We start from the raw sequence: 1,054,787 nt of genomic DNA on the forward strand, positions 1-1,054,787 counted from the left end.
ATCCGCATCGCGATGATAGGTGAACGCCGGGGAATCATCGTGGGGTCCTTCACGTTAACCGAGTTAGTTACAAGAAACCCTGCAATTAGGGATTGTTAACTGGATAAAACCTTACGCGTGCTGCGCGAGCGAGGGGACAAGGGAAAAAAAGGGGGGCCCCTCTTCGTTCAAAGATGAGCTGCTGCTCCCAGCGCCCCCCTCGGAGAACCCTCCGTCGCCTGAAAATTTTTAGCACAATATTCGCGCGATCGTTTGTTCGGTACACCTTGCTTCGTGCTGCACCGCCGTTTTCAACTTGTAGACAGATCAGAAGAATTTAGGAATTCGTACGTACACTTACCGAAATTATAAATTTGAGCGTCCAGCAACAACGATCGACGATCGCGATCGTTTGGACGTACCTTTTCGGTTTGGACGTTCCCCGGTATCGGTACCAGGGCAGACAGAGCACCACGAAACGAACGATGGGGAGGATAGAGGGGAAAAGGACGCGAAGCAAGAGGCAGAAGAAGAAGAAGAAGAGTACGACGACGAGGACGACGACGAAATCGACGCCGAGTGAAGAGAAGGGAGGAGCGGCGAGACTTCGAGATGAGGGATGTACGGCGTGACGGTCTAATTGAGGCCTTCTTGATTGCATTTACACCGCTGCACGGCCTCCTGTATCCCAGGTATACAAGTATCAGCTTTCTGCGGCCGATCCGCGCGTCGTATTTGGCCGTGGCTGCTATTACTTCCACTTCTTTCCTCTTCCTTCGCGCGATCCTCTTCTTCCTCTTGTTCTCTCGCTTGTCGTTGGTCCCATTGATCGACACTTTAACCCCCTTTGACCAGCACTTATCTTTCTGTTCAATTTTTTCGACTCGTAACCCCAGTTTGTTTCACTCCTAGTTCTTTTAGGACTCGTTCGATCGAAGAAGCAAATACGCGACAGCTGGCACATTCGTGGAAAATTACCGAACAAACGAACGAAAGGGAGAAGATTGGAGTTTCGGAAGTTTACAGGCAACCCCCCTCGACACGACATAAAACGCGCAAACGCCGCCATTAGTTACAGGGACCGGCGCGGAATGCTATCCAACCGGAGCCTCGTTAAGCCCGTTACGTCTTAATTTATTTTCATATTTGAAAAACAGAAAAAAAGGAGACACGCCATACCAACCGGAGCCAAAACACGACTAATGATACAATTCCGAGGGCGAGACCGTTCCGCGGGCATATTTGCATGGAATCGAGTTCTGGCGAGACGCGTGTGCACATTCTGCTGAATTACGAACGCCCACGCGTTCACCCCCAGCGACCTTTTTTCTTTCGAAAGAGGTGCCAATTTTACCCTGGAAACACGTTGCGTGCAATGTTAGGCTCGTTTCTTTCTGTCGAGCCTGCAACAGGCAACTGAATCTTGCACGGAATCGGCCACCATTTTGCCTCAAGATCGACGTCCTACGAAACTGCTGAAAGACGGAAGATCTGCGCCAAGGCCTCCACGATGTCGACAAAGCAAAAACGGACCGATTTTTGCCGATTTATAAACGGCAAGCCGAGTCGGTAACGTTCAAGATGAATAAATATTCTTCGGGCAAGAAGACAGTATTGCGGTTTACGCCCTCGGTGGGAAAGATTGCGCGTCCCATTCCGTAGACCGTCGTCCTTGTTTGCGATTCGCCGCGTGGTGTTGCCGTTATTAGCGTAAAGGCCCGAGTTAGCCGCAATCGCGATGGTAATTTGCGCGTTTGCCCGTCAGTGCCGCCGAGTGGAATTGCGGTGTCGCGTTACCTTACGTGATAATGCGACGCACCATAAATCCTGACCACCACGGACCGTAGAGTCCTGCTGCACCTGCGCGCACACGTATAGACGCGCGTTCTCACCGGGTACAGGCATAATAACGTGAGAGAGAGAGAGAGAGAGAGAGAGAGAGAGAGAGAGAGAAGAAGGAGAAGGAGAAGGAGAAGGAGAAGGAAAAGGAGAAGAAGAAGAAGAAGAAGAAGAAGAAGAGGACCCCGAGGAAGAAGTAAAGTGTATAGAACCACAGACCAGGTATAGAAGCAGACCGATCACCCAATGTAAAATCAAGCGAAAGAATGTTGTGTACTTTTAATTGTTGCTGCGTGCAATTGTTGACGACAATTACTGGACGGTACCATGCGAGATTACACGATTACCGACCAGCAAACCACTTTACTCGCAAACATTTCTATTGTATTGTAACACAATCATTTTATGTAAAAATCGACAACGAATAAATAAAGCACAATGTAATGAAAAGACGTTTCTGCGTATTTAATTGTTGAACCCTCAATTTTTCCCAAACTTCCTACTTTTCATTGACTTGCACTACCGAAATTCGTGTCACCTCCTTCGAAATCATGTTCTCCTAATAGAAAATTCGATTTTTCGGGAAATTTCGAAACAATTCGGAAAATTTCGACCGTCTGGCTTGTCGTTGACTCTTACTACTGAATTTTTCGTGCCACCTCCTTCGCTATCATGTTCTCCTAATACAAAATTCGATTTTCTGAAAATTTCGGAAAATTTGACCGTCTGACTTGTCGTTGGCTTTTACTACTGAATTTTCGTGCCACCTCTTTCGCTATCATGTTCTCCTAATACAAAATTCGATTTTCTGAAAATTTCGGAAAATTTGACCGTCTGACTTGTCGTTGGCTTTTACTACTGAATTTTCGTGCCACCTCTTTCGCTATCATGTTCTCCTAATACAAAATTCGATTTTCTGAAAATTTCGAAAAATTTCGGAAAATTTGACCGTCTGACTTGTCCTTGACTCGCGCTACTGAATTTTCGTGCCACCTCTTTCGTTATCATGTTCTCCTAATACAGAAATCGATTTTCCGAAAATTTTCGGAAAATTTGACCGTCTGACTTGTCGTTGACTTGCACTACTACGAATTTTCGTGCCACCTCTTTCGCTATCATGTTCTCCTAATACAAAAATCGATTTTTCGAAAAAATTTCGGAAAATTTGACCGTCTGACTTGTCGTTGACTCGCGCTACTGAATTTTCGTGCCACCTCCTTCGCTATCATGTTCTCCTAATACAAAAATCGATTTTTCGAAAATTTTCGGAAAATTTGACCGTCTGACTTGTCGTTGACTCGCACCGCTGAATTTTCGTGCCACCTCCTTCGCTATCATGTTCTCCTAATACAAAAATCGATTTTTCGGAATTTTCGAAGACTTCCGAAATTGTTCGGAATTTTCGGGTTTCTACTAGGAGAACATGATAGCAAAAGAGGTGGCACAAAATTTCGAATATTCGTGTGCAGGGTGGAGAAAGAAGAACACATTGACTGTTGTGTAACCAATATTCTTTATTTTTCACCAAATAAATAACAATATTAAACGTGCACATAGAAAATAGAAGAAAAATACCACTAATACCGTGTGAAGTATCGACTACTGGGCAGTCTTCTTCGCTGGGCTGAGAGCTCCATTGCGATGCCACATTGTTACCTCGTCTGCGATAGAACTGGACGCGGTTCCCGCGGGAAAGAGGATCACGATCTCGCGCGTCCACGACCGTGGCGAAGAGATCGACGCGTCGAACGGGGCCCGGGAATTCGGTCGATTGTTCGTCGGTGGCTTCTTGAAATTAAGCGTCATTGTTTAAGAGTGAATTCATCTTGATTGTCGATGACTAATGTCCCGGCGCGGCGGCAGCCGAGCGCCACGAGGATGGATCACGGGCTCTGTACAGGAGTCGGCCGTTCCGAGTCCCTTGGAATGACCACGGACCAGAGAAAAAGAGAGTGGGAGAATGAGAGAGAATGAGAGAGGAAAGGTATCGGGACGAAGAAGAACTGCCCAACCGGCACGTGAGAGCTCTTTAACGAGCATCATCAATAACGCGTACCGACGTTGAGGAGGAAACAAAAAGGAGCTTAGAGAGCCATGCACGCCGGACACCGCGACTCGCCCGCTATAGATCCTGGTAAATGGTGTTAATTAGTAAATTTGATTTAAGCCCAAACGAAGCGACCGAATAGGCGGACAACCGTTCCCCCGGGAATGATGTACGACCTCCGCGAATTACCCGTCGACTCGCCTCCGAGGAATCTCGCCCCCGTTGTACCACCGACGGCCCCCGTCATCGACAACGACCCTCCTTCTTCTGCCCTTCGATCGACCCTTCGGACTCGCACAATGTGCTTGTCGGACAGCTGGCATTGCACAGTGATCCTACGTGCTGCGCTTTGTACCGAAAACTGTAAATTTTAATTTACGCACACACCGGATATTGATTATCTCGCAGCATGCTTCTTTCTGCCTTGTCGTTCTGCCTTTCTTCGATTACAGAGTATAACAATTCTATACAAATGACTTTATTATGGAAATATACCTTTAAGGCTCGGACACGATACGGCACGCGAATTCACGCGCTACCACGTTGCATACAGAGGAAATATTAATACATACTACGGGAACGGTCCGAGGTTAGCACAGCCTAGTACCGGAGAATTTCGATGCCCGAATATCTCGAGGATCGTCGATTCTGGAAGGCGCATGGTCCCGCGTTTAGGGTTGAACAGGGGCGGGACAATACTTGTCCGGCGGCCGGTAGGTTGAGCAGGGCGTTACCCGACATTCCTTGGTAAATTAACTTAGCGGGCGGCGGCGGTGGCGGCGGTGGCGGCGGCTGCAGCGCGATGCGGCTCTCGAGACTGCAACGCGGAACAACGCGGAGATGCGAGCCGAGCGGTGTGGAGCGGTGCGGCGCGGTGCGGAGAGGCGCGGAGCAACGCCGCGTCTCCCGCCAAATATTCATTTAAAAAGGTAAATGCAATTTTGCCGTTTTACGTGATTGAGATAATGCCCCCCGATTAACGGGCCCGGGCCCCTGGGCCGGCGCGGCGTTCTTCCACTACGTTCCCGACAGACTCTCTCGATCTCGCCTCTTTTCCTTCCCTCAGCCCCTCGGCTCGTCCCAAGGCATACCCCTACGGTAGCAAACGCGTCATTACCGAAATTCAAGCCGGCCGTCCCACGAACATCATCGTCGAATCAAAGTAGCGGTTCAATTACCTGCAGGTGTACCACTATAGCTGCTCGGATTCAACGATTCGCGATCGCCGCTCCGCGCCGCGTCGGCCCGCTTCCACGGGAATCGGACCCCATCGTACGCTGTCAGCCTCGACACGGTACGATGTCCCCTGTGAAACTGTCGAGGATGCTCCTATTTATGCTCGCGTCTGGCTGTTGCGGTCGTCCACCGACTAAGGGACGTGTTTCTACAAAGCAAAAACTTTATCCGTAATACAGACTGTGGATGTTTATGCCAAACAAGTATTGTCTGTGTCTGTGTCTGGTGCAAGAAGTAGGAGCCACTCAGGACTTGCTTTTTTTCTCTGTCAGTTTCGATCGCGCATTTTTGTCTCGCGCGTCCGATTAATTCCGTACTTGATACGACCGACCGTAATTGACATTTTTCTCGCGGGGCTCGGCTCAAGGAGCTCGAGAATCTCTCGACCGTGATCGAGAACGCAGCTCGTTCGGAATGACGAGCAGCTCCTCGAACGTAAACCAGATCTCTACGAGCAAGCAGCGCGGCTCAACTAACAGATTCTTTGGATCCCGCGTGATCCGCCGGGTCCCCGTATCTCAGCATCTGATAATTGGAGCGGTAATTACGCGATGATTAACAGAGATGGCTCCCGCGCATCATACCTCCTACGGACCCGTTCCCCTTTCTCTCTCTCTTCCTTCCGTGCACGTTCCACCTACGGTCTCCTCCCTCTCGAACCTACCTTCGATCCGGCTGGTTACCGAGATCAAAGATCGGAGATAGCCTCGTGCGCGAGCAAGCTTTCTCCTTCATTCTTTCTTTCGCCTCCTCTTCCTCTTCCTCTTCCTCATCCTCTTCCTCTTCTCTTTGCTACTCTGTGCTCCGATCTTATTCCCCCCTTTGCAACTTATGCCTCTCCCCCTGTCCTCGAGTTCTCATCGTACGCGATACGTTGAATGGCGGTGATCCATATCGATCGCGCTGTAATGGGGGGAGGGATGCTCTACCGATATGCCCGCTTAGGCGATCTTCATCCTGTGCGACTTGTCGAGGGACAACGAGATACCGTGTTTCTAAGAATAAGAAGCGACTCGAAAACTTTAACCAGGTGGAATAGAGAAATTGGCAAAAAGTGGAAAAGATTCGCAAGAGAAATCGTGAAAATCGAAACAAAGGATAATTCCACCGACGAAGCACGTTCCGAGAATCGATACCAAGCGAGATATCGTACGTCGGTGTCCGTGAGCAAGGCACGTAAACACCGCGTGGTAAACGAGAATTAACACAAAGTATCCGAAAGGTGCACAAAGCAGGTAAGAATGGAATTGGTTAACCGATCGGGCGTGGTTGCTAGTCGACCGGTCGAGCAACCCCTAAACGCTCGGTTAATTAGAGCTCTCCCTTCTCTCCCCTCGCCTCCTCCTGCTCGCCCGTGCTTCTCCTTTTTGGCCCGGTGCACCCTCTCGCTCCCTCCCGCGGGAACCCGTGGCCCGTCCTAATAACGCGGGCCAGCTGTAATGAGGAGTAAACTAATTATTGGATGCTAGTTGGGCAAGACGATATTTCACGTTCTCGCTGACAGCCAGCCGGCCAGGAGCAACAAGGATCGGTGGGGCTCCGTCCCGCTCGGGAACCAACGATCTCGAAGAACCGTGCCAGCCACACACCGATCGTAAACAGCTCGAAACCGCGTTGGAACGCTCGGAAATCCTCTCGGGAATCAATTCGTTCGCGCCGTGACGTTTACTTGGACCCCCGAGACCATTCCTGCGATCGTCGGAAACCACGTTCCTCGAACACATATTTCCCTTGTTAGCCGTAGATTCGACTCGGAGACCCGGCGGATCGTTGAACCTCGCGTCGACTTTGATCGTGTCGGGAGAATCGAACGTCTCTTTTAGATGTCGTCTCGAAAACTAATCCTTGACGCGTTCACTGCCTGCCGAGCAATCGCCCAGAACAATTCTAACAATAACAGTCTGCAAATAACCTCATTAGAGTTTACCTCTATTTTCTCCAAGCCTCGTTACAACCGTTTCCTCAGTTTTCGTAACCCAACGAGCATCGATAAAGAAACTTGCTTGGAAAGCAGATCGTTTTCAATCGTTTACTTACACAGAAATGCTACGAGTAGAAATGCAATTAGCGCATTTCTTGTTGCGGAACGTTCATGTATCGTGGTTTCGTGCAGGTGAGAAGCGCGCACCGCGTGGAACGTTTGGATCGTCGTGGTTGTAGCCGCGGAATGAAATATCGCGCGGAACGGGCCCAATAGGTCGGTCTAATAGGAATAAACAATGTTATGAATTTAAACAGCTCAGCTTGGCGCCACCATAACCCTATATTATCAAATTACGGGGGCTTGTATAGGGCCCCGCGAGGTGCGCGCCGCCTCGTGCGACCAGGATGCGTCGTAAAGTCGGATCTTAACGGTAGGAACCCACGTTCCACTCCTCTCGTCCTTTAAGATCCCATTCGCGATGCGCCGCGGGGGGCAAGCTCCTCGTTCCCAACAGCCCAGCCCTCGATCACAATAAACAATTACGGGACGACGAGGATTTTCGAAAATCCTCAGACGCGTTCCACGGCTCCGAAAACTAGTTCCGAAGAGAGAGGGAGAGTGAGAGAGAGAGAGAGAGAGAGAGAGAGAGAGAGAGAGAGAGAGAGAGAGAGAGAGTCATGGCACCAAAAACAATTTAAAACCGCGGGGCACTGATTTCGCGATCGAAACGAGCCAGAGCATGATGAATGGCCAATCTATAGCGCATCAGAAAAGTATTTGCACGTCCCGGTTTGCGAAGATGAGTTACTACCGTGAAGAAGCTGCGCGTTAACACCTTCAGATTCGAGCACTTTTTATCCATGTTCTCGTTGAGGTCTCGTGATTTGAATTGCTGCGTCAAACCTCGGTCGTTTTCATTAGATTCTCTATCGCAAAGCTACACGGATGATTCGACTCGTAACTCTCGCGATTTCCCCCTTCTGTTGCGTCCGAATGCTTTTAATCGCGGTGCTTGGCTCTCGAGAGCATTAATCGACGTCCGAATTATTATCTCACGCGCGAATCCATAACCCGGCGACGGTATAAAATTCTTATTAGACGGGTTATTAGGGTAAAGTGAATTATATTGGCCGATTTACGACGCGGCGCGGCGGCTTATCCGAATTTCTCGATCAGTCGTATTTCACGGTAATTAACCGAACGAGGAGGATTCCTCGCAGGGTCGGGACTCTCGGAGGGCCCCCTCGTATTCCTCGAATATTAAGAGACCCCGTCGGAACGACCCGCCACTTTATGAATACGAAATGAGGGCACGTATTCGACCAAGATCCTCCACCTCTCGAGACGAGACGACGATGATCCGCTGTCTCCGGAAAACCGCTCGGTTTTCGAATAAATTGCACGGGAATCGTAAATAAAGGCTAAGAGTGGAGCAGAGGGGGCCGGCAAGGGGGTTGCAGAAGACGAAACAGTCGGACGTTGAAGACACGGCTCTCGCTCTGCCGATCGTTAAAGAATAAAGAATGATAATATTATGCCTCGCGGATACTCCGCCGCGCCGTCGAGAAAGATAGAGAAAAAGACGAAAAGAGACGGACGAGGGGGGTCACGAGGAAGAAGAGAGTTACGTCGAGGGGGCCTCGGACGCAGCCACGTCGGAAAGTACACGGGGTTGATTCATCGATCAACCGCACGGTCGGATAGATTCGTTCGAGATCTGTGAGAAAGTTTCGAACGATTTTTTTCGACAACTGTTTCTCGTTTGCATCGGCCGAGGATGGGCTCCGGGAAGGCCCGTAGGTACCGCTAACTCACCGGACGGGGCCCGAACTGCGCCACGGACACGCCCCAGAAACGGACCGCGCCGGGCCCCGATGAGAATTTTAATTTAATTAAGATAGATTCGTCATTAAGGCCCACGTCCACGGCCCGGAGATTAGAATTCCTCGACGATTAGAGCTGGCTGTAAGTCATCCCGTGGATTGGAAGGAGCCTCGGACCAGCAGACTCGTAAACGTACCAAAATGTCCCAACGATTTCCATATCTCGTGTTCTTCGTTCGCAATTAATACGCCAATTTGTGGACGATGCTTTAACATTGCACCGTAAGAATCGTCGATACAACCCTTTGCCCGACAATCTTCCCACACCTCGATAATCGCGCTACTTTCGTCGTTAATTTTCTACAAGAAAATACACGATTCCGTTGCAATACGGCAAGTGGTTAACCAAAGACTCGGGACGTCGGGACACACTCGCGAACAGAATTAGACAAGGTCCGTTTAGGGACGATGCGAAAATATTGGACATTTACTGGCAGTATAACCAAACTGGATTATCTTCCCTACACAATATCCGAAAGTAAAATACGGCGAACGTTTTCTGCGAAAAGAGGGTTCGATGTGAAAAAATGATACCGTGTTCGTTCGTCGAGTCAAAGGCACGACGACGTCGGCGTTCACGACAGCGACAACATTGTGCCCGTTGTATACGATCGTGACCCAGGTTCCCGACAATCGGAACGCGCGCGATTAATTTAATGCCCCCAGACATTCTGAACCTGCGTGTGCGTACCAGTCGCAAAGTATCTCCTACGTTGTTCCTCCGTGACTTCGATATTTGCGAAACTCCGGATCTTGCCTAATCGTCCTGCAGACCACGGTAGAGTCGATCTTTGCGCGGTCGAGACGCTTCCCGGATGTAAGCGATCGTGTCTCGACCGTGTGTCGACCGACACCACGAAAACGATGTAAATATTATTGGTTTATATTATTTTTCCGTGCAATCAAGCGCGAAAGTCTAAATATCTCGAATAAATCAAGGCGTGACCTCCACTTTCGCAATCACCGGCACGATTAAAAACGGCCCGTCGAACTTTCGATAGCCCGACAGCGGTCTCGAAGCCCTCGGCGCGGCGATGCGTTCCGACGTATGCACCCGGTGCAGCGTATGCGGGGCTGATAAATTGAGAAATTTGTCGGGTAACAGGTGGCGAACGAGTGGAGGAGGCAGTCGCGTTAAAATAATTTCGGTTGCTCGCCCTCTTGTTCGGCATGGCTGTCGGCGAGCCAGCGGTTAACTCTCGACTACCCGTTTCCCTTGACTTTACGATCTCTAATTTGCTGTCTACCTTCGAAAGTTTCACCCCATTTCCGACCGGGAAAGCCGAAGTAAGCCGAGCAATCGAACGGCGAACAATGGCTAACCGATACGAGAGAAGCGAAGGGGATGATTGGGCTCGAAACGATGGCAAACGATTGCCTCAACCACCCTCGACGACCGTGTCGTAATTACGAGATCCAACGTTCTCTTTAAAAGTTCGTTAACGTTTCACGAGTGTGTACTCTACGGTGGAATTAACCTGGTAGCATTTTTCTTTTTCTTTTAACCTATTGTGGTACGAGAATGAATAAAACGAGAAGAACGAACGGAAGGAGAAGAGGATAGCCTGAAATTCCAATGTTTCGGATCGATCGGATGCTGCGACGGATCGATAACGAGCAATAGGATGGGCGATGCTGTTGGTTCGAGGGCCCGTTCGAGAAACTTGCGTGAAAAATTCCAGGAATCGAGGAACGGGACGGTTCGAACGGCGCATAGTTGGCACACAGCGGATGGTGACGCGAGGTCCCCGAAACTCTTTTTATTTATGCGTTTGGTGAGGCGACACGGCGTGTGGGTGTCGAAGCCCGGTGAGCGCCACAGGAGCTCGTGGGCAACGCGCCGCGTGTCCGTGCACGAGCATCTTCACCCCCGGGATCTCCGCTCCACCGGATCGGCCTCGACAACTTTTTCCGCGATCCAGCAACGCGCGCGTGTCGCAATCTCACGCGACCAAACTCGTCCGTTGTCTCTAGACCTCAGAAAATGCAGGAAAGTATGAGAAATTCGAGGCAATCGATAAAGCACCACGACCCCGCGGATCCGCAACGTGTTTGCACCGTTGTTTCGCACTGTTCCGAGTCCTATTGGACACGGAACGATAGCCGGTACACAGAGTATAGAAACGTAGACGGATCGCGACGTTCCAGCAGGATCAAGGCATCGATCGAATAACTCGGATCCGCGTCCGATTACGCGTCGCCTCGGAAACGACCGTCGACGCGGCGATTTTATTCGAGGGGTTCTTTATCGATACGCGCGTGTCCACTCGTATAACAACGTACCCCTTATTCCGCGGGGTATATAACGTTATTAGTTATGTTTATTCGTTGTTCGTTATCGAAATAAAATTGCGCCGAACGCTGCCGGTGAGCCGTGAATCACTTGGTAAACTCGCGCGAGCCATCGCGTCTGGTTTGCAGGGGCGTGCATTTGAATAAGAACGACTGTCGTGCATCAGAAAAACCGTCGGCATAGGACTGTGGGGCCCTTGGCCAACCGGGGAAACGGGGGGGAATAATAGGAGGGGTAGCCAGTAGGATGCTCGAGTGACGTCGTACCGCAAACTACCACTGTCCCCTTTATATTCAGGAACATAAGCTCGCAAAGTTATTGGCCCATTCGGACCTCCTGCCTCCACGACGCGCCGTGCCGTTTCTCATTCGCGTGTCCGATGGCGTTACTTTGCGCCCTCAAATTCCACCCTTGATGTGCCAACAAAAGAAAAAATAATTATACACGTAGAATGAAAATATTCTAGATCGGAAGAAATGTTTTGTTTTCGAGTTAGCGTAGCTCCGAGTGCAAACGGTTAATTCGGCCTTCGCCTCTCTCTCTCTCTCTCTCTCTCTCTCTCTCTCTCTCTCTCTCTCACACACACACACACACGCACACACACACTCTCTCTCTCTCTCTCTCTCTCTCGCAGAAGCGCTCCTCGAGTCCGATGATAGTGAAATAGAGATCTGGACCGTACGATTTCGGCCAGGTAGTTTCACCGGGGTTAATCGAGGAGCCAAACAGCGATTCGGAAATGAAATTCCGTGAAGGGCAGACGAAGCGTCGCGTCCACGAAACGTTGATTTAAATTCAACCTCGGGCGGAGAAGAAGGATCCTCGGGGCGTGGGGTATCCATCGGACTCCTAGATTCCCGGCTAAAGGCCAAAGGAAGGTCCCTCTCGGTCGGCTACCGGAATAGCGTGGAATATACTAAAAGGCAGGACGGCGAGAGAGGAAGAGTTCCAGGGGAGTAAATGACAGGCCCCGCTGGCCGCCCCGGGCCCCACGGATGATTATTTTGATTAATTTCTCCCGTCATTCGGTAGCCGATCGTGCCGCTATCCCTGAAATACGATTCCGCTTCTAATCCCGACGTAATCGAAATCTGCACCGAGAAACACGCAACGATCCTACAAAATTTCACCTAAATCGGTAAAGACGTACCGAAAGACGTACCTGTACCGAAACGCTGCTCGAAAAACAATTTCACGAAAGCAGCGTGAACGTGGCAGTTAGGCGAGCGAGATAGAAAAGTCTCGAAGCAACCTGTCCCTGGGCAATATATCCCGACTTTCGAAGCACTTTGCTTTCGCCTTTCGCTTTTTTTTTTTCTTTCTCGTTTCGGCATTGCTGGAGGATGAATCGGTTAGGTCACCGGGACAACAGGAGCAGGCGATAAAGCCGTCGAGGGACAAGTGTTCGGTGCATTTTCGGCGATAAGCCTAATTCCCATACCTGCTCGCATACCTCCAGAGCTCCTCTTCTCTCTTTTAGTCCGATCGCTCGCTTGTTCGGCTTTGAAAGCTTTCGAAGAGGACTTCCGGCAATTTCCTCGTAGCGCAGAGATCGATGCTCGGCCATTAGGCGAGTGTCCATTTGTCTCTGGCTCCGTTGCAATCTAAATTAACCGTTGCCGAGTTTACCGTGCACGGATAGATTACGAGATAACGGTGCACCGGTGATCGAGAACATCGATCGAGGAATAAAGAGACCGAAGAACGAGTGACGTGAAAATTCGTTGCTGTCGACGCTTGTCGGGTGAGTCCGAACCGAGAGGAATTAATAGATCAGCGAAGGGCCACGTCTCCTCTTAATTGTATCCCATCACGGGCCTGGGGTTCTCTCCGGGCCCTGGGACCCGAGACCCGTCGATTATCGTCGATAGCCGAAATCGGTCCTGATCGCGGAATTAGATCGAATTAACCGGGGACGATGCTTGCGCGCGCAATTTCTCGCGGACGATCGACCGCTATAATCTCTTAGCAAGCAACAAACACCTTACCGACCACGAAGAGCCCGCCCGTTACCAAGGAACGGTGCACTACCGTTGACTCGATTGTATACGATTCCCGTGTGATCTCGGAGGCAATTATCGAGCAAGGGTAGATGATCGGTTCTTAGGAACTCGTTCGATAGCGTCGATCGGTTAACGGTAGCTAACGCGATCGTTGCAGTAGAACGATTAATGGAGCCGAATGGAAACAATTAGGACGAGAATAGGTTCGGGACGCAAGGATGAGCGATGTCGATCAAGTTCTCGAAAGGATGGTCGGCGCTCAGAAAATTGCTCACAATTTCTTAGGATAAGGTTGCAGGGAGCAACACGAATATTTCGTTTTTCAAAAGCCGAGCCGAGCGAAGTTGAAGCGAGTCGAAGCGAGTCGAAGCGAGCCGAAGCATCAAGAGTCCCGAGGCCTCGAGCAGATCAACAACGAAGCCCAACGGACAGCGGATCCAGCGCTGACGCTCATTACGATGATTGGCAGATTCAATTAACGAGCAGCCGGGCTCCAGCGCGGCGGGGTCGGCCCGGCTTAACCCCGGCTAAATATTATTAATAATAATCAGCTCATTACCGGCTCCATTAATTATCCGGCTGTATATACGAAGTTATACCGGGCCCCAGGAGCGCACCAGATTCCGCTAAACGCATATATCGACCTTTTCGCGTAGAATCCCGTTCCCTGATAACCGGTCGTTACGATCGCGCACGCCGAACGGACGAAAGTCCGACAGAGAGAATCTCGAATCGATGCAACCCATGGATAACCGTTTCCCTGGCTCGACACGATTTTTCTATTGCGCACCGATTGCTAAATTACACGGCGCTCGAACGTAGCTTTGCTTCCCGATCGCGAACACCCGATTCGCCTGACCCCGAAGAAAGCGCGCGTTTCGCGTTTACGCATTACCTGCTCGATTAATAGGTTTCTGGGATCTGTGATTGGCAACTAGAGATTGCCCGATGAATTGGTCGACAGCAACGGCAAGTTCGACCAGGGAATCGTCCGCGAACAACGTGATCCCTAAAGGAGGGAGTAGCCTAAGCTAAGAGAAACAATGCCACACGGGTCGTCGAGCCGGAGAGTTAAACGGCGGAACGGGGTAAAAGAGAAAGTGGAATATTAATCCATTTAACAAACTCATTATCGATGAGATATATCGAACGTTTACCGTGCGCGTCGGCGCGGCGGCGCGAACGTGCTCCTCCTATCCCGGGGGAACCCCGGTAATATTAGCGGGTTGGCACCCCTGCGGCTTGATTTACGGCCTAGCACTAACGAGCCTCGGACTGCATCGGTCGCGGAGAGGTGGTGCGCATCGGTGCAACAGCTCTCGATCGTCCGTGAGCGTTGCACCGCACCGATGCGCCTCGATCACCGACGCGACGCGGCTCGGCTCGGCTCGGCTCGGCTCGGCGCGCCTAGAATCTCCAATTTCGAATTTCGAATTTCGAATTTCGAAGTTTCAAAGTGGACGCAAGGTGGTGGTGGATTTATTTATTCGTCTTCTATCGGTGTCATCTGGACTGCCCCGGCGGGCAAACGACGCGAAACAAGGCAGTCGAGCAAAAGACCTTGTCGAGAGACTTGGACGGAGACAATGCTACCGTGGAATTCGTTCGGTTTATGTGAATCGAGTTGGGTGGAACTTGTGGAAGTGGGCGTGGCCTCTTTGCTCTCGACTCGGCCAAAACAGTACCGTGTTCGCGTTTCAAAGCCTATCCACGCTCTTCGGAAAATTGCTCGCAAACGAGGAATCTGGTTGTCCGTTTAACTTGAAAAATCGAATGGTCGAGTCGCGTGGCCCCTCGTGCCGCCGCCAATGGCCAAGAGGCAACACGATGGATGCACCGTGGAAGCAAAGAAGGGCAGTCTCGAATCGGCCCGGACCCGACAATATGCCGAACGGAGCGAAAGCTCGAAGCGGGCCGACAACGCCGGCCCCCGAGGGCTGATTGGACCGTATTTGGTTGTAATTAAGGCACCGGCGGCGGCCATTAGCGACCGCGAAAACGAACAACATTGTTCCGCGGGCGAAAGGCGAGCCGCGCCACGCCGCGCCACGCCGAGCCGCGCCGGGCCGGGCCACGACGTTCCACGCGTATATCAAATTGCGCAAAGATCCTGTCTTACCCTTTTCCGAGCGGTTCGTAATTTCGTTTGCCTTGCCGATCGGCCGTGCCCGCCTTTTTGCTCCCGTTCCTGCGGAGCCATTGGCGCACCGGAACCAGAAACATTCGAACCACAAGCATTTTCTTGCGAACTGGACAAAGCAAGAAATCCTCGAAAACGATAATGAAGCTACTTTCAGTTTTTTTTTTGTTTTTTTTCTTTGTTTTTTAATTGTACAGCCGAACGATTAACAGTCTCTCGTTTAATCGGTAAGTTCTGCCTGTTTTCTTGTACGAATTATTTTGATAAAATAAACTTGCCTGATTACCCGGTAGATCGTTATCCAACCTTCGAACTGGCACACGCGTGACAGTAGGCGTGGCAGCTAGACTCTGACCAGTGGTGGAGGTTGCTGTAGCATCAATCAGTCGTGCGACCTCTTTCCTAGACAACTTGTCACCTCCTCACAGTGTGACAGAAGCTAGGCCAATTAGCCGGAGCCACGGTAGGAGCTACCAATCGAATTCCCACTGGCCAGTCTGTGCAACTTGTTATCCCGGTGCACGACGACAATGCTGCACACGACTGTCGTAATTGGCAGGCATCCTCCGGGGGAGGGGGTGGCCGCCGATACAGGATGAAGAGATTTACAATGTTCCAGGTCGTAAAATAATCAATAAAATCTGCGCAATGTAAAGAAACGGACGTGCGGCGGTGATTTAGTATGCGGAGCGGTCCGGCTCCGCTATTCCCTCCTCTTGCCCCGACAGTCCTCTCCTCGGCTATCCTTAAGGCTCGACCACGGCACGGGGGCCTTGCTGGTCCAGTTCGCGGGATCGTTGATCCGGTTCGAACCCGACAACGAAACGGCGAACAACGAAACAACGAATCCGCTCTCGGAATCTACCTGCGCAATTTCTAGCAGCCTTTTCGAACGTCGCCTCGACCCCATTGTCTATCCCATCGCGGCCCCCAACAGGATTTAACCGAAACCCGGAAATTCCGAAAATTATGAAACTATGTATGCGCTACGCGTGGAAGCAAAGGTTCGAACGAACGGTTTCGGTCCGCGTGCCTCGGATATCGGAACCGCGATTGCGACGCTGGAACGCGAGGCGTGGCTGTTAGGCGTCTTGGGCCTCTTAGGCGTCTTGTTTCGAGGTTTACGAGGCGCTAAGCAGCCCGTGATCGATGACGGGGGCAACCGACGAGGTTACGTCAGCGAAACGATCGAAAAACGCGAAAAAATCGTCTCTCCGCGGACCTGCCCGTTTCGAAACCGACGGTAGACTGTAGACGACCGTTTGCGAGAAACGGGAATGCTCGTTGGGTAATCGATGGTTCACACCTTGAACACCGAAATTAATTTTTCTGTCGACAGATTCGGTCTCTACCAATTTCTATTTCGTTGAACGACTTACCGATGATTACCGTTCGTCGTCCAGTTGTCAACGTTGTCCAGCGATCGAGAGGATGTCAGCGATGGATCGAGTCGAAGAAATTTCGAGTCAGGGGCACCGACACAGGGTAATCGAGTCGTATGGGCGGACCGATCGTCGATGTGGGTAGAGCTTTAGGTTTCTGGTGGGAAATATAGCGAATCGCCGCAGGGTCTTGCAGCAGGAGCCGACTATGGTGACGAATTTACGAGCTCCTTACGAGGCTGCCTTCCTCGAGCGTGGCGAGCAATAAAGTACGGGGCCAGAGGATATTCGAAACAATCGGCCCGAGAGGGCAGGACCTATCTCCGCGCGAAATCCCCGGATCAAATTTAAAATTGATTTATGGCTGATCGCGAGCCGACCTTCGGCTTCTCCTCGCCCTCCTTCTCCGCCCCCTCTCTTCTTCGTTCCTCGTACTTCCTGTTATCGAAACTTTAAAAATCTCGTGATCCGTCGACGCGTTAACTACCAACTTGGTAGGAGCCTCGACAATCCCATCGATCCTTCGATCCATCGAATACCGCTAAAAATAAATATAATCTCTTCTATTTTAATCGATAAATATTTTTATATTCTCGAGTTATCGCGCGTGCTAAAAATGATCTCCCATGGATGAATCTTCGAGCTTTCGAACGCATATTGTTTCTTTGTCAAGAATTTCGTTAGGGTGTCGTTGACAATTTCGAACTGTAACAGAAAACTCCAGTTTCGGAGAGGAAGCTTGCGAAAGAATGGAAGATAACGTTCAGGGAATTAGCGGAAAGATTGTGGAAACGTAATTCCTGTCGGCTGGACTTCCCACCGACAGCAATTAAGTAACATGGCGTCTCGGATGGTTCGTTTCGCGCACCTTCCGCGGCGCTACCTGCCGCGTTGCATTCCCCTTCGAACGCAACGAGACCGTTCCACCGAGAAAATGCATCGAGATCGAAATTCTCTTCCGGAGAACTAACTCCATTCCCACCTTAATTTAATCCTTGGTACTTTCGTGAAACGTGGGGTTCACGAAGGTTGACGTGGCTTGCTTGTACAGCGGGTTATCCCCCTAGAATCATTGCATGCATTAAGACAACTCGATGAATTCATTAGGTTCAAGTATGCAGAACGAAAAATTCGAGATATTCTTACCCGGTTCCACTTAGCTAGAGCTCTCTCGCGCTCGAACTTTGCGAATTCTCGTTTGTCGTACACCATCGTTGATATTTTCCAGATTAGAAGCACCAGGAACCCGAGGAACACCGTGCTGGCTACCAATCCGACTGCAACGCCTGCAAAACAGATGAATGTTGGAGCTACTCCAATTCGTACAAAATAATCTTTGACGACAGTCATTGCTAGACTGCGGATCTTTCCGTCGAGTAATTACGATGCTGTGATTCCCTCACCGAGAACGTTGATTGGCTTGGGACACGTCCTTTCCTTCTGCGCCAGGATATTGAATATCTTAATGTCTCCTCCGGTGCCATCTCTGTGCTGATGATACTTGAAAGTAAAAGTGCAACCCGCGTCACCTGGAGTCCGACAAACCCTGGCCGCGGTATCCTGATCCTGAACAGAGTCCTCTTCGACAACGTCCACCTGTGCGTCGTTTGAAACATGAATACGCTCGCAGCAACGGAAAAATGGTGCTCCATAAATTATTTAAATCTCTCACGATGTCAATTTGGTGGGGACAGGTGTCACATTTTCCATTCTCGGCGTAAGGACCACTGTTGTAAGCTGCGCATTCCACGCAGTCCTTCAGCTCGTCGCACCACTGTCCCGGGCATGTCTGACAACAGAAACAGAAAAACAAAAAAAGCGAACCTAGAGGAACACGTTTTCGCTATCGAATAAGTTTTACCGCCAGGGTCGGAAGCAAATCATTTTTGTACATATGTATACTAACCGGACACTCCTCGCAGTACTGTCCCGAGTACCGGATATTGTCCTTTTCGTGGCAGTGGCAGTTACCGCAGACGCACTCGCCCCGTCCGCTGCAAATCTCCGCGATCTCGGCGTAGGGGGGCATGCATGTGCTGTTCGTCTGTTTGCATTCGCAGGTTTCGCCGCCCCATCCACCCAGGCAATTGCAGGTACCGCATTCGCACTTGCCCCGGCCGCCGCAAACCTTAAACGCAAACGCGACGACAGATGGAATAATAGAATCCACACGGCGAACGCGTGTAATTTATCCGCCGTGGAGCGCGGCGCGCAAGTTTCCTTAAACGGCAGAATTATTCAACCGGCGCGGCGGATAAACGACTACGCAAAGACACACGGGCTTTTCTTTAACCCTGCCCGATAGCCAGCAACAATCTTTGTTCGGTTTGCTCGTTAGCTGACATTCCTGTCGCTACTTCTGTCTGTCGAGACGACATCAGACTCTATCAGCTTTTCTGCGTTGATCAAGGTACGATCCTACCGTGTTCTTCGAGGGTGTAAATAATTTATACACTTTTTCAATAAAAGAAAAAAAGGTTGAATTTGTTTAGGAAATGTACGCACCAGTCCTCCGCTGCGTTTGCAGGAGAAATTATCGCACTCGCAATGCTTCCCGTAGAAAATCTCCTGCGGGTTCGGTCGTTTGGCGCAATCGCACACACCGCATTTGCAAACTCCACGGCCGCTACAGATCTCGGTGGTTTCGTTGTTAGGCTTGCACTCGATCATGGCTGCTTCGCTATCCGTGCCGACGTCGTTTCCCTCGCATTCGCAATGTTTCCCGTAAAAACCTTGGTCGCAGGCGCAAACACCGCAAGCCAGGGTACCGTTTCCTTTGCAATTCGCCGAGCCCGTCTTGTACCCCTGGCGTTTTCATCGAATAATAATATAATTTTCAGAATTTTGATCAACCCCGTTCGAGACTGCAAAGTATTTTACTCTCGGCTCAGGCAGAGAGTACAGTGGAAACGAAGAAGAAAACGTTTCTGGAATGTTTACATGTTTACTTGTACAATCTTGAAAGGGTTGATGAGAGTTAACGGAGGGTTATTCTCACAGGATGTCCTGGTCCCTCGCAAGGACAGTCGCACACGATGTTCAAGTCGATTGTCAGGCTCTCGTTCAGGCCTCTAGGCTTTATCCTGATTGTCCGTTGCCATTCGCTGACATCCGCTGGACACTCGACCGCCTACAACAAAATATATTTTCTCGAACCCCCTCCGTCTCAGTGGAAACGTTACCGATCAATATTTTCTTTTGTTTCGGTGAAACTGTTCGAGAACATAATCACATTTTCATCGATGTACCTTCAAAGCTACTTCGAACCGAACAACGTTTCCCACTCGCAAACCTCCGCATTCCCGTCGTTCCTTCAGTTCTCCATTGGCCTCCAAGCATCGAGAGAAATATTTCACGTCGATCGTCTTCGGTGCGTCATCCGTTAACGCCACGGACTGCACTAATTTCTAAAACAGAACAAAAATCATCGAGCGTTAGGGCATTTCTGGAAACCTAGGCGTGTACGCTGGATACAGTCTACGATAAAAATCTGAATGAAATACGATCTCGTCTGTTTCATCGATATAAAATAAATTTATTGCATCGCGATTATAACGTTAACGATCTCTTTCACCTCGTATTCGCTCCTAATAAGGGCCACCACGTTGCTGGAGTCCTTGTCAATGGTTCCAGTCGACGAACCACTGATGCTCTGGCTGAGAAGCTTGTAGCTCTCGCTCTGGGAGCTGGGGATCGCGAAGATGATGTTGATATTGTGCTCGCGTGCCATCTTGTTGATCTGTTTGCAATCGTAAGGTCTTGTAATAAGGAAAATTAAAGTTAACCGTCTGCGATTCGTTCAGGGATTCGATCTATATACTTGAGATATCGAAGGGTAATCTTGCAGGAGCGAGTACGCGTAGAATCCTTTCTCGTCCAGGTGGCAGAGGCAGTCGTTCGGCTCGACGATCCCAGCGAGCTGGAAACAAACGTAGGAAAATTACGTGTATCCCGTGAAACGGATCGGCTTGACTGTTTCGAGCAAAATAGTTTGTGGAGACGTACTCTACCGTCTCCAGCGATATGGGACGGTGCATCTGTCGAGAAAACGATCAGATGTCGAGCGTTCTGCCGCCATCCGATCTCGTCGGTGCAGACCATAGCCTGCATCATGGCGTCCAAACCACCCTCCGGTGTGTCCAGATTACCGGACAACGGAGCTTCTTGCACACGGGACTGCAAATTATTAATCACTGTGAAAATATTCTAATCGTCTGGCCAGCCAGTAACTCGAAAAATTCTATGAAATCGAACTAGTCACTTTGAAAGAGTGTATGTCGTTGGTCAGCGGCATCTGATTCTTGTAACCATAAGGAGACGCGCATCTCGCTTCTTTTCCATCTTTGATCGTATTGCATGGCCAGTTCAACCTGTGAAAATTAAACATTAATCGATAGATGTGCTTCTTAACACCAGAATCGCGTAGCATTGAAACTGAAAAATGATAACGCTGCCAGCGATTCCAATGTTAAAACCGCAGTGGCTGAAATATAGAGCGTACTTTTCCGGTCGGGTGTCGGTCATGGGCAGTACCACTTTATCAACGAAACTGCCGAATCCCAGACGAAAATTAGAAGTGAGCTGCCTCATAGCGTCCGCAATCTGCAGTCCAGTTTCCGATAATCGATCCCTGTAGCTCTGCATGGATCGCGACAGATCCATGAGATAGTACAAATCGACTGGATAATCCTCCGCTTGACTGTAACTCAAAGTTATTCGATGTTCCTCGCCTGTAAGAAACATAATGATATGTAACCGGAGTTATTTTAGAAGAGAGGCGATTTTCTAATGATGCAAAAGCGATACGTTCCTCGTCGGAGTCGCAGACCAATTCTCTGCGGTCTGATCTGGACGGGGACGGTCCCTTTGGTCGAAGATAGTGGACGATCTTCGACCATGGTTAACGAGTTCGCGTTATCGATCACGTCCGAACGTGGACACCAAAGATCGCGATCCTTCTGATACTTTTCTCTGGTGATGCAGCGCACCAAAACGCTGCTCGACGTTTCCGTCGACTCCTGGAATTGAATCCTTTAGCTTAGCAATCTCGACAATCCCATAAAATCAGGTTACAGGGTGATTTAGTGGAGGAAACGCATTGAACGATTCCCACGAAATCCCATAAAATTCACATAAAAGCAAAGTAATCGATTTAGCGGAGGAAAAATTGAACAGTGGAAAGGTACTAAATATTTGTTCACCCTTTTTCTATCTTGCAAGATAATTATTCTATCCCCATCTTTCGAAGATATGGCACGCGAACTGTTAACGCTGGGACTAGGTAAAAACGCTAAGTGAATAATTTCCTTTGCCCCAAGAAAATTGACTGAATAATTTCACGCGAAATCGTCTTCGTAGTAGGCATTTGTGGTATAAAATGTCTGAAACCAGACAGCTTGACTCGTCTGGTAAATCTAATGTTAATGTCAGTTCTCGCTCGCTGAACCTCGCCTGTGCACGCGACATTATCTTCGGTGTTCCATCTACCTCGTTAATTTACTAATTAATTTACGTCCTTTTACCACCGCTTTCTGCGCCCATCAAAATAATTCCCCGAGCTTGTCGCTTTTTAAACGTAACAATTTCTATGAATCGCATGAACATTCGTGCTATTAATTGAAGAAGAATGAACGTTTAATCTTCGAATAATTTTTCCAAGAACCTCGTGTGTTGTAAAGTGAATAATAAATGCAATGATCACCGTAGAGGAGCACCAAACGCATCGTGGTGTTTGCAGACAACTGGAGCAGGTCTGTTGAGACGCGCAGAGGCTCTCCGAGTCCTTGTACTGGGCGGAGATCAATGGGAAAAGATGAATCCCAAGGGTCAGAAGGATCTTCCAAGAAGTCATTGTTCTTCGTCTACCGTAACACTAATTTACTTTTGGTCAAGCGAGGTGCGGCAAACTGAGGCCTCGAAAGGATATTGTAGCATCGTGCGGAAACGTGACCGAGATAAAAAGACACGTCATTAAGGAACGATTTCTTCCGTTCGAAATGATCCACCGAACACTGGTGAAATCACTCGGGAAATATCTCTGTCCAACAGCAATGACGCTTCGGCGTTCGTCATGTATGTTTTAACCGTTGTGATCCATCGTTTGGTTCAATCCGACTTGGAAATGAAACTTTCATTTTAATTGTTACACGTCGAATTACCGATCAAGCTTTCTATTACTTGGATGTCGGATTAAAATTAATTTAAAACTTTCAGCAAATAACAATTCGGAGCGCATCGAATCTCGTACGTCCTCGGGAAGAAAAGCGACGAATAAGGACAGTGCCGCGTGTACGAATACTGAGAGATTTCACGGAAACGACTGGATGATAAAGTACTGGATACGTCATTAGCTCGTTCACCGCGAAGTCTGAATACTGTTTGGTAACATGATAATTACAATTCCTAATTATCCTTTTTCTTCCTCTTCTGCACCCTGTTCTCGCCCCTTGAGTACCTACCTGAAAAAAGCTAAATAACTCGGAAACCAGTGCATCGAAATTCATGTTAATCATCTCAAAATGATCGCAATGATACAGCCCATTGACACCATATCAAAAATTGCCATCATTATGACTAATTATGGTTTTGAAAAATAGCCCGCAAACGGACATAGAAACGCTATAGCCACCTAGCGATAAGCGCGCGAACTAAACCACTTTGCCAAGAAGAATATACGTAGAGAATACAGAGAGGAAATGAGAGTGCTCACGCTCGGGGTTTTAGTGTCACCACTTTTCTGCATTATCTTTTTAACCTGACACTAAAATACCGGGCGTGAGCACCCTTATTCCCTCTCTATCCAACCCCTAAAGAACAGAAAAAATGATTCTTGCCGATATTCCCATAAGGGGTAGTGCAACAAGCGGCAGGAATCATCTGCTCCTGAAAATCTGAAAATAGCGCCACTAGACCGTAGCGGCAAAACGCTCAAACTGTTAGCCAAACGTTACCGACCGAGTGCCGACATGGGTGCCGTCAGCGCCACCTAGCGGTCGAAATCCGAAACTAATTGGCTACAAGCTTGGGCGTTTCGCCACTACGAGTTAATGGCGCTGTTTGCACATTTTGCCGGAAGTTGTACGTGGCGCCACCCAGCGGAGAAAACCTGAACACTAATTGGCTACAAGCTTGGGCGTTTCGCCACTACGAGGTAATGGCGCTGTTTGCAGATTTTGCCGGAAGTTGTACGTGGCGCCACCCAGCGGAGAAAACCTGAACACTAATTGGCTACAAGCTTGGGCGTTTCGCCACTACGAGGTAATGGCGCTGTTTGCAGATTTTGCCGGAAGTTGTACGTGGCGCCACCGAGCGGAGAAATCCTGAACACTAATCGGCTACAAGCTTGGGCGTTTCGCATTCAGTCGTTCGAAGATGGCGCTGTGGCATAATCGTGAAAGCAACCAAAATCGAAGGATAGAACAGTGGTAAAGAAACAACGAGGAACGAAGGAACGCGCGGCTTCGGTGATTGTCTTTCATCGGCAAGTTTCGCACAAGACGGTACGGTACGTTCGTAGCTCCAATCCCCATTTTTCACTAAATTAACTATAACCATTCTATTTTCCTTCTCTTAAATGCAACTACAGCAGTTTTATTATGTAACTGGCCACCCTGAACACCAGCACAATATCTGTTTGTACATTTAGTTTCTGTAAACCAGACAAGCAAAGAGGGATCCTTTAATTTTTCGCATTGACTGAACACTGTTACTAACATTATTCGAAGTACTCTCGACAAGGACATCCTCCCTGCTTTCATTCCTTCTCGCTAAAATCAAGATTCTAGAAACGTCGCAAGTTACGCGGCTTTTAGGTTACCTTAACCACGCATTCTCTTACCGGATAACAGGAAGTCACATATATTATCGTTTGATTGTATCGAATTTCTATAATATTGTAATAGTCGAATGGTGGCGACAATGGTAGTGACATTGTTAAATACGTTTTGCTATTTTTACGTGTTTGACGCGCGACGCGGCGTGTTCGCTCCGATAAAGGCACGTATTTACGCAGTCAGTCGCTGTTATGCTCTACTATCCGATAACACTTCTATCATTCTTTCCAAAGAGATGTCCGCTTCCTTTCTTTAATTGTTTAACCGGGACTGTCGTAGGTTTTGCGTCTTTTGCACCCCGCGGCAGGGCCACATCACGATGCTCCTAGGCCCTGCATATATTTGTCTGTTGCCCCAGCATTCTTTATTAGACGTTGTTTACCATTCACTAATTTTAAGACGTATTAACGTTCTGCAACCGTAAACGAATGTGTGATGGGATAATTCGGTTCTAGTATTATATCTTCTCGATTTTAATAGAAGACCGTGGCTGAACTGAACTGTAACATAATCCGTTTATCGTATTTAGGGAACGATAATGCTAGCAATCGATCGTTTTGATCGTGATAAACCTAAGTCTATATGCACAGAAACGTGAGGCCCTTTAGGTTCGTGTGCTTTCCATACGTTGACCCCTCCCCCACAAAGCAGTAAATTTGAAAATTGACGAGCAGGCCTGTAATCCAAAACGAAGCCTTTTCCCGAGTTTTCCACCCGCCCGATATATCACTCTCGAGGTTACATAAGGTATAAAGGATATTGGATCCTTTAAAATGTAGAATGCAGTCACAAACTTTAGAAGAATTCCGGCGCGATGAAAATTAACAATTTGTTAAGATTTGTTTGCGCTTGTTATACTGCTTGCTCCGTAACGTCGATTTACAATGAGCGTCAAAGATCGCGAGAGGAATGAAAAATCGATTCATGACTATAAACAAATTTAATTCTTGAATGAACTCGAGCGATACGGGTCACGCAGTTGCCGATTATTTACAGTGTGCATTAGCGAATGCATTGTAATCATACTGACTACACTAAACCTGTGAAGTGGAGGGGGCGTGTTAAGTCGTCGGTTGCACTCAACTGCATCCTGTGATAATTTACTGAATGTCTTCTTACGATTCTTCATCGTTCTTATATTGAATTGTACAGTGAAATCTAGACTAATTCAACATAACAATAATTCATCTTTGATTAATTCCATATAAATGCTCATAATGAACAATTGTAGAGGTAACGAACGAAGGACTTACTATACCATTCCCCACCATCCCTAAAAACGCGTAACCCTAAAATTAATCGAGAAACGATTATTTAATTAATTTTTCAGGCTGGATGCCTTCCAATGTTAGCTGTCCTTCGCTTTTAAATTCGAAACCCGACCTTTATGTAACAAATACATAATCATTGGTCTTTTCGTTTTCAGAGTACTGAGCCAAAGCCGTGTTGTAGAGATGTATGTGACTCCTGCCACCCTCTACGCTCTCAGATTATCGTTTCATCAGGTACAACAATCTTGTTCTGCAACAATCTCACAATGCTGTATCTGTAGCTGAGACACCCGCGGTGGCGCCAGTTGGGAAGGGCTCAAAATTTCTTATAAAATTAGAGCACACCCTGACGAAAAAATAGAATTTTTCACGAAGCACAACATAGAGGGCATTCTGCAGCGTGGCACCACAATTGTCACGGCCCTGACTAGCGTGTTGCGTAACGTTCTGTGTATACGTTACCAAGTGGCGCCTCTAATGTTTCAACGCACTGCTGTTACAATTTCTGGAATTCTATGTGCGATCGCTGTACAGATGTTGCGTCGCAGATCGCAATCGCTAGAGTCTGCTATTTGAAATGCCAATTAACTTGAACACGTATTAATTACGGAGAATATAGCCGCACGGGGCGGTAAAAAATTGCCTCTGTGCAGATACTGAAATGCATGTTCAAGAATTTTTTCTAATTCGATTGTTTATAATTTTTCAGGGAGCGGTACACAGTGCGCTTCGTAGAAACGCAGCGGAACGCAACGTGACCAAATCGGCATTCGTGCTCGCCACGGTGGGCCTGTCCATGAGCATGTTCTCCGTGAAGAAGATGCTTGCCTCGAAGCCTCGTGGCCGCCTGTAACTGTTTTGTTCGACTCGACAGCAACAATTCCACACAGGAAGAAGAGAAGAAGAACGCAACTAAACATGGTTCACAGGCTTCGAATATCGCACGCGACACACACACACAAAGAACGGAAGCCCGTCGTCACATAGAGAAACGTCCTCGCCCACCGCTGTATTCGTTTGCAATCTTGTCATCTCAAAATCATTGTTTATTCGTTCACTCGATACCGTACTAGTTGTAGTCGATGTTAGTCGAAAACCGAGACTGAGATTCACAAAACCGAGAATGTCGACGAGTCCGGCACAACGGTGCACATGAGAAGAAAGGATCGTCATCGGTATGCCGAAGAGATTAGGATAGTCAAGACTGGCGACTCGAGATGTGATTACGAAGCTCCCATCGAACGACGCGAGTCGTCGATCGTCTCGCATTGTTTGAGAAGAATTCTTGCCTGAAATTCTGCTCAAAGAGTGGAAACGATCGACGAAATATTTGTCTGCGCATTTGTGGAGAGGATGGATGCGATTCGGGGACTCGCCGATGGTTGGTGACTTGTACACATTCGTTTTAAGAATAATGCTACAATCGTCGGGGTCCTACTGATTGTTGCTGCGAGACTGTGCCACAGGATATGGTCGCGCGACGCTGTATCCTACCATGGATTGTAATCGTGTTTGTCGTAGTCAATCATACAATCTTTTACCACACCAAACCAACACGATCTTTTCAGTTCTTTTATTTTCGTCCTGATCCCTCGTTCCCCACTCTAGTCACGGCAGTGTCCTTTTAGCTTATTATCGGGGGAAATTTAGAAATGCTCATTTCTCCAACGCGTTCAGCTGTGAACAAGTTGTGGAAGATAAAATTAAGTAAAACTTAATTACTTATTATCACCGCACTGCGAATATTTATGCAAACTACGACATTTAATGATAGGTTTAGCAAAGGTTGAATTCGGTAGAACCATTCAGGGTGTTCTATGTAAAATGTTCCAAGATATTTTGCAAGACGATCAGAGGGACTAACATCTGAAAATGTAAGACATTAAGGACTGGAGATGGTGCAATCCCCAATCTTTTTTAATACAATGGTACATTAATTTCACTATCGTTAAACTCAACTGCTTTTATTTGAAAGTGTGGGTTGCATCTTTTGCAGCCCTAGGAAATCACCCTCGCAACTTATACTCTAAAATGATATCCTCTTTGATCGTGATCTCACAGACTATCTTACAACATTTCGCGTGGAACACTATGGTAACTAGAACATTTTCAAACGTAAGGAAATTCGCAATTCGATTGAAGATCCTGGTGCAAAAGCCTGAAACAATGATTTAATTCGAAAAATCAGCAATAATGTAAAACTTCGACAAGCACAGTTTCGTTTAAAAATGTACTTGCCCGGTTGTTGCACCAAGACCTTAATCTTTCTTGCACAAAATACTTACGACGCGTATTAGAATGCGAGTTAGAAGCACGTTCGTTATAGTTACTCACGGTCGATCGACGAAGAGCGGTAGAATCAATTTTTATTGGACTTAATGTGTACATTTATTTATAATTATTATACAGTCTCACACTCGATATCTCTTGTCGTAACGTCTCGTCTATTTTCTCCCGCACACGTTCCCTTTCAAGCTCTCGATTTCGTCTCGTATTCTCAGAAGAGGTCTCTCGCCCACGCCAGGAAAACGTCGACACGAGATCGACGAACCTTCGTCGAGCGCGTGCCGTCGCGCGATATCAATTTTCACGTTTCGTTTCGCCTTGTAAAAAAATATCGGAGTTTCTGAAGCTGGTTCGTCCGTCTCCGGTCGACGTTACTCTGACGTGCACGCGGCTAATTCGCACACAAGGTATAGATATATGCGGTACGTATACGTATGAGTAGCTATAGAGAATGAAAGAATTGATAATCGTCGGACCGCTCGATTCGACAGACATTCGGCTGTTAAAACAATGTATCTAAAAAATAAAAAAGAAAAGAAAGGAGAAGAGGGAAAACGTAACGACAGTATCAATGAACAGACGACAGAGTCAACAGAAAAAAAAGAAGAGAGGAAAGAAAAAGAAGAAATAATAAAACGGTAACGGATACCCAAAAAAAAAAGAAAAAATAAGAAAAATAGAAGCAACACCACCGAGAATTTTCCACGAATGCGACGTCCGTTTCGGATTGCCTACCCGCAGCTAATCGATACTCTTGTACTTAAAAGAAACTTTGGCAAATGCTACACTTAAACAATACTTTTGGCGAACGGAACGCATTCTCCCAGATAGAGGACCGTTCTTCGTTCTTTCGCCGACGCGGATGGAGAGAATCTGTGTTTAATATTATTATGGTAACGTGGGACGAGCAAGCACGCGGCAGCTAAAACACACTGAAAACCAGTGTTTTCTTCGGTCCCCTCCGTTGCTCGCGTCTTGCTTAATTAGTTTCTTAATTAGTGGCAGTCTGGCAAGGAGGCAAGTGGTTGTGATAGATCGTTCGACAAGCGGACAGCACGTTTCCGCGCGAGTATCTCGAGAACCGCCGCGTCTAGCAGCGTTGCCGAAAAAAAAAAAGAAAAAACAGTGGCTTCTGTCGATTATGGCAGAGAGGACTTTCCTCTCCGATTATGCTACTGCAAGGGTTGCTCGAGCCGCCCGACGATATGGCGCTCGTTCTCCGTTTTTATTCTGGCGAGTGAAACACCGGAAACGCGCCCCTATGCTACACGGTTATGCTATCAAGACGACAATAGAATACATCGTTCCTCCTCGAGTCTCGTGCTCTCTCTCTCTCTCTCTCTCTCTCTCTCTATCTGGCATATACATCCCTCGCCACTGCCCGAGCTTGTCCTCTCTTCAACGTCCTTTCAATTAATACCGCTCCCAACTCCTCGAATAAATGCATCTTACAGATTTTTATCAACTGAAAACATTTTTCAGAATTTACTGATTCGTATCCAGTGCATACAAATCTGTGAGACAAGCTTATTAAGGAGTTGGAAGATCGTATGTCTGGTGTGTAATAGGTAACAACGTGACGTGTAGACAGCGGTACTGAGAGGTAGCCACCCTGTAAGCAACATTAGGGGTGGAATTACGGGAACACTGGGTTTACAGGACGTGTTCAAATATTTTTGATTTTTAATTTGGAAAAACAGCTCTCAATCATCCCACGGCAATGTAATTTTTAACAGTTTTCATCGGAGCAAGATTTTTAAGGTTCTTATTGATAACACAGTCATTGTAAGTCTTATTAATAGCATTTTGGTGGATGAGAATGTTAGGATGCAATTCTTGGACCTCTTTTACGAGCTCAATCGGTTTGCTACCTCGCCATACCGTCGCCTGCAATTATACAATTGAATGTTTCACAGCCTGTTTTCAAGAAGAAAAGACTCGAGACACATCAAAAGTCAGAATTGCTTTCCACCCCACTTCGAGTACCCAAATAGCATCAGTCTGAAATGATTATAGGGGATGGCTATTAGATCGCAGATTTCCAACTTAAACGGACGAAAGTAAACCACTATAAATTTTTTATTTTGCTGAAATCGTAAGGATGGTTCTTTAAGAAATTGTTAAACGATTCTGTTAGTTGCGAGCACGTTAAAAATTCTAATGTATTTTCACATTTCTTAGTAGAGATTAAAAACTTTCGCTCAGGGTTTAACAGTTTAACCATTTCCATTTTGACCCAGTGTTACATTTCATCTGAACCCTACTTTTCTAATAGCCAGTTGAAATAATTTATTCGATAAGACGTCTAGTAGAGAAGATCAACGTGGATCTTTGGAAGAAATAGGTTCAAAAATATGTGAAACAAAAGTGACACATAACAACTTGAACAACTCTGACCGTGGCTCCCACGAAATTGTCAAAAGCGCCCGGCTTTTCTGATAAAATCATTAACAAAGAACCTAAGTTTCTGCAATTAATGAAATCTACAAATCGGCGATCTATAACGGTGTATGTCGAATCGCTTCTTCAAGAATAACAGACCAGCGATATAACGTCGATTCAGCGAAAATCGGTCGGCTGGCAAGTTCACGAATCGTCGTCGTCGTCGTCGTCGTCGTCACTGTGTGCACGCGACACCGATTTTTCCACGTGCCCTACGGTATAAAAGAAGGTATGTACGTTCTTAAATATCAAAGGAAAAAAAAACCGAATATAAAACGAACATACGATCGGATGCGTCGCAAACGTAAAAACGCGTCGATAGATGTCCAACGAATCGTCGGATTAGTTGATCCTTCGGTCTCGATCGCACGAGACGCGCCGTTAGAAAAATAGATCTCGTATCCGCGGCAACTAATCGCGACCCGTTTTCGCCTTTTAAATTCGATCGCGTTTCGTTCGTCGAATTTGCCTTTGCTTTTTCTTTTCGGTGCGATTCGCACGGATCCGTCAACGTTGCGAAATTGAATTAGCTCGCAGCCGGCCGGCGCGGTTACTGTGTTTTGTTCACTGCTTTCAAGTCTTTAATATTTAAAAACGAATTCATTACAAACAGCGTAAAAATGAAACGTTACAAACGATATTGACAAAAAATATATAATATATATCTTTCGGTATACACGTGTACATACATATTTTCTTTTTCGTTCATACATACGTGTATACACGTGTATATTTTGTGTATATAAAGAGGAACCGGTTCTCTGAAACGTTTGACGTTTTCTCGTCGAGATCGAATCTCGCAATCTGTGCGTGCGATTGGCCCCCGTATCGTACACGTAAAGACTCCATAGAAGTCGTATCAATGTTATCTTTAAAATTTTATTCGTTACAAAATGAAAAAGAAAAAAGATAACTGAATCGATGCACTTGGTGCAAAGACTGTCCCGTACGTTCGGTACTAATATATATCTCATAATATAATAAAAACGCGTTAAAACTCGAACCCCCTCAATCGTTCATTTAGTACGTTCTACGTGAAAGACGTCCCACCCCTTCCCCACCCCCGTTTAACTCTTCTTCTTTTTCGGTTCGTCTCGAATACGAAATAGGCTTTTATAAAATCTGCGCTAAAAATACAAAAACCGTTTGAACTACACGATTCTCAAACAATTTGTAAGTGAAATCCAATGCGTTACAGAATCAATCGATTACACTCGACTCGTGCGAAAGCATATTCTCATATTGAAAAAGGCCAGACCATTGCTTTTCCTCGTTTTGCTACCCGTAATTTTCTCCAAGCTTCGCATTCTGTCGCGTTTCTCCTCATTCTACGAACAATCTCCTCGAAAATCTCGCGAGACGATTCGTTCGCGCATCGAATCGACCGTCCCTGCGCGCCAGGCAATGGCCATTTGCCCTTGGGAACAGCCTGGATTGCCCCCCGGGGCAATTTCCGAGCGAACGACGTCACGCAGGAAGAAAACTTCCGAGTTTAACCTGGAAGGCAATCCGTGGCCCCGAGGCTGCTGTACACCGAGCCAAACACTTGTACAACGATTCTCGACTAACGAATGGCTCGCTATGTTAACATCAACACGAAAATGTGCATCGTAACGTTTACCATGCGCTGCATGAATCTCTAGACACGCGAAAGGTATACGTATATAGTTTTTCCGCGTTCACGTCGGCTTACGTCGCATGGTGTGTCGTGTAAATATTACTGTCTACCACAGATTTCGAGCGCTCGGTACTTCTACCAATGTCAAGAGATACAACCGCTTACGCTTAATAAGAATATCAGTTACTCCTGATAAGACACCTTAGTACGTAGCTATTTTTCTTTCCTCTTTTAAATCATTGATCCTCGATCCGAAGAACTGCACGAGAACCAATTTGAACTTTGAACTGCACCAAATATATTTAAATGAAATATTTCTATAAAAATATCTGCGTTGATATTCACAATTTTCAATGAACGCATCGAAAAGATGTTCGAAAAAGTTCTGCAGTGACAGATGATCCGTGTAGAGAGGATGCATAAAAATATGTGAAAGGATATCCAGGTGAAAATCACTGGTACAATTCGAAGCTCGAACAGCTCCAGAGTTCAAACTGTTTGCATCTCATGTTTCGCCTGTTCTGACCCTTCAAGACGTGACCATTTAACGAAACGAGCGCGTCGAACAGTTACACACGTATTGAACACTGCATTATCCACTCTTATTGTTACCGTATGAGAGAAATGGATTCCGCGGTTGGTTTATTCGTAGGAAAAACATTGACGAAAACTCCGAACGGACCGGTGTATCGGTTGGAGGCTGTGCAATGGGAGGACACGTTTGTCCGCTTCGCGGAGAATGTTCTGTGATTAGCGGATCGTAGACACGAGTAACGCGCAGTACTATGTATTTACCTTGTAAGAGTTCACGTATACTGTAAGACCGGAGTGCGTTGGCTTAACAAGCGATAAAAATATGCGAAGGCTGAGCTCTCTCTCTCTCTCTCTCTCTCTCTCTCTCTCTCTCTCTCTCTCTTTCTGTTTAACTGTGTCATTTCCGCGCGTACGCGCGCGCATAAATTCTGTTTAAAGTACAAATACTTTGTAGTCCGTCCCCTTTTGTTCGTCGAAAATCGGATTCGTGACCGTGAATCGTTAAAACGGCAGCCACGTTGGTGTACTACGAGCGAGACGCTGTCGGTTTCGTGGGTGAACGCGTTCTTCGTGTTCCTCTAAACGCGTGACTCGTTATTTACATACCATTCTTTCCCGTAATGGCGGAACCGTTTAGAAACCATTCAGTTCTTTATTCCCGTCGCGTCCTCTTTTCGTTCTTTGAGGTGCCACCGTGGCTCTAACACGATCGCGGCTGAATTCGAATGGGAAGCGTCTAATTCGCGGTGGAGAGGAAACCAATCAACGATGACGATGGCGTTGGCCGTCGAGAGGGTGGCACGCGAATCGTCTCTTTGCTGTCTCGTGTCCAGGAAGGAGGGAAATGTACAATCTTATGACATCGAGGAACAGGGCAGGCGCGGCGAGCCCATCTGCGTCAGCACCCTGTCCAACCATTGCAACGGGCCGTTTAAATGCAACTCGATCCAACAGGGCGTGGATGTGACGGTTTGCCGTCGGTACGCCGCCCCCCAACCCTTCACGAAGCTCATCCTGATCGTACACATCCGAGTCAGCTGGTACACCGCCTCGAACCCCTGGGACACCGACTGCGACAGCAGCGCGGCGAACTCCTGATTGTTGAAGATCTTCAAGTTACAGCCTACCGCAGAAAAGAGAAAAAGCAGACGTTTCAATCTTTCACAGATCCATGATAGAGGGTACGTAGCCAGATAAGGCTTGTGTTACGTTTCAATATAAAATCAGAAATTTTTTAAAAATCGATTTGGGCCCTCGAAGCACGTCGGAGTACCCACCGGGTGGTATTTTGCAAACGGTAGCTGGATGCCATCCGTAACGTTGATTACAGTTAGGACTCTGTACGAATATGCTCGAATCGGACAGACACTCCGCGAACACCTCGCCACCGATGTAGTAGAGCCTGGCCCCTTTGCCGATATGTCGTCTGGTCTGCTCGACTACCGTGTTGCGATTTACGTTCGACAACAGGCCCAAACAGAAACGTTCCGAGTTACTGGGATCTGTGAACCCGTCGACCGTGATGCTCGGTTGCGACGCGTGGAAGGTCTCGCCCACTCTTGTGTTTAGCTCGTAGTAGCTTATCGAACACCTAGAACCCGACAAAGTGAACAATCTATCATAAACGAAGGAAGGGGAATCAGTGGAAGAAGGGGTATCAACGGTCATCCGATGAAGCCCCGGACTCACCAGAAGGCAGGCTCGCAGTACATGACAGGCTGCGCATCGACGGGGCTAGGAGACAAGCGCGACAAAGACATGTTGTCGTTGTGATCCATATTGTCGCCATCCTCGCTTATGTATCCTGGTGGCGGTGTGTCCGCGGGAGGGTCCATAGATCCTGGCGCCGGATGTGGTGAACCTTGCACGCTTCCTAGGCTCCCCACGCTCGCCGGACTCGTCGCTTGCATACTCTAAAAAGAAAACCGAATGAGTCTCTGAAACTGAGCTTTTAAACAAGACTAGAAAAGAGTTAGTCGAGTCCGAGTCCGTGTCCTTGTCTAACCTGCATTCCTTGATAAGGGTTGTTCGCCTGCTGCTGTTGTTGTTGTTGTTGTTGCTGCTGCTGAGGGGACTGCGGTATACCTTGCTGATTGTGATGCTGATGGTTCAGCGTCGCGTGGAAGCTCGTGTTCTCCGGCACGCTGACGCTCAGCTCCTCCAGGGAGGTATTGTAGAGGACGGACTCGTCCCCGGCGAGGTTGTGCCGCGGCACGAGAATGGCTGGCAAAACTGATACGTTTCGTGCGTTATTAGCCGCTCAATTATTCGATTGGTTAACCACCAAAGAGAGAAATAAATTTCTATTCGGTTTCTACGCCTTGCAATTAATGCAAACTATTTTAATTTTCAATTCCTGACGATTAAATCGAATCGAATCGCTAGCTGTTCTATCAACTTTGGCGTGGTTAATTAATTGACCGATTTAGGTGGTGTTATTTAAAGCATCTGACCCCCATTTTAAAGCACCCTCTTAAATAAAATGACCGGAAGGAGCCCGTCAGGGTGGTCTGCTCACCTGGCGTCTGTATTCGTTGATAGTGATACGGGTTCACGCAGACCTCGTCTCGTTTCTGTGTGAACGCGTACTCGCAGTGCTCGATCGCTCTCAGCTCTTGATGCGACTGGAGGTCCGGCCAGCGCCAAAGGCGGCAGTAGATCACGTGCGGCAGACCCTTGCCGCGCGCTCCTTGGACACCGTTGTCACCGACTCCGCCTGGGCTAGGCCTTTAACAGAAAGAAGATTCCAATTAACACCTTGGAATCCTTCAGAACCAACAATTCGCAGGGATAGCGAAAAAGATTCGACTATAACTGAAAAACCCGGGGAATAGAGAATTATTTCTTATTTCCTGCAGTCGATGAGGAAAATGTTTATTTTGCATAAATGTCACACGCGACACCTTGGTCCGATTATAGTGCGGTTTGATTGACCTGATCAACCCCCGATGGTAGTTTGCGACCTTTTACTCTTAAAGGGAAGGTACAGAACGTATCTTAAGATGGTCCAGACGATGCTGTGCTACAAACATCCTTATAGTAATCAATACAGTCAAGATTCTGTCCTTTCTTAAATCCCACTGCGTTCCTACGGCTCCGGATCATAGATTTTCTTTCCAATCACATTTCTATTGCTTTGCTGTTTTTAGAACTGTTGAACTAATTGCATTTTACGTTTTGAGACAAGTCTCGATATGACTTACAACCACCGTTTTACAACGCTACTTCCGAAGTTCCTTTTACCTCTCGTTCGCTTCGACTTCTGTCTGCCGCGCCGGAAACGGTGGCGCCTAACCGCGAAAAGAAGTCAACCGACGTGGGCACGCGCGTTTATTTCCCCGTTCTTCAAAGGGAAATAGCGGGCGATGTTGACCCATGGAATGGGTCCATCGAAAAAGAGTCTTTTTGCCAACGAATAATTCAGCAAACACGACAACTTAGACATGTACTCGGGAATAGCATCAAAGATGCTGCATCTTCGCGTAGCATCAAAGATATTCCGAGATTCCATCGTTTTTTTCTGGTAAATTGTATGAATACTTTATAAAGGAGGTATGACTTCTCAGAAGAGGGTGTTCGCAGTGAACAGATCAGGGTTAGACAGCGGTTCTTCGAACACACGTATCGTGATGGAATAATGCCGAAGACGACGAATAGCCAGACCTCGCGTTACACATTCGCAAATAATAAGCGGCGAACAGACGTTCGTTTGCCTTGCGAGCGTCGTCGTCAACGGACTTATATAACTGTCACAGATACGAGAGCACGGTCTCCCATGGAAAATCGCAGAGTCACACACGTGCGAGTGGCGAGGAACGCGTCGACCTCGTGCAGTAGTATCTTCGGCCTCGGCGAATCGACATTCCCGTCGTTCTGCCCGGGAAACGAAGCCGCAGAAACGGATGCAAGGCAGCGATCTTGTCAGGGAGCCGTGTGCAACCGCGATCTCGATCGAGTTGCAACGCAAGATTCAACCGGACCCAAAAACCTTACCGATCTGACCGTCGAAGACGTTCGAACGAGCACCGATCCACGTATTTCCTGCGATCTCGTGACTCAATTCGTCTCCGATCTTCGTCAGCGTTAAACGACAGACTCACGGTCATCTAAACGACGCGTTTTCGTACTACGATCCCGCTTAGAATCTTTTTTTCCCGTCGTTCTACTTCTGCGAATCTACAGCGTCCTTCTACTCGCTTTCTCTCTCTCTCTCTCTCTCTCTCTCTCTCTCTCTCCCCCCCCCCCCTCTCTCTCTCTCTCCACCTGCCTGGCTCTTCGACGCGAATGCATATGTTTGCTGCGCGAGCTCTCCCTCCCCCCTAGTCTCTCCCCCCTCCAGAAAAATCGCAGAACGCTTGCAATTGCATAACAATTCGAAAACATACTTCGGTTTTCTTCCACGGATCGACTTGAAACGGTTTCGATGCAGTACTGCTGCTCGTTTCTCGGCGAGACGTCTCTCGCCTCTCAACAGGTGTTCGTCCCGAGCACCGAACTTTACCTTTCGTTTCGAGACGACGACGGAGCTCCGTCGTTGTCGCAAACGATTTCGACATTCGATGCACTGCGGTCATCGCGTTGCAGGCCAGGTGAAACGGCAAAGCTGCATCGATGATGCACGGGCGGTCTCGTTTCTTCTGAATCAGCGCACGCTTGCACGAGGACAGAGTCGCGTTAACCGTGAAATGAAATTCTTTCCGCGTGTGCGACGAACGAGGGCCGGGGATTGAACGAATTGAATTGATTGCACAAGGTACGGTGTTGCATTACGTTTCCTTCCGTTGAAACAAGGAGAACGAGGAGAACGAAAGAAAACAACGCGCGACGAGATATCTGCACGCGCTGCAAACCTACTGGGTCGTTCTCCGCTAAACACGGGTAGCCGCGCTGTGCACGATGCACACGTGCGCGAATACCGACGATCGCAGGTAAGCTGCAGGATCGAGCGTTGTCGATTATGTTTTCTAGGTTGCTCGTTGTCCTCAAAAGATGAGATCACCGGCACCGAGATGACGACTCCTCTGACATCGTTCCAGCAAGGACTAATTGCCCTAGTAAGCTTTCGATGACGATCTAACGAGAACCGATACTTCTAGTGAACTTTCAGCAACAACTAGTTTTGTCTCGACACCCTACCACCAAATTTCTAGCAAAACTAATGCCAAATAACATACGCGTATCTAATTTTAGAGTACAGAGCATAAACTCTCGTTTTCATCGATGTCGGTAAGATCAGTCCCAAAGTAGAATTCGTTCCACATGTTCACGCAAACGCTTATTTCCATCTATCGATTTTGTTACGTGAACGTCAATTAGCTGGCGTTACTCAAGAATAACTTGCCGTTGAATAATGGGAGGCTTTATTTCGTCAAGGCGATTTCGTCAAAGAAAAAAAGAAGAAGAAAACGAAACTTACGGTAGAACAGCGAACGCCTCCTGAAAATTTTGTCCCCGAAAAGTTGGACGTCAGTTCTATGTCGTCGTCGTCGTCGTCGTCGTCGTCGTCGGTCATCTATCTTATCGGCGCGGCGTTCCGCGAATGCAACTCGACGACGAACGAGTTCTCAGAAAAACGGAGCGTCGCGATCGACGACCTCGACGAAAATGAAAATTTCGCGGTTTTAACAAAACAAAAAAAAAAATTAGATCCAAGAACTGTCCGATTTGGGATTTACGATATCCGCCAAAATGGTCGACGTTAGGGACAAAAACAGTTCGAGAAAAAAGGATGCAAATATTCGAAATGAAAAAGGTTTCGCGATTTCGCTTGCTCGGAGTGGAGTCGAGAAACGCAAAAACTGTTTGCGTTTCTATAGAAAGATCTACCTTTCTCGATAACGAATTGTTTCTCCCTTTCTCCTACGAGAATCCTTGGACGCCGCGCGACGACGTTGCCCACGACTGTTATTGATAAAATGGCTACGAGGTGCGTATCGTGCCGCAATCAATCCCATTAATAATAATACGTCCTCGTTACACCGACGGCACGCCGACAACAAATAGGAAAGGTGTAAGCTACAAGGAAAATAGCGAAATATATACAATTAGAAAAAAATAGTGTCCTCTGTACAGCGAGATAGAGATAGATAGAGAGAGAGGGAGAAGGAGAGGGAGAGGGAGAGGGAGAGGGAGAGGGAGAGGGAGAGGGAGAGAGAGAGAGAGAGAGAGAGAGAGAGAGAGAGAGAGAGAGAGAGAGAGAGAGAGACAGAGACAGAGAGACAGAGACAGAGACAGAGAGACAGAGACAGAGACAGAGAGACAGAGAGACAGAGACAGAGAGACAGAGACAGAGACAGAGACAGAGACAGAGACAGAGACAGAGACAGAGACAGAGACAGAGACAGAGACAGAGTATTCTATACGAGTTTCTAATTTCTACTGTATTTGTAAAGGAAAAAAAAACGCTATCTTCGTCAAGATGCAACAATCTTAGTCGCAATCCGTGATGCATCGCGATTGCAGTCAAACATTCTTTTCTTCCGCGCGACGTGCGAAATTTACAGTCTACAATCTCGCAGATAAGATAGACGAGTCTAAATTTAACCGAACAAAAAGCAGATGAATTCATCCGAAATCCTGCGGCGCCGGTTGAATTAATCCTTTAAAAATTATATACGTTCAGCTACATATGCGACCACGGTGAAAAGAATGTTTAAAATTAAATGTCCTTTCGCGCGTGTGTGTTAATTAGTTTGTATTAAAAGCACAAATATTTGATCGATACTACCGCGAATTTATTTATTGATCAAACAAACGCAGAGGAGAGAGATGTGTTTGAGTAGGGATGTATTCGGACGATAATGTGACATTGGAAATGAATAAATGTACTGGAATTATCGTTAACGTAACCACGTTAGTGATACGCGCATCCAGCATGTGGAAAGTTTCATATTTACTTCGAGTATATAAAAATAGAGTGCATAGCTCATCGCTATTGCGAGTGTTCATAGCGTTCTTGTTGTACTTTATGTAATTTAAGTCAAGTTAGGATCAAATAAATCGTACGCGAATAGTTGCTTATTTAACTGCGTGAGAATAATAGCAAGAAGGCATGGATATTATTTGAGTGAAATATTTTTAAAAATTAAGAAAAATTCAAAAGAAAAACATGGTGGAAGGAATACATTATCAGGCAAGGACGGTGTTAGAATAAAATTTGTGGGAAAATTATCGTTCGCGGCCTCTGGTTCTTTGCTTATTTATTCCGAATGTAAAAATGACGGTAACGAACGTCCTTGATCCAGTTCCGCGGGTTCCAAACGCTCTCGATAAAAGAGCGTTAAGAAATCCGTCAGTGCTATCGAAAGTTTTAACGGGCGAGATAAAAAAGAAAGAGGGGCCGATAATAGTAAGTCGGGAAAGCCCTTTTTCATGTGTTTTGAATTATACATCGCGAAGGGCTAATAACAATCTGAATGGAAGAAAAAAAGACAGAGCGACGCGACGCGCGTGCGAACGTGCAACGTGACGCGCACGTGTTTCGCGTTTCATTCGCGCCGTGTTTCGAAACCGGAACGGACAGCGATCGCCGTAATTGTTATTTATTCCGATTCGAAACGCTACTAAGAACTATCAAAGAACCGTTTACACGGTCCTTCGTTTTAACGGTCTCACGCATCGGCAACGACAGTTCCCGCCATTCCATTCGTTCCTTTGTACCCGATAGTTTTTCCGCTGAAATTGTTATGTAATTACCGACGTTAATAATCTGAGATCGTAACGCGTAACACCCGTTGTCATTTGTAACTTCACGAAAAACCAACCTTCTGCAATTAATAAATAAGGTCAGCGCAAAAGTTCGTCCTCGATTCCTTTTGGTATTTTAACACGAAATAATAAAAATTAATAAACGAAAGCTGACCTAATAGAGTAAAGGACCCTACAGGTAGGTATCGATGTATCGATTGCTTCGATCGGTACAACAGGTTTTGAAGCGATTGTTTAAATGCTCACGTGTTTCTTTACTCGTTTGAATATAGATTAGTCGGTTAAAAAGAAAACGTATAATTGTAGTCGTATCAATGAAATGAAATAGCAGACAGATTTGACCTTGATCCAAGTCTGTGACCGAGTCTGTGCCACTTACTGCTTTTCCTAACCTACAACACCCGGGAAAGTATAGATCGACATCTGTCTGTACGAATTAATATAAACATCGACAGTCTATCAATAGCTACATCGCAAAAACAGTATTATTTTTAACCTGATTGGAGGAAAACAGGTTGATGACAGCGGTCACGAAATATAAAAGAATAGATGATCCTAAAAACATGTTCGAGGCTAACAAGGAAACCTCCAAGACCTCCTCAGGGGTTCGGGAAATTCTAAAAAAAAAAAAAACGGGCCTTCAAGCGGCATTCGAATTAATCTGTTCACGCTTGGTAATCCGTCTCGATGACACTATCGTTTAATCTTTTTATGGCTTGACAACTCTCTCCAACTTTTTCTGTCATACCAATAGAAATACTATACTGCGAGTTGCGAACCATAACGGAGGTTATTAGTAAATAACATTGGCGTTACTAAATAAACACACTGTGCTCCGAAGTACGTTGCGATACGTTTTGCTATCGTGCGAAAGCACACATAGCACCGAATGGCAAATCTTGTCGGCGATGATGGTTCTAAACAGCGAATTCATGTCCGCGACTTCGAGCGATCCTGTTTTCTTAAACGATTCGATCGCGTTAGAATATGACGAGCGTGATGGACTGTCAGGCGTTTATAAGGAAGCATACATACGAAAATAGAAATCATCGGTATACCGGATCCTGTTAATAGGAACGGAAAGCCATCTCGTCTATGTTCGAATGCCGTGAAAGAGAAACGTCATATGGATAGACGTCGTGACATTATGCGTACGAATATATGTGGACTGGTAAATAAGAACGAGGAACAAAACACTCACACAGGCGCGCGCGCGCGGCGCACACTATCTATTTGATGGAGTTTCGTCGTCGGGGACGGACAACACACAGAGATAAACGCAGAGAACGCGAAATCTCGTCGCGAACCCGTTACGTTACGTCACAGTGGTGGGTACAAAAACAGATTGGCAAAAAGAGAAAAGAACCGAGAGTCACAGAGAGATCGTAATATCTATGCACGGGGCGAGAGTAAGCGGGATCGAGAGCGTACCTTGGTATAGTGATGCACTTGGTGTTGCAACTCTGCGTGGTGATCGCTTTCTCGAGCTCCTCGAGGCCAGTCGACTTCTTTAACTTTTTCACCAGGCTTTTCACAGCTTTTTCACTCCATTTATCCTCGCCCTCGGACTTCTTCCAACCCAGCAATCGTTTAACGATAGGCGGGTTAAAGCTGGACAGCATCGAAGTCATGATTTGCGTTACGAGAGCTGCACGCGACCCGCATCGGGCTGTCGAAACTTGCCACCACACTGACGAATTTCCACTCGCGAATTGTTGCAAAGCGACCCTGCCAGGGTCACTGGACGATCCGTCTGCACCGTCAACCGCTCGATCACGGACAACGCGAATCCCTCATACGGGCGGCGAAAACTTTGCCACGGCCGCCATGTTGTTCGTTAAGCAGGCTCGGTGAGATTCGGCTACCCTCGGTCGTCTTCGAGTCCACGGATCATTCTTATCGTGGAGAGTCGTGAACACAGCGGCGAATCCATCGCGCATGCGTACACAAGTTTATGCGCCATTTCACTAGTTCGCCCGCAGATACCAAGCGCGCTTGTTTCAAATCACTTTATCCAGAGCTGCTTTTACTAATTATTGATTATATTATTTATTGAATAAACATTCACTCGAATGTGAAACTTCGCTAATCATATTTTAAGTAGCTTGAATTTATCGAGTTCACAAACTCATGTACATCGTTCTTTATCATATTACGTTTCAAATATTGGCGCGCTTTCCAATATTTTCAGTTTTTAGCATGCGGTCTCCCAACGTTGTCTGCATGTGGTACTTCAAGGTCAACGAATTTAAAGACAGAAATATTCAAGACTGTACCATAAGTTTCGTTTCTATAAGAATATTCTTCATCGAATCGATCATAGAACAATACTAAATAGAAAGTGAAGCCGACGTCCGTTCTCCAAATTTCGTACAAGTTTTATCAGTTTCTCTTCGTATAAGAGCAACGTGCGTCCCTCTGTTATTCAAATATTTTACAGGACGGTGTTTATTGTTATCATTCGACCTTTTAACGTTACAAGAATAATCGCATCGCGTAGTTTGTGGAAGAGAGTTTACCGGCTACGCGTTTACAATCGTAAATACCGTGTAGTACAAGTTTCATTCAATTAATAAACACACCGATTGGTTGATTCTAAACGTCTAACCTGACAAAACTGTGGGCCAAAAGCGAAATGGCCAATCAGGCGTGCTCCTTGTGAATTTTTCCACAACTTCTTGTGTTTTTTTAACGTAAATACATTTCCTCGAGCATGTTCGTCGAGCCCAAGCTGTCATTAAAAATAAGGTGTTATTTAAAAATTTAGCGGGCCTTCCCGAGAGAGTCTTTATCTTCGATAATTTAGGAAAAAAAATAATTGATAATACGTAGTGACAAGGTGTATATTTGTATATAAATACAATGGATCGTGAAGGTAAATCATACTCCTTTCAAGATACACAATAAAAATTATTAGCATTGGTCTGATAATAATACATACATATATTGAAATATCTATTTATATATGCACATAAATTATTAAATTCTTGGTATTAATTTTGACATTTATGTATACACGTGCAAAAATATTGCAAAACTCTTGCATAATTCTAAGACAGTATTACTTCATTTTCAGAAGATAGAAGCGAATCGGAGGAGGAGCACGAAAAGTCTAGAAGTCGCTCCGTAGACTCTCGACGGTCCAGCAGAAGTAGATCAAAGTCAAATTCCACCAACCGCTCTCCTAGGTTATTTAAATAACATAGTAGAACCTTGGTAACTGGAATCTGAATGGAAGAGCCGAAATCTGCAAGCTATAGAAATTTTATCTTATCAAATTCTCAAGTAAAAAAGATTCAAGTTACTAAGGTTTAGTTAGGCTATACCTAACATAATCTTAATTCCTTTCCTGCTTCAGATCCAATCAGTCGTCACCTGCACAGCCACGGTCACCAGCATCGGTGCATTCGAATGCCAATTCAAGAAAATCATATTCCAGATCACCTTCGCGATCGCCTTCTCAGAATCGATCAGCTTCGCCGGGATCCCCTAAGAACCAGAGATCTTCCAGATCCAGTTCAAAATCTGCTGGTAGAAGGAGCACCTCAAAATCTCCCTCTAAGTCGCCTTCTCCGGAGCAGGATGGAAAGATTGTGCATAGCGGATCGCAATCGCCACGTTCCGCTAAATCTCGATCAAGGTCGAGATCGAGGTCAAGGTCAAAGTCGAGGTCAAAATCAAGGTCGAAATCGAGGTCGAAGTCAAGATCGAGATCGAGGAGTTCGTCGGTGGCGGAATCTAGGAAAAGTTCTAACGCAGCGTCCCGGCAAAATTCGCTATCTAGATCCAGGTCCAGGTCCAGATCCAGATCGAAATCCAAATCCAAATCCAGATCCAGGTCTAGATCAAGATCCACATCAGTGAAACATAGTAATCCACCGTCTAGATCTCCTTCTCGTTCTGTACGCTCTAAATCGCGTTCTCGCTCAGGTTCTGGTTCACCGAAGCAGACTGCTAGATCTCGATCTCCATCTGAATCGCGAGCATCTTCTGCAGCTAGATCACGCTCCCGTTCGGAGAGTCCTCACCGAAAATCGCACAGCAGATCGCGATCGGCCTCTGTCGATAAGAAAGGCTCGCGATCTCCATCACGGTCCCCGTCTCCGTCTCCTTCACGCGCTAAAGCTTCTCGATCCCGTTCACGATCACCATCTCCATCGGTGGACAATTCGGGAAAAGGACCAAGTTCCCCTAAAAGCACGCATTCGAAATCTCCCGGCTCCATAGATGAAAACCGTAAATCCAGATCCAGATCCAGATCCAGATCCGGCTCCAGCCCCAGGAAACCGGCCGCAGCCTCTCGATCAGGATCCCTGTCCAGATCGCCTTCGCCGAAAGTTCAGTCGAAGTCGAGGACACCGTCAGGATCAAGGCAGGGATCGAGATCACGGTCTAGATCCGGCTCGAAGAAGTCAGTGTCAAGATCCAAGTCGCGATCAAGATCCAAGTCCAGATCACGATCCAAGTCGAGGTCGGTGTCAGGATCGCGCAAAGGATCACAGTCTCCGGTTTCGAGAAAGAGTTCCCATTCGCGATCAAGATCCAGCTCGAGATCGTCGAAGTCTAGATCTAGATCTCGTTCCAGTTCGAAGGCGTCTCGGTCCAGATCGCGTTCAGGATCGCGATCGAAGTCGAGATCAAGATCAAAATCGAAATCGAGATCACGTTCGAAGTCGAGATCACGTTCGAAATCGAAGTCCCGTTCAAGGTCGCGTTCTGGCTCACGATCGAGATCAAGATCAAGATCCAGGTCACGATCGCGATCGAGATCACGTTCGAGATCGAAGTCGGGATCGGCAGCTGGGTCTAGACACTCGTCTCGCTCAAGATCAAGATCAAGATCTCGTTCGGCATCGAAGTCCAGGAGATCGAGAAGTCGCAGCGAGGACTCGGAGAGTGCTGTTAAAAAGAGGAACAGAGTTCTTTCTGACTCTGAGGAAGAGGATGACGGGGTTAAGGCGACCAAAAAGTCGAAACACGGCTTGTCAGACTCGGAGAATGAAGGCAATGATGAGGGAGCAGAGAAAAAGAAGGACGACGATGAACAAGGAGAGGAAGGAGAGGAAGCAGAGGCCAAACAGCTTGATGAGAGTGCAGCTATTGGACAGCAAGAAAATGAGGATTCGGACGATGGTGTCATCGCAGATGGAGGAATGTAAGTTGTTGAAATACTTTGGAAGATTTATGTTTAAAATCTGTGTTGTAATCTATATCGTTGTCTTTGATGTACGCTTATCAGGAGTAGCAGATATATGTAAGTAATAGTTCAAAGGCAATTGGAGTAACAATAATCGATTGCAAGCGAGGTCTACGTAATGTGAAAGATTCATGAGAATTAATAATACATGATTTACATTCCAGGGATGACGCTTTGTCCGATTTCGATCGCATGCTGGCTCGTAAAAAAGAAGAACAATCACGCAGACGTAAGAGGAAAGACATTGACATAATTAATGACAACGACGATATTATAGCGCAGTTGTTGTCCGACATGAGGATCGCATCAGAAGAGGATAGGAAATTGAATCAACAAAATAAACCCGCCACGAATAAAATAGCGATGTTACCGAAAGTATTATCGCAACTTAAAAAACACGACCTACAGCTAGCGTTTTTAGAGCATAATGTATTAACAGTGCTGACTGATTGGTTAGCACCGATGCCTGACCGATCTTTGCCTTCGCTAAAGATTCGAGACAGTCTTTTAAAACTTTTGTGGGAAGTAAGTTTATAAGCTTTTAGCTTGAATAATGTAAAATTATGTTCGCGTGCGTCTACATTAATGAACGTTTCAGTTCCCACGAATAGATCAGTCTTCCTTGAAACAGTCTGGTATCGGAAAAGCTGTGATGTATCTTTATAAGCATCCGAAAGAAACCAAAGAAAACAAGGAACGTGCCGGTAAATTGATTAACGAATGGGCACGCCCTATATTTAATCTGTCGGCTGACTTCAAAGCGTTATCGAAAGAAGAAAGAATGCAAAGGGATTTGGAACAAACGCCACAGAAACGAAGGAAGACAGAAGACGGTGGTACTTCGCAAAAATCACAAGATATAAATAAAGCACTGAAAGGAGACGCTAAGTATGGATCGAATAGGCTGTTATAGAATTAGATCAAATGAGATTATTCGACTGTTAATGAATTTTGTTGTACCTAGACCTTTGAGACCCGGTGATCCTGGCTGGGTTGGAAGAGCCAGAGTTCCTAGACCATCAAATAAAGATTACGTTGTAAGGCCTGATTGGAAATCTGACATCGATATTAGCAGGGTAGGTATACTTATTTAACCCACCGTTGATTAACATTTCATAATCTAACTTATAATCCCTGTTATAACGTTTTAATAGAGTTCCAAGAAACAGATGAACCGATTCGAGAGACATATGAAAAATTATATAGATAATAAAAGGATGAAAGGATCAAGAAGAGCTGTTGATATTTCCATCGAAGGACGCAAAATGTCCTTATAATAGACCACATTTCGATTTATATATGACGAATATTATGTACAATTTACAAGAACTGTATATTCGTATACAAAAACGTACATTTGTCTGATCATCACAAGTTATAAAAATTAATACAATTGTAGCTATGATTATATGCTCAATAAAAGTTGAACGACAATTCTAGCCAATGCTTCGTATGCATATGATTACATTAAAACCTTTTTTCATTTTTAAAGTATATTGAATTTAACATTCTATTTTCGTAGTATGCGCGACCTGCACAGTATCGTATCTATGTCCTACCGGTCCTACGTTTGTAGAGAAAGTAGTGGGGTACTATTACTGGCAATTACTGGCGGGAAAATACCGGAAGAGCCCATATATATTTACACACATGCACATTTTGAAAAATGAATCTATAACATGTGTATGTCAAACAAATATTCATAATAACTTACCAAAAATTCGTTGCACGCTCGTCCCGTGACAGACTGTCCAATAGGATTCTTTCGTGTACCATCGATTCGGTTATTGTCGAGAATCGATTCTTTGCGAAACAATCGATCATCCTTATACAGGTCGATTCTTTTCTGATCGATTCATCGGTAAAGAGTCGATTCTCCCAAAAGATCGAGGTCTGCAGAATCGATTCAAAAGATCGATCTTTTCCTCTAAAGAATAAAATCGGAATCGAACATCCCTACATCACTGACGCACGAATGGAGTGACCCCTTTTTCCGGTTTATCGTGATACTGTACGCACGGCAAAATGAAAGCCAAAGGAGAAGTAAGTAAATATTGTAAATTCTATTGAAAAAACCATAAATATATCCTGTCAAAAAATGATTTACGATATTGCAATCTTATGTGTTATAAAAGTTCAACAAGAACGGCTAAAACGAGGTTGTATTGCGTTTTAATATTCGCCTAACCTACAACTCTATGATCGCCGACACATGTTCGGATTGTATATAGAAGTATCAGTACGTTTTGTATCTCGTTATATTTAGAACGAATTAAATTACTGTTTTATTCTATAGAGAGAAGTAATATATGTTTTTATGATGAAGATTACTATTTTGTGTACGTCAAAATTAGTTGCTTGCAAACACACGTGATTACAAACCGAAATTTGGTTACATCGAATAATAATTGTTTTCTTTTTATAGTTGAAGGAGTTCGAGGTAATCGGTCGCAAATTGCCGACCGAGAAGGAGAAAACCACACCTCTGTATAAAATGAGAATATTTGCACCTGACGCTATTGTTGCGAAATCCAGATTTTGGTATTTCCTGCGTCAGTTGAAAAAATTCAAGAAATCTACTGGAGAGATTGTATCTCTTAAACAGGTAAATAAAGAATCTAACTACCATGAACTACAATTACTTATTGATCATAAGATAAATCGTTTTCATGTTTTAATGGTCAGATTTCAGAAAAAACACCTGTCAAAATTAAGAATTTTGGAATTTGGTTGAGATATGACTCAAGATCCGGAACTCACAATATGTATAGAGAATACAGAGATCTGTCTGTGAGCGGTGCTGTAACCCAATGTTACAGAGACATGGGCGCCCGTCATCGTGCTCGTGCACACTCTATCCAAATTATCAAGGTAGAAGTGGTAAAGGCTGCCAATTGCAGAAGACCACAAGTGAAACAATTCCACGATTCCAAGATCAAATTCCCATTACCGAAACGTATTCAGCACAGGAATCGTATGCCACTATTCAGCGTTAGGAAACCACGTACCTACTTCCTGTAAATATTTTCAACCGAGTGTTTTACACACACACACACACCAACATAATATATATTGTTCTAAAGAAAATAAAAGGCCCTCTGATTGTAATATGTTACCTTTATTATTTATCCAATACCTGAACGGCAGCAGTGGCGCCATCATCGACGATATTCATTTGTTGATAACGTTTGTCACAGTCTGCTGTAATTAGGTACGCTGTGCGTTTGTCTACCAGTTTGGAGGTTATACCACTACGAGGAATGGCGGTAAATTCAAATTTTCGTCTATATTTATATAATATTTTAGAAGTAAGGCAAAAATGTGTCGTGCAATTCTCCAATTCAAAAGATTACAAAGAATCTTGAATCCTTTTCGACGATTTTTAGTTTATTTCGTTGGTGTAACATAAAATCCTATTGCATGGGATTTCTGTATAGATCTTAGCCTATGGCTCTGAGGTCAGCACAAACGCTATAAAGTTCGCATGACGCATGACATCACACTTCTCTATAAATCTTACATCTATGATGATACAATGCGTAGTTGACGTATTTGCTAACAAACGTCGGGTGACGTTTGAAATAATGTAGCCAAGTGTAGCTCGCAGTTAACATTCTTGAAAAATAAAACAATATTTTAATATTCGAAACTGTGAAGAGAAGACCAATACATATTTCTACGCACAACAATATTCATTTTCCGCTGACTGTGAATTGCGTGAACATTAATTAATGGGGCAATTTCATAACAGCAGCATGAACATTCGTGAAGAATTCGACGAAGAAAGTGAAAACGGATTAATCCTCGCTGACAGGTATATTCCTGGCGAATTGTTAACACAGATCTTCACCTATGTCGATTATAAATCTCTGTTGAGTTGTCAGTTGGTTTGCAAACGATGGGAAATGTTAATAAAAAGTTATGTTTGGCGCAAAGTGGCCGAATTAGCGTCTGGTGGTCAGTCGCTTTTACTAAAGAAGGACATACCTTGGTACGTGTATTATTTTATATGTAAGAAGAAACCTTTTGGAAGAAACTTGATCAAAAATCATTCCGGAGAAGAAGGACTACAGAAGCATTGGAAGATCACGTTAGAGGGTGGCAATAACTGGGCTGTGGAAAATCCTCCAGTAGGTGTTCCACCCTTACCCAGCGATGATCCCATTTTGGAGGGTAAACAGCACTGTTTCACTACATCCTACCACCTCTGTGTAAAAAGACAAACAATCGACTTAGAAAAGGAAGGTCTGATACCATATGTTATGGACACCTTAAGGCCTCCGATAGAGGTACCTTGAAACTGGATTTATTCTATAATATAAAATGCTTCATAACATTTGCCTTCTAAAATCGGATATTTCGTATGCAACAACCTAATCATTTTTATATAAGAAATATTCTTCTGATGGCTTAATTCTTCTTTCTATAGATCAGCGAACATTATAGCTGCAGATGGGACTGTCCAGCTGCTTTTGAGCTTAAAGTGTATTTAATCAATGAGAAGGATCAAATCATGTATACCTTTGATTTTGATGATACGATAACTGGAGAAACTCAAAATCAATGGCATCGTGTACGTATTACCGTGTCCTTTCCCAGTTCATTGTGACGCCAATGAACACCAATTTTCAATTCTTCATCCTGCTGAAGGGCTCATTTTTATGGGAAAAGTTCAAGGAGTCTGAAATTGATTTGTAATTGAAATCGTAATTTTTTTGTTTTTCACTTTCGTCTTATATAGCCATGGAGAACCATCCCTCAAATTTTCTCCCATCTGTAGTCGAACACCCTGATTATAAATAGAATAATTATGCTCAGAGAAGTTTTTCTATGCAATAATAAGTGTTCTCTTTTAAATAGGTAACGCACACATTTGAGAATTATAAACCGGGACTCCGAAAAATTATATATTCTCATGGAGGCGTAGATAAATCATATTGGAGTGGTCATTATGGTAGTAAAATGGCTGGCGCGTGTGTACGCGTACATTTTCCAGTTGCACAACACTCCGACGATGAGGAAGAGAATGTGTTGTAATGTATATAAAACAAATTAGAATTTTCTCAAAATTTATTAACATAAAAAAATGAATACTATTTTTGTACATTATAAAAAGATTTGTAGTTGTTCAAAGATTGTTACTATATTAATGTTCCACCAGAGCACAAATACGTAAATATTCTTACCTCATTGAAAACGAAATGAACATTTGGACGTTTGAGTTGTGATGGAACATGGTGTTTAAAAGTTTTAATATATTGTATATTATAAGCGTTAATAAGGTACTGTAAAGTAAAAAGGCCATTTTATGTAAATTCTGTATAAAAAATATAAATAAATTACCAAATGTGATAGTTGAATATGAAGTTATATGACAATACAGTTGAACAAAATAAAGCTATGTTTAAAAAAATGTGGATTAAGTATAGATATATGATAAATGAGATTTATCAGTTATTTGGTGAAGAAGATGAACAATTTAACTTAGTGTATGTAACGAATGTAATTTGAATGCTATTTCGATTAAATTTTGTGGTGCAGAATCTTGATAGCACACATACAATTCCTTCGGATGAGGAGTCGTATATAATCGCCCGACAACCCAATAAGTAATATTGTCACATTCAAATAATACTCCATGCTCTTTAACGGCGATTAAACTCTTATTAATTACACTTTTGTCCATATCCGAATTCAACATTTTCTTAAATCTCACTGTGTTATGCAAAAGTCTGTGTATGACGTGAACACATTTATTAAAATTAACTATAATCTTATGATCTTTCTCTGAACTTTCTAATAATTTTGATGATAATAGGATACCTTCGGCCATATCTAAATGCACGTAGTGATAAAGATAATTCTTATCACCTGTCGTCAATATTTTTGGTGACAAGTACTCGGCTTGATTTAATAGGTTCTCCCGTATATTTGATATGTCCATATTCAACATCCGACAGTCGTTCTGCAACAACGTATTTTATACAAGGCATTATTTCCGTGAAATAGGCGTCACATAAAATAATTGATTTGTTATTTACTTTGTACATATCGATGTCGGAATCGCTGTCATCAGAATATTTCGATCCGCTTGACATTTTTTCTCTTGTCGCCCGTCTTCCTAATATAGGCATGGCTTCATCACTAATTTCGCTGACTCCACCTGTCCCTTGACTCAGCGAATCTTCCGATGTGTGCAAAGAATACACTATAAAGAATTTTAGAACTATATTATTATTGGTGAAGAAGTACAAGGTGTAAGAACAGCAATGGTCATCCGTTCTAGGCGTGAATCTATACCTTTCGATCGGTGGATATTTGTAAGAGAAACATGTCGCAAACAAACAGTTATCGAGCTATAAGCTTATAAAGTTTTTGCAGAATTTTACTGTATGGTGTTACACGTGTAAATAAAAGCCTACTACTACATTCTAACTGACCGTGTCGATCTTCTAATTAACGATTCTATTTACCAGATCCTAACACCATTGGACTTTCTTCCGTGCTGCGTTTTTTCAAAATGGATGGTATCTCTTGAGCCTTTTTATTAGTAGCTAAAGCGAGAGATGATCTCGCGGGCGAATTTTGTACATCGGTCGATTTGATAAGACCTAAAAAGTTTTCTGTGATGCTCGATGATGGTTTCGTAGACACATGATCCTCGTTAGGTATTACTTCTGGTCTCGTATTAGACGCAATCCATTTAGCCGCCAATGTTGTCACTCCTATCTTTTGTATATGCTTTAAAGTTTCTTGAGCTTCTTCTACATAAAATACATCGGGGCCAATGGTTTCGCTGCATCTAGATTTATAGAACTAGAAATAATTTAATAAAATCGAAATAACGAATTACAATTAAGTAATAGCATTATTACTTTGCTGTACAGCCACCAGATTCCAGAAGTACTGCTAATAAGTCGTATCCATATCCAACAACAAGTAAAAACCATTTTCCATTAGGAACCAGTGGTTGGATGCTTTTAGTGTTATCCAAATTTCCACGATTACATGATGAGGGATAAACTTTTTTCCAAATAACAAGATTGTTTACAGGCTCGCTCATCACTAAGTTCAGGAGACAATTGTGTCGAAGATAAGAGTTGACTTCGATCAAATCACTGTGCATTAAATGGGAACCGAGAAGGTATTCTTTGTGATACACACAGCTACCTAAAATCGTGTATAGTCTTTGGCAGTCCATGGGATCTTCGTTCTACGAAAAGAAAAATCACGTTAGTTGTTTGCTTTCTCTCTTCTTTTGCGCGTACGTACCCAATCCCTATAATCCATAGCTTCCATTTCACTTAAGGCAGCATCAATCTGAATCTGTGCATCTCTTGATAACTCTATAGAATTTGCTACTGAGAAAGTGCTCCTAAATTTATAACTTTCCATGCTCTCGATATCATTATTAATTTTCATAGTACAGTCTGGTAATCCTACGTTGTTTGCAAAATCCTTTAGATCGAGTAATTGTTCGAAGAACAAAATAAAAAAGTGATCTAAAGAAGAATGGTTTCCAATGGGCGTAAAACAATTTGTTAGCGACTGATGTACGAATTCTAAGGTTCTGACTAAATCGAGCGATAAATTTACAGCTTCCTCGAGATTGCAACTGAAAACATTAACAGTCAATAAATAGTTTATTACTACTTAATAAATAATAAATAGTACATAATAAATAATAAGTATTGTTCACCATTTTTTTGGTAACGCTATTAAAAGTAATTCTTCGTTTCTCGGCACGTATACAACGTGAACTTCTTCGTTTGCTACCTGTACAGTAGTACTATAAAAGTTACATTATAAAAGGCGATTTATCCGTATTGTGAAAAATTTCGTCAACTATTTATAAGGTTAATAATTAATACCTAGTAGGCTGTGATCCCGTTATTCCTGGTAACAAGTGATTAAGAGTTATAAAAGCTCCTCTCGTCGTGCATAAAATAGATTGAGTATTTTTATTCTCCGACCGGGGAAACGTATAAAGAACACCCTGCAATTCTGGTCCCATTTCCGAAATTTCCGTGGTTCTCAGATACAGAACGCCAAGTGGGTAATTTATAAGAGATTGCATCAGGTCTTTGCTTTCCTCCTTGTTCATTAGTCTTTGTACCAATATGGATTGCTAATAACGAAAAATATTAAAAACAATATCGTACACACATTAAATAAAATTATACCTTAGGACTGCTCAATCCAGGCAATTTTTCTGTTACATCAATCCCTGCAACCCTTTGCAGCTCTAATGTTACCTAAATAACAAACAAAAATTATAGTACACATATCTATATTTTTTACTGTTGTTATAATCAGCATTCTTACATTTGTTGCAACAGTTACTTCAGACAATATATGATCTAAATTTTGATATGTGATGTTAGTCGAGTTCACACTTCTTAACCAGTCACCAATTTTAATATTCTTATTTTTCATTGCCTCCCCATCCGGTATAAATCCAGCTACCATAACTCTTGTTTTATCTGAGAATACACCCGGAGTGATTCCGAAGTAAGCTTCGCATAATGTAGCTCGTCTCCCTAATTTATGTCTTCTATCTGGATCAACCCATAGTGTGACTTCTCGAATTTCTCCAGCCTAAAATATTTACGTAACACATATACTGTTTCCAAAAGTACTTACACAACAATAAAAGCATATTCACTTGAAAATCCCTGAATGTAACTTCCTTAGTCGTGCTTCCTTCTTTCCCAGGATTCAATATATTGTTGGACGTAGTACTAGAATAATTTTTCTTATTTCTTGTACTCCATCTCTTGCTTTCTTTGCGCCTTATAAGTCTCATAAGTTTTCCAGCTCTTGTGCTACGGCGTCGTGTCAGCTCTGGTTGAGAATCATGTTCTGATTCATTGTACAAAGACTGACCATCAACTATACTTTCTGCAGCAGATTCTATGTAAAATAATTCTCCAGTAGGGCTGATTTCTGATTCCCATTCTGCAGCAGAACTGTATCCAAAAACATATTACGATCTTATCACAAAAATATATTTCATCAGAGACTGATACAATATTTTTAAACAATTTTCTGTACCTGTCTGTGTCTGAATAATATGATCCAGTACAGGAACCGCTATCGCTTGCCCACCAATCATGCTCATTATCATCTGGTGTACCTTCTGCAGCACAAACTTGTTCACTATATTTAGACTTTGTGGGTATGTTTTTAGAGTTTGTGTCGTCCATACTGTGTACAATGTAATTTTTAATATTCTATAAAAAAATACACTTATAAAAGTATGTATATGCCTAAATGTTTTTGAAATTGTTATGTTGTTATGTTCGTTGTGTACCAGACATTTATTTCGTTTTATGCTTCTAAGGACAGGTTGGGTCAAAGAATTCTTACCTGAAGACTTGAATGCTTGAGTAGGAAGGGTGGGGGTTGAAATTACCTTTCACCTTGATACATATCGTTCAGCTATAAATCAAGATACAAGACTTCAAACGCGGGTAACTTAAATTAATTACGAATACCATCTAATTCCAATAAAAATGCATACTTTTATAAGACACTTTTATTCAAATACAATAAAAAAAAATAGTTTCTACTTAAGAATCTCTTAGGTCGTTATATTTCGAGTTACAATCATTCTCAGTCACTTATCCGAGTTCTAGAATTGTATAAAACAAAACTCGGAATTTTAGGTACCAGGTGTCTCAATTTATTCCAAGTATGTTTGTTAACAATCGAATAAAAGGGAATCCCGCCGCGAACCCTTGTTGTTGAAATGTAGGTGATCGACTACGTTTCAACGCGTTTAAAACATAAATACAAAAGTATATTTCTTCTATGAGCATAAAATTCTTATCGGATGGATTGCTTAAGTCTGGAAGGAACCGATTTCATTTCGCTGGGCTCCTTCTTCTTGTGCGGATCCGGTTGGAAGCATTTCCACAGTCTCAATGTTTCATCAGCACCTGCGCTGAGTATCGTCGTGCCATCGGGAGACATAGCCAAATGTAACACACGACTAGTGTGACCTGTAAGCTCTGCGACCTTTGTCATACCTGGGTACTTCCATATAATCAATTGATTCTGTGCGTATCCGTGGCCGGACACAATTTCTTTGTACGTCGTCGACCAAAGCAGAGAACACACTTGCGATTTAGTGTCAATCGTATTCAAGCATGCACCTGTTATTAAAAAAGATACGTGTAATCCGAGTTGCTCTTGTTAATAAAAGTTTATTCGGGATCGGGCGGATTCTTAAATATATAAGGATTCTCGAATATGCTCGAGAATCCCGAAAATGATCAGGAGTCCCAATATATGTGAGCATCCTAAAAGTTTTGAGAACCTGTCTCGATCCCGAATACAATTCTGAAACCGCCGACCCGAGATTTCCGGGTTCTCGCACAACTCTGGTAATTAGTGCTTTGTTGCAATTACCCGTATTACAATTCCAGAACCGAATTGTTCTATCAGCAGTACCACCGCCACTCGCAAGAATATTATTTTGCCATGGGCACCATGCCAGTGCTTTGACGGCTGCTTGATGTTGATTCAACGAATAAAGCGGTTGCGTGTGAGTATGATGTTGTCCGGAAATCGATGGCCAAATTTGTAGCATATTATCGTTCCCGCCGCTTGCTAAATATTTTCCATCGGGTGACCATTTCAAACCGCATACTTCCTGAGCATGAGCGTTTATAGTCGATATTAAATGATCCCTTTGTCTGACATCGTGGTGCACGATTTGTCCTGCTCTAGAAATCGAAATATAAGCAACCATGATTAATAAATCATTTTATTACTATTAATATAACTTAACTGTGCTATAAGATGACCATTACCTGCATCCACTTGTCAAAATATGTGAGTTCCAAGAAAGAGAACCTACTCTAGCTGCATGACCATTCATTACACGTACTCTCTTTTGTTGGCTGCAGTCCCACAATTCTGTATTTCCTACTGTTGTACCTACAGCTAAATAAGGGCCTTCTTGAATCCACGCAACGGAACAAATATAATCGTTGCCCTCTAATTCAAACAACTGTTCTATGGTTCCTGTTACAGCGTTCCATAAATATACATTAGCACCTAATGCTACAGCTAAGATATTACTTTCTGACCAATCAATCAGGTTCAGATCTGAAAGACATATCAAATGTTACTGTTGAAAATTAATTCTAAGAAATTAGCAGGAGAGAAATGTATAGAAGCACGTACAATAGTCATCAACAATTTCTGGAGCATCTAAGATTCTATCAGGAGTCTGTGGAATATATCTAGTAGATGCTTTAACACTAGCCGGTGTCTTACTCTGACTATACACAACCCGTAATGGATTCTGATATCCTTCTGGAGGAGCAGGGGCTTTGTTTTGGTAAGATAAAACTCTCATATTGTTAATATCACCGCCATGTAAATTCTCACTCATAAGACGCTGCATTTCTCTCTTGGAAGGACTTATGTTGTCCTGTTTCTCCTCATCTCTCTCTGCGTTTGCATGCTGTTGAAACTATAATGTACATTTTTTTGAATTTAGTGTTTGCATACAAGTTCATAGAATTATTGAAATAAATTGTACATTAAGGGATACAAACTTTGTAATGTCCCAGATCAAAATTGGTAGTTGCTCTTGAAGGAATGAATCTATCACCACCACTGGGTGTTTTAGCAGGTGTAGATCGACCTGATAAAATATTTTTGAGTTTATTTTACCTAGAAATGGCTATTTATAGTTGTAAAGATGATATCATACTTGGTGATTTCTTCGAACCTTTGGAAGGAGTTTTCTTAGCTCGATTTTCGTTCTTTTTCGTTGGCGTTTTTCCCGTAGTGCTATTCATAAATGATCCGTTCGTAAGTTTCCGGGAGGCATTGATACTGAGATTGACACTGTACGAATAAGTAAATAATGAAACATGTATCATAATTCTGAATAAAATAGAAACAGTTGAATGATTCATTAATACCTTGAATTTGATGTTTCTAAACATTTCTTCTGCCAGCGAGGAAGTGGTCCTTTAATATTCTCGTCCATTCTAGTTAAACTGTTCATTTCTTTCATGTACTTTAAGTGCGACATGCTCGAATCTTACGATATGTAAAAGCTAGACTAAATAACGTTTTGTACCGAAATACGAGCTCAAAGATGAAACGAAAATCTTTCACTCAACGGTTCATTTAATAATATTCTAATTTGCTTAAAAACTATATTAACGTTCAAAAATCAAGACTTATTGTTCACGTATAGTATACTTCAAAGATATTATTCTTCTTCACTCAAAATAACAAAATTCTTTGTCGAAACACTGTTTGAACAGACCTAAGACACGGCATTTAAAAAGTTCCGTTAAAATTCAAAGGTTTTCGTTAGCTAACATTCCGCCAGAGGTCGTTGTACAAATAAAGGCGCATTCTCAAACTTGCGGTAAAATTTAGGTGAATTTCAAACGAATTAAAATTTTTTTTAAATATCTCCTAAGTTCTTATTTTTCTATAATATCTTCTCCTAAAATCTTATCTATTATTTACAATTAAATTGAATTATAAGGAACAAATAAAATAAAATAATAGAGGAATTTAACGTGTTTCGTATGTGTGTGTATTTAAACAGTGACTTTTAGAAATGAAAATTTTATATATAAAATACTATGATAATCGCACGTCTTATTTTGTACATAAATTCATCATTTTTATAATAAATATTGTATACGAAATCTTTTTTGTACATATTAGTTAGTAAAGTCTTGCAACTCAAATTTCTTTCACTATAAATTTATGCGAATCTATTACTTACATTATAAACCTTACTATACATATGAGGAATACCGTAGAATACAGTCGTCGTCCCACTAAAACTAATTTGAGAATAAAAAATAACAATATATTTACATGTTGTTAAGTAAATTTAGTTTAGCTGCACAATGCATTTCTCAACTTTTCTTCAAATAAATTATTTTGTTCTTGATGAACCTTTAAACGATCCTCCACCTTTTTCGAAATGCAATGCACCTCCATTACTTGGTTCCGACTGTACTCGCAGAATTCAGCTAATGGATCGATTTCAGAATCTTTCTTTCCATTCCTAAATACTCTTCGTCTTTTCGTGATTGGTTCGCTCATGTTACTCTTCATTTCATCCACCATTCCATGTTTTTCTATATTTAAATCTTGCATCGTAACTTTATATTCATTGAATACATTCGATTTAAACCACCACGGTAACGCTCGAAAGTGCTTTATGTGATTCTTATTATAAACCACTTTCAAATCTTTATCGATAAAATTCACCTTACTCTTAACGATATGTAATAGAACATCGATAAAGTTCGTCACGGTTAGCATACCAGATGTAAAGAATAAACTGTTGAATAAGCTGCACGATACTTCGTCGCTATCAACATTGCATAATGCTTCTTTAAAGTAATTTGTTACATTCTGATGAAACGTGTTGTCATTATCCAATGGCCAGCCGTACCTGTAATACACAAATCAATTTTATAATATTCGTTTAATAAAATATACAGTGCAACTCACCTCCACTGTGGCAATTTAAAAGAATCCAACACATCTTCTATTCTTGCTTTACAGTCCTCCTTTTTCCAAGCGTCGTCGAAATATTCGTAGCCACATGGCATCATATACTCGTTTTTAACGAATTTCTTAAATTCTGGAGCAAATTTTGTATACATAAATGATTCTGGATCCAGTAGTATATTCATTAGATGAGTGATTGCTTCGTTATGTAGATCTATGATGAATTTCGGCTCCCTCAGCGCGTAAAATAATTTGTCATTGAAGAAGGAGTCATCTTGTAGCCTGTAAAGAAGCAATATTAGATATGATGATAAAGTTTAGCAAACGAAAGAACATTTTGCTGATTACCTTAGCCAGAGTTCGTCTGTTAAACAAATATCACAAATATTTTCCAAATAGTCCATTTTTAATGGATTTTTAGGTGACTTATTTACAGACAACCAGAATATGGCAGTTTGCGTCATATTCAAGATTGTTTCCTCATTTAAATCGTTCTCGTTCATGATAGTATAAACTGATAAGTATCCAGCGTCTAATAGTTTTTCTAATGTAGAAACTACTTCTGTGTCTCGCGTATTAAAATTTTCGTCACCCAAAATGAGGAATACTAGAGGAATGGGCATTAGTCTATCTCTAGATAATATAGTTTTCATTAAACGTTTTATAACGATGTTTGTATTCTCGGTAGCGCTTGCTATAAAAAGGAGAGCATCCGAACCCACTAAATTATGATCGCTGATCAAACCCTCGAAATTCCGAATACAAATATGCAAAGTTTCCAGTGGACTTGCTCGATGCGTTTTTATTATTGGATTCACAGTATAGTCTTCGGGACAGAGATACTGATTCATTATTTTTTTATGATGCCATAGAACAGGTTTGTTGAACAAGTCTGGCCAGGAAATGACTAACTTCCAATAATAGTTCGAAAGCATGCTCATCTCTGGAGATCTCAAGTTTTCCTTAATGCCCATAAAAATGACAAGTTCGGCTTTGTACAAAGAATCAATGTATGATTTCGATTCTTTGTGCTCGTCTCTTCTTCTACACATGTTTTCAATAACTAAATCCTGGTTTTTCGAATATAATAATTTAGCGCATTCATCGCTGGAATACTTTTGCAACCATACTGGAGTATTATCCAGTGATTTCCGTTGTTGTTTCCTTTTCGTAGCATTAAACTTCCATATATTGAAATATTTGATGACTGTTCGTTTTTTCATTTTCTTCGACAATGCATGTAATTTTCTCGAACTAATAATTTCTTCTCGTAGAATGCTGTCGCATATCTCCCGAGTAATTTCAGACAAAATTTCATTTTTGACGTTCTCGCTTAATTTATCGCGGGTACTCATTTTATCCATTTCTTCATCGACAAGTCTAGAACAAGAATTTTCAACAATTTCCGTCTCGACATCGCTCAAAATTTGCTCTGCTAGTTCATCAATTTGTTGCATCCTCTTTGCAGAAATTTTCTCCTCTGCTTTTGCATTCTCATCTTTTGCTTTCTCTTCTAACGGATTCGGACGAGCGAAGATGTTTGGAGCATCTCTTAATCTATTATTACTATCAGTTACCGCTGGGATGCTTGCTTTCAATTTTGGAGCAGTTTGCACATTCGAGAACGTATTCGAGAATATCGAGGAAGACGTTACATTTTCCATGAATACATTTCCCTGTGTGGCTCCTGAAAATATACTTTTGTTTGCAGCTGCTGTAAATGGTGAACCGCTACTGCTATATGGTGGTGGTGGCTCCAATGATTTTGAGAATACAGTAGACGATTTTGCAATCGTCGATGTAGCATTATATGCGTTACCAAAAATAGATGATTCATTAGTTCTACTTGCTTCCGATACAGCATTTTCCTGTTTCGGTGGAAAACCAAATATGTTTGTACCTTTCTGTTTCTCTTGAAACTCTGTGATTGGCACTTGAGACTTGGAGACTGAAAATATGTTTGTACTAGTCGTCTGAGGTGTAATGATGTTTGTATTAAAATTACTGCTCGCACTGGTCGTAGTGAATATATTTCTATACTCAGTACTGTAGCCAGTACTCTCATGTTTATTTTGATTTTTCTCAGGGACTAAGTCAGACTCCTTGCTTTCCGCTATGTCTTCATCAACGTATTCATATGGATCGTTTGGAGTACAAACATCGCTCTTATTTTGGTCCTCTGCATTGACAGAGTCCGATAATAAATATCCTTGCTCATCAAAACTGTTGTGTGGAATGTGATACTTGTAATTCCTCTCTGGCATTTTTTCTCCTGCTATACATTCTCCAACAGACAATTGTTTCATTATCCTCTTAGACTCTATCACATTGCAGGCTCTGTTTTGCTTCATGTTTATTACAGACATAGAGAAATTCTGTCTGTTTAGTAGTACATGCAGTTCGTCCCTCGCGACATTTAATCCCACTTGTTCGCAGAAGTGAATAGCCTCATGTTCATTCTCGAAGCCCAAAATGTCTATTAATTCGTACAACGGATATGCCGTTGCTGCAGTTCTGCAATAAGCCTTTACGATTATCGATAATGCCCTTAACCTTACTTGGTTGAAGTACCTAAGCAAGATACAAGCATTCAAATACGTTGTTTTACAAACAAGTTTGAAGAATTTATAATAATTATTCGACTCCAAAGCAGAGTATACATTCTGTGCAAATTGAACTTCTGGAGATCTTTGCACGCTCTTTGGGAGCCTTTGCAAGTCCCACATGAAGTTGCTGTTGTTCAAATTCAATAGAATGATGTATGCCCGAAATTCTGGTTCATTCTTGCAATTTATCCCTTTCACTCTTAGATCGTGATACATGTACTTCAATGTTTGCAAACATTTCGTCAGATTATCCGAGTTGATCTTTTTGTCAAAAACAGACGGTTTTTCGGCGCAGAGCCTTTCAGAACAGACTATGTGAAACCTAGCGCATTGTTCGACCAGTTCAACGCTATCTGTGCAGCATAATTCTTGTTGCGTTATATCTTTCCGAATTCCCCTCGTTCTGTCCCACAGGAAATGATACCAGTCTCCCAAATTCGTACCTTCTTCGTCACAAAGATTCGCTATTTCGTGAAGCAAGTAGCTCATGGTCATTTTCAAGGATTTTACAGGTCTTAGATCATGCGCCATCGGTTCCTCTTGATCTGCTGAAGACCTGGAATACTGTTTCACGGCGGTCGCATGATTTATTTTATACTCGTTGCTTTCAAGTTGTTCGTACAACGCGAGTTGTCTTTTCGACTCGCGCATTAGACGTTCTTTTTCAGGACACATATCAGGGCATATCCCAACCATTGCTTTAGCAGCAGCCAGTGTATGGGATTTAGTTTGTTTTGTACGCATGAGTCGATCTCTGGCTTCTAATACCTTGTACTTGTCTTCTGAGTTATAGGCTGGTTGACGAATTATTTTTTGCATTTCTTCAATGCTAGCATTGGGTAACAGATCTGATATTTGACTATCTATTTTATGCTTCTCTGATTTAGCAGCTGCTTTCTCAGTCCTTGATGCTGCCTTAGATGCACCCTTGACCTTCTGTGTTTCCTTCTTTTTACTCACTGAAGAATAATTAAAATAATCAGAGTTATCTCTATCATGTACATTGTACGCTAGATTCTTCATAGCATCTAATTCCATTTGGAACTCGTCGTCATTCATAAAATTTGTTACCACATTCTTCTGTGATTCTTTCCGTTTGGTTGGAGACTTTGGTAATGCGGTTAGTTTGGTCCATTCTACATTAAATTTCTCCCCATAGTACTCGCCGCTTTGATCGTAAGCTACAATCGCCTCGTCTTTGGTGGCATAGGTAACTGTGATTATTTGCTTCTTGGGACGAATAGTGATCCTTAAAAGATTTCCAAACATCATAAAGTATTCTTTTGCTGTTACCTTTGTGAGCAAAGACTGAGGTACATTGGTGCAGGTTATTGAATTTTCTGGATTAATTTTAGCAGCTTGCGATCGAGAATTTTTCTTTAACTGCTCGTACATTGTAGTATCCTTAAGAGCTTGGGCGAAAACGTTAACAGCAGGTTTGTAAGTGTGCCTTGATATTTTAGGTTTGTATTGTTTCTCGGACGATCTCGACTGATGCTTAGGCTCGCCTAAAAGATTCGGCTCCGACACTGACGTCGGTGTAGCAAAAGTAAAAACATCTTTCTTAGTAACCGATGTATCGAACGTTTCTGTATTAACCTCGGAATTTATACCGCTAGGAGGACTAAGTACATTTGGTGCGGAGAATACAAACGCTTTCGAAGATGCACCTTCTGTTGACATAATATTATCTTCCGTGCTTTCTCCACGCTCCATTTTTGTCACTTTTTTTACAACTTTTCTTAAGCATTAGCTAAAGCGTCATTTAGTTACATAGATGACACCTACTTTTACCTCATAGCTGTTTCCCGCATGAGGATGGTTAGGTTCGTTCTCTGATTTTACAGTATATAGATAGCGTTCGTCAGCGTAGAGGGCGTCAGCGTGACAAACGCGAGTACAGAGCCATCTTCTGTATTGATAATGAATGAAAAAAGGAAGAATTTGCTTAGAATTTATTATTGAATATTTTCTCCAGTCTTGATAGAGTCTGTAGAATTTTATATTGATGAACTTTCTTTGCGATATTCATTTAAAAAATCTTCGACAGATAAGATTGTGTTATTTCAAGTCGCCCGCCATAATATAAAATTGCCACCTAGTGGTAAATGAGTTAAACGCAACAATTATTTTCGAACACATTTGAAATGTACGGCGCCATTTAAATTTCAAATTCAAATCACATTCTATGACGATTCGAATATTTTATATACCTTAGCCGGTGAAAGAATAATGTGTAATTAAATTCATTACCGCGCCAATGGCAAGTATTCGGAAATGATCTGAAAATATAAAACAATTTCAACGGAAATTTATAAAAATGGTTTAATGAGAATAAATATGGATAGCATACATGAGTTCTATAATTTTGCGTGATAAGGTTTTGGATGAGATTTTTGAGTTTCGATAATATACAAAATAAGTTCGCGAAAATAGAAAATGATACAAATAGCAAGAAAGATTTTGTTTTGTGCATGTGTCACTTATTAGATGCTTATAGTTCACACATGACAATTTCATCGAGGATACGTAGCATTATTATAGTGGCATTTTTTATTTTATTAGTAAGTATTATTAAACTCTTTACATATTTTTGTCGTTATAATGAATAACTGGTAGAACTTTTTAACTTACACATCCACTCATTCAAACATGCGTGACAGACCATTCCGTAACTATGTACTCAGTACTCACAACTATGTCACATGATCCCCGACAACTTATAAGATTAATGCCATCACTTAGCAGCTTACAAAATCTATTTCTTAACACTTCTCCGAGTTAAATAAAATCCTAGGGAGAGCAAGAGACCGTTATTTCGTTAAATCCCGATTGAATGAAACTATATTTATGTATTGCAACCATAAACATAGACGTTAAAATATCTCTATTACCGTGCATTAATCAGTAAGCAAATCGCGGTGTTCACATATTTTATTTTGCAGAATTTAGAACTCAATCAGATGTCGTCTATTCGTATTGATATCAATGTCTCGTATGTAAATTGTTTTTTCTCCTAAGAACAATACAGTACACAATATTATTCACAATTCGTACAAGTGTACTTTTGGTTTCGTATGTCGTTTTCCAATTGTTTCTCTTAACACGATACACTAATTTCGACAAGAAATTCACTTCCTCCGTTTGCTTCTTTCAGAAAATACAGTCTGTCAGTAAGTGTTCGGATATAAAACTAAAAAAGAAAAAAAAAGAAAGAGAGAGAGAGAGAAGAAAACACGTATCGTATTTGTTTTTTTTCGGGGACCATAACTGTTACAACCAAAACGAAAAAAAACAATTATTTTTTTAATTAAAATTTTTTTCTTATAAAAAATAATTGTAAACAACAGAAAAAATTTGTTCATTGCCGGTAGTCATCGATGAGGGAAATTTATTTCGGTTAGTCACAATAATCATCAGTGAGGGAAATTTATATATACTTCGGTCATACATAATTATTTTAGTTGGATTCTATCAATTAAATTTTCGGTTTTATAATTCACTTTTTATGTACAATTTTTGGTTTGAATAACTAATAATCACTATTGCAAGCAACCAAAATAAATTCCTCTAATCAGTAGTAGCTGTCGCCAACGATGAAACATTTGAAAATAGACATTTTTTATCCTGATCTTAAACGAAAAAACAATTTCTGTTGTGAATTTTTTTTTTAATAAAAATTTTGGACATAACGGTTACTTTTGGTCCCCGTTTTTTCTGTGTCTTAGCTGTACTTATTTACGTCCAAAATTACTTATACCGTAAAAACCTCTTGCTAAATTTAGGACTCTCTTATAACAAACGAACAGCTTATAAAAACATTTAGTGGCAGATTTATTTTAGATACGATTATTACTTCGATATCTTACGACTCTTTAAGCACTTTCCTCATTACATGTAGTCTTATCACATACAACTATGTATGACTAAATACATTTTGTAACTTATTACATCTATCCATACAAATAATATTTTTTCCTCTTTCTCTTGTTTTACGACAAAAGTTTTACAAAGTGTGTAATGTCTGTCTGTCTGTTGTCTGTCCCTGTGTGTGTATGTATGTAGTACGAATCTTGTGAAAAAAATTACTGTCAAATTTATCCTCCCTTTTTTTGCCAAAGCGGTTGCAAATAAATACAGCCTACCGATGTGGAGAACAAAATAAAAAATGGCATTGATTCTTTTTCCTTCATTATGCTATTTTTCTTCTGTCTTGCAGTCATAGCGGCCTAGCTTGAGACCCGAGTCGCATAGTATCAAATGTAATGGCTTCAAGGTTCCAAGCAAAGCTACACACTCATTGATTCATTTCTTTCATCTTTTTTTGTTCTTGTATGATACAAATCGTTGATGTTCTCATAAAAATGCAATAACGGTACGCACATCTGTTTCGTTCCTGTGGCGGCATTGATTTTTATTCTCACTTTTCGTAATCCCGAGAAAAAAAAACAGTGCGACACAAGCGGTAAGTATTTTTTTTCCTTTTATCTTTCGCGGCTAATAATCGCCTTCCCACGAGCAATGAATTCGGTTGCACGATAGAAGCAATTTTCAATGTTCGTGAACGATGGGAAACAATTCTTTTAATTCGCGCCAAGCGTTTTACTTCTTCTTCTGCATTCTTGTAACACGTCACGTTCTCAAAAGGAGTTTCTCAGTTTCCATCTGTTTTTTTTTATAAAATTTATTTAGTCATTACTACCTTCACAGTTTTTTTTCTCTGTAGACCATGTACCAATGATAAACACGTATTAAGTCAAGATTATTTGTGATTTGTAAGTCGAAGCACCTGTAGCGTTTACGTTGACGGAGGCAAGCTCGAACGATCAGAGAAAATCTGCCTTTCTTTGTTGTTTGGGTTCCAAAGAGTACTTAAGAAATTTCAGAACTGTTGTTAGAAGAAATTATTACAACTAAAGAAAGATCTAAAGAAATATCTACAAAAAGAAACGGTTAACAGAAAATCGCATTTGAAAACAATTTGGAAGTGTTCAAACCTCGAACATCGTTGAACCTCGTCTAATATAATACTATACTGCACATTGTAGAAAGGATACAACACTTATGGAAAATATTTTTTTTTTACTATTTCATTTTATCTATATTCAGTCAAATGCTTCACAATTGCATTTAGAAAACTGGTAGCAAATACACATCTATTCTTCAGAGAAGCTGGTTCGCATACTAAAAGAAACTAAATAAAAGAACATTTTACGAAGAAAAGAAACCAAAATTTTTTGTCAGCTAAGAGATATAGTAATGGCTATTTCCCCCATAAAGCAAAATGTGTAAAATATACGTATTTATATATATATATATGTGAATGATTTGAATTGCAAGAATACTTCGAGAAGAAAATACACTGATACATTAAAACGATCCAGACTTTTCAGAATTCTTGTTTTTCTTTTTGAAATAAATTGTATTTGTTAAATATAACAAAAATATATACTATTTTACCCTGAATATATTTTATAATAAATCTACGAGTACATAGGAATTATTAGAAAAAGTGAAGCCTAAACAAATGCGATGTGTGAAGTTTCGTTTAATTTACAAAAATCCTCCATGTGACTTGCAATGTATCATATATATCTATATTTCTATATATCTATATATAGTAATAATAATAGCATTACCATACAACTTTATGCAGATAAAAACTCACATATACGTGTAACATCCTCTAAATTTGTTGAAACAATACTATTTTATGCATACATATATAATATGTTCAAGATATCCCAATTTAAATTTAATGTATCTTAGAAAGCTGCATCCCCTACGTACTATCAAATTGAATTCTGTTGCAGTACGATTATCGATTAATAATTACAACTGAACGAGATTTATAATATAATACATGTAACTGTTTTCAAACAATCGTGAATCACATAGGCATAACTTATGTATAAAAATATGCAACAGAATTTTTCTTTCTACGAACAACAAATATAGCTACCACGTGTAGTTATTGTTCCATCGTTATCAAACGCTTTCAGTGCGCATCCATTCGTACACCATCTCGAATTCGTAGTAAATTTTTTCTTAAATACCGGTATTTAAAAATTGTTTTTTTTTCTTTCTTTCGTTATTTTTTCCCTTTTTTTTTTTAAATTACATTAAATAGTATTGTTCAGCACACACTCACTTGTTACCCACAACAGAAGTTTTAATTCTATTAAAATCGCATAACAGACAAACAATTACCACGTTTCGGGCTTACCTCCTTAACAAGAATGTTATATTGTAATCTTGGCTTTAAAAAGTATATAATGACGTATATCCATTTTGATGGTAGTTGTGGTACATGTGGGGGAAATTGCAGATCAAAAGATACGATAGTCTCTGTAACAGAATGTTTCTCATTGAGATGTGCAGGAAAGAAGTAACGAAGACGACTGGCAATTCAGTCCTGCATTTCTTCTGGTATGTCGTGAGGATTAAGTAGTCCCGGAACGGCCATTTGTTGTCGTCTTTTCTCTTCCTGAGCCAATCGCAACGCATTTTCCCGCTCTTCCAAGTAGAGATCAGAGTCATCTTCACCGGTGTACTCCTGCGAGAATAAACGTGAACATATGTATTCTCATCGATATGACCGTGACAAAAAATCATAAAAAGACCTACTCTCATTTTTTCACTTACTCTAATTTGAACAAGGAAATCTCTAAGATGTTCCTTGAATGCTGGGATATTTTGGTTAAGATTAAATAAACCTTGTACAGTGATTTTAATCTGATTATCAGTCAAGTGTGGAAATGCTGCTTTAAGCAATCTTGCAACGAATTCTTGAACGTATAATACATTGTCTGGTATAGGTCCCAATGGCACCTGAATTCGTCCGAGTTCAACCAATGAGAACATGTACGCCAGGATAGTGGCATGCATAGTAAGGCCTAGACATTCGTACCAATAGATTAATCACACGAAAACAATATTAAATTAACACTAAGTTTACGGGGCGTGTTCTAATATGTTCGATATACGATTATTGAATTATTCAACAAATTTCGAATGATGTTCATACAACTATACCTGCTATATGAGATGAGTCTGTAACTACGCTAAATATGTGTTGAAGAATATCTGTGAAATATGTTCGATAGAAGTTCTGAGCTGCCGGCTCGCTTTCAACGTTTTGTAAAAGTTGATGAAGTATTTGCAACCCTGTATCTGCGACGTTTCTCATCGTGTGTTTGAAAGCCCAGATGATCGAGTCGAGAACAAGTTTGAATTGTGCTGGTCGAATTACAAGAAATGCAGGGAAACAGTACATATTTACAGCCTAAAACGAAAAAGAATTAAATACTATACATAACAATAAAGAAGGATATAGGCGACGTCTTATCTTCTGGTACTGATACCTGTAGAAGTAAAAAGAAATTCGTTCTGTGCTCAGGGAATTCCTCAAAATCTTTGTTAATCATTTCTAGAGTACACTCAAACACAGCATCAAATATTTTCGGTATTTCACAGGTAATGTAATCCTCTAATTTATTTACGATAATGGCCATAGCACTTAACACCTCCGGTTCTCGAGCACAATGAACATTCGTCTTTTGATAATCCAACAACACAGCGTCTAATAACGGTGGTATAAAGTTTTCTGAAACCTGTAATCGTGGACATATAATATAACTGTACTTCGATCGCAACCACTGTCTGTAACGAATAAAGAAACAAAGCTTGCCATTTGGTCATCGTTCGTTCTGCTGATCCAATCTGAGATCAATTTTAATGTCTCCTTTTTCACTACTCTCATACTCTTAATTAAAGATTGTTCCATTACTACTTCACCGTTCAAAGCTATTGCAGCACTTATATTTTCACTCATAACCTGGAAAAAAGCAACGTAAATATTCATCCTTTTACAAAAAAATTTCGTATACAATTAACACATTATCTGTCGGCCATTATTTTATAATTTTTGGAAGTTCATTGTTATCGACTAGTCGTACCCAGTAATGGAATCTAATAATTTCGTTTCGTATTATTATTATGTGAAAGGAGATTTTTATCCTTCCTTTCTGTAGAACACAATTATTGAAAATCCTATTAATAGGCTTCCGGTAGATAACGTGTTAAGACTCCATAGTTGGAAATTCACCTTATAAACGTTCAACATATCTAAATATATTCTTCCTAATTGTATCACGTACGGATGCCCGAGAGCTTTGCAAGCCCTAACATTTGTTTTTAAAATGCTACCAAGTTGTTTTACAGCTTCTTGGTCTTTTAACACATCTACATTCTGAAAAACAAAATGTTTTTAATGAACGAACAACATACGATTCGTTACACAATAAACTTTGATCTCGTTTCGCTTACTTTAGATGCTTGACTTATGATATCATCCCAAACTTGATTTGGTAGAAGCATATACTTTTCTATCAGTTGTTCTTGAACTACTGTATCCGTCTGTGCACTTATCATATAACCAACTGCTTCGTAGAAGGTATGTACCTAATCGAGCAGAGATTTAGTGTAAGAAGCATTTTTAAACGATTTAACCCTCGCACGATTTTTCTATAGATATTAGTATAGAAATGTCTGGGTCTAGAAAGACCCACTGATGACCATGCGAGTAATTTAACATTAACGTTGTCTTCTTGTCAATTCTGTTCGTCTTACCTGTTGTGTTTGAAGGTCACAGATGATACTACTGACTGTAGAAAGAATTTCTTCGATAAATGGTACTGATTCTCCTAATTGTACTGTCACGAAATGTCGCCTGCACTTCAGTGCTATTTTTATAAACGTGTCACAGGCCATATCTTGCACACCATCATGTGTTTCTACAAGCAATGTTCATTAGTAACGCGAACCGGACACGTGTAAAAGCAATGCCATTACAATGCCATTGTTTTCGGTAACTGCATACTAATAATAAAATGTTTTTACCATGCATAAATTCAAATAGTTTATTTACAACAGTCTTTAAAAACTTCCAATGTGCTCTGAGAAATCTTGGATATTGCCCAACTACATACATAATATTGCTAGCGATGATAGCTTTATTATCTTTGCCTTTTTTCTGTTCACAAAGACCAAGAAGGTCCTTGATCACAGTTACTAAAAAGCGTTTCTCATCTTCTTCGTGCATAGCACCCGAAATACTACCTATTGCCCAACATAACTAACAAAAGAATCACAGAAATTGTTAGTTGAATCGAATTCTTTGACAAAAAGAACGTATTACACGATACTGTGAAAGATTACTCACTGCATTGAGATTCTTCCAGGACCATTCCGTGCCGTTTACTTGATTCTGTAACTTCTCTGTCATTATTCTGTCGGTGTCCAGATGATCAAGATGGGTAAGATACACGAGAGTCTCTCTCATATTTTTATATAAACTAATAGAGTCGGTATCCTTCATAAACTCTCTGACGACTTCTCCGTTTTCGTTCTCTACAACAAGAACTTCTTCCGGTTTAGCCATTCTGCTGATCATAATGTATCGTACCTTCGTCAAAACTGGACAATAGAATAGTCTTCTAGACGGGATTGTTATCGATTTAGCGACAAATACTGGTGACGGTGCCACGAATCTATATAAATCGATCGCTAATGAACTCCAATATTCCAAACAGATTTTAAATATTTCAACCTCCTCGACTTCGGAAATCAACAAGAGATAATGCAATGCCTTGAGCAGCATTTCGTTTAGCTGTTTTTTCTCTATAAACGGGCCATGTTCCTTCAAACATGTACATAAAAATATCGCTAAGTTTTGAATAAAATTCTGTTCTTGATCTTGACCAGCTGCGTATGCCTCGCGTATGTTAGTATCGAGCGGTAGTAATTGCTCCAACTGTCTCATCACGTTAACAAATAACATTACAAACACATCGTCGTATGTTGTCGCTGTGAGAGCAGCAATTTCGGTCAAGCATTTCAACGTGACGTTTCTGAATATGGGTACGTTCAAGAACTACAATAGAAGATAAAAACGATGATTGTACCGGATGTTATTCGAGCACGGACATTAACATAATAGACGATTTAAATTACCTTGAATACTAAAGTGTTTATCAATTTCGTTTCAAAAATATATCCAAGGGGGATCCAATTTAAAAATTTTAAGAGAGTTTCTAACGTGACCAATACCAGAGGAATATTTTGCGAGTTATCCAAAACATATTGACAAAGTTGAAAAATTTGTGAGAATTCACTACACATCGTGTCCTTTAAGTGTTTCGCTTTTGTTTGTGTCATTTGTCCACTAGAAAAGTCAAACACTTCTTCTGATAGCAATTTCAAAATTGTCATATTGTTTTGACAAAGGCTTTCGTTTGTTTTGCTTGCTCCAACAATATCACCGATAAAGGATTCCCAATTTTTTGGCCATTCTCGTTTTAAAACCTACAAGCAAGGACAAAGACAATACGCTTCGTTAGTATCAGAAAGTTAATACTTGCTTCCATTTCGTAAAGAGAAATTAGTTCTCACTTACCTGAACTAAAATCATATTGAGTTTATTGAGGTAAACTTTTTGTGCTTCCATTGTTTCTGGATCACTGCTTGTTTTTATAATAAGCCCTACAATATACTTTTTTATACCCTCACACTGATTTCGTGGTAATACTTTCCATCGTGTCTTTATTACTTGTTCCAATATTTGTAAAGCATAATACTTTGTTTGTTGGTTCTATATAGAAAGATTTGTGTCTATCAGTATGGAAGTTTACTCGTGTTTCGTCGACAAACAATGAATGAGAATATGCTAGATTACCTGTGAATATTCTAGAATAGTATCTACACGTGTCCATGCATTTGGATGTTCCTTAAGTGTGGTTAATACTTCCTGTGCAAGCTTTTGTTGCTCGCCTATTCCATTATACATACAACCTACTACATTATCGAGAAGCGTTATGTCAAGCTTCTGATTAAAATCTAAAAGCTTGGATGCTTGTTCTGCCAAAGTTGTCATTGTTTATTGTAAATCTTTCAATTCTCATACACTCTATCTGAAAACAATTAACATCCATGTAATCGATTGGGATCAATTCGACTAAAGTACATAACGCGTGGAAAGCTATAATCAGACGTAAACATTAGAAAGTACCATATTTACAATGGTAGTAATCGAAAATAGAAACAAACCGAAAAGACTGGAATTGTATAAAAATTCGGTAAAGCGAATGTTCTCATTGTTAAATTGAACAAGACAGTCAACAGCATAGAAGCGAGCTGTGAACACTGATCTGTTGGAAAATGCTTCGTTAGGATTAAGAAACATTTGTTTCGAAACAGCACGATTTTACAGAGAAACAGGACACACAATAAGAACTCGGAGGAAAAGGCAAGAGCATCGACTAATTGTTTTGCTTCCGTAGAAGAACGGTCCCGCGTCCCGGTTCGGGACGGGTTACGTAGACACCGGTGAAAAAACTCGAGCACGGTGTAAAGAACGAGACCGAGCCGAAGCAATAATAACCGAGGAAATCGCAGTTAACGTGTACGCGAGGGAGGTCACCGCACTGCGACCGTTCGACCTAACCTACATTTGACAATTGCAAACAAGGTTATGTAGAGATTTATCATGTACGACGTTAGTAAATTCAGTGCGGAAAAGTGTTTCACGTGGTACGTTCGATCGCGTGGAAAGGAAGAACAGCGGCCGCGTAAAAATATCGTTAAACGGATCATCGGGATTCGTTGGTTTTTGTTGTCCGGGTGCACTTTACTCATTGCGTCGTTATCGGATGCAGAAAAGTGTCGCGAACGACGTTTCAACGTACCGCATCGACTCCCGCACGTGGATTCTCAATTCTCAAGTAAAAAAAACACACGTCTCGCACCAGCAATCACAATCTCTCGCAATAAATCACAAGCAGAAAAAGGCCAAACACACAACAACCGCTGATTCCCGCGCGCGACCAATTTCGTTCCTCGTTTCACACACTCTCTCGCTGTTCCTCACCGTCTCATTCTCTCTCTCTCTCTCTCTCTCTCTCTCTCTCTACCTCTCTCTCTTTCTTTCTCTCGATACTCTATCTATCTCTCGCACGTTCTCTCGCTCCCGTACTCTCCTGTGTCTGGTTCGTTTCTCCCGACGATCGTCAGCGAGTGCTTCTCGTACGCGTAAATGTACGATACCCACCGAGGCCGTTGTTCGTTGTAACCCTCTTTTTTAAATCTCATGCGTCGTTTCGTGTCGTTTTGGCCGCGGCTATCAATGAGAAACGTGAAAACTTGATCACGTTACGCGCTCCTCAAACCCAACCTAAAGATTTTCGAAAATAATAACAAAATGGCTGAACACGTTACGCGGACCATTGCGGAGAAACGGCACGTCCCATTGGTCCTAACGATCTGTCTCCGCCAATCAGAAAAATTCTAGCGGCTGTTTCTGAAACGTCGCGAATTACGTCACGTGATGTCATGCAACACGTGTTCTCCATTTTGACTCGAAACTTTGCTTGAAAACGTTTCGCATGGAAGGAACGTTTTCCATCAGCGTCAACGAATCATAACGCGACGTTGTCTATTAATATAATCGTTCGTTTTGTTCTTGCCTTCTCATTTTTCGATCGGGTATTATCGATACGCCGGAAACTCTGATAATACACACATATTCGCCGACGTATATTTCTTCGCGATTAGTCAATTCTGAGACGAAGAATCTCTGCAATACATATACATACTATCCCGTGCGCAAACATACGACATTGACGAACGTATTAGCTGTCCGTCGAACATGCGTATCAGCTTTGTCAACGTCTTGTTTTCAGCCTGACCGCTCTCGACCGTATACTATTTACAACCTCGGACAGATAAAACATCGAAAGAGCTGTTTGCAGAATCATTATTATTTATGTAATCGATCAGACATGTCCTGTCAGATCAAGGGGATAGCGAACCTGATTAATACGAGTAACATAAAGGAAGTACTTTTTGGAGAATCTTCCAGGAGATGTAAGTTTTCAGATTTTTCGTTCTGTCATCTACTGGAAATGTCAAACGTCGATATTACGTTTTTCCAGTTGACATTCCGCAAAATGAGTTGCCACTGCAAGATTGTTTTATATCGCTGTCGTCGACGGGAGATGTCCTCGCCATGGCATATAATACAAAGATGATCATATTAATTTGTACGTATTATTTCACCTATTTATACATATAATCCTTATATAATCATATTTTCATTATTTTTATTATTTCCTGTAACATAAAGCATAAGATTCGTAATTCAATGTACATTTTCATTCTGTATCAGCAAGATGGGATTCTTTAGAGCCCAATGAGACAAAGAACAAATTCCATATGATATGGTACGGGGAAATAGCAAGAGAGCCAAAGTAAGTCTTCGTTATGCTACCTACCAAGTTTGCTGTCTTGTTAACTTTACGAATTCGTTTGAAAATATGTCCATATATTGAAAGTGTTTTTTAGCGAATGGGTAACATCCGTGATCTGTTTACCTCTACTCTCTTTGGGTAAAGCCAGTGGTGGCAGTAATCCAGATTGGACATGCATTATTGTTGGTTTCAACACTGGTTTTATTAGGTTTTACACCGAAGTAAGTGGTGTTTACCCTGTAAGGTGTGAATACGCTAGCTAACTTAAATTTATTTTGCTATTATCAAAATGTCTGTACTTCATTCAGACAGGTGCATTACTATTAGGAGAGCAACTTCATAATGAACCAGTCATAGGATTAAAATGCCAGTCTTTCCGTTCGCCAAAACATGCAGGCGATACCGGTTTAGCTGAAGAAGTACATGTAATTTACAACAGTGTTTTGTGCCTGTTACAAGGTTTTCCTTTGTTTTCAACGCTACGGGCCTGCAGAAATCATTTGGCTAGAGGTACATGACAAAATAAATCGAAATTACATTTATCTTGTATCTACATCAATGTTTTATTATTATAGTGAAAGCAAATTGCGATGACCTACCACCAATCACAAACTTATCTTACAAGAAGTGGGGCTACAGAAATCAGGATATTGTAAATGACTCTGAAGTAATTGGCACTACGTCTGTAAATAGTTTTGACCATTTAATGACTGCTTCGCTATGCGGCGGATATAATGCGTCTTACAGATCAAGTGCACCTCAACACAATCTGGTTCTTGCAACTGGCAAAAGACCGTTTGTTGGTTTTCATTATGCATTGGAAGGTGGTACGGCTCCGGTGTTATCCGATGTAGCATTAGCAATGGCCAGCAAATTAGCGAATGCTATTGGAACTGCTGTTCCGTGAGTGTTGCATAATGTATTAATGTTATGCATTTAGTGTCAGGAGATATATATCACCCGTAAGAGTGCTGCTAAGTTCCTCATATAATTCATAACAGGCTTGGGCACATTTTATTTGCAATGAAATAACAAATGATATCATTTGATAGCTAAATAAAAGACAATCTAGAAAAAAGTTATTTTCATGTGTAAAATAATATTCAGCCATATAAGATGATATCCAACACTTTTCAATATTTTTCATATGTACTATTCGAAGAATGCCCAAGTCTGATTGATAGTGTACTAGTGACATTTGTAGAGTTTTATTTGCTAGCGTCTTTGCTTTCTAATTGCTACAAAATATGTCTGACATGTTTTCTCTTTTAGTTGGCTTCCACTTAGTTGGGGAAACTCGAAAAATCATGTTTCCCCCGAGGCTCCCAAAACTAGCACACATGAACCAGTCGAGCCAATGACTTGTAGATTTGGTCTGAGCGATATTACACGCGAAGGCTATTCGGTGGTGTCCAGTCCAAATAAGATGTTGTCAGTAGTATCAGATGCAATGGGTAGAGTATTATTGATAGACAATAGACGCGGTGTAGCGGTAAGAATGTGGAAGGGATATCGTGACGCACAATGCGGATGGATCGAAGTGGAAGAGGAGAAACATTCTGACGTGAATAAGGCATTTACTAAATTTAAACAAACGTCACATTTGCGTACCGCGTTGTTTCTAGTTATTTATGCTCCTAAAAAGGGAGTTATAGATATATGGAGTACTCAACAAGGTCCTAAGATCACGACGTTCACTGCTAGCAAGCATGGACGGTGGGTGGCGTAATTACATTAAATAACATTTTTTTTCGTTACTACCTATGTCGAAAAAAAAAATTCTCGTATCTTTCTACAGATTACTCTATATCAATTACGGACTTCTCGGTACAAACGATAACGCACATTTGCCGAAGAACAAGCCTCAATATTCGTGTGTTTTCATGGATCCGCTGGGAGGTTTAAAGGAAATCACTGTCCCATTCCATTTCTCTCTTACGAGCAAAAATGGAAAGAGAGCGCGCGATATTCATCTATTGAGAAAATTAAAGACGTTCTTGCGCGAAGAAGAGTTCGACAATGAGAAACTAGTCTCCGAAATTACTAGTATATGTACAGACTTGAAGACTAACGAAATGAAAGTACAAACGATAGAAATGTTGATGATAAATAAACACATTATACCTGATGCTTTGCTCGCGGCCACGAACTGCTTTACTAAGAAACCTGATGAACATGGTACAATTATTTATAGATACTATATTTTTGTAGAAATTTAGGACAGTGCATAGCTTGCTTGTTTCAGACAAAGAAGAGATGGAACCCACAGAGAAAACATTGGAAATTCTAACAACGCAGTTGCAACAAGTGATTAAATTTTATAAACATGTTCAATCGCAATTCGATAGTCTTGGAGATCATAATTTCACTAGCGACGAGGATCTTAGCAGTACAGAACTAGCGTCAATTTTATTAACTTCCGAAATGGAAGTGCATAGGATTTATAAGTTATTTGATACGATAAATAATTTTAAATGCTCAAGCCCCAGAGGGGAAACCAAAGTAAAGTTCAAAGAAAATGGAAGAATTTTCTTGAACTTCTTATCGTGCTTTGAGTTCGGGGTTCCAGGTTTGGTGAATGCTAAGAAGAACATAAAGTCGGAGAAGAAATTTCAAGTTTGTAAGCAATGCAACTTGTCATGTGAAGTATATGTGTTACATTCGCCGTTGTCACAATTAATGTTTTTTCTTTTTCAATGTGATTTTTAGCGCAATTAATGTATGAAGGATGTATATACTCGAATGATAGAATTGAAGCTTGGAGAGAAACTGCTCTGAACAGTAAAATTCAGCCTTTTGTCTTGATGGAGTTTGCTTTAATCTACTGGTTGAATAGGAAAAAGAAGATGTGTCTAGGACTAGAATTAAAACAACTAGTGGTGCTTTTAAACGCCATTTGTTCGATGAACAGTAAGATCTAAAAGGCTATTATTAACTACCTCTTGCACTGTATGATTTATTTCATGAAATTTCTTCCGATTTAGCACTAAACCTACCGAGCCTTAAAAGTAATCGGTGTCTTTTATAAAAAGACCAGTGGTGGTAAATTTAGTGTTAAAGGTAATTTAAGTCTGATATTGCTACTGTAATTGGACTTTTGTGTCTGCAGACGTTGAAGAAATGTGCAGCGAAAAGAATGAGGTATCTTTATGGTGGAAAAATGTTCGGACCATTCTCTCGGAATCCACGAACCCATTCAATGCCCTCACCGCTGCATTGGCATGTAGAGCAGTTGCTACGTTTTTGGAGAAACACAGAGAGAAGGGTGCTAGTAAAACTGAAGACAATAGCTGTAACGAAACAGATGCTAATCAAAATAGAAACGATTCAAAAGATGTAGAGGAAGTAAAGGAGCCTGCATCCGGCACAAAATCGAGTGACGATGCGTACAACTTGACAAGCGAATGGGAGAATCTTAGTAAAGATAATTGTCAATTTACATTGTATATTGGAAACCTCGAGGACATTACAATTTTAGACGCGATTGTGAGGTGAGCAATATAACCGTATATTCCGGATGAAGACAACTGCAAATTGCAATGTGCATGTACTGTGTTTCAGTCAGATGCAACCTTCGGACGAGACAACGCAATTTTTCGCTCTACCGTTCATCAAAGTCGATATTTCTTTAGGATCGGTTCTGTCGAAAGGAAAAGGTACGTACTGTCTCTGCCCCATATATTTCTGAAACATTTCTGTCATTGTTCAAGAATTTTTCTACGTCAATAAATTACCATTATTTTTCCAGGCTTCGTGTCCGAGATAGTCGCAAAATGGATCGTTTCAACGGGTATAGATCCAGCTCAACTATCAGATATCGAATCCGATGAACCACAGTTAGACGAATCACCCCCATTGCCATGTATTGAAACCGACACTAAAGTAAAAGACGATCAAACTGCCACTACAAGTATTTTAGGTGATATACTCCACTGTACTTTGATTTCCCTTAACGTACAGATCTGCAAGAATTCTTTTCAAAACCGTGTGAAATTTTCAGAACGTATCGCGTTGTTAAAGCGTCATTTTCCATATAGTTTGACGAGCAGCGTTTTATTAGCCAACGTGTGCTGGGAGTTCGCCATGTCGTGGAATAAGGATATTTCTCAAATGAAGTCCCTTGAAAGCGCATTAATTGTTTTACAGCAGATACCGATGAAACAGATGAGGCATGGTAAGTTATTTCATAGTTATATATGTCATGCGTAGACTGCGGATCTTCAGTGTTTTTTTACAATTAAATGGATTTTTTGATAAGGTGTTTGCTGTCTGTTATGGTCCGTTCACATAAAGAAGAGAATGGAGTCTGTCACAAAATTAATTAATAAGCTTGGCAAGCTACCGAAAGAGAGGCTATGTGTTCAGGAAGTAGGCTTGACCGATTCACAGACGGTTGTATTTTTAGAGAACTGTGTGGCGTTCTTGGAAATATTCATCGATGTAAGTTTGTGGTTAACACAACTGATAACATAACCGATAAATAGTTAATAAATGGTTAATGCGTTAACTAACTAATTGCTTTAGGCGGAGGTGTTGGAGGCAGGAGATACCGGTGCGGTGAAGTCGGAGGAATTATGGGACGGTTGTACTTCCGGTCCACAGCCGTTTGCCGCGTTAGCGATTTCCCAAGCACCGGCTTGGTACGACCTGCTAATTTTACATATACAATTAGCCAATGTCTTGTACATGATGGCACATTTTAGTCTCAAAGTAGTCAAACCGCTGAACAATTTGTTCGAATCTGTGGTGAGTAAAACGTCGCTACATCTTAAAGTATAACAAACTAGTTCGCATTTAATTTCGAGTTAATCGGCACAGGTGCAACTGCATTTCTTCCAAGCTATAACGGATAAAGTGATGCTCACGTGGTACAGGGACGACAAACGGGACAGTTTGAGGACAGAATTTTTATGTCGTGTAATAACCGCATCGATGGATTATATTCATCAAGAAACCGCCGATAGCAAGGCGTCGAGCTCGATGCAAGCTATCCAGTGGATGAGCAGATGCCAAACCCTAGCTTCCATGTGGAAAATTAATAACGATGATTTGAGGATACACCAAGTCTGTCAATTATATATCAATGGATTTGATCAGCTCGCGGAGGATGTAGGTTTTTAAGCTTGTTGTTAAAATATTATCTACCGGTGATTATTTCATAATTTTTGAAAGTCTGTCCATGGCTAAAGTTTAATAGATCATTCGACGGCAATAGTAATTTCTTTTGGTACAGCATAATTATTAAAAATCCTATTAACACTAGGTTTATGTAAAGTAATGTAAAATAGTCACTTTTAGTCCTCTGTATATCTGGTGTTAATAGGAACAATATGAGATTAAAAGGTGTTTACATTGTTCTGGGAAAGGTTGTAGAAGCAGTGAACGATATAGAAAAATTAGCAGTCAATCTCCTACCGATCGCTGGCAGAAGAATGATGGCGTACCTTTCGAAAACGCCTGATCTTCGGGAGGAAGTTGCCAGTTTGAGTCCCGCGTTCACCTTATATCTACAGAGTGTGGTACATATTGTCTGATAGAAAATTTATTTTAAGCCTTTCACAAACGTACAACCGCAAACACGATTAGTAATTGGTAGAATCGTACATTCGATCAACTCGTTTCAGGACATACCGGAAGTGATTTGTACAAACTGTTCGAACGACGAGACCGTCGAGCTGATTCGACGAGTTTCGAGGTGCTTGCCTGAAACGCATCCCGATTATCATCTCGTGCAACAGATGTTAGATGCGACGTTCATCTACGAGGGCGCATCATGATGTACGACATTACTAAAAAACAACTTAACTAAAGTTAGCCTGTAGCAAAGAGTCTGTTCAATAAATTTGTTTTTGCTTTGAACACATATTTAATGAACTATACATTATCAATATTTGTTCACGCGACGGACCCTGTCGTCTTACTTTGGCTTTAGCGAGATTAATTAATAAAATTGTAATGTTATTGTTAATCTTCCTAAAATCAAAGTAGGACAGTTGAGGTCCTTTGCTTGTCAGACTCGTTGTACAGAACCAACAGAAATATTTATTTTACACTGTCGAGAGAGTGTTACGCAATTCATCCATCTATTATGAGAATTAATTTGCTCCTTAAAACCAACATGTTCTATGTACATTAATATTAACGTAGCTTTACCGTATATACACGTTTTAATCCTCCGAGGACGATTATGGCCGATTCCTAAATTTCCACAGAAACAATTTAATTATTTAAGTAACGGTCGGTCGATATTTTTCTCTAGTTTTTCCAAGGGAGATGTTTTTGATAACTTGAAAAATTCTCGTCCAGAAAGGGTCAATATTAATTGTCCTCTATGTTTATATGTAACTCGAGATACGCTACCAAGAACTTCGATTTCATATAAAGTATTATTTACACTGTCACAAAAAATGTAATATTAAATTCGACGCGAAAAGAGCTTCGCTATCTTATATTGGAAAGATGGATTCTTTCCAGAATTTCGCGAAGCGTTTCGGGTTCCAATATGCTTCGGGTAACAGATTATCGTAATTTAATTCCCTGTTAAAAACGTATGGCGAATCCTTTGTACTGTAGCCTGCTGACAGCTTCGAGGTTTGAGAACTCACAGTGATCGATCTTGCTATCAGGACTTCCCACGTTTGTCAGCCATTGTGTCCTGGAATAGAGAATTACAATATTTAGTGGAATAGTTCACGATTCGAAAAATCACTTTAAATCAATAGTTTTCAAACTTTTTTACGGTGCGACCCACTTTTGGGCGAGAATTTTGTTTTCAACCCCTGCTACCGTATTGAACCCATAAGTCAAAAGCTAATTAGAGCTACATTAAAAGTTGACCTTTATTTTTTTACTTTATAACGTTTCTACACATAAAATACTATGTTTTAATGAGGAGTTTTCTGTTTTATTTTAGATATCCATTTTGGTAACCACTGCAATGTTCTTTTTCTTTCAAGAAAAGGTCCGAAAAGGTCTTCCTCAGCAAGATTATCCTACTCTTTCCAAAAGCTGTCCAGATCGTGTTCAGGTATTTACAGACAAACCCATAATATTTTCATTTCTCTTACAAATTTAAAAATCAAAGTACTGTCAATTTTATGAATCGTCTTAACTCTCCTTACACTTTCATGTCCTAGAATGTTGAATAAAAAAGTATTCTTTAATATTTCAAAAGCCTTTCCTCTGTTAATCAATTAACGAGGACAGTAGCCACTGCTCTAAAAAATCGTGAAAAATGCCGCTCGTTCCGATCGGATCGTGTCGGGACAATCCTCTAACGCGGAACCCTGAATCTACGCGAAGCGAGGTCAGCGAGATGATTATTTGGGTCACTTTGTTCGAGCGTTGTTTCTCCGCCAATCGACAGTCATGTAAAAGTCATCCACTCGCCAAATAACAATCGTCTGAGCGTGTGAGTTGCACGAGCGCCTATCCGCGACAGGCGATAGGCCCGCGGTTGCGGTGTCTCACATGCACCGCAATTATAATTAGCGGCTAATCAGACCGAGTTCAGATATTTTAAGCGGCTCTATCGAAGTAGGATCTTCAAAGTCGATCAGCTGTCCCGTGACAACAATACCACGAACGGTGCTTGTTCGTAATCGGTTTTTATCGGCGATTACCTGGACCCTCCTCGAAGCCGTTCGTCGATGATTAGCAGACTGCTGATCGTTAAATGAAATTAACATTCTCTGAGTCCATGTTGTCAATTTTATGAGTCGCACGGGATTAATTGGTAGTTCTACGACGAGAAAGCTGCGCAAATAAATGAAGAAACACGGTTTGTTCGATTTCCTTTTTGGGGGGAAGCCAGAAACCGATGTTTCGTCCTCGACCGAGCTATTTTCTTTAACTTCAGGTTCACGAACGGCGCAAATCCGACCGCGAAACCGACCTCGTGGGATGTCGTTCCCTAATTTATCATTCACAAGTCCGCGCACGCGTTTCTACACTGCCAGAAACACTGTTTACGACTGTCTCCTCTCATTTCCGGTGTAATAGGTACTATGTATAGTACCGGTGTATAGGATGGGCTTTACACATGGGTTTGGCGATGGGCAAACACTTTCGAACACACTCGCTCACTCTACTTTAACACCCCGACTATCGAACCAGCCGATTCAATGAGTAGACTGCGGATTTTATGCATTTACGACGAAAATGAGTAAGCGCAATTGAGCGCAGTGCACAGATTAGAAGTTTGAGCTGACTCAAATCATTAAAGATCGAGTATTAGGTTTCGTAGTCGTCAGCGACGAGTTCATGCGATTCACCGGCAACCTGCGAAGGAAAGAGACAACGCGGCCCGCGCCATTATTTCATTAGAATCATTATTAAAGTCAGGCCCAACTAGCTAATGGCCGTTACTCGGCAATTTGCGGCTAAGGTCACGCGATTTTTAAGGGAGAGCCGAGAATCCGTGGGCTTGAGCGAACGGTGGCACGCGCGTGTCACGGATTCACGGGATCGAGGAAGACGATCGAGCGAATAAGAATGATCCACCGTGTTCTGCGAGCGTGATTCACTCTCTGGAAATCCTCCCACAGAACTGTTCCGAACTAGTCATCCATTTCTATCTGCTTGAACTCGTGCAACCAGAATCTAGATAGAACTTTGAAAACTACCCTCTTTCGATTCTTCAACGGATAATGCCTTCCACTTTTTAGAAATTTTGCTGGTAGTTTTGCTTCTGTATTCTTAGATAAAGTAGATAGAACTTGAAAAGCTAGGGTATTTGCAAATTTCTGTCTTCTTGTCGTCAGTAAAAAAATTAATATTATAATCATCCCAGCGTTGCTGAAAAGTATTACTGTGCGATTCTAGCAGAATCAGGAAATCTGAAAGGGTCACCGAGGCTTGAACTCTCTCGGATGCGGCGACAGACAAGTTTGCCTTTATTGTTATCTCTTTCCCTCGGCAATCAGAAGCAGATAAAATTTCAATAAAAACGAACTTTCATTCTGTTTGCGGTTCGGCGCCTGGCAGCTCGCGAACGATCTCGTGACGATGGATCACAACTCACATTTGATCGACGTACGCCCGTGGACCTTGCATTTTTCCTAGAATCGTGCCGGTCTTGCTGTTCTTCACCCAGCCACAGATTCCCAGCTGCAGGCAAATGTCCCTCACATACTTTGGAAAGTAGACACCTGGAAGTCGTTCGTTTGGATCGTTAACTATCGTGCGGCGACGGGGAATAAAGAAAGGATCGCTTCGTTTCCTTCTTCTAGAAGGAATAATTATCATGATATCATGCTCTAAAATCAGTGCGATCTTCTCGATCGTCCGAAGAGCGGATCAAAGCGAATGCATCGACAACCCCACGTGGGTATCGCTGTCAACGTTTGTTGCTTCTTGTCGATCGAGCCAGGAGCTCGTTGTTTTGCAAATAATCTCGAGAAAACGTGCGCGACGCGATTACGCTGTTGCGAAGATACTTGGATGTAAAATGGAAAATCACTTCTTGTACGAGCCGTAAGACGATTTTCTGCGCGTCCAAGAAACGTTTCGAACTCAGTTGACGGAACGGTCGTCCGTGAATCACGCGCTGACGATTCTCGACGAACGATTTCTTAAGAACAGCGATCTCCGAATAACCAACTAAATTACCCCGTCTTCGTTCTCAATCTTAATCCGCCACGGACATAACTGGATTCGGCCGGAAACGTGACAGTCGCCGCTGTTTCCTTGATTTCGTTTCCTTGAACGCGCAACGAGATCGTTCTCTTCGAAGAAAGCCACCGAAAAATGGTGAAAATTTGAAAATAATCGTCAGAGTCGGCACGGCGTGCCGATGTCGTCCAGGAGGAGGGTTAAAGGGAAATTCTAAGGGAAGTAAATTTTTCCGAAACGCCAGGTGACCAACGAAAGTATTCACCCTTACCCTGCACCTTGCCAAAGACCTCGAATTCAACGGAAATTAACGGCTCGTTCCGGAGGGGGTCGTCCGCTGCCATTTTCTCTCTGAATGGGGGTGCGTTTGTCACCTGAGGAACTCGGACTCGTGAACTCGTGCAAGTTCGAAACGCCACGGGAACGCGATCAGCATACAGTCTCTTGGCTGCGATTACTGGTTCTTCTGGTACTCTCGGACGACACTTCACCTTTCCCCGTGATTAGACCCGCCGCGACGACTGGTCCTCAGCATTGCACCACGGCGTCGCGACGACGCCTCAAATAGACGCCCCACTACCCGCACGAAAATCCAATTGCGATCGATCGAGAATCGATCAGGGCTATCCGACCCCCTTCGTCCCCCCAGCTACAAGATTCCGACCCTTTCCAAGTATTTTTAATTCGCCCTTCGGGTTCGAACGCTCGAAAAAAACTGGCCGGTCGAAAGCCGTTTTCATTGAACTTACCTCAGGTAAGAATTCATTCTTCAAAAGGTGAATGGGATTATGGGGGAAGGTTGAATGGAACAATCGAATGGTGGGGAACTATCGTTGATTTTCGTTTTCGTTTTCTCGTCATTCGTTGTGTGTAGTGCATGCGCGTCGTTAGTCAAGCTCGGAGTGAGAATATTCTTTCGCCGTAAAGTGTTTGAAGAAAATAGTGTGTGTGTGTGTGTTTTCCCGGTGAGTCCTGATTATTTTCTCTGTACTTAATATAGCGTAAAGTTTCCATTTCGATATAAAATTAAAAATGGCTGCGGAATCGCGTCGGTTCGCATGTTTCAATGAATAAATGAGTACTCATGATATAAATGATTAAGCAGGGGATGAAAGGGGAGTGGAGGTGGAGGTGGAGGTTCGTATAAAACTCGCTTGCGATACGGTGGTGTCCTCGGTTTTGTTCGCTTTGTTTGTTTATTCGAATCAATAATTCGTGTTAAAAGTCGCATACACGAGCCTATAAATATACATGTCATCGTTCCTCTCGGCTGAAACACCCTGTACTCGTTTGATCACGCGTCTTTCGCTGCGGTTCGATCGGACAGCATGCACGAAACGGCCACGAATTAGGCATCTGTGTACCCAACGTGTTCGAGCGACAGTTTTGACTAGGTTCTCGATCACTGTACGGCTCGGTGGATCGTGGATCGTTGGCGATTCCGTTTTTCTGGGGACGACGGTGCTGGTGCGGTGCTTCCGGCCCCGTCTGGCTCGCGCCATTGTCCATTGTGAAAATATTAAATGTAGGCCAGGAGGGCAGGTCGCTTATCGTCGAACTAACCACTTCCCATCGATGCGCCCAGCCGCCCATTGTCCCGTCATTATTCCAGTTAATTAATTATTAGTACGCCATGACGTCGTAATTGATGCACAAGAGCAAAATCCGCGGGGTGTACAGGATGCGGGGGAGAAGGTTATAACCCATTTATAATGATCGCGTCCAGTCTATTACCATTGTCATCATCAAGGTCTCATCCAGCGCTAGGATCGCGGCCGCACGATCTGTTGGATCGAACGGATCGTCGAACACCAAGAAAAACCGATGACTAGAAATCTTGCGAAATCGACGCTGACCAACGCGTTCGCTCAAAACTGACAATCGTGTACAGAATCTTGGCACGTTTACAGTCCTGTACAGGGTTGGTCAAAGTATAGTAATAGAAACGGTGCTTGTAGATCGTGTAGCGTTCATTTTGAGATTGATAGTAGTTGGTTCGTCGAGTTTCATTCACATTTTTGTTTGTTCGATACTGTCAGGTGTAGAAACGAGTTCTTGTCGATTTTGCGAAAAGCGAACTCGAAAATCTCCGTTCGAAATAACAATTCTACAAGAAAAGATTAAGTTACGTAGTCTGGGGTGATTTGTTAGCTCACGATTAAAATTAATATTGCTGTTAAAAGATGGACGTCCTTAGCTCTGAATCGTATACAGTCACGAAACATAACGATGTTTGCGTTCTTCGTCGTTCAAGCTCACGAGGTCAGGAGACTTCCATGTTGGGCAGTGTTTCTTATAAATTGCTATGATGCTACGAAATCGCTAAAGACCTAGGGAGAGCATTTTCACACGAATACACGTCCTGATTCTGCCAAGTTTATTGGTAATAACTCGTTCCTGCACCCAATACATCGTTTACAACATCGAGTTTTCATTTCGTCAAGGATGGTTCTCGATTTTGGAAAAATCTAAGAAATTGCCGATGTACCTGTTCCCATTCTCTCAGCGGAAACGAACACACAGCAGACTTAAATACTGTTTGGGAGTCGAATGATTCTCGTGCTGATTCTTCTCCGTAGTGCAACACGCTTGTCCTTGAGGACGATGCACGTTGGATGCGCGCCACTTGCACCCTCGAACACACGTGCATCGTATTCCACAGCGTTTCTCGACGAACGCGCACGATCGTCCCCTGCACTCGTTCACAATCGTTCACTGAATCCGCACTTCGATCGTTCGTCGATCCTCGGTCCAGATACGATCAGTCGTCGTCTCGATCTTCCTCGATCCCTAACTTAATCGGTTTCCTAGTAGTCTATTTCTGATCGTCCATCTACATCTATCTGTCGATCTACGCACCTATCTCGCTACTCGAGATCGCCTAATCGTCCTATGGGGCACGGCGGTAGCCACTAGGCCAGGCCCAGTCTTTTTCTCGCGATTTCTGCCGATTTCAACCACCCGAAGAGTTGTTTCACTGCAACAAGCTGCTCTCCCGGGGCAAACGATACTCGCGACCCATGACTGGCCGGGCTATCTGCTTACTTTATTCACTGCTTTCACCGATCACTTGTTAGACACAAAACTTCTTGGAATGTCTCTTGGAATGTCTCGTCTCGCCTCGCCTCGGAATGTTTCGGTTTCGTTTTTCTCGTTTTGTTCGTTCGATCGTTTCGGAATGGATCGGCGGATACGGGTCCTGCGTATCGATGCGATGGTTACACCAGAGATTCAGGATTCGCCGGCAAAATGGTCGTGGGCGCGCTGTTCGGCAACAGTGCTCCGTTTTCTGTGTCCTTCGCGTTCCCATCGGGACGGGGCCGGAAGTCCTTCGAAGCCACCAGCAGGTTCCGTCGACGGGCCTCCTTCTTTTCGCGTTCGACCTGCCGTTGAACGATTTCTTAATTAACGACAAGAATTTTTATTCTCTGACGAGAATCGCGAGTGTTTCTCGTACGAAAATCTAGTTTCTCGCCGACCGATGATCATCACCGCAGACCCTGTAGCACCTACCTTAAAGAACAATCGAAGATAATGACAAGGGAACGCGACGCATTTCCCATCTTCCCCTTCGGCGTCGATGTAGACGCCCCGGACGAGTATCGAGTTGCTGCAATTAAGCAGTACGAGGAAAACGAAGCATCCGACGTGCGTGATCCAGCAGGACAGCTCCAAATTGTTCGGGACCAACCACAAGTCCAGCAGGTTCCATATGCCACGCCAAACGTTCACCGTGCCCAGGAAGCTGAGCAGAAGGAAACCGTCGGCGACGATCAATCGCGCGAGACCTTGAAGACGTGCGCACACGTATCTCATCAGCGGCTGCAGACAGAACGTCACCGTCACGATCACGTACCCGATGGCCTGCAATCCAACATGCCAATCGTTAGGACGCGTTCGCAGAATCCGATTTATATCGACCGCAGCCAGTGAGCAATGCCGTGAGAATAACGATGATCGTCTAAGTGCAGCGTCCCGATTCGGGGACCGATTTAGTGGACTGCCATTCACTTAGATTATACAATTGTTGCCTGCCATTCCGCCTGTTGGGCCAATCTTCAATTTTCGAAGATCGATGGCGGAGCACGATTTCGCATACGGTTTTTGTGCCGAGGCTAAGCGATTCATTAAAGCGTTTCAAATCATGATCTAATTGGCGAAGCTGTTTTTCCAGCATCGATTTCCAACCCGGGAAGATAGAAAACGATCTCTTCGCGTTCTTAACGATAAGAGAAGTTTGACCGGACACGTTCGCACGACGGTCGCGAGAACGTAAATTCTCAAGAGGGTCGATGATTGCGCGAGGGTCATCCAATTCACGCATTTACTCGGTTGCAATGCCACTTCGAAACCGTGAAACCGCGGCCCGCGCGATTTGTCGGCTGAACTGATTCGCTGAAAGCCCCGGCTAGAACGCGAACGTAATCCCGGACCGTTTTTCTCATTCGTGTCAACTGAATCGAATGGGAGACGAGATCGTTCCTATTCGTCCTGCCGCGTTGGATCCGTCGACCCGTCAAACGATCGCGAATCAGAACGAAGACGCGACCAAACGGATAAACGTCCTGTTAGAGATTGCGAAACGTTCTGTGTAGCTTGCGAAATTCTATCGAAAACATTTACAAGAAGACGAATCCACTGGCAACGGATCTAGAGACTAATAAGTCTGAGAAGCTCGAAAATAGCATTAACACAGCTCGCGAGGGAGTTTGGGGTAGACGTCGTCGGAGTTCGATGATCAGAAATGTTTCAATAAATCAATCTACCGTGAAGACAGTGGGCAAAAACATTTTCTAGTCGATCGTCGGTGACGAGATAAACAGCCAACGAAAGCTGAATAAATCTAAAACAGTCGAAAATAAAATTAACATAGCAAAAGGCGAAGCTCTTTTTTTACTTTGCTTATCGGCTTTGCTTAATGCAGCACCGCAGAAATTGTTTAAAGTTGGCAGCGCTGAACGAAATCAGCCCTTTAAATTCATCATTTTTCAGAGTTTCGCCCGAAAGTTTGCTCGCGTAAAGCGTTCCGTCGTTGGTTGCAGCGTTTAGGGTAGACTGTGGCGCCTGTTTCGCGTCGATCGCGATAATCCGTGCAAACTGATAATTGCGAACGAGTTTCCGTCTGGCCGCGAAAGCAGGCTGGCGCCGCGAAATTTTGTTTACGGGTTTCCCGGCGTGTTTGATCGAAATCGGACAGTTAGGATCGCTGCCTCGCCTCGCCGCGTCGCGTCGCGTCGCGCCGCTCCGGGGGAGGTGGTTGATCCGGACCTCTGAAACGCGTCTTCGACGATAACAGGGATTTCACGTGGCCGACGACGATCGTTCGCGCCCGGCTCCTAGATCCTTATCGATTGATCCGCGTCGGCGAGACGCTGATCGCGGCAAATTTCGATCGGTCGTCGATCATCGATCGCGAGACGCGGCGCCGGTTACCAGGACATTGTTTGTTATTATCTGTGCCGGCTACCTGGCGCCGACACGTTGCCATTTTCCAGTGTCCAAACCGACGACACAAATCGTCGAAGCTAGACTTTCCGTAAATAAAATGTATTGCCCCGAATCAGATGCATTTTGGATCTGCATTTCGGGTGATGCGAACGAGCTTTGGCTGTGAGACGATCCACCGTGATTTCGACGGTGTAATTTCGAATAAAACACGCCTTGGCGATGTTAATGGCGGCGAACTGGCCGGGTTTGTGGACCAACGATCGTCATTATTGAAAAATTAAACAAATCCTCTCGTTGACCGCGTTCTCCGCACCGCATTCAGACAAGTAAACGCGGCCTGCAATAACGATCTCTTACACACACAGAGAGAGATCAACAGTTTTGTCATGTGCCCTCGCAATCATACAATTGGCGAATATTCAATTATATAATCGGACCAACAGCGTGCCGCTCGCGTACAGTGCGTAGGTGGCACGTTTCAAAATGTCGTTCAACACGTGATTGCTAATGACACCCGACGACACGCGTTCATCGATTCCGCTTCGAACTTTTCGCGCCTTTTAATTGCGTCGACAATGATCACGCGTGTCGACAAAATCGGTGCAATCGTCTAATAAAACTGTACGGGTTGTCATCTCGTGCTTCTTAGTAGCTCTATGTAAATTGAGCTAAGATAATTTAATGATAGGCACGTGGAAGGGATCTTTTTCTTGCAAAGTGACATTGAGAAATTGGCGAATCTGAAACTTACAAGTGATCCGATCGCGGAGTACTCTCGATCATCCGGGAAGAGAAAGAGATCCACGAGTATCCAAACACCCCTCCACACGAACACGACCAGGGTACCAACGACACCAACGCTGAACGCGCAATCCAATAAGTACAACGACCAGTCTCTCGTGTTCTGTAATCAAACAACATAAACAATAGATAAGCAGTGAGGTGTATGTAAGAACTCGGGAAATATTTGAGGAGATTCGAGAACTATGATAAGCCGTATTCTGCGATCGATGATCGGGCATAGTCGAAGATTATTTACTAGACTGTCGCGGTAAAATGCTCTGTCCAGTTTTCAAAATTCGCTCGAGTCTAGAAGAGTTACAAGAACAATCACTGTAACAGTTGCGAGTTTTCGGTTCCATTGGCAAGGTAGTTACGATTTTACGGAATTTTTTGGGTCGGTCGAGAGGCAGTCATCGCGTAAATGGTGTCACCGCGTCATTGGCTGCGTCAGTGTATTCAGTTTTCGCGCGGATCGCCCAAGTCACGCTTCCCTAAATCCACTGATTCATTGAACAGTAAATTGCTGGCGCGTCGAAGGGGATATATTACAGCGATGTCACACTGTCGCTGGAAGTGAAAATTGTGGAAGAAAACAGCTCGCAAAACGTTCCGTCTACTAGCAAAAACAAAATTGACGAAATATTTGGTCGTTCGGCAAGCTTGCTGCGCGAAGATCATCGAATCCGTTATCAACAAAAATATTTATCATCGAGATTTTTGTCTTGTTCGGTCGACGATTTAATGGACGCAGGATTTTAATGTGAAATCGATCCTCGAAGGATCTTCCGGTTGACGCACCGGCGCGCGCGAGGTAAACCACGCGTCTGTGTGCACCGCCCGATTACTTTGCACCCTTCTGTCCTCGATTTTTAACTGACATAGAGGACTCAACTGACGATAATTAAGTCAAGATTCGTTCCACTGTCTCCGTTAATTTCACAGCGAATTCCGTACACCGTTTTCCAACGAACGAAACGAGCCACGGAGAGAATCACCGATCGATTCAAAATCAAAATCAAATTAAATCAGTCTTCGACTTCGAACAACGAGATTAGTCGCAAATAACATTCGCATGGTCGATCGCGGCCGAATAAAAGCGATAGCGATTGAACGGAAGGAACGCCTGGTTTTGCACGAAAGCTAGATCAAAGTTGAATTAATCAATGGCGTGTATTATCAATGTCAAGAGAGGCAAACGCGGACAATTCATCGTGAAAGGAACTCGGTTCGAAGATCGAGCGAGGAAACGCGCGCCGTTGGACTTCAAGGTGAGATGATTATGAAAGGGAATTGAAGTTGAAAGAGAGTCAATTAGGTGTATAAGCTTTTAAGGTCAAGATGCGTAATATCAAAAGTTCAATGTCAAAGGAGTTTTGCTCCGGTAAAGACGATTCGCGACGATCCGCGAGCCGGAAACGGTCGAGAGCTTGCGAGATTACGTGGAAAAGACGTGGCTGTCGTTGTTGTTGTAGCGAGGAAAATACCGGTCGAGAGAAAGCGTGCGTGGCAACGAGCCGCACAGAAAATTGGTGCAGCTGGAAGCTGCGCTCGTGCGTGCGTGTGCAAACTGCACGGACGCAATGCTGTTCGACTGTCGGGAGAGACAGCCGGAAACTGCGCTTATACCTTACACATCGATGCCTGTGCAACGCACGGGCTCCAGCGACGCGTCAAAATGTACCGTCTAAGCTCTTACGTTACCTACTTAACATTTTTTACCCTTCTTCCTATCGTCGACGGAACGAGCAATTTGTTTCTTCGGCCGATTTTTACCCAGAAAACGCGTTCAAAGTATTGCCGATTTCTGTGTTGTGGACAAGAATTAAATTGGCAGAGAGAATTCTAAGCTATTCTCTCTTAATTCTCTTGTATCTTTTGTTCGTTTAGCTGCGGTTCTTTAAGGCAGGTAAACAATTCTATTTGACTTTGAGGGAATCGTAGATGATCATAGCGTTTGTTGATATACAATAAGCAAAACGGAATTGCAGAAGATCGTAGGAGTATAATCGAAGATAAAGGGTGTACACGGTGTTATCGTGCAGGGGCAGAAAATTTTCCGCAATCTCGTTCAGGTACAAAGACATCATCATTTCCGAACGACCGATATCGGCAACGTCAACATTGCAATTCGTCAAAGACACTGTCAACTTCTGTTGGTACACATGTGTTTTCTGCTCGACAAATTCACACAAAAAACGATTACCGATCGGCAAGCCAGCCACAATTATATAAAAACCAACCACGATTAATCTCTACAAAAGTCCTTACCTCCTACCTACTACCCTACAAAAAATGTGTGCTTTTTCAAAATATTCACACGAATGCATGCTGTTCGAAGAAGAACCTCTGCAACTTCCTCGTAGGGGGTCCAAGAGTCATCGGACCCCCAATCGTGTTGCGTCTCTAGGTCAATTCTTCCGTGACCTTCATTTTCCACGCAGATGCGATGCGTAGGCTGCGGATCTTTATGCAAAATAAAAATTGTCCAAGTCAATTGTAAAAGACTGAAGTTACATAAAAATACATTTTTTTTCTCAGTCATCTTTGAAAATATTTCTCCTAAATACATAAAATCCGCAGTCTAGTGATATCTAGTATCTATCTCTTTGCAATCCTTTAGACATTGTTTCGTAATCTATCCCAAAACATATCGGAACAACTTTACAACACCGTAGTCGCATCTTAACCATCCGTTTGCAACTTTTATCGATACCGTCTGCTCGCGATCAACCAAACGTACTAACAACCCGCAAATCCACGTGTTCTCGAGAAGAACCTCTACAAGAACGTCTTCGTATGTTCTTCAACGTGATTCGAAGGTGTCGAAGAGCGATCGGACACCCACGTTATCTCTAGATCGAGGGATTCTCGTGCAGCCGAAGATCTCGTGGATCAATCTACTTACATTCACGCGGAACATGGTCTGCACTTCGAAGTATCCCGGACAGGAGTCCAAGCAAAGCGAGAACGGCGGTGCGGAGATGTTCCTAACGGCTCTCATGATCGCAAGGGCGAGCAGACTAACAGCAGTGGTGGCGAAGACGGTGCTCGGGGTGAGTTCCGTGTACAAATCGAGTGCCTGCCATGCGCCACGCCACGCGTTCACGCAGCAGAACCCGAAGACAGCTGTGTACAGTCTGGACCCGACATAGTACGACAATCTATGCTTGTCCGGGTGTAAAAATCCATTGAGGAAGTTCTGGGTTACATTGAACGCGAACAGGCCGACGAATCCGATCAGGATCGAGGTCAGACTGCTGAGGACAGGGTCCTCGGGGTAGACGTAGACGTTGCTCAGGCCCCATGTGCCTCTCCAGTAGCCGACCACTGCTGGCGCTGCCACGGCGGCCGAGAACACCGTGTCCAAAATCGTCAGTATCGTGTAATGCAGCCGACTCGATGATCGACCACCGAGCCCGCTCGTCATCCCGGTGCCGCCGCGTAACTCGACCATTCTCATCCAATCCTGATCGAGCCTAGACGCATCGCTCATCGTGCATGACTCGGGGCGAAGGCGGCGCGCTCGCTCTGATGCCCTGCGGCCCTCTCAGGACACCGACAGTTAGACATTCTTCGGTTAAAGCAACTTCCGATGTCCCCTTCTTCTTCGGGTTCGACAGAATTTACAGCGCGGTTCTAGAGTCGCTCGAGGTACTCAAATTCGAAAGAGGACCCTGCTCTGCTGGCTTTCTGTCGGTGGCAGCAGTCTTCTCGGAGAAAGAGAGCTTGGGGGACGCTCTAACGGTCCCAGAAGACGATTCCAGGCCTCGGAACCACTTGGAGAATCTCAGCCATCGCTCGTAGCAGAGAACTATACTTCTCTGGGCTTTGACTCTTGCGCTCTCTTTAGAGGATCTCTTTGGAGTCGACTCTGATCTTGATTCTTACGATCTCCTTGGAGGATCTCTTTAGGGTCGATCTTTTTCGGTAGATCGAGTCAACGTTTACAGCGAATCTTCTTGAAGTAGTATTGTCGCTGGACCGCTATGGTCATCCTACCCTCGGGACCGTCTTCACCGAGTGTTCCTTGCCCGTAGAGGATCCTCGACGTCTAGGGAAGGAGTCCTTCCTAGTGGACCGATTCTAGACATCCTCGGCATCGGTCTCGAATGCCACAGTCGCTTCGATCTCGAAGCTCTGCTGCTTCCAGTTGCAGTCGATGGTCGTTTCTCGGATAATCCTAGACGGTTTCGCCGCTAGCGAACGGTATATCCTAGTCACTGAACGGTAACGGCAGTCGGGGCGAGGATGGTGCACCGATGCACACGGGGCGAGTACGCGGTCTGTCAGCCGACAGGTCGGGCTGCGGGTGAGTACTGGCATCTGTTCAGTCACCGCTATCTTTTATCAAGTGCTAAGCACGGACCAACACTATCGCATTATCATGAACGGCTTCGTCACACGGGACGGGCCATGGCATAGAGAATAGTACGGTGCTCTCTGCACTCTTCTCTTCTCTTCCCTTCCTTCCGCGATCTCGCCGACAGAACCCCCACCCACACACGTGGCTGCAACCAGCAGCAGCAGCAGCAGCAGCAACGGCAGCAACGGCAGCGACAGCGACAGCGACAGCGGCAGTAGCCTAGCCGTAAGCGTGTAAAGCTATGTGCACACGCTTGATTAACGAGCGCGGGGACGGGCTTTCGACAGCCACCAACCCACGACAGGCTCCGAGAAAGCGGCCGCGCGGCCGGGGGCAGACCTCGCGTTTCTCGACGGTGTTCGACGAACGAGCTTTTTCTGCTCGCTTTCGGCATACACGCTGCTTCTTACAGGGTCGGACAGTTTTTGCAGATTTCTTCTTTTCACCCCCGGACATCTGACGCTTGACCGCAATCATAAAATTGGGCAAAATCAACGATTTCGACGCGTTAAGTCGTGAGTCGCATACCGTTTAATTAGACATTTTGGTTTTCGCGAGCTATGGTCCTGCCGCCGAGAAAACGTGATCCTATCCGCTTTCAATGGCATGCTAATCAAGTCCGAGGATACTTGAATCTGTCTAGTGCCCCTGGCGAACGGAACAGATGCGGAAAAGCGTGAACACGATCGGAACACCGTAGTCACCGGAGAGGCCGTAGGGTAGGTGTTCGTTTTCGCGGGCGACAAAGCACGCGTCGCGAAAAACAATTGACGGGTCAAGGTGAGAGAGGATCGTCGTAATCCGAGCTTGATTGGCGCACAAAAAGATGCCGATTAGCGACGAGTTCGGCAGGACAAAAGCTCGATGAAACGGCCGGACAGGAAACGCCACTCAGAAAAATGAGGCTTCAAGGTGGCTCGACACGCGGACAACCGTCTCTTCTCTCGGCCTCTTCTACCATTATCTTGTTTCTTATCGATCCTGTATACCGGTTCCGGAATAGAGTTAATCGACGGCATTAGCGTCGCGCACACGTCGATCACGATCCACGCGGCTGCCATTTTGGTGGCCGTCACCTCTCGACGCCCGCCATTCAAACCGGCCACCACCGACCGCAAATTGATTCTGATGAAGGCTCGAGATTGAATTTAGGGGTTTTCTTCTGTTATATTGTGTCGCACAATGGCAGAAACAGTTCCTGAGAATCAGATTCAATGAACACGATTCAACCGGATCGTACGCCTCAGCCCGAGAAGCTATTACACTCGGTTAGGGTAAAGAGATAAGATTGTTACGGAGGCCCGGCTTCGTTGATTATCGAACACGATAGACGAAATTATCGATTAGCTTGCGATGCAAATCTGGACGTAAACATTCGCTCCGATCGCAGAGAACAATTCGACAGGTTTTCGCGTTTGGTATGGTAGCGGTATTGCTACTTGGGTTGAGCCCGTGTGAGCCCGTTAAATAAATAAAAGCACGCGACACTCGCGTCTCGGAATACGCACACAGCTTTCATGATTCACGGAGCTTCAATGAACCGCGTGCACGATAACAGGCTCGTTAAGACAAAGCGATAAGTGTAATTCTGAGTAGAAAGCTGCCTCTTAGCATATCCGATAGATTACGCTGCATTATTCACTATATAATCAGTTGCAACGCATCGGCGAAGCGAATAATAGTTTCGTGAGAATGGTAATTTGCGATTGATCGTCAGATACATCAATCACCTCTGTTATTCGTCGCTAGGCTGCGGATTCTTGTGCAGAATACAAATTTCCTCCATCGGTCGTAAAATACGGGATGTACGTGAAAATTAATTTCTAATTAAGTTTTTTTTTTATGAATCGTTTAAAAGAATTTAGGTGCGATATACTATCACAGTAACGGTTGTAATGAAACTCATTTTTCGAGGATAATTGCTTTGAACGATACTACGGAATCGGAGTGCACTGATAGGCGATTATCGTTTTCGTCCAGCGATCCCGCTAATTGATAAAATCTGTCGCAGGGAGTGTATACATATATATATATATATATATATATGAATAGAACGCTGCGCGATAATAAATATTTACCTGCGGCGATCATACTGGCAACTTTATTTGCAAAGCGAGGAATTGTTTCGCAAAGATCCAGAGGAAACACGCGCGATTTCAAATCGTTGCGAGAAACACAGGGATTTTACCCTTTCTGCACTGTTCTTTGAACTCGACTGATAACTTACACTTCTTGCAGCGCTCATTAGGCGTGTCGGAGATTGCGCTTAATCGGAAAGCTATCAATCAAGTTCGTTTTCAACTATAATGTTACGTTAAACATATTACAATTTTCAACTTCGATTTACCCCGGAGTCAACGAAGGTTTCTAAAGGACTTTTTAAAAATTAGATCTGTAAAAATCGCGATTATAATGTCCAACCAGTAATACTTACGGATTCGTATCTTGTTGGAAAACGGAAGACGAAACCAAATTTGTCAATGAGCACGATTGTGGGCGCTGCCATAACGTTTCGAACGGAACGCAGTATCGCTAAGCTGGTCACCAATATTACCAACACGCCGGTAATAGCCCTGAAAGAATCAGCTAGTAAAAAACGTTGACAACACGACTATTATAGAATTCCTACGTTAATTCCCATACGTTATTTACAACTGAGAATCAAAAAATAATCCGCAACACTCTCGTCAATTTTAATCCTCGACGATTCTGTTCATGCTTACATTACTATCAAAGCTACATCTGCACGAAACACAAGATTAACATAAAGGAGATGAACAATCTATTTTCGTCGCATGCTAAACAGTGTGCTCACCAGCAATACGTTAGCAACACGATCCATAATATTCTGGCCTCTAGAACGAGAATAAATAACTATTTCTTTTAAGAAGTGACAATTTCCGTCGTGCTATTAATTATCAGCTAGTTTAAAGCGTTCTGTTTGCAAGTATGCTCATGAAATTACAGTATTTTCGCTCGAACAGCGTTAATCGACTCACCAAACATGACTGCCGAGGTAGTAGTCGAAGATGAACCATCCGCCGCGCCATTGCGCGTTGCAGGCGACCCCGAAAATGTATGTGTACAAAATTTGCAGGCTTTTGAAAAATGTTTTGTTTATGCAGTTCTTCTTTCTTGATGGACGGTTGACGCGGGCGTGCATGCAGTTCCTGAAGATCGCGAAGATCATGTGTATCAGGATGCCTAAGATGAATGTGAGCACATGAGGGAACCTTGATAAAAATAAATACCACAAGTTACATGCCGTGATGCTTGGCTCCTGTTCCTCCCACTGAATGCACAAAAACTGCACAACTTAATTAGCCTAACTTACCACTGGACATGCAAGTCCATCAAGTTCCAAATACCCCTCCAGAAGCCGACAATCATCGGTGTAATAAAGGACAGTGCAAAAAGCGCATCAATCCACGACAAAAGCCTCTTGTTATTCTTAAACTTCTGCTCCCAGTCGTTTTCATCCTCCCGATGATCATCCTCGTACTTTCCCTCGAGCAACGGGTCCACAAAATTAGGTGTGTCCACAGGATTGATCTAGTCACAGCCATTGTTAATACGATAAAACAACCCACAGAATTGTAAATTTTTACTACCGTCAAATTCTTCTCTGTGACACGATCGATCTCCAACTTTGGTATGTCCGATATTTTCAAGAAATCCTCAGCTCCATCATCGTCGTTTCCAACGGATTTCGATGGCTCGATGTTCTTCTCGTTCAGGATAAATTCACAGGGTAGATACCCTAAGGAGGCTTTCGATAAATTCGGTTTTGCGTCATGTTGTCTGCGAACAGGCTTCTTGAACACTCGAGGAATATCGTCCAAGCTCCTGACCCTCCTTCCGTTCAGATTCGACATGTTATCGGAAGCTGTCGATCGTCCGGAGGATCGAGGAGCTAGTGACCGTGGACTGGCACTGCGGACAGCCTGTCATTACTGACAAAATCCTCTTACGCCAGCCCGCGCTCCTTGTACGCTATTTGTTATCATTCGACATGGTGTGAATGAGACGCTTGCGCAAAAACCTGTTCCAACCACTGCATACTGAGACTTGAATAGACCTCATCCCGATGCACACGTGCACGAGTTGTTTACAATTAAAATTAGATGTATTATAGTTGATTTGATTACGGTTTCCGATTTTTTCCGGTCGCAGACGCGAAAAGACATCTTCTTTGGCTGCAACGATCCTTGCGGATCTACGATTAATCCTACTTGGAGAGGTCGTCGATCTTGTTTGCGCCATCTCTCTGTGTTGCCTGTCTAATTACTAATTGTCTGGTTAGTTAAGTTCTATTGCACTTGGTCCTGATGTACCTATGAGAGATCGCATTATTCCACAAATTTATGTCTAAGCTGAAATTTTCCGGAGTTTGTCTTCGCTGGCCTGATTCCGTTATGTTGCTTTTCGAACGAACGGTTTTGTAAGAGCCGCGCGGTGCATCGTAGCGGCGTCGTAACGCGATAATTTACTATCGCGACGGTGACGTTATTGTTGCACCATTAAACATTTTATCGGAAGTAATACCAGCGGCACGGGAACGCGACGGGATCCTTGCAAACAATTCATGCCAGTCTGCAATCCAACAATAAATATAAAAAGTCTTTTCTGCAGACAAGACAAGACAAGCCAAGACAAGACAAGACAAGACAAGACAAGAATGAATGGTTGATCATGAAATCGGACCAGTTAACTATTATATTCCGACATTAAACAGTTAACTGGTGCGATAATTACCTGTGCATATACAAAACTCTAATCGAATATCTACAAAGTGTTCTTGATGGCTGTGCTAAATCGCCGTGAATTGAATAGAAAACCGAAATTCGACAAATTGAATTAACGCTGAGATATTTTGGACCGTTGATAATCCGCAAATCAAATTCGCTAAAAATTTTTAAAATCAATTGTCCCCAAGGAGGAACGTAGGATCAGCGTCGTCAGATTAAGGACTTGTAATTCCCCCATTTCCGGCTGCGGCCACCTGAGCAAATGCAGTGCTGGCTTCACCAATAATCAAAGTAACCGCGTGCTTGGTGCATCACAGAAATTTTCTGAATTTTACATATTAGTAATATTTCTCTTTATGCGCATGTGCGAGTGAGTGGAAAGCTGTGAAAATCGGTAGCGAGCGAGCAAAACTCTTGTAAAAATCATTTTTTAGTCACATTATCGAAAATTCCTGCAGGTCCACATTGCGTCGATGAAGTGATCCTTTATAAGGAGCCATACAAATCTTTTAAGTGCTTAGGGCCTTTGAAGGTCTCAATCCGGCACTGGGCAAACGATAGCATTCTCTTGTTGTTTAATTACCGTTCAGGCAGAGGTGCTCGAAGGTCCTGTTACCTGTCTGTTCCCGACCGGACGACAGTTCGAGGTTAAGGAGCTGAGGGTGGCAGGACATTCGGTTCGATTGCTGTTGGTCAACAGGGATGAAAATTACCGCGGTCGCGGGACGACCTCTGATTGGAAGGGGAGGGCAATGTCGCGACGGTGTGTTCAATATTAAGTCGTCGTAATGCAAAACTGCTCTGCGATGAACAACCCTTAAAGAAATAGTGGAAAGGGTTGTCAAGATCCTGTTGTACCAACTAACAGTTGAGGAGTCGATCTCAGGGTATAATGAACTTCTGTTGAAATTCTGTTCTGATGAAATCTGTTTCTTTTGGAGTTAGTCGAAAGCTTTTCGTGGGCGGTTCTTCTCAGGCGCCACTGATAAACGTTGATTGCGGCGCCTGAGCTCAACTGCGTCCATCAGATCGTCTGAAGTTTGTGCATTGTAGGGTGAAATAATTAGGCAGTATTATCTTGTATACGTTTCAATTTATTGTAATGTTACATTACATTGACAGATGTACACCGCCCTCCGTAAGCTCTGTCCTTATAAAAATACGTAACAAAGCTCGATCGCGCAGCAAGCAAAATGACCGATAAATTAGAAAGCGAAACTAGCGGGGCCGTTAAATACAGTCGTTTATTTTGTACCTCGAATGAATGAGTGACTACGGTCGTGATCCTCGTTCTGTTTTGTGCGTGTGTCCGGTGTCGTTTCTTGCCCGGTGAAAGAAATCCACGTCCGTTAATCAGTGTAATCGTTAATCAGTATATATCGTTAATCGGTTTCGTTCGTTTGAATCATTTCGCACGTGTCTTTTCCTCCGTTTAAGTATCCGATATCCGAAATCAAAAAGAAAGTAGAACAGATTCGATACACCCTCGTCGACATAACATACCTCTATATATATATATATATATATGTATATATATATATCATATAATATAATATAATTTATTAATTATTATTTACTTCTATCGTTCGAACTAGCACCAATGACTATTCGCGTGGCGATTGCGCTAAAGTACCGATCAATGGACGTTTTTCGTTTCTCGACTTATACATCGAACTTCTCTCTCTCTTTCTCTTCCATTCTCTCATACTCTCACACACATTCTCTATCGTTTATATACATATATAAACGCAAGGTATAAAAAATAAAGTCGGAGAAGATATCATTTCTTTCATTTACGTTACTAGCAAAAATACGAAACCCGCGGAAAGGTTGCAGACATTTCGCACGGTACGTGCGTGCACACAAGCGATTCGTTTCCTCGTAATAATATAATCGTTAATAATTAATCGTCAACGTTTCTCGTGCATTCCATGTGACATTAACATTGCCTTCGCGCGCGCGCGCTCTTTTTTCGTCGTCAGTTTGTTCCATAAATTTCCCCCTTCCCTATCTGGAAACATAGAACAAAACCAAAAAAAAAAAAAAATGAAACCATTTGAAACTCAAAGGATACGTATCGATGCAACGATAAATCGCGTGTAATGTTACATGGAGTGTCGGCCAAATAGAATCCGGAACCGGAAACCCGTCGAGTTACGAGAGGTCGTCTCGTCGTGGACCTTCTGCGCGGTGGAAGCGGTCACGACCTCGCGGAACAGGGAATATTGCACGGAGATCACGAATTATACAGAAGTGTAGTGGATGCTGCACGATGTCCTCATCGTGCCATCGGCGATCCTTTTGGTCCGTATAACGTGCTTATTTATAAATTACAAACGTTCCTATCACACGTGTAAAAATCGTTTTAATAGCGTCGACCGTTGCGGAGAGAGTCCCCGGCTTTGTTCTCCGTTTTGAACGTCAGCGATCACTATAGTCTCCCGAGGACTGCTGCGCGGCGGTCGAGGCGACAAAGTGGTGTCGATGGCGACTCGATGGCTTCCCATTAGGATCTTTACGAATTGATTCGATCTTTAGGTAATTGTCCAGGAAGAGAAACATCCTGAAAGGACCTCCGTTGTCCTGTATAATCTTTAATGAAAGTTTACATCGGATAGTAGTCCGGGAATAATTACAGAGCAGGAATATCCTGAGAGGATGTTCGTATTCCAGGACGGTCGGAAAGGATTCGAGATCTTTTCATGGGTTCCTCGGCGCATGATTGCGGTCGCCATGCGACAGACTAGTTAAGTATGCACGCGGATCGCTCGCGGTCTCGCGTTTTCGTTTCGCGCGATTTTTAGGAGCTCGATTCGACGATTTCCGAGGACTCGCGAGGTCGGTGCGTCTACCGAGACGTTTTATCGTTAGATCGGTGGTGGCCCGTTCGGGTAAACGAGCCTTGGCGTGAAACTTCTCGCTAGATTGTTCGACAGCATGCAGCTGTAGTCTTCTTCGGCGGATGGGACCAGAGAGGCGATGCCGAGGACCACCAACATCAGAGCTTGAATCGGTAGCGAGATGCGCAGCACTCGGCCCAGGAAACGGTATCCCCGAGACAATACCGTGAGATGGCCATCGTCACCACTGAAACAGGTCGCCGGTTAAATATCGAGGATTTTTTCAAATCGAAAATTTAGAGCCCAAATATCTTTCCGAGCCACTGTATCTCTTTCGAATTCAAATGAACTTTAAAATGGTGTTTCGTCGGTTTTGTAGGACGAATCTTCTATATCATAGTTTTTTATCCCTCCAGTGATAAGAATCCGAAGAAAATTGTTATTCGTTTTGACCCTTTCACTGTCACAAAATTCCTGAATGGTCAAGAGAAATCTTTGTTGCAATTGCACTTCTTTAGATTCTTTACGATATTCATGCGAGAAAGCATAGTTTTAGCGACCTTAATATAAGCAAAAGGAACTATCTTCTCCCGTGCACTGGAGGGTTCAACACTAGATTTACGGAACTACATCGATTCGAGAATGTTGGCCGAATTATTAACATTGTTGTATTGCTATTAATTTTAATCCATTCGAATAAATCTAGGTATACGGTCCGTGAATCTGGTGTTAATCGAAGAATACTTTGAAGAGCCAAAGTGTTCCAACGTTCTCGTTTTAGTCTCATTCCAGTTCTTTTATCGCCGATAAAAGTACGATTCCGTCGGAACACTTTGTTCCGAAAAAACTAAGAACAGAAAATGTTACAACATACTCTGTGCCAGGTGCGTCGCGGGGCTGTACGGTCCCAGAGGCAGCTTCGTCGAGCAGCTACAATAAGTAAAAGAGAAAACACAAACAATAAGGTACTGTGCGTGTGAATGCTACTGTAGCTGGCCACGGAACAATTAAAAATCTGAAACAAGCAATTTCCCAGACCGAATAATTTCGTCCCAGAATCCGTCAGTTTCCGTGACCAGCGTTCAGATAATCGTTTAACGTGATCCTACGACGTGGTGCATACGTCTACACCGAGGACTAACATGTAAGAAGCGAGAACCAGTTTCGGCTGTCGTTCCCTGGAAAACGAACTTCGAAAGCTCCTGCGATTTCAGATACCTCGCTATACGTATACCGAATCGTACACTATTTCAAGTTTCCGTTCGAAATACGAGAAAAAGGGAAAATCTCGGGACTTACGTCTTGCGAGAGGGAAGCGAGGGACGAGGTCGTGTTCACGGCGTCTCTAGGGTCCATTCCAAGAACCACGCCCAATTTCAGGGTGTAAATCCCTGTGAGACGACGTAGGGACTGCAACCTGAGTCGCAGCTCCTGCAAGCACGCTCTGGTTTCGCCTTTCTCGTCCAGCAACTGGTTGGCCATCTTCTGCAGCGAGAGAACTCGCGGCTCGCAGCGCTCCAGATTGTTCCTCAGCTCTCTGAAACAAAAAATATTACCGTAAATTTCTACATGATTCCTTGAATCGACCATTCCTTTGATCCAAGCCAGCTTACCTGAACTTATTGTACTTGGCAGTAATAATGTCCATAGATTCGGTCAAGTCAACGGGCTCGCTGGCTCTGATACTGATTTCCGTCTTTTCCAGCCAGGCGAGCAGCTCCTCGATGATCCGGTGGAACTGATGATTCGACATCAAGGTGGTCTGCAACTGATCCTGCCAGCGCGCGGCCAGCGCGCACACCTTGTCCCACCTTTCGTTCGCGATGGTCAATCTTTCTCGGAGCTGCGTGGCTCTTCTGATGTCCTCCGTGTGATCAGCCAGGTGAGCACCTACAGTATTTAAGCTAGCCAGGATGCTCTTGTGACTGTCCAAGTCCAAGAGAAAGGCTCGATGATCTTGTATCACGTCCTCGAGCTGGTCTATGTCGTTTGGTGGTGAGTGTTGCTCGCTTTGTGTACCTTCTGCGAACTCCAGCCATATTTCCAGTCGCCACAGATCGTTTTCTAGCTGGGCCCAGTTGCGACGGGAGCACAGTGGACAGGTTAACCTGCCGTTATCACTGGAAAGATACGAGTTTATTTGGCTTGTTAGTTTGAACTCTGCGTTTTGAGGCTTTCGTTGAATTATTTACTAGCAACTTGAACGTATTTCAACGTATGTTTAAAAAGAATTGTTATATCGCGAACGAGGTCTGTCTTTTGAGGATCGAATACGAACACAACGTGGTTGCAAAATATGTGTAGGTTCGACGCGAGAAAAACCGGGTCTAAAACGAATGGAGAACGTTAACGATCGTTAACGAGAAACTGTTAGCGCGAAAGGGGGAACGCTCGGCAGCCCTTAGGGGGAGGTGTACACAGTACACGTCGGTGTTAGGCGACCTGTGTGCGAAAAACGTTTCGTTTAATATTAGCTCAATGGTCTTAATCGGGGAAGCCCCGCTGATTAGTCGCAATTAAACAGTTAGGGTAATTATCTGGTACAAGGTTTCCACCTGAGCTCACGGATCTGTTGTTCCCGGGTCCTTGCTAGTTGCAAAAGAGTCTCGTATCTCTCCGTCAACGCCTCCACCTCGTCGCCTTTGGCAGCTTGCGGTGTCAGTTTGCCGTCCACTATCAACAGTCCATGAAGATGTCGAACCAGCTCGATCGAGGACTGACAGGTTCCTATTAATTTACTCTGCAACGAAATTTACGGAATATACACATACAAATTTGATTTTAGTCTTGTGGGGTTAGGCAAACGTGTGATCGAACGCGATTTAAAAAGATAATCATGTCATTGATAAGTTCAGTTTATCAGCTTCGGTCACCCACTCGTTACATTCCAGACAGATCGCCTTATTACATCGCTGTTCCTGCATCTTTTATTTTACCATAAACTCCTCCACAAACTCCATAAAATCCCCTATTGAAAAACTCACGACGTTCTTCGCAGCCGCGTTGAGTCCAGGTCCAGCGACAGGATCAGGCGTGACAGCCACCTCGAAGGTGTCCAAAGCCTCGGCGCACTCGACAAGAGCAGCCTCCAGCTCCATCAAGTACGCGTCACTGGAAGTCATCCTCAGCAATCTGGGTAACGTATCCACCTGAACAGAACTATCCTGCTCGAACTTCAGGGTCTCCACCTGCACAGCCTCGTCGACTTCCCTCTCCTGCTTGACTTCCGTCCACAACGACGCCACGCGGTTGTTGATATCTTTCCACAGCAACTGATACTCATCCACGAGTTCCTGTATCGCAGCGACCTCGTCCGGATGGCACTTCTTCATCACCTTGAGCGCCAGTTCATCGGCTTCTTGAAGCGTGATGTTCTGCTTCCTGAGCTCCTCTTCGATCTCGTTCAGTTGATGCAGTCTGTTCTGCACCAGATCCGGGGTAGCCAAATGCTGAATCCTCGTCAAAAGTGCGTTCACGTGGGTCAGGCCGAAGATTGCCACGCCATGCGTCACTATGAACCTACGATAGTTCGCGGTATCTCGCTCGAGCGCCAATAGCACGGTATTGATCCTCGGCTTGAACGTCTGCCATTTGTCGATAAGCCGCCTGGCGTCGCTGATAAGCGATTTCAGGTTATCTGGTTCGAGCCCGGTTCTCGACAGTCGTCCGAAATTCTGCTCGACCTGCTTCGCTATCGTTTCCCTCAGCTCCAAATCGTCGGCTATCACCTTGGCCCTCCGAATGGCATCGGCAGATTCTTCCTGCGAGATCTCTTCTAAATTACCTTCCAATTCTGCAATCGACTTATCGGTCCTGCCAACCCAGTCCTCGTTCTCCTCTATGAACTTCTTCAGCTCCTGCAGCAAGTTCCAAGCCAGGAGGATGTTCTTGTTCCTCTCGGCGGACTTGGTACAAGCAGTCGTCCATCTTCGTTCAAGACCCTCGATCCCCGTTCGAATGGCGTCCGTGTTAAACGTCTCGTGCCACGCGTCACAGTCTGTTAACAGAGTTCCGCAGAGCGTTAGCACCTCGCTGATGTTCGCCTGCTCCATCACGATGCTGTTCTGCAGATGCTTGTGGTCCTCCAGCTTTCTGTCGATGCAGCTCTGCGTCACCGTCTCGATCACGAACGTCTCCGACAGCTGAGACTCGACGCCGGCCAGCCAGCTCTTCACCTCGTTGATTCTCTTCTCCAACGAGCCGATCCTCCTCATCAGATCGGCTAGTTTGGTGGCTCGGGCCTTCCCAGCGGCTAGGAGACTGTCCCACCTCTCGTTCACCTCGTCCAGCGAATTCTGCAGCCTCTCTCTTTCATCCCCTTCGGCTACTTCGATCAGCTCTTGGCCTGTTTTCTGGAGCCACGTTAGCTCCCGTTGCTTCAGCGCGATCTCTGCCTGCAGCTCGCACTCCAGCCTCTTCAGCACCTCTTCTGGCTCGTTCGGCGTGATCGAGTCACAATCCTGGATCTGCATGTCCGTTTCCCTGGTCCAGGCCAGCAACCTCGTGGATCTATCCTTCCATCGATCGTGGAGACCGCAGCGTTCGTCCAACCTGTACAGCAACACCGCAGCTTGATGTTCCAGGTCTCCGTGTTGTTGACACAATAAAGATCGCTGTTGGTTCAACGTCTTCATGTCCGACGGGCTCAGACACATCCTCAACTGTTCCGTGATGACTCCTAAAGCATCCAAATCAGGAATCATGCTGGTCAATCGAGCCTGCAACTGTTGGACAGACTCCAGTTGTTCTTTCGTCCTCGACAAGCTAACAGACTTCGCGTGGAACGCGGTACTCAGAGCCTGACCGATCTCGTCGAACACACCAGCGATCCTCTTCGTCTCCTCTTCGTACTCTACGTGGAGCTTCTGGATCCTCTGGATGAAGTCCCTCCAGGTTTCGAGACCCGCGCTCAGATTGGCGATCCTCTGACCGTCAGCCGCGTGCTCCATCCGAATGGAGACAGCCAAGGCTTCGTCGCAGTTGACCAGAAGAGAGTCCTGCTGCTCCTGGAGCGACTCCAGCTGCGCCTCGCCCCGAGGAACCTTGTCCAACAACGTCTGTATCCTCTGCAGAATCTTGTCCAGTCTTCTCAGATGAATGAACCTGAGTTGCAGCTGACTTCGCTCTCTCTCTACCTCCTTCAGCCAGGATAACAGCTTGCTCTGGTCCTGTTTGTACCTGTCCCAAGCTGCTAACCTGTCCCGAACCGCGGAATGCCTCTCCATGATCTTCGCCAATGTCTCGTTGTGCAGGTTCGTTAGGATGTTGAACTGTTCCGTTGTCGAGAGATTGCTGCCCTCCTCGGTCCTAACCGTTAGGATGAGATTCTGCTGGTCGGTTAAAAGGTTCCTGTGCACCTCGCAGAGGTTCCTGTGCTCCGATAGCCCGTTGTAGTCACCAGGAAGGTTGTTCGACAAGAAGTCCTGCACGTGCGACAAGTACTCTTGCCATAGTTTCATCGCTGTCGCTCCATCGTGGGTTTTGACTAGACGAGCCGAGAGACGGTGGTATTGCTGGAAGGTTTCTCTGAAGACTTTCTGCCACAACTGCAGCACTTCAACCACCGACGGCTCCTGCGTGGTTACTTCCAGGCTGCGTTCCTTGATCGACTGCAGCTGCGGCTCTGTGCAGGTCAGTGCTAGGAGGTGGTTGCGCAGCACGTTCAGCTGCTCCTTCGAGTCCCCTTGGTTTACCGCCGTCAGGCTCTGAAATAGAAAACAGAAGAGTTGGGAAGACCGTCTATTTTTGGAAGTGGTATTTTTTTTTAATTGTCTTTTAGGCACGGAAGAACTAATTGATCAACTCGTCGTTCGCAAAGGGTTGAACAAAAGTATTCCAACACGAAGCGAAGAAACTGTCAATTCGATCGAATATACAACAACAATCGTCAACCATTATCTGGAGCGCGTTGAATAGCCTCGAGAGATCGTCCCGCGAGTGCCTAGAATTTCTTTCGACTTTCGGTTGCGGTATCGAATGAACGAGCGAGCAAAACCGAGCCAGCTGATAACGCGGAGAAGTTCAGCCATTATTAATTGAATCTCGGCTCCCTATATCAGCCGTGCTCCACTTGGTCGTGTTACTTTTTCCCCTATCGACGTTCCAGCGGAGTCTCCGGCCTATTCTATTCGCGGTTTCGCTCGTCCTTGGCTATCTCTGTCGACAACGTTGCTCGAATCATCGTGGCGATACGTAAATCCATCCAAAACAGCCGTCTACAAATCCGAACGCTATCGCAAACCGCAAAGAAACATATACCAGCCAAACCAATTCGGTTCGTTCGACCATATCACGATAAAAATGAAAGTTGGTCAGAAATGAATGTCGTCTGTGACGAACGCGGCGCTTAACGTGTTAAATAGCGTACAAGTAGAATTTGAATGCACGCGAATCGGGGATGTCTGATGTAAGCAGCTTCGTTCGGAAAACAATGGAATGGGTTTGCAGGATTGGCTCTCGTCGGATCGTTTATCGCTCGAACAGAAACGTACCCTTAGACGTATTCGAAAGTTTCGGCAAGAGTGTGAGCCCGGCCCGAGGGGGTGCACGGCCGGGATTGTTCAGCTGTTGCGGATTTCGTGACTGATGTAATTGCCACCCCGATTGTAAGCCCTTCGACGGCCTTGACACAACAAATTGTTTCGGAACTACCGCGATTAAAATATAAACGCGCGTGCGGAGCTAATGATCGCGGGCTTGTGCCAAGCACCAATGGCACGCCGGAAACCGATGGACGCGTACCCGAAACGATAGATACACCTGCACTCGTCCGCACGGGGAACAGGGGGTTGAAGAAATCACCTTGACGAATACCCCGGAGGGAATTCCCGAACAGTCCAAGAACCACGAGAGACGCGAAACAGAATCGGCCAAGGTCCTCTGTCTCTCAGGCGCCTACAATTCCAGCCTTGCACACGATAATAAAAATACACCGAGTAACACGCTCTCCTCAACTTCCTTCCGCACCACGGTCGTAAAAGATCGAGTGGAAAGCGATCCGCGGCCTGAAATTGCTAGAAACACGGTTCGCTTCTTATTCTTCTTCTACTTGTTCTCCAGCAAATTGCTCGAAGAAGTATCCTGAAGTAACTGCGCGGTGGCAGCTATCAGCGAAATGTAATTTTTAGGCAATAAGCGTTGTTCAGGGTAAGTTCGTGATTGTACAATTTCCGATCCGAAATTGAAAAGCGAAAAGTATAATGTGAACGTTCAGAATTGAATTTTAAAGTAGATTTATAGTAGAAAAGTTGTCGAATTATTGCAGAACGGTTTTGAGAATTTTGCGGAGAGTATTGTGTGGTGCCGGTGGATTTTTGAGGATACGCAGGTCTATTCTCGGGTGCAGTATAGGAGGTTGCAGGTGTCGGGCGCTATGCAGTCTGCGAAGAAGGCGAGACGACAGCCGCGAACGATCGGGAGGCATTTCGTGCGTCCGGGCGAATATCCGCGAAGGCCAGAACAAGAATAAGAGAAGAAAAACGGTAAGAGAGGCGCGTATGTCGTTCCTCGGCGTATGAAACTCAACGTTGCTTTAGAACAGCCCTCGTTTCTCAGAAATGCTCCCCGAGGAATTCGGACGTCGCGCCATCATCGCGGCGATCCATGCTTTACGGCGATTCATTCGTGTCGAATTATGGCTTCCGTTCCGGCCCTTTTACTCCCTTTCCCTGCACCGATTTAATAGCCTGTGTCGATCCTTGAACTTTGATCACTGGTCCCGCCGTAAATCAGAAAGCAACGTCATCCGAAATGGCTAGAACGTCAGCCAGAATTCAGAATTCAGAATTTTTCAAACTAAGTCTACGCACCGTCGTAAGATTTTCCTACAAATTCAAGCACTCCCGAGCCGGTGCCCTTAGTCAGGAAGGAGAAGAGCTATGTTCCCCGTAGCGTCTGCGACTAATTCAAATAAACAGGGGTCTGCCTGTCTAACCGCGTGCCTCGTATCAACACGTTTTCCCTCGATAGCCGCATACACAGTCAAAACATTGACGAATCCAGGCCCCCCGTTTACGAATTTCCCCGGAAACGTGAACGGGACCTCGTCGTCCTGAACACGGAGCACGATTTACGATGTTTGTATATTTGTCTGACCATTTTACTCGGGATGACGTCTCTCCCACAAATAATCTACCTAGCTTTCTGTTTTCACAAATCTACAAGAAAAATTTCGTTGCAGAGACAGAAATAGTTCTAGCTGCTTCTTCCAAGTTCGTCGACGGAATAGATTAATATAAGTTGCTCATCAACATTGAAAGGCTCTACTGTTTACCAACGGATGACCGCTTTCGTCGGATTATTTAAAAGTCATATGGCTGCAACGGCGATCTTGGGGGGATAATTCTCCACGGCCCACCCCGGTATGCATAATTAACTATCCAATCGAACTCTTGCAACACGCTGTTGCCTGTTATTCTAATTATTGGGGCGTGCGAGACGATGATTCGATGTTGAACGGTTTCATTTACCAACTAAAAAACGAGCCTCGTTACTTCGATAACATTTCCATCGTGAAAAATTCATTTCGCTCGTTCCAGAATAGCGGAATTAGCTGGCTCGGTTAAAATATGTTTCGCTATCCATAGATCATCCGGTACGAGGAGGCGAGGGCATAGTTGATGGCACGTGGCGTGTGAAAGAGCAAATCTCGGCGTCGATCGCGCGTGTTTCTCGCAGACGCTAGACCGTCCCGAAAAGCCGACGGCCCGTGAAAAGATTATATAATTACTTGCCTGTTGGACCGAGTCCAGGAAATTTTTCGTCTGACATAAATCGCCACGGGCGAGCTCCTGGTTAAGAGCGCGGGCGTCCGCCGCGTCCGCGAGACAGGACAAGGTCTCGCGGATGTCTTCGAGACGTTGTCCGAGGGCCTCCACCTCGCAGTGCAACGGTGCACTTGCGTCCAGACCGACGTCAGATGCAATCTGCGCCACCAGCCCTCGGAGCTCCGCCAGCCTCTCCTTGTGCTCCGCCATCGTTTCCTCGCAAATCTGCAAAAATATTCACACAACCCTGTAGACAAAAACATCTTCAAGTCATTCTCAAGTTCTTAAACGAGATCGGATTTGGCAATGAAATGCGTCGTGTTCTAATCAGAAGTACATCCTCCTTTCAATTCCAAGGGATCCTAAGCGGACCACGGGGCACTCCAGATCCCAGAGTACCATTAGATCATCATCCGAATAGCCCACTAAATTAAATTATACTCGTCATTAGCTTCGAGAACCCTCCAGTCGAACACAGCATAGTTGTCAGGGCAAACTCAGAGGCTTCTCAGAAGATTTTCGTGTTCCTTCGAAAAGGGGGGAACTCGCAGCTGGTGCAGAAGACGTGCATACAGAGGAACCTTGCATCGGGTGCAACACACTGGATGTATTCGTCATCTATGACACGGGAACCGACGTACACAAACGTACGCGATAGTACGTGAATGGGTGACGCGCGCGCAGAAATGAATGGTTACGAATGAATGAAGGAGAGAGAGAGAGAGAGAGAGAGAGAGAGAGAGAGAGAGAGAGAGAGAGAGAGAGGGAGAGAGAAAGAGAGAGCAGGGACAAGCGTGTAGAAAAACGCATGACTAGTACAAATGACAGATGCGTGCGCCAGATGCATTTCGATGCTGTTCGAGTATTGCACCCACTATTTCTTATCGAGACGCTTGCTAACCAGTTATCTTTTTCATCGCAGAGTCATGGGATCGTGGAAACTGCAGTGGAAGTCGCTTATCAAGCGTTTCTCTCTTATCTGCGCCCGTTCAACGCCTCGAGATAGGGAAATTCGTCATCTTGATAAGGAGCTTTGAATCGAGAACAGAAGAGGAGCGACTGTTTCACGAATATTTGTATTTCAATTCTCGGAGGATGAAAATATGCTCTTTTTAGAGGTCCATGGGAATTTTAAATTTAAAAGTAAAACAAAATTAAAATTTCAAAAGACATGAACCGAGGTTTCTAGTCATTTTAGATTCACTTGGATTCATTGAAATTTATTGTTGTTTATTTATGCTCGGTAAATGCAAGAATTTCAATTTCCGCGTGAAAGTAACAGTACATTGTCTCCCCGAAGGCAATCTTGTATCTAAATATGATCTCCCGAGCGAGTCCTTCGATACACCTACTGTTCGAAGTAAATATAAACTAGGATTTAGCTAGAATTCTCTGTGCACAAGGGTTTCACAGAAATTCTATTCCAGGTCGTTGCGTCACTCCCGATTGGAGCTCAGAATCCCGCCACGGTTCTGATTAGATATTGGAGAAACGAGTCTCTTTGTGGAGAAAGAGAAAGTAATCGGTAAGAAACCATGTGTTTCTCGGAAATCTTCTGTTGTAGGAATTAACAAAAGAGAACAAAAGAAGCAAGTTTGTATAGTACACAAACTCTTCGGCATTCTCAATCTGACAATGAGATGCTCCAAACGAGGTATCCCTGTATTCTACACTTTTCACACACCACATATCCTAATTCCCAAATGTAAACATAATCCTGTTTCACAGAGAAAGCGGATCCATTACATTCATTAGAAAATACAGCAGAAACGGTTCTCGTCTCCAAAGGGTTAAGGACGCAAATTCCCCCCCCCCCCAAAAAAAAAAAAAATTCATCAGAATCCAAAGAAAAACCGCAGACGAGGATAACGCCCCCGAGGGAGAAGAATAGGGGTTGCAGCCCTCGATCGTTCTCGGGGCGTATCGAATAGAAAGCGAGAGCGAGATAGAAACACGCCGAGAGGGACGAGAAAAAAAAAGCAAGAAGAGTAGAGGCGATCGATACCACCGGTGGGATCTCTGGATCGTACCTTTATCTCCTCGGGCGTGCACATGACTCTCAATTTAGGTCACCGTTCATCGTTCCTATTTTTCACAGCGGTTCCGCGAGGCGGTTTCGTAGCGGACACGTGTCGGCCCGAAGACGCGCAGCACATGCTTCGAATTCTCGATCGACCGGAAACCACGGGGACTCGTGGCGGCACCCGGCGACACGAACGGCCGCATAATCACGGTTAGGCTGTTGCTAAATCGGTCTCGTTCGCGGATCAAAGGTCTCTCCCGAGCATGATAACGCGCGTTCCGTGGACGACGGGAGAAGATGCGGAGAGTATAACCGGGGGAAGTTCGACGCGACGGATAGAAACAAGCGTCCCGACGCTCTGGACCAGACTGGCGTCCTCCGGGGATCGATGCGCAGACGACCTGAAAGTGGGGAGCAACTCTCATGTCCCATATCCCAACGACCTACCCTCGCAGAGTCACGTTTCGGCGCACTTGCGTAGGGTGAATCGCCCAGTCGACGTCCTGCTGCGCTGCAGACAGGGTGGGGACAATGACACCAACCACCCGGCAAAACCTTCATTCAAGGGATCAACCGGCCACGCAAGGGTCTCGCCAAATATACTGTTGCCGTTTTTCGGAGTGGCTGCGAGCCAGAGATAGCCGGACCCCTTTTTATGGCTTTTTGTGCGGGGAAAGTGAGTCAAAGGGGTGTGGCGTGGGTGCTGCTGTAATCCTGTTGTTTCGTAGGCTTCGTGTTTTACAGTGGATTGCTGCGAGATTTGTTCAACGATAGTTTTTTAGAGGTGTGATGGAGATGTTGCCGTTCTTTTTATACTTTTCGGATAGGAATAGCGGTCTGAAGATATCGAGGAAGGGGCCAGGGTGTGGTGGGTGTGGCTATCATGTTCTTTAGTCAACATCCTTTGAAGATAACTTTTAGTCTTGCGGAAGGCGTGGAACGAGAAGCATCATCCCTCTTCATTTATTGGGAGCCATAGTAGGTGGTCTTTGACGAATAGTTTCGAGGAGCACATTTTTCATGAAAAATAATTAGTTCACCGTTAGGTTAACAGCCCCCGATTCACTCCGCAATGCAGTCATTTAATAATTACCATGCCGTAAACGGGGGTAGTAGAACGAATGTCTTCGAGTTTCTTCGAGCCTAATGAGGGTTGTTCGAGTTTGATGTTTGTAGTTTGAAGTTCGAATGAAGATCGATAGTACATGGAGGCCGATTATGTAAGACAATTAGCTAATTCCAGTTTAAGAAAAGGATTGAAATAGCTGAGTGCAGCCTCTCTCTTGAAATTCGAGTGTCAATTGGCACTTTCGAAAGGCTTTTTTCGGCTGATAAATCTCAGGTGCCAGATGCACCGCTTGTCTAATCGTGGCAGAGAGTTTGTTCGGTAATATGTACAAGCATTACCACATTCTGATAATGAAGATTATGTCATCGATGCTTAACCGACGATAAGAACTGCGGTCAACATTTTCTTAATTTAGGGTTTCGAAAATTGTACGAGCATAGAAAGTAGACAATTAGAAACCTTAAACAACTTTAAAGTGCTTAAAGCTGGCGATGTTTAAGTGGAAAACACTTAAGCGAGTTTGCCGAAAGAACGTTTATTCAGGGGCCAAAATTCATTCGTTTACTCGGACATTACAAAACACTCGGTTGATTCACTATGTTAGCTTAACACATTTGTTTCCTACATTAGGCATAATTCAATGACCGACGCGCGCCGATGAGTCACGTCTGCAGGGACAATTAACCGCTCAGACACAATAGAACTTTAGGGCTCGCGATACGAGATAATCCCTTACTCGTGTAAACCCGTAAAACCAGAAAATCGAACGATTGTAATCGCAAGAAATAACAGAAGCAACGAACCAAGTGAATGTTAAAAAATAATCAGAGAGTTTCTTTGGTAGAAAATCGCAAAAATAAATTCCTAGAGGTGCACATTGCTTGGCAAAGGATCGATGGTTAAGTCAGGTGTGCGTATTGAAAAGAAGAGGTGGTTGGCCGTACCTTGATGTGTTTGACGGCCTCTTCGGGTGGCAGGTTGGCGACGCTGTCCATCTGCGTGTCCACCCAGGCCTTCACCGCAGCGCTCGAGTCTTTGTACTGTTGCCACAATCTGCAGGCGTGCTGGTACTTGGTGCAAAGGGCATCTAATTCGGCCCTGGTGTCCTCCCAGGCCTGTACGGCCTCATTTACCGCCGCCTCGACCTTCTCGCGGACCTCTGCAGCGCAACCCTCCCGCAGAGGTTCGGCAGCCTCTCGCAATTCGCCAATGAGAACTTCTCGCGCTCCCAAATCACCGCTGAGGCCCTGAAACCAAGATAAAAACACGTGTTTTCGTGTAAACTTCTGCAAACGCACTCTCGCACACTAATCTGCCACTATCTCGGCCGTTTCCGTTCCGAGGTTCTAGCTCGACACGCTGCGTTCTTCGTCATGCGAAGATCAACGTTTCTCTTTCGGGAGAAAATGATATTGGGTCAGTGAAAAATGTCGTCACTCCATTAAATTACTTCTGTGGATAGATTGATGCTTGAAGGAGAGAAATTTGGTCTCCCAAATTGGGAACACATTTCTTCGTCTCATCGACTCAATTAAGTGGATTCGATCAAGTTCACTCGATCGGTCTATCTACCCGCGTGCAGATCAAAGAAGAGCTTCGCGTGCGCATCTTCCATCGAGCTCTGCAGTTCAATGGAACATTAATTGATTTAGTCGACGGTTAATTATTTACTCGTCGTTTTCTTTTAAGCCCGACGTTCTCCTGTCCCGATAGGCGATCCGCCTGTTGCGTGTATTGTATGCATAATGCTGTTTGAAATTCGCTGATTTGCGATTCGAGGTCATGATTTCATCGCGTTCAACGCAGAACAAACATTCTACCGAGGGAAACTGCAGCCTGCCCGCGTTTCACGGTTATTGCTAACGATTAAAATTATCTGTGACGCATCGTCCATGATATTTCGCGTCGATACACGACGTTTTGCCGGTTCTTTCGCGATCGTCTGGCATCGAGACCGTTGCGTAATTGAAATCGAAGAAATTGTGAACGGGCAGAGAGGTCTGTTTCTTTTGTTGTGCTATTAGAGATGCGGCAATGGTATCGTCGTTGTATTCACTCGATAGCATCCAAGATAATTAAGATCGTCCCAGCCATTAACCCGACGGACCTACGGGGAACGATTCTTGAGCAAAAATGTTAGCGTTGACGTGTTCCGTTATCGAACCGATGTTTGCATGGCAAACAGATGGAAATCAGGCTCTAACGACATTTGGGAAGCTTTGTAAAAGGATCGAATAGTTTCTCCGATAAAAATTCTTGCGAAAATTTGTGCGAAAATAGACTCGAAGGATTTTTGAGACGAGCCTGACTCTTCGGTTAGTTCGAGTCGCCGATCGCGCGTGTTCGAGCGGAATTTTCACCTGTTACGAAATTCCGGAAGAGCCGACTCGCGTTCCAGAAACGTTGGCGAAAAATAGTCGGGCACGCCATCGTCCGAAGAATGCGAGATGCCGGGCCGATATTCGCACGATCGTCCGATATCTGTGCGAATCGGATTCCGTCTCTATGCGGCGAGCGTCGGCCGGTCACGTTGCCCAAAGAATGCACACGCCGGTTTTCCTTAAATACGAACTATAAATAATTTTGAGTCACGAGACCAGCACGTTTCGAGGCTCTCGCGGCCGCCTCGAATTCGGTCAGAGCACGGTTGTTGGACTAATTCTGTGCCTTCGTGTACTCGAGTTCGTTCACCTGGCCGAGAGGAGAATTTTCCACCGAAACCGTAAGCGGAAATCGAATCCTGAACACACGGTTCTAGCCAGCCACCGAATTCCCGCGCGCGCTCAGACCTACGCAAACTTTGAAAACGCGTTCCCTGTGTTCCGACGATTCTCACACCGTTCCCGTTGAATATTCAATCCGCTCACGGAAGTTGCCAGTTCAAACTGTTAGCCAACTGTTTCTCCTCGGAACGCTCCATATACATTTTCATGCTAATTCTCTGTCTTGACTTCAGCTTGCCTCGATTCGCTTAAATTTCGCGATCCAAGAAATCCAATGCGATCGCAAGATTATGAAAACTCCGATTTTTATTCACTTTCTGGTCGACGCTCGGTACATTAATTTTCACTTGATCACCGCTAATTAGCTAGATGGACAACGGATAAGAGGAACGATATTGATATTTATTAAATCCAGATTGAAATTGTGTTCGCTGGCTTGTGAACAACGAACAGAGAATTCGCAAGATTCAGGAAGCGAGCTCCCGTTATTCATTCGGATAACAGAGGTCTAACTGTGTCTATCTCAAGGCGAGGCTGACGCAGCGTTCTTCGGTTCGATCGGAGGCGATCGTTCGATTTTTGCAGACCGGAAGTCGCCGAATGCACCGGGCCTTGGGACACGGTGATCGCGGAATTGCGATAAGCAACGGGACAGGAAGTTGCGGCTGGTCGGAAGCTTCCGCTCTGGTCGTGTGGTGACCCGCAAATAAATTGTTATCACTGTCGGAAAAATTCAACTGGTAACTAAACTACGCGTCTGCAGTAATTGCACGACGCGGTAGCTGCGTAGACATTTATTTCTTTTTAATTGCCGTAGACTAATTAAGTCCCCCGATCGTCTAAGCAGTGTTCTCTGCGATTCTCACTGGAAGTCTCCGCGAAAATCGAAACTCGCGTGACCAATCCCGCCACGGCGATAAGTAAAAGCGTTCTCGTAACTCAATTTCAGTCTCCACGCAATTCAATGGAAAGATTAGAGCGTAACAGTCGGACGAGACTAATTTTTGCAAAAATAGCTTGCGATACGAACGCGGTTTTGTTTTCTTTCTTTTTTTACGAGCGCATCGAGCGTGAATCGGATCGACGTTAACTGCTCGAAGGCCCGTAAAGACGACCATAAAAATGGGCAGTTAGGCGAGTCATCGACGCGTCTAAATCCGCGACTGGAAATTTCGGCGGACGGAACGTAATCGGAAACGAACTCGCTATGAAAGGACATCGTAAACATTTCTGCGTCCGGAATAGGTAAGCCAGTGGTTTTCCACGTGGCATAGTTTACATACCGTATTACTGCGTCATAGTAGCAGACAGTTCGGTCGTTTGTGTCATCCGCGTAATTATATCAAAGAGGATTAGCCGAGTGACGCTCGTCCGGCGTTTTTCCGTTTCGATGCAAATATGCGATTGAAATTTCAGTCTCGCGGGAATGTAACTGTTTGTACGTTTGCATAATACACCTTCTATCTATAACCGAATTTAAACAATACATCTGCTGTTGTTTCTTCTGCAATTTCTAGCGTGGAGGTACACTAACGGACGCTTCGTTAGATCTTTGACACGTCCGCAGACGGTGACGTAATATTACGTCTAATAAGCCGGTGCAACGACCCGCATACCTTGCAATTTATTCGGTATCTAAAACGTGACGTGCAAACGTATTACCTTTTTTTAGCTAAGTTCACAGAAAAAGTATTGAAACTCTTGTGGGAAATGATTGTGTCATTTCATTTATTCGCGAGTTGAATTTCAGTCGCAGTTTGCAAAGATGAGGTCACTTGGCTACGGCTAGAATTAAGATAACATTTTACGGAACAAGTATCGTCTATGACCGAGCTAATTAGAAACGATCAAGTCGATTGCCATCATCTGCTGGTTGGATACGCCAATTTCTTACGGCAATCGGGATTTCAAGGTTTCCACGGTTCTTCTACCGGATCATCGCGTGAAATCGAGGAATTTTACGAAACCGGGGAGCCTTCGTTCTTGCGAAATGCGAATGACGAATTATTACGGGCGAAGCCTGCGTATCTGTCGTTGTTCAAGGTCGATTTATTCCGACCAACCTGTTGCCGATTACTATAATTACTGCGGCTTGTGGTTTCGCTCTTCTAGTAATCGTCGAGTATAGGAAACTTGTTTTTAAGCAATCTAATTCTGGATCAAAGTGTCTATTATTTTTTTTTTGCAATGATTAACCTAACTATCCTTAACGAAAAAGATTGCCGAAAGAGCTATTTTTTCGCAGTTCCACTGATATTAAAGTATAAGCAGACACAGACTATCGATAATCGTTCAATATTTACAGAAACGAGTCATCGAAACTGCTCCAGGCGTCTGCAGAAACAGCTGTATCTAATGGTCATATCAAAACAGCTGTTTTTCAGTGTTTTGTGTACACGTATTCTTTGTTTGATTTCTGTATACAACACGCTATGACCTATGAGACACGATTGTCAGGAGAAAATTTTTCTATTTTTACCGCAGAAAGAAGAAACAAGAATCGTTCGACTGCATTGTCAGGCAAACTCTGATTCTATCTACGTTCTACCTTTCAATAATTCACCAGCTAATCGTTTCAAGGGAAACCGAGCGTTCGATCCGATACCACTTCGTGTGATACATTTTCACAGGCGTCTCATTCTAAAAAGAAAGCATCCTCAAACTTACAAACTGATCAAGGAAGAGAAGGTGTTACGCATTCTAGCGTAACATCCAACCATTCCCGGACCCTAATCGCGACCTAGAGTATAAAATTGACAGTCTCGCTGCCAAAATAGTCAGCTTACTTCCGGACAGGCGATCCGGTGTGCCGAGCGCAAACGTGCTCGACTCTCCGCGAACTGGCGTAGATCGCTTGTCCGCAGTTCCTCATTCTTCATATCATGATCCCTCTCGATCGTCCATTGATTCTCTCGCCTTCGATCACTTGTCAATAAACACCGTCACCGCGAATCGGATCAAAGACAGACAGACAGAGAGAGAGAGAGAGAGAGAGTGAGAGAGAGAGAGAGAGAGGGGGAGAGAGAAGAAAAGAAAAAAGGGGAAAATAAGAAAACGATGGAATACGAGTTCGCACACGCGCGTTTATTCGATTTTCCGCGTTTGAACGCGCGCGCGCGCGGCTGATGTTAACGCGACGACGGGACTCGTGCCACTGATAGCCGAGTTACGATAACACCATTTCGAAAGCAGAAACGCGCACGCGTCGCATAGTCGCGCTCCTCTCGCACGTGGCGAAGGTTACCGCGTTGGGAAGTGCGTCTTCCGGTCCCCTTGCGATCGATCCATCGATCCCCCGGTGCATTTCTGGCCCGAAATCCTCCGCTCCCCGAATCGTCAACCGTTTTCCCCCGATCTCGACAAATTTTGCAATTTTTCCGTCCATTTTCCTGGTTGTTTCACTTCATTTTTTAGACATTAAAATCTGAGCGAGTCTCTATAAAAAATTAGTGACTGTACAAAAACCGAGAATCATCAGAATTGTAGGAATGACCAGTGTGTATTTCTCGTTCGAATTCACCGTTTCTTTCGCTGCGTTCGGATAGAAAAAGGTTCTCGGGAACGATTGAAAAGCGTGGCTCTGCAGGAATGCAGGTCGCTCGATACCCCCGAGCTCTAGTTATTCGAACTTCTAAAAGTTTTAACGCATTCCGGGCTCTGTCAACGGCTCGAGGAATGCTCGATGGAAGTGGTTCGTGCCGCAGATCTCGGGAATTTCGAATCATTTTGTCGCGTTGCCGGGTCGATTCCCCTTTTCACGAACTTTGCATTACGAGATAATTAGCCGTCCACGTCGAGCTGTACTTGCAGTGGAATTCGCGTTTGTTTCGGCATCGTGCGGTCGGGTTCTTTCTAACCCGATAAGCTCGGAGAATGACAGACAATACCCAAGTCCATTTTTCTAGACGGAATTTTCAATCAAACAGCCAATTAACTTGAATTGACGGAAGACCTCCTACAGACCTTAATCAAGCAACAAAATTGAGCCTGAAGAAGGAATTTCTATACCGATAACTACACTTTTCTCAACTTCTCTCGAATACAGAGCCAATTCTAAGAACACGAGGGCACAAAGGGGTTCCCACCAAGGTGACAGAGACCTTGAGATCACACCAAGGTCTAAGCGGTACTTTCTCAAAAAACGAAACAATAAATAAAGCCCAATCCTCTCCTCAAGCATCATCAAACTACACCTAGTTACAATAAATCCTTGAAACTTACCTCGAGACGTTCGGTAGCCTTGAGCAGCCTGTCATAGTCGACGGACCCCTGCACAGAGAGGAGCTCCATCATATAGTCAGCTTCCTGAACACTCTGCTGGACCATTTCCAACTGCCTTTCGAATCTCCTCCACAAAACAAGCCTGTTCTTCAGCAACGTAAGCAATCGAGAGCACCTCGACTCCAAATTAGTATGAGCATCCTGTAGGTTGGAGATGTCTCGTTCCACGCTAACAGGGGACACTGAGACTCTCATAACTGTTGGCAGAGTGTGCAGCATCTGTCTGAGACCCATGATGTCCTGCCACAAGATGCTTAATTCGTCCGCGACCGATTGACAGCGATCGACTGCCGCCGCGACCACGTCGCTGCCTTGTCTCTCGCTGCCTTCGCACTGGTCTAGTATAGTTGAGTGCCGTTGATGGGCTTTCCTGACCCGGCTGAAGCCTCTCTGGATCGCCTGAAGCCTTTCCCGGAGCAATTGTGCGGCATCTAATTCCTCGCTGATCTGCGACTCGATCTGCCGAGCAGACGGCAACAGAAGACTCACCTTCTCGCTCTCGGCGATCGTCAATAGACCCAGGCGACCCAGTTCGTCCTGGATCAACGAGATCCTATTGAACAGAACTGTCAGACGCTCTATGTACAGGTCCAGTTCTTCCTCCGTCTTCAGGACCCCGTGGAAACCGTCGATTGTTAGTCGAAGCTCGTGCAACTCTCGCTCGAGCAGCTTCAACTTGTCGGCTGATGAGATCTCTTCCGACGAGAGGTCTCTTGTCACTTCCTCTTGGATCTGCCGGATCTGATGAGATACGTCGTTCCAGCGATCCTGGATCTCGCCGTGGAACTGTCTCTGGAGCATCTCGTCCGACAGGGGGATGATCCTGAGGGCTTGTTCGAAGCTGGTGTTTGCCTCCTCCCGAATGTTGTTGTGCACTTCGTACTGTGCTTTCAACTCCTGAGATCGGAAAAGAGTACAATGTAAATGAGAGTATTGCGTTAAATGTTCTGCCAAGAGAATATGGAAAAATATTTTAGTCGTGTGAATTTTTTAAATTGTGCTCTTTGAATGATATTCTCACCCAGAATTGGCGAATATGGCCACCGGAAGGATCGCGAATAGTCTCCAATTCCCTCTCGACCGTGGTCATCCAGGTCTCCACACGGTTCATCAACGCCTCCTGATTGTACCAACTCTCTCTGAATGCTAACAATCTTCTCAAAGAGGACTCCACGTTGTCTTGCAGCTTAACGATCACTTCCAAAGCTTCACCGTAACGATCCTCGGGATCCTCGATGTTGATTAGCTCCTGTAGACTGCGAGCAACGTTCAGCAGTCGAATAATTCTTGCATGATGCGTTGCTACGTCTGTCACCAGGGACTGAAAAAAGTGTTGGTATTACGTCTCTACTATTAATGGTATACGACATCCGCTAAACTGACACTTGATCCTGATACGTAAGCGTGCATATCTGTACTTTTCTAAAAATATGCAGACAGCGTTGCATTTTCATACTATCAATATCAAAATGAGAGAAACATGCATTTTATCGAAATAGAAACATTAACAGTATTCGTGTTACGATAGCACAAATATTTGCTATCCAGTGTGAACAGAAAGAGCGCAAAGATCTAATCGAACGCTCACTTGATAAAGGGAGATGTACTGATCGTAATCGGTCGATGTCACCGTCTGCAGGTCAGGGACTCTCTGATGAGCCACTTGCAACCATCCTCGTTCCTCTTTAACACCCTGTTCAAGCAATATCCATCTAGAAGCAGCCAAAGCCATCTGCTGCGCTCTGGACGCTGCCTGGTCCAACAAGGCCGTAGCTCTTCCATGCAGTTCTTCGTGAAGATCCGAGAACTTGGTTCTAGTTTCGGGATCCAGGTTGCCCTCCAGTGACTCTAGGATCGCTCGACAGTGATTCAAATTGACGAAGAACTTCCTGTGCTTCTGCATCTCCTCTTGAAGGTGTTCCAGACTCATCACCGAGATGGGACTCTCTAATAAATCCTCTGCGATCTCGGTAATCTGAGCGAACTCTCTGAGAGTCTGCTCGTATTCTTCGGCAAGGGCCAGTAGTTGAAGAAGACGTTCTCGTTCGATGGCTATACCATGCTCGATCACCTTGGTCAGCTCGTGAGCTGCGTAGGTTTCTTCAGGGATGTGTTTGCCAGGATAATTTCGTAGTAGATCGTGAGAGGCTGTTAGGAGGTCCGCTGTCTTCCACATGTGGCAACGGTTCATGTTCTCCAATTTTTCTAGCTCCTGCAGTTTCCACATTGTGGACGCCTCGAACTCGATTAGTTGGTTCAGCTGGGCACGTTGCTCTTCCACTAATCTGTGGAGTTAATTCAATTTCAACTTACTTAGTTTCTATAATTACTGGAGGGTACTAAGAGCTACTATCGATTATGAAATTCTCACCTGTACATGTTGCTTACTCCTCTTACGAACTCGTCCCACCTGGCCAGCTCCCCGGTAAGGAACTTCTCCCCATCGTTGGTCGCATCCTCGATCATCCTCACCTGGTGCATCAGCGCATCGAGACAGTCCTGCAAGTTAGCACGATCTTCTCCAGGATAATTGGTCTCCACCTGTTTCCACACATGGTTCAACTCCTGAATATTCTCCTCCACGTTCTCTACTTCATCTTTCAACTCCACGTAAGTCTTATCATCGCGAGAGGGTCCGCTGGGACACTCCTTACTCAGGAAGACCCTATACTCGATCGTCTCCAGCCAGGTAGAAATCGTTTCAACGATGACCACCAGGGTTTCCTCGACGGCCATGGAGTCCTTCTCCTGAGCAGCGTCTCTGAGATGAGACAGTTCCTTTCTGATGTCAGCGGCACGTTCCTCGGCTAGTTTTTCATTAGCTACCTTATCCAGATGAGCAATGTGCAAGATGTTTCCTAAATGACTCGGTTGTTTAGCATTTTTCAGACTTTGCACCCTGTCAGAGATCGCTTTGGTGGTCTGACTGCTCGGAGTGAGTTGATGCGGAGGCTCGTAGGATGCCTCTAGAGTCTCGTGTAGGAGGAACGCCTTGGAACTGGCTCCCTTTTGAGTCACAGAAGGCCGAGGCCCCTCCCAGGTGGCCTGTTCTACTGGTTTCTTCAAGGATTCGCTGATGATGTCCGCGTAGGTCTTGATCTTGGGTCGCGCTTCCTCCTTGAGAACGGTCTCCACAGGTGAGAAAGGCTCGTCGGTAGTGTCCATTGGCTCGGGTGACATGCCAACGACTAACACCTCGTCCGTCTTCATTGGCGGTTCTGTCGTAGCGCTCAGAGTTTCTTGAGTCCTCTGAACTGCCACCGGTTCTGCTGTAATAGCACTGAAACCACTCTGTGCTTCCTCTTCTGGTTTCTCTGACATCTCTTTAGGGCTCCACTTCGTCTCTCTGACATCAGGCTGCTCGGACAGTTTCTCCAAGCGACTGTCTCCCACAGGAGACCTCTCCTTAGCGTTCTTCTTAGCAACATCAGAGTAGGACAGCTTCAAAGAGACATCAGGAGACTCCGTTGGCTGTCCGAAGATGGAGCCAAGGTCTTTGTCAACCGTCGACGAGACCTCGATCGTCTTGTGCCTTCTCTTCCTCTTCTGCCTCTTCGCAGCATTGCTGTCGTCTTTAGCCGTGCCAACAGGATCCTCCGTGATGGTAGTGTCCAGCGAAGTGTCCGTCAGCTTGCTAGTGCTATCAGTGGTGTCTGACAGTTCTATGGTTGCCTGCAGACGTATCTCGAACGACTCGGGTGCCTGTTTCTCCACTTTCTCAACAACTTCGACAAATCCGGGCGTCAAAGTTTCCTCGACATCATCTTTAATTTCTTGTACTTGTACATCAGGTGCTACTGGAATTTCAGTATACTTTGCAGGCGTGATCTGAACTGACGCGTCAACCACGTCCGTCGATGCAGCCACTTTCTCTCCCATCTCAGCGACAGACTGAGTCTGCTGAGAGACCGAGACCAGCTCCTTCCTCTCGTCAGGAGTCTGCACAACGCCCTCGCAAGTCTGAGGAACGATCTGCACGCTCTCTTCGACTCGAGGCACCAACTCCTCGCTCTTGATCTGCACTGAGCTGTCTATAGTCTCTACCCGACCGGGCGAGCTGGTCTGAGACTGCTCCTCGATCGTCTGTTTAGCCTCCTCTAGACTGGTCTGCGCTGAGAGCTCGCAGACGTCGATTTCAATGGGTGAAGTGCTCACCGGACTGGTCTGCATCGTCGTTTCCTCGGTAGGTTTGCGTGGGGCCGTCTGAGACTCAGTTTCCTGGGTCTCAAGCCGTCTGGGACTCTCTTCGGGGGTAGTCTGAGTTTGGATAACGTCCACCGATGGTGCCAAATCCGCTTGAATATTGAAATCCAGCGTGGTTTTCTCTGGACTGGCAGGCTTGATGGTCTGGGACTCCGTTTCCTGGGTCTCAGCCCGTCTGGGACTCTCCTCAGGAGTTGTCTGAGTTTGCATAACATCTACCGGTGGTACCATATCCGCTTGAACGTTGAAATCCAGCGTTGTTTTCTCCGGACTCGCAGTTTCGACGGTCTGAGACTTCGTTTCCTGGGTCTCAGCCTGCCTGGGACTCTCCTCAGGGGCCGTTCGAGTCTCCATCATCTCGACCGATGGTTGTTCTATCAAATCTGCTTGAATGGTAAAGTCCAATGTTGTTTTTTCTGGACTTGCAGGCTTGCTTGTCTGAGATTCAGTCTCGATGGTCTCTTCAGCTGCGACAGTCTGAACAGCGACGCCAGTTAGGCTCTTTTCCTCGATTGGCGGTGGTGTCGTCTGCTGTCCAGTTGTTGTTAGAGCCTTCTCGATGGTCTGAGTCTCTATTTCAGCTGGCTGAGACGTGGGCGATGTCTGCGCCTCGATCGAAACCATTTCTGTCTGCATAGTCTGAACCTGGGTTTCCTCAGTTTCAGCAGGTGGCTCCTCCACGGGACTGGTCTGCACAGCGTACTCCACAACCTGCGTCCGAGACGTCTGAGTACTCGTCTCTTCAATTTTCGGGGTCTCAGCTTGGACCGCAAAGTCCGACGCAGGAAGCGGCGAAGTCTGCATCTCAGTATGCTGAAAACTTCTTTCAGGGCTCAGAGTCTGAGTGCTGAAGTCCATCGCAGGCAACGGCGACGTCTGGATCTCGATATTGACTTCCTCCTTTCTCGGCACTTGCGTTTCCTTCGACTCCTCAGGGCCTGTGGGAGAAGTCTGCACTTCTTCGTGAACCTCCTTCACTTTCATAGGAGACGTCTGCATCTCTGCGTGAATTTCTTCTACTTTCGGCACCTGCGTCTCCTTCGAATCAGCAACCGGAGGAGACGTTTGAACTTGCTCGTGAACCTCCTCTATCTTCGGCACCTGCGTTCCCTTCGAGTCCTCGGGGACTCTAGCAGTTTGGACCTCCTCGTCGACGTCTTCTATCTTGGGCACCGTCGGAGGAGAGGTCTGCACCTCTTCGTGGGTTTCCTCGATTCTCGGCACCTGTGTTTCCTTGGATTCTTCAGGAATTTTGGAAGTCTGCACTTCCTGATCAACGTCCTCCGCTTTGAGTATCGGGGGTTCGGGGGATGTCTGCACTTCTTGGATCTTGGATGCTGCAGCCTCTACTAGAGAAGTTTGCATCTCTTCGTCAACGTTTTCAATTTCAGGTGTGGTAGGCTTGGGTGAAGTTTGCACCTCTTGGATTTTCGATTCTGGAATTTCTTCCATGAGCCGAGGAGAAGTTTGCATCCCTTCGTCAACGTGTCTCACTTCAGGTGTCGCAGGTTCAGGAGAGGTTTGCACTTCTTGGATTTTGGATTCGGTAATCTCTGCCATTAGCTCAGGAGAAGTTTGCATCTCTCCGTCAACGTTTGTAACTTTAGGTATTATAGGTTCGGGGGAGGTTTGCACCTCTTGGATTTCAGACTCTGCAATTTCTTCCGTGGGCTGAGGAGAAGTTTGCATCTCTCCATCAATGTTCCTCGCTTCGGGTGTAGTTTGTTCAGGCGAAATTTGCACTTGTTCGCGAACTTCCTCAACGCTAGGAGCATGCTCCACAGGCTGAGGAGAGGTCTGCACATGAACCTCGGCAACCTGTTCCTGCTTCGGTGACGTAGCAGTCGAGACAAACTCTCTGACAGCTGTCTGAGTGTCTGCCTCGTTCGACCGAACCCGAGGAACCTCCACGGATGAGCCTCTCTTCTTTTTCTTCTTTTTCTTCTTCGTCGCCTTGGCGTCCTCAGACTCCGCCGGAGCTGCGTCGTCGCTATAATCAGAGTCCTCGGCAGTACTCCTCGGGAACTCCGAGTGCTCTTCATCTTTGGTTCCCCTGATTCGATCTTTCCTCTTCTTCATTTTCTTCTTCTTTGCCATGCCCTCCTTTTCAGGCGTGGTCGTCGACATCAGCGTCCTATCGTCAGCCTGGTACCCATCCTCACCCTTCGACGTCTCATCCTTCAAAGTCGAAGACAGATCCTCCTCGATCATCTCTCCTACATCCGGTTGTGGTGTCTCGGTGCTTTGCTTCGACGAGTCCGACAGTGGCACATGAATTTCCACTGACTCGGCGATGTTAGAAATCATTGAACTCGACTTCGTGTCTTCTTCTTCGTGATCCACTTCTGAAGTTCCAGGCTGGACATCCTTCTCACACGTGACGATAGACTTATCCGAAGATGCAACTTCCGGTTCCGAAGTGACGATTGCTTTGTCGACGGTGTCGATTGCTTTGTCGACGGTGTCGATTTGCTGGAACCAGATTGGCGACGTTTGAACGATCTTGTCGTGGATGACCATGACGTCTTTGTCAGCCGGTAGACGGATGTCAACGTCCTCTTTCACCATGCGGAAAGGAGGACCGGTCGGCTCGGCCTGGCTCTTCACGGACACCGTAGGCTGAACTTCTTCGCCCTCCTTCTTCACTGCCAAAGAGATCTCGACCTTGTGGAAGATCGGCTTGTACTCCGGCTTCAGGGCTTCGTCGACGCAAGCGTACTCGAATTCAGGGTCGAACGAGGCCTTGACCAGCTGCTGTTTGTCGGTAGGCAACGCGACCATCTTCTTTTCCTCGACGAACGCTTCTTCAGCGTGTTCTTCACGGGCAACTCGCTTCTCTTCGGCTTTCCCTCCTGAAATTTGAACGGTCTGTACGGTCTCTCCCCTCGAGGGCTGTCCTCCGACCGGTGGCTTATCTACGGCGCCAGTATCTACGGTGCCAGGGGTGTCATGGTGCTTTTCTACATCTACCGTGTGACCATCTACCTCGATACCACGCGTTTCGCTGCGTACAGGTGCATCGACAGACTTACAAGTCGCCTTCGTGACGGTCGGCGTGTCCGAGACGACGGAATCGATTGGTGTGACGACCGATTCCTCCAGCGTCTCGCGCACTTTCACCTCTAGCACCGGGCTCTGGAAAGCGGACACTTCAGCATCGATGAACGCCCGACTGTCAGCCAGTCGTCGTCTCTTATCCTTTACCTCGGTTGTGAACTGCTCGTGCTCGTACTTGTCCACTATCTTCGGCAATTTCGTTCCTCCGTCCTCCTCCTCCTCCTTCATCGACGTCTCCCGAGGACTCGACGCTTGTCCTATCGAATCATCGTCTACAGGCTCTGGACTTGCATCCTCCTTGGGTACCTCGACATCGGAGACAACCTCTTCGATGATCACACCTCCCTTCGTAACGTCCAACAAGCTCTCCTTCCTAGGTGCCATGTAGTCCGTAGGTGGTATGTCTTTAGCAAATGCTCCGAAGAACGGTCCCTGCAGTACATCGTCCTCTTTGCTCTTCGCGTCTTCACCGAAAAGCTTCTCTTCCACCGGTTGTCCATCAGAGTCTAACTTTCTATGCTCCTCCTGCTTCACCACGTTGATGCTGATGTGAGGAATACTCTTCTCGTCGATCTCCACTTCCTCCGGTTCTTCTATCACCTCCTCGGTGGCTGTCTCCTTCCCATCGATGATCGTTACTTTACGGATGATCCTTCTAGTCTTCCTGACAACTCTCCTAGTCACCTGCTGCACCACTGCGTGCACGCTGGACGTCGTTGCCTGTAGTTCTCCACCTTGCAGCACGATCCCCTCTTCCAGAGGCTGAGGGGCGACGTCCTTGATGCTACCTTGAGTGACCATGTGCGTGTACCTCGGCGCTGACTCGTACTCTTCAACGTTGACGTTTTCGAAAGGTGTTCCTGTAGCGACTCTGCCTCCGTAGATCTGTCTCGTGGTCGTTTCTACGGTGCCGTCGGGTTTGGTCGTTGTCACTGTCACCTGTTGATCCCTCAGGGTAGCGTCTGAGAACGCTTGAACAACAGAAGGTGCGTCTCCGATCGCTGTAGACGTTGAGGACAGATGTTGTTGAGTGGTTTGTCTACTGGTCACCGTCGTCTTCCTCAGTTTCCTCACGATAATCCTCTTGGAGCCATCTTCGTCGACTACTACCTCCGTTGTCACATCGTCAGGCTCTACTAAAACCGTTTCGAAAGACTGAGGAGCTGCGTGGACGATGTTCAACTCGCTGGTTGTGGTCTCAGTGTTTTTAGGGTCCTGGTATTTCATGTCCACCACGATGTCCTCTGGCAAAGCGGCAGCTGATCCTTCCTGGACAACTTCTTGGGCAGAGGGTAAATTCTTTGTTGCTATTTCGATCACTTCATGGTCACCGTCAGTTTTCTTCAGGATCTTTATCGTTTCTTGAGTTTGAGGGTTTTCGGTGTCCATTGTTTGCGTTGTCAACGAGTGACACACGGCTTCCTGGTTTGTGGAGGTCTGTTTGGTCAATTGCTGAGGCTTCTCCACGATGTCGTTGGCCAACAGGCTCTGGCCTGTTTGCAGGGAGACGTCCGCGAGCGATGGCATGCTCGTCTCCAGGGATGAGTGCAGAGAGGGCGCCTGGTCGAGGGTGGCGTCATCTTTCTCGGATGTCTCGTCCGCCTGCGCCTCCTCGTCGCAGAGCTCCTGGAAAATGGGAATGCAACTGTTTCTGATCCTGCCTGTTACGCGGCTCAAGCGATTCTTCAAGTTCTCGCGGGCTTGGGGGGGGGGGGGGTCCTTATCGTTTGATTGTCGCGTGACTGGGTGCATCGGAATTGATTCAGGGGATGCTCATTTTTGTTGTTACGTTTGACTAAGTGCTACGTACCTTCTTCAGGAAATATTGAAACAATTTAGCTACGAATTTTAGCTACGTGCGTTTTACACAATTTCTCTAATTCTTTCTGTGTTTTATCATCTTCCAAAAATATACTCGCAGAATTTTAAACATCCTGTACATACTCGCACCTTGCGCATCATTCTCGATTGCCTCACACGTGAATGGAAGTTATTCCTGTCCTTCGTTTTCATTAAGAGAGCTTCGATAGCACAGCGAAGGCTACGTTCACCGAGTGAACAGTCTAAAATTACCATCAATAAACAACTTTTCTGAACTTTCTAAGTAAACAAAATTTTACCTCAGTCGTAGCTCCTACCGGTAACAATAGGTAATTACAGAACATTAACGAAAGAGACAAGCATTTTTAAACTACAGTACACAATATACAGTAACATCTACGGTACGCAATATTTTATTTCCGTGAGACGCCATGAAGGTACATGAAAATGAATGATAGCATGCATCTTAAAAAAGCAAACCCTTTTGATGATTACAATCACCGTCCTCGGCACCGTTTATTTACCATTTACTGTAAGTTTCGTTTTATTCACTCTGTTAACACAGGGCCGTCTTCCACGTGAATGACGTACAGGGCCGTGTTAATGATGATACGAGAAAAAGCAATGGCGTGGTAGGCGACGTATGAGCGCCCTCGGGCAGCAAACCCTAGACCAGGTTAATAGTCCTCTGTTGTTAATGATGCGGCTAGTAACGTTAATCACTGGTTTTTGTCACGTCGTGGCCGACCGTTACGTGAGCCGAAAATATCCGAGCGAATATTGGCGACGGTGCTGCATGGTGGCCATGGGGAAACGGAGACGAGAGAGAGAATGTCATTTCGACGAGCATGATCGCGGGCTAGGGTAGCAGAACACCGAGAATATCCGCGGGCAAGAGCACTCCGCGCAACACTGTCGTATTTTTAGCGTTAAATGAATGCCGACGCTCGACTTTACATTAATACGTCTATTTCCGACACGGTTGTGTTTCGCCTAATCACGTGGGTCGTATACGTACTCGAAAAGAAATGTTCTGGCTACCCACGGAAGCCTATGGACTCGAGTATTTTTTTCACGGTATAATAAATTTCAGAACTTCATACGTTTCTAATTTATTATGTGCGAAATCGTCGACCTTGTTACATCATTGGATTCAATCACGTGCACTTTTGTAATCGATTGCGTAATTTCAATCGCGAGCGTCGATTGGCAAAAGGGCAAGAAAATTGTTCAGTCGACTGCAAAAAAGGTAAAATATTTAATAAAATTCTGAACCGGGGGGGATAAGAAAATTGAACGTGTCGTCGATACGAGGGTCACAGTGTTATCGATCACGTCTTTTTCCTCATATAGAAAACTGACCTCGGCTCCGTTACTATACACGTATATACACACACGTGCGCGGATGTACACACGGATACACGGACGTATTAATGTTCGTTACCATAGTACTCGCACGTAACGGTGATACTGAGGGGATAAATAAAGGGTGGTAAGGTGGGGATTAATGAGAATACTTTAATTGCATGAAAAAAAGTACAGTAACAATGTATTAACATTCCTTAGACAAAATGCCGTGGCCCATATTTATATATTACATCCATTACCTTAAGCTAGAGGAACATAAAGTGTGTTATAAATAATACAAGGTGTGACCCGATGCGAAAGAAAAAAAATATAAGAAAAAGAACTGCGACGATGAAGAGTGAACATGGCGATGGGTGCGCGGACTGCGGAGGACATTCGGCTTCATTAAATTTTAATCGAGTAAAGCTTAATGAACCTTCCCCGCTTCCTCGACTCGAACTTAATAAGCTGACTGCTGGACCTTTTCCGGTGTTAAACATTAATTATTCCTGTAGCCTCTTGGCACTCAGCCTGATTAATGATCAAATTAATATATTTAATTGATCGAAGTTTGTGGTAGGTCGCAGCAGTCGGGAAGCATGTTTTGCTCGAATCTCAAAGCGTTTGTGTAACACCAAAAATGTATAGAACTGACATAAGTATTTTTTTTTGTGTTGTGGAACCGAGGCTCAAATAGTGCAATTTATTTAGAATCTGTGCGATTTTAACTGTAATACTACTTATATTGAAGTACGATCGATTCCCAATTTTGGTGAATTGTCACAAATGATTTGGATCAAGCATCCGCAGTCCGATGATAATAATAATAATGCTGCGTGGTGAGAAGCCTCTTAACGCGATGACTACGTGCGAATGAATGGCGGTGAACACGTTCCTGAACCATCTATATTACCCATAACATAATCGTGCAAAATGAAAGATAGTGACGAACATAAATTACTACGTCTAAGCAGCGAAACAAAAAAATATTACATGCTTCTAACGATCGCCCTGCTCCCTTTTATTGTACAGTGCAGTATATATAGATCATCCATTCGTATACATACTGAGCAACGTTCGTCGTTCTTCGAACAATTATGTCTTTTTCACCTCGAAATGACTAGATAGACTAGACACGACTGACGAATGACTAGAAGCGACTAGATTCCTGGTGCTGGCCAAAGAAGGCTCAACTAATTGTGATACTATAATTACTATAGAGATTTGTACAAACCAGCTTTTGTTGAATCTACAATCTGGACAGACTATTCTGCCTACAAAATTATGCTTACTTCTACCGAGCTAGCTGTACTGTAAATTCTTCCTTTTCTTCTGCATGGACAAACAAAAGCAAACATTTACACTAATAATTTCGAATCGTTTCGAGCCGGTCATATTTTAAACTTTGAATTCAAAACGAAATAAAGTACTTAAATGAAACATTAAATAAAATAGAAATTAAACATTTGAAATTGACGAATGAAATCGTTTTGTGCCGGTCACATTTCAAACATCGACTATCCGAAATGAATAAATAAAAAATAATTCTTGTCGAGCCAGTCGTCTTTAAAAGTTGTCTTTGGTCGTCGCAGCAAGCTGAACGAACGTCCCTGTTCGCACGGCTCGCGATCTTTGGAAAAAATACTTTGACGGTCTGTGTGTCGGTTTGTTCGTTCCTAATGTTTCGTGTATTACTATCCCTCTACCAGTCGCAATACTTCACGAGATTGTTGCGCGAACACCAGCGAAGTTTGCGAAAGCCCCCGAGCATTGGAAAACGTTGTTGGGTACCTGCTGCCGTTGCTGCAGACGCGACATCACCTCCAACAGCGCATTCTTCAGGACCTTTGCCAGCGTGCTGATTTCTGGCAGTGTTTCAAGCTCCGACACACGCGCAGCGTGACTGCTTAGCTCGTCCTGCAAAGCCTGTCCACACAGACATCTACAATGTCTCTCTCTCTCTCTCTCTCTCTCTCTCTCTCTCTCTCTCTCTCTCTCTCTCTCTCGCCCCCCTCTCTCTCTCTTTCTTGTCCGTGATCGCTGATTAAAAATAAATCGCGAAGCCGGTATTCTAAAACCGAGGATTACGGTGACATCGCGCCGGCGCCGGGATAAACTATGCGACCCCGAGGCTAATCGATCTTGAAAGACGACCGTTGATACAGTTTGCGACAGGGAATTGGCTCGGGACACCGAAAACTGGCCTGTCCTTCCATTGTTTTCGACATTGGAACCGTTTTCAGGAAATGGAAATGAAAATACCCCGGAAACTTGGACCTGATTCTAGTTACATCATGTGGTAGCAATACGAAGCTGCCGTTCCGTTAATTTTGATAAGCTAGACTCGCTTTTTTTAGTAAAAGAGGAATGAGAAGAATTCAAGAAATCGTGTTAAAACAGTGATAGCCAGAATCAGTCTATTAATACTCTCGAGTGCACCGGAAAGTTGAACGATCAAGGTCGAGTTGATAAAATCGATAGGGAAAGCTATAAATATGTGATATAGCGACTGGGGGTGAAAGCAACCCTCTTGTTGCGAGATCCCAGTCCGTGTCGCATACTATACCTTCTCTAACTGTTACTATGCCTTGTGTACTGTCATGTATCTCTTTTAATCTTTACATTTATTAATTATGCGTTTAGTTGGAGCTCCGAACGAGAGTCTTTCTCCAAGAACTTGTACCGAATTGTACACGTACTGAATTTTGCTTGTACTTTAAACAACAACGCACCTTGTTCGTGGCAATCGGCGGCTGTTCCCTCATGCCAGCGACAATATCCTTCAACCAAGCGTCAGTCTCGTCCAAGAATTGTTTATAAGCATGAATATCATGACCGCGTTGTTCGTGATGGCCGCGCGAAGCCTCGAGGGTAGCTCGTCCCTCTTCCGTCTGTGACAGGAGGGTGGCGATACGCTTCTGAACTTCCGCTAGATTAGCTAACAGCCTCTGGGACTCGTTGTCCGCTGGAATTTCGTGTACCAGTTCCTCCAGGTGATTCGCTTCCTTCTCGTAGGATCGCAGCTCCGTCGACAGTGCCTGTAATTGACATTTCATTCTTCTACTTGGACGAAGGACTGTGTGAAATGGGACAGCGAGGAAATCAAAGTTCCTACAACTTTGGAAGCAACCATTGAATCTAAAGTTTAGTTTAAACGCTAGATTAACAACGTTCTGCTGAGAACTGAATGATAATTTTACCGTGAGCGCAGACAGCATGGAGTCGATGCTATCTCGTGGCAAGTAGGTTCCCTTCAAGTTCGACAGACTCAGCTGTAAAACCATCAGGCGCTCCTGTATGATGTCCTGCAACACAGCCATGATTTAACAGACCCGCCATATCAAATTCCGCGAAGAAAACGCGGAAAATATTCAGCGTGCACACGAGCTTCAACCGAATTAGTTAACAAATTAGATTAGCTCTTTAGGGGGGGACTCACGAGACGTCTAGCAAATCCTTCACACAAAATTACAATACACAAAAGGAAACGTCTTAACGGAAATCTGCATTGTTGAACAATTACCATGCAGGTGTGTTGTCAAAGGGCTCAAAATAATAACGATTAATTCACCGTCAGAAAAATCGTGTGAAAGCTACAGGGCGTTCCAAAATTCGTGTGATCTCGAATTGATTCTATCGTCTATTCCAAGGGATCGAACACTATAGGGGGAGACAAGACACTCGCAGGGGACGATGGAGGAATACGTAACGATGGTCGAATGGTTCAACGAATGTCTCAAGATGTCTGAAAAAAATCTTCGACACCAAAAACATGACTCAGATGTGTAATAAAGTTCGAATGGTTCCGAATCGCAACGCAAGCCGAAAATCAAGTAACGTTCAAGCGTTTCTAGTCTACTGTCATGCAGAATTGGCAAATACTAACTTGGGAAGCTCCTGGGACCGGTAATTGATTCTAAGAAAATGATAGTTGGAAGTTATTGTGCTTTTCTGGTAAACGAAACAAGCAGCTTCATAAAATACGTTCCAACGACCGTAAAATCCATTGTAGTAATAACTAAATGTTCCAACCATTCTTTTTCTAGAACCAATCACCGATCTGCAAAATCTTTTATAAGTAGAGCATCGCAGAACTATTAAAAAGCGGGTAGCATTAATACAGCACAGGCGATTAAGATAAATAGTCGGTGAAGGCGGTGAGATCTAGCATCATAGAAAAAGAGATACTGCTGAAGTATAGAGGTCCAAAGAATAGTGACACGATCAGAGCAACACGCACGCACACGCACACGGAAAACCTTAAGAGAGTGGCTTGAGAAAACGGAAAGAAACAACGAAAAATCCAAGAAAAAATCGACGGCACGTGGTACACGCGCACACACTCGAACATTATACACCACATACACGCAACTCCGCAGAAAAATCGAGCTCGATCGAGCGCCGGTTGTGACGTGGTCGCACCTTGATCCCTCGTATCCTCTTTTCAGCCTCATCATCCTCAGCTATCGGGGCTGTGGGAGTCGTCCGCAGCATCGCGGCCCTCTCTCTACCTAAATTGGGACAGGGTCTGGGACTGGGGATCGAGGATTGATCGACTGGATCGGAAATAACGGACCCGCTACGATCTAACCTTTCGGCTTCAACACCAGAAGAATCCTGATCGATTGAACATAACACCGATTCGCTCACACCGAACCCTTCCTGCGTCTCCTGGTCTAAAGAACGCGATTTATCTTCTGGATCGCGGGATTTCCAGGTGGGATCGCTACTTGGAACCTCGACCGAGATCTCAGCATCGATCTCACTGTGATCGAGCTCTGGAAGTTCGCCTGGCGTCTCGCTTTCGCTCAGGTAAGTGCTATAGTCGCTCCAGCTAGCTATGCCTCCGGGAAGATCGGCGATTAGGCGCTCCGTTTGCGGCCCTCCCATGAAATACTGGTTCATGGGGCCCCCACTACCCCCCCGATCGTTCATACCCCCGTCGCGATCGTCGTCGAAGTCGTCCGGATCGTGGAAATCGCGATTCACGCCGTCCGCGGAGTTTCTAACGTTATAGTTCGCGAGGTTCTCGAATAGATAGCGTTCGGCTTCGTGGTAGGGGTGCTTGTCCGGCCAGAAGCCGCTGTCCTGAGACAGGAACTCCGATTTGTCAAGCTCTGGGAATGTTTTCAAGATCAATGGTGGCTGAGGTTTCTTCTTCTCGGGGCTTAGCACCAAGATCTCGTCAGCTATGTAGAACTGCACCTTCGGCTTCGCCGGCTCGATCACGATATCCACCGTGTCGATCTCTGGCTCTGCCGATATGCACTTCTCGAACTCTTCTTCAGTTTCTAGCTGAGATTCTATCGAGTCTATCATGATTGCCGACGTTTCAATATCGTCTGTTAAGAGGTCTATCGGTTTTGAGATTTCGATTGTGTCTTTGACTTTGCTTTGTTCTTCTAGTTTCGGAGTTTCGATAGTTTCTTCTTTCTTTTTGGTCGATCGATTTTCTGCAATCTTATCCGAGGATTTTTTTGCTTCTTCTGCGATCGAGAGTTTCTCTTGAGGTTTTTCTGATTTCTTTTCTTCAGGCTTGTTGGCTTCAGCCTTCTCTTCAATCTTTTTCGAGTCGTCTTCTTCTACAGGTTTTTGTATCGTATCTTCTGTCTGAGGAGTCTCTTCGCTTTTCTGTACTGGAATATTTGCGATTCTTGTTGACTTCTTCAGCACTTTTTCTGCCTTTACTTCAGTTGCAACTGTGCCTTCAAATTCAGCAGGTTTGTTGCTTACGTCTGTAGTAATATCTTTGACTACAGTGTCGTCTTTCTTCTCTTCTTTCGTGGTCATCGGTACCTGCTTCTCTTCAATTCTTGATTGTTCGGGTTGTTTGCCTCCTCCTGTCTTTGTCTCAGGTGCTACAACTTCAGTTTTTGCTTCATCACACTTTTGTTTTGGAGTATCTTCAAGTGTGACTGGGGCAGTGACTGTCGTCGAAAACTTACTAGATTCTTCGCTTTTCGATGCAGTTACTTCTTCAGGTTTGGGCGATTCTACAGGTGTAGGCACTTGTTCTTGCTTTGTTTTCTTCGTCTGCTTAGTCTTACGTTTCGATTTCTCTTTCGAGGCAGCTGTGGATTCTTCTTGTAGCGGTTCGGATTTTTCTTCAGCCGTCTTTGGTACTTCTGCTTTTTCTTCAGTTACTTTCGGTACGTCTGCCTTTTCTTCAGCTGCTTTCGGTGGTTCTGGCTTTTCTTTACTTGCTTTCGATACTTCTAACTTTTCTTCAGCTTCTTTCGGCAGTTCTATCTTTTCTTCACTTGTCTTTGATACTTTAAATTTTCCTTCAGTTGTTTTTGGTGTCTCTAATTTTGCTTCAGCTACTTTCGGTGCTTCCAACTTTTCTTCAGTTGCTTTTGATACCTCCAACTTTTCTTCAGTAACCTTTAGCTCCTCCATTTTTTCCTTTGATACATCTTTGATTGTTTTCGATGTTTCTTTCTTCTCTTCTTTCACTTCTGGCAGCTCAGTTTTCTTCTCAGTCATCTTTTTCTTGTCTTTCGTAGCAGCGCTGAGCACAGTCTCAGGCGCGAGCTTCATTTCTTTACTGTTATCAGGAGTATCAACATCAACTTTCTCAACTTTATCAGGAACAATATCCCCTGGAGTATCAACTGCTTTTTCCTCCACCTCGGAAGACTTCTTATTCAACTCTTCACTTTTAGCCACCGTTGTTTTATCGACTGAAATGTCTTCCTGAGCATCTGTCGCCGACTTTTCTTTCTCTTCACTGACTCCCCTGGAAGCAGACTTCTCTTTCTTCTTCTGCTTCTTCTTCTCTCGCTTAGACAACTTCCCTTTTCCTTCCATGTGAGGTTCTTCTTCTTTTGAATTAGCCTTATCATTGACGATCTTCTGTTCCACAGGTGTTTGCGGAAGTACAGGTATTTCTTCAGCAGACTTCACCTTTGCATCTTCTTCTATGGACTTCAATCCGACCGACAGTGTCTCCTGTTTCTCCTCTGTCACGTTTGTTTTCGAGTCTTCTTTGTCTTTGCGTTCTTCGTCCTTTTTATCTACTTTCTCCTGCTTCATCTCTTCTTTGCCTTTAGGTTCCGGTTCTTTTTTGGTTACAGACTCGTTCGTTCGTTCTGGCATTTTCTCTGTATGTTTGTTTTTTGATTTTCCTTTACGCCTTTCAGGAACTTTCGGCCTCTCTGATGGCATCTCTGAGCCAGCTTCAAGTTTGTCTTCGTCTACGGGCTTGCTAACTTCTTTGACCTCTTGTTTCGTTTCTTCCTTCGTTTCCTTAATCTTAATCTCCTTCACATCCGCTGGAACAACCTCTTCTTTCGTCTCTACTTTCTTTCCTTCCTCTGGAGAAGCCTGATTCTCCTTCTTCTTCATTTCACCTTCCTCTTTCTGTTGCTCCTTGTCAGGCTTTCCTTTCTTCGATTTCTTATTCTTCTTCGAACTCGCAGGCTGTTCCTTTGCCTCCTGCTTCACCTGTTCTACAACCTTATTTTTATTCGTTTCCTCCGCCTTATCTTTCTCAGCGGACTCACCTTTTACAGGTTCTTCAACCATCTCTTTCTCCTGCTGTATCTTTTCCTCTTCAACCGTAGCCTCTTTCTTAACTTCTACTTCGCTGTCCTTCGGACTTGATTTACCTTTAGTTTTTGCATCCTTTTTCTCCACCTGCTTCTGCACTTTCTGTTCATTAACTTGTTCTCCTTTATCTTCCTCTATTTTCGTCACATCTTCAGCATCTTTTCCCTTACTCTTTTCTTTCTGAGACTTCCCCTTACCCTTTCCTTGATCATCCTTCACCTGACCAGCCTCGCCATCACCTTTTCCCTTCTTCCTTGGCTTCTCCTTCTTCACTGCTTCATCCCCCTTCAACGATCCATCTCTCTTCTGCTCTGAGCCTTCGGAGCCAACAGATTTATCAGCCCCCTGCTTCTCATCGCGTCTAGCGCTTCGAGATCGCGATCTAGATCGCCTAGATCTCAGTTCCCTTCTGTTTACGAATTCCATGAACCCTTGTTCATCAACCTGAACCACTTCCTCTATAGGAAGAGGTTCTGGTGCCTCCTCAACAAAGATTTGCACCGCAGGAGGTGCTCGATCGGTAGATTGTTCCTTCTTAACTTGCTGAATTACAGGTGCAACAACTGGCATAGTCGGTTCAGTGTGTTTGCCAACTATGGCAGCCCACGAACCCTTCTTCTGCGCAGCTTCAGCTTCTTCTAGAATCAAACTCGCAGCTCTCATCTCTTCTTCAGCTTCTTTCTCAATCTCTTCGACCCAAGACCACGTTTCTTCCTTCAAGGGTTCCTTGTCGACAATTTCTACGTTCTTCGACAACACATCCTCTTCAGGTTTGTCTTCTTTTATCTCTTTTACACTTAGGTTAACCTCTTCTGATACTACTTCTTCGATTTCAGTGCACTTCTTCGGGTCCTGATCAGATTTTAACGGAATTGGTTTCAAAACTATGATGTCTTCTTGTGCACCCTGGGGAGGAGTTCTGCGACTAGTAGCTGTGACCTGAGCGTAAGATTTATTCCACTCTTTGGAAATCGCATCATCCATCATTGATTCTTCAACAACTGCTCTCTCCTTCTCAGTTATTGTCACTGGAGACGACACTTTCATTTCTGTGCTCCTCTCCCGCCTAGCGTCTTTCTTCTTCTGGTGCTTCGATGGTTTCTGCTGAGCTGGCGGACTTTGAATCTCTTCAGGTACTGTTTCCACCGGTTGGTCCAACTTCTCGACCTTCAATGCTTCGATTAATGGCTCTTGGAAAGCACCAGTAATTTGCGAGATTTCTGAAGAAATAGTCGCTGCTTCTGTTGTCCCCTTCATGCTCACAATGGAGGCCCAGGATTTCGATGGTGGCTGCTGAAGAGTGTCAATTACTTGTGATTCCTCTTGCACAGAAGACTCAATTGGAGTTTCCGGCTTGGAATCTTGATCGCTCGGTCTACCAGGCTGGAGATTCTCTTTCTTCGATTTTCCATCTCGTTTCTTCTTTGTATCTGGAGAACCGACTTCAGGTTTTTCTTGTTTCTTCGTCTCCTTTTCTACTGGAACAAGTTTCACTTTGGTATCGGGTTTCTCTTTTGTTCCCTGCTTCTGTTTCCCAGATTTTTGAGTTTTCGCCTCTTCCTTGAACTTAGGTTTAGCCTTGTCTTCTTCGGAAGATTCAGGTTTGCTTTTTTCAGGTTTAGGTGCTTCTTGATCCAATGTTTTACCGTTTGTTAGCTTGTCGGTTGCTTGTGTTTCAGTAATATTTTGCGATGATAGTCCTTTAGACTCTTCTGATTTTTCTTCTTTCGGTGATTCGCTTAGTTTTGGTTCTTCAACTATTCGTTTCGAGTCTGCAGCGACTTCAGTCGTTAATGCAATTATTTTTGCGTCTTCTTTGACTTCTGTTTTAATTGTAATTTCTTCCATTTTCGGAGATTCAGACGGTTTCTCCTTGTCGAATTTGGTTTTCAATTTTTCTTCTTGTTTCTCTTTCGCTGCAGCCTTTTTCTTCTCCTTGTTACTCTTTGCCTTTTCTTCCAGTACTTTCTCCTGCTTTTGTGGAACTGCAAGTTGTTCCTCCAATTCTAATTCAACGTCTGGTTTAGTGTCAACCTTCTCTTGGGAATCGGGTTGTTTCTTCTCTTGAGAATCAGATTGTTTCTTCTCTTGGGAATCAGATTGTTTCTTCTCTTGGGAATCAGATTGTTTCCCCTTCTTTTTCTTTGATAATTCAGGCTGCTTTTGTTCTGGTTTCTTTTCAGTTTCTGACTGCTTCTTTTCTTGTTGCTCCTCGGGCTCAGGTTGCTTCTTTTCTGGTTTCCCCTCAGGCTTAGGTTGCTCCTTTTCTGGTTTCTCCTCAGGCTTAGGTTGCTCCTTTTCATGTTTTTCCTCAGGCTGAGATTGCTTCTTTTCTGGTTTCTCCTCAGGCTCAGGTTGTTTCTTTTCTTGTTTCTCCTCAGGCTTAGGTTGCTTCTTTTCTTGTTTCTCTCCAGATTCAGGTAGCTCCTCCTCCTTTTTATCCTGTCCTTTAGGTTGCTTCTTATTTTGTTCACGCTGTGCTTCAGGTTGCTTCTTCTCCTGTTTATCCTGTGTCTTAGGCTGTTTTCCCTTCTTTTTCTTTTCAACTTCAGGTTGTTTCTGTTCTTGTTTCACTTCAGTTTCAGGTTCTTTCTGTTTTTGTTTCTCTTTTTCCTCGGGTTGTTTCGGTTCTTCTTTTTCCTTAGTGTCCGGTTGTTTCTGTTCTTGTTTCTCCTCTTTTTTCTTTATAATGTCAGGTTGCTTCTGTTCTGGTTTCTCCTCTTTTTTCTTTTTAATGTCAGGTTGTTTCTTTTCCTGTTTCTTTTCAGTTTCAGGCTGTTTCTCCTCCTGTTGCTTTTCAGTTTCAGGCTGCTTCTTCTTTTGTTTCTCCTGCTTCTTCTTCATAATTTCAGGTTGTTTCTTTTCTTCCTGCTTCGTCGAAGCTTCAGGTTGCTTTTCAGATTCAGGCTGCTTCACTTCTGGTTGTTCCTCTTCTTGTTTCTTTTCAGTTTCAGGCTGTTTCACTTCTGGTTTCTTTTCAGTTTCAGGCTGCTTCACATCTGGTTGCTTCTCTTCGTGTTTTTCTGGAACATCAGCTTGTTTTTCCTCCTTCTTGTCTTTAACATCAGATTGTTTCTCCTCCTTCTTGTCTGTAACATCAGATGGTTTCTCTTCCTTCTTCTCTTTAACATCAGGTTCTTTCTCACCCTTCTTCTCTTTAACAACAGGTTCTTTCTCGCTCTTCTTCTTTCCAGCCTCAGCTTGTTTCTTCTTCTGTTTCTCCTGAATTTCGGGTTGTTTCTTCTCCTTTTTCTTTTCAGATTCTAGTGGTTTCTTATCTTGTTTTTCCTCTGGTGTTTTCAGACTTGCCAATTGCAGCTTCTCTTCCATCTTCTCAACCTCAACCTCCTTCTTACCTATTTCTATTGGAGAATCTGGTTTCTTGTCTTCTGTCTTCATATCAGGTTGTGTCTTCTGAACCAAAGTTTCATCTTTTTGCTCCTTCTGAAGTTCAGGTTGCCTTTCTTCTAATTTCTTTTCAACTTCAGGTTGTTTCTCCTCTAGCTTCTTCTGAACCTCAGGTTGCTTCTCTTCTAATTTCTTCTGAACTTCAACTTGTTTCTTCTCTACCTTTTTCTGATCTTTCTCAGGTTGCTTCTTCTCCTCTTTCTCTGTCTCTGTCGTTGATACTGCGGGAGCAATTGCCTCTTGCTTCTCTTGCGCAGCAGGTTGTTTCTTCTTATCTTTCTTTCCTTTCGATTTTTCAGAAACTTTCTCTTGCTTCTGTTCTACTACTTTCTCTTTTTCCTCAGAAACTTTACTCAGATCACTCTCCAGAGGTTTCACCGGCAGACCAACAGTCTCTGATGACTGGATGTTCTCAGTCTTTTTGTCCTCTATTACATCCTTCTGTTTTTCCACTTCGATCTTTTCCGATGCTTGTGCCAAAACTTTTTCTCCCAGTTTCTCTGCATCAGATTTTCTAGCACCATCTTCAACATCCGAAGGTTTTTTAACATCCTCAGTTATCTCAACTATACTGATACTTTCAATTTTGTCTTCTGCCTTCGCAGATTGTTCTTCGTCTTCTTGTAACTTTTTACTTTCAGTCACTTCGACGCTTGCTAACGTACTCTCTTCTAAAGCATCATCTGTGAACCTACCTTGAGATATTGTAGACTTCACCCATTCGGATTCCAATTGAGAGTACATAGTCAGAGGATAGTTACGAGACTCTTTGACAAGCGCCATTTTTCTGAGTTCTGCTTCAGATGGTGCGGCTTCTTCTGGTGGTCCTGATTCTTCTCTGGTTTCGTCAGGCTTTCTCATGACTGATTCCTGGACGATTCTCTCGATACTCTCCGATTTTTCCACTGCAGGACTAGGTGTATTTTCTTGCAACACCTCCACTACTTTAAATCGTTTATGGAAATCGATTTCTGCCTCGGCGTAGGAGTGATAGTTGCACCAATACGGTTTAATCATGTCGTCGACATAATACTGAGCCATTGTATGTTCATCTTCGGCCTCGGGACTATGGCTTTCAACTATGGTTACCTTCTTCTCGACTTTAGTTTCCTGTTTCTTTTCTTTCTTAGTTGATTGTTCGACAGCAGGTGGCTTATTAATTTCTTCCACTTTTATTGTTTCAGATTCCTCGGCTTTCCAAGAAGTCTTCGATTGCTTTTCAACATCGTGGCTCTTCTCCTCAACTGAAGACACTTTCTCGTCTGCTTTAACTTCTTCCTTCTTCTCCTCTTTACCTAATTTCTTGCTAGCAGGTGGTTCAGCAATTATTTTTTCCATTTTGATAATTTCTGACTCAGGTTTCTTAGATTCCTCAGCATCCTTTACTTTCGTCTCTTCTCGCGCCAATTTCTCAGCAATTATACTCTTCCCAACACCATCTCCTACTTCAGTTATCCCAGCCTCCCCAACACCCAAACTAACTTTCTCTTTCTTACCATCGGAAGTCTTCGCTTCAACCACAGTCACCCTCTTCTCTTTAACCAACTCCTCCTTCTCAACAACACAAACCTCATCGACAACCTTCTCCAATTTCTTACCTTTAACCTGTTCGACATCCTCGGACCTAACTTCCTTTACCTCAACTTTGTCACCCTGTTTGACGTCGGAACCCTTACCCGGTTCTTCAGCAACCAGCTGACCTACCATCGCCACGCTCTCATTCAAACCTTGCAGAGTCATCGGACCCTTCGTGTCTTTGATCAAACAAACCCCCTCGTCCTTCTCTAACAGTTTAGGGGACGAGGGTGTCCCGGATCGACCCCTCCTCCTATCCTGAACGCTACCAAACAGAACCTGCTGACCGTTCTCGTTCAGACTGTCAATGTAGACCGCGTAATCCGAGCCCGGCCTCTCGTCTAACGGTGTTCGCGCGGCGACAGCGACGGCTGAATCATCCGATACCCTAGCATATCTGGTGGTTAGGCTCGCCTCGACTGTCTCGGGACGCAGGGTGATTAGTTCGGTGGGTTTGGAGCCTACGATCTTGGGTAGGGGGATGCTCTCTAAGATCTCTACGGATTTCACGGATTTCACGTTGGGCGGTTTCACTTCGACCGATCCGGGCAGGTTGGTGGTCGTGGTCACCGTGGTCACCATCTTCTCGATGATCAACGCTTTGCCGGCCGCCGATGACTCCTCGGACTGCGAATCGGAGTCGGAAACCGTCGGCTGACCTGTTTCCTTCTTCTTGTCGTCTTTGGGACCCTTGGCGGCGACCTCTTTCGCCTTTTTCTTGGACTCTGGAGCTTTGACTACCTTCTCTTTGTCTTTGTCCGATGCCTTGGACTCTGGAGGTTTGTCTGTGTCCGCTACCTTGGAGTCTGGAATTTTGTCTGTCTCGTCTTTATCTTTTTCCGGTACCTTGGACTCTGGAGCTTCGTCTTTCTTTTCTGTAGATTTATCTGATGACAAATCTTTGGCTGGTTTCTTCGGAGTTGTCAAGGATTCCTTATCAAAAGGCTTTTCCTCCTTTTTCTTTGATTCCGAGCTTGGGACTCTGGGTTGATCAGACTTTGCAGCTTTAGATTTCTTCTTTGCAGAGTCCTTTTTAAACTCTACAGCTTTGTCTGCAGTCTCTGATCTTTGCTTCTCCGTCTCTTCAACAGGAGATTTCTCTTCTTTTTTAGATCCAGCTGCTGTTTCTTGTACAATTTCTGCTTTAGGAAATGTCTGTGCTTTCTGTGGTTCAGTTGGTTTTTCTTGTACAATTTCTGCTTTGGGAGCTTGAGTTGTCTGTGCTTTCGGTGATTCGGATGGTGTCTGTTGTCGTTTAGCTTCTACTACGGTACTGTCAGTCTTGTTACTGTCTTGAGTGGACGTCTCATTTGATTTTTCACTAACTCCAATATCTTTCGATTGTTTTTCAGTGGGAGACACAGGTGTGCCCGGTTGACTCGTTTTAGGCTCTTCTTTGGACGCGACGGTAGAACTAGGCTCGATCTTCTCAGTTAACATTTTCTCCTTCGATTTATTTGCCTTTTTCGATTTGGTTCCAGAAGCCTTCTGTTTTTGAAGGTTCTCAGACTTCTCTGCTTCTACAGGCTTCTGAGAGGTGCCAGAAAGAACATGCGCTTTTTCTTTAGCGACTTTCTCGTCAACCTTGTCTTCTACCTTTACTACTGCTTCTAAACTAGGCAAACTAGCTTCCTCAATTTTGCTTTCAACAGGCACAGTAGCTGTTTCTACAGGCTTATCTTCAGAAATAGACTGTTGAGACGTTATCTCTGTTTCAAGTTGCAAGTCAGGTTTGCTTGTTGCTTCGCTAGCAATTTGTTTGGGTGTTTCTTCAATTTTAACTGATGTCACTTCATTTTTATCTGCAGAAACAGCTGTCTGTTCTTTTGGTTTCTCAGAGATAATGTTAGAAGGAGCAGGCTTCTCTTCTGAAACGATTTCACTCGTTTCTAATTTCATAGGAACTTTACTTTCATCGACAGTGTCACGTTTCTCTTCCATTTTTGTACTCAATGTCTGTACTTCTACCTTTTCAGTCTCTTTCTTATGTTCTACTACTGTCTGAACTATTTCCTTCTGTTTCTCCTTTTCTACCGTATCTATAGTAGCTTTGTTGTCTTTCTTCTCTTGAACTTGTGGTTTAGGTTCCGAACTTTCAGTCTTTTCTTCCTTAGCAGGTTTCTCATCAGGTTTTTCTATCTTTTCGACCTCTTTCTTAGGGATCTGTTTTGTTTCCGCCTGTTCCTTCTTAGACTTCTTTCCTTTGCCTTTACCTTGCTTCTCTGGTTCAACTTTCTTTCTCTCCTGGGGACAGTCTTTCTTCAAGTCCGTTTTCACTTCTTTTTTATCGCTCAATTTCTTTTCCGAAGCTTCCTCTTTCTTTACACCTTCTGTATCCAAAGTACTCGATCCTGAAACTCTCAGAGATTCTCTCGATAAAGTTTCAGACATCGTTGACTCGATCACTCGATCCAACTCGCTGATCACAGCGTCTTGCTCCTTCTCCATATCCGTTCTCGACTCTTCTTCCACTTTTACTTCTTCTTTCTCCTTTCTCAAATCTTTCTCTGCTATTGTTTCTTTCACAGGTTTCTTGTTTTTCACAGCTTGTGGCTTTACCTCCTTCTTCTCAGGCTTATTGTCTTTCTGTTTTAATTTCTCTTCAACTTTCACAGCTTCTGTCGCCACTTCTCCCTTTGCAGACTGATCTCTCTGCTTTCCTTCAACCTCCTTTGACTGAGTCGATTTTTTGGGTGTCTGATCCATCCATTTCTCTTGTTCACTCGCTTGCTTCAACTTCTTGTCCTTTCTCTTAGCATTTTCCTTCGTCTTCGATTTATCTTGCTCCTTAGGCATCGTCGAGCCAGTCTTACCATCGTCTTTATCTTTACTTTCAGTTTCAGCTTTGTCGTTCCCTTCGACCGAATCCTTACCCACTTTATCCTTCGCTTCAACTTCCACTGCTCCCTTAACCTCAACAGTCTCTACAATCTTCAACTCTTCCACTTTCCCACTCTCCTCTTTCTTCGCTTCTTCTTTCACTGCATCATCGACGTCAGTCAATTTCTTCGTTTCTTCTTTATCACCCTCGAGCCTCTCCTGTTTCACGCTCTCCACAGGTTTATCTTTCGCCGAAGCAGCCTCCTTCTTTTTCTTCTGCTTCTTCTTCGACCCAGATTCCTTCCTCTCTTCTTTCATCTCCACCTTGGTCGCACTCGAGTCTATTTTCGCCTCAGATTTCTTCAACTCGATTTCTTTCGACCTCTCATCCGTTTCTTCGACAACTTTAGACTTCTCCTTTTCTTCTTTCTTTGTCTTCGGATTGTCCGGCATCTTAACCTCCTCTTTTTCCTTCTGAGTCACCGCAGGCTCCAACGATTCCTTCGGCTTCGGTTCTACCTTCGATTTACCCTGTTTCTTCTTTTCTCCAGCCTTTGTGTTTTTCTTTTCACCTTCCTCCTTCAGTTTCTCCGCTGGCACAGAGTCTTTAGGCCTAGCCTGGTCCTTGGATTTGTCCCTCTGTCCTCGCTTCTGCTTGCCTTGCATGTCTTCGATCTCCCTCAGAGCCTTCTCGATCTCATCGTCCACCTTCTCCGGCTTTTTCTTCTTCGCCCTTCGCTTCTTCTCCAGCTGAGCCTCGCTCTTCTGCTGATCCTCATTCTTCTCCACCTGCTCCACCCGCTTCTCCTTCTGAACGTCCTCATCCTTCTTATCCGTTGCGTCTTTGCTCCTCGCAGGACTCTCCATCTTCTCTTCAACCTCTCTAGGAACCCACTTCCTCTTCTCACCCATCTTCTGACTACTCTTCTCCTTCTGACTCTTCTCCTTCTGATCCTTCTCCTTCTCGCTCTTCCGACCCTTCTTCTCAACAGACGGGGTCTCCTGCCTCTTCTTCGCCTCCTGCTGGTTCCTCCTTGGCTCTCTCTTCCTGGTCGTGTCCCAGGCATTCTCCTCCTTCTTCTCCTTCGCCAACGAGGACTCTCTCGCTTGTCTAGCCTCTCTAGGCGGCGTGGTCTCATGAATCGACGAAGCTGTCGAGTTCACCGGCGACCTTGACCTCTCCTTCTGCTGTCTAACCACGAAACTAGTCATGGCAGGAGCTGGCGCAGCTACCGGTACCTTAGGACTGAGTCCTTGAGAAAGGATCTGAGCGTAGGAGAATGCCTTGCTTTCAGTCTGCGCTTTCTTCGCCTCCGAAACTTGAGCCACTTGGGACTGTTGCACCTCGACTTCCATCTGTTTCACAGGCTCCATGGGTTTCACAGGATCCACGGGTTTTACTGGTTCCACGGGTTTCACAGGCTCCACAGGTTTCACTGGCTCCACGGGTTTCACTGGCTCCACGGGTTTCACAGGCTCCGAAGGTCTCCCAATCTCTACCTGCTCTACACTCTGAACCTGCGAAGGAAGCTGAGGAGGCCCCTGAACAACCCGAGGAGCATCCACGGTGGGCACTTGACTAGGAACGCACTTCTCTTCAGGATTCTGAACGGTGATCGGAGCGGTTCTCGTGGGATTCTTGAATCTAGGCTGTTTATGATGCTTCTGCAGTTGACTAGGCTGATAGATCTCAGTCTCGGGCAGGTAGCTAGGCTGAGCGACGTACTGTTCAGCCGGGAACGGCATCGGACTATCGTAATGAGGTAGAGCCACCTGCGGGGGCGGTGCTGTGGGCATGTACACGTAGGAACTAACTGGATAGGCGATCTGCGAGCCGATGAAGCCCACCAGCTCGGGCATAGGCGGATGAACATAATTGTACACCTCAGGAACTCGTGCTGTGTCGTCGTAACTCTTCTCCAACAGAATATACTCGTCCAGAGGCTCGTCTGCCCAACTAAGTTGACTCTCGGGCATCTCTTCCGGTTGTTTCATCGGAGCAGCAACCTCTTGTTGCTCGTGATAGGTCTCCAGGTGACCGTGCTCCTCAGGAGCCTGCTCCTGCTCTTCGATCCTGGAGATATTGATCTCTTCCACCTGTGGTTCCTCCTCGACATCCTTAGCAGTCGAGTACACAGGCTTCCTAGTCTCCACCGAAGGACTCCTCGAAGCGCTGGCCCTTCCTCTTAGGATATCAGCGTAAGTGGTGGACCCAGGTGCCCAAATAGGGCTAGCAGACCTTCCTCGCCTCTCCTCCTTCGGGGCCAAGGTGTTCTTCAAGGCTAGAGGCTCTCTTCTACTCTCCCGAACAATTTCTTTCTCCAAGGGTACTTGCTTGACTGGTTCAACGTGTTCTTTTCTCATCGTTGGTCTTCTTGTTGGAGGCTTCGGTCTGGCTTCCGCGGTGTCCATCTTGGACACGTGCTGGCGAGCTGGTCTAGCCTCCAGGTCCTTTTGTTCCGGTTGCACTTTTGTCTCGTCCAAGGTCTCCGAGTCGGATTTTCTTGGGGGAGAGTCGTTGTGGAATCTCTCCGCGATCGGTTTATGGATGGTGGGCCTTAGCAGTTGGATCGCCAACGGCGAGGATGACTGACCCTCCTCCCGAGGGTTTCTGAAGGGACTCGAGCCCCTCGAGTTGGGACTCGTTCGGCCAGCTGCGATGTCCGCGTAGGACACCTGGCCGATCGGCCGGGTCTCAGCGGAGTTTTGGACATAGTACGGGTCCACGGTGTAAATCTGATCCGTGAGTGTCTTCGCGCGCTGCCTCCATTCGTCCATCCTTTGCTGCAGGCTCTGCGTTATCCGCCACGGAGGAACGGCCAAGGCACAACAATGGAATACACATATGTACGTCAATTTTCTGGGAGTCTCGTTTAGCTTTAATTGTTTGGTTTTTTGGTTTTGGTTGACTGATTGAATATTGGTTTCTTTCAAAGGGGGTCAAGGGAATAGTGCGCGCTGGATGTTTTCGGTCGATATGTGAATAATTTGTTAGAGGATCGCTATTTTTTTTAAAAAAAAGGGGGGTTGTTAGGGGTTCTCGGTGGTACAGGGGGGGGGGCAAGTGAATTAATCTCGAAGAGTTTTAGTATGCGTGTATGCTAGATTAACGTTATGATCAGCGGTGGCTGGTGAAGAACAAAGAAACTGAACACCGTTCCCATTGTTTCTATTTCTTTCGTTTTTTTCTTGCGTTTTCCTTTCTTTTTTTTTTGGTTTGTTATCTCTTTCGTGGTACGCAAGAGTTTTTATTGCTCTCTTTGAAACGCTTAGACAATAGAGTTACACGAGATTTTTGATTCGCTCTCTATATTCCTTGATATAGAACATACTTAGAACAATTTGCTCGATATAGTATATCATGTATAGTATATGTATAAAGTTCGCTAGAAAAGATCCTGAGGTAAAAACTGTTTCCATCTGGGAGCGGGGATGATCTCGCGCTTCAAGTTCTCGAGTCCTCGAGATCTAAATCTTTAAGTTCTTCAATTTAGGATCCCATTTTTGGGATCTAGGTTACTGGGTCTCCAAACTTCTGGGTCACTCTACGTTCTTTAATTTTTAAGTTTACTGTTTTTTAAGTTTAAGTCTCTAAATCCCTAGATAGCCAGGCGTTAAAGTACTTGGGTTTCTTGATTTTCAAATTCTTTCTTTTTTAGGTCCCGAGATCCCAGAATTGGCAACTTCTCGAGCCTCCAGAAGTCACCAGCGTTCGTAACCCTGAAGTTTGAGGTCCCAAGAGTCCCACCGACAGTTTCAAAAGCGCTTTTATCCTCGTCCCGGATGGAATTACGCTGGAGAACGAATAAACGCGAGGATCGGACGACACTAGCTGTCAGAACGGAGTCGTTTCTCGAAGGTTCCATAGCCATAATTCCGGGCGGTCTCTACTGTCATGGATCCAACGGTTCTGGGTCGGGCGTGCCGCGTTGCGCGAGGATCTTCGACCTTTCTGTACGCGCCTGAATTTTGCTCTGCAACGACTTGATTTTCTCCCGGCAGAACTGATAGTCCCAAGTAAACAAGACACGCCGAACGAGCGAGCGAACGATCGATCGATCAATCGAGAGACAGAGATTGGACGTCGCAATAGATCCCGAGGATCGAACCAGAGAGAGAGAGAGAGAGAGAGAGAGAGAGAGAGAGAGAGAGAGAGAGAGAGAGAGAGAGAGAGAGAGAGAGAGAAAGGGAGAGAGAGACAGAGATCCAAGAAACCAAGCGTGGAAACGAGAGAAAAATTAGAGCCAACGAGTAAGAAAACCAACGATGGACACCAGAATTCGGACGACGAGACGACAAAACGATCGGGATCGATGATCCATAGACAGAAACAGAAAGAAAGTGAACGAAAGACGGAGTGACGGAGCGGGTTGTGTAAAAGGGAGAATGGCGGATGAAGGGGTGCAGCAAACAAAATTTCTTAAAATCATATTATAGCCGACGGCGATGGGTTGACGAGCACACGATAAGTGATTGTCAAAGAAAGAAAACACAAACAACAAACCAAAGAATAGACAGAAGAGAAGTGAGAAATGATAGAGAAGGAGGATTAAAGATAGATCTATTATGTATGTATATGAGAATTCTCGAGCGGCGTTCCTCGACTTGTGCCCGCTGCGTTCCTTCACAAGTCTCGACGCCGCTTGTCTGTGGAGGTCACTTGATTTTCTTGCGTATCTTCCGTTTCCGCCGTCCGCGAAATTTTTCGCGGTTTTCCGACCCGCGATCGACTTTTCTCTCCGGTTTATCGGACGGACTTTTATTTTTCTTTACTTGTACTCTTTTTATTTTATGCGTGAGCTACTCGTGACGATCAGAACTCAACAAAGAAGCCTACGGTGATATACAGTATCTGGTGTTAACGTGACAGAGACTCGAACTGTGTTGGTGGACGAGACAGTTTTGCAAGACAGTGCCGCTACTGACATTTTCGCGCCGGTGTGACATCGACTTCCGGTGTGCGACGGTGCCGCGGAAACGCGGTCATCGATCGCAACCTCGATCGCGATCGCGACCGTGCCCCGCGTGATACACAATTAGACAGTGAGAACGGCGAGATAGTAGAAACAGAACACGTGAATTACACAAGATAAAGAAAATGAAAACAAGCAAAATCAAGTAATCCCCTCACGGTACAACAACACATAAAATATTATGGTTGGCTCGCAGAATCGGTCCAAAAATGTACACGCATCTTGCTCATCCTCGATACTCGAAACAATTTCTTTATGGTCTTCAGTACAAGAAGGGTTTTCAGTTCAATTTTAGTTCCTTGTTTCGAATATTGATGCTCGATGCACGTAGATTTTCGATGATCGATTCTGCGCAATGGTTAAAGTTCGAACAGAGAACAGAGAAAAGTGAAAAAAAAAGAAAATATTAAAAGAAAAACTAAAATCTAAGAAAACGACAAGGACACGTGCGTGAGAGTGTGACACTGTCGAGATCTCGTTCTCGTACGTTTTCGAGTAACAGAACAGAGTGAGAAAACTTTAGTTAGGGCGTGATACCAACCAGTACCCCGTAAGAAATGTACCACCATGACGATAGCGCGGGTACCGAGCGATTTAATGGAAGAAAACAAAGGCGAGAGAATGAGTGTGGCAGACAGAAGAAGGCTGAGTAGAGGACAGAAGAAGGCTAAGTGGTTAGAGATTGTTAATGAGCTCTAATTGTCGCGAGTGGGATTAATCACCGATGGAAAATTAAAATGGCTGAAAAGCTTGCTAGTTTGGGAGCCTCTCTAGGAAGGGCTGCAGGATTAGTATTATTAATTCAACCCTTCTGTGAGCAATATTGACATTTTCTATATTTTTTGTAAACAAAATTTCAAAGTAAACATATTAGAGAGCGTATCATTATATTTATTTACATTATTGTTGCTCGCGAGAGGGTTGATGGGTCAGTTTGGAGAGAACTGAATATGGAAACACCTTGACCGTGACTGAAAAGAGCTTTTGTTTTTCGACCTCTGTCTCCCCTTTAATGACGCTTCCAAGGTCATCAAAATGTTTCCAGAGACAGGGCGATACTGTTGTTAGCACGTTACATTTGCCTATTGGCTGCTACGTGTTCCATTTCAGAAGCAGCCAAAGATCGGATGATTAATTCGCCCCGTCTCGGTTAGTAATTAATGGTGGCTCGGTCGACGGTTAATAGTAAACTGTTAGTCACGATTCTCTAGTTGTAGGCAGGCAGAAAGAAATTCGCGCGTGTAGAAGGAGAATAAGACCGGCGGCGAGCGCGGACGTACGCCCCTCGGAGAACCGGCAGAAGTGATCATTTATTTACATAGAACGCGGTTAATTCAAAGACGAATAATATATGTATCCTGGTGGTGGTCTTCAGTTGGTATCGAGCAAATGCAAAAAATCAACTTGCTGCTTTTAGCGCAATTGTGCAGGTGATGAAAAGGTGGGACCAAGGCGAACCTACCTGTTGCTCCTGCAGCGCCTTCTCCTTGTCGGTGGACAGGTACGTCGGGCTCAGCACCGTCCTCAGCTGCTGCTCCACCTGCATGATCTGCTGTCTCAGCTGCTGTATCTCCTGCAATTAGACACGTTGTCTCAGATCCGCATCCCTTCCACTGCCGGGACGATCGCCGATCCTCTTCCGAAATCAATCATGCTTAATGTCTATTAAATCTAGAAAATTCCTGCTAACAGTGTATAACAACATTGTCTGCTACCAAGTAGCATCGAACAGTCTATTTCGCTCTCGAAGAGTTCTAACTTAGCAACAAACATCATTTTGACTGTTAAGAATGGTTTTCGAGGTTCAGAAGGATCGGCAATCGGCCCCGAAGGAATACAGTCCTCGGACCAGGACGACTGAACATCCCTAGCTCTGTGACCGGTCTAAGAATCCCCTAACCTGTTGATACTGATCGATCTGAGTCAAGCAAGCCTCCAAAGACGCGGCCTGTTCCTTGACGGTGCCGTGAAGGCTGTCCAACTCGGTCAGTAGTTCATCAACGGTCTCGCTGATACGACTGTCTCCACCGATTCCGGACCGGAAGTGGACCTGCAGCTTCTCCATCGATATACTGATTTTCGTTTTCTGTATCGCGATGTCGCTGAGCATTTTCTCGCGTACGCTGTGCTGATCCCTCAACGGTTTCTTTTTGCTCTGCGGCGATTCTAAACTCTGTCTGGCCTTCTCGATCCACGATTTCACCTCCTTCATCTTTCGCTCGCATTGCTCCCATTCCTCGCTGGCCTCTTGCAGCAGAGCGTTCTAAAAACGGTACAAGATTCTCTATCTATCCGCGTCTGTGCGTGGTTGCGACCTAGCACGAAAAAATTAACACGAACCCTTTCTAACAGCTGACCCTCCACGTGCACCTTAGCTTCCTCAGCTTCCAACAGCTTCTCGGGCAAGTCGCCCACGCTGCAAACCTGACCGATACTCTCGAGCTCTTTACCCATCTCGCTCAGGTTCCTGTTTATCTGCTTGCAGCTCTTCACGGCTGTCTGCAACCCACCCCCACCGGAAAACATTTCTAACATTAGGACAGCTCTTTCGAATTAGTTCGACTAGCTTTGGCCATCCCTTTGAAAGGTGCATAGCCTAGGGACTGAACTAACTAGCTTCTAACTTAGCTTCGATTTAGCCAAGTATTCTGTTATTCCCGTGTATCAACACTTAAGTGTCTTTAAATACCTAAGAAAAATTCCATCATCTATCCAACCATGCCCTCCCCCATCAATGTCAGCCCCGCAAACCCATCAATCCCAATGCTATCCTCATCAAAGGATCTCCAAAGTGTCGATTCCATCCCCCTAACTCCTCGACGTACCGAGTACTCGTGCAGCCTCTGCCTGGCCTGCACCAGTGTGCTGAGCTTGAGTGGCTCAACTAGGAACTGTTTCTTCTCCTCGGTCCAAGCCTTGACAGCTTCGTAGAGCGTCAAGAACCTCTGCCAGGCGTCGATGGTGTCCGCGACGACTTGCTTCCTCTCGTCCAGCCAGTTTCTGACCTGGTTCAGCTGCTCGGTGACATTGTGGACGGTGCTGTCGATCAGCTGTTTCTCGGTGTCGTCCCTCGTGTTCTCAGCAATAGTGCGTCCGTTTCTCGTTAATCGTTCGAGCTTGTCGGCGATCGTGCCCAGCTCGTCCTGGACCTGTTTCAGCTGCTCCTTCAGCGGTCCAGGCTCGATCGATCGGTCCTGAACCTTGAGTTCAGCCTGTCGTATCCAGGCCTGAACCTCGTCCAGGTCGGTCAGGTAATCCGACCTGACGGTTCGGGCCCGTTTCTGTTCCCTCTGCTTCTCCTCCATCACCTGGGCAGTCGCCTCAGCGCAGAGTTCTAGCCCAGTCAGGTGTTGGGCAAGGTCGCTCGGCACGAGCTGCTGGCTAGCTTGGTACCGCGCCTTAGTGCTCCCCGAGAATTTCTTCGCGGTGTCGAGCAGATCTTCCACGACGGATCGGATCTCCTCCAAAGAGGATTCAGCCGCGTCCTGGTCCGGGCCGAACACGTGCAGCCCTGAGGCGCGATCGCGCGCCTCGTTCAGACGCTTCCTCAGCTGTTCGATCTCACGCTCGGTGTCCTCGAACGACTCCAAGTCCTCGTCCGCCTTCCGGGATCGCTTCTGCAGGGAGTCGACGAGCCTGCAAGGACCGGAGTTCTCATTCGCGAAACCTTTCCCAGCTGGTGTCTCTTACTTCAAAGTAGTCAAATTAAACTAACATAACGTAAAATCAAATGGTATCGAGTGAAACGAACAATGAGTTAAAGGACTAGAACCATCCCTTCGATTCCGAAAAATCTCCGCGTTTCCACGAGCCGTCGATCAGGTCGTTCGGTGTCACGCGAGTTCCGTCGAAACGACGACACAACCAGGAAACGACGCACGCGTCGTCGACTTACGTGTCCTGCTCGCGTTCACGTGCGCCACTCTTTCTGAATTAGGCGTATTCCTGTGACTCGTGTTTACGGAATACCAACGTAGCCGTCAGCAAATCCGGTCACTACCTTACTAACGGGAAACGATTTGCCCCTTAGGCAGCATACTTGTGCACGTCGGCGAACGCGTAAAAATAGATTTCAGCATATTTCCTGTTCGAGTCTCGGGGTCTCTGCGATAACGCGTGCCAGCTCGCGATCATCGCTGCCTAACCGAGCTTAGGGCAAAGGTTCCTCTCGGAGGACGAGGGAAAGAGAGATAGAAGGAGAGAGAGAGAGAGAAAGACAGTGCGCGCGCGCAAAGTGAAAGAAGAAAGAGAGAGAGAGAGAGAGAGAGAGAGAGAGAGAGAGAGAGAGAGAGAGAGAACACCGTCTCGGAATTGATCGGGCCTTAAGGAATTGTCCGAGGCGGAGACACGACGGATTTAGAATCGGAAATGCGTGTCGCTGGTTCGGCTCCGAAGCTGGCTTTCCTGGCTTTGCTCCAGCCAGAACGGAGGACGCCTCGGCTAAAAGTAGACGGCGTGTGTGTGCGAGAGAGAGAGAGAGAGAGAGAGAGAGAGAGAGAAAGAGAGAGAGAGAGAGAGAGAGAGAGAGAGAGAGAGAGAGAGAGAGAGAGAGAGCGTGTTCCTTTAACCGTGCGCGAATGTTTCGAGAAGAACTTGTTCGAATCGAAATTACTTCTTTTGCCACGGTCCCGGTGCTATTTCGAGACGACCGCTTTCTCGGTTTTCGGGCCAGTGGAGACCCGCCGAGAGTGCAATTAACTGATGGACTCGAATGGTCGCCCATGCCCGTCGACGAGGACATCGAAATCGAAATGTCAACTTTCTCGGAAATGGGCAAGCTTCGATTGTTCCGAGTTTCATCCCCTTCTTTAACCCTTAGAGGGCCGGCATTTACTTTTTATTTTCTAAATAATTGTTTCCCTGTTCCTGCCTACCGAGACTGTCTAGAATGAAATTATCCTAATTTTAGAAAAATTAGTTTCTGCAAAGGAACTGTGCAAATGATTGGATCGCCCGGTTTGTTGTCGAGACTTCGCGCACGTTGGCCTTCCGCGCGAATCCGCAACAATGTCGCCAACAAGATTGTGGAATGTTTCGCCGGAATGTACTGCCAAGTGCAATCATAAGGATGACAACATCGATGATGCATCGAGCCACGAACAGTGTTGCAATATACGCGTTTTTTCGTCTGTCGTCGTGATACACGTCGGTGCACTGTGTTTTCGCAGAGTTTCTGGCTGGATGACGATTACGTCAGAGTTAAACACGCGTGAACGATTAGTCACATCGAGTGTGAATCGTGTCTGCATCCGATATAGCAAGACGAACATTTTGACACAACGGCGACACGACTTTAAAACGCAGTTTCGTTACAATTCCAACGTCTAGTGAATGAAACACTTCCGTTTTATTCCCTCAGAGATAAGTAACAGAGATGATTAATTCAAAAAATCCTCTGAACAATTGGAACTTTGAAGGGAAAGTGTCGAAAAATTTGGATCACAGGAACAGTGAAAATGATAACTGGATGACGTTCTAACAGAGATAGTATCTGGTGTCGAACTGTGCCGGAAGCAGCGCGTTTCCAATGACTGGGGAAGCAACACGGTGTCAATGTCAAGTTTCGAACGCTCCACTAGTTTCTTTTCGCGCGATGACATCATCGTTGCTAATAATGAACGGTGTTCAACGGTAGTGCAATCGCCAGACCGGTGCATTAAATTCAAGACACGGCCGAGGTTTATGATACACATGATTCCACAGTGGGTCGTTTTGCGAGCTGATACGAATTAGGGGAAAGATTCAACAATGCGTGCGATGCTAGGCATTTTTATTACGCGAGCTCCGGACGCGATGGTTTTTGAGGTCGTCGGGAAGAATATCTCACGGAAATATTTCATCTATATTTGCTCTAAAACGTTTCTACATTCTCGTCAGAAATTGAAAATTTTCTCAGTCCTAGTCGAGAGAGGCAGAAATATGTATACATTTTTTACGTCGAGGATCGTCTACAGTTCCTTTTTCTAATAATGTAAAAATTTTGTTCGCAGATGTTCGGGTTGTTTTCCTCGGAGTTGGACAGTTTCGCAACATTTCGCAACGTTGGACAACCCTGCCAAAAGAATACATCTCCAAACACTGCATAAACTTGTTTTTCCAACAGCTGTAAAAATAGCCGAGAACCTGCAACAACTAACTACCAGACGACTAACCTTCTCTATACAATAACTATATTCCTCTATCGAAACGGCTAAAATCTGACCAAAAAGATGAAAAATTCTACAGACGCTGTTTATTGAAAAACAATCCGAAAAGGAGAATGCTAAGCCGGCATCGTGAACAGGAAATACCGGGTCCACGTGACGCAACCTTATGCGGGCATGTGACTCGAGCCAATGTTCTCCGGCACATCATCGCGGCAAGATCACTATGATATTTTTGTAGCACCGAGCGAACCACTGTTTCCCTCTCCGAACCACCGAAGACCACGAGAGAGGATCGTCGTCTCGAAGAAACCAACGAAAAAATTCGGGGAAAAATCACTTGAAACCACTACGAACACGCGAGGGCGGATACCCTAAAGAGGACGCTGTTGAAACGAGAGGATCAAGTTTCCAGGAACGATTTCGACTGGAACGATTGTTCCCGACACTGTGAAATCGACGATGATCGACGGAGGATGCACGCGACACACTTAATCGTACCTATTCTATGAGGATCGTCGCGATTACCGATCGATCTAACGATTCCCTGGTGTTTGCTTGTTTCGCGAAGGTTCCTGGTGGCGCGGGTTCTCGTTCTATCGGTTGGGGAATCGATTTGATCGCGAGATATCGGGGCAGATTCCAGCTGGTGGAAATCGGATAACAGTATGGCGCGGCACGGTCAAGCTAAACAGCAGCGTTCGCGGTTCGAAACGTTATTAGAAGGGGCGTAATAGCGTTAGCTTTGAATTTTCGTCTTGGCGAGGCGCCGCGACGCATGCGGTTTAGAGGCCCCCGGAGCCGGCCAGGAACGAAAATCGACGACAGTGTCGAAAAGAGGCGCACGCCGCTCCTAAGAATAATACACCATCTTCTTCGCGGGAACGCGAGAACCGCAGACCAAGGTTCATTGGCTCCGAGAGACTCTCTCCGAGACGACCAGCCGATTTTTCCACCCTTACCCGTGCCCCTTGGCACAACGCACGATATCATTACTATGCGGATCGAACCGTTGCGCTCTGTGTCGCAACTGCTCGCAGTTTCTCGACCTTTCCTTACTTCGCCGCGAGATTTTCTGGATTTTCGCCTTACTTGGTTCGCGGATGAGGCACTCTACAAATTTTTGGGACTATTGTGTTTCTTCGGAATGCAATTTCTGTGCAGCTAGATTCAGCGCCACGAATTTATATTGCAAATATTATATGTATACTTTTATCGATCCACAGTTGGTCTACGAATATGCAACCGGATTCGTGACTTTCATAATTTCTGGCACGATGAAATCTTCACCGTTTGTAATTGAAAATCGATCGATTCAAGTTTGACCCTGCACAGCATGGGAACCTAACTTTAGACACCGCGGCTTTAGAAACTTCGGTGCTTTCTGCTTCTACTACAAGGAACTTCGCCTACCGAGGTACGATGAAATAACGTATTGACTTTGTATTTAGCGCTGCATAGGTATCCAATGCTACACTAGACTTTCAACTAACCGTTGCAACTGTATACTGTTCGTAAAAGCAAGAAATTGTGAAACAAATTCTAGACAAGTCATTTTAATTTTAATTTAATTTTAATTCCTTCGCCATAATCGTTCCGCGAACAGCCGATCCTCGGCAGATCCACGCGGAACCACGATCGCTATACGCGAGACAGCTCGCGCGATTCCTCTCCGCGGCGCGTCACAATCGGAACACGCTGCGCAGCCAGAGCCACGTGCACCGAAACACGTTTCGGTATCGATTGGTGATAGAGCCCAGCTCGGCCCTGCTACGGTCACAATATTTAAGCCAATAGAACCGGCCACAATCCTCGGCTAACACGATCAACACGAGCGAAAACACCGGCGAACAATATATTATAAAACCGGACAATTTCTCACGTACTATCAATCTACGTGACGCGCGGAGGATGTCAACAATTGCCCGACGTTTCTAATTTTTCTAAACCTTTTCCAGCAGGCTTTCCGAGCGTGAATCCTTCTCAACACCACCAGCGATCACCGTGAACGATGATAAAAAATTAAACCGATCTCCCGAACACGACACATCATACATACTGGCAATCGACATGCCGCGGGATGGATCTCCACGCTTCTCCGACGTTTCCTTTCGTATCGCTGCTTTTCCAACACCTTTCCGAAGCGTAGATCCTTTCGAACAGCAGCAGCGATCACCAGAAATAATAACAAAAACGAAAAGAATCACTGAAGGTTTCCAAGAAAGAGTTGAAAAGATCGTTTCGCGGAGAGAATCAGTGTGATTTCGGTGTGGGTCTCGACAGACGGCACTGCGCGCGAGCCGTTATCACGACCTGACTGGCGATATGTTAACCAACGGACCGCTTAAAGGCCGTTCCACGGATTATTCTCGTGATAATGTGACGTCGTCGTCGGATCGTCGTCATACTTTATTTCCAGGCATCCCCGCGGCGAGCCGCGCCGCGTGCGAATCGTGACTGAGAGTCCGCGAGCCGGCTAGATATTACGCCATGAAATTCAGAAGCGGGCCAACAACGTGCCGCCTCGAACGACCACCAACCCCCCTGCCCTGCGCGCCGCTCTTCTCTCACTTTTCTTCGGCAAATCTATATTTAGTGGCGAATTCGATCGACAACCCGCGGAACCCCTGATTCGCGACTGCCCGCCGACGAACAACCCCGCGGGAATCGCACCCCGAATCGCCGAGGGGATGGTTTCCGTGGATTTACCACCCTCTACAGTCCTCGGTCTCTCGGTGGTAATTGATTATTTTATTAGTTCGATTTCTGCGTGACGGTAATTGCTGCGTGTTAACGGGGCTCGACGATGGGTCTACGTAGCTAAAAGCACTAAACGCGTTTCCTATCGTTTCGCGAAAACGAGAATGCAATTTTGATCCGATTCCGTGATGAAGCTAACGATCAATCGTTAATCGAATCACGTCCTTGGCAGGTCTTCCGGGAAATTAGCGTGCGGTTATTGAATCGATGGAAATACGGAGAATCCAGGATTATCTAACGTCGCTCGATTAATGACCCGCGCGGATTATAAATAATTCGAGGTACACCCGTATTGTGCAATGTCCCGCGCTTGTTTACAAACAGCTCGTGGAAACGTGAACTACACATAAATCACGAGATTCGGATAATTAAAGGTTGACTCATTGCTGCTGCAGTCATCTGCTTTTACATGTCGCGGAATTCATTAATATTTCTTTCGTGGTAAAGATGTACAGTGAATATATGCTTGAACAAAATTCTGCAGGAAATTCTGGTCAGCTCGCGATTACAGAGTCCTTGAGATGCATCGTTTATGCACTTTATTTTCGTACCGTCCGTGTACTTGGATTCAATCTAATTTCGTTGTTTCTGTAGTTGCTTCGGAGCGCAACAAGGCCATTGTTATTATTATTATTATTATTAATCATTCCACAGCCACGTATGCCAAATACTTTGTTTTCGAATCACCCTGGAAACGTGTTGCACAGTTTCGATAGATCGTGATCGAGCGTTTGCGAGCAGATCGTTCAAATTACCCAGGCGATTATTAATTTTCTGACGTGGAACGATGGTAACGCACCGTGTACAACTATATGCAAGGCGTAATAATTACGTCATGGGACTAATTTGGCTATGATGGAGCGTAATGCGCCACGTAACGCATGCTAAATCGATACGTGTCGTAACCCATAAGGAATCTACTCCTGCCGTGAAACTTCGCGCTCGTCCTTTCCCTCCCCGGATCCTTCACTCTTGTTTTTCCTTCTCTGTTTTGCAACAACCTAAACGAATTTCAAAGAACCTCTGACATTTCGAGCATCCTCGCTGAAACCACGCGCGCACTGACGATTGTGTCTCGAAAGAGGAGAAACAGCGAGCCTAAGATGACCGAACTTCTGTGACGGTACTTTTAAGTAGCGAGTCGTGGATCTTTATGCAAATCATCATTTTCATTTATGGAACAAAAGAATTGCCTCTTTCGTTCCCTAAAATATTCTTGATGGTGGAAATGATATATGACAGTCGTTTCTTTGCTGTACGAAAGCATAAGAGTAAAAGTGGCAAAGTAGTTGTATACAATAAATAAATCAGTATAATGTAGATAGTGGCATACAAGTGCAATAAAATGCAGTGGAATGCGGTAGACTAGGAACATTCAATTCTAACTAGATGATTTGCAGAAATATTCGCGGTCTAACAGAGACTTGTCCTGAAAATAAAGGTCACGTAATATGTCCTGAAAAGAACGGTCAAATAAATGAAATTATAATCATATATAATTAATTAACGTCGATGCGATGATCACCTGAAACAGACTGATAGGGTGTTGGGAGAAGCGGAGAATCACCTTCCCTTTCAGAAGGTAATATGCAAAAGCGGGGCACACACATGCACATGCGTGGAAATTGCACACGGAGCCACCGCATTGTTCGACGCTCTTTCACGAGGTATAATTTAGAATGCTGCATACTCTTCGCGAAACAATATAATTAAATTACGGTCGTAATTGAACTATAAATCGAATCAATCAACACTGTGACAGTCCTGAAATCTGCAATTTAAGAAAAATAAAATTTCTCAATTTTCCAGAATTAATCTGCTAATTAAATGAAGCTGTGATAAATACTATGCTTGAAATACTACGTGATTGTTTGCTAAAAAGAAAAAAGAAACTGGCGGTGAAAGATAAGATTACTAATTTTAAGTAATACGTAGCTGGCTGTATGTAAGACTGTTTCGAAACTGAAAGAAATTTCTTGATGACGAAAGCAATGTTTTAAGGAAACTGTGACGCGCGTGTCGGCGTCGTCGGTGTCGTTGGCGGTGCGCTCGCAACATCAATAAAAATCAGAAAAATGTGTTTTCACTCACGCTTCGACGGAACCCTGCAATTTGTCGAGTTTCTTCTCCAGAACGTGTGCTGGAGCTTCGGTGAAAGCTGCGAGGTAAGCGAGGACAGGTCCTGCGAGAGCTCTTACGTCCTCTGCCATTGGTTTCAGCTTCTCCGCTTCGGCCACTAATTCCTGTATCGAGAAAATACAACAAAACCTGTAATCATTTTTATTCTCGTGCGCAGCTTCGTTAATTCAATTGCACTGCACCTTCTCTGACGTAACTATGTACATTTAAATATTTGTTAAAGTCGTCTGAATTTTAAGGAATTAGACAGGATACTCACACGATGAGTTTTGATGGTATCCAGCAGGTGATTCTTCGAGCGTACCACCGAGTCTACAAGCTTGGATTTTTCTTCGGTGGCGTTCACACGGCTTTCGATCAGTGACCACTGAGCTTCGAGTTCTTCCCAGTGTTTGGCCAGTGCTTCCAGAGCATCTCTGCGACCCTCTAAACCGGAAACTAGCTCTTTCCATTCGGCCCCGATCTCCGAGAGTTGAGACTCTATCGTTTTCTTGTTGTGCGGATCCGCCAGTCCGAGGACCTCTTTGCCGCGTTCATTGAGGAGGTCCAGTTCAAATTGTTGATTCTAAACGAAACATACATAGAGCAGTCATTTTACACGGGCTCCTGAATATTCAGTTATTTCGCGTTTGCTATGATCATAGATGCTTACCTGTATATCATTTAGAGCGTGCGTGATCTTCTGAATGTTGAATTGTAAGCCAGCCAGAGTCGTGACAGGTTCATCGGTGAACCTGGTTCTCGAGATGACAGCCCGCACCCGTTCCAAGGTTTGCGTGTAGTCCCGCCATGTTTCAGCGCCTTGTTCCAGTCTAGCACGTTGCGATTTCGCTGTGTTGAGAGTGTTCTTCAGCAATTGAGTGTGTTGTTGTTGCTCTGCGCTCAGTTCCTCTTGCTCGGAGTTGGTCAGCGACGGCCAGATCTTGTCGGCCGCCTGTTGAATCTGTTGGGAGACTAGCTCGCGCATGGAGGGCTCGCTGCTGAAGTAAATCTGGAAGCAGAAACAAAAATATTTACGTCAGTGTCTTCTCAATTATTCTGAAGTGTTCAGACTCGGGAAAGCTCAAGTAAGTCGAAATACCTTATGCTCTTCCAAATCACTGAGAATATTCTCGAAGTCGAGCCCATCCTTGTCGCTCTCCAGTCTAATCTCCGCCTCGCGTACCCAACTCTGCAACTTATCAGTGAGCGCAGCATACTCCTGCCTCATCTTCATATTGCTCTCCAAGTAATTCCCGCGTTCCTCCATCTCTCTAGGCAAGGATGTCAGCATGGACACAGCCTCGCTTAACATCTCCTTCAACGACCCAGGCATTCCTTCTTCGTAGGGTATGGAGTTCTTCAGGTTCCTGATTCTATCCAGATACTCGTTCACAGCTTCACAGAGCTCGTTGTGGTTCTTCAGCTCGTCTTCCACGCTGCTTGGATCCCTTTCTAGAAGAGGCCTCGATTTTATCTCCTTCTCTTTGTCTTCTAACCAGTCGAGGATCTCTGCTAGTTCGTTTGCCAATCTCTTGTGCTCAGCGGCAGCTAGCTCGTGTTGCTCTCTCTGAGTCTCTACAGCTCTTCTGAGACCTTGAAGTTGTTGCTTCAAGGATTGTAGTTGCTCTGTGATGTTGTTCCTGTCGACTGATGATCCTTCTGCTGCTATCTGTTGCCCTTTGTCGGTGGCGCTGGCCAGAAGAGCTTCGCATTCTTGGATCTTCAGGATTGCGTCGTCGTACCTATTAAACAGACAATTTTATTACGTCAAAATAGTATGCAAAATAAAATAAAAGTATTCTATATGGAGTAATTAGCTACCTTTTGATCTTCTCTTCCGTGGTCTGACCAGAGTTCTCAATGTCCCTAACAATCTCAGTATACTTCGCAATAAATGTAGTGATCTCGGTCATCAGAGCAATGAACTGTTGTCTCAGAAGCAACAACTGCCTAAGCTTCGCTATCTGCGCCTCAATAGCCTTTATCAAATCATCCTGCTGGGTCATAACACCATGAAGATCTGCTACATTCACCGATCCCAAGTCAGACAGCTTCGCCTTGTTCGCTGTTAAATCGTTCAAGATTCTTTCGTAAGCGTCCAACATGGCTTCCACGTCTTCTACCCTAGAACCAATCGGCTTGTTCAACTCGTGGAGTTCTTTCTGGACGTCTGTCATGTATTGCACAGCTTCTGCGACACGAGCTAATGATTCTTCAGCTTCGTTGATATTCTTTTGGAGAGCCTGGGCTCGCTCGTTTATGATTCCAGCCACTCGGCCGTGAGCCTCCTTCATGTTCTGCAGTTGCTCGTTCAGTTCTAGCTTGTCCGCGTCGCTGACCGTTGGCAGGATCGATTTACCTTGCTGGAGGATCTTCTCGATGTCGTCTGCGTAGTCCTTTGCCTCCTTCTTCAGGCGATCGTACTGAAAATGAAAGCGAAAATTGAAGGTTCTTGATCGTTTGTAGGTAAATATTGAAGAGGCTGCTGGAGAAGAAGCAATATCAAAAGTACCCCAAACCCATCATTCACCCCATACCTTAGCAAGCTGCTCCCTGAGGATATCAATGCTGGAGGTTCTCAGGTCCGAAGAGGTAGCAACTTCAGCCTCGTTGATCCACCTCTGGCACTTATCGATCTCACTTTCAAATGCTTTACGACCCTGAAGAAGATCCGCAAGAGCCGCCTGTTTCTCTTTTGCTTCGTTCTTCAACTCGTCATAGTCCTTGCTCAATTCCTCCAAGATAGCTTCCAATTTGGCGCGATCCTCATCGCTACACTCCTTCAGCAAATTATTCCCCTGCTTCAACATATCATTGAGATCCTTTTCACTGAAGGAATCGATGTCAGCTTCAAGTTCTCCGTGCTGAACAATATCCTGTTCGACTTTCGCAGCTTTCAGAGGCAAATATCCACTCAGCTTCTTCAGGTTGTTGCTCTTGGACTTGATCCATGCTCTCGCTCGTTGTAGATCAGCCTCGAACTTGCGGCGAGCGTCTGCTGCTGCGGTTGCACTGGAAATTCCTTCTGTTAGGATGTTGCAGAGCTCTGCTTGCTCGCCTCGAAGAGCTTTCGTCTCGTTTTCGAGTTGTTGTTGTTCGTTGGTCTCCAATTCGTTTTGCATGTTACCGACGCGTTTCTCGAGGGTGTCGATCACCAGTTGCTTGCCCTCCGCTTCCTTCAATAGAGCCTGGAACATTACAATTAATTAGTAGACAGCGAAACATTATGTAAAATACAGGAGCGATTTAGGAATATAAATGTTAGAGTACCTTCAAGGCGAGCAGCTTCTCCTCAGCAAGCTTGCTGTCGTATCCCACAGGATCAGCCAACTGCGCCTGCTGTTTCTTCTGCTGAATCCAATCCCTGTTCTCTTCAATCTCCTGCCTGGTAGCTTCAATACCTTGAGCTGTCATGTCCAAAACCTGCGCCTTCCTCTGCAGCTTCTTCGCGATATCAGCATACCTTCTCTCCACGCTCTTAATCTGTTCCTCAATCTGCTGAGAGTCCAAATTGCTCACAGAGTCCATCACCTGATCACTGAGTCCCTTCACCTCTCCGAGTTTCCCAGGTCCTTGAGACTCAAACTCAGCAGTGATCTCTTTAACATTCGATATCTTCTGAGCGATCGTCTGCCCGTTGCCCTTCTCAATCACGTCAACTTTCTTTGACAGAGCGTCCAACCATGATTGAATGTTCTGCACCTGAGATCTATACTTCTGGATCAGCTCTTGGGCAGCTTGTTTCCCAGCGATGGCGTCTGTTAGTTCAGCTTCTAGCTTGTCTAGACCCTCTTCGATGTCTTGATCGTCTTCGTGGAGGGACAGTTCGGTCATCGCGTGAGTTCTTCTTTCTCCTACGTTGGTTAGGAGATCGTTCATTGCTTGGAGCTCTGCTTGAGCTGCCTCGGAGCGCAATTTTGCTGGACGAGACTTCCATTCGGCGCAGAGGGCTCTTTGCTGATTGATCCAGGCTCGGAGAGCGTTCTTCTGTCGGGTTTGCTCTTCTAGTTCGTTTAGGGCTTTTGTCACGGTCATTAGGTGACCCTGGGCCTGGAAAAATTGAGAATCATGGGTTAAATGGTGATTTCAGACAATTGTAACAAGATATTGCACTGATATATTACACTCTCGTACCTGATCGATGAGTTCCTCCAACTTGGTTCTAACCTCGACTTCTCTAGCCGGAATCTGAACAGGTGGAGCATCTAAGGGACTACCAGGCCTGGACACACAGGCCACAGCAGCTTCGCAAGCTTCAACAGCCAGAGACAGCCTGGTCTTCTCTCCTTGCAGCTTATTATGCAACGCGCGTGCGTTGTCGAACCTCTCCTTAGCTTGTTCCAGAGTATCAGTAGGAGCTTCCATCTCCCGAGCAATCTCCGGCTCATAGTTATCCAGATTCTTCATAATACTCTCAAGAGTGTTCTCATACTCCTGGAACTTGACTAGAGACTCAGCCAATCGCTTTTTGATCTGCAAAGCAGTGTTCATCAGAGAATTATAGCTCTCCTGCACGTTTTGCAGTTGTGTCTCGATGACGTTCTTGATGTCCGGGTTCACTGCTACGTAGCGACCGATTTGTCCCTTGCCTTTGATCTTTAGATCGTCTAGAACGCTCGTATAGTTCTCGATCTCTCGAAGCAGAGTCTCGTGTTGTTTGATCTGTGTGACTGTTTGCTCCTTGTTGGTGATGTAGAGGGAATTGTGGGCCATCAGCTGGAAGGAGATCTGCAGCAGCCATTTCTCAGTCTCTTGAAGAGCTGCGTGATAGGCATTATACTCCTGCATTTCATTTTCAATCATCTTCTTACGTTCGTCCACTTTATCACTCAAGCTCTGCCACATCTTCAGCAACGCTTTCATTTGATTTAGTGGTTTATTCTTCTTAGCCAGCTTCGATAGTTCGCTGGCTTCGTCCATCAGATGATCCAGCTCTGTTTTCTTGTTCTGAACTTCCTCCTGGATGTGCTTGTATCTCTCCAACATGGTCTTCATGTCGCCAAACTCTCCTTTCGTGTCTGGTGTGTCTTGGATACTCTTCTGGGTTTCTTCTAGCCAGATCTTTAGCTTCTCGCGAGCCTCTGCGTGGTCGTCCCAGCGAGTTAGCAGGGATTTTAATTGAGCTTGCACTGTGTTCAGGTCTATGCTCAGTTGTTCCCAGCTGGAACGTAATCCGGCCATATCTGATCTCAGTTGATCCTGTTGTTCGGGAACTGCTGTATCTATTGCCTTCGTGAAGGCTGTCTGCAGGGTTGAAAGCAGGTGCTGACCCTCGGTGATCCTGGTTGCGACGATCTACAGGAAGAGAAAGAGAGAAGTTGTTACATTTTTTACATTACGTTCTTTCATAGTTTTTTCTCTGACCTAACTACATCTATACTTTTGTGATAAGTGAAAGCGCACTTCCGATCAAATTACCTTAATGGTCTCAAGCTTGTCCTTGGCCCACTCAGCATCCCCAACGCCCATGCAATCCTGCACAGATCCCTTAGCAATTTTCAACCAATCCTCCATCTCCTTCTTGGCCTTGAGGAACTCGGTATGATCGGACAAATTTTTCTCCACCCTCGACACCAACCCTTGCATGTCAGTCAACAAAGAAGTATAAGCTGACTGCAACTGTACAGTCTTATCCCTAGCCCAGCTGCAGGCACTCATCTCCAACAGAGCCTCGCATTTATCATTCAGATCCTCCAGGACTGGTTTCTGTTGCACAGCCTCTTCCACAAGACTCTTGCAACGAACTAAATCCTCTGGAGTCTTGTTCTCCTTCGACTGTTCATCGTTCACCTTCTTCTGGAAATGATCTATCCACCTCTTCATGCCGTCCAAGGCTGCTGTGAACTGAGACCAGCTGGAGATGCAGTTGGACAAGGTCTTCTGGGAATCGTGGCATTTTGCTTGTAATGACTTCCAGTTGGCTTGCAACTGTTTCACGTCTTGCTTGATGGTTTCTTGGCCTTCTGGACCTGTGCTGGCGATGACTCCGTCACTGAGCTGAATTACTTTGGAGATTAGAGTCTCTCCTCTAGGCAGCGAAGCGATGATCTGGTTGACCTTGCTCTCCCTTTCGATGATTCGATCTTTTTCGCCGTGGGTGTCGCAGTGCTGTTGTAATTCTAGCTTGGTGTGACGGACCCAGTCTAAGGCCTCGTTCAAGGCTTGCTGGAACTTTTCGTGGTCGTTCACCTGCTCATCTAGGTTCTGAAAATTCAACATTTATGTTATAAATGCCTAAGATCTATAGCCTAACTTTTTAATTATTACACAAATCCTCAAAAGACACTTGCCTTTATTTTCTCAGCGATCAGTTTGTTCAGCTCGTTGTACTTCGCGATAGTACTCTGATAAGGACCAACGGGGATGCTGGAGTCCTCAGCCAACCGAGCCTTCAACCTATCCACAGTCTCGCCGTGACCTTGAATATCTCTTTGCACAGTTTTATACTTCTCCAAAACTGCCCTCTTCTCACTGAGATCATTCTTATACATCTCTCCAGGCTGGATTTTTCCTTCGATCTCTTCGATCCAATCAGTGGTGAGTCTGTGGATCTTGTTCAGCTCTTCAAGGGCGCTGGCTCTAGCAGACAGCTTCTGTCGGATGTCCTCCACGTTCACCAACAGTCTCTCGAACTCTGTCTTCAAATTCTCGGTGTCTTCTTGGATCTTTGCTGCTCCGTTTTGTTCCGTGTTCATGATCACCTTTTCTTTTAGCTCCAGCGCGTATCTCAGCTTGTTCTGACCTTGTTCTAGGGTTTGTCTGATTGCTTTGCAGGTGTGCAGCTTGTTGTTCACCTCGGCTAGAGTGCTGGGGATTTCTTTGCACTCGCCCAGCTTGTCTCGAGTCCTTTCGATCCAGTCTTGGCACTCTTGATAGAGCGTGTTGTGCTGTTGATGTTCCTGAAGATTATGTTAAATTTTGATATTAGTACTAGTACTACGTCACATCAAGACTAGCAACACGTATGACTGGATCCTTTACCTGATAGTGCAGCTCAAGTCGTCGCATGATCTCCTTGGCCAGAGACAGCAGCGCGTTATACTTCGTCGTGAGCTGCGTGATGGCATTAGAGATCCTAGTATCAGCGCAAGTCTCCAGCAGCATTTGAGCCTTCATGTTAAGCCGATCCAGCTCCTTCTGCCAGTCGAACAGCGTCTGCAAGTGAATTTGGAACTGCTCCAGGACGTTCTTCTTCTCTTCCAGGCTATCCTGAAGCTTGTTAAACGATTGGACCAGTTGTTCTGTCTCCGTGAGCCACTCCGTAGCCTCGGAGAATTGATCTTCGTACTCCGTCCATTTCACTATTCCTATCTCTAGCAGGCTCTTCGTGTTATTCAGCGAATCCCTGATCAAGAAGACAACGAAACCAACGATTTAACTAGGGGATAATACAGTATTTAATTTTCTGGAGCAAAAAAACTACACTCATCAAACCTCTACCTTTAAAAGAAACAATCGCTAATCATACTCACACATAGCTATCATACTCCTCCTGAAGCAATGCCACTTCCTCCTCAATGATCTCCTTATCTTCTTCATTAGCAATCTGGCAGGCAGCATTGCCCTGTTCCAAAGCATGCTCCAGCTTCTTCTGGCCTTCAGGTAACTCACTCTGCAGGACCTTCAGTTGGGTAATCTTATTAGCCAAGGACTCCTTATCCCCAGTTGGTTCTGAACACTTTCCCAGCCTCTCTTTAGCAGCTCTGATCCACTGGATAAACTCATTACCACTATCGATGAACGCCTGATGCAGCTCAACAGTCTCTTTCTGCTTAGCATACAACTCCTGCGCCTGTTTGCTGAGAGTTTCATACTTAATAGAAATCTCTGTAGCTGGAGTAGCTTGTCTAAGATCCTCTGCCTTAGTAGTAACCGACTGAATCATCGGTTCGAAAGCCACAATGTCCTGAACGATGCTGTTAGTCTGTCTCAAATTAGCCTTTCTCTCACCAATAGCTAAAGAGCTCAAACCAGCTAGGCCTTTTCTGGCTTTGGACACCTTCTGCTCGCAGACTTGTTGCAGTTTGGCTTCTCTATCGTTGATCCATTGTTGCAGCTGCAAGTAAGATGAACTATAGTCTGCCCATTGGAGGAGGCTCGTCTCCAGATGCACTTTAGTGGTCGAGATCTTCTTGACCAGCCTCTCCCAGTCGTTCTGGATCTCTTTGAGCTGCGCGTTGATCTCTTCACGTCCATCAGACCTTGTATTCCTCATCACCTTCTCACCACAGTTAACAGTCAGGTGCACCAGATTCTGACCCTCTTCTCGTTTCCTCAGCAATTCCTGGATGTTATCCAATCTGTTCTGCAGCTCCTCTCTGCTGCTGGTAGAAGCAGCCTCAGTTCCTTTACGAATGATCTGTTTAGCGTTCTCAATCCAAGCGTGAGTCTTCGCCAGGTTAGCCTCGTACTCCTTATGCTGCGCAAGGTTTGTTTCTACTTTGTTCAACACGTCCTTCGCCAGGTTCACCTGCACCTGGTAGCGCGAATTAAGGTGACGCAGCTGATTGTTGACGTAAGTGTCTAAGTGAGAGGATAATAGTCCTGAGGCTGTCTTGTTGAACCTGTCGATCTGTTCCTGACCCTTCAACAGGTTCTCCAGGATCTCCTTGACTTCCAGCACCTGCTTCTCTTTTTCGGCAACGTTGGGCAGTAGAGAGTTCTTCTGGGCTTTGATCAGGATGTCGAACTGCTGAAGCCAGTCGCTCAGACGTTCGTACTCGTCCTTGTAGTCGCGCCATTGGCTCACTGTTTTCTCCAGTTGGTCCTTCTGCTGCTTGATCTCTGAAATTTGGAAAATGGAAAATGGAAAATTCTGAAGTGAAATTAAGTGCTACTTTTATGAAGAAATTACAACAGATTAAACAATGTTCAGTTACTCTGCACTTCAACCAAAATTCCTACTCACCTCTGAACAGTTCCTCGAAGCTCTGCGTCAGAGCCTTCACCTCATTCTTGATGACCTCCTGTCCCTGAGGACTGGTACTGGCACAGACAACCTTGCCAGTATGCTGAAGATGTTCCACAAGCAGCTCACCCTGGGCTTTCTTATTCAGCAAGCTCTCCAATGGCGCCACAGCATTCTCAATCGCCAGCTTGTCACTGAGAGGTCTCTGTTTCATCGATGGAATCTTCTCACGTGCTCTGCTCAACCAATTGATGATATCATCATGAGCTTCCTTATAATTCCTGTGGTCCTTATACTGCTCCTCTCTTTCAGCCAACAAGGATTTGATCTTCTCAAATAGGGTATCGAATCTATTCAAAATACTCTGGGCCTGTGAGGCAGCTAGACCTTGAGGTCCACTGGCGATCATCTCAGCTACCTTGATCTTCAGACCATCCACCTCGATGTTCTCACAACGTACCTTCTCTTCCAGAGCCTTTATACGCTCCAGCTGACATCTTTTCTCGGACATAGTTGCCTGGAAGGGCAAGAAATCATTCAAAGCAGACTGCATATAGTCCACAGTCTTATTCATCGACTGGATCTGTTCTAAAAGCCCAGCCCACTTGTTGATGGAGTCATCAAGGTTCGTCTTGGCCTCTAGCATCTTCGAAGCCAGTGCACTCCACTGTTCCTGCAATTTTCCAACTGCATCGTTGATAGCTCTGTGCCCAGTGGGTGCAGTGTTAGCGAGAACAGCCTGAGCTAACTCCACGATCCCCTGAACCTTAGCAAAGCCATCCTCCTTGTACAACAACAGATCCTGCACGATCTCCATCTTGTTTTCCAAATCCTTCTGAGATGACGCTCCGAGGTCAGAGCAGTAAGCCAGCTTCTTACTAATATCATCCAACCACCTGGTACACTCGGCAACTTGATTATCAAACTCCTGATGACTGGTGACATACTGATGCCATCTACTGTTAAGATCCTTCACCTTGTTCGAGATCTGCAGGTACTTGATACTCAACTCTGACATCTGAGTCGTCCTAGACGTCAGATTCTTGTGCAACTGTTGAGCCTTTTCTGTTACAGCGTCGATCTCCAATTCCTTCGCACGAACCTGACCCTGAAGAGTCCTCAGCAGCTCCAGTTGATCCTTCTTTTCCTGAAGGGTAGGTTTCAGATCCACGGCATGGAGTTTGGTGTCTGTCTCCCTCATCCAAGCAAGACACCTTTCCCTGGAGGTTTCGAACTCGTTCCACTGCTGCAGCTTGTTCTCCAGAGTCTCTATCGTCGAAGTGACAGCAGTAACTAGACTCTCCCATTCCTGTTGAGAAGAATCTATCTGCGAGCGGATGTTTATCTGCCCCGACTCCAACGTCCCTGGTATCACTTTCTCACCGAGAGCTCTAATTTGCTGAACTCTGGGCTTGTCTTCCGGCAAACTTTGCAGAAGGTTCTTCAGACGATCTAGGTTCGAATGAAGAGAAACTCTCTCGAGCTCAGTGTCGCCCCACAAAATGACAGCGTTGTGAGTGGCATCCAGCCACTCGTGGGTGTCCAACACCGCCTTGCTGTACTGCTGATGGTCGCTAACTATGCCTTCATACCTTTCAACGTACGCTGCAGCTCGCTTCAGCACTGCTGAATGTCTTTCATTTAACTTCCTCAGGATTTGTCGCACTTTCTCTGCAGAGTCTGGAAGATTTTCAGCTTTATCTCTGAGATCTAATAGATCCTGTTGATGAGACTGAACATCGTGTAAGAAGGTGCGATAGATTTGTAATTGAGCTCTCTTTTCGTCCAATGTTGTTTTTAGTTCGATCTCAGGCTTTAGTTGAGTCTCTATAGTGTTCAGCCAGTTTTCGAAGGCTTCGTTCGACTCATCGAAACCTGACCATCGAGAAATCTTTGATTGCAGCTCGCGTTCTGTCGAGGAGATGCTGTCGTATAGTTCTTCGAAGGCCTGTTGTAGGTCCAGGAGCTGTTGGCGAACAATTTCTCTACCCTCCATGCCAGTTGTTGGGTATAATCGTTCTCCTGCTTCCACGGTGTTGTTGATTAGGAGTGTAGCTGCTGATTGGCGGGAGAGCAGATCCTTCAGGGTGGAGACGTTGGAAGTGAGTTCTTGACGAGTGCTGCTGAAGTCGTTCTTGATGGATTGGTAGGATGTTCGGGCGTTAGCTAACCATTCTGAGCACTGCTTGTAGCGTTCTAGGTAGGCTGCGTGGTCTGCTACCGCTTGCTCGCATTTTTTTACCAGCTCCTGTAAGATTTAACAATTTGTAATGGTAGTCCTAGATTCTGCTGGAGTCCTGTCAAAAATCCTCTAATTTCTATGAAATGGTAGTTCACCTTGGCTGTAGCTTGTATAGACTGGAACCGGGAAGTAATTTGCTGGACACTGGCAGAGAACCTGGTCTCTCCGCTTATCTGCATCAGTTCCGATGACTCGTCGCTCATCTTGTCGAACTCTGCTTCATTCTGTCTCAAATTCACGATCAACATCTGGAGAAGATAATTAATCTTGAGTTCTAATGATTCTTAATACCATTGTTGTAATAGTTCTTGTCTGACCATGACTCGAGTGGAGCAAAATGGTATGCAAATGATGCGGAGCACAAGGATGATGCTTCATCGTAACGGGATCTCAGAAACACAGTTCTTTGATCAAACGTGCTCAAAAGTGACCGCATGCATCGAGGCAACAATGATCGAATCGTTTCCACAAAACAGAAAGTGTCAACTTTCCAAAATTTGTCTTGATCGTTTGAAATTGTCATTAACGTGTTCTCACAGGCTCTTTTTGTGGAGTGTAGGTGATCGTAGCGAGTGTAGTACTCAAAAAACGTAAACACAAAAATCATTGTCGAGCAAAAACGTGAAATAACCATCCCATTCGTTAATGCAAACTTCCTTCCACATTTTTGGAAGATGAACTACAGAAACATAATCACAATCGTTAATCTTCTATTTTAAAAGAGCAATTGCGTTTTTGTATTTCATCTTAGAAAAATATAGAAGACAATTAGCGTTGTTTGGGGGATGATCTGACAGCTATGGAAAAGTAGAGAAATAGAAGAAAGATAGAATACAGGAGCTTGTACAGAGAAACAGAGGAAGAAGAAGAAGAACAAGAAGAAGAAGAAGAGAAGAAAGGGGACAGTAACGAGAGAGAACTGTAGAAAAGCGTTCACACGCCTCGCCGGAAGAGTCTTCACTGACTCTTCAAGGTTTCTTACTTGGTCGAGGTGGTCTCCGAGGGCCACCAGTTCCGTCACTTCCGTGTCCCACGACAGGGCGGTTTTTTGTAGTGCCTAAGGAAGTTTGCGAAATACAGTGTCCCATTTTATTCACACTTTCTCTGTCTCGTATCTTTTCCTCTTCTCATCAAATCAAAATGATCAAAATTCAAAAATAGTACCTCGACAAAATCGTTTGTAAAAATTGTGTATGCAGTGTAGTGTAAGTTATTAAAAATAATTAAATCCGAAAATAACTTGTACTGCAAGTGTGTGAACATGTGCCTTCGTTCAGACTAAAATTAATCTAATGAACTGAATTGAAATTCGATTTTTCTTTGAAGGTGTACCTGGTATTTTTCGAGCTGTTCTTGCTTCTCGTCTAGGCTGTTCTTCAAGGAATAATTCTTCAGGGAGGATTCTGCGTCAGCTAGCCAGGCTAGCAATCTCTCCAACGAATTTTCATATTCGCTCCATTGTTGGATCCTTTCTTCAATGCAGCGGATTATGTCCGTCACTGCTGTGGCGAACTTCTTGTGCTCGAATCTGTAACGCAAATATATGTAATATAAAATTATTGTAATAATGACCTAATACGTGTAATATTAGATCAGTGCACTGACCGAATATACATTTATTATACCTTAAGGTGGCCAGGTCCCTCTCCATGGACTCCAGAGACCTCGGCGTCAGATTATGAGCGCTCTGAGCAACATGCTCGCTCAATATATTCAACTTCAGCTCTCCCTCTCTTTGACCATCTTGTAGCTCCATGATTTTCGTCAACTGAGCTTGAAGTGCAGCTTTATTACCAGTATAGTCACTGTAATTAGCCAGCTGTTCCCATTGCTGTTTCTGGTAGTCTTGATAAGACTTCTGCAGGTCGTAGAATTGTTGGAAAGTATCCAGCAGGGTCTCCAGGTTCGTTATATTCTTCTGAGACATGTCGACCAAGTCCTCGTACCTTCCTGAGACCGAGGCAGCCTTTTGCTTAGCGTCCGATGGAGCTTGCACTGTGTACGTCAATGCATTTGCTTTCTCTGAGACTCCCTCGATTATGCGTTTGTAGGCCAGGATCTCTTGATGCATCGCCTGGAAAAATCGTGGAACATTTTGGTTTACATTTTAATGACTAATGACAGTACCATCGACGTATAAAAATCTTGAATTACCTTGCTTTTCAGCAGCTTCGATTTTATTTCCTGAAGAGACGACCAAATAACTGAAGAATCCTGTTTGACGGACCTCTCCATAGCATCCAGCCACGCCAGGATCTGTTGCAGAGTCTCCTGATAATTAGACCACTGCAAGGATTGAGCATCCTGTCTCTTCTGCTGCTCAGCTATTCCCTCAACAAGCTTGTCCCAACGTTCCCTGGCTTGTCTCAGCTCGTGACGAATGAGTTCTCTACCTTGAGCAGACGTATCTGCTAGGATCCTCTCTCCGAAGGATGTCAAGCTTCCCAGACGATGCTCGCCTTGTTCTTTCTCGGTTAGAAGGATCTGCAATCTTGAGACCTTCTCTTCAAGGTTACCACCTGCTTCGTCCTTCTTTAGACTCGATAGACTTTGTTCCAATTGGCTGAGCCAGGAGTCGACAGACTTCAGCTTCTCTTCGTAGGCTCGATGGTCGTCTACGATGCTCTGGCAGCGTGTCACTACCTCTTTGCTTAGCACGTGCAGCAGTTGGTACCTGGAAGACAAAGTTAGTTGTCTTGTCAATCTCTTGCAATTCAGCTAAAGCGTTCAGAAAATTCTGACATAAGAATTTGAATTGTGTACCTGTTGCTGATCTGCGAGATCAGAGGCTTGATGCGCTCCACGCCGCTAGCATGCTGCAGACTATGCGACTTGTCGACGAATTCGTCGATCTTGGACTCTTCTTTCAGTATGGCGTCGCGTTTCTCTCTCAAAGCTCGCAGGCGAGCCTCCTTGTCCTTCAAGGTAGGTTGCAGCTGTTGGTCCCTGAAGGCAGCCTCCATTGCGCAGAACCATTTCGTGTGTGCTTCAAGTTTGTCCTCGAAGTCCTGCCACTTCTGCAACGCTGCCTTCTGCTTGTCCTCCACGGATTCTGGAAAATTCGAAAATTGTAAATTGTAATGAAAAAAGTTCCCAATTCTCGCAAAGATAATTCTAGCTACCTATTTCGTTCAAGTACTGCCGCAGATTGCTCTCCAGCACCGAGATCTCCTTATTGATAGCGTCCCAGCCTTTCGGAGCGGTCCTCTTGATCACCGCATCGCTAAGCTCTTTCAGCTTGCCTAGATGCTCAGCTCCGTGCATCTGATCGTCCCTCAACGAGGCCAGGGTGGCCAACCTTCTCGATATATCAACGCGTTCTCCAGTTAGATCGTTGCACTCTGCGAGCTTGTCTCTCTCATTGTTCAACCAATCAGAGAAGCTCTTCACCTGCAGATTGAACCTGTTGTGCTTCTCAACACAGTCAGCCAGGTTCTCCAACAAGTCCTTCGACTTTGCCACAATATTGTGGAACAGTTGCTTGATGGACGGCAGGAAGACGTTCAACGAGGTGTCCTTCGTCTGATCGACCAGCTGTTGTGCCTTATCGCAAACAGACTCTACCAGCGACTGATGAGACATGATCTCCTGGTGCATGATCTTGTGGTTCTGCAGCTGAGCCCTCTTTTCCTCTAAAGTACACTTTAATTCGGTATGCTGATGCATCGCTCGTTCCACATCCCTGAGCCAGGCAGTGAGCTGTTCATGGGACAGTGAGAACTCCGCGAATTGCATGAGACACTGATCCAACTTCTGCATGGTGTTCTGCAGGTCCTCGGAGAACCCGTCCCAGAGCGTCCTCAAGTTCCTCAACTGCTGTCTAATGAGCTCCCTGCCCTCTGGGGATGTATGAATGTAGAGCTTCTCTCCCAAATCGATCACTGATTCGAAACGAGCATTCTCCTTGGTTCTGGTGTCTCCCAAGTCGCGAATCAGCTTCTGCCTGCTCTGCAAGACGGACAAATCGCCAACAACTTCGCTGTGCTTCTTCAGCTCCGCTTGGATGTCCTGGAACCACTGCAGCAGCTGGTTGTACTTCACGTTGAACGCGTTGTGCTCCTTCACGAACTGCTCGTACCGCATCACGGCCTCCTTGATCTGGTTCTTGATGGCCTGATACTTGGTCGTCAGCCTAGACACCCGGGTAGCTAAATCTGCTTCTGCTTCAATACTCTGGCTCCTCTCTATAGCAGCGTTGAACTCGCTTCCCTTCGCTATGATACTCTCTTCGAGGCTCTTTAGCTTCTGCAGATGCGCCCTCTTGGCATCCTCGGTGCTCTTCAGGCTCTGGTCCTTCAGCTGCGTCTCCGTCTGCTTGATCCAGACCTCCAGGCCCTCTACAATCTTCTCGAACTCTGACCACTGATCGAAGAGCTGCTTCAACTTGTCCCTAGCAGCAGCACACTTCTTCAAGAAATCGTCCCAGATCTTCCTCTGCTGTTCGAAGTTCGTCAACAAGGCCGGGTGTCCTGGCATAGAGGTCTGTTCTAAGACAATATTCAATTGTTGATTGCAATCGAACAAAATCCTCTCGCCCTCAGCCTTGTGCTGCAGCAGATTCTCTATCGACGCGATCTTGTTCTGCGCCGTGTCCCTCTCCACAGAGAAGTCTTCGACAATCGGTGCCCCTTCGTTGATCACCGTGCTGATCCAGTCCCGAGTCTTCTCGAAGGTCTGAAGGTAAGCCTCGTGATTGGAGACGTGCTTCTCGGCGATGTTGATCCTCCCTTCTACCTCATTGGACAGCTTCTCGTAGGCCTCGATCACGTTGCCCAGCATGTCGCTGGCGTCGTCATCCGGAGCAGTTCTCAACCTGTCCTGCAACTGCTGTAAGATGTTCTTATGAACGCTGACGTCTTGTGCAACAGCTTTATACAGATGCAGAGCCAGTTTCTTCTCTTGAAGCGTCGGGAGGAGTTCTTGCTTCTCTCCCAACTTGTTCTGAGCATCGATCAGCCACTGCTTCACCTGCGAGAACTTGTCTTCGAAGGAGGACCTGTGCATCATATCGCTCTCGATCTTCTTGTAAATCACGTTTGCGCGGTCTGCCATCGCGTCCACACGGTTCCTGAAGTTCCTCAACTCTGCCCTGATCATCTCCCTTTGATCAGGAGTGATTCTGGCGAACAATGCTTCTCCAGCCTCCGCGGTTCTGTTGAGGATAGCCTGGCCAACTTCTCTTTCCTCAGCGAAGGCCTTCAGCTCCTTCAGCCTAGACTGGTAGAAGGTGATTGGTTTAGGGCCAGTGATTTCATCGAACACTCTCAGAGTCTGCTCAGCCTTCTCAATCCACTTCTCCAACTTCTTTTTGTTCGCACTGTACTGGTCCCTGTTCTCCTTCAGCTCCCTCAGCCTGTTCAAGTGCTGGGCCAGGAACTTCAGAACATACTCGTAGCGGGTATTCAAGTGGCCTATGTACTGGTTCACTCGGGACTCCGAGCTGACCTTGGTGATGTCTTCTGCTAGAGCTGTCAGCTCCTTCAGTTCTCCCTCGTACTCTGCCACGGTCTTCTGCACTTGGCTCATTTCAGCGATCTTCTGCTCGATGTCCTCTAAGTTCAACAGCGCTGAAGCCTCCGCCCTGATCCTGTTCTCGTTCTCTTTCAACCAGGTTAACACGTTCTCCGATGTTAACTCGTAACGCTGCCATAGAGCTATATTCCTCTCCAAGTCGGCCTTGATTTTCCCGTAACTGGATTTCAAGGATTCAAGGTCGGTGCTGACCCTGTCTCGATCAGCTTTTAACGATGCCATTGTTTCAGCGCTCTCCACCGAACCTAACAGTTTCAGGGAATTGTCAGTGTCCTCTTTTCTGGCGATGCAGTCGGCGATTCCAGCTTCAACGTCCATCAACGACGCCATCTTCACTTCAAGGTTGTATCGATCACTGCTCTGCTCAGGCTCGCACCAAGCGACCTTCTCCTTCAAGGTCGCTACCATGCGCTGAAGAGCGCCGAACTTCTCGTGGTAGAGCTTCGTCAAGAATGCTACCAAGGTGGCGATTACTTTGTTGGCGTGGCTGGCGACGCCGTCTCTGCGAAGCTGAAGAGCCTGCAACTCTTTCGGTAAAGTCGACCTGGAGATACTGGGATACTCTGTGGACATCTTCGTCAAGGTCTCCTCAACTTTAGACAGAGCATAGTCGCACTGTTCGAGCTCAGTCTTGAGCTCCTGGCATTTGTTAATTCTTCCAAGGATCTTCGTGTTCTCACCAGTCAGATCATCGCATTTGATGATGTCCTCTCGGATCTTGGATATCTGGTCGCCGCACCTCTTCATCTCCTGTCTGATGGTCCTCTCCCTTTCGTTCATGGTCGATGTTAATGACTCCAATTTATCAGCAGAGCTCTTCACAACCTGGAACTGATCGTCAAGCAACTTGCGCAATGAATTCAGGGTCGGAATATCCGCGTCGTTGTTCAGCTTGGTCAGCTGATGGATCTTGGCGACGATGTTCTGATAAAGTTGCTGATAGCCTGGAAGTTCCTCTCGGTACCTGAGCAATCTAGCTTGACAATTCTCGGCGTCGAGTTGACGGTCGCTAGCGCTGGTCAAAGCATCGTTGGTGTTGGTCAGCCACTTGGTCAGCTCCGTCTTCGACTCCTCGATTTGCTTCCAGATGATCACCTGAGTCTCATGCGTCTGCAGTTTCTCGCTGATGTTATTATACGTCTCCTGATAACGCTGTCTGACCTCATTCAAGTCGGACTCTATCAGTTCCGAGTTGAATCTAGGCATCAGAGAAGCCTCCTTCGTCAGCTGCTGAGTCTTGGCGTCCATCTTATCCAAAAACTGTTTTCCCTTCTTCAACACCTCCAGCGCCTTCTTATGTTTATCCAAAGTGATGTTCGCTTGGGTGACATCATAAGCGGTTCCCTTGACAGACTGACACAAATTGATAGCCTCTTCGACAGACTTCTTCACCTTCTGCCTAGCATCTTCGTATACCTTCCAGTCCGTGTTCATGTCCGCATACTTTTTCCTCTGTTCACGGAGAAGTTCATTAACCTTCTCCCAATTGGCATCGACAGACGAAAGGACAACCTGGATGTTGGTTGTAGATCTTTGGTCCTCCTTCATTAAGGTGCTGCCTTCGAAATGGAGGATCTCTTTCTCTTGTTCCCTCTTCTGGTGCTCCTCGATCAGCTGATCGATCTTGTCCACCGCTGGCGCCAGCTGTTTGCAAGAGTCCACGTTGTAGACCGTCTCTTGAAGAGCTGTTTGGGTCTTCAGTATCTTCTCCGTGATGCTCTGCTGCAGAGTTCTGAAGTTGTTCCACCTGGCGCCTAGATTCTCGAGTCTGTCGCGCTTAGCGGATATCTCGTTCTTCAGGGCCATAGCTTTGTTCTCCAAATCGATCAGCAAACCCGAAGCTGACAGGGGTTTGCCTTGTTTGTCCCTGATCTCAATTCCCATGGCACTGTCAGGCAACGGGTGTTGCTTCCAGCCCTCTATCTTGTCGTTGATCGTCTGCAGCTCTGAAGAGAACCGATCTAAATCAACGATAGTCGGCTTCCTGGCTTCAGCTTCGTACTTGCAGTGACTCAGCTGAGCATTGGCATCGTTCAACCAACTTAGCAACTCGATCCACTTCTCTAGGCCCTTCTTCTTCTGCCTCAGATCATCCTCTAACGCTTTATACTTCTTCGCTAAGTTAGTATAGGTCTCATCGAGGGCTGCTGCCTCCATGACAGAGCCTTTCGAAGACAATTGTTTGACTTCATCGTAAATCGCAGCGAAACTAGGCTGTTTCTCAGAGTGTTCCTGAATGTATGCGTGCACTGCCTGAAGATTGGTGTCAACGCTGTCGACAGTAGCCTCGCTGATCTCTGCGATGTTCGATCGCAATCGAGACATCCAGTTCTCGAAGTCTGCTATCTTCATCTGGAACTCTTGACGAGCCAGCAGGGAGTCGGACACCTTGTTAATCTGCAGTCTAACTGTGTCCGCAAGTTTGCTGACTCTAGATTTGATGTCTGACACTCGGGCTTTCAAGTTGGTGGCTCCCTCCAAGGACAAGCCGTGGCTGATGTGGTCAGACACTTGTGTCAGCGATATTAGCTGAGCCTGGTGATCAGAGATGGTCTTGTTGAAGTCCTTCAACCTTGCCAACTCCTTCTCCAGCACTGACACTTCCGGTGTCTGAGTGTTAGGCTCCACTAGCACTGTTTTCTCCGATCTTTCCAACCATTCATTAAACTCTTTGATCTCCGACTCGAAACTGTTCCAAGAGGTTACCAGCTTGTCCAGTTTGGTAGTTGTTTGGACTGCTATGTCGTGGACAGCGTTCCATCGAGTGTGCACAGCGTCGACTTCATCGGAAGCTGAAGTCTTTCCTGAAATTCGCTGACTGACCAGAGACAGGTCCTGGATCTGGGGGAAGTGCTGCTGACATCTGACTTCAAACGCTCTTGCGGTCTCTAACATCTGGGCTGCCTGAGGCAGAGTCGTTGGCTTACTGCCGATCGTGGCAGCCTTCGATTCGGCTTCCTCTATCCAGGGTTTCAGCGCTTGAATACCCTTTTCGTACTCCTTCCAGGTATCCAGGTTCTGCATGGCAGTCTGCTTTTGAAGTACGATGCTCTTCTTCAGGGTCTCAAGGGTCTTTTCCAGGTTTAGGATATCGCTGCGGAGCTGCTTGCCTGGGACCGTCTCGCTGTCGCCTGGAAAGAGAGGAATAATTAAAATCTCCATTTGTTTCATTCACCTTCCTATATCTTTTGTCTTGAATCTACCAACTTACCTCTCACCAGCTTCTGGGACTCCTCCTCGAGGAACTTCAGGGTCCTGCTTTTCTCCTGGACCTCCTTCTGGATCCTCTCAGTCCTATATACCACCTCTTCAGGGGTGGTGGACAAGTTCTCAGCATCGGCAATCGACTGGGGACTCTGCTGTGTCCACATCTGCAGCTCGTTCAGCTTCGCTTGGAACTTGTTCCACCTGGTGCTGTGCTCCTGCAGATACACCACCTTCTCCTGAACAGTCTTCAGAGTCGTCTCGATCTTCTTCTCTGTCTGTGTGATCTCTTTCCTGAGAATCTCTTTCTTCTCGGTAGGAGCAACGTCCGTTAAGTTAGCATAAGTCTCGCGGAGCTTCTTCAGCAACTCCTCCGCTGACTTTCTCCAGCTGGAGCTGAAGTCCTGTTTGTTCTGAAGATCAGAGGACACTTGAGAGGCGTCATAGTAACTGGCAGAATCGATTTTTCTTAGCTCTTCTTCGGCCTGCTCGATCAACTTCAAGATTTCGTCCTTCTGGTCCAGATAGGTGTTCCACAATTTCTGGGAGCTCTTCAGGGACTTCAAGCTCTCCACGCTCTGTCCGTAAGTGTCGTTCCAGCTGGACTCGAGCTGTTGAACTTCCATGGACACGAATTGAGGAGCATGCTGGTCTTTGAGCAGATCTTTGCCTCGTTGCAGCATGCTGACTATGTTCGATCTCTGCTGCTCCAGCTGACTCAGCCTGGTTTCCTGATGGCTGACCGCGCTCTGCAAAGTCTCTGGACTCTCCAAGACCACGTCCACCTTTGACTGCTCGCGCACCTTGCGCAGCAGAGTGCACACCTCGCGGACCTCCTTCCTATAGGTGTAGCTCTTCGAGTAGATGTCCGTCTTTGTCATAGTGATCTCGATCGTCGGTATCAGATTCTTGTAACGTGTTATCAGCTGTTCCAACCGGTTTTGCTCGGAGAGAGCCTCGTGGTCCGATCGATTCGAAGTCAAACTGTCCAGGGTCTGCACCAGCCACTTCATCTCCTCGCGCTTGCTGTCCGCTTCCCGACAGATTTTCTGAGAAATGAAGGTAAGCATCGTTTAATCAGATATCAGCGATCGTCCAAGGACTAATGGCAGCGTTAGTTCATCGCATATTTGAAGCTCATGGAGTACTGTTATAGTTACCGTTACTAGGTGAATCTATCCGTCACGAGGAAAGCAGACAATTTACAATGATTCATGTTAAACAAAACGATATTTTCTAGCTTGAAGAAGTTGTCAGTATTTGTGGGGATGGATCCTCACCTGGAATATCGTTTTCTCCGTCTCGAACTCCTCCAAGGTGTTCACCTCGTGCAAGATGGTCCTCAGGTTGCTGTCCACGTGATCCATCCATCTCACCATCTCATCGAACCTGAAGAAGTCGCGAAAGAGAAAGGAAAAATTAGCAAAATAGACTTTGAAGAGAACAGAATGTGATGTAAAGTGTTCAACCCAGAAAACAACGTACTTCTTCTTGTAGGCAGCCCACTGTTGAGGCACCTGCTTCAGCTGTTCCCTCAGGCTTTCCACCCTCTGAGCAGAGTCCTCCCAGAGTCTCTCAGCGTTCTGGGCAGCCTCGGCAAGACTATTATCATCGGGTTTCAGTTGACTGTAGGCCTTGCTGATCTTCTTCAGGGTCTCCAGACATTTCTCGATCTCGAGTATGGTGCCTCGTTTCACGAAGAACTCCTTGTTCCTTTGTAGGATGCTCTCAATATTGTCGTTCTTCGTCAAAGCCTGCTGTTCGGCATTCAGTTCCACTTCGAGGTCTTTTAGATAATGCAGGAAGGTAATCTCGTCTAAACGAAACTCGAGTCTCATCAGATGAAGAGGCGCGAAGGTCAGCACCTCCTTCCAGCGTTTCTGAAGAGCCTCCACAGCCTCGACAATCGGAGCTTGTTGTTCAACCGGCAAGATGTTCTTCAGATCTTGACCAGCATTCACGAAGTTCTGGATCCATTTCTCGTTGACATGACTGAAGAAGTCTCTATGATACTCAACAGACTGTCTGTTATCCGTATGTTTGTCGTTCATCATGGTCTCGGCTACGTTTAGCCACTCGGAGACCTGTCTCTCGCACTCTTTGAACCTGGTCCAGCACCTGACGGCTTCCTGAAGACGTTGCTCCCAGACCTGAGCGGCCTGAGATACTCTGTTGAACCTATCGTTCAGTTCCCTCAAGGTTTTACCGCCTTCGGCTGAGGCTACATCAGCGTGGCTGTCCACGGATTTCACCATGCTGGTGAACACCTTGTTCTTGGACTCCAACATCGATCTATAGTAAAGAGTCCTAGAGAAGAAGGCCTTGTGGCGATCCAACTGAGCCAGGATGTGCTCCCTGCCTCCTGAAAGGTCTATGCTAGTCAGCATCCTCTCTGCCTCGTCCAACCAGGTAGCTATCTCCTTCTGCCCAGCTTCCAGAGACTCTTGTTGCACCAACAGCTGATGGTACAGGTGCAGCTGCATAGGGATCAAGGCTCGAACCTTGACCAAAGCCTCTTTCTCCTTCTTCAGAGTGTTCATCATCCGGTCCACTTCGTCTCGAGATAGATCCTGAATCAGAGTTTGGAACTTCTTGCTGATGCTCTTGAAGAGATCCTCGACCCCTTCGACCTCGTTTTGGAAGACCTGCAGCTTCTCACCATAGGCTTTAATCTTCTCGGTAGTTGTCAAATCAGTGGCTGCTAGGGCAGTTTCGACATTCCTCAACCAGCTCTGCAAGGTCTCCATCCCGGCTCTGTAGTCTTTTCTGTTTCTGATCAAATCGCCAGCGTGCATGTACTGTTTGGCCTCTTGGAACAGAGACTCCCATCGTGATGTAAGGTTCATGTAACGTTGCTTTAGCTGAAGAGCTACTGGCTCGTCTGAGGTTGCTATCAAGAAAGTCACTGTGTCAGAGAGTTGCTGGTGTTTGTCCTTCCAGACACTGATGTCCTGGAAGAACTCCATCTTCTCTTCTTCGGGCAAGCTCAGGGCAGGTTCGGCGCGGATCAACCATGTTTCAAATTCGTCTGAGATTATGTTCCATCTGCGCCAGTAGGCTACCACCTCTTCTAGCATGCTTTGGACGCAGCGCAGGTCCATCGAGACGCTCTTCCACTTGTCGCTCGTCTCCTTCATGAAACGATCGATGCTCAGGCTTTCCTCTCGATCTGAAAGTGGGTAGTTAGGTTTTGGGTAAGTTTCAGACAGGACTGAGTTAGGTGCAGAAGATAAGAGACAACCTTCGCACTTACCAACATCGCCCTCCCGTTTATAGTCTTCGACGACCTGTTGCATATCTAGATAGGCCTTCTGGAACTCCTGGAAGATCCTATTCCGGGACACGAAGTTCCTATACTGTTCTAGCATCAGATGCACCTTCTCCTCGGTGCCATACTTCACGCTCCAACTCTTGAGCTTGGTTTCAACTAGGAATAAGAAAGCTACAAGGCAGCACTTGTGCTCCAGGAACTTTAATCGAATCCTCCTCTTAGCAGCACGGTCTGGTAGGCTATCAAACCGAGTTGCCATATTGGTCAATTGCTGAGACGGTACGTGCAACGATAGCTGAGAATTGCTGGCTGCATGGAACTTCTCCGTCATCGTCGGTAGGTCTAGGAAGAACTTCTTGTGGTCCTCTAGTTTGTTCGAGATTATGTTCGCTGTTTCCTCGGTCATCACTTCGGGGATGTCGTTGTCGGAGATGAGGAGGGCTTCGGCGCGAGCTAGCCACCTGCCGGCTTCGCCTAATTCGCCTGGAAGAGCTGAGTCTAGGCTCCAGAGCCAATGTAACATCTGGGAACAGTGAAAGAAGGATTTCAGAATTGGCAGACCACTTTTAGAATGAAGAGACGTAAGTTCGGGTTGATAGATTTTCCTTTAGAAGTGGCTTACAAGAATTTCGAAGGTGTTCCATAGGTTTTGTACGCGTCTCCACGAGTCTCTGGTAATACTAATCATACTAGGCGTTTCTACAAGACGCTGAAGCTTATTATACACCACCAGATGCTTGTCAGCTTCTGTCTTCAAGGCAAGATAGTCCTGTAAACAGACATTACTCGTCACAATCCTAAATTACCTCTAACACCACCTCAAAATATCCATAATTCGGCTATTTAACAGTGAATAACAATCTAACAAAACGGACTTGATACTCAATATCATACCGAGTCCTTCATGCTTACCCCATAGCTTAATGGGAAAGAGTTAGTCCTGTCCATCTGCTCCAGGTTCCTAATTTTATCGCTGAGCCAATTAAACAATGCATCGTACTCGTGCTGCACAGCTGCGAAGCAATCCGCAGCCGTGGATCCAGGTTCTGGATACTTGTGTAAAAATTGCGCGACGTATGTCATGATTGATTTCTCGTCAGGTTGGGGAACGTCTACATCTTCGGGGTCGAGGAGTCTGGCGATGCCTAGCTCCACTTCGGCCACCTGGAACGCTGTTTCCAGGCGAGCTCGGTTCGACGCCTCTCTCATGGCTGCTATGTTCACTAGGTTTTGTTTGATCGCGTCGATGATGGCCAGGAACGCGTTGCCATCTCGCCAGCTCTCGCCGAAGTCGCGCACCTGGATGCCCACATCCCTGAAAGTTCAAAATTAAGGTCAAATTAGAGCCATTAAATCGCTCCGATCGGTAGAATAATTTTTCTGGACTGTTTAGGGTATACTGACTTGGGCAAAGCGTTGGTGACCCATTGCAGCAGTGTCTTCCTCGCACCCTGCTTCCATTTTTCGCTGCTGATGCGTTTCCTCTCGCTGGCAGCCGATCCCTGAGTGCTGAGACTTTCCAAGCTGCTCTGGCTGCCCCACGTGTGACCGAGATACTCTAAAGCTCTGGTGTTCTCCTCGATCTAGAAACACAGGCGATCAATGGTCCACGAACATAGGAAACAATTAACTAGAGAGAGATAGAGAGAAAGAAAGAGAGAGAAAGAGAGGGAGAGAGAGAGAGAGAGAGAGAGAGAGAAAGTGAGAGAGAAAATCCAGGGGGAAAAAGGGACTAGCGTGCAGTCTATAGTGACGCGTAAAGTAATCATGCAGGGTGTGTATCATCGTTCCTCTCTACAAAGAGAGATAGAGGGAGAGAGAGAGGGAGAGATTCTAGAGATCTTTTATGTCCGATTAAGGGCACAGCAATCCGTTTTTCGTTTCTCTGGTTCGGTTTGATAGCTACTCACCTTCTTTCGATCCGTCGATCGTAGCTTGTTTATGTAGAATAAACACGGTTAGCAGAATGCAAAGTGATTTAGATTGATCCTAACGAGGTCTAAGTTCTCTTTGACAATTGAAATGAAATCACCTTTCCTTCTTTTTTTTTTTTTTTTTGAAGGAACATTTTACGCTAAATGGTCTACAATCTCCGTGTCTTTTCTTCTGTTTTTAAATGTGTATTGCGCAGATTTCTTCGAAATTTATATAACGAGGATTATAAATCGGTTTCGAGAGACGCGCCGAGGATTCGACATCGAAGGATATCGATTCGATCGACCGTCGTCAATGCCCAATTAATCTCCGCTGTCGCAGCGGCGTAGATCGCCACACGCGCGTTTATGTAATTGTTAGACGCGGCACGGGCGTTAGATTTAAGCAACTACCGCATACTATTCGCAAGAGTGCTTCTTGTAATCAGTTCGAACAGAAGACTGTCTACCTGGAAGTACAAGATGATCGTCCATATCAGGCCCAGTACCACGGGAGGTCGTCCGTCGACCAGGTCCGATGAGTTTATGTTCACTAGTTTAATCTGCGAACAAATCAGTGGGTCGTCAATATTTTGGGGAAACGACGTCAGAGAATTTGAAGAAGAAGTGGGACATTTTCCAAATGCAGGAAGCATTAGGAGATTGAGGCTGATAGGAACAGAATGACTTTGAAATTTGCGTTCGTCCGATCAAAGTCTATAAGGATCGATTGGCTATCGAAACGTAAAATTGGTTTCGGCCAGCGTAATTATTCGTTGCCCCGGAATCTGGTGATTGAAACTTGCAATTTCTTTTCCGCGAAACTGTGCTGGACGTAATTGACAATCGTCATGGACCGTGTGGTGCTCACCTTCTTGCTCTGCAGGAACTGCAGCGCGGTGTTGGCGTTGCTGAGAAAGTGCGGTCTCTTCAAATTACGGCCCCGCTCGACCGGCTGCGAACAGAAAACGCATTTCACCGGTGTGTGTGTGTGTGTGTGTGTGTGTGAGAGAGAGGATTCTATCGATCAGAGAGTTATACGACTCGCAGCTGCTGCACACACGGACTCACCAGCTTCTCGCCGGATAGCACCTCGAGCAACGCGAGTAGGCGTGTGCCATCTTTAAGATCCTCGATCAAGTCCTCCACGCGGAACGGCGGCATTCGCTGAAAATAAATGTTATGGACACACTGGTTATTCAAGAACGAGATCCTTAGAAACGATTCCAGGAACAGAGGTATTCGTACGTTCACAGGCTGATTTGACTTGCTAAAATGATTAAAACAAGAAGTTTTCATTTAACTTTTGTTGGTTGAAAACAATTAAAAGAGCGTTTGTAAAACGGAGCTACGAAAGTAGGGTGTTGCATAAATATTTGCAACGATTGCGCAGCGAGATTGATTTTTCCGTTTCTTCTGCAGCGGACAGATCGAGATCTATTTTTGACCGAGCTGTGCAAGATGAAGTCATCGCGACAGGTTAGCATCGGGTTACACACACCGGTAGATCGTCGGGGAAGTTTACTCCGATGCAATTTTTAAAATCGCGTCGATCCGCGATCCACCGAATCCGAGAAGGCTCGCACGCGGCTTAAAGTAAGCAACCCGGAGGATCGTTTATAAAGAGATTCTCCGGGTGAGTAAACGTCGTTTCTGATGAGACAGTGCCGTGGAATATATTTTTTGAAAGTCGATTCGTGCTTCGATATACTCGTTTAATAATAGACTTCGCGCGTCGAACAGCGAAGTTTCGGCCAAGAAGAGTTCGAGATCCGAATTTCCGGGTGCCGCCTGGGCCCTAGAAAATTTTCTGTCGACGGGACAGGGTAGAACGCAATGTCGTGCCGGTTCTGGGGCATGCATGTCGCAAGGAAGTGGAGAGGGATTTCTAATTCAAGTTTCGAAGTATCCGGAAGTGCGGAAGTAGGGGAGCAGTATCGAGACCCGCGAGCCAGGCACGAGTTATCCCAACGAACTTCTGATATTCGTGATGAGAAGTAATTTCGCCGATCCCTTATTACGTAGCAGTCGCCGTGGAAAAAACGACCACGATGTTTCGTAGACGGGAAAATATTTGTTGACGTACCATCGGCGACCCGTTCCCTAACGAACGACGAGAACAGCCACGAGGCGCACCGTTTCTTCATCTTTCCGATCGATCCTGGGTTGCCGACCTCGCGAATAAAGATTTGCTTACCGAAATTTATGATGTCACTCACCTTCGAGAGATACGAGTTGATCCAGTTAACGAAAGTCTTCTTCTGGACTCGTTCTTGTTCATCTGGAATGAGAAAAAAGCAATTTATTTAAGAGAGTTCTTGAGGGAAGAATTTTTATACATAAATAGGGCGATTCTGCGTGGAACAGTTTTTGAAATGACTATAACGGACTCCAGAGGGGAGTCGTCTTCAAGATTCCAGAAAGAGGAACGGCAACGCCCGGCTTCGGCCTATTTCCTCCATTTCAAGGACACGAAATCCAGCATACGGCCGCCGCCATTAATCTTGAGAACGTGCCGAACCCCAAGGCTACCTTGTCGAATAGTATCCACGAAGTTTGTGTCTTTACGTAACCAAATTATGTCTCCGTTGCAAAATTGTAAAAAATCTTTTGCGCACGAGACACGCATTTATTGCTCGTCTCCGCGAATATCGTTAACGTATTCCTCCGTAGGCGGCTGGATTTGCAAATAATTCCTCCGGCTATTTTCGAGAAGAAGCGAATTTGCAAAGCAGTTATACAAGTTGTGAATCGATTCACTGAATTATTACGGAAATATTGTAATTCGATGGAATCAAAAACCACGAAATTTGTCAGAGACCGTCTAACAGAAGAATGATTTAAATCTGTAAAGGAAGGATGAATGCCTAGACGAAATCGCCCAGAATAATTTTGAATGAATCCGTCAGGCCAAGAATAATTCTGACACGGTTCCCAGCTCGGTTGATAGCGAAACAAAAAAAAAAAAAGAACGGTGCACGATAATACGTGTAGCGGCCGGAGTAAACGATTCAGTCTTGACTTACATTACGTCACCGTCAATTGCGTAGTGCTGCGATCGTTACATTGTGCGGTCTCGAGTCGCTCGTGTCGGAAGCGCCAGGCCTTCGAATTTGCAAACTGTCCGGCGAAAGTATGAATTCAGACGCGTCGAAAGCGTCGACCCATGAAAAATTCATCCGCCGCTGGCCAGAGGTATTAATACATCAACGACCAGCGGCTGGAAACCTGTTTCTCGCATTGCAAATTTCGCAAAACCGTTTTCATCGCCGGACGACGCCGATACTAAACGCGGACCTTTAACATATTCACTGGACAACGGGACCCGAGCATTTTATTCCTAGTTTCCGGGAAAAACTACTTTCTGTCCTCCTCCATCGGTGCACGAAAGTGCATAAACGTCCACGGTCTACTTTAAGAGAATTAATCGCTTCCAGCACTCACTCTTTTCGACCGAAGTAGAATAGGACCATCGAAGTCAGACAGAGCGAGACTGAGCTCAAAGAAAAAGGAAGAATTTCTTTCGATAAAGAACTCCTCACTTTTTAGCCGAAGTAGAATAGAACCGTGGAGGTCAGACAAAAATAAGTTTTACGTCAAAGGGAAAATTCATAGATTTATCGGCCGGTGTCTTTTAAGGCTCGAAAACAGGGGGCCAAACAATCAGCATAAATTTCTGACTATTGTGTTCGAGGAGACATCCTGCAGCTTCGGTTTCCCCATAGCGTCGACGAAAATGGAGACTGCAGCCGAAGGTGTCGCGCGTCTAACACCATCCGCGACAATGCGCCGTGCATTTAAATAACGCGCGCGAGTAGAATATTCCTGCGCGTTTCATATGCTGTCGGGCGCGCCGCTTTTAAATGACGCCACGGACTCGTAATTTTTTCCTTTCGCTTTTATCTTGGCCGGCCCATCGCGATCGTTACCAACATCTCATAAAATTTATCGTTATCTTTCTTCCTCTTTCTCCTCTCTCTCTCGCGAGCGATAAAAACCGTAATTTATAATCCACTTTGCGGAGGAGATCGAGACGATACACTTTGCAAACCGTGGTGCCTTTTCGTTGGGAGGCGATGTAATTGCTGGTGGAAATGCGCTCTCTCTTTTCGGGCTGGCTAGGGTGCATAAATTAGGAGCCGCGGGTAGACGAGTGCCTCCTTTTTTGGCTGGAAGTTAGGCGAATAGGCAGCGAAAAAACTTTGCCAGATAGCCACCATCTTCCAATTTTTATAACAAACAATTTATGAAACGCCGACTAAACGACGTGCTGTTCGAACCGTCGAAACTTTTACGATCCCATAAAATATCTCTCCTCTGTTTATAATATATTAAAAATGATAACGATCCTCCTCGCATGCATCGGCATTCTCGATTACACTCACCGAGCAATTTAAATCGCATTACCAGCGAAAACCCATAAATCTGCCATGGTGGTTGCTCGCCACCATATCCAGTTTAAATGTTCCATGGATGCAGAGTGGTGTGTTCGAACGGGAGAGTCAAACACGGTACCGTTTATTAATTCACGGTGCATTTAGGACTGCAAGATTGATGCGGGGGCCCCGAAGAGAACACGCGCGTAATGCGCCGTGAAATTGCACGGTCCCCGGTGAAGTGTATAATTCATTCGCGAATTGTCGCTAGACGAACGACACGTGAACTTTGCAAAAACTCGTCGACGGGTAAACGAGCCGTTGCCAATCCGCGAGACAGAAAGAGCCACGGGGATTCAAGGTGTGAACGAGATACGGTGCGCAAGTACCGTTTAATGACTAATAAACTTTGTATTTGAACGATTTAATGGCGGTGGTAAGGCTAGGATGGGAATGCAGAGTGCAAAAATCTGTTTGCGTGCGACTGTGGAATGTTGCAACGATCGTGGAAAAATTCTGTGGAGAAAAGAAAAAGTGAGAGAAGATGCAATCCGAAGAAACAATTGACGCAACTTCGAGCAGTGACTCCGACACACGTGGATCCCCGCGTAACAATTCGTAGGCTGTCTTCTTCCGAGTGATATCTCTTCCCTTTACCCGGTTCTTTTTTTCCCCCAGCGATCGCCACTGACATTTAAAATTATCCCGGCTTTCACCCCCCTCCATGGACGTTTTCCTTCAGAAAAGAGGTACACGCATAAGGCGGACGGTTGTATAAATTCGTATTTTTAGCGCTTTCGTCTGCGATGTCGAAAGCCCAACCCGCGAAAAGGAAGGGGCGGTCGTCGAAGTGGGACAAGTTCTCGTGGATGAGCTCACTATACTCGACGCACGTTCTATCTACCGAAGAAAAATCAATTCTTCCCGTTCATTTTCCTAATTTTTCTGCCAACTGCACAGTCTATAATAAGAAGTGATTCCGAGTATATGGTTGCCGGATCCTAAGGCGAGACAATCGCGGAAATGGTAATTGCAAGCCAACAGGAACGAGTTCGATACACGCCAGGAAAGAAACAGTAGCCGCCACCGTTTGTCAAGGATATCGAATCTCGCAGGAAAGCGATACCCGCGACGAATCTACGATTTCCTTTGGTTCATCAACCGTGTATTTCTGCTGGGGTTTTTTTTATCGGGCCGCGGTACACTATATTTACGGGTCGGTGTGTGTTTTTAGCATGATCACAGGCGGGAGACGCGAGCGAGCGAAGATCAAGAGAATCGGGACCCTCGTCCTGGCCACGAAAGCTTTACGAGCGTAATTTTAACCCGTTTGTCGCGAATTTCGTGGAAATCTCCCAATTATCCTCGTTTCGTTCCGAAGAAAAACTTACGAGCGAAACGCACGGTAAAAATGTTGCTGCGAAGTGAAAATGATTTTTCAGAAAATAAAGATTCTTTGACTCGAGCCTATCTTTCACGCTTCAAGGTGTAACCCCTAAATCGAAGGTTAGTGGATTCGTATTTTGATCTGATTTCGCGAGAGAGAGGTATGGATAGGCATTCAACGAAACGAGCGGGGAGTGTTCGATGATAAGGGAACGCAACCTTGACATTTGTCGCGCGATAAGAGAATTGATTTATTGAACGAACGAGAGAAACAACTTGGCGACGCATACAGCATTAGCATAACTCCACGTTTTAATGATCTGCGGGCTGGGAGATGTCGTTCTGTAACTTTTCTGCACTTGGAGGATCGGTGCATTTAATATTCGACGACGAACGCGATTCAGTATACTCGTAAAAAACAGCTAACTGCAAAAATATCTATCATAATGTTAGAAGTACGAAAGAGTACCAAAGGTTGACATGACGAAATGGAAAGCCGAAGAATATGATGCGCGGTTTATTTAAGTATCGCAGTTGATTAATCGTGGATGCGTCCAGGTTGAAATCGTCGAGTGAGATCACTTGCTGATTAGGAGGGCCTGCGTCAAGGTGAAGTGCACATTTAGCAATTCCTGACCTCCGTTTTTAGCGATGATTGTGGTTCGAAATAGACGTCCGTCGCAGCAACAAGTCCACGCGACGCGATAATAATGTTCCCTGCAACGACTTTCCTAAAAGGGCTCCGCGCGTTTGCAAGAACGTAAAGCCGGGCTCCAATTATCGAATGCAACTGCACGCCATTTACCATGCATGCGGCTCCATTACCCGAACGATCGGTCGAGGGGCCAAGTTTTAAGGGTTGAAAACAGGAATTCCGACCGAGTTGCTGTTCATTGACGGGTTCAAATCATTCGTGTCTTGTAAAGTTGTTCTTGCAACGGCACACCCACTGGGCAAGAAGACAGTGCAATCGTTTCGCAAGCCGTTTTTCTCTGAACGAATCGAAGAGCTGCGTGCAGGGACAGAGTGAATACTGATGTCGAAAATTGTTCACTTCTTCCTGCAAATAATCAGCAAAACGTGGATCTGGTACGTGGTTTTCGCACCAAGGGATTTAGTTGGAATTTTGCAATGGAAAAAATGCATTTACATGCCTGCTGAACACCTTATTTTCAATTCTTGTTGAGAAAAATTCTCGCAGTTACCTTCGTTTCGAGGAAAATTGCTACTGAACACAGCGGCGCCATATTGAGTAGGGCTTGGCTGCCGTGTCTGATCACTATGCGCCGATTCTACTTACTGCGCGTGCACCGTATTTGCAAACGGATACGTATCTTTATTCTGTTTTCTCAAAAAGGAGTCGTGTCCATTAGATCGGCGCACAAATAAATGCCTTTAATATTTATTAACTATTTGGCCAACTATATGAGTACGTTCTTCAATGCTGAATTCGAAGGGAAGAGAAACCGTCGATGATCAGAATCGTCCGGGCGGTCGTCACGATCACTCTCCATTAAAAACGAGCGTGTGTTTGCCCGCGCGATTGTTTGTTAATTGCTTCCTAATGAGCGTTCGGAGAGGGATGAGGTAAGATCGCATGCCGAAAGCGCAGCTTGTCAAGCAAATTGGAGAAATCGTGGCGTGCGAGCCAGATATCCTCGATCGTCGGTCACGACGCTTTCCGTGATTACGCCCCCGGCGGAATGATCGTTTGTTTGTCCTCGGATCGGCCATAAATTCGCCGGCACACGTGAGCCGATCGGGGTCAAAGCGACGCATTAAATCGGCGATTTTTCTTCTATTCGTCGTCGCAAGGCTGAAAAGAACCTCGAGGCGAGCGGATCGAGGGAATCGTTGCAACCTTTCGCGAGGATTCTCGGAACGAGCAATGATATCGCGACTATAAATAGCGTCTATGGGCCATGCTAATTATAACGCGGTCCGTGTTTATTGTACTGGCAATTGACGGTTGGCGAAAATAGCGGCCCGTAAATCCGAGAGTGAAGTCACCTGTTCGGCAGGGTGACTTCCGGTGTTTCGAAACGCCATTTCCCCGGCCGCAATTGGCACAAGTTGCCGACTGGAACCGCATACTACCTGTCCAATTTGCTAAACAGTCGCTGCGCGTCTTCGGAAATTCACAGAAGAAGCCGGCAAGCCGAGAGTTATGGTCGCCAGAAGAAATTTGGGGACTCGTTCGCGTTCAAACTAAACGACTGCTGAAACGTTCAATACCAGCCTTGTGCTCGTTTCGAGAAAAGTTACACTCTCGGACTCGTCTGACACTGACACTTTCCGTAAACGATGCTGCTCGTTTTATTTTTACTTTCGGACGTTGCATTTCGTTTCTGTCGAGTAGACCGCGGATTTTATACGTTCTAGACAAAAACGAGTATGTGGAACATCGAACAATAGAAACAGCTAGTATTATTAAATAAATTGTTCTGATTTTCTGTGACTTTTACGAGCATTGGCGTGACACTCGACATGTAAAACACGCCAAGAGCATGATTTACATTTCCTCGTCCAAGGTAGGACGTAGTTTCCCTGTTATCGTGAGTTAACACGGTTGTATCACATGGTCGGGGAATACACAATCGCTTAATGCAAAGTACTCGGTCTACGTCTGGTTTGGTAACCGGTACTCCATTCAATTTCCAAGACGTCGTCGGTCGACCATAATTGCGGGGCGTTTCTCGAACGAGAACGCACCTGCACGCAATGTGCGCTCAAAAATGATGCAGCGCGTGCGCGATTCGTGTTCATCACCGACGTCGAAAAGTCGCGTACAGAGCGAACGTGTCGCGAGTACAGTTATTAAACACCTGCGCGGCCTTCGCCGGGAAAAACGAAATCCGATTACCCGGAAGCGAAGCCTGAGTCGATGCGGATACAGATACAGGGCGCGTATCTGGAGGCCGCCGGATCAAATTCGTCTTTCGTTCGCGCATTAAAGCTGCGTAATACGCCAACCTGTTTCTAGAGTATCGACCGATCCAATTGGATTGCACCGATTACTAAACCGAAAAATAATACTGTACCAATTCCTTTCTTATCTAAATCGAATTTCACACATGTATGGTAGACACTATCTTCGCAATACGTGTTAATAAAATAATATATATTCGGTCTGGTGATAGTGGCTAAGAAAACGGTACGAATATACATACGCTAACGACGCAAATGGGTTAATCGCGTGATTCAAGGAATTTTCTCGTTTGGCCGGTTTCCGGGATCAACAAGCAAGAAAAAGCAGAGAGACGTCTTTAGGGTGACTCGAGAGAAAGAGGGAGGGGGAAGATAGAGGATCGGTGTCAAGGAAAGGACGACAGGATCGTGTTATTAATTACGATGGCAGGGTGCTGATAATACCCGAATGGACGCATTCAGGTACCAGCTTACGATCCTTGACACTTGAAACCTACGCCGGAGGAGCAAATGAATTGGCCAACCTTGACTGAGCTGGCGATGTCGTTGACTTCTTGCAAAATGCACGTTCTGTTGTTGGGTGCGCAAGTTGGTGGCGCCTTGCAATATCCTCTTTACGACTTTATGAATTTGCATAAACATTTTCAGTCTAGTACAGTCTACCACAAAAATTTTTCTTCTGTGTGCGCGCGAATAAATTTAACGCGAAAAATAGTTTAATCACATTGTTATATTTTTAACGACTATGAAATCAAAAATCTGATTCGCAGACCATATGTTTTCCCTCCACACTTTTCGCCAACCGCAGCTCGTCTTTAACCATTATCGATTTCTGACCTAACAAAACCGACATGTTAGATATTTTTAATCGCCGTCTCGATGAAAATAGACATGTGGGTCAACGGTATCGAGACCGACCTTCAGATAGCAACGTCCCGCATCCATCAAGGTGGCGGAGACTATGAAAGGCGACTGTTTGTTTAGAATCTTGACCTTTACACGACTTTCGAATGTAAATTCGTGCGGCTCTCATTTGCACGGTGAATTTTATGGTAATGAAACGTGACTCTGGCTGAGAGTCGCCGAGAAAAGTGGGAGTGCGGCAAGTGGTCCGGAAGAAGACGGAGAGCATATAGAAGAGGCTTCATGAAGTGGAATGATCGTCGACTAACACAGAAAGGAGATACATAAAGAATACTGTGTGTAGAATAGAAGGCGGAGAAACAAGGAAAGGCAAAAAGGTTCCAGAGAAGGCGAGCATGTTTGTGGCGCAGCCTTGAACTGACGCCCAATAACGTCATCGTTTACTATTAGTACGAGTTACCACATTACACTTTATACGCGATTGTGTCCGACCGTGTAACGTTTCGCTCGACGCGAGCAACAAAGCGTCGTTCAATCCTCTTCCCAGGTAGTAAACCATTTATTTCGTTAGCCATAGCGACCTTGACGTGGCCATTTTAGATCTGCCTGCCCTTTTTAACGACCAATTATTCCCTGTCACAATAATGGAATAATCAAATTCTAAGCAACAACGCATCCATCGCAAGAAAATTCGCAATCACGTTCGCAAACCGTTGCTAACCGGTTAATCGGTAATCGCGTTTGATCTCGGTTCCATCGAGCAGCGGAACAACACGTGAATTAATTCGCGTCGCGTTCACGGAGATGGTTTATCGACGCTGGTCGAGATTAAGGCTGATGTAATGCTCTTTTTTTAAAACTGCAAATACATGGAACGTGCCGCTGTGTAATTTTTCGGTGGCAGCGTGATCGTGAGAGATCGGCGAAATCCGACTCGTCGATCCACATGATGGCCACCGGTGACGTAACGCTTTAGTAGCTGCGAATCACCGATGACCTTAACCTCACTCTCGCTTCCAGTCCTTCTTAACGCTGCCGTTGTTTCTCCTATCTGTCTCGAGATTTCGTTCTACGGCTCTAATTAATCCGAAAATAACAGCGCTTCATTATATTCCCATTCCGGGCACTTGGGCGCGGTTCGCAGAGAAAGAATCAATTTTAAAATCTGGGTCTTCTATGTTTCTCGAAAAACCTCGAACCGACAAGACGGCACCGAATGTCAAGTGTCTGATCGTTCTGAGGTTTTCAGTTACGGCTCCCACATTTTCCAGCCGGTTAATTATCAACACGTGAGATCATAGAATGTGAGAAACACCGAGCCTCGAGGCCTGACATTAAGAATCGAAAGACGCTTTTGCGGTCGCGCGTATCGACTATCCATTGACGTCGGGCGCGAACGTAATGCTTGCACGTCGCTGCTCGTTATCTAGAGCCAACAGAGTTCATTTTATTTATTCACGGGGAACAGACGAACGTTCGTTGCCCCGGTTCGTTGTCATTGAGCGATCATTTGCGTTAGAGCGCGCTCTACTCGGGGCAGGCGTGCCAAAACTCTGGTTCGCGAAATTACTACAGATCATCCCACGAATCATCTCTTTTTATTACTATTTCCCAACGACTGCAGCTCGTCGCTACCTATTTGGCATAGAAAGCTCACGACGAATTGCACTCGACGTTTCCATCGTGGGAACGAATGGTTAAGCAACGTTTAGAACGTTTTCGAGACGCCCTGTACTAAAAGTTTTAATTCCCGGAGAATGCTCAACTTTTATGAGGAAATTCTGAAGCTTTCATTAGACTACGATCCCTGTCCGTCACTTCCGTCGACCGGTATACAAATTTTAAACCGTGTTACGCTCACTTTTTCTGCAGCGAAGCGTTCGTACCGTTGCATGACGGATTCACAACCTCGTTTGACATTCTTCGCCAACTTTTTCTGTAACCTCGTGAGAAAAAATCGTACAATAGCGTACCCGAGCTAGTTTTAAAAAGGAACTTTCCCTCTATAAAGACATTATAAAAACCATGACGAAAAAAATTTTTGCTCGAAGCTGCGTGCGATTACAAGAGGAGCATCATCTCGCGACAGATTGAAAATAACCGGGTCGTTAAAATAAAATATTTGCGCGCCTCGAATTTCCGCCCGGCGTTGACAAGCCGAAACGCGAAAATTTGAAGCTTTAATGTCAGGTTTAATGGAATTTTAATGGAACGTTTTGCGGCGGGTTGCCGGGCGATGAAAAATTTCGTTTTCACCGGACAGTCGCGCGAGGCAGTCTCGTTACAAGCCCGCTGTAAACCATTCGACACAGTTTTATAGCTCCGTTACACTGCAGAGGATAAAGTTCTTTGACGGCAGCGACAGATGTAAGCAGTCAAATAAAGAAACTGACACGAATTTAGACGACGAGCTATTAAAACGACAAATGCTCGACCACGGCGCAGCCATAACACATGGAAACTTCAGTGTAACACATAGACACCGTTCTTCTTGACGTTACGTCCATATTTAATTGAACTCTTTGTACAAGGTGTATGAAAAGTAATGGTCATTCGTTCCAGGGGAAAGAAAATCTTTCAAAGGTGTAGATTCACCACTAGGACAAGATGACCATTACTTTCTATACACCGTGTACATTCAGCGAGCCCATCAGCCTCGGTATTGAAGTCATTCATCTAAATTGTCCAGAAACCCGATCTTGCAATTACGTAGAATAACTTCGGCCTCGGTTCGTCCGAAGTAGCTACTCAATTTCGACAAAATAATGATTAAAATTCATAAGGGATGTTAAAGGAAGTTCTGGTTTTATGGTGAAAATGTTTGTAATGTTGACCGTGGCAATGCAGGCCTTCTCGCGCATTCACGAGCAATCTTTCCGGTTTGTCCCACGTGAAACACGGCCGAGCGTGGGCAAACGTGATTATCGAACGCGAACCGCAAATTAACGTAATCAATCAAAGCGAAAGACAGTCCACGTGGCCCCGAGTTACTCAGAACCCCTGGAACATCGATACGGCTATGTGGTAATACTTGGCACCATTCGCAGAACTATTTCGCAATTTTCTTCAGAAACAATTCTGAAGATACTTCTTTCAGTAACCAATAGCCTCTTTGTTGTTCTTAATATAATTAAAGCTATTCGTTTAATTTAATCGATGGACACTTAGTACTTGTTCGCCCGGCGGTAAATTAGTAACAATAAAGCACGGTATACACAGTCGATAAAACGCTGATAAAAGGGTCACGCAACGATTCAGCCGACCCTGAAAAGTGTCCTTCTTTAATCATTTTTTTGCGTTTCTGCCGACGGAATCAACGAAGAAACGTGTCGCTCCTCGCTTATCTAATCCCGATGGAGATTATCGTTGATCTCGACGCGTAAACACGAAACCGGGAAAAGTAGAAAAATAAGGTTCGTTATTTCTCAGCAAAGCGACAGCCGCCGCCGGCCAAGAAAAAGTTGCACGCGTGAATTGCTAATACGGTGCTTAACGGAGGAGAATAACTATTGATCGCGAAAAAGCCGGGTTCTATGGCCGCTGTATACTTCGTCCGGCTATGTAGGAAAAAAAAAGAAAGGAAAGAAACGGGCAGACGCGGTTCGAAATTATGCGAAACAAAGTGGGGCCATTTAACCGAATTAAACGCATTGCGACGTCACCGGGCGAATTGTTCTTTTAATATTTCAGCTTTCGGCATTAGCCGTAGCATTTTCGTACGTCGAACAGCTAAAAAGAATCATGGAAAAGTCGGATCGAGAATGGAAATGGGGACTATTGTTGTTCGCGATCGATGATGCGAACACTCGTTCACGGTCACCGTGTGAAAAGTGCAACAGCGATGCATCTGATTCGTCCTTTCAGACGGATGAGTAATGAATTGCGTCCGTGTGTCGCGACGCGAATGTGGGTCATCCTGTAAATTTATTTTAATTTCCACCGGTGAACGATCGATGATCGTTGCTTGAGCGTTTTGTGCCACGGGGGACAAACAAGACTAGATTAGTTAAAAATGATCAAAAACGGAGAACAAAAAGCATAGAACGAAATTTAATTAAACAGCGAATTTAAGCGATTATCGCTTGAAATATGTCACGATTGGACTGTTAATATTGAATTCGTATCATAATTCGTTCGTAAAATCGAAAGGGCCTTGAAAAGCGAATACGCAGCGGCGTTTTTACATAACGAACGGTGATTGTGGCAACAATGCGCAATTTCCGGCAACGCCAATCCAGAAGAAAGCTATTCTCTTCCTGCGAAGGCGGCAGATATAGTCATTCCGGCCAGCTTCATCCCAGAAACTTCTGGAGCTGCACAAATGCGAATCAATATGGTGCTTCTATCTCGATTGTCCTGATTTCTTCGAGAAGTTACAAGCATCGAAATGTTTTCCGAATATCTTGGAAAACCCGAGAACAATTTTACACGAGACCCATTACCGAACAATTCGATTAATTGTAGCAGCAAACAACGATGAGTATCCGTATCTGGCGAAACAAAGAAAATCACAGTTACGTAAAGATAACAGCCACCGTGTCTACGTTTAATCGGTATGAATCAACCACGATGACGTTAATAAACCTTTCATTGACCCCACCGTAACCTGTCATCGTGCTATTAGTAACTCCTCCATCAGGAAAATTGAGAATTTTTTGTACGTCCAATTGCTTTTGCGAATACGTATTTGCATTAAGATTCACCATCTAATCGTTCCCTGACCACGACGAACATCCAAGTTCAAGTACATTCTCGCGCATACTCCGAGCTGTCATTTTCCATCTCCCTTTCCAGCCAACGCTAACAAGATCGAACGTTAACGCTGCAACTATGAAGCACTGAAACTCTACTACCGTGCCCTGTCTTGGAGCGATTTCAAGACTTCGTTTAACGATAGAGACAGCTTCGTAGTCGCTACATCCGTGCAGACACCACCCTCTATGGTTCATCGGTTCATCAATGGGGGTTCAACGACTCCAAAAATTGCGAAACAAATGATCCAAGGGGATTAACGTTCAAATCCTATTGTTAATGACAAAATAATCTCTATCCGCGCGCTCTCTCGATCCAAACCTGTCCCTAAGTCCGAAAAATGCAGACCCTACAGGGCCGACACCTGGAATCTTGCAAAATTCAGCATAAAGCCGGCAAGTACCTTTAATGGCAGCGATGTGTGCATCGTACTCGCTCTTGCTGCGCACGTACTCGATCCTCGAAGCATTCTGGAACCCATGAGTGCGGTACTCGGCACGCCACTCTGGCTGGATTCGATCGTCGTGTCCGAGATGCTGGTGAGGGCTGCTGCTGCCCCTCCTCTGCGACAGACTCTCCTCGGACGGGAACCTGGTAAACGAGGTGACCGAGCTCGATTTGCTCCCATAGCTGGCGACACCATGGCTATGGCTCTGATAAGCAGAATCCTCGAGCGTATGTTCGTCGCTAGGAGTCCTGCTAGCCTCGGTCAACACCCTGTGCTGAGACACGTTCGCAACTTCCCTGACACTCTTTCGAACGGTGACCTTCTCAAACTTGACCACTTTGGCTCCGTTTAAATCTCCTTCCTCCACCAATCTCTCGAAACTCTCCTCGAAGGAGGAATCGCCGCCTCGGGCGAGTGGTTTAGGCGTGTTAGGGGATCGAAATTGGCCATGTCTTCTTCCGTCTACTTCGGGGTATAGTTCTTCGGAGCTGGTGGTCCTGCCACCGGTCCAAACCTGCTCGAAGAAGCTGATCCTGTCTTGGAAGCTGCCGCCACGTGGTGTCCTCGGGCTGCCGGGGCTGGCCCGGCTGCCGGCTGGGCTTCCGGTTCTCGGCGGCGTCGACATAACTACCCTCTTCTCTCTCTCTCTCTCTCTCTCTCTCTCTATCTTCTCACCTGTTTGCGAAAGCCGTTAGGCTCGTCTCCTGACACCTTGCGCCGAAAAATGATCAAACTCATGCCGTGCCCATTCGCTTCCGGCCTGTGCTCGTTTCACGGCCGAGCTCCTGTGGACACCTGTTCTCTGCACACCACACCCTTCGAGGTTCACGAAGGTACACACCACCGCCACAAAACATCGGCGGCGAGAGCTGCGCGCGTTCGCTCGGCCGCCGACACTATTTGAAACGTGCTGTACAAAAAATGGGGATCACACCGGTGTACGGGTAGAACTGTCTAGGTAGATAGTACCGGAGATATAGAAAAGAATACTGTATATGATCGCGCCTCTGTGTGTCTAGCGCGAGTTTCGACTTCCACGAGAGTTGTTCAATCTTTGTTCTGTACGAGCAACGACGACGATCGACGTCGTCGGGACGTGCGGGTAACGTGCGGGTACACGTCGACTCGCTCACGGAATGCACTCTGGCCGCGCACCACGGCCGCCGGTTCGATATTGGTGCCTCTCTGCCCGACCTCTCGCCGGGTCCCCACCTCGTTCCGCCATGCGGTACCCTCCCGGACCCCCCTGTACCCCCGATCCTAGAACCGTTCTCCTTATCCGCCGTCCGCATTGCCACGATGACGGGGACAACCGCGGCCAGGATCATCGGGCAAGATCAGCGAACGTTTCACGAATCGGACCCGTCCCGCGCCCGTACACGCTCTTCCGCCTATCGTTTTCTTATTCTTCGTCTCGTTGCTACAGCTAATTCTACTTCTTTCGGTTCGTCTACCGGCTTCGTTTTCATCGGACAGACCATGCGCTGCACGAGACACCTCCTACTCCTTCTTCTTCCTCTATTACTCCTACTACTGCGTACTACTACTTCTAGAGTTCTAGTACGCCGTCGTCGTCGACGTTAGTTCGGTTAGCTGCCGGCTTCGTACAAAGAACTTGTCCTCCTCTTTTCCGATTATTCGTATTACCTCTGGTTCTACTTCTTCTAGTATGTCGATGTCCGTGTCGATGCCGGTTCTTTTAGTTACCGGCCTCGTTCCGATTGTAGATCAGTAGGATCGGTTCTCTGAACTCTTCGACTTGCTGCTACTTCTACCAACTCTTCTTCTCTGTCGACGTTTACGCCAACGTAGTCCGTTCAGCTACCGGCTTCCTATCCATCGGACAAGTTCAGTAGGATAGGTTTCTAGAATCGATTCTAGAAGATGCGCCGCACGAGACACGTCGTATTCTTCTTCTCCCGTTTTCTCGTTCGTCTTGCTGCATCCGCATCTCCTAATTTGCAACCTAGTCGATGTCGGCACGTCGATGCGGTTCGTTTAGCTAGAGGCGTCATTTTCATCGGACAGACCATGCGCCACACGAGACACGTCATACTCCTACTCTCTTCTTCTCCCTCTTCTTCTTCGTCTTACTACCGCTTCTATTTCTCTTAGTATGTCTAGTCGTTGTCGCCGACGTAGTCCGTGTAGATACCGGCTGCGTTCTGTCCGTCTCGTTCTAGTGGATGCCGGGTCGGCGCGATCCAACCTTCCTGATGGGAACACGTCGGGCCCGATCGATGCCTTTATCCTGCGTCCTTCTCCGACAAGCCGGCTCGAAATGTCACTGCGCCCGCGAAACGTTTGAAACGCATCGAACGTGGACGCCGGCATTATTGTTTCGCTGGAGGGTGTGGTGGGTTGTTCCGGGGAGTTTTCAGGCGGTTCGAGTTGTCGTAGGGTCTTTGAAAGTGCCGTCTACTCGATTGTCTGACTACCAGTCACATTCTACTTGCTCCATCTCTTAGGAATTTTCCAAAGATTGCTCCGACTCGTCGAGCTAATTCTCGAATTCCAATTACATCGAATTGTCTGACAATTACAGGTGATAGCACAATAGAATTAACGTAGCCAGAGATAATTCATTGTCACTGTGTTGGATAAGGTTGATTGTTGTCAATAAAGACTCCGGGGGAAGGGAGAAGTTATCTAAAGAAGAATCGAAGGAGACTCCCACGCGGGACTTAATTGTCTCAAGGATTTTATTAGCGTGCAGATAAAATCCTAAAGAGAGAGAGAGAGAGAGAGAGAGAGAGAGAGAGAGAGAGAGAGAGAGAGAGAGAGAAAGAGGGGGGAAGAGAATCATGGCTGCGCAAATATTTGGAGATACGTGAGCAAAACTAGACTGCGGATCTTTGCGCATAGTAACCAACAGAAACTTGAAGATCTACACTTCTGTCATAATCTGGTGCAACGAGCTCATAGATCGACGAAAGAACGTTTTAAAAATGTACGCGGCACGATTCAAAGACACAATGTAAAGACAGGTGTTTACAAAATAAAAATAGTTGCGATAACGTTTGTGGAACGGTGTGCAGAATTAGTTCGTACATTATCAGCAACACCATTCCGCGAAACGTTAACGCGCGGTATCGATATGTCATCGTTGCGTAATGCAAATTCAGTGTGATAATAGTAAGTAGTAAATAAAACAGTGGAATCGTTGGGCCGAAAGTATGTACCAATAGTTACGGAATTATGTTACCGAACGTGGCCATACTTGAGCGATCCTGTTTAAATTTCAAGCTGATGTCACGTTCTTTTGTTTTTCGAACAATTAAAGACAGAGCATGTACCAACATGAATTCCTGTTCGAATATCTCTATCCTGAGAGTAACAGTGCACGTTTCAGCTATTCCAAATATTTCGCTTATCCGCATAAATATTGTTACATAATTTCGAACCTCTGTCATTTATTGAGGATGTAGAAGATTACTTTATTTTATGCTTTAATCTCTTTATGCGATGCGTATCGGAATCGGATCGCATTATCGGCAAAAAAACAAGCGCACGTTCGATAGAAATTGAGGAAGTATCAGCGTCCCGCGATAATCAACTTTCTCCGATCTACAGGGCGACTCAAAAGAAAATGCATCCAACGATTTACAATACATTCCAGAAATTTTCAGGGACGATCATCGCCGATCTACAGGTCGTCTCAAATGCAACGTCCTCTTATCCAATTCACGAACCTAAACAACACCGTCCACCATCATTGTGTCATCTCATCATGCCCGCCAAACAACGAGGTCAGTAAACAATAACAAATTTCGCAACATCAGCTGTCGCACTCCCAATCTATCTTCGCACCGAAAACAGACTTCATTCATGAAACGGTGTCAGAACTGTTTCACGTTAAAGTTTCCGTTTTCGAGGTTGACTATGCAAATGTCCAACATCTTTATGTATGAACCTCGAAACCGGTACGCATCTTTCTTAATTTTTGCCGATGTCTGCAAACTTTCGCTTGTCCAAGGAGAGAAAAAGTCAATGGCGGCAATTGCGAACGAGCAGCGGCAGGTGCTCGTCACATCTATTTATAAATGGGCGAGCGGCTGTCTTCTATTTCTCTTGCACGGTTCAGCAGATAAGTATGCGAGTCAGACGGCCGTGCACGCTATCGATAACCATTGATCGGCGATCGACGCACGCGGAATTTCGCGAATCGGGTTCGGCCAATTTGCATGGGAATCGTTTGTCGGATGACGATTGCGGTAGGTCAGTCACTGCGTCTGACGCATAAGCGCGATCACGTCATCGGCCTGCGAACGTTGGAAAATTCATGCTTTCTGCAAAACACGTTGCATAGAATTCATATTCCTACATACAGGGTACATTTTCGATACATTTTACGCGCAAAGAAATAATTTCCAACGACTTCATCAAAAGCACTCTATACACACAAGGTTCGAATAAATCTACTGGCGAGTTGACGAACGGGTAAATTAATTGACAATTATCTAAACGTTCGAACATTCTGGCACAATCATTCTCGAGATCGTTGGCAGAATATCTGCGGTTACTTTGTCGTGGGTCGTCCGGCGACGAAGAAATTTCGCGTGGTCGAACATTCAGGAATTTCTAAAGCGAATTTGATGGTCACTTCGACGAGGCATCTTCGCATAAATTTTTTGCGAAGATGCTCTAGGCGAACGTCGGTTGTGCAACAAAAGTTTCCGTCCCTGGACGATCCAGTAGATGGAATAATAAACGAGTCGCTCGAATGAATTAGCAGTTTGCCGCGAATTATCGCGTTTGATCGTGGACGACTCGCATCGTTCCACCAACGGCTGTTTAATGTTAGTGTATAAACATATACATATGCAACTGGATCTCGCGTGCGAAGTCAATTTAAATTACCAGCCGGTTCTTCCACTCGAGACTCGCGGAAAATGGAATTTCGAATGTAACAGCAACGTCCGTACCCGGTGTAATATCCTAATTGGCTGGCTGAGCCTCGTTGACATCGTCGTTGCCAGAATTATCGTGTAACCGCAACGGTTTTTCGCGAGTTTAATGAGTATCGTTGTCAATGACTGTCTCCGAGCACAGAAATAACACGCGTTCGGTGCCAGTAAAAATCAATTTGCGAAAACGAAATTTGCAAGGTACTCACTTTGAAGTTGTTGTATCGTGGCCTGGTACTCGGCGAGCTTCTCGTCCACGTAATCCTGGCTCTGGTTGGCTATTATTTCCGCGGTGCTTGGTCCGCTGGATTCCTCTTCTGTTTGCGAGTGTTCCAAAGGTACGCCGACGTATTCGTAATCGCCTGGTCTGTATGCGCCGATCATGTATTCCGGTGGTCCGGCGACTAATGGCGACGATGCGCCACTTTCCGCTGAGCTCTGTCAAGATTCGAACAGAAACATTAACTATTGCAACCCGTGGGAAAGAAGAGCAATGAGATTGGCGAAATTTCCCCACAAGATGCGTTCCACAATTTAATTCTATTCTACCGAGCTCTGTACCGATATCTACTCTATCCCATATAAGATGGTGGCTTGAACTCTGCTCTACTTCACGCGCTATTCAAATTGACTATTTCTAAACGATCCAGTTAGAGCGCGATCCATCATTCGGGACGGAGGATCGCGCCAACAGGGAATCGTCGTGTTCGCTTGCGTTTTATCGCCGCGGACGAATAATCGCAGTGCATTCACACCTGGCGTGCATCGCAGAAAACCGGTCGCCGAGCCTCGGACGCGGCCTACATTTTATTTAGCCGGCGTAATTTCGAACATCATTTCGTCGGAACGCGTGGGCCGAGACGCGTAGCCGCGAATCTCTCTCTTCGTCCACGTGGCGGTATCCGTCGAAGTTCATGCGAACACCGGGATTAACTTTCGGATGACTCGACGGAACAATAGAGGCCGACCATTTTCTCCGCGAGTTTCGTGACGCGAAAGAATTTCGACCGGCGCGACGAGTGCGAGCACTCGAAACGTCAGCACTCTTCTCGCCGTTGCTGTTGCCTGAATTGACACGTGTTCCGCATGCAATCCTCGGCCGGTTTTCTAAAATCATTTCGAACCGCAGGTGAACAACGAGTTGCGTGCACGACGCCGATGCTTATTGATCGATTCCGTCTGGTTTAATGGCTAACAGGTCGGAGGATGAGTTGAGTCGAGCTGTTCGGAGGAATTTAATGAGAGTTCCTCGCCCCAATACTACGGATTAATTGGCAGAATAAAAATTTGAAAAATCACAGAACGTAAATTAATTAAAGGTGACTTACCTGTGCCGGTATGTAAGGTCTGGGTGTGTGGCTGGTGACAGGAAGAGGCGACGGCCACCTAGGTCTTGGACACTGTATGTAACCAGTCGGTGATCCGAAAACTGGCGACATCCCGGGCGAGATCGGCATACCGATCGGCACCGGGCTCATCGGGTGCATCATTCCGGAGTACGTCAAGGGCGACGTAGGATGAGCATGATGAACGGGTGTGGGCGGTCCTCGAGGACGTTGCGGATGCGGCGAACTCGAGGGTGTGTATGGTGACGGGGGTCTGAAGTGGCCGGGCACGTTCGGTCTTGAAGACCAACCGCCCCCTGGCCCTGGTTTCCCATGGGGTTTCGATGGTGGCTGCGACATCTTTGGCTATTTTGAAGCTTCCCGCGCCCTTCGGTCACCTAGCATCGCTGCAACACAAGCAGCCTAATTCTTCATCGATTCGATGAATTTTCCATGCATTTTCAAACACAACTTTTCATTCGACAGCACTGTTTCGATATTTAGAATAAGGTGGTCACGAGTTACTATAAATCTAGCTGAGTGTATGTACAGCCTAAAGAATTGTGCCAATGTTAACTGGTTCGAGCGATTAAGAAATAGTTTAGTGTCGTCGCGTCCCAAGGAACTGGGGCAGTAGCAACAATTTTCTCGGCCTTTTCGATGCGCGAAGGTACTCGAACAAAGTAGAACGCGATTCTAGCATTTTCCAGATTCTAAGCAAGGGTTGATAGTAAATCGATTCGAACGTGGAGAATAGCGAGTAATTTTTGGCACGCAGTTCGCTAAGAATGGGAGTGGTTTTTACGAGAGAAAATGTTGTACTATCAAGCTGTGGTACGTGGTTTCGGTAGGAAATTCGATGGCAGCGTCTTCGAGGCTTAACGAGCTCTGGGTCGCGCGGTGGCAGTGAGTAGGCAGATTAGGATGGGCAATCATCCAAAAATCTCTCGAAATAGGCGCTTAGATTGTCTGGCTTTCCGCTAACTTGCGCACGTTACCGTGTGAAAAATGCGTAGTGGACGAATCGAGGCGCCGCGCCGCTGACTCGTGGAAATACGAAACAGCTCGAACGAAAGGACCTCGCCATACTTTCGCTGCATCGAGGAATCTGTCAAGTTGCTTCGACTGAAAACGGAGAAGCGACAATCTTTCAACACTTGAAAGCCAGCTAACATCCCAACCATGATGAACATTGAAACAGCAACTTGCTACCGAGAGATCTTTATGTACCCTCTCGTAGGAGAGAGTTCGACGAACCTAACCGAAAAACGTTACAGACTTATGAAATATTAGTGTTGACGATGTACGAAAGAGAATTGAATGGACGGTTACCTTCAGAGTGAAGTCTTTCCATGGGTAATGCGTTTCCTTTGGAATAATTCCAAATTATAAGGAAGTTAGGGCGATATGGTTACACGGGTCGAAGGTCTAAAGGTTTTTGGCTGGATATCGAGTGTAGGCCGACTAAATATAGCGACAATTCTATTTTAAAAGGACGAGAGCAGTGCTCACAGACGTGTCCGACACGGCAGGTATATTTGCAACGACTGCGTCAGATATTTCAGAAAGTGACGCGAATATTAACACCTACAATTAGCCTTGCAGTCACACGCGTGCTGCCAATCGCTCGGCGATCCTGCGCGGGTGCATGGCGCCATTGTTGATCGGCGCACACCCACGCGTGTCGCTTTCATTCAAGCACAAGAGCTCAATTTCATTCAAAGACAACGAGAATCTTCCAAATTTCCATGAAAACTTCGAACTCAAATGCAATTACGAGAAAAACGGAGTGGACGAAATTTAAAACAAAGTCCTTTACGACAAAGGAGCACAGCTACCGGCAGTGCTAATATTTTCTTTGCCGCCTGGAATTCGATTCTTTTCCCCATCGCAGTGGAACCGTACCCGTTTTTCGGACAGCGAAAGCAAACAACCTGGGGGCTCGGTGCATCCGTTCCGGAAAAAAACTCGTTCGAAATTCATCCGACAGCTCGCCCCCTCAAAACCAACAAACACGTTCGCCCGAAGGCACGCGTCCATTTTCTTGTTAAAGTTCACGAACGCGGTGCGTGTGGGGGTGGGGCTGGCGAGAGAGCTACGGCTCTCTGGTTCGGGGTCGTTCCACCGATTTCGATAAAGCATCGAGAAGAATCGAGTGGCCGCTGGTCTATAAATACCGGCGAAACCACTCGAGAACGGATTCGAACTCGAATTCCAGGTGGCAGGGTTCCTCTCGAGCGCTATAAAACAAAAAGTTGAAAGCGTTCTTCTCGCTCCGAGCCTCTCTGGCTTTAGAACGGGAGGAATGGAAGATATTTTCTAGGGCCCCCCCGAAGAGGTTCAGAAAAGAAGGAGGAATCGGTCGCACAGTTCAGGATCGCTTTTACGTACGTAGAATGCAATCAACTTGGTGAAAAACGAACGATCCGAATGAAATCCCGAGTACCGAGACGGCGCGACGTTGAAATTCTATCGCGACCACCGTTATCTTTGCGTTAGCTGGATCCTGGACCTCGGATGCTGTGGCCAGAAATAAGATTACTGTCGAATAAACGAACAGAAATAGGCGTCGTTCTGAACGGATGCTCCTGACACAGGTTGAGCGTGCCGGTTAACCTCGATCGCCGGTTATTGTCGAAGCCCTGGGATCGAGCCCGACTGCGGTTAATATTAAGCGGGGAAAAGCTGCACCTTTAATTAGTTCTGCGATCGCCGCGGGACGCGGAAACCAGTCCTTTAATTAGTCCGATGGAATTTCCTCCGATAAAGTTCACGATGTTGGGGATATTCGGAAACTTTCGCGAGCCCTGGGACCAAGGAGAAGTTGGAACTAAATTTACCATTAATCAAAGACCACTGGACTTCCATAGGAAATAGTCTTTTCCATAAGGGACAAGCGAATACATTTCTATAGGTTAGTGTTGATAGGATCTTGGGATTCCCAGTTGGGGTGCATGAGCGCAGAGCCACGCCTATGAAATCCAATTGCATAATTTCGAGGAGCACCTTGATAGTGGATGTACACAATATGTACACAAAGAGTTTAGAAATTCCACTCGTTTCCACGTACTATTGTAGGTAAGAAAGAACTTTTGAATTCTAGAATCTATATAGCGAAGCTTGTATGAGATCCCTACGGCTCACGGAGTACAATCTAACCCACTAAAAATATATAAAAAAAAATAATCACACAAACCACCTCTACAACTCGTAGAGTACATACAAGTACACTAAAAATCGAAGAAAAATTGGTAAAAACGATACCGGTGAAGCGTCGAATAGTTGATCGAAGAAATCGCTGGCACAGTAATAATCCAAAGCACTGGTCGCAGTCGTTTCCGGTAAGAATATAGAGAAAGACAGAGAAAATAGAGAAAAGTGAGAGAGATAGAGAAAGGAAAAAAAAGAGAGAGAGAGCGGTTTCGATCGGTTTCGTTCAAGGTACGATCCCCTGAACTTTCATCGGTTCTCGCGTGTACACTCGGGATGCGGGCCCCGATGATCGAAGGGGTGATCGATCGTGGCGTTAAAAATCGTGCGAGTCGCGCGCAACGACTTTGTGTTCGTAGTCGGTTATTCGTAGTCGGTCCACGACGAAGACCACGAAGAGACTGGTCTTCGGATACGCTAGTTCATCGGTCCAGGACTTCGCCGCTTGCCGCGACATTTATATTTAACTTTGGCGTCGCTCGACTTTTCGGCTTCGGCTTCGGTACAACACGCGATTCCGCCTTGCGTTCCCGTTCCACATTTCCTCGTCCCTGTGCCGCGCTTTCGCCCCCGATCTTAGAAGATCTTTTCCCAACCCCGCGTCCCCCGTACGATCCTCCTTCGACGCGTTTCCGTTTATTATCGGCGGTGAACTAAGATCGGGAGCCATTCGTTTCCCTTCGAACGAGCAGCTCGCCTTTCGAGCAAGAGGGTGCGAGAAACAGGGAGCTGAACCAGTGGAAAATTCTCTGATGCTGTAGATGCACGCTAAAACCCGGTCGAAAAATTCTTTGAAAAGACTGTGCAACGTTCTTTTTTTACTTAACCCCTCAGCTATGACACGACTGACCGCATAGAAGTATCTCCAATTACATGAACAATTTTTATACATTGCTGAAAAATGTAATCTTTAAAATATAATGAAAATATAATGGAAAGTTGTAATTTTCTTACACTCAGAGTCGCACTGAACAATCCAGGTTCCATTTCTGATGATATTCTCATAGAAGCTGTGTTCTACACAGTAAATCTATTGGAATTTTGCTCGAGGATGACTATTAGGTTTGATAGAGTGACTACAGCTTCCGATAGAATAGAGTTCGGAAAGAGAGGTGTGTGGAGTGCCACCGGAAGTTGACAGCCAGCCCGTGAGGTTGATGAGCGCCTTGACCCCGTTGCGTTTACCAGGGGACCTATTTTCATTCATTCCTAGAGAACGGTAATATTTATGACTTTATTTTGATACAGCGAGATTGGTGTCTAAAAATATGACGTCCTTTCCCGAGAATCTGTGAAACTGATTGAGCACAAATACTACTCCCAGTAAGTTTTTTTTGTATATTCCATTCCATTTACTTAGATGTCAGCCATTTTCCTAGCAGCCTACAACTCACAACATCAAACGAAAAAACAGCCATTCTAATATTTAATATTTTTAAAAATTGACTACAGTTAATTCTTGTAAATTTTTGAATTCAGAAAGTTAGCACGAACCTTGACGCATCTCCACATAAATTTTCGAAGTAGAATTTGTAGATTTTCGAAAATTAACATCGGCGGTAGACATAGCTGTTATACGCACTCCAGAAAATCACTAATAACGCAGTTAGTAGGACATTAAGAAACACGTTAGACAACTTGGACTACTGCAGATTGAACTTCGCCGAGTCCACACAATGTAAAAAGTATACAAATTATTAAGGAAATAAAAAATATTGATTATTCTTTGTACCTCGAATAACTTGTGCGGAGTTTTTCGTAGGACGTGTACAAACCGGTACGAAACACCTGCGTTTGAAAATTTGGAAATATCGCCATTAGACGTAGCGGCAAAACGCTCAAACTAGTAGCCAAGTTTACCGACAGCAGCATTTTCTTCGAAATATGAGAGCGTCATCCGTGGCGAAACGGGTGAACTATTAACCCAATTGATACCACCACCGACGAGTATATCCTAGAGGGCGTTTGAAAACAGCGACATGTTTGGTAAGTCACGACACAGACGAGGTGTAGGAGTAGACCGGTTATCATATGGGGTTTCTTATTTCACACGAAAACAACTCACACGCAAAATATGTAGAAAACACGCGCAAAACACGTGAAAAAAACCCACACAAAACAGTCGGCAACAGTTCCGCAATATTAGTTCAAGCCGGTATGGTAGGAAGTGACACGGAATGGTAAGGAGGCTCTCTAGATCCCCCGCGAACGTGAGACAGAAAAATCCATTGGGTAATTGGTCTACTCCTATGTCTCGTCTGTGGTACGATAGTGGATGTACATCTTTGAATAATGATGCGCTTAAGTTCTAACGTAATTAGTAATCAAACTTGGAAAGCTGTGACACAAAGGCTAGTGTGTAGGGTCAATAGTACAAGTAAGTCATCAAATAACTTTGATCCGTTCAACTTAACCGACAATGATTTCCTTGACAATGTTTGCATCGACACTACTTCACCGCTATATGCTTTCACCGACATTCTGTTTTCATTGCATTCCGATGTCGTCAACATTAATTTTTATGGGCGTTTGTTATTACTAATATTCTGATTTCAGCGACATTAGTCGTCAAAAAATCATTTTTCTGCTGGTAACATTTGCCTACAAGTTTGGCCGTTTTGCCGCTACGTGTACTGGCGCTATTTTGAGATTTTACCGAACAGATGATTCTTGCCGCTTGTTGCACGATTCCTTATGACGAAACCGGTAAGAATCAACCGTTACGGGAACAAACATTTAATTGCCAATTATTTTTCAATACAAATTTAGACTATTGTACATAAAAAATACTGAGAATTGAACAGATTTGCAGGTTTTGGAATAAAACAGTAAAACACCTTATTGTACCTACGAAGTACTTTACACTTCATTAATCAAAGTCTCCAGAACGTTCTAACAAGATGACATGGTCAAATCCATACGTTACCTGTATGACAAGACAGAGCGGATTGAAAAACGTCTTAATTCGATTAGGCCGCAGAAAATCGAACGATCATCGTCCCCGTCGATCAAAGAAGAAATCATCCTCCACTGTGAGGCTCATAATACAGGCATCAACCGCAAAGACCGCTCGTTAGAATCGCGTCTCGGTTGCAGGTTTCGTTTATTGGCATTCGGTCCGTCATTGTGTCCACGGAATGATCCGATCGGGATTATCAGCGTGGACAAAATGTTTCTAATAACCCTTCAAGCATCGGCTATCGAGAACCGATTCATCTCAATCACGTCACGGCAGTCGTATCTGATTCACGCCGGCAAGGTCCAGCAGAAAATCGCTCCCTTCTTTTCATCGTGTCACCCTCGTCTCTTTCCACATCTTCTTCTTCTTCCTCTTCTCGGTTCGGCGATCCTCGTGACCTACCTTACGCTCCGATCGAATCTCTAGGATTAGGGACTCTAAGTCGCGTTGAGAAAGTCAGGGAAGCATCGTGGTTTTCATGGTTGCAGCGTCGTTTCACAGGGTAGGACACGAAAGAGGCGATTAGGGAAGCTTTTATTAAAAATCCGTGTAATTCGTACACACGTTGAGGGCAGTTAGTCCAAGTCCTAAAAGCGGAGGGTCACGTCTACCAAAAATCCAGTCTACCGATGAAGTATTGTGAATGAATGGTGCGACTTCTCCGAAAAACGAAGTTCGCTCTCGATTAACAAAAGATCGAGCCACTTCGAAACGGCGGTATCTCATTCGGGAATTCGGTTCACGAATCGAGAACCTCGTGGAGCACTCCGGCATGGCAATTCGGTGCGCAACAAGGCTGAAACGCGATCGGCGGATCATCGAGATTCGAGAACAAGCGGACAAGTGGAGAGCCGCTCGTTGCCGATGGTTGGCAGCCGGCGGGCAATTTGCCGTCGTGAAAAAGTGTCTGTAATAGGTTATAGGTGGAAACGCTCGAGGCGAATCGGGGCCTACCCCGTAGGTGGATCGGTCTGCGATTCGTGTTGCTTCTAATTGAACCGATGCGACCCCGTTCGCACGTCATGTGGAACGCGCAGCACACGGCGCGGCGTTGTACAAAATATCCGATGCGAGGCGGTTCCCGCGGCGGTTTTTTCGCGACGATTATACGAAATCGACGAGCAATTCTTCCACAAGGCTCTTACACCTCGAAAACAATACATTCGTCGCTTAAATGATCATGGAACAACTATGCATTTCGCAACTCGTGCATTTTTTGGATCACTTGGACTCGAATGCACCGTATCTCAAGAGGGTTAATTGCAATAATTCTTGCACAAACATATAAAATAACCAATGTCTTGTGCAAGAACTATTGGACAACGGTCAAGCGATTTTGTCATCTCGAAAGATGACGCGACTGGCCGATTTTTCGTCGCGGAAAGATCGATAAGCATGGCGACGATACGCTCGCGTTCAATCGATGGACGATTGAACGCAATTCTATGGGATGGGAGTGGCGCAGCGAAGCTCTTGCCGAACGGAAAAGGTGCATCCTGTGCCCTGTCAACTGACAGAGTTGACAATGTACCGGGTCCACGATCGGCTATGAGGACGGCCACCCGCACCCACGCATTTTTTGGCGGTCACGTGGCCTTACTCGCGATCTTCTTCTGTTGCTTAATTGAAAAATTAGACTACTTTGCTAGTTGCAAGTTACTAGATCCATCCTGTAGAAAAATCGTTCGTGAACGAGTGCGGGCGACAAACGCAAGGCAGAATACGTTGCGGGCGTGCCCTGTCCAACCGTAGGGCACCGTCGAGACAATTTCTGTAACGTGATTTTAGCAGGGGGGCTCAGATTTCCGTCGGAGGCGTCCCCTCGCCACTGCACACGTCTCCCGAGGGTTCTCCTCTACGGCGACAAAGAGGACGCGGCCCGAAAAACGCCGGATAAACTCGGCGTTCCTTAAACCTTTCAGAAAAGGTGCCAGGGATACCTGAAGAGTTTCCCCGGGGTCGAGTCGATGCGCCACGACGACGAGCTGCACAAAAGGGCCGTGCACCGCGCGGACAATGGGTGCACCGCGGCTCACAATGCACGTCGCCCGGAAAACGAGCGCGTATTAAAAAGCCCCGCGACTCGAAGTTTGCTACAAATACGGGCCGGAGAGCCCATTGAAACGCGGCCGCGACCGGGAATTCACGAAATATTTGCGCTCCGCCACGTGAATTCCCCCTTTTCTCTCGTTTTTTATTCTTTCCATCCCTGTCTTCATGGTTCCCGGTTCGATGTTGGGGGAAAAAGCCCGATAGACACAATGCTCGGATTTTCCTTGGCGCGTGAAACGACGTCGCAGACACAATAAAGACGACGCGTGTGTCTGCGAGAAGAATCGGCCGGATGTTACGTCACGGACGCATTAGAATCTTTTTAGGCCGCTGACGAGATCGAATCGGTTCGGTGAATGGACCGGAATCGGTTCTCGGATCCTCGCGAGTCCTGTGGATCGAGGACGAATCGAGGCGGGACACACCGGTGTAAATAATTGCGACGATTAAGTAGTTATCCGGAGGCGTTTGAATAGAGACAGCTAGCAAGATGGTGTCCATTGCGAACCGACGTCTGCGATCTTAGCTCAATACTCGGTAGTATTCTATTTCTAATAGATTTCTGCTGAGCAGTCCCAAAAAGGTTTAAAAAGCGTCGCTTTATGGATTTTCGCAACGTAAATTTTGAACCGCTCTGTAGACGTTCGTTTTTCCCCATGGATAACGAAACCATGAGCAAACGCGGTTGGGCAGCCGAGCTGTAGCGATCGACCGGTGGAAATTACGGGATCTCCCTGACGGAGAGACAGGCCGAGAGGAGGTTTTCGAGTTATTCAACGGTTGTCAGCGGCGAAAATAGCGGATCGATTCGCCAACGCTGAAAAGTTTCCCGAGGACCCGGGGAGAGAGAGGGAGAGAGCGGGAGAGAGACCGATGCGCCGCAATTCTCCGCGTGCCCGTCTACTCCGACGATCGATCAAGCAGTCCGGGTGCCTGCAATTAGTCGGCGGGGCTAATTAATTTACGACTCGATCGCGATTTACATAATTAGACGCGCCGAGTGGGATCCTTGGGCCGGGTGCACTTTTTGAGAGGCTCATAATTACTCGCGTCAATTGTATCGCTTGCGCTCTCTCCATCTTTCTCTCTCCCTCCCCCTTTCTCGGAGGGATTCCTTGTCCCTATCCAGACGCTATCATTGCGCAAATAATCCCGCATCCGGAAATTTTCCGCAGCTACTGATCCCGGATGAAGTGAAACAACGTATCCTTTATCTGCGTAAAATAAATCTTGTAGCGCGATAGTCTGATTCAAGCGATCGCGTAACAATAATCGCGTGCTAACTATGTGTATTTCCATGCAGATCTACACCCTCCTGGTTTTGCCGGTGTTTGGAGTGGTCAGCTTCAGCGCTTCAAACTAAATTCTATCAATGCTTGGATTCTACCGCAAGTTGAAATGAGTTTCCGACGTTGACATGGTAGATCGGGAAGCCCTGCCCGTGAAGTTTCGATGTTCAGTCTAACAACAAGTAAATTTCAGTAAGTTGACGTTGTATCATCAATTCTGATTTGCAACTCCCGTACGTAACCACAATAATTCAACCGAATTTTTCACGTACATTTATCGAGACGTTATCGTACCTCCCACGTTTTGTCAGCTCGTTTATGATCGTCCAGAACTAGGAAGCAATGCCATAGGAAGAGGAGCAGTGGAGGACGAAGGGGTGCAGGGGTGGAAGCGACGATCGGGGGGCCCAGTGTCCTTTATCTTCTCGCTATTGGAACGTGATAGGCGTCGCGAGTATATACCGCGGGCACCGTAATCACTGTTATTTCATCGTGAACGGTAATGCTCCGGCTTAAAGCCGACCTACTTATACGCATTATCCGGGCAAAAGGCAACGCGCGTCCCCGGGGCAATCATCGTTCTCCGGCGTCATTACGAAATTACCCCGGCAAATGAAATGCGCGTTTATGCGCGCGCATAAACGGCCTCCTTAAATTGAGATTTATTGGAAAATCGAGAATACGGTTTCCGGTCTGTCTGTGAACAGGCCTGGTCGAGCCCACGATAATCCTGGACAGACGAGACATCAAAGTTCCAAGTTAACGATTTAACTGTGTTGGATGTCAGCTACTTGTAATCATTCTCATTGTTAGTCCTTTTTAGATATTCCTGGTTCTCCTCAAAACCCGTTTGCATTAATCGCTCTGGTCGAAACAGCGCCAGCTAGTCTTTTCAACGTGTTGTAAAATTGTCTTAGACAACTACACAATACTGCTTGTGGTTCTTGAAGTATCGTTGTGGCGCTCCCTGCGTCGACGCATGTGGACCCCGTCGCGCGGTCGCAAGACGCGATTATCCGATTACGTTGGTCCCGAACGAGACCAGGAAGGACCAGAGGTCCACGTCCTCCGAAAATTGCTTCCACATCTCCGCGCCACTTCCTACTATTTGCCCCCTCCTCGTTAACCGCCTCGTCGACGTCGATTCGCTCAGATGAATCGACTCGGCCGACCAATTTCGCTCGATAATTTATGAGATACATAGGTACGTCGATCGCTGGCGGAATTCTGACCGTCCATTTGTTCCAAGACGGTGATTCTTGCACCGTCCGATTACGAGGTTCGAACTCTCGATGCTAAATCTTGCGGGATTTTCGAACCGGTAGCTCCTCGTGCCGGTCGACCGCGAAATTCTAAATTTGTAGGCATTGGTGAAGTATTTATCGGTAGACTGTGGATCTATCTGGGAATTTTCCAAAGAGTTCAAGAAATTTTTCGACGAAATCGAAAGAGTATCCGGTCAGGAGGGAATATTGATTGAACGATGGGGCCATCGAGGCTCCGGTAAACTCGAGGATGTAAAAAACGACAGAAGGTTGGTGTTTACGTGTGCCACGCGTTTATCAAGCCGGCTTAGGTCCTCCTAGGGAAACCCGGCTCAACAAATAGCCCTCGCCATTATCCTCTCGAGCTGCGTACACGTTGTTGAACGTCCCGGCATCGACGCGAATCAATATTCCCTGCTCGGCCAGCTACCGCCTGCATCCACTACGAATGCAACCAAGATTCCGCTATGTAACCAGATATCGGAGCCGTCCGGGAAACCGCAATAGTACGTTATCGACGAGACCGAGGCTATGGCCACGAAAGAGACACTTATGAAAGAAAGCGGTATGGATTACGAGGCTCGCGGAGGCGCGAAACCGAAACTGCGATCCGAAACGCTTTCGTGCCTCATCCTCTCCATTATTCTCCTGAAGCAACCAACACATTTCGATTCAAAGGAAAGAATAGTATCATTGAAATTATTCGGGAAAAGGAGAATTTATGAAAATTCACGGTCTAGTGGCGAGTATCATTTCACATAGTGCAAGGGGTTAGGGGTCAACAGAGGTGGTGTCCATCCGCCTCTAGCGAAAATTTTCGGGGGCTATCGTGCACGATTTTCGGCAGTAGCGAAGCGCAGATAAGGCGGCCGTAACGTCACGTTATCTAAATAGCGTGTCGTGCTAATTCGTTAATGGGACATCCTGGCTGACACGCATTTTAATCAGTTTTCAGCTTGGCCGATAACGGGGCTATTATTAAGTGGCCTTCGGGAGAATGGTCACCGTGTGCTTGCACGGTCGCACGAGTTTCTTTCGGACTGAAAAATGCTGGCTCTCGGCTGTTTCGAACCGTGTTACATACAACGCACACGCACGCTGCTCGGCTCCTCCGACCGCGCCTCGTAACGCCTCCAGAACCTGAAACAGACTAACGATAATTAGCAATTACAACTCAAGGTAACATAAAGATAGTAGTACCTGCATCGATGTTCCGACGCGTCGCTGTTTCGATCATTGAAATCGCTATTTTTGACGATATTAAATCAGTCTAGAGATCGATTAACACTTGCGATTTTATTACCGAATCGATGCAAACTTTAATCATCTCTCCTATCACGTGAACGCACTTTTATGTCAAGCAAAATAATTTTTCCATTCTATTGTTCACACTGAAACTGCTCTGCAAGAGCCTTGAAAGTAAAGTATGTATCTTGAAGGAGAAATGACGGCATGGTTGCAATTGTCAGCTGTAATGCATGCAATTTTGAACTTAGACGACTGAATTTTTTACGAGAGATGGTTAACAGTTCGCAGATGGGCGCTGTAAAATTGCAGCCGGATCGATCGATCGGTTTCTTTCATCCAGCGTGAAGGAAAAGTCATTGCATTCGAGAAAATGTTTCAACGAAAAGAAAAACGTATTTTTGAAGTTGAATTAGTAGGACGGTCTCTTAATTATGGCTGGGCAGCGGCGCAGAGAAGATGGTATCGCTCGCGGTGTTCGTTCAACTTGCTCTGAAAATGAATTTACGAGGCCATAATCACCAATTGAGATGAGTACTCGCCGCGTGGAATCGGCCCGGCTGAGACCTTGTGCCGAAGCGTTGCACTCTCCTCGCGTTAGGAGCCGCGTTTTGCACACTGACGCGCCTCTCCTCTCCTCTCCTCCCTCTCCTCGCCGATCTGTGTACCGCTCGCTGCAAAATTACGTGAAAATTAGCCGGGGCTCGATCGATTCCATCCGGACGTCCGAGCTTACGCGATAAAGAGGTAATGGATCATGTTTCCCGGCTTGTACCCGCGAATATCGATCGAGACTTGCGAGGAACATCGCTCCGAACATCGATCGCGTCGATCACTATACTTTAACCGAAAATATTTGACACGTGTTTATATTTATATTTTATGCTATGCAGGTTCTGTGCTAGGTGGTTAATAATTGAGCGTGTTCGCAGATTTGCATACGCGAGACGTTCTCAAAGTTGCGACGTCCTGTACCCGAGCCGAAATTCAACGGCGATGACGCAGAGACGATCAAGTCCTGCTCGTTGGCAGTGTCAAGATTAGCAGCGGATTTTAATTCGAGTCTTAGAAGAGAAAGTTTCGGTGTCTGTTTCATGTAAACTGCCGATGGAATCTTACGCATCTGCGGATTATCATTCGTCTGCTCTTCTCCGCTTTATTATTTCGATTTATTAAATCGTCGGTTTGTATTTTTTCTTTTCAATACAACGAACCACTCTTCTAACTTGGCAATAAATATGTTAAAGCGTCTCGGCAGCGATTGGCGTTCCCCTCTTCGCGAAACAGATCTTTTCAAGCTTTCCGTTTGGTTTCTGAGGAAACCAAGCTGGTCCAAAGACATCAATAGAGGACGGGAAAAGGGGGACAGGATCGGGAAAATCGGGGAAGCATCGGGTTCGAGCAGTCTTTGTTCAAGATGTATCCGGTCAGCCGCTTCCTTCGAAAGCTTCGAATATTCTATCCGACTTTTTCGCCTGTCTGGCGTATGGCTCAATAAAAACATCTGGTTTCACGACGTTCGCCGATGCGATACGGTGATTCCTTTCCGTTCTCCGTTTACTATGGGAGGAAGAGGTCGACGTCATGTCGGATGCACAGGCCACGTCCCGGAAAGAACGGCAATAACGCAGACAGGGCTCGATATCCTCGAGAGCTGTATCGAGCGCGACCACCAAACAAAAGTGTCCGCTTAAGTGCAGACTCGAGCAACTTGTCCAAACAATCAATTTTATACTGCATAAATCAATGCGATTTGTGCTAGGATATTCTGTAATAGATCTCCAACAGATTTCAATTTCTTTATCCCCAAGGAATAATTTAAATTTACAAGAGAAAGACTGAGAATGCACACGCGTCAATGCCCCCGAAGAGTTTGGGATGGTTTAATAGTTAATGGTTTGATAGCTTCAAGATTGACGACATTCGCCATTGACACATTGCTTGAGTTCTCAATGGAGACCGTTGATATTGCACTACAAGAGATTTTCAACGCCGTTATTCGACGCGATGCATCTGTTGCACTGGATACCAGGAATCGCAATAAAGATAACGGTTCTATGAATATTGTAGATTGCACTTTAATGTATCGAAGTTACTGAATAGGGTACTTTGATACGCATTACCGTTCGAAAGTGTTTAATCATTGAAGTTAACAAGCGATCCTAAAATAAGACCGAGGTACAACAGACTTGAAAAAAAATCCCGGACTTGGAGAAATCGTAAAACAATCTAGCAGATGTCCTAACCTTCGGGAAATCGAAAAACCTGGACACTCGAACCGTGGAACCAACGACGTCGAGAACACGTGGAAAAATAGATCTGGAACGGACAATTCCAGCGATCTATGGGCGTTTGAGTCCGTGGCAGCGAGCAGTGAAACCCGAAGAAAAACAGACTGGTTGCGACTCCCATTAACCTCATTGAGAGAAACCTATGATCGGCGAGCGTGCTCGTGCCGCGGCCGTCCACCGGCAGAGTTATTATCATTTTCAGCGATTGGCCACGTAACCGAGAGGCATTCGACTTCTCCAGTATGTGCCTGATGGATTCTCAACTGGACTATAGCGCCGTTAATCGATCGAGGCTGTCTCGATAGGAGAAGCTTTCGCCGGATCGTGGAACGCGGCCGTCTTTAATTGTCGATCGATTAAGGCAATCTTTATCGTCGACGGGCGAGATCATCGCCGACGAACAAGATCGTCGTTCCTCGGTAGAAAAAAAGGCGTGTATTTCCTACGTTGTCTTTTTTTCAACCAACGAGATCATCGTCCCTGCTAGAAATAAAGGAAACAAGATCCTAGTATTTCCTGGATGAAGATGAGCAACGAAGCCGACCACGCGCGTTGTCCTCCTCCTTTTTTTCACGCGCCGAAACGTCTCGTTCGTCTCGAGCCGCTCTTTTTGGCGACCCCTGAACGCCTCCGTCGAATTATATCCGCGCGAGCTATAATTTGGACACTATTTCGCCATGCCGTAAGCATGCAATCACGAAAAGGTGTTCCCTTTTGTAAGTGGTTCCACCTAGATGAAGAATTTATCGGCTAACAGCCCTTACGAGATTATAATACACGGCGCGCACATGTGATCCGATCGGATCGATGCGCGCTCGACGATCTTGGGCGTCATAATGCACCGTGGCGAACTTTCTTCCTTCGCTCTCGCACACTTCCCCTCCGCACCCTCTGTTCCCTCTAACCTGTCCCCCTTTTTTCCTGCAACGTAGCCTTCGCTTTTATCTTCTTTTCCCGCCGCGTTGACCTACGCGTAAAATTTCCATGATTTCACGTAACGCCGCGGCGAGCAAACACTTTGTTATTCAAATATGCCCACACGGAGAGCACCTCCTGTCGAATTTGATCCACCTGCCGGCCCATTCTCTCGGTCGTATCGACGGATAATGGAGGACACCGGAGACAAACGGGATAATTGTGTCGAACGGGACAGAGAAAGTGGAGTGAAAACTTTCGTCTCTCGATTTACGAATTGTCTGAACACGCTGCTCTTTGTTTGCGCGTTTCCACTGTGGGACACCTGATCATGCTAGGGAATCTGTATTGTGGGATGTGACAAATCAGAAGGCGACGTGGTTAGTGCCCTTGGTGACCAAGGGAATTCAACTAAATTAGATACAAATCGCAATTTTTCTCCGCTACATAGGAGGGTTTTAGCATTTTCTAGATGAAGTGACCCAGAGCGAAGAGCTTTCGCGGCCGTGAAATTCGCGCAGATCCGAAAAGCCGGCTTAGTAATTTGCAGAACAGCCGATGCGTCGGGAACTAGATAATTAGGGTCTCGCGTAACCTGATTACCAGAATCGTCTTAATACACTTGTGAGAGACCGTGCGCGGTTTAGGAGCGATTGTGCATTTCCCGGCGTGATTATAGCGATCGGCAGAGAGCTAATGGATCGTTCCCTACGTTTCCTTTTCCCCCTCTCTATCTCTGTTTCAGGGATCTCTCTCTTGCTGCTTTACTATGGCTTCAAGTATCGAGAAACAATGCTGAAATCTTTGTGAACAGCTAATTCCTCGATTTGGACCACAGTGCGTCGCGTCGGCGACCACCGGCGCACGTTTGCGGATGTCAACGCGTACGTCCGACTCGCTGCCAGGTAATCAGCGTGACCGGTTGCCGTACGGTAGCCTCCAGTCATTCTATTACCCGTCGAGATTCATTCTCGCTGTCGTGACGCCGGCTGCATGGCGGGGAACGAACGACACGCGAATGATCGCCGATGTCAGTGACTCGAGGGGCCCCGGCAATTCCCGCCCGTTCGCATTTTATCAGGGCCCCGCGACGACGTTCCGTGCCGCGAATGCGACCGATACGACGTCGCCGAGACTGGTGATTTAGGTGTCTTAATAAATTGGAAAGCCGGCGCGCAATTTCTAAGCAACTATGTTCACAATTGGCTCTACCGAGGGTCTACGCCGGAGACAAATTGATGCTGCTACTTGATGCGGCTCGAACCGTCGTCCACCGAGATGTTTTGCATTGTTTGTGCGGCTTCGCAGTGTCTTGGAGCAAATTTCGAGTAATTTGATTGATCCTGAATCAGGCAGCAGGAGTTTTCCTAACAGGGCCACTAAACCACGCCCACTTAGCTGGAACTCCATTCAGAGAGCACGGTGGGCGGAGCCACGGAGCTCCCGTTCCTCTTGCTTGATGCAAAGAAACAGTTTTTCCATATAATCGATGGTGAATTAGAAATAAACAACTAACGAAGAAGAACCCTTTGCGTTGAGAGGCTCCCGCAGTTCGCGGAACGCATAGAACAACAGATTCCCGAAAGTATGAAAACAACCGTGATACGAGGAATAAAAAGGGTGGTTGGAAAGTTTTAGTTTGGGGTGAGGTCTAGCGATAAAATGAAGACGAGACGAGACGAGACGAGACGCGGCGTACAAGAGACAATTATGGGCTCGTATAGCGGGCATTGTGGCCTGAATGTTAGCCCGATCGGCCCTTAACGTGGTTATATCATAGTCTTTCGGGCTGTTTCTCTTCCCGCTCCAGCCTCTGTCAACATTTACATACACGGAGCGAGCGTTTCGAACGATAAGTCACGGTGCTCGGCGGCGCAACCATAGAACTGGGAAAAGGCGACCGAAACCCATGACTGCATAACCTCTGAGAATCTATGGGACACTCCGTGGCATCGCTCCCTGCCATTAGAACAAAATTAAAGCGCGTACATTGCAACATTGCACGATTTTTTTTTATCGTTGCAACTCGAACGACTGCGCGACTCACTTCAGTCACGATCGAGCAATTCCTCTGCTTTCTCGATCATTGATACACACTTTCGCAGCGATCTAATGCCAGCCGGAGGAAAGGGAAAGGTGGAGACAGTCGTTCAACAATCCTACATTGCGAAACGACATCGTGCAAATTTATTAATCTGATTTTACCGTGATCGCGAGGCGAGCGCGACCATAAAGCTGGACGACCGGCGATGTTTGACTCAAAAAACGAATCGATACCTCCATTGTACCAGCTATGTTTGCGCAGCCATCGAACACGTTGGTCACGCTCCTAACTGTCGTCCTCTAATCGCTTTACTCGGGAACACAGTGAACAACATTAGCTTGTTATCAACAAGACCAGCTGTGCTCATCGATAAAAACGAAAGGAACGAATTATTCCTTGTTGAGAGTACTCGACAAGGGGTCACACCTCGCCGATCTCACCTGTCCCCGCGTCTTCTGGTCGAATCGTCTCGATTTCTGGACTGGCATCGCGGAAGGCGTCGCGATCGAGAACTGTTATCTCCGTACGTGCTCAAAACTGCAATTTTATCGGTACACAGAGTGCGCTCGGCATACTAAGCGGGCCAGCAGCCGATGGAAAAATAAATAAGCACGCCGAGCGTTCCTTGAATCGCCGTCGAACGTTCATTTCTATTTACTTTTGCAACGCGCCGGGTTCGCGTGGCTTCGAACATCGAGTCCGCTACAACGAGCACTGTTTAAAGCGGTGGCCGAAATTAATGAATTATACGCCGGTCGAACAAACGCTGGTCGTTTCATTTCAAATCGGACCGAGGCGTTCGGGAAGTTAATTAACCCGATATTTGCTGGGTTTACGATATTCGTAACTTTTTCTCGTATCTACGTGTACTTACCCGTTGGACATCTTTTAAATTTTTGGATAAAAATTGAGGCAGTAGGAATTGTTTTGAATTATAGTCTAGCAACGATTAGTGGTGCCTCAGAGGGGACAGCCGAGTGCAAAGCGTTATTTACCAGCTTCCCGCGATTGATTATGAAGGCGACAGCGCGAGGAAGGGGAGGTTTTTGCCGGTTTCGTCGTTTCATCGATCCGCAACAGCAGAATCGATGCTAAAATCGCGTTCTTGTTGTCCGGCGAGCGTCGGTCCGGAGAAACACCGTGGAAAAACTCGTTTAACCGGTAGATGAAATCGCGAAGCTCCTGCTAAATTACCGAGCGCAATTCTCCGTGGCAACTAAGCGCCGGGAATCAACTAGATCCCGGTTAAAAGTCCCTCGATTCTCGACGCAGCGCGGCTCGGCGTCTCGGGGAGCTTGCATAACCGGCGAATAAAGGCGAAAGGAACGACGGTCGCGAGTTTCCTTTTTCCTGGCGACGATAGACCGTGGAATTGTCGCGTCAAGGTATGCAGAAAAGCGTTTCCGGCGCATCCGATGGAGTCGTTCGCTTCCGCGATCGCCCAGCGCCAGACATTACGCTGGCGCCAGCGAGTCCGGACGAGAGAGGGACCTTGTTGCAAGCTGAAACCGTGTGGGATCTATGATCGACTCCGTGGAACCGACGGGAGAGGATGATCGAGAGAGAGAGGATCAACTCGCGAAAAATGGAAAGCGGAAACGGGAGTGCGTCGAATCGTTGGCTCCGGGGCGTCACGGTTTTCGACGGTGCAGTGTCCGGTTGCAGCACTTGCAGCCACGGCCGCTGCACCGTTGCGCCTATGCCGATAACAGAGGACAGGCAAGCGTAATCTTGCGCATGGTGTCTTTACGAGCGGTCGTACCACCGTTTCGGTCCGTTGAACCGGGCAACAAAACGGTAATCGGACGAGTGAAACTACAATAAAGAAAAAAGAGAAGTAGGAGAACCGTCGATTACTTTGTTGCAATTACACCGATAGCACCGTTGTAAACCGTTCGTTTATCTTCGTGGGCGCGCGCACGCTTCATCTATCTTCTTGTTCTGTACATACATAATTCGCAGTATCATTCGACTGTGACTTGACGATCGCCGTCCTGCGCTCGTCAATCTTTCGGCCGGTTATGGCTGAAAGGTCGTTACCAGACCGTAGATATTGAATTGGAGATATGTACATAGTCTTCTGCCAATAACGGAAATTCGGAGTGTATTCCCAGAGACAAGTTGCTTGTTTTCTGAAAATAGCTGTGTTGGACTTTTTTCGGCATTACTCGTTAAAGCATACAATAATCTAAAATATTTCGAAAACAGCACAAAGAAGAAGAGCACCGGAACGCGCATCAGAGGTATCCCGAAAACTGGGCTAGTTCGTTATCTTTTTTGTTTTTCTTTTGGAATCGATCGACAGGGATGCAGCCGGTGCATCTGCATGTCGTGACGGCCGGTGCGTGGCTCGTTGTTGAAACACGTGCGTGGAGAGGTCGCGTGTGCGTCGGGCAGAGGAGCGCAGCGCAGCGTTGGTGCAGCAGCAGCAGCGGGCCCGATGCAACGCGCGAGTGCACTCGCATAAGCGAGCGCACGCGGAGGGATGCGTCGTCGTCTGTCTCGCCTCCGCCTCCTTCCTCCTCGCAACAACCACCACCACCCTGCGGACCTATATATTTCCCGGAGGGTCTCCCACTTTCGCCACTATCATTCCTGTCGCGGCTGCGCCAGCCCGTGACCGCGCAAACGTGAGTCCGCTCTTCTCCTCTTCGGCTTTCCTCTTCGAGTTTCCGAAGCGCCGGCAAGATCACGCGCACACAGGCCCCGCGCGCACACGTACACCTGCGACGTCTCCTTCTTCCGCCTCCTCTGCGGCCAGAGCTTCGGTTTTCCCGCCGGATTTTTCCAATCGACGATCGTCGCCGTTCGCCGCAACAGTGCACAGGAGAGACCACCAGTCGTGGATCTGCTTCGTGATCGGAAACTTCATACGAGTGGACGCGTGAGTCAAGATCGAGCACGGACCGGGTTTCTTGTTAGAATTTTCGTTGGGACGTTCTGCCAGTTGTCCGGTTTCGGTTTTGACGAACGAACAGGTGAATCGTACCGGTTCGCGGGACGTTTTCCGAAAGGCGTGTGTACTCGGGAAATGTGTGCCACGTGCGGAGACCCTGCCGGTCCACCTGCTGCGTCCACCGAATGGGATTAGATGAGGCTCGACGGTGAGTTATAGTGTTTTACTGTTTTACGTTTGGTTTGCTTGCGAACAGACCTGTTTCACGATTTGTCAGTTGAGGCGTGCGCGTGCGGGAAATTTGTCATGTTTGTCAGTATTGTAAGAACAGTTGTTTCTGTACCAAGAAAATTGGTACCTAGCTGTGACCATTTGCGGTTCTTTTATTTTTGTGAATGTGATCGAATTTTCATTCAATTTGTCAGTTGCATTCTTGTCTTAGAACTTTTAGCACTTTGACTGTCAATCACTTATGAGTCGACTGCGGAGCTTTATACATCTTGTTGAGGAACTCTTGTTAAACTCTTTTACAGCTATATTTTTCATTTGTATCCTTCAATACGGTCTCGCTGAATGTCGATGCACTTTGCGCGGTGATGCTCCAACGCATTATACTCCATTCAGGAAATCCGTTTTCCGAAGTCACGCGAGGAAATCATATACTGCAGTTGTTCATTCATTTTTTCAATTGAAATCACCGTTCATCAGCAAACTCTTTCAATCTTTTTTCGCTAGAAATAAAAGCTGACGAGATGAAACTGTCTTTTGATGTTGTGTAGTACAAAAAAAAAAAATGGTTCTATCGCCGTACTGATTCTATCGTTGCATAAAACAAGTGTCGCTATTTCGCTAAAAACAGACAGATATATTTTTTTCAATAACTCCACAACAATTTCAGCGCTCCCACAGTTAATTTCGCTCTTTCGTTCGCGAAGCTGTTGCCATCGTGCAAATTTGCGTAGATTTTTCATTAAAAGATTGGCAAACAGAAAATAAGAAAACGGGAGCAGCGGAGCATCGGGTAATTAATTGCAGGGGGAATTTCCAACTGATTTTCCTGCAGTTTGTCACGGGAGGAGCGTGTTTCTGTGCCGCGAGAGAAGAGAAAGAGAGAACAAGAGGACGAGAAAGAGACCCGCGACTTATTCTTCACAGCTGTTCATACAACGAAACGCGCGCGCCGGGACGAGAGAACCCGTGAATATAGATGCCTCTTTATGCGAACGTTCGCCAAGTAGCGACCCGATACATCGACTCGTAAATTACCTTTTTACGGCTTTTATCTCGGAGCTCACGTCGCTCTGGATTTCATTTTGCGGGCTCGCGGCACTCGTGGGACCCTTGGACCTTCGCCGAGGTGAGCGGCGATCGCAGATAACCCGACCCCCTTCCCGAAATCGCAGAAAACGTCCTCAAAAAATCTACTCGAGAATCACTGTCCCCCAAAAAACCCTTTCACCAGAGTCGACGTAGCAACAGAGCTTGTAGAGAGTAGAAACGTAGTACGCTGTTTTCTCTCCATAACGTCGCATTACCTAGAAAAAATCAATAGCAAAGAAAAACAATTAAAAGCATACAGAGATGCCACAAGACTATAAACACTCAAAATAATAGCTCTCGGAGTTTCCCACAGCCCGGAACACGTTAGCGTCGCGTTTCTGTCCCCTCCACCGCGCGGCCCAGCCAATACCGAGCAAGCATCGAGTCTCCGGCCAACGGGAGAGCGGTGGAAACAGCTTCCACTGCTCCCGAAGGTCTCGCCGCGTCTCCGGAGCGGCTTTAAATACGGTGCAGCGGTTTGTCCGTTAAAGAATGGTATTATTGCGACTGCGGGACTGGTTTTAACGAGAGGCAGTCACGCCAAAGTAACCGTGGAGCAGAATTATTGAACACCGTGTCTCCCTCTCTCCCTCTGTCTCTTTCTCTCTTTCTCTCTTTCTCTCGCGCGGGGTAAGGGTTTATTACACAATGAGAGAAGGTAAAACTGAGCAGCCCGGTTGACTTAAGGCGATCAACCTTAACCGGTCGAATGGCGTCCCGCTAGTAGGAGTTTCCCTCCCCGGGAACTCCGTTGATTTGTTGCGCCTTTGGTGTGCGCGTTTGTCCCCCAACCGTTTCTTACGCTCTATATCATTCAGCCCGGTAATGAGCCGTTCGCCGGTCTAACGTATCGCGACGTTTTCTTGATGCTGCAGGATGGCCTGAGCCTCGGAGCAAATCTTCTTCATGGATCGTTCACGAAAATCGTGGAACGGCCGGCGGTCCCGGAGCAGCGAGTATGTGCGGCGCCGAACCACCGCGCCGCGACGACCCGGCATCGCCCTGAAGAACCTCGGGTGAGTGTGTGTTGATATTGGAAATTTATGTGCCGAATCGCTCTCTCTCTCTCTCTCTCTCTCTCTCTCTCTCTCTCTCTCTCTCTCTTTCTCTCGTAACTTCCGGTGACCTCAGACCGGCGACAGAGCCGGACGACCAGAGTCCCACCGGGAGCGCTATTAAAAATACGCCGAGACACGGCGCCCGTTCACGAGCCTTTTTTTCTGCTGACCGAAAACGATCCGGCGCCCCCGCTAAGGCATCTACAGGATCGTTTTTTTAGTGGACATTCGGCACAGACGGATTTGTTTCGTCTTCAGAAATCTAGTTCACGGAAGAACCTCGGGAACGTACCTCGCAAACGTACCCCCATAGATGTTCAGAGACGTACATAATAGATTAATAGATAGAATAATATAATAGATAGATGGTGGAGAATAAGACGAACAAATGCTCGAGCATAAAAGTGAGCATAAAAGTGAAATATTCCACTCGGGTTGAATATTTTCGAGGAACGGTTTCTCAGCCGGGGCTCGGAGTGAAGGCGACCACGTAGATCGCGATCGAAGGCGCATAGCTTTGTTTAAAAATTTCACGGTCCGCTATCGCGGCGGAAACGTGAGACTGTGAGAGGAGGTAGACGATCGGTGGGCAGAGAAACGGCCGATCTTTACGCTTATCGAAAACGAAACGCACGAGGGCTTTGGACGCGTAACGCCATTGTGCGGCGTATAAGGCGATGAAACGCGTAATCGTTAAGCCGCACGATGTCGATGATTAGAAGTTTTTAACGGCGGCTAACGACTCCTCGGGGTTCAGCTGGGTCGGCCGCTCGAGATCGAGATCGCGTTCTACCGCCGATTTCGCGAGCCTTCGCTACTAGCCTTGGTCTTGAATAATTATACTTTTATGCTGGATTGATCGTAAATATCTCCGTTCGACGGATACGGACAATCAAGTCGGTAGTCGAGGAGCCGCTCGGGACGATAATAAAATGAAAACCGGCAAAGAGAATGGAGAAAATTGCGCAGAGTTAACTGTGCGGTTGCCGTTTGCCTCGCTGCAGATGCAAGCATTTCGTACCTGCGCCTTGCGACCGGTTGATTAGGCTACCGACTCTGATTGCGAGCAGGAGTTTTGAAAAGTTCTATTATTGTATCGCGATAGAAAGCCTGATTAAAAGGTTCAATGAAACTTCAACGATCCCCTAATTTACAAGTGCAACAGAATCCACATAAATCGAAAGAATTGAAACGTATTTAGCTTTAACAACTCTCTGGATAGTCCATTCTCGTCCACTCACAACAACCTCACGACTTGGCCAGTGTTTTACTCGCGCCTCAAAGGCAGCGAGTCAGTTTTAGACACTTTACTGCGCATTTACCAGACTTAAGCTGCACTATGGCAGTTTTATGTAACCCCTTAGCATAAAACACGCTGCCCGGGACGTCGAAGGAATACAATACCCTTTGCCTCTCAAGCCACCGATGCGATTCTCTCAGAAAATACCGGAACAACGTTCGATATCTCCTCTACCAGCAAAATATTGCGAAAAATTCACCGAACTAGAACCGCCGTCAAACTAAATGTTCGTTGTTTCTCGCGGCTCGAATTGTAAAATAAAACGCGGTTTCCGGTTAAAACGTTTAGCAACACGACACTCGAAAGTGCAATCCGAAATTTGTTCGCGATTTGTATCGGTAACCGCCAGTCTGTGGTTCGAAAAAAAAAACCAGAGAGAGAGGAGAACAAGGGAGAGAGAAAAAAATCGAGAGGGAGAGAGGATAGAAGAAAAATCGAGACGCGAACGGCCGAAACACGATCCCGCTCGATAACTCGTCATTTTAACGAGGATATCTCTCTTTCTCCCGTGCGATACCCGCGAAGTACACGCCCGGGCAGTTTATTTTAATACGGACACCTCGTAATAATTCTCGATGTACATCGTACCGAATGAACGGACATCAATCCTTGCCCTCGTTACTTTCGATGCTCCGGGCAGAGGGTCCCTTGTTATCCAGCGCGTTCCTCTTTCCACCGCGTGCATGCCAATGCACCGCGCATAATTACCGGTTTCGATTACCGGATCGGCCGAACAAGTGCGCCGGATTTTCCGTCAGGTACCGGGAAACGTTTACACAAACCCCACCCCGACGCCCATACAACGTTTCTTTCTTTATTTATCGACGATCTTGCAGCCCATTGTGGCTCCGAACCGCGGAACGTTGCACAAAATGCATATTTAATTATCAGCAGATTCAGGATCTTTTGACTCTCGTGTATACGTTACACCGGCTTGTAACGATTGTATTCATTTTCTTATTGTGTCGACGTTTTGCATATTCAAACAGCATCGAGTGCACAATATTCGCAGTCTAGTTAAGCGCCTCGACTTTTCCGAGCCGAAACACAAAATATTGTTTCGCGATACTCAACCTTCGCGCTAATAAATGTGCATTCATAATGAACAGGAAATTCCTGTTTTTTGTGGTGGTTTCTTGGAAATTGGATAATGAAGGTATCTCTTGGGCACTGGTATTTTTGCTTCTATTTTCAGCTTGTTGAACAAGAAGAGCTTCTCGTAATTGCTTCTCAACTTCTGCGTTTATTTTGTATTACCAAAGTACGTGTAAGCGCTTCGTTCTCATTTTTCATTTACGCTTCTTCTTCTTCGGAAACCAGAATACCCCCTCAATGGTAAATCTGCGTATCACACGTCTTGAAGCTACATCCCCAAGAACGTTTCGGCAACCATCACCGGAATCATTTACGCGGTTCAACCGCGCAAAAATTCGCACTGACCCCGAGAGACCTTAAGTGACACTCGCACTCCGAGAAGACAGTGCGCATTAATTCCGGTCTCGCGAAAGCGCATTAAATAACGCGATTGCAGGCGGCAGCCGGGGGAATGAGATTGCGAAAGAGATCGGTGACATCCGTGGATGTTCAAAGCACCGACACGGGCCACCGATGATAACCGTGAAAGTAACCCGTGCGGCACGCCTCGCGACATTAATCCCCCGCGGTGGGGGCGGAAAAAGTATAAAGAATGAACGTGAAAAGAGAAGAGAAAGAAATAAAGAAAAATAAGAAGAGTGAAAGAAGAAGAAGGAGGAGGAGGAGGAGGAAGAAGAAGAAGAGGAAGCCACGCGCAACAATAAGCAATCTGTAGCAGACATGTAGAGTAATTATGTTGAGTCTAGACGCGCGCGCGTACGATCATATGTACATCCCTTCCGCGGATCGCATGCGGTATACATTACGTACGGTATGTGGTCGAGTTTGCCGAGGCTCGCGTGTGTACACGTTCGTCGGTGTTCGAGATAATACAGGGTGTCGAGGAAACAACCAACTTTTGCTTAACCGAGGGCGAAAGTTTTTCGCCATCAGCCACGCCTATCGTCTGACATCGAACTTCCACGCTTTTCGACCACCATTTCGATCTCGAAAATTAATGGGGCATGATGGGGGGGCTGAGAAGTTTTAGTTAGCGATCGTTCGAGCACACAACCCTCGAATTTTGATGGGAATAATGGCCACTTTGATGCCTGTCGACGTTCATTTTCTTTCGCAACTTGGAAATGAAGTTCGTATGGAAAATAAAAATGATTTGTATCGGTAACAGTGAACCAGAGCCAATCAGAAATTTCTTTCGTCCTTTAATCATTTTGATAAACCGATACATCGAAGCTCTCGAGTTCTTTTAATCCATCTCCTGCTTAACTGGTTATCAATTTTTCGACAGTCAATCCCGATTGATCGGAGATCAGGATGGTTTATTAGGGAGCACCCTCTATATCGGCAGAGTCGCGCAACACTCGCGATCGTTCTCGCGCACGTTCCTCACGCTCGCTCGTCCCTGTACGTATCCTTTCGATGTACCTGCGCCCGATGTTTGTGTATCAAGTGCAGGACAGGAGTGGAAGCGAGCCGGGAGGAGCGATAACCTGAAACGAGCCGGAAAGACTATCGACGAGTCTCGGATCTCCGAGGTGCGAACCGCGAGGCCGCCTTGAATATCGATCATTTGGTCTCGCGGGGTGCAACCGCGGCTCGGAAAAGCGCGAGAAGGAAAACGGAGAAAAAGAGCAGGATCGAGAGAGAGAGAGAGAGAGAGAGAGAGAGAGAGAGAGAGAGAGAGAGAGAAGGAGAGGAAGAAGAGGATAGCTAAGGGGTGACGAAGGGCAAACAAATAAAGATGCATTAGCCTGCTCGGCTCGAAGCGAACGTGTCGGAAATATGAGAGAGCAGTTGGCGTGCGGCTCGATGCATACCTCCCACTTTGATCTTCACCGACCTAACGCGAAACGCTTACGTAGGCCTGCCAACCAGCAAAAAAATGCATTTCTACGCGTTTGCCAACCTCGCCCTCTTCCTTCCTTTCGGCCTCCCTTTGTCCCTTGGTCCCCATTCGAACGATCGCACCACCTTTTCTAACTCGTCTTCGTTGCTTCGTTCCACATTCCACATTCCACGTTACTCCATAAAAATAACAAGAATGTATCCACCCTTTCCAACCATTCTTCTTACAATATATACCAAGGATATTGGTAACGGAGATTGCAATTGGGATCGGGATCTTTGCGATGAAAAAGGTGGCGAGGGTATCTTGTTTTGCGGCGTCGGTCGCGTCCGATGCAAACTGAAAGCTGTTCACGTGACGCTCGCGAATCGGCGGAAACACGGGGAACATGTGCGCGCATAATGGCCCTAATTGTGAGCCTCCGTGAAAAAGAAAAGCCTTCGGAACGGGAATTACGAGGTGGTCGAGGGGCCACCGTAGTCTCGGACGCGACTCGGCCTCGCTTCGCCTCGACTTATGAATAGTATTCGTTGTACTTCGTGTGAGTGGACCGCGTTTTATTGCTGGCGTTCACGGCAATTCTATCTTCGGTTTCCGCGATGGGATCTCTTGCTCTCCGACAGTGAACCAGAGAGAAAGAGGACGAGGAGAGAGAGAGAGAGAGAGTCTCTCGATACATCCACGAAACGAATCGATCGGTACGCATGCACGGACTCGAGCGCGCGAGAACGCCGTCACGCTCGAACCGAAACAGCTGATCCGTAATTAAACGATCACCCCGACCTCTGAAAGGTGCGTTTCATCGCACCCGAATCGGCCGGAGAGATTCCTCCGTTGCTCTCTTCGGAATCTTCCGAGTCCCTGTCGAGTCTGATTCGACACAGGACCACAAAGTACATTTGCAACCGAACGAATTTGTTACCGTATTCAAGTGGGTCCCAGCAATGGTCATCGTGAATGGTGCGAATCGTCTGATGTGTTTAAGGGTTAATTGATGGTGTGAGATATCGGTGTCGGTGCACGGAACGATACCATGCTTTCGAAAGTGGTGGTCGAGCAGCGACGCGTGTCGCCACGAATTTCGAACGGAAACGGATCGACTGGCCGCATGATCGATCGCACCACGTCATCGGACGACGATTAACTGTACTCGGGGACAGAGTAAGAGGCGAAGATATGGGCAGGGTTACTAAAGTTGACCTCGCTGTTCTTCATCATGTTAGACATCGTCATCATTCTGCGGTGCTGTACAGTTGTTCAGAGAAATGATTCTTTTTCCTTTGGTTTTCCAACCTCGATTTTGAATCGATTTGTAGGACGTTTCCTTGTCTAAAAATGACCATCACACTAAAAAGATACGTCCTTAATGAATAGGGGATATAAGGTAAAAGCATCGTGGTCAGCAAAGCAACGAGGGTCAGAGATTAATTATCGGGACGATGCCCCCTACGAATTAGTTATCGAGTTTTCGTAAGTCAATTTCCATGTCGTTATCCGAAGCTATTAGGAGCGGTCGCTATCGACGGTGGTCCCCGTTCGACCCTCGAAGAAGCTGGGCTAATTGAGGGTCTACTCTAATTGTAACTTTCTTTCCGATAAGAGCACGCTCTCCGAGTTTCGGTATCTCGAGAAAAACCATGTTGGAGAGCGCATCGATGTGTCATCGCGGTCCGCCCCTAAACGCCGTACGAAATCATCGTGTCTCGTTGTCTTGGTGGATAGGGAACCGTTGCAGGACACGTGCGTGCCTGTGCCAGAAGTTTACACTCTGCTCCCGGAAGCGATAACAATAATGACGGTTCTGTCATCGACGGGAATGTTTCGCGACTCGGTTAACACGGCTCGTAAAAGAGTATCCGGTCGCTTTTATGCATGGCGAGTATGCCATCGAACAGGTTGTCGCCTCGCGGGAAATTTCGAATTGGGTCCTGGATGCTTCCGGAACGCCGACGAATCGCAGTTTCAGGTTTTAGAATCGTTAAATCGACCGGTGTCGGGACTTGTGGATTTTAACAGCTTCGATAAATGGTGCAACGAGTTAGTTTCAATTTTATTTTATTAACGTGTCGGGAACTCGCATGATTTTATTCGCGAGGAAAGCGCAGCTTGTTAACACACCTAGATCGATTTCAGTATGTTCTTAGGTAAATCCAGGATTCGCCCTGCATAAAAATGACGCGATCGGTTTCGTTCGGTTTTCAAGCATCGGCAACCGCATTACGCACGACCGCGGCAGCGGCGAGCGCGAGAGTCATTGACTCTCATTTACATTGATTCCTTCCGACGATAGGTCTCGACTGGTACGCCAGCAATATCGTCGTTTTGAGTGGCCGAAATATTTTTAAACCTTCCCTCTTATGGGCCAGAAGAATTCTTTTTCTCTGGCTATTCTCCGAATACAAGGTCCGCATGCTTGTCGTCTGCGATTCTATTCTTAAGCAACGGAATGGCGACCTTGTTCCTAAAGAGGTCTCCTTTTACAGTTCAAAATAACGCTGTTTGGCAGTCCGACTCTTTTCTTTGTACGGAAACCGCTATCAAGATTCCATTTCAAAGGAATGGGATCGTTCGACGTATGCGAGTTGTAGATTTGGACGAGTGACAGCAATCGGAAGGCGGATTTTGAAGCGTTGGAAGCGCTAAATGACTCATCAAGGTTCGCCCGGTAGTCGGGCCAGCGTGTAACAGCATCGTATCGACAACGACGTCGAAGTGGCTCTAATACGCGAGTGTCTAATAGGAAACAGTGATCCGTAACCATAGCATTCAAGGTGGGGCAGCCCGACCAGAAGTCTATCATCGTCACCGCAACGAATCATCCAATCATCGCGATCTGAAGACTGTATCAGACGTCTTCGAAAAAGGACAGAGTAGCAACGATAGCGTTGCAAATCGGCTGAGGGAAGTTCTGGGACCGATGACCCAGGGTTCCCTGGCTCTTGAACGGAATCCATCGATAGTGCCTCGGGTGACAGACATTGGTTCTACGATATTCAAGGTGGAATAGCCTGGCCGGTAGCTTGTTATCATCGCCAGAACGACTCGTCCGATCGCAGTGATTTAAAGACTATGAAGGGTCTTTGGAAAAGGACGGGGTAATAGGTCCTTGGGTGGTGAAGCCTCGAACCTATCTCGACTAATTTATCCAAAACGTTTCTGCTGCGACGAGATGGGGGCTGGTTGACGAGGGTATCGCGAGGCAGGCATTTCCGTCAGCAATTTACCGGTCTCGGCGACTGCTCAGAAGCGGGAAAACTCGAGGAGAGAGATAGACAGAGGGAGATAGGGGGGAACGGAGGAAGATAGAAGGATAGAGAAGGTATCGGTGAAACAGGAGACGGAGGGTGGCAAAGCGGGGGCGGACTGACGTTGATTCGCATCGGGTCCCGCTGCGGGGACCTTGACAGTTTCGAGACGCGGTGACAGCCTCGGACGCCTGGCACCGCAACCCCGGCGACGATGCGTATTCTATCAACGTCCGTGGAGCGCGATAACCTCGGCAACTGCATGCCGAATGAGCCGTGCATCGTTGCATCGTCGTTGGTCCCCGGCGCAGGGCCAGGCCCGCTTCGCCGGATCGTCCTCCCTTTTCTGCAACAATGGCCTTTATGCGCGCGCCAAGCGGACCCAAGCGGCACGAAACCAGAAAGGAAGAGGACGGCTGATCCACGTCGGCAACGGACAAAGCCTGTCCCCGCCATATAGGAACCCCAGCGGACGGTCAAGATTTAAATTGATTCCGAGATAAGTGCGTGGAATTAAAGATGCATTCGGACGATCATCCGCGCGAGCAACTCCCTTCCTTCCTCCGGTCCAGCTTTCGTATTCCGATCCTTTCGTTTTCCGACTCCTCGCCGAGTAGCTAGCCGAGTCATAGCAATTAGACCGCCTTGTCTCTCTCGACAATCGGGGAGGTTGGCAAGAGTCTCTGTGTTTGAGAAAGCTGTTGCGAGAGGGAAGAGAACGAAGAGATGATCCTCCGATCATCCGTTTCCAGCCGTTGTATAAACAAGTTAGTCTATCTCGAACGCAACGAAAACTACAAGCAAGCAATTCATTTTCTTGATCTTTTCGAGTCTCCGCAAACGCTCGTACAAGCATCCTGCTGATTTTTCGATCTCGATCGTCCTTATCGATCCCAGACAGGCTCGGACATCCGTACCAGCCAATCCCGGGGCTCCAGCTAACAGTCTCTCAGCAGAGATCTAATCTCCAGGAAGAAGAGCTCGCGTCTGTTGCATATTTGAAACGAATCCATATCTCGGCGTAAACTCTCGAGCCGAACAAATGGATTCGACGTTTCCTGGTTCGACGTCGGGGAACAGGGGTGATTAAGGACTGCGTTGTGGCAGCAGCAGCATCAGGATCGGCGCACGAATCGCTCGTATAAATAACGAAGCGAGGAAAGGGGAATGGCTCGCGGCCGTTCCCATCGACGACTGCTTTGCTTGATGGAGCGGCTGTCGTCGATCCCGGGCCCGAGGAGAGAAGCACGAGCGTCCCCCGTAAGCGCGTTCCAAGCCGGCTCGAAAGTGAAACGAAGTGGTTTCCCGTACCGCGCCGCGCCGCGTCGGAGTGATTCCTCGCGCGAGTAAACCCGTTAACGCCTGCACGGTGGCCCGACACGGCCCGAAACCGCCGCGCGCCGGGCGTGAACGCGTGTCCGCCGGTGCGGCGGTAAACCGATGCTCTTCCGCTCTTGACCCGCTCCTGTTCGCTCTTCGGGGATCCTTGCTCTTCGGCTCCGCTTCGGAAGCTTTTAACTTTCCCGAAATAGCAAGCACAGAAATTGGGAAAGTTCGATAAATGTACCGTACAAGTGTTCGCTACTTCTAGAATTAGAAATGTAAAAGAATATTTCCGTTTAAACAGGTACAATGCTCCCGCGCGAAGCGAATGAGAAGGAACTCATTTCTATGGGTGATACTTCGTCGGGGTAACGATCGATTGTATACTTCCGCGTTAATGAATGGCCTAGGCCGATAAGGCGTGGCAGGGTGGTCCCGCGGGGCACGACCAATGTAAATCTCGTCTAACTCGACTAACTAAACTTCCTCGCGACGTCGCCGTCGGACTAGAACAACGTTCTCTATTGTACGGACTGTGTATCTCGGTCTCTCGCCGCGTCGCGGCAAGATAATCCCCGAAGAAATAGGTTACACGGCTTTTATCAGTCTCTCCTACAGTCTCTGTGACGTCTCCGGACTCTCATGACGCCTGTCGAGAAGACACGGATAACACCACCGATCGCGACGGGTTCGTTCTCGCTCGACGCGACACGCTTTCATTGACGAGCCCGAGAAACCGTCGATACGTATAGCTGGTTCGACCTCCGTATTGTATCCGGAAATTGGAACGCTTTAGAATGGATCGCGAGGCGCGACGCGTTCTTTCGTCTTTCAGCCGCGACTTTCTCCTACATCCGGAGTAAAACGCTTATGCGCTTCCGAGTCTCGTCGACCGTACTCCTTCGGACGGCAAGCCCTACGGAGTTGACACGTTCGCTGCCATCGTCAGAGACGTGCGACGTTCGCAATCTCACAGCGCGCTTAAAGATTAAGAAATTAATTTTATACGCTTCGTTATTTAACTCTAGATTTACGGGAAAAGAAGGTGCGTTGCATTTCACAGATTCCCACGCGATTCCCGATTTCATCTTGCACGGGTGAATGAAAATGGAAAAGTAGCTCGTCGCTCGACGCGTTAAACAGTGGGCCAGTTCGGTCTTATAAATCCGTCAGCGACGACAATCAGCGGTGTTCCACATAACCGCGTTGAACTCGTGTAAACATGGCCGGCAGTCATCAGCCGTGCGCCCAGGCATTGTATACAGACGGTGCAAGCTCCGGACGCATACCGGATGCATCAGATAAGAGGCGCTCATGAGGTCTCGTAACTCGTAACTGGTCGTGAAGAGGCGCGGGGGAGGAGTAAGAGCGACGCAAGCGAGGCACACGGTTCGAAAGCGGCATTAAACGGTGCCTTCCTCGTTTATTTTTCAGTGAGCAAAGAGATAGCGTGGCCTGACGTGAACCACCGCTACCGCCAGCGGTGCCATCTCATATCCAGAGCCTGTACGAGAAACCTATAATTATTCTTTCGAACGAGATCGTGGGCGAGCCGAGTCGGATCCGCCGCCGCGTGCACGCTCGCGGATGCAATTTTGATTCCGCGTTTTCGACGTTTCTCTCCCGCGCGCGCACGCCCTCCTACCGACGATTTTAACGAGCGCCGAGCGGAATTGATCGCTACGCGCTCCTTTCTTTATCGCCTGGTCACCGTTTCGTATTTTACACCGGTGGCCTCCGCGCGATTCCGCTCGGGCTCGCTTTGTGCCCCGAACGATATCCCGTGGACCTTCGATTTTCTCCAGCTGAATTATTTACGATTTTTCTCGTGGAAAAATTGAATTTCTCAAGACCTCTTCCCTTCGCGACGAGCTCTTAAAATTTGCTGTACGATTTTTCCATTGCCATTTTAGTCAGGGTTAAGCGAGAAATGTTTATCCCGCTTTCGTCTCTCGCCAGCGGAAGATCATCGAAGAGATTTCGTGAAAATCGTCCGAGCCGGAGCGTTGTTTGCTTGAAATGTCGTTAACCCTTCGTCACCGTAACGCATTCGCCCCATAAAGCACGGTGTTTGCTCTTTCTGCGAGGACTTGAAACCGGCGCAAACAGCGATAAACTACGAGTGACGCGGGGTGCTTTCAAGTGTAGCACTACCTTTATTAGCCTGTGTTTACGTTCGTTTTGTCCCACGTTTTTCTGCTGGTTACGTGAAAAATTACACGATCCGAGCAGAACAGACAGTTTAAACATTGAAAGTATAAATTTCCTGACCAAAGCACAGGAACTCTGATTATTCCGGATGGAAACGTTAGTTAAAATTGCGAGCGGATCGGAAATGTCCTATTTAAGAATTCTCCTCAGGTGTTGCTGCTCCTGATCAGTTTGTTGCGGAATTCTTGGAAGCGGAATGGGTTTGCACGCGCGACTCAACATCGCACAAACGACGGAGTTGTGCGGCTTAATCGACGCAGAAACGGCTCGCCGCCATTACGTTGCGGCTGTCGGTTTTCCGAATGAGCGAAACATTTTGGATCCCGCGATTTCACCCCGTTCCTCCGACACACGCATGGTATCGACAAGATATCAGAAACCGTTTTCCCACGAGCGACGTCGCTCGGAGCGCGACAGATTATCGAGATACGTTTATACGTCCGCGGCGAGCTGCGCTCCGAGCCGAGTTGCTATTATACGGAACCCGGCAACACAGAACCCGCTAATTAGACACTGTACGCTCGACTGTCGCGTTCCAACGAGATCTGTATTCGACCGATTAATTGGAATCGGCTGGTTGCAGCGCCGCCGCTGAAAAGAATCGCGACAAGACCACGGAATACGACTCCGGCTGACAGCGGCAGAGTGTTTTTCTAATTAGTCGGCGAGATAAGCCCGCGAGTAAGATTGATTTATTGCTGCGGGAGCGTCTAGCTTTGCATAGCAAACCGCTTATGCCCTGATTCCTGATTTTTTTCTCGAGGGAGTACAGTCCGACGCGTAATTAAACTTGTGTTTTCCCCCTTTCCTCATATTTCTGTTAGGCTCGTGATATTTAATGGTTGCTCTAGGTATAAACAGTGGGAGCAGGTTTGCACCTTCGGGCCAATGGCCTGGCTTTGGAAGCTGCGAAGCCACGCCCCTGTAGAATATACTAGAGTGTATACTAGAATGTCGGAGTCAAGAGCCACGAGGCCACGCCCACTCGGGGCATTTCGCACGCCGCGAGCAAGACGAATCTTCTATTATTAAGTTCATAAGATCAAGAGTCACTCTCTTAGACATCTTTTGCTTCGAATGGTTGCTCTTGCGCAATCGAAAGCACTGTAAGGGCAAAGAGCACTTGTTGCACAACCTAGGCTCATTGGTAGCCATTTGATAAATCCTCGTTCGAGAGTAGAACACGATTATCTCTGTCTTGGAAAGCGTAATCTTACAATTAGGGTGTCCAACTTTGGAAGTCTTTCAGAGCTGGAACCAAGAGCTGTCAACTAATACAGGAAAGTATACTGAATTGTTTAACGACGAGAACGAACGATCGGGTTGACGAGGTCGTGGTTCCAGTTCCCGGAAGACCGCGAATAAAGGAATCGCTCGAGCAGCGATTTCCAGAAATGCGCTCGGGGAATGCATCGTTGAAGCGTCATCGATGGCTTGTTATTGCGGGCGTCTCGAAATAGACGCGACGGATTCAGCATTTTGCCGGAAATTACCGTTCACCGACCGCCTCGCTGCTTGTCACGAGCCTATACCGTAGAAGCATGACTGCGGAAAACTCACGCCTCCTGTCGACACGTAGCGACGCTGTTTTTCCATGAGGAAGATCGACTTCCGGCGCGCCGGATCAACCGCGTACACGAATAGAAAGTTCTTTCTTGATTTGATCGTTTTCATAGATTGGCAATAATGCGTTGGCATTGTTCAATATTTTCCCACCGCTTGAAACTCTGCTCAGTTTTGTCGTGAATGCGTGAAATCCGTTAAAGGAAAGAAAACGGGCTGCGAAATGGGACCGACGATTCTCCAGAAGGTCCCCAGGCGCGTTTCTCGTTCCAGCACGGAGTCGACGATCAATCCTGACATCACGCGTTAAAAATCGCGTGGCGCCAGCCTGGCCACCGACCGTTTCGTCTTCATGGGAGCGTCTACCCGCTCGAGCGTGCTCCGCTCGTTTGCAAGACGCGCCGCGCCGGTTCCCTCGAGCCCAAGTGACTTTTCCCGCGGCGAGACGTTTGCGCTCGCAAACAGTTTGCTCGCGGCCCAAGAACCATGTTCACCGGGCAGCTCGCGGAAACGCATAAGCGAGCGCGCGCGCTCGAAGCGCAAATATGTGAGGAGCGTGTGCACATACGAGCGCGCGCGCGCGCGAGCGTACTCGCCACGTGAAAACTGTGTCGCGAGAGAGGGGAGAAAGGGGCGGGCCGTGTAAACAGCCTAACAGTGTCGCATTAACAGATGTTTGCCCGTTAATCCCCGAAAACTTGCCCGTCGACGGTCACCTTCCAGGTTGGGCGTGAAATTAGGACACTCCTCTATACTTCCCACCCGCTACATCATGCAATAACATCTTCAAAGAAAACAGACCATCGCTTGCGAAAGTAGAGGCTTCAAAACGAGTCCGCGTTTATTGTTGTACGATTTTTATTTACCAATTTAGAGCAGGTTGAACACCTCCTGGGGCCACTGTACTTTAGAAATTCTGAGCGATTAGATAAGATCATATCGATTAACAGATTAGGATATTTGCAACGATTCTACAGGAGCTTCGAGATTTCATTTCTTCGAGGTAAGATTCCTATTGTTTGACAGATTGTTAGTCCACGTCCCAACCCCTTTTATATTATCCAAGCGAAGACAACTTCGACAAAATGAATTATCTTCTGGTGCTGTTGGCAACGACAATCTATCTCCGGTGGTTCGTCAAACACGAGGATCGAATCTCCGTTTGCACAGCCAGCATCCATCCTATTATTAGTCGAAGTTTCTCAGTGGAAACCGTGTCTGCAAAGACATTGTTTTCGTGTCTCGCCGGCGTCTGTGGATTCATCGGGATATTGGATGACAGACCACGGTAAACATTTGACGCTTCGGGTTCCAGTGGTCCAAATAGCAGTTGGCCAGCCAAATTTCGGACAACCTTGGCACGGAAAACCACATCGCTGCCTCGCACCCGATTCACGGTGAATCCGTCTTTCAATCATTCGCGCCTCGTCGTTTCAATTCGAAACGATCAAATCCCACATAAATATATGTAACATCTAGAACGAAGCAGTTTCAAACAAAGTCCCCGAACTCCATTTAACACTGTTTGCCGCTTGATGGAGCATTTTACTGGTTCCCGCAAGCAGACAATGAGACTCGCGATCGAGACCGTGCATAATCGCTGGCATATTTACGAGCCTGTTCTCGAAAGTGCGTCAAGGCCGCAGGGATCCGATCGAGGTCCACACCTTGTCGATTTCTCGATTCGCAACTGTGCGTCCCATTAGGTCAGCCATTCTCGCAGCGTCTCCGAAAACGAGCGTGATTAATAACCGCGGGGCCGGCGAAGCCGTGCTCCCCGGACAATACGGTCTCGCTGACAAATGCCCGGTTGTCTAATTATTCGAACGGCAGCCTCGGAGTCCTAGAGACTCTCTCAGCATTCGCTCTGTCCCGGCGGCTTAGATTTACGACGGTCACGGTCCACTCGGTAGTTTAATAAAACCGTAGATGACCACGGAATGCGCCACGCTCGTCGAAAGAACCGCGTCGAGCGAAATTTTCGAGCGGTGAATTCATTTCAATTACGAATCCCGTGGATGGACAAGCGCACAGCTTATTTAACTCTGCATATCGTACCGTACCGTGGAATTCCAGTTATTTCTGCGAGCACGCCGAGGAGCTCGGCGAGAAAATTCAAATGACGCGGGACAGTCGAAAGCGCTCGCTGATTTCATAGTCGGGAGCTCGGCGAATTAATGTTAAAAATCGTGGTTGATCGCATTTTACTCTGCGATTTTTCGAGAGCTCCCAGTATTCTGGTGTACTTTGTCGATTTGCTGTTTTTATATTTATGCCCCAGAGATTCATTCGTTGATTCATTCTACTGCGGACTCGTCGATTACGTTACGACGTTTTGCAGTTCGATATTCAGGTCCGACAGGATAGCGAGAGAGAGGGTTAGGCGTTAGCATTCTAGCGTCTTCGATTCCAAGAGACCCCGGGGTCTCGAATAAATCCCGTCGAGGGTGTTTCCTACGACCCGCCTCCCTCGAATTCGTTACTGTCTCCGTTGGGTTAGCCGCGAGCCTTCACGCCCACGCTGGCCGCGACAACGATCGTAAAGTATCAAGTAGAAAATCCGCGAAAACGAACGGCCAACCCTCGCGAACCCGGCATTCCGAGGTCGACACTTCGGCCGGCCGATGCTTCTTCGAGTTGTCCCTGGGACTCGAACGGTCTAACAAGGCGAGCGTCTCGAAAGCCATTTTCGAGAAGCGAACGCTCCTTTTACAGGCACTAGAAAGACAGGGTTGCCACAACCCTCGTCGATATTCCTTGGAATATCTCCTGACTTTTAAAAAATTTTATTTCTCAATTGTAAGCAATTCTAACGTCGAAAATGGAGGTCCTCTGTAGAGTGTCCCCTTGATTTTTATTCCTATAATTAACCATGTCCGTTCGAGATGCCTGCATTTCGGTTCTCCGTGCAACGCGAGCTCGCGAATCAATTTTATTAAATTTTAAATCAATTTAATCTCCTCCATACGCGCCAGTGAATTGACGAATTAATCAAACTTCCAATTTATTTCTCTGTCCTCGAGCGTCGGCTGCGCTCGGCATCGCAAGGAGCGCGACGGTAGGATTAAAAAGTTGTTAAAACAATAACTAACAATCAGGGAATATTCCGAGAGAGTCATACCTGCAGTGCAGGTGTTCATAACGAGAATATAAATACTTACCGGAGGTGGAATTGAGAAACAATCTCTGTAATGTTTCGTCCGAAGGGAATAAAAATCGTATTTTTATGTATACTTTTCTGCGTCGAGTTCCCGAGGATCAATAATTCTGCACTGGTGGGCTCGCAACATTTTGATCGTTCCCATAAAGACGTAGCTTCCACCGTCCCGTCGGTACTATGATATCGACTATTTGCGGAGGCTACGCTGCCGGATATTTGATTCCGCGAAATAACGACTGGAAATTGGACGAATTCCCTATTTGTTTGAGCGAGCCCGTGTACACGGGCCGCGTCGGGATATATAATAGTAGAGAGCCGACGGATATAAAAGAAGAAATATTAGGTTCCATCTCCGGCGGGTACGTAAATCCAGTTAAATAAACAATAATGGCACCGTGGGAGCGGGAAACGCTCGTACTGGCGCCGTACGATGCGCCGGAATCGTAAAAACCTGGACGAAACACGTGTCTCTGTCAATCATTAATTACTGGACTACATTCGAGAAAATGGATTGGCGCAATTTAAAGCACGAGGAAGATTAGAATAGTTCACCAGTTGCGTTCAGCGTTCGGTGCATCTAGCATTAGACGACTTTTTCGATCGTCATCCGCGATGCAACTACGATGCACGCTCGCATGCGAGCCTGATTTTATTTGAAAGCGGGGCGAACAAAGACTCTGAGCACGATCGATATACGATAAAGCTTTGAGCAACCGGTAATCGCATCCGTAATTCTACATCACTTCTATATCCCATATTCCACGGTCGGAGTATTGTATTCGTAAGTCTCTTTTGTATTCGGCGAAATTTTTCTGCGCGACGGACCTCGGCCACCCTTGTCCACGGAACGCGAAGAAGGGGATAGGCAGAAAACGAAACAGAGAGAGAGAGGGGGGGGGGGAGAGAAGGGATGAAAATCAACAAGAAACGAGAGATAACGTCGCTTCCGCCGTTCCGAGCCAGAAACAAACGGTATACGTGAGCTTTCCGACATACGTGCTCGCCGTTCGTTAAACGAGCGAAACGCGCTTGTTCGACCAAAACAATGCCTTGTACGCCGGCTACGTGTATTGTGTTCGAGCGAACACCGAAGGGCCACGCCAGGCATAGCAAAAAGTTTCGATCATCGTGGCAAACGCGATTGGGAGTCACTACGGAGTTTCCTCCATCGACGACACCGCCTACCAAGAATGATATCCGGTCGCGGCTAATTATTTCCTGCTGCCGCGAGAATCGAACCCTATCGACGCCTCGTGGCTCTCTTCCACTTCTCACACTCTCTCTCTTTCCGCGATCCAATCGCTTTCATAGCTCGGGCGATCCACGATCTAACATTCAAACAAATAAGAAAAAATTTCGTTCGCGACAACAGGATACGTGCTGAAGATTCTCCGAAAATCGGTCAACCAGAGCTTGCGATATCGTTCCGAAAAAAATGATCGAGGTTCTTCTCCAGTTGTAGCAGCGTCCAACGCTGAAGTAGCTCCGTTTTCTGCTAGTGTTTCGCCCCCCTCCCCCCTGTCGAGCAACAGGTTAACAGGTTACTCACGGCCGGGCATCAGGCAGCTTTCACACCTCTCGGCGTCGCGTCGCGCGTCGGTACGAGTCGCGTCGCGACGGCGTATCCTGGCTGCCCTTTCCGGCACACATTATCTTGCATCGGCGCCTTTGTGGGTACGTGACACTTTCTCTCTCTCTCTCTCTCTCTCTGAAGAGAAAGAGAGAGAGAAAGACTCCGGCAGAGGCACATCGACAACAACCTCTGTGAGAAACACAGATTCCCGAGCAGTGGGGTCCGAAAGGTGGAAAGGTGGAAAGGTTTACGGTCGTTAAACGGCGTTTCGAGGCCTCGACGTAGCTCTCGACGGCTACCACGTTGCTTTTGCTCGCCACGTCCATCTTCCACGGATCAAGCGCACGCGTAATTGCTGTTAAAGCGTTCATTCGCATTACGGGTTCCATTCGATGCATCCACGGACGCAGTCACGCCGGATTTCGGGGTCAAACGATCCTTCCACGTGGGAATCTCGTCTTCCCTTGCGCTTGCGCTCCTTCGACGCGTAGAATCATTCGAACTTGGAAAATTCGACTTTGTGAGAAATATGTTGGTCGCCTTTTTGTTTAGTTACGACCATGTCTCGAGGTTTCCGTGGAGTCTCGTGGACCTGGAGATCCTTCCCCGCAGATTTCTACAAGCTAGACACGAAGTTTAGCGTTCGCCGGAACAATAGTCTGTCGATAAATCGGCACGGCCCACACGAATCGATTTCGCCGGGACAATTACTAGGAGATCCATCTGCCGGTGGCCAGGATCGAATTTATGCTCGGGGTCCTTCACGGGGCCTGTCCAGGGACTAGATAACGGGGCCACCGAGGCGCCCGACTTCCTTATCGCGTTATTTACGGCACTCCCAGCTCGATGAAACGGAAAAAGGGAGCCCGTCGGCGGCGTGGTGCAACGTGGTTCAACGTTAGCGCAACACACAGTGCAGCGTGGTGCACGTTGCAACGAAACCACGGCCCCCGGAGAGCCTCCTCGATTTAATCGATTTAATGACCGATGACAAGGGGCCACGGACGAACGGACGGTGTATATACATACGTATATGCGACTACGTACCGTATATCTGTATACTCTCGCGCGGCGCTAACGAGTAATTAGCTTAGGCGGCCCGATAACGATAGTAACAGCGCGCCGCTCCCTGGCGCAGATAAAATTAGAGCGCGAGCAAACCGGCGCGGCGGGAAATTCTATTTATCGATTACGCGGAACCGCCCCGGGTGAAAGTGATTATTGCACGGCTCGGTTCCGTGTAAAGGCTACTATTCGGTTACCGGACGTGAATTAGCCACGGTGTTCTGCAGTCGTTTTAATTATATCCGGGCAAATAGGCTCTCTCGCCCCCGCCGTGTACGCTGCTCGTTAACGACGGCGACCGTGTCTGGGCCTGTTTGCACGGAATTCTCGGCGTTCGTCGGGGTGCTCGCCCTTCGACAGCTGAACTCGCAACCCTTCACGGTTATCGTTTCCGGGAATCTAGATTTCACTGGAAATCGGGAGTGGAAAGTCGGAGTTTCCTTCTGAAATATGTATTTTGTAGTTAGTAGGAAAGATTTTTGTTTTATCACAGATAGATATTCCGGACTAGAAAATCGTGTTTTTCGGAAAAGAAAGGGACCCTTTCTTTCTCAAGTGCCGCAGCTCCGACAAATATTGACTAGCCGCGTCCAACAAAGAAAAAAGCTGTGGGAAAGCGTAGAAAACCGAACTTTGTCGTAGCGTTTGTCGCGTCGAGGGTGCAACGTCGGCATACAGCTGTTCCCAAGCAAATAACGTCTAGGGAAAAAGAGGTGCGGGTTCGTCGTACGAGCGTTTCCCTTCGTTTAACGCGCGATTTTTCGTGTCTGAACCGGAAAGATCGGGAACAAAGGGTTTTAGCACCGGGAAATCGGCTGCGTTCCAAACGCGTTTTAACGGCCACTTAGCTTCGCGGCTGGAAAAGACGGCCAGGTAATCGGTTTCGAGGCGGGTAGAAGCCTCGGGAACACCGCAGACGCATTTACCTGTCGATTATTTTCGCGCGAACGCCGCGCGAATTGGCGAACGAGCTGCGCGCTCGGCGCGCGGAACACGCTGCGAAATGGTACTTTTGAAGGCTCGACAAAAATAGACCATCGAGGGAAGTGGAATTCGATGTTCGATAGCACGTCCGTGCTCGTACGGCTGGCGGCTAGACTCTCTGGGAATTCGGCTTTATCGCGATTCGATGTTTACCGGATTGTTAACGCCCCTTTAAAGTCCTGAGGAGCCTGGAAATGAACCTTTTCCGGTCGGATGTTCCTTCGAAGAACGTCGTAAACCTAGGCAGAAACTTGAAACTTCCCTCTAAGAGGACACGTCGAGATTGCTGGTAATTACACGCTACCTCATAAATTAAGGCAACACTTGCGTGAAAGCAACTATTGATTTTCGAACAGCTGCAGCTTCGTGCGCGAAAAGCTATTCTGTGATAATTTTACAGGGTTCACACCCCTGATTAGACATTTTTCGAAGCTTCTTTTTCGTTATAAAATACCTGATAAGAAATAGTTGAAATGAAGTTGCAGTCGTGAGGGCCATAGATTAATTCGTATACCGCAGATGTTACCTCAGTTTCGAGCGATTTCGGTTATATAGACGTAAACCTGTTAACGTAATTTCTTCATTGGCCGTGCACGCAACCGATCATCCTCCTGGTGGGGTCTCGGAGGACGTACCTTGCAATTTGTGGCCCGACCCCGATTCTCTCGAATTATAATCCTCCGAACGTCTTCATCTCCATGCACGATCTAATTCTTCGGTTGCCATAAGCTCGATAGCGCCTCGCCACCGAACCGCTACTTTCAGCTGCAAATTACAGCGGCTGCGAAGACTTTTTGACTAATTGATTGCGTCGCTGAAGCGAGCATATACACGAATGGAACATTGTTTAACGTTGGAACGTTGCGCTACAAGCACAGCTGAATACTAGTTCAAAAGTTGCCGACATTTGATCTACTGCAAATCCACGAGACATCGGGCAATTAATAAAACAACTAAATGGCAAACCGCACGCCCCGGAGAGACCATTTAGCGATTGGTTTTCGGGCCGGGCCTTTGCCGGCGACATTTCACTGACCTATGGAACCATTCCCATATTAGTCTCCGCCGACAAAGGCACCCTAATCGTAAGACTGTGGAAGGGACCGAAATGCTACGCGTCGAAAGTTCAGTTTGACGTCGAAGGGAATACGCTAACCTTCTGTCTGCAGAATAATAGCTATAGAAACTGCACCAGTTAAAAAATCTAAATATCTCTTTCGCTCGAGTCAATTGCCACATCAGCTCTTTACGAGTCCTTCTGAACAATTAAATATTCTTCAAATAACATTTCGAAAAACAAAATTGTGAGACAATTTTGGATCAATGTAACGACGCACGATGACTATGAAAATTACGCTGGAAGCAGATAAGAGCCGTCGATAGCGATCTTCTAAACAGAATGCAAAAGCCGCGACCTTAACGCGTCGAACCCGAAGGTGGCCTTAAAGGCAAGCGTGTTTCAGAGCGAGCGTTGCCATAACTCGTGCGGTCTCTCTTCCACGCGTGCAAGCCAGCATCCTGGGTCTGTGATGGAGGATCTCGAGGAGGGCCGCGAGCCCCGGACCGGTTCTTAATAATTAACATATGCAACGTTAATTTTACGGAATTATAATTTCACGTCACTCGGCGGCGGTGGTGGCGGCGGGAGAGCCGACGGGCGAAACGTGCGCGCAGAACGAGGGCGAAGAAGAAAGGAGAAGAGAAAGGACGAGAATGGAAGAGGAGAAAGAAGGACAGCAAGCCAGGATGCATGCCACGTCCTGCTGTCTTTCAGCTACTGGCGTCTTCTCTCAGCCTTAGGGACGGGGAGAGGCTGCGGCCTTTTTGCCGTTTCGGAACAGGGTGAATTAAAGGCGCCGGTAGATAGGCTCGTTAGAATTTTTCCGAGACAAGATTGAGATAATTTCCCGCCGCTCGCTTTATTACGAACTGCGTACGATTCTAATTGCCGACCATTAACCACTTAATAACCGGTAAGCAAGCGCCGTGCGACCAGGGAGGCTCCGTGTTCTCAATACATTTCAGAATATCTTTTCCGTCCGAACAAAACGAACAGCGCCACCAGATTTTTCATATCAGATTCCTTAACGCTTCGTCTCATAAATAAAACAATTTTTTCAAGCACTCTCTTCCGTCCTTGCGCACTTCGGGTTTTTGTTTCCCCCGCAGTCGGAAGAAAAAGTGAAACGTCGTTCGGAGATGACGAGGACGTTTCCCGGCGTGGCGATAGCCTCGGCAAAGTGGAACGATGTCAGTGAAAAAGCGGCGCGTTGAATGACGGTCCGCAGAACGAAACGATGCATCGGTAACTCGGAAATGTGTCACCGAACCTGTCCTTTGAAGCCACCACCAAATTACACGACGAAAGACCCGACGCTTTTTTTCACTGCAGTTCCTCGTCTTCTTTGAATCCCTCGTCCCGCAGTCACGATAAGAGTGCTCTCCGGCTCTCTTTGAGAAATCTCTGACGAGAGCAACTCGGCTCCTCGGCCGAACTGTGCTCGTTCGTCCAACGAAACGCTGTCAACGAGCGGCATTGACTCTCCTCGATCTGGTTTCCGAAACAGAAACGAGAGATTTTTACCGGAAAGGCTGATATTGTTGGTAGAACGCCCCGAATGGGCGTGGCTTGGTTGCTCTCGCTCTCTACGAACCGCAGCAATGCCCGAAAGGGCAACCAGTGCTCGCGGTAATATTCTACCGGTACATGTAGCACGGTAACAAAATTGTAGTGGCAACGATCGCGTTCCGAAGTTCGATTAGCCACAGTTCTTGTCGAAATTGAAAAGATCGACGGAGCACTTTGAGAGATTCCCTTTGAACCGCGGGTGCAAGGGGTCGCAAACGGCCGAGGAAGTCCCGTCAAAGGGAAAAATGTCCGCGGAAGCTGGCGAAAGATGGTATGAGGTCTCGTCCGGCCTGCGGGCGGTATACCTACGCGAAGATGGCTCGACCACGTTGAACGTGTCTTGTTAACCGCACGCACGAATGGGCATACGTGGCTCTCGCGTCCACGTGAAACCTAATACACCGAAAACGAGTGGAGAACCCGGTGGGGAGTGAAACGCGAACGCGAATACGAGGCGGGGGCCAGAGTCCGGAAACCGAGAAGGCAGGAAGAAACCCCGAAAACGGAGGAACGCACGAAAGCCAACGTGAACGGCCATCCACGCGCGACCACACGTGCTCTGGATTAGGCCCGTCTCTGAAATCCTCTTTCTCCACCCTCCCTCCAGAGCCTGAACCTTCCCGAACGCGTTCCCACATTCCTTCGAATATTTACGAAAGCACAAATCAAGTATGAAAAATACCGAGTTACTACGCGAAAGAAATTCACCGATCATAAAACGAGACAGATTTTTCGAGAGCAAACGGTGGAACGACCCGACGAATGCGGAACCGGAGTTAGGTCGATGGCTATCGATTTATGCCATTTCCTCTTTGCTCGAGCGAGGGAGAAAGAGAGAGAGAGAGGGAGCCTCGCGAAGATGCGACGCGACGGATTCGTGTCACGTTTCTCGTATCATTGGACTTAATTGCACGTGAAAAGGAAGGGACAAACGTAATTATCGCGAGTATTTAATTATGAGGTCGTTTGCCGAGCGTTCCATCGCTGTGTCGTTAACATTTTCGATCCGGAGGACTGATCCAGCCGATCTCTGACCCTCCTCGTCGATCTCCGAGCGTTCAGCGATAGATTATTCACGGGTTGGAGCGCATCGGGAACGGCGCGGCACGGCGGTGCAATGAACGAATTTATCCAATCAGTCTTGTCGTTTCCCGTTGCACTTAGTATAGGGATTGTAGGATGTACAACTCCAAAATCAAGGCATTTTATCCAGCCGGTGCCTTTGGTCACGTAGAATTTGATTGAATTCCATAATAGTACGTTCGAGTGCATCGTTGATTCGATAACGTGATACCGTTATTCGACGAATGCAGTCTCTTTCAAAGCAACAGAACAGATATCGAAAAGCACCGGTATTTCGCCCGGCATTTGCGATACCGATTCGATCTGCGCGTCCCGGTGCCACCGGCCGCGAATAATAAACGTAACAGGACGCGGTGGATCGCGAGTCGTGAACTTTCGCGTTCCATCGATCCGCTATCGATCCGTTCGCCGATTTTTTGCCCGCGCTAATCAGCCACGAGCTGGATGTCCGCAGGGAATGAAATATAAGAGCGCTCCCTTTCCTCCTCGGCTCCGACCCTTTGCCAATGCTCGTCGCATTGTCGAGTCTAATCGGATGATCTATGCATGACTGCCCCCGTCGCGGCGGAATCTTAATTCGATAGCTCGCAATATTAATAAATCGATTCACGGTAGTACGTCTCCGATTCCCATTCCTCCCGAGAGACGTCTCAAACTTTTATTATTTCGGATTATTTCCGCCAATTAACTCCCTGCACCATTTCGGCCGAAGGATCTCTCAATTATACAAACATTTCTTCCACCGAGATCTCTGTCTTGCGTTCTCTGTGTGTCTCATATTCTCTCCATATTTATCTTCACAATTTTTTTCCACCGTTGAAATACGAATCATGTTCGTTCACTGGACTGGGCAGCCTAATATGTAATAGAAAGAACAGTTACCAGGTCGACCTGGATGCTTCAAATCGATTCTCACAGTGGTTCACCTACAGATCCGTCCGAACAGTGAACAAGCCAGGTGGGCGTGAGTACAAGCTGTTGCGACAGATCTGTAAAATCGTTGGCGCCTGTTCCGAGGTGCGACAGCGAGCGACGAATGTTGCCAGAAGGAATCTCGCGAGGAACGTACGTATGTACATTGACGAAATTTTAATTGCCCAACTGCGAGAAGAAGAAGAAGAAGAAGAAGAAGAAGAAGAAGGGACTATCTCGCCTTTTTCAGCCGGAGCGATGTGACATGCCTATAAATACACCGGGCGTTTCTCGGGGTATTATTAATAGAAGCGTGGGAGGATGCGAGAGTGGTACGTGCGACGAATGAACGAAAGAACTACCCGGCGACTGGTTTTCTCACCTGGGTAGAGAGCGAGCGAGAGAGTGAGAGAGATCGGGCCGCGAATGGTCCAGGTGTGCAATCACGTGTCCACTTGACCGGGGGCCCCGCGATCCTCCTCGGCTCGAGATTATGTCCTCCGCTTCGTTAACCCAGATTCCTGCTCATCCTTCGGGGCCGCGCACCTATCGGCACCGGCGTCGATCGAACATTGACGTCCGCGCTCCAATTCATTAGCGATGGAAAATCCACGAGGAGCCGTCGATAACCCCGCGCCGCTCTAATCATCCTCTCGAGGCGGCCGCGATTCCGAGTTCCGTCGAATTAAACCGGCGAGGGCCGTTAATTAATCCCGAAGACAAGCCGAAAGGATCGACAACAACACTTGGGCCAGAGACCGACCGAACTCGTTCTCAAGTGTTCCTTTCGGAAAAAAGCTGATACATCTTGACAAAGAGGCGTCTAATCCTCGGACGACGAGGCTCTATTTTCGACACGGAGCTCGAAACTTGCCATTCGAATTTTTGTGGTAACCAACAGGGGGAAATTTTGGAACGCAACAGGGAAGCGGAATGCGTTCACCGGGATTTTTGATCGTCGGAAAACGGGATCGCGGGTCGCGTGTCGAAACAAGCGCAACGAGTTATCGATCGGACGCGGCGGTTTTTTGCCCCCGAACAATTAAACGAGCCCGAAATTTACGATGCCGGTGTTGCGCATCCGTTCCAAATTTAATTACCTCCGCCCGGCAGGCAAAGGCAGGCAGGCAGGCACGCGAGCGAGCGAGCATATTCTCGCGAGATGAGAAGGAACGCTCTCCCGCGTCGAATTCCGATCGGTCATTATTTTTTACGCGATCGGCCGCGATTCCGTACAGCTGCGCATACGAACAGGGCTCTACTCGCGGAATTGCCGCTCTCGTCATCGAGCCAAGTCGAGGATAATTAACCGGAGCAATTTGGGAACGTTGCCCTTTCATTTAACCGTGGAGCTGTCGGTTCGCCAGGGTCGTCGATCAAGACCTTGAAACCGCTTACACCGTAGTCATTGCGATCTCTGTTTCGACGTGTTCACAGGCATCTACGTTTGAATATGACGGAACAACGATGGCTCCGGACGCGACAATAGACGCGTCTTCTTCTCAGCTACGGTGTAAATTCCTCCGAGACACGTTCTCCAAAGAAAAAGAGCGGCAGAGCGTAGTTCCCAAGCGCTTCGCCAACAGCCAAGGTGAAACATCTATAACGAATGGTCACGTGACGTTCGTAAGAGTGTTTCGTAGTCCAATTCCACGGCAATCGTCGCTGTCGCAAGACGAACCGAGTGTTTCTTCGACTTCGAAACTCCGTACAGAAACGTTTCCTCTGCCAGTTTCTGTCGAGACGGTCTCGGATTCAGAACTCTCGACCTTCCTTTCCAGTCAGACGTCTTTAGATTATACAGAGGGGAATGCGATCGATTAATTTCGATAATGGAGTCGATAGAAAGCTAGTTGTACAGCTGGGAGACGGGACGCGACTGGAATTCGGGAAGTTCCTTCTTGCTTCGAGGCAGCGATTCCCCCTCTGTGATGGCAAAGTTGAAGAAGAGCTGCTGGCGCAGGGTCTCTGATAGCTCCCCTAGCTGTGCCAACTGTTGCCGAAGTTGGCGGTGGTAGTATACCTCGAATCATTAATAATTATTGTATTCAAGATTCAAAGTGCAATGATCTTGAATCCGGTATATTGATATTTTACATACACTCGATAAAATTGTCGTTCGCTCGACCACCGTGCGCCGCAGACCGCCGCGATTTCTCGCTATCCTAACCGTCCCATAGTAATTTTCCTGAAAGCACCGAAGCACCGACAGCTCGGGCAGGCTCCCTCCCGCGTGTATCAGCACGCGGAAGGCGCCTGGAACGTTGTTCCGGAGCGTGTAACGAGCCGCGGATGAAAGACGGACGAGCATAGAGCGAGGCGATGCGGAGGATGCTGCGCGTAGAATGACGGGGAGGCGATACCCCGTGGAAAGAAGACGAGGAAGAAGGAGAACAGGAAGAGAGGGCACCGTATGGAAGGTTAAAAGCGAGGCCAACTGGGACCCGGGTGGAAAGAGGAACGGTTCGAGCTGGACGACGGAGTTTATGGCGACAACAACAGCAACCGCAGCGCGACAGCGAGTCCGTTGTCGGAAAGCCACGGTGACGGCTTTCTGCGATGGAAACAGCCCTGGAAACCATGCCAGTTAGCTCGCAGCTACTCTCGGACGTCAGTTTCCCATCGCGTGCTACCCGGATACCTTTTTAGCGGGACCTTCCACGCGAAACTTCTAACGATTCGTGACAGAGAGATCGCTATCGACTGGAATCGGTGGTTGGAGAAGTTTGCTACATTTTCTGCGAGCTCTCGTGACCTGGCTGGCTGTGATCAGTGAACCAGATGACCCGTACCTTGCCCTGGATCGGTGGCAATATCCTCGATTTTTGATCCGACTTCTCCCCTGAAAATTCCGCAAAATTAGATTACTATTTTCAACCTGGTAACACGTTGAGAAGGAAAGGAAATTCTCCGGCAACCGGACAAGCCACGTTGTTGCAGGGACGTGCCAATCCCTCGAAACGAAACAACATTCTGAACACCCGGAAGCTTCAAGCGAGCCGATAGCAGCCGCGAACATCGTTTCCTCGTGCCCCCGGCTTATGGTTCTCGAACGGATTCCTGGGGAACCCTTGCGTCCGACGGAGATAACACGGAAAAAGGAGGAGCAAGGAAACGGGGGGCGAGAGGGAAGAGCAAGTACGCGCGTAATGCACGCATAAGCAGGAATGTTTCGCAGCTTTTAACACGCCTCGCTCGCGTTTATGCGCTCTCGGATCGGAGCCGTTCCGGAATCATTAGAGCAGCCATACGAGACTCACGCCCCCATTGTCCGAGGGCAACTTTCAGCCTCCCATTCCTCCCTCCCTCCCCCATCTCGGTTAACGCGGCGGGACAATGCCGTATACGTGTATCGTGCATCATATTTCACGGTGATTCCTTTTTGTGTCCGGCGCGTACGTATCGGGACCCCCTTAACCCCCCACCCCCCCTTCTTTAGCTGCCGACGAAAATCCCCGTGCTGGACCACCGTGGTTAAAATGATTTCACAGGCCTCCCGCGACGCGGCCAGCTTTGCTCTTATCCGATTTTGCCAACGGATTCCCCGGCGGATTGGAAAGTCGCCAGATTTAATTGTTATCGCGGCTGACCGCTTTCTTCCTCGGCCCTCCCGGCGGCGATTTCATCTTCCGGCTCTTCTCTTTCTTCTTTTTCTTGGTAAACGGGTTTTGGGTTAGTAAAGAAAGAAATTTCTTCAATTGTTGTAGACCATTTTTATTTTCCTTACAAATTCGCTAATTATAATGGCAGAATGAGTCGATTCTGAAGGTACATATCGAACGAATCGCCTCTGGAATCATCGGGAAAGCGTACGTTCAAATATTATCGTTTCGGGATTGGAAGATTCTCTGGCCGGATTTGCCGATAGTATCTGCGGGGACGCGTATTATCGTTCCTCGTGGGATTTCCATGTAGCCGGGGTCCGGGGAGGCTGGTGTTTGTGCAACTGCTACTGGCGTCCGTGTTCAGTGACCCTAACTCGTCGAGATGAATTATCTGTCGGAGGAGCCGAGCGAGAGAGCGCTAATCGTGCGCCATCGCGGTCTCCGGGGTATCATTATCGGATCGTTGCACCGACACGAATTAATATTGCCCGACGAGCCGTGAGGATCCGCGAAATCCCGGCGAAACATCCGACCAGCGATTGTCTCGTTCCGGTGGGACCTGGAACAAAAGCGTGTCCGACGATTTAGTACCCAAAATACCGATCGACGTGTCTCGATTTCATTTTCAAAGATTAGATCGTGGCAAGAGTTCTCCGTGCAATCCGCGCGCTTAACGTTATTAGTATCTTGCAATTTAAACGCACAATTTCTAATTCGCATAAAGAAAATCCATTTTGATCGCGATATATCAACACTGGATCTACGGGGAGCACTAAAACTGGTCGTTTCCAGCGTTTCGCACGCTCGCGTGCAGACACAGAGCGCTTTTTGCGCGCTCGTAGACCTTCCAGCAAATGATCTGCGCAGTTTTGCTGGTATTCTCGAGCGACCACGGCTTCGATATCGCGGGCGGTCGGTGCCGAGTCACATGTTGACGCGAGACAATGTCGGTCTTGTGCCGAATGCCGGTGGAACGCTAAAAACCAATCAATAAGAAGCGTACGCGTGTCTCGGCTCGCTACTCATCGTCGCACAGGGGAGATTGCTGTGCCCTGACGCCGGCAAAAAAAAAGACAGCTTCGCACAGTTAGGATACTTGCGGCGCAGATAATCTGCTCCCAAAACTTTCGAATCGAAAATTAACTTTTGTATCGCTAGATTGAGTGTGCAAACAGGACTCCCGAAGCCCGTAAAATGAAGACTCGGATTCGTAGATACATTGAACTTGATCCCATGGCTAGTCGAGGGCGCGTGGGACAGGCGATAGTTGCCACGGAGTCAAAGAGCTTCAACGACTTCCAGGAACGAGGCCGCAGATATAACCGGAAGTTTTTGCCCGGCTGGAAGAATGAAAATTGCCCTCGTCGTTCGTTTTGAGTAATTGTGGCGCTGGACCGTTGCCGGTGGCTGTCTCTTTGGACAGGACACTTTGCTGGATTCTCGAATCTGTAAGAGAACGCAATAGTTTATCCCTTAGTCTGGCGAGAGATCAAGAAAGAAAAAGTGAAACAGACTCCCGAGGATGCGATGAACCAACAACTGTATCGCATCGGAAGCAAATGGCGTTCGTCGTTATTGAGGAATCGAGAGCATGGAGTATCGGGGCGAGCTTTAAAATATTCGAGGGAGATAGCGTGCGCGCCATTTAACAAGCGGCATCGATAAGATCGTTCTCGGAATGAAGAGAAGATCGTTATAGGTTACACGAGCCGCGAAAACGAGAAGCGAGAAAGGGTTTAAACTGGAATCGGAACACGCTCGAGCGATTTTACGCCGATCCTCGGTTGAATCTGTTCTGTTCCCGGTCTCCGCGGGTCTTTCTAGCAAACGCCGCAAAAGAATGGCGAGGGAACACGTGTTTGCCCGTTGCGGGCTGGACACACGATTGCCCTCGAAGCCGGCTGCGCAGTTGCAGCAAGTGCAATGCTTCATCGCGCCACGGCTTGCGTGCAGTGCGTGTGCATCCAGAGAGAGAGAGAGAGAGAGAGAGAGAGAGAGAGAGAGAGCGAGAGACAGAGAGAAAGAGAGAGGGAGAAGACGATGCAACGAGCAACGCGTTGCTCCTTTCTTCTTCTTCTTCTTCTTCTTAGACGATGCTGAGAGGGTATCGATGCATACCCAGGCACGCAGTCTAGCAGTCTTGTCCGCCGCCCGATAAATAACAAACTATCCCGCTGTAATTCACAATAATCGCGTCTAATGGACTGAGATACGCCTGTTTATTTCTGATATTATTGATCGCCGCGTACGGCCGGACAATGACGGTCCCGCTCGTAATCGCACCAGATAAATTATTTATGAATGCACCGGCGACACGTTCCTCGAGGTTCCAAGCTTTTTCTCCGGAAATGTTCGCGATGCTCGATTTTTAATTCGTGCCGTCGATCAATTGCAGCTTGAACTCCTGCTTTTACCACCCCTAACGTACTGCATGCCTCATTATTTTACGTGTTCAAGGAAAATACTTATGTTTCAGCTAATGTGTCCGTGGGACGATATTAGCACGCCGATGGGCAATATTTGCTATTAACGTTAACACGTCGCAGTGTTTACTTCAGTGACACTCTTCTACATGATCAGTAACATTTTACTAAATGCAACGCATCTTCCCATGAATTACGAACACAAATATTTTCACAGACCAGTGAGAAACTCTCGGAGCAAAGTCCTATGCGTTACAATTTTAAGTAACGTCATACGCAAGATCAATTTGATCTTCTTTGCTGAAAGACGCACCAAATCGTGATCAAGTGACGTATCGGAGAACATCTTTGTACGTCAAAGGATCGAGCGATTCCGTACAATGTTTAATCTGCAGTAATGGTACATATTCAATCAGAGCACGCAGCGAGGAACAAGTTATCTCCTCTCTCTCTCTCAGCTTTGCTCCCTCGGGAGCCTCGCGTGGAAAGCGAAAGACGCGGGTTTTTCTGATTCGACACGAACGTGTGTTTACACGCGTCCGTTGTATGGGTTTGCGACTACTTGAGCGGCAACGGGCGGTCCGTTTCCCTTGTCCCCACTTTTCATTCTCCCTTCCGTCTCTGCCTTTCTCTCTGATTCTCTCCTCCCCGTGGTCCGTCGAGCCGAGGCGTAATGATTAATTAAGCTTTCCGAGAAAACACAACAAGTGATACGTTATTAGTGTTTAGTGGCACAGTTTACTCGAGCCAACGTCACGGCCTCCTCTCCAACTTTTCTCTTTCTCCTTCTACCGATCTTCTTCCATTCCCTTATCTGCTCGTTCCCCGTCGTAAACGCATCCTCGGGTGCAGTTTTAATAATTGCGGCGGCGAAACGGACTGGCGCCTGCACCTAGCGATCGGCGCACAAGATTCTTGGGAAAATCGAGAATCCGCGAGATACATGGCGGCGATTACGCGATTATCCGGGGACAGGTTGATCGAGAACACATGCCACACCGTCGATGCACCGTCGGTCCCCTCGATAGATGCGCCGAACGATGCAATTTTCAACGAGTCGCCGGCCCTCGATCCCGTTCCCGGGAATATTCCAAACCGGAGATTCTAATATCGATAAAAGTCGATGATATCTGAATGTCAGTGATAATTGGATCGTTCGATTATATCGCTGTCGATCAGTACGAGATGGTTCATTCTTCGTTTACAGGCGACGCGAAATATGCACGTTCCACGCACTCATTATTAGACGGATTTTATGCATTTATACAGCAGACACCATCTCGTGTAACGTGCTCGAACAACAGTTTAAAACGACCGTATATTAGGTGGCAGTAAATGTACAATAAAACAGGGAGTTGTTTAAGGAAACTGTACACCTGCTGCCATAAAAGATATGCACGTGCAATCGTTGTAAACAATTTTCCGAAGCTTATAGACGCGTCTCTGAACGATTAATCGGCTCCGATCGGTCGGATTCGCGAAATCCGCGAATTCCCGAGCGGAATTATCCGTTCGCCGTCCCGTTAGTCATCCGCGGAAGATTATCACATTCTTGAAACGTCTAAGACCAGCTGAGAGATAGATGTTTCGCGCGATAGCGGGATAATTGGCTCGGTTCAACGGTCGTCGGACGTCGCTCGTGAAAACCGCCCCGGCAGATTGACAACGACGATAATAAATTGCATTCCATTACGTCGGATTAATTAAGGCGTCTCTCTGCAATCTCTGTTTCAGATCGATCCTCGCTTTGACAATGCTCACCGCGGCCACCGTCTCCGGGGCCCACGTGCCCGACAAGTATCCCATTGAGGTGAGTTTCCGCCATGGTTAACCAAGATACCATCGGTCACACGATCTTTTCAACATCGTTCTGTGCCTTGCCGAAAGAGCATTAGTTCTCCGGTACATCGATACAAATCCTATCCTGTGCTCCATCTTTATCCCTCGATCTTCTATTCTACCTTCCATCTTGCTAGTCGAGATCTAGTTTGGATGATTTTATTCCGTCGATGCCGAAGAAGTTACTTAAAGTATTATATACTTTTAGCTATGTACTTTGTCATTGAATTTTTTAGGATTTCTTGGCGACTGTGGTTGAACACAAAAAAGTAATTTATGTTATTTCCGTTGGTTGGCTCGTAAAGAAAATTCGGCTGACAGTCGGCAAAGGTGTCTGTGCGACTCGGAGGTCCCGACATCGATACATTCGCGAAAAGTATCGGCTTTCCGGGACGGGATATGTTCATTAAGCCTGGTAGCTCGTCGGATTTTCAGAGTAATCTGATACATAACTCCTCGCCGGTTAACTTACGGCCGTAATAACGTTATCGTGGCTATCGCGTCCATTAAGATATTTTACCTCGAACGCACGGCCTCGTCCGGCGCATATTAATTTAATCCACTTACAGGAATTAATAAGCAATTACGTGGACGTTATTCTTGGGTGGCACGCGGTGCGCAATTAATTGACACTGGAGGAGCTTCCTAAATTACAGCCGAGGATGCGGCGCGCAGGCAAGGCCGAGCCGATCAACGCGGTATGCAAACATTACGCGCGTTTGCCCGGGCAAACTGCGCGTTTCTAGCGCGGTTAAATGGATCGTTTGTTTTGCAAAATATTGCGATATCGTCGGTTGACCTCGGACGAGAGCCGTTGCCGCTCGTGAAAACGCTTGTTCCACCGCTCTTATGGCCGGCCATAACGCGTCTCCTAGCGCGCCTAATCGCGCACGAAGGATCTCTCAATCTCGGTGACGCGATACTCGATGCAGTTTCGCTCGGGATTTTTCATTTTACCAGATGCAATTTAAAAGACCGGTTTCCTTCGACTGCACCCGCTCCGAACGGCGCTGCAACCTGTTGATCTCGGGATAAAGTCGAGTCGAAATTAATCCGGACTTAATCGGCGTGATTTACTCGGCTTGTTAGCTCGCTCTCTTTTCTTTCAAAAATTATTAACACGCTCGCTACCGTTTGTTTCATTGTTTCTTTTGTAACTCTCTCTATTTCTTTGCACAGGCGAAGTTTAAACATGCAATTTTGCCTTCCGTGTTGTAACAGGAGGTTTAAATTTTTTTGGTCGTGTAGTGTAGACCAAAAGCTAAGGATGTTGCGAAGGAAAGGGAAATTTCGAACCGCGTTACCATAATCCAGCCGGTTGCGCCAGTCTGACTATCGGCGGTCCTTATCCCCTTCGCAAAGTGTTTTCGCGTTTCGTTCTGTGCAAACTCGCGCCGGGAAGTCGATGCTCGGCGCGATTAACGTGCCGGAGGTAATGTCTGTCATTATGGAAGCATTATACTCTGTTTCTGCGAGTTAACGACTCTCCGAGGGCCGCTCGAATTTCGAATTCAACGTAGCCGGCGCTTGAAACCGATAGCCACTGTAACTCTGGAAGCTGGAACGCACTTATTAGAGGTGCGAGTCGTTAATCAAACTTCTTCCTTGTCCCACTGCCATTATCTTCGGACCGTCAGCCTTGTATTCTCCAAGATTAACGCTCGAGAAGCTTAAACTGACGGAGGATTTCAATTTTCGCGGAGTTCCAATCAGAAAACCGGCCTTCCGTGATTTTTTCCTGGTTAAGAGATTTTAAACATGTTAAATGTCACGTAAGTGTTATTCATTTCGTAGACGCGCAACAAACACAAATTTTCTTTTGGTCAATTAACGTCCCAATCGCTATAGGCGTGAGAATAATCACACAGGAACGGGTTAATCAATCGTGATCAATGAAAACGATTCGCGGCCGTCGACAGACGGTGTGACACTCTGTCCGCGGATCGGGATCATCTTTCAATTAATTATGAAACCGATTGACACGCCGCAATATCGAGAGTGATCTAATTATTGGCTCCGATCGCCGGTAGTACCCGATATTAATTATGCGACAAACAGTTTCCATCCACCGATATATCTCGCCGGATAGTGTACCTTCGAACCCACTATCCCTCCTCTCCCTTTCCTCTTCTGTAATTAACGCGACCGGATTACCGGTGCGAGGACCGGCCATTTGATTATCGTCAGCCGGCGCAATTTCCTTCACCGCCTCCTGATTGATTAATCCGACGAGCCAAAGGAGGCTCCTAATGAAATTAATTACGGGGCCTAGAGGCGTGCGTGATTACGTAATGTCTCGAATTCCAGCGTGCTCGAGACTGTAAATAACGGTCTCGATGCGTAATGAACGTTTGCGTCAAAGCCGTCAACGCAGTAATACGAAACCACCGACGCGAATCGCTCGGCTTTCAGCGGTCTTGCTCCATGGAGGACGGGATTCTAGTGTCCACGGGGGTAGATATAGGTTCCCATCGATCACCGATGGCCGATGCGTCGCTATTCAGTTGTGCAGCATCCTCGGTATCATCGAAACTGACTCTGTAATCAGAGAGGAATAGAATGACTAAATTATTTTTGTCAGTCGACGTGTTACAAACAAGAGTCCTCCTTCGATTCTCCTACTTCTTCCAATTTTCCTAATTTTCCTAGTTTTTTAACGGACTGGAGGGGACGCTGACCGAACATTTTCGTGTTCCAGGTGTATCACATGCTGCGGGAGAAGACCCAGTTCGGTCTAGGCCGGGATAATCGCGTCAGGGGCAACTGGGGACCCTGGAGTCCCTGGAGCGAGTGTTCGAGGACCTGTGGCACCGGTATCCAATCGCAGTCACGCGAATGTGTGCCCTATCAGTGAGTCGAAACAAAAAATCCTGTTGTTAGCAGACTTAATTCAATTAAAGAGATTTATCATAGCAAGCCCGAGTAGAATAAACAGATTCCGAGACCGAGTCTGCTCAGTCCCGACCGTCTAAGTACCAAGCAAAGCGTAATGGCCCTAAATCGTAGCCGGCTGACGAAAACCGCGTAATTTGCCATCGATTCCGCCAATAATCACACGTTGCGGGTACCGTTAGCGTTTCAGCCGATCAAAGGCCACCAGCAATCGTTCTCCGATCGGGGGATCCAATCGAACCGGTACCGGGAACCCTAAGCAGCGTGACTTCTCGCTCGGAAATTTCGTAGACAAACTGACGGTTGCCATTTGCCTGTCGATCGGCAACGATCGGCAAATCGGTCCTTCGGTTGTCTCCCGATGTGTTCTCGGACCCGTTCGCGCCACCTGCTACCTCGCGCAAAGGATCGAGAGAGGGGGGAAAGGAGAGGAGAGCAAATTGCGGATCGGTAGCAGCAGAAGATTACACGCTGCCGTGCCGACGACTCGCGCGAACGCTTCCTCACGGGACCCGAAACGTGTTATCGTCGCTGACATTTACACCTTTGTAACGCTACCTGCGCGCGGCTACGGTGGCGTACGATTTATCGACGGTGGCCCCGCTCGACGATAAAATGCATCGACAGTGTACCGTTACCCTCCATTTTTCTTCCGAGCAGATAATAAACGATCGTCCCTTTCACTTTGCCTCGGTGCACGGTAGTGCAGTTTTATGCAATCGGTGTAATACGGAAATTAGCGATCATTCCAGTGGGTCATTTTCCGTGTCCGATAGAAATGTTGTCCAGGTTTTTACGATTCTGACTTACTGCGGGAATAGTTCGTTTGATAGGACGACTCTAAATCGTCTCAGGAATAGGCGAATTCTCGCGTCAGTGGTGGCCGTCGCCTATACCTCGAACGGTCTGATCAATTCCGGAACGAACTACTGCACGCGGAGCTTAGACAAGCTGTTAGACGACAAGCGTGTCAGCGTCAACGTGTTCCTGGGGGTTGAAGACGGATGGCGGGGCTGTCCTGCTTTCGTAGGATTTATGACAGGGACCTATGGTCGCCCAGGATCGTCGGCCGGTGATTGGTCACCGCTTTGGTCGTACAACTATCCACCAACACGCAATCAGGTGTTTCACCGCATAGCCTAGAATGTTCGGACAGCCTCTAGCGAGCAAATGATTCGATCGATTCATTTTTGTCGTAAATGCATGAAATCGTGTGCCCACCGCCATATATGACATGGCAGACTCCGAGTGTTCTTAGTCACCTGATAGATTCTCCGAGCCAAAGGCGAGGTTCGGTAAGGAAACTATGGCGGGCCGAGGTTGCTAGGTTGCGAGACCGAATCACAGAACGATAAAGGAGCACTAGTGTCATTTGTTTCTCGCGTCTAACAAGCGGCAGAACGACTGATGATCGAGTGGACAGGTGATCAAGGGACTATCGAGCGATGGGCGGCGCTAATGCAAGCGATTTGTTCCAGGAGGCCTCTGAGGAAGAGGAGCATCATCTCGGGGAACGGGACGAGCAACTCGCGGCCCATCTGCATCGGCACATACAAGCGATACCACACGTGCAACACGCAGGTAAATCAACGGCGACATGCGCCGCCGCGGCTTGATGTGTTTACGCGTTCGTACCCCTGTCCGTGTGTGATAGATTAACGTTTGTACTTCGTTAGCGACCGGCACCGGACTTTGTTCGAATCGTCGCCGAGCATAATTAGCGGGGACGCGTTCGCGAAACGCATCTGTCGCTTGAATATTCAACAGACGACGATACCGTCCTCGACAAACAGGTGAATCGCGAACCTAAATACATAACCACTTGCCAATTGCTCGGTGGAGTCGTTGAATTTAAGGTGCAAGGTTAGATATCCAAAATCTCTAATTGAGATTTTCTTGGATAGCAGCAAATTCAAATTTAATCAGTGATTTTACCAGAACGATGATTGCTCCGGTAGAAGCCGAGCAAGAATCCAGTGTTCTCGACCACAAATTCTGCGGAGAAACACAGTGGTTCGCGAGCGCATCTCATTTCTACTGGTCCGTGACTAATCCCCGACCCGGAAATTACTAGGCTAACGATTCGCCTAGCACACCTTGATATCTCCTACAGCGTCCCATTCGCAACTATGCCAGAATCGCCGAGGAGAATGAGTATCGTTGGCTCTCCTCGGCACACGAAATTCCACTCGGATCCACCGCGAAAAATGCATCGCGATCGAGAACCGAGTAAACGTGTCCGACATCGGCTAAAGTTACGGGGGCGTAACAGCTTTCCCGGTCCGATCCACCCTAATTACCAGGAGTTTAATTAAGCCGTTACTTGCGACAGAAATGCCCGAACTTCCCGGAGGATTTGCGGGCCGAACAATGTGCCAAGTACAACGGAAGAAACTACAAGGGCGAGAGCTACGATTGGGTTCCGTTCCTGGACGGTGAGTTAAAGCCACTCGAGTTCCCTGAGTTCGCAGTTTCGTCGACAGTCTGACGTTTAAGCGTGACGTTGTAATTACCAACGGCGCGCCTCGGAAACGCTTCGCTACCGAGGTTCCTTGCAATTATGCCGGCCGAGTTCGTTCTCCGCGAAGTGACCGAGCGTCTTCAAGGTTCACGATGCGAATCAGGCGATACTCTAGTGCATGGCTTCTTCCCATGATCGCGAAAGCTCTGTTTGGCTGAAGATTCACTGCTGTATCACAGTGGAAATAGATTTTCCAGCAATCAACCCCCAACCTGTGATCTCGAATCTACCTTTCTTACCCGTACCCGTTTCCCAGGTGGCTCTCGCGTGTTCTCTTAACCGTAATTACTGTTGTCCAGCACCGAACTCCTGCGCGCTGAATTGCCGTGCGGTTGGCGAGCGTTTTTACGCAACGCTCGAGCCGTCGGTAATGGACGGCACACCCTGCGACGCTCCGAATCTTCGTGGACATAATACGGGAATTTCTATGGAGCGGACAGACCGATGGCTCTGTGTCGCCGGACAATGCAAGGTACGATCAACAGAAACACAAAGTCTCGCCGGAAATTGATCCCGATTCATCCCCGATACGATCGAACAAATCGACTCTCGCGCCCCGGCTCTTTCGCGTTATTCTTTCTCTGTATTTTTGCTTTTAATTAAACCTCTCGCCCGCGCGCACCGACAATTCCCTTTTGTCTGCTGGATCGCTTTTTGTTTTCCCACCGACCCGCGTTGCTCGACACCGTTCATTCATTTCTTTTGTTTGCCGAGCACGCTGCTGAGCCCGCTTAGCTGACTTTTGCACCGCGTTCGCTTCGAAACCGTTTGCACGACGTGTTCGTGAAAGATAATAGCGAACGATAAGCCCCCGGAAACGCGACGCGCAAGTGTTCGGGCTAATGCATTCGCGGTAGTTTCGCGGTTTAGCAAGTTCTTTCAGCGAATAGCAAATTGTCAACTGTAACATAGGGTTTCAAACGCGGTTTCCACGGAAGATCCGTAATGGCGATCGATTAGCAAACTTCTATTTCCGCGAAGCAAGAGAAACGACCAGCTGCGAAAATCCCGATCGAGCGAGCACGAAAGTTGAAACCGGACAGAGCGTGCGTCATTTCGAAATGGTTTTTTTCTCTGTTCAGCCCGTAGGCTGCGACGGCGTGGTAGGTTCCGGCGTAACGATGGACGCTTGTGGCGTCTGCGGTGGTCAGGGCAAAGGTTGTCGGCTCTACGAGGGTATTTTTATGGAGCCAATCCTGCCGAGAGGTCATGAACCCGTGACCACTATACCGAAGGGAGCCATGTCTCTCAACATCTCCGAACTTCGGTTCAGTAGCAATTTCTTAGGTAGGCGATCCGAACAACAACGGACAACTTTAACTCTTTGACTGCAGGGATACCCTGAGCTGTTGCCGAGGAATACTTTTTCGCGTAGCATTCGCTGGACGCGCATATGCGTTCGTAGCCGTCAAAGGGTTAAAGAAAGAGAGATAGGAGAGGACACAACCGCATGGTGACGAGCTTCTTCTAACGATCGATCCGATCTGTTTAGCGTTGAGAGACAGCAACGGTAGTTACATCCTGAATGGGCCGTTGGCATACAGTCCGAGCGGCACTTATAAAGCGGCTGGCACGACATTAACATACCAGAGGGGTGACAAAAGCCGCGTCGAGTGCATCTTGGCGACCGGGCCGCTCAACGATTCCTTGCATTTAGAGGTACGAGCTCATAAACTTGCCTCTGCGACCCTAATCGAGACCTTCTGTGCGTCCGAATGCCTCCCGGATTCGCTCCAAATTGAATAGACTCTTGCATACGTTTCCAGCCTGTGTAACTCTGGGTTAAAATGGCCCCAAGTCTTGCCATTGAAGAATTAATGAAATTAAATACAGTAGTGTAAGATAAGAAGTTGACGATTGTATAACAGAAAAGTTGGAAAAGTTGGCAACTTTAGTCTGAGAACGGTCCAAGAGTATTTCGAGCGCACGAAATGTCCCCAAAAAATGATTACACCTCCTTGATTCTTTAATTTCTTTCTCCTCAACGCGAAGAGTCGTGATATCTCGCAATTCTGGACGTCCATTGTCTATATCGTATCACGGCAGACGCCGCCGCGGTGGATTGTATTTTTGGAATCGTTCTCCGCAGATCCTGGCGCAGGAAATGAACCCCGGAGTGCTATACAAGTACATGTTGCCGTTAAAGGAGACGCCGAACAGGAGGCAGATGATTGCGCCGCCCCTCGTCGCGACAGGTAACCATAATCGCGGCGATTTCGCCGGTTAATCGAATGCATTTTTCATCGTCGATTGTCTTCGGTATTATGCGTACGTTATGTTATGCGTATACGTTGTACGTGTGCGAGACCACGAGGGGCCTTACGCAACGCGTTTCACTGTCGAGAGCCCATGACTCAGAAATGTAAATGGGTAATCGCGCGAAACACCGTCCAGTGATTTGTTGGTTTCTCCATCTTTGTTGCAGGATCGATCGATCGTGGCAACGAAATACCTGATTCGGATGCTCGCGTCGCTTCAACGATACCCGCGACCAGAATGTAAATATACACGAGCGCCGTGCGGCTTGTCTACCCGCGGAGATTGATACTGTCAAGCCGGGACTCGCCTGACTGCGCGCAGAAAACGATCAAGAAAAACCTGATACCACCCCCCGGCTCCGAGTCGGATTCGATCGATCCCCCCCGGACGAGCACGTCGATTATTCACGCGAAAAACAGACGCGAACGATAAGCGTTCTTCTTCGAGCACTCGGTGACTCGAATCTTGGACGGTTTCGATCGAATACCTTGTCGCCAGGGGGTTGTCGCAGGGGTGGGCAAGGTTCGTTACCGGTGCAGTGATACCTCGATTTTCCAGATTCGATCAGAGAGTCGATTTATCAGCGACGAATCACGAGCAGCGACGACCGCGGCCGCGCGACAGACCGCGGAAGGAAGAGATGAAGCGTCAGCCGACCACCGCGATGGCCGGCGATCAACCAAAGTCGAAACCCAAAAAGAAGAGGCGGTTGAAGTTCGCCTGGAAGGTGGCTGGACTGACCCCTTGCTCCAAGGAATGCGGCAGAGGTACGGGACACGCCTATTTCAAAAAATGAAGTTGCACTTCAGCTCCTGTCACCTGAAAAAATAGTCGAATCGACTCGAAGAAAGTTTCAACGAATCTTTTTGATGGTTCGTTCTGGTCTCGCGCCTCCAGAAACAGTGGAATGACGAAAGACGGAGGGAGTGTCACTGTCGTGGAAGGAAACGAAGGTGACAGAGTGACAGGCGGGAGGACGTTATCTCGACTGGCCCGTATGAGCTGTCGGTCTAAATGAAATCTCGGCGGTCCTGGTTGTACAGGGTCGCGCGTAACATTCGGTCGATGGAAAATAATAATAGTAACGTGGGACGAGCGCTTCCTGTCGGGCTTCCTGCTAATAAATTTGGTGAATTGGTCGGAACTTCCGTGATGGCGACCAGCGAATCGAGCCTTGTAATCTCTCACGGTCCTACGAACCCGGCGATAATACCGAAACGAACGATTCTCGGCTTCCCACGCGCGATACTCCATTACCAGATCCATCGAAGGACGAGCTTGTCGATAGTGTGCGCGCTCTTTTCCCTAATCGGTCGTTTAACGCACCGATGAACGCTTTCGACCATAATTTCCGTCGTTCCCTCACGGAAATTAACATAAATTCACTGTGGCTATTTTATGGAAAGCACCTGTCTTCGAGACAACAGTCCGTTCCTAGAATTATTATTAACGTACCTCGGTACATAATTCTTTTTGCCAAATTAAAGTGCATTCACCATCTAAAATCTGTCCAGGGGTCCAAATGGCATTGTTCAAATGCGTCCGCGAGTCGAACCAGCAGGTGGTGAACGATCACCGGTGCCGAAACGTGGGAAAGCCTCTGCCACCGCCCGCCTACTGTAACGACCACCCCTGCCGAGCCAGGTAATATATGCAATTCCCAAATTCGCAAAGGCTGATCGTCAAACTAGCCAACCTGGTTCCAGGTGGAGGCCGGAACCGTGGAGCGAGTGTTCGGTCAGCTGCGGGTCCGGCACCAGGATACGCAAATTGGAGTGCGTGCAGGAACTGAACGCGAACCTGACGATGCGAGTGGCCTCGGGTGCGTGCCAACAGCCGCCGGACCTGATCACCGTGGAGACCTGCGTGAAACCTGCGTGCCCGGTTGGCCCGGAATTGAGGCACATGCACTCGGACGCGCCCAGATGGGACGTAGGCCCATGGGGGGCGGTAAGTGGGCCCTTTTTTCTGCGGCACTGATAATCCTAGAGTGCACTCGACGCCCTCGTTCTCGCGTGTGAACGTCCTCGAACGTCTCTCGACGAGGACACGTTGCTTCTGCCTTATAATTTATTCGATTTCACAAAAAGTGTGCGAATCGAAGCAAAAATTAGAACAGAGAATAGAAGAAATCGTTTTACTTTTGCGATTCCAGTGCTCGGCGACCTGCGGCACCGGCACAAGGAACCGAACAGTGACGTGCATCACGTCGGGCAAGGCCTGCTCGCAATTCAGCAAGCCCGAGTCCGAGAAAATATGCGAATCGGCCCCCTGCGTGCGAAACGGCGCCGAGCAACGGGCGCCATGGTTGCACTCCGATTGGTCGTCCAAGGTGAATCGAAATGACGGTCTCCAAAGCGAGGAATAGTACGCGGTTGAATGTGTCTCTCGATACTATACAAACCTTTGGTCGATGTTCCAGTGCTCCGCGGAGTGTGGCATCGGGATGGAGACGAGGCAAGTGGCCTGCGCCGATGGCAGCGAGCTGTTTTGCAATCCCAAAGAGAGACCGGAAACCGAGAGACAGTGCTTCGGCAGAGGGACCAGCTGCGATAGCGCCAAGTGGTTCACTGGCCCGTGGACATTCGTTAGTAGCCGACAACTAGAATAGATTCTCACGCTTGAACGATCCCATTGATCCCGTATCGGACACTGTGAAATGGGCAGGTTTCGTTGGCGAAAATAGGGTGACCTGGAAATTAACACGATTCGTGTTAAACGAATTCGAATAGGAAATTAATTAATTTGAATTACTTGCGGCCACGGAAAACCTGCTTCCCAGATCAGCGTATCCCATTACGGGACGCTGTTGCGGGGTCTGTAAGGCGACAGCGAGCTACAAGAATATCGTTTCAGTGTTCGGTGTCCTGCGGAGTGGGTGTCCAGTCTCGGGACGTCCTTTGCGTGGCGAGGACGAGCAACGAATTCGTCGTATTGCCAGCGAGCAACTGCAGCGACTCGAGGCCGGCGAACGAGCAAGTCTGCAGAACATCGACCGCCTGTCCACCGGAATGGTTCACCTCGGACTGGTCGAAGGTAAATCTCGCCTGGAAAATTTACGATCGCGCCGGGTTCGGTCCAGCGCGGATTTTTCCCGACGGTGGTGTAAATACTGGAACCGCTTTCAGTGTTCGGTGACTTGCGGGACTGGCGTGCAAACCAGACTGGTTCGCTGCATCCTCGAGGGTGTCGCCGACAACAACTGCGTGGAAGCTGGTAGACCGGTCGACAGACAACAGTGCAGCTTGGATCCTTGCAAGAAGGACCCCCCTGCCAGCAAACCGCCGAAAAGTGAGTCGAGTAGCTTTCCTCTCGTTTCGCTAGCGTTTAGTAACAGGCTCGGATTAACATTTTCAGGGCCATTTTCAGCATTTGTGGAATCACGATGTTAACGAATGCTAAACGGTTTCAGAAGCCTACGAGACGTCCCAGTGCGTCGACAAGTACCCGAGCTGCAGCCTGGTAGTGAAGAACCGTCTGTGCCGGATCAAGTACTACAAGGATTCTTGTTGCCGTTGCCGCGATTAATCCCGGAATCGCGAGAAACGTTTCAAGCTGAATCCCTCCACGGTTTTCCGAGCCGTTTCTTCGTGGTTCGACTAACCTCGTAGCGCACTCCCTTAGTAAATGTAACGCGACCGTCGACTGGAACGGAGGATGCCGAACGCCAACACTGCTGCCAAGCGATACGACTTGTATCATATTATTTTTCATCGACACAGGCCCCGTCTGCTGTACAGAGATCAGAAAATGGCTGCTCGAACCAAAGGCAAAGAGGACTATGCCATTATCCTCATCCAATTATGCCCATCCGATCCGATGTTTACCTGGCCATCAACTTGTCTCTGTGCAGAGCCTAATCCCGCGTAGATCGATTAGCATCGATAGTTTCTTTGCTCCCGATCGCTCCGAGTGATTGTTTCTTTAATAGGACACAGCAGCGAGTCGTCCGAAATCTCCGTTCAGGTTGGAGAGGGAAGCGAATTTAGGTTCGAGCGATTTACACGGGAGCATGCATACGCCCGCCCGATTTTTCACGGACAAAGAATCCGTGCGAATGTAGTCCGCAGGGGCGTAATTTTGCCGATGGATCGACGCTCGATCGCTCGACCTTGCTCCCTCGGTTGCGATTCCAGGGCGAACGATGGTCGACCTCGCGACTTAGGGTCGTGCTCGGACGGCTCCCCTCGTTCTGATGGCCAATAAAGATATCGGAAGTAGAAAGTTCCTGTCCAGTTTTTTCCAAAATCCTGCGACAGCCTGGAATCCAGCGGTTTATCTTGGCCGCGCGATAAACCTGTCCAGGCCGCCGGCTGAGAAGCCGGGGGATTATCATTGTTACGCACCTGGATAAGTTGCGATCCATTTGCATGCACGTTCCACGAGAAAACCTGTACTCCCGTGTACCTACATACATACGTAAAGACGCGCGTGAGCGAGCCGGTGACGGGACAGCGTGCGTCGGCCAGCGATGGGTTCGATCCGATCGTTCATCCCGTTTCAACAAAAATTTTTATGCCGATTGAAAGCTGTCTTTTAACTTCTTTAAAATGTAATTCCACAAAAACTGAGGGTGATGCGGCGATCCGAGTAAAGAGTACCTACAAGCCAAAGAAGATTGAGAAAATCTATGCGTTATGAAATGATCTGAACAGCTGCTTGAGTCTGGACCGGACCAGAAACCGCGTAAACCCATCGCTGGTTCGGGCTCGCGAAACGGAACGAGCGAGCACGCAGTCTGGAGTCGCGGCGCGGCGCGGCGCGGCGGAAAAGGAAAAGGAAAAGCAAAATCGCACGTCGATCGATACGGCTGCGTGTGCTCTCGGTGTACACTCGATAGGTAGAGGCCGTATTAGTTGCAAAAGGTTATTTATCGTGCGTGCCGCCGATACCGGGGGAACGGACGATGGATGCGAGCCACGGGCAATTTCCGTTATCGAGCATTTAATTAACATATCGAGTCGAACGGATCCCGGCGATTTTGATTTACGAGGCTCTGCTTATTAACGATTTCATCCGCGTCGCGCTCGATTCTCGCGAGAATCGAGCCAGAACAAAAAGCTGAGCGACGAAACATTGTAGACGAGAACACGAGAGACAAAAGAGTTATCCGTCGGTTTCCATGTGGCCGACGTCGGCCGATCTATCGATCCGCTAGCGAGTAGCGATTTACGATAATTATAGCAATGGTGTCGAATCAAATATACGCTTGTCTGTGTAGAAACTGTAATAGAATCACTGGTAAACCGTGCCGTATGCGTAGAAACGAACCTGCATCGTCCTGCGAAAATCGCGGCGAGCTCCTCGAGGTTCGTCGATCGTTCGATCGCTCGATCCTTCGATCCTACGACACTGAATCTATCGAGCAATAAGCGACTGACTGTAGCGATGGAGTCTTCAATTTTCTCGAAAATTGGAAGAAAATTGTATTAGAGATTTTCTCCTTTTTGCAACTTTACGACCATATCGGCAACAGCCTCTGTAAAACAGCTTGCGCATGTCATTTGGCCGGTGGGTTCAGTGTCAACACGGTCGCCGATTAACGTTAAGCAGCCTACGTCCCGACGGTTGACGGTAACCTCGTCAAAATTGCGCGGGCAATCAATCCTCAGTGTCAATTAAAATCGCATTCCGGTTTGCCTTCCCGATCGCCAAGGAGGCTCGCCGTATTCCGCGAGAAGCCACACGATTTCTGTTTCACGGTTACCGGTCGCTTCGCAATAAACTTTCCGTTTCTCCTTCTTCTATCGTTTGCTTTACTTTATTACACGGAACCGCGTTTTTCATTCAGGTAAGTGTCGATTTTTGAATTATTTTAGTGGATGCTACGTTTCCTTTTACTTTGCCCGTAGCGTTTGCGTTATCTTTTATCTCGACTGTTTATTTTGCGATTGTCTAATAGTGTTGGATTAGTTGACTAGAATTTGCTCTTGTTCGGAGAACGTAGCTCGTGGTTCTCTCGAGTTTGTTCAGGTTCTAGCAAACTCTGTACTTCGATCCCGTCGTGTCCCTTCGATTTTGACAAGCCCATTCGTTCGCAAGCAATTGAATAAAATCCGATGCAAATTGATCGAAACTTTTTACTCGTGCTACAAGTTCCGCAATCCGTTGCCGACAAATCGAGGGAGAGGGTTGTTCAACCCGAAGGTTCACCGGTGAACGCGCATAACCAGATCCTACAAGTGTATTAAGTGTCGGCAATTATTCGAGTATTCATATTTATGGCTGTGACGTATACCACGAATCGTAAATGTGTCTATGTGTCTCTCCCTCTTTCCTCCCCGTATATGTTATTTAAATGACCAACGAGTGCTGGCCCGTGTCCCAGGGATAAGAAAGTGGCCGGCCTGAAAAAGGGCTGGAACCGCTTCACGGCCAGGGAAGGGAAGGGAAGGGCCTTTCGAAGGGAGACACGAGCAATATCCGCGTGTTTCACCATGTACATATTTACACGGACACCCTTTACTGCTCCTACATCTATCCGCTCGAAGCCAGTTTCACTTCCGGTATCGGAGCCCGTAGACAAGTAGCATACTCTCTTCGGGGCACTGTGTTTCCGCCGAGTCTTCGAAAGTTACTGGCTCGATATTCGAATTGTTTCGCACCTGCAACACCTGAATCCTTGCTCCCACGCTTCCTCCTGACCGACATTCGGACACGATATATTTTTTTACACGAGTCGATCGAAGTCACAAGCACAATTCAGAAAGTATCGAATCCCCGTACCGCCAACTCGAACACTCTCGCGCCCTATCTGTCGCCTTTATGTGAATAAAAAGTCTGTCTATTGTATTGTCATGTTCGCCCGAGTTTTGCGCTACCATGCTCGTCGGTGAACGTGACCTCGTCAAAGACTGTGATACAATCGTAGTCTCTTGCAGGAGTGAAGTACAACGAACAGTATAATTAACGATAGAATCTCGACGCGAGGTCCGTTGCACACGGTTCTTGCTCGCAGATCTGTAATTTAGGATAATTAAAGAGAATGAAATGAAAAGAGATGCGTGGAACGAGATCGAGAAAGAGTGTGCCGTACGTTTGTTCTTGCAGCTGTTTATTGTACGATTGTTCCACTGTTTCGTGACGATACACGCTCGTTCCAATACGCGTCCGTAGATATAGCAATCTGTTAAGTAATATTGGAGAGCACAGACTGAAACGGATTGGACTCAATGTTGTACACCGTGAATCGATGTTACGTGTTTTAGGGTGTATGTAACGCGGACGTGATACCGTAATGATCGAAAGCGATTAGGCACCTGACTTGCTCAAACAGAGATCTCAAACACTGACTGGGCACCATTGTCGAGCTTATTTACTTCGCCGAGGATATCGATCAGCAGTTGCTCGTATCGCATCGTCCCCCAAAGAACGCGAATATTCTTTTGCAATTTCGATAAGGTAAAAGACAAAAGTAATTCATCTTCCAAAAATAGAAAATTCGCATTCACTTATGGGACGAATACGAGCGAGCAATGATGTACTTGCTCAATGTGAACGTATATAGATTACGCGACCGAGAGCACGATGAAAACTAGCACAAAACGATTCCTCGTGCAAAATCAAACAAAAACTGCAGAATCAAATTCTCTCGATCCAGGCTGTTTTCGAGAAAATCGAATTTGATGGCGCATCATACACTGCATCCACGAGAAGTAGATACGGTGAATCATGCGCAGACACGTCAGCTGATTTCCATTCAATGCCACTCGAGCTCCGTGAATTTTCAAACTCGATTTTCCCTAAAACTACCTCGAATGAAAAACTTGTATCGCCTACTGTATACCCATTTTTGCTCGAGCAATCGTTTCATACTAGTTAGAGGCATACTCGCGGCTGCGTGTTGTACAAACGTGAAGACTCAAGTGGAATTACTAGGGTAACAATTAGACTGCGGATTTTTATGCAAAATAAAAATTGTCACAGTCCCAATTCGTTTATGTCGTAAGCGCATAAAATCTGCAGTCTAGCAATGATGTATGTTTCATGTCGTCGTGGAAGTTCGCCATGGTCGTATTAAAGATAAAAGTTTATTATAAATCTATTGCAATATACAACATATAAATATGTGAATGTATATGTATATAAAAAGAACCGGGCGAGTTAAAAAAACCGTATATATGTATCGTACATACATGACTATCAGTGTGCGTCGTGCTACAAGAAATACTAACGTTAGTCATTATTTTTCGGACATTTATTCGTCGTTTGTATGTGAAGCACATAAAGAGATGTCTGGGACATTCAGCCTGTTGCTGTTCCGATTAATTGTTGTCCAAGGACACGCCTTTCCCGGTCCACCTCTCCTTCAGCTCCACCTTCAGTCCCAGGTCCCTCAAGGCCATTTTCACGTCGCTCTCGATCTTGGCACCGTGCTGCTTCAGGGCCGTTGTCAGGACGTCTTCTACACCGTAGGCAATGAACTCTTGACACTCGTTCTTGTTGCGCACGGACATGTTCCGGATCGCCCAAGCGGCTTGCTTCAGGATCGCCACGCTCTTCGAGTAAGCTTTCATCGAGTCGATGATTACAAGCGGCGCGCCGCAATCGTAAAACACACCGGCGTTTAGGGGACATCTCAGCGTTAATGCGGAAATGCATGCAAGGCCTGCTTGGACCACACACTCAGAGCCCTGTGTCACAATCAACGCTTAGAACGTTAGCTAGAGAAGCCTAAGCGACTAGGTCTAAAGCAGGGTTGCAAAAACAAATGTTCAAAACTGTTACGCAAAGGTCTGGATTGAAACCGTTATCAATAGACAGCAGATTTTAGAATAGCGAAAAGACCCTTTTCCCAGATCAATGAAATGGAGACTAACAGTTTCAAGAACCAGATAACAGTTTTCAAGACTCAAAAGTCTCTCGCCCGAAGCAGTCATCACCATCGACTTACTTTCATTCTGCTGACGGCAGAGACTATCAGAGGCCCACAGCCCGAACTGATAATGTGAAACTTCACTTCGTCGTTACCAGCCAAAGCCTTCAACAGCTTCAAGGCTTGCCAGTTCAGCTTCTCCGAGTCTGGATAGTCGATCATCACGTCTATCACAAACTTGAGCCCTCCTGCGTCCTCTACCTCCTGACAGAACTCGTTCCTCACGATTAGGGCTGCTAGAGTTATCATCACGTCTCCTACTACCTCTCTATCCTTTCTATATTCTATGTGAAACGTGCTTGTTACCTTACATATTTGTGTTTATATTTACATGTACAGGGTGTTTCATTTGACGTTCATTGTGAGCTCAATCAGAACTATATATTCGTTATGCAAACTAATATTTTAAGTAGAATTTAGTAGAATGTAAATGAATCTTCTGATCCGTTAAAAAAATGAAGAAATTACCCTACAAGGGTTTTTTTGAGTAACGAATAACCAAATGAGGCACCCGGTATAAGGTCTACGTACTCGACATCAGCCCAGTCAAAATGTTCAAGGCCCCCCTTGCAATCACAGTTGCATGTTCATGTGCCTTTCCAAATTCATGCCTTATATCGTCGTCCAATACCAAGGACCTGACCACGGCACAGGCGTCTCTTAGTTCAGATCCGCTGGCATCCTCTCTCATCAGTATCTTTTTGAGCTTAGTGAAGATATCGGCATTAAATATATTTTGTCTATTAAATTCGTGCTTTATGCAACACTCTCTTATCCAGCGTAAAAGACATTGTAGCGTTGGAATGTCTGTATTTCTATCTAAAATTCTGATAGACAATGCCATGCGTTAGAGGAGCTATTGCTTGCTTTAGTCATAATATTATCTAGTCATAATTATTAATAGTTCCTTACTGTATTTGCAGAGCTATTCCTTCATCGTTCAACAGGTCTGGATTACCAGTCATTAATGAGGTAATTGTTTTCAATGCAGACCTCATAATTGTATTGTTATGGTGGCAACATTTCATCAGCTTTATTAGAGTATTATATCCGCCTTTTTTGCCGGCATACACTCTGCGAGCAATGTCTTTGTCTAATTCTTTTCTTAATTTCTCTAAGGTTTGAGGAACATTTTCGTATCTCTTATCACTTATGGCAATGTTTAGTTGGGTCAAGTAGCCTGCTATCAATTCAGTATCGTTGTTGAGAATTAAATCTTTAATGATGTTGCTCAAGTCTACACCCTACAAAAATAGAGCTGATAAAAACAACCATGGCACAGAGGATCCTTACATAATGTGCTCTAGATTATTTAGCTTCTGACATTCCAACTGCAACTCCAAATGTATAATTATCATGCGATGACACCATTTCTTCTAAACTCTATATTATTATTATCACAAAAATAAAATTATTAGCTTGTGGAGAATGTAAAGTAACTATTAATTTCGTGTTAGAAAATTGAATGTTATCTTGAAAATATGCGCGAAGTGTTGCGATCAGTGAGAATGCATGCGGTTTGACAGATGATTCATAACTTGTCAAAATGAAATTTGAAAAATGTCAGTATAGCACATAAAGTGTAAAATATTAATAATGTTTTAACTAAATGAACTGCGTGGTTTCACGTGTTAATGATGAGGCGTAGAGTATTAATTTTCATTGATGTTTCATGAAAGGAACGAAGGTAAACAAATTGGAGTACCTGGGCTTCGAATTGTTTTACAGCGTCTTCGACAGCTTCTTTAGGAGTCATGGCAAACTGCTCTATATTCTCCTTAACAACTTCATCGTAGGTCTCCTGGCTGATTACGCGCACCATGATAACGTTGTTTCTTTGTTCACCGTGTCCTGAATCGCTATATTAGGAAATGAATGCCGTCCCGCGAGATCACGATACGCCTGGTCCACGTGAGAACAAAAAGACAAATGTCAACCCGACCACGTTCTCCTAGAACCTGCATCATCCGCTGGGTGGCGCCACACATAAAGTCCGGCAAAATCTGCAAAAAGCGCCATTCTTCGTAGTGGCGAAACGCCCAAGCTTGTAGCCGATTAGTGTTCAGGATACCTCCGCTGGGTGGCGCCACGTACATCTTCCGACAAAATCTGCAAACAGCGCCATTACCTCGTAGTAGCAAAACGCCCAAGCTTGTAGCCGATTAGTGTTCAGGATTCCTCCGCTGGGTGGCGCCACGTACATCTTCCGGCAAAATCTGCAAACAGCGCCATTACCTCGTAGTGGCAAAACGCCCAAGCTTGTAGCCGATTAGTGTTCAGGATTCCTCCGCTGGGTGGCGCCACGTACATCTTCCGGCAAAATCTGCAAACAGCGCTATTACCTCGTAGTGGCAAAACGCCCAAGCTTGTAGCCGATTAGTGTTCAGGATTCCTTCGCTGGGTGGCGCCACGTACATCTGATTCAGGCTAAATTTAGATGGTAAGAAGATCGGAAACGTGTTCGAGCAAGCAAGTTTCCGACGAGTAAGATGAAGCATAAACGATGGCGGATCGCAGCGCCCTCAGCTGCTTGGCCTGGCCTAACCGTGTTTGCTCGTACTTCGATCAAAAGAAACAATTCTTTGTCATTAATACTTTGATCTTTCTAAGTTTTTTGCCGATCCACGGGATCCCGAACCAGGAAAGCTCGATGACCCGATGTGCCGAACCGCGAAGGTAGTGTTCTCCACTTTAAATCGGCTTCATGAAACGTGTATTGTCAGGTCTGGTTCCTCGTATCCCCACTGATATCGCTTCCCCACTGATATATTCCATTCTTACGGAAAAGAACCGAATTACTCTCGGTTGTCCTCGGGTTTTGTGCCATCCGTCACTCTTCTAGCTCGGAGAGCCACGTTTGCCGGGAAAGTAGAATTGTATAGTGGGCCCGTATTATTTACATCCTCGTGTAAAGTTCTCTTCGCTGTTCGTCGTCGAAGGCGTGCGCTCCACTATTTTGTGTGTAAATATACAGCCGCCATGTGATCGACAGGAACTGTCGCGATCCTCGTAAGTGTGCATTTCGTCGGGATAAAGGTTTTTTTTTAAATCGCGCCACAATGGCGATAGAAATTTGCCGACAAACGAATACGTGAGTCCGTCCGCGTCACTGGCTTCGGTGTGTGGACCATGCCTCTCTTCGTGTGTGTTTCTCTTTATCAGTGTTATCATAAAACGACGTACTGTGAACCTCTGTTTTCTAATTGTACACTACACCTTGTACAACGCACGATTTCACGTACTCGTTCTGCGTTCTCGGACGGTGGTATTTCGCGAATGAGGTTCCGAACAGTTTGTGCGGTTTATGGGGTTAGGATATACCACAGAGCCAAGCTAGTGAGCTCTTTTTTAATTCTGATAATTAGAAATAAAATGATCACGCATTCCGTGCATAGCCAGTAAAAACGCTCACTACTTTTCCCGTTTAAAATTTCAAATGGTTTTTGTGTTACAGGAATTAGACTAACCTTCAGAAGGTGATAGTGGATATGAGACGTTATGAAATAAATATCAGATCGAGGGAAGTGGTACACGTGAATGGGTCTACAAGGAAGAAATACAAAAGAGAATGATAAAGATATAGCACATTGCATTGTCATGCATGACTAATTATCATTGTGTTCATATCAAGTTACTTTGAATGATTTTACATGCTCGGAGGAGCTGATACCTGAGAGATCATCATAAATCATCATTGCGTATATCGCTTTACATACATATATATGTACATATAAATATATACATATAAATATATATATATATATATATATATATATATATATATGTATGTATATATATATATAAAAATACAAATATATATATATATATATATTTACTGAGCAAGATATTTAAGTATAGTTCTATGTATACAAGTGAATAGCCTTAAAGAAAAAGTTACTGTAAGTTTTTGATAATTGCGGTGTCCTTTGATAAATTAGAGAGGAGAAATCAAACTTGTTCTGACTGAGGAAATAGTAACTACAGAGTTTTCTCTATATTTGGTAAAGCTCGGCTTTTATAAACGATGCTCGAACAGTTGCAAGAACTTCTGAGCACTGTACACAATCAGTATCAGAGTATCTGATTACAATCTGATCTAAGACGATCGGCGGTACTGCTGAAGCAAAGAAGAAAAATGCTTTGAGCCCTCAAAGATAATGCGCAACAGTCAGGAGAGATTATGTTCTGTGACCTCAGAGTTGTGCAAAGCCGTTGGTGTTTGTGTACTATGTACGACTGACAAATGAGTTAGCAGTAATATATTTTTTCATGGAGAGACTAACGTGTTAATGTAATTATTTCTTCGACAACTTTGGATATCAGTCCAGTTTGGAGAGAACAGATACATTGGTGCTCATAGTCGCGTGAACCGCAGTAGAACTGAAAGGAACACTTTGTACCGGTGAGTAGTTGCTCGATCAATTAGAATTTACAATCAATAAAGCGCAAGTTATAGAATGATTGGTTTTTTTTTACAGATACTAAAGGTACATTAGAGGAAGTCCTAATGCTGAAAGGAAACTTATCATCGTACTTAGACCCTCATAATGAAGAAGAGTCGTCTTATGTAACCCTCAGCAATGGACCATACGGTATTTAACAGTCATTGATCGCTAGACTGCAGGTTTTTATGCGAAATACAAATATTCTAGAAATTTCATTCAGCTCATGTAATCTTTCTACTGTCTCAAGTTGCAGCTACTGATTTTTGTCGTAAACGCATAAAATCTGCAGTCGATTAATTACAGCGTAACTACAGTATATAACTGATTTATTGATGTAGATAACTTATTTTCCAGTGTATGTAACTGATTCAGCCAACGCGGAACCCAAGAGTGATCATGACCTTGTAGATGTATATTTTTTAATCCCTATTCTTTGTAAACACTGTAAGTATCTCATTTCAATGTTAAGTATTATCTTTTTACTGTACTGTGCGAAGTTCACGAACGTTCATAGCATTCGTTTTTTCTCGCGTCTTGTTTCAGGCGAAGACTATGTTTGGGGCACTGGGAAAGTGGGGGTCAAATGCAAAGGTGAGTTTTTCTTTCAATCATTACCGATATTGGAATATTTTGAGCGAGCTTGTACGATGATCGTTCGTGTCGCATGTAGATCCATGGCGCCTTGTATAATTCAATTTACGGGATTCTAGTGTGAATCAGCGATATTTTGTCATAGAATTAGGGCTTTAACGATTGTACTCTCGCGTGATCTCATTATGCAATCCACTGTGCGCTCAGTGGATCGTATTAATTTGTTACGTAAATATTGAATGCAAAAACCTACTTAACCGCTGGAAAGCGGTTGTAGATGGACTAAGTCCATTCATATCTTACGACTTTTCTGGACGCAGTTCTTCGAGACGCATCTCTTCGTTAGTTACTAGAATGCGGATCATTTATGCAGAATGAACATTTGCTTCAGCAGTTGCAAAATGTGGTGGTTACATTAAAATTTATCTTGCCCCTTTATTATGAATAAAAGGCTAAAAATTTGGATAGATACATACTCATTATTTTTATAAAGTAATGAAAACCGTTTACCGACGGAGTAGAAGAGTAATCGCGACATCTCTGTGCAGAAATCGCAACTTCTGATAGCAGGGTTCATCGCGGTTCGTTGAATCATCATCGAGGGCGACACCGTAGCATAGTAACACATGCAGTCGCGGTGATTTCAAGTGGCGTACAATCGTGTCCCCCTTCACCTTACCTCGCGTTCGTTTCCAGCTCAGCCGACAGTTTCTTTTCTGAAACTTCACAACCCTCTCCTGTCCCTCTTGCTCCCCACCATCGAGCCACATCATCGTACGATCCAGGAACGTGCATAGTCGCCACGAACCCGCGGTAATTTTTATTCAATTTCTATCCGAGCGTTCGTCCAGGCCTGATCGATGAGTTTCCGCTCGGCTCAATCGATTCTCTTTCCAACCCCTGCGACTCGAATCGCATCGTCTCTGTCGCTCTTGTCTCGAAAATAGATGTTTTACGAAGTTGTTAATTTGCTCATAAACATTTTTAACAATTATTTTCTTCAGTCAGCTTGCGTTTCATTTGGAGCCAGCGTTTTTCAACCCCAATTATGCTCCCGGTATATAGACAAGAAAAGTTTTCCCCAGCTGAAAATTCTGATTTCAATGAAGCCGTGGGATTGTGGAACACGTTCGAGGAATGTTTTTCCAGCGGAAATATATTCCGAGGGGTTCAAGTCAATTGTTAAAGTTGACAGGGCATTTCGCGCGTTTGTCGCGCCACCGGATTAGCTATTGAGAAAGAAACAATTCTTGCGTGGATACAGTTCCTGTAATTAACACTGCATATTGAAAAAGTAGGAAGACTATTCAATCTGCAAACTCCATTCGCACGTGTGCCGACAATAATGTCACGCTTCGAGTGCACTTTAGGAGCCTCAGAAATTGTCTGAAAAAGAATCCCCAAAAAATTATACAATATTATAAAATCTAAATCGAACACTCGATGTCTGAAGGATGAGTTAACGCTATACGAATTTCTAATCCTATCTGAACGTTCCAGACTGTCTGTCCCTTCATTAAGGGTCCAATTTATTTTGTAATTTGCTTGGTCCAAGTTCAAAGGAAATAGGGTGGCAAAGCGAATACAAGGGACAGTCCGTTCGTTTGTCTCGTTGGTCGGTGGGAATATGCACCTGACGGGATACGACGCGAGGCACGTCTCCACGATCGAACGTGTTCCATGATAATTTGTGGACGTTCGGTGAGTGTGTACGGTCGGATATAGACACAGAGCTCCTCTAAATACGTGGAAGATACAGAATTAGCGAGCGGAGAGGTAGGAACCGTTCTCTTCGGACCGAGCAATGTATCCGCGTGTGACACGGGCCAGATATCGCGCCCCCGGCAACTCTGCAAACAGAATTACTCACGTTTCATTGGACAACGCACCGGGGAAAAGAGGAGACTGTAATTCGAAGCTCGGCTGTTGGCACTCGGATCCTGGCAAAAATATAGGAAAGATCCATTTTTATGGCACAAATTGTCCCTGAAATCCTGCTATTTATTGTCTTTGTCTCTGCGGCTCTGGTGCCTTCGACGCTAGAACCACCAACACTGGTTAATAATTATTTAGTCGTAATTATGACGGTAAAATTCTCTTTTCCATTGGATTACATATGAAATTAAGCGCTCGGAACGGTAACAGGGTTGTCCGGAACAAACTCGGAGAAAAATCCAGCGTGCAGGGGTTGATATTTGGACGCAATCATTGTGCCAACACTCGAATGGGCAACCCATAGCTGGGGGTGACACGTGTCCGGCGATTCAGGTTTGGGTTTTCACAACCCTCGTAGAATCGTTTAAAGGGGTGGGGCCCGTGGATACGGCTGATGTAACCCCGTTCGCGCGAGTCGTAACGCGCGTTTACACGGCCGTTGTAAATGGGGGGGCTCCCCGGTCGCTAAATTCTTGAGAATTGGCGCATTCGATTACGCGGAAATCGCCTAACGACGCCGTCAAACTGGACACGGCTACGTGACCGTGCTCGCGTCGCCGTTGCCGCCGCCGCGGAATCGATGATTTTCTACTGTCGTCAATGAACCGTAGAGGAAAATAAGAGGAAAAAGTTCCGCCTCGCGGCACCGTGTAAAACGAGCCCTCCTTTGTTCCTTCGAGCCCTTTTCCTCTCTTGGACCCGCACCCTTCCGTGACCGACCGGTAAGACCCGACATATCCTTGCGATTCGACCTCGCCGATTCTTGATTTTTTAATTTTTCGACCATTCAAGTTCGCTGGGATGTTCCCTTTTATTTTTCTGGGGTCGCAGCCGCTTTTACAACGATAATTGACCTCCTTTTTAGCGCGTTCTACCCTGTTTCACCTTTTTTCGGTTTTTTATTCCCGAAGATTGCAACTTTTCGCACTTCGACGAAAATTTAGGACGAACCACGTTTTTGTTGTTTATTTCGCAGCATCGTATCGTTCCTCGCTTCGACGATCAACCCGAAAGGATTCAACTAATGCTACCTTCTAACATTTTTCCTCCATGTTGCTTTGTTTGCAAGAGTCGGGGCTGCAAGATTTAACCGCCACAATGATCAACCCTTTTCTCCGTATATTTCCTAGAACCGTACCTTTTCTCACTTGGATGATCAACGGATCTACGGATTCAACTCTAGAGTTCCGTTACAATATTTTTGGGCATTGGCACCGTTGCAGATTATTCGCTTCCATCGCAAGTAGAATTATGCGTCTATGATCAGCCAGCATATTTAGGTGAAATGTAGTGTTGCGTAAGCGGGACACAGCGATGATTCCACGTGTAACGGAGACAGGCTAGTTCCAACTGAAATCTAGCCAAAGAGTCGGGGGGAGGGGAGGGGGGGGGGGGTGCAATGATTTAATAAGAATCATCGACGCAAACTATCAACTCAAACTATACAAGTAGAGAAAGAGCTGAACAATGTCGAAACTACAGTCGAGACATCTGCTCCTCGTCGAGCTCACCCTCAGGCAGTAAACAATTAACGTGTAATATTCTATTCGATGGGGATGTCAGTGAAGATAATTATTTACCCGTAATTGGTCGAGATTTAATTAACGCTGCAAGAACGCGACCCTTCTGTAGAGTATTTTGCAGGCTCTGTTATTACATCGGTTCGTTGTCCGTTACCCGGGTGCCCGGCAATCAATATTATTGGAATTTTTCTCATTGTTACCGCGGATTTTATGCGTTTATGAGAGAAATTTTTAGCTGCCTCCAAACCGCACAACGCTCAACTCATACAATACAAGTAGAAAAAGTCGAAATTAAAGTCGAAACATTGGATCCCCGTCGAGCTCACCCTCGTCGAGTAACCAATTAACATTTAATATTTCACTCGATGCGAATGTCAGTGAAGATAACTTATTTACCCGTAATTGGTCGAGATTTAATTAGCCCTGCGAGAACGCGACCCCTCTGTAGAGTATTTTGCAGGCTCTGTTATTACATCGGTTCGTTGTCCGTTACCCGGGTGCCCGGGAATCAATATTATTGGAATTTTTCTCATTGTTACCGCGGATTTTATGCGTTTATGGGAGGAATTTTTAGCTGCATTCAAACCGCACAACGCTCAACTCAAACAATACAGGTAGACAAATCGAAATTTAATGGTTTTGGGAAGCAAGGTATTTATTTAGAAAGAATAAAACACAGATATGATTTTGTACGATATTTGATCGATGTTTCCACTACTAAGGCTAGGCTTGGACTGACTGACTTCGACAGCTCGTCGATACGTTTTGAGAACGATAAACATCTGAATGGGACACGTCGGCGGACCAAAAGAAGCGCGGCTCTGTCTTTGATTCGATACCTAAAGATACCGCGAGATACATATACAACAGTTCCTGGAACCGTATTATATATAATTTCTGTACATATATCTATAAAATTACAGTCGAAACATTGGCTCCTCGTCGAGCTCACCCTCGCGCAGTAACCAATTAACATTTAATACTTTATTCGATGGGAATGTCGGTGAAGGTAATTATTTACCCGTAATTGGTCATCATTTAATTAGCGCTGCGAGAACGCGACCCTTCTGTGGAGTGTTTCGCTGGCTGTGTTATTACATCGGTGCATTGTCTGTTACCCGGGTGACCGGGAATCCATATGATTTTAATTTTTTTCATTGTCACCGCGCATTTTATGCGTTTATGGAAGCAATTTTTAGCTGCATTCAAACAGCAGAACGGTCAACTCAAACAATACATGTAGAAAAAGTCGAAATTACAGTCGAAACATTGGCTCCTCGTCGAGCTCACCCTCGTGCAGGAAACAATTAAAAAGTAATATTGTATTTGATAGGATTATCAGTGAAGATAATTATTCACCTGTAATTAATCGAGATTTAATTTGCGCTGCGAGAACGCGGCCCTTCTGTGGAGGGTTTCGCAGACTCCGTTATTACACGGTTCATTGTCCGTTACTCGGGTGACCGGGAATCAATATCATCTTGATTTTTCTCATTGTTACCGCGAATTTTATGCGTTTATGGGAGAAATGTCTAGCTGCAATTTCGAACAGCACAGAGATCAACTCAAACAATACAAGTAGAGAAAGAGCTGAATAAAGTCGAAACTAAATTCGAGATATTTACTCCTCGTCGAGCTCACTCTCGTGCAGTAAACGTTTGACATTTGATCCATAGGATTGTCGGTGAAGAGGATTGTTTACACGAAATTCATCGACTTTTATTTTGCGTTACGAGTGCGCGACCCTTCTGTGAAGTGTTTTGCCGGCTCTGTTATTACATCGGTGTACCGTCCGTTACCCGGGTGACCGGGAATCAATATCATTTTTATTTTTCTCATTGTTACCGCGGATTTTATGCGTTTATGGGAGAAATGTCTAGCTGCAATTTCGAACAGCACAGAGATCAACTCAAACAATACAAGATTCGATAAGAATCTTCGACGGCCGATTGAAAAAGGAGAGGAGGCAGGAGAGTGAAAGTCCCCATAGTCCGGTCGGTAGTATTTGCGGCAGTGGTCGTCGTCGTCCGGAGAAAAACGTGTACTCCCGACAAAGCTGGAAAGAGAGTCCACGGTGAAGGGCGTTCTCGCGAAATCGGAAAAAGACCGTATTCAGTCCGCCGGGGTAATCTCTTCCGCGTCTACTTTTTCGTCCTCGGTACTCAAAAGGAACGGTGTCCGGCTCGCTGCACCAGGACCATGGCTCAAAATACTTCGGGAAGCCCTCGTGTCAAGCCTGAGGCTCGCTTCCTGCGCGAATAAACGTGACCCCCGTCGACGTCGCGGGATATCTCTCCGGGGTGTTTGGCTCGAAAACCTGGCCAACACTGTTTCAGCATTATTTCGAGGTTTAAGGCGGTAGTGTAGTCGCCTGATAACAGTTCTCTGGACGTCGGCTACGGTATACTGTCCACTCGAAAGTGTATGCCATTACAGGACGTCAATAATCTAAATAAATTGAATCTTTTGATAAGGGCATAAGGTTCACCGTACACATATTCGGAGGACATATTATTCATTTTTTACGGTATTGATATTTCGAGTTCCGACCAGGTTTTCAAGGCAAATAACCGAGTACGCGCCGGCTGCGATTGATGTAGAAACAGCTGATCGCAATTTGGCAGAGATTCCGGACGGCTCGCGCGAGCACCATCTCCGAGAAATTTCTCCGCAAATTAGCCACGGAACGGAAAATATTGGCCGATCCGACTAAATTCACCCGGAAATCGATACTGCCTGGCATCCACAGGAGCAATGGGCTCTCCTTTCCCCATTAACGTCGGTACTTGGGCTGGTTTCAACCACCTGGATCAAATCTGATCCAATTAGCCGAAAGCTTCGATCGATGTCATGATTTTTCATCCTCGGTTACAACTTGGTTCTCGATTCTTTCTCCGAGAAATAGATTTTGAAATATTTGTTGCAGAAACGTATAGGACGCCCCAACAATGCCCGCCGCGCTTAATTGTTCGAGGAGGCATTAAGATCATTTGTTTGCGCGTCAGCCGCGATTCGCGCTGCACGGTTCGGCGTCGGTATCATGACTTTGTTTGCCCATCGATCGGCTGTAAAATTAACCTCGTGCGTCACTCGTAATCGTCGCTTTCGAAATTCATCGCCGTTAGGACCGTTGCCGGCGGGCTCGGGTGTGCACGGTCTACCTGTCCGTGCTCGACATTGAATTTATAATTTTTCCTTGGCGTTCCCTCCCGGCCGTGTCACCTTTAAAAGGCAGAAAATTACGCTAATTTCACCGGGGAGTTTAACCGGGTCCGAGGACGGGGGACCTGTCGGCGGGTGTCCCGTCAGACCACTTTGACTTTAAAACCTTTTCTACATCGACGTATATTAAGTTCCCTAACAATAAACCTCGTTACATTTAATAGACTTACGCTTAAACGTACGCGAGTTCGTGTAAAAGAAATTGCAACGGCGAACAGAGACTGTTGCTAATTAGACTGTCTGTCTGATAATGTTTTTCTTGGAGCTTAAGGGATAAATATGGACAAATAATTCCATCAGCCATATAACAGTGCCACGCCAGTCTACCTTTAAAATGAAAATCATAATAGGATTACAGTAAGCGTCTCTGTGCTATTGTGAATCGTCTGTATCACCTAACAGCATCTACCGTTCAATTTCCCGTCGTCACGGCCCTTTTCCCTTTGATCGTGCGAAAGCTCCTCCCTTCCCTAATAAAGCGCACCTAAAGGGAGGGTGCGTTTCACCTGAGCCGCGCCGACGTATAGAAAACGATGAGGTACCGAGTTGTTTCGAAGGACAATCGAACGAAGTCAAATGTCCTCCTGTTGCTACGTGAAACGAACGAATCCATGGAAACGAGCCCTTCGCGCAAACGCCCCGCCCTTCCGTTGCTTTCCCTTCTTTTTTCCTCGGTTTCCAGTTTCCCCGCCGTCAATCGTTTCTCTATCTCTCTTTCTCTATTGTCGCGGTAGATACACCCGGGGATTTCGTTTTTTTTTTTTTAATTTTTTCGCCCGGGTCAACACACCGGTGATCCTGCCGAAAATCCTCGACCGGTGATCCTGTCAAAAAACCCTTGACCGGTGATCCTGCCGCCAATCCTCGACCGGTGATCCCTCCAAAAATCCTCGACCGGTGGAGGAGGGCAAACACTCCTATCCGGGCCCTTTGTTGTTTCCGGAAAGCCTCGATCGCGCGGATTTACCACTCAACGTTTTATGGCTCGTTATCCCCGAAGGTGTTTCGACCTTCCCTCCTTCTCCAAACTGATTTGTATTCGATTCGTCTCCGGAGAACGGCCTGCACATTCTTATCAACCGGTTAACTTCCGTAATCCTCGCGAGGCGTAATCTCGTGAGCGTCATCGTGCCTGCCGTCGATCCTAGATCCCTCGGAACGACCAGATCTGGACAAAGGATCTTGTGAGTCTCGGTTCGCTCAATTTTTCGTGTCTATAGAAAGTCTGAGCTCTAGAATTATTAATATAGATAGGAAGAAATTGCCGAGTGGCTCCTTTTCCACTTTGGAATCATAATGGACGAAGGATCGATGAATTATGTTGGGGTAGAAAGTTTCGCTGGTTCGGAGAACGTTTTTCTTGGAGTGCGAGGCAAGTCGCCGGGTCCGACGGTGTTGATCCGCTTCCTCTGACCTTAATTGAATGATTTCGATCCGAACGACCTCGACACCCCCCTCGCCCGTCCCAATTTACACGGCTCATCCGTATGCACTTTGACCATCAAACGGAAGCCTCTCGCTGTCGCTCAAGTCACGATCGGGCGCATCGTCGAGATCACCCTCGTGCAGTAAACAATTAACATTTAATCTGTTAATCGATAGTATTATCAGTATAGAGAATTGTTTACTCGAGATTTATCAAGTTTTAATTAGCGCGGCGGGAACGCGGTGCTTCCGTGGAGTGTTTTGATGGCTCTGTTATTACATCGTTGCATTGTCCGTTATTCGGGTGATCGTGTATCTTCTATTTTTGCAATCAATTCTAATTAGACCGCGGATTTCATGCGTTTATGGGAGAAATTCTGACAGAGAGCTGAACAAAGTCGAAACGTTTGCTCCTTGTCGAACTCACCCTCGTGCAGTAAACAATTAACATTTAATCTGTTAATCGACAGGACAGTCAGTAAACAGGATTGCTTATTCGAGATTTGTCGAGTTTCAATTTGCGCGGCGGGAACGCGGTCCTTCTGTGGAGTGTTTTGCTGGCTCTGCTATTACATCGGTGCATTATCCGTTACCCGGGTGCCCGGGAATCAATATCATTTTGATTTTTCTCATTGTTACCGCGGATTTTATGCGTTTATGGGAGAAATTTCTAGCTGCAATTTCGAACGGCACAAAGATCAACTCAAACAATACAAGTAGACAAAGAGCTGAAAAAAAAAAACGAAACTAAAGTCGAGACATTTGCTCCTCGTCGAGTTCACCCTCGTGCAGTTAACATTTAATATTTGACATTTCAATCCATAGGATTGTCAGTGAAGAGGGTTGTTTACTCGAAATTCGTCGACTTTTATTTTGCGCTGCGAGAACGCGGTCCTTCTGTGGAGTGTTTTGCTGTCTCTGTTATTACATCGGTGCATCGTCCGTTACCCGGGTGACCGGGAATCAATATCATCTTGATTTGTCTCATTGAAGAAATTTTTAGCTCCATTCAAACAGCACAACGATCAACTCAAACAATACAAGTAGACATAGTCGAAATTAAGGGGGCCGGCAGGTATTTGGCCTTGACTGTCACGCTATGTTACGCTGTGCCTTTTTTTCTAGACATTTTACGTCTTAAATAAGTAAGTAATCAATTAAAAATGCATACCACCGTGTTTGTACATGTCTTTGCTACGTCTGTATAGAGCCTTTTTCCGATACGAACACTAAATCTCTCGAAATTAAGAGAATCTCTTAGCGGCAGCCATCTTGTGACGTCATACTTGCTTCAGAATTCGAATTTTCTGCCGAATATTACAAATTACTCCAGGATGAGGTAGAAATTCGCAATTTGGGCTCTATACAGACGTAGATTGGACTTTTAGGAAACACAATTGACCACTTCTAAACTGCTCATTGCAATATTGAAGCGGTAGTTTGAAAAGGTTTTGACCCTTGCATATGTATATGGATTTCAAACCATGCCGGCCCCCTTAAAGTCGAGACATTGGCTCCTCGTCGAGCTCACCCTCCTGCAGTAAATAATTAAAACTGTAATATTGTATTCGATAGGATTATCAGTGAAGATAATTATTCACCCGGAATTAATCGAGATTTAATTTGCGCTGCGGGCACGCGGCCCTTCTGTGGAGGGTTTCGCAGACTCCGTTATTACACGGTTTATTGTCCGTTACCCGGGTGGCCGGGAATCAATATTATTTTAATTTTTCTCATTGTTACCGCGAATTTTATGCGTTTATGGCAGAAATTTTTAGCTGTATTCAAACAGCATAACGGTCAACGCAAACAATACAAGTAAGGTGGAGTGGGGTAAAACCGACTCAGAAATTGTAAAGTTTACTTTAAACTGATGTATTTTCTATCTATTCCACTAAAACCTAATAATCTTAGTCTTTTTATTTTGCGCACGGTTCATTCTTTAAGTTGCATTAATTTGGATTAAAAGTATCTTCTGAAACTTATGATTTTCTTAATAAATTTGTCAAGTTATTTTCTTTGACAAACCGTGCAACAAGCAACAACATTTCCTTCCTTGACAATCCAAATCCATATTTTTCCAAGGTTAACATAGTGCGGTGTTGTTTTCTTTACATAATTTCGGACCATCGTGAGGTTGCAAAAGTATTATCAGTCTAAAAAATTCCAAATTAAATGCCTACCAAGAAGGGAATTTAATGAAACAGTTGAGTAAGTAAGAATTAAAATGTAACATTGGGTAAATTCGTACTATAGTACGGTTTTGCACCAATGGATAGTCCGAATTTGTCCCGTGCTCAAATATTTCCTGAGCGAGGTTACACTATTACTTTATTAAAAAATATAAAAGGACTGATATATTTTATTACTATAAAGGAAACTTACCTTACTATACGTTGTGCCTATCGAAGATAAACACATAGATTTGTAAACTATTGCTTAAATTATCGTTTTATAATGCTTAACTCAATCTTTGCTCTGCACCTGGAAACACCATGCACTTTGTCGAACGAGTTAAACGCGGGAATCGCAGAATACACGGCAGCTATCTATGTTGATCATTGAATACTAACCAAAGGAAGATTTCTACCTTACAGATGGTACAATGCAACGTATATTCGAATAAATAAGGGCTTAGTGCGGATTATTTGCCTCGTGTACGGATTTACCCCACTGCACCTTAAACAAAGTCGAAATTAAAGTCGAGGCATTTGCTCCTCGTCGAGCTCACCCTCGTGCAGTAAATAATTAAAATGTAATATTGTACTTGATAGGATTATCAGTGAAGATAATTATTCACCCGGAATTAATCGAGATTTAATTTGCGCTGCGGGCACGTGGCCCTTCTGTGAATGGTTTCGCAGACTCCGTTATTACACGGTCCATTGTCTGTCATCCGGGTGACCGGGAATCAATATCATCTTGATTTTTCTCATTGTTACCGCGGATTTTATGCGTTTATGGAAGAAATTTGTAGCTGCATTCAAACAGCACAACGGTCAACTGAAACCATACAAGTAGACAAAATCGAAATTAAAGTCGAAACATTGGCTCCTCGTCGAGCTCACCCTCGTGCAGTAAACAATTAGCATGTAATATTTTATTCGATAGGATGGTCAGTGAAGATAATTATTCACACGTAATTGATCGAGATTTAATTTGCGCTGCGGGAACGCGGCCCTTCTGTAGAATATTTTGCAGCCTCCGTTATTACACTGGTTCATTGTCCGTTACCCGGGTGACCGGGAATCAATATTATTTTAATTTTTATCATTGTTACCGCGGATTTTATGCGTTTGTGGGCGAAATTTCTAGCTGCAATTTCGAACAGCACACAGATCAACTCAAAGAAGCCAAGTAGACAAACAGCTGAAGGCGAACATGATACTCGCCTAAAGTTGAAACATTTGCTCCTCGCCGAGCACACATCCCGTCCATCCTAAAAGTTTACCTTCTCCCAAAACCCGTCCTTTCATCTCACCGAAGTGTACTTACATGGTCGCCGCCGCATAATGGGCAATTTGGACGAAATCGGATTCAAAGTCAAAGAACTTTCGATAGAAATGAGGTAGAGCGATGAAATTTTTTTTAAATTAAAGCTGAAACTTTGTAGAATATGGGAAAAATAGGGAGATTATTACCATCCAATCATTTCAACGAAAACATGACTTCATTAGTTTTTGTCACAAAAATCTATTTTTTGCAAAATCCCGAGGTCGTAGACAAATTTTGAGACCAGATTTGAAATCAGCGTGAAAAAATCTATGGGAAATGATGTATAGCGTGTTAAAAAAAAAATTTTTCCGCGCGTGGTATTGGAAAAACTATAATTTTCTTGAATTTGTGCGCGTTTAACGAATTTTCTCGAGGTTAAAAAATGTTCGTACCACAATCTCTCTATTTTTCCTATATTCTACAAAGTTGCAGCTTTCATTTAAAAAAGATTTCATCGCTCTACCTCATTCCTGTCGAAAGTTCCTTGATTTTGAATCCGATTTTGTCCAAATTGCCCACTGTGCGCCGTATCTCGATCCTCCTTTCGGCACATTCTTTTCGCGGAAGTGTCCGGCACGCGGAACACCAACAGTAGGACGATCCCTAGCTATTATTCCGGGTGCACGGTACGCTGAGATCTTTGCCAGTGGTCGTCCAAGGGTCGTGAAACTCGGAACTGAATATTTCTGGGCGGGGGTGAAAGGCAAGCAAAGGCGGTCGGTTCGAGTATAACGCATAACAAGTCCTTCCGTGTGTATAGTGGCGTGCTTCGACTCGTTTCGAGAGAGATAGATAGATAGATAGAGAGAGAGAGAGAGAGAGAGAGAGAGAGAGAGAGAGCTCGCGCGCGAGCGCCTACGTATGCCTACTTTTGTATGCGAGCTCTTCATATCAGGTCGGTCGATTAAACTAAAATTAACCCGTCCACCTCGAGCAGGCGAGCAAGCGAGCAGGTATGTAAGCGAGTATGCGAGCGAGAACGCGTTCCCTCTTTCGGATCAGCAACACGCTTTACTCGCGTCAAAGTTTCAGTTCCGTCCCGTCGCGGAGACACCTTTTCTCTCTCGACCCTCCCTGCCATGGATACCTTCGCATTTTCTTAATGCATTGCTCATCTTCCACCCCCGTTTCGAGCATCCCTTTTGTTCCGACAGACAAGGATTCCCAGCGGAACGGCGCCTACATTATTATTTACGCGCATCTTCTCAACCGACGCGTTACTCCTTCCCTCAATTCCTCGGATTTTCGTTTGCCAACATCCTAGTCGTAATAGAAATATCTTAACAATCAGTTACGCGAACCTTTTTACCTCGAAAATCCAAGACATTCCTTTCGATCCTGGAATTCTTCCATTGTCTTTCATTCACCCCGTGGTCTTCGGCGATCATACGCGTCGGCTTCGGCCGCGTTTAGGTATTCGCGTTATGTTATGCTTATCGTGCGAGAAAGTCCGGCGATCGTGCGTGAATTCGAATCGATGACAGAGAAACACCTCGCCTCGTTGCTTTTAATAAACCAGACTCCCGGCCAGCGCATAAGTTTCGATTAAGTCGCCCGAATACGCACACGTACTTCCTCCAGAGTTTCTTCTTCCTCATCTTCTTCTTCTTCTTCGTTTCCCTTCGACCCTTCCGCTCGCTCCTATCTCGTTTATCATCCCTTTTGTTCTTATTTCTGATACATTGCCAGCGATCCTGGCGCATAACCGATTTATAATGCATACATATTTGTGAAGGGAATATTTGTGTAGTCGGGAACCGGCGGGAGTTATCCAGACAGTGTTCCTGTCACTCACGGAAGTCTGCCGGATAAAACTAGAATCTCTATCTCGCGTTTCGCATCTTTTTTGTTTGCTGGTCTGGCGAATTTCCGCGCCCGGGGAAATCCACTGCCAACAACAAACAACTCGCAAAATTAATCCATTTAAATTGACCCGGGGCGTTTTTCCAGATCAACAACTCGAACATCAAGGTGTTCGTAATCCCGGGATAACAGGGCTGGTGCTCGCTCCCCTCGTGCTCCGCTGCTTACGAAATAATCTCGAAGCCAGGACAGAGTCTGCACAATTATCCTCACAATTAATTGATTCTGTGCGAGCGGAGTCGTCTAAGATCTTCGCTGGCAATAAGCTCGTCTCCGCTCGAACGAATGGGCGCATTATCCTACTGAGAGATAATGTCGGCTTTCAGTTTCGCAAGTTTCCTAATTACTCTGTCTCTGTGCGCGTCACATCAGAAAGCCAGAGTCGACAGGAATTATTCCTTTGAACAAATATGGCTCTGTAGTTGGTAAAAGAAGATCGTGGACCGCCGCGCAGGGTGTAGAATCGCAAACCGCCCTAGGGGCACACCTGGCCATGGCAGAAAAAGGAGGGAATCGACCGGCGAGTCGGTGTTTTTCTCGGTAGGAATCGCGTGTTTCGATTAAGCTGGGTGGTTGCATTTCAGGTAATGTTACACACAGCCGGGATGCACGCAATGGAGCTGCATTGATTCGTAGATATAGGGGGCCGCCAGGCACAGGGCGGAGGTCATGGGTAATGGAGTGTACCGTCACGTTGCTATGGGAAGTTCTGGATTCCCGGGGTAAAGGATTAAGCCAATGCGAGGAAAATAGGTACAGCACCGGTGTAGTCGATCGAGGGTTCCGATGATGTCGGTACTCGATTTCATTCAATTAAAACACGTGCGCAGGAAAAAGGAACAAAGGGACAGCTTACGCTGTCTGCCTGCCTGCCTGCCTGTCTGCCTGCCTGGCCGATAATCGCCTCGAGGAACCAAGCTGGGGTTCGATGGAGGATGAGATACGAGCGTTCTATATAGTACTGCATAATTAACGCGTAATCGCATCTTTTTTTTTTTCGATCGAGTGACGCACGTTCTATCAGTCGTTATGCATAAAACCCGCCTGTATCATCTGATTATATATAATTCAATTAAACGCACCGTTGCAGAACAATGCTTGGACGTCGATTGCGAATAATTAACGTGCACCAGTTAACTACCTTGCCACTTTAGGATTTAATATTCTGTTTTCGTTGGAAATAGCCGATGTTAATGGCTGCGGACTCGATAACAACGTTGATTTCGGCATTTTCGGGACAATCGCGGTTTCGGCCCGGTGCATAACGATCGCCTATCGAATGTCTGCTCGCTTATCTTATCAAGCGACGTTCCAAAAGGACGTTGTCTCGCATGCATCATGTAAATCGTAACACTCGGAGCGTTCGTGACGGATTCTCGGTTCGAAGATATGTATCGGGTCATTCCGTAAGTCGTTTTCTTCCTTTGTTCTCACTGGAGGAATATGCGTACGTTCGTTCGGAATCATCAATGTTTGACCACCGTTTTCTATGACCTGTCTCCACATCACATTTATTCCGATTTGATGAAGATCCCTTCGGAAGTTCTGATACCAAGAAATAAATTGAGAGAAATTCCTATAATATTTAGGACGCCCAAGTTCGGTTAAAATAAAACTATAGACGACATTGATTACGAGATGCCCTACCAAATAGAATGAAAATTCTCGGTTGTGAATGCACGCATCGCATCGACCGCAGAAGTGCATCGAGCGAAGGACGCTCGGCGTGTCTTACCTCGGTCTCTCGGCTCGCCAATTACGCTGCCTCGCTAATTATTATCGGCGAGACACCCGCAATTTCGTCGATTACGTAACTCGTCTCATTACCGTTTATCTGCGCCCACGTTTCCTATGTTCCTATGCGACATTGTTCCGCGGCTCCGAGGCTCGCGACGCTCGCGACGCTCGCGACACGAAAGCAATCATAATTTCCCCGAATCGAATCGCAGAAAGCGGCGACGCCTTCTCGCGAAGCACGATTCGCAATTCGATTCGAGGAATAAAACGGAAAAAAAGGAACACACACACCTGACCGCCCCACGAATCTTTCGCGAATCCATTTTCATCGTTACGTAAGCGGCCTGTGCGCATCGATGGAGTCGACGTCGATCGGCTCCGCGAGCCGTGCTCGTTCCTACGAGCAACGCCGACTACCAGCTCGAATGAGTTCGCGCCTCAGTACTTTTGATACGCGATTATGGTCGTGCGAGAGACGCGCGAAACCGTCCGCCGTGAAAAAACGAGCCGGTTCGGATTATGCGGGCGCGGCCGACGTTACCGTTGTCGTTTAAACGTTGACGGATGATGCGGATCGTGATGCGATTACCGTTAGAAGCTTGGCAATTAGCGGGGAAGCTGTACAAAAATTGTGGAAGGTCGTCCTAGAATGTCTTAAACTATTCCTTTTTAAAATCTCAAACTGTAGCAATTAGTTTTGATTTAGTCGGAAAATCATCTTGGGTGCCATCAATCACGGCCCTGTCTGCTTAATTATTACAAAGTCATCTCAATTACCTTCTCTTCTAAAGCAGTTACTCAATAAGTACGCGAGGGTGGGCTCTCTGCGCTCTGTGGGCGGGCCTTCTCAGGGACTATCCCGTTATCGCGCGATCTCTTACGTGCCCGCTTCCCTCGCCTCTCCGTTTATTTCCTCACCGTAGTTGCTCCTTAGAAAGTGGGTTGTACTATGAGACGGAGTGGGGTACAGTGATGTTCCGTTTAAGAGGTGGGCTTGTCTATTGCAAACTTCACCTTAAAAAGACTACGGGGTGGGGCTCCCTTAGTCCATCATTTCGGAAACCTGAAGAAGTAATTTTTCTTAGCATCGCTATCACGACCGTCCATTTAAATGCCGCGGCGGCTAATCGTACGCCCGTCGACAACGTGCAAAAATACACGCCACCGCGCGAACGCCGTTCCGCAAGATAAGATTTGTATGCGAAAAATGAAAGACGACGATAAGTTTCTCTTTGGCAGTCGCGTCTCGATCGAGGGCGTGCACGCGCTAACGCGTGACCCCGCGCGCGCGTGACCGCCACGATTCATCGATCGAATCCGAGATCTGTTTGGACGCGTGCAGCGTTCACATCGACAAATATCGGCGTTATCGCCTTTGGTTGTTGAACTTTCGAGTCACGATCTGATTGGGCGAGGGCGAGTCGTTTCGGCAGTTTTTAGACCACCAGGAAAACTTTTCTTTCGATGCCAGAAACTAAGACGTCGAATCTTTGTCTGGGCGGAGCCTGTTCGGTGGGTGTGGCCTCACTGCTCTCGATTTTGGCGAAATTTAGATTCTGGATTGCTCTTAGAGCCAGTGCTTCTCGAAAGTAATGACGAAGACATAGATAAAAATCGAAATGTCTAGATTTTTGGTAGAGGATGGGATCCTCTAGCAAAGTGTGCGTGGTTTCGTCGCCCCCAATTTTTCCAGAGAATTTTTCTTGTACCGAGATCTGTTCCGGTATGTAACGCAGGCATCGCCGGGAAAATATTCAGAGCTAGGCGCGCAGTTGAAATTTATCGATCGACGTTCAGCTCGGCTCGGAGATATTTAATAACGCGCGTGAAAAGCGCGCCGCGCCTCCGTCGACCTGATCGCAACATACCGCGATCCCAGCTACGAAAGAAACGCGTTTCTCGCCGCGTGATCGTATCGTCGAATATCGAGGAATGCGGCGATTACCTCGATCGCCCTTATGATGTATAAGTTTGAACGCCAGGAATCAGGAATGCTCGTAAAACCCGTCGGTTTTTTCCCGTTCCCGTTCCGATCGTTTCGAACGTGCCAAGGAAATCCATTACACAGAGAGGCTGGCACAAGCGAAACGACCGTCTGGTTTCACTGTGCGCCCGGCACCGTGGACTTCCCGTTTCGGCCATCTACTGCCGTTTTCTTCTACTTACAAGGGGAAAAGGACACAGATCGTCAGGCTTCCTCTATCCCTTCGCGCTACAGCCCGGCGGCAACCTTCTTCAGCGAATGATCAAAATCTATTCGCAAATCAACCTGCTGATTAATAAATCTGCAACGCGGTGAACCTTCTCTTGGGAATCGGTTCTGTATACTGATATTCTCAGTTTGTCTAGTGGCTGTCGAAGTACAATTGCTGTTGTCCTGCGCTCCTCCCAAAAAAATCGACCTGCCCGGGGGCTCGATAGACATCGATCTGGGGTGTTTGTCACGGGGTAACAGAACAACAGCTAGCCCCGGGGATTCTGACAAAATAACCATCGGCTACAATTTGATCCGAGGTCCGTCGAAACTTTGAAAGGGTCTGTCAATTGGCGTTTAAACGGGAAATCGAGCGGTCCTGGCTCTGCTTGTGCAGAATGAAGGGCTAGGCATAGTTGTCACCGGTGACCTTGAACAGGACACTGTAGGGTGGTGCGTCTGCGCGGCCGGATTCGATCATTCTACGTCCGGGGATCCTTGTATCGCCTGCCTTTACCCTGCGCCACCCTCGTTCGAACCCTTGCTCGTCAACCCTCTAGGTCTTCCCCTCCCCTGTCCCTCGCCTCTTTTAAATTGGAAAGTCGCTTTTCACTTTCACGTCCCTTTTTTCCCTTCCGAGTACACCACACGAGGCCCTTTCATGTGGTTTGAGTGCCGGAGGCCCTTGGTGCGCGCGAGAGCACGTGCGTACGCACTTGAACGTATCCCACGCAATGATAAGAACGTTAGATGGAGAGAGAGAGAGAGAGAGAGAGAGAGAGAGAGAGAGAGAGAGAGAGAGAGAGAGAGAGAGAGAGAGAGAGAGAGAGAGAGAGAGAGAGAGAGAGAGAGAGAGAGAGAGAGAGAGAGAGAGAGAGAGAGAGAGAGAGAGAGAGAGAGACGGAGAGGGAGAGAGAGAAAAGGGGTGGACAGGAGAGAGAGAGGGGTTCGTGAAGAATGAAATCTGATTCCAGCCCTGTCGGTATTGACATTTACGACACGCGTGAAGGGAACACAGGGTGTTTGATTTCTTTTTTCACCGGGGTTGGGGCGGGGGGTGTTTCTTCCAATTTCTTCCATTGAATTGTTCGAGGGTTTCCGAGAGGCGGTTCACGCGCGCCCGTACGCCGCAATTCGCTTTATCGTCGCGGGTTTATTTTTACGCCTCCGTGCCCGCTGGAATTTCTATCTGTTTCGGATCTCTGAATCACCGGCGCACAAGGATCTACGCTTGACACGAACGATCATCGTTTCGAAAAGGTGGGGGAACAGTCTTTTGTTCATCGACGGACGCCGCGCGGATATCACCCACGCACGCGGGTGTCGGGGTGTCCGTCTTTCGATTTAGTCAGGAACCGTCGTCTACGGGCTTGTCGGGGGAGGGGCCGGTGTGTGTGTGTTTTCTCGTTTAGCGACACTGTTTTTGTTTTTCCGTGTGTCTATCGATTGAACCGATCTTTCTCGGCAGATGCGTCCGGCGTTCGGCGACTTTATCGCCGCCGTCGCTGCCGGGCCGTAAGATAAGACTAAGACCGAGCCCGAGCCCGAGCCCGAGAAACAGAGACCGATCTCGCGCGAATCGACTCGACGGTGTAATTCGTAATTAATCGCCTCTGGGAGTATAGTCCGTTGTACGGCGAACGAACATGGTCGATAGCTCCGTTGAATTTCGAAGTGGTCAGCCTCGAAACGATCACACGATAGTCGTCGTCGTGGTCGCGCACCGGGTTTTACCTACCGATCGGTAAATCGCCGGTTGTTGGACGGTCTGGGAAGTCGGCAGACGGGATTCGAAGCGTGAAACAGCACGGCGAATAGAGCGAACAAGTTTGTCCGGGAAGCTTCTGGTCGGCTTCGATCGGGCTGCCACGGGAGCCCGGGGCCCGGGTCGACTCGGCACGCCGGTGGCGCCGTAAAGGCCACGGAAACAGCCGAAGACGGCGGAACCGGCCGAGTAGGAACGCCGACGGTCGAGCACGAGCTACCCTTCTCGATAGGCTACGCGACTGCTATGGCTATTGACCGAACTTGGCAGACCGGCCGGTCAGCTGTGCGCCGAGCCGCCGGAAAAGAGGATATTCTCTCTGGCAGGGGATCGTGGTGAATCGTGCGGCGGATGGCAACCGGTCATCGGTTGCGGGAAATCGACGCGTGTGGTGTCCTCCGTGTAAAACAAAACCAGTGAGGAAGAACGAACGGCGCCCAGTCTCTCTCGCTAATCTATCCGCACGACACGAACAGATCGGCGGCCGGGACAGAGCGAAAGACAGACAGAGAGACAGAGAGACAGAGAGAGAGAGAGAGAGAGAAGGTGGGAAAAAGTCGTGTCGTATAAAAGAGTTCGGCGTCGATCTATGGACAGCAGGCCTGCCAGTTCCTGCGGGACGATATTCGAAGACGCTGCGCGTCTAGCTTCGACGAGTGAAAGCCGAAATCTTCGGACCGTTCTCTGGTGCACGTTTAGCCAGAGATAAAAGTCGAGATAGGAGAACGGTGCGAGCGAGGCGGAGGTGGCAACCAAGTGAAAAGGGAAGAAACGGGGTAGAGTGGGAGACGGTGCTGTGTGCGTGTATACGCGAGTGTGTACGCGAGAGAGAGGGAAAGAGAGACAGATAGAGAGAAAAAAGGGGAAAAGAATTTCGAGATTTGGCCCACGGTGGCCAATCGGCGTGTGGACCGGCTGTGTGCCCGCCAGCGAAAGAGAGGAAAGAATAGAGGACAGCGGATTCGTGTGTTGGACTAGGAAGGGGTGACTGGAGAGGGGAGAGAGAGAGAGAGAGAAAGAGAGAGACGGACAGACGGATAGGTGTCGTGCACATATGTGCGCGGTGTGACGTGCGTGCAGGTGTGCGCGTGGTGCAGGACGCCGGCGCAAAAGGTACAGTGGACTTTTCCATCCCGTGGTGCGCGCGCTGCCTCGGCGAGGAGGTAACGTCTACGTCGACGATCCGGTCAGGATTCATTTCGTTTCTGCCCGTGGTCCGGGTCGGACCTACCTCTCTAGCGGCTGGGAGAGGTTGAAGATTGTCGCTGGTTGGCCGGGTGAAACCGGAAGACACAAATACTTATCGACGGGGCTAAGGCAACTGATAGCCGGTTCAGAGAGTAGCCGACATTGGTACGAAAGGTACAGAACAGAAAGAATAGAAAGAACATAGAGAACAGAAAGAAACGAGGAGTGTACACGTGTTGAGAGACACGGGACGCGACTGCGAGAAACCGTAATCCGGTCTCGCGCTGTATTACCAACCGAGCAGAGAAGCGAACTCGCTGTGACTCGCTGCCGGTAAAGCAAGCCTCCGACGCATGATCTGGCGAGAAAGAGAATCGCTCGCGGACTGAGGAGACGCGTCAGTCGCGAACTTGCCGTGCTCGAGATAAGGGCGAGTCACGTTTTTTAGAAAGAGCATTCCGCTGCGTCGCGTGTCGACAACACGGTAACACGAGACCGTTTCTTGATCGTATACACGCGTAAGTTAACGACCACGATTACCAACAGGACTGATCTGCGAGAGTCGGGTCAACTCTCGGCCGGAATCGAGACGAATCGAGGCGAGCGCTCGAGCCCGCTTATCCCTCGATCCGGGAGCCGATCGCACGATCGCTGGCCCGCGCTACCACCGAAGGCGTTTTTGGTAAAATCATTGAATCGAATCGTTATCGGAGGGAACCGCTTCGGAACGAGCTCGCCGCGAGCCACGAGGGTCACTCGAGGGTTTACACGCTTGCGCGGGAGTACGTTGAAAATCGTTCGGTGTCGTTGCCTAACGAAACCGGTTTCGTTTGGCTCGGCGAATCTCGGCGTTTATACAAAGGTCGTGTGGAGAACGCGAGAGGCACAGGTAAACAGAGAGAAAGAAAGAGCGAAAGAGAGGGTCACGGCGGGAGGGAAGGAGAAAAGCGTGCGGTAGGAGAGCGAGATTTATGGAAAACGAATTTACACGAGGTCACACCCACGGGATCGACTCTTTCTCTCCGTTCGTCTCTCTTTTTTTCTCTCTCTGCTTCGCCATTTTATTTTTCTCTTCTTCATCTGTTCCGCGGAGCAGCGCGTTTATCCGTCGTCTATTTCCACTTCGACCGAGTTAGCGCTGGATCGCCGCGGTCGTTTTTCTCTGTTGCCCCGTATCAACGACGGCTCGCGTTTTCGTTTCCTCCGTGTTGGGTTATCCTCGAATGGAATCTTTTCATCAGAGAGATATGAACGTCCGAGCTAGCTGTCCGATAAGTTAATCGTCGAACGAAGCGTTTCCCTTCCGTTTTCAGATCGGCGATCGACGATCCCCCGATTAATGGAGCCAATTTCTAAAGATTAGATCCAGAGCGTTGTTGCGTCGATGCCGCACCGGACACCTTGGGGGCATCGGCAGCCTTAGGACCAAAGGGGACACCCGAAATCGGGTCAAACTTGCACGAGCCTTCGGCGGAGGAGGAGGAAGAAGAAGAAGAGGACAGCCTATCGGGAAGAACCAGCGCGTGTGGGTCCCTCGATGTCGGCGAGATGCGAGTGACCTTGGACTGCTCGAGAATCGGCGGCTTCGAGATCTGGTCGCACGAGGAGAGTCAACCGGTCGGTAGAACCGTGATGGTGTGATCGACCGAGATCCATACTTTCGTGGTCGATCCGGGACGATGACGGACGACCCGTGCGGTACCATCGAGGCTGAGGACTCGCCGGAAATCAGGATGCTTTGGAACTCGAACGGGAACGCCGGCTTCTATGGAAGCCGGTCGCAATAAAACCTAATCGTATCTGGGAAAGAAAGGATGGGACAGAGATAGCGAGAGGTAAAAGAAGGATAGAAAGAGAGGAGGGAGACAAAGAGAGATAATGCGTGTATGAGCGAGAGAAAGGTCTTGATGATCACGAGCATCGGGCCGAGCGATGAAGCGGGCGACGAACGCATCCGCCGCAGCTGCGACCGCCGTATCGCAGGTGCAGCAGCCTGCGGTCAGCTTGCAAGGTAGGATTAATCCGATAACGGCGGCGGGTGGCAGCGCGGAGAGGCAGGAATACGAGAAGACCGTCGAGACGAGATCCAGGACGTACAAGAGCAAAAGTCTATCGTCGCCGAAGGGGAGACGAAAGGCCATGTCAACGGCCATGTCGAGGCTGTTAACCGTCGACGCGGACAACTATATGGTCCGGATAGGCGCCGAGGCGACGACCACAACCGCCTCGTCCTCCTCGAACACCATGGCGACCGTGGCGTCCACGATACCCACGATGATCGCGTCCTCGATGACGACGTCCGAGACTGCCGGCGGCGCGGCAATCACCTCGGCCTCGTCGCATCTGCCTCTGCCTTTGCCTTTACGATCGAGCCGTGAACCTAGGCCGCCGTCGTTGCAGCCGCAGACACGGACCTACCTGGCGAACTTTGTCACCAGCAACGTCGCATACAATGATTTGCAAAAGACCCCGTCGACGAATCTCGCGACCGAGTCGACTCAGGACTCGGCCAGGTCCAGGAGCAATCCATCTTTGCCCACGATCAGACGCAACACCCCGGTCAACCAGCCGACCCACCCTCTAGGAAACGTTTCCGCCATCGCCACTTATTCCTCTTCGTCTCCCTCCACCTTGAGCTTGAACTTTTCCATGAACGGCAACACGAGACACAGATCGAATAACAGGCAACTGCACGCGCTGCGACAGAGCCTTAAAAAGGGCCTGCTCGAGCGGGATAAAGCGCGATCAAGCGATGAGACGATGGAAATACCCGACGAGCAGAAGCTCGACAAGAACGTTGACGAGCCGATCAGGGATCGAATCGTCTGCGCCAAGCTCGTGTCCTTCCACCGGTACATGTGCTTCTGCAAGGACACCGCGCTGCTGCAATTGCAGCGCGACACACAGAACCTTCATTCGGCGAACGACGATACCGTGTCGTCGTCCTCCACCTCCTCTTTGTACGAGCGTAGTCGCGATAGAGTACCGGAGGCCACCGTCGATTCACTCTCTATCGGTCAGGAGGGCTCGGGCTGCGGTCATCGCGGCCTTCTCAAGGCCGTTGAATCACCCCCGCGAGATAGGATCTACGCGGAATCCGCGCCCGTCGATTCGGGATGTTGCTGTACGTGCGGTTCTCTATGTTCCACAGAGTGCCATGCCTGCTTCCACGTGGTTTGCTCGGAGTACAGCGGGCAACACCTCTGCCAATGGTCTAGCAAGGGTCACGCACTACCGGGCCAGGTTCTCGACAAGGACAAGGTCAGTATTTTTGATATTTGTATTGTTTATATTGTTGTTAACATGTATATATATTTAAACGTCGGTATCCGGCGTCGAGCACCTCCCATCAAAGTTGAAAACAAGCGCAGAACGAAATTACTGCCTGCTCCGGAACTGTAGAAAAACCGTGTTCAAATATTTTCGACGCGTTTTCTGCCGCGATCGCAAACATCGGCTCGCGTTCCCGTTGAACAATGATTAGATTCGTATTGGTCGGATATTCTGGTCTGTAAGATTCGCTGGCGTCCGGAACGATTCGCGTAAAAATAGTCGGCCGAGTGAGGTCGCTAGAGATCCGCGACGGCAATTAATCATTCGTTATCAAACGATCCGCGTCGAGCGCGCGGGACCACGGATGCGTGAAGATAAAACTTCGTTCTGGTCGAAACTATGTTCCGAAGACTGTGTAGGTCGATCGCGCGACGATCGTGCGCCACCATAGTTCGCGACACACGCCGGGCAAGGTCACAACCGGATGACTTAATCGTTTCAGATTCCTCTTCTCGAGCCCGGGATCGAAACATCGTAAATCGATTACGACCAAGGCGAAATTCATTCCTGTTAAAAGCACGTTTCTGCTTACCTTCCGCGAGAGAGAACCTGGCGCGGCGCCTCGTTCTTTCGAGATTGATAAAAAGTAGAAGAAGAAAAAAAAAGTCAGCAACAAAAGTCAAAGTTCGCCGACAATGGGGGGACACGGAGAAACACGCCGCGCGCGACTAACTGTTTACAAGGAAAATCGTTCGTCCCTGTTACTCGACAGAGCCGAAGAGCTGAACCGACTGGTTCGACGACAGAACTTATCACCGTCAAGGGTCATTTGCATAAATCGCGGACACCACGCTCTCCCTTATAATCCTGCTCGGTGGAAGTACCACTGCGTTCTTCGACGTCCCTTTACCGGACCGTGTCTATCCGGTGCACCGCTTTACAATAAAACACCGGTTATCGGACAAACCTGAATACCGATCCAGTGGCGTAGCGATCGGAATCGGGTTGCGGTTCTGCGAAAATCCCGTGGAAATTTCGAGCAAAGTCAATGTAGCTCTTTTCACTCTCCGATCGCACCTATTAGCGGGTCCAACTCGTTTATTTATTTGCCATTCACGGAAGCAATTGCTTTCCGTCGCTTTGTTATCTTCGCAAGGGAAATTCGACGTTAGGAAACTTATCTTGCCGATTTGCACGCGAACTCCTCGACAGGTTGGATTACAGGCGATCCAATCTCCTGTTAATTGTGCAGTAACAAATGCTTTCCGGTCGTTTCTATTAGCGATTCTAATGATCGCGAATCACTCCTCTTCTTGCTATGCCTTCCATTGGTCGTTTACCAGTGATTTATGGTACCGTCGATCGTTTCGTAAACCGTTTCACGAACAGAGCTTGTTTCTTTTTCGAAAGAAGAGGCCTCGTAATTCGTCTCGTTACGTTCAATCGGTTTGGCGTTTCGCGGAGCACATGCGAATATTCGCGGGAGATCTCGCCTCGAGTTTCTCGCGACGATCGCCACCAGGCCAGGCGAAGCCAGCTCTCGGCCTTATCTCGGCTCTCGTGTCGTCACGTTCGTAGACTTAAGGTTACGAGAGAAGGTTACGGTTTCTTTTTCCCCCCGGTTGGTTTTTACCCTTTCGCTTTATCGTCGCGATATACTCGCTCGCTCTCGGAGTCGCTCGTTCTCTTTTCACGGTGCCAGTGCTATCTAATCGGAGCCTCTGGTCGCGTGGTGGACGACGTTAGGCTCGCGTTTCCACCGACGCGCTCTGACAACCTCTGTCCTCCGATTTTGGGAACAGGTTCGATTTAATGGCGGTCACTGCTTAAGGTACGCCTTTCGTTAGCATGCCCTCCAACGACAAATTCGCAGCGGGCTGAAAACCCGTTTCTTCGCGACGGAAATTCAATTTTTCGAGTTTCACACATTTCTACGCATCGATCGATAAACCCCCAAAGCTTCAGATTCCAAAATATTAGCCATCCTAGACGATTTTGGAGTAATTAAACTTATGGAACATCTCTGGGTTGCGAATCTTCGACGTCTGATCAACAATGTCCGAATCTACTTACCCGAACTTTCCTCAGAATACGAGGCAACTCTGCATAGAACATTGGCGACATAATATCTCGCATATTACTGAGAACACTGTTTAATATACAGGGCGTGACAGAAAGCTGTAACCGAACACGATATTATTGAGAAAACAAACAAAAATGTAGGACGAAATTACAAAGTTCAATTTTCAGCATGGTTCGATGTATTGACGTCTGTGCATGACTTATCGGTTCTCCTTGGAATAGTACGCGTGTCTGACGAATTTTCCAACTCGATTCGTCTTCGGTGGCACTTTGTGCTAAATAATCAATTTTATTTCCAATGGGTGATTAAATTGTTGAAGTTGTAATACGAAAAATACTATCCACGTGTCAAATAGTCTACAGTATCGCTGAATGTATGTATATCTGAAAATTGTCAACATCAATTCCACATATAACTAATAAGAATTCATAATAATTAGACTTCCTTTCAAGGAGACACGCTTAGTCAGCTATTTGTAGACGCGTGGTGTTTAGGAATATTTCTGAAGAAAATAGTGGCAAATTTACGATAAACTTCAAAACAGCCTATAGTTTTGATTAAAGCGTTCAAAAAGTATCACCAAATTTTTTCAGAAAAAAAAGCGTCCTAAAGCCACGTTTTTCGAGTTTAGTAGAGATCCGTAAAAAAATGCTTGCTTCGATGCGAATTCGTGCATATATGCAAGCGATTTTTGTAATCCGATCGTCGAGTGTGTATGTGTAGCTAAGCAGTATAAATCGCACCGATCTCTAATTGCAACATTGTGAGCCGCTACACGTGCGATGATCGGTAGCTCGTTAAATATACAGCGCGTTCCAAGGAGTCCGCATATCAGCCGAGGGAAGTGCACCAAATTATTCGCGCACGTGCGAGCGTTTTAAACGGCGAGCGCGTCATCGCGATTTATCGGCGAGGAATTCGCGGCGTCCGATTGCCGGATCATTACGTAATTCCGTTCAGAGCGCGAAGAAAAAGAGAAAAAGAAAAAGCAGCCGATTAATCATGTCCGCGAGCACTCTCGCGATGGATCCCGCTTCGGCAACGGAGTACAGCTTCGCGAAGTGCAATTTGATCGGGCGACCGTCCGCGCGCGCGACCGTGTTTTCGTTTCGCCTCGCACCTGAACTTGACCGGAAAATGCGCAGCTTCCGACTCTGCTTCATCTCGGTCTGTTTTCTCTGTCGACAGCCCGTGAGCGAGTGGACGTCGCAGAACGTCGTCGAATGGATGGCTGCCCTGAATCTGTACCGCTATGCGGACGTTTTCAAGTCGAAGGACATCAAGGGCAGCGATCTGCCGCACCTCGACCGGGAGAAGCTCTTGGTAAGTTCACTACGATCTATACATCCCACATACACGCAGCTTCGGTTCTCTAAAATTTTGATCATTACTGCTTGAAGAACTCGGTGCAAGAACCGCATATATCTGGATAGCGAAAATTGTTCAATGTTGCATCATATAATCAGCAAGTAGAGTTTCCCTATAACTTGTCTGGTCTCTGCACCAAGGTCTTTACTGTGTACCATATTTTTGGCTAAAAGAGGCGATCAAAAATCATTTCTGCCGGCTTGAAATGCTTTTCTGGCGAGTGTAGGCCCACTTAAAATTCCGGTTCTTATCATTCGCATCGTTCTAAACATTAGGGGCTATTAAACGTAGATAAAGTTGGCCCGGGACGGAGGCGAAAGCGAAAGGACTAGTCGGCCGCGAAATTTTGTCTCGTTTTTCTCGTGCCATCCTGCAGATACCGAGTTGGTAGTCGTGAATCGTGAATGCAGCGGGGGCGGGAGGGATCGAAAATTCTTTGGCTAGTACTCAAAGGCGATGACCTCGACTCAAGAGTATCTGGACGACGTTTTCCTTGGCCCGTTGACCCTGTAATTGCCCCGTACCGCTTCTACGTCTGCCTTGTACGCTACAGTCGGCCTCTTTACCTCCCCTCTCTGCCACGACCACCACTCGTTTTCCTTTTTTTTTCTCTCTCCCCGTAATGAAATTTTTCATCGCTTATCGTGAATACTCGTACTTTCGGCCGTATCTCCGCGAAAGGATTTTCTCCTCTATCCGTCGCTTCCACTTCGGATTCTTCTCGTAGAGGTACGACCGTGGTCTGGGTTAGGTTCTGGTCCGTGGATCTCGTCTTTGACTGGTAATCCCCGGTACCCGCAGGCTTCTCCTGTAAATGGATCAAAGGAGCCGTTTTATTCGAACCTCAAAGCGATCGCTCGCTACCGGATAGGATTAAATAAGAAAGGATATTTTTCCGGTTCGGAACGCTGCTGTCCACGACGCACAATTTCTCGAAAAGATAACACAAAAATAAAATGTATAACTTATGTAATTTTTGGTTATTCTAAAGCCCGAAACAATAAGAAATCAGGCCCCGATATGAAAGACCCTAGAATAAAAGAATACGCAGACTGCGTTCGCGAGAAACTATTATTGCCAGCGAAAGTTTAAAAATAGGAGAACTAGTTGTATAACAACCAACTACAACACGCAGAAAGCAGGCTTTATCTCTTGTATCCTCTCTCACACATGTATATACATCCTCTTTCACATTGAACCACGACAGTCCGCATTATTAACAGTGGAACAGTAGAAATATTTCTTTCACAATTCGTGAAATTATAGAAATATTTTCTTGAGAAATTTTTTTAGTAACTCTTTTGGCCCAGAGTATCAAAATGGTCGCATAATTACTCAGTTTCATTCGTACCAACCTGAACCGCCAAATCCTGAGACCATTGTGCGTTATCTTCGCGACAGGATCGGGATTTTGGTCAAGAGAACTGTCGGAAGATGCGAGGATCCTCGCAGGACCAATCCTGCGATCCTCGGCAAATTTAGCGGACCCGCTAGGCCGAGAAGAATAAAAATATCCGGCCCGGGCCGAGCGTCGTCCGAGCGTAAATCGCGTATTACCATGCTAATAGACTCGTAAATCGTGAGGAAGCGTCCTTTCGGCGCGAGAAATCTTCCGATTCCCGTTCGCCTCGTCCTTCGCGCGGATTCCCGAGCCGGACAACGAATGGGACCCTCCGACAGCCGATCCTTGGCCGTCTTAGGGCAATTTAAAATCGATTCGCGCTCGCTATCGAGCCTGCTCGTCCCGTCGATCCTCTTCTCTTTTCTCCTTTTCGCTAGAGGGGACCGTGAATGATGCGAGTGAATTTGTATAACGACGTAGATTCTGGAACCACGGCGTAGTTTCTTTCGATGAAAAAGCGAGGATCGAGGATCGAGATTCGGTCGATCGGTGGGTTTCGGACACTTTCCATACTATGGAACCAAGGGAAATTTAGTGCTGCTGTTGACCGTCTCGGGTCGGAATATTTTATTTGCCATATTCACAAATATATAGCGACCCCCATTAACGGAACACTCTTGAAAAGACCATACCTTATTCAATATTGCACCATACGATTTCAATTTTTTCGAGTAGGTAGAACGATTAGTTTGAAACCGATTGAACGGTTATACACAGTACGGTGTACGTGACACCAATCGATTCCCTGCATAAAAATGAACGAAAATCGAAGAACATTGTTTCCTCATTCAAAGCTCAATTTCCGGGAAATTCGCGTTTGAAAATTCATTAGACGCGCGTGGCATCAAGTAGGTGTCGTCTGATTGTCTGTGCATGACTCACCTTTCCCCTTCTCCCAGATCTACTGCGCGCCGATGTTTGAAACTCGATTTTCTCGAATCGTGCACCTCGGACAGAAAAATCGCATTTTACGCGTATCGCTCATTTGATTACAGGGAATTGGCTCATTTCGTTTTATACCGCACTTCCTGTCTCAAATTATGGTGGGGTCGAATGTGCTCGAAAGTGTCGCTTATTATATACTGGTTGCAGTTTATATAAACTAATAGAGTGTATACCTAAATTGTTAGTTTCCTTTTTTCGCTGGCAGACACTGCTATGTTTGGTTGAGCTGTGTCACATTAAATTTATCAATTCAAAATGGACTTTTTGCGCCGTCGCTGGCGGTAGAAGGTCTTTGATATCCCAAAACCGGTTTTTCGTGTAATGCAAAACTAGAGAAGCAAAGAACTACTTTCAAATTATCAAATATTTACTATACTAATTCTTTTTGGTACACAATGTTGCAAGAAAACGCCACGACACTCAGAGAATTCGGAACTAAATATTGCACTATGATCTCGGCTCGTTTAACCAAAAATTGAGATACAAGCCAGAGAATTTATTATTGACAAATGATGCTTATAATCGATAAAAGTCAGCTGAAAGAAGGAACAACATACTTTTTCGTTTGAGAACCCTTTTCCAGATAATCGAGTTTGAGAATACATCGAACACGAATTATATTGAATAGGAATCAGTTGATTGGTCTGATCATGACTCGCCGCTTCTACTTCTCGTCATTACTAATGCATGCGTATCTGCCGAATGTTCGCCCTCCACTTCCTCGGGAGCCTACATCCAGATTGTTTGAAAAATTCGTGCGTGCAACGCTTTCGTTTACGAGCAACAATATTCCTAGAGATTTCGACGTTCGTGGATACTTACTTTGTTTACTCGAATTAAAAACTCGCAGAGCTCCTCGGACCCCGTGGTTGGAGCTACGAAGTACACGATCGAGCGTCGTAGAAACGTTTGGATGTTGACACGAAGGTTAAGGCGAATCGAGCGGCGCGAGAGGGGATGGGGTAGGGCGGTGGGGGGAGGGTCGTCCTTAATTTTATGACGTCGCTCGATAACTCCTAATTACCGAGATCGTTGTCGGCCGATAATTTTCTCGGCGGCCGTCGCGCGAGACACGCCTCCGGTTATTGAAAATAAATTAAGGGCGTGTACTATCTTTATCGGCGTGGCACGGACACGAAGACGAGAGCACGACAACTGGGCGACGTGTTCCTTTCCAGACGACGGAGCGTAACAATTTAACGATCGGCGGCCGCGCATCTTTCATGCTGAGGGGCTCCCGAAAAAACTTTGAGTGGCCGCGTGTAATTAACACTTGATACGAGGTGGCCGAAAGAGAGAGAGAGAGGGAGAGGAGCACAACGGAGGGGGTGTCAGCTTGATAAATCGCGCGTATCGCTCGTTATCTCGGTCGCTGATTCCGGCAAAAATTCCCGAGACCACGGTGTCTTCTTCTTCCCCTTTCGGCGGGTAGGGGCGACGAGAGGAGAGGAGGGGAGGGGAAGGTTGCCGAAAATTTATTTCTCGTCCCGCTTCCAAACGACGCGGAACCGAGCACGCTTCTTTGGCACCGGTCGCAACAAGCGACGAAACAATGATGCAAGTCCGCGCCTTTATCGTCGCGCAGATTCGCATTCCCGCGATAACACTAACGAGATGCACCCCGAGTGTCCCAGTTATGTTATTTTCTGTCGTTGGAATCTGACGAAATTTTCTACTACGACTGCCATAGCCAATTTAAAATTCCGGTATACATAATTTTTCTGGGGGATAAAACAGTTTCTCATTGCGGAATGTATATTGGTGGTGTAATATGCATGGGGTCTCGGCACCAGCCTCGAGTTTCCCCGGGGATTTAAGTTTGTCGGATTCCCCAGCAACGTTTCTCCGAAATGCTCTTCAGAAGTTCGTTAATTAATCCTGGCTGTCTCGTCATCTACGAGAGGGCGGGATTTAATTAGGGAATCTGTTTTACGGCGACGTCCGTGGTGCCATGTGCGCCGTGACACTTTCTTTCGTTTCCTTTCCGACGATGCAGCTTCCACGCGCGCGCGCGCACATGCCTGCGAACGTCGACACGTATACCAGCCGATTCTTCGCACTTTTGCCGCGCGTAATTCTAATAATAGTGATTGGCCCAGTGGCGCGACGTGGCGCCGGAACACGGTGGTCGCCGCATTTTAAAATAGTCTTCGCGACCGTCAACCCGATTACCATAATTCGGAAAATGTGGGCGTCAGTGAAGCGTTCTGCCGGAAGCGCCAGATGCCCCGACGCAGCCTCGTTTGTCTCCGAAAAAGACATAATTCTATAATATTACGGAACGTAATTCACAGGCAAATCTGATTTTGCATAAAAATCATGTTCGTAAGACAGTCGCCGACGGTGCGAGTTGACTAACGAGGGTGCGACGGCGAAAGTTCTCGCAATCAAAGTCGAAGGATGAACGGAATGGCGAAAGTTGGTGAGAAAATAGTCTGGGCGCCTTATAATTCACCTTGCAAACTCGACCGCATAAACGAAGGCGATCCAAGGCGGTTTCCAGAGAACCGTCCCCGGCGTTCCATCGATCTTCACCCTCTTTAGATCGTTGGCGCGTCTTCGGCCACCGGTCGTCGATTAATCAATCGGCCCTTTTACCCTCGATTAGTTCCGGTTCTAGTATTTTCCTCGAAAATAAGCCCCGGATCGGACGTGGATTAAAAACGTCGGGACTGTCCGCAGATAGAGATGCGCTCGCCACCCCTCGCGGCTATCATTCTCTCCGGGCTTGTGCGCACAGGTGTTTAGCCGGCGCGAGCCACATGTATGTGACACCTGTTGACTCCGGAACGAAACGCGCCGGAAAAACAAGATGTCAGTCACGGACGTAATGGCACGTACGAATTACGATCGCCTCGTCGCTCGCTCGCTCTTTTACGATCCCCTCGGGGCACGCACCTTTCATGCATGCGTCGCTCGACGACATCGTTCCGTATTGCAATTTTTTCAAAAATTGTGCAAACAACGTTGGTAGAACCTATCGATTTTTTCTGATTTGCAGAATATGGGAATCAAGGATGAATTTCATCAGAGGAACATTTTGGCCTGCATCGAGGAACTTCTTCAGCCAGTGCCGTCTTTACCGGAGGGAGCGAGTACGACAGTTATGCCAACCACGAGTATCGTGTCCACAACCAGCGACTCTATGGGTGGCGAGTCCATGACCACGGGCAACCCCCACCCGCACACCCTCATGCCACAAAGCTTCAGCGTGTTAGAAAAATGTGATAAGTGCCATAAATATCTCAGAGGACTGCTGCATCAAGGTTTCCTTTGTCTAGGTACGTACCGCCCTGATTATTCCTTGATCAAACCAGACTGCGAATCTTTATCCAAAATAAATGTTTTCTGCGTGAAAAACATGACTGGTACAAGCACGAAACGCAAAGCTTTCTGTCGACGCAGATAACATCGTTGCTTGTATTTATTCGGATCAGGAAAACTCGTTTGACTAAAGATTAATTCTGACTATACAGACAAGCGTATTGAACAATATTCAGACTTCGAGGATAAAATTCGCGTCACGGATTCCGCAAATCTTGTTCTTTGAGAATGTGCGAAAGAAAGAAATGTTCAATAGGTCTGACCTGACATTCGCAGACAGCGTAGGCGGTGCGATAGACTGAGACCTGGATTGATCGAATCGATAAATAATATTGTATCACGTGTGCACCAACTTGACAGGCTCGTTCTGGATTCATACTAATCGTTACTAATTTTCTCCATGAGATTGCGGACTGGTGGCGCACAGGACGTGCTCAGCGACGGGATTGCCGGCGAACTGCGTGCCAGTCGACGCGGAAAATCCAATCAATAGATTTACTCCAGGTAAGTCTCGTTACGCTGTTTATGGTCCCCTGGACCCTCTCGCGAGCGGCACGCACGCGCGTGTACAGTTTCATAATGATGACATTGATACGTGGCCACAAACACACGCCCATCCACTTCCTCGGGCCGCGTTAATGGACGGAACACGGAAACAGTTTAAAAATTCAAACGTCTTTTAACCGCGGCCGTCCCCGCATTGCATCAGAAACGTGTTCGCTGACGCCGGAGAACCGTTTTGCAATCGTAGACACGCTTATGAAGTCTCCGGCAAGGCCACATAAGCGCACGGCCTGTCGCGTTCACGTTGCTGCTGCTCGCTCCGATATCTGAATAATTAAATATTCATGCGCGAATTTCCATTACCGCGTTCAATCGCTGCAGAGAGATGATCGAACCCCTCAACAATGAAAACAGCACGAAAAATACTCCGGTAGTACAGCCTTTTCAGCTTTCCTCCTTAACGTCTTCTTCGACGGTCCGCCTTTACCCCCACCATTCCCTCTCTGCGGCCAGTGGCGCTGCCCTTTGACTCCTCCCACCAGACAAGTCAGCTAGTCCACGGCCAATAGGAAACAGGCTCCGTTACTCTCTAACGTCGCGTTTTAGTGTTAGATCTAACAGAATTTTTCTCCCTTCCACCGTAATCTTTTAACAAAGTTTCTTCTTTAATTTTTCTGACATTGATTAGGATACTAATCTGTTACATTCTGCACAGAAGATATCACATCTGTCACAAAGCAAAGAAAAGCAAACGAAGCTTGTTTTTCTTCGCTGTTAGGCAACCGCTTCGAGTGGGGACCGCGTACACGTGCGGCGACCGGGTATAGTTAGACGCGTCGAAGAAAAATGAAGAACCGAAGACGTGTCAGTTTATGATAATAATGCCGATCGTCGTTCCCCGCTGACCGCGATTACCCTATTCCGTCCTGATACCATGGTTTTTCGTAGCGGATCGGTTTTCGGGCGCACGCTATCCGCCCACGCGGCTCTTGCTCGATTAGGCAGAGCGGCGCTCGGTGCGGCGTGCTCGGTTGTCCGTGAAGGTAGACAGTTTTCCGAGAAATTACGCGGCTAGTCTCGGAACAGTGGCTCGTCGGGGCAGACGACTATAATCGATAAAGCCGACTCAGCTCCCGCCTTCGCCTCTCCGCTCCTATCCGCTCGTCGCCGCTCCTGTCCACTCGTTCGCTCGGGGATCTCGCTCGCGCTTCGATGAGCTACATTAGCTCGGTGAACGCCGCGTCGGTGACGGAGGATGCGCGACCACATCAAATTTTCGAAAAAGTGCGACAGAAAAATCAGCGTGACTCGAGAAAATTTCGAATAGAATGTTTCATTTATTTCTTATGACTTCTAAAATAGTTTTCTGTTTTATCTTCGTCCCATTTTTCATATTTATCGACTCGCTGTTGCGGCGTCACGTGCGCGCAGAATCGCGGACGCTCGCAGCGTCAATGGTCAGGGCCGATTCGCGTGCACACGCACGCGTCTCATTTGCAAAATTCCCCGACAGACGACCGGTAACTAGAACACCACGTTTTTCCGGGGTCTCAGACTACCGCCGTGCTGTTCGGAGAAATAGATTCATCGGTCGTGACTTGGAACTTCATTGGTAGACAGCGGATGTGCGAAAATAACGTTTTACGCATTAATTGTGGGAAATCGCGGTCTGACCAGACACATTTCTTTTACTTTCTTTTCTTGTCTGCAGTTAGCTGCGGGTATTGCGTTGATATTGTTCGAGTTTTCTTTCTGTCTTGCTGCTCTTGCTTGAACAGGTACGAAATAATGGATTTGCTTGGTGTTGGCATCAGAGTCTACGATCGCGGTCCATTCATCTTTGTCATAAATGCATAAAATTTGCAGTCTATTTGTCGGGGACACTGTGGAGTAAGCTTAAGGCAATACGTACTCTGAATGCTCGGTAGGTTTAGCATTGAAAAAGAACGAGGCTCTCGCGATCCGTACGGGATATGGGACAGTATCCAGACATCGGATCGTCCTTTTACACGTTATTTCGTTTGGTGGTCAGCAGGACGAGTGTGACAAATATCAAGTTTCCGTAGCGTGACCTCCATCGAGGCGCCGTCGCCGTTAAATTCATATATGTGTACGGTATCGCTTTTGATTCGGGCCTTTTTGTCCCGTGGCTCCGGCGTCGCCTCGAGCTAGCCGAAGACACGGTCACGAAGAAACAAGACGTTGCTGTCACGGCCGTAAAAATAAATTTCTTTCTCCTTTCCCCGTCGCGTGTCCCCCACACGATTCTACGCCTCCTTCTCTCCTTTTCTCCGTTTGGCCGCGCCGTGGTTTCTCCCTCTTTCGTTTTCCTCCTCCTCTCCTCGGTCTGCTTTTTTATGATGCATGCGTACACGCCTTTGATTGTACAAGTGGCGTGTACGCGGCACACTCGCGACCAGTCGGCTCAAGTCGCGAAATTATCTTCGCGATGTTCGCACTGTTTCGCGACGGGACAAAGCCTCCTACCGCTCTGGACCAACGCTAATTTTCAACGGGCGTCTGCGGCACTAGTGATGTTCGTTCGCGACGTTGTTGTCAACTTTCGACCTGGAGACTTGTTTTGCGCGAAGCGGCTTTCAATTTGTGCGAAAGGAACACGTGGCGAATCTATCGGGAATACCGAAGAGGTTAAATTTTCTTCTTTATTTTTGGTCTGCTTTTCTCATGCGGGGAACACAGAAAATTTCTGAAACATAAAAGGTTAAACTGTGTCGACGCGCGAGGGCCAAATTAAAGTTTCGAGAGAAACCGTGACGGGAGAGAACTCTCGCCGGAAGTGGTAACGGTCGTCTTGGAGGAGAATATTGACCCGGTTCGTCCTTTCCCGGTCTCGAAGGGGTCATCAATTCACCCTCGAGAACTTCCCGGAATGTCCTGTCGCGTTGCGTAATTGCAGAAAATGTAACGTTCTGGCTCGCGCCTCTCCTTATTTTCATCCCGGCCGAGAGGAGAAAGAGGAATCCTCTCTCTCTGTCACGGTAGAGCATGGTTACTCTCCCAGCGAGAAAGAGGAGAGGAGAGGAAAGACGGTCACTCACGATTTTACGTCTCCGAGCGCCTGGAATGTGTCTGCGAGATGTCAGATATTTTTTCTTTTCGGCATGTCCATAAAAACCGACGAATCTCTTGCAGATGCCCTCTCGTTCTCTCTCGACTTCGATTTTCTACTGCTCGACGTTGAGAGAGAGAGAGAGAGAGAGAGAGAGAGAGATTCTTTGTCGAACGTGTTTACACGTTCGATTAATTTCGTCGCGCTATTATTTTCCTCGGCGGGGTCGATGACACCCACGCACACCTGTTCGCACACGTGATTTTCCTCTATCTCCCGTGTGTCTTCTCCAACATTATCGCCGGTATCTACCGCGACTGTTCCCGCTCGATTTTATATTTTTTCTCGCAAGAGCTTTTGTCACGTTGCCTGGCTTTCGTAGCTTGGAAACGTTGCAGCTTGCCCCGTGAAAGCGGACATCGCGGGAAACGTTCTAATTCGCTCGTATGTAAACCGATCGGGGATCGCGCATAGTCATCGGCGGAACAAATGAAAGTTTTCATCACCGGTCGTCGGGAAATTCTCACGCGACGTCTGCGCAAAAAGTCGCGCCGGCGGATTCCTCGGCCTCAGAGGTCGTGGCGATAAATAAAACAGCGAAAGGTAGAGCCGAACTCGGCTCTTGTTTTTGTTTTCTGTTTTCTTTCGCCACCTTGTTTCGCGAATCCATCGGGTCGGGTCGGTCCGGACACGATCGTCAACAGCGCTTCAACTCTCGTCCATCTCTCTCGCGGCGATTTAACATGATTTCTCGAGATTAACTTCTTGGCGAACGAATTTTTCAAACGGAAAAAAAGAATGATTTAAATCATTGTTCGCTTGATTTGGTTTCGAAAGGAGCAAAAGTACACAGCCGTCTGCTGCTTGACTTTAATTGCTTCATCAACCGCAAGTCTCGACGATAAAGAATGTCTCGAAGCACGTAAGTCATTTCCAGAGAAAAATGGCATACACTGATTGGCCGCTGAGCCATTCGCACATGTGTCAGCGTCCCTGAAGAGGTTAAGCTATAAAATAAGGAACGGCTGGGGGTTAAATGCCCGACATACACCGACGTTCCTGACGAACAACTTCGAACGCATAAAAGTAAACCGCCTTCCCCTTCTTTCATTGATCCCTCTCTCTCTCTCTCTCCCTCTCTCTCTCTCTCTCTCTCTCTCTCTTGCTTTCTTGTATTCTCTATTCCGTTCGGTTTTATTCAGCCGTTGCCGTGATACTCTCGCGTTCACGCTCGAGGCCAGTGACGATCATTTGATTGCCGTTTGCAGTATTCGGGCTCGGGCTCTGCGCGCAGTTCGACATCGCTGCACGTGCTGCACCGGTCCTGGTCGAACGATGCACCCGCGCCATCGAGGAGAAGGCGTTCGCTGATAGCAGCCTGGATCTGTACAAAGTTTACCACAGCAGTCCTCCTAACGAACAAACGCTGGAGCTGCGACAGAAATTGAACGAGGGTGAGTCGAAATCGGATTCTTAACCCGTTTACACGAGACAGAGACAGCCCCTTTAATTTATCGAGGTGCAGATCTTAGACTCGAGTAGCCTGGCAGCTGGAATTGGAGCAGACTGTTCGGGATCTTTAAATGAGGCCACGATTTCGTTGGGGGACTCGGGAAATGCCCTGAATCTTTAGTTGCCGAGACTGTTCGGAAAGATTAGATTACCGATTTATTCATATTTGGGGATTCAATTCTCTACGAGTGTGAAACGGGTGGAGTTGCTCGAAGCAGTCTTACAATCTTTAAACGATTCTCATTGCGTTTCAGATGTGTGCAACACCGATTTGAATTCCTACACACCCCAGTGCATCGCAAGCGTCCTCAAGAAGTTTTTACGCGAGTTGCCGGATCCTGTGATTCCGGTAATGTTCTACGACAGATTTATCGAAGCATCGAGTAAGTATCTGAAACAAGTTTCAACGTCCAGTGATACCTAGTTCACGTTGTATACCATCTGTGAGGGATTAGATATAACAAATTTGTAGAAGGTTTGGGATCATAGTATAGCGTAAACATTCGTAATACTGAGTTCAAATTGCATACCATCTGCGATGGATTAAATGTATTAAATTATAGAAGCTAGTAAATTGTACCAAAATTTGGAACCCGTCATTTGGAAGGTTCCTGCAGCTCGACTATTAATATCCGTCGGTGAAATTCTTTAACATAGAAATGCAAAAGAACTACGGTCGAGCGCAGGGGTCGCAAGTGACCCGGAACCGTCGGCACGAGGGTCGGTAGCCTAAATTGGCCCTGTATGTTTCAGATATAAGGAACGACGAGCAATCTGCGTCGACTTTGATGCAGCTCGTCGACGAGCTACCCAAACAGCACCGTAGCACCCTGTGCCACCTCATGGCACATTTTTGCCGAATTTGTCAAATCCAACACTCGAGAGGATATACGGAACCACCCACAATCCTCACGCAAGTCTTGTGCCATATTTTGTTGAGACCGCCTTGGGAAAGGATCGTGTAAGTCTCGGTTGAAACTCGCCTCAGAATAATCTAGACTCCAAACTTTTTTTTTCTATTTTCTTCTTTTTTTTTTGCAGTCAGATAGTGCACAACATAGAAGTGCACATACGAATAATGGAAATACTCTTACTACACGGAAATTGGAATGAGAAATTGCCACAATTCGCCAGCCCGCCGCAACTACCACCTCGCAAAGTCTCCAGGCCGCAGTTTGCGGTCCTGGATCCGTTCTCCATGCTCGAAGAGGACAGCTCCATGTCCGGTTTAGAGAACAAGGAACAACAGCAACAACACAGGTGGATTTCCTATTTTTATACTGATTTGAGCTATTGGGAGCTGAGAATACAGCAGGCTTCTATGACTCGATTTGCTTCGTTAGAACCTATTGTGTAGAATTTACAGTGTAGATCATTCGTAAAGACATAGGGCTTAATTCTTTACACTCTGCGGCTTCAGATCAACCGTGTCAGTATCTCGAAGATATTTCTTTATTTATTTATTACTTATCCGTTGAACCTTGTAAGTTCATATCTGCCAGTATCCTAGTTGACGATTAGATTTGAAATGCTCCTCAAGAAAGAGAAAGAGAAAGAGCAATTTAATTTTAATGTAGTCTTCTGTTGTCGGCCATCTTTTCGGCACCTAACAGTATTTGATGTTTCCCTCGACAGGCCTCGAACTCTTCAGGAGGCAGAATGGTACTGGGGAGATATCACGAGGGACGAGGTGAACGAGAAGATGATCGACTCACCTGATGGCACCTTCTTGGTGCGTGAGGCATCTTCGAAGGGCGGCGAATACACCTTGACATTGCGTAAAGGTGGAACAAATAAACTGATTAAGATATGCCAACGCAATGGCAAGTTCGGCTTCTCGGAGCCTTTTAATTTCCATTCCGTGATCGAGCTGGTGGAGCACTACCGAAACTGCTCCCTATCGCAGTATAATTCCACCCTGGACATTAAACTGCTCCACCCAATTTCCCGGTTTCAACAGGTAATTCTTTCCTTCCATTCGATTATCATTACCAGGATGGAGTTTGTTTCTCGATGCTGAATCGACTGTTTTTGTGCATGACGATCCAGGATGACGAGATCGCAAGCACCACGGACATCACCAACGTCGTCCAGAAGTTCATCGAACTGGACAAAGACGTGTCCCGTGCGTTATCCGAATATAGAGAGTACTCCGAGCAGTACAATAGGACCTCGTACGAGGTACAATTAAAGCGGCAAGCTTTGGAAGCTTTCACGGAGGCCATCAAAATGTTTGAGGATCAGATGAAGCTCCAGGAGAAGTTCCAGAAGGAAGCTCAGCCGCACGAAATATCAATGTGAGTGGCTGCTTCGAATAATCAACCTCTTGCAATTAATTAAACGTGTTGTCACGATTGCCATTTTGCTTACAGGTTAACGGGTAACGCAGAATTGTTAAAACAACGACAGAAATGTTTCGAAGATAGCAAGGAAGAGTTGGATCGTAGTTTAAAGGAGCAAATCGCATTCAACAGAACCTTGGAAAGAGAAATGCAAAAGTTGAAACCGGAAATCCTCCAGCTCGTGCGACAAAGAGAGAAACACCATATGTATGTATATCTCGATACATCGTCGTTTCTCCGTAAACCGAGAAACCGAGAGAAAGAAAGAAAAAGAAATGATTATTTACCGAAGCTACGGTATTTTACGAGCGTTCTATTTTCGTCTTACAGATGGCTGAAGAAGAACGGCATGAACCAAAACAAGATCAACCAGCTCGTGTCGCACCATTCGGTCTCGGATTCGGTATTAGGCGATGCTGCCTACGGGGATCTTCAAGAAGTCGACCTTGACGTTCATTCCGATGAGAAAACGTGGCTTTCTCTCGAATGTTCCCGTTCAGATGCCGACCGTACACTCGCCGACCGACCGGATGGCACCTTCCTCGTCCGAACATCAAGGACGGGACAATACGCATTATCCATCATGTATGTACTTACACGTTTCTTCGCAATTTCTACTTCGGTTGATTCATCGATAAGCCGAACCAACTATACCGAGTAATTCTGAAATTCTTCCATGCGCCCTTCAAACAATCGGAACGCTACCTTGTGTCCCTACGCTGAGCCAATATGTTTTTCCGTTTCAGGTGCAATGGTACCGTGAACCATTGCATAATCTACGGCACGGAGCGCGGGTTTGGGTTCGCGGAGCCGTACAACATCCACAAGAGCCTGAAACACCTGGTGCTGCACTATGCTCAGAACTCTCTCGAAGAACACAACGAGAGTCTGACGACAACGCTTGCGTACCCGGCGTTCGCCACGTCAACGGCTCTGGCGCAGTTGCAGATGCAGCTCCAGATGAACATCCACGAACAGAACCAGCCGCAGTTCTCACATTCTGTTGAGAACCAACACTACAACATGCCGCACACGTAAGGCCGCGTCTCGTTTCTCGGCCACACCGTGGTCATTCTCTGAGCGCGTGCCGTGTGCGTGCCGATATCCGCGCGCCACACCTTCGAAGAGTCGATGTTCCCGACCATGTCACGGATTCCCCAAAGTTTCCTACGACACGCAATCGCATAATATTCGCGGAAGGTCGACGATTGATCGTTCCGCGTTTCTAATTACTTGATAGGTATATCAGTTATTTCGTTAGTGTTTATGTCTGTGCTGCATACTTCGGAAACGGCGTCGCGGACCAAGCAAACCGGCCGAATAGAAGAGATCCTCGGAAATTGTGCATAGTGATAAAAGGTGTGTCGTATGTGAGGAGACGCGAATTCCGGTCGCCGGGACCCACGGCAAGTCGCGATTACGGTATTCGCTTAGTCTCTCAAGGTGTGCAGGCCTTCTGGGTGGCTCCCGCCGACTCGGAACTCGGCTGTTACTCGTGCACGTACGCGATGATACGGAAGAATGTGTGAGACTAATCACGGGAAACCGAGGTTTTTATTCAGTTTGGAGAATCGTCAATCTCCGGGCGCGGTTCTAAACGTTCAGAATAGCAGAGGCATGTATCTAGTCCTACAGACAGAGTTTAACGAATGGTGACTTTTAGGGGAGGGGGAAAGGGAACGAATCAGAAGTCTGAATCCGCTCAAAAGCTACCTCGAGACTGGCGATCAGGGTGTGGTTTCAACGTCCATGGAATCTTCGAGGAACTTTATCGAACAGGACGAGCCGGCGAACGAATTAGCCGTGCTCTTCGCGATTTTCTACGTTCACCGGCGCATTTTGTACGCGCACGCGGTCCCGTCGTTCGCGTTGCGATCGCGGTCGGCGAGACAAGATCTTCAAACAGTGATATTAGAGTATAATTAGCAACGTCGCGAGGCGCGTTAGCCGCACGGATGCGCGCGAAACGTTTTTTCTAGCGGTTTACAATGATTCTCGTAGCGTAAAGCCGTCGATCCACTGGTTGCGACGAGACAAGCAAAGGCCGGTTGTCCTTTTCTCTTTTGTTTCTCTGACCCCACCGGTCTCGAGGTTCCTCTTTTCTCTCGATGGGAACATCAACTATAGCGAACGTCGCAATGGGTGCGCGTGGTGGGCGATTTTTTATACATTAGATTTCAAAGTGCTGTGCCAGAGGGCTGTACGCGTGTCGCAAGTGGAGTTCGGCACGCGGAGAGATTAATTCTCAAGAAGCAAATGTATTTGTCTGTGATTTCGGATTGCCTACGAGGAGAATGATATCGTGTCTATTGTTTTCCAATCGCTTTTTTAAATGATATTCGCGCTTTTGTAGGGAGAAGTTGAGGAATGAAAGGTAGATTGACAAAGTGAGAGGTAGAAGAGATGGGAGTTGCAGTTTCGTTGGCGTTCACGACGCGAGCGCGCCACAATCGTTCGTAATTTTATTCGTGTATTTCGTACGTTCGAATCGATCGGTAGTTCTCTTTTATGTATCAGAATCTTGGTTGCGCGTTACGGCCCCGCCTCCATAAGGGTGCGTTTCTGTTACGGCTGTTGCAAACAATCGGAGCAACGATATTAAGCCTGGGTGCACCTCCTATTGTTTTATAATGGAAGTGTCCACGCTCGAAGCAATCAGCAGAGCAGCGCTTGATGACCAACTTTTATCGTTGCTCGGCTGCAACATAAACCCACCCTTCGATAGATTCTTTATCGATTTTGGCTACCGGATGCGCCGAATTGTCTCGCTGGCGAGAGTCCGGGTCCTGAAGATGTTAATCAAAGCTTGAGCCTGCTCGCAGATGCGAGTCGACATACCGCCAATTCTGACTTCGTGTGCAATTCAGAGTGGACGTTGAACGAACGTCCTGTATTTATTATTCTTCGTCGCCTCTGTGAGACAGTTCGGCCCGTCCTGTACATCCTCGGACATCGAGTATCCGTCGAAGACGGGATCTTCGTCGCTTGGAAGATCGGAGCCCACGCTGCCGTCGAATGATCTCAAAGGCGATCTGTGGTCACGATCACGGTCGAGACAACTTCTTCGCGGGATTTCGAGTATTTTCAACGGTAAAGAAAGCAATATCGTGGATCGTGGGCGATGGGATGGTCGGGAAATTTTGCGTATTACATAGCGGTCGTAATCGCAAAATTACGCCGAGCACGAGTCGCTCGCGATCGAGAGCGTCGATGGGTTCGCAGATCAAACACGAAGTTGTTTCGACAGTGGTCGTGACTCGCGATTTCCGCTGCCGTAGTCAGGAAAAGAAACGGATGCAAGTCGATCGGACGAGTGTGGGGAGAAAAATCTCGAGTTGTCGGAGGAGTCGGGCGTCGCGCGTTCTCTTTATTACGATTAATTATTTTCTCTACGATTAAAATTTACGTACTAGATGCATAGGGTGAGATAGAAACGACGAGAATTGACGCGCGCGTTACGGGGGGCGGGGGAGAGGAGATTTCGTATCGGAAAGAAAAGGCTCGTTGCTCATCCTAAAGGCTTCGAATTACCGTAGGTTTAGGTAGCTTAGGTTTTTTTTATACGAAAGAGATATTAAGTGCCCTGGCGCCGATAGGCTTTCTAGATTCCGTGTTTGCCTAATCGCGTGCCGGTGCAGTATTCGATCGTTCTTTTTTCTTCAGAATGCCGTCGGATGGCACGTTTCCGCGACATCTGCGCAATATTTTTTATCCGAATAGTGGATTCCACTATTACACAGTTGGCTCCGCTTGGTCGCGCGGGGCCAACACGCTCTCGAGGAACGAAAAAGAGGCGGAGCCACGTTCGAATGGCACGTCAGAATTATTTAAATTGTAAGGCGACCGTGGCGCAAAGCGCTCATTGCGGAGAGTGCTCTCTGGGAGTGTTGTTTCATTGGAGACGAACGTCGTCGAAGAAGGGGACTCTCGATTTTGAAAAAGAAAACTGTATATCGCGCCCTTACTGTGGGCGTGACTTCGTTGCGCTAGACTCCAGCGGAGCCCCACGGGACAATCTTGATAAATGCTTGGTCTAGATTTTACATCGAAATTGTAGCTGTAAAACAATTTTTTACTCTTAATTTTCTTCTCTCATAAGAATCTGCTGAATCTAGGCCAGGCATGTGTGAACGTGTGCTCTTTACCCTGGGAGCGCACTGAATTGCCCCATGGGACACCGTTTAATTTCATATTATACAGAATATTACTTCGAAATTGAGAGTCTTCTGCTTCATTTGTCATCGAGTGACCAGAAAGGGCGTCGCTTGATGGCCCCCGATTGCCGCAAAGCCCCAGCAGTTCCCCCATGGGAAGCTGGAAACGGGCGATCCGACGCCGCAACCGCGATTTTCGCGCGTTACCAAGTTCCAGCGAATTATAGGGGTCTGCGCGGAAACCCCGTTTCGCGAATCCCGCGAGCAACACGCAAGAGACGAGTCGAGTGTCCAACCCTCGACGAGCTGGGCGACATTTTTTCTGATTGAAATAAAGACAATGTACAGACACGAACACACTTTGTGAACTCTGGCGTGTTTCTTCGGCCGATTTTCGCACGAGTCTTAACTTTTTCCATTCTTCCACGGGCGGCCATCTTTCTTCGTCGTTGCCATCGAGCCTCGACGTTCGCCCTTGTCGTTGCAACGACGCGCGACCAACACCGCGCAAACACACGTACGCATATATACACATATATATATATATATATATACGATTCGTATGAATCGTATGAACACAGACGAGTCAAAGACACTTATCGTTAGGTAACGATACAGGAGGCATGTTGATCACATGAAATAATATTTCATATTCTTTACTAACTTTTCAACCATTTACTTCCAAAGATTAGTCCATAAGACATTGGTTAAAATCACATTCGAAGTCAACTAGCAAAGTTTCAATGTATTAGATTTGAAACAACCCCTGTGAGGGTAATTTTAAAAGACAACTTCTCATTTCAGAAAATAGTATCAGAAGATTAGATTCCACGATTCCAACAAACCCTGGAACCGTCCTGTTTGCAATTAAGACTGTATTCTTCACAGAGATATGAATTTTTCCGAGCTTTATGCAATTCAATCAAACGCATTACATAAATATGAAATTGACTGCTTCCTGTATAACCAAGGATGGAGGAATTATGTTCCCTACGTTTCGCCAGCATTCTACGATCACGAACTGTAGGAAAAGTTAAAAAGAACTCCTAGGTGTGACGTATCGGATGGAGTGGTCTGACACCGATTTCGCTAAAGTCCTTTAATCTTCCTCTTAATAACTCATAAGTCATAATACTTAACGCATTCGCTCGCGACTCTCATTCTACTAACTCTCTCTCTCTCTACCGACTGACACACATCTCTCGCATTCGTCCCTTTTTATATAAGGCACTCTTTCATTCTTCCTCTCTCGCGCACTCTCATTCTCTCTCTATCAGTTTCGCATCCATTCGGAAAACTCGATCGACGTGTTATCTTATGATGTGATAAGACGTGGTTTTACTGTTCTTTTTGTCTAGTCGAGTCCCTTATCTTCTTCTAATATTTGCTGTACACGTCGTACAGTTACTGGCAACTCCAAAACTTTTGTTACTTGATTAGCACTTTTCTTTTCAGTCTTAATTTCTCTAAAAATACTTGAACGATCACGCCTCGTGAGTTTATTATTCCCACCTTCGTGGTTTTTACCATAATCTTTGCCTAATCATAGTCATGTGTATCAATCACATTCGCTGATCTATTGATTTTATTCGCGATTTGTCGGAGAGATAGCCCTTTTCCGTAAATCCCGCTCTCCTTCCCTCCCATCGTGACCCTCTCTTTCGCTCTCTTTACCTGTGCCTCTCGCGTTCTCCACACGACCTTTGTATAAACGCAGAGATTCGCCGAGCTAAACGAAACCGGTTTCGTTAGGCAACGACACCGAACGATTTTCAACGTACTCCCGCGCGAGCGTGTACACCCTCGAGTGACGCTCGCGGCGAGCTTGTCCCGAAGCGGTTCCCTGCGATAACGATTCGATCCAATGATTTTACCAAAAACGCCTTCTGTGGTAGCGCGGGCCAGCGATCGTGCGATCGGCTCCCGGATCGAGGGATATGCGTGCTCGAACGCTCGCCTCCATTCGTTTCGATTCCGGCCGAGTTGACCCGACTCTCGCAGATCGGTCCTCTTCGTAATCGTGGTCGTCAACTTCCACGTGTTTGGTTCCGGCTGCGAACAACCCGACCTTCCTGTCGACCGGTCGCGTTCCCCGCTGCTCGTGACTTCTCGTTCATTCGAAACGAGTTTTGGTGTAATCGTGAAACGGTCTCGTGTTACCGTGTTGTCGACACGCGACGCAGCGGAATGCTCTTTCTAAAAAACGTGACTCACCCTTATCTCGAGCACGGCAAGTTCGCGACTGACGCATCTCCTCTGTCCGCGAGCGATTCTCTTTCTCGCCAGATCATTCGTCGGAGGCTTGCTTTACCGGCAGCAAGTCACAGCGAGTTCGCTCCTCTGCTTGGTTGGTAATACAGCACGAGACCGGATTACGGTTTCTCGCAGTCACGTTCCGTGTCTCTCAACACGTGTACACTCCTCGTTTCTTTCTGTTCTCCGTGTACCCTTCGTACCAATGTCGGCTACTCTCTCAACCGGCTATCAGTTGCCTTAGCCCCGTCGATAAGTATTTGTGTGTATGTTTTCACCCGGCCAACCAGCGACAATCTTCGCCAAATATCGTCCCGCAGGAATTGGTAGACCTGCTGTGTATATAGATCGACGCCGAACCCTTTTATCCGGACACGACTTTTTGCCACCTTCTTTCCGGAGAGATAGCCCTGAATCACGATGTGCTTGTATTTTTATTTTTTCTTCTGTGGTTAGAATTTTTCCACGTGTCATTCTAATATGAGATAAATTGTATCGAATTATTTGTAAAATGGGAATTATATTTTCTTAATACCTACTTTCTTTTAACTACACACGCTCTTTACACCCTGAACGATTAAGATGGTCAAAACTGACCTTAGAGGTTTTTCAATGATTAACGAACCATTCGAAAGCTGACCAAGAAAAACCCCTCTGTGCAAAATTTCAACCCCCTATCTTGCCCGTGAGGGTAGTTACAGGGTAAATTAGATTTCGCGCTTTTCCGCGCATTTTCCGCACTCCGATGCTTCCTAAAATTATGAAAAAAATGTTGCATATTTTGGATCCCAAGACAGATTTTTGAGAATTTTTTCAGACTTTCTTGTTGCAAACTGTGTTCGTAAAAAATGAAGAACCCCCAAAAAATCGGAAAAATTGAATTTCTCAAAAATATGGAATCATGCTATTCTACTGTTCAGTTCCCTGATAAAGTACCATAACAGGCAGTGTTTTCAATTTTTTTAGATTTTTTGTTGTGGGTTATCAATTACCCTTTTTAAGCATTTGTCCTGCTCTTCCAGGGTTGTGCCTGCAATTAGAATATCGTCAAAGTATATTACAGTACCAGGAATGTGACCGAACATCTCTTCGTTTTTCCTTTGAAAGAGTTCTGGTACGCAATTTAATCCAAGTGGAAGTCTTTTGAATCTGTAGCATCCCATTGGTGTTGAGAATGCACATAGTTTGTTACTTTTCTCTGTTAACTTTATTTGCCAAAATCCATCTTTTCGATCAAGTATTGTAAAATAATTTTTATCGCTACTTGTAGCGACTACGTCTTACCCTCTGAACATATCTGCCACAATTTCTCCCTTAGCGGTTAGTGCTTTCAGTGCTGAAAGTTCAGGTCAGCTAAACATGCGAGAAAGTTCAGGTTTGAGTCAAAAGATAGACTTTGTTTGTGATCGTGAAAAGTAGAAAGCGAACGACAGATTTTTTGTTTACCTCGCACTAGGTACAGCAGCTTTATCTTGTTGGAAGATGACGTTTTCATTATAGTTTTCGTCAACAAAGAGTATTAAGTTGTCCTCAATAGATCTATGTATTTATCTGTATCCAATCTTGTTCAAACTTTCTTGGCGATTTCTGCTGTTAAACAGAAATCTTTCGTATGTTTCATTTCTTTGAGGCTCAACGTATTTCTGGAAAGCTGTGATGATTTTATCAGGGTCTTCTTTGTCTTCCTCTGGTATGTCGAGGGTTTCAAAAACTGCCAAGCAATCATAAACAGGTCGAAATCTCGTTTAAATCTCCTCCAGTTCTCAAATTTTCTTCTAGCCGGAGTGGCTCGGGCTTGTTGATTCCATCCATGGCGTTTTCTGTTGTGTTTTCACCCGTTTCTTTCGTGACGGTCTCCACGTATTCTTCGCTTTCACTTTTGAGGTTACATACAGTTGCCGTCACCAGAGTCCGAACCCTAGTAATTGACAGAATTAATCCTAATTTAACCCTAAAAGTAATTGACGGAATTCCCACCCCCTTCCCACTATACAGCAGGTCCCGCGAGTTTTGCCACTGATTTCATACTCACTTTTTCTGCCTATTAATCCGTATTCGTTTTACCGAGTATATTGATCATGGTAGTAGAGTTTGAGGAGCTCGCATTGCTACCAACGTTTTCCGGGCTAAGCGAAACGGGTTTAGACTTTGGTGACGGCAGGTGTAAATCTTCTGGAGGCGAGTGATTTTCCTCGATTTTCATAGCAATATTTCTCATTAACTGTGTCTTCTCTCTCGTGGTTATTTATTCTTTTCCGGTCTTTTCTTACGTACTTTTCGTTTTTCTGTAGCACATGGGCTGACTTCATAACCTGATGTGCCTTTTCTTCTTTAGGTTTTCTTGTGCACTTCTTATTTATTTTAATATATTTTTCTTCACACACTACCGACTGCGGCATATGTTATATGCATAGGATTGATTAGATAACGAATAATTATCACCCCTTTATTAGCACCGCGTATTCGTGATCGTAGAAGGCCTATTGACTGTGTTCATACGATTGTCGGCCCTCTGGCGCCTACTACTATGACTTATACTAACACGATTTACGTATTGAAAATTGGCGACGACTAGAAATTTCTGGGGTGGCAGTTTGTTGTTTTGAGCTGCGTTTAGACATTCTGGAAAGACACCATTATACAAAATTACTACTAGATTGGATACTCATATCACTTTCGAGGTTACATACAATTGCCGTCACCAAAGTCTAAACCCGTTTCGCTCAGCCCGGAAAACGTTGGTAGCAATGCGAGCTCCTCAACCTCCTCAAACTCTACTACCATGATCAATATACGCGGTAATACGAATACGGATTAATAGGCAGAAAAAGTGAGTATGAAATCAGTGGCAAAACTCGCGGGACCTGCTGTACAGTGGGAAGGGGGTGGGAATTCCGTCAATTACTTTTAGGGTTAAATTAGGATTAATTCTGTCAATTACTAGGGTTCGGACTCTGGTGACGGCAACTGTATGTAACCTCAAAAGTGAAAGCGAAGAATACGTGGAGACCGTCACGAAAGAAACTGGTGAAAACACAATAGAAAACGCCATGGATGGAATCAATAAGCCCGAGCCACTCCGGCTAGAAGAAAATTTGAGAACTGGAGGAGATTTAAACGAGATTTCGACCTGTTTATGATTGCTTGGCAGTTTTTGAAACCCTCGACATACCAGAGGAAGACAAAGAAGAACTCGCGAGCGAATGCGTTAAGTATTATGACTTATGAGTTATTAAGAGGAAGATTAAAGGACTTTAGCGAAATCGGTGACAGACCACTCCACCCGATACGTCACACCTAGGAGTTCTTTCAAACTATTCCTACAGTTTGTGATCGTAGAATGCTGGCGAAACGTAGGGAACATAATTCCTCCATTCTTGGTTATACAGGAAGCAGTCAATTTCATATTTATGTAATGCGTTTGATTGAATTGCATAAAGCTCGGAAAAATTCATATCTCTGTGAAGAATACAGTCTTAATTGCAAACAGGACGGTTTCAGGGTTTGTTGGAATCGTGGAATCTTAATCTTCTGATACTATTTTCTGGAATGAGAAGTTGTCTTTTCAAATTACCCTCACAGGGGTTGTTTCAAATCTAATACGTTGAAACTTTGCTAGTTGACTTCGAATGTGATTTTAACCAATGTCTTATGGACTAATCTTTGGAAGTAAATAGTTGCAAAGTTAGTAAAGAATATGGAATATTATTTCATGTGATCAACATGCCTCCTTTATCGTTACCTAACGATAAGTGTCTTTGACTCGTCTCTTGCGTGTTGCGCGCGGAATTCGCGAAACGGGGTTTCCGCGCAAACCCCGAAAATTCGCTGGAACTTGGTAACGCACGAAAATTGTGGTGTCGTCGTCGGATCGTCCGTTTCTACGACCACTGTCGAAACAACTTCCTGTTTGATCAGCGAACCCATCGACGCTCTCGATCGCGAGCGACTCGTGCTCGGCGTAATTTTGCGATTACGACCGCTATGTAATACGCAAAATTTCCCGACCATCCCATCGCCCACGATCACTATTGCTTTCTTTACCGTTGAAAATACTTGAAATCCCGCCTCAACGCGCAACCAAGATTCTGAAATATAAAAGAGAACTACCGATCGATTCGAAATTGCGCCTTCCATCTCTTCTACCTCTCTCTTTGTCAATCTACCTTTCACTTTAAAGAAGCGATTGGAAAACAATAGACAGGATATCATCCTCCTCGTAGGCAATCCGAAATCACAGACAAATACATTTGCTTCTCGAGAATTAATCTCCCCGCGTGCCGAACTCCACATGCGACTCGCGTACACCCCTCTGTCACAGCGCTTTGAAATCTAACATATAAAAAATCGCCCACCGCGCGCACCCATTGCGACGTTCGCTATAGTCGATGTTCCCATCGAGAGGAAAGAGTAATCTCGAGACCGGTGGGGTCAGAGAAACAGAAGAGAAAAGGCCAACCGGCCTTTGCTGGTATCGTCGCAACCGGCGCACAGTGGTCCAGAAGCCCGGTTTTTGTGTCCAAAATTCAAAATGTTGTCATAATTTTTCTGAAAGTTGGTAATTAGGAGTTTTTGGAGTCGCTGATAACGAATCTGACATTAAAAATTAAAAATTTTTTACGGCAGGGTTATTGTGGCGATCTAGAGGGCAGTATTTCGTTACCCGATTAAAAAATTTTGTAAATCGATGTTTTTCATCATTTTCATAGAACAATATCATTGAGATACTTAATGCCATGTTTTAAATTAGTATAACCTATAGAAAAAAAGAAATAACAATAGTAATAGAATTTTTTATGATTTAAAAAAGACTGTAATAATCACCTATATTTCTTCCATATCTAAGTCAAAGTTATTCAGATGTCTAAATATAGGTAATGCGTCATCGGTATCCTCATTATCGTCTTTATCGTCAGATAAACCGGGTTCAGGTCCTGAACGCAACGTCAAAATACCTCGGACGCCTTTATTAAAATTAATACATAGTTAAAAGTAGCAAGAGGTAGCAGCTAAACTTTGCATATTCTTTTTAACAAATGTTTAAACTTTCGTATAAACTAAGTCCAAAGTTTAACACTTTTAAACATTTTTTTAAAACCCTTTGTAAAGCTTAAATTGTTATAACTTTGGAATATTTGTTTATGGATTAAAAAATGTTTATGATGGCATTTAGAACTTAAAGTACATCTACTAACATATAAAAAATCATAATTATAACTTGTTTTCTGATATCCTATAAGTGGTTTTTAAAAAGTTTAATAGAATGTTCAATTTTATGATTTTGTGTTTAGAACGCCGTATCTGATTATACAATTACCTAAATTCAATAATATTTTGGATTTAGGAGCTTTGAAGAGTTATCAGTTTGTAGCAAACAAAATTTTTTTAATCTATCAACCTTGAAAAATTGAATTTTGGCCACAAAAACCGGGCTTCTGGACCACTGTGCGGCGGATAGCCGGCTTTACGCTACGAGAAACATTGTAAACCGCCAGAAAAAACGTTTCGCGCGCATCCGTGCGGCTAGCGCGCCTCGCGAAGTTGCTAATTGTACTCTAATATCACTGTTTGAAGATCTTGTCTCGCAGACCGCGATCGTAACGCGAACGACGGGACTGCCTGCGCGTACAAAATGCTCCGGTGAATGTAGAAAATCGTGAAAAGTACGGCTCGCTCTTTCGACGGCTCGTCCTTTTCGATGCAGTTCCTCGAAGATTTCATCGACGTTGGAACCACCCTGATCACCAGTCTCGAGTTAGCTTTTGAGCGGATTCGGACTTATGATTCGTTTCCATCCCCACTCCCCCCAAACGTCTCCATCCGTTAAACTCTGTCTGTAGGTCTAGATACATGCCTCTGCTATTCTGAACGTTGAGAACCGCGCCCGGAAATGGACGATTTTCCAAACTGGATAAAAACCACGTTTTTCCGAGATTCGTCTCACACATTCTTCCGTATCATCGCGGTAGATAAAGATCTGGAAGCCTATTAATCGGCTTTTCAATAATTGTGCTATACAATACTTTTATACAATAATTCCAAACGAAATTATTATATGTTAACATTAGCATTTCTGCTCTCTTTCTGGCTTTCGTTTTCTCCGTATCTCTCTTTATATCTCTTCTATTCGGCCGGTTTGCTCGGTTCGCGACGCCATTTCCGAAGTATCTTGCTTCGGTAAAGAATCATTACTTTTTCTTTCTTTCTCTTTCGTCGGAACGAACATCAAGGTCAACGTGTAAGTACATACATGATGGATAATGCGTATTGTCCCGTCCTTGATGTTCGGACGAGGAAGGTGCCATCCGGTCGGTCGGCGAGTGTACGGTCGGCATCTGAACGGGAACATTCGAGAGAAAGCCACGTTTTCTCATCGGAATGAACGTCAAGGTCGACTTCTTGAAGATCCCCGTAGGCAGCATCGCCTAATACCGAATCCGAGACCGAATGGTGCGACACGAGCTGGTTGATCTTGTTTTGGTTCATGCCGTTCTTCTTCAGCCATCCGTAAGACGAAAATAGAACGCTCGTAAAACACCGTAGCTTCGGTAAATAATCATTTCTTTTTCTTTCTTTCTCTTTCTTTCTCTTTCTCTTTTTCTCGGCTTTCTTCTCGGTTTTATATGGTGTTTCTCTCTTTGTCGCACGAGCTGGAGGATTTCCGGTTTCAACTTTTGCATCTCTCTTTCCAAGGTTCTGTTGTACGCGATTTGCTCCTTTCAACTACCATACAACTGTACCTTGCTATCTTCGAAGCATTTCAGTTTTTGTTTCGTTATCGGCTTTCTTCTGGAACTTCTCCTGAAGCTTCATCTGATCCTCGAACACCTTGATGGCCTTCGTAGAAGCTTCCAGAGCCTGCCGCGTCAATTGTACCTCGTACGAGGTACTATTGTACTGTTCGGAGTACTTTCTATATTCGCATAACGCACGTGAAACGTCTTTGTCCAGTTCGATGAACTTCTGGACGACGTTGGTCATGTCCGTGGTGCTCGCGTTCTTGTGATCTGTTGAAACCGGGAAATTGGGTGGAGCAGTTTAATGTCCAAGGTGGAATTATACTGCGATAAGGAGCAGTTTCGGTAGTGCTCCACCAGCTCGATCACGGAGTGGAAATTGAAAGGCTCCGAGAAGCCGAACTTGCCATTGCGTAGGCATATCTTAATCAGTTTGTTTGTTCCACCTCTACGCAATGTCAAGGTGTATTCCTCCGCCCTTCGAAGATGCCTCACGCACCAAGAAGGTGCCATCAGGTGAGTCGGTCATCTTCTCGTTCACCTCGTTCCTCATGATATCTCACCATTATCATCCTGCGTCTTGGTGCGTTCGTGGTCTCTCGAGGGAAACGCCAAGTACTGTTAGATGCCGAAAAGATAGCCGACAACATAAAACTATATTAAAATTAAATTGCTCTCTCGACCTCCCATGATTGAAGTGTGGTTCGGGAACATCGTCTTCATCGTCACCATCGTCTCGTGGTGCGCGCGTAATTCGAAGGACAAGTTACTCGAGAAGTTAGAAGAGTAACTTTTTGCCCACAACATCTACCGACCGATAACCTAGTAGTTTTCTAGCGTTTATACACCTTCAGTATAACACTTAATCTGACACTTAATCGGTTGGCACGACAACCGAAACAGACCCGGTGTCAGTGAATTGTTTACGGCCGAATAATCGGAACGTCTGTAGGATGTTCAACCGCTACCGCTACTTGTCGACAAAGCGTCAAGTTTCCAAGGTTCGCGTCGAACCTCCAGGTTTCGACACGTGCGATTATGGCAAAACTGAGTGACTCGCGGATGCAACACTAAAAAGAATTCACAGCAAAATGTTACAGCTTAAAATTATGAAGAATGGAAATTAACTTCTGTTCAGATTGGCAAAGATTTTGGAAAATTTCGTAGTCTAAATTTGTGCGCATAATCGCCCGCGAGCGTGTCAAGAACTGGAGTGACCGAATCGTGTACGAGACCGATTGTCATCGCGAAAAGTAGAAAGACGTCTTCCTACTTTTCTTAACGGTCTCGTGGGTCTCGCCGCGTGTTGATTAATGTGCAGAACTTCAAATAAATCTAATTGTACACAGCCCTATGTAAAACCATTTGTATTTGTATATAATTAATGTATTTTACTTACAACACTCTGTCGTCTCTGGTTTCTATTTCAGCCTGTCCAAATGTCCCTCCCTTGAACCGATTTAGACGATCCATCCAACCGGAAACGGGATCCAGCATCCATTGGACTCATTCTCCGTAAAATACGAAAATTAAACATCTTACCTTTTCCTTTCATTCGTCACAATTTACTCCATGCTCTCCTTATTTTCTGTTGCAGCTAAAAAAATGTATGGATGCTTTAGATTTTTGGAAGGGACCGAACGTGGACCGCAAATTCGAGGTAAAAACACGCGAAAAAGTTTCTTTTTACGTTTGGAATATTTGTCTTCGTTCAAATTTGATCATTCAAATATTTATTTCCACAGAAATCATGTTTCTGACGTTTTTTGCGTTACGTTTCCTTTACTATTCGATTAGAACGGTAATTTTGCGATGAATCCGGCGTTTAAATTCGGCGCATCTAGACTTAATGATTCCATGAATCAGTGTAGCCGGGCTGACACTTGGGGGTGCATTAGAAATCAAGTTTAAACGAGATGTAATATATTCAGCGGTCTACCGCCGGGTATCGGGCGACGAAACCGTCGAGAGCCGGATGCATAGGGAACTCGACGATAGTCGACGTCGGTCTGCGGTTACCGCGAGTGACAGGCAGTACCTGCATAATGGCTCGACTGCAGCCGTGCAATGCGGCGCGCGAGCTCGCAATGCGATGCACACTGCCAATCGGGACGTTGTTTCCACACGTAGGCACACACGATACCTTCGGAGCGATTTCCAACCCCCTCTCCTTGCAACAATGCTGCCTCGAGGAACGGTAGACGTGTACACTGCTGCTCAAAAGTATCCGTATACTCTATACTAAAGTATACACTAAAAGTATCTGTATTATTTTTAAGTTATCGAAGTCGTTAGAGAAGGAAGAAAATTTTTACACGGTTCATATTTCGTACAATCGATCAAGCACCCTTTAACAGGGAACAGCTTTTTCTGGATGTGTAAGGATGACGAAGATGTTGGAATACGATTTCATAAATACGTTTATTTCACACAGAAAGAAGACAGGGACTAGAGGTTACCCTCGTGCGCGTTACGACAACCTTGATTCCTTCTCCGCTCTACACTTTTAAAGGTTTTTGCAGTTTAGGCGATTACATTCCGAAAACCAATCACGGGTGTCTTAATACTAATGTATGCCCTCCAGGAGGCGACAGGGTGAGGGAAACCAACCAGTTTATTAGAGTATATACCCTCGCCCCGAATCCTCGTCGCCTACCTAGGGCCCTTAATGGTACGCATTTGGTCCGCAGATGTCTTACGGTACGTCAACGGCTATTGAGACCTTTAGCTAAAATATGAAGTCTCTAATAAATCATCATAAAACATAAAGTTCCGCTAAATCTCAAAAATAGCCTGAAGTCACGTCCGCACCGTAATCATAAACTGCGCCCTTGGCCGGTCTATGGTTGTGGCCCGCATGGGCCGCGGTCGCTCGAATTCCTTACAGATGGACCAAGATAAACTCTAGATCGATTACTTTAATCGGAGACAAGTAAAAAAAAATTGGAGAAAATCGCAATTGGTCAGGATCGCAAAGAAGATAGTAAAAACCGCTTTGCGCATGTTTTCTGAACGAATCTGTGATGATTCTTGACATACTGCCAATTTATGGAATAAATTCCAAAGTTACAACTGTCCACATACTTTTGAGCGGCAGTGTAGAATGCAACGCGACGGCGGCACGCGATTCTCACGGTTTTCTTTTCCCGATCCGCAATTCTGAGACCGATAACTCCGCAATTTCGACCGGCTTTGCAACCCTGCTCGAGCTGCTCCGTGCTGCTCGCGTGCGTTCGATCTGCACCTCGTTGCAATTTCGTGTCTGGAACAGTCGATTTACCTGCGTGACTCTGCATTAATTACGCCACCCCTTCATGTATGCATTCGGACCCTTATGATTTCCCGAAAAAACACGGAACTGACAATCGTTTTAACGTTTCCGGACGAAATTACGGTTGGGAACGTGGCAACTTCACTACTGTGTTCCTCGCGATGAAGCAGTTCTGCCGATTTCAGGATCTATCGCTCGCTTTGCTGATGTAAAAGTTGTTTTGTTTCGTTTTGTCTCATTGTAAGTGGTCGACAGAGTCTGTTGCTCATTGTTAGATAATCTTTCTTATGTTTCAGAGGTTCGTTGAAACAGTAGAGTCTTCAGTCAGGCTCGAAAAGTTAGGTAAACAAACCGAGGGATAGGCTATGAACGACTGATTCGGTTTGTTTCAAAAATTTTCTAATAACCAGCACTAACTCTGGCCACTTGAGTCGCGTACAGGCGTCAAGAGATAGGGCACTCAATAGCCGTGCGCGCTAAGCGTCACGGCTAGGTTTAGACTATCCTGGGTTCGAGTCCCGGATACCCTTCCCGAGATTTTTCTCGGCTTTTCCAACGGATAAAATTCCGTGGAACTCTTGATGCACTTCTGTGTTCATTAAACAGTCAGGCGGAAAGTTTTACGGCTTTCTGTCGTACAATTCCCCAGTACTGGTACAATTATGTTTACTTGAGCTTCTGCACCTATTAATTAAGATTCATATCCGAAAACTCTGCACCTTTATATAGATATATAATATATATAGGTGCATACCCATGGATGGTTCTAAGACCGCGAGATGCCTCTTTTTGTTTCTTTTTCTCGTCATTTTATCTCGTACTTATGATATGATTAATAGTATATTTTACATGCAAAAACAAAAGTTTTTTGTCACAGTGAGACATCCTACATTCATTTAATGACGTAAATATTATGTGTTATCGACATCCTTCCGGTTTAATCCCCCGGGTAATATGCGGTCAAATTCCCGCTGCCGTTCTGCGATAATAACTCATTTTAGTAATCTGACGGCCACCGTCTTTGAGAACATCCTTGCGGTTGTTTCGCCTCTCGCAACGTTTTCCGCCCTACCCACCCCGTCTCCTCCCGGCCCCCATGAGAACACGTTCGATCGAACATGAATTGATGATCCGTGATTATCATCGCCTTGCAGCGCAAACCGTACGCCGCTTAAAAAATTGTTGTTTTGTATCATTGTAAGTCGTCGATAGAGTCTGTTGCTTAGATAATCTTTCTTATGTTTCAGAGGTTCGTTGAAACAGTAGAGCCTTCAGTCGGGCTCGAAAAGTTAGGTAAACAAACCGAGGGATAGGATATGAACGACTGATTCGGTGTCTTTCATTCGGGCAGTTAGTAGCTGTGCGCGCTAAGTGTTACGATTACTATTGGGATTGTCCCGGGTTCGATTCCCGACGACACCCCATCCGAGATTTTCCCACGGATGAAATTCCGGGGCACTGTGTTTTCTACGGACGATCGGTCCGATACACGGCTGTGTAAAATTAGATTTATTTGAAGATTCTGCACACAAGCATAGCGCATACTGCCTTTTTTTCTTTCTTTTTCTCATCATTTTGTCTCGTACATATGACATTAATAGTATATTTTACATACAATAACAAAAGTTTTTTACCACAGTGAGACATCATACATTCATTTATTGACGTAAATATTATGTGTTATCGTCATCCTTCTGGTTTAATCCTCTGGTTAAAGTGCGGTCAAATTCCCGCAGCTGTTCTGCGATAATAACTCATTTTAGTAATCTGGCGGCCACCGTCTTTGAGAACATCCTTGCGATTGTTTCGCCTCTCGCAACGTTTTCCGCCCCACCCACCCCGTCTCTTCCCGGCCCCCATGAAAACACGTTCGATCGAACATGAATTGATGATCCGTGATTATCATCGCCTTGCAGCGCAAACCGTACGCCGCTTAAAAAATTGTTGTTTTGTATCATTGTAAGTCGTCGATAGAGTCTGTTGCTTAGATAATCTTTCTTATGTTTCAGAGGTTCGTTGAAACAGTAGAGCCTTCAGTCGGGCTCGAAAAGTTAGGTAAACAAACCGAGGGATAGGATATGAACGACTGATTCGGTGTGTTTCATTCGGGCAGTCAGTAGCCGTGCGCGCTAAGCGTTATGATTACCATTGGGATTGTCCCGGGTTCGATTCCCGAAGAGAGACACCCCCACCCCACCCGAGATATTTCTCGGTTCATTTCCCACCGATGAAATGCTGGGGCACTGTTGATGCACTTCTGTGCCCTTCTGTGCACTTCTATAATTTCTATGGACGATCGGGTCCGATACACGGCTGTGTACAATTAGATATATTTCAGCTTCTGTACAGAGAACCCATATTGTGCATTTCCGAAAAACAGCTACATACTGCCTTTTTTTTCTTTCCTTTTCTCATCATTTTGTCTCGTACATATGACATTAATAGTATATTTTACATGCAAAAACAAAAGTTTTTTTATCACAGTGAGACGTCAGACATTCATTTAATGACGTAAATATTATGTGTTATCGTCATCCTTTTGGTTTAATCCTCCGGGTAAAGTGCGGTCAAATTCCCGCAGCCGTTTTGCGATACTAACTCATTCTAATAATCTGGTGGCGTGGTTGCACCGTCTTTGAGAACATCCTTGCGGTTGTTTCGCCTCTCGCAACGTTTTCCGCCCCACCCGCCCCGTCCCCATGAAAACACGTTGGGTCGAACATGAATTGATGATCCGTTGAATTTTGTTTCGTTTTGTATCATTGTAAGTCGTCGACAGAGTCTGTTGCTTAGATAATCTTTCGTTCAGAATGAAATTTCCGTTTGTTACAAGTTTTTCGAAAGAAGGCCGTCGGAGAGAATTGTGTAGGCAAGCGAGAAAGAAAGGTTCTCGCGATAGAGACCCGATTGTTTGTGTAGACTCGATCCGTTCTCTCCGGATCCTAATTAGCGCCGGTAGTTTGAGGATCTCGCTTGTATATCCTGGAGAATGGGGCGTGCAGAAACTTCCTCGGTTGATTGTTCGCGTAAGTGCTGACTGGTGGTGCTCCTCGACAACCGACGTAGCCCGTTTGAACGTCGTACAACTTCCACCAGCGCGATGGCGGCGGCGAATGTACACCCGGCCCGTCTGACCAGCGGAGGGTTTGTTTTACCGACTCCCGGCGCGCCGGTTATGTCGGACCAGCAATTTTGCTTTACTACTCGAACCGACCGACTCGTTAGCATTCTAGTAATTGTTTGCTGAAGCGTGCAGCCTCCTTTCATCGCCTTGCCTCTTTCTATCGTCCTTTTATATCGCACGTACACGAACGTCGAAAGGAACCAGTTCGTTTAAGGCTTCCGCCTCTTGCGTCCGAACGATTATGTTTGCTGTTTGCATCCACGTATGCGACGCGACTCGTCGCTTTGTTCGCCCTTCTTATTGCTAGCACGTCCCTCTTTCTTTTCGTCTATTCAGGAAATGTTCGAATTTTAACAGATGAAAGATATCAATTGATTGCTTCAACTATGCAGTTTTGTTATAAGTGCGTAAGACTGCCGCGAGGTGTCCGGAAAGACCGCAAAATTACTTTCGCCAAGGTAACGCTCGATAACGTCGGTTCAGCAGCAAAAATGTAATTGTTAGATGGTATGCAGTTAACGGTTTCGACCCCGCGAGTATTATCCATCGGGTAGCGCGTTTTTCGCCGGCGTCGGATCGGAATAATGAATTTTCGGTAATGCTCGGACGGAAATTAATAATAGTGTTTGCCTTGGCGTTACGCGGCGCGTCTCGATCGTTCGTCGCCCGTGAATTCAGGTAATCACTCTTCCTAATTGATAATGTTTGATTACACGGTCGATAACAGGGCAGGCAACGCCATCGTCCGGAGCGTTCTTGCAACGCGATGCACACCGGGGCGCATCGAAAGTTGCGTCGTCCTGCTCGCGGATGCAACTTCGTCCCCTAATTATTTATTCAGGCTAGTCCACGGGGGTTCTTACAGGACCGTAAGTCCGAGCACCTAAACGCGCTCGTGTTTGTTAAAATTGCAGCCGGCCGGAGTGACGATGATGGATTAATGAAATATTGATGCACGGTCTCTCGGAGCAGCGAAACGGCGAACCATGCACAACACGGGCTTTCATTGATTTTTAGTCAAGATTGCTCGCCGAGGAAAAACCGAAGCCCAACCAACCGTTTCGTTTTGTTCTGTTAACCGGTTCGCCTCTGCTCTCTTTATTTTTAGCCGTGGGAATATTTCGAGGACAGGTGAATGTTGTTCGGTGGATCAGGGGTCGTTTCAACTGGAATCTCAGACGACCGTGTATTTTAACGTGTACGACGCTCGCCGAGCTCCATCGAGTCTAAATCATCATTTATCTTTAACAAAAGAGTGGGTCACTCTGCTCGCCTTTATTCTTCGACGCGGACGGGAAGCGCAAGAGGTGGGAATTCGCGGGAGAGAAACATGACACCCGGCGATTACGTTTGACAGCAGACACTTCTCGTATCAGTGGGGTCAAAAAGACCGGCAGAAGGAAATTGCATTCTTTGTAACAGCGAGCGGCCGATCTAGATTCGGAATACAAATTTTCGGTGCTGGATCGTCGGTGTTGCGGGAAAAAATTATACGTTGCTTAGCGCAGAAGCATCCCCTCGAAGAAAAGCAACTCGGGCGAGAGCAGAAGATTGACCCTTCGAAATGAGCCCCGATAGATTGTCGTAAGATTCTTTTTCACAAAGTTGTAATAGATTGAATTTCCAGAAACACATGATCGAAACTTTCGGCACCGTTCCACCAGAGTCTGCAGCGGAGATTTCAAATCGATATAACTTTGTCGATTTTCGAAACTCGAAAACGCCGTTTATGGGATATGTTCTCGAAACCCTATTCCTTAGGAAGAATCGCTTTTTGCAAACTTCGGGACCGGAATATGGTTTTAGAAGCTTGTTTTTCCGTTGATCGCAGCACGAACAATATTCAATCAGATACAATCGTCAGTTTTTGAAATTTGGTGGTACAGTTTCGGGGGATAAGAACCCTTATTCTTTCAAGTTCGTGCCCCAGAACGCTTGAAGAACACCACGCCACGATCGCTCGGCAATCCCGATAATCGATCGCGTCCCATCACCGGTCATTCGAGTTCAATTATTTCAACATAGTTCCGTCGACCCGAATTTCCGCGGCGGCATCACGGAATCCGTCGTTAGAGAGGTCTCGGGGTTCACGCGCGCGCTCCGCGAATCCCATCGCGGTGAAATCTCCGGAGCGGTTTGCGAAGCTCGCCACTCAAGATCGAAACCGAGACAGAAACGAGAGAAACGGAAACAGAAGGCGGAGGACAAGATATCTCTCTCTCTCTCTCTCTCTTCCCTGTCTTTGTCTTTGTCTCCGGTTTCGCGAACCGGTTCGACTGTCTGCCCGCGTTCCTCCGGAGAGTGTTCGAGGGATCAAGGGGATCGCTCGCGAGCCGTAACGCGACAAAACGGTTAAGGGTTAAGACAGTTGCGCCGGGTTGTGTCGTGTCGGCCGGTGTACCCGTCGGACGGGGCCCGGCGGGTATTTCCGCGTAACCGACCTCGACAAACCGAGCGAAACGAGGTCAGGAACGGCGCGCGTACGAGGAACAAGGGTCGTTGGTGGGCTGCCCGCTCGGTCAACCCCCTTTTCCTCACGGGGGCCGAGGGGGTGGTTGTCTGGGGGCTGGCGGGGTAGGGTGGCTGCTCGGAATCCGTCGGATACGATCGTGCCTACTCGGTTCCACGAACCCGTGCGACGCGACGCGACGCCGAGCGTCGTGTTACACCGACGACTTGTAATACACACACACACACAGATGCACCGAGGAACGTCGCCACGCGCGCACGCACGCACGGCCAAATACGTGCCCGACCGGAAGACACGTACACAGCCAGCCCGCAATAACTACGGACACCAATATTGGCCCGAGCCGAACTTACGGATAAGATGCACGCAATGCATACGAGCGCAATTGTAACCACGAGCGCGCCTAGGCTACACCGTCCGTGAGAGTATCGGACGCATTAATGCCGATCCAGATATCGCAAAAATGGATTATTGAGCCTGGGAACGGGTTTCATGGGAAATTTCAGGTGGACCATTCGGTTGGAGCGTGGTTTTCGAATTTCTGGCGGATTTGGTGAAAGAGTTTCGGGCAAGTTTGAGAAGACGAGTAGCGTGTCCAGTTTGTTGCTCGATGCTTTGTACGAATACGTTATTGATGAGAAGAGATTTCGAGTCGGTCAGAGTAGACGGTTCAACATCTGAAACAAACCCAGACAGAGATTATTGTAAAATATTTTTTCCCAAACTTTTGAGTTTGTAATCATTTCTATCCAACACCGACATTCTTACGAAACGCATGCAAAGCACGTAGAACTCGTTGAAACACGGTATCAGTGTCCGAAAGTTACTACAACTGGTCGATGTATTTCGAAAAACCGCGCGGCCCCGACTAATGCAGAAAATTCGCGGAAAATGTAGCGGTTTCCCGGGTGTAAAACTGGTGGCCGGCGCGGCGGTATCCGACAAGCTCGGTCGGTGTTCGTGTGCACGCCGATCGGTGTCATGAATATGAATATTCTTTCGCGGAAGGGGCCAATAAAATCGAACCTCGTCGCCCGGCGGGTCACGCGTCCGGCCTGTCGTTCCCAGGTTGTAAAACGCGATCGCGGATCGTCGGAACGATCGCTTTCCCAGAAAGCTTATCTTCTAATGAGCCGTCTTAGCTTGGATGCTTGGTCGCAGCCTGGCACGGGGAGACCGTGTAACATCCTGCGTTACGTTGCATTAGGCAAATCAGGGACACCGGGGGGAACACCGTGAACGAGCGAAGACACGAACGCCAGCTGGTCGGCCAGCGTAACACGAGGAAACCGACAGTTAGGCGCGATCCTCGGCTACCTTCTCCGTTCCCACGATACCGACGTTCTTATAATCGTTGTTGTTATGTTAATATCGTTGTTGGGATTATTCGCGAATTCTTAAGCTCTATTCAACGGATATAATACGGCTCCGATGAGACGAGGGTCACAGCCTCGTATGATCTAAATAGGCGGTCTCTATCGACGTAACCTTTTTGCCGCCATCGAGTCGACCCCAGTCGGCCCTCGGATGTTATGCGAAAACTGCCTAAGGTCGATTCGATTCCTTTGTGAGAACGTAAACATTGAATCGGCTCTGGCAGTTTTTGTATATTTCACGTATTAATTACTGGCAGCAGGAAGGTTAACGTGAACACCCGACGTACCCCTTCCCCCCGCGAATAATCCCACCAAAAGAAACTGACCCAAACAAACTCGAAATCTCATGCTCACGTTATAAATAGGATCGAGTAAAATAAACAAACCTGGTACGTAGAAAGAAGCACGTGTTCACTGGATATCGTAGATCGACTGGAAGATCTAGCGGCGGTGCTGCACGTCGAAACACAGAGATCCGATGAGGTTCGCCCTGATGCCGGCCCTCGACGAGGAGAATGGTCGTTGCAGGTGTACGTTTCCCTGCGAGCAGTTGCACCTGAACTCGGAGTTAGTCTACGAGGCCAGCAGGCGTGGTAGTGGGAGGCAGGGTTGAGAGGGTGGTGGTTGCGCACACGGTTGAAGCGTCGCGTGCAAGGACACGAAGCAGGTACAGTTCCGCGGGCGCACAGGTACAGAGAGCGGTACAGGTGCAGGCGCAGGAACACACAAACCTATATATGCTTCGTCCCTCCCACCCTTTTCACCCTCTATCCAACCCTCTCTGTCTCTCTCACTCGTTCGAGGCTTCGGAACGCGGGGAACGCGCACACTTTCGCGCAGAAACTATCGTGTGTAAGTTGACGGGGGTAGGGGGTCGCTCGCAGGTAGAAAACGGGGGTTGTTCGTGGAGGTGGCGTGGGGGGGTGTTGGAGCGCGCGGCCGTCGTTCTAACGCGGTGTGGCGTAGTCGTCATTGGGCGTCGGGACACCGTGGGCGACGCGGTCTCGGCCCGACAGTACGCTCCCAAGGTGAGCACGCGCGCGTCCAGTGTGTTTTCGGCCCGTGTTTCGCAACGTCGCGACGCCGCACCACGCGAGTATCCGCGACTCGCTCTTGCCGCATCGTTTCACCGAACAAACAAACAAACACACGACAACTGAATTCATTCACCGTTACACACTCTGTTACACGCTGTTACACTGACGCAACGATGACGGCTCTCGGACCGCGGGAATTGTAACAAAAGTGCCGGGCCGCGACGCGACGCGACGCGACGCGACGCGAAATCGCACCGTCAACCAATCTGTGCGCGCCGCGAGTGTTCCGATCCGAGGTATACAAAAAGAGAGGAGGTTCGTCAGCTTCGACCGAGTTTGTTGGAAGGTTCGCCTCGACTGAATTGGTCCTGGTTCAGTTTCGTTTTTATACTGGGGAGAAGAGCAGCTGTGTGACCCGGCGGTCGGGTCCCGGTCGGACCCGAAGTGGTGCGTCCGGTTTCGGCAGATTCTAATCGGTGGTGAGAACCGCCACGAGTGTGCATCGGGTTCGTCGGTTAGGAGCGAAGGTGGAGGAGGCATCTTACGATGAGACGGACGACGAGAGGATGCCGCGCGGGTTCGTCCTGCGGATTCGTCGTCGCCGTCGCCGTCGTCCGGCACCACCGGAGTCCTGGATCGACGGGGCCCGTGGTCTGAAGAACAACGGGCCGCCGCCGCCTTCTTCGGTGTGTCATGATCTGATGGGACGAGTCATGTCACGTGTCGTCGGGACGCTGATAGCGCGGTCCGCGCTGCTAACCAGCGTCGCCGCGGCGATCGTCGTGCTATCCTGCTGCTCCAGGTACACGAGAGCCAGCGAGTTCCCCGAGAGAGAGTGCTGCGACCTGGTTTTCCCCATACAGGAGCCTGCCGGGAGGTCCACGTCCGCACCAACACCAACCGGCAGAAGCGGTGAGTCCGTCTATGGTGTTAGTTTTAACCGGTATCGATGCGGTGTTTAGGTCTGGGCTGGTTTAACCCTTTCCTTTCCGGCCCTATGTCGCGCCAGAATCGATATTGCACCAATTCATTTCACTGATTTCTCAGCTGTTTTCGCGCATTGAACAGGATTCTCCAAATTCTGGAATAAAAGAGGAAAGATTTTTGGTTTTGGGAGAAAGTTTGCGAAGAGCTGTGAAATTCTGATAAATTATCACCGATAATGTTGCGGTGTTTTGAGGATGAGGATTATTACATTATTACGGTTCATTATCGTAGTACCTTGGTGGGGAATTTGTAGGTGAAGGAGGTTAATTAACGGTATTAATAGTTAATGGAAGTTGTCGATCATTGAACTTGTCGGTGAAGGAGGTTGGTTAACTATATTAGCGTTGCCTAGACCAACTCTTGCAACCATTTTCGTAGCATGTATATTGTTCGTTAGAATTTTTATATTCTTGGCAAAGGTGTGTTATTTTAGTCTCGATAAAGAGAAGGGAGCTTGCGTTATTTATTCATACCTCCCTTCACCTCGTTTTAAAGGTCGTGTACCGGGGTATCGCGTATTCTGGATACGTTTCTGGTAGCGTTCAACTTTCGTATGAATAGACGGTAAATACCTCAGTATGTAGAATCTGAAATTAAAGACACTCTTTAGTAGAATACATAAAGACTCGAAATGACTAGGTGTTTGTGGCAACGCTGAATAAATAGCCCAGAAATTAGTGTTGTACCTAGTTATATTTCTTGTCGATGTTAATCTTAAGCTGTCAAGGTTGACTTTATCGTCCGACAATCTTCTCTTTTACAGTGTAAAGCTTGCACTATGTCAAACTGCCGGATGTTCTTCGCAATCGTGCTTTTAAGCCTCGAAATTTGTTTTCCAATTAATCTAGTTAAAGTCGCGTTCACTGAAATTTTATTAGCGTTACTAACAGATACTAATTACACCCGTGACAATAAACGTACAGTCGGTCCGAGTGTTTGTAGGATTTGCGCAAATTCTTGGGCGATCACTCGGTACGAGAGAAAAATCAATTTCCAAGGAAATTCATTCTACGAAAAATGACGTTGCAATGCTGTGATTTTATTCGTTCTGTTTGTCGAGTTTGCGAACGCCGCTGCACAGGAATAATATAAAACGCGCAGTCAGAAGAAAGAGAGTTCAACTGCGGAGTATAGACGAAGCGGTATCGCAGCGAACTGTTCGTCGCAGGGTATTCGCACGGTGCGTGGGATCCTTAAAAAGCTCTTTGAAAAGCGTTTCTTCTTCGAGGAGCACATTCACTGTTTCTCTTTCACCGGCGGCCCTGGCCAGGCAAACGGGTCACCTCTATAGAACGACATTTTTGTTGACGTTCCCTCGGAAGGCTCAGCCGATTCGTAAACATGGCTGTCGCGTGCATCGACGAGGGTGAAAGTTTTATTGAGCTTTCAGTAAAAAAGAGCGCACTGCTGCTCACAATTCACAACATTATAAAATACATACCGTACGGTACGGACTTCGCATCAGAATTTAGTCTTCGTTTTTATTCCGGTACACAGCTACAAAAACTTTTCTCCGTGACCCGACTTATCATAAATTCGAAAGCTTCCTTTTATTCAAAATTCAACAAAAACTGTCACCGCCAAGGAGAAGCTTCAATCTTCGAATCTATAGGGAATTCTATCTCTAGAAAAATTCTTCGACGTTTCTAAAGACTTTAATAAAGTCAAGACAGGAAATAAATAGAAACAGCTGTGTTCGGAGTATATAAAATTATAGCAATTAAGAGAACAAAGTACTTTTTGAAGTCGGTATACGGGAAAGAAAGTTAATACCTAAAGAATCGAACGAGTCCAGCCGCACAACGTCGGCATTGAAATCCCATGATCTCCAGCGGACCGCGTTTATGTCGGTGGCCGGTGGTAATTGATCGAATCGGTTTAAAAACCGGGAACGAGGATTGTTTTCGCGGCTCGATCGGAACCGAACGGTCTCGAGTTTCTCGCATAGTCCGCGGGGCGAGAGACCGTGTCTTTGATCGAAAAAAAAGAGGCTGGTTCCGTCGGGGACGGGTATTTGTGATCGAACGGTTCCGAAGAGGAAGCCAATAATTGAACAGGAACCAATAACTGGACGCGTATATATGTAGAGAGAGAGAGAGAAAGACCGAAAGAGAGGGAATGTGCACTCGGCGAGCGTATTTTGCTAGCCGCGAGCCACCGAGCAACTATTACTAATTTCCGTGGAGGGACGGGCAGGATTATTAATTCAATTAGGATCAGTTATTAATTCAACAACGACGGTTTATCGACGCGGGGCTTATCGACGCGACGCGCCCCGCTAATTCGACCGGCGATACGACGCTCGTAATCGAGTTCGGAAAACCGGCATTCTTTCCTGTAACAGGTTTAAAAACTCGGATAATTCGAATACGAGTTTATCGATCAATTTTTAATATAGACTGTTCGATTCGTTAGAAAGTATTCTGTTCTTCCTGTTTGAAACTCCACCTAACCGTTTCTGTTAGAAACGGCATCAAATCGGCAATCTCGTCGAGAGTTTTCCCGCAGCTTCTAGAAAGTATTTGTTAACCGTTGATGAACAGTTGACAATCCGAAATTTTCCCAGGTGCTTTGTAAAAATCGAGTTCTCGTTTCCGTCGCGTCGAACCGGTTCGAGGAACACGTAGCAACACTCGAAGATAAATTGTGATTGAAACTTGTAGAAGATAAGGGATCGAGTGGCAGAGTAGTGAGCGCGCGCGCTATGCTATAGAGGCAGCAGCAGCACGTTTAGGTTACACCCTCGTGGATCGGGTAAACGATCAGCTTTTGGGAACCGTAGGGACGTAACATCGATTCGGGTCTCGACCCGACCCGCGAACGAAAACCAGACGTTCGACTGTGTTTTACGGATTCATGGACCACCTTCCACGGAATTGAACGCGTCTGCAGAATTTACAACCGGACCTTGCTTGAACCCGCTGCGCGATCCACGAATACGCGCGCGCGCGAGCAGGTGAAACCCGGTGTTATAAACAGCGCCGCCGGCTCAACAGATCGCAAGCTCTCACGTAAATAGTATCCTCCGATGTATTCAATCTTCCAGCCGCGATTAATTAATCAACCCAGGCCCATAAATATTCATCGAGGTCAGTGGCTGACGGCTCGATGGGGAGGGGAGGAGCTCGCGCGATTTTCACGCGTGGAACTCGCCTCGGAACCCGGAAAGTCGTCCCGGGAATCGGTTAGAAGTTTTGCGAGGTTTTGTTCATGATGAAAAATAAAAGTTCGTTTGTCCAAGGAGAATAATTTTCCTAGTTGATATTTTAAATTTCACCGGAGTGGTGTTACAACCCCTTGAAGAGACGGAGTGGTTGGCGCGCGAAACCTCGCAGAACTCGAAGGCGTCAGCGCGTCTAGAAATCGCGGGACCCTCTTTCTTCGAGACGAAAAAATAAACGGGGCGAAGATTCCAGAGTGGTTCACGGTTCCGGCTTAAATGTCGCGGCTCTCGTTCGTGAAAAAAAAAGGAAGAAGACACGGGAGGGGTCGGGAGGGAAGATCGCGCAGGCACCGTTGAGAAAAAGTAGGCGAAACCCCAGGTGGAAAGGGGCCACGGGGAACGAGAAGTGGCTCATTGACGTTAAATCGTACGGTGAGACGGTTCTAAACGTTCTCGCTGTTTTCGTGCGACCTACTTCGCGATCCGCGCCCCTAACGAGGTTGCTTTCGAATAAATTCGAAGTGCCTTCGAGCAGCCGTTCTTCCCGCTCGTTGCGTCCGCGGATCCTCCATTTTTTGGCACCGAACGACCACGGTTTTGCGTTGCAGCGACGCCCCGCGTCGACGTAATGTTACGTGCACTTACTGCGCATAGTTAGAGAGTTGTAGCGAACAATTGAAATGGACAAAGGCATTAATACAGAGTGGAAAAGAGGATGACCTCGACCTTCGCTGGGTTGATATCGGAATGCCCGAAGATAATCGACCAACTTTATTAACCCCTTCGGAACGTCGACGTATGGACGGCTTCGAGAATTATACATCTAATTCTCGAAGTTGCTAACAATTGTACGCGTAACGCAAGCTTAATGCATACTGTTCGTTTTTGCCTCGGTGTATAAGTATATCAAACTGGACGAGGTTCGACCTCGATCGGAGTTCATCCCGAAGGTAGAAGCGTAGTTTCAGGCGAGAATGTGGAGCGCGAGCCCTTTGCGCGCACCTAACCGACCGCTGTTGCCTCCATTAAGCGCCGGAACAATGGTGATCTCGTATGGCCGCGACATTTAAAAGAACGGGGGACCGCGTTGGATACCGGGGCGGAAGGAATTCATTCGACTCGGACAATTAACCCCCAAAGAACGAGCAATTAGTGTGTCGCTCTTCGTTCCTGGCCCTTTCTACCCTCGGCCGCGAGAGGAACGTTCTCTCCTTCTTTCCTGCTCTCGCGAGTTAATGGGAAAATAAGGCTCTTTGACACAGAAAGAGAGCGAGCGCGCGCGCGCGAGAGAGAGAGAGAGAGAGAGAGAGAGCGGGGATTACGGAGAAAGAATATAGATCGAAACGATCCACGGACGATCGCGAACAAAAGCCCCAAACAACGAGATTGATGGCCTTTGAACTTCTAAATCGCCTCTAGCATACAATCTTTGGTCTCTCCCGAGCAAATGCTCGCCGCTATTCTTGCGTCTCCTCTCTGCCGAGTCGAATCGATCTCGAGGAATCTGATGTCGGTCGCCTGGTAAACCAGAGGATCCGTGAAACTGATAGATCCGTTACATACCCCTTTTTCTGTTCATTGTTCTCGGAGATTAGGGGACGAGATGCCTGCGCGACGTGGCATCGCAGTCTCGTCGGGTTAAGACTTGTCTCCCACGCTTCCGTCACTGCAGGGTCACGTGACTAATTAGGTACTGGAAGAGAGAGGGTTACCAAACGGTAACCCTCGGTTAGAGTCGATTCACCTAATATGGCGATTCTGGACACAGTAAAGCTCGTTTCCGCATTATTTTAGAGAAGATTTTCCGATCGTAGATCGCCTCGCGCCGTTCGATAACGATTGGTTTTCAGTTTGCTCGGAATTACCCGAGGGTGTAAATTTCGAGGGGAATCGTCGTTAATTCGTAAGCGGTCATAATTTCGCGATAACGCGTCGAACCGACGACAGTCTCTCCCTCGTTAACGATAATCTCGTTCCCCGGTTTGGGTATGCGCATACGCAACCGGTCGCGCAGCATTTTACACGCGATCCGAATAATCCTGCGTTCCTTTTTCTCTCGACGAGGAACGGGGAACGGGGAACGGGGAACGCAAGCGCGCGACGGACGTAACTCGGAAACGTATGCGCATATTTTCCCGCGGCAATGCCATTAGTCAAACGATACACCGTTTTAGAAGAACAGACTGCGCGACGCCGAATACTATACCGTGTTACACCGAGAGAGCCTCGACACACAGAGCTGTCGCGTCCCGTTCAATTATATTACGGGAACAGTTTAATTTACCGAGCTGGTCGCCGTAATTAATTATTCGTCGAGATTTCATTACCGAAAATAAATTCCGATATCGTGTGTTTGCTTTTGATGCTCGTTTCGTAGTAAACGCCCGGTGGCTGATCGTTGCCGAACGCGAGCGATCAGCGTGCTATTTTCGTTAACAATGGAGCTGCCGAACCGACGCGAGCAGCCTCGCTTCTGTAGTTTTAATCCGCGATCCGAAGTCATGGTTGCTGCTGAGAAAAATGAGTGTTCTCGTTTCCTCAGTGATCAAAGCATCGCGCAACTTTTGACTACGCGCATCTTACCTCTTGCAACAGCTGTGTAAAATTTAAATTTTGCACAAATATCCGCGGTCCGCTTACAAGTTTCCGGCACTCGTAAATCGAATATTGAAAAGCGCATATATCGACAGACATTAATGTCATATCGGCTGAAGGACTCTCTGCGAATATCGTGCACCGGTCATTGTAAAACGGTTCGCGAATTTGTTTATTCCGGAATATTCGCTGATAATTCGCGGCGCATGTCGACTCGCGAGCAAAACTGCGCTAACAGCGTTAACAGGAAATTCGCCGAGCGAAACGAGATCGCGGAAAGTAGCCGGGGGGAATGTCGAGGGGGTGGAGTAATATCTACATGCCACCCCCGCCGTTGGGGGTGGCTCCGATTTTAACCGTTCCCTCGTCGATGGTTTCCAATTTCGCGAGAGCGGAAGGTCAAACCTGGCGTCCTTCACCTTTTATTTCATTTGTCGGCGACCTCGTTTTTACGTTTCCGCCCTGGTTGGGGGGTGGGGGGTCTCCGTGATTCCTCGGGAAACCGTTATTACTACTTGTATCGCGGCAAAGGGAACACCTCGAATTACGCCCGTGGATCCTCGTCAAAGAAATGACTAATTAATTGGCCGGCGAACCTCGGCAACCTTCTTGACCCGATACGTGACTCCCTTTGAACTCGACCTACCGCCGCGACCCGAATCCGAGGAACGCTTTCATCCCACGTTTTCGAATTACTCGATCTTCGAATCGTCTTCTCTGATATAGCAGATTTTCCGCCCCAGGAACATTTCTTAGATCTTATTTATTTATTACAAAGGGGATCATCCTCGCGAAACAGTCTTCTCGACGGCGCTTCGTCATTAATAATTTTCCGGAGAATACTTTTAATATCATCTCCGAATTTCTTTTATACCGTGACGGTCTCGGAAATCGGGGCAATTATTGATCTGCTCGAAGAGAGAGAGAGAGAGAGAGAGAGAGAGAGAGAGAGAGAGAGAGAGAGAGAGAGAGAGAGAGAGAGAGAGAAAGAGCTGAATCAGAACCGAAATTTTCGCTGAACACGTTAAACGGCGGCAACGCGCCGACGCACAAAGAACAATACTTTGAAAAGCGGTGCGTTACAAAGCGTGAACAGGTCCAAAGGACGGGCGCAACAGCCCTATAGAGGGAAACAAAATTATGTAGGACAGAAGCAGCGCTGGTTTTCTCGGACGTTGCGGAGTCTCGAGTGGCTGGCCATAGCCGTGCTATTCCACTGGCCGCGGAACACATCCGACAACGGTCAGGCGCAATCCGACTAATTTCCATCTCTGTTAATCACGCACGGACGTAACGCGAATTTCGTTAAAAAATTACCTTTAGCCGAGGCCGGTGGAAAACTAAAAATCTGTCTAATTAAACGAGAGTGGGTTTCACTGGTTGTGTTAACACGCGTCTCGAGAGCCGTGTATCCCGGCATTCTGTTATGCCACCGAGACTTCCGATGAAGGAACGAAACAGAAATCGGTCACTAGATATCCTACATTATTTTCTACACGGAAACCGATCTCGACGATCGTCTGTCCTATTAAATTACGAAGGCTCCTGAAAAGAGAAAACTTCTTCGTTGACAGTTTTCCAGGATCGATAGTTTTATTACGATATTTCCTAGAATTTCTCCTGCCGGCTTTACGACGTACTAAAATTCTTTACGGGGAAAATTAATACGTAATCGATGTCCATCGCGGAATATTTTTATTTCGATGTTACATTGCGTTACTGGCAATTTTGGGGAGCATTTTCCACTCTTCCCTCGCGCATCCTGAAAACGAAGGGCGAAAGAACGGTACTGAAATTCCCGTTCGATGAGGATCAATAAGGATCAACGAAGATCCGCGACAATCTGCGAGACTGTCTGCGGATAATTGGAATTTCATTGGCTCGTTACTCGTCTCGGGGAGTCGAATCGCAGGAATCCGAAGGACGCGTCGAGGCAAAAGGATACGTGTCCTCCGTCGATCCGGTCCAAAGAGGAAAGGGCTGCGAAAAGGGCTTCGTAGAGGAACGAAGGTGCCAGAGAGTATCAGCCAGGAAACTCCCGAAAGGAATTCCTGGCGTCGCGTCGTCGTAAGGTCGCCGGAAGTCAATTCCTAGGTGGCACACGGCAGACGTCATCCCGCGTGATTAACGATCGTGGAATTAATTTCGAGCCGCCGTCGTGCGACAGTAAATAGTTCGGGGATTAAGCGGAGCCGCTACTCCTCTTAACAGAAACCGCGCCTTTGTTTTTCCGTTCTGGACCGTATGAAATATGTATAAAGGTTGCGGCCGGGTTCTCGAGTCTTTCAGCCGACGCTCGAAATTAATCAAATTGTCGTCGTTTAATCAAATCGAGTCGCGTTCCCGATTCCTCTTGTCAACGAGCGAGCTCTTGCTCATCGATCCTCTGTGCGCAACCTGCCTCGGAAAAAAAAGAGATTTCGTTCAGTAACCTGAGAAACACGTATTCGCGGGCTTTGTGGATCTACGAGCTTTTTCAGATTGATTCGGAAGGACACTGTGAAAAGAATTTGTTCAGGTAGAATTACTTGTTTGGTCCAACCTGAAGAAAGTTATCGTCTGTTGAAAATATTCACAGATAACATCCTGAAAAGTTTGAATGAAAAGTGAAGGACCGCGTTCCAGGTATTTCCAATCGACAGTGCAAACGTTTAGGAGTGTACTGTGGCGCAGAACGAGTGTTTCACGGAACAAGTTTTCCGTGTTATTGGTGTGAACGGTGCTTCTTTCGTCGGTGAACAGAGGCACTCGACAAATCCTCGGTCTCCCCTGGTCCCCGGAAGTCCATTTGCCGAGGCATCGAGTTCTCGTAATAAAGCAACCGAGGCGTGAGAGAGAGAGAGAGAGAGAGAGAGAGGGGGGGTTGCAGGGGCATGCAACAACGGGGTTGAGAGAGAGGGTGCAGGACGGCGCGAGGGCGCGAAGGAAAGGGTAAATAACGTTCCAAGGAAACCAATATCGGGGTGAGCGCCGTAGAGACAAAAGTTTTCTGCTCGAGCCGGTCCGCAAGCCAGCCATTCCCGGCTGCCCTCACTCTCTCTCCATCCCTGTGTACTACAAGGGGAGAAAGAGGGTAGGGAAGAAAACGGCGGCCGAATGAGCTGCAGTTCCTATAACTGCCATCGATCATCCGGGAAATATTATGTTCATAAAATTTCACCCTCCGGGCGCTAAGAACGGTATTTATCTCTCGAAATCTGACGACGTAACGCGCGGCCCGTAACCGGAAACGGATGTTTATCCCGGGATATCAAATGTTAATCATCTCCACGGGACGATTCTCTCCGTAGATTAAATCTCCGGTGCCAGGACTGACAAAATGGTGCTGTAACATTTTTTTTTCTTTTATTGCATCTACCGTTTCGGGGAAACGTCAGCCGAGATCGCGTTCCGGCGAATAAGTTAAATTTTGAAAAATGTCACCGGGCTATATCGGAACACTTATAATTGGCTGCGGGGGTGGACGAAAGAGCTGGTGGGCGTCCCTTTGCGTTGGGTAATCCAGTGTCGCGGACGATAATCCTTTGATCGGCGAGGAGATACGGGCTATCGGGTTTCTGGGTTAGCAGAGATTGATGGAAGCGAAATAATGAAACCGTGACATTGGAAGGGCCAGGTCCGGGGATCGGATCAAACTCTGTGCGGCACGGATTATATCGCGTTCGGCTATCTCTTTTCGTTCCATCTTGAGCGTTGTCTCTCTTGCTCCCGGCTACCGGCGATTTTTAAATAAATCCGGGGCAAATAGGGCATGAACATCGACGGCGGCGGCCTTTGACGCGATTTATCGAGCACGCACGCTCCGCTCGAGGCTCGTTGGCCTCGGCTCTGCTCTGCTCTGCTCCGCTCCGCTCCGTTCGGCTCGACTCTAGCCCCTGTACGTGTGCCTTCTGTGAAATGCAATTACCGTTGCAATTATCGAGACGAGTAACGCCCAAGTCAACACACGCACGGGAATATTTAATTAGCCGTTTGTTGGTCTCCGGGTATCGCTGAAATACTGCCAACTGTCGCGTGCTGTGTGCGGAAACGGTGTTACCAAATGGAGCATGGCCGCGGCGCGCGGCAAGCCTTCTCGTATAATGATCGTCTTGTTTACCGTTCCCGGCCTAGTTCGCTCTATTTCTTTTCCTACGATTTCGGAGCGGCGCAAAACGAAACACTCTCGCAATTACCCGCCCGTGGTGACCCGTTCGTTCATTTTTCTTCGGAAGCACACGATAATTCACGGCGGGACCGAGCATCGAGCACGATACATGCTCGTGATTAATGATAAAATTGGGTTCGTTCAGACTTGGTGCCATTTTCGTGGCAGTACTCGATGCTGGGTTGTTGTCGAAGAGATGGAACGAAGTCGAAGTATAGTTGAAGATCGACGCACTTCTCGGTTAGGTTGGGCGAATCTCGACGCGCGAAAAGTGGCGACGGAATCTGCTCGCGATCGCGAATCTCGCGCTCGAGGGTCCCCACTCGAGATTCAATGATTCCTCGTTCGGTGTTTCGCTGCTCGTAAACCAACCGGAAATAAGGCGGAGAAAATTGGGGGAGGGGCTGTGTGTGGGGTCGTCGTCTATGGGGTAAGAAGCGCGCGCGAGAGGGATGTACAACGTGTGTTCGGTACCGGGAAGTCGACTTCGCGCGACAAACATAAACGCCAGAGACCCCGGACCGGAGGTTTTACGGGCGCGTTGCTCGTCAAACTCGCGCGAGAAACGATCTTTATACGGCCCAGCGATTCTCGCCGCGACAAACGATCCTGCAAATCATCCGGCAAACCTCTGGATCGTGTTCGACGGCCGACCGTAATTAGACTGCATTAGACGCGCGCTAACAGCAAGTATCAATATTTTCCTTCTGACTCTTGCAGTAATCGTTCGGGCAATTATTCAAATTATGCCTGGTACGCGTTCATTAAGGCTTCGATGGAGAGTTGCTCGTGCTCGGACCCCAATGCAGCCTCTAATGAGTTAAATAAAATTTTGTCCGACTTTCGTTTCTGTTAATTGGTCAATGGGAACTCTGTGTTCGCTCGGATGTCCACGGTTTTATCTATTATAATATGATTTAAAAACGAATACCGAACGAGGAAGGCTAAAAAGTCTCGTTTAACTTTTAATTAATTATGTGAATTACGCGGGGAGAGGGGCCAGTAATCCTTTCATGAAACGACGGGGTTAGTCGTTCCGGTGGGCTCGGCGCATTTCAGAGCGGAATTTATTTCTGCGGAGATGTAATGGAACTCGCGGATTCTGCGTTATTCGCGAACTTTCGTCGGGATAATACGCTGTACTCCGATCGCTGATTCTTTTTCTATCGGTTCGGTGGTTTTCTCTTGTGATTGCAAATTATTGCAGACGATGCTGCAGACAATAGTCCGGCAATCATTTCGGTTTCCCCAAATTCTCGCAGTCAACGCACCATCGGTCAGTCGATGGTGTCATTGCGAACCACTTCCAAGGTGTTTCTCCTCCGGTTTCTCCGTTGCGCAAGCAATCGGTTCGCACCGGTTCAGTATTGTTCACGTCGCGGGATAAAGACTATTCTCCAGAGATCGTGGACAAGACGCGGGCACTGAAAACCCGGTGACCGCGTTGAACAACGTGGAAGCAATCAATGGGGATCAGAAACTATCCAGCTAGCGGGCAAAGCGAGCAAAGCGAGTAAAGCGAGTAAAGCGAGTAAAGCGAGTAAAGCGAGGCGGAGTTGTCAGGGCGGGCCACTTGGCTCGTTACTAGCCGGGCGAGTTTGCTATTAAAACCGTTCTCGGCGGGATATTATGAAGCGAGAGACCGAACGGCGTTAGGCGAACTTCGAAAACATGCGAGATCGAACAAAACACCGACGAAACGACGGCGATCCCGACTAAAGACGAAATTTCCCAAATGCGTTCGTACTTGTAGAATTACCCACGATTCGCATGCTTTTGCAATCAGAGCTTCTCTAATTTTGTATTCAGATCGATGACGCCGAACGCAGCCTTGATGCAAATGCTCTGTTCTTTCAATTCTGATAATGGTATATGAATGTTGGGTTGTCCCTCCCGCTCTCGGAGAATGCAAGCATGGTTTGTTTGTGGGAGGAATTGGAGAAAATCGCTCGTTCCACTCGAATTTTTCGCGGTGTTGGTCGTCGCAGCGTGTCAAGTGGCGAGAACGTCTGCGACCCGGGTTGACCCTTCAGCGGGTTGAAAGCCCGCGACACAACCCAACCGTCCCGGTTTGTATTTAAAGACCGCGGGGGTGGGATTTGGGGTGGGAAAAGTCGATTTCCACGGTGAACAGCGAATCGCGAGCTGCACTCGAGGGTTTCCCGGCAATCCGGCAAATAAGCTGCAAATATTTCGCGGCTCAATTTATCGAACGAAGTCGCTGCGCCGCGCCGCGCCGAGCGACCTCAAAGCTGCGATTATGACCGGTGCGTTCTCTAACAGTCAAAGGTAATAATAACAGAGGAGTAACTAACAGCAACATTTTTCTGCTGTAGAAAAATATTTCTGCCGAAAAGGGTTAGCAGCGAGGGACGCGAATTAGTTTGCGCATGTAATAATTCGATATACCATGTAAAAATCGCACGGGTGCGATAAATTTAACAAAGAGCTCTCGAAAGCCGGTCGATAATAACGGGTCCGATCGATCGCGCGGCGCGCGTATCGCGGCCGGATTTTAATATTCGATGATCGACGCGCACAGGGGCGTGACCGCGCGTCGACTGAATATTTTAACGCACGATCCGGTCGCTTTTCGAAAATCCTCGTGAGAGCAAGTTACACCGTTTGTTTACAAGCGTGTCAGTCGGAAGGATTTCTGGAAATTGGATCGCCGCGGTCCATGAGAGCGCTCGACCGAATCGGCTCCGTTATCGAAATTCCGTTGTTTATATTGCTCGGTTTTCGATGGACGCGCGCGCGGGCTCTCTCTCCCCCCCCCCCCGAAAAACTGGATCCCACCGCGGATGAGTGATTGAATTCTCGCTGTTGCGCCGGTATTTTCGTGCCGGGACGCTCGATTTTGTTGTTGCGGACCTTATAAAACCGCACCGACCGGTTCTCGAACCTAAGAGCATCGATTTTGCGATTGGGTTTGCTCGAGACGCCAGAGAGACGTGGTCAAAGAGGTCGAAAAGTGGTGGTACAAAGGGTCCATTTTGTTCTGGGTCTGATGGAAGACTCGGTATCGAAGTCTACCTGGACGATGCGTCGCTTGGACGCTCGGAGACTTCGATATATCATTCTTTGCTTCATTTATTTGGAGATGGAATGGGCATGGGTGCATTGTGCTCTGTGTCTGTTAGCAGCTGTTCAAGCTGTCTGTGAATTAATAAGAATAATTATTGAATTGCTCGGCGGCGCAGTGACGGGCACAGAGAATCCGCAGCTCTATTAGAGTCGTTGGCGAGTTATCGGTGAGCCAGCTAACCGTGTTAGGCCCCGAGACAAAGGCCCCTCTCGTCGAACAGCGGGGTAGGAAATGAGCACTTAAAAAAAAGCAACTCGAGAATATTCCCGGTCGACACGTCAGCCAGGAAGCCGTCGGTTGGGGGTGGCCACGTTCCTGCGCCGATGTTCGACACGAAAGGTTCGCGAACGAGCGCGTTCGCAGGCCTTATCGCGGCGAAGGGCTGCCCTAACTCCGAGCCCTTCGGCCCGAAGAGATCTAATCGCGGGCTGGTTTCCTTCGCTCGGCAGCCGGCTGCTCGTTCTCGTGCCGCTCGCTCTTATATTCTTGGAACTCGAGACTGCACACCGTAGCACCCTGCAAACCCCACTATTCTCTCTCTCTCTCTCTCTCTCTCTCTCTCTCTCTCTCTCTCTCCTCTTTCACGTCGAAGCTCCGTCAACGACCGAGACCGACGGCGAATTCGCAGACGTCGATCCGACTCCCACTCGATCCGCTTTCTTGATCGCTCTAGCTCGAAAGTGAATTGCACCTGCAATTACGGTAACGATACGTACAACTTCTATTTCGAGAGTTTGTTGAACACAGCTATAGGCTGTTGTCGGTCTCATTGACGTTTTCCGCGACCCGCCAGTTCACAGGCTGGGAACGATAGCGACAATAAGCGCAACCGCATCAGGATAGATAGACGCGGAAAAATTCCGTCGGCAAGTTCCAGAAAGGCGTGCTCGAATCGAAAACTCGCTCGGAACAGTTCCTTTAGTTCGTCGTGGAGTATTTAGGGGGTGTTTTCGGCGTTGGCGGTTTCCAGGGGTGGTTTTACAGCCGGGGAGTTTTTTTTCGACGAGTCCTGGCAACCGCGAGGGGGTCATGGTTGACCGTTTACAGTCGACAGTGGAGCCGGTCTCCTCGGTCACGCCAGGAGCTCTGCTTGCACGCGATTCGCTTAAAATCCACTTCCTCGTGGAGGATCCGAGTATAAGTCCTTGAATCGAGAAACATCTTCGAATTTTCACCTGTGTAGCAAATTCGTAGACGCAACCGGAAGACGTTCTTTCGACGTCGCATGAACTGCAAGTCGTAGAAACGCGTAACGTGGACGCGTTTGAAGTCGGCGATCGATTCGCCAGCGGTTTCTGCGACGTCGTGACCAGCCGATCGCGGACACCCGCCGATTATCCATCCCTCCGCGAGCCATTTACATTTTTAACGGCCCTGCGGCCGACCGCTGCACGCGATATTCTTCGAACCCCACCCCCGCGCAGCCTCACGCGAGCCCGGCCAACGCTGCCAGGCGAAACGAAAGTGAAAACTTTTGTCTTTCGTTTGATCCACCCGTACGAACCTCCGCCGGGTGCGCACGCCTTTCAACCCTCCGAGCTCTGCCCGAGCTTGTCGCTGGCGAATTAAACCGGAATGCTGGCCGGATTTAACCACGCTCGTTTCCCTGTCTGAGCTTCCGCGAACCTACGGTTACGCCCGTTTGCGCCAGATCTGTTGCCGATTGTTACCAACAACGAAAAGAATTGTTGGGAACGCGAGAAAGAAATGCGAAATCGTCAGTCGATTTTAAAGGGACTCTTCGAATTTTACATCTCTCGAGGGCTTGAATTGAAGGCAGAAGATGCCACTTTCTGATAGGTGCTTGCAGGTTCAAAAGAAAATGCGGTGGCATGCTGAAAAATTGATGAAACCCGACAGGTCAGCTCGGACAAAAATCGATACACATTAAAGAACATCGTTTTCGAATTTTACGTTGACTCGAACCACTCGCTGCCGCGTATATAGGAGAGTAGAAACGGCCAATGGAAAGTCGAAAGGAAGGAACATCGTGACATCCTGAAGCAGAAAGTGTTTTCGGTAGATCGGGCAAGATAAGTTGAAGTTACACACGCGGGTCGTTCTACTTCGGTGTCTGACCTGCACGTGGCTAAATCTACTGTGACCTAAACCACACAGCACAAGCAGAGTGTACACGTCTCTCTCTCTGCACAGACACCAGCCCGTAAATACTCCTTTCTTTGTTTAACAGCAAATTTTCAGTTACTACCGCCCCTACCGAATTACATGAGAAAATTAAAAAGGCACTTTTTTAGTTGAGCTTGTAAAGAAAAGTTAAATCCTGCTTGTGCTTTAAGAATTTAGATCAGCGACTGTCATTCTTTGAGTTACGAGCCGAAATGTGTCGCGATGCAACAACCGTGGCGTTAAACGCCCCGAAAAGAGTCTACTTTAACCGCGTTTTCGTTATCCCATTAAAAAAAAAATGGCTTTCTCATGCAAATGCGCCGGAATGTCGCAGGTTACCCGGCTATTATAAAAGTGGGTCGTGGGACACTGACGCGGATATTTTCGGAGGATACTGCGGAGATTCTAACGTCTGCGAGTGACGATAGGGGTTGGGGAGGGGGTCGAATTTTGGCGAAATCGCGATTCGACGCGGCTAACTCTCTCTCTCTCTCTTGTATCCTCCGTTATTAGCGGGGCATTTTTTCGGCATTCGCCGGGAAATTTACAGCGGGGCCGTTATTAATATTCCCGCGCGCGCGGAGCTCCGCGATTTTCCGAGCGTCGGGGAAAAACAATTCCACGCAAATTTACGCATTTATTTTATATTTCTTTTTCGGTATTTTTTTCCCGGCCGGCCGAACCGGTCGGGAATTTCGCGTTAACTATAGAACGGACGATCCGCGCGGCGGGCGCGCCGCTAAAAAAAGGGAAAAAACCGCAAACAAAAAACAAACCGCCAGGGGAACGGGTCACAATTATTCGCCGGTTTCTGGCTTTTAGTTATTCCGGTTTCATTAATTCCTGTTAGCGTGCCCGGAAGCATCGGCGCCTGGTTCCCGATACTAACTATCTTTCTATATACATATGTATATACATATATATATATATATATAGAGAGAGAGAGAGAGAGAAAAAAAAAAACGCGCGCGGAATGACCAATAATTATTTTATCCCGGCCGTTTGACGCCGCTCATCAACTCCCCGCTTCCTTCGTCAAGCAGACGCGAGCAAATATATGTATATATCGGTTATGCGACGATTAAATATTTTCTTTCGATTAATACCGCCCCGCCGCGCCGTTGGAAAATTAGATCAACGGGGAGATCGATTCGTATTTGCCGCCGGCGGAAAGACACTGCGGCGCTCCGGTTTGTTTATCATGCATTGTAACGGCGAGCGTTAACGGTTTACTATGTCATAATACGGCGGACCGTTCCTCGCGGAACGCTCTAAACGCTTTACGGGCTCGCCGTCCCACCGTAATGGCGCGATAAATCCGCGAGTTCGAACAACGGGAAGTCTCAGGTGCGCCGTGGAATTGTAAATAATCGCCGATCGGATTAACGTATTCCCAAAATACTTTGCGGCGCCGTTGGCCGCGGCTCGCCTCCTCGAATCACGCCTCACCGCCAGGTTTTATGCCGCTCGTTGCGGAAAACTCGAATTGACTAACCGACGAAATCGTTATTCTCGCTCGTCGTGACGAACAAGTAGCGTAAACCCATATTAGTCGGACGCCGGCGCGGAGTTTCTTCTTACTGAAACTTTAATGACACGAACTCGACGATTATGCTGGTCCCGCGTTACGGATCTCGCTGACAATTCGACGCGGCGTAGCTTCCGCCAAATTAGGGGCAGTTTAAGTCGTCATTTTGCAGGTTTCGTATTTGTTGTTCAACTGTAATCAATTTTGTCTCACTTTTATACGGACAGGACGAGAATTTTTATCTCGGAGACCGTTCGTTCGATCGACTTGATTCTTTTTCCATCGTGATTCTAAAGCTTTCCTGTATCTCAAGAATTATTTTCAACCTCACCATTAATTTTGCAGGTTATTTCAAACATGGACAAAGTCGAAAGTCTTCTGGCAAACATCGTTCGGCGGGTTTCGAGACTTTCCCGGGAGCCGCAAACCGCTGGATAAGTTAGAAAATGGAGGAACACGTTGCAGCCGGATAAAACTCGGCGGTTTGCTAGAAAATACGACGGTTCCAGGACGGATTTAGGTGTTACACGCGTCGGAGTAGCGGTCGCAGCGGAGCTCTCTCTCTCTCTCTTTCGAGAGCGTTCTTCTTCGGTTAATTCGACGCCGTTGCGGCCGAGCTCTTTAATGGCGGCTTGTCGACGGATTACCAGGGACGAGGGAATGGAATGCGAATAAAATTAAGCTCTCGTGTCCCCGTTTCCAGCTGCGGGAATCACCGTGGTGGCACCGGTTCTCCCCGGGACGAATCGGCCCTTCGCGTTTCGTTTCGAATCTGTGTCACGGGCATGGCGCGGCGCCAGCCGTTCTCAGACCGTTGCAATTAGCCGTAGCTTCGTTTCGACGAGATTAGGCTGGTTGCTGGCTAGCTGGCCGGAGTTAATTTCATGCTTAACGGCGACACTTTTGGCGCCGCTTTCTCGGCGGCTGCTCCGGTGCGGATCGCCGCGCCGTATCGTCCTCGGGTCATCGGGACACCGAAAAACGGGGAATTCGAACTTTTCGTGCCCGCCGTCCAAGGATGTTTACGCGAAACAATGGGAGTAATTGGGTCGCGGATGGACCGCGACAATGGATCTCTATTTATCCGACTCGCTGCCGAGAGATGGCTCGGATAACTGGGACGTTCTGATAAGCTTCTTTGATGTCCGCGATCCAGGATCGGATGTTTCGTTTAATTGCTCGTTCGCTGATTTTTCTGGAAAGTGGAACATGGCCACAGTCGTCGATCCTGTTATCAGACTGTCTTCTATTTCGTAGTTGGACATTTCTAATAATTGTACTGATGAATTCGTGGGGTTTCTGGCTGTAATTGCCATAATTATCAACAGCTTGTCAAGCTCACATTCGCAGAGCCGTCCTCTGTTCCCAGCACACAAACCTAGTGAACTTCGAAAACACGTCGAGCTTCCGAGAAAGCAGGAGAGGCCGAAAAATCTCTTGCAAGAGGGAAGGAAGAAAAATCGAGCATGTTCATTTGACGGAAACAACGCTGGAAGCGATCGGCTCGGATCGAGGGGCATTGTTGCGACGGGATAATACGTCAGCCATCGACGGGCCCGCGGAAAATTCGCAAACGTCGTTAGAAACGCGATCGTCGGCCGGAGATCAAAGAACGTGTCGGTTCACGGAAGACGCTCATCCGTCAACGGTCGACCGCGAATCGAAACCACCCCCTGGCAGGCTCCCGCATCCCTTCCGCGTCCTCTCAACCCTCTGTTTCGACGGTTTATCGATTTCCATCGGTAGTTTTTCCTTCTGCGCGGCCGGTGTTCCGCGCGATTTGTTTCCCCGGGCCGGGCCGGATCGGGTCGGGTCGGGCCGGGCGGCGAAATTATAAACGAAACGACGGAATCTCGTGACCTCAGTTTCGTGCAGCGCATCGATCGAGTGGTGCCGACCCCTTCGACGGCGTGCCATTGCCTCTCCGCCTCCGCTTCTGCCTCCGAGTTTGCCTCCGAGTCTGCCGTCGCCGCTTTCCGTGAATTTCTATTTACCCTGGTATTCCGTGGGCGGTCCCCGCTTCGGAAAGTCGGCCCCGCTTCCCTCGGACAGGATATCCGGATATTATCGGCGTTCTTCGTAATTCCACGATCGAACGGACATCGACTGACCGCTGCTACTCCTGCGCGAAACCGCCCGCTAAATGCGAGCATCGAGCTCTCGGAACGGTCCGAGGACCATAACTTATCCGGCGGAGATGTCTCTCCTGTAGAGAAAACTCTCTCGGTACCCTGTTCTTGGCCCGGAGTTGATTCTCGAGCGGACTGGAGATTGAAATGATTTTTTTCTTCTTTGGTCCGATGGGATAAGTAGATTCTCGAGATGGAACCGAGAATTGGAAGACGGTGGTGGTGGGAATCAATTTATCGCGGGGAGAGTGGGGTCGATTAACAGGGTTGTTCTTTAATGATTCGAAGATTCTTTTAGAGCGCGTATGTTTCCCGGTGCGCAGAGAAATCTAGGAAAACTTTCCAATCGTTTATCGTGTCGTAAAAGGGACGATACGGCTCGAGGCTCCGTTTTCAGCCCGGATTTTGGTTAGCTCTCCGCGAGCTAGAAATTGGAAAAGTCGAAGCGAGTCGGAGCGAGCAGGGGAAAAATCGTTCCATCGAATTTCCACCGGTTCTCCGGAAGTTCCCCGGAAGTGTTTGGCTCCGAAGGGAACGCCGCCGGTCTTCCTCTGGAAGCTCGGCGTCGCGAGTTGCGAGGACGCGTTAAATAAGCGCGCGCGTTGGCCGCGTTTCTCGAGCGCATTTCCCGGGAACACGCGAAACGGAGCTTATCCGTGGAAATCCTGTTTTCTCAGTCCTAACCTCGCGTCAAGGCTGTCCCTAGGAAACCGGACTTGAGTTGAAATTTTCGCGGGACCGTGTTTTCCTTGCGGCGGGAGCTCCGCTCGCATTAGACACACGCCGATTCGTGCGCCGACTATTCGCTTCGCAGCCGGTGCGCGGCGGTTCTCTCTGTGTTTGCTGCTCCGGAGACATGCTCACCGCCTTATCATCGATTTCCCTGTGAAATCATGCTCTTTTGATCTCGCATAGCCGGCGGAACTTGTTCAAATAGCGATCTGTTTGCCGAGGAACGGCGTCAAACAGCGTTTGCCTTAGGAATCATCGAAAAGTGCAGATACAAGGCAAAGAGATATTTTTAATTCGCAAGTCTCGAGATTGTTGAATCGCTAAATTTACAAGATACAATTATGCAGCGTTGCATAAACGCGTTCTCAAAACATCCGCTGCTCGGCTATTTCCACGGCTAAATTAACCCGGTAACTTACAGTGGCGGGATTTGATTTCCATCGACTTTCAATCCAACTTTGACCGCGCCGTGTTGTTAACCATTTCGCCGAGCGCGGTTCGAAAGTTTGCCGGCGAGAGCACAAGCCAGGCTAAATAAATAAATAAATAACGTCGTAGCTGGTTTGCGAGTTCGACGGAGGAGAGAGTCTAGCGACGGGAGAAGACGCGTCCGAGAAGGCTGTTTTCTTTGGCAGTAGAGTTTAATGCATCAGAATCGCGCGGTGGCATAATGGCGTTGTGCATCGGCTCGCATTAAGGTTGCATCCTTGCGCGCTAATCCGACTGTTATTCCCCGGGACTTTAGACAAGGGACAGGCCTCGAACACCGACCTAACCTTACCCAAGCAAAACCCGACTTGCCCCTTTTCGAGACGGACGGACGGAGAAAGGGAGAGAAATGGAGGGGGACGAGCTTTCTCTTCGGGGCTCGATTGAACAAGTCGCCGCGTCGGTGTGGTCCGATGAAATATGCATCGCGGTTCCGAAGCGCTCGCTCGCTCGCCCTCCCAGCTGCTAATTAGCGGGAAAAACACTCGACAGGAAAGTCTGTTTGTCCGGCGTGCTTGCTTCCCCTTTCTCCACCCTTCGTTCCCCTCTCGCGCGCCCTTTTCGAAGCCCTTCGAGCGTGGCCGGAAGCGAAGGGCTGCTTTAATTCGGTTACCTTTGCTCCCTGTCCTCCGCGATCAGCGTTTCAAACTTGTCCACTGCTCGAGACGCTTCGAATTTCTCCGGCGCCCTTCTCTTCTTATTACTTGGCCATCGCTGGGGTGGTCCAACGGAATTTTCTGGGTGTGCACAGTGTGGTTGAATCGAATCCGCACGATTCCGTATTATCGGAAAATCCGCTTGCAATGTTTAGAACAGCAAGAAACGTTCAATTCGAACTTTACAGAGTCGAGAGCCCTTTCGGCCCGACCGTAGCCCAGTAAATCGTCCCTGTAACCATAATAATTCTTGAAACCGGATGGGTCGAAGCACCTCGTCGATCTGTTTGTGCGGGTTCTTCGTGGCACAGGGATTGAACCTCGTTTGAAAGGGACACTCGAGCGAGTTCATTTATGTGGTGACTAAGCGGATCGGAGGGGGCCGGGCAGATGCGTGCACGCGAATTATATATCGGCGGCGGTGCCGCGACGACGACAACTTCCGGCTGCTAATTAGCAACCGAAGACAATGCCGGAAGGAACGGCCAGGCCGAACCCTCTTTGTTTCCATTGTCCCTTCCCCGTGTATTATTCGGCCGTCATAATTGTAAGCGTGATTGTAATCGAAGGGCGTGACGCCGACCCCTCAGGAAAACTTCTTCGAGGCTTGTAATTTGCGTCGTGGTCCGAAGACAACGCGTCGCGACGACGACGACACCGACGACGACGTTTTCGCGACAAATTTCGACTCGAGGAACGCCGAGCTAATTAAACCCGACCGTAGCAGAACTTTTACGTTCCTCGCTCCCCGCGTGCAAGTTTTGCAAGTTGCTTAATATAATCCCGAAGCACAAATCGTTCTGACGCGACGGAGAAGTCAAAGGCGACAGCCGACGGCGAAAGAAATCGCGGAGCTCCTCCGGTCAAAGTGAAATGAACAGAATAATCGAGTGACAGAGTTGCACCCCAGCGTAGATATCTCTTTTCGTTCACTGACGTTTCACTGATCCCGGGGATCGAATTTGGGGACCTGCGGGATTTCCTTGGAGAGTACGCCGGGAAGTTTCCCCCGGCGAAGAAGAAACTGGAGCCGCGAAAACGAGAACAAGACTGCCGGATTTAATGGAACCCGGTGTAAAAATAACAAACGGGCGCGCAACCCTTCGCGCGAATCGCCGGTCTGCATGCAGTCTGGACCCCGGAGAGAGAAAGCTCTCTCGGAGCTCGCGGCGACTTCTAACCAACTTCCACGGAATAAATTAAAAAGTCGTGGACCCCTTCGCCGCGCGAAGGCCGGCTTTTCTTCGAGTATACTAATTTCTGACCGACCCGACTGCCGTTGAAATACGTGCGCGGCCTTCCGATCGCGAAAATTCTGAGCTGACTCGGTCCTGGAACCTTCTCCGGACCTCTAGAAACGTTTTCCGAGATGTTCCTTCTGTTTGGGAGGCGTTGTTTAATTGTCCGAGCGTGTTTCAACGTGTTCGAGGTACAGATACGGTGGACAAGTTCGGGGATCCGTGATTAATTGATGTCGGAACTGAAAACATTGACGGCGATTCGGCAAGCACGATCCAGCGAGTAGAAAAGTAGTAGTACTTTGTGATCGGACCGGTAGAATACAGACGACTTATGATTATACAAGTAGATTGGGGACCTGGTCTAGCCGAATGGAATAATGATGGTCTTATTGCGACAGAAATGGAATAGAGATGATTTATGAATAGACAAAGAGGATAATGGTAGAAGTTTACGACGGAGGAAGTAGAATAGGGACGAGCTCTGTCCGGGCAAGTAAAACGAGGGTAGTTTAAAGTCAGACGAGTGAGGTAGGCACGATCTATAGCCGGACAAAGGAGCTAGTAATAGATTATGATCAGACAAGTACAATAGGGACAGCCTGTGATTATCCGAGTAGAGAAAGAGTAGTGGTACATGATCGGACGAGTACAATTTAAACAACCTACGACTATACAAGTAGTTTTACAAACAAATTGAATTATCTGAAGAATATTCCGAATATGGGTATAGCAATTTTTAGTGGCGTCTCGGAGACGATATTCGAGGGCTAAGGGTTAATTCGCAGCCAGACAAGGGACAACCAAGTCACTTGCACTTTATTGCAAGCAAGTACTGTACATTATTGTAAGGGAAATTATCAGTTTTCATTGTCAAGATGAAATATCATCCGTCGGACTTATCACATTGACATTTATTCGCTCCCCGGCGCAACGTGACTCTCCGGCGACAAAATAATTCCGCGCGAACAGAGAGCAACTCGAAGGATCATGCACATTTACCATGAGAATGGTGGTTTTTACTTGGCGATGAAAAAGTTTCGAGCGCGGCTCGAACGACCATATTCATTTACCGGTGAGAATGGAGATTACATCGATGCGAAAGGTGCAACGGACAGCGGAATAATGCCGGAATGAAGTGTCTCGCGCAAAGGACTCCCTCGGTTAGCTACCCCCCGTTGGTTGGAGAGCGAGGAAAGAACGCGAGAAATTTAGAGCAAGGACGAGTCGCGGCATAACGTTCTCGCAATAAAGGTCGGACAACGGGGCTAGAGAAAAGAAAAAAAGAAAAGAACGGAGGAATTTCATTGTTATCAAAGGCGGGTTTCGTGAATCAAGTGGAGGAGAACAAGGTCCCAAAGCAGCTGGTTGTCGCAGTGCCGTGGCGCAAGTCGAGCCGCGCTATGCGGCATAATAATTATCGTCCTTCGTTCGTGGCTAACTTTACGAAGTGGAAGTTCGCGCGGGTAACCCAATTGCGAGAGAACGGCGAAGCTTGGCAGAGGGAGAGAAAGAAGGAGAGAGTGAGAGAGAGAGAGAGAGAGAGAGAAAGAGGGGAAAAAAATGAAACTTAATGGCTCGCCCCAAGAGGCCAGCGCAGCCCTCGTAACAATTTCCTGATTTCCTGCCACGCCGGTGCGGAAAATTTCGTCGCGTTTCCTCCAAATCGGATTCGCTGGAGCGCAGAATGATCAAGCGCGGTGTGACACTCGTTTCTTCTTCGTCTTCTTGTTTCGGCAAAAGATCGAATGTCCCCCCCCCCCCCCCGCCCTACAGGAAATCCATTTCGTGGCCGCGAATCCTCCCGCAAAAATCGAATCGGAACGCTTTCTCGCCACGGAACTTTTACCGGCGCTCGATCAATTGTGGCTGACCTGCTACGGATGAAACTACTGCACGGAAACCGCCGGACAAATTTATTTTCGCCTCGGAAGTGCAGTTGTCGAGGTCCCCGCTGCTCAAGCGATTTAATAGCCTCGCGGGTAGGTAATTCGTAATAAATTCTCTGTTGCGCGATCAGCGGTCAAAAGTGCTATAATAGAACCATTGCGTTTGCGTTTGGGAACGTACTTTCATTACCGAAACTGGAAGATTAAGGTGGCACAATTTCTAAGTACGAGCTGTAACCGCGAAGTAAGTATGTAGACCAGTAGAATAGGTACAACGTGTGGTCAGACACGGAGAACAGGGGCAACCTGTGGTCAAACAATTAAACCAGGAGCACGTTGCGCTGCAACAAATAAATTTTCGCTGACAAAATTTAAGAAAACTATTAAACTAGTGATCGATAAAGAATCTGATAATAGAAAAATAATTTCCCTGCCCACACACATTGGAAGGGAGTAAAGGGAGATCAGACGTGAATAGACGATTTTGAATGGCTTTGTCGAACGGAAAGCGAATGCACGCAGAATTCCACGGCGAAGATATCGATCGTCGAAGGAATTCCGCGTGCACAGGTCGACGTGGAACCGGTTCTAATGAAAAAGGGCTGGAACTTTTCCCGTTTGGAGGTCGGAGGTTCGTCTCGCTCCGAAATATCCTTTATCGCTGGCTGGATCTCTTTCCGGGGGAAATCCATTTCAGCATTTCACTGCGCAGATATATTTAATTATCTCTGGTGGACGGAAGGTGGCGGAGATAATTCCGGAAACGGCGAGCAGGGGTGGGGTGGGGTGGGTGCAGCGAAACTTTTGCACTCGAACTGCGTCGCGACTCCCGGCAGAAAGTATAACTCTTCTGTCTTATTAAATATAGATCTAGCTGGCAATTGGAACTTCCGCCCGAGCAGTTACTTCCGCCGCCTCTTAGCCGGCCGACCCCTTTCTCATATTCCTGTTTCGCCCCTCTGCCTCTTGGGGGGAGCGCTTTTCATCCCCTCACGGCCGGCCGCGCTTAGGCGAGTCGATATTACACGCTCCCTGTGTTATCCTTCCGTCACCGGAAACGACAGAGAGCTCAGCTTTCTTCGCACGGAAACTGACCGTGTCGTCCTGTCGCCGAATCCTGTTCTACTGACCGAGTCCTGTCGCATTGCTACGGAGAAAGATCCAACAGAAGGTCCGTCAAAATGTTGAGAAATTATTTTCAACAGAATTTCGTAAAATGGAATATTGCTTCGTTTTCAATTTAAAAAGATTAGGGGCTAGAACGACGGTTAAGCATCAGGTTTTCCGAACGTATCTCGAAAACCATAAATCTGCATGAAGACCGGGCCGGCTAACGAGCACGAGAAGGAAGGGAAGAGTCGCGTCGTTATTGATTTTTCTAGCCGGTCGATTTAATTAAATTAAAACGGCGTTCGAGCGGGGAATTTTCCCGCGTTTCTCTCTCACCCTTTAATCACATTTTTCCCTGGATCGATCGATAAATAACGATAGCACGAAATTTGCTTTTCCGCGCGCGGCCGGGCACAATGAAACAATTATGACTCGATTGAGAACTGGCCGGGTTAAATTATGCATGAACGGTTTGTAAAAGCGCGGAGAAGCACGGGGACACGGTGTGTAACAACGAAGCGGTGCAACTCGATAAGGGAGTACAGTGCATCGTGGAACGAGGCGAACCGTTTCGCAAACAGCAAAAACAATGATTTCGTCTGCCTACGATAAAATCACCGATGCGAAGATTCTCTACAGCAAACTGAAAGGAAATTTCCTAGAAAAAAAGTACTAAATATATGTATATTGTTCATGGTAAAATGATATAAAATTCTCGCGAAAACACGGGAAACAAGCAAATTCTTCTGTTCCCCCTAAGAAATTGGAAACGACAAAGAAGTTCCAGATGCAAGGAACATCGTAATGCAATCATAATGCTAAGCTTAAATTTACATCTTTTCGCTTTGAATTGGAAATAATCGTGAATGATGCATCGAGGAAACATTGCCTTCGTTCGTTTTGAACGTTGCATTCCCTGCGAATGAATTGCTTCGACCCTTTGCGAATTTTTGCAACGCTAATATTTTCCCACCGAGAACTAGATTTTGCGTAAAGCTGTTAAACAACGCAAAAAAAAAAACATCTGCTGATCTTTTCTAATGTACATGCTTAAGTTACATGTCTGCAATCTCGGGAATTCCAACGCTGAAGTCGTCAAAATGTCGACATTCGTTCTGAAAGGAGCAAAGAGGGAGGAGTTTCAGTAAATCTCCATGAAACCCCAAAGGATCGAGTCACGGCCATGGAAAATGCTTACTCCAAGGAAGGGTTGAAGGTCTGTCAATTTTCGGTGGATGGTGCAGCCCGGTCCCGCCACGGCGGCGCGGTTTATTTATAAACGAGCAGCGACGCGACAAAATAATAGACGTCATTTAATAAACCGTGGCCCGTTGATAATTTACGATCCATAAATTACAAATTATTATTCGACCGCGTGTCCGCGGGGCGTGCAACAATGCCGGGCACACCGCGGGCTCATTAGTCCCGAGCGCGAATTTCGCGGCTCCGACGAAAAACGGAATTTTATATTAATCGGCCGGGGTGGCCGCGGCCATATTCAATATGTATCGGCGTGCGGCCCGCTCGAATAAATATCTGAAATACCGTTGGTAATTAAAACCGTATTCGAGCCGGGCCGCGGGGCCGCAAACCAGCTCTCACAGTTCGATTAATTCCCTGGGAATCGAATTACTGGGTCAATTTGCGCTACGGGACCGATCCGCTCGATGCCTGCTTCTTTTCCTGACCAGCCGGCTTTTTTTTTTCATTCCCCTCCGCCGAATTAATCGATAAATATTCCCGACCACAAAGATCAATGGTCATTGCCGACGTTACTGTAAACTGCGCAGCCCCCTCCAGGATGCTAGTTAGTTGATCGATGATCGCGATCTTTGGTTAGAACGGGGAATTAAGGTCGATCTATGGGCAGATAAGTAGAATACATAAGATAAGTGATATAGGGATGGTATGTGGTCAGACCAGAATAAACAAGGCTTACAATTAGAAATATCTAGTAATGAGGTTCATAACCTGTGATTTCGCGAGTGGAAATAGGAACAATGTATAATCGGACCAGTCGAGCGGAAACAGTTCGTGGGCAGATAAGTAGAATAGGAATGATTTATAGCCAGGCAAAAGAGGTAGTACTGTGAATTATCATCAGCAAAGTACAATAGGGGCGACCTATGATTAGAAAAATCGAAAAATGGTGGTAATTTATAGTTAGACAAGTCGGAATACACGTGATGTATGGTTGGACGAGTAGATTAGGGACAGCTTGTGATCAGCCAAGTAAAGTAATGACGGTCTGTTATTAATCGGAGCGACTAGTGCCAGTTTTGCGAATACACAAACAGGATAATATTTGAAGTTTACAACAAGGTGAGTGGAATAGGGATGACCTTTGTACTTAGACACAGTTAATAAGGATTATTTGAAGTCAGGCGAGTGGAATAGAGACGATGAACCATGCAGGATAATGGTAGACGTGTACTATAAAGGAAGTAGTATAGCACGACCTTTAGTCAGACCAATGAAGTAATTATTTAATCGATAAATATTCGCGCTCACCCCGATCAATTGTTATTGTTGACGTTACCGTTCACCGCAGAGCCCCTTCCAGGATGCTCGAGGAACTCTCGAGGTTGTAATCCGATTTGAAAAGTTGCCACCACCTACGCAAACATCGCGGGAGACGCAGGGAACCGTGTTTGAACTGTACGCGATATCAATTGTTTCCGGATAGCTTCACCGAGATCAATGTTGTCTCCGATCTTCGTAAGTTCTACCCTGTTTTTCGTTGTTTATTCTTCTTGTTTCTGGTTTTCCCGGAACAAAGCTGCGACGATGCAACGGTAAACTATATGCTGAGCTACATTATACTGTGCTGTGTTTACATATATCTGCCGTAGAATTTGAACAGTTTTCGCCGGAAGATAAATATTTGTGTAAATTTAGCTAGCGCGGCGTAACGCGGCTTTGCCTGTGCATCTGCATCCCCTTAATTCTCTGAAAATCTGCTGCGTTATTAGCTCTAGTATTTTTACTGTGATCTAGTGTGCAACGCGCTTTCGACACGGCTGGTTTAGTCGGTGAAATTATGATCGATGACTGATCGCAAGTTCTGTGGATCGTTCATTGTGACAGGTGTGTTGTAATAACACTGCTAAAATTTAAAAAAAATTGAAACACTGGTTTTACAATACTGTCGAATTTTTCTGGTGAATGTCGAACGTTCCGGCAGAAAATGGGAGAGGCCACGAACGAATGTGATTATCGATGCAGAACGATTCACTGAAACAAAAGGTTCTACGCGCGTTGCGTCAATTTTTTGGTTGTGCTCGTAGACCACCGATCCGCGGAGGCTGGTTAACGATCTAATAAAACCGTTCACCGTCGTTCGCATGAAAACGTTCGATCGGTACCGCGATTAACGCACCGCGGCCGATCGTTTCTGCTCCTTTTTCGAGCGTACGGGCACCGTCGTGTCGGGCATCGAGGATTCGCAGAAATTCCCCGTTAAAACTTGGAATTTCGAGTGGTTCGAGGTCCCTCCGAACACCGGGGAAATATCGGAGCACATCGGTGACCGGCGCGAGCTCTATAAAAATTTATTTTTCCCCGCGACAGGAAGCGCGAGTGCGTCCGACTTCCTACAGTTTCCGAGGCCCTTTCCCCAACTGTGCGGAATCAAACACAAAACGAAAAAAGAACGGCGAAGAGGGCGAAACAACCGTCCGAAGTGATTCTCCCTCTCTCTCTCTTTCTCTCTCTCTTTCTCTCCCCCGCTTTTCCTCTCGCCGCGTTCATAAACGTCCGATTAATCAGAAAGAAATATGGCGCGGGGCTGCTGGAACAAACGAAGAAAATCGACGGTAATTTAAGGGGGAAGGGGGAACGTCTGTACACTTGGAATTCATAATTTACGGTTTTCGTTGCGCGGGAAACCGTGCGATTTTTATTGAATATTTTTCTTCCCTTTTTTAGCTTTCCTCCTTCGGTTCGTGGCCCGAGGATTTCGAGATTTCGTCCCTCGTAACATCACTTTTATTTTTTTAGGGTTTTTAGTGACTTCAGTTTGGTTTGTGGATCGAATTAAGAATACCTAATCGAGAGTGAATGTGCTGTTTCTATTGTACACTTTTTTTTTTAAAATCACTCGTTTCTAATGAAAGGATGCTTCTTCTTGCAATGAATGTGCACATTTACACTCGGTATGGACATAATGGTTCGTTGGTTGCATTGTAGACAGATTTTGCTTCGGCGGAACGATAATATTGATTCGAGCCGATATTAAAACAAATGTCAATGCAAATCCACGTCTGTGTTACCAGCAAACATATTGTTGTTATTTTAACGTGGTATTTACACAAGAATCATGACGATCTTGTGCAAATATTGAGCACCAGTCACTGACTTCTACGAGATAAAAAATGTTATGAGTAAATAAACCTCGCAGACACAAAATCGGAGCTTTCATTCATAATTTTTTGTTGTTGGCATATATACATCGTACGCGAGATAAGAATTCGATTTTATTCTACAAATAGAAACGTCCCAATTTCGTAAACAATGTAAAAGGATGAATGAATTGGACATTCGGAATGTTCGAATAGTAGAATAGATTGCCCTATAGTAGCGTGGAAGTAGGTCAAATATTCTGTTTGCTTTTAATTGTTATCTTCACAGTAAATACATGTTACGTTCGACGTGGACGTAATAATAGATCGTTTACAATGTTCAAAGGTTTCGTTTCGACAAAATGATAACGCTGTTGCAATTCAATATTAAAACAAATGTAAATTCGTGTCTACGTTATTGGCGAACATACTGCTACTACCATACCGTAATATTTCTACAAAATGCATGGCGATCTTGTCAGAATTTCGAGCACTGAATTCTTCAAGATCAAAAATCTCATCTGGACACCCGGTGTCTTAACAATTTCGACATTTTTCCTCAAAGGCTTGATGCAAATGATGAATTCTCGAAACTGTGCGGGATTTCCAGATTTTTGAAAATTTTCGCCAGGTTCCCAGGGATGTTTCGTATATGATTCGAGAGGAAAAGTATCGCTATTCTTCCCAGGTATAAATCGTGGCTCGCGCCGATTCCTGACGAGTGCCGCGCCCGAGCACGCGCCGAAAACGATAACATCTCATGATCTGCTGGTCAGCTACGGATGAACAGCATCGGCGCACGAATTTCCTGCCGAGCCGATAATTGAAAATCACTGTCCCATATATCGATTCGCTGGATTGTCCATTGTACAACCGGTTCCTTCCTCTACGCCCCCGCGCGTCCCCGATCCTCCTCCTCTTTGACGAGTGACCTGCACAATATAGTACACAGCCGGCACAAAATGGGGAACGGTCACGAATTTTCCCTCGAATTTTTCGTTTCCACTCGTTTCTGTCTGTTTGGTCTGTTTCGGCGCGTAAGGTCCGATGATTTTTCTCCTTTCGCAGTGACCTCGGACTTTCAGTACTGCAACACCATGAAAGTGGCGTGACAGGACACTTCGTGACAATTTTTCATAATAATCTACCGTGAATAAAAATTGCGATAGTGCTTTCTCTCGCGCGAAAAATAAAATGATGGAATAAAACAGCGTGAGAGTTTTCCTGTCAAAGAAAATCCCGGTCCCCTGGACACGGACCCCCGACAAGGAGCAGCTGGATCAGCTCGGAAAAAATTGTTTTCCCCATGTGAGACTCGCGGCTCGGGGATCTGGGATGGGATTTTCGTCGGTACTCGACGCGATCCGCGATTAAAATGTTGCCGGGATCGCGCGATAGACAGAAACGTTGCGCGTCGCGTCGTGTTCGGTCGCGACACGCACCCGTCGCCCGTACCCGCACCTACCGGACGAACACGGCCGGAAAGAGGGTCAACGGGTACGCGAAATCCTCGTTTAATTTCGATAGAAGGTCGTGTAAGCCCCGCTGTCTCGCCGGTATAAATCCAGATCCAGTTGCGAAGTATGATCGGCCGGCGCGTTGATGATGTTATCGTGCTCTCGGCTAATCATCCGGCATAATCGCATTTCGCGGAACAACCCGGGCTCTCCGGCGCGGAAAACAAAATTGAAAAATCATTGCCCCCCTGTCCATCTCCACCGTCGCGATCCTTCGAAAGAACTTCCATACTCGTGTGGAGATTATAGTCGAAATTCTAATCGTTTCTCGACGAAGAAAATATTGATTCGCGGGGTCCAGTGGTTCTAAAGCGTTCGTGCGATACTTAGAAGCCTGCATCCGATTTAAGAGGCGCGCGCGAACGCTTTCACAGAATGATTTAGCCGATCGATACGCGCTTTCACGGCGCGGAAAGATTCGATTCCGTCGATTCGACTTAACGCGATTCACAGATCCGACTGAAACGCGTTTCTATGCGATTTTACCCGGTTGTTGTTCCCCGAACAGTAGACGCGTTGAATGAGTCAAAGAATGGGACTCTGTCGCGAATGAAGCGTCGTTAATGCGCCGAGCGTCGAGCCAACGACTCGATACAATGGCCTTGTTTCCCATTGACTGTGCATACAGAGGCAGGCTGCGCAGGCTAACGGGCACAGATGGTGCGGTGCGGCGAAGATTCACTTTGCAACCGTGCGTCTGTTTGCCGGAGTCGAATGGGAATTGCTCCGATCGCGAAATAAAGTACAATAGATAAAGCGTGCCCGGAAATAACGTCGTCGAAACCTCGCGCGATCTATAATACACGACGGAGAAACGCAGATGCTCGGAATAATTCGAAGATTTGTGCGCGGGGGCGTCATTGTTCCGCGACGAAACGATTTTTATGGATCGCGTGACCGTAAAGGCGAGCTTACAACCGAGAACCAGCTATACCCGTGGTTTACAGCTCGACAGTTAACAAAAGCGGACGCCCCCGTGTCGAAGATACTACCAAACCTCCTTTCATTCCTGCGAGCTTAGACTGAAAAATTAGATCATCGAGCGAGCTCCAAGCGTCCCTGGCGATCGATGGGAAAACGCGCGTAAACTCGAACACGGTTGCCGATTTCTCAAAATCCGCTTCGCATAAAGCCCGGATTACTGGATGAAAGGACGCGGACACGCATTGACGACGATCTATCGGCTCGATTTCATTCAATCGAGATCGAGCCGGTGATTCGATACCGCTTAACACGTTCTCGAACACCGTCGCATACGCGCGACAACTGTAACTCGATGTCCCCGTGTAAAGAAAATGAAATCACTCGTCAAATAACGCATATCGCTCTGAACACTTAACCGAGGCTATCAATTAGAACGATCTCATTCCCGAAAAAAGCAGTGTAATTAAATAGTAGCATATAGAATAGTACATTTCTGCAGCTGATAGTTTTTGGGGCAAAATAAAAATGTTAAAGAGTCGAATCCCGTCAGAAACGGAGCGGATCGAAAAGCGACGTAATTTCTTTGGATCGGGCAGGGGAAAAAATTGTTCGATTATTTTGGAGAATCGACGTCGGCTCGGTCGATCGGTGCTCGTCGACGACAGCGAGGTGAAAGACCTAGGCTCTCTCCCGGCTAACGAAGGCACGTGCAAGTCTCCGCTTGAAAGGCAGCGAGCCGTTCAACCGAGCGGGTAGTAGAGCGGGTAGTAGAGCGGGTACCGCAGCTCGCGGGATCGGGTCGGCTCGGGTTATTATTCCGACGATATAATCGACCAGAACTCGGCAGCTATTTGTCGATAACGAGAGGAGGAGCGAGAGAGAGAGAGAGAGAGAGGGAGAGAGAGACGCGATGAACCCGAGGGAAGCTTCGCGCTATATCCGGCGTGTCGCGACCCCTCGATCCCGTTAATTGGGCTTGATAATCCGGCCCGGTGCTTTTTTTTCGACCGCCGAAAGAAACATCCGCGAGAACCCCCCGGTCCCCGTTAATTGGATTCGAGAAAATTTTCGGTGCTTCGCCCTCCCACTCTCCCTCCGCGCTACGCCCCTGGACAACGAACCCGCCTTTCACCCCGAATCGTTGACTTACTTTTACCTCCAGTGGTTCGCGAACCGTCCAGCCGTCTGTTCTAATTACTATTTATAAAACGTACGACCGTCAAGCTGGAAGGGCACGTAATTAATTCGCCATTGTATTATCGAACACCCCCGGCTACATCGGCGATGCACCAGCGCTCTGGACCGATAATGGCTAACCTTTCTTTGCGGTGTCGAGTTCGGAGTGCCGATATAATCCGCGAGGGTAATTCCGGTGTTAATAAATGCAATTTGTTCGGTTCCCCTTCTGATTTTTTAGGCACCAATTTGTGTTGGTGTTTGCAGGCGAGTTGGGATTAAGAGGATCGAGGAATATTGCACAATAGAAAAGACTGAAGCTTTTTGTGTTGACTATAATATATTGGAAATGTGCAGTTCGTCTGGACTGTTTTTAGAAGATTGCACATCGTCGTTCCCATTAAGCCATCAGATTCTTTAATAAAATATCGTCGAGTGGTGAAAGCAAATACTGGTGGTGTTTCTTGCGCATAATCTTCGACTAATGCGGGGTAGTAAAATTCAGTAAACGCTGTTTCTAATAAATACTTGATCCTTGTTTATGCACACGGGACCGAGTATTTATTTGAAAAACCAACTGGTAAAAGCTTTTACTTGTATTTATGTATACGGGCCATTATCGCATCAGTAAGTAGCAGTGGACTGCAGATTTACATGCGAACGTAAACTTCCACGCAAGAATTGAGGCGTAATAAAGAAACTAGCCAGAGAAATAAAATGTTTCACTCTGTGGAAAGATTATAACACAGTCTAAACAAAATGGTTCGTTAAAATTAATTACTAGACTTCTGAAGAAACTCACCTCGGAAATAAAATATAGTACATTCTCTTAAAGATCGCGATGCAATCTAAACTCATCTGGGAAATAAAATTTTCCATTCTCGTAAAGATTACAACACCCTCTAACTTGGTCTGAGAAATAAAAAGTTTTCCTTTCTCTTAAAGATTAAAATGCCTAAACCCAGCAGCGTAATTACAAAAGGTATTGGACGCGAAGGATCGCGAAAATATCTTTTCGGCATAAGCACGTATCTCATAATAATAAGAGCGGAGGTCAACACGATTCCGCAGGGAAAAGCAAATGAAAAATGCAGAGTACAATCTTCTCGCGTGCTTCCTGCCATATTGTCGAACGCTATCGTTTCGAATCGCCGTCGAACGGTGACTGAAAAAATTGAAAAAACACAGGAACTAGAGAGAGAGAGAGAGAGAGAGAGAGAGAGAAAGGTAAAAAAAACTGTAATTTCTGTTCTCGGTGGGAAGATCGCGGACGTTGAAGAGCGACAACGAATAGCCGCGTTCCCGTGGCCCGAAAAACCGACGGGTAGAAAAGGCAGAGAGGGTAAAAATAGGGTGGAAAAGTTGTTCGTGCACACGATAGGCTCTCCCCTGTGGCACGGCGGCGTCGGCGGCGTCGGCGGCGACAAATCGATTCGTGCCTGGCAATTAAAGTCTTCCACGTTGGCGTGTGCCTCGATGCGATCATTATCTGCGTCGTGATTGGCCTCGCTGCCGGCAAAGAACCCGGAGCACACGATGACTTTCGTTCGAAACTGTTCCGTGGACGTCTGGCTGATTCAATAATGGCAATAATGGCGGGTTCGCGAACGACGACCCCTCTCCTGTTCGCTCGCGAAAGATTGCTTCTTTCTACAGGCTGTTTCCGAAATCGTGGTACGAGCGAATACAACTGTTCTAGATTGATACGAATCATTTGATTTCGACGCGAATTCGACAGAGACGCGTAGGATGATACGGTGGCGAAACAGGGCAAACAGCAAGATGGCGGCTAGCGAAATCAGGTTCGGCATGGTGGACGACGCGCATCAGTAGTCGGACGGAATCGTCGGGACGCCGGATAAACAAGAAATGGGGCATAAAGGAACGAAATGTTCGGCTGGTACGTGGCCGAACGATGGAATCGGGCTGAAGGTTTTGGGGGCCATTGGCTGGCGCGGGAGGCGCGGTGCATTCGAGTGACATCGTATTACGCTAAATCCATCGTAAGTAGCTGGCTCCGAGATGAAACCGGAGAGATCCGGCGAGCGGGCACAACCTAGACGAAACTCCGCCGCCTGGCTTTAGGATTTTCTCGTTTAATTTAACTGGATCTTAACCAGCGGACGATCTCTCCCCGTTGCGCAACGAACGCGTAGGCTCTCGCCGCACGAAATCGCGATCGCGTTCGCGTTCGCCCCTCCCCAGAAATCTGTTTAAAGTTATAGACAAATTTACCTGCAAAGAATGTCCGCAGCGATAAAAATTGAAAGAGACGTTCTTTTCGCAGAAAAGGAGAAGAAATGCACATTCCGCAGGACGATCGAAGGGATGCACCGCGAGCACGGCCCATTGGCTAATGCGTTCGACGTGCAAATGGCGGCCGATCGAGGGAGAAAAGGGAAAGCGGAAGGCGAGCGTGTCGGCATCGAGAAGCCGGGGAAAGAAAGGGAGAGAGAAGGAAAAAAGAGGAAGCATCCCCCTCCCCTCTCCACCTCTCGACAAGTTAGTTTCGGTCTGCGGAGACGTTGCTAAAAGTTCGGCAGGTTTCCCGGGGAACTCTCTCCGGTTCCCCGGGCCGAGCATTTTTCTCTGCGCACTTTGTCTCCTTAACGGCTTTTATCTCGCGACGATTTCGCGCGCACGACCGTGTCTCCCCCATTATCGATTTCATTTCATTTCACGGCCGGCGTGTAGTAACTGCCACGGGGGAAACACACGGGACAGAGGCATTCCACCCTGGAAAGAATCGGCCGACGTTGCCGGACGATGGATGGTTATTCGAGTCTCCTCGGCGAGAGCCAATCTCCGAGGGCAATGACGAGAACCGATCGCGATCGCAAATTGCAAATTGCAAACAACCTTCCCCCCGCCGTATATTGCTCCGGTCTGTGCGCGTCTTGCCGCGTGCTGATTTTATCGCGTCGCGAATTAACTGAGAAATCCCGCGGATCTTTAGGCAACATAAAAATTGTTTTCCCAAACGCGTAAAATCCCACTCCGATATTTCGCGGACATATCGAAATAAACCGGGGATGCGTTCGTCTTTATTTACCCCGGGATATACGTGTTCTCGCTAGGTTTTCGACGTCCGCTAATTGACAAACAGGTTTTCGGATAAAAGCGTGTACACGCGCGCGCGCGCGCGGTCTCTCGCGAATTTTTGCGAGAGTGAATCGGAGCGTCGCCGGATTAGGAAAAACGAGGAAAATTCGCCGGGACGGCGAAACATAGACGCATCTGCCGGTAGGTGCATCTTCCCGATAGATACGCCGCCGGACGTCATGTATTATGGAGTCGCATAACGTAGGCCGGCGCGCACCACCACCGTCGAAATTCCAATTATTCATGCCGATAAATTATTATAACGATGTGCCGCGCGCGCGCGCAGGCGCGCAGGCGCATTCTGCCCTTTTCCATATTCCCCGGACCCGACGTGCCCGGTATCGCGCGTGGATTATTTCCAAATCTGGGTGAGCCCTGCATTATTCAACGCGTCGATCCTCCAACTGACGCAAACTCGTTTAAAAAAGTACCGTTCCTCCTCCCCTCCCCTCCACCTTCCTTCTCGCCAGGTCGATCCTTGCCATGACGATCGGCGAAGACGTTTCCTTCGTTCGACAGGTGTCATGAAAATTTAGATCGCATCCGCGCGTTACTCCCGACGAAGAACACGGATCTTTTATGAAGCCGGAGACCGGACTTCGATATCCTGTTAAACCGACCGTCTGCATTTCTGGCGCGGCAATTAACTATTTTCACTGCGAAATCAAATATTTCTTCGGAAATAGAATATTTCCATTTCGTACGATTTTCACGGTTTTACGGACGTAATACCTCATACAATATTTATACGTTTAGTGGCGCCTCGGAGTCGTCGAGTGCTAGGGGTTAACGTTTTCGGAATTGTGGAATTGATGATGGGGTGACTAATTTGTGGGTTTGTTTAGCAATTTTTTAAATATACGGCAAAGGCGCGATTCAGACGTCGAACAATGGTACGCGTGCGTCATGCGATAATCTTTCTCGCGGATTCTGCATCGCGGAGTTTCGAAAAGCTATTTACCGCAGGGGCCAACTCTATTTAGCGCAGCGTCCGGCCCTCCATTAATTCTCGGTACAAAGCGGTTGAATAATTCAATAATTGGTTTCGATTTCGCGCAGATCTCGTGATCCCGATTGGCGACTGGAGGGGCGGAGGGCGGGGAGGGGAGGGGGAGCAGAAAGCTGATCAATGAGGGGTGCTTGATAATTCATGGATCGATTGCCGAGTAATTACCGTCGGCGATCTATTCGGCCACGAGATACTCTCGGTGCCGTGCCCTCCGCCCACGCACCACCCCCGAAAATCCTGGCAACCTCTCCTCTCCTCCTCCCCCTCGCCTCCGTTTCTGCACCCCCCGCGGGTTTCGACGATCATCGCGTGTCGGATACGTGAAATTTTGAAACGTCCTTCGAAATTCGAGCGACGCGCACACGCTGGGCCGGCCGGGTCGATCGCGATGGCGGCCACTTACACGATCGGAATACAGACAAGCCGTATAATATAAAATTAATATGTACGAGGCCGTTGCGCGATGCATTCGCCTAGCGCGCGCCCGCGAAATCATTAATTACAATCATTAATCTGCGCCCATATGGAGATCCGCGGAGGCCACCGCTGATTTATGACCCCAATTATGTGGATTTCGAAAATCGAGCGACGCCGCGAAGAATCACTGATTATGCCGCGGCCGATTGTCCTAGGCGAAATTTCAACGACGGACATGTCCAGTTATTAATAATTAGAGGCGTTACAGCGGTTCGCGGGAAATCCTCCCGCCTGAAAAATCGCTGGAAAATCGGCGGTGAAAACGACAAAAGCAACCTGCAATCACTTTAAACCAACCACCGGTAATTCGGTGGCTAAAGTGCTAAATTTCCATGCCGAATAAACAATTGGAATTTTCGTAATTCCGGTTTGCCACGCTGGCGGAACATAATGCAGTGTTAATATGCGGGACAAGCGATAAAAGTTGGACATTTCGGGGTCGGGCTCGCGATTCCTGGGAGACGCTAAATCACCGTATCCGATGTGGAGCGGTCGGTCCTCGGAAACCCGTGTGTTTCCTCTGGCAGCGAAAGTTCCATTGGCTCCCGGGGCGCGAGAGATAAAAACGAATCGTCACGGAAGAGGGTCATGGAGATAGTTGGCGGTGGAGAGGGGTTAGGAGGGAAAGGGTGGGATCGGCGAGGGAGAAACGAAGAGGAACGCAAAAGGAGGAGAGAGCAATTTAATTATAGGACGACAAAGGGTGGAAGCGTGCTCCAGTTTCGATACGTGTTTGCGGTGTTCGCGAGATTTAATATCGCGCGATGTATCGCGGCCTCCGTGTGTTTGCTTTGATCGGGCAGAATACACCGGAAATGTACCGTCGATCTCGCAGCTTCCGGGATATTTATCGGGGCGGGGGCGCTCGGTTTCTCCGGGTTTTTTCCCGCGGCTCTTTTCGTCGAACGATCTCTGTTTAGGCCCGGGAACTCAGAAACGAGCATATCCGCCGGTTGAGTTTCTTCCTTTGATCGAGCGGCAGCAATCTGTGCTCGAGCAGAGTCGCAAGAAGGAACGGTTGAATTCATATCGGCGTCCGAGAGGGTGGTGTAATTCGTAGGACGCCGAGTGGAACGAACAATTTGCGCTTCTTGCCCGTTTAAACGGCTCTCTTAACCCTTCGAAAGCACTCGTCGCCGAGCGTGGAACAGGGATCGATCTATCTCTCGGCGAGGTTCAGCCTCCGGGAAGATAAGGCCTCGGGGCCGGAGAGCTTTCGAGGATCCCCGGGACTTTCGAGCGAGCCCGCGACGGAGGGAGCTTAAACGAATTTGAATGACGACCGAGACAATTCGATCCTCCAGGATAATGCGTCCTTCGCTTCTTGCTCTTTGACGAGCCCGAGCCATCTCTCTGGCTTCGAACTCGAGTCGTCGACGACGATCCAGTTTTACACGAATCTGTTGTCGTGTTTATTCTTTCGCGGAAGATTCCTCCGGTAAATTGATATTGTTTCCCAGTTGGGGCAACGGTTTCCCGGGGAATTGGGAGTGTTTCTTGGGAGAAAATTGTTCTGGGTACATTGAAAGTTAGCTTAGGATGGGTGCAAGCAGTCTGTGGGGAGTTTGCAGTGTGGTTGACCATTCGGTATTCCGGGTTAAGCGTGTACGGTCGCGGTACCGACCAGGATATGGGGGTTGCCGCTCTTGAAGTGGGTTTTTGTCGTTCATTAAGCCTCCGTGGATCGTTGGGCTTCTCTATGTGGGTTCAGTTGTCAAGGTTATTTTGAAGTACTAAGAAGGGTTACTAAATAAGTTACCCCATGCCTACAAATTCTCACCAATTTCCCAGAGTATCAGCCGCGCCATTACACTTGTCAGCTGCTCGGAAAATAGCCTCTATCCGAAAAAGCGTCGACCGTCAAAAGTGACACGATCTCCGAACGAATTTTTCCTGGGTAGAAGACAGAGCCCCTTTGGCCCGCAGATAACAATCCCAATCGTGTTCCCGATACAGTGTCCCGAGAACGGTTTCAGGGTTTTTGCTCGACCGGCTTCTCTCACGGTCGGACCTTTGCGGGGATAACCGTTCCCGGGGACGTGTCGCTCTTTTTGTCAGGGGAGGATTTCGCGGTGACTGAAGAGGGCCCGAGGAAAACCGCGCGCGAAGAGGGTGGAAGAGAGGAAGGGATGAAAGATGCCCGACGCGGGGGAAACGGATGAACGGACGTCAGGAAACTCGGTTGTTCCCGTGGCCGAACGGCCTGCTGGGAGAGCTTGATATGCCGCAAGATTGATTGGACGGGGGTTACTTTCGCACTTGTCTTACTCGCGTCGATCGACGTTTCGCTTAGGCGTCTATCCACCAGCGAAACGACGTGACCGGTCGCGGGAACGCCGGGAAATTTTGCGAGAAATTACACGCGTCGATCTCTGCTGGCCTTTGCTCCCGTGAACCCTCGGCGTGCTCGGGAAATTTCACCGTTTTCTAAATATATACACGTTGCTTGTCCGTCAGTAGGAACACAGCTCAACGGACAGTGTCGAGCACAGGAATTAAAACGGTGATCTAAGCGCCTTCGAGCAATATACTTTTTTCAAGAATATATCCGCATTATTACCAACTTATTAAAATTATAATAAAAAGGGACGCGTGTCTGTGTAGCTCCTGCTTCCTGCAATTAATACAGGAAATTTCTACTCTGCATAAAATACTTTGCATAAATTCACTCTTGTCGTTATTATAGAGGAATATATGCATAAGTTGCGTTTCGGGCACGGTCTAGTGTTAAGAACGTTTGAAAAAATCGCTGGTGCGTTCCGAAGGGAGACTAATTTAGCCAAGCGTCGGTGAGCACGTCTCGCGAATGTTTTTCTCTTCTATAAATAATCTGCCGTCACCGGAAACGCAGCTGCCTCCGAAATCATCTCCCCCCGGATCGATTTCCGTCCGGGTGTTGCGATTTCGCGTGCTCGCCGTAGTCAGATCGGGTTTTTCCGTGGCGACACGCGGGTGGGAGCTGAATTAATCTGGGGGTGGGGGGCCAGGTGAACACGCTCGGCGAAAATCAACGGATTCCGATAAGACGTGGCGTTGATGGCAGCGCGAATCGGGTCGCGAGATCGTTGCAAAGTGTTCACGCGAAGGGAAGAACGGGGAGGTGGGGAACGATGTCGATCATTTTCTTACGAGCTTAGCAACAGCCTCGGCAATATTCTCGTCAGGAGTTTACGTCGGGACGTAATCGACGCTCGTCTAAAAAATTTACGAGCCACACCGTTCCGACGAAACAACGTCTCGTCGACTCGGCCAACCTGCAGAACCTGCTTTTTGCGCGATCTCGATCGCACCTGATCTGCAGACAGACGCAGAGGTCGATTTAATCGGCATCGTTGATAAAGCTTTCATTTTTCTCTGCTTAGTATTTATGTCAGCTGTCCGGGCAGCACGTTCAAGCCATTTCATTCAATACATTAATTTAGGAGCGACGGGAAGGAAATGTTTCTGAAAATATCCACCGTGTGATGAAACAATGTTTATCGCGTGATATAATGCTTCGGGGAAAAGTTATGTAGATAAATTGTATATGGGTCGATTCCTCGTGAAAAACTGCATCGAAAATTTAGAACAACAATTTTTCATCCGATGTGTCGTTCTCGAGAAAATTAAGGTCAAAGAAATCAGTAGAAACGGTCAGCCATGGTCAGACACGCTGACCCACTGAACGGGCGCGGGCGCGCGCAGTGAACTCCCAACCTCAATTTTCTCTGAAACGAAGCTTTAAACAAAAAATCGTTATTCTACATTTTTCAAGCAGTTTTCCACGGAGAATCCACTCACAGCACTTGCGTTTAATTACCATCATCGAGTCGCTTGCAATCGCCGTTTGAAAAGCTTGACGACGCGTTCAAGCACAACAAAGCGATTCGAGTCTCGTGTCGGCGGAAAGTAATAATAAAATCCAGTCGATAGAGCAACAATTCTGTGAAGAGAGGTACGTAGATGTCGTCGGTGCCTCTCGGAGCTTAAGAGGAATTTTTCCCACTGTCACCGCTCGCCACGAAAGCTGGCAGATCTCCACCGAAAGCGTTTCTTCTCGCGAGAGGCAATCGGATGTCCGAGTTTTCCCCTTAGCCGCCGGAGAGGATATAGTCATCGTCTTCGTTTTTTGCCCCGTCGCGTCGTTGGCCTAACTTCCACGGCTTAACGACACGCGTCCCGGTTAATCTGAGACTTTTCCCGCGGGCACATGCCTACACGGACGTTAGCCCGGGTTAATTCTATGTATCCAAGCGACGCGAACCACACTTATTCGAACGAATACCAGCCCGCATACTAACGAGGCGACGACGCGTCCAGCCGTCCCCGGGAACCTGGTTACACTGTGTACTCTTTGAGCTCGTGCATTCACTCCACTAATTTTCAAGACCCGGTTCGACGCAGCAGCCGCCTCCGCCGCCGCGCCGCTCGGCCTCGCTTTGACGCGCTTTCGCCTAATTTCTTCGTTTCGATGAAAACATTCCGAATCGCTGCACGCTGATGCCTCGCGAAACTCCCAAGCAGTTCCCGATGATAAGACGTTACACGTTTATCGGTTACAGCGAAAGAATAAACAATCTGTGCGCTGTGTGTGAAAAGATAAATATTTGGTGTAGCCTGGGTTTTATTCAATAGGGATTGCGTTTAACGTAAACATATTGATTTGTGCGAGTGGTCGAAGGTAATCGGCTCCCTGTGAAAACTTGGATTATTCGTTTACAGTCCAGTAGACGATTATCGTGTTTGTTAAGTTGCACGTTAAACGTATTAACTTCCAGAGGAAGTGAATAAAGGGGGAATGTAATAACGTCCGGAGAAAATGAATAATTTAATTCGTTCCGGGGCGTTAAGGGTGCTTTACAGGGCCGTTATCGTTCCGATCGGTGCATCTTCTTAATTACAGCGGCCGCAGATCTAGCGGCGAGTTACGCGCGACACAAACGGGCTTGCATTTCCGGATCTCGTGCACTCGGCAAAAAACCGACCGACCTCCCAATCCTCTAAAACCTGACCTGCGAATCCATATGGTCGTTCTGCGCAGTGCTGCGTACTGTTTGCATAACATTTCGTTTGACGAAGAACCACGAACAAATAATTGCATCATTATTCCGGTTATTTATTGTTCGAATTTCATTCTAATTCTGGTAATTTTTCTGTACGAGGCTTATCAGGCACGAGAGGATATTAAAAAATGAATGGTTCAAATTTAAAGCGTCATGGAAAATCATACTCTCGTTTAAAAATGTTAAACATCGATCAATTGGCTACGCTATGTAAAATCATACTTTCGCTGAAGAATGTTAAACATCGAATAATTTCAATTTGAAGCGTGATATGAAATCATACTTTCATTTAAAATGTTCTACATCGAACAATTTCGATTTGATACGTCGCGTAAAATCATTCGTTTAAAAATATGAAACATTTCAAGTTGATACGTCATGTAGAATCGTGCTTTCGTTAATGAAATTTCGATGTTGATATATGTATGTAGGTGAATTGGTGTCACTTACGATTTATAAATAAATTGAGTTTGTTTTCTACCTTTTTTCCCGTCATTTCGAATGACTATTGGCCGGCACAGGGTCCGTGGCATATTGCCATAAATGCCGGAAGGTGCTCGACCCCGGCGAGTCTCTGGCCAGCGAGATTCGAGCGGGTGGAGGAGGTGCATCCTCCCGTGCATCCTCCGGTGCATCCTCCCGTGCGCTTTGAATCGCGCCGGGGCCAAAGAAAAAGGAAAGGAGGGACCCGGAGAAAATATTGCCGCTTCGGTGTGTCCGTGCTGGTACTGGCTGGACCGGAAAACCTACGATCCTGGAACATCCTTTATGTCGATCCTTGCGCGTATATCTCGGGAAATTCCAAGCCTCGCTGCGAGCTGGGTGACGGATCTTTTTCCCCGGGAAAAGTCACGATATTATCCTCATTGTCTGATTAGTGGACAAATTTTTCCATTTTTTAATACTTCTAACGTCTTCAGAGAAAATCACAAATTTTTCCGTATCGTGGGCAAGCTTGTTGAGCATCCTATAAATAATTAAAAGATAGAGCGCCTCCGTCGCATCCATAATCATTAAAACTGCGGAAGAAAAATATTGAAATGCGTCTTCGTTATTCTACCTGTCGCGCGGACTGTAGGTCTTTAAAACTTTCTTGCTGTAATTTACAAAGATTGCAGTTGAACAAGAGTTTATGACCTCCGACAATGATTGTAAAATATTAACACTGCAGTACAAACATCGCGAAGATTTCATTGCACTTTAAAGTCGACCGTGTTTCTTGCATTTTTACGGTCTTACGTTTCGTCTCGAATCGTTAACGTTGCAAACACTTGTTAGCGTGGAAGGAATAGACTGAAGTATTAACGAAAATTGAGGGTTCAAATCGAGGGTCGGGGATCACGTCTAAATCAACCGATTGCGAATCCAAATTTCATCTAAATTGTTTCCTGAGTGTGTCTCGCGAATGCATGGGAAAGGGTTCAAAGGTCCGGGGCGAATCGAAGAGAGGAACGCGCGGAGGTCCCTGGGTTTTCAGGATGAACCGAAATCTAGGGGAAAATTTTATCGTATATTCAAGACGTGTTTCGACTTACAAATGCGCGGCGGACCGGCCCCCGACTAGCATAAGGACGAAACGGTTGAATGTAAGGACGTGGAACGAACCCAACAAGGGACCGTCGGTGGATGCGGGGGCGGAGCGAAGGGAGGAACGGGGGTGGAGAAGCAGCCAGGAAAAAGGATGCCGCCGCGGCGGATGCACACGACGAAAATCGTTGGATTTTATTGCCGGCTTAAAGGGTTTGCAGTCGAACGCACAACGTGACTGGATATTACGCAGCTCACGTGCCCCCCACCCCCACCCCCCGGCCGACGTCGTGCCATTCGGCATTTTCTGCTCCCCCGCTTCTGTTCCACCTTGATTTCCATATTTCAGGCTCCAGACTCCCGTGAAAACCCCGTGGATTGGTCACCCGTGACCCGGGGATTTCTTTCAGCGACTTCCCCTTGAACCTTGCTATCCTTAACCCCTAATTGATACAGTAAAAAACAATTTGCCCACAATCTCGCGAATGTTTTCCAGAAGAAACCAAGTATCTCCGTTTCAGCACACGGAAGAGCATACTCTCGGCTAAACATCGCCGTCAGCGTGAAACATCTAAGAATCCCTCGGTTCGCCCTCGAAATAAATCATGATCACGATCGTGTCGGTGGATAAGAGAGGCGGGAGAAAGGGAGAGAGAGAGAGAGAGAGAGAGGGAGGGAGGGAGATAGATAGGGGGAAAGAGAAGTCCCGGAAATATGTCGAGAAGTTTAAGGAGACTGATCCCGGCTGGAAAGGGCGGAAGAGTTGACGTGAGAAGGAACGATGATATCGCGTGGGTGGGGTAGGAGGGGGTCGGGGGTGGACGAGCAACGATCGAACAACGACGCTCTGAGAAATTTCAGTTTTATGGCCGGCTGAAAAATCGACGCTCGCGTTCCGCTGGCGTGAAAAATTACCGAGGAGTCCGCGGGATTCGGCACTGATCGTCCTTTCCAGACCTTCGATCACGATCCCCCATCGTTCGCCACCGAGCCCCATAGAATATTCGTGGGACCGTGGAAAGTGGGGCGTCGATCGCTCGTGATCGCCCGGAACAGTGCAATATTTATCTATACCAGAGAAAATTCCCCGTTCCCCGTTCCAGGGACACAAGGAACCAAATCTGCGACCTGTTCTCCATTACCATCGGCAATTAGCATCGGAGGATACGAATAAAAATGTAGATGAATAATTTATTTAGAGATATTCGAACCGCTTTTTGAGGTGCCAGCCACGGGAACTGTAAGAAATTTGGGGCCGAGAAGCGGGGACACTAACAGGCTTCACCTAACTCGGTTCCGGGGGCGATCACGCCAGTTTTCTCGGTTATTATAGGTGTGCTCCGTGATCAGCGATAAATAGACTTATCGGGGAATCGCTTACGGGAGCAGCATCGGCGTCGGCGTCGGCGTAGGCGTCGGTAGTTCTCGCAAAAGTGTAGTAACACGTAAAACTAGCTCGCGGAGCGCCGCGAGCTCGTGCTTACAGAGTTGTCGGCGGGATCAAACACTGTTTGTAAACAGTTAAGTGGAACTAGAGGCGCCGCTACCCGACGCATCAAATTGCTGCAACGCAATTGGCTGCAACTTTGGAACAACGGATAACTCCCTAGCATCCGCACACGCATACACATACACACGGGATCGCGATCAAGCTTTCGGCGCAAAAATCGAATTCTGCAGTCCTCGGAACTTGAAATAATCCCGTTTGCTGCGGTGAGTTGCAACATGGTATTCGAATGTTGCTCTTTTAGATAAGTGGTTGTTCCTCGTTCCTCCTTGTTTTTAAGTTTCTGTCAGACGAGCAGCACAGCGTACAGCATAATCGTGTGCGGCCGATCGTCTTACAATATGGCAGAGTGGTGAACCGGAAGCGGGGCCCCCATCGTCGCCGTCGCGCGATGGATAAACTTTTGAATAATTATCGGCGGCGAACGATGATATATCGGGGACAAGCGGATTATATATAGGTTTGGCCAGGCAGCCAGAAAATTGGAATCGGTTCGATCGGCGACCATCGGTGCCAATAATTCGCTTCGTTAGCCAGCCGAGGGCCCTCGAGGACGTTCCCCGATACGTGTTCCAAGAGGAAGGTGACGACGGCTCTCGAGCATCGCCCGGAAAACGAGCCCGACGAAATCACACGCCGGGCTGGACACGGACGTTTTGGAAATTAGGAAAGTTAGATGACCCTGCCCGCCCGCGCCGCCAACAAAAATTCGACCGATCGGAAAAAGTTACCGCGTCCTTTGCATTCCTTTTTCCCCCGAAACTGCGGCCCGCTCCCGGAACTTTCATCGTTCGCTAATTTTCTTGGCAATCCTCTCGACAATACTGTTAACTTCTTACTTGATGTTGACAAAATAGTTCATCGACTTTCCCTTGATTGTAGACATGCGCTACGAAATCTTTTGCGGGTTCGAGGGTCAACGTTTGAAGACATCCGTGATCCAAAAATACTTATCGATCTGGTTCGCAGACGGCGGGGCGGTCTTGAAAAAGCTGGCCAGCCGGCAATCTAGCGTCCACCTGTTCAATGAAACAGTCGATACGCGAAATCCCGGTATGTGGAAAGCCGCGTGGCCCCTTCGTCGATCATCTCGTGCCGGTAATTAGCGGCGCCGCGCGGTTTTAATTGCGTAACGCGACACACGTTCGCGGAACGTCGCGAAACGTCGCGAGACGTCTTCTTGCACGGCCATTGGGATCATGCACGGTGACGGCTGCGAGCGTCCGCGCAATTAGAATATCACGCACGCCCGCCGCGCTACACTAATTATGTTTAATTAATCTAATTGCCCACCCCCGAGCGAGCATTTGCATACGCGCGACGCTCGTGCCGCGCGTACTGCATGCGATATCGGCCAAGGAGCGATCGAACTTCGATACCCAGGCTTTCCATGTTGCATGGTCACCGTGGACGTTGTTGTTGGCCCATGGCCCCCATGGTCACGAGAAACCTTAGCACTATCGTCTCCGCGTTCGGTCGCTATTAATTCGGTCGCGTGATTTTCACCGAAGTAATCAACCTGCGGCAATTTTTTCCCCTTGGAGTGAACGAGATTGAGGGTGGTTTTTGATTCAATTTCGTGGCCGATCGACGTAGGCGGAATTTTATTATATAAAATAATAGTGTCTTTTGTTTTACGAGCGACCGCGTAAAGCGTAATTTTTCATCCGAGAACATGAAAGTTAAATTTTTCACAGATTTTGTCGGGGAGATTGTTCTATTGCGAACGAGATTATGGTCGTTCCGAATCAATTTGGTGCCAATCGATGCGAACAGTGTTGTTGTGTTTTATCATGAATAATAGCTTGCTTTTATTTTTAACCGTGTGAGCAAATTCGGCAATATATTTTTCAATTTCGGATTATACCAGCACATTTTTTCCGGAGCGTTCGACCGTTTCATTTGTTGCGCAACGAATTTTTTGCATTTCTTGTATTTCGTTCGGTTGGCTTGTTTTCCTGTTGGAAGATCTCGCGAACTACATTCTCGGTACAATAAAAGCTTTTCGAACAACGTAAATCGTGGCTAATGAAACAGAGAGAGTGTACAACCTTAAAAATTGGGCAGTTTTTGGGAACGTCGAAAATTGTCGGATATTATTGAGAATTTGTTTCCTGGTAACTCGATATCGGGGTCGCGGTGCACAAAAAGCTATCGACAAAAACAACGGATATATGGGCAGGCATAGAGATTTATCAAAACTCTGTTTCCACGTTGGTTAGAGTATTATTTAGTTGCAGTAAAACGTTCGAGTGTTACAATTTATGGAGAACTGCAGTTTCACCGAGGTAAATCGTTCAAGATTTGAATGGTTGCATCGACGACGGAGGTTGTTAAGACGACACGGTAGGATTGAAATTGCCCAGTGACTTCGATGAACGAAATACGTGTCGAATAAACAGAAAATAAACGGAGATACTTTATGGGGCGAATAGCGAAGCAGAAACTGGAACAAATATTCAAGCGTCCCTGCAGTTCCAAGATATTCGAGGCATTCGGGTGCTAGACTCTCAAGGGTCCTGGGAATGCACAGAATTTTCGGTGACAAAAGATTTTCGAGCGATCGCGAAATGCTTTCGTGCCTGCGGCTCGGAGATTAGACGTATCCTAATGAATAACTGTTTGTCGAAAAAGTGTACCCCGCTCTGCTAGCTAGTCTCGTTAATTTAGGCTCGCTTTTAATACATTTCTACCACTTACGTAATCCTTTTATTCTTACATCTTTCTCTATTGTAATTATCTTTCTCTACTCCCTGAAAGAAAAACCGTTCTCGCTAACTTTTCAGTCCCTTTTTCAAACTCCTCTTCATTAATCTCACTAAAACGATTCAAAGCGAATTAATGCGCAATCAATGCAATTATAATTTAATTATTACAACTAGAAATCAAACCGAACGTAAAGGCCACCTCTGCATCGGTAATTATTAAGCCGACGACAAAGGCGATTTATTGGACTACAAATGCAATTATAATTTCACTATTACAGCTACAAATCACAGTACAGATAACGGAGTCCATTTATATGTATATTCACAGGCTTCGGAAAATGTTTGAACACTATATTTCTGATTTCGGAAAAATTCTCTCATCCTTATACAGTATCATAAAGCTGGTGGTACACCTTTCGTTCGAAGTGCGATAAAACCACTATCAAAAATCGTATGACAATTTTTAAGGCGTGGTTGTAAAGGGGAAGGTTGGATATTCAATTCCATGGCAGATTCGGCCAGAGAAAAAATTTTCCGACGTCGCTAGAGACCTTTCAGTTTCCTACCCCCAAAAATCCTGCATCTATAAATAGCCCGCAAGCTTCCAAGCTAGCTCGCATATTTCACGGCAATCGATCAGAAACTGCAGCAGACCGTCCACTTCACAACACATCGGGAACAATAGCCCGGGGCAATCATTGAAGACGTTAGCACGAAGATCCAATCAGTCGCATAACGACGGCGTTCGAGCATCGATTAAACGAGGCGTCGCGTCCGATTCGCAATAATTGCAGCGGCCTCTTAAAAAGAGAAAACGCCGAGAGAAAATGATTGAATCAATTTTTGCCCGGGGTCCGTAGGAACTCTGTCCAGGTTGCGTCCAGGTCTCGTTCTTCCTTTCTGGTCGAGCGATTGCCGATTAACTGGCAGCCAGAGCCATCAGCCGGAGCAGTCTTCCGCTGGTAGGAAACAGAAACGTTAGGGGAATTCTACGTGGCGTGGCGGCGGCGGTGGAGTCTTTGATACCGGGTATTTCGAACCCATCTCGCCCGTTAATATTTCGATTCTCCTCGGAGACGCGTGTTCCGGTTTCCCAAGCGGGAAGAGAGAGAGAGAGAGTCAGATTCGACGAAACAAAGAAGGAGAACGAAACGAACCGAGAGGAAAACGAGTGGAAGAAGGAGACGAAGAACAAGTTCTCCGAGAAAGGGGAAGAGAGCGAGCAAAGAGGGGCCGGTCTGGTTTTCCGGCCTCTTGCCGAGAGATCTCTTGTTCTCGAACGTTGTTTTCCTCGAATGGCACACGTCGTGCAGGAAATTGCTACCCCGCCAACCCCTGTTTTCCAGTGACGTAATCCTCTGTATCCTTCGTGAGCAGATTTCGCGATGCCGGGGATATTAAACGCTCCGGATACGCAATAAAGTATCGAAACTCGCGTGAATGCTTCCGGAAGCTTCCGGCAAGAGAAGCTTTACCCCACGTAATTGCTTGTACATTTTATCATCCCCGTCTTTCCGTTCGATGATCCTGATGGACGTACTGACGCGACAATATCCGGGATCTCCGTGGTTCGCCGCGTCGAATCTATTTTGACGAGTATATATATAGGGTGCCTCCGACGTTTCGCGGATTTTCGAGGGAGTCTGCCGACTAGTCTCTCATTCACTGCTGTCGCACTTTTGCAGCTTAAACCTATCAGCATCTGTCGAACATCTCGATTTTTATATTGCAATTTGCAGGATTTGACTGGCACACTGAACACGACGAGTCGGTAAGTGGCCAGTCAATGTTTTCGGAGAAAAAGGAGCAGCGATTTTCCGTCGATGACGCGTTTTCCCCGCGGGCCTCGTGCGACGACAGGCAAAAACAGTGTCGCTTCTTGTGCTCGCCCCGCAGTTCTTGTCAGCTTGTATACGGTTATGCGCGGTACCGTTTCCGGCAAATTGTCGACGCGAGAGAAATTCCACGGAAAAATTTTCGCGGCTGCAGAGAACCTCCTCGCTCTCCCTCTCTCTCTCTCTCTCTTTGTCTCTCCCTTTGCCACCCTGTTTCCAGGCTTAGGCAGCCGAGCCAGCCTCGAACGCCGCCGGATAAAAGATTTTTCCACGGGACAAAAGGAAGCCAAGTTCCACCGACGCTTTCGCTCCTTTTTCCCCGAGATTAACGCTTTAATGACCGAGACCGCGAGTCGTCGGAACTTTCACTGGGACAGAAGTAACCGGTTTGCAAAAGTTGCGTCGCCGAGACCGCCGCCATGCCCGCCCGCAAATAAAAGACTCCGACGAACCGTTTACCGAAGCCCTTCTCTCGAAATTGAAGCCAGACCTTTGCTTCGTGTGACCCACTGTGTGTTACCCGCTATATTTACTTACTTTCTCGTTAAGTATCAAATTTTTATTCTTACATTTTTGCGTCTTTACACATTTATTCACTTTATATATTAATTGGCCAAATATCCTCGTTTGGGAATGACGGCGTTCGGAATGTATTTAAGTCGTTTCAGTGGAATTCTTGTGATCCTAAATGGGGGATCATGGTACGTAGTGGGTTAATGCACGGTTTTTCTGGGAGAAACCAAATGTCTAATTTCGTTATTAATGTATTGAGTGCTGTTTCGAATCTTTGCCCAGAATAAATCATTTCGATTTTGCTCGGAATTGCGAAGCTGCCGGATGGCCTCTTAAACTGTCAAACAAGAAGAGAATCGTGTAAAATGTTTTCCCTTTTGAGTCGTTTCGTGTTGTATATTCGTCTCTCAGATTCAGAGCGAACAGATTTAGAAAACCGGGTTCCCAGACGTATTTAACTATTCCCGGAATAAATACTGCATTAAATTCAAGCTGTAGCAGCCGCATTGACGTTCGTTTCTTTTCCCAGTGGTCGTAACAAGCTGGAAATAATACTATTTCTCTGGCAGACAGTTTCAATATTTGACAGAGGTGCGTGTGTTTAATAAATTAACGAGGACAAGCAGCGAGACCGACGAAATCCGAACAAAATCGGCCGATTCGTTAAGAGTCGTTTGTTTTCGGGGTTCATTTGTCTTCGACGATTCGGAGTATCACAATGGAGGGTCGGGGATCGATCGGGTACATATATAATCGAATAGGCAACGCGTCTGCAGCGTTTGCGGATTATTTAAGCCGCGAGCGAGCATAAAGTCAGCGGTCGCCGAGCCTCCACCCCCCCATATGCATAATGCTCTCTATTAGAGAGAGCCGGGGCTCTCCTCGTGTTTGCCTTGGCACAAAGTACCGGTGCGGTCCGCCAACGTAATCGAGCATGCGAAAGTACCCGGGTCCCCGTAAACAGCGGCTCGCGATCGGCGAAAGCCGGGGGAGAATCGCTAACGAACGGACGCGTCTCCGCAGCGGAGCGTGCCCGCCCGAAACTCGTAGTTTCGCGGAGAGATCCGCGTCGCGTGCGAAAGTTAATTGAAAATATACCCGGGGAAATTTCATCCCCGACGGATGAATCTAGTTTCGAAACTTTGTCCGCTCGCGCTCGCGGAACGCTTAAATCCGGGAGAAACGGCGGGCGGCTGCCACTGCACCGACGGGAATCAAATCTTTTGCAATGCCATTTCATGTGAACGCAAGATTTTAGCTTCCGACGATTCGCCCGAGACTCTACGTGAAGTGGAGCGTGTACGTGTGTGTGCTCGCCCGTACCTGTGTGTGCTCGAGGAGGGGAATTCTCGATGCGAATCAGGTTTCTGGATCGAAATGATTCATTTTTAGCGGGTCTAAAATGATTTGGCGGGAACTCCCGAGAACAAACGGCACGAGCCACTTGTATTCGGTATTCATGGATGCAAGAAAATTCACTTGGCTGGTAGAAAACTGGTTTTAGCCCGTACTTCATAACCATAAGTGGCATTAGCCGGATGTAGAAGACGCGTGGAGCGTTTCGGATTAATTCAATTTATAGTTTCCTGTGTGGTTTTTGTGCTAAGCCGTTCCGTTTTCGGGGTTTCAACGGGATCACTTATTCAGAACTAATTAGGCAATATTTTAGGGAAGGGAAAATTGCAAAAATTGCGATTTCTTAACAAATACCGCGATCTCGTTTCCATGCTGCTCGTTCCACTCGGCAGTGTCGGCCCGCTTCCCTGCAACTATCGCGATTTAAAAGTAGCGCTGCCGATCGAATGGAGCGAAAAAATAACTGCGGCCACGTGCGAATGTATGTCGCGCGATTGTCTGTGCAAGCTCGTAAAAATCTACCGGAATGGCCTCGTAAAGGGAAGCTTTGCACACGTTCCCGTTGCACGGTGGTCTCGATCGAAGAATTTAGTGACGTTTTGTCAGAAGGTAACCGTCTCGAATCGATACCTAATTTTACCCCAACTGGTTCCTAAGGGCGCAAAAAAAAAAAAAATTAAAAAGTTATTGAAATCCAATACAATTTTAGCGACTAGGATTTTTAACGTAACAACTTCATGTGAAATTATACCTTTTATTTCGTTATTTCTCATTTCCCGTCGCTCAATTTTTCGATCCAAACCTGGTCAACCGGGATCAAGACCTCGCTACATTTGTTCCGGTTTCTTGGACCTTCGATCCCGTGACTCGGTTCGCAAAGGATCAAGCTTTCGACGAGATTAAAGACGACCGCGTAATCTATATCATCCTCTATCTTCTTCCTGGGCCAAAGAAACACAGGAAGCAAGGATCAACCGCTTGCGGTATCAACGTCGACGACCCTAAATACTTAGTAATTATAAAAGCCATTAAGCAAAATACTTGATCTGGAGCCGAGGCAGTGAATCGTCTCGAAGTGAATCCGGTTTGGAAGTTCCTCGATGCGCGTTCTACTCTGAGAGCCTGCGTCTGATCATTCCTCGACTATTCTACTTGGAGACGTTCGGGGAGACTGGATCATGCTCGACGTAAGAGATCCTTTAATTTCTACTGGAAAACGATGTTTAGGGTAGTGAATATTAACGTGTGAAGTGGTGGATGTCGATGGAAATATCAATGCACTTTTATTGTCAATCAAATTGCAAATCAAACGAGCGGAGTCTGCATTATCGTTAGAGTTTATTCTCTTCTGAAACAATTTATAGGAATTGAAGAATTCTTTTCTTGAAAGATCGCGTAAAAATCGTCAGAAAATTGGACGGTGCTTTAACAATAAAAAGCTCTCGACGATCTTCCGAACAGTTCGCTCTGAAATTTTCACGCGTACGCCCGACTCCGCGATGATTTATACCCCGACCGCGAAACTTTTCGCATAAATTCATCGGTGATTCCGGTGTCGCCGACTGCGACGTCGTCGATGGAGCATGCTCGCCTTTTCGAACGAAATCTCGACAAAAAGCTTCTCGTCCTAACAGGCGGAGATTAAATTTCCCCTTCCGACCTTGGAGTCGATTGGGGAAAATCGCTCGTTTCTCGCATTATCTGTCACGGCGTTGAACGGGGCGATTCACGAGGCGTTCAACATGAGCCCTCAACGTTGCAACGGGGAACGAACGGTTCGAAACATTGTTGCGGGTAACTAGCCACGATAACGGGCTCGTTAATCAAGCCGCAGTTTACAGGAAACAGTTGGTTCGAGTGCAAATGTTTTTCGAATTCTTTCCCTTCTGAGCAGCCTTTTTCTGTTTAGTCCAGCGTCTGTCGGAAAATGTAGCACGCCCATGAATTTGTTGGTGTTATAATACATGATGTTTCAAGCACATACTGCGATAAAAACTCTAAAGAAATTGAATCTTTTCGCTCGTAAAAGGCAGCACAAGGTCCAGTGTTTAAAAGCGTCCCGCAATTTGATTAGAAATATTCTGCCCGTCCATGCGAACCCGCCATAATCCAAAGAACCAACCGATTGCAAGCGATTTTTCAGTTTCGCTTCGGGCTCTGTAAGTTCCGCGAGCGTTTTCGGGGGCTTTTTCGGTGCGCGAGGCGACGCGTGAATTTTACTCGCCCGCAGCCCACATGCCCACCCCTCGGCACGCTATTTCCCAGCTTTTCGCGGAAGATCCGATAACGCGATACAATTCTCTTGTGTGACGAGAAATTGTATCGACAATATTGCCGGTTGGGAGGGGAGGGAGCTTTCGTTCGAGCCTCCGCCCCTGCCGTCGGGAAAATACTCGAAAACGCGTTTCTTTCGATAACGCTTCGCGGAAAATCCGACGATCCATGACGTTCGATCACGCGCGTTCACCGGTACACGGAATTCTCTCGTGAAATCGCTGGCCCGGCAAATCCTTTTTCGAAAACTGCCGAGAACGGTACGCGAATGGTTTCGCGAGTGATACAGTTTTTGAAACAGACGTGTCTCAGCCCGTCGTGCTAGTTGATAACTTCTCAAAAGGGGGAAAATAAAGGGAAACCGATAATCCGCTCGATGGAGACGAGAATAGTTGTATATAAATCCCGGAACTCCTTCGTTCCGTTAGGGAGAGGATCCGGGAGAAAAAAAGAAGGTGAAAAGCATCGCGATAAAGGATTGTTTATGGGTCACGTTGGGCCGCATCGACGGACGGAAGATTACGATTGGGAAAAAGATTACAATCAACGTCCTAAGAAGCGCCGAGAGATCGTTATTTATCGACTCCGGTCGGTATATAATCGATCCCTTCCTTCTCCCCGCGGACTCTCTCGCGTTTCCGCTCGCTTCTGGCCTCTTCATCATACTTTTACGAGAGAGAGGCGAGGATCTTCCTCTATTTTCCGGGACGGGGAGGTTTGTTACCAGTTACCCGTCCGAGACAAACGATCGAAGGAATTCCGTTTAATTGCTCGACTCGCAGCTCCCGGAGACCGGCGGAAACCCTTCCGATCCTTTTCATTCCGCCCCCTCGACGGCGAAGTAACTGCCAAACAACCTCTTATTTGTTCCCGTCGTTCCGAAGACAAAGAGAGAGAGAGTGCAGAGTCTCTCTTTCCCCCCGTTGGGTCGCGTTTAGGCTACGTCCGGGGGCGGAGCTTAATCAACAGGCGATCGACGTTTCCTTATTAACCCGTCAAACGAGCGCGACTCATCCTTTCTTGTCTATCCACGGGATTCAGCATTATCGCGAATAGACATCGTTCTACGTTGCCTATTGTCGAGAGTTTCATTATTCCCTTGAATCCATTTTGTACGAATTTTGATACCGATACCTTCTTCGTAATTGTCGTCGTTAGACGGGACGGAATAAAACCTTTCCCAGTCAATTGCGGGGAACAGAAATTATAATCCGAATAAATTCTCAGCGAGTATTCCAATTTTCGCGACCATTGCGGAACAGTTAAAATACACCTGTCGGAAGGTGAAACGGAGATGTAAGTATTTCTTGAGATTCAAGTGCAATACTTCGGGCTAGGTGTCGTCCAATATTTCAGAACATTCTTCCGAGCGAGAGGTCCCGGGGAAGAGGGGTGGCCGAGTAATAAAAATTCACTCTTAATTTATCGTCACACGTCGAAAGTCGTCGGGCTGAATATTTTATGCCTGGTCTGGCAGACACTTTTATTTAGGATGGAGAGAGGGAGACATAGAGAGAGAGAGAGAGAGAGAGAGAGAGAGAGAGAGAGAGAGAGAGAGAGAGAGAGAGAGAGAGAGAGAGAGAGCGTATATTTCTCTTGAACAGGCTCGGCAGATCCGTTCTCCAGCCGGATTGTCTTGCCTCTTTCGGTTGAAAGCCGTCCTGCTCGGCTTTCACATAAATTTCGAGGGTGTACAAGTGACGTCGGGCTATTGTCCCGACGAATTAACCGCGGGTTCGATCTCATCGAACAGCGCGCACCGCCGTTGTTATCAAATTACTCGGCTCTCTAGAACGATTTTCTGTTAATTAAGGCACTCGGGTCAACAAACAGAAATTCCGGTATTGAAACAATCGGGTGGAACCAGCCTGTATCCGAAAATTTGGCACTGCCACTCGTTTGCACACCATTGTCGCGTCTGCCCGCTGAAAATAAACTGCGTTCGATCTCGACAAAGAAATTCTTTCAATTTTCTAAAGGAGGCTTGCATTTTTTAAAAAATAAAAATACCTGATTTATTAAAATTTTTATCGAAAACACAGATATACATTTTTCCGAGGAAATCGTGAAGGGTGGGGTACAACAAGGGTTGATCGATCGATATTCTATGGAATTAGGGGAAGGTTCGAGGACACGAGCCCCGATGTTCCGGAAGACGACGAACCGATCGACTCCCGACGAGTAGCGCCCGGCTAATTTTCTAATTTCCAGCTCTTGCGTTCCAATTCGTCGGCTAATATCCCATTAAGCTCCGCCGCAGTCCCTCTCTCCCCACCCTTCTCACAAATTAATGTCTAATCAGCCATCGGGCTTAGACGATCCACCGCCTACAGTCTCGCGACAATCTCCACATATCCGACTGCTCTCTCCGATCTCGTTAATCCGTAACTTTTGCGAGGCTTCCAACTCGGAGCATGATTCCGCCGCCGATAATTGTTTCCATCCAGTCCAGTCCCGAGATGAAGCCAATAATCTCAATCCATATTCTCCGGTGATTTATCTCCGCTCGAACCCCTCCCCCCGTCCCCAAAAACGTAACCGCAATAGCTGCCGGGAGGACTCCCGAGGCCGTTTCAAAGATTCGTGGGTTGTCGAATCATTAGGGTCGCCTAAATTCGCCGGGTAGTTTCCGTCGCGTGAACCGCGCGTTGTGTAAGTCGGCGCGAACCTAATCGAAGGATTACAGATCCTTATCGTCGGGATTAAAGCCGCGCGCAGTAACCGGGCCGGTTCGGGCCGGGCAGGTTCGACGAACACAGCGCAGACGGCAATCGATCCCGCGGTCGGGCGAAAAACTGCACGCAAAAAGCCTGGAAAGGTGTCGCGTGGAGAGAGAAAGCTTGGCCTTTTTCTGATTACACGGTGCAAATCGCTCCGCTGGATCGCAAAAGGTGAGAGCGCGCGGGGGTGTGAAGGGGTGGTCGCAGGTTTCAGCAACGGCGCGTACGTACGAGCAAGTTTGATTACTTTTCTGCCGAAGGAAATGCGACCGTTGCCGGGACTAATTACGAAAATTGCCGGATTGTTTCGCACCGCGTCGAGAGCCGTGTGATTTATTCGGCCCGGTCTAACAGGGCCGTTGAAGGGTTCCACGTGGAATTGTCGGGGCCTTGAAAAACCGTGAGCGAAGGTGAAGGATCGATCGCGTTTAATATTTCACACCGCCACCGCGGCAAACCTGTGTGTGTGCAAGCGATTTCGTTCGATTTTCCTCTCCGGCGCGGCACCGGCTCACGATATAATTATCGTGAAATACGATTGGCGCTACTGCACGTCCATTAAAGTGTCTAGCAACCGGCTCGACCCGAAAACACTGTTCCCGAAGAACCTGTCGTGCTCGTAATGCCCGGGGAACCAACCCCCGGTACCGGGGTTCGTTCGACCGGTTTCTTCGGGCCGAGTAAATGTATTCATATTCGTCGAAACCGCGATTATCGCGGCGCACAGCTACCTTTGATTGATATTTCGTTCGCGTGATCAACGGTGGAAGGGTGCACCGCGCGGGGACGACGACGACAACGACGCCGAGAACCGAGGAGGAAAAACGTCGTTTCGACGGCTAGCGTTCTCTCCGTCGACGCCAAACTTCTTGAAATTCTCGGCTGAACGCTTTTCGAAATGATCCACTTGTTCCGTGGCCTGGATAGATTAAACCGTGACCCTCGAGCTTCGATTTCAGCCCTGGAACATTAAAAAATCGTTAGAGAAACGCATTAAGACATTATCCTTCAGGAAACGTTCGGCGAAAGCAACCCTCCGACTCTCTCGAGATGATCGATCGGCATTTTGAGAGTGCGACCCGTAATTCCTTTTAATCTGCGGTCTGCCTATCTCGAAGTGCATTCTTCAAGCTTTAATTCGACCCCTAGAAGATTAAACAATCTCCACGGCAAGGCATTCAAAAAATCATTCTTCTCTAGACCGTTCGATGCGAGCCACCCTCCGACTTCCCTAGATGATCGATCGCGATTTTGAGTGCGCGAACGTAATTCTTTTTAATCTGCAGCGTACTTATCTCGAAGTGCATTCTTCAAGCTTTAGATCGAGCCCTAGAAGATTAAAAAATCTCTACGGTGAGGGGTTTAATAAATTATTCTTTTAGGGACTGTTCCATACAAGCAGTCCTTTGGTTTTGTAGATTGCGGTTTCGAGTACGCCAACAAATTTCCACCAGAAGGTGTCAAAGAAATTAGCACGTATCGAACAATTTTGATTGGAACGTCAGAGATTAGAATAAATAGAAAATGTCGGCGGCGTCCCCGTCGATGGACGATTATAAATCGTCGAGATGCTGAAACAGACAACCGGTCCTGTTAATTAGAAAGCGTGTACGGTGTTTATCGTTGGCACAGTAGTCCATCTTCCTGGTTGATACGCGAGAATTAATGCACGACGGAACGGCGTGGCTGCAGGCTCGAAAACATTTGCGAGCACGCCTTAAATTCTTATCTACGATCGACTGTCCATAATGGTGATATTATCCACGGGAAGGGGACACGCCACGGGGTCGTGAGAGTCAAGTGTATAATGTGGGTAGCGTTGATAAACGACTGGCCCGTAATGGTCCCCCTCCTCCGTGCCCCTCCCTATTCTCACCGTCCGCCCACGGCCTCGTTAAGATTCGAAATTTGTATAATCGAACAACGTGTTTGCCCAGGCGTGGAGGGGGAGAGAAAAAAGTCTGCACCCTCGGCGACGACCGTCATTTCCTCGTCAGCCGTGTGTGTGTGTGCGAGTAGTGAGAGAGAGAGAGAGAGAGAGAGAGAGAGAGAGAGAGAGAGAGAGAGAGAGAGAGAGATTCCGGTCGCGTCGTGTTGTTTATTCCAACGGCGTGCGACTTCGCGGAGACCTTCTCTCGAGTGCGCAAAAACGAGAGACTGCGGGACCTTTCCCTTCACCCTTTCCCAGTTGAAATACAATTCGCGGATCTAAATATTTCATTCCACGAGGACACGCGCTCCCGGCGATGTTTCTTTTTCGACATCGAGCTCTGGGATTATCTCTCGCCGCTTAGAAATTGCGTCAAGGAAGACTGCGAGAAGGTACGTTGGAATTTCTGTTCAATTTCTTAGCTACTTGTTTTTAGCCCATCTAGACGAACGAACAGGAAACGAATAGGGGATCTAGGAACTAGGGAAGGGAAGGTCGATTCCGACTATCAATTCTACCGTCTTGTCGACACAGCATTGTTTGAGGATAGAACTCCATAGGTCCGGTGTGTGTCCACCGGGCGAAGGATCGTCACAAGGGCCGTGGCAGTTGGAATTTCAGCCGGAAACGGATCACGTGGAAGGGCGCATCGAACCGGTGAGTGTATCAGAGCCAATCGTGGCCTGGGACTCGACTTTCGGCCGAGTAAATAGCGCTTACGCGTCTAATAGGAGGTCACGCCTCGGCTTAGGGTAACGAGCCGGTTAGGGGTAGGGGGGTGCACGTTCGTGTAGCGCGAGCAACCCTCTCTTCGTCTGCGTACACAGAGGCATTCCAGGGGGAGGGGGACGCTGCTCTCGGAATTTCCAGCGAGGCAACGCCGAGGCACGACGCTCTATCGTCCCCAATATCCTCCTGCGGGATTTGCCGAGGAGAACGCATCGTGGCCCACGAACTCGACGACGACTCCAGCACGAAACGAGTTTCACTGAATTCGAAGCGAAATAATACCGCCAAGGTCTCGTCGTTTCGACGAGCAATTCCGTCTAAGACCGAGGCTCCGTCTTCCGACTTCCTGCTCCTCCCCCCACCCCTACCGAAGAAACTTTAAGGTCGTTCCGATTCGATTCCCGTATACCGTGTCTTAGAGCGGCTGATCCCCGCTGTTCCATGAGCCGCCTCTGCCGCCTCATGCCCGATGCAAATTATTATAACGAGCCTGTTTCGAACAGACGTTCGCTTGAAGATTTGACTTCCGATTCGATCGGGTTGTTGCATTCAGTTTTTTGGTCGTTCATCATTTGTAAGACTGTCGTCTCCATTTTTGAATTCCTCTTGGCATCGACGAATTTTTCTGTTTATGATTATTAGGAATCGTGAGTAATTTGTAGAACTTTCTCAATCGAATCGCGATTAATTACGTAACTCCAGTAAGATCCAATTGTAATTTCTTCTCCGTCGAAGCAAATACTGATTTCTTAAATTTAGAGTCGTGTAATTCGAGACACGGTTCTGCAGAGGAGACGACGCAGTCTCGCGTCTTCCAGAGATCTTCGGACCGGTTTCTCCGAGACGCAGTTCCGGATAAACAATTAAGGTCGAGTAAGTTCGTGATTTCGCTATAGTTTCGCAGGTAGTTAGCAGGCCTCGGTACATGGCATGGGAACCACCCCCGCGGGGGCCGTAGATGACCAACAGTTTAACCAGAAATCCGATCAGTTTGTCGACGTAGTTTAAGCACTCGCGGCCCGTGTCCTCGGCAAATATTAGATTGCAGTTCCGGGCGCGGGCTTAAGACAGCTTCCGGTTCATCTGAGCAACACTCGATTGTTAACCCCCCCCCCCCCATTTATTTTTCGCACCTGCTGTAGGCGCACTGGGTCGTTCGTGTCGAGGACTATTCTTTTCACCGTTCCTCAAAAAATCTGCAAAATTTCCAGGACAGTTATTCGACTGCTATCGATAAAAAATACAAAATTCTCCGAATTAAATCTAAAAGACCCAGTTAAGAGTCGGTGTGTTTAGAAATGATAGATATCAAAACAGGAAGACATCGTCGCGAACTTGAAGCGAATATTTCAGCGTCCACAGGACAGAAAAGTCCGCGTGCACAAAACCGAGAGCTAATTGAAATTTAATAAACATTCCGTTCCACGTTTCGAGTCCATCACCGAGGAAAACGAAATTCTACCGCAATTTTCTAGAATTTCCACGAAGTTCCGCAGTCTATTAATTACCACTTCCATTTCGCTTCTGAAATCTAAAGCGGAGGATCTACGTGGGAATTTTTCGAGTGTCGCCAAATTGAAGACAATTACTTTTTCATTGTCCTTCGGAGAAGAACTTCGGAGCGTTTCTCGTCCACTTCACGGCGTGTTTCAACGTCTCCCGAGTTCGTCGATTGTTCCTCGGTGAAATGAATTATGTATGAAAAAAGCGAAGCTAGGTTAAAGCGCGACAATTGTGCACAGAAGTTATCCAGCTTACAAATCGTTTGCGGTATTAATATTAACCCCTCGTGGGCAATCTGGGTCGTTTATATCGGGAAGGAAATTTCACTCTTGACGTTTCGTTCGCAACGTTTGACTGTTCCAACGGATTACATATTAAAATCGGGACCTCAAAAATTGTTTAGCAAACTAGAACAGTAGTAAAGGAAGCGTTGATAAAAATAAGGTTTCAGACGAGGTGAATTACTTTTTCGTCGCGGAGGAAAACTGCGAAAGACAAACACACACACGGTGGTCTCTCATTTTCGTGGTAAATCAATTCGGAGCGATGTCCATCGAGCGGCATCGGGGTTGTTAAGGGTTAAGGAGGGCGCAGGACGCTTTTGCAGGCTTCGAGTAAGTAAATAAGTGGGTAACCAACGTGCCTGTCGCGGGAGGTCGCACTCTGACTGGAGGTTAACGAGGTTCGGTCTGCTTCTGGTCGGGCCGCTAATGCGCCGGTCTAGCCCTGAGAGTTGGTAATTGCGTTTATCGACGCGTTGACGGCTCGATCGTGTCCCTTGGACCCTGTCGGACACCGTGGGAGAGACCGCGAGAAAAACCTAATTTCGCACGTGTCACCCTTTGAGGCGGAGTTTCGTGGGGCGCGTTCGCTTGTCAGAGGTCGACAACCGCTTCACGGGCTAGATCCTCAAAGAACAGAGATCGATATTCCGGTGCCACGAAAGACGCTCGGAGAGCTCGATTCCTCCCTAGCCCCGAAGAGACCACCAACCTCCCCGTTCCGATCGATTTCGTGAAACTCTCACGGAAACGTTTGCGACCTCGTGGGCGCCGCGATTTAAAGCGGCGAAAGTTCCTTCCCCCGGAACACAAGAACCTCCGGGAGAGAGCAGGAGAAGGTTCTCCGGTTTAAATCAGATCGAAATACCTCGAGTCTCGAGAGTTAACGAGATTTCGGTCTGGTCTCGGTTACAGTTAGGGTGTCGCGGTTTCCCGGCTACGAAGACTCGCCGGCTTTAACTGAGCGTGCCACCCTCGGCGACGACGTTTTAACTAGAAAGACCATTTGAACATTCATGAACCGGTCCCATTGAGCTGTGCGAGGTCGGCCCAGTCGCGCCCGGAGTTTCGCCTAAACTTCTGTCTTATCGCGCCCCGAGACAATTATACCGTTACCCTGCGCGCGGGGCTCGAGAGTCAATCAGTTTTCGCGGTAGATTGCACAGATTTTCGACGAAATTGAGACGCTTGCGATGTAAAGCGGGTCGATCTAGGGGGGGTTTATTTCATCGCTTCGACGGCTTCGAATTTGTTTATGAAATACAGGCTGCTCAAGGGAATTTTTATCCTGGAACCCACTCGTTCGATCGAGATCATTCTTTTCTTGTTAGAATCGGCAAGGTCTGGTGTACCGTAGGAATTTTTGTCCATGGAGAAAATAAATTTTGCGATACCCGAAAATTCGAACAAATTCGTCTATAAATCTCGCCGAGCTCCTCAAGCTTCAGTTCGAAGCGTTGTTGTCAGAAAATGTATCGCAGAATATTCCAGATTCTTTCAATATTCCCCGCTCCATCGCACAAAGACGGCAAAATTATTACTGCCGGGAAATTCGGAAAGTTTTCAATATACAACGGGGGCGGAGTTGGCTCGTTATTCTTGAGCGAGGCAAGATTATGGGACGCGATGTAAAATCTGGCCGCGGAGGGCTTGCGGAAAACTAACGAGGCCACGGTGCTAATCTCCCCCTTTATTAATCCCCGGATAGATCAAAGGGGGTTTGGACGGTGCGCGCCGGAGCCGGCGAAAAGTCGGGATTTTTCAACGTCGTCGGCCGAGGAATATCGAGTCGAGCCTCCATCCGTTGCCCGACCCCCCAATCCACCCCTGCTTTCTCTGGCAACCCCCTCTCTCTCCCCTCCCCATCCAGAGCCTTCCTTTTGAATAGCCGATTAGCCTGGCTCAATTAAATCACCGTAAACGGATTCAATGTCTCGAACAAAAGAGCCGAGAGATGCTTCGTCCGATCAAGCGTGCACCCCTGACGGAGTCTTTGTGGATAGACCGTGCCTCCCTTTGCCCCTCCCTTCGCCCGCCACCCCAACAGCCCCGTCGGAAAATACTTCTTGTACTCCTTTATACTCTTTATCCCCTTTCCCGGAAAAGTTTTCCACGAGAACCTTCCGTCCACTGCTGCACGGAGTCGAATCTTCCGGGCAGTAACGTTTAATCCGTGTCTCTGAACCGGACGGAACGGGGCCACCGATAGTGCATTGTCGTTTCTGGCAGAATGCGCCCCGGGACTCGTTGAATTTATTTTTAATCGACGGTAATCGGACCCGGTCCTGATAAGGCGCAATTAACCCCCGTGACGAGCGTCGCAAACGACCTTGTTGATCCACCCGCTCGCATCCCGAGGAGGAACGACAGGCACGGTGGCTTCTCAAATTATTAGGGCAATCGAAAAGAACGATTTCACGCTGAATCGATTCTTAATTCGAAACCTGGTCGCTCTAGATTATTGTTACCATTTTATGTAGAAGCGGAGACACTTTAACGTCCTAATTTAGAGCGAATTCCGGTGTCAAGAAGCTGCGTACAGCGGTAGAGAACGAAAAACAATACCCCGCGGCGGAAGATTGAAATAGCGAGGAACCGTGTACGGAGAATGAAAGCGCGGAGTTTAAAGGAGTGAAAAATAGAAACGGCTGGAATAAATTCAGCTCGCGTGTCGTATTGGCGTGAAATTTCAGATTGAAGTGCTGTGTGTATCCCGTGGAACGGTATCCGGAGGATTTTCGCTAAACGTGAAAAGAGACAGGTCAAAATTGGAGTTCCGGAAGACGGTTTGAATCCACAACGTCGAGAGTTTAACAGGTAATTCCTGCGAGAATAATACAACCGTGCTTTCGGCGAACCTGATTCGTCCGTTAAAAGATGACTGACATACAATATATGTCGCGATAGACTTTACGGGATTCTAAATTGTTTAATTCACTGTTATCGAGGGTGTAGAGCGAACAAACAGTTGCACAGAAAGACGGCAGATTCTAATCATGATTTGGCAATCGCTGTCCAACAGCGAACAGAGACGTGCTCGACGGAAGTGAAATACGAGCAGCTGCGAAAGGCTTTATCGACAGAACATCTAGTCTGGCGTGTAGCGATCATTTTCTGGTCTGAGCAGTAAATCATCGAGATTGTCGAGGCGACGGATGACCTTAATTAGCCTCGCGGCGAAGAACCGAGTAGGAACTACGCGCCGCGGGCCACTGTGGAAACGGAAGCAGAAGGTGGTCACGGGTAATGCCGGGCCATTATTACCGGGCCGCCGCGCCGCGCCGCGCGATTATTAAACACGTAAACGAGAAGTAATTCGGGGTCTCCGTGCATCGGGGACCTTGGAAAAACCACTGACCTTCGCGTGCAATTACGAATCGCCGAAGATCTATGATCTCGTACCTCGTATCGTCCGATCTCGGCCGACTTCGAGGTCCCCCTAATCTCTCCCCGCTGGTTTAAAAATTATTAATAACTGCTTTTCTCTGCGGCATGAAATGCGCATACACTGGGTCACTTCGGTTCAACTGCTTTAAATTCTTCTTCGCTTGAAAAATATTAGCGAGGAGTCGAGTTCATCTGGGTAAAAATATGAATTAATCGTTAACTTGACTTCTCAGTCAAGAATGATCCGTCGCTCGTACAGTGTTAGAATGTTCAGTCACTGTTCATCCGAGTTTACAATACCTCGTTATATCAAGTTGGTACGCTAGTAAGATGTTTCTAGTTCAAACACATTTTCCGGAAGATTCGTTACCAATTCATTACCGTCGTTAGCGTATATTTGGGGGTACAAGGAGCTAGATAGCTTGGTAGATCGATGGACGGGAACGCGGAGAGTTGTTGAGAAGAGTAGAACTTCCGGAAGTGTTCAGATTACGGACCTAACCTGGGAAACGTAGACGCCTATCCCGACTTTCGAAACTTTCGACTTCGGTAGAAAGGCTTGGCCGATCTACCCGCGGACGTTTTATTCGAGGTATTAACGCGAGTGGATTAGCTGAGAGTTTCGAATTGGCACTGACACAATGCTATTTAGAATCAGGGCAAGAATTGTCGATCCCGAGAAAAATTGCTACTAAATCATTGGACGCGATAATTTTTCATGATCTGCCCCGTACGTAACCGAGTTCGTTCGAAATCCACGCGATCAGCCACAGGAAATGATGTATAACATTTCATAGAGTATTAGTTTATCGTCGCGCCACTAAATCCTTAATCGAGCGAACTTAATACCATTTTGTTTTCACTCTGGTTTCGTTTAATTTTCTCGAAACGCGACCATAAAATAGCGAGTTTTCATAAACGTCCGCCGTTCGGTAACAGTATCAAGGAAATAGACAATAAGTAGACGATTAAAACTATACGTCCGGTTGTATTAAATCCTGTACGTTTATGTCCCGTTCTATTTTTCGTTTATTATTCTCGTCATATGCGGACCGGCTCAGATAAACTGTAATATTGTTCTCATCACCGGATCCTTTACCGATGTGTACAATATCATTGCACAGAAATTAATAACTCTTGATTCAAGCGTAGAAGTTGAAAATTTAAATTCTACGTAATACTGAATTAATGAAGTGCAAAGTTGAAGACGTTAGAGGAACTGTAGAACATGAGCAAACTATTTTCGACTGGCTGGAATTTTTAAAAAGGGAAATTCATTTCTACGTCATTCCTTCGCTAAGAATCGATTTCGAATATTTTTATTTTCCAACAAGTTCTCAATTTGGTCACCGTGCCAAATCAATTGAAGCGTTCGCGAAATTAGAAATGTCCGCCGGAAAAAACAATTAAATTTTGCAGAATTATACCTCGGTATTTTTATTTTTCTGACTAATTGCAAGGTTCCTGAGTGCAATGAGATTGGAAACGGCTGGCTCCCGATCGAAAATCGCGGAAAATTTCGCGGCGAAGACAAAAGCATCCGGCGACAGGTGCGGCGCGTGGTCCGCGAATTCCTCGCGGCCGGGATCCCGCGTTTTCGCGCGCGAATCGCCATTAACAAGCGTCGGCTCGCATAATAAGGCACGCGAGCTATGCGAGAATTGCGGGTCCACGTTCCGGGTACGTACGCACGACGATTAGGCGCGGCGGCTTCCTCTAATTAAAATCGCATCAGGGGGGTACTGTTGCGCGAAACCGAGTCGTTCCCTTTTCTTTTCGTTTTTTCGTTTTCTCATACTTCTCTCTCCGTGTCTCTCTTCATTTCTTTTTTTCCTTTCACCCCCCACCACTCGAGCGCGGTTGAACGATTGCTTAATGAGACATTAATAGCGGCAGCGGGTTGCGATTAGCTATGGTGAACCGTGCACACTCGCCTCGTACGGAATAATATATAAATAATGAGAAGAGTTTAACACGTGATTGATCGTCATTGGCGCCCGGTTTCCACGCTGCGAAATGCGTTTGCGGTCGCGAATACTAGCGAGACAGAGTGAAAGAGAGAATTTCGATTGTTGACTGCGACGCGATAATACGTTTCAATTTTGTTTGAAAAAGATTTTTCAGCGGATCGGGAGGGTCTGTTGCGAAATTAATAACGGTGGGAATGTTTGGCGAACGTGAAAGGAATTTTTGTTGAAACCGTTTGAGGAAAGAAAGTATTATTACATCGACGGATACTTTCCGAGATGAATCACTCTCCGACTCGATAATAATGACCATTCGCGGAGGCAGTCGATTAATACCGAAAAGCGATCGTCTCAGAAACGGGCTGTAGTCATTGAGCAAAGAACGCGCGGAGTGTATTGACTGTGTAGAGAGAAGAGAGAGAAAGAGAGAGAGAGAGAGGGAACCGTTTCTTCCCGTGCTTCTTCGGCCGTCCGGTTCGGTGATTACGCGCTTAATGGAAAATTAATACGGAGCCGCGATTCTCCGGAAACTCGGCCGAGCACTTTTGCAAAACGGTGCTTGGAAATAACGATTACCGGATTTCCCACTTTTTCACCATCGGGCCGAATGCCGATCTCCCTTAATTGCATATCGACGTTTCCTCGTCGCATTCTGCCGCGGCATTAATTAAACATCTCCCGATTCTATTTATTCCAAGATCCCGAAATTGACACAAAAATTAAGAAAGCTCGAGCTACCGTTTGCTCGCAATCTCCTGAGTTTGCATAATCGCATCTCGTTTCCATGATCGATCAACGAATCCGAGATCAAACGAAATGAATCTGATAAATAGACTGCGCATTTTATGCATTTGATCGTGCGCGTTTCTGAACGGTCACGTCGGGAAAAGGTGAAACAGTGATCAAGAGAAAAAAAATCATCGGCGCAACCGGTGTAACCTCGGCGCGCGCCGTCTGAATCCGCTAATCGACGAGCGCAATTAACGCGTCCCGTTTATCTCGGCCCGCGACAAAATCACCGTGGAGAATAATTAAAATTTCGGGTCGCCAGCGTGAAAATGGGCCGCGCGGCGAGGATAAATCGTCGGGACGCGTTACAACTTTTCCGTGGACGAGGAATTCCCGGAAAAATATTTGCCGATATACACCTGTCTGTTGCGCCTGTGATCGTGTTCCCCCATTTTGCGAGGTCGTTTCGGGAAATGACAAGCTTAAAAGACATTCCGAAGCTCACGCTGTGCCCGCGCCCCCGCGTGCGATCGCAATATTTGCGCTGCGGAAACGATTCTTTATAAAAAAATTAGTCGACAGAATTCGCTCGCGTGCGATTGTGTTTTCGGGATCGTGGGTTTTATTTATATTTTTGTTCCCCCATTTTTTTTTTTTGGAAAATCCATAAAAATTCGATCATGGACAGCTGTCGCTTTTATTTGCCCGCATTGTGTACCGAATGGCGGATTTTATATTTAGATTAAGACATGTGTTGGAGATGAATGGTGAAAAGTGATGAAAAAATTGTTTTTCCATTTGTTCGATATGCCTGTGTATCGCAAACGTTTATACAGAGGCGTACTCAGTAAATGTAGAAACTGTACGTTTTGTAACAAATTTTCCGAGAATTTTAGTTCGCTCAATAACAGGCGACGACAAGGAGAAAAATATTGTAAGTAATGTAACCTAGCATTAGTCGGACAACGAGCGTCGCAGATATTGTATAAGAATTTATAAATCAGATTTAATTGCTACCTGGAAAGTTTGTGTACGAATTTGTGAAGTCGGTATCGGCGACTTCGTTAAGTGGAATAAGCGAGCACTAGTCGGACACAAGGGCAGGAACGCTCTAATTGAACTCTCTCGTCGCGTTTAATAGGTAGCTCACCGGTTTCTGAACGAAATGATTCGAATGGTCATTTCTGCCGGACATTACATCAGTCAATAATTTTCTCCGTTCATTTAGCGACCAGTCGGGGTTCGCGTCGCGTTGCCAGACGGCCGGGGCGAGGTTTTCAAAGGCGTCGATCGAGCGTGATCGAAAGACAATGGGTTCCGTTGCCGGCCGAGGTTTCAATGAAGCGATTTCACAGTGGAAATATTACCATTCTCAGTTCATTGGTTCTCTCTGCCGGCAGTCGGTCGGAATCGCGGTTTAACGCGGTCGGCCCGTATAAAAACCGCGAACGGTGGTCGCCGGCGTGGAAAAAAAACCTGTATACGTGTATGGTATGTCGTTCGCGCGGGCAACGCGCGACAGCTTGTTTCCGCTCGAGTATAGTACACACGGTAGAGGGGTGGCCGCCTTGACTCCATTGTACGGTGTTTTACAACGGGTCAGTCGGTGGCGTAACGACTTCCGCGAACTTCCTCCGAACTGCGCCGACATAAAGCTCCGCGACGCCGCCCTTCGGGACCCTCGAACGAGATATTATCCTCCCCCGTGGAACGTTACTCGATAGAACTGTATCGGCTTAACACCGCTCGCATAAACCGCGCCTCATTCCGCGAGCATCTCGACACACTCGCTATACCTCGATCTACGCGTAAAATATCCAACGCGAATATCTGAATCGAACCGCTCCAATAAGGTAATAACCGCTTTACGTCTGCTCTGTTCCGCCATCAAAATTGTAATCGCACGGTGCATCGCCACGAGAGCTGAATAATTCGAGGTGAAAAAGTGAAATGACAGGTAACAATTACTCCGTACGTTAACGATTACAACAGGTGTTTGAATAGAGAAATTCGGCGAAAGTGCCTTTATAATTTCAGTGACAGTAGAATAAGGATGCCTGTAACCCGGCATTTTTGCGAGCGCGACACCAGCCGGGAGTTAATATCGCAACAACGGCCATTACACAGCGGAATCGCATTCTTCGCGGGGCAAAGTGGTGATTTACCTTATAATTAGTCGAGCGAGGTTTCGCGAAAGCCATTCGAGGTGGCGGGGCGACAAGCTCTCTCGCGGAGTTTGTTTCCGGCCGTGGAGTTGTTCGACGAGTCTCGTTCCGGGAGTGCCGTGCCCGTAGCAGTTGTCGCTTTGTTTAAACAGCGTCAGGCACGAATTAATCGAAACGGTTGATTAATTGGAAAAGTTGCATTGCGACCGGGAATATTTTCCAATCGAATGCGCGACAATAAAAACGATTCCGCGGGCGATATTTCATTGGCAATTTAGGCGTCGCGCTTTCGATTCTCCTCTTTCTCCTCATTCTCATTCTCTCTCTCCTCTCTCTCTCTCTCTCTCTCTCTCTCTCTCTCTCTCTCTCTCTCTCTCTGTCTTTCTCTTCCATAGCGTGCTCTCTCGTCTGTCGTGCTCGACGACGTTTATTCGATTCCCCCTTATCTCGCCGGAGGTCGATTCGACGCGGGCCCGCGACAAATTGCGTCTCGGTTTCGATTAAACTTCCAACTTCGGCGATCGGTTAATTCGCGGCACGCGTAAAAACCCGGTTTACCCGACCGGCGGCCGTAACGAACCGTAACTTCCCGTCTCGTGGATTTCAACCCCCTACCCTTCATTCCCCCGCCCCTACGGACTCTTCCGTTCAATTATGCGAATCGGGAAACCGTTTCTAACCCCGGCGCGCGCCTGCACGGTGTCACTCATTTCTGACTCCCGCGCAACTTTGTCCATCAACGAAATTGAATCCGAGGCGGATTCTTCCGCGACCGTTCCGCGTCGAACCGCCGGCGCCGACTTGCTGCACGCAGCTTCCGCGAGGAGGCTCGATTAACGAAATTAAAATCATCTTCCGCGCTGCTCCCTCCTTCGGGAGGATTAGTCCTTCGGCTCGATTCCGCGACGAACGACACAGAAGGAATTGCGGGCCCCCGGGACGACGCGACGTTTAGCCCCGGGAAGCCGAGCGAAAACTTGCCGAAGTATTCGAACGAAATTTCGGGTGGCTTGCGGAAGAGACGGGGTGGTTAGGTGGTTCGCTGACTGGAAGACTGCGACGATTCTCCTCGGAGGTGAGTGGTTCGAAAGTTGAGTGAACTTGCTGTGGGATTTGTCTTTTGTATTGCTGTATTAGGAGGTTTATTGTTGGAGGAGTTTTATTTACTCTTTGATTTATGTTGAGATTACTTTTGGTACAGTACAATTATTAAAAAGTCAACTAACACCGGTAGATGACGTACTAAATTAAGCGTTGAATTACAGGATCTTCTGCAAGACATTCAGGACTTCTGTAGGACTTCAAGGCGCGCCAGAAGATCTCGGAAACATCACAGATGTCCTTTGAGAGTCATCAAGGATTTTCTACGTTCAACGAAAGCTGCTGAAACTGCCCTAAGACCTACAGGATTTTCTGGACGACCTCGGGATCTTCTGAAAAATTTTATTGTACTAACTAAGACATTAATAGTATAATTTTGGCGGTGTAAAAAAACCTTGCGAGGATCCCAAGTTCTCTGTAGAGAATGTTGTGTACTTCTGTAAAGTCCTCAAGAACCTTGTGAGCGTCCTTGAGAACATGTGACACATTTGGAAGATCCTCTAGGGATCTCATAAACTCCCGAGATTCCTCGCAAGTCCTCCAAGGGTCCTTATGATCATATGGAATGTCTTCAGCATCTCCTACAAAATCTTATGGACTATTAGGAAATCTAAGAATCTGCTAAGGGTCCTTAAGAACATGTGACGAATTTTGACGATTCCTGGAGGATCCTGTAAACTCCCAGAACCATTCAATTGTCCTTGCGAACGTGTAGTAAATCTTGAGGATCCTCTGAGGTCTTCTGAATCTCGAGAATATCTACTTGAAAGACTACAAACGGCTCTGAGAATCTTTAAAATTATCTATCAAACCTTAGGGATCCCCTGGCAGATGCTCTGGACTCCGGAAGGACCTCAAGGGTCTCCGAGAGTCCTTGCGAACGTGTAGCAAATCTTACGGATCCTTAGAAACATCCGACAGACCTCAAGTTCCGTCTAGAAACTTTCTGGAAACCTTCTAAGGACCCTGTATCCCCTTGGAGCACATTGAACAGCTCCGTAGGGCTCGAAGGGCGCCCGAGGGACGCGCCGAAATAAATTCCGGGTTATTTTAAAATTTGTCCGCGTGCGCGGTCGGAATATAATTTATCGTCCGATAAATTCTGCGCGGGGCCGTAACATGTTGTGCACACCGCCGGTGTTCGCAGAGGTATTATTTTTACGCCGTCGCTGCTTATCATCTCGCATGCGTACTCGCCGGCTGAATAATAAAAACTGACACCGTTGCGGTTCGATCGACGGGTCGATGGTTGATGGTTTCGCGAGCTCGGAAACGGCACCCGCGTCGCGTGTCCCGCCTCTGTCCGAAATAAAAAATCATTCGTTGACACTTGGAATACACGGCCGACACGAAATTCCCAACTTTCGCCGATCCCGCTTCGTTTTCCCCCGTGTTCGCTCTCTGACGGCTCCGTTGCGATCCACTTATCAACCATCGGTGCGCATTAAACTGACACGAGAACTCGCTACTATAAATCTGTTTCTGCGTTCAACCGTTTATCGACAAAAGTGTAACCGTATAATCTAGAACGTTCGCCGTCCGATGCGTAATTCAGGTTCACTGGAATTTTCACAGAATCGAAGAACTGTGGCTCGTTTCGCGATATTAGGTAAATCGGTCTCCTAATCGGCGTGGACGATTAATTTCTATGAATTTTGCAACGTTCACGGCGCGTACGAATGTCTAAGAGCTAGTACAGTCTCCTCTAATGATCCAGTAAAATTTTTAAGCAGAATGTTACCCGGAGATCCTTCTCGAGCATAAATCTGCCTAAAGTTTCCGGACGCCGATCGACAGTCTGTAGATCTGTGGAGCAGTAAAGTTGGACGTTTTCATGGGAAATCGATTTTACGGAGGACGGTTCTCGGCTGCAGGGGTAGAAGGGGGTTGCTCAAGGGTGGAGGAAGGTGTTACGAGGGTGCGTGGACAGTTCTAATTTTTCTGGAGCCCATTCGGTGCGAAGTTCGGTCGTTAAGTCACCCATAAAGCTTCGGCCGGAGTTTTTTTCCGGCCTCTCGGATAGACGACGGTTCTGCTCCAGCGGGAAGATGTTAGATAGAGATAGAGAGATGAGTCCTCTCGTCTCTCTTTCCCCCTCTCTGAGAGGACTAACCGGTGGGAAGGAGATAAAGGGTGCAGGGGTCTCGACCGGCCGGAGTTTTCTTCAGACTTAAGCACTAAGCTGACTTTAAAGTTTCTGTTGTGTCAAGAAGTTCCGGGCGAGCACTCTCCGGGCCGAAAGCTCGCGGGTGAATTCGGGCCGTAACAACACTCCTGAATTCGCGAGCAACCTTAATTGCACCAGGCATTATGAATTAATTCGTGCTTGCCTGGCTGCAGAATGTTGCGTCACTCTGATCCGGGGACGTCTTAACGATTTCCATCGGGGCGCCGCACTTCGGACACCCGTTTACGCGACAACTCGCTCGAACAACTCGCTCGGGAACCGTGGAAACTCGCGATCCGACGCTCCGAATGTTCCTGCGCTCTCGTACTTTTATGGGCCGAGTGCTCTGCAGTTCGCGGACTCCTGTTTACGCCGTCCAAAAATTAGTAGAGCCGCGAAAGTTCTAAACAGGTAAAACCTGTCAAAATTAATTTTTGTCAAACCAATTCGTGGTGGTTTACAGATGAATTGGAACGATTAAAAGATACGTGATTATTCAGTACAAGAAGCGTTCACGATGAATTCATTTCGAGAGAACGGTTATGGCAGGGGAAAGAGACTGCGAGGGCGGAATTGGACGGTAACTCGAAAATAGGATAGCAGCAGGCTTGTACATCTCGGCGAGAGGAAGCCGAAGGAAATCGCGAGATTCCAGGGACGATTCGTAACCGGAGCGTTTCCGGCAAGTAGTCCCATTAATCATCATTTGTCGAAGCGAGCACGCTGCGCCCCGGAGATCGAATCGTACTCTCGATTAATCACGATATCACCGAGCCGGGGAAAGATAAAGGCAGCAGTTTACGGGACTCCGGAGCGAAGAAAAGACCTTTCTCGTCGCCATTTGTCCGCCGATAGCGCGGCGAAATTTATTCGCAGACTCCCGTTCCTCTTTCACGGGATCCTTCGATCTTTCGTCACTGCGATCCTCACGAATCCGTAGCTCACAAACGTGGTCCTCAAAATTAGAAAATAATTGCGATATTCCTGGAGAGACCAATAAAATTTAATTACATTGACCGTGAACCCTATAAGTGGTACCCCGACAGGCAACGCGCAGTCGCAACTATCAATTTTTATTTGCTCGAATTCCCAGCTGTATTTCACGGCAGTTCCATCGGCGAGAGTCACCGTTTAGAAAGCCAGCCGACTCCGGCGCAATCATCTGATCCAAAAGTAACAGTAAAATGAAGGCCGTGCCGCGATTCTGCACGGTTCCGTCAACGAGGAGTAAAAAAGGACATAGAAGGGGGAAGACACATTCGTGCACCGGGCGTCTGAAAGGTTTCCATAGTGCCGGTCGGTAATGCTTCAGCGGAGAGCAGAAGCAGGAAGAAGGAGCTCCGGCTCTGCTGGTCCCTGATCTAATGGGATGAACTTTTCACCGGCGAGATAAATTGTACCATCGAAGCAACGGCAGCGTCGGGGCCCTTCAACTGCGAATTCGTCTGAAAAGAGCGAACCCCGGCGACCGCGGCAACTCAGATTTTCGTTGGTTTTTTCGTTAAATGTCGAGTCCGCTTTTCAGTGTTTCCCCTAGGCTAGGTCGTCGCCCTTCGACGCCAGAGAATTTCATCCGGGCCTTCCCTTTGATTCCCCGCGCAGTTAGGGCAGCGGCCAACTCTGCGCATCGAGTCCCGTTTGTTAGCATTCTGCTGAGAAACCACAATTGCGGCTAAATAAAGCGTTAGTTAGACAGACAGCCTCTGTTTTAGGTGATATGGTTGGTCGAGAGCAACTACGCGTTTTTCTCGACTCGTCGATTCGGGGTTTTCGGGGTGCCTATCACCGGGACCTGGATGTCCGGCGTATAAACAGGTCGATGCGGGTTCCGGGAGGATAACCACAGAAATAATTATCTCTAATGGAACGTCACTTCCGAGCACTAATCAACATTAGTCGGCCGGTCAAACGATCGCGGACGGTATCTTCGAATTGGAGCACTCCGGTAAATACCGGTGGGATCGATGAAACGTTCCCCGGATCTGTCTTGTAACCACACATTTCGACTGTCAGGTTATGGGCCATTCAGTCCCGGTGCCATTCAATCGCGACCGCTATTTTGCTCCGGTGGAATCGTGGGCCGCGTATTCACCGATCGGAGGAGCCTCCTGCAAAAGAGACAAAAGGAGAAAGACTTCGTGACGCGATAAAATGATCGAAAAAGACTCGGAGAATGCAGCCGAAAAATGATCTCAGACCGAGAAGGTAAGAACAACGACGAACACCGCTTCAATATCTCATATTGGGGATAGTATAAAGAATTATTGCTATGCGCAATTGTCGACGACAATTACTACACTTCACTTCAAGTGACAATCCACTTTACATGTAAACCACTTATATTGTAATTTAACACAATCATTTCATGTAACAATCGACAATGAATAAATAAAGGCAATGCAATGAAAAGACGTATGTGCGTATTTAATTCTTAAGCCCTCAATTTTTCCCGAACTTCCTTCTTGTCATTGACTTGTACTACTGAATTTCGTGCCACCTCCTTCGATATCATGTTCTCCTAATACAAAATCTCAATTTTCGGAAAAATTTAGAAAATTTACGGAAATTTCGACCGTCTGACTTGTCGTTGAATTGTACTATTGAATTTCGGAAAATTTCCAAAAATTTCGGCCGTCTGACTTGACGTTGACTTGTACTACTGAAAATAGTGCCACCTCCTTTAATATCATGTTCTCCTAATACAAAAGTTGAAATTTTCGAAAATTTTCGAAATTTTCCCGAATTTCGGCCGTCTGATTTGTCGTTGACTTGTACTACTTAATTTCCGAGAATTTTCGAGCGTCTGACTTGACGTTGACTTGTACTACTGAAAATAGTGCCACCTCCTTTAATATCATGTTCTCCTAATACAAAAGTTGAAATTTTCGAAATTTCCCCGAATTTCGGCCGTCTGACTTGTCGTTGACTTGTACCACTTAATTTCCGAGAATTTTCGAGCGTCTGACTTGACGTTGACTTGTACTACTGAAATTCGGATACCTCCTTCCACATCATGTTCTCCTAATACAAAAGTTCAAATTTTCGAAAATTTTCGAAATTTTTCCCATTTTCGACCGTCTGCCTTGTCGTTGACTTATACTACTGAATTTTCGTGCCACCTCCTCGGCTATTATGTACTCCTAATACAAGGTTCGATTTTCGAAAATTTTCGAAATTATCGCCATTTCTGCCGTCTACCTTATCGTTGACTTATACTACTGAATTTTCGTGCCACCTCCTTTGATATTATGTTCTCCTAATACAAAGTTCAATTTTCGGAATTTTCTCAGAATTCCGAAATTTTTCGCAATTTTCGGATTTCTACTAGGAGAACATGATAGCAGAAGAGGTGGCACAAAATTTCGAATGTTCGTGTGCAGGGTAGAGAAAGAAGAACACATTTTTGACACTGTTGTAACTAATATTCTTTATTTCTGACCAAATAAATTACAATATTAAACGTGTACATACAAAATAGAGATATTCTGTGCGCAGAAAATGCAACGTAGAGTTAAATAGAGCTTGAATTGTTGTTCCAATACTAATTCTCCGGGCTGTACAACTCGTGAAATACGACACTAAAACAGTGATTATTAGTATTAACAAGAAGTGAATAGTTCCACTTAGATTCTACTACAGTTGTTTTATGTGATGATACACGGAAACCCTATATGGTGATTGGCTTGCTATTTACCTCGTCTTTGTGCCTCATTACTCCGTACAGTGGGCGTTTAGGTGTATCATCCGACGGCGTCTGAGAAGGCTCGCGCGATTCATCTCGGCGTACTCGCAGCCATCGGCTCCCACGAGATCATGGTTTCGAGGAAGAGGAGAAAAGAGCGTTAACCCCGCGAGCAATTTTTCTCTTGGGCCCGTTTTCCGTTCAGCGAACAGCAAAGCGATATTCTCACCGACGCCGGAGACGACGACGGGGGGAACGATCCTAGCGCCTAACGGAACACTTCTAACACACGTAATTTCGCGGTTCTGCTCGATCTCAAGGAGAAACTTCGTGAGTACACAGGGTGAGGCACCTGTCTTGATCGTCTCGAATAACTTCTAAATTACGCGTTGCACAAAACATTATTTCTGTAGATGTTCCTCGGTGTCAAAGTCTTAAACTACTTACAAAGAAGTCGGGCATACCACAAGTTGTACCCCTTGATACCGTGTAACATCTGTGGAAATGATTTTCTTGTGAATCGCATAATTCAGAAGTTATTCGAGGCGATCGAGTTAGGCGTCTCAGAAACATCTGTTTCTCGCCTTGAGCACTGAAAAATTACGATACAACGCGGTCGAACGGCAGTTCTCACATAGTATTCCCCGACGGTAACCGACCCCGCTCTCTGTCTATGAATTTTGGATGCTGGCGAGAAACGGCGGGAGTGCGTCGTGCGAGTCAGTTCGCAAGGCTGAATTATGAATTTCGAAGAAAGTAAGACGAACGAACGCTGGGCCCGCGTTCCAGGAGAGTTCGACAGACTCCTGGACGACGGCTTGAGGGTTGCCCTGGGGGTGGGACGACGGGGGAACACGGTGAAAGAGGATGCGGTGCCGGTAAGCCGGTCGATCGGGTTCATAAATATCGATGGAAGTCCCGGGGATATTCCTCGAGGATTTGCAATCTCTCGTCTAGCGAATGCCCGGTCACCTTTTGCAATATAAACGGTCCGCGGCAGCCAGCTAGGCCGACTGACAATGAGAAGCGCGCAGGTAACGGGCCCTTGGATCGATTCAAGAAATCCTGCGACACCTGTCCGGATAATGTTTCAAGAATTTTAGGTATTAATCTCCGTGGTTTGCAAGAAATATTTAGAGAACGTACAATTTTCTGCAGGAATCATTTCCGAGGGACACGCGATCGTTAACATCGCCTTCGACATGTCTATTCCGACTTTGCGCGAAAGTTCTTAACATTAACTTGGTAGTTAGCTTTCACCTTATCATTTGCACCGTCTCTCGGCTCGCATCGACTTTCATTCGATCCGGTGCTTCAACGGTTGAGTTCCCTTAAACGGGGACAAGAGTGCAACCCAGTTGCCTAAAAAGAGACTCGACTGTCTGGGGAACGCAGCGACTTCGAGAAAGTCAATTTAAGTTGCACGTATCATTTATCTGTAGAAGTACAACCGAGTAGAAGAGTCTCTCTCGTCAGAGAGAGAGAGAGAGAGAGAGGGAGTCAGCTTAAGACTTGGAAAAGCTTTCAAACGTGTAACCCGGTTAGGTCTCTTCGCCCTTATCAACGATGCTGATCCTTGGGGAGCTAATTTTACGAGACAGATCTCCCCGCTCCCTCACCCATGCCGCGCTCGTGCGTCTTGTCCGCTAGGGCGGGCTGCTGCAGGTCTTATGAATAGAAGCATGGCCTTTGACGACGTGCTGCGCCGTTTTTGCTAGATTCGTAAGCTCCTGATCTTTCTTGTACGGTGAACGGGACATCGACGATGCTTAGAGTACCGGCTAAGCCGATGCTTCGGGCTCGGAGATTATCTCCGGGCAAAAACTAGCGAGTACATGTCACGAGGGAGCGAGATGACTTGTACCCGATCATTCCCAAAGTCGAATAAAAATCAAAGACAACATTACCGCAGAGAAACACTCGATTTCAATAAAATCACACGTTGCCATAGCAGCACCTCTCATCGAGCATGGAATTTTTCCGTGGAGTACCGCGATATGGACACGAGGACGAAGATCCTCGCTTCCAGAGGGCCCGGGGATGGCTGTGTAGGGTGTCAGAGATTGGTTCGCGTCGGTTCGTGGCTCAGCGACGAGACACCGGTCGCATCTGTCTTCTCTCATCCCTATCATGGGGCGCGCGACGTCCCGGGGACGTCCGGGGTGGCGTTCGAAGCGGCGTGATGGATACGCGGGCTCCGGGTGCAGGCACCCTTTCGCATATCAACTACACCGAGGCAGTCCTTCTCCCAGCCATCCTTCCACACGTTCCTCTACTTGCGGTTCTCGCCCGTCTCGAGACACCTAGAGGAAGAGGATCCTTCCTCTCTCTCTCTCTCTCTCTCTCTCTCTCTCTCTCTCTCTCTCTCTCTCTCTCTTTTTCCTCTCCCCCGCCGAGCATTCCCCGGAGACCCGGACCACCCTCCCCTCCTTATTTCATCTTCATTTCGTAGCTTTTTTATTCGCCTCCGCTCCGCCATTATTCTTCCTTCGGTTTGCATCCCCCTCGGCTTCCTTATTCTTTCCTCGCTCGCCTCCGGTTCTTATCAACCAGTTCCACCCGACGCCGCCACTGGATTCCGACGCTCCCAGCATGCCTTTCTTCGCTCCTTCTAGATGCGCTCTACCTTCTGCCAGCGAGTTTTTGTTCGCCCCGGTTCTTGCTGGACCCGCGAGTTCCTCTTTGTGCCGGTGAGCTCTTTGCGAAGCTTGTTGACTCGGGCTACGGGGAAATTACTTTGAGGTATTAACACTTTCGCTGGTCGCGCGACGCGTGCATCCAGGCTCTTATGTTTCGGAGACTGTGACGACGGCAGGAAGGAGGAGGTATGGCGTTTCGTCTGTCGGAGACGTTGGAGGAGGATTCGTCTGTGAGCCACCTCGTGGAAAGGTGTCGACGGTGTTTTTGATGTCGAAGCGTGCTGTCTGAAGAATATTAAATTAATTTGGGCCACGTTAACCCTCCGCCCTTGTGAGATCTGCCTGCCCTTTTTCACGGCTATTAAAACTTCGTCGACGCTCGTAACCGCTTAGCGAAACATAGGAGATTCGTCCCCGGTCTGATAGTGACATTTTTTTCCACGAAGCTCGAACACGAAATTGAACCGCAAAAACGATTTCAATTCTACCGGAAAATCTATTCTACTTCGACCATTTTTATCCCGCTAAGAAGTAAATCCTTCGATGCGTTTCCCTTTGCCGACATTCGGATATAAAACGCTGCGAAAGCGTAAAGTTTGCAATGCAAGGGAGGACTCTATTTTCCGGACGTTCTTCGGGGTAGCGGCGGGTTTTAATAAATCCGACGGAGTAGAACCGGTAATCGAACGGAATCCAAATGTTTCTTCGCTAGGGATGAATTTGTTGGCGGCCGATAAACCTTTAAATCGGATCGAGGAACGAGCCGACGCCGCACCGGATGGGAAAATCCAATGGCCCGAACAAACAAATCCCCGTTCGGTCTGGAATCGTTCGGATCCTTGTTTCACCGGGCATAGTCTCCCAAGAGAGAGACAGAGACAGAGAGAGAAAGAGAGGAGAGGATCGCCCCGGCAGACATTAAACAGATTCTCGAAGGTCAATATAAGTAAGGTAACTGGAAGAGGAATCCCACCCCTTCTCTCCGGTCGAAACCCTCTTATCACCGATTTACCCGAAAATTAGAAGAGAAGAATCTTCCATCTGCTAGCATTCCAATAATAAATAATCCAAACATGTACTATATAATACGCCCTGGCTAGTGCAACACAGAAGCTGAAACTGCCATACGAACATGAGTGCAACAACGGCGACAGGCGGTAAAAGGCAGCGTCGAGCCCTCTGCTCGTTTTCAGCCGTGTCCTGTCGGCGCGAGAGGGGATTTTTCAAAGTCGACGCATCCCTCGGCCGGTGGGTGGCGTGTCTCGATTGTATACGGAAAGGAGAAAAGAGTATAGGGAAGCTGGGGAACTGGAAAGGGTCGTGCGACGGGGTTGAAAATCACTTGGCGGACGGTCGAGAGAGCGGCGCGGAACAGCCCTCTCGATGACGATGAATCAAAGCAGCGCTCGCGGACAATAGCCTGGGCGGAGAGGAAGAGGAAGAGGAAGAAGAGAGCGAGCAAGGGGGCAGACGTCGACGCCGGCCAAGGATGCCGAGGGGAAAGGGTAAAGGGCGAAGGGTAAGGTGTGTTGGGCTCGTCGAGGGCTCGCGGAATGTCGAGACACAGGGTCGAAGGCACGGAGGAACGAGAGAGGAGATCTTCCTCCTGGAAGAATCGAGACTCGAGTGTCATACATCGCGCACGCATTGTTCGACGCAGCGTCGAACGGTTTTCTATGGGCAGAGGTCTCACCCCGGACTCTCGGAGCACCCTCGAAACCCGGACACAGACGCGGACAGACAATGGGGATTATGACTAGTCGTGCCAGCGATTTCCAGCTTTTCCAGTTCGCTCCACAACCTCCACACCCCACCTATACCCGATGGTTCTGGCTTTGGCTCGCGCTACCATTTCAACCTGGCCTCTCACCAGGCGTATCGCGATTAGGGCACACTCGAAAAATGCTCGATGACACTCCGGGAAATAATTCTTGGCGAGTGGGGTGCGCGCTAGGCCAGTTGAACTTTTGTCAGAGGGTGGAAGGATGATTCCTTTGCTCGGCCGGTTCGTTGGTATTAATTAATTTTTTCTAAGCAGCGGAGAAGGCGGCTCGCCCGTAAACGCGTCGCATTAATTACACGGCGTTCGCGCGTCGCGGTAACTAATTAAACGGGCGTTCTTGTTTACAGCCGGGGCGCTTGGCTCACGGACTTGCGGAATCGATCCATCGCGGCGGTACATCGCCGGAGCAGCATCCGCGCGGCCTTCCGCTTCGCACTCGGAACCGTAACGAGAACGTGACCGGATAATAAGGGCGAAGTACCTGGCTGCCGCGTTTAATCCTGTCGGCCCTGTCAGGGAAATCGATCGAATCGTGTCGAGCATGAAATGACACTGCGCGGCGCTTCTCTCTCTTCCTCTCTCTCCCATCCGATCTCCATGCGCCCTGAAACGGATTAAACGATCGCAATATGCAAAGTGGGCTATCTAAACGCGGCCGAATCCGTCCGGTCCGAAATCTATTCATCGATTGCGAACACTCTTTTCATATCCCTCCGTCGATCACAACAATTCCGCGAGGAAAACTCGAGAACGTCCAGGGAACAATAGCGAAATAGAAGAAAAGGTAAAGTTGTGTTTACAGAAGTTGTGTCCGCTTTTGATTGCTCGAACCTCGTGTACTGAAATTAAAGAAATGGAAAACATTGAGGTTTCACTCTCGTCCTCGTTTGGAGAGCCCAACGACGCAAAGGTTCGAGAAGAAAAAAATAGTTTAGTAAACGAAAGATACCTGTTTACTTCGACGGCTGAAACAGCTGCGACGAGGTCGACGTTTTAAAGCGTCCAGCGAGCTCGCGCGGCGGGGAGGAGCGGGGGTAATAAGAGGACACAATTCTCCGGGGTTTTTCCGAAATTTGTCTAACGAGCGCCGGGGAAATGGCGTACCGAATGGCGCGTGAACGTGAAATCGGCAGGTTCGGCTCGCTGAGAGAGAGAGAGAAAGAGAGAGAGAGAGAGAGAGAGAGAGAGAGAGAGAGAGAGAGAGAGAGAGAGAGAGAGAGAGAGAGAGAGAGAGAGGAAGAGAGCATCTCGGAGGCGTGAGCTTTCAGCCCTGTCGGCTAATTTTCCAGTCAGTGCCCCGATTACGTTAACCCGCAGCGACGTAACACGCAAACCCGGATTTACGTAGCGGCCGGGCCCAGGAAGCTGGAATCGAATTCGAATCACTGTTCCATCCAGAAAGGAAGATTGTAACGGGCCGGCTGGCTCCGGTGGGGTGCTCTTGCCGCATCGTGTCGAGTTAAATCATCCTGGAACAGCCCCGTTTCCCGGCATTAATTCCGCGGCGGGGCTGAAAACGCCGTTCCGCGTGTCTCGCATGGCGACGGAAACATACCGCTGAAGGGCCCAACAACGTCTACACGGACAGAGTGATCCGTTTAACGAGGATCTCCGCTACGGGAAATTCATTTTGTTGGGATACCGGCTCCGCGACGATCTTTGTCCTTTTACCAGATCCCCGTCCCTCCCGCCGCGGATTTGTTAAACAGAAAATGCTAACGACGCCTACGCTTCGCTGGGAGACTCTCTATCGTTCGCTGTTGGAGAGTTTCAGCCAATGAAAGTAATTATCGTATTGTTCTCGTTTCAATGGTTACCGAAATAGTAGCTCTGATCTCGTTCAAAATCCCGATTGCAGTGTACGGGAGTCAAAGTTTCCCGGAATCCGGTCCGTCAGACCTCGATCGAAGAATCGTAAAGAGCGGGCCGGCAAAGGCGGCCGGGCGAGTTTGAGAGCCCGCAAAATTAATTACCGGTACTAATTAACGTGTTCTGCCGTTACAAAGTGTAGCCCGGTCGCGCTCTGTGCCTTTGTTGTTCGCCGATCGTTTTCGCGCTTTTTCGCGTTCTCCTAAGACGCTTTTTCACGGAACGCGGCTGTAATTGCCGGGCTTGTCAAACTTGTCGGCCGTCACGAAATTGACGGCTAAACGGTTCACGCTTTTGACATGGGAAATCGCGAAACTACCGGTTCGGCGCGCGAAATTCGTGAGTTACGAGCGGAGGGTCTCTCTCTCTCTCTCTCTCTCTGGTTGGCCTCGTGATCGGTTTTCCATGATTTTTTAATCGACCACGCCGGACCGACGAGCGGAAACGATGGATTCCGGTACACAGAGAGCTGGCGGAACGATCCTTTTCGACGTTTTGTCGTCACCGCAAGGAGCTTAACCAGCGGGATTAAAGGATGAACGACCGGTCGTTGCGCCAGGATCAAACGTTTTCCTGGATAAGCCGGTCTCAACCTCGCAGTTGAAACTTTGCGTTGAGAAATGTCAGATCTTACGAGCGGATAACGTGCCCTGCCCTTGTGTCGGTCTTCGACGGCAAGCCAACTGCTCAACCGACGCGAACTATAATGGTAATAACAGCAGTCAGGCTTATTTCGGGGACGGGCGATTGGTGGAACCTCGGGAGATAATTTTTTGGAGGTATTTTTCTGCTCTGAACGAGGAAATCCTTCGTTAAATTTGAGAAAATTAACGGGATAAGTAGTAGCAGTGATAGCTGTGTAACGAAGCCACTCGTATCGAAAAGGGCCACGAGATGCCACTGTATCGAATTCGTGTGATCGCGGCGTCCGTCCGGGTAGTTCGATTATAATCGCTCGTTTCGCGATGATTGACTGGCCGTCAAGCGATCACCGTAAAATAACGAGCGATATTCCGCGATTCCCATCTGTTTGTCTCGCTGATCCTGTTTCGCGAGCGAGACGAGTTAACAATCGCGTGAAACGTTTTCAGACCCGGTGTTACACACCGTTTATAACGCTATTTCCACCGTGTGTCTTTCAAAAATTTTCTAATACAATTCCCGTGGGAGAAAAACAGGACCCGGGTCCGACAATTTCTAATCGCGGAATAATTCTTCGAGAGAAATCATATCGGAGGGCGGTCCGGAGCGGATTCGATTCCCAGAATCCGGAAGAACGATCGCAGGGTGCCGCCCATCCGTTTCGTGTTCGAATTACTTCCCCGTCTACCGTACAATGGCGAGGAATTCGTTTTCCGTCGGTTCCCTTCCCTGCGTGCCGTATACTTGCCACAATAGGGAACAATGGCAAAGGGTTGCGCCCCGGCCACGGACGAGATAGATACGCCCGCATAGAAGGAAAAAGGGAGCGGAAGAATTGCGGGAAGACGCAATAACTGGCAAATCTCGGTTTGAGAGAGCAACGCGGCAAATCGGATAGAACCCGACGGCTGTGAAACGCGAGGGCGAATTAGAGTCGATCGCGTTAAGGGCTGCTCGCTCGGGGCTATTGGTAATAACCACGCTTTCACCATTTTTTCGCGGCGAACTCCGGATACCTATGCTTGCGGGACCTTTGTGGAGTATTTCGTATATAATTCAGCCGTGTTCACGAATTTTTGCAATGTTGAAAAACCAAAATTGAGCTGGATACCCCTTTTCAAAACTGACATCCATTTTTCTATAAGTGGCAGGACCGCAGGCGAGAATAGAATTGTTATAATGATTGCATTCGAGATAGCTAGCACAGCAGAACGAATCGAACCGCATCGGAGCAACTGGTTTGCCGCCTGTTTCCGAGCGTGCATCGGAATTGCATACGTTCGGGGGACCTGTCGGGGACGCGTCGGAACTTGCTGCGAGCGGATCCGGACACCGTGAGGATCTGGGGAAGTTCCTGGCTATCATGAATTCCAATCCCGAAGTTTTCCGGGAACGGAACTTGTTCCCCTGCAGACGACGACGACGACGACGACGACGACGACGACGACGACTACGTCGACGTCGGCAACGGCCTTCTCGGACGATCCCCGGGTAGAGAAGAAGCTCGTCGTCGGTCGCTGTTCGAAGCAATTTCGCTCGGGTTGACTCGTGTCTCTTATCGGCGGCGGATCCCTTCCTCGAGACAGGAAAAACTTCTCGCGATAAACAATTTCGTTCACCGTCGTCGACACGTCTAACCTACTCCCCTCCACCCGTCGTCTAACGTAATTTCTACCCGCGGAGAAATGTTTCCCGGGGCCGGTTAATTACTTTATCGCGCCGCTTCGCCGCTCGACGAACGCTAATCTCTGATAAACTGCGCGCGCGCGCGACGAGACATAGTGCGGGGCCTCGGGAAAAAGTTCCGACGCGGAACTGCTGTTCCTTAATTACGCGACTTAAACGAGTTTCGCGACAGCTCTTGCGCCCCACCTTCTTCCCGCTTCCATTCTTCCTCTCGCTGTCTTCCTCTCGACCCGTTCCCGAGAATTATTTTTATAGTATGGAAATTGATAATAAGACGCTTCCTTCTACGAGACGCCGCGCCGGCTGCTCGAGAGAGCTCGCGCGGCGCCCATCGATCTACTCGAGAACATAACTCCCGACAACTGCGATAACGAGATGGAAATGCCGAACTTTCCGATTCGCGATCGTTTCTCGCTTCTGATCATCCACCGTGGACGAAAAGCGACGCTGAAGCACTCGGAGAAGTAGCAGTTAGGGCGACACGAAGGGTTGGCGATGGTGTCGCAGCGCGGACGTGACGATTCGGAAACGAGCCGAGAAAATTCGCATGGTTCGGGTCGCGCCGGCGGCGATGACCTTTCGACGCGATACCGCAACGACGGAAAGCGGAAAACGGAAACGCGGACACGAGCAATAACGCGCGGGTCGGGGGTGGTTTCGGTAGGGCGTTTGGCAGATCGCCGGCCGCTGATAAAATAATCGCTTAGCGAGCGGAGCACGACGGGACCAACCGAGTCTGCGGATCCTGCCGAGGATGCTGCGGGCAGATCGTCGCGGATACACCGGCTGGCTCTCCTCCTCGAGATTAGACCGCGGTCCTCGTTTTTCAACCGATCCCCTTCCTTCCGCCCTTCTGTGGGGTCAGCTCGATCCACTCTCGAGCACCCCTAACCCCCTTAGAATCTCGGCATGAAGGATTGATAAAGTCGACGAGCCTCGGGGGCTCTGCGTCCAAACTCCTCGATCCTCTCGAAAAACTAAGGGGAAAAACAGCAACAATCGATTGTTGCAAAATGATGCTATCGTATACCCAGTTCGGGAATCGTTTGTATTTCGAGAATCAAATTGGAGCGCTGTTGTTACTCGCTGCTGGATAAATATAATTCTTCGCTCCGCGAGAATGTACATGAACACTGTCGATGTTAAATTAATTTAAGTATCTCGGCAAGACAAATTACGACTGAAAGCAAAGCTTTGTTTTCGGGACGAATAGAACAACAGAATTCAATAACGGCCTAATGGATTCGGGCATTGCTAGAATGCGGATTTCGTGCTTTTACGACGAGCTTTAGCAGAATTCAAGAATATTTCTACATCGTTAGCAACCCATTAAAATTATAAATAAGGGAAACACATTCTCATCTAGCACATCTCTTTCCTACGACTATGCTAAATACAATCACGCAACCATACCCCGCCGTAATGTCACAATCGCGTCATGATTCGAATCAATCCGAACCCGTCGAGCACGCGTCAGAAAGCTCTGAATAGGCGGTCACCGTTAGCGAGATTATCAGCAAAAAGTGGCCGATAGTAATCGCGAAGCACACAACGGCGGGGAAACTAATCGTCCGTCCCGATTCTCAGCTATCTCCGACGCGTATCGTCACGCGACTCTGTTCGAACGAGTGTCCTCTCGAAAGAAAACGTTGGATCATTTATCCGTCGATCTCCGATCAATTTCGATAGCCCAGAAGCTGCCGCAATGACGATTTCGATTCGCGAAACGATTCCGGTGACCCTGAATACAAGCTTTAAGAGACGATGCGAGCTTTGAACGATCACAAAATAGGAGAAATTCGACAATTTTTTCGCTTGTTCGTTTTCGCTTCGGCGAGTCCTGGAAAAATTAGCCGGGGCGATTCTCGCTCGAACGAAAAAGAGAAGAATAATCGCGGCCGGTTAGGGGGTTGATATTTCTTTCCGGCAGGACAGGGGGAATAAATGAAATCGGTGGAAGGTAACCGTTCGAACCAGGACAGCGGAAGAAGTAGCTTCCGACCGGCTAGATTCCTCCGTCTTCGTTCCCGCATGGGTTCTAAATCCCGAGGAGAGAGAGAGAGAGAGAGTCGAGCGTGGAGGAGCAAAGGGCAAGAGAGATAGGAGGGGTAGAGAGGAGGGGACAAGTGCCCTTTATCAAGCAGGTCTCCGCGGAGATCTCCTCGGCGATCCCCGCTGCAAATGAGTGGAAGCGAAAAACGAGGCGACCTTTTGATCAACTTCGTGATCCAATCTCTCGGCAAAGAGCCGTTCGATGTAAGCCGATGGAAGCGGGTCGCCTGACGGGTCGCGAGACCGTACAACCACGGGCCCCGTCCCCGTGTCTCTCTCACCTTTGGCGGCGTGTAACTATAAAACACAGTCCTCCGAGTATCAACCGAGTATCCGCCCCTCCGATAATAATTCCCTTTGATACCGCGAGCTCGTGGGTTCACAGCAAAGGGAACACGGCGGGGATCATTATTCCCGAAGGCGAGACAGATCGGGTACACAGAACCCAGGTTTCGGGAAAGAGTGTCTCTGTGTTGGATCGAGTGGTTCTGGTCCCTTCGGCATTTATACCGTTTTCGTTTTTGAAAATGTGGCTGGAGGTTCTCACCTCTTTTACGACGAATTAACATATACGAAAATAAAACACAAACTGCTTCGAGGAGCGTTGTCCTGGCTCCCTGATTCTCGAGAGCCACTAAACCACGCCCACTCGCATCGGCCCGCCCACAGTGTCCACTCCAGCGTCCACCTGCAATATTTTTAGTAGTCTAACCCAATCTTTTCGAGTCGAATCGAAACCTATACACAACGGAGCACTGTCCCAGCGCTCTCATCCTCAAGAGCCACGAAGCCACGCCCACTCGCATCGCTCCACCACCAGCCTACAACCATACCACTCATAAACAATCACTATCCCAGCACTCTATACCGGTTCCATCGCAACAAATACCATAGCATTATCCCATAGTTCGCTCGACTGCGTCCAATCCATCGAATCCATCGAAATCCGTGCCGCCCCGGACGCAACGTGAAAGAAGACGCTTCAAGAGCACTCGAGCGCGTGTCCCCGCGCTCCGCGTCTCAAGGCTGCACGGTCCGTGTACACGCTATCGATTTTCTTGTCCCCTTGGCTTTCCCCGTTCTTTATTTCGGCTCTCGTACCCGGCCCTCGTTCTTCTCTTCCACCGTTTCTCTTTTTTCTTCCATCCCCCGGCCCTTTTATTCAATTTTCTTCGCGCCTCTGCTCGCCCGCTCGCTCCTTTCCGGTCCGCACCGCTCCGTTCCGCCTCGCTCTGCTCCAGTCTGCTCGGCTTCGACACAATTTCGCTCGCCACCATCGACTCCGGCCGTTCATTCCCGCGCAATCTCACCCCTTGCCCCGGCGCGCCCCTAACGGGGGTAATCAGTGCCAATAAAGCAAACGGGAGACGGAAACGGAAAAAATGAAACACGACCGCGCGCCCGCTTCACTTTCGGTTTCCCCTTCAATTATATCCGCCGCGAAAACGGCGAGCGACGTCCGGCGTCGGAATTTATGGACGCTACTCTCCCTCCGGCTGCTGCTCGAACGAGAATCGACGGATTAATGGGCCACTCTCGACGGATAAACACGCGCGAATTTTCGCGAGACACGCTCCCGCGGAAGTGAAGTGTTGCTCCGGGAGCAACATTGTTCGAAATTTCAATGAGAAACAATCGCGTCTTTATCATCAATGAACGTTTCTACAGTGAATCGCGTGAAGCCGGGTTTCGGCAAAAATTTGTTGTCGAAAATGTTTACCGAAAAGATGGCAGGACGGAAACGCATAATCGGACAGGTTAAGCTGCGTCGATTGAAAGCGGTCTCGCTGCGACTCGCTCGAGTTCCGACCGATCCGAGGAGAGCCGATTCAATTGGAAACCGCTCGATTAGAAAGGTTTATCGGAGCTTCCTGGAGGACGCGTTGATCCCTCGATCGTTCCCGCGATTACACAACCGCGTCGTTACCTTTCTTACAGGCGCCCTCCCGCGAGGATCCACCCGCTTTTATCGTTAACGAGATCCAATTAAGAGGAACGAGCAGAGAACACGCCGGCTGAAGCGAGGACGAAGCTTGCTTACGATCCTCGCGATCTCGAAATCGGGAATACACCTCCTTGAACCTACCGAGGGAACCCGTGTACCCGCCGTACTGCGATTATGGCATACAGTGACTCCGAGAGAGTACTATTCCTGTCGACGCCGCGTTTATCTCCTCGCGATACCTCCTTTTGTTCCTCCAAATTTTTGTGAATCAGTCACCAGGAGCTCAGTGAATATTTATAATTTATTAATAATTTTGATATATTGACACTGTTGCTTTCATGCTTTTTATAGACCTGCATAAATTTTTTTCTGAGCGATACTTATCGTAACGTAAATTGGTACGTGTCATGGAGATTCGAACAAGAGAAACAGAGAGAGAGAGAGGGGGAGAGAGAGAGCGTCGATCATATTAATCGCAGTAACAGTTGCGTAGCTCGGGCCCCGGCCAGAAATACGCCCCAATAATTTCGCGCTTTAATCACGGCCGTGTTTGTAACGCGTCGAACGCGGCCGCTTCCTCCCGCGTAATTACACGTGGCCCGTTTAATTAAATCAACGGGCGCCGGGAGTCACCGATTGTCGGCCACCGCGCGTCGGCCTCGATCTAATGCCTCGGATCAATTAGGTATAATATGCACCGGTCGAAGTCATACCCGGCCGCAGCGTCGCGTCGTTCAGAAATTACCGTGACAGTACAATTGCCGGGGTCTTGCTTGTTCGCGTAATTTCCACCGGTCGGAATATTTCATGTCTGTGCGGGGGAATTACAGGTGTAATAACGCGTGCAACCAGCCAACCCCCAGCTATAGTTTCGATGCGTTATTTGTAGCACGCGCGTGGTCTTCTTCGAATTCTGCAAGTAGTTTCGAACGAGATGAATAGAGGACCGGGCTCGTTCTGTCTCTTCAATCGGATTTCCCAGCCTCGATTTCTTCTCGATAGCTAGCTCTGCACGCTGAATGCACTTTGCGATCAGCTGTGCAATCTTCTTCTTATTACACTCTCGCAAAGGATTCAGAGGTTTTTCTCTTCGAACAAATAGAACGCTGTTTTACTTCGTTCTTTGATTATCGGCGAGATTAATAATGTATTTCTTTGTTTTATTCGGAGTTGCCTGGTTGCAATTTTATACATCCACGAAAATATTAATCAGATTAAATTCCAGAGATTGAACCAATTTTAACCGTACCGAAAAATCTCGAATCTAATTCGCAGTAGTGTAGCGTACCATAAGGCAGCCAGAACGGAGAAACACGGATCGCCGGATCAGCGTGGTCCCGTTCTACTTATAGAAATGATCGCGACCCAATTGAGAAGGAATATCGATTGTCTTTCCGTTTAATTCGACGGGGAATATGGGTCAGGGCGTTTTTCTCCGTAACCCAGGCTCTCTCCGTCTCTTTGATCCTCCGCGACCGACCAATTATCGATTTCTACTACTCGCGAGACGAGATATTCGAGAGAGGCGGTGAGAGGGGAAAGGGGGACACACTGGGCTGAACGACAGCCAGAAACGAGGAAACATTCGGAAAGATGTTTCGGTGGGGCATAGCGCGAGCGCACGCATCCCATCGCAAGATTGAATTCGACGAGCTTAACGAGAACCATGCCAGCGAGTGGCTGGCCCTACGTGGCCCGAATACCGAGGCTGCTCGTGATTTCCCGTGCCAGTCTACCGGAATAACTTCATTGCGACTCTCCGACGGATTTCTTCTCTGCCGAAAGGAACGCGAGTGCTCACGTGAACCCGTATCCGACCTGCTCCTCCTGTCCGTCATCCCTTGTCGGCCATTATTACGGCTGGGGCCTGCAAACGTCCGAAAGAATATCAAACCAGATCGTGTACACGCTATCTTATTAAGAAGAAAAATACTTACACTGTTGCTAGCGGTACGAATAGAGTTGAAGATAATTTTCTCACGTGTTAGGAAAATCTAACAAAAATTCCCGCCACGGAGGATGATTCCCCGTCTGGAAAGAAGGTATTCGCATGATCAGGAGGGGGTGCAAGATCCTAAGGTGGCAAGAACGGGTTAGCACGGCGGGACGCGTGCATTGCGTATTCGGCATTCCGTCTGGCAGCTAATTAACGCCGGTTGCAGGCATCCGCGTGGACAGTCGCCGCTGCCGAGATATCGGAATGCAATATTCATAGCTCATGCGGGCCAACACATTGACGGGATGCGCGAGACAGATAACTTGGCCCCGGTGTCGAAGCTGCCAGCTGCGCGAGAATCGATCTCTCGAGCCATCGACAATTTCGAGCCGGGAGAGCGTCGACGACGTCTCTGCTCGCACAGAGATCCTACTCGATCCTACTCGATCCTACTCGCCGGTCTGTTTCCTCGATTTGCATGCACAACCTTCTCGTCGTCGATCCTAACCCTCGAAAATTCCAGCAGAGCGTTGTTTACGCGAAAATTCGATCGTTATCTCGGAATTTCGGCGGTCCAATTTGTCGCGATGGACTGTTGCTGATCCGCGTGCCTTGCATACCTGAGCGAACTTCCTGCAAGATCATGATTCATCGCCTTTACTTTTTTTTCTCCGTCTCGGTTAAACAGGTCTGTCACCGTTCGCCGAGTCGATCTTTCTCGCGGTTTGTCGGTCGCGTTTCGAGGGCGCGAGACTGCGTCAAACAGCGTCTTTATCGTTAGGCGAATGGTCGTTTGCCCCTGCGGGAGGTTAACACGAGGGAACGTCGCTAAAGAAGTCCGTCGGAAAGCCGTAAACTGCAGGCGGTTACGCTCTCTTTCTCTCTGTACCGTGCACTATATACACGCGCACACGTACAGTACACTTCGCGACTCCATTTGCATTTCCGTGCCGCGCGATTATAGATGCATAGAACCCGTCTATAATTTCACGACAACGGACCACCCGAGCAATTTCGCGCCGCGATTTTTCATCCAAGTGGACGTGTTTTTCTTCCCCCACGGTGTTTTACACCCCCGACTGAGACACGTCCTCGCAGATGCAGTTCGGTACCGACTCTACCGGAGCACCGCTTGCTGAGAAATTGCTCTAGACATTACGATCTAATCGGGCGACGAGTTGTGCACGACACGCCACTTCTACCGCCATTTTTCCCTGTACAAACAACCGGGACAATCTGCCGGTTCGAATTAATACCGAGCTACCCAGTTCGAACGATTTCAGGCTCTGCAGTCCCGTGTCGGTGGAAATGCAGAGGCGTGTCCGTGGGAAATGGTTTAATGAAAATACCTCACACACAACTGAACCACGCGTGGCAAAACTAGAGCTGCACTGTTTTTCTTTTTTAACGGAATTATTAGAGCTCAAGTGTCGGCAGTTTCTCGAGAAATTTGATGTCAAACTATTCCGAAATCACAACTAAACGGGCGACGTCTGAAGGAACACTTGAAACAGAGGCAAGCACAAAAATCTGTCTGCTTGCAACGACTCGCGCACCACCGACGCAAACGCACACACAATTCAAAAATCACTATTATCGATACACTGTTCCTCGCGTATCCAAGTAACTCGAGAATAAATATCGCACATTCGATCACGCACTTTGATTCCTTTCGTCCTCGGAAGGGCGCGTCCAGGGAACTGATAAGTGTGGGAAATCTCGGGGCACGGGTAGGGTGGGAGACAACGGCCGATCCAAAGGGAGAGGGATTGGAATGCGGTAGGGTCGTAGCGCGAATTCGCCATAATAATTATCGTGGGGGGCTTTCTTCGTGGCGCGCGGGGAGACAGAGAGGGAGAGAAAGAGAGAGGGAGAGGCGTTGAGCGCAACAGGTGTCCGTGAGCGGAACAAATCGTTCAGGATAACGACGAATCCGAATCGAAGTCCGGTGATTACCGTCCTCCCAATGGAAATTCGATTTTCGGGTGACCGTCGAACGGCCAAAAGGCAGGGGCTCCCCCAGCAGCGTGTCCGTCTGATCGACCCGCATATCGGGCTCCCGGAGAGCCGATGAAAAAGGAGGAAACCCCGGTTGTTGTCGAACGGTAGAGATGGTAGTGGTGCGCACCCCCGCCCCGAACCTCCCGGAGGAAACTGGGTCATGGATATGCCCGATGCTTCCCTTGTCCGGGGCCACATATTTTCCTTTCTGCGGGACCGGCGGAGTGATGCTAACGGCGTCCGGTTCGCATATCAAGTAAATACGGATCGATCGAACCGGACCGGACCGGACCGGACAGAAAGTCCCGGTGAATGGAAATTGAACACCGCGGCGGAAACCGATGCGACCGGAGGGAATCTTGCGCCCGGAATAATGCCGATGAAGATATAATACTTCTCGACGTTTCCCGATACCTGCCGGATCAACCCTCGTCGCGCACACACCGTTGCGCAATTTATAAATTCCGTATTTCTTGCGACACGCCGGTAAACGATCAGCCACGAAATTACTGTGTGTCCCATTTTAGCCGACAATGGGGCTACGGAATCGATACATAATTATATCGCGGAGAAAAGACACGATAGGTGACGCGCGGGGGTCGAAGGAGAGCAAAGGTGGCCGGCGGCGGCTGCGAGTGACGTCTATTATCGATTTTCCTCGAGCCCATTCAGAGTAGCCGCGGCCTAATCGATACGCACGCGGCCTGTCCCCTCCGGCTGATCGACGCGCGGCCGTCTTCCCAGATTACGATGCTCGATCCTGCGAGATTATCGGCCGGGGACATTGTAAATTGGTCCTCGCCCTTGGATACGCAACCCAATTAATGGCCGACTGTTACGCGCCGCGCGCAACCTGCTCCTTATCGACCATCCGCGCGCAATTAATCGATTCGACGATTCCAATTCACAAACAAAAGCTTTTCGACCAATGAGATCAATGCTACACTGTGAAGAAGTGATTACTAAAACAAGAAATACACTTTAATTTGACCTCTGATTCTTAAAATCAGTAATCGTTGATAGAACGATATGTACGATTGCAAATATCACAAAACTAGGGAGGGTTTCCGAAAGTAGAAGCTTCAGACTTCGGAATGAGCCCGGGTTCATGATCACACGACTTCGTTTCGTGGATATTCAATATTTTTCGAGGGATCGGTTGAACGAGGAGCTGTCATCCGCAATTAAGCCGTCACGGTTCGTCGAAGTACCGAGCGGCAACATCAGAGGCTCGAGTTTTAACCGAATCTCGTTGCCGAGATGGCTGGGAATCAGCCCGTCGCGTCGTTTCGTTTGTTCTGCGGCAAGCGTTTACTTTCTATTTGCTCGGATCGGTGTATCAAAGCGGCCCGAGCCTCGGTTGTTTTCACAGCCCTCGAATTCGAGTTCGGATGGACGCGATAATGCCAACTGGTCGCAGATAAGCGACTCTGGAAGCTCATAAAATTCACACACTATCCGTTACTCGCTAGGCCTTGCGAGTGACAAGGGGACGCAAAGACATTTCCACGGTCCTTTGGGCGGAACAAAGGGAAAGAGAGAGTGAGAAGGGAAGGGGAGGGAGAAAGGGGTGAAAATCGGTCGTAGAAATCCGTGAGAAGAAGCGTGGCCGAGTAATCCTAAACCGGAAGCGCGGCCGGTTCCCGTGCGAAAATTCGCGCGGACGTCGAACAGATGCCTCTTTTCTCGCAGCGGTGGGGTTCTTACCGTTCCGTGTAGATTTGTGGAAGAAGGGTGGAGGGACACGGTCTCGCCGGCCGAGCGGAAACGCTTCTTCCTTCGGGCTGACACGACGGGAAACTTACTCGCCTGCTCGCCGGATGTTTACTCGCCGCGAGGGTAAACTGGACGTAAAAGCGACAACGGGCCGGCCGCACGTCCAGACGAAATCGGATACGTTTTTCGGGTTTCCGTCTAAAAGCTCGATGGTTTCCCTCCATTTGCCGCGCTTCCCCCGCCCTCCCCTACGCCCTCCTCGGTTTATTCGACCGACCGGGGAAAGGATAGAGTGGCTGGACGACGGATTCCCTTGTTCTTTTACCTAACGCTGCTCCACGAAATTCTAGACAACTCTTTACCCTCGAAAAATTGGAAATCGATCCTCGTTTTTAAGAAAAATACGAACTTCTGCGATTACTTGATTGTGCACCCAATTCCTCGATTTCTGCACTTGAATTTGTTCCTCGGGTGTTGCTAATAAAGAGAACACAGTCGATGCAAACGCGAAACACTGTGCCGCACACCGGTGCAACAGCCAGCTCAATTCCGCGTCCAATAACATAAACATTTTCGCCGACGCAGAGCTAGTACTAAGGAAATCTTATGAATTCAAGGTTATGGATACTAAAGGGGGAACGTGGGTATTGGATGCACCCGCTTCTCGATACCGGAGACATAATGCAGAGATCAAAACTTTTCAATCCGGCCTTGCATTATTAAACTCATAAAACGTACGAATTATTCGCTCGAGATCGTAAATGTCTGCATTCCATAAACAATCTCGAAACTAGAAAAATGATGACTTCCGCTAATATCCTGTGGACTGCATCGTACTCAATTTTGAACAGGATCCAAGGAGTACGTATTACAGAAAGTAAAGGATTTGTCGAAGGTCTCAAAGGGTTTGTGCTCGCAGTCGGAGCACGTGGGTTTCTCTTTTTCTCGGACCCTATATTGCGCGGAGACGTCGAACCCTTCGGACGGGAAGGCTCGCAAGTCCTAATAGGAGCCGGAAGTGGCTGTAGGAGCGAGGGACAGCGTATCTTAAATTTCCTTTTAAAAGTTCGGAAAACTCGGTTAGCGCGGCTGCTCCGTGTACCCCGAAAACGGGCGCGGGGTCGCGGGGTCGCGGGTCCGGGGGGCGTGTAACGGAGTATCGATTCGCATCGGAGCCCCCCGTAAAAATCGTTACGGGCGTCGGTCCCTTCGCCGCAAATGAGAAAATAATCTCGTTGCGAGGTTCGACAGAGTTATCCCGGGCCTGGGTTTCAACTTCGTCGATCTTTTAGTGATATCGATTCGCCCGCAAAACACACGCCGATCTAGTATCCTTTTACCCCCTTTCCTTCACCCTCTCCCTCTCTCTCTCACTCTCTTGCTTCGTCTCCCTCGGTTCTGTCCTTTTCTCCTCGATTTCTGCAAGACTGCGCGCGGGCGGTCGAATTTCGTGAAACATAACGCCGATTCGAGTGGATCACGCCGCACCCCGCATTTTTATGAGCCGATTCGCCGGTGGCGCATACCGATTCGCGTTTTACTTCACGAACGACTCGCGGCGGACTCCGCCGAGCAATTGGTCGGCGGGACGAGTCCTAGTTCTCTTGATCCTCCTGGGGCTGTGAACAGCCTCCGGAACGACGTGAATCAAGAGCATGAAGCGTTATAAAGCTTTCTGTACACGTACGGAGGAATATGTATCACTTTAATGACCTAGAATAAATTTCGACGGGAGACCGTTCTCGGTACGCGTGCTGATTGGCCTTCCGTTCGGTGCTGCTATCGCAAGGCTGGTTTTCAACTTGTTCCGAAAAATTCCGAAACTCGGCAAATATTGCAATTTTATACTTCCCACAATTTCCGATAAACAACAGCACGTTTAATTTACCAGAAGCCCAATTCCACCGTAAGTGGATAGCACGTTACGTTGCATTCCGAATTTCTTAGTCTTGAATTCAATACCGTTCTCCGCGGTCCGCGTATTTCCTATACTAACAGCGATTACGTTGCGCAACGGCATCCCGCAGAGATCGGAAACGAAGGCAGCATCTGCCGGTTACGTTCCCCCCGCGATTATGCTATTGTCACTGATCACGGGACGCGTGTATTGCAAGCTCGCGGCTCCGTTTACTTAACCTGGAGTGGGCTGCGCGCAGCGACGTGTAAACGATTATGGTGGCGTGACGGTATCGTAAACGGCGTCGCCGCTAATAGCCGCAATGGGTTTCAGCAATGGCCCGGGCACGATAACGGCTCTACAATGTTCCTTCGCGGCGCAGTCGTCAAAAACGTGGTCGTTTAACGAGACAAGTCACCTTATTGGCACTCTGTGATAACCGGTTAACCACCCCGCCGCCACTGTTCGTAGACACTGATTTTTTAATTGCCTCGCTATAAAAGAGAAAGACCAGAAGACAGAGAAAATAATGGATAGACCCGTAGGAGGGAGGGGAGAGGGGAACAGGAGGAAAGAAAATTGCGTTTCCCGAGTATCGGATTATCAGAAAACGCTTTCAGTTGGAAGACGAGAAAAGTTTCGCCGGGAGCAACAAATGCGCGCCCCTCGGAAAGGAATCCCTACCGCAAACGACACTCACCGGCTGAACCATAAAAGGATGGAGAGAGAGCTGATGCCGGCAGCGACGACACCGAACGTGCCCTAGCCGCTGATGTCAGAGCCTTTCTTTGTTAGGCGAATCCGCGATTCGAGTTACATATGCGGAACATTCGATCGGATACTCTCGCCACTGTTCAAAGCTGGAATCCTCGGTGGAGAGGGCTTGAAACTCAGGACCCAGATCACTGGTTTCGGCGGTCTTCGATATTGTTTGCTCGCACCACTGAAACGCTTGGACGACGACCCGGTAGCGAGGAGAGCACCCTCGGAATGCTGCACTGTTTGTAATTGTTGGCTCAACTTCGAACGCTCGAATAGCGAGGTGTTGGAATTGAAAAATGATGTTTGCCTGAGATATTATTTGCTTGTACCACTGAGGGAATGTTTGTCGACTATTAGGATGGGGAATTGTCTTAAAGTGTGGCTTTGTTTGGAATTGTTCGACGGGTTCTGCAAGTACAAACACCGGAATGCTGTTCTTAAAATGCATCGTTCATTGGACCGGTTGTTGTCTTCGATATTATTTGTTTGTACTACTGGAGAAGAAAGTAAAATATTAATCTCGAAGAATAAAGTTTCTTGGGCAAGAAGTCTGAGATATTATTTGCTTGTTCCACTGTGGGAATACTTGATGGCAAGCAGGATGGAGAATTGTTTTAAAATGTAGCTTTGCTAGCAATAATTCAAACGTTTGTATACATACAGACACCAGAAATGGTGTCCATATAGAAATTACGGTCGTCTCAGATATTACTTGGTTGTACTACTGTGTTCTAGCGTCAATTCCAGCGAAGATTGAATACAATTTTCGAGCGACAAACTTAAATAAATCTAGAAAATAGCTATCCAGCAAAATAAATTACACTGTGTACAGTTGAAGAGCAGCCATTTTTCAAATATTTTCGCTTCTACCTTGTCCATGAAGAGTCACGAAATTCTTCGATGCGGACAACCGTGCGCCGTCTGGCGTCGCGTTGAAAATTCTGTGCAACGCTACGGGTAAACGGACCAGGAAAACGAAGCACCCGACGATCGGATAAAAGTTTCAGCGGTACTCGGCACGGCGCGGTGGCGGGTCGCCTGGCTAGGATCATAATTTTTTACGACGACGGATGGTATCGCGAAACTCGGACGCCGCTGGCCAGCCACCCTTCCGAAACGAGATTACGCGCGGAAATAATTCGGGGCAAATGAAGCGATCCGTAGTCGCCGCCTCGGTTCGACCGGGAATGAAAAGCGCGTCATTTAGCCTATTGTAAAACACTCTGAGTTTGTTAGCGGCCGCCGCGGACGATGACGAATAACTCGCGTAAATCAATGTAATTCACCGGGAATAATAATCCCGTGCACGCCGGGATCCTTGCGTGCTGATTTCGATGTTGCCGAGACCGGCTGCCTTAATCCTTCTCTGCTTCCGGTCGCGATACATATGCATTTTCTGGAGATCGAGGCGTTGTTTGCGTTACTTCAACCCCTTGTTAACAATTGATACAACGACGAGTCGAACAAAATTCGAATAAAGTGTTTCCCACTTGAGAAACTTTCCTCGGCAATAGTACGAAATGCAAAATAACGAGACGGTAATAAATTATACTGCACGATAAGGACGATTGACGATGCTTGTTCAGAATTTATGTAAAAGTTTGAAATATTATTTGCTTGCACTACTGTGAGAATGTTTGATGGCCAACAGGACTGACGAATAGTCGTAAAGTATCGCACAACTTTCATTGTTCACACGGTAAAATATAAATCTTGAACAGTAAACTTATCGGACCGGAGGTCTGAGATATTACTTGCTTGTACTACTGTAGAACTTCATAAATTCGATCACCCGAAGTAAAAATAGTGCAGTACAACTTAAATATTTTTCTGGCAGTCTATATGGAATCTTTTTGGGTGGAATTTCCAAGAGAAAATTTGACGGGAACGGTCCGCGTGTTTCAGCCGTTCTTATTAATCGAAATGACGTTTTCAGTGGGCGAATAATCGGGCTTAAACGCGGACAACCAATCCGCCGGCGTTCGAATTAATTCCTACCGGGGGTGGGCAGCGAGGGTGGCATACAGAGCCCGCCCACGCAGCGATACGCTTTTATTTCCCGGCGGTGAATAAAATAATATTTTGACGGGCGGCCGCCGCCTGTACGCCGGAATAATTAGATCTACCGGCCAGGCCAGAAATCGCGTCTGCGACTGAAATTAATTTCAACGGGGGCGAGCCCTTTCCCTCCCACCCGCCCATTTACAGCCATGACGGACGAACAACACCCTCGGATTTGTGTACGAATAATGCCATATTAATGCTCACCTGCTCTCGCCTGATCTTGAGAAAGTAGAATTCAGTATTTCTGAAAGATTTCTAATCGAGCGGCAAGTTGATTTATCCTCGAGGTCCAACGTTCCCTCAATTCGTGCCATTCGAGAACTAGATGCCCGACTCTAAAGATAAGCGGCGGTATTCATTGTTAGGTTGTACATTACAAGTTTCACAATCAGTAGTCGAGTGAGTTGCGAGTTGAAATTTCTGCGAATACATGAGGGAATTTCGGTGAGTGACGGTACATGCGGTGATTATGTAACGCTCGTGTGTGTTCAGCCAACTCCCCAACTACCAAAGGCACACACTTGTTTCATTAAATTACAACAAATTACAAGTGAAAATTCCTCGCAGGTATTAAGATAATTTTGGCCAGCTGTAAATTCACATTTAACTCTACAGAGAGATTTTTCTCTTTGCACCCGCTCCGAAGGGTGAACACAAGTGTTCGTTCTTTAAATCGATTCAACATGGCAATGGACGCACTTTAACAGCATAATATACTCGTCAAAAAGCAACTTCAATCGAGAACGTCCGAATCCACGACCACGTTAATCGGAAGCAGCAGAGAAGAGAAGGTGATACTAAGCGAGGATGAGAGGCTGCGATCCAGATCCTGCGAGGCTAAAATCCTCGAAGGCGCAGGGTATCGAAATCCTTGATTCCCGTTGATTTTCTATTCAAGAAGTCAGTGGGAGAGAGAAAGGGGGAGTAGTCGGTTCTTATCCGATCCACTTCGGGAGTGCCATTAAGGAAGTGCTCACGGTTCATTAATCACCGTTCGACGGACACTCGCAGCGCCTCCATAATGCACGGAATATCCATTCCACGGTCTGTCTCCTCTCTCGCACTTTTGTCCGAGACCGGGCTCGGGAAACACTTTCAGAAAACCGGCTTGGAGGATTCCTCCCTCTTGCGTTTCGATTGAAAGGAGCCGACACGCTTTCCTTCTGAATGCGAGCCATGCAAAACACGTCGACGGGGATTCCTGTTGATGACTGGCACAACCTCTCTCCACCTTCTGCTTTTCCTTTACAACCGTTCCTCCCCTGCCGCCATCTTTCTTTCTCCCTCTCCGTCCTCGTCAAGCTTCTTCGCTTGATCGCGCAGCTCGACGACGACGCTCCGGGGAATAAAATGACTCCGAGCTGGCGACAGGGGGGCGGGGGGCGGGGAGTTGAATTTTGAAACTGCATCGCCAGTCGACTCGAATTTGTAACTGTTCGCTTCGAGGACGCCATGCTATTCCCGGAATAGACGGCTCGTAACGTTGTCGCTGGTCCAGGGATCCAGACGGATTCAGACATGCTGAATATTTACCGGATTCCTGGTGCGAAGAGCAACGCGATAAGTGTCTAAGGATGCTGGAAATGGATCCCTCCTGTGAAGGACGTGGAGATGTATTTTCGTGCGGTAATTTTACCTCGATGTTCTCGCAATGACGTTTTGAGTTTTCGATGGCACGTTAGGTCTAAAGCCGCCTCGGAAGAACGGCAAATAAACAATGAAGACATCTTTCCAGCTCAACAGGTCGACAAAAAAAAATAAAAGCATCGCCCTAACGCTTTGGCCCTAACAGAGAATTGCACGGCTTCGCCGGCTTAAGTATTCCTCGCGAGCGTCCGACCTTCAACGATTGGATAATCCTCGCCGAAGACGCGCTTAAGGGGGTTTCCGCAATTTATGCCGCGCGCGGGGAGACAGAACTCGAAACAGCTGCAGCCGTGTGCTCCCGTTCAGTTGCGCCTTAAATAATTCAGGTAGAAATGACCGTGGCATCAAGGATAACGCGCGAACGTCTGCCCGTCGCGTCGAACCGAGTCGCCCAATAAAAAGCCCCGCTCGGTTCACACTTCTCTGGCCCGGAAGGGGAGAAAACGTTACACGGTTCGTGCAATAACCGGCAAAACAGCTTGTGTCTGCATTATGCACTCGAGCCGTGACATATACGTCGAAACGTAAACCGTCGGAAAAGAGGGAGAGAAAGGGTCCATTGCCAGGGAAAGCGATAAAAGTCTCGCAGCCCGCGAAATATCCGCCTAATTGTGCTCGCGCGGCGAATAGAATTTTCGAAATCTCTCACGGAGTTTATCTTCGCCCCTTGAACAACAAGCTTCGTACAACGCCGCCCGGACGCATAAAAAGCATTATTCTTAACTGCTCGGTTAAAAAGGAGGATGTTTGCCAGCCTCTCCGTAAAATTTCACGATCCCCGGAATTTCCTCGTTTCGCCGACGGAGAAGTGTCTCGCGAGGGTTGTTGTTTTTCGACCGTTGTTTCCCCCGACGGTGCAGGTCTCCATCGAGGTTTATTCAATTGGGGGAAAGAGTCGGTGGTTTTGTAGACGGTTAATTTTGCTGTTTTTCCTGAAACAACCGGGGAAGCATAAGGCGACACAAAAAAAAACATTGAAAACTCTATGAATCCAACACTTCCGACACTGGTCAGCATATAAACAACCTGTTCAGGAGAAACAAAAGCATTCTCGTTGCCTCCGGTGGAGGGTCCCCTCTGTCTCCTCTTTGCGAATTCTTGTTCGCGATCGTCGAGTCCCAGCAATCCTCGCAACCAGCTCGGCGCGCCGCTCTGCGACAAAGGGGTTGGGAAATTCGATTTGATCCACAAAGTTCCCGGACGTCGTAGTTTAAAATTTCATCCCGGGACCAGGGGGGCGGGGCTTCTCGGAGCCCCGGGGCCGTTCCACGATTTTCCTCGTTGCGGGCCGACTGCGAGCCGCGGATCGAGACAGAGATCGAGACAGCCCGGAGAATGGTAATAAATTTTTGACCGACTTTTATTGCTCCGGTGTTCCACGACTCGCCTCGCCTCGCCTCGGCGTGCCTTAACGTCCCGGTTTCGGAGACGCTTTATCGGCAGTCGGCGAAGTTTCACGGACACCAGCCATTACATCGTCGCGCAATAAAGGACACTCTCGCCTGCACAGATAACAAGGAACGGCGCAAACCGACCGCAAAATTGTCCTGGTAGGCTGGGAGAACTTTTCCTGGCGATGCCTGGGTCCGCTCGGACCCATGGCTTGGTTCTTTTCACAAATATCACCGCTATTAACAATATGCAGTTGGATATGCGTATTACTGTATGAGAAATACCTACATGAAACAGTGTACATCGGTCAATTTTGATCGGCAATCAAATTAACTTTTTCATTAAATTAACACGAATTAGTTTAGTCGGGATTTTCAAGCGACTATCCCGTGGCAAAACTATCCCGGCTTCGAGCCAGAGAGCGGCGCAGTCGGAAGGTTAATTCTGAACGCCTCGGAGACGATTATGCAATGGTAATTGGCCGACAACTAAATAAATGAAAACGGAATTGAAGGAAGCAGCGTCGAAAGAGATTGAAAGTCGTCGGGGCTGCGCAGCGCATGAATATGTGTCTTATGCAAAACCATAGTATCTCGTGTGTCTTTGATCTAAAATTCGTAGCCCGGTTCCGTCTGCGACCAGCTGACGCGTCTAGGAACGAATGAACCTTGGAAATTGTATGGTTTATTAACCCTAACCAACCGTGCACCGCTCTAAAGAAAGGTGTGGTAAGGTGGTTTCAAAAATCTAACCCATAGGTGAAATTAGTATTACGTTACTCGCGCTTATTTGCTGTGATATTTGAATGGTTGAAAATTCGAGCGAACGGATTCTCATTGCCGCTTTAAAGCAATGCGAAACAGTCGGGTGTCGGTGCCCGGTAGATCCGTCGTTAATCCCGAGGGAATTGAAAGGGTAGGGAAGGGTAGTTTCCCTCGTCAGGATTACAAGCGTCGCCGTGAAACGAAGGATCGTGGATATCGAGCGTCCAAGAGTAATCGGCGTGGTCCTATCGAGAGGGATGCTCGTTTCCAGGCACGTTTTGGCAATAGCCGGAACAGGGCTGGTCGAAACAGAGAAAGGAGGTGGGCCTTGGCAGAGAGCGAGGGACGAGGGACGAGGGATCGGAGGGACATATCTTTTATCTGGCCGCGAGTTACGACCGGTTGTTTGGCAGAGGCCATTGTACCAACTTCTACGGTCAAGGCACGTAAAGGTTTCCGCGGCGAAACCAGACTTCCTCCGTCCAACCTCTGCCTTCCCGCCTTCTCTGCCTAACCGTGATCTCTTCCGGGTAGACGAACGAGAGCCCGTCGTCCGAGTAAATAAGATTTCGTGTCGTTCGCCTCCACTTTCGTCCCGCCCCTCTCGATCGGCAACCAACAACTTTCCGAGATCGTAACTTTCCTGTTTCCCCGCTCGGAGAATACGATCGGTCAACACTATCCGTACCGACGGATTATGTCCCGGATTCTGTCCACCTATCCCCTCCCCTTTTAAATACGACGAAACCCGGTGGTCGTGAAAAATCGGTGCTGGAAGTACCGATTGCAGAAAGCCGATTTCACCGCGTCGCGGAAAAATAGAGCAACGTCCGCAATAGTTAAATTACCAGCGACGTTGAAGTGTGACGCACGCTTTCGGGGGGGCCCGCGCGACCAAATGAATCGCGCTCGCCAAAGTATCAACTTCGCAATAGTCGCCGGGTAATGCACCGCGAATCGTTATCGTAACGAGCATATTTGTATCGGAAACGGAATTTCTTATTCCCCGGAGGGTATCGTTGGTTTATAGTCCCGCGATAAAGCATCGGAGGGAGACAAAGAGATCGAGAGAGAGAGAGAGAGAGAGAGAGAGAGAAAGAGAGACAGAACGGTCAGCGTACGAGCGCGTTCCACATTTAACCAGTCCGACAACGGTAACAGGCGTAGATACGCGGCACGTTGCACGTAATCGCGAGTTACGCCGTTACATTAATTTCGCGACTTACTCGGCCGTCCATGAAATTGCGATTAATTATGATTCAGCCGCGTCGATGCCGCTCGCGGTAATGCGAGACTGAACCCACCGGTTTCGACAAAAAGACAATCTACGACAAGACTGTTCCGCGGAATCGATCCGCAACGCATATTCGCAGACAAGTATCGACGCCAGATTTAATTCGCATATTATGGAAAGTCTTTTTAAATTTTAAGTAAAATTGTTGAGCGGCGAAGGCGAGTTCGAATGACAGTTTTGCATTGTTGGGGAAAGTGATGAGCGCGCAAATCCGCGAACGTGGCACTCGCGTCTATCGGCCGAGGGTTTAAAGAAGCCCCGGATCGTTCGGAATCAAGGAGAACGAGTGTAACGAGGCAGCGATCACGGGGATCTGCGGTGGAACGAGTCGAGCACGGGAAACAAAGCGACGGGGAATAACTCGGTTCCCGTGCAAACACCCTCGGAGTCGATGTGGGACCGTTGTGCGCGTCGCGAGACCTTCTCGTGGCCGGGTCGAGGGTTTTATTTCCACGAGCGGTGTCGAGAGCTTCGAACACACAACGAGAAAGCCAGAGGAAAAACTAGAGAGAGAGAGAGAGAGAAAGCTAAAGAGAGAGAATCAGGGGACACACGCGATAAAGCGCCGCCACGGATACAGGCATAATCCAGTTCGCCGGCATATTGACGAACCCACTCGGACAGTAATGCGTTACGAGTGTGGTAATGCCAGATAGGCCGGCGCGTAATGTGTAATCGCGGGACGCATTATGATTCACGATCGCACGCGACCACGATAAAGTCCAGCTGCGCTGTATACATGGTTGTTCGTGTACCGAGCGCGGAAACACGCTGGAAAATCACCGCGGCCCGTCCGACTCTAATCGTGACCGATTGCGAGAAGATTCGCAACACTGAACGACACATTAACGAGCCTATCGAGCTCGGTTGTGGTCGCCGATACTTCGTTCCGATGGACCTGGATCGTTTCGATCACGAGAGACCTCTTTCGAGAGCAATTTTCGGAAAATTCTATGTAGCTTTTGTACTATTAATTCGGCTCGAATTCCAAATCGAATTTTCTTCGCGGAAGGAACCGCAAGGTATCCGGTGAAATTGCAGAGATCTATCTCTGGGGATGTGGGTCACGAGGGAACGCAACTGCATCGAGTTACAAGGGCCTTGCAACAGCTAGTCAAGCGGCCATTCACGCTTCGGTCGGCGTTTATTTTCCTTGCGTTTTCGTCAGGCGTGAACCGGTCGCGTTGGAACCGGTTCCGGACCGTCCACTTAAAACAACGTCCGATTATAAACCAACGCGGGGTTAAAACGCGCGGGAAACGTCCCGCGCACAAAAGGGCGACGGCCGCGAAGAATAATTATCTCGGCGAAGGGAACGAGAGACGGCGGGGGAGGACCGCTCCTCGCAACGGGGTTCGGGAGTAATAAAGCGAAATGGAAATATTATTCCGCGCTCACAACATGCCCCTTTTCCACGTCCCTCTTTCCCCTCCATCTCCCAGGCTCCCTTTAAACACGATGTTTTTTCTTCATATTCCGAGCGGAGTCTTTGATCCACGGAATCTCTAATTTTTCGTAATTCCGCTTCGGTGCGAGACGACTCCGACGAGAAAGGGATTGCAGGTTCTATGGGAATAATGGAGGGAACTCCGAGAACCTCGAGATAAGGTCTTTACGCGCTGTAGAGAACACAATGCAACGGGGCGAGCGATTCTGTAAAATTTGAGATCTGCGGAGGACGCGATAGAAATTAGCGGATTATTGTTTCGGACGTTGAACCGACGTTCAGAATTTAGTTTGCTTGATGAGGCGAATTGTGGAACGCAAGTTGAAAGCGGGCTTTTGCATTTTGTTGCTGCGATGCCGGAACGTGCTCGAGAAAGACGTCGTATTTATAGTGATAATACAGTTCTGGCAAAAATTCTTCTGAAACCGTGTGCTACCAATTAAAATCGTCGAAAAATCGAGTTCGTCCGACGTGGACGAAGAAGAGAGAGTTCGCCAAACGGAGATTGGAAGCTGAAATTGTGGAACTACGCGTTCGACTAATAAGATTTTCCCGTGTTACTTCTCCACATTGTTTTAATGGAAAGGAACACAGCGGACAGTTTTCAAGACCGACTTTCTCCCGAGAACGGACAGCGACTTTTCCTTCGGAAAACAATCGTCGAGTAATTGCTCGGCCACAATTCGACAGAATGGTCTCGTTAAGAGGGGACCGGGTTGGAACGCAAATTCAATCTGCGAAAAAAAAAGAAAGCTGTGCTCGCGGTCGGCGTAATATAACAGTGAGAAAGTACTTCGGCACTCGAAACCCTACGGAACAGAACTGTTGTACGATGAACTACTGCTCCCCCGGGACACCTTCTCCCCGAACGGAATTAACACCTGGTTCTTTTAATTTTCGCTTTTAATTCACTGGCTTCTCGGGACGCCGCGCAAGAAAACAAGATATAATACTTTTCCGCAAGACAATACCTGTCTCCTTTCTGCGGCTGCCTTAACGAACTTCTCAAGAATCGTATTTCTTGCGCACAACAGGTCAATCTACTTTACAATGTTCGAACATTGCCCCGAAGATTAAACAATTTTTCGTTCCGCGGAGTTCTCGGAAGGAGCTCGGCCGCGAAAGTATTGCGACGAAAGGAGTGGGAGAATCGAGACGCTATCGAGTCCAGAACAATTTTTAAACCATCATGGTTAATCTATTATTCAGTCGGCATCGCAAGTACTTTAGGCAACGTAATTATCACTACATCCACGACAATGTTGAGGCTGTCATCTAATTTGAGAACTGTGGTGTATCCATGGATTTGCATGACCCAGATAGTTAAATAACTTTTCGAACGTCTCGCTATTTATTCTCTGTTAAAACCACGCGAATTTAAAATTGATTTAGGTGTGAATTACCAGTCCGCAAATATCCGTACAAAGTTACATTATTAAGGGCGAAATACAGATAATTGGGTTTTCATGTCGTTAACTATATTTAACGTTAAAGCGAACGAAAATCTGAACTCTATTAAAACACGTTTCGCGAGCCCGTTTCTGACGTCCGGTGATTTGTCGATAGTAAAGCATGCGAATCGAGGCAGAGAAAATTTAAATGCTGCAGCTTGAATTATACTAAGGACGACATTTTTTCCCAGAGAAGTGCAGTCGCAGCCGGGCTCGCGTAAGCAACGGGAAACAAGTTCGTGTTCCGCGGGGCAGATCGTTGCGAAGTTTCCAGCTGGCACGCGCTGTTAAACATTTATGTTTTCCCGCACGCATGAAAAATATTTCTCGGCCCGGGGAAGTTTCCTTCGGTGTCCCGTGGTCGGCCCGTTACTCTTCGTTCCGCGACCCTGAACAATAGAAAGAACGGAATCGTCGTGTACCGAGTTTGTCCTCGTTCCACGCGTCGGGTACACACTCCTCGTTCACTTGGAAACGGAATAAGAAACGGCTGACAAACAGCCCCACCTTCGCCGGCCATCTTGCGTCTCGAGCGACGCGACGCGACGCCATGACGGATCGTCTGAGACCCAGAGACCGAACATATTCATTCATTATTGGACAGCGAGAGACTCTGTTAATTAATTCAGATGCTGGGAATTTAAGGTGAGATTCATCTTTCTAAATAAAAATCAAATTGGAGGAATATCGCCCGAATACTAAATTTGATAAAAATAGGACGATCAATTCAACTTGTCGCAGCATGAGTTCTCGCTCGAGAATAATTAACTGGCCGACCATCCAGTGCCACTTACGTTCGATTTAATAAATGGCCGCCCTCGACACGATCCAGGGCGCTTAATCGCGGACAGTTCGAAGCAAGCCAGCCATCTTCCAATGAAAAATGTGATCCCGGAGTCGTAGAAGCGATCGGAAGTGGCGAGGCTTCTCGAAAGGACGTCGGCCCGGGGGCGGGGAGAGGTTAAAAGGCTCGAATTCGATTTACGAGTCGAAAAATCCGTCCATCTTTCGGGGATGGCAGGGTAGAGTGCAACTGGAGAACTGTCACGAGCCCGATCCCACCGACAACGCGATTGGCCGGGGTCGCTTTTTCTTTTTTTTTTTCTCTGTCTCTCTCTCTCTCTCTCTCTGTTCTTCTTCTTTTTACGGGCGTGTGTTTCCAGCGGGTAGCGAACGCCCCGTAATTAATTACAGGCGTAGGTGCCGTTCTTTTATCGACTTCCGTTTCGCGAGTGGCTCGTAAAAATCCATGAGGGTCCGTGCGGTCTTCCCCGGACTCTCTCCCCGCGTTCGCCATCTTCTCTTTTTTCTCTCTTTTCCTTTCGTTCTTTCCACTACCCCCAATCCCCCCCCCCCCGCGCTCTTTTGTCCCGAGCACTGCGTCATCCGCGGTCGCCGCTTTCAAATTCCTCCGCGAACTTTTTACCAACTCGCCATGCACGTAAGAGGCAAATGAATAATTTCGAACGGCGACCGTGCGGTGGTCGTAAAGAAAAAATTCGCGGGTGAATTACGACCGTCTCTGCCCGACAGTTTCGGAGAGATGCGCGCGCGCGCGCACACTGGCGCAAAAACGCGACGAAAATCGACGACGATGGTTAATTCAGTGATATCGAATCCGCCACGCCGAGCTACAGACTGCTTCACATAACTCGAACACCTTTTCAGTGAGAAATTGAAAATTTTCCAGTCGGTTGGAACACTCTGTACATTACCTTGTTGCAGCCTCGTTTTAAGAAGTGTAGAAGTGCATTAAGGGAGTTAATGCAGTTTCCCTGTACTTCATGCATTCCGTCGGTTTATGCGCACCTTTTAAGCCGCGATTAATGTATCCACTATTTTGGTTTTCCTTCGTCCATCTTCTTTGCACTCCTGTGTCAATTCTAACACTGTCTCACATTTTCGGTAGGAAAAACACACGGAAACACAATCGTTGTCCACCACGATTCCAACAGATTCTGGAAAACGAAGAGAACTATACTTGACCGAACCGGAAGCGTACGTTTCCAACGTTTCAATGGCGCCGGTGTTTCGCGACGCGTCCGCTTGTATCGTCGCGTTTTATTAACCGGGCGATAATGGAAATGGGCTGGCCGTGTCGCGTGTCGTTGCCTAGAACGGGACCTGATTGCACAGCAATCTTCGATTAATTTCGACCGAGCCAATTAGACAGCGTCCGAGGGTGGGGAGAGCGTAATTTCGGGTGATTCGTCTCTCCGAGCTTTCTGCTTTTCCCCAACAATGGGAAATCGAGGGGAAAAGGGTGGGACGGAGGGATAGATAAAGAGAGAGAGAGAGAGAGAGAGAGAGAGAAAAATACGATCCACCGGTATACCTGGGTTTTCGCGATCCATGCCGTGCTCGCATCAATTGCTCGTTCTTGCCCCCGGAGTCGAATGGAACGCGAGTTCTCGTGACTGGAGCAACCCTGCCGGCGTTATTGCCGTTTATAAATAATAGAAAACGCTTTGTCGAGGGGATGCTAAATTGCGAAACGCTTGTCTTCCCTCTCTTTCTCTTATCCCGCCCCGTTTCCTTTCCATTTTATCCCGCTCTTTTTCCGGCGACCGTTCCTCCCCGATACTTCCTCTTCCTCTTTCCCTCGTCAGAGCAACTTTCCTACTGAAATTATCGTTGCTGCGCGATTCCGAACTATTAATGACCTCTGCCCCCACTCCTCCACACCATTATTGCTACTCCCGGGAAGTTCGCGAGAGTTTTGCACTTTTACGGAGTTGTTGAAAAAGAGAGCGGTATCAAATATAAACTGTAGGTCAGTTCGCATAGGCAGTGTATTTTTTTTTAGTGATCCCCCTCTCTTGCGATTCTTAACTAATTGATTTCAGTTAATCTCTACACGTAGGAAAATACTCGCGCCGAAATCGGTAATCAATGATGAAGCGAAAGAGTGTACAGGTTTAAACGCATTGCGTGAAGCTCACTTGTTGCACTCGGATTTGCATTTTCAGTGATTGAAAATAAATTATTCCCACGTTCGTCTGTGAAATTGTCTTAAATAAACTTTCCGCGATTCGCAATGTGCGAGGCCAAGCGACTCGCAAGTTGAGATTTATCATAGCGAACACGTTTTTGCAATCTTCTCACCGTAAATAAATTTGCCCGCTGGTACAAAGTTAAAAATTAAGAGAGAGTATTAAAATTGATTTAAATGCATCGCAAGTGCATAAAGCTCTGCCAGCTACTTGTTGCACTGTGGTTTGCATTTTCAGGGACTGTTACCTACCACATACATGAATTATTGTTATTCGTCTCTCGTATCGTCTTGCGTAAAATTGCCGCGCTCATGTTTTACGCAGACGTCTCTGCGAAATAAAGATCTACAAGCTCATTTTCGAATACTAAGCAAATTTGCTGCCGGCACAAAGTTAATCTTTACGCGGAGACAAATATTGGCGTGAAATTAGTAAATTAAGGGTGGAACAAAAATCTCAGTGTTCGTGCGCGCAGTCTCTGTTTCCAATAAAACTGTTGCGCGCTCGTGTTTTACGTCTAACGTTCGATGTGTCTGGTTTCAGGATCCGACATCAAAGAGCCGGCCTCCATACTGAACTGCCTTTATGCTCGCCAATTGTGCTTCGAGGATACATCCTGCAGCGCCATTCTAGAAGTTATACCGATGGTCTGCGGTCCGGAAATAGGTGAGCAATGAAATCTCCCGATATTCAATCCTTTTTATCGAAACCAATTGGGGTGCCAGAGAAAACATGATCGCCTCAGGGTCTCTCCGACGTCGTTCTAAAACACACGATCAAAAATCGTCAAACACGATTAGCGATAACGTGTCGCCGTTTTATGAGAATATTTAAATCGAATTCATTCGGATCGTTGTTGTATAGTACCAGCTAAAGTGCATTTAAAATCGCGAGGATCGTAGGGTATGTCAATGCGGCTGGCGAGCATGCTAACGATAAAATCGTCGATTCGCATCGCGAAACCGATCCCCGGCACTCTAAAATCGCGCTCGGAATTCCACACGGTCGGTTCGAGTGCAGTTCGAACCGGGGCTCGGTTTCAGCGAAAAAATTCGCCCGACGCGACGGTCGGTCCACTCTCCCCCGTTCTTGTTTTAAATAATTGCTCTCGAGGGCGCGATTGGTTCGGGGCAATGGCTCCCGGAGCCGAAGAGCGTCCGCGTTTTCCTTACCCTAGACGTAACTAGAAGCGGAGAAACGGGGCCGACCAGAGACACGGTCGACGACCTCGTTCTTTTCGCACTTCTTCCCTCCCCTCTTTCTCGGCCAGACACGTTTCTCGCCCCCTCTTTTTCTCCACTTTTTACACTTTTTTCGCTCCCTCTCTCTCTGTCCCCCGTTTTCTCAACTCGTGCCGATGGAAATCGCGTTATACACCGTGGCGCGCAGATTGTGAATAATTCGGTGTCTCGTCGACGATAAACCTGTCACTCTGTCCGACTTGTCTCCCGTTTCACTACTTCTTCGCACTGATTTTCTCTCTTTCTCGCTGTTCCCCGTTGCCACCCTTTCCGAATATTGGGCGTAGAAGTAAATTGTTTGACATTATCGTCTCGGAGTTTTATTCTCCCAGGAGGGAATAAAGAATCCCACGGAACTACCGAAAATTCTCGTGCACCGTGCGTCGCGTAGCGTCGTTTCTTTTCCGCTCGGATTTCGGGTTCCTCGAGGCCGAGACCACCGAAAAATTCGCGGTCTCGGGTTCCCGTTCTTTTGTGTTTAGTTTAATTGGTCGGGTCTCCGTTTACGGGCCGAGGACTCTCATTCGATCTAATTGGAGCTTAATTTCTCTCGAGCGCGGCGAGAGCCCGCGAAACACCGTCCAAACACGATTATTCAAGTTATAACGCGAGCGGTCCGCGAGACCACCGCGAAAAAAACCACCGGCGGATAAAGCAGCACTTGATTGGGGGGCGGATATAAAATTCAGAAAGTTTCAAATTCAATCGTGTCGCCGGGACCTCGATCTAATTACATCTCGACGGCGATACTCGCTCCGCGCTCGAGAAAGAGAGAGAGAGAGAGAGAATCTGTGCAATTTTGCCCGGCGGTAGCGAATCCGGAATATTCGCAGAATATTAGTATCGGATTACTTAAAACTCGCCAGGAGATCGCCTATGGATCACATCGATCCTCGATACCGTATCGGTATCGGGAACCGATCCGCAACGTCAAGAAACATCGTTGCAGCCGATAACAATAACCTGCCGTCCGAAAGAATTAGCTTGGCGAATCTGTTTGCTCGCGGACTGATTAGGTTATCTAAAAAGCGTGAAAAAATTCAGACCTCTCCGTCAAAAATCGTGTCAATCTGTGGGAGCACTTTTCTCCAAGGACAGCCCTTGTTTAAAGAAGCACAGCTCGTACAATTTTCAATATTTTGGCTCGAAAAAAATATGTTAGACAGCTCGGATGATACCAAAATATCTCCCGAAAAAATCAATCCGAGACGATCTTTCGACATTTGTGAAAAAATATCCGAAACAAGGCCGAAACGGAAAAGCTATCTCTGGATCAGGATATCGCTTTAAGTTCGGCTGTTCCGTGGAATCGTCGAATCGTCGGGTCGCACGGTTCACCGGCATTTCCATGGAGGTTTCCGAGGCGTTTAGCTAATTTTTCCGCGCCCCGAAATCCCCGGTAATTATTGTAAATTGCGCCGAAATTACAACCTCCCCGGTCAGAATATTGCAACGTTTACATTAGCCGGGCGCGTTGCCCGTTCACTCGTTCGCCAGCAGTTGGCCCCCGTTCGTTCGTTCGTTCGTTCGTTCGTTCATTCGTTCGACGGATTCGCCGATGGACATTCAACGAGCTCATAATCATCCGTCCATAAACAGTCCGCCTGCCGGAACACGAATCGAGATATCGATCCGAGCGAGAGGCATCCGGCTCACGAGAGAAATTTCGGCTGTTTCGAGAGCACCGGGCGCAGCTCGGCCGGAAATTGCCGATACACTCTACGGGCTTCCGGCCGTGCCCCGAGAAACTTTGACCCTCTAAAACTACACCCCTAAAAAAAACCCGGCATTTTTAACCCTCTAATGCGCCTCCATCCATTGGCAATTTTTACTCGCAATAAAACACCAAAGCAATCTTCTTCGCTGTCAGAAAAATTACCTTCTACAAGATTTTTATGGTCTTCAATTGATAATGGACAAAGCAACGTAAAACAGCGAATCCACCAGCGTGGCAGAGAGCGTTCTAAAAATTTCGAGTTTCTCGCGTGGCGGGAAACACGGGAAGGTCGACGCGTCTCAGGTAAATGGGATTAATTCGTATTTAATTTACCGAGCAAACGAAGCCGGGCGCAGGAGGTTTGATACCGGGAGGCGTGCGAGAGGGAACATGTGTCGACGCGACGACTGAATTATCGCGGGCAACCTCGTTCCGTTGATAACGCTGCTAATAAAAAAATAGTGCGCTCTTCCCACGCGGTCTCACGGCCCGTCGCGCAATCTGCTCGCGCGATTCTCATAACGAAACGCAATCGTGCCCGCGCAAGTACGTACGTGTACGTGCTCTCGTGTCTCCCTCTCTGTGCACGTGTTTCCACGTCTGTGTGCGTGGGGTTTTTTTCGCAAAAATTGATATACAGCTTCGAGGAAAAAATTGAACGATTCCCGGTGACCGAAACGCTGCCGTTTTTTTCCCATCCGGATTTATTACCCGCCGATGACCCTGTGCTGCGAACGAGTGGAATAGATGGAAAAATAGCCAGACAGAGAGAGGAGAGGAGAGACGGCTCTGTCTGCCATTTCCCGGTAATCCGCGCCTGTTAGAGACGCGGTTGATATTGTAAATAAAACATCAGGAGAACGGCATACATAATATGCCGGGAGAAATGACGCGCCAGCCGAACGGTTTATTTTTCGGACCGCTGCGCTGCTTCGCTGCGTATTAATTACCGCGATTTCTCGCCGTTCGCTCGCGCTCCAAGCGAATGGAAGGGGACCAGTTGCCCGGAAACGCTTCGCCGACGAATTAACAATTCGCCGTTCAGCTGACGCACTCGGAAAAGTGTCGAAAACCCTGCGAGAGCCAGTTGGATTCTTCTTCCTTCCCCCGTTCCTCGTTTCCCGCGATCATATTTTCCATTCAAATCAGCCGACTACCTTTTTCGCGCCGGCTTCTGGTTCCGGTTTTCACCTTTTTTCCCGGGTAACCTTTCGACGGATCCCAGCGAGTGTCTCGCAGTTTGGAAAACGATTTGCGAGCTCTCTGAACAAAGTAAAAATTGTTTGCCTCGACTACGACGAACAGCGGTCGAATAGAAATTGCATTGTTTCATTGCATTCTTTTGATCCGTCTCCTGCTTTCAATTAAATTTTTCATCCTACTCATTTCTACCATAAAATCCGCACTCTATGTATGCATACTTTTATCCGAAAACTTCCTACTTCTTAATTTTCGTATAATTTCGCACTGTACGGCAACGGTTTTCAATTTTAATTCCCGGCGAACTGCAATAATTTCCCAGGTGGTAATTACCGGATACCCGCCGCGTAATAAAGCGGGAATTAAGTGTTGAACACATCGCGGACGATTCGATCGTACCCGGAGGATCGTTGGCCGATTATAAATTTAGTATTGACCGGCGCCGGTGTAATAGGTCACACTTTTGCTATCGGACGATCGCGTTACAGCTCGCGGCGATAGCAACCGCGCGTTTACAGGGAGAGAGAAAGAGAGCGGGTTAATAACAGGGTTTCCCAGAGAAATATCCCGATCCGGTTACGGATCGTAGATCGGGCGAATCGGGCCGCGCGTGATTCCAGGGATTTAGAGGCGGTAAGGATCGATCGGGTAATAGTGTTGCGGGGGCGCAGGAGAAAGCGGTATCGAAGTACCTGGGACCGTATCGACATGGTCGCGTAAATTCTTCAACCAGGTGGATTCTGGGGGTCTGATAATTTCCTGAATACTCGTGGGAAATTCCTGTGAAAGGAATCTTGCGCTGACTTCCTGTTTTATGCAACCTACGCCGCTGCACGCGTCACCCTCACCGACGGTTTCGGTGCTTTGACCCTCGTCGTACGGTCCTGGGTCTGTTCTGATCCGTAGACGGTGCTTCGTCGTATTAACGCGTTCGTTAAGGAGTCCACAATCATGCTAGATCGCTAGATCGTGCGAGAAAAATTCCGGGGATTTTTGAGGGTGTTTCGAGGGTTGCATCGACTCCGACACCGGAGAAAATTGAATCGACCGATTCCCGTATCGGGTCAACGGATAAAGGAGACGACACCGGAAGCGACCGATACGACCGGTTTTGCAGATCGTTAGCGTCCCGCAGCATCCCCCGCCGGTGTCTGCGTAATCTTATCCGCGATCCTTATTTCGCGCTCTAGTACCCCATACGATGAATATTGTCGGCCATAGCGGACCTCCATTTCGTCTGAGCGTCTTATCGATGGGAACGACCCACGGCGGAAAATCTCGCGAGATACCGCCTTGTTATTCCGTAAACTGCTCTCCGTTGTTTATCTTACACTTAACGCTAATCCGGGGCCGATAATCTCCGGCCGTCGATCGGGCGTTCGCACGCTATCGCTCCTCGCATGATTGTCACGTAACGATCGCTTAACCGCCAGCGCTCCTTCGTTGTTCCGACGGACTGTTCGACGCCTTCGAGAAACCATTTTACAAATTGTTTCAATATTTCCGAAGACAAAGCATTTGTTTTTACAAGATGAACCGGGAATTTACCGATGCGGAGATTGTAGATCACCACTAAATAAATAATTTGGAAAGTCAGAATTCGCTGGACGGTAATGACTCGACGCCGATCAATGTCACGCGATAATTCCCGCGCGCAACGGAACGCTCAAACTCGAATTTCTGTTTACGCGACAATTTAGACAGAATTGTCTTGTCAATATTGTGACGCTCCATTTCGGTCCCGCTAATACACGCTTGACACGACAGATGGTCTTGTCCAGCCCGGTCGGCTCTTTCTCTTCTCGCGTCAACGAAACAGAGTGACCCAATTGTTTCGTCGCAGGCTTCCGAAACCGATATGTAATTGACGAACGAGTCCGTTCCGGCGTCGATAGTCGAGAAAAACTTCAACTCGCCGCTGCGTGTCGGATTTCGAGGCACGATCAGAGCAACGACCGTTTAAATTTGTTTCGAGCCGGCTCGTAAAAATAAGAAGCAGGTAGAGTGTTGTCTGGAAGGTCCCAGCGAGGTATTCAGGCGGGCTCGACGCCGTCCATGCTCGGGGATGGTCGTTATTTATGGGCATAAGTAGTGCCCCGACCCCAAAGTGCCACCGAAGCCTTTTAATAAGGGAGTCTTCCCGTGGCATATCCTCCGGCCGACACGTTATTACTTCGGATACCTGCATACTTGGAGCGCCATAGTCCTCCCCCACACCCTTTTCTAACCCCGTTCAGCGAGCGCAACCCTCTTCCCGCGACGATCGGAGCCACGGGAAACAGCGCGCGGTTCGAGAGACTCGCGGACCAGTTCGGAAAGAGTACGAAAGTGCACGAGGGTGTCCGTGCACACGGACCAAAGCGGCGACCCGTCCGAAGGCACGAACTTCCGAAACCCACTTGCAACTGCATCCGCAGTGCATCCTCTTTCCGCGAGCCGACCCGCTGCGCCGAGCCCGCGGCTGTCAAGCGCACAACCAACGCGAAACTTCGAGAAGGCACGCTCGCACGAAATTTCACTTCCCAAAGTCGAATGGAACACCCCGAAACACATCCACGCATCTGGCCACCGATTTTTCGCAAGATTTTTCCAACTGGACGACGCGATAATTATTATCGTGGTGCTCTAATTAATTTGAAATTGGTTGCTTAAAATGTAGACAGTTTTACGCTAAAACTGCTAAGCAGCGTGACCTAGATGCGGTACCTTATCGGGAACGAGCCGGCTACGTCAAACGTTTCCATTTTCGGCTACGGCTACGGCGACCGAGCGTTTTTGGACCGAGTAAACCAGAAATTACCTGTCGGCCGCGCGATAATGGAAGGGAAGACTCGATTTACTTTAAAATTCAAATGTCAAGTCGACCTTAAAGGACCCTTGTCCCGCGCAGCCGCTGAATCATACGTCGGAACAATGAATAACGCGAAAGGGAATATTAACCGGAGAAGGGTGGAAGTATTCGAATTCGCTTTGGAAACCCGCGATCGTTCGAAATCTGCAAGGCAGAAGAGGCTCCAAACGTTTATTTGGATTTATGAATCTCCTTCTCTCCCTCTCTTTCTCCCTTTCTCTCCCTCTCTCTATCCCCTTCCTTTCTTCCGCCAACCCCCTCCTCCCTCATCATCGTCCCCCGCAATCCCCTAACCGTTCTCCCGTTCTCTTTTTCGATTCTACGGTTCGGCGAGCAAGTAAAACTCACCCGTTAAAAGGGATAGCGCGGCGACGTTCAAATTAATTCTGATTTATCGCTGTATACTAATCCCGACGCTTCGCCGGGCTTATCTGTAGCGGCGCGAAAGGTACACACGCCCCGGCCATTACGATCGATTCTAGGGAATTTAGTGGCCGCGACTTACCTAGATTCCGAGCCACTGGTTCCTTTATTTCTTGAGCACCGTGCTCGAGCGATTTGTCTCTTGCTCGACTTGCTTTTTCTTTCCGGCGAGCAACTTTTGTTTCTACAATCCGGACGGTTTAAAAAGTTTCAACGTTGACGGATCGAGGTTTCTTTCCAGCGATAACGTTCAATTGTACGTTGCGATTTTGAACACCGAGCTGTACGAATAAAAGACCGACAAAAATTCGGACTCCTCCGTACAGCATCGATATTATTGTTCCCGATTATTTCCGTCACAATATTATGACTGTTACTGCGATACAGAGCAAAACATTGGTGGCTTGTTCTCCCAAATGTTTTCCTAATTCGGTATCAGTCGGCAAAACAATAAACACGTACGCTACGGGATGTATCGGTTTTCGGAAACTGGGTTTAGAAACCAGTTCGCTATATGTTATCGAAGAGTAATATTGTCGAATGAAATCCCTATATTTTCGAAACAGATTGCGAACTATAACAGAAATTAAGCGAAATTCCTTCCTTTCAATACCTTTAAGAACCTTCCGAGGTGTTCGCAACTTGATTTAACGAAATGAACAATTTCTTGAAAAATATACTTTATAACCAGCCGAATCGTATGTTTTTTATCTATTACGAGCTGTAACGTTCGTCGAGCTCGTTGTAGGTCAACGGCGCCGGCAAATAATATCCACTGCTCTCCATCCCGAACAAAAAGAAAGCGACGCAGTTTCAATTTTCGCGATCCACATGCAGCCGGCAGCGCTATGTTTTCCGTGCGACAGTCGTCACGGAACCAGCTGTGATTTTTGTGCGCGGGCCGGGCACGTTGGTGTGTTTAAATTTTGCACGCGTCGCGATTCTTATCGACCGGGCTCCGGGATCCGAATCGTGACACGGAATATTCGGTTCGCAACAATTTTATACACGGTATCGGAGCTGCGCGGAGAAAGGCTCGCGGAATGGTGTTTTCGATGGAGAAATTGAAAATAAAAAGAGAGCCCGGGTCGGGTCGCGTTGGGACGGGCCGAAAACCGTGGGGCGAGCTTTCAAAGGATCACCAGGATTATTTTGTTCCTGATGGATGAATTTCGCTCGCAGTCGCCGGCCAAGTAAATTCGTTTATACCCCCGGCCGGGGGTGTAATCGATGATTCCGGTCGGAGCTCAAACGATCAATCATCCGCTCGGCCAACTGTTGACCAAATGAAAGCGTTATTTCGAATGACACGGGGGAGAGTCCCGTGGTGCGGGCTCTCTCTCCCTCTCTCTCTCCCTCTCTCTCTCTCTCTCTCTCTCTAGGTTTAACCTTTAAACCGTCGACTGTCGAATATGGGACAGGAAACATAAACCTCGGCCCGCGCGGCGCTCGGCGCGTGTCTCCGATTTGCGCCGCGGTATTTACTCGAAACATAAATAACCCCGCCGATTCGGCGTCCCGTTAATTATGACAATCATTCGGACCCGGTGATTTGCACCGAGGCAATCGGCACATGCCGAGCCCGAGCCGACCCGCGCCGATCCCGACAAATTCGCCAAGCAGGATACAACGTTGACGACACTTTGACGGCACGTCAAAGACACTCTTTTCGTGTGACAGGACTTGGTCGGCGAGGCAAATACCAGTGCTTTCGGGAAACGCGTAGCTGGTTCATGGACCAGGGAATGTTACATAGTAACGGCTCTGAATCAGCGCAGGGACATTACTATGCCAGGTTTTATTCGCGACAACTCTAACATAGCTTAAAGCCTTCAACATAAAAATTTGAAGCTCCGTCTAACAAGAAACGATACGCCGATCCAAGAAACGCTTTCGTTCACCGGTTTGTGACCGAAGCGAAAAAGTAGGGGAAGTAGGGAGGGGTGGGGGCGACCGAGTTTCTTTTCGAAAGAATTTCTTTGATTACCAGACCGGGCCCCGTTACACACGTACCCGGCGTGCCTGGTTACTTTCGGTCTCGCGTTTCGCAACCAGAGCTTACGGTGTAATTTCCTCGAGGGCGCGACAGGGGGGAACGGCAATTGATAGCGGAAGAATTCCACGCGAATTTTCAATTTAGACAAGCCCGAGTTTTTTGCGCGGATTCCGTTTACTTCTCGCCCGGCGAGACGCGCCGACAAAGCTCCGAGGAACCGAGTGTCTTCGAATAGTTTGCCTCGAACTATCGCGGTAATCGACTGCCTCCATTCTTTGTTTGTCCCTCGTGTGCGAAATGTACATCTTCGATACAAAAATTGAAAAAAATTATTAAATAGAATATTACCATAGTCGCAGACGTCTCCTGTCTTTAATTCTGGATGACTAGCCTTTCCTCTCCAACTAGACAGTTCCCTCGAAAATGGTTTCCGAGTGCGGTTAGGTTCGCCGAGCGGTTGATATTCGCGGAGTTCGGAAGACGGAAAAACTGCAACACAGTGGGAAAGGGTTCGCCACTTAGGTGAGTTTCATGCTTTTCATTCGAGAAAGAGGTTACCGAGGGGGGAAAATGTTTGCGCCGCGGCTCCATTCACCGTTAAGTTGCTTCGAGAGAGGAGCAAACGGAGAGAGGAAGAGAGAGAGAGAGAGAGAGAGAGAGAGAGAGAGAGAGAGAGAAGAGAAAGTTGGAAAAAGTATTTGATAGCAGTTAGAGGATTGCGTGGGCGGATGAGAGAGGGTTGGGCGGTCGTTGTTCGATTCGCGCGGCGACGCCGTAGAAATTTACGCGTTCGATTACGCGCGCGATCGCACACGATTCCGCCGCGATATAATCGGTGAGCACGATTACATTTATTGGGTTTAGCGTGAGCCGTAGGGGCAATCAATTTGCTGCTTAAACGTTTATACGGTAAAATGATCCGGAATATACGAGCAACCGAGAGAGACCGGCCCTTCGTCCCTTGTTATGGCAACCGGCAGACAAACCACCCTTCCGTTAAACCCTCCGATCGCCATCATACCATCTCTCTCTCTCTCTCTCTCTCTCTCTCTCTCTCTCTCTCTCTCTCTTGATCGCTCTTTCTCTCTGTACAGGCCGTTCGTTCCGCCAGGGATATTCCGCCTCCGACGTCGGTTATTATGCGCACGAACGAAAATCACTTTGCCAACGAATGCCGTCGACGACGTCGTCGCGACGGTCGTCGCGTACGACGCTTGACGAAACTTGCCGCGCACGCGACCACGTGGAAATCGCATCTGCATCCCTTTTCGCGATTCAATTCGCCGAATCTGATACTGTTAGTGTCGTAGCTATTATTGCCGGCGCGTCTTTATTGCGCTCGGAACGCATCGGGACGCTGCAGATGCGCTATACGCTATTCCACGCGTGCGCTAGTACAGGTTTCATTTTTCTGTAAAATTTAACACGCTCGTGACCGGCATTCCATTCGGTTCCAGTGTTCGATTAAACGCAATGTACTCTCTTGTAAAACGTGAAAACAGTTATACCGTCACGAGAAAAGTACTCTCTCGTTCCTACTACTCTTTCATATATAACATAACCGAAAGGCAGCCGCTAAACAAGCCACTATATCGTGGACGCAGCGGCCGCAAGCACCCGAGCAACTACGCTCGGAGGAAACTCGTGAAGCGTTGAAAGGCCGCCGGACATTTTGCCTGTAGAACGGCGGTGCCCATTGATCGGCGAATTTATTATTTAGTTGATCGTAGCCAGAAGAAACGTTTATTTCGGCCCGAGCATTATACTCCGACGGAGTCGCGCGATTCGAGCCGCTCGCTGGTCCGGTTTCCGAGCGGAACGATTAAAAAGTTAGCCGAGCGCGAAAATATAAAAGCGACCTCGCCGCCAACGGAGGGGCGAGAGGGGGCTGAGAAAGCGGAGCGAGAGAAATGTTCGTAATGCTTCACGCCGATGAAACTTCGAAAGTTCGTTCTTTCTTCTGGATTTCATCTGGATCGGGTATCGCGAATCCCCCCGCTTAAAAGTAATGCCTCCCGTTCCAACCCCCGGAGAAATAATTAACCGTTTCATTTCGCGGAAGCTCCGGGGGGGGGGGGGATAGGCAGCATATTCTCTCTGCCCCTTCAAGATAAGCCCGAAAAGTTTCCCCTTAAAACGCGTTTCTTAATTACACCGTTCCCGATCGCTCTCGGACTCGAAGATTTTCTGCGAATCCGTTTATCGTCTTGCTTAACCCTTAACGGGGGAGAAATGCGACACTTAAATGGACAATACAGTGGCTTCCGAACTCCTCCGAGGGCAATCTCGAGAGCCGAGTTTCTTCTGTACCCGCGCTCGGAAATCCCCGGAATTCGAAAGAACGCGTCGCATTATCGAAACGGCACCCCCAAAGATGAATGTGGTGCGCTTAGAACGGCCACCGGGTGACAAATGCGCCGCACGGCAGCCGGTTTTTCTGAAATATAGTTTCTTCATAGATTGCGGTGGCTTTTCTGATTTATGTCAGCCCGGTTTTTACAAAAGCCGTAGGCCGGGCACAGATCCGAGTTCTTCGTCTTGAATTTTCTCGTCGATTGCAAAATAATGAATAAATTCGACCCGTCGAGAAGCGCGATAAGAAGCTGAAAATAATTCCCGCTCGGCGACGGGTTAATTAGAGGCAACGCGACATCGCGGGGGAGGAACCCGGAGTTTATAAACGATCCGGGGAAACAAACGGCGCGACGGAAAAAATGGGGGCGGAGGGTGGTAATAATTCGCGCGGGGTGGAAATTGCGTGGAGTAACGCGATCGCGAATCGAATCGAATCCGTTCGCCGCCATTAATAAGCGCGGAAAGTGCGGTCTCGCCGTTGGGAAAAAAGGACCGATAAGGTGGCGAAGAGGGCGCTCCCGGGATGGGGGAAGGGGGGTTAGCGCGGGGGTGAACAGGGGGTGGCAGAAGGATCCTATTGTTCGGAAATACAATGTACGTTGTTACGGCAAAGCGCCGCGCACAGTTCTCGAGCACAATGGCCCGGGAGGGAGGCAGATAGCCGTCGCGGAAGGGTGGTATCGCGAGAGAACGGGGTGAACGTGTGTCGGGGGTGAAACGGATAGGGAAAAAAGACAGCCCCCCAAGGGAGGGAAAGAAACCGAGAGGAAATATGCACGCTAGCGTCCCTCGGATTCGCCTAGGCCCCACCGGTCTACACATTTTTCCGCTTTCCTATCGTTTTTCGGCCTGTTCCTTTTTCTGCGTCGATGAATTATAACGACGCCGGATGCTGTCGCGATCGGCGCCCCACGGACCCACCGGTTCCTTCGGGAACAGCCTTCTCTCGATCCTGGATCGTTGACCTGGAAAAATCATTTTTAAGAAATTTGTATGTGAGAAAGCAACAAATTTTTTTTACGATTTTCAGAAATATTTTAACGGACGACAGTTACGAGAGCAATTCCTTGTGTCGGAGCTATATTATAAATATATTTTTAATTACCGCCGATGCTAACGTTTTCTTCGTTACAAATACGTAACGAACGTACATTTTTCTAGACAAATTCGGTACTGAAATAAAATTTCATTCCCTCTGGTAAGGAATTTCACGAAAGAACAACAAAATGGAATTCCGTTAAATTTTAACTAACTCTCTCTGTGTTATGCGGAGTCATATCGCGCGATATTCATTTCGTGAACATCCGAAAGTTCTACACGTCATAAATCCATAAATATCTGCAGCCCGGCAAAAGTCCGTGTTTTTGTAGAAATTTGAAGTACCGAAGATTGGAGGAAAATTTTATTTCCTCTTCTAATGGATGCGAATGGAAAATAAAATGAATTGGCTTGTTCGATTAACCGTGTGTTCAGTGGATCTGTATTTTGCAGAAATTCGAAGAGTCAAGGATTCGAGGGAAAAATTGTATTTTATTTAGCGATGGATTTTCCGAATGAAACAAAGTGAAATTGCGTTAAATTCTGACGACGTGGTTGCACGTATGACATCGAACAACCATTCTATCTGTTATAATTCCAACTAGCAGATATGCGCAACGCTAATTGCATTTTCTTTACGCGAAATGCTAAGTTTTGATCGTGTTGCGACCTTTCAGGAACCGTTTCCGTTCCGCAGACAACGTCCCGATTCTAATTTACGTCTTGTTTAGAGAAACACAACGGCGGCATTGTTCGTTCCCTCAATTTAATTCGTCGACATTATCGATCCTGCCGGGGACATATTTGTCAACCAGAGAATAAATACATCGCATAAATGTCTGAGCACGTTGCTTGCATATATTTCGGCGGGCAAACGTTATTTTCTGTCATCAAGTTGGCGGAAAATTAGCGGATTATTCTAGTATACTTGAGCTTTCTATTTTTACGTGTTCTAAGTTGATAAATTTGTAAAGTAAGTCCAAACACCTTAGTATCCTTACTGTATTTTCTTTTCAAGATTTTGTTTCGCCGACTTTTTGGACACAACGTAATCGAAAACCCGGTTTTTGCGCGCACCCCCGATACAATTGGATCGTTATCCCGGACAAAAACCGAGTCGTTTCCGGGCGAATCGAGGTTGTTAGTTGCGAAATAATGCGGCTGTCCTAATGAAACCTCCGCGGTGGATTCCTTGAAGCAGGATTCACCGGGGCGCTTATAAAAATTGTACAAAACGGCCCCGGGCTCTTGCAACAGCATCGTTCTTCACCGGACGAAAGAACATTCATTTAGCGAGACTAATGACGCACCGGTGGCCTGGAAGAAAACGTTTGATTGAATGATGAGACCGGAGAACCGGGACAGAGGGCAATTCGCTGCGGGAGGAATCCACCAATCGCCGTACACCACTGTCCCGGGGCTTTTCTCGAGCTTGACGATTGATAAATCGAGAAATTTTAAGACCTCGATTACGCGATCTTCGCTTTCAAGGGATTCCCCACTGAAAGGGATCCGTTAAAATTGGCAGGATAATTGTTGAATTTTTTAACTTTGTTATGGGAGGGTAGATCGTAGCAGGTAACATTTTTGAAACGGTTTTACCTGGAACACCGATCAACCCCTTTCGGAAGGGGCGCGCACGACGACTAGACCGCAATAGAAATTTGCCGGTGGGTGGCGGGCGCCGGTGGTCGGAAACTTTTATTCATCGGATCGGTGAAAGGGGTGAAATGGGTGCGCAACCGGGGGGTGGGGTGAGCTGTGAATACGGAGCGAGGCATCACTTGCGCGCTCCATGGAAACACGGCCGCGTGTTTCGGACAGTGGTCGCCGCGGCGGTCCGGCTCGCAGAATGCAGATGGCCACCGCACGATTGTACGGAACGTGTGTAGCACGTATCATCCCCCTGAATCCCCTCTCGCTCCACTCTCATCCCCTTTGCCAGGAGGTTTCTCCAGAGGTGGTCTCGCAGTCGTTCTCCCAAGTCGCTATCTACGGTTGGCCATGCGCACCCCATAGGCGCGGCCGGCAAACCGTTAAAACCGGTGTGTGTATGTGTGTGTGCAGTGTGCAACGGAGACGGACAGATATCGCACGGTATCAGCAGAGCTCCAGCTGCAACTGCAGCCTGCAGATCCTCGGTCTCGCGCAACACTGTGCATTGTGACGGAACGCCGAGTAAAGGACTACCCCCCCCCCTCCACCCCCACACCCTCCTCCAACGGCCGCCGATCGATTTAATCCGGCGAAATAACACGTCGCGTGTTTTACATCGCTCTTTCCCGATGTTTTTACTGACCCATTTACGCGGACCGGATCGCCGGTTAATCCGTTAATTACGTTGCTTTTATGAACGACGCGTCGCGCCGCCGCTGCGCCCGTAGAGGTCGGAATTAATATCCGGAAATTTGAGCTGCAGTCCGAAAGACTCGAGAGTCTTGAATCAGAAAAGTTTCCGAATACCGTCTACAGAATTATTACTCGGAAAAGCAAAACGCGGCTTGAACCACGAGAGAATAATCGAAAATTGGGAGAGAGCATTAATTAGGATCTTTACCGACGCAGACCTCGATCCAGGAAGGATCCAGAGGCGAAAACTTGGCTCGTCATTTTTCGATCCGACATTCGACGGCGACGACGACATCTGGATTCATTACTTATACGCCGCCGCAGCGGCACCCGGTTATTACGAAACTTACGGTGTCTTGGAATAGTAATTAAGCCGGCCTCTCCGTCCCATTCTTTCGCCGAACGACGTTGTACTAATTAATCTGCGTGCGGGGCACGGGAGAGGAGAGGAGAGGAGAGGCTAGCGAAAGGAAAGCGAAAAAGAGGAAAGTTGAAACCGTTTTAACGAGGAAATATTTTAACCCGCGAGGGGGGTGGCCGGAAGGGAGGATGGTCGCGCGCTGGCAATATCCGGGGGACCGGGTCGATTCTCGCTCCAAGGCTCGCGAGATCTTCTCATGCAAAAATCACAACTCCGGTCTTAATTGAAATGAATAAATTTCGTAACGCAAGATTATTACGGAGCAGCCCGAGAGCTTGCTTGCGCGCGCACCACGAGCCACGGAGAACGTCTTGTTGATCTTCGCGGAGAGAGAGAGATCCGTCAGGGAAATTAGCGGAATTAAGAGCGAGCGACGAGCTTAAAAGATTTCCCCGGCTAACTCGATATTTTCGTCGACGCTTTGACATTCAAGCCCGACAATTTACCGCCACTTTCGGCGGAATTGTGTCGGCTTGCAATCAACGCCGAGATGAACGTCGATAACGAGACGCAAGAATAACTCGGAGACGAGCCGCGATGAAAAGAAAACCGATTTGAGAAAAACGATCATTCCGGGTTAAGAAAAATTGAGCACATGCTCCGAGCATGACTTGACAGACGTGTCAACTTTCGCAGCGAAACGCTCGACCCGTTTCCTTAAAAAAAAAAAGAAGATTCCGGGAGATCGTCTCGGAATCAGAGCGTCAAACCGGGCGGGACTCCTTAAAGTATATATCGGTCCGTTTCGGTTTCCGGTGGATTTTCGGAAAAACCACTCGCGAGCCAATGGGAACCGTGTTAAGCGTCGCGGGTCTCGACGCGACCTAATTTCCAACGAGGCTCCCTCGACGAGGAAATAAGAGCGCCGGCACCGGCACCGGCACCGGGTCGAGAGAGGAACGAGCGAAAAAAGAAAACGATCGTACGAACGAGTTCGGGCTACAAAGCGAAAAGTAAAACATTCTCTGGCAGGCAGAAGTTAATGTTTAATTTAAGATAGAGCACCGACTCTTCGTTTGCCGTCCTTCTCGGCCGCCTCCCCGGGCAAGTTATACCCGCGGCTCTGCCTTTCTCGGATCGATTGGATTCTCGACCGGCTAACGTCCAACGAGTTTCGGGAGCCGTTCGGGCGAAATTAATTTTTTCTGCTCGAGGAGATCCTCCGAATCGACTCAGCCAACAATACCCCCGGCTCTGCCATTCTATATTTGCTTTGTTACCGTTGTTATTGGATGCCAGAAATCGATTCTCGGGACTGCTTATCGAATCTATCGCGAAATCGGTTCGAATTCACCCCCGTTTTCGGATCTCGATCGACCGACTTGACAAATTCCACCGTGATTCGTTCATAGAGTCGATTTGACACACTTTTCACTCGGTTCCGAGCAATTAGTATCGCTTGCAGATTGATTTATTATTTGCGAACGATGCTAATCTTATCCTCGAACCCGTACCTTGCCACGGTACTTCATTTCGGAAGCTTACGAATATTAATTGTTTTTCTCGTGGACATTTCTCTTGAAAGAAACGGTACCATTTGGCAATTAATTCGAGTGCCCCGTTAAGTTTTTCAAAGCGTAGAGCAAAGAGGACGAAGTTGAGGGGAAGAAAAATGATTAATAAATTCGCATCGACTGGCAAACGCAAACTGAACCTCGATACAACAAATTAAAAACGTATCGATCATTCACGGTCAGCCTGTAACAGGATCGGACGCACTGTGATGTAATTATACGGCAAGAGCGACGATTAAAATGTAACTGATCATTCAATCGCAAACTGCACGTGATAATTAGTTCGGTTACAATTGCGGGTCAGCACGGTTGCGGTCGACGATCGCAGAAATGGTCTCCTAATAGAGTTTACTCAAAACTGAGACAGGAAACAAAAAATAATCAGACCGCACCGATTCTCGGCGCAGCAACAATTCCACGTTTGCGTTAACATTCTGCGTTCTCCGCGAAAATGCTCGCGGTTGAAGGAACCACGGTCGTTGTCGCAGCAACAATTCCAGCTGGTCCAAGCGTTATCGTCGGTTTGCCAACCATAAGACTTGCCATTGCTCCCTGCGGTGTAAGGCGAGAGAGCTTTCCATTCTTGCGCGATAATCTCGTTGTCAGGCCTTCCGGCTCCCGTTGCGCCGAATTTCGCGATGGGATTTTGCGGTCTTCACAGGTAGGCATTACCCGACACCGCCCACTCGCCCCTCCCGGCAATTATTATACGCGTGGAATATAATCCTTTCGGGAGCCTGCCACCAGAAACAACTCGCACAAGTTCCACCGGGCGGATTAACTCCTCGACGAAAATTGAACCGCGGGAAAATCAAACTTTTACTTCGATTCCAATGTCGTTGATTTCTTTGAATTTTTGCGTGCAATAAGCGAAGAGTTTTAATTGTCCCGCGGCGAGGCGACGTCGGAGAGCGTGTTAGGCGGGTTTAACTCGCGAAATTCGTAGCCGGGAGTCCCGACAAGAAAGCCTATTTGTCATCGGCAACGGCCGACCCCGGTTAATAATAATTATTTCGCTGTTCCAGTGGCTTGTTCAACGGTGACAGTGACAAAGTGTCAGGCGGCCGTGCACAGTCTGCAGGCTTTCCCTTACTTCCGACCCACGTGCCTCTGCAAGGAGCCCCACGTAGATCCAGATTGCAACAGCTTCCGGGAATTCCTGTTCGACCATCCCTGCATCTACGTCTTGAAGAAGTGTAAGTTTCCCCGAACCAAGAAAATTCTTTTTACCCGTTCCTCGAGCAGTTTCGCCAAGCGGTTGCAACTTTCCACCGACTTTACGACGGGGCCCCTTCAACTTATCCGTCCTATACCACTCTCTCTCGGTACATCAAATTAGAATTTCCGTTCGCTTCTTTAAACAATATTCTACCCACGGAACCATCCGGGAAACGTTTACAAATAATGTTCAAAGTATATGCTGCCGCCGACTTGAATTTTCCTGATGTCACCCAGGGGCGGTGGCTCTCGAAAACTAGTCTTGAAGAATGATTTTTTTCCATGCTTAATGAGCGACCGAAAATTTTGAAAAAATATATGATTCGACGATGGAGTGTACACGTCAGATGCTTTTTGATTCGTTCCGTTATCTCGTGCGGTTCTCGAGAGACACGTTTATGAAGTCACGGGTGTCCACCACCGATATTTCACGTTCCGCAATTAGTCATGTTAGGCGATCGGTCGTCGGAAATTAGAGATTACAAATACCGTGGAGACTGGATCCGAGGAAAAACTGTGCCGGGCTGAATCTGGACGACAAGGGAAATCAATTAAGATCAATCCGGCAGGGGAAAAAGAGCGGGGCGAGGGATGGAAGGGAGATCGATCAGAACCACGCGTTAATCCTCTAACAGGCGTTTAATCGTCACGAGGGATTCCGTTCGGAACTTCTCTCGACGCTCTTTCGATCCGGGCCAGAAACGATCCTCGGGAACTTTTAACGAGTCGCGAACACGCGTTCCGCTCGCGACGTTTCCAATAATCCCGTCGTCGCCGGCGCTCGTCTCGTCTCGTCTCGTCTAGCAGCGTCGCGACGCTCGTTTCTTGTTTAACCTGAAGTTCCGCGCCGGCATTACACGAGAACCAGAAAAGCGGGCCTGAGGAGAAGCTTTCGCATCCGAAAGAGAACGACGAGCTTGCACACGCTTCTCGAGGATCCTCGAGAGCACAGCTCGATCCGGCTCGAGCTTTCACCGCGAAAATCGCGGAAATCGCTCGCGATATTTGCTCCCGGCATTCTTCGCGACTTCCACTCGCTCCAGACGAGAAGATTATCGTAATGCCTCTCGACCGTCATCGAACCGCCGCACACCGATAGTCTTTGTTACGCTCGAAATCGCGTTTCTCGGTTCCAGATCCACGCGATCCTCGTCCCATATTCGCCGCAGGAATTTTCACCATCGACGAGCAGATGTTCGCGATTTTTATTCCCCATTTTCGCTCGAGGGGCCTGTCCCTGTGGAAACGCTGGAAAATTGATCGATTTTCATCAATTTTTTTTCAAAGCGACGACAGCTTTTACGTTATCATTTAACGATATCAGTACAACGTATGAGTTTCATATTCCACCGCAAAAAAATTTTTAACAACCCCCGCCATAAACGTGTTAAAGATGCGAAAACCGCGCGGAAAAGTATCGAACAGCCCCGGAGAAGCCACGCAGCAGTTTTCCGCATTTCCCGGAGGCTTCCAATGAAAGGGGATGGTTTTTCATCAGATTTACCGCGCGCGTTCTCGAGAATAAGGCAGCGTTTAAATGATCGCGCAACAAATCGCACTCGCGAGCGGCGTGCGAAATACCGATTTGCCCGTCCTCGCGATCTTTTTCTGTCTGGTGCATCGCGTCGGGGCGCATCAAAGCGGTTCGCATAAGCTCCGAGAGGTTGCTTTCATCGGACCCTGGCCCTGACTGCGGGGGTGGCTATCTTTGCGCCTCTTTTCCACGGGGGCGAGGGTGGCTCGTGCCTTTGCCAGGCCTCCTTTCTTCCTTTTCTTCCCCTCTGCCCCACCGGTCCCCTTGGTTTTCCCTTTCCTTCGTTTCTTTCCACCATATTTTTTCTCTCTCTGTCTCTCTCTCTTTCTTTGTTCCTCCACAAGCCTTCTCTCCTCCCTCCCAGAAGCACGAGAGCGAATTTAATCTCATTAAGTGCCGAAGCTTCCCGGTTTTCGAAACGGGCGTGGCGGTGAGGTTTCATTATCCGCCGGTTTCCCCACCGTATGACCGGCTTTCAGCTTATACAGCCGGGATAAATGTAATTAAGCTTCTGGCCAAACTCTTCTAATTGCTCGACTCGTTACACCCAAATTATTAGACGCTGCATCGCCGCGCCGCGACCTCGGACCGGCTTCTCCCGCGAGATCTCTCTCGAGAGATCTCTCGCCAATTTAGGTGAGAAATTTTTTTATCTTCCCGCTCCACGGATGGAAACTTCTCTTTTTGATTAATTAACCCCGCGGTCCGGAATGCCGAGTCCCGGGGAAGACGAACGAGGCCTGTAATACTTAATGTGTACCTCGTTCGTTTCTTTCAGTCGTACGTTTGTCGTTCCACTTGACCCTTTGTGGACGAAATTTTTCTTCGCGGATGTCGTTTCGTCTTCGACCAAGACAAACAAATAATATAAAATTGTCCCCGGTGAAAATCACAAAACCAATCAAGCAAATGATCGAAAAAGAAAAATTAATTCGATAAAATTGCCACGGTAGAAATGACGGGACAGGTCCAAGGTCTCGCCACCCCAGCTTTCTCTATCCGTGACGTATCACCCTAATCGTCTCGGGGTTGGGTTTATCGGAGGGGGCAACGACCGTGGACGCAACAGAGGAAAATTTGATCGAGGTGCCACTCAGCCGGGCATTTCCTCTCGATGAAAAGACAAGGAAAAAAGAGTTGTGAGAGAGAGAGAGAGAGAGAGAGAGAGAGAGAGAGAGGGGAGGGGAAGGGGTTGGAGTCGCGGCCCTCGTCGAAGAAACAAAGGGATCGCGATATCTTTGACTGCGGCCCCTTATATAACCTCCGCGCCATTGCGGCTTCGCCTGCGATCCCCATTGTTCATTTTCCCGAGGGCTCGCTCGTCCGGGCCGTCGGGTCTTTTGAGCATTTCCGAACGATTCACGGATAATTCCCAATGCGCTTCTTTTCACCCACGTCCGCTGTTCCAGCCGTGATCCTTTTTTCCGGCTGCTCTCCCGCTCCCCTCTCTCCCTCTCCCCTCTCTCCCGGTTTCTTCGTCTCCGATGCTAAAAGAATGGCTTTCCTCTTGCCTGTCGATTCCGCGGGAGAAACTTCTTTTTTCCCCTTTATGCCGGCCCGTCCTCCTTTCCACCCCATTATCCTTACCTCATCGACGCTTTTGTTTATACATTTCCCGCCAACGATCCGCCCCCGATATCCCCCCCCCCCCCGCGGCTTTATTTACCAAAATAAACGGGCGACCTTTAATATTGTATAACTCGATTATCCCCGCCACGATCCATCCCCTCGATTAGTCAACGAATTAGACCGCCCCCGCTTAATTGTCCGATCGCTTTTTATCATCGGCGACCCCCGGATCCCTTTCAAATTATTCACATAATTCCTCGAGCCTAAAAATAAAATGCTCCGCGCCTTCGCGCACCACGCCTCTCTTTCGTTTTCATTGTCTCTTTGATAAGAGAACGCCATTATTATTTTCGCGGGGTTCGTTTTGCGGCGCCGGTGTCCTCTTATTGTTTTATCTCATTGGCTACCCTCTCGCGGACCCTGTCTCTTCTCAGGTGCGTTACTTTTTTTCCCCCGGGTTCTTTGCCTTTATGGCCGAACGGACCCAACAATTATTTCCGGCGAGACCAGCCGCCCCTCTCACGCGTTAATAATCAACGAATACTTTTTCCTCGAGACGGTCTATTGTCTCTCGTCGCGCGGAGAAAACCGCCGAGGAATGCTTATTGTCCACGGGAGATCCTATCCCCCCGGCCGCGAAAATTCTGCTGGATTTGAATGATAAGAGTCCTGAGCCCTTGCCAAGAGATCCTGGCTCGCGATCCTTGAGAACCGTCCGATTGCGAAAACCCTGGCGTGTTATCGTTTCCAATTTGAATATTGCTTGGTGGGCGAGAGCTTTTTTCGGATGCATCGATGCGCTTGTTGCCGGATCCGTGGAACGCGAGACAATTCTCGCGAGAGAATGTTTCCGGTACAGAGAGAAATTTTCGGTGCGAACAAACGTAAAACTGGAGTAAAAATCTCACTAACAAATTTCGTTGCAGATAAGGACCCGTACCCGACCGACAAGCTGCTCAGCTGCAGCCACGCGGTGACCGAGTGCCAGAAGGAAAACAAGTGCATCGACATATACGAGGACTTCAAGAACAACTGCAAAGTGCGGGAGGGCCAGTGCCGGATGGAGAGCCAGTGAGTGGAAACGTTCGCCCTACGATTAGCATACTTTATTCTAGACTTTGGCGATCGGCCGGGGTGTGCCCGTGATTTTCCTCAAAGGGACGAAGAAGACTCGGCGACGGATTCGCGAGTCAATATTTACGTGCCGCCCATTCTCGCAGAAAAATGTTTCCCCGGGGCTGCACTACCCGGGAAATTCACCGCGACGCGACGCGACGCGACGAGCCTATCCTCCGGTATCCTTTCATAATTCAGGTTAAAGGAAGCGCGGAGTGCTCCTTTTGAATGTCAATCAAAGAAGTAAATTTCTTTGCAGCGCGTTGAATCTCGTTCTTACGCTCGCGCACGGCCCCTCTGCCATTCAATGCTCCGCTTAAAAGAGAGCGAGCGAGCGAGAGAGAGAGAGAGAGAGAGAGAGAGAGAGAGAGAGAGGGAGTGAAAGAGAGTGACGACTTCTTCCTTTTTCACCCTTCTTTTTCAATGTCACTCGGGATACGCGAGCTCTTTCGTCGAGTTAATGCTGCCGCGCGCTGACGTTCCGTTTCTTTGTTCGGGAATCCGAATCGAGATGCTGCCCTCTCCACCATCACACGCCAATCGGATGCGAACGCGCGTTAGTGATTTATATTCTCGGTGTGCTAATTACGCAGAATCACTTCTATGGAAAAGCGCGACGAAATCGAACATCGCGCGTTCCTATCCCTGCAGACAGTTCGATGGGAGAGGAAGTTCCAGGATCGGCTGTCGGGACCGTCTGACGTAATTATAAAGTTGCCGGCGGTCCGACAGCGGTCGCGGCCTCGCGTTATCCTGATCGCGCAGGATTCTATATCCTATCCGCCGTATTGCTCGGGATCCCATTAAACCGAGATACAAGCCTGATATCGTAACTCCTCCGCGAGTTCGCGCCGAGGCGGGAGAAAAGTTTTTTAAGGCCTGACGGAAGTGCGTCACGTAATTCCAAAATCAATTTCGAAACTGTCCGCTCAGGCCCGATAAACAACGCGGCGCGGGAAAAATTGGATCATTCGAGCCACCCGTGTTGGCGCTCCGATTGATTAAACAAATTTATAAAAGCTTCGTTTCATTTCACCGAGAAAAGAAGAGTCGTACGGTTTCTGGAATTTTATTGTCCATTTATGAATGATCTGTGGGCATTTGTACATCTGCTCGAATCCTGAGCTGTTCCGTACCTGTTACCGGTCGGAATTGTGCCAATGTATTAATATTCCTCGAGTGAAAAGAATCACAATAAACGAAGCGACGTCGGCAAGCCCGAAAAGGCGCGGGGTAGTCACGTCCGGATCATAAAGCCAGCCCTTAACGCCGTTTTTCAAAGTGAACGTTATCCGTTTTAAGTTCGCCCGAGATAAAAGGAAATCTTTGCGTTAACAAAGCTGCCGAAGCTTTACGCTCCCCCGGGAATACTTTTATCTTTTCGCGCGCGTTTCCTCAAGATTTAGCACGCGCGCGGTTAAAGGTATTTCCGGTTGCTGCTTTTTTTTATCATACCTCTCACCCCCTCTCTCTCGCTCTCTAACCCGGTCGTAGCCGAAACCATTAACCGTGGAGCACGCGTCCCACGCACTTTTAATTACCGAAGCTTTCCTCGCGTGTCAAAAGTTTACGAGCCACGGTGGCCGCCATCTTCGCCCTCCGGAGTAATTGCCTCGTATTTTTCTCGTCATTTTTCGTCCCTTAACGTACGACCCGGCCCAGGTCGGCAACGCGCGATCATTGTCGTTTTCCCGCGACCGCCGAGAGTCGCCTAACCACCCCGTTGGACTCGGCCGAGATCCTGACCAAGACCCTAACCCTAACCCTAAAACGGGTTCGCGGAGAGAAAGTTAGTTAGGCTCGCCGAGTCTGCCTAATCCAGTTAACAACGGTACAATACGTAACTGTATTACGCGGAACGCCGTGCATTTCATAAATACCGCTCGTAATACAGGCATTAAGGGGATCCCGCGTTAATTAAAATCGTTTCTTGATTGCACGAAACTTACGGCAGCAACCCGTCTCTGTTCTCGCAATTATCTGCGGAAATCGACACGGGCACGTCGACTCTCAATATTTGTCGATTTTAATGAATACGGGGGGGATCCGCAATAAATGTATTCCGTCCATTCTACATTGTTTGTTGTTTCTTTGTTAATTACGCTCCGGGGAATGTGATTTTTCTGTTCGGTAATTAATGAAATGCGATTCCGTCCTGTTGATTGGCAGTATTCGCGAATAACATTGGCAGCGAATTTTGTAATAAGGTATACAATGTGTGGAATGATTCTTTTTTTTTATAAATACAAAAATAAATAATCTAAAAATAATATATATACATCTGGAGAAGTCTGTTTCATAATGAATCGGTGAAAGGCAAGCTTATTGATTTTCAATATTTGTGACTAATAATAATACCGACTGAATGCCTCGTGTCGAAGGTATTGAGTGAGTTCTACAGTGTTTGCAATTGTTTCTCTGTTAAGTAAGCTTTGGAGAGCGTGTTTTCACTCTTGCTAATTAATGGAAAGCGATACAAGCCCGTCGACGTCCATAATTTGCAAACAATACCGAAAGCGATTGTTTCAATAATATATGCGGGATCGTTCTGTTCTGACAGGTTTCTGAAATTTCGGATTCCCACCAAACAAGTTACACTTAACATTTGCGGCAGTTACAGGAGAATTAAATTACATAAAAAAAAATCCAGTCCGCCGATCAGTGAAACGACAACTCCGCCATACTTCTCGAAACAGTCCTAATCACTGTGATCCGAAGACTAGCATTTCGCAAGCGAATGAAGCTATCAAGCCGAAACGAGGCGCGGAAAGAAAATGGCGCGGCGCAGCCTCGGTAAAAAAAGTAACAGCCTCGTGTCCCGGGTAATTATCGACTCGACCCCGTATTTCTAAAACGGTCCCGGCGTAAATCATGATCGGCAATTAGCGTCCCGTTTCATTTATCGTGCCGCGGCGCCCGCGACGTTAATGTAATATTTAGCCGGGTTAACGCGGGCGATAGCTTGCGCCATAATAGGATGGTAAAACACGCGTGGGATCGGGAACAACGACAGGAAATATAATACGTACGTAGACGACGTGTACGTAGATTCCAGGAACCCGTGTCTGATCCGCGACTACGATGATTGCCGCATGCGACGGGCAAAGTAATTTCTTCGTGGAAAAGCGTTGCGCCAACCATCAGCTCTCCGAGCCCTCGTAACCTCGCTGTTTTCTCGCGAAAGAGTACGCGTGAACTCGTTCCGCCGTGCTCCAACCATTTCCGGCAAAGAAACGCTAACCAGCCATGGTAAAAATGCTTAACGACAAGCCTCACGGAACATCCACGGTGGCCTGGATCCCCAACAATCTCGAGCACTTTTGTCGAAAAGTTGCCTGTTTGTCAAGGAAAAATTTCTGTGTCTTAATCACTGTGTCTATAACGCGTAACGAAACAAATCAAAGAGGAACACTGTGACTTACCGATTTCGTTGATCGGCAGAATCTCCACAGGCGACGTTTCCTTTAGGCGGCACACACTGTCACTTGTTCTCGCACTTGCAACTCACGGATATAAACAGTAAACTCGTCTACGCGATACGAGAGATTCCACGACAATGACCCTCGCACTTTCTCAGTAACGCGACGCGTGGATCCTTCTTTCCCCCACCCTACGCCTTACCTGCGACTCGCCTAATGGGGCGCCCTTGGCCCCCGGACCGTACCGCGAAATACCATAACTGCCTCGCGACCGGGCGAGGTTCGGAGCCTCCCCAGGGTACGACATAAATAATATCGATCGATCAACAAATTGTTAAAGCAAGGTTACAACTGAGACAATAAAAACCTTTCTCAAAAGAATCCTGCAGCCTCGTGGTTTTAATGGCTATGGTTGAATGGTTCTGCAATAAACGATCCTCGGACAATAAATCCGACCCCAGCAAGATCGAGGAAATATTACAATGGTGGGGGAGCGTGTAGCCTCCGATTGAATTTCATTTGAATTGAACTTATTTTTAATTACCCACGGTGCGTAGCAACGTTCCAGGAAAAGAAAGAGAGGGAGAGAGAGAGAGAGAGGGGGAGAGGGTTGGTCTGTTTTTCCCGCGTTTGTTCCGACCAAGTCGAGCCTCGGAAATGGTATCAAGCTTTTTCTCGGAGTTGCTTGCAGGATGTGCTACGGGTAACATGTTTGCTTCGTACTCGAGCTGTCGCGGATTCCTTTCGTTGCTGGTTCTATCAAAGGAACTGGCTGTTCTTGCGCGAGGACGAGCAAGCAAGCTGTCTTTTCCGGCATTTTTCTGAAGACGGAGTGAGTGCGGTAATGCGATAGCCGAGTGTCGGGAGCCTAAGCTCGAGGTGTCGGCGACAGAGATTTCCGAAAATTCTGGAAAAGTCCTGCAAAACTACGTAACAAGAGAAGGATCGACTTTATCGGACAGTGTAAAAAGAGAAGAGGTGAGAGAGAATTTTAAATTATCCGTAAATTGTTTGTCGCATCAGAAAACGTTTCAGACGATAATTGTAACGAACGGTGTTTATTCTCCAGTAATTAATTTCTTGCTACTCTGTTTCTCCATCGGGATTGAAACGAGCCACTCTATATAACAAATACTTCCGCAGTTTTCGTGCGACAGAATAAACGCGATACGCCATAAACTCGCGCACTTCGGAAAAACGTGGACAGATGTGTTTTCGATAACTGATCTGTTCGGTACTGGTCCGAATCGGCTGCACTCGATCCGTTTAAACGGAGAGAGAGAAAGAGAGAGAGAGAGAGAGAGGGAGAGAGAGGGAGAGAGAGAGAGAGAGAGAGATCAGGGTTTCGGTATCGCTGGGATCGAGCAACTACGGCCCGTATTATTGCGAAAGATTCGGGACAGGATCCAGCCGGCGTTATCTGGTCCGCGGCGGCAGTTTCTCGCTCGGATCTAGAATCGCAGATTAAGAGAAAATTGGAACAAGACTGAAGTACGATGATCGAGCCACCCCGGGAGAGCCCCGGTTAGGTTTACTTTTATCAAGCGGAACGTCGGATTGAATTTCAATGTTATTACGAATCGGAAAGCAGCCGATGTCGATACGGTCTCGAGAGAGGAGAGGGAGAGAGGGAGAGAGGGAGAGAGAAAACGTTCGGTAAACTTCACGGATTTCTTCTGAATTTAAAAACACGCGCGTGACGGGACTCCGTGAAATCCTGTTATTGTTTCATGGTGTCGCCGGACAGCCAAGCTACCCAGGAATAATATACGACGACGGACCATTTGACTGTGAAATGGATGGAATTCCATCTACTTACCGAACCGAGCATCCAACGGGGGTAAAATAGTTTTCCCACCGCTCTCGCCCTCGGGATGAATTCCTCTGAAATCCAACAGTATCTAACTATCTTCTGAAAAGCTCGTTTAGAAACGGGAAAAGAAAAGATAACCCCCACCCCCGACTCTCGAGGTTTCATTACCGAGCTTATCCTTTCTTCCGAGGCCGGTGTACACTGTTCCCGCAGTACTCGAAAATATTTCATTACTTACTGCGATGCGATCTCGCGGCAACGAAATAAAACACTGCGCCAGGACTCTATTGTCTTACCATTTTCGCCTTGCTATTTTCAATCAGCTCCGGACGATAACCTTCCGTTGAACTCGAGCTATTGTTCGCGTTTCGATAGCAATTTATTCAAGAAAAACCAACTCGAGGTTCTTGTCGCTTCTTATATTTTCTCAACAATCATTTGCAACGAAGGAGAGGTACTTACGTCTCCCGTTATAATTCATACGAAAGGTCAAGATCTTATAAAAGTCGGACAAACATGTCCTCTTATTAGAAACCGTGAAACGAAAGAAAAAATCGTTCCACCTCGAGCAGGCAGTACATGCTTTCCGCAGGACCGTCGATAATTTACAAAGAGACGAGACACACATTATTATTATAAATCGTACAGAAAAAGAGCGAGGAACACAAAGGAAAAATACATTGTTCCTCTGGCTGGAAGCTGCAGGAGGCAAAGGTCGTTGCTCGTGGCGTCTCAGAAATAAGCACAGTTTCGCAGAAAGCGCTTCGAGATCCGATAAGAGAAAAATTTCCTCTTTTCCGGTGAGAAAAAAAAACAGAAGCGCTAGAGAGATAGAGAGGAGACAGGAGGAAGCAGAGAGAAAAAAGAGAGGCATGTTCACTTGACGTCCCGTAACGATCCCAAAGCTTTGAGCAGCGGTGTATGCGAACCCCTTTCTCCGCGAGTGCATAAATTCCAAGAGTTCACAATAGCCGCGCGCGTGTCCCTTTATTTTGCCGCGGCTTGTCTTCGCGCCGTTTCACAAATAAACCCTCGAACACGCCCGATGCGACACAATGCCCCGGCTTTTCACCGGTTCTTTCTTAGCCTGACTCGTAAAAGCGGCGAAGTCCTGTACCCCCGCCGCCGCCTCGCCGCCACCCCCAACCCTCGTTCGTCGTTTCAAGCTGCACCCCCACCCCCTCCGTTTTAACCTAGGATTTGCCGGGGATACGCGAGCGCGTACGGCAGAAGAAGACCGCCAGGCCACAATTAATGATCCCGTTAATTTAATTAATGCGTGCCATAAAGGCGAGCGACTCGTTACCCCGCCGAGCGGAAAGTAGATTTTCACCGTTCGCGCGAGGAAAGCGGAGAAAAATCGTGGCGGAGCGCGACGCCGGATTAAAAAGCTCGCATCCCGAGAATTAAATCGAATCTTACCGTGCTCGGGCCTCGGTGTAATCACTGTGTCTTCGACGCAGCCCCTGCTCCTCGGCTACTGAGTCGTGTTTAAGGGTTGAAACTACCCTTGGAATATCGACGCTCTCCGGTCGATGTTCTTCGAGTTGTTTGGAAACAGTTGTGACGAAATTCTGCGGATTATTCGTCCGAAGAACGTACGAGGCCAACCCCTGCGAAAGTGTAATTGCATTTTAACATCGCAGAAAGAAAGGAAGAATTTTTTACGCGGCGTTTCTGTTCCACAAATTGTATAAAACGCAACAAAAATGAATCACGATACGTTTGCGCCCCAAAAAGGTTGGAACCGCGGAAATTTTTACACGGTGTTTGTTGAAACATTAGCGCAGCGGTTTCTGAAACCACGCGGCTGTAATTACAGAATAAACATTGACTCAGCTTTATGCTCCTCACAGGCCACTGATACGTTTATTGCACGTTTAATAAATAAACGCGAAAATTTGTTTCTCGCTCACAAAATTGTAGAATTCTAGTTCCGATTGTTAAAGGAGCGAAGGGAAACCGCACGGAACAATTCGAAGAAATTCGAAGAAGTTTCCGTAGGTATATCCGCGGTGGTTGCGATCGTTTATTTCCAGAGAGCGGTTTCCCGGAGCTCCGGAAGCTTATTTTTCAGGAGCGGGAGCCCGGAAGAGCGCGCGGATTACCGAAATTGATATTAATTAGCGCGATGAGTTGCGTCGAGGTTTCGAGGCGGGCTGATCTGCCGGCTTAACTACCCATTTTCGTGTTACCCGAAACTTCGGAGATCCCGCGGGCGTAGACAGAGTCTGGTTTTAACCCTTCGTCCGCCATCCGCCCCGGCAACTTCCGTACAAGTATCGTTAAAGAGTACACGCGAGAGAAAAACTATCTTTAAAGGCGCGGGGAGCCGGCGAAACTTTCTTTTCCGGTTTTCGGAACGGTCTCGTGGTTTCCTCTCGAACCTGCGAACGCTTAACTGCTCGGGGTCCGGGCACTCGCAAATTAATTAAACCCGCAAACACGCCGAGCAACTCGATCGTCCAATTAGCCGCGTTACAATCGCTACGTAATCATTTCAAAGGCATTCTCTATAAGATTTGAAAAAAGAGTTGGACACGCAGGTTCCCGAAGGACTAACATAATCTCCTAGTGTTCCCGAAACCGGGTCACGAGAATATTGCCCGCATCCGTCAAGTGAAATGTGTTTTGGTCTGAAAGCGAAACGGGGAGCGTTGACAGTGGAACGAATAAAGGCTAGACGAGTCCTCTGGACAGGGGGGTAAATAAATTCTCGTATGACGTTTCATTAGAAGCGGTGGAAAGGAAGGAAGGAAGGAAAGGCTGTGCAGTTCTGTATCTTTTTTCTGTTTCTCTCCGACGCGGCGCGGCCGAAGATATTCATTTTTCAAACGGCGCTGCACCATCTTTTCTCGCGGCGCGGAGTGGATCGTTTCCGCGCGAGGACGGACAGGAGAATGCGCCTCCTAAAAAGCTACCACTTTCCGCTCCTTTCGACCGGCTTGACGAAGACAAAACGGCTTCCATGTCGGCGCGATCCGGCCGCGAGACTCCGCCAGGAATACCTCGATGGCCGCCCCGAAAGAAAAGAAACGAAGAAAGAACGGAGGAACTGGAGAGAGGGGAAAGACAAACGAAAGATAACCACTTATCTTCGGCTCGCCTCGGGCGATACCGCCGCTCCGGCTCGCGCTAATGAAAACGCTGTTGAGAGAGTCGCTGTTAGCGAAACCGTTTCCACCGGGTCGGAATTGCGGCGCTCGCGGTCTCTTTATAACCGGGCACCATAACTAGACCGCGGATTTTTATGCTAAATAAAACGGCTTCTAAGTCGATTCCGCGGAACGGAAATGAAATCGGAACGGAATTTCGCATTCGGGAATTTCAGTCTCTCGGAAGTGCCTACGATTGCTCTTGCGTTTTCATTGTTTCGTCATCGGGGAACTACCAAAACCGAGAAAGTGAGAATCTTAAAATATTGTTTCACTTTTTATCTGTTAAACATATTGAAGAAACAAATTTGTTGCGCTCTGCACTTTGAGCAGCTTTGAAGAGCAATCGTTGGTCCCACCCCGGCGTGAATAACATTGCAAATATAAACATTAGATTCAATTGGCCAACTGTTCGCCGTAACGAATGACAAGGCCGTTAAAAGAAAGTAATTTAGCACGTCCAGGGACGCGGCCCGGTCGGCGTGAACCCGGAGCTTGATTATTCATCGCGTACACAAACTATTGAATATTGCATGACCGTCTGGCCATTGCCGGGTGTTTCCACTGGTAACCTCATTATACAATTCCTCGGTAGGACGTCGAGGCGGGCGATACAAGAAATTTCTCGCGGAAGTTCGCGGAAAAAATTTTTTCTCCCCGTCGAGTGGCCAGCGGCGAAGAAGTAGCGACGCCAGGTCGGACACATTTCCGTGCTTGTCGCTGGGAAAAATAGACCGAGGAAAGTTAGGAGTCAGTCTCGCTGAACAGCGTGTTGACATTTAATTTGAATCATTGCGGCAGGGCAAACTTCCGTGCCATCGATCCGCGGGGACTGTTGCGAGCACGAACGAGGATGCTGTTTCGTTCGAGAATTCGCGATCACTATCGTCGCCGAAAACTGGATTCTTGACAATGCAGAACTTTCTGGAAAATAAAGCTTTTCGAATTAATGATCGATGAATCGTCGCGACGTATGAGTCGCGGCGTATGGGTGTTTAAATGATACTCGCATGAGAACGGGGGGACCGGAGAGATCGAAATAAAACAGTAAAGAAAAAAAGAACAAAATAGGAAGGGGGTCCTCTCGGAGTCGCGTTGATGGGGCGAAAAATACCATTAGCAAACAGAAACAGAAACAACGTCGGGGATACGTCGCATCGAAAATATTCGCGCGGCGAAATGGCCGAGCTGTGTAGTACGTTAATTAGCACTGCCACGAACCTCCCAAGGGACAGGAAAGCGAAGATAATTACGGACGTGTCGACGATACTGTCGGTCCCTGACGAAGGAGTTGACGTTTGGAAACGAATGGATTGCATCGACCGACGGCCCGTTCTCCTCCCTCTCTCTCTCTCTCTCTCTCTCTTGCCTCGATATATATCGAGTTATCCTCGGGTACGCGGATACGATTGGCCCGTGACAAATGTCGCCCGGCAATTTCGACACTTCGCCCGGACGAGTAGAATGGAAAATAAACAGTGACCGGGTTCGGTAAACTTCGCTTAATAAACCTTCGCGTATCATACGCTCCCGGAGTTTTGCGCCCGAGGGACCGGGACCCGACATTCACCTAAATTCCTTATTCCCCGATCCATTTCGTTGTTTGATCTGTGCGATCTCTCGATATCTCGATATTCCGCCCCGCGGTTTCCTTATGCGCCTGAAAATTTCCTACTCGTGGACCCTAACTCGTTAATTCGATCGAATAATTCTACCTGGCTGACTACAAACCGTCCTTGTTCTACTTGTATAAATTATTCCTACTCATTCAGTTATTGGGCACTCGACTTTGATGATAATAAATAGTCTCCGTTCCTATTGTCCTCCGTGCCCATTCTGCCTTGACCGACAGCTTCATTTTCTTATTCTACCCGCCTGGCCGCGCGCCAGCTGCGTTTTACGCGTCAGACCGCGATAACACCACACACCTGACAATAGGTCGTCTCTATTCTACTCGTCCGACTTCGAACCATCTCTATTCTACTTGCCCGTGCTTATTCTACTAGCCCGGTTATGCGTGTTCCCAACTTTACTCGTTAGACCATAGTTATCCCATTCGGATGACAATAGGCTGTCTCGCTTCTACTTGCCTGACCATACATCATATCTGTTTCACTTCCCCGGCCACAGGTAGTACCGATTCTACTTGGCCAGCAAGCACGAGCACAATTCCTGTTTTACTCGTATAATTACTGGACATTCCCATTTTCCTAATAATAAATCCTCTCTATTTCATTTGTATCGCCGCAAACCATTAACTATTCAACGTGTCTGACCACAAGCCATCAGTATTCCACTTGCACGACCACAAACCATGTTCTACTTATTTAGTCATGAGCAATTTCTATTTTACTCTTGTTCATGGAGCACAGTCCATTCGTACAACAATAAATCGTCTCGGTTTCGTTCGTCCGATTGCACACGGTCCTGTTCCACTTGTCCGATCACAGATGTTCCCGTTCCACTTGCGCGTTTTACAAAAATTGCGCAGTTTCGTTTCAAAATCAAAGTTCATCCGAGGAAGAAGACATCGCAGTGGCCTTGCAATTCGAGAGCTTCATTTCGCACGGAGTCCCGAGAAAGTTTCGAACGGGGGGATAAATTTTCATAACGAGACGACGGAGGGGTCGGGCCCGCAGAATCCTGTATCGGTAATAGGTCGGCGGCGATACCGGCCGGAATTATATACAAGCGTAACGAGGGACGAATTCCAACTATTTCCATATCTCCATTACCTCGTCACGCTATCGCCTGGCTGCGAATTGTTCCCGCTATTATCCGCCCACTTATCTGCTCGACGTCCTTCCGGTCGCAAGGCGTAGCAGGCCAGTCGTACTCGGGAACCGCGATCTCCATAAAAGTTCTTGCTCTCGCCGTCGAGACAATTATTTTTCCACCCTAGGTTCCACCCAACAAGGTTCAAACCTAACCCTTCTTTCGGCCCCCCGAACAATTTCCAACTCAAACGCGAAGTTAAGGCCACGGAACAGCAATTGATCCAGACCGATTTCATTTCTGCGATCGCGAATACCTTTTATCCCGGGCTTGTTCGAGCCCTTTGCTCCCGCGCCTATTCCGATACACATTTGCATTCCCAGGGCGTCAAAGGTTTTCGACCATGGAGAAGATCCTCGCCGAAAATGTAACCGCGTATAGGCGCACGCAACGACGCTGTGATCCTCCGTAGAAATGACTTTGATCCTGTAGGGGAAGGGGAATTCTTTTGCTGGGGTGGAAGAGGAATCCCTCGGTTATCGAGCCGAACGAGAGGGAGGAATTCACCGGCAATTTCACGCCGGTTCAACTGCCGGAACGAAAGAGAGACGGTTGGATACCGAAGTCACCGGGTCCCGGGTCTCGGGTCTCGGGTCTCGGGCTCGAAGCGGCCCGGTACATCGTCATTTCCGGCGAAGTTGGACCTCGTTAGCCGTTCATCGAGCACTTCGATTTCAACCCCCTTAACCTCCCCCTCGCGCACCCCTCCTTCTCGTTCTTTCCTCCTCTATTTTTTCGCGTTCCCCTCCTCCGAGAAATGAGCTTCATCCGTTTCTACTCGAGGGGAAGGTTAAAGGGCCTCGGAGAGATCGAGAAGCACCCCTCCGGTCTTTATTGTTATTGGCGCCGGTAATGAGCCTCGTTGCGTACCAAATAACTAATTCCCGGGGAGAGAGCTAAATGGACTGATACAGCGGGAAAAATTGTGGCCTCCGCGTTTGCTAATTTATGCTGATTCGGGGAGCGTTCCGTTAATTGGCCGCTGCTCGAAAATGGAACGTTCTTTGGAAGAAATAATTGAACGTGGTATTAATACCTGTTTCTAGCGGAGCAGATCGTGTAGGAAGTGCAGGGTTTAATTAACCAATTATTCGTAAAATTATGAAAATTTTTCTATGGTGGACAGATCCCCATAAGTCTCACTTCAGTTGCTAAACCATAGACAGGTCCCAGGCGCCGGCAGAAATTCCGCAATCGATATCGGCTTGGGTGTTCCCGAGGGACGAGGGGGTGGGCAGATTTCAATAAATACTCGAGACACCGGGATACTTACGGCAAGTTCCTGCTGTGTATGGAAATCTCGACCCAGGGCTTTTCTCGCGCGTTCCTCGGGTCCATGAGAGAACAAGAGAAAGAGAGAGAGAGGGAGAGGGAGAGAGAGAGAGAGAGAGAGAGAGAGAGAAATCGAAAGAGAGAGAGAGAGGGACGAAGAAAGCTCAGTATCTACGTCGGACAGAAGTCGGGACCGGATTGTATCGAGTTCGTAGAGGGTTGGGGATAAGAATGGAGGAAGAGGGCAGGCAGGAAGCGCCGGTGGCTAAAGCCGATTGAAACAATCGGCGATCAGTGTTCGGTGATCCCACTCGGAAATGGCGGGGGCCCCTGGAAACGAAATCGTCTTGACATCGGACCTCACCCCAGACATTCGAACAGTCCTCGAGGTTAACATTTCCTGTAGGAACTCCTGTTTTATGGGAATTTTCATTTTACTTTATAATCGGCTCTCCGGCATTTTAATACTTTTTTCCATCCGAGGATTTGTCAAACGACGGGACGTTGAACAAATTTTTTCTCCAACTAAAATTCCCACAGATCTGGAGACTCCTTTTTACAACGATCTTTCACTGTTCTACACGACGTGAACGCCTCTTCGGAAAAATTAATTAAGGGCACCGAGAAGTCGACCAACATTTCCCCGCGATTGCTATCTCGGGTCACGTTCCGTGTGCACATGCACACGGCGATAGCGAACGAACTATGGGGGATAGTTTTGTTGTGCAGTTGTTTGTCGACGCGTCGCGCGGCCATTTTTTATCTAGTCGCGCGACGGGACGCTCTTCACCGATTCGATGGAGTCGACAAGATCGATGGACGACATGTTTATCGCTCGAAGATCTCGCAGATAGGATTCGAGCCCGGGATGCAACGGCAAGCGGATTATAGACGGTTATAAATATCGGAGAACGGCCTGTCGATATTTCAGCGGAACTCGGAACGCCGATTTCCGTCGCGGACGTATTAATAAGCGAAATAACGTCGAGGAAAGTAATAATTCTTGTTTGCGTCGGTGGCGTTTCGAGAGGGTGATGTTTGTGATCAGGGATGGAGTTGTTGCTGAAGAATTTATTCTGTGGAGACTGCGAGAAGACCGATATTGATTCAGGAAGCAATAGTTGCTCTTTGTTTCATGCTCGTTGGTACGACAGACAGTTACAAGACTAAAGTCACATTGGTGAAAGATGAAACTGAAATATAAAGGCAAGATGCTTTTAATTACAAGCTGATGAAGTCTTGGGAATTACTTGGAAAAAAGTAATACGTAATTCCTCTTCGCTTTACTACGGTTCGAAAAGCAGAATATTGATAAAAATAACAGGCTGATTATGAACGGAGGCAATCCTTTGTAATTCACATTGTAAGAGGAATAATAACACGGGAAAAATAATTTCTGAAAATAAAAATACTGCGGTTTATTATTATGGACCGGTAATAATTAACTCGTATGGGAGATTTTCGATGCTGTAAAGCACAACAATTGATTTCCATCTTTCAATTCGGTGACATTACATATTTGCACGTATTAACTGAGTTGTTGCACGCTCGAAGTCCGTTTTGGAAGCTCACCCATGGGTGAATAATATTTATCTGGCCGTTTTATGCGTGCACATTAACCTTCTCGCTGCAACCAATCGATTAGCCATTATTGATAAAATCTGTGTCAAACTTCGACGATAAAAATGAATATGCGCACGGTAGCCTAACAATCAAATACCAAACGTTCGAATAAGAATAAAGCATGCAGAAGCCTGCACAAAGAGGCAGTCAATTTTACAACATTTTTGCATCGGGGATCGGAAGGACCAGAATGCGTTTATCGGGATTGATAAAGCGAGTTCGCCGAACCGTCGGCGAAAGGTAAAGATATTTCGAATGAAATTCGCGCGATTAGCCGCGATCTTGCTCGCGGCTGTGTTACCGGAGCATATGCATTCGCAAAGAGGGAGAGAGAGAGAGAAAGAGAGAGAGAGAAAGAGAGAGGGAGTAGTTGGGAATATTCGCTGACCGGTGCGGCGAATCGTTTCGATCGAAGGAAGAAAGCGGATATCCCGTTGAATAATATGGAATCGGTGAAACGTTACGCCGGGATGCGCGGCGTGCACTTGAAAACTGATACGTTTGATAACCCACAGAGGGTGCATCCGAGTGTATAAATGCGTTATTGGAAACCAATCGGTAGGATAACGTAATTGCCGAAGTGTGCGCGTGATACACGGCCAGTTGTCATAACAGGCGGGGCCCTTTTGTCGGCCGAGTGCTAGAAACACCGGAGAAAATTATAATGAATCCGAACGGGAGCGAGAACGCGGATGCACACGTGTACGTGTGTTTGTATTGTACGGTTGCAATGTAGGGTAGTAGCCACGGCGGATAATTTAAATCGTTCCTGGATGACTGGCCGGATAGGTTACAATACAGTGGAAATGGAGTTTTCGTTGCCAGCCAGCCGAAAGAAACAATCTATCGTTTGAACCGAAGGAAATCCAGAACGGTATATCGGGTACCGACGATTAACAATTGTAACCGTGCATGTATCTTTTTGCCTGCAGAGAGCTATCGATACCGGGAAAACGAATAACAGCCGTGCAACGGGACGCGACATTTAATTAGCTCGAGACAAACGCGCGGAATATACTACCGGAAAATAAAGCCAGTCCGACAGGCTTCTGCAAACGGAGCCACCCTCTGTCAACAACTTATTCGCCAGCCTTCGTTACGCTTGTTCGTCGCTCTTTAACATTTGCGACGTTCCACAGGCTTCGTTAACAGTTTCATCGATGATTTTCTAGATTTTCATATTTTTAAACCAGTCAATTTCAAATCAAGTTGGACTGGTCGGAGAATTAGAAGAATCCCAAAGCATTTTTTGAAAAATGTTCTTCCGGAGTTAAAATCAAGTTCCAAAGCGAAAATTGTTGGAATTGGCACGAGGTCGGGCTAACATAGTGCTCGGGGTGGAAGAGTGGAATGGCAAGTGGCAGGGTAAAAAGCCATCCGGTCGGAGACCGAGCTAGGATAAATATTAACTCTTTTATAAATATGAAACGCTGCGGGGCAGTTGGTGCTGTTACGCCGAGCGTTACGTCGAATGACGGACCGGACGGCGTCGGCGTCGGCGTCGGCGTCGACGTCGACGTCGACGTCGGTGACGGTGGCGTTGGTCAGCGAATGGGAAAGAGGAACGGCACTCTGGAGATGGGCTGCGGAGATGGGCCCGCGGGACCGTGGTACGAGCAACCAGAAACGGCCGGATAACTCGAGGACACAAGGCGGAAAAGATGGGTGGACGCCGCGAGAGAGAATTATGGTCGGCGCGCATGGACGCGAACGCGAACACGAACACGGGAAAAGGAACGAGATAAATTCCCGCGGATTGCGCGGAATCGCCCGGCACCCGGTGTTTATTTTACGGCTCGGCAGAATATTCCTGTCCTCTCTGTAATTGTAATGACAATTTATCGTCGTCTCGCGACAGCTGAAACGGAGACGACAGCCAAGACGATTGTAAAATTTGATGGTGGAACCGCTAACGCCATTATCCTTGCTGTTTGCTTGTTTAAACGGGAGCTTCGATCGTAACTCCCCGGCGTCGAAAATGATTGAAGAGCGATACTATCATCTTCGACGTATTAAAATTGCTAAGGGATGATCGAAACTTCCGTAATAAGATCCGTCGCCTAGCGAAATTATTAAAGAAAGAAAGTTCTAAGTGTCTCTCGAGGATCTCCTTGCGGCAGATGCGGCAAATTTTTATTCTGCATAAAAATTCGCAGTTTAATTAAGAGTTAATTTATGGAGAATGAAAACGCGAAGGAATCTCTTTGCCCAGTCTTATCCCAAAGAAGACCAAAATCTTAATAAAGCTGTTGAAATCCTGTAACCAGCTCTAAAAAGATATACACGCGTAACGTCTCATTTACGTTTGAAAGGACTAGGATATCATGCGTAAATATTTTCCGTCGATCATTTTCTCCCAACATTCTATTTTCGTTAACAGACGTTTGTCCGTCTGTAAACAATTTTCGTTACAGTAAAACAGTAACAGTTTTACACAGTGGAACGGTGAAGGGTGGATTCACCGTTAGAACTTCAGTAACTACAATTTAAAAAATACGTATCTGATATTTTTTGGCTATTGCCCGAACCTTCGAACCGAAATAAAATCACTGCGTGGATTGTAGCTACAAACCAATTTTTGCAGATACCGGAATGCCTGCCAAAAACTGGCAAAAATTGAACGGGATAAACGAATTTAACCCTCTTGACTATTTCGTGGCAAGTAGTTCCTGCAAACCCTTACGTATTATTGAACCTACTTCATTGATATCGATAGTAATCGTTCTATTAGATGCAATATAAATTTCTCTGAAAAATTAGCCGAAAACAGACATGGTCGTCACGCTTCGAGGGTCTCGAAAGAGGGAAACTGTGGGGTCGGAGGTGGCCTCGCGGGTCATTAATGTTTAGCCGGGCTAACGAAGTTGAGTAACCCGCGAGGTCGCAGGGCTTTCGAGGGTCGCGGGACAACGGACCAGAGAACGAGCTGAAAGGGTCCACGAAAGTAGGAATTGTTCGCGAACTTCGACCCTCGCACAAAGCGAAATAAATGGGGACGATTCTCCGATCGCGTCTGATTTTTTACGGGTAAAGGGGGAGAGGGACGCGTGCAGTTTTCCGGCATCGACTCCGGGCTTGTTGAAGACCGTGGACGTAAATCCGCGTCGCTATGGGCTTCCCACGTAAAAAGAACACCGGTTCTGAGTGCTCCGAGTGATATTCCCGCGGATGGATCGATGGCCGGCAATTTCGCGGTATGCAAAGTTGCGTCGAGAGAGTTTCGTCGAGTTTTCCTCAAGTTTCGCTGACGGGTTGCACAAAAGGACCGGTGGAAGTTCGCGGATGATAAAAATAGGGATGGATGGCGGTCTCCTAATGCAAGATCCGGCTCGTCTTTTTCGGGCTTTTTCGAAAATCGGAAATAAATGATGTCGCCTCAGAAACTCGGCTCCGTATCGACGTCGGACCCCGCTGACAAATGAACTTCCACCGTCTCTCTCGCAAACGAGCGGCGCAAAAAGCGAGCGCGCGCACGCAGATCGTCGCGACGCGCGCTGCGTCGAAAAGCCCGTTTCCCCTGGGAAGAGACAATGAAATGTTCTGACTTTTCGAAAACGAACCGGCACAGTTGGTTAATCAATTTTAATAGAAACCTTTGGCTTCCTAATAGATATCTAGGAACGCATCCACGAACGTTTAAAACACCAAGATGGAAAATTGATTTTCGTCCATTGTACACAGCTGGAATTTTTCCCTCTCTGTCTCGTCTTCCTTTTTACCTATGCTAGGAACAATCTACGGTCGCTAATTTCTCCGGTGAATTCGGCTTAAATGCGAGGCCCCGGAAAACTCACCGGAGCCAAAACAATCGGGCGGACGCGTAAAACTGCGAGCGACGCGGAATTCCCCCTAATTGTCCGTCGCCGTTCTCTTTTGCGGTCCTGTTCTCGGGAACGCTAAAACTGTTCGCGTCTAGTCGGACGCGAACGTCGGTCTCGCCCACAATACGTCGATCATCACCGAAACTGTTCCGAACCTCTCGCCCGTGGCTCGGTTCCGTCGTGTTTAATTGTTCGGGGATAATTGCGGCTCTTTCTTCGTCTCTTCTTCTCCTCTTCTTGATCGTCCTCGTTTAAACGATCCTCCCATTCTTCGGTCCTTCGCTCTTACCCCCTGGCGCTGTGACACGACTCGGACACTCGCGACGAAGATTCTGAACAGAGTCGAATAATTATGTATCTTCCTAACACTGGGTTTCTGGAATCACATCTGTCGCATTTTTCCGCGTACAAATAAAGTGTTTAATAAATTATTTTAGACAACCTTTCGCATGATTGAAATATGTCCCCAACGACGCAGAATTTAGTTCCGGAGGAATGTGATACCCCGTGACAGTGACGCTCTGCCAGAAATAGTTGCACTCTGGGTTTCACATCGTTTGCGAAGAGAGAGAGAGAGACAGAGAGCTACCAAATGAATTGGTAATTAATTCGCTCGGTATATCGGCGAGTAATTCGTATCTGGCCGAAAGGGAGGTACAAGTACTTCTATTTTAGTCAATTAACGCCGGATTTGGAGGAGCTGGGGCGCGTTAGGACGTTGCACAGATGCCCGCGAAACGGGGTCGGTCGAGTTACTGCGACTGTATTCGTTAATTAAGATTACGATCACAACGGGGCTGAACGTCTGACCTGGTTCCTCCGGCGTTCATCAGTTTTGCACGGACATGGCGACACGATGAGCCCGAACAGTCGCACGGTATAGTTTTTCATTTCGTTCAATAAATTTCGTCGATTTCAAGAAATTTCTGAGGTCGCCGGTTTGGCAAAGTGTTAATATTTAAATCTTCGTTTCATTGCCGAAATAGCTTTGTTATTACCGAATTTGTGAAGTTGCTGGATTGATTAAAAGCTCAACCCAATAATAAGTACATTTCCTTCCCGATCGACGAAGTATGTGAAGCAAATATCGATTTTAGCCTGCCTGAACGAGCAATCCCGAAATCATAAAAATCGTGTGTCCAAACGACCGAATTTCTTTTCGTACGAAATGGATCGTCATTGCCTGGAGATTAGGGGGTGTCCAATAATCTTAATTGCTGTCCCATTGTTGGTCCAGGATTTAAAATTTGACGAGAGACCCGCGCCGAGCCGAGCCGAGCCGAGCCGAGCCTCGACGTTTCCCTGTTTGTTTGAACATGAAATCGAATCAGCGAGGCACAAACTGGATACGATGAAATTGTATTACAAACTGACGGAAATGTGGGTTAGCTTCATGCTCCGACAATCACAATTCGCCGGGCCTTTGATACGAATTTTTCGACGGGTGAGCCTGCCACTGGTGTACATTAAACGTCATTTCGACGCTTCTGCGAAACGTTCTCTGGCAGTCAACGCACAGCCCGACACCCGACGAGAATGAAATTAAAACAAAAAAAGTCAGAGAGAGAGAGAGAGAGAGACGCGTTTTCGAAGCGGATACTGCGTTCATTTGTTCCTCGGTTCGTCGATGGACCGCGGATGCCAGAGACTTTCTCCCTTCTCTTTCTCTCTTTCTTCTTTTAACTGTTTTCCGCTTTTCAAATCCGCGCTGCGCAATAAATATTCCTGTCGGAAAATTGTTTTCCGGCGCGTGATGAGAGCGGCGATTATTTTTAATTGTACGATTTTGTCTGATCCGGAGAGACATTTTGGAGAGAAAATTTGCGAACGTCATCGATTTAATTTTTCAGTCAGTGAAGTTCGCTGGGTGAAAGATTAACGATTCAATTGCCATATCTTAGAAAGAATCGTGATCCGTAGCGATTATATTTCTTATTTAAATTACCGTTGAAGTTGAAATTGATTTCCCACGAAGTTTCAACGTGAAAGGAAAGTTCGCATCCCGGCTAGATTAAATAGATAAATCCTTAACACCTCTTACTCGAAACAGCGATTGCATCGATCTGAAAAATTAATTTCTGCGATCCTGTGTTAACCGTTCGCTGTAGGCTTTAGGGAGGAGTTTGCAGAATCGTTCTGCATAAAAATCATTCGTCTATCTTTTACACTTGACAAATTCTCAAAGTTGTCATATTCGGCGTCTGGAAACGCGAAACTGCAGATTTTCATGAAAATAAAAGTTTGATGGATATCTGGCCTCGCCGATCCAATAAAACGTAATAGACAATGTTGACGAAAGACTGGGTCACTCGTCACCGATCCCGCTAACTTTTACAGCGTCGATCTGAGAGATACCGATGCGTCCGGTGTAACTCGGATTCCGCGAGCTTCCGCGACCGATTCGAGCGCTGTAAAATCCTGTTATTACCGGGTATAAAGCCCGACGAGAGCTGGCGAGCCATCCGGTCCCGGGACAGATTGCCACGGATTATAAGTTCGACGCAACGCGGGTTCGATTTGCGAGCGGCGCGCACCGACAAGGAAAACGTCGATGGGGCCGTTTGATTTATCCCCGACGATTTGCCCCCTGTATCGGCGCGGCGTATCGCGGAAGCTTCGCCGGGAATAGAAATATCGCCGCGGACGATCGCGCCGCGTTTTCAATGCCGCCGTGGCGAGCATCGGTGCGGTTATCCTCGCCGCGGACTGCAAATAAGACGAGACCTCTAGGAAAACGCGCGCGGAAACGATCCGCGCGGCCGAATCTTGTTTACTGTTCCACAGTTCACGGAAACCCCGTAGCAACTTCTGAAACAATTTTCGTGACCGATTTTCGTGTGACCCAAGTGACGATCTTTTTGAAATACTTTATTTTTCATTTTTAGAGTCTACGTTTTGATAACCGTTTGGATTGTGAAACATACCCTGCAGTTTGAGCGAGAGATTTGGGCGGGGACCGATCATTTGCATTTGAACCGTGGGAAATTACACTTTTACGTCCGCAGAGATAGTCGTCTGTTTCGAACCGCAGGAATCTGGGTTGCTCGTTTGTGGCGATTGATTAATATTAAAATTGATCTATCAGAGGGGAAATTTCGCCGTGAAACGGGGCAGCGGGCAGCGGGCAGCGGGCAGCGGGTTGCTGCACAACCGCGGCCATGCCATGTCCCGCGTCATATAAAACTCCGAGCAGTAAAAAGAATTATTATTATGGCGCAGTAAAAAAGCAGGCCGAGCACAGTGAAATACTAGCAAGGACGACTATCAGTCGTCAACAAACGCGCTGTACACCAGTACACCCGGTGCTCCATACCATTCCCTTACTCGTGAATAGTATCAAGTTGAACATAATCCTTCGCTGGAATGTCGGACGCATACGTTACTCGCGTAAACGTTCACCGGAGTCTGTGACAAATTTAATATTTCTGACGGTTATGTCGATTCCCCTTGAAATCGTTGGAAAATAATTTAGTGGAACAGCAACAACCGAGCAGTCAAGATTTCATTTATCTGTTTATGATCGTTATTATTCCGTTTGTGGGATCATTCGTTGCGTATTCTATTTGTTTGATTATAAACCGATTCCGTTTCGCTCGTCCGACTATAGGCGAACCCTATTTCACTCGCGTAATTATGAATTGACCCTGTTCTACTTGTTTGAGCTTAGGTCTACCTGCAGATCTTATTCTACTCGTCTAAGTGTAGAGTATACCTATTCCAATCGTCCGGTTACATTGTCCGTATTATGCTTGTGGGATACTAAATTTCTCGTGATATGTAATTCATTTGTCTGACCATACAAATTGTTGTTCTACTCGTCTGAGCATAGATGTACTTATTATTCTACTTATGCGATCCCAAATTCCCTTGGTTCCACTGGTCTGACCATATCGTCCTCGTTCCACTTGTATGGCACCGAAGACGAAACTAGTTGAATGAAAATTCATTGAAAAATAAACAGTGCTCTGGTATTCGTACTTGGAATTGGAAATGTAGAACTTTAACAGTTCGGATACACCGGAAACGGATTGCCACCGTCAAGCTTAGACCGGAAACAAATCGGCGAGAGATTTGCGGCCGGAATTGCCGTAATCTCTTCGAAACAATTATCAATTTAACCCCACCGAAACCAAGCGCTTCACCGCGATGGATCGTAACGCAACGACAGTGATAAGACGCGCTCCGCCCGCGATGTTATTTTGTTGCAAACTCATCAACATTTACGAGCCGCGGGCTTCCACTTGCCTTTTGCTCGCTAACCGGCGGCGTTCCATTTCATACAATTTGCCCGAATCGTTTGCAAACGCGAGCCTTAGCCGGGCACGCTCGGCCAGCATTTTTTATTTTCACTTTGAATCGTTAAATTCGCGCCGCGTTTCATTTCGCCCGGGACCGTTTTTAAATATTTTTTTTCCCCCAGCAGAACGCTGTCGTAATTATTCGACGCACTCTGCTTTGAACAGGCACGCGCACAAGTGCCTCGTGTTATTGCCGGCGCAAACGGCCTGTCATTAGAATAATTAACCCTGTTTTCACCCCTATGTTGCTGCGGGCGCACGCACCCCGGTCTCGATCCTCTGGAAACTTTATATCGAAGCTCGATCTTTCACTCTGATTCGGGAAAATTGCGGGAAATTCTGCCAATTAAAAATTTACGAGCCACACGAGCTAGCAACAAAATTGACAGGGTGTCTCATCTTTAACAGACGCTCTGCAAACAGTGTACTTTTGCGATTCAGCTGAACGTAGTCGGCAGAAACAATAAGAAATTAGACACCAGACCGGAGGAAAATGGCCTGACCGGAAATGCCAGTGGAAGAACGGCGCCAAAGGCGAAAGTTTCCACGGATTCCGCGCGAGGCGACGCTCAAACTTCCCACCGTGGAAATTATTGAAAAGGGTTCGGTCATAGTTTTCGAGTGGTCGGTGGGAGGCGAAATTGCCGAGCGATCGCGAGCTTTTCAAGGAAATTAAGAAAATCGTCGGACACTGATACCCACGCTCGTAATTTCCGGCGCGTTCCCGACGTCGCCCGTCGGCTTCGAACCAACTTTCCACGACTTTTCCAATAACGAGGAATCGCCCGTTGAGGAGACATCGAACGTTTCATCGCGAAATTATAGTAGACCAAGGAACTTTCCTCCAACTTTTAATGTTTACCGTTTTCGCTAGCGTCGCTGATGCTCAAGACACGCCTTCCCTCCGCGATTTAATCGTTTACGGGCCGTTAGGTGCCGCTTATGGTTGTCAAGGGCGTTTAAGGTCATACCGTTCTCTTTTCTAAAAATGCTTCCATCGCTTGTTGTTCCTTAAGGGGAGATCCTCGTGCGACTACACATTCTCGTGTGCTGCACAAGTAGGTGACATTTATGAATTTTTTTTTAGAAGAATATTGAAAATATGGGAGCAAACTTTCCTGGGACGCGTAGGTACGTCCTTAACCTACAAGAAAAGATTTTTTTGTCTCGTTTTTTTGTCTCGTTTTTTGTCGTGAATTTATTTATTTATTGGACAGCAGTAGAATCTCGTCGACCTGTTCGGCGAGCAAGCCCTTATTCGCTTGACGCATAGTTGCTGCGGTTGCTGCTGTGTTAGTATCTGTCATAGTCATGCGAACGTAGAAAATGAATAATCGTCTTGAAGCTAGATGGCTCGTGGTGGTGTTGTAACAATTTGGAAAAAAAAGAAATGAAAAATTGAACCAGTTCCAACGGATGCAACATGACCCCGTTTTCGTCGGAAAAATTGACTTTACATCGTTCAGGAGACATTACGAATAGAAAATAATATTGTTGTTGTTGTTGATGTAGTAGCGGGAAAAGATTTACAACGAATCGAACGAGCTTTGTTTGAGATGGATCGATCATTCAGTTCTTTAGTTATTAATTAGTGTTTCGAACTGTGCCGCGTCGCACTAACTGGACTGTAACTTCGTTATTTTGGCGAATTCGGTCGCAAAATCCTGACAGCACATTTCTGAAATAGTGCACCTCCGATTTGTGTAAAAAACGAGATCGATATTTTGTGCTTGTTATACGAAAACAATTTTTTCTGTAATCATTTGATTAAACAAGTATAAAATAAAATTCACCACAGAACAGGATCGTATCGAGGCAAAGTCGTTTTCGATATTTTTCCTGTCAAACGTGAGCAACTAGGTAAACAACGGCCCCATCCTCTTAGGAAAGTTCCCGTTGCTCATTGGTCCATCAAAGACGTGACTTCCGTTCTGTGTAGAGGATCGTCGAGGACGTTTAGGGTTGCTCGAAGTTGTTTATGGTCACATTATTTATGAAATGTCAACGCCGGAACGGTCTCCGTGCGTCCACGGGATCGATGCGATGGTCGATCGAGTTAATTATTCGCGGTACCTGTTACCGGGACGGGGAACAGACTTATTTCCAACGGGAACAGAGTAAGACGAGGAGAACAGGTGCGCGATAAATCAGCCCAGTGATTTGTAGGCGGACTGCGATTCTGGCTCGTTAAAATTCCGCGGACGCGGTGCAACTTCCGAGGAGGATCCCGGGAAGTGTTCGCCACGCGTCTCTCAATTATCGTTTCCGGGTCTACTGGACGGTGACCGTCTTCGCAAAAATACACATAATTCGGTTGGCCAGTTAATCTCTTCTATTACAATTTCTATAGCGTTAAACTCTACTTGAGGAAACCAGAAATTTTCAACTTTTTCTCCTGTAATCCTGCAGATTTCGCCGAGAAAATGCCGAAGATCCAAGCGTAAAAGTAAGGGAACTGTTTTAGTTCATTCTCAACGAGCAAGTTTATCCCGCATTCGCGGAAATCCCTCGCGGAAAAGGTAATCGCAAAGTGCGCGGCCGATTCGCCCCCGGTCCGAAATGGGTGAATCGGGCGAACATAATTGCGTCGTTTCGCGGGTGCAGCCGGGTACGCTGCGCCGGATCGTTTCGATTCGGGTGCAGTGAATGAAATGAAATTTACGCGCGGACCCCGGGGCGGTCCGCGTGATTTTCCCGCCGCGCCGCGCCGCGCAGTGCGAGAGACGCGACCAGTTGAATCGCGATCGTGATAAACAACGTCGCGCGTCGGCCGGTTTACACATTGCCGGGGTAGCCGGGTCCTCATTGTGGCGGGCCGGTAATGGCTCGTAATCGAGGCCGGGGCCAATTATACGGGGCGTAATCAAAACGCGGCATCGAGGAGGAAGCTAATCACGCGGTAATAAGCCAAGTGTCACGGCCACGTGCCGTTAACGAGATGAAACGTGCCGTGGCCCGCGCGAAGTAGAACGTATTGTCTCGGACGCCGTTAAATCCGAGGCCGAATATCGGTCGTTTCGCGTTCATTAATGCCTTTCCAGAGCGAAGCAGAGCCGAGCCGAGCGGAATGGAGCAAAGCAGAGCCGCGAATGCAGGCGGCGTCGGCGCTGGCGACTGCATATTTCATTTAGCGGCTTCGAATGAAACATTCGACGTACTGGGTATTTAATGACTGCGTTTCGTTGGATAACAAGGGACGGATACTGTTCGATCCACGCTCCGCCGTACGCCACGTTGAATTTTTCATCCCGGCCCGTGAAAAGATTGATTCGCCGCAGACCTGTCCGCTCCGAAAACGCCAACGACAACGCGCCCCGGATATCGATCCTCCGCCGCCAGATCGATCCTCCTCATCAACCGTTGAACCACCGGCTAATCTCCCCGGCAATTTTCACCGAATTTCTGTCCCGGATTTTTCCCCCAACCGCCCGCGGTTTGTAAGTGTTTGCATTGTGCACGCTGCCGCATCGTGTTGCAAACGTGAGATCTTTCGTGCGGGATAGTTTTTATCGGGATCGATATTGGTTTATTAAAGAATTTCGGGGGTACGCACTTTTTAGTACGTTTCGCAAATGTTTGATTGATGTGAGTTTCCACGGTCATTTAACAAAAAGCTCGCGAGCAGGTGAAACGCAGCGTTCCGAGGGAATGTTGCATCGCGGAGTTTCGTCGGTTAATGCCTTTCTAATGTGTAAAACATAACGCTTTACTCGGCCCGCGTCTATTTGCTGCCTGGATGGACGATCCACCCCCTAAACTCGGGGATCTGATGCACACGACCGATACGGTCGCCCCTCCCGCCGCCATTAAGGCGTAATTGAGAATCGATACTCGATCATCCGGCGGCCCGATATCGACTCTCTCTCTCTTTCCCCCTCCTATTCTCTCTCTCTCTCTCTCTCTCGCTCTCTCTCTCTCTCTTCGTCCTGATTTTAATAAGGTGACGCCATGACGGCCCCTCTTCCTCATTTATATACGCCAGCACGCTCGCGTGCTTCTCACACGGCGTGTTATTTTAAGCGAACCTTGTTTCACTGAAATTTCCCGGCGACACGCGTCCCCCCCGAACCGAAGAACCTCGCAAATTGAAAAATCAACGATACAACGACGGTTCGACGGGTTACGACGCTCCGCCGAGCGGAATTTCGCATGCTGCAGCAAACTTCGATCTCTAATTTTTATTCTGGCCCTCTCGATTTTATCACTGTTTCCCGCTTCGGGACGAAATTGCAGAACTTTCGATGGAATCGAGCTGGAGCGATGAAACTCTGCTCGAATTAAAGCTGAAACGCCGAGGAGTAAGGGAAAAATAAGGGGGACCTGTGAAGGATACCTTGTGACTTTGGAAATATTTGTGACCTTTCCGATAAAGGTTCAATTCGGCCATTGCAAATTTGCGTTTGCATTTTTATTTTCTGAAAGATTCCGATGCAATGGTTATTAAAATATCACGCAGGCTCTTGATCAAGAAATACTTTTATAGCCTGCACGTTTATTGTGTACTATTTTAAGGTACGAAGCTGATCTTCAAGGTCGTGTCTTCAGTTTTTATTTAGACATCCATGTTCACTTTTAGATGAAGTTTATTTCAATGTCAATCGATGCGATTATCATGTAGGCTTCTTCTACTGGAAAAATAAACGTAACCTCTCGTTCTGGCATGAAGATTTCCTTGTTGCGGAAAGAAGACATCGTCGCCTTGTTTAAAACTGTGACTTATTGATTAGAATCTCACAGGAATCGCACAGTTCCGTATTTGGCCAGTTCGCAGAGTTATTACCGTCGGCGGGAAGGATGCGCAATCCCGATGCACCGATGCATAATGGATCGCGGTGGAAAAAGGACGCGATTAAGATCGGGCGAAAATACACAGCGAGTTTTCCAATTACCGTATTGTAATGAAACGCACGGAGTCGATGAATAAGTAATGACGTAATCCTAGTTGCATAAAACGGAACGGAATGTTTTATGAATTCATTAATGCGCGATGCGAAGTAAAAAGCGAGGAGGAACCGCGCGGCCCGGGGTAAGAATGAAGCGGTCGGACAATGTGCGGCGCGATGCGATGGATATAAACAGCCGGATTAACAACGGGAATTAATTATTACGCGAACCAGGCTAATGAAAGACTCCGCGGAAATCGTGCTGCTGCTGCTGCCGCAGCCGCCGCTGGGAAACGGTACCGGTTCAGCGAATTTTATTAACCTATTTTCTGGTCGGTTTGGCGCTGGCATTAACTGTTAACGCCGGCCAAACTGAACGAAAGTGGCGGGGCCGTGGAATTTGCAAAATGTCTGATCTACCGTGCTCGAAACAATGCAGGTATTCAGGATTATTCAAGAAAGCGAAAGTCTTTTATTCTACTTGTTTACGAACTATCTTCCTCCGTTTCTCAGCTGTTTCGCTTCAACAATTTCTATTTTCAAGGACGAAATAAAATTCTACTCTTTTCTGAATTAACTCGGGACTAAAAGAATCCTTCGGATCGAGCATCGACAAGGGATTTGTGGTTGGTGTAAGCGGAGCAGTCGGTGCATTCGTACAAACGCATTGCCGGTGATCCATTGAATGCCAGCATGTTTCTGAACGGACGTCCGTTGCAAACTGGGCCTAAGAGAGCCGAAAGCCCCTCGTCCACCGGGTGCAACAGTCTCAGAGACGTCAAGAACATTGCAGAGCGAAAGACCAGCCAGCGAGAGACCATGGGAGAGAGAGGGGGCAAAGAGAGAGAGAGAGAGAGAGAGAGAGAGAGAGAGAGAGAGAGAGAAAGAAAGACCGAGAGAGAAGCCAGAGAAGAGAGAAGGGCCTTTACAGACACGAAACTCGAGTAACACGAGCAAAGTTGCGAACGCGCCGGTTCTCTGTCGGGTCAGTGTATACAACATCGACGAGTTTCTCGTGTGAGGATCATGAACCAACTCCGGGCAGGTTCATTAAGCGAGATAAGACCGGCCGAGGGTGAAGCGGAACGGATCTCTTTCGCCTCTGCCATTCTCTCAGCCCCCGAAACTATCTTTCTTCTGCAGATAACCGCGCGTTTTGACCCCGCGATTCGTCACAGGACCGTGCGCCACCATTCGCGATAAACATTCCACCGAAAACATCCCGTATCCCGCAAAATTAATATTTTCTAAAGCATATTTTTAAAGTTCTCTTAAAATTGTTCTCAATCGAGAACAAATCGAGAAATGGCCTCAAATTCTCCCGATATAAATATCAAAGAAATACTATTCCAACAATATGATAGAGCGAGGATAGCGTGCTCACAATTCGCAAGTAACATTCGGCGGTAGACTCGGAGAAAATAAAAATGTCCGCGAAGCGTCGTGGACAAATGTCTGGAGGGCGTAAAACCGACGGGGCTGAAATTATGGCAGTCAGAAGTTCCATCGAGCCATTGTGGATCGAAGTGGCAAGGGCGGAACAGTCTCCTCGAGAACGGCTTAAGCCGTGCTTCACGACGATTCGTTGATTTTCTTCGGGAACGCAATTACGACGGATTCTGATCCCCGACGAGTGTCGTCGTCGTCGTCGTTTCGAAAACGGAGCAATCTCCTCCGTTGCTTACAGACACGCCTTAATGGAGCACCGTGGAAATACTGATACCCGATGGCCTCGTCCTCCCGACCGTTAAAACGATATTGTTGCCCTCCGACGTTGCTCCGGGACCTTATAAGACCCATATAAACCCGCATATAATTAAAATAAACAATACATAAGCGCACGGTAGCGACAAGACCTCTCGCGTGAACGCCCTGTTGGTCTTCACTGGTATACTGATAGCGGTATACTGATTTGGATGTGTTGTCCGAGCTGCACCGCTACTCGGTAAACGAAAATTACCCGGCTGTCTCCGGAACTTGGTCACTCATTATTAAAACCTATCGTCCCTACTATGCTCTGTCGCTTTCAACGTTACGCTTTCTTCTCAATTTTCATTTCGTCAATTTTACCCGAAAGGAAGGATATAAATCGACATCTACTACAATTTGCAACAAAACCGTAAACATGAATTTCTAAACTAAAATAACACCCACCTTAAAAATGTCCCAAAACACCGCAAAGACGTTCCCGAAGCGTTCGAGGAACGCTCATGAGGAAAATTCGTCTGCTCCGCGGAAAACGCAGCATCCCGTGCCCCGGAAATGCAAGATGGCCGCGTGAAAAGGAAATCCTCGACATCCTGGGATACGGAACGTCCAACCGAGTCGATACATCCGCCTCTCACCCCCAGGGTTTGCCGGAATATCCCCTGAAATCGACTCGGTTCTCCAGTATAAACAATTCCTCTGACCGATTGCGTTCCAGTCGGTTTCTTCCTCGAGGGAGGAACGAGGACTATAGCGATTGATATTTGTCCCGTCGACGACATCCTCTCGAAGCGTCTGGGCGGCTTAAAAAGTTCCCCGGTTGTTGGGTATCATTGGTTGCAAACATTGTTACCGAGAGCGGCGGCGAGGACGTTGCTGATACAAAACGCCGGATTATATCGCGAGCGCCGCACTTAAAAGTTCCGCAGCTTTTCCGCCATCGCGATGAATCTTTAACGCTCCGAGATACTTAACCGCGTCCAATATTTACCGTTCCATTAAGAAGCACGATCCACCCGGCCCTGGATACTTCCGAACAAATTAAATCACTGGACTTTTTCACTCGGTCTCGTACGCTGATCGTTGGATCCAGGCTTTTGCATCGAAGAAAATTTTGAATTGTGAATCTATGAAAAATAGGAATGCGTCCGTTGAAAAATTTAAAGAAGTGCTTGTTCTATGTATTTTAACGTTTAAAGCAAAAGCGGTTTCGCTTAAGAATAAAAAATTGTATGAATTTCTGTCTAGGGAAGACGGTCTTGGCAAGACGAATTGTTCATTTTTCCCTTTCTCGGAGGGCCGAAGTGTCCAAATATTTATGGACAGTGGCGCGCCGCCCTTCAGACAAGGGAGGCCGCCCTTCTTCGCCGATGGGGCGCAGTTATCGCGACGCATCGTTCGAGTTTGTGATTTTAATAAACGTAGAACGGGCCGCGTGGGTCGTGGGACGAGAATTTCTCATTAATTCTCCCTTCGTCTCCGGCAGGCGGAAAAACTCGCAGAAATATCAACGATGCGGACTTCTAAAAAGAAAGGAAAAAAAGAGAGAGAGAATAGGAAAAAAAGAGGAAAATAAAAAGAGAGAGAGAGAGAAAGAGAGGAAAAGTACTCGCAGCTTTCGTAATTAATTATATTTCCGCCTTCTGTCGGAGAGGCGGAGGCTCGTCCTCTTTCCTCGATTGTGCTAGCGCGCGCGCGCGCGCGCGTTCGTCTTGTTGATCTTCCGCGACGACGCGTCCTCCCCCGCTTTTATAATAAATTAATAAGGCTCCGTTCGAGCGGGAGCGCGAGCAATTTCCTTTCTCCGGAGAATCGAAGAATCCCCGGCAACTCTTTCGAAGAGGGGAAAGAAACGGGGTGAAGAAAGACGCGAGAAGGAAAGAGAGAAAAGTAAGGACAAGGGGCTTTGTGCCCTCCGCGAGGTTTTATCCCGCGTGCAAATTCGCACATTGTTGCTTCTATTCGCGAGTTCCGGCGACGAGGCCAGAACGGATTGTCACCTGCTAACGCCAGCTTCCAGCGTGGTTTCTTTTCAACCGCGATTCTTTTTATTTCCTCCCACACCACCGGCTTTGTACAGCCGTTTCTGTGTGTGTGTGTGTGAGTGTGTGTATACGTGGTTTCGCGTACGTGGAACGCGACGTTAGAGGGACACGCGGAGAAAGAGAGAGCGACGTTGCGGAGGGGTAAGAAGAAGAAGAAGAAGAAGAGGAGAAGAAAAAAAGGGAGAAAAAATAAAGCGGGTCGGGGCCGCTTTCATTGCGGTCCCCCCATTCACCGGGAAATTAGGGCAAGCGCTTTAAAGTTCATTGAAAAACTTGCGCCGCGCGGATCCGGCCTGAAAAGAAAAAGTTCTTGCGCGAGCGAATTTCGAGAGTTCCTTATTTCGTCCCTGAAAGAGCGCGAAAGTAGCTGTTTCAACGGTCGCATCCGGTATTTGTTATCGCCCCTTTATCTCAATTATTCTGCCTCGAAAATGTTTCCAACTCGCCGGATGCTCGCGACGTACCCGATATCCACTGAATGTTCAACCTCCTATTACTTCTGTAACTCCGTGTCTGCCTCGCATTGTCCGACGATCCTCCTCCGCCTCTTCTTCTTCTTCGTTCTCCTTCTTCTCTTCTCCTATCGACCTCCCTTATTCTTAATTAATGAAGACACCCCCACTACCGCCACGCCACCGGTTGGAACTCGACGGATAGCTTTGTCCTCGCGACGAGTCAATTTAATCGACGTCCAATTAAAACGACGCTCGACTCGATGCTCGTCCGAGATCTTCTAGTACGTGTATCGACACGTGTCCTCCCGCGCAGAAACATTCCACCGAATCAGATTTGCTATTCTTGGGGGTTGCTGGCTGTTCAGACTGGGAGCTTCTTTTATTCATTTTTCTGTTTTGTAAAAATCCGCAGAAAAATCCGCTGTTTGAGGTTCCCTTTGTCCGGTAACATTCTCGAGCGTGGTGGAACAAGGTGGAGGGGGGATTAAAAATCCTGATTGGTGGAATTGCGGAATGGGAATCGGGGGATACAGGTTGGAGGCAGGAACGAGCTGTTTTTCTTTGCGGCGTCCGCGTTAACCGGGCGGCAGCGCAATTCCGAGCAAGTTCGACCGCCCGCGTGGAGTCCTCGTTCTCGTCGTCGCCGAGGTAATTGCGTGTTTATCTGCTCGGCTTAATTACGTGTCCGCTTGTCCAGCTGCAGGTGGTAAATTTTGTCCTCCCCCTTTACTACGCCCCGTGCCCGTGTCCGCGGTGAACGTCGGATGTCCGCCATTTTGCGCCGTTACGGACCCTCCCGTGTGTCGGCCATACTTTTCCGACAACGACAGCTTTCCACCGTATTCTAATATCGCGTCGTTAATCCTGCCTCTCTCGGAAACAGACCGCTACGCCAACCGAAAACCTTCACTCGTTTATCGTCCTTTCAATCTCTGATTCAAAAACAAAAAAAAAAAAGAAAGAAAACACCAGCCGCAAAGCCGACGAAAAAGTATCTGACAGCCGGGCGAAAGCGGATTTGCGGCCACCATTCCTCACGCTAACATTCGGACCGTTATACATGCACTAGACTGCGGCGTAATGAGATCAAAAAATTGTTTTAAACGGCATTACTAGAACAATTGTTCCGGTAATCGATGTTCTAAAAAAATGGAATCCTATTGTAACCTATTTTTTATCTGATTCCTTTGCTTCAGACCGGTCACATTTAGCGGCGCAAAGCAGAATTCAACGGGACAAAGCGAACTTTGTCGATCGAGCGATTAGACGCGTCCCCTTATTTTCCGTTTTCGGAGTCTGAGGGGAGTTGCGGGCGGCAGCGAGCGTGGTAAAATGGCGGCGATATTCGCGATTAAACTGCATTACACGCGGCTCGGTTCCCTTACGAGGTTGTAACGCCGCGGAACAGTCGTTTTATCCGGTGCAAGCGAAGCTGTTTCGGCCGGGTTCGCCGACTTTTCGTTGAAAAAGTCTGCGGGGCGGCCACCCCCGCAGCACCAGCCCCAACAGGGCCGGGGGCCAGAGATATCGTTATTTCAGCGGGTTATCTCCGGTATAATATTGAGTGGGGAAAATAAAAATTCGCTCTCGCACGGCCCCGGAACGATCTTCACGAGCTGGCTGCTGCGAGCGCAGAAAGGGAGCCGCGCACACGGTTTCATCGGTGTGCGCCTTTTCCTTTTTCCCTTCTTTATTTTCAGTTTTCCTTTTCCTTTCTTCTCTCTCTCTCTCTTTCACCCACCCCTTCCGTTCATTCACCCATACGCCGCCAAACTCCGCGGACGTTTTCGTAACCTACGCGGTTTAAACATCCGAAGCACCCACCGTGTCACTTCGCTAACGACCGACCGTAATCTTTTTACGGCGATTTCGACAACAAAGGCAGACGTTTCTGAAGGTTTTTTTAAAATTCATAAAAAGGAAAACCACCGCCGCGATAAGTGACGAATCGCGGTCCTAGGTCGTAAAGTGACCGGGGGTTATGTTCTCGAAGAACTTGGTCCACAGCATCGCGAGGCAAGTAAAAACGGAAGTTTTTACACGGAGATGCAACAAAATTAAGCGTCGTGAATTCTTGACGAAATCGGCGCAATTTTTTGTAAACGTAAAATATTTAATCGAATGCATTGACGAAGAATCGAACATCGTGCAGTAAATATGTAACGTAAAAGGCATAAGCTTTATGGGTTCCCGTGGTGCCTAATTGGACAGTCGGCTGAATCAACCGGTAATAGAAATATTGATTCACATCCGATCGTCAAGATAACGAGGCCGGTTGTTAGCGAGTCGCAAACCGCTACCTAAACCGGTCAGCGAACGGTTCCTCGCTGCGAGCCCTCGAGCCTCGACTGACTATTATCACGGACGAAATTATTATTCCGGGTGTCGAGCACGTGACGGGTACGGTCCGACTTCCGTCGTTTGCGGAACGTCCGCCATCGCGATGCCAGTTACTTGGGACCCTGGATCCTCGTACGTAGATGACAGTGTCAATGGGACGGCTGACGGGCCGACCTAACGCCCGAGGAATTACCGAGGATCGATGTCTTCGAGATCGGAGAATTGCTTGTCACGGGTCGCGAACGATGAGATTCGATGGCGGGCTCAATAATTTATGAGACCTGCCAGCCCAACGTTAATATTACAACCTGGCAGCTTTATTCTAAAGAGGATTAACAAAGCGATATACTTTTTAGATGGAGTCCATAAGAAATTGTTGAAAATGGTCCACTGGAAATAGAATTCTCTCTCAGGTTTTTCAGCCTGTATTCATGATGAAATACGTGAATAATTTAAATCCGTTAAAACTGGTCCACTAGGAACAGACTAAATAAAGACGATCTTCCGAGATATTTAACATTTCATAATTGCTTAAATAAATCCATGCGCAGGAAAAGTGGTCCACTAAAAACAGTCCAATACCGATAATTAAATTTGAAACAAGAACAAAATACAGTAGTAGAGGTCCACCGAGATCAGACTGATCCAAGACATCTGATCCCACGGAGGACCTGAAACGAGTCAACAACCAAACACAAAGTGCTCGTCCACAAAAGAAAACTCGTTTTCTCAGCTACAATCAGAATATCCGTGGATCGAAGCGTGCCAAGATAAATTTGCCAGCTCGAGGGCAATAAATACAGGGGAAAATTCATTTCGCGCCGAAGAATGGCAGCCGATGCAACCGGCCCCGAAAGTCGTCGGGCGTCTCGTGTCGTGGTTGCGTTCCCTGAGCGAAATTTACCAGGGCGACGGCCGCGATGAGACACCATAAATTTACACGTTCTATTTTTAATATCCTCCGACCTGTTCGAGCACAAGGGGAGCAGAGCGGAGAGCGGATTCAGCGGGAAAGAACGCTCGCCGGAGGAATTTTCGCAGATTCCGAAAAGGCCAGACAGTTATCGGATGATAACTTTCTGCCGGCTTTGCCGGGGAGAGGAGAGAGAGAGAGAGAGAGCGGGAGAGAAAGAGAGAGAGAAGGTAGAGTGGCAGGGAGGAGATACGGGGGGAGGACGATAATAACCGTAGGAAGCAAGAGACGTCGTTAAACGGTGGCACGGGCAAACATAAATCTTGGGAAAAACACGCGTGGCAAAATTGCCACGGGCCAACGTTGCTCCTGGAAAATATGTATCACCTTCCAGCGCGCCCGCCCCCGCGTTCGACCATCATCTCCAGCCTCCTCGCATACTCTTTTCCTCCAACCTTATCCCTACGTTTCTACTGGGTGTTTCCTTCGTCTCGGAAAATCGAAATACCAGGGTATTTCATCAAATTTGGGAGAAACCGACTCTACATCCCTCGACTACGGTGTTCAATTAAGTCAACATGTGATAGACATTTTAATAACATTTTGAGAACATTAATCGAACATCCTTCGTTTGCAATATTGAATTAAATCGACGGCAAGCTGGTTCTGTTGAAAAAAGTATTTAGACAGAAGTTGTGTCGGGAATCAGGTTATTGGCGATAAAACGAAGGAGGTTATGTCTGGCGGAATCTTTTCACCCCGTATATCCGCGAGTTTTCCGAAATCGTATAGAATCCACGGGCCGTTATCCCCGGGAAACCGACGAAACTCGTCCAGGCCATCGAATTTCTAAAGCGGCGCACGGAATCACGCGATTCCTTTTCAAATTGCCTACTCGAGGCAACGTTATTCCCGTTATTTGTCTGCTCTTACGATACCGAAGAGGCTCCCGTGGATTCCGATGCGGCATGCGGCCGCGGCATTGCCAACGGAGCCTGCGACAGGGCTATAGTATACCTTGGCAGCCTTAGCTATCGCCTAGGAAACAGGATTCATAAGATACTTTACGGTTCTCGAGGCAAAGAAAGTTTTTACGTCGGGATATTTAGGATTTCCGGTCCCTGGACACTTTTATTCGATATTCGCACGGGGTCAACGTTGATTTTTTAAATCTTTTCATTCTCTACAAAAAACGTAATAATTTAAGTATAACTGTACAACTGATTCCGATTCTTTTATATCAGCTTCGATTACAATTTCAGTCGAGGTTTAGTAAAGTCACGTTACAGGTGAATCTAAAACGTAGACAGGGATCAGAATGATCTACTAAACTGAAGTTCCAAACTTGACTTCGATTCGCGAGCACACGTCGACTTTGATCCCCATGAAATGTGTATGTATACACACGTACGTATTTCGTTCTCTCGCGTGTGTCCATCAGCATATGGAACCGTGTGCACACACGACTGAATTTCACCCGGAACTGGGAATTTATTGTTTCATCAAACTGATGTACATGGCCAGTTGAAAGTTTCGAATCGCTCGGCGAGTTGATGCTGGCGGAGATATGCCCGTTAAGTAAACAGAAGGTTGAGTAACTGGAAACGATTCTGCTTCATTTCGAAAAGCCGAGAGCTTCACACTTTCCGCACTTCTTAGGAAAATACGCTCGCTTTGCACGTCCACGCAATGCAGTGCACAGGATGCAACATGCAATTCAGACAGGTTTTGCAAAAATGTGCCGGCTGCGAACAGTCAATTATTGCTTCCCAGATTTACGCACGCAGCACGTACATCATTGATAAGGTCTCATAGAGAAATGTTTCATCGGAATTTGCGAAGCGCAAACAGTCAACTACCGTTCTGCAAAGTTGGGCACACAAAACGCAGCTCGATGAGTTGTAGTTTCTTTATGTAAATGCGCTGAGTAATTGCCGAGTTGTATGCTGTACACCTAAATTCGCAAAGGGGTGGTGGCTCAGCGTTCGTGCTTTCGAAATTTCCGGGAAGTAGTTATTGTTAGATATTGAATCAAGAACGTCGAACCACGTCTACGCAAAACTTCAATTTAAGGGATGCTCTGGAAGCAAATTCAACGTGAGATCAGTTCGCTGGAATTCTCGAATCACGAACACTCGCCAATTACCTGGCAGAACATATTTATGGAAACTACAATCCCTAAATTACTGGATCAAGACCATCGAACTACCTCTTTGCGGAAATTACAATTTTAGGTGGAAAATAACTTGAAGCAAATTTACCCGATGAAACTGCGACTCGTAAATCACCGGATCAAGACCAATTAGCTCTGCGGAAAAATGCAATTGCGGGGGGGAGTGGTGGGGCAAACGAGGACAACGGTTGACGAGAATTTTGTGTAGCGATAATTAGGAATTAGGGTATCGAATAGCAGCTCGATCCTCGGCAGGAGATTCGGCTCGGCTCGATAAATCGCGGTGCGACTTGCTCCGTCTCTTTCGGCCGATGCAGGCTCCTTCTCGGAGCGCACGCTGCCTGGCATATGGAGGAGGTACTGCAATGCAGTTGCCCGCCGCTGAGCCTGCCGGGTATTCAGGCATAGCCAGGCACGAGAGTCAGCCACGAGTCGGCCGCGCAGGGAACGAGCCTCGTTCCTATACAGGGTGTTCGAATACGTGTGTCAAATATCTTAAAGAACCATTTCCCAGCCTACCACGAAAATTAAGAACAATTTTCCCTTATACCTTTAAATAAATGTCGCGAAATATTTCGTTGAGTCCACAAAATCACTCTTTTTATTTCGCATAAAAATCTGGTAATGACATTTATAAAATATACAGTCCGCTGGAAAGCACAATTGTACAAAATTGCAGAGCTGTACGAACAGCGTGGATTATTCAAATTTTTAATATGTTATTTAAACGAATGGCCTTTCCCGTTTCCCCGTGCCACTAAATTCCCTGAAAATGTACAATTTAAAAATGGTTTCATTGCCCTGCATTCCCTAATTGTCGAGGTATCTCAGTAACTTTCAACCCCTAGTTTTAGGGACTGTTTTCAGTGCTTCGTTGTGACCGATAGGAAAAGATGTGTGTTGAATGTTAATCGGAAATCTTGTTAGACTGGTTTTGTTGTAGCATCCCTTAAAATATTTCACATTCTCGGGCGAACACCCTGTACATAAGGCAGCCAAGCAGAACAGGAAGTCCAGTCAATAGCGTAGACGTCCATTGAATTTCGATTCTTGTTCGCGCGACTTTCCTCGATCGTTCGACGGCAACGTGGCGCAACTCGTTACACCCCCACCCTCGATAAAATCGAGCGAATAAAGAAAGGGGAAGCCCCTGTTTGCAGACAAATTAGTTTCCTCTGACTACACGCTTGCGTTCGATTCGATTCTGTTTTAATTGAGAAGAGGTCACGTAATCGGCACATTCGGTCAATTCACCGTTAAAATTGCATAACTTTTGACACAATCGAGATGGAACAATGAATCTTTCTTGAAATTGAAGCTGAAACATTGTAGAATAAGAGAAAATTTTTTAGAAATAATTGCAAATGAGTTTTGACCTTGAAAATATTTATTGAAGGTGACCTTCGATACGTTGACAAAGGCGAACTTCAATAAATATTTTCAAAATCATCAAAAACCTATCATCATGTCTTCTTATTTTTTGCTTGTCCTGCAACGTGTTAGCTTTAATTTAAAAAATGTTTCGTTGCTCCAACTTCGTTCTGTCAGAAGTTACAGAATTTTGTCTCAAGCGTGATCAGGTGTTTCCACCGTTCGCCGCATTCCGAGCCCCCGAAGGCTACGCCACTGAGTTTGACCTGGCGTGTCGTAGCGTCGGTCGTTTTTAAAGTGGCCACTCCACGACATCGCGACCACTTAAGTTCTGCTAACACCCATACCGGCGAACTTTCGGCTTCTTTTAATAAAAAAATCCGAATCTGGATAGATTACGAGACCCTCGACTTTGATCAATCCGGTTCACGCTAATACAATTGATTTTCTGATTACAAATTTCATTTTATCAGATGGTAATCGAGACGATTGGCCAATACTTCCTGACAGTTGAGCTGCAGGGATTCTCGATTAATTAGCAGACCGAACATCTCCATACACTTATGAGTTTTCGAAACTACAGAAAACGTGGTAACAAAATCCCTCATAATTTGATACGCTCTCTCTCGAAACCAACTCTACGGTTCAATTTAATTTTAGACAAAAGAAATATCCTCACAATATCGAGATTCTATATCCTCCTCTGTGCTACTATCATTCATTTCTCTGTATCCTCTCTCGGAGTAAATTTATCTTTCAACGAACGGGATCTTCTAACGAGCTCTAATGAGCGCACGGCGGAAAGAGTCGTAAAAGAACGAAGTCATCGTTATCTAATTCACTGCTACTTAAACGAAGTCAATTAAACGCTACATTCTCGTTAAACGACGCGAAGGCGTTTCTTCTCTGGATGTTCATCGATGATCGACGACTCTAGCCTGAACCCACAGCGGATTTCGGAAGGGTGGAATTGATTTGCGAAAAGGCGAGCAGTCTACCTGTGACTCCGGGTCGAAATGGACCCGACTCCCTCCGACCAAGAGATAAATATTTCCGATGTGACATTGTAGGCCGATCTCGCGGCGCACAGATTCCCGGGACAGACAGATTTATTCTCGCAAGCCGTTCGGGGCGAGGGGTGAAAGCGTTCCGGCTCGTGTTTGCCGGAAGATTATACGGGCGAGGGGGCCTCGGTGCGGGTGGGTCCGGCCGTGTGTGTCGCCAGGGGCTCGTAAGGAGGCCGGCTCGAAGAATTGTAGATTTAAGTCGTGTCTTATCGCGGGGGAGTCGTAGCCCGCGGCTCGCCGTTCAACCTCGTCACGACCCGTTTCGGAGTCGAGGCTTCGAGGCTCCGTTTCGAGCGTTCTGCCGCGTGTGCAATATTAAACGCCGTCTTAAAAACGGCCGACGCACCACCAGACACTGGCGTAGCCACTCTATCCGCCCCTGCCGTCTCACACCCTCGGCTGCCAAAAATTCAATTACTTCACTCGTGTCGAAAACGAATCTCCAAACATACCCGGTTCAAATATTTCTAATTTACGATTATTTAATAAAAGTTGAAATAGACACATTCTTGTCAGTTTCATAAAATAGTGTAGAATGATTGATTAAAAAATCCCTAGCCACGGATCGTACACTATCCGAAATTATGGCATAATCACCGTGAAAGGCGTCGAAACGCTGTTTCCTTGACGCTATTTTAAATCGCCTATTCTCGTCGCGAAGTGTAGTACCGCTTGCCTTCCGAAGTCGACTTAATGATTTAATTAGTTCCAAACACGTGCTCCAGCTCGCAACCCAGGGAACAGGGGTTGGCATTAGGTCCTAAGCGCTGATTGGTGCGCCTCTGGCACCCAGAAATAATATGTAAGACGATCGACAAATTCAGAGCGCCAGTTGGTGATAGTACTACCACGAGATTGACGCTGACGGTCGAAATTGGTACGCTATTATCACATTATATCAAAAATGGAATGGATCATAGAATATAATTAGGGTGGAATGCGACCGCGAATGCTATCCTGTCAAATCTGTCGGGTTGCAGAAAAGAGGGTCACTGTATTCGGTGGCTACGTCACCTGGCTCTCTCAGGTGTTCGTCTTTAATGTCCGGAGGACGAGGCGCATTGCATCAAACTTACATCGAGGTGACATACAGGGTGTGTCGGAAATTCTGACGCAGCTGCGGATGATCTTCCCCGTGGAAACGGGTCGAAAACTTGGTGTACATGTCCTGAGGAGATCGTTTAGAACGGTGTACCCTCCGTGTCTGACCATTGATGGACCAATTCCACTTGTGCCACTACTTGTCGATTTTTACCGATACAAACTTTTAGAAAAAGAGGTTCAATTTCAGGTGTACAATGTAAAAAAGATTACTTGATTTTTGAGAGCCCAGCCGGCTCTCCGCAGAGTGGATAAACCGGCTCGCAGTAGAAACAGCGAGCAAAGCACAGACGCATTACCGAATCCGTGGCGAACAGCAGTTTTCCGGTGGATGTAACGTCACGCGGGGACACTTTATTCCACGTTATCCTTTTACCCGGGGGACACGTGATTCCTCAGTGTATAACAAGATAATTCCGCCGATGAGTACACGGCTCGAGCGACGTAGAATTCTGATGAACCCGCCTCGAGGATCGAGAGCGGACCGTGCGATAGCCCGAATAGATTCGCGATTCGGTCGATCGTCGGGTCGTATCATCGGATCCTCGGGTGTCGTTTCGGACGGGATTTCACGGCGAAGAGGAGCCGGATTTTCCTTCGAGATCCACCAGCTGTCGTCCTTGTCTCAATCCACGTCGGATTCGCGAGCGGAATCGTTCTCCGCGAAGGGGCTGCCTGCCCTTGCGAAACAACGCGTCGCGCGCAATCGCGGACACTGCGACACTGAAATTCCATCGTTCGGTCCGTGCGGACTACTCGTTGATCTGTGTCACTGGAAACCTTCTTTACGGTTCTTCCGAACAACGAATAGGAGACCGAAATGCGTAAGTAAATGCAGACCCGCAAAGAGAAGATCCACCGATATGATAAAAATTGTTCAACCAACCGAACGAGCTCGCGGAGTCAGAAAATACGTTTCAACAAATCCAAATAGTTTGACTAAACAGAGCCGGTGAAGAACCTCTAAAATACAGCGCACAGATAGATTTCCGCACGAGAGAAATGGTTAAACAAAAAAAAAAAAAAGGAAAAATACATTTTAACCGATTCAAACAATTTTACCAAACACAAGCGAAAAAGTGTATAAAAAGTGAAAGAATAGAAATCGCAGTCGTAGAAACGAACTGTTCGAATAAAACGATTTTACCAAACACAGCAGGACAAAATTGAGAAACGCAAAGAAGAAGAACGTTCGAGTATCGGATCCCGGGATAAAATATCGCGGTATCGCGCACACGGGAAAGATGAAAAAGACATTTACTCGGCTGCTAATAATTTCCGGGCAGCTTCGTATAATCAGTTTCGAGTTTTCCCGTGGAAATTGTAGTCACGTCGCTTCTTGTGCCGGTACGCCTGGCGAAATGAACGTGTCGGGCGACGCGGCGCATTGAAAACGGGGCTAAAAAGAATCGCGGAGGGCGAGGGGAGCGAAATAACGCCGAGCAACGCGCGGCGGTGTGTCGACGGTGTCGTCGACACATCAGAGCGTTCTTTATTAAAAATATTGCTCCGGCAATCGCGTTACACACTCCTGCCCCGCCGGTACCCGTCGCATCGTAAACATTGCGGTCGGTGCAAACAGGTGGCCCAATATCGGCCGTGTTTGCAGCCGGATTAGCGATTCTGTTGGATACTTTATTCCTCGGGACACCTCTCCGCTCGCCGTCCGTGATCCGCCCCGCGGAAAATTGAGAACGGAACAGAGAACCGAGAGATTTATTTTCCCCCGTAAACAGGAAACTTCTCGCGTTTCCCGGCGACCGGGGACCGTTCAGAAGATACCCGCTCGGTTCCGATTAGCGGAAACATTGTCTCGTTCGTTCCACGATCCGTAAGATCTATTTTAGTCTATAAATATTGGGGCCCGCTAATTTTCGAAACGTATTTGTGCTTTGAATCGGGGGTGCATCGGTTATGAAGAAATGGCGGACGATCAGAAGAGCCCCGCGGATTGTTCCGAGCCGGCGCAATGTTTTTCAGTTCATCGAGGTCGACAATGCGACGGGATTCCCTTTGTCGGCAGCGTGAACGTCCGCGCAAACTAGAATGGAACGACTCGTCGGCTCGGGTTTAGCTGGGGAGCAATTCGATCACTCGTTAATATCGAAATAGTCGGTGCAGCTGCAGGTGCAGGTGCAGCGAGCTTGCACAGAGAACGCCGCGTGCCAGTGACACGGAACTTCCCTCCGATAGACGTGCATGCACAGGTGGACTGGCGCGCACACGCACGCACACGCATCCGGGCTTGTACACGCGTGCTTAGATCAATCCTCGAAACACAGGCGTAACGAGAGAACTCCGAGGGACCGGGTTCGGCGACACGGTGCGTTCGACAGTCGATCTTTTGATCGATCTTCCGTGGAAACGCGCCCGCTTAATCGGAGATCGCCGGGACCGGATCGAACCGTGTCGAACCGAGCCGCCCTTCCTGCTCGGAGGGATCACGAACTGCGAAGCCGAGGGCTTAATTAAAAATTGCTCGGATCCCTTCGAGACCTGGCGAAAATACCTGGTGAAATTCTGATGAGAAACGTTTATACCGTTTCCAGTAGGCTGCAAATCTTCATGCAGTTACGTGCAGTTATTAGTTTCGAAAAATCATTTTTCGACCGAAAACTTGAAATCCGGCAGATCCACTCGAACGGCAAACAACGGAAAAGGAGTAGGTTCGCGGTGGCTTCGTTACAAGGTGTATCGCAGCGAGTAACAGCAGCGTCGGCGATTGCATAGCTGCAGCGTTGCACCAGCTCGGCGCGGCGCGGCGGCTCGCGTGTACACGATGGAAATTGCATTGTGCAATATTGAGAGTAGGAGCCGCAGCTATTTCTGGCGTGGAAACGGGACTCGGCCGGTTGTCCCATCCACTTTAAACAGTTATACTTTATAGCGATTCGGCGGCGGGGAGCCGCAGTTTTTCATCGAAAAACTCGGGAGGCCGCAACCGGCCGAAAAACCGAGCGTGGAAATTTCAGTGGCGATTCTTTATTTCGCGGACCCCTTTCCCCGCACGCTCCCTCGTTCCCCGCGCATCCCTCTGTCCCCCTGGACATCCCCTTGTTCCCCTGCGTCCCGTTATTTCCGGTCAGGCTCCCTCGCCGGGGCCGTTAACTTTTCACCGCGTTTCGCGCGTTCGGGTTAACCGCACTCGAGCATGTTAAATCAGCTCCGGGCCCGTTAAATCTGCGCCTCGATCGTGTCACACCATACCCCCTCGTTCCCCTAAATTCGCGCCGCCGGCTTGCGGTCGCCGGAAAGACCGGAAATTCGCGTAACTTTTAATTACGAGCGTCCACGCTCCCGTGCGATTCGTCCAGCGGAAACGTTTCACGCCGCGAAAATGCGGGGGCGGGCTTCTTTTCGAATCCACCTGCCCGCCGGGAAATCCACTCGGCCCGCCAAAGGACCACCGGTTCGTTTTCTCGCGAATTTCCCGTCCAAGAGATGCAAGTTTCAACGAGAGCGAATTTTGTTTCGCGCTACCAGTCCGATGAATAATACACGCCGCGTCTCTACCCGTGTTGCTCGCAACACGGAAACCTAGAGGGGCCGATTCTACGGGGAAAAAATGAGCAAAATGTGTGGGGAGAAGTTTTCTCGTTTGCCTGTTCGTTTTTGAGAAAATCGAGTTTGAATTTGAACTGCCGGCGCGCACGGTGGGACCAGGGGATAAGGTCGGTCGTGGCCAGACAAGCTTCGGCATCGTTTTACTCGGTTATGGTGATTGATACGGGGAAAGGTTGTTCTACGTTTTTGATACAGTTCTTCGCGTAGAATCGTCCTATAGTCATAATCTCTATGCGGTACTCGGTAGAACACCTGTGAGGTTGACTGGACACCACTTGGGAATAACGATTGCCGTTTTTCTCCTAAACGAAGACTTATATTCAAAAAATTATAATCTTTTGACTCGTCGTTCCACGTATGTAGATGCAGCCTGAATCCACGGAGCGTACCTCGAACCGAGGAATACAGCTCGGCCGCAAATGATGCACCTTTCAGAAGACGAACTCTTTGCGGAAGTCGTTCCGGGGTATAATGATCGTATTTTTAGCGGAGCGTTTTGCCCGGACGGGAAAGTTTGATTCGAAAAATCCGCTCGTCTCTCAGCCGGGTGGTAATTTATTCCGGTAACTTTTGATTCGCGACTTCTCCCGCGCACATATTGCGTTTCCCGCATCCGCGGGAACCGCTGTTCGACGAATTTAAATTCCATCCGCTTTTATGGGTTAAAACTCTATTTTGTATTCGCGCCTCTCCCCTACTACTCGACGAGTTTATCCAACGAATTTCGCTTAAGCGACGCTGAAAGCGTTCCGTCATCCCCGCGAATTAAATCCAGGACGAAAATTTCTTATTTCGGAACTGGACCGTTCGCTCCGAAACTTCCGAGACGTCGTTGCGATTATTATTCTTCATTTCCGAACCGAATTTCCCTCGCTGCCTTAAATTCGATAGTGTTAATAGACACTATTATAGGCGTTTGTTCAACACTGATTCAGCACGGCACCCGTCCAAGGTCATTCGGCCGCTGGATTATACGGTGCATACGGAGACACGCGTGACGGTACTCGCGAGCGTAGATCGATCGGCTGCATTTACTCGCGTCGTCTTGTCCATTAGGATGATGTAACCGCGCGTCGGTATACTGCCGAGTAGGAATACGAAACGAAGATCAGTCGGCCGGCTGAAATATTTAGCAGGAGTCGGGCGACGATACATCGATCGACCGGAGGGAGGGACACCGGTTGAAAGTATTGGGAACGAGGCCGCCGCGGGAAAATCGATGCTCGTTCATTGCCACGCCGCTGCTTTTTCCTCCACCCTCCGATAGATAGAGATCTGCCACTTGTCGCGGATCGTGACAGTTAATGACGACACGAGCGTGTTCGCGCTGTCGAACGACACGACAAAATTATTCCTACGGATTTTCCAGCCCGGCTCGAATTTTCCTCGGTTTTCGAGGAAAACAGTAAAATTCCGGTTCATAGCGAACAGTAGCAATGAAAGAGCGAGGAGCTTCTCTCCCTCTCGGTGATTAATAAAGCAGTTCAGAATACGAAACAGTCTTTTCTTTATCGGAATACGGGAAGTTAAAATTACGAGGCTCCGAGATAGCGGGCGATGAACATTTCATTACTCCATTGAGGAGGTCGAACGGATGGAATTTCCAGACGAATTTCCGAAGCTTGAAAATTTTATAATCGCGAACAGAGCTTCTCTCGCTCTTTGCTCGGCTTTCTTGGCGTCCACGGAAAGGATTTACCTGCGGCGAACGGGAGTAGGAAAAATCCGCGAACAGTCGAATCCTCCGGCAAGCGGAGGGAGAGAGAAAAACCGGTGGCCTGGAAAGTGGATACGGGGTTCGAGCGAGGTATGAAAAGAGAGTATGCCACAATATTTCGAGCATTGCTCGCGGGATCGCGCATCGAACCGGCGATGCTTTTCCTTCCAGCATTGTCTTTCTCTCGAAATCAAAGATGAAAAGGACACCGCGCGCGCGATACACACGCTCTCTCCTCGCTATCCATCGGCGGCGGTGGCTGCAATCCATTTCGTGGAACGCGGACCAGAACTATGCATCCCTATAGTAATCCATATACTGCGGACTGTTTGCGCATTCGACAGACCCCCCTCTCCCCCCACCCCTGGGTGTCGTTCGCGATGCTATAAATGCGTTTATGAGCAGATAAGGAGACTGTTCGACAGCCATCATCGGCTGTTCCGATGAAATTTTATGGGGGTGCTTGTTTTATGGTACCGACTAGACTGGATTTTTATTCAATGTTCAATCTTCTCGGTTTGTTTATGGTGAATGAAACGGATGACATTTTCACTGCTCAATTTTATTTGTAATTCTGTGACCAAAGTCTCGTGCAAGTATCGAAAATTGCGAGCGCGACTGAACACCGATCATACGGTAAATAAATAAACGACGAGCCAACTGTTCGGCACACCGCCTCGAATTACATCGTCTCGTTTGTTCTAATGACTGGGAAGTCGCGCGCATTCGCGATACAAGCTGCATCGACTTTCCCCCTATGGGAACTGGCGATGCACACACGATTGCACTTAGCTCGGAATGCGATGCAGCGGAGAAGGACGACGGCGAATATCGTCGGCGAACTCGCTCGACTGGAAAGTGAATTGTCGAATAGTCTGGGATGGAAAGTTGGGACTGTCGGCTGCGCGAAAACATTCGCCGCGACACCCACGGATCCGAGAAGTTGCTGGGATTCTCAGTCTCAGGGCTACTTCTCTTCTCGGCACTTCCAGTTAGCATGGACGAGTTCCTGCCAGTCGAAATTCAACGAAAAAATAAAAGAATGAAGAACCCCGCCGGGAAGATGCACGACAGATTCATTTTTACACCGAATTGACAGGAAGGATAAAAATCATTTGTAACAGTATTAGGGTGCTTCGATATAAATACAAGTAGGCAAAAGCAAACTGTGTTCCCTCATTTTATATCTGGACCGTGGGTTTTATGCATATTTTCAATGCACAAGAAAAAGATGAAATACAGAACGGCGAGGACATCAAAAGAGTAAATACTGCCGCGCTACTATCGACTCGTCAGAATTCATGAAAGGGGAGACAGCGTCGCGGAGGAGAAAAAACATTTTTATTCGGCATTAGCATTTAGACGTGCCCGACTTCTCTTAGACTTTCAGAAAAGTAACTTACGTCGATTCGGAACGGCTAAATCCTGATTCGGGCGCGGTGCACACGCCGTCTCTGGCGAAAAGGGGAACGTAAAATATTTTGCTTGCGCCGGCGGGGAGCAACGTGTTTCTCTTTCGCTGGGATTGTCGTGCGTCAATCACCGGCAAACAAACGCTGCTCTCGCCGTGTACGTCGCTCCGGTCCCTTTGATTCCCCGGTCCCTTGAACAACGGGCAAAGTGAATTTCGGCAGAGCCGTGTCGTAACGGAAAGAAACATCGTATGCAGTCACCGTCACGCAGCGTACCCGGTTATCGGAACGAGATTACTCGGAATACGTTCCGCTGGGCTACAGGCTGCTCCATAACGAGCCTCACGACTTTTGTTCTCTCCGCAAAAGACGAAACATCCTAACAAAATAATTACCATCGACGGACCGATTAAATCGCTGAGATATGCACAAGTTTTGAAAATGTTTTTCGTCGCTTGTAGTTTGGATAGCTGCGATTAGAATTCAGCCCGGGGCTAAAGCATTATATAGAGCGGAGGCCTACACGTTGGCTCGCTGATTAGCGTCGATTTATTATCACCGCCAATATTATCAGACGTACACAGGACTCTGTGTGCCAGTCGGCCGTAGAGCGAACAAATATTCGAGGATTTCCGGGGCGGTGGTTCCGGAAGGCAGACCGACGGAAGTGATTCGGACGTAACCTCTCATCAGGGTCCTTTGATTTCTCGGTTCCACGGACCGCCGTCAGGTACGCGTACCCGCCGTCTGGCTGTTCGATTTATTTTCGTTTGAGCTCGCTGAAAGAAACCGGTAAATCTTGTCGCTTTTCGTGTCGCGTGAGCTAGCAAACTGCACCGGAGAAGAAGTCGGGGTCTAGAAAAATAAGAGAAGCTTCTGGGAGAGTGACAGAGAGCGAGAGAGAGAGAGAGAGAGAGAGAGAGAGAAGATGGCAAGGTTGTTCCGGGTTCGCTTAAAGCGTACGAGAGAGAAAGAGAGACAGAGAGAACAGAGAAGACGGAAGAAATCGTTGAGCCAGCTCCGAGAAAAGTTGGCCATTTTACATTTGCACGAGCATTTGCTCCGTCTGCTTTGTGCCGACGGTTATGTTTACTGTTCGCGGAGCGTGCGCGTGCATACACTTGCACAAACATGCACTGTGCAAACACGGGGGCAAGCAATGGCGTAGGCCAGGCCGGGGACGCTCTATTCCGCGGAAAAATCGCGACTGCCGCCTCAAACCGGGGAATCGAAGAGCTTGCAAAAGATTCGCACAGTAACCGTGTTTAAAATCAACTCTTGAAATACTGGCGTGCCAAGAATGTTCGAAGATACATTTTTATTGAATTCCTGTTTCTGATAAACGACCGAGGAATCTTCTGTTTCGCGTAAAGATCCGCATTTGCAACATTCCCGACGGTCCCGGACGATTGTGTTCGAGTTATTGGTAAACGCGATCGCTCCCGATGACACGATATCGTCTCGGAACGTGGAAACCCGTGGGAAAAGGCGGGCCAGAGTCCCAGACCGGGAGACGATCCCGCCAGAGCTCGTTGTTGTCGTCGAGGACGAGACGACAGGGCAATCGCCTAATCGAGATACCGCTCCTTCTTTTCCAGCTCGATCCACCGAGCCCTCTCACGGCTCTACGAGTTATTTCGAGGGTTTTCCGGCACGGCTGCCAGCGTAATATATAGCCGCTGCCGGAAACGGATCTCTTCTGCTGGTCCCCATCCGCAAATCGGGTTAAGGCTCGCAGCTTTCGCGGCGATCCACTTCGATTTCCGCGGGGAACGCGCGATCAATTCTCTTTTTCTGATGGCGGGACGATCGCGGCGCGGTTGTGTCGTAGGAAACGTTGATTTCGACTACTTGGGAAACTTGTGGGAGTCGCTTCCTAGGCGACAATTGGGACCTGAACGACTGTTTGATATAGTAATCGAATTAGTAAATATTTCTGCTGTTTTAAGAAACGAATCGGCTTAGAGGGCGCAGTGCTTGACTTGAACTACTTAAATCACTGGAATCTGTACGAGGCGCCGTTCGAACTGCAACGATTCGACCAAAAGGGTTCTTTGAATTTCTGAAAGAACACGTTCAACGGTACTGGCTCGATAATGCGCAGCATACACGATCGAAACAATCAATTACGTCCGAACGTTTCACTTTCAAAATCGCAGGGAAATCGCAAAGTAGTACGCAGGATCGATTCCATCCGGAAAAAGGTTACGTCTGGCAGTGTTTCGTTCCTGCGAAGATTGCCAATCGTTTCGCAGGCACGTCGAAGCGCAGAACGAGGAATCCTTTGATCCTTTGCCGGCGAAAATCCATGCGTCTTTCTGGACGCGAGTTTCTTCCGGCTATAGCCCGCCGGGAATCCCGTCGCCCTTTATCCCGTGCCCTCTCTTAAATGCAAATGGAGAACTTTTAACGAAAAGCTTTCCGTGTCCTTCATTCGATAAAAAAAACCTGTCGTTACTATAACTCTCGGGGCGCGAGAATAATAAGAAGGCATTTGCATCGTGGAGCGCGCTTAACGATTACTTACTCTTGCTCTCCGTTCCGCTCTCCTTCTCCTCTCTCTCTTTCTTTTTCTCTCTCTGTCTATATCTCCGGAAACAGTGTACCGGTGGTTATCGGGACAAGTGGCGCCTCGATAAAAACGACTCGTCGCATTTTAATTGTCGGCCGGCGCATCCGGGAACCGGTTCAAGTCCGGGGACAGCAATTAAACGATGCAACGTCGGTTCACGGAATCTCGATACGTCTTCACGGTTCGTTTGAACCGTAGACTACGGGGCACTCGACGGCTCCACACGGCGTAGGCTCGTTTCCGTTCCGCAATTTGCGAAAACTCGGTTCTACCCCGAACACTGTCGATTCTCGACGATATGCAAACGAGGCGATTAAAAAATTGAATTAACCCCTACACTTTCCGAAGACGATCCTAAAGGTCGCACCAACCCTGAACCAATATGGAAAAGGACACGTCGAACAGTACAAAGGGTTGTTAAGAGTTAAATCGATTAACGCGCCCTATCCCTCGCTTGTTTACTAGGTCCCACTTTTCTATTTTCGATCGTCGCTTTAAAACCGACTCGGACAACCCTCCTGGTTAATCGAGAGAGAGAGAGAGAGAGATGGAGAGAGAGAGAGAATGCTCTCGCACACGCCTGGAAATTCACTCTCGACTGGCCGTGTACCGATTCCCAGGGAATTGGCCCGAATGTTGTTGCAAATAGTCCGGTCAGTTAACGAGTCTTCGCATTATTGCGATGAACTATGCCTGATCAACGGACCGGTCCGGCCAATATTGGCCCCACTCCACTCACAAAGGGCTAATCAGAGCTGACCCGAACGTGCTACGCATTGCGCGCATGTGACAATTCTATGCCCTGCACACCGATGCAAATGCACCGTGCATCGTTCTTCCCCGGATCGTGCCTATCTTAAATATTTCGAGGATGTAATCTCACAAAAATGTTGATCCACATATCAATTAATTTCTTACGTTTCTTTTCAATGTCCCGTACAGAGAACATCGAGAGCTTCCACTCGCGTCGAGCACAATCGGAAAAGTCTCGATTCTTCGGAGGAAACGCGGTTCGTCCAAAGCCGAGAAACGTGCCGGAAGTTATGTTAACGCTGTGTTCGGCGTTCCGTTGTTTGTCAAACCACGCGGCCATTCATCGCGCCGGGTATCCGGTAGTTTCGCGGACAGGATAAAGGAGCGTTCCGAGTCGTGCGTCGAGTTTTCTCGGTCGGATGATAAAGAACGATCGAAAAGACGCGGCAGGAATGCACTCTCTCAAAGTAGCTCCGCCGACGCGCATTATGCATCGTGATAGACTTTGTGCGCCCCTGTATTCGCGGCGGAAATAGAGGGGCGAGCTGGGAAACGGCTAGGAGAGGCAATCGTGCGGCCTCGGGAGGAAGGAGTCGAGAGGAGAGGAGAGAAAGAGAGAGAGAGAGGGAGAGAGAGAGAGAGAGAGAGAGAGAGAGAGACAGACAGAGGAATGAAAAAGGTCCAAGGAAGAGAGTTACCCCATCTCGACAAATTGAGTTTCCTCGCAGTGGTCTCTCGGCCTGGGCTCTCTCCTTCTTTCTTCGAGCGGGGGAAAAAGAGGCGAGCACGAACGACCGTGAAAACGGAAACGAGATTTCGGGACGGTACTCTCTGGACGTTTCGATTTTACCCGCGATCCGATTCGCAGATAGACTCGAGTCACGACCGGCCGCGACCCGCACCCGACCCGTTATCCTGCTGATCGCATTAATACGTCCGATGTCGAGTCGATATTCCGAAAACTACCGCGGAATCAACGTGATTTGGATGCTCGGGTGGGGAAGATAACGGCACTGTAGAGCTCGGTTAAATTAGAAATGTTTAACTCTTCGTCGAACTAAGCAAAAAGGGCTAATCCACCAAGATTCCTATTAAACAATTTCTCCCGAGACTTCATCCGCCAGGCGGATGAATACACTTTCGTTTCGCAACCCTTGGCTCGGATAAAGTTGAAAATCTCCGCGGCTCGACTGACAATAAGCGGTGCACAATAAAAAAAAAAATCGTTTGTCCGTCGGCGAGGAGTTGTTCCCGGGAACGTTTCCATAATGGCTGCCGTCGCGTCGAAAGCCGTGCGCGTTACAAACGAGAAAAATGAGGAGGGGTTGCTCGAGAGCGATATTCCGTCAGAATAGTTGTCTTCCGAGGGAAACGGAGAGGCAGTGGGAGAGAGAAAGAGAGAGAGGGGGAGAGAGGGCACGTACAACATTTAAGTGGGTTAAATATTTATCAACGAACGACGGAAAGTTTCGCTACGCGTTCCAGGGGCCGCAGAGATGCTTGCAATTTGCGCTCGGCTCGGTCCCGATGCAGCTCGAAAACCGCCCCCGGGCCGTACACTTAATTATTTAAAACTGCACCCTTATCGGGCTGCATCAGCGGATAACGAATGCTATAAACTTGCAAAACACCGCGGTATAAATTCACCGGGTAAAATAGAAAGTAAATACCGCCCGTTAACTTGTTACCGCGATCCCCTTTCTGTCCTTCTCTCTATCTCTCTCTATCTCTCTCTCTCTCTCTCTCCAGCCACTGTGTACAACCCTTAACCCTCTTTTCTCTCCCTCGCGGTAACTTATCGTCGCAGATACGCCGAGTTACCTCTACCGACTAGCCTGCAAACTCACCGCGGCGTTAATTCCGCCTGAAAGTAGCCGGAGGCTGTGGCGCTTACTTTATACCAGGTATCATCCTGTCGTGACTTTGCACCTGGCGATACTCGCGAGCACACCAATACCAACGAAACGTGTCCCGTTTCATTTCCAGTGCACCCGTCGCCTCGCAGTTCCTGAAGCTCTCCTTGGAAATTTCCATGGTTGTCCATGGACTCTTCCTCGCGTTGGAAAATGAAACTCTGCGATTAGGACAAAACAAGAAAATAAATCCTGCAGAAATCGAACGAAAATTATTGTAGAGAACCGATAATCAGTATTAACTGCAACACAAGCTTCATTCAGCTTTCCCGGCTCATCGATTCTACTACCGAATGAATCTCGTAGCCGGCAGGAGGAGCGAATCCTCGCGAAAGATTGCTTGAATCTTTAACGCGCTCAGATTCATCCGAACCCGCGTGTTTCCCTAACAAATTTCCCGGCGTTGATTCGAAAAATGAGAAACACCACGGGGGAATATGCTAGATATCTCTAGATCCCGGTTATCGCGTCGTATCCGGCGTTTCTCGAAAAATTGCGCGACCAGCTATCGCGTATTTCCCGTTGGAAAAAAATTAATTTATATCCCCGGACGGATCTGCGCGGCCGCTTACCGATTCCAGGATCGCGCGACGAGAGACGCCTTTGCACGCGAGAATCGTGAAAAATTGCGATGTGAGCGCGGCGTTGCCCGCGGAACGAGTGGCCCTTGCAATTTAGTTTGCATTATGGCGAGCATCAATCGTGGCCCGCCTTCAACGGAGATGAATGTTTAGCGCCGCGTGGGGCACTTTCCTCTTCGAGGTTAACCTCGAACGACCTCTCTCTCTCTCTCTCTCTCTCTCTCTCTCTCTCTCTCCCTCTCTCCCTCTCGCTCTTGCTCTCTTCGCGCGGCAGCTCGATTCCCTGGGAATACGCGAGCGAGCGAGCTGTCTCGCAGAAACTCGGAGAAACTATCAACGATCGACTTTGACAAGTTCGAGGACGCGCGGGAACACTTTTCCAAACTTTCGTTCGGGAATTTCGAGACCCGCGTCTTCCGATTTTTACTTTGCCATCGGCGGACGAAGTTTCGGCGGAATTAACGAGCTTGTAACTTTTACGCGCGTTTATCGGGCAATTTATTATTTCGTTGATCTTGTTATTGGTCATTGAAAAGCAAATTATTCAATTTTCCAGAGGAACATGAATATGGATCTGTATTTTGATCATCGTACACAGCGTGAAACGTTGTGCGACGCTACAAGAGATGAACGAAAGAGGGGTGGTAAGGACGATTAGGGGTGGCGTTCGGTCTAGTCTCAGGCGGCAGGTAGACTCGCTCCGCGGTGCAATTACGCTCGGCGTCATCGTATCCTCTTGCACACGGTCAGCCAGTCACGGTGCCGTGCAATTATCAACGATCCGACCTTGACATTCGACCGTGCTTTGCCCCCTTTAGGTCGCCGCTTAGGGCAAAGGTCGAAAATAGAAAAGCGGCCGCAGGATGCACGCGACTACTTGCGACATAAATAGACGCTTAAGGAAGCCGGTGTGGCTCGCATCGCCGTTCGTAACTGGTATTGGTGCACACGGTATGTGTACGTGTCCCCTTATCGATTTGTTCGCCGGTAACACGTGTAACACGGCCGACATGGTTCCTCCCTCTCCTTCGCCCCCCCCTCTCTCAATTTCTCTCTCTCTCTCTCTCTCTCTCTCTCTCACACTCTCTATATCCAGCTCGCACAAGTAGACACCACTCGGGAGAGGAGGCTTGTCTTCGTCGAAGAGATTTACGCGTCCTTGAGAACCACCAACGCCATTCGACGTCGAAGGGTCCTTACGTAACTGGCTCCGAAATGCCGACCTGCTCCACTTTTCGCCCCAGCACAGTTTGCTTTTAATTATACCGGTAAGCCCGATAAAATTAGGCGTCGCCTCCGCCAGGTCCCCTCGACGGGCCCACGGTAAATATCGTTAGTCGCGCGGTTTACACGCGCAACTTCCTCCTCTATCGAGCATCTTCCCTCTTCATCTTCCTCCTCTTCTTTTCCGTCGTCTTCTTCTGCTCCTACTTATGGCAATCTTCGATTGAAGCGTTACGTGCCACGCCAATGGCGCGCAGGATCTCCTGCGATTCGCGTGGATTAGAGCCTCGGTTATCTGCAAACAACGGTTTCCGCTGCTGGTACCTCCTCGCCCTGGTGCTTATGGCAGCTAGGATACTGTGTTTCGATCGACGTTGTCACTAGCATTTCGAAAATATTGTTAAATACGTATCTGGGTACAGGGTGTTTGAATTTTCTTGCTTCTCTCTCCTCTCTCTAAAGAGATTTTAATCGAACCCATTACTACCAAGCAATGGCGTAGGATCGAGATGAGTGAACCGATGGAGAAAACTATTTCCCAGTCTCCTCTCGAAACAGGTCTCGCAGGAAGGGTCCCTAAATTTCTAAGTAGAAGGAAGCAATCCCATTTTTCCGGGAGTCTCGCGTCGCGGCCAAGTTTTAATTTCCTGTCAGCGGGAAAGAATGGCCGAACCGGAAGTTCGCGAAGTTGCCAAACTTGCCGGGCAAAGTTTCAAGTCGAAACTTCCGGTGCTTCCGACGCGCCGATGATTTCACGACGCAACGGGCAACGTGTCGTTTAATCATTCGGCGTATGTACAAGACAACGGATCGGCGCGGTGAAATATACACGCGGCACGATCCCGAAGGGACGCGTGAATTCTCCTCGACTCGGCGCGGCGTGACGCAATTTTTCCACCGTTTCTTCCGAACGAAACTGTTTGTTCGACTGCTTAATTCGCGAGTGTCTTTCTAATTAAATCTCCGACTGCCTAGTCCAGCCTCGAGATTATTTTTCTTCGCTCGAATCAAAGAAGATTTTCCACGAGAAACAAATCGTTCCTCGATGGAAGAATTGAATGCGCGCAACAATTTTCTGCGTAATTGCTGTAATTGCTTTTACTTTGCTGAACTTCTTTGGGGATTTTTTTTTTTATTGAAACAAATGAGTTTACTTCCCTGGTTTTCTGCGGGAGCTGTTTTAATTCTCCTTTGAAGTTGTTGAAACAAAGCTTCCACCGGGAAACACTTTCAAGAAATATATTTTAGCGCTTTATCGCTCGGAAATTTTTCAATTCAGTTATTTTAAAGTAAGTAGTTGGAGCCCAAATAAATGTTGGCTAGTCTGGAAAAATCGGGATTATTTATTCGCACACCCGTAAATAGGCCAGTTTGGCAGCGGTATCGGTTCGAGCACGAAACGAACGAGGTATCTTAGAAAACACGAGGCATTTCGGCGGAATCGATAACAATGAAGCACTGCGGAGGGTACGTAGAGGACTCGGAGGATTATTTCGAGCCACGAATAGTTCCGAAGAAAGCCTTGCCCCGCGTTGAATGACGGTCGTTTATCGATCGGGACCGATTCCTCGAAATGTCAACCGTGTTCTTCCGAGTCGAACGAAAGCCCGTCGATGCGGTTGCACGGCGTGGTGCAGCGCGCGGTGTTCTCTATCGGTGCATGCATTGGATACTTCGGCCCGGGTCCGGTTAGGCGATAGCTTTGTTCATCGGGTTTGCGTGTTCGAAACTTGGCCCGGGCTTTGAAGTCTGTCTGTTCATCGTGCGAGCGGATAGCCTATTTCCGTTCCGAAGTTCGCTGCAGCACTGTTCTTACCTTTGATATAGCCGAGCGGCCCGAGCGTCTTTGCACTGGTTGTTGTTGCCGACGACCTTGTAACGATTTTGTTGAATGACGTATATCCAGGCCTATGCGCTTCCTTTCATCTCGGTCTACTATAACCGACTTCCCTCAATTTTTAACCGTTACCTGTGCCTCCAGGCAATTTCTGCCAATTTTCCTATAAAACACGATGGTATTCTGATATTGATACTTCGCGGAGTTCTAGACCTCACTTGTACCTCGAAAAATGCAATTATTTAATGAAAATGTATTTAATATTGCTAGGAATATCAGTAGTGAGCTATACACTTTTCAAAATTACAAGTTGGAAATAGTCGTTCGCAACGAAGAAAAGTTTTCCCCGGTCCGAACGTATCCCAAAAAGCATCGGGGAAAAGTTGCTGACACCTAATTCGACGGGTATCATGATTCATCCGGTATAGTTTCGACGCAGCATTGTTTCCTTATTCTTTTTTCGTTTGGCGAAAAATTCCGCAACAGAGGCCCGGACCGGGCGGCCGACACAAGTTTCGAATTTAAAAACAACGAGACGACATTACGCCGGCCAAAAATGACGGGGATGATTGATCGATCGATTAATCGATCATTCGATTAGCGCGGCGGGCCCGGACAGGCCATCCCCGGCCCGACAACAATGCAGTTTACTCAGTCAGCGATATCGGCGCCAATATACCATTCTTAACAGAACCGGACAGCCGATGACGTGGTAAAAAGTGATTGAAAGCTCGCGTGATATACTGCCCCGTGTCCCGAGAGTTTTGCGATAATGTGTCCCCGCAAGGACGACTGCTCCCTCGGGGACGCAATCACTATGATCCCGGGCCGCCACTGCGAACGTTGACCGTCATCGATGCCCCGGCAACACGGCAGCCCGGCAGCCCGGAAGTCATTGATTACTGGATTTTGCTGAAACTCTCAGGTTGTAATATCTAAACGAATATTTCTCTTTCGCACGATCGCTTCGACGAGGAGCCGAAGCAGCGGAAGACGTTCAACCGAAGAGAAGCGCGAACATAGTCATCTCCCGCGGTTCATAAACTGCTCGTCCACGGACATAAAACGTTCGGAACGACTTGGTGGTACGCGAAACGCGACTCGTTCCATCCGTCGAAGAACGTCGCTCGAACTGTCCAGTAAATTCTCCGCGAATCCTCGCCGAAGCCTCCCGCAGCCGTGTATTCGCGAATCGTAACGGACGGCAACGACGACGAATGGCCGCGAAGAGTTTACATTTCCCACGGACGCATATACTCGTCCCGGGGAGATCCGTTGATCTATCGCAGAGCCCGGGCTCTCTCGGCCAATTTCGAAACGGGAACTTTGCAATCTGCCGTGCACGCGGCCCGCTGTCCGGCGCATTTGCAATTCGATTTATTCTTCATCCGTCGATACAGGGCTCGCGACAGAAACTCTCCCGCAGGCTCTCCGCGATCCTATCAATCGCCGGCCACGATCAGACAACGACCCCATAACCGTAAATTACGGCCGGCCCGCGTTTATGGCGTGCGTCGTCGATCCCGGATATCGATGTCCCTCGCGACGGCCGGTTACGTTTGTTAACGGTAAAACAAGCGTTCCAAGTGTCTGGCAAATGTTGCCCCGCGAAAATCGGGACACTTATCGAGATTGCTCGTAATTCCATTGTTTTTCCATTGTAGAATATGAAACTAATGTAGGTTTAGTGACAGTCCTCTGTATTCTTGGAAAGGTGAGAAGAATGGAAGCTTATTCAAGGTACTCGGCATCAATTAATGATGTGACCAGTTCCGTCGATAAATTAGGGCACACCGCGATAGTCTCACGTGTGCTCGACGGACGTCGTATGTGTATGTCGGCGTCGCAGATTTCCCATTGATTGATCGAGCATAGCCTTAATTCGATCAGCGTAATGCACTTTCGATAGGTTCAATCTTGAGACTCCATTAAAGAACGATGGTGCTCGATAGCAATCTCTCTCCGTTTCTCTCGAGGGCATTACGGGACACACTCTGGAAATTAGACAGCCTCGATAGCCGGCGAATTCGCGCAGCGAAAAAATGAATGCGCAGGCAATCTGGGTCGGGACGTGAAATTCCTCGTGGCGGGCGTGTGTCTCTCGGATCCGCGATAAAAATACTCGGGGATTTAAGCGAGTCTGCCCCGGCCACATATTTTATTCCCGGCTCTCTTTCTCTCCCATTCTCTGGCCGGGTCCCGTCCGAACCGAAGATCGCGAATCTCTGACAGTCTCGTGACCCCACGGGAAAACCGCACCGTGCTCTATCCGAGGCGAGAATTAAGGAGGAAACCGTGCGGGACCCGACCGGGTTCCTGAATCCGGTCACGGTACAAATTAATTTTACCGCTGAACGATCCGGGTCACCTGAGCGAAACAAACGCTTCCACCGATATCTCCTTTTCGTACCCTGCTATTTATTACAATTTCCACCAGCCGGAATTCATATTCGGACGCTCGTTACGATAGAACAGCTTTTATACCACTTTATCCTTCGAAATCCTGCTCTCAGGATTTACAGCAATTATACTGTGCCAAGAGGTGGCTCAAAAACCTTTCACGGTATAATTCCAAGTGAAATTTTTAGTGTGCGACTTCTTCTCTTCAACTATTATTATTTCTCTACTGATATTATCATAATAAAATTGTTTCGATGAAGAATGTGATTTGATGGTTGGATGCTTTGCCTGACGTTTAAAGATTGGCAGAGGAAGGGTCAGGAGCCAAAGGCGGCAGCCTGCGGAAAAAAGGGCTGCGAGGCTTTCGGATGCGAGGCACGCGTGATCGCGAAACAAATGGCGGCGAGGTGGCCGGGAATGATCGTTTTTCTTCGCGATCTTTCTTCTGTCGCATAATTGGCAGTTACGATTCATCTTTCCGTAGGCCGTGCTGCCGCGACGGTGACGCGCAGACACGTAGCAAACATGACAAATGAACGCGGGGCCGGCCCGGATGGCGCGATAGATGAAGATTAATGCTCTAATAAGGTTCCAGGTCGTTTGATCGTTGGCTGGTTTGCTCGATCCTCGAATAATTGCCCACTTCGACGAGCTCGGCACGTAGACGAGTCTATTGTTCTCTTTCGACGGTTGTTCGAGGCGCCGATGTTAATTGGGAAACAAGTTTAAACGAGATCGAATTAACCCTGGGATCGCGTTTATGTGCTCTGGCCTTCGCTGATTCTACTCTTCGTTCTCCGCTTTTATATTTACTTCTTCAATTAATAAAACATTTGGAATCGGGTTGATCCTCCGTCTTCCGCAAGTCCGCGCCGGAGGGCATTGTTTTTTTATTGAAGAACCGGCTGGAAGACACATCCGGAGCGATCCGCGTGTCCCGCGGTGTCATTAAATTGGCGACGAGAGACCGAGCTCGTTGCAAAGGCGCTTCAGCAAACAGATTATGATCACGGTGCGCGCGGCTCGCCGGGAAAGTGGAACGAGAGCAGAGCTGGTACGGCTGGTGTTGCTGTTGCTGTTGCCGTATCTGCTGGCCGGGGTGGTGTTGCTGCGTTTCGTCCGGTGCCCGTGTCCCGGTTCCGTTTAATAACTCCCGCGTCCGCTCGAATTCAGCTGGCCGGCGGCCATGTGCACGCGGCGGAAACGCGTAATCGCGATACGCGTATCGGCGCGTCCTCTAATTCGCAGCTGGCTCCGCTCGTAATCGCGCGAGCGCGGTACCCGCACCGGGTCCGCTTTACCCGCGCCGAGGAAAATCGCCGAGGAAAATCCGCCGTACCTTGGTAATCCTACTACAGCTGGTTTCGGATGTGGACCGGCGATGATACCGCGCGGAATCGTCGGATTCACGCGTCGCTGGACACTTTCGGGCAACTTAAGAGGGTTTCCTGCGCTTCAACACCGAAAACGTTGAGAGCTATTTAGGCGACCGCTTCATTGTCAGCCTTGCGGAAGTTGGTCTAGTAGGTTTCTTGAAAAGAGACATTTTCGAGAGCTTCGGCGGATTTGCCCGGAGATTATGCGTTTCGGTTTAGCGCAAAATTGATGGGAATAAAGTGCACCGTAGTGTAGAGAGAATTAGGGGGCCTCCAATTTCAAGAAAGCAACCGTTGGCCCAATCAAGTTGATCCTTTTTCCGTCTCAATCACGAAAGTTCCAGCGATGGGGACAATACTTTTTGTAAAATAGTTTACCATGGACAGAATACGGGAACCGAGTCGGAGGACCTCGAACGTCATAACGCGACCTCGCGGGGCGGTCGACGTGTACAAAAACACGTGTCCTTCGTTAGGGGAGTCCGCTGGTGGTCGCAGTTCGTTTCTAGTCGAGCTCATACGTGAGTCGAATCGCTCCCCCGGTCTAATTACTCGAGCCTCGGTCGAAAAACCCGTTAATTCGCTGGACGATCAGTTTTCAAAACGCGGCTTCGATCCTCTGCCGAGCTGTGCCACCCTTGTTGCGATAGGGTGTACGGGGTGCGTTCACGCACGTGTGCACGGTCCCGTAAAAAATTGCGGGTATGTCCGCTGCATCGGAATCGCGTTCCCTCCTTATTCTAATCTTTTATCGTCGGCACGGACGCGGAATCGGGAATCGCCTCCGTGTCGTTTTCCCATTCGAGGGCACTGCATACGGGAAAAGGTTGACACCCTCGGCTACCAATCGTCTTTCTTAAATTTAGAAAAATTTCAAAGAATGTCTGCCGAATCCTCCAATTCGTTTCCTCCGATGGCACCTGAAATAAGCTTTTTTCAAAAGCTCGGAATTTTGGTTTTGCGGTCGGGGACTCGTGGTAGCATTCGTTAACGTTCGATCGAGACAGCCGGCGATAGTAACGCCTCGTTCCCCTCGCGTTCCGCCGAGCGGGTAAACATTTGCCGAATGCGGGGTGGTAATTTGGTCGACACAGGCGCCGAGCCAAGTATTCGAGAGGCGTGTTCCTCGAATGATCCTCTTTTTCTCCGGCCAATCGGGGATGAGTCAAAGGTGACGAGAAGCTAACCCTTTAGGAGAAGAGCGATCGATCCGCTCGCTGCCTCGAGATTCGTCGGACAAGTTTTCACCGAATCCAAGGGAGTCGGTGCTCGAGAGAAATTTTTTCCTGGTCTAAAGTTATTTACACTTTGACACGAAATTAAAATTAAAATGAAAATTTTGACGCGTCTTTGTCGGATAGAAAGCGCGGGGTGTGAACGTCCTAAGGGCCCGGTGCTCGTGGTGCACGAGCACGAGAGCGCAAACAGCCGGCGAATCGATAAAAAGGATTAAAAGTGGAGTCAATAAAGCGCAAGCCAGCCGGCCGATCCCGCGGCACAGCCATAAACTAAAGTCTCCGGAAGTGGTGGTAGTTATCGCTCACGGGGACGCTTGTCGCGACGCAGGAGTCGCGTGACTTTATTCGAGAAACGACATTGCTCCGCTATTGTGCGCAGCTATTTCTGGGGGCAGCAGCGTTCACCAGCTACCAGCCGCAGTGTAAAGACATCCACCCCTTCCCCCTCCTCGCCCGCCGATCGACGTAATGTCGTCGAGCTGTGTTCCTCAATTAATGCGAATCAGATGACGAAGGATACCCTCGACGCTCGGTTGATCGCTTTAATTATTTACAACGACGGCACCGCTCGTAAACCATGATTTCCACGGACGTTGCGTCAAGGCTACGGGGTCGATCACCTGCCCACAAGCTCACATAGTCGGTCCTATTAAACTGTCCTTAATGTCCTCACGCTTTTCCAAAAAATTTCACGAACCTACCACCAGAAATACATGGAACAAAAATTCATTCTGCCCGCAAGGATCGTCCAACGAGCGACTCTCATCTCGTTCCCATGATGCTCGAACAATTAAGAGCAGGAAAAACAACACGCGTAGAAAGGTGAAGGAACTCATTACCATAATTAGCCGGCTTAAACGGCGGTATCGAACGGTGGGATCGCGAGGACGAGAGAAGAACGAGGGAACAGGGGTTATTCTGGGAGTCAAGGCCACGTCTGAAGGCGGAATTAGAGGAAGACGCGACCGAACGAAATTGGCTGGCAAGGTACCACGACGGCGCCCTATAGATTCGCCAGGGGGTTGGTCGCCGCGAGGGGGTGGATTGCTCGGCGTCGTTAAGACACAATAAAATTGCACGGCGTAAAAAAAGGCCGCGAGCCAGAGATTGCCTCCGGCAATCCTTTTAATCAACCTCCGTCTTCCCCTCCACGAGCTTTTGTCTTCCTGCTCGCCGGAGAACTCGTTCGATTTCGATCGGGACGCTGCGGTCCCAAATCAGGGACTTCAAAATCAATATAAGCAGCCAACAATTAACAATTAACAATTTCGATTGTTTGTTAAACCCTCCATCTGCAATATATTTTTACGAAACATGTACGTAAACGATTGTCTATTTAACGATTGTTAAGGGCGGTTTCCCCCCGAATTAATTCCGTTCAATTCGTCCCCCGGTACAAAGAACGTTCAATTAAACCCTCGAGCTCGTAGAACGCGACGTTGTAGACTGTGCTCGGCGATAACGAGCGTAAATTTCGTTGCGGCGTGACTTTGTTCTGCTTGGCACTAAAACCGGCCCCGAACCGTGCCAAATTTTGCCGGAAATTTACGCGCGGTAGTTTTTTCCTCATTTATTTCCCTGATAGAGAGACCGGTCGCGAGAGTCGATCCGCACCGATCGTTCGATTTACGTTAGCCTCAAGGTGAGCCGGTCTATAGTACAGCCGTCGCTGACAGTAGAAATCTGCCTTAACCTTCGCTGATTTCCCGGCAGACCCGGGCGCCAGGGATTTCCATTCCGATCGAGTTACCCGCACGCTGCTGCAAGTAATCCTGATCGCTCCTGTCGAGCGAGAATCTTTCCTAAGATTCGAGTCCCATTTTTTCGCCGCTGCACCGTGATTTTTAGCGCCGGCGATTCTACTATGTGGAAATTTTATCTTTCCAATTTCTCTATTATTTAACTTTTTGTGGGCGTTCCAAGTGGACCTTCCTCGCTGAGAGCAGGTTTGTCAAATCTCTGCGAATCGTTACACCGCACGATAAATAAGACACTTTTCTTTGCAGGTCGAAAATCTCCTATAGTCTAGACCTTGACAGAAATAGCAGATCGACGTCACAAGAGCAAGTTCTGAAATTGTCGAGCAACTATGTACATAGTATTCTATCAAATATTCACTATGCTAAGATGGAGTATAGACAGTTCCATGTACAGCACCCGAAACATTGCAGTTTTTAACGCAAGGCTAGCATGTTCTCGCCGGTACAAGCAGCGTTGTCATAATCAGATCGATTCGCGCGGCGGGGCAACAAACCACTTAGCCGAAATACAACGGCGAATAATCATTTCGGAAAATTGGCTTGCAAGTTCGCAACTCGGGCGGGAGTATCGGGCATCCCCGCAACAAGGCAGCGGAGTTTTCGATACAATTACATTTTCCGAGCAACTGGGTTGCTTTCCTCTTGCGAATTCGCCGCAACAGAGGTCTCGATCCCTTCCGATGCGTTCTGATGTTTCATAAACTAGTCAATCTTCTGGTTAAATGTAAAGCAAAAATCCGACAAAAATAGCAAGAAATTTTTGGCGAGCCGCGAACGCGAATACGCACATAATCGCGTTGCGGATCAAGCGGTATGCAGTCAGAATGAGCCGGGCAGGTGGCGCGTAATTATTCGACGGCCAGGTAATGCAACGACGCGTCCAGGAATCCTGCGAGGATCCTCTCCGCGCTCCACGTGGCCATTCGGCCTCGTCACTTCCGGTTGGACGGCTCGCCGGGATTTCCGCGGGCACACAGGGGAGGAGAGGGGGGGGGATGGGCACCAATAAATGGCAAGGGGGTATGCGAAGGGCTGCGAGAGGGTTAGGGGGTTTGCGGAGGTGTCCGTAAAATCCAGGAGTTGCGGCCGGAGTTGGAACGGTTTCCGGATTCCTGAGTATAATCAGCCGCGGTGCGGCGTAATCAGTGTTTACCGAGTAATTATCGTGCAACGCGGCTATGGAGCGTGACTCACCGAGCAATTAAGACAACGAACAACCCTCCTGCCCCCCCCTATCTGCTCCCCCAGTCTGACGAGCTCTTTCTTTCTCCTCCGAAAATTCGCCTTTATCAGTTTCGGAACTGGAACGCTGCTCGAAGTTTCTCGTCTGCGTTCGAGAGTTAGGCGACTTCGTGACGCGATCATAATCGCGCTCACTCTCGAGACGTTCGTCCGCCGAAATTTTGTCCGCGTGTTTTTCGTTAATAACCAACATTTTACCATTTCGAACGACCTCGGGAATCACCCGTTTCAAGAACGTACAACGTTTTTCGGGACACCCTGTATTCGTGGAACGTTGTTCGTCTAATTCGGCCGGCACTGTACAAATGAAATTGCGCGCGGTAAACTTTCCAAAGAGAATCTAGCCGAGCCCTTGCCCATATCTCTTGGGCCTGTCAGACATAAAGCTGCCAGGCAAGAAGAGTCAAGGTCCTGGAACGATGGCAGCGGTCGACTGTCATTCAATTAGTCCCCACGGGTAGATCGATAACGCGGGAACGGAAATTGTTGCTCGCGACCACACGGAAGACAGAGCTAGACGAGAGAGAGAGAGGAGAGAGAGATAGAGGTACAGTGAGAGAAACGGGGCGAGAGGGTGGCCGAAATGCGGCGCACGAGAAAGCGCATAAGCGGCGGGGTTCGACGTGCATATACGTGCACTATCGGGATTCTGCAGTGCAGGTGCCGGGGAAATGTGGGCCACGGCGTGCGACGTTGCGCGGCCGGGTTAACGTTGGCGAGCGCAGATAACTCGAAGCGACTGGTAATGCGAGGCTCATGCCTGTATGGTTATGGCCGAAGGTGACCCAATAGCAACTGATGGCCTTTACCGGCAATGGCAATCGACCCCTTCCCGAAACCATGGCCCGGCCCGACCCGGCCCGACCCGGCCCGGCCCGGTCCGCCTAGCCCTGCCAGATACCGTCCGCAAGACCAATACCATTACGCTGTCAGAATCGGAAAGGAACAGCCGTTCGATCACGTTACCTAGATTTCGGAGATTGAATTCGAGCCCTCTCGCTTTCCTGCGACCTCTCCTCCCTTTCCCTCCCATCGAAATTGCTATGAATTCCTGAATGCAAAGGCCTGGCCGAATCCTTTCGGCGGAAGGAACAGCACAGTTCCCGAACTAATGGCAAGGAGCCTCCTCACCGTCAGCGATGCATCTGTCTGGCGCACGCGACCGCCATCGGACGGTCTTATTAAATTATTGTTATCACGTGGCTGCACAACAAACAGAAACAGGCCAAGTGGCTCTAACCCCCGGTCCGATTCAATCAACGTCATCGAAGTCGAAAACAAACTTTGCCGAAACAGTGGTGCTCTCTCTCTCTCTTACACATTCTCTCTCTCTCTCTCTCTCTCTCTCTCTCTATGTATACGAACGTTTGGCCAGGCGTGCGACCTCCCCGTTCCAGAACGGTTCTAACCACCGCTAACTACTTGACATCGATCAACCTTAATTAAAGTCGGCACATTCGCTCAAGTTTTAGCTCGGTGCCCCTCCTCTCCCGTTCCGAACGAAGGCGACGACGGCGAGAGCCTGTGTTTATCGGGCAGCGTCTTGTAATTTTTGAATCGGAACTCGCTGTTGGCCAGCTGCCTTCGAAAAAGCGTGGCGGGGGAGGAAGATTGATTATACCGTTTCAAGGGAAATCGATGACGATTACCGTCGGAGCTTAACCTTCGATTTCGGCGAATTGGTAGTCTGGCCATGCCGGGGGAAGTTGCGGCGAAGAAAATAGACGTTTGGCAGGAAAACTTCTTCCGGGGAATTGTTTTCTTCTGTTGGTACCTCTCTGTATTTTGCCGGTCATTTGTGGTTCCGCTCACTCTTCGGTTCTTCTGCTTTTCTATGTGGCTATTCTAAAAGTCCTTCCCGCGCGACGTTAACCAGGGAACAAAGGATTGATCCACGAGGTACACGTGCGTTCTGTGCATGATAAAAATCCTCTTTTCAGGAAGTTGACGGAGGGATTGATCCAGAAGACGACCGGCGCAGTTCGATTCCGAACTCCTCCCAGTCGAAAGCCGTGGGACGAAAGTTCACCGTTCGAAAACAGTTGTTTCGCTATTGATTCGATCCAAGTCCATCGACCTCGGGCCGTCGCGCGACAGTTCCTAGTTCGGCCAAACACGAAAATAGATATCCACGGTAGAATCGGTCGGCGGTTTCTCTCTCGCATGGTCACGTCTCAGTTAGCCACGAGCAGAGCCACTCACGGACAAGGAATTGTCCCCGACCGAAACTTTGGTCTTTAACGACCGAGTCGGTACGCGATTCGACTCTGGCTCTGATGGCCTGCCGCGAGCAACCCTCGGATTGCTCTCCTTATTTCACCGACAACCCCCATTGTAAACAGGCTCCCCACCACGTTGATCGAATCCCCTTCGCTTCCACGATTTGCATAACTTGATCGCTGATTCCGCACGAGTCTGCGATTAAAAACAATTTCTTTGAATATATTGGCTACAGAAAAATTTATACCTCGACAGAGCATTATACCGGAGCATAATTCTACGACATAGTTGAACGATTGCGAGGCGAATTAGATTTCGGAACGGGCAGATTAATTCTCGAATTTCCGATCGGACGTTTCCAGGCTAATCTAGGCTAATTAGGCTAATCAAACTGCTCCTCTCGCGACGCTTCTATTCAAATTTTATAGGCTGCCGATTTTGCGATTTTTATCCTTCTCGTTTCGGCTTGATCGCCTCGAATTTCGCTCGACGGTCGTCAATTTTTAATACTCCGTCGATTTGTCAAATTTTCGCCCCAGTTTCCATTCCCATTCCTTTCGGCTGGGATCGATGTCGTTTCGAAGTCGGAGTCGCGATCACGTTCCTGCCAGTTTCACTCGGTTTGCATCCCCCGGAGAGCGAACGTCCACCCCCTACGGTTCCTATCGTTGCTCGCGAAATTTTCTTGCCTGCCACGTGCGAAAACTGCGGGAGCCAGTTGGCCCTCGAAATGTTACGAGCCTGTTTATACCTTTGACAACAATTTCTGGAGAATATATCCAGAAATAATTATCATTTGAGAGTAGACAAACTCCGAGGCGAACGTGACCACGTAAATGTGTGAATTCTACTAAACAATTACGGCAATGCAGGCAATCAAAAAGAGAATTTCGCTGAGCTGTTGCACGGGGACAACTTTTTAGCCGAACGTGGAGACGCGTCTTCCAATTACACGTTATTGGCTGAAGCTGTAGTAGTTGAAGCGTAACGCGCAATAAAATTCCCCGCAAACGTAGAATCCAGAGCAGTAGCGTCGAAGTACTTGCGCGTGCCCGACGAAATTACACCGGCATGAACAATTCAGAGCTAGTGCCGCGGCAGTGAACTTGTAAATGCGGTAATTAATATACATAGCCGTATCACCGTGGGCCACCGGCACGAAATTCTGGCAAATTGCACCGCAGCCCGCGGCGCCCGTGATCCTGATTTTCGAGATTTTCTAAACGGCAGGATTACACGAGCCGCTATGATGTTCCGGGCCGCTTGTAAACGCCGCGAGATCCGTGTAAGCGCGGTTTCCTTAAGCTTCCGCGAATTCTGGCGCAGAAGGCTCGGTAACCTGTGTTCCGAACCGTGTTGCCCCCGCAGATTTGAATATCTGCTTGCTAACTTGATTTCCATTTCGAACGGACCGGCATTCAAATCCCGACGACGAGTTTTAACCGAATCTAATCACTCGGTCTTCAAAATTCAACCTTCGGCTTTCGTGCGGTACCTTTCCGCCCAAAAATTCGTTATTCTCGTCGTAGAACGTGCCGGGGTTAAACTTTACCTCGGGAAACCAGCAATTTTTAACCTTTTTTTTTTTTAGGTAATCCTGTAGATTTCATCGAGAAAATTCTGAAAATCCGAATTTCAATTCTAGGTGATAACTAGCTCGAAAATGATGCATGGGTAAAGATGACTCTTTAAATTAGACCACAGACCGAATTAGTACGTTGATTGGGTGATAAAATGCGTTTACAACCGGTCGACATTAAACAGCGGCCGCGCAGCTTTGCGTTCTCGCACAAGGCGTCAATCTGTCGAGCGGTGTGTGCTCGTGATTTTAATAAAACGGGTTTCTGAATCTAGTAAAAGTTTTAATAAAAGGGGATACAATCACGTCTAAACCGTATTTTTTCGAATTAGCCTATAAAACCGAGCAGCGGTCAACGACACGCCAGGGTCCCGGGATTCCTGGTTAACGAAAGGAGACGGTACCACTTTATAACGGCGCGATAAAACTCCCGGAGACAGTGGTCGTATGAATTATTTATGCTCCATTTCGGTATACGAGTTTCATTATAACTCGGCGAATAATTTCCGTGGCGGTTGGGAATGAGACTGGCCGAGGACGCGTCGCTGAAAGTGGTCCAAAGTCGTCGGCCGGAGTCGATAATCGATTTGTTCTAGGAAACGAAAGTTCCAGTTTCCCTGATTCAGAACTTCAACTGTGAGCATCGAAGACCCTTCTCTTCGGTGTCGCGTTGATTCGCCGCCGTCGATATTCGAAAATTGGCCGTCGCTGCGGCGGTGGGTTTCTATTTCGGTGTACAGGCGCGTCATAAATTCGCCGTCGGCCAGCAGCCGGGCTTGTTTTATGCTCTCTGGCCAGGAACCTGGCCGGGTAATTCTGCAATGCGGTCGACGATGCCTATATCCTCCGACTTTCTCTCTTTTCACCGTTTCCAAGCCTGTCGCCCTCTTTCCCTCTCGTTTCACCATTTCCCGCGCCATCTTCTTCGCCTCCTCTCTCTCTCTCTCTCTCTATTTCTCTCTGCCACCCTTCCCGTGCCCGTCCCCCGTGGCAACTATCTTCCAGCGATCGTCCGTGGAATTGCAAACTAGCTATCAGAACCGCGAAGTTTCGCGGGCAAAAATTTATGATCCGCGCGTTAAGAGGCGTTGAACGCCCAGCTGCTTCTCGAATGACGGGGCTTTCGCATCGATTCCCTGGCTCCGGCGACCGAAGAATATACGACGGCCGAGCGACGGTGTCGATTCGAGTTCGTCGGAGTTTGTTCTTCGCGGTCGATAGGGTTGCCACCAGGCTTTTCCTGATTTCCTTGGGGAGGGGGCCGGGCGAAGGGATTACCGAAGGATCCATGGAAAGTACTAGGAAAGATCGAGAAAAGAGTCTAGGAAGGGAAGGGCCCGAGGAGAAGGGAGCGCGAAACTAGGGAGAAAATTTAAGATGTAGATCCTTTGGCGAGGGGAGGTCCTAGGATTTGAGGGGAGTCCTGAGAAGAGTGGGGAGCCGGGCGAAGGGATCACCGAAGGATCTATGGAAAGTACTAGGAAAAGAGTCTAGAGAAGGGAAGGGCCCGAGGAAAAGGGAGAAAATTAAGGGATATAGATCCCGAGAAATTACGGGGAGGGGAGGTCCAAGGATTAGAGGGGAGTCCTGAGAAGAGTGGGGCTTACGATATGATGATTATACGATGATTGATCAACTCGTATACCTCTGTCGTAGTGGAATTCAACTTGCCCGACCACTTGCCTATTCCACTTGACCCTAAGTGCAGAAATTCTACGCTCTCCGCTCGAAAGCTTACAGGAACGACTTGAAACTTTGAACTTCCGTCAACGCGGAAGCTTAATAAAGAAGGTTAGCTTTCTTTACTTGTGTTATTCCATCCAACATCATTCCGCGGTTGCACGGCCCGACCGGCCGGAAAATGCAATGAAAGCAGCCCCGAGACAGGTAGACGTTCGCGGCGATTCAACCGGTTAAAATTGCAACTGCGAGACGCACTAAGATGAATCCCCCGGGCCGGTCTCTCTCTCTCTCTTTCTGAAAAGTGACTCGTTAAAATCGTAAATACACCGTGAACGGGTCTAGTTACGCGGCCACGCTAAATTATATAAATTTCTGCCATCTTTTCAACCGTCTCGGACCTTTCAGAACCTTCCGGAGCGGGGATGAAAACCTTCTAAGACGGAACCGTGTTCTATGCATTTTCAAGAGTGTGTAATTCATGAAACGCGTGTCTATTCAATAGTTTCGGTATGGTTACGATAAAGGAGCGTGGCGGTTTAGGGTCGGAGACGGTGTATAGAGTTTCGATGTCGCTGTAGGAGCCGGATCACGCGAAAATATCAGCAACACAGTCTAATTTATAGAAGAGCCGGCCGTCTTGTACGACCGCAGCGAGGATTACAGGGTGGACGGGTCGAAGAGCGCGCGCGCGCGGATGCGGAGCGCATTCATCCGGGTGATAAGTTATTTATATTGGGACTCCTATTGTGGCTATTTTGCAGAAATTGTGTTACGGGCGACCCGCGCCCTGCCCGTTAATTTACGAGCGAGCCTGTAGTTCCTTGCATGCTCGAGTTTCCGGATTACCGGGATACGAGACGCCCGGCTGCTGCACCACGAATTGCAGCCGATCCACGTTCGTTCGAATAAGCCGGGGCGTCGATGATCCCACGACCAGCTCGCCAACTTCTATTTCCACGAAGTTATGAGATTTTTGATAGCCAAGGAGAACCGTCGGCGCAGTTTGAATACCGTTTAGAACCTCGTAACGCCGTCAACAGGGCGAAAACAATGTCTGAACGATTACCGGTCTCGTAGTTCTTCCGATTCCGTGCATCGAGACACGAGGGATCCTTCTTCCTGGAGAAATGTGGGTTTTTAAGGATTTTTCATCAATTTTATTGCTCTACATTTTTTGACAAAGACGTGCTCCGATTTTGTCGAGGACGGGTTTACGATTGAGAAGAATGCAGTATTTTTCTAGCGGAAGGAAATTCAGGAATCGAGGAACACTATTCCTGTGAAAATTTCACTGGATAGAATGATCGTGTCCCAGGAAAAATACAACTGTCACGGAGAGACAAGCTAAAAGACAACAAGCTAAAAATCGACAATGTTGAAAATGCCCGGGGCTGCAGAACTTCGGAGTGGACGTATTGTTCGTCGCATGCTAATAGACGACTGTCTCGAGTGTCGAAGATCCAGACGCGGAAACTGGCTGCTGTGTTGCAACATCGCGAGTCTGAACTTCAAAAACACACCGATCTCTTTTTCACAAACAGAATCGTAGAAAAACAGACGAATGAAAATGTACCTCTTCCTTTAACAAATTCACTGTCGTGTCGAAAGAATTACTCACTTGCAGATATGAAAATGAATTTTTACCTTAATCTATTAATTTTACAAGTTTCGCGAGGATGTGGAAAATGCAACGGGGTTGAAGGAATACTCGATATCATACATTTTAACTTTTCGAATTGTATTGCGTCGAATGAATTACTCTGATTTTGCGGGATTTCCGAGGCTGTTGGTTTCGCAGTCGAAGCTTCGCGAAGTCCATTAAAAGTTTTACGTCTGTGTTTTAAGTCGAACATAATGCGACCGTATTTTCTTTAAATTACCGTGATACCTTCGCAATTTTATCTAAAACGTTCGACAACACAGTGATGCTGTACACGATTAACGAAGCTGCGGGTTCTGGTTAATTTTACTCGCGGACAAGGTTGCCATACCGAAGGCTAAATTATTTATTAGCCCAACGTAATGGACATTTAATTTCTTTCGACAGCCAACCGTACAGGAATATTTATAGAATTCAATTTCCCGGTAGACAAAGCGCGTCGCTAACGATACGAACTCGAGGATCACCGTGCGTCGGCTAATTAAACGGCGGATTCACTGGCCCGATTATGCTCGCGCGGCAGCGTCAAGAATACCAAAGTAATTTCTCGCGGTCGCCTTAATTGGCCGCGTTCGGATTGCATACGGAATCGCGAGCGGCTTCTCTCGCGGAATGGAACGCGCGTGGCCGATTCTAATTTATTTACGCTCGCGCGTAAAAATTGTCTGCTCGCGGAACGAAGCGCTGATTCGCGTGTTAGCCGAGAGAGGAGGGGCGGAGGGAGAGAGAGAGAGAGAGAGAGAGAAGAAGAGAAAAGGGCGAGAGAGAAGGGGAGAGACGGGTTGCTCGCAAGCAACGAAACGGTAATTTAGCGTGGCGAGGCGAGCGACAGACGGCATGCAAAATGCAACCTTGCATCCAGCTGCCGCCAGCTTTCGGCTGCTTCCTCATCCTAGTCGCGACATAATTTATTCCGATACGCCGGACCCGGAGGATCGCTCTGAAAGCTTCCTATTACCCGGCTTTCCCGAGAATTTTCTTTAAAACCGTGCCTCGATGATTCCTATGATATCCACGCTGCGCACGCGTTGAAATCAGCTTGTGATTGGCGAACAATGACTCGGAATTTTCTTTTCTCGGCCTTAAAAGCATCGATCTCTCAGCATTTAATAATAAAAAAAAAAACACAGCCAATCTAGAAGTGCGATGCTGTCTTCGTTACGCTTTTGACGTGTTACTCTATTCTCGTCGGCCCGAGTTAGTTAAAAACACAGATTGTTTCGACGTTCGAACGCCTCGCGAAATTACTTCATTGACACTCGATACGACACCTGTCGCCCGCTTGATCATCTACCCGCCCCGCTATCGTTCGCGATTAAATAACCAGACAGGTGAAATCAGTGTCCAGTATTCGCGAATCGGTGCGCAAAGTTCCTCGACCCTCGTGTAACTTTCGACAGCCGAGTGATCTCGATTGGAGACGATTAAACTTCGATCGTTGTTCGTCCGAGTTCCCGGTAAGTGTCACCGGTGCTCGTTAATTACAGTCCATCCGGAGCGATCGCGGTGATTTTGACGACCGGTTTGTCACGTCATTAATTGGAGTTTGATCGTGGTCGCGGTCGAGTCCTCTTCCACCCGGTTCGTCGTTAACTGCTCCTTATACACTGTCTTTTACTTTCCAACAATTTCGCCACGGCTGTTTCACATTAATTAGAAAGACATCGATGTTCGACAAATCACACTAGAAGAACTACTCCCTTCAGCCTCGTTTACTCTTCTTTTCCTCGATCAATAAAATCCTCGGAGAAATATCTTTCTCTTGCTCGCATATTAATAATTCCGTTCCAATCTTTTCCTGCCTGATTCGGTCTCGATTCGGAGGTCCTTTCTGCGATATATTTCAAGCAGACATTAAATTTTTCATTCGTTCCTTCCCCACGTTTTCGAAGTCCACTCTCTGTGTGTACCACCAGTTCGTGAACGTCCACAAAATTAGATGAAATCAAATTATCCAAACGCGTCTAATTCTGTCTGAAACCATCAGACGCCAAATGAACGTCTTCCAACGTAAAAATCAATTTTCTGAACTTGTTACACATGTTCTATCAGTTCTACCTCGAATTATACTCGAACACGTCGGACGCTGCGACCAAACGCAGTCTGCGCGGAGCAAAACGGCAAAAGTTACACGGACCGAAAAGGGTTGACTCGTTCGGTCGTCTTGGAACGATGTTCGCGAGTGCTATGTCGCCAACGGAACAGGATTAGGTCGCGTAGACAAACTAGCCAACGGAGACCGGGCAGCGTATCGATGCCCGCGAAGGAAATCGTTGATAGCGAAGTTGGACACCGCATCGAAAATTGACGATACTTTAATAAAAGTTGCCGGGGCGAGAGCTGCCGTATCCTGCGCATAAAGGGAATGAACAAGTTTCTCGCAGAGAGAGAGAGAGAAAGACTCGGTCCCCGAGCAGAGAGTATCCGCGCGCGTTCCCGTCGAAAGTTCCCTCGTAGCGGCATCTGTTCGCCGGATCCCTGGCGCTACTTTGTCGACATTCGGCTTTTTAGCATCCGCGAGAAGGGCATCTTTCCGCCCCGTTCTGCTCCCCAGAACCCAATCAAACCCGGCCACCGAGACGCGACAAAAGAAACTTGCGAGAAAGTCGTAGACCTAGGAACGACGGCCCCTAAAGGTCGTTCGAAAGATTTTCCGCGCGTTTGCTGGAAATTGAAGTTCCATTGTTGGATAATTTGTGCGGGACGTCCTCATACCGGCGAACGGCGTGGCAAGTTCCAAATTATAATTTTTAGACGACGGTCCACAGTGTAAAGATTGCGTCCAGTTACAGTACACGTAGGTAAATTACGAAATGTTCCATTGGGAAAGTACCGGGAAGCTCGAAGGATTCGTGATTTCGGGGGCTGCCGTATCTGAGAGGACTTTCGCAAACTGACAGAGCAAACCATAAGCGGCGGCATCAGACTCGCTCGGCAATCGTCGAACATCGCGGAGAGGGCTGCCGTTGTCTCCGCGATAAGCATCGTTCTCCTTCGCCGGGACGGAATTCGCGCGACAACCACCGAAAATCCTATTATGGAGTCAGACCGTAATTACGAGGCGGGGGCGTCGCGTACGTGCTCCCACGCGCCTCGCATCCCGAACCGTTCAAGTGTCGTCGTGCACGCGTGCATACACCGCCGGTGTAATTAACCCCCCTAAAAAGACGAGGCTCGCTTCTATCTTTCCGACAACATCAAGAGTCACCGGGAACTCTTGCCCGGAATTTGATACAATTTGTATAATTCCCTACGATTTCAGGAATCATACACACAAGCTAAAAGGTATCGCTGAACGTCACGCGGAAGAGGAATTATTAATTGGTAAATAGTGTTCGTTTTAGAAGGTTCCCGAAGCGGATAAGGATCGGCGGTAAATAAGCTAATTGAGCCGTGCCGGTAAAATCCGTGGGAGAAGAAAGCTCTCTTCCCCGGGCAATTAAAATAGCGTTACGTGTGAAAAGTTTCATGGCTTGTTAAACAGAAGCCATGAAAAGGCGGGCGGACGCGTACGAGAAGTCGTTCGTTGGGGAGCGGCGTGTTCAGGAATTCGCGGAGGCATTTAATAACCCGCGGGGGCCGGCCGCCTCCATCTTGATGGAAGCATTGGAAAGTACATGTCCGCGGGCCTAATAATTCGCGCGGCGCGGTGATTTAAGGGGCTGATTATTGCCCGGCCGCGAAAAGAACCCCGTAAATTACGTCTCGCGTGCGCTTATTGCAACCTCCGCACCGCCCCGGAATTTCCAGCTGAATTTAAGAGCACGTCATCGACGCTAAACTGCGACGAACGGCCCTCGCCGCGTTTACCCTAAACCTTCATCGGAACCGATCGGAGTTCCTCCATCGGGAAACGGGAATTTTCGTCAGGCCTCCTGGACGATAATTGACGTTCGTAATTCGCCTCTTATCGATACGCCGATTTTACCACGTGAAATTCGCAGCCGACGCACGTGCGGACCCGTTCTGCATGATCGTATTACTCTAATGAGAATGACGGGTGAAAATATTCTCGCCGGTACTGCGAAATGTTCAAGATTTTCGAACAATTTTATTTGGACACTTTGTTTATGATTATATGTAAAATTGACGAACACCGTTAATCGAGTGAACGATGAAAGAATTGAGAAGCGAATGGAAAGAAAGCGCTCGATTTTGGTCGAACGCGTTCATTAGCGAGTCGGACGAAAATTAACGTTCATAATTCGTCTTTATCGATACGCAGCTTTCGCGCGTCTCGATTCGGAGTCGACGCACGTACGAGCCTGTGCTACGTGATCGCATTACACTAATGAGAACCACGGACGAAAATATTTTCGACGGTGTCCGGCGAAATATTGAAAATTTGCTTTGTATTTAAACGACGCCGGTTTACGTACCCGGACCCGCTACAATTTCATCTTGTTTTAATTCGCCGCCGCAGCGTGCGCACAGTTTTTACAGCGTTCATTCCGCGACCCCCGCGGTCAAAGTAATTGAGCTTTACAGCGGCCGCAGCCAGGTCCCCATGAATTATGGAATTATTCGAGCCTGGACCGACGCTCGAAGCATCATCGCCTCGAACGGGAAACCGTAAGCGAAGAAACGCCGTGCTCGCTATACAATTAAAGACGAAGCGAATCGGTGAAACGCTGATTAACAGAATTTTCTACGAGAAGAATCGAATGGAATTGGTCTGTATCGAACGATCCAATCGGCTGGTATATTTTACTTCGTTATAACAATTTATCAACACGTTTGCCAGCAAGCGTCACACACGCGGGATTGAATTAATTGTATTCATGATGCTATCTAAAATTACAGCGCACGCGTTACGACATTATGATAATTTATAAGAGAATATGTTCAATAGAATTAGCATTAGCATTCATGGTATAACCGCGAAGATTGTTCCGAAAATAAACGTTCGCTGCGAACGTGTTTAATATATTCAATAACACACACAAAAGGTAATTGTGTTTAGTTATTGTGCTCGGTGCTAAAACTAATGTATTACTGCGCGTGTCACACGTTTATGGGGAAAATTAGTGGAATATATAAAATAATTTAAACAATTTTGAAAAAACCTATAGGGTTATTTTGAGCACGCTAGAATTACTGGTAGGAAATTTTTATGCTGTTTGGTGCGATCGACGAAGATCGGCCTAGGGGTGCATCGACAAGAGAAAAGTGCAAGTTCGCCGAAAGTTCCGCAGTCGAATAATAATAACGGCTGATGCGAGCGCTAACGAACGTGGTCCGTGGGGCCGGTTCTTAACAAGTATCCGTCCGCCTTTCGTCGTATCGATTCGCCGTAATTAACGTTAATAGGAAACTCGAGCGTTCGACGGTTGCTCGCGCGGACAAACCGTTCGCTCCGCAGTTGCGATCGCGCAGGGGTTCGGGGGTTCGGGGGGAGGGAGGGGCGAAACTTCGGCTTCCGGTTCCGTTCCTCGACCCCCGAATCCCGTCCCCCGGACCGGCGAAACGGAAGAAAACGAACGAGAAGAAAAATGTCGCCATCTGGCGCCGATGAGAACGGCCAGGAAAATAACGAACGAGGCCGGACAGAGAGACAAATATATTTTTCTTTGACGCGACCTCCCGCAATTATTCAGCGAGCGATCTGTTTTTTGCTCGTCGCGCCGGCGTCGTTATTGCGAACCTTCAAGAAAACGAAACAATCGAACTGTGCAATTTATACACGCTTCTTTCTAGATTCTTTGCATTCTCGAGGAAATTCGTGTGCTGCAATTTTAAGTAATATCAGGATCGTTCTACGCGCAGTCGGATTATTTAATTAGTTGCCGAAGAATTGTTTAAGGGATAAAATTCGCCAGGAAAAGTGATCTCGATGGAATTTCGCCAGCGGATAGTTCCGACTACCATAGTTCTGTAACAGGTTCGATAAGTTTCCATTGATTGCTAGGCAACCGAGTTACAAGTAGACCGCGGATGTTTAAGCAATTACGGGAAACCCGATTATGTAAACTTACGTGTAGCGAAATGTTTAATGAAGCTTGATGGAGTCTACGTTTATTCGGAATATGATAATACAGGTTGCGAGGCAGAGCATGTATGTGTATGCACGTATGTAAACGGTAGTAACGGTGAAATACAGGCACGTATAGTGTACGGTGTTGGTAGACGCGCGAAGAAGCTGTAGAAAATTAAACAATTCGAAGGGGGCGTGCGAAATAGTTGGTTAGAGTGCTCTCTAATCCGCTTCGGTGGAAGAATGATCTGTTATCGTTCAACTTTAATGGCTTTCAACTTTTCAAACGGCGGGTGGAATTTCAGAGTTCCCGGTATTAGCTGGAAGCCTGTTATTACGTTGCAATTGTTCGAAAGAGGATACCGTAACTAACACCGCCGTTCACGAAGTATAATAATTTCCAAACAATTCCTAGACGCGGCAAGATATTCAAAAAGTCGGCCACTGTATACCCACAAAAGTCAACGTAACTTTTCACAGGTGAAAATATTGCATCAGGAAAATTAGGCAACTTATAAATTTAGGTTTCAAAATTATTTACGCTCCAATCAAGGGGCGCTTTCAGCCCCTAAAATCTTACTACGCTGAGACAAAGAAAATAGGTGTAGGGTTGCTCTTTTTATAGTGAAAATTCCATAACGTTCCCAGTGTTGAAATCGTTTCAATTTTCCCAGTGAGGGGTTCAGCGGAAAGCCTCGCGTCTCCTCGGGTTTCAATTTGAATGAGCCGCCATAAAGCCATGGGGGTTGTGCGTAATTGATCCCGCGGATAAGTGCACGCCGAAAATCGAGCGTGAGCCGGTGCAAGATGCATGTGTGCATCCGAGGGCGCTCATAAATATATGATGCGCGGGCTCGTTCAGGCCGCGGGGCGCTAAAGTGGGAATACGCGGCTCGCCTTATGAATTTTAATGATACGTATCGTCACGTGACAGGTAGAAGGGTTGCTTCGTGCCCGGCAGCCAAGCGGGAACTTACTCGCAGACGTTGTCGAATGGTCCTCCAGCAATTTTATCCGTTTCCACGTCACAATTATCGTTTAACACCGTTCTCGCTCCTCCCTTATCGCTCGAATTAAACCGCCTGGGAATGGTGAAACCACTCGCGTCCCAAGATATTCCGCCTCGATTCTCGGAATAATATTTTAGGCGCATTTCTTTCGATCTGAAGCGACCAAATGTCCAAGCGGTGGCTGAATTGTGAATTTTAGAAATTTTTGTACAAGCAAATTGTTTCCTGAAAGCTATGCAACTTGTAAGATAATTTTAAATACGCGAAGTTAGGGTTTCTACGTACCCAAAAAATGCCCACACCTTTTGATCAATGGCGATGGCAGCGTTCTACCAGTCGACTGTCACTGACACCGCCACCGCCTCGGCAGTCCATCGTTTCGTTAGTTATTTATCGCCGGTCCCCCCGACGACGTCGTGTTTGCGCAGATTACGGAGGTTGTCGCGCTTTTCCCTCTCCCAGGGCAGTCTCGCGGATGACACGAGTGCACTCTATGCAAGCGTATGAATCTTGCATGGGCCGCACGCGTGCACGCGTGTGCGGAACCCTTCGGCCCGGTGACAAATTGCGGCTGGTTACGGGGCTGATACCGCGAGCCCCGATCGAATAAAAATAAATCAAAGAACGGAAATTTACATCGGGCCCAGCGAAAAATATCGCCCCTCGAACAGTATCGAGTCGACAAACCCACGCGATCTGCGGAATCGCACGGTACGCGAATCGATGATTGAAACGACCTAATAATTTCTCAGTTCAAATTCCAATTGCACGTGTCGAAGAATCGGGGAAATATTCTTCGGGAAATGTTTCTGACCCAATTTCGGCCGCAACGGCCGTAAATTGGGTATTGTGCGGCACTCGGCAAAATTTAATGCGATATTTATTGCGCACGGAGGTTGATGGGACGTTTAACGAGGCGAACTAACCGCTGTTTCATCCCAGTTTATCTCAATTAGGTCACAGAAATTAATGTTTGAATAAACACCCGTCGTACAGAGTCATCCTCGTCCTTATCCCGTCGCGTCGCTTTTATTTCCGCGATTCTTCGCTGCCTCGAGTTTTTGTAGTTTGACGAGAATCCCGCAGGATCGCGACTAGTTTTGTGTACATGACAGCCACACCGTCCACTCGTCGCTATTTTATGTACATAGATATATATATACACCGGACTTGCATTGTAAATATTTGCAAAACCCTCGCCGAAAAGGGCGAAATTTTACGTCCGCTTCTGTCGCCGGTTGGGTGCCCCGTTGTAAACATACCTCGAAGGTAAACGCCATTTTATATCTACTCCTCGAGCTCCTCGTTTTTTCGAGAAATAATCCTTGCGCGTTTCACGCAACGAATATGACAAAATATTATTATTCTACTTGAAACGACCTGGGAAATTCAAATGCGGAGGCCGCTGCGAATCGCAATTAATCATATTAACACCGACGAAATCAACGTCGAAAGCAAGGAGGAACATTTTCAGGAGGAAAAATCGGCGAGGCCGTGCCGCGAATATTTTCGTCATCAATGTGTGGACCCGTGCTCCAATCAAACTAGCATTTTTCTAATTGTTTCTATTACGAGTTTGCGTCTCAATCGTCTCTATCAGTTATCGAACGTTTTTACTGTCGGTTCGTCAGCCCCATTCTCTTGCAAATCTTTTCCGTTCTCAATTTATTTTTATTTCATTATTCCTCTTCACCACCGACAAACTTATCAACAAGTCTCCAACTAAGTACCATATACTTGTATAAACTATGAAACAATCACCGGCAAGCAGTATATCAGCCACCCAGGCCGATTAGATTGCAAGTATCTGAACACTTAGCGTCCGCGTGACCAAGTTTCCCTATCAATAACTCTAAGCGGGGCGAGATAATGGGGGAGAAAACGAGACGCAAAAATAAAGAAATATATACAAGGTGTTCCATTTGAAATTAACCAGAGAATTACCCGCACCTAAATCATTTCTCAAGATGCGCTATAGTTTAAGAAACAATGGCGTGCAGAACTAGAATCGGCACACCCTGTACGGGTGAGTTAGCGTTAATAAATCCTGCAGAATTGCCGGACACGTTCTCGAGAAATGGATGTGGAGGAGAGCTGGTTTGAAGAATCGTGGAAGAAATCTCGCAGTAACGGATTCGCGCTTTGGAAAAGTGGAACGGGGTTCGGGAGAAGCGGCGTAATTTATAATGGGTCCGCGAGGCTGATAAATAAAGCCCCGGGACCAGTTGGAAAGAGGGAGAGGGACGAGACAGGACCGGTTTGAACTTCGAAAAACGAGGCGTTCGAATAACGGGGCCAAAAAAGCCCGGCGGCGGAAACTTTTCGGGAAGTTACAAGCGGGTCAGCGTCGTTAATCATTCCCCGGCCGTTGCTATAGTTCGCATACATTATTCAGGAGCGTCCCCGGCGACGTCTATGCATAACTTTTGCCGATGTTCACGCGGCCGTTTCTTCCGGGAAAAAGGGGTAAGAGACAGAGGGAGAGAGAGAGGGGCTATCGAGCGGTGAACCTGAAAAGAAAACCGTTCGATAATCCTTTTATGGGGGGCCCGACTCGCGGCCCGGGTTCTTTAACTTACACGGGATCTCCGTCGGGGCCAATTAAAATGCAAATCCCGGCGAATGTAAACGAAACAGCCTTGATAATGTAAGCGGATATTGTTCACGGTCGCGTGGAGCAACCCTTAACCCTTAACCCCCTTAACTCTTTTTCCGCGAACTACGCCTACGGAGACCGCGGGTCGCGTGTTAATGTCTCTTAATTAAATATTCGGCGATATCGGCTGCGTTGATGGCTCCTGCGAAACTGCCCCTGTGATTAATGGACTGCGATTCTTTGCGCGGATTTTCCAGCTGGAGAGTTTGCAGCTTTGACGCTCGAAATCTGCCTCCAACGGGATAAAATATTCTGCGAACCTTTGTAAATATTTTACGCTCCGGTAAACTCCCGAGGAAGATAACAGTTTCGGTAGATTTTTCCAAATATTTTGCGCAACACTCGGAATTATTAATACACCGCATGTACATTTCAATGGGATGTTATATATGTCTTTGGAACATTCTCTGATTTTTGATTTCAATTTGTTACTACTTGCTTCAATTTGTTGTTTCATTCACAGCATTCCCGTCGTTCTACACTCTTTCAGAGACCCAGCAAATTTATTCGAACGTTCCAATTGGATGTCAAATGTACAATTTTTTTCACTGTTTTCCTCTGACATTTAATTTCTAGTATCAGCTTTTTTCTGTTTTATTGTGCAAGTTTGCAGGGAAAACATTTTCTGTTGCGTAAATGAACGGCGGCGGTGGTTCTGGCAATATGTATTATTATACGAAGTACGAAGGAAGCAGTAGAATAATATAACACATACAGATACATGACAGTAATAACAATTCTTCACTCATGCAGACTGAACATGTAACAAACTAACTAAACAGGGGATGTAATTATATTTATAAACCAGTGCAGAAGATAACGAGGATCCTACTAATGAAATGATAATTCGTCTGTAACGCGGGCCCATTAAAACAGCGAAAATAACAGTATTAAATTAAAGGATTGCTACTGTATGGTTTTGTAGAAACGTTGCCGAAGAGTTGAATTACAAGCTTCAACAAAAGTTGACTTCCATCATCGAACAAAAATAAATCCCGTACATTTATCTCCTCGAATCAAAATTCCGCGATTTCTCGGCGCCGTCCGCCGAAATTAAAGAACGTCACCGGGATGAGAAGACTGATACAGGATTCCCGAGACGCTCTTTCGTCTGGTACGCCTATTTACATGATTTTCCCAGGAGTCTCTCGTCTTCCCGACCGCCTTATCGAACGTCAGAGGACGCTGAAAAGCTCCGCAGGAGTAAAACAGCGGGGAGACGCGCGTCGAAGTGCATCGGGCGGGTGCATTAGCCTATAAACAGATTTGATGGATCACCGAGCGGCTTCTTCGTCGTCTCCTTGCGAACGCGGAAGCACCCTCTAACGAGAATGTTTCCCGGCATGCCCTGGTTACACTCGTTTTCGCCGGAGAAACGGAAAGATCGTACAGCGGTCGCCTAACCAGCAAATTACGGACCATCCAAAAATAAAATTTCAAGTAGAACAATTCAGCAAGAACATTCTTCTGAAAGAACTCGTAGAGAAGACAGAGGAGGTTTCGAAACAAACGAATAACGCCACAAAATTGACCGGAAGAGCGAGTGGTTAAACCTCGCTAATGAATGGCGGCGGGCGATGGTGGGGTGGTTAGGCGAATAGGAAATTCATCTGGTAACGGGTCGGGGCACGGAATAATCCGTAAATCTAATTTTTATCGCGCGGGTCAGGAGCTCGGCCGTGCAAAGCGCGAAAGAACAAAGAGAAAAGCGCGGCCGAGCTTTGTCGCGAGTCCGACCGGTGGCGGAGAGCCTCCCCTACAGAGAGGGACAGAGACCGTGAAAGGGGTGTGTGTGCGAGAGTGAGAGAGAGAGGGGTTGAGGGAGGGTGGGAACGGTAGGAAAGAGAGAGTGTAAAACAACGAGAGCACCGCACTTCCCTGTACGTACGGCAGGGCGATAATTTACTGGCGTGTAGGTACGTCTGAAGGATCCGGTACGTGCCGGTCGAGTGTTCTTGCACAGCCGGGGGTGCTAAGTACGCCTACGTGTGCGCTGCCGCACCCTCGCGCACCCCTAGCACGTGCCCGCCCCTGTCGGATATACGAGTCGATATTTTCCGAATCGATTTTTTCCTGCTTGCCACTGTCTCGAGATCCGTTTCTTGATTTTCCGTATTTGTTCATTTATTTCTACCGTCTTACACGAAGAAATAAAGGAGAAATCGGTTAAGTTTAAATCGAGCGAGCAGTAGGATCCACAGGCCTAGAATCCACAGGACGAAATTCTGTAAAATTTGATCAATGCAATTATATTAGTTTTAACGTTAATTCTGTGTTGTAACGCACGAAATCCTCCGTCCAACAATTTCCCCGGAGGCTGCGTTCGTTCTTACAGCGTTTGAGCAGCGAATAAATGCGTGTTCCTTATCGGAGCCGCGGGATTTATTGCGTCGGGTCGCGTTTGTCGCACGGGGACCCGGAATTTTATGCGAGAGCTCGAACCTTTTTGGGAGCGTTCCCGGCCGCGTTACAAAGGGCCAGGTTGCCCGACGGTATTCGAGGGACACACAGGAAAAGCGCATTCGAACACAACTGCACCGACGGTCGCTGGGAAAGGTTATGGCGGACCTGCGGACGGACGTTCGCGGAGATTGAAAATCGCACGACGCCGATGAAATATGCGCTCTCCGTTCGGGTGACCCTCGTTTCCGATGTTAGATTCCTCCTCCGTGTGCTCGCTGATTCCCGTCATAAGGTTTTTACACTTGGCCTGAAAGGCAGCATGATCGCGGGGGAGGATTCGTCGGACGAATTTAGAGCGCCGCGACAGAAGGAAGTGGACGATTCTGGGTCGTCTCGTTTCGCTGATAATCAGCGAGAAATTCTGACCTGTGTTTTCCAACTTTTCTGTTTTCGTGCCTTTCGTTATTCCATTTAATTCCCAAGTTATGCGTCTGGCGACTCTGCGAGAAGAACATTGATCGTTCCAGGAGATTCGGATTTTTCCGGGATTGAAAGGAGGAAATTCACCGCGCCTGCGCGGTCGAAAGAAAAAGCCAGCCGTAAACCGGCGCGTCTCGCGACACGTCGCGGATTATACTGGCAAATTGGCAAAGGACGCGCCGCGCTCCCGAAACTTCGTTTCCTTTCGCGAGCTCGCGCGAATGCGATTTGAATTGCGACAGTCGCTGGAAGCTCGTCTTCGCCCGGCTGCGCTATTAGATTCCGCGTATCAAGAATAACTTTCGCTAACGTTGATCAGCATACGCGGCAAGGAACCCGTCACTTTCTCCGCGGCTCCTTTGACTTTGCTAATCACGTCTGCGACGGAAACACTCCGGCGAAAACCGTTCCCTTCCTTTCGAATTATGCGCCCGGGCCTCTGTCGACTTGCCTCGCAAATAATGCGTGCTTACTGTCGTCATTTCGGAGACTGAGAACTACTGCTATTAGTATTCCAATTCTGTAGAGGATATAAAAATGCGGCGGGGGAAAAGTGAGAATACAAAGTTGTGGGGAACGTTTTGTAATGTTTAAGTTAATAAAGAGTTGCTCGTGGGACGGTCTGATGCTTCGCGGGGAAGATGGCCGCGACCGTTCCGCTTTAATGTATTTATTTCTTAAAACCGAGGCTCGACCCGGGGCCGCGTCACAAACCGGCGAACAATTAGAGAAATTAATTACGAACTTCCGCGGGCCGGCTCGGGGAACGGAATTACGACTGAAGCGGAAACTCGGGACGTTATAAAATAATAGAATCCGCGGAGAAATAAAGTAAACTCCACGGAGAAGGAGGAATCTTACCGGAATCGAATAATCTGTACGCGGCGTTCATTGCGGAAGTATGTAAACCTAGGAATGTACCGTTTTTCTATGTAATCTAGAGAATTCCATGAGTCGTGTGGTTCGTTATTGCACTTTATAAATTTCTCTGTACATTGGATGACTTAATGTGATCGACTCTAACGACTTTTGAACGCGGATAACTCGTCGACATCCTGCGCACGACGATCCGAAAGCCTAGCTACAGGTGCTACGGATGTACCCATGCGACCGGCTATGTTCTTTTCCATTATTCAGACCGGACAATTGACACCTGTCACGTTTCCCTTTTCGATCGATGCTGGGAACCGAAGAAAAAGTTGGGCGGGACAACGCGACGGCTCCGAGCGCACCCTTTCGTCAAAACACGCGATAATGTCCGTCTCTCGGACATTTATTACGGGACAATTGGATGACGCAGAAATATGAAACTTTATGCATTCTATTCGGGCATGAATCGGTGTTATCGAGAAATTTTCGCCGTCTGTCCTGCCCGTCAATAATTACTATAAACAGGGTTGATTGAATTACCAATAATACAGTGAAACAGTTTCCAAGGCAAGAGCGAGAGTTGAAACTTTAATTCCGGCAATTGTAGGGAATCAGGAACCCATCGGCACGAAGCCGCGCGTTACGCCATTATCATAATACTTTTTCCAATACACCGTCGGACAGCGCCGCGATGAAAATAGATCTGAAAAATCCCGGGATTGAAATATTTCGGAAGCAGCTGCGGTCGAGGGGAAAATGATTTCGAGCTTCTCGAAATTGGAAAGGGAGGGTCGGAGTTTGTTGGCAACGAGCGGAAGACCGACGGTCACACGATATATTCACCGTAATGGCGGATTAAAGCTGGAGAGACGGCGTCGTTGTTGCTGCGTCCGATCTGCGGCCAGACCGCACGACGCTTGTTCCTTGAACAGGTTGCACAGTCCGGGGATGTCTGTCAGCGGCATACCGACGAGGAAAATCGTTCTCGAACGACCAGACCGTAATTTCGTTGGACAGAGAATGCAAAGACGCGTCGATCAACCCCTGAAACTCCCTCGAATTCGATGACGTTTCGTTCAAGTGTCATTTTTTAACAAAACAGTGTCTCTCTCGCGAAGAAAATGGTTCCACCGGTTCGAAAGAGAGCCAGGGCAATTGATTAGCACGTCCGTGAAACGATACTTGTTACCGTAAGCGGATTAACACGACCGTGAAGCGTTTCCAAAGAAAAATCTTGTGCGAAACGGCTAGAAGCAGAACGAAACGTTGTCGAAGCGTTGGGCCGAGTGAAAATCGCTCTAATTCGCGCGAATCCTGTTTATTCACAGGCATATGAATTAATACGTGTGTAATCATTTACAAATGGAATCACAGCTGATCGATTGGTAATAGAATTCTCGCATGGCTGCTAACCGTGACAACAATACGAGTCATTAAGAGGCGTCGATGGATAGAACCGTGTCGCTCGGATGAATTCGATCAAAGCGTTTCACTGTTTCCAAGTGGAACGAACTGAAATTCTGCGCATGCTATCCTTTGTACACATCGTAATCTTGTTCGCGCGTTGGAAATACTCTCTTAACTCGATAACCGTTTACTTCGTCCGCCTTTCTGGATACCTGTCGACTTTCTAACAACGGATAGAACCAGAACAAAAATAGTCGTAGAATTGAGAAAAATTTTCTCTAGAAGGTTACGGAATAATTGTTGGTTTTGGTCCGTGATTTCACGGACAATCTTCCGGCGAGAGGGTCCGCTCGCTGTCTTCGATTTTCGGAGGCCACCGTCCATCCCAAGGAACTTGCAATCCTCGCCACGTTTACTTCACCTTTGCTACCCTGTTTCGTTTCCGCCAGTTCGACCCCTAATTCGTCGAGGGCGAGAGCCATTCGGGGCTGTTTGTGCCATTAACCCAAATAATTCCGAGCCGTGGCCTCACCCTCCACCGATTCCCACCCTTCTCCGGAATCCTCGTAGCTTTTTCTCCTCCCTTGGTCGACGATCTTCCCTTTGGAATACAAGACGCTTCCGGAAATCGCGGAAAACAGCCGAGGAACGAGCCTGTCTGTTGTTTTCCCGAAGCTCGCGAAAATTGCGAATTTTTATGCGTAGACAGATTTTGATGGATCATTTCACTGGAATTCAGGTCGAAGGAAAATTCCTTTGCACTCGAAGCGATACGGAGATCTCGTTACATCTTTTCAAACGCTTCACCGGAGATAATTGCAGTTTCCAATCTGCGCCACTTCACATTGAAATGAATCCTATATTCAGAATACTCTTGGAACGAATTCTGCTTGACTCGAGCGACGTTTCAAGGGAAAATCCTCGACTAAATGTGTCACGGTCGAGCTGTCCGCATTAATTGATCGTTCCAGATCTTTGAGTTTTTTTTTTTAAATTTTTTCCGAGTTACACTCGCCCGGCGCGTCTCGTTGCAAATTAATCGTGAATTAATTACCAGCACGCACGCGCGCTCCCGGCCGATCCAGTTTCGCAATCATCGAAATGGCCGATGATTTTCAGGGAAATTACGGAGAGTTTCCGTGCCGATCAGTTCATGCTCGCTTTGTCCGTACGGTTTAATCGCGGGATAATTTCCCTTCGGCATTAACACAACACCGGCCCGTCATTTAGCGCATTGTTTACCGATGAAATATCCAAATGATTGATTCGGCATGATATTCCTACCGAGAATGTTTTCCTATTTTCCTCCGGCACCGTTCCATTCTTTTTGTTCTCTCCCCGGAATTTTTCCATCGATTACACGCGACGAAACGGTAGCCGGAAAAATCGTTCGCATGGAGCACGTAGAGAGAGAGAGAGAGAGAGAGAGAGAGAGAGAGAGAGAGAGAGAGAGATGGGGAGAGAGGGTAGAGCGTACAAGGGATGTGATCATGTCGGAGAAACTAATTACGCGAGGATCGCTCGAAAATTACCGTTGACGGTCTAACGTTGCCCGGGATGAAGGAAACGTTAAATATCCGGTGTAATGAGGCTCTTAATCAACGCTGGGTAACCGATAGCACCGGAAAGAACAAGATCGACGAGCCGGGCGAAACCGAGAGCTTTAATAAAGCGGAATCGCGAAGATTATGCGCGAGTAGAGTGTGTCTTGCAGCTGATAGGATTAAAACGACGGCGAATCTGCCCCGGGAAAGATGAACGAAAAATAGGGGCCAGTGGAATAATTCACTGCGACACCGCCCTTCTAACAGAATTAGAACTGGAATCGCGTCGAGGATACTTTTAACGCTTTCCGCTCGAAGCTGCTTCAACTCCGGATACTGAATTTCTCTCGCAGAATAATTCCGTCCTACATGACCTTTTCATTTCGTGCATTTCATTTCCTAGTTGAACCAATACCAATATATCCTGAAGATTTATTAATTCACGATTCTTCAATTCTCCGAACAAATGGGAGGAACTGAATGCGTTGAGAGAACCTAATTCAATTCGAAAGTAGTGTTCTCAATGTTGCTGGCGTCCAGCGTTGAAAAATCGAGAAATTGAAAACGATTTCATTGCACGAATGAGAAACGGAGAAATGGAAGGAATTGAAGGAGAATTTGTTTGTTTGTTCTTGCAGGAGCGCCTGCCACGATTCGTGGACGCAATTGCGGCTGTCGATGATGTTCGGCTGCATCTGTCCGATAAATCAGGCGAAGAGACGTTGCGACAAGATCTTCTCGATGGTGAACCGCAATCCGTGCGTTGGTGAGTATCACCGATCCCGGCCGATTTCAGGATCGTATTGAACGTTGTTTTCGCCTTCTCTCTTTTCTCTATGTATACGTTTCTCTACACACGCGATACAACTGTGTGTATATATATATATATATATATATATAAATATGTCTCTCTCTCTCTCTCTCTATATATATATATATATATATATATATATATATATATATATATATATATATATATACATATACAGGCATCCGTATTAACAGCGCCGTTACACACGAGACTGTTTTACGCTTACGACTTTGTTTTCGTTCCTGTTTTACTTTTTTTCGTTCTGAATTGCCCTCAAGCGCCAGAGACACACTTTGCGATCTTGAATGGGAACGAGTATATATATATACATTATATACATCGTAACGTTGGTTAACCGTATTTTACATAGCGCACCTTGTGGAAGAGGATTTGTTGGTGTTGTGTCAAGTGAATCGTCTGTACTTTTGATCCTTTTTCGTTCGATTCTTCTTTTCTTTTGTTTTTAATTTCCCCGTTTCCGTATGATTTCGTCAGAACGATTTACCGCCGTTCTGCATTTAGCTGATCGTTCCTTCGATCGATGTGTGCGTCCCGAGGAAGGGAAATCCTCTTGGTTCTGGACCTGACGAGTTCTTAATTACTTCGATATGGCTAACAATTCGATAGGTGATAAACTGATTCGAGCGTGGATCTAAATGAGTCTTCACAGCATCTACGAATGTGCAGACGCAGTAAATTCTGTGGATCCTTCGGCTACTGTAATCTACTTTTTTTTACATCTCGTAATTCGATTAAATATCCCCCGAATTTTCGAGGAAATTCGTTTCCGCCCGTAAATCGCAAAGTTTTCCGAACTAAAGTAATCGCCATCGCGGAGAAACGCGTCGTAAAGATTAGAGCAGGCTCTTTCTGTAAATGATGAACGCGTGCGTAGTATACTTCCGCTTATTCGCTTCCGGTTCCTCCGCTCAGCCCGTCGAAGTCGAAGGAACGGGACGAGCCGACTCGACGGAGCAATTACTTATGGCGATACCACGGTGTTTAGGGCCTGTGGTACGACGTTATGGCGGCCTCCTTCGGATAAGCTCCTTTCTCCTTAATTAACCAAAAGCCACCGGTATCGAGATTTCGATAAGGATTTTATCGCGCGCCAGGCTCGACCTTAATTTCACTCTAATCCCGTCCCCCCTTAGAGCAACATCTTCCTGTTCGACGTCATCGGACCGGATATTTTTGGAGATTCATGCGATCGAGATCTATCGCGGCATCGATCGTGATTAACGCTTTGACTGCCGCGTTGGTCGTGTATGTCTTCTACAGAAATGGCACAGAAATAAATGAAAGACACCTAATCCTTGCAGAACGCGTCCACAAAGATCACTATACGTAACAGAGAATGAAACAGAGACAAAAGACAGCGAGTTTGCCCGAGATGGAAGAGGAAAAACGATTCCGGACGTGTTCGCGCGAAAAGCTCGCGAGTCTGCGAGCCAACGGATCGGGCAGGGTCGTCTGAGACCCGGCCGCGGGATCCTAGGACCTCGAGGAACGTCTGCACGAGCGCACCAGCACCACCTAAGTACGCATCCCGCTCGAAAAATTCGCGTTCGGAGACGAATCCGCGTGCACAATTTTCTCTACAAATTTACAACCCTTCGCGCACCCCCCGATTGATCTGGGGCGAAGGATTTTTCTGGAATCGCGAGAATAAAGGAACACGCGAGCCTCTGAAACTCGCCCATAAAAATTAGCATACTTTTTTCCTTTCGCCTTTCCGGCTGCTTATTAGTTTTATTGTCGCGCCGTTTCCATGCAACGTATCGCTGACACGAATCTATCGTCGGCTGGAATTATGTTAATGGATCCGTGGTCGAGGCTAATGCTCGGATCGACGGGAATCGTTCTAATTGGACCGCGCGGATTTTTTGCGAGAACCAAGTACTTTATCTAGCGACAAATGCTATTGTATTAATTTTAATTAGAGATCGAACATTTTCAGAAGAATCGAAATTGTATCGAATCCGTTTTAATCCTTCGTTTAATGATTTCAAGCAGTTGTTTTCGGAACGATTTCGTGCCCTGGATGCACGCGGATGTCAGTTCGAAAGCGTTCGAGCGGGAACGCGAGCAGATTATGCACCGCATGTCTTTTTTGCATGAAAGAGAGCGAGAGAGCGAGAGAATGATAGAGAGGGATGGTTTCTCTCGGTTTCTTTTAGTAGGCCGAGTGGGTCAAGCACGTTTTCTCAGCCTGCATGCGGTTTTCTGTCTTTCTATCTGGGTAATGCGCATGCCTCGTTTATTAACAACCCACTACGACTGTCTACTCTATGCTACTCGATCGTTACTCACTATACTCTATCCTTGGTACCGATCGTTTTCTTGCTGGATCGCGTTGGGATCGATCCCCGATCGATTGCACTTTGTTCTGAATTGTGTCACATCGATTGACCCAATAAAACCCTCTGCAATTGCATTTTCCGAATTTACGAGGGAATTACAGGATTCCGGAAAAGTTGGAAAAGCGTAGAATCTCTTGACACAGCGTTTGAACTGGAATTCGAAAAAATGTAAAATTGCCCTTCGCGAATATCGAGAAAAAGCAGAAATAAACTAAAAAGCAATTAGTACAACGCAAAGCTCGCTAGATGCCACGTAATTCTCGTTTAAAAATTGACCTCATAAAACAAACATTTCGCCAGCAATTCCCACCGACAGCCACAACGCGAACTCCAAAAAAGAAATTTCATCGATGACACGAGATACCGCATAGAGTAAAAAATGTATAGAATTTCATTAAAACAAAAAGTACAATTACATGTTGCAATCACGCCAATGTAACTTCCATGCAATAAACGAACTGTTCAACAATAGAGCTTCACACAAAAAAAAGAAATGAAACAAAATCTACATCAACGCGATCTCTTCCTTTGCGCACTCCATTTTCACCCTGTACATCAATATCGAACAAAATACTGCTCAACTATCCGAAAAAACAGTGAACATCATAATTTCGCAAATATGTCGATCACGTCTCGAGACGTTACTGCATTCGCAGATTCGAAACGCGACTTCGCACAGGCTAATTGCTCGTGCAAACGTCTGGCGAATGCGAAAGTGGCGGCAATCAGCACAACCTAGGGTCGTCCGGTGTCGCGGGCTGTTTTCCTTTCGGGGGTGAGAGGGGGTGGTCTAAGGACGAGAACGTGGCGAAACACGATGTGCAAAAAGATCGCGTGGAAGAAGAAGCGGGGGCGTCGGGGGGTTAAACGAACCAAGTCGTAATCGGAATTGACGTTCGACCCCGGCAACACGGGACTTCCTTTTGCGCGCTGGCAGCTCCTTGGAAACTCCGTGCCGGAGCACGCCTAAGCAAACGCTATACACGCCCCCCTTGGCGCCCTGGCTTCGAAGCCGCTTCAAAGACGAGGAGGAATGATCCTCGAGCGGAACACGCCCGAGATCCGCTCGTCTTTTTGCCAGCCCCGTGAGTTTGATTGGCTCCTCCGGGGACGCTAATGGCCCGCGATACCAGACCTTGTTGCTCGAGTAATTTGCGGAATAATTTCGCTAATGCGCCACTTTCGCGAGCCCCGTCCTACGGAGAACGATACTCCCTTCTTTCGTGTGGAGCGTAACGCTGTTACCGGGCTCGTGATGATTTTTTTTAAATTTTGTAGAATTTTCTAAATTGTGGATTTTTATGAAAAAATTGTAATCCCCCCTAGGCAGCATTTTACTATCGCCATGCATCACTGTACATAAGCCAACCAGCAAGAAGGAGGAAACGAGGAACGATCCTATCCAGCAACCGTATCACCCCACCCTAAGCTACCCTTACATCCCACACAACTATTACCACCACCAGCATATCACCACCACCACCACCACCACCACCCGTTTACAAGCCAAAAACCACAAAGCCAAAAAAGAAAGTAAAAAAAAGAGAAAAGTAAACAAGCACGAACCACGTTGAACCCGTGCACGTCTACCGATGCGATCACGCACCCCACTCACCCCGTTCTCGTCCGCGTCTTTGCTTCTCTGTTGCAGAGCTCCTGCCCTCCTCGACCTCCGTAGACCTGTCGGGCACGGACTCGGCCCTGTATCCGTTCGACCCGCAGCAGGAGAGCTACCAAAGGATCTGGTTACCGGCGACCAGTATGTACCCCTATTTTCTGTTCCCCGGGGCCGCGCGAACCTCGTACTACGACCACGAGAGCACGTACGACGTCCAGGATCCCGGGCAGAGACCTCACCACGGGCATCGTCATCATCACGGCAGTCATCAGGAAGCACCGGAGCTGCCTGGCAGGCCCGGTGTCCTCGTGGTCGACGCGTACGATCCTCGTGCCGATTACGAGAACCGGCACGAGGGACGTCCCGGTTACGACAAGAACGAGCACCGGTCACCAGGGTTCCGGGAGAAAGATACGGATGATCGGTCGATGGAGGGACCTGGCAGCTTCTATGATCGCGGCTCATCTTCTTCTTCCTCTTTCTCTTCTTCTTCTTCTTCTTCTTCTTCTTCTTCTTCCTCTTCATCTTCTTCTTCTTCCACGTTGTCCAAGCATGATCGTGCCTCCAGCACAGTGCACCTGCAGCCAAGGCACTCCCAAAGCGAGCATGACCATCACCAGCACCACCCTGCACCACCCGCACCACCGTCCGTTGCAACGTCGTCTTCTTCTTCGTCGTCGTCCTCGTCGTCGTCTTCGTCCTCGTCCTCGTCGTCGTCGTCGTTGTCATCGTTGTCGTCGTCGTCGCCCCCGAGTTATCTACCGGCTCGTCCAACGCCTACCGTGGACGAGACGAAACGAATCGAGAGACCGGACCTGGTGCACCGGAAGAAATTCGCACCAAGGCCCACCTACGAGCACCGGGCGATCTTCGATCGCGCCGACGACGACCTCGATGACCGTGAATTCAAGATCGGCGCGCTGCCAGTCGACCGGCTCTTCGATCTCCGAGAGGCCTTCGAAGGGTTCGTCGACCAAGGTTCGTACACCGGTGTCAAGGTGCGCCAGACACCATCGATCGTCGCACACGCAGACCGACGGATCACGAAACACCAGGTCGTCATCGTCATAGAATAAAGAACCACTAAATTGCTAAAGAAAAACACACACACTGCAATCTTCGTGCAGTTATCTGTATTATTATTTCAATTATTGTACGATCCCAGCAGCTTTCTGATCTCATCTCAAAGTTCAAAGGATAGTGAATCTTTCTAAATCATTCTCGTTACAAAGTTCTTATAGAGAATTTGAAAGCAAGACCGGCAGAATCGATATAAGATACACTCGAGCAATTATGCTGGTTCCGACATCGACGGCCTGCTGTTTCGGAAGCTGCGCACGCCAGGAGGCGCAGCAAGTTGCCCCTAAAACAAAGTTCCCGCCACTCGATACTTTCGAGGAACTTTTTTATCGGCGACTTGCTGGTACGTCCGCCGGTTTCGGGGGAACCGATTAGCGGCGCTCAACTGTTGATCAACGGGAAACTCGGGCCAGCGAATCACACCCCCGCCCCGCCCCCGGCCGGAGAAGCAGGAGGAGGAGGGAAAATCGGGGGGGTTGTTCGTCGGTAATTCGACGGATACAGTTAGGCGATTCCCAACTGTTTCGGTTATTTCGCGGTGACGTGTGAAACATCGGGCCGCGTCGCGATCTCGCGAGCTCGTGCAAATAGATCTTAATGTTTCAGGCGATCTTCCATTGTTCCGTCTTCGGGCGACTTTGACCATCTCGGGGACAAGTTCGAACTTTCCTCCTGAAGTCAGAATTTTCATGTCGTCGACAGTCATTGTAACCGAGCAAAATTAAATTCGAAGTCAGCGTTAAATAAAACTAAAAGCGAAGTTGCTACGGCCACGGTCAACGTAACACTGTGATTCGCTTCGCTCCGACGGACGTGTGAAGCGTACCAAGGGCCAGTTTAATTGTTTCCGAGATGACGGCCAATTTCGCTCGGAGATTCATAGCGATTTCAACAATTCTTGCCCCCGCTTGTCCGATTGAGACGCGGGTGTCGTTTCCCTCCATGCTCCGTTACGCTTGCTCGTTTACAGTGAAGGTCATCTCGCATCCGGACAACTCCACCAGTCTCGAGATGATCGAGTCACAGCTGGAGAACCCCCTGATCGACATCAACCACAAGGATCTACTAGAGATGAAGCAGCTCCCCGTCCCTGGCGGCCATCGCCACAAAACGCACCGTAAGACGGACGATCATGATCGTGAGTACCTGTGATCGATCCCGCTTTATCTTAAAATCGTTTCAAAATTGATCGATCGACTACCCCCACCAGATAATCATTGAAGAAATTATAAAATAGCCTATAGAATTAATTGCTCCATCAATCATCCTATAGAATCGGCCCTCTAGATTCTTATTGGAGAAATTATAACGAAATATAGAGTTAATTGATACATCCATCAAATTATAGAATATGATTTGCTAAATGGAAAATAGAATGTTATTTGTCGGGCAAAAACCTAAAAGTTTAATTGGCCGATCGATCAAATCGTGGAACATAATTTGTCGAATGATACATCGAATGTATTGTACGAAAGTTGAACGCGAAAGTACAATGACTATGAAACTATAGCGTTCGGAGGGCTTCGACGATGTTTCCCAGCTCCGTGGAGGATCTCGGCGAGTGTCTCATGCATTAATTCATATTTTCGCGGGTCAAAGTAGCTTCTAATTAGATTACGGCACGGGAAAGACCGGCGTGTCAGGATTTCCGTCGTGTTATCAACGATTTATTCCGATGGAGAGAACGAGTATCGAAATCCGGAGGAAAAGTTGCCGCCGCGCGATTAAACTTCGCGGATACGCCGCCCGGGAGAAATAATACGCGCAGATACGAGCAGGAACAGGAAATTAGGGTACTCGGGGCCGAAATTAAATTAAACTTTCGTCGCGATAAGTCGCGGACCTCGCGCGAGAGACGCGATACCGAGCGCCGGGACCGCGATCGATTTACCCGCGAAACTTCTCGCGGACCGGAACGAGAAAAATTTACGAGCTGCAACGACTCCTGCCCCGGCAAGAGTAATTTAAATGGAGCCACCAATTCGCTGGATAAGATTAGGCTGTGTCACGGTCCTCGCATTGGCTCTTGAATTTTCCACTGAAACAGGTCCCACAATTTTACTTTGGGTCCCAGAATTTTTGTAGAGGTTCCATAACTTTTCTGTCAATCACGCAATTGCTGCAGAGGCTCCACAATTTTTCGATGGTTCTGTTGCGTCGCGCATGCGGTGTGCATCAAGATAAGGCAATTCCATGAAAGGTTTACGGTGTTATTGTTGACCGCGGAGGGGATAATAAGTTAGAGCGAAACGAATACATATTTTCCCGCGGCTCCCTGTAACTCATGCAGCTTGATGGATGCGCGCGAGCTTTTCTACGCGTTAACAGGAACGGAACCGTGGTCAGCATAATTCTAGCCGGGCCGGTAAACATGCGCTACTTTAGCGGTTGTAAATTCCTGCCGGACAGCGCGTTCAGCTGGTCGCCATCGCGGAAAATACGTGCGCGCCAGTTTTCCGTCGTGTTCGACGATTAAAACTGTCTGCTCGACTATTTCGAACCCTTCAGGACCGAGTTGATTTAGCAGTTTTTACCCGGAACGATGATTGTTCCGTGTTAAAAAAATTTGTCGATAATTATCTACCTAGCTCGGCAAAGACACTGAAGTCGTTTGCTACATTTGTAAAAGAGTCACTGCGATTTAATGTGCATATTGTTTTCGGAATCGTTTCGAGCCCCGCTCCTAACGTGCTCGTCCAGTTGAGCGACAATAATTCCCGCTCGATTTCACCCGTGGAATTTCGCGCAGAGGCTGGTGGCAGAGGGTTCCCAGTCACGAAGCAAATTACACGGATTCCGGAGCTCCGGCGATGTTTAATCGTCTCGAAACGAGAGCATACGTGCCGCAGGATATCGACGGCGCGGCGTCGGGCCGATCCCGGAAAGATGAGCGAGAAAAATCGTCCTGCGGAAAGACGGATGTGGGATCCGTGGTACAGGAAGGCGTAGACCCATCGGCGCAGCACCGCGAACTATAACGCATCGAGAATTGATTGCGTCCGGATCGGGCGGCGAGTAATTATCCTTGGTTATCCTTTAATCCGGCGATTACCCGCGTATCGATGTTCCGTCCGGTGATTGATTCGAGCGAAACGGATTCGCACGGTTCGCCGGGCATCGTCGGCCGATCGTGTTCGGCGATCCATCGGACCGTTCGGAAGAAAGCCGGATGACTGATTTTTCTGATCGATGGCAACACCGTTCGCTATCCATTACGTCAGCTAGTTTATAATTCTTGCCGGCCGCCCGCTGAGAATCTTCGTCTCGCGACGTTATGAAACTTGTGTTAAGCTGTTACGACAGCGGACAATCTCGCCCCGTTATTTATCTTGCGATTTCATCGGGAAAGATCGATTTCTATATTCGTGAAACGAGTTTGGACGCTTTCTTGTACGCTTAACAGAAGCATCCTCGAAGACGTCTTGATGCGTGTTACAAGAATACCGTGTCGGGCGTTAATAGGTGCCAAGGAGACGCGAAGCTTGCGAGTTTAGGATAATTCCGGGTGTGTTTTTCGGTGTATCCGAACGGGAAGCAGTTTCGCCCGGGGAAAAAAGGAACCCGTTGGAACGCGGAGATGCGTTCTTGGCTCGAGATCCTCGCAGCGTGCGAGGGCGAAACGAGCTTCCGGTCCCGGCAGTCCGCTCCGGCGAAATTGAATATATGAATGGGAAATTCCAGCTTGTCCGGGGCCCGTCGAGAGTTCGACTCTCGAACCCGTAGAAAATAGCGACTCGTTAGGTTGCCGGGGACCGGTCCGCCGTCGAAACGGGCGACTAAGCGGCCGAACGGATTTTAATTAGAGACACGACAAGTGGAGGGAAATGCGCGCTCGTTCCGCGATGATGAAAGACGGCTTGATTACACCTAAGCGCCCCCGGAAATCACCGGATCGACGAAAGCGAAGAACGAGCAAGACGAAATCCCGACAGCGCGATCGTTCCCGTTGTTAACTATTATTTCGGGCCTGCGCGTGCCAAGCTAGGAACGAAAGGGAAATAATTCCTCTTAGGCAACCTATTAATCATTTTATTTTGAAAGTTTTGTTAACATTGCTCGTGAGCGTTTCGCACGGTCGACGTTTTAATGGATCCACTTATTCTAATAAATAAGCTAAACTGGTGCAGTCTGCTCGAAAGAAAGTGCGAAAGTTCCACTGTGTAAAGAACGAAAATTGGGATTCGTCGGAGTTTGCTTTAGCTGTTAATAGTTAAATATAGAAACCGGGCATCCCACATTTAACAACTTTATCTCGGTTATTTCGCACCTTATTAATGTCTCGCTCACCCCCGTTTAATTAGCACAGTTTTCGTTTGTCCCCTTTTATCTCGAGACCACGTACCTATCGGTTGAAAATTTTTTCTGCAACTCCATCCTTTTATGTCCGTAAAATGTCTTTACCGCGATTTATTTATATTTGTTATAGAGGTTTTTGATACGAAATTCTTTCAATGGAGAACCGTATAAAAATGAACAGGCGTGAAAACATACATTATTCATCGGTAGACTGTGGATCTTTATGCAAAATAAAATATTTCTGCTTGAAAATGAAGTCTTTATGCAGCAATTGCAGCACACTGCAGCCAAGCATAAAATTCTTTCTTTCTTTAACCATTTTAATAAGTCGACAACAATGTGTCAGCATTTTTAAATACTTATTACGTTAACGTTCGTCACGCGTGAAATCCGCAGTCTATCGATCAACAAATCGAACGAATGGAATGTATTTCCATGTAAATAGGTCTTAATCGAACAGATCTATCAATTTTCCATTTAATTTTCCCCATCGTGTACCGTTTCACGGAAACACTATAACCGCAGCAATTAATTCGTCTCAATGAAAGAGTAAACAGCAACAAAAGAAAATAACAGATCTAATTCTATTTTCCATATAAAATGCAAGTTTTCGTTCCAATCTTTGTAAATCGTCTCTTGACGACTCGAATCGTTAATTCCAGCGTCGCCATTATTCTAATCGTTCAATTTGTATTCTAATAACCCCGAGGCCGCACTAATTACTCAGGCTCAGCGACAAGCGGATTTAACAATTTCCCCGCTTGATGAATGAACGGGGTAAAAACGGTTCCGCGCGGATATTTTTTCACGCGGTTTACCCTCTCGACGCGGCGACACACGGTGATTTAACTCGCGATTCTAGCTGGCAAAATTATTTTTACTTCGAATGTTTGTTGTCGCGATTTATTTGCTCTCTTGTGTAAATATTCGAAAAGAATCGGAAGCCAATCGGTATTCTGTGATCCAATTTTTCGGAAATTGCCCCTTCGAACACTTTCACCATATTTTTCAACAGTTTTCCTCTATCTTTGGAATAATCGCAATTATTAAATTTATATACTTCCCCGTTGGCCATTGGCCCCAGAGCGGGGCCATCGGGGGCCAAGGAACAACGGAGACGGACTCGACGTAGGCGCAAAATCGTTGCTCGTTATCGGCGGTGTTAAACAAACGGGTCACCATAATTATAACTCACACCGGCACGCGCATCTAGGTCTGGGCATGCGCCCACCTGTCCTCGCACCTGCGAGAACCACGTTCGGGGGTTTGCCTCGTCAAAAGTGCGCCCCTATCGATTTCGGATATATAGCGAGCGAGTCTCCTACAGTGACGACTTGAAATTTTATCCGGTCAATAATTTACGAGTAATTTCGTCCGAAACAAGAATTGTATCGTTGTTGAAGGAGCCACGTGACGGAGTAATTCATTTTTTACTGGGTCATTTTTATCGAGCGTATGAAAGTCCGCTTCGGTTCGTCAAATGTTTGTACGGTCAAATAATTTACGAGCAGCTTCAAAAATTGCAACGATGTCGCAGGAGAGGGGGTACGTGATAGAGTATTTCGTTTTGCGGCAAATACGAATGCCACGCCTGTCTTTCTCGACGAAACAGAATATTTTAATGAAAATGCAGCCGTACCAGAAATATAAATTTTCTTTTCTCTTCTGTGTACATTTTCGAGGATAAAGACGCCACTGGCAGCCGCGAGAAAAATGGTACGGCACGAGGTTAATGGGAATATTTTCCAAACTAAAAACATGTGCACTAGAATTTTTTGCATTTCTGGCAAACACGAGTAGATCTAATGCAAAACAGTAAAGGCATGAATTTAAAAAGACTGTTGTGTCATTCCCAACTCTTTCGAATTATTAAGAACCGGACGTCCAACTTCTGTATTTTGCAATAAATCTGTTCCGATTCGCTCGATCGGATAACTGTTGCCAGAGAGCAGTGCACGGAGATTCTTAGTCTAGTGATGATAATAGGCAGCTAGTTGGTAATTGCCGCGTGTCGACCGGAAGTACGCGCTAGTACGTTGGCCGTTCAAAAACAGCGTCACCGGAAAAGCTGAAAACTGTTCCCGCAGTTATCCGGGGCTTGCCTTTTTGAAATTGTTTCGTCGTTAACGAAGCCGGGTTTAATTACGAGCCGGGGGGATTATTCTTTCGCGGCGGTAACGGCGCGGCGATTGCGGCCGCAGCTTATGCGCCGACACGTTCCGCGCTCCTTACCGTCCCACCGGCGAAGACCCTGCCACCCCCGATAGGTCACGGCTACCAGATAAACCGTCTGCACCCGGGGACGAGCCGCGTTCTCCGGTAATCCTCGGGTATCTTATATTCCTACGGCGCGGCGCGTTCTTGTCCGCGAGGACGCGGTTCGATTAACCGCGGATAAATTCTCCTTTGTAGTCTTTTAATTAAAAACGGCCGCGGGAAATTGTTTCGCCGGTAAATTGATCGTTATTGCGGCGAAAGATGACCTGGAACCGGCGGAATTGTGATCGATTCGCTCCGACGACCCTATTTATAACGTTTCTGGAGCACTGTGTGTATGCCGGTAAATGACAGCGAAATGGCATGATCAGCAGACAGCGCTGAAAACTGACGAGATTTTAGATTATTTTCAACTTTCGTTCGAACCCCATAGCAGCCCAGAAATCTGCCGAGGATCGAGGATCCGTGATTTCGAAGTTTCTCACGTGTCCTCGGGTGCGATCTCGTTCGCCCGAACGTAGACGCGTGTCCGCGGGGTTCGCGTTTCGTTTAATTAACGCGAAAGTGGGTTGAGAGCGTGATTCCGTGCGCACGTTAAAAATAATAATCCGAGCCTCTCTCCCTTTAATCACGGAACCGCCGCCGCCTGAATCCTTCGCGCCTCCATTGCCCGGAAAACGGAAGTAATTGGGCCACCGGATGAAAGCTGGGCAAATTCTTCTACCCATTGACTGTGCGTTAATTATCGCCGGTTTCGTGCAAATTCGCCGTGTAATTATTATTTCGATAGATTTCGACACGCTCGAGATGTGTACCCGAGGAGGGTGGTCTCCTTGGAATAGTAGTATCGACCCTTCGCTGGTCCGGCGTGTCTAAATTTGACACTAAATTTGAGATTTTTTAGAATTGGCCGACGTTTTAACGCCAGCAGGGTATTCAGTATTTATACCACACTTCATTCATATTTACAATGCCTATAAAGTCACGTTTCATTCCATCTATATTTTATGCACGACAGACTAAAATACGTTTGCACCAAACAGAGGGATAAATCTATTCAGAGTGTTTAGCAGTAATCGAAGCGATTACTTAAAAATCTTTCTATTGAAATCGCCAGGAATGTTTTAATCGGGGATCTAACTGGGATACCAACCAATGTTAATTGTTCGAATATAAATGGACCCGGTCGCGTTGAAAGGCAAAGGTCTCCTCGCAGGATTCGAATCGATCCTTGCGCGCCGGCTATGTAATTCTATATCCTGCGGTCCGCGCGAGCATGTATTTGCATTCGCGAGATTGTAATGGATATTCCGCGTTGCCCGGCCAATTACCGCGGCTGCTAATAAACCGGGAAAATAACGGGGAAAAACGGCCGGAAAACCGCCGCTCTGTGTACGCGACTCCACCGATTTCGCGTGCTCCAAGCTAATTGGATAATCAAGCGATCGGCCGTTAATTACCGGTCGACGAGTCCTTTAGAGGGGCGAGGACAGGCGAAACAAACGGCCAAAGGAAACAGTTCGGTCAGTTTTTCTTACACGAGCTTCGAAAATACCATTGAAGGCGTCTCAACAATTTCAATAATTGTCGAATAGGAGACCGGTCGCTCAGTTAAATATCCCGAGAGTGTCTAAGCGAATAAAAGTGTTGACAGCAAGTTCCGTGGAGTAGTTAGGCGAGCTCTGGTGGATAGGACGAGGAGCAGAGCCTGGTCGTCGTCGGCGCAACAAAGGATCGTCGGATAGGATCCTCGAAGGTAGGAATATCAATTGTTGGAGCGGGTGGTACGCGGGTAGGGCGGTTCCTTGACTCGATCGCAGACAGATTCCTCGAGTTGGCCGGAGAAACACGGCCAATTCGAACCCGCCGGTAATTGGAACCGGTGTCCGTCTCTCTGGCTCCTCTCGAGATCGATGCTGCTCTTCCCTCTCCCCCTTCTCTCTCTCTCTCTCTCTCTCTCTCTCTCTCTCTCTCTCTCTCTCTCCCGTCTGGATATATCTGCAGGCGGCTGGCTAGGAGAGCTAGGCTCTCCGATCCTTTCCGGGGTGACGCAGGTGCACGGACGTAGAAACTCGACGTGGATCGTTAGACTCGCGAATGAGGGAAATCGTTCCCTATCACGGATAAAAACGAGCGTGCCCTTCCGGGAATCTTTCGTCATCGATTCACCGCCGAGTAAAATATTAGGGGCGCCGGTGTGTTCGTCTGGAACCGCCCCGCGCTTCTTCTTCTTCTTTGTTCACCGCTTTCTTACTTCATAGACAATTGAATACGAACCGCGCGCTGGTTTTCCGTGACGTTCCTGACAATATTCCCTCTGTCACTCCGATCAATTGTAATTCTCCTTTTCTTCGTCATCGTCCACCTCCTCTCGGACAAATATTTCCCATTTTGTCGACTAGTATGGAAGTTTTCCTCCGGGGGTAAAGGCCGCGTATAAATTCATTCGAGGCGTCTCTCGACGTAGCGCGACGCTTCCTTTCTCGAGAGGTGAATCGGCTCTATTGATATTCCAGGAGTTTAAGGGTGGCACTCCGGCTGCGAGGGTGGTAGAACCGGTGGCCTTGAATCGATCACCGCCGATCCACCCTAAATAAAGTCGCCTTCTGTAGGTCGTCGAAAGTTATGGCGCCTTCGTGGCCGCGCCGATCGACCAACGGGGATGTTTTTGATGGCTAAGGAGGCATAAGGAACACCCTCCGTGCCCTGAAACTTTTTATTCGCTCTCCTTATTGCGGTTCTTAAACATTAGGAAACTTTACAGGGTGTGCAGATTCTTCCAGAAATGATATCATAGATCAAATCTTGACTGAGATTTCCGTGAACTCTGTCGAAATTAATTCGAATTCGAATCGTGTCTCAAAGTATTTGACGAAGTTGACTGCTGTATCGTTGAATCAGCTCGACAGACTTTAAACCTGGAGTCGAAGGTGTACCGCTTTCTCAAGTCTCTGCGAGACGAATCGTGTTTAATGCAACGACGCGATTTTATTTGCATTGTTCCACGTTCGGAGGGCTGACTGGAAGTATCGATAGCGAGAGTGAAAAGTGTTTCACGCGTTTAACGTTCTCCGGAAACTCGAGCGACCGCTTTCCCCGCGAAGCTGTTCGACTCCATAATTGATTCCCCCCCTCGTTTTTTATTGACATCAAGCAGTATTTACACAGCGCGCGATCGAGAACTTCGGATCCGAGGGAAGCCTGTCACAATTTAACTCTCTTCGCTCGAGTTACCGAACAAAGTTACGGGAGAGAAGCCTCAGAGATGTCTATTAAATGCTGTATCAGGCTCGCCGGAACGAGGATAGAACTGACGAAGAGGTTTCACGTGCCCTATAAATCCGTTAGTAGAATTTGTTTGGCAGAGAGTTTATCGGCTAATAACATAAAACGATCCCCGTCCGTGACGGGGGCCACAGTCGCGATAAATAATTCTTTCGAAGTGTTCCGGATCGGCGGGGCAAGTCTTCCGAAGTTTATTTTAATCCTCGGATCTTTCCGGGATAAAACAATCGATTGCACAACCACCAGGATTTCGAAGTTCTGGCAGGAAACGTTAAAATCAATTTATGTCTTTCTTTTATTGAAAAGTGGAAACTACTGTACGAAGAATCATTTCGATACTGAAATGAACGTTCCTCCGAGCGAATACGGATTCGCCGGAGAGCGGCGCAAGGTCAAAGACAAAGCCTCCCACCCCGGGAAGATTCGGTGCGCGGTAATTAGACGATAGCAGGGGGTGTCGGACGGTCGTTTGTCTTAATAAAGTGCGTCGAAGGCACGCTCCTCGGGGCCGCTGACTTATGGCTAGTCATTCGACCGCCTCAGCCACCCCACCGTGACTGTCCCGAACAGTTTTTCTTGGCTAGTGGCAGCGATGATGGTTCCCACCGATATTCAGAAGGGTTCCCGGAGTCCCGAGGCCGTTAACCCCGGCCATCGAGTTCATCAATTGAGGGAGGGTAGCTGGTTAACGATGCCGAACATTCGTCATCGACGGGATCCTTCCAGACCCCGGGTCCTTCTCGTTTCATCCCCTTTTAACTTCGACCGTCCGCCCCTGAATGGAGCTCCTCGTGGCCGGATCATGGTTCCCCCCCGAATCCTTATTGTCAATTATAGAGATATCGAGCATCGGTCTCCGGGAAATTTTGAAGCGGCTTTTTCCCGTCGCTCCCCATTCAGATCCGCCGGGGAATCCGATGTGGCCGTGTAATACGCATTTATTTGTCGGTGATGAACGAGTTTCCGACGTTTTTAGCGATCGAAAGACGAGCTTACATTGGCATTTTTATGCTAATTGGTCCTCTTCGGCTTATTTTATCTTGATATCTTGTTTTTAGTTCGTTTCGTGTGCACATACAATCCTTTGGAATCTGCGATCTTTGCGACCGCATTTCCAATTTCGCTAAACCAGGTCACCCTTACAGCTACGAATTTTTATCTCGAAAACCAATTACCCGATTCAATACTTTTTATTTTATTCCAGTCAGAAAGGTTCCATCTACCGGAACAAAATTTTCCATTAAAAAATCAATCTTTTAAAATACTTTATACTTAATTTCATGAAATAGCTACATTAAAATTCAAAATTCCCTCCGGTTCTAAAACTCTTCAAATATTAGAAACAAATTCCTAATCAACAATTTGATGACATAAACCCCCCCCCCCTTGATTACCCTTTCGAAGCACCATACGCAATTCCATTTTTAACAAAATTCACGAGATCAGGGGGGAAAGTGATAAACTCCCCACTCACTGTCGGAACACGATATAAAATCGCGTTCGAACGGTTCGAGGGAATTCGGAGCTGACAGGTTTAGCGTCTGGTAGCGGTAAAGTCTGAGTGATTAGCGGTAAAGCTTGCCTGTGCCGGGATGAATAAAAACAAACAGGTCCCCGAGAAAGTTCGTCGTTCCCCGTCGATTTGCATCGGCCGTCGAGGGGCGCGATTCGTCGCGACAATTAATACGGAACCGGCGAGGATTCCGGCGAGGTCCCCGCTGCATAATTCTTGCATTAACCTTATACATTTATTCCGGCCCCTTAATGCGGAAGTTTATTTCAAGTTGCCCGCGAAGTTTGTTTAAAACGCCGGCCGCCCCGTCGTCGCGCTTATGGAAATACCGCGATTTCTTTCGGAACGGGATAAACCGCGGTTGAATATTCAGTATCGAGCCTTTGCGCGTGCGTCCGGGACCCGTCTTTTCCTCACCGAGGTTCAAAATAACCCTTCCGAGACGATTCCGAGCGATATCGCTGACCCAACGATCGCAAACGATCGCAACGTATTCGATTTCTTGGCGATTTCTCTCGCAGTTTCCTCTGACGGCGCTCGAAGCAGCTCGAACGGCCGACCCGGCCCCGCGGAACCAGGGCTCCGGTCGATTTGCATAAATAAACAATTATTCTCAGCCATTGTTTTCAAGTGGCGGCCGCAGCGTGGATAAATATCGGCCGATAAATATTCAAGATTCCCGAACGAGACCCCCTTTTCGCCTCCCTTTCGCTCGCGGCGCACCCTCGGCCAGGCCAGTCGGTGACCAAATGATTTATCATTTGTACCGTGGGTCTACAGCTTGATCCTGATTAGGTGTACACTCCTGGGCCACTCACGCTGCCGGGGAAAATTGCTACATTGATTTAAGCCGGTCGTGTTTGCGTTGAACCTCGAGTGTCCGAGACTAGGTAACGTTCGAGAATTTTTCCACAGGTAATTGCTAGGAGAACAATTCCAAAATTTATCGAGGATATAAACGCATCCTTGAGCTCGGTACAGCAATTTTTAAAAGGCAAAAATGTTGCAAAATGGCGGAGTTATTTCCTATTATCGAAAGCTCCTGTGTCAGAAACGTCAGCGTATGATTCCGCGACGTGAATCGACCTTAAGACTGCATTTCGCGGGAACTTGTGTCGACACTGGCTCGATAGCGATCTTCCGGCGGGCTTGGAGGCAAGAATGCGGCAGCACGCTCCCGCGTTCGAACGGAGGAACAAGAATTACGCGCTTAGATCCCGTGTCGACGGAAATCCACGCGATTATCCGGCTACGTCGCGCCACGGCCCGCGGAAAATTTGTTGCCCGCCTCGGAATGCGGTTTCGCTCGATTTCTCCGCTTGTTACGTCGCCGTTCCGTTGAGCAACTTACTGTTTACCCGATGGATCTCAGCCTGCGGTTCCCCGATCTCCCAACAGAATTGCTCGCTGATAGGACGCCGCGACTTCCAGCGCAAACAAAACCGAGCAATAACCGAACCTCCGATCCGCTTCAATTTTCCATCGCCGCGGAAACAGTTCAGAAATCAGAGAAGTCTGTTTAAAGCCTTCTGAAACTATTCAATTACAACTTGTAAAACATTTTTGTTGCGTTTCTGTGCAGTGACGTCTGCGGTATTGCCATCTGCCTCGTCCGATCTGGATAAAATCCAGCAGCCAGTGAAAATCATCCTCTCCAGCACGTGTCATCACGCCTATACCGCTTGCAAGTGAGTCGAAATCCTGTACACGGTCTGCACAGTCCGCAGAATTACCTGTAATCAACTCGAAATTAACGAGAACGTCTCAGAACATTTACTATGATTTGCACGGCACGCGGGACGCTGGATTTTCTATGCAATTTCTTGCATTATTCGCAAAGTCTGCTCTAATTTCCCCGAAGGGAGAAAATCAACCGGTTCACTGGGTTTCTAGGGATTTATGGACTCGATCTCGTCGCGGAGGATCCTCGGTTCGGGATTTCGCTTGCGATCATTTCCGTTGCGTCTCGTTACAGGAACGATCCGCAGTGTAAGGTGCTTCTCGAGCCGGTGCTGAATCATTGCGACTCGACGAGCTGCGCAAGGAACGAGTGCATGGATGCGCTGCAGAACTTCTACAAGTCAGCCAACCACAAACACTCCGTGGAAATGGCGTTCTGCCTGTGCAGGTGAGTCGTCTACGAGAGAGAGAAGTGTGATTCTGAACCTTCAGGATTCCGTGAAAGTACTTAAAGCTGTTTTTAGAGGCTGTTAGGAATTTCCAAAAATCGTTGAAAATTTTTTGGACCATCTCCGCGAGATCTTCGGTATTAAACGCAAGCCCTCGCGCATGCTTGAACGACCTCCAGTTCTCACAGTGGCTTTCAGGGAACCCTAAAAGGCATTCACAGAGATCTAGTATAGACCCTTAAGTTCTCCCTCGGGCGTTAATCCGTCTTAATAAGGACCTTTCAGGCATGTTAATTGCCGAGGAAAATGCATAACGTATGGTATTGAAGTAATTAATGAAACCCACCCCCCCCCGTCGGTCTTTGTGCAATTCCCCATAATCCTGAGTAAACCGATGTTAAAAGAGCGAGGGCGAGGATTCAGCGGTTTAACAAGAAGGGTCCCTCGCTAACAAAGGTCTAACCGCTGAAATACCTTAAGTTCTGCATCTCTGATCCTTTTATGCGAACGATACCAGAGGTTTCTTTTCCCCGGAAGAAGATTCTTTAACTTTTAAGTGGCTTTCGGCCACGAAACAATGCGGTAACTTTCCATCTGGTGTGCCTGTCCCCATTTCCGTCCCTTTGCCTTACGCTCTCCGTTCGTTCTCCTCGCATTATTCTTTTGTTCGGACCGAAGACGTCACCTGAATTTATCAAATCCGTAGCAGGGCTCGTTTGAACGCCGGTTGTCTCGCTCGATCTACCACCGTTCCTGGAAGATTGAAAACAACCAAAAAATAATCGAAATAGTCGAAAATAATTGCACGAAATTTCAAGTAAATTCAGCTGCAAATTCAGACGTTCCCCGGTTGAAATTGGCTGAAATCATTTCCCAACAAATTGAAATAAATCTCGAACGTGTATAGATGTCCCCGAGCCGAGAGGATTAAGTAAATCGAAACGTACGCGATAGAACGATTTCGAGTGCTCGTTACGCGGTTGTAAAAAGGAGAAACACACGGCGCGCGGAGAAGGAAGGAGGACGAGAGAGAACAGCCGAGACTGGGGGTATAACGTAAAGGAAACGAGAGTCGAACGGCGGAACGAAAAGTCTCGGGGCCGAATAAAATACGTAGCAGGCTCGTTTAATGCTCGTTGAGCAATACCCACCTGGCGTCGCCTGTCTGCCTGGGAATTCCTCCCTTGAAGCTCCCCGGAAACCCCGAAGCGGACAGATAGAAGTCTCTTATTCCCGGACGACTTTCGGATGGTGCTCCCCCGTGCAGTAAATCGCCGCGCGTCTTCCCGTTGTTTCTGCCGACCGTGGCCTCGCCGGATCAATCGAATTCCTTCCCTCGCATCGGAGAGCAATCCCATTACCGCCGACGATCCATCAATTAACCCCCTGTTCTCGGCTAATCGCTTTACGCTTCGTTAAAAATTGTCCTACTCGTCTAGACAGGACTCCGACCAGATCGAATATTTTTCAGCCGTGGAAACCGTTTTCTGGTTCGCGGTACGCTTGCCAAAGATTTTCCTGGAGATCCTCTATTTTCGACTGATCGCTTTACGGCTCGTTAAAAATTGTCCCACGCATCCTAAATCGCAAGCAGAAGAGAAGTTGCAACGAGCGTTGATTTCGCGAGGATTTCGCCGTTTCATTTCCGTCGCGATCCAAGGAGGATTCCAGTAGTTCGAAACGCGTGCTAGCGAGTCGCGGGAATAAATTTCGGATGATTGAATTTTGCAGGAAGACGGGTGGCAGGGACGACTGCATCGTGGCGCAGGAGAAAATGCATCCTGCGTGCGCGCAGCGGGTCGACGGATTAGAAATGCCGACCTGCCACAGCCTGGCGGAGACCTGCAAGGAAAACGGTGCTTGCAGGTGAGCATGACAAACGTTAAACGCTGAAAATCCGAGTTCTGATCCTAGGAGATCACTCGTTCAAAAGTTATTCAGTTGTTAATATAGTGAATTCCTGTAAAAGATTTTTTTACCTAAGGTTGAACAGTGTTTTCGACTTCGAAGAGCCAGGAAAGTTCTATTTACCGTTTTCATTAATGTGAGAAGTGTATATTGACCGGGAGAGATTCACGGCAGTAGATAATCCTCTGTTTGATCAACTACTGTTGGTTTTCAATGGTTTAATTAAAGAGCACGGCTGCGAGAGCGGCTGATAGACCGGTGAAAAGAGACATGATAAAAGTATTTAATCATGGAAATTGGTCGACCATTCGTTCCCGATATCTTCGGGAACAATCTCTTTTAAACCGGCCCGCTTGACGGTCCAATAACGCCCAAGAGAATGACTCAAAGACACTGTGCAACGCGTGCGTTCGGAGGATTAGCAGCTGTGGATTGTGGGAATTAACTGTTTCCAGTCTTTGACGATTATTTTCAAAGTAAACTTTTTCCATCGGACGGTCCGCTTTTAGAATCAACGGACATAGTATTACCCGTCGGGCACAAAAAGGTCTCGAGAGCCGTCGAACTAACTTTATGGGTCACGGGATAAATGTCGGAGAGCCGCGAAAAACTGTTAAAATCCACCAAAAAATGCTTAGAGCCCGTGCAAAAATATTTGGTACTCCGTTCGATTTGAAGAGACCGTAGGAAAATTTTCAGGGCTCCAACAAATTTCAAGAGGTCGCCGGAACATTTCTGGTGCTCCAAAAATTTTTAAGAGGCTGCAGACAAATGTTTAAGCCCCGAAAACAAATGTTAGAAGCGACCATGCAAAAGATTCTCGAACGACAGTCGGAGACGAAATTATTTAAACGGGAGCTCGATTAATGAACAAACGCGTCCGACGCAATCCAGGAGGTCCGCCCAGTGGGATGGAAGATTAATCGTGTCCGCGTTGAGATCGTAAAAATTAATCAGCGCCGCGTACGGCTGGGGAATTGTTATCGCGAGATGGTATCGCGGATCCGGATAAACCGGCGACCCTGATTAAACTGCGGATCCTTCTCCGTTTTTCTGCCGACTGGCTTTGGGCTACGCTTTCAATTTGAAAGTTAAATTGCGAGTCAACGAGACGTGGCTTGATCCACTCCCGGCCTCGTAACGAAACACTTTATTACCGTAAGAGAAAGGCCACGCGAATTACGAAAACGATTCCCATTTCGGCAGAGTTTAAAAAAACCTATATTTAAAGCGAGAAGAATCAAAATACACGCAGGGAATTTATTTATCCCGGATCGGTTAACGAGGTCTAATTAAAATCGGCCGCCGATTGATCCGATCCGAAGATTGAAGAGAAATCGACGCTTCGTGTCCGGTCGATTGGAAATTCCGTGGACGCGTGCACCGGCGAAATTGGAAATTTTCACCGGGTATCGATTTAATGATATCGATCAGCCCCACCGCCGCATCGATTAAATTACAATACGCGCGCGCGCGCGCGCCCGTCGACGCGCCGCCGTTTTAATTGATTTATTACTGGCCCGCGAAACGAATTCACTCTTAATCCCTCGGGATACCGGTCCCTCTCCACCGTTTCTTCGACTTCCGCTCTTGCTCACTTACGCCTTGTTTCACATACTTTTTTTATCATCTGTACCTAGCGGAAGATGATATTTGACAAATTTTCTGTTGTTTTATGAAAGTCTGTCTCAGGACTATGATATCAATAAATGCAAAGCGCATGATTTTCTGTTACTCGTTCAGGATGAAGCTGGAGTATTACGAGCAAAGTTGCGCGGTGGACAGCGTGACGACGAAATGCGCTGGTCCAGTGTCGGAGTGTCGGAGAGCGATGCTGGGAATCCTTGGCACCGAGCTGCGATCCTACTGCGCCTGCAAGGGCACCGAGCTCTCGCAACTTCACGATTGCCTCGGCTGGCAACGGCTTCTCTGGGTGAATCCCTGTGTGGGTAAGTCAAACGCACGTGGCTCCCTTCGACCAACCCCTTCGCACCCCGTCTCAATGATCTCTTTCTGCTTTCCGTGCCGCAAATCGAAATTATCTAGCGTCCAGCATCGACCCCTACGATTTAATCGAGAAATAAGGTTTCCCCGATGAAAACTCACGTTTTCATCGGAGGCCCGACAGAATCCTCGTGGCGGACCGTTGTCGCTGGTAAAATCAGACCGGGATCAAATATTTGCGCGAAGGGCCGCCAAACATTTCGAACAATACACTCTGATCCGGCCTCCGGTGATTAATACCGACCAGGATTAATATTTCCCCGATGACAATGTTGAATTTAGCCCCTCCGCACCCTTCTTAACCCCTTGACCCTCTTCCCCTCTCGTTCCACGAATAAAATTTTTCGAATTTTCCAAGTCTTAACAAGCTTTTCATGGGTGATTGGCAATCAATTACGCTCTCGTCTGTTCAACGGTACCAGTGGAAACGTGTGTATAGATTCCTCTAGTTCGATATTCGGGTCGGAGCTGGCTCTATCTGCAATATTCTATAAACCGGGCACCATTGATGTTTACATTCGATCATTGCGTTACAAAGCGGCGTAATGGCGACCCGGAGCTCCATTGGCTCTGTCTCTGTGCGCTTTGATGCGTTTTACGGTGTAACGTTCTACTGCGAATGTGTGTTTGGCCTGTTTGTCTCCGATAGACAGGCTCAGATTCTACCACAATTCAAGCACAAATTCATGACTCCAAGATAGTCTGAAGAAAAGCATATTAAAAATTGGATTTACTGACCCCGTGAATCTCCTCTTCAGACTTCACATTCGAGATGACATTTGACAAGGGCGTTCGCCCATGGCAATCACAGCGATATCTTGGTTATGACGGTCGGGAGCATGTAGGGTCGCAATTGCATCGGAAAGAACGAACGACAGGGTACAACACGAGGCTCCTTTATCGATCCTTACATCTGTTCCCGCGACTCGAATTGCAAAAGCTCGGCATTCGGCCCGACAGATAAGTCATTTAGATACGAAGAAATTGCACTTGCCGAGCGAGTGCACCGACGTTGCATCGCGCTGCGGCGCACCGCTCCGCGCCGGGCCGCTCGCGCTAACTGCATCGACCGGGCCTCGATCGCCTTTCGTCGATTCCCGATAGGAATGTAGGTCGAACGCCGGGGTTTGATGTCCTCTCCTCTCCTCCTCCCGTCCCCCGCGATAAACGTGATCGATGCAAATTAACGTGGACCAGTCGCTCGAATTTATACCGTTGAAACGCGAGACGAGAGCTCCGTTTGACTTTCATTAGAACCGATCCGAGCCGACGATCTTCGCGCCTGCGAACCATTCTCGGAAAGCCTGTCGACCGGTAGTAGTCGACTCGGGATTTTCTGCATTCGGAAGGACAGTCAATCAAATCTAAAATTAGTCAAAAGATTTTTCCGTGATCAAATCTGCCATGGAATTGTAAATTAAAGTCTGTTGAGTAAGGTCCCCAGCGAGTGGCAAATCAGAATACCGTTGCGCTCTGACCCGTGGTAAATCTATCGACCGTTTCAGTGGAGTCGCAGAAGGATTATCACGCACGCAGGAAACACCATCATTATCCTAGGACGACGACGACGACCGTCTCGTCGACGGCCAGGTCGCCAGTTATCACGACGACTGCCACGGTGGTCGAACAAGTGGAAGATAATCAAATACCGGAAGTGACGAGGTGGCCGACCACCGAACCCACGGAAACTTGGGAAATCACCACGACTATGACGACGACCAGCACCACGAGCACCACCACCATGAGCACCACGCCGAGCACCACCAGCACCACCATTCCTCCACGTGAGTCACGTTCCTTTTTGTCGGCAGCCAATCTAGTCGTGACCTCCGGTTCATTAGCGAGTCAGGATTTTTTCGGGAATTTTCTTTGGGGCGAACTGTGAATTTTCAAACTATCTAGCTAAAAATTTGAGCTCCGGAATGAAGCTCCTAAAGAATGAAATCGGAAACTGCAAGAGCGTCGCGGGGGTGTCACAATGGTAGCCAAGATCAATTCCCCGGGTGTTCCAGATCGCGTTTGAAAATCGAAATACTTGGTGTGTGGCGGTCGTTTGACACGCCCCGCGTCGTAATTCGTCGGTCGGCGAGCATTTCCAGGCCATTCGTGGAATCGATAACGAGTGCCGAGCGGTTACGGACGCGAGAAGGTATTTCGAAAGTGGTGCTGGTCTAGGGTCGCGAGAACGACGGCGGGGTTGATACGGGGGGGGGGCGGGGGTCGCAAAGAAAAACAGGGGTGCGTGCGGCGGTGACACACGGTGTTCTTGGAACGGGAAATGCGGCGCCTTTGATCGCCCCCGTCCGGAACACGAGGAATTTTCGTTTCCGAACGTTACAAAGCGATAGAAGCGGCTGAAAGAACGGATTCAAAATGAGGAAGGATCGAGGGCTCGGGGTTAGGGGGTGCACAGGACGAAAGGACGAAGGGACGAAGGGAGGAAAGGAGGGGCAGGGAAACCAGTTCGCCGAGGAACGTGCAGCGCGCGTCTCACTCTCTCTGAAATGTTCGTCTCTTTATAGGCTTCTGCGTGGTTCAAGGAGTGAGGCAGAGCCAGCAATTCATAAGGGAGGGCAAAGGCAAGAGGGTGAGTACCACGATCTTCAAACTATTCGACTATAGTCGTCCTCGGAAACCGATTTCGGACGGTCCGCAGTGTTTCGAACAGTTCCAGCTTCGCAATCGTTGATGTCGGATTTTTTACTTTACAATTATACACACTTCTTCGTTCATTATAACAGTCCACGGAACGCGAGGAAGGGCCCGAACCTCGAAATTCAGGACGAATCGATCGAAATCTGAACAATTTAATGTACAGGAAACAAAAATGTTCTCGTAACGATATTCGCGAATTAATAATCGTGGAATGCCGTTCATAATTATTCCAACGATTTTACGGGAAAAACGCGGGCGATACGCGGAAAATACGTTTATCTCGCGGTATAGATTAAATTACTATATCGGGAATGTTTTTTATGCGATTTCTCGCTTTCGGGAGTTATTTTATTAACGTTCTGATATTTACTCGGCGGAAACGAGACGGAGATATTCGGAGATCGCGAGCGAAGACTATGAACCGAGCGCGATCGCTTGATGAGAGATTTATTCGTAACGTTTTAGTTTTCATTAGCGAAGATTTATCGCGATGCACCCGAGCCTCGATGAGTGATTTACATCTCCGCCGAAGTTCTCCACTCATTTGCCTGTTTGTTCCCAATTTATTAGAGTTTCTCTAACGCTAATTTTCATCGTGGTACCGTCGGTCAAAAGTTTCGAGAACGCCCTCGAGCCTTCGGATAGTCGAAACTTTCGGACGCGCACTTGTTTCGCTGGAAGTATAACAAATCGGACAAAAATTCTTGAAAGATTACTCGCGGCGGAGTTGTTTTCCTCTGCGTTTATAGAGCTTTTAAAAAGCATCGTTGAATGCTGTTAGAAAATAGTACACGCCAATTATATTTATCTGTCGAGAAAAATAGACAGCAAATATATCTCGATCAATTATGCAGATATTATATAATTGTGCATGTATATTTGTCATTACTTGCGACGGTTCGTTGCCATTTGTCATGCAGCTCGATTATGATGAATCGTTAGGATGTTAAACGCGTCACTACAATTTGTTCCTGCAGTAGGACATTAGTTATGACTAAACTATTCATCTGTACACATTCGTAATTGCTGACAGAGTTGCGAAATATTACAGAGAAAAACATTTACGTACAAAAACTGAAGATATTATTATTATTTGTATGGTTTTTGTAGCATACACCGTACGTGAACATATTAACCTAACGATTATTTATAACCTATTCGATCCAGGAACAAGAAAACGTGCAAAAACGCCCACAGTCTACGAAAATAGAAGTAAACGTTTGCACGTATTACGTATAAACAAACTACACTTCTCTCGCATAATTTTTCCCCCATCATCGGCCACTAAAATTCGCTAAAAAGCTCATCCTTTATGCACACAGACCTGAATATATTCGCCCGAAACATCGGCATCAAAGGTTTTCGCTCGGCAGGATCGATCCTCACATTTTCGCGGAAAACATTTTCAGAAAAACCGCATTATCCGAAGCAATCGCCCGCGTCATCGAGGTTAATCGTTCATCGAGATCATTTCGCGTAGAAACGTTAATTCGATTAGGTTGTTGCGCACGAAATGTCCGTTTTAAAATGCAAACGATGCGAACACTTTTTGAACAAGAAATACGATCGTTCATTACACACCATTTTACTTAGTTGATTTTCAAGGTTTCACTTTCGGTGAAAAATCCGACGTTTCGAACAATCGAGCAATGTCTCGCGTTGAATGATCGATAATAGATCGCGATACGTTCGCGGTGTAGGTACACGGGATTCAAAGATGAACGAGGCCGGGCACACGCTCGAATATTAATTACCGTCGAATGTTAATTATGATATTTGGAATGAAAGTTTCCGTTCCGTGCCCACGCTTGCTGGACGGTATCAATAATTCAGTGGCAGCCGCCAGCGGGAAGACAATGAATGCAACGGCGGCCGACGCGCCGCGGGGGTTGGAAAAATTGTATTCCAAATAATCGGGATCCCGCCGGACAATGGAAGTTGTACAGAGCTATTCAATGGTCGTGACCCGGTCTCGCAAAACGCGATTCAGCATCGTTTCGATCTATTTATCCGCGACGGTCCTTTCGCCGTTTGTTTAAGCGCCGCACCGCGCCGCGCCGGCGACAATGCAAAAATTGTTTCCTTCGCCATTGACTCGCGAGTTCACTTCATCAGCGGCGACTGCCATAGTTTACGACTGTACTGCGGATTTTTCTGCGCCGCGCAAATCTTCCACAGTGGGTCCAAAAATTCGAACACTTCTCTCTCGTTCTCGAAAGCATCGTGAATGTTTAAACGGTTCTCGTTTCGTGAAAAAGAAAAAGAAATATTACAACAAAATACCTCAAGTCTTGAGATAACTGTTTAACAGAACTGTCGTTCGCTGTCCACAGCTCTATCGCGAGGATGAGCCGGAATGCTCGGAGCTGTGCGAATGCGGCGAGGGCGGGATTCTCAGCTGCAACACGATCTGCGTGAACTCGTTGCCCTGCAAGACGCCCTTTGCCTTCTACAATCACGAGGCGCCGGGGTATAAGGCGCATCGCGGACGCTGCCTTTGCTACAGCGGCGATTTCATATGCATGCGGCCTTCACCCGGTGAATATAACCCTCTTGACGCGTCGCCTTTTCAATGGACCAAGATCCCGCCGATAGTCAGCCAGACGAGAGATTTTTCCAATTTTACGCTGGGATACTCTCTCTCTCTCGCGACACCCGCAAACTCGCCACTCATTCGAAAACCCCATTAAAAGGGAAAAATCTATTCCTTTACATGTCTCGATCGAGGCTGGTTTCGCCGTAAAAGTGTCCAACATGTATTTTATGCAAAACCGTTCTCCACTCTGAGAAGATAAAAAATGTTAAGGCATAATTGGCTAGCCCTAGAAGGTTTGATGAATCGTAGTCGGGAAGTCGCCGTTTCGAGTAAATTATCGGTCGATAAACGGAGAAAGTTTGGCAACTTCGGTCGAGAAAATTGCCTGTCTTTCTCCGTTGGCCGGGGAGTCGATGAAAATTTGATACGATAGATCAAAGGTGATCCCGGTTTACGATCGGACCGGCGCACCCGAGGATTTATAATTTCGTTTACGAAGGACCCGTCGTTGATCGAGGCTTCGCCATCTAATCTCTGTCGACTTGTCCCCGCAGATGCTTACTCTATACCGCACGGGGTTTTCATGTTCCTGGGATACAGCGAAAAGGACGAGAGCTTATTGCGACGGCATAACAATGTCACCGTCCTGGACGCGATCTCGTCCCTCGATAGCTTTATGAGAGAGGAATCTAATAATCAGGTAAGAACAACCTTGCCACCTGCAGAAACAATCGTTTCAATCTCAATACGAACAGATACATGGTCAGATATATTGCTCAAACTTTAATCGAATGAAAATGGTACAATGGCGACTTTCAATTTTTCTTCCACTGATTCTTTAACCCTTCAGAAACGATGTCTATAGTCTATCGATGATATTTTCGTAACATCATAGGTGCCCTGTACAGTTGCTAAATAAATGATCGTGGGTAAACGTTTAGAAACAAGACTAAACAGAAGGTATACGTATTCTTTCCACCTAGATTGCCCATATGTCCCACAGTGCGTCGTTCCTGAAGGGTTAATAACGCGAGGGCACGGTGGTGGATGACGCTGTGACATGCTCCCGGTGTTCCCGGTTCCCTTTCTTCTTTCTTTTGCAGACGGTGTGCACTCTTTTCTTGTACAACGCGACCCAAGAAAACGTGATTGCAGTGGCGCGTCTCGGGACTGACAATCCGCCCCTAAATAGCAGCCAGGCTCAAAGTCTCCAGCACCTTCTGCGCGTCAAGGTGAGCAAATTGCAAATAGCTACTACCCGGGGCTCGAGTCCCTGAATCCGCATCAATTCTGATCTTATTTTCCGGGCAACTGGTCCTACAGCCCCGTAACTTTATTGCCGGGCTCCCCGCGCCCTTATTTAGACACTTTCCCCTCCGCCACCCCCTCACCAGGCTGGATGTATAACGCGTTATTAGGTTAGCCTGGGTCAGACTCTTCGCAGACACCCTCTGGCAGCAGTCGAGTTAAAAAAAGAAATCTAGACAGCCCCGTTCGCAGCCTAAACGAAGTATTTTACTATCCTTCTCTGCTCGCCGAGGTGCTGCAAATATAGCTCGTTCGAATAACTTTTAAATCGGTAAGTTTTGGACGTTTTCCAGAAATTTCCCGTGTTCAAGATCACGGTCTTCGACGGGGAAAAAAATTGAGGGACGAGGCTCGCGTGTACAGCGCCGATTCCGGCTGCGACGAAAGGGCTGCGTGTTTATGCGATCGTGTGCGTGCCACGCGCAGGAAGTGCGTGCAGAATATCCGGCGGCGCGATATCAAACTTTCCAGAACTTTTCATTTCTCTCTGGCGAGGGGCGAACGAGACGGACGCGGTCCCTACCCCCAGGATTATCGCGATTAATTAACCTGTACGCCATGCTTAATTTCCCCCGAATTCAGCAACGGTCTATCCCTGCAACAGCCAGAAACCCCCTCTCCCTATCAGATTTCGCGACTCGTCGATCCGACCGGCCGTGGAAAAATCGCGAACCGGGGAGGAACACGGGATTCCGTTTTACTTCGAACCCTGATTACCGTTTCGCTCTCGCGTCCCCTTCTGCGTGATTTATGAAACCCGAGTGCTCGAGCGCCGCCGGCGAACTTGCCTCGATCTTGCCGGGTGCTTATGGGACCCGCCTTTATGGCTGCCTTTCATGCGAAAGCTAATGTACCGCGGACTAATATTTTTGGATGCGAGAACCTCGCTCACGCAGCGATATTACGTTCGACTAATAAAATTTGCCTTGGGATCTTTTGTGCAACCACACAAATTTTGCCGAAAGCACCTCCGATTCGACGGAACAGGTGCAAACGAACCCGAAAAACTAGGAAATTGATTTTTCCGCGGCGGGCGCGACCGTGCCGGTAAATTATTTAGCAAATAAAAGCGCGGGCGGTCGGAAATCGTAAATAAACAGGTCGAAATCGGCGCGGTGTTCTAGCCGCGGCCGGTCGATCAAAAAATATGTACGGTCTCGCGCGGTGTACTACCGTGGAAAATTGATAAACGCGGGCCGGTTATGTGTCTTTATACATATACATGGACTCCGTGACGGGGTGAACGGGGGGATGGTTGGACCGGCTCTACCCCCGGTGCTGGTAAAAATTTCTGTGGCGAATATTAAGCGAGTCGAAGCGCACGGGAGGTGAATTTCCGGCATCGAAAATCCGTCTAATCCGTTCTGCCGCATGAAACCGGCCGCGATCGGCACGGCCGGGTCCGGATTCTGAACAAAAGCCGATCGACCGGCCGAAATAACACGCAATTACGTCGAAATTCGCCGAGGGGGAAGCCTGTACCCGTCCGAAAACGATTTATGAAAAACCGTCCACGCCCACGCGAATTGCCATTACATGCGCGCGCACGCGCCGAAAGTTATTTCCGTCTTGAATAAATTATACGACGGTGGCCGCAACGCGGTTTTTAATCCGCGATCGGCGCGGCGGCGTTGATCGCCGGGGATCCACGGTAAATCACGGGAAATATCGGTAGCGATTAAATCCTCGACCCTCGAACTGTACCGATCTTATCGCCGCGGCACCGTAACGCGACCGTTCCATTAATTGAATACCTGGTATTATTTCGCGACCTATTAATCCCCGCGCGAGCACCGATTTATTTCCGATTTGCACGACCGAAAATATTCGACGTCGCCTACGTCGATTCTCAACCGTTTTCACGATGTTAATATTAAAGTAAGATTGACGAAAGAATTACGATCTCGCGAATGGCAAGCGTGAAAAGATTTTGGAGAGATTCTGTTATATTTTATATATTCAGAGATCCTATAAATGCGTAACGATTCGTTGAAAGCCATGCACGAACACATCGTAGAAGTTTCTCCAATAAAATCGGCTAAAGGATTACGATTTGATAAATGGCAAGAGTAAAAAGTTCCTTTGAAACGTTGAAAAAATATTTTGCTCTGAGCGCTCGACAGTGGAAATTACCCAACTATTCAGCGGGGTCGGTTCGTTAATTATCGACGTGCAGGTCGTGCCCGCGCGCAAAGTCTTTTAGCATCCTTCGTCCTTCGAATAGCATCGAGTGCACCGTGCCCGTTGCATACACCGATCCGTTGAGCATTTTGCGTCGGTCATACGAGCTCCCGCGGCGATTTCCAATTTGCGATTAAGCGCCGGCCGATTTGCAATTTGATGGAGGGACCTCCGATTTGAATTGCCGCGCTCCGCACTGTCTACCAACCGCAGTTCGCCTTTTTACCACGAGCGTTCCCTCAACATTTATTCGACACTGTTGAAACAACATCCTGCCGGAGATAATAATAACAAAAATACTGCACTACTGACCGAGAGCTTCGAATCGATTTGCAACCTGCCGGAAATAAAAAATACGCATGTTTAACCGGTCGTATTTTGTATCGTGAATTTTTTGGGGACGTGCGGAAAAAGCAAAAATCTGACGAAATTTGTTGCGCTTTTGTGCACTTTTCACTTAAAATGCCACAACTCCGAGACGAAGACTCGCAGATCAATTTTTCTGGTGTCATTGTAAAGAGGAGACTCCCCTTTAAAAAACCACCTTGGAAGGAATTCGGGAAAAAAATGTTCAAAGTCCCTAGAGTCGTTCGAATTTGCCAAATTTTGCCTCTCTTCCATCTGGTGTTCAGGAGAAGATTGAATTCTTATTTCTAAAATTTCTCATTAAATTCAGAATGTTGTAAATTCTTTTACTGTAGCAACGTTTCATTTCGCCAGAGGTTTTAAATTTGAAAGCTGCTCCGGGATCGGGTTGAATAGGGCTGAGAAGCTCTTTCGACCATTTCGGACACTCGACGCTCGAGAACCCCGCGAAATGCGTGCCGGGTGCGTTCGGAACCAGTTCGAGAACCGTGGACCGAACAATAACGCGATATCCTAGGGGCCTGGGCATTTCGGGCGAAACGGATCGATCAAGCCGGTATATACGGTGAATTCAATTGGAACTCGTTTCGGTCCCTTTGCGATCGGTCATCCAATTACGAGGCCGAAAGAAATGGTCCCCGGCCGCCGCGCCACGGAAATCGACTCTTCGGAGCCGACCAAAAATTTGCTCCTGCAATTTCCGGCTCGACCATCGCCGCTAACCGAGCCCAGTTAGCCGCTGCAAATCGAGAAGACTGACTGGTCCCCCGATTTTTCCTTTCGCAAACGCTAATCCCGCCGCCGACGCGCTGATTTATATTTTATCAATTGCCAAAAAATATTCGAAATAAATCCCGGGATTCTACGATCATTCCCGAGCCATTCACGTTTCCAATGTGCCGCAGAATTCTGCAAAAACATAATTTAACACTGAAAGGCTCCATTGGAGCGAAGAATAAAATTTCTCGGAAGCCCAGTTTGCCCTGAAAGATGTAAATTTACATATTAAACACATCCACGGACGATCGATTGCCAGTACAAACAATGCAGCTCACGTGAAAGAAATAATATCATCAGCGGAACATACAGGAACGAGGATGAAACAGTTATTTACGTTACTTCGATGCTTGCGCAATAAGCACGGACTGGCTACGCAAAAGTACATCAACCCTGCGTACCATAAAATAATTAGTCTGGTCACTGTTCTGAAGCTCCCGTTCGCATGAAAATATGAAACGTATAATAACATATTTAATCCATTAGCGTACAGAAAATAATCAACGAGCGGGTTCCCGTGGAAATTTCACGGATCGATCAACGAATCTATAAATCTGCGCGGAATAAAAGATGTGTGAAAGGCTGCGTCCAATTCATTCGGGGAAGCTTCGTGTTTCAAATTCATCGCGCGCCGCCGATAAAAGAACTCTTTTCAAATTGGTAATTCGACGCGTCGCGTCGACAAATATTTTATTACCCGCTCCCGCTGTTTCGAGGTCACCGAAATGAAAAATTAATTAACCAGCCTCGCTACGTGAAACATTTACCGATACCGGAAAATATTTTACTATTTGCTTTCGTCCCCGGGACATCCAAAACTCACCCTGTCTCGGGACAGACATCTCACGGTGGTCACAAACCCTCTCTGGACGGGGGAATTGTGGGGCGCGCTTTCTCCGTAAAAGCTCCATAACTTGCAGCTCCATCGCGTAATTGCTTGATTAGGAACTCATTTGCAGAAGCCCGCAAATGGCCGCGACACGTCGAATTCGACCGAGCGATCGAACGAGGCCGAGTTCGACCAGTTCGTTTGCGGTTCAATGCCGGCGGACCTACTTTTCGCTGGCTCGTGAACCGACCGTCGGCCATACGACGCCTAATTATGACCGGGACGGATATTTAATTGGGTTAGAAAGTGTCCTTTGTACTCGCGCCTCTTTCCTTCGCGGTTCGCTCCTCCGGTCCGCCGTACAAAAGAATTCTCCGAGAGACATTCTTCAGATTGAACCGAACTCTCCCCCTACGTATCGATTGGTCGAACTCCCTTGCAGATAATGACGCGTTCATACTCAACCCCTTTATAACATCGAGACTCGTGACATAAGTTTTGCACAGAGTCTGCTAAATCCGTGTACAGTGGAGAAATCACACCGGAAGCCGGACAAGGTGGCGAGTGAGAGGATCAAGAAGGCGACTTCCGGTGCCGGTTTGACTGCGAGTGGCTTTTATTTGAGATCTTAATTAAGAAGAGTCGTAGCTGGCTGCCGTCCAACCGGCCGCGATTAAAAAACGAACAGAGGCTGAGAGGAACGGAGAGGAAGCCGGCCGGAAAGGAAACCGGTTGCAACCGGATATCGCTGCCGGCGATTTTTGATGTTTTTCCTAAGCGACTCCGGTACGTGCCGCGAATTTTCTTGGTCCGATCCAACCCCCCTCCGGCGAAATTGTTCGGACGGGGGTGGACCAGGCGCCTAGAGCAAAAACTGGCAGACGCACCAATCACGAGACGACCCGGAGCAGTCGGAAACTTTTTACCCTGTCTCTGATGGCCAGTTTCCAAGTTTTTACACGGACTAGCTCGATGAGATTTCCTCCGGGGAGATAACGCCGCGCGATTTTCGGCGCTTCTTCGCCCCTCTCGATCGCGGTCTCGAGATCCTCGAAAATCCTAGTAAACCGAATATTTAGGGACGCGTGCACGAGCTCGGTAATTATTACTGTGGATTTCTCTAAAAAAATTGAGAAACAGAAATTTCATTCCCTCACAAAGTATTGCGTTATGGTAAAAAGAGGAGAAAAATCTAGTCAAATTGTGTTTAATTCAATCATTTCTCCTACTAAGTTCGAGACTATCATAACCGCGATAAGTGCATAAAGTCCGCAGTCCGGTTACGGCGGTAATTAGCGCGACGAAGTTCTCATTTTCGAGGTGTTCCATCGTGGCAAATTATTTTCTTTCCAAATGAGTTCGCCAACATAAAGAGGCCAGTTTTGAACTTTGAAACTACGTTTTATAAAAGTTTTATCAACGAGTATCAACATTTACGGACACAGTAGCGCAGGAATTGCGGTAACGGTCATTTTAGGCGATATGGATTTAATTTGTAGTCGGCCATTTTCCGTAAAATTGAAATACGTATAATAGAGCAGTCGATGGTGTTTCAATGAATCACAGAAAGTCTGATTTTATCAGCGGGCCTTCCTCCTCGAATGGGAAATACGTTCTCGAATAATACTGGCAGTAGTACGAATCGGTGAATGGGCAGTCGTTTAGCTCGTAACGCAGTCGTCTGTGTTGTTTACCCGGATGGATCTGTTGCTGGTTAAAATTAATTGATATCGTTACCATTAATTTGCAACGCGGCCGGTACAAATTCCAGTAAGAGTCGACTGTAATTACATTTCGTTGAAAATTACCTACAAAGTGCTCTAGAGTAATTCGCGAATTTTCTCTAGGACTATCGCGCGTGGAATCGATCAATTTCCCCTGAAACCCAAAAAATAAATTCGAGGAGGTCGTGGTAAATCAAAGGGGGCGTCAGAATTCGCCTGGGAAAACTCGGTAATTTTTCGCCGCGAGCTTACCGACCCGCGAAAGTTCGCGATCGGGATACTCCGTGCAGCAGTTCGTTAATTTCTCGAAGTCGCGTTTGTTCACCTAAATCTGGCTCCCGGGATGCCCCGGGGGATGCGGGCGGAAGGGAGGGGTTTTCTAGAAGAACCATCTCGCGGGTTAAAAGAAAGTGGTGGCACGGGTTCGAAGGGAAGCAGCGCCCTTAAAAGCCTCCTTAACGGCGTCGTTTGAGTTCTTAACACCGTTTCAAACTTCCGGACGAGCGTCATCGAGTTAAATATCTTACTGCAACTTTCGTTCGAGGAGAGGGGGCGCCGGAAACCGAGCTCGGCTTCCCGAAAATTACGTCGTTCCGTTCCTGGTTTTCCAGTCGCTTTTTCAATTATGCATCCGAAGAACCGCGCAACTCATTCTCGCTGGAAATTCAATCCCCATCGAACCGGAAACGCCGAGTCTCGTTAACATATTTGGAAACAATTTTTGGCGGCCGGGCGAGGGGTGATCTACCAACCAATGAGGAAGCACACAGACGATTTCACAGCCGAACTAAAAATGGGGGAACGGAGGAAGCGACGTCACAGCGGACAGGATTGATTTCCCACCCCCGCGATTAATCTCTCGCATTTCGCGCACGTCCCGCAACAAAGGGGTCAATTAGAAACAGCTTCCGGGAGCGCAAACTTCTGGGGGTGGGTGGCCGACGGAGGGATGCAAATCTCGGGAGAAATCAGGAGCAAACGCGCAGCTCGGTTCTCAAAATCAGCGAAAAGAATCAACGGCGTTCAATCAATCGATGCTCGAGAGGTTTGGTGCTCGGTATCGAGGCTCCGCTAGGGAATTTCTAGGGGTTGAAGAGGGGGTGGGAATAGCGGGTTGAAAGATGAGCGGCAAAGTCCGGAAGCCGAGGGTGATTCCGAGCTGGCAGCACAAAGATGGCACCGCGCTCCTCCCCGTATATTAGCAAAGTTTTATGACGTATGTAGCCGCGCGACGTGCCGTCCCCGGGAAAAATGCAAGTTTACCGGCGGGTTTTCACGACACCCCCGAGAGGGACGAAACCGCGTGCCGAAATTGAAATAAAAAGCTCGGGGAACGAGCTCCCCGCGGAGGGCGAGAGTCCCCCCCGAAACGCGACGGCCCTGAACTTTCCCCTCGACCCCCGCCTCTTCTTCCCCCCAGTCACCGGAAACTGAACATTCGCCTGCTCCGGCTGCATGCGCGTGTCTAATCTGGGACGACTTGAAATATGAACGGCCGATTTTCGAGACCGAGACGAAATGCCGAAACCGGGGCACGTGAGGTTCGCAAATTAAGGAGTCACGGATCCCCACCGGCCAGGTTCTAAAATTAGGGGTTCTCCGGTTCAAGGAAAAACCGTGGAGGTCGCGGATAGCGGAACCGTCAGCCCGGGAATTGACGGTTTCGAAGTTCACCAAACCGGGAATTACAGGACTAGTCCATGGAGCCTGGAGTTAGCAGTCCTCGGGGACGTGGAACCTGAAATTTGCGATTTCTTCGGTGTACTGGGAGAAGGTACATCTGCGTCTTCTACGTGCACGAAATCTACCGGACATAGAAATATGTCTACGCAGATCTGTTGTTTAAAGATTGGACATAGTTCTTCACCAGAGGCTGCCGGTTTTGAAGCGATTAAACGTTCCGTTTCTTTCCGATTCGCTCTTCTGCAGCTTTCCATCATCGGTTACGGTCATCCGGAGGCCGGCAAGTCCATTCAATTCCCTAAACTCACGGTTCCCCGGCGTTTCAGCTCCTTCAACCCCCTTTTCCACCCCCCGGCGGTCTCTGTCCGTTTATCTATATATCTAGATGCCGGCCACCGCGGCATTCAGGCATCGCTGCGAGATCGAAACTCCCTATCTCGAACCACCGTTGCCAGAAACCACCCCTCCACACACCCCCTGCACCCCTAATCCCATGAAGCCGCTGCGTCTATCGAGCCGTTATTCAAACAGAAGAGTACCGCGTGCTCATCGATCGGATCCATTCATTTTCTTTTACGAAACACTGCGATCATTCCCGGAAATCGATCGTCTCAACCCTTTTCCCTACACTGATCTCGAATTTGTTGTTCGTCATTCGACGAAACTGTTGAAACGGCCTGTACAATGCGATATTTCTGTCGATTATTTTTGGACTGCAGTATTTTTTCATCCAGTCTTGCCACAGCCAATCTTCCAATTATAGTTAACAACAATAGTTCGAAAACAAGCTACGGAAATAGGAAGTTGCATGAATATTTGCAGTTTACAGCATTTTTAGACCAATTTTGGCGAGTTTGCTGATCAGAGAAAGGAATTGTTCCCGTGTTTCTATTTTTGAAAATAACTTTCCGGGAATAGTGAATTGCATAAAGAGTGGCACAATTTGCTGATGAGAGCCTTGCCCCTTGCTATTCCAGGTATTTCGAAATTATTCCCGGTGATTGTCTTCGCTGCGGAGGTCTCGCGATCGTCGTTATCTGGTGCTTTCATTTCCCGAGCGTCGTCTTCTACCTAAATGTGATCCCAGAAATGATCAGGCTATATTTCATGTTCCTAATACGACCGCTTTCTCGGTGCTCTCTGTGCTGTCTGGTTGTACATTTGCACGAAGATTGAGACGTTTAAGCTGTGTGTTCGAGCAATACCGCCTGATTTCCGTGACTGATATAATAAACGATGTTGTACAGACTCGTGCAGTTGCTTCTGTATTTTCTCGATTACTATTTCGCGGCGATGTATAATTTCTGTATTTTTCTCTGAATTGCGCGCGTGCATCGCGGTCGACGGATGCGAACGTGTCTATTAGACCGTGCGTCATTTGTTTCGTTTTATCTTCGATCGTGATGTCCGGTCTTATCACGTTCGTACCGATAGACAATTGTATTATCATTAGAGATCAATACGAATTATCGATTTTATTTAAATTTATATTTTCATTTCATTTTCTTTACTTCTGTTTGCGTTTCAAGTACGCGTACCAGCGTGCGCGTGTCTCACTGGTTAAAACGGTTATAAATTTAAACGGACGTGATTCCTGCGGCCGATATTACAATTGTTATCGTTGCGACTTTATCCACTTTTCATACTCCCGCGATTCGCAACGTTAATGGTACATACTCGTCCACTTTGTCTACAGATATATTCTTGATATTGTGGTCGTTCGGTTTATCCATGTACGTCGACGGGATGTATACGTGCTTTTGTTTGTTTCATCGATTACCGTAACATCTGCTCTGTTCGCCACTATTATTTTATTATTATTCCCTGCGTAATTTCCACCACAGAGGATTTCGCTCTGGCTTAACACGTCCAGCGCCGCCACGGTCGCATATGGGTGACACGGTTTCATGTTCAAGTTTAAAAATTAATTTTTCCTGCACCGCGCATCTGGCTGGACCAAATTTCATTATAACTTGGAATCCGGAAGCGTTAAGAGGGAAATCAGTATAATAAATCCGAATTTTTCCCCATCCAGTTTCGTTAAATAAATATTCGAATTGAAACGAATAGTATTTTTGAAGTGTTCCAACGATTCTGCTGTCTTCTAGAGTTTCGCGAACTCGCTCCTGTCATAACGGCACCAAAACCCGCAGTGTGATAACAATTATTATGATAGGGTGGAACGAGTTCCTTCACGGAATCCGGGCGATGTGTGGGTGGAAAGATCGAAAGTGTGCCGGTGCGAATGGGATTTGGCGTCTCGTTAGGGGCAGGTAGCACGTAAACAGGTAAAGTTGGAGGCGAGCACGCGGTCCCCGGGCCGGTTATCTAAATCTAGATCAGCGTCAACGCGATCATCGAGTTCATTTGCGAAATTACTTCTATCTGCGGCACCGGAACGCGCTTGGGGGGGGGGGGAATCGCGCGCTTTTTGTTGCTCGTTCGGAATATCGGAGCAACGTCGAGCAAGCACAGGTGTTCCACATAGATAGGCAAGCATTGGCACATGGCCAATAGAGGCACCTATGCCCCTTCGACCCTCCGGTTGCCCCGTTGCGCGGTCCCTTCGCCCCTCGCCGCCCCTTCCAACCCCCTTCCCACCCCCGTTTCCGCCGACAAATATCGATCTCGGCCCTCTCGTGACTTTTCATTGAATTTCCATGCGCCACTTAAGAGGCTGCTTCGTTCTTCCTACCTCCCACCTCCTCGTTCTCCACCTTCTTCGACTCGCACACCCTCCAACCCCGCAACCACTGCCCTTTCCTCTCGTCCTTCTTCCGCTTCCTTTCAACCGGAACGAGACAAAGACGTCCACGGGACGCTCGGACGAGTGCTCGATACATTTTCGTGACTCGTCGCTCTGCCTTTCTCTCGTCGATCGTAACTTTGACGAATCTGGGACGAATTTCTGCCGTTTCGTTTGTTCCCGGCTTCGACCACTCGGATTTTGAGAAGATGGAACGTGCTCGTTGCCCTGGGTCGTCCACTCGAAGCAAGGCGGCTGTTTGGGAATTTTTAGAAACCGTATCGTTCGGGGGAAATTTACGAAATTTTTACCGTAGCTAGATAGTGGATCGAAGAGTGCACAGAAAAATTTTTGGCCCGAAATAGTCACTTTTTGAGAAGATACAAGAATTCTGATGAGGTTCTTTCTCGCATCGGTGTTCGAAGGTGTAAGAGTCGTTTCGAGGAATTTTTGACAACTACACGACGTTTTGAAATGTTTAGCATACTTAGACAGTAGATCGAAGAATACGTATAACGAGAAAATCGTGACAATCTGACAGAACCAGCCCGTAAAATTCCGCAGCGATTTTCGAGGTTGTCAGGATCGAGGCGACTTAAGAATGCTCGACGCCTCGTGAATCATTCAATCCGGCCGTTGTTTTATCGCCTTTGCTCGCGGAGGGCGCATCGTTCGATCAGCAGGAGGAAGTATTAATAATTCAATGGCATAACTGCGAGCGTCGTTTGGTCTCGCGACGATTCCTCTCCCCGTTTGTATCGAGCCCGGGAAGGATCCATCGCGGATCCAAGTTTCCGGGGAAGAGACAGAGGCCGTGGAGGGGGACAGGGGGCGGCAGAAACAAGTGGAGAGGAAGCATTATAACTAAGATCGAAGCTCGCGTTAATAGAGAGAACCGGGGGGGACCGTAGGTGGGCCGATTAGTTTCCTCCCGGTTAAAACGGCGAAACTGCGGGGAATTTATGGGTGTAGGTTGTTCTCGACGAGGTGGATTCCCAGCTGCTCGCCAGGCTTACGGATAATCGTAACGGGGACGCTCGAGGACGGCCAAGTCACCGCTGGAAAGTTAATTAAACACGTTCCAATAAACTTCGCCGTGCCGCACCGGCGAGGAACGAGACACGCGCGATTCGGATCGATCGATCCCGGCGACGGATAAATCGGGAACTGGCCGCAAACGAGGATCCCTCTTGTTTCCTCGTTCGCTCGATGATCCTAGCGACTTTCCGTCGAACGAGACGCCGATACTTCAACGCTCGAGCCGCTCGAACGATTCTTCGTTGCTGAAACTCTTATAAGCCTTGAAAGAGTGTTCTTCGGGAATTTATGACAACCAAACGGCTGAGTATACATTCACGGAATTTTTGCTACGTCTGGACAGTAGATTGAAGAGTGGGCACAAAAATTTTCAACTCGGAATATTCGTTTCCGAAGGAGATACGATAATTTTTTCGAAAGTAAATTCTGAACGAAAATCGTAAGGGGTTAATTTAAAGGAAAAAATGATTTTCTATGTATTCGTAGTTCTGCGGCGAAATCGAGGTCGGTAGTTCTTGGGCGCGATCTCCGATGGATCTATCGATCGCCGACACACCATTCTATATGTTAAATGGGACGAGTTCGAGGGGAGAATCGGTCCGCAACGGGACCACGATATCCAGCCTCTGCAGGCCGTAAGGTGAAGAGATTCCTTCAAACGCGGCATGAAATTTTCATTCGGGGCTTGAATTAAAAATTTCAAGCGGCGTCGAGTCGGAGTCTCGGGCCGGGTCGGGCCGGGTCGGGCCGGGCCGGCTTTCACTCAATTTTACTCGACGCCGTGTAAGGAACGCTATGAATTTTCTATCCCGCGGCACGGAATCGAACGGCACGAAATTAAACGGGCCGCCGATGCTGCCTTTTCAGTTGCGCCCGATCCACAGTTGAATTATTGCGCCGCTCCCTCTCTCGGTTCGATGTTCTTTCGATCCGCCATCGGGAACCAAGGATTTTGTGTTAAGGTTAAGCGGAAAAGGCTGATACGCTGCGCAGGTTCATGAATTTGTCAACGTACTTCGACGCTCGTGTCAACGTTTGCGCTCTCTCTGCCTTTTAGTCGACTCGAACAGTACTGTTTCGTAATAGTCTGAACCGGGAACCTGATACTGTTGCCTTCCCTTTTTCAAATAATTCTGCTCGCACGTTTTATTTAACAAAATATCTCTTCATATATTTTTACAGACAGAAACGCTATCCTTGGGAATTCTTCCAAAAGTGTTCTTTCATGATCTGAGAGGATACTCTTTAGGAATTTTTTACAATTGAACGACTGAACAGAGATTTATGAAATTTTTACTGTGTTTAGGTAGCGGATTGGACAACGTGTACAGACATTTTCATTGCGAAAAAATCGATATTTCAAGGAAATACAATTTTTCTGAAGGTCCCCTTTCGAACAGTTAAACACTGAAAATTTTTAGCAGATAAACGGCTAAGAAAGTACGTGTTCCTGCGAGATTTTGATAGAAAGGAACGCAACCCTTATAAATTCTATTTAAAAGCCACCCCCTTTCACTATTTTCTCCCGTAAAGGAGATGTAAAAAATCCAGATTACATCAACACGCTATTTCTCCGCAAAACTGGACGCAAGAGTATATTGCACGAATACCTCGCACTCGGGGAAAGAGAGGAGAGCGAGGATACAGCGAATTATTATGCGAAACAGAGGAGGTGCATAGTTCGCGTCGGATCGCGGGCAAACATCCGCGACCCTGAATTATCGGGGCCGTGTTGGGGGATGATTCGAGCGTCACGAGGATATTCCGTTGTCTTTCGACGAATCCCAGGCACCCCGGTGATCCCCTGAAATTCCGAGATAAAGCGGTCCGCCGCTCCATTAACCGTTCGCCGTTGAGAAAAAAAGAAAGATGGAACCGCTGTATTACGTCCCGAGCAATCGAAGCTGCTCGCGTCTCTGGTGGCTGGAATAATAGGAGGAACGAGACGGAAACGTCCCTCGACCATTCTACCTACACTGCTCCACGCAGCAGCCATGCTTTCTGTTCGTGTGTTCCTTGCGAATTTTCGACGTGCAACCTCTGCGGAGCTCGCAATTTCTAAAGAATTCCGCAGAACCCGCTTTCCTTATTTTTATTCAAATGAAATATTCGGTCAGTGGTGACGCGAAGATGTTTTTGCAAACTGTACAGCTGAGTGGAGGATTTTCGACTGGAAATATCAATTTTTAAAAAAGATGCAATAATTTCTGTGGAGGCCTCTTTTCGTCAGCGTTTAGAGGAATTTTTAACCAGAAAACTGCCTGATGATTCGCCACCAGCTTCGCCAAAAGCTCGCGAACATCTTGCGAACAAGATAGTTCCCACGGGAGATAGGTGATACGTTCGCGAAACGGGCGCATCCTCCTTAATTTCCCGCCTTAAATCCCGGACAAAAGGGTTCGCTCGTATTCTGGAATCGATATCGAAATCGTCTAGATCGATTCTGGCGTGGCGGTTCGCGAGAGAGCTGCGGCAGCCAGACAATGGGGCAGGACGACGTCAGGACGTTAGGTGGCTGGGTCCGATAGGCCGACCCATTAAGGTATTGAGACCTTATCTGAATGAAGACAGCGATACCGCGCGAGAACGGCTGCCGTGCCATTTCGAGTTCAATCGGCCGGGTTCGATCAACAATCGCGAACGACGAACGTCACCAGCCCGACAAAGCCCGCGATCCACCCCCGCGTCCTTCTCCTCCAGCTCGGCTCTCCCGTGTTCCTCGATTCCTGGCAGACATCTAGGCGATATTCGCCTGAATGCCGCCTGGTGGCACGAATAGGGGTTTTCGGTGGAAAAGAATCGTATAAACTAACCGATTGTGTCTGCGACCGGTCCAAATTCTGACCGAAAAGATTTCATCGAACACAGAGATTTCTCTGTACATGTCGCCGAGGCCTGGATGATAAACGTCACGGAATTATCCGAGCCTGAGCGTCGCCGAAAGACAGGGGACCGGATGGATCGATTTCAGGTCGTTAGAGAGGACACTTTTAAAAAATTGAGGACACCGGTCTTCGTCGGGGTGTCGTCGCGGTATCGTCGCGGTCGATCGTCGAAAACGATCGTCGCGGGACGTGCGACGAGTTCCGAAACGATCCACGTGGGCCACGTATGTCTCTTCGCAGGGGCCGTTCCCTTCTTCGTCAAATTGGCGAACGTCGCGACGACGGCCTCGTAAATTTCCGCGGGCAATTTCGCCGTCGCGGGCTCCGACCCGCTCCGGCCCGCCTAAACTCCGGCATACCTACGCGAAAACGGCTGGGTGTGGCTCGCAAGCATAAACCCTGAGAGCTTCTTCTGCCTTTAAACATCCTCTACCGGTCGTTTATCCCGCCGGCGCGGCGCGGAGCAGCGCGTTCTGTCCTCGCCAGTTTCGCTCGACTTTTGACTCGCACCATGCTCCCGTTTCCGCTGAAATCATTCCCGTTGCCCTAACCTCGAAACTAGAGGGAGCGTTTTCGTCCCTCGACAAGAGATACCTGCCTGTTGGGATTTATTGTGGGATTAGATTTTTCTTAGGCGCGGATTTTTATGCAAATCTTCTACACTGATTGCGTGAAGCGGATTGTGTGAAATTCATAAAAATCACTTACGCAACAGTTCGAAGAGAATGTCCTCTTAAGGGTGAAAGAGGAGACCGTCGATCGGAGGACCAATGCAATCGAAACTTGAGAGGAACCTGGGATCTGAATCTGTCGAGTTCCGGGAGAGTCCTTGAACGCTTTGGCTTAAGAACTTCTCGCTCCTAAGCTTCCGAGGCCAGATCGACGCTCGTAAAGATCTCAGGATCGTGGGTCCGATCGAACGCGATTATCTTTGAAAAACCGTCTTCGTTGTAACGCTGTCTGGCATTAAAAGGAGGAGGAACTTCCGGGAATGTTTTATGACCTTTGACCCGGGAAAAACTGCTATTTTCCGCAGCCTCGAAAATTCCCATATCCGTGCAGCGAACCTCGATGATCTGCATTGGAAAAACTGAAATCGTTTCACGTTGTGCGTAACTTACAATATTATTTTAAAACTCGGAGCAGAGCTTTTAGAATAACGGGGAACTCGAATGATCGGGAATTACGTCGTGTTCGGTCTCATTTTAATCAGAAAAATGTCACGAATGCCTCGGTGAAGGTATTATCCTTTGGGATCTCCAGGATTTTCTAATTAGCCCAAACAAGCTGTCCCGCGACGTTCTAAACTGTAACGCTCGGCGAACCCGTGGAGTTTTCAAGCTTTTCCACTGTACAGGTAGGTCAAAGTTCCCCGCGAACTCTGGAGGACTAAAATTTAAGAATCTCTCGCTCCCGGGAAGCGGATCCTCCAGAACGCAAGAATTTCCGGGACTTTTTAAACGAGGAGAATCGGCTCCCGGGAATCTCGGAATCTTTTAATCAGAAAGTTTCGGAGCATCAAAGTCCAATGATCTGGATTCCGATAGTTTCGCGAAGTCGGTTCATTATCCCCTGGAAATTGCAGGATACACTTTCCCCGCTATAACCGATCGGCGTGCTGTTAAAAAGCACGTGGACACTCGCCGATTTTTATTATTAGACCGAGGATGCTCATTTATCTATACGACAGGAGAAAAATACAAAGCGGGTGAACGGTATTTTTATTACCGATTTGCTGCTAGAAACCGTAGCCATTCGCAGTCGGTAATCGAATTTTCGGCAGAATGGAAATATTACCGGTGTCGAATGAAATTTTCATCGGCGCCAGCGGCGAGCCAGAATCGAAGGAGGCGGGGAGAGGGTGGTTTTTCAAAAGCGCGAGAACACGCTCGGCTCGGCTCCGCTCGTTTGTTCCGCGCGGCTTTTCTTTCGTAGAATCCGGACGCGGCCCGCGGCGAAATTAATCGGGGGTGGCTCGATCAGTCGGCGGGCTCAAAGGCACAGTCATTTCCCAGCCCACCCCCCGGGAGAATACAACCCCCTCTGTCCTCTGGTACCGTTGCGAATCCGTCGTTCCCCGCGATTTTTCTCGACCGTCGACGACCACAAAGTCGCCTCGACGTCACCGCGACGAGAAATTAACTCTTTGACATCTAGATGGAATAAATTGTTTCGCGGACCATCCCGGACACTCTCGTCGGGGACTAATGGATCTCTTAAGTGGGTCGTGTCTGCCAGAAAACACGGAATCGTTGAAATATTACTGTTATCGCTAGGACACCGAATAAAAATTGTTTAACTCGCGTATTTAAGAATTTAACGTCTTCAAGAATGCTTTGCAAGCTCAGGGTTCGAACGAGCGAGGTTTCCGATTGGCGCGGATCGATTTAATAAATTAATTGGAATATGCGGCGCGATCGCAGGCACCTGAAGAGTTGAAGAGGTTCCAGCCAGCCAGGTATCTCGACACACTTTCGCGAGGCTACGAGCGATTCTTGAAAGAAGCGGGACTCGACAGAAAGACCCCTTTCATTTTTTAAAACAGTCCAAAGGCGCGCGCACCCGCGCGCACACACACATGTGCGCGTACACCGTCTTCTTTAGGGTTTAAGAGCGAGACGCTCGAGTATGCGAAACGAGATGTTTTCCTTGAACGTTTCCTTAACACCAGGCTTGTTTCGGAAAAATGAAGCCGGCAGCTCTCTCGCGAGCTAAACAGAGGGGAGACAGAGCGAGAGAGTCATTAATTTTAATCGACCCTCCCCCTCGTCGCGAGTTTAAATCGCGTTTCCATGATGGACAGACTTCTGCAGATATTCCTCATATAGTCGTTTCTTTCGTGATTTCTCGGGAAAATTATGGCAATCGCGCGGGTTCGAAGCGGAGGGTATTGGTTTATCAAGTTTGAAGACTTTTAGCTTTTTCAAAAATTAATTCCCTGGGCTGGAATTTTCTGGACACGTTCTTCGAACGATTCCTCGACTGCGCTAATTATTTCGCAAATTGGTACACCGTGGTTTGGCTACAGAAAATTCTCGAATTTTCTCGAACGCTTGACAGGCAGCAAGTAGCAGCAATTTGTCGCTAATTCGACAACGGCTGCGATCGATTGCGGTCCAGGAAGATCGATGGCTCGCAGGACAAAGGTGTTCCGGTTTTCTTTCTTCCGGGGAGGCGAGGGTTGGGTGCTCGGCTCGCGAGAAACGGGGCCGGCCGGCGGGAAAAGGGCCGGCTTTCATTTTTAAAACAGTGGAACGGCTCGTCAACGCCCGGAGAGCTTTACAGAATTTAAGAACGTTCCGAAACAAGGAGGAAAACCCTTTAACACGCAACCGGGGCTGCCAGCAGGGGTTTAAAGGGAAACGGCTGCTGTTCTCCGGGCTTCCGTAGACGCGTGTTTTCGTCCTCCTTTCATCCCCTAACGTTCCTCTATCCGCCTCTCTCATACTCGTCCGAATCCGAGCGTCTTTTTGCTCAACCCCCTACGATTCAGCGTTGTCCGGCTCGAAACCGGTTCCAGCAGATTCCACGGGATTAACATGCCGTGCATCCGGACTTTTCCTGCTGTTTAGCGATACCATGCTCACCCTGCAACCCCTCAACCCCTACAGACACCCTTCCGCGTGCCGGATTTCGAAAAGATTCCCGCGCGATTATGCAAACGAGACTGTTGTTCTCGGACGTCCCTGCGATTCTCTGCAACGAAATATCCGGCCGGAGGAATTCTGCGGTTTGCGGGGATTCCCTGGAACACCATGATCGAGATCTAGGCCTCCTGGGTTCCCAGATTGCTCGATCTTAACGCGCGATCCTGGTTGGCGCCGGATCAAGAACGTCCGCGAGCAAATCGGTTCGATCGCATCGCGTCGGAGAAATTCTTCAGGTTTTCTAATTAACAATTTAAAAATTGAAACAGGGGTGGCTTCCACGCCGGTCTCCTCCAGCGGCTCCCCAGTGGCCCACGGGGCAATCTCTGTTCCACATCTTCCGCGTGACAAAAGAAGAACTGCGGAACACGAAAAGATCTCGCGATCTACGTTTCGCGATTGATGGAGGGCCGCGCGTTCGTGCGATCGAGGATCGGGGGTAGAGCACGTCCCGAAAATATTTCTCGTGCTCGGGGGTGGTTGCGCGGGGTTGCGGGGCGTCGGGCCGGTGCGGCGTGGCGTGGCGTCGCGTGGGCCAATAAAGTCCCGCGGATAAAAAGGGAAAAAAGGAATTCCGGCATGCAAGACGCCCGTGCGCCTTCACGTGCCCGCTTAATCAATAACGACGCCGAGCAGACTCGCTCGACGTTAGTCGTTAAAGCGGCGGCGGAGAGGAAAAAAGAGAGAGAGAGGAGAAGCACGGAAGGGAGGAAGGGACACGAGAAGAGAACGAAGGAAGAAGGGCCCCCCCCCCCCGGATAAAAGGGGGGCGAGCGCTCGGAGAAATAAATATCAAGGGTGGGAACGGGGGGAGAGAAGGGCCTGGAATAACGACATGCAACGCATGCCGAGTTTATAACACGTAAAGGATCGCCGTCGTGGAAAACAGCCCTGTCACGCAATGCAAATCAGCCGACACCGCCGCCCGCGATATTTTTGCGAGGGGCCTCGGTTTTCGGGGATCCGCAGAATTCAAATCTCCCGCCTCTCCGACAGCCAGCGATAGAATTCCAAAGAGAACGAACAAACGTTGAACGAGATATTAAAGCGAACCAAAAGCAGCAAGATAAATGCAACAACATCCTGGGAGCAGAAGAAATCGTCGGATTAAAGTGAGTCTAACGAAAGAAAGAAAGACCTCCGGAGGACCGGTACGAAATAAGCAAAATAGAAGACAGATAGCAAATTACTCCCGCCACAGAGTCAAGAAGATAAAAGGATGAGTGGTAGGGAAATTTAGGATTCAGCTTTGTAATCACCAGGAAACATGGAAAGAGGGATTCAGAAAGAGAGAGAGAGAGAGAGAGAGAGAGAGAAGTTCGGAGCGACGCCGTCTGGGACGACGGTGCAGCATCGAGAGACATAATGAAGGACAGACAGGGATCCATCTTGCAATTAGGACTCCCACTGGCCCTTCCATCTCATCCGAGAGACGCGGGTGTACGTAGAGAGCAGCAGTCCTTTCATCGGGGGACTGTTGCATTCGGTATCAGGAACGATTGCTCCCGCGGATTCCCTGTCAGAGCCGGTTTCCCTCTGTCTTAGATGATCCTCGCGGCGTCATCCTGCTAAACGACGACGTCAATTTATAATGGAGGCATAATGGGATTTGACACGTGCTCTCGTGGAACCCCGAGATCCACCGATGACGACGCTAATTATCGCGTGCGTCTGCCGAGAGCGCGAACATCGCTGCCGAGGAGGTCGCAGAGAGGAAGCGTGGGCAACAGGCGCTCGAGATTGCCCCCTGGGGCAACGCTGCGCGGCGGAGCTGTCGACGAAAGAGGAAAGTCTCTCCATCTTTCGAATTTGTCAGCGAAGACGTTTATTGTTTTTATTGCTGACGAAGACTACGATGGTTTTATAGTCTCCAGAAAATTTTAAGCTGTACACTTGCTTGCTGTTAAGCGTAGAAAGTAGGCGTGGCTTCGTGGCTATTGCATAGCGAAGGCGGAGCTTCTCTATCTGAACAGTGTAAATAGTGGGCGTGGCTTTGCGACTTCCCTCGAACTCTACTATAGTGTATTCATTTTCTTCCATTCTCTTGATTCTTCTTTTCGAAAACACGTCCCCGTTCCTTTCGAATTCTGCGACTGTCCGTCAGTTTTTCCGACTTAGGCACCGCCAGTTTTCTTGGTAGTTCTTTTCCTGCGGCTATTTTTCTTTGCTCGGTTCCAGCCGGACTTTCTTATTTCGTTCATTACTTTTCACTAGGTTTTCTCTCGGCCCCTCTTCTCCACTCACGTTCTCCCGCGATCCAGTTTAATTCCTCGTCTATCGACGTTTCCCCGTTTCTTCGCTCGCCTCCACGACTCACGAAGGTGAACGACGCGCGAGGAGGCACGTCGACGTAACTATCCCGCCGCCAAGAAATCCAATTAGCCGACCATTAATAAGGGATTCGCCCTGTCGAGGGATAATGGCAGCTGGCCGCCGAGTGAACTGCAGCTCGAGAATGCACCTGCACCATCTTCCACCTGCTCTCGTTCGCGTTCGGAGTCGAATGGAACTGGCGAGGGTCCGCGGGATAACTTTCACTCCCTTTACTGCCCTCCTGGACCACCCTCGTCCTCTTCTGGCCATCCTCGTCCCCTTCTGTCAACCCTGTTTGCATCGAAGACTCGGGCTAAATTCGAAAAACACACTTCTCTCTGACCAGAAAAATTCTGCGGCGAATTCTGAAGGAGATGTTGCCGAATTCGGTCGAAAATTGTTTAAACTTATTTATTCCTCCTCGGGGAAAATTGATAGCTGTGGTCCAACGCATTCAGACTGCCGAGTAGATACAGTTCTGTAAATAAAAAATGTGTGAGGGCATTAGCGAAGCAGGGAAACCCTTCGAGCCCGGATCAACCTTCCAGTACTACGTTGACCACTCCAACATCCTTGTATTTTTCATAGTATATCTTCTCAGGACATTGTCCGTGGGAGGAGCTCCTAATGAAAGATTTATTCCGTTAGCCTCCGAGCAGCCTCCATTTTTTCTCGACCCCTAATGTCCCCTGTCACCTTGTGTCGCCGTTTTTCCACCCTTTTCCACCGAGCCCCGAATTTTTTCCTCCCTGTTCGCCGACTTTCACGTCGCTCTTGCTATCCGTGCGGGAATATTGACCTTTGCGGCGTCTCGCGCTTTTTCCCAGAATCCTTTTACCGTTCTCTTCTTTGCTATCTCTTGTTGTCTCTTCGTTAATCCGTTCCTCGTCGTTTTGGTCCGTTTCTTTCCCTGCTTCGGCGTTCGCCGCGGGGGTTTTTGCTGCTTCTTAATCTCCTCCGTTTCCTGTTTTCCATTCCTCCGTGTATCTTTTACATTTTTTATTTCCCGTTGGGAGACATTTTTCAATTCTCTCGAAATCCCGGACGTTGTTCCCTTCCGTTCCGTGTACTCTATTTCCGGTTAGCGATACAGGAGATTCCTGTCCGAATTGTCGAGAGATTCGGGTTCCCTCTCACCTGTGGAACAGGGTTCCGGCGTGTTTATCACGTCGCGGGATTACCGGTGAAATAACGTGAACCCTGAATAAGGTCGGGCTATCCATAACTGCCGCGGTTTGATTGGCATCCTCCTCGCAGAAATACGTATAAATAGGGAGGAGTCGTTGGCGGCGTAGCAGCTCTCTCGCGGAGAACATCATTAGTTACCCTAGGCACCCGGATCGGGAATATTATTTGCCCGATGAAAGGAACGATTCGTGGCTGGCATGAAACAGATCCTATCCGTCCCCCTCCTCCTCCCCTACGCTCCTCGTATTATACCCTGCCTCGCAAAACCCCCGCGGATAACGAACAGCTCGGGGATCGATTCAAACCTTCCCTCCGGGCGTGTCATTATTTCGGGAACCGGTTGATTATTATTCAACGAGAGAGCCAACCGAGCCCCCAAGAATTAACGTAATTCGTCCGTTCCGACGCGAAATCCGGCGAATACCGTATTCTCCCACGCGCCATTTCGCTTCTGCGATTTTTATCCAACCAATTAGTCGCCGCTACTGCCAGCAATTGTTCGGCGAAGCAATCTAATCGAAGTCAAAGGACGAAAATTGAATGAAACACCAACGAGTAGAAGATACGATTGAACGTAACGTCTAACAGGACCTTTCGTGCTACGCGAAAGGAAATAATGGCGGAACCGTGCGAATAATTTCCGCGAAAATTTGAAAGTCCAGACGCTTCCGACGCGGTCCAGCGGTTGCCTAAATGAAACTTTCAGATAGCGTTTCGGCGGCTTTGCATCGGGTTTGCATAAACAAGAAAAAGAACGTTCATTGTGGCCCTTTCGCGGAGCTATGATCCTCGGAAACGTACGGGGGCGAGTCGCGAGAAACACGCGGAATTATTTAACGCGGGCCGGGCTCGGCTGATTTATGTTACGAATTTCGCGGGCCGGCCAAGTTCTTAATTATACAGATACAATTCAAGCGATTCGACGCGACGGACGGAGGGAGGAATCTTGGCCGGCAGAGCAGCAGAAGTTCAAAAGGCATCCGACAGCGGGAACGCGACGAAATTCGCGGTCGGCTCGGATATTCGATAATTAAGCCGCGACGGGACGCGCTGGGGAAACTCGCTGGCACAATTAGCACCCGGGCCGATATGTAAAATGAATTATCGTCCTGGGCTTTGACCCGGGCACCGTGTACGCGGCGTTATTACTCCGCGGTATTCTATTCAATTACGCTTTCTTTCGGGGCCGCTTCGACAGCCGGAACGTTTCCGCCCCAAAAGTTCTTAATCACGGGAAATGCGTAAAAATATCCGATGGAGAATTTATTGTACAAATGTTGTTTGACTTTGTACGAATATTGGTTGGTCAACGTATCAAAGAAATTGTTAATTCAATGAAGATTGTACTGTGAGGGGTGTCAACCCCTACGAAAGGTCAGGGGCTCGTCCAAAGAGACAACCCCTATCCAAAAACTTTCTCCATTCCACGGAGGTAGAAAGAATCGCCCAGAGACATTTTCTGGTTTCCCTCTGGTTCGACTTAACTGCGCCGAATGTAACTCGCCCCAGCATCGATTACCATACCCACCCCTCTCCCGGTGCTACCAACCCTCCAGTCTCCTCTCTGTTCCTCGACGGTGTCTCTTTGTTTCGGCTTCTTGTTCGCCGAAATTACCCTCGGCTCGTTGAATCTTTAATTTCCGGCGGAGGAGGACGCGTCGAGCGATTTTTCGGCGATATTTTCGGGGGTGGTTCGTGGCGCCACGTGGGCCGAGCATCGGCGTTCGAAAGCCGACGCCGACGCCGACGCCGCCGACGCCGCCGACGACGACGACAACGACGACGTCACCGTTCTCCCTCGTCCTCGAGCTTCGTTCGCCCCCGAGGCATCGACGTCGGATTTTCAATGAAATTAAATTCCAGCAGGAAGGTGGGGGAGCGGGAAACAAGCCGCCCACGCGCGCCATTTCGAATAACTTTTCGCGGAGGAGAGTCTTTCGAATTACCGATGCGCCGGGGAATTCGTTTTTCTCGATCCGCATCGATCCGACCACGCATCTGTCGCCCCTCGACTCGCTCCTGCTTTTCCCGGGCTCCTGCGCTCGTCAGATTCCTTTTTCGAATATTTTTCCACGGTTTCCTCTGTCCCGCTTCTTCTCTCTCTCTCTCTCTCTCTCTCTCTCTCTCTCTCTCTCTCTCTCTCTGTCTTTCCTTTTCGCTCTCCATCCGGCTCTTTTTATCCCGTGTATCCAGTGTCCGGCTATCGGATTTCCGGCAGAGAAAACGCGATACGCGCCGACCTTTTCGCCCGCCGACAAATTGGAGGGCGGCAACTTCCGCGCTGATGGATGAACTTTTGAGCCACGTCCCATGGCTTCGAGGAATTTTGACGGGTATTTATGCGCGGCCTGGAACACCCTCCACGACCCTAGCTGCACCCCTCTATCGGGCACACCGGCTCTGTAATTTTTTAGGCCAGCCTTTCGCCGGCCGAAGGGGTGGAACTGTCGGAAAGTATCGGCAGACTCTGATTTCGAAATTCGGAGACGTTACGTCCGAATTCCAGGTGTTTGGAGAGCAGTTGAAATGAATGGACATTGAAAAATTTTCTTCCTGAGATTTTCGTTGAAATTGTTGATCATTGAATCTTTCTTCCCCGAAGAAGGACAACGCGAAATCCTTCTCTCGCCGAGAACCATAAAATCAGCCGGAACGCGTTCCCCGAGAAACAGGAACAACGAAATATTCATTCCGGTTTTTCATCCCGGGCCGGTGGACACGGATTCGCGCTCGGAACATTATCGTAACGACTTAATTAAGCGGAAAAGTCGCGCGAAAGAATGATGTCCCGGGGACGGCGCACCTCCTACGTAATCAAAAATTAAATCACGTTCTAATATTGTTCGGGGGCCCCGGAGTTTTTCTCGCCTTTGTTACAGCCGGCTGGCATTGTCCTCGCTCTCCCGGCCTGTTCCAGATAACAAGTGCTAATTTTTCTCGCGGGCGTCGCCGTTCCGTTTAAAACCCGGGCCCCCTGCCTCGCCGGCAAATTATGCTAAATTAACAATAACAGAAGCGCATTGTCTCGTCGCGGACCGTTTCTTCGCGCTTAGAAAACGTCGCGGCGCGGTTTATTACTTCGCGGAAACTTGTTTGCTCGCGGCCCGCGTCTTCCTCGTTCATTAAAACAGCCCTCGCGCCTTCGTCTCCCCGAAAAAAACAACACCGGAACCAAGTTGTCGTCGACGACACGACAAAAAATCCTCAACCCACCCCCGAGAGAAGTTCCATTGTTGAAGTTACTTCGACGCGATACTCTGCAGGAGGCGGAGCAAGTCACCTCCGGACTGCAGATTATTGTGCGAATTCCTTGCAGGTGCAATTCGAATGGTCTTGATCCGCCTTTCTATTAGATTGTTGTACGCGAAACGTCAGATTTTTACGTTTTTCTATCTGAAACTTGCAAAGGCAGGGGGTTGAAGGGTGATGGGGGTGAAGATGCTGATTGTACGCGTAGAGAATAACAATACTAACAGTTTGCGGGGGTTGGTGTTTCAGGAGCAGTGCGCCGCGATGCTCCAGGACCTGAGCGACAAGATCAACAACAAGCACCACGAGCTCCACACGCATCCGCTGCTCTCGATGTTCAAGATGGCCGAGGTCGAGGTCAAGCTACCCTACAGCAACGAGGCTGCGGGTCTCGCGAGGTCGAGGAGCGTCCTCCTCGTCGCTCTGATCCTCCTCGGTCTGGTTCGATCGGCGTCGTCTTCGTGTCCGATCGCCTCGTGACACGGGCCGCCAATCACCAGCCACACCTATTGAAGAGAGGGAGAGAGCCGAACGATTCTTCAGGAACGACGGAGAACAGAGAGGAGAACGGGATCGCGTCGCAGCAGCTCAGAAGGAGAGAATAGAAAACGGGAAACGCGCGCGGAACGCGAAGACGAGGAGACGAAGAGAACGTGGGAAACGCGAGGAGAAACCATATAAATATATACATACATATTCGTGTTCTCGGAAACCGAGAAACGAACGGCCTCGGGCGTGTGCATCAACGAAACAGAGTCGAGCTGGCGCACCTAATTAACGGGGCTCTAATCTTCGTGCCTCGTGGATCAGATACGTAGAGAATTCGGGATCGTTAGCCGGCCGATCGGGGGAAGGAAAGGGGGACCTGGGTCTTCCGGTTTGCGAAATTCGTGACTGGATTCTGAAGTCGGCGATTTTTCCTGGTGGGGAAATTTCATGTGGAACGTTCCCCGAGTATTGCACAACACAACAAGACAAATATTCGCTTCCACCTTCCTCTGCTCTTCAGTCCAATCTTGACTTCGACTTTCCAACCACTTTTCGGTCCTTGAAACATGCCCTTTGACGCGCCACATGAATTTTCGGCCCGCACGCACGCAGGAGCTTCTTCAGGAACGACCGTTATCCGTTCTTTCGAACGGGTTCGTCGAGTGAATCTTCGGACGCGCGTTTCGACGTCCGTTCCACTTCCGTTCGCAGCCGTCGATAGGGCGTTATGGCGGAGAGCCGGCGGAATTTTCGACGGTCGTTCCCGCGGCTCGTTACAGAGCGAAGACGCGCCGGAAACGAGCCGATAGAAGCGACACGAAACAGTTTCGAGGGCCATTCGATCGCGAGCGGAACGAGCCTTAGCCTGGGCGAATCGATTGTTAGAGGACGGGCGCAGATATTGAGACCGATTCCGCGCCGGTTGCATTTTCGCGGCGGACTTTTATTGCGGCGACATCCTCGTCCCGATACGTGGCCCAATAATAAGGGGATCCCATATGCGGGGAACGGGCGTGGATCCAAACACGCGCCGAGATCAACCGGGGTGCTGGATCGGCGGCGATATTGCAGCCGGCCTGGGAACGATCATTAGAATCGGCAGGCGATCTGCAAGCTCGGGTCACCGTGAAACCCGTTTCCGATCGGAAACATGTTGGGAACAGTGCCTGCTCTTGCATTTTTAAGAGAAACGCCGCCAGATTGCGAATTTTTTCGGTAACGGGACTTCTTGCGTCCGATACGGTATGTTTTCAAGTAGTTGTCATTAATTTTTCAATGGACGTTATCGACAATTGACAAAGATACGGACAATAGACTGAGAGTCCATTTTCGGAACCGGTGGTTGAAAATTCAGCGCGTTTTGAAAAATCGATTTCTGATCAAGTCCTCTTCGGATTGGAACGTGACTGCAAGACCAATCGCAGAAATAACTCTACTACGTTCGGTTAAATCGCAGTCCGAATTTAATTTCGTTTGTAGGTCAGATTCCAAAATACCTTCTGCCGCGATTTCGTGTAGCTTGCGTTTTAATAAATCGATTCGAGGAGACTGGGATTAAATCGAATTCGAACTTGGGGCAATTTTCTGAAGATATTCGCACGCTGCAAATTCGATGGAAAGTGCTGGCAGAGTCAAGAAAATCACTTTAAATTTTCCTCAACGAACAGTTTCGGATTCTCAGTGGTTTCCTCTCGGCGCTCGTTCCGGTTCTGTTTAAAATCTCGGATGGCTCTCCAGCACTTAATTCCCGCTCAGCTCAGGGTCGTAACGCGTCGAGATCGGGCGGCTCGATCGCAGAACCGATTACGGGGGAGAGAACGATCCCCCGATCGCCGGCAAACGACAGCGCGCGTGTAAAAAGAAGAAGCACCGTAGAGTCTGTAAATGACAACCGCTAATTTATGGTATACCTAATAGGCTAGCAAAAGCGAACGCTCCTCCTGTATCGGACCATTAGGTGTTTGTTAAAGTTCAGAGCTAAATTTAAAGAGCGTTTCAGGCGTCGCGGGAGGCTCGAGTGTATAGATATAACTGTAGATTGTTGATAACCTTGTAACAAAGACGAGAGAGCGAAGCAAACGGAGAGGAAACGAACGGAGAAGAGAAAAGCGAGTGTCTCTCGCACGGTTGCCTCGATCGACCAGCAAATCCGGAGCCTTCGGGAACTTTCGAAAAAACTTCGAATTAATTCCGAACTGTCGGAGAGGAGGACTGGCAACGATACGTTCGTCGATCGAGAGCGATTATCGTGTTCAAATGGTCCCGGGACAGTTTAATTATGTCCCGGCCCGTGGCATGACAGAGCAGGCAGGATAATTCCGCGACAGCGTTGGTTCGCGAACGTTTCGCAGGCCCGGAGACACCCGCTTTAAAACGGTCGATTTGTCACCGGAAAGGAGAAAGAAGCGGAAAACCCGGGAAACTTCTAAACAGCCAGCCCCGCGCCGCGTGACGTTTACAAACGACGCCGAAACACACGACCTCAAATTATTCAGCGGTAACACCTCGTCCCCGCTCGTCGGCTCGATTATAATCTCGACAAGCGACCGACGCGTCCCGAATACTAATTTTACGAATTCCGGCGCCAGGAACCGCGCCAAAACTGCGAACGCCTCGCCGGAAATTCGGAAAATTCTTCGGCGATCGCGCCGTTTTCCATCGATTCGATCCTCACCCGGCCATTTTGAGACACCCTGTATGCCGCTTTCAACCCTCCAGACGATTCAACATTCCAATCAGATCCTGGGTCGCTTTTCGTAACGGTTTTCATTTTTCCACTGAGACAGTGGTTACTGGATTAGGATTTCTGAACCCGTTTTGTGAGAATCAAAATAGGGGACGAATTAATTATTAAAAGATCGCTTTTACTCGGAGAAAATCCGTCGCTGTGAAAACAAAGCAGAAGTGTCCTTAATATTACCTTTACTGTAAAAGCAAAGTGGAAGTGTCTACAGTTTTCATTTCAGGAGATTATTTGTCGTAAAAGCAAAGCGGAAGTGTCTTCCGTTGCAAGAGCGAAAGCAGAAACGTCCTGAATCATTTGGAAACATTTGCAAACGTTGTGAATCCATTAATGTGTGCACTTAATCATTTTTGCAATTAGACTGTGCGGATGACGCGTCAGCGGTATTCCCAAACGTGTCGAACGCAAATTTTCAAAATGCCCCGTGCGTTAACACGCTGGTTGAAAGAATTAAATTTTCAGTTTCATTTATCTTTTACATTCAACTCCAGCCTTTATGAACGAATAACAAAAAATATGTGCACTGAAATATTAGCGCACGGTCTGCCTACAAAATTCAGAGGGAAAAGCTATATTAACAACAACATATAAATATTTTATAAACACGCGCGAAAGCCGCCGTTTCATTTTACTCCGCGTTGTTCGTAAACATCTGAGACATTTCTCACGTTTGCCGCCACATTCGTAATTCATGAAGCTGGTTTCGAGTGAACGAGGGTTAACAGAGGGTTAATTTTTTATTCTCAGCTTTTCGAAGATGCGAAAGGAATCGGCAAATTTGCTTTTGCGACGTCGACTTTGAAAAATCGATAAATTTTCTTACAGTTATGAAAGACGCCTGGAGATTTTTGAAAATTATTTTGAGGGCAGTGTCGAGCCGTGGCGGGGGGTGGAGTTATGGTTGTAAAATGGGGGTTGAACCGGACAGGCGGGCGACATATTTCGCGAGTAAGCGTTACACGGTGGCCGCACGGCAAGCGCGCGGATAACGAGAAACGAAACGCGGAGAGAGAAAAGAAAAAACGAAAAGAGGAGATAAAAAGATGAACAGGCGAGAGTCGTTTGCGGGACGGGGACGACGGAGCGTGAATCGTCGGGGAATCCGATTAGGAGGGTTTCGTCAGTTTAGGGTGAATTAATTGTGCGCGCGTCCTCGAGTCCGTGTGTAAAAAGGAAAGAACAGGAAATAGCGAAGAGGAGGCTATCAAAACGAATCTGGCTCTCGTTCGTTTTCCGAAAACGCATATCTTCATATCGAACATATCAGATTCTAGCTTGTTTCTATTAACTAAGTTTGAAAAGATCGGAAGAAAGTAATTGTTACAAGTAGCAACAAGTGTTTCCAGTTCTATTGAAATCGTTAGAGAAATTAGAGGTTTATTCTGGTCCCCTGTGAAGACAATAATTGAAACTAGGCGACTTCGAGATTTTCAAGTCAAGGAAATTGACGGACAGCGTCGGAGAAAAAGTAATAAATAATGTGTCTTCGAGGAGATTGCTTCGTTTGGGATTCAGTAGAAACGGCTGACCGAAGTCAGACGTATCGTTCGAGTCTTTTAAATGTTGTTTCAAAGTCGCACAGTTTGTGGTTCGATACGATAACGTAAACTCGAATGTCTCTCTTTGAGGAGTTTACTTTGAAATTCAGTAGAGAAGCCTGACACTAGTCAGACATATCAATCAAGTTCTTTATACATTGTTCCATTGTGCTGCAGTTTGTGGTCCGATAGAATGATATAAAAATGAGTGGCCTCTCTTTGAGAAATCGATTCTACGTGTATTCAGTAGAAAAGGATGACCACGCTCAGACACATTTTAATCATCACTTACGTGGTCGTGATGATATCATATAAATTGGATAGAATCTTGCAGAGGTTCAATTGAAAATTCAGTAGAGAAGGCTGACCAGAGTCAGACCTACCGTACAAGTCACTTCTCTAAAAATCTCTTGGCTTTTAAATAAAAAAAAAACGAAGACTCTCGTCGCGTTTCCTCGATCCTAACGTCGATTATAATTCGCGTGGGTTAACGGTCGCGGGATTAATAATCAAATTACGAAGCTAAGAAAAATAACGCCACTTTGCCAGGTGATAGGAATTAAAATGGAGGAAATTTCGGGATGGTTTCCGATAATCCGGTGGCAGTTCCGCCGCGGAAAAACGGGTGGGAAATTAAGCTGATCAGGCGTCGCATAATTAGTCGAATTTTCCCGGCGAAGTGGGACGAACGTGAGCCAGATCGGCATGTACGTGACGTGGCTATCGGCAAAGCAATAATGTATAAAGTTTACGATCCACGAGCACGTCGCTCAAAAGGGTGATGGCGCATACTCGGCGAATGTATAAATGTCACGTTATACATAACACGCACGTAGAACAGCCCTCTCTCTCTCTCTCTCTTTATATACGTATACATATATGTATACATACCAGTGTGACTAGATGTGTACATATATATGTATAAATATATATATACGTTTATATATATATTTATATGTATATATATATTTCTGGGCGTATATACGCCCAATGTACGTGTACATGTGTATGTTAATTCGCGTCGAGAAAAATCTCGATCCCGCCGTTTGGAACAACGGGTTTTCTTCGAGCGAGCGATAGATCGATCATCCCGCGCCGAGGCGCACAGGACTTCGGGAAATCGTTGGTTCTCGATCTCTCGCGAAGCACGGAAGTCGTTCTACGGCAACTTGGTGTGCCTCCTCTGCTTGGGAATTCTTTTGACGCGCTCCCACGGTATATTCCGTTACACGACCGGCAAAGAAAGTATTTGTACCTTTGCAGAACGATAGCGCGCGTTCCCGGATTACGTTCGAAAAATTTCCAGGCCCGCAAGATGCGTATTCTTCGTTTATAGCGCGTTGTCCCACCCGTGAAAGGACCCGTGCAAATACTTCTGCCGGTTCGTGCCTCGTAATTGAACCAGCGGACTGTCGCGCGAGATTTATTTCCGGAATGATCCACAAAATCAATAAAGGGTTAGCCTATTCTTCCTTGACGATCGTTGCGAGCCGCGCGAGAGTCCGCTGTCGATTTGCGAGTCGGTTTCTTTGGGTTCGTTGGCTCGAGACGATCGTGGTGCGTACAAATAATACAATAAAGTAGATAGGTTTAAGAACGTGCGCACAGGTTTCGTTGCAAGAAATTGTAGGAGCAAAATCTTTGGCTCTTGATCTTTCAACCGTGTTGAATTTTGTCTAATCATTTTCGTTAGAAATGCATCAAATCCGCGATCTATTCGTAGTTAAGCATATCGAAGAAACGCAAAGAACGGACGAGGGCCAGTTTCGTACGCTTGTTAATTATCGCAGCACAAACGAGAAACACGCACACAGATTTTGCGATGATCGTCGATGATTTAGTTGAGAAGTTCCGATAGAATCTCGACTTCCCTGCTACCGCGAGTTCGAGAGGAACGTGTTTCCGGAAGCGTGGAAAACAAGAGTGTCGCGGGAACGATGATTTCCAGTGCCGGAAGTCGACGAGATTGCAAAGAAACAGGGAATAAGTTTTCTTCCAATGAGTTGCGCTCGTGGGCCTTCGTAAAACTGTCTCCTATAGTCACGCAAGCTCGTATTGTCTGAATAGACAAAGAAATCCTTGTTCTACAGAGGTACAGTGATCTACGGAGGCCCGTCGAATCGATTACACAAGCGACGCCGTTATTTTGGGAGCTCGAAGAGCTTCGGGAGCTTCGCCAAAACGTATACGCGCATTCGAATGATTTTTGGATCGCGTCGATCATCGAGGCGCGCGGCTGTTGTACGAACCGCGTCGAACGCGGCGATTTCGTTTCGAGAAGACAATGAAAAATACACGGTGGTTCCAATTGAACATATCAAGACCTCTTAGAAGTGGCCAGCCAATGAGCGGTTTTACTCTGGTTTCACGTAGATTCAGTTTTTTCGATGCTTTTTTCGAACGCCGGGGGCACAGGAAACACGCGAAGCGATTCGTTCGCGCTCTGTTGCCACCTCTCGCTGAAAATTTCCGCAGCTCGAACGTTCCACCTGGATCTGGAACGCTTTTGCTCGCCGGGACGCGAGGGTCGCATGAAATGCGGTTCTGATCCCGGCTGAGACGACTTTACCGACCGAGATATCGCGAGAAATCGGGGAAATCCCCGAAAAATTGCCGGATGTGCGACGGTGGCAACACTGCGAGACCGTATCGTCGATATCGTCGCGGTGACTGTCGAAAAAATGAATAAAAAAAACCAAAAAACAAACGAACAGCGAACGAATCACCGCGAGGCGGTAACGCTGGAAACTGTGGCGGGGGTCAGAAATCGATTTTCCCCGAGGCACACCGCGCCGGGCCTCTCGTACTCGATTCCCTAGCTAGTAAGTAAGCTCACAGAAGCGTTCCTGTCTTACCGACGACGAGAAATGTACCGTCGCTCAATACTACCCTGCTTTAGTGACTAGTTTCGCGGAGAACTACCTCATTCCTGGCGCCGTGGCGCTGTTCTCGGTACCGACGGGACTGCGTCGATAGTTCGGGACATTTACCAACAGTTGGCACGACTGCTCCCCCTCTGAAAACACCAAAAAGGTTACTAAACTCTGAAAATCACGGAAACGTTGAATCCGAACCTGAACTTTGAGTTTGGACTCCAAGGTCCCAGGGTGTTTCCAACTATCGAGCCCAGGGGATTGCCCTACAAAAGTCCCTAGACATAATTTCTCACGACCCGTTGTTCGCGGTCCTGCGTTCTTTGCGTAGACAACCCACTTTCTGCTTCAGTTTCCGAAGTGAAACAGAGTGGACACTGTTGATTACGGAGTGTTTTGCCGGTCGTTAAGGTTTAGTTTTCACGTAGAGCGTTGGCAAGCCTGTCCTAGGGGGCGGTAATTCCCCATGTTTCTCCGTCGGTAGAGCAGAACGATGGCTCAACCTCCTCCGACTACACACTTGAAAACACTAAAAAAAAACGCGTGCAATTATACATATTTACCCGTGCGCGTGTATACATATACATATTATACATAACATATATATATATATATACATATACATATATATATATTTTATTACTTGAAACGCACTCTGACCCCGGCCACGCGTGTATTATAAAACCGTAAAACTACGTAAATGTATACTTAAGTAGCGCACTATTCAAGATGCTTGATCCTTCCTAAACGACTCGCGTAAATCCTCGAACGGCCGCCAACTTTCGAAGACACCCTCGTCTCGCGAGCCGGAAATAGTTAATCAGCTATATCGGCTGAATGTTAATTGCAATTCGGGGGTTACTTAGGGGTTGTATTTACGAACTGGTGACGGAGAAATGTTTGAACAGAGGCGTGTATAGGTTCATTGTCTCGAGTAAAAATAGAGAAAATTTTGTGGCAGAAATCTGTGCTCAACAGAGTGATTCAAGCTTTCGTTTCGAGAGATTCTGCCTTCAGCTGAGCCACAATTATCGAGCCAACCGATATATCAACGGGAGGAAACACGGGTCTAGTGGGCTCCACTGTCCAACGCGACACGTTCAATGATTTACCGTCCGTTTCGCATGCTAACTGGCTGGTTTTTCGAATAGAAGAGCTGTACGCTGCCGTCGGAACGTTTCGGGACACTTGTCGGTCGGAAGTGTAATTTGTTAGGCCTCGATAGCTCTTTTAACATTGAAGTAGGGGGGAAGCATGAATTCAGAAACATGTGGGTGCTACTCGAAATAATCGTTTTACAAACATATCTCGTTAAACGTGAGTGCTACAGGTCAATTACCGGGGAAAGTTCGTTCCTTCTCGATTAAGTTGGAAACTAGGAAACAACGATCTTTGGAAGCTACTTTCGGTATAAAATTGTTTAAAAAAACTGTCCCAACTCTCTAATCATTTTTGCCATTCGCTTCGCCCGCCGCAAGTGTTCCGACAGTCTCGGACAGTGTAGAAAAATGTTCGAAAATGTACGCAAATGAGTTTCAGTGTCGTCTACCGCAGCCAATTTACAGAGCAGAGGGCGTGTTCGAAGGTAGACCTCTCTAGATGATCCTAGTAATAAATTAGTTTCTATTTTGGACGGTTCCGCGACTTTTCGAGCACCGAGGACCCCGGTCCGCAAAGGTGATCCTGTGTTTACGAGCCCGCCGTTTCAACAGACCCGCTTCCTCCCAGCGTAAACCGAGAACAAACGATTTCGACGGTCAGAGAAGCCGGTCACGAGGGACAAACAACGGAGCACGCAACGTGTCTCCACCCTCGCACAACCCCCGTTTAATATTTAACGAGCGCGGGGGTGGCTCGCGAGACGCAGGGGGTCGCTTTAGAAGACGCAAAAGTGGGACGTCGCTTTTCAGTAGATCTCTCTCGGTTCGCACGCGAAACAGAAAACAGTCGGGCGAGAGGATAAAGCCGGGTTCGCATTACAGGTGCGCGCACACACGCACCACGCTCGCAGGGGGGGGGGGTGGAACAATGTTTAAACGATCGTAGAATCGTAGAAATTCGCACAGGATCGCTCAAATCCCGAGTTTCGTGCGTCCAACGTGACCATTTCCGTTCGAATCGATAATTTTTTCCTGGAACGTGGTGCGAGCGTCGCTCTAATGAGAATCAGGCTTAATAAAGACAAAAGGGGACTCCGTTGTTCCCCTCTCGGAACGCGTGTGCGTGCACGTCTGGTCGTCTGTGTGTCCGTGTGTGTGCGTGTGTGTGTGTGTGTGTGCTTCTGTGCGGTGTGTACACGCGCGTGCGTGTGCCCGGAAACCCTGTGTAGAGCTTCGCGCTTCGATCCAACGGGATGTCGAGGAGAAAATTAATAGTCGAATAAGCAACGCGACGCGATTCGTGTCCCTGATATTGTTTATTTGATGTGCAGCGATAGGGAGAGAGCCCCTGACAGGCCTGACGTAAGCAGGCGAGCACGAGCTGCGCGATTATGCTGCGCAATTATTTTTTGAAAGATCTGCCGATTGAGCGATCTTTCTTGTCCGGGGAAATTGAGTGATTCTAGCGGGGAAATTTTCGTTGCACGATAGCAAAGAATAGCGACAATAATTTTAATGTAAATAATTTTAAATTACCCGTGACCATAATTTTCTTTTCGTCTGTGACTTCAAATTTGAGTACACTTTGTTCTCTATAGATGAGGGATCGGTGAAAAAGAAGGCGTGCGTTGTTTCGGTGTAAATTTCCAAATTAAAGGTCCATCAAATTTGAGTACAGCGGGGATTTTTTCACAGAGCTTTCGTCATTTGTAAGCCCTGAATTTTTCGCTACGGATACTCCATGCAAAAGTTCGTAAAATCGCACAATGATGAAGAAAACAGAAAATTACAAACCCCAACGACGATTGGCAAACAACCAAGGTCCCCGAATGAATAAACATTTCACCGGCGATATTATTCTGTTATGATAATGAGCCTGCACTTGATTACAATAATCAAGCGAGCTGAATGTGACGGCTCTGGTTACAGTGTGCGGTCGCTTTCTAGCAGAACAATGGGATATAATAATAGAAATACGAGCCGTGGAGGGTGCTCGAAAGTTTCGAGTGGCAGTGCAATGGTACGACATGTGCCCTTTTTTCCACCGAGCCCTTCAATTTTAAAGAGCAGCCACTGAATTTTTGCGCAACTCGACAACGCCGGCTCGCGTTTGGCCCTTCTACCTTCGGTGGAACCTCTGCGCTGTGCAATTTATTTTTCTTTGCCCGATTGTTGCTCCCGACCAGCCTCGAGTCCGTTTTTAATATTTGAAACAAAGTCTCTGATAGTTTGAACGAAATATTTCTTGGCAAGTGTCGCCGATTGTTTATGCCTTACTAGGGCAGTTTTAAGTATTACAAGCAGAACAAATTCCGCAGCGCATAGGTTAATTACTAGACTGTGGATCTTTCACGGGATCCATTGATTTCTTTTTCTTCAAGAAGAGAAACGAAGAATTTCGAAAAAAATGAAAATAAGAGAAAAATAGAACAGCCTCTGAAGGTTCTTAGTCTTTCGACTTGAACAAAAATCTGCTAAGAGGATTTGAAAATTGCAGGAAGATCCACAGTCTATCGCCGAAACGCAACATCGAATAGCGCGATCTCCCAGGAACGATCGCCAGCGTAACGACCCGAGAAAGTTATGTCAGCTTCTTTCGCAGGTTCTCATGATCACCGAATTTCCTCGCGGCCCGGGCGTAAGCTGACATTTTCGAAATTCCCGGCTCGAGTAGGATCGCCGAGAACTGGCGGTGGTCGTTACGGTGTTGATAGTTGCCGCGTTTTAGGCGAGCGTGTATGGTCTCGTTGTAAATACCGCGATAAGAGGGTAGGGGTAGAAGAGACGTTGTCGGCCATTTATACGGTGCTTTGGCTAAAGAACAGCGGGGGTTGGTGGAGGGTTGCAGGGTGCTCGGGTACGCAGCGGCGAGTCCATCCAACGGGAACGGTGCAGTCAGCGAAAGGGTCCGTGTTCCCGGGTCCCTTTTCGTCGGCTCTGTTGACAATAGCCGGTTGTCGGGGGTGGATTAACCTAACGGGGCGACGAACGAACGATAATACAAATGGACACGGTGTTGGGCATCCGTCGAATCAAATTTTATTTCGTTCCGAATTACAAATTGACAACCCCTCCTTAACATAGAAATGTTTATGTTATTCGTTCCTTCGAATCGAAATTGTACTTTTTAGCCATTAAATGCGAGTATACAATAAGTGGTAATTGCGAAAGAAATCCGAAAGGGTGAAGGAAATTTCTTTCAAGTGGAGAAAGTCAAGCATTAATCAGACGGAGAGCTGGTTGATGTGGCCTGTGAAAGACTCGTTTATAATTCAACACAAATACAAGCAAATACAATTATCCGAATCGATGAATAATTCCTATATTCTATAATATTATGTTCGAATTAACGAAACAACGAATAACTTCAATTCACTTGTCACGCTCGCGAACAATAAATAAACGATAGCATAACTCGCGAGTGCCATCTAAATTGAACTTATTCGTCACTTGTTTTCAATCGCTATTGCCCAACACTCTCCAAAAAAAAAAGCGCAGGGACGACTCAAGCCCTCAGCGCGGTGTAACCTTGACTGTATATACCTATACATACGTATACATATGCATAAATAATTATAAATATAAATATACATAATATACATATGCATATACACGAAGGTACGCGTACCTACGTCACCGGGTCGGACGGGCGCGATCGATCGGCAGTCCCCGGGATCCATGGATCGTTCTTCCTCGGCGACGGTCCGATTAATCGATCCGCTCGGTCGACGGACGCGGGTGACGCGAAAAGAGCGGCCGCTTAGCGAACAATTTCGGAGGATTAACGGCGACGACTAGAGAACGAAAAATATTAACGAAATAATAACGATTATACAAGTGTGCGGGTGCCAGAGGGTGCAAGAGGTCGACTGCTCGGTTCGGGTGCGTGCGGGTGCGTGTGAACGATGCGAGGCGAGAGTATACTTGTTACAAACTTATTATACGGACGGCTGCAGAGTTGCCGAGGCGTTGGTAAATAAATACCAGAGGGCCCTCTAGGGCCCCTGAGAATTATACATATGGTATTCCACATTTATTCATCCGATCTTCCTGCGATGTTTCCACCATCCCCTAGGGGTTCAAAAACTGCACCCTCGGCTTCGGTTCTGGTGCGCTTCGTTCCTCATAAAAATATCTTGCTCGAGGCGATACAATTTTAATGCGGTTTTTTTAGTAAGAATTAGAAGCGCACCTCCGTCCGTAATTATCGCAAAACTGCAGAGTCTGCAGGGCAAGAAATTTCAAGAATATCCAAACCCCTTAAGAGAACAAGCAGACGCGATAAATTAGTAAAGTCGACATCCGCATGATCCTCCGCAGTGAGGCGTACGTTTTTCGGGCGAGCACGCGGAACTAAATAATTTTAAAACGTTCCCCGGCTCTTTCCGCGACGACCCAAATGTGCTTTCATTTATAAAAAAAAAAAACAGAAAAAAGAACCTGTCGTCTGAATTCGAGAAGCTCCGCGAAAAAAGTTCGTGTGTGCGCGCGGCCGCCAGTATTTTCAGTTTCCAGCTGGAAAACGGGGGCTGGAGGCCAAAAGAAAAAAGAAAAAGAGAAAACGAAGCGACCGGTGAAAAAGAGAGGGATGGGGTCCGTGTGCGGGATCGGCGCACGTTTGATCGAGGAATCCTTAGGTATGGCACAATTAGAGATTTCGACGCCGCATACGCGAATCCGACGTTTCGAGTTCTGCGGTGACCTACATACAATGTGTCCCGCGAACTATGTAAACCGGAATGATCCTCCCTTTTCATCGAGGAGATGAACGAGCAAAAAGATTCCACACTATTTTAGGATCCGATTAATAAAAATTAAGATCGGCATGTGACATTTCTAATCGGAAGAGATCAGCATACATTTTGGTAAAGAATCTGATTTTAAAACAGAAGACCTAGTTAAAATAACGAAGGCTAAGATAACGAAGATTCACAGCCGAGTTCACGGGACCGGAATGCAGCGCGCTGTGCATACACGCGCGGACGCACCAGCCGAGTTTCGCGATATCGATATCAGGCTATCGAAGCATTTGAATTGTCACCGTGTCGTTGTTTTCGCCGGAGTGTTTTGCCAAGGCACCTCGACCCGACACACCGATATGCCGACCCTGTATTTCAGCGGGGTGTGTACTCAGCAAACAGCCCGTCGATTCAATTAATGCTCGCGCGAATATTCGCTGAACTAGACGCGTGCTAATTTCCGAATCTGTAATCAACTGCGACGACAAACGATTATTCGACGCGTCACGCCCCTCGCGATCGTTCGAGCCGCGGTCTCTCTAGCTTCTCCCCCAAACGTAACAATTTTTTGGAGAAATGTATCCGCAGGAGGGAGTGAAAATTTTCCAAAAAGAACGGTCACGAGATCACTGAAAATCGCATGGGAATTTTTGCGACTGAGGAAACGTGGATTTCGTTGTAGTTCGCGGAATGTTTACGGTGTGGGGTGAAAGCGGTACGCGGTTCGCATAACCGGGTAACATGCCTCTTACGATTGCGTTTGACGCGACCTCACGACTAGGCCAGCTTAACCCCACTTACCCCTCGGCTGCTCGCCGAGTGCGGAGAGGATTTAAAACTATATTTGAGGCCGCGGACGTCGGCTGGCACCGGCGCGCGCGTTTAACCGTGCGAGCTGTCAAAACACCGCTCGTCGAATAATTGGATTCGAACGGGTTAGACGACCACGCCTGCTCCGCTGGTTTCCTTTTCCTCGGCAGGCGGGGGTGGCAAGTCAATTTTTTCCTCTCCGCCTTCAACACCATCCGCACCCTGCGCACCCTCTCTCCAACCCCCTTTGCTGTTACTCACCCCCTTCGCGCGATCCGGAGCGGAGCCGAGGGAGGACGAAGTAGGTTAAGGCGAGTTTCAATTTTATGCTTGAACCTCCATGCCACCGGGAACCGCGTCTCCATATTTAGGCCAAATGATTGCCCATAATTCAGTCTCCGAGATCTAGTCAACGGACGATCAACGCGACAATCTTTTGTATCTGCCTATCAGTAGCGATCCAAAATCAATACTTATCGAACGGTTCACCTAAAAACCTCTTGGTAATCTGAAAAATGTCCCGAAGGATCCCCAGCAGTAAATTTCCAGAAGGAAACGACTGCGCGAGAGTTTTCTCGTGAATCATGAATTTTCACACACGATAAACGCTCGGTAGATCCACTCGCCAACCGGCAGAAATCCTTTCACGGTCTCGGAGGAGTCGCGGCGCTTCGGTGTGTTTGTCTTGAACGAAACTGGGCCAAACGGGAGAGCCGCGCAAAGTTTTTTCGGTGGCGCGTCGATAGACGTAAGCCGGCCGTTGACGAGTTAAAAATACGGCTTCGATTCACCGTCCCGAGATCTCGCGATTCGCTTGTCCGCGAGCCGGGCTATTTTTGTGTATCTCGCTCCGACAATTGAGAGAGGAACGCGGGAGAATGGAACGAAATGGTATCTCGATCGCGCGTTGTTTGTGCACGACCGTTCGATTTCGACAGCACCGGAAAAACTGCTTTCCCCTTTTTCCGAACGGCACTCACCCCCGGAATTTACAAATGACGAACATTTGTGCACATTTTATCTCTAACTTTGTACAATTTTATTTCCTACACGGAAGCTTAGGCTTCCTCGCAGCACCTGTCGTCGCGTCGAGGGACTGAAAAAGCACCGAAGGGCGACACGTGCTCTGTCCGCCGAGATTAGGGCTTTATTTAAACGAGAGTACGGCTCGGTGTTAGAATATGGGACAAGCTGTTCCTACGGGGACGCTCGAAAGTTCCTGCGACGTTATTAAAAAAGGCGACGCGTGCGAGAGCGAAGCTTGCAAGCGTGCAAGCGTGCTCGAAAAGAAATTAATCCGAAGTTTCGCGAGGAGACAGCGTAAATTTTATCACACGGCGCGACCGAGCCTGGGGGAAGGGCTCAGACCTGAAACGCAATTCCGTCGAGATACACACCGGAAGCCGGGCGGCGGCGGCTGCAGACGGCCCCGTTGTCTCTCGGCCCTTGCAATAAAGCAGAGCCCCGCGTTATGCAGAGCCGTCCGGCAACGGCGAACGCAATTACCTTCTTTGATGGCGAAGACGCTGGGAAACGGTCGGGATTGATGTTCAGCGAGTTCCTAAGTGAGCGAGGCGCGCGCGCGCGCGCCCGCGACTAACTTCTTTACGGCGATTTTATTAACCGGCCTCTATCAACAACCGCCGCGAGACGAGACCAGACGGTGTCTCCTCTTGTCTTTCGCTGGAATTTTTATGCGCCCGCGCTTACAGGACAATCAGAGCTGTCTCCTCGTTCAGAGAACGGATTTCCGCTTCTGCCGACGTTGACGCAATTAAGGCGCTCAGTGTTTTTGTAAAAAGCATGTAAGAAAATTCGACAAGGGAATCATTGAACTGACCGGCGGAAATTTAGAATTATTCGGGATCTTGTTTCAAGTGTCTCAGGTAAGTAAATTCAGGCTTGAATTGATGACAGGAATGAGGATCGGTGAACGAACACGGTCTACGGACAGGCAAATGGATTGGAACAGTATATTTTAGGTAAGCGATACGAGAATGGTCAGACAAGTAGAATGAGTGGGTCTGTAGTCAGACAAATGATGTTTTGAACGGTGTACGGTAAGAAAGGTGAATTTAACCCTTGGCACTCGAAAGGCACCGCTAAAAATTGCTGTATCATTATTCAAAATATTTTTGACATTATTAAATTTGTTTGTATTTAATAACATTACTAAACATTTCGGTATTGCACGAGTAAGATCCACCATTTTCGTATGTATAATATGAAACAAAATATATAGGAGGGAAATATTGTAGGTCGGAAGAAATGTTTCGTTTTGGAGTTAAAATAGCTTCGAGTGCAAAGGGTTCATACGTATAGTGGAGGAAATCTAGCATAGAGATGTACCAAATGGAACCGGAAGAACGTCTGATCCGAAAGAAGCTGACCAATCGAATTCATAGGGAATACCGACCAAGCTTGATAGCGATTGTCTGCAAAAGCTCGTAATTTTCTCCCGCCACGAACGCAGTTTCGCGAGAACGGTGCCGGTAGTGGTTCGGGGGATCGATACCGATCGAGACGCATCGGTACCCATCGCTACGTGCACGTTCCACCACGATGAAAGAAGAAAGTAGGGCTTAATCAGTTAGTCGATAGGCAAATTGGCTTAGAGGCAGCGACCGACGGGTGGTTTACAGAACCAGCAAGCCCCGTCAGTGGCCAGTGGCCTAACGGCGAATCAACCCTTCGCCTGTTACCGGCGAGTCGCGCGTCCCCGATCCTTCCAGGGGTTTCCTCGAGCTGCCAGTACATCGCTGCCACGACAGAAAATTCACACGCGCCGGAAGTGAAACGACAACGAGCGAACGAACAACGACACCTGTGGTCCAGCCATCGGGAAACGATCGCCCCCGGATTTCCTCCTGGAATCTCGATCGTGTTCGATTCTCCTAGCACTCGCGGACCGATGATCGGTCGCCGATCCAGACCGATCGCCTCGCCCCGAAACGAACCGACACTTTGATGGATATTCGAGGGACCGTCCGGCGAACGTGGCTCGTGGGTTGATAAGCCGGCCGCGCGATCGTGATAAGAAAGCCAACCGGAGGGAGCCAGCCGGAGCTGAGCGCTCGGTTCGACAAAGAGCATCGCCACGGTAGAATGTGCAGCTGATCGGTGAGTCGTTTAGATAGATCGCTAGATCCCTGCTTGAATTTTTGCATCCTACACTTCGAAAGAATCATACATCTAGTCCGTAGCTAGTTGCTCGAGCCATGCTCCCATTCATCGCTCAACCGTGAAGGAAATATCTGGGAGATTGAACTTGGTTAATTAAGCAGCTTAACAAGTATGTGCATGGGCAAAGAAATATTCTCTGCATTAATTGTCAGAGACAGGAGTTGCACAGACGTCAATTCTGTACAATTTTAATTCTGTCCCACTGTGAAAAAGAACATGAGAAATTCAGGGATAGATAGATGTTTCAACAGTAATAGATAAATAATAAGCCCTTGCCTCGAGCTTTAATCTTGCATCCCCAACGGTGAAAAAATTGAAGGAGCTTCCGAATGAAGCTGTGTAGAAGCTCTACAGTTCCGTGCTTCAACCCGGTGTACCACAGTTGGAGAGGGCTTGGAGAGTCCAGCGGCCGATAAAAAATAATAAATAAATAATAGGCAGTTTTCCGGGAGTCAAGCATCGACCTACTGTCCCACTAAAAGTGAAGAGCTAAGAATTTCGAGATTGTTTCGCGACAAAGTGCCCCGACGAATCCGCGTTTTTATTTGGAGGAAACAGCGGAGTTCTTCAGGGGAACAGTGTATCGTTTGGTTGGCCTCAAAATGGCTTCCAGGTTAATTATACACGCAGTATTTGTTATTCTCGAGTGGGGACGGCTACCGCGGACTTTCCGGCGAGAATAACAGTGACCCATATACCGGTTGAGGAACAACGGACCCGTTAATTTCCATTTTGGTGGGTCGCCGTACGCTCGGCACGCTCGGGGCTAAGCGAGACTCTCTTTCGAGGGTTCTCGGTGAATCACGGGAATTACCAACTCCCGGCGATCCGCGGCCCTTATCGCAGCACCGATCGGCCTATCACAGGCTTCGCGCCCCCTCGGCGTTCAGGCATCCGCGATATATCCAGTCCAATAAAAGCGCACGCTATTCTAGAAAGAAACTTGTCCGCGGCTCCATCGACCGAGCCGGCTCTCGGTTGCTCGAGAGAGCCACCGAACAACCGTCCTACAAACCCCTCTCCCCCTCCCCCAACCCCCGGATGCCTTCGAAATCGGAGACGAAAAGAATCACCGGAACTTTTCAACCCCCTCCAGGTTCGCTTCCTCGTGGACAGATTTTTTGGTTAATCTTCTAACCGAGTGACTCTTCCATCATAGACAAGCGGATCTTTTTGCAAAATAAAATTCTTCCGCGTCAAGTTGAAATACATTGAAGGATTGTTCGAGTGCCCGAGATTTCGAGAGGTTTTCGGACCCCGTCTGCACGGCCATGAAACTAGGGGATGTTATATGACGGGGGAAAAAATTGAACTCGCGAAATGGCGACCCGAATCCCCGTATACCGCTGATAGAATCCCGTGGACACGAGTCTCTCCACGGAATCTGGGTTTCGCGTCGTTCGTGAAGCTTCAGGAAATTTATCTCTCCGCCGGAGTTCCAACCGAGATTGCCCCGATCCTTCAGTCTCGCCGGAGAAAATATTTTTGAAACCGTGTTGGGCTCTCTGACGTCCCGGAAAATCTCTGGCAAATATTGCCTCCGCAATCCGCAACGGGTTTCTGGAATCCAGCATCAATTGCCTAGGTAATTGCGGAGAATTGGAACTAACGAAAACGAACTCGCTTTTGTTGCAGGAATGACGAGACACTCTCTGGTGATCCTATGCTGCTACCTGTACACGCTCTTTGACATGGCGGCCTTACACTTTCCGTGAGTAGGCGAGCATGTTTCGAAGCTAAACAGCCGCGAGCCGACCGGAACACTCGAGATTAGCATCGATCGAAGGGGCAGAGAGCTTCCTCTATAGCGGATCTATACGGATCGTTTATCAATATCTCCTTGTACTTTCGATCGACGTCCGGCGGAAAGCTCTCGAGCCTTCCTTCTGTATCTCTTTGCATCTCGATCGAGGAGATGTCGTCGCTGTCTTGCAAGGTGGACGAACCTATCTCCCGGACCTCCTTTCGAGTCGACTCTGCCATTCGTGAATAGTAATTTCCGTCTATAATAAATCCGAGAAAGAATAAGGAAGAATTGATCTAAAAATGCGATCCGGGGTCAGTTCGAAGGGAGGATCGGATCCACGGTTGGTCCGGTTGCAACGCGGCGACGATCGAAGCCTGGGCCCAGCATCACCCGCGACTGTGTCGAGTTTCAGCGAGGAAATATGCGAACCGGTACTCTCCACGGAGGTCGAAGCCTGGCATATTAAGGTCGATAGCCTATCGTCCAGTACGTTTCGACTTTCGGCGAGAAAACGCGGGTACCGGTTTTTTCCGAAGATCGAAAGGTAACGCACCGCCCCCCCCCCCCCTCCCCAGGGATGAAGAAAACAGAACCCCGGGAACACACCACGAGAACAGGTCTCCCCGTTCGCGCCCCAACGGAACACACAACTCATCGCACCTCAGTCAACAACCGCCTAATTATTTACGCGCGACCGTCTTGCCCCGTGCCACCGTTGCCGGTTAAACGACCCCTGAAAATTTAACTGGCTCGATCCAGGATTTCCGGCGACCCTCGCCCGGAGACCCTTTCCCTGATTTTTCACCCTCTTCGTCTTCCACCGGCACGGATTCTCATGATTTTCATGGCGATCGTTCATAGGAATCTCGAACCGTGCAGCGGCAGCCCCAATTTGTTACATAGAACATTGATTCGTTTGTTTTATTCCATAGTATACAGTGCAATTCGCAGGGCTAGGGAAATAGATTGGAGCAGTTATGTTAAGGAGGCAATTCGAAAGGAAGCGGTTTGTGTTTAGGAAAATGGAATAGACGGTGTTTGTGGCCGGAGAAGTAGTTCAGGTCGGTTTATGGTCAGACAAGTACATTCGAACGGTGTACATGGTCAGACGTTTATGTTGGAACGTTGTTTATTGTCGGACAAGTAGAACGAGGCGGGTGTAGAATTGGATAACTGCGTTAGGAAGATAATGTACGAGGAAAGTAGATTCTGACGACCATGTTCAGACAAGAATAGCGCTTGCCAGATAAGTAGAAGGAACTGTTATGATTAGACAGATAAATCGAGGCAGGCGGCTGTAGTCAGAGAAATTAATTACGGTCATATTCTGTAGCAAGTAGAACGAGTCAACGATTATGCAGACACGTTAAGACAGTCTAAGAAAATCAAGATGATTCATGGACAGGCAAGTGTAATGTTGGTTCTCTGTGATTAGATAGGTGCAATGAGGGTTCGTCTATGAAATTAGGGCAATAATTTCAACAATGTTGGGATCAACGGCGAACGGGAAGGAATTGGAAGAGAATTCTTGAAAGTCTTGTTATGGATTATCGGCTTGGCAGGTTTCACGGCGCTATAAGGCGCCACGACACGTTTGACAGCGAGCAGCTTGAGCCACTTGGTCGGATAAACAGATATCCTCTGAAGAACTGTCTCCTACATTCATTGTCTAGATCAGAAACAATTTTCAAGTCAATTCGAATCGATTCAGCTCTATACGATTCGAAAACACTCGCAAAGGAACAGATTAAAATTCAACTAAAAGTCTCCTAAAAAGTAAGCATTTGGAAACTGGAAGTTTAAATCAATTCTCTTCGAAACCGATCTCCCAAGAAAAAGGCCGGATCAAGATTCCGCGAGACCAATTTCGCAATCGCCGGAACGAATTCCGAGTGAAACCGGGCTGTGAATTACTCGGGTAACTGGAGCCCGATCTCCGCGCGAAAATTAGCGAGCGTTGAATGGAAAGATAAAGTTTCTTTGCGCGCGATTCGAGCAGATTGCGCGGCGGGACCAGTCGTAAATCAGCGGATGAAAAAGTTGCGGGGTCAAAGTGGAAACTCTCGGCGCGCCGCGCCGGGTCGTAGGTTAGCATATTAAAATGTCCGCGTATAAGGAACACGCGTATCTCGGCCGGACTTAAAGGTGTGCCGAGCACGAAGACCTATTATGGCTTCCGCGATATTGCTGTTTCATCGGAATCGCGGCAATATTTCAGAATCGCCCGCGCGCACCTTTCGTGGACTTCCTTCCCTTGACGACCCGCGCCTCGGAAAAATCTCATTATATTTTTAGTAATTACCGTTCGCAAAAACTTCGCAGGAAATTATTCTGTCGATGATCGTTCCTCGGAATGGAGACGATTCTAATGCTCGGTGTCGACGTTGTTTTATGTACGAAGTAGCCGGCCGCTGTCTGAAATGGATAGTAAAGGCTGATGGAATTGAATAAAACAGGGGAAACGGAACGAGATATCGCTCTTGCCGGCCAGGTGATCCGATGTCGGCGCATTTTATTACTGAAATACCGTATTCTATACATAATCAAACTAGTAATAAGGCTAATGCGCCGGCAAAAGTGTCTCGACGATCGTCAAACGAAAAATATCTCATTTAGTTAATGCAGACAATTGAGACAAATCTTTACACTATAAGAGACTTCACTTCCGAACTAGTGATCGCCTAGGATTGAAACTTGGATTTTTGGATAAAAGTTAATAATTGCTGGTTTCCCGAATAGCGTAGATCCGTCGCGTTTAGTATTCGGTGGTCCCAGGGTTGACACGATGATATCCGGATTAGAGTACTCGAACCGCAGGGAAAATGGCGCGGGTTCCGTGGTCAGGCTCGTTTCTCCTCGCGTCTGCTTTCTTTCAGGGAGTCGGACCTCGAAGAGTATGGCAGAAAGGAGGCCTCTCTGTCGCTGAGGGACATCCTGCCCTTGAACCCGAAGCAGTACGACAAGCACAGGGCGCCGAAGTTCCTGGGACAGCCGACCATTGTCTACTTCCATGTCACGGTGCTCAGCCTCGACTCCATAAACGAGGAGTCCATGGTAATGTCACCTAAATCAAACCACCATTGCCGTGAATATTCCCTGAAACTGGCTCAAATTTAATATGCAATATAGCCGGGTGGACATTTATTATTTCGTCCATAAAATTACTTTTTTCTCCTAGAGAGGAACTGGTGAAACGGTTCATTAATATTTTTTGGTCGTTGCGAGACTGATTTACGGTTTCAATCTTATTTTATCTGGGACACATTAAATATTGAAGTTTTCAAGTGACATAGATTTGATTGGTCGTAAAAGAACAGTAAGCTTGTAGTTGAGGAAAATGAAGCTCTCGTAATCCTGTTCGCGGAAGCGTTTTCAGAGCTGAGAACCCGCGAGACCACCTGGAAGCGCGCTAATGCGAATGCAAATTAGAAGAACGCCGTTCAGCGAACGCTTTTTAGGCGCTTTTATCGTAAGTCGCCGCACCCCGGCGAGCAACTTTTTGTTGCCCCCGGGGCAATTAAAACTAAATAACGCCCGCCGGCAAAAATGGAAAAGAGGGTGCGAACGGCCCGGCAGGGTTGAAATTAAGACCATGGCGGCTGCGGGCTCGGAAAATCGATAGGATGATGAAACAATTTTATCTTGAAAATGATTGGGGGCCATTTATCGCCGAGACTCTGTCTTCATTAAATTGCGAATTTCGTGGTTTCGGGAGCAATGAGATTAATTTTGTGCGATGTAAAAGGATTTTAACATTAACGACGTTGTAAAGAAGACTGTAACATACGAAATAAATTTGCGATCGCAGGGATTTCCGTGAAAATATTGTATGATGGCACAACGATGTTATCTTGAAAATGATTAAAGACCATCTATCGCTGACGTTCATTAATTAAACTGCGAATTTTATGGCTCGACCGAGATAAAATAAATTTTGTCCATGGTCAAGAGAATTTCTACATTAGCGACGGTGTAAAGAAGACTATAACGTATAAAGTAAATTTATAAAGGCGTGTGTTTCCGCGAAAATATGATGACACAACGATTTTATATTGAAAATGATTAAAGACCATTTATCGCCGAGGCTCCCTTCATAAAGCCGCTATTTTCATTCGTCGTTTTATTCCATAAAATAAATTTCATGCAAAGCGAAAGGAATTTTTATATCGCTGGCGTTGCGAAGAAGACCATAAAACATAAAATAAATTTGCACAGGCATCGCGTAAAAGTACGATGATACAACAATTTCATTTCGAAAGTTATTAAAGACCATTAATCACGCTGTAATTATCGAACCAGCAAATTTTTATGGTTCGGACGCGGTAAAATAAATTTCACACAAAGCAAAAGGAATTTTTACGTCACTGACGTTCTAAAGAAGACCGTAAAATACAAAATAAATTTGTAAACGAGCTGTGAAATATGCGAGCACAAATTATAAACGGAAGTACAGAAATAAAAGCTATCAAAAGAGGGTAGACACAAAAAGGTAAAAACACGGTATAAAAACGAAAGCTGTACCTAAAAATAAATAAATAAAATGTAGAAATGGAAACCGTGAATAAACTATAAAAATAGAAGCTATGAACGGATGACAGAAACAGAGACTAGAAACACCGTGTCGGAATAAACGCTGCGAACGAAAATAAAGAAATTAAATACAGTAGTAAAAGTTACGCCTGTAAAATGAGAAAATAAAGTCTATTGAATGAAACGCAGGAGAGCTATGAATGAAAGATAGAAATAAAAACTAGAAATGCGAAACGGGGGTAAAAGCTAGAATGAAATTTAAAAAATTAAATACAGGAATAGAAGTTGGAGAAATAAATTCTCCACACGATGTAGAAACGGAGCGCAAAATTGAAAGCCGCAGCGATAAGAAAATAAAATCCGCAGCACAGTGACAGGCGCACCGTAAACGAGAACAGTGATAAAGTCGACCATGTTTCAGACGTACGTCGCCGACATATTCCTGGCTCAAAGTTGGCGGGACTCTCGGCTCCGACTTCCTGAGAACATGTCCGAGGAGTACAGGATACTGGACGTGGACTGGCTGCACAATATCTGGAGGCCGGACTGCTTCTTCAAGAACGCGAAGAAGGTCACCTTCCACGAGATGTCGATACCGAACCATTACCTCTGGCTCTACCACGACAAGACCCTGCTTTACATGTCAAAGTAAGGGTCCTCCTTGATTAATGAAAAATGCAATTTCCCCATCGGGCTCGCCCGTATCCGCAATATATCCCGTCCTCTTCACATAATCCCCGTCAAATTGAGAACGTTCCGCGACATTTAGCGGATCATTAGCATTTCATTCTTACCGGTTCTCGTCAATCGAGAAGCTTATTTCTAGACTGCGGGTTTTATGCATTTATCAGAACACAGAGCGGGTGCAATTTAAAACAGTGGACAGATTTAAAATATTTAAAACTATTAATGTATCAGTTTCAGCTCATTTCAATTATTCAAGGAAGAAAAGTACTATTCTTGCTTGTAATCGATGCAAACAATTTTTATCTTCCAGAAAGAGTGCATCTAGCATTTTACACGCATATCCCAGCATGTTCGAGGAAATAATACGAATTTTTCGAAACAATTTCCTGGAATATTTGCAAAGTTATAACCTGGTTAATCTGTGATAGAGGCTCGAATAGAGGGGTCGAATCATGCTAGGAATAGAAAGGCAGCTTGCGAAATAAAAATTGAAAACGTCAGAGGTTCGAATTTGATTGGATTTTGATGGGGCTGAATAAAATAGCGATTCCGAGGGATAGCAAAAAGTTTGTAGGTTGACGGAGGATTCGATATTGATATGGAAAATGATCGTATCTGTTTCAGATTGACTCTGGTGCTGTCTTGCGCGATGAAGTTCGAGTCGTATCCGCACGACACGCAGATCTGCTCGATGATGATCGAGAGCCGTACGTATCGTATCGATCGCGCGGAGACGTTTTGAGCCGCACCTGTCAAAACACCACCGCGGCTCCCATAAATTCTTCGGCCGCAAATCCGGGCCACGCGAATTCATTAAAGCCAGATTTAATCGGGGCTCCTGGCCAACCGTCGGGCCGCGTTTGCGTCCATTCCTGGTTAACGTTGATCTACGCCAATGCGTGCGCCGTGCGACGAAATTATGACAAATTTCCGCGGTTGCCCGTCCCTGGGAAATATTACCCCGAATTTTGAATAGATTTCGAATATTAGCCTGAACACGGTCGAACAGCTATTCCTTATCAGTGGACCGCTTTTGCAAAATAATTCGGATCGAAGCTCTCTTGATAATTTTAATAAATCATACGCAAAATTGTGCCCGACGGGCGGCTCAGAGTGCGCAAGGCCAGTGGTCGAAATTCGCAAGTGTCTCGAGGGGTGCATTCTCCGAGAAGGGGATGAAAGGGTTTGGTGTTGGTCGAAACAGTTCGGATAAGGGATGAACGGGCGCGTGCCGGTGTTTTCTGCGTCGGGGTGGTGACGCGTGAAATTGGTTTCTCGGTTTCAGTGTCACACACGACCCAGGACCTGGTGTTCATCTGGAACATGACGGACCCGCTGGTGGTGAATCCGGAGATCGAGCTGCCGCAGCTCGACATCTCGAACAATTACACGACCGACTGCACGATCGAGTACTCCACCGGGAACTTCACCTGCATACAGATCGTGTTCAATCTGCGGCGCCGGCTCGGCTATCACCTGTTCCACACGTATATACCGTCCGCCCTGATCGTGGTCATGTCCTGGATCGCGTTCTGGATCAAGCCCGAGGCGATCCCGGCCAGAGTCACCCTGGGCGTCACCTCGCTGCTCACCCTCGGTAAATTCAGAGAATTAATTATCCGACGCCCGCGAATACGAGCCTCTGACGCTCGCTTTCTTACTCTATCTCTCTTACTCTATCTCTCTCTCTCTCTTTCTCTCTCTGTCTCTCTCTCTCTCCCTCTCTCTCTCTCCCTCTCCCTCTCTCGCTGCGAGCCGTGTTCAATGCCGGGGCCACGCGAACTCGTAAAAATTACGAGACTCCGCTTTCAAACCCTCCGGGTGCTAATTAACACCGCCGGTATAGAGCGGGACAGATGGTTTTGCAATGGCTTCTTTACGAGACAAAGCTCCGCATTTATTCGCGCTTTTGGGCCAGTTTCATCTTGTCAAAAGCGTTTGTTGATAATCCACTGTAAATCTAAATTTCCAAATTAGGAGCAATCCATTCACGCCTAACCAACGTTTGTTCAAACAAATTACTCAGATATTACGAAACTTTCTACAGTGAAGTGTAGAACAGAAAAGTAAGTAAATTATGATTCCGTGGATCATGTCTTTCAACGTGTTTGAACAGCGTGGAAGGGTTGAATTTCACGAGGCCTATCACGGGCAAAGATTCACCGACGCAGAAATCGAGTCAAGGATGGTATAGACTGGTGAGGGGCGGGGCGGGGGAGTGTGTGTGTGTGTTAAGAACACTTTATAGTGTGTTTAGATAGCCTGATTTAGGTGATTAAATCACGGTCGACCGGTCTATCACCTGTTCCACACGCGGCGCACACATGCACGGCGCGTTCGGATGCATGGGAACGCAAGCGCGCAAACCCCCGCGTCCTCGTTCATGTCCTGGATCGCGCGATCTGGATCAAACCCGCGGCGATCCCCGGGTCACCCTCCGGCATGACGTCACTGCTGACCCTCGGTAAGGTCGTCGTCACTGCAACTGCATTCGGGGAACGGGCGAGCCGTTTCGGGGGCGGTCCCGGCTGTTCTTCAATCGGAAGAGAGATGGGAGGGGCGACCGGGAAGAGGACGTCGTTTCGTTTTTCGAGATCAGACGGGATAACGAGGTGTCTTTTGATCGGTTTTCAAGGAACATCCTCCCCCGTTTATCCCGTCTCTTCCCGTCCTTTGCTTCCTTTCTCTCCTCCTTCGGCCTCTCGTTCGACTCGCTCCGTCATTGTATCCCGCGTGGCTGCGCGTGCACCATTCATGCGAACCGTGTGCAGGCTGCTCCGCGGCAAGTAGGACACCGTGTGAAAAGGAGAACGAGTCAAATTCAATGGTTCCAGGTGGACTGTCTTCTGAAAGGTGCATCGTAAAGATGCGACCCCGAGGATTTTCTGTAAATGCCGATCGGTGCTCGTTTGCATCCTCTGCGACGGAGTGCGTCGTGTCTTGACACTGTTTCAACTCCTACAATTTGTTTTACGTATTGCATTTTGCCAATCGCCAGTTCAAATTCCGAAATATAAGATTCAATAAGAAGATCAGTATTGCTTTCAAAGAGGTAGTTGAAAAGATATGTGAAAAAATAAATACCTAGCCACGGCTGGCGTAAACCGATGGAAAGCGTACACCAAGCAAAGCTAAAATTGAAGCAGCTCTTCAGCAAACTATCTAGTCCAAGGTCCCCGAACACTCTTCCTTGCAGAGGATGCGGAACAGACTGGACAGGCAATTAAGAAGTTGCGTTTAGGGTAAGTTGATAGCCAGCGGGAGCGGCAATGCGGTCGTGACGCAACTGAAAGTAAATCAGATATATATGTAGAGAGAGAGAGAGAGAGAGAGAGGGAGGGAAAGATCCGGTGAACCGTGCGACGACGATTCAATATTAGCACGGGTCAGAGCGATCTGAGAGCCCGACGAACACTATGACCAGCCGCACTAGGGCCAGCCATTCACCGAGAAACGCTTCCGTTTTCCCGCAGCGACTCAGAACACGCAGTCCCAGCAATCACTGCCGCCGGTCTCGTACGTGAAGGCCATCGACGTGTGGATGTCCTCGTGCAGCGTGTTCGTGTTCCTCTCGCTGATGGAATTCGCCGTCGTCAACAACTACATGGGACCGGTCGCCACCAAGGCCATGAAGGGATACTCCGACGAGGACCTCCGGGAGGCCATCGACGAGTTCAAAGTGAGAACCACTCCCCACTCCATTTACTCACCTCTTGACGAAACTTTCCAATCACATGGTAACATAGTAACATGTAACACCAGGTTTACGGGACCCGTCAAGATGACGGGTTCTAATATTTTTCACTTACGATTATTGAGATTATTTCCTTAGCTGTATATTATTTAGAAAATGGCTGAAAACTTCGATAGACACATTCTTCTTATTTTTATAGAGTAATGCGAAATACTCGCTTTTAATGCTCCGTAAACCTAGTGTTAAGGAATATCACCTTATCGCTAGGACTTTGCAGGTTGCAGGACTTAAAAATTGTCTGCATTGCCTGGAAGGAGCAGGAGCTCGTTTTATCGTGAAAAATCGGCGGTTTTCGGGTCCGAGATCTGCGGCGGATTGGCGACCTCGTTAATTACCGTCGGAACCGGGTCCGCGGAGTAAGCAGGAAGATCGCCGGCGTATTTTGAGCCGTCGGTGACCGCGATAGAGCCGGGTAAAAATACGGAATGTCTCCGAAAGGGAGAGACCGGTCCGTTTTAGACGGCGTCGTCTATAATTCATGCGGCGGTCGAGTCCGAGGGGAAGTTCGTTTCGCATTCAGCCAGAGAATTATGCATCCCGAACTTACAATTAGCGCCGCGGCTAAATGTTTCGAAGAGTCGCGCGCACGGTCCGCGGCGATAAATAAATAACCGGCGGTTTTTCGCGTCTGCGAACAACGGCGGTGAAAAATTTATAGCGACCGCGGAGAACGGTCGAAATTCGAGAAATATGTGCGGCCAGTTGCGGAAGACGCGTCGCGGCTCCTATGTCACGTGGAACGTCGTCCGGAAACGAATTCTTCGTCGGAACGACGGAAACCGCGGGTTTCGAGCGCGGAAATTTCCCGAACACCCGGTACAGCTGAAGCTCTAATAACACCTGACACAGTTAGGACACCGACATCGACGGCTTAAACGCGCGACAAGTTTAATTAACACATCCGAGCTATGAACTCTTGCGATTTCACCGGCGCCGAAGACTTTGAAGATCAAATAACGCGCGCGGCGCTCGACGAAATTGAAAACTCGGAATTTATGGGAATTTCGGGGATCGCCGGTTCGAGAACTTTTACCCGGGCTTTATCGTCCGCAGAATTCACTCTGGAATCGTGTGTGGAAAGATTGATCTTCTTTCCGAGTTCCTGGCAATTTTAGAATTGTTTATAACCTGCAGTCGAAGTGGGAACCGCTACTTTTCTATCTGAAAATAGGAACCTATAAGAAATCGTATCCGATGAAAAAGCGAACCTTTCGAGCTGAAAATTTTTCTGTACATTCTGTAAACTGCCTTGTAAGTGTAGATAAATTCACATAAATTCATACCCAGCCGTTTAGTAAATAAAAATTGTTATAGCGGCTTCTTCTCACCGAGTGAATGACCCAGGGGAAATAGGCTCTGACAAATGTTGTTATAGTTCTTGAACAAACGAATATTTCGAGCCGAAAATTTTTTTACAGCTTCCTCAAACCACGGTCTAAACGTCCCAAAAATTTCAAAAATGTGTACCCATTCGTTCAGCCACTAAAAATTCCTGAACGAGCACCTTTTAAGAAATGGCAACCGACATCCAGCAATTTGGCCGACTCTCCGTTATAAATTAGGATGTTGGAACATCGTTTTGCGGGTTAGTCGAGTGATAAGCGAAAGAGAAGCTGGTCGGTCGGCCGATTTTCCCCGGAGGACAAATATTCGAGTAATCAAGCCCGCGATTAGCACGTTAATATTTAGGTAGGGAACGTTTGTCGTCCGTAAAGAGGCTCGATGCCTAATTAACGGCGTGCCGCTCGCGTTCGCCTTTGAATTCTTCATGCTCCAGGCCGTGTAAATTCCCGGGCAAACGCGCGGGGATATTTGGTAGCACGCGCAAATAGTCGGTCGCGTGCGTCTGTATCCGAAATGTGGATTTACCCGGAAGTACCGACTCGAAAAACAGAGAACGCACCGCAGAGAGCTCTGGTGACGCGCGTTTCAAAAATTTGCCCTGGCAATTTTATTCCTTTCGAATTGCACTCGAAAACTGGCAAACCGTATTCCCAAGGTGTCCACGGGCTAGTAGAGCTCTGTAAATAGGAAGCAGAGGGTAATGGGGCTGCGTGACTCGGAGAATAGCGGCCGGGGTCGCGAAAACGCCGGTTTTCTCACTTGAACAAACATTTCCCGAGTCGAAACGAGGGAACTGCGGAAGTCCCGGGGCTCCGAACAGCTGAAACTCCGTCGGCCCCACTTCCGGTCGTTAATATCGACTGCGTGGACGTCGAAAGTCGGCTCGAGAACCAAGGCGTTTCGCAGGTTTTACGGGCCCGCCGGTGAAAACGTCGGGGCACGGAACGTTTCCCGCAAAGTTTCGCGGAAGTTTCGCCGTTTAACGCGCGGAAAACTTCGAATTTTACTGTGGGCACCGGTGCGCGAGGAAAGATTTTGTCGCGAAGCTCGATTGAAAAATCCGGAGACCCGGGATTATGATCGTTAAACTTGAATTCGAGCCACCGCAGCGGAGTGGGAAAACTATTAAATTTCTTAATAGTGGGAAATCGTTTATACATACATGGTGATCGGGTGCTGGAAATGTGCTAGGGTTTGTTGCGCAAGGGGTTAATCAGCGTGATGATTGGAGCAGCGCAAATTTCAGTCGGAACTGCATAAAATCCGCGGTGTGTTAATGACGCAGTTGCCTTGGGACTAAAAGCTAATTGACGCCACCGCTTCGTCACGTAACGACGCAACAATAACAGCGGATGCTACCGTTCTGTATCACGATACCGTAATTGAACGGGCGTCGAGCTTTTCCCTGTGAAAACACTGGTCCGACGTTAATGTTGCAACGCGTTCTGTTTTACTTGAAACGCTGTTTGTACTTTGCGTGCTCCAATCACAGTTATCAGCCCGATTTCCAGAGATTTCCTCACCGCCCACTGCTTCCAAATATTTTCAATGTAAATTAGATAATTTAGCTTATAGATTGGGCTTTCAGCAGTCGGTTAGAATGAATTAATATGCGTTTTCTCGGCAGACGCCGATGAGGAACGAGTCGGAGAGAAGCAGGAGTCCGGTGCGACCGGCGACGGTGCAGTACGACACCTGCTGCGAGGGTCGCGCGACCGCGATCTACATCGACAAGTTCTCCAGATTCTTCTTCCCGTTCTCCTTCTTGATCCTGAACGTCGTCTATTGGAGCACCTTCCTGTAAGAAGCCTGGATCCCGCAGGAGAAACGATCGACGGAGAGGCGAGGAAATCCTCGACTCCCCTCCAACGGAGGCCACGTCGATCAGCTAAACCGGTCGTACGCCAATCGAAACGATCTATCCGCCATATCGATCTACTCGCCGTCGTCGATCCGCCATTTTGTCGGCAGACTCGACGAGTCAGCGTCACGAGTCGAGGAATGTTCACGCGACAAGGGGTTTTATTGAATCGTCGATCTTTCGAAAAATCATTGGCGCGATTCAGCGATGCGAGAAATTATTGAAATTATTAACTCGTCGTTCGGGACATCGACAAACTAGGATAGCAGATTTAGGGATCGAAGGCAAGAATAATATTTAAAAATTATTGTATCGGAAGAAACAGACTGCGGACTGCACGTTGTCAATTCGGACTAGTTATAACAAATTTGGCGAAGTGGTATTTTAAATTTTCTGGGCGACCTTTTAATTTGGAAGTCGATAGAATCTCTGGCTATGAGAATCGAGGTTCGCATTGAATTTCCGCAGTCTAAGGTTACGTCCGCACTGGAGCAACATCGAGCAAGTTTTCGTCGCCTTTTGTTGTCTTCCTTTTATTCGATAAAAAATAGAAGAAGGCGACGAAAGGGGACGAAAAAATTGCTCGACGTTGCTTCAGAAGCGTGGACATGGCTTAACGTTAAGAACCAGCGCAAAACACGACCTGGAGAACGCGCAACTGACGCGAAAGGATGGCTTTTTCGCAAAGAAAGTTGCTTCTTTGAGGAAAACGATTGTTAGCCTTTCGTACAGGGACACGTGCATACAAACACGTTGCAGGATTGATTAACAGGCCCGGTTAATCAACGATAAGCGACGCGGCAATTACTTACCTGTCCGCACGTGTTCCCGGCAGATCGATCTGCGAGCAAAAAGAAATCTGTACCGACTCCCCGTCACGATCGATCGTTACTTTAGTCGTTCCGTCTTATTACTCACTGTAATCTCCTCCAGTTTTGTTACGACCGATATACTCGATGATATTTTTAACGGTTTACGTATTTTTAACCGTCGACGCGGCCAGCCCCGATCCTCCTTAAAAAATTGACTTACTGGTATCCGCCTAAAAAAACAAAAACAAAAATTAATCACCGAAGGAGCAAAAAAACAGAGCCTCCGAAACATCGAACGGAAACAATCGAGAGAAACGGGGCTGCACGCGTGCACTTCGGCATGCTTACGTCACAGTTGATCCGTTGTATGAGAGACAAACTTTAGGGAGAAATAAACAGAATGTTAATACGCTAGCGGAATGATCATTACTGACGACCGGGGGAGTAAAACGTACGGGGTAACGGACCTGGGCAATGAGAAAGACATGAAACTTCGTCGAAGCAGTTTATTCGCTCCAATGAAAAACTTTATTAGTTTTACAGAGACCCTGGAATCCTGGTTGAATTCCTCTCCTCCGACTCCATCCCCTCTTCTTCTTCTTCTTCTTCTTCTTCCTGATCGACCTGCTTTGGTGACTGACAAGGATCTGTAGATCTCACAGTGCGATTACCGAGCATGGTTCTATTAAATCCAAAGATCTTTACGGTAAAGTACCCAAATTTCTTTTGGAAAGAATCAAGGGTACTGAAAATTAACTGTTTCAGAGTGAACAGAATTTTGAATCTCTGAATCAAATGAACCATGGGGAGGTGTCTAGGGGAGTACCTAAATTTATTCGGAACAATGACAGTGACAATGACCGGTTCCATTAGCTTCCATTAGTCAATAGATCGCGTCTATAGGTATCTAAATTCGTTCCGGGCCGGATCGATAGTCCTGCAGATCGGTCAATGTAGAGAGAACTCGGATCATCGATCGACCGTTTCGCAAACAGCCCGATCAGACAGGTCGGACAACGACTCTCATGTTAAAGCCAGGTGGCCGTGTGTGCACGTCATCGATCAGCCAATGACGCTGCAACATTGTCGCATAGTGGCTAGAGGACACCCGCAACATCCGCGACATCTAGGGATCTAGGAACCTGAATTCTAAGGGATCACCTGTTAGGAGTCAGTCACGGCGACGGTCATTGTATCGAGCTATAATGCAGGAGACACGCACGCACACAGGGGATTACGTCTTGGAAATCGAGAAAGCAACTGTGTTCTAAGCTCATCAACGTCCCATGTTGACGGCGACGGTTATCTTTTCATTAGGGTGTCCTGTTTAACTACGCCCGCCGCGAAAAGAGGTTTCTTTGACGAAGAGAAAAACGGGATAAAGGAGGATCTGTCCCGAGGACCGGGACAATGCGGTACCGCAAAGGGGTTCTCCCCGTTTCCATTCCCCTGCCCTTTGAAATCGCGCCGCGCGCGTTTTTTAGTCGGCTAAGCGACCAACAGTAATTAATTGGGACGAACGTCGCCGGCCGCCGCGTCTCGCCGAGGAATAATTAAATCCGCGCGTGTAATTGCAACGCGGACGAACACGAAGAGGCCCGGCTTCTTCCAGCGTCGCTTAATTAAAACCACGTCCGACGCGCCCCGTTCGCTCGTTAACATGGCGGGCACGGTGGCACAATTGATTGCGTATTAAAAAATTATTACAATACCGGCGCAGCGTCGCAAGAATACTCGAATTCAACTTTCATAATGCACCCCTGAAAAACGCGACGTGAGTCGTTATAAACCACGGCACGAGAACAATGGGTCCTCCCCCAAACCATGGTAACAAGAGACGAGGCAACACAATGTCTCCAACCCTTGCTCGACGTTATCAGCGGGAAGACGTTTAGCGTCAAGGTTGCTCCACGAAATAAGGATTACGCGCGGTTCAGTCTGTGCAACAGTCGGCGAAAGAACTCGCGAGCCAAAGGAATTAGTAGAGGGATCCGCAGCTTTGAATGCCCGGCAGCCATGTTCTCGTTAAACTTTGCCCATTCAGCCGTGCGATTACGTTCTTCCGAGTTCTTTCGCGTTTTCGAACGTTCGCGACACAATCCACCCCTTCCGACAACCCTGTTTCACCCTCCAGCGTCCCCAGGGCCTGGTCCGAGTATCGTTCGCATGGAATACCACTGGAACAACTGTCTCAACCCGCTCCTTCGAGGCTCCGACTAAAACAGTTATTATGAGGAGCCGTTCCTTCGGGAATCTGAACAGGGAACTAAAATTTCGACTACCGGAAATGGTTCTAGAAACGTCCTTGTTTCCCCCGTTCGGACAATCGTGGTGCCGCTAAGTTAAAAACAGTTCAAGTCCGTGAATCGAACCAGTGAACGCGCTACGAATTATGTCACTAACAATTATGTTACGTGGTCTCGTTTGAAATGCAGTTTCCCGAACTGATACGCTTGTCCGCTCCCTTCTACAGGTATCCTGCTCAGGTGGGAGCCGTTTCACGCCGCCTCCTTGCCTATTCCCGTTGCCTGGCTTTTATTTCGAGAGGGTTGGCGGGGGTGTGTTGACGTCGCCGCTGAAAGGTCTGGGCACAATGCGGGAAAGAGGCTCGGCGAGCGTGCGTGTGTACAAACACGCGTCCGAGAGCCAGGCGAGAGAGTTTTTAATCATGGCATTTTATCCTGAGAGACGCTTTGTGCCCCGGCGATGAAGACACTTTCGACTGTTTCAACCCCCGCCCACGTCGGCCGGTTCTCGCCGCTCTCTGTTTACGGGACCGGCACACAGAGGCTTTCTGCTCGTTCCCTTTGTCCTCCCCGACGCGTTTCGACGATTTAACCCTCCATCTCGGCTTCACCCCTTAATCCCTTCCGGTGGCGCGGCGCCCGGGCACGATGGAAATTACGCCCCTTTGTCGATTTGCTTTGATTTTTCAAACCCTTTTCGCTCTTCGATTTTTCGGGACCTGAACTAATATCAAGGCGAGGGAACTCGATTCGTGGGGAAATTTGGGCTTTGGGGTGTGGTTCTTCTCTTTATCCCTGTTTTCTGTTCTCGATTGATCTTTTGACCGAGGGAGAAGATCCCAGAAATTTAATTCGACTCCGAACGTTCGGCGAGAAAGTGAAATTTAGTGCATTTGTTTTCGAGAGCGAGAAAACGCCCGGCGCAGTAATTACCGCGGTCGAACATGTTCTCGCGGAGCCGCTAACGAACGTGGACCGATTCGGGGATGAGGATCCGGTTTGCGGGAAAAATTGGGACACTCGAAAGCTGCGTTTAGCGGTGGTTCTGCGGATTCGGCGTTCTCGATCACAATTTCTTGCCGCCAGCAGCCGGGGTTAATAAAGGGGGGTGTAATTAACACGGACACGGTTCACGGCAAACAAAATCGATCGACGTTAGGAACACGGTATCCCGATCGATTGCGGTTCGGTCCGGATCGAGGACGGTCGTTGCCGGACCCTTAACGAGATCCCTTCATTTGCGTAATTAACTATCGACTTTCCGTCGACAATCTTGTTAACGAGAAGCCCGCCGATCGTTAATGGATTCCGACGAGTCTAGGCGGCCGTGGCACGGCACGGACAGTGAAATAATTATTCTGCTTCCGGTTCGAGGCGGCGCTCACGGTTGGCTCTCCCGCCGTTCGTTGTCGAAAGTAACTTCGCCGACGGAAACCGATAGAAGTTACGTCGTCGGCCTCCTGCGAAACAATTCGACCAATTCCGCCGCGGTCACGTCTTCTCGACGATATCGATCCTCGTACCTTGCAAAGATCGACGGGATTCTGCTCAGAAAAATCGTACAGTCTTCGGTGTCGTCACTGTAAAATTTTCGTTTCCCCATTCCGGTGAAATAAGTTGATAAAAATATTGTTCGACACTGTGACCCAGATTCGGATTTCGTCCTGGCGCGAAAGCTCGATCATTCGAAAATAGGTGGACGGAATTAGCGCGGTGAGCCGCTGATTTATGACCCGCAACCGCGACGAAAATGCGATCATTCTGACGTTTCCGATCGGGGATAGATAGCCATCTGAAAGTTTTTTTAATCGAGATCTTGACCCAGTTTTCCGAGGTTTTTCATTTCATTTCGAGGGTGAGCTTGAAATCGGATTTGTTCTTTGCATTCAAATCCGAACGCATTCTTTGTTTGCGTTTTAATCGGCGTCGCTTTAACGGACATGTTAGCCCAGGGTTCCTTATTATCGTACCAAGGATTCCGCAGCCTTATTTATAATGTTCCTCTCCTTAGATCCACTAAGTAGACATCATGCGCTCCGATCGGCGTGATCCCCAGCTCTTCGGCATCCGCTTCTCCCTGCTTCGGCGTTCCCTCCCCATAAGACGTCCTTGACCACCATTCTGAAAATAAAGCGACCTCCTGGACGCGGTGGAGAGGCGGCTTTTTCAAAGCCGCGCGCGGCGCATCCCGTCCACGATGCAGTCGTAAATTCCGCCGGCGGAGCGACGTTTACGCTCCGGCCTGCAAACACTATGGCGTCCCATTTAAGCTTTCGAGTAGGTAACGAGCACGTCCTGTCCGTGTACGCAAACACGAATCGATTTCCCGCGTAAACGCGCGCCCATGCGACACGCACGATACCTCGGCCTCGGCCTCGGATCGCAATTCCGCTAACGTCAATTAATTTCACTCGAATGTATTTCCTTTCCGCTTCGACCGAGCTGTTTCACGCTTGCCCGTGTCAAGTGGTGCCATCGGCCCGCAAAAGTGCCATCAGCTTTCAATTTTTTGCGCGGCCACCATTTTCAAGATTTACTTAATTCGCTACAATTTAATGGAATCCTCGTTCTGGGCTCGACGCTCCGATCAGTGCCCGGTCAATTATAACAATTTCTTCCGTATTTTATGCTCGATTCGTTCTCGAACAGTTCAATACATTATCATGATTAATGACGGAACAGATTGTTCTCGGCCCGGTGTATATTTAGTATGATTTATTTTCCTTCGCGGGGACAGGCACTCTAATAGCCTCGGCGTGCACCTCGCCCTTTATGCGTACTGCTCTTGACACGTACACACCTGGCACATGATTCTTTCTAAATTAGATTTTCTAATAACCTTTAGCTGCACCTCGCCCTTTATGCGCAATGTTCCCGACGTGTTTACACCTCGTGTATGTGTGTGTGTGTGTGTTTCTTCTAAATTAGATTTCCCCGCAGCCTTTAGCTGCACTTTCCACGTGTTTACAACCTGCATATGACTCTGGCAAATTAGCTTTTGGAACAGCTTCTTCCCGTGCATCGCGCGACACTGTTCACGCGAGCAGATCTTGACGAATGGTCCTCGGAATCCTCTGCGTCGGCGCTTGAAAAACTTCGTTAAAATGTTAATCGGACTCTTTCGTATTCTCCTCGCCGTTTCGAAATACTCGGAATGCTCGGAACATGGTTCATGCAATTTTTGAAAAATTGAAAAGTTCTTTCGTCGCTGAAGGAGCGACCAAAGTGCACACGAAACGCGGCCCGTTGAATATATAAATGGCCGGTAAAAGCGGTAAACACGATGTTACGCCAGTTCGCGGCGCATCGATATAGAGAATAATCGATTCATACGTGCTTTACGCCCTTAAATAATTTAGGATGCGTGCTGCTGGCGCGCGCACGATATTGCACAGCTGTGAAGAACGTTTACACCGCGGATTTTATCAATTTATATCGGCCGCCGGCTCGACGGGACTGTGGTCGGTAAAATATTTTACTAGCCTCGATGATATTCTTCGGTTGGTAGCATTAACGAGCAGGGCTCAAAGTTCGAAATTCATGCGAGACCATCGAAATTAACTGCAGTCTGCAGGATTTTACGAGAAGTTTGGTATAACGTGTGCTCGAATTGAAGATATTTATATTCCGTCACTGGAATTGAGTGCGAGCTTATAATTTTAGTGATTGTGCAAAGTTGATGTTGTGTGACGTGAAAATTCGAAGCGAACGGAAACGGAGAGTCGAAATGAAGGACGGAGAGTCAAAATGAAGGACGCCGCAGGCTCTCTTAAATATGAATTTTCATTTATTTTTCACTTTTGAGTAAGGCGTGGAAGCTACCGAAGACGGACAACACCTTCTGGCTAAAACGTCTTCACCCCGTTCCTAGTTACATCTATCGGGTGTACTCGTTACAACGTGCCGTTACCGCTTTCGATATACGCCGTCATTATCCGTGAATCGTTCTCAGAAAAATCCTCAATCCATATCTCTTTCTCTCACTCTCTCTCTCTCTCTTTCTCCACTGTCTTACACCTCGGTCTAAAGTTTCACATTTTTTTACAGGTTCGATTAAAAATATCGTTATTGCCAAAAGATCGATACACAGTGCCCGCTGGCGGTCGCATCCGCTTACAAAGATCATTCTACACGACCGGACACTATAGTCAAGGGATCCTATCGTCTCTCGTGCCTCAAGATTAATTACTGTCCACGTAATTAACCACCCCGCCGCTTCCCGATCGCAATCGCCGTCGATATTCGCTCGAGTTATCGAATACACGTACCGAGATCCGTGAACTTTGACATTGTACGAGCTCCGTTGAACCGTTTCGTCGATTCCCGGACGGATCGAGAAGCGGCGAGGTCCCCGTTCGCGAGTTCATTAAGAAAATATACCGAACAACGGGATTTTCGACGGCTAAAGTGTCTCTCTCGTCTGGTCGCTGGCAAGATGCTACCGCGTCGCCAGCTGGTTCTCGTTCTCCGATCGACGACACGTGCTACGAGTGTACATTACATAATTGTCTAATTACGGCCCGGGGCTGGGAGCCGCGAAAACTCTGTCGCGGTTCGGCCCGGAAATTCGCTCGGAAACGCGAGCTTATTTCTCGCCGAGGTTCGAGGCTGCTGCGCTGGGAAACCCGGGCTGCGAACTATAGCACGCGAACTTTGCTCTGTGAAATTTTCACCGCTTCGTTAGGAAACGACCGACCTCTCCTGGTGAAGTCTCGACAGGTCGCCGAAATTGAACCTTGCACCGTCTTGGTTGCTGCGCGTCACTCGACTTTTAATCTACCGAAACTCGTCAGAGAATTTAGAAAACGTTCGATTTTTCCGCTGCCTCGTTCGTGGAAGATTCCCAGTAAGTTGCTGAAACTGAAGTTACTTTATTGCGTTGCTCGATTCACCGAAACGTGTCGCAGGATCTCGACAGGATCTTCGAAGAAAACGTCGAATTTTCCGTTCGAGAGATCCTCGAGTCGGCTGGAGAAGCGTCGCAGCCGGAATTTCGACGCGCAGCACGATCCGTTGAGGACCTCTTCGACCGCTCGAAGGGTCCTGAGGGTTTCTCCGCGAAAAGTTTGCAGGAGCGACAGGATTTCGCGGTTACCCGCGCATCTGGCTGGGATCGCCGCAAATCGCGATTACGGCGGAGCGCGTCAGGAACATTCGGCGATCCTGCTACGCTCACAGGTCCTGTGGACGGTGTCCTGGTTACAAAAGGATCGATTTCCTTTCACGGACGCGTGCGGCGGAGTCGTGGGGCTATGCAGAGGAGCGGGGGGAAATCGTTGATAATCGCGACAAACCAGAATTGGAAACGCGATTGGAAACTTGGCTGTTCAGGCATTTACATAAACAAAGGAAATCTTACGAACATTAAAAATGTAGCAGATAGTACTTTCTCAAAGCTGATCCATTTCTTTCACGATCTCTGAACCAAAGCGTTTCAAAGCAAACAGTAATTTTAAATTGAAGATAAGAGTTTCCAACAAGGAAGAAAAATCATTTCAGACCGTGTCTGTCTCGAGTGCTCCCTTTAATTGCGGTCGCAATTAATACTTTTATTTTCAACGGGTGGTTGAACGAATAAATATCGCAAAGAGGGATTTTTTCGGGGCTGAACAGTTTTCGTTGTCCAGGCGAGCGACGCATCGCGCGCGACACAATCCCCGAGGAAGCCGGCCGGTGGAAACGCCGCTCCGTTTTTCCTTTTGTTTCGCTTTTGTGCCGTGTCTCTTCGTTCTGCCGTTGCTCTTCCTTTCTCCCGTTCGACACCCCTCCCCCCGTGCTCGATCATTCTTGATCGGCGTGGACACAGGTCCTTTGTGAAGCCCGCGTTTCCGTGCCGTCGACGCTTGTTCCGCGATAAACCGAGCACAGTTGTAATCGTTAGACCGCGATTCTTCACGGGAATTCGATTTTCGGGGCTGGAGCGCTGCGCAAACGAAACGCGGACGCTTTTTTCCGGTGAAATGAACGGTCCGCTGGTTTCAAAGTGCTCGCCCCGGGACCAGGGAATTTCGTTTCACGATCTTTTGCCGGTCGATTCTCTTCTGTGCCCGAGCTTTCGGCGCTTATTTGCGATCTGTTCGCTGCTGATCGATTTCAGATGTATTCGACGCAGAATTTTTTTCCGAATTTTCGTGGTCGATTCGTTTAATTTGCGAAATTTTCGGTGCTGGTTTGATCGATTCCAATGTTGAGTAAAAACGTTTTAACTTTCCGCGAAGGACGAGCAACAGAAGACCGTTTCCCGGCGGATAAAAAGATCGCAGAGAGTCCTTCGACAGGACATCAAAGCGGCGAACGGTACCGAGCGATCTCGTCCTCGCCCTCTGCAGCCCCTACACGCTCCGCCTTGAACCCTTATTAAAGTTATTACACGTCGCTTCGGAAAAATTGGCAGTACGTTAGTGAATTGAAAGACTCGTTATCATGTTCTTTGCTTCCCTCTCGATCGCCGGAGATCGATCCTCTGAACGGATCTCTGCTCGCGACACGACGCGATTTTGGATGCGCTGAGAGACAATTTTTTAAATATTCTGGACAGACACGCAGCCTTTAGTAAAAATTAAGAAACTGTCGGCCTGATGGAAAATTTGTGACGCTCTCGGAAGATTCTCCTGTAGCTGTTTGTAAAACAATCGGTCGTAGATTTCACGAGCTGCCGAAGAAACAGAAATTATTTCTGAAATAACGAATTGTAGATCCTACAAGCGGCTGGAAACTCTGTCCCGACGTTTTTGAAATTATAATCCTACGCAAATACTCGCAGCTGTTTGCAAAACAATAGAAAGTTTAGAGTTTTCGGCCGGATAGAAACTACGATACAGAGAGAACGTACGTTTACTTTGCGTTTCAGTTGCAAAATTTGCGCCAAGTTCCGCAGCCTAATTATTAGTTTGCCGTACCGGAAGAGGGAGCCGTGCGCACACTCGTCCCGAAAACCATTGGCGAGAGGCACAATGTCTCGGGGCTGCTTTCCCGATACTTAACTGGGAATAGTTTGCTCGTCATCGCCGTGAAATTCTGCTAATTTGACCTGTCGCTGGGCGGGCGTTCGAACGTTCACTCGTGACGTTTCATTTTACTATACTTCGCAGATTCGGGTCCAGAAGATCATCAGAATTCAATTCCAACAGCTTCCCGTCCCATCTCCACACACTTTTTCCCCAACGTTCGAGGTACAATCTCTCAGTGCAGAGGCACCGCAAGTGTCGCAAGAAAAACTCATTCTCCTGGCCATTATCCTCGGAAAATCGTCTTCTCAGCGATCCCCCACTGTCTCTCAATTTCCGGTACGTTCCGGAAAAGAGAACTCCTCGGGAAAGGTCGAATTAAGATCACCGGGATCCAGGAAAAACGAAGACCGAAGTCCAGCGATCGAGATGGCCACTGCACGCCGACGAATTTTACAAATGGCGTATCCGAATCGGGTTCGACTTCGGACCGGAAGCAAAGTCGCGACGACTACTCGCCAAGAACCAGAGACTAATTAGTTTCGGTAACTAGACGTTGAAGTTACTCACGCACGCTGCTCTCTATCATCCGTCTCGTCGATTTTCCTGCCCTCGCGATCACCAGTTTCTTTCGGATTTGTTCCTGGCATAATCTGCGGCGGCAAGATGGCGGCCCATTTCTCTTCGTTAACGGCCGCGGAAAGGGCTCGTTTTGCGTCGCTGTTTCGATGGAAAAACCGGGGGTAGAAACAAGAAATGGAAATTGATGGCGATCGGTCGATCGATTCCACTTAAAACCGGAATCTCGCGAGAATCTCCGGCCGCCAGTTTGCCGCCGCTCTCTACACTCTCTCTCTCTGCTTTCTCCTGTTTCAACATCGCTCTCCTCCACCTTTCTCACAGTCGGGAAACTTTCGTCCGGATTTTTCTATTCTTTCGTTTTTTTTTCTTCCTTTGCCATTTCGAACGCGCCGATGCGAACTTGCAGCAGCTCGTCGGACGACGAAGCACCCGACACCGTTACTCTCGATTATCTCTACGATCATATAATATAATAATCTTCTTTGCTCTTTTATTTATTTAATATTCGCGATTACGTCTTTTTTTCTCCACGTCGCCCAAGAGCCACCGAGCACCGTCTACCCGGAGCTGCGTTTTTCCTTCTTTCTGTCGTTCTCTCGCTCTTGTCTTCTCCGCGATTTTTCTCTCTCTCTCTCTCTCTCTCTCTTTTGCGTCAGCATTTTCCAGCGCGATAGCACTCTGTCGATTTTCTACCTCGACGCTCCTACGAACGCGATTTTTCTTTGCCTCGCGCTGCAGGACTACCTGTTATTTTTATTTAATAAAGCCCCGTGGTCTCAATATACGCGAGTCCGCTCGAACGATTTGCGAAATTGTCGGATCGTTCGTTCAATCGTGCTGGACGATTAACTGTGATCGCTCCGCTTCATCGTTCTGTAATCGATCATGTCGGTTCGAGAGGAGAAGCTCTGTTGTTGTTGGACTGCGAATGTTTATGCAAAGAGATATTTGGCACAGCTGTACAACTAGCTTTTGATATAGTTGTGGATAAATGTAAAACGTTCAAACCCTGGAGTCTTGAAACCCTGGCGAAATTTATTTTATTTATTACTTGAACAGGGAGATTAACCGAAAGGAACCAATTCTCCCAGATTTTCGAAATTTTCAGCTTTCCACTGGCGTAACATTAATTTCCAGAGAGAATCGAGTAAAAATCGAGAGATAATTATTTACACGGATGTCTAGTAAGAGGAACTATCTATCCAGATAGTGATTCACACCTGGAGATCATAGTGAAAGCTCGGGAAGACAACAGCTCGGTGTCTCAAAGGGATTTTCGTCTCCCACGCACTCAGGCACGCATTCTAGTTTGAAAGTTGATTTAGAATTTTATTTTATTGCGCGACGCGAGGGTGCTGCAAGTATTCGTGTGTGTTTATGTATGTAATGTGTTTCTGCGTGAGTGTATGTGTGTAGTTTCTTTTCGGTGAACTTGTACGCGTGGAATTCTCTCTTATTCGCTCGTCCACACGTTCGATCGCGTACCTGTCTCTGTGTACATGTACGTTCCTTTTACCTGTATAATATATCTGTGTCTTTATGTATATATTTATATATAATATATTCCCTCTTCTCTTTTTTTTATTTGCAATTATAATATAATATATATATATATCCTCTCTCTTTATCATCTTTGTTCGTCCTCGCACGTTAGATCGTTTACAATTAATTACAAAGTTAATTACAGATAACACGAGACTCCCAAATGCTCCATGATTATTTACAGCTTATCGACGAACGGCGTCGCGACGCCGATCGAAAATTAAAAGCGCCGATCCTTTCGCGAAAACCTGGGACATCGATCCTCGATCCTCGATCTTCGACCCGTCGATCCTCTGAACCCTCCTCTAATTGAAACCATTGTTCATTCTTTCACTTTTCAGTAACATTTTCCAAGCTTCGGTATACTTGTTCATTTATCTATGACTGATCGCACCGAAAACAAAAGCGAGAACGGTACACTTTTTCTTTCAGAAAATATGTCAAACTTCGTCTCTGCGAACTACTAAATTGAACGTGTTGATTTATTTATAGCAATTCACATCTCGGAACGTCTGTCGCAATGAAAAAATGAAAGCAAGAAGACCGTAGTCTGACGCACTATATCAAACTTGCTAGTTCGAACGTATTTATGTATTTATACGCAATAATTCATCGCGAGCGCCTCGAAACAACACTGACACGGAAAACAAAAGCGAGAAGACCATTTTTCACGTTCCCAATATGTATATATGTATCGGACCATTTCACCGACCCGGCGGTTGCAGCAGCTTCAACGTATTCGTTTATTTGTCTACGATCCTTTGTTCTCGCGATCCGCTTGGCAAACAGTTGCGAAAGGATCGAGGATCCAGGATCGATCCAGCTGGCGAATCGGCGGCGATCGACGACTTATCGGCTAGGGAAACGAAAGTGAAAGAAATAAACGAGTACTCGTCGAGGGAGTTTTGTTGAAAGAACGAGGGCATTATCTTACGACTATTCAGAGTACCAAGGTACGTGGGTCCCTATAGGACGCGTTCTCCTCTCGCTGGAATCGACGGAACGTCCCCTATCGATCTCTCGCGAGCTCTCGCGCCCCTCCGGCCACCCCCTCCCCCCAACCCGAAAACCCACCGACCACCACGAGGGACCCCGAGGAAAATCGATTATACGTGGACACACGATTCGAAACCGTGGCTCGGGTCTCGTCGGCGTTACGTTTTACGAGCTCCGATCGTAAAGCTTCCCGCCAATTTTCTACAAACCCACCCCAATCCCGCAACCCTTACCTTACGTTTTCCTCGCCACCCGCCCCTCGGTTGTCCTTAAAGATTATCGGTTGCTTAGTTAAACCTAGCGAGTTAAAAGACTCCATAGAAACGGCGCCGACCGATCCAAGTGGCGTGGCTGGCTCCGAGGAGCCCTGAAGGACCCCGAGGAGCCCTGAAGGAACCTCAAAAAATCCTGAAAAGCTCCGAGGAGCCCCGAGGAGCACCGAGAAGATCGAATCGGCGCCGAAGGGATGGGACCGAGTCCGACATACGCTCGCGAACCCGGTACGATCGCTATAGATCCCGTTTCACGGGGTTCGAACGTGGAGAACACTGATCTAAGACGATTAACGCGTTAAAGTTGAAAATTTTGTGTAATCCTCCTCGTCCTTTGTTTGCATTGAATTTAACTGCCCCGTTAATTTCTCTCTCTTTAAATGGTCGAAATGGTAAAAGTAAAGATTTCTCCGTATTCTGAATCATCTACGAAGTTTCCGACGCTAATCGACCCACGCTAAAAATATCTCGGTACCCGATCAGCACTCCCAAAAAATTGTTCGAATATCTCACCGGCTTCCATTTCGAATGGACCGAATCGAGCTCCCGCGGAAGAAAAGCTTTTCTCGATCGTCTGTCGTCTCTGACGAAGGGGCTGGATCGTTCTACGGTTTAAAAATCGCCTGGATCCCCGGGTTCGCGAGCGGAACAGGTGGAACTAGGTGTGCAGGCTCGTGTGCGTGCATTAACGAATCATCGTCCTCGAAAACGCGTTGAGCTCCGGCTCCAGGATCATCCGGGGCGCGCTCCTCTTCCTCTAGATCCTGCCGGAATCCATGCTATTCGAGGACGAGCGGCTCCCGTCCTCCTCGAGGACGTCTTGGATCGTCGATCCATGGACTTCTGGATCCACGAACGTTCTTCGAACCTCTTCAGGATCGTCTGCTACGGTGATCGCCCTCCACACGCTGATTCAAAGCGCCCGTCTCTCTCTTTCTCTCTTTTCGTTACTGAAATTACAAATCGCGATCCGGTTCGCTGTAGACCTGTACCCTTTAACCTGAGATCTTCGATCCAGATCGCTTGAACGACCATCTTCCGCGATTTAGGCGTTTTTTCTCTTTTCCTCCTTCTTCCTCTCTTTTCGAGGGAACATGGTGGCTGAGATTGTGGCTGAAATTCCGAGTTACGAATTCCTCGGTTCCCTTTCGCTGTGTTGACTTTCGATCTCCCGCGCCGCGCGAGCTTCCATCAATTTGCAAGTGTTTTCCCAAGGAAAGCTGTCGATATTCCTTCTGGATTCGCGAGGATTCAACCGATCCACCAGGACCTGATTTATTCCGTGAATCCGATCGAGCCGCGGCGATAAATCACCACGCTAAAAGCGGTTTTTGCGATTCGTTCGCTGGTTCTCGATTTTCGCGATTACGCTCTCCCGGAGCATGGTGGTCGGTCGTGTTTTATTGTCCGAGGAGTTTTCCGATTACCATGGACGCTTAGTCGATGGCAATCGCTTAATGGCTCCTCCGCGGATCGCGGATGAATTGTTTAACAAATCGTTCAACGCGATCCACGATAAATCACGATGTTCAAAACAGTTTTCACTGTTCTGTTTCTCATTTGTAAAAATTGTTCGAAAATCCCCAAGGCTCCTCGAGATCGTTCGCTGCAGTTCCGAAATAAATGTTTAAGTATACTCGACGGACAGGTTAATTAGACGGTCCGTGCAACTTTTTACCGTTTCGAGAAATTCGAGACGGGATTTATTCGCGAACGTCGGAGAAATCCAAGAGACGACAATGGCCGAAATCTTCGGGAACAGCGAGTGCCTCGGTTGGCTTATCCTCCAGCAAGATCCTACAAAACAGTTTGCCGTTCTACAAGACGGACGGATCACATCGGGCCGGGATAATCCCGTGGAAAGAGCGCGAGAAGAGTGCCATTTTCACGGAGATTGCCGAACGTTTCCAGTCCACGGCCTGATCATTCCCCTACTTAAACACCTTCCAGCAGGGGCCAGGATAACGAACGGAGGAAATCCTTTCTCAAAGGAGCCAGAGCCTGTCGAGAAACGAGGGCGGGAAAAAAAAAGAACCCTCTCGGGAAAACTGCGAGGACGTTAAAGCTCGCGAAAATTGCTTCCAAAAGTTGTAGCACGTGAAATGGCCTCTTTGAAACGTGTTGGGACATCGGCTGAACCAGATTCTATAAGAGCGCCCGTAACCCTTTGGGTATTTCGAAACGCGAACCCTTTTTAAGAATAAAGGAACCTCGAATTTTCTGTGACGATAAAAGATTGATCTTGAATGGAATAAAACCTGCAGTCTATTCATTATCACAATGGACCCAGCAACCGGAAATATGGCACGTGTCTCCGGCCGAATTCCGAGTGTTCGCGGCTTATCGCGACGTTCCACGAAGCCAGACAAGTGACCACAGGTAACGGAGGAAACTAGGCCTCTCTCTGGAACTCGGTCACGGGTCGGAAGAAAGAAGACACTCTCGATTGTCGCCTCGAGAGCAGCCACCTAGCCCGGCCGAAGAGGAGACGGAATTTCGAGGGAACTTGCCGTTGCCGAAGAAGAAAAAAGTACTGCTCGCGATAGGTAGAACCTCCGGGCAATTCTGCAAGATCGGGGCGAGTTTGTTTGTTGTCGAATCTATCCGCAGCGAGTCGGCAAGGTGCTTTCCCAATCGAACTCGAAAGCCTTGTAAGTATTAAGGCTTCGCGGCACGTGTGCGCGCGGCCGAAGCGGCTTTCTGCGATGCGAATGTGCTTCCGGCGAGGTGGGAGGATCGGTGGTTCGTTGGGAAAGTTAGTGTTGCAGTCGAAAGTCTTCCGAGATAGTTTGTGTTTGGTCGGCGGATCTGTAGTTCCCAGCGAAAATGTTGTGTGGGGAATAAATGATATGTTGAAAATCTATTCGAGAATTTTGCTTGGAAAATAAATTGCACACCAGTGTCCCCGCGTCGAATAAGTTTTTTCGTGCCCGAAAAATTAGTGTCAGCGTTGCTTTTGTGGCAGAGGGGTGTTTTGTCGGTTTCAGAGGGGAGGTTTACTTGGGAGCTCTGTCGGGGATGAATTGAGAGTGGCATTGCCGAGGGCTGAGAAGTAACATGGTCGCGAAAGTATTGGGACACCTGCTGTCTGCGAAGGATGGTCAAGATTTGATAAGAGGGCGCGCGATAAGGCGACGTCTGCGGCCTCGTGTTAGTATACATATGGTCCAGTCGACATCTCGGTAGCCCTTGGATAATATTTATTCAAGACCCTCGCGATCGACGGGTGTCCCAAAGCTGTGAATCCGAAGACTGTCTATTTTTCCAGTAACAAGGAGTCCATCAATCTTTACAGTGAAATAGTTTTAATGAGCAAAATCCTGTCCAGCAAGGAATTTAAATCTTCTCGGCGATAATGTTTACCTCGGCCAGCGTTTACATAAACGATGAGCCACCATTCTTGCCTATGAAACTCCCGTATCATCGGGATCCAAACTTTTCAGCCCCCATCAGCACCGCTAAATTATCACCGGCCGAAACTTCCCGGGTCGATAGAGGTTCCGAGTCGTTCCAAGTTGCTGAACTGGCTCCGCCAACCATGACAGAAAGTGTTCAATCAGAGTGTAATAGTCAACGCGACCACTAATCGAGTTATCCGCCCGTAGATCAGACTCTGCAATTTCTCTGCTATCTCGTTACGTCACACTGAAAACCTATAAACCTTGTGACGTCGTTTCGAAGATCTGTCTGAGCTGTGCTGCTTCCAGAACGATTTTTAACGAACCCAACAGGAGCAGAGTGAGAATTGAATCACAAACTACCGAACACAAAGTGCAATTAACCTTGTTTAGCTGAGCGAATCGCGCGATGGCACTGGAGACTCCATGAGTCGAGCCACAGAGTCAAACGTATCGCGATTTGCACGTGGATCAGCCTAACCGCAGCTCTGCTAACCGATTGAAGAAGGGGACAAAAAGGGGTAGAAGGGGGCTGGAAGAAGGAGGCGCAGGGGTGGACGGCGTTTCACCTGTGCAAATTTGCCTCCGACCCGGTTTCCGGGGGATCAGCTCCTTTCTCCGGCCGGCACTTCATCCCCGGCTCGAATTCTCTCCGGTACCGCGATGCTCTCAGCAGAACGGGGCTCTCTCAGGCGATCGATGATTGGCCGATTCGTCCACTCGGTCCAACCGGCTCGCAGCCGAAACGGGGTCGAATCACAGCTCTCGGCTAAGCTTATCGGCCGGTCGAATTGCGCTGTAAACGCGATTAAATGAAAAGTCGAGCACGGCCGTGTGCCGGCTGCACGATGCATATCCGAGAGATAGACGGATCAGAGATAGAGAAGCTCTCTCTCCCTCTCTCTCTCTCTCTGTCTCTCCTGGTCCACCACCGTGGAAACCGCCTCGTGAATTTCGAGAGCACGCCGGGAATTCCGATGACCGGACCCGAGCTAGAGGTCCACGGGATCAGACCGAGAATCTGGAATGACCTTGTTAGTTCAGGACAATCGAGCTTATACCCTCAATGATTCTTGTACAAGGACCAATGGCTTATCCTAAGAATTTATAGCAACGAAATCTGTAACTGAAACTAGCGAGAATTTTTGCTACGAATTTAATCAAACGTGTGCACAATAGGTGGTCAAGTACAATTGTCTTCGTGGGGTCAATCTTTCTTTGGCACAGTTAGAATCCCCTCTAACGAACGATTGGCCGGCGGCAGAGCGCATCGTCTTGGCTGTTCCATTAGCTAACAGGCCATTTAACCGAGGCGGAGGGCTCAAAGCGAACGCGTTCCCGAGCGAAGCAGGTGCGAACGTTTAATTTGCCCGCGCACACAGGATAGAACCGCGGATCGGATCCCGGAGCCGATGTGTTCGGTTCAACCTTCGACTCGCTGTTTTGATCCCTGAATAAACGCGGTCGGGGGTTTCATCTTCGAAATGGACGGCCGTGGTCGCCAGCGGCCGGCAGAGCCGCTCTCTCAAAGCAGCTTTGCGACCTTCCCCGGAACGCCCTGACGAAACGCTAATGTTGACCGTCGGTCGAGTACAAAACCAACGTGGACCGCCAGTGTGTTCTTCCATTAGGCCTCTTCCTCTGTCGTAACATTGTCCGATCCCTTTCGGCAACATCGGATCGATTCGTTCCCGACAGTGTTCCTCCAGCTGGAATTCCACTCCCTTTCGACGGAATGCCTGGATTTTCGTGCATCGAGCCAGTTCCGAGTATCGTGTACGTGCGGAGAAGTTTTGCGGGAAGAGTCGAGGTAATTTCTGGGAGGAGTCGTAGGAAATTGTGGGAGGGGCCGAGGAAGTGGGTGGGAGGGCCCGAGGAAATTGGAAGGCTTTCGTCATCGTTTGATCGATTGGACTCGGTCATTTCTTCGGCGCTTTCTCTTGTGACGCGAGGCCTGTTCTCTTCGGTTTCCTCTTCGTATCGAATGCTCCACAGAAATCGGCAGCTGGTCAACCACAATCTCAACCACCACGTTTCCCCCGGCATCCGAGCACAAAGTAACCCATAAACGGGGGTTCTTAAATTGTCTTAATCGCTTCTAGAGTCCCGGCCGGACCGTTTCGGCCGGTCTAAGTGTCCTCGACGGAAAGAACGATCGTTCAAGCGGCCCGATTCTCCGTTGTCGCGTTAAAAGCAAAGCCCGATGCGTCTTCTTGGACGAACGGTAAGCCCTTTCGGGCCGTGGCGAGACCGTAGCTCTTTGGCCGGGGCGATAAAACTTGATCAACGTCAACGACGAAGGACTTTCGCGTGGATTTAGGGGGCGGGGGGTGGGGGGCCGACGCGCCTCGGCGAAACCAGGGTAGCCAAGCTCGCCACCCCCCAACGGCCAGATCTCCACGGCGTCGAATCGAACCGGAAAATCGATCCTCGAGGGCTGACCGTGGTCGATTCTCGCTGTAGCCATGCAAACAAGGATGGGGGGATAGAGCGTTGCGTCTAAAAACGTGCTCCGAACGCTACGGCATACGCTAGCTCCTTCCTTCCCCGTCCTCGAACGGACGAGCAATCGCTGAAGAGGACCTGAAGAGGCCCGTGAATCACCGGAAATAGCTCCTCGCCTTTCCACGGCTGTACATTTCCCTTTGTTATTTATATATATTGGCTTGGCCCGCAAAGTCCTGTCGTTTTCCTCTTCGGTACGGTCGTGACGTATAAAAATAAACGGTCGGGTTTTTTTTTTTTTGTAAAATAGAATTTATAGGTTCGACATAAAACTTGATCGAGCGTAATTTTTGAAAGATACAACCAGACTTTTCGGGCCAAACCAATATCAAAATACCAAGTTATCGTTTGATTCCCGACGGAATGAAGGGGGTGCTACGTCCGGCGATCGAAGCTGAAAATAATGCAAATTTAATGAAAACTCGGATGCGTGGGCCGAGGGAAGTAGCAGTGGCCCGGGACTCGAAGATTCAGCTTTTGAAACCTTCGAGCAAAATTTGCGTGCAAAAGATCGAACAGCAGCGGCAAGACAAAGAAAAATGAAGAAGTAGATAAAATGAAAAAAAAAGGAAAAGTAGAATTGAAAAGAAACGGATCCTGTTTCGAGGAAACCCTTTGCCACTTCCGGGCTCGGCCGATGCACCTCGTAAGAAACACAGAGAAACGCACACACAGAATCGGACGAATAATTAGATCGTGAAAATGCAGGCTCACCGTTCTTCCGGCCGGTCGGCCATTGGTTCGCTTTTCGTCTTTTCGCATCGGGTAGAAGAGGAGGACGGTGGTTGGTATTTTGTCGGAGGTGATATTAATTGTTTACAATTTGTTTATTCTCGTAATAGCGGATATGGTGTTCGTGATTGGTCTCGGTGATCGACTCAAGCGGTCTCCGATACCGGAAGCGGTGGCTGCCCACCGGAAGTAGTCATGGCAGGCGCGGTGTTGGTGGTGGTGGTGGTGGTAGTTGGGACCGGAAGTGGCTGTAGGGCCTGCATGTCGCAGGTGTGGGAACCGCGCTTCTTTAGGTCCTGGAACAATTCGCATTGCGGAAATGTTTCAATTTAGACTCTTCGTCGAGCGTTTTCCAATACGTATCCTTTCTCTCTTCCCTTTCTCTCAAAAATTTCATCTTCTTTCACACCTCTCTCACTCTCTCTCTCTCTCTCTCTCTCTCTCTCTCTCTCTCTCTCTCTCTCTCTCTCTCTCTCTCTCTCTCTCTCTCTCTCTCTCTCTCTCTCTCTCTATCGTTCATTCTCTCCACTCATTCGACTATTCTCTCTATCTTTCTCTCGATCACTTTCTCTCCGTATCTACAGTTCTATAGAAATATATATTATATCAAGGCTATTCGTAAGACAAAATTATTCTAAGCTCTACGTCTCGTTTCTCCTTCTCCTCTTCTTCCTCCCTCTCCTTCTCTTTCTCTCTCTCCCTCCGTCTCTCACACTCTCTGTGATCACACTGCAATTAGGACTTTTCTCTCTCTCTCTTTCTCTCTCTCTCTCTCTCTCTCTGACTCTCTCTGTTTTTATGTTTCTACGATTACCGTCTCCCTTTCTCTGTCTGCATCTCGGATTCGTTTCTTTTTTTCTCTCTCTCTTTCGGTCTTTCTTTTTTTTTCTTTTTGGTATCGCACTTTTATCTCGTCTCTGTTCCGAGCTCCTCGAGCATGATTCCGGAAGACGGAACATGCGAACATCCGAACCGTGATCCCGTTTCTCTCCCACGAGCAATTCCCCGCCACGGAGAGAAGAGCTACTCTCGCCGCTCGATTTCGGATGAGATGGGATGTGATGCGATCTCGCGCGGCACACTTCCGGCGGCACCGATCGATCCTCTTTACCCTAACCCGCTTGATTTTTCAACTGAAGGGTTAACGAACCGACCTACGATAGGTCCAAAGACGTTTTGTTCTTGAACTTCGATTTTAGTTACCGGTAGAAACTTCGTGCAAGCTCATATTTTCGTGGAAGAATTTAAAGATACGAAAGTAAATAAAATATGAAACCAATAAAAGAAGATTGAATAATTCTAAAGAACCCTGAACGGAGTATAATATTTTCGTTTCTATTTGACCAGTCCGCGACGTTGTAAACATATTTTAAATAGTTCTAATTTTTCCGAATCAACCCTTCCCTATTTTCCAGAGGCAAGTACAGCAAAATAATTTCAAAAACGAACAAACTCCCGCTCGGTAACGTCTAATACAGTTCTAGAAACAGTTCCACGAAGATCTGAATTTGCACGTGGAGTCTAAATCTCAAGTTTAAATCAAGGGTCTAGAAGAGGTGATTTTTTTTTTTATTTTGAAGAATAAATTTGAAGGATCGTGGCGCCGCAGGATCGATGCGTGTCCGCCATGGGTGGTCGGTTCTTCCTGTCTCCGAGTATCGTCGCGCACCTGAGACCACGAGCGAAGAGAGATGTCGAGAGGAATGAGGGGGGAAGAATGAAAGAGGGCGCGCGGTCCTCGACACGTGCAGACCGAGTTAGTTCTCGTATATAGAAAACAGAGACAGAGTTTTGTCCACATACTCTCTATACGTATAGATAGATCATGCGGAGAGAACAAATAAAAAAAAAAAACAAGAAAATACAGAACAGCGAGAGATAAAAACGTGTGAAAACGACGACTGGTGAGAGATCAAGGAAAGCGGACAAAACGGTGCTGCTACTAAACAGACAAGTTCGATACGACAGACGGTCGAGCATGTAACAAACAGCGGACTACGAAAATAAGGAACAGACAGACAGACAGATAGACAGATAGACAGATAAATAGACAGATAGATAGATAAATAGACAGATAGATAGATAAATAGACAGATGTGTAAACAGATAGATAGATGTACAGATAGACGGATAGATATGTATGTATATATATATACACGAGACAGCGATACGTAACAGCAATAACAGTCGGCGAAACAAAAGGTTGAAACAAGAACTGGTGTCGAAACAGAAAGGTACATCGGTGGAGCAACCGTGCTGCTGTTGGCAAAAAGGTGTTCGGTCCGATCGATCCAAGTAAAAAAAAAGCATGCCGGGTGCAATATAATCATATGATCGTGATCGACAAGCCATTAATTGCAAGACGAGTGTCTCGGATCCTCGCCGGCGTCGTTGTTCAAACAGGGCTCGTTTGCGCTTTTCAATTCGAATTCTTCGTCCGCTCCTGAACTTCGTTTCGCGCGTTCCCGTGTGTTCATTCACGGATCTACTCACGTGTGTACGCGCGTGTATATGTGTGACTATATATATATATACGTAGTTCGATTCGTTTCGGTATTCTTTTTCTCTTTATCGGTTCTTTTTTGTTTCGTCCTTGTTGTTCTCCCTCTGTTCTTTTTTTTTTTTGGTTCTTGTCTTTCTCTCGTTGTCTTTTAATTTTTCCGGATGCGAGCAACACCGTCGCCCGATCTCGAACAATGGACGCAACCCAGGTGCGTGCGAGGATTGTGCGTGTTCGAGCTGGTTCTTCGAAGGGAGCACGATGTCTCATCGTGGAAAGCCTGCCTAGCTCGCTCGCTCGCTCGTTGAAGCGTCTCGAGCGCTAACGGATCGACTAACACTAGTTGCCAGTGGTTGTCTGTGTCTCTGTGTGCCGACGCGCTCGAGTGGTACGCGAGAATGCAGATTTATCGATCGATTCGATCGGCGACGGATCCTCTCCTGGGCTCTGGATGATTCGGACGTTGATATTTGGTTAGAGTCCTCTTGCGGACCCTGGCTGATTAAAATCGTCCTTTACTACTTGAGGAATTGGATGCACATAACTGGACTGCGGATTTTTATGCAAAGTAAAAATTGTCCGTGTCTCTAATGCAGGAAAATTAGTGGATGTTTTCAAGAACCTTGCTCGATTAAAACAAGTTTCGAAGAAAATTAGGAACTGTGCCAGAGTCCACAGGATCCGTCGCCGACTTCCGGCAACAGCGACAAGCTAAATAAATAATTTGGGAACCTCATTCGTCAAGAGTTCCTTAAACTCTTTCGTGAAGTTGTTAACGGATTGTAGATCCTCATGCATTTATAAGAAACGTCGAACCAAGTGCAGCGAAACAAACATTTTAATAAATCGTACCAAACCTTTAATATCCTCCCTAACGACTAACATTCTTAATTTGATACTCTTCTCGTTTCCATCGAGCGGTTATTGGAAAGTCCAGCTTGTACAAGGATCCGCAATCAGGTCGATAAATAATTGAAACAGAAGCTCGGCCAGCTGATAACGGTTAGCCGATTGTGAATTGAAAGAGAAACGTCGAGAATCGCGAAGGGCCGGCGTTCGCATGCACAAACCGACGGATTCCCCGTTAAATCCGTCGATTGCATCCCGCTGCACCGCAATGCAGTCCTCTTACTCGCCCTCTCTCTCCTTCCCTCTCTCTCTCTCTCTCTGTGTGTGTTTCGCGCGAGCCGACGTCGCGACGTCGAGAAGACGTCGTCGTTCGACAAGCGTCGTTAATCCCTTTCAACCGGCCTGTCGGTGACGCTGATATCCGTCGGGACGCCCTTCCTGTCGCGTCGCGATGCACCGGGCTGCGACGCTGCTGCGCCGGTGCAACCCTTCAAGCCTCGTGCACACCGAAACCCATCGATACTCCATTTTTTCTGTTCTCTTAGTTTCCTAAACTACTTAACACATCGTTATCAAACTTCGCGGCGTTGTTTATACACGTTTCAACTGGGCTCGTGAATTTTTGTAGTCTGCTCGGTCCAAAACTCTCACAGTTATTTACCGAGTAAGTTCAATTGGTGAGCCTGTTAAAAATTTATCAGAATTCTGAAGGACTTTTTTCGCGGACCGTTCGACACATCGTTATAAAGCTCTACAGAATTGTTCGTACATATTTCAGCTGCGTTTTTAAATTTTTATCTGTCACCAAAACTGTGGTAATTATTCACCGACGGAGAAGACTGCGGTGGTCATCTCCGCCGATGCACCGCCACCGCAATGTTCACTCTAGCAATCTACAAAAATTCCTGAGCGTGGTCCAAACGCGTGCAAACAAGTCTGCCAAGTTTCACGAATGTGTCTCATTTGGTTTCCCGTCAAAAAATTCGCGAAGTACAGCATCGCGCGGGCCAGACAAAGTTGAAACTCGGTGCCTCGTCACCGACACTTCCGGCATCCGCCACGACAAAGTACAACGACTTCAACCGCCTTCGAGGAAGCTCGGTAACGCTTCTTAACATAGCAACCCGGCTCCCGAGCTCGCAGAAGCGAAATATCGCGGGGTGTCGCGCGCGGACGAGGCTTCTGCCAGCGGTCGCAGTTGCTTCTTTTCATCTGTGACGCACGAGACGGACGTGTTACTTTCTTTCGGTCGTTATTTCGGTTACGGGACGCGTCTCCAGCAATTGATCGTTGCGTCGGGAACCCGAGACCGATCTGGTGAACGCACTTCCGCGATGGCAGAGCGTCGCGACGCGGATATCTCACCGGAACAAAGGGACGCCCCGGCGCTTTGATCGGGGAACCGATGAAACACTGCGTTTCCCTTTGCTGCAGGCTACTTGCTAACACGATGCCGACGGTAAATGAAAGCAATCGAGAAGTCAAAGCAACCGGACCGACTAATGGACCCTTTCGACCGACTCTGGAAAATTAAAATGGGCGGGCCGAAGTTGCTCGAAGACGCGAGAAACTTTGACACTGTCAGCAGATCTTGAAAATAAATCTCGAGTATCATAGTCGCTGCGAGAAAAACATTTCTGACTTGATAACTTTCCGATTTCGGTTTCCGATGACTGAGAAAGCCGTCGAAGATTCTTCCCGAGGTGCACCGGGTCGGTGCAACGTCCACGGAGGAGTCTCGTCGTTGCAGGGGAATAAAAACGGTACGTGTCTTTCCGTGGGCACTTCCGCGATTGAGAGACGGATTTTCCGTGAAGAAAATCGGAGAAAAGCGTTTCGGGTTGGGAAAAATCGCGCGTGCTGGCGGAATAAGAGAAGGAGAGCGAGAGTGGAAGAACAGGGCACGTTCGCGTCGCATTAAACATAATACAAGGAAAACGCATTAGGAGAGGCTGCGGATGCGGGATAACTGGCGGGGGATGGGGGGGCGAGGGAGCGCGTTGCATCGCGTTGCATAGCGTTGCATCGCGTTGGAACCGTCGACGTCTTTCACGGCGGAGCACATTAATCACCGGCTGCCGCCGCGCGGATGAGATTGCTGGCTTATTAACGCGTTCGGGACGCCAGCAAATTTTCGATAACAGTCAACGTTGTTCGCCGTGTTTTGCCGAAACGCTTCCCTCCGGTTATCTCTCCCGCTCTGGCACCGGGACCCGTCGAAACGTTTCCTTGTTTCGCGATTAACAACGATGCTTCTGAAAGAGATCACAGAAGAAATTGATTTACTTATACGTAACGAACAAGCAGAATTTCAGCGAATGCGGTGTCGGTGCTCTCGTGTGCAGAAACGCATTTCAGATTGAAGTATACATACCGTGACGCGTAATTTAAGCTACAATGAAATCTAGCTTTTCGATATTTTCAATGTTCTAATCACGCCCCGTTCGCAAACGGTGGCAAGAACAATTTACTTCCGAGCTGCTGACAGTATCAATGAACGAAAATCGCATACCCTCGGTCAGCGTTTCTCGCGCAGAAACGTATAAATCGATGAAGAGTAATCACTGGAAAGTGATTTCCGCTAATAAACAATTGAACTTCCAGCCGCTCAAACGCAAAGAAGCGATCGATCGCCAATCTGTCTTATGCTCGGGGAAGCCGAGTTATTGTTTCCTCGTCGATAATCGTTCGGTGCCATCGGGAAACGCAATGGAAGCATTACTCCGAAGAATGTTCGAAGAGTATAACGTTGTACGTTAATTATCCGCCGAGCAAGTTCCATTAGTCAGCCTTAGTGAAAAATTTATCGGAACTATGGAGGAATTAATATATTTTTTTAATGATCCGCTTGGGGCATCGTTGTGAAACCTCATCGAGTTGTTTATACATATTTCGGCTACATTTCGGGATTTTTATAGATCGCTGTCACCGAAATTATGGTAATTATTCACCGGCGAAGGAGACTCTATCGACCAGTTAACATCAAAGTATTCATGTATGCTGGGATGGTGAGCTTTCTGGATGCATAGCCTCCACAATTTCCACGATAGCGATCTATAAAAATTCATAAACATGACGAAGGTATGTGCAAACAAGCCTGCCAAGTTTCGTAAATACGTGTTGTTTAGTTTCCTCTCAAAAAAATTCGCAAAGTGTACCTCCGCTTCGCTTCGCTTTGCTTCGCGAAACGCAATTATTTCGGAAAACGTTCAAAGAGAACTATAGTTCGTTAACTCGACGGAATCCTGATTGGACGGACGCTCGGTTCAAGCGCTCGTTAAAGCAACAGTCGCCGAGACAATCGGCGAAGACAGTGGCAGAGGCTCATCGTTCCCCGAGACGGCGGCGGAATCGAACAAAGGGGCCGGTTGACAGCTATTTTAGGGGAAGAAACATGTCGCGGCTCTTTGTCCCCGGTATTTCTTCAGCATTGTGACAATCTACCCGGCTCCCGAACAAAAGGAGGAAGCTTCCTCGTCGCGGCGCTTCGCGATTCTCGTCGTCCTTGTTTCCCCCGGAAGCCGAACACTCGACTAAATGGGAAACCTAATCTCTCTTTCCCTCTGTGTACAAGGCGTGTTTCGATTGTCGGCCGTCCTAAACGCAACAATGCTCGGCGGGAAGCTCGCTAAAATAAAATAAACCAGACTCGCAGTCGCTTGGGGGATGGGGTTGTTGCCGCCCTGCCCCTCAAAAGTTTGCCGTTGCCTATCGAATAGCGAGCTATCGATCCGTCGATCAAACATTGACGAGTGCTCGCGCTGCCCGCGGAGAAAAACACTCGATCCGACGGAGTAATTGATGCGGAATTATTCAGAGCCAGATCGTCGCGCAGCGGGCAACTAGCGAAAAGTTTTCCGCTCGTCGAGTTTAATTAACGTTATTACTAGACTACGGATTTTCTGCCAAAATTGCTCGACTTGCCTCCTTACAAGTCCTCCTTACAATGAAAACTTCGATTTTTCCCATTTTCTCGTCAGGACGTATTGTATTCGCGACGTAAGGGTAGAACCGTGTCGATAACAAGATGCTCGCAAACTTTTCAGCAGCAGTGCATCAAGATGCAGACGCAGTGGGCTTGGCAGAGAAGCCTATCTCGCGCGAGAATGCATTCGTCAGAAGCCAGATCAAGAAAGTCAGCCGCAACGCGTTGTAGGGGTGGAAAAGGGATGGGCACCATGCCAGGAGCGGGGGTAGCCGCTTCGTGTCTGCGTGGAGTTCCGGTTTCGCACAACAGCTCTAAGAAAAGGAAACGTGGATCAAGAAAAGCGGAAGCGATTCGTGAGAAAGAAATCTTTCGAAGAGAAGAAATAAAAAAGAGGAATCCGGAAGAAAATCATAGTAGAGGGACGAAGGGCGGAAAGCAGGGCTGCTTAAACTGGTATAGTTTTGATTCGAACTTTTCAAACAGCTATGACGAACTTTTATTCCGATTAACTGTTATGGAGAACCGAAGCATCCAACTATTATGGTTCTGCAGAATTGTTATAGTTGAACATTTCGATTCGGCAGAACAGCTGTTCGGAATAAGCGTTTCTCGCAACTGTTTCGGCTAGAACGTTTGTATAACAGTTTGAAACAGTTTGGGGATCGTTCGAAGCCCTGATGGAAAGCCAGGTGACCCGAAGAAGAAGCTCGGTCTCGGGAAGAAAGTGTTTTTCGGGGAAAGCAGACACCCAGAAGCCAATCCAGGGATCAGCCACGCGGCACGATATATTCGAGAGACCACCAAGGGGATGCATGGGGAGGCCTTCGTGTGTCCTTCGTCCTGATCCTGGCGTCGAAGGACAAGAAAAGCTGCCTCATATCCTCCCAACGGCCACACATCTTATACACATCTTAGAAAACATCGTGGAGGTTTGTACGCGCGCGCGACCACGCGTCTCGCGAAACTATACCGCGTTTAGATCAACCAAACTTTCCCCTCATCCTCCAACGTAACTCGAAGGATTCTGCCACGCTAAATTGAAGATCATAGTGCGAAGAGCAAGTCCACTTTCTAACAATATTGTGTTCGCGAGTACAAAATTTTTGGGAGAACAGAGGCGTGGACTGTTCGTTCGTTTGATGTAAACGCAGCAATAACGCGCGATCGTGTGCACCCTGCCAATTATTTGTGGATCTTGTGGTCCACTTATTATTGTGCCACGTTGTGTTCTGTCTTGTAAAAGGCGCAATCAGAAATACAACAAATTTTTTGTAATCTACGAGTCTACAGAACAATGTGTAAAAGACTACTGTTTCTGATCCATTTTGTTCTTGTATTCCACCTTTCAAAGATATGAAAACTTTGCAGACTTATAGAACCACCTAATACATTTTTGTTAATTCAGAATTAAACAGTAGCAGGAAGGCGTAAAATGCCATTTTCAACGTAGTAAAATTTATTTATCATTGCTATCTCATACCGTAGGACCTTGATTATCCAAACCTGTAATACCTGATGTCTGCACATGTGAATAGCCCAATCTACGGTGATCCATACGCAACACTATTGTGCAAGTAAATAAAAATTGGAGCTAGCATTGTAACTAAGAAACTGTTGTGTTATTCAAACGTTCATCTTTCCCTGTACAGTTCGGATAATCGAGGATCCACTATACTTCGTGACCACGTACTACTACGCATAATAGAGGAAACCTCTCAATTTTCCTGTTGCCATACTTTTTCAATTGTCAACAAATGGCCCGGTTGGTGCACACGATCGTTTATCGCTCGGAAATCGCGTGGATCGCGCGCCGCTCCACGGTGGTGCATTTTCTCGAAAACCTGGGCAAAATTTAATAGAACAGCTTGTCGCCACTGCGACTCCATATTGTCTGGAAAATTGAAGCGTACCGAAAAGCGTATGGTAAACTAGTCCATACATAAAACATTTTACCATGAAAATCGACGGTATGAACGTAAACCTGCCATGGAAACAAACGCTGTAATAAAACGGAAATGAAAACAAAAATGTTATTCGTCGAAAATGACGTCCAATTAAATTTTGCTTCTCTGTTCTTACCTTACTAAATTCTGTGACTATAAACGACTTCGAAGAGGACGACTGTGGCGGTCGACGTATTAACCCTTAGCACTCGAATGGTGACTGTAAGGCACCACTAAAAATTACTCTATCATTATTGAAAATAATTTTTGACATTATTCAATTTGTTTGTATATAAAAAATTACTGCACATTTCGGAACTGAACTTTCGTATGTACAACATGAAAAGAAAATATATAGAAGGGCAATATTCTAGATGGGAAGAAATCTTCCGTTTTGGAGTTGAAATAACTTCGAGTGCAAAGGGTTAAAAAGATCTCTAAAGGCAACGTTCCTTTCTATCGCACAAAAGTTCCAAAATAGATATTTTCCGAAATAAAACGTGCAGAACGGTCCGAACATAATTACTGAAACGACAACTAGAATTCCTGGTTGCGGTTGATCGTATAGAACGTTGTCCAGGTTTTCCAGCAAGAAGCGCCACCGCGCGGCCGTACGAAACAGACACCGAAACGATCCACAACATAATGTACAGCGTACAAATAAGTATATTATCGTCGTAACCGGCGAAAACGGTTTCCGCGCAGCGCTGGTGTTCTCTTTACCTTTTTCCGCACTTCTATACGGTCTCCGTAAACGAGCACCACTCTATCCTTGCTCTCGTTCGTGGTGATCTGATACGACAAGCTCTAGAATATGGCGGATTCGTGCGTGTCCGGCGGCGGGCGTTTTCGATGTAATGGTATTTTTCAACGCGCGTGCCACCGGTGTTCCAATTCGTTTCCAACGTTGGTAGCGTCGTTGGCGTTATTTATTCGTATATATACATACGCACACAGACATATATTCGTATGTACGTACATATATAAATTTATTTTTATTCGTTATTTGATTTTCGTGGCCCACGAGATTCCAAGCGTGGGAGCGAGCAAGAGAAGAAGAGAGAGAGCCGCGCGAGAGAGATCCCACCGGGTTCGTTACCAATTCCGCACGGTTTCACGCCGAACCAAATTGTGTTGTTGTTTCGTCCGACGTCCGTATTTATTTTGTTGTTGTTGTTGTTTTTTTTTTGTTTTGTCCATTTCATATTTGTTTCATGAATGTTAGTCGAGTCGCAGTGCGTGTTCCCATGTCGTTGTCGACGCAACGGCGATCAGTTTGTCGCGGTGGCGCGATCAGGTGAAACGAAGAGGATGGCGTGTCGGAAGAGTTAGAAAGGTCGCCGGGATGATAAACACACGACGATGGCGGACGGACGATGACGATGATGACGCAGGATGACGAGGACGGTGTGCGCCACGGTTGCGGGCGTCCATCGTAAACGTTGTTATTTTGTCGGGGTCCAGCGTTCCAGGTGAACAGGCGCGTATATGAGGAAATAACAAGAATTTCGATTGATTTAAGTTGTTCTCGCAATAGTGTCGCACTGTGTTTGTGTATTATTTACTTTTTTTTTTATTTCTCTATTTACTTTGAATTTTCTCGTGTCTTAAATCTTTACTCTCTATTATTGTTTTCTCTACACATTTTATTTGTCTGTTTACTTTTTTTTTTTTTTGTTTAATTATTCGTCCTCCGTCTCTTCTCTGTTTTCGGAAATTTTGTCTCCGGCCCTCTGAAAACGTGTCTCGCGTTACCTTTCTTTTCTTTACGTGTTTTGTATACAGGTTTTCGTTAAAGTCTCGTTTTTCCTCGAGTTCTCTATTTGTTTTTTTTTTTTCGGTTTCTGTGTCGGGCAACGTGAGTTTTGTTTAGTTTTTTTTTTTTGTTTTTAAGGAAGTTAGAACGAGGCCTCGACGAGGTAAGTCCCGTCCATCGCAGCCCCGGTCTGCCCCCCCTGGGCGCCCGATACTTGGGCCCTTGTCGCCGGGATGTACTGACTGTACGCCTGCTGAAATCCACACGACAAGCACACACTACATTGTTGCACGCTAGGCACGCCTACCCTACGGTCTGATCTACGGATTGGGCCTATATTTGCTACGGAGGGGGGCCACGCACAGGCGTCGCACCATTCTCCACCAGGTTGCACAGGATCGATGCAACCGACACGCTACTACGTTAACCACGCTCTCTGGCTACGCTAGAGACAGATCCTCTAACGATGGACCCATTCCGGGGGCGAGTCGAGTGGACGTGCGCACCGTTCCAACACGTTCAGGACGGTTTCGATCATGCCGAAACGCACTCAAGTTTCGTAACGGACGATTTCAATCAAACTCACTTCTGCCGAAGTTTCATCGAAATCGTTTTGCGAAACTCGAACATACGTTCCCTCACGAAAATTAGGTGTAGAGACAGGCTGCGCCGGAATAATAGAGTCACAGATTTTTAAGGGATCATGCTCGGTCGGGAGGTCGAAGAATACTTTAGAGGAATCTTTGTCTGGAAAACTATGCGGATTTATACGAATAATATTCTCGTGTTTAGAAGGGCCTCCTGGTTCTTTTGCGCTGTCAATATCGGCGGGGCTATTCACTGTCATCGGTGAACGCAGGGAACTCGGATTTCTATGTTTTATCGCCACCGTTGGCGATTTTCAATGATCGCTGATTTAATATCAATTTAATATCGGTGATCTACACTATGGATCCTACATTTCCCTGACTTCCGAAGTCTCGGATTGTCTACCAGTTCCTCGATGTCGCGTGTCGAGGCAAAGCGAGTGGAAAAATCGTGAAACGACTAATTGTAGAGGTGCACCCTCAAAAGTGCATCTAGCTCTAGCAGCTTCCATTAACCCCAACAGTTCGTCATGTTTCCTGTCGTGTAACGAAACGTCTCCTCTCCTCTGTCTTTAGGGCTTTCTACCTACAGGACGCGCTATAGAACGTATGGGTGTCTAAACGTCGATGTTGAACGGATGGTACCTCGATTTGCGATTTTAACGTTCTCCCCGATAGACGGTTCCCTCCCGGAGTAACACGAGATTCGATTTTCGCGACTGTTGATTGCGCGCGTCGGCCAACTCACCGAGTCCGCGCTGAATTCGCCCGTTTAATTAAATTTAATTAATTCGTGTCACAGGCAGCGATCCGTTTCCCGAGCGTCACGATCCCTACGAACGAGATCAATCGGACGCCTCAAGGTCATCCTCCATTACGGACCAATCCGTCAATTTCTAGAGCTGGTAGTCCGCAAAATTTGGCAACCTTGCGAACTGTTTGATCTAGCTCTCGGAAATCTCGCAGAGTGTATGTTCGTAGGATCCAGAACAGACCCAGCGAGTCTGACCGAAATCGATAAACGCGTGGCGGATCGGCACGCGATTTTCCGCGGAACGCGCGTTAACGGGCGCGTTTTGACAATGCGGAAAAATTGATGAAGCGGCATGACGTCATCGCGCATAAACGGATTACGCGCGGACCAGGGGAATTCTCCCCGGGGCAAGTTCTCGGCGTCGCGTCGAAGCGCGAATTATGAATTATTAAAAAAAAAAAAAGACGAGAGGCGTTCCGATTTTTGGGGCGCGCGAATCGGATCACGCTGTTGACCCACCGCGGCCGGTTCCCCGTAAAGCAATTTGCCGGCGGATTAATTCGGACGCGATTGCCTCTCGACCGCGCCGAGACTCGAATTCACAATTTCCTGGGGATTTTTGTTTTAATGCCCGGGGAGAGACGGTAATGGCCGAGGAGGTCTCTGAACGTCGCGCAGCGGCTCGCGGAATTTTCATTTCGGAAAAGTAGCAGGTGTTTCCGCGCGAATTGAAACCGTAGATTTCCCGCAGAGAGCGGATCCGAAGCTGAAACCGCTTGCCGCGGCTCTCCCGTTAGGAGAAACGGATGACTCGACTTCACGTGGAAACTTCGAAACACTATGGACGCGTACAGTCAGTCGGCGAAGTCTTCGTACGTCGTATAAAATATAGTAACTTTCATAGAATGAATTTTAACGAGATGAGTTTCTTTCGAAATTGTAGGACTAGTTGGCTAGCTGAAAAATTGTATTCGTTAGGAAGTAAATTTGTTTGTGTGGGCACGATTTCACTGAAAGAAAGTAGATCAGTTAGAGGTGGACGATCAGATTAACAAGAAACAGCCGATCAGGCTGGTTTCCATGCAACTTTCAACGATGTATACGATCTTCGTTTGATAATCAGTAGAACGGTGGTCGAGGGGAGGGTCGAGGAAAACGTTTGACGGAATCCTCGCCCTCCCATCGCGAAATTAAAAAGATTCGGTGAATTAAAAAGAATTAGTTGACAGAGCAGAGTGGATGACTTTGAAGGGGAGTCGGCAGGCAGCGTAGGAGCGTAAATATTATATGGACGGAGAAAGGGAGAAAAGTACACAGCGGGGGGGAGAAATAAATAAGTGAATACCGAATAAATAGATGGCAAAAGGAAGGGTAGCGAATAAAAACGGGAAAAGTATACGCGCGTAACCTGAGTGAAAGAGAAGAGGAGCATTACTTTTAAATTGATGAGTGTAGAAAGTAGAAAAGTAGATAAAATAAAATGCATATGATCGGAGAAGAAAAGAGAAAATATTCGAGAGTAGCAAATGTGGCCAGTAGAAAAAGAAGCGCAAAAGAGTGTAGCGTGGGAGTGTGAGCAGAGACCGAATGTTCTGAGTAGAGAATTAAAAAACAAAGGAAAAGTATGCGCGTAAAAATAGAAAGATATAGAGTAGAGCTTGAGAGTGTGAGTAAGTGCTATAGAGGAAAATTCCTGAGGGTAGTAAAAGTAGAAAAAGAAGTGAACAACAGGGACTATAAACAAAAAATAAGGGACTGAGAGAATGCGTATGAAACGAAAAGCGGAAGAAATATAGAAAACAAATGCAGACCGGAAAAAAGAAGGGTAAAAGGCAAGAATGAGCACGGTACCGCGCGTGAACAGCCAAAAATGTGGGGGTGGAGGGAGATAATGATATCGTTCGAACCCCCACCGAGTCCCCAGAGCGAAAAGCCAACCACTCTGCCCCGGCAGACAATAAATTCTAGTATCGAACAAATCCGTCGAGCACGAATCGTGTCTGAAGGTCGTGAAGTGGTTCGCATTCAAACAAGTCCAAGAAACAAGAGGTGTGGAGGAGGAACAGTGCCAAGAAACGAGTAACAGAGAGCCGAATCAACAACATGTCCCAAAAAAGAATGTCTAATCTGCAGGCTTTCTCGGTACAATTGAATAGTGGGGGGTCGGGGGGCAAATTGGGGAGCGCAACCCTGAAAGAAAAGGCAGATACAAAAAAAAACAGTTAAGACGGGCCTTACCTTGGACGGACGAGAACTGTTTCTACAGGAAGTGACCACACACAACAGGTGACGATTTATGGTACATAATTTACACCCGTATGTACAGCGTACGCAATCTGGCGACGGAGAACTTCCGAGGAGGCCGTATTTTTATTATTTTCAACGACTTTCGATGCTAGCATCCCGCGATTTTACTAACAATTTAAATACACATAGATCTTTATCGCTCAGCTTAGAATTGAGATGAAAAATTGAATAAAAATTTCCCGTGGTCTTCTGAGGGTACGAAATGAAATATTATCTCAAAAATCCTAATTCCAGAGACAACTAGAGTAGCCCGGTTCCAGGGACGAGTGCACTCCGTTTCGTAGGCGCATGCCAGCATCACCGGGAGCCGTGTCTGTTCGAAACGAGTTCAAAGCGGTGCCTAACAGTCCTCGGAGCGTTCGTGGATGCTAACATCGCGTCGTTTCGCCGGCAAACGAGCAATTAACAGGCCGCCAGAGGCCGGCCGTAAAAATTGACAAACGATAGCCTGTCTCGCCGCGACGTTTACAGCCGTGCTCTCCCATTGGCGACTTACCTGTTGAACGGTAATTAATTTCACGATGTCGGCGAGTGACGTCGATACGAGCAGGCTGGCCCGATAATTACGGCCTGACCGAAACGCTCGAAAATAATCAGGTGAACCCGGCTTCTGGACCAAGTCTCTCCTCTCCGTCGAAACACTCGCGTACACTCGCGTTCACCCGTTATCACACCGATCGATTAATCACACCACTGGCCGTAAACGAGGCGGATCGACAGACTGCTACCACTCCGATTAATCCTCTCGACTGACCGGGCCTAACTTCCTCCGGAATAATTAATTCTCGGGAACAATGGGGAACAGGGGGGGGGGCGCAGAGGAGGCCTCGAAATTCAACGTGACACGTGTTTTCTTTCGATCGCGAGGATAACCCCCCTCTCTTCTGTGATTAATTATCGCCGAGCTGTTGCTTCGCCCTTTAATAACCCGTGGAAGCGGCCGACGCGACTGTTCGGTTTCCCGGTGGGGATTTATTATTTAAACGGTTTATTGAGTGGCTCGGTGGCCGCCGATTCCGAATTAAACAATGATATGTTAAAAATACCGCTTCCAACGGGTCAGCGGAGCAGACATTTCCGAACAACGAATTTTCGAATTGCTTTGATTAGGTACTCGTTGAATTCGCTAGCCCCTCCTCCACAATCTCTTCAACGTCACGATTCTTGAACAACGTAACACATGATTCACGAAGAGTATGTACAACAGACGTGTTTAATCGAGCCGACTATTTATATATTTATATATTTATATACGTATAGAGTTTATATATATATATGTATGTATATATAAACCATATATAGGTAACCAACCAATCAATCAGTTTCCAATAACGATCAAACGGAGCAAAACTCGGGAACAATAACCAACACCGATGCCCAAAAATAGAAGTCGAGTGGCCTGAATATCGAGTAGGTGCAAGCGGACGTCACAATTTTTCACTGATTCGGACCTTGTAAACTTATAAATCTCGTCCTCTGATTCATCGCCGGGAGATGCCCGGCGAATCAATCGGCGCGCGAAATTCTGCAGGGAATTCCGGTCCCCAATCTATCAATCAAATATTCTCATTCGGTTCGACGAATGGCGACACTTTACAACGTTCGTCTCGATTTTTGCGTCCCGCTTCGCACCGTCGACGTTTCAGCCCTCGCGTTTCCAGGGTACAGAGCCTCCCGATGGGGTTTTCATGGGCCCCCGTTTAACAATGGGGTCACGTCGAAATAGAACAGAGAGGGGGTGTGGGTGTTTCCTTAGAAGATGGTGTGCTCTGTGGTTCGTGGGCCGACAACTGGGCAGGCGAGTTGGCGGATCGTTTTTTCGGACACTTAAAGAGTTCAATCTATAGTTCTCTTGCCTGGCTGATCTGAAGCGGATTCTCCACTACAGGCTCCGGGTGTTCCTTCGGCTATGCGTTTTTCATGAAAGCAACTCGTGTTATATTATCAAGGCGCAATTATAGTGGGTGTCGGAGAGGGGGTTTGGCAATCGGATCGACGCGACGTCACACATTTAGCCCGTGTCACGTTTACCCGTCGACCGGATACGAAGCCGATAACGAGCCGAAGGAAGAGGTTCGAGTTCGTGGTAGAGCTCGACTCGCGACACCATCGAGTCACCTTTCCGACGTTTGTTCCCATTAATCGACCACTGTCAATAAGACATGCCCGACGTACGAGCGCGCAGCCTTCACGAGCTTCCGAAGCTTAGGGCGTTTTCGAATCCGATTCCGCGGACGCACGGCGAACTTCTGAATGGGGAACGGGGCTTCGTTTGCCTATAATTTTATATTTCTAGATCATTTTTCTGTACTGGAAGCGAATCAAGTGATCGTCCTACGAGTCTCCTTAGTACCTTGTGAAGAGACTTTATGAATACTTTAACGGATTTGATAAAGTGTAGGAAGCTTCCAAAATGTTTCAGGAATGCTAGTGAAAAATTTGAGAGACCTGAAGCCTTTTCTAGCTTGGAAACACGTTGATCGGGACAAAATTCTGCATATACTCGACAAACTGGTGACGAAAGCAGTGTCGTAAGAACACCTAGATGTCCTAGAAATTCAAATTATGGACAGAGAAAAGTCTGATTAGCCTCGAAGTGCTATTAAAGTGCCCAGACGAACTGATTTTCAAAAGAATGACGAAAGATGTCAATGCCTATTCCAGAGAACGTCGGAATCATCGTAAAAATAGCCGTATCAGCTTAACCCTCTCGAACGCGTTACAATTATTAAAAGGAGAGCTGTCGGAGCCGCGTGTGATTTGTTGTTCCCTGGCACGAAGAACAAAGCGGCGCGAAAGGAAGCCGTCTTTTCAACTGGCAACTTGTCGTGCCAATTACCGGGCGTCTTCGATGATCAAAGGGAACGAGGCCGACGGTAATCGCTGTCGATCTTCTCGGAACAAACCCTCGAACTTCGTAACAAGATATGGAAAACGTGCTGGGAGGGGGGACACGTCGATCCGAAAACGTGGACCGGGTCTTTTTGTCTCGTCGACGAACGCGGAGAAGAGAAAACGCGGAGAGAATATTTCGTAGGAGAAACGCGGCGTATCTCGTTGGGAGGTTTCGGATCCCGCGAAGAACGACAGCTGCCGCCTGCTGGATGTTGAAATTTCGAAATGATACCGGCGTGCGGCGAATTCCCATCGAAACTTCTGCGCCGGTAGAGAGATACGTGCCCGTCACAGCCGCACAACCGGTCGATCGCGACAGAAACGTCGACCGGGGACGTTTATTCGACTTTAAACGCTTCCGGTCGCTCGCATCAGCCAGACACGCGGCTGCTTCGAGCGTGTAGCAACCCTTTAAGCGGTTCCGCTAAGTTAATTGGCAACCCCTATCGTCCCCCGCAGGACGCCGCCTGATAATCTCGAGGGCTGTCGACTCGCTCGATCGCGACTCGAAGGCGCTTCGAAAGCTCAAACTCCGGATCTCGTGGATTTTTATAACGGTACGAACGTTTACAAAAAATTTTTCTTGCAGCGTTACGATAGCAGATTCGAATTCGCGAGAATTTCGCGTGCGTGTCTCCCCTTTAAGCCGTCGAGAGTTTCGAGCGGATCCGTCCGCTCTAAACGGTAGCGTTCTCTTCTCTCGAGAAAGGTTTTTCAAGATTTTTCGCGGGAAGTCGTTAAGCCGGGAACTCTCGAGCTCTCGGAGTTCTTCACTTGACGAAAATTTGCCGGGACTCCACTGCTACCTCGAGCGGACTCGAAACGCGAGAGGAAAGGAGAAAAGCCACGGGCGAGAAAGAGAGAGAGAGAGAGAGAGAGAGAGAGGGAAATGTCCCTTTCTCGCTTTCTCTCTCCTCTTCTCTCGCCCTCTGTCTCGAGTCAACTGTACGCGTGCCGAGGATTGAGAAGTTCTCGTAAACTTTCGAAACGTTGAACCGGTTTCAGGAACACTTACTCCGCCCGAAGAAATATTTCAACTCTCCGTCCGGCTGCCGTGGAAACCGGCCTGTGTACGCGAGCTTTCGATCCCCTTCGATTCGCACAATCGAGCGCATTCACTCTCGTCTGATCAACGAAGTCCTACACTACTTTCTCGGATCATTTCGACAGTGGTGTTCAGTCTGTAGACACTGTTAGCGAAGACCCGAATTTTCAACGCCAGTGAAACCTCTTCTTGAAGACTGCCGGTACCTGTTTGACCTCGATAAAAATTGTTCAACACGGCCCACCGTTGGATACTGAAACAGCGTAAAATTGTTAGAGGCTCGGACCGTGCCCGGTGCACATCCAGCGACTCGAAGAAAGTCGGACACGCAATAACGATACAGATTTCATGGGCCAAACCGGCTGCGAGGTCAAACGGTGAGCAGACAGCGTGGGTGTCGACTGATTACGAGGTGTGGAAGCTCAGCGGGTGTCGTCAGCGTGGAACAAAAGCTCGGAAGAGGCCTCGAAAACCCCCTGGTGCTCGCGCCATCCGGTGCACGACACGTGTAGGAAACGCACACATCGACAGGAAAGCCGACGACAATGCACACACACACCGTTCAAACTAAGACCTCAAACTTTGCGAGTACATCCGACAGGCCCGAACAGGAAAGAAACGTCCCTAACCGCGAATCCTTCGACACTGTATCAAACAGTTCCAAGTAGCAATCAAATTTTTTGAGATAAGAAAAATTAATCAATCGTGACACTATTTTAAATTTAATTTGCTCACCTGATAATTTCCTTGTAAAGGCCGGAACAACCAAATTGTTTGGAGAATTTGAAGAACGTTGCTTTCTCGTTCGGGCAGAGACAATTGGCAAAATTTGACACGTGACAGCTGGCAGGACCGTGTACGTCAACACAACGACAAAGTGCGGATTTGCACGAGGTACACGTGTACGCGTATGTATACATGGTGGATGTACCTAAGGTCAAGGCGACACGTTGCCGTACAATTTTCTAGTCGATAACCGTGCAAGGATGACTGTACACCGGTATGAATATCCAACGGACTGCGGTCTAACCGGTGCGGGACTCGTTTCCGGAAGCGAGTCCTCGCTGTTCGCGATCCTCGGCGCCGAACAGGCCGAGGACACCGACCCAACTAACACTTCTCTTCCGGGTAGGGGACGCGGGCGTCGTCGAGCGTCTGCTGCGTCGTTGTGTGGGGGATCTCGAACGTGATCTGTCTGGCGCCTACCTGCACGGACAACCCACTAATTCGACTGATTCGTCATTGGCACCCCCTCCCTGCCCGATTCCTACCCATCCCCTTCCCCATTCTTTCCCCCATTGGAGAACGGGGCCCCGTGCAGGCTTGACGACGGTGCAGTTCTCCGTTCAAGGGTCTAAAGGAAGCTCGTTAAAGTTTCGTGGCGACGGATGGTGCGCGCGTGGTGACGGTACACGTCGCTGAAAATCAACAACTGATCAGAAATTGGATTACACCCTCAATCTCTTACTGGTTGGTACCTCTTAATCCTTCTTACGTTCGTTATTCGTCCCCTTGCATTTCGCCGATTTCCCGGGGATTCGCTCCCGCCAATCGCAGTGTCCGGTTATTATTGCTTTCTCGATTTCCTGGCTCGGGTGCTCGGCCTCTCAACCCATTTGCATCGACAAATATTCCTCGAGGAATCGTTTTGTGTCGTGAAACGCGGAATAATCGACAATTTCGCCGATCGCTATTTTATTTCTCGGTCGAATACTCTGTAAACTGATTTCTATTTATTTGTTGTCGATATGGACCTATGGTTAGACACAGTCGTGCTAGTTAGATTATTAGTAAGAAATGATTATTAGTCGTACAAATTAATTAATTGTAGTTTTAAAGTGGATTAAATGCGTCGAAAGTGATGGAAATTATAATATTGCGTTCTAGTTAGACTCCACCGCGAAAAGCTCGAGAAAAAAAGGCTACGAGTGAATTTGTTTACCTAATACTCTGTTCAAACGAAATATGGTGCGGAATATTCTATTAATTCAGATTTGATAGAACAAAAATTTCGGATCTCGCGCGCACAGCTGTGCTAATTGAATTATACTGCAATTTAACTCGATTGCACTTCGATTTCACAGAAATTCGATTACGTCGTGATTGGATTGCGTTATTCGAAGTTTTCAATCAATTTAATTGCTCGTTACTGTGGTCGTAAGTTTAATTCAATTAAAATATGTTTGAGGTGCGATGTAACTGAAAAAATGCCGTCGAAAACAAAAAAATGTGTATTTCTGTTTAACGATGTCAATCTGTGAATAATGTGTTTATCACCTATTACGATAACGACCGATAATCATTCTGTTCTCTAAAAAATCTTCGATCCGACGCAATTACATTGTACATTCTAATCGCGACTAGAAATTGCGTTGCGATTCAGCCGAACGGGAGATCAGGCTAACAAATTACAATGCGATTGAGCCGAATGTAACCGAATTACTCGACGATTATAATTCTTGAAGCAATTCGATTGCAATATCGCGGAACTGTGTCATCAGGTCTATCACTGTCACCGTAAATTAGAACCGTACGGATGCAAATGGGTTAATCGTCGAAGTTAATGATCGAATCACGATCGGAAAGATGATCAACGTGAACAATAAAACGAACAGCTGTCCGACAACGAGAATTGTGAGAGAGTTTTCGGGTCTCGAAAAGGACGCGTTCGACTTAAAAAATCTCATTATCTTTATTTCCTTTAGACATCGTCTGGTTAAAGGATTGTTTTTTTTCCTGGCTGTCGAGCTTTTTCTGTCGCAGAGAAGCGTCGCTGGGACAGATCGCTGGAATGTGTCTCTTTGTGCTTTTTTCAATGTTTGTATTTTTTTTTCTGTGTGCGACTTTGGTGTTTGTGGCTGTGTTTGTTTACGACGCGAGAACGGCTAAGAACGATCTGTGCCCCGCGGTTTCGTTGAAGGGCTCTCGCGCGAGCGGATTTTACCTGGACTAGTTGAAAAAAAAAAAGGACACTCGGAGAAGCGGCGACGAACCGTCTCGAGGTTCGCGATCCACGATCGAGTCGGCGATCGACGCGAATCTGCGCGAAACCGCTCGGAACCGCTGCGGAATCCTCCTGCGGCTCCTGCTACCATTTTTATTTTGCACAAAAATCCACAATCTAATGATACAGTACCGATACGATTTTTAAGAATAGTTCCAAGTGATGGTGAGGTTAAACAATTTACGGAGTGTGGATTCAGAACAAAACAGCACAACAATTTGATTTTTCTGAAACATTAGATTCGTTTTTGAGGTGCTTGTAAAAGTGGAAGTAACTGCAGTAAAAGTGTTTTTCTGGTTCTCGATTAGTTCACACAGATTCGAATAAACGATCGAGCCGAGGAATCGCAATTATTTCGGATCCAGATATCGCGCCAGGTTGCGTAAAAATGAAAATAAAATGCGGCCGTCGTAAATCTCGCGCGGATTTCGTGGAAACGCGAATCCTCCTCGGATTTATGTCGCTAACACGGGTCGATTAATCGCGACGACGTTGCTTTATCAACCGATAAATCGCACGGCGGAATGTTTAGATGGCTGCGATCGTAAATCCCGATCGGGATGAACGCGCGAGCAGATTGCTGCGATCGATCTCGATCGCCGCGATTATCGAACCCTTGGACCTGTCCGCGATTGCCAATTCTCCTTGCAGAGATGCAGCACGCTTCTATAGAGTCGTGTGCTCTCTTATCGGAATTCCCTGATAAGCTGCTCCGATGCTACATACTCGATACTATCTAAAATTCTAATTATAGTTCCTCCTGGCCGGTAATCTGAAACGCCATTTAATGGTGGCGTTTTTACTTTATTTTCGTCGTTAGAATTTTCTTAATCAGCAAAATGGAGATTATTCTCTGTCTTGATAAAAAATTCGCGGAAACGGAAATTTTCTTAATGATATAGTAATAAAAAATTTTTTGGTAGTTTTAATGCAACCTGGACTGAAAATCGATCCACGATAGATCGAACGACGAATTCCTCGGCGATTCTGTGCAGATTTTCCGAGGGTTTCGCGAGAGTCGCGCGAAAATCCTAAACGATTATGGGATCCCGTGATATCTGTTTTTCGTTGGGCCTATCTACGGAGTAGGGATTCCTTAAAGCTACTGTTTTAGGGCCGAAAGATCGTCGAGAATGATCGTAGGAAACCACGACTCGATCGATCGTCCGAGGAACGATTCGCGAGATCAACCCTTTGACTCTTGATTTTTATACTAAATCGATTTTCACTCGAAATTAACCCTTTGCACTCGAACACGTCTTCATTCATCTATTACTGAAATAGTTATTCAAGTGAGATTTGATATGGAATTTTTGGAATGCAGATTTTACGAAACCTAAATTTCAGATCGTGCATGCACAATTCTGCCAATTGAATTACAATGTAATTGAACCGCGTGATTTCGTTCCATTCTACCTCGATTTTATAGTAACTCGATTACATTTTAATCGGGTTACACTATTCAAACTTTTCAATCGATTGAATTGCTGAATACCGTAATCATAAGTGTGATTGAATAACAATGTATAATGCATACATGAAATACAACGAATTGATTGAAATGCGATACCATAGAATTATATTGGAAACGAAGAAATTCATTTCTGTTAAAGTTTCGCGAATTTATCGAATTCAAAGGGTTATTGTGTCGATATTTCATTTCATTAGACTGTCGCCCAGTTAACAGCTTTTCGGATTACAATATTTCATTTCAGTTCATTTTCATTTGGCTCGTTTTCAACTAAATATTCACTTCGGTTTTTAATGCTACTGTGCGTGACGTGATCATCATCCTCCTATTGTGTTCATCTAATTGTTACACTAGTATCACTGCTACGAAACTATAGTCTAACTAAGAAGATTATTGGACGACTCGTTAACACGTTGACTGCCTTGTTTGCCCTTGTCATTCATGGCATTCGTCACACTATTTTACCACGTTTTCATTAGCTCGCTTTCTTGTCTGTCTGTTTTCTCTGCCGACGGTATTTGTTTACCCCGTTTTTTTAAAAAGCGTCGTAAAAGCATGGTAAAATTCAGTTTTTACTATAATATATTAGAAACAATTAAAATATATTAAAATTGCTTTTCATTTGGCAGTCAACGTGCTAGCTACCAGCCAAAAACATATCACAGTCTACCTAAACACTATTTTCACGCAAAGAATGAAAAATAAAATAAACGTAGCTAACAGAGTCGTGTATGAACACAGTAGGAGAAACAATACTAAATAACGCCTTGTAGCATGGTGCAAGCACTACGTCATTCTCAATAAAATTCATGAAATCAGAAGTCGTGTTAAAGAAACATAGAGACGAGCTTTTCGTTCAGATGTAATTATTTCCAGAAGCCCAGAAAAATCTTCGCAGACTTCCGAACCAACCTGATACGGTGCCCGAGGTTTCAAGCACAGCCCGAGATTAATTAACTTCAATTAGAGTGCGGGGGAGGAGAGGGGCAGGTTAAATGGGCGACAGCGCGAAAGCCAGAGGGCGTCGATCGATTTCCTCGTGCGTCGACCGAAGTCGCGGGTTCGATCGACAGTATCGCGACACTACTCGACGTGCCGTGGACACAAGGTCAAGGGGACGAGCATCTTCCACGGGGAACGAGCCCCTGCGATGGTATCGATCGGTTCGATTCGATTCGATTCGACTCGACTCGACTCGCAGGCTCGCGAATAGAACGCGGATGGAATCGTCGCCGGCGAACGAGCGTCGCGGAAAAGGATCGAACTAGCGGTGGGATCGAGTTCTGCGTGAGTCAATTTCAATGAACAAGCTTCCATTAATCTGTCATTTTCCATTGCCATAGGGAAAGTTTCGGATGTTGTAAATTTTATTATGGATTGTCTAGACGTTGCCTAGGTTGTTCCAAAAGTTCAATAACAGTTCTTTACCTCCAATGCAGCTTGTTAAAAAATTCTGGAACTCAATCTCTGCGTATAATATTGCTAATATACATTAGGGAAAGAACTTTCGTAACAATCAGGTAAGTATACGGGGTTCGAGTTGAATGACTTGTTCGAATCCGCACGCGAGCAGTTCCATCCCATCGCTATCTAGGAAAGAAAGAGGCGGTTAAGGGTGGTGCAAAGGGATCGAGAGATGGATACGATCCCTGGTTTCACTCCGACCTCCTTTTTCCTTTTCCTCTTTCGGATCCCTTTTAGGCCGCGCGACTTCGTTCCGCCCCGGGATTTCGCTTCTGTCCGCTTCCGCGGCTCTACGCGGAATGGCGGCCGTGGCGACCGAGTGGGGAGGGGGCCGTTGATTAATTTGTGCGATCGGACGAGAGAAAGGCGGGCACACGAGCTCGGGCCTCCGGATCCGATGCGCGCGGCTTCTTTTCGGGCCGAGTTTTAACCTAAAAATGGAAGACGTAGGGTGGGGGGCTGACACGGGGCCTCGACGAGCGATTCGCCGATGGAAGACGGGGCCGAACCCGGGCCCCCTGATTCGGTGGGCGGTTCGGTCCCAAAACGGCCCGTGATCTTCGATATGGTCGACGGAACGAACGCGTGGCTCGGGATCGCGGGCGCTCCCCGACAAATCGTTTGGATCTCGCGATCCACAAAAGCTACTTTCACCAAAATCGACTACGATATAGAGAACTGAAAAGTAGGGGAGGTTTAAGTCATCGATTTGATGATTTCGAAGTTGTTCCGGAAATACAGGCCTCCGAATCTTCCAATTGTTTAGAAGGCTTGGAAACGGTGTTGTGGTAAGACGATACGGTTAGGAATTTTTATCTCGAGAACCAACTGACGAATCGAGTTCAACTTTTTTTGTTTTAATTGATAAGGTTCGTTCTATTATAGCAATTTTTTTAATCACGATATCTTTGAAAATGGCTTCGTAACAAATTGGTAAAGATCGTCAAGAAATTGCAAGACACATCTCGCTTAGAAGCGCTGTGTCTCTGAAACAAATAACAATCGGGCAAAATGATGACTTAAACCTAACCTAAATTTCCTCTCTCTGCACCATACTTGATTTTGGTTACGATCTCTAACATCAATTGCGAGATCCGATCGATTTCTCGCGGGAAGGCCCGACTAGAACACTACAGTGATGAACACCTGAAGAACGATAGAATACCACACTGTTCAGAGACAACAAATTGGCCGGACAAAAGAACGAGGCTCTCATCGATGCTCTGATAGCCCCCACCATTCTCCAAAACCTAATCTCCCCGCCTCCTGTCACGGGTGTCCCAATTATCCTTCGAAACAATGACATCCTCAAACAAGTCGCGGCTAGGAGAGCGTCGGAACTGCCCCGCAGCTAGCAAACTTCCTATCTCTGTACAGCATTCTACTCGAAATGACCTAATCTCATCCGCACCGAATGGATCCTAATCGTCGATGGAGATACTCGATCGAACAGATCGCTCGGAAATAGAAAGAGCTACTAACAATTTTGATTCCGTAGAAGCAGAAAGATCTTATCGAATTTATTCCGCCATCCTGACGTTTATACTTCACCGACGGAGACTTTACGATTATCTTAGCCAGCACGAAGGACGCGTAAAACGACAAAATTTCGTGAAATTATCCGCAGGAAGAAGTTCTCGTAGAAGCTTATCGATGCCTGGGCTCGTTCCACTTCTCACCTATAATTTTTCCGGACGTATCGCCGAACCTACTTCGGAAGTAGGTGCATCGAACCTCCTTGTTAGCTCCTTTATGCGAGTCGAATAACACATTGTCGAAAACGTGACCAAAGAGAGAAACCGCCGAACGAGTCAAGACTCTTCGCCTCGGAACCGTGAAGCGTTTCGGAAAGCTGACGACTTCGAGTGTCCTTTTCGGAGAATGCCACTCGTTGTCTGGCATCACAAAGCCCGAGGAAGTGCAATAGACATGCGATCGTTCTCGCGGAAGCCGAAAGTCCAATTACCGAACAGATTCGGTGACGAACGTTCTCATTTGCAGGAGAACGTACCGAACTGTACGCGAACAACTGATTCGAAATATGAACAGAACGGAAGAAAGTGCACAATTTCACTTTGTAAATCTTTCCAACAGTTTCCAAGATATTCTCCGAAATTCCTTTTCTCGTTCCAAGGGTTGTTTTCCACCCTTTGATAAAAGAGACCATGCGTCGGATATTTCTCTTTCGGTTTTTACGTTCGAGTATGTTGTGTTTCAGCTTCGGTACGTTCCCTGCAAGATTTCAACGGATCTCGAAGAGAAGCGACCGGAGGGAACAAAGTGGGGTGCATTCCATCGCGAGGAAAACGCTTCGCAGCGGATGTGGCGGCTGTCCCGTGCATTTCGGCAAGTTCTGGCTGACTCTAGAGAGAGACAGTGAACGAGGAGGGTACGTGCAGCCTGTGGCAGGAACACATTCGTCGTGCCGGTGACGGCGCACGTCGTGGCCCGAGCTCCCTCGGTACGTATGAATCTTATCATTGATTTAAAGCCGGCCAGAAACACATTTGCCAGGCGACGTCGCCGTCACGCACGCTTTTAACGGCGAAACGGGACCCCGTTCCGTCGTAAAGATCGTGTAAACGGTCGGCCCTGGCCCCGGACACACGCCTCGATCACCTGTGCATTAATCATCGGGCGTCGATTAAAGTCGACCAGCGAGTAAATTGTAAGCAGAACGTCGGAACGGTTAGAACGCGAAAGAGAAAACCGATCGCGCGGTGTTGCGTGGGCAGATCCGAGTCAGAGACCAGGATTTGTGGTCGGGATGATTTTTCGGCCGGTATGGGACAATTGGGTTTCGAGAAACATAGTTAAACTTCGTCAAACTAGGCCAAACTCTTGGAAACTTGGAATTAAGTGAGATAAAATGCGGCGATGGTTCTATTTGTTCAGTCAGTGGACGAAAAATTGTGGCGAGTTCTTCGACAAATCTGTTCAAACCAGCAGAGACTTGAGCAAACCAATGGAAACATAAAACGTGGTCAAAGAGGATCAAACAGTATTTAAATCTCGTATTGGGGGTCTTAAACGAACTACTGTGATTAGAACTTGAAGAAACCTCGGTTAAACTTGATCAAACCCCCGAAAATGTTCCAAAAAGCTCGGGAAACGTTCCGCGGACGCTTGGGTAGACAGCTCAGAAATTAGTTTAGCCGATCAACAATAGGTTTTAATGGAGTTTAGTTGCTCTATTAGCTATTGAGCACGAAGTGGATATTCATGTATGTGGGATCATTGCTGCCACTAACCCGCCGAGAATTAGTAACCCTAAAGCGGGTTTACACGGTGCAATACCAGTCGTAATGCAGGCGCGATCACAATGCGGAAGGGATTACCAAAGTATAGCACCGCGCGGCTATAAACGAAAACGAGTATAGAACGAGTACGCGTATACACGCGGGCATATATTTAGTCTGGAAATTGGTTGTCGGCTGGAATAGAGTCAGAATTTAATCAACGCTAATACCCGGTGTCCAAGGATTTCAATTTCCAAAAAACCGCAAGAGAGAAGAGAGAGGGAAACGATGGTGGAGGACCAGCAACGAAATTTCGAGTTAATCGACGATTAACACGGGGCGGAGTCGAGGTGGGTGTTAGTTGGGTTCACTGAAAAATAGCGTTCGCGGGAGAGCATAGATAGGGAGAGGAACGACGTTTAATGGGGTTTCGATGGGGTCTCGTCCTCGATCTGTCAGCCGGCCAGACCATTTATCACTTCTCATTTTCCCTCGTTAACGTCGCCCGTGGCTACGTGGAAGTTGATTTACGAGTCGATATACGTCGCTCGGAACGCGGCGGCTGCAGTCGATACGCATCGGGTTTCCCGACACCGGAAACCGTTGCCACTTTTCAACCGGTCCAGAAAGCCGCCTGCGTCAACCGTTTCGACGATTCCATCCGTCATCGAACGCCTCAATCGATCCCACGCTTTCATCGAAAAACCGAAAACGACCGAACACCTCGAAAGAGACGCTCGCCAGATGGCGAATTTAAGTTCAAGCTGCTACGAAATTGGACACGTACAACAGTCTTTCTCTGATACGATTTTTTCGACCTCTCAGACACTTTTCCAGGTCAGCTTTTATCTCAGCTTATTGCAATTTTTTTTTTTCTCCACTGCGGTGTTTCTCGGCGAATGAGAATTTCTATTTTTAAATCATCATCTGGCAACCAAAATTCAGAGAATTCGGGATACCCACGTTCACAAGTGGGAATTTTTCTGGTATTTCACAAAGTTATAGCCAGAATTTTCTGGTTGAGAATTTTCAAGTGTAGATCAATCGAGATCAACGAAACTTTAGCCCGATTCCGAAAATAATCCAGGGGAATAGTAAAAGTATGCACTCTATCCGCAAGATTGGACGTCAATCCACTGTTGTTGCACTATATACAGGGTACGTCATCCTATCCTGAAAACAACATCCCGAACGACAAACTACAAATTGGTCTCTCGGACAGATCGAGGAGCCGGATTTTTTCGAAAGGATTTCTCTCTCTCTCTCTCTTTCTCTCTATTCTCTCTGGGAGAGATGCGATCGTACGCTTTGCGTACCGTTTTTATGTTCCCTCGACTCGTCTTCCATTTCCCACGGCGAAGAAGAGATCGCAGAAATTTTTACGACTGCTATCCCGGACGTCGGGTTTATCCGGCTCTTATCAAACCGGGCCGAACGATCCGCGCGTTACGCGGACTGATAAAACCCGGACTGGATTCGAATTTCGAAGCCTGCTTCGGGAGAATTTGGTTCCGGAAACGTTGGGTGGTCTCGGAGAAATTTCGAAAATGCGACGTTAGAACGACGAATAAGATTTATCGCTTCTTTCGAACTACCACAAGCTGTTGATTCGTGTTGGACAAATTTTAAAACAGGAAGAAATTCTTTAGCTTATCCTGTGTCTAAATAAAGCACGACCACCTAACAAAGAAACGTATCGGCCCGTACCGGAGTCAGAATTTTCAAAACAACGTCGAGCAGCAACTTTCCCGGTGGCAGCGTGAAATTGAATTTCAGACGACCAACTCTATTCACCGAGTCTCTTCCGATATTGCAATACTTCGTCTTTGAGAAAGCGTAGTTCGACAATTTATTCCATACACTAGCATTCTTGCGAGCCTGCGATAAGTGGAAACGGTGAATATTGAACAGCGCACCGTATAACCTGGCGCTGTTCCGTTATCGCCGGGTTCGAACTCGAGCTGACAAAGCGAATCGTAGCGAAATTTTATTGCACAGGTTCCGACCAATTTCCCGGCCCCGTTGTAAATTAACGAAATCATTAGTCCCGGGGTAACTGGAGCCTGAGGAACGTTGTTCGTCTTGAATGGTAGCGGGAGCGTCTCGCAAGATCGTTAACGCTTCGGACTAACGTCTCATCGGGTTTGTCTCGCGTTCGGTTAGTGTACCGGCGAACAAGAGCCTATCCGTGTAGGCTAATTATCACGACTTTGAAACGGAGAAGCTGGGAAAGGATTTCCAAGGGCCGTGGTGGTTCCGTCAGAGCCGAAGACGGAGGCCGCGGTGTGCGGTGGCTCTTCGGATTTAATCGAATCCCGGAAATTAGTCTCGAAGCGGCGGCGGTGGCTGCTGGGTAATCTAATCGCAGCATACGCGACCGAGATATCCAAGAATGGCTGGCGTCTGGACAGAAATCGTAGAGAGAGAGAGGACGATCGACGAGAACCGATGGATCGTACGGGACCGCTTCATTGACGAGATTAAACTTCTATTACCGACGAAGAATTAGTGCTAAACGCCTAGTGCCTGAGAGAGCACGGAGAGTGCGATAAGAATAAATAGTTGTCGAGGGTCTCCGTTTCCTCCTTTGAACAGGATAACACCCTCGCACAGGATTACACCCGAGATCGAAACTAGCGTGGTCTGCGTTCGCCGGAGAGAAAATCTCTGGATCCTCAACGATACCTGTTTATTGGCTCGGCTTATACCGAGGAGACTCTTTGGATCATGGCCCTGAGTCCTCGGGTCCCGAAGAGGTTCGGGATTCGGCTCCTCGACTCGTCCCTAGGTCCTTCAAGGATTCCTCGACCCAACACTTAGAGCCGTTTCGGAATCTAGGCCTTCACAAGACTCTCGAAATTAGGCTCCCCTGAAAGTCCAGAGCTCAGAATTCTTAGATTCTTCCGAGGTCCTTCACATTAGGACCCTTAAAGCACAAGCTTAACAGGTCTCTGGAACTTAGGCCCTCTTCAACTAGCAATCAACCTAGCGCATAAACACCTAGATCACCTGAAGCTTCAAACAGGTCCCTCTTTAGGCCTCGCTTAAACTAGAAGCGAACGTCAGTGCAGAATCTTGAGATTCCTCCAAGGTTCACCTGAAACACTTAGATCCCTGTATTGTATACTTCAGGTCTCTCTTAACCTAGAAACCAGCCTCAGTCCCCTGAACTCTTAATGTCTTCGAAGATTGTCAAGATATCTAAACTACTAAACGTCTTAAGATTGATTTCTCAGTTCTCTTAAGGATTCTCTAGCCTAACTGAGACTGTTAGGGCACAGCAAACCTCTTAGGTTTCCGACCATCTTCAAATTGGAAGCTGATACAGAATCCTCCAAGGACCCTTTGTACAAATTGAACACCTAAGCCTCTTCGCTTTCACCCATAGGCCTGAATTCTTAGCGTCCTCGATATCCCAGCAGCTAAATCGCTAGACCTCTGAACGTTCTTTGAAGCTGTCGAACCCAATTGGGCTGAGAACCAGTCTCAGCCTGGACTTGTTGCTTCCTTCAAAGCATCTACCTGTGTACCCCAAACTGCGGAACCCCTGCCGCAATCCTGAACCAATTCCGAAGTCGCTAGGACAAGAATCTTCGGTCCCAGAGGAAACAGTTTTCTAGGCCGCCGAAGACGGACTTCCGTCTTGCTGTTGTTGATTCGAATAGACTTAGCAAAGGAGGCGCACAGGCCGCTTCGAAGATGAAGATCGGTAACTCACCAGGACTGACACCGCGTACCGACGACAATCCCGATCGTGGGCAAACGAAACCGTTCTTCCTAGTAAAAAGAGGGTTAAGGAGGCGAGGGGGATGAACGATCTTGTAAAGAGATCCTTGGCCCGAGCCCGGCTCACACCCTTGTCTCGTTGTAGGGGCTGGACGAGGTGCTGGTGCCCTGGCGACGTTGCCGGTCATTGTCGCCGGGCACGTTGAACGCGACGTTCGGCACGGTGGCCGGGTCGATCGGCTGATAATGGGACTGGACCGGTTGCCCGCTCGGCTGCGATTGGTGAGAGTGGGAGGAAGACGAGGGTGGGCCCTCGCTTATCGAGGTCGTCGAGGCGAGAATACGGCGACCGCGTACCTGGTAACGTTGGGGGTAGCAGCGGCCGCAGCAGGCGTGCAGCAGGCCGCCCCTCGAGGCAGTGCTGTGCGCGGGAGAGGTCAGGGGCGACGGCGATCCCGGCCTCTTCGGGGCACCGTTGAACGGCACCTCCATCTCCACGAACTCGCGATCCTGAAACACACAAATCGCAACACGTCAGCGCCGAACTTTCTCGTTGACATCCTAGCTCTAGATAGACTTTCAGAAAGATTGGAACAGATATTAACACTAGATTTACCGGACCCGTCAAAATGACGGGTTCTAATATTTTTAATTTAATATTATCAAGATTCTAAGGATGCACACGTAAGAAATTATTTAGCAAACTTATTTCTTTGGGTACATATTATTTTAAAAATATTGCTGAAAATGTGGGTAACACGTTCTTGTTGTTTTTATGAAGTAATGCAAAATAGTCGCTTTTAGGGCTCCGTAAACCTAGTGTTAACAACATTCTCCTCACCGATTTAACTGATTTTATTAACCGCGTCATGGAGGGGTTGATCGCATCTTCCCCTTTCACGGCATTTATTTTCGAAAAAAGAACGCTCGAGATTTCATAGTAATTTTTCAACGCAAATTTCGTGACCCACAAATTATACCGATCGCGACTGCAGCCGCAAGTGCATAAAATCGGTGGGAAATTGTTCTCCGGCGGAACGAGAGTGTCCTGAACCGCGTCTGACAAGGCACGGTCTGGATCCGGTGCGGCGCAGCCTGCCGAACCGACAACTTTGATTAAAAGTAAAGATTCTTTAATTAAATTCAGGCTTGTTTATCGATCCAGCCGCCTCTCGCAGCCCCGTACGTTCACGGTAATTGAAGAATGGAAAGCGGTGGGAGACGGTTCAGAATTTTAGAACCAGGAATTTCGAGAGTTCCCATCGCCGACCGTCGCGTGGCGGCCTGGAAAGCGATTTTTTAGTACCCAACTATCCACTTCTCCAGCTTAACGCGTTCAGAAAGTTCTTCGTGCGAAGTTACCGCTCCGTGAACCTTCGACACCGAACATTTTAAATAGTTCTGCAATCCTGTGTCGTTCTCGACGCAAAATCGTAAAAATCCGAATTAGATCAAAGTTTTATTTGCTTAGAACAGATTCTAAAAAGAATAGGTTCAACTTGGAAGTTCCCATTTTTTGAAAGTTTAGGGAGAAGAAGAAATGTAAATTTCAGGCGCGACTACTCGCAGCGTCTATAGTTAGTCTGCCAGTAGAGGTCTGGCTAGGTGACGGGGCAATCTACTTCGTACTTGGCCGCATCGGGAACAGATTAAGCATGGATAAGGAGCGGTGAGTTCAGCTCGGTCTTGTTCGACCGTATTGTGGCCAAGACAGAGCCCGGCCAGGATCGAGTTCTCCTTGAAAAATGCGACAGACACTCGAATTTTATAGGCGATCGGACATTGGTCTTCGGAGCTCGCCTCTCGGAACACGAAGCACCGAACTTTCAACGTTACCGCTACAACTTGTGGATTTATCGCTTCCAACCCAGAATCGACGACGTCCGTTCAATTACCTCTTGCACCGGTCGGGCAAATCAATTTTTTAAATCGTTCTACCGATCTTGATAACCCGAATATTTCCTCCAGTAAAGATAAAACAAAAATGCCATTAATTTCGGTATTTTTCTGAATTCTAAAGTAGTAATAAACCCATAATTCGTCCCTGGAAACAAGGGAAACGTCACCAGCAGTCCACCGAATCCCCCGCGATTGTTGAAACGGATTAGAGACGATTTCAGCTGGAAATACAATGGCGGATGATCGAATAATGACGGGTAATAACCGATTGTCGCGATAAAGAAGCGAAATTTCAATAGGAAGCAATCGGTATAAACAGGATCGAGCGAATAGATCTATTACCAGCGGCCATTCCGCGTATCCCGCGAGCGTTCGAATGGAAAAGAGACGATTTCCAACTAGAAATATGACAGTTATCGTTGGTTATAAAAGGGGACGAGTTCGAAACGTTCCATGGGGCCACGGGAAATTGTTCTGGGAGCGAGAGCCGAGAGACGAATTCGCTTTCGAACGAGCGCGAATCGCGTCAGAGACCATTCCGGGACCAGTCCCGGTGTTAACCGAGGAAAGTTTCGACCGTCGGGATGCAATCCCCACCGATCCGGCGGAAACTTGTTTCTCATACGGAATTACGCGGCCGATGGGGAAAACGATGATGGTTTCGCATCGGGGGCCAGCCCTTCTTTCGGCCATCCCGCGTCATCCAGGATTTCGCCTATCGCGTCGCTCCGATCGTTACCGAACGATCGATACTCGAACGCAGTAATGTCGTTTTCAGAAACTTCTCTGTCGGTGGAAATTTCGAAATATTCAAAATTGTTTCATCCCCGTGATCACAGTGGGATCTTGCTAAAATACAATTTAAAGCCACGACAATATGCATCCTCGTGCAAATTAATTCACAATTTTTCTTTTTAGGGTCGCGAACTTTGCAGAGATTAAAAACCGCAAGGATGCGCGTTAATTAAAAGAGGCATGGTAATCCGGCAGATAATCCACGGGCAGCAAGAAAGCGAGAAGGTGCCGAGAGAGAGAGCCTGACAGGAATAAACAGAGAAAGTGACGAGACAAGATCGTTAACACTAATCCGGGGCGGAGTGGTTGACTAATCCGCGTCTCTGGCTGCACGCTGAGAGCCGGGTCGTCTCTCAAAGGCCAAAGACGAGATGAAATCTATCCTGTAAGTGCTGAGCGAGGGGTCTAGCCGTGGCTCGGAACACTTCGGAACCCTTTCCCAGCGGTTTTGCCACGAGAGACGCTTGCTCCGTTGCACGGAATCGAATCTGGAGCTCGGCTATAGATCGCTGGATCTACCCGGCATCCCTCTCGACACCCTCGTGCTCAAATTGCTAGTAGACTTTGAGCGTTTCAGCGTGCTGATCCACATTCTCGTGGTTCTCCTCGAGTCCCTTCCCGAATCGTCTGATTTTTCGTCCGAAAATTTCATTTGCCTCCGCCGCGATAAAAAAAAATATCAGCGAAATGTATCCAGGGTTTTTTTTTGTCATCTCTCTATTTCGCTTCCTCTCTTTATCTGTTTCACTCCGTTTCTAGCTCTCTGACGGTTCGTTCGTTCGTTCGTTCGTTTTTCCCCTGTTCTTTGTTTAAACCGGTCCGGGTCCCTTCGGGGAGCCCTGAAATATCGAAATCTCGGATCTCTGGCTCGACGATTGAATTCCAGGCATTGAGAGAGACACGCCGGAAACAGATGGCGTCCCGGTCCCCGCCTATCCCGGGACCCGGTGACCCGAGGAGATATTTAAATTTCATGAATCCGATATAATCCGGCACGCGACCCGGAAAATTCCGATTATTTTACATGGGCCCGCGACGGGGGTTGTTTATCCGGGAACGAAGAGCCGCGTTCGCAATCTTCCTGGATTCGCGACTTTCCTTTCCCGCGGCTGTAATTGCCAGAACCATACTTTCGGTATTGAACATAATTTCCCCGTTTCGTGTCCACTGTATTCGAGATTCGAGTCGAGAGAAGTGGATTTTTGGTTTCGTGAGAGAAACTTTGTTTCGCTGGAGATCAATATTTTTAAAAAATCCCACGTCTCCTTAAGCTCGCCTTTGTCGGGCCGGGGCGGAGGCCAGCCAAGCGTGGAAATAAAATGAGCGAGTAAAGAGGGGCTCGGTGTATCCGCCGACAAAGGACAGCCCTTCACCTGCCCCATTATTTTCCCTCTCGCGAGAATCCCGTTCGTACGTCCTCGATGGCACGCGTAATTGTAAAAATGGGCTCTGTTCGATCGACGGTACTTCAGAGTTCATCATGATTTTCAGGATTCCCCTCATCTTATCCCGAGTCATTCCCCTAACCATTCATCAGCTCCCTGAACCGCGAAACGAATTAATCAATGCTCCCTGCAACGATGTTTCGAGAACGGTCATTAAAAATGAAATTACAGGAGGAATTAAAAACGAGAACAGAGTAAAAGCGTGTTCGTCCGAGCGCACAAAAGACAGCAATTAGAAACAGCTTAAGGCCAGAGATGAGGGAAACAGATGGACGAACAGCGTGCAGGAAATATTGAGAATCGGGACGATAACAATTCGGAGGAAGATCCTTTGCCACGTGCGCGCAGCCGCGCTCCTCCCGAGCAACGCTATTAATTAGGCTCTCCCGTCAGGTTCTGCTGAAGTTCCAGGGGCGGCTCCGTCTTTCGTTGGCGTTTGGGTTCTTTTAACGAGTTTGCTTCCAGCAGGACCTCGGCTAGGCTGAGTTGTGCCAGCGAGGTGTACGCTCTCCAGGTCCGGGTGAAATCGAGCCTGGCAACGGGGAAAGATTGATCGACGAGAGAGCCTTTGTCCATTGATCAAAGTGGAGCGGCGATCCTCATCCCCAGGGGCCGCGACAAAGAACCGTCCAAGTTGCGCTTCGAAACAAAGTTCCCCGTGGACTCGCGAGCCCGCTATTCCCGTGGGCTGTCGTCGACGTTATCGACGACACCGCGACGTCCGCTCGCGACGATCAATAGACTCGATTCCGCGAGCTACGCGATCTATCCTGCCCCCTCTCGAAGCCAAACGCGAATTTTTTCGCACCTACTGCCCGGACCGCAAAGTAAAAATTGGCTGCGTCAACAAGCCTTTGTTTTAACATTTTTAAACGATCCAAATTTCATTCTGGAATTCTTTTCGACGTCTTCAACTCGCAGTTTTTATTTTGTCGAGCAGGGAGATTAGCGTGTAGCTGAAACAGCGACGTAGCCAGACGTGGTTCCGTGTAAAAAGAAATCACGGAGAACGGCTTCTATAAACAGACCGACGACCGTCTATTTTCGTACGGCGGATTGTAAAGGTGGTTATAAACGCACTGACCTCTCCAAGATAGTGACGCGTGACATGACACCGTTTCGGAGGGGCCACCAATTGCGCCTTCTATTTAGCGCAGCCATTGATCTAGCCGCAACCGTTTAAATATAAGTTCAACAAATTCCATCGCGCCGTTCGCCTCGTCGCGGAACCAGAAGTCGCTCCGAAATCATTCGCAATTATTTGTACCTCAAAAAGTGTGTAAGACACCGAAAAATTCTACGTTTTTTAATATTTTGTTTTGAGAAAAAAATGGAGAATAATGTCAAGACCGGAACTTCTCACGTGTTAATTAGCTTTGAAAAATGTTCGTAAAAACCTAGCAGATTTTCGGTAGAAGAGCGACGATGTATTACGTGGTGGCGAGTGGATTTTGGTCTACCTTGACGAGCTGCAACATTTTTCCTGCGAACGTCAGAGGGCTTCGTCTCGGCAATCTAAGGAAATAGGATGGGGGAGCATGTTCGGTTTAGGTGGCCGGGCGAGTATAAAATTGCGAGAAGCGTCCCGGGGTCAGGTCGGACGTAGCGAGTTATTTATGGGGCGCGGGGATGGCCCAGCTGGATTTACGAACTCTGATCGCTGCCACTATTAAGCGGGGAATGCATATCCATACTGGCCGAGGCTCGCGGTCGCTGCATTTCTAAAATGGTGTCGCCGTCGGACGCGTCCATCTTCGGCCGGTCCTTGTCGTGTATAACCGCTCTTCAGTCCGGCGAAATAAAAGCCAGACTGCGAATCCGTGCGGCCACGTGCTCGCACACGTTCACACAGACCGATCTCTGTCTCGAAAGTATTTTCCGGGAAAAATAGCGAGGTGTCTCGTTTATCAGCAAGCAATAATTACCATCTCGCAAGAAGCTCCACGAGACAATGCTACAGATTAATGTCCCAAATGAATTTTCCAGGCAAAACAGTTCGCAGAACGCTGTAATGGACCTCCGGTCGACAATTCCATAAATTCGGCCAGTCAATGAAGGAAACAGATAGTCGCGCGACTCGAGGATCGGAAGAAGGGCGTGCAGGAAGGGAGGTAGAAAATCCGGGCAGAGATTCTCGAAGCAGAAAAACTGGGAATAGGTGCAAGATAAATGGAGGCGGGCGCGCGACGCGAGAATTAAAACCGCCGAACCGTCGGCGTGGAAATTCACAGCCGGTGGGACGCGCGTGAAAACGGCGAGGAAAAATCCGCCTGTTTGAATATCCGCAGCGGCGCGCGGCGGCGACGACGCCGAAAAACGGGCGACACGGATGGCCTCTCGTGAATTTAATATCGTCCGGCTGGAAATAAACGTGCCGGAAAGGGGCGGCTCGCAAGAGAAAGACCCGGAACACTCGCGAGAAGAAGACGGAAACCTTCTTCTCGCTCCTAGGATCTGCCTGAAACTCCAACACGATCCAGCACCTCATTTGATCTCTGCGGTTACTGCAGCGTGCGAACGACTAATGAAATCCTGTCGAAACCTACGCGGTACGTTGACATCGATGTTTCTGTTGAAATAAAAATATTGGAGGAGGGTGTCTGATCATTAGACAGCACAGATCTTTATGCAAAGTCGGCCTACAGTGTCTAGAGTGTCTCTCCGGCGGGCAAAAGCCCGGGAACGGACACGCAAAGCGTTTCGAGAGAGCCGGTTGTCGCGAGAACACTTTCTTCCGCGACGCTTGCCTCTCCCCGGTTGCTGTGCCACGCGAATCGGAAAATCCGATGGGGCTGCTCGTCTATTCCGAGCTCTCTTTAACGCCGTTTCCCGGCTATAATTAGCCGGCGAGTATGACGTCTCGCCCCGACAACTTCGATTCCGATGAGATTCGATCGAGGCCGGCCACGACCCGGAAGAAATCAATACGGCCGACACGAAGATACCGATTGGCCGCGTCTGATGCTCGCGAGCTGCGCAACCAACGCGAGCCCGAGCCGAGCCGAGCCGAGATCGTTCCAGAATCCCTCCTTATCCACGAAAAACAACACCGACCCCAACTATCCCACCGGCGATAGAACACCGGCAATCCTCGGGGACCCATGATTCACTGTTGTTTCGAAGAAGAAACAACCTCTTTATACTTTGGAGATAATTATCCACCGTTTTTAGCCTTGGCTGGACTAATAATCTGCTCCACGGGGGAGCCATCCTTTTTCTCCGCGAGAGAGCGTCGCCTTAATTTTTTGGAGATAATTATCCACTGTTTTTAGCCTTGGACTGATCATTAGCTCCGCAGAAGGCCATCCTTTTTCTCCGCGAGAAAGCGTCACCTTACTTCTTTTGAAGACAATTATCCACTGTTTTTCTTGGTGGGTGGACCAACTCTTCTGTCGCGAGAAACAACACGGGCGATCGAACAACGAGAATCTTGAGGGATCCGTGATTGACTGCTGTCTAAACACTTGGGGCCGCTGGACCGAGTCCTCAGTATGAATTCGACGAGATTAGAACGTCCGTTGAGCGAGCCTCGAGACGAAAGTACTTGAATCGTCAAAGTGCATTCTGTTCCCGTGAAACCGTACTGTTCTCGTTCCGAGGATAAATAAATCGAGGATACGGATTTTTGTCCGCCTCGCATCCCATCAAATACTTTGTCTATCTGGGAAATGGATCCACGATCTACGCTCGGTTCTCTCTCGGTTTGGACAAGACTGTTTTCTCGCGAACAGTTGCGAAGACTGGCAACGTGAATTGATTCTTGCCGCACCGGAGCACTGTGTATCGACACACACTTTTCCTTTCCGTGATAAAATAAATCGTGCCGAGACGAGCAAGCTTGTTCGAGGTTTAGGTCAATAAATTGTAGCCACGTTGCGGATAACTCGAGTGCGAATAACTTTTGCCTGCTAGACAGTTCGTGTCGCGTAAAATGCTTTATCGCAGAGTCTGCAACGCTTTTCCTTTCCTCGATAGATCACGCCGAGTTATACGAGCTGAATTTTTTCGGATCGTTTTGGATCGATAAATTCGAGCAACGTTGTTGCAGACATACGGACACGGACCAAGAGGAAGTTTTGTCTGCGAGCCAGTTCTTATCGCAGGAAATACTTTGTCCGAGACGTAGAACTTCTGGCAAGACCGTGTTACGATTTTCTTGTTAGCGAAACGACGGCTGCCAACGTCAATTCGGGGATCAAAGTTAGTTTGATTTTCATTCGTGACGGTATATCGTTGCGAGAGCTACGTTTGTAAATAGAGCGCCGCGTATCACACTTTTCGTTGCCCTAATCAAATAAATCTGGCACGGACAAACAAGCTCGGTTTGGTCCGGTCCGAATAAATAAATCCGCAGCAACGTTGTAGACGGACAACCCGAGGAAACGTGTCCCGAAGAATCGGAAAGTGCGCGCCTGGCAGCAGCGAGCTGTGCGATAAGTGGATTCGGACAGCCAGACTCGGACGGGTGTTGTTGTTGGGAGACTCGAAGACCGTTTCCAAGATCACTCTATTCGACCGCAACCGTAATCGAGCCGGCGTTCGACGTCCGCGAGATTCGCCAAGTGGAAACGCGCGACACGCGCGTTATTGTGCAATGGCTGTTTTGGCACGGACGCGCGAAATTCCGCGACGAAGCTGACCGTCTCGAGAAACGAGAGGAAGAGTTATGGCCGGCGGGGCCCTGTCAACCGATAGAACCCGATTTTCGGTGAAAGGGAACGTCTGTCAAACCCGGTCACTCGAGATTGGGTCGAACGTTGGCCGGCCAAGCGCAAACTAAGAGAGACCTGGTCAGGAACATGCCAAGACAGATCGCAGAGGCTGCTAGAACGCGAAGGTTTGCGGGAACTATGACGAACATGATCTTCTATTTAGTGAAACACTGGTTGAAAAATTTCACAACCAGAATTGCAAAGGTTTGTGCGAACACTCGGGAGAAAAATCAGCTTTCTAAAACCCCCTTGATTCATAATCTGTATATTTCAGTAGAACGTGTGAGCAGTGATCAGACACTTCAGCCTCTTTGCAAAATCGATGCTGCCGGAAACGAAAAGCCGATCTACCCACGCGCAGGAAAAATTGCTGCGATTTCGTAGAATCGTAGGAACATTTGCATAAGTATCTCCCGATCGGAACAGGGTTTCGGTCTCTTATGGCTACGATCTCGTGACAGTGTCGCGTTCCGTCTAGGCAACGAGGGAATTCCGTGGGAATCGGTAGCGTATTACCAATTACCGAAGAACGAGGACGTTTGGGACTCGACGGGAGGCGAAAGCGTCGAAAGTTGGACTAGGAAAGCGTCCGGTTACCTTCGCGGAACGTTCGCGACGAAAAGTTCCGATTGTTCGGTCCCGAAAGGAGAAGAATGGCCCCGGGAGTGTCGGTGTCAGAGTCGCTGTTCCATCAGCCGGCACAGTTGTTCCATCGTAATTAAACTGTTCGGAGGGGAAACATCTGACGCGTGGCCGCCGGAGCCGCTCCGCCTCGATTTAATCATTCCTGACGTCAAACCGTGAGCCGGATCGTATCCCGTCAAGTTTCCAGCTTGATCAGGCATTCTTCCCGCCCCCCGGCCCCGCCCACCCGAACAGAAATGTGCTTCGAAGTTAGTTTAAATCGGCCGGGAAAGTTCCACTTGGAGGGTTCGTTGCCGGGATTCCCGCTGGGTTGCATTAATCAATCTTCCTCCGGGTGCAACGATTACCGCAAACAGTCCCAATCGGAAAAGGGAGCCGATGCTCGGCCCTCGAAACCGCCAGGAGAAAATCCGGCTGTCCGTTCCACGGGTCTCGAGTCAATTAAATTCCCTAGGATATAAATCTGAAGGTATTTGTTAAAAATCAGATCGATTAGAATTTTATTCAAGCGTATTTTCTGTCAGTCTTCGCTAACGAGTGGTTTAACCAACGTTTGGCGGGGTGACGAGAGTCGGCACCCTTGAAAAGGCTGATACACGGTCGAAACCGTGACCTCTGGTCTATAATTATCGATCGTGGGCGCGATGTATCCCGCGATTAGGCGTCCGCTTGCAATAAAAAGCGGTCGGAAGAAACGATTTGCAAAGCGAGAACTCGAAAAACGAGATTATTTCTGGAACGATCTGATATTTAACACGTCGACGGCCGTTTCGCTCGCGTTCGCGTGACGGAATTATTTGTCTAGACTTAAAAATGAATTTTCGCGTGCTGGAACGCGTGTGGCGAATTCCCTTAGAACTTGCGAAACACGGGGACCAATTAACGTCGCAAAGCCTTGCTTCTCGGTGGTCGTTTTATTCAATAAACCGGCTCGACCTTATCTAATCTTCGCGCTTGCGAAAATCATGAAAGAAATTGTTTTTCCTTTTCAAAAGGAACTGTGCGAATATCCGCAGTCGAGTAATACACGTAGCGACGCTAATGAATAAGCGGAAAGACAGATGGGAACGCGAGAACAATGGCGAGAATAAATGTTGTGATAAAAAGGAAGCTGCGAAGGAATAAAACAATCGGGAGGACGTTATGAGAATACTGGAGAACGGCCAAAATAAACGGCGCGATCAAAGAGAAGCTACAAAAGAAAGAGCGAAGGGAATAAAAGAGAGTGAAGGACAAGGGAGAATGACTGAAACAAACGTGGCGATCAAAGAGAAACTACGGAAGAATAGAAAACCAGCGCGAGAGGCTGAAGACCAAGAGGAAAACGAATAATAATCGGTGAAGCGACGCGTACGAAACGCAGATGTTACGGCGCGTATAAATTCGCAATCGGGTTCGCGTTTCTGCAGACAGCGTCGGGAGAAGGTTCGGACGTCCGCAGGAAGCAGGGGGTGGGGTGGGAGTGGAGGGGCGAAGACGGTGACACGCGAACGTGCTCAAAAAGCATCAGAAAAGGCGGCAGGAAGTGGAACGAGGCGGCCCGGGGCGGTGTACGGGATTTTTCTTGACGACTCGACAAAGCCAGCCGGAATCGCATTCGTTTCTGGGTTAAGTACACCTGCCACGCCGGGGAAACTGCGGACAGAAGGGCGAGACCGGCCTCAAACAAGCCGCCGACTGTTCAAAAGGGACGAACGTGATTGGAAGCTGATAAGGGAGGAGACCAGATGTCCGGGGAGGCCACCCCCATCCCCGCCCCTCACGGCAAACGAAAACAACGTTGGAATTCCGTGGAAGCCTTTCTCAGGCCTGACGGGAATAACTGATGGGGCTGGAATTAATATCCTTTGTAGGGACATCTTGTTTCCGGACGGTCCAGATTCCACTGGCGCAATAGTGTCCGGCCTGGTCTTCTCGCGAAAAAATTTTCCGCCTGGCAATTCGAATTCGAGGGCGGTTCAAAACTCAAATAAATTCAATTCACACCAAAGACCTTGGAAACATCCTATTTTGAACGGTCTAAAAGGATTAAACAGAGAGAGAGAGAGAGAGGAATTTCTGGCTTTTCAACCTTGCAATGAAAATGTTTAATCTGCATAAAGATCCGCAGTCTACCCATCGACAAGCGTGTATTGTACAGTTCGAACGAATTGTGGGGACTCGACTGCGGCAGAATGTTCCAATCAATTGGTGTGTCCCCAGGTTCTCTTTGGTTTCGTGAACATGAAATATTGCGCAGACCCAAACAAGGACGAGGATCAGCTGTAGCAAAATTTCCCAATCGATTGGCGGGTGTGCGCGGTGCAGCGAATTCAAAAGGAAAAGCGTGTCCGGAACGAGCGCGAGGAGCCGAGCGTCCCCGTTTCGCCGGCTCGGCGACGAAATCCTCCTTTGTGGACGAAGAGGCGCGCACGGTTCATTAAGCCCCGCGCGAGCCTCGTTTAATTTCGCGGCGTCACTCCGGGAAACGTCATGTTATCTGAGCCCGGTTCATTCTCGGGCGAGAAGCAACGTCGCCGCTTAAAATCCAGGGAGCCCGCCGGTTCTCGCCGCGCGGGTTGCGGCGTAATTTGAATAAACCCCCTCTGTTCGCGTCTAATTTTAGCAACCCTCTCTCTCTCTCTCTCTCTCCCTCCCTCCCTCCCTCTTTCTCTTTCTCTCGTGCGCCACCCACCGAGACCAGCGCAACTACACGAAGAGAATGAACCCCTTGTGCGACGCTCTACTCTGTCACAGGTACACCTCCACAGGTGCACACAGCGACAAAAATCCGTGCGCAGATGATTCTTCCGCGACTCATTTCGGTGGCGAAATAAAAATTGAAAATCGAACACTAACCACGAAATAACGCCGTATCACCGGTTAACGTAATTTAATTTGAGTGGTTCCTTTCGAATTCTCCGTCAGATTCTCGATCAGAACGGTGTCGAAACGATCGGCCAGATGAATTGCAATATTCCTGGTGCAGGACCGTGCCGAAACGTTGACGTCTCGCCAAACGATCTTCACTGTTAAGTCCACCGTTTTAAACCGTAGCAAAGCCGAAACTCGGTTGTCGAAAGCTCTGATAAATAGGTCAGCCTCGCGTTCCGTGAATTGAAGCCCGCGCGTCTCGGTGGCCACTCGAGCCTGAATTTCCACGGAAATCGTGTTAATTGCAAGTTCTCGGTCAAGGATGCATCGATTAAACGACCGGGGGCTATCCGTTCCGCGGAGTGCACTGCGCCTTTCGGGAAAGTCAGATCGCGTACGATCTATCCTCCGGGCGTATCGTTGAAATTCAACGCGTTCCTCGATCTATTCGGATCCACCGAAAACATGACGCTCCGCGTCTCTTCGACTTTCCGAGCTCGAACGGGGGAAAATGTATTAAAATCGCGCGTCACCGTCCTGTTAACATTCAGTTTGCGCGCCGCTAAAAGATCTTCCGGGAAATTATTAAATAGAACTTTTGTAGAACGATATTGTTATTCTTTCAGATGAATTTAGAAGATGAATTTAAGAAGAAAAGAGAGTTTCACTCACCGTGGTCTTCTCTAAACAACGAAGCAGATGGTGATGCTGCAATTCGAAAATGTCCTCCTCCTTGTAACTGTCGTCCTGCGTGAGGCCGCTCTCCTGCGCGGCCAGACGGGCTTCGGCCGCCTTCTTTTTGCTCACGAAGGCCGCTCCGCTCGACGCTTTCGCGATCCTGATGCGCGCTAATCTGGCTTTCTGCAAGGAACAACACAAAAATCACAATTATTAAACAACCAAAGAGAAGAGACGGAACGCATGAAAGTCAACGCTAGACGGGGGAAAGAGGACCTCGCATTTTTGCTGTCAGATTAGTCAAAAAAATTGCGTGTGTTTCAAATACCACGTGCCACTGTATACTTTGCTGAAACGTGTCAAATCTCGCGGAATTCCATCACCTTCCTGAAAACTCGCTAGAAAACGGTGCGAGGCGCTGGCAGGTGCAGCGAGAACTATTTTTAAAGCGACCGTGTCTCGAACAAACGAGATACGTAAATGTCTCCGGAGAAGAAGAACGCCCAACGGTGTAGAAAAGTTCGTGAAAACTGAATTCGGCTGTTGGAAGCGAACCAGGTGCGAGGGAACGCGGGAAGCGGAAAGAAAGTTAACGCTCGAACGAGAACCCGGAGAGACCCCTGGACAGGCGGAGAGAGGGGGCGAGAGAGAGAGAGAGAAAAGGAGGCCGAGTCAAAGCGACGCGAGAGAGGAGACCGCGTGTCTTTCCAGGCTTGGCGAAATTGTCTCGCGACGGTAACAATGGGGAGGAACGCGCGAGAACCGCGCGTCGGGGAGCGACGAAAATCGCAGGGCTGGCGACGAAGACGACGACGACGCTGGAAACGCATCAGCCGCCGCTCTGCCCGGGAACGAGAATTCGAGCGGAACAAGTCATTAGACTAACAACGACGCATTGTCCGCTTGTTTCTCTCCTTTTTCCCTCTCCGAGGCGGCTCATCGGGGCTGCCTACCCCACGGTCAATTAAGCTTTTAGCGGCGATTTTCCGCGGGAAATTACCGCGCGCCCATTCAGAAGCCGCGAACACGCGACGCCGCTCCGATTCCACGCTCGGAACGCGTCCAGGCTCGTTTCCGGAACGATTATGCTCGAACCGTCGGCTTTTCGACTTCTTCCTCGCCTCCGACGTTTCAACATCGTCGGAACAGCTGGGAACCGCAACGGCCCCTTTGCCAGGTCGATACTGAAAGCTAACGATAGTTAGCGTTGCGACCAACGCCTCTAAACAGCGCCCAATTCGTAATATTGAGGTCAGCTATACGTTGGCGTGAACGGTATCGTCATTGTCGTCACCGTCATTGCTATTACGCCGGCTTAAATATCAACGAATCTCTCGCGCTCTCCGATTTCGTTTCACCAATTTGCAACAGGTCAGGTATCGCCAACTTTCAACCGAAAATCCAGCGATACTCTAACCAAGAATGGGAAACGATACGTTTCTGAACTCGGAAACAGTGAACAACGGGGTTTCCCATCGAGATAATATCCTCGAGCGTCGACGAGTTCAATTTTCGTCGAAGTATCGCGGCTCTTAGCTCGATTTAAAGCAGCTTTGCATCCGCGATGCGAGCCTCGAAGACCCGCGCCGATTGCGGGTAACAGTCGCACCAGCAGGAATAAATTTGTCAACGAAAGCACCGCCCGAGCTCCCTAGGAGCTGCGGCAAGAATTCCCCCGTTTGTCAGTAGACGATTCCGCGGCGTTCGTAACGAGATATGATGATAATTCGGTGTGGCTGAGGACGAAGAGAAACTTTTCTCTCCCGGCTCGTCCGCATCCGGAAGGAAGCCTTTCTTCCTTTGCCTGGGCCTCGCGGGACTCGCGAAGATTCCATTGCGTAATTGTGAAATAACGCGAGATAAAGCTGTTCGTTAGGAGAACTTTACACACCACGACGCCGCCCGTGAGATTCCCTTGCGACAATTCTCTCTGGACGATTTCCCTCCTCTAAGAAAAATCTGCGGTACGTGCTTGACTTACTTTTTCGGCCCCATCTTTTTTGTTACTTATTTTATCTACGTAGTGTCCTTTGAGGCTGAGCTCCTCTTTCTATTTAGAGGAAGGCATTTGTACTGAGACGCGAGGACGTTAAATTATGTAGTTGGACTGACTAGTTTTCTGATCTGCAGCTTCAGAATCGGGGTACATTCGACGGTATCTGAAAACTCTCTGCGTTCAGTCCTAAGGGAATATTAAAACAGCCCTTCTTTGGATCTACTCCTGCAAACCATTGCAATTCTCAGAACCCTGAGGATTGTGGGGCCCTTAATGCCCTAGAATTACTCATTTCCCATTCATCCTAGTAATTCAGGATTCCTGGTCCTTAGCATTCTAAAGGCCCTTATTAGGAATAGTGCTTCCTCTTTGCATTTCCTGGGAAACCTTGGGAATATTGGCCCTTTGCATTCTCTTGGAAAGACCTTGGGAATATATCCGTTTGAATTTGACACCCTGGAATCGTCTCCATCATTCAATAGTAATCCCGAAAAAACGGAATCGGCAAAGCCAGGATCGAACCCTGGTCGTTCCGGGTGGGAAGCCGAGTACTCTACTATCTGCTCCGTCGAGGTCTCTCCGCTACGTACACTTGGTGCCACGTATTTCTCTCGGCGAGGGTTCGGGCTAAAAGTATTTTAAGTAGAACAGCTTCTGCTTTAAAGGACAGACACATCCTGGGAAGCGTTTCTTCGTGAATTCTCCTTATCCCGGTAATGTCGCTCTGCGAGAAACTCGGTTCCACGAGCAGGGCGTGTATTCCTTGCCGGACAGCCGGGCGATATTTCGCGTCAATGTAATTTACGGGCGCGGCGGCGTTGTAACATTTATCTCGCGGCGAACACCCGCATCTCGGCGCGGCATTGTACGGGGCTTGTTGCACGGAACACATAAAGAACGCGAGTTGAACGACGTCGTAGCGACGGTGCAACGCGAGGAGACTACCCGGCGCGGCGGATCCATCATTAACGCGTTATTTCCCTTTAACGTGCTATGCACACGACTTCCGCGAGCCTAGCAAAGCCCGTAGGGATTCGCGCGACCATCGCTAGCCTACTCTGACGGACCGTGTCGAACGAAACGATCGGACGTCACGGAAACCACCCCTCGACCGTGCGACCGTTTCCTCCATCACGCTCGCGCCGATTTTCGCAGGCGATAATCCTCGGTTGACGAAATTAACTCGTGCTTTTTCTCGCCCCTCTTTTACAAATCGATAATAAAACTGTACACGTCCCGTATCCAGCCCGATACCAATCTGAATCGTCCCGTCGGCGAGTTGTGATAACAGCCGGTGCCGGGTTTGCCCATATTCCGGGCTTATCGGGACTCGTGGATCTCGTTGTAAAATTTCCTTGAGCAAAGTGCGAAACTACCCCCGCTTGAATTTTCGAGCATGGCAAAGATTCTCAGCAACGTCCTACTTCACGCCATCCGCAGAATCGAGCACAGCAATGTACAGGAATTTGTTTTCACGGTGCCGGCGGTTTCTCTGTCGATCGATGCACGCTTGTTTAGAGTCGAGAGGAGAGAAACGTTTTAAAAACAATAAATTCCATTCATCCTTCGGCGAAAAACAAACAGATTCCTCGGAGCGGGTTCTCGCGTGCGCAAAATGAACTTCGGAAGTGCAAAGGGGAATGCGGCGGTCGATCGAGATCCGTAGCCGCGAGGCGGGTGCATATAGTTTCTCGAAGGCGCGACTGTGTTTGCGAAACGGAGCGAGGCACTGGTTGCAGCGAGGTCGACGGCGATGCAGTTCGCGAGCCGTCGCGGAAAGTGCAGGCGGCGGTGGTCGAAACTGCATCCGAGGACAGCTTCCTGACATTTCGCAGCCCGCGGTCGGCCCGCGTAAACATCCGCGGGCATAGCCTCGCGCCGCGTGACACCTCGCTGACGCGTGGGCGTGCGTGCGTGCGTGCGTGCTCTCGGCCGAGGCAGCGCGGAACCTCGCGAAAATATACGATTCGCGCGCCCGGATATAAATATGGTAAACACCGAGGAGGCGGCTTCCTAGCACCGATGCATTCGCCGCTCTATAATTAGAGGCCGGCGAGCCGCGAAAGCCGATCCACCGTAATTCAACCATCGGCCGACGCACTGTTTGCCGCCGGAAAGAGGAAACGCGCGCGAATGTTTGCGAATCGCGAGTCGAATCGACCACCGCGCTGTCGACGCGAATATCGGACGCGAAACAGAGCCTCGTTTCCGCGAGGCTCTTGACGATTTGCGTATTGACAGACAATTCTTTTTTTTTTTTTTGGAATATATTTTATTTTCTTTTTTGTAGACACACGACGAATTCGTTTGCTATCACCGCGAAACCAGGACGCTGTCACAGCTAGGACATCAAATGCCGCAACCACGTGACAACGAAGGTCCGGCGAGGAGCAAAACACGAACCGCTTGGCTCGGTTACAACAGTTATCGTACGGACAAACAGAAGTCGAAGACAAGAGCGATCTCGAGACAAAAAAGGAAAACTGCATCGGAACGGTTGGCGCAGAGTGATCTATTAAAAGAGGACCACGCCGGATACACCGACGAAAGATGGATTGTTTCCAGAAGATAAGCAAAAACCGCGTGGGTTCCGTTCCAAGGGCATTGTTTCCAGATCCTCGCGGCTTTTGTAACCGAATCGCGATCCTCCTTCTAAATGCTTTTTGTTTCAGATGTAATGGCTGGACTGCGGATTTCATGCGCGAACGAAACTGCGACTGAATTGGAAGAGTTAGAAACGGATATTTATTTGAGGTGCGTTGCCTTTTCTTTCGGATTTTTCAAGGAGTCAGAGATGATTCGGAAAAGTCGCTGAACAGATTTCCATTTTGCCAGTTTGCGTGCCAACGGGAGGGGTTTCCGAGCGACCCGCTCGACATTGCGGACAGATCAAAAGGGAAACAGCGATGGATTATTTTTTTTAATGGCGGGTACACTATGATCCGTTGTTAGAAAGGAGCGCGGTGCGGTTCGCGGAGCATTTGCCGGACGAAAAGCTGCTCGTTCCAGGGAGAACGAGGGCAGCGACGATGGCAGAGGGATGACTGAGCGCATCGGTCATTCGGTGGACGAAGGGAACCGGAAACGAGCAACGACGCGGAAGGTCCCGTGTCATCGGTCACCGGATGATCGATCGCGGAGGGCTGCCCTTGCGACTCGCGCAAACCGGAAACGGGAAACTGAAATTTCCTGGCGACCGGCCAGCGATCTTTCGCGAGCCCCGGCAGAAAAAAACCTGCTAACAGGTTGTGGGGGGATTAATGGGCTCGCGGAAAGAAATTGATTACTTTTGTACCGGTTCCCTCGGGAACAGGATCTTCGCGATCCCGAAGCAACATCCCTGAACTCGCAAAATTCGACCAAGTTGCAGACGTCTGCAGTTTGAGGAGAACATGTTGTGGCAATTTCTCGGAGAACAGAGTTTCGAGAATGTACTCCTTGAATTTTGAAAATTGACGATGATCTGGCTATCTGAAGTTTGGAAAGGGAAATCGAATTATAAAGTTGAGCAGGATTAAGGTGGTGCACTCTACGAGTTCTGAAAGAGTTAGCAACTCCGATAGCCATGGCAGACGTTAATTATTTTATATTCTTTCCATGAACACGTCGGATGCACGTTAGAGAGTCTTGCTATATATTTCGCAATATATTCGGGCGGATTATGTTTCGGAAACTAGGGAGTTTCCATCGGACTAATTAGTATTATAGAATTAAGGCCGGTCCTCGCAGCGCGTCGATGGTTAATTAATTTGATACGAGACAACAGGTAGTAGCTGTCGTCCAGCAAGCCGGATAAAAACCGGTACTCATAACCGAATTAATTAGCGGCGATGTCGATTAATTCCCTGCGCGAATCCTACTCGGATCCTTCCGCGTATCTGCCAACGATGCGTATCGGGGAACATTATAGGCGCATGATCTCCGAAACCCTGCCAGCTTTCGGAACCTTTTCGAATATAATACAACTTGTTACGGGGCTCGCGGTGACTTCGGCACGTCTCCAATCTTTTTCCATTCGAATGGAAATGGCGGAAGCAATTTGTCTTCGTCCAACCACAGGCTTCTCTATATTTCTGCAATACTTTTGAATATTACTTTTGGATCGTTAAGTGTACTCTTTCGTATATGTTTCGGCGATGTTCAGAAATTTTTATTTCCAGGACAGATCGAAATTGAATTCGCTACAAGTTCGCACAGTCCACTGGCTGGTTTTCTGCACATTTGCGGTAACAAACATAGAAGACGGCGTTGAGAATAACAAAGTACGCACGGCCTATCGACCAGCATGCTACCAGCAACAAGAGGAACCGCTCGATCGAACGATAGCATGGAACCGCTCGATCGAACGATAGCATGGAACCGCATGCAAAGAAACCACTCGGACCTAACTCTTCCAGACACTTGCACCCCCCTTATCTCCATAAACTCTGCACTTCCGTCTCCTCGAGCGTGGTTTCCCCGGCTCGGATCCAAGACCGAGATTCCTGGCAGGGGTTCCGTGTGTCCCTCTCTCTCTCTCTCGCCCCTTCACCGTCCCTTTTTACCCTTGCGCGCGACGGGTAGAAAATCGGAGAAATGCCATCGGTGCAGGGACACACGGGCTCGGTGTCGGAAGTATCGCGTGGCTCTCGACGATTAATCCAATGAAGATGAGGAAACGCGGATGCCGCGGGACCGATAACAGAGAGGAAATAGAAAGGGAGCGAAGGGCGGGGAGGAAAGGGCGCGCGCACGGAATCCAACGAGTTTTCGGGTTAGCCGACGACGACGACTAAGTTAATTAAGCGAATGTCGACAAATAACGCGCGCGGGTCACGGACGGCTGAATGGGGCGCGGCCTTTCCCGTTCCCCGAGAAAGGGCCTCCGGGATGGAGTGCGAAAGACCTACTTTTCGGCGGGCATTGAAAATTAAAATAGTAAAGTGCCGCACTGAAAATATTCTCCGGTTCGGCCGAGGAAAAACTCGCCCGCTTCGCGCCGTTTCGCTCCGCTTCGCGCCCGCGTCGAAGTGAAGCGTGCTCCGTCGGCCATTTACGCCGGCCATTTCCATAAAATGGCTCGAATTAATGCGAACATTTTCGCGACATCGCGCGAGTCAATGCTGGGCCTGTACCGACATTCAAGGAATATCATTTTCGCGAATTAATCATGAATCTTGCTGTACGTGAATCGATCCGTTCCTTCTCAAAAAAAAAAGTATCGTATCTGTGCCTGCCATTAAAAGTGCAATTTAATTCCGCAGTATCGCCGGTAATTATCAGCCGAGAACGAAACCCGGATGAGGGCTTCGGCCAGAAGAAAATCGCATGCAAACACGCAGCTGGTAATCGAATTTCCTGTGCATTACCGGTGGGTTCCCCGCGCGGAAGGATTGCAAAGGGCCCACCGATCAAAGGGAATGCTTAAGCGACGCGATGGAGAATTCTCTGACGGCTAAGGATTACTCGATCGCGATCACCGTGTCTAATCTGTTTACGAACCACTGAAACCCTTTCTTGTGATCGTGTGCCAGCCAGACAGATGCTACACTGAACTCTCTCTCTGCTTCGATTATCAATCAAATCTGTGAGTATTAGTTGCTGAACGTTAACGCGACGACCATAGTGGACCTACCCAATTTGACCACGTAAATTTTTAAATATCGATCAGAGTCAGTTTGTCTTTCGCTAAAGCATTGACGATTTCTGTCAGAAAATTTTCTGAACGTCACGTCAGAATGTCTGTGCCCGTCTTTAAGCTCGAGGCGTCTCCGACGCTTCCTCGGTATTATTCGCGGCTCGGCGACGCGGCTCCGCAAGCGAAAATTGTTATCGGCCGCGCGTATTCGAGCCGTACACGCGAGTCCCGTTTGAATTGTTCGATTCAGAGGTGTTTGGAACAGGGGGTGCGCCGCGCAGATACGCTTCAGGGAACAACTTCGTTCTCCCGCTTCCGCACACGCGATATTGTGCCACGTTTGAATACGTTTTCGAACCTCTGCTACTTCCGGTCCTTCCCCGGCGACGCTCTGTCGGACGCTGATAAATGTCGCCGGTCCTCTTTCCACGCGGAAATCATTAATACATCATTGACCCCTGCACAAATTGACGGGCAAACTGATAGATCCGTCAGGACCACCGAAACCGGGACTTGAGACTGCCAGAGGTGGACGAAAAATAATTCTATCGTCAATCAGAGATCAGAGGAAAACGTCATCAGTCGTTTCTTCAAGTGCTAAACAAAGACCGATTAGAAGTTACTAGTCCAGCCGAGTTCCTAGTTTCCCTAAAACTAAATTGTAAGACGCCGATTAAAAGGGCATTGTTGCTCGCATTGCAAATGGCTGAGACAGACCCTTTTCTCTGCGAAGCTTGCATTTCCCTGAAACAGCCGATATCGCAAACAGAGGGGCTTTGTTCGAGCCACTTGCCCTCGGAGGGCGAAGAAAGGTCCTCGGCGGATTTCCGGAAGTTTCATTAAATAATTGGACGAGCGCTCGGCGCTTTTATTTCCATTGAGACACGCTCGGGCCGAAACGATCGCGTCGGCGAAGTCGATTTCCACGGCGGCGTAAAGAGTTCCAATTAAAAGTCTCTTTAACGGGGAAAGAGAGGGAGAGAGAGAGAGAGAGAGAAGAGGAGGAGGAGTTAATCCGCTCGGAGAAATCGGGCGCTCTCGGGCCGGCATTGTTCCGCGAGGAACATTTATCGCGGCGCGTAATATCCCGAATATCGGCTCGGAACAAAGGTAATCGACTGGCGCGCTGCGATCAAAGGAATCCGGCGGGTCGTCCTCGAGGGTGCGCGCGGCGTTTTGTTTCCCCGCAGCCGAAAATAAAAAGAACGACGACCAGGGTAGAAACGAGAGAGAAAAAGCAAACGGTCCTTGTTGCCGGCCGCGACTCGATAATTCCATTGTGATCGGCCGGCCGAGCATTGTGCGCGAAGCATAACAGGAAACCGTGAACCGACTCCGACGGAATTCCGCAGAAACTGTGTCCCGGACGACTCAGGATTGGCCACGCTAATTTATCGGACGCGTACGGATCGATATACCAAACTCGAAAAAAAATGGATGTTTTTCCGGTTTCACCTCCGCAGGTGCGAGCACGCGATTCGAACGTTATAAATGGAACATTAATTGCTCGACGGGACAGTATTTAGCGCGACTGCGACTCATGTGGCCGGCACACACGGTTGCAATTTACCCGGGACCGGAAATTTCGAAACATCTGTTCGGAATTATGGCGCGCGCGCACACTGAAATCGACTTATGTCGCCAGCCGCCCGCCCATTTGAATATTCGATCGGCCCGGCGACGTGACACGATTTCCACCAATCGGATCTCCGTCGCGTACTAATTAGCCGCGATTAGTTTAACGCGTTGCTTCACGACTGCCGTCATCAGTCGCGCGCGCGGCCCGGTGAGATCGTTTGCCGCAGGTTTGACCCTGGTTCGTCCGGTTATGCTGGGAAAGGTATGATTTTACAATTTCAAGCCCTCCGAAAGCTCTGATAAATGCAGAATTATTTTCTACGATTCCTGTGTGTTATAGAATCGTCTCCGCCGAGGATTTATGAACGAGCTGATAAAAGTCGATTGAAAATGGATAGGGGATGACAGAACTCGAACCCGGGCTATCTGTTTGGTAACTCGAACTTCTACTCGCTGCTCCATTTACGTCCGGGCCACGTTCAATCACTTCGAGCCGAGAAAGGAGTTCGCACTCTTAAAAAATCGGTTTCCTCGAAACGAGAATTGAGAATACTGTTAACGTCGCGCCTAATTTTGGTGTTTTTCGAAAACAGTTTGATGGAGGTATTGACTCGCGTTACCGAGAAAAGATCGCAGAAAGGGCGCGCGCGAGAAGCGGTTTCTGGAATGATGTTCGCGCGAATGCTGCGAAACGTTCCGAAGGGAAGTTTACGAGCGCTGGAGGCCGACGCGACGGTTCGCGGGAAATTTTGAGCTGCCGCGGCTCGCGGTGCCGATAAATCCCGCGACTTCGCGAGAAGACGTGAATTTTGTATAAACGTCGGTCGGCCGAGCCGGCGGTAAAACCGACGGATCGCTCCACCACCGTAATTCGAGGATTTATATAAACCGGAAATTCACGCGGTCGCATTTTTCCCGCTGCAAACACGCGGCGGCCTTTAATCGTTAAGCCGGTCGTAACGCCGCTCATAACACGGCCGATGATCCGAAAACGGCCTCGAAACAGCCCTCGCTAATTACCAGCCGTTAATTACCGTTATAACCGCCTGGTCCCTACATTCTCTCGCCGCTCCCCCCGTAAATCCTTCGCGATCCCACATGATTCTCCTCTCGGGACGCGTCAAAAATCCCGCGGAGATGAATCGTTTTGGGGGAAGCAGTCCTCCCTCAAAATTTTCGGGTTCTTCGAGCCGATCCGCATTCCGAGCGACGCGGTCACGTAAATCGACGTTTTAACGGCGCAATAACGGAACGACAGCGAGTCGGCAGTAATTTAAGCGGTAGTATCTAGCCCGATTTGATTTATCGAACGTACGCGGCCAGCGAAACGCACGCGGACGTGTTTTACGAGCTGCGAAACCCGTTGACAGGCGTCCTCGAACCCCCACGATGGGATCACGCCGATCGTTTCCTTTTTATTCTGCCGCCTGGTCGCGGCGCGCCCATCGAGGTAGTTATTTTTAAAAGCCCCCGATCCTTTTGTCTCTTTTCCTCTTTCCCTCTACCGCTTCGTCCGTGCCTTTCTTCCTTTTTTTTCTGTTCCTTTTCCTCGGTTCTTTTTCATTTTTTTTTCTCTTTTTCCGCAGAGAGAATCGAAGCGCCGAGCAACGGCGTTCATTAAGATCGATTATCGGGAATCCGGGCGACCGGCAAACTCGTTTTAAATAATTGAGCTCGGTGTTTCACAGATTTCTCTTTCGACGCCTCCGGCCGGCTCTTGTTTCCCAAGAAAATCTCCTCCGTTCCGGCAAACTTATCTTTCACCTTTCCCCGTTTTTTGTTTTTCTTAATTAAATTCTGCGAATCGACGACAAGAGTTCCGTTTCGATTTGACACGCAAGCCCGATTCGTTCACGAATTTTTCTTGGCATAAGGAAACAATTTTCCCGTTTTCTAGAGGGGGCCTTTCTCCTCCGTGTGAAACATGAAAATTGGACCGTGCACTTCCGCAAGAAAGTCGAGCAAGTTTTTGCTCGCGCGGATGCAGAGACGTTGCGGATAAAAAGCCGCGTTTAAAATTATCGAGAATTCTCCGGCGAGAATGTTGTTTCGGTTCCGTTGCCAGTGAAGGTTCACCGAGAATTTTTTGCGGCTGATGATGCAATCCGCGAGCTGATAAATTCCCGCGGAGACGTCGGAATGGAAGAAAATACGGCGCGAGAATTCGCAAGAAAAATAATTGAACGTGTAAAGACGCGGGCGAAACACGTATTATAGGTGTGGCTCTACATTGAACAGATCGTTCTTACAGGAAAGCTTCCCCTTCCCGATACCGATAAATTTCCCAGTGGAAGTGGAAAATGTTTGACCCTCCGCTCGCGTAATACCTATACTTTACGATTACTTCGCCCCCTCGCTAGCCCGCTATTGCAACAAACAATCTTCGACGTTCTCTATTTTGCTTGGTAAAGCTTTAGAGGCGCTGCTCTTTCCGCGCGCAACACCCTCGACCCGGATGTGCGATGGTTAATCAACGACGACGTAATGATTCCATGTTGCAGACTTCTGTGGCTGACTACGACGGCCGCTTCTACTGCTCGGATTGTATGAAGAAATGCTCTCGTGACGTTGGTTGCTTTGTGATTTGTTAGAAAGTGTGCTTCGCCGGCCGGAGATAGGGGAAATTTAGAATCACAAACACAGTAGGAACATTTTCTATTAACAGATTTGTATCGGTCGAGAAGCTCTTTTTCGATCCTGAGATCGAAGCATGACGTCTCATCTGGACTATTTCGTGAATAGATCGCGGATCTTTACGGCGAAAGAAAAATATTTACCTCGTCTGACTCAAACTGTCCCTATTCTACTTCCGCGATTAACACTTCGAACGCCCAACTAGAGACCCCAAAAATTCCACAACATCAAAGTAAGTTATTGAATGAAATAAAAATTGCAGAAAATTAAATGTGTGATACCGAGTAATCCTCCAACTTTCTCGCGTGTTACAGATCCTAATCAAGTTTAGTTGCACAAATAATTCCGTCACCCACATATGGGTGACGCGGCGACGAACGTGTTAAAAGGCACAGACGGTGGCATTAAAAGTACTCGACAACAGTGACTAGCTGTGCAACTCAAAACGGTCGAGAGAATAAAACAATTTAAGGGCGTCGACACACCATTTTCAACTTTATAAAATTTCTCAAGAAAACAAAAATTCGCGGAATCCGTCCAATATTAAAAATTGAAAGGACTTTTCGCAATTTAAGAAGCAGCGATTTACGGGATCGGATTTAACGTTTTCCAAATTAGAAGGCGTCAAATTCACGGGCGGTGTCCAACGGCGGGCAACAATAATGTTCGGATTGTTTATCGAATTAGGGTCCGGCTGGCGTGTACGTGCGCGCGAATGGGTTCCCGGTAGCGATTGATCCGGCCAAGCGATCTTTATTGACGTCGGTAGCGCGTAAACTGTTTGAAAGTGCGGCCGTGTTTAGCGCGTTCAAGAATAGCGTGACGCCGGTGACGCGGTCGTTCCGCCGCGTCTCGGCCGGGGTGCACTGGCCGTGTTCGTAGCCTGGAAAGAACACGCCGTGATTAAACCGCACGAGCCCGCGTTGGCCCGTTGACGTCACTGGCCAACCGCGAGCCTCTGACACTGTTCTGTTTACGACCGGGATCGCCGGGGAAACCGAGACGGAATAACAGAAGATCATGAAGAGTAACGATCGAAACTGCCGAGACACGCGGGGAAACCGGCCGGAAAGATGGCGGAGAAGAGAGAGAGAGAGAGAGAGAAGCGGAGAAACTGAGAGACGAGAAAGAAGGAGACGGTGCCTGAAATAGGAGATACAATGGGCAAAAGGAACGGGAGGACGGCCAGAGAAACAGTGGAGGATACAGAGAAACTGCACGAGAAGCTGATGCGGGAATGTAAAGGGGGAAATCGAGGGTGGAACAAAAATACAGGGAGAGAAACAGTGGAGAAAAATTGATGGAGTCAATAATGTGTAGTGAAAACAGAGGGAGACAAAGGCAGAAAGAAAATAGAGGGAAACCGAGGAAGAGAGACCGCGATAGTGAAATGTAGAAAAGGATGCCAGGAAAGAGATAGTGGAAACAACGAGGGACGGAGAGAAATCGGAGAAGAGAAGCGAAAAATAGAGGATCGGATAAATAGCGAAGATCGGAAGAGGAGAGAAATAGGAAATACTCTCTTGCCGAGAGAGCTCTCGCGAACGCTTCGATTATTTTTTCTCCCTCCGCCAACTGTGAAAGATTTCGACGGCTCCTTTTATCGTGCCAGGCGTCAATCATGCTCGCTCGTCGATCCCCTCGCTTTCTCTCGCGTCTTGTCTCCAGAAACGTTGGTTTCACGGGGGGGGGGGGACCTTCTGAGCTTCCTTTTGCGACCCTACTTGCGCTCCCTTTCCGTGCACTATCGCGTCCTATTGAGGGCGGGTGTCACAACCGGAACGCATCAAATACGCGAGACGAAAAATGGAAACGACCAACATTCTTTGGACAAGTTGTGCGCGATAGCTACTTGCGAGAAGATCGTGTAACTAATTATATCGCTCGATATAGCACACGGTTAATCAATATAAGTGCGGGACCGAAATAGCCCTAGTTAACGAACAGATGAAAGGTCGATATCCTCTCGAGCTCTAGCGGGTATCAGTTCCATTGATCGCTTCGCATGAATCACTCTATAGGAGCGACTAGCGATGCGAGATTGATAGATTACGCTGCATTAGCCGCGCGGCTAATATAGCTCTCAATAGGGAAAAGAGACTGGTCTATGCTCAAAGTGCGGAGCTCGTCCGACAGAAAATTTGCAAAATTCCACGACGATGAAGAAATTATATGCTAACAACGAGATGCTGAAACTGCAAAAGTTTTCTGAAAAGAATTTCTGAAGACGGGTTGCTCACAGAGTTGGTAGTCTTCGGAGGAATTTCTGTCGCAGAAGAAGGTCGCCACGGATGAGCGGAAGTGATCCGCGATAATTAATTAGGGGAAAGAAGCTTCGGGGACTCGAGGCTGGAATTTTCATAAATTTAACGGCCGATCAGGCCGATTAGCGTATCGAGCGTCGATTAAATCTGCACGGTGGCTGAGCGGCATAAGAGCAAGCGATACCGGCGATGAATAATTCCCCGAGAACGCGATCGCCAGACAAAACTTCTCCGTTGAATCATCCGCTGACTCAGCGTTAATCCAAATATATCTAATTAACGAGAAGACGGCAAATTCGGGCACGTGGTCTCATCAGAATGTTCGCAAGCTCCTCCGAGAGAGAGGATCGTCTGAACAAGGATGAGCAATCGCTATCTTTTTTTTTTTTACTGACTGCCACCGCAAGCGATTTTCACGGGTATCTTTTTCGGCAGAGGCCTCCGGGCCATCACGGAGCCAAGCAAACAAACGAAATGTTTAAGGGTGGCGGCCCGTATCTTCTCGTTATTTTCTTTTTCTTCCCCCAGAAGCTGTGGCTTCTCAACCCTTTCCCACCTCGTCCCCCTATCTTGCCAGAAAACATCCAAGGCGATGGCACGAAAGAAAAGAGACCTTAAAGGGAGCAAGCGTGCCGAGAGTTCGCGCTAAGAATAGACAGATACGTGGTGAAGAGGGAAAAATCCTCGGTGTGAAGCGAGGAGCCGCGGTTCCACGTGAAACAGTCAGGTTCCGGGCTCGGTTGCTATGAAAAATGCAAATCTTTAACAGGCGAGTGAAATTATTGGAAAATTTCCATTTCTGTGAGTTAATTTCGAAAAATCTACGTTTATACAATCATTTGTACATCCGAATGTTTAAATCTGTATTTGAAAGCAGGGTTTTGTCAATCGAAAGTAGAATCAGTTGACCAGAGTCAGACACACTTTCGAACGTTCACAGTAACCAGTAAAAACGCGTCCGTCGATGTTGTAATTTCTGTCACAGCTTCCGAATAGGCTCTCTAACGGGTCCACTGATTTTCCACTTGGTGCTTTGTCGTTCGACAAAAGCGTGATCGAAAACGGGACGAATTGTCGCGTGAAAGTTCGATTTGCTCGAGCACACAGCGTGCGGGGAAACTTCATTGCGCATTTTCGATGCGTTTTCCCATGGAGAATCGCGTCGGCTCGCGTCGGGTCGTGCCGTCAATAACGGAGCACGCCGCGTGTGTACGTTTCCAGTGTTTGCCGTTTCCACGGAGTTACACGAAGTTGTAACCAGAGAGTGAACACACACACAGAGAGAGAAATAGAGAGAGGGAGAGAGAGAGAAATCGAGTCGTGGTTCGCTCGAACGGTTCTGTTTGGCCGGGCCCGTTCCATAACGCAATTTCTCTCGTTCCGAGGCAAACGGAGCTTCCAAGTGGCCATTCGGTCGGCAAAGTCAATTTATCGTGCTGAATAATTTGTATCTCGCGAGAAACGGGCACGCTCTCAACGCTGACGTCTTCTGACGTACCGCCATTTATCATTGGACAGGGCTCGGCCATCCGCGCGAATAAAATTCTCGTAAATTCTGCGACGATGGGAATAGTCCCCCATTTCTCTTGCTTTTCCTTTCACTCAGACTCTCTCTCTCTCTCTCTCTCTCTCTCTCTCTCTCTCTCTCTCTCTCTCTCTCTCTCTCTCTCTCTGTCTCTCTCTCTCACCCCATCGGGGAGAAAAACTTCTCAAGAAACAGCCCTCCGCACGAAACCATTACCGATCCAAGATGAATGAGCTGCCTCGGCCAATTAATTCATGCTCGGGAAATCCTTAGAATAAATACAGCTTTCGAGGCGCGACGATTGTTATTCGAATGCCTGGGAAATTGAATAATTATTGTTCGAATAATTTGTGGACCGCGTGGCCTCCGCTTCCGTGGAAGTTGAGAAGTCGGAGCCTTTGTTTGCCAATTTAATTTTGCACAGAGCTGCGCATCTAAATTCCTTGTCTATCACACGACGGAAACCTGAGCCAGATCTAATGAAGATTCTATCTGGATCCTACACACAAATTTAATCCACATCGAAGCGAACCTCGGCAAAGGCTCCCGCGGCGATAAAAGCGTGATTCAAAGAAAAACTAAAACGGTATCGCACAAAGCGTCTGAGTCAGAGAGCCGGGCAAGATCGGTTCCAGTTCGCAATAAAAATTATTTAAGCTCTTGATCCGGGGCTCGGACCGTTTGCGTCACGACGTAATGCCCCGCGGAGGCTCAATGGCCGTGCGCCTCGATAATCGTAAAGCACTTAATCGTCAAAACAAATTTCCTAAACCGCGTTTACGAGCCGCGGCGAATCTAAAAATTGCATCGTGCCGACGCGGGAGGCTGTTTCCCGCGGAGAAAAAAAAACAGGAAATCCGCTCGTCGAACAATATTCCGCGCGAAAGCTCCCACAGGCTCGCAATTTTTATTTTCCACGAGAGTCCACTTTTCGTCTACAAAATCGTTAAATACCAAGAAGCCTCTAATAACTCATGGAGAAAATCGGGGGAACAGTTTCGGAAAGGGGACAATTACGGCGACAATTTGATCGAATGTACTCAGCATTTCGCGAAACGAGTCCGAATGATGATTCCCGTCAAATAAATATCATTCGAGGCAAAACCCGTCGCAGTCCCGGGTCTTTGCTTTCGATCCCTCGTTCGAGATCGATTCTGCAGGCGGCGGCGAGCAAGTTCAGCCGGCTAAGGGTAAACAAATATTTGAGAGGAGCTGCCATACGTAAACAGTTCCCGGCCGCGCGAGCCTCTCGTCGTGAAACAAACTCCGTCTTCCGTCGGGACTCCGTCGCCGCATAAATCTTGGCTGCCGAAGAAGAAAGGCCGGGTCCGTTTTCCTTTTTAACTTCTTTCTTCGTGGAGGAAAATTCGTTCCTTCGGAGCTCGTAGAAATTGGCGTGAATCGTGTCTCGAAGCTCGGACAGTAGATTGAGCCGTCGGGGGTCAGACAACTGAGTTAGCGCATCGAGCGTTTACGGTGAGTACGCTTAGGTTTCGCGAAACGAGACGTTTCTGTCGAGGAGCTAGAAGGTAATGGGAATCTCGTGCGCAGAGACAGTAGATTCGGTAGTCGTGGGTCAGACAAGTTCAGACTTCAGAGTTGAATGGAACGTCTACCTCGGCGCTTCGGCATTTCGAGCATCAAGAGGAGATTTAGTCCGCCCGTAGACTGGGCGATCGATCGCAAGGGCCCATTTCAACATTCGAAGCGCGATAATCGTTTGCACACTACGGAAGAGCGACGAGAGACTCTAATTAGGAAATTGTTGGAATTGCTGTTCCTGAGCCGCGACTTATCTCAACGAAAAACGGTGGATAAAATTAGATATATTTCTACAGCGTTCACGAGACAGTAAATGGTGCAGCTTCCGCTCGGACGAATCACATAAAAGGAGTTCAACCGTATAATCGTTTGGAAGCCCTTTGCCTGGGGTTTCGAGTAGATTCGGTCGTTGTAGACCAGACAACTGTCCCGGACGAGCTTCCCGTAGCGTTCTCGGTGTAATAGTCGTTGAAACAATGTGTACCTTACGCTGGAACTCCGCTTATTCGAACGAGACTCTAATTGAGGAACTATTAAGATCCGAATCACTTTCCAGTCTCCCGAACGCGAACGCTAATTGTCTCAACGAAGAATCGCTGGAACTGGGTCGATTTTTAGGACACGCATGACGTAGGAGGAGAAGCGTGGTTTCGCGTAGAATCGATCGACACTAATAATCTACAGGTCTGCAACTTCCCTATCAATTATCGTACCACTTAAATCAACGTCACAAAGCGCTGAGGGACCCGGGAGAGGGATGCTTCACCCTTCCCGAGTGCAGAGCATTTTCGCGGAGGAATTCTGCGAGTTGAACGACAAAAGTGTAGAAGCGTAGACCGCGGGGCAGATACGTCACACGGCCGAAACCGTGAAAACGGGACGAACACACGCGCGTGACCATGCATATATGGAAATGCGACGGCATCTGCATTGCAGATTCGCGGCCACCTCGGTGAAAGAAACCGGCGACCGGAGCGCGCGATTTCAGGGCTGCGAATTGTCGGGAAGCTGCCCTTAGGCCGCCCTCGCAATCCCCAAGGACTTCTACACACCCTTCGAAACGATCCTACGGCCGCCGGACGGTGTGCTCGCAGCACGTCCATCAAACTAACCTACTTCTCATTTATATTGCACTTTGCCCCGGCTAATTTCGTGTCATAAATCGAGCGGCCGCGATCAAGATAACGTCCGTCCTACGAACAATCGCCGCTCGACTTCTATACCCGCTCTTTTCGACGAACCGGATTGCTCTAATTGAGATAACCCGTCGTCCCGTAATTGCTTCCCGACACTGTTAACGCTTTATAGGCCGGCGATTCTTTAATACACGCTTCTCGAACAGATCCTTCTGCGTGCTACAACGATTACCCGTAAAGAGAGTACAATTAAAAGATGAATGGCCCTTTAACAGTAGAACTACCGAGCAATAAATGCGACTGACGTATGTCGCTTTGTAACAGTGACAAGACTGTGCCCATTCAGACTTCATACAACTTTTATCGTAATATGTGCTTCAATGAAGAGGTTCATTACAACATTTCCGATGAAAACATTTTTACAATTTCGGTGATTGCAAAAGAAAAAATTGGGAACCAGTCATTTTGACTGGTCCGGTAGTTCTAGTGTTAACCACTTCGCGACCACGGACGAGTTATCTCGCGAACAAGTTTCGTTTATAGGTTGGTCGCGAGATGACTCGTCCGTGGCACAGCGCAAGCGACATTGCGTCGCGAGATAACTCGTCCGTGGTCGCGAAGTGGTTAACCATCAACGACTCGCTCGTCGAACAAAGCTAAACACGCCACGGCTGCAGGTTTGCCGAAGAGAGCAGACCCGGGAGAGTGCTAATTAAATAGCCGAGTGTTCGCCGGTATCGTAAAGACGTCGCTGCGTCTGTTCTAGCGTAAACAATAGAGTCTAATTAAGAGAGGACACGGTAGTCGCACGCAAAGGGCACGTCGAGCAGGATCCCCGCGAAGCAACAACCGCCATGAATCAGATCGCCGAGACGGCCGGAAGATTCCCGACCGCGATCATGCTAGTGCCGGCACTTTATTCGGCCAGCTGCATCGGCTCTCTCTCTCTCTCTCTCTCTCTCTCTCTCTCGGCGTGCACGCTGACGGGATAGTGGTAATGAACTGAGGGTAGCCGCTGGCTGACGGCCAACCAAAACTTCTGCTAGAGGCTCGGCGAGCTGGTTGGTCTCCGACACCGGTGCGGTGATCCGCGGTCCCGGCCGCTCTGCACGCTGACAGTACAAATTACGGTGTGTATGCGACTTTCTCCTGACCAACACACGCCCAACCGTCTATCCTGGACTAGTTTCAAACCGGCCGGGACCTTGCACGTCGGCCCAGGAAGAACAACGGCCGACAAGAGCCCGCACCTTCGCGTGGAACGAAATGCCGAACTTCGACCAAAAACTGGCAAGCTTTGCTATGAACTACCTCGGAAGTCTGCGAGCATCTTGGCCCTCGCGAAAATATGCGATCCGTTACTCTCCGCGACAGATAGCCGAAACAACCACTTCGAGATTCAATCCCGATTTTTTGAACTTCGTCTAATCCTTCAGTCGATTTCGAGGATGAACCTCGTAGGATCGCGCGCGTCATTATGGATCACGATAGCGGGCCACTAGACAGACAGCAGGATAAAGGGAGGTCGAGATTCTTTGATCGCCGGCTAATAAAACCGGCGGCTCCCCGGCCCGATTAAAAATAACTTCGTGGCTCACCGGGAATAATTTCGATGCTGGACACACCAGTCTGCCTATCTCTCTCTCTATCTTTATATGTATACATACATACATTTTTCTCTCTTTGTTGTCGATCGCCTTTTTTTAGATCCAGAGCTCGATGCTTCCGAGCCTCTGTCCCGAGTAAATAGGAAGCTCGTCGAGATTGCACCAATACAGAAAAATGCCTCCGCGAATACAATGCGCGGTAAAATATTTTAATCCAACGACCATATTCGTTCGTCGAATATCTTCTCCACTGCTGGGGAACTCGTTCAGACATTTTATTCGGTATTATCGGGGAGAAGAGTTTTGAACTTTTGGTTCAGCGCAGCACAATTTAGGGAACAGCTATGCCAGAAAATATTACAGAAAATTGTGGCAGAGCTCCTTCCTCCAGTGGACCCCCGATTACTAAAAATCGTGTTTAATAGGACTCCGCTAAATAAAGTGTCGCAAAGTGTTAATTTCTGACATTTTTCAGTGCAGGAGCTAAACTGGCCAATTCCAAGCGGCCATTAAATCGCGGAATAGCGAGCGGAGGCGCGTCTCGAGCCGTCCAATTTGCGTATCGACGTGTACGCAATACGCCGCGAGGTCCTCAGCAATTATCCTCGTAGAGGGCTCGAGAGGTCTTCGGGGTTTCTTGACACAGATATCTCGTTCCCGTCGACAAATTGCTCTCCGGGAAATATCGGCCCCGGTTCGAGACTCTCCGAATATTTTCCCGATGACTCCTCCCAATCCCGGAGACCCTCCACCTTTCTTATTGCATCGCTGTGATCTTCCCTCGAAATCACTATTAAACACGCGTCCCCGGTGTACTCGTTTCTCAAATGAACAGTGCAAATAACGATGCGAAACGTAGAAGACAGGGAATGTAATTCTAAAAATTGGTATGATTCAAAGAGAGAGAGAGAGAGAGAGCAAGGGAATAAATGAAAAATTGTAGCCCAAGCATTCCGTCTGTGTAAAATCTTCTTCTTCCACTTCGTTTAAGGGGACTTCCAGCCGCGTTTAGGCTGTTTCGCCGGCGCGGTGGAACGAGCAGCTAAGTGTGCCACGGGGACAGTGGATTACCGGCCGTGTCGTTGGTTAGAATAAATCGGCCGACTTTCAAAGACGTGCTCCTCGAGGCCACCTAACTTCCCCATCGATCCCATCGACCGTGGCAACCGTGACTTCTCAGCGAGAATGCGCAGCGATCGCGCTCGACGAAAACGATTGTCCCCGAGCGAGGAAATTGAACCGGTGCTCGAAAGAGAAAAACGGCTCGCACAAAAGGGTCCAGAAAAGGAAACTTGAACGTTCTCTGGAGCACCTCTGGTCTCCTCGAAGCTACAAAAAAGCAATAAAACAATCGAGCAAGTTCGATGGAGAACGCGGTCCGCTCTCTCGATTCGATCGCGAACTCGATGAAACGAGAAGTTTATTTCTGTTGTCCGACTATTAATAGAACGAAATTGCTATCGAGCTAAAATAACGCAAAGCGGTCGTCCGGATTCGTGTACACGGTGTCCCAGAAGTTCCGTGAATAAGGTTAGCCGCGAGATGATTTAAACATTTTGTTTCTGTTCGTTCAGTTTCCGCGGTTGAAACGTTTCCGTTACACTTGTTTGTAAATCCAGAGAGGAATCCCGGGCATTTTCTCGAGAATTACGTGAACAGTTTGCGAAATATGTTTGCGAAATACACGAGAATAGTCTCTGGGAAGTCGATTCCGTGGTAAAATTAATCAGCCGCCGCTTGGCCCGCCGCGCAGGAACGTCTTGAATCCGCCAGGTGGTTGACCCGCATATTTCGCATGCAAGAGTATCCAGGGGGCGATGCATTCGTCATTCCCGACGCGAACGGAGAGTGCACGCATAAAAATCCCTGTTGGCGAGTTCCTAGTAAACGTGGAGTTTAGGAGCCCGGATTTATGACGCTCCCGTTTATCAGGGGACGTGTATCCTTCGGGAAAACTACTTCGGACGTATACATTCGAGGTTGCCACAGACCGGAAAGAGAGGTTTACCAGTTTTAGGAGACGCGGGTCCTCTATAAAGCAGTTTTGTTCGAACCGACTTCGGATTAGGATCGAAATTAGCTCGCACAAGCTCCCGGTAATGAGTCCCAGCCGAGATCAACTCCGATTCCGTTTGGTTTTGATTATGTTTCAGTTTGTTATGGCTAGAGCGCGAGTTCTGTTTGCTTTACGATCGAGCCGAGAACAGAGGAGGCGAGGAAACGCGGAAAATTCCTGCGTGCCACCGAAATTTTCCCGCGGCGTGGCCTTGGGGTCGATCAACCTCATCCCGAAGACAACATCCGACAATATCGATGTCCACTCTACCAGAATAAAGTGTCAGTGTCTGCGGCGCAAATAGTGACACAGCTATTCCTGGACACACACGAGCCGCCGCGTGTGTACGCGAGCAAACGTTTGAAAACCTTTCGCGGGACTGCGGATCACGAGTCAACATTGCCGCTTCGATCGTTGCGGAAATTAACGCTGCCAAACTACCGGTATCCCACTTTTTATTTCACAAATATTGAAATTACGAGGACGTCTCCATTAGCGATTATTATACAAATTTCTTACAACAATGCTCCACGTATCACGTTCCTCGACGTTCAGTCTTGTCATTTTTACAAAACAGCAATATCTCTAGACTCGTTGGAAAATTACTTCCATGACTGAATCTACCCTGAACTTGAAGAATAAAGCCCTTCAAATTATTTCCATGACTGAATCTACCCTGAACTTGAAGAATAAAGCCCTTCAAATTATTTCCATGACTGAACCTACCCTGAACTTGAAGAATAAAGCCCTTCAAATTATTTCCATGTCTGAATCTACCCTGAACTTGAAGAATAAAGCCCTTCAAATTATTTCCACGACTGAATCTACCTTGAACTCGAAGAACAAAGCTTCCTCTTTATCAAGACCCTCGAAACTGCCACTTTTCGTTAGCAATATTCTCTTCTGCGTCAACCCATTTTGTCTTTTGCAACAGAAACGAAGAACAAGGTTGTGCGAGGTCCTCGTGGTGCACCTTATGCTTCTGCGAGGGTTGTACTTTTCCTGGTGAACGAGCATGAAGGAAAATCGACTCACCCTTTGCGCCTTGCGCTTGTCCGCCCGCTGATTCTGGTGATATATGCGACTGAAATTACTGACGATAACAGGCACCGGTAAAGCGATCACAAGGACACCGCTAAGGGAGCATACACCCCCTACGATTTTTCCCGCGATCGTTTTCGGAACCATGTCACCGTACCTGAAACAGACAAGAAACAAAATCGTGAGGAAAACTGCAAATTTCAATACCACCACAGAGGAAACAATCGAGGGGATGGAACAGGATAGTTGAAGCAATGATAAAGCGAAGCATTCGGCGAATTAATTGACATCACAAATCGCAAATCGTTCGAATTCCCACTTGTACAAAGAGATTGCTATCCGGAGCGAACGGCCCCGGACATCTTGCGTTTCGTAAATTCGCAGACACAGACGGAGAATCTCAGCAAGGTAACGACCACTCGTGAAACCAATTTTCCCAATAAAAGAGCAGCAGATCAGTGCGTCATAAAATCGAGGGTGACACTGTGCTCCGGGCACGGTTTAATTGAAGAACCCCGTACAACTTCTGGCACGTTGTTCGCATAATTTCATAGCTGTTTTACGGCCGAGAGTCCCGCGATGAATCACACGACGCCCGCCGCGATTTATACGATAATTTGCATCGTAAATTCTCGCGAGGAGAAAAGAGAAAGAAAAAGAAGAGATCGCCGGAGAAAGAATAAAACTTAACGGGAGGACCGTTCGAGCAAGATAAAAGGGGAACGAGGAGTGGGAGAAGTTCCATACGAACGGGAAACACTTTCAATTTCTTCCTCGGATCGCGTTAAGCGAAATAAAAATGGTGGAACAAGGGGGAAACGGCACCCGGAAACTCTCGCGACGTCCCGGCCAAGATTACGAGCGTCTCCTCTTCCAGTCGCGATAAAACTTTCTCGCGATTGTACGTGCCTCGAAGAAGCGCGAGTTTTCTCGGCGCGGCGGATTCACTTCTCGGAGCTTCATACATTCTTCCGCGCCGGTAAATTATACCGGGGCCGTCGTGTTATTCGCGATTCTCCATCCTCCGCGAAATGTCTCGAACCGGTCGCCGCGGGGCGCTTCGCTAATTCGATTTATCTCGCGTCGAACGACTTCTTGTTAAGCTTAATGGACTGGACGCCAGTTATTGCTGAAAAACTGCTGATTTTGCTCGATGAGCAAATGAAAACTTGAAATAAGGGACTCCGCAAAATCGAATATCGAATAATATATTGGTCCGAAAAAATTGACTAGAGCTTAATGCGGGAGAATCGCTTTAATTTAAACGTCTTAATTTTACACAACAAATGAGGGAATCGCAAGCGGCTTGAGCGACGCGATCGATCGATTAAACCAAGTGAGGATAACTTACGGCAATCTGGTAAATATTTCAGTGGAATCTATGTTTTGCACGAAACACGGCTTTGCTGAATTTTCATCGACTAGTAAATTATAACGTATCGCGTCCGAACTGGTTATAGCAACCATCGAGTGTTCGTGAGTGCGAGCACTTATGTCATAAACGACACGACCATCTGACGTGGGTTTGGAACGCCATGTCTGACCATGACACCTTATTCCACTGAAAGTGAGAAGCGAAATCTGTCGGACAGTCAACAAACCGCAATCTGATTGTCGCTGCGATCCAATGCAATAATTTCGTAAAATTTTCCAACGACGTATCAACAGACGGGACTTTGTCCGTTGTTGTTTCCAATTTAAAAATATTTGCGAGGTAAAAGGACTTTTGTTTTTCACGCGTTGGGTGTTCTTAAGAAATTTGTTTTCTTCGCGCAGGATTGAAATTTCCAGGTTTCCACGAATTTCCCCGCTTCGATTCTCGTCGAGTCAATTAGTAAACTCGTATATCAACCTTGAGACATTATAGCCGGCTATAGTTTCTCGGTGCATAGCTCTCTGAGGCTTCGCTTCGGCGCTCCGGAGGTATACGTTGTCTTGATTACCGATTATTGTTATTATTATCTTGAAACGTGGGACTGTAGCGCCGTAGATTACAGCGTCGAGCGACAGTTCTATAGAAAATTACGATTGCGTACTGAGGTTGTGTAACAGTATTAACAGAATATCGAATAAATTCGCGAAGAACGGCAACGAATTAATAATAATACAATTAAGAATCAATTTTGAGATAAAACCTTTGCTACGCCGAAGAGAACACTATCTATCGCAATGAAAATAAATGCATCTTTCACCGTCGTGTGTCTGATAATTTAATTCTAATAAAAATTGTTAAAAATTACAGGAACGCAGTCTGGTTCTACAAATTAATGGAAAACAGCCACTTTGTGCGAGCGAGGCCGAGGTCCAAGGAACAAAAAATTTGTTTCGCTGGAGAGAAGGCTCGATGGAAAAGTGATCGATGGTCCTGGAGCGATCGTAGAGGAGAAAAAATGAACGGCGCACCGTTTTAAATGAAAAGAGGATGAATTGGAAGGACTGATCGATGTCGGTAGGGATGGACGAGAAGAGGGAGAACGCTAGAGAGAGAGAGAGGGGGGGGGGAGCCATATTTGCCGCATCGAAAATAACGAGGAACAAGGGCTAGTTGTTCGGCCGCGCCGGTTCAAATGATTCGCGAAAGTGTGCGTGGCCGTTTTCCAACGGAGGATACGATCGACCGTATCGCTGGCGGCCAGGTGTCCCTGTTCCCAGGGAACAGCCAGGCTCATTCATATTTCTCAAACAGGTGTGCAAGACAAACCGCGGGAAACCATGCGTGATCGACTCCCGTGGAAATCCTTTATTCAAACCTGCCGCACCTAATCGCTCCGCTAGTTTCCCGCTCTTCAGTCCGCCCTAACCGCGGAAACGTGACGGCGGGTTACACTTACCCTAATTTCGGAACGCCTGGCGTGAAATTCCGACGCGAATCGCTTTCGTCACGGAGAAAACCAAGCCGAGAGCTGCGCACGCTTTCGACAAACGTCGCCGTTTTCATTTCCGCGGTAATAACGCCGAAGGTAATCGTGATCTTTGATACCAGATTTAGAATTAGATACCACTCTACTTTCTTTCCGCCCCGTACGAATAACAATTGAGCGGTACAAAGTTCTAAATAGACGTGTCTCGCGAATTACTTGAACACCCGGGACAATTTCTCAACACACGGCCCCGTAAAAAGAATTTCCCTATCTTCGCCTACTTCATCGGCCAGAGTTTTACACCCCCGTATACCGTGAAGCCGTTGCACAAGTTGCACGTCACCCCATAAACCGCAAACTGGATCAACGATCGCAACGAGTCGCCTGAAAAAGGAAATATCCTTGCTACGTCTCCTCGGCCGGATATTCGCGCGTGTCCCACCAACACATAATTCAGGCATATACTGCGAAAGTCCTTCCATCAGCCACCCTCTCCTAAAAATTTGATCCTGCTGTTCGAGAATCCCGGTTTACGGTGTCCTCGAGGATCCTCCTCTCGCCTTTTCCCCTTCAGCATTAACCCTAACAGCTCGAGACCTTGCCGCCTTTAAATAATTCCTGCGGCTCTATCTTCCTATATTTTGCCTGCAAAATGGCGGGTGCTGGGACACGCGCGGGACCCGTTAGAGCCACCCCATGCTCCGGGGATGTTCGATAAACCGTAAAAAGTCGGCAAGAAATATACGCGTGTTTTTCCATCGGAGAAACGACCTAGTCCGCCGAGAATTCCCCAAGCTGCCCACCCCCATACGTTTCAATTTCGACCACCGCGGGTACGTCCCCCCCCCCCCCCCATAAAATTACGCGCGTAATCCGGCAAACTCGATACGTTATCGGTCGAACCGCTCTTTCGACCTCTGGCCCCCCTGCAGACGTCATTCGCGGTGTTCCCGATCCGATGGTGTCCGTGAAATAGTCGTCGCCCACAAGCTTCTCCTTTTGTTTATTGCCGATTGCGTCGAACAGTTGAATAAATTCGATTATGACGGCGGGACTGAGTTGCGTTTGTTAATAGAGGCGACCTCAGTTGTTTAACAAGTCGGACACCGTGCGAGTTGTGTTTAGTTCGCGCTGTGTTTGTTCAGCGGATTGCGTCGGTTAATTGTTGCTTCGGGAATTCGGTTCTACGGCGGACGATCGAATTATTAGTGTCGTTGCAAATATTACGAGGAATTCGCGTTACTTGTACCGAACTTGATGTCCTGAATATATGAGGTTATTTTGGTGGCGTTATTTTTTGGTCAGCTGCGGGGATTAATAATCTTTATTGCGAAATATTCGAACAAACAAAATGAATTAGAAAAACATTTGTAGAGTACTTCGACACTAAAAATTACTTCGTTTCACTGGCAAAGTTACTTTACGTTTACATTTGTAGTCGAACAAATGGAGCAAGGACAGCCTAAGGCGAATAAACTGACAATCGTCGGTGAACGAGTAATAAGTAGAACAAGACGGTCTAAGGTCAGACGTGTAGACTATCTGTAATCGAACTAGATTATGTCGGTCCGTGAATGGGAACGTAGATTGCGAAGGTGTACAGCCAGACGGCTAGATTGGAGACTGTGCTACGGAAATCGATGGCTAGACTAGAGTAGAATGAGCAGCATCCTGGCTTGTACGTAGAACATACAGTATATCAACAAGTAAAATAAATAGTGCAAGTTAGGAGAGTAAATGCTATACGAGCCAACAGATAGAATAAATAGAGTGTAGTCGCGGCAAGTAGATTAAGCCAAACAAGAAGAACAGACTCAACCTGTGGCTAGCCAGGTGGAATAAGAAAAACTTATACCCTGACAAGAAGAATTAGGCAGGTTTATGGTCGGACACGTTAAATGTCGTGAACATATTCGATAATCTCCGCCTTGTTCTTTATATAGACTTCTTTTTGCGCGTTATTAAAGGAAAATATTTTTAACACCGACCATGTTATAAATAACGAATAACGTACAGTTGTAACAGTATACTGAAATTGTTATCGGGCTGTTATTTTCGCACGTGACACAGAAAATTCCTGCATAGAAATCGGCTCGTTCCATCGCGAAACAAGCACGGCAAAGAATTGTAGATCATCTACCGCTAATTACCAGAGGCCTGCCGTCGAAATTTCTATTGCGAGTTAGCGAAGGGATTCGGGACATTCGTGACGCGCATGAAAGCGACAGGTAATCGGAGAGAGAGAGAGAGGGGGGAGCGTGTGCAAAGGTAGAAAAAGAATGGGCAGGTGGAATCGGCGACGCGATCGGTATCGGCAAGGCTGGTATCAGAGACAGGCATTCGTCGAGGGAAAAATACGAGGGGTTTGCATGAAAGCTAGGAATCATTGAAACCGAGCCCGGGCGCGATAGGGCGCGACAAGAGGCATAGATTCTCGCGGTCGCAACGTGTTTGCACCGGCACGCATTAGTGGCCGGCGGTTTCCGCGTAATTACACCCGGCGCACCGTGCAGGCCGCATATCTAGGCCGCTGCATTATTAAAAAGAGAAACGTGAGCGCTAATTGGCTGCCGCCGGTAACGCCGCCGCCTCGTTGCCAACACTTTGCGGCAGGACTAAGGAATTCCTCTGACGGACGCATCACTACTCGAGAAACTCCTGCGAAGTTCAAGGAATCTGATTCTGATCAAATTCTGATCGATTTCAACTTCGCGAACTTCAATTTCAATTTCTTGCTAATATTCATTATATTATAATGAATAATATTCATCGATTTACTTCTATTCTGTTCTATTTTGTATGTACACGTTTAATATTGTAATTTATTTGGTGAAAAATAAAGAATATTAGTTACAACAGTCGATGTGTTCTTCTTTCTCCTCCCTGGACATGAATACTTGATGTTAGAATTAAATTAAGAAGAAGAAAAGGAAATTAGAGAAAATTAAGTGTTGTATTAGGAGAAATTTTCGCGCCACCTCTTCTGCTATCATGTTCTCCTAGTAGAAATTCGAAAATTGCGAAATGCGAAAAATTGAGAAAAATTTCGACCGTCTGACTTGACGTTGACTTGTACTACTGAAATTCGTGCCACCTCCTTCGATATCATGTTCTCCTAATACAAAATCTCAATTTTCGGAAAATTTTCGAAAATTCTTGGAAATTTCGACCGTCTGCCTTGTCGTTGACTTGTACTACTGAATTTCCGAGAAATTTTCGAGCGTCTGGCTTGTCGTTGACTTGTACTACTGAAATTTGGATACCTCCTTCGATATCATGTTCTCCTAATACAAAAGTTCAAATTTTCGAAAATTTTCGAAATTTTCCCGAATTTCGGCCGTCCGACTTGTCGTTGACCTGTACCACTTAATTTCCGAGAATTTTCGAGCGTCTGACTTGACGTTGACTTGTACTACTGAATTTCGGATACCTCCTTTGATATCATGTTCTCCTAATACAAAAGTTGAAATTTTCGAAAATTTTCGACATTTTCCCGAATTTCGGCCGTCTGACTTGTCGTTGACCTGTACCACTTAATTTCCGGGAATTTTCGAGCGGCTGACTTGACGTTGACTTGTACTACTGAATTTCGGATACCTCCTTCGATATCATGTTCTCCTAATACAAAAGTTCAAATTTTCGAAAATTTTCGAAATTTTCGGCATTTCGACCGTCTGGCTTGTCGTTGACTTATACTACTGAATTTTCGTGCCACCTCCTTCGGCATCATGTTCTCCTAATACAAAGTTTAATTTTTCGAAAAATTTCGAAAATTTTTCGGGATTTCGCTCGTCTGACTTGTCGTTGACTTGTGTTACTGAATTTCGTGCCACCTCCTTCGCTATCATGTTCTCCTAATACAAAGTGTAATTTTTCGGAAGTGGCACGAGAATTAGAGGAGATTTCGAAATTCAGTAGTACAAATCAACGACAAGTAGGACGTTCGGGAAAAATGGAGTGTTCGATAATTAAATACACAGATATATCTTTTAGTTTCATTGTCTTTATTTATTCCTTGTCGATTTTTACATAAAATGATGTTACTTAAACACCAATACAAATGCTTACGTTAAAGTTACACATTTCTTGAATTAATAAATTGCTGCAAACGTTGGACGATGCGGGACACCTCCGATGAATTATTGGACTCGTAAGAACACTCGGACGTTTTCCGAGCCGGTTTATAATTAAAGGGTTAATGGGATATTGAAATGGGTAATTAGAAATGAATCACTCTGCTGCAATAATAGCGGATATAATTGATTGGTGTTCACGAAGCTGTAAGATTTAGCAAGAACAGGGATAGGGATGGATCTCTCGATGTATATATGTATATAGGTCACCTCAAAGCTGCTCAGTAGAATGGGACCGCCATGGTCAGCCGGAGAAGCTCTTCCGGAATTAGCGAGGTATCAATGCTATCGATCGAAATTGAGTGATTAGACATCTGCCTCGGTAGACAAATGGGTTAATTAGACTGCTGAAGGGGTTAATCGCTCTTGAAACAAAATCTCTCCTATTAAACACTGCTCAATAGAAACGAACAAAAATTAACGTTTAAAATTACAAGTAGAAAAAGTAGAAGTTACTCTGATTCGAAGCGTGTGCCATCAATCGCGAGATCGTAGCTCGTGTCACACTTTTCCTAGAATGGTAGAACCATAATCAGACACGAGGCAAGTGTAGAGGGTCTCGGGGAAAATTTTTGGCGTATCAATCGAATCGATCGCGAACGGGTTGACTCCTGTCCGAGCAAGTGGGTTAATTGGGGGATCGGGTTAGGGCAGAGAGTATGATCGTCGGCCGGGGAAATGTTCGGCGCGGCTAGGAAAATCCGTGGAACCGGGTCGACGTGTTCCAGCGATGTATTCCGAATTAGTTGACGGCACGCCGGCATCCTGTTCCCGCGGGACGGGAACGGGAACGGGAACGGGAACGGGAACGGGAACAAGGATGGGACGACGAGCGACGAGCGACGACCGACGACCGACGGCGACGACGTGCGCGTCCCGGAAGGGCCCACGAAACTGCGACATAATTCGATAAAGCGGGCCGGGGCTGGGCTCGCGACGAGCTTCCAGGATTGGCCCGCTGGCGATGTTCCCATATTACGCACGCTTCCGCTTCGGGAGACCACTTAGGAGATAGCGGCAACACGGCCGCGCAAAAACACCGAGGATCCGACCGAATTATCGCCAGCCGATGGACCCGGTCCAGAATCTTTGTTTTTCGCGACGCCCCGGATCCAATCTGCCCTGCAACATCGGCCGGATCATCGCTAAACTCCTCGCGGAAATCTTCTCGAACTATTCTCAGCTTCTTCGTGCACCTCGGGAGCATCCGGTCGTTGCATACGAAGCGTCGTATTTCTGACACCGGTGTTAAGCGAGCGGAACTATTATTCCGATGAAATATTATTACATGTCAGCATCGATTCTGCTCACGCGTTATACACCGCTGCATCCGTCGAAACCGAGGCGTTCCAGATATTCGTCAACGGGAAAACCGGCGACGTTCTCCGAGTCGGTATAAGAAAAATCGCAGCGAGCAGTCTGAGGTTCCGCCTCGAGGGAGGTTCCGATCGTGACTGTTCGGTGGAAAACGGAACGATCGTAGTCGTCGACTCGGAAAAAGCAGTTCTCTTTCTTCTGTCTTTGTTCTCGGGAGCCGACACCCTCCGTCTATCGGTCGACGAAGAGGCCGAGGGCTTCGATAAAGAAAGCGCGGATAAAGAAATCAGGTCGGGCCTCCGTCAAACTTCCTCTTCTTCCTCTTCTCTTCTTTTTTTATTCCATCTTTTATCCGGCAACGAACGCGACACGGTTTACCAAGTAATTATCCCCGGGGACGGGTTCTTGAAATTTTCATTAAACCGAGGCTGCCTCGATCGAGTCGCTCCTATTTGTTTATCGAATTCTTTCTTTCTCTCGAATCGAGATCCCCCGTTGGTAAAGAATCGAGGGACCAGGCAACGAAACGTTCGAAGGATCGAGTAGATCGTCGAGTTCAACCAACGTTTGATACGCGGCCCGATCCACCGAACTCGCGATGCTTTTTCCGAGACAGTTTTTCCTAGGATCGAGAGCCGTCCTCGGTTTTTGCTCGCGCGGAAAAACCGCGCGGAACGGGAATACACCGGATTTCATTGCGAAAACATCGGTTACAGTTTTGCACGACCGCGCGGAATTAGCTGATAATCGTCTGTACAAGTTCCACATAGTTATCCCAGTGTTTGGTGCGCGACGCAAAAACCGCGAGCCTGAAGAAGTCAATCGATTTTTTCATCCAGTCTGTTTTCCTCCGCAGCTCTCGTTTTCCCTCCGAAGTGTGACGAAACGGCGACAGCAAACAAGTATCTCCAATCCTGATTGTGTTCTCAATTGCGAGAAAAAATTGTCCGAGTCTGCAGAAACTTCTTTTCCACCCACCGCAGGACATCGAGACATCTCTGAAAAAAAATATTTTATTACAAGGCCTCGAAAGATAAAACTTGAAGCTTCAAAATGAGCCTAAGTACATTGTTCCAAGATTTCTTCTTACCGAGTTATGGCAGGTCAAAGATCGCCGGACCGGTCGTTCGTCGAAAGGTGTCACGGAGTGTTCGACGAGAAATAAATTCTGATGTAAAAGCGTGGCGAAACGTGGCAGCCATTTACAAGCCGAGTATCCGGGTGTGTCTTGTACTGCCGTAAAAACGCCAGCAGTCATCTGCCAACACCGGAAACAAGATTCCCGTCGTCGCGAAACGCTTCGAAACGCGATTAGTTCGAGCGGAGACAGCGTTCCCGGGGGATTATTCCCGACACGAGAGTCGCAGACCCGCGTAGGCACGACGGCATCCATTAAAACCCATCGTGGGAACGGCTTAACGAACTTCGGAAAGACGATCGCGCCCTGTAACTCGCTCGAAGCGAGTTTCGAGACTGCCGTCCGACCGAATTCCCTTCGATCTGTTCCGCGGAAAAAACTTTCAATACCCTTCGGATCCGGTTGCTGATCGAATCGATTCCATTTGGACACCTGAAGCTTCCTCAGTGGAGTGAGACGGTATTAGTCGGCCCGAATATCGGATCGAGAATTTAAGCTTTCTAAAAAAAATTGTATACGCAAGAAATATAAAATACTTAACTACGAAGCGCGGGGAGAATACAACTGCTCGAGACAATGAATTCCTCCCGACTGAAACTGAATCCAGGCCATCTCGGCGGACACAAATCCCGAAAACTGAGATCGTTCGAGCAAGAGAAGTCCCTTCTTACGAGCGATCTTTACAAGACAGTAAAACCGCTTCAAACTTTTTACGATTCGAGTCCGGTAGATCCCGAAGGCCGTTTACAAGCGATTCCAACGAGCATCGTCCACTTCCTCCGGCTATGATTGGTCGTTCCGTTAACTTTAACGCGTGCATTTTGCCGCGGTAATAATAGACACGCGGTTGCAGTTCGCCTCGAGCAAAACGAACTGTTTTGTCACGCTCCGAAGACGAATGAAGCCTGCGCGGGCTTTCGCTCGAAACGTTCGTTCGCGAAGGTGACTTCCGTCCTTTGATCTTTATTCGGCTTCCGCGAATCAAAACGGTTAATGCAAATGATTAATCGCGTCGTTAAACGGGAGATTTAACTGCTGAAAATGTTTTTTCATTTCGTTTAATCCTCGGATACGGCTTGTAAAACATTTTCGTTTTGGAACACAAATATCTCAGTCTGAGGATTAAATGGAGAACCAGGCTCTGTCGGATTATTATTGCACTTGTGTTATTCGCATTAATGTACAAGTGTGCAAGTGGATCAAAAGAAGGCTAAATTGAAGGAAAACGATTCGCGCGTCGACGAGACGATTAAACGAATCGAAGTTTACCGTCGTTTGTCCGAGCTCCGTAATTTCCCTCGACGATTCTCCCCCGTTTTCATCGAACTGCAGAACAATAACAATCGAAAGTTATTCCCCCCCCCCCCCCGCAAATTGACGAATAAACGCTCGCGATTATCCCTGCGGGGGGGACACCGTCGACGCGTTTATTGCGCTCGGCCGGCACGCCGAGAGGAATATTTTTTCCTATTGTTCGACGCGAGACAATCGATCCTCCTTTTTGCCATCCGGTCCCGTTAATTGCGTACCGAACACCACGCTCGATCCTCGATAATCTGTTTAATTCCGTCCTACTTTGTCCGAGTCCCTTCATTACGCGGACCCGTGAAAATCCACTTCGCCTCGAACCATAACAAATTTTACGCCACACTCGACGAGATAAGAGAGCATCTCGGAATAATAATTAAACCGGCAATCTTTATGGAGAATCAAATTTCCGCGGGGCGGCTCAACACTAAACCTAAATCAAAACGTTTAATAAGTCAAAATGACCGTTCCAGATCTTTCATTTTACAATTATTGAAATTGTAAAAGTGCTTTCGTGGGAAACGATTAAATAAATATATTGAAGGGAGAATGTTCAATCTTGTCATTTTTATAAGACAACACGTATTAGATGCTTTTAAGGCTCGGTGGGTTTAGCGTTAAGAATGTTTCAGGTACGGAATTAAAGTTGGAATTTCTTCCCGATTCGAATGAATTTTGTACAAATGTACAAATCTTGCGTTACTTTGAAAAATACACGTGAAAATAGTTCCGAGTATAAATGGTGAAGATGATCGAATACATACCGGCGGCGTTGAGTGAGCGCAGTAGAAGGGTCCAGCCACGATCAGACACACCGAGTTCAAGGAGAACGTTCGTCCCATCGAAGGGGACGCGGTTTGCACGCAATTTGTAGCCGGGACACGCGACAGCAACGAGTTTAGAATCTAGCGGGAACCGTGCACGGATTAGGGATCTATCTTTAGAGAAGCCTTCCTTGACGGTCGCCGCGAATGCTCGTCGCCTAAACGCGCGTTAAGCTCGCCTAAAACCTCGGTCCCGTCGACGGACCGTTCGTCGTAAATAACACGTCTCGCGCCGTTGATCGAACCGGTCGATAACTGTCCGGAAACCAGAATCCGCGAAAACATTGATCGCGTCCACAACAATTTTCCGGAAAATTTTGTCAACGATAATGGAACTCGAAACAAAAACGGATACACCCGAAATTTCAACACCGATCCTTGAAACGGTAAAAAAAAAATATGTGGACAGGTTTGATTTCTATTTACTTTACAATCGTCGCTCGGCGATACGCACCACTGTTTAACAACACATCCCTCGAATATTGTCGAAGCAATATTTTAATCCGCATAAATAATCACACAAGGCTGCTGTTCACGATAATTACCCACAGCGATACCATTGGTTCATTATTTATTACAGTACCGTTCGCGATTCGTGTCTGATGCGTATTTAAATTTAATCGTAAACACACAAACTTGCGATTCATTGTGCGTGTTGAACAGTCAGAGATTTCGTTGCTCGAATATGGTAAACACTGGTAGCCATAAATACGTGCGAAGCGTTTATACTAAACCCAGATTTATAAACAGGAAAATCAGGGCACCGGTTTTAGAGAATAATCATCACCTGATCGATCATCGTCAGCAATTATCCAACATTCCCCATTGTCTTTTCGATTTACAGCTACTTAAAAGATTTTTCCGACTCCGAACGAATTGTTTCCAAACGATCGATGAGCGATTCTTCCTGAACGATTACGATCGTTTACCGTCATTACGGGAATCATCGCGTCGTCGAATGAATACCTCGAAACGTTGAACATCCGTCCGCGATGAATGCGTGAGAGAGGTGCTCGGCGTCGATTGGCCCGATCAATTTTTCCGAAAATGGCTCCGAGGGTTCGCGAGCCTCTAATTAATCCCCTTTATTATAGCCCGAGTCGCAGCTGCGAGAGGAAAATTCGTTGGAGGCCCATTCATCCGCCCGATCTCTCTCATTATTCTTTTCTTTTTTATTTCGCGCCCCGTTTCTTCTCGCGGTCACGCTAACGACCGAGTCTAATGGATTCGAATCTATTTCGACGGGGGTGGAAAATACATCCCCACGTTCACACGGTATTTTTAAACAGTGTTTCCGTCTCTGCGTAGCATTTAATTTCGGTGGAGAAAAGTTTCCACGAATAGAACCCAAAGTCTAAAACAACGTTAAAATATTTAGCTAATAAAGGGCTCGCAGCACTCGGGCTGATTTCGCGAAAGTGGAGCGCGTTCGCGAGATTATGCACAATTACCTGGTTTCTCCCTTCTCCGGGGGTAGTCCGAGACACGTTTCGAAATTTTCCCACGGCTCGACAGAGGCGTTTCCGGTGCGACGACGCATTTAGCCGCGCGCGGCGACAACGCCGGCCAGGAAATGTTTCCCATCTCTTTTAATTTTATGACACTTTCATTACGCCGGCCGCGGCCGTTCCATTTGCGGCCGATGGAAACGGACCGGCCTCCTCTCCCGCAAGCGTAGCGCAGCCGAGACGAGCCGAGCCGAGCCGAGCCTGTCCGCAAACAAAGCTCGAGGAGCGATCCGCGCTCCGTTTTTATCGAGCCGGGCCGCGTGTGCCGCATTATCAAACGAGAACTGTGGCCGGCAACGAGATGCAAACACTTGCTTCGCGATCGATTTCTACCCCCACCATCGATGCTGCGGAAAATACGGTCGATTCCTTTTTTCGCACGATTTTCAAGCAACAAAACGTATTCGAACACCAAGTTACGGGCTCCTCAAATTTAGGGCTCCTCAAATTCAGGGCTCCTCAAATTCAGGGCTCCTCAAATTCAGGGCTCCTCAAATTCAGGGCTCCTCAAATTCAGGGCTCCTCAAATTCAGGGCTCCTCAAATTCAGGGCTCCTCAAATTCAGGGCTCCTCAAATTCAGGGCTCCTCAAATTCAGGGCTCCTCAAATTCAGGGCTCCTCAAATTCAGGGCTCCTCAAATTCAGGGCTCCTCAAATTCAGGGCTCCTCAAACTTGCGGATCCTCAAATTTAGGGCTCCTCAAATTCAGGGTTCCTCAAATTCAGGGCTCCTCTAATTCAGGGCTCCTCAAATTCAGGGCTCCTCAAATTCAGGGCTCCTCAAACTTAAGGCTCCTCAAACTTAGGGCTCCTCAAACTTAGGGCTCCCTAAACTTAGGGCTCCTCAAATTTAGGGCTCCTCAAATTTAGGGCTCCTCAAATTCAGGGCTCCTCAAATTCAGGGCTCCTCAAAAGTTAAGGCTCCTCAAATTCAGGGGGATTCAGAGTAACAGAATAGGAGCTGTAATCACCAGGTTCGTAAGCTCGAATATTGCAACAGTGTTTCTTGTTCAGAACGCTTCCTAACATCTGCGTTCTAAAACCGAATAAATAGTAATTGAAATGTCTCTCCAAGAGAAATTAGAATGTAGAAAAAGTATTTGTTTTTGGATGGTGAAACGAGATTGCGAAAGTGGAGTGGTTCCGGTGGTCTCGCAGAGGTTTTGCACGCGCCGTTTGTCCCGCATCGAGGCGCGACGGATCCGTCGTCGACCGGCGAACAATCGAATTCGATCTACTTCCGGAAGTTTTCGCGCGAACCGCGTATTTTAGCGAGCGTGACGCGTGTCCGGCTGTGTTTCCCGAGGTCCCGGCAGGCGTCGAAGCCAGAGACTCTGCCCACCGGGATGCAACGAGGATCTATTAAAAGACGAGAATTCCCCTCTCTCTCTCTCTCTCTCTCTCTCTCTCTCTCTCTCTCTCTCTCTCTCTCTCTCTCTCTTTCTCTCTCTCTCTCTCCAGATCGGGGTTGGACAGTTCGAGTTGTACGAAAATAAAGCGCATTCTCACCGTGAGAGCGGAGGGAACGCGTGTCCGCCTCGTAATCGCCGCGTGACACGCACGGTGTCGCCGTGACACGCGACCAAATCGATCCCCCTGGTCGACCGGGAACGAGGAAATCGGTGACAAATTAGGTCAACGGGCTAAACGGATTCCTTGGCCGATCCCGGCACCCGGCCCGCATTAATCACGACCAGCCATATTTCCATAAATTAGCGCGGAAGCTGGTAATAAGGCGCGCGCAGACGGATCGCTTTTTAATGGTCCTCTTTTCTCTCGGTCTCCATTATCCTTATTTCAATTGTCCGACGTGTCCTGCGAGTCACACGATCACAGGTGTCAAAATCGGAAATTTCCTATAGATAAAGCGCGAACACTATCGCTGTTACTCGAGTCGACTTTTTGAAACACTTTGTCCAGAAACTTACTAATCTACTAATAGCCTCAGCATCGCATTAGAATCGAGCACCGTACCGTTGCAACAACAGAATAATATTTCCAATAAAAACATTTACCTTCTCAGGTAGGGGTGTGTTTGTTTTGAAAGCATAACACGCAATTTTGAACAGCGGCGCGCGCATTAAATCTCCCCCGCTAATCGTCCGTCCAGTTAGCTCGGTAATTACCGTATAACTTCATTGTCCTTCTCTCTAAAACGCTTCGCTAACGTGCTGTATAATTTTCGAAGCGAACCGCGCGTTACCGCTTCAACGAAACCGTACCGATAATAATAGCGACACCTTCAGAAATATGTTTAGCAAAAATTTATAATGCTACGGTCTCGGGTTCCGATGTGAATCGAGATCGCCTAAATCATTTCCTAGGGCCATTTGATGTTCGAAGTGGATTAAGCCGTCTCTGGATCGGACGACGAATTTCCGACATAATCGCGAGAAATGGGAGACGGGACACGTAATCAGCCGCGCTTCACTCGGCACAATGAATGAATATTCGAGGGAACCTCGCGGCCAGATAATTCCGCGAACAGATTAGGAATAATTGGGGGCGGCGGGTCTGCCGATCATCCCCCGTCGGCGAACTACCATAAGCGGCAACGCGCGAGATGCGAACTTCCTGGTTAATCGGATAATAGGCACCCGGAAAGGCGAGCCCCTTTCCTGACGAGAATCCGAAGCGACGACGGAGCCTCCGAAAATCCGACAGACTTCACACGGAACACCTCCCCTCGTTTCATCCCCTAAAATCTACTTTGACGCTTGCAAAATAACGCGACAGATTTTTTTGACGCCGAACGAATCAACGCATTAATTTTAAACTTTGCGGACTGATTTATCAATCTCTAGAGAATATACATATTTTTTTTTTATATCGAAATAGTGACTCTTCCCGAAATTATAGTCGTCCAATCGGAGCCCTTTATGGGACCAAGAATCACGTCGATTTGGAACATTGCGGATAGACGCCCTTTGGGATTTTTTTAAAAAAGAAACTGATTGTCACATTAATGTAAAACCTTATGGTAACGTTCGTCGATCTTTATACAACATTAGAAATATTTTCTGTGCGCAGGAATAATGATCGAGAACCATGCCGATTGATCCGAAGAGAAGCTCGAGGGTGCTTTACGAGAGATTGAAAAGTCGGAGAGATTTGATCGTTTTGATGAACGTACTATTGTCCGGGCCAAAATAGATTTCGGGTATCGGGCGAGGAGTTTCGAAAACAGATTTTCGAAGTCGCGGTTCCACGGTACGCGGAGAGCTCGAGCAAATCCTTCATCAGGAAACTGATAAACAGCGATCAAGACCGCGATCGTCGTGGAAGCTATTTGGGTCATCGGTGACGAAGCAGTTGCAAAGTTAGCCGAAGGGCAGAGTAAACAGCAACCCCCTCGTCGTCTGAAGGGTTTAACGGAAGATTGTTTACGGCGTGACACGCGCGATTGATCGAGGAGAGCCAACGATCCATGAACGAGCGGCTTCCATGCGGATAGTGAAGATCGAGGGAGATCCTAATCGAGACTGAGGACACACCGATCATCCTGCACACGTGCGACACGACTCAAAATTCTCCTGATCATGGCGAAATTATTTTCGCTACACGACCCACTTCGAACATGCTTCTCTAGGTTCACTGTTAATTGGCTCCTGGAATTAATGTAAAAATTCTTTTTCTCTTGGAAATTCTTGGATTTCCCTGGTTCTCCTAGCAATATTTCACTTGGAATTGCTTTTTGCGCAACCAGTGTCCAACCCAACATTAAAAACGCAGTTTGTCTGTCACGATCGGAGGTTAAAAATTTCCGGAACGGCGCAAACCTCAACGATAAATTATTCGAGTCGAGCCGAATTCAATTATTTCGGTTCGACCGTTTTCCAGGAATCGAAGAGTCCGAACACTTTCCGCGAATCAAAGAGTTCGCGTGTTTTCCGAGAATTAGTGTGTTAGAATAGTTTCCGGGGCTCGTATAGAATATTTTAAGAATACGGCCCCAGGCATTGTAGAATTCAGGAATCGATCGTAGCCATGAATGTTTCATCGACGCCGTAATTTTCCCTCGGCAGAATTTTCACGGTGGCATCACATTTTGTGGAATAATAAATTATCAGGAAGCGACCACCCGAACGAATCACTTTGATAAGGGACCCGGGTTAGGGTTAGGCGGAACGACCAACGAAAAAGTATGGCCGTGGAGTCGTGCACCTGAGTCGCGTAAGCTCTGTCTTGTCTTTCTCGCACGCCGGTGATACAGCCTTCGCTATTTCCGACGCGAATGCAAACACTATTTATAAATGTTCACGCGCGTTCCACCCGCGACCTTACGATTATTGTGCGGAACCGAAAGGGAGGCGTAAAATGCCGAAACTCTAGGCGAAAAGCGTTAACCTTTGAAAATTTCGCGATGTTGACGTTGCGTAAACAATAAAGCGGTTGCGTAAACGCGATCTCGCGCCGATCGCTACAATCGTGGACATATTTGCAACTGTCGAAACTCTGACGTGATTACCTCTGGGAACGGGCAAAATCCAATAAAACTGCAGACAGTGGCTAAGAATAAATACACATTATCGCAGCGTGATCTCCATTTCTCTTTTCCAGCGTTCGACGGTACCGGCAGACATTTTGTTTAATAAACGCGCAAAACACGTGAGAACAGATAATTCCGAGGCTCCGAGGCGCAGCCAAGCAAAATAATTGAACGTTTTAGCAGCACAATCTAGAAATTTATAAAACGATTTCACCTTTCGCCGGCTCGTTTCGCTGCGGTTTCATCCGTAGTCCCGGGGCTCTCTCGCGTCCAATTACGCGTAATAAAGACGAGCTAATATAATAATCATAATTTCCACTTCGGAGGGTGTCGAGAGCTTGAAAAGGATCCTCGGGAAGAGGGAAAATGGGTATATCCCGCCGAAATAGAGTCGGAGATCGCGGCGTAATTTTTCCCCGGCCTCGGAGAGAATTCCCGTTTAATTTTCCTCCTCCGAGGAAGAGGCTGCTCTCCTCTCCCTGCGGTTCTACGCCTTTGTACGGTTAGCAGCCGCTTTAACGACGGTGTAATAACCACGTTCGACGAGCCAGAATGATCAGTAAAGGGCGGTGGAGACCGTCGCTCGGAAAGTTGACGGGGTCGGGTTTACGTGGCTGGGAATTCAAATGGAATCGCCAAGTCTCGTTTTCCCCCGTCCCGTCCCTATCATCGATTAACCCTATTCTCTGTCTCTACCCCGTTTATCACCCTCTCTCGCGCGCAACCCCCGCGATCCCCTGCGATCTCATACTCCCGGCCACGTATCACCGAATTCCGTCATAATTCCCCCCGAGCATCTCTCGCTGTCGCATAAATCCTCCGATAGATACCATCCGATCGAAAAGTTTCTGTCTGCTCTCGCCAGATAACCGAACCGCGAATTTTGATCGCTCGTCCCGTACCGCTTGCTCCAATTTGCACCAATTTTATCGGGATTTTATTTTTACCGATACTGAAAACACACGACACCAAAGTATAAGCCGGAATCAGATCTTTCGAGAATTTTCATTTAACAGCGGAACGAAACGTAGAACGATCAGAGCCGGAAAGCGAATGAATCATTCCGAATAAAGTCACGCTACAAAAGACGCTAAATTTAATAAAAAACGGCCGTTCGAGATGGAAATCTGATTGCGAAGTAGAGTCCCGAGAGAACGAGAAAAGGGGAGAAACCTTTGGTCTGAGATTACAAAGTGACATCTTTTTCCCGGGAGCAATTAGTACCCTATTAATACCTTTTTAACATACATACACACATATATATATATGTATATATTAATTATCGATGGAAGAGAAGCGCGATAATCAGATTCGAAACGCGAAGAAGAAAAAAGAAAGGAGGGAACACGGCGAGGGAACAATCGCACGCCGTCGGGAAATTTAATTAACACGATGACTCGACTCGGCCCAGCTTCCGTTCCACTGGCATGTTTAATTAATAATATGTTTAATTAATAACCGGCGCGTCGGATTCGCAGCTCCGGCTCCCCGACGTCTCGCAATTGGCCGCTTCTAATTATTGCCAGGGCAAGAGTGATTGCCGATCGAAACGAGCCGCCTTCTCCGGCGAAATTCCCTGGGGGCGGGAATTGCTAATCGTTCAAATTCTAAAATCGATAAAATTCAAAATGGAGGTCTGTCGTCTGAGAACTCGGCGAAAGTGAAAGCTCGCAAAAGCAGAATAAGATTAAAAAATAAGAAAGAAACCTTGCGCGCAAGGTTCGAAAAATTAGAAGCGGATATCGTTATCCACGGAGGCTCAAGTTGACAATCTCGGGTGACGATAATTTAAAAGTTTAGATTAAATTTTCGATCGATCCGACCGGCAAGTTGAGCGAAGAATCTCGTTTGATCGCGATTCCGGTCCGACGGCGAGGGGAGGGGAGATCGACTGGCCTAAGTGATTCATATTCGTTAGCATAATCGGTCGAGGGCCGCCCGGGAGATTTCCGTTCCGCGGGAACTTCTTAATTACTCGAAACTTAAGCAATTATCGCGGCCGGGTTAACCGCGCGTGTTAATCGCGTTGCGTGCGCCGCGTCGGCTTGGCGGCGTAACAACCGTTTAATGCACGGGGGCAAGATGTCGTGACAGTGATCCGAGATTACGTCGGTGTGTGTGCGGCTATCGCGTGAACTTTTCTTTTCTGAATCGCGTGATTAATTTCGCCCGGGCCGGGAAAACGGTTCCGGCCGGGGGCCGTACACGTGTTGCCAATCTGTTCAATCTGTTCCGAACACACCTGATCGAACAACGCTCCCCCGCGCACCCCTCTTTCTGCAACCCGACACCCCTCTATATTCGACTCGTAGAACGATCAACAAGTCTCGAGACCCTTATCCAACGCTTTCCCTTTGTCCTCGGGTTTTGTTCCGTCCACCATTTTCATTTCCGAGCAACCTCACATAAAATTTATTGATACATTCCGTAGGGTGGAAAATTAACCCTTAGCAATTGCTGTATCATTCAAAATGTTTTCAAAATTACTAAATTTGTTTGTATTTAACACTAGGTTTACGGGACCCGTCAAAACGACGGGTTTTAATATTTTTAAATTAAAAATATTAAGATTGTAAGGATGCATAGATCAGACATTATTTAGCAAGTTTATTTCTTTGCGTATATATTACTTTAAAAATATTGCTAAAATTTTGGGTAGCACGTTGTTGTTATTTTTATGAAGTGACGCAAAATATTCACTTTTAGTGCTCCGTAAACCTAGTGTTAATAAATGACTAAACATTTCAGTATTCTAGGAGTAAATTGCACGATTCTCGTATGTATAACATGAAAAATGTATATATAGAAGGGAAATATTCTAGATCGGAAGAAATGTTTTGTTTTGGGGGGGGTTAAAATAGCTTCGAGTGCAAAGGGTTGACATAGGCGTCCGAAGAATGGAATTATTATTTTAAATATAAGAAAATGATAAGCAGCGGACTGTAGCTTGTGCTTCCTTAGATGGCCGCAGGAGATGCTGATTTTCCACAAAGATTTGCAGCAATAACCTCGCGCTATGTTTCATGCGACTATTAACACGGCCCAAGTTGTTCACATATTTTTACACCGTTCTAGTCTTTAATCTCGAAAACATTGATTGTCGAATCAGAAGAAAATGCCAACCCTCGGGACCGCGTTCGACTCATTGAACACGAGACGTTCGGTTCTATGGTTAATCGTTGGTTAAGGTCACTTGAAGGTCACATGTTATATTATTCATAGACGAACGCGCAATAATTTTAGTTCTATTCTGCACTTTAGATCTCTGCCATGCAGATTCGCCTTTTTTTCCGGAACACCGATGATCTACGCGGCGCTTTACGCGTTTGAGGTTTCTCTTTACGCGATAAACAATGTCCGGCCCCGATTTACGAGGATTTTACGCGATCTCATTTCGCGTTGTTCCGTTTTTTATCTTCCATTATTGGCGATTACTTGCCAGCGTGCATCGCGTTCCTTCTAAAACCGCTGGTTTCTCGTGGTCCCTTTTTACACCGGGTTTTCTACCGCGCGAAACAGCGGACAACTCGCATAACTCGAGGGACAACTTCGATACTAAATCAGAAGCACGCGTGCAGGTATTATAATCTCCGTTTCGCAGAATCGCGGAGCGAAATTAGCAGCCAGCATCGAAATCACCCTAGTCCCGCAACAATTCTCGAGAAAACGAGAAAGAGAGATTCGTCGCGATACTAATCGGCTCTATTAGTTTCGCAGGAAGTAATTTAACGGGGTCGCGCGCGATTCCAACGAAAGCAGAATTAAGTGCCGATTTACGGGACGATAAAGCGGACAGGGGTGTGATCGCGCGTAATCAGCCATAGCATGATGCGGAATTAAAGGGATCTCGGGTTGTTTCGGAATTAAAGCGGAAAAGGGAAAGGGCGAAAGAACGGGAGAGAGGCCGGGGGCCACGGATTTATGGCTGCGGAGGCTGTAAACGGCCCGAGGAGCCGCGCCAGAGACTGCGTTTAATTAAATATTACCTCCGCCGATTCCACGGCCGGCGAAAAATCATGAACTCTCTCGCCTCTTGGCCTCCGGAAATTAATTAAATGTTTATCGCGCGGATATGATGCTTCATGAGCAGCAGAACAGTCTCTCTCCGGCTATTTCTGGTTCAGCTTCCGGTTTCGGGGAAAGGTTGCCGAACAAATTGAAACGTTTCCCAATTTCCGGCAGAAATATTTCCCGCGGTCTCCTGCTCGATATCCCTAATTTATTGGATTCGCGATTTTGCCGCTTTGTTAATCTGCCGGGCTCCGAAATTCCGCACAATTAAATTCATTCGATAAAATATCACCACGAGTTTTTCGAATTCTCCCCAATTAAAACGTCTCAAACGTTTACGAAAAAAAAAAAAAAAATGCCAGGCGACGGATGCAAAGGAGGGAGGTTTCAAAAAATCTCGAGAAAACGGAAAAGAGAGTCTCGGAGCGAAAAGGCTCGACGATCGAGTAATATTCGCGGGCGTTTAATCGGACGTGATTTTTTTCTGGATAATTACCGGCACGAAACGCTCGCCCGCGCATATACGGCAAGGTTCGCACACCTGAAAGGCAACCGGTGGAAAGTTTCGGGCTGGCTCCAAGTCGACTTCACTTTGTTAGGAATGACCCAGTTGCTCGGCCGCAACGCGGCTCTCTCCCGATTATCGCGGTAACTTCGTGTAAAGGCCCCGGACAGAAATGTCTCCGACAGAAATTCCCGGACCCCTGACTCGCCAAAGTCTCTTCCGGTCGAACGGGACTACCAATTTAATTCTTTTAATTCTCGGCCGACGTCCCGTTTCAATCACTTTCAAAAGAGCTCCCAATTTGTTAAAAAGTTGAAACGCCCGCTGTCGTCCACGTGTGTTCCTCGTCTCTGCCAAATGGCACCGCCGTGAGTCTAATTTCCAGCTTTGTTACATTGAGACTCCATAATCCTGTGTTATCCGCGACATAAAATAAAATATCTGGAGTTATGCGAGAATGTGTGAATGGTACTCACGCCACCGTTTAACCCTTGAATGGTCGCTGTGACCATTTGTAGATTTTGATTTTGTGTCGCTGTGGAACGGAATCGATTTCCATTTTCCAGTCGGACAGAAACGAACGTTGACCGTGCTAGTCGAGTTCCCGCATTTTTTTAGTCATTTCGGGAGTCGAAATTTTGTTTCCCAAGCCGTCGGACGGTTTTCGATAACGGTTCGCCACGCAGAAGCCCGTTTTGGCCGTGTTCCAAGCCGCCGGAACGCGGCACCTCGGAACCGGAAGCGGACGTGCAGCGCACTGTGGGAAAGTGCGCGAGATTCGGCTCTCCTTGAACCGCTAATCAGTAAATTCTAATCATTCCGATGTTTTCTAATGACTGCGCCGTTCGCCAGGAATCCTTGCTCGTCGCGACGTTTCAGGAAGTGGAAGCACGCAAACACATTCCATTTGTTTTTGCCCGAGACGCAGGACCCCAATCGATAAATTCTATCGTTTCTAGGTTTTACAACGACTGCACCACTTGCCCCCCACTCTGTCTACCACCGTAAACAAGCTTATTTATTTCTAAATTAAGTAATCCCCACTTTTCTATTAAAAGCAATTCGAATTTGATCCGCACCATTGCTGAAACCACCAATTCGAAAATTCGGTCGCAACTTCCCGCGAGTCTCAAATTTTCCAACAGACCGCGAACGCTGCCCCTACCGTTCTAATTAAATATGACACCCGACCTCGTAACTTTCGAGACAGTCTAATTCCGCAGCCCTTTTTCAACCCAACTGCCCCGCGACGGGGTAGGGGGTTGGTCGACCGTCATTGGGAAAACTTTCATTGAAAAGTCGAGCGGTAAACTTCGAACAAAAACAAGAAGCCCCGACATTGGCCGTTTTTGTTTACCGCGGTTCCGGGATTTACGACGCGTTGTTTTCGACGATCTCGCTTTTCTCGCTCCTGCCAGTTGAAAATAATGCGAATGTGTTTTGTAAATTTTCTAAAGGTCCGCTGTTTTGCAATCCACCGTAATTTCTACCGTAACACATACCGTAATAAATTATTGTAAATTCCTCTGGCCAGGTGATCAATTGCGATTGGTTAACGAAGGACAGGGACGACACCTCGAACAATAATAATCTCTCGATCCGGGTCTCTCCAGTTCCGAAGCACGTGATCTTCGGAGAGCTTATTATCGTTTACGGTCGACTAAAAATAAGCGTCGGACGTGACATTTAACGGTCACTCGCTCACGAAATAAACCCGACACCCGCGGACAAACATAATTGCCCTTTCTCATTAGCCTCTTTTACGGTTTACGGTTCGGTCGGTTTCGCCGGCGGCTGCCATAACCCGCCGGGAAGAGATCAGAATAAATTTCAAGGGGCGAGAGAGAGAGAGAGAGAGAGAGAGAGAGCACACGTTTCTCCTCGAAGGAGATTTATTTTCGACGGGGGTAATTCGTGTTTTTGACGGCGGCGAATATTTTTAATGGAACCTTTTAACGAACGATTTGATTCCCGTCTTAAAAACCGTGGTTAAAAGAGGGACGTAAAATTTTTTTCCACGGTGAACGACGGCCAAGGATTGTATGTTTGTCTCTCTCTCTCTCTCTCTCGGGCACCTGAGTGCTTTCAGAAATAACGGTCTGGTTAATAAAAATCAGCGAGGATCGAGCGAAAAACATTAACCAACAACATCTGCCGCGCGCTGCAATCTTCTAATTCTGTGTGCGCACGGATCGTTGTTATTCTACGTCGCGAATGCATAAATCGAGAACGTCTCGTTCGCTCGAGCTTAGCTTATTTTTATCGGGAAATCACTGTTGCTGCTTTGATAAAAAACTGTTTACCCGGACCCGCAGAGTATTAATAGGGTCTCGCGATGCACGACACGGAACACGTAAAAATAATCGGACATGTTTCATTCGGAATATTCGTGGAAAGGACGGAATTATTCGAAATATCGCGTGTTTTCCAATGAATGATACGCGCGGTCGCTCAGAGTTACGATCGCGGAGCAACGCGTTCAGACACCCTGACAAGTTTATGCAATTTTCGGCGTGAAAAATGAAAGAACGATACTTTCCTCGTCATAAAAACTTCGAGAATCGTGTCTGCGAAACGAATCGGTGTGATTCAAAGCGGAACAATTTTTCGGATCTAAGAATGTCAATGCACCGCCCTGACCTTATTAAAAATATTGAAGAAAGAAACATTTCCGTCCAGCTGATTTCACTTGGGGCAGATGCGGTTTTCGTAAAATTTTTCTCCTGGATTTCTAAATAGTTTTAGTGGTTTTAGTTGTAGAGCACAGTTGCTACAGGTATCGAACAGCTAAAAATCTCTAAAAGACCATAGGAGGCCTCTGTGAATCGACGGGGGATTCGGAGATCGCGACCGGTGCACGCTGGGAGTCAATAAATCGGCACAAAGCGGAGAAATTCTAGAATCGAGCGAGCGTGGAGTAAGGAACGACGCGCCTCGAGCATTCGAGTGTCGATTTGACAAGCAAGTGTCGAGACGGAGGGAAGCAAGGGGTGGAGAGCGATCAGGATACCTGCGAGGATCGGATCCTCTAACATGGCCCCCCGGGGCGTCGCTTTCGAAAAGGTCGAAAGGTCGAATAAGAGGAAAACGTCACCCCTATCTTTCATCTCCAAATTTTATACACAGCAAGTTCGACACCTACACTACAACCTGGTAATTCAACAAACTTTTTCGGTCACTTCGTTTTATCGACTACGGTATATTTGGAGGACATTTGAGACAATGAAGACCCAATTAGAGCTCGTAAAATTTTCGAATTCCAGCTACTTCATGGAAATGGCCCCGTGTGTCAGAAATACGGGCATCGATTTCGAATGATTCTCTCCCTCTCTCTCTCTCTCTCTCTTTCTTGGCTCCAAGCCAGCCTCTACTCTTCTCTCTTCACGCCGCGGCGGCCAGAACACGGATAAAGGGGCGACGAACAGCGGAAGAAGAGAAAGGACGCGCGTCATAACACGCCGAGTCGTAATACGAACCAATGCTCTCTCGCCAATAAGCCGGAATGCTGCAGAAATCTTCCGAAACGCGGCCGATGATTTCTCGATCGGACTCGCAACGATCCAGCGATCCGAGAAATGCATCCAGCCGGACTGGGGTCCTCTCCAATTGTTTCGCCGGAAAATTTCGACACGAATACACGCGATAAGGGTCCTGCATTGCAAATTTCGCGCGTCGAGGATTCGCCGAGGAAAACGGACAAACGCCAATTTTGGGGTGTCCGGTGCACTGGAATCATTTTCTCGGGAAAATATATTGAAATACATATTGATAGAGAAACAGAAGAAGAATCTGTGGATTGAATAAAAATAATCTTCCGAGGTCCGACAGAAAGACAGTAACACACACAGAATAAAATCAATATTTTCTGAGGAAAATGGACAGTGGACAAGTATGCAAACGGTACTGAAAGTCGATAGAAAGAACAAATTTGAAGATTTTAATAGATTTCAAGCTGTGGATTCGATAAAAATAATCTTCCGAGGTCCGACAGAAAAACAGTAACACACACAATAGAATAAATATAAATTTCTGAGGAAACTGGACAGTGGACAAGTATGCAAATGGTACTGAAAGTCGATAGAAAGAACAAATTTGAAGATTTTAATAGATTTCAAGCTGTGGATTCGATAAAAATAATCTTCCGAGGTCCGACAGAAAAACAGTAACACACACAATAGAATAAATATAAATTTCTGAGGAAACTGGACAGTGGACAAGTATGCAAATGGTACTGAAAGTCGATAGAAAGAACAAATTTGAAGATTTTAATAGATTTCAAGCTGTGGATTCGATAAAAATAATCTTCCGAGGTCCGACAGAAAAACAGTAACACACACAGAATAAAATCAATATTTTCTGAGGAAAATGGACAGTGGACAAGTATGCAAATGGTACCGAAAGTTGATAGAGAGAACAAATTTTAAGATTTCGACAGAATCAAAGTAGTTCCTTCAAGAAATCTGGCAGAGAAAGAGAAAAATTGATCACGCTCTAATAATTCTACGCGTAAAGTCAACGTCCGTCTACCAAACCGTACTAATGAGATTTTCATGAAAGATGAGATAAAGAAAATAATTTACGATGTCTCTTCGGAGCGGACAGTCGAAGACGATCGAGAGGACTGCTCGCGAGAAGCAAAGCGGAGAAAAGCCAATCAATATCCCGTGAAACGAGCGCGGAAAGTGCCGGTCATGGGGATTGAATGTCGTCCAAGGACGGAACGGATTTGTCGGACCCCCCATCGACGGTGAGTGGATTAAACGATCGGTTGTTATTAATTTTTCTTTTCCGCGCGATATCTGGCCCCGCCCAGACCGGCCTTGATGCACGGAGAAGCCCCGGCCGGCCAGATCGATAGAGACATAGATGCCGGAAGGCCGTGGAAGATCCTATGGGGGAGGGGAAAACATGAGGGAAAACTGGGACCCATGGGGTATAGGACTAGGAGGACCTTTGTTCGTCAGGTACCACCATGGACCCCATAAAACCCGTCCCGATTGGTTTTTCCCAAGTCGTGTAATTAGACTACGAATTTGATAAATTTGTGACAGAAATGAGTAGATCAAGCCGATAAGATTCTTGCGGGGAATAAAATTCCGAGTCTCGTCTATAAAACCAGGGATTTCCATAATTATGCGCAATGTAGTCGTAATATTATTGTATCGCGACGCATTTTCGCTAATATTGCGACTGGAGTGTGCCAGACGTTAATGCAGGTGTGCGGGTCTTTATGGGCGAATTTAGATGAACTGAAACCAAATACAATTTCATTTCCCCGGTTAACGACGCCGGCACAATGAAACCGGAATGAAATTATGTTCGATTTTATTGTCGACTTTTATCTCGCGAACTTTTCAGATTTTAACCAGCCACAATGTGCGCCGTCGTAAAGATCCGCTATCCGACCGCAATCAGAATGGGAATTTTATGTGTGTCGCATAAATAACTTCGGGCTTCCATAACCTATTCGATGAAAGATTTCCTTGTTGCATATGCAACGAAGATTAATTGTCACGCTGACAACCTGGAACTCGTCTAAAAAATGTAACTTCGACGCTGTCAGACTTAATTTTAAAAAGTACCAATTATTCGGTCACTGAATTTAGATAAAGATTAATACAAATAACCCTAAATACTGAAGCTGCGAGGTTACACACAGAGCTACCGCCAGCATTAAAACGAAGAAGCGCAACAACATAATTTTCCCCGAGCCAACACAGCCGGCAAATAAATTAACATGCGCCCACCGTTTCCCCGTGCCTGCATACAGAAATCCAAATTAGCATGAACATCAGTCCCCTAATTACGAATTCGTATTTCGCTGCCACTCACAGTTCGACTAAACGTTTACCCAACTCGATCCGTCGGCCCTTTTCAGCCGCTGCTCTCCAGAAAAATGTTCCCGCAGGATAAGTTTCGACCCGTTTCGCTTTTCGGGAGCGTGCGTGTTGGTCAAAAACGACGAGCTCGGACGATAAATCGACTCCGAGGGCTCTCCGGATCTAATATTAATTTGTCGACAGCTGAAAACACGGTTACTCGGTGTTCCCCTCAAAAATAGCAGCGTCTAAGAAAAGATAGAAGCTGCGAGAGCATCTCTCCCACTCTCCCTCTCTCTCTCTCTCTCCCTTCGTTTTGCTGCGATCCTTTTTTTCAAGTTTGATCCCGGATATCGGGAATCCTCGCAGGATTCCCGCGACTTACGACTCGCCGCAAACTTTCCTCGTTTGTCGAGACAAAACTGGGAAAGGGTCCTATTGTCTCGACTTCGACCATAGTTCGCGGATAAAAGGTAATCTGTTTTTACGTTCGTGTTTCGCCCCGATTCCGCAAAAGTTCGAAACCCCTGGCAGGAATTAATATCGACGCAAAATCCATGTTTCCCAGGAACGAACGACTAAAATGAAACGAGTCATTCGTGACCCGTCACTTCGTTTTGAATCGCTTTTCCATCGGGACAAATTGGATTCGACAAATTTTTCGAAGGATAAATATGCCTGGAAATGCGTTTATAAAATAGAGCAACCTGCAGCAAAAATTTCATAATTTTCCCGTCGCCATCAACGCGTTTCGAAACGCCTCGTTTTCACGTCGGACTCGAAATCTCGGCCGGATTTTGTTTTGTAAACAGGATTTCGGAGCAGAGAAAGGTGGGAGTGTTTTAAGCGGGATTCTCGGGGGCATCGAGAGTAAATATGGCGGAGGAGGCTAGGGATACCGGACTCTGAATAACGAAGGGATAAATCTTCCGCGGTTAATAAATCCTCCGAATCGGCCGAGCCCGGTTTCCGGCTGCTTTCGCGCTCCGACGCCCTATTTTTTGGTCGGTCGCCTCATGAATTATAAATCGTATCTTGTTAAAGCCGACGCGTGGCGAACGCCACCGTTAACCGAATCATTTCTCCGCTTTCACGAGAACCGAAACACTTCCGGCCGGCGAAATTCTCAACCGGAAATTCCAAAAGCAATCCTGCAAGCGTCGGAGCCTGTCTCGGATTTCTTACGATCATCGAAATTACCAAATGAATTTATTCGTTCGAGTGTGCGTCGTAGTTAACCCTTTGCACTCGAAGCTATTTTCATTCTAAGACTAAATTTTTCTTCCGTCTCGGAATATTTTCGTTTTATTGATACGAAACTAAATGTTTAGTAATCTGTTAAATACAAATTTTGTAATGTAACAAATACATTGTAATATTGTTTGTAATTTCTTTGAAATAATGCCACAACAATTTCTAGTGGTGCTTCAGAGTCACCACTCGAGTGCAAAGGGTTAAAACTTAAATAATCGAACCGAGTTTAAATATTGTATACTCGTTGCATGTACTGCGGCGTGTAAATGAATTTACGCTTCGCAGGTGTCTAAATTAATTCGCGGGATGAAATAGGGTCCCGACAAATGCATAGTAACGCGAGCACAGTAAAAAGAAACGAGTTTCGGCCGTTCCTTCTGAAAGACGAACAGGTGGAGAATGATTTTAACGTTCGTAATTGTTTCAGCGCCCCCGTGTGCGCCTTCAAAACGGAATGTTTAATATTAGCATGCACGCGGGGAATTTAATCCTGTCGACTTGACCATGCCTCGGCCACGGCTATTCGTACAAGAGCTTGCAAAGGGGAACCACAACAAGTGATTTATCCCGCAAGAAATACTATTATAATGCGATTTACACTGCGGCGGGTATCCCGGAACAATTCGCTGCGGTCGACTCTCCGCGCGAACAAGTAAGGAAATCGGAAATTCCAAAAATGCCGGCGAAAATGGAACGAATCCAAATTCAGGCCTAAATAAAATTAAAAAGTGTTATATAAACTATTACAATATTTTACTTTTACGGCGCGTTACTTAACACGCCACCCGAATTTTATAATGAAGTTTCCACCCTGCCCTATAATTCAGTTAGTTCCAGTGATATTTATTTTAGAATTACAATATATTACAATTATAAGATGTGTGTCTATTTATTTTACAATTCTCGAGAATTGTTTGCACGAGAAAGTGTGGGATCCGCAAATAGCCGAAAAGAGAGCAGCCCCGAAAATCGCTGATAACGGTCAAGACGAATATATCCGTCGGCCCGTTAAACGAAACAATTCCTCCGCTTCCGGTCCCGCGGTCGAGTATAGTCCGGCGACCGGAAGCGGAGCGTCTTCGACACGCGAGGAAGAAGACTTTCCTTCGCGGCGAGCCTGTCCGTCCTTTGCGTGACCTTAGAGGGTTAAACTGGTGAGAGACGAAGGGCGTGTCCCGTCGTTCCCGACGTCCAACGGCATAAATCACGCGTGTTCCCATCGAGATACGACTCCTCTGTCCACCCTTCTTTTCTCGATCCCAGAAATACGACCGACAGTTCTCTCGTAACGGCACGACCCGCCAGGAAAACAGAAAATCAGGATCGTCCTGCGAGTCCTGGGACTCCGTTACCATTCGATCAGAGTGGCAAACTTTTCCACAAATTCTATCCCACGCTTTTCGATCGAAAAAGCTTCAATTTTTCCGAGGGCCCTAAAATTTCCAACAGGCTCTGAAACTTTTCCATGGCTAATCAAATTGTTTCGGGGACTCTACAATTTTTCTGTAACCTCCGAACACCGAGGCACCTGTAGGATTTCTGGAAAACCTTAATTTTTACTTAATTCTTCTTTCCACAATTATTCTAAGCTCGAAAATGAATTGTCACAGGCGACGTATATCGCCGAATAATCTGTCAGACGAAATGGAAAATCCGACACTGATCTATCCCAACTTTTCGATCAGCGAATCTGCGTAGAATTCGATACACGGTCCGACGTTCGAAGAGAGATGCGTAAACACTGTAAAACAACGTTCCGGTTGTCGAGAAACGAAATTAGCCGTCGAACAGCGACTCTCCTACAGATCCACGGATCCGCGAAATCCTCGGCGTAGACGCCGCCGTCGAAACGGGAACAGTGTAGATCGCGTAGATCGCGCGAGCCAATGGGAACGCGGCCGCCGCGCCGGCCAAGCATTTGCATGGTATTAACGTTCCGGGTTTACGTTTTACACTCGGGAAATTTGCATGGCAGTAAAAACGTATCGTAAACGCGGCCGCGGGAGAGTCGCGCGCGCGCGCGCCGTTCTCGAATCAGGAATCCCGAAAGTCATCTTTGTCGTGCGCCACATCCATTCACGAATTTTCACTGCGCACAAACCATACCGAGGAAAATTCATTTTCACTTCCCCCCCGCAAGGTTGCAGTACTCTTACCTTCTAACATTATTATTTTCAGAGGACATTTCGTATCTCGGCGAGCATTCAGTTCGGACCCTATGTTTTCTAACACTTTCCATCGTTGCAAAGAAAATTGAAAAGAGTGAATTTGACCCGTTTCGCGGGGAACGAGAGAGCCAGCAGCTCGGGGGCAGCTAGGACTCAAACGAAACGAATCCTTTGAGGAGCCTTTAATTAAGGATCAACCGCGCGGCCGCGAATTAAGTTCGAGGACGCGAGCGGTTCTCGTCGGAACGAAGAAGATTCGGTCGGTTTCCCTGCATCGACCCGATTCCCGGGATATTCCTCTTCTGAGGGAGAGAGAGAGAGAGAGAGAGAGAGAGAGAGAGAGAGAGGGCTCTCTCACGCGAAAAGCAATAGCTGGAAAGCACACCGTGCCGGTAAACACCGGCAAAGCTTCCGAGCTTTTATCCCGCCGCCATCGACGCCGCGCAAGCTCTCTCTCTTGCTCTCTTTCTCTCCTCTCTTTCTCCGTATCACGAGGAGCCACGTGCTGAGGATTCCATTGGGACAACCCATTTTTTGTTCCCCCGTTAGCGAACCAATATTGTTTGCTGCGCACGCGTCTTCCATCGAGTGGTCTCGCATATAAAATGTCTTGGAGATAAATTTGTCGATCGACATCGATTACACCGTTGCGAATCGACCGCACGCGCGAGTACGCGGCTCACGTATTACGGGCCAATCGAATTTTCTACGATTCTCGTTAATATTGTTCACGCGGCGCTGATCAGCCGATTCCGAAGCCGAAATTTCCATGATTCGAATCGCTGATGGATTCGAAGCGATCGACTCGGCCCGCACGCCGTTGTAATACACCGATGACAGGGGCTCCATTAGCATTTTATTGGGGGACTATAGCTCTGCCTGTTGCATTGATTAGTCGACGGCCGTGCGCGCGATCGAAGCGCTCCCGGATTAAGCTTCACGGAATCCGTTTTTCAGTTCTCGATATCCGCTTATACTATCATATATACGTATATATATATATTAAGAAATCCATTAGCTTGTTGCTGGCCCCGGTCATCGATTCCTTAATTGATACTTAACGCTCTGAAGGCGTCTAATGAGGATCTCGAGCAGAATCCGCTCAAGCTTGAAATCAACAACCACCATTTTCCTTCTGCTCGGAATTAATACTGATTGCGCAGGAATTTCAGAAGACCGAGCTAAACCTAGACATTAATGCAGTATCGCATCGAGGGGGAAACAAAGGGTGTAGATAGGATCCATGGTAGATGAACATCGTCTAATCCGATCTAGTCTAATCGCCTTATCCAGAGTCGAAAGATGAAGAAACCCAATTTTGACGGATCTTTGCAGAAGAAGATGAAAGTCGTAAGAAGAACAAGGGTTGGAAACAGCGGATCGAGACGAAGGGTGTGGTAGAGTAAATTAAGTTAGCGTAAAGAGTCCGGGGAAGCTAGCAAACGGTGGAGGCAACAATGGAAACCGGTGGCGCCAAAGGGATGAATGGGATCGGAGGGGAACAAAGAGGATCCATGGTGTCACGGTGTCATCTGACATCGCGAGGATCAAATATATAGTTGCAATGATTAGTTAGCTCGGATTCCCGATTTTGAGGAACCAAGGGCGGGGAAGAGAAGCTGGTAAAATTATAAGGGTTGGAAATAGAGGGTCGAGAGTAAATTCGAGTTAATTAAGCTCTTAAAAGTTGGCGCAAAGACTCGCGGAATTCAGAAAACCAGAAAACGGTGGAGGGTAACGATGAGAGACGGGGTGGTGGTTCGAGAGGGATGAATGGATAGGAACAGAGGGTGCAGAGAGGATAACGTAGTCCCGTTCGCCTGTTGTCCCGTGATTCTCTGCGGCGCGGATGTGTGTCGTAACCGGGAACAGAGTGGAGAACGATGGTCGACCGTCCCCAGGGGTGGCAGTATATTTTTATCGTTCTCCAGAAAGAAGCCCGGCCGTTCTCCCACCCTCCTCCGTTCTAGCAACGACAGGAAATCGATGGCCAATGAAAGTCCCATTATAAACTCGACGCCCGCCGACGTCCGACCGGCCCGCTAACAATTATAATAAAACATTGTAACGCGCGCTCGAAAACCGTGAAATAATTGCACCGATGTCCGAACAACCGGGGTGCGAGGGGGTTCGAGATCGTTTCGATGCTTTCCACCCTTCCAGAAACATTAACTATGTTAATACTGAAGCGTCCGCGTAATCCGCGAGGACGCGTTCCACCGGTAAAAACACCGGAATTGCAACACGGTCCGATACCGATGCAATCGATGACCGGCCATTCCCTTTCGCGCCGTTTCCCAAACGATTATTGTTATCATTATTAACTTGCTCGGAGTGCTCGCGATCGATCGCGAGAATCGAGTTTCGGTGAAATATTTATTGTTTCAGCTGCTGGAATTTTAATAAGATTTTTGTACACAAAAATCGTGTGATGTACTATGGCTCGTTTCAAAGGGCGAAGTGTCTACTTTTCGTTACCCTTATCCTTGATTTATTGAACAAGATCTACCACTAGATGCAAGTCGAAGTTCAGAAAAATTGAAGGCATTTCACCGAAAGTCAATCTTTAAACAGTTGTAACTTTGTGAAAAAAAATGGTATTGCGATCTATTTAGGTTCATATTAAAGGGTGAAGATCCACCTTTCGCCTCCATAAGTTATTTTCTTCCAACAGCCCTTGACCATTTAATGGCACACGGAAAACCCGAGATGCTCCCTGATCGGTTGTAACTTCGTGAAAAAAAATGGTATTGCGATCTATCTAGGTTCATATTAAAGGGTGAAGATCCACCTTTCGACCCCACAAGTTCTTTTCTTCCAACAGCCCTTGACCATTTAATGGCACACGGAAAACCTGAGATGCTCCTTGATCGGTTGTAACTTTGTGAAAAAAAATGGTATTGCGATCTATTTAGGTTCATATTAAAGGGTGAAGATCCACCTTTCGCCTCCATAAGTTATTTTCTTCCAACAGCCCTTGACCATTTAATGGCACACGGAAAACCCGAGATACTGCCTGATCGGTACGTTTGCGAAACGGTGCACCCTTTGACCCGCACTAACTTCGTGAAAAAAAATTATATGGGAACCTACTTGGGCTCACTTTAAAGGTTGAAATCTCAGCTTTCATCTCCATATGGTTCCATTTTTCTACAACCCTAGTCCGCCAAAGGGCACACTTTTAAAGTATGTAAAATTGTAAAGTCTAATGATCAGTACATTTGCGGAAGTCACCCTTAGGATTCGGAAGACCTGACACCTCGAGCTCGCCCCGACTGCATTGGTGGCTCATTGTGCATCCCCCTGCGTCTGGTTCACTCTGATTGTGGAGCACATAATGGGAAGCCTGTTCGCGAGGTGCCGAAAAATTCCATTGAAGCCGCGCGCACAATAACCCCTCTGGAAATGTGTCACGTTATTCGATACCGAAAATTGCATCCCCCACCCTCGGTGAAATGCGTTCGACTGCCATACAGGGGTGGTTCGCGAGAAAAAAGAGCAGAGTCTACTGTCGAATAAAAGAGTCGCTGTCGAATGGGCTAATGAGGGCGAGTACTGTTATATTGTGCTCAATCTGTCAGACATATCAACAAGATAAATTTCTATTAAAGAAAATTTCGATTTTGCATAAAGATTGCGATTCAAACTCGTAACTATCATGGCTGTGCCCTCGGTCTACGGTGTCTCTTCAAGGTGCGGAAGCGATTCCCTCGCGCCCCCGGTAATCGCGCGCTTTCGCATTCCGCGGAGCGAGTTAATTCGTCTCGATCGAAAATGCGAAATTCATGCGAGCGATCGCGATGTCTGGCGCACGGGGCTCTCTCCGGGATTACTCTCGTAATCCGATATAAACGGCGACGGGGTTTGCAAATTATTAAACGACCGCGCCGGAAATTTCGCCCTTCGCCGATCGGTCTGTACGACGTGCAATAGACCGCTTATTGCACGAGCATCCAATGTTTAACCATTGTCGCTCAATAGTTATTAATTCCTGTAAGCTGGAGGATCGAAAATGCTCCGCGAAACGCGCAAATCAACCCGAAAAACATCATCGACTGGTCCAGGAAAATCCACAGGAACGACAGGATTCGTTAAATAATTTCCCCCGCTTCGGCGCCTTTGTGGCTCGGTTAATTGCGATATAAATAATCTGGAACGGGCGATTCCGGTCGCGTTAAACAAATACAAAACGCCGGCGCACGGAACTCTGGTTATTACGGGGGTATCTCGCACAGCCCATCGAAGTAACGACAGAAAATTTGTTCGCCAGGCTGTCGCCCGGATAGAGTCATAGTAAGCGGCGGCGGCGGAGCGGCATTTTCCATTACTTTCATTTCCCCGGTTACAATCGCGATAATGGGCCCGCGGCGTAATCAACCCCTTCCATCCAATTTTTTTTCTCGCTAATTTCATACCCCCTCTCTCTCTCTCTCTCTCTCTTTCCACTCCGTTTTCCGTGTTTGTCGCAGTACTCGCGTTTATGGGCAGCCACTTCGGTTTTAATGTTTCTAGAAATGCTGCAATTTGCTGTTCGAACTTCCATTAGTTTTCTAATTCGCTGGATTGCGCTCAACTGGGAGCTTCGTGAATCGTGTCAGAGATCGTAAGGGGTTGATTTCCTCGTAATAACTTCTTCCAGTCAAAACGGACAAGGGAACAAGCCCCGTGCTGGCATGATTAGGCTTGCGTCCCGGTGTTTCCCTAAACCGTCTCGAATCACGGGCTCGATCGGGCTCGGTTCAGCTGAGAGCAATCTCGCAAACGGCTCACGTTCCGACCAGACAAACCTAATTAGCCGGCCCCGCGGGCCTTGGACGTCATAACGCCGCATACGTGGCGCGATAGCGTGCCCGTGTCACGACCGTCGAAAAAGGAACGTCCTGTGATTTTCTCTTCGAACAAAATCCCCACCCTCCCCCTCTCCCCGGTCACAGTATCCTATCCGTGAGTTTTCATTATCGCCGGATTGCTCCGCGGATCGTGTAAACGAGCGGAAGCGAGAAAATCAACGTTTTATCCGCGGATCAGGTTCAATGGAGCCCGATGTTCAACCCCCCCTTATCACTGGAAAACTGGTTTTAATTTTCAGAAACAACAGTAGGCGAAGAACAACGCACTAATGATGAAGATGAACGGTGTACAGGCGAAAGTTTCCGTTTGATCCGTTACAAGTTCGCGGAAAGATGCTCCAGCGAGGCGGTAAAATCATCCCTGATCGAGATTCGAAGTTCGTACCCTGTTAGACGAGGGTGTATAAGCCGCGGCTTATTCGCTCGGCGAATTTACCAGCGAGGGTAGCGTGTTCGACAAGCAGACAGTAAAAGCTTTCCGAGGGAGGCAGCGTAATGGCGGCCCCGGGTATTCCGCGGGCAAACGAGACTTTACGTTGTAGAGTTGCCCGCCGCCGCGCCGGGTCGTGGTTAAAAACCCATCGAATGAAAGAGCCGGGTAATTCGCGGGCTACTCAAGGGGCCGGGTAAAAAGCATCGGATAAATATTCCCCACCGATGGCTCGAACGGCGAAAAAATTGCTGCACGAGCAACGGGAGCACCGGGACTTGATATTAACGGAGGGAGAGGACGGCCATCTTAATTTCAAAGCTTTCGGAGAATTTCTTTTCGTCTCCCGTTCGCCAGCAGAAAAGCTGCACGCTTCTTTACCCGTCGCACAGCTTCCGGGTCTTTCGCCGAGTCGACCCGGAAGATTGATTCGAGACTCGTGCTACGTCACACAGGAAACTTTCGGCTAGCGAACATCTTGATCAATTGCTGAATCTTCCATTCTCCGATGGCCGACGCTGAAAGCGATTCAACTATCGAGAGCACGACATTCTCGAAGCTATTTAATTTTGCAATTTTTTCCTCGGTAACCGCTAAACGGAGAATTTTAACATTTTTAGGGAACGTGGATGCATCTTTCAGAATTGTATTGGAATTTTTTTTTTATCAATTGCAGGACCGAATCTTCCATTCTCCGTTCGACGGCCACCGGTGGCCGACGCTGAAAGCGATTCAACTCTCGAGCACGACATTTTTGAAGTCATTTAATTTTGGAATTTTTTCCTCGGTAACCGCTAAACGAAAAATTCTAACATTTTTAGGGAACGTGGATGCATCTTTCAGAATTGTATTGTAATTTTTTTAAAGCGAAAATGTCGTAAAATACCGTAGCTATTTATTAATTTTGGCACTTCGGTTTTCCTAAAAGAATAGTGTCTCCTGGCCGATGCTTGTCCTTGGCTAGGCCCGTGTTTTGGACATGTATCGAGTAAGTATACTGCCGGGGGATGAATGATTGATCGAGCTCTCGATCGGGGCTTCATAACTCCAGTCCGTCGAAGCACCTCTGCGAAATTGAAGCGGGCAAGATTTTCCCGTGGAAATAATATCGGAATCCTTTCTGCTCGTCTAGAGAGGCGCGGTGATTAATGATTTTCGGTATTGGACGAAAGATTAACGATTCCCGGCGCACCCCGGTTTCGTCGACGCGATCCCGAGACGCGAAAGACGCCTGTCCAAAGAAAGCTGCGGGCAGATCGAGGCGCACCTGAGCGAAACGTATTCCGTGTCTCTGCGTGGTTATTTTGGCGACTCGCCAATCGAACTCGAGAAACGACGAGTGTTTGCCGAGCGCTTATCCGCTTTCTCGCCTCCTCTCTCTCTCTCTCGCTCTCTCTCTCTCTCTCTCTCTCTCTCTCTCTCTCCCGCCACGTTCTGTCACCTTATCTCTCCGTTTTCGCCACCCGATCAACCCCAGCCCGTTCAATTAATCAAGTACACTCCCGCCGGCTCATTGGCTGAAATAACGGATATTAGGGGCGCGCGGAATTGCGATAATATTGCCGGCCTTCGGCGATTTTATCGGCTGATTTATTTGAAAGCTTCGTACATTTTTATGGGATTTTTTAGCGTCGTAGACCCCAGAAAAATAATTAAGGATGAAGACCATTTGTTGAAAAAAGCGAAGTCCATCCGTCGGGAGGGAAAAATAACAGAATAACTTACAGCTTTGAGAATTTTTTGGAACAGGAAAGGACCGAATATCGATGCGCAATTTTTTGCATAAAATTCTCCAATCCTTTAACAATAAGATAACAATTTTTCCGAGCAAAGAATCGCAAAACAGCGTCCCTAAAAAATATCGTAGACCTTCGCTTCCACCGAGCAGCAAAATAGACTATTTTTCGTAGTAGAAACGTTGAGAAGAACTAAATAAAAAATATTTCTAATTAGCGGAGAAAAGATCGAGGTCAGACCCGGTGAAAGGATTGAACGATGGCTAACAGGCGTACAAAGCGTTCGCCTTGTGCCCGGCTTGTTAATTACCGGCGAGAGCATCGAGCATGATTTAACGAGAAGAAAATACGAAGGAGAAAATCAATTGCTCGGCTAACCGGCTGGAATTTTGCCAGTCTCGGCTCGGCTCGGCTCGACTCGGCTCGGCTCGAAAACGGGGGTGGATTCGCGGCCCGATTTCAGCCTGGGAACATATTGATGAGCCCCCGCCATCTTTCTAACGGCGCGCACTATGATCTGCCGGAACCGGAGGGCGGAGAGATGAATATTCGATTCGCAGCTGGAAATCCACTGTGAAATCCGTGCCACACGTTCGGCCAGAGCCACGGGATTTCCCGTACCAACCCCCATTCACCCCTCAACTTCTTAACGGAACTCCGAGAGCCATTTTACGTTTACAAAAATTAACAGACGCCTGTCCATACACTGCAGAATTAATTTCTCAATTAACCCTTTGCACTCGGCGCTATTTTCATTGTAAAATTAAATTTTTCTCTTCCGTCTTAGAATATTTTCATTTTATTCACACGAAACTGATCCGATTTCCACGTATAATATTTAAATGTTTAGTGATCTGTTAAATACCAATTTTGTAATGTAACAAATACATTGTAATATTTGCTATAATTTCTTTGAAATAATGCCACAACAATTTCTAGTGGTGCTTCAGAGTCACCACTCGAGTGCAAAGGGTTAAGTTCCCAATGATAATAAGCCGGAAACTTTGAAGTGAAGTTCCAATGTTAAAAAACCGACAACAAACATGGGTGGAAGCTCGAGAAACGCGCATCCCCGCAGCCAACCAAGTTCGTAAGTGTGTTTGCTTGTACTTCGCGGTCGGAGGAATCGTCGAACTTCGATTACTACAACAAAAGAGAACTGCGCCGTCATCCGGGGGGAAGTTCACCCTCCTTTCGATAACAAAGTCAGATTTTTTTGTGCGCTCTTTGCTCTCTGGGTAGAACGAAGCGATGATTCCGCGAAATTTGAACAACCACGGGGCGAAACGGGGTAAAATCAACTGCAAATTTCGAACAGCTGCGTTGCCAACTTTTTCAATGAATCGCGCTAAATCTTTTTTTGTTTCCTTTGCTTTGCACGATTTTTCGAGAGTTCTTCCATAGCTACACGGTTACGGAACGATAACTGCTGTGGGCGCCATTTTGAAATATTTTAATCGGAAAAATTGCTTCCGGAGGGGTTAGTAAATTTTATGCAAAAGGCCTCGCGGCGATATCGGTTTTCCTTCTACACTAAAAAAATTCCCAAAGACGCGCTTGTTCTTGCAAAATAGAAACCCTCGCTACCCTTAAATAAACGCGTACGAGGAACATGTTGTAAAAATCGATTTTTCATCCAGAACGAAACAGGGGAACGCAAAAATCGGGAATATTCGACGTTTCACGGCCATGTCAACATTTTCCAGGAATCGCAGTGGTAATCAATTTTTTGTGGGCAGAGCGGCGAAACGAAATTGACTAACTCATCAGGAAACAGGCCGCGGGATTCGCGATTAACAGCCTGGATTCTGGGACAGACCATCTTCCAACCCTTTTTTCACTGGCGGCGGTTATTCGATTTATTTGCGGCGATTCGTTTCATTCAAGCGTTCGTCACGAATTTAACGAGAGCAATCGGCTGTACTTTATTGCGCGTATTCCTGACGTTTGTATCGGTCGTACCCCCGGGGGAGAATTGCCCCTTAAAAACCGTGCCGTTTCAACTTCCCATTTTCCCTTTTTTTTCCCCCTCCACTTTTCGGCAACGAACACGCCCGTCTCTCGATCCGCGAGACGATAAATACTCGGGTGTAGGTTATCGGCAGAAAATAACCGCTAAAATCTCTGGCCCGTGCAATTTTAAAATGGAGGTGCTCCGATAAACCGTGGCCCCGTTACTACCCCGTGATATTACTTTTAAAACTAATCCGAATCTCTCGTGTCACCGGTGTCACAGGAAATGAAAAATCGCGTGCCGGTAATTATGCTCGAAAAATTCCCAAAAAAAAAAGATTAGGCTCGTTCCCTCCCCGTTCCGTGTTTCACCGACCTGCGTCGCAACAATGCGGAAAGCTCTTTGCAAAATTCGGATAGCAGAATCGTCACGCACAGCTGATAATCGCGGCACAAAGAATCGTAAATTTCCCGGCAAGCAATTACGAAAATGGGACGCGGAACAATTCTCAAAAACAATTGAATTCGCAGCTCATTCCGTGCCGCATCGATTTGCATTGCAACAATGCGGCCGAGTCGTACCGGTGTTCAGTTAACAATTGTATCGCGCAGACTCGTAAATATTCTTGCTGGCAATTACGAATATGGGACGCGAAGGCAATTCTCGCAAAAAAGGAAAAATCGAATTTATAGCCGATTTCCACGGTGCATCGATTTGCGTCGCGACAACGCGGAGAGACTTTCGCAAAATCGAACGATTCCGCTCCGGTTGGTCGTTGCGTCGTTGAAAACGGAGTTGCAATGAAATTGCAAACGCGAAACGGCGAGGGGAAAATGTATGGGTCCGGTTGCTGATAATTAACTCTCAACCTGTATTCAGAATTTCATTAACGCCGATTCGAGCGCTGCTGTTTCCGGATCTCTGTGTACAATTCGGACAGCAACGGACCGATTTGAAAGCCAGATTTCCGCGACAGTTTTCTTATCAGTTAAAAGGGAAAAGGTAGGACGCGAATCACCGGCGGCGCCTCGGAATAGTCCAGCAGCGATAGCATCGTCGCGAGCGGATTCAATCACGAGGTTCCTCGTCTACCCAGCAACCCCTATCGATAGTTTCCCCTGGTATTCGAATTTCTGCTCGGAAACTCTTAGAATCGTCGAACCCGCTTTACGGCGCCCCGGGAATGTATGCATGGAAATCGTAAACGATCGTCGATTCCGCTTGCGTAATTTACTTTCGAATAAAACCGGGAGAAAAAAGATACGAAACCGAGAGAGGGAGGAGGAAAGGGAACTCTAGAAGAGTTCGTATGATTTTTTAATCGATGCGAATGAATTTCAGCAAATGTTTGCGGCGGGAAACCTTCCTTCCGCGGGAATTTCCCCCACGGTTTTCGAACTTCCCAACGGACTGGGAAATGTTTCGGTCGATCGAGAATCCTCGCAGAATCTCGAGAATTCCGGGAAAAGGATGCGCGATGCTCACCGCGGCTCGCGGCTCGCGAAAAACTTCCGCGTTTCGCGCAATTCCGATCGATAGCTTGCAACACACGATGTTTCAGGATTATTGGTCTGCCACAAAGGGAGCCGGACAATTTTTTGTCGAACCTGGAAAGTCTCCTTTTGTCCTCGTTTCCTTCTAAAAATGAGAGCACCGGATTTAAAAATGGATTTTCCAGCTGGTACATCGTTGAAACGACGCGTTCCCGAATAAAAATTGTAAAATATCCGAGTCCAAACAACACGACGGTAAGAAAAATAGCAAAAATATTAGAATAAATGCTACCTGTGATTTGTATCCATGCCACCTTTCGAGAGCATTATCTGGTTTTGCGGGAACAGTAAAACTGTGCTCGAGGAGTGCGTAACGGTCCGGATCGAAATTGCAAATCTGCTAATGCCGTTATTGAATGCGTTCTCGCTCGCATTCAAAAGACATCCGCGCGCCGCTAGCACCAGTTTGAATAATCCTGTAATTAGATTGCACTGTTCACTGTTCACTGTTCACTGTTCACTGTTGCTCGTTCATCCGTCTCTTTCGACCCGTCGGAATCCGCCGGCGCGCCGCTACACACCGCTCGTTACCGCGAGATACAAGATTTACTAATGGCCAACGAAAGCTCGGTTAACGAACGCGAATTTCATTGTGCCAGGTGTCTACGCGTTCGTCGGGTGGGGGCAGGGCCAATCACGTCCGGTCCCGGGGCCGGCTGACAAAAATTTCCCGTCCAATCAAATCCCTCGGTCGCGCTAATTCGACGAATTTCGTTTGTCAGCGGGGACGCTATTCGTTATTTATTTCATTCGCGGAAGTTTAGCCTAACGAACAAAGAACAATCTCGCGGATACCGCGATTATTTTGTATAAAAATCTGCACAGCGTTTCGATTACACCGCGACGACCGCGATTCGGTCTTTTTTCAAATAAAATAAAAATCGTCCGAAGGACAATTTCCATTAAAAAAAGAAAAAAATGCCCCGGTAAAAGCTCGACGAGTGTTGCCAGGTTTTTCTCTCCGTCGTTTTCCCGGAATGCAGCGGTTCCGAGAGGGCCGGGTGCAGTCGTCCGCGTCGATCCGCAACGCGCGGGTGCAGCGATGCGCTCGCGACAACGCAACCGATGCATCGCGCAGTTGCACCAGCGACCACGCGGGTCCGGCTCGTCGCATAATTTCCGGTCGCGTTTCACGTTTTTTCCTCCGCAACGAGGGAGAATATCGGGAGATCCCAGGACGCGACCAGGCTTGCGGGTTGCATCGGTGCAACGGGGGTGCAACGGGGGTGCAACAGGGCGCAACCGGGCGAATAGCGCACGGCTCGTTTCTTTTTATTTTCTTCGTGGTACGAGCCTGTTATCGACTTCGACGGCCCGAAAAAAAGAACCGAAACGGGAACGCAAGTTTCAAATCCGAACTTCTATTTATCTCGAGCTCAGGGTTTTATGTATCATGCTACTCGAATACCAAATGTTCTCGGTAGAATAGCTGGTTGAGAATTTATTCAGTCTGCTCTTCACCATGCCTCGTTTAGCGGCTTCTTTTTGACGAGAGAAAAATTTTTCACGGGAGAAAAATTCAATTCTTTCGTTCCGGAAGAAGCGGTGCGAAAATGCGGCAGCAATTACCCGCGTAGGTTCGCGACCATAATGAACGCGTTCCTGTTTATCGAGTGTATGCGACGAGCAAACTCCGGCAGCGCATACACATTAATCGGAGTCGAGATTCGCTATCGTTCGAACGGCTACGAAAAGTGGGGTAGGACCGGCACTCTCGGCAAACATAGTCGAGGGGGATGATTGTTTGCACACTGTGTAATAACGTCGCCAGTTCTTCTTTTTTTTTCCTGTGTCAGCGCCACCTGACCTCCTCTCCCGGATGGCTCGCGTGTCCAGGCTGTAGTCCAGGTCGGTTCCTTCAAACTTTAACGAGCAGGATCAACAGGTGCCTCGGGGATATCCCTAGTTGCGTTCTGGCGCGATACTTTTCGAATACTATGCCGGACCGATGGACGAACGGCTGTCACTAGGATCTATCGGATCGAACGACAAAAGTTCCTGCGTTCTTGACGAGACACGCCGCGTAAACTATCTGTCGTTTTATTCCTTTGTTTTCCTCCGAAGCTTCAAGAGTTTCAAGATCGTTAGCCGATAGCAAGGAGAACCCGATAACGAGTAGGATTCTCGCGATTATTCGGGGCGGCTAACGATCGAAACGAAAGTTGCCATAAATCCGTGTCGTCCGGAGGTGTTATACCTATTTGTCCGTCCGAAACAATTTAACGGGGCGCGAGTAAAATGATTACGGGAACGCGAAAATCCACGCGACAGAGGGACACGGCGCGGCGACAGGCGCACGCCTAAATGGGAATAATTAACGGCGAAAACGTGGGAACGCCGCCTATTATAATTCCATCGACGGGACGCATTTGTCTGGACAGCGGAATCGCGAGCCGCGCAATAATGGGTCGTCATTATCCTTTAATGAACCTTACAGATCCGACGGATCGTCGGCAGAGTTGCTTTGATCAACGAAACATTGCCGAACCCGTTCAATTATTTTTCTTTTCAAATAAAGAGTCGACGAATTCTGGGTTCGAAAAATTCTTTGTACGCAACGAATTATTTTCTTGCAACGGTGAAATTTGCGGTAGATTTTCGCGAATCCCAAGGGCACACCCCGGAACGCCTAACGAAGCTCTAACGAGGCTCGATATTTTATTTATAAACCCTCGAAGTCTGTCGAGGAGGGGGACAAATATCGGCATGCTGGAACGATCGGCGGGGAAGCTTGAGATTTGCATGAGGATCCGCTAATAATCCTCTCCTCGGATGTAATATCCGGGATAAAGGAATAATGCCAGACGTAGATACTGAATAATGACGGAGGGGGTGGTAATCGAGACATCGTAGACGGGTTTCTGTGCAAATAAGAAAGACGCCCCGCGACAGGGACGGCTTCTATCGCTTCGTTTTGCTGGGGGAGACGTTATTCCATTGGCTCGCATTATCGGAGACGCAGGTTTAACCGGGGAAACGCTCGAGACGGTGCGGGAGCGCCCGTTGCGATAAGAAATATTTAACCCTTTGCACTCGAAGCCATTTTAACTCTGAAACGAAACATTTCTTCCGACCTAGAATATTTCCCTTCTATATATATTTTGTTCATGCTATACATACGAAAATGGTGCGATTTACTCGTACAGTAACGAAAAGTTTAGTAACTTATTAAATACAAACAAATTTAATAATGTAACAAAGATTTTGAATAACGATAGAGTAATTTTTAGTGGCGCCTTACAGTCGCCATTCGAGTGCTAAGGGTTAACACTAGAACTACCGGACCAGTCAAAATGACTGGTTCCTAATTTTTTTCTTTTACAATTACTGAGATTTTTAATCAACCTCTTCGTTGAAACACATATTACAATAAAAGTTGGATGAAGTCTGAACGAACACAGTCTTGTCGCTGTTACAAAACAGTATACGTCAGTCGCATTTATTGCTCGGTAGTTCTACTGTTAAACGGCCAAAGATGCGAGATTATGCCTGAAAACACTTTTAACCAGTTATGCGCGTTTGACGGGGATACACGTCGAACCAATTCTCTATTGCGGTGCGATTGATGTTAATGATTTGTTCATTTCTTAACGAATAAAAATGTAATTCTTTCTCATTTTGCGTTACTTTTTTCGTAAAATTTATAATAGCCGCATTTGGTCTGTGAGGGATTTTTAAAATTAAATTCCACAGTTAGTTGGTTAATTTTTCTCCGTCTGGAGGAGACTCTTCCGTTTCTGGTAATCTATCAAATCTTGTCAAATGAATCCGATTTGATCAACAAACGAGGACACGACGAGTGTCCAGAATGTATCGGTTCCCTAACAAAATTCACAATAAACAAGCACAGTCGTGTTTACACGAAACATTCCTGCGAAAATAACCGGCCGTTACTCGAAACAACGTATTTTTACCTGGCCTAATCGCTCAGACGTCGGACTATTAGCATGCCCGACACCGCTGCCAGTCATCGTGCAACGAAGATCTATCATCCGGTGAAAAATCCCGAGACTTTATTCGCCAGGAACATTCGCCCACGCGTCGAACATCGACGGGATCGTTGCGACGAAAATAGAGAAAGCCCGCCTAATGGATCCGCATCGATCCATCGATTCTCGAAAAATCATCGACGCGTCGAACCGTTGGCGAAAGTCGATTCGAAGAGAATTCCGAAGAGACTGCTTGCCGGGGCTCGCGGGCCGAGATAGCAACCGGTCGCGTCTTCTTCTACCTAAATCTCGGTTTAGATTACGACCGGGATCTATGACGATCCACGGAGCTGTTTGCGGACGACCACCGGCCGCGTGTCGGAGATCAACGTCGACTGTCAGCTGTCCGTGCGAAAACCAAACGAAAACACCATTGACACAGATTTCACCGGTGGGCAGAAATAGAGAAAGGGACCGGAAACGGAAGGGCGACCGTCCCTTCGAGGCTCGAACGTGTCCCTTGCACCGTCCTTCAAACCACCCACTGACTTCGCGAGACTTCGTCGAGATCTAGGCTAGATCTTATTATTATACGTTCTACTATTTACACGAATGCAAATAGTGCCCAGAAAATTATGCAGTGTCGTGTAAACGCGTATCGTTCTTCGTCACGAATCATTCATCGAGTTAGGAAGAAATTGGAAAGTTCTTGAAAGAGGATGGCGGAGAAGAATGAAAAATTTCGACTGGTTTCTCGTGGAAAGTTTCCGGGCCAGATAATTCCGTCATTTTTCCCCCCACGCGACGGAAGATGATCGAGCGGGATCTGCATGATTCAACGGGACGAGTCTCGTGCCTCGGATAGAAGGAACGCTGAATCTTTCAACGCTTTGTTCCGCTCCTACGGCGACCGGCTAAATTCGGAGCTAAGTGGGACGAGAATAGAGCCGAACGGGACAATTAGAGATACAAGATCGACCGCGTCGACTCTAATCGATCATGGCCTCTGCGTCGACTGCGGGGAACCCGAAGACTTTCTCCTACTCTTCTCTTTCTCTCCGATTGTCACCCGCTCTTGGGATCTTTCGACAAATTTTCGGGATTTTCCGGGGATTTTTGGTATCTGAGATTCGCCCCTCAGAATCTAGATTTGCAAAAAGTGCCTTTAACGCCCTGCCCCTGTTAGCTTCAGTTGCACAAATCGTTTCGTCAACCCTTCACAAGAAGAAATCTATTAAATGGACATTATGCTCGAGCACAATGGCGGAACCGGGTGAAACCTCAAGGGTCGTTTTAAATGACGGAAAAGCGGAGCTAAATGCGTTCGAATCGAGAAAGAAAAGGTCCGAGACAACACGGGACGAAGTCCTGAAGGAAGATAGGCACTCGTAGGGAGGAAAGCTCAAAGGGAATGGGCCGGGGTAGAAAGAGTTTCGTCGGGTTCGAGTAGCTGAAGAGAAACAGAAGCATCCTCGTCCGAGGACGTTCAGGATCGGTTTAATTCGCGAAATGAGAGAGGACCTCTGCCCCTGAAGAGCAGCCGGAGTTTATGATAAGAACGACGATGGGGAGAGAGGCTATAACCGCGACCGAAAGAAATTGTTGGCGGGCTTTTGAAGACGACGACGATGCTTCTGTCGCGGATATTTCGAGGAGGCTAAAGGCGAGGCCCTTCGAGGTAAAAAGGTCGACAACGACCTCTGTTAAAAATATCACCGGAGACCGGGTGCGCTTGTTGCAGCTTCGGGGCGGTTTACACGGAGCCAATTACTTTCGTGGAAGCTCGGTAAGCCGTGCTCGAGAATACGTGTTATCCTGGAAACTCGATTCGATCCGTGCGTTCTCGATAAAACCCGGCCTCCCGAGGAAAAACGAATTAATAGCTGCGAGCCGCGACGCGAACGGAAAACGTAACGGATGCGGGTAGAAAGATACGACACGAATTTCCAATTTCGAGCAGACCCGAAGTACCCTAGAATTTTTTCAGATTTTCTAAACCGTTCTTCTCATTTCTATTAGACGCGGTGTTGGATGAAACAACAATTTCTCCGCGCCTAGGTGTCATTTAACCCTTTGCACTCGAAGCCATTTTAACTCGAAAACGAAACATTTCTTCCGACCTAGAATATCGCCCTTCTATATATATATTTTTCATGTTATACATACGAGAGTGGTGCAACTTACTCGTACAATACCGAAATGTTTACTAATTCATTAAATACAAACAAATTTAATAGTGCAGAAAATATTTTGGATAATGATACAGCAATTTTTAGTGGTGCTTCACAGTCACCGTTCGAGTGCTGACGGTTAATAAATAATTCAAAATTCGAAGATAACCTCGCTCTTTCTTGTTTCCGTGTACCCTCCAACTTCAACTCCGTTAGGAGCGAACTTACTTTCAAACTTTCATCAGAAGACGCTAATTGACGGCGAATCTAATGAGAAACATGCTTAAACTTCGCCTTACGGGACAGTGGTTAAGAGTAATTTCCCGGAAACGTGTACGTAGCGTAGAATTAGAAAATGGAATTTCGAGGGGAGAGACTGAACAGCTGACTGACAAACAATTCGAATCACCTGCGACAACAGCGAGACTCGCTAAAAAGATCGTGTTCGAGAACTCAGGATCGCTGCGCATAATCTAGAAACTCTGCAGGAAGATCATCGGGGGGGGGGTAGGAGAGAGAGGACAATAACGAGTAAATAGTATAACGAACGAAACTCACCCCAAAGTGGTCATAGTCACGATGGTGTACCAGAAAGCGGCAGGTATCGATGTGAAGTTCGTCCCGTCGACGTTCTTCTCCGCGTAGAACATGACGGTGGCGAATATGATGATGGCCATGGCCAGGGAGAAGACGAGGAAGCCGAGCTCGGACGCGCACGACTTGAGCGTGTAGCCGAGGATCCGTAGACCCTGCGAGTGCCTGGAGAACTTGAAGATCCGGAACACACGGAAGACGCGCAACGTGACGAATGCACCGGATACGTCGTCGTTGTCGGTGAGACCGAGGCCGATGTAGTACGGCAGTATGGCGACCACGTCGATGATGGACATGACGGATCTCGCGAACTTGATCCGTCCGGGGGCCGCGAACAGCCTGAGCAAGTACTCGGCGGTGAATATCATGACGCACGCGGTGTCCAAACAGAAGAACACGATCTTGTAACGTTCGCCGCATGAAAGTGTGCCGGCCCGTCCCGGCCGATTACCGCACGGCACGGTCTCGACCACGTTCGCCAACACGCTCACGGCGATGAAGAAACCGGTCACGTAGTAGAAGACCAGAGCGGCGGTCGAGATGTGAGGATTCTGGAAGGCCCGCCACATCTTCTGCCTGATGTCGAGCAGCTGCTGCAACGTCTGATCGCCGTTCTCGCTGAGCTTGTCGTCCATCAGCCTCTCGGCGTTCTCGCGTTTACGGTCGCGATAGTCCTCGTAGCAACAGTCGCCGATCACGTCCGGCAATATACCGAAGAACGCCAGCTCCTCGTCGTAGCTCGTCAGGCATTCGTGCTTCGGATAGTGGAGCTTACCGGTCCGGTAGTAGTTCAATATGTGACGGAAGATGTCCGGATCACGGTCGAAGAAGTACTCCTTGCACTCCTCGTCGTAGAAGAACTCGCGCTCGTTCGAGCCGAGAAGAGTGTCCGGATACTTCTCGAGGGTGTTCCGCCATGTCTCGAAACGGCGGCCGCTCACGTTGATCAAGAGCTTCTCGTCGTCGGCCTTGCGACGATCCTTCGGGATCGGCGGTGGCGGCAGCGGGTGCGTGGCGATCGGCACCCAACCGATCGCGGCCGCCCGTGCGAACGGCAGCCACGCTGCCACCGAGGCCATGCTCGAAGGTGGTATACCTGTTCGACACCCTCGACCAACTATCACCTGTCTGTCCCGCGAATTTTCACACGAAACTCACTTTTACGAGTAGAAACGCACACCTCTGGAGTCCTCTCCTCGCTCGATCAAAAATAAAAAGAACAAAAACCCCCCCCTTTCTCAAAACCAGCACCGCCTAGGAATTCGGAAACGTTCGCACCTTCTCGAATACCTCTGCACCCTGGATCCTCCGATCATCCCCTTCTTCAGGATCCCGCCGAAATTCCTTCAGCCTAGATCCGTAAACGTTCGCACCTTTTCGAGTGTACCTCTGGATCCTCCGATCATCCCCTTTCGGAATCGATCCCCAGCCGAATCAGCGGAACCTTCTAGGTTCCCAGAACCGTCTTCCGGAAAGCCGCTTTGCCTAGCACCGCCTCGTGATCCGGGATTCGCACCTTTTCGACTCTAGCTCTGGCACTCTGGATCCTCTCCGATCATCCCCCGTCTGGGATCGATCCGTCCTAGGAACCGTCCTCTACGATCACTCCGGTACAGTCCTCTCTCCGCGCGAGTGTCTCCGAGGAAAGTTGTTGGCCGGTCTCGCATCCGGGCCGATCTCTATTAGCTGATCGTGGCACAGCGATCCCAACGCGTCGACGACCACGACCACGACCGCCGCGCCGACAAAGGGACCGCGACCCTACGACCACCGTGCGCCAAGTTCCTCGTCATCGTACAACACCATTCCTTCGCAGTGATCGCTCTCGATCGTGTGCCACCGATCCGATCGGTATTACGAGCCGGCGTGGGATCGCGAGGAACACCGCGGCAACGAATCGCCTCCTGGCAGCGTGCCCTCCAACATCATCGATACACCAACTCGACGGTGCTCGCTTCGAAAAAGAGAGAACTTATCGTGGCCCCAGCGATTCCCGACGATTCCACCCGATGATCTTCCACCTGTTCCTTCTCTCTGAGCGAGCCTGTTCCCCTTTGTTCTCGAGAACCATCCGGGCCGGGGCTACATCCTACAGACCTCCTCGATCCTGGACTTCTCCGAGCGGATCGCGCGCATCCCGAAGACGGCTCAACTGGTCCGAGAGGAGGATCGGCTGTTCGTCATCCTGGGACGCTTTCACCGAAAGAAACCGTTGTTCTTGGTCGCGTGCGATTTTCACGGTGGCTTCTGCCGGGTAGAAACGAACGTTGTCTAGCGATCTCGCGCTGCTTGAGGCTGTTGTCAGCGGATCTTCCCACTGGCAATGTTATTTAGCAGCTATTGTCATTCGGTAGTAGCCTCTACTCGAAGCTGGGCAGAAGTTGTCGTCGACCAAGAACGATCTCCTCGTTACCGGTCGTGCTGAACGTCACTCTCGATCCGATTCCGCTCGGTGGAAACTTTGCGAGCAGAATTCCAGGTCCGGCGAGAATCCCGGTGGCAGCGTCGGGAATCGCGATGGAATCGCGTCGTCCTCGCGCGGCCGGTGTGTCAGCGTGTCCTCGCGGCGAACAACGGTTCTTGACGGCTCGGCGCGCGACGAGGCTGTTTTTACCCGGTCGCGGGCGGATCGCACGCAGATCGCACGGTGGTCAGGGGCCACGCGCGCTCACCTCCGCGTCCGTGGCACGTCAGAACGACGACGACGAGGCGCGCGAGTGAAAAGCAGCCCGACCGGTCGGCCGCGCGCAGATGTTTTCCTCTCGGCACGGGCCGAAGCGATAGACGGCACGTCGCATGCGTCACGGAGCGGCGGCGGCGGCGGCGGCGGCACAGCTTCCTCGTGACGCCGCTCGCGGAACAATTTCTCTCTCTCTCTCTCTCTCCTCTCCCACTCTTTCTCCGTCTCACTCCCACTCCCTCACCGGCGCTGTTAGCTCTCTTTTCTGTATGAGGACGAGGGAAACGGGTCGGTCGTCTGCCCGGTACAATCCGTAGCTACTCGGCCGACGAGCCAGACGATCCTCTTCGGTGCCGCGACGCTTCGATGCGTCGTCCGCCGCCTCCCTTTCCTCGCGAGCACATCTCTCTCACTCTCCTTTCGTCCTCTCTTCCTCTCCTACTCACTCTCTCTCTCTCTCTCTCTCTCTCTCTCTCTCTCTCTCTTTCTTTCTCTTTCACACGGATATATCGACGAACACTAACCCACGAGGAGTGTTCGCGGATCCTCTCTACCACGGGTAGAACGAACTGCCACGAAGGTGCAAACACGGTCGATCGAAGTCCCGAGAGGGCGGAGGGTGGCTGCTCCGGAGGGATGAAAAAGCCGGCTTTCTCAAGGAGGGAACACAGAGAGTCGTCTTCGTCTTCGTCTTCGTCTTCGTCTTCGTCTTCGTCGTCGTCGTCGTCTATCTACTACACCACTTTCGCCCGGCCTCGGGCCGGGCCCACGATCCTCGTACACTCTCGAAAGATCACGATGATCCTCGGCCGTCGTCGTCGTCGTCGTCTATCCTCCGATCGCGATCCTTCTGATCGTCCCGTTCGATCTGGACCACCGGCGTCTCGACGCGAGACGACAGATCTCGAGCATGTCCTCTTCAACGGAGCAACGTGTTCGGCGTCGAGCAGCGTCCCGGTGGTTGTCGGCGGCGTCGCGAGGCGAGCCCCTCGTGGATCATCGTCCGCGCGAACGCGGAAGCTGCTCAGAGCTTCGGATACGAGATAGAGAGAGGAGGCGGAGGAGGAAAAGGGAGAGAGAGAGAGAGAGAGAGAGGGAGCGCACGAGTAAGCGAGAACACGCAGCGATGTCGCTCGGGGATGGACGTACCCCGTGAGCTTGCCTCTCTCTGTCTCGGTGTGGGCGAGTGTGTGTCTCTGCGTGTCCGTGTCGAGTGTGTGTGGGCCTGTGCGAGTTGTGTGTACGTGTCTGTGTGTTTGTGTGTGTGGGTGGGTGCGAGGGAGCGTGTGTACAGTCTCTCGTGTATGTGCGCGCGCGCGGTGTGCGTCGTCTCTGTCGGCTCGCGAGTGAAGCGGACAAAGCTAGGCGCGGGCGGAACACGTTTCGAGCTCGGTCTGGTAACCGCTCGGTTGGCGACTCGCGACTGAGCTGGCGCGGTATCGGTCGCAAGCTAGCTAGCTCCGTTCCGCTCCGCTCCGCTCCGCTCTGCTCGCGCTGGCTGGCTGGCTAGCTCGACTCGGCTCAACTCGACTCGGCAAAGCGCGGTCGCAAGCTGGCCGGCACACACCTCTCTCTCTCTCTTTCTCTCTCTCTCTCTCTCTCTCTCTCTCTCTCTCTCTCTCTCTCTCTCTGCTCTCTCTCTCTCTCCTCTCTCTCGTGAAAAGCGTGGTGCTCTCGAGGCTCGAGCCGCCGCCGGAGCAGCCGCGACGCAGCGCCGAGCGAACGGTCACCTAGCCAAGGTCCAAATTGATTTTTACGTCGCGGCGTCGGTGGCGACGCACGACGGCGTCCCGACGCGGCGGCGAACCGCTTCCCCGTTGCCCGGGCAACCCTCATCTATGACGTCATACGGTTCCCTCCTCGCCGACGAACACCCCCAGACTTGAACCCCTCCGAGAGGAAGAGAGAGAGAGGCGAGACTTCAACCCCTCACCCTGTCTTCTCCTCCCGGCATTTTCTTCAGATTTTCTGCCTCCCGATACTCCCGGCTAATCTCACCTGGCTCGTTCACTTCGGACTCGATTTATTTGGTAGTTTCCCTCCGATCTTCTTCGGTTCAGATGATCCACGAGCATCCCTCGAGCCAGCCCGGCGAGAACCACCGATCGGTATCTTTCTTACTCTACCGCCTCGCGAACTTCGTTAGCCCTGGTCGGAATTGTCCTCTTCGTCTTCCTCGACTTCGATGAGCGCTCCTTCGGTCCAGGGAAAGTAGACTCTGACTCCTCGGTTTTCAGAATCTTCGACGGTCGCTTCTTTTATGGTTTTGCTATACTGCCTCGCGGTCTTCGCACAGTAGACGTAATCTGTTAAAAAACGGATCTGTCAAAAAATCCCTGGCCATGGACTTTGGAAAATTATGGGATAATAGCCTGGTCCGTTTTGACCCGACGTGTCGAAAACATCAGCCAACGAGTAACCTGCTAAAAAGACGTAATTACTCGCAGGGAGAATATCGGAGCTGTCTCCTCCAATTAGTCGCAAGAGGATCAAGTTGTCGAGAAGAGAAGCGCATTCATAAAACATCGACGAAGAAGCGCCTAATGGAACCTAAACGCCGCGGCCGGCAATTGTATACGCGGGAGACAGAGTCCGATGAAATACGAACCCCGAAGAAGGCGGGATATTCGTTGAGACACCTGTTTGAGAAATGCACCTCTCCGCCACGTTAGCCTCCACAGAGAAACCCATAAATTCGCGTAAACTGAGCAGAGTCTATTCATCGATTCCCCGCTTCTTCACGGTGAATTATGCCAGCGCCGCCCGGGGAAACGTTTAAAGAGCTCTCGATCCCACCGGTAACGAGTCTGCCCGAGCAAATAGAAACAAGCTCGCCGAAACGCGCCCGGTTTGATCTCCTTTTCTCGCGAGCGCCGTTCCCGAGCTCCATTTCGAAAAGTATCATTCCGTTTAACAATACGGTACTCCGGTTGATTGCGTTACACGGCCCTGTCCGTTTAGCCTCTCGTTTCCTTCCGTCTCGCGCAGCCTAGCGTCTCGAATCATCCTGCTCGAACCAATTACGCGTTGCCTTTGGTCCCTTTGTTTCCGCCAACAGCTCCTCTCCGCTGCGTTTACGCTCGTCCCGGCTCCTGCCGTTTTTACTCGAGAACCAGACCTCTTCGGCCTGGACCTCGTCTACCATTTTTCTGTAGACTCCGAGCTTTTTACCCGTTGTTACCGCCACTTAGCTTCTTCATCGTATCTTCTTCGCCGACCATTTGTCTCAATGGTATTATCGTCTTTGATAGCTTCTGCTTTTTCTCCGCTCCCTGGTCCTCGATCTCTCTAACCGCTCAGAGAATAACTTCTTCGTCTTCGTTGCGCTGAACGTTCAGCCGGAGGACCTACAACTCTATTCGCTCTTTTGTTCTCCCTCAATTTTTCCGACGTTTTTTCCCGCGTTACCGCCGCTCTCGAAGCGTATCCGTCATCGATCGAGTTTCACGTCCTCGTCAAGCTTTTCTCTTGGACCTTCATCCATTTTCAACGTCCATCGAGTTACATAGCGTTCTCCAGCACCTTTTCTCCTCGCTGGACACAGTACATATTCACTAGGTTTGCGCGGACTGCGAGACCGTGGATTAAAAGTGCAATTTGCTAAAATTGCAATTGAAAATCCCAGGGTTCTACATGTCCGGAGTCTACCCGAGCGAGCCACAGCGAGAACGCTAGCGAGAAACGCATACTGCACCGGTTCGTTTCGAATGCAAAGAAGCGCGGCTCGTGAAAACGCGAGCGAAAGGGAGAGAGAGAGAGAGAGAGAGAGAGAGAGAGAGAGAGAGAGAGAGAGAGAGAGAGAGCGAGAGAGAAAGAGAGCAAGGTCTGCATGGATCTCCCGGGCCACTTTGTGCGGAGCAAGACAACGAGTGGGGCCGGTGTGCCTAGCCGCCAGGTAAATTTGCGCCGCTAATGAACGTGCGAAAGAGTGCAACCTCAAAATGCAAGTGCATACCCTCGAGCGAGCGGGTGTAACGTCCGCTTAAGTGCAGCTAAGTTCGCATTTTCTGTGCCTCCTTGTCATCGCCGGGGCCCTTTAACTCTCGCTTAACCGTCACGCGTATTTTCGGAGTCGACGAGAACGACATCGATCGATCCGGTGTAATCCCGTTATCAGTTTATCACCGGACACCGGAAACGAAGAATTTTGCTTGCACGTATTTCCCGTAAAATGGTAACCACGCTTCGGACGCGAACTATAAATCTTCTATAGCAAGGAATTCTATAATTCTCTCGAAACTACTTAGCGATCGACGAAACTGAGAATATTCGCAGAATTTCATTTCCACGAGACGAATAATAATTATCGGAGCCGATCGGAGGGACTCGTCCCATTTCAGGGTCACCGATTCTCGACTATGGCGGTTCTAAAACCAATCGACCAACAAAAATAAGCCCCGGGAATCAGAAATAAAGGACGCGGTCCAGTGGAAGAGGAAAAACAAAGAGAGGGTGGATCTCGAAAGGCGCGGCCGACGCCTTCCTCGGATTTGATTCCACCTTCTTAATTTCTGTTGATCTTCCGAGATCGGGGGATCGAATCGGCTCAGCCGATGGAACGAGCGAACCCCGAAGAGCACAGAGAAAGAGAGGGAGAGAAAGTTTGCCATTGCTTTCCCGCTGCGAAGCTTTTAATCGGATTTCAACTTTTCCCTCCGGAAAGAACAACGATCCTCCTTTTAGACGGAACAACTACGCTCTCCGTGAACATGATCGGACACTGCCGAACGTTTTACTTGTGTCCTTTAACCCGTTTCGCTGCGACAGAATCGACCGCGATCCCGTAGTTTACGCCGGGCGAGCCGAATGCTTGCTACCTTGCGGTGTTATGCAAATTCGGCGACTCTGTATGCAAATTATTTCGAATTAACAGGTTGGTTGTTGCGTACGCGGCCGACACGACGCGTGATTTTTCACCTTACCCTTTCCGAAGCAAGCGAAGGAACACGAAAATGGCGGGACCTCTCGGATCACTTCTCTTTTCTTGACGCTAGGTTCTCGGAGCACAGAGACTATTTTACATCACTTTGTAAAAATAACGAGAACGAGTTTAGGGCTACTCTGCCCCGGAAATTTCGGTCGAAAGGTACGACTTTCGCGCGAGCACGATTCCGACTAAATTCGACGTCGAGGAGAAAGGAATGAGGGGGGTCCGCGGCCATTAAGCGATCGAGACGTTAATTGAAAAGTAGGGCCGAATACTAAAGGAATACAAAAGGAGCTCCTGCCCCTTTTTTCCATGTTGCGTTTCCTTTCAAAGTAGAAAGGGGAATGGCGAGAGAAAAAAAAAGGAGCGGAAGAACCGAAAGGAAACATAACGCTAAATTGTCGACCGCCACTAATTCCGAGCTCGTTTCGCGCCCTTATCCTACCCGCGTGCAAATATCGAAAAAAAGGGTCTACGTTGCCTTCTCGCGATTGTAGCTCCTCTTTTCCGGGAACCACCGCTTCCTGCGAAATTTTATTGAGAGGTGTCTTGTTTTCTTTTTTTTTTTTCGCCTCCTTTGGAACTTCGATCTTCTCCTCTGCGCGTTTGCAATTAACGCTGAGGGGGTTGAGAATCAAGTACGGTTAAAACGACCCCCTCAGATTTGTCCTCCGTCGCAATTACCGATGTTTCGAGGCTGTCTCCGCGAGGGGATTCTTCCCTTAACATTCGTCAGACAGTGGACACCAATTACGTAGGGGGACGCGAACGTTCCGGCGAAGAAATGAAGACGATATTTCATTGGGAAATGAAATAAGGACGGTGTCGACTCACCATGAAGGATCGCGAGCATTTGGGAACGTCGAGGGAGGCGAGAGATCCAGCTTATTGCGCCGATTATTTCTCGCGGAAGTGCGCTTATTGCACCGTGATTGGCGAAAGCTACACGGACCTGTGAAAAATAAAAGTAAATGCAAAATGAATTTTCTGACGCCACCGATCGACGTAGTCGTTTCACGAAACCCTGACGCACCACTAAAACCGACTACTTCGCATTAATTCGCGAAGTGGTCTAATTGTAGGTTTGTCTATGAACATTGAATGAAAATCACAGAAGAATGAGTATTGTCGGATGCAGATCATGATTTCGGTCCGTCTCCTCTGTGTTCGGTACGCCGAATTTTCATCTCGAGCTACAGAAATATTCATTGGCATGATACCCATTCTTCTCTGTGCGCGAACCGAACGCGAAACAGAAGCGAGAAGCTATTTAATCCGTCTCGATTCGATCGGGTCGGCGCTAACAATGCTTGGGACTCGGCAGGGTTACAACAATAGGGGAAAGGTGAGCCCGATTACAGTTCGCGATATTTCGTGAATGTCGTATTCTTTCGCGTTCTCGACTGCTCCCGGAAGGATAAACGAGCGCGAGCATCCAAATTCCGTAATGTAAATTTAGTTTTCCTAAATTTGTGGAACCTTGATGCTCTTGAAATACTTACGCGGAATTCGCGGACTATGTCGTTTGAATCGTGGCGATGACGGACAAGAGACGCGAGGAAACAGCGGGGAAAAAAAACTGTAGCAAATTCGAATGTTGTCGCCGATGCGCTCTTAAACAAGGAAAAAAGCATAGGGGTCATAAGTAATGTCGTTCTTTTTCTCTTTTTTTTTAATCGTCAAAGTATCGACCATCGTTTTCTGTTATTTTCCTTTCCGTTTTGATTTATTTCTTCCCCCATCTTTTACCTTTTTTATACCATTCTCGAAAACTACGTTAACTTTCTCATTAAGGAACAGATAAGAAAAGCGACATTACCTATAGAACGATCTGATCTAATGGTAATTACAAAACGATAATAAAGTGATGCACAAGCGAAAGTAATAATGAAGAAGTGCAACGCAAAAGTGCACTGAATCCTAAAGCGCAAGAGGCTGCAATGGCGTCGACGTTTCTCCTCCACCGGGCGTTTCAAAGGGCAAAGTGCGGCGTTCCATCGATTTTTATTTCATCTAAAAAGTAAAACACCATGTCAGCACGTGGAAAGCACTAAATCGCTTTGGAGGACGCAAAGATGAGAGGACGCGAATCGTTAGAGTACCGATTTTATGCACACACGATAAAAAGTGAGAGAAAATTTGATTCTGAAACTGTGAAAACTCTATCGGACCAGAACTTTGCATAAAGATCCGCAGTTTAACGATTGCTGGAGGGTCGGTGTGTACTCAGTAAAGACTGTGCAACTTCGATTCAGCGACAATGACAGAAATCATGTCATTATTATTCAGACAGCATTTTTTTTTTTTTCGATCCGTATCCCAGATCTCACACGTAACATCGACGTCTTTGTGTTTCCTATTTTAATAACATTATACAATTATGTACGTACGAATGTATAAAATTCTGTTTTTGTTTTTTCATTCTTTTCTTTACGACTAATACGGGAATGTACGATCCGCTGCTCGCCGCGAGTGTCGTCATCGCGACACCGTTCTTCGTCGTCGTCATCATCATCATCGTCATCATCCTCCGTCTCGTCCCATCTTCCTCGGTCTCTTCCTTTTCGCATTCTCCTGCTGTGCTCGCCTCCTTACACACACGGCCGCCTCTCTTTCCGCCTCTCACTCTTTCTCTAAATCATCGAAATATCATTACAACGATCCCCTTGTATTATAAATACGACAGTGCAAAAGATTCGTCGAGGACGGATTCGTCGGCGCGGAGTCGAGGACGACGGAAACAATTTTTCTCGTTTTTCCACCGTTTCTGTCCCGACTTCCGGCGGCAAATACGCCCTCGACGGAGACCGGAAGTAACGTCGGCGTTACTCGCGGGAATGTTTCTCGCTATTACGTCGAATCAACAAAAAGAAAAAAGAAAAAGAGAAAACAAAATCAAACACAACAAACTTGCCGACGCGATGGCTTCTCGCCGGACCGCCGGTTTTTCCTCGATCGGCCCTCGACTTTCGTTCACGACGATCCTCGATCTCGATCACGGTGCGCCCTCGAGAACGATCCACGACACGCCTTAAGTACGTTATGGCACACCGACTTGCGAACCGTCGCGTTGTTCCCCCCGGAATTTCTTTCGAAACGGATCGCGCGACCAAAAAGTTTCATCCCCCTTTTCCTTCTCGATCTCGAAGCCCGGAAGTCCCGCAATTTCTTTCGCTATTCGTATAGAAGCTGTCGAAAACACACCGAAAATCAGTACAAGCTCGAAAAAAGAAAATCCGATCTTACAACGTATCGTTTACACTTTTGCGCCGGGAACAGTTCCCAATTGTTCACGAATCTCAGTCACAATGGAATTCGGACCGCATTCCGCGTTAATAGACGAAGAGATCTGACACGATTAGCCCGAGGACGGTCCGTGACTGGGTCATTTTCATAGTATCGCGATCGTTTCAGAGTTCCGCGTTTCAGCACAACGACGAGTATTATATGTATATTGCAAACTGTGCTTTTCGAAAGAGAAAACGCGACGCTAGACTGCAGATCTAAGATTGTTACGATGTCTTAATATCATTTTAAAATTCTTGCGATGCTTTTGCTACTCTGCATCTCGCAGATTCGCCATAATTTTCTGTCTATTGAACAGGTACAAAAATCCATCGACGGATTACATAGATAATAATCTAGAACCTTGGCAGATTAATATCTAATTCGAAAGTACACGTTACAATTAGTAAAAATTACAAACGACCCAGTGTCCGACCGCCCAGAGGTCAAAAACGAATGAATTAGTTATGCTCTGATTGAGAAACAATGCTCACTTCTGTCGCGTCGTAGCGTCACGGACATAATCGTTTTCGCATCTTTTCGATTTACTATGTTACATACGTTATTAAAGCAAATAATTACATCGCGATCCTGACGGCTCCAGTCGTTCGATCGAACGTCGACAGACGTTGGTTCCGTCATCTCCGTCGTCATCTGGAATATTCCATAATCGAAGAATCAGATTCGACGAGCCGTCGCGTCCTCTGATTATCCAAAAATCTCGAGCCGTCAGAACCACTCTCGCCTCGCAAAACGCATAAAAATTACATCTCGTTACAATTTACAGATTTAAATTACGGCTCTTTATCGGACACATTGCAATTAAGAGTAACGCAGCAGGTACGAGAGAAACATGGCGGAAACGTTCGACGATCGTCCTATTATGTCCAGGCTACTGTAAAAGCTTCACAGTCGATAAACGCCGCCCGGAATATAAATACTGACGAAACGAGACACAAAAGATACGTTGACACTAATCAGAAATGAAAAGAAGCTCGGATCTTCGTCTATTAGTCGCCTCTTTCGCCAAGAAACGTGTTTGCAGGCTGGCCCACCTAACGCGATCCCTCAAAATTGCTCGCCGATGGCTGACTGTACGAATATACATTTCAAACAATGATTGGATATTTGTTAAAACTGTGTATATATTCAGGCCGTTTTCTACTGGGGCCCACCATTTGCAAAATGATCAGAAACTATATGGTACACACATTTCTATGTATAGATTTATAAAAAAATATTGAACGTTCGATTAAAACTAAAACTGCAAGCGATCTGCGTGTATAGAGAATTAATTATTCGCGACCCCCTACATAAGCAATTATTATTGCACACATTTTTCCATACAGTCGCCAATTCGCGTACCAATTTTAATTCGTCGCGCGAGGAGTGGTTCACCCCGTATATCCCGTGGTAGAACAAAGAAAAGAAACGGTTCCTTCGAATTGTCACGACGATCATTGGATAATCTCGAAAGTATCGTTAATCGATCTTCGTTATAAACATCTCGTAGCTTACAATCTTATAATCTTATGTACACGTTCGCATTATGAAACCTGAAAAAATGTCTAAGTATTGTTCTTAGCGTTTAACGGGGTCCCGTGACTCGTTAATAAGCCCGGCAACACCCCTCATGGGTTTATCTTAAGAATTAGAACCGTATCGATATCCTTACAATCCCCTCTTCACGATATACGCTTCCCCCCAAAAAAGAAACACCATAGCACGTATTTTGAAAAACAAAGAAAAAGGTTTCGATTACATGTATAACGCTTTCCTCGTTCACTTCCCCTCTTTCCCGCTATCGTACCTCGCTTTTTTCATCTTTTTTCTTTTCATCGTTTAGACGGAATGGATATTTTATGGATTATGTATCACCGACGAGCTTATAGAGCCGTGTCAAGACAAACTGAGTATTTGTGAATACTGGTTCGAGAGAGAGATTCGCAACAGTCACTTTTTAACACACCACCCACCGGCGATTGTTCTACGATTCACGAAAATCTATAAGTCACCGCTGATGATTTTGTAAACCGACCATTATTCTATGGTTCTCAATCCTTGAATGACTATTCGAAGATTTAAATAGATTTTGATATTATCTCGCTGCAAAGTAAAACAATTGATTTCCATTCGCCAATTCGATAAAATTGTACATCGAATTCATTAGTGTTTCCGGTGGGCGAAGTGTTAAGAAGGCTAAAGAAATGTTTCAAACAGAATGAAAAGTACTTTCGAAATTACGAATCAATGGTATTGATCTGAAAAGTGAAATTCGTAGAAACAGTTCGAACATCGTTTTGATATCGTTGCTATATAAAATTGCGCTTCGTTCAGGAAAACTTTATACGTAATATCTCGCATTTTGTATGTTTCCGTGATAGTGTCTTTGACGCGTTCTTTTTTGTTTGCTTTTTTTAGAATACGAGTATTCTCTTACAGGATTGTGCCATGTCTCTTTCTCTCTCCCTATCTTTCGTCTCTCTTATCTCGCTCCCTCTCTCACTCTCACTCTCTCTCTCTCTCTCTTTCTCTCGCGCACGCACACACACAGGTAGTATATAGGCACGCATACGGTCAGATCGGTTTCTTCCTTATCTATTAGATAAAATTGTAAGAACGGAAAACAAAACGAGAAAAAGATTGTTGATAAAAAAAGCAACATCGAGCCCACTACGATTATTCGCTATTATCAAATATCGAGTTGTTCTTACCTGTCTAAATACATGTTAATAAATACATCGCTCTGAATACATCCAACATGATACATGCATACTTGTTTATGACACATGGATTGACTTCATATTATTCGCGTTATTATCGGGCCTGCAAACGGCCGTAATTTTAGGACCATCGTAATCTATCATCCCGCCAGTCACGCTTCGCAATGGAACGAGTATGTCAAAACTTAAATTAATTTGTTCGGTCTTCGCTTCATTCTTTCTTTTTCTTTTTTTCTCTCTCTCTCTCTCTCTCTCTCTCTCTCTCTCTCTCTCTCTCTCTCTCCTCCTTCCCCCCTTTGCGTCGCGAGAATTATATCCTATTAGAGTCGTAGCCGAAACGCACTACGATAGAATAAGTATAAACTATAGCAAGACCGTTATTTCATGATCGTAAAAGATTGTAACCGTTTTAGTTGGATTAATTCGAAAGCAACGCAACGACGGACGACTGCTTCCTGTTTTCTCGTACGAGACTCTGCGGCCGTACGACTCGTATCTCATGTTGTCTTTCACTACACCATGACGATAGCTTCTTCGCCGCAGAAGAGGAAAGGATACTGATCGATCATCGTTTGAACCACGTCCTCCAAGTACGGCCTCATCGCCTCGAATCTGCCGAGATCGTTAAACTCTATAGGTAATAACGTAGGCCACCAGCAGATTGCTAAATTTTTACTGTCCATACTATTTAACTTGCAGTTCTCGGCCACCCTGGGGAAACCACAAAAAGAAATCATTGTGTAAACCTAGTGTTTAAGGAGCATGCACAGCGTTCTCCAGACAAGCAGGTAAGCAGAACTTACTTTACAAAATGGTGAAAGACGAACTTCAGTACATCAAAGTTTATCGGGTTCAGCTTGTTGAGCATCAAACGCAACGCCAATAATCTGCAGCTTCGATCTATAACAGGTTCACAGAATCTTCTCATCGATTCCTGCTCGATTATCCCTAATTTAAAAACCATCGCTTACCTTCCATGTTCATACATGTGGCGGACATTGGTTTGCTGATTCCGCGAGCACCTAACACCGACAACCAGATTAGGTATGTGTTTCTAAATGAGAACTGCTATAAAAGAAGTAACAAATTACCCGATATATCCTCGAGCTCGCTCATTCGGTCCTTGTCGATCAATGGAGGCAGCCTCTTTGAGAAGAAGTCCTTCAAAGCTGTTGCAACCGCGTTTACTGGTATGTCCAGTGAATGTATATCCACGTTTTCATCTATCACGATCAAGTAAAAGATATTTAGCGAAATGAATTAATGTGCTATCTTAACTAATCTTTAACACTAGTTTTACTAGCACTTTTAGCGCTTCGTAAACCCGGTGCTGAGAATTAATTATGCGGCAACTTGCCTTCCTCGAACTTCTGGAACAAGAGTTCAACGTGAGCTCTGTTTCCAGGAACCCTGTAAATCCCTTCGGAATCCAAACCCTCATCTTCAATGAATTGCACGCATTTCTCAAGGAATAAAGGTATTCGATTCGTTTCGCTCTGGGCGAAGTCCTCGATTAATGGCTGCTGTTGCGCCTGGCTTCCGCTTAATGAGCCACCGGCTTTAGTCTGTTTTATCTTCTCTTGCTTCTTCTTTTCCCGTTCCTTCTCCTTCTCCGCGTGTTTCTTCAGTTTCTCTTCCTTCTGGCGACGTTTCTCCAGTTTCTCGTCCTCCTTCGCCTTCTGCTTGTCCTTCTTTCTGTTCAACTTGTCGCCGTCTTTGATCTTATTCGAAATACCAAACTAAAAAACGTGATGTTAATATATTTCCTGGGAAGATGTCATTAGACTGAGGATGTTGGTGCATTTAGGAGATGTTCAGACAATTAAAATACGCAATCTGATACATTGGTTAATCAAAATCAAAATTTCCATGAGGCTCCATAGTACTTACGCTGGGCGAATTAGTTTCTCGAGGGGATGGTACGTCCAAGCTCGACTCGTCATCTTGTATGCTTCCAAAAGTATTGTCACTTCTTTGCTTTGCTAGAACAACCACCATACGAATACAGGATAAGTATCAATTGAAAGCAGACGAATGACTAAATCATTTTAGTGCATCCCGTAAACCTAGTGTTAAAAGTGACTGGTATAAACGTCCGAAATAATTGTACTAGCGATTGAAGGTTTGAACGACTTACAGGAAGTACTGAACACGTCCTGAGCCATGTGTTTCACGTTGAACGAATGTTGTGACGTTGTGGGTTGGTGCTGCGACAACGAATTCACGGATCTCTTTCGCAGATTAGTTGGCATGTGTTTGTATTGTTTCGACCTCGATCTTGAAGTCGGTTCTAGATCGCTGGACTCTGACGAGTCTGGCGTGTCGCTAGATACTGTACCAAGAAAATTACACGCAACCATTACGATCTATTCTGCGCATAGTCATAATACACTGCAGTAATTTCGTCACTAACAAGTACCTCTTTCTGTAGAATCCACTCGCCAATTCTTCTCTTCCTTAACATTATAATTCAGGCTAACAATACCGTCTCTGCTAACTTTGCTATTCGATAAAAACGGAACTTTCGGTGCTGCAACGGGTATGGCGATGCGTTTTCTGCGTATTCTCTTATTCGGCGCCGGCTTCTTATTCTCTAGGGAACTCCGTTCCGAATCAGAATCGTGGTACGCTACAACATCGAGATACATCTTTAATAAATTCCAGTGTCCACGCGAATTAAAGTAATTGAAAGTCCTCTTAACGGTGAAATACTCAGCATACGAATTTACACTTACAAAATTGACCCTTTTCGCGTCTGTTGCGCAACTTAGGCTTATTGTTTCCAATCGAGTCCTGTACCAGAGCGTACATATAGTCACCATCGTAAGACGGATATAGGCTTGGCACGACGTCCTTCACTTGGGCGTAGTCGGAACCTAGGTCTACCAGCTCGGGCGTAGCGAGAGGAGCGTGTCCCATTGTCATTTTAGGGGCGTGCTCGTCTTTTTCTCCTATCGTCATTCTAGCTATTGCGTCGGTCACGTGCGAGAAGTCTTTTAGATTGATTTTTCCAGGCTGTTTCAGCGTCTGGCTGTTACCCTTTGGCCGCGGTTTCGCTTGCGAAATGTGCCTTCTACCGGTGGTGAACGCTCTGTGAGGATAGTTGTTAGGCACTCCCTCCTGATGGATAAATGTGTGCTTCACCCAACCTGTCGCAACAAATTAACACAAACGAAATTATTAGGTTTACGAACTGCTTAGGTTAAGAGGCTGAATACAGATTATTAACTTACCGGACAATTTGTTGGCGATGTCACTCGACTTCAACAGTTCTCTTTCTCTCTCTTCTCTGCAGTAGTCTACCTGGATGTACATATCGCTATCGTCGCTAGACGTGGCTCTGTTGTCTGCGAACTGCTCACCGTCAGGCGTTAGCTGCTCGTACGACTCAGAGCCGCTTCTAAAAGTTACAGACATACTGCTTCACATTAGACTTTTGAACCACAATGGGAAATTTCGCGTTAATTAATCAGGAGATAGTGCTCCGAAGATTGCTATCAGACTACCTACCCGTCATCCGGTGTCTGGAGATGATAGCTCTCGTGACGCGGCGGAGGCATAGGATGCAGAGCAGAGTACTCTAATGTTCCTTCGCCGCTGTCGTTCAAATTACCCGGCTCTTCCATGTTGAACGCTTGCTCGATCTCGGGCTTCTTCTCCCACACTTCTTTGAAGAACGGTGTGTAAAAGGCCGCTACAATAAACAATGGTTAACGTAAAACGTGCTTTTTAAGGAACTATTAAGTATAGGTGCACCACCATGTAAGCTTAAAATTGCATGGTGGTATGTCCCCTTGAATAACTGCCGATTGGTAAAGTGTTAATACAAGAATTTTAAAGGTATAACTTGTACTTTTTTGCTGGCAACTGGATGCCGAAGTCATAAAGTGTGCTTGCAATCTATCTGCGGTCGCATTTCCTTCCGTGATAAGCAAGTGACTCAAGTCGCTGCTGAAAAAAGCATTGGCTCCTCCAGTGTCGGTCACAGCCATGATTTGTATCGGTAGGTTCGGTATATTCATAGAAAATGCACTGTAAGGAAATATTAAAAGTTACAGAACCAATTAAGTAAGTAATTAAGAAGAACGAACGTTAATCTTGAATGCACGTACTTGAGAGTCGCGAGCGACGCTTTCCTTTTCGTCGAATAAACCAATATAAAACCGTGGACCAGTTCATCCCTAAATGCATTCGCCCCATGGAAACTGGAGATTATAACTTCGACCCTTCGCTTCGACTCTCCCAAAAATGTCTCTAAAACGATCGAGCGTTCACCGCTCAAGAAACAACATTGATGATTAAGTAGCGGACCGAGCACGTTCTCCACGGAATAAGGATCTCCGCAAAAAGTGCACATTATTATCCTGGAAAAATTGCAATCAATATCCGCGGTTCGATGTCTTGCAGGACTTGCTGAAATGAGAGAATTCTGTTACCTAATGTCTGGTTCTAGGCATTCGATGACGCTTTGATAGATATTTAAAAATCCAGCTCTGTGATTTATGGATTGTATGAGTTGCTGCAGCGCGTCTTTCACCAGCGCAGTAGGAAACCTTTTGTCCTGCTCCAAATCTTCAATGCAGACGTCGATGAATGGGCACTGTAGGCTGTTGCAAAAGGAGGCTTGATTAATTAAACGATTCGTTAACTCTTCAAGTGTTTTCGACATAAACATCGGAAGAGTTAAACTGCTAAAGAACGCTCGGAGTTATAAATAGTACCTGTCAGCGAGATTCTGACCCTCCTGTCTGAGTCTTATCGCCTCCATTTCGTCTATGATGGATTCTGGCACGAACATAATGACAATTGGCAATCCCTGAAATGGCAATCTATCTTCTTGCTCCAGATTCGACAGCAATGTCTTCTCTAAAGAGGAACGAATGTACTCGAATGAGTCTTCGTTCGAATAAATGCAAAACGAGCCTGTAAATAAAAATAATTGGTTAAGGATTGTTTCAAGTAATTGCTTAATCACGAGATGTACGGAAAATTGTCTGTACCATGGGGCATAAAATCAGACGTGGTAAACGAATTGTGCGGCAGCCCAACGTCACCGTCAATTATCCGGTATCCAAGCGTATACAGCTGACAATCAATTTCCACTTCGTCATCCTCCGTCTGGGCTCTTATCTCGCGAGCGAATTCCTCGCCGAGTCCGTTGCTCCCAAGTATAACTAAATTCAATTGATTGTTGTCGGATGTTAATTGCCACTGGCTGCTGTGATTCCAAGACGAGGGCCTGCGAAACCACGCCCGTTCAATCAAACTGAACACAAACGAGATTCTCGTGCGATTATGTCTCATAGTCACCTGTGGGCTTTCGTTCCGAGTATTCTTTCTATAAGAGCATCCATGCAATTCGGATAGGCAGGGCAATGCTCTCGTATGGGGCAATGTACAAAACCCAAGTGTTGGAAAAGCATTAATTTTCTATCTTGATCCAATCTATCTAAAGCTTTATACCTGCGTGCCAAAAAGAATTATCATGTAGTACTTGAACGAAAAAATAAAAATATTACAGCCTGTTCTCGCACACCTCTAAAAAATATAAGAGACTAAATTATATACCTAAAATCATCCACCAATGCATCCGTTATCTCTTTAATGTCATCTTGCGTTATTGTTCCGGATGGAGCTATACTCTTAAAATGATAGAACAGGTCTGCGTGTTCCAGTAATAGTTCCTGGAATAGAAAATGAAATTGTAACACCAAAAAGAGATCTTCAAGAGGAATAATGAGAAAGTATGGCGACTTCTTTACTTGGAAATTATGCTTCGCTTTCTCGACAATTTCTTTCTGATGCTGATCGTATATCTCTTGGCAATCATGGTTAGAAAGAGCTTCAAAGCATTCCCTACCCATGAAAAGTACTCTGACCTCGGACAGATGTTTTCCTGGCGTAACATATCCAGTTTCCTCCAAGAGTTGTTTAAACTGCTTTTTCCATCTGATAAACAATGTACATTACACGTATGTGACCAGTTATCGACCGTGTTAGTTCGATAAAGTGGGAATACGAGAAAATACAGAGTACAAATTGTTAGTAAAGCTACTAATTTATTATTCTAGAAACAGTTAAAAAGCAGAATTTACCTTTTCGGAAGTCTGCATAAAGAAACGCCACCCAGAATAAAGCAAAGCATTAGTGTATTGCATATCGGTATTATTTTCTAGAACGCCGACTGATGATGCGACTCAATGATCACATTGAAGCGTATGCAACAATGAACCGATTGTTTCTGCTACTTATAAATAGCAAGAACTCAGCACATAGTTGCGAAGTGTAATGAAAACTATCTAAGAAAACCTCTGACAATTAAATCGCGATACTTACTCCAGTCGTCGTTGTTCTTGTTGCAGTGCGTTTATATGATTCTTAAAGACCGTTTCAGCTTCCGGAGTTTCTAAAACGTCGTAAGGAATCTTGGTTCCATTATTCTCACCAAAATCGCAATCGATCCATGGGATATCTTCGGGACATTCGTAGAAATATTGATGGAAATCTGGGTGTTCTTTTATGTATTGTTGAACCGCAGACCATTCTCTGTAAAATTGATAAATTAATAGGTGAAACGTTAACATCGATTGCGTAGTTATTACAGGAACATACTCGTTGATCAGGTTTGTTACATCAGGACATATTTCGTGCAGAGTGTCGGGCAGCATGTCCAGGTATCCCTGAATTTTCTTCGCCACTTGCTCGTCCTTTAATTTCTTAATGTGTCTCCTGAATAATCGTTGGGTCGCATCAATGCCAAACAATTCCACGAACGCGGTGAATTCTTTGTGTTGCGCTAGTTTCTTGGACGCTTGAGACCACAGTGCTCTATAATCGGTGACATGTATTCGAATCAATCTCTGCAATGACTCCGTGGAAGCGTCGAGAAGTTCCTTTCTGGCTCGGGCCGCTTCAGCGAAAGGCGTCACCTTGCTACGCGTTTTCGTCTTATCAATCAGTTGCGCCAAAACGATGAAAGCCAAATCGATATTGATGTTCTCGTGCGCAGAGGTTTCGACTATTAAAATCGAGCCCTTGTACTCTTTGCGCATCACCAGCTTCTCCGCTTCTTTCACGTACTGTTCGTTGGCGTCGTCGTTCTTGGTCGTTACCAATACGACCGGCTTCTTGGTTTTCATCAAACTGTTCAGTATGTTCGCCACGATCTCGACCTGTTTCTCCACGGCTCTATTCGGCACAACGCTTACATCGAATACGCACAGGAAACCTTCGATATTCAGTTTACCATCCGGTAAAACTTTTTGCTCGTACTCTTTCTCTATACCTAATTGATTTTTGCAAATATACATAAGCTTCTCTGCGCTGGTAAGTTTGGTGGCCGCGCATCTCTTCGCGTAGGGCTCCATTTTGCCGCCCTTGAAGGGCTGAAACGATGCATCGTCTATAAACTCGGTATGCTCTATCACTTGGAATTGATATTCGGATCCGTCCTCTGATGTTTTCGTCACCTCGCCCCAGTATAAGAAATGATCGTTGTTCACCACGCGACCACTAAAATCCGACTGCAAAGAAAAACCACAATTGTTAGTAATCATCGACCCCATCCGCGCTTCAAAATTCCTGCAGGAAAAAGGAAACTTGTATCGTTCGCATGCCCATATTTTCAATTACCTGTGATAACACTGATATATGGTCCACATTATAATCATCGTTCAATGAACGCATGAAACGATTACAGAGACATGATTTACCAACACCGATCTGTCCCTTGTCCTTCTCGGTACCGGAAAGACCGACAATTGCGACGTTGATAGTCTTTGAGTTATCGCTCTTCCTCGCCATTTTGTTGGTTTAAAGCTTAACGCGAATAGATCGCTTACAAGATTAATAAATGTGAAAATAAAAATCTTTCTCCCTTCGAGCTTCCTCAGGACATTTTTAAGTACCACTATTAATAGTTTCTCTTGCCTCCTGTGTCTTTGTAACTATTAAAAATCTCTCTCCATTCCTTTGGTCATTGTGTCCGATCTAAAAGTTCGTATGAAAACCAGCATTATCTCCCTTTGGTAACATTTTCGATAATATGCTCGCTCATGCTATGTTCCTCCCTCTTTCACAGCGTTCGAGTATCATGCTTCGAATCGGCGTATTATACTCCAATTTGTGTATAAGTAATTACAATGCAATGTTACTCGTCGGAATCTCATTTGAGCTTTTTCTGTCTGGAATTATCGTGGCAATGATAGTAACAGTTATACACTATTAAAAGTTCATAACAGAAATCTTGGATCTAGAAACTTTGTATCTCGCAGTAAGCATAGCATATAGTTTAGCACAGCTGTGAGCAATGGTTCTTTGGAATGGCACTGTGTATCTAAAAAGAAAAAAAGAGAAAATAATTCGTATGTTACTCAACACGTTAATGGTCAGTAAAATCAAAGCGATCCATTCGATAAAACAAAAACCAAGATTTATTTTTAATGCGAAATTTTGGTGCACTTGATCTGTGGGAGTAAAAATAAATTTCCAAGTCTAGATAAATAAATTCGCCCCCCAAATATGAGACAAGAACTTCGTTAAACCATACGAAAAATAATTACACTATACAGTTCCGAGCATCGTTTGCTCCGAACGGTTAAAATCTCGTTCCACAAGGTTATGGATTCGATGCAAGGCGGAAAAGATTTCTTCGAAGCACACCTTAAATAAATATTAACACGAATCAATCACATCTTGCGATGGACAGGGATCGACGCGAGAATACCATATAAATGTTGCAAAGATGCTGCTCCGGATCGTGCGAGAAAAGAAAATAATATGCAAGTACTTTTACACACAGAACGGTTCTACGACGACGTACATAGACCCGACGAATCTTTTCAGGATCTTATTCGACGCAAAGGTGATCGAGAATAATGACGTGGTGACGAACGAAGCGAGTACCAAATTCACGAATCCGTGCGGTAGAAACAGAAATTGTTCGATGTAGAAATGACAGCTACGAATAGATCAATATGCATTGTACACAACCGCGGTCAATTTTGACACGGACGATAGTGTCCCGGGGATCGAGAGGAATGCCCGAGCGGAACACACACCGAATTCGTAGAAAATAATTTACCAAGAATCCGTTCGATCGGTACGAATCGACGAAACAGATCACGAAAATTGTTCGGATAGAGACGTCGAAAGGCTGTGCTACCTCTACATAAACTTTCGTTCGACGAGCGAACTTTAGTACACCGACCGGCCGTCCCCTGTTCAATTTTTTCCTTTGGAGACTCGATCGATCCTTCGTCGTTTAAACGGCCACGCGTTCTTCCACACGATCCTCTTTTCTCGCGCGAGCGATGCACCATAAGAACGTCCAGAACTCGCCCCGACGAACCTTTAATTCCAGATGTGTGTAAATAACTTCACGTCAAACATCGAGTATCGCCCCATAAAGGAGCCATCTTGGTGGGTGGGCACAAGGCGATTAATATTTTCAGGGTACAGTATCCTCGCGATAGGAGCTCACTTTGTCCTATGCGTTAGAAACTCACCGCACTCCCCTCCATCATATCACCCGTCTTTTGTTATACTAATGGCGAGAGTGAGAGCGAACGTCCCGTTCACACGACGCGGATTCTTCCACCCTGCGCCATCTTTCGGGAATTCTTTCAAACGTATGTAGGAAATGTTAGTGCAAACGAGGTGTAGGAGTAGACCAATCACCATATGGGGTTTCGCGTTTCACGATCTGCAATACCGACATCGTTGACAACAACTAGATTTCTTACGCCCTCTACTCTGACGAACGATAAATGTTGCAACTAGATCCATAAGAACCTGAGTAGGACCACCGACGAGATATATATAAAGACTGCCAGCCTTACGGGAGAACGTGTCGCTCGAAAAATACGGTGTTTTCTACTGCCCTCTAGGATAGATTTTGGCTGGAGTAAGAAACAGAAGGCCAACGACGGTATTTCGTCGGTGCAGAAGACCACTAAGGAAATTCTCGTCGGTGAGAAGGTGATTCATCACGGACCCATATCGATTATCAAATGTAATATTCTCCGACCAGAGTTGGGCAAAATATTTATCTAAATAAAATTTTCGAATAACGAATAAAAGATAAAAAAATTTTGATTTCCTTATTCGAAGGTTCGAATAAAAAAAGTATCTTTAATCGACGAGTATCGAATAAATAATTTTATTCGACGAGAATTTATCCGACGAAAAAAGATAAATTTTTTTATTCGAAGTGGATTTATTCGAACTTCGAATAATTTTTTCATCTTTTATCTGTATTTTCTATTCGAAGGCTTCTAATAAATCTTCGAATTACTTTTACCGAGCGCCGAGATTCAAAGACCCAGCGACGACAAACGACATACTTATACATACTTAAACTTTTAGATATATCAATATATCCTCATAAAATTGTGACGATCGAATGGAGGGAATTTTTCTGATGAAAATGTGGTCAAATTCGAGTGTAATCGAACAAGTTTCATTGATACGTAATGTTACGATAAGAATTACAATTTCATTAAAGACGATCCAAATGATGTCGTGTTTTGATTCATTTTGATCGGGATAAGCTCTAAAACTCATTCGTATTAACAATAGTGTTCTGATTAAAAACATAAAAGCATAAATTGCTAATAACGCTTGATCCTCCATCCGTTTACATTGTATGCCATATGGCGATAGCTTGGTCTTCGACGTTCGTCGCTCGTCGGCCCTCGTCGAGCGTCGTCGCCGTTTATTCGTCGAGCTGGCAAAAGTTATCCGAAGATTTAGAGCCCGCGGGCAGCCCGGGCAAGAGCCCGAGCCCGCGGGCAGCTCGGACAGCCCGGGCAAGTGCCCGAGCCAGCGGGCAGCCCGGGCAGGAGCTCCTTATTCTGAGGATCGATCTTTTGATATGTTTCACCCGAAGAACTACTAGCAGACTCTACCCTGGCAAGCTCGCAGGAATATAAAAAGGAAGCCGCGCAAAGAAGAGTGTGCACAACTCGTAAACTGTGGAACAAAAACAGTGTAAATAACTAGCAAGTCTTAAATTTTAACTTTACAATGTTAAAGCAAATTCTAAATGAGCAGCTATTAGCTCGATATTATTCCCTATTTGTAAGATAATAAAGTTCTTACAAATAGAGAATAATACCGATTGCCCGGGTCTCACCACGAGGAGGTTGCTGCACAAGAGACCCGAAAGGAAGCCAGAAGGAATTCAATACGCTTCCTTCTGACTCCCTTTCTTACAACGACGCTTTCGAGTTTTACAAACTAAATTTCGCAACGTATGTCGAGTAATTATTGCGGATAAAAAATGTGTGAGTCGGAGAAGAAGTCTCCGATCCACGGTGGGTGAAAAACGAATCAGGCAGAAGGCTCTGATTCTTTCGAAGAGAGAAACAAAACCGAACCAGAGCAGAAGGCTCTGGATCGAGGGTGACGCGACGCGTACAATGCTTGCAGAACCAACTCCAGCCAGCACCGATACCCGACGTGTCCTCACGAAGAGCGATGGCCGAGAGAAGCGTTCAAACGATACCCATTTCCCCCACCCACCTGTCGCCAGGCAACGACTAGCGTTGAGGCGACTCGGGTGGCCTTACAGCAGAGAGGATTTTACACGAGTGAACAGGTCTCTCAACCATCCCTCTCAATGGATCTACGCCGAATACCGATACCAACCGGTCTGGTACATACAAGCAAGGACCGACACAGCAGAAGGCTGTGTCGGCGTCAAAAATCGAGCCGAGCAAAGTCAAATTAGGGCAAAAATTACTCGACATATATATAATACTAACAAACAAGCTTAATAACTAACGCACGCATGCAAGTCGAGCAATTATTGTGAGAAAAGAAAACTAAGTCAGACAAGTCTCTGAACAATGAAAGAGATAATAAAAATGGAGCAGAAGGCTCAGATTTACAAAAAAGAAAAATGAAAGAAGCGAACCAGAGCAGAAGGCTCTGGTTCGAGGGTGACGTTACCAACTGGTCACAGCAGAAGGCTGTGACCAAAATCAACAAGCGAAACTAACAAAGTAAATCTAACACAATAATTGCTCGAGAACTAATACGAACTTATAAATACTGTGAAGTCTTCTTAAAATTCGTTGTCTTCGTTCGACGATAATCATGGTGAACTGTTGTGATTTAACTGAAACAGACTAATAATAATTAGACACAAAATGAAGTAACGCCGAAGTATTCGATGAAGAAATGAAGACCCCGTACACGAGTACGGCCTACCTACTATGCACAAGAGTGCAAATCTAACCAGCTCTCGAGAGCCAAACTAACCCCGTACACGAGTACGGCCTACCTAACATGCACAAGAGTGCGAATCTAACCAGCTCTCGAGAGCCAAACTAACCCCGTACACGAGTACGGCCTACCTAATATGCACAAGAGTGCGAATCTAATCGGCTCACGAGAGCCAAACTAACCCCGTACACGAGTACGGCCTACCTAACATGCACAAGAGTGCGAATCTAACGTGCTCACGAGAGCCAAAATAACCCCGTACACAAGTACGGCCTACCCGACACGAAACTAAGAGTAGATGAAGTCAGAACTTCCATCTACTGAGGTGGCGCTTCGGGGCGCCCCGGGTTCGCCAATACCCGTACTCACCCACAGCAGTGAGTCCCTGAGGGACCTCCGTTCGGAGGAATACCAATTTAAAACCAGATATATAAATTTTAGAATAAGAACTTTTGAAAGTTCAGAAATAAATTTCAATTGGAAACATGAACAATTCCAATAGGAAATAAATCAAACGAAATGGGGACGCAACGACATAAAGGTTAGGGTCATAGCAATTTTAAGAAACAGAACTTTTAAAAAGTTCAGAAGCAAATTTCAATTAGAAATCCAGAAAAAATGTACGATGTTTATTGAATGAAAAAGTATTCCGAAACAAGAAGTGTGTGTTTCGATTAATAATTAATAGGAGGTGCCAAGAAGGCGTAGGTGGGCCAAAGGTAAACAAGGAAAGAGCGAAGGAAAGCAGGAAGGACCCTTGGCCCACCCCATGCAGGTTTAAAATAAATTCAGACACACAATTCAATTAAATACACAAGTTTTTATTATCTGTACGTCTTAAATTTTATTTCACAATGTTATCGCAAATTATAAATGAGCAGCCATTAGCTCGATATTATTCTTTATTTGCAAGATAATAGAAGATCTAACAAATAGAGAATATTATCGATTGCCCGGGTCTCACCACGAGGAGGTTGCTGCACGAGAGACCCGAAAGGAAGCCAGAAGGAATTCAATACGCTTCCTTCTGACTCCCTTTCTTACAACGACGCTTTCGAGTTTTACAAACTAAATTTCGCAACGTATGTCGAGTAATTATTGCGGATAAAAAATGTGTGAGTCGGAGAAGAAGTCTCCGATCCACGGTGGGTGAAAAACGAATCAGGCAGAAGGCTCTGATTCTTTCGAAGAGAGAAACAAAACCGAACCAGAGCAGAAGGCTCTGGATCGAGGGTGACGCGACGCGTACAATGCTTGCAGAACCAACTCCAGCCAGCACCGATACCCGACGTGTCCCCACGAAGAGCGATGGCCGAGAGAAGCGTTCAAACGATACCCATTTCCCCCACCCACCTGTCGCCAGGCAACGACTAGCGTTGAGGCGACTCGGGTGGCCTTACAGCAGAGAGGATTTTACACGAGTGAACAGGTCTCTCAACCATCCCTCTCAATGGATCTACGCCGAATACCGATACCAACCGGTCTGGTACATACAAGCAAGGACCGACACAGCAGAAGGCTGTGTCGGCGTCAAAAATCGAGCCGAGCGAAGTCAAATTAGGGCAAAAATTACTCGACATATATATAATACTAACAAACAAGCTTAATAACTAACGCACGCATGCAAGTCGAGCAATTATTGTGAGAAAAGAAAACTAAGTCAGACAAGTCTCTGAACAATGAAAGAGATAATAAAAATGGAGCAGAAGGCTCAGATTTACAAAAAAGAAAAATGAAAGAAGCGAACCAGAGCAGAAGGCTATGGTTCGAGGGTGACGCTACCAACTGGTCACAGCAGAAGGCTGTGACCAAAATCAACAAGCGAAACTAACAAAGTAAATCTAACACAATAATTGCTCGAGAACTAATACGAACTTATAAATACTGTGAAGTCTTCTTAAAATTCGTTGTCTTCGTTCGACGATAATCATGGTGAACTGTTGTGATTTAACTGAAGCAGACTAATAATAATTAGACACAAAATGAAGTAACGCCGAAGTATTCGATGAAGAAATGAAGACCCCGTACACGAGTACGGCCTACCTACTATGCACAAGAGTGCAAATCTAACCAGCTCACGAGAGCCAAACTAACCCCGTACACGAGTACGGCCTACCTAACATGCACAAGAGTGCGAATCTAACCAGCTCACGAGAGCCAAACTAACCCCGTACACGAGTACGGCCTACCTAATATGCACAAGAGTGCGAATCTAATCGGCTCACGAGAGCCAAACTAACCCCGTACACGAGTACGGCCTACCTAACATGCACAAGAGTGCGAATCTAACGTGCTCACGAGAGCCAAAACAACCCCGTACACAAGTACGGCCTACCCGACACGAAACTAAGAGTAGATGAAGTCAGAACTTCCATCTACTGAGGTGGCGCTTCGGGGCGCCCCGGGTTCGCCAATACCCGTACTCACCCACAGCAGTGAGTCCCTGAGGGACCTCCGTTCGGAGGAATACCAATTTAAAACCAGATATATAAATTTTAGGATAAGAACTTTAGAAAGTTCAGAAATAAATTTCAATTGGAAAGATGAACAATTCCAATCTTAAGAAAAGGAACTTTTAAAAAGTTCAGGAGCAAATTTCAATTACAAATCCAGAAAAAATGTACGATGTTTATTAAATGAAAAAGTATTCCGAAACAAGAAGTGTGTGTTTCGATTAATAATTAATAGGAGGTGCCAAGAAGGCGTAGGTGGGCCAAAGGTAAACAAGGAAAGAGCGAAGGAAAGCAGGAAGGACCCTTGGCCCACCCCATGCAGGTTTAAAATAAATTCAGACACACAATTCAATTAAATACACAAGTTTTTATTATCAGTACGTCTTAAATTTTATTTCACAATGTTATCGCAAATTATAAATGAGCAGCCATTAGCTCGATATTATTCTTTATTTGCAAGATAATAGAAGATCTAACAAATAGAGAATATTATCGATTGCCCGGGTCTCACCACGAGGAGGTTGCTGCACGAGAGACCCGAAAGGAAGCCAGAAGGAATTCAATACGCTTCCTTCTGACTCCCTTTCTTACAACGACGCTTTCGAGTTTTACAAACTAAATTTCGCAACGTATGTCGAGTAATTATTGCGGATAAAAAATGTGTGAGTCGGAGAAGAAGTCTCCGATCCACGGTGGGTGAAAAACGAATCAGGCAGAAGGCTCTGATTCTTTCGAAGAGAGAAACAAAACCGAACCAGAGCAGAAGGCTCTGGATCGAGGGGTCACGCGACGCGTACAATGCTTGCAGAACCAACTCCAGCCAGCACCGATACCCGACGTGTCCTCACGAAGAGCGATGGCCGAGAGAAGCGTTCAAACGATACCCATTTCCCCCACCCACCTGTCGCCAGGCAACGACTAGCGTTGAGGCGACTCGGGTGGCCTTACAGCAGAGAGGATTTTACACGAGTGAACAGGTCTCTCAACCATCCCTCTCAATGGATCTACGCCGAGCACCGGTACCAACCGGTCTGGTACATACAAGCAAGGTCCGACACAGCATAAGGCTGTGTCGGAATCAAAAATCGAACCGAGCAAACTGAAGTTACAGCAATAATTACTCGACATTTATACAATACTGATAAACAAGCTTAATAACTAACGCACGCAATCGAATCGAGCAATTATTGTGAGCCAAAAAAAAACTAAATCTGACAAGTCTCTGAACAATTCCAGAGAAAATAAAAATGGAGCAGAAGGCTCAGATTTACAAAAAAGAAAAATGAAAGAAGCGAACCAGAGCAGAAGGCTCTGGTTCGAGGGTGACGCTACCAACTGGTCACAGCAGAAGGCTGTGACCAAAATCAACAAGCGAAACTAACAAAGTAAATCTAACACAATAATTGCTCGACAACTAATACTAACTTATTAATAACGAGGAGTCTTCATACGATTCCTTTTTTTCGTTCGACGATGAACATGCTGAACTGTTGTAATTCAACTAAAACAGACTAATAATAATTAGACACAAAATGAAGGAACACCGAAGTATTCGATGAAGAAATGATGACCCCGTACACGAGTACGGCCTACCTAATATGCACAAGAGTGCAAATCTACCAGCTCACGAGAGCCAAACTAACCCCGTACACGAGTACGGCCTACCTAATATGCACAAGAGTGCAAATCTACCAGCTCACGAGAGCCAAACTAACCCCGTACACGAGTACGGCCTACCTAATATGCACAAGAGTGCAAATCTACCAGCTCACGAGAGCCAAACTAACCCCGTACACGAGTACGGCCTACCTAACATGCACAAGAGTGCGAATCTAACGTGCTCACGAGAGCCAAAATAACCCCGTACACAAGTACGGCCTACCCGACACGAAACTAAGAGTAGATGAAGTCAGAACTTCCATCTACTGAGGTGGCGCTTCGGGGCGCCCCGGGTTCGCCAATACCCGTACTCACCCACAGCAGTGAGTCCCTGAGGGACCTCCGTTCGGAGGAATACCAATTTAAAACCAGATATATAAATTTTAGGATAAGAACTTTAGAAAGTTCAGAAATAAATTTCAATTGGAAAGATGAACAATTCCAATCTTAAGAAAAGGAACTTTTAAAAAGTTCAGGAGCAAATTTCAATTACAAATCCAGAAAAAATGTACGATGTTTATTAAATGAAAAAGTATTCCGAAACAAGAAGTGTGTGTTTCGATTAATAATTAATAGGAAGTGCCAAGAAGGCGTAGGTGGGCCAAAGGTAAACAAGGAAAGAGCGAAGGAAAGCAGGAAGGACCCTTGGCCCACCCCATGCAGGTTTAAAATAAATTCAGACACACAATTCAATTAAATACACAAGTTTTTATTATCAGTGCGTCTTAAATTTTATTTCACAATGTTATCGCAAATTATAAATGAGCAGCCATTAGCTCGATATTATTCTTTATTTGCAAGATAATAGAAGATCTAACAAATAGAGAATATTATCGATTGCCCGGGTCTCACCACGAGGAGGTTGCTGCACGAGAGACCCGAAAGGAAGCCAGAAGGAATTCAATACGCTTCCTTCTGACTCCCTTTCTTACAACGACGCTTTCGAGTTTTACAAACTAAATTTCGCAACGTATGTCGAGTAATTATTGCGGATAAAAAATGTGTGAGTCGGAGAAGAAGTCTCCGATCCACGGTGGGTGAAAAACGAATCAGGCAGAAGGCTCTGATTCTTTCGAAGAGAGAAACAAAACCGAACCAGAGCAGAAGGCTCTGGATCGAGGGTGACGCGACGCGTACAATGCTTGCAGAACCAACTCCAGCCAGCACCGATACCCGACGTGTCCTCACGAAGAGCGATGGCCGAGAGAAGCGTTCAAACGATACCCATTTCCCCCACCCACCTGTCGCCAGGCAACGACTAGCGTTGAGGCGACTCGGGTGGCCTTACAGCAGAGAGGATTTTACACGAGTGAACAGGTCTCTCAACCATCCCTCTCAATGGATCTACGCCGAATACCGATACCAACCGGTCTGGTACATACAAGCAAGGACCGACACAGCAGAAGGCTGTGTCGGCGTCAAAAATCGAGCCGAGCAAAGTCAAATTAGGGCAAAAATTACTCGACATATATATAATACTAACAAACAAGCTTAATAACTAACGCACGCATGCAAGTCGAGCAATTATTGTGAGAAAAGAAAACTAAGTCAGACAAGTCTCTGAACAATGAAAGAGATAATAAAAATGGAGCAGAAGGCTCAGATTTACCAAAAAGAAAAATGAAAGAAGCGAACCAGAGCAGAAGGCTCTGGTTCGAGGGTGACGTTACCAACTGGTCACAGCAGAAGGCTGTGACCAAAATCAACAAGCGAAACTAACAAAGTAAATCTAACACAATAATTGCTCGAGAACTAATACGAACTTATAAATACTGTGAAGTCTTCTTAAAATTCGTTGTCTTCGTTCGACGATAATCATGGTGAACTGTTGTGATTTAACTGAAACAGACTAATAATAATTAGACACAAAATTAAGTAACGCCGAAGTATTCGATGAAGAAATGAAGACCCCGTACACGAGTACGGCCTACCTACTATGCACAAGAGTGCAAATCTAACCAGCTCTCGAGAGCCAAACTAACCCCGTACACGAGTACGGCCTACCTACTATGCACAAGAGTGCAAATCTAACCAGCTCACGAGAGCCAAACTAACCCCGTACACGAGTACGGCCTACCTAACATGCACAAGAGTGCGAATCTAACCAGCTCACGAGAGCCAAACTAACCCCGTACACGAGTACGGCCTACCTAATATGCACAAGAGTGCGAATCTAATCGGCTCACGAGAGCCAAACTAACCCCGTACACGAGTACGGCCTACCTAACATGCACAAGAGTGCGAATCTAACCAGCTCACGAGAGCCAAACTAACCCCGTACACGAGTACGGCCTACCTAATATGCACAAGAGTGCGAATCTAATCGGCTCACGAGAGCCAAACTAACCCCGTACACGAGTACGGCCTACCTAACATGCACAAGAGTGCGAATCTAACGTGCTCACGAGAGCCAAAACAACCCCGTACACTAGTACGGCCTACCCGACACGAAACTAAGAGTAGATGAAGTCAGAACTTCCATCTACTGAGGTGGCGCTTCGGGGCGCCCCGGGTTCGCCAATACCCGTACTCACCCACAGCAGTGAGTCCCTGAGGGACCTCCGTTCGGAGGAATACCAATTTAAAACCAGATATATAAATTTTAGAATAAGAACTTTTGAAAGTTCAGAAATAAATTTTAATTGGAAACATGAACAATTCCAATAGGAAATAAATCAAACGAAATGGGGACGCAACGACATAAAGGTTAGGGTCATAGCAATTTTAAGAAACAGAACTTTTAAAAAGTTCAGAAATAAATTTCAATTGGAAAGATGAACAATTCCAATCCTAAATAAATCAAACGAAATTGGGACGCAACAACATAAAGGCTAGATTCGCCCCGGGTTCGCCAATACCCGTACTCACCCACGGCCCCATCCGTGAGTGAGCCCCCTGAGGGACCTCCGTTCGGAGGAATACCAATTTTAAATCAGATAAATAAATTTTAGAAGAACTTTTTTAAAGTTCAGAAATAATTTTTAATTTGAAAGTTGAACAATTTTTATCAGGTATAAATATAGGGAAATTAGAACGCAACAACCTACAAGCTTGGATCGCTCCGGGTTCGCTAATACCCGCACTCACCCACAGGACGCACCCGTGAGTGAGTCCCTGAGGGACCTCCATTCGGAGGAATACCAATTTTAAATCAGATAAATAAATTTTAGAAGAACTTTTGAAAGTTCAGAAATAATTTTTAATTTGAAAGTTGAACAATTTGTATCAGGTATAAATATAGGGAAATTAGAACGCAACAACCTACAAGCTTGGATCGCTCCGGATTCGCTAATACCCGCACTCACCCACAGGACGCACCCGTGAGTGAGCCCCTTAGGGACCTCCGTTCGGAGGAATACCAATTTTAAGTCAGATAAATAAATTTTAGGATAAGAACTTTTGAAAGTTCAGAAATAATTTTTAATTTGAAAGTTGAACAATTTTAATCACAAATAAATATAGCGAAATTAGGACGCAACAAACAACAAGCTCGGCCCGGCTCGTGAGTGAGCCCCCGATGGACCTCCGATCGGAGGAGTACCAATTTTATATTACAAATATAATGTAATATAATTTCAGAATACCAATTTTATGTCAAAAATATAATATGATATAATAAAATTTCAGAGTACTAATGTTATGTCAAAAATATAATATAATATAATTTCAAGAAAAGAAACTTGTGAAAAATTCCGTAGCAAATTCGAATTAAAAATACAGAAATAATAACACTGTCCAACAAAATTAAACTTTTTTCGAGTTTTGCAATACCTGTTGGGTGATTCTTATACACTTTGTCATCCTAAAACCGAATCTGAAAGTAGAATTGCTCCATCACGCAACGTTTTCGAAAAATTTTGATTTTTGTAAAAATGCCCGATTTTGATACGAAACGACGTGTTACGCAAAAACTAAATACGCGAGAAAGTTCAAATTTGAGTCAAGAGATAGAGGGGACTCTCCTCTACATATTCATATAGTCAATTATATTTTTATGTACTTCCTAATAGTTGTAAATGGTTGTTAAAGTTTGAAAATGTGCCGACGCGAGTACTTTGTACGCTCTATTTATGTATTTATGTGAAAAATCCTTTATCTAGCAGGAATTTACTATACAGGAATGCATTCTACAGACATTTCTGGTAAATAAACCATTCACGAAAAGTATTTGGTTCCCTTAATGTACGAGAAGGATCAGAAAATGTTAATTGACAGCGTGTGCGCGACGCGTTCGCGCCAGACGGCCATTGCAGCCTTTTCGCGACTCGCCAGGGCCGTCGCTATGCGTAGTCGACGTTGGTACCACTCAAGTATGTCTTTGCTTACTATGCTTAATTAAATACATTTTTTTTTTGTCTTTTGGGGTGCCAATCATTACAAAAGATTATAAAAATACGAGTTATATTCACATTTCATTGTGGAAATGCTTAATAAGTGCTTAATAAATGCTTAATCCACAATGAAATGTGAATATAACTCGTATTTTTATAATCTTTTGTAATGATTGGCACCCAAAAAGACAAAAAAAAAATGTATTTAATTAAGCATAGTAAGCAAAGACATACTTGAGTGGTACCAACGTCGACTACGCATAGCGACGGCCCTGGCGAGTCGCGAAAAGGCTGCAATGGCCGTCTGGCGCGAACGCGTCGCGCACACGCTGTCAATTAACATTTTCTGATCCTTCTCGTACATTAAGGGAACCAAATACTTTTCGTGAATGGTTTATTTACCAGAAATGTCTGTAGAATGCATTCCTGTATAGTAAATTCCTGCTAGATAAAGGATTTTTCACATAAATACATAAATAGAGCGTACAAAGTACTCGCGTCGGCACATTTTCAAACTTTAACAACCATTTACAACTATTAGGAAGTACATAAAAATATAATTGACTATATGAATATGTAGAGGAGAGTCCCCTCTATCTCTTGACTCAAATTTGAACTTTCTCGCGTATTTAGTTTTTGCGTAACACGTCGTTTCGTATCAAAATCGGGCATTTTTACAAAAATCAAAATTTTTCGAAAACGTTGCGTGATGGAGCAATTCTACTTTCAGATTCGGTTTTAGGATGACAAAGTGTATAAGAATCACCCAACAGGTATTGCAAAATTTTTTTGGTGTTGGACAGTGTAATTGACGTTCGTTGAATGAGCACGTATTCCAAAATAGAAAATGTATATTTGTGTTGTTACTTACCAGTTGTTGAAAGTTGACCAAGGTGAGCGGAGACGGCTTTCAGGAACCGCAGGCTGACCGCGAGCCAGCTTAAGGTGGACAGGGTTGACCAGTGATGTCCACTGCAGCTCTGGAGGATCCCTGGTCCACTCAAAGGTAGTCGAGGGTAGGCAACGGTGGATAGGGTGGGCCAGGGCAGCTCTGGAGAACCTCTGGTCAACTCCCAAGGTCATTCGGCCTTCCGGTCCCGCAGCACCTCCGCTCACTCCTGAGTGCGCACCTCGACTGACGGACCGAGCGCGGCCGCCGAGATCGGGTGCGCGGTGCGCGGTGCGCAACTCCCCCACCCCAAACTAACTTCGCCAGATTTCGATCGCCGCGATATTAATTATTGATAAATTTGTTATTTCTGGCTGCTTAATGTTTATAACAATTTCTTTTGGTAATGGTATCAACAAGCAATCCCTTGACCATCTTGCCATCTAATTTTTTAGTAAAAATACCTAATAGAACTCGAGATACAGAGTAACTTTTGAACCATGAATATTCGCACGCATTAATTTATCGAACATATTCACTGATAAATTTATTATTTCTGGCTGTTTAATGTTTATAACAATTTCTTTTGGTAATGGTATCAACAAGCACTCCCTTAACCATCTTGCCACCGAATTTTTTAGTAAAAATAGCTAATAGAACTCGAGATACAGAGTAACTTTTAAACCATGAATATTCGCACGCATTAATTTATCGAACACAATTCACTGGTAAATTTATTATTTCTGGCTATTTAATTTTAATAACAATACCTTTCGCCAATGATGTCAACAAGCACTCCCTTGACGATCTTGCCATTTAATTATTTAGTAAAAATAAATTATAGAATCCGAGATATAGAATAACTTTTAAGCCACGAATATTCGCACACAGTAATTTATCGCATACAATTCACTGTAAAATATATTATTCCTGGCTGTTTAATGTTTATAACAATTCCTTCAGCCAATGATGTCGACAAGCACTCCCTTAACCATCTTGCCACCGAATTTTTTAGTAAAAATAGCTAATAGAACTCGAGATACAGAGTAACCTTTAAACCATGAATATTCGCACGCATTAATTTATCGTACGAAATTCATTGTTAAATTTATTATTTCTGGCTGTTTAATGTTTACGACAATTCCTTTCGCCAATGATGTCGACAAGCACTCCCTTGACCATCATGCCAAATAATTATTTAGTAAAAATAGCTAATAGAACTCGAGATACAGAGTAACCTTTAAACCATGAATATTCGCACGCATTAATTTATCGAACACAATTCACTGGTAAATTTATTATTTCTGGCTATTTAATGTTAATAACAATACCTTTCGCCAATGATGTCGACAAGCACTCCCTTGACGATCTTGCCATTTAATTATTTAGTAAAAATAAATTATAGAATCCGAGATATAGAATAACTTTTAAGCCACCAATATTCGCACGCAGTAATTTATCGTATACAATTCACTGTAAAATATATTATTCCTGGCTGTTTAATGTTTATAACAATTCCTTCAGCCAATGATGTCGACAAGCACTGCCTTGACCATCATTCCATCTAATTATTTAGTAAAAATAAATTATAGAATCCGAGATATAGAATAACTTTTAAGCCATGAATATTCGCACGCATTAATTTATCGTACGAAATTCATTGTTAAATTTATTATTTCTGGCTGTTTAATGTTTACGACAATTCCTTTCGCCAATGATGTCGACAAGCACTCCCTTGACCATCATGCCAAATAATTATTTAGTAAAAATAAATTATAGAAACCGAGATAGAGAATATTTTTTAAGCCATGAATATTCGCACGCATTAATTTATCGTACAGGTAACTCCGGTAACGCAAAAACCATATCGAGCTCGAGGTCGGCCTCGGGCGAACGAACGGAGACGTAAACCTTTTGTTTACGTCTATTGTCATACTTCTCGCGAGGCCATCGTTTCCCAAATTCCAAACTATCCAATCCGCTGCCCATTGTCCTTGGCTCGCTTGATTTACCGCCTTATCATCTCGCCGTTTGTATAAACCTTACCTCCTGTTATAATATAAATGTTTATAACAATTCCTTTCGCCAATGATGTCGACAAGCACTCCCTTGATCATCTTGCCATTTAATTATTTAGTAAAAATAAATTATAGAATCCGAGATATAGAATAACTTTTAAGCCACGAATATTCGCACGCAGTAATTTATCGTATACAATTCACTGTAAAATATATTATTCCTGGCTGTTTAATGTTTATAACAATTCCTTCAGCCAATGATGTCGACAAGCACTGCCTTGACCATCATTCTATCTAATTATTTAGTAAAAATAAATTATAGAATCCGAGATATAGAATAACTTTTAAGCCATGAATATTCGCACGCAATAATTTATCGTACGAAATTCATTGTTAAATTTATTATTTCTGGCTGTTTAATGTTTACGACAATTCCTTTCGCCAATGATGTCGACAAGCACTCCCTTGACCATCATGCCAAATAATTATTTAGTAAAAATAGCTAATAGAACTCGAGATACAGAGTAACCTTTAAACCATGAATATTCGCACGCATTAATTTATCGAACACAATTCACTGGTAAATTTATTATTTCTGGCTATTTAATGTTAATAACAATACCTTTCGCCAATGATGTCGACAAGCACTCCCTTGACGATCTTGCCATTTAATTATTTAGTAAAAATAAATTATAGAATCCGAGATATAGAATAACTTTTAAGCCACCAATATTCGCACGCAGTAATTTATCGTATACAATTCACTGTAAAATATATTATTCCTGGCTGTTTAATGTTTATAACAATTCCTTCAGCCAATGATGTCGACAAGCACTGCCTTGACCATCATTCCATCTAATTATTTAGTAAAAATAAATTATAGAATCCGAGATATAGAATAACTTTTAAGCCATGAATATTCGCACGCATTAATTTATCGTACGAAATTCATTGTTAAATTTATTATTTCTGGCTGTTTAATGTTTACGACAATTCCTTTCGCCAATGATGTCGACAAGCACTCCCTTGACCATCATGCCAAATAATTATTTAGTAAAAATAAATTATAGAAACCGAGATAGAGAATATTTTTTAAGCCATGAATATTCGCACGCATTAATTTATCGTACAGGTAACTCCGGTAACGCAAAAACCATATCGAGCTCGAGGTCGGCCTCGGGCGAACGAACGGAGACGTAAACCTTTTGTTTACGTCTATTGTCATACTTCTCGCGAGGCCATCGTTTCCCAAATTCCAAACTATCCAATCCGCTGCCCATTGTCCTTGGCTCGCTTGATTTACCGCCTTATCATCTCGCCGTTTGTATAAACCTTACCTCCTGTTATAATATAAATGTTTATAACAATTCCTTTCGCCAATGATGTCGACAAGCACTCCCTTGATCATCTTGCCATTTAATTATTTAGTAAAAATAAATTATAGAATCCGAGATATAGAATAACTTTTAAGCCACGAATATTCGCACGCAGTAATTTATCGTATACAATTCACTGTAAAATATATTATTCCTGGCTGTTTAATGTTTATAACAATTCCTTCAGCCAATGATGTCGACAAGCACTGCCTTGACCATCATTCTATCTAATTATTTAGTAAAAATAAATTATAGAATCCGAGATATAGAATAACTTTTAAGCCATGAATATTCGCACGCAATAATTTATCGTACGAAATTCATTGTTAAATTTATTATTTCTGGCTGTTTAATGTTTACGACAATTCCTTTCGCCAATGATGTCGACAAGCACTCCCTTGACCATCATGCCAAATAATTATTTAGTAAAAATAGCTAATAGAACTCGAGATACAGAGTAACCTTTAAACCATGAATATTCGCACGCATTAATTTATCGAACACAATTCACTGGTAAATTTATTATTTCTGGCTATTTAATGTTAATAACAATACCTTTCGCCAATGATGTCGACAAGCACTCCCTTGACGATCTTGCCATTTAATTATTTAGTAAAAATAAATTATAGAATCCGAGATATAGAATAACTTTTAAGCCACCAATATTCGCACGCAGTAATTTATCGTATACAATTCACTGTAAAATATATTATTCCTGGCTGTTTAATGTTTATAACAATTCCTTCAGCCAATGATGTCGACAAGCACTGCCTTGACCATCATTCCATCTAATTATTTAGTAAAAATAAATTATAGAATCCGAGATATAGAATAACTTTTAAGCCATGAATATTCGCACGCATTAATTTATCGTACGAAATTCAATGTTAAATTTATTATTTCTGGCTGTTTAATGTTTACGAAAATTCCTTTCGCCAATGATGTCGACAAGCACTCCCTTGACCATCATGCCAAATAATTATTTAGTAAAAATAAATTATAGAAACCGAGATAGAGAATATTTTTTAAGCCATGAATATTCGCACGCATTAATTTATCGTACAGGTAACTCCGGTAACGCAAAAACCATATCGAGCTCGAGGTCGGCCTCGGGCGAACGAACGGAGACGTAAACCTTTTGTTTACGTCTATTGTCATACTTCTCGCGAGGCCATCGTTTCCCAAATTCCAAACTATCCAATCCGCTGCCCATTGTCCTTGGCTCGCTTGATTTACCGCCTTATCATCTCGCCGTTTGTATAAACCTTACCTCCTGTTATAATATAAATGTTTATAACAATTCCTTTCGCCAATGATGTCGACAAGCACTCCCTTGATCATCTTGCCATTTAATTATTTAGTAAAAATACCTAATAGAACTCGAAATACAGAGTAACTTTTAAAACATGTACTGAGCTTGTCAAAGTAAGTTTTATGTATAATTATTGGAAGTATAAAAGATATTCGATTCTTACTAATATTCCCGGTTCATGAGTTGGTTCATTTGGGTAGAGTCGGTATTTCATGCGACATGAAACGGCATAAGGTGACTGGCCTAGTCCTACATTGCGGTACAATCATCTTGCGCTACCTGTTCGAAAGAAGAAGACTTTTTTACCATCTGTTTGACGGAATTGTCGAGTGGTGGCGCTTGCGTGTCATGGTCTGATAACGTTCTACCTCGTGTGACATTTCCTCAGATTACACCGGGCTCGAAAATCACGCTCCTACTAGTTTAAGAGCTCCTAGGGAGATCTAGTTACCGTGCTCATATCGCGAAAGAGCTGTAGATAGTGCATGTCGAACAAGAACAAGGCCGTATCAAGCTCGACACTATTCATTCATACAGAGCGTCCCCAAAATCATCAGTCTAACTATGCCTTTGCATTACTTGCTGGTCTTATTGCGATGAGGAAATGTCTGTTTAATAATAGATCGGCGAAAGTATTCTTCCAAGGCATAGATATTGATTGTTACATGGCAATGTACCAATCTGGCACATTCGAACGAAATGTCAAGCTTGTAAACATTATACATCGTATTGCGAGAAAGTTATGTGATTAATATTCTCGATAAGAAATGGAATGAAAATTTTTAATAGAAACGATAGCACCAGTTTATCGATAATGTGTAAATTTGATTGACCAATGAAACTTATAATATCTTCACCCGTAGTGTAGTCTCCCAGATTCATATATTTGTACAAGCTTTTCATATTTATATTATACTTTCAAATATTTCCATTTTGAAATAAACAAAACATGTATGTACGTGTTCGAAATCCAATTTCTATGGAGTAACAAGTAATACATTTGTTACCTTTGTCAATTACTATTTGCTTAAGTGAGTCAATTATTTGTATCCATTGTCGATGTAAAATTAGACGTCTGAAAGCATTCCACTTGACTACGCTCCTGAAAATACATAACACAAAAGATTCTTATAGAGATAAAACTCCTATCGAAACCTTTGATGTCCGTGCCCTGCAATTTTGAACCTACATACAGACAGTGATGACACTTCTGTTAGTTAATATCTCTGTGCTTCGCAATGAATACAAAATTTTAAAGCTTTATTCATGATGGATCAATTTGCAGACGCATGCGCACAGGAAATTGGTCACCGAAAGATGGTGGAGTTTCACGTCTATGAACATACTCCGTGCCGAAAGTGCATAAAAACACCACCTGTGTTCGAAGTGGCCGAACTATTCTGACATGGAATCGAAAATGGCTGACAGCGGGGATGTTGTGAACAGTTCGTCGACAGGCAAAGCGGTCAGAAATACTGTCACCGATGGACCTGTCACCGACCCAGCGTCAAATACGAAGGTAAATAATAGAACGCTATCATCCGGCATCGAAACGAGCCGATTTTTTCTTAACTCGGACTGTCGACGCGCGCGAAAACTTGACAACGTACTGCCACGAGTATGATAGTTACCGCCAATTGCGATTCTCGGGCTAATTAAAGCGTCAACAAGATCGACAGAATCTGAAATTTCAGTCGACGGTCTTCGTTCGTCGAACAAGCGGATTACACCAAGAGAAAGATTCGTGCGCCTCTTCCTTCTTTCAAGTTTCTTCCGTTCAAAACACTTCGTACACCATCTTTCATTTACCTTTGTCTATCTTCTTTCATACCTATGTGTTTTGTTTTTCTTGTTACGTTTTGACCCAACCCTTTTTTGGATCCTGTGACCACATGTTTCTGTTACGTAACAGTACACATGGTAGTAATTGATGTACAGTCTGATGTGTACCTTTCATTTATTGCCAAACAAGTAATATCCTTCTCTTGTTATGAGGAGAGTAAACACACATTTAAGAGCTAATCTGTCTGTTGTGTTTGGAAATTGTTTGTTATAAGTAGACTACAGGTTGTATATATATGCAAATAATGCCAGTGTGAAAAGCACACTGAAATAACAAACTTAACGAAAACTAATGAAGTTTTTTGTCTGCATAAAAATTAACTGTCCAGTTACTAGTTAGATATACCTTGTATTTGTTGTTTCAAGCATTTAAATGATGAGGAAATAAAAAATTAATTTTCTATCTTCTGTAAAAAATGCAGAACAATTGATAAGCACTTGTTTATACAATAGTGTCTATAGGAAATATGCATCTGTCTGTAACGCAAATGGCAATTCAATATACTTATGCAACGTGGTCATAATGTTATGGTAATTGGCATGAAACTGGCAGGTAATTCATTTGTCTGTCGAGGACACTCCATCTTTTGAAGTTGCAGATATTTTTACGCGCCTTGTCCTATATGTTCAAAGCTATATCTAATGTTCTAATAAGCCACAGCTTCATAGAAGCAGTAGCTGACTATATTTTTAATTGTTAATCCACAAAGAGATTGAACAACTAATATTTAGCTTTTATTGTAGAATTTGATTAATGCAAACATTTTTTTCTGTTATTAATTTGTGTTTTCCTAATATCCTTCCTCCCGCGATAATTGTAACGATTTTTAACTAATATTTTTGTCTAGCACGCCAACCATATTACAACAAAGGATTAGAAAATCCTTGAAAAATATTTTCAATTAAAAGCATAGCATATTACTTCAACTCCCGACAATGCAAAAGTTGAAAGGTGATTTGCATGCTATTACACATGTTGCCTGCCCTTGAGGCGCTTATATTATTTTACATATAGAGCATTATTCTCACAGTAGTCCGTAGGTTCGGTACCAATCACTCATGCATCGCTCATTACAAGCCTAATTACACTATAGGCGTGGCACGATTAGCACTACTGAACCAATGTTTCGAGCATCGTAAAACAGGAGTAATCAAACCAAAAGAAAAAAAAAAGTATATAAAGGGAATACTTTCGCATACGTAAAACTTGCATTAGCTATACTCCAAGCTTTACGTACAAGTAGTACCTTTGGGAGCTTTGTACCAAACTACGGACTGTACTATGAAAAATCTGATGCAATTTGAATCATGTAATGGTGGTTATTGTGATTTCAGAGCCTAGAGGCATCAAATAATGCCTTTCAAGCCGCGAGAAAAAAATTAGTAAGTAAGAAATATATGTGTAAGAAAGCACAAAGTAAACTTGTACTCCTTTTCCATAGAGCAATCCTTGCAATTTCCTCAGGGCTGCTTTAATTCCCCATGACTACATAAGTGTGGTATGTGCCAGTGAGTTTTGCCATTCTTGCCTCTCCCGTCAAGTAACACAGGGTAATAATCAGACGATTCTCTTACTCGAATACAGTTCAAATTGCGAATTTGTTTCACCTATTTGTCTGTGTAACTTGAAACAGTGCTGTCAATAAAAACAATGTACCTTTGCCTGATCGTGCATTGATTAATGTGCATTCAAGTTACTCTTGACTACACGATGCGGGGCAGAGAGTTTTATTACATGTCGTCTATATTAATCTGTGTCCATTCAACCAAATAATATAGCTTCATTTGCACTCTTCTGTTTGTAGTCCATTTCAATTCATCGCAGCCCTTCTCAAGACAAAGGAATATAAATGATCTCGCGATTAATTCAATCTCTCAAATGTTTAGGATTCCAAGTCCGGAGCCTTGAAGAAGTCTAGCCGCTATCGCAGCCGCTCGTTGTCAGCCAGTAGTACTGACAGTTACAGTTCCGGTACGATCATGTTCATCATGTTTTCCATCTGTTAAATATTGTCGATGTCATTTAAGTGTGTCTCTCTGTTTTGTTACCCGGAACGATCGTAACTTAATTAGCACATTCGTAAGCTTGCCGCATGCACCATCTGTTGTCGTACTAATTCTGTTCGTTTTCTTAACACTGTTTTACTCTAGCATCTTATACAGGAAGCTCATCCGACGAAGACGATGTCTCGCCGCGCGAGAAGATTCAGAAAACGGAGAAGGGTTTCACCGACTTTTGCGTGCGCAATATTGACCAGCACGCGTTCGGTCGTAGAGAAATTGAAATAGCAGAGCAGGAGATGCCTGGAATAATAGCGCTCCGAAAACGTGCGACCGAGGATAAGGTATTATTTGATCAATTCGGTGAACCTGCTCGTATAAATGATACGGATCAGCAACATGTTCTATAACATTTTCTAGCCGCTGAAGAACGCGAAAATTGTGGGATGCACTCATATCAATGCTCAAACCGCAGTCCTCATTGAAACTTTAGAACATTTGGGAGCGCAAGTCAGGTGGGCCGCATGCAATATCTATTCCACACAAAACGAAGTCGCTGCTGCACTAGCACACGCCGGTTATCCGATCTTTGCCTGGCGTGGCGAAACGGAAGAGGATTTCTGGTGGTGCATCGACAAATGCGTTGCAGCAGAGAACTGGCAACCGAATATGATATTGGATGACGGCGGTGACGCGACACACTTGATGATCAAAAAATATAATGCCATGTTTAAAATGATTCAAGGTCCCCTCGTCGTTCGCTTCTTTGTACGACATAATATCGACCAACATGTTAACAATAGTATCAACTTGCAGGGATTGTTGAAGAGAGCGTAACGGGTGTACATAGATTATACCAACTGTCCAAAGCGGGCAAACTATCCGTCCCTGCCATGAACGTGAACGACAGCGTAACGAAAACCAAGTTCGACGGTCTTTACAGTTGTCGCGAAAGTATTATCGATAGGTAAATTATTTCGGTAAACCTACAGAGTCTCTAGAAAAATTGTATCAATGTTTCGCTGACATTGCAGTTAGCGTTGCCAAGATATCAAATAGCTGACGGTTCTGCGTCATCATATTTTATCCCTCGACGGAGTTAACTGCGATGACGGCGAAATACAACGCTACGTTGCATTGTTGTATCGTTAATTATTTGAATTTCTCCTACTTCAGTTTGAAAAGATCCACAGACATCATGTTTGGCGGAAAGCAAGTTGTTATTTGTGGCTACGGCGAAGTTGGTAAGGGCTGTTGCCAGGCTCTGAAGGGCTTAGGATGTATTGTTTATATAACTGAAATCGATCCGATCTGTGCTTTGCAAGCCAGGTAAATTATTTTTGGAAAAGCTCGAATATCCCGACGACCTTGTTCACCAATGCTTTTTTGTTTCTTTCTTTCGCAGCATGGATGGGTTTAGAGTGATGAAGCTGAACGAAGTGATCAGAAACGTGGACATTGTGATCACGGCAACAGGCAATAAAAATGTAGTAACGCGCGAGCATATGGACAAGATGAAGAACGGATGTGTAGTGTGCAATATGGGTCATAACAATACGGAGATAGATATCGTACGTTCTTATGCTTTAACACTGTACCATCATTCTATTCGTAAGAACTCTCGAATTAGTCCTTCGATTAGACCGTTTAGGGAGAAAAAACTCGTGTTTCTTACATTTCAGAACAAAAAAAAATGCAATAATTTGGTAAAACATTAAGACTCGTTTAATATGTGCTTAACAGAACAGTTTACGCACGCCCGATTTAACTTGGGAAAAAGTAAGGTCTCAAGTGGATCATGTTCTCTGGCCCGACGGAAAGCGCATCGTGTTATTAGCGGAAGGCCGTTTAGTCAACTTGTCTTGTTCCAGTATTCCCTCATTTGTTGTATCAATTACAGCTGCTACGCAAGCGTTAGCGCTTATTGAATTGTTCAACGCGCCTCCTGGACGATATAAAAGCGACGTCTATCTGCTTCCCAAAAAGATGGGTAAGTAATCTTGCATTTTCGCCACGTGAACATTCGCCTAACTTGAAAAGGATTCTGTTCGACAGACGAATACGTGGCATCCTTACATTTGCCAACGTTCGATGCTCACTTAACGGAATTGACGGATGAGCAAGCCAAATATATGGGACTTAATAAGGCTGGACCTTTTAAGCCTAACTATTACCGGTTCGTATACCCGTAGAAGTCGATTGAAGCATCCAACCGATGCTCATAATGAAAAACTATTAATCATTATCATGTTTCAGCTATTAAAATGCGGACGGGTGACAACAGCTCCCGCGGCATTCGAATAATTATGTTTCAAAGTATTATGAAGGTTGCCTCGTTTCGATGAATTACCCTCTATTGATTGCGTTCGTCTGAATCAATAGAAATTTCTCCGAATAAGGTTTCCCGTTCCCTTTATCATACTCGTAAGCTGTTCCATTAAGATAGAAGAGTATTATTTCCGTGTGTTCCAAACAGAAAATGCCGCCTCAGCACTGGTTGCAATAATCAATAACTAGAAATTACATAAGTCAGTCTATGTATCGAATTAACTTTCACACCTGTATAGTGGATTAATTTATGAACTGTGCAAGCATAGAGTCAAATGTGCAGTTGTTCAGTCGAATCGAATACGGAAGTTTTGTCAAAACGCCGATCTTACGTTTCCGACAGGAATATTGAACAAAAGAGAGGAACGAGGATACGATTACACGAAGATCCGTACACGTTTGTGTAAAGAAAACATTTTTAATGCCATAGGTTACGAAATTAGAAACTGTCATTGACGTTACTGCGATACCCGTTAGATACTATTTTCATGAAACCGTTAATTAACGAGAACAATAATCCTTCCAACACCGACGGAGACGTGTACATATATATACGTAGAGAATTGATCGTCAGACGATTCCGTGAAAAACACGCAACACTCGCCCCGTTAACAAGACCGATGTCTCTTCGCGACAATTACATCCAATCATTGTTCTTAATTTGTCCATTGAAACAGGAATTATTTATACCTGTGTGTATTTACCGATTTCTCCAAGAGACAAAGGAAAAGCTGTAGAACTAAAAAATCAATGTTCCAACTGTGTACATACTTATTTAAGAAGAACGATTAACTACGGGTGAAAATCTCGTCGGATGAACCGTTTTATAATTGGTCGCACACTATTCCAATAAAAAGAAAAAAAAGAAGAAGATATCGACGATCACACATAGAAGACAAATAAACATCTATGATGCCTTGAACACCATTACGTTTACATTATTGATTTATGCGTCCTACACCTCTTATCGACCAGAAGTATTTTTTATGCTTTGTGATATATTTATAAAACCGGATCGATTATAGTCGCGCTCCTTCACGAGAACCGATTTTTCACCGATTGAATACATCATGCTTTATAGGTAGACTTTTATATATAATACTCTTTATATTCCCGAGAATCTGGTACCAAACAGTTACCAATGTAATTCGGCTCCACGGAAGAAAAGTTGATTCGACCTTGATGCTACACCAGAGTAGGACAAGTCAGTGTTACTATAAAAGGCCTAAACCCGTCGTTCCTAGTAGAACACATATTCAACGAATTCTGAGCGACCTCGAAGCAATGGAATTGACCACTCTAGATAATGGTAATGACTAGACTGCGGACGTTAATATAAATTTCTATTTTTATAGCCAAAGCGTATTTCCAAGGTGAAATAGTATTATCATTTCTCGTATCGATAGTTTCGGTATCTTGCAAGTCAAAAAACGGCAGCAATTATACTTCTATTCGATTCCATTCGAAGATATATATATATATATATATGTATATCTTTATAAGCTGCATATGCACAAAGATCTGCAGTCTAGTAACGTGAGTCTACGACGTATGGTTCAATGAATGGGAATTGCGATGTCGACCGAATGAAAGAGCAACGCGTGAACACAAGTATACTTTGGTGATATGTTTGCACTCTCGGAAAACCAAATAGGAACCGTCTGCGTACACACCTGTGCGAATTATAAACATAGTAGCTTGCCGATTGTATGAAACAATACGTACATATAAGGTAGACAGAAGAAAGGAGACCTCGCAGATGTCGAGTCAGCGACTAGTTCACTTTCGTTGAAACGTAGTATTTTTGTAAATTAGAGTGTGCTGTAGACAGAACAGGAATGGTTAAAACTGCAGGGCTAGGGTACCGGTAATCATTTTTGCTGTTGCCTCAAAAAATGTTTGAAATTTGGAGACCGTGAAAGTTGCTTCTTCTTCTTCGAATACACTAAAAATACCGGGCATTACAAATGACTGGTTTACTGTTAAATCCGCTCGATAACTTTCAAGTAAAGGGAACCACTAATTATCCGCCGGAACTCTAGTAGAAGCACGTTGTTCGTTTAACCCTCGGATGACGGTTCCCGGGTCCAGTTTGACCCATATTTTTGAAATATTCAATTAACTTGTCGCGGCTTCAGAGGTCTACTGTTTGGGGGGAAATATGATGGTGAGCATATCTAAAAAGACTTTGAGAATTCGATTGAACTGACGCCGTCCTCGGAGGGTTAAATAGAGAGAAAAAAAAAGAAAAGAAAAATAAGTGAAACGCAGTACGTCGATATAAATGTTATATATTTCAGCATAATCGTTATAAAGCGCATATCGACGATGTCGATACTCAAGATAAGAGTTGTTACAAAGAGTTCTTGCATCCGTTCGTTTGCATCCACGATCCGTGTATGAGTATTGAAAACAAAACGACTTTGGGATTGTTTGTGAAATGTGAGAGAGAAAGAGAGAGAGATAGTGTGAGAACCGACGTGATAATGGCAAGGCTCGACGGCATGGCATACATAATGGCGTACCAGCGACGGTCTACAGAGACGAACTTAAACACAATTCCGTGTATATGAAGAAATAAATAATAAAACCAAAAAAAAATGTAGTAAAAATATATTTTACAATACTCTGTACAAGATCTCATTAGAATTAGCGTAGAGTTAGCTCGGCGCAGATTAGTTAACCGTAAACAAAACAGGCTATCAACCCTGGAATACTGTTTATCAGAGTTATTTTTCTCCTCCCCCCACCCCCCACGAAAAACTACCTCGAATCGATCATAAACAGACTGCGAATGTTTATGCAAAATAAACGTTCCACTTTGTTCTGTTTTTGTTCTCGTGAATACATAAAATCCGCAGTCTAAATACATTTTCACTTTGAATCGGTAAAGGAAAAAATTGACGACCACACAGTATTCCACGATTAATGTCGGTGTCCGTACATTTCTGCAAATTAAAACAAAAAGAAAAGGAAACAAAAAGAGAAACGACGATCCGTGTCCTCCGTTCGATAAAATTCAAATATCGTTCTCCCGGTACCCGGCGATCATTTTGTTTTCTCTCGATCGAGGTCAACGCGATGATTTTCTATGATTTCTCCCGGTCGATTCGCAGAAATAAACAGGCACGTAATAAAACACGTAAAGGGGCACAAATTTTTCCTCGAACACGTTTGTTCTGTCGCTAGCAAGTCAACAACAAGTATCTTCAATCGAAATCTAGTAATCGGTGTCAACAATTCACTGCACTCGGAATACATGTATAGAGAAGAGAAATAAAATTCTAGAATGGGGGAGCCCAGCAGAAAGCAGAAGAAGAAGAAGAAGAAGATCCAACACGAGTATATTACACGTCAAAGAGAGAAAGAGAGAGAGAGAGAGAGAAAGAAAGAGACGAGAAATAAAACAAAAAAAAACAATCGGTATTTACACAAGTCAATTATTCTCCAGCCATTGCACTAATCTTTGCGCCGTATAAAAATGATTCGTATCTTTTCCCCGTGCCGATTTCGAACTGACTGTCCGGTATATTCGATTTGATCGTCCGTAATCACTGATAACACCGAGCTCCCGCAGCATCAATGAACGTAAACATTATATAGACATCCCTAACGAACTATGGGGTCACTATTCGGCTAAATTATACAAGGGTTGTTTGATTACATTTAAAAAAAAACGAAAAAAGAGAAATGATGAATATACGCGCTCTATATACGCCTAATCTCTGTAAGGCAAATTAATTGGTAAAGACAAATGTGTAATGATAGAAGTATGTGTTACACGTGTCACGTATCATCGATATATCAGCTACTTATAAATGTATATAAATTTATATATATATATACGTGTATATTGCGTGTGTTCTATATATATCTATACATATATATATATGTACACACATATATATATAAATCGCTCACACCACAATTTCTTCTCTTAAAACTTCTGTTTAGCCTAAACTATAATATATATATATTTATATATATTTTTTTTTAGTGTGCAATAAAGTAGTTCTTTTCTTCGTTTATAAATATGTAACAAAAATAGATAATAATAGATATACATACGTACACGTGTGTACATATATATATCTATATATATATACGTATTGTATGTACAATGTAGACATGTAAAACCTAACAAAGTAGATGCGCTCGATTATTTTCTCTAAATCAATCTAATAAGCCTTTACCGTGAGAAATACCTTGATTATCTCAACATGAGCATATCCGCGAAAAGTCTTGCGTGCGTTCGTGCATTTTGCGATATTTTTCTTCTTTTTTTTTCGATGCTTCGGTTTCGTTTGCGACATGACTGTACACTTCATTTGATAATCCCGTCCGCCAGTTAAAAATCTATCCGGATGGATCGACGAGTTTTCTACGCTTATCGATTATTATTAACGCTCACGCACGCGCGCGTATAACCCTCGGAAACACGGGCTGTTTATCTCGCGGACCAGCCTTTACCTGTTTCCCTTAAAACAACATTAAACGCTCTTCGACAACAGGCACTTTCTCGAGGTCGATTTCCTTGGAAATCGAACTATCACGCGCAGAAATTCCCCGGCCGCATGTACGAGTAAATATCGGAAACTGCGCAAATAATCGCCGGCTCGAGTTTGTTGTTAGAAGCTGAGTATTTCGAGGAAGTTTTCGAAAATCCGGGTAGAAACAGATGCGAGCACCGTTGTTGTCCGAGGGTCCAAAACAGTCCGCGCGTGTCCGTCCGTCCGTTTTCTTTCGGACGCACACGGAAACACGCTTCACGTTCATTCGAGTTAACACCTTATCGGCGGATGACGCGACGCGGCGTCAAGTATCAATATTGTACAGGGTTTCCTCTAATCCGATTACTTGTAACGCTTCTGTGTCCAACGAGCAAGAAAATAATCGTCCGACTCGTGGACAAAGCGAAACCGTAACGACTAAACATTTTTCGGACTCGAAACATTCGTTGCAAATTATTCTCGATATATTTTCAGTATCATTCGCTTCGGTAAACAGCTGACAAGCAGCCTTGATCGTATATTTATCCCCACAGATCGAAGGATTTTCTACTTTGATTGCTGTTCGTATCGTCGGCCACCCTGCGACATCGATTAGATAATTTTATCGGTGTTAAAAAAACATGCTACAAACATGGAATCTATCTATGTTCTCTATTCGAGGTGGCATCCGCGATTCATATAATTTAGTTTCGAGAAAGTTCAACGATTTTCATTTCGATATTACTGTGACACTGACCTCGAGCGGTGGGGATTGTCCGAAAGATCCAACAAAATCTTCCAATTGCGTAAATTCGAGGGATTGACTTGTATGTACCTTCGGAAGCGCGAGACAATGGCGCATAAATCCAGTGGAGCCATAAACCGAGCTTCGGGGAGCGACAATTGACAAAAGGTATCGATTTCAGGTAAACGACAGCCGAACAAAAGATCTTAGGCACAAAAGGCTAACGGATTGACCTTGGCCCACAGTTGCCGTTCACCGCCCCAATGAATTTATTACCCCACTGAACCGTGATACTTCGAGGTGACCTGCAACAAAAAGCAGAAAACCCAACGGGACTATGAGGAAAACATTTGGAACCGTCAATGAAAAACTGTTGTGCCGAGCTCCGAGTTCGCAGAAAATTTTTGAAATACCCTAACGGACCCCGCAAAAATAAATAACCCTTCCGTTTATGGCACTGCTGGTTTTACCGCATTGCCCGAGGAGACGGGAATTTCGGAATTTAGTTTCGACGAACATTTCACCGGCGCGACTACGACGGATAAGGTGTTAACAGCTCTCGCCCTTAAACTAGATAGCAATTCCTTATGGTTACACACGCGATTCGTTAAATATTAGCGGGGCGGCTGGTTCGCTTTAGTAACAACAACATTAACATACGAGTATACGTAAGCTCGCTCGAAAGACGGTTCCGCGAACGTCGAATTCTTCCGCGGAACCCGTTACACAATCATTTCGCAAGTGCAAACAACGGCTTCTCGTTAACCTATTAACCAGGGGAGGTGACGAATTAACTCGTCGGCATCGCCTTTCGGCAGCTTCTCTATTGCTCGTTCGACCAATAATTCGCTCGCGTCTCGTTGCGAAACATGCTCGCGGTCACGTAAGATAATGTACTAAATTTCCAAGGCAATCGTTCGAAGAGAGATCGTGAGCATTCTAATTTCAATTATAATTCTAACGGATCGACAAAGAACATCCGGTTGCCCACGGATATTCGAGTTTTGCATAAACATCCGCGGGCTCGTTTGTCATACTAATTTCACTCGTCTCGGGTTACGCTGCACGCGCTAATAAAACCGTCGCCCGGTTAACAAGTGTGTCGTTTCCTTTTTACAAGACAGCGTTCGGCGGAAATTGTTTGGACTTGCAAAATAACTCGGATACAAATCCTCTCAGGCCTTTTTTTGTACAGATGTATACAGGGTGTTCCATAGAGGAGAGTAGAAGAGAAGCTCGCGCGAAGAATCGGTCCACGGAAGCTTCGCAAATTCGGACTTTGGTAAAAAAACCTGTTGCTCATCGGGATGATTAAACGTAAAAGTTGGAACAGCTATTTTCGAGTAATCGACGATTTTTCTGCGAGAGTATATTTTTGATGAAACGTTGTATCCACGCAGATTGTTAAAATGAATCCCGTCGGTGAGACGAAGCTTCCGTGGACCGGCTCGATTGTGCGGCACGTTTCTGTGTGATACAGTAATTTGATTAGCAATCGATTTGATTAGACGATGTCAGATAAAACGCGAATCGTCGATGCGAGAAAAATAATTCCTTGTTCGGTCTCTGATTCACAACGACTCTATATAAAACTCTTCCGCGAATAGATTACAGCAAAGATTAACAATGCAATAGGTAGGTTCGATAGTCACGATGCAATTTAATTTTACGTACACAGTGATTCAGGATCGAATAGATATGTCCTGGCAAAACCAATGATCCAACAACGTCGCAATAATATTTCAACTATGTAAAAACAATTACTGATCGATCACTGATGATACAGTAGAAACGGCGATTATTTAAGAGAGAAAAAAGACCTGTAAAAACTTATGTACCCCGTCAATGACTAGCTTAAGATATTATGCATATATATATATAGATAGATATATATATATAATCTCGCTTTGTTTTAACATAAATGTTTCAATGGCATTACACGGTTCTCTAAAATTTCTGCAATAGCGGGCCATCTCCGACTGTTGTACTAGCGTGTTCCGTGAACATTTCGATGACTCACGATCACGAGATTAATCCTTGCTGACCGCCGAAAGTAGTCTGAAACCGCGCGCAAACAATTTCTCTGACCTTAAAACTCAACTCGCCGGCAAAAACAGCTACGTTTAAAATAGAATATGTTCGCCTGCGGACAATGATTGGAGTGCGGATTTTCTGCGTTCGTTACGAAAGCATGTTTATCGGCTTATTTCGCGATTTCAGCAGTAACAATATAAAACGCTCTATTCCACCCGTCCGAAGCTCGATAATTTTCTCTTGATTAACAATCCTAAAAGAAACGATTGATTTGGGAAATGCACTCGATCGGCGATTTCTAAAAGACTGAACATTTCTATTCGACTCCCGTCTCTGGCAACCGTTTCGGAGACTCGCATAAAGATCCGCAGTCCAAGGACGGCCCGTAAAAGTAGATTGAAAATGTGGAAAATGTCGTGCTTTAAAAACAGACTGGATAAAAGAAGATTGAGCGCGGCCAGCGAAGGACACCCGTCAAACAGAAACGTTAAAGAAATTTTTATTGTTCTCCGATAATCAGCAGTCGGCTCTCGATGCATTTCTATAATACGTGTGTGTGTGTGTGTGTCTGTGTGTAGAAAACGTGCAAAATCTAGCTGCTCTCAAACCTGCGATTTGATTGATCATCATTCCCTTATCTTATTATCCTTGACCCTGTACTCGTTACCATAGTTTCCTTTTACTTGCATAGTTACTCGGTTTCGATCGTTGCTAGCGATAGTAAGGTACTACAGGAACGATTTGTAAAGTTGTATTGTTACACTGCGGACTTTATGCACTTAGAGCGTAACACACGATTGTCTAATGTACATGTTCGGTCGACACTGGAACCACCGGATCGGTCAGAGTCCTATATCGGATTTCTCTTATATTAGAATCGCTAAAATGATAAACGGTGTGCTTCGCTGAACGAAATTGTCGAGTAGATTCCATTTGTTCGGGCACGTAAAAAATCTCGGAAAATATCTGAATAAATGCAGTCTCGTTATTTTCATAAGGCAAATAGACGAACCAGTCAACGTTGCATCGACGGTGGTTCTAGTGTCGACACTCCGGTAAAGCTTAGCACGAGGTTCTAATCCCGTTCAGAACCCGACAGTACCCTAAACAGAACAAAACGAGCTTCCGTTTGATCGCAGTCCCCACGAAATTAAAGATCTATATCTGCATAAACATCCGCGATCTATAGTTGTTATGTACAAATAAACAAATTGCGCGCACGAATGCAGTTGCAGCGTAAAGAATGCCTTGCGTGTGCTCCGCGTATGTTAACTTAAAAAAAAAAAAAGAAATCTGGATCTTCGTCGCGTGTAATTTTTTCGTTGATCCTTATTGTTCCTCGAAATACAACAAATGGTGCAGGGTAAGTCGCGAAACAAAGCGAAAAATCTGTGTTGAAGTCGAAGATGAAAGGAAATATCGCGATAGTGTAAACGTGAACGTCTCCTTAGCTACGAGAGGCCTACGAAATACGCATTCCTTCGAGTATAAAATATTAAAAAATTCCAATCGTTACCGCTATTAAACAATTTATTAACAGTGCGAAAAATTCTTAATAATTTAACCTTGGTTGTTAAAAGACTATATTAAATACCTGTGTAAGGTGGAACGATGGATGTTAAACAACTTATTTCAACATGCATTATCCGTCCCATCGTTCATGGGACTGTGGAAACAAGTGCGTATGACCTCGAAATCGCCTTGAGAATAAAATGAAGCAAAAGTTTCGTTTACGCTACGAAAAGATAGTCCTCCTTTCCGCTTTGAATTACAACACAGATTTCGGTGTTCTAGTCGCTACGACTCACCCTGTACAAGCGAGAGAGAAGAGCATTCGTGCACAACTGTGTCATCTGCGTGTGATTGTGCAACGCCAGATGAGAAATTGTTCGTGTTTGATTGTTGCGAGAGGATAGCGCCGGGCCACGAATATTTTTGTCTCTCGCAGTACCTCCCTCCGCTAGACAGCAACTCAAAACGTTCACCGAGGTACTTGAACCAAAACCACGTTTGATATGCATGTCGCCCCTATCATGCACTCTAAAACAAAGCGTACTCCTGCTATTGGCATGACGCTCGAACGGGAACAATATTTCGAGTACGCATGACATTCGACATCGGAACAGCTTCCTCTTTCACACGGAATCGATTAACCCTCTATAGATTGAACCGCTACAGTTTGATCGCGCGTACGGACCATTCGAAAAGGCGAATTTCCTATTAAATTTAATACAACAACGACCTTCTTCGGTTAACAAACAGCGTGTGCGCCGAATAGAAAATAACTTATCACCGTCGGTGTGATCCCCGCGCGACGAAACATCTTCAGAAAACAGACTACCGTCCTATAAAGGGTTAAAAAGCTCCGACACGAAGAATTACAACGCTGGTCCATGGCTAGCCAGCGAATAGATTTGACTGCCTCGGAAAGCTGTCTGTCCGCAACGGCAGCGTATGCCACATAATTTACTTAGCCTACGAAAATCTACCTTACGCTATGGCGTCGCTAGTGTGATCCTCGCCGTCACATTGCACGATAATATGATACAAAAGTATAACCCATTTTTGTACATGCTTCCACGAACGAGACCATATTATTCGCTTTTCTATCTCTATCGTGTCCTGTTTAATCAGTTTCTCAGTCATATATCCCGGACACTTTCCGGAGAAACATCGTGACCTATCGGGGACCTGGTCGTCCCTGACGATTTCTCGGCCGGTTTAAAAATACTATATAGTCGTAAAAAACCAAACGCAGGACAGGTTTGGCGAGCACCTAGAAACGCGGTACGATATTGCACCAGCTCGGTCTGCTTCTCGTTCGGTAGTAGTCCCTGCGCGAAGACAGTGGTCGAAAACCGGTTACACTGCCGCGAGACGCCACCACTGTTTGCAGTGCCCCTTCATTGGATAGTACTTGGCACAACAGTCACTTTACTGTACTGTTCGTCGGACTGTCCAGCGGTGGTCTGCGGCAGCGGCTTCTCGAACCTCTCGTGCTGCACGTATGGCGTTGACACGGAGGACATTCTCTGCTGCTCGAGCTTCGGGTTCTCTGCTATGGTGACGTAGCCGGTGTTCGGTTTGTTGGTGATGATCGGCTTGTCGAGGTCCAGCTTACCGGCCGGATGCGCTCCCGCGGGCCAGTAGTTCGTGTAGGCGGTGTTGTCCTCTTCGCCCTTGTCCTCCGTTGCCTCCGTCGCTTCCGGTTTACCTATCTGCTGCGGCTGGAGTCTCTGAAACACGGAGCTGGCCAGTACGTACGGCTTCGAGCCGTCGGTCGTCGAAGACTCCGGTGGACCAGCTTTGGGCGACGCTTCCGGAGAAGTCGGCTGATAGCTCGGCTTCTTCGTCATCTCGGAGATCGAGGACACCGAGACGTACGGTTTCGACGGCGGGTCCATGGTGGACGGCAAGGACGTCGGACTAGCGAACGATGAGACGAATGGTTTGGTGCACGCGTCGGTCAGAGACGTTGACGCGAACGGAGCGGCTATCGTAGTGCTCCTTGCGTTGTCGATGCTGCTTAAAACGAACGGCTTCTTCAGCGAGTCGATCAAACCTGATTTGACGTACGGCTTCGGCGTCTCCTCGGCGGTCGAGAACGGTGTCAGAGTCTCCAGTTTCGCCTTCGATTCCGTGAACGCCAGGTCGTCTAAATCCCGAAGGGTGTCCATCGGCTTCTTCTCCTTTTGTTTCTGCTCCAAGGAGGCTAAGGTTATGTAAGCGTTGGGAGGCTTGGTCTCCGCTTTGATCGGTATCAGTGTCTTCGTCGTGGCATCGGTCAAGTTACTGTCGTCCTCGGATTTTGATTTCATTGGTTTCGGAGCCGCTCCTATCACGCTGTAGCCACCCGTCGTTGTTTCTTTCGGCACTGGGCTAGGATTGCTAGATAGCTCCTCGGAGGACGGCATGCTGATATAGCCGGTCGAGGACCATGTGTGCTGCGACGTCGTGAGCCCGGTGCTGTCGGTTAAATTCGGCGTCGATCGCGCCAGAGACAACGAGTCCCCGATTATCGGCTCGCCTGACTTCGCCACCTTCACGTACGGCTCCCAACGAGCCGCGTCGGCGGTGAAACCAGGTCGAGCTACCCCGACGTTCCTCTGTCGCAAGCTCGAAGACTCCCAAGGCTGCAATGTGTCCATCAGCTTGTTCGGCGACACTGGCATCGGGTCTATCTCCGTGCCACTGTCGCTCGATACCTGAGAGTCCGATGTGAGCGAGGAGGTGACCGATTCTTGACCACTGGAGCAACCGCTCGAGTCTGCTGACGATTGCCGGATGTGTTGTTCACCGCCCTTCTGTAGAAGCTTCTATAATAAATATTAAAATAGCATAAATTACAAACATAGGAGATGTGTTGTTCAATAAACTTTAAGAGAACGATGTATTACCATGTTGGGCGCTAATCCCGGAGGTAGCTTGACTCCGACGTCCTGCATGGCTTTGCACTTCATCCACATTCTATAATAATGAAATGAAATAAGCCAACGTTCCTTGGATAAACTATACGAGAAAGGATATACATACCTCTTCGAGGCATATGCAACGCAGAGAAGCACCGCTATGACGCTAACAGCTCCTATCATCCATATCATCACCCAGACGCTGAACGACGGGCCTATGACATAATCGTTTGTCGATTAGTAAACATTTCGATGGCTCATAACTTTTAGTGCTCCGTAAACCTTGCGTTAAATTATTTCATAATCAGAGTGCCAAAATAGAGAGACCTCTCAATATTATAAAAGCAAAAAGAAATGTCTATTCAATTACAATAGGAACCGGGAAACAATATCTGATGAATGATTTTACCGTCGCTATAGCAATTTCCTTCGCCCGGATCGGACCACTCTCCTGCCAGGTGCTTGTTATCAGACGCGATGTTAACAGCTCTCACGCGAAACTCGTATAATTGCTCCCTTCCCACAGTCTTGCAATCGGGTATCGGCAAGTGGGCCTCTGTAACGATTACATCGATGACGTTAAAACACGAATGCACTTTTCTCGACGGAGAACTCTTTGCTTTTTCTGTCCATTACCTGTTTTGGTACTGTTTTGTATATCACCGTTCCGCGTCGATATTTGATAGTAATTCAAATAACCGGCCGCGACATCAGGTTTCTTCCACTTGACGGCCACTTGGCTGGAGTTTATGAATCTCACGTTCGGCACGTCGATCTTTCCAGGCACTCCGATCTTCGTGACCTTGTAAATCGTTGGTGATCTCACGCTACAGGACACGGTACACGCTGCCACACTGATGCTGTAATTCGTGTGGACCATGAGATTCTTCAGTTCTATGTGGTTTGCTTCCTCGACTTTCTGCGCTTCCCTGTTGTAGTAGACCTCGTAGTATCTCAGAACACCGTTCATAGCATCCGGAGGTTTCCAGGTGATGAACATTGTGGTGTTGGTCACATCGACCACCTTGACGTCTTGCGGAGGTGTCGTCGGAGCAGCTTCCAGCGTCGTGTTGTACAAAGGATCGCTGTGCAATCCTTCTTTGTTCTTCGTCAGCACGGCGACAGACAACAGATAGGTTGTGTACGGTTTTAAATTGGTCACCACGCCGTGGATCGTGTGAGGATCCGCTTTTATCGTTGTGTTCAGCTTCGGGCCTTTACAGTTCAAGTTGTACGGCGATACAATCGGGCAATAATATATGTTAAATCCCTCTACGATTCCGATGCGATCGGAACAGTCCAACTTCCACCCCACTTCGATGAAATCGGAGCCGATACGGTTTATCCAAACGGACTTCATTTTGCCGACGATCTTATCGTGGATCACGGTGCACGATGCCCAAACCATACCGCTGCTCCCTTTATTTGTGTTCGCGGAGATAGCGAATTGATAGAGCTTGTTAGGATCCGGCACGGTCATGTTGAAGATCGTCGTGTTCTTGCTTACATGCACCCAATCCAGATAACCCTGTAATTATCAATTTCGATATGAATAGATTTCGGTTACCGAATATCCGCGGTTGCCGACGATTACATACGTTGCACTGATAAGGACGATCCCGGTTATCGTTATCACACCAAAAAATTGTATAATCCGTGATTTCCGTGCTCATTGTTGGCGGCTTCCAAGACAACTCGTACAGACCCCCGTGAAACGCTATTTTCGTGAAAGCTATTGGTCCGTGCGGAACTGCGAACACACACAAATTATAGTCACCTTTCGTGATTTTTGTGCATTATAAGTAGATCACACTGTCCAACAAATCTGAACCTCAAATTTTCAAAGTAATAAATTGAAAGCAGAAAATATTCGTAAAATTGTTGCCGAACAACGTTATAATTTGTATCTTACTTTCGTAGTGACTAGGAACAAAAATTTTAGCGCGCTCCTTGTTCATTCCAACAATGTTCGTCGAAACGATCTCGAATTTGTAATAGTTGTTGAGCTTGATCCCGTTGAACTTGACGTATGTGTCTGTCGTTTCGTTAGGAACGAGCGACAGTTTCTTTCCGTTCTCTTCAACGTAGTCGATCTTGTACGAGAAATTGTCGCCGTTCTTCAAGTAGTCCGGTATAGTTTGCCAATACAAATACACGTCCCTGGTGTGACTGTTCTCCCCCGCTACCTCGAAGCTCCCGATATCGGTTTTTGGAGAACGGCCAGGTACTAAAATACCAAGTACATAGAAATGGAAGAAAGAAAATACGAAACACCCTGTAGAATACCTAATGGCAAAAATCGTGTCGCTTACCTGTTGGCGATGTTCTGAACGTGACCACGCTAAACTCACTCCATTTATCATCCCCTGTAGCAACGGCACTCTTCATGTAAACCCGTACATCGTACCCGGTGTTAGCGTACTCCAGTCCAGAGAGATTATAGTATCTCTTGTACGTGTGAACCTCGTTTGTGATGTTAATCACCTGAAAGGAAATTACAGTTACTACAGGATCTATTATATTAGAAATGTTTTTATTACGTTATATTGCGCAACTCTTTTGGTCAGTTATTTTCGCTTCTGAAAAAAAATGGCAAAAAGAATATTTCCCAAAACACACGTATCGTTTTGCTCACCTGCCAGACGTCTGAAGGATGCCGATCAGCCTGGTACGTTATTTTATGGTGCAAGCCAGGTGGAAAGTTCTGCATAGGAAAAGGCACGCTCCAGTGCAATAATGCGCTGTCCGATGTTTTATTAATCACCGATAGATTGGCCGGTTTTGCAGGAATAACTGGAAACAGTTATCATTATCGTTACAAACGAGGTGGTCCGAATTGCAAATGTGTAAATGTAAAGGATACGAACCATGAGCAAAATGATGAAATTTGTATGTGAAACTGGTATTCCCCAGCACGTTCTCCACGTTCAAGATGAATGTGTAATATTCGTACGGCTGACGATAAATCGGGTTCGTTGATGTGTCCCACAGGCATGTGTTTGGCGGCAAAGCTGCCGGTTTCTCCTGCGGGCAAGGATACAACTTTCGTCCTGCTCTTCCTGGTAATTTGAACACAAGCGTGAATCTCGTTGTAACGTAATTCTGGACGGGATCCCACGAACATGTTATGTTCTCCCAGTTGTGGGACACGCAGGAGAAATTCTTCGGTTCTCGAGGTTTATCTGTTGGTAAATATTAGAATCAGAAAACTCGCGGAAAAAATGTCTACCTCTTTCCGAAAGTAAATTCTTATCGGCTTTTTCCGTTGAGAAAAAAAATTTTTCGGAGCGGGAGATTAAAATACACGTGTGCTTCTAAATGGTCCTCTTTGTGTAAAAAGGCCTCTGCAGAAATTCTTATCTTGAATGATAGTCGAGTATGGATTCTAAGATACGAAGTACATGAAATGATACTCCTATAATTTGAATGCAGGCTCTTGTCTCTGTGAAATATCTCTTGACCTATCCCGATAAGCACATGCATGAATGACACTATTTAGGAAGGAATTCATGCTGTGAGCATAACTCAGATAACCAGAGACATTTTTACCGAAATCGGGAACCATTTGAAATAGTATTATTCGAGAATAGAATACTTACATCCCACTACAACTTTATTTAAACAAATTGCTTCTGCTTTCTTATTGGAGTCGTTCTGTGGTCTCAATTTACAATAATACATGTCCTCCGCAGGAGGAGGTTCTTCTACATCCAATGATATTGTAGTTTCATTAATGATCGTGATAAACTGTGGTTCCATTTCTTTGTTGTTCCGAAAGAATACCAGATCTGAAGCATTTCTTCCCGGCAACGTTTTATTTAATATACAAAGTATTTTTAACGATTGACCATACTCGAGAACAATGTCTCCTTGAGGCCAAGTTCCTTGAAAGAAAAATTTACATTGAAATAATTGTTACTGTAATGTTCCCGACGAAATAAATTGTTAAGTTGCTTCGAATGTGAGCTTACACTGTACCATCCACAGTGTATTAAATATAGATACATGCATTTAGCTTCTACGCTAGAATTCCAAAAAGAGTAGAAAGGTGCATGCTTCATTTAGAAACCCGGCTAAACTCAACCAATTCGAGGAATGCATGATTATTGTTTCAGTTACTTTTCAACTTACTTCCTGGTGTTTTGAGGCCGTGTGCACACTCGTTCTCGTCCGCACTGCATAATAATATACACGATAAAACAATGATAGGAATTAAAAATGTTCTCCAAAAACAATTTCGCCACTGTGTACCGACTCTCTTAGTAGTAGGTGCCATCAAATTTCTGTCTGCCCTTGTTCTCCGCGAATTGTATGTATTAGAGCACACATAACTATTTGAGATTTGTTTCTGTTTTTGACAATGCATTATATTACAATTACAGGTAAAACGGTGAACATCTTCACTCGATGTACAATGGTCAGGCAAACATATCCCAGAAGAATAGTCAATGCTTGCTGAACATTCAGCCGTGTTGTACGATTCATTTTCTATCCTATTTAGAATGTCTTTCTCCGCAGGGAGATTATTACTTTTGTCGTTTTTACATCGCTGACAATCACAGCACAGCGTCTCTGTCATTCTACACACATCCAAAGATCTAGAGACATCGTGTTTCAACGTGATTTCTGTATTCGATAGTGATAATCGAAACATTTCTCGTACAGGCTTTTCGGGATCTGCTTTGGTAGAAAACATCTTGTGCTCCCATCACTGAAAACAAAAAAAATAAAATAAAATGTTATATCGATCACTGAAAAACAGTTGTGTTGCAAGAAAAGCTGGCTGCAATGGCACTAACAATAATAAAGCTGTTGCAACAAGGCTTGACCATATAGTGGTCAAAGCTGAACTGAGACTGAATCAGGAAACTCAGTCCTTACGCACAACGATGATAAGACAGACACTAATGAGATGGAGTGTAGTTCTGATTGGTAAATCCTAGGTCGTGACATTTCACTTCATTTTTTTTCATGCAATCAGTTTCCAATAATTTCTTATCTAATTTATCTCCTACTATTAAGTTAATCATAAATAGTATTGGCTCGTGAAATACAACAAAGATAAACAATTAGGAGAATACAAGTTTGTGTTTGCGCAATACTTGTATGTACAGGTATTGAATAATATTTGAAATCAGAGCTGACATTCGCCCGGGCAAAAGACTGCCAGTTGAATTATTCATTCATGATTGTCATCATTCTAGATGTTACTACAACAAGATTTTTTTCAGTTTTAGAACTATCACACGAGTCGAAAATTTATTATAAGCATTATGCAAATACCAAAGTTTTTTCTTGCAAACGAATTATAAATACAATAACATTTACAAACTTCTGAAGCATTTTCGTACCAAAATATTTTTCAGAAAATTTCATTGATTTCGCTGGACAGGCAACAACAACATTTCAGTGAAAATCGAGGATCAACAATTGCGAATTTCTTAATAAAATGTCCAATTGTTGTTTAGCTTGATAAACGTTTTCGAGATTATTATATCCGAGAAAACGATTCTCTTACGTCCGTGAACGATTCTTATCATCGAAATACGTTTTGCCGGAGGATAACAACAAATAATAACAACAGCAACGAAAATCAATAATAAAACGTGGATCGGACGTGGGGAGTAAAAATACGAATAGTACGGAATGCTCCATCGCACTATCAATAAGCTAAGTATTTTCTTAATCGCTGTCGTTATTTACTAGAAAAGTCTAATTATCGGAGTAAGAGGAAAATATTGATAACTCGAAAAACGTAATCAGTCATCAGGGCCGTAGAGGAAGCGAGAGGGAAGCACGGTGGCAAAGAGAGAGGGAGAGAGAAAGAGAGAAGGAAAAAGAAAGACCTAAAAAAGGAGGGAGAATTCTACATATACATATGCGCGACGTATCATGGACACGGCCATGCGGCGTGCAGAAATTATTTAGCACGGTGCGGTGCAGGGCCGTTTCTGTAAAACTGCAGAACATTTCCCGGAGATATTCGAGACGCGTATCGCGTCGGGAACGTTACGATCGTTTATTTACGAGCATACGCCGCGCTGTATCCACGACGTAACGCGTCTCCGTGGTAGATGATCGTACCTCGTATCCCGTCTTGTCGCCTGTATACAGGGTGTTCCGCAATCAAATCGACAACCTCTGTCAATAGACCGATTGTCGTGAAATAAAATTCTATTTCTCTGTCATCGATGTTTAGCCGCCATTGGCAAAAAATATAAAAACATACATTTTTTTAGAAAACTATGAACAACAAAAAGTCAACAAGGGGTTAAGGGAATTAGGATGCACCGAAAGGTGAAACGGTGAGTTCTCTTCCCTTTAAAATTACGCGAGTACTTCATTTTTCATCGGATTATTTCGACTTTGTTCGCCTCTTTTGAAATAGTATTTGACACGGTCACGTTGCTCTCGAGTATTACGTGAAAAATGATGGCCGGTGTCGATTGAATAACGAGATCATTTTACCAGAAATAACAGTATCAGGTTCCGCATCTGATAACGAAGCAGATGCGTTGTTTATACACGTTTCGGAATAACCTCGGCGCCACCGAGAATTGTTTGATCGGCGGACACCCGGTATAGCGTCCGTGTGGCAGCACCCGTGACTGTGTGCGATCTCATGAATGCTTGTCTGACGTACACAGAGGCACGCACGGCCACACGCACGCCATATAATGTACACGCGAACAATGCTTGTAATGAGGCTGGCTGGTGCGAACGATGCGAATTTCCGTGTTTTTCGATCGGGGATTCGATGATGCACGATCGGCCCAGAAACAGTCTTATCGGATCCGAATATCGTGGTTCTGGCATCACGGTGAAACGACATATTTCGCGAACGGTGGGAAAGTCCAAAGCGGTCGTTCGTCCATTATCGAATCGTTCCTCGAACGTCTCACTCACCGTCAGCGTATGATCGACGACCAGTTCCCGGAGATTCTGCCGCATCGTGTCAGCAGAGATTTCGCGTTCGTACGGCACTTCACCACATCTCGGAACTTGGAACGAACACTTTTCGAACGGTCGAACGCGGACCCGTTCCGTCGATATAGCGACGGCTATATCCTTTGGCCAGCGTAACGCGATCCGAAATATCCCGAGAAACACACGGGCCGCTCTCCAGAGCGAATCTCGCACACGACACACGGTAGCCACGGCACGTATCGCGAATCGCAGCCGCTGAAATCGGCCGTGTCACTTCATATTCGCGAAAAATTCTGTTTACATTCGGCCAGAGGGACCCACGAATAAATATATACGAGACACATTCTGGGTAAAATACGTGCGATCAATCGACAGTGGTGCCAACATGTCGGCGACTGCCGATCGAGAATCTCGAGATCGAACGGCGAGACGGTCGAACCGCGCCGACTTACGATTCCACGAATTTCAACAGCTTTCAGGTGTTTTCGAATGATCGGAACGATCGTTCCGGGGAAACGTGGCTCCGTACGCGATCGGAAAAACACGTTTCGAACGTTTCAGATTGACGACATTGGCTGACGTCACGACGAAACGTCAAGCGCCGCATTCTCGGAAATGTAGGCGCAGGCTTCGTTGTTGACCGCGATATTTCTCGAATGGCGCGGTTTTTGAAATTGCTCGACCCCGTTCGCGCGGTTACGAGCTGAAGAAACTAAGTATTTCTTTTTAGTCTTCATGTCAAGTTTAGTAAGATTTACTGCAAAGTTACGCGGAAATGTAATCTATATCGTTGGGAAGAGAGTCGTTCGAATTATCGATGCGTTAAAGAGATTGCGATATTTCTCGAATGGCGCGGTTTTTGAAATTGCTCGACCCCGTTCGCGCGGTTACGAGCTGAAGAAACTAAGTATTTCTTTTTTAGTTTTCATGTCAAATTTAGTAAGATTTACTGCAAAGTTACACAGAAATGTAATCTATATTGTTGGGAAGAGAGTCGCTCGAATCATCGATGCATTAAAGAGATTGCATTTCGTAAAGAAAAATACACAAATCTTCCTTAGGGCTTGTACAATAAAGACAACGCTTCAAATTTTTCTTTGACTTCATTCTTTTACAAAAAAAATATCTCGTAATCAGTGGCCCCTAATTCAAAAGTTCGAGTAAATGAATTGTTCAACGTATTGAAATTACGTCTTATGTACATTGTTCCGATTAATATCTATTGAACAGGACTTAACTTTAATTAAACGTAGAATTTTTATTTGTAACAATATCGATCTCTTAAATTTATTCGTGTAGTTGTAACGAAGTTATAATCAATGAAAATAACGTGCATATACAATATTAAACAGTTCGTGAATGCATCTTGGCAAGAGACAATATCGCAATATAAGTACAGAAGACATGGAGTTCATTTAATGTAAAGGTTACAGTTGTTAATACATTTCTATTGAAAAATTATGTCTTCATTCATGAAGCTTATAATTATCAATAATAATATTGTATAACTTTTTAGAAATTTATACATATATATATATAAATAATTATATATATATGTATATATATATATTTACAATTATTTTGAACTTGTTTATAATATCCTACATAATATACAAATGGTGTATATATATAAAAAATAAACAGAATAATTACGATGTAGGAAAAAGTATGATCCGTCTGTAAATGCAATTACCGCTGCTTATCGTTTATACACGACAGCGGAAAAATTGCTTATGTAAACAAACAATGAACAGCGACAATTTTCACGCTCATAAATGCTCCGATTTTTTTTTTGTTTCTTTACATGAATTAGGTTTAAAAATATAGCTTAATTCGTTCTTACTTGTTTCGTTATGAACTTACTAGTAAAAAAATAGATTTATTAGTTTTTACATAGTTAACGTGCCTAAGTGTCGCAAAAAGACAGGAAGAGGTTGTTTTGACAAGAAAACTTTTTGTCCGATCTGATTATTACATACATTACCGGGTAATCAGTAGACTTTGGAACTTTATGCACTTATTGCATATGAGAAGTTTAGAAAGAATTGCATAATTTTTCTTTACATAATCTTTAGTAATTATGTGAAACGAGATTCTAATCGAATACAGCTTCATTTTATTCATAACGTATTGCAACGTTTTACGAAGACAATACAATTTTATGGAGTTTCAGTCTCTTTGAGCTTGTTCACGAGAACTTGAACTCATAAACTTCTGTAGTAATCGTCAGAATGAGAACGTTTCAAAAGAAATTTTTTTTAAACAGTAAATGCAGTTCGCCATCGCCTTGATCCTCTGCACCTCTAAGTGCATCTGCTTCTTTGGTTGTATCAGCACTTAATTTAATTATTGCTAGACGTACTTATTTCGTATAGTTATAATAAATACTTAAGAACAAAAACAGTATCGACAATATTTTCTTTTCATTCTGTTCTTTTTTCAAAAGCTGCACACGCTTTAAGACAACACAACGGTCGAATGGTAATCCGTTAAACTCTACAAGATCAGTATAATATTCGTGCTAAGAAAAATGCATGAATCGATGATCAAGGCCACAATAATGTTACAAGTCAAATAGTTCAAGTGTATACAATTAACCAAAAAGAGATTCTGAGAATGTCAAATGTAGTTAACATCTTTCCAGTCTACAATTTCTCTTATTTAAGAAGTTATATCAGTGCACGATTATCTTCCTATATAAATACTAAAATAGCTTTCCATGCTTTACGCGAGTATCAACGCTATTTGCGGATCCAAATAGATCATACTCCACTGAGATTCACGTTTCACATGTCTTTCTAATTGTATATAGTCTTGTACAATCGATTCTAGTATAAAGTCGTACCTTAAAAATGCAATAATCACCCAATACGCAGTAAAAACGAAAAAAAAAAAAGAAAACGGAAAATTCTCAAGACTCTCTTCTCGGAAGCTAACATTTACACTTACGAAGTATATTACCTTATCGGATTAACAATATAGTCAGGACCGAAAAGTGTCGTATCGCTTTAACGGTAAAAAACCCTTATCATAAATATCGATTTTTGGATGAACAGCAGTTTAAGAAAACGAAAAGTCGGACTTTCTGACGTTTTTTGGGGTGCACACCCATCTCGGGTAATTTGAATAAATGCCTGCGCGGGGTGCCCTCATCAATCGGTCGAATACTTAATTGGTCGATTGTGAGATTACTCTACAATGAATATAAATTCAATAAACGTTTTACGATCGCTTCAGAAGCTCAAGCGTTTTACTTAGTAAATTTTCGTTTTGTTATTAAATATTTGGAACACGCGCAAGGCACAATACTCTCAAGCTATCACACGTGTTAGGATGAATTAATATTTCTCGTCCTCTCTCGGTAATTAGATTTGTTTAAATACAGAGTTAGCACCAGTCCAATCTTGGTTAGAGTGAGCAAGTATCGTCCCTATAAATCGGGCATTTTACGAGTCACAATCGCAGCTGCAAGGAAAATGATATTCACGCATTCCTTCCTTCAACTGAAAGTTCGTAAAAGATGATCTCTTACTATAAATTAATATTAATACTATCAGTATAGTGTTTCATTGAGAATCAACAACCATGTCCTCGGTTATGTTACTAAACTGTAATACATATAGAATTCGAAGCTCATATAAAATAATAATAATACGTATCAAATATTAGAAAGCTTGAACGACATGTGAATACATGTAATAAACACTTGATTCCCATGTGTTGTATATAAAAAAAAAAGAAAGTATTGAATCTTACTACATACCTACATATATGTATAACCAACTCCATAAAATATTATACAATATAACACATTGTTTCCCTTTTTGCACCAGACAGTTCTGTACCGATTCTCTTAGTACTGCGTAACAGTATTAATCTAACACTCGCTGCAATAAAACAACCTCTTGCAAATCATTCTTTCCTTTCTCTGGTATTGTCTTTAAAAATTGTTTCATTTCTTTCGTACTACGCGAATACCTAATGGTTAAACTCAGAAGCATCGAGTCGAAAAAAGAAATTATTCGGGGGGTAAAAGTTATACGGAGGCAACGTTAGCATTAGTAATCGTCACTTGCAAGGATTAATGGCGGTGTGTTACTAAAAAAAATGGTTAATCTCATATATTCATATCGTAGAGGTGTGGAAGAGCACCTACCACTGAAGGCATCTGACAACCACGTCGAACCAAAAGTCGAACGGATGGCCCACCGTTTCGTATAATTTCGATTGCCTCCGTGTGAGTCATGTTTTTCGTGTTAATTCCATTTATCTCGATTATTTGGTCTCCGACCTGAAATGTGAGAATGCAATACAGATCCTCGTAACAGCTATCGCTTCACTGACACGCATCCTATTTTATTAATAGCTCGTCTCTTACTCTCAATCGATTATCAATAGACGCGGGACCGTTCTCAGCAATTTGCAACACAAACAGTGGCATATTTTGAAATTCACGTCCGCCGCGAATACTGAAACCAAATCCTCGGGTTCCACGTGTTAATTCGACCGCGTGATATTGGCCTCCGTCTCCGTCGCATGTTGGTTCATCCTGCGATAATTTATATTATATACACAGGATGTTCGAAATACACAGTTAAATATTTTGTTCAAAGAGTACTCGTACAACATCCTCCCCGGAATTTATGATAGAAACAATTTTTATGTGGAGAATTGATGTATTCCTACTCTCGAACAACCCTGTACACTTAATCAAAACCACTCGTGTAATTAGTGAGCAGTACCTTTTGAGACAGAGACGTATTGCTGCAACAGTCGTCGAGAGGGTAACCGATCGTCAAAGTAACAGAATAACCGGAGTCCTTGATTAAGTTTACGATATCCTTGTGGCAGACGTTCGTGATATCCACGTGATTAACGGCAAGAATATGATCTCCGACGTTCAACCGGCCGCATCTTTCCGCGGGCGAACCTTCAATTATCCTACCGATAGTCGAGCCAGCTTTGTTCACCGAGGAAATGATCACGAAGCCGAAACCTTCGTTTTCCATTCGAGTGACCGTCACGTCGTAAGGATACTGATGATTCATTTGTCTACTATACGGAGCCTGTAGATTCTCCGGAAGATGTTCCTGGGTGTTAATTCTACGTCGTATTCCTAAAGTAACCCTGCCATTTTGAGCTGCAGCGATCATCAACTGGACAACGTGGTGGTGCGACGAGTTCAAAACACTCTCATCGTCGACTGACATGATCAGGTCGCCCGTGTTCAGTCTGTTGTCCAAATCGGCTGCACCGCCAGGTACAATGTGTCCGACGGAGACCTGCTAACAGTTCGATTATCAATACCCTCAATTTTCATCGATTGTACAGGATGTCTCGGTTAAAAAGGATCACCTAAATATTATAGCTGTGCGAGAGCTTGATAATGTCGCACACCTGTACTAAATATCTGTCTTACTAAATTTCTTCCTCTTTTAATAATTTTGATAAGCTGGCTAAATTCTTTCGATTGATTACCTACTTTACTGTGCACCTATTCTAATATGAAGAAGCAGATATTTGGGCGATTTCGCTTAGCTAAGACACTCTGTATATGTTAGCAATTTATGTTCTCACTTGAGATCCTTCCTCGGTGCCACCAACTATTCTAAATCCGAAGCCTGTATCCTGTCTGACTAATGTCACCAACGTTTCTATCCATTCTATGTCAGGCACAATAGGACACACTAGTTCGTTGGTGTACTGGGTATATCTAAAATCGAACTGACGTTAATTCAACGGAACTTACACGGAAATCTATGAATGAAATTTACGCTTACCGTGGTATAGAACTGGAATGTGGTTGCTCGTGTTCGAAACTCGTGGTTTCCTTACGCTTATCCCATATCTCCCCAGTGTCAACATTCTGCTCCTGTCCGATAGAGTATACATTGTAATCTTGCTCGCTGTACTGCGAATGGGACTGCGTCGTGTACAGCTCCTTATAGTAGTCCGAATGCAAGCATCCGTTTTGTTTCAGCATGTTATCGTGATGAGGTATGTCGATGGAATACACATCGTTGTTTATGTTCAATTTGTCGTTCGTGACCCAATCTCTTTTCGCGGTGTTTCGCACCGAATCGTCGTCGAGATTAGTCATCGTAGCGAAATTATCGGACAAGTTCGTTATATTGGCCTTGTACGGGTCAGTGTAGTACATGCCGTGAGTATATTCGCCGTACTTGTATCGGTTATCTAACGGGTTTAGCTCGTTTTCGCTTTGCTCGCTCCAATTCGGTCTAATTGCATTCGTTGGCGACTTAGGGCGATTTCTAGTGTCTATCAGCGGTGTCTTCGGTCGACTCGGTACAACAGTCTTCGTTTGAGTGCTGTAGATATCAGCGGTCGGTGTTTTACTACGAAAAAAGTCTTGCGAGTTCTTCTCCTTCTTCTCGTTCGACTTTGACGTTGTTCTTTGTACATGTATCAACGCTTCCTCGTTGCGAGGACAATCTTTCAGCACCTGCACCACCTCGGAGTGGCACATGTTTCGCACATTGATTTCATTTATGTTAACCAGAATGTCACCCTCCATCAGATTCTTGCAACGCTGCCGGTCCAAGATCTTCTTCACTTTTTGACCGTGCGCAGAATCCGCTATTGTGAATCCGAACCCCATGGTCCCCTTCACGATCGCGATACTAAGAAATTCAGGCTTGGAAGACAACGGCGAATCCTTGCAATCGTTCATGTCGTTGCTCTCCGACAGAAGAATGTCGGTGCTGCTCGGTCGTTTAATCGTGTTGATCTTGTCCGAGATGCAGAGGTCTGGCATCGAGTTGACAGAGGTGGTGGCGAGGTTCTCACCGTTTTGGAGACTATGCACTGGCAAGAACGTGGAGTCCAGGAAATTGAAACGACCGTTGCTTTGCAAGGTGGGATCCAGATCCATGTACATCCTGGGATCTTCTGTCAAAATATCTGAAGCGATAGAATTTATTCTTCGAACGGATGCATGCAGAAAATATGATCTTTACCTGGCGCGTTAACAGCGATTGTGGTTACGACTTCTGTGTTAGGGTCGTTCGGATCGAATGGCAACGGATAACCCCGACACACCTCCAGCGTGACTGTCTCGCCGCTACCAATTGACTTAAAAACGTTCACCATTTCGTTATGAGTGAATCCCAAAACGCACGTGTCGTTAACGTATACCAAAACGTCCCCTGCAATTAGCATTGTTCACGGTTTATCGATTCGTATTGTTGAATGTAGTCTCTAATATGGTTTCAGAAATTACCAGTTTGCAATTTTCCATCCAACCACGCAGGCCCATTCGGTACAACGCTTTTTATTTGTAAAAATTCCTCTACCGAATCGTCCCCGCCGACAATGGTAAACCCTAGCCCCCTTGAACTCTTTATCAACGTTGTTCTTATCTTCTGACCCTTCAGTTTGTCAGGATTCCTAGTGAAATTGGGACTCTTTCTTTCCCCTAAACTTTGCTGAGCCCTTTTCGCTTGCAATACTGGATTTTCATACTGGGTTCGACGATTTACATGATCAATGAAGTATGTCCCATACAGCGTGTCATCTATTTTCTCCCAACCGTATGGTAATTCGTCATCCAAACATTCCTCCAAAGATCTTTTTTGAAATTTGGATAGCCGCGGGTCCAGCCAATGTGAAGTACCTGTGTTGTGGCTGTAATATGCACAAGTATATTAATTAATCGTATATGATTGGTAAATCATATTGTTACTAGGATTGCTGATTGTTTGAAAATTGTAACACCAATTGGCCAATTTGTGCCAATACAATAACCAGCCTTGGCTACAATATGAATCATCAAACTATTTGAATGCATCGTGCCACGTACTCTATAAAATATACTTCTCCCGTGTCGGTGTAAGCCTTTTCCCAATTTGGTGGCAATGGTCCTAACTGGTCTTCCGTTGCTTGATTACGGCTTCTGTTGCTCTGCTCTTGATTCGGTATCCCTGTATTCGGTTCTGAACTTGAACTGTACAAATACGTAGGTGGCATACGATGACCAGTCTCATCGGTTCCACTGATAGCTAATACCTCCTTATCCATGCTCTCTCCTGCAATTGCACATAGATCGTAAGAAGCAATGAAAGCGGTAACCAAAGAGCAAACTACAAAATTGTTTTACCATCATTGGTATTATCAATGGACGTTGTATCTTCAGTTTTTGTAGCCATTTTACAATTCTCGAGGTCCACCTTAATACCCTACTGAATAATAACAACGGTAATACAGCATTGAGACAAATATACAAAAAAAAAATCTATAGTTGTTATTATAATAATAGTAGTGTACGTTTTATTCTTAGAATGTTTGGCAAGTGGATTTTTATAGAAAAATTTACGACTACATTGCAGACAATTATCGAATCATCCCCGTGAATAACAAAGACTCATAACGGTCATGAAATACTGTTAGCGGTAACGATACACCGTATCAGGATTACAGATAGTATTTCACCCGTTGTGACACCATTTATGCAACGTTTCCAAACATGTTTCACGTTGTTTCGGGATTAGTTACGCGGTCGGGGTAAGTCGCGTTATTAGAGTACTCCGAAAAAAAAAAAACAGTTTTGTCCGCGTGTTCGATAGAGTGGTCTCTTTTACTTTCGACGCTTTTCAAATTTTCGAGAAAAATTCTTTCGAAGGGGGATAAGACTGAAAGAAGAGAAAAAAGTAGTTGGAAAGAAATTTTTGAGCCGTACAGTTAAAAGGACCATCCGAGCGTCGAAACGTCTGACAGATAAGGGCAAGAACGGAAACGTTGACAGCGAACGGAGCACGGCGGGGACGCACGATACTCCAGGGAAGCGGACAGACAGGTGTCCGTGGTGAAATTACATAAAGCAGGAGAGGAACACGACACACGGCGGACGTGAATGCATTCTTACGAATGCATTCACCCGAGAGAGAGACTGTGCGTAGCCCACATATCGTGCATCATTGAATGCAACTTTCTATCTAGGAAAGTAACGTGCCGTCGAGTCTCCCGGGAACGTAAATAACGTTTTTTCGTTCCGAGACGCGATTCTAACGTTTTTCCGCATGCATACCCCGAAGAAACGTTACTCGTAGATTATCTTTCTCTCCTTCCTTTCTTCCCTTTCTCTCTCTCTCTCTCTCTTACACACACACACTCTCTCGTTCCCTGCTTCTCCATCTCTCCGTCTTTCTCGCTCACGCGAGTAGAACGAGATTGAGATTAGCATGAAAATTCGCGAAGTGGGAAATCATGGTACAGTATAGACTAGGAAAATGTATAATCCGTAGACGGTTCTCTTTCGAAGGGAATCCACTTACGGTGATCACGATCGACAAGATTCTCTTTTGACTCGATCATCCTGGCTCAGCCGCGGAAACGGGCTGGAATAGTTCGCCACTGAATCACTTTAGGATCATCGAAATACTAATCATTTTCGAAATGATTGCGGAGTGAAACGTAACAACGACCGTCGCACAGCTACATCACACACGACACTGAACCGCATCGCGGCTTAGGCATTTAACCGATGTACGCGTGCGCGCGCCGTCTCGTGGATGCAGCGCGCGCTAGGCTTCTGGCGCCATATTTGAATTTGAATTCGATCCTTGAGAATAGCACCGCGATTTTTATCGGTGCGCTCTCGAAAATCATGTGAAATAAAATTTGCATATATCATGAATTTGAATAACCTTAACAAAAATATTGTGTATTTTATTGTCTGCATTATTCTTCAGTACAAAAAACAGATAAATTCGTATGAAAGATCGGTTTCACGACGCAGTGTAAGTTATTAAAAAACGCGACGAACTCTCCGTTCAACTTTAGACAGTCGTTAGACGATTGGCACTTGATGGCAGCTTCATAGCTGAATGAAATTATAATCGTCGATGATCTTATATCTGCTCTCCCTGTAATGCGCCAGGTTGTCCAAGAATTGCATGCTGCTCTCATTGTGCAGCTTCGTGAGAACAGGTGGCAAGGGTGTTACTCCCGCGGTTCTTGCGAGATCATCGTAATAATCGCCCTGGTCGTGTCCCAGCATGTGGAAATGCCTCTTCTCGAGACCCTTTTTCAATTTTTTCTCCAATTCCTCCTTCTCTTCGCGCAACATGTCTGCTTTCGAGGGGAAGTCTCTCTGTCCGTTCCAGAATTTCAGGACAAATCGAACCTACCGATCAACGTGTCGATCAGTACAATCGCTCGCGCAACCGTTACCATGCTCGTTAACGTGAATTGTCTTAAATCTCACCTGTAAATCGAACATATTGAAGGCACACACGTAAAACGGGAGACCGATCAGAGCAAGAGACGTGTTCTCGGTGGACACAACTTGCTTCCAAAGCGGAGTGACCATGTTATGATCCACGCGTACTCCACACTTCTCGCTCATAAAAGGAAAACTGTACTTGTATCCTACGATCAAAGATTAGAATCATTATCTCGAGCGTGGCCGATCGAGTTATCGGTCAAGTACAGGTACAACATGGCACTTCAGCAACGCGATACCGCAAATTCGATAAAAACGTTATCTGAGATCTTAACTTTCAAGGGATAAATTCTTAATTACCGCGTTATACAGGAGGACATCTGCATCGACAAAAGTTACCTGTACAATAGAAAACTGCGTCCAGAGGCTCTCTGGAACCATCCGCGAAGATCACAGTATTTTCAATGAGCTCTTTCACGTCCGGTTTCTACAGATTTGAAGATCAGTTGATTAATGCACGAGAACAGTCAAAGGCGGGTTTCGTTACCTGGATAACATTCTCGGGGAACACGGTACCTATCGGGTCCTTCAAGTGATGACTCAAAATGACCCGGGTCGCTTTCTTCGATATGTCCAACGCTAAGTCCATGCCTGTGGTTTTCGAACAGAAGAAGATTAGAAAGAAGATGTTCCAATTTCTTGGGTTTCAATGATCGTATTACCGGAAGGACCGGCGCCAATAACGAGGACGGTTTTATCGGTGAATATCTCTGGAGTCCTGTAGTCGTGGCTGTGCAACTGTCGACCTTGGAAAAGGTCGTGGCCTTTCAACTTCGGAACACTGGGCTCGAAGTAGTGGCCGTTGCATACCATAACGGCGTCGAAGGACTCGTTCGTCACGATATTCTTCTGTAGATCCTTCGCCTTGATCGACCACTTCCGGTCCCCGTTCGACGGCTCCAGTAATTCCACGTTGTGCAGAAACTGGAGAAGAGAAAAAGAAAAGAAAAGAACTCCTCTCTCGGTATAAAAACTCGGAGACACGCCACAACGGAGAGAAGTCGTACGGTACCCGAATATACCGGCGAAGCTTGAAATGATCGCAGTAGGAGTTGAGGAAGTCCAGTATTTGCGTGCGGGTCAAGTAACTTTCGGGGACGTCGGGGGTCGGGTAATCCGGGTATCCCATCACTTCCTTCGGTAGATTCGTTCTGTGCAGCGCAAACGATTTCGCCGGTTAATAGTCAGGCAAAGAAGAGTTTCCCGTTCACCTTCGATCGGTTCGTAAAAAATCTCATTTCCTGCTGTATTTCCGTTCCCGAAGCCCCGCGGAAGACGATACATATCCGGCGCGGACTTGTTGTCCCTTTGCGCGTGCAACCTTTCTCGTATCGAGATCGTTAATTGTTCAATTTTTGCGGTAACTTCCCAGAAAAACGGTAAACTAATTTCGAAAATTCGAACGAACGACCAGAGTCGAAAATCATTTCGATTCACCTCAAGTTGTTGTACATGCTGGTGTGTATCGGCAAGCCGTACTTGTCCAGGCCTGTTTCGTCCCTGTAGACCCACGTTCCTCCGACCTGTTCCGTTTTCTCGTAACAAACCACCTCGCAGTCGAACGTACCGGAAGTGCAATGTCGCAGAGCCGCCAGACCAGCGGATCCAGCACCGATCACCGCGATCTTCATGTTCGCTTACGGTTCGACGAAACCTGTTGGTTCGGGAACAAAGAGGATTATCCTTCCTTTCGCCGTTCTAATCGCCTACTCGGGTCTTACGCACGAGGCAATTATCTACTTAAAAACGACAAATCACGCTCATTCGTCGCGTTATCACATTATCACATTCGGAGACGGAATCGTGAAAATAAACTCGAGTAGAGGAGACAAGGCCCCAGATACTATTCCCCTAATTTACTGCGAAAACATATAGTTACACGCGTTCAGGTTCCGAGTGGGAAAGGTGCAACGATCGAAAGTCTCGAACGTTTCCTCTTTTTTTTTTCTTTTTTCCCCCTGCGACGCACTTTCCTTGTTGCTTAACTATCCTGATGGCGAATACCAATCGCTTTCGCTCTGTTATCGAGGCGGGTATATATCTCTTTTTTAAAAAATAAGAATAGTTAATGCAGGCACGGTAATTGTGTCCTTTATCACAAATGTACTTGCAAGTTGAACGAAGTCGATCGGAACGTCCGTTTTTATTTTATTTTTTTTTTTTTAATAAATTGCCTTGATTTTGCCTTTTGTCTTGGTAGCTGAGGTGTAGGTGTTAATGAACGAGGAAGCGTGGAGAATGACAGTTAACAAGGATTGTATGCTACTCACGAGAAATATGAGGGGAACGCGTGCGAAAACGTCCGTGGTCGATGTATCACAGTCGGAGAAGAAATACCGAATGACCGATCGTGAAATAATCAGTGTGCGTGAAAAGTCGAAGTGTATCGTTCGAAAGGAGGCTGTTACTGATAACAAGGCCGACGTGTATGCTGTCTGTTTACGATACACAGATATGGAAAGTCTACACGGACTTGTTTCAGGAAGCAGCGGCAATGAACGACCTCCCGCCGTCTTTGGAGGCTGAGTAAACCACCGACTGGTTAATGAATTTTTAATTGCTGCCAGAAAACCTTGTCGATGCTAATTTTAGGCAACCGACGATTATGATATAATCGTCCGGATATCTTCATGGAATAGTCGTAACGTTCACACGGGATCAGCGCAGCTGGAGGCAATACATATGTTTCGTTTAAATCTCGGCCTTTAATGTTGCACGGGATTTGAAAAATTTTCTACGGCTTGTGACGATAGAAAATGTTTGTAGAAGAGAATGATAATAAATGATAACAGCGGCTGTCGCGGTTTTGTCCGCAGAAGCTTGGGAAGTTTCATAATAATAGCCGTAAAATTGTCTTCTATTAAAATTTTTCGTCTATTCTCTAACTTTGGTTCCTTTGTTTATTTTTATATTGTGTAGAAACTGCGGAATAGTTTATTTACACGGTACAGGGTGGATGATCTTGAAAAGCAAATGCGAGGGTACCGGTTGGAATGGCAGAGTTCAGAAAGTTCAGTAGTAGCATCCGTCGAGTAACTCTGTAATGAGACAAACGAGACGCCCTATCACTTGCATCGGTTAATCTATTCTATAAACAATTCCGTCGGCTATAAATAGAGGAAAGCACAGTTGACTCAACTTCACGCTTGTTTACAGAAAACTTCGCCTCAAACTTTTATGTATGTCAGCGTGTATAGTTAAACCATATTGATCCACTCGAGCCTCTACCCTGTAAACCCATGTACCCCCTACGTAGCTCGTGTTCTCGCAACAGATCACATTGTCATAAATATCCAACGCTTACGGCCAACAAAAGCAACCTTATAATTTTCCGTTTTTTCGCTGTTAGGTCGCAAACTAAGAGGCTAAGTTCTTTTAATCATTTCTTTTTATGAAGAGAACGATGGAATTTTACTTGATAATCGAAACCGTGAAAATTAAAGTACAACCAACAAAGATCAGTATGAAAAAGAAATATATTTTTTTAATTGTTAACAAAATTCTTTACACTCTTACAACATTTGTGTTTTGGGCCAGTGTGTCTAAAATATAGTTCATATATCTTTAGTCACTACCCATAAATGTAAGTGATCGAGAATTGGTCCTTGGTATAAATATAATCTTAAGAAATAGCGACAAATTAGTCTGATTTAATCTTATGTAATTAATGTAAACGCCCAGTGATCCCTTTATCTCACAATGTTGCACTATCTCACGTGGGACTGAGCCTATCAAAGAAATGTTACTTTTATACCAAATTACATTTGTAAAAACATCTTTTGATACACTCAATCCCTGATAAAATATGCCAACATTCTAAGCTGAAGGAATTCTATGCATTTATGTGTGTTCCATAATCTGTATTGAACAAAAATAGTGTTCAAGATTAGTTCTTATCAGACATGTGAAACTTCATTGTGTATGTGCAATTTAGGGAGATGAACGGAAGAGTATTCTATTTTTTAAACAGAAGAATCATTTCTAACTATCGTCTGGAATAGAACTCGGACTCCCATTTATTCTTATATAGTAAATACAGTTGCATTGCAGCTCGCGCATCCTCCACCGAGCTGTGTTCTCCAGTTTGTATTTCTCTACCTAACAGTTCAAAGGCGAGTTTCTTTAAGCTAGGTGTTTTTCCATCGGATAATTGTTTGAAGATTTTGAACTTGGAAGTGTCCCTCAAATGTCTTCTTGGATGGGACAGATACAACACATCTAGATCATATTTCAAAGCGTGTCCGATTAGAATACGTCCTCTTAAAATCTCTGCTACTTCTTTCTGAATAATCTGAAACTCTTCGCCATTCTGAAGATTGTGTGGGCGGATACCGCTCACTTTTGTTCTGTAGTCTTTAACAGGTTCTCTGGGCTTAACATATTTGTCATAAATGCAATAGTTATGACTATTTACAATTGAGACTCTAGCCAGCATACTCTCTGTGCCATCTCCGATGCCTACCATCTCACAATCCATTGCTACAAGCTTTGTCAGTTTCTTTTTCAGTTTCTTCATCTCTTCCGTCTCTCCAATCAATTGTAGCGTAGTATCCAGCTTCGGTTTGAACGTATATATTTTCTTGGGCTTTCGACAGCAGGAAATCGACTTTTTCTCAACATTTTCTTTGCCGGAAGTGTCTATCTCCGGGGGCGACGAGTTGGCAGCTATATTTTTAAATAACTCCCAATTGCGACCCGGAGCACTCCGTTCCGTATGCGGTGTGATACAAGAAGAATTTTTTTTATTTTTTTCGTCCATTGTTCGTTTGGTCGCTAGTTTTTTCGACCGACAATCCTTCTCCTTGTTCTCGTCGTGCCTAAAATTGAAAATACCCGTGAAAAGAAACGATTAACGTCAACATCTTACGGACCGTGTCGTAACCATTTCGTAAAGCTAACCTATTCATTTCTCACGTGTACATATACGAACAGAAATCTTTCAAACGAACGTCCGATTTTTATCAAATCTGAAATATAAGCTCGATAAATGTTTACTTCAATTCTGATTAATTGAAGTTGGTTAGGTATATGCCAACATAAGCATGGCGACACAAACAGAAAGTATGTACTCTTAGAGTCCTCTGTGGCACAAATTCGAAACTTTGATGTGAAATTCAAATTCTATCAGTTTTAATAATTAGATAATTTTTTTAGATAATTAGGATTTCTAACTGTAATCCTTCTGGCATTCGTTCATGATTGTACTCATAAACGAGATAAACAATGTACCGAATAAAAACATTTCAAATCCAAACATCCGAACATAATAATTTGCACACAAAGTGATGGACGATGGAAGCGTGCACCACGCAACTTCCATTTCCACTCAGCTTTGACAATACCGTTTTCCAAAACAATCTTTGAATAAAATGTAAAATTGCGTAAATAATTTTCGTATTAGCGTCGAAAAGCAATATTGTCACTTGAAAATATAGTACCGTGGAATCTACGACAAATTTATCTAGGGGTTATGTGAGTTGAAACGCAACGGTTTTAAGAAGTTCAATGAAATAACGCTTCTGTGTACAATTGAATAAGTGTTACGATCATTTTCTTACCTTATGAACAATACCATCGCAATTAAACATCCGAAAATGAAAAAAGCTATCATGGTACAGCTGTTATAGCGATGAGCAAATATATTCTACAGTTCATGTGTGCCAAAATAGAATCGGTGAATCGGTTCTCTCAGCGTCGTCAACGGTTGCCATCATTCGAATATGAATGATTGAGTCAGAATCGTTTGTTTATAAATGTTCCATAACATAAAGAGTCATGGACGATGATAGCAACAATACAATCAAAGACAGTTTCCCGGAGCCACGGAAAAAATTCTGGCTGGTAAGTTTTTACGTACTGTCAACAATATTTAAACTAGGTTAACCTGTACCGTTATTCTCGCCGGCATTTCACGTTCTCACTTTTCATCAGCTTTCTACGATATTCTGTATGAAACGTTCCACATTTCAAGTTTATTTTAAGTTAGAAAGTTGCTGTGATTTTTGTCTTGCTTCTATCCTCTGTTCGCTAATGTTGCAATTATGGTAATACATATGTATTAGCGATCCAGAAAACGTCCAAAAAGTGATGCCATCAGTATCAGTTCGATGGATATATCCATAGAATCCGACTTAGGAAAGAAGAAAAAGAGAAGAAGAATTACCGAAGTGGCAAGCAGTATTTTCTCCTCGTCTACCTTAAGCAATAAACAATCAAATATTCTTCATACGTCCTTCACGATACAACCGAGTGCAACAGATTTATCCTTTGTGGATAATGAACCTGAAACAGCAACGCTAAAAAGAAAGTAAGAAAAGAACATTGTTTTTAAATACCACTTACACTTAAAAATACTTCTTTTTATATTCCTACCAGAAATAAAAAGAATATTGAGAACACTAATAGTCTGACACTTCGAAGTTGGGTACTGGATGTTTCAAAGATAAGCACTAAAGATAGGCAGAATTGTGCTCTAAGTAGAAAAGAGATAAAAAGACAAGAAGCAATTTATGAACTGTATTGCGGAGAAAATGTGCTCATTGGAGACCTATCTGTTCTCAAAGATTTTTACTATGAACCACTGTTACCTACTGGTATTTTTAATTCCGAGGAATTGCTTACGCTTTTCGGAGGTGTGACAGACCTCATTAAAATACATACTAAACTGAGAGACGAACTGATTGAATTAAGAGATCAGTATGGGTGTACAGACACTATTGGTTCTACAATATTAAATTGGGTTAGTTGTTTTTACGGATGATACTATAATTAATCATTGAATGTATAGAATCAGTAATTCTATAATTTTGTTTAGACTTCTACTTTAACAGAACCTTATCTGGAAAGATGCAGAACACAAATATGGGCCAAGCATTTATTGGATGAGAAAAGACTGACAAACAAACGTTTTCAATCTTTTCTGAAAAAACGTTTGGAGTCACCTCATTCTAATGATTTGTGGACATACATAGATGTAGCACGATCAAGGATTGTTAAATACCCTTTACTGGTTAAAGAAATATTGAGACATACTCCAGCATCTCATTCGGATCAAACATCTTTAGAAGAGGCGTACAATATGTTATCCAAATTATTAAACGATATCGATAGGATCATGGGTGAAGCAGAATGCAAGTTGGCTCAATCAAAGATTCATGTGAAATTAGAATATGATCCTTCCAAGTGTATTGAAAATGCAACAGAACTTATCACCGAGGGCCCACTTAAAGATGCGCGTGGCATGGTAAGAACAATTTAAACAAATTACCTTGCTTTATAAGAATCGAATAAATTTTTCATTGTTTTCGTAGAAATTTCAGTGTTTCCTCTTTGACACGGGTCTTGCAATAGCTCGGAGGTCGAGACCTGTAAATAAAAGGTACAATTTATCTTCTCCCGTTGTGCTCAAAGAACAAATCTATACGAGTAGAAACGAGTCGCTTACAAATTGTCAAATCAAAATTGGTGATCACATATTCACAACCGAGGACGAGCATGGAAAAAAACATTGGATTGATTCACTGAACAAAGTTTGCAAACTTAAAATCGATTTAGTAGAAAGCAATATTGATACTAATGAAAAAGAAAATCGGCAAACTTTAACTCCAGTGAAAAAAAATCAATCTGCCAGGTCTACATTAACTAAGATAAGTGAAAATAATTTTCTCACGTTAAAGAGAAACTTTTTGAGACCAAAACGTGACAGTATTGGTTTTACTTAGTATCATAAGTATCATAGATCTTCTGCTCATTCAGATTACTTTTTATACTCGTGTACTTCACTCAATTACGAGTTTTTATCGGAGATACATTCCACTTTCGGAAAAATTTCAAGAATATGTATATTTATCATAACACATGGATAGTATGTACTATTGTTTTAAAGCACAGATTATAATCAAATAATGGTTAATGTGCTAACGTGAAAGTAACGAATATAGAAATTGATATGCATGCTTGTAAAAGCATAAAGTAAAATGAATATGTACAAAAATATTTTTAAGTCTGCAAAAACGATTTATGTACTGTAATTATATCTAGTGTGCGATTATATAATAATTATTTCAAAGGCAGTCTATATATTGTATATATCTATGTACACATGTATTTAACAACGAAATTGTTTTCTTCGAAATGTCTCACACTAGGGTACAAAAGTAAAAGTCGAAAAATTCGTATTAAATTTTATGAAAAACAATTTTATTTCCGTAATGTTGTCATCGAGTAACAGATCCCTTACTTTACAATATTTTTAAATACTTGTTATGATTTCGTAGGTTTCATCGAGTTTCCATCTGGATAACGCTTTTTGAAAGCTTTTATCAGTTGTGGGTCGATCAAATGAACACCGTCCACTTGATTACCCAGCGTTATCCAATTAGGTTGAACATTATGTGGTCGTCCGAATAATTCAATTTTTTTCGTCCCCGGGCTCATACGTTCAATAATTCCATAAATCTCATCAGGCTTGTGGCTGGTAGCTCGAACTTCGGCTACGATAACGTCGCTATCAAGTCCTCTATTAATTCTTGGATTTCCTTTCATTCCAACCAGACAGTGCTCTTTACCATGATTCAACCAGTGTCCTGTTCTGCCTGTTCTTATTATCCTTTGCAATTGATTCGTTTTTACCCAAATTATTTCGTCCACTCTTTCGTACCCCCATAACTGCAAACACTCTCTACCAAGTTCCATCGCTCTTCCTGTTACCCATAGAAATAGAAGACCCTCGTCTTGAAGGGCGGGTATACCTAGCTGCCTCATTTCGTCGTCCGACATAGTACCATATGGTAACTCCATGTGAATATCCCACGGCGGGTCAGCCATTATCACAGCAAATTTACCGAGCACGGTCATATCGAGGTAACGTAAATCACACTGTATCCATTGTGGCGGATAAAGGGTCAATTCGCTGTCTAGGGACCCACTGGTAGTTGGACAAGCAACGCTACCACCGTTTTTACTATCTAACGTTAAAACTTTGTTTACTGTCGTGCTGCTCGCGTTATCTGTATCGTTTGGTTCTTTCGGTTGAGTTGTTGGTCCATCTACTTCATAGTGAACGTACCTGGAAAATGTAGAATTGTAATAACTTCGTTTAAACTAACAAAGGTTTTCGATTTCTATAAGTATTTAAGAAATGCATACTTGCATGTGTCCATGTGAAAACAGGTATTGAGGAAACTGCAGTCACCTAACGATTCATCTGTGTGACTTTGAATGATCTTTTTGAAGTGAAGCTTTTTGCATTTCTCTGCAAATCCTGGGCCACCGTTTAACTTAACGCAATCTACTCTTGTACCATGAGGACAGAATTCCATGACCTGAGCTCCTCCTTGGGATCGAAACCGTTCAGCTAATGATTTCTCCTTAGACGTTTGCTTTGATAATAAATCTAAAATTTGCTCTCCAACCTTTTTGTTTTCCTTCTCCCTAATCGTGGGCATTGAAATCAGGGACATTATATCCTCTGTATTCTTTTTGTCCAGTTTCGATTGCTTTTCTGCAGGCCCGTAATCATTTAATTCGGACGCAGACGTTTCTGCACTCTCCGGATTCTCTGTATCATCGGATTGAGACTGATAAGACGATTGGGATTCTGTCACGGATAACACTGTGTATCCAAAAACCTCGTTCTCTGTTACCTCTTTGATCCTGAGAGAGTATTTCGTTAATTTCGATGCTCTTGAAATGAAAGTACAAGCTGATGCAGAAACTTACTAACTTAACAATATCTTGAGCTGCCAGTTTCTCCAAAATTTTATGGATATCTGTCGAGGACACATCTGCATTTAGATTCTTACGAAGCTGGTCTATCAATTCGGCGGATGTAATAGGCAAATTGGGCAATGATTCGTGCAGAATGCACAAAACGTCTCTCTCGTATTCACTGTGATCTGTTCGTTGTACATGTCCAGTCGAATCTACAAGAATACAATCCGAGGTAATACTACCAAATCCATAACAGCAAATGTGTTCAGTAGTATTAAAAAGATTATTTTACCATTGGTGTGTGATGATTCATTTGTCAAGGTGGATGATACTGGTGTAGCTGAAGTAAGAGTAAATAATTCATGTCTCTCGCGTTTCCTCTTCTGTAGTTTCTCTCTTAGGCTGTTCCTCTTGATTTTAATGGCTTGAATTTCCTCAAAGGCGTCTGACATGTCTTGAAAACACGTTATAAACAGATATTGTAAACAAATGTACATTAAAAAATTGCAAAATTTTAATTTAAAAAAATATTGTTAACCCGTAGCAGTGGTGTATGAGTCTTTCACTGTAGCGATCGAATATTGATAGAAAAATTAAAGAAAAAGCTAGCAGAAAAATAATTGGACATTTTTTAGCAAGGAAAATAATATAATTTCACACCTTGCGACACCAATGAAAGTAATCTGTCTAAGATGCTTATAAATGCATACGTTTCCGCTGCAAACACACGCATACAATTCCGTAACGACTATGCAATTCAGACACTAACCTAACTATGCATTAACGTTATACCTAGCTTTAGCTGAAAGAGCAAGAAACACATGATTGAGTTGATGGCAGACGTTTCGTGCGCTGAGAAGTCAAGTGTTACAAGTTTTACTGTTGTTATTAATGTTGACAATTGTGTTGAACAGTTTATGGTGAATGACAGAGAAATGTCAAACACAAAGGAATTCTTTCTTACCGTTACACAACGAATTTTTAGTAATTGGACTGCGTTGAAGGTGAGACGGCGTGATTTTTTTGAGGTTATAAAAACAAAGTGTGTTACATCTTCTTATCTAATATTTTTTATTAGATGGCAGTTGAACACGGAATGGGTACAAAAGAAGACGCGATAGACTTTTGCCCTTACATAACAGAAGTAATATATATGAATGGTTAGTTATTACAAATTCTTATTTTTATAGGTTAGCTTTCAAAAATCATAGTAAGGAAAAATTTGTTTTCCTGACTAAAATATTCCTTATGTTGACAATAAATTAGTCTATGAAGTATCGTTAATATTAATGTATAAGGCATGTTTTCTGAAATGATTCTTTGATTAATTTTCTCTCACTTTTTTTATTAGAGAACTTAAACAGCAGTGAAATTGCTAATGAATTGGAAGATTATATGGACGAGCACTTTAATACTGAACTGCAAGATGACAGTGCTATGCAAGTTGCAGGGGAGCTTTTAAGGTTTTTCCATTACTGTTGTCAGAATAATGAAACTATGGCAGTGGCAGAGCTTGAAAAGTTACCACCGCTTCAATCGTGGCTTGTTAATGGTGAACCTGTGAGAAGGACACAAAATTCCTCTGTAATTGAAAGTGATAGTTCAGAAGATGAAGAAGAAGCATCTGAAGATATGCAGGTGGCAGATGGGTGGACAGAAGTCAGATCTAGACAGAAAAAATAATTGCTAGAAGATATGTAAAAGGGTATTCTTGTATTTGTTTTATATAAAAGAATATACAAACTACTGTCTTACAGTATGTACGCGTTGGTCTTGTAAATGCAATTCATATACTAGGATCTCGTAATCAAAATACTTATCTATGCAGTCTTTAGACACTGTCAAATTTTATTTGGCCGTTCTATTCTCTGATTCTGAAAAGAGGAGATGGTTAGAGTATCCTATGTGTACATACACACATTCTGTAAGTACATTACAATGATTGTCACCTTTCTTATTTTGAGATAAAGGAACCGTACAATAACCATTGTGTTCTCGAGTAACACTCTCCTTTTTTATTTCAATTATTCTTTCTTCAGGACCTAATAAGCTTAAAATTACTGGTAAGAACAATAGTCCATGAAACAGACCAAACATCACTACACATGTAAATAACTGAAACAATAGAAATTGTTGTGTATTTAATTGAAGAGCAATAGCTAATGAATAAAATATTTTAGTGTTACCTTAAAGAAAGTACTAAATATGTAAGCTTCACTGGAACCCAGTAAAACGAATGCTAAGAATGTACTCAAACCTCCATTGAACACAGCTGGTCCGATTATAGAAAGGGTTGCAATTGCACGTTCTATAAATATCATCAAACACACACAGTAATATTAAAATTTACTTCTTCTCAAATTAGTCAAACATATTGTTCTAATGTATACCTTTTTTGCTACCCTTCGTTCGGATAAATTCCAGACCGATGTGAGCTGCATAATCAACAGCCAGTCCCGCGCACAATAAAATCATAATGCTCGATGACATTTCGACGGTCAAATTTAAAAAGTACATAGAACCTAATAAATCAATGAGCGTGAAGAAGACACAGCAAAGAACCCAAAAGGATGCCTTGATGTCTCTAAGGAACACTACTATCACAACCCCAATGGTCACTATCTCGAGACACAAGTTCCTAATTAATTCTTCCCCTATCACCTACAAGAAAAATTACCAATTCAATGACTGTGAACGAGAAACTGTTTCAACCGAGAGTTCCATTACCTTGTTCGCCATCCAAGAGACATACTCGGGTGAAAATATGGCAATATAGTCATACCCCTGAGAGAAATTAGTTTCTTTTACAGTTTCTCTGATAGATTGCATTGCTGCTATTTGTTCGGTGGTTGTTTTGATGAGTACGTGTTGTATCGGTATTTGCGACGTCTAGAGAAAGAACAAAGACTACATTTTTAAAAAGAAGACAACTAATTCTCTAATAGTTATTTGCTCGTAAGTACCGTTATATTATATTCTCCAACTGGTAGATTACTGAACTTGATGTCCTTGATGTATGCTTGACCCTCCTTGGTCAGAAGTAAGTATTCGGTAAGGACATTATAATACTCTTCGCTACTCTCAATATCACCTAGAATCATCAACGACCATTAATCCTCGAACAATTGTTAGTTAAAACTAATTAACAGACTGCAGATTTAATACATTTACTACCTTTGCCAGTAGCATTGAGCCATTTCTCATAGGCAATGAACCATGGATCCAGAGTGTTGTTATTAATGAACCGATTTGCTTTCAGGCCTTCTACCAATCTGAAGAGGGAGTCACGGTCCTCGTAATAGTCCACACCAGTCATATAAATGCCAGCGCGGTTCCCATACTTGGGAAAGTATTCCTTCAATTTGTTGTTAAACTTGATGGGATAGGAGTCCTGATTTAAGTACCAAAGGGGATCAAAGTTCTGCTCCAGCTGGAAGATGGCCCAGGTGTTGATGCAGAGGAGGCCACCAGTGATCAACAGTATGATCGTTCTCACTGAGTTCTTGACGACCCACGGACCAATGTAGTTCTCGAAGAGGATCTGTTGAGTGTTCCTCTGGCTGCACTCGTTCGGCTTCCAGTTTAACCTGGGACGACAGAAGCAACCGTCCCTTCGAGCCTCTAGCCTCTTCTCGTCGTAGACCAAACAGCTCATGAAGAAGGTCATCTCGTAGACGTACAAGAAGAAGATGCCCAACGTGGCGAATGCATAGAACGATCTCAGACACGGCATCACCGTGGTCACGCCGAAAGCGAACGCAATCACGTTCGTGAACGAAGTCACTGTGACGGACATACCTTCAACGGAAGTTGGGAATCGATTACTTGATCCGGGAGACAACTGCTTGCACTGGCAATTTGATAATGGACCTTAACCACTTTCTCTCCATTGTCAAAATCTCAAGGGAGCATACCGAAGTGATACACTCAACGTGGGGGGTTGGAACCATATGTGTAGAGGGGAAACTGATTTCCTTTTCCCAAAATTTCATCAAAATCGGCGTGTATCAGTTCGGTACGTTCTGTTGTCAGTGCAAAGCTCGACGAACCAAAGTTCTGTTGGAGCAATCGAGTCCTGCTTACCCGACTGTTGCATCGCTTTGGCGAATCGGACCGGAAGCTCAAGTGCCTGGTCGGTTTCCGACAGGTTGTTCAGGCCCTGCATGATCACGAACATGTTATCGACGCCTATACCGAGCAACAGAAACGGTAGAATGGAATGTATCGGCCCGTACGAGTATCCCAAGTAGTAGCACAACCCGTATGAGGATACAATTGCCTGGCCAATCACAGAGACTCCCATTACTGACAAATAAATTCGTTGCTCCACCGCGTTACATTTACCGATCATTGCCATCACGTAAACCGCGATCAGGGATATCCCGCAGCACAGTACTGTCATATTGCTGTTCAGTATCTGGTGCAGGGTGTCTATGTAACTTCGCGAGGCGATCGCGTAAATCTCCATCCCCGGTGGCAGGGTCACGTTCGTAGAAGGGTGTAGAACGGTGTTTATGAACTCCAGCTCCCACTCTTCCGCGTCCGTGTCTGTTTTCTTCAGTAACCAATTCAGTATGGTCGCTTTCGCGCCTAGAATTCGGCCTTTCTTATCGTAAGACAAACCCGCGAGCAAGGGACCGATATCTAGCAGCAGGTTACTGTATTTCCTGAAAGGAATCTTCCAATTTTAACACGCTACGTTATCGGAGTTGACCGATTGCACTGACCGATAACTCAGTCATTTCGACTGAAACGGTAAACGGCAGGGACTCACTTGCGCTTCAATGCCTTATTCACATCCCCCAGAATCTCCTTCTTCGTCATTGTTCGAACATCCTTGCGCAAACCGGTCTCCCATAGTTGTACGATGGACTGGTATATGCAGCCGTCCTGTAACACCGTGCTGTTCAGCTCGGAGAGCATGTCGTCGGTGAATTCGAACTCCTTGAAGATATCCGTGGTGTCGTTCTTGTCGAACCAGGTGAGATACCTGCAACGAAACGCATTCTGTTTGCTCTGGTAGACTGTTACGGGGATTTATAACATTCGTTCGAGTCTCACCCAGCGCACACGTCCTCCCAGGAGTGATTGTTCGCCGTCACCCCCTTCACGGACTGCTCGATTTCATTGATCTGCGAAGAAGAGAGCACAGTCTCGATCATTGATCCCGAGGAGCGTGATACTCTGCCAAATACTCTGTTGCCTCTGTGGCCGATCGTGCCTCGACTATCATGCGTGAAACTGGAGAAGAACCTTCGCAGATTAGTATAATTCATGATCGCCTATGTACCGAACGCAGCACCTCCGGCTCCAAGACGTTGGGGGCGGTCACGATGATGCTCTCGTATCGGAAATCGTCCCGGAAATGCGATCTCACCCACTTGGCGTCCTTGCGGATGATGGAGTCCTCGGCGACGAACAGTTCAACGTCGTCGATCTCCTCCCGCCAAAGCAGCATCCCCGGCGCGTAGACGCAGTTCACGCAGAAGGACACCAGCAGCCATAGCCACGGCTTCTTCCCTATACTCAGCCCGATGCTGAGGGGTAGAACAGACTTTTGTAATATTTATTCAACGGTTCTAGCGTTGCGTACCGCGCTAGATCGGTAGCATGTTCGATCTTTTCAACGTTGGAAAAGAACGCGAAAGATGTGCATCGACGTTTATGAAACGATAGTCGCAGTGGCTCGAGAAGCGCTGATCGTTCCGTTAAATAACGCTGTCTAAGCGTTGAGAGGTCTACGCGAGCAGGAAGAGGAGACGATTGCTTAGCATAATGTCTTGCAAAAGACGAACCAATCGAATCGTGCAGTCCGTCGATGGAATTTTCAAAGTAACAAGACGAACGGGTCCACCGGGAACAGAGAAGAAAATTGTTTTCAATCGACGGGGGTCAGGTCGAGTTGACAGAAATTCGTCGAATTTAATTGGCAGATAGAAAGGCCAACGACCCGTGAATGAAATAATAAGAAATCGCCCCGAGAGGAGGAACGGCGCCTATACCGTCGACATCGTTATATGGACCAGTCATAATTCGTGGAACGAAAGAAGCACGGTTGATTCGGCTAATTAAGAGGGCCACCGATGATCTCACCTTAAGTGGATTAAAGTGACGCGAGGCTCGAGCCCACGAAAAGCGAACGATGCTAATGTTATTACGTTCAACGAGATTCGACCCAGTGCTGATTGTCGATTGGACACCGAGGCACGTGGTGATGGATCAATGGACAGAGTAATTTGACCGATTATCGGCGCGGATAACCCTTCGCTTTTAAACGATGACCTGTCGCCTGTTTCGCGCACAGATCTACGGTCTACTCTTCAACTACTTGTCTTTCGCTCAAACAGACTCGCCCAGCACTCTGTTTCCCGGAGAAATAATTTTCCAAAAGCAGATACTTCCCCAAAACTATTGAATCCAGTCAGCCAGGCATTAAACGAAACAGTTATCTTTAAGAAAGGGAACTTTTTTAAAACGTCTTCTTGTAGAAATTATCTCTTTACGGTCCTCGAAAAAGTTTGACAGTCCTCTATTTAACTACACCTTATTAAAAAGTTATATAACCGTTCAAGCGACACGTTCCAAATTCTTGAAATGATGCAGATGCCTGTTCTTAAGCACGACTCGTGTGAATTACTGTTTTACAACCGATAGGAGTCTCGCAAGAAGCAAATTATACGCGTCTTTCGAAGAAATTACAGTCGCCTGTTCTTTCCGGTAACTCTACCGTTAATTAAGTTTCAGATGACCGAACGCGAACCAAATTGAAGTTCCCGATTGATCCGTTTCGACGGCGAAACTGCTTCTACGACGAAAAACTCGCAGCGAAAGCGGCGAGCCACGACATCACTGGTCCTCGAACGTTGAAACGTGAAATGCAACGGTTATACCAACGGGTCCGAGTTCATTCAAAGATGATCAACGGAGAAGAGGAGAATCCTTTTGTTCGAGCGGCGCACAATCGCCGCGAAAACACGGCTCCGTCGCAGCCGGTTGTTCCCGGCAATTAACGTCCACGTATGAAATTACCATGAACGGACGTATATTTCAATGCCAATTCGTTCGAGGGAGCTTATTATTCGACGCGATCGTTCCGGTGACAATGCAGAAAGCCGAGACACCAGGCTTTCATCGGCGTTGTTCGGAACAACGCTATCGCATTTAATTCGCCGACATCCGATCTATTTTTTCCTGCCGATGCGTCGGGTAACGATCGCGCCATCGAGAAGAATCGATCCGAGGCCACGGGGCTTCTTTTGCACGGGAAGGACGAACGAGGAAGGTCGTCAGTAGGAATCTTCAGTGAAAAGTCCTGGTCGTCCTTCCTCGGACTGTCTTCCGGCGAACATCCTGCGAGTCTGATCCTACTGTCCGTTTCGTTGCAATCCTCTTATCGCGAATACAGACACGGCAGAGATTCGGCGCTCGAAGGATCCGGGATTCCTCGACGGCCGCGACAGGTCCTGCAGACTCACTCACCGGTAGAATATGCGATCCGAGTTCATGTGGAAGTCCAGGAGGATGTTCTTGAGCCGCGTCCACAGAGAGGGCCAGGCGCCGCCCGGCGTGTTCGCTCGTTCGATTTCCATAGCCGTGCGACGCTCAGGTCGTTCCGCGGCCAAATGTCCACTGACAGCGATAGCAAGCACACGGCCGGAGTGCGGCAGCATGCATGTGACCAACGGTGGAAGTAATCTGCTACAATTATATAACGTTCGCTCCGGAGGTTCGTCTGCAGGGCCGCAATGCTGATGCCACCGGAGGACGAGGAGGAGATCCCACCCCTCCTATTGTCTCCTCCCGCGGGGTCAGCGGGCCCCGTGATCCCCGTGATCTCCGTGGACCCTCCACGAGCCTCTCCCGACTCCATTTTACCTATGAAAATAGAATTTTCGAGGTCACAACAGCGATGCACACGATAAACGCGACCGGCTGATGCTCTTGGATTTTTGTTTTCTTTACTGTGTTATCTTAGATTCTCTTGACATTTTTAGGGCGCTCTATAGCGCTACCGGGAAAGCCAGTCAAATTTGATTACCGTTGGGATACTAATTAAATTTGTTAGAAGCGTTTGCATCCAATCGAAATTGGAAGTTACATTGTATTGCAAAGTTACAAGACTTGTGGCCGGGATCGTGTAAAGTTTTTAGCGAATTCGACGCGTTTCGACTGAAAATGGCACCAGACGCTGTTGCGAGTGTAAGCGTTTGCTTTCAGCGCTTATCTCATGTTACAAATAAAGCAGTTTCATTTATGCGGCACGATTAGCATAATTCTAGCATGGTAACACTCTGCCGTGCATCGAGAGAAAGAGGCGGATCAAACTTGTATCCTCCGATCGATCGGAAATGTTCGATCCTTGTTTGCATTTTACTTCTTTTTCTGAAAACAAAACTCGCCGCTTTCGATGACGCAGTGGTACAAATGCGGTAACCTACATCAACCGCAATATTCGATTTTGAATCGAAAAAAGCAATGATAAAATTGAATCACTGTTTTTAATCTGAGCATCATTTTTTAACATCTTAAAATTAAGAACATTCGCCTGGAATGGCTGGGAAAAAATGCTGTACTATTCTCGAGGTAACGGGGATCGAACCAGACGCAAAACTTTGCAAAGAAGTTCTAGTTTTTAGTAAATAAAAAATCAATGTGGAGCAGAGGATAAGTGGTTTGCCCCCATTTTTAGCGTTATCTAGCCAGGTGAATTCTGCGACAATATCGTGGCTCAGGGGGACAGGTTGAAAGCCAGCGGAAACAAAATGTTTAAACTACCGTTCGGCTCGCTCTTGTTTCTCGGACAGAAATCGTCCGATGACCACACCAGATCGCGGTTACATTACGATCGATCCGAAGAGAAGATAGGCTCTAGATTGACCCACATATTCCGTCAATTATCACTCCTCTTTGAAACCCGATGACCACGCCAGGTGTAAAGTTTCGTTAAGATGCGAACTCGTCAAAAATGTATAGTTCTGCCCGAGCAATACTAAAAAAAAAGATGAAGATACAGAAGCATAATCAGAACGATTACTTTTGTATCTCCGGTGGGCGAGCAATGGAACTGATTATTTCAACTATAATTTCGCTCACACTCTTTTGCCCGCCCACCAGAGATCACTCTATAGAAAATGTGTAGAACACTAAGTGTTGTACTCCGACTTGAAAAGATGTAACAGGAAATGCGTGTTATTCGTCGGATGACCTGATAAACCTGCCTCAAGACCTTGACGAAAGGATTAACCAGAGAAAGAGCTGGATGATTGATGCAACAGATGCTCGACGCCGTGGGTGGACCAAGGAAACGGTAATCGTTCTAAAAAAGAAAAATTAGCAACGCAACCGAGTTATTAATTTTCTCGTAACCGGTCCGAGGGAACTTCCTCCGCAACACGCAATCATTCCGATTCCACGGTGCATAGTTATTTGAAACTCGGCTCGTTCACGGACGAATGGCCGAGGAAAAAGTGATTCGCGTGTCTGAATCGCGGGGGAACGATCGATCTTCAACCTTTCTCCGACAGTTTACCAATTGGATGCTGTGTCATTGCGAACATTTTAAGACTCCGGCTATTTGTGGACAAATCTGCGCAACCAACGTCTTCATCGCTCGTCTTCGGATGCAGTTTGAATTCTTTTTCTTTTTCGGATGGTTCGATGACCTCTTGCTGGAAGCACACCTTTCTCCACAAAACATTAAAATGTAAGTTAATCGGTCGATGCCGATGAAAGCGGCAAACTGGAACGATATAAGTAGAGTACGGATGTTTATGCAAATTCCTCCGTTACACAAACTATGATGCCAACCGTAACACCGAGTTACGAATAATATTATAAATACTCTGTAAATTATGCAGTCGCTCGCCTGCAATTGCAAGGCCGTTACGAAACGTTCGATCCGATGAAGATACTTTGGAGTTCTTTTCCGTGAAAAATATGCAAACGGACACTTGAGTTTTTATGTGTACTTAAGGTAATCGCGCGGAAATTAATGAGCGCGAGAGAAAGGACAGACTGTATCGTCCTTTTTCTCGTTCATTAAAGAAAGAGTAGTGGAGCTTTTTCCACAATAAATTTTGTTGATATCTTGTTGCTCTTTGTCGCGTTAGCATTGAAATATCGGAGTCAAAGTCGGCGATTCTCGTTCGGTAAGCGATCGCTGCTTGGAACCGGCTTTGTGATCCTGGAGAAGGTAGGGAGCACTGGAAGCGAGTGCCTTTCCCGTCATCCGAGGATGTTCAGTATTCCTGGTTCGAGTCGGACCGATGGACGGTTCTCTCTTCCGCGTTGTTCATCGTCGATTCGCGACCGTTGATTCGCAATTAAATCGTGTGTTGAACATCGGTGCTCGGTCTGCCTGAGCGAAGACACCTGCAAGAGTGAGTACAGCATCAATCCAGTTCTGAAATCGTTCCCAACGACGACTCGATCGATCGAAACCTGTAACAAATTCAAATGACCAGTCTTTTACCAACAATTACAACAACGTGCTCTTAAGTACTGCTAAACTATACTATAATTATAATACTATACCACTGCTGGAAGCTGCGGTGTGCTAAGATACTATTTTATAGTCTGAGCATAAGATTGTTTAGCTTTTGAGCCGGGTCATCGGCTTCAGTGTCCGAATGCCTCGTGACTAGTCGATCGAAGTGTCGATGAATCATTGTTACAGTTGATCCTCGGATGAACACGATGGCCCGGTTCTAGAAGATTCAATCGAGTTAAGTAGGAAGCGGCAATTAAAACACCGCTCTGCTCCGATGTCGTTTTTCCTCGGGATTTATTCGTTAATTGCGACCCGGCACGGTGCTGCCGGGTTTAATAATTGCCGCGTTTGGTCTCGCCCCGTCTGTTCCATTTCGAATCGCCCGAGTGAGAACTATCGCTGAAACGAGATTCGCAAACCGAGACGTCCGTCGAATTTCGGCCGATCGTTGAATTCTTAATGGATTAACGGGTTTTAGAAAGTTCTTGCGACCGGCCGCGTCGTTCGAGCAACTATTTGTCAAGCGTTTTGCCGCGAAACGGTGAAATTTTCGTATCTGGAACGCGGACGTTCATCAATAGCCGCCGCCGGTCATTAACAATCAACGCTGACACTGTTCTGTACTCGCGCTTTGTTCTTCCCGCGGATTTTCACATTTTACACGGACCGTGCACCTTTCGGCTAATGACCGAGCTGCGGAACATTATGCGAAATAGAAATTCTCCGGTAGCCACTTGGGAATTTCTTTCTTTCTCTAGTTATTTACAAATAAACAATCTAGAGAAATTCGAGGGACGCTATTAATAGGTTGTAAGTGCGAGATAGGAGAGAAAACGGTTCCGAAATAGCAAATTAGGCGAGGCGGGTGGTCCTGTTTATTTCCTAGCGCATTTGCATATCGCTTTCGGTGGTCAAAATCGAAAAGAATGTACCGGATGACCGTGAACTCGCGGCCGAAGAGTATCGCGCACGTGGGCCGACTTTTAAGCAAAGCCACTCTCTCCGGACGACTTTTTCCAGCGTTTTAACGGCTCCGATGCTTTTCTCCTCGATGATTCCGTCGAATCATGCGCTCCCGGAGGATCGTGGGACTTTCGAACGCTGTGAATTTTCAAGGTTGTTATTTTCTACAATCAGAAACTCACGGCGCAATGAATCGAATTCGGATCCGAGCTCCCTTATCGAGCTCCGATCGGAAACATTACAATTGAAAAATGAATTCTCGCGTATCGGTAGCGCGACAGACCTCTCCCGATCTCTCGATTCATAATTCCCCGTGTCGCTTCGACTCTCTGACCCGAAACGCAAATGCCCGTTTATATTCGAACGCAGTGATTTATTTAGCATCCGTTGCGAGAGATTCAGAGCGGCGTGGCCGGCTCGCCTGCAACAATGGCACGGTCTCGGGATTCGCTATATCCGGGATGAAACGAGCGGAATGCACCGGGCGAGCCCAGATTTTTCTATCGGGGAACGATTGACGGTGTTTCCGTGTTAGTGTAACTGCGTTCACCTTGACCGAAGAAAGTGTTACGCGGGCTCGCCGAGCGACGCCTCTCGATTCATGAGCACGCCGACCGGCACGCGAACGTCGCGTTTTACGAGCAGTTATTCATTTGGCTCTGTCGTGTACGGTACACCACATTCTTACGGATACATCATCCTCCTGTCGACGGTCGATCACGCTTTCCAGCTCTCTCGATAATCGCCCCTGGACCTCGTCGGACAATGCGAGCCAAACCTCCAGCAGGTAACTGCCGATAGAAAACTGATTAAAACACGATAAGGAACCATGATCCTCGGAGGACGTTGCACCCGACTTCCATAGGCTATGGTCAGAAACACCCATTTTCGTTCATGTAACAATGACGTGCTCTCCAATTGTCTTCTCTCCTTGCTTCGCTAAACGGTGCTGTGATTCACGATAGCCTGCAACAAATTACTTCGTCTCTTTATACACGCCAAAATAAATACGAGGTGGTTCCATACAAAATGTCCGGTTTGTAACAAAATAATCACCGTTCTAATCAACATATCTTGTCAACGAATTGCAAGTAAAGACATTGCGATATGCATCCGGAAGCTGCCTCGTGCTACCTCCGTTCGAACTTCACAAACAGCTTGATGCTGCAATCATCGTGCCCGAGACTTGTACCTTGTCCTTCCTGGAGCCCCGTAGATGCTCCGTACCTTAAAAGGAAAGGCATGCGAGGCATGCGATAAGTGTCCCGGCCGAGCGGGACAGTTCAGATCTTGTCCTTGATTAGCAAAGTCGAACAGGTCGAGAGCTTTTACCGAGAGAGTGTCCAAACATCGTGTCACGCCTCTATGCTAATGAATCGTTAAGTTTGCACAGCGAGCGCTTCTGCATAGATTCTGGCTTTCGTTTCCTATCCGGGGCTGGCCAGGTAAGTGGAACGGTGCGAGAAATGCGTCGGCACGCAGTCAGTCAGCTCTGGTTGCTCGAGAGTTGTTCTAATTATGGGAATCATCTGCGAAATTGCAATTAACAGAGGCGCGCGCGTCCAGAAAATGCGAACGTCCGATCCCGCAGACTTTCTAAACCCTCCGCGAGCAGGCGATTCGTTTCCAGGTAAAAGTTTTCCATGTGTGACCGTGCGTATGCCATTGTTGTTTCCAGCAGCATGATCTCGAGGATAATCCTGCTGGCGCTGGCGATAGGGCTGACGACCGGTCAGCTGAACTTCGAAGGCAGCCCGCTGACCGAGGACACGGAGTACACTGCTGAGGAGTCACGATTCTCTGAAAGAACCGCGAGGCAGCAGGAAACCGCAACGAACGTGACGACGCCGCCGGCAGAGCTACGTTCCCAGAAGCTCTACCCGATCATGGAGGATGTGAAGAACGTCTCGAAGAACCTGGAAGAAAAACTAGCTTTGAGACACGCGTCGAGTCCTCAGCATTTGATCACGGTGCAGCCTGACGTGGTGCAAACGTCCCGGCAATTATCTCCGAGCGCTTACAATCTAGGGAGCATCATCGCAAGCCCGACAGACTACTCCGTGAACGAACCTGAGCCGAGACATTCGGCAAATTCTCCGTATCTGATCACGGTGCAGCCCGAGGTGGTGCAAACGTCTCGGCAACTATCTCCGAGCGCCTACAATCGAGGAAGCATCACCGCAAACCCGGTAGACGACTACTTCTCGAACGAACCGGAGCTGGGACGTCCGTCGAATCCTCAGCATCTGATCACGGTGCAGCCCGACGTGGTGCAAACGTCTCGGCAATTATCCGCGAGCACCTACAATCGTGCAACCGATGGCGCGAACCCTGCGGAGGCGGCTTTGACCACATTTTTGAACTCGAAGACGCCGGAGGAGTCTCGAATGTCCCTGGACAGTTATCTCCAGAACGCAGCCGGCTCCCAGAGTGTGGTTAGAGAGCAACCCGGCCAGCAAACGGTGTCCCTGGCTAATCAGCCGCAATTAGCGCGACAGACGTCCCCGATCGTTCCGCAAGTCAATCAGCTATCCACGGGATTGTCTTCGCCGGTGAATCAACACCTGATGTCGCAGCTTGTGCAACAACGACAGGCGGCGTACGTTCTCCCGGTTAATCAGAGGCAGCCTTACAACGAGCAGCTCTACAACCTGCCTGTGAACCCGCAAGATCCGCGCGCACCTGTTCCGGCGACCGCGATCGCCGCGGCTTCGCAACAGCAGACCTTGCAGGCGCCTTACGCGCCGGGTATACAAGCCAGGAACGACATTTTCTATCCGCCCGGATGGCATCAGCGTGTGAGAAGAATCCGTGGGAGACCGTACGTTCAGTCCAGAGGCGGTCCCGGGTTCTACAATGCACCTGTGCCAGGTGAGATTCCCAGTCGAAAGTCGCATCTTCCTTAGACGGTAGGGAATCGTGTTTCGCAAGATGATTAAGTGAATCTGCCGGTAACGAGCGTGCGAAGTAGCGTTGTATAACCATGACATAATGATCGTTCTATGGATCTAGCGCGATTTGTCTGTCCTGGAACTGCTGACGGGGTCCGTGTGACTTCGGGGTACCTCATTGTGGTCTCTTGGCTCGTTCGCGAACAGTTCGCTGGTCAAATTATAGGTAATCTGTTAAAAATAACCTGCTTGTCGCTTCAGGTCCCTACAAGCCGAAGACTCCCCCAGTGGAGGTGATCTACACGAAGCCCCCAGGCTACAGCCATGGACCGCCAGTCCTCAGTAATCCCCCGGTACCCTACGAAGACGCCAGCAATTGGTTTCCCGAAGCCGACCACCCTCCACCCAACAAAGACGTCTACTATTCCCAGCTTTACGCCCAGTCCTACGATCCTCACTATTACAACTACATCGCCAAGACCGGCAAGATCAAACCTCATCTCTACGGGAAGCTGGGTAAATACGAGGACGAGGGCAGCGGGATCTGGGCCGAGCTGTACCGCGGCTTCAAGAAGCACGGTTTGAAGAACATCATGACCCCGACGTTCCTACTTGGCATGACCCTGCCGGTGGTGACCCTGATGCTCACGGCACTGGTGCAGAAGAGGTCCTTCTCCTCCAGTTCAGACTCGAGGGAGTTTTCTAGAGAGGAGACCATCCAGGAGTACCTGGACCAGCTGCGAGCGGCCGTCGAGTGCTACGAGAGGAAGAGGAAGAGGAGGGACACCGGCTACGACGGCTGCTGAAACACAGAATGTCCGGTCATCTTCTAAGTTATCACGGTCCCAGCCGTTTCATTTTTCAGCACTCGTGACCGGTGTGAAAAAGACTTTTCTACCACCTCTACCTTACTTCTTTACTAATCCGGTAATAGCAGAGAGGGGGTTGAACTCTATTTCTGAATGTCTCCTGTCTGGCCACGCTGCTCGTGACCCCTTTAGGTCTTCATTCCGAACATACGAAACTCCAGATTTTGGAAAAATGGACGTCCTAGAACGTGGTAACTTGCAGGATGGCCTAGTAGTTTTACTAATTTATGGAACAAACGACTCTTCCCAGGAGCGTTCGAGATACGCCTGGAGAGTCTGTCGGGCAGGCGTGGGCCGAGGTTGCCCCTCGGGGCGCTGTCCTGGCTCCGGCTTTCAGGGCATTCTGAAGTGACCGTTTCTTCTGCAACGGTCTTCTGTCCCATCTTTGTCCCACATGATTCGCTTACGGGGCAAACTCAGTAGCCCGCGCCTGCTGCGATCAAACCGTTTTGTATATATCGTGTGTAACATAATAACGATGCCGGGAGTCCGTGAGTGTCCACGGAACTGATAACGCTTTTCGATCAAACGGACGCACGAACGCGACGCGGCGACTCGTCGCGTGCGTGCGATAAATGAATCGTTAGACCATTCATGGGAGAAGGCGACAGTGAAACGTTTCTACGTGAGAAGCGAACGTTCGCGGGTCAATTATCGCTGACCCTGTTCGCATACACGATCCGCCGCGCCACTGCTACACCGCAAGCATCAATTCCTTTCAATTCCACTGTCCAACGCCAATTTTACGTCTCGATAACCGGTAGACGATCTTGCACAACTTGATGCGTCGAACGCGAATCCGAGAGTCGCTCTTCCTCGTCATTCTCAGCTTCTGAATTTACCTTGAAACGAAAAGCGAGATTTTCAAGTTTGATCATTTTCAACCGTGAAAGCTAATCGAGGGATGATAATCGAATGGTACAAATGGAGAACGATTAAATATTTCTTCGAGATCTCTTCCGACAAGTGTGGACGCTTGAAAAGATGATTCACAGACGCTGCGAACAGCGGTCTTCGACCCAGATTCACGCGTTTTGCGCGACGAGCCCTGAATTCCAAATCAGAAATGACATCCGCGATTCGCTGCACCGTCCGCGTCGTGAATCGTGACACAGAAATGGATAACCGGTTTAGGCGCGCACCGTCGATCATTCCAGCCATCGGTTTTAATTCATGATCACGCGACCTGCTTGGGAAATTGGTCCGGCACCGACAGGCCGAAATCGCTTCGTTCCCTCGGACTTTTTCCGCGGGTCGATTAACCGAACCCTCCTGCGTTTCGAATGATCCTGGCGCGGTGACGCAACATTCAAGAGCACGATGTTGATTAGCGCCGCGGCGATAAGGTCAATTACGATAACCTGGTCGTTAATGAACCTATCGTGAATCAAGCGTGACGGTTCACGTGCGACCAAGCCGTCCGTTTTATGCTCGGCGATCAATCACGAGACATAGAGATCCCTTCGAAGATTTCTTCTCCAATCCTTCGGAAGATTTCTGCTCTCTTCGATCGACTGAAGGCTGATCCCATTTTCCGATCCGACGTAGATCCTCTCAGCTTCCGGTAAATTACTTAATTGGCGAAAGAACCGGTTTCTTGAGACGACTTGCACTTTAGACGCCGCACCGGAAGTCCGCGAGATTCTCCTTTCATCTATGCCAGAAACAGTGCTGAACTCGGTTCTTTGGGATTGTTCGTTTTCTAAAATAAGGATTTGATTGTGACCAGCAGACAAGTCGAGCTTTGATACTAATCAAATCTGGAAACTCGGAATTTCTTTTTATCCGAATAAAATATCTGTAAAAAGAAAAAAAGGGATTTGATCGTGATTAAAAGAGCAAGTCAAGGTTTGATAAATCAGACCTGGGAACACGGAATTTCCCAGGAGTCGCAAGGTGACGATCGAGAGACGGCCTCGACGGACAGACTCAATTAAGCTTCAAGTGCCCTTTATGCGAAACGGAAAGAATCCACGGACCGAATGGAAATATAAATTCATTCCCTCGCGCACCCCGACCAGCCGATTATAATTGAATTATCCGATCGAACGATTGACGGCTTGATTCGCGGGTCATGGGACCCAGACGCTGTGTACGCTCCGCCGTAACAAGCAGCGATTATTAGTTTCAACTGAGCCCCTTCGGGGTCATTAGAATGTCTAAGGTCAGCGCGATACTCAGGGCACTCAGACAGAGGGAGCAATTACTGGAAATATTAATTGCATAATCATATGTACTTGACTAATTCTGTCTACCTTATTTTGCTCCTGTTCCTTGAAAATCGAATAACGTTGTTAACGAAAAATATATATATCGTGTATTTCGTTGCTTCTAGTTTTCTACAAATATAACTTGTTGTTGCAATATGCAGAGGGAGGGGGATCGAGAGATCAAGCACGTCGCGTATTGTTGCTCGGCGACTTCTACCACCACTCATTGTCAGTCCCTTCATCATCAAGTTTCAAGGAAATGATTGTTCGTTCGGACGAAGCGACGAGTTGGTCGCTATCTACTGGTCCACGTCGCAATGAGAATCACGCAGACGAGACATTGCAAGCTGATCGCTTTTACGATGCTTCCAGGTGCTATTGTACCGCGTGTCTTTTCGCCAGCAATAATCGAACTATGCTTGTCCGTGATCCTCGCGTGCTACGATGGGTCCAGCACTACGATTCGTGCGTCGCTTAGTTAGACTAGACTATACGGATTCGTTTCGAACGATTAACAGAACGATTCTCGAGTCTGTTCTCGCGTGTGTGTCTTCTCCGCTGATATGCGCGTGTCGCTAAGCAACTTCCTCAGGTGTTCTTCAAGGTTTTCCAGGGCCTTCGGCTCCCATAGAGGACACGGATGGAGGAGCTGAGGATCAAATGAACGAGCGGCAAGGTTTTACTAAAATAAATTCTAATTCGCTCCATAAAAGTCACAGGTACTCTACGGTGAAGACTCCTACGAAATGATTTCACGACACGCGTACACAGGATCAGAGCCGAACTCGAAGGAGAGCACCTATATAGATACCTCCATTCAAGATCGTTTGGGATCGTACGAAGAAAGGACAAAATTGGAAACTCCTGTTCATCAACCCTTCGCAGACGTGAATTTTGTCCAGAGGATTAAATCGTGTATCAAAGTCTTAAGTACTAGGAACACAGAAAAGTGCACCGTGATCTCTTGTTGTTTAAGCATGCGAGTCGTTTGTTTACGGGTTTATGAATTGTACAATGCCCGGAGTTCGTCCGCGAAGGGTCAAATGAAATCTCACAGCAGTAATAGTAGAAATTAATAATTAGAGTGAACGGAAGATTTGTACCGGTTCTACAAAATCGAGTGTATAATGTTTTGTCAAGCATGCCCGATTTCGTCCTGAGAAGCTCTCACACGCGACTATAGTTTATAAGGGAGACGTTTAAATGTTTAAATGGCTCACCATGTACATGTACATAATATGTATAACATACGTATTGCTTTTGAACTCGCAACACTCTACGTGTATACGTAACTGCCCTTACAATTGCTCTTCGCTATTTATGGCATTACTAGATTCGCAGGGCCGTATCCTTTCGCAAATGTTGCAACCCTGTTCTCGCGGAACAACGATTCATCCTTCTTCCAAAATTCATTCGATCCCTAGTTCCCGAGTGAAAACTGTCAGACAGATTAATATTCTCAAATTAACAGATTATTGTACATTGTTTTCAGTTGAAAAATTGAACTCAATGTACGCAAGTTCAGCTTCGTGGACTAATTCCCGAAGACCTGACAATCCATTGGAATAATATAAACGGCCGTACACAGTTCGTACTCGGCAACCTCGAGGATGATCAATGATCGTGGTTCCTCTCTGATTCGCTAAAGTTAACGCAAGTCGTGGACTAGTTTTGTAAGCGGTTGACAATTCGATTTTGCTTGTGGTGGCGGTCAGTCTTCGTCTCGGCGGACATCTGGATCGCTTCTGTGTGCATCTATCTGCTGGCAGCCGGATCGGCTGTGTGCGTTTTCGATTGCTTGTACAATTTCGTTTCGTTTCGTGCAGGGGTATTTTCGTTTCGATGCTTTCTCCACTGTTTTGTTCTTTTAGAAAGAAAGCTTCTGCGGCTGACCGTTTAGAAAACTGTCTTCGGGGACTAGATGAGGTTTAATATACAAAGCGGTAGTCGGTGACAAAACAACGGGTCTTTTGGATCACGCGCTCCTAGCTGAACATTGATGGGACCTGGAGAGATCGAATCTGCGGGCATAACATTCTGATCCCATCAGCAGTTACAGTTTTCATTCAACTGAACGACAGAAACAAGCAGACGGTATATTGGTGTCTAACATGATCAACATTGTCGTCAAGACGTGATAAAATTATAAATCGGTATAGATAGTCCAAACGGGGTGTCGAAATCGGCGAACGCAACTATTCATCTACAACATGATAAAAGTTCAACCAAAAGTTGCCTATACATGTAGTGGACTCTCGATAAGCAGCTCCGTTAAGGGCCCTAAAAAGACGGATTCTTCTAGATCACGGCTACTTATCTCGCGAGATCACTTGTAAAAAAATTTATTCACAAAATTATCCATTCGGAACGTTTGATGAAGCATTTGAATAAGACAGACTCTGCGCGCACGCGCGAGTAATGCGTGTGAGCGAGGGAGGTTCCCAACGGCTACTTATTCGGCAGCTACTTATCGAACGCCTACTGGTATATATGTATGTATATGTACATATTCGAACATTTGTCTAAATACAATGCTCCTGAACGTAAATTACAGAGACAAATATACATAAAAATCGACGATATATCTAAACAGATTGTAAAACCATTCTTTAGCTTCATCTGGTTATCCTAGCTGTACGATACAGTGAAAACTTTCTTCGAGAAAAGATTCAAAAAGAAAGAAAGAAAGAAAAAGGTGTGTATGTCGCGGCTATACTGTCGCTGCCTGCTAAACAAAAGTGTGTGTATAATACTTACGTTAGCGAAGTTAATCTATCTCTGTTTCTTTGTTTCTGAACCGACATTACGATCTGAACACTCCAAGGCTAAGATACGTCCTATGTACACGATCTTCAGTCAAATTTCTCCTCTTTGAACGCGAGATTGATAGCTTCGCCAACGTCTTTCACTATGAACGCAGGTTTGCACAAGCTGTCGTCGACCGGTATGAAATCTCTGGGACAGTGTTCCGCTACGAAGGTCGACTCCCGTCGATGGACCCCGGTTTCCACTAAAATACTGATACAAGCTTTCGCGCTTGGTTTCTCTACGTCCCTACCAAGCAGTTTCTGAAGTTTCTTAGGCGCTAGAGCATCCTTCGCTCCGTAACGGGATAAATACTTGTCGTACAAATTTGCCCCAAAGATGTCGGTGTTGATGTTGTCCCTGGAAAAAACATATACTGTTTACAAGAGAACCGATTCGAGCTGATAGATTTGTTTTTATAAAATGATTTACCCAATAGCGTATATCGTGTCGACGTTATGAGTTATTCCAATACTTTCAGCATGCTTCCGAAGCATATGATTCCCGTAATAATAGGTAACTTCAGCGGGTTTTCCAACCAGAGCAGAATAGAGCATATCTTTTCCAGTAATCTTCTTGTAAAGTGACTCCAGACAGAGTAGGAAGGCGCCGTGCCCGTATCTGGGAATCGGAGCTTCGGATACCCACAAAAGGTCCATGTTACATGCCAAGATTGGAATGTGAGGATAAGGAAGTTCTTTGGGCAAGCTAGAAGGCATCCCATTGGTCATCAGAAGATCTACCATTAGTTGTAATGGAGTTTCCCAAGAAACTGGCTCGCTGATCAACACGATACCCTCGATGCTAGGAAAGCTTGGATCTACAGGACCGCATAGCGGATTTCTCTTTTTCATGTTAACATAATCCAAAGATGGGAAATTTTTTACTAGTTCCTCGATACTTATGGTGTTGTGAAAGCCCAGTTCCCGAGCTATTTCTTTAATTGAACCTTGACCAGATATTAAAACACGTTTATTGTGATAATGTTGAAACAATCTCAAAGGCGAATGGGCCATCACCACCTGAGACTCCTTCACTTCAAATCCTATCCATTTGGATAGATCCGCCGCCTTCTGACTGCGCAGGGCATTTCCACTATTGGTAACAAATACAGTTGGTACACGGAACTTTCCATCTTTCCCTTGGAGTCGCTTGAAGGCCTCTGGCACAGGCGGCAATACATTTTTACCACGTACTATCACACCATCTATGTCAAATAGTAAACCAAACTTTGGTTTGATACTTAAATGCTGAAAGTAAAAAAGTAAAGGGTTTAGGAAAATTCTGTGAAAACGATTATTTACACATTTTTCAATTGCACGCTACGCAAGCACATTTACTTGTTCTTGTGACTGACATTTTTTGGAGTATTGCAGCTACATCATATTTTTGGAGCTAGTCATTGAAAATGTCCCACAGACCTTGAGACAGGATATAAAAATATACTTGACTCGGGTACTATGCAGTATATTTTTATACCAGTACATATTGTAATATGACAGAAACTTTGCATCATATATTTTTCATTGTTGTACAGACAAAATCGATGTGTCGCAGTGTATCATTGAACAAGTTAAAATCAAATTTTATTCACATATTACATTGTGACAATTACATTCGGCAGAATTTTTAATTAGCTACATTCCGAAACGGGCTCCGAATGGAAACGACTAAAAACATCCTAAGGCCTCTATCGAGCGATGAAATATGTTTTAAAGATCATACATGATACGAACATTATTGCTCCTGATCTCGTTCGATTTTTTCACGTGTTCGTAGCGAATCCTTGCAAATAGGTCAACAACAGATTCGAGTCATAAACAAAAGAAGGCATGCATGACGGATCCACCTTAAAGTGCAGAAGCCAGAATCAAACATAACAATGATGGCACACGAAATATGACTCACTCTGACAACTGTAAACCTCGCGATGTCTGGTCGTAGCAATATCTTCATAATTGCCATTTCGCTGGTCACAAAAAGTGAACGAACGCCCGACTACGGTATCTTAATACTATGGGCTCCGTTCAAAGGCTACTTCTCGCGGATTGATTATGCATAATGCAACGTTTTGAGGTTATAGTGACCTACAGAAATCGCAAAGTACATATGATCGTATTTTTCTCACGTGCCGTAAGAGGACACAGTGCACAGTAAACGATACGAGATACGACTGACATTGCGCTGTCACATGTGCGATACGTGACATTTTTTTTTGGACTTTAGCAGTTGGAAGGGATTAAACGATTAAAAACGATCAAAGGATTCAGAAATAAATATCGTTAAAAAAAACTGTAATATTCTCTCATGTTCTATGTATCATTGCATCGTAAAATGTAAAAGCATGCACAGTTACGAATATGCTAGTAATGCGAAGAATGGTAATAAAGGACAATTGGCTAATATCCTTCACTTTACCTTCCTCTGTGTTCCTTCCTTTTGCTTAACCCTTTTCCTCAAATCTTATACCTTTTCTTAAAAAAAAAATACATAACGTGATTGGTCTACGCAGAGAGGGAATGATACAACTTTTGTTCAAATGATAGTGCTGCACTAAAATAATTTGTTCATTGATATTCAGTTTGTGAAATTGATATCGATTTCCACTCTAATAGATTTCAAATTTGGCGCGCTTTAATTTAGTAGAATGTGAAGTTTGCGGTTAGTGTCTTTTCAAACGATCCAATCAAGTGTTTGCGACAATGTTTCGTTCAATGAGATTCGAGAACGAGACAAAGTATTTAATTGGCACGCCTGTTCCGAGGTGCACCTGCTCTAGAATTTTAAACGCGTTTAAATTTCTGGGATTTAACGTACCGCCTCGTTATCACGTATGGGTTTTATCGTTTTCCTCGTTAATTGTGTTTCATTCTTCTTTCGACATGATCGACATCGATGACAAGTTGATTAACCATGAGAAAGGTAAGATCGACTTATCAGGGTAGACGGTTGACATTCAATCGGTACAATATACATTCGAAAACAAATGTCAAAATCAATTCGCCGGTAGCTCGTGTGAAAGCTCGCTGTTTTTATCATAAATATGTAATGCATTACTAATTAATTAGATAATAATATGACCCAGGTACTGATGCTCGTAAGTCAGCGGAGGAGATGGACAAACAACGTCAGAAAACGCTCGCATACGAATACCTCTGTCACTTGGAAGAAGCTAAAAAGTAAATGTTTAACAATCACCGTTAACAGATTATTGTTATCTGTTTTTGAAAGAAAACTACTGTGCTATTTTTTTAGATGGATGGAAGCTTGTTTGAGGGAAACACTTCCAGCCACCACTGAACTAGAAGAAAATTTAAGGAACGGCGTATACCTGGCGAAACTTGCACATTTCATGGCCCCTGAAACTCTACCAGTCAATAAAATTTATGATTCTGAACAGAAACGTTTTGCAGCGGCTGGTTTACAATTTCGTCATACCGACAATATTAATCATTTCTTAAAATCCTTAAAATCCATGCAATTGCCATTGGTATGTAAATGTTTCAGGATTTAAATAGGGTACCCTTGTGGTTCTCAGCTGTAAATTTTTCTGACAAATAATGAGACCATTGTTTTCACAGACTTTCCAACCAGAGACAACTGATATCTATGACAAGAAGAATATGCCACGTGTAATATATTGCATTCATGCACTCAGCACGCATTTATTTAAATTGGGCAAAGCTCCACAAATTCAGGACCTGTATGGAAAAGTCAATTTTACAGGTATACAATAGAAAGTGCATTTTAAAAAGTCAATCATACTTTAACATTGTACTATTTTACGTTTCCTAGAGGAAGAGATAAATGCAGTCAGTAGAGAGTTAAAAAAATATGGAATACAAATGCCATCCTTTCAAAAAATTGGGGGCCTTTTTGCAAGTAGCATGCAAATTGATGCTGCCACTCTTCATGCTGCAGTTATAGCAATCAACCAAGTAATCATGGAAAAGGTATATTTAATTATTTTGTGGTTTTGAGTCGGTTTAAATTACCCCTAAAGCAACTACTAACTAATTGTTATTTTATAAGGATTATGACAAAATACTGAATAAACTACAGAATAAGGTAGTACAGTTGAACAATGTTATACCTGACTACATCAAAGAATATAGTGATACTTTACTGGAAGCTAAAGAGTCTAAGACACAAACTGCTCTCAACAGAGTAAGTAAAAATCTTTTGAAATGTGTTAATCATTAGTTAATAAAAATATATTTTTCGACAGTCCCTCAACGACAGTTATGTACCAGATGTATATGATGAACTTCTAACTCAAGCAGAAATTCAAGGACATATTAATTACGTTAATGGTAAAGCATTATACATCAGATATTAGTTTATAAGAATATTGTTTTGGTTTTTATTGAGTGTATTCTGTTTTCAGTTCAATACGCGCTGAAGAACGTCACCCGTTCTATTCGCTATAAGAACAACGAATTTTTGAATGCTTTAGTAACACCTACCTTATGCTTAAAAGTATGTTTCACACTACTAATTTTAGTACTCCATTCTTTTGTGAAGCTATTAACAAATATCTCGTTCCTTTTTATAGAATATATCGCACGAGAATGCAGAATTGTATAAAGAACAGTTAATGAAATTACTGGAAAGCTCTGAATGGAATAATATGTATTCAGAAAATCAGCATCATTGGAAACAACTGCTCCAGAAAGGAATTGACAAAGCAAATGAACTCGCACTGATATCTTGTAAACGTTAGTATACCATAATAAATCCATACAACTTCTATATATTTGATACTGCATTTTGTTCGCACAGGCAATGATGCGATGAAACATTTGAATTCGGTACTACAAACTGGAGTGCAAGCTGATTTTTATAGTGCTCTGAGAGATGCTAATCTCGGATTATCAGACAGAATCGATGAATTTGCAATGTCACTGTATTTTGAAGAAATGAAAGCGGACCGTACAGAATCTCAGGTAAAGATGCAGGATAGAAATTCAGTTGTCAGCAATGAACTGCTACTAACACGAATAATATTCTCATTAGAACGACCTTTCGTACAGCGATGTAATAGCTAGTCTACGCGTGTTATCGTCGATCGCACACATTAGTAAAGCTATAGACACTGGAAACCCAGACTTGATTTATCAAGCATTATCGAATCCGGATTGCCATGTCTCTGTGAGTATAATTAAACCCTTTACGCGTTGCAACAGCAAAATATTTTTATTCATATCACGTCTTAGGGATTGAGTCATGAGAATAAGGTAAAATATTATAGAGCATTGGCAGCGGTTCGGTGTGAAAAGCAAATCGTTTCCGAAGAGTGCCCGTTGCTGGCATACGTCGATATTCAAGAGTGCATTGACGTTGTTAATCAGCAATGCCAGAATGACGATGACGGTGCGCTGCAATCATTTTTCATGCAGCTTTTTTGTACATCCTGCTATTCATTTATCATTATTTTATCTTTACAGTCATTCAGGTGCTAAGACAATTAAATTCGGCTGTTGCGGAAAGCGATCGAAACGGAATCTTAACTGCCTTGAAAGACACCGCTCTGAAATTACAAAAGCCCACTTCACTCGAAGATGCGTCCCTCTATTTGAAATTATTTAAAAAGTGTCTCGTTGAAAAGCATTTCGATGGCTCCGAGTTGTGGCTAGAAGACGTAGAAACTGTAACACAAATCGTTGCTGCGGAGGCTGAAACTGTTCAGAATGGTGCACCTCATTTCCAAGTTCATTAATTTAAACAGTGTATCTGTCGGTTTATTGACGCAATTCAATTATTTGCAGCTTGTACATTTCTGTCGCAAGTAAATCTAGGTTTGCAGAAGAACGATATGTTGTTCACGATCGATTGTCTTCAGACATTCGGTTTCAAAATCCCGGACGAATACAAGGCAGAATGCTTTCAAAATTTGTGCGATTTAAGAAAAATCAAGGTATATTGTTCAAACAAGCATTGAATATTCCATTGCAGTACAGCATTTTATTTCTGATATTTTAGACGGAAAGTAACGAATGCTCGCTTGTACGTTTTGTGACTCCCAAAGGCAATGAATCATATTTGGACCTGGAAAAATATAATTACACATGGGACTGTCCTAAAAACATGTCGGGAACATTTTATATCGATATGGGGGATATAAAGGTATCTTACGGGTAAAGATTTCCCAGAAAAACTTTAAAATAACTAATACACACGTGTTCGCTTCCAGAAAATAGTAAGGAGTACTACCATGAGAGAACAAGAAATGCACAAAATAAATAAACAAATAACACGATTGCAAGCACTTGCACGCGGTTATCTGTCGCGTAAACGAATTTCAGATAGATTCACTCATTTTTACGAGAACGTGCATAAAATCATTCAAATACAATCATGGTGGAGGAGTTTAATTCAGCGGAAAAGATATGCCCAAATGCTGGAAGATAAACGTAAACGAGACGCAGAAAATCAACAGAATACGTACGAGAATGTTAAAGCCCGGTTTGAAGATATATTGGAAACGTATAGAGAACATGTAAAGTATATCTGTTAATTCAAAACTGATACAAAATGAAGATACCTCTCGGTTTATTTAATATATAACATTGTTTATGCATTTTAGGAGGAAAAGATTATGAGAATACAAGCTATGTGGCGTGGCCGAGCAGAAAGACGAGCTTTCCGTTCACTATTGCACATGGACAAACCACCCTTCCCAGTTGTTCGACACTTCTCAGCGATTCTGAATTTCAACGCTGAAGACTATGACAGAGATTTGCAGCTCCAAGTACAGTGCAGTTTCATACGCTTTTATGTAACGATTCGATTATTTTATATTACTAGAAAAATTAATTTTTGCAGCACTTGAAACACGAAGTAGTGAAAAGCATTAGGCACAATCAGGTTTTGTCGCAGCAATTAGATAGTATGGACATAAAAATAGGATTACTTATCCAAAATAGAATTACGCTACAGGTAAGTGTTGTTAAAAATAATCTGAAATTCGACAGCGGACCATAATAGTACATAATATTTCTTTATGAATTTGCCAGGATGTTGTGGCACACGGGAAAAGCTTAGAAACTCTTGCTAAGCAGAAACAAGCGAACAGAGAGCAAAAGAGCATTCACGCTGATAGTGTTTCATCGCACAAAGGTCTGAAATCGTTGACAAAAGAGGGGCGGAAAATGTTGGACGGATACCAAAATTTGTTTTACGCTTTACAAACTAATCCCACGTATTTATCGAAATTGCTGTTTCTCTTGCCTCAAAGCAAGACTAACAAATTTCTCCAGAATGTAATCTTGACATTGTTCAATTTCGGTTCGAACATTAGGGAAGAATATTTATTATTGAAGCTATTTAGAAGTGCTCTGCAAGAGGAAATTAGGTAAACTTTCGGCTTCGTGAAAGATACAATCGTACTCGAAAGCATAATGAATAATATAATCGAATGTGCAGGTCCAAATTTCAAAAACCGTCCGAAGTTGTGACTGGGAACCCACTCGTCCTGAAAATGGTGGTAAACTACGCGCGACAATTAAATGGCCAAAGGGCTTTGAGGCAAATTGTAGGTCCGATTATTGAAAAAATTTTAGCTGACCGAACGTTGAGCATAGAAACAAATCCCGTGGACATCTACAAATGCTGGAGAAATCAATTAGAAATGGAAACGGGAGAAACACTGTAAGCCAAGTGAATTTGCAGCGTCCATAGATTGTTCTTCTGATTGTGCTTGGTTTCTTTTGTAGGGATCTTCCGTATACTGTAACGCAACAAGAGGCTTTAAATTATGAACAAGTACAGATAAGACTGAACAAAGGAATACAATTGCTGCAAAGTACTGTTTTAGAGTTCTTATCGAAAATCACTGAATCCAGAGATCTCATACCATACGGAATGTTGTACATGGCAAGGGTTTTGAACGACTCTTTAACCGAGAAATTCCCAAATGCTCCGGAGAAAGATATATTGAAAGTAGTGGGCAATCTTATTTACTATCACTTCATTAATGCGGCGATTGTGGCACCAGATGCTTTCGATATAATTACATTACCGATTGACCGGTCATTGTCGAACGATCAACGAAGAAACTTGGCTAGCATCGCGAAAATATTACAATTTGCAGCATCCAAAAAAGGGGTAATGTTTTATTTGGAGACTGGAGTTCGAATGAAGTAGAAGTAAGAAAGGTGTTCCATGGAAATTTGTTTCAGTTCGGAGAGGAAGCAACGCATTTGGTCTGCTTAAACTCGTTTATAATCGAGTGCCATGAGAAATTCAAACGTTTCTTCCGCTATTGTTGTCAGATTGAAGATTTGGAGGAACACTTTTGCATTCACCAGTACACCGAGGCTACTTTAATTCACAAACCGGAAATATATATTTCGTTACAGGTAAGTAACTTCCGAGAGGTACACCGAAAAGATTTTGCGGAGATCTGGTTAATTGTATGAATTACAGGAGATCTGTGATACTCACTGTCTCATGCTGGAGTATCAGGATCAGATAGACTTGGATCCAATGGATCCCCTGCACGATTTACTGGACGATCTAGGTCCCGCACCCACTCTACAATCTTTACTTGGCATCTGTAAGTATTACGTACTCTAATATCGTGTTAAGTATAAACGATATAAAAATGATTTGTATTTATCAGCCAATAACACGAGCGAGGCAAATTTGGCTCGATTCGGGAAAACGGAAGTGTGTCTGGTACTCACCAACAAATTCCAAGTGCCGGAAAACGGAGACGACAACTTGAACAGGCTTTTCATCAAAACCAAGGAGCTGTTGGTTTCTGTCCTCCAATTCTTGAAAGGTCAGACCTTAGTGGACGCATTAGAAACTTCCTGTTCGCCTGTGCAGGAAAAATTATACGACGTCAAGTGTTCCAGTATGTCGCCCACGATAAACATTATGCATAAAAGGTGAAATTAATAGATAAGCAGAAAAGAAAATTACCAAGCTACAAAATAAGAATGCAATTGAAGTAGAAATTTTGTTCAGCTCGTCCTTGAACGACTGTAAGCTACAGCTGCGTGCGTATCTTAATAAATTGGAACTCGGAGGATGGGTCAGCCAAGCAGACGGATACCAGAACATTATCACAGCGGTGGCCAAAGATCTTTGCAACAAAGGGAAGTATCGGATTATTCGGAACAAAGAGTTGCAGACGTTGCGAATAACTAAACAGAGGCTGGAAGAAAAGTGCAAATACTATCAAGAACAGGTCGAATATTACAGTGAATATATTCAGCGGTGTTTAGAGAACTTGCACACGGGAAAAGGGTGTGTATACAAGGGTTGTACATACATACGTATATCGTCTATTCGATCATCGTCTTTACGAGAATTTATTGCAGGTCTTTGCGAGCATTCAAGGCGATTCAAAAGAACAATCACGGGAAGCTAAGGTCCAAGATGACCTTGAAATACTCTGCCGCAAAGCTGCAAGAGAAAGGCGTACTGTTAGAAGTCGATGGACTTCCGCAGTCACAGTTCAAGAATGTAATCTTCGAAATTAGTCCGACGGAGCACAGCGGCCTTTTCAGCGTACGTTGCAAGTTCATGGGCGTAGAAATGGAGAAAATCGACATCGACATACAAAAATTGCTCGAGCTGCAATTCGAGGGATCGCCGATCATGGACATGTTTGGTAAAGCAAAGGTTAACGTGAACTTGTTGTTATATTTATTGAATCGAAAGTTTTACGGTAAAACTTGACGAGGATAGAAACGACTTGTATTATTTACGGTTACGAGAGAGTTCTGCGCGCTGCTTGTGCAATGTTGCATTGTGATCACTGTTCTCTTGAACGAAACTGAACGCCAAAAATTGAGAAAATCGAAACCGTTTTTTACATTGTTAGTATGGTAATTCTTTTTTTTTTTTAACAAACGATCAACTTATGTAAATAATTGTACGTATAGCAATTTAATGTTCTGATACAAGTGTGTAGCTTGGTATTGTATTGTAACGGACTGCTAAAGTGTAACAGTATAAGAAGATGTCAACGTTACAAAATTACGTAAAATATGGAAACTGATCCATGGTGACTGAATTGCTTCGATTTCACGTGTGTTGAAAGATACACTTAACAATTATACGCGACGAAGTCTGTGAAACAAAAACGATTTTTAAATACAATCAAACATTTCAAAAGAGAAATATATTTTTCTACTATTTATAAAAATAAGTAAATTAATGGTAGTAAATGTCACCTATTGACGAGACAATGTTTCTCTTAGTTTATTCGTTTTATAACTAAATCTAATTCCAGCCGTGTATCATACTTCACTTTTATCGGTTGTTATTCTCCTTAACACAGGGCATGGTGAATAATTATATGTAATATAATATATCTTATTAGAATCTAAACATTTTGTATGTTGCACCGTCGAAAATAAGGTAAGGCATATTCTGAGAAATTCCTAATCGAGAACAATAGGATGTCCATTATTATTTATACGTCTATAATGCTATACATATAACTTATATTATTATTATTATTAATATTTAAACAGTGGACAACCTAGTGTTCCTGTGCATTTTATAAAATCTAAAATTGAATAATCTGAACATAAGTCCGAAGGTTCTATCGTTTGCATGTTTTTAATACAATAGATTTTTATTATTGTAAAATATACTACAAAGGCCTGTTTAGTGGATACTGGCGAATAAGCCTGCACATTCGAAACAAAAACACATTTTAAAAAATGATTTATCATGACTGCTACGACGAAACAAAATGTTTGCGTCGAAATCAATAAATTATAATAAAAATATTATTGTTGTTTTTACAGAATATGCGACTATAATAATTGAAAACCTCTCTTTTCAATAAAACCCGTTAGAACGTACGTGCGCGTAAGAAATTTGAAAATCCGTAAAACAAAAGTTTATTTCATATATAAGATATAAACACTACATACATAGATAATCTGCACGCATTTATTAGACGCGCATTGTATTATAAATATTATTTTTTTTTTACAGTTCTCATGTTCTTCAAGTCTTGTTCTTTTTTACTCAACTTTATTATACAAATCTGCCTTTACACAATTTACGTGACAGATGCTAACATCCAGGTACTGCGTCACGAGGTATCTTGAAAGACATTTTTATAATTTATGGCGCACAAAATGTCAGTAATATAAAAGTTTTTCGTTTACCTTCTCATTATTTTTTCCCGTTTTAATCGAATCAAATATTTAGTGTTCCTAGTCGAATTAATTATGTGCAAGCAATATAGTTCGTTAGAGCCTCCACGAAGCAGGCCATAAAGTGCATTTTTTCATGTATTATTAATTGTGTAGTACATATATCACTGTAGTATTAACTTTTATAATAAATAGCATTATAATATTAATTCTCCTTCTTGTTTTCTTCCTCTCCTGCTTCTTTGCTAAGTATGTGCACACATTGGAACATAACATTCGATACAGCAACACGTTCAGTAAGTGTTATCGTTTGTTCAAAATATTGACAAAATTTCTAATTTTTTGTTGCGCGTCCGCCATTTGGGCTAATGTTTCTTCCATCATATTGCGCAACTTCGATAAATCAGGCATTTTATCGCAGGACTCAACGTTTAATAATTCTGTGAAGAATTGCTCCCATACTGGTCTCTTCATGTACCTAGATTTATTTAAATAATTATGAACTAACGCATATTCTCCTTTCTGACTGATAAATATAATATAATTTTCATCGACTTTTAATACCTGGCTATTTTCGAGGTCATAAACCAGCGACCACCGATGTTCGAGACTCTCATATAGTTACCAAATAGCAAACAATGACTCGTTGCGGCTAAACAATACAAATCCGTCTGATAAGTCCATGGTCTGCCTGTCTGCATTTCAATGCACGTGAATTCCTCGGTCTTTATAACTTGAGTGAACGTCATCTTCTCTGGTAACAGACTCATATCTATACTACACCCGAAATCGATCAGCTGTATCGTTGGTCGTACATCTTCTGTAGGCCTACGAATTAACATGTTTTACAAAATTTCTATGATGTAATAGTAGTACGATCGGATGTATCGGTGCATACTATGCTCGGAAAATACGTACAAACGCATCAACAGAAAATTATCTGGCTTAATGTCCCCGTGTATTATTCGGCATTTGTGCAAATACTCTACAATTTGCAGTATTTCGATCGTGAAGAATATAGCTAAGTGCTCCACCAACGGTTTACCCGTGGCGAGTTTTATTTGATTCGCTACGGCTAATAGTGTCCCAAATTTGGAGTACTCTGAGACCAGCACGCTGCCGTTGTTTGCAACGTATGCCATCGAAACGTCCATAAATCCACGTAGCTGGAAATAAGGAGAATGCATTAACGGTGCCGTTAAGAACAGCTATCATTATATTACGATTACAATAAATTAATGTTATGCAATACCACGTGTGGATTAGTGAGGCGAGCTTTTATTTCTCTAGTGATATAAAATTCCCAAACCCAGGCAGGCTTTTGAGTTTTCAGAGCAACCGTTTGACCTGTTTGAAGATTTACTGCTTTAAATACTGTACCATACATTCCCTTTCCAAGGCACTTTCCCAAATCGTACGTTTCATTACCTGTACACATTGAACAGGCAAATTAGTTGAATAGATGTTCAACGATTATTACTTAGACACCGGTCCTGTTGCATAGAAATATACTAACCGAGCATAACCACAGTAGAAGGCACAAGCTTATTTAAATTAGTATCTAATCTCACGTATCCTTCTGCGTGATGCGGGTGAGGGAATTTAATTTTCTTTAAAAGACCGGCTATCAAACTTTTGTCAAACGGATTTAGATCTCCCGATGGGAACTGAAACGTTTCCTCCTCCGCTTGTTCCATGGGCTCATGATGCTCCTCGCATTCCATCGTGTCAGGCTTCTCTTGTTCCTCTACCTCGTTCAGTTTGAAGTTGATCGATTTTCGTAGATCGCAATTCTTCTTGATCTCGGAAGTGATTTGATCCACATTGCGTTGCACTGTACGCGGGCTTTGGGCGTGTACAGCTTGTATTTGGGCTTGAAGCGTTTGTTCGTACGGCTGATTCGCAGGCAGCGTGATGTCTGTACCTTCATCGCTTTCACCTAATAGAAGAAAGACATCTGTACTTTAGTATCATAACAAGCAAACGAACTTTGAACATAGTTGATTAATCCAACAAGGAATAAGGGAGGAACTTGAAAGAAAGACAGGGGGTGAATGGTACCTTGTTCTTTTATAGGGACCAAATCTTCTTTGGTGAAAGTGAAACCGGATGCAGCAGTTCTTGTGTGGCCACTGCTGCTGGAACTACTCGAGATATATTCCCTAGTAGACTCTAAAATAACACTTAATTTTTCTTCACCTTCTACATTCGGTGCCTCTGAAGCTCTAAAAAAAAAATCAAATTGTTACAAATACGAATACTGTACGTCACCCTGAACTTATACCATAGAAGATAAAACATGTTACGTACGGTTGAGATGCTGAGCATTGATTCGCATATTGCGATGTTCCTTCGGCTGGTTTGTAGGATTGTCTAAAATGATTAGTCATAGGTGTAGAGCTAGTCAATTGCGTATTAAATGCTTCGGTGTAACATGTATCATTGTTGCCCGACAGTGGACTAATACCGAGGCTTTCGTCAATGTATAAATTGTTTTCATCGACGGGCTTGGATGTCATATTCTCCTCGATCGGTCCATTATAATCAACAACAACAGCGTTCTCTTTGTCTTCGGCACCTTCGAGATACTTTATGTCTCGACGATTCATGCCGGGGGACTTTATGTAGGGTAACTCGGGAGGCATTCTATATGGTTTGTTGGTTTCGATATCCGGTTCGTTGTACGGGGAGTAGTGGAGCTGTTTCGGAGGCTCGACGTTGTGTTGCAACAACGAGGATTCCAGCTGCGGTGGGTACTGTTGGTATGGGATGTCGTTTGGTGTCATGCTACCGTAAACGGCGTGCTGCATATGTTGCATATGCGGATGCGACTGATGATGAAGATGTTGATTAGGCGATGGTTGATGTTGTTGCGGGTGATGGGGTTGATGGTGTTGGATCTGGCTGTGACTTTGCAAGTGTGACGGATGGGAAAGAGACTGATGGTGCACCATTACGTGGGCAGCCTGCTGATGCGTTTGCATCAATTGTTGATGGTGTTGCGAATGATGCGGTCGGGAATGGGATTGTTGTACTTGTTGTTGTTGCTCATGATGTTGCTGCAAACCGATCATTTGAAACATTATTATAGAAAATCTATTTACTTGACAAGTGCTTCATTAAATGTTAGGTCAGCGAGAATAGATTTCTTGTGTTATACCTGCATTTGATACTGGTACGTATTGTGTAATCCAGGACTGTAAGGAGCCTGATGTTCCTGGGGAGTATAAGACTGGTGGGTGGAATAGTTTTGGTGATTCTCTTGATCGTTGTACGGCTGTATGTTGTACCCTGAATGGTGCTTACTACCAGACATTGCATGCTGAGTCATGGAACTATCCAAATGTATGTCGAAACACATTTTCAAAACTTTCGAGTCTGGAATCCTAGGCGCCATAGAATTACGAAAATTGGGAACAGCAGGTCCTGTGTCCGGCGAACGCCACATGTCTTGTACAACTGACATCGCTTCTTTCGTGTTGACCGTGATACTTTGTCCGAGCAGGTGTTCTTCGGGTTCGGCAGTCAAGGATGATGTGTGATGTGGATGCATGAAATTAGAAGCTTGCAGTTTACGTTGCGAATTCAGTTCTGCTTCCATTCTCTGTGCTTCGGCTCTCTCCACCTCGATTCGTTCGGCTTCCAGTCTTTCTAGCTCTCTTTGTTCTGCCTCGCGCCTTTGATTTTCTAACGCTTGATTTTCCGCTTCGTATTGTTGTCTCTGAAGCCTCTCCTGCTCGGCCTGCAGCCTCTGCCTATCTATTTCGAACTGCTCAGCTTCTCTCTGTTGCTGTTGCAATTTTTTCTGTCTCTCCGATAATTCTTCTTGTTGCTTGTACTCTTGTCTCTGTCTCATCAATTCTTGCAAGGATAGATTGTGCTTCTGTTGTTCAGTTTCGAAACTTTTATGATGCACATGCTGCTCGGCTTCGTAGCTTTTGTGGTGGACTTGTGGATCAGCTACCCTTAAATCTTGAGTTTCGTGTCTTTTATCTAAAGCTTGTGCTCTGAAATGAAATGGTGTTTATTACGATCGAATGATATTCACCTATGAAATAGTTAGTAATGAAAATAATGGTTACCTCTGCAAATATCGTTGGACCCTAATTTCCTCCATACTCGTATCCATATTATTTGCATAGACTAAATCTTTTGGATAATGCGGTCTTAATATAATATTTGAATTCGGAGCATCGGGTACAAATACAGGCACTGTTAAATGTTCGGCATATTTACTGCCATCAAAAAAATACGTATGGTTCGGGAATAATCTTAATTTGCTTCCGTTGAAGTCATCTGGTTGATCCTCGTGAACTGTTGTTTAAATAACAGTGAGTAAAATCACGTTTCCTGTACATATATATTAATACTAGTTTTCATACAAACAGAATTGCACCTTTGAAAGCTGACTTTGTAATCGATGTCATCAATGGACATCGTTTCTGCCCGTTCCCGTTCCATGGACCAGGTTTAATAGTGTTTTCTTTATGAACTGTGTCCTCTACTGGAACATGGTCGAGTATGGAACCCTTCAGATCTCCAGGAACATTGTCCTATTAAAAATACTTCCGTGTAAACAGTTTATGCATTTATGACAAAAATCAGTATGTGCAATTTAAAGCACTAGATCCGTAGTTTAGCGGATTATTTCTGTTAATTTTTATACCTCATATATAGGTATCCTTGAATTCACATTATGCATCCCTGACGAAATTTGCGGAACGGTGCCTGGACAGTGTTCACGCACTCGATGCCCCGTACGCACGCTACTAACTTTTCTCCCAGCTTTTATGGCTCGTAACGAACTGAAAGCCTGTCGTTGTTCAAGCAGTGATCTCTCATTACGATCGTCATTGTGTCCCAAGGTTTTCCGTGCAACGGCTAGTTGAAAATTCCTGAAGACAGAACAAGGAATTCAATAGGGTTGATACAAAGTAAAAATCTTCTTTAAGTATAAAATCGCTACGATTTTTACTTATGAGCATAATCCAATTCTTCTAGAGGTTCTGCCCTTGCAGTCAAGCCCATTAAGTAAACTTTGTCCGCGCGTTTATAGTCTTCTATTTGTTCCAATTCAAAAGCCCATGCTCTATACATGTCTGCAATCATAGTCCCGATTCCATTGTTGTATAAAAGTTGATACAATTCTAATGGATTCTTTTGCACGTTGATCTGCAAACAGAATTTTTATTTAGTTCTCTCTTTCTTTGGAAGAAAATCTTTTCAAAAGTGCTCACATAATTGATCCAAAGACGTATATATCTACGATCCTGATGATACTTGGTCTCTTTTTCAAATATGGCTAAGCATTGTTGCAAAAGTTTACCAACGTGAGACTCATGTCCACTTTTTGGATAACTTTGTTCCACCCACAATATGTATTCATACCAATTTTCTAAAGGATCATCTCCTTCATAATTTTTAATTGCAGCTTCATACATTCTGTAAATGTAGATACAGAAAAATTAATACTCGTTTCTGAATTGTATAGTCAACATTAACTCTTATTTCACATACTGCTTTTCCTGCAAAAGTAACTGCTGAGTATCTACATCCTCCTGTGCTCTCAGTGCAGTCCCTAATTGTGTTGGATTTCGACCATAACGCAATGGTTGAATGTTTTCCTTGGAACGAGCTATGGCTGTTGCAGGATCCATTCTTAACACTATATATTCTTAACGAAACTATTTTATACTCTGAAAGAAAGAAAATTACTCCAGAAAATATTGAGAAGCGAAAACAGTAAATCAAACTAAAATCGAAATTCTATGCTAAAATTTAAACAAAAAAAGAACAATAGGAATACCAAGTAAAACTACATATAAAAATTAAAATATTTTACAATAAATTACAAATATTATAAATGATATAAAATTTTTAGCAGTACGTATGCATTGTTTGGGACGTTAACTGTCAGATTTCTATTTTTCTTGAAAGTGTTTAAACCATTTTACAAACGTAAACGAGAAGGCGATGACACATATAAGCAAGAATATATAATTAAGTAGTCTTTTTCGAACACTGTCGTAAGAACGATATAAATCGAAAATGGTAAAACTGAGAAGGTGATCGTATAAATCGAAGGAAAGTATATGCTTAATCGATCATGTGGAAGAAGTTCTTCATTCGCATATTTAACGTGTATTTAAAACGGAGCCGCATTAGTCTTGGGGCGAGCCGAGGCCTAATGATGCATCGGGCCCAATATAATGCAAACAATTGTGCGATTCATTAAAGAGCAGCGCGAAGCGTAAGTTCTGTTTTCATGCGAAAACGCTTACCTTTCGCACGTATCAAAACTTTGCATAATATTCTTTGAATAACGGCGGACCTTCGAATTGGAGCAGATCTAGTCTGGATAACTCCAATAAGGACGCTATCAGTCTAGGTTACGTTAGTCTTCCATTTAACGGCTACAGGCCACCAACGGTTTTTCCACTGTCTTCTGCTATGCTGTGTGCTGTGTGTCTCAAGTGTTGCAAGAGTTACGTTTCGTTGACCACGAATTTTAATTCGATCAGCTCTGTACACGAGAGAATCGAGAACCGATGACACGGCAACTTCAAGCAACTTAATATAGTTTTTATGAGAAACTCTATTGAAAACTACCAACGGAACAGGTCAGAATCCCTAGGCAGACAGGATCAGAATCTGCATCATCGTTTTGGCCTGGAAAATCTGTAAATAGCGCCACTAGATCGTAGCGGCAAAACACTCAAACTGTTAGCCAAACGTTACGGACCGAATTACCGACATTTGTGGGCCACCAGCGCCACCTAGCGGTGGAAACCCGAAAACTAAATCGGCTACAAGCTTGGGCGTTTTGCCACTACGAGGTAATGGCGCTGTTCGCAGATTTTGCCGGAAAATGTACGTGGCGCCACCCAGCGGCAGAATCCTGAACACGAATCGGCTACAAGCTTGGGCGCTTTGCCACTACGAGGTAATGGCGCTGTTCGCAGATTTTCCTGGAAGATGTACGTGGCGCCACCCAGCGGCAGAATCCTAAACACTAATCGGCTACAAGCTTGCGCGTTTTGCCAGTACGAGCTAATGACGCTGTTTGATGACCAGAATCTCAATACATTTTTCTGTTAATGCGATACTATCGCCATCTTGCGTTATATGTTACTACTGTCTGGGTAACGCGCGTGAAATTTAAAATGATTATTATGCTACCCTTATTTAATTAGAATTCTTATTGAAAGAATTAGAAATTTGCAGCTTAATGTAGTAACATTAGTTTAGCTTACGTATTTGCCTTAATACATTTGCTATGATATACATAAAAATCATATGGACATTTGACAAAATTCAATGTAATAGAAGACAAATACGTGTAGTCCATTTTCAAATTTTTTTATAAGATTCATCGATGCACATGCAGTAAATATGTAAATATTTCGAAATATGAATTTTCTGCGTTCCAGAATAGACTTTGACCTTCATTAAATGTTTCTGTAGAATAATGTTCACTTTGCAGGTCCCAGCTGCGTTCTATCAGGTGATTTTGACATTCTTATCTATTCTCAGATTAAAATGAAATCATCTGTTACAACATCGTCCGCATCGTATGCTCGTTGTGAGAGACTAGAAGTATACATAGAACCCATGCGCTGGTGTGACTGCTAGTTTTAGACGGCTACGATAAGGCCTTTTAAATAACTTTTACCGTTTCACTCGCGAAATAGAAACATCAATGCATCTTTCTTGATAAATAAGGACGCTAAAGGTGGGTTGCCGTTCTTGCACTGAGTTTCGAAAGGAAATGTACAGTTTAATTGTGACACAACGTTCGAAATTCCATGAAATTGTTTACGAAACGTCACGTCGAGACGCTGCGTTTACGTTTGCTCGCTGAAAATATTTGAGCACGGTCGATACATCATTTTCCGTCGGGCTATTCCGAATAGGTTTTCATTTTCATTTTTTGTAAACTGTTCAATAAAGGAATTCCACAAAACCGTACCAACCGAAAAGAAACTTTGCACATTCGTAGAAAGTTCTGACTCGAATGTTTCCCTTCTGCTGCACCCTTCGATGAAATGTTTCTTCAATTTTTTAATGTTATATTAACATAATTCTTTCACAGTGTATGTCCAATATATATAATATATATCTATATATACATATGTAAATAAATAATAGTTTATACGAGGTTATGAAAGATTATCTCTCATAGTGTACACATGTATACATTGCATATTGAATAAGACTGTTTAGAGCATGTAGTTAGATATTTGTGTTTTTTAGGAAAGAAAAGGCTATATTCTCTGTGTTGCAGATGTCAAGCAAAGAGTATGACAGTGAAATGGATTATTCCGATTCCGACTGCGGAGATCCAGGCTATGAAGACTATTACAATGTTCAACCATGGGGTGGTGAGGTCGATAATGACATAGATCCTGATCAAAACAGAAGGGATCCAGAATATGCTATATACGATTGTTTGCGAGTCGAAGAAGTGGAAAGACTTTTAAACGAATACGTTGAAATGTTAAGTAATAGTCTTCACATAACACCGTCGTTAGCCAAAGTTTTATTACATGCGCACAATTGGGCATTACAAGATATCATCGTAAAATATAGTACCAATGCTTCCAGTTTATTAATTAAATCAAAAGTAAAGCCAATTCCTCCAACAGACACAGTGACAGGATCTAAAGGTCAAAGGGGTGGATTGTGTTCAGTTTGTGTTACAGTTTACCCTGCTGATAAGTTTTCTACACTAACATGTGGACATTCGTTTTGTAAAGACTGTTGGTGTATGCATTTTGAAGTACAAATAACTCAAGGTATCTCTACAGGTAAGAAACAACTATAACAGTTTCAACTTGAAATTACAATGTGTTTCATTACAGCCTTAACAGCTTCCATTAATATTTCGACCAGAGTTTGTAACAGATATCTTCATTTTTCTTAGGAATAAGCTGTATGGCTCAAGAATGCGACGTTCTAGCCCCAGAAGACTTTGTTTTGTCTTTACTTACAAAGCCTAATATGAGAGAGAGGTATCAACAATTTTCTTTCTGTGACTATGTGAAATCTCATCCGCAATTGAGATTCTGTCCTGGACCCAATTGTCAAATAGTTATGCGATCGAAGGAACAACGGGCAAAGAGAGTTATATGTACATCATGTAAAACTATATTTTGGTATGCATCACACTGTACAACAGGGTGCATAAAGATTTACTCGATTCTAAATAAATATTGCAACGATTCTAGCTTCCGTTGTGGTATGGATTACCATGCACCTACTGACTGCAACACAATTAAGAAATGGTTGACAAAGTGTGCAGACGACTCTGAGACAGCTAACTATATTAGTGCCCACACCAAAGATGTTAGTGCACATCCTTTCCACATATATATCGAGGTCTTGCTGTACACAGAATCGCGATTTAGTAAAAAAATGAACATTTACTTTGCAGTGTCCAAAATGTCATATTTGCATAGAGAAGAACGGTGGCTGCAATCACATGCAATGCTATAACTGTAAACATGACTTCTGTTGGATGTGCCTTGGAGATTGGAAAGCGCATGGGACCGAGTACTATGAATGTTCTCGCTACAAAGAGAATCCCAACATTGCTCATGAAAGTGTTCATGCACAGGCTCGAGAAGCTCTCAAAAAGTATCTTCACTACTATGAGAGGGTGAGTCTGAGTTAGGTTGTACGAAATGTGCATAGTTAAAAAAAATTAATATTAAACTCTTTTTTTTCGATTCGACTCGATTAGTGGGAGAACCACAGTAAATCGTTAAAGTTAGAAGAACAGACTTTGGAGGGAATAAAAATGCGAATAAATAAAAAGGTGATGAATGCGAGCGGAACTTGGATCGACTGGCAGCATTTGTTCGAAGCTGCGTCACTTTTGGCACGTTGCCGTTACACTTTGCAGTATACTTATCCCTATGCTTACTATATGGAACCAGGACCGCGTAAAGAATTGGTAAAACTTCGTTCAACATAATAAAAATCAGCGCATTGTACGGAGAGAGCTGACGAAGCGTTTTTATTTCAAGTTCGAGTATCAACAAGCCCAGTTAGAAGCTGAAATAGAAAATCTGTCTTGGAAGATAGAGCACGCGGAAACGACAGATCGCGGGGATCTAGAGAATCAAATGGACATTGCCGAGAAACGTCGTGTGACGTTGTTAAAGGACTTCCTCGAGGTGTAAGCATTCATCGGACATGTAATGTGTTCTGTAATCACTAACGCGTTTTTTACATTCGGGCCAAACTTGTAAAGCAATTGCAGTTTAATTTTTGAAACGATTAATCGTATATTCCAAGAAATAATATTTTCTATGTAGCATGTACTAGATAACTATTCGTCACTAAGAGGACAAGACACAGAACATAGGACAAAGTTTTAATGATTAGAAGGACGATTACAGATGTTCAACAAGCGAGAACCGAAGAAAATATCTCTCTTAACACGTGAAGAATTCCAGCCGAAAGATGATAGTGTTTCCTAGCATTAAACTATTTGTTTTTTTTTTTTTTCAATTATAATGTTTGACGGATATTTGGTCTGTTTGTACCACGAGTGACATTTTCGAAGGGAGAAATTGGATTTCCGATAAAGCGAATCTAAGTTAAGCAAAAGTTATTTAACTAAGCTAACTAAGTTATTAGCTAAGCTAAGTTATTTATGTAATGATACATAACGAATGATTCTACTGGTGCGTAAACAAAAATTAGCACCACAGAGAAGGGGAACGGGAGGGAAATAGGAAAGTATTAATTGTACCGACTGACTGTTAAAATTTGTTGTAGAGCGTATATTAATTTCCTAGTCTAAGTGTATTTCCATAACGATGCAGCGCTTTCTTCGAGGTTCAATATTTAGGGACTACTTTCGTCGATGCTTACAGTAAAGTCCGCCATCAACTGCAGTAACAATTGCGAATCTTATGGGTACTTTAACATGGTGCGCCATCGAATGAACTTAAACTTAAACAACGTTGGTCGATGGAAATTTTTAACATTTCTTTTCGAGTAATGCTGCTATTTAAGATACGTTTTAGTACCGACAAACTTACAAGAAAAGAATAAACAGAAAGCAGGTAGCCTAACAAATAATTAGGTGCCAACGAATGGTATCTTTTGCCGTGTAAATATTGTGGTAATGTAAAAGGATGTGACGTTTTCTATAATTAGCGTATAAGATGTATGCAACGATCAAAGACATCTCCGACGAACGTAGCCGTAACCGAGCATTAATTCTTTGTAAGCTATTTAAACACGATAACGTTAGAATAGCCAGATATTCTACGAAAGAATGATGATTGTCAATGATTCGTCGATGAATATATTATTACAGCAATGGCCATCGCGCCAAACTAAATGTAACAACCACTGTGTCGCTAAGAGAGAAATAAACTTTATCGTAAATTAACTGAAACCAGTTTCGAGATATAATCATTTATTTAAATCTACATGCATAGTGTATTCAACGAGTGCCCTGATTAAAAAAAATATCGCTAACCAGTTCAATCGGTAAAGCAAAGATCATTAAAAAAATTCGGAACGCTTTTTGAATGCATTGTGTATACCATTAATTTCCAGAAAATCCCTACTCATTACACTTTATTTACGAGTAGAATTTTATAGAAATTAATGTTCTTGGGTTAGGTAGCTAAAAAGTCCCCGATCGGGATATTGGCGCGAAATCGTTCGCTTGCTCGGCTATTTAAATTTTCAAAATGGCGCCGCCGATTGATTGTTACGGTTAGAGGAGCAGGTCTGTTGGGTAGACACCGTGGAATCGCGATGCGTATATATCGCGAAAATATCGAAGTATCGACGGATCAGCGAGAAGAGCGCTGCTCCCCTCCCGTGAGCTCTTAGAGAAAACTGTGCGTATTGCTGTCAGTGGTCGACGAACGAAGTGTTCGGTCGACAGAGGGAAAACATCCTGAGAATAGGCTGATCACGGTGCCGCTCCGTATGACAGACGGGGCTGTCATATCCTGCAAGAACGTACCTTCATCCCCGAAACCTTCGAAGACATCAGCGCAACAATGGCGATGGGCAAAGGGTTTCGCGTCTACGAAAAGCTAAAGCCGCCTAGTCCTCATTCTCTCATACTAGAGCAACGACATCGAAAAGAGACTGTCCTCTTCGAGGCGCAAGCCGTAGCTGTTCTCTGTAAGTCCTTCGCTGGTTTATTAACAATAATTCTTTCACAAATATCCTTCGAGTCTGGATCGTTGTTTCGTGCGATTTCCGCTCGAAATTCTCGAACCGGTACCTGTCAAACTTCCGTCCTTCAACTTTTTTTTACGGAACATTGTCTCGTCTGAATCGACAAAAAAGTTTTGTTTATTTGTTATTGTTGCTAAAACACTTATACTCGATATTACAGCTGCCGAAGAGACGGAGTCGTTGAAAGGCAAATACACGAAATTATTAGATGCTTATGGATGCTTAGGTGTATTGCAATTAAACGCCGGAGAGAATACACTATTGTACCTTGTTCTTGTTACCGGATGCTTCTCGGTTGGTAAAATAGGCGAGTCAGAAGTGTTCAGAATTACGCAGACGCATTTTGTGCCGTTGCATTACACTCAAGGTAACGAGGATCGGGTATCCGAAGTTAGGAAGGTTCTTAACTCTGGCACATTCTACTTTTCTTGGTCTGCTGGCCACCAAGATTCTCTTGATATCACTCTCAGTGCACAGAGGAGATGCAAGGCTACTACGACTGATAACAGATTTTTTTGGTTTGTATTCTGTATATAGCAATTCTTGGAATTGAATTCGATGTTGTAACATTCGTCTCTTGATGCCAAATAGGAATCGAATGTTACACATACATTTACTGAGATATGGAGTGGACACCAGTCATTGGCTGCTTAAAGCAATGTGTGGCAGTGTAGAGATTCGAACTGTATATGTTGGCCACAGACAAGCGCGAGCTGTTCTAATGTCTAGATTAAGCTGTGAACGTGCAGGCACCAGGTACACTTCTACATTCGTATTTATCATGTTGCTTATCCATCTACTCTTTGTGATAGTACATTAATCGATGCGATATATTGTTACAATTCTGGTCTTTATCTAGATTCAACGTCAGAGGCACCAACGACGATGGGCATGTGGCGAACTTTGTAGAAACAGAGCAAGTCATATATTTAGACAATGAAATAACTTCCTACGTTCAAACCAGAGGTTCTGTGCCTATGTTTTGGGAACAACCTGGTATTCAAGTTGGTTCTCACAAAGTGAAAATTTCTCGCGGTTTTGAGGCGTCTGGGCCGGCATTTGATAGACATTTGAAAATGATCAAACAGAGGTATGGCCAGCAAGTGGTCGTCAATCTCCTCGGATCTAGTCTGATTGGTAACAAAGAAGGAGAAGCGATGTTGAGTCAGTTATTCCAGAATCATCATAGCATGTCGGAGCATAATGATGTGCCGCACATTTTGTTCGACTATCATCAAGAATGCAGGGGTGGAAACATGAAGAACCTCTCGAAATTGAAAGCGAAAGTAGAGAAATATTTAGAATCTTTCTCGCTGTTCTACGCTGTGAACCATACCGTTATGTACGAACAGACTGGAACCATTAGGACGAATTGCCTCGACTGTTTAGATAGAACAAATTGTGTACAGACGTTTTTCGCGTTGGAGATACTGGGCAAGCAACTTGGTCTGCTGAAGCTGCTGGAAAAGCAGCAGATGGTCTCCAGGTTCGAGGAAGTATTTAGACAAATGTGGATCAACAACGGCAACGAAGTGAGCAAGATATACGCTGGCACCGGGGCTATTCAAGGAAGCTCAAAATTAATGGACGGCGCCAGATCTGCGGCGAGAACGATACAGAACAATTTGTTGGACTTTAGCAAGCAGGAAGCTATCGATATCTTATTGTTGGGATCAACATTGAATACAGAATTAGCTGATAGAGCGCGATTACTTTTGCCCTCGAATATGCTACACGCACCACCAAGCGTTCTGAGAGAGATGTGTAAGAGGTACAACGAGTATGTCATTCCAATGAATCTTAGAGTAAGCGTTAGTACTTACAACGTGAACGGTGGAAAGCACTTTCGAAGTATAGCACACAAAGATGCCTCCCTTTCCGACTGGTTGCTAGACGCGCCCCATAAATCGACATGTGAGTATAGCTGACTTTAAGTGTATTTTCATCCTGTATATTTAATTTTTATCAGAATTAATTTTCGCTATAACTGTGCCGTTTGTTGTAGCTCTAGTATCGGTCGAATACGATAATGTTCCTGTAGATATATTCGCAATAGGATTCGAAGAAATCGTTGACTTAAATGCTAGTAATATAATGGCTGCTAGTACTGATAACGCGAAAGCCTGGGCAGAAGAGCTGCAGAAAGTACTTTCTCGAGACACCGAGTACGTGCTGATCACGTATCAGCAGCTGGTCGGTGTTTGCCTCTATTTATTCATACGGCCTATGCACGCGCCCTACATAAGGGACGTGGCCGTGGATTGCGTGAAAACTGGATTCGGGGGCGCCACAGGGAACAAAGGAGCAGCGGCTATCAGATGTGTATTATATTCAACGTCTTTCTGCTTTGTCTGCGCGCACTTTGCTGCTGGACAGTCTCAGGTTAACGAGCGTAACGCAGACTACGCGGAGATCACAAGGAAAATCACCTTCCCCATGGGAAGAACATTGAATACTCACGACTACGTGTTTTGGTGCGGCGACTTTAATTACAGAGTCGACATGGACAAAGACGAGATGAAGGAGATGATCAAGCAAAACGAATTCGATCAAATATTGCAGTTCGATCAACTGAAGGTAAAGGGAAATGCATAAACATTGTATGTAGAAACGGAGGAACGAGTATACTGAAAAATTACTTTGAAACATAGGTACAACAAGCGCAGGGAAACGTTTTCAAGAATTTCTTAGAGGGTCCTATCAATTTTGCACCCACGTACAAGTATGATCTCTTCTCGGATGATTACGATACCAGCGAGAAATGTCGACAGCCCGCGTGGACTGACAGGGTCCTATGGAAACGTAGGAAACAAGTACCTGATATTGGTTAGTATTAAAGTCAATTTTAAAATGCGACTATCTCTTTTTATCGAGTACGTACTCAAATATATCATTTTAGATTCGCCTACAGATTGGAATCCTGGAAAATTACTCCATTACGGTAGAGTAGAATTGAAGCAAAGCGACCACCGACCAGTTATAGCAATCATCGATGTAGACATCCATTGCGTGGAGCCCGAGAAACGGGAGAAAGTATTCAAAGAAGTAATAGAGGACTTGGGTCCGCCCGATGGCACCATAGTCGTGAAAGCGGTGGAAGAGTCCGATGACATGGACAGCGTGTTCGACGAGAACTTTATGATGGCTTTGCTGCAGGATTTCTCGCATATCGGCGAGGTGATTCTGGTCAGATTCGTCGGGGAAACGATCTGGGTGACATTCAGGGATGGACAGTGCGCGTTGGCTGCAGCCAAGAAAGGCATGACTCAAGTGTGCGGCCAGACTTTGAAGTTGTCTCTGAAGTCGCCGAATTGGGTGCAAGTAATAGAAAAGGAGATAGAACTGTGCAGCAACACTACCATCGCACAGTTCACCCCGACTTCTCCGGTGAGGAGTCCTATACATAGATTGGAACAGTTGGAGATCACAGATCGAGGTTCGCCGAGCAGAGGCAGTCCGAATGGATCGGTTCCACCGCCTAGACCAGCTCCACCAGGTAGACCATCTCAGCCACCCAAGAGCCCGTTGCAAGACCGGAAGCAGGGACCACGCGCTGGGGTGTTTAGCGTGCTGCCTAATCAATTCCCGACACAAATGTCCAGGGAAAGAACAGGGTCTGATCAAAGCGAAAGGCTATCACCGGAATCAGCGATTTACGAAGAGATACTGGACGGATCTCCTAGTTATCCGATACCAAACCGTCCGCCACCGCCATTACCTCGTACAGACACTGCGCAAGAACCATCCAGTAGACCACCCAACTCGAAACCTCCTCCTCTGCCACAGAGACAAGCTCCTCCTCCACCTCAGCATCCACCGCCCAGTTTACCAACGTCGAACAATCCACCGCCCATACCGGCAAGGACATCGGGAGGACCACCTATTCCAGCCAGGAACCCACATTAAATAATTATATATGTTGTCCCATTCTGATGCAAATGATTAAGGATCCATTTAAGGATCACTGTGTAGCTAATTATTTATGAATATCGATATAGAACCCCTACGTAAAATAGACCGCTTCCGAGTTAGACCGTTGTACAGCTGTGTGTAACTTATCGCAAACCTCGAGTCTATTCTGTGATTAGCCGAAATTCCGTTTTCCATGCACCGTGGGAATCTATACTTTCCCCTTCGCGCGCTTTCCTACACAGAGTTGGGCAATATTTAATTAATGTCCAACTTTGCTTATTATACATCAACACATGACGCGTAACCGAGAGTTTGTTAAATACCTCAGAGATTTCGTTATGTAATAAATATAGTGAATGTGCAGAATTAGCGACGCGCATGTAGAGTTGAAAGGCTTCTTAATAGTCGTTGAGATTTGATAAGATCAAATAATTATGTTAACGAATTCTATGATGTTAAATCTGTCACATGAATATAACTGAAAGAAATTTATAGCGGTGAAATGTTAGAGAATCATCGTTGATGTGCCCTACGATTGAAGCGAACAAGCAGCCAGGATATACAATTATGTTTTCATGATGAATTAATTTATTCGTGCGAACGTCAACGCTTGTATAATTACGTATGTTTCTTGTTGCATCGTTTACTATATTTTTCTAACAGACAAAGAGAAAAATTTATAATCAATATACGGTTCTCGAGAATCAAAGAAATGGCGTGACTTATGTTTGTAAATTGATTCTATCGAATAAGAAAAAGAAATAGACAGACTCAGATAACAGTATTCTTATAAAATACTTTCCATATAAGTATTGTATTGTATGTATAAAATATATACAATCGTTGACCAATCAATGTTCTCTTGTGTTGATAGAGTAATAGCAAATACAAGAAATTGTTATCATTGCGTAAAGAACATTAAGCAATAAACTTCCAATTTGAAAAGCACTGTCAAGAAAGAATAAAACATTGCTATATATATTTATTTTGTAGTTTCATGTATTGTATTATTGTACATATACATATAAAGATCGATACAAGATAGAAGTAAAAATGAGATTCTATGTTTACACAACGAAAAAAGCATTCTTAATTACTTTGCAGGAATCAGAATAATAAGTACTTGATATGCGCGCGGCGTTATTCATGGAATGTTCCTCTTCCACAAGAAACCAGAAAGACAACAAATTTTACAAATAGATTCCTTCAGCAGACACGCAAGGTCTTTAATTCAAAAAGAAATCGATGAAAATACATTTAAAAAAAAAGGTGGAGAATGTTTGTAATGGAATTCTGTATAAAATTCAAAAAAGAAATGTAAATAGCGATGGCTTTAGTAAAAATCTCTTGTAAAATTGATGCACGGTCTTCAAATATACTAGAACAAATTGCATACGGCCATTTTATTGCTCTTCTCCATGACTTACTAAACTACGGAGATTTTTCTTTTTATATAGGAATACAAAAAAATATGTGATCTTACTAAAAAGTTCTTTTATTTGCCTCGGTGATATAATGAGATTAATTTCGAAATTTGTAACTCCTAGCGTCGTCTTTTGTATGGAAGCTAGAGCAATAACGACAGCCTTCCTAGCATTATTTAATAATACGTACGAAAAGACTTTACAAAAAATGGATTGTTATCAAATTTCACTTGCATAAATATATTCTGTAAACACAGGGAGAGCTGTGCCCGTTGTCAGAGTATAAACATTCACGAGAAAATTGAATGGCTTCGACCACCACAATCATGGAAATACATTTCCATTTTCATTATAGAGAGTCTTTTTAGCGAATAAATTATATACAAAAAGATACACTAAATTAACAGCTAACTAGTTTCTGGTTAATATACTAAATACAATTAGCAGAAACCAAATATCCTTTCATTTGTAAACAGTATCTGCTATTGTCCACGAAAATGCGATATGACGATTTTGCGACTTTTCAATTTCCGATCCCCACGTGACAACAAATGTTGTATCAAAAATCCAATCATCGAAAAGCGAACTTTCAATATATAAAATGTTACGAACTTTTGGTGTAGAAAAACAATGTCGAGACAAACAGGATCCAGTGAATCAAGTAAAATACTAGAGAAAAATGTTGTAAATATCGATAGGATGCCAAAATGAGAACGTTGCCCAGTTGGCAGACGCGTTAGTATGCACAGAACGTTTTTGATCCTAAAAATTCTTGTTCAGTCTCACGTGTATCCTTCGTGCTCTTGCGTAGGTTTCGAAACCTCGAACATGGATCTTTCGGACTTAATATAGTTTCCAATTAACGTTTAACTCAGCAAACCGCAATTGCTTAAGTTATTTTTGATTATGACGTCGGTCACAGCATCGAACACAAATTGAATGTTGGACGTATCGGTGGCGCAAGTGAAGTGCGTGTAAATCTGTTTCTGATCTTTCCTTTTATTCAAATTCTCGAACTTCATTTGAATGTAGGAAGCGCACTCTTCGTACGTGTTCGCGCCCTTATACTCCGGGAAGCAAATGGTCAAGGGACTCCTCGTGATCTTCTCCTCGAAAAGGTCCTTTTTGTTTAAGAACAAAATGATCGACGTTTCAACGAACCATTTACTATTGCAAATAGAATCGAACAATTTCATTGATTCTATCATTCTATTCATTTCTTCGTCTTCTGCTAGTACCAAATCGTATCCGCTAAGTGCGACGCAAAAGATAATGGCAGTGACACCCTCGAAACAGTGTATCCATTTTTTTCTTTCCGATCGTTGGCCACCAACATCGAACATTCTGCCAATAAAAAAAAATAGAAAAAGATCTTAGTAACGATATACGACCAGCAACTGATAAATATACACGGCATCTAACAACTCACTTGAAATGTAAACCCTTAAAAGAAAAGTGTGTTTCTACTATTCCAGTGGTTTTCACACGCGTCCTAAGAACATCTTGCTGCGTTGGAATGTAATTCGGTTGAGCTATGCGATCTAAAGCATTAAGGTAATACGCTGCCGAGTCATTGATCTTGTATTCCCTACTGCGAGTGTAACAAAGCTGTACCCCTGGGTCCTGCCATAATCGTTTCATTAACAGCACTAGTTCCCCGGTTAGCTCACCCTCTTCTGCCGCCGAGGCTAGGGTGAAAAATTGCCGTGCTATGTCCTACAACATAATTAGATTTCGCTAATACCAATATATACAGCACAATATTACGTAGAACCTACTACCTTAGGAGTATGATACCTACTGCTTTACCAGGATCCACAAAATCGATTCTAAGTTGTCCCATGGCCCTAATTATTGCCATCAGGCTTTGTATCGTGTTACTGTACACTACAGGTTTGTATTGTTCGCATTCCTCTTTATTATATCCAGTCTCGTGAATGATTTTCATTTGCTTCACTACAGTGGACTTTCCGGATTCTCCCGCTCCTTGAAATGAAAAAACAAAACAAAACAAAACATACAATATCGTGCATCTAATGAAAAATAAACTGTGGCTTCTCGTGAACAAGTGAAAATTCCGAAGACAATGCGTACATTTAGAAATATCGTCACATTACTTCAGAGTTCCAGAAATTCCGATCGACCTACAAAATTTTTACCGAACAGCGCGGTAATGATAATCACGGATCGAGACGACGGCAGAAGGCAAACAAATCAGGTGGGGATCGAAGGAAACCCGGCCGCGTTATCGACATGAATCACGCGCGGCACGGTGATTCAAGTTTTCGGGAAAATCGCCCGCGCTCCGTTTCCGCGATTGCGCAAACACAATAATTGGTTGCGGAGCGGGGACGCGCGGGAGAAAGAGGAGGGCCGATTTCGAATAAAAACCGATCGCGGGCGTATAAATAGGGTAGGGCCGAGACACGGGGGAGGGGGGAAAGATACGGAACACCTTTTCGATCGGTCTGGGTGCAACGTGACCTGCCGAGTTACGACGGAGCTGCAAAAAGAAAACGAAAAAAGGCGTCGAGAGGGAAAGGTCGATTTTTGACGGGTATCGGGGACAAAAGAGATGACATCGGAACAACGGTTCACCGTGGTTCGTGGAACCGGTGGCGTTCAACCCCCTCGCCCCATAATACAGTTTCGTTCCGTTCGAACCGACATATATAAGATATAAGATTTTTATAAGATATAAATATTCTAGGAAATTACGAACCACAAAGAGATATTCCGATGGTCGTGCAGATGTGGGGAAAAGGATGGTGCAAGGGGTTAAGGGAGACAGGAGAAACACCGGAGGAAACAGAGTATGAAGATTACCGAGCAACAGAAGCTTGACCTCGCTGGAGGCCCGTTCGCCATCGGCTCTGAGATCCTTGTCGATCTTCTTCGATCTCTCCGCGGCTTCTTTCTCGCCGGTGGTGCTCACCGCGCAGCCCATCCTCGCCGATGGTCCTCTCTCTCTGTCCACTGGAGGAGAAAGAACGGGGCACCATGCACGGCGTCTCTCTGTTCGCGGAACCCTTGGAACACACCACGGTTGCTTTTGCTCGAGCACGCTCCTGGTCCCCCGTCTAATGACACTTGTTGCACGGACGTGTGGGAACCGCCCGCACGCGGTTGCCCTCGCATACACGCACCGAATCGGACACGCACCCGCGCACACTGGCACGCAGACGTTCCCCTTGCACTCGCGCGTACTATCCACCGATACGCGTGTGCATATGTACTGTACACGGTGGGTATGTGTACATATACATATAGATATATTTCGCACAAGATTTCGTTCTCCGCTTTCTCGTCGAACGCGTTGACAATGGCCCGAAACTTGCGTTCCGCGCACACACAATCAACACCGAGACGATAATATCTATGACCGGCACCGATTCGACTCGCTCTCGTAAGTGTCCGTACCGCGACTCGCAAATGTATGCGCTAGACACGCCGCAGGACACGGCCAGGATTCGCGGAGATCTTTCGATCGTGATCGATGGGCCAATCCTGTACCAATCTACGACGACGCGTCGACCAATCGCGTGCTCCACTTCGGTCAGGCCCGCGCGATCCTTCTGGCGCCATCTGACGCGCGAACCGCATGATTCGAGGGATCGATTATTATGCGGAGATCCCTCTCTGCGTTCCATTTCGCTCGTGACCCAATATTTGGGCCTACGGGCCCCCCTCCCTAGGTCCTATGGCTGCGCTCGATTTCGTGGAAACAGATGTTTACGAGAGCCTGTCCTCCGACTTTATGGCTATCGATTCGTCGAAATGGGATTGTTTTATTCACTACGATTTTATAATGTTACCTAGCTAAATTGCTTATTTTTCCTTAGCTGTGGCATTTCTATTGCAGGACGCATCTGCGCAAAGCGTAAACCGGAGTTGGAGGATTCGAATCGAGCGATTTCCCGCTAAACGATTAACCCTTCGCACTCGGCGCTATTTTCATTCTAAAACTAAATTTTTCTTCCGTCTTAGAATATTCTCATTTTATTCGTACGAAACTGATTCGATTTCCACATACAATATTTAAATGTTTAGTAGTCTATTGAATAGAAATTTTGTAATGTAACAAATATTTTGTAATATTTTTTGTAATTTCCTTGAAACATTGCCACAACAATTTCTAGTGGTGCTTCAGAGTCACCACTCGAGTGCTAAGGGTTAACACTAGGTATACGGGACCCGTCAAAACGACGGGTTCTAATATTTTTAATTTACGATTATTGTGAAGATCTATCTACGTGGAATTACTCAACAAACTTACTTCCTTAGGTATACATTATTTGAAAAATGGCTGAAAACTTGGATAGACACATTCTTCTTATTTTTATAGAGTAATGTAAAATACTCACTTTTAATGCTCCGTGAACCTAGTGTTCATGCTTTTTGCGTGGCCTATATATGTGGAGTTGTGAACACACACGCACCGTGTCACGATCAATTCAGACGAATGCTTTTCTCGACTATTTATTCGTACGATCCTGCTTTACAAACGATGACGGAGGGACGTAGTATGATAGACATAGGGTCGTCGGTACTCGGACCCTGATCCAATTTCATTCAATTGTCGGGTTGGTCTATTTATAAGTTCCATTCGTGACACCCTCATTGGTTTCAGAATGTCACTGTGTACTTTCCAAAATTCAGTCGTAAATGGTTTACGATATGGCCGTCTCGACCATTCCCATTTCGGGAATAATTACGCCGGCAAAAAAACGAACGGAAAAAAGATTGCATAGGGTGCCGAGGAACAAACCTCGAGCGCAAAACCCACCAAACCTGTATAGCACTTGATTTCTATTCAATAGGGACTAGAGGGTCCGTGCCGGAAACTGCATAGGACCTGTTAGGTACAAGGACTCGCATAATCTGCGCTCGCTCGATGTTTTGTTGAATATCTATCGATTTGTTAACACTTTAGCTAACGGGAGTTTATTAATAATAACATCAAGCATGATATGAAACTTGCAGCATCAACAACACTATGAAGCACAACCGATCAGCGCGGGAACACCTGGAAATCAAGCAAAAAAAAATTCATACTCGAAGCTTTCAGAGAGACAAACCCGATCCCATCCGAATAGAATTTAATACTAACCGTTGTTTGTTTTCATTCTAAACGTACATATGTTTGTACACCTAATCGACGTCCTGCGACCGCTGTTTCGAATCAGTCGAATCGGCGAGTCTCTTCGGGGTCGGATATATCGGTGGCCGAGCAGGATCATGGGATTCCTAACGATTCTCGTGAGTTACAAATTAGGAACAAAACCCCGTAGAACACATTGTATCTTTGCTAAATTTCGTGGCTTCAGCTTCTTCTCGGTTGCATCGGTCTGAACGTTCCAGTGGGCGCGTCGGGGAACGACCTTTTCGATGAAAAGGTCAGGCAGACGAAACTCGAGATAGCGAAGCTGCATCTTCGAGAAACACCGCCAGGTAAACGCGAAAGGAATCGATAAACAAGCTTAGAGCGATCTGTACGACCGATAAGCTGCCTTATCGAAGATCAGAACAAAATATACAATTTTCTGGTATTGGCTTTACAGTTCCAAAAAAGCTGTACAACGTGCAATGGGACCATCTATGGCAACAGAGCTTCGGGAACGAACGGCTCTTCGTAGCGAACGCCTTGAACAAAATCGTCTACGTCAAAGGGAACCGCGTCGCAACGTTCTCCGTAGATTCGCCTCCTTCTAACGAAACCTCAATGGCGGAACTCCCCTTCTGGCGCGGCAACGGCCCTATGAGATTCGTCAGAGTATGCGAAATAAACATCGAGTCGGCTAAATCAGCCTGTTAGTGGAACAAATCTGGTGAATCTGTTCTAAATGTCGTTAGTAGTTATTTCCGGGATCAAAGAGGATCAGCGGCTGTTTCCCTTTGTTTCTACGAGAGTCACCACGTTTGCTCCACCGACAAAAGCCAACTAGTTTGCACGAAGCGACGAAGTTGTTCGCGTCGAAGTCTTCCAGGCGTTCCTCAGCATTTCATCAGCGTCCCGGCTAGTCTCATTGAGCGGTTGATGACTCGCCGATGGTTACCACGCTCACAATAGGGTACCGTTCACACCCGGAAGCCTTGCGCGGCCCGAACAATACACGATTCCCATTGTCTTCCATTCGTACGGTTCTCGAATCCCGGTTTACCCGAATGAGGATGGTGGATTAACATTGATCTGCCGCGTCACAATCGAATCGATGTTCACAGAGCACCGTGTGGAAAGCCGTGCTCTATCTGCTGATTTGTTACGAAACCGGCTCGTGCAGTTTGTACGCGGGAGCGGAAGGCTTGCAATTAAAACACCGGCAGACCATTCAACACAGGGGACACCCCATGGACGCCAGCTTCTTCGTCAGACAGAACCGACTCTATCTGGTGGTGGTCGATAATTCGGGCCAGTACACTGTCCCGTCTCCGTAAGCTCTTCCCATTGAACTAAACGGATTAACGAGGTGTTCTGGTTTTTCATTTTCAAAAAACCCATGTATTTACAGAATATATCATTGGAGAGGCACGTACATGGACAAGGTAGCGGAAGCGATGACCACCGCCGCCGTTTCCGTCGCCACGTTCAAGCACAAACGTTCGACCATCATAGTGTTCGCACAGAACGACGAGCAGAACCCAAACGTCGGTACCATGGTGTACGAGTTTAAAGAAGACAACGCGGATAAGATTCAGTTCCTGCCGACCGTCAATCCCGTCTCCGTTCATCATTATAACCACGAGGGCTTTAGCTTCATTCTTTTGCTGAACGAACGCGGACCCAGCAACCTGTTCTGGTGGGACGGTTCGTTTTTCTCTTTCGCCGTTTATTTGTACACCGTCGAAACGGGTAGGAGACATTTCAGGATTTCTTCTTCCAGGACAGGAATTGTTGAATTGGCAGCAACTCGACGAAATCGCTGCGCCGAGCTTGGTCCGTGTAGTGACCGTCAACGATGATACTTTCTTCGTCGTGGCTTGCACCGTAAGCTTAGCGCAATCGTTGACGAATTGATCATTAAACCTACGATCTTTTTAACGTTCCACAGCTGAAAGACTGACTATAAAATGAATGTTATTCCTTGTAGAATCTTCTGAGATTGTACAAGTTCGGAAACGCATCCGACTGCACCCTGTTGAGCTCGAAGAAGTTGCCCGATGTAGGATCGGTGATCGTCGATATGGAGGCTCGAACGGAGAAGACTAGAGTGATCATCGTGCTGGTCACCATGAACCAGGATGGCAATCTTTCCGTGAGATCCTGGGAATTGGACATCAAGGAGATCCCTTCCGGTTCGATCTGACCTCTAAAAATCTGCGAAAACAAACGAGAAGGCTATTGATTAAGTATATTATTTCCAGGCGACTCGATCGAAGAGCCAGACATTCTGTCGAAGCATTTATTGGACCTAGTGGAAATATTGCAGCGAAGACGACCGCTCATACAGAAAGCAGAGTCCTCGTGGCCGTCGTTGTATCCGGCGAATGAGAATTTAACGATTTCCGATCCCCTGATAATTCCAAATTTGATTATAGAATCTGGAACCGTCATGCATATCGATGTTCATACCTCGGACGACATCCTTACGCCTCACGACCTCGAGGAACGCTTAAAGAATCTTATTCTCGAGGTCAATAGTACCCTGACGGCGTCCAAGAACCTTTTATCCGCATCTGGTAATTCTTTCACCAAGAACATTGTCATCGAAGATGATGCTTCCATCGGGACATTGGAAATCGATAAGCTCGAGGTCGACTTCTTGAATGGCGTGGACGTTAGGTCGAATGATGTCGAGTCGAATACAACCGGAGGTTCCTTGGCTCCCTTGTATGGCTCGAATATCAGCGTGCAGAACGTCGAAATCGAATCCCTCTGCGGGATTCCGTTCCGATGTGAGCTCGATTTTTATTAGCAACGTCGTAAATTATTTTCCCAACGTGTACAACAACTAATATGACCAAGTGTTTCAGATTGGGTACTGAAAAATGGCTCGTCCGGAATGGACATAAATTTGGAGCCGAGCGAAATTGAATTTTCGAATGATACCGTGTACTTACGATCGAACGTTTCCGTGACAAACTTGAACGCGGAAATGATAAACGATGTCGACGTCGATAAGTTCCTCGACGAGTTGTTTATCGTCGATAAAAATCAGAAAATCAGAGGTAGAACGAAGCGAACAAATATTCCAAGCGTTGTCAGAAAACTTCGAAAATTCATACTCAATTCTTCCAGGCAATCTAATGTATGACAATTTGTTGCAAATTCACAATCTCACGGCGGAGAGGTTGAACAATCGGTCGGTCGAGAGTTATATGACCACGAAAACTAATCAGACGTTCGATTACTTTGAAGCGAAGTCGCTTCAGTTGGCACATTTGTTCGCCGAGACGATTAATGGCGTTCCGGTATCCGAGGCTGCGAGGATATCCCGTCAAAACGTCATCAAAGGTATCTCGTAAACTGTGACGTCGTACTCGAATCTACTTACGATACGCTTCGTTCATTATCTACTTGTTACCGACGACCCACTGTTAACAGGAGAAGTAAAAATCGCGAGGATACACGTAACGGAGGAGCTCATGATGGACGGCGAGTTTATGCTGCCGGAGGATCAGCAACAAATGTATTCCAACATTACCGTGCAGGGTGATTTGAGGATCAAAGCGCTCGACATGGATAAGTTCACTAACCTGCTACTGGACAACGAAGAGGTGGAGCTGAACGACATCTCCGACAGGTTTTGGACAAGATCCACCGATCAGGTCATCAGAAACGACGTGATTTTTGAGAACAAGCTGACAATCGATCGTCTGCTCGCGGATCGTTTGAACGGGTTCACCGAAGATCAGTTCCTGTACACTACCGCGACCGCTATTCCGGAATCGTTCGGACATATCCGATTCGAGACCGTCGAGTTTGACGATCCGATTTCCGTGAAGAACGGGAAGAACGCTCTGTTCAACGACGATCCCGATTCGTTGACGATTCGAGACGAACTGCACGTGGGACAGCTTCGAGGAAGCAAGCTGCTCGTCAATCGTTTCAACGGCCTCGCCGTGCCCGATCTATTGAATGATCTACAGCCAGTTAATTTCTCAACGTCTATGAATTTCTCCGCGATCCGAGCGAGGCAGGTCAACGTAGACCGGCTGCACTTCCGGTTCATCAACGACCAAGACAGCACCGAGTTCTTCGCACACAAGGAAGACGATCGGAACAATCGGGCGACGGATTTTCTAAACGATCCGGAATTTCGCGCAGAGAATCTGTTCGTCGAGAGGATCAATGGCGTCGACATGAAGAAACTCGAATCACTACGGAATACTACCGATTGTAAGGACCTGGTGGTAGAAGGAGATCTGACGGTGACGGGCAACTTAAGGATCGACCTAATCGACGACCAATCGCCCGAGCTCTATCTGAGAAACTTGGCCAAAGAAGACATCGTGTTTGATCTAGTAGAGCCCATCGACGAGCTGATCATACAGAACGCGACGCTCAAATCCATTAACGGGCACAACGTGAATAATCTCTTCGAGGGTGTTCTGTCGAGATCGAGGGAGCAGATCGTGCCCGGCCAATTCAATTTCAATAAAATATCCGCTGGCAACGTCGTTACCAGGTTCATCAACAAACGAGACAGCTCGAAATTACGCTGGATCGACGAGCCCCTGTTTCTCACCGGAAACATCACGTTCGACGAACTACTCGTACACGACGTCACGACGAGGACTCTGAATGACCAGGATGTCCGTGAGGTATAATTCCTTGTCGCGTATCTTCTTCCGCTATCGTATAATTTTGTTTCGGAAACATTACTCGTTTTCACTATCAATTCCCATCCTTTCAGCTGTACGAAGATTTATTGAACGTGTCGGCGACGACAATCGGGGACTTATCAGTGGATGGGAACGTTACCTGGGGCACGGCTTCGCCGAGCTCGAGCTCTTTGACGTTCTTATTCGAAAATGCGGTGACCAAAACCACAGCTCAAACTATTCACGGCAAGGTGGTCTTCGACGAGGCTGTGTCGATGACGACTGCAACGTTAGAGCGGAGAGAGGTCGACGAAATACGCGATATAGTGACCGACGCGGTAAAAAATCACGAGAATACTATCCAGATATCCGGGCAGAAGATCTTCGCGAACAACTTGACGATCAACAGTCTATCGGTGACCGGCGACGTGAAGATTCCGGTCGTCAACGACGTCGATATCGTCGAATTTAACAATTCCGTGGCCCGGAAAGATCAGGACGAAACGATCACCGGTACCCTAACTTTCCTCGAGGAAGCAGCGATCAATGAACTCTATGTGAACGACAGCGTCCACGATGTACCTTTAAGTGGACTGGTTTGGGCGACCGATACTCTGCCTCCTAACGTGCACTTCAAACATCTTTTCGTAACGAACGATGTGTTTCTGAAGAATTTAGATGGTGTGGACTTCGAGGAGTTCTTGGAGGATCGAATAACTATCCACGGGGACCATGAGATAGCTGCTGACGTGCAGTTCAATGGGATCGTGGAAGTAACAGGTTCGTTAGTTCCGTTAACGTTAGGTTTGCGGAGCAGTGAGAGTGATCATTTCACATCACTTCGTAAAAATGTTTGAACCGCTGGCAGGTAATGCAACAGTGGGGACGATCAACGGAATAGATCCTTCCGATTTCGTTCTCGATGGACTGGCAGAGACACAGATTGTATCCGGTTCGAAGACCTTTGCGGAGAATCTTCTGGTGAACGGGGACATTCGAGCGCAGCTGATAAATGGCCTAAATCTATCCTCGGAGTACTCGGCCGGTATCATGAACGACGAGGACGCGGAGATCGTCGGAGACCTGGTGAGATTAACGCGCCGAAAATCGTCTGGATCGTATCGAGATCGTATCACGAGAATCGTCTAAATGGTCCCGTGGTTCTAGGTTTTTCAGACGGAAGTCAGAGTCCCGGAAGATGTAACCGTCTCGGGACTGGTGAACGGGGTGAGTTTGAGCAGGATCCTCGAGGAACTGAAAGAAGAGTCGCGGCATACGCTTGAAGCGTTGAAATATAACGAGACGGCGATAGAAGACGGCATCGCAGGGTCCTCGCGAATCTCCGATAGGCTGCGGAACATCTTCTCGTACGTGGAGTTGGAGAAGAGGTTGAAGATCGAAGTGCCCAATGTTAAAGCGGTGGACGTCACCTATTACGAAGAGATCACGAAGTTGAATATGTTTGGGGAGGAGGCTGGACCTCTTTGTGGCCTGCCGAGTAATTGTTCCTGTCCAACCGAATACGTGGCCGAGCTGAGGAAGGACGGCTGTCGAGTATGGAGGACGAACAACTCGACGATAGTGCGAAACTACCACGAGCTGCATAGCATCTTCGGTGTAAATGTAGTAACGAACACAGTCTCCAGTAGTCTCGAGTGTACTTCATCTAGTACCGAGGATGAGTTCACGACGATTTCGTGGACGAAGCCAGGAATGATGGACACTGGGGATGTTCTGGCTACTGTGATGGAAGCTCCCGACAGGATCCAGGGATTTGTCAAGGACGCAACGGTTTTCATGGACCAGAACAGTGCGTGATAGAACCAGAGAGAAATTTCCCCTAAGGGAACACTCGACTTGTTTAACCTTCGGATTAGTAACTATTTTAATAGAAGCAGTAGAAAGACTAACGTGTCTGGGAAAGATAATAAATAAAGCTGCAAATGACCCTAAGGGTCGACGACTGTGTACTTAAAAAGATCAGTTGTCCGAGGGTTAATCAGATCGAGTGGTTTTTCAAGGCTCAGTCCGGTTTAGCAACCCTCCGGTTGACCTCTTTGCAGGTGTTGGGCTGGAAAGTAGTACTTCACCATCTAGGCAAGGCCCTGGTGCCTTCGTAGAGAACAGCTTACATCTCCGATTGCTTTCAGACGCAGCTTACGTAGTTCTGGCGATCTACTACGACGCTTTGCTCCAGTCCCATCAAACCGACTCAGTCGTCTACAAGATTGACTTCGATACCAACTCGGTATCACTGCACCAAAAGCTTTCTACAGACGGTGCCTGGGACATTGAGATTTTCAAGGCCAACCATCACGACGTGTACCTGCTTCTGGGTTGCTTCGGAACCTCTAACAAGTCTTCCTTGTACAGACTGAACGGAACCACGTCTCAGGTAGAGCAACGTAATAGAATAGTCTAGTTGCCACTAATACCATTAACAATGCGTTCTGTTCAGTTCGAGACTTTGAGAACGTTCGAAGGCAGGTCGCGCAACGCGAATAGCATCATTCAAGAGAAGGACGTTTTCTTTTTGCTTGACGATTACGATACCAACGCGGTGAACGTGTTCCGCTACGAGTCGAAGTTCGACAATTTTTATAGTTATCAGAGTCTTTTCCATGAGTCAAGGATTAACGCGGTTGCGTGTTTCTATGCGGATGGTGAGCACCTGCGTTATTTAAAACATTTCAACACCCTGTGCATAGTATAAAAATTGCTGAAAAATTTTATTTCAGAGTTCGGTAGAAGCGATGCCTTTATCGTCGTCGCTACAGAAAACGATCGGTTTTACATCTACGAATACATGTACGCGCAGGTACGTTTTCATCCGATTGTTTCGCATAGAATATTTCATTTGGATTCGATCTTATGTGAACAATCGGTTGCAGAAGTTCCAGAGAAGAGTGCATCACCGAATAAATGATCTGCAAACGATGGTGCCGTTTTATTATGCTGGGAATCGTTATATTTTTACGGGCACAAGTGCCAACAGCACAGTATTGAGGATCGTGGAGCAAGGGCCCCACTAACATTTTTGTGGTAGTCCTATCGACCGCTTGCGGTGAATTATAAACAGTATTTATTTATATTTTCTAAAAGATAATAGTACACGTGGCTCTTGTTAAATATTTCTTTTAACAATAAACGAGCATTTATAACACCGAGTAAGAATATTATTATATTTCCATACAGATTCGTTATCCTATCGTACCAATTTTTGTATAGGTTACTCTTACAGCAAATGAGCGATATTATTATATTTTCAACAATAAACACATTTTTAGCGAAAAATTGAAAAGAATCGATTGGATAGTTTCATAAATAAAAATTCCACATGATTAATTTTCAACATAGTACGCGAGCTCCCTCTTCAAATAGGTACTTGTTCGCTTGGTATGAAAGGAGTTCGATCCTGGCTCAATCCTGAAATGCAGCGCATAATTGTAGCTAAAATAAATCGATGAGCAGACATAAATAAACTACTACACGATCCCAAAGAAACGTATGTATGTTTTTCTAAATATTCAGTAAGATATTTCAGGTATGAAATTCGGATGGTCTTATGTCGAAGCGAATTTCGTACGAATTGCGCCAGTGCGATTCCAATAAGGACGATTTAATATAATTAATACTAGGTTCATTATCGCCGGGAGAGAAATTTCTCGGTGCAAAACAGATGGTATATAGAATCACCACGTGATAATTTCATAAGTTCACTCTCGTATTGGCAAACATCTCTGGCGCGAACATATAACACTTATCACCACGAGTTCTCTAACCGACGGGATACGAAGCGCTAAGGTTTCCTTTTTCGAGCAAGTGGCAGCCATTGAATCATATTGAGGTTTTTCCAGTTGTTGCTGCGCAACATCACGCTTGGTTATCAAGGTACATACAACGTAAAAAAAGAAGAATAGACAATCTTTTTTTTATGTTTAACACCGTCGAAAAATCGCACGTAATCGACGACATAAAATGTATCTTGTCAATGCACCATGATCTGTCGAATTTGATAACTTATTGTACAGTTGACTAATAATCAAACGTATTTCTTGTGATCAAGATAGGCTAAAAATATTTTTATTAGACTGGATTTATTCTAATATAATTCGTGTCGTTCGATCGCCTTTCGTTTTGTCCGGTATGTTTTATTGGTTATGTTAGCGAATGATGAATTGACATAATAAAACATTCAGCAATTTGTTAATAGGATTCCTTGATAATATTGCTTCAAACGATGTCGTGGATGCAATATTTGTTCTTTAACTTTAATCAGTATACTTCGTCTTTCCATGAAAATTGTTTGTTGCCGAGAGAGACTGTGTAGAGGTTATGTCACGCGTCGAGCAATATTCTATTGAATTCCATTATGCATAGTCTGATGCCCCTTTTTATTTTAGATTTAACAATTCTGTCGAGGCAGTGATGGCTGTCAAGGGTCTGGTCGCAGCAATTGTTCAGTTTCTAACCCAACAATTGGAGGATGGAGACATCACTGAAGAGTCTCGGGAAAGTCTCGAAGTAGCAATACAATGCTTGGAAAGCGCGTACAACGTGCAAGCCTCTGATACTCAAACAAATTTCAATTTATTGGAAGTTTACCAAGACACAACCGAGTCTGCAAAACCTCCAGTAGTCCCAGAGGCTACACCCGAAGCAAAAGCAGAAGCAGAAAGATTGAAAAACGAAGGAAATGCTTTCATGAAGGCTGAGAAACACCAAGAAGCTATCGCCAACTACACAAAGTATGCGATGTTCATATTGCATGAGATAATTTAATTGATGATCTAATCATCCAGTTAGGAAAATGAAAGGTTTAATAAAATGCGTACCATTGAAATATTTTTTGTTTAGGGCAATCAAATTAAATGGTGCGAATGCAGTATATTACTGCAACCGTGCAGCGGCGTACAGCAAAATTGGCAATCATCAACAAGCAATTAAAGATTGCAATGTTGCACTGAGCATTGATCCTACTTACAGCAAAGCATACGGTCGATTAGGATTAGCATATTCTAGTCTCGAGAAACATAAAGAAGCTAAAGTTAGTTATTATAAAGCTTTAGAAATGGAGCCTGATAACGAGAGTTACAAGTACAATTTACAAGTGGCTGAAGAGAAATTAGCAGAGCAAATTGCAACCAATCCTACTCTCCTGGATGTGATGCAGCGCGCGATAGCCGATCCAACTTTCATTAACGCAATGAGGAATCTCATAGGAGGAAACGGAGAACAAGGAGCGGGTGGACTAGTGGATGGAGTTTTCGAAACGTAACTTATCGAGTTATAATTTCTGCGTGTATAATAGTTCGAGAATATCGATTATATTTCAATATTTTTCAGTGGTCAACGAGTAGTACAACTAATGCAAAATTCCAATCCGGAATTGATCGAATCCTTGATGCGACAATTTGGCAGAAACGCAAATGATCCTGAACCACCGCAACAGAATTAAAACAACTGTGATTGTATAATGTTATAAAGATTCTACAAAATTGGAAACAACTAAGTTGATTCGCGGCACGGAATAGTTACAGAATAATGCGTGACATTCATTCGCATGCTGAGAAAAGGCAACAAGTTATAACTAAAATCAGATTATCATGGTCTTAAGTCGATATTCGATATGCATGTATACTATCCAAATTTTCCTTTTACTTATCTATTGCGTAAAATCGAATGATTTATCTTTTAGATACATACCGGCGTGGTATCATACGCAAAAATTCGGTGCTAACGATCAGAAAGGGATAAATATTTTCTGGATAGGACGACTCTCTAAAGGCATACGGATTGCTATTACTGTTCATGCTGTACAACGTGTCATTAAATATCTATTTTAATCTTTGCTAATTTGTACCGCGTTATGGTAGATATTATCACTGTTTCCTTTAACAGTAATTTTTAGTACGATGAAACAACGCATAGTCGAAAGAACTGAAAATTAAAACACATTAACATCAGTCTTCATCATATTATCGCATGCATGTACATCATTTTGTTGTCTGAAACTGATGAAAAAAATGTATATCAAACGAAAAACGTTGGAAAAATTTACAAGATAATACTTCTTCCTTAATATTTGTACATGTATAGAAACGTACCAAATATACGACGAATCGAACCATTCTTTTCAAAATGTTTCTGTTTTATGTGACTATTTTATAATTATATAAAACTAGAAATATAATTTTATCTATGCATTTCAGTAGCCTTTTTCTTAAAGTAAAAAAAGAGGTGAACATAAAGAAGTATGTATGTTCGCTTCTTTTTTTATTTTACCAATACATTCGTGGACTTTCGAATCGGACTAGAAAGATACAACTTATTTTTACCAAATTGGTAAATGGAAATAAATTTCGTGTTCCACCTTCGGGATTACAGCTAGTCAATAAAAGTTTCTCTAAATTTTCTAATAATAGTATCGGGATATGTTAAATAATTATCAGCATAAATTCATTTGAAGTCCGCGACGGCCCCAGTAGACCATTTAAGGGTCAATAAATAGAACGACGAATCGAAGAAACTCGGGAATTCGAATTTCACGCCGCACGTATCCTTTTAAACTGGTAGCACGCGTACGCCAATTCTGCGTGCGTCATCCAGTGACATCATTCTTATTTGGCACTGAACAAAGCCCGCGTGTAAACACACGGGACATTTTTATATTTCGTAGTCTAATTTGTTTTCGATGTACGTGTGCATGAATACGCATTTACGGGTGACTGCGAACGCCATACATCGTTCTCTCCTGTGGACAAGCATCGTCGACGATTAACCGTTCTAAGCCGGTAAGTCACCTTATCGTATCGCAGTCTGCTGCCTCGAAATTTTGATGAACTCATCAGACGTTCTCTGGCTACGAGTGCACTCGTGAAACACGAACAAGCTCATCAAAATTTGTATCGTAAAGGGCACATTCGTTCCCTTTCCCTCGGCTGGCTAAATTTAATTTTTCAGCCGCGTTTGCATTGTTCGTGTCTATACCCAGAAGTATTGGTTAGCTATACCGATCATCGGCCGCGTGAATGTATGTAGTATTATAAATAACGCGTTAACTACAGTTACAATGCATCGTGTTCGATCTTCTCTCTCCTTCTTATGCTCTTTCTCTCTCGCTCTCTCTCTATCTGCTTTCCTCCCTGTCCTCCCGAAGCAACAGATAATTTCTTTTATCGAATACGTGATAATTATGACGTACCGTGAAGAGAATTTGATTTTTTTCTTAACCACAGAAGTGAAATAATTCGAAGGTGGTTTTCGGCTGTTTCGGCGTCGTGATTTTCGCTTATCCTGAAACGCTGGAAGACATAACCGCGATGTAGCATTATTATTTACATATTTTCCAACCCTTCCCATCGTCCACCCACAAATACATCTACATCGAAGAAACGTGATGCGTGCGCAAAGTCCCTCCACAGGTTCATGACGTGCGCGGGTGGCGCATGATTCGCCGGTTTCGGAGTACCGACCAGGAACGTATCATCTGACGGTGTCAACTTTAACAATTTTTTTTTCGTCTTTAGAGAAAAACAGTCGCCTCGTATAGGAATCGTATTTATATCGATGACCGGAAAACGAACGTGCTTCGATCGCTCTTATCTGAACGGATAATAACAATCGATTTTTCTCGGTGTATTTTCTATACAGTCCAAACATCCATGGTACATTTTCATGTATTTCATGTTTCAGTTTTTTTCTTTCTCCCGAAATCCTGATCTATTCGAAACGCATAATGCGATGGTTATAGGCAGCTCGTATTCGAATTGCGAGACACATGTAGACGAACGAATATTTTTAATATTAGTCTGAATATAGAAATGGTTTTTTCAATAATTCGTTCTCTTCCGGGAGGAATTTCTACTGTCAGGGAGTATTTATTGCCAAATGTCTATTCAAAAGATCCTATATATTCAAACAGATAACGTTAAAGGTAGAATTCTTTAAACAATTTCACACGGGGACAATAAAAAGTGCGGTAGTAAGATCCACCTTAATTCGCGCGATCGATCATCGAGTATTAATAGTCGTGAAATACAACTGATAACGAGCCGTGAACCTTGTTCAAAACAATCCTCGAGCGAGCGAGAGAGAGAGAGAGAGAGAGAGAGAGAGAATTCGAGGGCGTTCTGTAGGTTTGCGGGGTGGTCCACGGCGCTATAGGTACGTTCCTGAGCGTAGTGCCCCCCTTGCTGCTCGATTGCCGCACACTCAACAGATTGAGGTGTGGCCATCGAGGGCAGCCATTTTCTTGACTTTCTGTCGCTTAACATTTCAGGTAAATACGCAATTATTTCTTAAGTAATACTGATTGGAGCGGTGCGAGAGTGTGCTGTGCTGTGCGCCCGGGTGTTCGGATAGGTGGCCCGTGATCGGTTCGTTAAACGCCGCGAATATTGTGTGTGTCTGTCACAAGGAGGGAAAAAAAAAGGCCTCTCCTTCTCCTGTGATATAGAGAGAGGGCCGAGGGAGTGCCATGCGTTACGAATCCACGGCATCTTCGCACGACCACCGTTTCAGTTAGCATAGAAGCCACGCGCTGCTCGCTCGAGGCTGAATTCGATCGGTGATTTTGGATTAGCTCCGTATCGGCTCTTCTCCATTCCCTCGGGCTGGCTTTTAGATCAGTAAGTAAATCGTCCACCAGGCACTAGACCCCTGCGTCGCTGTCCTGTCGCACCCCTAGCGCCCCCAGCCTCCCCCTCTCGGGCCTCTGTTCGTTCCATACCCCCTCCCCCTTTTCCCCGCCCTCTTACCCCGTTACGCGGCAATGCACTTCCGGCTGTGCAAAATTCGGCAAAAAGCTCTCCGGGTCTCTCCTGTGGAAACTTGAGCAAAGAAGTGTGTCGCGGCTCTGACTTGACATTCCTGTCTGTTTCGGCGTCGTCATTGTCGTTGTCGTCGTTGCCGTCGCCGTCGCCGTTGCCGTTGCCGTCGCCATCGTCGTCGTCGTCGTCGTCGTCGATTTCCACCCTGTCGTCGACCGACGTCTCGTATCTCCGATAAACAAGAGGTCGGTACGTTCTTTGACACGATACGGAATCAGCGTTACTCTTCGGTTTTCGGAGAGCGCTCCACTTTTACTCCACTCTGTTGTTCACACGTACGTTTCCTCACCTTCGGAATGATTTCATCGGAATTTCCGTTCGGTTCGGTTCCGTAATCGAGATGCCTAAACAAACGCACGTCGATTTCCCGTGAACGATCGAGCTCTTATTCTCTTTATTCTTTCCGGGACCCTATACAATGCGATTAGACATCGCCGAGAAAGATTATACCCAGTCTTTTCGTGGAATTTCGCGATCGCTTTGTACGGGCGTAGCAGCGATTTTTTTGAACGGGTTGTACGAGATTCTACTGTATTTCGAATGTACTTTGGAACAGTATATGCTACTATAAATAATTGCTGCATCTGGCAGATGGCAATTGAAATGTTTCGATGGAGGGTTTCAATTTTTATAGGAGTCCAAAGGGAATACTGCATCTCTCTATGCAGCATGCAATGTTTGCAGTGGTCCATCGTGTAATAGTCCAAAGATTAAATAGGCTGTGTTGTGTCATAATGTTAACAACACATAACCTGTTTCTCACTTAATCGACACGTACAGACTTCTGTTCATTTGCATCGCTTCTGCATACTAGATTGTACTTTACGCTAAGGTTTCTGCTTATGAGCAACAAAATTTTACTAAGTGCTTTTAACTTTGCTCACACGAAATAATAATCCTTCTAAATGGTTGGTATCGTTGGATGTCTCTCGGCTAGAAGTAATCTTTCCATTTCCTATGTATATTGTCAACTATAATCTGTAAAAATATAAGCATCAAATACCCAAAGCTATTTCAAATGTATTTGAAGCAAGTCTGTTTCTTGAAGGGACGTATATATATATATATATGATTGTTTGTTGATTGCTATCAAATAATTATAAGATTCATAAAGCATCTTATCTTCACACCATGCGAATGTTCTGCTTATTACATTTAATTTATGCTTCCCAAATATAATTTTTAATGAGTTCACTCAATTCTGGATAGTGCATGTTTCATACAAAAAAAAAGATATTGACCTTATATGTTCATGCATGTTCTTTGGAACCATTTTCATTTTGTTCTAAGGCATAAGGTACAGTCTTACTTGGTATATTTCACTGTATATAGATAAAACAAATTTATATACAACTCTCTGCATCTATAATACTAAGGGTCCTCGTGTTAGGGATTAAAGGCAAAAAGACTAGTTCAGTTAATTGTTAGTAAGGTTCTTACTATTACTCAGATTTATGGGTATCCAAATTGAAGTACTGAAATAGTTACTCCAATCGGAGCTTAGATTACAATCAGTGCCCCAAGTACTCGAATACTTGGTTAGTAAAAGTTCTAATTGGTAGCAACAAAATTGACTCTTGAGTTATTTAAATGGCTATTGTATAGCATAGTTTATGGGTTAATTGAATGGAAGGCCCTACCTTATGCACTGCATATTACATACAGTTTAATTTAAATGTGTACACAGTAATATTGACTATGATAACATTAAATTTACATTATGTTTAGGCAATGGCAGACTCATAATGCCTTGTAGTATACACGTTTTCAATGTATCCGAAGGAAAGAGTTAAGAATATGAAAAATTACATATGCGTCGTACATTGGATCATCATAGATTTTATTTAATACTTTTACAGATATTTACAAGTATATAGCTATGACAAAAAAAGAGATCTATACACATACATATCGACAATAATGATGTTTGTCTAGTACATGCAATTATCTCGCAGCCTCCTATCCATTCTAACATATAAAATGTCCACTTAAAACAGAGACGCTGAAAGAAAGACTAAAAACATGGGATGCAATGCGGGCCGATGCCTCGGTCCAGACGATACGGGGTACCCTGGATCAGGTACGACCCAGTCAATATCCTTTAAATCTTCAGCCCTCGTAGGTTGCTTTCTAAATAGCATTTCAAGTAGATAACAGAATAGAAATGAGAGAATCTTACCTACAATACCCACACTGTACAAGTAGCTGGCAGTAATGAGATTAGAAACAATTTTCTAGCAATGTAAATTTAAGTCAATGGAGGGCTTTAAGGCTATTGTACACATATGTAATGCTAATACCAATTTTAGTAATTTAACAAGAAACCGAATAACTACGACACAGTTTTTAGGGGAGAAATTCTATACCCTACGAGGTTTGAATCTGAGTCGTTGTTTCTAGCATTGTCAGAAAGTGAATCTAATGCAAACAGTTTCGAAGAATTACCCTGACTTCTTCCTAACTCTATCCTGAAGAATGCTTTTTCTCAATCTCTTTCACTGTTTCTTTTGTATCTCTCTATATATGTATATATGCTCTTGGATCTGTCCATTTAAGATTGCTTTTTCACTTGTTTGTGCCTTTTCAGGCTACAGAAGATGTATCTTCTTTTAACAGTTACATTAATTCCATTCTCTCAGCACTTCTTGCATTTCCCATTAAGTTCTGATTACCTTACATGTATTACATGTTCACTCGCTGCATGCCCTTAGTTTCTTTTTTGGTGGAGTTTCCAAAAGATGTTCTTTCATTTGATTTTAGACTCATTACTATTAGAAATGTGATAGTTCTGAAGCTCAAAGATCAATTTAGAATCTGTTGTTACTCGTATCATCCACAACATAAAAATTTATGCATATATAGACACAATGTTTATATACATGCATTTGTAGGATCAACTGCTAGAAATTATTAGTGCACATTTTTACTGTTTCATCTGTACATAAAGCCGAGATCATTCTCGGCGCATATTAGACATCACTGGCAAAGATTCTAGTACTAGAACGAACACACTTTAAAAGAGTACAATCTAAAGAGTTATGTCGCTATTCGTGTATATAGGTAAGTTATTAGGCGTATAGATATTTCATTCGCGTAATCGTCAGCCGTTTCCTAAGATTCACGAGTTCTCTAAACGAAAATTTGTTATCGGTATGTAACCTTTGTGTATTTTTTGCTTTTTTATTAATAGATACTCTTTGAAAGAGATTTATGTGCATATAAGGAGACATATTTTTATCATAGCAGAATTATAACGGAGCTATAGTAAATAAACGCTAAATGATTTTCGTTTTAGAATTCATGGCAGCCATTAGGAAGAAATTGGTTATTGTGGGTGATGGTGCCTGTGGTAAAACTTGCTTACTCATAGTCTTCAGCAAAGACCAGTTTCCCGAAGTATATGTACCCACGGTATTCGAAAACTATGTCGCAGACATTGAAGTCGATGGGAAACAGGTGAGTCTTTGGCAGAATTACGTTGTAATTTTTGTAATTGTTCATCCACTGTATAAACTGTATAAAATATTATTCGTGACAGGTGGAGTTGGCTCTTTGGGACACAGCTGGACAAGAAGATTATGATAGGTTGCGTCCACTGTCGTATCCTGACACAGACGTAATCTTAATGTGCTTTTCCATCGATAGTCCCGATTCCCTGGAGAACATTCCCGAGAAGTGGACACCAGAGGTGAAGCACTTTTGCCCGAACGTGCCCATTATCCTTGTTGGAAACAAAAGAGACTTGCGCAACGATCCTAACACCATCAAGGAGCTTAGCAAGATGAAACAAGAACCAGTAAAGCCTGAAGAGGGTAGAGCTATGGCCGAAAAAATTAACGCTTTCGCTTATCTTGAATGTTCAGCTAAAAGTAAGGAAGGTATTAGGGAAGTATTTGAAACGGCAACTCGAGCTGCGCTACAAGTTAGTATTCCCAGAGTTCGGACATGTTTAACAACGCTGTTCAACGCATATTTCATTTGTAATTTCGCACTGTAGTATTCTATGGCTTCCCCTTCGGAGGCTTAAAGTTCCACATCCGAAATGTTTGTTGAACAGTGTAATTTTATAACGTTATACGTTTATGTCACTTTAGCGAATATTCTAATTTCCAGGTAAAGAAGAAGAAGAAGGGAAGATGTTGGCTTCTTTAAGTAAAATGCCAAGTATACCCGGTAACGGGCTAAATAATGGAATTGCGGAGCTAGCTGCAATGGAGCTAGTTGTTATGCCGGAGTCCCCCAGCGGAAACCATAATATGATAACAACAACAACAACAACAACTTATCTTTAATTATTTTACACAATAAAACAAATCCATATAGAAAAAAAAACGAAAAACAACCACAAAATGCGCCCGCAATATAAAAAACTATCTAATGAAACCGGAGACTTAAACATTGACTAAATTCAATACAAGTATATGTGCTATATATATGAAAAAACTATAATGTATATTGTAATGACTACTTGATTGTATTTTTAACAATTATTACTATTATTATTAGTATCTCTCATTACTCTTATATGCATTCTACATTTTTTTTGTAATCGTAGTGGCTGTTTATTTTTTGGTAATAAAAAAAAGATATGTGGAAGAAAAGTACGACGGAGTTGGGGGAATTCGTAACAAAGTATAAAGAGAGAGAGAGTGATAGAGTGAAAGAGAGGGAGAGAGAGAGAGAGTGCAAAGGGGAGAGTAGAAACATAATATGCAATGCAAAGTCATAGAAAGCAATGTAAGAATTTAAAACAAATCGTTAAGAATTCCAATTGTTACGTCACTATTTTACTGAACTATGGCATTATCGATATTTCTTAAACAAGCAAACAAACAAAAAAAAAAGTAACGAATATTATATTACAATTATAAAATTGCGTAAGTAGACCAGCGGATCATTTTGATCTATAAGAATACCAACTAGGCTAAATGTATTATTATTATTAATTATTATTATTAATTATTTTTATTATTATTATATTGTAATACGATGACACTAACATTACGGATTATAACAGCGGCTATATTATATTTATGTATTTCGACAACACATCCCTTGTATCCAATCATGCATACAAACGATGTCCCGATTTGTGTTTTGTTACGCGGTATATATTCGATCCAAAAAAATTTATCCGACACGATTAATTGTAATCGAGGAATATTTCTGGATGACTCTATTAATTTAGAGTAAAAATATCTCACAGAACACATAGTTAGCTTTTATAGTAGCGTCGTGCGACGTACACGACGATTGCTTTCCAAAAACACATTTCGGTCGAAAGTAATGTGTGTGTTCCTCAAGAAAAGAAAAATATCGAGTGATTTACCAATTTCAAGAAGTTACCTTGTAAAGCATTGATTATCGAGCCTGTTTGATCGTCCTGTACTATCCTTCCTTTTATTTCTTATTCTTTCGTTTCTCTCTTTCGTTCATGTGTATAATATACTATTTTACACACTTTCAAACGTACACGTCTTCTATAAAAAAAAAACTAATCTATAAGGTTCATAAGATCGTTGCTTTTTGCAAGAACTACTGAATTTACGGCTGCAATGCAGTCCTGGCCATTGATTCAATGAATGACTGTGGAATTGTGTTCAACAAACTTTTTTTTTTTAAACAGTTAGCAGTACTATATCGTTGAATTACGCTTTTAATCAGACACCTTCGTCAACTTGCAGTCAAACTTTGCAACGGTGAAGAGGATCTCGTTCATCGTGGATCAACGGATGGATCGAAGAAACGATCGTCGTTGATCAGCTCTTCGATGCATGTATATCTTCGTTGAGTCAACGGTGAGCAAGACTTCCTTTTATGGCGTTCAAATCAAATTTATTGTACGCGTTCGAATAAACAGATTTGCTGGCAGAGACGATGGGAAAGCTTCTAATCTTTAACAAAAGATCCGTTGCAGAGTTTGCGAAATGTTCTTTTAATAATAATTTCGAAAACTGTACTGTTCATTACAACTGTATATCAGCGAATCCTCTATGGACCATATTTCTCTTATGGTGTAATAAAAACGCGATTGTGATTTCGAGCAAACTAAACCGTTAAAAATTTGTACAAACGACTCCACCATAACTTTTTATACGATGAAATGTTATGGGAATCGCCGATAGAACTGACATGTAATTTTTATTTTCCATAAAAGGCATGATCGTATTGATCCTCGTCAGTAAAGAGCGTTCGTGAGACTGATTTTTTAAAAAATAATATACTGTCACGCGACGTGAACTCGAACATATGCTGCTTATATAGCTTTTATAACAGAGATTAAGCGTCGATATATAAATGCACAAAGTTTCCGAGATAAGCGTTAACGTTTTTATTCAAGTTCTTCTATGTTTGACGAAGATCGAGAAACGCGATGATTTATACGCGGCGAACACAAATAAGAGATAAGAATGTATATCTTTCTTATTTTGTCTGCCCGTACTGGTCCATATGGGATTTAAGATTGTATATATAAATTTTCAACTGTACTTGGAATAGAAGGATATAATGTAACGCCTTAATGAGTGGCTCGTATATATATGATTTTTTGTTTTCCAGCATTTCTTTGTCGTGGGTATGCAAGAGCAATAAAAGTACGAGTTGCTTCGACTCTTTGTTATTTACGATAACGTTGCGAGCAATACACGCGCATATACATTATTATTATTATACATAGCGGGCGTACTACCTGTTTCGTTGGTTTTGAACGTTGAAGCGGCAAGGTGTTACACACGTACGAACCGAACAAGAGAAAAGAAAAGAAACCGTTGTCTTCGAAGCCTCCACAGTCCCGTACAATTATAGTCTTACGACGGCGACATTTGTATAATAGCATGTCGTGCAGCTAACTTAAGAAGTTACGATACTTCCGAGGGCGAGAACTTAACGATTTCACACACGTAGTGTTTTTCTTCAATATCGAGGGCGAGAACCGTTACTTTTTTTATGACTATCAAGAGAAACGAATTCGAGCGTGAATTTTGTAGGATTCTGGCAAATCGTTCTACGATTAATTAGCTTTTATATATATATAAGAAGGTATTTACTCTACGATTGCTATAATAATAAATTGTAATTAACAATAAAAATTACTTGTCGAGATTTGTAAATTGCTATTCACTGAATCAACTGAGCGCATAAAGCCGAGACGATTGTAATCGCCAACCGTATGGGAATTCGTGATGGTAAATGGATATATATATATGAAACATATCAAATGTATTGTAAACTGTCATTTACAAATTTTATTGAACAAAATTCGTTTGTTTCTTTCAAAACGCATCTCCTGAAGGTTTGCGTGATCGGCGAGTTTTGAAAGTACAATTCATTTCTTAACAAGGAGTATCATCGGTTGCAATGCATCAAAAGTTTCATATAAAACGTTTTATTTCATCTTTCTTAATCTTTCGTATAAACAAAACTATGTGCATCAACCCGAGAACCTACCCGTAATCAAAATGCGAAAGAATGGAATGAATCGACTCTTAGACGTAAACATATCGAATCTGGAAAACATTGCAATGATAATCCTAAATCAGTTCTGTATAGTCTGACGCGATATATAATATTATAAAGATGCGTTAATACATGTAGACGATCCTATGCTAAATGACATTAGATACTTCGTAGAATAGGTGCGACGCGCAATCATTCAGGGAAGAAGGGAGCGTCTCCCTTTCTCACTCAGACCCCTATTTCCAAAACTAGAAACATTCTTAGCCCTTACATTTAATTGAATGTCACTCTTCCCGCCGCACTTGTAAGTCTCACAAGGAAAATCTGATTTCAGATGCTGCTGAATTATTTGTATATATATAAAAATGTAGCATTCATATCACGTATTCGTTACGAGAAGAAAATTTACAATTCCTCGTTTTTAGATTTGACGGGCTTGCCCTTGCGATCAAATCCTTTAAGCTCGTCGGTCGCGTGCTTGGCGATGTACTTAATAAAATCGTCGATTCCTCTTCCACCCTCGTATTTAACAGGCTTGTCTTTGGCATCCTTCGGTGCCCAGTAAAGCGTCGGGAATCCGAAAACTTGGTAAGGCTCCGGGACGTCATTAGCAGTGGCGTCCATCTTGACGATGTCGACATCTTCGTCCGCGAGCTTTTCACCCAATTCATCGTAAATGGGTGCCAATTTCTTGCAATGTCCGCACCAAGGAGCATAGAATTCGATCAACGTGTCTTTGCCGCTGTTTATGATAAGCTCGTCGAAGTTCTTCGCTACTGCGACCTTGACGGGTCCACTGTTATCTTCAGGGATCTCTTCGGACTTCAAATACGGTTCCAGAGCGCCCGCTTCGAGGTCTTTCAAGAACGTTTCGAACGTACCCACCGAGAAATCTTCTTTCATGGCAAACTTCTGGTTCTTCGCGTTTCTGGCCAATACTATGGGCTTGTCACCTTTCACGAAGTCGATACCGAAGTCGTTCAATTCGTGCTGGAAGTCGTCTTTCGACGAAATGGCGAAGTTCAGTTTGGGGAAGTCCTTGGCGACCTTGATGATCCTGTTGCGCCAGTAGTTGGTGTTCTTCGGGTTCTTTACATAGTCTACGGCATAGTATGCGACAACCAGAGGGTTCTTGAATTCTCCAATGTTGTCCCTCGTGCGAATTCCGGCAATACCGAAGCTGAGGAATAAAAGGATATCGTTTTAACAAACGGTTCTCAGAAAGTCTACGAACAAAATGATCCTAAAACTTACTAATGTTTATCAATGAGGTCTTGAACGGTAGTACCAGGCTCAAGTTCCACAGTGTTCGGTTCGAACTTGTTCTGCAGAATCTTAGGTCGGTACAGAACAACGGTGTTCCTAAAATTCGACGCGATATGTGTTCATTTTGTATTCATTGTTTTCTAGACAATTTCATGAATAATCAATTATTTACTTGTGTCCTTCTTTCTCCATAAGCGATTTTGCGGTTGTGTGAGCGAATCTGACCTTCTCTTTGAGCTTCTTAGATACCGTATGGAAGGATTGTGCTAAGGCAGAGTCTTCCTTCTCAAAGAAACCAACAACACCGACTGTATCAGAGTCTAGGAACGATTTCAAGCAATCTTCTCCGGTCAGTTCCTTGGAGGCTGGACCAACTTGTGCCTAACAGATTAAGTTCCGTTCATGTAAATCATAGGTATTTTGGACAAAATTAATTCTACATACCTTCATGTATTTTGCAATTCCAGCAGCTTCCCTAGGTCCATTGTAATCGCTAACAAAGTCTCCTTTGGAGAAGATTTTCAGTGTTGGGTAGCCACTGACCGAATGCTTGTTACAAGTCTCCTTTCCACTTTCGGTACAATCTACCTTGGCAAGAGTGATCGCAGGATCATTGCCCAATAGCAACTCGGCTGCTTTGGCGTATTCTGGCTTCAGCCGTTTGCAATGGCCACACCTAGAAAGGTAATGTATAATTATTTGTGTGCAGACCAGTTGTTTAAACAGAAAACGAGGAAAGGCGCATTAGTTGCATTGTTGTAATATAAAATAAGAAATTGGGTCCACTTTCTCTTGTGTTTAATATTACAGAGCAAAACTGTTGTTAACTCGAATTCCCACATGTGCCTTATATGATTATATAAGTGTGTATATGCAACAACATCGAAGCCGAAGGAAACTCGAAAGGAGTAGGTAGGAACAAAGTCTTGTTGGGTAATGTGTCACGAACCGGCATCTAACATCGCGACCGGAACTTCGAGAAACCGTTTCAATTCGTTGTTTTCTTCGACAGCGACGAGTTCGAGGGTACGACAACGAAAAGAAGAAAGTACTCGCAGCCTGGAGAACGTAAAATAATCGTGAAATGTCTCTTACCATGGCGCGTAAAACATAACAAGCGTGTTCTCGAGCCGATCTAATTCATGGCTAAAGGTTTCGTCGGTCAGTTCCAGCACGTCCTTCTCCTCGGCTAAAACGGTGACCAGCACCAGGAAAAGAAAGGCAAGGTACTTCGGCAGCATCGTGGATCACGCTGCGGCTTGTTAAACGGAATCGGTTTCGGCTCTTTCCTTCGGGAGACACTGTTCGTCTAAGACGTGGCTTTTGCAAGAAGTTAGCCAGCGGTGCACGATACCCCGCGCAGTGCTGTCGCCTCCTGATTGGCTGCTCCTTTCCCAGATACGTGTGCGCTTGTATTCCTGTAAACGCCACGTATCGTACAGGGTGTTCCTAAAATCGGTGACCAACCTCCGCTACATCCTGTGTTTTATCTTACTCGGTGACCTCGTCTATGTTCCTATACGTACTGAAAACCATCGGTAGGAAACTTCGAAGTGTTTCAATCGTTTTTATACCCTGTTGTGGACACCTTTCGTCCGTTAAACCTAACCGGACAGTTAACAGTTTCGGACGCACCCTATAGATAAAATGGAAGATAAGGTTCCGGACCAGAAGCGGGCAAGGAGAAGCCACATTTTGCTAGATTTTGACCTTGGTGGGAGGAGATACGAGGAACTTCATAACGGTGCGTGTGTTTTTGGTACAATGGTACAAGCAGAGAGGATAGGAGAATGCTCACGCCCGAAGTTTCGGCGTTCCCACTTTCGTGACATCGCCACTTTAGCATGGCACAGAACCGGGCCGTCTTTGCTGGAACAGGACCGAGCAGTCTTTTCGCATAAAACCGAACGCACATTATTTTGTTAACCAGGATTAGAATGTACAGCTTAATTGTTTTATATGAAATATGTAACTAACATGTAGTATAATTGTAATGATACAATTAACAATTTTTTTCAATTTTGTGATTGCAAACTCTAGTTTGCAACCACGAATTTCGAAAAATTCAAACAAATACAGATTTCATATCGAAGTTTAAAAGCGACTACCCTGAATATTAAAGGGGCCGGCATGGTTTGAAATCCATATACGTATGCAAGGGTCAAAATCTAGACAAACTGCCGCTTCAATATCGCAATGAGCAGTTTAGAAGTGGTCAATTGTGTTTCCTAAAAGTCCAATCTACGTCTGTATAGAGCCCAAATTGCGAATTCCTACCTCATCCTGGAGTAATTTGTAATATCCGGCAGAAAATTCGAATTCTGAAGCAAGTATGATGTCACAAGATGGCTGCCGCTGAGAGATTCTCTTAATTTCGCGAGATTTAGTGTTCGTATCGAAAAAAAGGCTCTATACAGACGTAGCAAAGACATGTACAAACACGGTGGTATGCATTTTTAATTGATTACTTACTTATTTAAGACATAAAATGTCTAGAAAAAATGTTAGTTACATATTTCATATAGAACAATTAAGCTATACGTTATGTCCGCACTATATCGGGAACGCCGAAAACCCGGGCGTGAGCACTCTCCTATCCTCTCTGGTACATGATCTCTTCCGACGGGCTTTATCAAACGTTTAAAGTAATCGCAATGCCCTCTGTGGCAAACGAAGGAAACTATAACTTTGATAATAATTGATTTACAATACTTGTTAGTGTTCTCTGCGAATCGTAAGGAAATTGTCGCGTATATTTTTGCTTAATGAGTAGCAAATTTTTACAGGCATCTTGTGCAATGTAGTTTTCTGTCGACGGTTTTCAATTATCGACGCTGTCGAAAATGGCCAAGGCGCTTGACAGTTTCGCCGTGGACGGCGCAACAAGTATTCTTTTGCCGTATTTCTCGGCTTTGTTCATTTTTATACAAATAAATAATTTCACGAGTAAATCGCGATTTATTCTAATCTATACACCTTTTCACATAATTTAACACATTGATTACCGCACCAGCACAAAAATATAATAAAATCGAAATAACTTATACGTTATAATAGAAAGACTATATAATGATAGAAAGACTCATGAGCATATGTTGTAATGAAATAAAGACTCACGATAAAGAGTCATGGCCATTTCTATCTTTCCAAAGAAAAATGATTCCGGGAAAATCTGATTAGGGAATGCCCCGAACTCTGAATAAACAGGAAAATCCATAATTCGTGCACGTGCTGCATTTGTTATTAAACGTAATGTAAATTGCAATGCTCAGTCCTTCCGAAACGGTAGTCACTCGCAGTCGGTATCTGTTTCTAGCGTGATCGTGAGTTTGCACAAACGCAAAAAAATTACGTAGAAAGGTTTAACGTAACCAGTAGCCTTCATTAAATATCGCCACCGGTGAGCGGAATTTAGTTAGTCATTCCGAAACTGTGCTGTTGTTTGCAACGAACACGTTTCAAGTCACTTGGTCGAAATTCATTTTGTTCGAGTAGATATTATGGTGAGTGAAAAATGATAAGTTGAAAGGCGGCTGGGAAAACGCGCGAAAAGTCTGGAGCATAAAAATAATTTTAAAAATTCTCAAATTTAAACTTTATTAATAATTTTACGAAACAGCCATGCCCAGACTTCCCGAGCATTTTAGTACAAATTAATTGCGGACAAATATGGACACTCGCGTTTCATTCCTGTTGCTGGAATACTGTGTTGCGTGTCGTGGGCTCAATTTAATTAACTGTGCTGGGCAAATGTACCTTGGAAATAATCGAGAATCAATTTTACCATTATAATTTCAGGGCACCGGGCATTCTCATCGGAATAGTTAGAATTTTTGAAGAAAATTTTCGCAATGTTTGCAGGAAAGTGCGCACAGACGTGGCATAAGAATATTCATACTTTTATCGTTAAAATGACACATATAGAAGTCTGAATAAAGTAATTGACCCATGTCAGACAATGACTATTAAAAATCCGAAGTAAATACAGAGTGAAGATAGTCGCGCCAACAGGTGGTCGGTTCAAGGATTTATGAAAAGCCTTTATATAAGTCAGAACATTGGTACAAGTGGGTCCGATTTATTGCAACAAATGGGAGATCTGGTTTAATTGACAATCGTTCTGATAGTTAACGGGATCACCGATAATTCATCTCGAACACGATCGAACCAGTTATGTAAAGATATTCTATTTCTAGTAGCGTTTTCATTGTAACTCGTCCACGTCAACTATTAATCGACACCATTGACTTTTATGCGATTCGACAGCTCAACGATTAAAATATAAAAATATTTCAATCATTTGAATATGTGTCGTATTAACTGTTAAATATTGTCAAATTCAATTACCGAAAGTAACAATAGACATTACTCAGCAATTGGATGATATTGTTATCAATTATCATGATCTACGGTGCGGATTACGCGAAATCAATTATTTCGATAATCATTTCCTGTTCGAACGCGTGCAGTTGGTGGGTAAAGAAGGGGGCGATAAAAAATAGGCCACGAACGGTAAATGAAAATAGAGTCACGTGACTCGAGAATCGATAAGCGTTTCGATAAGCGGAATTACCGAAGCAGACACGTTCAGTGTTCGGTCCGACCGAATCAGTCGTGACCCAGCTGTCACAGCGACAGGTTGGCCAGTTCTTCTGTATCTCGCCAATTCTTTGCCATTGAATCCAGTTCATTTGGCTATTAGCCACAAGACACGTATTTACGTCATTACGCTTACGTATTTTCAGTTCGTTCGCCAGTGTGTCCATTACGCCAACGCTCATCACTTATCAGCCGCTGCGAAAGGTAAAAGACTCGTGTTGTGTCATCATCAATTATAGTGCTCACTTTCTCTTTTACTCGTAAGAAGTACTGACATACTTTCGACATCGGGAGCTCCGATTTAACGTCAAGACAGAATTTAAGCAACGAAATACTTAGTTGATCGTATCCATAATTGGGCATTACTCAATTAAAATTTTTAAACAACTTGACAATTAAATGAACTTGACTCCTGTCAATATATTTCAAGGTTATCAAAATCGGAGAGGCGTGTCAAAAATAATTATAAGTTGCACTGCATATTCAGCAAGAAAATCTGTTTCAGGAAATCCAAGAAGTATGCCTTGCCCATTCTTAACTCGCTTGAGCGCCAACTATGTCCATAATTATGGCTCTTCGGTGCTGACCAATTATCGTCAGCTTTGTCCGTTCATGTCTCAGTTCATTAGAACTCAAGCAGAAAGCACGGAGACGCAGCATGTGCAAAAAGATGTGGAAGCCCAATGTCCCTTTCTGGCTAAACAGCATGTTGGTGTAAGAACTGCCAATCCTGCTGTCGCGGAAGACATTAGAAATGAGATTTCTAACGAACCAAAAGAAAAGCCAAGCTTCGCTTACGAAGAATTCTTCCATGAACAGATCATGAAGAAAAAGAAAGATCATTCTTATAGAGTCTTTAAAAAAGTGAACAGACTGGCACAAAATTTTCCAACTGCCGTCGAGTATTCTAAGGGACCAAAACCCATTACCGTTTGGTGTTCTAATGATTACTTAGGGATGTCTAGACACCCGGTGGTAACCAGTTCTGTTCAGGAAGCTCTGGATAAGTTCGGAGCAGGTGCAGGTGGAACAAGAAACATATCTGGCAACTCTATGGGCCATGAAATGTTAGAGAAAAGACTTGCAGCCCTGCATCAAAAAGAAGCTGGTTTATTGTTCACTTCCTGTTTTGTTGCTAACGACTCGACTTTGTATACTCTAGCAAAACTTCTACCAGGTTGTCATATTTTCTCGGATGCTGCCAATCATGCTTCCATGATTCAGGGAATAAGAAATAGCGGAATGCCGAAGCATATTTTCAGACACAACGACGTAGAACACTTGGAAGAACTGCTGTCCAAAGTGGACAAGAGTGTGCCGAAAATTGTAGCGTTCGAAACGGTACACTCTATGACCGGCGATATATGCCCCTTGGAACAATTGTGTGACGTTGCTCATAAGTATGGAGCCTTGACTTTCGTTGACGAAGTACACGCGGTTGGCCTATACGGATATTCGGGCGCTGGAATTGGAGAGAGGGATTGGGTGCTTCATAAAATGGATATAATTTCTGGTACATTAGGGAAAGCATTTGGCAATGTTGGTGGCTACGTTGTCGGCTCGGAGAAATTAATAGATATGATACGAAGCTACGCTGCAGGCTTTATCTTCACGACTTCGCTACCACCAACGGTATTATACGGCGCTCTGGCCGCCGTAGAAATTTTAGCTTCTGACGAAGGGAGAGCATTGAGAGCTGCTCATCAAAAAAACGTAGCTTATATGAAATGTATTTTGACCGAGGCTGGTCTTCCGGTAGAACCATCGCCTTCGCACATTATTCCAATAGGAGTAAGTTACCCTACGAACTTCACATGTACAATAATGTCTCGATATATATCCATATATTCTTATGATTGGATTTTTTACAAACATCGTGCACATCTTTTTCACATATATCGAGATGTTATTAAAATAGTTTAAATGCGCTCTATATTGTAACTTTGCACCAGGTCGGAGATCCGCTACTATGCAGTCAGTTGGCTGATCTCTTGATACAGGAGAGAGGTCATTATGTGCAAGCAATAAATTATCCTACAGTTCCGAAAGGACAGGAAAGATTAAGGTTGGCTCCCACTCCAAAACACACTCGGACAATGATGGACCAGTTTGTAAAGGATTTGTTAGATGTGTTCGATCATCTAAATATATCAAAGTTAGAGTAATTAGCTAATAAATAGTTATTAAAACCTAATTTCGGTTCATTGATGAATGTGCTTAATAGAGAAAAAAATATAAAATATCTCGGAAGCACCGCCGAAAAAATGGGATCGCCAACTCTACGATCATCAGATATTTTTGTCATTTATGAAACGCAAACGTTTCGGCTGCGGGCAGGCTATTCGGTGTAAGAGCTAAATAAAGAAAACGGCACAAGGAACTATCTGAGCTAGATCTTTTTCCTCCATAAATATTTGAAAAACTCAATTTAAATATATCTGGAATATATTTAAATTCTAGCAGTTTCGCGCCCAGCCTCGCGCATGCGCACACAATAAAAAAAAGTTAGCGATATCTCTGACGCGGGCTTTTCCCTTGATCCTCGGCCAACTAAGATTCCTTCCTGCTGTATACAAAAAATGAATTGTAAAAAGAGACTCGGGTACAGCGAAGTGCAACTTGATACTCCTTCAGAATTGAATTGATCGATATTTCTGACTTGATTGAAAGAGTTGTCTATATCATACGTATCGCGTAAAATATTTTACATCTTATCAATATTTTACATCTTTCTTCTATTTTACATCAACTACTCGCGATGAGGTTAAAAATCTTTGGTTACATATGTAGAACAATAACTCTGTAGTCTATACACTCTGCGTCCCGCAACGTGCATCGATGTATGTATGTATGTATGTATGTATGTATGTAGTGCACTTTCACCTGCTTTCACCTTAACCCGACTTGTGGTTTTATAATCGTAAAATGATAGTGAAATGATACAGTCTCGCAAAAAAGTTGTACAACATTATGTCTGTTAAACGGTTTATCGTCTACGATTCAAATATAAATAAGTTACGTTATTGAAATGTTAAATCGAAGACACAACGGGGGTTAGAATGAGAGGTTTCAATAATATTTTGAAGATGTTCGTCGCGCTATTCTCTGATTACGCACGAAGATTGATGTACATCACTGCTGCGATCTTCCTTCTGGCCTATTGTATAGATCCAGCCAGATTTGCTTCGCATTATACGTTCATAAAGACGGAGGATATCTACAATGAGATGGAGAGATCATATCCGGCCAGAGACAACTCTTGCACGATCACAATTAATCCTAGGAGGTATTTCAATCATTTACTTTATCCCGAGGAACATCCTCGAGAGAATCCAGTAACGATGGCGCGACGCTTAGGTATATTGCCTGGAGGACAATGGAAGCCTCTGAACTGTCATCCCCTTTTCAATGTGGCGATTATATTACCTTATCGAAACCGACACACACAGCTTGCCATTTTCATGAACTACATTCATCCTTTTCTGCAAGCTCAAAATCTTGACTATAGAATATTTGTGATAGAGCAAAGTCCCATGAAAGAATTCAATCGTGCTAAACTCTTTAATGTTGGGTACGCCGAAGCAACTAAAGTGAATGATTTTCATTGCTTCATCTTTCAAGACATAGATTTGATACCTCAGAATCCTGACAACATTTATGCCTGCACCAAAATGCCCAGACACATGAGTTCTAGCGTGAACACATTCCGTTATAACTTACCTTACACTGGCTTGTTCGGAGGTGCGATTGCACTCACGCGAAAACAGTTTGAAAGGGTCAATGGGTTCTCCAATGTTTTCTATGGATGGGGTGGAGAAGACGATGATTTTTACAGTCGTCTGCAATCCAGAGGTTTCCAGGTACACTAGTCAAACAAAAGATAAGGAATAGATAAGATAAGGAATACTATTGCTGAAGTATTAACGTTTATTTTGAATTACAGGTCATTCGTTTTGGTCCTGATATTGCTCAGTATTACATGCTAACTCATAAAAAAGAAATTCCAAGTAATACACGATTTGAGAATTTAGAGACTGGTGCTAAGAGATATGATACCGATGGAATCAGCAGTCTAGAATATAGGGTTTTAAATCATCAGCTGAGGCCTTTGTATTCATGGATCTTAGCAGACGTTTAGATCTTCAAACGTTCGATATTTCTTGAGTCATATCGCAAACGAACTTAGTTCTTTTAAGATGTATCCCGTAAACTTATTTGATATTAACAAAGGTCTGACTGCAAAGAGTTATTATGAAAACTTGCACAAAGATATGTTTTGTAAAAGTTTCCTAGTAGCGCGTAGACTCACGAGAAATCACGAATCTCGAATCTTAATCTGTAGAATTTTTTATACAAGTTCATTCTGAATAGTGTACGTGATATTACACCAAAAACATTGCCATAATATGTTTATGTGATTATTATTCGGTGATGTAACTAAAGAAATGTTTTTATGCATAAAAATGTGCTGTCGTGATATTACATTTTAGGAACAAACACGCACTATTGCTGTGAAATTTGTTCAAACTAATTATCTGCAGAGTCCAATAAGTAGCAGAGACATGTGTCCTAAATTCCGTTCCTCTTTGTATTAACGCGTTGCATCGCGGGAGTCAATTTTTTGAGAATACAGTTTTGATAGTACAAAACGTTCATTAAATAAATGACGAATCGTAGAGAGTCAGTTTATTCTTTATTTATTCCTGGTTCGCTATGTAAGTTAAAACTGAAGGTACTGAACAATATTTTTCATTATAGTCATTATACTCACCGTGAATACCAGTAGCGAAAGAAAAACATTTATTGTACGTAATCTTGAAAACGTATGAAATAGAAATTAAGTTTGTATGTTGCTAATCTCACTAAACGTAATTAAAATAGTCGTTGTGATTATCGGATACTTTATATTCCAAGTAACTTTAATGTGATAAATTTAACTATAGTGCACGGAGAAACTTTTAATTTCCAACGAATTCGCAAGTTCAAATTTGTAATCATCGAAAATACTAGTAAATATCTACATGTATAAGTGCAAATATTTGAAATTATACGCGTATAAAGTTGTTACGCGACTATTAGACTTTTATTTATACGCACTTAATCGCTAGAATCATAAGTATTGCTATCAATATTTCACGCTGATTTGAATCCAAAGAAAGAAACACAAAGACAACCAAGTATCTTTCAAAGACAGACATAGTGTAGTGCAGGCATTGTTGCTGCGTGTACTTTTATTGTTATCTTTTAACTTATCATTACATGGGTTTTGTATGTATAATTAAAAAAATAACGGTAGAGTTTAAGAATGACTGTAGAAATGTATATATAGCAAAGAATGTATGATTTCCAAAATTGCTACTTAAATCAGTAGTAAAAAGAAAAAGTCTACGTACAAGTATACGAGTATAAATATAATTATCTCTCTATATTCGTGTACGTGAAACCTGACATAATTACATTATAAACAAAGTATGAAGTTCAATGCAAATTGTCATAGTGTAATAAATATGTGATGAATAACTAATGAATTCAGTTGCACTGAATCTTAATTATAGTTATATTACTTTCTCTTGAAAGAAGCATCATGAAACTGGGTTCAAAGCTATGCAGAGTAAAAATCAAAATATTCGAAGGCAAGTTGATCTCTTTCGATTCGAAGACATTTCATAATGCTTCGACATACATCTTTTACCGTTCAAGTATGAAAAGTACTGTATTGTGCACAAAATTGTTACACGGGAATTGCTTAATAATCTTTGAACTATCTCGCTAATGGTATGTAGTTCATTCTTGGGTAAGCATTGCAAGCGAATCGATAAATGTAACTTTTGTTACAGGTGTAAACAAATCTTCATAACTTCATCGCGGTAAATACAGTTAAAAAATAGAAAGCCTGCGAAGCGTTTTTTCTTTAAAATACTATCACGTCAAGCGGTGTATCGAGAATTTAATGAAAAAAAAAAACATGATATGGAAATACTAACATTACCAGTTTATTACCTTCTAAAAATCCTTATCATAACAATGTAAATTAATATTACGTAATCGTACAGGACAATATAAAAAAAAAATTGTAACGTGTGTCCCCAAGAATGGATTATCACCGTTTTCAATTACCACGTACGCGACCAGCAATACTAATCGGATAATACGTGTACATACCTATTCATCTATGGAAAAAGTTGAGTACAAGTACTTGTGTGTATATATAAAATCTATGTTCAATGATGTTGGACATATTATGTATCGGACAGTTCTTGATAGCGTGCGTACATCATTTTCTTTACACAATCTTTGTAGGTGTCCCCGGGTAGTGCGCTGTACGACGACGATTTCGCCCCTAAACCAGCCGTCGGTACTCTTCTTTCCGCTTCGATGATGCTCGTTCTACCTTGGTTGGACTTCCCAAGCCCCATTCCTTCGCTCCATCCCATTTTTTGTAATAGTTTATTGCCAACGTTGTCCGAGCCAATGCCAGCTCTCGTGGGCTCCTCGTACGACACAGATATCTCCTCGACTCTAGTCTTCAAGTATTTTTCTTTCAGTTTGTTTGGCTGTGGTGGCTCCGGTTCTCCGTATTTCGCCCTCCTCTCTTTGGCACGATCTCGATATTTGTTGTTTCTCTGTTGTGGATCGTTGGGATCCAAACCACGGACTTGATACCAATTTTCCAGATTCTGTTTGTGAAGGTCCGATAATTGTTGATGCCGCAGCAACGCTTCCTTGCTCGGAAATTGTCGCTTGCACAACAAACAGGCTAGCTTTGCCCAATCTGTATGTTGCCTTTCTTCCTGTTGCACGTCCTCTATTTCCTCCTCCGTGTCGCTACCGCCGCCATAAGCAGCGACCAATCCATTGTTTCCGCTCTGATCCTCGTCTTCGTGGAAAGAACTCGCGAGAGACTTCTTCTCCAATATGGCGTATCCTGCGTCCGCAGCTCCGCTTCCAACCCCCTGATTGCCATCACCACCAGCGAACTCGGAGTTCCAATTGCTCTTCGCGTTCTCTTTCTTTTGATTCAAGGTTTTCGCCCAGCGTTCCATATCCTTTGCTATCTTCTTCGCTACCTTCACCTTGTCCTGTTTGCTGTCCTTCTTTTTACTATCGTCTTCTTTCGACGATTCTTGCGCCGCACTGCTGATCGACGAAGTTGTTGGTTGATTAGCGACCGTGTTCGTTGCGTCTGTACTACTAGCGGTAGCAGTTATCGTAGTCCCGCTCGTTGTAGTTCCTGTTGCCTGTGTCACGGTCGGACTTGTCTATAAAATCGAAAATTTTAAATCAGCAATTTGAACTTTCAGTAGTTCGGGAAATATTCGCACGTATACAGGGTCTACCAAAAATGTTGTACTTCAAACGACCTCGGAATCATATCTTTCAAGGAAGTACAACATTTTTGGGACACCCTGTATATTTAAACCAGACACATCGTATACTTCAATCACCTTTGCTGGTTGATACGAAAACGATTCGGAATCCCAATAAAGGAATTGTTGTGTGTGACTGTTATAGTAGTATTGCGAATTAGGATCGTAATATAATCCTGTACTTGGGTCGTAATAGTATCCCGATGACTCATCGTAGTGATAGGTGCTGACGTCCGGAACAGCTGAAACGCGTAAACATTGAATAGAGTGCTTTATGCGAAATTACAACAACTCGCTCGTTGGATAAAAACTTACAGTAAACTTTACCATCGCCAGCGTGCGCAGGCACTCTTCCGCTCGCCAACGAGGTGCTGGTCGGCGCCGTGGGCGTCGGCCTGTTCTTCATCTCGTCCGCGTCGCCTAACTTTCTCGACGCTTGCAACTGTTGTATGGCAGATTGTGCTACGGCTGCCGCCGCGTTTACCCTATCAGTCTGGTTCAAAGACGGCAACGTGATCGCGGATCCTTGCATTATTTGATTCTGATAATATTGCGTGTAATACTGGAGATAGTGAGCTTTCTGCGCGGGCGTCTTAGCATATAGGTTGGCACTGTACTCTGCCAATTGAGCAACATCGTCTAACGTGTATCTCTGTGGTTGACTGTCGTTCGCCTTCCACGCGTTCGTGTTGTTTATTTGGTGAAGCTTGCAGTACGTGATCTCGACTTTCCTACCGTCCACTACCAACCCCTGTTTGGTAAGTGCTGTGTGCAAGTACATGGCGTCCACCACGTTGCCCATCTCCAGGTAACAGACACCCCTAGACGTGTTTGTCAGAGAATCACGACCAATACGTATGCTACGTATCGGCATCGATGAGAGATTCTTCATTGCTTGTAACACCGAATCCTCGGTCGTCAGGACATCCAGTCCTCGAAGAAGGACAGTGTTCGTAGGATGAGGACTGATTTCATCGCTACCCTCACCACCCTCTTCGCTCTCTGCCCTCGAAGCGGAACATTTAAAACATGTCTCGCGTCTCTTGAAATTGTGTGCGCCACACTGTAAGAATAAAACAAGTTTCAAGAAACTTGACAGCCTTCAAAATAATATTATAACCGGTTTCTCACGTTACAATACACATTTAAATTTTATTTTTATCTTATATTGCTTTGCATCGTGTAATCGCGAGCACAGCCATCTGTTTAGACGGTTAGATTAATTTATGTTACTTCAGAAATGTGTACCGTAATATGAGTTAAAGGGATACATGTTTGCCAACGGTTGTACCTTAACACAGTGCCAGTCTTGCGTGTTCTTTGCTGGTGGCTTATCTACATGGCAATCTTTCGGTATACTGTACTGCATCAAGGCACGATATTGGTCCTGCAGCATCAGTACTCCCTGAAACAGAGAATTTCAGTGTTATCCCGTCCAGCATCCTCCCAAAGCCTCCGTTTATCCCGTAAACTTCCTTCTTGGTTGACGAAATTATAGTTTTCTACTTCATAGCTTTCCGTCTCGAACGAACAGTAAAGAAAATATGTTGTGGGCTTATATAAACGTGGGCCATTCCACACGGCTTGCGGATCGACTATAATATGTACATGCGCGACAACTTTCCTTTCTTTACTCTCTATTTCTGCGTTTCTTTCTCGTTTTCTCTTTGAACATTTTAAATTTGATCGAACAGATTGAATTCTCGCGGTGAAACCAAGCAAACGTACAATGATTGCTTGCAGTAACAAAATTTCATACGTGAATGAAAGTAAGTCGTGCAGAAAATTGTCATTCTCATTTCAAAAATGCTCGGATCGTATTTGGTAATTGCATCGAGAAATAGAGTACGTGTGTGTGAACGTGTGTGTGTGTGTGAGAGAGAGAGAGATAGAGACAGAGAGAACAAAGTAGAAGCGAACTAAGATGATACCAAGTAAATAATGTAAGCGTTTTTTGTAACCGTATGAACGCAGCGAAAAAAGTGTGTGACTCGTTATAAAAATCAACTATCATGCCGGACAATAGTATGCATTTTACGCAAAAAGGATAAGACGATTGGAATGACCCTTCCTCCGATCTTCATTGTTAGTCCACAAACTTTTATGACAGACAGAGGACAGGCTAAAAAAAGCACGCGCGCGCGCGGTGATAACCGCCTTGTTTTCTTTTCTTTTTTTTTTCATTTTTCTTTTCAGTTTCGTCTTAATTCAAAATTGACTAAATCCAATATAAGACGGAATTGCGAGAGCAAGTTAAGAAAAGTCTGCAAAGTATGTGGGGACTCCTAGATAAATAATTAGGTACGGTAGATTGAAGTAGCCTTTTTGATAGGTGAGCAGCCATGGCCATGGGGAAGGCCAGGGGGCTGCGTTACCGTGCCTTGCCGCCACGGGGCGTCGGTGGCACGCGTGACAACGCATCGGTTGGGTATCTGGACTGAACTTCTTTCTACCTGTTTCATCTCCATCCACCGTGCGGCCTCCTGAGTCGCGTTAAACTCGACGAATGCAAAACCTCGCGAAGCACCTATACAGAGCAAATACACACATATCCAAAGTTAATCCACGTATTGCCTGGGTGTCTCTACTCTGAGAGGGCAGGCAATCACAGCACCAACCATTGACAGACTGAGTTTCGATACGAAGTGTATTTTTCTTCGCTTCGTTGCTTGCTTTCATTTCCATTTGCCTAAAGCTCAGCAGAACGAATTCTCTACTCGGATGATAGGCGATCTCTGTCGTATCTTTTTTTTTTCTTACGCGCGAATCTTTTTCTTTTTTTTTAATATAATACCTTCCCAGTTCCCACCCCTTTTTGGTAGGAATAGACAGAGGAGATAATAATAATAATACAGTTTCCCTTGAAAAGTTTTTGAAAAACAAAAAGTAGCGACCAATGTTGCAATGCAATTAGAACGCGTTCATAAAAAAAAACAAACAAACAAAGGGCCGTTTATGCAATATAGACAATGGAGTACAGCAATCTTTTTTTCAGACAGAGACAAGGTAATTGAATGTTGTGTAAGCGAGTAGAGTTGGTTGGTAAATTTTTGCATTTCAACTATTTGAAATATAGGATTCAGAGTAACTACAAGTATTTTGCGCCACCCTTGCAAGATGAATAATGAAGTTCTGATTTTCCTTAAAATATTCTTCCTGCATTTGATACTGACTTACCTTGCTCCAACAAACGAATGATTTATATTCAATTGATAGTTGATCTATCTCTTCAATAATTTTGGAGTATGCATGATTGGTATAAACATAATACTAACAGAGATCTTTGGTCGATAGAACAAAAAATTGTTTGAAACTGTCTTTGATCATTGTCAATGCTAGTGTATTTAATATATTTGGCTGAATAAGTATCAGGAATTTCAAACAATTTTTTCTTTGTCTCAATGACCATTGAGAGTAATACGGCAATTAACTTAAACTAGACAAATCTAATGCACCCTGCTGAGATGAAAAGCAATTTGCTATTTTGCGTATTAGGTAGAGGGGATATGTTTAATTGATCAAAAATAGGGATAATTACCTGTGTCCTTTTTACGAATCAGCCTGATGTCCTTTGGCATGAGACCACAGTTGAGGATGTCTTGCCGCACCTGTGATACACACATCATAATAATAACAGTGATGTATGCTCTCAAACGTTGGCTCACTAGCGGCCACTTATGTCGGGCCGCTAAGTTGACAACCTACGTCATTTTCAGTTATGTGTTGAGCAAGTCCACGAATCATTATGGTGTTGTTCGGAGATTGAGATTTGTAGTGGATGCCTTCCATGGACGAACCATAGGTGCGTCCATGGTCGTGCTCAAAGTCCATACTTTCTCGACTATGATCGTCATCGCGATCCCGATCTCTGTCGTCCCGTTTTCCTCTACGATCCCTATCCCTATCTCTATCTCTGTCTCTCCTCGAGCGATCTCTGTCTCTGTCACGATCACGGTCACGATCTCTGTCTCGCTCTACAGAGTCTCTGTCTCTTTGCCTCCCATAACGATCCTCTCTGTCTCTGTAACTACGGTCTCTGTCATCTCTGCTCCTGTCTCTTCTGTCTCTCGAGCGGTCTCTTTCGCGATCTCTGTCTCTCCCACGATGATTCCTGTATTCTGGACTACGATGGTCTCTTTCCCGATGGTCATTGTCACGGTGTTCCCCATAGTCTGGCGATCTACTGCTTCCATAATCATTGCGGTACTCATAGTCGGAATTGTGTCCTCTTCTTTCAGGCACATAGCCTAGTTCCCACGAATCAATATTGTTACTATACATGTTATCCATGCATTTAAATGATTCCTAAAAAATACAAACTATTAGTGTCATCTTGTCACATTTCGACACAGTTCACACGTTCATTATTACAGAAGGTAGAGCATTCGGAATGGTCAATTAAATTACAACAGCTAGTCAATAGGCATTTGAAATTTAATTATAGCAGTGTGAAAAGGAAGTTATTAAATTAACACAGGCCATTTCATAATGCCATATGTAACGTAAACTAGAGTAAAAAGTGTTCGTCGAAAAAAAGAAATAAAAACTCTAACAACGGGACAATAGATTGATACCGTTTTTATAAAATTTACATATATATACGTATATACAATATAGATTCGGAGATAATTGTATCGAGTATAATTCAACATACATAATGCTCCGTACAATTTCCACAACTCGATCGGTCCTTTTCAAATAATTAGAGAGCGCATTGCCAATTAAAACGATACGTTCCAAGTAAACGTTTGAATCGAACATGACAGATTTCAATCGAAATTCTACGAGATGTAATATACTATGAATATGCGTCCCGTCGATAATATTAATGCGAGGAATGTGAAATTGTATCAGGCCAGTGCAAAGAAAAAAAGAAAAATATAAACAAAGCAATGCGAAATGAGCGAACAGAAAATTTGAGTCTCCGCACGAAAACTGAAACATCGTGGCGTTGATTAAAAAGCATCGCTCGACGGTACGACCTGCCGTAATTTTCGCAAGAAGGTGTCGAATCATTAAACAAATAAACGTTGCACCACGGTGAACCGCTCTGCACAATTTTTACTTACTTTACTCGTTGTTCTTGCAGCCAGATAAGAAGTAGCGTGATGTGCACAATGGCGTGGTTGCGCCTCTCGTTTCTCTCGTACAATATGGCGGCGTCTGTGGAAGACGAACCCATTACGTGGTCCGCGAACGTTTCGTCAGGAAATTATTTCGGAGATGGCGCTTCGACTGGTGTCACTGTAAAATTCTACATTTAAAAATCTGATTGGACTTTCTCTTAGCCGCGCTTCGCCAATGTAAAAATCCTTTTTTTTCAATTCGTATTCTATTGTATGCGTACAGTTGTTCGCGTCAACGCGCCTTTGTTCTTTATAAATTAATTTGAGAAATTGCTATTGTTCCAGAATTATGAGAAGCTAGTTAGAAAATTCGAGACGCTGAAGTCATCGTTATCGTGTGAGTATTTATTCCGCAGCTTTACGGAGCTGGGTAAAATACTATTTCAAATAGTAAATAGTAAATAGTAAATAGTCTATTTCATTTGAAATCATACGTGCACTTTCGAAAATAATATATTTTATTTGCTAGAAAAAGTTTTTGAAATAGTATTTTATTTGCAGGATTCTCAAAATAGTGAGAATTTCATTTGAAATATTTTATTTATTTTTTCTCTTAATCTTAAAGTAAGTGTAAGTCGTTTGTAGCGTGTATAACACGTCTGGATCGATGGAGATTAATGAAAAAAAGTTCAGGCAAAAATGTGACCTTGATTTTTCTCTGTTTAATTGTAGAACAGTTTGAAATATTTTTCTCCACAATTTTATCCAGCTCTGCAGCTTTATTTATTGTTCTACTCGGTGAAATATTCGTATAAAGGGACATTCTCAAATTCTGCGAATCCAAGTGCGTAAAAAGGAAAGGATTTGAAACAGGAAACGCGAGGTGGCGCCACCGCGACAAATGGATCTCCCGCGTGGCGAGATTAGAATGGAAACTGTTTGAAAATGTTTGTCTAATTGGTTAAATGTTATTTAATTGTTCGCTGTTCGATATTCGATTACTATTTCTCGCGAGGAAGAATATCGTCCGGAGAAAGAGCGTAAGAATCAAGAACAAAAGAATACCGATCACTTGTTACATCTTCTATGCGAAATCCTCGGTTCGAACTGTTGTTCGAAATTTTATCGTCACGTTTATCCACCGTGCAGAAAAGGAACGCTAGTTTTTCAGAAACTAGTTTTTTTCGTACACGAAATCACACGGTGTCTAATTCTCGGAAGAACCTTTGTTGTTTCTGTTCGTCGGAAAGTGTCGAAAAAACCGGATGACCGCGGTGTCGTCAACAATGTACCATTGTATACGGGCACAGTTGTCTTTCAAGATTCGTGACGTTCGCATGCTTTGAGAACAGGCAGGATAATATATTTTCGACAGCTAATTGATCGAAATTTTCAGTGAAAAGAATATGATAGACATTCTTAGTGCGGTACGTAATGTAAACACTTCGTACGTATAACCTCAAACCGTGTGTTCGAAATCTTGCAAGTTAGTGTGCCGATACAACTACCGATCATCGTCCTCGTAAGTAATCCCGTGTACAAGAAAGAAAGCTCTAATTAATCACGGGAATCTTCTTGCCGAGGACAAATCTACTTCGATGCAAAGAAATGCATCACGTGGCTGTAATTGGTAAGTACACACGAAACGAAGGATATACATTGTACTTCTTTGATTTTCAATTTAATATGACGTCCAATAAATACTAAGTACTTTAGTTTGGTTAATGTAACAAATACAGTGAAATAGTACTATTATTTAGAATCACATTTTTCATCGGAGAAGATCAATCTGTACTTTATTTAAAAAATTCGTAAATACAGTTTAAAAACATTTCTCTGTAAGTTTGAATATTGTCGATTTATTCTTCGTGCAAATATTTTTCATTGTAAGTAGCGATGCGCAAAAATTCAAACGATCGTTTCGAACGAAATCGATGGACCTCGAGACGCATACAGTCAGTCACAAAAATCTACGTGCACCTGGTGGAAATCAAATATTAAAAAGGAATAAAGTGTTGTTACTTTGTCTCTTGAATTCGGTCTGTGGCAATTTTCATTTTCCGAATACGTTCATAGTAGCTGTTTGTAAATTTAATTGATTTATATTTGCTTAAACCCAGATGAAAATACCGTAATTTTTCATCAGGAGCTGTCTGGTTAGAACTAATAAATAATGTCCGTGAAACGTTTAACCCTTTGCACTCGGCGCTATTTTCATTCTAAAACTAAATTTTTCTTCCATCTTAGAATATTTTCATTTTATTCATACGAAACTGATCCGATTTCCACATATAATATTTAAGTGTTTAGTGATCTATTAAATACAAATTTTGTAATGTAACAAATATTTTTTGTAATTTCGTTGAAACAATGCCACAACAATTTCTAGTGGTGCTTCAGAGTCACCATTCGAGTGCTAAGGGTTAAAATGTTTGGTTTTTTGTTGTCAGGTTGTGAAATGCACGGAGATTTTTGCGAGCGATTGTACATCGATCAGAATTGATGCGTGTCGGGTAACCGTTTATACGGAAGGCGAAAGGTATCGAAGAGATTTTGCGCGACAGAAAAATCTGCGCGGGTAGCTGCAACTTTCTAGCTGCGTTTTCGCTGCATAACAAGTGTCTGCGAAAGGGGTTAAGCCCGGGCAACCGGGGTCGGTCCCCGCCCACCTAGGCGAATCGTGCATGTTCGTTGAAATTCGGGTCTGCTCGGCTGGCTGGCTAGGCTGCAGGGGCTGTCTGGTTGCTCGCGTCAGCCCCGTATAAACCATATTCGAGCCCCCCCTTTTACATCCCATAAAATTCACCCTCGGCGCAGCCAGGCTGAACTTTCACACCCTATTTAGAGTCGAACTTTTGTAAACATTTTTTCTCTCCTTTCCCGCGATTGTTTACACACCCATCGGAAAGCGAGAGGACACAATGTTGCCGACGCTAGTAATGATATTGATTCGTAGGGGGATACCTGAGTGCACGAAGAATCATCTTTTATTTGACTTCCTGCAATTTTTTGTTCCCAACCCCATATCCCTGGCCACTGTCGCCCGGAGTTCTGTAATTATTTCATCGGTCGAGTCATAAATAATTTTCGGTTTATCGATTTTATTCGTCGACGAAACAACGACAATTATTTTTGCAATGACTACCATTTATCTGGTGGTAAATATTTTCATGCTCGTCGGGTCGATGCGCGCAAAAGTTTCAACGTCTCTTTAATCGATCGTACAGTTTCGTTGTTTGCATCCTTGTTTCGCCATCTTTCTCTTTATTCTTTGATGTCACTTTCGCTAAAAGGTCACAGGTCGATTCATAAAAATATAATTCCCGCGGCACGAAAACACAATTCGTTTTAAACAGGAGACGTTAATTGACCGTTTGCCTATTATTGGACATATTTGTGACGAGAGGTGCGACAAGCGGCTGCGTATTTCTATTATCGGTGTCGGCGGTGTTATTTTCATAACATTATCATAACCTTTGTTATTGGTATGCCACGTGCACCAATGAACCACGAAGGGTTAACCCAGGCGAACACATAAATTCGTTATTACCGGCGATTCGACCGATCGAAGCTCCGCGAACGAAACGAGTGTTGACCCTCGCGAGGCCGCCGCTTTTCATAATTTCATGGCTAGATCCATTACGACCCTTACACACCATCAGTATTTTCTGAACCTATTTCTTTCGACAACTTCGCTGTTGGATCCATTCAAATCTTTACACACCAATTTTCACTTACATCTTCAACATTTCCAGTTCCTGTTAAGGTTACCAATTATTTGAGCTGGCCTGCAATCCCAAGTTGGCTGATTCCAAAAGTTGCATAGACCTAAACGGGTTACGGAGCGTTAAGACGATTATTCAGGAAAATGAAGAGCAACCGCACTGGGCCAAGAGCCGAACAAATATTCCAGGGCTCGGCAGGCACACGGTCAAACGAATTTCTAGTGGCCATTAGGGGATGGTCGGGCGCTTCAGTTTAAAGGAGGAGGGCACGCTTCTGAATTCGGTCGCCGGTAAGTGTTTATCAGAGACGCGATAACGCCCGGGTCCGATAAGAGATCAGGAACCGGCAAAGGGTTGGCGTTGCACGGGAGGCTCGGGGTGGGAGGATTGTCCTGAGCCCGGCGCGCGAATTCAGGGTGACTCTGTTGCTGGTGGCGGGGGTGGCGGGCGAACGGGTGGCTGGTTGCAGCCCCCGTGCGTGTTTACCCGCCGCGCTCTGTGGAGGTCGCTCGGCAGCTCTACCTGGGGACGGGTTCGCGCGGGTGAAAGAGCACGATGGTACAGGGGAGGAAAGAGGTGCGTCGCGGGGTTGGAGTGGCAAAGAGGCCGTCAAGAGAAGGGAAAACGGGCTGGGAGAGACGAGAGACGAACGAAGAGAGAAGAAGGAGAGATGCCGAGAGCTCCGAAATGACCGAGGAAAGAATAACAGAAAATCATTTGTTAGCGAGACCGGTGGAGGATCGAAAGAGGATTAGAGAATGCTCTGGCAGGGGTAGCTGGGCGAATCGGAGCCGGAGCGAATGCGAGGGGAAAGCGAGATGGATAATCAGGAAGATAAGGGATTCGAAATAACAAGAGAGACCGAGGAGAGAGCGACACAATGGAGAGAAGGACGGCCAGCGTCAAGAGAACGAGGGGAAGATGTAGGGGACCGGGGTGAGGGACGAGGTGGGGCTGACCGTTCGGAAGGGGTTGCAGGAAAAAGAGAAAGAGACACGCGCACACTAGCTCTCGCGCGCGGCGGACGTTGAAATAATAAAAGGAAAGAGACCGTGGGGCACCGAGAGAGAATCGGATCGAACGGGGAGAAAGAGAAAGAGACGAAAACCGCGGGCAAATGGGCGAGGGGTGCGCGCGGGAGAAAGGGTGGACGGAGCATTTGTGCGCAACCGGTACGACGCAGACGGCTCGACTATATACTTGGTTCAACGACCACCGCCCTAGTCTCGTCCAACCCCGAAGTACCGGGCGGCTCGGTGGTCGCGCGCGCGGTTGGGGGTGGGAGAAGAGAGAGGGAGAGGGAGAGAAAGAAAGAGAGAGGGAGAACGAGTACGAGAAAGAGAGAGAGAGAGAGAGCAAGCTAGCGGGATGAAAGGGAAGCGGCGGGTGGAGTTGCGGGGATGATTTGCCGGGGTTGCGAAGAGGGATGACGCGCGGGGGTAGCATAGGAGAGAAGAGGGTAAGGGAGAGGGTACCGAGGCGGGTCGGTGTCGAGCGGAACGAGCCACGGGCCAGTTCCGTCTCGAGTCCAGGAGTAGAAGAGCTACTGGCCGCTTGTCTGCTCCCTTCTTTCGCTATAGTTTCATTTCTTTCCGTTTTAGTTAATTCTTCAGTTCCGATTGATTGACATATTGTACACCACAGAGGAGACGTTTAAATATATATATATATATATGTATGTATATACATATAGATATATATACATATGTACATATATAAATATAGCATTCGAATACATCTGTCATCGAAGGAAAGCATAGTATAAAAGAAAACGCGCGCGCGCGAGAATACACGTCACACACCCAACGGGTCGTATACGTGCAACCGTGCATCACGTTGCTGCTCCATTCAGACACAGATCTACAATACACACAGACGTATCGGCGAGCACAGAAACAACAGTCTCCACGTCCACAGTATACACATAGAGAGACGTACATACATACATACATTCATACATATATATATATTATATATATATAATATACATACATGTACATCGATACGTAGAAGCGCGAGCGCGAGCACAGACGTAATTTTTGGATTCTGATAGATAATTCGAGATAGCCGCGCGCAAAACTATAGCACACGCGAGACAACGTGCGTGCAACGCGATCAACACATCCGTCGTTTCGTTCTGGTGATTACTCTGTCGGCGACGTGTCGACAAGTATCGGCGATACACGGTCCCGATGCGTGGACACACCCGCCGCCATCCAGCGTATCTGTAGATCAGTACCCGGCCGGCCAGGTGTGCAAACCCGCGTAGTACCTGCGTTCTCTGTCCATCCGATGCGCGTGCAACAAGCCCGCAGCTCCATTCACTTTTAGGAAACGTAATTCTCGCATTCAGGTACGTGCACCATCTCTCTTTCTCTCTTTTCTCTCTTCTCTCTTCTTTATTCCCTCTTGCCTGTACCAACCGTTAATCCAACTCTCGCCGTAAGGGAGGCTAGCCTAATTTGAACCCGCGCCTACGTCGAATCACCGCGTAGAAATGTTTCCAGTATTATCGTACCGCGATTCGGCCGTACACCTTGGTGAAGAAAAATATTTACAGTGCTGTTAGTGGTACCGAGATTGTGAGTTACGTTCAACTTAGGCATTTGCCTACCCTCTCTTATGTTTCGAGAGCATCTTCGCAGAAAATCTGACACGGTTGTTCCAGTGTCAATATTTTACGCTAGTAGAGTAATACGGAAATTCTCTTCAAAAATTGTTTGTTATTGCTCTTAAAAGTTATCTTTTTATGCGGTCAAGCTCTGTATTTGTGCATCTTTCGAGAAATTGTGGATTACGTATTGGTACAGTTAGTGTCACGCGCGGAGACGATCGCGACGATCGAAATCACCCTCGGACGAGATCATCGATCTTTCCCTCTGTCGTCCTGTATCCCTGTAAGATCGAGAAATCGGGGAAAGATCCATTAACCAACAGTTCAGATTTCAGTAATTAATTACGAATTGGAATTTTGACAAAATTGTTACTCACGTCTGAGCCACAAGTATTTCAGCTTTCGTTGTGGTGATTAGCCGATCTACGGGAACGAATCTTGTGTTCTGAATCCTTGAAGATCGATGGATGTCTGTTGGTTCTCGTTCGACGGTCTCGGTGTTGTGATTGCTAGAAAACGATTGTGCATGTGTCCTGTATTCTGTGCTTTAATTCTGCAGTGATTGCACTAACAAGTTGCCGTTCATTCTTGTGCCGGCAATTAACCATTCACAGTATCGAAAACGAGCCTCGAGTGTTTCATCGTAGACAGAGCTTGCGGTTACTATAATTTGACGCGACAGTGTCCGAACCGATATCTTCGGAACATGAAAAGTTGTCGAAGTGCTCACGCGAGGATTAATCATTCTAGCAAGTTAAAAATAACATAAAAAAGAAGTTCCCCGCTCCGAGAAGTTTCTTCTCCACGATGGCGTAAAAATTCGCTCCAACCAACTTTTTCGGATACAAATGGAGCGAAAGAGCAATGCTCGAGTCTCTCGTAATGATAGTGTCGTCCAACGAGGCCTGTACTAAAGTTCGCGAGGAAAGTTCCGTCGTTTGTCGCCTCGGTCACGCGATCGCTCGCAAAAACATCAAATTAATTACGTTCGCGGCAATACGTCCGCTCGGTTCGGCGCGGAATCGCGCGAGTTTCGATAGAAAACTGTAATTAGCAACTCGTACGTCCTTTCTACGAGGTCACGATTCCTGTGAATTGTGGGGTTGGCGGATCTTCATCGATTTGGTTCGTTGATCTCGAAGAGTAGGTTCGATTAAAAATGTGAGAAGGAAAAGTTGAGTGACAAGTAATTTTAGTGGAATCTCGAGGACTGTAAGGAACAGTTTACCTGTCGATTGGAGGACGCGGGAGGGCCAGCGAGGATGGGTAGTAGTCGCTATCTGTTTGTCTTAGCCGGTTTGCGAGGCAGCTTTGCCCTGTTCTTGCTGGTAGCCAGCTCCAAACCGCCCCTCGTCAGCTGATTAAAATCGATAATGGTGAGCCTCGGCTCGACGGGATGTCTCGACAGAGGCTGTACCCCGACGAGCGGTGCCCCGGGGCTCCGGAACCTGTAGCTCCGGTTCCTGCACCCGCCGACGCCCGTTCCACTTCCACTTCCGGTCCCAAGCTGGCTCATCCGCGTGCCGCTCATTGATCGGTAACCGCCGCTCGCCGGCGGCTCTGCTGCCTCCTCCGGGAAGTATCTGCCGATCGAGCCCGAGTCAATTCCGGTTTCCCCCTGAAATTCCTTCTGGTTCGTCGCGCGTCCACAACCCTGAACTTATTTTTCAAAATTCCAATCGGTCGCGTGTCACTACTACTTTTCCATCAGGGACAGAACTCGGTTGCTTCTGGTATTATCGAAAATTTTCAAGGAAAAGTCTAATTGAAAATGACCGTTCGAGCCGGAATGTAATCCGAGCGGAACATTTTCCAGTTTCATCTGCCCGGGAAATAGGCTAGGGGAAAGAGACGAGTACAGGGCAGACAATGAAACACTCTAGTGTCCTCCAGCAACATGTAACGAGGGTGCGCGTTTCTGTCCCTGGAATACGAAATGGGAAACGAAATTCTTCAAGATTTGCTGTGGCTAGTTTCGCGGTTGGGGACTTCGGCGACTTTCTAAGCGGACCGAACAAGTGGTTTTAATTACTCGTGGATGCTGGCGAAGTGTACGGGAGCGGGTGTCCTGGAGGTCCTCGGCCGGGGCTCCCTGGGAACTCGATGTCTCGGCCGGGATTGTCGCGATTTCTTCATGGACGGTTGATCGGGAAGACCGGCTGGGATCAGGCCCATCAGTTTGTAGTACTCTAAGAACACGCGCGCCAGATTTCGACCTATTCTGTAATCTATAGTACGATTATTCAGTTAAGACTCTCTACTTTCCCTGGAAGATTGCGCAGTAAGAAAAGACACAGTCTGCTCTCTAAGATAATTCCTTCTGTTTTCAAGACTCGTAATTTTTAATTTTTAGGCTAGAACGACATTGAAAGAAATAGCGTTAGCACCCTCGAAGAGGTGTTAGACCTTGGAAATTGGTTTAGGACGGACTACGGAAGACTGTCCCTTAGCGAACGGGATAAAAAGGGACGAGAACAAAAGGATACAGCCCTCCTCCGTGTACGGGAATATCCCGGACGCCGTCTTCCTATTGTACCCGTACATGGACACCTCGATGCTGTAGCAGTTGACGTGCTCCTTCAGAATGGAGCAGAGATAGCGCCTCGCGGTCCCGGACTTGTGAGAGTCCTGATTGTACATCGTGTTCCCGATCTCGTAGTCTTCGGCGTGTTGCGCCAGCAACTTCGGTAGAACGATGTGCCTCTCGTACCTGAGAGGCTGGCAGCCGTCGGTTAGATAGTGTCATTTGCAAATTGGAAAATTAATGCTCGAACCCGAGGAGAGCAACCGATCGAAAACTAGAGTAGTGATCTGTTCTAACAGCCTTCGAAGCAGTTGGGAATCCTGCTCTCTCGCTGCTTATCGAAAACTATTGTTCGAAAAATGATTTACCGGAAGAACCGGTCTCAGTTACCTGTACACGTCGTCGTAGGTGTTCCCATAGACGAACAGTCCGGTGGCGTTGGTGTGCGCGTGCAGATCCAACACGCAGTCCAAAGGGGTGCGAGAGTTCTTGTCCAGGTTCTTCAGCATTGGTTTGATGGCCACCAGAGCAGGGTGTAGCCAGTCGGATATCTTGTTCCACGCTCGATTCAGATCCGCGCCCAGGGCTGTGGATCTTCAAAACCGATCGATTTGCACGTGCCTACAGAGTGTGATCTAACAGCGAAAGATTGTCCGTTGCATATGGGTCTGAATAACAAACAGAAATGTTGTGCAGGGTGTACGGCGACTGTTGCCGAGAACATTCTGCAGAAGATTTTCTGATTCGTACCCATATACCGACAATGTTCGGCATTTAGAATCTAGACCAGGCTGTACAGACTCACCTGTAGTTACCGAGGTAAACTCCGTCGGGGTTCATCATCGGGACTATCTTGAAGACCACGTAGTTTCTGAGCACCTGAGCGATGGGATGGCAGCTGACCAGGAAGTCCATCAGGCCCTGGCAGACGAAAGACGAGGGCGATTCACCCGGATGAACCCTCGCCAAGATCACCACCACCTTCCTCGAACGTTCCTGCGTGTCCTCCGGGTTCGAGGCTATAGTGATCAGCTCGATCTTTCGCTTTTGTATGGACGTGGCAAGCGTCTCTCGCTTGGTGCACGCGATCCTCGTGCACAGGTTGTCCAGGTGCGCCAAGTAGCGGTTGTACGAGTACGGGTAGGTCAGCGCGAACTGGTAGACCTCCTCCTCGCGGTCGAACGAGAACGCGAAGCTGAGGACGTAGTGGTTCTGGTGCTGCGCCGACTTGTAGTAGAACACCTGGTCAGCGAGAAGATAGCAATCATCCGGTAAACACTCTGGTCAGGTTGATGTCTCATAACGTGCTACTCGGAAGGAATGCGAAAGGAATTCGCAAAGAAACCATCTGATTGGCGCGCGCGCGCACACACAGTTTTGAGTCACGAGCGCTCTCGCTATTCGTTCGGAAGATTACCACCACTGCTTCAAGCGTATCGCATCGCGTGACCTTCGCTCCCCTTGCACCCGCGCTGTCCCGCGTCACACGTTATGAGACAATACATTGCTGTTCAACTATCGCGGCGTATTTAACTTCTCCGGGCCGTAAACAAATCGGCGGACAACAAACCACGCCCTTTCGTCGTTATTGGATGAAGAGTATATCGAAATAGAATGAACCCGCAAGAAGAAATGTTGCAGAAAAAAGGATATGTATTATTCAATCTTTCGACAGCGGACGCTTTCGACGACTCTGTCGCATGGCAACGCTTACGTCCAGTTTTGCTTAGGGCAGTTGTTTATCAATTCTTCTGAGCATTTGCATTCGATTGAACGGTCTCGAATTTAATTCATCGGGCGATGAGCACGTAGTTAGACTTTGCCTTTGAAATGCTGGATCAAAGTGGATCCAAACATCGTCTTTTAAAGGTTGCCAGGGTTAATATCAGGCTGTGTCGATGAATGCATTATCTGACGCTATCCGCAAGGTTATTCGAAGGTCGACATTTTTAGCCGGTACCTACACTAGCGTCTCTCGAATTTTTTGATCGGATTTTATGCGTTTGTGACAAGAACGACGTCAAAATCAGAACGGTGAGAATATTTGAAGAATTCGAAACTATCGTTATATTATTTTTTAAGCAAATGAGGCTTCCATATCTCGCAATTAACGTCGAGAATTTTCATTCTGCATAAAAATCCGCTGTCCAGCAATGGCTTACTTGGTCCCGGGGAATTCTCTGCCACTTGGACCTGGTGCTGCTCTTGACCAACGGCGTCATTCCGTTCCGGAACAGGTTCGCGCTCTTCGAGATGTTGACGATGTTGAAAACGACCCGTTGCTCCGCCTTCACGTTGTCCACGGTGAAATTGAACCAGAGCCGTAGGCGAGGGTTGCAGGTGTCCGGTCTGATGAACAGATCGTACTCGAACTCGGAGATAAGGTCGACCCTGCCCAGGTTGCCGGTCTCGAAGGATGCGTCGAAGCAGATGTGGCCCTTCTTCGCCTTCCCGCTGTGACCGGGCGGTCGCATGATCATCTTGTTCACGTTGCCCAAGCCACCCTCCGTGTCGCTATCCTCGCTGTCTGCAACACCAGTTTTTCGGGGCTGAAACTCTCCCGAACTCTTCCAACCCTCGAATTCCTCTCCGAATTCCCCTCGGAGCTTCTCGAATTCCGTCGAAGCTTCCGAGGAGAACTCGAAGGATTTTCACTTTGCGCGCCTTCTGGGCATGATTTAAGCACTGAATCTTTGCTAAAAACTGATCTGAACACTGCCATCGGTGGGTCTCTTTTAACACCCAAAACCGACCTCCACGATATTTTTAAACGCGTTAAAAGGCAAAGGAACAAAGATCGGTCGAAGCTGAATCCTGTGAGGAGAGACCAAGGTGTCACCGATCGGCAAGGAGTCTCGAGGCTCGATAGATCGAATAGATCAAATAGATCAAATAGATCGGCGAGGAGGACGAATTTGCGAACCGGCTCGTTGGTAGAGGCTGGTGTGCTCGAGAGGGTCGCGGCCCTCTGTGACAGCCATCCTCGGAGGATCGGTGATCCACCGGGCAGAAGACGCGCGAATAGACTGACTCCGAGTAGGGCTTGCCGAGGGCCTATCGCGGGTGGGTGTGCTCCGCTTCCACCTACGCGGATAACTCTGAAACGACCGCTCGTGCCGTTGGATCAGCACGTTACGGCTAATTCTCGTGTCGGTTCTCGTGCGAGGAATCTCGGGTGGCCGTGTTCGTGATTTCGCGCGGTTCTATCCAGTCAGGGAATCGGGTTGTTCGCCGGGTGATTCGCGTGGCTGCCACGCGTCAGAGATCTCTTCGTGGCCGCCTCGACAGCTCGTCCCGCGATCAAAACGGCCCCGGAGTCGTTCCGTGGGTCACGTCACATACCCGTGAGCCGATCGGAATCGAAATTAAACGGGTCCATTACGGGCGGGTCGATCCAACCCCGACGTACACCATTGTTAATCCGAAGACTGCATAAGAAAGAAACGGACATCAACGAATTCTTGGATTCAGCCCTTGCTCGGCGTATGTCGTTCGAACATAAGCCTACGAATAGCACCGATTTCAACCGATTTGACGACACGAACATTTTCGAATAAACTGAACCCGTTTCGTGGAAATGACCCACTGCAGATCCAGTCCTGATATCGTATCTACACCAACGAACAAAACTGAGTCCACGCTATTTGAAGCAACATAACTTTGTAAAAGTTAGATCAAATGACTTGAATTTTATTGAGAAGTTAGAAGGATTAGTTTATTAGACGAGGTGTAAAAAATTTGAATCGGTCGGAATCGCAAAAGAAATAGTAAAAGTTGGTTTTTTCAGCTTTTTTATCCGAGCCTGTATTGAAAATTTCAAGAATGTATTTGATTCGCTCGAATAAATTATATCCATGCTGAAAGTTTCATCGATATTGGTTAATTCGTTTACGAGTTATAAACGATTGACAGTGCGATTTTAAGTCGAAAATCGTGAAAAACGGCAATTTTTTCCACTTTTAAGCGTTTTACTATTTCTTTTGCGATTCCGACCAATTCAAACTTTCTTCAAAAATTATGTACACCTCGTCTAATAAACTAATCCTTCTAACTTCTCAATAAAATTCAAGTCATTTGATCTAATTTTGAAAAAGTTATGTTGCTTCAAATAGTGTAGACTCAGTTTTGCTCGTTAGTGTGGGTCTTCTTGCCTTTGTAATCTCCGCGCGATCACGTGGGAACAGAAGAACGTGCCGCGCCCGCTTTCGAAGCTGTTGCTTCTGGTCACGAAACCATCCGAATGTAAAAGTTCTCCGGTGAATGGTTTTCGGGAAGTTTCTGTGCGAGAATGTGTGTGCAATAGTCGCTCTAGATCTCCGGGGAGACTGCAGGGATTCATGCTGACCCCGTCAGATTGAAAGATACGGGATAATTGGTGCCTATCTTGCAGGCGTTCGTTCCTTTTTTAATTTAGTCGATTCTCTCGCGCACGGTCGAAAGCACGTGCCCAGGGGTCACCGAACCTCGATTTAAACACAGCATCGAATAAATTGGAAAACGAAATTTGTTGAGAGACAAGGTTTGCATAAATATCTTTTTCGCGCCTGCAACACTTTGATCCGTTTGATCGGAGCCTCTAAGTCGTGTTGGAAGATTAGGAAAAGACGAATGACTTGGTGGCTATGTTGGTTAAGGCACGGTCGTCGTAATCTCAAGATCTAGGGTTCGAATCCCCCTATTCCGATCTTTCTGGGACCTTATATGAATTGAAGCTGGCTTCACTCTTAGATTGAACCTAAACACGGCTGTCTTCTTAGCCTTTTAGATCTACTATCGAGGTCACTTATTCGAAGCCCTTCGAAGTTCAAGGCCAAGGGCCTCTCTCTCTAGTAGGTCTTTACACAAACTGTCAAGTAGGTGGTCTTTCAAAAGGTTTCTTCCTTAGCTCTAGGTCCCTCGGGAGTTTCTGCAAACCCCCTTTGAAGGTCTTCGAGAGGGTTCCCAAACAACCTTGCAAAACGGAGGATTTGACCTTCCGTGATGCCTTTGAGGTCGTACCCTATAAAAAGCCTAGGTTTCTTGACCTACCTTTGAAGGAACCCCGGGCAGATTTAAGGTCTCAGGGCAGCCCTTCAAAATCCCTACGGTATCTGAGTTTCACGGCCCTTAAAGAGCCTCCAAGGTCCATCCTTACAGAGGTCTCTCCTGAGGCTTATCAGAAATATTCTAGGTAGGGTCCGCAAGGTCTCAGGGCGGTCTAAAAAGCCGCCCTTAAAGGGGTGGTACCCTCTTCAAAGGACCCCTCGAGTCTCATTGGACACACTAGAATGTCTTGTCCTCCAAGGTTATTCGCGTTGGAAAAAATTCACGCACAGTTGTCCCATTTTACACTTATAGTCTTCGAGATTGACGACGCGTCACCGTTGTGCCATGAACCTACGGTCCGACTTGCGTACTTTACCCCTACCCCAGAAAGATACCTAACGTCGACGTTCGATAGTACTAAATCCAGTGAACTCGGTAGCTATTTCCATCGGCACCGTGTGTCATATTGTCGTAAATGACGCGATGCTATAGCTGGAAGTTGTACGGTTATTGTCAACGAAGGAGCGAACTAAGAAAGAGTAGTTCGAGCTTTGAACTGACCGGTGCTTATAGCAGTTTCCAGTGAAGATTGCACAGTTCCATCATCAATGATTCACCGTAGCGGAGGGTAAAAACAGCTCCGTGAACTTTGCGGCTATAGTCAATGTTAGTGACCGACAGTGACTCGTTTCTCCTTCAAAAGTGGAGGAACACCTGATCGGCAACCTCTGCGAAATTCAGTTGAAAACGCGAAAATGTTTCTTCAACTCCAAAAATTACGAATTCAGCGAAAATTGAATCCTGAAATTTCTATAAAGCAACGCAGACCGGTTTAGGGCGATGTTACCGTTACAATTTCGAATCCTTTTCCCTGATTTCGAAGTTGACAGTGCCCGGAGGGTGCTCGGGATGTAAGTGACCAAATTTTCGTCGCTTATTACCCTCGTTTCACGGGCGAAAGGGCACGAGTGACTTTCACGGTGGCACAACTCCTTGCCCGCAACGGGACAAGAACCACTCTCACCCTTTTGGGCTTTTTTTCGCGATTCAGCCGGGGAAAAAGATGTGTCGTTTCGTTGCGATTACACGTTCGGGCGTGGCTCGGAGAGAACGGAGGAAGATTCTCGGAAAATTAGAGGGAAGAAAGGTTTGAGGACGCTCCGGAGAGCGGACGGTTGGGAAGAGCAATTAAAAGCGAGACAAAAAGCCCGGCCAGAAGAGTCCGAGAACAATCGACGCGAGAGAGGATCAGTGGAAGGGGAAGAGGGGCCACAGGACGCACAATAATATGCGCGGCTAAGCTCGCGCTAAATCCTTCACGGCTGTTAGCATCACCGGGAGGAAACTTCGGTCGTTAGGCTAAGGGATATTTCTCGAAGAAGTTCGCTTTGATCGACCTTAATTCGAAACTCCTTTTTCCACGAGGCTTCCCCTTTGCGCCTTAAAAAGACCGGAATTCGCCAGCCTTGCGAAACTAATCGACGCTTTTACGAGTGAAACTCCTCTTCGCGGGAGATGAAATGATTTTAAACAGTTTCACTTTACAGTGAAATTCTGGCTGTGATAAATCTTACCCTAATGTTGTCGCCAACGCTCGATCACTCCGGTTTCAGTGAAATTCTGCACACAAAGTGAAACGACGCGTCGTCGTAGGAATCGCGAAACGTTAGCAGTAAAAAAACACCAGCGGAAAAACCGTTGGTAAAATAATCTGGCCGAGTGCCAGAACTGTTGTTCGGCAGGGGAAGTATCGATCGGCGAGAGAGCGACCGGAATCGATCCCCATACGTATGTATAAATTAGGAATATGAATTTATCGAGAGAGATCGACCATTGTCCACGGCCGCGTACGAATAAATCGTTCCGTGGAATAAATTCCCGCGTGCTCTCAACGTTTTCGCGATGCAGAATTTGGCGGAATTCGGTTGAAAAGAGGAACGTAGAAAAAAAAAAAAACAATGGGAATAACGAGTATCGTTCGGGTCACGAATCACGGACCGCGAGGATGTCGTGCGAGCCGGCGTTTCCCGAGTGTAACCGAATCCCGCGGGCGTGAAAATTGGACTAATAACGATCGGCGCGAGAGAACGTTGATCTCGGTGGCGGAAATTAGGTGTTCGTGGGGCGGGATTCGCACAGGAATTCACACGGGCGATATGTCGTGAGCCGGAGCGGACTTAGGCGAGCAGACCGCCTCGAGGCAAATGTCAGGGTGTGCGCGATATCTGGCCCTCGCGTTGATCCTCGCGTGACTCGTCGATCGACTTGACGGATCACTGGAGATCCATCGGAAGCGACGTCGAGATACAATCGGATCGTTGTGTGCCTCTGTACGGGTCGTGTCCGTGTGGATGGTAAATTGCGCGCGAATACGCGGCGGTGGTTACGTGTTAACCTGTTCGCCGCGATCCAGTCACGAAAACCAAATCCCCAACGGTTACCGAAGCTTGTTACGAACTCTCGAAGAAGGATCGAGCATGTACGTACCAGTCTCCTCGGCGTCGGACATATCGAGAGCGGGCCGGAGGACCGACTTGTGCCGAACTGGTCCCGAACTGGTCCACGATAGAGCCACAACTTCGGGGACCCAGCGGCGACACCGGCCGGCCGGCACTTCCGCCCACCAGTTTCCTTGGCATTGTTGAATCGATAACGGCCGAGCACCTACGACCCCGCGACCGTTTCTTCTTTTCCACGATTTCAACTCTAACCCTGTCTCGTGCCCTCGACCGGGTTCGTTGCACCCTCCCGCTGCCCGTGGAGGGGGCTAATCGATTTTCGATTTTCTAGCTTACACTCGGTTTTCCGAAATGCTTGCTTATCGTCCTCCGGCAACTCTATCTCACTTTTCTGTACTTGTAACAACAGCAGGTACTAAAAGAACCGGGGGTGGTTACGTCGAGGTCGATTTTGCGATTTTGGAACGCTCCCCGTGTTCTTGTGGCAATTATTAATGCTGGAACTACCGGACCAGTCAAAATAACTGGTTCCTAATTTTTTCTTTCACAATTACTGAAATTGTAAAAATGTTTTCGTCGGAAATTTTTTGATGGACCTCTTCGTTGAAGCACATATTACAATAACAGTTGTATGAAGTCTGAATGGGCAGAGTCTTGTCACTGTTATAAAGCGAGATACGCCAGTCGCATTTATTGCTCGGTAGTTCTAGTGTGAACCCTTAGCACTCGAATCGTGAGGCGCCACTAAAAATTGCTGTACCATTATTCAAAATATTTGTCACATTCAGTACATTCGTATACACACGCTTCGGTATTGTACGAGCAAATTCCACCATTTTCGTGTGTATAACAAGAAAAGAAGAATATATAGAAGGGAAATATTCTGGGTCGGAAGAAACGTTTCGTTTTGGAGTTAAAAGAGCTTCGAGTGCAAGGGGTGAATATGTTCTCCGGTGATCAGATCGGTTGATTTAGATTTGAAAAATCCGCGTTGGGGTTAGGATTCCGCGAGCGAACAATAAAGACGAGTCCTGGTTCTCCGATCCGTAATTATCGTTGGACGCTGGATCAGGGAAAGTTCGAGTTTACTAAAAGCCGAGTCGTGTCACCGTCGAATGGGTAATCCGGTAACTTGAAATCCATTAACCGGCCCCGAGAAGAAGAGGACTGTGCCGCTCAAATATTAGCTCGGCGGAAGTTTGCTCGTTGAACGGGAGCCGATTCGTTCCGTTTTCCTCGGAACCGGTCCCTAACGGTTTCATAGTCGTCGGTGCCGATTTTCTCGGCCCATACTTTCCGTTCGATTTCGAGGGATGCGATTTCCCGGGCCGCAAAACTGCTAACGAGGCCGGCGTGCGTTTAATACGCGATCCGGGGCCGGGAACCGCCTAATCCGCGCGCATAACAACCGGTCGATTATCAGGATGCAGAACTGTCTGTCGGTGAGCGTGGGTTTGCGCGTGTGTGTGTTCGCTCGTCTCCGTGGCTGGTGCACGTGTGCAGCCTCGTTCCCGGGTCCACGCGACGTTCCGTGCAACATGCGAAACGAGCTTAAGTCATGCATATCTATCTTTGGCCAGGCCCGAGCTGTGCTCGAGCGCAGTCGCGAAAGGGATTGGGTCGCGGGAAGCTGCTCTCGCAGGGCTGAGAACAGGTCCTCCCTCCGCCCTACCGACGCCTAACCGCGTTCACGCGAGGGATGTCGCGATTTCCACGTCGCGCGATGCTCCGGAACTCAAATTTGCCGGTCCGTTTCCGAAAAAATCAATTTCCTCGTACCTATTCTCTTCGGATATATGGCCACGAGTTACCCCCACTCACGCCCCCCCCCCTCAATTTGCAATTAGAGGTCCACTTCTTGTTCTCACCGAATTCCTGAAAATAATTCCTGGAAAGTCACCTCCCCGATACTAACTCCGATACCTCTCCGTCACCTCTCCGATCCGGTATTCAGTTTTCAAGTGATTAGAATCATGAGAAAAAGGGAATGAAATAGAACGCAATTGTTATTTTTCATGAAAATCGTCCGCTCTTAAGCACCGATTGATTTTACCGAACGGGGTGTCCCAAGTTCGCGGGACTCGGTATAGGAGCACGGAAATCGGTCTCCTAGACAAACAGTTGAGAAGGGGATGGTAATCAGTGCGTCGAGCAAAGATCGACCCACACGGAGGAGGCTCGGTTAGGTTCGCGAATCGTGTCCCCGTAAGCAGAGTTCGCGCGGTGGAAGTTCCCGAGTTGCGAAAAGTTTCGATGCTGCGGAGCCGGGGAGCAAGTTTCGCGGGTAGGCGTGTGTTTGCTCGTTTCCAGTGAATGTCCTCCGCTCCTGGGCTTTGGCTGGGACTTCCTGGTGAACCCTTCGCGCCCGTCGCGCCCCCTGCACCCCATCAGACTGTTCGTAGCCGAGCAGAGGAAGCGAGACGCGAGGAGAGAGAAAGAGAGAGAGAGAGAGAGAGACTGTCAGAGCCGGTCGCGAGAGTGAATGACTGGGAGAGAAGGCGAGAGATCGATATTCGAAACCCCTGTGCCGTTGGGCACCGAGCTCCTCTCGTCGCCCCACGCCCAATGGCGTAGGAAGAGGGGGCAATTGGGCTAGGTGCTCCCTGTTCCCAGGATACTCGACAAAACGGAAGTTCGGGATAAAGAGGAGGAGTGTTATAAATTGCCCGAGACGGCACTCTGGATTTACGAGGCATCCCTCTCTCTCTCTCTCTCTCTCTCTCCCACTCCTTCTCTGTCTCCTCCCCCTCGGCGAGACTGTCTGGCTGTCTTTTTATCCCGTCGAAATTTCGATCGGTCCCCCAGAATACATTTCATCCGGTCACGTGCATTTGCTATCTTTCGGCCGGAATTATCAGCCGAAAATGTAGCTCTTAGGAGAGATTCCAGATTGATGAGATACACCGTCTCATCCCCCAGCTAGACTGTCCTCTATCTGTCTTCTCGTCTCGACGAAATTTCGATTAGGAATACATTTCACCCGGTCACGTGCATTTCATATCTTTCGGGCGGAATTATCAGGCGAAAATTAGGAGGACGTTTAGAGCGGGGAGGGTGTTAATTTGTCTCCTCTTGTCCATTTTTTCCGGGTCAAACCGCTTATGAAATAAATATCGTCCAGCATTTCGGAGTCTGCGACGCCCGCGAATTTTTCTGTGTCTACGCCCTTGCGCGCATGGCCGTCCTCGTATGTGTGCTGTTTACCATTAGATTATCATCCCCACATTTTTTTCCGTCTCGTCCCCTGCTCGCCCCTCTGCCCCTCCGCGCCTCGCTTTCTCCGGTAACCCCTCACCGGGTAGCCGGCCGGGCAGCTCATTTCCCAGCGCGGCGTTTTCATCGTTCTGCCTTGTGTATCCGGCAAAATGCAAATGCGAACGCGAATGCGACACACAGCCAAGCAAGGACCGGTCGTCAGGGCCAGCCAATTATTTCGCCCGGCCGATGATCGATTCGCGCTCGCAATTCCGGACTGAGTCATTAGCGAGCTGTGTGTCCGATGCGTGGCGTTCGTTATGATTCGTTGCATCTGTAATAACGTGGATACGATGTTCACGTGGGCACACTGCGTGGCCCGGTATCGATCGAGCCGATTCGCTGATAAGATACGCGCACGGTGTCTCGCGTCCTCGAAGGCGATCGAAGAAATTCCAACGATTTCATTCACTCGCATTCAAAAATTCAACCCTCCGCAATCCTATTTTTATCAACTGTACAGGCACTGGAACGTTGATGAGAAATCTTTTGAACTGTTCTAGGCACTCGAAAAATCTATAGAAATTCTGGAGTACGTATCGAAGTCCCTACTTTAACATATAATCGTCGGACAAATGGAAATTCGAGAGTGAAATTTCGGTGCGGACATAAGCGACCCTGGTTGCCCACGGAGGGTTAATAACGTGGAAATTGTTTTCGAGTTTAAAAGCAAAGCGTGCTCTGTGCATTAACACTAAACCTACCACTGCCGGTCGAAATGACTGTTCCAGATTTTGTATTTTACAATTACTGAAATAAATATATTTAGGAGAGCACGTGTTACAATACGAACCCCACAAAATCCAACTAAATTCAATCTCGTCATTTTTATAAGACAACATGTGTTAGTCACTTTCGAGGCTCGGTAGGTTTAGTGTTAATAGATGACAGTGTGGATGAAAGATCGAAGCTCTCTGCTATAGGTATTTTTGTCTCTGGGAAAATGTCTGTGATCGTTCAGTTTGCGTGGCAGACAACCAACCATGGTCGGCGGAAGACGCCCACGTGGATCCGTGGCTTCACTCGCCGGACGATAAGCGATTTCATTGAACGCGTTACCGCGCATTGTTTGATTAACCGAAGCCGGAGGCACGTGGATCCATTTACGGAGCACGTGCCCTCTCTTCAAGACACGGTCCGAGGGGGTAGCTAGAGTTACACGGTCCCAGAATGAATGCACATTCTCCAGGTAGCCGGGGCACACACCGCTCTCCCCGTTGCCAGGGTCTACCCTCGGGAGCCTTCTAATATTTTATACCCACAACGGACGGCAAAAAAGAAACCCTTCTTTCCCCCGGTCCGGGAGCAGAAAGGGAAAAACGGAGGGAAGGTGGGAGAAGGTGTAAGAGGGCGAGGAAAGTGAAAAAGTCAAAACGATTAGCCCTGCATGCGGAACCGAATACAATAGCGGATTTTTGGACGCGCGGCACAGGCTTAACTTTCCGGAAAATTTCGTGAATATCCCGTGCACGCGGTTACGAGGGAGGGGCGCGAGGGGTTTGCCGGCAAAGGGAGGATGTGGTAAAGGCACGGGGAAAATTTGGCCGCATTCGCACGGTCGAAAACCCTTGTGCAGGAGGGGAGGAGGTCAACCCTTGGGACGAGGTTTCCATTTTCAGCGTGGCGCCTGCGTCCTCGAGCTCTTCGCCGGCTCTCCCTGCCAACCAGCCAGCCGAACCCTCTCTCTCTCTCTTTCTCTCTCTCCCTCACCCTGTTTCCACCCCTTCATCGGCAAACCCTGTTTCCAGCGGTGTCTTTCGCAACTCGCGAGCCTGAATTTCCTTTCCCCCTTTCGCAGCCTCGAGCCACGAGCCCTGCGCACGCGCCCACTCCCCCGCGTCTGGCCATTTTTCTCTCTCTCGTTCATCCCCTCGAATTCAACCCCCTCGGCCGCGCGCGTCCAGACCACCAGAACCACTCCGCTGCTACGAGGAACAGTCGAATATATTTTTACGTTGGATTTATCGTTCCACGGCTTAACGAGGCCTCGTACCACGCCGACCGTGTTTTTACACCCCCGATGAGATTCATACGCAACCCCCTCATTAAGTTTTTACGTCGCTGCACTGTAACTTTTTACTCCGCGCAGCCTCGCTCGGCCTAGGCGCAATTATTGCCCCCCCCCCTTTTTTTCTTTTATTAACCTTCGCGTGACGAGTCGCGCGCAATTAAACAGGTTCCAAGATTTATACAGGGTGGCCGGTAACCACTGATGCAACCGGAAAGCGGATGATTCTGCGTTAGTAGAGCATGTGAGAACTGGAAAATACTATCTTTTTCGTCCCACGGTTTGTCCGCGATAGTCGACTATGTCTCCACCTAACGTATCTCGCCGCAGCTCGTTGTCCCGGTTCAGATTTCTGTTTGTTCTACTGGGTGATCAAGTATACCGCGGAGAACGGAATGTTAACTCACGATCATTTTTATTGTCGCAGAAAATGTTCCGTTCGAACAACTTTTACCGACGCTTCATTCTGTTGTTTCAATTGATCGAACGCGAAATAATTAATCCGATAACTAACAGCCCGGCCACCACGCTCTTCTAGTTATTTATGGAGTTATCGACCACCCTGTATAAATATTTTAGTGATCACTTTTATTTCGGTGGACCTGGACGCAACGGGACTGGAGAATTTTTGAACCTCGAGCGTTTCTGCGGTATTTTCTCGCCAAAAAATTTAGAAACGAGTACAAGTTGAGAAACTGAAGTTATCCCTTGCGAAGGGTTGATCGTATTCGGGATCGAACGATAGTCTGCACCGATCGATTCGCGTCTCTTTCGATGAATCCCTGTCGCAAGCAGCATCGTTGGCATCGAACCTGTTAATCTTCCAGTTCGCTGCTCCGCCACCTGTGCATCGGCCACGTTTCCATGGTTCGTTGGATTTCATGGTCGCCTTGCACAACCCTTGCCCCGCGTTGTTGTTCACCGCGAGCGAGCCTTCGATCGGGTATCGGTGATGCTTCTGCAAGGTCCGAAGGGCCACCGAAGAAAGCCGCCATTCTTCGCGACCCTTCGCCACCGTCTGATTCAGAGCCGCCCTCTCGATTCCCATGTCCCTTCTTCCATTCGTCGCTCCCTTTCGATCATCGCCGGGTATCCTGGGATTCTTCGCGATCCACCCGAGCTCTCGTATACCGAGCGGTCTGGGGGGTTGCAAAACTTTTCCGAAACACCCTCGACGGACTCCTTCCGTTCAATACCTCGCGGTTATCGATTAACCGATAGCTGGAGCAGCTAACGAGCCTCCGGAAACTACGGCTAGAACCGTCCAAGTTCCAACTCTCTGCTCCCCGAGGGTCTCCCAACGTTTTCAGCGACTCCCTTTCATCGCCATCGACGGTACACTCTGTCCACGTTCGCCCAATTTTCACAACCATTCTTCCAGTAGTTCTCGAACTTCCAGATCCCCGAATCAGCTGGAATCACCCGAGTCCAAAGTGCTTCCTAACATTATTACTCCAAATATCCCTAGATCTATCAGCTTGAATCACCCGAGCTCCAATTATTTCCAAAATCCCGAAATTTCTACGTCTCTAATTTAGGACCACCTTCAGCTACAACCATCCCAGTAGTATCACAGCTCCTCGACATTTGTTAGCAGCCTCTCTTCAGCAACCCAGCAACCCCGAATTTCCTCTATATCTCCAAAATGTCTACGTTCCCAGTAGTACTAGTCAAGCACATCGAGCAGCATACCTCCGTCTCAATAATCGAACCTCCCCTACGATCCCCGAATCCCCAGGGCTGGGAGAACGCATCGAGAGTTAAAAATCCACGTAGCGCACCGTCTACCGCTCCGTCGACCCTGTTGGGGGTCACGACCCACAGGTTGCGAACCCTGGATCCAGCTCCAGGATCCCCATGATCGCCGCCGCCGCCTAGCCAACGAGTTAACGTCACACGATCTCGGGTCGCGTTTCCCGCGTCTGCGCGTCGTCGCCGGGATTTTTCCTCGGCTCACCCCTCCTGTCCCCTCGCCCCCGCCACCGTCATGCTCCCCGGACGACCTAGCGAACTCCGGTCAACCCTGGCACATCCGGAAGACGCAGCAGTCATTGCCTTCGGCGATGCCTCGGGTTCGGCGCTTGCGTGTCGCGGACTCCTCGGTTTGTCTGCGTTCACGCGATTTTTCCACCGACGTCGCCCCTGTCCCCTTTTTGTCCGACGGGGCGCTCATTTTTTTCTCCTCCTCTCTCAGCTGTGCCGCCCCTCTACGACCCCCGACGACGACACCGGGGGTAGAGGGTGCAGTCATTGCCTCGTCGCGACGCCTGCGCGAAACCTCGCGAGCCCGTTCTCCGTCTCTTTTCGTCGTACCGGGGTTTCGCCGCCACCCCCGCGATTTTCCCGCCCCTTCTCACCCCTTCTCGGACCGAGGAGAAGCGACGGCAGCAGCGCCGGGGGTGGCCGTAGGGTGCAGCGATTGGCGGCAGCGCCTCGGCCCGTCAGTTTAGTTACCGCACCACATAAAGGCATTGCGTTGTAGACACCGTTATACCCGCAACATTCTTACCATTTGCTTCTATATACATATATCTCTCTCTTCATTTCTGACAACCCTTTAAATTCGAACAAAAAACATAACAAAAACTGCGTTCGTACAGCATCTGTATATTGTCAAGACTTCTTCGCCGTCCCTCACCGATCTTCGTATCTTCTCTATACATATATATATATACACTCCGACGTATATATATATATACATGTATATATACATTGTACATATATGTATATGTATACACGTACGATATTACCGATAATACTCTCGCTTTTCTCCCGGCCACGTGTAAGTTAAAACGGAAAAGCAAAAATTCGCGAAAAAACGAAATCGTTGAGTAAACACGACGTCACCGCCGCCGCCGATACGAAGGAATAAACATCGTGTGTATTATACATATATGTGTGCGGGCGTGTAAACCGACGACGCTGCTACGCCGATTAAAACGATCGCGTGTTTGGAAAACCACGTCGTCGCGAGGGAACTCGACTTTCGCGATCGATCGGTCAAACGGGCGAACGGAGAAAAACCTCTCTCTTCCACGTGCGTCCTTATGATTTCGTTGCTCGCGAGCCTGGACCACCGTTCCTCGATCGTTCCCGCGTCGTCCCGTTCGGCACGATCGACGTGCGATCGACGAGCGTCGAGATCGGCCAAACCGATCGAGGAAGACTGAAGAGAGGAACGCGGGTGGTGCTCGCCGGCCGGTATCTCCTCGGTGAGACGATCTCTCTCGGTGCGCGAAATTTGTGATCGAAAATCAATCAACGATTCGTCGTCTTCGTCGTCCTCGACATCTTCTGGAAGATCCTTGCGAGAAGAGGCACCTGCGGAAAGAAACGAGGAAGTGGTAGAAGGGAGAGATCGCGCGCGAGAAAGAGAGAGAGAGAGAGAGAGAGAGATAGAGAGAGAAGGAGAGAGAGAGCTTAGTGTCGGCCGGTGGGAGTGAGAGAGAGAGAGACGCACCGCGGAGGGTGTGTTCCGCGATTTTCCTTTCGCACCCCGTGCACACGGGACGTCGAGGAATCAAAGTGTTCCGCGTGCGAACGGATCCTCTCGATCGCGTTCGGTCTCGCGTGATCTTTCGTCGGTACTGTTCGATCGATCGATTATCGGCGCGTCGACGATCGGCCAAACGGGAAAAGGACAACTGTGACAACTGCGCGTCATCTTTCGGTAATTTCGCCATCGAAAACCGTTTAAATAATTAAACGAGAAACACGCGCACGTGGTCGTTCTAAAGTTGAAAACAACAAGACGCACGGGGATCAGAATTAAACGAGAACCGGCGGCGGTCGATAAAAACACCGGACATAATACAAATCTGTACCGATAATACGTCGACGGGATTAAAATAGTAAATGATAATCTAGTAACACGTTTATTAAAAAAAAGAGAGAAAAAAAAAGAACGCAAATAAACCGGCGTCGTTTCGTTCTACGCCCAGATATCGGCATCCTCCAACCACTGATTTTCATCGTTAACCGGTATGTTCATTTGTTTCTTTACTTTCGTTGCTTCTGTGAATCTTCTGACACGTTCGAATTTATTATTATCGTTCTATTCTTGTTCTCTTGTTCTCTATTTATTGTTGTTATTGATTACCGTTATGATTGCAAGCGTTTATTATTACATTATCGATCTATCTCTCTGTGTACCATATTCTCTCGATCTATGTGTTTTTTGGTGGGCGCGCGCAATCAGTCCGCCGATCATTAAATGTAACACGTTCGCCCTCCCCCCCCCCCTCTACCCCCACCACCGTCGGCTGCCGGAGGATCCTCGACACAGGACCATCTCGAAGGATCCTCTCGGCGGCCGCCATCATGCTATCCCGATCCTGTTTCGTACGCGATCCCATGGCCGACGAAACGTTGCTTTCGGTTCGACCGACTTTTCTCCGTCGTCGAAATTATTTTTCTGCAGCCGAAAAATTGATCGAATATTTCGAAAACCACGAATTCACGATTACTCGATTTACTGGCAACACGAAACTATATTTTCTACGCTCGTCGCGGTAGCTTCTGCTACGCGGTAATTTCGAACCTTATCGAGTGTGACAAACAACGTGTTCTACGCATCAACCATTGAGTGAACTATAGTGCCACCCGTGCAATTTTAATAACCTCGAGAAAAAGTAGAACTGTTTGTCGATTCAAACGTTTTCCGATTTGCTCGAACAATTTCACATTTCGCAGGATCCTCTGCTAATAGAACGCGTGCTAATTGTATGTTCTCTGTAAGAAAATATAAAAGTCGAAATGGGATTCGAACGTTGCATAAATGAATTGAGTTGTTGCGCTTTGAGGGTCTGAAAAGTTTGCTCAAGGTTCGGAAATGTGCATGACCTTTGTCGTTCGACACGTTCGCAGTCTGACGAAACAATTTTTGGAATACAATCGTAGCTAGAAACGGGAAAGGGGTGAATTTTTTAAATAGTTCCACGGTTTTATATTTTACCCGTTGATTCCAATGCATAAAATCAGCACGGTCTCGGAACTTTGCGACGCACGCAATCGATGTGGCGAAATGCGCTAAAAACATTAGTCGGGAAGCCATTTTGAAACCGACGAGACGACTCCGCAGTCCTCGAAAGTTCTACGAGGGGAGAAGTTTTCTCGTAGAATTCCGAGGCTGGGAACGTCGACGGTGAATGTGTCGATGCTCTCGAAATTCGTCGATGATTTCGCGAAGCATCCCTGGAGCTGGTAGCATGATCGGGCGCGAGTAACGACGGTCGGAGGGCCGGAGACGGCAGTTTATCGACGAGCGGAGAATGTATCGGCGCGGCGGACGTTTTCCACGGCGCAGTATCGCGACCCAGAGAAGTTTGGGCGTGGCAGCCGAAAGCAACAACGGCCAGGAGATCCCGCTGCCATAGTCTCGCGGCTTCCCCTTTCAGTTCGAACCCTTCCGCGCCTTTTCCAGCCCCGCAAACCGAGTCGAACAGAGACAAGAAACCAAAAAAGAAAAAAAGAAAAGAAAGAAAGGAGGATGAATCGAGTGGGAGATAAGTTCGGTAAGAAGAGAATGATGATGATGACGACGGTGGGAGTGTGTGCGAGGGGGTCAAGCAGATCCAGGATGCAGCGACTGGCACTGCGGGTCCTCGTCAAGGACAAGCAGGAAGTCTCGAGAGGGACGCTTCCGTCCGCGATGACGATGGCCTCGATCACAATGGTGCGTGAGAGGGACAAAGGGGTGTTAGATAATTGACGACGTGGAGAACGTGTTTCCCGACGAGAGAGAGAGAGAGAGAGAGAGAGAGAGAGAGAGTCTCGGTATCGCTTCCTTCCGTTTTCTGTCCCGTGTAACGATTTTTCGTTCCGCTCGAAACGAAAAAAGTAAAGAGAAGAAAGAGGGCTGGGGAGGGGTAGGTTAGCGCGGTTTTCGTTTCTCCCGTGAACCTAGGATGTCCGCGGGAAGCGTCCGAAATTCTAGATCCCGGGTCCCCCGACAGCTGTAGCCACTTCGCGGGACAAGAACAATCGTTTTGCTGGGAGACAATGGCGCGCGGGGGTGGGATTCTCGAAGAAGGGAGAAAGAAAGAAAAATGTACTCGAGGAGGAGGGAGAGAGTCGAGCGGCTGTGCTGGTCCAGCTCTCGCTCTGGCCATCCCTACGAAAATTCCCTGGCCTGGCCGCTGGAAATATCAAAGATTGACCGAGGGTTGCACGCTCGGTAGGAGGATGATAGGGCGGAGGGAAACGCAGGGGCGAGATAGAGCGACGAGGACAGAGAGCGAGAGAGATAGAGTGAGAGAGAGAGAGAGAGAGGTAGCTTTCTCCCTCTGGAATGAAAGAGACCGGGTCTAGCTGGCAGGGGAGGCTCGTATTGATCGTTCCTGGGTCCATGTGACGCGCCTGCGTTTTGCCGTGGGGTAAAATCGTAGCGAGGGTAAACTACGAGCGGGAGGGTGGCAGAAAGAGAGAGCCGGAGGGTGAGCGAGAGACCGCTACCGCCGGGGTTCATATACCCCCGGGGCAACTGCAACGTTCCACCGTGCCACCGACCAATCAATGGAGCTTCTCTACCTTTCTCTGCCTCTCCCCGTCTCTCTCTCTCTCTCTCTCTCTCTCTCTCTCTCTCTCTCGCCCGCTACATCCGTCATCCTTTTTCTCTCGATCTTCCCGCGTTTCGCCGCTCTTCGTCCGTCCTAATACGATTGCACCGCATACACGGTCACGCGTCCCCCCTTCGAGACACGTATTAACATCCTGTCTCTCTTTCCTCTCCCTCTGCCTCCGCTCTCCCATTTCTCTCTCTCTCTCTCTCTCTCTCTCTCTCTGTCTCTCTCTCTCTTTCTCTCTCTCTCTCTCTCTCTCTCTCTCTCTCTCTCTCGTCCTTGTCTCCTTTCACCGAGAACCGCACCGGCGATTCATCGAAACCTCGTTCGAGCTTCAGACCAACGAGGATCATCCCGGATGCAACCGATAGCCATCGCTAGACAGAGGATCTTTATTACCGTAGTCCTGTGTCGAACAGGAATCAATAGGAAAACAATATTCCAACCCTTCGCTGTCGCAACTTTAAAACCAAGACATCTCCAGTCACACGTTTTCTGCCATCTTTTTTATTTATGCAGGCGAAATTGGCTCGGGGTTACTCGCGCTGAAATTTTTTCGCAATTTATTAACACTAGGTTCACGGAGCATTAAAACTGAGTATTTTACATTACTTTATAAAAATGAGAAGAATGTGTCCATCCAAGTTTTCAGCCATTTTTTAAACAATATATACCTAAGAAAATAGGTTTGTTGAGTAATTCCACAATAATCGTAAATGAAAAATATTAGAACCCGTCATTTTGACGGGACCCGTAAACCTAGTGTTAAACACGTACAAGTTCAGCGATTCAAACATCGATTCGAATAATTCAATTGCGATTGGCTCAACTGTTACAAACTTAGCGTAACCACAATTCGGAGCAGTCTTCTATGAAAATATACTTGCAAATTGCTTCTACATTGCAAGCGAGGTGAAAGAAGTTTTTTCACACAGTGTTCCACAGAGGATGAATGATTGTATAAGCTTAAGGTCATTGTTATGTTAAAAATGCGCAGCGATCTTCGATACCGTGCGTCCGCGATTAAGGGTTGATGTCCTTTTTCATTCAGCCGCAGTGCTCTGCGAAGGTGGTAATTTTCATCGACTAAAAAAACATGAATTCGCACGACGAAGGTCCGCAGTAACAGCCATTCCCCGGTCATTGACTTTTCTCCAAGCTGAATTAATGACCACGGCTTTTCCCGGCCGCAGTTCCGAAACTATGCTCGTTTTCGCCTAGCGAATTTTGTCGGTGCACGAGGGAGGACGCGTTGATTCGTCGCTTTGCGTGTACGAAGTCGAGGAGAGAGCCCCTCTATCGATTGCCAGCTTTCGTTTCGAGGTTTCGTTTAACTACTCGATAATTGCCTCATTCGAGTTTCATCGAAATTCCGTTCTCTATCCTTGTCTCTCGTTTCGTGATCGTTGCGCGCACAGAGACGCTTCACGATCCGGTAATAGTAACTCTTCTAATTTTTATCAACCAACCAGGTCAATTATTATCCTCACGATTTTTACGCCGTGTTTGAAAGTTAGACTCTTTATATTCCGTGTACCGATCTTTGCTTTAAAAGCTCTTCGAACTCTTCCGAATATTCGACTTTGTGTAGTCTTAAATTACACACTTGAAGGGGTTTCAGTAAATTTTTACAACATTTTTGAAATTCTTTTTGTCCTAGCTTATCCGTAGGGGCAGTGTCGCCAGATCGAGACTTGACCACCCACCCTAATTTCCCCTTCTACCGCGCTGTTCCCCACGCGGCCCAGTCACGTGACGCGTTCCTGGCAGAGAGAGAGAGAGAGAGAGAGGGGGTAACTTTTTCCCCTCGATTCCCTCCCCTCACTTGGCGACACTGCGGGTTTGAGAAGTGCAAATTTCATTCAAGGCATATCATGCGATAAATCTTGCGATTAACGTGAATAATATTGACTGTGTCGTTCGCCGGAGTTTATTATATTATTATTTATTCGTCACGGACAGAACAGCGAGGCGACAACGAGGAGAATTTTGTCGCTCGATAAAAGTTGGTCGAGCGACACGAGGCGATCATCTCCGCCGGTGTTTCCATTGTTTACCTTACATAATCACTCTTCGTGGACTTCGCGAGTCGTAGGGTTTCCTCGGCGATACGATCATTGCCTCGCAAGTGGAGGGGAGGGAGAGAGAAAGAGAGAGAGAGAGGAGAGGCGAGGCGATCGTACCGAAAGCCGCGCGCGGACACTTGGTTGGAAACGGGCGTGACAGTGTGCGACACCGTTGTCGACGATCGATCGATCCAGCCTTAATTAGCATGCCGATTACCGGCTCGCTCGATCGATCGATTCTCGCCAGGAGAACGGCGCGGCGGCCGCCGTGTTTCGCTGTGTTTTCGCCGTGTTACACGCGACAGCGCAGATGCGTGTGTCCGTTTGAATCCTCCCTCCGCACCCTATTTCCACGCTGCCGACGATATTCAGGCTACCCTTGCGGTGTACATGCCACTCTCGAAATTGTACAATTTTTCTGCACACGGCCTCGGCTATTTTTTGCCACATTTTACCTCGAGTCGCGCGCGGAAACCGCCTCGCGTCCCATCAATTCTTTAGTCGTGGAACGGCCCGAAATACGCTTCCGCGACGGCTGGCGAGATCGACGAATAAATTATAAATAATTCATTAACGAGTCATCGATAATTTCCCGTGCCTTACGAAATATTTTTACTTGTTTGAAGGGGATGGTCGAATTTCTAATAAATTTCTCTACGAGAGGGTGGAAGATCGATGACTTTTATATTTTCGAGCCAACCTGAAGGACTTCTCGTGAAATATTTTCGTACGTAACCGACGGAATATGTTGTGAAACATATTTCTGCAAAGAAGAGGACTATTTTAGTCCTGTAAAATATTTTCCTACGAGTAGATCTCGGTTCTACAGTGAGGTTGGAAGAGCAAACGCTAGAACGATCAATATCGAGTGGAAAGTCGATGTTCCTCGTGTTCCCGTCGAGGATTCGGGGCTCGGTCGGACTTGGAACGGGTGCGAAAGGTATCGACGAGCCTCGCCGGGGGTTCAGCGACCCTGGAAAAACTTGACGAGCAGAATTATTGCTCCCGTGGCGGATAGGGCCTCGGCGTAGCGACGAAACCGTGCGGGACGACGCGCGCGTCGGATCGATGACGGAGGTGGGGCCGGCCCCCGAAAACGAGCGTGGCTTCGACAGCTGGATCATGACTAAACGAAAAGAGGGTACCGTTGCCGCGGCCTAGACGATTGTCAATCGCGTCGCCACCCGGGGAATGATTCACGATCGATGCCGGCCACCTTTCGATCCTTAATCTCGTTTAGCAGAACCGCCGCGCCGCGGCCATCTTTCACGGAGCCGCTTGAAATCCGACAGATGGCTGGGAATATGCTAATTGGCGCCCCGTTTCCCGGTTCGGAGTAGTTTTAAATCGTCCATCTCTGCGAACGCAGAACCTTGCGACGCTGAGGACATCGCTGAAGTGTTCGATTGATTGCTGAACGAGTCCTCGGTCTTACGTGGAATTCAGAGAATTATTTATTCCAGACTTGTCTGTCGATGAGGAATCATTGTTTCTCGAAGCCAGCGAACGAAGGAATCGATTCGATGAGGAAGGGATCGCCACCGAACCGGACCCTAACCGGCAATGCCGTGACCACTTCCTGCCGGTGTTCGCGGCGCTGGTTTCAAAGCTGCGGACATAATAGCGGCTCGATCGCATATGCGTCTGCTACGCGTCCTTATTTCTTTTTTTTTTTTTCCCCGCACACCGTTACGCATCTGTTACACACAAGTCCCGTGCCCCGGGTCCCAGCCTCTCTCCCTTCGCTCCCGCGCGACTAGACAATGTCGTTTATGGCAGTGGCCGGGGCCGGTGACTGACGTTGTTGGGTCCGGTCATGTTCGCCGCACGCGAGGACCCCATTCCCTTTCCCTTTGAAAACTGGGTGGTTCCAATAAGCGGGGAAAAAGCTTAGATCGCTCGAACGTGTCTGAACGAGTTATTTGATTAAAGTTTCAATATATAATCGTTGGAACGTCTAAAAAGAATTAACGGGGGAAAACAGTAAAGATTATTAGACACAGTCTGGGCTTCAACGGTGCCGAATTGATTGCATTCGGGGACAATTATGCGAGGCGTTCTCCGTTCGCATGCTCGTACCAGAGAATGCCGCTCGGCGAGCAACCGCGTCCGATATCCACGGATGCCTCTCCGCTTTGACAGATCGATCACGTCGCTCGTTTCCAGGGATCCGCGCGCACCAGCCTGAGACAGGCTTTTCCGTATACCGCGCACCCGCGTATATTTATAGTGTTTACACGCGGATGTATTTATAATTTCACCGGTGGACAGTTGGTGCACGCAACCGGCGAGTCGCGCGGAACGATTACGCTCGCACGAGTTCAGCAACTCCGTGGAATCCCGGTCGTCCGTCCGGGCTACCGGTACACTTTATTTCATCGTCACGCGCGAAAGGGAACGTAAACATCGTGTTCCTCCGCTGACCGGCTTGGTTCGGAGCCTGACGAACGATGCTCCCCCAAAAAAGTAGCCATCGACTTCTAGAAACATGTTCGTGGTTATTTGTGGCCATTCCTGGCTAGAAAGTGGCTATCCGTAGCTATTCGCAGCTCGAGGATGAATAGAAGTAGCCGTTCGTGGCTATTCGCGGCTCGAGCATGGCTAGAAGTAGCTGTTGGTGTCTAGAAAGTAGCCATTGGTAGCTGGAAACTGACTACTGATACTTGTCCGTAGCTCAAGGATAACTACAGCTAACTGTTTGTAGCCGATTGGCGGGCGTAGCTGTTCGTGGCTTGAAGACGATTCGAAGTAGCTAGAACCGTAGCCAGTGCTAGCTGAGAAATAGCTGTTGATAATTATCCTAAAGCTATGAACGAGTCCCTCAAGCGGGGATTGTTGGTAGCTGGCTTGAGGATAACTAGAAGTAGGTTGTTAGAAAGTACTTGGGGGTAGCTATTAGTATTTATTGGTATATTGAGCGCAGCTACAAGTGTCCATCGCTGTGTAGAAGGTAGGCTACCGATATCTATCGCTGCTTCAACACTTCGAACGCCCAACTAGAAACCCCGAAAATTCCATAAAATCAAAGTAAGTTATTTAATGAAATGAAAATTGCAAAAAGTTACATGTATGATAACGAGTAATCCTCCAACTTTCTTGCATGTAACAGATCCTAATCAAGTTTAGTAGAATGAATAGATCATCGTAAAAATTAATTTTAAAACCGGCACAAATAATTCCGTCACCCACGTACGGGTGACGCGGCGACGAACGTGTTAAAGTAGCTAGAAGCATCTAGAAAGTAGTCACTAGTGTCTTTCCTTTGGGGGTGTCCACAGGTATCTATTGCTGCCTGGTACCTTATCTATCAATGTTTCAAAGCAGCTAGAAGCATCTATCGCTGTCTAGAAAATAGTTACTAGTGTCTTTCCTTTGGGGGTGTCCACAGGTATCTATTGCTGCCTGGGAGGTACCTTGTCCATAACTGTTTCATAGTAGCTAGAAGCATCTATCGCTATCTAGGAAGTAGTTACTAGTGTCTTTCCTTTGGGGGTGTCTACAGGTATCTATTGCTGCCTGGGAGGTACCTCATCTATCACTGTTTCAAAGTAGCTAGAAGCATCTATCGCTGTCTAGAAAATAGTTACTAGTGTCTTTCCTTTAGGGGTGTCTACAGGTATCTATTGCTGCCTGGTACCTTATCTGTCGGTGCTTTGGGGTAGCTAGAAGGACCTACCGTTATCCAGAAAGTGGTACTGGTATCTTTCCTTCAGGGGTGTCTATCTATAGCTGTCTAGGAAATAGCTATCAATTCCTCTAGCTCCAGCGCTCACCACCGGTATCTCCGCTTCGTCACCATCTTGACGGTGCTTGGAACGGTCTATTGCCAGGTAGAATCTACCGGTGCGTAAGGGGTAGCTACCGCGGGGCGATCCCGACAGAACTTTCTCGGTGATTCATAGCGCCGGCGTGGTTCCGTGTCTTCGGCGAGCTGCGTAAAACGTTCTCGCGTGGCTCGTTGTCGTGACGCAAGACGGAGGAGCGGAAACGAATTCCTGAAAACACCGGGTCCCCGCGGTTATTGGCACGACCGCCAAGTGTTGGCCCGGCTCTGTTTCGTCAGCGTCGCATAATTTTGGCCCATCGTCATTTTCGAGACCGGCCTCTCCGATCTCTGGCTCTCGGAGCCAGGGTAAGGTCAGGGATATGCCAGCTTTTTTCGATCTCCTCGCTCCCGTCCTCTCGCGGCGCGTTCCTCTGCGCTACGACTCCCACAACTTCCGGAAGAAGCGCCCCACAGGAAGAAGAAGGTTAAACAGTTGGAGTACTTCACGTCTCCAAGAGTTGAACTAGCTAAACCGGACCCAGATTATTCATAGATAACTATCTGGTTGAGAACGCTGCATTTTTCTTTCTCGACGTGTATGTTCAATTAAGGTACGGTGATGGCTCTCTCCCTTAATTGAACGAGAACTGCGAAAATAAACAGAGCAGAGTAGAAAGTAAATTTCATCCCCCGATTCCGCTCTCACCTGGGAGCGATCGGAGCGGCGCGTGGGGGTTGGAAAAACGGAAAAGGGGATGCGAGGAGGCCCCGAATTCCGATGAACGAGAGCGCGCCTGTTGGCGCACCGGAAGCGAGAGCCAATGAATCGAAGGAGAGCAATCGGAGCGAGATAATCGTGCACGAGGGAACACAGGTGCGCCGGCTTCTCACCCTTAAGTAGGTTAAGACCTCTTACCCGTTGACTTAACAATGAAACTCATACAAGTGTCGCGTCGGGGGTGTTTCACGTGTGCACGCAGGGGAGAGCGGAGCGCGACGTATACAAGGGGATGGTGTGGACGGTTTTCCTTGGTTTTTCCGGAAGGGAAGATTCCTTTGGCAAACAGCCATCGTCCAGCCCCTGACAAACGTAATTCAACACTTCGAGGAGAACACATATATTTTGAGATTTCGGTGTTATACCGGTGCTTGTTTTAAAAATTGCTACAACTGCTACGAGAACATGAAGGATTTCAAAGGTATTTTACCTATACTCGGATCGCTGATTCGATCTCCGGTTTCGAGTTCATTTAGGATCGAGTGGGGCCCCGCGAGGGGGTGAAAGGACTCTTGTATCGACGCGATAGCGCGGCCGGGGGAACGGCGGGGGTCAAAAACCGTGAACGAGCGGCGGTGGTCATGATCTGACGCGAAACCGGGGGTTGACGCCGAGCTAAGAGGGGTGGCAAGCTGGCGCAGGGGTCGTCGTTCCTCCTCGCAATATCGGGCAGCCATGTTGCAAACATTTCGAGCGAACAAACCCCTGCAAACATCTCGAGGGCCTTCGGGACGCTGGAAGCGTTCCACGAGCGTTCGTCGCTCTTCTTCTAAATGCAATCCGACCACGAGGAATTTCTACGTGGTCTCCGGCGTCAACGAAAATTCTAGAAAATAGTTCGAAATTTTCGCGGAGTTTCGCTTCAGGTTATCAGGCTCGGATTGGAGGACGGTTTCAGACCAACTGTGTAAATTTCAAGAGCAAGGGGTGGTTTTTCGAAATGGTCGCTTGTTGAAACGGAATATCGAGTTCAGCTCATGAACAGAGAGAACCGCAAAGGGTTAACGCAGAGCTCGTCCGGTGGGGCGAACCAACTGCCGCGATTGTAACAGTTGTCGCTATTGAATTTTCCATTTTTTCTTCCCCCCGCGAATTCACTGGACAAATATTTGCGGACTGCTTGTCGGCAAATTCAAAACTTGTTCGAATCGACATTATTCTAGAACTGTAAATAAAAATTAAATGCGACCTCGAGAACACATCAAAGGGAGATTACGCAAATAATCTATTCAATGTACAGCGTGGTAATTGGCGGCAGAACCAAAAAAAAAAAAAGGGTGAGTCTACACAGACAAATCGGAGGAAACAGGTATACGTAAAATCGTGATAGGACCAAGCATAAAAAAAAAAGCTTTCGAGTCGGAGATTCCGTCGAACAGGGAGGAAATTTCGCGGGGTGTAAGGGGGCCCCGAAAGCAGCGGCGACGTTTGGAAATTCGATTGGTCGATTTCGAGGGGGGTTGTGCGAGGGGGGGGGGCAAGGGTGCAAGGGGGTTGCCGGTTCGATCGCAGTTTATTTAAGAACGCGCACACGTCTCTTATTAGTTCGATCGGCAGGCAACCCCCCCGAAGTGAACGCTCGTCCGGCTCTGGTGGGAGTGGATATACGTAACACGCAGGAGTGCTCGAGGGGGTTCGTTCTCCCGTTGGTGTAGCCGAGGGTGAGCGATTCGGGCCGAGCCGGGCCGAGAAGAGCCGAGTTAGCCCGGCTGGCGGCGCGAGTCGGCTCGCGAGCGGCCGGTGTGTCCAGTCTCTAGGCAGCCTCCGCCCGTGTCGTATCGTTCTTTCCGTTTCCTTAGTATAGTGTTTAACGCTTTAATTTCTAGTCTCTCGCGGAACCCTTTACACACGCACGGTCGTACACCAACGTACTCTAATTTCACGTGTACCGCAAAATTCTCACCGCAAGAACCGACCAGTTTGTTTCATCGACGACGACAATTCTACACGGTGGTTACGATTTCGAAATTGAGCAGAGACTGAGGGAGAGAGAGAGAGAGAGAGAGAGAGAGAGGAGATATTAATGTGGTCCGATCGAAGCCAGACGAGTGAGAGATCCGTGGATCCGTGGCGGCGTGCATAAATGCCGATTTACGAGCGCCGCTCGCGTCGTACTTTTCTTTCATTGATTTCCCCTTCTGTTCCGGGCGGCGGCGGTGCGAGAGCGTGATAGCGGTGTGTGCACGTAGTAGCAGAATCAGAACCAGAAGCAAGCTCTCCATAAGCTCGGCAGAGGGAGGAGAGACGCGGACACGGAGATAGATAGATAGAGAGAGAGAGAGAGTGCGAACGGAAGAGAGAGAAGGCACATCGCCGGGCCACGAGAGCAATAATCTAGAGCGTAAACGTGAACGCAACACTCGGCGCGCGCGCTCGGTGCTCGGTTCTCGGTTTCGCGTGCCAGGCGAAACGGAATCGCTTCGAAACGGAAGCGTACGCCAGAGAAGAGGGGAGAAACAGGGAAACGAGACGAGAGACGGGACGTGGAAGCGGACCACCGTAATCCCGGAGCACCGGTCTCCTCGGTTTTCCGTTCTTCTGATTCGGTTCCCGTTAGTTTTCCTCAGTTTCGTCCACTTTCGTCTTCGTCTTCGCCGAATTTTTTTCGCTGGTCGAACGTCTCTCTCGCTCTCACACTCCCCCACCCCCACCCCCGGGTCTTCGGTGTGTGTCTCTTGTGTGTGCCTCGTGTGCATCGATCGGAGAGTAGGAGGTGGATCGCCGGCGAAGGTGAAGAGAGAAGACAGGAGGTAAGCCACCCCCGCGCCTCTGGTGAGAACACTCTGTTTTTATTTTTTCCATCTTTTGCCGGGATTTTTCCGGAGATTTCTCGGCTCCGAAGATCGGCAGAACGGTTCTGGAAGGTTTTGAAAGGGTTACGGAATTTTAAGGGGTCGCACGAGGCTTTTTGGGGATTTTTGGGGACGCAGGCGAGATCATTCTGTTTTTATTTCTCCATCTTTTCCGGAGATTTCTCGGCTCCGAAGGTCGGCAGAACGGTTCTGGAAGGTTTTGAAAGGGTACGGAATTTTAAGGGGTCGCACGAGGCTTTTTGGGGATTTTTGGGCGAGATGATTCTGCTTTTATTTTTCTGTAGGTTTTCGGGCTGGTTTCTGAGCCCTAGTGATTAACCGGGTAGTTTCTAGGGGATTTCGGAAGGGTGGTAGAATTTTCTGTGAGGGGTTGCAAGAGATTTTTAGGGGATGTTCGGATGATTCGGTTTTCGGGACCCGGTGACTAGGAGAACGTTTCTCTAGGGGATTTGGGAAAGGTGGTGGAATTTCCTGTGCTCTCTACTGTGGGGGGTTGCGCACAATTTTGAAGGGATTGTTTATCGGAAGTGATCTCGAATATTTAACTGTAGTTTACGAGTGAATTTTATCATGTGTCGTTTCGGGGGTTGGTTTCGCCGACTTTATCCCTTGTGTGGCGGTGCGTGTTAACAAGAAATAGTAGGCTTATTTCCTACGACAAGTTTGTCGAATATACACCCCTGTTGGACAATGATGAGTAATTTGCAATGTACGTCGAGAACCGGTTAAGGGTGGAATGTCTCGTGAATGACTGTGCAGATAGTATTCAAGATCCCTCTAGAAATAGTAGAATAAATTTTTAATCAGTGCCGAGACCTGTCCGTTACACGTCATGCATTGTCACACGCTCCCCGCAGCAATGACTAATAACGCTGGCAACCCGTTGGCATTACGGTGTGGTATTCATTGCGTACGGGGCAAGGTTGTGGGGATAGTTTCAGTGGCTAATTGTCAGGGGAAATTCACGGGACCGAGGCGGCATTTCCGTGGATTGAATTCAGCGGTGGGAATACAGCGTACACGCGCGTACATTAAATTGAATTTGGTATCTCCGCGAGCCCGGCTCGACGTTATAAAGCAAGGGGTTAATGCGATTTCACGGGTGGACGGGATCGCCGGTTCTCTCCTCGACGCAGGCAATTCGCAGGGGCGCGACGAGCGACGCGCGTCTCGTATCCGAGGGTTTCGGAGCACGTGTCGAGGCACATTCTCCTTCTCACCCCTCGCTTTTCCTGCGTGCTTTCGTCGGTTCTCTTCGTTCCTCCACTCTTTCTCTCTCTCTCTCTCTTCCACCTTCTTTTCTCCCGCGCCCTCTCTCCGCAGTTCTGCGTGCACGCACGCGAGCTCGTGGTTTCTCGCGTGGAAGGGATCGCGGAGAGAGACGGAACGAGGGAAGCAGAGAGGGAACAATGAGCAGCGGGAGAGAGAGAGAGAGAGAGAGAAAGGACAGAGAACAGAGAACAGCGTGGAGAGTGAAAGAGATAGAAAATAAACGCGGCGGCCGGAGAGAGGGAGTGAGCGAGGGGTGAAAGAGTAAAGTAGAAGACGTAGAACAGTGTGCACCGGGGGTAGGAGAAATAGCGTGGAGGAGAAAATTCGAAATATTGCGTCAGTGCAAAAGACATCGCGCAACGATCTATCAAAAAGAGAGAGTAAGCAAAGGGCGAGAGATGGGACGGTAGAATAGGGTAGGAGACACAGGGAGACGTAGTGGAGAGAGCGAGAAATTGTGCGTCAATGCAACGGACGGAGAGTAACGAGTGGAGGCCAAAGAGGCAGGAAGGGCAAGGTGGAAGCGGAAAATAGTACGCGAGCGTAGAAGATGGATAGGAAGAGGAAAAATGGAAAGATCGCGTCGGAGCGAGGGACGGGGGTAAAGAGAAAGAGGGGGTGGTACGGAGATGCGGCGGAGGGAGAAAAATGCAAAGATCACGGACAGGGTGCGATGCAGAAGACGAGAAACGGCGGGGTTGGAGCGAGAGACGTGGATAAAGAGAAGTAGGGGGTGCAAGGGAGAAAAATGGTGCGTGAGAGACGGGAGAAGAAGGGCGCGGGAGGGGATTCCCTCGGAATCGCGAATGGTGGGGTCTCCCGTGCGCGCGGCACCAGGGAAACCGGAGGAAGAGAGGGTGATAGGGACAAGAGAGAAAGAGAGAGAGGGAGAGAGAGAAAGGCAAAGGGGTACGCGAGAGAAATAGAAAGAGAGGGTGAGAGGCGAAGGGGAGACGGGAAGAGGGAGGAAGCAACGAGGCAGGGATCCGTGGAGTCGCGCCGCGCCTCGTATTGATCGGTCCCGGCCACGCGATTTTCACGATCCGTCGCCATGGCCACCTGGCCACCGGCCGAACGGAGATCGTATCTGTCGGCGTGTGCGTGGAAATCGAACTTTAACCCCCCGGATACCCACCTGCTACCTCGTGGCGAATTTGCACCGATCCCTGGCAGCCGCCGCGACGACCGTTCTCTTCTCGTTCCTTTCTCCTCCAGAGCGATTTCCTCGCGAGCACGCGCCACCCCTCGGCGCAACGTAATTAACGCTTTGATCGCCTAGGCGGCTCGTCGACGTGGCTCCTCGGGGCTTTCGGGGGGACAAATTCTGATGGTCGCACACGGATTTCGTTCGACGGTCTACAGATCGGAATTATTTCGCACATGTTCGAGCTTAGAAGGGTAGTTTCTAGAAGCGCACTGTCACAGTCGCCGGTTTCGACGAACTCGTTTCGACCGCATTGTGCGTTCTAGGAACGAGACCATTACCTGCAACCCTACTTCCGATTCACGCTTCCGAGGGGTGGTGACCTACCCCTTCTAGCAAACCTGCAAAGTTCGTCGAACCGACCGATTTTTTACAGATAAATCGTAGCATCGAATAAATTAATACGGTTCAACCCTCCGACAGCTTGGGTCTATCTTGACCGAAACTACCTCTAAAAATACGTTTGAAAAAATTGACAATGGCTGGTACCGCTGAAATAGATCGAGGAGTTGACAACGTTCGCGATTGGAATCGGTCCCGAGATCGACTGCGGCGCCGACGGGGGTGAGAGTTTCTCCGACATTGTGTCCGTCCCCGTGACACGCGTGTACGCGAGGGCACACGCGACCATTGTCGCCGGACATAATGACGTCGGGCCGGAGTCACGTTTCGAAGTCACCGGCGAGAACGAGACGTTTTTCGAGCGGGTCGTCCTCTCCGGGCTGCGTCCTGACAATGGGGTCTCCTCCACCCGGCCTCCATTGTGGCGTCCTAAAATATCGCGACGCCGAGCACCGGAGACCCCGCGGATCGATAACCACGGAGATGCGAGGCTACGATAACTCCGACATTTTCTCCGACTGTCGTCCGCCCCTCCTCCCGGGCTGCTGCGACTCCGTCGACGACGCTGTCGATCATTCTAGCATATCTCCGTCGTCGGAGGACAAAGGCATCCTGCAATAATAATCTGTATTTACTCAGCCCCAGGAATCCGAGAGCTGATTTTTACAATGGATCTAACTGAAACTAAGCATTCTACATATTCAATCTCGATTTCTTCCGCTCTACTTCACAATTCTATTCTTCAACTCCATTGCACCCACTATTCTTTACGCAGCATTATGCGCGACACCGTTATCTATGGGGATCGTTTATTTCCATGAATATATTAGAAATTCATTGTACTCGCGGCGGAAATCGTTTAAAGAGAATCAATGGAGGATAATCCTTTTTCCCTAGATCGTAGACTCCCCTCTGGAATTAATGCGATCACAAGAAGGTCCTTTCCAGCAAGGATTCGCTTCGCGTTCGACTGGGCAGCCTCGGCTGTCCTAGTTTCTTTCCCATGGGCAGGGTGCGTGCATATAATAAAGGCTATGTATTATCTCTGTCTAGAGAGGGAGTGAGAAAGAGAGAGAGAAAGAGAGAGAGAGAGAGAGAGAGAGAGAGAGAGAGAGAGAGAGAAGGAGAGCAGTGGTCTGTTCGATTGGGCTGACCACAGTCACGAGCGACACGGGAGAGACGGGAGAGCTCCACCCTTCGTGGGGGTCGGCTCCGAGGACAGCTGATACACGGGGGTGCACAGCAGACACACGGCCGACTGGAGCCGGAAGGGAAAGAGAGAATTAAAATGTGCACCGGTAGCTCGTGCCGGCTGATATATGTGTCGTGGCAGCTGTGTGTATTCGCCTTAACCATGAACGCCATCGGCACCGTACTCCGACGTCGTATAATTCCCCCTTTTCCCCCTCTCTCTCCCTCTCTCTCTCTCTCTCTCTCTCTCTCTCTCTCTCTCTTTTTTCCGTAACTCTCCTCGGTTTACGTTCTCTCTCTCTCTCTCTCTCTCTCTCTCTCTCTCTCTCTCTCTCTCTCTCCTTCCCCGTTGAATGGCTTAGCACAGGCTACCGGGTGTCTCGAGTGGAATTATTCTTTCCCCCGGGCCGGCGCGGCGTGGCGCGTGCGTCAGCCCGATGCCTGATCACTGACCGTGCAGTATTTCTTTTTCTCCTTTAATTAGCCGCTGTTGTGCCACGCCGCAGGTATTTCCCTTTTTGTTCAATTGATTCGGTCATTTGAACGCCGACCTCGGCGAAACACTATTTCCAGCAGCTGCTATTTCATTCCGAACAGAACGCGCGAAAAAATAGAACAACTTGTACGACGCGTAAAATGTACTTAAAAATTAAACAACTCCTTTCGACGCGTTCTGGAAAAGAGATCTTCTTTAGTGTCCACGAGAACATGTTAAAGCCTCTCGTCTTCTTCGGCGAATTTCATCCCCCTCGTAAGGGCTGAAACGCGGAGGAAATCTGCTTGTTTTCACATTTTCTGTCGATTTCAAGATGCTAATCGAGTACCCCCCGTACTTTTCGCGAGAAACTCGAACCGAGTGGGGGTGTAAGGGAGACGAAGGGGGAGACACGAGCCCTTTAAACCAGAACCGGAGGGGGCCCAGGGGGTCGTCGCCCCTTTAAATTATTCTCGTTTCTATCGGGGAGACTCGCAGCGGCCCTGCGAACAGCCGCCCGCGCGCCGCCTGTTCTTTTCACGGTGTGTTTTCAAAGTCATCGTCGGAGGATTACGTCAGCGACCATGCCGCGGCAACCATCAGGTCGGTCGACCATCAACTCGAAATCACCACCCTGAGAACTCGATACTGTTAATTTCGCTCGTTTCGTTGCGCATTAATATGATCGTTAATGCGGATTTTATTTCGGCGAATCGATGCAGAAATTTCGTTCGACTATTTCTTCTGGAATCAACCGAGGATTTTCATGTTGGAAAAATTGTGTGACATTCGCTTATCGCTCCGTAACTAATTGGTACAACGTTCCCCTCGTCGCTTTATTTCGTTCATTTTTCTCGAGTGAATTGATGCAGGAAAATCGATTGATCAATTATTGGACCCCCTTCGCGACACTCGTCTCTTCTTGGATCAATTCGTTTTTCCCCAGCGTGTTCCGCTGCATCGGAGAAATCGTGCGTCCCGTAATTTTTATTAATAAATTAGCTCTCTCAGATGTACGATCTAATGAAAAAAAAGAAAACTGGGGTGAGTCAAAGTCCTCGCGAGCGAAGGGTTGAAGAAGAGCCTCTCGAGGCTTGAACGATCCCCCTTATTCTACTTAAATTATTCCCGGCGGTGCACGAGGATGACTCGAGCTGCACGGAGGCGTCGATTTCTTATGCAAAAACGAGTCGAAATCGCGGGATTAGGCTCGCGAGAAAAATTGCCGTTATCGTTTCGACCGTTTCTACTTACTCGAATCGTTGGTGCAGCGAATCTATAGCGTTTTCTCGAAATTCCTGCAGAAAAATGCAGACTTGCAAACAGACTCTGTGCGTACTTTACCGCAAGCCTTCGGTTATGCTCGTTCCTGTACAAAGTAATCGCGTGACGACTTGCCGCGCCGCTTGGAAAGTGATCAAACGTTAATTACGAGAAAACAGTGGAAGTTTGCTGTGTTCTCCGGCGATAAGGGGTCGTGAAGAATTGCTTGTTTAATACCGGGAACCCGTAACGAGCACTTTCCACGCGCCAATAAACGCTGAAGCATCGAACCTTCCGACGATTCTCATTGTTACTGCCGCGGCTCCTTTATTGCAAGGCAACCAGCCCGGAAAACATCGAATCCTCGATCGTGTTCTTCATGGCAGAATACTTGGAACGATTGTGTCGCTAAAATATTTTCTACATTCGATATTACGCGCTGCTACCTCGTACATTTTTACGCGAACACAAAATTCTGCGCGAAAATGACAAAATCGACACTCTGTCGTGACGAGTAAGGCAGCGGCGAGCATATTTGACGAAGAAATATTTATACGAAGAAATTGACGAAGAAAGTAGATGAAAAACGTTTATTGCCCGGTCTAAGAAGACTCGCACGCGAATGACAACACGTCTCTCGAATTCTTTCCCGATCGAACGGGGTCCGCAGCACCTGAAGAAAAGAATCACAATATTTTGTTTCGCCGTCGAAAAACCGCTGTTACCACGCGCGTGCTCCCTTCTCCTTTCTCTGTACGCGATGGCAAAAACCATCGATCCTCTCCTCTACCTTTCTCCCTTTCACTCTCTCTCTCTCTCTCTCTCTCTCTCTCTCTCTCTCTCTCTCTCTCTCTCTCTCTCTCTCTCTCTCTCTCTCTTTCTCCGCTGCTGTCCCGAAAGACACATTCGTCTCAGACTTGTGCATCGAGCACAGTGTTTTGGTTGACAGACGTTTTTACGTCCTTCGGAACATTCTCTCGTCCCGCCGTTGTGTTTATGCTCGTTTGTTTCCTCCTGCTCGATGAACCATTCGACAGACGTTCCAACGAGTTAGGCGCGCGAGCTCATGGTCGGTTACAGTTTCAACGAAAATCCACGAACGGGAGCGTTCCCCGATTCTCGGAGAACTCGATCAGTCTTCGGGTTAGTCGCCGATGGATTTGCGGAACGAACTATGACTGTGTCTTCCGGTTAGCCGATGAGCATTCTCGGGGGGAAACTGACGAATCTGAATTTTTATTGGATTTTTGTACCGGTGTTCCTTTTGCGCTCGATCTGCGATTGAGCGGTGAAATGCGACTTGGAAACCGAATCGTTTGCAGAGGAGTGTGTTTGAATTTTTGAAGCGTTGGTGAAATTTTAGCGATTCGAATCTCCCGGTTAGAATATTCTCCGGCGATGTTGAATCTCGAACGCATCTCAGGACCGTAATACACGTTTGCCCGTTTCTCTGCGTTTCAGATTTCGTACGTAGTTAGAGAAGTGCCGGTAGGAGAGTGCAATGATGTCGAACGGAATGGACACGATCGTGCAACAAAACGGTGGTTCCACCCTCGGACAGGCCTCGCAGGAAGAGTCCAAGACGAATCTCATTGTAAATTACCTGCCCCAGAGCATGACACAGGATGAGATCCGCTCGCTTTTCTCGAGTATCGGCGAGGTGGAGAGCTGCAAGCTGATCCGCGACAAACTCACTGGTAAGTCTACTATGCACCCTTTCTATTAACGCTCCGCACCCTCCGACTTCACTTTCGACCGGACCATTTCTTTTTGCCGAGCGAAAAATTTCGCAAAGAAACGATAGTTAACCGTTTGCACTGTTTTAACGCTAAACCTACAAAGCAGAGTCCATATAAAAGTGCAACGTCTTACAGAAGAGAGAAGATCGAATTTAGTTAAACTTTGTATGATTATAATTTGTGCTTAAACAAATTCACTAATTTCCTAGGGAAACGATTTTATAATTTCAATCATTGTGAAATAGAGAACCGGTCGTTTTGACCGTGGTAGGTTCAGTGTTAACCGTTGTACCTGCTAACCCTTAAGTGCATAGATAAACTAAATATTAAGAACATGAATGCATACATGGGGTCCATTGAGGACGCCACTTACCTAATTCCTTGCTAACTTTGATTACAGCAACAATTTATTTCTGTAAACTTTCTGTAAAACTGGAAAATTTCTGTAAACTAAAAATGGCGCGGCTAAAAATGTTAACACAAAATCCAACACTGGGGTCCTTTGCGGACCCCACTCATGCATTTAAGGGTTAACTGTGTTTCTTCTCCCGGAAAAATTTCAACAAGCAGAAAATAATTGCTGCTTCGATTCGATCTACTCGTTTGCTTGACAAGTGACCATTTTTGTCGCTTTTGCAAATTACCAAGGAATCGGCTCTCGACTGGCAGCGTCTCCGGGCAAATCGAAGCCAACCATACGCAGCCATTCGGGTTCGTCGACTCGAACAAGCATCGCGCGCGTTATCTGCGATCGGCAATTTCGTGCGCGAACCAATACTTATCGCGTGTACGGAGTTGATTTATCCGTCCCTCCCCTGGACCGGCGTCAGCCCCTTCAACCCTGATCCTTTCGTTCACAGCTGTTAGGGTATCGGCCGAATCTAGAGCCGCGTGGACGTCTCTCTCGAAAGCTCGTCGCTTGTGCGAGTAAAATTGATGGACACGGGCCGATCGACCGTCGCGGCAATGGACACCTGTCGATGCCAGATGTCGGGTGCTGTCGCGTCTCGCTGGAATCGTTGCGATTTTGAAACGCGGGTATCCTGTCGCGTCGCGTTTTTTAATTTTCTAACCCGTTGACGTACTGAAATTCGAGCTATCATTCATTTTCTAACTTGTTTGCCTCTACCGTTCAGAGTGTGGATCAGGAGTGAAAATGGTAAACGATGTCGGGTGAAAAATTTCTCTCGAAGAGGGACCGAATGATCGACGGAGAGACAAGGCAGGCGTCTAAGGCAGGGTCTGTTAGGTTAGCCTTACTGATGAGTCCCGCTAGCAGACCCGGGGACGAAACGCTTCGAACAATTCCGATTCGAATCCCACCGGAAGCACGGCTGACGTCGAACGGAGCTTAAAGGCATTAAACAAGAATAAATAAATAAAAACAGAAACAATCACGCACCGAGACAAACGAGAGTGTTCCATAGATCGCGGAGGAAACAACACGAGCCTACCAACAAGTAGCAACGGAAGAAGACGCACAAGTTCTTCGGAAGAACCACGCAAATCCTAGACGCTGAAGAGAAGAGGTAGACCGTTCGAGGAAGGATTTCTAGTGACGACTGCTAGGATCTCAATGATCTCTACACGCGAAACGAAGCTCAAAAAGTGGGAGAACGAAACGTACTGGTCGACCACGACGAGATTGCACGGTGTACGACCACACGAACACGATGAAACAAAAAATGAAGACGAAACTATGCAAGCAGGATCGCACCGGTAGCGTGCGCGCTCTGATCTTCGAGAAGAGAGACTAGGAGGTGGAAGGGAAGGGAGCGATTTCCTGTACTGAGGTTCAGAGGCCAACGGAGGCCGATCGGGTTCCTTGTCAACCAATCACGAGTCAGCGATAGGCAAGAAATCGGCTGATCGGCGAGGGACGCGTCTAAGGCAGGGTCTGCTAGGTTCGCCTTACTGAAGAGTCCCGCTAGCAGACCTGGGGACGAAACGCGGCCATTCTCAGTGAACTCTCATCGCTGGCCTAGCATTTTCATACCGGAAACAGTGAGTTTCAACATTTCACGGGGAAGAACTGCATCGTTTACCATTCCTCCTGAATCGACTTGAACAAATTTTGACTCGCTTCTCCGTTCGTAGAATTGCGAATCGATATTCGGTACGCGGGGAGACTGTACTTTTTAGTATTGCCTGCGTCGCGGAGAGTCGATCGATTCGGCGAACGGGGCGGCTCAGCTGCGTTCCAGCGCGTGCAGTTGACGTGGTGCAACGGCAGCTTAGGATTGCGCAACATGGTGACCCTCCTCCGAGCTTTTTACCCCCGGGGGAACCGAGTCCATCAGAGGGCCCGACGTCGTAATCCTGTGCGCGTACGCTCGTCGGCGAAAATTCCCAGCGGCTCTAAACGCATCGAGAAGGGGAAAGAGCACGAGAAAGATAGAGAGAGAGAGCGAGAGAGAGAGAGAGAGAAACGCGCACGTGCTCGCGAACGTCGCGACGCTATTTCTAGCGGGCGAGTAGCGGGGGCGTCGTTTCGTTTCGTTTCGTTTCGTTTCAGGCATCGCCGCTCTTTATATTCGACCTCGTCGCCGCGATCTCAGGGCCGTACACTCGACCCGTGCTCCAACACCGAGGAAACCGTTCATTCGGATACCGATGAATGGATCCCAGGCGCCGCCGGACCGACATACTCGGTGTCCCGGTACTCGCTGTAGAATTAGGCGAAATTTCCCCGCGGAAAAATCTAAAAGTAAAACTTGCAACGAAATATGTTAGACTGAACACTGGTCCGTAGAGGTTTAATTCACTATCTTTCTAATCCGACTTGCTTGTCTGGCTATGACTTACCGTATCTACTGACGCGAGCTCGCCGACCAGCAATTTTCGAAAATGTGCGATTCCTCTTGTAAAAGAATTTCATCGTGTTATTTTTTCAAATAGATTCCCCATCTTGATGGACACCCTGTATAGTGGCTGTTATTGTTTGCAGACTGTCGATAAATAATAGCGTTTTCAAGGGTGCTCCCGGAAAAACAAGTCCAGTGTTCGATCTTTCGGTAAACTTCATCGAAATCCCGTCGATCCTATTTGTTGATCCAGCAAGCTATTGCATTCGAGCACCGGCCCGTTACTATACGTCTCTATTCATGTGTTTTCAATGTTCTTCTTCCGCCGCTTCGTTCTCTGTATACTTCTGGATAACAACTGGTAACAATTAATGCTTCGTTGCACACGGTAGTTCGACCGAACTCCGTTTTCTCATTTCTCGACGTGTTTAATTAGACAAGATCGTGATGGTATTTCGATGCTTATGTGTTACAGGACAGAGCCTGGGTTATGGTTTCGTCAACTATCACCGGCCCGAGGATGCCGAGAAGGCTATCAACACGCTCAACGGCCTGCGGCTGCAGAATAAGACGATCAAGGTACGTTAACCGTTCAATCGTCGTCAAGAAAGTATTCGTAGATGTTCAGAACAGCTCAAATGAGTTATCCGAGAGAGCTCATCGGAAATGCAGAGATTGTCGGGAAAAGCGACCCCAGAAGTTTTCGCGGTTAGTTGGCTCCGGTTCAAAGTTTGCGCAACATTGTCGACGACTCGACGCGTCGCGTCTCGTCGCGTCGCGTTTGATTTCGCCGCGCACGATTTCCCGAAATGTTCGATATACGGTGCGTTCCCGATACATCGCCGCCGGAAAACGCTGTTTCGCAAATTCTAGAAACAAATTGTTGGCGCGGGCTACGCGATATTTTATCGAGCGGCGCGAGCTGCGCGACAGATATCGCGCCTCCGCGGAGAACAGTCGTCCCCGAATGTTGGTCGCGTGGCAAAACGCCGGAACGAATGTTGGCAGTGGGGGTTGGTTTCTTCGTATTTCAGAGGAATCGAGCTTGATAATCGGCCGGGGCCTGGCTGTGACTTATCGCGATCTATTTCGAATGCGGACGACGTTAATGCGCGTCTCGCTTTGATTATCATCGAACATCTCCGCGCGAGTCACGCCAAATCGTCTCGTCCCGTTCCTCGGTTATGAGCCATTTATCGACGCGTTTCGGGCAATTCTGAAGTTTCAAATGACAGTCTGATTCATTTCGAACCGAAGACGATTTCCACGGACGATTAGTTTCTCCTTGACGTAAATTTTCGAGATTGCTGTCTGCCCATTACAGACCAAATCTACTAGTCTTCCGTCCCCGTCTGAAACTAAAAATCGTCTGTCTGTCACTGGCTGATTCTACTTGAATGAGATTGTTGGCCGCTGTCTCGGCCGTTTGCGACAAATATAATTTTGTTTGTCTGTCTATTATTGGGCCACTCCACTTAAATCAAACGTACACGATTTCTACTATTTGTTGTCCAATATTTCTTCTCGAAGCACAGCATTGTCAGCTGGCCTCTTATTCTTTGTCGTCTCAGTTTGTTTGTCAAGTTGAAACTGAATGTTACTGAATGTAACGGTCCGTTTCTTTGCCGACCGTGTTGCCACTTTAAATAAATGCTGGCGACGCCGCCGCTGCCGCCGTCGTCGTCGTCGTCGTCGTCGTCTACGTGTCTATATTATTGACCGGTTCTACTGGATCTATACGTACAAACAACGCCGCCTGTCCGCGTGTCCATTGCCGACCGTTTCTATCGGAAATATATAGAAACAGTATTATTCGTCTGTCCATTGGTGAAACACGTCTCTGCTCGGCGATACAGCCCGGCCTATTATCTGTTCCCTATCGATTTGTCTCCCACTCGCGAATTCGTATCAAATCATCGCGGCGAGCAAACAACGCTCTATTGTGCCCTGCCAATGTCTATAATCGGGAACCGCGACTCGAAGTAATCGATAATGGAGCAACACTGCAGCCAAATCGCATTCGACACCGCTTTCGCAACGATCTCGCGAGTTCCGCGGGAAATATCAATTATCGGATCTCACCGGTTCGATCTCTCCGAAAAGGAGGCGATTTTTCCGGCATTGTCGAGCGTTAGAAATCTACAAAAAAAAAAAATTTGTATTCAATGCTTCAACGTAGGTGCTTTAATAGTACGTTGCTCTGGTCACACGCAATCTTGTTTGCTCGGGAAAAAATAATATGATTTTCCTAATTTGACTAGCTAAAAACCAGGGGTGATACGCTAACGGAGATAGCAATATATAAAATAACAATATTTGTAGCAGCCTCGAAAAATGTTCCCGTCGAAAGAAAATCGCGAACCCCGTTGAGCTGTCTTAGTTCGATGCTCGAAAACGTAGGCAGGCCATCCTTCATACACAGCTGAAAAGAATGACAGAGTATCAGGATTGAAAGAATATCTTGTCGAATACTCTGACGCCATGTAGTTTAACGAAATAACATGATTACATTGATTACAAAAGACCGTGCTTGTTTCGCAGAAAATAATTAAAGAGGCCCTTATTCATCGATGTCTACGAATTTCTGAAAAGCGTTCGTCGCCCGAAACGAAAAGGAACGGAACGAACACGATTATCGTGAAATTTCTCGATTAGGATATAGCCGCGCGAGAAGATGTTGGAACGGGTTGGTGACAATGATTGGTCTGCCGCAGGTATCGTACGCGAGACCGAGCAGCGAGGCGATCAAAGGCGCGAACCTTTACGTGAGTGGTCTGCCGAAGAACATGACGCAACTAGACCTGGAGAATCTGTTCAGCTCGTACGGCAGAATCATCACGTCGCGGATACTCTGCGACAACATCACCGGTAAGTTGTTGCACCCGGCTTGCGGCGGGTGGTCGTGTTGGTCGAGGCGTTCGTCGGTGACGTTGAAATCAGCACACACAACGGTCTTACCGGGCACACCGATAAGTACGATACACGTGTTCTACGAGCCAGCCGACTGTGTTCAAGGCTCGATAAAAAGGGATTTAAAGGGACGCACAATTCGCTCGCACAAGTACGGTTACCTCCTCGGAGAGGGAGGACAAGAATATATACCTAATGGCGGCCGGGAGCGGCGAACGAAAAACCCGAGAAAAACCCGAGAGAAACCGCCGCAACCGATGGAAGCGGTTCTGAGTGTCGAATGAAAAACAAGTGGCTTGTTCGAGTAGATTGGGAACGTGCGAGTCGGACAAGACGCGCACGAGCGTTCCTTGAGGAGAGGCGCGCGAGTCCGATCGAGGATCGAGAGATACGTCAGTAGGCCATGGGGTTTTCCAGTCCGGACACCTTTTCTTTTTTTCTCTCTGTCTATTTTACGTTCGTTTTTCGTTGCCGCGCGGGGCTGGATCGGTGCGCCCGCGATCCGAGCGAGAACGAGTCGAGAGCGAACACGATCGCGTGCCGGTTGACGAGCGAGAACCTTTTATTCTCGCTCGTCGATCGATCATTTTTCTTTTCCTTCAACCATCAACGCCGGTTCTTCTTTTCGTTTCTCCGATTGATCCACGGCTAGAACAGTTTCACCGACCCTCGCGTCTCACGCCTCATGGCCTAAACAACCCCCTTTTCTCTCACATTCTTCACGCTCGCAAACGCTTCTTTCCGTCTTATTTTGCCACCGGATGGTTTTCCTTTTTTTTTTTGCTCGTTAACGGTTCGCATCGATTTTTTCTTTTAATTTTCCTCTCTTTCGTTCGCTTGTTCTTTCGCCACTGATCCGCAGCGCCGCGGTCCTCGATCCGTATCGTTTTCAGTTTCGCCTTTTTTTCTTTGCCGTTCTTGAAGAATCGTTTTGCATCGCACAGAACCAACACCGCACACACACATACACACACACGCTTACTCTCTCTCTCCCTCTCTGTTGGTTTTTCCCGTTCACCCTCGGGTACGTCAGCGCGCGCGTGTTCACCGAGACGTTTTCGAAAATTTTTGCGTAACTTAAGCACGAGGAAAGCAGTAGCGTAAAAAAGGAAAACTAACTGAAGGAATCGCTCGCCCCTTATTCTGATCATGCGACCAGTTTCTTTTTCACTCACGTAACCCACAGATCGCCATCTTGTCTCCCGGCGGTGTTCGATGGTCGCTCGTAAACTCTTCTCTTTTCTCTCCTTTGACCTCTTCAAGGACGAAAACACTGTTTTCCAGGTCGTATCGTAAACCCTCCACCGAGCACAGTCATCTTCTTATGCTAATTTCTGCCCTGTCGGCAACAAAACGATATTAAAGTTCATCTTCATGCGCGTAACTTCATTCGCATTGTCCTGTAAACTCGATAAAAGCTAACGAGAACATGACCGAATAACATATATCTTTTTCAATCCTTCTCGACAGGAAATATGAGAAACAAAATTCTGCGGATAATCTGAAAAATCGGTAGAAGGAGGCTCATGGACGTATTTTCGTGAATTCACAGGAAAATTTGCAGAACCGAAGGATCGAGTAATTAGCGAAGAGACCAGAATTAAAATTCTTGAAGAGGTTAGAAGATTTTCCCGCGCGATGATCGAACGCCGCGCGAGAGGGAAAGGCGAGAAAGACCATCGAACAGATCATTATGATTGTTTCCTCGTTTCCGGTCGCGTGTTCTCGTTCGGCGGTCACGCGACTCGGTCATCCGCGTGGTCACCGTTGATTTTCCCTTCTGGTTTCCGTTTTTGTGTCCTCCATTCGCACCCTCCCGTCGACGAATCAGGGGCGAGCGACTCTCGCGTCATGCTTTTGCAGCCAGTTTGAATTTTAACGTGATATGATTTTTTCCGTTTCTGTTTAGTACGACAGTTTGTGACCGGCGGCGGAGACTATTTGCCCGGTACGTAACTCATACAACTCTTTTTTCTTTCACCCCTACTACGTCCAAGTCGAGACAAAGGCAGCCGTTCTTCTCGCTCACATTTGCTTTTGTTGCTATTTTTATCTCTCTTTATCTCTATCTATCTCTCTCTCTCTCTCTCTATCTGTCTCTTTCTATTTTTTTGTCTTTACAATCTTTTTCTTCGAGGCTCGTGCGCGTTTTCGTTTCTTCGCGCCGCCTCGAACGTTGCCGCGAGTCGATCGGACGTTTTACACCCTTGCCCGCCGAGTACGACGAGTTAACTCGTCGCTGGGAGAAATCTCTGAGATTCGAGAAGAACGATTGTTAACTGGTCCCTCGGCGGGCACGGAGATACGAGCGGCAACGAGACCGATTGGTATAAACCTTTTGTTTTCCAGGGAACGATTACACTGTCGGCCGAAAGCCTGCCCCGATCGCTTGCCCGCGGACGTTCATTGAAACTGCTGGTCGATTGTTGGCTTTACTGCATTGCCACGTTCGCTGCCAACAGATTTTTATTCGATTCAACGCGGCTTTGATAGAGAAAGAAAATGCAAACTGAAATCAAAAATCCTAGAGCGAGCTTCCCAGATAACTTTGAACATGTTACTTCTTCACGGAGAAGATGGTATTAGCATAAACTTTCTGTAGAATCTGGTTAACGCGCTTTATCTCAGAACGTAGCGCAACTTTTGACAAGAGGGGGGAGTCGACTTTTTCACAGTGATATATAATGGCTGCGAACGCGTCGACAGAATGCGTTCGAGGCTGGTCTCGGCAAGCAGATCTGAGACTTTCGGCGGACACTGTACCCGTCTCCACCGATCTTTAGTTCTCTACAATCGTTCTCTAATCCGGCTGCATTTGTCCACGACAACAGACACCCAGACGTTCCTTCCGTGCGCCGTTTTTGTTTCTTTACGCTTATTCGTCTCGTCCGTTATGATTTTGCGACCGTGCTCCCGATTCTTTTCGTTTCCTTTTATTGCCGCGCGTCGCCGACTCGTTCAGCTATGCCGGGAACCAAGAGAATCGAATGAGAACAATATCGTATATATATACATATATATGCATATACATGTATACATACATAACGAGAACGATCAACGAAACTACTCGGGGAGATCGGTCGACATATAGGCGATAACACGCCTGATAGATAGTTCGTGATCACGAAATCGCTGTAAAGAAACGAATCTGCGCGCACCGAGCCACTCGTTCGAGTTTCGAGAGCCCGCTGATCCAGGCATGGGCTAGGAGCGCTCTTCGCCCTGGGAGCGCTCCGGATTGCCCCACGGAGCATCCACGTTTTAGCCGCGAGGAGGAGTGGGGCGCGCCAGGACCGTTCAACTTGCTCCTTCCGCGTAGAGTGGGCGTGGCCCGCGCCGTAGGAGGCGTGGTCTCTCGGTGCTCTCGACGGAGCAGCGCCCCACAGGGCAATCTCTGCCCATGCCTGCGCTGATCGGTCTCGATCATTGTCTCCCAGAATGATCGTGGGACGCGATCAAGGTCCCCGAACCGGGAGAGAAGGTTCGTCGAGACGAGCCAAATAAAATAGTCTTATCGTTGACGCTGTCTGGAGCTTCGAATTCGCAACCAATCTCAGCGGGGAGCTTGGGCTGGCTCGATTTCGCAAAATTACCAGATAATACAAACTTCCACCGAATATTCCGTTTAATGGAAGTTTGCTCGCAGAAGAGCGTTTATCGGTTTTCGAGGGACCCCAAAAGTCTCTGACGTGGTTCGCCTGGGGCAGGGCGGGGCGAGGTTTTGTTCATTCTAAAAGCGTGGAGCCAGCCCCTAGTCTCCATTCAAGGGTAGCATGCTCGCGTCACGGATCACCGGTCGCCGAGCACAATTTTTAATTACTCCGCGTCGGATCCAATTTTTTGGTCAACTAATCATCGAGAAAAACCGCCGAGCTCAGGACCGGGACCAGTGGTCTGTGAACACAGCCCGAAATAATTCTACCGGAGGATCGCTGTCCAGAATAAAACTGTCGGACGCGCTAGTTTATTGCTGGTTCTACCCCGGAATCGATATCCACCGTGTCGAGAATGAAATTAAACGACGGTGTTCCTGCTCCGTCGTTGTTGTCGCTAATTGGTTAACCGGGCGGGGCGAGAGTGAATTATCGTCCGCCCTGTTTGACGATGGACAATGATCGATGGACGCGCGTAATTCCGTTATACGAGGTAACCGTAACTATTTCGAACTGGTTCACCGCTCAGAGAAAAATAAGTATAAACGATTGCGTAATTGTGAATTACTTTAATCGGTACTCGGCGATATTTCTCTGGTCGCAAACGCTTTGACGATTCCAGTTGAGATACAATTCTGAAATATACAATCGACAAACAGAATGTTTTTGCAAGGATCGGTTCGCACAATTTTCATTCTAAAGCTGTGTCCACACTGAAACTCTTGCTGTCTTTTTATACTCGGTAAAAGAAGCTCGATGTCGCATCAGTGTGGAGGTAGCTTTATATTGAAATGAGCGATGTTGAGAAGACTGTCCTTGACGGAATTGGGAGGGGAAGTGGACACATTAGGCAGGTAGAATCGATGGGATTGGCAATCGGCGATCCAGCTGCGAAGCGATAGACAGCGTGAACGATAAGAGAGCCGACGATTGGTCGACTCGAACGTAGGATTAAGGTAAGAAGATGGATATATGGAATAATCAGAACCGATTCCGACAGGATTGTCGAAGGGGGTCGGTTTCATAAGGTTCGACCAGCGGGTCGAGGCCGAGAAGGCGATCCAAGAATTAAACGGTAGCATTCCGAAGGGCTCGTCCGAGCCGATCACCGTCAAGTTCGCCAACAATCCGAGCAACAACAACAAGGCGATACCGCCGTTGACCGCCTATCTGGCACCGCAGGCGACTCGACGATTCGGCGGCCCGATCCACCATCCAACCGGCCGCTTCAGGTACATTCCACTGTCGCCACTATCCAGGTACCTACTCGCCTCTACTCGCTCTACCCAGAAATCTCTCTCTCTTCTTCTTCTTCTTCTTCTCTCTAACTCTGTCTCTTTACTCTATTTTTCTCTCTTTCTCTGTCTTTCTTTCTCTAATTCATCTCTGACACTGTACTCTTGACATTTTCGTTCCGTTTCTTCCTTTCTTCCGTTCACACCTTGTTTCTCTCTCTCTCTCTCTCTCTCCTTTTTGTTTTTCTAATCGATTTATTTCTCTCTGTCGATTGCGTTCTCGCGGTTCCATCAACCGTTCGAATCAGCGTCCCACAACAGATGCTATGCTACGCTGTGTTTCGTCGAAGCTGATCGATCGATCGATGCTCGATTCATTTATTTTGATATTTTTTCTTTCTTTTTTTCTCTCTCTCTCTCTCTATCTCTCTCTCTCTCTCTCTCTTGTTTCTGTTAATTGACGGTCTCGACCGGATCCATCCACCGATGCCCGACCAGATCGATCGATCGAGAGATTCTTTATTGCGTTCAAACATCCCCTCTCTTGTTCTCACCGCACACTCAACACCGTTTCGAGTACCTCGGGACAATGCAGGCTCCTTCTTCTGCACCTCATGTCAATACCATGCGATTCTCTCTCTACTGGCTTTTTTTCTGTATTTTTTTTTTTCTGTTTCCGGTATTGTCGCGCGACAAGCCGATCGACGACTTTCAATTAACCGCGCGAGACACGATAGAGACCGCGATCTGCATTTTCGCTCGAGGACGGAAATTGTTGCAGGGATTAGCCTCCAATGTTACTCTTTTTAAATCCGGATCTCGATAGCGCGGGGTTAAAAATATTAATTGGATTATTGCGATGAAGGTGCCGGGAAATTCGCTCGTTTAGTAAATTTCGGTTGGACAATCGGCGAGAGAATTCGATCGCCCAGCGAATCGAGAGCGGAACCGATAATCGATCGAGAGGAAGGCGCGGAATGGAAATTGCGGCGGCAGACGATGCGGGCCGGACAGGTGCAACAGTCGGGAGAAGCCCTTGAATGGAAACACGAGGAGGATCGATGCCTCGATGATATCGAGTGTGTTTTGCCAGGAGCGGGGCGTGTGTATCGTTGCTTCGATTGCGTCGATCGGCGGCGGCGATACCCGCGGTAAAACCGCGAACAATTCCGTTTCGCGACGCGACGGTTCGGCCGCGATTTATTTTTAACCCTCGACCACGTTTCGCCAGTCGATATCTCGAACGTCTGACCTTTCCTCGTTATCGTGGTCGACCAAGGCCGTTCTCTCGATTCGCTGCTGTTCCCCTTTTTATTTTATTCGCTGTTGTACAGGCTGACCCGTTCGACCGTGCTGCGACCACCAATTAGCACAGCACCGCCGACACTGATTTCTAGATCTTAGATCCAGCTTAACGCCTACTTTTCTCTCTTCCGAGACGATAGATTGGACGTAGTTAATCGGTAACACGGATAAAACAAGTGGTTTCCTTTTGTGAAAACGCGTGGCTAGTCTGGACCTAATTCAGAATTTTTTTATCTTTGATATCGATGACGCTTATAGTTTTTTTTAGTTGATCTCTTCGAAGATACGTAGCTGAATTGAGTTTTTGGTGCAGCACGATTTCGAAACAGCCTGTACACGCGTGCGAAGTTTTGTTTTCCGTATCCTGTCGCTTTATTCCCCGTGTCCTTGAAGTCCTCTCCCCTCCCAGCCAGCAACGAGTGGTACAAGGTGGTCTCTAAACTAAATACTAATAATGTTAGACGTGTGAATCTGTCCCTAGATGAGTGCGAGTGAGTGGCTAGATCATGCGAACGACTGACCCTTGACCACCCCGCAGACGTGGTGGAGCAAGGCACACGTCCACGCAAATTTTATTCTGACGATTTTTCTACCAATTCTGCCAATTCTAAATTCTACCAATTTATTCGATCGCGAATCTCTCGAAAACAAATTCTGCCAGAGAATGAACAAGCAAATAACGTGTCACTGTGTGCGAGAGGACGAGGTTCAGTCCAGAGAGAACTGCTTCGGAACCTGTCACCTTGGATGTTGTTTCAGTATCGCTAACGAGATCTTGCCGAAGAGATCGTTGCTAAACAGGGCAACTTGATTCCGAGCGAATTTTCAGATTCGCATTTCAAGATTCAAGATTAGTTCTCGTTGGGCAGACGTGGCCTGACGCTTCGGAACAACGGTACACAGAAAATCGTGCAAATTGTTGAACGGAAGCTGCAAGAAACGCTTGCTTTTTGCAACGTTTTCGGTGGCAAGTAGAAGAAGTCGTCTATGGCCAGACGCGTCGTACAATGAACGCGAGACAGAATCGCTCGAACTTTTTTCGGTACTTCCTTGCACGTTCAAGGACCAATCTTTTACAATCTAGACGCATATTCTTCCGCGTTGTTAAATAAATGCAATTCAGAACTGGAAAGTAGTCTGAAAATGTCGAGGAACGGTACAAATTTCCGAACAATTTGCGATTTTCTGTGAAAACCTTCTGAACGAAAAGGAGAACGTGGCTCGGATCCGTCTGTACGTCCTGACGATCGATAAAATCGGGGCAAAGGAGGATCGAGTCGAAGACACGCTGCAAGAAGCAGAAGGATGGAGTTTCGGACGGAGATTAGGGCAATCTGCGCTTCGCTTTCGCTTCTCACCTCTTTTCATCGCCATTCTTCAGCCACTTTCATTTCCCGCTCGCATTTTCTTCTTCCGAGCGAAACATCGTCGACGACGGAGGAGTCGCTTCATACCGGTTCCACCATTGTTCGTCACTGTCCGCGCCGGTTTCTTTCGCTGTTTCTCTGATTTTTGTATGGTTTCTGTTCTGTTGTTTTTCTTTCAACTCTATCTCTATCTCCTTTTCTCTCTCTCTCTGTGTTTCTCTCTTTCTCTCTTGTGCTCTATTTTCTGACTTCTTTAAGATGAGAAAAGAAAACGGAGAGGCACCATAGATGGTAGACGGGAAATAAACATGCGAAAAAAAAAAACAGAGAGAGTTATGCTCGCGGAAGCACGAGGCAGCGCGACCAACACTCTTATCACATCCCAACACCTTTTTCTCGCTCGTTCCCCGGAGTATCTCTCTTCTTACGTTGTTCTTTTTGTGTTTTGTTTTAGCACTGGCAAGGCCATGCTTGCCATTAACAAAGGCTTACAGAGGTCAGTATTTTTTTCGTTACTACCGCCTTACGCCCCCGTTTTCGTGATCGGGTGTTTTTTTTTTTCTGTCCACCCAGCCCCCCAACACATCCCCAAAAACCCACCCCTTTCGTTCTGATCACCGTTTTCCGGTATACATATATCGTTCGTTTCTCCGTTCTTGTTCTCGTTGTGGCTTCTTTCTCTGTGACCTGACCTTAAAAATTTCATATGGAAAACCATCTCCCCCACCCACCGACAAAATTTCGCTTTTTTCTTAAGCGAGCTATGAACTATTTTCGAAGTCCGCAAATAGTGAACAATTTCCATGTTCTGTATGAAATTTTTAAGCCCCTCCCCTCTTTCACAAACGGACCATCACATTACCTTTCGCCTCACGCTCTTCTAATCTCTTCTTCTCGCCCACCACTCACTTTTCCTTTCATCTCGAGCTGCTCCACTTTCTTCCTCTTTCATCTCACTGTTCCATTTCCTTTCCCCCTACCCCCCTTTCGTCCCCCCTTCTTTTTTCTCTGCCTTCTCTTATTCTATCTTGCAATCTCTACTTTTGTTTTAAATTTTCCCTTTCCCATAATATTCCATTTAATTACTCTCTGTCTTAAATTGGTCTACCGGTCCGTCTATATTTTTCGACCCTCGTTGATCTACTTTCTTCCTCCCCTCTCTCTCTCTCATCCCAGAACGTTCTACATTTGTTCTCTCTGCCGCATTACACATGCATCACCTCTTTCCTCTCTACCACCCTCTCTCCTTCTCTCTTTCTCTCTCGAACCGCTCTACTATTCCGTCTGCGTTCTATCCCTCGTTGATCCACTTTCTTCCTCCCGCTCTGTCTCTCGCCTCGCAACGTTCTTACATTCGTTCTCTCTTTCCATTGCGTTCACTCTACGCTCTCCCCCCACCCCGCTTTGTTTGCCTTCTTCTGTCGCTCTGTCCACTATTTTCTCTCTCTTTCCCTCTCTCTCTCTCTCTCTCTCCGGCTATCACCCGCGAAACGCTTCTCCACCCAGAGCAAACGTCACCGAGCATCGTCTCTCACCGGTTTCTCCTCTCTCGAACACGAATCGACGTACTCGAGCGTGCGATGTACACTCGACGTGCGAACAAAAGTGCAGTATAAACGTGTGTGTGCGCATCACGTGATTTCCCGTGCGGAAACGAGTCGAAAACGCCGGAGAATCAAATTTCTTCCTCCGAGACTTCGTTGTCGAGAAAATCGAGTTTCGAAATCGGCAAGTAGAGGATAATCACACTGTTCCCCGGGAATAATATTTTCAAGCTCGATTTTTTTGCGAACCAAGCGTCGTAGAATCAAATTTCCTTCTGCCGTTTCTCGTCCATTTTCTCACGAGCAATCGCCTCGCGCCGCTTTGTACCTATACTTTCGACCCTGTTTTCCGTACCTGTTTCGTTTCGTCATCCTCCGAGGTTCGAGGTTCGACTCCGCCTCGGTCGATTATCGCTAAACGCGTCCCCGAGCACAGAGGATTTTCCTTGATCCTCTGGATCGTCGGTGAAGAACGACTGCAGACGGATCACGAGCGATTTTCCGGACGATCGAGCCGGAAAATCGAACGGATTCTCATTCCACGAGGCAAGCTTCGAGCGTCGACGTGTTTTCCAATCGGACTCTCTCGAATCGACAGGATCCTTTCTACTCCTCGACAGGATCCATCGTATCTTTTCTTGGTCTTCTGTATTCCGTTCTGTTCGTTACGGTTTCTCGTTTTTTCGTTCTTCGATCTTTCTCTGTGTCTGTCTCTCTTTTTCTACGTCTACTTTTCGTTGTCTTCTTCCGCCTTTTTAACCGGTCGATGTTCGATTTCGGAGACCGTGCACCCGCGACGGTCCACTCGTCGATCTCCGTCGATCGATCCTCGAATCGAGAGGAACGGAAGACTAGCCGCACGATCAGCTTCCACTTCGCACCCGAGACTGTACAGGGTGTTACGTTTTTCTTCGTAACCGTTTAATTTGTCAACTCTTCGATCCAGCAGTGATCTTTGCTTGAAACGGTAAAACATTTTCCATAGTCGATAACTACTATAGTATCGGCGATGTCGATGCATAAAAATTCACGAACATACTTCGGACATCTATGAATCAGTACATTCACTTTCATTAGATTACCTTGATTAGTTTATCATGAAAAAAATCCCAAAGCGTACCTTTGTGGCTCGCACTGCAAGTAGAAGAGGAACGCCTGTGGTCAGACACGACAGAAATTTTTTGATTGTACCTTTACTGTAACGATAACTTGCAGTAGCGATTGTTTTTGATTAACGTTGGTATTGGTATTGAATTTATACAAAAATTGACATCATTAACATTGTGATTAGCTTGCCAACAGTATGGTTGGGAATCGCGATGCAAGTAGAAGCGAAACACTCTGTACAGAAGCGATCGGTACACGATTCGCACGGCCCGCATCAACGAGAACTATCGAGTAGCCTGTGTATTCACCATCGCCCACATACTCACCACGATCTGTCGTTTAGTATAGTGCCGAGAGCTGTCCTAGGTGCACGATCTCCCGCAACAGAGCAATCACGTAAACTTTGCCCGACCATAGAGAGTACACTTGTCGTTGGTGCACACGTACTATAAGAAATAATCGCACCCGAATGCAGTTCTGAAAGAATGCCACCGACACGTCATTTCCCCTCGTTAGCGAACCGGACGATTACTATGAATATCTGCTGTCGGAGCTGAGCAAAATTTCCTTTGGACCATAATATAGTAATTTTCAAAGCTGCCTCGGAGAGTGCAAGGGGTTGATAATTTTCGTGGCGTTTGCGGAGCCATCCAGAACGAGTCATTCAATCGATTAATTAATTAAATATGCAAATTCCGAAATTGCTCTTACCAATTTCCATGAGTTTCGCTTCGAGACTTTCCCTCTTGAAAACTTTTGCAACTTTTCAGTGTTGCAGTTCAACGTAGAAAGCGCTTTGCTCAGCTTCGTTCGCAGGGATAGTGACGCTTACTCGAAAACTGCGAGCAGTATCGATCACGAAGTAAAAGAAGAGCAAGACTGTGCACCCCTAACGCGACACGGTGCCCTTTCCGTAAAGGAGTCTCCTCGGTTCTTTTCTCGAATCGCAGCAATTACGAGCGTTCTCATCGATCCTTCGGCGAGAAATATTCTCTGGAAAGAAAATAGAGAGGGAGAGACAGAGAGAGAGAGAGAAATCAATGGCTAAAAGCAACGCGAAGAGGAGACGTTCGTGTTAGGGGTGGTCGAGTCCTGCAACAACGGCTGTCCAACGAAAAACGCGAACAACGCATTTTTCGTACAGTGCGTGGTCCTAATCGCGATGCAAACGAGACAACGGGTGATCCTTTGTGCGGGAACCAACCGAAACTGCGATGTAACACCTTTCTATCCAAGATTTGATCTCATTACGTCATTCTCACACTTGTTCCAAATTTAATTTTAACATATATTTTAGAATATGTATTTTAGATTGACTAGAGGATTTTTAGGGGTTGTTCCGCAGTTTCCCCGGAGTCCTTGCAGCGTCGCCTCGATTCCGACAGCATCGCGATTATGCTCGCGGCTCGCGCGATACTCGCGTCCCCTTAAAGATCGCGTAATTACCGGCAAACCCCCCCGGACCTCCCAGCCCCGCCCCACGACTCTGTACTGAATACTTACTGAGATGTGCCCTGTTTTAACGCGGCTTGTGACGTCAAGTAGGTACGTAGATACATTTTTTAACGATCTGTAAATACGCCGAATCATTGCATGCCGATCAGAACGAGCCAGCGCATGCGTTGATCAACCGGTTGCGTTCTTTCTCGACCCCCACCCCCCTTTGTTTCGGCCCCCGCCGCGGCCCCTTTGAATCGAACGACGACGACGAGCTTCTTCGGCTTGTTGTCAGAGCGGCGGGGGGCCAGCCTTCTCCTTTGCTTTTCTTTTCCTTCCGATTTCTTGATTCTGTTTTTTCTTTCTGGTGTCCGTCAGAACGAGGCAGTAGCGTTTTACTTTGTTTCACTGTTAAGTAGATGCGGCCGCGATGCGACAGACGCGCGGCGAGTTCGACTGCTGAGCTGATTCGCCCCGAGATCGAAATTTTGTTCGACGGGAATTTTGTTTCACGGGAAACCTGGAAGTACAACGTTGTAGTTCCGTTGTAGTTTGCAGCAATGATCCTCGATCATTTTAGCGCGCGAAACAGCTCAGACGTCCAGAGACTCGAGTCATTCACAGCCTGGCATGGTACGGTTCCAGCTCCCCGAGGCTTCCGTCGTTTTCGAAAAAATCGTTCTACCTCGGAAGCCTCGAAAGTCGGGACAATACGGTCGAAAAGACTCGCCATGCTTTTGTCCATGAGAAGATGCTTGCACGATGCTGATTGTAATGTTTCTCTGACGATGTAAATCAGTGTCGTGCGAAAGTTCCGTCGAGCTGTCGACGATCGATGGGGAGTCTTGCAAAGATTATGCACTTTTGGAGAGACCAAGGCTAGTATAAAACGAGTACAGTGTTTCTTCCATAGTTATCGCGTGATTCGAAGTTGCGGTAAAATGGGAATAGATTGTTGCAAGCTATCGAGGGGGGTAGAGACGCGACGCTACGGAGGAAATACTGTACTACAAGTGTTCAATGACCTCCCCATCGATTAAACCAAGTAGGCTCAACCAAGTTCGAGTTAGACCCAATTAGGAATTAGTTGGACTCGAATCAGACCTGACTAGTTGCTGTTTGGACCCAACGAGGACCGAGTTAGGCTACAATTAGTTGTAATTATCCGAAGGTGACCAGACTAGGTATTGAATAATATTTGAAAAAAGAAGACACTGCTGATCTTTGTGCAAAATACAAATTATCTGGATCAATTACAAGGAACCATATAAAAATTTCCTTCTTGCATTAGTAATTTTTTATCTTGTTCCTGTCTCTTGCTATTGAGGCAGACAATCTTCATTTCACACAAAGATAGAAAATTGTGAGGAACTTGGGGAAAATTGAGACGTCTGGTCGCCCCGGGTCAACCAGGCTCAACTAGGTTCAGTCTATTGGTTCGGAGTCGGGCCGAGTCGGGCCGAGTCGGGCCACGGCGGGCGAGGGTTTTGACGGTTCCCGTCGGGTGTTGCAGGTACAGCCCGCTGGCAGGCGATCTCCTGGCGAACTCGATGCTACCGGGGAACGCGATGAACGGTTCCGGCTGGTGCATCTTCGTGTACAACCTGGCCCCGGAGACCGAGGAGAACGTGCTGTGGCAGTTGTTCGGTCCGTTCGGCGCCGTCCAATCGGTCAAAGTGATCCGGGACCTGCAGACGAACAAGTGCAAGGGATTCGGTTTCGTGACGATGACCAACTACGACGAGGCGGTGGTGGCGATCCAGAGCCTGAACGGTTACACGCTCGGTAACCGGGTGCTCCAGGTCAGCTTCAAGACGAACAAGAGCAAGGCGGCGTAGGACAAGCAACAACAACAGCAACCCACCACACCAAAACCGAAACAACAACCGGATCAACAACACCAACAACAACACAAACAACAATCAGGAAAAGAGGAGGATCAAGATCAGCACCAGCAGCAGCAACAACAGTCGTCGGGATCGAGCGGAAGCGACGGTACAGTGATCGCGTCGACGAGCACTAACTCGAGCACGAGCACCGTCACGACCGCCGCCGCGACCCACGACGTACCAAAGACGCCGGCGAGCGTCGTGGCGCTCGCCGCAGCCGCCGCCTACGCTTCCAAGAAGAAGATGAACCACCACTATCACCACCAACAACCACCGCTGCACCAGTTCCATCAGACCAACAGCCACCATCATCTGCAGGTCGACAACGTGATCAACAGCCTGGTGAGCCGCTACCGTGCCGAGGTACAGCACGCCGGCAAGACCTACAACAATCTGGTGCACGCGCGGCGCTTCCTCGCCAGCTACGGGATGGTGATGAGGAACCTCGCGACCTCTGCGAATGCCAACGCCAACGCGAACGCGAACGCCAACACTAACGCAAACGCCAACACTAACGCAAACGCCAACACCAACGCCAACACCAACACCTCCTCCGCCCGGAACTGCCCGAAGAACCTGCGCCGGAACAAACTGGATCGCGAGAACGACAACGCCGACCCGCTTCGCTCCGATTGAGAGACACACCGCAGGACGATATCCGCAGGAACCGATCCGCAAAGCTGATCCCACCGGAGGGTCGACGCTTGTCCTCTTCTCGGGCCAGGGACCGAGACACACATGGAGAATTAGAGAGGGAGTGCGTGTATGCGCGACGATTAGCGGTGCGAGTATGAGGATATAGATGCCGAAGCGTGCGCGTGCGTGTGTGCTGAACGATGATCAAGAGAAGAGTGCACAGAGAAGAGGATATGTTGGAGGGAAGAGGTAGGTCGTGGCGCGTGCGTTCAATCGTCCGGGTGACTGTTTCGCTTCGGAGGAACAAAAGGGAGAATTTTCGAATCTTTATTTACGCGCTTCTCCTCGCATCTCTCTCTTTCTCTCTTTCTTCCTCTCTCTCTCTCTCTCTCTCTCTCTCTCTCTCTCTCTTTCTTTCTCTCGAAGACGGTGATGAGAGGTAGCTTTTCTTTTTCCAACGAACGTCCTTCGAAATCGTTCAAGGAGCCGCGTCGCGAGGACAAGGTGGCAAGCTCGCGTGACCACCTCGCGTCTCGCTCTCTATTTTTCTTTCTCTCTCGCTCTCCGCACGTACATATCGACGATTTATGCATATGTAGCCGGGGGGTGAGGGCCACACGGTGCGCACACAGCAATCGAGTGAAATCGATGAAACTGCGCGGGGGAGAGAAAAAAGAAACGCGTCAGGGGCGCACGGGCCGAGATAGGATCTTTGGACGAGCGGCGCACGCGACCGGCTTCCGGTTCTTTGCCTCGCGATCGAACCGGCAGCGGCGAGGGTCGCGCGCGGAGCTTCGAATCCTCGGGAAAAAGTCCCCAGCCGGATTGCTTGCGATCGATCAAGAGAGAAAGAGAGAAGCAGAGAGAACCGGGAGAACCTAACCCGGATCCGACGAGACCCGTCGCGAGCACCGGGTAACCGGGATTTCGAGTCTTCTCCGCCCCTGTGTACCAAAGATTGCAATAAGAAGCAGCCTCCGAATCGATTTCACTCGACGAGAGGAAGACAGAGAGAGGGGAGAGAGACGGTACGAGAGACTCGAACCACCCGTTGCCAGCACCGGGTACTCGGAATTTCGGGTTTGCGCACACTCCCGTTTGATCAGGATCGTTGGAAGAGGCAAGTTACCAGGAAAGTTTTCTTCGTTGGATTTCTCTTGAAAAGAGGAAGACGAAGAAGAGAGCGAGAGGGTTGCGGGTGACCCGATCGACCCGGGATTTCAGGTCCTGGCGCGCCTCTGTTTGAAAATTGTTAAAGACGAAACCGACAACGAAGACGCCTAGCGTTTTCGCGATCGATCGGCCTCGGAGAGAGAGAAGGAGAGAGAGAGAGAGAGAGTGAGGAAGGGAGTAGAGGGACACGCGAGGTACCGTACGGTGCGCGCGCGCGCGCGTGTGTGTGTATGTGTATGTGTAGGTCGGAGGATGAGAGGAATTGAGGAGCGAGTGGGAAGACGAGGGGAGGTATAATCGGGGATGATCGATCTGGTCGAAGGATGCGCGGGATGGAGGGACTGGTCAGGGCTGAAGCTGACTATCCACTGGACAGTTTCATCGTTCGACGATCAAGTCTCGTTCGAATGGCGAAAGCCTGTCCAGTGTGGACGCGGACCAACGAGCAATCCGTCGAGACGGTTTCGGAGAGCGCAAGCTTGCCGAGTTAGGGGAGGATTCATGCTCGAGGGAAATCGAACATGGCGGGTTGCTCTCTCGCGCGGACACGCGACATAACGAAACCAAAGGTGAGACGGGTCAACCGATTTCTCGGTCCCCGATGTGACGTTAACGTACTTAAGTCTTAAACTTCGACGTAGACGAATTAAGATGGCCGTCGGCCGACGCCGACGTGCACCGGAGAGACGAAGTAATATATATTTCAATATATATATATTGAAATTAATATATATATATATATATATAGATATATACATATTGTACGCTATTTAAGGTGACTAACTTTAGGGGCTAACGTGCATAACGGAGGGGTTGATCTCGTGGCCCGTCGACGACGACGACGAGCCGAAAACCGGGACCCTGAGGGATTACGTCGGTTCTGCTAGTCAAGGCTCTCGTGCGCGCGCATTTCTCAGAAAAAAAAAAACAAATATAGAAATGAAGAAAATACGTGGACAGGAAGAACGGTGTCGTCGCAGTATTCGCACCTGCAATCACACAGCTCCCCTCTTTCTACACTTGATCATTTATTATTTCCTCCGATGTTTCTTTATTTTTGTTTTTCTTTTCGTTCTCCGTTCCCGCGCGACGAACGATCACACCGGAGTTTTCAACGACCATCCGCGAGAGCTATCGCGAAATTCGGGGTGTCGCGAGATCGAAGAAATCGTGGAAAATCGGAAGAGATCGCCGATGTTCGCGGGGAACGCGCCGGAGAACACGCTCGCATACTCGCGCGCGGGGAACGCGAAACTCTGCGAATCGTTTGGCGCGGGGAGTAATGTGGTAACGCTTCCGGGAGAGTTTTCGCTTAGGTTCTTCGGGCCTCTCTGGTTCCGTGCGACGGTGTGCAAGCTTATTTTTATTTTTATTTTTATTTTGTTATTTTTTTCTTTTTTCTTTAACGCGAAGCGAGCCAACGTACGAAAGCGACACGCGTTCGACGACAGAGGATGCGCGCTCGTCGACGAACGCTCGAGACGATGCACCACGGGGTTATGTGATAGCGACGAGGAGCGGGGGACGATCTATCGGATCGCGCTCCCGTCGATCGTCCAGACACGCGTCTAGTCTACGTGCAAAGAAAAACGAACGAACAGCCAACGGGAAGAGAATCTCTCGCCGCGTATACCGCAGATTCATTTTAGGGTAGTGAGGCTCGGATTCGACGAAAGAGGCCGCGGTTTCGGTGGTACGTAAGGTAAGCGAGTCGGCTCGCTAGCGTCGCCCCGCCCACCTGCGCGACGATACGGAGGAAGGCGGAAAACCGTAGATTTTCGAATCTAGAAGTTTCTCCTCGGGACATCTTGATCTCGGAGAATAAATTCCGCCGCTTTCTCCGCATCGCCTTCGGACGCGAAGCAGACGAAAATTTGTCTTTTTACAAACTTTGTTCCACGATCAATGAATTCTTTTGCACTTGACACTTTTTGAACGAATTTTGAGAGCACGACACTCGGCATCGATCATTGACACGTCGCCTGCGGGGGCGAGCTGAAGTGAAAAATACGTCCGCCATCTTGGGGGCGGTTAGGGAGGCGCGAGCCGACTCGGATTGTAAGTACTTAATCGTGAGTAAAGCAGAGGCAGATGCGACGATTTTCTTAGGTTCTTAGATTTAGTGTTTACGTGAGAGATGAAAAGCAAGCGTAGCGTGTATATGTTGTCCTATTTATGTGTACCTTTTTGTGTCTAGTCCGGGGACGGGGGGATGGGGGCGGGGGATGGAGAAGTTTGCGGGGATGCCTTTGAACGGCGTCTCGCGTCTCGACCAACCCCCCGCAGAACGTAATTTTCAAGCAGCAGGATATGCTACCCGCTAAGATTTTATTTTATTTTATTTATTCGAAGCCCGCGAGCGTCACGGTCGCGTTTCCGGTCCGCTTTGCGCGAACGGGCAACCGTTTGGGTAGAGGGGACGGAATAAGCGAGCCCGGACGTCGGGTCGATGAGGATCTCGATGATTAGTGCAAATTATATATATATTAAAATATATATATGAAAACACCGTGCGACGGTTTGGCGCGTCAGGCGACCACGTCGCGTCGTCTCCGCGAGCATCGACCAACAAGAACAACCAATGGAAACCAATCCCCTTTCCGTCGCTTCACCTCCTTACCGTCACTCGTCATCTCATCGAGCCGCTAACGAGGTACAAAATCTATTTTCAATCGAGTTTCATCGCGTTCTATTCGAAGAGAACAGTTAAAATTTCAGTCAGTTGCCGGAGAATTCAAAAACTTGAATTTTACCACCTGAATTCGAGTTTTTCATTAACTTATTTAACAAGTTTATTTTACAAGTTTAACTAATACGAGTGAGCAGTGAAATGGTGGGGGATAGGAACGAGGGAATACTGTTGTATAGTGGAGCTCGCTGAGAACGGCCCAGATTGCCATAGTGGGCGGGGCCGTTGAAGATGAGGGGAGTGGGGACGGTTTCTATTGGAGGACGAGGTCGACGAGCGAGTGGAAGGGGCTTGGATAGGCGGAGCGATGCTCGTGGGGCGGGGGGTGAAACGTGTGTAAGACAATTGCAACCCCCGAGTATTAGGGTAGAATTCTTACAGCACGTCTAGTTTACATTCACTATTATAAATGATTAATCCTTCTCATAGTTATTATCACGTATATTACAATTATTATTATTATTATTATTCTGGTTATTATTATTATTATTATTACCATCGCCATCGCCATTATTATTATTATTATCATTATTATTATTATTATTATTATTATTACGATTATTATCATTGCTATTAATTACGATCGTATATATTTTTGTGTCTCTCGTCCAAGTAGCTACGTGTAACCTTAAAACACCTATACTGCTACTTACTTTCGTACCACTACGTCGACGAACCGTACAAAAAAGGCAAACCAAAAAAAAAAGAGAAAACGAAAACTAGAAGGAATGATTAAGAAAAAAGTAACCGAGGAAATGGTCTTCGAACGTTTATCACGATTCGATTCACTTTTTTTTAACCATCCGCCATTTTCTTACCACCCGCTATAACTTTACTTACTATAACTACCACCACCACTACTGCTACTACTTACTACTTACTACTTACTTATTACTACTTACTACTACTGCTACCGATTATTTATTTATTTATTTAATTATTATATAACATAACAGAAATTATGTTTTATTTAAGGATTAAACTGATTTGTGTTTGGTTCAAGATACGTCGTTCGTTTTATTTCGATTAATTGTTTCTGTTGCCACCGCCACCACCACCACCACCACCACCATCACCACCACCACTACGAACCACCCCCGTTTCCGAGACCATTGTCCACGACCCACGACCACACCCCATGGCGCATCATCTCCCATAGCCTGACTCGATTTATCCTCGACGTTGTTCCTCGTTACTCGGACCAACGATGCACCCTACACGGGGGCAGTAGCCATCTTCATCATCGATCATGGGCGACCCCGTGGATTTCATCCTCAAAACGGAAACATTGCAACGAATAATGCAAAAAACCTGTTGGTCGCACACGATCGAACAACAAAAATAAAAGGTCCGTAAGAATAAGGAAGAAAGGTCCATCGATCGTGTGAAGGAACGAGAATGTAAGATCGATCGTCGCCCACGATCGAAGAGAAGAAACGAAGACTGATTACCGAGGACACTAGGCGACGTGAACCGATTGTTAAATTGCAAAACGAAGACCTAAACACCGTCAAACAAAAGTTTCTATCGTCGCGCTCGATCAAAGAATCAGAGCGGAGGAGATTAGGTTTCATCAGGTTGTGTCGCCCATCGATCGAAAACCGATAGATCTCGGAGAGCTTGGGTACCGATCGAACGAGGAACGTAGTCCCTCGGTGAACCGCGAGAAGAGGACTCGAGAGGGGAAGAGTGTTCGAATGCGATCATGTACATTGTCCGAGGTGCACGGTATCGATCCAGGACCCAAGAAATTCGGGACTCGAGTTCCCCTTTCGAGTTTCGAGGCCTCTCAGCCCTAAAGCTGCTCAATGTCGCGCACAATATACTAAGGGTGACTTGAGGGGGAGACGCACAACGCGTGCTGGTTCGAGGGGAGGATTCCTTAAGCCGCTTGTCCGCTTGCGAACGCCATGCGAACTCCGCTACCACCAAAAACGACATTAGACCCGAGGCTGTCTCTCCGCTACCGTAAATATTGTTAACAATTTGGCTGACCATCCGAGGAACCTCCTCTGAGAAAACGCGACAATTCCAAAAGTTTCATATTTCAATTTAATATTTCTGTGGTCCTACAAAAATTCCCAAATATAAAATTGTTTCAAGCTTATCTAATTTCCTAAAAATCAATCATTTCCAGCAATCAATGCGAAAGTAATCGATGGGCAACCATGCGGGTTGAAGCCTAACGATCGACAAGCAAGTGGACACGCTGCTTAATCCAGCGCGCCCTGACCCGTTCTCTCCGCGCTCGGAGAGTGCGTCGATTGCTCGAGGAGAGAGAAAAAGAGAGCCGGCTAGGCGAGAGAACATATGTCTGTGTGAACGGAAGGGACGAGAGAAGGAGAGAAAGCGATGGAGGACACGCTAATCTACTTAATTATAAAGCTATATTACCGTACGGCTATTACGTTTAGATATACCGTTGTGCGTATTATATTTATGTCCGTGTAATCGTTGTTAGTTGTATCGCTACGATCACGATCATGGCGACGAGGACACCCCGCGTTCGTCGTCGACCACTCTGGGAGAAGGGGAACACCGGATCAAACGTACACGTGTACGTTCTCTTACGTATACATACATACATACATACACACACGCACACACAACATACATTCTCCCGCGTTTCAACAAACAAACTGTGTTCTCCCAGAACGTTAGAGAACTCTGTATAGTTTCACGCAACGACTAATTACTCGAGGCATCGTCAAATCATTTCTGACGTCGACACGCCTCCGACGGCGCCGCGTTCTCGAGATCTCGAGACGATCCGTCGATCGGATCGAGGACGTCGCGTCGTCGGGATGCGCGTCGATCGTCGCGTGGATCGTCCGGGGCGAGTCGATTCGATTGGTCGCCGGCGTCGAACCTCGTCGCACAGCAGCGCACAAAATACTTTTTAAGGTTGTGGCCGGCGTCGGGACGGCGTCGAGTCGCTCTCGCCGTCGACGATCCACGCCGGGAGACGTCGCGACGTTCAATCGCAACGCACAATCGCAACGGCAGCCGCGAACCGTGGCGGCCATCATTCGCGACATCATAAGCATTGATCGGTCGGGTTCTCCCCGCGAATCCTCGTTCTCGATCACCGGACGGACAGTCGACGATCCGCCATTTTGTTTCGTCCCGTCTTCTGCCCAGAGGATCCCGCCCCGGATCCCGTAGATCCGGGGAGTAGCGATCAACGCGATTCTTTGTTGTCTGCGAGGACGAAACGCGCAAACCGGAAGAGAACGGAACACAAATGTCTGTGTGTTCCGATCGTCGAGGAACTACGTTGTTTTATCCGTGGACAGTCGAGACGAAGATCCCGGTCGATCGTCAACGTTGTCGTGTCTAGGAGAGAGATCGGTGATCGTTCGTTTCGACGGTAGATCCACGACGCACATGATTCCAGGTCGACTGGAAGGGATTTTTCAGCCCCCCGTCGAGGGGGATGAAACAGATCCGACCAGGAAAGGGTAAAAAATATCCTCTTCCAATTTGTATCTACCGATCCGACTTACACAGACTGAGTCTTTAGGCAATGCATTTAGATCGTGGCTGCGATCGATACTCTTTTTCCTGAACTTCCAGGGAACATCGGCGAGATCACCGGTTAATTTTTAATTGGGGCTGCTCGCGGCAGGTTTCTCGAAACCGTGCGGACCTTGCACGGTCCGGTCGACAAGACTGCGGATTATTCTTGTTCGATTGTTAACGCCTCGATGTCTCGATAATCAGTCGAAATTGTCGTGAATAGTTTTCGACCCTCGTTTGAATCAATGTGACCCAGTAGCGAGTCCCTGTCCTTAATTCTATCGAACCGAGCGTCGAGTTCGATTCCACCGAATTCGTAAAACTTGAATTTGAATAACAATCGGCCATCCTGCAGAGTTGCTCGTCAGGATTTCGCGCGAAGATCCGCAGTCTGTCGGCATTTAGGCGAACAAATCGGATCGGGTTTCCGGTGTGCGAAAACAAAAGGGTTGCTCGTTTGTAATTTATATCGCGAGCGAGAGCAGTCACAGCGAAGGGGGGCGGAAATCGCGGTGGTTGATTTTTCTTCGGTTCTCCTATTGTTTGGCAGTGTCGGGTCAACCGGACGGTTGGCGCGGTCACTATGAATATCCTCGTCGTGGGTGTTTTTCTTGGACGGGACACGCCGCCCTTTGAGAGCGAAGGGTGCACCGTTTCCGAGATCGTTTGAAGACGGTGGATTCGATCCTCCAGCGAGCACAATACCAAAGAGAAACGAGAGTACGAGAGACGAAGTGTCTGCGTGTGTATGTGAAAGGGAGAATGAGAGAGAGAGAGAGAGAGAGAGAGAGAGAGTGTGTGAGAGAACGATTGTGAATTAGAAAAGGGGTGAGAAAGAAAGAGAGAGAGAGTGGCGAGGCGCGACATCCGACAAGGGTGGAATTATTTTTACGCGATCGAGCAAGGGGCGAGAAAGATCGTTGGAGACGTTGTGTCGGCCGGCGAAAGCGGCTCTAGCTCTCACTGTAGGCCTAACTGACAAACCACAGAGAGAAAGAGAGAGCGCGACAGACAGTGAGATCGAGCCGACAGAAGAGAAAGACGAGAGATAAGTACTTATTACTTAGCTAAGCTAACTAGATAAACGGGGGCGGACAAAAGAACGAGAGACGTCGAGTGTTCAAAGACTAACAAACAAAAAAAAAAGTGAATAAATAAAAGGGAACGAGAGAGAGACTGATCGTGTGCGAGGAGAGGAGAGAATGGGGACGAGTGAAAGAGAGCGAGAGAGTGCGAGAGCGGCGAGAAACTAGGAAATAAGTAAAGAAGCTCCCAAAACAAACATAAGAAAGAAAATTTACCAAAAAAAAAAAAGAAATGGTGGGAGGAGACAGAGAGCGAGCGAGAGTGGTGGTTGCAGAGGGAGGAGCGACGCGAAAGAAGGGTGGGCACTGGGGAGAGGGGGTGGGAATGGGGTGGGTGGGCGAAGAGAGAGAAGAAAGACAGTAAAAAAGGTTAAAGCAAGAGAAGAAAGAAAAGGAGGAGGAGGAGGAGGAGGAGGAGGAGGGCACAGAGACTGGACGGAGGGGAAGAAAGAGATAATCTATAATCTTCTGTACATGTTTTGATTATTCTAATTATTAATTATCGTAACTTATTATAATAACTATTAATTAATTAAATTAATTGATATCTATGGAACTGTATTTAAACGACAAAAAAACGTGGTAGCTAGTTTGTCAATGGGTGTATAAATATTTAATTACGATAACTCTATAGTGATACTAAAAGAAACAACAACAAACAAGCAAACAAACAACAAACAACAACAACCATCACCACCACCACCACCACCACCACAGAAACAAACAGCAAAACAGTTCAACAACAATGAAATGTGCGTGAACGAGAGGAACACGATGGATATTTTCGAGAAAAAGATTAGCGAAAGGGAATAAAAGAGAGAGAGAAAGTGAAAAAGAGAGAATGAGAAATTAATGTAAAATCGTATTAGATCGAGGAATGTGAGAAAGTGTATGTCTGTATACGCGACACCGACACGAGACCACGAACTCAACCACACGAACACACTCGCACACACATGCCACACAGGTATCGAGACGACGTACTTGTAATTATATCACTCAGATAACGAGGAAGGGACAAGCAAGCGGTGACAACAAAGTAGAGAGAAACAGAGAGAGAGAGAGAGAGAGAGAGAGAGAGAGAGAGAAAGAGAGAAAGAAGGAAAGAAAAAAAAAATAGTTGAGAACCGAGCGCGGATATTGAAGCGATCCAGAGCGATCGAAATATTTTTCAATGGTTACGGATGGGGGGAAGAGAACGAGGGAGAGGGGTTGATCGAGGAATTCACGGTGCTTCGTGGGGGGAGGGGGTGGGCTTCATCCGTTTCGTTTCCCATTTCGTCGTTTCTTCGAGGAACAGAGGACGACAACTCGTTCCCCGACACCTAGACACTCTTTTCCTTTCGGCTGGTAGGCGTGGTACTTACGACCGTGGGGCCCCGGTGGCCCCGGTGGCCACAGTTGGCCCCGAGCCGGAGCGCTTTCGCACGATCGAAACTCGCGTGGGGGACCGTCGAGTCTCGTTGATCCCACGCACCTTTAAATAATTTATATTTTGCCGGGAACGCTTGGTTAACTTGTTGTGGGGGTGGGTGGGGACGGGCGGTGGGGGAAGAAGGATCACTCAAAGCGATATTTTCAGCGAGTCGACGCGATCCAGAAACGGAAAGACTGCCGGTAAATCAATTGCTCACACCGAAACGCGATATATAAATTATTTAAACAAATAAAAGCGAACGAGAGTGGGGGATGAACAGGGGATAGGGCAAACAGAGAGAGAGAGAGAGAGATAGAGAAAGAGAATACTCGATGTAGATCCCGAGATCGAGCCCCTCTCGATCCTCCGATCATTTGCCATTTTGGGATGTGGCCAGTAAAGCGAGCTTTTTCGAGGATTCAACGGGTCGGATGGTCGGGATCGATCGTTTCTCGGTCGATCGTACGTATTCCCGCGTCGATCACGAAGCGGGGTGCTGCGACGCTGGCCGCGGATGATTATGCGAAATTCTGTTTCTCCCACGGGCCGTGTTTCTAGAACTCTCGTCGCGCCTTCGTCGGCGCGTTTTATCGGTAGAATCGGTTCCCGGATCTAGACGCATAAAGATCCGCGGCTCTGCGATTAGGATGATCGGCGCGGTGCCAGAAAGCTCTCGGCGAGAGTCGCTCGCCGAATCTCGATGATCTCTTATATCGAAGACACATTCCATCCGGGTGCGGGGGCTCTCGGCCGGAAACAACACTTCCGGTTCTCGTCCATGACAACGTTCGACTTTTCCAATCGATTTTGACTACCGATTTTCGTGAAACCATCGAAACTTGATATTAATGACTTGATAAATGATAACTTGAATCGGATAGTCGAGGGTGAGGGCAAGTTTCGGAGCCAAAGGGCTGTTTCTGACCCGTTGACAGGTCGATCCGACTGGTCCCAGGTTCTACGTTCCACTTTTGTCGGAAATTCTCGAAGAAATCTTCGATCACGTACACAAACGAAACGCGTCACCGTGACCAGTAGGTGTTTCTGTAGCCGCGGCGTTCAAACTGGTCTATTTTCGAAACGATTCGTGGCCAGAAAAGTTTCTCGCAAAGTGGACGAGGACCGACGAGAACAATTGCACATTCCAGGTTGCCGCGCCGAGGCCCTCGAGGTACAAAATCCGCGATAAATCTATATATATTACATATTAGACTTGTTACGCGACCGATCGATCTCGAGTAGACCGCGTTTCCCGCGGGTCGTCGCCAAAAAGACATTTTATCCTTTTTCTATTGAAAGGACCGAGGGATTTCTACGGGGGAATCGAATGAAAGTTTCTTCATCGACAGTATTAAGATATTAAGGGGACACTTGTTTTTTACCGCCGGTTGGAGGAAGGAGGGACGTTGCTCGGGACGACGCCCGACGCCGCGACGTCGCGACGGTCGGATCGTTTCGCGAAAACGATCACTCGCGCCGTAAAACACCGGATTCTGCGCGTAACGTAATCGAATCGCGACAAATTCGATTACTACGACGGTCGGCGACCCGCCCAGTTCGCGGTTGCCGTTCGTCGTTCTAATCGAATCAACGATCGCCAGGCTGTGAGGATCTTTAAGCAGATTTTCATCAATTCCATCGACACCAGTGTACAGAAGAAAGAGTGTTCCCTTCATCGATTTCGAAAAAACAAGCAAAATAAAAATTTCTTGTATCTCGGTAAATGCCATGAACGCGCGCCGCTTAACGATCCGCAGTCTAACCAGTGTGTGTGCGCGCGATTCGATTGCGTTTCCCGCCGACGTCCGTCAACCATGATCTCACTTCGACTAGACACACTTTTTCTACCCGGGCCGAGCGAGGATTTTCCTCGATCGTCGCGCGCAACGACGATCTACGGGCGTCGGCGTCGGGCCATCACCGGGAACGATCGAGCGATCGAGCGTAGGAGATCCCCGAACGAGGAACAACGGATCTGTACGCTCCTAGTTGTCGCGGTGATTCCGTAATTACTATTATAATACCAGCGATTTTACCATTACGATATTATAGACGTTGTACGATATGTATAAGTGTTCACGAAAGCGAACGGTCAAACGAGAGAAACAAAACGAACGGTAAAACGAGAAACAAAACGAAAGGGGAAATAGAAATGTCTGATAAGGAGGAGGAGGAGGAGGGGATCGATTATTATCAGCCAGGATGAAACACAGTGCAATATATACGCTTTTCGTTGTTCCCGGACCGATTATTCTCCGAGCGTGCGGAGGACATCCATCGAGCGGACAAACGAGAGAGGGGAGGGGCGGGGAAAAGGAGAGAAACCCAGAGGAGTGGGGGAAAACTGGTGGATAGTCGCGCGGATCCTCTTTCTGTCGACCAGTCAACGTCCACGACGACAAAAACAGTCTCTAAAGTCGATTCGAAGATTACGTAAACTCGTTCCTAGGAATCCAATCTGCCTACGAACAATGCAAACGATCGATCGAAGCGAAGACCTGCGCTATAATCGCATCAAATCCGCGCGGACATCGCCGAGTTCTGAAAAACACCATTCTCGTGCATTCGAAACGCATCCGTTGTGTCTCTTCGCTTCCTTGATTGGTCGACAGGAGGTTCGAGGAAACGAGTCGAAAGGACCAAAAAAAAAAAAAACAAATAAAAGAAAACGTGCGCGCTCGTCCGCGGATCGATTTCTAATGGGATCACGATCACGAACAAAAATCACGCGAAATAATCTGTCCGACTGTTACGAATTCTCTTTAGAAACGTTTTACAGCTTTAATGGGAAACCACCGTAGACGTAAGCGAACACGGAGGGCACTAATTAAAACGAACAAAAAATAAAATAAAATAACTAAAATAAAACGGAAAAATCAAGAAACTTACACACGCGCGAGATTAAACGATAATAAGAGTGAGATAAAACGGGGCGGAAAAACGGAAGAAAAAATAGTTAAGGCGACGGGGGCTGGTGGGAAGGAGGGGGGAGCAACAGAAGGGAGCGGAACGAGAGAGAGTGAGAGAGAGAGAGAGAGAGAGAGAGAGAGAGAGAGAGAGAGAGAGTGAGAGACATATTGAATTTATATGAATGAGTATCGATTCGTTACGATTATAATTCACGAAAGACACGAAAACACATCCACAAATTCCGTGAGAAACAGACAGGAAGAACGTTGTCCTTTTTTCGGATCGTCGTCCTGACGGACGTAAAGATGATGCTACCGAATGATTTTGTAACTTAAGGAAATATAGATCAGTTGCTCTTAAATCTGACTGGAGACGTGACTCTTCTTTCACCCGCTGAATCGACGACGACGCGCACCGATCGATCGATCGATCGCCGATCGGTCGAGTCGAGGATCGTATCCCGGTCACCGAATCGACGCCGCTGTTCAATAGGGATCGGTCCTCTCATCAATTTCTTTTTTTCCCGCATTTTTCTTTTTTTTTTTTCTTCTCTCTCGCCGAGTCGGTCCGCGCGCTTCTTTGTTTCCGCGTCGTTCGCGCTCGCGCACGCGCACGATATCGTCATATGTGAATTGACAATGTGATACGCGTATAATTATATCGATAGACCCGGCGAACCTGTCGGAAGAAGCTATTTGGAATCAATTCTCTCGGCGGACGCCGGCGGCCGGTCGGTTCTTCGCGCCGCGGCAGACCGATCCATCGATCTTCGATCGCCGATCGACGGAACGAGACACGGGGATCCGAGCGAGACCACTCGGAAAGACCTCTGCTACTCTGATTCGGCATTCTTCGAACATATCATCGAACAACCCCTTTCCTCAAGGTACAGTTAAACATATTACGTAACATTGAAACACACGGAGGCTATTGTTCTCCGAGCAAATTTGTTCACCGAGAAAAGCAGCGTATGGAATTGGTACTCTTTACTCGCTTTCCGACCCGGTAACAGCTAAACTATTCATTTCCTCGCCAAAAAACTTTCATTTTCAACTCCGGAGAGAATGAACATCGGAGAAATCGGTGGAGCGTAAATGTCGGTTGCTTAACTTTCTGAACGATGCAAGCGGACACGAGTAAAATTGCATCGCCGACGCGTGCATCGATCTATGCTGGTCTTCCGTGCGCTCTCGATCTCCACGAGTCGAGAACAATGCCATAGACGGGGTCGAGCTCGAATGAGAATCGGCCGGCGGCGTCACCCGCTTAATTAGACTTCGGACGGAAACGAATTGCGAATATCGGTGCGTTTTAGCGCCGCTGGCGGGAGTCGGGTGAGATAGAAGGATCGACGATCCAAGGGACGATCGATCGACGATCGCGCTTGCACGAGGCAACGGCGAAACATCGACCGAGATAACGACGGAACTGGAAAACGATGGGAGAAAAAACGGGGGAAGAAGAATGAAAGAAGAACAATTGTCCGACCGGAAGGGCGGGCCCGCGCGCGCGCATCCCTCCGGTGGGCGGAGCGAGATTGGAGCGCGGCAGTTGGTGCAGAACGATTCGGAAATTCCTCGCAAATTGTTGATCGAACCGAGGCGGAGCGAGATTAGGCTAACAACGTGGGAGACCCGCGAACCGAGAGTAAAGTCTGATGAATAGGATGTTACGGAGGACGAAGAGGGAACGAGACGAAGGGGGTGGTAGGGGGTGGAGCTGGGAGAGCGCGGAGATAACGTTCGGATAGGCGGAGGGGTGAAACGAGATAAAATAAAACGCGGATTATAATAGAGTAATGTATTTTATGAAGGGTTTTAATACGGTATTGATAGCGATATTTAACTGTAACTGATAAATAAAGGCGCTATTTAAATGTGAGAGATAAACGAGAGAGAAAGAGAATGAGAGAGTGAAAGAGCGAGAGAAAGAGCGTGAGCAAGAGAGAGAGAGAGAGAGTGAGCGAGAGAGAGAGAGAGAGAGAGAGAGAGAAAAGTGAGACGGTGTGGAGGAACGATCAGATCACCGAATACTGTCATAACGGTAATGGTAAACTAATTACGTTACTATAAGGATAAAAAAAATGGTTTACGCTAGGCGATAGACGTGCGACCGACGTCGAGACAGGAAAGCGAATGGACGGACGGGAATAGGAGTTTATTAAAAAAAAAAAAAGACGATGTAGAGAACCGGTGTAAAAAGAGACTAAGTGAAATGGCGAAGCAGGGAAACGTTCAAGGGGAGGGGCGAAGACGAACGTGGGCGTGGTTTCTTTCGGTTTTCGGGGCTGGACAACGGGAGTGGGCGGGGTGGTACGGTCCATCGATCCAACCACGGAAAACCGGCGAGACCGCGTCTACGTTTTCGAGTTCGCGTGCATCCGACAATTTTTCTGTGAAAACTTGTCGATCGATCGATCGATCGGAAAACGTATGATCCTGAAACCAGTGAGCAGGGGGGTGGGGGGAGGGGATTCTCGGCCGAGTGTCTGATGCTTCCATTGATCGGGGAAACGATTCCACGGATGCCCGTCGAATTGATCGATGTAATCTTTCTATGTGTATAAGTAAACGTATCGATCGGACGTGTCCGGCAAACGAAGGACTGCACAAATCTCTAAGTGATAATAAACGCGACGTGTGTTGCACGCGCGCACGCAATATCGGCCATGGACCGTTCAGGGGAGACCGTTCAGAGAGAAACGAGAGAGAGGATCGTGATACGGTACGGATTATCGTGGAACAGGACGTTACGATTAAAGAGGAGGGGTGTAGGGGGCTATTTGTTACGTAAACGGACAAAGTTTAGGGTGGCGAGGAGGAGGAGCGGAGAAGGGGGGAGAAGAATCGTGGGCGTACAAAGTAAGACTGACCGCGGAGGGAAGGTTAGGATCGAATCGGGTCGTCGGCAATTCGCCGTTTCGGTCCCTTTGGAAGGACAACTTCCCGACTGGGAGGTCTGCGGGTAGCAACCAGTAGATTTGCATAATCGCTGGGGTCGTAGTACACGGATCAGGTTAACGTCGTCGGTCTCGGTGACTCCTCGGAGTCACGAGGGCCCTTTAGTGGAACCCTTTTGATCGATCCCTTTCTTTTGAAGGGACGCTTTCTTTTGCTATCGGAACATTGCTCCACGTCCGACTACACTCGGACCGTACTACTACGCCGTTTCCTCCGTAACGTAGCGAGAGGAGGCGTTCCCAGGAGCAGTGGCCGGTTGACTCCGCCCAGATGGGCGGTCGGTCGCGCCGGGAGAAGTATCGGGACGCGATCGAACGGCTCGCGATGCAGTCATCGATGAATTTTTGGGACAGGAGTTCTTCGGAGGGGGCCAGACGCGTTCAACCGTGGCCCCGTGACCCCGCGAGCTCCGATTCGAGGCGAATGTTCCAGCGAAGGTCGTTGACCGAGACACGCCTCCGGGGGCTGTTCGGTTGATCGTTTCTGGCCTCGTCCGACCACGCGCGGACTCGTACCACTGTCGACCGTGCACAGGCCTAAGGTTCGCGCATCGACCGAGCATTCGAAGCGACCGAGCTACTTCCTGCTCCGGTTCGTTTCCGGTTGGCCAGTGACCGCCGGGACACGGAGCTCTCGAGGGGTGAGAAAACACGGGGTGCGAACGCCGGAAGGGTTTCTTTTCGAGGGGACGTTTCTTTTTATCCGATGTTCGACATTCGGCGCGGGAACTTCGATCGCCGCGAAACGGATACCCGTGCGATCGCCGTTATCGTCGATCGGATCGACGCTTCGACGGGTCCGTCGATCGGGCGAACGATCGAAATGGTCGCGACACAGTAGATTACTTAACCTCTTAAAGAGTAGAACACGAATTGTCTAGCGCTCTCTCGAACGGACTTCGAACCGACATTTCTTTCTCTAGCGTTTCGCGGGTATACTTTGTTCGAGTGGCCGCCGCCCCGGTCCCTCCTCCGAAGGGCAAGGGGAAGGGCGGTGCCTGGGATTTTATCGTTTTGACTTGGTTAAGGTGGGCAAAAAACAACCGCTGGTGAAAAACTCTTAATCTATGTATGTGTATCTGTATTTAATTATCGTCATTTAAACGCATATTTACCGTGTATAATTATCGCATGAATTACGGATTACTTACTCGTATTGTTTAACGCAGGCTACAGTATACGGGGGGGGGGAGAGATATCCATTCAAGTATTACGTGGAGGTTAGATATATCTATGCTATACATTATTATATTGCATTATATATTATTGTATTATTATATTACATTGCATTTATATTACATTACATTATATTGTATTGCATTATAATTACATTTATCGGTACATGTGTATGTATAATTCTCACGTGAAACGGTTTTTCGAGCATCTCGCGTCACGATACGACGCGACGCGACGCGACGCGGCTACACACATAAAATATACTCTGGGCGTGCTTTTTAAGAGGTTAATCGGCACTTTACCGATTTCAAATATGTAGTTCTGAGCAAGAAGCTTCCTCTACATACGCACACGTACACACGACCATACCTACTTACATGCATACACGAGGAGAGAGAGAGAGAGAGAGAGAGAGAGAGAGAGAGAACGAAAGAGAGAGAAAGATCAGACACACACATATATACGGCACGTACATTTCCACGTCTTCTAGTCTCGAGTTGAACCTCGAATTGCTCTAAATCGGCGTTCGATTTACCATTGGAACAATACACGACGCAAAGGGACCCAGGAAATTTTAAATCGGGATCATCGGGATAATATCGTCCTATATTTTGCTTAAACTTCGCGCGACCGGCTGTTTGAGAAAAAAGAAAAAATATTTTCGAACGTCACGCGCGCCGTTTCGCCGAAGAACGAGACAGTTTGCCAACGGTTTCGGCTCGCACGGTTTGTAAAATGGCGCGAAATGGACCAAAAACGCAACGATGGGGAGGACCATCGCGGAAATTCGAGGTCGGCTCGAGAAACCAGCCGGACGGATCGTCACGATAAACGATGAAACACACATACACGTACACACAGAGAGACACAGGATTCCCTCGTTGTTGATCACAGATATTACGTGTGTTCGCGAGAGGGGACGGGTGGTATGTAGCAATTCTTTTCTCGTGGAAACAACGATGGGGTGTTGACACGGTCCTTGTTCATTCCGTCGAGGCATTCCTCGTCGCTACCTCAACCTCTCCTGTCGTGGAGACGATCCGTTTCACGATCCTGGGGCAACGAATCAGGAATGCATCGAGAATCTACACGAATAGTTATCTTTCCTGTACTTTTTCTACGCCGTATACACGAAAAGAAGAGTGCACACACGCCCACGCATACGCGGACAAACCCGAACACAAAATTCCAAATCGCGCGCGCGCCTAACCTCCGGGAAAAAGAAAGAAAGAGAGCGAGAGAGAGAGAGAGAGTGAGAGAGAGAGAGAGTAAATGGAGAAGCATGTGACACACCGAACAAAAGAGTCATTGTCGACGAATAGAGTCACGGTTACACACGTATAGGGTACATGCATACACGGCATACATACACACGAACATACGATACGTACATAGACGACACACGCATGCACACAAGGGGAGAGACCATTCACGCACACAGAGGCACACGCATAACGATAATTTAACGACAACAAGAACAACAAGAACAACAAAGAGAACATCAAAACAAGAACAACATTTTGGACAACACGTGCGCGCCATCACAATTGTTGATATAAATTGCGATCCATGATTATTACTATTTACGATATAATTATTATCTTGCATTGTCTAGTCATACGTTATTATTGTATAACTAACGATATTAATTATTAATTAACCTGTACTACCTAGTCGCATTATGTGTTGCATAAAAGAAAAAAAAAATAACTATGAAAATTCCGAAGTCGAAAAACGGAAGA

At 46.6% G+C, this 1,054,787-nt stretch overlaps 45 protein-coding genes and 4 long non-coding RNA genes across 115 annotated transcripts; 24 read left to right on the plus strand and 25 right to left on the minus strand.

Annotated features, from left to right (window-relative positions):
* Nucleotides 1-17,298: 17,298 nt before the first annotated feature.
* On the minus strand, nucleotides 17,299-23,464 carry LOC143362470 (integrin beta-PS). Its single transcript, XM_076802672.1, has 15 exons — nucleotides 22,428-23,464; nucleotides 21,528-21,744; nucleotides 21,228-21,456; nucleotides 20,988-21,096; nucleotides 20,732-20,902; nucleotides 20,547-20,645; nucleotides 20,301-20,465; nucleotides 19,975-20,133; nucleotides 19,725-19,856; nucleotides 19,232-19,531; nucleotides 18,633-18,854; nucleotides 18,399-18,515; nucleotides 18,130-18,322; nucleotides 17,873-18,012; nucleotides 17,299-17,789 (listed from the first exon to the last, which is right to left on the minus strand). The coding sequence occupies exons 1-15, from the start codon at nucleotides 22,575-22,577 to the stop codon at nucleotides 17,715-17,717; spliced, it is 2,478 nt and encodes an 825-aa protein (XP_076658787.1). The 5' UTR covers nucleotides 22,578-23,464; the 3' UTR covers nucleotides 17,299-17,714.
* A 656-nt stretch (nucleotides 23,465-24,120) lies between these two features.
* Nucleotides 24,121-28,250, plus strand: LOC143362623 (uncharacterized; the record flags this gene model as incomplete). The annotated part of the gene is made up of 3 exons (XM_076802965.1): nucleotides 24,121-24,230; nucleotides 25,985-26,063; nucleotides 26,539-28,250. Coding segments are annotated over 3 exons (333 nt in total), but the record flags the coding sequence as incomplete, so codon positions are not given.
* Smox (Smad on X) lies at nucleotides 28,179-42,279 on the minus strand. Of its 2 annotated transcripts, none has more exons than XM_076802708.1 (6): nucleotides 41,848-42,279; nucleotides 35,228-35,436; nucleotides 34,715-34,941; nucleotides 34,399-34,622; nucleotides 33,987-34,300; nucleotides 28,179-33,832 (listed from the first exon to the last, which is right to left on the minus strand). In XM_076802708.1, the coding sequence occupies exons 1-6, from the start codon at nucleotides 42,045-42,047 to the stop codon at nucleotides 33,564-33,566; spliced, it is 1,443 nt and encodes a 480-aa protein (XP_076658823.1). In that variant the 5' UTR covers nucleotides 42,048-42,279; the 3' UTR covers nucleotides 28,179-33,563. The 2 variants fall into 2 exon arrangements, with proteins under 2 accessions (XP_076658823.1, XP_076658824.1); XM_076802709.1 differs by lacking the exon at nucleotides 41,848-42,279 and adding an exon at nucleotides 36,703-36,891.
* On the plus strand, nucleotides 37,249-37,757 carry LOC143362495 (uncharacterized). The gene is made up of 2 exons (XR_013083647.1): nucleotides 37,249-37,462; nucleotides 37,678-37,757. It is a non-coding gene; the product is annotated as an uncharacterized LOC143362495 (long non-coding RNA).
* A 551-nt stretch (nucleotides 42,280-42,830) lies between the features above and the next one.
* LOC143362393 (uncharacterized) lies at nucleotides 42,831-47,055 on the plus strand. 2 transcript variants are annotated; one of them, XM_076802489.1, is made up of 8 exons: nucleotides 42,831-43,291; nucleotides 43,493-43,604; nucleotides 43,775-45,571; nucleotides 45,656-45,670; nucleotides 45,778-46,138; nucleotides 46,212-46,501; nucleotides 46,578-46,689; nucleotides 46,768-47,055. In XM_076802489.1, exons 1-8 carry the CDS (start codon nucleotides 43,279-43,281, stop codon nucleotides 46,888-46,890), a joined length of 2,823 nt encoding a protein of 940 aa, XP_076658604.1. In that variant the 5' UTR covers nucleotides 42,831-43,278; the 3' UTR covers nucleotides 46,891-47,055. The 2 variants fall into 2 exon arrangements, with proteins under 2 accessions (XP_076658604.1, XP_076658605.1); XM_076802490.1 differs by lacking the exon at nucleotides 45,656-45,670.
* A 468-nt stretch (nucleotides 47,056-47,523) lies between these two features.
* On the plus strand, nucleotides 47,524-48,721 carry Rpl18a (ribosomal protein L18A). The gene is made up of 3 exons (XM_076802711.1): nucleotides 47,524-47,656; nucleotides 48,039-48,218; nucleotides 48,299-48,721. The coding sequence occupies exons 1-3, from the start codon at nucleotides 47,639-47,641 to the stop codon at nucleotides 48,632-48,634; spliced, it is 534 nt and encodes a 177-aa protein (XP_076658826.1). The 5' UTR covers nucleotides 47,524-47,638; the 3' UTR covers nucleotides 48,635-48,721.
* A 395-nt stretch (nucleotides 48,722-49,116) lies between these two features.
* On the plus strand, nucleotides 49,117-50,973 carry LOC143362492 (F-box only protein 44). The gene is made up of 3 exons (XM_076802710.1): nucleotides 49,117-49,902; nucleotides 50,043-50,186; nucleotides 50,474-50,973. The coding sequence occupies exons 1-3, from the start codon at nucleotides 49,345-49,347 to the stop codon at nucleotides 50,648-50,650; spliced, it is 879 nt and encodes a 292-aa protein (XP_076658825.1). The 5' UTR covers nucleotides 49,117-49,344; the 3' UTR covers nucleotides 50,651-50,973.
* A 105-nt stretch (nucleotides 50,974-51,078) lies between these two features.
* On the minus strand, nucleotides 51,079-55,110 carry In (inturned planar cell polarity protein). The gene is made up of 12 exons (XM_076802705.1): nucleotides 54,983-55,110; nucleotides 54,668-54,846; nucleotides 54,279-54,582; nucleotides 53,939-54,211; nucleotides 53,797-53,868; nucleotides 53,485-53,741; nucleotides 53,313-53,402; nucleotides 52,886-53,228; nucleotides 52,489-52,826; nucleotides 52,087-52,415; nucleotides 51,655-51,821; nucleotides 51,079-51,578 (listed from the first exon to the last, which is right to left on the minus strand). The coding sequence occupies exons 2-12, from the start codon at nucleotides 54,817-54,819 to the stop codon at nucleotides 51,093-51,095; spliced, it is 2,811 nt and encodes a 936-aa protein (XP_076658820.1). The 5' UTR covers nucleotides 54,820-54,846; nucleotides 54,983-55,110; the 3' UTR covers nucleotides 51,079-51,092.
* Nucleotides 55,111-55,136: 26 nt separating this feature from the next.
* On the minus strand, nucleotides 55,137-58,327 carry Fzy (cell division cycle 20 protein fzy). Of its 2 annotated transcripts, none has more exons than XM_076802707.1 (7): nucleotides 57,556-58,327; nucleotides 57,360-57,478; nucleotides 57,184-57,272; nucleotides 56,807-57,098; nucleotides 56,431-56,728; nucleotides 56,027-56,343; nucleotides 55,137-55,770 (listed from the first exon to the last, which is right to left on the minus strand). In XM_076802707.1, the coding sequence occupies exons 1-7, from the start codon at nucleotides 57,666-57,668 to the stop codon at nucleotides 55,442-55,444; spliced, it is 1,557 nt and encodes a 518-aa protein (XP_076658822.1). In that variant the 5' UTR covers nucleotides 57,669-58,327; the 3' UTR covers nucleotides 55,137-55,441. The 2 variants fall into 2 exon arrangements, with proteins under 2 accessions (XP_076658822.1, XP_076658821.1); XM_076802706.1 differs by having other exon boundaries at nucleotides 57,342-57,478.
* A 145-nt stretch (nucleotides 58,328-58,472) lies between these two features.
* Xmas (RRM_XMAS2 and SAC3_GANP domain-containing protein xmas) lies at nucleotides 58,473-63,534 on the minus strand. The gene is made up of 3 exons (XM_076802704.1): nucleotides 59,471-63,534; nucleotides 59,123-59,404; nucleotides 58,473-59,063 (listed from the first exon to the last, which is right to left on the minus strand). Exons 1-3 carry the CDS (start codon nucleotides 63,442-63,444, stop codon nucleotides 58,499-58,501), a joined length of 4,821 nt encoding a protein of 1,606 aa, XP_076658819.1. The 5' UTR covers nucleotides 63,445-63,534; the 3' UTR covers nucleotides 58,473-58,498.
* A 2,175-nt stretch (nucleotides 63,535-65,709) lies between these two features.
* Nucleotides 65,710-73,986, minus strand: Emb (exportin-1 emb). Of its 5 annotated transcripts, none has more exons than XM_076802767.1 (14): nucleotides 73,835-73,986; nucleotides 72,464-72,694; nucleotides 72,185-72,379; nucleotides 71,743-72,093; nucleotides 70,952-71,662; nucleotides 70,630-70,864; nucleotides 70,360-70,523; nucleotides 70,057-70,191; nucleotides 69,836-69,979; nucleotides 69,419-69,565; nucleotides 69,093-69,341; nucleotides 68,764-69,013; nucleotides 68,374-68,624; nucleotides 65,710-68,284 (listed from the first exon to the last, which is right to left on the minus strand). In XM_076802767.1, the coding sequence occupies exons 2-14, from the start codon at nucleotides 72,659-72,661 to the stop codon at nucleotides 68,138-68,140; spliced, it is 3,177 nt and encodes a 1,058-aa protein (XP_076658882.1). In that variant the 5' UTR covers nucleotides 72,662-72,694; nucleotides 73,835-73,986; the 3' UTR covers nucleotides 65,710-68,137. The 5 variants fall into 5 exon arrangements, with proteins under 5 accessions (XP_076658882.1, XP_076658879.1, XP_076658880.1 ...); XM_076802764.1 differs by having other exon boundaries at nucleotides 72,464-72,698; XM_076802765.1 differs by lacking the exon at nucleotides 73,835-73,986 and adding an exon at nucleotides 73,473-73,690.
* A 137-nt stretch (nucleotides 73,987-74,123) lies between these two features.
* Rab3-gap (Rab3 GTPase activating protein) lies at nucleotides 74,124-80,891 on the plus strand. Of its 6 annotated transcripts, none has more exons than XR_013083654.1 (19): nucleotides 74,124-74,649; nucleotides 74,718-74,825; nucleotides 74,951-75,032; nucleotides 75,127-75,253; nucleotides 75,341-75,542; nucleotides 75,608-75,935; nucleotides 76,305-76,748; nucleotides 76,831-77,210; nucleotides 77,278-77,652; nucleotides 77,742-77,942; nucleotides 78,142-78,523; nucleotides 78,594-78,688; nucleotides 78,781-78,951; nucleotides 79,033-79,206; nucleotides 79,291-79,472; nucleotides 79,557-79,778; nucleotides 79,851-80,141; nucleotides 80,356-80,551; nucleotides 80,657-80,891. XR_013083654.1 is itself a non-coding variant. In XM_076802759.1 (19 exons), the coding sequence occupies exons 1-19, from the start codon at nucleotides 74,565-74,567 to the stop codon at nucleotides 80,807-80,809; spliced, it is 4,155 nt and encodes a 1,384-aa protein (XP_076658874.1). In that variant the 5' UTR covers nucleotides 74,124-74,564; the 3' UTR covers nucleotides 80,810-80,891. The 6 variants fall into 6 exon arrangements, 5 of the variants coding, with proteins under 5 accessions (XP_076658874.1, XP_076658873.1, XP_076658875.1 ...); XM_076802759.1 differs by having other exon boundaries at nucleotides 80,399-80,551; XM_076802758.1 differs by having other exon boundaries at nucleotides 78,781-79,206; nucleotides 80,399-80,551.
* Nucleotides 80,892-81,033: 142 nt separating this feature from the next.
* On the minus strand, nucleotides 81,034-85,159 carry LOC143362522 (acylphosphatase-2). Its single transcript, XM_076802770.1, has 3 exons — nucleotides 84,916-85,159; nucleotides 84,055-84,181; nucleotides 81,034-81,687 (listed from the first exon to the last, which is right to left on the minus strand). The coding sequence occupies exons 1-3, from the start codon at nucleotides 84,986-84,988 to the stop codon at nucleotides 81,573-81,575; spliced, it is 315 nt and encodes a 104-aa protein (XP_076658885.1). The 5' UTR covers nucleotides 84,989-85,159; the 3' UTR covers nucleotides 81,034-81,572.
* Nucleotides 85,160-85,326: 167 nt separating this feature from the next.
* On the minus strand, nucleotides 85,327-99,577 carry LOC143362521 (uncharacterized). Of its 2 annotated transcripts, XM_076802768.1 has the most exons (7): nucleotides 98,850-99,577; nucleotides 98,573-98,790; nucleotides 98,238-98,471; nucleotides 97,673-97,811; nucleotides 90,844-90,996; nucleotides 88,158-88,508; nucleotides 85,327-88,027 (listed from the first exon to the last, which is right to left on the minus strand). In XM_076802768.1, exons 1-7 carry the CDS (start codon nucleotides 99,111-99,113, stop codon nucleotides 87,863-87,865), a joined length of 1,524 nt encoding a protein of 507 aa, XP_076658883.1. In that variant the 5' UTR covers nucleotides 99,114-99,577; the 3' UTR covers nucleotides 85,327-87,862. The 2 variants fall into 2 exon arrangements, with proteins under 2 accessions (XP_076658883.1, XP_076658884.1); XM_076802769.1 differs by lacking the exons at nucleotides 97,673-97,811; nucleotides 98,238-98,471; nucleotides 98,573-98,790; nucleotides 98,850-99,577 and adding an exon at nucleotides 93,781-95,380.
* A 2,237-nt stretch (nucleotides 99,578-101,814) lies between these two features.
* Nucleotides 101,815-203,930, minus strand: Msp300 (Muscle-specific protein 300 kDa). Of its 2 annotated transcripts, none has more exons than XM_076802613.1 (52): nucleotides 203,246-203,930; nucleotides 190,756-190,817; nucleotides 189,608-189,703; nucleotides 189,408-189,491; nucleotides 189,007-189,099; nucleotides 188,028-188,206; nucleotides 187,536-187,938; nucleotides 187,246-187,392; nucleotides 186,606-187,146; nucleotides 184,838-186,521; nucleotides 184,633-184,741; nucleotides 183,360-184,401; nucleotides 177,739-183,279; nucleotides 177,380-177,668; nucleotides 176,771-177,290; nucleotides 176,242-176,690; nucleotides 175,949-176,144; nucleotides 175,599-175,673; nucleotides 174,712-174,864; nucleotides 172,375-174,622; nucleotides 170,939-172,250; nucleotides 170,448-170,811; nucleotides 169,757-170,365; nucleotides 168,885-169,670; nucleotides 167,601-168,761; nucleotides 166,737-167,516; nucleotides 166,004-166,654; nucleotides 165,288-165,889; nucleotides 164,566-165,208; nucleotides 164,137-164,475; nucleotides 163,744-164,049; nucleotides 163,437-163,588; nucleotides 155,268-156,078; nucleotides 154,783-154,941; nucleotides 154,343-154,705; nucleotides 153,905-154,015; nucleotides 136,538-150,262; nucleotides 135,316-135,420; nucleotides 134,848-135,153; nucleotides 133,907-134,041; nucleotides 124,059-130,573; nucleotides 123,276-123,972; nucleotides 122,709-123,008; nucleotides 121,628-122,584; nucleotides 115,628-115,930; nucleotides 111,559-111,816; nucleotides 105,811-108,531; nucleotides 105,382-105,566; nucleotides 104,440-104,946; nucleotides 104,126-104,363; nucleotides 103,701-103,756; nucleotides 101,815-103,073 (listed from the first exon to the last, which is right to left on the minus strand). In XM_076802613.1, exons 1-52 carry the CDS (start codon nucleotides 203,913-203,915, stop codon nucleotides 102,854-102,856), a joined length of 50,958 nt encoding a protein of 16,985 aa, XP_076658728.1. In that variant the 5' UTR covers nucleotides 203,916-203,930; the 3' UTR covers nucleotides 101,815-102,853. The 2 variants fall into 2 exon arrangements, with proteins under 2 accessions (XP_076658728.1, XP_076658726.1); XM_076802611.1 differs by having other exon boundaries at nucleotides 136,481-150,262.
* An 11,097-nt stretch (nucleotides 203,931-215,027) lies between these two features.
* LOC143362584 (uncharacterized) lies at nucleotides 215,028-221,472 on the plus strand. Its single transcript, XR_013083669.1, has 4 exons — nucleotides 215,028-215,109; nucleotides 219,047-219,214; nucleotides 219,344-219,531; nucleotides 221,246-221,472. It is a non-coding gene; the product is annotated as an uncharacterized LOC143362584 (long non-coding RNA).
* A 7,759-nt stretch (nucleotides 221,473-229,231) lies between these two features.
* On the plus strand, nucleotides 229,232-277,335 carry LOC143362396 (thrombospondin type-1 domain-containing protein 4). Of its 3 annotated transcripts, none has more exons than XM_076802492.1 (19): nucleotides 229,232-229,896; nucleotides 231,884-232,024; nucleotides 263,818-263,893; nucleotides 266,621-266,772; nucleotides 268,293-268,395; nucleotides 269,147-269,249; nucleotides 269,635-269,807; nucleotides 270,418-270,622; nucleotides 270,828-270,994; nucleotides 271,425-271,530; nucleotides 271,761-271,833; nucleotides 272,153-272,361; nucleotides 273,109-273,238; nucleotides 273,301-273,544; nucleotides 273,750-273,926; nucleotides 274,017-274,181; nucleotides 274,451-274,630; nucleotides 274,723-274,889; nucleotides 275,010-277,335. In XM_076802492.1, the coding sequence occupies exons 2-19, from the start codon at nucleotides 231,915-231,917 to the stop codon at nucleotides 275,203-275,205; spliced, it is 2,736 nt and encodes a 911-aa protein (XP_076658607.1). In that variant the 5' UTR covers nucleotides 229,232-229,896; nucleotides 231,884-231,914; the 3' UTR covers nucleotides 275,206-277,335. The 3 variants fall into 3 exon arrangements, with proteins under 3 accessions (XP_076658607.1, XP_076658608.1, XP_076658610.1); XM_076802493.1 differs by having other exon boundaries at nucleotides 229,233-229,896; nucleotides 274,723-274,885; nucleotides 275,007-277,335; XM_076802495.1 differs by lacking the exons at nucleotides 229,232-229,896; nucleotides 231,884-232,024; nucleotides 263,818-263,893 and adding an exon at nucleotides 266,303-266,376.
* A 2,270-nt stretch (nucleotides 277,336-279,605) lies between these two features.
* On the minus strand, nucleotides 279,606-282,415 carry LOC143362653 (armadillo repeat-containing protein 6 homolog). Its single transcript, XM_076803009.1, has 5 exons — nucleotides 282,175-282,415; nucleotides 281,382-281,713; nucleotides 281,001-281,296; nucleotides 280,488-280,753; nucleotides 279,606-280,227 (listed from the first exon to the last, which is right to left on the minus strand). The coding sequence occupies exons 1-5, from the start codon at nucleotides 282,289-282,291 to the stop codon at nucleotides 279,859-279,861; spliced, it is 1,380 nt and encodes a 459-aa protein (XP_076659124.1). The 5' UTR covers nucleotides 282,292-282,415; the 3' UTR covers nucleotides 279,606-279,858.
* Nucleotides 282,416-282,962: 547 nt separating this feature from the next.
* Nucleotides 282,963-288,773, plus strand: LOC143362447 (uncharacterized). Its single transcript, XR_013083632.1, has 6 exons — nucleotides 282,963-283,145; nucleotides 283,924-284,871; nucleotides 284,948-285,061; nucleotides 285,269-285,358; nucleotides 285,458-285,505; nucleotides 288,571-288,773. It is a non-coding gene; the product is annotated as an uncharacterized LOC143362447 (long non-coding RNA).
* Nucleotides 288,774-306,511: 17,738 nt separating this feature from the next.
* Pi3k21b (phosphatidylinositol 3-kinase regulatory subunit alpha) lies at nucleotides 306,512-330,184 on the plus strand. 2 transcript variants are annotated; one of them, XM_076802619.1, is made up of 14 exons: nucleotides 306,512-306,534; nucleotides 307,211-309,113; nucleotides 312,397-312,531; nucleotides 317,925-318,204; nucleotides 318,653-318,751; nucleotides 323,090-323,275; nucleotides 323,588-323,716; nucleotides 324,087-324,294; nucleotides 324,375-324,593; nucleotides 324,969-325,293; nucleotides 325,383-325,630; nucleotides 325,706-325,882; nucleotides 326,006-326,260; nucleotides 326,422-330,184. In XM_076802619.1, the coding sequence occupies exons 2-14, from the start codon at nucleotides 307,785-307,787 to the stop codon at nucleotides 326,711-326,713; spliced, it is 3,882 nt and encodes a 1,293-aa protein (XP_076658734.1). In that variant the 5' UTR covers nucleotides 306,512-306,534; nucleotides 307,211-307,784; the 3' UTR covers nucleotides 326,714-330,184. The 2 variants fall into 2 exon arrangements, with proteins under 2 accessions (XP_076658734.1, XP_076658735.1); XM_076802620.1 differs by having other exon boundaries at nucleotides 306,519-306,534; nucleotides 307,216-309,113.
* A 131-nt stretch (nucleotides 330,185-330,315) lies between these two features.
* LOC143362448 (uncharacterized) lies at nucleotides 330,316-334,615 on the minus strand. Of its 2 annotated transcripts, XR_013083634.1 has the most exons (5): nucleotides 334,115-334,615; nucleotides 333,529-334,000; nucleotides 333,075-333,435; nucleotides 332,622-332,834; nucleotides 330,316-332,528 (listed from the first exon to the last, which is right to left on the minus strand). It is a non-coding gene; the product is annotated as an uncharacterized LOC143362448 (long non-coding RNA). The 2 variants fall into 2 exon arrangements; XR_013083633.1 differs by having other exon boundaries at nucleotides 330,316-332,834.
* A 15,746-nt stretch (nucleotides 334,616-350,361) lies between these two features.
* LOC143362444 (glycine receptor subunit alpha-2-like) lies at nucleotides 350,362-657,745 on the plus strand. 7 transcript variants are annotated; one of them, XM_076802622.1, is made up of 17 exons: nucleotides 350,362-351,009; nucleotides 462,167-462,289; nucleotides 479,754-479,924; nucleotides 483,976-484,120; nucleotides 572,110-572,237; nucleotides 576,297-577,241; nucleotides 578,314-578,481; nucleotides 590,237-590,342; nucleotides 590,630-590,782; nucleotides 592,515-592,649; nucleotides 594,435-594,640; nucleotides 596,201-596,479; nucleotides 597,218-597,282; nucleotides 599,684-599,888; nucleotides 600,441-600,586; nucleotides 600,990-601,118; nucleotides 644,931-644,995. In XM_076802622.1, exons 1-17 carry the CDS (start codon nucleotides 350,664-350,666, stop codon nucleotides 644,934-644,936), a joined length of 3,456 nt encoding a protein of 1,151 aa, XP_076658737.1. In that variant the 5' UTR covers nucleotides 350,362-350,663; the 3' UTR covers nucleotides 644,937-644,995. The 7 variants fall into 7 exon arrangements, with proteins under 7 accessions (XP_076658737.1, XP_076658736.1, XP_076658738.1 ...); XM_076802621.1 differs by lacking the exon at nucleotides 644,931-644,995 and adding an exon at nucleotides 626,070-626,787; XM_076802623.1 differs by lacking the exons at nucleotides 576,297-577,241; nucleotides 644,931-644,995 and adding an exon at nucleotides 626,070-626,787 and having other exon boundaries at nucleotides 350,369-351,009.
* Nucleotides 657,746-657,931: 186 nt separating this feature from the next.
* On the minus strand, nucleotides 657,932-797,065 carry Shal (potassium voltage-gated channel protein Shal). Of its 10 annotated transcripts, none has more exons than XM_076802629.1 (7): nucleotides 793,257-797,065; nucleotides 744,736-744,898; nucleotides 721,740-721,928; nucleotides 709,076-709,228; nucleotides 687,194-687,277; nucleotides 677,233-677,546; nucleotides 670,757-671,565 (listed from the first exon to the last, which is right to left on the minus strand). In XM_076802629.1, the coding sequence occupies exons 1-6, from the start codon at nucleotides 794,369-794,371 to the stop codon at nucleotides 677,397-677,399; spliced, it is 1,854 nt and encodes a 617-aa protein (XP_076658744.1). In that variant the 5' UTR covers nucleotides 794,372-797,065; the 3' UTR covers nucleotides 670,757-671,565; nucleotides 677,233-677,396. The 10 variants fall into 10 exon arrangements, with proteins under 10 accessions (XP_076658753.1, XP_076658754.1, XP_076658744.1 ...); XM_076802630.1 differs by lacking the exon at nucleotides 687,194-687,277 and adding an exon at nucleotides 693,731-693,781; XM_076802639.1 differs by lacking the exons at nucleotides 670,757-671,565; nucleotides 677,233-677,546; nucleotides 687,194-687,277 and adding exons at nucleotides 657,936-658,059; nucleotides 658,137-658,260 and having other exon boundaries at nucleotides 793,257-797,063.
* Nucleotides 797,066-806,007: 8,942 nt separating this feature from the next.
* On the minus strand, nucleotides 806,008-814,710 carry Rhogapp190 (Rho GTPase-activating protein 190). 5 transcript variants are annotated; one of them, XM_076802618.1, is made up of 23 exons: nucleotides 814,540-814,710; nucleotides 813,520-814,430; nucleotides 813,244-813,453; nucleotides 813,003-813,014; nucleotides 812,670-812,856; nucleotides 812,476-812,591; nucleotides 812,218-812,370; nucleotides 811,908-812,146; nucleotides 811,629-811,830; nucleotides 811,344-811,514; nucleotides 811,020-811,271; nucleotides 810,761-810,939; nucleotides 810,418-810,601; nucleotides 810,141-810,307; nucleotides 809,643-810,056; nucleotides 809,321-809,536; nucleotides 809,045-809,239; nucleotides 808,798-808,889; nucleotides 808,265-808,646; nucleotides 807,999-808,130; nucleotides 807,879-807,929; nucleotides 807,711-807,807; nucleotides 806,008-807,618 (listed from the first exon to the last, which is right to left on the minus strand). In XM_076802618.1, the coding sequence occupies exons 1-23, from the start codon at nucleotides 814,708-814,710 to the stop codon at nucleotides 807,420-807,422; spliced, it is 4,932 nt and encodes a 1,643-aa protein (XP_076658733.1). In that variant the 3' UTR covers nucleotides 806,008-807,419. The 5 variants fall into 5 exon arrangements, with proteins under 5 accessions (XP_076658733.1, XP_076658730.1, XP_076658729.1 ...); XM_076802615.1 differs by having other exon boundaries at nucleotides 809,327-809,536; nucleotides 810,141-810,325; XM_076802614.1 differs by having other exon boundaries at nucleotides 810,141-810,325.
* A 19,828-nt stretch (nucleotides 814,711-834,538) lies between these two features.
* Nucleotides 834,539-840,271, plus strand: LOC143362535 (adenosylhomocysteinase-like 1). Of its 4 annotated transcripts, none has more exons than XM_076802781.1 (11): nucleotides 834,549-834,692; nucleotides 836,351-836,398; nucleotides 836,903-836,987; nucleotides 837,167-837,360; nucleotides 837,437-837,761; nucleotides 837,833-837,983; nucleotides 838,193-838,345; nucleotides 838,422-838,587; nucleotides 838,760-839,006; nucleotides 839,072-839,192; nucleotides 839,273-840,271. In XM_076802781.1, exons 1-11 carry the CDS (start codon nucleotides 834,579-834,581, stop codon nucleotides 839,277-839,279), a joined length of 1,611 nt encoding a protein of 536 aa, XP_076658896.1. In that variant the 5' UTR covers nucleotides 834,549-834,578; the 3' UTR covers nucleotides 839,280-840,271. The 4 variants fall into 4 exon arrangements, with proteins under 4 accessions (XP_076658898.1, XP_076658899.1, XP_076658896.1 ...); XM_076802782.1 differs by having other exon boundaries at nucleotides 837,179-837,360; XM_076802783.1 differs by lacking the exon at nucleotides 836,351-836,398 and having other exon boundaries at nucleotides 834,539-834,692.
* A 1,348-nt stretch (nucleotides 840,272-841,619) lies between these two features.
* Nucleotides 841,620-858,026, minus strand: Dome (cytokine receptor domeless). Its single transcript, XM_076802780.1, has 13 exons — nucleotides 857,929-858,026; nucleotides 855,154-855,733; nucleotides 854,622-854,906; nucleotides 853,890-854,204; nucleotides 853,658-853,815; nucleotides 853,335-853,506; nucleotides 852,935-853,249; nucleotides 852,621-852,772; nucleotides 851,659-852,550; nucleotides 851,432-851,578; nucleotides 851,147-851,237; nucleotides 851,011-851,080; nucleotides 841,620-850,929 (listed from the first exon to the last, which is right to left on the minus strand). The coding sequence occupies exons 2-13, from the start codon at nucleotides 855,716-855,718 to the stop codon at nucleotides 849,517-849,519; spliced, it is 4,575 nt and encodes a 1,524-aa protein (XP_076658895.1). The 5' UTR covers nucleotides 855,719-855,733; nucleotides 857,929-858,026; the 3' UTR covers nucleotides 841,620-849,516.
* Nucleotides 858,027-860,971: 2,945 nt separating this feature from the next.
* Nucleotides 860,972-867,433, minus strand: LOC143362697 (membrane-associated guanylate kinase, WW and PDZ domain-containing protein 1). Of its 10 annotated transcripts, XR_013083685.1 has the most exons (12): nucleotides 867,240-867,428; nucleotides 866,066-866,147; nucleotides 865,769-865,994; nucleotides 865,190-865,593; nucleotides 864,927-865,115; nucleotides 863,730-864,870; nucleotides 863,527-863,662; nucleotides 862,692-863,234; nucleotides 862,328-862,498; nucleotides 862,106-862,240; nucleotides 861,713-861,836; nucleotides 860,972-861,452 (listed from the first exon to the last, which is right to left on the minus strand). XR_013083685.1 is itself a non-coding variant. In XM_076803078.1 (11 exons), exons 2-11 carry the CDS (start codon nucleotides 866,112-866,114, stop codon nucleotides 862,045-862,047), a joined length of 2,997 nt encoding a protein of 998 aa, XP_076659193.1. In that variant the 5' UTR covers nucleotides 866,115-866,147; nucleotides 867,240-867,429; the 3' UTR covers nucleotides 860,972-862,044. The 10 variants fall into 10 exon arrangements, 8 of the variants coding, with proteins under 8 accessions (XP_076659193.1, XP_076659192.1, XP_076659187.1 ...); XR_013083684.1 differs by having other exon boundaries at nucleotides 861,713-862,240; nucleotides 867,240-867,429; XM_076803078.1 differs by having other exon boundaries at nucleotides 860,972-862,047; nucleotides 867,240-867,429.
* A 168-nt stretch (nucleotides 867,434-867,601) lies between these two features.
* LOC143362680 (senecionine N-oxygenase) lies at nucleotides 867,602-870,694 on the minus strand. Its single transcript, XM_076803052.1, has 8 exons — nucleotides 870,460-870,694; nucleotides 869,627-869,843; nucleotides 869,202-869,340; nucleotides 868,852-869,113; nucleotides 868,677-868,780; nucleotides 868,529-868,616; nucleotides 868,172-868,335; nucleotides 867,602-868,090 (listed from the first exon to the last, which is right to left on the minus strand). The coding sequence occupies exons 2-8, from the start codon at nucleotides 869,818-869,820 to the stop codon at nucleotides 867,782-867,784; spliced, it is 1,260 nt and encodes a 419-aa protein (XP_076659167.1). The 5' UTR covers nucleotides 869,821-869,843; nucleotides 870,460-870,694; the 3' UTR covers nucleotides 867,602-867,781.
* A 953-nt stretch (nucleotides 870,695-871,647) lies between these two features.
* Nucleotides 871,648-873,881, minus strand: LOC143362644 (RNA exonuclease 4). 2 transcript variants are annotated; one of them, XM_076802997.1, is made up of 3 exons: nucleotides 873,748-873,851; nucleotides 873,089-873,156; nucleotides 871,648-873,006 (listed from the first exon to the last, which is right to left on the minus strand). In XM_076802997.1, exons 2-3 carry the CDS (start codon nucleotides 873,094-873,096, stop codon nucleotides 872,175-872,177), a joined length of 840 nt encoding a protein of 279 aa, XP_076659112.1. In that variant the 5' UTR covers nucleotides 873,097-873,156; nucleotides 873,748-873,851; the 3' UTR covers nucleotides 871,648-872,174. The 2 variants fall into 2 exon arrangements, with proteins under 2 accessions (XP_076659112.1, XP_076659111.1); XM_076802996.1 differs by lacking the exon at nucleotides 873,089-873,156 and having other exon boundaries at nucleotides 873,748-873,881.
* An 8-nt stretch (nucleotides 873,882-873,889) lies between these two features.
* On the plus strand, nucleotides 873,890-876,337 carry LOC143362643 (rho guanine nucleotide exchange factor 3). Of its 2 annotated transcripts, none has more exons than XM_076802993.1 (5): nucleotides 873,890-874,030; nucleotides 874,252-874,496; nucleotides 874,565-874,928; nucleotides 875,004-875,432; nucleotides 875,500-876,334. In XM_076802993.1, the coding sequence occupies exons 1-5, from the start codon at nucleotides 873,965-873,967 to the stop codon at nucleotides 875,908-875,910; spliced, it is 1,515 nt and encodes a 504-aa protein (XP_076659108.1). In that variant the 5' UTR covers nucleotides 873,890-873,964; the 3' UTR covers nucleotides 875,911-876,334. The 2 variants fall into 2 exon arrangements, with proteins under 2 accessions (XP_076659108.1, XP_076659109.1); XM_076802994.1 differs by having other exon boundaries at nucleotides 873,912-874,030; nucleotides 874,260-874,496; nucleotides 875,500-876,337.
* Nucleotides 876,338-876,366: 29 nt separating this feature from the next.
* On the minus strand, nucleotides 876,367-878,689 carry Mettl3 (methyltransferase like 3). The gene is made up of 5 exons (XM_076802992.1): nucleotides 878,561-878,689; nucleotides 878,193-878,354; nucleotides 877,914-878,112; nucleotides 877,337-877,843; nucleotides 876,367-877,256 (listed from the first exon to the last, which is right to left on the minus strand). The coding sequence occupies exons 1-5, from the start codon at nucleotides 878,631-878,633 to the stop codon at nucleotides 876,452-876,454; spliced, it is 1,746 nt and encodes a 581-aa protein (XP_076659107.1). The 5' UTR covers nucleotides 878,634-878,689; the 3' UTR covers nucleotides 876,367-876,451.
* Nucleotides 878,690-878,706: 17 nt separating this feature from the next.
* On the plus strand, nucleotides 878,707-879,736 carry LOC143362645 (uncharacterized). The gene is made up of 3 exons (XM_076802998.1): nucleotides 878,707-878,904; nucleotides 878,979-879,060; nucleotides 879,252-879,736. Exons 1-3 carry the CDS (start codon nucleotides 878,722-878,724, stop codon nucleotides 879,581-879,583), a joined length of 597 nt encoding a protein of 198 aa, XP_076659113.1. The 5' UTR covers nucleotides 878,707-878,721; the 3' UTR covers nucleotides 879,584-879,736.
* On the minus strand, nucleotides 879,591-885,785 carry LOC143362640 (patched domain-containing protein 3). The gene is given in 13 exon segments (XM_076802991.1): nucleotides 879,591-879,774; nucleotides 879,850-880,015; nucleotides 880,087-880,208; nucleotides 880,291-880,561; nucleotides 880,628-880,789; nucleotides 880,864-880,991; nucleotides 881,075-881,698; nucleotides 881,984-882,567; nucleotides 882,675-882,890; nucleotides 882,962-883,032; nucleotides 883,191-883,437; nucleotides 885,380-885,450; nucleotides 885,453-885,785. Coding segments are annotated over 13 exon segments (3,006 nt in total). The 5' UTR covers nucleotides 885,771-885,785; the 3' UTR covers nucleotides 879,591-879,748.
* Nucleotides 885,786-887,931: 2,146 nt separating this feature from the next.
* On the plus strand, nucleotides 887,932-893,098 carry LOC143362693 (uncharacterized). The gene is made up of 4 exons (XM_076803066.1): nucleotides 887,932-888,279; nucleotides 891,031-891,322; nucleotides 891,596-892,223; nucleotides 892,505-893,098. Exons 2-4 carry the CDS (start codon nucleotides 891,035-891,037, stop codon nucleotides 893,047-893,049), a joined length of 1,461 nt encoding a protein of 486 aa, XP_076659181.1. The 5' UTR covers nucleotides 887,932-888,279; nucleotides 891,031-891,034; the 3' UTR covers nucleotides 893,050-893,098.
* Nucleotides 893,099-895,999: 2,901 nt separating this feature from the next.
* On the minus strand, nucleotides 896,000-900,319 carry LOC143362691 (haloacid dehalogenase-like hydrolase domain-containing 5). Its single transcript, XM_076803065.1, has 3 exons — nucleotides 900,036-900,319; nucleotides 898,560-899,377; nucleotides 896,000-898,487 (listed from the first exon to the last, which is right to left on the minus strand). The coding sequence occupies exons 1-3, from the start codon at nucleotides 900,090-900,092 to the stop codon at nucleotides 898,175-898,177; spliced, it is 1,188 nt and encodes a 395-aa protein (XP_076659180.1). The 5' UTR covers nucleotides 900,093-900,319; the 3' UTR covers nucleotides 896,000-898,174.
* A 410-nt stretch (nucleotides 900,320-900,729) lies between these two features.
* Nucleotides 900,730-907,907, plus strand: LOC143362563 (ras GTPase-activating-like protein IQGAP1). Its single transcript, XM_076802837.1, has 26 exons — nucleotides 900,730-901,049; nucleotides 901,213-901,306; nucleotides 901,383-901,617; nucleotides 901,709-901,853; nucleotides 901,923-902,080; nucleotides 902,160-902,294; nucleotides 902,356-902,440; nucleotides 902,515-902,606; nucleotides 902,683-902,845; nucleotides 902,910-903,073; nucleotides 903,144-903,278; nucleotides 903,344-903,500; nucleotides 903,575-903,820; nucleotides 903,896-904,044; nucleotides 904,110-904,253; nucleotides 904,321-904,626; nucleotides 904,714-904,878; nucleotides 904,953-905,066; nucleotides 905,144-905,481; nucleotides 905,553-905,777; nucleotides 905,843-906,233; nucleotides 906,308-906,487; nucleotides 906,555-906,684; nucleotides 906,751-907,021; nucleotides 907,101-907,382; nucleotides 907,457-907,907. The coding sequence occupies exons 1-26, from the start codon at nucleotides 900,830-900,832 to the stop codon at nucleotides 907,815-907,817; spliced, it is 5,085 nt and encodes a 1,694-aa protein (XP_076658952.1). The 5' UTR covers nucleotides 900,730-900,829; the 3' UTR covers nucleotides 907,818-907,907.
* A 1,069-nt stretch (nucleotides 907,908-908,976) lies between these two features.
* LOC143362564 (uncharacterized) lies at nucleotides 908,977-915,734 on the minus strand. The gene is made up of 15 exons (XM_076802838.1): nucleotides 915,535-915,734; nucleotides 914,771-914,949; nucleotides 914,491-914,695; nucleotides 914,229-914,425; nucleotides 913,920-914,148; nucleotides 913,650-913,806; nucleotides 913,336-913,567; nucleotides 912,414-913,260; nucleotides 911,564-912,312; nucleotides 911,315-911,478; nucleotides 910,770-911,192; nucleotides 910,506-910,681; nucleotides 910,172-910,419; nucleotides 909,818-910,081; nucleotides 908,977-909,731 (listed from the first exon to the last, which is right to left on the minus strand). Exons 2-15 carry the CDS (start codon nucleotides 914,908-914,910, stop codon nucleotides 909,557-909,559), a joined length of 4,206 nt encoding a protein of 1,401 aa, XP_076658953.1. The 5' UTR covers nucleotides 914,911-914,949; nucleotides 915,535-915,734; the 3' UTR covers nucleotides 908,977-909,556.
* Nucleotides 915,735-916,702: 968 nt separating this feature from the next.
* Nucleotides 916,703-920,670, plus strand: Ari-2 (E3 ubiquitin-protein ligase ari-2). 4 transcript variants are annotated; one of them, XM_076802548.1, is made up of 8 exons: nucleotides 916,703-916,757; nucleotides 917,538-918,060; nucleotides 918,177-918,408; nucleotides 918,481-918,598; nucleotides 918,687-918,911; nucleotides 918,996-919,208; nucleotides 919,282-919,433; nucleotides 919,573-920,670. In XM_076802548.1, exons 1-8 carry the CDS (start codon nucleotides 916,722-916,724, stop codon nucleotides 919,580-919,582), a joined length of 1,509 nt encoding a protein of 502 aa, XP_076658663.1. In that variant the 5' UTR covers nucleotides 916,703-916,721; the 3' UTR covers nucleotides 919,583-920,670. The 4 variants fall into 4 exon arrangements, with proteins under 4 accessions (XP_076658663.1, XP_076658664.1, XP_076658665.1 ...); XM_076802549.1 differs by lacking the exon at nucleotides 916,703-916,757 and adding an exon at nucleotides 916,787-916,985; XM_076802550.1 differs by lacking the exon at nucleotides 916,703-916,757 and adding an exon at nucleotides 917,060-917,436.
* Nucleotides 920,671-920,952: 282 nt separating this feature from the next.
* Synj (synaptojanin) lies at nucleotides 920,953-926,684 on the plus strand. Its single transcript, XM_076803007.1, has 7 exons — nucleotides 920,953-921,412; nucleotides 921,630-921,987; nucleotides 922,061-922,225; nucleotides 922,329-923,383; nucleotides 923,475-924,046; nucleotides 924,121-924,295; nucleotides 924,369-926,684. Exons 1-7 carry the CDS (start codon nucleotides 921,286-921,288, stop codon nucleotides 925,373-925,375), a joined length of 3,459 nt encoding a protein of 1,152 aa, XP_076659122.1. The 5' UTR covers nucleotides 920,953-921,285; the 3' UTR covers nucleotides 925,376-926,684.
* On the minus strand, nucleotides 926,344-930,207 carry Galphai (G protein alpha i subunit). Its single transcript, XM_076803008.1, has 4 exons — nucleotides 929,632-930,207; nucleotides 928,607-928,791; nucleotides 928,235-928,521; nucleotides 926,344-928,149 (listed from the first exon to the last, which is right to left on the minus strand). Exons 1-4 carry the CDS (start codon nucleotides 929,750-929,752, stop codon nucleotides 927,672-927,674), a joined length of 1,071 nt encoding a protein of 356 aa, XP_076659123.1. The 5' UTR covers nucleotides 929,753-930,207; the 3' UTR covers nucleotides 926,344-927,671.
* A 1,836-nt stretch (nucleotides 930,208-932,043) lies between these two features.
* On the plus strand, nucleotides 932,044-939,734 carry LOC143362514 (uncharacterized). Its single transcript, XM_076802746.1, has 18 exons — nucleotides 932,044-932,064; nucleotides 932,121-932,256; nucleotides 932,367-932,578; nucleotides 933,028-933,236; nucleotides 933,315-933,610; nucleotides 933,687-933,790; nucleotides 933,894-934,098; nucleotides 934,168-934,698; nucleotides 934,777-934,971; nucleotides 935,042-935,257; nucleotides 935,348-936,567; nucleotides 936,660-937,347; nucleotides 937,436-937,653; nucleotides 937,735-938,377; nucleotides 938,718-938,962; nucleotides 939,026-939,230; nucleotides 939,306-939,385; nucleotides 939,459-939,734. The coding sequence occupies exons 1-18, from the start codon at nucleotides 932,044-932,046 to the stop codon at nucleotides 939,597-939,599; spliced, it is 5,565 nt and encodes a 1,854-aa protein (XP_076658861.1). The 3' UTR covers nucleotides 939,600-939,734.
* A 245-nt stretch (nucleotides 939,735-939,979) lies between these two features.
* Nucleotides 939,980-942,775, plus strand: LOC143362517 (small glutamine-rich tetratricopeptide repeat-containing protein alpha). 3 transcript variants are annotated; one of them, XM_076802751.1, is made up of 4 exons: nucleotides 939,980-940,072; nucleotides 940,971-941,315; nucleotides 941,425-941,841; nucleotides 941,914-942,775. In XM_076802751.1, the coding sequence occupies exons 2-4, from the start codon at nucleotides 940,996-940,998 to the stop codon at nucleotides 942,023-942,025; spliced, it is 849 nt and encodes a 282-aa protein (XP_076658866.1). In that variant the 5' UTR covers nucleotides 939,980-940,072; nucleotides 940,971-940,995; the 3' UTR covers nucleotides 942,026-942,775. The 3 variants fall into 3 exon arrangements, with proteins under 3 accessions (XP_076658866.1, XP_076658864.1, XP_076658865.1); XM_076802749.1 differs by lacking the exon at nucleotides 939,980-940,072 and adding an exon at nucleotides 940,302-940,458; XM_076802750.1 differs by lacking the exon at nucleotides 939,980-940,072 and adding an exon at nucleotides 940,556-940,711.
* A 405-nt stretch (nucleotides 942,776-943,180) lies between these two features.
* Rho1 (ras-like GTP-binding protein Rho1) lies at nucleotides 943,181-952,507 on the plus strand. 6 transcript variants are annotated; one of them, XM_076802752.1, is made up of 5 exons: nucleotides 944,770-944,848; nucleotides 947,396-947,478; nucleotides 948,694-948,854; nucleotides 948,937-949,320; nucleotides 949,512-952,507. In XM_076802752.1, the coding sequence occupies exons 2-5, from the start codon at nucleotides 947,421-947,423 to the stop codon at nucleotides 949,548-949,550; spliced, it is 642 nt and encodes a 213-aa protein (XP_076658867.1). In that variant the 5' UTR covers nucleotides 944,770-944,848; nucleotides 947,396-947,420; the 3' UTR covers nucleotides 949,551-952,507. The 6 variants fall into 6 exon arrangements, with proteins under 6 accessions (XP_076658872.1, XP_076658869.1, XP_076658867.1 ...); XM_076802753.1 differs by lacking the exon at nucleotides 944,770-944,848 and adding an exon at nucleotides 944,869-945,197; XM_076802757.1 differs by lacking the exons at nucleotides 944,770-944,848; nucleotides 947,396-947,478 and adding an exon at nucleotides 943,181-943,361.
* A 103-nt stretch (nucleotides 952,508-952,610) lies between these two features.
* On the minus strand, nucleotides 952,611-955,503 carry Erp60 (disulfide-isomerase A3). Its single transcript, XM_076802748.1, has 5 exons — nucleotides 955,215-955,503; nucleotides 954,564-954,795; nucleotides 954,292-954,500; nucleotides 954,108-954,215; nucleotides 952,611-954,033 (listed from the first exon to the last, which is right to left on the minus strand). Exons 1-5 carry the CDS (start codon nucleotides 955,358-955,360, stop codon nucleotides 953,259-953,261), a joined length of 1,470 nt encoding a protein of 489 aa, XP_076658863.1. The 5' UTR covers nucleotides 955,361-955,503; the 3' UTR covers nucleotides 952,611-953,258.
* A 1,934-nt stretch (nucleotides 955,504-957,437) lies between these two features.
* Alas (5-aminolevulinate synthase) lies at nucleotides 957,438-961,098 on the plus strand. Of its 2 annotated transcripts, XM_076802875.1 has the most exons (4): nucleotides 957,439-957,622; nucleotides 958,865-958,922; nucleotides 959,224-960,509; nucleotides 960,671-961,098. In XM_076802875.1, exons 1-4 carry the CDS (start codon nucleotides 957,620-957,622, stop codon nucleotides 960,881-960,883), a joined length of 1,560 nt encoding a protein of 519 aa, XP_076658990.1. In that variant the 5' UTR covers nucleotides 957,439-957,619; the 3' UTR covers nucleotides 960,884-961,098. The 2 variants fall into 2 exon arrangements, with proteins under 2 accessions (XP_076658991.1, XP_076658990.1); XM_076802876.1 differs by lacking the exon at nucleotides 958,865-958,922 and having other exon boundaries at nucleotides 957,438-957,622.
* A 494-nt stretch (nucleotides 961,099-961,592) lies between these two features.
* LOC143362588 (beta-1,4-N-acetylgalactosaminyltransferase bre-4) lies at nucleotides 961,593-963,393 on the plus strand. The gene is made up of 2 exons (XM_076802877.1): nucleotides 961,593-962,578; nucleotides 962,662-963,393. The coding sequence occupies exons 1-2, from the start codon at nucleotides 961,778-961,780 to the stop codon at nucleotides 962,854-962,856; spliced, it is 996 nt and encodes a 331-aa protein (XP_076658992.1). The 5' UTR covers nucleotides 961,593-961,777; the 3' UTR covers nucleotides 962,857-963,393.
* A 503-nt stretch (nucleotides 963,394-963,896) lies between these two features.
* Nucleotides 963,897-971,302, minus strand: LOC143362585 (RNA-binding protein 5). Its single transcript, XM_076802874.1, has 8 exons — nucleotides 971,155-971,302; nucleotides 969,791-970,390; nucleotides 969,624-969,693; nucleotides 968,539-968,612; nucleotides 967,377-967,490; nucleotides 966,401-967,148; nucleotides 966,164-966,327; nucleotides 963,897-965,977 (listed from the first exon to the last, which is right to left on the minus strand). The coding sequence occupies exons 2-8, from the start codon at nucleotides 970,373-970,375 to the stop codon at nucleotides 964,958-964,960; spliced, it is 2,775 nt and encodes a 924-aa protein (XP_076658989.1). The 5' UTR covers nucleotides 970,376-970,390; nucleotides 971,155-971,302; the 3' UTR covers nucleotides 963,897-964,957.
* Nucleotides 971,303-976,901: 5,599 nt separating this feature from the next.
* LOC143362576 (ELAV-like protein 1) lies at nucleotides 976,902-1,035,432 on the plus strand. 5 transcript variants are annotated; one of them, XM_076802863.1, is made up of 9 exons: nucleotides 998,288-998,435; nucleotides 1,007,758-1,008,681; nucleotides 1,015,953-1,016,188; nucleotides 1,019,510-1,019,613; nucleotides 1,021,749-1,021,902; nucleotides 1,023,854-1,023,892; nucleotides 1,026,583-1,026,856; nucleotides 1,029,959-1,030,000; nucleotides 1,035,106-1,035,432. In XM_076802863.1, exons 3-9 carry the CDS (start codon nucleotides 1,015,993-1,015,995, stop codon nucleotides 1,035,428-1,035,430), a joined length of 1,134 nt encoding a protein of 377 aa, XP_076658978.1. In that variant the 5' UTR covers nucleotides 998,288-998,435; nucleotides 1,007,758-1,008,681; nucleotides 1,015,953-1,015,992; the 3' UTR covers nucleotides 1,035,431-1,035,432. The 5 variants fall into 5 exon arrangements, with proteins under 5 accessions (XP_076658981.1, XP_076658980.1, XP_076658978.1 ...); XM_076802866.1 differs by lacking the exons at nucleotides 998,288-998,435; nucleotides 1,007,758-1,008,681 and adding an exon at nucleotides 976,902-977,229; XM_076802865.1 differs by lacking the exons at nucleotides 998,288-998,435; nucleotides 1,007,758-1,008,681 and adding an exon at nucleotides 995,212-996,742.
* LOC143362512 (cytosolic carboxypeptidase 6) lies at nucleotides 977,872-982,995 on the minus strand. Its single transcript, XM_076802744.1, has 8 exons — nucleotides 982,938-982,995; nucleotides 982,177-982,541; nucleotides 980,820-981,256; nucleotides 980,405-980,608; nucleotides 979,977-980,200; nucleotides 979,523-979,718; nucleotides 978,719-979,073; nucleotides 977,872-977,999 (listed from the first exon to the last, which is right to left on the minus strand). The coding sequence occupies exons 1-7, from the start codon at nucleotides 982,993-982,995 to the stop codon at nucleotides 978,767-978,769; spliced, it is 1,791 nt and encodes a 596-aa protein (XP_076658859.1). The 3' UTR covers nucleotides 977,872-977,999; nucleotides 978,719-978,766.
* Nucleotides 1,035,433-1,054,787: the final 19,355 nt, after the last annotated feature.

The sequence above is a fragment of the Halictus rubicundus genome, chromosome 17 (genome assembly GCF_050948215.1).
Source record: "Halictus rubicundus isolate RS-2024b chromosome 17, iyHalRubi1_principal, whole genome shotgun sequence".
In the NCBI taxonomy this organism is placed as follows: Eukaryota; Metazoa; Arthropoda; class Insecta; order Hymenoptera; family Halictidae; genus Halictus; species Halictus rubicundus.

What these genes read in the sequence shown, in the direction of transcription:
- LOC143362470 (XM_076802672.1), bottom strand. Translation starts at nt 22,577, where the DNA reads ATGACTTCTTGGAAGATCCTTCTGACCCTTGGGATTCATCTTTTCCCA. An exon ending in GCGTTTGGTGCTCCTCTACG is followed by an intron (nt 21,745 to 22,427) that starts GTGATCATTGCA and finishes ATTCAATTCCAG; the next exon opens with GAGTCGACGGAAACGTCGAG. An exon ending in ATTACCCTTCGATATCTCAA is followed by an intron (nt 20,466 to 20,546) that starts GTATATAGATCG and finishes GATTGCAAACAG; the next exon opens with ATCAACAAGATGGCACGCGA.
- Smox (XM_076802708.1), bottom strand. Translation starts at nt 42,047, where the DNA reads ATGACTTCGATGCTGTCCAGCTTTAACCCGCCTATCGTTAAACGATTG. An exon ending in AAGTGCATCACTATACCAAG is followed by an intron (nt 35,437 to 41,847) that starts GTACGCTCTCGA and finishes TTTCTGTTAAAG; the next exon opens with GCCTAGCCCAGGCGGAGTCG. An exon ending in TACTGCGAGCCTGCCTTCTG is followed by an intron (nt 34,301 to 34,398) that starts GTGAGTCCGGGG and finishes GTCGGGTTCTAG; the next exon opens with GTGTTCGATAAGCTACTACG.
- LOC143362393 (XM_076802489.1), top strand. An exon ending in TCCACCAACCGCTCTCCTAG is followed by an intron (nt 43,605 to 43,774) that starts GTTATTTAAATA and finishes TTCCTGCTTCAG; the next exon opens with ATCCAATCAGTCGTCACCTG. An exon ending in TTTTAAAACTTTTGTGGGAA is followed by an intron (nt 46,139 to 46,211) that starts GTAAGTTTATAA and finishes TGAACGTTTCAG; the next exon opens with TTCCCACGAATAGATCAGTC.
- Rpl18a (XM_076802711.1), top strand. An exon ending in AGATTGTATCTCTTAAACAG is followed by an intron (nt 48,219 to 48,298) that starts GTAAATAAAGAA and finishes TTTAATGGTCAG; the next exon opens with ATTTCAGAAAAAACACCTGT.
- LOC143362492 (XM_076802710.1), top strand. Translation starts at nt 49,345, where the DNA reads ATGGGGCAATTTCATAACAGCAGCATGAACATTCGTGAAGAATTCGAC. An exon ending in CCTTAAGGCCTCCGATAGAG is followed by an intron (nt 49,903 to 50,042) that starts GTACCTTGAAAC and finishes TTCTTTCTATAG; the next exon opens with ATCAGCGAACATTATAGCTG. An exon ending in CTCAAAATCAATGGCATCGT is followed by an intron (nt 50,187 to 50,473) that starts GTACGTATTACC and finishes TCTTTTAAATAG; the next exon opens with GTAACGCACACATTTGAGAA.
- In (XM_076802705.1), bottom strand. Translation starts at nt 54,819, where the DNA reads ATGGACGACACAAACTCTAAAAACATACCCACAAAGTCTAAATATAGT. An exon ending in AAGTAACTGTTGCAACAAAT is followed by an intron (nt 53,869 to 53,938) that starts GTAAGAATGCTG and finishes TTTGTTATTTAG; the next exon opens with GTAACATTAGAGCTGCAAAG. An exon ending in TCTGGTGGCTGTACAGCAAA is followed by an intron (nt 52,416 to 52,488) that starts GTAATAATGCTA and finishes CTATAAATCTAG; the next exon opens with ATGCAGCGAAACCATTGGCC.
- Fzy (XM_076802706.1), bottom strand. Translation starts at nt 57,668, where the DNA reads ATGTCGCACTTAAAGTACATGAAAGAAATGAACAGTTTAACTAGAATG. An exon ending in AGGTTCGAAGAAATCACCAA is followed by an intron (nt 57,273 to 57,341) that starts GTATGATATCAT and finishes ATATTTTATCAG; the next exon opens with GTCGATCTACACCTGCTAAA. An exon ending in GTTCTGGAATTGTAATACGG is followed by an intron (nt 55,771 to 56,026) that starts GTAATTGCAACA and finishes TTTTAATAACAG; the next exon opens with GTGCATGCTTGAATACGATT.
- Xmas (XM_076802704.1), bottom strand. Translation starts at nt 63,444, where the DNA reads ATGGAGCGTGGAGAAAGCACGGAAGATAATATTATGTCAACAGAAGGT. An exon ending in ACAGACGAACTCTGGCTAAG is followed by an intron (nt 59,405 to 59,470) that starts GTAATCAGCAAA and finishes GCTTCTTTACAG; the next exon opens with GCTACAAGATGACTCCTTCT. An exon ending in TTTAAATTGCCACAGTGGAG is followed by an intron (nt 59,064 to 59,122) that starts GTGAGTTGCACT and finishes TGTGTATTACAG; the next exon opens with GTACGGCTGGCCATTGGATA.
- Emb (XM_076802767.1), bottom strand. Translation starts at nt 72,661, where the DNA reads ATGACAACTTTGGCAGAACAAGCATCCAAGCTTTTAGATTTTAATCAG. An exon ending in GTGACCTTCAAACACAACAG is followed by an intron (nt 70,192 to 70,359) that starts GTAAGACGAACA and finishes CTGCTCGATTAG; the next exon opens with GTACATACCTTCTACGAAGC. An exon ending in ATTTCCTTGTTCAAATTAGA is followed by an intron (nt 68,285 to 68,373) that starts GTAAGTGAAAAA and finishes TTATTCTCGCAG; the next exon opens with GAGTACACCGGTGAAGATGA.
- Rab3-gap (XM_076802758.1), top strand. Translation starts at nt 74,565, where the DNA reads ATGTCCTGTCAGATCAAGGGGATAGCGAACCTGATTAATACGAGTAAC. An exon ending in GGAGAAGAAATTTCAAGTTT is followed by an intron (nt 77,653 to 77,741) that starts GTAAGCAATGCA and finishes TGTGATTTTTAG; the next exon opens with CGCAATTAATGTATGAAGGA. An exon ending in CGCCATTTGTTCGATGAACA is followed by an intron (nt 77,943 to 78,141) that starts GTAAGATCTAAA and finishes TTGTGTCTGCAG; the next exon opens with ACGTTGAAGAAATGTGCAGC.
- LOC143362522 (XM_076802770.1), bottom strand. Translation starts at nt 84,988, where the DNA reads ATGGCAGCGGACGACCCCCTCCGGAACGAGCCGTTAATTTCCGTTGAA. An exon ending in GGTCTTTGGCAAGGTGCAGG is followed by an intron (nt 84,182 to 84,915) that starts GTAAGGGTGAAT and finishes AACGACTTCCAG; the next exon opens with GTGTCTACTTTCCAAAGTAT. An exon ending in CGGGCGTACGTCGATCAAAT is followed by an intron (nt 81,688 to 84,054) that starts GTGAGTTGTGAT and finishes TCTCTATTCCAG; the next exon opens with GACACAATGGCTGACAAACG.
- LOC143362521 (XM_076802768.1), bottom strand. Translation starts at nt 99,113, where the DNA reads ATGTCGAATCTGAACGGAAGGAGGGTCAGGAGCTTGGACGATATTCCT. An exon ending in TACCTCGGCAGTCATGTTTG is followed by an intron (nt 97,812 to 98,237) that starts GTGAGTCGATTA and finishes TGATTCTTTCAG; the next exon opens with GGCTATTACCGGCGTGTTGG. An exon ending in TTCCAACAAGATACGAATCC is followed by an intron (nt 90,997 to 97,672) that starts GTAAGTATTACT and finishes GTTTGATTACAG; the next exon opens with AACACGAGAGACTGGTCGTT.
- Msp300 (XM_076802611.1), bottom strand. Translation starts at nt 203,915, where the DNA reads ATGTCGACGCCGCCGAGAACCGGAAGCCCAGCCGGCAGCCGGGCCAGC. An exon ending in CGAAGCTGCTGAAAAGCAAG is followed by an intron (nt 176,691 to 176,770) that starts GTAATTCAAGAT and finishes CGATTTTTCCAG; the next exon opens with GCGATGCATCAAGAGATCCT. An exon ending in GTCTGCAGCAACGGCAGCAG is followed by an intron (nt 130,574 to 133,906) that starts GTACCCAACAAC and finishes CCCATTTTCCAG; the next exon opens with GAGCTCTGCGACGAGGAGGC.
- LOC143362396 (XM_076802492.1), top strand. Translation starts at nt 231,915, where the DNA reads ATGGATCGTTCACGAAAATCGTGGAACGGCCGGCGGTCCCGGAGCAGC. An exon ending in CTCCAAGGAATGCGGCAGAG is followed by an intron (nt 272,362 to 273,108) that starts GTACGGGACACG and finishes AAATCTGTCCAG; the next exon opens with GGGTCCAAATGGCATTGTTC. An exon ending in ACTCCGATTGGTCGTCCAAG is followed by an intron (nt 273,927 to 274,016) that starts GTGAATCGAAAT and finishes TCGATGTTCCAG; the next exon opens with TGCTCCGCGGAGTGTGGCAT.
- LOC143362653 (XM_076803009.1), bottom strand. Translation starts at nt 282,291, where the DNA reads ATGGTGCGCGTAATCAGCCAGGAGACCTACGATGAAGTTGTTAAGGAG. An exon ending in TAAAACAATTCGAAGCCCAG is followed by an intron (nt 281,714 to 282,174) that starts GTACTCCAATTT and finishes CTATTTTTGTAG; the next exon opens with GGTGTAGACTTGAGCAACAT. An exon ending in GGAATAGCTCTGCAAATACA is followed by an intron (nt 281,297 to 281,381) that starts GTAAGGAACTAT and finishes ATTGTCTATCAG; the next exon opens with AATTTTAGATAGAAATACAG.
- Pi3k21b (XM_076802619.1), top strand. Translation starts at nt 307,785, where the DNA reads ATGAAGCGGGCGACGAACGCATCCGCCGCAGCTGCGACCGCCGTATCG. An exon ending in GCGACAGAAATTGAACGAGG is followed by an intron (nt 323,276 to 323,587) that starts GTGAGTCGAAAT and finishes ATTGCGTTTCAG; the next exon opens with ATGTGTGCAACACCGATTTG. An exon ending in CAGCCGCACGAAATATCAAT is followed by an intron (nt 325,631 to 325,705) that starts GTGAGTGGCTGC and finishes TTTTGCTTACAG; the next exon opens with GTTAACGGGTAACGCAGAAT.
- LOC143362444 (XM_076802621.1), top strand. Translation starts at nt 350,664, where the DNA reads ATGCCGCGCGGGTTCGTCCTGCGGATTCGTCGTCGCCGTCGCCGTCGT. An exon ending in CAGTGCCGGATGGAGAGCCA is followed by an intron (nt 484,121 to 572,109) that starts GTGAGTGGAAAC and finishes TTGTTCTTGCAG; the next exon opens with GAGCGCCTGCCACGATTCGT. An exon ending in TAAGACGGACGATCATGATC is followed by an intron (nt 578,482 to 590,236) that starts GTGAGTACCTGT and finishes GTTTCTGTGCAG; the next exon opens with TGACGTCTGCGGTATTGCCA.
- Shal (XM_076802629.1), bottom strand. Translation starts at nt 794,371, where the DNA reads ATGGCCTCGGTGGCAGCGTGGCTGCCGTTCGCACGGGCGGCCGCGATC. An exon ending in ACAAGCGCAAGGCGCAAAGG is followed by an intron (nt 721,929 to 744,735) that starts GTGAGTCGATTT and finishes TGTTCCTTGCAG; the next exon opens with AAAGCCAGATTAGCGCGCAT. An exon ending in GTATAGAAGTGCGGAAAAAG is followed by an intron (nt 677,547 to 687,193) that starts GTAAAGAGAACA and finishes GAATTGTTCCAG; the next exon opens with GACCTAAAGAAGCGCGGTTC.
- Rhogapp190 (XM_076802614.1), bottom strand. Translation starts at nt 814,710, where the DNA reads ATGGCGAGGAAGAGCGATAACTCAAAGACTATCAACGTCGCAATTGTC. An exon ending in GTCTGATTTTATGCCCCATG is followed by an intron (nt 811,831 to 811,907) that starts GTACAGACAATT and finishes TTTTATTTACAG; the next exon opens with GCTCGTTTTGCATTTATTCG. An exon ending in TTCTACAGAAAGAGGTACTT is followed by an intron (nt 809,240 to 809,320) that starts GTTAGTGACGAA and finishes TTCTTGGTACAG; the next exon opens with TATCTAGCGACACGCCAGAC.
- LOC143362535 (XM_076802781.1), top strand. Translation starts at nt 834,579, where the DNA reads ATGGAATCGAAAATGGCTGACAGCGGGGATGTTGTGAACAGTTCGTCG. An exon ending in AACGTGCGACCGAGGATAAG is followed by an intron (nt 837,361 to 837,436) that starts GTATTATTTGAT and finishes AACATTTTCTAG; the next exon opens with CCGCTGAAGAACGCGAAAAT. An exon ending in ACAATACGGAGATAGATATC is followed by an intron (nt 838,588 to 838,759) that starts GTACGTTCTTAT and finishes TGTGCTTAACAG; the next exon opens with AACAGTTTACGCACGCCCGA.
- Dome (XM_076802780.1), bottom strand. Translation starts at nt 855,718, where the DNA reads ATGTTTTCTACCAAAGCAGATCCCGAAAAGCCTGTACGAGAAATGTTT. An exon ending in ATTTCATCATTTTGCTCATG is followed by an intron (nt 853,816 to 853,889) that starts GTTCGTATCCTT and finishes AACTGTTTCCAG; the next exon opens with TTATTCCTGCAAAACCGGCC. An exon ending in AGGAAATTGCTATAGCGACG is followed by an intron (nt 851,238 to 851,431) that starts GTAAAATCATTC and finishes ATTATGTCATAG; the next exon opens with GCCCGTCGTTCAGCGTCTGG.
- LOC143362697 (XM_076803072.1), bottom strand. Translation starts at nt 866,114, where the DNA reads ATGGCTACAAAAACTGAAGATACAACGTCCATTGATAATACCAATGAT. An exon ending in GGATGGAAAATTGCAAACTG is followed by an intron (nt 865,116 to 865,189) that starts GTAATTTCTGAA and finishes TGCTAATTGCAG; the next exon opens with GGGACGTTTTGGTATACGTT. An exon ending in ATACGTCTCTGTCTCAAAAG is followed by an intron (nt 862,499 to 862,691) that starts GTACTGCTCACT and finishes AAATTATCGCAG; the next exon opens with GATGAACCAACATGCGACGG.
- LOC143362680 (XM_076803052.1), bottom strand. Translation starts at nt 869,820, where the DNA reads ATGAAGATCGCGGTGATCGGTGCTGGATCCGCTGGTCTGGCGGCTCTG. An exon ending in AGCATGTACAACAACTTGAG is followed by an intron (nt 869,341 to 869,626) that starts GTGAATCGAAAT and finishes TGCGCTGCACAG; the next exon opens with AACGAATCTACCGAAGGAAG. An exon ending in CGCAGTTTTCTATTGTACAG is followed by an intron (nt 868,336 to 868,528) that starts GTAACTTTTGTC and finishes CTTTGATCGTAG; the next exon opens with GATACAAGTACAGTTTTCCT.
- LOC143362644 (XM_076802996.1), bottom strand. Translation starts at nt 873,800, where the DNA reads ATGATAGCTTTTTTCATTTTCGGATGTTTAATTGCGATGGTATTGTTC. An exon ending in GCGATGGTATTGTTCATAAG is followed by an intron (nt 873,007 to 873,747) that starts GTAAGAAAATGA and finishes TTTCAATTTTAG; the next exon opens with GCACGACGAGAACAAGGAGA.
- LOC143362643 (XM_076802993.1), top strand. Translation starts at nt 873,965, where the DNA reads ATGGACGATGATAGCAACAATACAATCAAAGACAGTTTCCCGGAGCCA. An exon ending in ACAGCAACGCTAAAAAGAAA is followed by an intron (nt 874,497 to 874,564) that starts GTAAGAAAAGAA and finishes TATTCCTACCAG; the next exon opens with AAATAAAAAGAATATTGAGA. An exon ending in GTTCTACAATATTAAATTGG is followed by an intron (nt 874,929 to 875,003) that starts GTTAGTTGTTTT and finishes AATTTTGTTTAG; the next exon opens with ACTTCTACTTTAACAGAACC.
- Mettl3 (XM_076802992.1), bottom strand. Translation starts at nt 878,633, where the DNA reads ATGCGTGTGTTTGCAGCGGAAACGTATGCATTTATAAGCATCTTAGAC. An exon ending in ACTTTCATTGGTGTCGCAAG is followed by an intron (nt 878,355 to 878,560) that starts GTGTGAAATTAT and finishes CGTGTTTTCAAG; the next exon opens with ACATGTCAGACGCCTTTGAG. An exon ending in TTTCACATGGACACATGCAA is followed by an intron (nt 877,257 to 877,336) that starts GTATGCATTTCT and finishes TACATTTTCCAG; the next exon opens with GTACGTTCACTATGAAGTAG.
- LOC143362645 (XM_076802998.1), top strand. Translation starts at nt 878,722, where the DNA reads ATGATTGAGTTGATGGCAGACGTTTCGTGCGCTGAGAAGTCAAGTGTT. An exon ending in GTAATTGGACTGCGTTGAAG is followed by an intron (nt 878,905 to 878,978) that starts GTGAGACGGCGT and finishes ATTTTTTATTAG; the next exon opens with ATGGCAGTTGAACACGGAAT. An exon ending in AGAAGTAATATATATGAATG is followed by an intron (nt 879,061 to 879,251) that starts GTTAGTTATTAC and finishes TTTTTTTATTAG; the next exon opens with AGAACTTAAACAGCAGTGAA.
- LOC143362693 (XM_076803066.1), top strand. Translation starts at nt 891,035, where the DNA reads ATGATCTCGAGGATAATCCTGCTGGCGCTGGCGATAGGGCTGACGACC. An exon ending in GTCCTCAGCATTTGATCACG is followed by an intron (nt 891,323 to 891,595) that starts GTGCAGCCTGAC and finishes TCGAATCCTCAG; the next exon opens with CATCTGATCACGGTGCAGCC. An exon ending in CTACAATGCACCTGTGCCAG is followed by an intron (nt 892,224 to 892,504) that starts GTGAGATTCCCA and finishes TTGTCGCTTCAG; the next exon opens with GTCCCTACAAGCCGAAGACT.
- LOC143362691 (XM_076803065.1), bottom strand. Translation starts at nt 900,092, where the DNA reads ATGGCAATTATGAAGATATTGCTACGACCAGACATCGCGAGGTTTACA. An exon ending in CGAGGTTTACAGTTGTCAGA is followed by an intron (nt 899,378 to 900,035) that starts GTGAGTCATATT and finishes TTTTACTTTCAG; the next exon opens with CATTTAAGTATCAAACCAAA. An exon ending in GACACGATATACGCTATTGG is followed by an intron (nt 898,488 to 898,559) that starts GTAAATCATTTT and finishes TGTTTTTTCCAG; the next exon opens with GGACAACATCAACACCGACA.
- LOC143362563 (XM_076802837.1), top strand. Translation starts at nt 900,830, where the DNA reads ATGTTTCGTTCAATGAGATTCGAGAACGAGACAAAGTATTTAATTGGC. An exon ending in ACAGAGATTTGCAGCTCCAA is followed by an intron (nt 904,879 to 904,952) that starts GTACAGTGCAGT and finishes TAATTTTTGCAG; the next exon opens with CACTTGAAACACGAAGTAGT. An exon ending in ACAATCTTTACTTGGCATCT is followed by an intron (nt 906,685 to 906,750) that starts GTAAGTATTACG and finishes TGTATTTATCAG; the next exon opens with CCAATAACACGAGCGAGGCA.
- LOC143362564 (XM_076802838.1), bottom strand. Translation starts at nt 914,910, where the DNA reads ATGGATCCTGCAACAGCCATAGCTCGTTCCAAGGAAAACATTCAACCA. An exon ending in GGTCCCTATAAAAGAACAAG is followed by an intron (nt 911,193 to 911,314) that starts GTACCATTCACC and finishes TTCTTCTATTAG; the next exon opens with GTGAAAGCGATGAAGGTACA. An exon ending in TTCTACTGTGGTTATGCTCG is followed by an intron (nt 910,682 to 910,769) that starts GTTAGTATATTT and finishes CAATGTGTACAG; the next exon opens with GTAATGAAACGTACGATTTG.
- Ari-2 (XM_076802548.1), top strand. Translation starts at nt 916,722, where the DNA reads ATGTTCACTTTGCAGGTCCCAGCTGCGTTCTATCAG. An exon ending in AACTCAAGGTATCTCTACAG is followed by an intron (nt 918,061 to 918,176) that starts GTAAGAAACAAC and finishes CATTTTTCTTAG; the next exon opens with GAATAAGCTGTATGGCTCAA. An exon ending in ATCTTCACTACTATGAGAGG is followed by an intron (nt 918,912 to 918,995) that starts GTGAGTCTGAGT and finishes CGACTCGATTAG; the next exon opens with TGGGAGAACCACAGTAAATC.
- Synj (XM_076803007.1), top strand. Translation starts at nt 921,286, where the DNA reads ATGGCGATGGGCAAAGGGTTTCGCGTCTACGAAAAGCTAAAGCCGCCT. An exon ending in TGTGAACGTGCAGGCACCAG is followed by an intron (nt 922,226 to 922,328) that starts GTACACTTCTAC and finishes GTCTTTATCTAG; the next exon opens with ATTCAACGTCAGAGGCACCA. An exon ending in TGCAGTTCGATCAACTGAAG is followed by an intron (nt 924,047 to 924,120) that starts GTAAAGGGAAAT and finishes TTTGAAACATAG; the next exon opens with GTACAACAAGCGCAGGGAAA.
- Galphai (XM_076803008.1), bottom strand. Translation starts at nt 929,752, where the DNA reads ATGGGCTGCGCGGTGAGCACCACCGGCGAGAAAGAAGCCGCGGAGAGA. An exon ending in GGTCAAGCTTCTGTTGCTCG is followed by an intron (nt 928,792 to 929,631) that starts GTAATCTTCATA and finishes TTTCATTTCAAG; the next exon opens with GAGCGGGAGAATCCGGAAAG. An exon ending in TTTAAGGGTTTACATTTCAA is followed by an intron (nt 928,150 to 928,234) that starts GTGAGTTGTTAG and finishes TTTTATTGGCAG; the next exon opens with AATGTTCGATGTTGGTGGCC.
- LOC143362514 (XM_076802746.1), top strand. Translation starts at nt 932,044, where the DNA reads ATGGGATTCCTAACGATTCTC. An exon ending in TGGGATTCCTAACGATTCTC is followed by an intron (nt 932,065 to 932,120) that starts GTGAGTTACAAA and finishes CTTTGCTAAATT; the next exon opens with TCGTGGCTTCAGCTTCTTCT. An exon ending in ACGAATACATGTACGCGCAG is followed by an intron (nt 939,386 to 939,458) that starts GTACGTTTTCAT and finishes AATCGGTTGCAG; the next exon opens with AAGTTCCAGAGAAGAGTGCA.
- LOC143362517 (XM_076802751.1), top strand. Translation starts at nt 940,996, where the DNA reads ATGGCTGTCAAGGGTCTGGTCGCAGCAATTGTTCAGTTTCTAACCCAA. An exon ending in GCTATCGCCAACTACACAAA is followed by an intron (nt 941,316 to 941,424) that starts GTATGCGATGTT and finishes TTTTTTGTTTAG; the next exon opens with GGCAATCAAATTAAATGGTG. An exon ending in GTGGATGGAGTTTTCGAAAC is followed by an intron (nt 941,842 to 941,913) that starts GTAACTTATCGA and finishes AATATTTTTCAG; the next exon opens with TGGTCAACGAGTAGTACAAC.
- Rho1 (XM_076802752.1), top strand. Translation starts at nt 947,421, where the DNA reads ATGGGATGCAATGCGGGCCGATGCCTCGGTCCAGACGATACGGGGTAC. An exon ending in TACGGGGTACCCTGGATCAG is followed by an intron (nt 947,479 to 948,693) that starts GTACGACCCAGT and finishes TTTTCGTTTTAG; the next exon opens with AATTCATGGCAGCCATTAGG. An exon ending in TTGAAGTCGATGGGAAACAG is followed by an intron (nt 948,855 to 948,936) that starts GTGAGTCTTTGG and finishes TATTCGTGACAG; the next exon opens with GTGGAGTTGGCTCTTTGGGA.
- Erp60 (XM_076802748.1), bottom strand. Translation starts at nt 955,360, where the DNA reads ATGCTGCCGAAGTACCTTGCCTTTCTTTTCCTGGTGCTGGTCACCGTT. An exon ending in GTTATGTTTTACGCGCCATG is followed by an intron (nt 954,796 to 955,214) that starts GTAAGAGACATT and finishes TTACCTTTCTAG; the next exon opens with GTGTGGCCATTGCAAACGGC. An exon ending in GACCTCATTGATAAACATTA is followed by an intron (nt 954,034 to 954,107) that starts GTAAGTTTTAGG and finishes TTTATTCCTCAG; the next exon opens with CTTCGGTATTGCCGGAATTC.
- Alas (XM_076802875.1), top strand. An exon ending in CTTATCAGCCGCTGCGAAAG is followed by an intron (nt 958,923 to 959,223) that starts GTAAAAGACTCG and finishes AATCTGTTTCAG; the next exon opens with GAAATCCAAGAAGTATGCCT. An exon ending in CGCACATTATTCCAATAGGA is followed by an intron (nt 960,510 to 960,670) that starts GTAAGTTACCCT and finishes ACTTTGCACCAG; the next exon opens with GTCGGAGATCCGCTACTATG.
- LOC143362588 (XM_076802877.1), top strand. Translation starts at nt 961,778, where the DNA reads ATGAGAGGTTTCAATAATATTTTGAAGATGTTCGTCGCGCTATTCTCT. An exon ending in TGCAATCCAGAGGTTTCCAG is followed by an intron (nt 962,579 to 962,661) that starts GTACACTAGTCA and finishes TTTGAATTACAG; the next exon opens with GTCATTCGTTTTGGTCCTGA.
- LOC143362585 (XM_076802874.1), bottom strand. Translation starts at nt 970,375, where the DNA reads ATGGATAACATGTATAGTAACAATATTGATTCGTGGGAACTAGGCTAT. An exon ending in AACACATAACTGAAAATGAC is followed by an intron (nt 969,694 to 969,790) that starts GTAGGTTGTCAA and finishes TGTGTATCACAG; the next exon opens with GTGCGGCAAGACATCCTCAA. An exon ending in AAGACTGGCACTGTGTTAAG is followed by an intron (nt 967,149 to 967,376) that starts GTACAACCGTTG and finishes TTATTCTTACAG; the next exon opens with TGTGGCGCACACAATTTCAA.
- LOC143362512 (XM_076802744.1), bottom strand. Translation starts at nt 982,995, where the DNA reads ATGGCTGTCACAGAGGGCCGCGACCCTCTCGAGCACACCAGCCTCTAC. An exon ending in CCCGTACACGGAGGAGGGCT is followed by an intron (nt 979,719 to 979,976) that starts GTATCCTTTTGT and finishes ATCGTACTATAG; the next exon opens with ATTACAGAATAGGTCGAAAT. An exon ending in CACTTCGCCAGCATCCACGA is followed by an intron (nt 979,074 to 979,522) that starts GTAATTAAAACC and finishes CTCGATCGGCAG; the next exon opens with ATACTTCCCGGAGGAGGCAG.
- LOC143362576 (XM_076802866.1), top strand. Translation starts at nt 1,015,993, where the DNA reads ATGATGTCGAACGGAATGGACACGATCGTGCAACAAAACGGTGGTTCC. An exon ending in CGGCGGAGACTATTTGCCCG is followed by an intron (nt 1,023,893 to 1,026,582) that starts GTACGTAACTCA and finishes TGGAATAATCAG; the next exon opens with AACCGATTCCGACAGGATTG. An exon ending in ATTAACAAAGGCTTACAGAG is followed by an intron (nt 1,030,001 to 1,035,105) that starts GTCAGTATTTTT and finishes CGGGTGTTGCAG; the next exon opens with GTACAGCCCGCTGGCAGGCG.